The 1,133,732-nt window shown below is 39.9% G+C and overlaps 1 protein-coding gene and 5 long non-coding RNA genes across 17 annotated transcripts; 4 read left to right on the forward strand and 2 right to left on the reverse strand.

Moving 5' to 3' along the window:
- Window positions 1–16,266: 16,266 nt before the first annotated feature.
- LOC142870937 (uncharacterized) lies at window positions 16,267–43,294 on the reverse strand. The gene is made up of 2 exons (XR_012919279.1): window positions 42,858–43,294; window positions 16,267–16,638 (listed from the first exon to the last, which is right to left on the reverse strand). It is a non-coding gene; the product is annotated as an uncharacterized LOC142870937 (long non-coding RNA).
- A 27,520-nt stretch (window positions 43,295–70,814) lies between these two features.
- LOC105860436 (uncharacterized) lies at window positions 70,815–131,927 on the forward strand. Of its 4 annotated transcripts, none has more exons than XR_001149037.3 (5): window positions 70,815–71,015; window positions 112,725–112,882; window positions 114,006–114,170; window positions 120,062–131,080; window positions 131,650–131,927. It is a non-coding gene; the product is annotated as an uncharacterized LOC105860436 (long non-coding RNA). The 4 variants fall into 4 exon arrangements; XR_012919285.1 differs by having other exon boundaries at window positions 70,818–71,015; window positions 114,006–130,305; window positions 130,962–131,080; XR_012919284.1 differs by having other exon boundaries at window positions 70,818–71,015; window positions 114,006–120,239; window positions 122,790–131,080.
- Window positions 94,688–764,010, reverse strand: LPP (LIM domain containing preferred translocation partner in lipoma). 9 transcript variants are annotated; one of them, XM_076003032.1, is made up of 13 exons: window positions 763,875–764,010; window positions 717,665–717,785; window positions 700,961–701,083; window positions 601,747–601,810; window positions 543,423–543,618; window positions 475,649–475,761; window positions 437,085–437,207; window positions 346,879–347,562; window positions 261,142–261,268; window positions 211,415–211,584; window positions 117,768–117,946; window positions 111,648–111,768; window positions 94,688–108,745 (listed from the first exon to the last, which is right to left on the reverse strand). In XM_076003032.1, the coding sequence occupies exons 5-13, from the start codon at window positions 543,607–543,609 to the stop codon at window positions 108,617–108,619; spliced, it is 1,833 nt and encodes a 610-aa protein (XP_075859147.1). In that variant the 5' UTR covers window positions 543,610–543,618; window positions 601,747–601,810; window positions 700,961–701,083; window positions 717,665–717,785; window positions 763,875–764,010; the 3' UTR covers window positions 94,688–108,616. The 9 variants fall into 9 exon arrangements, with proteins under 9 accessions (XP_075859147.1, XP_020142277.1, XP_020142276.1 ...); XM_020286688.2 differs by having other exon boundaries at window positions 437,085–437,210; XM_020286687.2 differs by having other exon boundaries at window positions 543,417–543,618.
- On the forward strand, window positions 763,909–778,077 carry LOC105885042 (uncharacterized). The gene is made up of 3 exons (XR_012919290.1): window positions 763,909–763,995; window positions 769,851–770,099; window positions 775,772–778,077. It is a non-coding gene; the product is annotated as an uncharacterized LOC105885042 (long non-coding RNA).
- A 147,489-nt stretch (window positions 778,078–925,566) lies between these two features.
- LOC109730680 (uncharacterized) lies at window positions 925,567–943,280 on the forward strand. The gene is made up of 3 exons (XR_002223700.2): window positions 925,567–925,782; window positions 934,102–934,575; window positions 943,051–943,280. It is a non-coding gene; the product is annotated as an uncharacterized LOC109730680 (long non-coding RNA).
- An 83,029-nt stretch (window positions 943,281–1,026,309) lies between these two features.
- Window positions 1,026,310–1,035,110, forward strand: LOC142873747 (uncharacterized). Its single transcript, XR_012921716.1, has 3 exons — window positions 1,026,310–1,026,706; window positions 1,026,950–1,027,028; window positions 1,034,785–1,035,110. It is a non-coding gene; the product is annotated as an uncharacterized LOC142873747 (long non-coding RNA).
- Window positions 1,035,111–1,133,732: the final 98,622 nt, after the last annotated feature.

Raw genomic sequence — 1,133,732 nt, forward strand, 5'->3', positions numbered from 1 at the left:
GAATTTGTGTGTGTGTGTGTGTGTGTGTGTGTGTGTGTGTGTGTGTGTGTTGGTTTTCAACTTTCTCATCAATCGCATTGATATTACTTGCCATCCATATTGTGAATACCCTATCTGAAATTTTAACAATTTACTCTTGGTTGGAGTCCATTGTTGGAGAGTTAATGGGATCCTCTGGAGGTGTCAAAACAGCCTTTTTTTTTTTTTTTTTTTTTTTTTTTTATGTTGCCAGAGTCCTTATGCTGGTTCCTTCTCATGCGAAATCTCTTCTATTAGTTGAAAACATAGCTTTGCAGTGCAACTGTTATCTTATTAAAAGGGAGAAATCCCTGGATAGTGTGCTTAAGTCCTGCTCTGGCAGATTGATCAGGTAGGAGAGGGACAGATGTACTGTGAGCCGGTACACTGCTGCTCTCTTGTGTCTCCCCATTTCTCTGTGGTTCTCACAGTCCATGCACGTGTTGGGAGATATTCATGTTGGTGTTGGGTTTGTTCCCAAGCTGCTGCTAAAAGATTGGATGTGGACAGGACTGGTCCCTCTACACAGAGGCAGGTAACCATAGGGGTTTGCTCTACCTGGGTCTCCCAGTGGTGGTAGCAGTAGTGACTAGGCAAGGCTACCTAGGCAGCAACAGCAGGTTCCACGGCTGTGGACATTAACTCCACCCAGGTTTGCTGGCAGTGGTGGCAGTTGCATGGATATTCACCCTGCCCAGGTCCATCAGTTGCAATGCTATCCAGGTAGTAGCAGTACTGGCTCCACTACCCAGACATTGGCAGGGTTGCCAAGAGCTATGGGCGTGTGCTCCACCTAAGGTCCCACAGTAGCTGTGGCTAGGCAGGGCTACCTAGGTTGTATCAGGAGGCACCAGGTCCATGGGTGCTTGCTCTGCCCAGGTCCCTTGGTGGCAGCAGAGGCTTGTGTCACTTGATCACAAGGCTAGCCTCCCCATTCCCTCCCCAACCCAGTAGGGACAATAAAGAGGCAGTTGCAATGGAGCTAGCCCCCAGGTAAATGCAGTGCTTTGGGGCTGAGACCTTAGAATTATACCAGCTATGTCATCCATGGTTCAGGAGCCACTGAGATCCCACTGTGCCTTTTTTCCAGAGAAATGCAGCTGCACAGTCTGCAAGCGGCTCCCTGTATCTGTCTAGAGGCCTGTTGCACTGTAGAGGCCGTCTCATAGCTCAGATTGCAGTGACCATGGGGGAAGTGTGGAGCCCTGGGATTCTCTCCTCTGTCCCTTGCCCACATGTAGGCACCTTCCCTGAGTACCTCCAAGCCTGCCAAGTAGGTTGCCCCACTTTCCTCTCCATCACTTTGGGTGCCTACTGTTTCCTCTCTGTTGATTCCTTATGCTTTCTTGGACAATCAATCCAAAGGTGAATATCTACTTGCTACTTTCCATCCTCTTCATGAGAGTAGCCTATATAGGCTGCTTCTATTCTCCCATCTTGGCCCCAGACTGCTTTCACTCTTTTTAATGGCTGAATTGTACTGTAACCAGTGTATATAACACATTTTCTGTATCCATCCAACCACTGATGAAAAAAATATTTATATTTTTAATGTAACCCAGACCATATCCCTCTCTTCCTCAAAACCATCTAGTGTCTTCACCCAAATTTTTTGCTATGATCTACAAAATCCTAGCATGCTCTGGTTCATTTGAACTTTTCTAACATGATACAATACCACACTTGTTTTCTATGTTCCAACCATACTGGCCTTCTACATGTTCTTAAACAAGTCCAAATCCTTCCTGTTCAAGGACTTTTATGTACTCATTCTTCTGTCTCCTAAACCTTCTCAAGACTGGCTCCTCCTCATATTTCTAGCTACAACTCACATTACATTTCCTTACAAAGTCTTTCCTTAATACCCAATTTAAAATACACCCCATTATCCTCTATTCCATCACACCATTTGATTTTGTTCACATCTAAATTATATCACTTACATATTTATGTGTTTGTTTGTTAGTGGTCTATTCCCATAAGAACATAAGTTCCATGGCAGCCATAACATTGTCTACTTTACCACCAGATTCCCAGAACCTAGAATAGTTCTTGACCCTGAGTAAGAAATCCAAACATTTTTAATTGAAAAAAATGAGTGAATTAATGAATAAATATGAATGTTTTAATTCACTCCTTAGGGTAAAATTAAATTCTAGTATGTAGAAAAAAAGGTCTATCTCTAGAGTAAAGCCAACTGGGGAAGAATCACATGTCTCAAACTAGAATCAGAAATTATGGCCTGGGGCATGGGGATTAGTTTGAGGGACGAAGCGCACAGATGAGCTGCAGAGGAGAAAGTCTCCTTCTTCATCCTTAATGGTACAGCCATCGAGATACACAGACAGGAGTTAGCTCCTGGGTTTTAGTTGTTCAGATGTGCCTTCCTGGAGATGGTTACAGGAGCTGTAAAGATGACAAATCTTTTCAGGAACCTGATAGGCTGTGATAGTTCTTTGAGACTAAAGGGTAGGTATCTTAGGCAGTGAGCTAGTTGAGTCAGGTTGAGTGGGACCAACTCAGTTTACCCGATACTTACTGTCCTCATTTTAAAACTAAAATCTCTACATCCCAGTAACCCCTTGGAACAATTGGTCACTTCTGAAGATTAGAGATGTACAATGAACTTTAAGAAAAAATTTATTTTTCATATCTTTGACTTTATTTCCCCATGACTTTCCTCAGAGTATGATGTATTTCAAAATCCCAGGAATAATTTGCTGAACTGTACAGAAAGTAAGAGAGTATTTAAAGGGGACCACCTGATGGAGTCAGTGATTACAGTGAGAGAGCCCCAGGGGAGAAATGACACAGAAGGGAACAGAACTGATACTTCTCAACCTAGAAATCTCTTTCCTGTGCCAAATCGTGAAGATATTTGTCACAGGAGAAAATGAATAAACAGAGAGAAAGAGGGAGGAAAACATAAATTATTTGAATTAAAAAGCACTTCAGACTGGCATTAATGAACCTCAATGACTTTGAGCTGTTTTTCCAACAATGAAAATAGAATTTATGCCAATTTACCTGCCCTCTAGTACCAAGTCCCCCTTGTGGTCAAGTTGCTCATAGCCAAGAAGCAAAGACAAGGCTGCCTTCTCATAATTTAAGACTCAATTTCATCAGAAAAAGTGTCTGATAAAATTTCAACATCTTTTCTAGATTAAATAAAATAATATAATCATATATTAGATAAAATAATATGATATGATAATAAATAGTAATAGATGGACATGACATTTTGATTGCTGGTATTTTTTATATGGCATTTTCTCTCTTCTAGTTTCTTTTAGAACACTTCTATTTATCCATGGTATTCTGGGACTTTTTTTCCTCCCATTATGTTAGCCATAACATGTGTACTTTCAATCTGAAAAGTCAAGTCCTTTGAATCTGGGAAATTTTTAAAAAGTATCACTTGGATAATTTCTTCTTCACTGTTTACTCTGGTCTTCCTTAGAGTTCCTAGTAGTTGGATGTTGGAGCTCATCATTTGGTCTTAAGATTTTCTTCTTTTTTCTCTCTGACTATCTTTGTTTTATTCTAATTTCCTGGTTATTTTTGAATTTTGTATTCCAAATATTCTTCAGACTTTTTTATTACCATATTTTTAAATTCCCAAAAGCTCTTTTTTATTCTCTAGTTGCTCTTGCTTATTTTGAAATAAGCAAGAACACTATATTCTTATTTCCAGAATGTTCTATTTTCTCTTATCTCACTGAGGATGTTTTTTGTAAGTTTTAATTAACTTCTATTAAGTCTACTTTCCTCAAATTCCTTTTTGTTATGTTATTTTATTTATTTAATAAATAAATAACAAAAGCCTCTGTTTTATGAGAGGCTTTCTTCAAATGTCTTTCTTTATTCTTGAACTTGTCTGTTTGCTTTGCCAATTTTTCTTTTAGTCTGAGAAAGACTTCTTGTTGCTATTAAACAGCTCTTTATATATTAAGGTGATTATGCCTCCGTTTGAGTGTGGCCTCCATTTTCCTACCAATGAATCACTTCCCTTATTTGGATATCTGTATAGAAAATTTTAATTGCAATATGGTTAAATTTAGTGATCATTTTATTTTGGAAGTTTCAGTATTCTTGAGCAAACCTTCCATAATGCAAGATGGTATTTTATAAAATGTTGTATGTTTTTCTAAAATTGCAATGGTTTCTCTTCCTTCTTTTTTTACTTTTATATTATTAGTCCATCTAGAATTAATTTTGGTGTGAAAAGTGAGGTAGAGAGTCCACTTTATTTTTTCCCAAATAGCTAAGCACATGTCCTAACATGTTGTGTTGAGAAATTCACTGATTTGAAATGTGATTGATATCAGCTAGGGTTCTATTTGGCTGAATATCTTAGAAACCTGACAAAAGTTACTCAATCAAATAGATATATTCCCACATTTAAATAGAGATCTGAAGATAAGTACTGGAATGGGTTTCACAATGTCATTAACATGCCAATATCTCTCTTACCTTCTGTTCCTTAAATCTTTATTATTATGGTTGCCTCATGTTGTATAAAGGTTGCTCAGTGCCTCACCTAAAATTTGCACAGTCAGGCCAGAAGGAAGAAGACAGAAAGGAGAAAGAGTAAGAAGAGAAAGGGCAGAAGGAGAAAGAAGAGGAGGTGGAGGAAGTGTTAAGGAGGAGGAATAGGCAGTGCCTTTAACAGGAAAGAAGCTTTCCCCCAAATACCCAATAGACATCTACTAACATCTTCTTGGCCAGACTGTATCTTATGGACAATAATTGCTGCAAGAAATGCTGGAAAATGAATTTTCAAAGTTAGATATATTGCTACCCTGAACAAATATCAGGCTTCCATTAGTAAAAGAGAAAGGGAGAATGGATGTTGGATACACAACTAACAGTTGGGTACAAAGTTGTTACATGTGCACTTGATGGAATACCTAGTGCATTTGGCCATATATAAAATAATAATGCAGAATACTTTATAAAACTGATAGAGCATCAGGGGATTGATTAGTTATATGTACATCAAAATGAAGAAAATTAATAAACAAGGCAACTATTAACTACAGGGTAAAACAAAGAACCATATAACAACTCAAGCAATCACAATTTACTATTTTTCCCAACAATACACCTTGATTTTAAGTCCTAACAATATAAGCGCTAAAGTCTTTCTGTCTTCATAAGGTAAGAAAAAACATTTCAAACACAGACTGTAAGAATCCTATTTTACCATCTTTATTCATCTCTGGGGTCTAGGTTATAATGCAACAAGAACCTCCCTGGTGACCTGAGTAATATCACAGACACTGCAGGTTCAAGTGGATATCACATCAGTTAAGCCAACTTTCCCTCTTAATTTTTGTCTATAATATCCCTGACAAGTGGTTACTTGGCTTCTGCTTCAACACATTCACTGACAGGGAGCTCACTACTCCTCTAGGCAGTCCATTCAATTTTTTGACAGTTCTAATCACTGCTGAATCATTCCCTATAATCAGGTTAAGGGACCTACTTTCACTCTAATTTATTCATTATTTTTCACTCCCTAAAGTCCTGTAGAACATATCCAATTCCTTTTCACAGGAGGAAGTTTGAATACTATTGTCAAGCTACCCACTCACTGTCCTCATGTTGAATTCTTCTCTGTGCCTTCCAACCATTTTTAAATGATATGTTTTTATATTCCAGTGACATTTCACAGATCTTATTTTGAATGCACTTCGTCTCATTAATGTCCCTTTTAAAATGTGGCACCATAACTAGACACAATTGCCAGGGGGGGAAAAATTGAAAAACAAGATTTCCAAATTTCCCATTATATTAGAAGATGCCTTGTGATACAATTATGTTCCCTTTTGCGTCCTTTGAGGGACCTTTTTGTCAAAAGATAAGATTTTGGGGCTTTATAAAAACTTATAGGAAACTATGAATACCATCCCCTAGACCTTTACCAAACACGTGTTCACACTGACTACCCATAATACTAAAAATGTGCTAAAGTCTAGGCACAAAATCAGAGAGAATGGAATCTAGGTGAGCCACACTCTTTCATAAGCCAAAGAAGAATTGTACACTTAGATACTTCGCAACAATCCCAAATATCAAATGACTCCAGGATAAAATCATTTTCTAATACCCTTTCCTAGTCACAAGGAGAAGATGTCCCAATTTGCTGGATTCAAACGGCCAGAAGCTGTTTCTGATCTACAGTCTTTGTCAGTGTTCTTTTTTTCGTATCTACTCATTCCTCTTCTTTATACTCATTTAGAACACACTAATGGAAGTATCTAGCCACGTGGCTTTCCTTTTTGCCACTCTTTCTCGGGAAATGTGATTAAAGAACTTGGAGTGGGCTGTTTTATGCACAAATATTCAGACAGTCTCTTAGCAATAAATGGCTGTCGCTTCTATTATCTGTCTGGCTCTGAGCTCTATTATCTGTTGTGAATTGGTGCAGGGCTCTGTAAAACAGTTTTTAGGCAGCCTCATTACTCCCTTCCACACCTTCTGCTCCATCTGAGAGTGCTGCTGCTGTGATTGCTGGGTAATGTTTGCCATTAGACAAGGCACATAAAAGAATCAAGCTATGACTAATTCACTTGATGGCTGTGTGCCCTGTGTCATGCTCATTAACACCTCTCTACTCCATTATTAAAGAAAATCACAGAGCAGACCTCAGCAGGCTCACATTTACACTATATGCTGCCTTATTTTTCCATCTGAGACACATTCTTATCACCAACTTGTCCTGAGCACCCTTACCTTCTACCCCAGGCCTATTCCATGCTGCCACACTTAGCTAGGTCTTTCGTTGGATAAATGCTTATGAGAGGGGCTTTTAGGTTGTCTGGAAATGGGGGTTTTGCCCTCTGAAAAATCACTCAATCAGATTTCAGCTGAAAAGTCATCCAGAGATGCTCCTAGTGGAAGTTCAAAGAGAAAAACAATAATAATAACACCTTAAAATATTTGCTAAATATATTAAAGTATACCTAGTTCTTTTGTAACCACTATTTCACTTGGGGTTCACAGCAACCCTGTGCAGTAGACTGTTGCATAAACAGCACTGTACTGTTAGCTTCAACACCAGACTTCTAACTCAGAAGAGGTATTATATAAAGGACAAATAGCTTACTTAAAATGCTGGGCATAATATAAATCAATAGTATTATTTATGATTGGCTTTCTTAAATTTCATAGTCAAAATAATAGCAGAGAGATAGGGAGAAAGTAAGAGAGAGAGAGAGAGGATATTTTCCTTAGCACTGACTCACAAGTTCTGATCTAAGCCTGTGTGGGCATCATACTTACCTGCCTTAATCATTAACTTCAACTGAATAGTCATATGTCCGTAGGATTATGGGGTCCTTATGGTAACCATTATTGTTGCTCATCAATGTCTAGGTATTTTCTACCTTTGAGTACATGGAAGTTTGCACTAATCAGCCTCTTGAAGTTGTGAATGACCACGTGACTTCATTAGATCATGAAATATGAGTAGAAGCATTTAATTGCAGATGCATGAATCGCTAGTTTGGCTCTTCCCCTGCCACAGGAATTGTAGAAGTATGATTCTGTAATATCTAAGCAACCTAAGCTACTGAATCAGTACATGGGGTACAGTTGCTCTCGAATAACATCTAGACTTTCAATAGAATCTGAATGAGCACTAAATAAAATGTTGTTACGAAAAATTACTAAGATGTTGGTGTTATTTGTTATCAAAGCATAACCTTATCGATACAGGCTGATATAGTCTTTGTTTATTCTAGATATATTATAAAATTGAGCTATTTTTAGAAATAAAAAATAGAACCTGTCTGAATGAAAAAAAAAATCAGTGAATTTAATATCAAAATTTAAAATTAACTCAAAGACTTGAATTCTGCCAGGTGCCATGTAATGGTTGCCAAGGTTTTTCACTACACAAAAACAACCATCTGGTGAAGACAAGTAAATTCTGAAATCTAGTCTGTGCTTTGTTCGCCAAGCTGTGCTTCCTGGTTCAGGGCTATGCCCAGTGCCCAACAGCAGGATACATTTTCCTAATTCATACAAAAGTGCTTAATGAGACATCTAAATGTCTGAACTCAAATCTCACTTTTTGGATGACCTGGGAGATATAACTTAAGTTCTCTGAAGTGTCCTTTTTTTTCTTCCATCTTTAAATTGTGTACAAAAGTCTTTACCACATTGATTAATAGGAGACATTGAAGAAAACATACAAAAGTACATATAAGGTATTTACAATATAGACCACTAGCACTCAAACATAAAGCATCAACCTTGATTGTTGAAAGACCCCACCAGGAAATATGCAGGTAATTTTTGTGAGTAGGACAAATGACCACTTTCCAAAATAAGTGGTTTGCAAAGTGCCACAAATGTGAGTGATATTGTGCTTGTTCCAGTGTAATAAACTAGATATATGCAAATAATATAAGCTTTCAAGTGACAGAAATCTGATTTGAACTAGTCTAGTAAGGGGTGGGGGAGAGAGAAAGATGGGGGAGAGAGATTGAGAGAGAATGATAATTGATTCACATAAACAAAACAAGAGTTGTGTAAGTAAACCTTGAGAAGAGGAGGAATGATGATGGACTTTTAAACAAGTAAAATCAGGGCCTTGAACATGACCATACCCCTCCCTCTTTCTAGGTAATAGGAAACATGGCTGTCAAAAGTTCTTACATTTTACACCAGAAGAGAAAGGCTAGTTATCTTTCTCAATTAAATTTCAAGAAATCCTATAAATAATTCCAATTGCCTAGTGTGATCAGGCATCTACTTTTAGACCAATAAATGGTTGGTCTGATTTGTCCAATTGAATAATATCATCCATGGAACAATAAACTGTGGCCAAGGATGGAATCAATGTCATAGAAAATCATGGTAAACCCATATATAACTAACTAATTGAGATAGAAAAATAAAGAGTTTCCAATAGCAATGAAGAGTATAGATAGATGTCCTCTTTGGGTAGTGCTTCAGGGTAAATCCATTGGGAAAAGTAATAACAAAAACAAATTCAACAATCTGGTGAGAAAGGGAGAATCAATTATCTTTATCATGGAGCCAGTGACAGAATTTAGCAATTATGTCAGCAATAGTATTTCTAACTATTTGAGTAATTTTCTGGAAAGAGAGGTTTCCTGGACCAACTGGATGTTTTTCTGTCTATTCTCTCTCCTATTATAGGATTCCACTCAATCATCAGAAAAACTTGGAACAACTAGAAGCCTTCTAACTAAACTTTTTAGAATTCCTTCTACTATCTAATTCCAGATTAGAGTTTTTCAATACAAAGAATTCACATGAGATTTTGGAAGGTAAAAGTGACTTGGGAGATCAAGGCAGCCACATACGTGACCAGAGACAAGTTACTTAGACAACCAAGATAGTTCACTGGGGGCTTTCCCTGAGACTCAAATATTGCAACAGTTTCCTGATGAATTTTGTAACTACTCATTACAGGATTTCTGATGGGTTGGATATACCCTTCTTGATCTCTCTCCCAGATAATCCCTAACTTCTATGTTAAACTTTAATATTCCCGTAATACTTAACATGACTCTGTTTTCCTTTTCTAACAAAGGCTGGTACAGGTAAAGATCAAATTAGATCCAGGTAGAGAGATTCTAGGCTGGATGATTATAAAGTACTTTCAAAGGTCAAGGATCAGGGTTGTGTTGGTAGAGAGAGAATAAGAGAGTGAGAGAAAGTGAGAGACAATGAGAATGAACCAGGGCATTGATTGAATCCCCCATGAAATAATACAGCAAATCCCAAGTTCCTACATTGGAGGACATATTTCCCTGCAAAGTATTTGAGTTAATTTTTTTCTTTTTCTATAAAAGATATGTGAGACAGATGGTGAAATTTGAACAATATCTATAAGATTAAATAATATTGAATCAACATTAATGCCCTGATTTTGATAATTGTACCATGGTTGTGGTACAATATGCTTATAAGAATATCTTTATTTTTTGAACATACACACTGAAGTTAGTAGAGTTTGCAATTTAACTTGCAGATGGTTCAATGAAATAGAAAAGGAAGGAAGGAAGGAAGGAAGGAAGGAAGGAAGGAAGGAAGGAAGGAAGGAAGGAAGGAAGGAAGGAAGGAAGGAAAGGAGGGAAGGAGGGAGGGAGGGAGGGAGGGAGGGAGGGAGGGAGGGAGGGAGGGAAATAGAGAGAGAGAGGGAGGGAGGGAGGGAGGGAGGGAGAAAGGAAGGGAGGAAGGAAGGAATATCAAGCAAGAACAATAAAATGTTAACTATTTGGGAAGATTATAGATAAAAATATATTCATAAATTCCTTGTACTATTTTTACAACTTTTACTATCTCTAATATTATTTAAAAATCAAAGTTAGAAATGTTTACTTATGGAATATGGAGTCATTATTCATTTCCCTATTCTTCCTGCTAAGTACACCTAAAATACTTGGAGAGTATACATAAAACAAACACCTTTTCTGAAAGGTAGAGAGAAGAAAGTAGACAGTCTAGGTAGCTTAGGATCCAAGTGACAACACAGTGATGCACTTTCTAGGTTTTCTTTTCATTTCACATAACTCAACCTTTGCAATGTAGAAGATGAAAACCCACAAATGCCAATGGGTCCAGACAAAAAGTAAAGCCCCAATGAAGCCTGCTCTCTCTAGCCAAAGGGACAGGAAAGGGGCAGCCTAGCAAGACAAAATACTTTTGACAATAACCCCTCTCCTCCACCTAAATGTCACAGAAAAACACTTGTGCCTCATTTCACTTACACTAGCAAAAAGCAAGTGGGGAGCCTCACTCATTCTACCCTCATCTAGCCCCCTGCAAAAGGAGTGTCTGAGAAGACCAAGGCAGGAGCTTGGACTTTTATTCCCACAAGGCAGTGACAATGTCTCCCACGCCCTGAGGAGCCTAGACTGCCACACACACTAAGCAGAAATTCAACGCTCCTCTTGGGTCATATCAGAAGAGGCCCAGAGAAGAGTTAGGACTTTTTACCATGGCCAGTGGTACCTAGACCACCACTGTGGAACCTAGACCACCAGCATCCAGTGGGGTAAATGGAGGCCACGGGGACAGCAGTAACCTAGCACTCTTTGCCTCTCCCAGCCAAGCAGGTATCAGCAGAGGCTGACAGTAGTAAGCTGAAACTTTCGACTCTACTGGGCAGTAAGGAGGAGCTCACTCTGTTTTGTATTGATGAAGGCCAAAACGGTAACGAGACAGTGCCTTTCTCTTTCCCAATTGAAATGGTGTTAGAAAAAGCAAGCTAAAACAGAAGATTTGAATAATATTCAGTTTTCTATAACATAATGCACTAAATGACCAGATTTCAATAAAAAAAAAACTCATGCCAAGTACCAGGAAGATCTTGAACTGAATAAAAAAAGATAAACAATAGATGCCAACACTGAGATGGCAGTGATGCTAGAATTATCTGACAAATTGTGAAAAGCAGCCATCATAAAAATTCTTCAATGAACAATTATGAACACAGTTGAAGAATATGAAAAACCAGAATGTCCCAGCAAGAAATAGAATGTCTCACCAAGAGATAGAAAATATAAGAACCGAATGGAAATATGGTATGGTGGTGAGCATAGCTGCCTTCCAAGAACCAAATGGAAATATTAGAAATTAAAAACACAATAACTGAAACAAAAAACTCAGTAAAATGAAGGGGACATAATAATTAGTGAACTTTAAGAACAGTAGAAATCACCCATGGCTGGGCGCAGTGGCTCACACCTGTAATCCTAGCACTCTGGGAGGCCGAGGTGGGCGGATCATTCAAGGTCAGGAGTTCGAGCCTGAGCAAGAGTGAGACCCCGTCTCTAATAAAAATAGAAAGAAATTAATTGGCCAACTAAAAATATATACAAAAATTTAGCCGGGCCTGGCATGCCTGTAGTCCCAGCTACTCGGGAGGCTGAGGCAGAAGGATCGCTTAAGTCCAGGTGTTTGAGGTTGCTGTGAGCTGATGCCACGGCACTCTAGCCCCGGCAACAGAGTGAGACTGTGTCTCAAAAAAAAAAAAAAAAAGAAAAAAGAAAAAGAAAAGAAATCACCCAATCTAAACAGTAGTGAAAAAATAGACTGCTAAAAAATAAACAAAGTCTCAGGGACTATGGAAATATAAGAAAAGATCTAACATTTGTGTCATTGGAGTGCCAGAAGAAGAGGAGGAAAATAGTGGGTTAATGAGGTGATGGCATGGGAAGGAAGAGGGCACAGCTGAAAGGACAACACATGGATCTGTGTTGTGGTGATATGTTCTGTATCCTGATGGTATCAAAGTTAATACCCTGGATGTGATATCGTACTATAATTTTGCAAGATGTTACTCTAGGTAGAATTTGCATAATGGGTATATCAGATCTCTCAATATTATTTCTTACAACTGCACATCAACTTAAAATTATCTTGAAATAAATATGATACTGAAATAAAAATTTTAACTAAAATGCTATTTTTTAAAGTGTGCACTATTTTCCACGGATTACAATAGTCATATATAATAAAAGCTGAAGACTTGGAAAATACAGAAAAAGAGATGGAGAAACATTAAAATAGCATTCAAAATCTAATGTGAAGATGAACTGTTTCTAAAATGTATGGATGTTACACTATATACGTAACCTAGATAACATCTGAGATCACCCTGTCTCTTAAAGCATAGATACAACTAAGTCAAACACATCCTCACTCCCAAATCCCTTTCAGTGTCACATGATAATTAACACAGTCTCCTTCAGTTTTCCATTTGTACCTGGAGGTAAGAGTAGGGAGTGCTTATACCTCACAGATAAATGTGTTTCTGAAATCCAGTTTGGTTGAACTGGTTCTACTTTTGGATCATCTGCTCTGTTCATGGCATATCCAGTGCTTTTGCAGCCCATCCTCTCCCCCCAAACTCTACTCTCTTGACATAGGTGCAGAGTATGTTTTACTGACATCAAAGGGAGGCTGCTGGGGAGAGCACTGCATCACATCAACAAAATTATATTCAAATTGAACACCACACTTCATTCTAGGAAGCCCTTTGATTCTCACAGCCAGGTATTGTCACTGTCCCCTTTTCTCCCAAGATTCTTCAGCCTTGTACCGTCCTCTAATAGCTCATATTTTCACATTACCCCTCACTTTTCTCTCCACAGTACCAAATTTCTGCACATGGTTCATTCACAGGTGTTTTGCCTTTTCTCTCTCTCTCTCTCTCTCTCTCTCTCTCTCTCTCTCTCTCTCTCTCTCTCTCTCTCTCTCTCGGTCTCCTGGTAGCCCACAACCTCAGTATTACTTCCCCACTAAGCAAGTGTCAAGAATTTCTTAAATCAAGACATTTGCTACCTTAGGAGAAATTCTCATGCCATTTGTTAAGAACATCCATTTATTTTCCTTATCATACACTTGCTACAGAACAATATGCTTTCCCTGGATATGGCTGCCACCATGTCAAGGGACATATCTGGAAACCAGAGGTTATCATTATCCTAATCTTTGGCTTCTCTAAATCATTTAGCATATTGTCCTCTTCAAAAGGGATCACATTTGATGAATTGAAGGCATCTCAATAATCATTACATTAAAAATAATAATATTAATAAGTAAGGATATATGTAACATTCACTCCTTTCTCTCTCTTACTAACTAGGAGAGAACAGTGTTACCTGAGCAGCAGTATGCCAAACCTCAAAGGATCAATTATGACGGGTGTTTGAGGCTGACTGCTCATCTTGCCACCTCCAGAATTCATGTGTTGAAATTCTAAACCCTATTACCTCAGAACATGACCATATTTGGAGATAAAGTATTTAAAAAGGTAATCAAGTTAAAATGAAGTCATTAGGATGGGTCCTAGTTCAATATGACTGGTGTCCTTATAAGAAGAGATTAGGACACAGACATACATAGAGAAAAGACTATATGAGGAGAGACAGAGGGAAGACCACCATCTACAAGCCAAGAAGAGAGGTCTCAGAAGAAGCCAACCTTACTGACAACTTGATCTTGTACTTCTAGCATCCTGAATCATGACAAAATAAATTTCTGCTGTTTAAGTCACCTAGTTTGGGGTACTTTGTTATGACATTTCTAGCAACCTAATACAATGGGTCTAGTCAATCATGGCAATTTGTTTTTACTTTGCATATGACCCAGCTATGGGAAATGAGATATAAGCGCAAGTCTTTTAGGTTTTTAAAAAAACTCTCTTCAATTGTGCTTTAGATATTATTCCACGAAGACATGATGCTCTGGAACTGCAGCAGCCATCTTGAAAACATGAAGGAAAGAAAAAGAAATCCCAGGGACATTGATCTTAACTGTTGACATTCATGAGTTACTGGTCCACCCTCAAAACTGCTAGTCTCCAGACATCTTTTTTTGTAAGTTTTATTAATAAGTCTCACTTGTTTGAGTTAGTTTTGACAGGTATTCTCTCATTTGTTAAAAACATGAAAACTGTTACTCCTCCAAACATTACCATAACTGTTTACATATGAAGACAGTCTACTCTTTGTCTGAAATCTGGAAGACTCATTGTCAGAGGTATGAATTTCATCACATCAGAAAAAAATGGAGGGAAATAGACAGAGGTACACTAGGAAAATACTATTAACTTGTATTAAAAGTCATTTGGCAGAAAGTGCTCCCTCCCTAAGTCTTGGCATATTAATTTCTTCAATCAAGATATGTTTACTGAGCATCATTTACGTACATGTGCTTAGGGCCATTTCCATTGAAGGGGAAATTGAGTCTTGAATCTGAATCCAGTTCAAAACTGTTTATTGTGTAGATGGAGACTAAATATTTTAGCAAGACTCATTTGGCTGACAAGCAGAACCAAATGAGTGAGGTAAATCCTGGCCTGTTGCCCCTGGCTCCAGAAGCAGCCAGACACTGTCTTTTCTTTTCCACTTTCTGCCCCACGCCATGATAGAGAGTCCTCCTATAATTGGAAAACCACTGGTCATGTCAGACAATACCTGAAGAAACAACGCGGTCGGTTGGTAGCCATAGGGGGCAACGCAGCTGTGAGCCTCTGCTCCAGAGAGCAGCCCACTGGCATGGGCTGCTTTCCAGAGGTAATCACAGCCTGTAAAAGAATGCTGGCGCCACCTAACCCAGCCCACTGCCCCTCTCCCTTGAGCCTTGTTGTCCCTGAGGTGGGAGAACACGGAGAGCAGCTGACACCATTGGTGGCAGGTTAAATCCTCTGTCTGAACCAAGCAATTCAGAACTAGAATGAGGGAGGGACAAGTAAAATAAGGCTTGAGGGTTTTTTTTTTGTTTTGTTTTTGTTTTGTTTTGTTTGTTTTTGAATTTTTGTTTCTGTGAGGAAAGCCAAAAAACCATCATTTTCCTTCCAGGTGCCCAATAACTGAAAAGCCGCTTCTGAGAGCGCCAACGCTGCCATCTCGGTATTGTTGTTGCCCCACTGACGGGTGGGGAGGGACTGGCAGTTAGACCGACTGTGTTTTAATTGGCCTCCTCCTGGAACAGAGAGAGCCAAACGTTTGTGGGATGCTTACTGGAGCCAGTTTCAGAGTAATAAAAGTGCATCTTTGATACGCAGAGAGTTTATGTTCTTCATAAAAATGCTAATTTTCATCTTTGCTGAAAGGAGTGGCAAGAATGCTTTCCCTCCAGGCTTTTTAGTATGAACACAGTCGTACTATGCAGATGACCCTGTATTCAGGAAAGAGGTTAAAGCTTAAGTCCTCTCTACGCCTTTCAAATCCCACTCTGAGGACTCTACCACTGTGAAAATGAGAGCATTCAAACTCTTTCCATGGAAAACTGGAAAGCAATGTATTTGTTTCTTTTTTTAAAAAATCTCTTAATACAAATACACAGTGAGAGCTTACCATATTTTTTCCTTCATTGAGTATGTTTTTCCAAGGTCAATTTGGAGGTTCTTCCTATTTGGCTGAGAAAAACTGGAGCCCCAGTCACTGCGTTCACAGCCCTCACTGTGGCTTGGAAACCTTCCCCACCTACAGATGCTACAAGAAGTTGCTGATGTTTTTCCAGGGCCCCACTGTTTGCTTCTCTCACTGCAGAGAAGGAAGACAGGGTGATGAGTGAGGTTCTATTTGTCCTGTGGGATGACTCATTCAGCAAGAGTTTCTGACCCAGAATTCTAGTCTTTCTCAGCTCTATTCATCTCGCCCCCCACCCTCTTCCATTTTCAGTCCTCGTGCAGGTTTCCATTCATTCTCTCCCTCAAATCTCAAAATATAACAAGACTTTAAAAAAAAAAAAAAGTTAAACTTCCCACAATTGCACTCAATTTACTCTGGGAACTTGTTTAAAGGGCAGGGGTTTTGAAACACGATCAACAACGTAATCAGTTCTGGATTGCGTTAAATAGCATCCTTCCAGACCGAGCCAAGCCTTAAGAAGGAAAACAGCTCCCTTCAATCTTTCCCACCATGAATGGGACTCTGTGTCTCCAGAACTTTTTCTTGAATGTTTCCCAGATGATGTCTGTCCTTCCAGGAGGAAGAGGGTGCAGTGTCTCAGAACCTCGGCCTGTCTTCAGTCCAGCTGCATCAGGTGCTCCCAGCGTCTCTGGGCAGCTCTCGCGCTGCACAGTGTCTCCCACAGCTGCTCTTCGGCATTCGCAGGAATGTTGGTCTATTTTTTTTTTTAAAAAGGGTGGGTGAGAGGGCACTAAACATGAAGGAATCAAAAAATAGCAAACTAACTGGACAAAACATCACACCCCTAATCGATTTTCATTGCAACCATGCAAATCCAAGTGATCAATATCAAAGTTTTCACTCATAAAACCTGATTTCTAACATTCCTATTATCTGATCTAATTCATTATAATATGTACAAATTACAGTTCTTTATACCTTGTCTTTCCCATCTGTAATTGGACAAAGGGAAAGATGGAACATAGAATAGTGATACTTCTTATGAAGATGCTGCTTTATAATGCACTGTCCTTTTTACTCTAGATCACATAACACTAATAAATGGTCATATGGAAACTGTCTCTTCTGCATGTTTTAAATCTAGCACAACCCAGTAATGACCAAAGAACCCAGGTCAATAGAAGTTTCTGAGGCCTCAATATTAAAGGAGACAGACAGTCTCTACTTCCAGGCAAGAGTGGCAAAGAGCAGAGGGAGTAGTCAACCCAAAGACTGTGTTAGGGAAAGCAGGGGCTTTCATTCAAGGGAGACCTGCTTCAAACACCAAGTTTAGGTCAGCGCTAGTGTCAAAGAGCCAAAAGTTCACAGGCAGATCAATCAGTATCAAATGCTATGATGTTCTCCTAGAGGTATGAAAAGTGAACAGAACCTAAGGGGATGGAGAAGCTGGTAAGCATGTTACGAAAGCCATCTGTGAAGAGTGGAGAAGTCTTCCTTGAAGTGTTGACATTTGTATTAATCAATGTGTCTCCTCAATTAACCAAGTGAAGAATGGCTGGGTGTAGTGAAGTGAAAAGAGAGCGCTTCAGGAAGAAGGAACCCCACTAGCAAGAGCATGGAGGAGACAATAAACAGCATGGTGTGAAGGAGAAACACAAGAATACATGAACGATGATATGAGTAATAGTGAGGGGCCCTGATGGCATTTGAGTAGAAAAGCAGCAGCATCAGATAAATGAACATGACAGTATCATGCTGCAGGTCTTGGGAGCATCAAAAGATAAAGCCTGTGACTTCGCCTGTTTTTCCTCTATGGTCACATGTACTATGTTGTTTTTGATGTGCATCTTCTTCCATCACAGCAGGTGCAAATTCTTTTTTTTTTTTTTTTGTCTTGTCGACTTCTGTACCCCCAGCACAACTGGAGCTCAGAAGAGAGGGCAAAGCTAAAGACAGAGGTTTGACTGTTACCTGTAGAGAGGCATCAGTTAAAACTGTGGGCAAGTATGAACTTGACCAGGAGGGAGGGCACAGAAGAGAAAGCAAACAAAGATAGTGCCTCAGGGAGAGAGGCAAGTTGAGCTGGCGTCTGAGGTTTGGGAACCAAGTCTTGATCTCCTGGTCCAGTTATCTGATCTCTTATACATCCAGCTGACCCAGAAAACAACACAGATTCTTGTTCTGTCTAGTGAGATGAGGTCTTTAAATGCATGCTGCATTCCAGCCATTAACTACAATCACCAGTTCTTGCATCAACCATTAACAACGGTTCAGAGATTGCTACTTGAGGCTGTACATTGCAAACTTATTTTTCCCTCTGATGCTATTTAGTTTCTGATGATGTTATTAAAATGAAAGGATTATTTTAATGAGCTGGGAGGGAATCCACTTAACCAAATTGTTCGTAAAAGGAATAAAACACATCAAGACTCTGCTTTGCGCCAATCCACCAATATAGGATCCTGCCGTTGCAAGAACCTTCTTATGTAAATATTTACAAGGAGAGTAAAAAAGGAAAGTGGTTTAGGGAGCCACCAGATGGAATAATACAAGAACAAACTTGAACGCAGTCAAAATGGGCTTCACCAACAACAGGGAGTTCTCTCAGGAATCTACCATTGCCTGGGGGTGGAGGGTGGTGAGAAAGGAAGAATATAGAGTTAAAGGGAAAAGCAGCTTCTGGCAAAGCTTCTCTTGGGACTCATTTCAGCTAATCTCTGAAAACCAGGTTTTTGTTTTTATTAAAAATATTCAAAAATAAATTTATAATCAACCCCTTAATAATATTTATAAATTAATTCATTATCTGTCACTTCTTTCTCTCTAGCCAACCTGTACTCTCTCCCAAAGTCTATCAGAAGATGTCGCGTCGGTTGGTTAAGGGGCTGGTTAAGCAGGAGTGAAGTTTTCTCCTGGGTCCTCCTCCCCAAGTCCCCAGGCCGGCCCCTTTTGCATTTCACTCCTAAGGCAGCAGAATCTGTTCAGGCTGCTACACGTGAGCCTATTATGCTTTCTCAGTTTCCATTTCTCCATCTGCCTTGGGTAGCCTAATTACAAAGAAAGGAGCAATAACAGATATATCAATTATATAATGTTTCTGCAACTACTCTCCTGCCTTCCCCTTCCCTCTCACTGGGTCCTCTACACAACCCTTTTTCCAACTCAGAGCCCATTTGAAGCAAACTTGGCTCACAATACATTTTGCAAGTAAACCACAAAATAACATGAGTGTAAAAATGCGAGCTGCAAAAGTAATAAATAAGAAAATAAATAAGTGTGTAACCGCAGAGCCTTGTCTGGCTCCTCAGCTTGCTGACCACAGTGGCCCTCTGCTGTCTGTCCTCGCTGAGGGACTGAGTGAGGAGGCCAGAAAAATGGGAAGACATCTCATTCTCGCCCAGGTGTCTCGTAAGTGGCAGTTACATAGAGATAGATTTTTCTCTCATTGTGAGGCAGAAAGTTCTATATCAGAGCTACCCAACAATAGAAAGCATTGCTGGAGAGTGGAACAGGTCGGCTCCTTGTCCCCATGGTTTTAGATTCGCCCATCGTTTTGTGAGCACGTGGGCTCCTCTGTGCCTGGATACATACGTGGGGCCTCGCATTTCATTCCTTAGCAACCCTGGGAAGTGGGTATGATTAGTCTCAATCTGCAGATGAAGAAACTGAAGCTCATCAGGAAACAAATAGCAGCTGGACTACAACATTTCACAGATGCTATGAAATCTTCACAGTGAGTAGAGTGGAATAAGAAGAGGGCAGGAGAAATACGCTGTGACTTTCCCCTTTCTCATCATCATGTTCAAGCCTGACTTTTGAGATGTCCCAATTTTCAAAGATTTGGGGATTAAAACGCCAAACCCTGAACACCATGCTTGCCAATTATTTTACTTACATTTACTTTGAAATCCTGATAGCCCAAAGCCCCTCTTCACCAGAAGACCTCGGTGGCTGGGAGGATTCTCCCAAAGCTATGACCAGTGCAGTCCAGTCAAAGAGAAAATGAGAAATTGCAAACTGGGCCTGGAGCTGAATTATAGAGCAGAAAAGTTTCCATCCAGGGCCAGGATACAAAAATATTTTGTGCCCCATGACAAGGGTTAAATATTAGGGCTGGAAGAGAAATCACTAATGTTTAATATATACAGAGACAGCAGCGTGCTAGGCACTTTGGTCAGAGCTTCTGCATCACACAAACTTAGAGGATCCTTTGCACATCGTAGTCTGTATGAAGTGTCCCTCCCCCAGGGTTGTATAGTGCACATGACCTGCAGAGCCCTTTAGGACAGTCTTTCTGCAGGGAGACACCAAAGGAAAAAAGAAAAATAAAAAACAGGGAAAACACAGCTTCAAATAAATTAACAAGCAAGTAAGGGAGGCAGATGCATATGTAAATGACAGCCAGGGGAGGGGTATTTGTAAGTGGCCTGTGTGGGCTGAGAATGGAGCCACTGCCCCGTTTACCAAGCATGCTCACATTCATTAATGTCTTTGGTTTTCAAAACAACTCCATGAATAAGGGTTATTATTCTTATTTTCCAAATGGGAAAAACAGAGGCTCAGAGAAGGAAATGACTTTTCTAAAATTTCTAGCTCTTAGGTAGGACGTCAAGACCAATGTCCAAGCTCTCAGCCTCTGCCCCAGAGCGTCTCCCACTGTCCCTCACTGCCATGTTGGAAATGCTGGAGAAGAGGTGGCAGCTCCTAGGGGCTCAGTGTGCAGACTGTGGGTGAGGGGCTGCTGAAAGCCACAGTCAGGAAAGATCAAAATAAACCCTGGGAATGAGGAAGCACAGACATGATAAGGAGTTTGGAGAGGGTGTATCACATGAAATGATCCACAGAACTTTTAGATTTATTTAAAGTCAAACCAAATTATTCCTTCTCTGGTGTGAAGCATTCCAAATGCCGAAGGTTTATGCTTTTAATATAAACTTTATTATAACTCAATTCTGATGGAACTCTTTCTAAAATCGATTATGCATTTGTCTATCTTCTAAAGCAAAGCATAGAAAATATAATTTAGCCTTTTGGTGGGGGGAACTATAGGCTGTCACTTTCTTCACTGAACTATAATATATGATGACATTCTAAAGGACTATAAATTTAAAGGGCCATTTGACTCCACACTCAATCAGGGTTGCTGTAATATTTCTGTTATTAAGGATTTGTGGTAGCATTATTTTTCATTTTGTTTCTTATCTCTTATCTTCTTATCAAACCTTCAACCTTGTACTTTGCTCCATTTTCAGTGGGCTTGCCTATGCCAGCCCCTCATTCCACTTATGCTGGTTTGCTCTCATATATGCTGGTTTTGGTCTCACATGCATCTGTAAGTAGCCAAGTTTATTAGCAGTTTGTGCAATCTAAAATTAATCGAGTTCTGAGTGAAGAGCTATAGTCCATCAACAAACAATGTAGACTTTGGTATACAAACCTTGAGCCTTTCAGCCTTTCTTTGGCTGTGCGTGCCTGTGTCCTTTGCTCATTTCCCAGGATAATTTGGGTTTTTCTAATAAATGGCCTTCAAGATCCATCTCAAATGAAACCTCCATCAGGAAGCATCCCCAGAACCCCCACCAAAAATTACTTCTCCTGCGTCTGAGTACATCAAAACTACCAGAGGTACCAGGTGGGCATGGGGGTGGGGATGATCACTACTATGTTCCTTGGGCTTATGACCAGAGATGACGCTCCTTGTAAAATAGAAGTTTAAAGGCAGCATATGTACTTTTTTATTTCCTGGATACCTACCCCCTAACTGGGGCTGCCCATAATAAAGATATGAACACTGTCCTCAGCGGGATTTCATCTTTGGAGAAGGGGCAAAGGGAGAAAGAAAAAGGAGGAAAAGCTGGTGGGAAAGGAAGTTAGGGAGGAAGGTGGGGTTGGGGAGGAGGAGGAAGGAGAGCTATAAGACCCAATTTAGTCTCTTAGCCTAGTCCATTTTCCCAAAGTAGCAGCAGCAGAAAATCAGGGCCATTTCTGACATTTCCTGAGTCTCTTCACTAAGTTCTGCCTGGGGATAGCCACTAATGTAGCCAGCTGCCACCAAAGCTTGGACCAGACATGGACACCCAGATAAGCCCCCAACCATGCCCACCAGAAAAGACACCCCAGGCTAAGGCCCCCGCTGCCTGGATGCTGGGGTGGGAGGAAGCAGTCCCAGCTGGCAGGAGACAATGCACTCCTGTGGCTGCGGCTCTGCCCCTTCCTGCCTCCCGGCAGCCTGGCTCCATTGCACTGAGCTTGTCCTGGGGCGAACCCGTCAGACGCCCTCCCGACTTTAGACAGGTATTCAAATGAATGAATGTTTTATTCTAAAAGACTTTGTTTAAAAATACGGTCTCAGAACTTTCTCTGTTCCTCTTGCTCGCATGCTCACCAATGCCAGTAGAAGAAAACTTTAGGCCAATTTGAAATCAACATCGAAGCAATTAAACGTTGGTTGGACTCCCAATATGTGCCCTATGAATATCCCTGTTTTGGAACTTTCACAATTTGTCTGCTTTCGGATTTGCTGTTGAGTGCATTGATTTTCCTCACAAGACGCAGGTTGTGATTCATCACAGCATTGTCCCCACGCATGTGTCACGGCACAGCCATGTAGGGTATCTGCCCTTTTCAGTTCCTAAGGCTTTGATTGATAGGGCTGTGGTGAGTGCTATAGTTTGGGCCTTTCTGGCACCTAATTTCTCATATTGTGACAACATCACCTCACTCTTCCTTTAGGGAACCACCCCTCCCACTCTCAACCCACCGGTTTATGAGGAACTGCCCTTACTCTTCCACGCGATGGAATAGACCCAGGCTTGGCCCATCAGCATGTGTAACTTCAATCGCCACCATCACCAAATTCTAGATAGGCACATGTCCATTTCAGTACGTTGAGAGTTGGTTTGGGGACTTTTGCTAAAATTAGTTTGGGGGAAAAAACAACTTTAGATTAAGCCTCTTAAACTGGCATGATATAAACCTCCCGCTACTGAGAGATACCAGGAAAAGAGATGCCCAATAGAGTGGTCAACACAAAGGAAAGCAAGATGATAGAAGAGAAGCACTGTTCTGATTTTTTTTTCCAAAACAGGGTCTTGTTCTGTCACCCAGGCTGGAGTACTGTGATACAATCATAGCTCACTACAACCTTGAACTCCTGATCTCAAGTGATCTTCTTGCCTCAGCCTCCCAAAATGCTGGAATGACAGGTATGAGCCACTGTGTCTAGCCAGTTCTGATTTTCTTACTTGTTATCTGTGGCAACCATTCAGTTATGTGCCCCAAATGTGTTTTTTCACTTAGCTTACTTTCAGTTGGGTTCCTGTTAGCTGCAAACAAGAGTTCTGATTAATACAGATACAGAAATCAATGCAATATAAAATTCTTGTCTTTATTAAACATATTAAAACTATGTTTTATAATTTACAAAGTATCATCATATGCACATCTCATTTAAACATCGTAACAATTTTAAAAAGTAGCCATTATCATGCTCTCTATTTAATACATGAGAAAATGGTGATTAACAGATTTACCCAAGCTCTGGTAGACAGCAGGTACCTGCGATAGAACTTGAATCTCGTTTTTCTGTTCTGAATTCAGTAGCAGTGGCACCCTTCCTTGTTTCAGGGATTTTACAATCAAGTACAAGAGACCAGCTGAGCCCATGTACAAAGTTAGACAGCACAAAACCAGACAGTTCATACAATGATGAGATATACATAATGAGGCAACATTTGTTTGTCAGTAAAATTGATGGTCCCTTAAAGTGATTTGTGTATTCAAAGGGGAGAGAGTGCTGAGGCTTGAAGAAGGCATTGCACTATTGTTAAACTTCCCCAGAGGATTTTAAGGCATCTTGGGATGCAAGATCTGGAAAGGCTTTTTAAAATTTCCTACTTCAGTCCCATCTTTTTACAAAGAAAGAAAACAAGGTTGGTAGTTAAAAGGGGATTGTTATTTTTATTTGCCATTTCATTCTACCAAATGCCAGGCTCTGTTTACATACATCATTGCCAGTGCTCACAACATTGCAAGATAAATAAAACTCAAAGTTTCTTCCCTCGGTTCCTTTGTACAAGTTGTACTCTTATTTCAAATGTCCCTCCTTTCCTTGTCCCAATGAGGAGTGCCTATTCATCTGCTAAGGCATCCCTGAAAAAAAGTCATAGAGACTTTTCTGTCCTTTATCCTTCATAGTACTTCTCCCTCCACTCAAGTCCCAACTATTCCTATCAAAGCACCACAGTCCATTGGATGTAGAGGTCTTTTTCATCCATCCATCTCCCCGCTACCAGACTGTGGGATCCTTGAGGTTAGACACTATGTTTTATTTGCCTTTGCATACCCAGTACCTGGCACAGAAGCTCTGGTACTGGTTATGCATATGAGAAGTGAGAGAGAGAGAGAGAAGAAAAAACAGAGGACCACTGGCTTAGACTTGGAGAAATGTCCAAAATTCTAAGGCAGACAAGAAAGAGGCTATGACGCTACTACAGAAGGCCAGGATGGAGATGTAAAAGGACCAGAGTAATGTCTGACTTCAAGAGGCATTGGAAGTATTATTGTCAAAAGTAGGCAGAGAGGTACAAGATAATGGGACTGGAGAAAAGTTCAGGTAATGGATAACTATGCTGGTTTTGCAATCCACTGGTAATTTCTCAGAGAAAATTATCAGTGGTTTCAGAATTATTGAGAGAAATGCTTTTGTCTTCAGGCAATCTGAAGGATCTATGAAGTTGAGCAATGGTGCGATTACACTGCTGTGTCTAGTTTGCCTAAAGAACCTAGGTTGAAAGAGCTCCAAGGCTTCCAGTTTGCATCTTCAGAGCAGGGATTAGTTGTATCAGCGTGGCTCGCATCGGGGAAAACCCAGAACAACGAACAACGAAGGTGATGCACACTTCATACACCAAGGAAAATAGGATTCCAAACCAAAGTACAGGCTGAGCTAATAATAAGCTAAACTCATAGGCGAGAGATTCTTAATGAATTGCTGTAAGAAACCTAGGGGCTATACCCCTTATTTTGGTTGTTGTCATCAAGAAGACAAACCAAGCTCTTCTACAGAATGCCCTCCACTGCCACTATAAGAGACTCCATCCTGGGGAGAATTTGCCCTGCGTCTGTCCCCAGGGAGAGGAAAGAGCAATGAGCCAAGAAACCAAAGTTCTAATTTCAGAACCTCTGTTTACCAGGTGTGTGCCAGTTGGGCAAGATATTTCCCCTCTCTAAACCTCAATTTCCTCATCTGTGAAGTGGGTAATATAATAATACCTTCTCCACAAGGTTGGGAACATAGTGAGATACTGGCCTTAAAAAAATCCTTGTCATTCTTTGCTATGCCAATATTGTGAATTGTCAATATAGTAGAGGTGTTCTTGTTATTGGTAAAGACAAAAAGTGAAAATAGGCCCAAGGTTTGCAACCCCAGCCCACATAATTCTATTCTTTTCCATTTGCTCCTAATCCTTAGGATTCATTAATCTCAGGATAAGTATCTGCTGGGATAGAGACTTTCTTTTGCATTCTTTCATTATCTTTTCATTGAATAACTATTATGTGCTTAACATTGTTCTAGGCACTAGAGATATAAAGGGAACAACAGCAGAAATAATAATAAATAACCAGCATTCCCTGAGCACTTTCTACCTTCCAGATTTGACATGTACTAACTCACTTCATCTTTTAAACAACATAGCCAGGCACAGTGTCTCACACCTGTAATCCTAACACTCTGGGAGGCTCAGGTAGGAGGATTGCTTGAGGTCAGGAGTTCAAGACTAGCCTGAGCAAAAGCAAGACCCTGTCTCTACTAAAAATAGAAAAAATTAGCCAGGCATGGCGAATTGTAGTCCCAGCTACTCGGGAGGCTGAGGCAGGAGGATCACTTGAGCCCAGGAGTTTGAGGTTGTTGTGAGGTAGGCTGATGCCACTGCACTCTAGCCTGGGCAACAGAGTGAGACCCTATCTCCAAAAAAAAAAATCACTATGAAGTAGGCATATTTATTATCTTCATATCACAGATGAGAAAACTAAGAGTTGAAGAGGTTCCATAGTTTGCCCAAAGCCACACAGTGGATAAGTGACAAAGCCAGGGGTTACGATGGGCCCAGGTTACCTGTCCCTAAATCCTGCACATTTAACCACCGTTCTATCCTGCCACAGTAGACATGGCCCTTAATCTCACAGAGCTTACAGACTAACCAAGGGTGCAGACAGGTCAACAGCCAACCGCAATAACTGCTCCACGGGGGAGCCCCTAGGAGGAACAACCCCCCTCAGAGAATAGACATCTGCTCATTTATTGATCAGTACTTGGGAGCTGGGATCTGATGGATAAGACAGCACCTAACTCTAATTATATGCCTTGAATTCTTGACTATTTTCCTCTGAAATACTTACAGCCTTTTAAATCTTATCATAATACTACCTCTTACATCTATGTAAGACTTTATGACCTTTTTACAGGTGTTTTACATTCATGGTCTCCTTTGAGCCTCCCAGCAATGATGTGAGGTAGTTGAGCCTGGGACTATTGTCCCCACTTTATACATGGAGAAACTGAGGCCCTGAGAAAGAAGGCTACTGGTCCCGAGTCACTTACTTAGTAAGTGGCAGGTCTTCAGACTCATGTCCAGCATCAAGAGCATGTCACCTCGCACTTTGCTCCAAATCTCTGACAAACTGAATTACCTTTCTGGTCAAACCTGCAAATGTTTCATGTGAGATCTCAGAGAGCAGGTGTTGAAGTTCTGCTTTCCACAAACATATACTTTGTTTTTTAACATAAAGCTACCTTGTATTTATAGTGTCTTTTGTTACTTACATCTAAGCACTTCCAGGCTCAGAGTTTAAAGAATTTTGTACCCTCAGGATTACTTAGCCATTGACTCTGATTGCCCCTGACCTTGTCTAATGTGATCATTTTGGTCATTTTACAACATTGTTGGTCACAGTTCACATCAAGTAAGAAGGCCTGGCATGGGCAGAGCCCACTAGTATCAGAAACACATTGTAGAGGGGCAAGGAGAGCCCTCCAAGCAGATTCTTCCAGGGGCCTACCTTACACATTAGGACATGAAATTGACTTCCAAGATTCATGAAAAAGTCTTCAGAGACTCTGAATGCTTTTATACTTGCACAGTATAAATATAATTTTAAATACCAGAAGTTTTATCTCCACCTTCTTTCCCTCTTTTTCATCCTCACCAAAGGCACCCAACCATCTAGCCAGGAGTAATTCCAGGCAGGCAGTGACTTTTGTGGTGATTGACACTTGGAAAGGGACAAAAAGTATTACAACTGACCCTTGTGTGTCTCAGTAGTCATGAAGGACAAGAAGGTTATAAATGTCTGGATTCTAGATAAAGGCTTGAATACTCACAAAGGCATTAACTTAAGGCCCATTCCCTTCTATTAATAAATTTAATCCAGGATTGTTCAGATAACCAAACATCCTTAAATTTTATTTCTGTGGCCCGTAAGTATATCAGAAATTTTCTGGGAATAACTAAACTGAACTATATATTCCTCTTTTTAGGAGGCCCAGGTTGAAATATGTTGTGATCTTATTTATCAAACTCAAAATTTGAATATGTCACCTGAAAAGTATAAATTCTTTACAGTGACAACATAGCAGAAATCTGTGCAAGCTGTAAAACCCTGAGCTTGTGATGATCACCAGGAGAAGGAGGTGGGGAAGGGTAGGGCCAGGCAGACTCTAGTTTGAATAGTCATCTTGAGAGCTGAAGGATATCAGAGTATACCATTAGACATCATAACTATATAAGTGAATACTACTGAAATCCCTACTTTGTCATCCACGGTTATCCTTTGAAAACCATCCCTCTCATCATAACACTCAGTAGTTTAAAATTCATCCATTTCCATCTCACTCCTGAATGGTTCATGTTCTTCTGTGTTTCCGGGCTGCTGCACACCTTATTCCCTCCACCAGGAATGTCCCTCTCAAACTTTTCCTCTTTGGCAAACTCCTACTGCCTATCCTCTGGTGAGTGCAAATGTTACCTCCTCTGAGAAATCTTTCCTGACTACCAGTACGGAGAGTTGTTTCTTCCTCTGTCTTCCTTTAACACTTCATACATACCTCTAGGGGCACATTAAGGATGTTGCACTGTGATTTCTTACAGGTCTTTCTCCTTTATGACGTGAGACCCAAACCATGACTTATATGTCCTCACTGTCTTACACAATGACTGGTACATAATAAGCTCTTAAAATGTTTGATGAAAGAAAGAGAGAAAAGCCCTGAAAACCTCTTTCTTTTCTTTCATCATAAAAGGAAGGGAAGAAGGGAGGGAGAAAAAGAAATAGAATGTAGAAAAGGAAAGAAGAAAGAAAGAAAGAAAGAAAGAAAGAAAGAAAGAAAGAAAGAAAGAAAGAAAGAAAGAAAGAAAGAAAGAAGGAAGGAAGGAAGGAAGGAAGGAAGGAAGGAAGGAAGGAAGGAAGGAAGGAAGGAAGGAAGGAAGGAAAGGAAGGAAGGAAGGAAGGAAGGAAGGAAGGAAGGAAGAAAAGAAAGAGAGAGAAGGAAGGAAGGAAGGAAGGAAGGAAGGAAGGAAGGAAGGAAGGAAGGAAGGAAGGAAGGAAGGAAGGGAGAAAAAGAGGATACAGGAGAAAATGGAAGAAGGAAGGGCAGGAGCTTTCCTTGCCCAGAAATAATCCTGAATGAAATATAACTTATCTCTCCTCCTTCTCTCCATACATAGAGATTCCATATTTATTTCAGTCACTCAATTAAGTGGTCTATTTGGATCTAATAAGACATTTATTGACTCTTGGTTTTCTGTTGATTCTGAAGAGGCCCCTAGGAAGATTTAATAAGTATAGAAAAATAAATAAATAAGCGTACAGGTAATAAACTCTAGATTACATAAGTAAACATTACTTAATTACATTCCTATTAATGTACTGACTCTGCAATGAAATTTTTGAGCCATTTAATTATCAATTTGACAAGATAATCTAGGAGTAGTTAATGATTATACCAGTAAATTGTTTTAAAAAATCACTGACAATTATTAAGTCTCATAACAGACATCAAATTAACTTGCTAGAGTTGTCTGGTTAAATAGACAGCAGTTAATTATGAGGTACTTACACATGCCTCAAATTTTAATATGCAAGCCTTTTTAATAGCGTAACGTCAAAGGTGTTGCGTAAGGGAACAGTTTACCCATGGGGAATACTCAAATTCCATGCAGTGTGACCACTGACAAGCAGGAGCATGATCGTGGATGTTTAGCCTGTTTGTCTCAATTTTCATCTTGAAACAGGGAGATAGAGCTCCCTAAAAGAAACAAATGGCTGTCATCCGCAGTCAGGCTAGTTGGCTGTTTGATTACCTCTCTCTGTCAGAGGGAACCATGGGAACTTGCTGAGATTACAAAGGTTTAGGGTAGTATTTGCTACCTTATGCACACTAACTATGGGCCAGATGCTGTTCAAGGTGATTTCTACAAACTATCTCTTTTAATGGTCAGATGATAGAAAATGTCACACCAATACAAAGGTTTTTATTGCAATGCTTAATGCAGAGGGGGGACAGAGAATCACACATACCAGGCCACTCAGGTGACTTCGCCTTAGCTTCCAATGGCAGCTCAAGGCTGCTGGCCACACCAACTGGAATTGGAGAGAGGACAGTGTTCTCACTACTAGAGACACTAGCCCAGTCTAAGACTCTTTTCAGGGGTCCAGAGTCCTGTGTTTTAACTCTTCCCCTACCCAGACTCTGGTTCCAGGAGATGCCTGCCTGCCCTTCTGAATGGGCCAGTTTTCATTCGATGAACAGTACTGAGGAAAGACTTTACAAAGCCTCTTCTGAAGCTCACAGTTCCAGATCTGACATTCTTCCTTGGGATTGCCTTATCCACTCCATATGCTACCATCATTGTTACAGGCAAGTTACCCTTCCCATCAAAACACAGGTTTCTTGGGTCCTACTTCTCTCTGTTAGCTCTCACAGCGCTGAGTACAGTGGCTGCTGACACAAACCTAACATTTTGAAAAGTATTTCTCAAGCTGAGATGAATTAAACTGAATTGGATTAGATTGGACTGAAGTAAACTGAATTGAACCTTGTAAGGAAGAGAACAGACCCTAGAATCTATGTTTGTTTACTTTTAGGCCAAAGCAGTTTCAGTGACGATAAAGCAGCACAGGGCTGTGCGTGGACTCTGTAGCCTGACTGCCTAGGTTCAAAGCTCAGCTCCACCACTTGCCAGCTGTGTGATGTTGGCTAAGTTACTCGACTTTCCTGTGCCTCCCTGAGTAAGCAAGGAGGGTGATAGTACCTGCCTTGCAGGAGTGCTATGAAGAGTATATTCAATGAATTAATTTTTGTAAATCCCTTGGAATAATGCCTGACACATAGAATATACTATGCAAGTTTTTAAAAATTTACTTTTTAAATTGAAAAATCATAATTTTACATATTCATGGAGTACATAGTGATGTTTCGATACATGTAATATATAGCGAGGTGATCAGGGTAATTAGCATACCCATCATCTTAAATATTGATCATTTCTTTGTGTTGGGAACATTCAATATCTTCCTTCTAGCTATTTGAAACTATGTAATATATTAGTGTTAACTATAGCCATCCTACAGTGGTACAGAATGCTATACTTATTCTTCCTATCTAGCTATAATTTTATATCCCTTAACAAATCTCTTTCTATCCCTTCCTTCCCCCATCCTTCCCAGCCTCTAGTATTTTCTGCTCTACTTTTTTTTTTAACTTTATGAGATCAACTTTTTTTAGCTTGCACATATGAGTGAGAACATGCAATGTTTAACTTTCTGTTCTTGGCTTATTTTACTTAACATAATGCCTTCCGTTCCATTCAGGTTGCCACAAATGACAGGATTTCGTTCTTTTTTATGGCCAAATAGTATTCCATGGTGTTTATATACCACATTTTCTTTATCCATTCATCTGTTGTTGGAAACATAGATTGATTCCATATTTTGGCTATTGGGAATAATGTTGCAATAAACATGGGGTGCAGATGTCTCTTTGATATAATGATTTCCTTTCCTTTGGATAAATTCCCGGTAGTGGGATTGCTGGATCATACGGTAGTTCTATTTGTAGTTTTTGGAAAAATCCCTGCACTGTTTTCCACAGTGGCTGTATTAATTTACTCTTGGGCTTAACTGATCTTCCCATTACTGCCTCCCAAGTAGCTGGGACTACAGGCTCATGCTGCCAGCCAAGCTTTAAAGGCTTTTGTTGTTGTTGTTAATAAAATAATTTTTAAAAATAAAATCACTTACTTTGAATTGTATTTCAGTTTGCATGCAACAACTCACATTACATCTCACAAGAAGGACTATGCTCATTTATCCAATAAGAAAACTGAGGTTCATAAAAGCAAGTGCAGAGCAAAAACTCAAGCAGGACGTACACAGTTGCGTCCTTGAGCCCAGTTCTGCCTTATTCTTAAGGCATGTTTTCAGTCCAGTAAGTACCATTTCCTTATAGTATCCCTGACTGTTTTAATATGTAATCCTGACTTACAGCGTATGCTGCTGGTCACTTTATGTAGAGTCACAGTATTCCCTGTATAATTGGAATAGCCTTTTTTTTTTTCTTTTTTGAGACAGAGTCTCACTCTGTTGCCCTGGGTAGAGTGCAGTGGCATCATCACAGCTCACAGCAACCTCAAACTCCTGGGCTCAAGAAAGCCTCTTGCCTTAGCCTCTTGCATAGCTGGGACTACAGGCACACACCACCACACTCAGCTAATTTTTTCTATATTTGGTAGAGGCTAATTTTTTCTATTTTTGTTAAAGACAGGATCTTGCTCTTATTTAGGCAGATCTCGAACTCCTCACCTCAAGTGATTCTCCAGCCTCAACCTCCCAGAGTGCTAGGATTACAGGCGTGAGCCACCACACCCTGCCCAGAATAGCCTTTTTCCTACCCAGCACTTTTCAAACTAAAGGATTCTAGCTTGGATCAAGATGAAAGATATGCATTGTAATGTGATAGAAATAGCTCCAGAGTAAGGAAGTTAGAAAACCAGAATTCTAGCCCTGGCTCAGCCACTAATTTTCATCCCATTAATAACTAACATTTATGAACAGCTTACTCTGTGCCTTGGACTGTATTTCTATCACTTAAATCTCACAACAAACCTCAGGCATAGATACTTTTATTATACCATTTTCAGGGTGAGTAAACTGAGGCATAATGTGGATAAGTAACTTATTCAGTCTGATTGCTGGCAAGTGGTATAATTCATCAGAGGGACCTCCAAGGCACTTTCCCGTCCAGCCCATCTATAATTAAGTCAACTCTTACCTAATCTTACCTCTTCTGGAGGGTGATTCTGTAGCTTAGGCAGCTCTATGTCAAGCCCCAGACATTTAAAGGCCTCCCAAGATACCAATGTTGAAAAGCTAGTGAATCATTGCTTAATGTGGGATTTTATAATCACTGAAAGAATGAAACATAAATGAAAAATGGGTGAAAGATAAAAGCCCCAAATTTTCCCCAGTTGATCAAATTCATACATTCATTTACTATGTTTGCAATCACAAGGGTTATTCTATTTTTTATTTTTCTTTCTTCCCTTAATTACTATCATGAACGATTTTTCTTATTGCTAAAATTCATAATTATCATTTTATGACTACATAAACAACCAGCAATAACTACCAAATGATATTGAGCCAAAATATCAAAATAAAACAATTACCTTGTTGCTAAATATTTAGGTAGCTTTTAGTATATTTGGTATTATATGTAATGCTGCAATGAACATCTTTGTGTGTGTGTGTGCACATGCTTTTATTTCTCTTGAGAAAATACTGCAGGGTGGAATTCTTGGGTCACAGGATAGATATATGTTTAACTTTATGAGAAATTGACAGTTTGCCAAAGTGTCTATGCCATTTTATACTTCCACCAGCAGTGTATTGTCCATATTAATAGCTGTCACACATTTCCATCCTCACCAACATTGGGTGTTGTCAGTCTTTTCAGTTTTAGCCATTTGATTGGGTGTATAGAAGCACATGTTTTTAAAATATCAAGTTTATTGAAGTATGATTTATGTACAATAAAATGCACACATTATCAGTCCATAGTTCAATGAAGTCTGACAAGTATGTACACCCATATAACTACCACCACAGTCAAACTATAAAACATGCCTGTTACCCATAATATAAAAATGCCCATTACCTCTCATGCCCCTCACCCCTACACCAGGCAACAATTGATCTGTTTTCTTTTATTAATTTCAGAATATTATTAGAGTAAAAATGTTTTGGTTACATGGATTGCTTTTGTACTGCTTGAGTCAAAATTCTAAGGGTGCCCATCACCCAGATAGTGTACATTATACCCATTAGGTATGCTTATACTCATCCCCTCCTCTCTGCTCTCACCTGCATGATTTCCATGGAGTTTTACTTCCATCTGTGCACCTGAGTGCTGATCAGTTAGTTCCAATTTAATAGCGAGTACATGTGGTGTTTGTTTTTCCATTCTTGCAATACTTCACTTAGAAGGATGGTCTCTATTTCCACCCAGATTGTGGCAAAGTATGAATTCATCTTTTATGGCTGAGTAGTACTCCATGGTGTACACATACCATATTTTATTAATCCTCTCATGAATTGGTGGGCATTTAGGTTGATTGCACATTTTTGCAATTGTGAATTGTACTGCATGCAATGAGCATCTTTACACAGTCATGTTGTTTCTATAACATGCGTCCCCCAGAATATGAGCCCAGGACACACAATGTGTGTGTCCATATTTGCAGCTCTTACACACTGAAAATGGAAGGTGTAATATTGCTGAAATGTTACACCTGAGTGTAATATGCACTGCTGAAATCTTAAAACATAGAGCACTGAATCTGGTTCTAGATTTTAAGTGAATATGACTATTTTGCTAAGACGAACAAACATTAACAGAGTATTTAAAAGCTGAATTCTTGGTGTGTGGCTCTGAGGCAAAGCTTACTTACTGTCAAGGGGGAAAGGATCTGGGAGAAGTGCCTGCAGAAGGCAGACTTACAGGAATAAAGAGAAAGCCTACGGGAACTTTTAAAAGACCAAATCCTCAAGAGATTAGCACTCAGGAGGTGTTAAGTAAACCAGTCTCCTGGACCTCACTTTGATATCTGAATCTTAACACTAAAGAAACACTCTCACCTATTATAGTTCAGTGTCAGCTAATCAGAACATTTTGTTAAATCTGGGAACACACAAACATGTATTTTAACCTAAGAGATTCATTTGCCAATAGGTAGGGCTAAAGCTTTTTTTTGAAGCATGTATTTTCCATTTCCAGAGTTCCATCTTGTTTTATTGGAATAAACCACATACATAATGTATCCTCTATTATTTCCAATTTTAGACATTTTGTTTTTGTTTTATTTTGTTTTGTTTTTAGTGGAAGAAAACGTCAGAGACTTGCAGAATTCTTCCAGCTTTTAACCCTAGTTTTCTCAACCACAAACTAAGTTTAGAGCAATTTTTTCAGCAACTCATCCCCCTTGAGCTTTTCCAAAGCAATCAATTTTGTTTTTAGTGAAACGACTCTCTTTATTTTCACACTCATATTTCATCTGTTTGAGTAACAGTTAATTTATATAATTGCATTAACTAGTACGGGTGTCATAATCAGGTTTGTGGTAAGAAGATCACCTGGTTGTTGGTAATCATACAACTCCACTCATGGAAGAAGAAGAGCATTGGGACATGGGAGAGCATCCAGCATGCTGTGGGCATCAGCCAAAATGTTATACAAAGGGACAGAGGACTTAACTTGGTTAAGTGTAGGTTACATCTACCAAACAATCATGTGCTCCTCAACACAAAAGAGGAGAGAATAAGGACTGAATCCCTGTACCTCGAAAGCAGAATCCGTGTATATCTGCTCTATGTCCAGAGGGGGCTGATTCCAGATACGAGACTCTGGAAGATGAAGGGATCGAATCTTGGACCAGAGCACCAGCAAAAGGCCCTGAGTTCCACACCAGGTGTTACTATAAAGTCGCTGATGTTGGGGAAACATTTATATTCATTTAGTCTAAGTTCCATTGCCTTGTTCATAACATTGTAAAATTTGACTAGGAAATTTCCAAGATTCATTTCTAATTCCAAAAACAAAGTCTGGGTTATCTTCATTTTCTTGGCCTTCTCCCCTTCCGTCCAACACAGAGACAATGCCCACTAGGGGTCAGACTTTTTACATTACTCCTCTTGCAAGAAGGAACCCAAGTCTTGGATTTTTTTTTTTTTTTTAACTGGGAGGAAATCAGAGAGGTCGTCTATCCTGGCAAGTAGTGCCATTCAAACTCTTTCAACATGTGAGACTATTATATTACTAAAGTTTTCTAAGAAATAGAGGTTTCAAAACCCTCCCTTCCAAGGAAATTCTTTATATCTAACCTAGATCCCTTGAATGTAATTCCAACCTCTCTCTTATTTGTGGTATCTTAGTAGAAACTGTTAATCATTGACCCTGTTAATCATTACCCTCTGGGCAAGATATCTGCTCTTCTGAGCAAGCATCAGCTCATGTCTCAATGTCTACATCTGTAAAATCTAGACTAGATTCCCTCTTTTCAATAAATAGTTCAACAAATAAGCAAGGATAATAAGGCTCTGACTTAAGTAACTCACTCTCAATCACACACCCAGTGAATGGCTGGGCCAGGATTAAATTGGGTTATACATAACCCAAAGCCCATGTTCTTCTCCCTAAGATACACTATCTCTCACCTAATGCCCATCCTGGCCTCTGCCTGCTAGACAGAACTCCTGTCCTTTCATCAAGGAGTAGGAGCAGAGGATGAGGAAAAGAAGGCATCCAAAGTCATAATGGAGCAGTAGCTGCCTTGGTCACCTGGGCTACTGTGATGACGGGCTGAAGTTAGCTCAAGAAGTCCTTGGTATCTCTCAGTGGAGGCTTTGATATGAAATGGAGAAGTTCGGGCTTTGTAGAGGGAGCTGACAGCAATAAACTCCAAGCCAGCAGTAAAAATCAAATGTGTTCTGATGTGTTGGATCAAGACTTGGGAACCTCATGAGCTCCACCTTACCCCTGATAACAGCTGCAAATGTTTGTGTTTTCCTGGAACATCTGGCCGGCCCACGTGTAAACAGAATGACGGGTCAGCGTGGGGAAAGCATCTGAATGGCCCATTTGTCAGTCTCTTAAGGTTACAGTGAAATGGGACAGAGCCTGAGTTAGAAAAACTCTTTTTAATTTCACAGGGATTTAGGCAGCAGTTTCCAGTGGCACGCTGGGGACTCTCACCTATGTGTCCCTTTTCATGCCATTGTGGGGAAGGCAGTTAACCAAAGGTAGTATTTTCTAGTAGTAGTAAGAGCTCTAGATTAAGAATTGGATGACTCAGATTCCAATTCAGGCTCCATTAATAACTGACCATGAACCTTTGGGAAAATTATTCTTCCTAGGTCTCTTTTCACCATCTCAGTTATAAGCTGTTGGAATCTTCTCTAAGTTTTCATCCAGCTTTACTCTTCAATTTTTCAACATAATTCTAATGGTTACCATATTACTATGTTTATTCAGTAAGTATATTCCTCACCACTGCCTCTCCCTTTGTTTACATGACACTTCAAAGGTTATCAACCCCTCCCAATTTTTTATGTCAGGTAAGTTTCACCTTGTCTTAATCCTAAACACCATGTTAAGACTAGCATCAGCACTAAAGATATAATTCAGTCTATCAATTATTGTTTCTGTTCAAAAAGCTAATTGCTTAAGCAGAGTCTTACCCTTGTTCAAAATTATAAGAAGATTGTTTTCTGAGCCTGATTTTTACTGTGAAATATATGACTTTGATATTCAAATATGCTTTTAAAAATTTCAATACATTTTCTTTTCCTAAAAATTGGATCAGGATAAAGTTCTTATTTAAAATGAGCATATGATTAGCTTTGATAAATGAAATGCAAACTAAATAATGTATCATGAATTTACAAATATACCTTGAATACTAAGTAGAGAATGTTGACTTAATTTAGTAGGCAATGAATGGCAGGTGAAGGTTTTTAACACAAAGGAGTAATACAAATCTGAACTTAAAATTTGAGTTATTCAAAGAAATTACTATTTGTAAACCAGCAATTCGAAGGTAGAATTTCTAATTTTATGCCCATTTCACTGGACTACATCCCATCTTTAAATTCTATTTTTTCATCATATGATGACCTTTTAGGCTGAAGCTACCAAAGAAATTGAAATGGAGGGAATGAGAAATGGAAGGCAAGAGGTCATCATGGACTGGATCCATCTTTTGGGGGCTAGTATTTAAAAATTGGTAGTTCAGAACTTCCCAGGGTGGGCACCCATCTTTCAGAAAGACCTCAATTTTCCTTTTCATCCTTTCAGAGTTCCAGTTGGCCCCACTTCCAAGATGGCTGAGGATGTTGGGTCCCGCTCTCATCCAGCAGAGGGCGCTCTTGGAGCAGGATTGAGGACGGCTGTGGGAAACTCTGGGAGGACAAGCTCAGCCTCCCCCAGCAGGCTGACTTGGTGAATCCTTCTGTGCTGACCTAAAAAACAGCTCATTGTTCTGTGCATTGTCTTACAGAATTCTGGTCCTTAAACTCTGCTGAAGATCACGTTTTCCAGGTGTACCTCTGCCCATTACTGAGAAAAAAATGACTGATTCTCAAGAAATAGAAAATAAGTTAAGAAATATGACATTTGGGCAATTGCATAGAAGAGCTACTGAGGACTAAGAACTTAGAAAAAGGTTAGTCAAGGTAGTTTTATGTCAGAGATAGCTAAATCTGCTAGGCAAGATCACCTATCTACTTCTCCCTACTTCATCATCCAGAAGGGAATTCACAGTTTTTTTTAAAAAAGTGGTGGCACGTATCTGCTCTTTGTATCTGTGGGTTCTGCATCTGTGGTTTCAACCAACTGCAGATAAAAAATATTTGGAAAAAAAATGGGTGGCTGCATCTGTACTGAACATGTGCAGACTTTTTTTCTTGTCATTATTCCTTAAGTAATATAGTATAACAATTATTTACATAGCATTTCCATTGTATTGGGTATTACGAATAATCTGAGGATGATTTACAGTATATAGGAGGATGTACGTAGGTTATATGCAAATACTACACATCTATGTGACAGACTTGAGTTTCATGGGTTTTGGTATCCTCTGGGCATTCTGGAATGAATCCCCCTGGATACTGAGTGATGACTATATGAGGAGTGGATAGCAGAAATCCCCAAAGGCCTTTGAGCCCAACAGTGATGTCAGCAAAGCTTAGCAACTGGTTCACCTAGCAAAAGATTTATCCATTGCAACCTAGGGACCAAGCTCCAACTTGCAGCATAAAAGAAAAAAAAGGAGCACCAAGGAGCAGTGGAGATCCGGACTATGTCCCTGGCTTCAAGACTTCTTGGCTCTGTCTGTGTCTTTGGCCAGGTTTCTTGGGTAAATATCTTTAAACCTGAGTTTTCTTGTCTATCAACTATGGGAACTGACCCACATAATCTGTCAGATTCATTTCACATTTTATAGTCTGAGTCTATGAGTGTTTAGCATTTTAGAATTATAATTTAATTTTTTCCTTAGGGAATCTAAGAAAGACAAGTTAAGGGTAGCTGACCATTCATCCAGTCATTCTTTAGTGAATAGACATGCCCCTCAAGGGCTAGAAGAGCTTGTCCTCATACACTTCCAGCCACATCCCACCTCCAATCTCTACATGCCCTTCATCCAGCAGCAGCTGGGGTGTGGTATGGGGGCCAAGGGTAAGAAAGAAGGCATCAGTTTCTTAGCTGGTTTATGGACTCCAAGGTGGAATGACTGAGTTTGATCAGCCAATCAAGGTAGACTCTGACTTCTCAGCAAATAGGACATGAGCACTTGGAGAAACTTCAGAGCTCTACTGCTCTTCCCTAACGTTTAGTGAATGCTGGGATGTAGCTCTTGAGGCCACACAGTAATCGGCAGAATAAACCTGGATTATGCTGTCCTTACAGGCTAAATGCAACTTCTACTATCAACCCCCCTCCCTGCTAATCCTCGTCACTCTACCAGAACTATTTAGATTTTTTTCTCCCACTTATCGCTGGGTTCCTGTAATGCTTAGGGATAGTTACAATCCCTTCAGCCCTTCTCACTCAAAGCTGCACCTCAAATGTAGGAGCACTAAATCAATAGTCTCAGTGGAAGCTGCTTTTATCTGTGAAGCTCTGAAATTTAGATCTTTTGCTTCAACTAAGGTCTTAGGAGGGTTTCAGTCAGTTCACTATACATAAGTGGACTTATGATTTATTTCTTCATTTCATACACTGACTTTAATCTAATTGAACCTTTATTTGTTTACTTACTTATTTACATAAACCTACTTGAAAAAGTATTTGAGGAAGCTTACAATAAAATGTACAAGTATTTTTAAACCCAACTATGAAAAAAGAGCCTAAATGCAATTATCCCCAAACCTAAGGAAATTATTGCAAACCCACAAATGACATCCCCAATTTTTTAATGATATTTTCCTTTTTACTATGGGAGTTCACTGAAGAAATTTCTGAGTTTTTACATAAAGGTAATTAAATAACTCAGACATTATCCTGTTTGCACCATTATAATAAAGAACATTCTACATGCCACTCTTATAGTAAACCTTGGTAAATGTCAAAGGTATACTATCAAATTGTACTTCTAAAGCAGAGTACTGAGGCCACCACGCCATGTGGTCCTCATTGGGATAAGGCTTCCTGGAAATCTAATACAGAATAGAGAGAGATCTGAAACATGTTGAGGAACAGTTGATTAGCATGAACCCCAATGCAGTCTTTTCAAATATCAGCGGTCTCAGCTGGACCAGGAAGTAGATAGCAGACAAGTCTAGACAGAGGTCACTGGCCAGGCCCTACAGTGCTCATGTGCTGTGCTGTGGCCTAAACAAAAACACCCAGGGAGTCCTGCAAGACCTGCCTGAGATCTGGAGACTGGTCAGGCTTCCTCCCTGAAGAACAAGGTTGTTGAGCTTGGCTTTGTGTCTAACTTCATTCCCACCCCTTCCTCCCACCCAAACACACACAAGCTCTTTCCTCGTGGTCTTCACTGTAGAATCACAGCACGTTAGTACAATTCAGGGCTTCACTCATTTACTTGACAGAGATGGAAACTGAAGCTCAGAGGGAGGGGAGTCACTGTGTGCTTAGGGGGTGACAGACCCCAGCTGCAGCTCCTGCCCCTCCGTCACACAGACGTGTCTCACTGAGACACAGTGCTCATCGCGCCAGGCTCCTGCTGAGTCTCCTCCATTCATCTCCCACGGCCCTCGGGGGGAGTCCAAACACCCCAGCCTAGCGTCTAAGCCCTCCATAGATCAGCCCTGTTTGCTTTTCATTGCTGTCTCCATGTTCCGCTTCTTGACTGCTGGCTGGCGATCTCTTCCTATGACTCCCACTCCCACTGGGACAGAGCAGACTCCCTCCCACCTCCGTCTGGAGTTGGATTCTCCCAGCCATTTCCAGTTTCTTGGGGGTCTGTTCACAGTGAACCGGGGTGTCTGACACCAATGCAGCAGCACAAAATGCCCTCACACTCCCCCCTGTGTGCCTCTCCAGAGAGCCAAAAACACAGCTTATTTTTACTTTTAACAATTTTTATGTGTGTACTTAGCAAGGATTCTTAAAGCCTCAGCCCCCTCCTGTGTGGTAGAGAAGGCAAATACGTCCATTTTATAGGGGAGATGGAGGAAGTGAGACCCGATGCCCAGAAAGGACAAATGATTCATCCTCCAGCAAGCAGTGAGTCAGAGAGGAGAAGACGACCCAGGCTTCCTGACGCTGGAGCTGGGCTCTATTCACAAGGCCAGGCATCTTGCCTGCTGTTATTTCCAAATGCTTGATATCTTCTGTAAAAAGTCAACAAACACCCCAACAGGCTGACTTTTGAGTAAGTTTTTTATTATGTAAAAGGGCAAGGGACCTTATCTTTCATAACCTCCTAACAGAACCTAGAATGTTAACTACATATTTTATAATAAAAGATCTTTGAGCTTTCCAAGGCGTTACCTTCTCCTAAGGCGACTACATAAATAAAGGCAATTCTGAAGAGTTGGACTGTCAAGGAAATTGGGCAAAGCCAAAAATCCAGTTGAGGTTGGAAATGACACATCCCACAGGCAAGGGTCTGACCTTCCCTAGCATTTGATATTTATGTCCAACATCCAGTGGTTGTCCTACCGTTTGGGGGCTGAGAAGAAGGGGAAAGGTTGTGGTGAGTGACTTCTGGTTGGGTCAGAGTGTTTTGAAATCCTGGCAAGGCTTGTCAAAAAGAAAGTGATAATAGGTCCCTCTGCAGTCCTTCCCCAGGGAAGAGAAGAGGAACAAATGGTAGCGTGCAGCCAGAGGGGGAGTGAAAAGGGTTGGGCTGAGATCCCCAGGAAACTGGGTAAGAAACAGCTCTTAGAGGCTCTTCAAGGCAGTTCACCACATTTACCAAGCTCTGCTAATGTGCCAGTTACTTGGATAGAGACTCTCAGTAAGACAACCACATACCTTGTTATCCAAACCAGAACACTTTAGGGTGAATAATTAATTGCACCAGGACAAAACACATAAACTGAGAAGGCAAATCAGGATGTATGGTCACCTCAGCCATCAAAGTTGAGATCAACAACAAAGAATCTGCATCCATAGAGTAACCTCCATTGTGTCAGAGGGATCTGTCAAGCATAAGGATGGTATAACCCAAGGCTGGCTGGCTATATTGAGTTATTATGAAAAAGTCCCAAGAAAGAGTTGAAAGAGATCACATTGAGATAGATGATTTGACATTTAAGCTGAGTTTTGAGGGATGTAAAGAACTTGAATGTGTGGCAAAGAAAGGCCAAATAGAGGCCATCAAATTCAGATGATTTAAAAACACTTTTTGGCGGGGAGTTATGGCTCACACCTGTAATCCCAGTACTTTGGGAGGCTGAAGTGGGAGGATCACTTGAGGGCAGGAGTTCAAGATCAGCCTGAGCAACATAGCAAGACCGCATCTCTACTACAAATAGAAAAAAACTTAGCTGGGCGTGGTGACTCACACCTGTAGGCCCAACTACTCCGGAGGCTGAGACAGGAGGATCGCTTGAGCCTAGGAGTTTGAGGTTGCAGTGAGCTATGACAATGCCACTGCACTCTAGCCCAGGTGACAAGTGAGACCCCCCCTCTCAAATAATAATAATAATAAATAAATAAATGAGATTTTTTTCAAGAAGCCCTGGCTATAGCCCAGTGGCAGAGGAGCATGGGGCCTCCACGTAGGGTGAAGAGGCAGAGTGAGCTGATATGGCTACAGTAGAAGGAAGGCATAGGAAGACCAAGGGGAGATGAGGCAGGAAAGGTGCTGATGCCAAGTTGGGCTTGGTTTTAATTTTTAGACACCACCAGAGACAAGCTGCCCTCCTTTCACAAGTGTGGTTCCACAATTCAGGTTTCTCGTCCTGCATTTTTCTTTAGGCTGCTCAGACCCGCATCTCACAGGGTGCTGCCAGTTTCCCAGCCTGACCGTCTCACCTCCAACAGGGAAGGAAGGGAGTTTGGTTTGAGGAACTACACCACCTCTTCTGGTTTCGGTACCCAGCACTTTCTCTCTCTAGCCACTAGAGAAGTGCGCTTGGACGTGAGGGGAAGTGTCCGTTTTTTTGGCAATCCAACAACAGAAGGGGGTGGATTTTAGGGGTTATCCCTTGGCACATTCAAACCTCTGAAGCTCCCTGGTGAGACCACTTAAAATTCCTGTTTTCTAGGAGTACACACAAACCCAGAGGAACTTTGAATCTCGGTGCTTTCGGAGGGGTGAAATTCTAGGTGTCAGGGACAGACTTTCTCATTCGGGCCTCGCTATTTTGTCATTTACATTGTAAGGTCTTATTAAGGTGAACAATTAAGTAGGAAATTAAAGAGCAGCGAGATGAGTGACTCACCCAAGGTCATGTCGCAAGTGACAGGGCTGCAACTTGAACTCAAGTCTCCTCGGAGGGAAGCCATGGCCACGTGTTCCCGCACCTATCTCACAGCAGGGGCTCAGAAAGCAGGAGAGGGAAAGGAGGAAGAGTGGAGAAAAAGGGGGGGGGAAGAAGAGAGACAGGAGCAGAGGAGAGGGATGGCAAGACCCTTCGCCCTACCCCCGCCCCAAAGGCCTCCAAGGCCTCCTCTACCCGAGGAGATGGGTCGAGCTCTGCGGTGGGGAGGGGCTGCAGGGAACGCCCGCCCGCACGGAGGCACGAGCGCGGCCCTGCGCGGCTGCTGGGCCTTTCAAAGGCCACTTGTCAACTCCGAGGCCGGGGCTCGGCGGAGGGGTTAGGGCCGGGGCCAGGGGGAGGAGACGGGCCTGCCTTTGGTGCCTAGAAATCAAAGCAGCCAACCTTGGGCTTTTTCTTCCCCTCACACTGAGGCACTTTCATTGGCGAGATGAAGGGAGTCGGAGCGGGCCTCACAGTCCTCGCTTTGCTTTTGGAGGTTAATGACCCAGTTAGCAGCTCTTGGCTGCGTTTCCGACATTTTGCAGACATCAAGCCCCGCGTCTCTGCCAAGTACATTCTGTTCCCTGGAGCTCATCCAGTGCATCTCAGATTACTATGTAATGCGACAAAGAGGGAGAGGTGGCTGGGAGGGGCGGCGGGGAGCGGGCCGGGGAGGAGCGAGGGCGGGACGCCGGAGCCTGCGGGGCGGAGGAGAGGATGCCACCCTAAATATAGCTGCCCTCCTGGAAATCCACCCTTCTAGGTGCTTATTTGCTGCACAAGAGTGATCCCAGAGTGAGGGTGCGCTGAGTGCTGTCGTCCAGGAATCCTGGGACGCGGAGGGCCAAGCCCGGGAGGGGGAGGGGAGGCCGAGCGAGGGTGGCGAGGGGACCGCGGGAGACTGGGCGGGAAAGGGGAGGGTGGCGGTCGAAGGGGGCGGAGCCGGGTGTGGCCCCGCCCCCGAGGCCGCCCCGCCCCCACCTCCGCAGCTTGAGCGGGTGCTGCAGCCTGCGCGCTAATTATAGACGTGAATGGAAAGCGGCCGCTTCTGAATGATCGTGTTGCTCGCGCTGCCGCTGCAGGCTGAGGAGCAGGTGCTGCCCTGCTAGATACAAAGTGGTCCGTTTAAAAGCCCTCTGTCACGCACGCACACTTGCCGACGTGCACGAATCCTCGCGCTCTCTCCAGTGGCCGATTCCAGATTTGGCTTACGAGGACTTGAGCCCTGAGACCTGGGCTAGGCCGGCCAGCACACAGACAAGGGGGCTTTTCTCGCCTCTTTCACTTCCGTCCTTAGGAATATCCCCGCGGATGAGAGGGGCCCCAGGACTTTACAAGCTGTTGGAAAGTAGTGTCTTGTTTTACAAATGGAGAGACTGAGGCCAGGAGAGGGGCTGGGATATGCCCCACAGCGCACGGTGCGAAAGTGGTACCTGAAGTAAAGCCCCGGGCTCCTGACAGCCTCTCCGTTTACCTTACCAGGCCTCACTTCGACGCCATCAATTTCCAGGCATGGATCTTTCACATATGAGCATTCTCCTCATTTCCTGGCTCAGCATCTACCCGCCCCAATCCCCACCCGCACCCCACTCCCACACAGAAAACTTGCTAAAACGGGCTGCTTCTCATTGTTAAGTGTAATAGTTCAAGCCTGCAAACTGGGTAACCTCAACAACTATGTTCATTTCTGTTACGTGTGAGTCAATCTAATGCACCCTCTGTCAGCATAATCCTCTTATGAGGAACTAACTACAGAGGGGGTAAAACCTAGACTTTTCTTCCCGTCAGCATTTCACATGCACCTAATGCTCACAGCCAAGTATTTTCACGAACATGAGGACCTATTCCAGTCCACACAAGCACAGTGAAGAGTCCGTTCCATTTAATGGAATCCCTATGGAAGTAGAGGCTTATAGGGAGGAAGTCATTGCTCACAGTCATCTGCTGATGAGTAGCCAACTTGGAAGCCAAAACCAAGGCTGCCACCCCCATTGTGGGTTACGTTCAGTACTCCTGCAATGGGGAGCAGAAATCCACTCAGTAATAGAAAGGGGTTGCTGCAAGTGACCCCAGCTTCTCCACTCCGGCCACTGGCCTCCTCTCCCTATAGGTCTGAGGCCACCACTCCCATGCTGGTCCACAGTATTCAACTGGACCTGGAGAGCTGCTGTCTTCTCTGAAAACAGAAGTCTCCAAGCCCAGTCACTGCATCCAACTTCCAACAACAAGGCCGATCCCACTTGCCACCTGGACTTACCCACATCCCCTCCTCTTTGCTCACCACTCTGGACTTAACTTTTTGCTTGTGTCCCTCCTGGCTATTCCTGTCACCTCAAGATAGGGCCAGTGGATAAAAGGGCAGCATCAAGTAACATGCTGAAAAAAGACGGGAGAGAGGATAGGTGTGAAGGATAGTTTTTTATTTGCCTCTTGGAAGCAAAGACTATTTCTTTGCCTATGTAAATCCCTACCCTGCCTAACATAACAAGGTCCAATCCCAATGCACTGAGCATAGCAGACACCCAGAAATGTTAAAGAATCATAAAACTTTCACACAGCTGTGGAAAATTGAATATACCTAGGCTGGTCATAGTCATGTTTCTCTGATAAAACAGATAAGTGGCTTAGAACATGGGCTTTGTACCTACAAGCCTCGGCTTTGCACTGATTAGTACAATATTGACAAGTTAGTTTGTCTCTGTAGGTCTCTGTTTTCTCATCTGTAAAATGGGCATGATTATACCTCATTGAGGCAGTATTGAGTGGAACTGGCAGTGCTGAGTCAGGAAATAAGGGGAGTATTCATATGAATGGTTGTTTCTACAATCAAGCTACCTAATTTGGAATCTGAATGCAGCTATGAGACTTGGATAAGATTTTTACCTCCATATGCCTCAATTTCTTCATGTATAAAATAAGGATAATAATAGTACATTAATAGTACTATAATAATAGTATATTATAGTATTAATGTATGAATTAAAGTAGTTAATAGATGCAAACAACTAGAAATAGTGCCTAGCACAGAGCAAATGATTAGTACAGATGGCTAATTCTATTTATTAGAATTGGATGAAGATTAAATAATGTAATACGTAGAAACTTCCTAGCATGATGCCTAGCACTATGACTAGAGACTCAGCATGCAGTAAATAACTATTATTTTTTCCTCATCTGTAAAATGGATTATAATAGTTCCTCTCACACAGGGTTGTTCTAAGAATTAATTTAAATTGGTATGTGTATATGTATGTGTGTGTGTATACATATATATATATAAACACTCTGTGTAGAGCTATATAAGATTGTTCACATGTATTATTATTAACTTTATTATTGAGGTACTGATTCAACAAATATTGTTATGTGTTAGCTGTGCCTGCTTATATTTGAGATACAGAAATGAATAATATCCATGGCTTCAAGATGGGGATAAGTAGGTAAGGGCCTAGGACAGACACACAAATAACTATATAACACTAGGCAGAGTGTGAGGAACTCTTTGATTGGCACAATTAAGCAAATGCCACGAGGCATCAGGGAAGGGCAAGCAGATCCCCCGAGGGGGGGCAGGTGCTCAGGAATGGCTGCAGTGAGGGTAAAGGAGCATGAACAGGGCCTGGGGGAATTTGGACAGGTGGAGATAGAGGTGAGAGAAATTCCTGACAGAGAGATGGACAAGAGCAAAAACCCAAAAGCAGGAGTGGAAAGGGAGTGTTTAGAGAGCTGAAAGCTTGCCAGCATTCAGAAGCACATGCCCCTGGCAGAGAATGGACAAGAGAAGAGTGAGAAAGCAGACCCCGGGGAACAAGGAGGCCAGATGTCCCGGAAAGCCAGCGCAAGCCCAGGAGGGCCATGTGATTCTCACTAATGAAATGGAGGGCAGATGTGGTAAGGACAGTCTCACTGAAGAATCGCACGTATTGGAAGTGGAGACAGACTGGAGAAATGTTTCTCTGGGTCCACAGCTGAAGTGGCAGAGATGAGGGTAGTTTCATAGCTCCTTTGCAGCACCTCTCAGATTTCATAATTGTACATTTACTTTTGTGTTTCATCCTTTATATTGGCCTATAAGCTCCATGAGAGTTGGGTATGGGAGTCTTTCCTTCCTTACATAGCCCCAGGGCTTACCACAGTGACCAGCACATAGTAGGAGCTCCACAAAGACTCAATGAGCAAATGAATGTTTCTGTGATCCCAAGGCCTTCAAAAGGACTCCAAAAATGGTCCAAAAGTGGTCAAAGGTTCTCCAAGGAAGTTGTGCCTACCTTTAACTTCAGCAAACAGGTGGCCCCAGGGTAATGTAGGAGAGTTTAAAAATCACTAAACAGGAGTGCGGGACTTTTGTCATGATCCTTCAAATAAATACGTGTACTGTCTTATAGAAAATAAAATCAGAAAGAACTGGGAGAAAGGGAAAAATGAAACCTGGATCAGAAAAATAAATCCCTCCTATAACTCTCTGTCTCTTAGTTATTTTAATTAGCCATCTTCTGGTTTCAGTCCTCCCTTTTTATAAAAGGAAAAAGAAAAAAAGAAGGAGGGAAGGAAAGAAAGAGAAAGAGAGAGAAGAAAAGAAACTTGCCCAAGAAAGCTATGAGTTTGGGCAACTGGTTTTATTGTCTTCCAAAGCCTTCTATGGCCTGTATCCCTTCTCGGCTTGAGTTGGGAAGAAGAATAGAAACCCAACTGGTTTCAGTTGTTAAGGATTTGGGACAAGCAGCTGATAGAAGCTTTGCCCACTGTCCTATCCTGACCTTCTTTAAAATATCAATGTCATAGTCTTTCTTCATTCCACTTCATTCCATTTGGGAAAGCAATTTGGTGCTATGTTTCATGAACAGAGGCACAGAGTACTGAGTGGAATAAACAGAACAAACAGTTTATTTAATTCAACCCCATTCATATTATAAATGAGAAAACTGAGGGAATGACTTGTCCAAGGTCATCCAGATCATTACCGAGGGAGAACAGGAGAACAGGATGAATACTTCTCATTTGAAGGCCAGCGCTCTTTCTATACATCATGGCACCTCCTTTAATGAAGAACTCACATTTCCCTGAAAAGGGGATAGCTTTGAAAGGAGCAGACCTGGATTTAAATCCCAGTTCTACTGTACATTAGCTATGTAACTTTGGGAAAGAGCCCAGATCTTCTATAATAACAATAGCCATCATTGCCGAGCACCTATTTTGTGCCAGGCTCAGAAGAGTTAAGAAACTGGTCTCAAGCAGTATAAGTTGCAAGTAGTAGGGCTAGACTTTGAAACCAAATCTGTCTTATTTTCTAAATCCCATAATTTTTCCAGAATAGCACACTGCTTCTGTATGCCTCAGCTTTTTTATCTATAAACTATAGAATTTTTAAAAGAATAAATAAGATATAAAGTTCCCAGCACAGCACTTTACATACAGTAGTGCTCCATAAACAGCATCTACTATTATTTTGAAGAACACATTTTGAATGTATTAATAAGTATATACCTTAGATCTGTACCATTTTGATATTGCTCGAGAATATTAACTATTATGAATCATCATCACCATACTCATCAGCCTCTACCATTCCGGTTTCAGCTTTCCTCTGATGTGTCCTCTTAAGGGTTTGGGTTCAAAACATGGAAGATCCAAGCAGAACAGGTAAGGCAGGACGGTCACTGAACTGTTTACCGGTGCTGGAATGCTGAGCCAAACTGGGGAGGTGTGACAAGAGCAGCTACATGTATTCACAGATCCAGGTACAGGAGCCTGGTAGGTTGAACTCACTAGGGGGCAGAAGACACGGATTTGGGGTGAGCAATGCCTAAGGTAGGCAGACCACAGCTTCTGAAAGGCCAAAGTATGGGAGCAGGGTCCAAGCTACCATTTCTGGCAAAATAGAGACAAGACTTTAGGTAGGAAGAAATAAACCTGGTTAAGTAGATCACCAGAAGAAGAACGTAAAAACCAGGATTAAAGCAAAATCCAGTTGGAACCAATTGAAATTATAAAGGATACAGGACTTCTGAACATGACAGATGAGTCTTTTTTCTCCTCTGATTATAAAAATTAATAAATAGCATGAAATAGTCTTGGCCATAAATTGCTATGGATACATTTGCTTGGAGTGAAAGTACAAAAAACATTCAGGGAAATAATATCCTCCACCAAATTCAGGATAGTGGTTTCCTCTGAGGAGGGTGGGAGGGAAAAAAGGAAGGAGCAAGGGGAAATGAAAGATGGGGGCTTTAACTCTCTGTGCTATGTTTAATATCGTTTAAGAAAAAAGAGATCTGAAGCCAAATATGGCAAAATGTTAGCATCTGTTAATTCTGATGATGAGTACATGACATCTGTTATATCTTTTCTGTATGGTTACATATTTAATAATTTAAAATAAAAATATAAAGTAGTAAATAGATTTAAAATCTAATCAATTTTATTAATACTAATATGTAGTTATTGTAGAAAATCTGGGGACTTTATGGATAATCACATAGGAAGATAATGAGTTTTAAATGCTATGATGCTGCCTGGCTGATCTGCTATTTCCCAGGTATAAAAACAGGTTTTACTCCAATGAGAATTCATATAAGACCTTTGTAGTAGGTTACACACTGACAGCCCACAGATGTGTGTTGGAAAGAGAATTTCTGGATTCTTCAAATCACACCCTCTGGCCAACCATTCTAGAAATGCCCAATCGCTGACCCCTAACCTGGCTGGTCAAAAAGTCCCATTTTAAGATAATAATCATAATCTTGTTCTCTCATATGGAAAGAAAACCTAAAAATGCTTCTAAACAATCAAAGCTAATATTATAGATTCTGCAAACTAAAATTCATGAGTGGAAAACCAGCAAGAATACAGAACTGAAAAACACCATCAACCACTGAACCTAATGAGCATTTATAGAACACTCTGCCCAACAGCAGAATCCTTATTCTTTTCAAGTGCACATGAACATGCACCAAGATAAACCATATTCTGGGTCATAAAACTTATGGATGTCTTCCATGAAGCAGAGTTCTTCTGACCCTCATTCGGAAACATGCCTCGTTTTACATTAAATTGGAGGACCATCTGGAATCTCTAACCACAGCATGACAGACAAGCGGCCGAGGCAGGTGGATTGCTCGAGGTCAGGAGTTCGAAACCAGCCTGAGCAAGACCTAGACCCTGTCTCTACTATAAATAGAAAGAAATTAATTGGCCAACTAATACATACAGAAAAATTTAGCCTGGCATGGTGGTGCATGCCTGTAGTCCCAGCTACTCAGAAGGCTGAGGCAGCAGGATTGCTTGAGCCCACGAATTTGAGGTTGCTGTGAGCTAAACTGATGCCACGGCACTCACTCTAGCCTGGAAAACAAAGTGAGACTATGTCTCAAAAAAAAAAAAAAAAAAAATTAGGCACAAGGCCCAGACCATAGCAGTCTAGGAACATTGTAGTTCAGGGGCAAATAGTAACAAGCCCAGAAATACCTAGGGGCAGTCCTATGCTGGTGCACTCAGTGGTTTAGTAGAAACAGCATTGAGTCAGCTGAGGAAGGTTTGTGCCTGGCTCTGCTACTAACCCACAAGAGGCTGTGGACCAGTCCCTTTCGTTTCCCTTTTCTGGGGACTAGCTTCCTCTTAGGCAATGTGAAGACACTAGAACCTAGTGACTAGATTTCTGAGATGATTTCCACTTCTACCTTTCTATGACTATTTTTATGTTCATTCTAATTCCCCTAGGTCTTCAAGGAAAGGATGAATAATTCTTGGTAATCTGTGTTTTAGCAGGCAGGTGATGGTCTGAGACCTTCAGAGGGCATATTTGCTTACATGGACTGGCTTAGTCTCCCCACAATGCAGGCTATGCTCAGACATATCCCAAAAGGTTCCACAAGGACATATTTACAAACAGCTTCCAAACAGCAGTAAAATGGCAAAACAAGCCTTGCAAGAGAAATTCTGTATACCAGACAATTTAATTCTGAACAATGGACCACATGAGAATGTATAAATAACTAATTATGCTGGACAACATGAACAGCTTTTTTGGATGATTGCAAAATTGGGGAGGAAGGAAATGTGATGGGTATTTATATATTTGGGCTTCAGTCAAAGATTTCATATTCATTCTTAAGCAATTTGACTTACAAAATTAGCTCAGACTAGAACATGGTCAAACGACTTGAAACTGGAAGAAAGTCTGCTGTCCTAGGGGGATGGTTTGTGCCCAATCATCCAGGGGAGTGGAATGGAGAATTGGGTGTGCGCTCCTGCAGTCTCCACAATGACCTGCAGAAAAAGAGTGGAGACTGTTTTAGGGCATTTGTAGTGAGTGTTCCAAGGGGAAGTCCAGTTCATTTTGTTGCCACACAAGCATGCACTCCTGAATGCTCAATTGCACATTTTTCCTGGGTTTCTACTGTGTCATCAGCACTATGCCAAGCCTTGAAGATACAGAGACTGGATCTCTGTAAGGTGCAGAGGACACCTCACTTTTAATATTTATTTGTGTGTTTATTGTTTTTAAAGGTTACTCCTGTGTCTCTCTTGTTCATGGATATCTCGTCAGTATCCACTATGGTGTCTGATACATCAGGGTGCATAGGAGATATTTTTAAGTTGTTTTTTGAATAAATGGATATATCTTTACAAAGTAAGCTGGATTTGAGCAGGACCTTGAAAAATATTTTGACAAAGAGAGATATACGAGAAGAGACTTTCAGGAGGATAGATGAACATAACCAGAAGCAAAGAAGAAGAAAGTGCAGATAAAAGTGACTTAAATGGTCACCGAGATCACACCAGTGCTTACCATAGAAGATGTACCAAGAAATAGCAGTGGAAACCACCCACGACTTTTGAGGAAGAGAGATAAGATTACCAGAGCTCAGCGTTAGAAAAGTGGCTCAAGAAGCTCCAGGAAGGATTGATGAGTGGAAAGAGACTGGAGAGAGATTATTAGAAAGCTGCAAAGGTGGTCCATGCAAAAAGCAATGGTGAGGGTCAGGCAGGGCAGCTGTGTTCTGAATGAAAAATTGCAGACTACAGAATGATTGGATAGAATTGTGTGCAAGGAGAAAGGAGAAGGAGAATTCAGCAATAATCCTCAAGTTTCTATCTGGGAGGATGGAAGGGGGTGGAGCCGTGAGCAGAGATTGCAAACACAGCAAAAGAAGGAAGACTTTGGGATGGATGTAGGACAGTTGGGTGTGGACATCTGGTATTTTAGGTACTGAAGAGCCATCAGTGGGAACCCTGTAGCAGGAAGAAAGAGATCAGGACTAAGGTGTGGATTTAGGTGGCACCCGCCCAGAATGGGCTGCTGGAGCTGGTGGGCCAACCCGGGAGTCCCAAGAATGCCCTGAGGCAAACCCCTTGCATTTTTCCTGCTGAGTAACTCAGCTTGTCAGTTTGTGCCTCAGACAATGGTTCCAGAAGAAGGGCTTCAGAACCTTCCAGGCTGCTAGGGCCTTATACCTGCCTCCTTTGCTGGGCACCCAGTAACAGAGGCATCTTCTGCATGTCATTGGATTGTTGTCACAATGTAGGCATCATTCTTGGATCCTAGAAAAATCACCTCTCTAACTTGAAGACCTTCTCCACTACTTCTCCTTCTGCTGTGCCCTTCTAACCAGTGCATGAAACCTGAGCTCCCCATCTTTTTACTCTCTCCCACCCCAACCTCCAAGTAGCAGAAGCTAAGTTGTTCCTGGCCATGTTGAACCTTATGTACCCATTAAGGAAATTATGGACTTGTGGGGACAGGGGGAGGAAGGGGAGAATCTTACACAGAGCTAGAAAAAAATGTCCTAAAAGTAGAAACTTTAGCTTTGACTGCTAGAAAAATTATACCCATAATTGTTTCTGAACTTAAATAATAAGCAGATCCAGCCAAGTGCCAGAATGGTGTGGAAGAATTTCCCAAGGTGTAGAGTGCCACAGTGTTAGTTGATCGTGACAGTTGGTGGAGAGAACATTGTTTCTCACCAGTCATCCAGGGTCAGGAGTGGTAGATGTACTCAGCTCTCCAAGAGTTTTTTCTTGAAGTGAAAACAAAGGCAGGATGAGAACAAAAGCAGCTGCTTCCTTCAACAGACCTGCTTTGGCAGGACTGGCCCCTTATACATACGCTAAGAATGAAGCTTTTACTACCAACAAGCACTCAGGGTTGGAAGTTCCTAGAATTACTTCCTACTCTAATCAAAGAATCACAGGAGCACAACAGTGTCGGATGTGAGATGCAAAGTGATTTTTAACCCTGACCCACACTCTGATCCGGTAGAGAACTTCACTACCTCCGAGGTGAAGGTGATCCTGCCCTAATAGCTTTCAATCAAGATAAGTCTTTTGTTCTTTTTAGCACTCCAAAGTGTTTAGTTTGAGCCTTTTTATAGGAGCAAAAATATTTCTGTAAGACCATAGCACCCTCCCTAACCTCTAAAGGATGCCCATGATTTTCAACTCCATTTCAAAGGAATTTACTTCATCTTTGATGTGAATAATCTATAATATTATTTTTCTTACCATGGGAGACAGAAATGGTAGATGAGAAAAGGCCCAAGTTCAAAACCTGCTCTGCCACTTACAGGCCTCTTGGTTTCCCTGAGCCTCAGTTTCAATTGTCAAAACCACAGGTGACCCTTATCTGAGTGATCTCAGGTTGTTATGAGGAGTAGATAATATGTGTATGTGGGGAAGAGCTTTGTGACCATTAAGCTCTCCACACATAAGAGACTGTAATCATTCACTGACTTAAACCTGTCACGTGGATTTTCTTCAACCTCACTTGCTGCTCTGCTTTCCTTTAGGGTCACGAAGTATTGGTAAGAGGCTGTCACTAGCTTTCTTGGGCTGCTTTCTGTCTGTCTCTGTCTCAGTCTCCAGAGGAACCAACAATGAATCATATCTGTGGAACACAACTCAGCATCTCTAGTCTGTTAAAGCTGCTTGCACTGCTTATATTATAGCAAATAAAATAGAAGACAGTAGCTTTATCCCCAATGCTCATAATCTATAAGGCATAACCAAACTGATCAGAGAAAAGTGGATCAACCAACCTTGCCTAGAATAATCTCAATATAAGGGAGTTCATTATGCTAGCTGGGAGCTTGGGGGCCAGATCACCTTGGGCGCAGTGGGCCTCTCCTGACTGGCAACCCCAACAAGGTTACCTAACTCCTCATAATTTCCTTATCAATATAATTTGACCAACAATAACAACCTATCAAAAGTTACAAACAATATGAAATTAAATTAGGTCTTAACTGTAAAAGTGTTACATAGTTAAGTCCCCATGCATATTTGGGTTCCTTCCTGCCTCACATAGCAGAGAAAAGAAGTGATAATTTAAAAAATAATAATAGTAATAGCTAACCCCTTATAGCATTTATAATATATAAGGCACTGTTCGAAGAGCTTTACTTATATTGACTCACTTAGTCCTCCCAACAACTCTGGGATAGGACCCTGTTTGCATCTGCACATTATAGGTGAGTGAGCTAAAGCTCAGTGAGGTAAGGTACTTACCTGAAGTCACATACCTCACAGGGGTGGAACCAGGATTTAACCTGGGCAGTGTGACACTAAACCATTGTGTTACCTACCACGCCACAGTGCTGCCTGTGGTTATGCATATAAACCCACAGGGTCCTCTCAGCTTTAGATTCTGAGAGTTGATACGTAGGCTTTCCCCTCTATGAATCTAGAATGGCTTCCTAGAAAACATATATTCTAATTAGTTTCTTTAATCTCTCAAAAGTGCTTTTCTGTCATTTGTAATGATTCAGCTCTGACAAGCTTGCTAACTGAATGTGATTATTTTTTCCCCACCTAAACTACCTTTGGAAAGTTCACACACATCATGCTGTTATTTATGATTTGAGGAAGAACAACATACATCTGAACTGAAAAATGTCTATTAAAGTTAGAACTGTTACATAACAGTGATTGATTTGATTTTATGTGTTAGGTAACTGGGGAAAGGGGCAGGTAATTGGGTATTTACAGAAGAAGGTCAGGAGCAGTTTTCTGGGAGGAGTCACTCAGATCCATTCCAGAAGCCTTTGCTCAGTCTTTCCTCCCCTGAAACCATACCCCTGCAAAGCAGGAAAGGAAAGCGCTGTGTCTACATTTGCTTACGACTGATTCACTTTTCTCACAAAAACTGCACTCTGATCTAATTTGCTGTGACATCTCCAAAGGCACTTTTGTCAACAGAATAAAACCAAACCTCAGTTGGGCCTCAAGGGTCCTCCACTATTGTCTGGCTCCAGATCACTTCTCCATTACTCTCCACCACCAAACTTCAGACCTTTGCTCTTCCCCAAAACTGCTCTGAGCTCGCCATAGCTCAGGCAGGCCCCTCCTCCTCTAACTCTGCCAAAGGTCTAGGAACTTTTCAATACTCTATTTAAACTGTACCTTTTTCACATATATGTCCCAGATACCCTCAATTCAGAAATAATCTTTTCTTCCTTACATTTTCCATTGTACAAAATAATTATTCTATTTTAGAATTGATCTTTTATCATCTTGCATTAAATTTTATATATGTGTCTTCCTGTTTCACCAGAGTGAGCCCTGAACTGGCAGGGTGAAGGTCATAGTCATCTTCTAATGGTCCTTCATTAACACAGTTCCTGGCAACAGGAAGCTTGTAATCCATTTCAGTTTGTCTAAATTGAGCTTCTTACACAGTACAGGGAAATTATTTTGTGACTATACAAAATAATTTTAGCTTTTAGAGAGCCCACTTCTAAAGGCTAAACCAGTCAACAAACTTTTCTCACAGTAACTATAAGGTAGTGCAACCCATCAAAGCCATCAATTTCTGAGAGCCAGAGGGAAAACTCAGCTTAAGCACTTGGTGCTTTATTTAACTAAAGGAATCATTCTGCCAGAAAGCAGGATTGTGATTTCTTTTATTATCCAGAATATGAATAAGAGTTATTATAGTGATAAATTAGAGAAGGAATCATTGATTTTTAGAAAGAAACATTAATAAGGCACAATGAATAGAATCTCATTCAGGCATTCTTTACATATTCTCCCTAATAATAATAATTCACTTTATAGTACTTTACAGTTGGTAAATCAATATATGATTTCATTTTCATATTGACATAGCTAGATTCATTGCAAATTTACAGATAAGAAAACTGAGGTCTAGGTAGGCAAAGAAACAAAGAACTATTAAGTGACAGACGTGGATTTCAAGTCCAGGACCTCTCAAGCCCTGGGTTCTCTTCTCCCAGTCATTGCCAAAGGTCTCAGGAACCTCTTTGAGGGTAAGTCTTGCAGGCCCCTGGGTTTCCTTGTCAGAGACCTATGTATATTTCTGTGCCACCCAGCCATCTTTGGTTGGGCACACTTTAGGTGCCTCAGTGCTGTGGAATTGCTCACTTGAGAGTGTTTTGGTGTCCATGGTCCTCTAGGCCTCCAAAGACATTTTAGAAACTTACTTTCAAGTCTTTTATCCAAGTTCCCTGCTTTCAAGAAATAACCTGTGTCCTAACTCTCTAAATCTCTCCTTCTTCCTATTACCTTCACTCTGCCCAATAAACTGCTTCATTCTTTCCATTATCTTCTTTCAAAATGAAATTAGGGATATAACTGTACTCAGAGTACTCAGAGGAGGAATTGTTCTAACTGAGTTAAAGCCTCATCTATTTTAGTCACGCATTAATTGGCAATATAAACTTCCCAGTGCCTGGAACAGAGCTTGGCACATAGAAGGTACTTAGTGCTTATGTACTGCTGAGTAAGGTAAATAAAATAAGAAATAATAATATTAATCATCATACTATTAAGAGATATGAAGATAATCACAATAAAACTAGAGCAAGAATGAAAGTCATTGCCTGTGAGGTAGTGAGAAGGGCATGAATTGGAAAACTATTGCCTTTGTTATGTGCCTTGTGGAGTATTTGACTTAGGGGTAGAGTCAGCCTAATCCAAACTGTAGCCTTTCTTTGCTGAATCCTACCTGAAAATGGCACCTTTCCCACCTGAAAACTACCCACCAGGGGGAACAAAGGCATTGTGTCTGCCCCTGTTTTAACCACATGTACGTATTACTTTAATAAAAATCTAAATATTAAATATGTTTTACAAATCAGTAAGTTTATATGTTCTTTGCCACTTGTGGTATCTGTGTTGTATAAACAAAGTACCAAAAGCTTCTAGCAAGAGCCCATCTTTCCATTCTCCTTGTAGCTTGGAACAACAAAAGGTAAAAATGGAAGAAATAAATAAACACTAATAGGAAGCCCAATCCCCTTCCATATGCTCAATGTTCTTTCTTTCTAGGTGACTTTCTAGACCCTCTTTCTATCAATTCTCTCATGAACCTGCTCCCAGAGTATATTCCATGGCCCCAGACCACTCCCCAGATCCTCCTGTCCAAGCTGAATCTCAGGCTTCCTGGTCCTTGAGCAGCACGGTCCATGCAGAGAGAAGGGGGGAAGGTCCCTCCAGGCTAGTCTACCGGGACATGCACGCATAACTTCTGACCAGCCTGATCACTGATGCTGAATGTGGATGGCCTACCATACTGAAATGACACAAATGCAGCAAAAGTTCAAGATCAACATCTAACTTTGAAATCAAAGAAGAGAGACAAAGAACATTGCACGCAAGCAGGAGATTAGTACCCTGGGCCTGCTTCGGCTGCCGGGGGGCTGTGGGTACCCGAATGAGCCAACTGCCACTCCCCTATGAGAGGAGGACAGGATCCTGCCTTGCCAACCTCGTAGGGTTGCTGTGAGAATTGAAGGAGAACCTAGGCATGAAGAAGGTTTAGAAACTACAAGTCTCTGTACATTTTGAAAGATTTTTGTTATCATAAATTGAGTTGGAAAGAGAAGAAGAAATTGGTTTTTCTCCCTGGTCTGGAACTTTGAGTCACAAAGCAGCTAACTCAGCAGCTTTGGGGCAGACCTAGGGGAGGAATTCTGGCCTCCTGCCTTCTGTCCAGGTTGTTAAACTCCAGCACATTGCTCTGGAATAGAATGTATCACATAGATGTAATCTTTAAAAGCAACCCAGAGGGACTTTCCAGGCCCTCCCCCCACCCAGGACCTGGAAGACAGTTGTGCTGACTCTATGAAACCTGTGATCTCTCCCTAGGGCTAACCTTCAGTGTCGGATGCAGAAAATAGGCACTGAGAGCCTACGGCTTCTGAGGAAACTGCCTCCCGACAACCTCGAGAGGAAGTGATGTTATGGTCCCATTCCCAAGATGAGGCTTGGAGCTGAGAGAGACGATCTCCTGTGTCCAGGTCTCCTCTGTTGAGCTCCTGGCCCTGGATGGCCACTCCATGTGGGTCTAGAGGTTTCCAGAGGGTGGTCTCCAACCATGTAACAGTAGTGCCTGGAGGGAGAGGTTGACAGGCTCTGCCTTCTCAAGTCTGTCTCTGGCTTCTCCACTCTTAAAGCAGGCGCTTCCTGGAAACTATCATACCCAGGACACACCTCCAGGATCTTCCTAAGGAAAAGGACCATTTGTGAGTGGCACACTGACCTCAACCTCACACAGGCTCGGTGTGCACAGCCTGACCAGGTTCCCAGCCAGGCATGGTCTCATCTGAGGGCATCCTGGTTTCCTGTAGACATCAGGGCACACCTGCAATAGGTTCCAGAAGGAATCAGCTCTTGGTCTCTGGTCAGGGCAGACATGAGACAAAGGGCTGTCATTGTGGAGGTGAAGCAGCTGTTATATACTCTCTGGCTCCAAGGCTCTCTGTGAGCTTTGTCTCAGATTTTGTTCTATCTGCCTCAGCCCTTAATAATATAGGTTCCGGTTCAAGATTAGGGGATATTGGCTCTAGGGTACCCTTAAGGCGGGAATTTTACTGTATCTCTGGATCTGGAATCAAGACTAGGGTCCCAGGTGGAACACACTCCTCTCCGGTGGTGGGGGTGGATGGTCCCACAGGCTTGACCAACTGCTCTGCCCTACCCCCCCCCCCCAGGAAGTACCACCTCTTACTTCTGTGTTTCAGGGAAGCCCCTGGGCCCTCAAGCTCCCACTTGGGCTTCAGGGGTTCTTGTTGCTCACAGCCTCCTCTGGCCCCTCTGACCATGGCCTGGGGCTTCCTGGTCTGGGCTCCGGAGAGTCACACTTTGTGGCTATAGCAACTTGGGCCCACAGACTGATTCTGGCCCTGAGCTGCAGAAGACTTCCTGGGTCTAGGCCCATCTCGCGGTGCCGGGCACTGTTGGGGAGAGGCTAATAGAGGGCTGGGAGTATGAGGGGACCTGCTCAGAGGAAGACAAGCAGCAGCTACTGCTTAGGCTCCTTTTGTTCCAGCATCTTCCAAGGAGGTAGGTTGGCTTCCCCTGGCCTGTGGCAGTGGGCTGGGGGATCTAATTCTGGCTTCTGTATTCTGCAGGGGCAGCTGGATACAGCTGGGGCAATCAGGGGTCCTTGCTGGGTCAGCATGTGCAGATTATGGCTAGAAATGGGATGGATCTGCCCTCTCAGCAGGGTGAAGGCCACAGAGATGTCAGTATTTCAGGCCCCAGAACAGTCAGTATTTCAGGCCCCAGAGTTCAAGGTTCCTTGGAAGGTTCTGGACATAAACCTGGACTGGAGTTGCTTCAGAGAGAATTTATAGATCTAGTAGTACCCAGGGAGAGAGAAAAGATTTGATTTTGAAAGGAAACATGGCTGGGCATACATGATGGCTGGAGTGTCTAGAAATAAGCCCATAGATCTCTCATTCTGAGCTCTCCTCCGTCTGGCAGAAGAGCCCATTGCAAAACGGGGTCCTGTCAAATTCTTCTGACATGAAATCCAGTATCTCACAGGTGGAAGGACTAGGTTTTGGGATTTGGGTTTAGAATGGCTAGACTGGCCAGATTACAGTTCAGTCAACCCCTTCCACCTCCACACTGCCTTCCCAAAGGCTGCAGGAAGCCTAGGCTTGTGCACTCAAGCACCTTGTCAGGAGAACACACGTCTGGCAAAGAGAGAAGGCAGCCATGCCAGGCACTATGTCAGGAAGTCCTAGCAGGGGCCTGAGTAGCGAGCAAGCAGAGCATGGAAGCAAGTGAGTAGAGATTCAGGCAGTGATCCAGGTCAGGGGGCCTATGAGCAGGTACATATCCCCATACCTGGGCCAGGTTCAGGGACAGACCAGGCAAAGGAAGGATGAAGAACAGGAGAAGAAAGTCAAGTATATCAGCAAGAAGATAGGACCCCAATCCAAGAGAGTTTATAAAGGCTGGGCCTGGGGCAAAGGAGGAGCAGGATTGGGCCCAGTTCTAACTTTAGAGAGAGGAACCACAACACCTGGTTCAGAGGTGGTGAGCAGCCAGGCTGACCTGGCGCTGATTTCCTAAAGGCACTGACTCGAGGCTTCTTAAATTTTAGCTGACTTCTTCTGTAATAAAAACAGAATTTACCAGCTGTGGAACCTAGCGCAAGGCCGAGCCTTTGTAAGTCCTACACGGAGTCTAATACAGGTTAACAGAGGGAAGCTTAGAAAACCAAGAGGATCCCTGTAAGACCCAAGTCGTTCCTTATTTTCCTGTTTGACTTCTTTTTTTTTTGAGACAGAGTCTCACTCTGTTGCTCAGGCTAGAGTGCAGTGATATCATCATAGCTCACTGCAACCTCAAACTCCTGGGCTCAAGAGATCCTCCTGCCTCAGCCTCCTGAGTAGCTGGGACTACAGGTGCACACCACCACATCCAGCTAATTTTTCTATTTTTTGTAGAGACAGGGTCACACTCTTGCTGAGGCTGGTCTCCAACTACTAGCTTAGAGGGATCCGACCGCCCTGGCCTCCCACAGTGCTGGGATTGCACGCTTGAGCCACCACACACAGCCCAATTTGACTTTTTATAAACCCCATCACCTCCCCAGGCCTCATTACTCCACCTGCAAAATAAGGCTGCTGGATCAAGGCAGAGCATCCGAACTGCTGTCTGGGAAGTCGGGATCCTAGGAGGGGCTCACAGGCCCTTGCAGGGATCCTATAAGAAGGAAACTCAGAACTCACCCACCCACAATCACCTGGAGCAGCTCTCTTTTTAAGTTTAATACATTGGGTTTTTATATAAGATTTTATTTGGAAACCACAACAAGAAAAAGAATGAAAAGGAAGGGGGGAGAAAAGAATAAAAAATAAAGAGAAAGAAAGAAGAAAACACAAATAAGAGTGTCCTCTAGACAATCTCCAAGCAGCCTTGTACTTACCACAATGCTCTCTTGCCCACATTTTCAAGAACCATTTCTGTTTCTTCCTTCCATCCTCTCTGGGAAAAATCCATACATAAGCCCAGAAAAAGCCACTGCTTAGATCTCATTTCCCAGCTCTGAGGAGTGCTGGCTCACAGAGAAGGAAATTGGGGGGTTCTTGTGGGCTGAGAGGGAGGAGACCTGAGGCCCCAAGCTGTAAACCAGGCTCGGAGGTTTGGATTCCCTGTAGCTTGACCTTCAGATGCCCCCCTCGACTCCAGAAACCTTCACACTCACACCCAGGCTTAGGGAAGCATGCCCAGCTCCCAGGCCCACTCTGAAGAGGAGTTGTTTTGATTTTTCAGGAAAAACTGCTCATAGCCAAACCTTCCCTCCCAAGAACAACACAGGCAGGGATTTTCTACGTGCTTGGGAGTGAAAGTTTTGGGAGGCTCTTTGCCATTGCTTGGCCAGTGAGATGCACAGATAACGCCCCTACCTGAAACAGAACATATGGCTCAGAATTACTATTTGTTTTTATGCTACACACCTCCCACCTTTGCCAAGCCTTGGGCTTAGTACTACCATTGCTCCCTGGCTGTGCTGCACATATCAATACCCTGCCCACAAGGCCAGGAACTCACAAGAGCTTGGAGATGTGGCAAGCCCAGATTGAACTAAGGATTCCCTTTGTACACACACACACACACACACACACACACACACACCATCCAGTGAGAGCACTCTGCACACAAGAGAAGGACTTGTTGAAACCCCCTGAGAAGATAGGGTAGTGGAATGAGCACTGGACTAGGAGTCAGGAGAGGATTCCCTCTCCATGTGGGCTCAGATGAGTCAGGCCTGTTTCTTCTTGTGTAAACTCAGGGGGTTCCTTCACACAACCAGCATTTCCCGCAGGCCTGCTCTGGAGGGCCTGGCTCCCCTTGGCTGTGGGAGTGTGTGAAAGTCACTGGGCAAGCGAACTCTAGACGTCAAGGTCAGTTTTGCCTCTAGTGTAAATACCTAAAGACATAAATGAGACACTTCCTTGTCCCTCTGAAAGTTCACCTTGTGGTGTGGCAAATGCTCCGATAACAATCACCTGGCTATTAAGGGGATGCAGAGAGGGTGGTCCTGGAGTGTGTCCCAGAAGAGATGACATCTAAGTTGAGTTTTAAAGGCTGAGCACCTCTTTGCCAGACAAAGAGGGGAAGGAAGGCAGAAGGAAGAATACGGATGGAGTTTGGTGGGTTGGAGGAATTTCAATTCTCCAACGACTAGACATCCTGGGACAGGAACGGAAGGGGAAGTAAGAGATTAGGCAAATCAGATCTCCAGGGGCTTGTGTATGTCATGCTATGGGGTTTGGATTTTTTTTCCCCCCTGAAGGCAATGGGAAAACACTGAAATGCAAGGAAATCATATACTCACATATGCATTTTAGAACTCTCATTCTGGCTGTCTTGCAGGGCATGATTTGGAGAGAAAAAAATAGAAGGCAGGGCAATCACTCAGGCGGTAGGAAGCAAGGGGCGATGGTGTCCCTGCCCACGTCAGGCCCAACGAGAGCGAAGATGAGGGGAGTGAAATCTAAGTACATAGTAAGGGCCGCTCCTGAATGAGCATTTTCCATTTCCAGCTTTCTAGGACTCCAGAGCTAAAGAAATCTCTCTGCACACATCTCACCTCCCATTCTGCCCCCTCCTCCCGCTTCCCACACGCTGCCGAGCCGGCCGGCCCCGCCCACCCCTCCGCCGCCGGGCGAGGCTTAGATAATAGGCGTGGCAGCGGGCCCAGGCTTCCCCGCCATCTTCCCCACCAGCATGCTCCGCTGCCTGAGCAGTTGGCTGCCGCCGGGAGTGTTAATTGGAGAGACATCTGAAGTGACCAGACTGGTTACGCCGCCGCCATGATAGACACACTCCATCTGCTCGAACCAGGCGCGTCTCCGCACACACAGGAGGCCGGCCTGGTTCCCTGTGCCCGGGACTCATTAGAAGTTATTGAAAGAAGTTAGATTCACGGTCTTTTGAACAGGAAGCTGCCTCAGAGAACGTTGAGTCCACGCCCGCTGGTTCCCTGAGGAGGAGAGTGAGGCCCAGTCTTGCCCAGGGTTAAACTCAGAGCTCATGGCCGGGCCTCCGGGTCCGGTCTTCTGCCCCTTGTAGGTGGGTAGGACGTGAAGCTGAGGACTTCTAATGTTCCGTTTCCTGCACAGATTTGCGTAAGCTGCCTGCTAACTGACTATGACTTGACTGTAGACTGGCATCTTGTATGGAGCCCATCAGTTTCTTAGACGCTTTTAATTTATTCCCTATCAGCAGATTCTTTAGAAATAGTCTAATCCAGTGGTTTTATTACTGGCATTTGTTTATTTGTTTTATAGTAGCAGAACTTTTCCTCAGATAGTAAAGCTGAGGCTCAGAAAAGGAAGCGCTTGGGCATTCGTGACCTAAGGCGTAAGTGGCAGGGCATGATTAGAACCAAGCTCTCATAATCCCAAAGGCACATGACACATTATCTTCTTTGATCTTCACAGCAGCCCCCACTGCTACTGTCCAGTCTACTGTCCAGCTCTGACATTGCCAGGGACAGAGAGGAGGAGGGGCTAGCTCAGAGTTCCATGATAAAAAAGTAGTGGGTATATACCTTTCTTATTGCAAGCCCTAAAATCTTCCAACATCTCTTTTAATATTACCCGATCTTGGTATGGCACTTTCTAATTATTAATGCATATTCACATATATAATTCCATGTTCACTGTGAAAAAGGTCTTGTATGACCATTTTACAAAAGAGGTAGAGAAAAGACAGATGCCACACAGTCAATAAGAGTCAGCGTGAAGATCCAGCTTTCTCAGCGTTCAGTTTCGGGATCCTAAACTCTGTAGTAATTGCTCACCCTATGCGTACCCAGGCTACTCATTTTTTATTGAAGATGAGAAACCTGGAAGAGCCCAAGATATAAATGCAATAACTTGAATTGATAGTTTTGTATCAGTTGCTAGTTAGATAAACAATTAGCCAAAAATATATATGGGAAAAGGAGCCGGTTTGGAGAAAAAAGGAGGTGAGTTCAGTTTGGACATCTTTTGATGCCAAGGTGACTATCGGGCATATAGGTGGAGATGCCAGCAGGTAGACAGAGTTTCAGGACCGCAGAGGACGAACCTGGTGATGGAGCTTAACTGAGAGACCAGGAGCCCTTTCATTTGGCTGCCACTCCTTTTTATAGGTTAATGGTCGCAGCTCACATAACTTTCTTAAATGAGTTGCTCAGAACTGTCAACATGTGGCAGAAATTCTAGTTCTCAAGACTGAAAGAGGCATTACAGTAGGACCCACAACTACCACCAGATGAGTGATTCAGTGACACGATATTTCTATATATAGAATGAGGGCATTATTGCGGGTGCTGTCTTCAAAGAAGCAACGGCCTCTGTGTACCTGTGATCAAAGATACCCTGTATGGGGCTCAGGCCTATGAGCAGAGGCAGAGAAGACAGGGTAAGGAAACACAGCTCTAGAGGGGCTTGGCTTACTCCTCTTCCTATGCATATGTTCAACAAAATCTTCCTTCTACTTTCCTGCCACCATCGTTTGCCTTTCCTTTTTTTTTTTTTTTATTTTGGCATATTATGGGGGTACAGATTTTAAGGTTTCAATAAATGCCCATTTCCCCCCCTCCCCCCAAAAGTCTGAGTCTCCATCATGACCATCCTCCAGATGGTGCACATCTCACTCATTATGTATGTATATACCCGCCCCCCTCCCACATCCCCAATACCCTATTACTGTAGCACCTATGTGTCCACTTAGGTGCTACTCAGTTAATACCAGTTTGCTGGAGAATATATCTGGTGCTTGTTTTTCCATTCTTGGGATACTTCACTTAGTAGTATGGGTTCCAGCTCTAACCAGGAAAATATAAGATGTGCTATATCACCATTGTTTCTTAGAGCTGAATAGTACTCCATGGTATACATATACCACATTTTATTAATCCATTCTTGGATTGATGGGCACTTGGGCTGTTTCCACAGCCTTGCAATTATGAATTGTGCTGCTATAAACATTCGAGTGCAGGTGTCTTTTTTGTAGAGTGTCACTGGATCATTTGGGTAGATGCCCAGCAATGGGATTGCTGGATCAAATGGTAGATTCACTTGTATCGCTTTAAGGTATCTCCATATTGCTTTCCACAGAGGTTGAACTAGTTTGCAGTCCCACCAGCAGTGTAGGAGTGTTCCTCTCTCTCCGCAACCACGCCAGCATTTATTGTTTGGAGATTTTTTGATAAAGGCCATTCTCACTGGGGTTAAGTGATATCTCATTGTGGTTTTGATTTGCATTTCCCTGATGTATAGAGATGTTGAGCATTTCTTCATATGTTTGTTGGCCATTCTTCTGTCTTCTTTAGAAAAATTTCTGTTCAAGTCCTTTGCCCACTTTTTAATGGGGTTATTTGATTTTTTCTTCCTAATTTTCGTGAGTTCTAAGTATATTCTAGTTATCAGTCCCTTATTAGAAGGCTAAAACAGGACCCACACCTTTCACCTCTCACAAAAACCAACTCACGCTGGATAACAGACTTAAACCTAAGATATGAAACTATTAGAACTCTAGAGGAAAAAGTTGGAAACACTCTCCTAGACATCGGCCTGGGCAAAGAGTTTATGAAGAAGTCCCCAAAGGCAATCACAGCAGCAACAAAAATAAATAAATGGGACATGATCAAACTACAAAGCTTCTGCACAGCCAAAGAAATAGTCATGAAAGTAAACAGACAACCTACAGAATGGGAGAAAATTTTTGCATCCTATGCCTTTCCTTCTTAAATTAACTCTTTCCTCCTTCTCACCAAGGCTCAACCCAAATGCCACTTCCTCTGGGAAGGCTTCCATGGTTCACCTCCATGGAAATAATACTCTTTCCCTACTATATTGTTTGTATATCTTTTATGATTCTCTGCCTGTAATATCTGTTACTTTTTATTATAATCCTCTATATTTTTAAGGCTCTCTTTCTCACCAAACTAGGAATTTCTTGAGAGCACAGATTCTGCTTGATTTATTTCTGAGTCCAGTAGTACCATACATAATGCTGTGTATACCATCAGTGTTCCATAAAATCAGAATGAATGAATAAAAATATGTTTGTGCACTTATGCTATCCCCTTCTCTCTCTCCTGCCCTTTAATAGACTTTGTGGGACCTTCTCATGGGAAGGATTACCTCTTACTAAACTTCCAAAATATCTTCCTTAAATACCTTTCACATGATTAAAACTCAACTCAGTTGTGTAGATAACAGGTGACTTACAGCAGAAAGACTTGTAATTATGAGGCTTGGAATAGGATTATGTTGAACAAATATGTAATGAGAGCTCAAGCACAGCTCAGCCTTGGCACTGGGGTGGGAGAGGAGAAGACACATTAAACCCTAGAAAGAAGAGGATCTGAGCCAAAAGCAGGGAAATCTTCGTTAACTGAACAGATACGTAGACTCAGAATTCAGGGGGAAAAACAACATTGGTCAGTAGAAAAGCACAGGGAGTCTTGAGTCCTGGATGCTAGGCCTGGCTCGATTTCTGATTAGCGGGCCACCATTTTCCATGACAATGTCACCTGCTCAGAGAGGCCTTTACTGACCACCTAAGGTATAAAAGCACCCCCCCATCACCCTATTTTTTATTTGTTATAACAACAACAGAGTACATGAAGTTATCTGTGTGTCTGTTTATGTGCTTACTTCCTGCTGCCTCTTCTAGAATATAAATAGACTATGAGCAGGGACTCTGGCTGTCTGGTTCATATCAGTAGCCCTATAATTTGTGTTTGACATATTCTAGGTACTAAACATTTGTTGAGATTGGGAAGTAAGAAAGATAATATCTAAGAAAATTCTGTCTCTACTAATTGTACAACATTTCATTCTGTATGCCTCTGTTGCCCTTGGGAAGCCTGAGATGAAATATAAATGTAAGACCCCATCATTACTGTAATTGTTCTTTAGTATGTGGTTAGTTGGTGGCCTAATGGGTTCTCGAGCCTTTTAAAAATTGGTATCAATAACACTTCTTGTTTTTGGTGAGGACTATAATTTACAATTCCTTTTCTAACTTGATTCTACAACCATTTATGGGACGATATTATTATCCTTATTTTATAGGTAAGGAAACTTGAAACTTAGAGGGGTCAGGTGTATTGCCTACATCCACATAGCTAGGACTTGGTCAATGGAGTGTTCCACTCCAGGTCTTGCGATCCCCAGTCCTATTCCCACTAAACTTTACTGTGTCTTAGCCATGAGTAAGGTAAATTTCTCTCCTGTATGAGAAACAGTATTTGTAAGGAAAATTCTCCAGTCTGCAGTTGCTAAGGTTTCCATGCTGGCATAAGCAGGTATATTCACTGGGTCATTTAATTCGTCTCTCTGCCAATGCAAAATCAGCCCAACTGTGTCAATAACACCAGGCTATCAGGCCCAGGGACTGTGGTCCCAGAAGGAGGGAATGTTATGGTCGAAGGTAGAAGAGTACCTAGTATCACCTACTTTTTTGCAAAGAGGTAGAAAAACTGAGGCCTAGAAGAGAAAGCAACTTACCAGCTCTCCTGAATCTAGGTCATGGAGTCATACCCAGTGTCTCGTGAAGAAACAGGGGAAATCAAAACTCCACTTTTTGCCCTAGAAAGGGTTATGCCAGGTTTGCGTCCCCCTCAACCTGATAGGAAAAGCCTGAACTGGTGGGGTGAAAGGAATAAGAAGAGTCCCTTCTCTCAGACAGTGGAGAAGGGGACAATCCTGGACCCCTCAGAGGAAGGTCCACAGCAAGTCATGCTCAGGAGCCTGGGGAAGTGACACCAGTGATGCTTGAGGAATGGGTGTGACAGTCTGAGGGTGTCTGCCCCTATCCATGAGATCCCTCTACCTGCACAGGTGGGCTGGGAGACAGACTACGTCCTTGTCACCCCGCTCACTCAGGGAGAGTCTGAAGGGCACCCAAAGGTAAACCTGGAAGGTGCTCCCATGGCTGGACCTACCTTAAGAGCTCCAGATCTGATGGCTTCCAGGGGACAAGGTTCAGGACTTGATTTTTCCTAAACTTTCTCAAAAAGATGAGCTCATGTCCATACCATTTTCTCATCTGTAGAATGTATTAGGACAGCCAGGGAATTAGAAGTGACTTCATCTGTAACAGTCACTGGCACTTCGAAATGTTATTGTTTTGTCTTTACTTCTAAAGATGACAACCAAGGCAAGAAAAAGATGTTTTCTGTTTTTTGTTTTTGTTTTTTAGGTATTAAACAGCATTTTCTCCATTAGTGCACAAGGTACTCTATGCATACTCAACATTTTATAGTGTATTAAATATTTTTATAGTCATCCTGTAACTCCACGCTGTTAACAACTCAATGAGGGAGGCAAACCAGTGAATAAACCAAACTGTTTATTCACTAGTTAATTATTAAGACTCTCATGTGAGCCAGGAGCTGTGCTAGGTGCTGGGAGCACATGTGAAAAATTTGATGGAAGGGAAAAGTGAGGCTCAGGAAGACATTATCTGCCTGTAAGTACAATTACTCAAGTGGGGGACTGGAACTCACACCCAGCTCTGCCATGTAATCCAGTCCTCTTTCCTTGTCTACACATGCCTCACTGCCCATCCCTTCACGTAGAAATTCAAAGAGATGATCACCCCTCTCTTGCCGTTCTCTCCCTCTTCCTTTCTTCTCCTGATTTACATATTGCCAAATGATGAAATTATACAGTACATAATTCCACAGCAACTCTGCTGCTTAAAAAAAATGGGAATGGGGTAATTAGGCAGAAAGGATTCTCAATTAGGCAGTGGATTCTGTTTCTAAAGCAGTAAATGGAGAAGAGATATTTTTTTAACTGTCTCTTGAATATATTGCCAGGAAGTGATTGCTGCCTGGGAGAGCAGCAGCACAGCTCGGAACTGGAACCCTCTCAGCAGGCCTGGAAGTAGCATTTTGCATCTGAGTTTTCTGCCTAGTGCTCAACGTTGGAGCTTAGAAACACAATCCCCCAAAGTGTGGCACCTTGGTGTGCTGAGTATTTTGGACTGAAGGAGATTGGAAGAGTGGAAGAAGCAAGGTCTGTATGACCTACTCCCATTCCCCCTGTCTCCTGCCTTCTTTCTCCCCACAAAGCAATTCATAGAAACCAAAATTCCTGTCCTCCAAGGTGGGTCATAGAAACTAGAACTCCTCCTCCCCAAAGAAAGCCATACATCCTAGAAAGGTTACTCTCTGAGCTTCTTTCTTCCCCTTTGAAGACTCTAATGTGAATGGTGTTTTGTGCAATATGTGGACAAAAGGAATGCCACACAGAGAGACCAAGAAGAATCGGAACAGACAGGCCTCGCTGGGTTTCCCCCTCAGTCTATTACTATTAGATCACACCATTTTGTCCAGTGACATTTCTACAAGGCTATCCATTCTTCATTGAGCCCAAGCATAAAAAGAGAGAGTTTTCCCTTGGTCTTTGAGTCTTTGTTTCTGAAGGCTTCCATGTCACGAAAAACTTTGATTACATAAATGTTATATTTTTCTCTTATTAACCTGTCTTTTGCTGTTGGAGTGTCAGCTGTGACCCTTGTGCTAGGAGAAAAAAGGTAACACTTTTTGCTGCTACATAGACCTTCAGATTGTGGAGGTAATCTTATATTTTAGGATCTCTGGCAAGGTTAGCTCTCAAGATCACCATTTTAATACTAGATATCTTCTCTAGTTTTCTTTGTTTTAAGGTAGAAATATGACAAAGAGAGTATAGGTTGAGCAGTCCTAATCTGAAAGTTTGAAATCCAAAATTCTCCAAAATTCAAAAGTTTTTGAACACTGACATGATGCCACATCAGACTTCTTATGGCCATTTGTAGTCAAAACACAGTCAAAACTTTATTTCCTGCACATTATTAAAAATATTATATGGAGTTACCTTCAGGCTATGTGTATAAAGTATATATAAAACATTAATGACTTTTGTGTTTAGCCTTGTGTCCTATCCCCAAGATATCACATTATGTATATGCAAATATTTCAAAATCATTATAAGTCTGAAGTCTGAAACAATTCTGGTCCCAAACATTTGGATAAGGGATCCTCAACCTGTATTGATTTTCAACCAACCTGAGAGTCCTGTGTAACTTTGAAATCAAATGAACTCTGCTTTTGGCCTGTTTCAGAAAGCACTTTTGATTGCAATATTAGAATTTGGTGTTCTAAAAGTGGATAGTCTTACAATCTCCTGAATAACAATGAGTTACCTTTCATTTTTTTTTTTTTTCATGGTGGCTGCAAATATTTTCTCTGCCAAGGAGAAAGGTAGAATTCTTTGAGAGAAAGCTGCTCTTTTGTTTGGGAAACACTTTAGTCAGCATTTTGGTTATTATGCAAGGCAGAGTCCAGGATCATTCTGGGAAGGTGTGTTAAACTAATGATGGGATAAATTATATGTATAATGATGTCCAGTGGTCTCTTCCTTAGATAGAGATTTCTAGAATAAATGCATATGAAGAGGTTGTTTCTGGTTTCCCTTGAATGTTGAAAGGGTAAGAGTTTTGGTGATGAGATTAGAGAAGGCACTCTGTTTAGAGATTGTAGAGTGTGAGGAAAGAAGCCACCAGCAAGGGACTCTCTTGGATGGTGAATGCCCACAAACCACAACATTGGGGATGTCTGATGTGCACTTTTAAGGTGTTTCCTATTCTGTGTCCCTTCCATCCTCCAGTTCTTACATAAAGACTATTACACAACAGCTTTGTGTCAGTGGGAGTGAACAGGTCAGAGGTGAAGTGCTGATTCCATGATCCAGATGAAAAGGTGTGGGAAGTTGACAACATTCATCGGAACTGGTGACTAGGAAGCCAACGGAGACTAGAGAGAAGCTGAAGCAGGAGTTTGGAGAGTGAAATGTCAGTTGGCAAGCAGAAGAGGTAACCTTTCCCTAAAATCTTGCAAAGTACTGGGTTTCTTGCAGTATGAAGGGATGGGGCCTTGATATTTTATTTGTATATAAAGGTGAAAGTGACAGCTGAGAAGACTAACAACATAAGTGGCCACATAAAGATCCTCTGGCTCAGTTTCAGTCTTGGTTAAAGTTCACAACACCTGAAAGGTGTTACTTATAGAAGGCTTGCCATTGTGGGAGGTAGTAGAGAAGGATGGAAAGTATCATACCTGAGCTTTCCTGGGCTGTTCCTGACTTCCCGACCTGCCACCTCCAAATTGTGTGGTCCTACAGAATTCCACTTCTCTGAGCCTTAGCGGGCTAACAAATGTTGCAAAATTCAAGCCCCAAAGTATATAGTAGGATGATGGGGGGTAATGATTTAAACTGTTTAGTATACTGTAGGGGGTGAATGAAAGATTCAGTTCCTTCCCTAAGAGGGAATGTACACAGTATTCAGATTGAGGAAGAGTTGCCATGGGGAGAAGAAGAGAAGATTTGTTGAACTGACTTCTTCTGTGTGGCTAGAATGTAACCAGAATCAGTAGGCAGAAATTATAAGCCAATTATAGCCCAGCAAAAAAATAAAAAAGATTTTGTAATAGACTTATTCAACTGTACAGCTCAACAGGAGATAAGTTTCCTGTTACTGGAGATAATCAAGCAATGGCTCAGTGACTTTTAGAGGAGATGCTTTGGAGGGAATTCTAATTGCTGGTAAAAGTTGGACAATTTGATCTCTTAGGTCATTTCCAACAGGAAAATTCCACAATTCTGATTGTGGTCATTTTCCTTTGGTAGCATGAGAGAAAGACTAACAGCTTCTAGTCCATTTGCAAACGCTTGCCTCTGCCCCAAGGAGACGGAGCCCAGATGGACTAACATTGAAGATACTGTTCTTCCTCCTTCAGCATGACTGCTATACACTGCATTAACACAAACAGCATTGCATTTTGCCCCTAAGCCATGAGTTCTAGGAGATTGTTAGAGAAAATCATAGTCAAGTTTAGATTGAAGGCAAAGGATTGGACCTCATAACTCCCTGGGTTTTTTCATGCAAAGTAAAATCTGAAAGGGCCCTAAAACTATTCAAAGTAGGATATTGCCTTTACCAATATTTTATTTGCTTTGTCTTCCCCTGGAAGATAAGAGGCGTGGGCACTAATAATAAGGAGGTCACTTTTTTATTATCTCAAATTCTGCATGTTCTGGGATGGACTATGCCTTTGCCACGTGGCTAGAAATATCTGCCAAATGTCTTTAGAAGATAAGCACCACAAGGCTAAATGGATTTGATGCCAGACTTTGAGTAAAATAGAAAACTTAAGCAACCCTTTGAGGTTGACACATCTTAATATTTGCAGGGAAAGCAGAGCTTTTCCTATGAGTTTGTCTTGGCAAGGTTCAGTCACACTGAAATCATTCTAAGCACATGATGTGAGAACCATTGACAGGCATTCACATGGGTACTTATACAGCCATTATTTCATAATTCTGTTACTTAAAAATGTATAATGGCCACTATGTTATAGTGGACTAGATGACTTTCCCAGGAAGAGATCATAGAATCTACATATAAGAACCAATAGTATCAGAGATCATCTGTGGTTTATAAAAAAAGGATCTAGCCCAGATAGTTTAGAGGAATTGGCAATGTAACTTCTTTCGTGAAGTCTTATGTAAGGCCAACTACATATGACACGGGGAGATGTAGAGTGGTTCTGGTGACTGTGAGTGGAATGTCAGGAATTTGCAGTAGAGGAACCTGAGACAACCAAGTTAGGAAGTGACTCATTTGGGGTCACACGGTGGCAAGACTGAAACTGAAGCCTTTTACTTAGCCAGAAGAACATGCTAAAACTGACAAAAATTAAAAATAGGAGGAAAAGCCTAATTCTCAGACTCTCTGGAAACGCTGTGCTCTCCCACTCTGAGAATGTATCACACACTTCGCAATTCTGGGCCCCAGCTCAAGGACATCTGCTTTAGGAGAACGTGCAAGGAATGGAGCTTTGGTTGTCAGATTTTAAATGGTGACCTAGTCAGACTAATGAGAAGAACAAGACAACAAGAGAAGAATACCCCCCAGAGGAAAGGAAGCAGCAAATTCCCATAATACTAAGTTACAATAAAAAAAAATATTCTTTAAGCACTTTCTCTAACAGTGGTGATGATACTTTGCATTTGTATTAATCTATAGTTTTCAAAGAACTTTTCACATTCACTAGTTTAATCTTTATAATAATCCTGTAAAGTAGTGGGGGCTGATAGCATTAGCTTTATTTTACAGGAGAAGAAACCGCAGCCACAGTTAGTAAATGGTAGTTTTCATATGATGACTGTTTTGGATGACGTTGGAAAGAGAAGGGAAGATGTTAGAAATCTTTCTGAATCTGTCCAGCGATAGCTCTGAATACATTGGAGGAATGGAGTATAAGTCTTCCCAGTATATTAACGATATTTTCTGCACATGTTTAGAAAGATTTTTATCTTCCCTTCTGCTTTACACATATTACCCAAAATAGTTATCATACAAGAACTACCATAAATATATATTATATATAATTAATAAGTAATTATATCATGGAATATAAATAATATACTATCACATATATTATACATGTTTTAAAATATGAAAAATTTAAAATTCAGACATGATAATAAATAGTTCCTAAATAAAGATAGTGTGTTCCAGTTATAGACAAAGTAATCAACATATTTACAGTGTTTATGTATCAGTATGAAACATTTTAATAATATTACATAACACTTAGTGACTAATTATTATATGCTAAGTACTATACTAAAGATTTTACATGTATTAATAATAATCATAACAAACAAATTCCCTGTTTTTCATATACCATACTAGCCTGAAAGTAATTATGGGGCCATTATTTTAGTCCCTAAATAGTCCTTTCTCTATCTTTATCCACACTTGTACATCTATGATCCCCCCAAATTTCTCTCCAACTATTTTTGAGAGGCCTGTCAAGGTGACTTACATATGCTCTTGTGTATAGCAACCTGTTATTCATCATTTGAGATATTTTATATAAGTCTTTCCAGTTCTTTTAGTTGATTCTGTCATTAAATTGAAGCAAAACTTCCCATGCTTCCATCCTATATTCAAATACATATAAGCTGTCAAAGGCGAAGACACTGCTCATATTTGTACCCACAAAGCATCATGGCTACTTTGTGCTATCCCCCTCTACATTTGGATAGTATGATATTCCATAGCCCCAACTCAGAGCTGCCTGGTTCTCCTAAACCTTTAATGAACCACAGTTACAGATTTATTATAAGCATCCATTTTCCTGAGTGTTGGCATGAGTTAAGGCAGAAAGCAGTTCAAAGGCAAATAAGTACAGCACTCCAAGAATGAATAATCCCTCTCCTTTGAACATGATCCATTTTCTGTGGGCTTTTGTTAGGTGTCTCTACTCTCTCTCTTCCTTGAGAAAGCTTCCTTTCCAGCAGGTTTCTTGGCCACCACTGCAAGTAGTCACCTGCTGACCTACTATCTTAGATGTTCCAGTCCTCTTCAGACATCCCCATCCTAGGATGAACTCAGCCAAGCTTCAAATCAACACTCTCACATCACAGATGTCCACATTTCTGAGAGAGAGAGAGAGCAAAATTCACAGATAATAATATGCTAAGTTGTGCCACAAAGGCAAGTGAGGAATACTGTTGAGGTATGAACTAACTATGGGGCTGATTTTTAGGCTGTTGGGTCAAGGGTGCTTTCTCTATGGTCTTGAAAAGTACAAGAAGCACGGGCTGTTCCAGGAACATGAAATGGGCATCAGGCTGTATTGAATTCTTCTTCCAAGTATGAATGCTACCGATGTAGAATCCATTTCTTGAATTCAAGTGCTCAGGCCAAAGTCTAATGAAGCATCCTGAGTCTTAGCTGCACTCAAGCCTCTCAGAGGAGAGTCCTCTACGCTCTTCTTGCTCTCATCTGCAGAATCACTCAGCTCCTTCACCAGACCAACTGCCATCAGCCCAGCAGTGCCTGACAAATGTCTGCAGCATCTTGCTTTGAGTTTTTGCTCTTAGAAAGTAATGCAGAAACCTTAAATAAAGAAAACCAAGGAACAATAGATCACTTTATATGTTCATTTCACAGAGGAAGACAATATTTCAAGGAAGATATGTTCTGTGTCTACACAGTTTCCACTTAGCCTCTGACCTACTGCTGTTGTAAATCTGATGCCTGCCCAGCTGTCAGCCTTCCAGACCTCATTTCTCCAACGCCCCTTTAGGAGGAGAAAGGTCCTTGTTCTTCTCTGTCTCTGTGAACAGGGCAATGGTGGTAACATGAATTGATTAGCTGAAGAGGCCTGACAAAAACAGGGTGTGTATGTATGCGTGCACAGGTGTGATGTGCATACCTCTTGGAGCGTGGTCTTTGTAGTGTTCCTTTCTTCTTGGTGCCTCTGTGGGAGTAGAAATTGTTGCTTAGGAATAAGTTCTGCAGTTGCAGTCCTCAAGTCAACTTTGTTTTAAAATGCTGTTTGATTTAAAAAGTTGGATTTCAATCTTGTCTCCGGCTACCAGCAGGCTGTGACCTTGTACAATCCATGTAGCCCTTCTAAGTTTCCTTTTTTTTTCTTTGTGCAGTTAAGAAAAATGTATTTATTCCACAAATATACATGGAGGACGTGCTCTGTACCAGGCTCTCTGCTGGTTGCCTTCAATGTGGGGAAATGGATAAACAAAGTCACTTCTTTCCATCCAGTTTTTACTGGACTACTTAATTCTTAAAACTCCCATCTCTCTTGGCTTATGTGACATCATTTTCTTTCCTTATGATCAGGCCCTGTGTTTTCCTCACCCCAGTTTCACCTTTTACTGCATGTGTAAGTGGATACTTACACTCATACACTTTTTCTCCCTCTTGTGCCACCTTCTGTATTGAACTACAAAATACATGTGCTATTCAGAGTTCCTGAAATCTTTCTATTTATATTCCCAAAGAGCCATTTTTCTCACTTTCATGTCATTAGCACAATTATAATTTTATCTTTGCTTTTATTCTGTAATTCATGGCCGTCTTACCTGCTTGACTGAAACTTCTACATGGGGAGGTGTCCTGGCTTCTCTTCCTCACCATTCTACCTGCAGAGCCCAGCACATTGCGTGATATGGAGCAGCTGCTTAATAGTTGCTAAATGAATGATTAATGGAAATTTGGTTTCTACTCTGTTCTTCTCCAATATATTCTTCTTAGGGCTTATATAACCCAATTGCTTCATTTTGCAGATGGGAAAACTGAGTTCCCAAGGGAAAAAATTTACTCAGTTTCATGTTCTATGTTAGAAACTGAGCCAGAACTAAACACCAGGTTTCCTGACTCCAGGGAAAGAACCCAGGACTCTTACCACAATGTTCTTCTTTTCCTTTTGAAATTTGGTCATAATTGAAATATAACCAAAATACCTCAGGCATTACCAGTGTGTGACTACCCAAAACAAAAACAAAACAAAAACCAAAAAACAAACCCAAAACACCCAAGGCTTCTTTTTTTCTAACTGAAATTTTAATAAGGCAACCCCCTACTAGCTCAGTTTCCAGAAACTAGCTCTCCCTAAGAGTCTCTAAAGAGGAGATTCACCCGCAAAGCAGAATGTCAGCAAAAACACAACTCATCTGTCCTGTTCTTTTGCTTCTACCTTTCTTCCTCTTGTCCAGACCTGATTCCTGCAGAATCAATGCAGAAATCTCACTGCTTTCACCCACCATTGTGAGGACATCAGTTTGGGGTCAAGGCCTCTGCTTTCAATGTTTCTAGTCTGCAGGGTGCAAGACTATCACTAATTTCCTGAAAAAGAAAGAGAAGCATTTCCTTCCTCCCTCATGCCTTACATCCTCTGTTCTCTGCGTCATCCTCCCAAAGGCTTGTGCAAATACAACAGATCCTTCCATCTCAAACCCTTCTCTTCATAGGAGTCCAAACCAGCAAGGACCAGTTAGAGGCAGCTGCCCCCATTGGTACGCTGAATCATCTTTCCCACCACAAGCTACCAGTCAAAGACCAGGAAGGGGCACTGATGGGGACTGGGCTAGGAGAGTGAGAAGTGGTGACTCTACCATTTTAGTCTGGGCCTGGCCATCAAAAATGTTCTTTTTTTATCGGGTGTCAGGCAGGTGGGGGGGAGGGGATGGGTATATATATACATAATGAGTGCAATGTGCACCAACTGGGGGATGGACACGCTTGAAGCTCTGACTCAAGGGAGGATGGGGGGGCAAGGGCAATATACGTAACCTTAACATTTGTACCCCTGTAATATGCTGAAAAATAAATAAATAAATATTCTTTTCATCAGTCACTGGACTGAGGCAGCCCAGAAACTTAGGTGCTCAGATAGTAAAGCTGATGACAATGTTCTGCCTTGAAACAAAAGGCATTTTTGCTGGATCCAAAGTGTCCCAGGAAAAGCTACCTCTTATCACTCAAGGGCTTCCTTTATATCATTTTGCATCTCCCACTGAATGCAGCCCATTATGCTTTTTGTGGAAGGCCCTCAAAAAACATGTTTAATGTTTATTGCACGTCTTCCCACAGGCTAACCCAATGGTTTTGATACTGTGAACTTTACCAAAATGAACACTTGGTATGATGGTTAATTTTGTGTATCAACTTGAGTGAGCTAATGAATGCCCAGGTAGCTGGAAAACATTATTTTGGGTGAGTCTATGAGGATGTGCTATAGTTTGAATGTGTTCCCTTCACAGTTCATGTGGTGCTAATGTGATAGTACTAAGATATGGGACCTTTAAGAGGTGATTATGCCATGAGGGCTCTGCCCCCATGAATGGGATTAAGTGCCCTTACAAGAGGGCTTGATAGAAGGAGTTCATCCCTCTTTTTCCCTTATGACTTCTGTCATGTGAGGACGCAGCATTCCTTGTGTTCAAGGTGCCATCTTGGAAGTGCAGAGCAGCCCTCACAGAAGCTGGCCCCTTGATCTTAGACTTCCCAGACTCCAGAACTACGAGAAATAAATTTCTGTTCTTTATAAATTACCCAGTCTCTGGTATTCTGAAAGACAGGAATAGTTGATTCAATAGACTCAATAAGGAAGATCTGCCCTTGCAGGTATCGTCCAATCTGTCTAGGGCCCATGCAGAACAAAAAAGTGGAACAAGGGTCACTTCTCTCTTCTTGGGTTAGGACATCAATCCTCTCTTGCCCTTGGACATCAGAGCTAATTCTTGGGCCCTTGAACTCACACTGAGTTACACTACTGGCTCTTCTGGTTCTCTAGCTTACAGACAGCAGATATATATTTTTTCTACCTACTTGGCCTTTTGTAGCAATATCCTGGGGAGAAATAGAATTTCTCAATCTTTTTGCCACTACTTCATTTATTCATTCATTAGGATTTGGGCCTAAAGATAAGACCCAGCCTCAACCTCAAGATGCACACATAGTCAAGTTGTATCAGACATACAAAAAACAAACAATGTAGCATCTATACTGGCCATTGGAGTGTCTGGGAGAGAGATGGCCAGAATCCAGATATCAGAGGAGCACGAGTCAACTCCAGGAAAACCTGAAATAAAGAGGGAAATGCCAAAACAAGAACTTGGACAAAATATGACTAATGGGGCAGGGAAACTGAGTGGGGAAACAGATAGCTAAGCAGGACCAGACATTAGGCAATATCACCAAATGACGTCTATATCAGTGAAAACAGAACTGAGCCAGGAGAAAATAAAGAGTATGCACAAGGATCAGAGCGTGTATGGTATAGGTAGGCTCCTGGGGAAAGTTGGACTGACAACAGCCGGCAAACTAGAGGACATGGCTCAGACCCTCTGCTGGGCCTGAGGAGCCTTAAAGATCCCTCGGTTGACTGAGATGTGATGTGGTACTGCTACTAATTTTATGACACTCCAATTTTTTTTCTTCTCTAAATAACTTGTTGAAGGTCATATTGAAGCAGATTTGGGGCTATAAATAGGACCCTGGACTCCACAAATTCTCTCTGTTTTCTGAGGACTCCCAACCCTGCAGATCTAAGAAGACAAGGCAAAGAGAGCTACACTGCGAACTACGGATGTGGTGGGGAAGTGGAAACCAAGCCGACATTTGGTGTGTTGTAGCATTCCCAGCTCTGGTTTAACACAAGCGAAGTGTTTCGCTCACAAACTGGCACTGAGAGCTCATTTACATTTAAATAAGAGGCTTGTTAATGCCAGCAGGAGGACGCTGTCAATGCCAAGCCTGGCTCAGGATTCCTGCCAAGGAGTTTCTAAGAGCATCGCTCTAGGAAACTCCCCCAGAAGAGAAGCAAGCATGCCTTCTCATTAAGACAACTCCACAGTGACATTTGCCTCAGAGTGGCAAGCCTTTGGCTGGGATGGAAGCAAGTTGTTGAGTCTTGGAAAGTTGTCTATTGCCAAGACAGTCGTTTAGTTCAATTTGGCAGTGCACACACTCAGAGACCACCTGGCACATGTGAGGTGCCCTGGTTGGGAGTACAGCTCATTCCTACCCTCTGGCACCTCCCAGTCACATTGGGAGGACCGAGTGTTACTAAGAAGCATGTGCAAAAGATCATGTTACAACATAAAGAAAGAGAAGGGCTCCTCCATTGTTGGGCAACTCAATATTGGAAGGTTCTTCCTGAGATTAACGGGGAATGTGTTTGTAGCAGAGATCGTGTACACAGATGATTACAGATGCCAAGCAGGGAACATGGATGAGTGAAGTGGGCTGGTTATAAAACCCTCAGAAGTGGCTTGGATTCCAATTACCTGGAATGCACCTGTCTAGTCTAAAGGGGCAAGCACTACTCAGCAAGATCTGATCTCGGATTTTATAAACATGGATCTTGTCCTATGTTGCTTAAAGACTAATGGGGAAGTCAGATCATTAGACAAAAATTACAACACAGTTCATAAGTACTATCATGGGGAAGTAAAAAGTGCTGTAGAAGCACATGGGGGTGATAGGAGCACATCACCCTGAATGTAAAGGTCACAAAGAAATTGATGTTTAAGTTCAGTCTGAAGGATAAGCAGAAGTTACCCAGGCAAAGATGGGTGGGGAGAGAGAAAAAAGCAAGTGCTCTGAGGCAAGAGTGAGCAAAGTACATGCAAGAATTTAAAGAAATGATAAGAGCTTAAAATCAAGGTAGGGAAAGGATGGAGAGGCAAGCAGGAACTAGACCATGAAGGGCTTTCCACTCCTCTAAAAGAGTTTGGACTTTAACCTAACATCATCGGGGTTAACAGAGGAGTAAAAAGATCAGGAGTGATGCTGGCTGAGTCTTCTAAAACTGCAATCCCTAACCCCCACCTCCTGTGCCCACCCCCGTGCTCCCCCTCCCATGAAAAAATTGTCTTCCATGAAACTTGTTGGGGGTTCACAGCAGGAGGTGAGCTGTGGGCAAGCAAGTATGTACAGCCTGAGATCTGCTTCTCCACCCCCTGCACCTCCACCAGTGAAAAAATTGTCTTCCAGAGACTGGTTTCATGGAAGACAATTTTTCCACTGGTGCCAAAAAGGTTGGGGAGCACTGTTCTAAAGGTTACATACCCCAGTTCTGATAAAAGAAGCATCATGGTATTGCTAGATAAAGAAGAGCTGAGGACGCGGAGCTCTCGCTCTAGTTCTGCTACTCTGTGAACGTGGGCAAGTCTCATTTACTGCTTCTGAAAATAGAAAGAATATATGCCAGTGTTGCTGAAACGATAGGGGGAAAAGGAACTTTCATACCCTGTTGACTGTATCATAAAGTAGTAAATTATTATTAAAATTTTCTTGTCAAGTTTTTCATAGTATGTGTCAGAAGCCTTAAGAATGTGCATTGTCTTGGACCCAGCAATTTCATTCCTAAAATGTAGGCTAAAAACAAATTAAGGATGTGTGTAAATATTTAACTATAATGATATTCAACATACTGTTGTTTATAAGATCCACAAAAAAAGTGTAATTTAAGTCTCTGCTGACTAGGTATTCCTAAAGTCCTTTATTCTGCTGAAGTCATTTTGGCCTTTTAGTATTTAAACAAGATTGGCTCAGCCAATCGTCTCAAATACTGTGAAAACCCTGAGAACCAAATCCCAATATCTCCAGTGATTCTTGTTCTCCTAGTTGCCTCTGCCTCCAACTTCTGTTTCTCTAATCTCAGTCTGTATTTTGCACCTGCCCCTGCTGTCCCTTTTCTGCAATATATCACCTTGCAGCCCACCCCAAATACCCTTTACTCCTCCAGGTACCCTGGCCACAGTAAGGTGCATGGCTACCTTTTACTGAGAGTTTGGAAAATGGAGAGCAGACATCTACCCTGCAGACAACTGCAGACAACTACCCTGTTTGGTACCTCCTCCCTCCCTTCTAAGTCTCTTTCCATCAACTCCTCTTTTTGTTTTCCAGGATTCTTCATTCTTAGCATCCTTTTTGGCTATTCATCCCTAAACTATTTGTCTTCGCTTATGTTTTTCCAATTCATCTGGCTCTTTACTCCTCAACTCTATCCCACCCTAAGACTCATGAACAAGTTCTATTTAGGATCTTACCCATTAAACAGCACAGAAAGGTCAACATGTCTCAACTTAAGATTGTGCCCTTTCTGGCTCCCTCCATGATCTCTATAAATAGAAGGATGCAGTCTAAGGACTTATTTCCCTGATCGTATGCAGTATGCCAACCTCCTCCCATTTGGGAAGGCAAAAGAGGAACAATAGTTTTGTTGTTGTTTTAATGCTCTTACTACCCTTGGAAATAATCTCAATGTCCAAAAATTGAGGGTTAAATAAACTATAGTACAATTGTGCATGGGAGCACAATGGAGCCATTAAGGTATCAACATGTTCAGGATATGGTTAAGGAAAATCATTTAGGATACATGGTTAAGTAAAAAATAAAAATACAAAACAATATATATACTACAACTCCATTTTTAAATGTATATTTACTTTTATGTCTGGAGAACAAAAGCCAGGAAAATGTATCACAGTTTATCTCTAGAGCAATGGTTCTCAGTGAGAGTGATTTTGCTCCTAGGTGGCATTTGACAATATCTACGGAAATTATTTGTTGTCCAAAATAGGGGGAGGGTGGGCTAATGGCATCTAGTGGGTAGAGGCAGGGACACTAGTAAACATTCTACAATGCACAGGATTCTGTTTGTTTGTATTTTCTGTTTTTTTCAGTGACCATATAGATATTGTATAAGTTTTAAATTTTTATTTTTAATCGATAAATGATAATTATATATATTTATGGGGTACAATGTGATGCATTGTAGAAAGAGTCAAACAGGCTAATAAAGGCCCATTAAGTAAGCACTTCTGGAAAAAAAATCTGGAGTAAATGCCAATATTATTGCTATGAGATAACTCACATAAAAGTGCCTCAGGTTTCCTTGCCACCACAGTCCCTTTCTCTAATCCCACTTCTTTAAACTGGGGCCAAGGGATGGGGGACCCAACATCTGGGAAGTAGCAGATGATTCTCTTGCTGGACGGCCTGAGCATTCAGGCAGTGCTATTCCTCAATATACCCAGTGAAATTGCTATTATCTGAAACTTTTTGACTTTTTCACTTATGTGGCCCCCTTAGGTGTCTTGCCATAATCAAAGAGGCAGAGCAGGGGGTGGCCAGAACAGACAGGGTATCTGTGCACACCCAGAGTTCCAGGCTACACATCCTACATTCATGGGGAGTACTGTTCATTGTCTCAGAACGCCTTTGCAAGGGAATGGTTCTTGTGGTAATCAAAGTGTGTTTGCTTGAAAGTTTAATCATTTGAAGAAGTGGTTTATTGCCCCCACAGACTCCTCTGCTGTGAACATTAGACCTAATTAGTAGCTGAAATAATGATGATTTAGCAAAGCCTCTGCATTTGATGGCTGTGGTTTCTGGGCCACCAATTGCAGTTGAAAAGAAGCAGCCAATCATCTCTGCCATGTAATGAACCCTTTTTCCTAATTCTCAGGGAGCTTAAAGGGCTTGTGGGGGCTGGCTTTTTTCTTTGACCCTAAAACTGGTGAAAGCTCAGAGGTTATAGAAATGACTCATACCTTGAGAAAAGTGAATCCCACAGTTGAAAGGGGCTATGGTTGGTTTTCAGAGGGGCACTCTGCTTCCTTGTGAATGCTCTATCTCCTAATGAAAGGAGAAAAATCTTATGGAGAGGGAAGATTTTCCTCTTTGCCCAGAGATAACAGTCTTTCTCTGCGTGTAGTTTGGAATAGTTGATCCCTGCTGCCAACAGATTTATTGGGGGAGAAGAGAAGATGGGACTGCTTACTCTTCAGAATAAAGCCTAATGGTGGAAGCTAGTAGAGACTGAAGCTAGAAGGGGCTGGCTGAGACAGGGGCTGCTATCTCCCAACGTTTTAGAAGGACAGAAGATGTGGAAAAAGTACTGGGACTTTCAGTACATTCATTCAGCCTGAATGGCTCGGATCAGACCATTTTGGTTATCTATCATTTGCTGCTGACATGGGAAAAGGGACTCATCTGATCTTCCAAAGGGACCTTTGAATAGTGTCCTTCCTTTGCACTCTCTGAAGACATCCCCAAAGCTTTGGTCCTGGTCACTTCTCTATTTTCTCTCTGAGAGCAGTCCTGTCTCTAGTGATTTAGTCCACATGGAATAAGGCTCTGAATCTCTTTAATTTCTGCAAACACCACTTGTTTCCCAGAAAATAGAACTAAAAAGAATAGTTTATAACGAGGCAGAAGAAACTGCTGACATCCCAAAGGTGTGAGGACTTGTATTTGAAGGAAAGAGAGTGTTTGCATCCAGCCTGAGCCACTTGGCAGCTGTCGTGGCGACACTACGAGTCTCAGGATAGGCAGGGAAGTCAGTGTTGGCTCCTCTCTGGGTGACTGGGGCAAGGTTTCTTCCAGCTTGGGTTTCAGTATTCTTTATTGCTTATGTGAATAACCTAGAACAACAAAAACAACAAAATCCAAAACCAAAAAGCCATTGCTAAACTTAAGTGTACTCTTGGGAGCTTTGGGTTCTTTCTTGTTTCCATTTTTTCCTCTGTCTCAAGTGGTTATGATGTGCAGGAAGTCATTCTGTCCAGACAGCAAAGTATAACAACAGCTTGGAACTCATCCATTGTACTGAGTCAAAAAAAAAAAAAAGTGCTAGAGGAAGTAATATTAGTCAGTATTTAGTCACACTTGAAAACAATGGGATAATTTAGGTTGGCTTGACATCACACATTTTCATATGGTTATGGCCAGGATGAAGCCCTTTCAGTTAGCAAATTTTATGTGGCATTCGAAGGGATTTGAGTCCTTCTTTTGCCCCCATTATAATAAAGAATATAAAAGTTCTTCATTGCCCCCAAAGGAAAAATATTTTATATACAAACTAAGAAAGATCTGGGGAGGGAAAAGTGGAGTGGAAAATATCTCAGAGGCAATAGAGGACAAGTCTACACTGGTCTATCTTCCTCTCCTCTGGGAGAAGTATAATTGCCTTCCTCCTGCTCCGTCCCCATTGCTTTTAGGGATAACTTGAGAGAAAAAGCACATCTTAACCCTTACCATCCTGCACAGAGGCACTTAGTCACTCATCATTCAGTTCTCAATTTGATACGCATTTATTCAAGTTCGCTTATACGGGGCACTGCGCATACAGGGATGAGTAAAACACAATTTAGGGCTTCAGGGTTTTAGTCTACATGGAAGTTTGACTAGAATAAAAGTACATTTTCGTTGCACATCACCATCCTAGGATATGTGTGTTCGAAGTTGCAAGGGCATATGTATGAGTGACAAACACCATTGTGGGGGCCGAAGAGAGGAGATTTCTTTGAGGAGGTCACATGGGGGCTGGGTGTTGGAGTGTGAGTAGTGTCCAAGATAAACAGAGCCACATATTAAAGTGGTAAAAAGAGATTTTACTTACTGGGTGGGGAAGAATGAGGGTGTGGGGAATGGAGCGGTTGAGCGGGGACTCAAGCAGAGTCAGGGGAATGAAACTTACACAAATCAGGTTAGAGAGCTGGTCGGTGTGATTATTCCAGCTGTTTGCTGCTCAGGATTGTCTCTTCCTACAAGGACCGGAGACCAAGGCTCTATCCTTCCTGATGATTACATTTCAAAGGAGTGGCTTTCAAGTCCTTGAGCAAGACACCCCTGGGTTGCAGGAGATGCATACATGTACATTTCAAAGGGGCAGAGGAGGGATTTACAGTTGTAAGCTTTTTTTCTTTTTGTAAGCTCTAAGAAAGATGGGGACAAGGGCCTACTGTCAGGTCTTGGCTAGAACAAACGATAAATTCCTTTTACAGCTATTAATTTTTTGAGACAGGAACTCAAAGGTGAACTAAATCTTCCCAGGGATGCAGTCTTCCGCTGCCAGAAGCCACGCTGGGGTTGGTGGAGTCTTTCAGAGCAGGGGTCCAGACAGAGTCTTTATGTGCCAAGAGCCCTTTCAGCCTCAGGAGGTGCCAGACAGGAAGGGGAAGGAACAGTCTAAACACAGAGGAATACTAGGAAGGCCTGGTCTGTTTGAGAATGGTATGTGATCTATGGCAGATGTGTTGGGGAGAAGTAAAAATAAAGCTGGAAAGATAACCAGAAGACTTCAAGGTCAGGCTGAGGAATTTCGATTGTGTCCTGGTGGTGATGGAGAGACAGTAAAGGGTTGGATCAGGGTGACAGTGGGGTCCAATTTGTGGTTTGGAAATACCAGGCTGGCCACAGTGGAGGACGGGTTAGAGGTGGCAGTGAGGGGATCAGAAAGATTGAGCCACGGAGATAAGTGAGGTATCTGGAATGATTTCCTAGAGGAATAAAAGCTGGACTAGGGCAGTGTGGACCAAGTGAGGGAGATGCATATTAAGGGGAAAGAAAGGATGGGATGTGGGGATGAGAGAGAGGAACTTCTCTCTGGGATAAAATTGAGGTTTGCTCCCTGGGGGGCCCAATGGACATGCACAGTTTGTTGACATGATCATCCCAAGTTTGTTTCTTCCTTCTTCTTATTTAGGAGGGAGGGAAGCTCTCTGACCTGGATTCAGGAATCTTGTTTGTGGCAATTGTTGTGATCCTAAGGAATCGAGACAGATGTTTTTGTATGAAGACATGTGCACAACTGAGGAATGGTGGTGTGATAGTTTTCCCTGTAATAGGAACTCAAAAGAAGGAGTAATCAGTTTCAATAAAGAAAGCAGTGAAGACTTCATCATCCAATTGGTTGCAGTAGACATCCGCTGTAAGGGATTGATCAGGTTTCATGAAGCTGTAGCAGATAATACCAGCGCTGCACCCGCAAACATCATTAGCTGTTTTTTATGAATATTCGATTTTGGAATGTGTTTCGGCACTTCACCTTTATCCAACCATTATGCCGAATGCTTGTGATTGTCAAAAAGAATTAATTTTTCAACACACATAACAATGCGGTGCACAAATATTTGCCTTTATGTTGTGACAGCAAAGAAAGGCAAGCTTCGAGATGATTTCTCTTCTGATGCTCATTTAATTCATACGGAGCCCATCTATCCATCTTCTTTACCTTGCCAATTTGTTTCAAATATCCAATATTGTTGGAACAGTAACAACCAACCTCACTGCTAATTTATGCATAGGTGGAGATGGATTCACTTCCACTAGAGCTTTCAGATCATCATTGGTGTCAGGTTGCCCACGTGGCTCATTTTCAAGAATGTTCTTTAACACAAAGTCCCCAAACAATAAATGCTGATGTGGATGTGGAGAGATAGGAACACTCCTACACTGCTGGTGGGACTGCAAACTAGTTCAACCTCTGTGAAAAGCAATATGGAGATGCCTCAAAGCGATAAAAGTAGATCTACCATTTGATCCAGCAATTCCACTACTGGGCATCTACCGAAAAGATCAAAAGTCACTTTATGAAAAAGATACCTGCACTCGAATGTTTGTAGCAGCACAATTCACAATTGCAAAGCTGTAGAAACAACCCAAGTGCCTGTCAATTCATGAGTGGATTAATAAAATGTGGTATATGTATACCATGGAATACTACTCAGCTTTAAGAAACAATGGTGATATAGCACCTCTTGTATATTCCTGGATAGAGCTGGAACCCATTCTACTAAGTGAAGTATCTCAAGAATGGAAAAACAAGCACCACATGTACTCACCAGCAAATTGGTATTAACAGATCAACACCTAAGTGGACATATAGGAATAACATTTATTGGGTGTAGGGCAGGTGGGAGGGGGTAGGAGAGGATGGGTATATACAACCACAACGAGTAAGAGGTACAACATTTGGGGGATGGACACACTTAAAGCACTGACTCGAGGGGGGGCATGGGCAATATACATAACCTTAACACTTGTACCCCCATAATACACTAAAATAAAAAAAAATAAAAAATAAAAAAAAGAAAAGAAAAAAGGAACTGACATAAAAAATAAATCACCAGAACAGAACATCTCAAACCATCACCATACTATGTGTTCATTAGCAACATCCTTCCCAAACACTTCATTGATATTTTGAGCTGTCTGCATTGCATTGGTTCCACAACACAGAATGCATATTTGAAAATAACATAATTTTTGACTTATCCATGGTTTCACAAAAATTTCTCTAAAAAAAATTTGAAGGATAATCACAAGCCAAAATATGTGTTTGCAAGATTGAGGATGTACCTTCACAATAAAAATAAAACAAGAAGTGTCAAAGTGAAATGTCAGAGATATCAACTGCCAAACTTAATATAATGCTTAAGGAAATCAGACATTTTGTACTTAATAACTTATATATACACACATTTATATATATTTATACAATTTTATCTTAACTGGTTCAACCACAAGTATTTATATAAATACCCATTGCTCCGTATCATCTCCAATATTTAGCATTATAAGACTCTAAATTTTTGCTGATCTGGTTTGTATAAATGATAACTTACATTGGTTTTAATTTGTGTTTCCCTAATGGATAAGTTAATTGTACTTTCATATGTTAATTGCCCATGTGTGTTTCCTCCTTCATGAAATGCCTGTTCTTGGCCTATTTTTCTATTGAATTTTCTTTTTCTTAGGAATTCTTTATGTATTTTGGTTAGTAATACTTTGTGTGTGGCAAATAGCTTTTCCCAGATTGAAGATATTATGAATCTTTTGATTAGCCAAATTTCTTAATTTTAACCAAGTATAAATTGTCCATTCTTTCAGCTATAGCATTCACAGTTTGTATTTTGTTCAAGAAATTCTTTATAGCCTAAAGGTCACAAAGATTTTTTTAATTGGTCTTAAAGTTTTGCTTACATGAGGTAGGCAATGGATGTTAATTTTTTCCACATTAAAAAAAACACTTATTTCAGTGATCTGCAATATCATCCATGCCATATGTTAAGTGACCATAAATGGATGATTTTTTTTCAGGATTCTCAACTGTGGTCCATTTCTATATTTGTCCTTTTTTATGCAAATAATACATTGTCTTAGTTACTATAGTTTTATAGACAGTCTTACGGAATTAAAAAAATTATTAATTTTTTCTTAAAAAAGTCTTCAGTATTTTTGCATTTGTATTTCCACATAAACTTTAGAATTAGCTTGTCAAAGTCCATGAAAAATTCTGGTGAAATTTAGATTAAAATTCCATTAAATCGATGGATCAACTTAGGAAAAATTTACATTTTTAAGATGATAGTTTTCTATCTCTGAACATGGTAATTTCTATTTATTTATGTCTACTTTAATATCTTTCAGTCAAATTTCATGAGTTTCTTCATTAAATGTCTTATCCTTTTATAAAAAGATATTCTGAGGCACTTTACATACATTTTTTTCTATTAATGGATTTTTGGGGTATATTAATGCTATATCTAGCAAACTTACTAAACTTTAATACCAATTCTTTACATATTGAGTTTCTATACAGTTTTCCCTATAGTAATAATCTATGATTAAATCATTTTGTTGCTTATATTACACTCTATATATTTTATTCATGTTGCTCTTATAGCTGCACTGATTAGAGTCTTCATTACAAAGTAAAAATCAAACAATCCTATCAATAAGTAGGCAAAGGACATGAACAGAAACTTTTCTAAAGAAGACAGAATAATGGCTAACAAACATATCAAAAAATGCTCAACATCTCTAATCATCAGGGAAATGTAAATCAAAACCACAATGAGATCTCACTTATCTCCAGTAAGAATGGCCTTTATCAAAAAGTCCCAAAACAATAGATTTTGGTGTGGATGCAGAGAGATAGGAACACTCCTACACTGCTGGTGGGACTACAAATTAGTTCAACCTCTGTGGAAAGCAATATGGTGATACCTTAAAGTGATACAAGTGGATCTACCATTTGATTCAGTAATCCCACTACTGGGCATCTACCCAAAAGAACAAAGGACAATCTACAAAAAAGACACCTGCACCCAAATGTTTATAGCAGCACAATTCATAATCGCAAAGCTGTGGAAACAACCCAAGTGACCATCAATACATGAGTGGATTAATAAAATGTGGTATATGTATACCATGGAGTACTATTCAGCTCTAAGAAACAATGGTGATATAGCACATCTTGTATTTTCCTGGACAGAGCTGGAACCCATACTACTAAGTGAAGTATCCCAAGAATGCAAAAACAAGCACCACATATACTCCCCAGCAAACTGGTATTAACTGAGGAGCACCTAAGGGGACACATAGGTACTACAGTAATAGGGTATTGGGCAGGTGGGAGGGGGTGGGGAGGCGGGTATATACTATTCATAATGAGTGAGATGTGCACCGTCTGGGGGATGGTCACACTTGAAGCTCCGACTTGTGGGGGGAGGCATTCGAAACCTTAAAATTTGTACCCCCATAATATGCTGAAATTAAAAAAAAGTAGAAGTGACAGTGGGCACCTTTCTCTTGTTTATGATTTTAAATAATTACTTCTCATGTTTCACCGGTTGGAGTGATTTTTGCATAGGATAGTCTTTATTCGGTTAAGGAAATTTCTTTGTACTCTTAGTATGCTAACGATTTTTTTTATTATAAATGTTTTATTTTATGACACTTTCTTGTATTCCTGGGATATACTAAAATTATTTGAGTTGTATTTTTTTTCTTTATTACTGAGTTTGGTTTTTTAGTAGTTTGTAAGTTTTCAATCTATATATTCACGAATAAGATTGGCCACTTGCCTTAAAGATTATGTTGGAAAGTGTTCACTTTTTTTCTACAGTAATTCTAACTTAAATAAACTTTAGAATTCACATTTAAAATCATGACCCTGGGTATTTTTATACATAAAAAAAATTACCCATTGAAGTGGAATACCTATAAAATATACAAATCATAAGTACATTGCTCAATATTTTTTCAAAAACTAAGCACAATCATGGAATTAGCACCCTAAATCAACAGAATATTCCCAACTGAAAATATACCCCAGAAGTCCCTCTGATGCTACCTCCCAGTCATTATTTTTTGGAAATATTTAAAAGTGCTAATACAATTTATTTACTTTTATTGGATTATTCAGGTTGTCTATTTTTGTGACTCACCTTTGTTAAGATCCAATTTCACAGGCATATTTCCATTTCACCTACATTTTAAAATTAATCACATGAAATTGCTCATGCTGTTCTATTTCAAATATCTGCTGTGTTCTATGTTATTGTTTGTGCTTTATTTTTTCCCTTAATAAACCTTCCCAGAAATTTGTAAATTCTGTCACTTTTTCAAAGTGCCAAATTTAGACTTTACTGTTTTGAAATTCTATTATATCCTTGTTTTATATGCTATTAATCTCAGTTCTTTCATATTTTCATCTCCCTCTTTATATTTTGCATCTTTATTCTATTCTTTTACTAACCTAAGTTGGATGAGCAGTTCATTGATTTTCATTTTATTTTTAACATAACCACTTAAAGATTTACATTTCCCTCTAGGAACCATTTAAACTGACTCCTATAAATTTTACTATGTAGGACTTTCATTATTGTTCAGTTCTTATGATTATGATTTCTTCTTTGAAGTAAGCCATTTGAAGGATGCTTTTAAAATTTTCAAATGTCAATTTTTTTTAAAAAAAATAACTTTAGTCTTTAATTTGCATTAAATCTTAATATGATCAAAACATTCGGCCTGTATGAAGGATGCTTTGAACTTTGTTGACAATTGGCCTAGGTCAGTTTTAGTAAACTGCTCATGTGTACTTAAACAAAAAGCAAACAAAATTTTATTTTTCATTGGTGAGCATGGAGATTCTTATGTATTCATTAAAATCAAGCCTTTTAATAATGTTTAAATCTTCCATATCTTTAGTGACTTTGTTTTTGTTTCATAACTTAAATATTTATTGAGGGAGTTGTATTAAATTATTCTTCTCTGAGGGTAGATTTATGGATTTTTTTTAGTTCTGTAAATGTTGCTTTTATGTTTTTTAATTTCAAAATATTAAGGGGGTATCAATGTTTTTGGTTATTTGGATGGCTTTTGTATTGCTTGAGTCAAGGCTATCAGTGTGTCCATCACCTAAATAGTGTTCATTGTACCCTGTAAGTAGGTTTTTGCTTCTCTCCTTCTCCCTCCTCCCTCCATCCCCCGCTTGATTTCCACTGGGTTTTACTTCCTTCTGTGCACATGTGTGCTCATTGGTTAATACCAATTTAATAGTGAGTACATGTGGTGTTTATTTTTCATTCTTTACATTCTTCACTTAGGATAATCGTCTCCCGTTCCATCCAAATTGTGGCAAAAGGCATTAATTCATCCTTTTTTTGTGCCCGAGTAGTACTCCATGGTATACAAATACCACATTTTGTTAATCTCTTCATGAATTGATGGGCACTTGGGTTGATTCAACATCTTTGCAATTGTGAATTGTGCTACATTAAACATTTGAGTGCAGTTGTCGTTTTGATAAAAAGACTTCTTTGCCTTTGGGCAGATACCCAGTAGTGAGATTGCTAAAGCAAATGGTAGGTATACTTTTAGTTCTTTGAGGAATTTCCATAGTGTTTTCCATAGAGGTTGTGCTAATATGCAGTCTTACCAACATTCCTTTCTCTGTGCATCCATGCCAACATTTATTGTTTTTGGACTTTTTAATAAAAGCCACTCTAACAGGGGTAAGGTGATATCTCACTGTGGTTTTAATTTGCATTTCCCTGATTAGTGACATTGAACATTTTTTTATGTTTATTGACCATTTGTCTATCTTCTTTTGAAAAACTTATATTCATGTCTTTTGCCCACTTTTTCATGGACTTTTTTTCTTGATTTGCTTGAGTTCTTTGTAGATTCTGGTTATTAGTCCTTTATCAGATGCATAGTTTGAGAATATTTTCTCTCATTCTGTTGGTTGTCTATTTACTCTGTTGATTATTTCCTTACCTGTGCAAAAGCTTTTTAGTTTATTTAATCAAATCCCTGTTTTAAAGTAATATCATTAGGTACATGAAAGTTTAGATTTGTCTTCCCTTAGAGGACTGAACCTTCTTATCAATAAACAATGTTCTTCTAATAATTCTTTTTGTCTTAAGGTTTGCTTTGATGCTAATTTAGCTATACAAATTTAGTTTTGTTTGGTTCATAGTTACAAATAAAATACCCATCCTTTTACTTTAACCTTTCTCTGACTTATATTTTAGATGTTTCCTATAAATATCATACAGCTAGATTATGTTTTACTCCAGTTTAAGAATTTGTATCTATTAATGGTAGAATTTTAATCCATTTATATATAATTACTAGTATTTATGAATCCATCTTATATGCTTTGTATCCATCCCTTTTCTTGTTTTCCTCTGCTTTAAAAAAAGTATTTTATTTATCCCTGCCTTCCCCCCATTCCATTTCTCCTCTCTATTGATTTTGCAGTTATATATTCACTTTCTTTTAGATGGTGGCCATTGAAATATTTACAAACATACATAACTTAAAAATGTAGTTAATCAATACCACTACTCTCCTCCCAAATCTACAAAAATCTTACAAAGATTTAACTCCAGTCATTGCACTCTGGGCCTACATTCCACTATTGTACAGTATTTTAGCTCCATGTTTTTACCTCCTCAACTTAGAAACTAATTGTTTTATACTACAGTCTGTTTATATTTAACTATATGGTTACCATTTTTTTCCCTTACCATTAGTGTTGCAGCATTGATATTCTTTCTTGGTTTCTTCCTTCCTGAAATACATCTTTTCTAGAATTTCTTGTAGTTAGGGTCTATGGATACTAAACATTTAATTTTTATTCATTTCTAAATGTCTTTTTCCTAGAAATGAAAATTATAAATAGGACTCTTCTTCCACTCTCTCCTACATTATTCAAATCATCTGTATGGGAGCAATGGACTGAGAGTCAGGAGGTCAGGACTCATGATCCAGTCCTGTAATTAAATTATTCTATGATCTCGGGTAGATCCCTTTGCATCTCTGGGACTTAGCAATCTTTCACAAAGTCAGAGTAAATGATCTCTCAGTGCCCTTCTAGCCCTCACATTCTGAGTAGAAACAAATGAATATGCAGTGTTGGAATACAGAGAGAAGGGATGTGCAAAGAACATAAAGTAATTTGAGAAAAGTAGAGGAAGACAAGATTACATCTTGTATGTTCTTCTTCATATAACAATAGAGGAAGAGAAGACAAGATAATATCTTATATGTCCTTTGTTTACAACTTTCTAGCAAGAATTTATGAGTACTGCCAGTCCCAGTGATTTACCTACCTTTTGTTTGTTAAAAGATGTATCTTGTGTCTGGCGGCTTTAAAATAGTGGTTTTTCGTACAAAGTTCTCCCGCCTGTAGTTCTCCCCAGCATTATTAGTAGGCTGAAATGTGGCATTGGAGAGATAAGTGGGAGAGAGAAGGGGTTCTCTTGATTCCGACTTTCATGGAAGGCGTCTCCTCTATACTCTAGTTCTAATCACTCTTAGGGGTAGAGGAAGGGGTGTCAGGAGATTTAGTTCATCTACAGACCTATTACTTAAAAAAAGAAATAAAGGATTTTTAGTGAATTAATGTTGATCTTGTGTTATTAACTTTCTTTCCTCCTCAGAATTTTCATCTATGAAATGAGGATAAAATATTAATAAACACAGGACTATTGAAACTGCTGTAACAGTGAAACATTTTGAAAATGCCAAGTTACTTTCCCATGTTTGATTCTTCCTTTCCTTTTCTCATAGTTATCTGTATCCATATCTATTAGCTCAGCTAGATAGACTACAGACTCCTTGAAAGGAACTATGTGTGTTTTTTATCTGTATCCCTCAAGGTGCCTAATACAGAGCAGATTCTCAGTGTTTAAAAAAACTATGCATAGCACAGATAGAATAAAAGTGTGAAAAAGCCAGTTACTTCTGATGAGCATGTAGAACACCCTACCCCTACCCCAAGGGACCCACTTACCTGGATTCAGCTTTAAAAAGGGAAAATTCTGTATTGCAAGATTAAGACAGAGTGGTCAAGTCATTTTAGAACACAGCTGACTATAAGTTCTTCGATACTCACAGTGGAGAAGGGTGGGTACTCTTATACTCTTGTGGCATCATGTTTGTTCTGAGCGACGTTCCCTTTCTCAGAAGACCATATGGAAAGCAAATGATGTAAAAAATGAATCACAGTAAAGGGGGTTAGAAGAAAAGGAAACAGAGATTATCCAACTTAAAAAGAATTCCAAACATAGGCAAGTAAATGTAATAAGAAGTTTATTTGATTTCTAAATATAATAAAGTAATTGCAGTTCTTTTACAGAAAAAAGAAATATAATTTTCATATTTATTCTTATAGAGCATTGGAAAAACATAATTGATAGAAAAAACTGATAGAGGGTAAATAGAAACATGTTTTAATATAGTTGGATCATGCATAAACACAAAAGAAAGTACCCAAATCACTTACTTATAACAGGTTTTATTCTCTTATTTTCATAATGAACCATGTGTGCTATTTTGGATATGTCAGTGATGGTTCATAATGTAGTGATAAATGCAATTTGCTAAGAATAAGACAACAAAGAAAAACCTATATTTTAGGAATACCATGGCTCTGTCAGTATCTTACTTATGAAAAAAGGCGTATTCCCTGTATGTTTCTGTGTGCCTTTCCCAAAGTCAGGGAATGTTATTCAGACTAGCAGCAGATCATGGTGGGGCTATGATTGTGCTTAGCTAGTAGACATTCTTAGTAGACACATTTAGCATGGAGAAAACCTATCTTCTTGCTCTCTCCCCCTTGTCCTTTGTCTATCCACTTGTAAATAACATTTAATCTTTACATAAAACTATCTCTCATGGTTGTGATCATCAGATTGAAACCCAGAGCAAAGCCATTTTGCATTTTCCCCAGTCCATTTGTTTCCAAGGAGAAAAACCTCTGCATCCCAGTGTCCTTACGACATCATACAGAAATGTTTGAACTCTTATCTAGCACTAAAGTCTGACTCTCTAAAAAGCTAAATAATAATAATAATAATGACTAGTGTTGAAATTGGATAAGGCAAAAACAGAAAAGGAACACAAACAGAAAGAACAGATTTTTAGTGAGAAGTATCATTCTTTCTCCAGAGTCAACTGGTCTCATACAATGACAACGACTAAAGCAGAGGGGTCACACTCTTGAAATTACAAAACAGCGATCTGCTTTATTCTCACCCTACTTTATGAAATGGGGCTACTTACAAGGAAAACAGAATGGTGGCTGACTGCAATGGCATAAAATCCATCTTCCATAGCTTGTCCCTGTTTACTTCCATTTGGTGAAGCTGGGTGGGGTAGAAGACAGTGTTGTGACCAAGAAGACCCCAAGTGCTTCCTCGGATAAGGGGTAAGTGGAGGCATCTCACTTTCCCCAAAGAGAGGCATATTCAAGCGAATATGGAGCCAACTGACTTAGAAGGAAAGGCAGCAGCTTGGCAAGTGTAATCTGCCAGCTGGTTGAGTCAGACGACACATTGAGAACGATCATTTTTGGAAGCACGTCCTCCCTTCAACTCTTCTCCCACAATCATGAACTGTCTACCTCGTCCTATTGACCTGGGCCCTCTCCTATCGCTACCACTCAGTCAGAAGCCAGTATTCGGTGCCATGCTGCTGCTCCATCAGCAGTATCTACAGTTCTTCTGTCAGTGACAGAACTATGGAAACAAAAGTCATCAAGGGACATGTACTACTATTTTTAGGAGTCAAAGTAAAAATGCTCTGAGGATCTGGCAAGGCCATTTGGCCTCCCAAGCCTCCATTCCCCACAGCCAAGACTTTAGGTTTTTTTTGTTTTTTTTTTTTTATCTGATGTTAGCCTGAGAGATAAAAGGAGAAAAAAATGTGTTGACACTCTAACACTGTAAACCCACCAAATGCTTAGTTTATAAAACAAACATATGACACACATCCTAATACAGACCATGGCTCTATTAATTCTCTTCAAAATTTTTTTCCTGACTAAATGCTCCAATTCCATAAAGAATATATTCCCTTGAAACAGAGTACAGGAAACCTCAGCAATATGCCACCATGCAGCAGGATATAAATATAAAGGAGCTGTATCAGCAAGGAATGCTCAGGGAATGTGTTCGCAGCCGGTTTCACGGTAGCCGCTCGAAAGGGGATATTGGAAGTGAGTGACTTTCTTCCGTTTGGCAAGGTTTCCTTATCGCAGCACCTACTCCTTCTGATGGTATGTTTTTGAAAGCTGCACAGTACGACTCTGGGTACCGTGTGTACATACATATGTAGGAATAACGTTTGTGTTTCTCAGAATAGGCACTTTTTGAAGGCAGTAAATCTAAAAGTAAAGTTAATAGAGCCTATATTTAGTGCTCATCTTCTCACTTTGCTGATGTGTATGCTGAACAGAAGATCACAGATTTGAGTCAGTCTCGCAAAGAGGCCAGAGTCGGCAAATGGCTATATTCAGAGCTGGGGAAGTCTTGCCAACTCAACTGTAGCTGTTAAAAAGGCAGACTTGGAGAAGGTGCAATCGTTTTTCTCAAAGGTGATGGCACAGAAGGAGAGAAGCCACGAAATAAAAGCTTGTGTGTGTGGCTCAGGGAAGATTACTATCCTCAGGCCCTGCATCTTCCTGTCAGGTCTCCCTTGTGACACAGATTGGCTACTTAGAAAATTCTTGCCCTTTCCTTGTTTTGTATGTCTCATAATTGCACATATTCCCTTACTTAGCAGTAGAAAAAGAGAAATCACAAATTTCTTAGAGTAATGATAAAGGTGTAGGTTAAAAGATAAAAGAGAACAAAAAAAAAAGTAGTTCATTGCATAGGTAACATATAAATGTTCAATGCTACATCCAGCTATAAAAGTTTTACGTCTAAGTTTAAATTCTTGCTTAAGGCATATTAAACCACAAGGTAATTTAATTCATGCCAAAGAATCAGACAATCAAGTGTCATCTTTAATTCTGTTTGCTCTTTAATATGTTTCCTGAAAAAGAATGAGGGCATAATTCAGATTTTTAGAGAGGAAATATTCTGACTTTGTTTAATAAAGAAAAAAGTCTTGGATAATTTGCTCATCAGGTTTCCCAAGAGGAAAAATGGGTAGTAGAAGGAACAAAATCATTTAAAAATGATTTTTGCTACTACCTCACTGTAAAATATTGATGATAAGATTTGGTTTCTAGGGTCATAAATCTCTTTCATAAAGGAGACACCTCAGTTCAGACTTCAGTTGAGCCAGAAGGATGGCACAGCAGCCCATGCTAGTTTCACTGTGCTACCTAGCTAGGGAGGTATAAGGCACTTGAACTATTTGTGGCAATGTAACCCTGATATACTGATGCATTTGACATTCTTCTAAGAAGTAAGCAGAAAGTATACAGGATTAGTGAAATGCAAACTTCCTAAATATGACTTCTTTTATTATGTGAAAGTTAAAATATGAGGCCATTCCTATTGTTGGCATTTAAATGACAAAAATCCCCATTCCTCTCAAGTCTGTAATTCAAGGAATGAGACACATGGGGCAGATACATCATAACCTGGCAAATTCTCCCACTTCTGGTTTACAATTACTATGTGAGCATCACTGTCACCCAAAAAGTAAGAGAGATGAGAAAGAAATGGATTGTTTTCTATTCTTAAGTCTCCTATGGAAAAAAAATTAGAAATTTATCTAGGAAAAGCTAGCTCTTCCCATTTTGCATTTCTCAAACTAGTTCAGAAATGGAGTTAAATAATTTGGTGAGGAAAGGTACTCAGACTTAATATTTACTCCCTCTTGATGGAAGAAATGGAGTCAAGAATGCAACTATAATCCTATGCCTCAGTATGGAGTAAAGTAGGCACCATACAAAGTGGCAACACAGTGAATCAATAATACAGTCCAGGAATAATTCTTCCCCCTTTCCTCAAAGGTAGAAATATAACCAGGGAATCAGACAAGGGAGATAAATGCTTAGTTTCCACCCCCACCTCAGTTGCTTTGGCATATTTTAAGACATAAAGGATCTATACAAAATTTAAATAGCTTTTTCTTTTCTTTGCAGCAGTTACAAAAATGGGTCAGGTCTAGGATTTATTAATTTCCTGGCCTAAAAAAAATCTCAAGTGTTTTAAAATAAGATTTATTTTTTGAAGTATCAGCTTTCTTGGAAGATGTGTCTATGTGTATATGTTTTAAAGACAACACAATTGTATTTTCCCTAAATATGGGGGACTATGTTGCACAGAGTGAAAGAATATTTTTATTAGCTTTTCCTATACATTATGTAAACATGAATTAGTGTTTGTGGCTGATTTATAAAGGTATTTGAACATTCAGGTTTTTTAATATTTTTTTAAGGGCTGCTTTTGCACACACACCATCTTATCGTCCTTTTCTTCCCTCTAACAAGACATCACAGGTTCCACCCAAGTGGGTCTCTACTAAGGTCTACTCACATAGGTAATTCTGAGAAGTGTTCAAAATGTTTCTTCTATTTTTCCATTCCTGGGGTGAGGGTACTCCATCTACTCTACAAGAATCGTTTTCCACTCCATGGGCCATAACATTCATCAAACCTCCCAGAAGGTAGGCAGGCACCTTTCTAGACTTTGAATGTGCCATCTCAACCACTCTAATAGCCCTGCTGGTGTCTCCTGTATGCCTCACGTGTAAGGACTCACCCCTCACACTAAGGGGTGAGGAGCCTTTCGTTACCTCACTTGGCTCTCTTTAATCCCCGGGAATAAGCAGATGAATGACCATACTAGCTTGATGGATGAGATGTTACCTTAGGGAGGGAAAATGCCTTAGACAACTTACTAGGTAAGATCATTTGAAAGGCTTCCTGGATGTAATGCAAGAGATTTAATGTGGAGAAAAGAATTTTTTCAATCACTTCATAGATTTCAACTCATAGCAAACTAGAAGAGAGAAATGAGAATAAATAAAAGGTGAAGAGCACACTCCCAAACTCACAGCTTCCTAAGGGACGCAGCTCAAGAGAAGGAACACCCAGTTGTTGAACTGCTACCTAGAGCAACTTCTAGAATATACATGGAGGCTTCCAAGTAGGTAGTATGAAATAACATGGTACACCAAACTCCTTGTAATGAGAATACACAAATCACAAAACTACAGCAGCCGGGGAAGCCCAGTCTATCAAATGGCAAAGACCAAATTTCAGAAATGCCATCAGTCCCATAGCATTTGCTCACAGACATTTCTAGGTCATGGGTTGGTTGGATTAGAAATGCCAGTTGCAGCAACTTATACTTGGTGTGCTTTTAGTAAATGTGAACTGAGAGAAAGACTAATATGCATTGTTTACCTTCAGCAATTTCTGCTTCTGCGGAACAAACATTGTGGCCCATAGGAGAGAGGTTTCTCTTAAGATCAAGTCACCTCTGCATGCCAGTGAATTCCAAATGATATGGTCTCAGTTGATATTCTGAACCTGACAGTTCTAGAGAGGTGTTCAGTTAATGTAATATAAACCAAGTCTCTCTGGGGAAATTTTCTGCAATGTGTTTCACAGTGCCAGTTTGTTTGTTCTCGTTGGTGGCCTTTCACCACCAACTTCATCACAGTACCTATCAGACAGGATACCTGGTGGTTTCCCACAAGGTGACAGCGATACGTGCAAGCTCTCAATGATCTCAAACACCACGGTACACAAGTGGATTTGCCACTCAGCCACATGGTCTACATGAATTTTCCTGGATGCCTTTCAACAGGGCTGGGGGCCCAGTAGCCTGTGAGAATCATATACTGTCCTCGGGGGTATTTCGGCCCTGACAGTGGCTACCTGGAGAGAGTACTGGACTTGCAAGAGAAATGGGTATGTCTCCAGATCTGCCACTTAACAGCTGTATTGCTTTGGGCAAATCACTTAACAATTCTGAGCCTCCTTTTCTCTTCTAGGATAGGGCTAATTAATAACCTTCCTCTCAGGTCTGCCTTCTGTGTGAAAGCAGTTTGTAAGCTCTCTTAGTAATTATTATTTTAGAGCTCAGAAAGCCACCCCCAGGTCCTTCCCAGGAGATGATGGCAGGTTCTGCATAGATGGCTCTTTAATTCAAAGCTGGGGTAGAAAAAGCCACAATCATTGTCCTCCCCGAAATTAAGGAATACTCAGTAGTAGTCCAGGGCAATAATGAAAGAATGTATACATTTCTACATAAAAACTATAGCATACCATAACTCTTTCCTTCAAGAATGATATCCTTTGCATTCCAAAACTGACCAGAATTAATGAGTTTTTAAAGTACGACTATCTTTTGCTTTTGACTTTTTCCTCGTTAGAACTGGAGATTATACTCTGTCATTTCCCAACATTTTTAAGGTCAGTCTCAGCACCTCAGATAAATGGAGAGTATAGTTCATGGGTTAGTTACTGGGGGAAGGCATGAAACTATATAACAACTGTCAGAACAATTTGTCTTCTGAATAAGAAAGTACAACCAACAACAAAAAACTCATAAACTCTAATGTCTGACACTCAGAAAATCTTTCAGACTACTTTTAGAGACATTTAAAGATTTTTATAATCTTGAGCTAGAAGTCAAAGCTGTTTTTTTTTTTTTAAGTAATGTATTTCCCCAAAACAAACTAAATATATATGGAAGGAAAATGGAGGGAGAAGGGAGAAAAGCAACATTTTATTATGTACTACAAGGTAGTTTTGCATGGCACCAAAGAGAAGATAAGCCCCAAAGTTTGGTTCTGTTTTAAAGATGGAGGAGCATTGAACAAAATGATTATAAAGAGATGGAAGAGCAAGTAACAATTTAGCCTTCATCTATGCCTTTTCCTTGCCATTGACCCTAAATATTAATATCTGAAAGCTGTTTCTCCTATTAAGGAGGAAATTCCAGAATCTGTGATATTTTAGCCAACACAGAATGTGTTCTTTGAAAATAGCCTGTGTTTTCCTCAACTTCTAAATCAAGTCAATGAATCAGCTCAAGATTTCTTATCAAATTTCATGCCCTCCATGAAGCCTTGTTGATGCCATTGGGAAAAACTACTCTTCCTGATGTCATATTCCTTCCTACAGAGTAAGTACAGACTGAACCTGTTTGATTTTATTATAGTTGTCCTGAATCAGTTACTTAGGGTTGATTCTCTTACAGTGATTAGTTGGTCATTATTAAACTGAGGAGATGAGTAAGGGATAAGGATCTTGGGAGGACAAAAAGAAAGAGAAAATATGGACTCCTAAGGATAGTACCTAATCGATCACACAGGGAAGATGCTTACTTGGTCTAAAGTGCAACACCCTTAGGCACAAATAGTTGAGCACAGAATGAATGGAAGTGAATCTTAAAATCAATCAACCTGTAATGTGTCCAGAATTCCTTTCCCAAACTCAGTATGGAAACATGGACAGGATGAATCCTATTTTTGAGAAAACAAGGATAAAGAGAAAAGGCTGAATAGACTACAAATTGACACAAGAAGTGGGAATCTCCTGGGTGGCATATGCATTGACTTACATACTGTTTTAAGAATGACATTGATTTTGGCAACATCAAAAACAGTACAGAACACAAAGGAAGAAGACTGTCTGCACACTTGGGAGATGTGTTCTTATCCAGCTTTCACCCTTCTGGGTATGAGTCCTTGGAGGAAATTTCCTTTAGGTGACTTCAATTCCATTTACTTTCAACCCTAAAGAAAGTGTTTTCACCTAGCCTGACTCAAAGTGATTGCTAAGTTTCATTGAGAGACTGAAAATTAGAAAATATTTTTGGGTCTACTGTTCAATGAAGAAGCAAAAAAATGATGGGACTTGACAGTGAGTCAATAAATGAAGGAAGGTTGAAAGAGCTGATGATACCAGACCTAAAGAGGCAAAGATTTAGACATTAGGCCGGGCGCAGGGGCTCATGTCTGTAATCCTAGCACTCTGGGAGGCCGAGGCGGGCGCATTGCTCGAGGTCAGGAGTGCGAAACCAGCCTGAGCAAGAGCGAGACCCCGTCTCTACTATAAATAGAAAGAAATTAATTGGCCAACTAATATATATTGAAAAAAATTAGCCAGGCATGGTGGCGCATGCCTGTAGTCCCAGCTACTCGGGAGGCTGAGGCAGAAGGATTGCTTGAGCCCAGGAGTTTGAGGTTGCTGTGAGCTAGGCTGATGCCACGGCACTCACTCTAGCCTGGGCAACAAAGTGAGACTCTGTCTCAAAAAAACAAACAAAAAAAAAGATTTAGACATTATACTTGTTTTATGTAGTTATAGAGCTAGAATTGAATGCTGTGAGCAGAACTACATACAGGAGAAGATTAAGAACATTTGGGATGATAATTTGTCAGGAAAATAACAACAGAGGAGATTTAGAGCTTTAAAAATGCCCATGATTCTATATTTATCTAGGAATATTACTAGTGTTTGGGGTCAACTATAACTCTCTACACTGGTATAGAACATAAGAGGACATGATGTCTCCTGTCTCATTCTTGGTAGAACATTCTACTCCTAGGGTTGAGAACTGAATTTAGATGGCACATTCAGTGTCAAGTTGAATACATTAGTGCCTGTTGAATAAGGTTTCTGTTTTGGTATGTGAGGTAAATGTCTACCCAAGTTAAATGAACAAAGCCTTCTTTTGGCCATAAGTGGATGAATATCTTAGAAAAATTTACAAAGCCATATATCAGGGAAGGCTTAACTCAGGCATCCTGAAGTATTGCAAAGGAACTAGCTGCAGAGTCCTCCCCTGCCCCCCCCTCCAGTATATATAAGTGTTTGTAGAATGTTAATTTTTATTTTTAACAAAGACTAAAAATAAAGATATTTATTAGTGTGGTTAGATACTGCTGTAAATAACAATCAGAAATAAATTGTAATGTCAAGGGGAAAAGGTCAATCAGTTGAATAAAAATTCATCTCTCTCCATAGAATAAGGCACAAGCATGTTGTAACTAAATTAGAGTATACAACTTTTTGCACATGAACCGGGGAAGTAAAGAAAGGAATTAGTGTCTTTCTTTTCTGTATTGAAGGGAAAATATTCCTGCAATCTGGGTTCTAAGAAAAACTCTGGTGCTGACCTATTGCTGACCTATTGATTCAACTATTAGGATTTCATATTATTACCATGGGCTAAGTGCTAATTTGTGTTAAAATTCTAGAAATATATTATAATAGTTTTTCCTTGTCATAAAGAAAACAGTCAAGTTCCAATGGAATAAAATAATATGCCACCGTGAAAAATATGGTTGTTTTGTGGTCAAAACGCTTTATTTTAAAAAATCTTAACCTGGCCTTAGAAAAATCACTTTGCATATAGCTGAGAAAACTATATCAGTCATAACTGAATTTGCCAAAAATCTATGATCTGAGTCCTAGTGAAAATTTATTAAAATAAAACGGAAAGACTATGATCTCACTTCATTTTCTGAATAAACACAACCTGAAAAATATGCCCTTTTAAAGGAAGATTTTAAGGATGCCACAAATATTTTTTGGTAACCCCCACTTTAGTATGACCATAATCCCATGAAGTTCACAATGCATCTATTTAATTTGTAAAAAGTCCAAGCACCACAGCATTAATAAGTAGGATGGAGAGAATAAATGAAGGAAGTAAGGAAAGTAGAGAAGAAGGTAAGAAAAGAAGGAAGAAGCAGGGAGAAAGGAAGGGAGAGAGAGAGAAAGAGAGGAAAAATCCTAAGTCCCAGTCTCAGATAACTTTCTACATGTTTGAAATAAAGCTATGCTAACTCAACAACAGCCTCATGAGAAAAGTTTCATCCTTGTTACCTATCAAGTAAATAACTTGGCCTGAAATGTTTATGGCTGCCCCATATTGATTCCTCACTCAGAACCAGAATGTCCAACTTATTCTATTGTTAAACAAACAAATAAAACTAAGGCAATTAAAAAATTGATATGCAGCATGGGTGTTAAAAGCTCAAGTTGAAGTCTCTGTCTTCATTATAAGACTACAACCAGAGGAAGATCAAATCATAAACACTAACAACATCCAATATATCACCTTCTGGCATAAGAATGCTTTACTAACTTTAGGGACCTATGAGATACTCCCAAGACAAGGAGAAAAGAAATACCGTTAGAATATATTAAGATGGAAAGTTCAGACTTCTCTGGGTTTTGTTTAACTTCTTGATGAGAATATCTTTGAGATTTGGGGGTTATTATTTATATTATTGACTCTTCAGTAAAATATTCATAGAAGTATAAATAGATTCTTTGAAAATAAGGCACAAATATATGCTGCTCTCTGGTTGTCTGCCATGAGCGTGCATCAAATGAGTGATCCCAAGAAATGGACTTGAGGCACATTTTGTAGAGGTATATCTTTTTCAGTTTGCTGGTTTCCTACAGATGGCTAAAGCAGGGGTATGGAACATGCTGTCATATTTCATTCATAACACACATGTACTATAGCTCTAGGCAACAGATGGACAATCGCTTGTTTAAACTACAAATGTGAAATACTAAGGTAGAATAGCAATATTTCTAGAAATGTATATGAAAAAATAAGGCCTTTTCAAGCCAAGAGGAATGGCGAGGGGCTGTGAGGTTATATCAGTGTTTCCCTGATCTCCCTAGCAGCTGCCATAATTTCCCCAACACCCTTCAAAACACGATAATGGAGGGATCAGGGGACAGCTGACAAAGATTTGACAAGAGAAGCCCAAACCATATCAAATAGAAATAACACTGTTATTCCCGGCTGGTTCACATTAATAGGATTTGTACTAACTAGGAAAATGTTTGGAAGTTGTGTTTTTAGAGTCCTGTTATATTCTGTGAACTCTACTAAAGCCCCATGGAATAAGCACTCTCTTTCTTCCTCTGGACCCAAATATAAAAGAGTTGTTTAACTGTAGTTAGAGTTTTATATCCTTTAAACCTCACCATAAACATCTTTGCAGAATCTTTCACAGAAAACAATGATGGTGTTGATAAGTCCACCTCATTAATCAGCATACATCCAATAAAGTAATTTTGATCAGAGAAGTTACGCCTACAGAAACAACAATGGCAAGAAAAAGAACCCACAACTATGAGCTGCAGATATGTCAGCATCTCACAACCTAATGTCTTGTGTTGGGACACATGACTTATTTTTGAGTTTTAAAGGCAATTTTGTTTGCCAATGAGACTCCACGTTCAATCGGCATGATCTGAGGACCCCAACAATTAATAAATCTTATTTTGAAATGGTCTGCAGAGCCCATGACCTAGTGGGTTTTCTTCCTTTTCCATGTCTTGTTACACAGAATACCAAATATTTATATTCTTGACAATTTTTTAAAACCAGTATGTTTTTTACAAACTTTGTTATAAACTTTATGAGGTTTTTCTATTACTTGTGTATTTAAATGATAGTACAATATATCAAAAGACAGTATGATTATAATCATGAAGGTAATATGATCTTTATATCTCTGTTACAGGCAAAATTTCATGTAACTAAAACAGTAAAGAGTGACTTGGCATTGTTTAGATCAAATGATTAATAGAAAAGACAAGAAAGCAATATAAATCATATATTCAAGAAATCTTGGAATAAAATATGGTAGGATCCTTTATTATATCTTATGAAAGGAAAAAATCTAAATCTAAATATTTCTGCATATGTATGTGTGCACATTCATTATTATAAATGTATAAGTCTATATTAAAAAGAGATTCACTTTAAAAATCTTTGGTAAAGATACTCTGAGGTTATGTGATAAGAATGCACTATAAAGACTGGAAGCAAGCAGTATTCTGCTGGCAATGCCACAGTGATGGGTTTGTGACAGCATTTTCTTATAATTTTTTCTTTTGGCATGTAAACATTCAGTTACATGAGGAATTAAATGTAACAAGCAAGTAGAATGCTATTGTATTTTTATAGTATAAATATTTCATAAATTCTTCTTTTGGCAAAATTTATAATAATATGATCACTTTATGAGATAAAAATCTATCCCTCAATAAATTGGACTCTTTGCTTTGGATTAAAGAGAATTTTCTCCAAGCATTTCATAGAAAACATGTTACTGAATCAATTCAGATTATATTATCACCTCTATTGTGTAATAGTCAGTGTTCTTTGAGGTCATCAGCATGATGTGGCCTTTAAGTTGGAAGACTGGAATTCAGAGACACAGTTGCTATTGTATCCTAAAACTCACATGCTGACCCTAAGTGAATGTAATTATGTTTCACATTATGAGAAATATAAGATCAAAGGTAAGAGAAGCAAGGTAAGAAAAAGACAGTGGTCAAAAGAGGCTCTTATAATCTATAAGGTTGGTGGTTCTAACATAAAACTAGTGACAAAAGCAAATGATCTACAGATTAATTTACATGAGCTGTAGTGACCATAGGCATAAGAATTTCTTCTTAAAAAAAAAAGAATCACTTTTATGATTATCCCTATTCAAGTAAAATAAATTTAATTGGAATTCCTGAGGTATAGGTTATGATTTAAAACATATACCAATAATTTTTCATTTTTTGTTTGGGATGTTAAAATTAAAAAAAATCAGACTAGGAAACTATTACTTCATAATCAAGAAAAAGATATTCATGGAATAAGGGAAAGGTACACAGGATGATGGAATTACATTTGTTATATCTGATTTCTTAAAATGACTGCTAGGTATACAGGGATTCATTATATTATTTATAATTTTTTGTATATTTAAAATACTCCATAATTTAAAAGTATATGTTTGTAGAAGATTTGAAGAAAGGTTTAAAAAAATCTCAATCCAAAATACTTAATTAGTTTATAAAATGGCAACTTGCCACTACTAAGCTAGGTGTCTCTCCTTAAATGCAACATGTTAGAACTTAATAAGTATGGTTCTACAGTTGGCAAGCAAGTGTTTCACTGGCTAATAAAGAATCTGAATAAAGATTCTAGGCAGAGACTCTGCATATTTTTAGCTCCAGAAAGACAATTTTTTTTCAGTGATTGTCTTTGAAAGTGTGGTATAAATGTCACATCGATGATATGAAAATGTCTCCTGCAATATGTAATTTGAGTTGCAGAAGGATTATGAGAATAATGAAACTGTGGTTTCACAATCTTTTTAAGCTTTCCTCTCTTTTATAAGTAAACTAAACAAAACTGCACAATTTATTTTATATGCCCTGATGTACAATTGTCAGGCAAAAAGGACTTGGGCCTGGGGAAAAGAAAATAAAAGAATAGATTTTGAACTCTTTTTTATAGCTATCTTCCTCTAGAGAAAAAGTTAATTTTGATACTTGTATTGACTATTAGGAAAAAAATGACAATATTTCTAAGATGAAAAGTGGGACTATATTGGAAATGTTATATTCTAGAGGAAATCAAATTTGTATTATGATGTCAAGTTAGTGTGGAAGATGAAAATCTTAAGGTAATGTTGTGACATAATAATGGACTTTTTAAACATACCCCAAAATGCTTTTTTCAGCATATCCCACTTATAATTTCTTCAAAAAAGATTAAATCTTGGTTCTCTTTCACCACTTATTAGCCATAGGCCAATAAATATTTTCAAATGAGCCTTGACCACTGGTCACTACAGACTGTGAATTTGGATGGTTACAAATTAAATTGGGGCTTATTTTATCTTATGCAATTTACAACTTTTAAATTCTTTATAGCCTAACACAAAATCATGTACTTTTCCCCCAAGGGGTATGAGTGGTATAGAGCAATAGAAAAATATAGTTTCAATACATAGCAAAAGAATGGCTACCCTTTATGATCACAGGCAATGTGGAAATGATAGGATGGAGACATCAAGCCTAAAAGCACCTGTGAGCTGGCAGACTCACCCAGGAAAAACTGTGTGACAGCAAATACCACACTAAAAAAAGCCATTCAACCAGATGAAAAGTGAGACAAACATAGGGATTAAAAGTTACAGGAATGCAGAAGTGAATGGGATGGAGCATAATCTGTGCAAAAATGTGGAAGTCCTTGGGAACAAAGGCCCATCAAGGTCCTACATGATTAAATGTGAAATGTGTATTTGGTAAGAACTTAAAAAAAAAACAACCTGATAATTTGTGTTTCTAATGAAAGATTAATAGCAGATGAAGAACCAAGACCATCCCACAATTTGATTGCCTTTCCTCTATTTTACTATTTCTTTTCTTAGCTTTTTCTTGTGTTTCATTCTTCTCAGCACCATCCACTAACTAGCTAAACAGGTGACTGAATCTAAAGGTCAGTGCTCGCCTTGGCGGTCAACACCCTGATGCGGGCAGAATTGCAGGTCTTGCAAAGGATGTGTCCATCCAGTGGGTAGCAGCCTTGGTTGTCTCCTTCAGACAGGAGGCCACCACAATCCTAGAGAAAAGAAGACAGATGGAAACAATGTAAGTGAATATGTAAAGTACATATATGAAGACCAAATTCTTTAGCTTTCTATTCTAGTGGTTGTATATGCCCACTATCTTTCCTGCTCATATTCTGCCAACCCCTGTATCCCTTCTCCTACTATATAACATATTCATAGTATATCTTGAATTAAACTGAATTAGAGATTGGGGACACAAATACAAATGGAGTAAAATGACCTCCCTAAGGTTACTTGTAATGAAATACAGGTACAGGAAGAGGAGAGTCCACAAGTCTAGGCTCCCACGTAGTGGTTTGCTTTCCCACCCAAACTACAACAAGGAGAGAAAATAAGAATAGGTTCCTAACTGCTAATTCATCTTTACCCTCTATCATTAGTTTATGGATCTCTCAGAAGGAATGTACAGGTGCAGGAATGGAATTTTTTGGCCATTTCTGGGTAGAGTGATTTCTGCCAAGCAGAAAACTCACCAAAGGGTGCTACATATTTACTCCAGTTGTAGTTAAGACATTAAAAATCCTAAAGTCTGTGGGGAACAATGGTTTGCTGTACTTTCTAAAGGAGATATCATGGAGTAATAAGTTCTAGACTGGGAGACAGGTCCCCTGAGCACCACCCTTAGTTTGATACTGCCTGTATCACTGCACACAGGCTGACTGCCACTCTGAAAATAATTCCTGCATTTTCTACTTTACCAAGCTGTTGGGAAGATCAAAGAGGATAATACGGATGTGAGTGTACTTTGAAAAAATGCAAAGAATTGCGTAACTGTAAAGGATTATACTACTGTTGACAGTGCTTCTGAGGGTCCATTTCAGAAAGTGTTATATAACAGTTAAATGCTGGCCATTGTCTTTGGAAGTTTCTTTGGAAAATAAATATACAGTACTTCATCTTGTGGTGTGTGTCCTTGCTAACTTTAGTACAAATTCTAAAAGGCCACACCTGCTGCTAACCCCACCTCTGCTGTCTTCCACAGTGGCAAGGAGGTCAGGGAAGCACGTGTCTGCATTGGACATATAATGAAATTGAAATTCGAACACGGCGTTGCCCAGAAGACAACAGCAGCAATGGTTATGCTCCACAGGAAGTTTGGCTTTACCAAAAAGAACCTGCAGCTATACTGCAGCTCTAGAACAATTTGGGTAACTAAGCAATGGAACTAAACAAAAGATCTTCATCACAATAAAAAAAAAGGAAGGATATTTCATAGTATAGTTTTAAGGCTTTAATGAGTGAATCTCTATAGTCATCTGGACCCCTGGAGCTCAGAGTTACCCACAGCACTGGAACCATCAAGGCCATGAATGTTAAGAGGGAAAAGGAACCTTGCCAGTAGGGTACAACTGCTGCCCCTCTCCTCAAGGGGGGCAGGGGAGGAACAGGGAGGGAAGTGATCTTTGCAGTGTCTACAGAGTGCATAGCAGCACTAGAACAGTGGTCTGTTCTCTTCTAATTCAGTGTTCTTCCCGTTTCATAGTTTTGTTTCTCAAAAAAATTCTCAGCATTTTAAAGCAAACCTAATTTGTGCAGCTCCCGTTTAATTCAGGAGGAGGGAAGGCACATTTGCTGCAACTCTTAGCACAGAAGCCAAAACCATTAAAAGTCCGAGCCTCCTGGTATTGGTATGTAATATCAAGCATGTGAGGAATGTTGGGAGCCTTTCTTCTTTAAGCCTTAGTTTCTCCATCAGTAAAATCTCTAAAATATCTATCAGCTCTTTACACACTTACTATTTGGGTCATTTTAAAGATGATGACTGGACATTGTTCTCTTTGCTTCCCTAGTCATAAAACCCTGGGTAAAAGCTGGTTAATTTTTATTATCTGTTCTTATGTTAAGAGAGAGGCCAGAGAGAGGCATGCAACTTGGGCTCTAGGGCAAAACAAAGCACACTACATAAAACAGATGGTCGATTATAGCTAAGGCAGTGAACGAAATGGATGTAGTCTCAGAGAGCCAGGGCGGCCCTCGCAGCCCTGCCAGCCTGTGTCCTGGGAAGGTCTCCTAGACCAGTCTCGTGAGGAGGTGGGCATAAGGAAGTCCATATTATCCCTTGTGGATAGACAAAGAGGTTGAAAAGTACTATACTCCTAAGAGCTGCAAGAAAACTACTTAAAAGGAGGGGGTTGGGCAATTTACAGAACCAAGATAAGAAAACATTTTAAAATCACTATCTGAATGTGGTACCCTTTTGATACCCAAATTGTAGGGGGAAAGACTTGCTTTCCTTTGTCTTAAGGGCAGCATGTCCCTTAAGTTTTAGCCGACTTCCTCTGAGAAGCGTTCCTTGTCACTTCCAGCCTGGATTGCAGGTCTGTTTGGCATATTCTGATAGCACCTTGTGCGTGCCTCTCCTGTAGTGCTTAGCAGCCATCGGACCCCTTGTTTTTGGCACTCAGTCAGTGCTTACTAGTCAATAAATTAATCTCCATGACTTTGAACAAGAAATTCTAACTGCTCTGAAATGAATGAATTCCTATCCTTCTCAGTGGTGACAATGGGGTCTCTGCCCCATGGGAGTAGTTAACCAAAGTACCAGAGTCAAACTTAAAGGTTCAGGATAATAATGATACCATTTCTCACTAACTTAGCAGTTTACAATTCACAATGTCCTTTAATATGCAATTTTGTATTTTAGTCCCATACCCATATTTGGGGGAGTTAAGAATTTGAATCTTTTTTTACAGGTGAGACTGAGACAGGTAAAGTGACTCATCCAATGTCACTTACATAAAACGCCAATGTCAAATCTAAAACTCAGGTCCTATGACCACAGGTACTCAGGTCCTTTTCATATTTAAAAATTGCTATGTTCATGAAAACCAAGCATTAATAGGCAGTTCAGTGCCTGCCATAGACTGGGCAGGGCAGGGGCCTCGACCAGACCTCACACCGGTAGCATTGAACATGGAAATCGCGATCCAGGGCCACGATACGGACAGTCTCCTCCTGGCCAGGGGCTGGCATGATAGGCTCCTTGCACACAGAACATCGGGGGGCAAATTTCCTGAAAATGGAGAGAGAGTGCTGGTTAGATACTGAGCATAAGCACCCATGAAGAGGGGAGACACAGAGGTAAAAAGGAAAGGTTGAAACCAGGAGTCAGGGGATCTGCTTCCTCATCTGTAAAATGAGGGAGTTAGACTGTGGGCTGTGAGGTTCTCTAGATCTGCAGTCCCCCTCCCCCCCTTCATCCCCTCCTCTTCCCCATCCATCATGGTCAGTTAGGGACCAGGACACAGAGCTCCCCCATCTCCCCTCCCTCCCATCTGTGGAAAAACTGTCTTCCATGAAACCGGTCCCTGGTGCCAAAAAGGGTGGGGACCACTGCTCTAGATGGTAAACGTGCTATTTGGCAAGGTGACGGTGAGTGTGTGAACTGCTTAGGAACAAAAAGCATCTAGGAGCTTTTTATCACACGGGCTGTGGTATACAGACTTCACCTTTGGATAGATTCTGAATACAAACCCCAGGGCTTCCGTGTAGCTGGCCAGAGGGGAGAACAAAGGTCTATCCCACTCCTACTAGTTTCTGACTTTTGCTGCTAGGCGTTTGTGTGCATTCTTCAGGTCCTAGGCAAAAATTCTGAGGTTGCCTTGCTTTCACTTTTTAGAGCCTCTTTCTTGGAAGTGTGTCTTGAATTCTAGGAACTGACAGGAAATACATAGCTTTTTAAAGGGGCAGAGGTTAGTGAGTTTAAATACACATTACACCAAAGTTATAGTGGCCAAGTCTGGATTTCCTATGCTTTTGTTGTGTTAAACAGAAACGAAAAGTAAAAGAGCTATCAAGTTCTTTATTCTTTAAAGAATTTTAGCACTGTTAGATGGTGTATATGAACACATACATACACATCTGCATATGTTTTTCAGGCTGCTGGTAAAGAATTATAATATTTCTTAATTTCTTAGCATTTCTCAATATGATCGATGGTCCCTAATCTTTTTTTTTTTCTCATGACAGATTAATGGGCCACATATATAGGTCCTGTCTCCATCTGTATCTTCTGGAAATTAGAGGTGGTACTGTGAAGGTGCCAAGTGAGACATGATTTGAAATGGACATGGATAAGAAATGAAGAGATTAAAAAGAACAGACTCTGCCACTTGGTTTTTTTCATGGTAATGGTTTTAAGATTAATGATGTTAAAATTTATCTATTTGTAGTGAGACTTAAAAAGAAATAATGATAGTAATCTAATACTTTGTAGAGTACTTTATGGTTGTCAAAGCATTTTTACATACATTATACTCTATATGTACATATTAATTTTCCTGGCAGCACCCAAAAGGCATCTGTATGGCTGCAATCTAAATAAATATGAATTAAGCAGCAGATAAATTGATTGCTATGAAAGAAAAATTAAAAGGATCATGGTACCACTGCAGCAGTAATCAGAGTTGCTATAATTGGTATTTTATGCAAGAAGTTTATATTCAGTGGCAAAAAATTGCTTTGGACCACCTGATTATTTTTAAATCTGGGTCATCAGTGGCAAAATAAGCAGGCTTCTGGGATCAATGGTTCTCACAGAGTTTCCCCATACTCTGTGTGTGCAGAAGTATGTTTTGCTTATCAATGTATCGGTAAGTATTCCCCAATTTGCCCAAGTAGAATGACTTACTCCTCTGGGATAAAATTTTTTTCATTGAATTTTCTTATTTTGGTAACAATCATTTGCATGTGTTTGGAGTTTCAGTGAACTGTTAAACCATAAGCTTCCAAAGGATAGGACTTTGCTCTATCTCTGAGACTCCAGAAACAACCACCATAACTGGTACAGAAGAAATTTGGGCTATTTTTAAGGAAGGGAAGCATCTGCTATATTTCTCTATTAAAAAAGATATTACTTGGACTTTATGTTCAATCTCAAGGTTCTTCCCTTTTGAAAAGACAAACTGTATTCTTGCTGAGTAATGATTTTTTCCTACCAATCAGCCTCATTTCCATGATGGGAAAAAGCAAAGTGAAGAGACAAGAGGTGCTTCCACAGTCTCCACGGTGTTCCTAGGACAGAAATTCAAGGAGGGTTCAAAGTCACAGGTGGTCTTTTTCAAGGCTTAATTTACTAAGCGGACAATAATAATGCTCATAAATTTGATAAAAACACTTTTGATGATTAAAACCACCATTTATTGAGTGCTTATTATGTGCCAAGCCCCGATAAGCGCTTTACACCCTTGACGTTATTTTCTACTGACAGCAACATTACGGGGACATACTTTTATCGTTTCTACTTTACAGCCAAGAGAGCCAACATTCAGAGAGGGATCACCTTAGTCAACTTGTATCCTGGCACGTTTCTGGCAATCAACAAATGAATGGTGATTAAACAAACGAATGAGGGTAACATCCCTGATAAGAAAGTACAGATAGTGGAATAAAGCCTCAACACACTGAAAGAGTTAGGTAAGTAAACCCGCTTTTCTGGGCTTTCTCACTGTGCTGGCACTGGGAATACAAGAATAAGCAGGGACTCCAGCACAGACTGAGAAGGAGTTCAGACGGCGGTGAGTGCTATCGACGGCAGATTTACAAGAGTGTATAAAACACAAACACAGAGAAAGAGATGCACATTCAAACATGGGAATAGGGAGGAATTGAGATCAGAGAAGTATTCTTCGAGGAAATGTAATTGAGTTGGGTCTTTAAAAACAGCCATCAAGGTGAAGTGGGAAAGTGTGCATGTGTGTGTTGGGGCGGGGGACAGTCAGGCTGCAGGGAACCGAGTTTGCAGCAGTCGTCTGAAATGGCATCTGTGAAGGAGTTCGCGTCCAATAGGCTGGAGGCTGTGCACCAACTTTGAAAAAGGGGGTTGTGCAGGGCAGGGATCCCCAACCTATGGTGAGTCATATACTTATTTCATTATATATTACAATGTAATAATAATAGAAATAAAGTGCACAATAAATGTAATGTGTTTGAGTCATCCTGAAACCATCTCCCACCTCCCCAGTCCACAGAAAAATTGTCTTCCATGAAAAGGGTCCCTGATGCCAAAAGGGTTGGGGACTGCTGATGTAGGGGATGGCCCATTAATGAGGCCTCAAACATATTATTTCAGAAGCTTGTTACTCCAAGTGCAGTCTAAGACCACCTGAGAGCTTGTCAGAAATACAGAATTCTCAGGCCCTACCCCAGACCTGAATTAGAATATGAAGTTTAACAAGATGCCTCAGTGAATTGTAGGCACGGTAAAGTTTGGGAAGTAGTGGTTTAAAAGACTGACTAAGCAGGTGAGATAAATCCCTTCTCATGGGTCTCCTGTAACTTCAGGTGACCTGCACTCCCAGGCTGCCCTAGTTACAGCAAAGCAAACCTTCCTGGAATAGAAGAACCCTGTCCTACTCTGAGCCCTTGCTCTTTGGCTAATTTGTTTCCTCTGCCAGGAATCTCCTTGTTTCACACTAAAAATACTCTCCAAATTCTCCTTCCACGAAGCCTACCCTGATCGCAGAGCCAAGTGACCAAGACCTTACCTGTGCCAACCTCATGGCCCTCAGCCCCTTTTGCCTTATGTCTGCACATTTTCTCTGCCCTCCGCCTGGCAAGCTACTTGCTGACAGAGACTTCTCTATATCTGTGCAATTTCTCTCCTTGTATCTCTCTTCTTCGATACATAGCACAGTAACTGGCACACAGAGGGTTTTTTTTTGTTTTTGTTTTTTTTTAGACAGAGTCTCACTCTGTTGCCCGGGCTAGAGTGCCATGGCATCATCACAGCTCACAGCCACCTCCAACTCCTGGGCTCAAGCGATCCTTCTGCCTCAGCCTCCTGAGTAGCTGGGACTACAGGCATGCACCACCATGCCTGGCTAATTTTTTCTCTCTCTATATTTTTATTTGGCCAATTAATTTCTTTCTATTTTTAGTAGAGACAGGCCTCGCTCTTGCTCAGGCTGGTCTCAAACTCCTGACCTTAAGCGATCTGCCCGCCTCGGCCTCCCAGAGTGTTAGGATTACAGGCGTGAGCCACTGCGCCTGGCGCAGAGGGTTCTTTATAAGTGCCAGTTGCATTGATGTGAAATAGATTTCCTAAAAGCCCACAAAGGGAGACCTATTCAGAATGACCAAAAACAAAACCCCAAAAATCCGAGTAGAGAAAAAGGCTGTATCCTTTTAGCTACCCACTCCTTGGCCTTGCAGAACCCATCCTGTGCTGGACCTTTTAGCTGCTTTGTGTTCTAGTAATTTTAAGGCTCAGAAATATGAGTTCTACAAAACATTCTCTTATTTTCTTTTGAGAAATGGGAAAAGATCAAGAAGCTTCTCCCCATATATAACTGCCAATCATGAAGACATCATTCTTAAAGAATAATTTTATGTTTTAACATGCATTGAACTAGGGATGGGGGTAGCAGGGGGGTTATTTTTTTTTTTCCTTTTAGTTGCTCAAGTATGCTTTTTTGGAGCTTTCAGACCCGCACACTTATGTCACAAGTCTCAAATCTCTAATTATGCTCCCCACTCCTAGAAATGAAAGATAAATGGCACAGATATAAACTTACATTTGTCAGAATTGATTTCCTGTTTTAATTGAGGGGTGTAATATATCAGTCTTTTCCAGCAAAAGAAACATGTGTGCTCTGATTATATCTATCTGTCTTTCTTGGATTAGGGTAAGGAGAGAAACAGTGACAGAACCTACTTCCCACTGGTATCTTTTCACTTCCCTTAAATAGAGACAGGGTTTTTTTCTTTTTCTTTTCTTCATGTGTAATTACAAGTTAAAATATCAATAATGTGAAGTACAATTTATGCTGTGACCGCTCTTTAAAAGTGAGCGCTTCCTTGTCTAATTCAGGTTGAAAATTTCTGCTTCTGGGTCTTTTAAAATTCATTCAATCTCATGTCTTTTAGAGAGGTTTTCACTTTCTTTGCTGGTTTGAAAGTGGCCAGGAATTTTATTTTTAAAATGTGAGTCCCATATCCCTAAACTGCTTGTGGCAAGTACTTCCTGGTTATTGACAATCAACAGAGAGGTGAAGATTAACCCGCAAGACCATACATCTGGAGGCCATAGAACAGGTACCCACAGGGGTGAGCAACAGGAGCTTCATCTCCTTGACAGCCTCAGAGGCTGTCCTCAAAGCCACCGCCCACAAACACAAGCCAGAAAACCTTTGAGCCTACCGGTCACAAATCACATCTATAGCTTTCATACAGTTCTTAGAAATACGTAACAAATGTTATCAACCAATTAACCAACTGGACCTATCAAAATGAGCAAAATACAAAACTGTATATTTTCTTGGAAGCTCCGCCTGTCACAGAGGAAAGGGGGACCAACCAATGAGAGAAACGAGAAAGTGGGGACATAACTGGCCTTGATCTTGAGGCTCTACTTTCTAATCCTCCTCAAAACATTGCACAATTTGCATTGATGAATGCTGTCATTAGAAAAACACCTGAGGAAGAGAAGACCTGGGTGGGAGAAAAGACTAGGGAAACACATGGATGTGTTGACAATGGCATGACTGCCTCGGCATATGTGTGAGGCTTGCCTTAGTAAGAGAGCCTGGACTGTTTTCTGCGTCTGTCTACCATGACCTCCTGTATGCAGAGCGGCAGGAATGCAGAGGTTAGCTTTGGAGAGAACCCTGAGTTGTCACAGCTGAGAGAACTTTAGGACAGGGTTTTTGAATGACTAAAGTGAAGAGCTCAGAAAAGTTGAGCCATTTGCCAAATGTCACATATCTTGTTCTGGGTTAGGCCAGGATCCTGGCTCTTTCTAATATAATACTCTACAGTTGAGTCAACTTTGTCATAACTGGAGCCACCCAAAGATGCAATGGACAAGCCCCAGGGAAGCAGAGATTGGGTGGGATGACCACCTGATGTTAATGTCTGTGTTTGGATGATGGGATAAAGTTGCTTTTTAAAGGTCCCACTAAATCCTGAGATTCTATAACCCTGAGAGAGAAGAATGTACGGCCCCAGTGCCAGGGGATGAGAACAACCTCCGAGAGGACTGGCAGGCTGGAGGAAGGAGAGGGGGCTGCCTACTTGTGGAAGTCCTCAATGCAGTGAATGAGGCCACCAGCATCCACAGTGAACGGGATCCCATCCAGGCTGCGGTGGCACATCACACAGGTGAAGCAGTGAGGGTGATAGGCCTTCCCAGTGGCTCGGAGAATCCGCTCCATGATGGGCTTGGAACACACATTGCATCGCTCCAGAGTATTCTGAGGAAGGAAAGAATAACAACGTCAGGCTGAGAGGCTCCATGCTGCGTGACAAGCATTTTTACAAAACACATTGGCTCGTGTGCTCATCATGGTACTCAGAGGAAGGCAGAGTGTACTCTGCATTATAGAGAGAAGGAAACACAAGTCGATGGGTCAAGTAGCTTTTCTAAGATCACCCAGGTAGTAGATGGACAATCCAGGATTTACAACGCATCTTTTCCAACAGCTCCCCTTGTTCCTTCCCTTGTTTCCTATAGCAGGGGTGATGGCAAACTTTTCTGCAAAGGCCCATATGGTAAATATTTCTGGCTTTGTTGTAACAACTCAATATTGTTGTTGGAACTCGAAGGCAGCCAGAGACAGCATGTAAACAAATGGGTATCCAGTAAAACTTTATTTACAAAAACAGGCAATGGGCAGGATTTGGCCCATGGTTTTAGTTTGTTGACTCCTGAACTATACTACCCAGGTTCTCTAATTGGAAGATACTTCACTATTATTTCTAAAACTTGATTCATCATCAAAGACCTAGTGGGGTCACCAAGGCCCCTAACTTTTAGAGAGTGGTCTGATGACCGAGGCAGCATGCTAGCTGCAGAACCCCAATCATAGCTCGGCATAATCAACGAGGCTTCTGACCCTTTAAAACCTTGATTCGAACACCATTTCCAAGTTGAGGGTTTGTAAACTCTTGATAGAAATGTTGAACCTAGAAGGGATCTGGTTTTGAAAAGTGAATTAAGAAAGCCAATTTATCTGGCTTTCAAAATATGCTGAGCTTTAAAAATACAGACCACCGCCTAAAAGAAAGACCATTTTTAGTGAGTCAGAAATTTGAAAGATTGGCTGTTAACCCTTCCATAGAATCCCACACTCTTACCAAACCACCATGTTTTACATGTGAAACGCTATATTGCAGTTGAGATATCTGAACTGACTCGCTGAGTTTACAATCAGGCATAAACCTGGAGTGTGGATCTCATTAGAAAGATGCAGAACTGAATGGAATGTGGAAATTAAGAAGTAACTGCCCTCTTGCCAGGAGTATCTCTGAAGGGCTATGAAGAAAGAAGTGCCTGCATGTAGGTAACTAGTGTCCTCATGTCTGACCTATAGCAATGGCCTCTGAATTGGCTTCCTTGTTTGCATCTCTTCTCTTTTAATACTCCCCTTGTCCCAAAATGACTTCTGATGTACTTTCCAAAACACAGATGTGACTGAGTACCTTTCCTGATATCAAAAACTTAATGGTTCCTCCATAATATAAAAAGAGCTAATTCCTTATATGGTATCCAACCCTCCTTTCTAGGCTTAGCTTCTAATATCCTAGATTTCTCACTCTTCTTCAGGCCTACAAAACACTTTCCTAATTCTTTGCCTTGGCTGATGCCTAAATGTATTGCAATTTGGTATTTTGACCGACCTTTCAAGGTACAGACCACAAGGCAATTCCCCAGTGAAGCCTTCCTTGATGGCCCCATGTGGAATTAACTGTTTCTTTGTCTCCCATTACTGAATGCTATATTTACTTTGCTTGCAATACTTACAGTGTGTATTTTATTAAAATTATTTGTGCATATGTCCGTTTCCTTTACTAGACTGTAATTTCATTAAGGGGAAGAACTGTGCCTTAAGAATTTATTTCCTCTGTCCCATACTGCACCCTGTATACTGTCTGGAATAAAAATAAGCCTGGGATGAATGTGTGCAAAAAGAATGAATGAAGGAATATTGTTTACATCCCACCCTGGCAGCACAGTGTTGGCCTGACTCCCTTAACTCTGGAATCCATCCCAAGATGTATTGGTAAATCCATCATCATCCTTTCCTCAAAGCTGTGGTTGCCTGAGCTTCTGAAATTGCTTAGTATGCCTCTGGTCACAGTCTAAACTCATGGAAACTATTAACCTATTTTTTTCCCCCATTTTGAAGTGGTGAAGTTAAAATAGCAGAAGAGCATAGGCTGAGAGTCTGGAGATGACGATGGTCTGGAGAATGAGGGCCTGCTTCTTTTCTACCCTGATGATCTGAGCTAATGTGGCTGGAAATTGTCTTCCCAAAGCTTGTGTTTTGCTCTTGTGTGGTTTTAACTCTTTTTTTTTTTTTTTAAAGCCAGCCCTGTAATGGAGTTGAACAACCAGAAAATGCCTGACCAGAAAATGTTTTTGTTTGCACTGAGGCTTGGCTACAAGATTCAGCTCATTTACTAAAAACTAGCAGCAACATATAAGGTTTAGTCAGTTGTTATGGAAAGACTTTATGGTCTATAGAAGTTCTATTCAAATGAGAGGTAATCAAAACATTTCGGCTACCGTGGAAAAAAGTGTAAAATATGTCTCAAATCAGCCTATTGCAAAATGCACCCATATCAGAAAATAAGGGTTCTGAGAATGCAGTTAACTGGCATCCTGGGCTAGCAAATGATGGAGGAGGACACATTAGCCCTCACTAGCCAACTCCCTTTCCTGTCCCCAGCTGGCCCACTTGTCCCCTTGGGCACACCTGCTCTTAGAGAAAGGAGAGAAACTCACAGTGTCAGGGAGGAGGGTGCTGGAAGTCCCTCTAATCCAGGCTCTCATTGCACAGGTGCACACATAGATCTGGAGAACTGAGTGGTTGGACCTGAGTCCTGAAGCTCATGAGGGGCAGAGGTGGAATTGATACCCCAATTTCCTGACTCCCAGTAATTCAGAGAGGGATCTGAGGGATTCATTATGTAGGCATGGAGAGGAAAAGTTGTTAGATGAAAAATATGAATTATCTTTCTGGTGTTATCAATATCTACTGTATGACCTTGGGTCAATAATTTCTTATTTCTAGGCCTCAGTTTTCACACCTGTAAAATGACAATTCAAACTATGTGATTTTATTACTCTGTGTTATATCAACAATAGGAAAGATTGTCTATTTCCATTATCAGAAAGATAATCCATTATCAGAGTTTTGAAAGAGGGGTTCATCAGTTAGAAATCTGGACTATATTACCTTTACTATGTCTTCCCACTTATAATTCCAGAAATTGCTAACGATAGAATTTCACGTATTGTAGAGGCAGATTTTTGTGGAATCTTATGATTATTTTAAAGCCATACAAAAATAAGCACTCTTCTTATAAATATTAGGCTTTCCTGAAGTAGATTAAAATGAAATGCCTGATAAAATAGTTTTGAAGAAAACAGAAAGTCTTCAAGCATATAAGTAAAAGAGGAATGTTCCCAAATACGTCTATGTGAATCACATTTTGTATGTTTAATAGGGTTTCCATGTTTGATGGATGGGGAGTGAGGAAGAAAGAGCACACTCCAGCTTGAAACCCTTCAAGACCAGGAGAGTGCTTTGTTTTGTGGCCTGACTCCTGACCCAACTCCACCACTGTCCTCACCCCCCACCGTGCACTCTGCCTTCTAGCTGCCACACTGAGATTTCTGTGACATCTTCAACAAGCAACATTCTTTTACAAGCCCAGAGTACATCACTCCCTACTCTGTGTATAGAATGTCTACTCATCCATTCATCAAAGCGAAGCTCAAATGGTCACCTCTTCTGAGAAAGCTTTCCTATTTCTCCCTCTGTTATACCCCGAGCAGAATAAGTTGTTTCTTCCAGTCCCATAGGATTGTGTGATGCTTCCCTTATGAAGCTGAATACAATGCACTAGAGTTAGTGGTTTATGCCAGCCCCTAGGACCAAGCTGTGCTCTCTCCTCCCTGTCCCCATGAAGCCATCATCTGAGGTTGCTTTTCCTAGGAAACAAATTCTGAAACAGAGATTTGCACACAGGAAGTTACTGAGAAGAATCCCTGCAATGTTCACCTGTGAGAAAGTGAATGAAGTAACTGGGCAGAGGGAGGGGTTGAGCCAGGATGCACCTACAACAAAGGCTCCGTGGAGAACACTGCAGCTGGGATGTCTCTGCAGGGTTGTCCTTCCTGGAAGCGTAAGGATAAGGCTTCGTATACCCGCATGTACCAGTCAGTAGATACTGGCTGCCACCAGGAAGGAGGTGTGACCTTGGGTGAGAGGTTCTTTTTAGTTGAGGGTAATTATCACTGAGAGACTCAGCCATGAACGGTCAGCACCTCAGTCCTGAACAGAGATCTGGGCAGCATATTACAGCACGCACAAGAGTAATCATTCTTGTCCAGGCCTACGTAGTCTGTGACACACAGGAGGTAATTGGTAGCCAGCTGGGGAAGGCCTTTTGGCCTAACCTGAGTGAAAAATCTAGATTTTATTCTTTTTGCAGCAGGCACTATTTGAGGATTTTTTTTTTCATAGAAATTGTGTTAGGTAGTTACTCTGATGAAAGTATGGTTAAAGTGAGAAGATGAAAAGAGTGGCAGATAAAAGCAAGAGATTAATCAGTTGCTAAAAGGCACAGCTTATATACTTTTCTGTAATGATGGCAATATAATTGTGGTTAAAAAGAAAAAGTTATGTGAAAATAAAAATTTAGTCACAAACTTTGTACATAAAACTCCCAAATGCAACTGTTTTTAAGTCAGAGATACAATGTGGTTGCAGTTTTTCTACCTGTGGATATTGTATAAATAACTTGTAACTCATAGGCAGAAGAGATGTAAGAATCATCTGAATATAAATGAAGCATACAGCTAACAAACATTAACTACTAGTGAGATATTAATAAAATAAGAGTATTACCATAAGGTACACATTGCATAGGTGTATATACATGCTCAATGCTGAATATTTAAAATCAAGAGACATAAGTATTTGAAGATTCATAAGACTATAAAGTGATTGTTGCCATTTAGAAATGTTAAAATTTTCATTTTATAAAATTAAAATGTGATCTTATATTCATCTTTATCTTTTTTAGGTACAGAAGCAATATTGTGAAGCAGGAAAGACTCTTGGAAAGATAACAGGTGACATCTCGTGTTCCAGATACAGTCTTGGTCTTGTTGAGATAAGATCAAAAGGAAAAAAAAGAGAGAGTTTGAAAATACTAGATCTTGCAAAGTCCTTAGAGATTACTCTAGTCCAGGAGTTTTCAATTCCCTTTACTTGTTTCCCTTTCACATAATCATTTTTTCAGAGAAACAATTTTTCAAGGAAGCACACCCAAGAGAGCCCCAAACCACTTCTGGATGAAGAGTGTGTAAGGAGGGAGCCCGTGGAGGATCCACACTGAACTGTTTGAAAACTGTGATTCACCTGCAACTACCAGGTTCAAGAAACTAAAGTACAGATAGTGAACACAGCTAGTGGCAGATTTGGAGTTAGAATACGGGTCTCCTAATTTCCTGGCCAATGGAGAATCCCTCTGCTACATCACACCATACCTATTCTATATTTCAGTAGACACACTCAATGTTGCAAATAGAAGGCAGTCAGTCTTATTACCTTCAAGTTATATGCAAATAAATAAAGAGAGGAAACATATTGAGATTGTGGACTAAAAATAAAATCCTAACCCCCTGCTACCGAATGGACCCCTCTCAGCAAAGGGGACCCCAGAGAACTTAAAACTGATTTCTCAGCCATGATGATGGGAGGTGGGGCACGCATCATTTTACCCCTCCCTTGCTAATGGCCATCAGGCTTTAGTTCCTCAGGGCCAGACCAGCATTCTTTCCTGATAAAAGATCACCAACCATGAAGCTGTTTTAACAGTCCACAGAATGTGTGCAAAGAGGGTTTTCATATCCTTCTTTCACCTTTTTGACATAAAAGGTGGCCATTTTTAAACATGGACCCCATGAAAGGGCAGAAAGCCCCATTGTGTAGGTGCATAGATCTCTTTTTATAAGTATTTGTGACTCCTGCTATAGCTTGTTTAATATGTATATTCAGCCACCCCACTTAGTGTGAAATCCTCTTCCTTTCGCCCTCCCTAGAAGCATATGTTCCTGGCTTGTGGCCCTGTGTCCCAGCTTGCCGGAATGGTCACTGCAGGGGGCTGCAAACAAGAAATAAATCTCTCCCAAATTATAAACCTCATTATTTTTTTCAGTTAACAAAATATTAAGACAGTTTTTCTCTCAAACTCCTACAGGATAAGAGAAAATTCATTGTTGGATCTCTGGCATCTACAACAGTGTGTTTGCATAAAAGTGATGCTTTACAAATACTGATTAGTAGATGAATTAATAAACTCCAGGTATATATTTTATATAAAATAAAAATATATTTTTTTAACCATGCAAAACAATTCTCTAGTCCAGACCTTCTCAACTGGCAGGCTAAGACATGGTGTGCCACAGGTGCATTCCAGGTGTACCATATGTGGGAAGGAAAAGAGGGGAAGGCCAGAGGTTTCCAGAGCCCCTGAGTGGTCACGTTGGGCCAGGAGAAGCCTCATCCACCTATTCCACCGTGCGGAATGAATGCCATCATTTTCCACATGAACTGTGACGTGAAAAATGCTGGAAGGTCGGGGAGCACAGCTCAAGTGCAGGGGTTCCCAGCAGGAGCAATGTGGGACAGTAAAAAGAGAGCAGAGCTATGACTCAGCAAATCTCTCTTGAAATGCCAGTGCCATTATTTGAACTCAAATAATTATATTACCTAATTTAATCATGGAATAAAAACTTATTCTATATCTTGATTATGCTAATCAAGAAGGCCTTCTACACGATGGTAGTACTTTTGGGTTTCCTTTGCAGCTAAAGATAGCATTTTACTTCAGCAGTTCTAAGGAACTCAAAGTGCAAAAGCTTCCAACAGCTCTGCCTACTTGTGAGGTGTGCATTTCTCAAGAAAAGTTTCCTTTACCTGTATCTCTATCTTAATCTAAATGTATATTTGCACCTGTATCTAATATGTGCTTCACAACAGACTGAAAATAATTGTAAGTCTACTGTCATACCATCCTTATGACTGTGATTTTTTAAATGAGAATCAAAATTTCTCTTTTACAGATGAAAGCTTTAATTTTTCCTGATAGAAAAAGTTTTGAAACAATTTATTAGATGACATCCTATCTCTAAAATGTATTTTCTTTTGATGTCATGCCTGCCCTCCACAAGGACAGCCACAAAACTCATAACTGAAAATGCAGTAAAAGAACTTTAATTTTTTTGTTGACTTCTGCCAATCTTTTTGAACACAACCTTTTGCAGTTAGTGCCTATATTACCACAGCTTTCTTACAAATTCCCTTTAAACAAACTTTTCATATGCTTCTCTGATGGGAAATAAGAGCTGCCTCCTCACTTACACTAGTATTGTAGAAAGCTGAGAGTGAATCAAAGTGTTTAACAGCTATGCAGGTACAGAGGAAGAGAGAAGACAAAGATGCCATCATTGTCCTCAAAGGTTCCCAATGTAGGGGGAGAGGTAGACACATCTATAAATAACTGATTCAAGTGAAAGGGTACAACAAATTGCTATTAATGAGACATGAGTAATGTATGATGGGAACAAAGAGAAGAGAGTAATTACTTATGAATGGTGAGAGAGTGGGCAGGGTAGTGCTGGTTAATGACTCTAGGAATCTATTCTAGGTGGGATTTGAGCTGGCGCTTAAAAAAACCTTATTTTAACATTTTTTTGGAATTAATGTTGCAATATAACAAGAGTTCTTCATTATCTAATCCTCTTTGAGAGGAGTCTCAGCTAAGCCGGCACTGAAACAAAATTCAGTTCACAGGAGGAATACTGTAACAGAGTCTGTGTCTCGGGCAGCACTAGTGAAGGGGAACTCAACACTGCCAGAGGAGCACATGTGTCAAAGCAGCACAAACAAGACGTGCGTATTACTATTAGTATAGAATTTGGAAAAAAAAAAAATTCGGTTTATATTTGGAATATAATAAACTGGCTTTAAAATTAAGAAATATGCCCTAAAACCAAAGAAATAAAAAGCCAACAGAAACGACAAAACAATTCAGGGCAATTAGGCCATTTTATTCAATTTTTTTCATGAGCCATGAATTACATTTTTTTTTTTCATTTTTGGAGGCAGGGTCTGCTCTGTCACCCTGGCTTGAGTGCTCACTGCAACTTTAAAGTCCTGGGCTCAAGCAATTCTCCTAGCTCAGCCTACGGAGTAGCTGAGACTATAGATGTGAGCCACCACGGCTGGCTAATTTTTTTTATTTTTGTAGAGACAGGAACTCTGTATGTTGCCTAGGATGGTCTCAAACTCCTGGCCTCAAGTGATCCTCCCACCTCAGCCTCCTAAAGTGCTAGGATTACAGGTATAAGCCAAAGCGCCTGGCCCATAAATTACATGCCTTACAAACTAAATTATGCCCTGTTATTTATTCTTAAGCACCATGGTTGGGATTGTGATCTAAGCTTTAGTAAATCAGAAAAGAAAATCTTGATTATAGGACATTTACTTTAACTAGATCTTAATGCCTAGAGAGGTGAAGTTTCACCTTAAAATGTGTAACCTGTGTGTCATGCTGAGTCTTCCAAAGCACTTCTCCTGAATGCTTTATGACCTTTAGGAAATGTGGGGTAAGGAAAAGAAAGGGGAGTAAGATTTGATGACTGTATGTCACACCTTCATGTCAGGGGCAAAATTAACGTATTAGAGAACTCCTTTGCACTATCCTGAGGAGGAAGAAAGAATAGAATTCCTTTCCTTCCAAGCCAAATCAAATCATAGGTTTGCCTTCACAACATTTTCAAGGTATAGTCATGTTAGGACTTATTAACTTAGGAATCAGAGCAGAAGGTCTGCCATATACAACAAGAGAATCAATGATAAACTATTTAAAAGTGACCTAGGTTCAAAAGTCTAGGCAATTGTCTTGACCTCTCTGCCTTTGGTTTCCTTATCTACTAAATGAGATGGAAATGTTGTGAGGATTAAATGAGTTCACATATATGAAACCAAGTATCCAGTGCCTGGCTACATAAGAACTGTGAGTTTTATATAATTCCGCTATACATATTGTAAGAAGCTAGGACATATATTCAATTAACTTGGCACCCCTTAATCATTTAATTAAATTACTATATTTAAGCACTACATTTCTATAGAATTTTTTCCTTTCTCCTATATTTTATATAGGAGAAATCAATTCTCCTATATTTTATATTTTTCCTTAAATGGATTATCTAAGGAATTCTGTACATAGTAGTCTGGGATAACTGGATAATGTCATAACATAAAATGCCTTCTGGATTCCTAAGTGACTTCCCCTGCTTTCCTGAGAGTTTTGTGAAAAAGCTGTTCTCGTCTGTGTAAACCTTATTATATCTCAAGTCCATAAACTTCTTAGTTCTTAATAAAAGTAATTTACGTTTCTTTGTGCACCAAAAACAAAACCTAACACCTTGACTTGGTAAAATACTAAAAGTTTACTAAGTGTACACAAACAGGACCTCATTTAAGGACCTCATTTAAGCTCTAACAATCCGGTAGTACGTAGAATGGTGGAATTCTTATCCCCACTATATGCCATGTGACTATAAAGTGGTCAGGATTTGAACCTGTGTTTTCTAAGTCCAGAGACAAAGAGGCTCTTTCTTCTATTTTACACTGTTTTGCAATTAAGTTTCTCAGATAATCTATCTCATTCCATATAATGGCAATTACGCTGAATGTAGTTATTAATCTTTAGCATGCTGCTGTCCCATAGCCTCTCATAAATACATAGTTTCATAGAGCTTGAAAAAATTTCTTAAACCATCTTGTCCAATCCTCACCTTATATACTAGGACACTGCATTCAGGGAAGTTGATTTGCCTGCTATTGCATACTATTTTGTGAAAGAACTGAGTTCAGGACCCAGATTACATGGTTTCCATGCAGTACTCTTTTCTCAGCCCCTCACTAGGTCCTTTGTAGAGTGCCAAAACTTCTCTTTGGTGTACTGACCTTTGTTAATAAGAATATGACACAATTAACACAATTATTTACATTGCCAATGAAAAATCATTAGGATGAGTGTATTACATTACTTGGGTTTTTGCCACATCAAAATAAGATTATTGCACACTGATAAATATAGCGTCCCCCTGGCAAAGAATTCAGAGGAGCTAATCTTAGCCAAAGCCTCACATTATGATATCTTAGGTCCAGCTTCTACGACTCCTGCTAACAGCAACCTGTAAACAGAGGTTATTAATAGACACTCAGACCAGTTTCACGAAGGCAGTCACTTTTCAGATTAGCTGGAATTTTACAGCACCTTGAACAAAATTTTGTAAACTATTTGACTGTCAATTTTCTCATCTACAGAATGAGATACTAAATATTCTGCCCTACCTACCTCTCAGAAATGTGAGAATTAAATGAGATAAGAAATGTGAGAAGCACTCTCTAAGAATGTAAAGAGATGTAAAGATATTGTTATAAAGCTCTTTTCTCTGGGAAGAATTACTCCAAGTAAGGACTGACCCTAAAGTCTTGGTTCATCAGTCTCTGACTAACCAACTGAACCTATTTTCCATTACTCTTACTATTGGAGAAAAGTTGACAGTCACACACACAGGTACCCACGATTGTTTGATATTGAATTTAAGAAAATACAGATTTTTTTCTTTCCTCCTTGTTGTTTTGTTTTCAAGAGTATTTTTCTTTTTTAATATATATATGTTTTAATTTACATACCTAGAAGACCTATTAAGTGATGGAGCAGTTACATATCATGCATTTAGGGCGCATACGGAGTAGTTTATGGTCTATGCTGTATAGTTTGCATTTACTTGGCAGGGTCCATTTTCTTGAATTAACTACAATGAAGGCCCAGCTAAGCCCCTGGTGCCTGTGCCTGTGAATCACCATCTTGACAACCCTCAATTATGTTACCTTTAGAGTACACAGAGTCCTTGATGGGAAAATAAAAAAGTTATCTTTGGGTCACAATGCTAACTAATCCCAGCACTACTTGAAACTAAAATTGTTGAAATAGATGTTTATGGAGACCCTGTATGATTTGGTGACAAAGAGAAATGAACCAGAAGCCCAGGGCTGTGTTCTAGCCTTGCTAAGGAGAGGCCAGCAGTGAGTCCTATGCAAAGCATTTTTTCACTGGGCCTACATTCCTTTACCAATAAAATTAGGGATTTAAGAGTGGACTTGGTGGCTTATGCCTGTAATCCTTGCATTTTGCAAGGCCACGGTGGGGGGACCGCATGAGGCCAGGAGTTCAAGACCAGCCTGAGCAAGAGTGAGGAGACCCTTTCTCTAAAAAAAAAAAAAAAACAGAAAAATTAACTAGGTGTGGTGGCTTGCTCCTTTAGTCCCAGCTATTCTGGAGGCTGAGGCACGAGGATCACTTGAGCCCAGGAGTTTGAGGTTGCAGTGAGCTATGATGATGCCACTGCACTCTAGGCTAGGTTGGGCAACAGAGTGAGAGTCTGTCTAAAAATAAAAAAAAATAAAGTTTCAGGTAGTATGGTAAATACAAAAAAACTTAAAGTAAAAAAAATAATAAAATGAAGGATTTAAGTTAATTGACTTCTTGGACCCTTGAAACTCTGACTGATTTGAGGACTGATAAAAATCTTCAGTAGGGCAGTGTTCTTTGTCTTGTTCACAGCTTCATCCCCAGTTTTGAGAACAATGCCTGGCATGCAGAGGAGCTCAATAAATATTTTATTAATTAAATGAATGAATGATCATTTGCAAATACTTTAAAGATTCATCCAACAGCATCTAGTCCCTAGATGTACCCACACTTTCAACCCCATGCTCAGATGGCCTTCTGTCACCACCCTGTAAGCAGTCCCCTCTCTTGAGCCAGACTCTATCTCATTACCCTGTTACTTTCTTGATAGTCTTTATCACTATCTGAAATCACCTCATTTATTTTGTTGCTGCCATACTTATTATCTCTGCACTAGTCTGTTCACATTCTCTGGATGGAGCAGTGTTCGAGACATAACAGGCAATCAATAAGTACTGTAGAATAAAAATATAAATGGCATGAAATAACCTACGGTCTCTTTCAACTCTTAGGTTCTTTTATTCTATCTCGGCAAGAGTGTATGTCTCAAAAAATAATTAGTGCTACAAATTTCCCTAGGAATATAAACAATCTGAAGTTAATCACACAACATAGTAAGTAGGACCATGCTCTTTTTACCTACAGTATTTGTCTACCATGGGTAACTGACCCATCCAGGGGAAATCTAAAACCTGTGCCCAAGCGATGATGTTTTCAGCGACGTGTATACATAATAATGACTGCCTGCCTGCACATTCCAAATCAGAATTATACCATTATGAATCATCTATTAGAAACAAGAACTGCAAGCAGAGACTAGAAATGTTCCCAATATCATTCTACTCATGCGTTGGTTCCCTTCAGACCGGCCTGAAACTCAGCCCTGCCAAGATGTTTATTTTCTACCTGGCTCTATGAATTACAATGACTTCCTAAATTATAGCAAACCACAGGTGGTCTGAGCCAGCAACCAGGGTCAGGGAAGGTCTCTCTCCTTGTATTCCTGGGGATGACAGAAAAGCTTAGTGGAACCAAACTTGATCCTCTTTCAAAAGAAGGGGGAAACTTTAAGTCTCCACCTCCTGGGAGTGGCAAAGAGAACAGCCTAAGGGCCGTTGGCTAACTCTGATTCTCCAGAGATCAGTTGAGCAGATTTGGCAATCATTTGGCTTCCGTTGAGAACAAGGCCTTCTGATTATATTTCTGCCAATGGAAGACAAAAGACAGCACCATAGCTTAGAGAGGCCATAAAGACATGCCAACATCATGGCTGCAACTGTGCTTTCTTTCTGAACAAAGCACTGCTGATGTGTATGTCAAATGCCCAGCTCCAGAACCCATTCACCAGAAGGGAACTTCATGGAGAAGCTGATGAAGTGATTTGTTTCTCTTAAATCGTATCTTGGCTATAATATTTCTCAACACTAGAAATAAAATAATTCCATGTTTTGGTTCCTCCCCCACCCTGCCAAAAGTGATTTAGATTAACTAGGTATGAAAAGCAGACAGGGAGTACAGGGTTTTCTATTCTATAACTGCTGAAAGACAAAGGAGATAGAATATACAGATGTTTTCTTCTTGCTGCTGCAAAAGGGTGGTGGACTAACTCAGTGTTTCTGGAATGCAAATTTGCTTTCACAGTTTAGCAGTCTTTTTTGGATTATAGCACAGTGAACTAACACGTTCCTGGATTCCAAGACCTCCAGAGAACCAGATGGATGAGAGAAATTGGAAAAAAGAACCCACACTGCTTGAAAAAGGTATGAATTTCTCACTCTGCATTAAGCCAAAAAGCTCTGAAAATTAGAAAAGTGAAATCACTTTTGGTTTGTTCAAATGCATGCCATCCTAGAGTTGTTTGTGGTGGGTAAAAAAAATGCAAGAGATTCAATGGTTTGGAGTCTGTGTTCAGTTTAAGCTAGGAAGTAAACTTTAACAGAGATGATATGTTTACTATCAAAGCAGAAACGAATGTAGATGAAAGAGATTACTGAAGAGGATCATTCTACATTCCTGTGCTCTAAAGACAGTCACTGCTTCCCAGGGCCAAATGTTTTAACTTGATGATCAAGGCCCTTGGAGACATTTTCCTACCTACTCTTTCCAGGTGCCTATCCCATTATCTATCCCCCAAACTCAGTCTTCATTCCAATCAACCCAAGCTTTTTAACACTTTATGCTCCTTGTTCTTGCATGTCCTTCCATCCACTTCCAACTCTGCCTTGAACATTTTTTCTGAACAAGTTAAAAGCCTCAACTTTTAGGGCCCAGGATGTGTGAATGTTACCTCCTTTATTAGTCATTTTCCTCCTCTTTTTTTCTTTCACAGCACTGTTCATACCTTCTTTATAGCAGCGACCTGCATGTAATAGTGTTATCTGATCATATTCTATGGCAAACTGTAATTTCCAAAGATGGCCACACCAAAATGTATCCCATCCCACAATGTGACACTAATAGTCCACCAGTGAGACGTGAAGTCCTGGGAGATTTCTGTGACTGCCTGGACAATGGAAGGCTGTAGCAGTGATGCTGCATGATGACTCCTGATGCTACCCATAAAATGTAATATTGCATTTCTCTTGAAATACAGATTTTTGGAGCCCTGAGATGCTGTCTTAAGTCTGTTTTGTGCTGCTATAAGAGAATACCACAGGACAAGTAATTTATAAACAATAGAACTTTATTTGGCTCTTGGTTCTGGAGGCTGGGCAGTTCAAGAGCATAATGTCAGCATCTGGTGAGGGCCTTCGGTGCTACATTATCTCATGGCTGAAGACAGAAGGGAAACAGAAGGTGAGAGTGAGAGAGCAAGAGGGATTTGAACTTTTTTTTTTTCTATAACAACTCACTCTTAAGATAACTAACCCACACACATGCTAATAACACTAATCCATTTATGAGGGTAGAACCCTCAGGACCTAATCACCTCTTATTAGGCCCACCTCCCAACACTGTTGCATTGGAAATTGAGTTTCCAACACATGAACTTTGAAATACACAATCAAACCACTGCAATTGCCATATAAGAAGTTGGGTTATCCCAGAGCTACCATGCTACAGACCTCATGTAGACAGAGGGAAAGGCTTGAAGAGCCCCAGTTGTTCCAGACCAGCTGTTTGAAAATTCTTGGGCTAGCTATAGGAGAAGAAACCTTTGCCTCAGCCCAGAAACCACTTAAAAAGATCTCAAGCTAGAACTGTCCATTTTAGATGCTATCAAATTTCTGACCCACTGTACTGTGAGAGATAATAAATGATGATTGCTCTTTTCAGCCACTAAGTTTTGGAGTGATTGGGTATGTAGCTATAGTAATTGAAACAAAAGCACAGTTTTCATATTTGATCCTGAGCTCTTCAAAGATGAGAATTAAAAAAAAACATTTTTTTTTTATATTTCTAGCAGTGAAGATGGTACATAAAATACAATAGAGGTTGTTTTTTGAATACTTGAATGAATGAATATTAAATTTTGGACATATCCACTTAAAATTAATGTACTGTAACTTCATGAAGCTAGTTAGGTACATTCAAATGCTAGCCATATTGGCCAAATCAGAGTATAAAATAGACCTTCCTTGTCTATACAAATGGCAATGAGATTTTCAAATTATATAAGCTATTGTTTATTCCTGTATTAGTATGAGAATACATTGGTACAGGAATATGTGTATAGAATTCATTTTCTTCAAGAGTATCCCATACTATTCTTTTGTGTGTGTATGTGTGTGTGTGGGGGGGGGGGGCTCTCAATTAATAAGGAGAAATTATTTCTCTAATGGTATAGTCAAAGAAATTGAGGATCTAGAATTTCACATAGAATCATGGAGTGATGTTAGCATGAGGAGAACCTTAGGAGTTATCTACCCTAGTCAATCAGATCCATAAATTCTCTCTATAACATCCCCAGTCAGTGAGTGCTTGCCCAGCCCTGAAACTGCTTGTAGCAGACTCTCTTGGAAGGTGTCCATTCTACTGGTAGGTCTAGGTATTAGGGCATTCTTATTTCAATGTAAATACTTTCTTGCCCCATTAGCCCTAACTTCTGCCCTCTATGCATAGATCTGTTGCCTTTTCTACATTACAGCCCTAAATAACATTGAAAATACTGCCTTTCCTTAGTCTCCTCTTTATTGGGATAAATGCCTGGATTCCTCATGAGATATTTTTGTCATCTCATTTTCCCGACCATCCTCCTCTGCACAAGTTCTAGTTTGTCTGGGTTGCCTGGACATGTGGGCTCCAAAACCAAACCCAGCACTCCAGGCACTACAGCTTCCCCTGTTCTGTACGTTGCTCTTTATTTGAGTGCAGTCCAAGATTGTATTTACTTTCCTCTGGTTCTATATTATTATTTTTGTGGTCAAATTGTCTCCCCATAAATCTTTTTTGGCTTTCTTGCTTTTTAAATAACATAAATAGGTATCAAGTTAAATGACACTCATATCATGTACTTATATGGTTAATTTTTAAAGCTAAGAATAGGACTTATTCCTCTTAAATTTTATCTTATTAGATTTGGCTCATTGTTCCAGACATTTGAGAATTTTTCAGATATTAACAATGATATTTTACATATTATAATTCCTTCCATCCTTCACCTCAAAGCAGTAAATTTAGGTCTGATAAACTTCAAAAGCTACAGTTTTGCTACTGTTGAAAGATTTATCAACTTTCCTTCTCCTACATCTCATCATGTACGAAGTCCTGTGAATTTTTCCCATTGATTACATTAAGTGCATCTATTACTCTACCATATTATTCTATCATCTCTCACTTAAATAATCGCAATAGCCTCCGATTAGCCTCTCAGCTTCTCCATTTTTCTCTACTCCATTCTATCCCAATATTGATCTGGCTACAACACAACAGCATATCAAAACTAAAGATTTCATTCAAAAACTAATGACCCTCTAGACCTATTTCACTAGTATTCCTGGATTTGAGGCTCAGGCATCTATAACCTTAAAAAAGTTTTCTGCTTATGTCAGAGCCTCCTGATCTTTCAAGATTAACAGACTATGTATCTTGACAGGTCTACTATGAATATGTGGAAAGTAATTTTGTCAAAGATTTAGATTCCTTTCAATTACCATATGAGAAACTTCAGTTGTCTTAGGGTTGGAGGATGTAAGGGCTGCCTAAGAAAGTGAGGGGAAAGGAGAAAGGAACTGATATTTGCAACACTTGCTACTTATCCAGTACTAAGCATTGAGCTAGGCTCATTCATGAACATTGTCCCATTTAATGCTTAAAATAACCCCAAGATGAAGATATTGTCACTATTTTATTTTTAAAAAAATATTATTTATTTATTACCCAAATCTATTACCTCTATACTGTTATCACTATTTTAGAGATGAAGAGACCGAAGCATAGATTTTTGATTCACATGGACTCAAAGTCATAAGTTGGTAGACAGGAATTAAACTTAGGTCTGCCTGACTCCTATCTACATGATCTAGGGATTAATAAAAACAAACATTTCTTCAGCAAAGGGGAAATATTCCATCTAGTTTGGACATATAAAATGATAAATCTATTCATATTCAAAGTATTCTTTTAGGCTTTTTAATTAAAGATCACATCTTTATGAGAACTGAAAATCTATGGTATAGTAGAAAGAACATTCTACGCAGGGGTCCTCAAACTTTTTAAACAGGGGGCCAGTTCACTGTCCCTCAGACTATTGGAGGGCTGGACTATAGTTTTAATAAAAAACTATGAACAAATTCCTATGCACACGGCACATATCTTATTTTGAAGTAAAAAAACAAACAGGCAAAAAACACCTGCATGTGGCCCGCGGGCCGTAGTTTGAGGACGCCTGTTACTAATCAGGAAATAGGAAAACTAGTCTTACAAATGTTGCCGATTTGCTGTGGTAGGCCTTGATAATTGTTCCCATTTGCTTTCTCTTTAGAACCTCCAAACTATAGCTAAGTAAATACATGGCTGCCTGGAATAAACACATTTCCCAGCCTTCCTTGCAGCTCTGAGACTCTGTTCTGGCAAAAGGGCCAAAGGCGGAATGAAGTGTCTTCAGAGAGAAAGGGTCCCTCTGTCCTTGGTCCACTGGAATACAGGTGCAGTCGCCCCCCACACTCATGGCAGCCACGTGCTGACCATGGCAGCGGAGAGAGCAGGAGATTGCTCCTGCGTCCCATTGTCCCGGACCGTCTATTTCCTCCGGTGAGAGGGAAATAAACATTGTCCTGCTTAATCACTGTCACTTTCTATTTTCTGTCACTTTCTATTTTCTGTCACTCCAGCTGAACCTAATCCCAACTAACACATTTACTTTGTGATGTGTCACTTTGCTCCCCTTTTTCTGTGCCTCAGTTTTTATATTTTTGTATCGAAGAGGTTGGATTACATGATGCCTACTACCTAAGATCCATTTCAGGTCTCATCTTCTCCATGACTGAATAGCTTCATAAAGAAAAGACTCTGAGGACCCCTGCATAGAATGTTCTTTCTACTATACCATAGATTTTCAATTCTCATAAAGATGTGATCTTTAATTAAAAAGCCTTTCTATGTTTGAGAAAAATATTTCAAACAACCTCCTTGCTCCAGCACCTGACTTACTTTACTGAAAGTCAGTAAGAGTGCTGCAGCAGGATCAGTGGGAGCCACTGTGGAGAGGAACCACATTCCAGGTGATGCACTGGTGTAAGCAGCTTGCAAGCAATTGCCTATCAATAGAGCCAGAGTTAGCTCAGCCCCACCTGGAGACACATGAAACAAGGTTTGAAGCCTTGACAGTTCCCACAAGTCTCAGCCCAGAGCTTGTTCTGCCTGTATTGCTCCATGGTTGGTACATATGTATGAATTAGATAAGATCATATATCTCAATTGTCTGTTGTAATTACATCCAGGGAATTTCATGGGATGGAGCATAACATTTTATCATTTATGATCATAAACATTTACAACTTTTTTTTTTTGCAAAAACTCAGGGCCAGGTCAAGGCCAAGGCAAGCAATGTGCATAGGGAGCAATATGTAAGGAGATTCACACTGTCAGGGTCTTGCAAGTGCCCAAGAGGGGATCTTTCCTTAATGTGGGTCCCCAGAAGCCTCACTTCCCTTATCCTAGTCTTGTCTATGCTTCATGTTTTATATTAACTGTTTTCCGTAAAGAAATTCTACACAGTATAGCTATTACTTATTTTAAATCTGCATTATAATATTACCCATTTATTTCACATCGACCCAACTAAGGAAGGCCTGTTTTTACTTTTCCAATTGTCTACTATCATTTAAGCCCACCCTAGGGATTTCAAACATCCCATTTCCTTACTTGTTTTCCTGGATTCAAGAACAGATATTTGCCTAACAACTTATTAGTTGTTGATAGTTCATGATAAAGTGTGAGAGATATTAAAAAACAATTTTATAAATGCTTGGTTCATAATGATAACCTTTCTTATTTTAGCATGATATTTTCTAACCAACTATGTTACTGACCTATAAATATACTTTCAACAATCTTATTCATATTTTTCAAAGTCTTGCATTACAAAGGTCCACACTGAATATTCTGCCATCTTTACAAAGCCCTCTCTCTTGCTGGGTTTCTGACTGTATGGGAATCCTACCCACTTATCCAAAATAACAACGCTGGAGTCCTCTTAGACTTCTCCAACTCACTCACCTCCAACACATATAAACAATCAGTAAATCCATCCTGGCCCTCCTCTCAATCCTCATGGCTTCCACTCTAGCTCAGGTTCTCATCATTCCTGAAGTACAACTACAACAGCATCATCAGTGATCTTTCTGACACCAGGTTTGCTTTGCCCTAGGAATCTCACACTCGAATACAAGAACCAGAAAGGCAAATGGCAGAATGCATGCTCCAACTCAAAGTGGGAGATGCTTCTCAGCAACAGCTAATTCTTGCCAGGCAAAAATTGTGAATTCTACTTTTTAACAGAAACTGGAAACCTACATTTTTATTTTAATTCTCTCAAATTTTAAATGTTTGCAACTAGTTTAAAAATTTCTCAAAAATCTTTTGACTATCCAACTAAATACACCTGCAGTCATCTGGCCTGAGAGCAGCCAATGTGTGACCTCTGTCCTATTCTAGTTGATCACCTTTGCTACTCTGCCAGAGCATATTTCTAAAACACAGATAGGATCATATCTCTTTCTTGCCTAGACACTATAAACAGATGCCCCATGCCTAGAGGAGAAATCGAATTTTTGGCATGGTAAGAACTTTTCATAACTTTGACCTACACTTAGCGTGCCCTACATTCCAGCCAAATCAGATTACTTGCCATTCTCAGACCATATCCTACACTTTGTCCTCCTTGGCACCTCTCCTCGTATTACTCTTCTTCTCACTTATATCTCTGACTGAACGACTCCAGACTCCAATCACATGTGCCCCCTTCTCTGAAGCTTTTCCTGAATTAGTCCCTTTCAGGTAGAACTGGTTAATCCTTCTTTCTCCACCCATAAAGCTTCTGCAGGTATACTCTGGTGGCATGCATTATACTGTTGTGTTCCAGCTTTGTGTTACATGTTTGTCTCCACCATATTCTGAGTTCTTTTGAGACTGGACCAAGACTTCCTCATCTTTTATATCCTCTACTTAGCACAGTGTCTGGCCAGAACAGTAGGTGCACACTACGTGTTCCTTAACTAATGAGTGACTAAATAAAGCATGAATGCAAAGAGTTAATGTTGTTGAGGTTAAGAGTGAATCCTCATCTGGTTTAGGAGACTTCACAGGGGAAAGTAGGCTTAGAAGACAAAGGGGAAGTCTAGAGGTCTGGGCAGCAATTATAAGTGTTGTCCTTATCTGAGCTAAGCGACAATGATAAACACTTTGTAGTCATGCAGCAGCTTTCTCAGGTGAGCTCTCAGTCCCTGGCAGATACGATCTCCTTCACCTTGTTTCCGAACCAACTTGCCCCAAGGTCACAGAGTCAGTCTTTGGAAGAAACAACAGACCTAAGTGCTCCCAATTCCCATGTCTGTGCTGGGAGTTACAGAACGTACAGTCTCCATTAACAGTGTTCTCCTTGTCAAGGGTACACAGCATATACACCGCAGGAGATTTATGAAAGAAGCTGCTGAGACCTGTTTAGTTATGCTTCTCACTCACTCACCTTCCATCAAGGAGAACAAATCGCAGATACTCTAAACAGTTACCTGAAGAGAGGCCCATTCTAAAACTCTAGATAAATAATGTGTCTTCTACAAATGAAAATTCACTTTGTTGTGTGGATTTTTTTGTAACTCAATAATCTTCCCTTAAGCCCACTGAATTTGTAATCGCTTACAAACCTTTTATCCAACCCTCAACCCCCAACTTCCAGTGACAGGGGCATGGAGCAGGTTCCCCCCATCTGGGGCTGTCTGACCCTGGGGCTATCTGAGCCTCCACTGCAGAATCTTGAGACTCAGCCCCCCTATGAAGGCCATCTCCTTGCAATGCAGTAATGTGGTCACTTAATAAGCATTCCAATTATGCCCCTTCACTGGAAAACAGGCACCAGGGCTTTAAAATATGTATTTCTGGATATAATCACAATTTGGTAAAATATAAGGCAATAGTGAAAGGTCTCAGGACCTGTGAGTGTGAAAATGAAGTTCGCACTTCATTTTGCGAGCTCCAAAGTTAGAGTTTAAAGCTCTGAGCTTCAGTAAATATCAGAGGAACTAATTTTGGTGTTATAATGAGAAGTAGCAGAAATGACAACTCCTAATTAGTACTTTTATTGGTTCATACCTTATGTGCCATGAATTTTATATGTATTATCTAAGATCCTCAATACAGCCTTGAAACATACATTATTATTCCCAATTTATCAATAAAATGACTACAGCTAAGAGAGGTTAAGCGATCTGATCTGCTCAATGATGTTCAACTGGAACACATCTAGGCCAACATTAAAATCTCAGCCTTTCTGAGTTCCTAAGTCCATGTTCTTTCCACTCCACTCTACTGCAAAGAATGTATCAAAAAAGATGAACAATAAGAATGGTGGCTACTTCTTAAACCCATTTTTACTTAGAGATGGAATTTTGAATTTTTTCACTAATATATGGGTAAATATGCTAACCTCCAAATTCCTTTGGTATGCAGAAAAACTATTATGTATTATTGACTTAAGCTAGAAAAATATTCTTTACTGTTCAAATCTCTTCAGTTTTTTTTTCATGCTAGCAACAGATATTTTGCTTCTTAAAGTGAAACAAAGTGTATCTTTAAAATAAAATTTAAAAATCTATAAAAAACATTTCCCATAGGGGGAGGAATTGTGTTTCAAAGACATTTTCTCCATGTATTGTGAAGAGAAGGAAAGGAAGTATTAAATAAGTTTAGTCCTAACGTAAAATAGACATTGCCAAATGAATAATATTAACCAAGAACCAGCTAAAATATAGGCATGCCAGTACTTTATCTAGTGCCTCAAGTCAGGTTATACAACTTCTATTACAAATCAGAAGGAAAGAAAATAAATCAATAGTTTAGATGGTACCATGTAAAACGATGGTTAAAGGAGTGACAAGAAAGAAAAAATCCATAATGTAGTTTTGAAGTATGAGAAAAGGTATGATAAAGTATCCTATCTATGGTTATCTTTGCAAATTAATAATATCCTAAGAACTTTAGAAACTATAAAATTTTAAGGAGTAATGCTTTTTAAGGAAATCATCTTAGAGCAAGCTCTTTAGACAGCATTTCTTGTCTAGGCTCCAAGTCTAGAAAAAGGAAGTGTAGGGTCTGAGAGAGGAAGAGGGACCAGACATATTGGAAATAATCTAATGCCTTGGATACTTCCTCACAGAAATGCAAAAGAGAGGCATTGTAGGAGCAACTGAGAAGAACAAGGTATCCAAAGCCCAGAGGAGGGATTCTGGAAGGACCACAGGAGGCCAGAGATGAAAAAGCTGAGTGTCCAGTCCAACCAGACCATTTTACAGATGAAGAAACTGAGGCCTAGTGACCAAGTGCCCAGTTACGCTGTCAAGCCAAGGTAGAGCTGTCACTGAACTTGGGTGTCTTGACTCTTGGGCCAGTGCTTTCCCCACCTGCACATGACACTTACAGAAACAATGGAAGAGTAAATGACTCCTAGGAGAAGCAAAAGTATACGCCTAATAGTCCAGGATGGTGTGAGGGTCCTCAAACACACTGAGCCCTTGGTACTGACAGAGATAGATTTGACCCAAAGATTCAGTACATATATTTCTATGTTTTTAGCTTATATAAATTCATGATAAAATAAAAATGAGAAGAATGGATAAACTAATTGTGGTATATTTGTAGAATATGGTATATTCATGGAATACAGTATTATTAAGGGAATACTAACTAACAGAAAAGAACAGACTGCTGATACAACAACAACAATCCATTTCTGATATTCAACAGAAATGAATGGATGAATCTCAAAAAACTTCACATTAAATAAAAGAATTCATATAAGAATAAATATGGCATGATTTCACTTATCTGAATTAAATGCATAGTAATAATTTATGGTGACAGAGGTCAGAAAATTGTTGCTTCATGACGGAACTTTCTGGGGTGATATTAGTATATACAATTGTCAAATCTCATCAGACTGAATACTCATGATCTGAGTATTTTATTACATGTAAATTATGCCTCAATTAAAAATGAGAAAAATGTAAGAAGAAAAAACTGATATTAAAAGTAATATTATAAATAGGCTTATTGTTATAATAGATGAATATATAAAATATAAATAAATATAAAATAAATAAATACAAATAGAAAAAAACATTAATTCTATAGCCCATTTAACAAAGATAAATGTCCTAGCTAGGAAACGTTTTAATTCTCTATGTGCAAACAAATGAAAATTTTGCTCCTTTTTTTAAAGATGGACATCATTATGAAGGTATGATTTATTTCTCTCCCACTTCAAATACCTCCTATTCATAACTTAACCTTTTTTTATAATGAAATCTGCAGCTCTTTTAATTAACTCCTTACATGGAAAAGTTTAAGGTACAATTTCAGAGGAGGAAAGGATATTTGAAGTCATCTGGTTCAAACACATAACTGAGTAGTTGAGAAAACATATTCAGAAAGGGCAGGTGACTTTACCAGAAGAGACAGGAATAGAATTTAGTTTTCTCAGTTTTCAGGATGAACTGTTTTCACTGTATCGCACTGTCCCCTGGCCTTAAGACATGCCTTAAATTTAATCCACCTTTAGACATCCAACTTCCTAAAGCACTATGAGCAAGAATACCAAGGGCAGAGAGGTACAAATTACAGCGATTGTTTTTCTAATGTTTTTCTAATGTCTTCCATGTGGCTGACATAAAGACTTCACAAAGATTGTGACTCACGAACACATCTTACTGATAGGCTGGTCTTAATGAAGGGCCTGCAGTGTAACTATAGCCCTGGTGCTCTTTCAGTTCTGCCACGGCCAGACACAGTCTGACAACACACAGCCCACAGCAAACTCTGCTTTGGGTCTTGAGAGAAACAAAAGCAAGTTCCAAGCAGAGCACCATTTTCCCAAGTGGTTTGGATGCCTGCCACATCAGATGGCTGCACCTTTTTTGCAAACCGAGCCTGAGCTTGCTCTGGAGGCCTGAGGGAGCCAGAAATAAGGCTGGAAGTGGAAAAGAATGTTGCTGGATTTCAGAATAGGCTGGGATAGTAGTACTGGCTCATGCAATTTCATATCATGGGCAAGTCACTTCACTGGTAATTTCTTCAGCTATAAAATGAGGATAATAAGTCCCTTTGTGGGGTTGAAAGAACTAAATAAGCTGGTGGAAGTCAAAGTCCAGCCCTCTACCCATGCACATGATGCACCATTATAAGGGATGGTGTAATACCTTCCCCTAGCCTTGGGAATCGCAATATGGCTTCCTTTCACATTTTCAACATCTGGTCCTTTAGGTCTGGGAGGAAGACGTGGTTGTATGTAGGTAAACATAGCTTCCAGCGAACCCAACTCCCTCTAGAGTTTCCACAATGGAAAAGGGATGCAACAAAGATCCGAACATATCACTCCCTGCCTCTACCAACAGGTAGAAAAAAGAAGAAGGAAATCTTGGATTCTTAGAATATGAGGGAACAGGAAAACAGGGTCTGGAAAAAATTGTCTCCTCAGTGATAAACCTTTGTGTCTGAGTATTCTAGAAAGTAGGACCGGAATAATACTATTTACCCTAAATAACTTGATTGGTGAATTTTTATATCTGACAATTTTTAGTTTACTATTTGGGGATAGTGAAACTAAAGTTTAGAAAAGTTAAGTAACTTACTCTGCATAGGCTATATGACATTTTTAAGTGGTGAAGCTGACTTTTGTACTCTGGTCTGTCTGACTCAATCCTATGGTCCACCCCTGCTCCCCACCGCCTTGCTGTTTATTCAAATAAACAACTCTTGTAGCAGATGTGTTAGCTCAGTCTTGCAGTGATCACCACATTTACTGCTAGTCCTAGAAGTGATGTGCAAAATGTTTGCTGAAGCCTTGGGGGCTCTAACTATAGAATAAACACCAGTTATCCTTGTTGACATCATAAGGGAGCTGTGGGCCTTGAAATCTAACCTAGGGTAACAACTGACGCTTCAATGAGCTTTTAGATATTTAGATAAGACTCTATTAAAGTGCCAATAAAAATGTTTCCCTATTTATACACCAGACTGTAGGCCAGTTTCAGAGTTTAAAGTGGCGTTGTGTAGCTTAAATGCCGTTCCCTACTTGTAGGTGCAGTCAAGGTTCTCTCTTTCCTGGAGAATTTTAGGTAAAAGACATCTTCTTTGTGATTCCCGTCAAGTTGTAAGAATACAGCAGTATGGAAGATACCACGGCAAATTGTGAGTCCTATCCTCTGGCTTCAACTTCCAAAGTCTTATAAGAAATTACACTTTGAATTGTCAAATAGGAAATGAAAACCACTAGTATGAAATAGAGCTGCTTCTATCCTAAGGCTATATATTTTCAGGAAGCAAAGTTTGTTCTAGAGTGTTCTGAAAGAAAGAGGAGACACCGAAGAGCCAGGAGCTGTATACACCAAGCCTTTTTAAATGACTCTGATTATGTCAAATGTTCAGGGCCACCATAGCCTTCATGAAAAGAACTTGGGTTTAGGAATTTCAAAATGTACTTATGAATCCTTCCATTCAGAAGCTAACTTACGTCACAGTTCTTTATCCTCCTAAAATGTCTTTTTTTACTTGTAAAACATAGATCACAATACATCTGAGAAACACTCATAGTGTAATAGAATGATAAAGTAAAAAATAAAACATTTACTGTAATAATAGAAAATATTATCAATAATAGAATAATAAAATAACAAAGTACTTCATAAGCCATAAAATGCTAAACAAATATTAGCCATCATTTGGAGATTGTTCTCGATCGGAAGCTACCTGACCAAAAAAGACTCGGAATAGGAATCACAAAACATAGCATTTTTATAACACAAATTTGCATATGTCAAGTTGGCATGTAGCAATCTATAGGCCAAAGCTGTTCCACACTTTCTCACAGTAGATAGAGACAGTTCAGGGCTCCTGAACTGCTTAAAACTAAATACACTGCCACGATTCTGATGCAGATCATATAAACAAAACAAAACAAAACAAAACAAACAAAAACAACCAAAAAACCAAAGCAAGGACTCTCTTCATTTCATTACCATTCTGCCTCCCTTTCTTGACTCTCAGGCAATGGCTCCTTATATTTTCTAACTCTTCCTTGTTAATTTTCTTTTTCTCAAAGTAATGATGATATTTAGAAGGATCTCAAAGATTGGAAAGGATTCTGGAAAGAAGGGCTTCAGGCTTAGAAAAAGCAAATGATGGCTTTAATACTTAGCCACTGGCCATCAAACTTGAAATAGGGATAATTTCAAGATTTATATGAAAAGATATAAACAAGTCAGCAGAACAGACTAAATTTCTCAGTTGGTGATAAGGGTGACTACCGTTCTTTCCGCCTAATCAAAGCAATCCCAATTTAGCTATGAACACAAAGGACAGAAGTCTGGCCTGTCAATAAGAATAGCAATACTGGAAATGAAGAAGAAAATCCAGATTTCTCCTTAGCTCTTCTCTATCCCTAGAACCAGCTGGTCTAGGAATAGTCAAAAAATAGAGCAATGTTACATTTTTATGAAAAAAAAATTGGGAATATACACACACCATCTTGATTGAGGTTAGTTCATACCCCTAATTCATTCACTAACAATAAATGAAGCAAATATGTCAGCTTCCTCATGTGTAAATGATAAGGATTTAGATATGGTGTCTACAAGCCCATGTAGCTCTGATAGTTTAGGATTTTATGCCACATGAACACAAAGTTAGGCAACCAAGCATGGCCATGAAACCCAGGACTTGAGTCTCATGGACCCAATGTTATTTGTGAGATGATGTTGAAAATATTAACTCTGTACTTCAAAATATTTTAATTTCTGTTTATTTGGGCTCTACTGACTGAAAGTAACATAAAACATTTACGGAGTATTAAAAAGTGATAATAAATATGTACCAATTAAACATCTTATGAAAACCTGGGTGGTACATCTAATAGAATAAAGCAGCCCATGGAATCAAACCGGAAAATCCATCCATGCATTCATTCATGCATTGAGCCTCTATTGTGTGCAAAGCATAATTAAAAGCCCTGCAGGGATAGAGTGAAGAATCAGACCATGGGTGCTACCCTTGGCAAGTTGTTCACACAGAAACAATACAAGGGAACTCCATTGGAAAGCTGACAAAACTGAAAAGTCACAGAGTACCAAATGCTTATTATATAAGGCTAGGGCAAATTGACAGCCTACAACGGGCATCAGTTATTGCTATATAAATATGAACACACAGGAATGCTTCATGTATGCCTACCTCCAAGCCTGTAGACTAAAGAGAATAATCTTTTATTTTGTGCTTAAACAGACAACATCAAAGAGTTTGCGGCTCAAGACGTGAGGAAGCCAAAGCTTGCACAAAGAGACATCAAAACAGTAGGCTGGCAGTAGATACATTTTTCTTTACTGTCTTCTTCTTTAAAGAAAATTAAAATAAACATTTTCTGGAGTTTTGAAAAAAAACCTAACATGACCCTGTAGTTCTGGACAGAAGTAATATATAAAATTTATCTGAAATAAAAGGCAAAATTGCCTGAAAGCATTTGTTCTAAATCCAGGCTGACAGGTGTTCATAAGCTATATAATAAAGCCCTGGCTTTCTCATCAGAAATACAAAGAACTACACGGGAACAAGATGCACATCTGAGACAATTATAATGGCTTCCCTTCAATATGAACTACTGTGTCTTTGCATAGGAAGGGTGTGCAGAAGGCTTGTCTTTGATTCAAGAACTGCTACCTTATTTATGAATACCTTTGCTGTTATGTAAGAATGGGCACAGCCACCCTGCCCACACAACCGTCCATGGATATCATGGTGGAGCCTTTTCTCACTGCAGGGGAGGTTCTTTCTTGTTCCACTACTAAAGGCCACTGGATGCCATCCTGTGGCAGTCCTAACATGTGTCTTGCCCTAGTTCTCACTTGCCTCATAGCATATTCTTTAATGGTGGCAGGACCATAGTTATGTGAATAATTATTTTATCCAACACTGGATTAAGTTTACCTCCTTGTGGGCTACTTTAAGGATGCAAATAATTGGTATATGCGTCTCTGATCAAATGAGAACAAGCAGTAAGGAAAATATGCTAACCTTGGAGTTAGTTCTATCACAAACTCTTTCTAGGACATTGGTGGGGCAGGTCCTCTTCTCAGGGCTCCATCACCTCATCTGTAAAATGGGAAGGCTGTACGGCTTCTGTCATGCTGTATGAACTGTAATACTCATTTGCTTCTGAACCACAGGGGCACAATCCATCTGTGCATTGGCACAGCTGACATGGATTTTCCCTGATTATCTAAATCCTCATACTTGGTATCTCAGATGCTGTGATAAGATCTAGGATTGCATTATCTGGTCCATGGGAAATGGAACCTAAGAACATTAATTAATTTAGAAAATAAACAGTTAAGGAACATCAGGTTTCTTCAAGGCCATGTGCTAGGTAGGCATTGGCGTTGTAATGATGAATGAGACAAACAGGTTCTCTGCATTGCAAGAGCTTACCACGTAGTGGGGGAAACTGAGGAATTGAATGGATAGTTTCCAGTGGTATATTGTGGTTGGGTGGAGAAAAAGATCAAAGACAAGGAAGTAGGTAACTTCCTTGGTGGGGAAGGCTGGTAGCACCATGTACGAACCACTGAGATAGTCAGCCAATGGAATTTCAAGGAACCAGGCTCAAAAACACTAGCATTCAAATTAGCACTGGACCTCAGGCCTGGATTAGAAAACTAAAACCAAAACCAAACAAAAAACAAAAAAACCCCAAACAAACCCCAAGCAAATCCTGAAACCATGGACAAAAACTAGGTTTGATGGAAAATGAAGATGTAAACTGCAACACTGACAGCACATTTCTATATGTTCCTGCCACTTGATATCAAAACAGCATGTATCATCATGGTGGCAAGAGAACAGGGTGTGCACAGAGAAAGGTAAAAATTCAGACCAAAGGTAAAAAAGAAAATTGTGGGACAATTTTCCCACAGAGATAGCTTATAGAGGTTATAGAGACAGCTGGCTGACTGTGAAAATATTCTACTCTAAATTTTTAAAAGGAGGGGTATATGGAGGGTTTTTGGTTTAATAATGGGATCTTGGTCTTGATCTTCCTGAACAATGAAAATAAACCTACAATAAAATATGGATAGTTTTAATAGTAAGTGGTATAATACAAACATATATATATAAAATATACCCTGAAAAATACATATATGAAAATATTATATATTGCTGTCTTCAAAATGAGGTGAATCAAAAACATATAGTCTATGCTAACAGAATTAACAGTGACTTGCTCGAACATTCTTGAATGGATAGATTAAACATCTTTATAATTTCCAGGGGTGTTGGGAATTAATTTAATCCTTGGTGGTTTATGATGGCAGGAAGAAATCTAAAGAAAATAAATGAATTTGGAGCTGACTGAGAGTGCAAAGTGGCTGCATTTGTAAGTGAAGACATTTTACTTAGTGAAATTTTAAACGGCCAAGGTTCCTATAGTCCTTCAAGAACAGAGAAACATGTCCAAACCAGTTTTGCCTGCAGACAGAGGACGCTAATTGCTTCACCCAGATTCTCTTAAACCTTCTTGCAGGGAGAAGCATAAAATAGCCAAGGATATACACTGCCTCTAGGATCCAACCTTCCACCTGCACAACAAAATTCAAGTTTCAACTCTGTCTCACTGCCACAGGTTTGCTTTGGTGCCTAATTAGCAACTAAGTTTGATGACAACATAACTGGCTCTAGGGGCTTCTTGTTCCTACCAAACAAAACAGAACACAAATTCCTGAAGCAAGACCTGAAATGCACTGCTGGGAATTCAGAATCAGAGATGCAATTCCAAACCGGGACTGGTCTCCTCCTTATCTTTGCATCGGCAGCTTCCCTGGAGAGCCTGTCTCCATCAGTGTGGACCCGCTTTGACAAATATTTACTGACGAATGACTATTATTTTAATAATAATAATCATTTGCAATCACTTGCTGATTTACAGCCAACACACACATTCATAGACACTATCTCACTTGATTGTCACACTCTGTGAGGAAAGTATGCAAAGCGGGGCTCATTAAGTTATTTAACTGGGTGAGAGTTTACATTGCTGCCAAGTGGTGAAACCAGGAGCAAAAGATCCAGTGTTATGGACCTGTCACATGCATTCCCCTCCAGTCTTCTTTTCATGGAGGAGGCAGACTCACAACTGTTAGAAAGCCACTTGCAATGGCTGAGAGCCAAGAGAACCAGGAACCCCTCACCAGCTACCTGGGAATCTGTGGTATGTCCTAGGCTGCTCTGAAGAGCAGAGTTGAACTTGACAACATGCAAGCCTGTATAACATGAAAATGGGCTGCCTTGTGAAATAGTAGCTCCCTGCCACCATTAGTACAGTCTTGATAACCATCTACTTGCAAAACTGTATAGGGGACTTCTTTATTAGGTGGAAGGCTTTTCTAAATAGTATCTGTTTAGAAAACAAGAAAGCTTTTGATTGCTGCCTAACAATCTTTGTAGCTTAAAACAACACACTTGTATTATCTCACAGTTTCTAAGAGTCCGGGAATGACTTAGCTGTATGCTCTACTCAGAGACTCTCAGGCTGAAATCAAGGTGTTGGTTGAGATGCATTCTCATCTGGAGGATTGAGTAGGGAAGAATCTATTTCCAAGTTCATTCGGACTGTTGGTAGAACTCACTTCCTTGTATATGACTCAGGGCCCTAACTTTTGTTGGCTGTCAGGTGGAGGTTGTCCTTAGGTCCTAGGGGTTGCTCACAGTTCCTTGTCTCATGGGCTTCTCCTGCATGGCCACTTACTTTCTCAAGCTTTCAAGGAGAGTCTCACTTTCTAGTTTGCTGAGATGGATCCTTATATAACATAATGTAATCATGGCAAGTCATACCCTAATACCTTTGCGGTCTTCTATTGATTAGAAGAAGTTGCACGGCCACTTGCACACAAGGAGAGGGGATCATACAAAGCTATGAACACCAGAGGTAGGACTCACTGGAGGTCACCCTAGAGCCTGTCCTCCACGAGTATCTATACGTAAAATTTAAAGTCCTTTCCAACTTGCCCTTGCAATCTCTCAGAATAAATACTACACCTTTTCATGTACTGGAGCCTCAAAATCTAGGAGACACATATTTAGCACCATCTTAATGAAATCCTCCTTTAATTGTTCAGAGGCAGTAATGCATATTCAGATAGTGGAGCATAACTGAATGATGACAGAGAAATCTCAGCATCTACCCACAATTGCTTTTCTAATTCAGGCCATAGATCTTTGCTGCAAATATTACTTAATTTCATTTTCCATAAGTCTATTGAGCACTTATTATAAAATATAAAACACTACAAGATTGAGATTTCATAAAAATCTTTGTACAATTTCAATATTTCTAAGTCCCAAAGGATAATTTGTAAAGCAATGGTCAGCTCCACAACAATCGAGGATAACCACAGAATGTGAATGGGTTTCTGCAGTTCACAGTAAACTCAACCTGTAATGCTGAGCTTCTTACCTTATATAATAATCAGACAAATCTGCATGCTAATTTTAGCATCACTAAGTTTTACAGGTAGCTGTAGAGACCTCTGGGGTTTGCGCAGTATACAAAAAGTTGCCCAGAAACATAACCTTCTTCACTGTTTGTTTGTTGGGGGTGTTCTATTTTCCAAAAAAAAAAAAAAAAAACAAACCCAAAAAACATTTAGATGCCAGGGGTTGTACATATTCTTTTTTCAGCCTGTAAGTTTCGATCATTAAAAATGAGTTCTTGAATTCCATATTCTTTACAATCAGTGTAAAACCTTATTCATGCTTGAACATTCTAAGGAGCTTTTGGTTTGTGGTGTGTGTGGGAATTACACACAATGTCCATTTCCATCCTTCACACCTTCACACAGGAAGACCATCAGCCATCACATTTTCACAGAGCTTATTTCATACACCATACATTTATGCATGATGGCTTATATTTTCTAAACTTTTTAATATATCTTTTAATCTTCAAACTGTTCCTGTGAGTCAGGGAGGGCAAGAGTTACTTTATTTCACGGAAGTGAAAACTGAGGCTTTATGGCACTTCTCAGGTTCACATGGTGAGTAAATAGCAAAGCTTGGGTGAGAGTTTGGGTCATCCAACTGCCAAACATGGATTTTTTTTCAAACCCAGTACATATATTTCTTTAGATAATAGGATTTCAGGTATCAACTCTGCATGTTTAGCCACATACACTTGGATTTTTCATTTTTACCTCTCTGAGCTTCTGTTTCCCTACTGGTAACATACAGCCGGTAATTTCTGAACTTTGTGTCTTACACGGTGGTTCTAAATATCAAATGAGAAAATGCATGAAGTGGGGTCTTCAACTGGAAAGTACTAAACAGTTGTATAAGAGTATTATTATTAGGGGTATGCAGCATGCATAGAGGTTTTGAAAGGGGAGTGGGTGAATCCCACTGAACAGAAATGGGTAAGATTGTGTGAAAGTAGAACAAGGCTCCAGGAACTGGCTGGATCTACAGTAAAATGATCTGTGAAAAGCTCCTATACAGGGACAGAGGGGTGGGCACGTCAGTGGGACAAGGACCATTAGTTAGGCATTCTGTAAGAGGCTGGAAGGCATGGTGATTGGAAGGTGGGGATAGGAGATGGAGAGAATGCAGCTCTTCTTTAGATGTGATACAGGAATGATGGGAATTAGAGAAAGCTTCTAAAATCTAATGTAAATGTAAGATTGCTGTGTCTAGAAAAAGGGTATCCCATTTGTTTCACATTCAGCAAGCAAACAAAATCTTCTATGTGCTGGGCACCATGGAGTATACAGAGATAAACAAGATGTGATCCTTGCTTTCTGAAGTTCACAATCTAGGAGGACAGAGAGACAGACAACAAGATAGACACTTTGAGAAGAATGGCATATTGGAGGCACAAAGTTAGATAATAATACTATTAGACACATAACATATAAATATATACACAGTTGTGAATTGTGCTGGTATGAACACTCGAGTGCAGATGTTTTCATAAAATGTGGTATATGTATACCATGGAGTTCTATTCAGACACAAAAAACAATGGTGATCTAGTACTTCTTGTATTATCCTGGATAGAGCTGGAGCCCATTCTACTAAGTGAGGTATCACAAGAATGGAAAAACAAGCACCACATGTACTCACCATCAAGTTGGTACTAACTGATCAACACTTATGGGCACATATAGTAGTAACCCCTTTGAGTGTCAGGCAGGTGAGAAGAGGCAGGAGGGGATGGGTACATATACACCTAATGGGTGTGGTGTGCACCATGTGGGGGATGGGCGTGTTTGAAGCTCTGCCTAGGGTAGGGCAAAGGCAATATATGTAACCTAAACATTTGTACCCCCGTAATATGCTGAAATAAAAAAATACACATTATATATTACAAATAATATTTCAAAACATATCATATTATTAAATAATAATAAAAACTAATACTCATTAATTGTTTATAGAGGACACACTCTATGTTTAGCATGTTACATGTATCATTTCATTGAATCCCTGCAACAACCCAAGGAGATAACCAGTTTCTCTTATGATTCTTGATGATCCTTGACATACAGATGAGAAAACTGAGGCTGAGTAGGTTCTATTAATCTGCTCAGGTCACATGACTGGGAATGATGGAGCAGGGGTTCTAATTCCAGCCCAGGCTGTCTGACTCGAGCTGAGACCCTTAGTCCCTTCTCCCCCAGCACTCCCTTTTCCCTTCTTACTTCTTTCCCAGTACTTATTACCTTCCAATATTTACATAACTTACTGCTTTTTTAATTTGTTGTCTCCCCACTAGGATGTAAACTCCATAAGGGCAAGAATTTTTGTTTGTTTTGTTCACTGCCGTATCCTCAACAACTAGAATTATGCCTAGGGCATAGTATGTGCTCAATAGTATCTGTTGAGCAGATAAATAAATGTTAAGAGATCACTTTATCCTATAGTGGGTGTCTCATCATTAGGCAGAAACGTGATCAGATGGAAATATTTAGAAGAGGGATAAGATGCACCATAAAAAGGTAGACAGAGAGGAAGGTATGAGAATGGAAAGTTATGTATATAAAGAAAGACCAAAAAGCAGGTGGTCGTGAAGCAGATGGGAGAAGCAGGGGTTGTCTGTGGGTCAGTGAAGAGGATGAGAAGAGATTTACAGTCCACATTCCAGCAGGCACTCAGCTCAGAATGCACAGAAAGCCTGAATTCACTCCTGTAATGCTCTGGTACATAGCTGGGGAAAGGAATCTTTCCCCCACCCTGCCATTTGGCTCCTGCCCTCATCTCCTTCTACTACTGGGGTACAGGACTCCAATGTTTTCCTCCTCTCTGCTCCTCTCCCTGTTGTGGGAATGCTGGCCAGCTTCAACTCCCAGTTATTTTCATGCTGTAATGACCTGCCAGTCTGAACTTCAGTCATGAAGTCTTTTACCGAGGATGAAGTGGAGTAATACTCATTGCCTCCCTCGGGTTTCTGATTCTGCTGTGTAGAATCACCACATGATGCAAATAGTCATGTTTCCCTCTAAAGTTGTTATTTTGTCTGTGCTATTTATATTAACAGGAAAGTAAATGTATGGAGTCATGTGCTATGGGGTGGAAAACTGTCTTCCACAAATCATGTGTCTGGGTAACAATATGTGTATCTCACTATTATTCTAACTTTATTTCACAAGAATATGCTGGGTTGCTTGCCAGATCTGGGATACAAGTCCTGGCTCTATTATTTATTCCTTATGTGATCTGGGACAGTCATATTTAAGTCTTGGTTTCATCATATGAAAATGAAGATGATCTGGGTAGGGAAGTAGCATCTAGATTGCTTTGAAGTTCTTGCCAATTCTAATATTCCATTCCATTAATGTTAAAATGGTTCAAATCTCCTATATAATCAGTCTCTTTTCTGTAGCCCCCAGTCAAGGGAACTGCTTTGACCAGCATTCTGCATGTGGCTTCTGCCATTTATTCATTCACCTTTTCAACAAGAATTCTTCAAACAGCTACAGTGTGTAAGAAACTGTCCTAAACCTAACCAAGGGGAGAGTGGGAAAGATAATAAGGGACCCTGCTATCATCATGGAATTTAACATCTAGTGGTATAGATGAGACATTCAACTAAATACAACACAAGTTAGAAAGTGATTAAAAATGAATGAAGAGAGGTACAAAGATGAGAATGGGAGTCCAGAGGAGAGGACTCTTACTTTCAGCCAAGATAATCAGGGCAAGGCCTTTCAGAGGAAGAGGTATCTGAGTTGGGTGTTAAAGAATAGGACACATACTATTCTGGTGGTAGTGGTGGGAAGGTAGGCAATTCCATGCAGAGACAAGGTGAGCAAAGACAGTAATGGGAAAACGTATGGCTAATGTGAGGAGAGTGTGGCGCAAGTTAGAGGAACAGAGTAAGAAGTCAGACTAGGGAGGGCCTAGAGTGTCAATCTGAGATATCAAGAGGTTACTTGCTAGATAATGCTACTCTGCATTGCACACTAAGCCACATTCCTCTTTGCATACAGTCTTCAGACAATTAAAATGTCTCTAAGATGTACTGACCATGTAGTACATCCTTACCGCTGAAAGCTAACGGGGCAAGAATCCACACTGAAGATGGCAATATGTCTTATAAGAAAACCTGCAGAAAGCAGAGCATATTTTGTTAGCCCCCCTACACAAACCAAACATAAATTGGATCCATTTGCAAATGGCAAAAAACTTTAGTATATAAGAAGGCATAAGCTGCTCTTTCTCAAGAAGTAACCTGTCCGCTGGAGAGTTTGCAAGTGTTTGTACATATTCTCTCCGATTCATCCTCTGGCAGCTGCTTCCGAATCAGAATAAGTGCCAGGCTATAGAGTACGAGCTGTACTCTAGAGAGAGCAGCACAAGGGGAGGGCAGGGTGAGGGGAGAGGCTGAGGGGGTGGAGAGAGGAAAGAAAGGCTAGGTACGATTATGTCACCAGGTATCCTTGGCAACCAGAAAACATCTTGTACGTTCTGCTTGAGAGTTTGGCAGCACATGGAAAGAAAACGTGTCCTACTTTTGTCAACATCAACAACATGGGAACAGGACATCTCTGCCTCAGTCAAGGTAAGAGCAGAGATTTCCAAAGCCCTTAAATCGTAAGCATCTGGCAAAAAAAGAAAACATATGTTGGAGCTTGTGTCTGCATGTCTTTCTCAGGGTACTTGTGGCAAAGGTTTGCAAAGGAAGCAGTTGGCTAAGATTGTGTGGACCCCAGGCTGGACAGATAAGCCTTCTAGGTGCCCCTTGCATCTTCCAGGGCAGACACATACGAATTTCATTACTCTTTCTCTCTCAGAGCCCTGTGGCCCTGGCAAACTGAGGATGATAGCAACGTGTCTTCATTAGATTCATACTTCAGATACAGGTGTTCTGTCTCTGGAGAGCAGGAGCCACTTGAGTTGAGCACTGTCCCTGTGGGACATTCACCCAACTGTTGAGTTGACTGTACGCTGCCTCCAGAACTAGTTAACCTCAGTGCTCTGGAACCTTCACAGTGCCTCCTTCTGAGCTTCTGCGCCGTGAGAACAACTTTCACCTCCACCCTCTGATACTGCCTGCTACACACATGCACTTACACGCACGCACACACACACACACATACACACACACACACACACTCAGAGAAAGGCCAGAACCACTGCATCTATATAGAGACAAAGGCAGCATAGATGGTCACCACCCTATGATTCTATCATAATGTAATTAAAAAACAATGATGACATTAATAATCAATGCTAACTTTGGTATACAGTTTTATAGTTCATAAAGAACTTTCAAAATCAGACAAGCACATGGGATGTGGTGGGGTAGCAAACCATAAGCAGAAGGGGAGAATGTTTTCTGCCCATTATGCAGCTGTTCCCGGTCACTTAAGATGAATTTCTGCTGATCTATAATAGCAGCATGACTCTCAGATGTGCCCTCATTCCTCATTCCCAGAAACACTCTCTCTCTCCACTTTAGGATTCTAAAGCTCAGTATGTCATCATCACCTTGGGCTTTGATGGCTAAATTTATGAAGGAGGCTGTGAGGTTTCACACTGGAACTTAGATGAAGCCAGATAAATGTCCCAGAGATGGCACTGGACATATGGTACTTAAAAACAATTCTGATGGAATTCAGAATAAGCGAGCCCACTGATTCCACATCTGTGGTGATGCAGCTGACATACCACTCAGCACAAAGTAACCACTCCCTCATGCATGCCAGGTTGACGATCTTGCATGTGGTCAAGGAGAGCCAGAGTTCTTTGAGGACTCTGCCCTATTCCCAGCAGCTCACAGACCAACTCAAATAGATACCATCCAAACTCAAAGAGCAATTCCTAGACCTCTGAAAGGAGCTGTCATTCTGGGTCAGTGCTGTCCAACAGAATTCTCTGCAATGATAGAATAGTTCTTCTGTACTGTGCAGTACAGTAGCCTATAGCCATATGTGATTCCTGCGCATTTGAAATGTGGCTAGTGTGACTAAGGAGCTGAATTTTTAATTTTATTTCATTTTGATTAGCTTAAATTTAAATAAGCCACATCCGGCTAGTGACTACCATCTAGGGCAGTCCACTGCTAGATCACGAACACCTGCATCTGCATTCTACTCCTACCAGGAGTCATCTCCTGAAAACCTTGTATCTCCTAAATGAGTGAACGGACTTTTCAGAGGACAACACTGGGGCTATAGAGGGTAAATTACTAGCTCAAAATCAAAAACAAGTCCAAGGTAGAGGCAGAATTACAATATAACTTGCCTTTTTGTTTTTCTGATTCCTCTTCTACTTAAATACACATTTTTAAAATGAAAGTGTGAGACAAATAGATTTCCATGAGTCAAATTACAGCTGCTCAAGGACAAAAAGACAAATCTCCCATGTTCTCATATGTAGGAGCTAAATATTAAAAAGAATTGATCTCATGGAGATAGTGAACAGAATGATGGTTACCCAAGACGGAGAAGGGTAGGGGGGATGGTGAGGGAGATTAAGTGGGGATGGTTAATGGGTGCAAAACTATAGTTAGATAGTTAGATAGAATGAACAATATTTGATAGCACAACAAAGTGACTACAATCAATAAGCTGGGGTATACTTTAAAATAACTAAAACAGTGGGATTGGAATGTTCCTAACAAAAAGAAATATTAAATGCCTAAGGCGATAGATTCCCCAATTACCCTGATTTGATTAATTCAAATTGTATGCCTGTATTGCAACATCACATGCACATATAAAGACATACAACTATAAAGACATGCAACTATTATGTACTCATAATAATTTAAAATACAAAATTTAAATATAACCCACAAAACTGAAATCACAGCTGCTAACCTCCTATTTTCTCCTTAAAATTAATGACTTAGGTAGTGGCATATATTTAAGATCTAATAGTTTGAGAATCAGCAACAGTAACAACAATAAAAGTGAGCCAGAGAGATTTGAAGGATAATAGGACAGAATATAAAAGTTTATGCCTAATACCAGATTTGGTAAGTTAAATACATACTTTGAGAATTCTGTGTGCATTAAACTTTATTATTAATTTCACAATCTTTTTGGACTAATAAAAATCATATTAAAAACCCTCCATTTGAATCTTGATCTACTGACCACTTATAATTCTATATCTTGGTTCTGCTATTCTCTGACTTTATTTAACTCCATTTGTTCTTTGTCTTTCTATACTCAAGCAGTTATAGATTGTCATAAAATCCAACACTATTCTGGCAACGTGGAGATGCAAAAAAGCCTCAATAAAACAAAACATTTTAATTTGTTTTACTGGTTCTTTTTTATTAACATTTACAACTTAGAAATTGTGTTTGTTTTTTTCCCACCTCCCTTCCCCAATGTGTACCCAATAAAAAATGTTTCCAAACTGGAATGCCAAGTTTCCATCCAAATCCCCTTTTATTTAATATCCCTGGGTGAACTCTCCTTAAAACAAGATTTACACTGAAGCTTGGATGGTGCTTTCTGTCGAAGCATCGAGATAAACCACAGTGCAGCCATCCAAACCCCCTAAGCCGAGATGGCATTAGGGAGGGATCCTTCAAAGGACAAAGGCCCAGCCTGGGCAAAGTCAGTGATGCGCTCTCTCTGGCTAACAGGAAAAAACTGCTTACTGATCTGAAGACATCTGTATTCACCCACCTCTTCTAGAAAGTCTCAGAAATTTCACACCTCTGTGACATATTACCTTCATTATTTTCTCCTCTTGCTCCTCTCTGGCTCACAGATCGGCTGGACTTTTCAATAGGACTCTTGGAAGGAAGTAATTGAATAATAAAATGTCCAATCTATCTCCGTAAAAAAAGAAATGTCTTCTAGCCCATGCCCAGGCTTTTGTTGCAGGACTGTTCTCCCTCCCCAAAAAGCTATCCTTATATAAGGTTTACACTTTTCTATATTAAAAGACAACAAATAAACAACAACAAAAAACACTATGAAGGGAGATTTACTTTGGAGGGATTTATACTAACATAAGAAAGAATTTCCTGTACATATGGTGCCCAATTTTAGACACAATGCATTCCTAGAAATTGTATCATAAAGCAAGATCACCAGAAGGGAAAGCTGTGATTGTGCCTGCTTCTTTCGTTCAACAAACATCTACTGAATGCCCACTATGTCCCAGGCACAACGACAAGCTCTGCCTTGTTCACATGGCCTAAAAAATAATCTGTGCATCAGAATGGGTATGGCAGTAAGAACAGAAAGCAATATTTATAAGGCTGTGTCAATTGAGCAGGGCATCACAGTGATGAAGAGTGGGGACCTACAGCACACTCTTCCCACCACTGAATGTGGAACTTAAAGTGTGAAAGAGAGGTCTTATTTCTGCCTGACTTTCGCAGTATCCTGTACAACAGATGCCACGGCACACTGAGGTGACCCAAATGTCAGCTCAACTTCGGTGCTCTCATCAACCTACTGTTCTTTCCATTTCTTGATCCATTTCTCCTAGAGTTTGTCTCAGACCTTCCTGACACCTTGATCCTCCAAATCCAGGGTCACTTCTCCTAGCCCAAGTAGAGCAACTTTTCAAATCCGAGAAGAGAGGGTTCATATGCCATATTCCCGAATATTGCCTCACTTCACCTAAAAGAGTCCTACTCATCATTTCATGACCCATCTGTCATTCCTCTCTCAGAAGAGAAAGTGGACCCAATCATTTCCAAGATAACTTAGTCAATCAGTAGACCCTTTCAATGCTGAGGTTTAATAATTCTATACCCCAGGCTGGTTGTGGTGGTACATGTCTATAGTCCCAGCTATTCAGGAGGCTGAGGCAGGAGAATTGCTTGATCCCAGGAGTTTGAGACCAGCATGGGCAACACAGCAAGACTCTTTATTTTAAAAAGCATGTAAAACCCCAATAGCACTCTATTATGTTCTGAGTCTTTAGGAAGAGCAGAAAACAACCATTCCTTCATATACTAGAGAAATGAGACATCAGGAACATACAGCATCTTAAGGGGCTACTACTTTCCTTCTCATAGACAAAATTCAGAAACAAATCAGCAGATCACAATTTATTCTCAAGGCAAAAATTGGATTAGTGCTCCAAAAGTTGTTTAAGAATGTTTCCTGAAACTCTAATGTGTAAGAATAGAAGAATGAGTAAATAATTGTGTAACCATGAGAATAAATGTCATACAAGTATTAAAAATCAGGTTCTTAGAAAATATTCCTGGAATATATGGGAAAATGTCTCTGAGAATAAAATAGAATTGGAATAAAAATACACACATATTATAATCAAATGACACATAAATATGTACATGTATGTAAAATATATAAGCATAAATATAAACATTTATATATTAATAATATATGAGTATATTTAATATACATGTAAATATATATTATTGCTATTTTATTTAAAAATAAAGAAAGCAGGAAAAAGCAAAGGAAAAAGATAAACAGGTTGGCTATTTTAAAATGTTTATAGTGATTTATAGTAAATTACAGGATTATAGGAAATTCAAAATTTTTTACCCTTTTAGAAGTATGTTTCTGTAAAAATGATGATCATAATGAAAAATATTTAAAATAATGGATCTCAACATTAGAATTACTTGGGGAGCTTTAAAAACTACTGATTTCTGGAGTCTACTCCTAGATATTCTTATTTAAGTGGCCTGAGGTAACACCTGGGTATCCGAGTTTTAAAATTACTCAGATCATTCTAAACGTTTAACTACAATTGAGAACCACTGTCTTAAAATGTTTCTTTTCAACCATATCATTTATTTTAAATACATACTTTCAAAAGATTTGATTTGCATTATAACTAAAAGTCAACATTCATCAGGATTGTTTCGAACCAAATAAATCTGGGAAAAAAATCAAAGACTACAGAGAGGAACTGAAAAGAGAGCAGTATCAGAAACCTAAACATGATAGTTAATTTAATACAAGCCATTGGCTTGTGCTTGTTGGTCATCAGGACAAAGAAGGAACATGTGAAGTAAAAAAATAATTTCTGTTAAAGAAGCCTAGAACTAAATTCTAAGGGGAAATTATCTTGTACATGCAAAAGATGACATTGACATGGTGGAAAGCATATTTCTTAACAGTTTCATAGAAAATGCAGAGCCACATTTTCTTACAGAAGTTTCTTATACTAAATTCTTATAAAAGCCAAAGGTAAAACATTAAATTTCAGTTTTGCAAAAACATTTCAGTGGTGAACTCAGCTAAATGGTCTGGACTTACTATAGGTAACACTGCATTTATTTACAATACAAAGGATTATTCAAGAACAAGAAAAATGAAAATGCATATCCTTTTCATTGAACTTCCATATATCTGTAACACAGAAGTTAATTTCTCAGTTAAGCACTTTCTAACGTGTAGATAGGACAGATTTAGGAAATTAATTTGGGGGAGCAAACCCAAACAATGATAATTCACATCTGCAGATAGGAAAGTAGGTATTTAGGGAAGAATATTGATATGAACTTTTGAGAACTGCTCTCTTCCTTTTACAGAAATGAGCACACACAGATTCACACGGACACAAACCAAAAGACACACCCACACTTTTTCTTTTTAGTGATAACTTCAAAAGTAAATTTATAAATATTTGACCCAAAATAGCTTGGAATTTTCAGCTGGTGGTTCCTCTGGTCTTTCCTCAATTAAAAACACACACTCACACACACACACACACACACACACACACACACACACACACACACACACAGAGACAGACACACACAAACACATATACAAGTTTGCAGTACAGCAAAACATGCCAGGAAGTACAGTAAATAAGTTCTAAGGGAGAAAATTTTTCTCAACCTTTAGTACATAAGCAATAATTTATTGTTAACAACACTTACTGCGATGGCTTTAGAAATGTGATTACCACACTTCCTTTGGGAGAATATGCTAAAAACAAAACTAACCCTATTATGCAATAGTGAAAATAATAAGAGTCTTGTGAATTATCCATGTGTAGTTGAAGTCACAGACACTCTGTGACCCTCTGAAACCTCTAGTTTGCTTCAAGTTAGGGCACAAAGCTTCTTTTTCAGATTAGATGGCCAAAGATATTTTTTTTTCCAATTTGATCTCTTCTGTTTTTTTAAAATTTATTTTATTTTTATTTCAGCATATTATGGGAGTAGGAACATTAAGGTTATATACATTGCCCCTGCCTCTCCTCCCGCCTCGAGTCAGAGCTTCAAGCGGGTCCATCCCCCAGGCGGTGTGCATCATCGCACTCACTATGTATGTAAATACCATCCCCCTTCCACTCCCCCCTGCCCAACACCTGAAAAATGTTTTTTTCCTTTTTTTTTTTTTTTAACATTTTGGTTACATTTTATATCTCTGCCTCTTCCTAGCAAGGGTTAGAGGTATGATCTCTTTCGTTTTTAAATTGATGGTTTACATAGTCAGTTGCTTGACATAAAGATTTGGGCATGCTGCTCCAGGATGCACAAACTTTCCCCTTGGCCAATAAAAGGCAAGTCTTTCATTCAAAGACCTTCCATGAACCAGTCCTTATTTCTTATTTCTGTCCTTTTCATTCCCGTCCCACTGGCTGAGTCATCACCACCCATGTGTTCATCTAACCCTTAGCTCAATCTCTTCATTCTTTTTCCACCTTCCCACCCAATACCATCTGTCAAAGATCCTACTAAGTCTTTAAGACCCATCTCCCACCTTATCCAAAAAATATTTCCTGATTACCTAGTGAGTATAAATTCCTTCCTTACCCAACTTAAATTTCTATTATAACACCCTTAAAGGTCAACTTTTATTATTATTATTGTTATTATTGTTATTTTTACAAACTACTGAAGTGTTTTTCTTCCTTTCATAAACACACAGAGGACGGGACCCTGTAGTGTGGATTCTGTAGCCTCTATATCAAGGCACACAATAGGTATTCAGGTATTTTTTAAGTACTTGGAATTTTAAGACCTGACTAATCAAATAGTCACACAGGAATAAAAGAGATGGCAAAAAGCTTCATAAATTACACCCTCACACCCCCCCACACTCCACATATGTTGCAACTCTTTAGAGATAAGGGAAAACAAATCATTAAATTATTATTTACTGAATTCTCATGACAATGATCAGATAATTATCTTCACGACAAATTATTATTTTTTTCCAATAGCCCAAGCTAAGGTGAAAACAGATCTGAAAGTAAAGGGCTGAAAAGGAAGCTGGCATGCATTGCAGGTTTGCAAGGAGTCAGGTACTTATATACATAATCCAGTAGTGACAACTCCGTAAGGGAAAGGCTTATCCTATTTTTTATTTGAAGAAACTGAGCCTAACCGATGTTAAGCAATTTGCCCAACCTCACGTTGCTAGAAAGCAATAAAGCCGGGATTTAAACCCTGGGCAGTAGAACTGCAGTCTAAACTCTGTCCATCCTACCAAGCTGTCTCTCACATATATATCACTAAGAATTTAGATGAAGATTAATAAGACAGTATTTCTCATACTACTTTATATTTTTGCAGGGTTTTGGATTAACACCTGTCCAACTGACAAAGAACTATGAAACCCTGGCAATTGCTGAGAAATTCAAGGTATGAAATATCTTGAGAGATAATACCAATAGAAACTATTATAGCACTCAGAAGAGCTTAAAAATCATTACAACGAGGACATGTGCTATTATCAACTATTAAAGTTGATAGTTCTGGTTACACACGTTGTACATTATTATTTATAAAACGCACTGGTAGCTGGTGCGTTGGTTCTGGTTACACACGTTGTACATTATTATTTATAAAACGCACTGGTAGCTGTACTATAAAAATGAAAAGAGCCTTAATTAGAAGCTATGACACTTGGAATAAGTCCAGAAAGCCATGAACTTGCTGTGGTGTCTTGAGCAAGTCATTTGTGTCTGGTTGTTCAATAAAGGGGTTGATTACATGATTTCTAGTGCACCCTTTAGTTCTAATGTTCTCTAAGCCTGAGGCTGCTAGCTGGTAGAACTATAGGAACTTACTAACAACAAAGATTCTACTCATGCCTGCACTCTGAACTTTATTTGATATGCATCAAATTATGATCTCTACCACATTTATAGCCCACTGAAGACACTAAGTTAAGAATCAGAAGGAAGAATAAAAATGTGCACTTTTAAATAAATAGGTGTCTGAAGGTGATTCTCTTGCTGTTTCCTTTGAAGTGAGCCAGACATTTTTTTGCACTGTAGTATCTGTTTCTCTGTTTCAGGTTAGGTTTTGAAATTTTAGTTTTGAGACAAACGCAGGATCTGGTTTTTCATTTTTGTTCTATATACAAAGTGAAGTAGAAACCATTTCAAATTCAAGCAGACTACCCTCCATCCCACAGCCCACAAGAATTCTAACAGGGCTGGATTTTGTTTTGGGGTGGGGAGTGGCTGTAGCAGCAAAAATACTTGTAAAACGGAAGAAGGTGTGATATGCTTCAGAAAAGAGATGAATTGCCAGGAGCAGGAAGGATCAGAAAACCTGGCATCCTAATTGAAACAGCTGCAGAAAAGGCATCCAGTTTGTCACACTCATTTGTGTATCTCTATAATAAAGAACTAAGTGCTTTAACAGCCCCTTTAAAATCTGAAAATGGGTTTTCCATTTATTCAGAACTACATCTTGGCTCAAACTAGCTCTTGTTCAGAGAGGTCATCTGGCAGGTCATTGTCCACTGTATACCAGAGTCTGCATCAAATTTTGATAAGGCTCTGTGAAAACAGGGCAAGTGCTGATCGGAGATCAGCAGAGGATGAACTGCACAAGATTCCACTGCAACACCACTGAGCTGGCCACCACTGCCCTTAACACAGGGCATTCTTACAAGCCATAATGAAGAGATGACATAATAAAATGGACCCATTTGCCCGATAACATTGTGTTGGGTTTTGCTCAAGTTCCTTTCAAACTTATTTGAAAATAATCCTGCCTTTTCAAGGAGCCAAAATTTTCTCTCTTAATTGTTTACAAATACTGTTTCCATGCAACAATCAAAGAGGCAAAGAAAGACCAGGGTATTGCTTGCTTTGCACTGCTTAGTCTTGAGGGAGAAGAAGGACGATCAAAAGTAGCTTTTCCTTTACCAATTAAAAGGATGCAATCAATGTTATCAGTAAGTAATCCAGATTATTGCAATACTTTTATATCCATAATCCAGATCATTGCAGTACTTTTATATACCTATTAGGTGTTTAGCACTATGCTGAGTATTGGGGGCTATGTAAGATTTTTATAGTATTTAGGAAGATTAGTTATTTCATATAACTTGGACTTGGATTCCCAAATCCTTTCAAGTTCTGTTTAGTCACAAGTAAATAAAAACATTAATTTGTTTGGCACTAAATCTAAATAGCAGAGGATTTCAGAAAAGGGGAGAGCCAATAAGAGAGATCTCAGTAAAGGTTTTATTAAGAGGATGGACCTGATTGTAATATATATGGAGACAGGTATAAGCTCTACCTAACTAAAGGAGTAGAATTCGGAGAGCAAGTCAGAAAAAATTCCCAGAAGATGAGAAAGAGGTATCTAAAATCAGGCTTAGATAATGATACTAAAAGCAATTACTGTGAGTTAGAAAAGCATCTACAAAGCATGTCATAGTTTATCAATTACAGTTTCTGATTTCATATCGATCATCTCATTTGAAGACAAGTAGTAAGAAAAGTGGCAAGAAACTTCAAAAAAAGAAAATTAAAAAATCACATGAGCATGAGGCATAATAATATTTTTTCTTATGAAATTTACTTTTGGATTCTCTCTGAACAGAATGATAACAAAACAGGCAATTTGCTGATGCAAAAAGACCCTCAGCAATGAAATCTGCTTCCCTGTGGCCTGTAGGAGCCTGCCTGCATCCACCATTGGCTTGAAGTAGAGAAAGCAGCTAGTCTACCCGGAACAGTTGCCAAGGAAACAGCCAGCGTTTTATAACATTATGGTCAGATTAAAGGGAAATAGACTGACCCTGTAACAACGCCAGTAGAAGACCAGCTGCTTGGAAAATCACAACGATTATCCAAAGTCTTCTTTCAAAACACACACAACAACAACAGAAAATCTAAACCGACACATACAACCATGAAAACCATTTTTTTTTCCAACAAATGCATTGTGGAGTTCTAGCCTGAGCATGAGAGTCAATTACTGCTTCTTCCCCCTTTTTCTTTTTTAAAGGCAGTTAGAATCCCATATTATTTTGTCTCATTCAGAGATATCATCTTAAGCCCAGACTTATATTATTTTAACCAACATCAGCCAGAAAGGTAATGAACCTAAGTTGAAATGCTTGAAAAACAAACCTATATCTGGCTCCATAGTCCTTGATCATCTTGATTCTCTTTACAAAATACTCTTAGAAATAGATATAAAATCTGGAACATCTAATGATGTCTATATTGTATCTGTGTGTTCACTGAAATGCCAGAAAAGTTATCCAGGTGGCCTAGGAACTGGCTCTAATATAAGGGGTAGGATTGGCTTTGGAACTACATCTAAATGGCATAACGCCGATATTCATATGGTAGATATTACAGTGAAGTGTTAGGGGCACTAAATTCTAGTCAATTCCATTGAACAAATACTTATTTAGTGCCTGGATCTTAATAGATGTTCAATGCATGTTGGCTAAAATAATAATAACTACTGTTTATTAAGCTCTTATATGAGAAGCACTGAGCTGACTGCATGACATGTGTTTTCTCATTTAATCAACAATTACCCCAAGGGAGGAGGACATCTTATCATTGTTCCCATTTTATAGATAAGAGCACTCACTGAGTCTTGGAGAAGGGTAAAGTAACTTGCCCAGTGCTCCACAGCACATGGGCAAAAATGTCTTCGGGGTCCTGTCTCTAATCACTTTGTAATATTGCCTCTCAAGATTGAAGCAATGAGAGGTCCATTTTCCCACGGTGGGTGACAGATGAATCACACATTGTTTGTGTCTTCTGAGAGTTTACAAAACAGTCACAGTTAGGCGCATGTATGTGTGTGTGTGTGAATGAGAGGGAATGGTGAATACATACATGTACAAAAACTCATCCAAGCCAGAATGAATCTGACTCTACAAAGGAAGAAAAAACAGTTTGAAGAACAACAAACAGAATTTTGATCCTACTTGAACTGGAGGAAGCCATTCAGTTTATTTGAAAGAAAATATATGGAATCCAAGTGAAGGGGCTCTTGGGTAAAATTTCAATTATTCAAGTGAATGGAAAAACTTAATGCTCTAATCCAGTGACATTTCCATATGACAGTGGATTGTAATATGGCAAGGAAAGGGAGAGGGAGATTTAAAATTTACTCCTGGTACATTAATTATCTTCACCTTGGCTTTTGAAATGAGCCAGTGTTATATAATGATACCAAAGAAAGGAGGTTGTAAAATTTCTCCCAAGCTGCCTTCTTACTGTAGCTTTTTTTTCTTAGATACTATCTTAGTGTATATTTTTGAGCCACCTTCTCATATGCTAAATGAGAGAGATAGACCACCTAAAGGCCATTTAGCTTCTATTAACATGATACTTAGATGCACTGCCAAGACAGATAGATACTAAATGAATGCCTTGTTAACCAATTTCCCCAGAAAAAACAATTTCTTTAAAATAAGCTAGATTTGCTCCAGTGGGTCCCTGAACTAAACAACAGCATTAATTTTATGAATCTTGGTAGTTCCAATGGGGCAGAGTGTAGCCTTGTGTAGTGTCTAGTGTTATCTAGCCAAAAATTTAATAATGCAACTAGAAGAGGACCTAAACTCTGCATAACATATAGTAGGCATTCAATGATATGTTGAATGAATAAACACGTGAGTACTAATTAAGAATTCATGTTCTGGAGACACTATCTGGAATAAAATTTTATCACTCCCTACTAAGCCTTATAATTTATAGTAACCTTCTTTTCTATTTCAGTATCAACTAAACAAGAATAATAATGGTGCTTATATAATAGATTACTGATGATTAAATAAGATCATTCATGCAAAATGCTCACTACAGTAACTGGCACAGAATAAAGCATGCATTAAGTGATATTACTGAAGAACCCAGAGGGACATGAGTGATTGAATAAAGGGTTATGACTACAATTAAATAGCTAAGGTATTTGTTAATCTCACTGGAGACTAATACGTTCATGCATATATGAGAATGTATATAAGGTATAATTTCTATTATTCAAAGACCATTTCCTTCCTAATTCAATTCACAAATTCTGTATATATCTGTGTTGCAGATATATACTCTAAACTCAGATGTAGACCTGTTGCTAGGACTGGCTCCAGATATTGGGGACAATAATAGAAAACTTCACCCTGAGTGAGTGGTAGATTCAGAAGTTATGTTTTATTCATAATCACCTATCAATTCTTTTATTAGTTTGAGTCCATACCCCTCCTCTTTCCTTGCTTTCATTTATACTTTTTAAAGAGAGAGACTATTGGATACTAGAAGTGGGCATTTTTTTTTACCAAATCAAACCTATGCCTGGAATGTCAGACGTCTGGAGTAAAAATTCTTAGGTATATATCAAAATATGTGTGTGTGTGTGTGTGGGAAAGAGAGAGAGAGAGAGAGAGAGAGAGAGAGAGAGAGAGAGAGAGAGAGAGAGAGAGAGAGAGAGAGAGAGAGAGAGAGAGAGAGAGAGAGAGAAAATAATTAGCTCCTGGGCATAGCGAAAATCTCAAAAATTACCAATGAATAAGGGAAAGAATATCACTCCAGGGTTAGTCCTTTGAATTATTTAATAATTATATCTACAAAGAGCACACTAATCTACCCCATCAGTGAACATTTTGGAAACTATTTATTTGGTTTTTAAAATATAATCTTTAAAAAATCCTCAATATGCACATGAGAAGGGGAAAAATAAACACAGATGCTAAAGAAACAAACTGAATTGTGCTCTTTTCAGTCCTCCTAGTCATTTTTGCAAATTCCTTCAAAATATGCATTTAGATCTTTTTATGTTCTGAATACATTCATCATTAAAACAGTGGGTAAAAATCCACCACTGCTACCATTGTGGAATTAGAGGTTTATGCTAGCTGCAAGAAATACGCTTTCAGAATTCTTTGGTTGCACAAAGAATTCCATTTGCCCACTGGCATTGCAAACACCAATAAAAGAAATTGGGAAGCATTGTGGAGAAGAATTTTGTATCTGAAATGCACAGAGTAAAAACAGACTTCCCAGAATTCTCCAGATTTTATTTTATTAACTGTTGCCAAGAGCATCATCTCTATAAACTACACTTGATTTTGAAAATAAAACATATTTACAGACTATCTACAAACTTGCTCAATCTTGACCTTGGAACAGGCCAGGAGGAATGTAAAAGGATAAGAATTCTTTCCATATTTCCATAGAGATCCACTTAGTACACTAGCACAATGTCTTGTGGGGAATAAAGAGATGGATAAGACAAATGTTCTAATACTCAGAGCTTTCAGTGTAGCTGAGAGTTCAATATGTACATACCGCAGCAGAGTTCAACCCTGGGCAAGTCTCTTCCCTTGCCTAGGCCTCAGTTTTCTCATCTGTAAGTGAGAGTTTTGGATCCAGTGATCTGTGAGAGTCCACCACTCTTTAGTGAATGGTTCTAATATTATTTCTTCCAGACCAAAGGACCCAGATATCCCCAGTAATTGCTACAAAACAATGCCATAGATATCTTTCCTAACATAATGCTAAGTTTTAGGAAATCACGAAAGATGATTCTGAGATAAAACTAACGTAAGATGATAATAGTAATGGTAATGAGCAGGGGTCCCCAAACTTTTTAAACAGGGGGCCAGTTCACTGTCCCTCAGACCGTTGGAGGGCTGGACTATAATTTAAAAAAAAAACTATGAACAAATTCCTATGCACATGGCACATATCTTATTTTGAAATAAATAACAGGCAAAAACACTCACATGTGGCCTGCGGGCAGTAGTTTGAGGACGCCTGGTATCGAGGATGATGATGATAATGATGCCAGCTAATATTTATTTAGCATGTAAAATGTGCATGATGTTGTATTATTTCAATTATGTTGGTATTCCCATTATTCACATTTTAGAGAAAAGATAACTGAGTTTTACCCATCCAAGAAGGGCAGAGCCAGGATTTAAGCCTAAATCTCCAGATCTCAGTTCTTAGCTACTATCTACACTGCTATACACTGCTATACTTAAAAGTCAGTTTCAAATGACAGTTTCTCCCGTATGCTTATATTGATTTTCCCAATTATGATGTGATTTCTCTCTCCCCACTCTTTTTTTCTTTTTGGCACAGCATTTGATCATATTCTTTCAAGTTCCTTAATGGCAGTAACTTTCCTTTCACCTTTCATTTCCTAAGTATCTATTATATAACAGGTTTTTAGTGAATGTTTGGGGATGTGAATATACATAGCTCTATTACATTATAGTCTAAATGATGTCCTATCATCACTAAAGATGAGTATAGTTTTCAGTAAGTTATACTTCACTGAAAATTTTCATGAAAATAATTTACTAAAATTATACATATATAACCTATGTCATATTTTACATATATGTTTATATATGTATATATATATATATATATATATATATATATATATATATATATTCTCCTACAACTCACCAATTCCACTCCTACATCTATGCCTTTGAGATATATTTTATATATGTATACCAAAAGACATGTGCTCTAGAAGCATTCTTTGTATTAATGGACCCAACTCTAAAGAATCCAAATGTCTCTCAACAACAGAATGGAAAAGTTATAGTATTTTTCATTCCATGGAAAATTATACAGAATTGAATATGGCTTCTGTATAAGAGAAAGCTGGAAGGAACACTGCTCCAACTCATGAAACAACAACAACAAAATGCCAGACATTAGGCAAATCCACAATTATTTTTGAATCTATCAGAAAACTAAGACTGCAGAACAAAAATCTAAAATAGTGCTCCTTTATGCATGAGGGATATGTTCCAGACCCCCAGTGGGTGCCTGCCACTGTAAATAGAACCTAACTGTCTGCATATTATGGTTTTCATATATATGTATATATATATATATATATATAGCTATATAGTTTTAATTTATAAATTAGGTACAAAATGGAGTTACAACAATAACTAATAATAAAATAGAACAATTATAACAATATACTATAATAATAGTTGTGTGAATGTGGTCTTTCTCTCTCTGTCTCTTTTATATCATATTGTAAAGTACTCATTTATTTTTGGACTCCTATTGACTGTGGGTAACTGGAACTGCAGAAAGCCAAACTGTGGATGGTGAGGGTAACCTGAAATCTGAGGAAAGACAAATGCTTCCAAGGAAGGATAAAATCAGAGCACTTACTTACTTGAGGTAAATGCCTTGGAAGGCCATAATATTGGTAAGAAAAAAAGCACCTAAAATTATTAACAAAATGCAAAAGACTAGTTATAGGTTAGTATAAAAACATAGAACCCTTGGTTACTGTACATAAAAGGGGAATTCAATTTATGCTTTTCTCCATAGATCTCACCAGATGCTCACAAGAAAGATTTGGGATAGAGTAAGAGGCCTGATGAAGTGTCTACTGTGGCATAGGCTTGGGGAGGGGAACAGTAGCCACAGCAGCTGTGGGGAAGGCTTAATGTTCTTCCATATCTTTGCTTTGGAACAAAGGTCTTAAACCCTGGTGCAGATACTGAGAAAATCATTTGGCAAACCACTCTCACCACAAAGAAAAAGCAACATTAGGGCATTGGCCAGGGGCATAATGGATAACTATGAACCAGAGAAAGTAACAATAGAGAAATCTGACACCTGTGGTGTACTAAAGGGAACCATAACAATAACAACAAAAAATTTAAATCAAGGTCAACTCCTGACTAAACTGACACAAACACCTCCTAACACTAAAGGCCTAACAGAAGAAAAGGCATGTTCATTACTACATATAAAATATTTGCTTAAGTTTCTACTATCCTATACAAAACATGTGGCTTTCAACACAAACTTAGAAGGCACGCAAAGAAGTAAAAATAACAACACATTGTCAAGAGACACAGCACCAACAGAAAGAGTCTCAGAAAAAAGACAGATGCTGGACCTATCAAACAGGAAATTTTAAATAACCATGATTTATGTTAAAGGCTCTAGAGAAAAAGGAAGAAAATATACACAGTGACATAAAGACTCTATCATAGGAGACTATGTCCTATTCTGTCCTTCAGAATAAAATGGAAATGCAGAAATGAAAAACATGGTAACAGAGAAGAAAAATGCTTTCAATAGGCTCATGAATATCCTTAACCACTTCGGTACAAGCATAGACTATAGTCGATAGCCACAGATGAAGGGGCACAGCCCAGCATCAACTTTAGCCAACAGCCGTGATATGACTTTTCTAATTTTTCATTTATCAAAATAAAATTATGGACATTTAAAAATCACATAATGAAAACATGTATATGTTACCTATTCTGATTTACATTACAAGTAAAGATGCCTATAAAGTAAAACAAGCTTTCAGTGCTTTAAAGCTTTCCTCATTACACAAGAGCAAAACAGATTTGACGTCAATGCACAGCACAAACTATTGTACAGACTATGAGTGCCAGCTGTGGGCAAGGTTTTGAGGCCAGAGAGTGCCATACTGAAGTGGTTAATAGTAGGGAAATAATGACTTAGTTTAAAGACAGGTCAATAGAAATTATGCAAACAGAAAAAAAAAACAAACAAAAAACAGAATAGAGCATCTAGGAACTATATATAATTATTAAGCATTCATATAGTTAGAACCCCAAAAGGAAAAGAGCAAAAAATGAGGCAACAAACTATCAAAAATTTGAAGGTAAAATGGCTATTTTCCAAAGTTAAGGACAAACAAACAAAAAGATGCAAGATCTAAGAAATAGTAATTGCCAAGCAGGATACATGCAAAAACTAAAACTGAAACTGGAAAACCAAAATTAAAAATCCCAATAACATATTTTCAAACTGTTTAAAAACAGACAAAAAAATATCTTGTAATCAGTCAGAAAACAAAAATTCACACTGCATAGAAAGCAAGAAGAAATTGACAGCAGACTTCTTGTCAGAAACTATGCAAGTGAGAAAAAATGGAGTGACATCTTAAAAGTGATGAAAGGAGAAAACTGTCAACACAATTCTCTACTTAGTACAAATATTTTTCAAAATGAAGGAGAATTAAAAACTGTTTCAGACAAACAGAATTGAGAGAGAATCCATTTCCAGCAGACATACACTACAAGAAATGTTATAGAAAGTTCTTTAGGCAGAAGAAATATGATACCAGACAGAAAGATGGATTTATACAAAATAATGAGGATTTCCTAAAAAGCCTAAATAAATTATTTTGCCATTATTTTTAATTGCTCTAAAAGATAAAAGTCTAAAGCAAAATTAGCAGTAATGTGTAATGTGCTGTGTGTTTACAGCCTATCTACAAGTTAAAAGAATGACAAGATCACAAAAGATGGCATGGAAATTTAAAGTAACCATTGTAAAGTCCTGAGACTACTCAGAAGGATGCATCATATTATTTGAGAGCAGACTCTGATTAATTAAAGATGCATATTGCAAATCAAAGGGTAATGCTGTCATTACAATGAAGAGTGTAAATAATAAACAAATAGTGTAAGTAAAATGGAATTGTGAAAAATACTCATTCCAAAGAACAGCAGAAAAACAGGACAGATGGAAAAGTAAAAAAAGCTAGCAAGATGATAAATTTTAAACCAACCATATCAATAATCACATCAAATGTAAATAGTCTAAACACACAAATTAAAATACACATTGACAGATTGGATAAAAAAGCAAGACCTGTTTTCTGTCTAAAAGTAAGCCACTTCAAATATATAGACATTGAGAGAAAAAAACCAAAAATCTGGAAAAAGGAATATCATGTAAACTAATCAAAGAAAGCTTATTAATATCAGATAAAATAGAGTTCAGAGCAAGAATATTTTTAGAGTTAAAGAAAATATTATGTAATAATTATTATTATGTAATAATTATTATAATTACTATGCAATAATTATTATGTAATAATAAAGGGATCATTTCTGGGATCAAGAAAATATAACAATCCTAATGTATATATCTTAACAACATGGCTTCAAAATACATTAAAACAAACAAAAACCATACAACTGAAAGAAGAAATAGACAAATTTACGCCTATACTCAGGGGTGTCAGTATCCTTCTGTCAGGAATTGACAGAAAAAGTAGATAGAAAATCAGTGAGAATAGAGAAAACTTGCCCAATACTATCAGGCAACTTAACCTAATTGACATTTATAGGACACTTTACCAAACAACAGTAAGATATACATGCTTTTGAAGTACAAAGAGCATTCACCAAGATAGACCACATTGTGGCACATAAAAAAAAAAAAATCTAACATGGAAATGCTTCCCGGATGTTAAAAATATATATATATATCTAACAAACAAAACAAATTTAAATGAACTGAAGTTACACAAAGTATGTTCATAAACTGTAAAAAAATAATAAACTAGGAGTGAATAACAGAAAACCACAGAAAAAATAACCAAATGTTTAGAAATTAAATAACATACCTCTAAATAAACCATGGGTGAAAAGGAAATCACAAAGGAAATTCGCAAATATCTAATAGAATAAAAATGATAACAGCATATCAAAATTGGTAGGATGTAGTATAAGCAGTGCTTATTAATTAAATGTTTATATTAGAAAAGAAAAAAGATCAACATCAACAACAGAATCCTTAACTTTAGGGAAATAGAAAGAGAAGAGCAAACTAAAGCCAAGGCAAGCAAAAGGAGCAAAATAATAAAGGGCAGAAATCAATAAAATAGAGCAGAAAAACAGGAAAAAATATCAAAGGAACAAAAAGCTAATTCTTCTACAAAAAATTAACAATAAAATTGACAAATTCTGTCCAGACTGACCAAGGAGGAAAAAGGAAATGAAAGACTAACTATTAATATCATGAATGAGAAGGGAAACACTACCACAATACTTACCGACATTAAAATGATATTAAGAAATACCATAAACAACCAGTATGCCTATAAATTCAGCCACTTAGCAGCGATTACATGGATCAAGTATTTAAGAGATGCAAATTATCAAAGTTCACTTAAGAATAAACTAAATTTGTAGATGAAAGTATTCTGGAAACAAAATTCCAGGTCTAGATAGCTTCAATGGCAAATTCCACCAAATATTTTAAGAATAACACCAATTTAATACAAATTCTCCCAGAGTAGAAGAGAGGAGGGAACACATATAAACTTTTTATGAGGCCAGCAGTATCTTGACACCAAATCTAGTTAAACACATTACAAAAAAGAAAAACTACAGTTCAATATCCCTCATGACATAGATATATAAATCTTCAATAAACTACTAAACCCAGCAATACATAAAACAATTGGTACAACATAAACAGGTGGGGTTTATCTTGGGAATGCAAGGCTGATAAAACATTTAAAAATTATTATCATCCACCATATTAACAGGCTATAGAATAAAAATCTTGTCATATCAACTGATGTTCATGAGCCTTTGACAAAATTCAACACCATTTCATGATTAAAACTCAGAGAACTAGGAAAACTAGGAATTTCCTCAACTTGATAAAGAGCATCTGTAATAGCCCTGCATCTAACATTATACTCAATGACAAAAGACTTAATGCTTTCCCCTAAGATTGGGAGCAAGGTAAAAATGTTCACTGTCCCCACTTCTACTCAACATCTACCTGGAGATCCTAGCCAGTGCCATGGGATAAGAAACAAAGGAGGTGTGGATTCAAAAGAATGAAATGAAGCTGTAATGACATACAGACAATTTTTCATTTTTAATGAGAAAAACACGATTTTTCATTAAATCTCAAAAACTAAAAAAAAAAAAATCAATGAGTTTAACAAGGTTACAGCATACAGAGTCAATATATAAAGATTAATCTTATCTCTATATAGTAGCAATAAATAGTTGAAAATTAAATTTTTTTAAAAGTACCATTCACTAAAGCATCTTAAACCATGAAATGTTTCATTATAAATCTCACAAAATATGTATAAGATTTCTATGCTAAAAACTACAAAACAGTGATTAAAGAAATTAACTAAATAAATGAAGAGATATGTTGCTATATTCAGGAACTCGAAGACTCATTGTTAAGATGTCATTTCTCCCTAGAGTGATCCATCGATTCAGCACAATTCCAATCAAACTCCCAGCAGGATTTTGTTGTAAAAATTGACAAACTGATTCTAAAATGTACACGAAAAAGCCAAGTAACTAGATAGTCAAAACAACTTTGAAAAAGCAGAACAAATCATACTGCCTGATTTAAGATTGACTGCAAAATGATAGTTGTCTAGAAAATGTGGGGTCTGGAGAATGGACAGATATAGATTGATGGAACAGAACAGAGAATCCAGAAACAGACCCACACATGGTTTATATAGTCTAGATTGTTCATATGGTTCACAACCCACATAAGGTTAAATAATAAATGGTACTGGAACAATTGGTCCTGAAATCTCAGAATAATCTTACAAACAACATGGAACAAAAGAAAACTGCATACAAGTATGCATAACTAAAGTGGTTAAAACTAGTATGTGGTATTATAAGGCAGGATAGTGGTCACCTTTGAGAAGTAAGAAAGGCATAAAGTTGGGTTGACGTGAAGGGAGCGCCTAAGCAATGCACAGCTAATGTTTCTTTTCTTCTTAGGGTGGTGGCTGTAACAGTGTGTTCACTTTGTGATAATTTAGACAAGTATACATTTATGATTTATAAACTTGTCTGTATGTATTATACATACAAAAATTACATATTTTCTTAAAACATACCTATTGGGTGTCATGTTATAGTCTTTTCCCTTTTCTGAAACTTAGTTCTTTATATATAAAATAAAGTGGTTCAACTAGACCATCTTAGTTTCTTGCTTTGAGCAAAATGGTAGTTTACTGAATGCTTCTTAAGTTGAATTTAGCTGGTTTAATATTATATACTTGGCATCAATAGAACAAATAACTTGTATTTCTATCACTGACTCTGAACTTTAGAACGAAGAGTTAAACATTTAAACGAGTTAAACATTAAAGAGTTAAGCATTCACAACTTATAAGTAATTGATCCTAAGTTACACAGAAAGGAGCATTCAAAAGAAGGCCCTGAGGCTACTCCCTTGACCATTTAGAGTCCTGACTTCACTCTATTTCAGAGAGAATGAAAGAAAGAGAGCCATGGGTATATATTTTTTTCTTTCAAATCTAAAATATGAAACTGGGAAAAAGCAAGCTTATTTCAGAAGAGACTAGAGATAAAATATCAACACTGGTTTACATGATATGGGAATATGGTAAAATCAAACATTTAATTAGTACAGTTACTGTCCAAACTAGCACTCCTACTTTTAACACCCTGATGAGGAGCAATAGATACCTGGATAATTCCTCCCAATTTTGTAAGATATTATGCTATTACAAAATTAAGAGCAGTCATTATCTATCCAACTGTAACCTCCTCAGAACATCAATGCACGTATTATTACTCTCATTGAATGCAAAAAGAATGAAATGAAGCTCAGAACAGTTAAGATGATCTGCCTAAGGTTACCATCAAAGAATGCTGAAGGGGGGGAAGTACACTGCACTAGATCTGGGTACCACTCTGGTATTAACTAGCTTCATACCCACAAAGATTCACTCTTCACTTATGGAATAGAAATCTTGGCCCAATTCAGCTACTCACAACTGTGGGCAGTAGATACTTGCTAGGCCTTGAGTTAGCAGAGTTCTTACATAAACACATCATCTACAGACTAAATAAAGCAATAGATAATAAATAAACACCAAAATAATAATAATAATGATAAATAAACTGAGCATTGTTTAAATATGTGTACCACTAGTTTTCAAATATATGCAGAAGCTATTGTAAAGAATAAAATACATATTAGTATTAAGGCATTATAAAACCAATTATAGCTTTCTATCTGTATTTTATGTATATCAACATATATTAACTATATGGTTTATATTATATGGGGTTTGTAACAAAATAGGAACTTAACATTTAATCTCTAAGGTCTCTTCTTATTTGAAAATGCTCAATAGCAGAGCCTGGGACAGATTACTTTAGGACAAATATAGGGTTCTTCATCCCATAGCAATGTTTTTTAGATATCTTGTTAGATCCAGGAGCCTTTGTTTAATCTCAAGCTCAAAGCTCAATATGAAATGCAGGTAAAAATTAGGCCACTCTGTTTGATCAGTGTTTGTGTGGGGTTGGAGAAGAGGAAGGGGAGATAGGTCACAGAGAGCAGTGACAGCCAGGCTACTTCTCCAAGAAACCCCAAGGGATCTGTGGATCACTTTCAAAATAACCACTGATGAAGGCTAAAACTTATATCTTGTGATATACCAATAAGAAAAATATGAATAACCCAACCAAAATATGCACAAAGGACATGAATAGGAAAGTGGTTACTAAGCATGGGAAATGATGCTAAATCCACAAAAAAAATCATAAAAATGCAAATTAAAACAATGAGATCCCATTTTTAGCCAGTCTTTTTGGCAAAAAATTTAAAGGAGGGAACATGACCAGGGTTAGTGAGAATACGGGGTATCAAATACTTTTACACATCATTGAGAAGAATGAACTAAGGCCCACTCTTTGAAGGGCTGTTTCAGCAGGTATAAAAATGGAAATGGACATATACTTTTGACTCAGCAAACCCATTTTAGAAATCTATCCTGCAGAAAGTCTCAAAATTTCATGAACAGAATTACACAAAGATATTTGAATTTAATGGCAAAAAAATGGAAACAACATAAATATTCATCAGTAGGAAAATGACTGAGGGAGGTTATGGTTCATGCATCCTATAGAATTCTATGACATCATTAAAAAGACTAAGACCCACATGCACTATCATTTTCAGAAAGATACCAAGCATACATTGTTAGGGAAAAAATAACAGAAGCAAGATGCAGAACAATATGTGTACTAGTGTGTATATACATACGCACATATATATGTTTATAATGCATAAAAAATTCTGGAAGTAGATACACAGACTTCTAACAATGGCTTCCTCTAGAGAGAAGAGCTGAGAAGAATTTCACTCTTTTAGATATTTCTGCATAATTTGATTTTTAACTAGAAGATGAAATACTTTTATAATAAAGAAATTAAAAAACCAACAAGAGCACTGTACTATATAATGTGCTGCCTCTCTACAAATAAGTTGCTTGAATGAGGAAACTTAAATCTATTGCCAACCCACTTACGTACCTCTTTGCTGATAAAGACTATAAAATTTAAGGTAGCAGACACACTTCACAGAAAGTTAAGCACTGATACATTCTGAAGACAGAAAACATGAAATACTTCTATGGTGGTAAAAAAAAAGAAATTCAACAATTAAAAAGGAACTTCCTTAAAACAGCAAGATACTGTTAAAATAATTAATAGGGCAAAGAGGGAAATGAGAAGCAGTGAACGATGAAGCCTGAAGTTTGCAGCACTCCCATCGCAAGCTTCAACAACTCTCGCAAAAAATATCTCTGAGAAAAAGTGGATCAGCATACAAGTCTATAAAAAGACAGCTTTAAATTTTAAGTGGTTTTGCATTCATCGTGAATATAAAGGTTAAATGGGTATTAAAAGAGCAATAATTCTTTCTGATTAAATTGTTATCCAAAGATAGAGTAAAATGTTCAAAATGAAGTAAAGATTTTATTATCAGTTACAGGAAATGCTGGGAGAGTTATCTAACTGGCTGAGTGAGAGCTTTTATTTATTTATTTTTTTAAGCTAAAGTGATACTGCAAAATTGGAACCTTCCTGCTGTGGTAGACTGAACGAAAACCTGTGAAAAGGCAGTTGACTAAGTCTAGATTATTTTTATTATTGAGAAGACTTGGCTTACACTAAAGAGGAAAGAAACAAAACAACTACATACATGTAAGCTGAACTGGCAATTAAATAATTATTCCTCACAAATAGTTAATCACCCTTTCAAGTAAAGAGGGTGGAACCTAAACTGCAGCTGTATTTTAAGAAACCAAGCAAGAAGATTTACCAGCAAGTGATAGAGTTTTCATAAGATCCAAACATAAAATCTAAACAGAGGCTTCATAGAGAGCAAAACTTTTCTTAGGCATCATTCCCTTATTTCTATTCAGCATCTTCCAGCTTGAGCTTCCCAACTTGCTGTGCGTGTTTGACCAAGTCAACATGTGTCTGCATTAAGGTCTCACTAAAGTATTCCTAGACACCAGGAACTATATCATCCTTCTTTCTCCTCCCTCACTCAGTAAGATCTAAAGCAACCATACCCTATACTTTAAGATGTACACAGAAGAATTGGAACCTGCTCAGGGCACAGCAACCAAGACAAACAGGGAGAAAGCTGAGAATCTGACCTGTGAGGAAGGATAAAATGAACTTGGGATGTTTAGCCTGGAGAGCAAGCAGCATAGGGGAGAACTGAGATTTATTTTTGAATGTCTGGGTGAGTGGACAGACTTTGCTATATTCCTGGAGAGGGCTAGATTTATGAGTTGCATTGTCTATTCAGTGACACATTTATATTGAGAAAGTATCAAAAAAACAGTATCAAGAGTATAGGTCCTTGAGTTCTCCCTAATATCTGTGCCAACTTGGACAAATTACTAAACCTCTCTAAGTTTCAGGTTTTTTTCTCTACTAAATAAAATGGATGAGAATACCTATCTCATAGGATGAAATGTACCACATAATTATTCACTATTAAAATTATCATTAGTACTTATATTTTATATGCCATACAAACATTAAATACCAATGAGAGACATATAAACAGATGAAGGATATAAAATGTTCTTCCTGAGTATCTAACTATGAGGTCCTACACCAGGAGTTCTCTTATGCGTTTTCTCATTTATTCCTTACCAACAAGATATTCCCACTCTCCTGATGAAAAATGTGGGAGGTTCTGAGTGGTAAAGAAACTTGCTCAAATTCATAAATAAATGTTTTCATCATAGAGTTCAATTTGAACTTGGTTCGTACTGACCTCAAAGCCCTTTTTCCCACTAGAAGGAGCTCTAGGAAACACAAATACAAAGAAAAGCTATAGGCAATTCTCTCAAAAGCTGCTTTTATAGGGCATATAAGACCATACACATATAAATGTATAAGTATATAAATTAAGATAATTTATGCCAGAAAGTGAACAGAGGGGATAGTGATTATTATAACTCTGGAGACAAAGAGCATCTTCAGGGATGAGGTGGCATTGGAACTGGCCATGTAAGATTTAGACATAAAGATGTAGGAAAGGCGTTTAAATGCAGGGCACTGAATGAGGGAAAGCAGAGGGTCAGAAAAAGGTTGGGACTTTTTGGAGAATACAAAGCAGGTCAGTATGGCTGGAGTGCAGGATGTGTGAAATGAGATGAGATCAGACGCAAGATAAGGGTTAGATGCAAGGCTTTGATTTCTCCAACTCTTTTCTACCTAGAAGTCTAGAAGGTGCAGCAATTTTAGTCTGTAACAATAAACATTCATTAGGCAGCACAGACAGGATGGACCAGATAATTGCAAGTTGCCTTACCACTACTTCAATCCTCACCTGAACCCTCTTGCATAGGATGCATTACTACCTCGACCTATGAATTAAGAAACTTAGCACAGGACACTTTAATTGCTTGACTGTAGCTTTCTAGCAAATCCAAGACGAAGTCAGACTTCATGCCCTGGTGATTTCTGTCCTTCCCTGCTTTGTCACCAAAGCCCACAATCATCAGCCTAGAGTCCAGTGTTATGTTTGTGTTTCAAACAGCAACAACAACAAAAAGTAGCTGAAGACAATTCTCTCAATCGGCTATTCTATTCATTGGGAGGAAAATAAAATCAACACATTTGTTGTTAGGGCAGATTTTGTGGAGAGGGAAATCAGAGGCTGGAACAGAAAGTTGTTGATAAGTTGGAATTGGCTAGCATGAGGAAAGGCCTGGAAATGAGGCCCCAAATCCAATGTGTCTTTCTACTAGATCATGTACTAGAAAATGCAGATGGGGCTCACACTGGGGAAAGGAAATACTTTACACTCTTCAGGGTGTTCTTAACTAAGCCATGCTTCTCTCAAGCTCATCTTACTTTTAGCTTTAGGAAATCATGAGGAGAGCTGAGAGATGTGGAATTCATGGTGTGTGGCTGAAAACCACAACACTTAGGGAAAAGGTTCTGCCATTCACTTACTCACGATGTTGCTTCCCTATCTCCCTATTGCCAAAGACCTTTCAGGAAAATCCTGTAATGGATGAGTGGTGTAAAAAGTAATGAAATGGCTGAGCTTTCTTTTCCTGTTGGGAGGAAGGCCAAAACTCTTACCAAGGCCCAAGTCTCATGGTCTATCTCTCAAAGCTTGTCTTGCATCATGCTTCTCCCTCAGACTCTAAGCTTTTACCACACTGGCCGCCTTTCAGTTCCTCAAATCATCCTGCTCCATTGTCTGAGATGTCTAAACTCCTACTCACTCCTCACAGCTCAGTGAAGTCTCACTTCCTCAGGAATGCCTGTCTCGATCTCTCTGTCTAGGTCAGGTTCCTTGGTTTAATTCCCTTAGGTCAATATTCTTTTCTTTGAAAACACTCTGTCCATCTCCCTCAAGAAAACAAAAACTTCCTGAGGGCAGGCCACTTGTCTGTGTTTGCTCACCACTGAATCTCCAATACCCGGTGTGTTGTAGGCTCTCAACTGGGATTTGCTGAATAACTGAATAAACATTTTCTTTCTCAAAAAGAAGGTAAACCTCCCCAAATGTCAACATGGAGGAGTTAGAGGATAAATGATCTAGTTGGGGCAAATCGAATTTATTTTTTTAGCCAGTAATTTAAAATCAGAACAATATATTATAGAAAACATATATAGGAATAAAAATGTTATGTAATGTAAGGAAGTATCTTTTACATACTTTGTTACTGTTTAACCACAAAATTTGACTTGGAAAATTCCATGAAAATGTGCTGATTCAAACTGAGTTATGCTGCTGATGATGTTAAGAGCTTGGCAGAGACTAGCTAGATGTGCATCAAACAATGTCCTCTTCTTTGGGGACACATAGTGTGGCCAGATTTCGGAGCATTTCTTGTTATTGTGTCTAAGTGACTGAGTCTCATCCAATGGAATATGGCAGAAAACACACTGTGTTTTACATTTATGAGTCTAGAAACCCATAACCATCCCCAGCACCATATCAAGAGCTCTCTCTTCTCCTCCAGAGGCACAGAATCCAGCACAGGACTCTGAGGCACTAGAGAATGGTGGGGTCAGTGGATGGAATGAGCCTGAGTCCCTGACTCCCCAAGGGTAAAGCACCTGCTAAACCCCCAGTGGGATTTTATCAGAAATAAACTTCTATTGTGTCAAATCACTGAGATTTGGGGTTTGCTTACTGCAACAGTTAACATATTTGTCCAAACTAATATGTAGGTAAGAGATCAAGAGGACAGTACATAGTTTTAAAATTACCTTTCCTGATAATACTTCAGGTGAAAGCACAAGAGTAGATTTGATGAATCGAATCTACTTCTAACATGTCTTTCTACTTTCTACTTCTTTCATGTCCAGTCCTACTGCTCCACTGCTTCTGTGGCTGTAGATTCCCCGGGCTGGACATGGTCTTGGGGACATTTTGTCCAGCTCCCACTGAATGCAGAAACCAGTCCTTGTCATGGTAAGTCATTGGCAGCCCCAGCTTTACACACTTGTTAGTGAGAGTGCTCAGAGACCCCCCTGAGTAGCCCTTCTCAGCCTGTATTAATTGTTATAAAATCTTCCTTGTGTTGAAACCCAAATCTCCTATGTGGCTTCTTCTGATGAATTATTTTTCTTTTTAAACATTAATTTTTTTTTCTGTAATATTCCCAGGCTTCAAGAGCAATGAATTATTTTTTCTACCACAAAGAATGAGTTTGAAAAGGTCACTTTCTTTTATTTGCCCCTCCTTGCCTTCTAACATGAATTCAGCTAAATATAAATTAGGAGCAGGACAGGGGCTAGAAAACAAACTCAGAGTCGCTTAAACTGCAGCTGCAGAATATGTCAGAAAATCTCAGAAAAAAATTAAAATTCACCTTTTATGCTGATTATACGTGGGGACTGGAGAGTTATCTTCCCTACAAATAAGCCATTAAAACTCAGACTTTTATGTAATATGTATTACTAAACCATTTAAACTAATAATAAATTGCCAATGCCCAGGTTTCACTTTTAGAGATTCTGATTTTATTGTTCTGGGGTGAGTATCTGAGCATCAGAATTAAAACAACAACAACAACAACAACAACAACAAAAACATTCTCCTGGTGATTTTAACATGTAGCCAGAGTTGAGAAACAGTAAGATATACCTCTGCATAACTGTCAACTATCAATATAAATTATCCATGGATGAGTACTCTACTGAGGGAATAAAATATATAACATTGCTTACAAAGATATCTGTTCAAAACACCTCTTAAAACAAGACTGAATTCATTACCTGAAGAAAAGCATATTTTCTTGTTATGACTTCTGCCCATTATCCAAGCACCTTAAGTTGGAGGCTAATGAAGAGTCTTGGTGAGCAAAGCCTGGCTGGAGGTAAACTAAGGCAAGGACTCACATCCTGCCAAAAAACAAACAAACAAACAAACAAACAAACAAACAAACAAACAAACAATCTCCTACACACAGCCACTTTATTTAGCATATGTAAGAAGCCCAACCCCCCTTACAAACATGGGAAAGTGAGCTCTATGAGGGCAGGGACAAATGTACCTTGCTCCTAGCTCTGTCCCAACATCTGCAATACTGGCCCCAGCACCTAAGAGTGCAGCTTCTTAAAGGTTCTTTCACTGATGTGGAACCAATTGGATGGGGGTGGGTGGAAAAGCTGCCCACTTATCCATATGGGGAGGGGATAGCTTCCAAAGGCTCTGGACACCTTTGCTAATCAATTAAACACATATGCCCCCATATGAGCAGGCTTCCCTTAAAAGGCAGGCTGATGGTGCTCTTGCTTCAGGACATCACTGAAATGACTGGTTAGATCCCTGTTGTGGGCCTCAATTTCGTCCTCAGTACAATGGCAAAGGGAGGCTTAACCAGTCATCTTTATAATCTTTTCCTTCTAGATTTATATATACAAAGTAACTTCTCTGTGCCTGGAACTGCTGTCTGCCAGCCCCTCTGAAGCCAGCAGCCAGCACGGCTGAGCTCCTGTGATGTGGACCAGTGCCCACCAGAGGGACTAGAGGCACGCTCACTTGCAGTCCACAGCCCTGACTTTTTCCCCTCTGTGGAAGATGTAAGATTCTGTCGCTTCTACTCTTCTTTAAAAAAAATCTTTTCTTATGCCAAGAATGAGGAGGTTTTAAAGTAAACCCACTAAAGGAAAGTGTCATCTTTACTTGATACTGTCCATACAGCTGATCCTCAGACGCAGTGCCTCACAGTGTCCCAAAAGTCTTGTTATCAGGGTGGGGGCACTGAGCAGAGGACCTCTGATTTTATTTTCTTTCCATTTGATTTCAATCCACATGATGAGTGAGTGGGGAAAGAGAAGGAACTAATTAATGTATCCTCACTTGCTTTTTGCTATTTCTCCTTTGTCTAACAATCAGCCAGGTTTGTTTACTCCCAGAAGAAATTCGTGGGCTTTTAGATGGTTCCTGTCGTACCAGAGAGGCTGCTTCTGCCAGCTGAACAGCAGCCCTTTAAAAGAAGAGGGAAGGGGCAATTCTAAAATGCTGCCACGACAGATTTTACTGGAACCCTAAATAGAAAGGAAGGATTTTGGTCCCCGCTTCTCATCAGCAGCAAAACTGGCAACGTCCAGCACAAACTGAGGGGGAGGCAGTGAGCTGACATTAGGTGGGAGGAAGGGGAGGTTGTGGTGCTGCTCCCAGAAGGTATAAACGTTGACTGGCACATGCTGAAGCCATCTGATTGCAGCTTAAACTGGAAAAGATGGAAAACATTTCTCAAGCCAGGAACTATTCCAGGTGCTCTGTCCTGTCCCTGTCACACAAAATTTTAAAGGGCATCAGATTAACTCTTGTCCTACAGACTCTGAGAATAGGATATACCCATTAGGCTACACACAGTGCTTGGGCTGCCAGAACAGAAGCAGGGGAAGGTAGTGGTAAGAAAGCCTAGTATGGGAGCAAAAGCAGGGCACTTGGGTGGGTTCGGAATACCCTAAGGTCTGTCTTGTTTTCGTCACTTAGTTGCTAAAGGTCATTCATTCAGTACACACTAATAGAGCATCTACTATGTGCCAGGCACCAGGTGATGGTAGGGGATGTAATAGTGTCCTCAATACAACAGGTGGACAGAAACTTTCCCTGTCCTCAAGGAATAGGATTCTGGCAAGCAAAAACAAAATCCATGCTAAAGAATAACAAGTGCTATGAAGGGAGACATGCAGAGTGCAATGAGCAGTACATGTGAGCTGGACAAGACAGTCTTGGGAAGTCAGAGAGAATTCCACGGACGAAGTGAAAAACCAGCTGAGTCTCAAAGATGGCAATGTGCTGGCCAGGCAACAGCCCAAGGAGTGCTCTAGGTAGAGAAAGATTATGCACAAAGGTATATAGGTAGATCAATCATCATGTGATTGGAGAACTGAAAGTAGTTCCATGTGGTTGGAGTATAGAGCGAAGAGATGGGGCTGGAGAGATACAGAAGTGTTTTATCTCAACCACCTGTACTGCTGGTGTTTATTCATTCAGAACATGCAACACTCAAGGCCAGTAACAAACAATCACATAAACAGGGGCATATTAATACATTTTAAGAAGCTTAGCTTTTACATACGAACAATTAAGGAGAGGGAATACTGGGGAGAGGAATGCACTGAAGGTTTTAAATAGGGAAGTAACATGAAGAAGTTTAAATTTCAGAAAGATCATTCACTTTTCCTTTATGAAGCTGTTTTGGAGTGGGAGGCAAGTGCAGGAATCCAGGTGGCAGAAGAGGTGGACAGAGCACAGCGTGGGCATGCACTCATTTCTCCTAGATGCGGGACCTCGACTACGGAATAAGGGCATTGCCAAGAGGTGCTGGGCGGCCTCTAGGAGCCCTCCACTCTGAGGCCTACATTCCGTGATTGCTGACAGATCACAAGGTACAAGAAAGGTCAAAGAAAGTCACCTGCTTGTCCATTATGTTTTGGGACAGACGGCAAGGATTCTGCCTTTCTGAGTCGGATTACTAATTTTTTTTAACTTTAAAAGTTACATACACCTAAAGCTTCTGAAGTGTTTTCTTTTCCTTAAGATTTTTCTACTTGGCACAATTAAGTTTGGCAAAGCCATGAAAAACACTGTAGCTGACTGCAATAAGAAAAGCTGAATTCTAAGCTGTATGGTACCTTTTAAAAACACAAAACATATTTATTCTTAACACACACATATTTATTTATTTAAAATTCAACTGGTTGCAGAAGAGTATAAAATGAAAAGTAAAACTTCTTCCCAGAGCTAACCACCACAAATTTGAGTATTTCTAAAGTTTTTATATGCCAATATAAACATGCATGTGTGCAGACAAACACACATATATAGACCTTCACACATAAACACCGATCTTCAAAGTTTTTCTTTAAATACAAATGAGATCCTTTATGTACTGCACCTTGTTTTTTCTGAAAATACTTTTTCTTGGGTATCTTTCTTGGGTATGTATAAATTTACCTCATTTTTCTGATAGTCTCCATGTTACTATTGTATGCATTTGTCTTATTTTATTTTACTAGTCTCTTTACAAATAATGTTGCAATGTATATTCTGCAACAGATATTTCTGTGCCCTTGGCAAATATATCTATAGTACATTCCTGTTTGAAATTGAATTGCAGAGCCAAAAATATGTACACGTTTAAAATTTTGAAAGATAACACTAACTTTTATTTCTAAAAGGTTGTATCAATTTGCACACCAATCAAAAGCATGCAAGCACATGTCTTTGCCAATGCTAAGTATCAAACTTGTAGATCCTGTCCAGTCTGAGAAGGAAAAAAAAAGGTACCTTAAACTGTATATATATCTTTAAATAAAATAAGGTTGAACATCTTTTAATGGGTTCATTAGCTATTTGTGTTTCCTCTTCTATGTTTGCTTATTGATATCTTCACACTTTTTATCAAATTGATGATTCTTTTAAAATAAACTTATATGAGACCTTTATATATAATCTAAATTACTGCCTTCACTGTTTATTATTCACGTACACATGAATAAGCCACAGAGCCTCATTTTCCAAATTATGAGGATTAAATAGATAATGTATGTGAAAGCACATTAAAAGCTGTAAAACACTATAGACACATAATTCTTTATTTTATAAAGATTTTTTTTTTACCTGAGTATTTTGAATAAATGCACATGCGTAATCTGGCCACACAGCGGAACAGAATGAGGTAAATAGTTGCTATCATTTAATAAAAGACCCTTTAAAGGTAGCATGGGTAGCTCCTTGCCAACTGGACAGGCATGGCCAATTGCTCAAGGTGGCCCCTAGCCAGTGACTGAGCCATGTGGGCCCAGCTATCCTGATTTTTAGCTCACCGTGCTTTCCACTAAATCAGACATGTTACAGTAACTGTTAACAATGACACAAAAAAACTCACTATGGATGGGGCAACATACCAGGTCAAATAACAACTGAGGTTAGAGTGGCCACAGACTTGGGGGATCAGCAAGGTCTACACGGATGGAGTCAGCAAGCATAGTAGCAGCCACAAAAACTGAGAAGGGGCTCCAAAGACTGATGACGCAACACTTGCAGTCAGCATCGGCTAGACCCTGATTCATTCTGGTCTATACAATGTGGGAGAGATGGAGAGAAGTTAAAATAAAAAAAAAAAATTGAAAAGAGTGCTGGGCAAGATTCAGAGGAAATGACTAAAAGGTTTAGAAATCGTGCTGTGCAGCAGGGTTGTAGGAACAAGAACCATTTAGCCAGGACATGATCATTGACATCACGACCACCCTTTTGGTGCTTATGCACAGGGTTTTGTAGTCAGCGATGTCATCTTTGTTCAATTCAGTACAACGCTGCAGTTGACAAACATTTATTGAGTGCTTTCTAGAGGATGCAATGAGGAACAAGGTATCATTCCTGCCCTTAGGGAAAATTTATAGCTAATAAGTACATGGGAAATAAATAGGTATTTAAACGCAATCTTCTAAATGCTAAGATGGGGTAAAACAGAAGATGCTATCACAGGATGCTGGGGAGGATAAGGCACAAGAACGTCATGTGCTGTTGAGGGAAAAGTGATGTCTAATTTGAGGCCTGAAGGAGGGTAACTCTTGGCTAGGTGATAGGGATGGAACTAGGAAGTTAGGCATTTCATGAAAGAAAAGTATTTGACCAGCCCCAGATGTAAGAGACACTCTCCCTGCTTCCAGGTTACATGCACATGTGTGTGTGGCTATAGGTTTTTATCTGCTAGTCTGAGGAGTATGAACTTTTTCTCCAAGGTAAGGAAAAGTCACTGAAGGAATTTGCTACATAAATGAAGAAAGTTATAAAGGAAGCAACACCATTATATCATAAATGGGTTAACCAGTGGGTAAGAGGAGAGACTGAAACCAGGACAGCTCTACGTCTTTGGTTAGAGCAACTAGGCGGTGCCACTCACTCAATAGGAACACAGAGAGGAGCCCGATTTAAAAGGGGAAACCCTGGGTTCTGTTTGAAAGTGTTGCATTTGTGGCCCCATGAGCCTATTTACAAGACTGTCTGCTAAGCTGACAGATATGTGGTCTGGAGCCCACAGAGAGATCTGGGCTGCAGATCTTGGCTAGAGAGTTTTCAGCACACAGATGATATTTGTTGTCATGGGAGCAGATGAAATCACCCAGGGGTGTAGATGGAGACCAGAAGAGGGATTAGGGCAGAACCTAGGAAAAATATTGAATTTAAGCAATGAAGAAATGAAGGGAAATCTATTAAAAAGAGTGGAAAGTTGTGTATAGTGGTAGGAAGAAAACCCAGAGTGTATGGTGTTACAGAAGTAAAATGAAAAAAATATTTCAAGAAAAGATAGTGTCAACATCTTTAAATGCAGCAAGGGCTCAAGAAAGATAAGGACTGAAAAGCCTTTAGTGTACTTAGCTCCAAAGAGGTCACTGGTGATGTTGAGGAGTGTGGTGTAAGTGGGGAGATAGGGATAGAAACCAGATTGCAGGGAGCTGAACTGTGAGTAGAGCAGAGAAAATGAAGCTTAGATGTGTGTGTGTGGGGGGGAGGGAAAGAGATGCAAAGTTTTGGAAAGTTTATAATTGTCATTTTTAATGACATTTTATATTTAAAAATATTTATTTTTATATTAATTTATATAATATATAATATTTATTTTTATATATAAAATAAATATTTTTATATATAATATTTATTTTTATATTAATTTAATTTTATATTTAAAAATTTTATATTTATTGATTTATTTTTGCAGTTAATATAGGAATTTTTAAGTATAAAAATACCTCTTTACAAATTAAATTTTAAATTTTTCTGATAATTGTAGATTTACATGAAGTTGAAATAAATAATAGAGACCTATGTACCCTAAATCCAGTTTCCTTCAATAACACTGTAAAAGTATAGTATAATATTACAGCCAGATATTCATTAATACAATCCACCAATCTTGTTTAGATTTCTTGAGTCTCACTTGTACTCATTTGTCTGTGTGCCTGTGCACACATGCATGTATTTGATTTATGCAATTTCACCGCATGTATAGATCCACATATCTGTCATCTTGGCCAAGATCCAGAGTAGTTCCATCCCCACAGTGATCCTCCCTGTTGCCATTTTATAATCACCACTGCTCCCCACACTCAACCCCAACCCCTGATAACTACTAGTCTGTTCTCTATTTCTACAATGTCATTTCGAGATTGTTATATATGGATTCATACAGTATGTAACTTTTGGGGATGGCCTTTCCCACTCAGCATAATTCTCTTGAGATTATGCAAATTGTTGTATGTACTAATAATTTCTTCCTTTTTATTGCTGAATAGTATTCCAGGGTAAGCATGTACCAGTTTAGCCATTCACCTATGGAAGGACATCTGAGTTATTTCCAGGCTAGGGCTATTACAAATATAGCTGCTAGAAACTGATTTTTGAGTAAACACAAGTCTTCATTTCTCTGAGATAAATGCCCCAGAGTGCAATTGCTGGGTCACATGTAGTTGCATGAATGGTTTTAAAAGAAATTCCCAAACTATTCTCCAGAGTGGTACCATTTTATAATACATTCCCACCAGCAAAGTATGAGCGGTCCAGTTTCTCCACATCCTTTCCCACACTGATGTTGACATCATTAGCCATTAGGGAAATGCAAATTAAAACTATAGTGAGATACCCCTACAAACCTATCTGAATGGCTAAGATAAAAATAGTAACAATACCATCAAGGTACCTATATCAGATATGTCAGCATATTGATGGTACTTAAAAGCTTTGGAAGGTATGGCAGTGACTAGAGAGATGACTGAGGAAGAAAAGGAGCCCAGGAAAACTATATAATGTAGGGGCCATCAAAGGGCACTAGACAGTAGAGGAAACTGAGAAGTAGATAACTACAAAACCAGGAGGGTGGAGCACCAAGGAAGTTGTGAGACGAGTTTTTTTTAAGGATGAAGACCCTCCACCTCCCCCAGGTATCATGTTAAGTGAACATTGATACAGACCTATGGTTTTTGACAACGTGGAAGTCACTGATGTCTCAGCCAGGGCAGCCAACACAGGAGTGGTGAGAATAGGGGCTGGGCAGGGGGGAAGACAGGATGCTAGGGCAGGGAATGGGGGCAGCACTTCTCAGAGGGAGCTATGGAGTTGATAGAGGGAAAATATGGGCCATGCTAAGGCACAAATGCACACTGATAAGAAGAATCCAGTTGAGAGGGAAAGGTAGAAGATGTAGGATAAGAATGGATGATCTATGGAGGAAGGACCCTGAAGGGGAGGAAGAGATCAGAGATATGTGTAGACCAATTGGCATTTCATAATCTGATGGGCACTAAGGGACAGGGAGGATGGGCACAAATCTGATAGGAGAAGCTGAGGGAGTTTCTTATGGCAGCTCCCATTTTTACTATAAAGAATGAGGCAGGGTCATCCCTTGAGAAGGAGGGACCAGGGATAAGAGATAGACATCAGAGTAGAGTGGAGAATACATGAACCAGTTGAGAACAAGTGTAAGAATATTAGCTGTGGGTAGGGTTGATACCCAGATGAAGGTTGGTCACAACTTATAATGATATCAATGTACCTGGTTGTGTGTTTTATTCCAGCAACATTTAGCTGTTTTGGCAAGCAAAAGACAAGAGATTGCATTAATCCAGATTAGAATACTGCTAGGAGGGTGTATCAGGAGAGAGGGGTAAAGAATTGCATTTATTATCTATTTGCCAGAGAAGGTATGTATGATATGATAGGTGTCTTCAGGATGAATCTCAGTAAACATAGCTAGCACTTATTACACATATATTAGGAGACAGGCATGGTGTTAGGCACTTAACCCACACGAATTTGTTTGATCTTTTCAGTAGTTCAACATGATAAGCACCTTCTTTTATCTACCTCCTTTTATAGAAAAGAAACCCTTGCTTTAGAGAACCAAAGAATCTTGATCCAGGTCACAAATAGAAAGTGGCAGAATCTGTATTCAAATTTAGTCTCTTCAATTTAAAAACTGAGTTCAGTACACTGCCTTGTAGCTTTCAGGTATGTGGAGACTGAGCCAAGTGACAAGGATGGTCCTGAATGTCATGAGATACTGAGTTTGGATTTTTGGATGTTGATATTTTCTGAAATGAATTTGCAATTGCAGATGAAGCCAAGTTTCTTTTAACTGTAAAAAGCAGTGACTAGTATTATCATATTATTTCCATCCAGGGCAAATGAATAACTATGATGCTCTTACAAGAAAACAGGATATATCATGTGGGGCTTTGGTGCAAGCATGTGAGGAGATCCATGTACAAAGAGGTCCTTTATCTGTGTTTCACTTTCATGTTGGAAAGACCATTAGGCCACTTTCTCCACCCCCTGTCCTTGACAAAAGTACTGTCCACAGCATCCCTAAGAAGTGGTCATCCAGTGTCTCCCCTTTACTTCAGTGGTAGAATGCTGGATATCTCTCACGTATCTACCTTTCTTTTAATGTAGTACATACTGCTGAGGGCTGTGTCCCACATATGACTCTAGCCACTATCCCAAACATAATTTTTTATTTGATATTCACAAAACCTCTGTAAGTACTGTTATAGCCATTTTACATAATAAAAAACCTGAAAACCCTGTTTATTTCTTCCAATGGGTTCTGCCCAAAGAATACACACAAGAGCAATCTAACTGCTCTTTTACCCCAAAGCTTTCCAGTGCTGATATCTGAGTCCAGAAGGGCCTTTTGGCATCCAGATTCACGCTCTAAATACAACTTGACGCAGAGATTGCTCAATCTCCTTTGAAAGTGCGATCCATTGCCTAACAGCTGAAAGTATCTCTTCCATTACTGGAATCAGCTGCCCAGTACTGGGATTACTGGAAAGAGCTGTTGTAATGGAAACACTTGATCAAATATGTAAATTTTCTGGAGCCCTCTGAAAGGGACAGTAGGCTCTGTCTGATAAAGATTATGGATCCAGAAGCAGAATGGTATGATGGGAATGTAAGGGGGGCACTCCTGAGGTGGGATGAGTGCGGAGCGATGGGTGCACACTCAGGAAGGCAGAAAGGAGGGCTTTGGTCCAGAAGGGAGAAACAAGGAGAAGCAGTGGACTTTCACTAAAAGTCTAGACTGAGCATAAACCTGGGCTTCTACAGGAGCGTGTCCTGCTGGCTGGAGAACCTGGCTAGAGACTGGGAGCCCTGAGCTTGAGCTCCATCCCTGACTCCACACCTGATTCTTTTGGGAATGCCACCCTTTTTCCTGAAGCCTCAATTCTCCCACTTGTGCTTCTGGATTTGGATACAATGTAAGCCTCCTGTTGGGAACCCTTAAAGGGGTTTCATTTGCTGCCTCAACTTCTGACCCCCACAGACTTCTCATTCTCACAGGTTATTACAGAATCATTTTGGATACCCAGATACTGCAATGCTCCAAAGAAATCCTGCTCTCAAGAGCTCCTAGACCCAAAGGTTTGGTTTCAAATTTACTGAGTCCTTGAATCTGATTAATATCTCTGACAGAGGTATAGAAATCAGAACTCCCCGTCCCCTGAAGCTATTTACAATTATGTCCTCTCCAGGCAGAATCCAAGAAATGACAGGAAGATGACTTACAGATGCTAAAGTCTAAATGATAAGATTCAGAGCCACAAGCTTTACTTTCAAATGCTCTGTGTTCTGGGGCAAGTCCTTCAATCTCCCTGAGCCTTCATTTCCTCATATATTATTTTCAAATAAAAAAGATGATATCTATTCACCAGGCTCCAATTTAGTTTGAAAATATTTGATAAACGGGAGAGCATTAAGTAATTATTATTGTTTCTTAATTCAAGAATTAATCAACACTACCTATACCAAGATGGTTCTGAGTACTAAATATGTAAAGAAATGAGTAAGTTACTCCTGGATGGAGATGAAATATATAATTTAATATAACTTAGAAAATGATATATATCTCATTTCACTTCTGCCTAAAATAGACTAAGGAGAACAAGGCCTGATATGCAACCTCATTTTATTCCTCTAGAATTAGGAAATGGGTTATAAAATTTTTCTTAAACTTTAAAATGTAACCCAGGAATTTCTTATTTTGTTGTTGTTCTTATTTGCTTATTTTTTTAAAATAAAGTTCTACATGGCCCGTTGCGTAAATTTCTTTATTTAAGCCAACAGAAATTCTCCACACTACACTAGAAGAATGATACTGACCTGCTGGACCAATGTAGAACAAAGTGGTCAGGCTGTCAGAGACCTCGATACCAGGACAGACAGGAAATAGATGTAAGAACTAGAATCTAGCCAGAAAAGAAAATTGAGATGGACCTGAAAACTTTCTTCAGATACTTAAAAGGCTGTCAAGTACATGATGTATTAGCTGACTTCTCTGTGAGCCAATGAGTAGATGTTGAAAGGAAATAGATTTTTTTTTTTCCAAAATAAGAAGTAATTTTATAACTTTCAGAGAATTCAATAAAAGTTATCTTGAGAGCTGGTAAATTTCCCATCACTGGAACTATGCTTATTTAAAAAAAAATACAATGGTAAATTCATTGCAAAATCACTTTGCAAAATCCATTACCAAAAAACTCCTTTTGAAAAACGAGTAAGCACCCTTCTGTATGTTTCCTTTGTAAACTGTTCACTTGGTTAACTGGCAAAAAACGAAAGAAGACCTCCATATTCCAAGACCCACCCACAGAAAGGGAACCAAATGGTACATGTGATGAGCTTGAAGAGGCTTTTAATGTACTGCTCGGTGAGCCTCTGCCATCATCAGATCTGTGCTTCAGTTCCACATTGATACACATCCCTTCACGATCTTCTATTGTCAATTGTACCAAATGAAATAATCCACATCCATAAAGTCTGCTTTACAATTCAGTTTTACTCATCAAGGAAATGTATCTGCAACACGCAGTTTCTTGAACATCCCTATCGCTCAAGCACACTATCATTGGGTACTTTTTCAGAAGGGGAGGTAGCAAATTACTTCAAACTGCATGAATTTCTATAAGTGCAATAACATTCTTCAGTTTCTAAAGGGCATCTTTTTTTTTTTTCTGAAGTTGTCATTTGAATTCAAACTCTTTGGAAAACATGCATAATAATCTTAATGATCCCATTGAGTAGTTTAAATTCAAATTGTGTAGCATTTGAAATACCAGGCTGGCAGCACTTTCCATAAATTACTCTCAAATTCAATACATCCCTGCCCGCATACACACAAACACACACACTGTTACAAGCACCACACTCAAAAATCTTTAAATTACAGTTTCTTTTACTTGTCCCATTTAAATTATTTGGTTGATAAATTAGAGCAATAGTGTCTGCTTATAAATTTTTGTAATAATACTCAAAAAATAATTTTATGGCTGGCATACATTTTTATAACTGAGTACATGGAGCTTTGTTTTATAGTAGAGTTCATGGCTTTGGCATGAGTGTGTGCTTGTGTTTGTATGTCCACATGGGTGTGTGTCTTGGTGTTCAGTAAATCAAGCCTGATTTACTCATTTACCTTACAATTCACTGTGTACTCTAAAATTCTTAGGAAATGCTGGGAGCCTGAACCAAAAAGATCACTTCTGTCATAGATACTGCTCACTGAGAATCTTTATAATGAACTCTTATCTATGGCAGAATTGGATAAATTACATCTCATAAATTTAACGATTAAAAGAAAGAAAGCTCTCTTTAGAAATATGAGAGAAAAGACCCCATTTTCACTTTATTTATTATATATTTGAGAATTAATACTTGTTCACAAAGCTTGCCAGTAAGAAAGATTTCAGAAATGATAAAATATATATAAATAAGCTGGGAAATATTCCGTTTGTAATATATTACCAAAATAAAGCAATACAGAATGCAGGCATCCAGCAGCAGAATTCCAAGCTTGTGCAATTCAGAAATTTAATCACAACTTCACTATGAGGAAAAATTTCCCCATAATTTTGAAAGCATGGCTGTTCTTTGCCACTGAATTGCACTGAAATCCATCCCCTCCTGGCGGAAAACAGCTGGAATATTTGATACCACTTAAAACATCAATGAAACAGTAATGATAAGATACTTGGAAATAATGAGGATATTTTATCCTGATTAAACACTATTTTGATGTGTTAAACAGCGCCTATTGAAAGTAACAATTCACCGACTTCAGAAGAGGACAGTACATACAAGTACAACTCTCTAAACTGCAATCATGGGTGAGCAGTAGCTGCTTAAAACAGAATTTCATTACTGCTTTGACTAACTACTTAATTTCATTTGAAAGTTATTTATTTTCCTTACAATGAAATTTCAAAGGCTAACAAAAATTAATAAATTAAAATCTATTATACCTGGCTGGGCATGGTGGCTCACACCTGTAATCCTAGCACTCTGGGAGGCCAAGGCAGGAGGATAGCTTGAGGTCAGGAGTTTGAGACTGGCCTGAGCAAGAGGGAGACTCGTTTCTACTAAGAAAAGAAAAAATTAGCCGGGGCTTGGTGATGTGTGCCTGCAGTCCCAGATACTTTGGAGACTGAGGCAGGAGGATTGCTTGAGTCCAGGAGTTTGAGGTTGCTAACACCACACTCTAGCCTGGGTGCCAGAGCAAGACTCTGTCTCAAAAAACAAAAATAAAAACAAAAACAAAAAAACAAAACCTTTTGTACCCAAGCGTGAACAGAAAATCTTTCCAGAGGGAAAAATCATCAGTATCATCATCAAGTATTGACAGAATGCAGGTGGAGTGTAAGGCCTCTTTGAGGAGCCTCAGGAGATGCAAAGAGACAAAAGGCATTATAAGACATTTATAATTTAGTTTGGAAGACAGAAGCCTGACATAATTAGATAAACAGCAGCAAAATTGCCCCTCAATCTTTTGCCACCCCTCCCCACAAAACTCCAAAGATAGCTCAAAGACCCATTATGACACTTATTCCAAATTCTCATCTATCTGTTTGCTTGTCTATATCATTCAAACAGTAAGTGTCCCAAAGACTGGTGACTGTCTTTTTCAATTCTGTACTCTCAGTGGTCACTAAACTATTTGAAATATAGACAATGCTCAGTTAATATTTATTGGATGGACTTCGATGGACTGAAGACCATTTAGGCAGGCAACCACGAAGCAGAGGTAAGAAAATTAGACTCACAGTTAGAAAATGGACATCAGAGCCCTGTTTCAGTTTCTTAGCTATATGGGCTACCTTCTCTGAGCCTCAGTTCTCTCCTATCTAGAAATAACTCCTGCTTTGTGGGATTGTTGTGAACATTAAATGAAAAACAACTCTAAAAGTGCTTTGCACATATGCATTTAAGTATAAGGTATTATTATGCCAAGCGATTGGTACAGGTGGTAAATGCTAAAGGATATATAATTAACATAGCTGGAAAACAGGTAGATTATTAAGTGAAGTTGCCTAATACCACCCAAAAGTAACTCGGGGAATTAACAGTCAAGTTATTCTTTCCTGAAAAGGCCTAATCATTCTCTTCCATGTAAACGTAATATGAATATCAAATAATAAACTGATTGTTATGTGACTTAGGAAATTCACGTGGCTCTCTTTTACCTAGAAATACTACACTTTTACTGGGCTTCAGTTTACTAATCTGCAAAAGGGGGAGCTTAGGTTAGAGAAATTTCAAAGTTCTTTCCAGCTTTAATTGCATGTAGATTGACTTCTACTCAATTCTACCAGCAGAATGAACTTAAACTGCCGAGCAGTACTTACTGCTTCGTTCGTAGCGTTTAAGCATCCACCTTATCAGAAAAAGAAAGGCAGCACCAACATGGCTTTATTGTTGTATCGGGGATAAAAGAATTTGGCCTTTGTAAACATGTCATCAGAGAAGGGTCTCAGACTATCTGTTACGTATGCAAAAAAGCCTGGGAATCGGAAGATTTTTTTTTAAACTTTTCCACCCCAAATTTTTTTTGCAAAATAATATACATATAATCAATTCTCAATAAATCCTTACTGACTTTACTGATTTCTTTTCCTTTATTCCTAGAAATTGTAATTGAGTTCAACATGGAAAATAATTGTTTAGAGATTGAAATCCTCATTAATTCTTTTCCCCATATCAAATCCTACTCTACTCCCAAGGCCCTGCTCAAATGTTGCATCCTTTGGGATGCCATTTTTGCAGGGGGTCCCCATCGCCCCTCACTCTCAGGCAGACATGCCCTTTCCTCTGAGCTCTCACAACTGCCTGAATCCCTCTCACAAATAAATTGGATTACTTTGCCTTATATTATAGCTGTTTGCACGTCTGACACACTCAGTCATCCAAGGGCTCTAGGAGAGCACGTGTAAGTCTCATGCTGCTCTGTTTCACCCCGTAACATTGAGCATAGTCTTCTGCACTCAGAAGGAGTTCATTCAGTGTCTCTTAAAATTGGCACATAGTTCACGCGTCAGTTAAAAATATGCAAGATGCATTATGTTTAAACACTCACTTTCCCCAAGGATTCTCCTCTGTAAGAACTCAGAAACATCCTTGAGAAAAATCTGATAGCATTATACAATTACACAAAAAACAACCTTCTTCATTTTGTTTTACTTTGAACTTAACAGCAATGCTTAACCTGCCACTTCTTAATTACATTGGCAAGTTGGTGAAGTTTATTGATCTGTGCATGAGGAGTTAATTCCAAAAGAGACTTTGACAAAAAGCACTTTATGGGAGAACACATCGTTATTCTGGCAGCTTTGCTGGAATGACCCGCAGACACTGCCCAGCCAGACTCAGGCCTGTTTGGTTTCCTGCCACTTGTGCCAATGTCCTAATGATGTAATAGGAATGTACAATAATCTTCTAAAAAAACCAAGTCTGTTTTCTTTTTTTCTGTGGTCTTAAAAATGAGATGACATCTAGCAGGTTAAATGCATCCTTAAAGGAAAATGCACCTGGGCTGTACCATGTTTTAAAGGCCCTACTGAGTATCTAGCAAAATCCTTTAAAGGCAACAAAATCTCAATGTACCCCTGTTAAATAACTGGGTATGTAGCTTCTATACTTAGAAACACAGGATATTCTAATCTCTACTTATCACTTAGTGCTTATGATGCACTTACAGACCTATGGCCAAAGAACATCTAATTCATTGCTATGGACTAAATCATGCCCCCTTCTAAATTCATGTGGTAAAGCCCTAACCCAAAAAGTGAGAGATGGGTCCTTTAGGAGGTAATTAGGTCTAGATGAGGTCATAAAAGTGGGACCCTCATGACAGGATTGCCCTTATAAGAAAAGACCCTAGAGGGCTTGCTCTCCGCCTCCCAACACACGCACACTGTGTGAGGACACAGTGAGAAGGTGAAAGCCAGGGAGAAGCCCTCACCAGAACCCCAGCATACCGGCACCCTCATCTTGGACTTCCAGCCTCCAGAACTGTGAGCAAATAAAGTTCTGTTGTTTAAGCCTATGATTTTTTTTTGTTATGGCAGTCCAAGCTGACTAATATGTTCATTTTTAAAAAATGTATTAAATATTCCCCAGGATGAGAGGTAGTGTTTTAGGCACTATTTTGAGAAACATGGAGGAAAGGATGGAAGTGGGTAGGGAAAAAAGACACAAAGAACACAACAGAAAAAATGAGCTTGCTCGCAAAAGAGCTCATGGTCTATGTTATCTGAGTGTGAGATTATCTACCAATATAAAGTAGAAATGGTAAAGGGTTAAAACAAAGGTGAAAGATTAAAACAAAGGCAAAGATAAAAGCTTTGAAAATATATAGAGAGAAGTGCTTACTTTTCTTCAGCTAGAAGGGCAAAGGAAAGGATTCTAAAAACAGAGGTAACCAAACTGGGTGGGGCTTAAGAGCTGTAAAAATGAGCCTTGCTGATTAAAAAAAAAAAAAAAAAAAAAAAAAAAACCTATCTGATGACAGGCCATCTGTTGGCACACATTTATTTAAGGTTAAGGTAGATGCTAACATTTAGAGTCCAGGAGCTCAAACTTCTACTTTAATCCTACACTAATACCTCATTTTCCAAAGCCCTTGGTTCTCTAAGCTTTGATTTGGTTAATTTGTAAAAAGGAATAATAACAGTTCCTACTTGTTTGTTGGGGTAGAAAAAGAATGACTATGTGGCATTAAAAGAAAGTATGATTTACCGTATGACACAGGGGTACAGGCCTCTTCCTCTGTGAAGACTTTCTTGTTGAATACCTCCTTTCCCAAATACTCCTAAACTCCCCTCCCCTTAGTTCTTTCCTCTGAGGCCCCAACATATTTTGTACTTTCCATTTTGTGGGAAAATCATTTGTATTTGTGGCATGCTAAACAAATAGAATTTATTTAGATTCTTTACCTAACTTAGAGTAAAATTATAAATATTCATTTTTTAGAAATATATTTTAGAAGGTTCAATTTTAACTAACATATTCCATGAACTTTATTAATATAAGTTGCTTCAAGTATCTTTTAGCATTAGTGAAGAGTCCATAAAATAAAAATAACTTCTGTCGAAGATGCTTAATATCTTTTAAAAAATAGGAGATATATATTTTTTTTCTTTTTTTAATTTCAGCATATTATAAGGGTAAAAATGGTAAGGTTACATATATTGCCCTTGCTCCTCCCTCCCCCCTCAAGTCAGAGCTTCAAGCCTGTCCATCCCCCAGATGGTGCGCACTGCACTCATTATATATGTATATACCCATTCCCTATTCCCCCCTCCCTCCTGCCAGACACCTGATAAATGTTATACCTATACGTCCAATGGTGGAAATATTTTAAAAAGCCATCACATATGTGTGTTTATGATTTTCAGGAAGCTTAAAGAATGACCAGTACATCTCTGCACTTGGCATCTTACTTTCCCATACTATAAATGTGGGAGACTAAATTCTTAAATGATCTTGAAGTTAAAAAATATATTCTTTGAAGACCTACAATATACCAGGCCCTTGTCACTGCAAAGTGTTCAAAAGAACACCTGCCCTGCTGCAATGATGATGTCAGCCTCAGCTGGTACCCCCTTCCTCTACAGAGAAGTTAGCAAAAGAAGAGATCTAGGAAGTAAACTTTATTTACTTATTAATTTATTTTAAGTAGGTCCTGGCTGTGGGAAGCAATTATCATGTCCCATTCAAAGTCATAAGAACATCAGAGAACTTCCACTCAAACTCCCTGGCCACTTTCACAGGCGAGTCTGTGTGTTTGACCTTGAGCACAGCAGCTCTTCATGATAATTCTACGGCTGGAAGCCAGACAGCTGGCTTCACTCTCACATCTTTCCCTTCAGTCTTTTCTATTTACATTTCAGCAATGCCTCTGCTCATAGGTTTCTAGAGCCAAGTTCTCATCTTTCCTTCTAAAACACACCCAGGGTCTCAAGTCCAAGTTGCACCAAAGGGCAGGCAAAGAACATGTGAGCCAAAGACTGTGAGGAGACACTGGCATCTAGAGCGACACCAGGTCCCCCTTCAAGGCCCCATGACTATCAAAGCAGCAATAGTACTGTTGTGCTACTATGATAAGCACTATGGAAAGACAAAGATGAATCACATGTGGCCTTTACCCCTCTCAAACACACACTCTTTAGGGGGTCTATGTCAGTAAAGGAGTATGTCAAGGACCCCAGTGATTTTATATGACCAGCATAGTAAGGTTAGATCCTATGAGAGAAATAAAAACAAAACCCTGCATGTTCAGGAAAGGCTACATGCAAGTGAGGAAGTTTCAGGAAAGCTTTTTAAGGCTGGTTGATACAGATCTTTAAAGGATGGAGATAGGAAAAGGCACCAGGTAGACAACAGCATGGGCATAGAGAAACCACAGATACCAATGTCCAGGGGAAGAGTCCACTGTAGTCAAGCATTGTAAGAAGAACGTGTAGGTGACAGGATGGAAGATAAGATTGTATTTGAGGCCACTTCTTGTATGGGCTGGGCTGGAAGTACAGTCACATGGACCTCAAACTTGAATATGAGTAAGAAGAACCCACCTTCTCATTGCCTACCACCCCTAAGGTCTTATGAAAGATGCAAAGTTCCTATGTTCTTGTGCAGAAATTCTGGGAAGGGTCCAGAACTTTCCTTCTTCCATGAAGACTTGAGGGTGATTTCAAAGCAGATGACCTCTGACACATTTTGGGAAGACCAATCTTCTGGGGTGTCATGACTTGGCATCCACCAGACTCCATGAGCTCTAATCAGCACGTGAAGGTAACCTTCCAGAGACTGAAATGCTGACTTACAACTGTCCTTCGGTGACTCATGTTAGGCAAAATTCTCCCTTGCAGATTTGGTATGTGTGTATGTCCCTTGAGCTAGGCCTTGGTGTAGTTTTTACTATTCACAGTCCCCACATTGATTTTTGCTCAGTTCTGTCTTCTCTGGATACGCACTTAGCCATATAACCATGTGAAGTAGGAAATAGTACTTTCATTCTAAATGTGTGGAAATTGAAGCTAATAGAAATGGGGTGAACGCAGAATAGCAGCTAGTCAAGCTGGGTGTGAACAAGGTCTGACTTTAAATTTTATATTGTTTCTTTAAAATTATTTGCTGCCTTGTACTAGGGCCACCTAAGTGAAAGACTGAATATCTTACGTAGAATCCTGAAACTTATTTTCAGGTATATTTTAAGATTGATTTTATAGCATTCTTTCTCTGACTCTCTCTGTCTCTCTCTCTCCTCTCTCTGCCTTAAACTTTTTTCTTCTAATAGAAAATATAAGGTTATAAATATTTCTTTCCATTTCTTCCTTCTGAGGATACAGAGAAATTTAGGAGACCCTATTAACATAGATCCCATGCTACAGCTGGGTAATTATCATTCCTTTATCCATTATAAGATAAATAGGAAAGAAAATAAGGAATAGACTCCTTCTCTGTTTTCTTTCCATCCTTTTATCTCTAAAGAAGGAAGTTTACTGAACCACTGCCAACAATTCACTCAGCCTAATGAAGTGTATAAGTAATGGGATTAAATAATCTTAAACCATTATTACAGTGGCCTGATGCTGACATTCATCCAAACTCTGGCATACATCTAGTGGTGAGTTCATGCTTGATTTAAAAATAAACAAACTAGGGCAGTGGGAAGGTTCTAGCATAATGTTTCAGAGGTATTTAACCTGGAAATCTGAGACCCTTCATTCTGGTTAAGGCTGAAGCAGACACTGTCCTATTTCTATACTCTCCAACCAAAATCTACTGATTCCAACATTTTCTAGGGATGTTTCTCTGAACCTGTAGCCACATTTGGTTTAAACCCTTCAAGCCAATCCTAAAGAAAGCAGTTATCTGAAGGCATCATCAAAACTCATGTTTTCTAGTCCTGCCTCTGCCATTAATAAACCATATAACCTGTGGCAAATCAGCCAACTTTTTTGGGCTTAGTTTTCTCAGCTACAAAATGACGTTATTAAATTTCTAAGATTCTTTCTGGCCCTTAAAAAACATTCCAATTTTATGACAACACAAGTTAATATGATTTGAGATCAAACTGGGAAGAAAAGGTTATGCTCACCTAGGCCTCTTTGCTGTTCTGAGCATCCACTTAGAGGTCTATGCCTCCCTTTCCTTACTAGTAAGTTCTCCTAGGAGCCTCAGGGATGCGGTGAGGAGAAATCAAGGTTAGCAAAAGTCTAGGGACTATTTTTGGGGAAAAAAAGCTACATAAATACCATTAGCAAAGAACAGCATAGTAACTATTCATTCCCCATGAAAATGTTGCTTTCCAAAGCATTTCCAAAAATCATTTTGTTCAGTAGTTAATTACTCAGGCAAAGTTTTATAGCATTCTTCACTTAGATCATTTATACTTTTTAAAGTTTTACCTAGATAATTTTTATTTTGTTAGCTTACTGAAATTTGATCATTCTAATATTTTAGAATTTTTTAGGTTTTCTAAAAGAATAATCGTTTGTAAGTATCTGTATATCCTAGTCTTAAAATTTTGAGTGGAAAAGTCTCAGAAAAATATAAATGACACAATGCCATTTATTTAAAATTAAGAAACACTATATGCAAACAGCACTATATATTGTTTAGAGACATATATTCAAAATATAAAGAAATGCATGGATATGATAAAAAACAAATTTAGAATAGCAGCTATCTCTGTCTGGAGTTTTGTGAATGTGATCAGGGAGGAGAACCTAAGGGATTTCAAATACATTTTTTAATGTTTTATTTCTTGAATTGGATAATGAGTACATGGACCATTATCATTATGCTTAACATCTTTACAATGTTAGAAATAGTACATAAATGAAATGCATATATTAATTACAGCTTAAAGCTTATGTTTTGTGTTATAGCCACTGTTTTTGTTTTTCAACAAGAATGTGTGATAAATTTTATTAAATTCACTTTTAAAGAAAAATATCTATGGAGATAACTAGTTTTTTAAACAATTGGATACACCAATATAATGAATTGTGTTAAAAGATTTCCAATATTGTCCTAACATTATAAATGGAATAACTGGAATGTTTTATTATGTGGTATTCAATTGCTAATATTTCATTTAGGATTTCTGCATTTGTGAAAGAGTTTTTTTCTTGGGGTAACTTAGGTATCATATTATTATTGGGATCACGCTGACTTTATAAAATGATTTGGGAAACTTCTCTTCTTTTGCTAGGCTCTGAGAGTTGAAGTAGCACAGGAATCACTTGCTCTTTGAAGATCTGAAAAATCCTATTAGTGAAATTTTTTGGGTGTTTGTCAAGTAGCAGTTCTGCATTTCCTCCATGTTTATGAGGATATTCATATTTCTCTCACTTGTATTTTAGATTTACATAGAAAATAGTCTCTCATATAAAATGTTAAGTGTAATAATTTTAAAATGTCTAGAAAATTAGTAGCTTCTTTTCCACTCCTAATTTTCTATAATTTCTTTAATTATCTTCATCACATGTTTATTTTATTGTTCTTTTCAAAATTTCATTTCTTGGACCTAGAAATTCTAGTATTTTTCAATTTATCAATAACATTTTATTTTAATGAATTTCTTCTTCCTTTAGGTTGTTTATCTTGTCTTTTTCTAGCTTTATAAGTTAATATATTTGCACTCTTTCCTGTTGCACTTAATGATACCAGTATTACTTGGAATTCAACTTTGGTTACATCTCATTCTCATTTCAATGAAGTGTTATCATCATCACTACTTTCTAAGCATTCATTACCCTAAGAATGTGTTTATTTACCTATTTATATATTTCTTGTTTTACTGCACAGCTATGTGTAACTCTGCCAGCCAAAATAGGAACTGTCCACAATTTCCTATTAGACTTCATATGGTATGTGTTTTTCTAAATCTTCCATTGGAGATTTAGGAAGAAGATAGAAACTCTTTGGTTGTATAGATCAGTGTCCATTTTTTTTAATAAAGTCAATATTATTAGACATATTATTTAATTCCTTTAGTGATTTGTCAAAGACCAAAAGAAATATGTTAAAGGTTTATAAAGAATATGGTTTTACCATTTTTATCTCATATTTCATCAGTATTTTTGTATTACACAGTTCCATGTAATTATATTTAATGAAGATAGGCTCAGGGCTGTTCCTCATTGAGAACTGTGATGTTTATCAATACAGTAATGTTCTTTGCCCTATTTGATATTTTTGTTTTGAACTGTACTCTGTCTTCTACTATTATTATAGTTAGCAGGTTATTAATATTATTTTCTTTTGGTCTAAATTTACTATTACATCTTTACCTACTTCATTAATCATTAGTTTTATTACTTCATTGCTTGCCACCATTTTATTTTCTCTGGCTTTCTGGTACACTTTATGTTGATTAGTTTATCTATCTTTGGGGATATTTATTTGAGGTACTTTTTGGAAATATGCATAAGTGATATATATTATTTTTCTATGCTCACAGAATATTTAAAAGAGAATATTTTTATAGAATGCACAGTTTTATATACTGTTGTGTAACAAAAGCAAGTTACTAATTAATATTAATGATATGATCCCATTGTGTGTGTGTGTAAACACACATACATCTATATGTATATAGATGCATCTGTATGCTTACATTTATATACATATATCCATACCCATAGGTATATGGAAGTAGAAAAGAAGTGTGCAGTAAAAAGTGAACTGTTATTATATTTAGATGAAAGAATTACATACCTTTTTTTTCTACCTTCTAATTTTTCTCTAATGAGCATATACCACTAAAAAACTTAGGTTTTATAAAAGAATTACTACCATAAGAAAGACTATATTGAGATCAATATTTCTCTAACATATCTAAAAATAAGGTGAAAGACACAACCATAAAATTCAGAGTTTGGGTTAACCTTCTTTTTGAAAACTTGACATTATGAAGAAATGATAATAGAGGAAAAATTAATTAGAAAAAAGGAAACCTAGCAACAACAAATGAGATTCCTAGTGATTTCTGTTGGATGTGTAGAAAGAGCTAGACTTAAAAAACAAAGGCCAGGGTCAAGTCCTAAATCCTAGCTCTGACATTCATGCTCCATGGCACTGAGCAAGCTGTCAGCTTCTAAGACTAACTTTGTAAAAGTTAAAGCGCCAAATGTTAGTTGTTATTGTGAATATTTTAACTATAATTTTTTTTTTTTTTGCCTTATAATGCCTTTCCTTGAGGCATTTCAGGGAGAGGAACATGAAAAGGCTCAAGAAAAGACAGGGCTTATGGTTTTTAATCTGTTAATTTCAGCATTTTAGGTTCTGTAATACTGGAAGGCATGATTCAGGTGGTTATCAATTAAAATCTTGGAACAAGAAAGCCATAATTACAGATGATTTCACATGTGGGTAGTTGGGATCTGTCAGGATCTTTATGTCTTTAAAAAGTTGAACATCGACTGCAGATTGGTAGCATGGACCTAGCAGTAAAATGCAAGTTAGAAAAACCGTAGTCTTTTGTTTTGTTATTTTCTTTGAAAACATCAAAATGGGACTAATAATCTCCCCCACTGACTATTTCAGGGAGCTCTAATAGGTATGAGAACTGTAATAACAGATTCTCAGTAGCATTGTAAAATGTAAGGGACTATACGAATAGAAGAGATAACTATTCCTAGTGGGTAGCATGGCTAACCTCTCAAGAGAGTGCTTTACAAATTTTTCTTTTTCTTGAAACATTTTTTTTCTCCCTCCTGGGAAGGTTCTGTGGAAATGATGATAAAACATCAAGAAGAAGTGTGTAAGTGTGTGTGTGTGTGTGTGTGTGTGTATGTGTGTGTTGTGACAGAGAAAGAGAGCCAAGAGGAAAGGACAAACACTCCTTGGAGATGAAAGAAGCAATTAAGAAAAGAGACTTGGTTCCTTTTCCAACACCTACATAAAGCACTGGCCATAAGTGCTTTTTAAAACATTTTATTAAGAGGAATTGAGTATATAAAAAGACAGCTTTCCTGCAGAGGTATAAAAACCTACCTTTTGATGTAGGCTGAAAAGTTAGAATGTCTTAACTGTAGCTATTTAGTGACATAAAGGAGCAAAAGGCTGCTAGTGTGTTGGTCACTAATGCGCCAAGTTCAGGTACCTTAAAATGTTTAGTCTCCCATGGAGTTGGCCTCCTATTTCCAGAGCCCTTTAATCACTTGGATTTCAACACTAATAAAAATGTCTGTACCAACTTCTACTGTTGGAGAGTTAGGTGTTGGATTCCATCCACTCTGAGTAAGAGCCCTGGTCTAGGGGAGGATACTTGGCTGCCATTTCATAAACAGACTTTTGCTGAGAATTTCTGATGTGCTGTGTCCCTAGACCCAGAATCCTTGGCAATGCTAGGAAGAAAACAGCAATTCTTTTGTTAAATTTATGAGTAAGCCTGTCTCATTAAGGGCAGAAGGACACATAAGCAGGACACATTTTTCTGTCCTTCATACTCATACTGACATAAAAATCTTCTTAAGCAAAGCACCAACCTCTTCTTCTCATATTATGTGCTCACACTCCTTCTATGACATCTATTTATTTTGGTATTTCCATAGCAACTACAGTCAGAAAATTGCCCCAAATTTAGAGGGTTTCTATATTATATCGTATTGTGCTAAGGGAGAAAGGCAATGATAAAAATGTTATTAATTAGATTAAGCTCTTCATATTAGTAAATAATTTCATGACATACAAAACCTCACACTTGTTCATTCTTTATCTTTGAAGACAGGGAAGAAATTAATCTTACTTTTTAATAAATTAGAACACCAGTACTCAGCAGCTAAATGACGTACCAAGGTGATACCAGGAGATTCAGGATTAGTAAAAATATCACTTTACTTTCCAAGGATGTTTTAGTGACCTTATTTTTAATCTGTTCATTTATTCAACTCTATAAGAATAATCAAAACTAAGCTTTCAAAAGATATGTCAGCAAAGTAGAAAACCATTTTGTTGATTTTGCTAATAATTTTACAAACTTAAAATAACTATTACATAATGCACTTCTTAAATTGGTCCAAAATAAATACAAATAAACTTCTCCCATAGGGGATAGGTTACAGTTTAACATATGGTTTCATTATTGCTGATGTTTCTATAAATGAGAAAAATCTTTCTAAAGTAATCTAACAAAGTAAAGCAAAAGTTCTCCAAATTACCTTAAACTTGACTTGGTAACATAAATCCATGAATTTATGCTAAAGATATAATTCAAAATAAAAAAAATACTCAGCTATCTAAAGGCAGGTTATTTACAATACTAAAATATTAGCATATATCCAGTACCTTTTGAGTGGGCAAATGGTTTTAAAATGAAGTGTGCAAACTCAACTTAAAACTAAACACCTAAAACTCTTAAACATGAAGATTATTAATAATGGAAAACTATATACATATTTATATTAGGTTAAAAAATAGAAAACAAAACATATGTAAAATGATTAAAGAGAATTATAATGCTATACTGAATCAAACGTGTTCAATCACAGCTACTAACATACAAGGATTAAGAATTTAATAGACCATAGGAAAATTTTAATAATCATTGAACCAAAGCTGAAGACATTATGAGTACATTTACCCTCAAAATTATGTAAATATTTAACTTAAATAGGATCTTAAGGTTATTAACAACTAATTTAGGCAGAATTAAATTTAATTTATATTAGACTGATCTCATTCTTGGACTCAGTATCAAACATGGGTGGTCCTTACATAGAAATAATTAACTTTCTTCAATATTCAGATTACATCAATGGAAAAAAAAAAATGGTACACTAACTGATGGTCCAGAGCTAGGTTTTCTCTGCTCTCTATAGAATGCTTTTTAGATATCCATTTCCAAAACTGTAACATAAAGCAATTTTGCTGGATTCACATAGAAACTGCCTTTGTTTCCAAGAAAGACACACTCAGTTCTAGAGTTATCCTTCATACATCTTCAAAACAAAATAATTTTATTTTATTCTCCCAGTTTCCCCACCCTTTATGTATTTCTAGTGTGGAGCTTATTGGACTTATGAAAGTTCAGAAGAAATTAAAGTGTGAATATATCCATCTGAGACCTTGAGGGCTGTGCTGAACTCTGGAATCAGTACTGAACACGGGTCTTTGAGTAAAGCTTAATTAAATCTTGATAAGAATTAAATTATAGAGTCACCATGGATGTATCTCATTAAAGAAAAGTCTTGACTAAAGGTTCTTATGAGGGAAAGAAGTCAAAAAGGACAGTAAGAATTTCCATTATTATTTAAATTCCTCCAGCTCTTCCAAGTATGCGATTAAACATCTCCAGCTAGCTTTCCTCATCTCATGAGCACAGTATAGTAACAGGAAACCAAAGCAGAATGGGCTGGCATTCTAAAGAATCACAAAGATCCTACCCTTGGAATGGGGATTGCAACTTGAGCCCACACATTGTAGAAACCCATTATTTAGTCAGATTAGACTTTCTTCAGTCTTATTATACACTAGGGAAAGCAAGCAAACATTTAAAAATAGAAGAGGGGTACATCTGAAAGGTTACCATAATTTCCTAAAGCCAAGTGAATTTCACTGCACATGTGTAACGTTCTCACATTCAAAAATATTAAATAGGCCCAGAAATCTTATTAAAGTTAATCTCAGAATAACATTTACTACACTACTGTTTCTTGAACAAGGCCAAATGTACTTTACAAAGATTGCCTCATTTCCTTTTCATGGGCTTTTGGGGGAAATACTACAATCACCCCCATTATATAGATGAGGAAACTGAAGCTTAGAAAGATCAAGTAACTTTTCCAAGGAGACAAAACATTAAGTGATGGAACCAAATTCAAACTCATGTTCTTCCCACCCTATTATATTGTTTCCCAATATTGTCTATATGGTTTCTAGCTTGTAGGGGATAAAAAGTGTAACTGAAGAAGGCCGCCATGGGAGTATCACTAAAGTAGCAAGAATCGACAATGTAGTCAAAGAAGCAATGAAAAATAAAAGCAAGAACTACAAAAAGCACAGCAGTCTATGTTACTTAGTGTTAATGTAAGGACAAACAGCCTTAGGTGCCTCAAAAGACTCTGTCAACATCGCCGTCTTAGAGCTAATAGCAATAAATAATTTGAGAGTGGTGGTCCTAAGCCATTATGAATGTCTTTATAGTCTGTTTAAAATAGCAAGGGGTTATGTAATGCTTTTCTCTTTTCAATAAAGATTTCAAAGAGTGATATTTGAAATATTCTTTTTTGCTCTGTTGCCCAGGCTGGAGTGCAGTGGCATGATCATAGCTCACTGCAACCTCAAATTCCTGGGCTCAAGTGATCCTCCTGCCTGCCAAGTAGCTGAAATATAGGCACGTGTCACCAAGCCTAGCTTATTTTTTTTATTTTTCGTAGAGACAGGGTCTTGCTATATTGCCCAGACTGGTTGAAATATTCTTATGTCCTAAAGAGGTAAGCTTTTGTTTACTAGACTTTCCCTTATACATAAATGCTCATTCCAGAGCAAAAGGACATTAATGTGTTTGTCTTTATGTTTTGGAAAAACTAAAACCACGTGGCATTTGTAAGGAATATGGGATTAAGGGGATGAATAACTGGCTGATGATAGAGCACACAAAGTTACTTTCCTCCTCTCTACATCTCAGTATTCTCACTATGAAAGACAGAAGTTAGGCAAATAATCTTAAGATTTTTTTCCAACTCTAAAATTGTACGGCTTTATAATGATGGCACATGTATTTAAGTTGCCTTTGGGAAGAAAATGAAATAAAATTGAACCTAGGAGATGCAAAACTATATTTAAATCTACACACTCTTAATCTTGAAGAACTTTCAGATTTGTGCCACAGAACTCAGGGATAAAATGAGTTAGAGCTGTCATGTTATGGCAAAATATCAACCAGGCCAGAAACTTCTTCAATAAACTTGAACCTTGGGAATCTGTAAAGCTATGTATGACTCTTAATATCTTGTATCCAAGGCTTCATTTATGTTGAAATCCCTGGGCACTGAAAGTCAGACTCTTCTGTGGGTTTGCAAGAAAAGGACTGCTTTTGCCACTAACGTGTTAAACAAAGATTAAAATCATGCAGAAGGATACCAAAAAAAATTACATTAGATTAAAAATAAAAGTTTGTGTTAATTTGTCAAATTGCACTATTAGAGAGCTTAATATGTAGATTAAGTAGCCTTACAAAGAGCTAAGATAATGTGATTTATATTTTAGTCACTCAGCTATGTCATTAAAATATAGTCGTTGTGTTCTTAGAATTATTAGCTCAGTCAGCATTACTATCCATTTCTCTGTAAGATGCTCTATGATAAAGGGTTTCTCTGCACCATTGAAAACCTGCAGGATAAGAGAGGTAAGCAACATTCTGGGTAGATAAAAGGTGATTCAAATGATCCAGTAGTTTGGAAGAACACTGACATGCCCAGAGGTCCTGCAAAGTTTCCCTGAAAATACAGGAACTTGAAATGCAGGGTGTGATCAAATAACGAGAGGTGCGACTCAGCTACTTGGGAAGTCTGAGCTCCAGGAAAGAACACACTAGGTAGTACATACATGCTTGAAAGCCACAGGCTGATGATCTTCCCAGCTAACTGAATGTCAGTCCTAGCCCTAGTCTGGCTTCTTATGAGTGAGGATATATGGGAAAAAAATTATAATATGCTAATTTACACACACACACATTTTGAAGTCTGGGGAGAAAAAAGATTTGATGGTTGCACTCTATCTGGAGTGACTAGCATTCAGCCAAGGAAGACATCTTTGCAAAACATCTCAGGAACAAATCTGGAACTTACAATGTAGCAGGGCTCACAGTAGGCTTTCTTTTCCACAGCATAGAAGGGCTGCCCTCGGAGCTTGTTGTTGCAGATGATGCAGGTAAAACAATCCACGTGGAAGACCTGATCCATGGCAGTACAGCCTGTACCCTCCCCAACTACGTTTTCTCCACAGCGAGCACAGCGGCCTGAAAGAACAAATGGATTGACTGTTAAGAACAAACCCAGGAGGACTTCAGCTCTTCTAAGGAGGGCAATGTAGAGGAGACAGCAGAGTCATAATGTTAGCAGCAGCAACACAACCGCCACCACTGCCCTCCCTACCACTAGCAAGATCACCAGTACAGATACCACTATGCTCTGCATGACCAGCATGGTGGGGATTTTGCATGAATAATTTGAGGACATTGGCTCTCTTAGCCTGAGGTCTTATAGAAAGTAACAAACATTAGAACCCTAGATGTGAGGGACCCTTGAATCTCACATGCAAGTATAAAAAGAACGTGATTTAAGATGTGTGGAGTGGAAGGCACAATCTATAAAACAGTCCATAATCTTCTTCGAGATTCTATGCATCCAGTTATGATGTGAAGGAACTGGATGCAAACTCAAACTTCAGTAGGTTATAAGGTCTCTGTAGCCAGCCCTCAGTGACAAGCAGATCCCAACGTAATGCCTTTTGTGACTGCTTGGACTGCTGAAAAGTTCTCTCTTATATTCAGCCATGATGCTTCCTCACTTGACCCAGTAGTTCTTTTCTGTTATCTGGGGCCTCAAGAAACAAATCTCATTTCTTGGACTTGACACATTTTAAGATAATAAAATACAGTTAGCATTGCCTCCAAGTCTGTTCCTAGTTTGAACATCCCAAATCCTGCAATGGTTCCATACACTGTAGGGTTATGAGTCTTTCACCGCTCTAGTTGTCATTGTTCACACGGTGTTTTGCAAAGTTCCAGTGTTCTTAAATTGAGTAATGGAGCATTTGGCCCACTTATCGACATCTGGTAGAAATTTTTAAAAGCTTAATTTTTAAATTAAAATAATAAAATACAATTTAAGACAAATACGTCAGTGAGAGGTGTTACACTGGTCGCAATCTGTACCTCTATCTGGCTCCACCATGGGAAACTTGAGCCAGAGGTCAGGTCTACATCTAGTTTCCTTTCTTATTCTTTGTTTCTACTGAATTAAAAAAATCCTAACAAATAATCTTAGGACACTAAGGATGTCAGCAAGAATCTGCAGGCTTTGACAGGTAAGTTATAGCAAGCCTATGTATCACATATGTCAGGCATATTTTCTGGAGCTTTATATATATTGATTCATTTCATATTCACAACAACACATGTATAGGTATTGTTATTATTCCTATTTTACAAATGAGGAAATTGAGTCACAAAATGGTTAACTAATTTAAAAATGGCTAAGCGTATGGATGACCAAGCAGTGTAGCTTTAGCATCTATGCTCTTAACCACTGTGCTATATTGGCTATTTCTGGTTGTGTGCATCAGGATTAACACAGATCTGACATTCGGGAGCATTGTGGGGAGATTTCTCACTGAAGACTGCTTTCAGCACTCCATCACATTGGATCATTGACAGGCATTTCACGCTCAAAAATGGAGGGCTAAATATTTCAACTTGAGAGAAAAAATACAAATACATTTCTAATTCTCTTTGGTTACATGTGTCCCTGGAAAGTATTTAAGATTTGAATATATCTTTTAAGTATGACCCAAAGTATACATCATAAAAAATATAAAGTGTTGGAAATAAACTCTTAGGAACTAGGCTGTCTCCATTATAGTTGATATTATTATGAAGTCTTGATACCATACTGTTAACATCTGATAAAAAATTTTATATAATATTTAGAGTAAACTTTGTGACTGGTCTTACAAACTTTTATCCAGGAGTTAGTTTGTACCTCTTTTTATTATAAGATAAAAGCTGTCTTTAAAATTTTGGACTTTCCATGCCTATAGTAACACAATTATTTCATATGGCACTATTTTTGTGATTATTCTGAAAAAAAAAAAAACCAAAATAACAAAAACAGACTGTGCTGTTTGAAAAAAATGTTACAATTCTGAGATCTTCATGCCACCTTTTGACAACATTTCATTACAGAAAACTTTAGGGATTAGAGGCAAGTGGATCACCAATCCATGCGATTATCAAGAACATGTTGGATTCCTGTGAACCCTGGAATTTCACATTTCAAATTTGTTAAATTCAGGTCAACAAAATTATTTTTTTGTATTATTCTTTCCTTTTCTAGATGTCATGCAAACTCATGAAATAGGGTACCTGGGACTACAGGGAAACAGACCACACTTTGCAAAAAAATAGTCCTAGCCAAATGCTACCAACTATTGGTCATGGTGGTCTATTAGGCAGCTAAAGGTAGCAATTTTGATCCATACCACAGTTGCCTAAAATGTAATATGTGGAATCCAAGAGCCTAAACCTACATGGTTTATGGAGAGTTTGATAGTTACCCATGAGGATCTGGGAGCAAATTTCCATCACTGATTTAGAGGGAAAGGTCAGAGAAGAGCCATAAAGGGCATGATGAAAAGATAAGCTTTGACATTTTCAATCTATTCAACAGACATTCTGAGTATCTACTCTTTACCCAGGACTATATTTTGCTTCTGTGTGATATACAGAAATGGATTTGACGTCAGTGTCTTTTACAGTCATTCCAAGACTATATACATTCAAAAGTCACGTGACAAATCGTGCAACATGTCTTTGAAGAAAGTGCTATGGAAATGTGGAAGGAAAGCATATCTGAAGAGGCTCAGGAAAGGTTTTGTGGAGAAAGAGGCATTCGAGACTGACCTTAAACCATGGAATTCTGACAGGTGAAGATGGAAGTAAGAAAAAAACACTCTAGTTTTTCCAAAGAGTGGCTGTGGCTTATTGCATCCAAAAGCACTACAGTGGTTTGGTGATGCCACAACAAGGTTTTGTCTTCTCAGCTATGAAAACAGATGGACTGTATTCGTAAGGAACAATTTTCTCCTTTTGGAGAATATTCTTCCAGATTGGGTCAGCCTAATATGCTGGACCCAGACATGACCAGCTCTGCTGCATCCCATATTTTTCCTATTCTTGGGATAAATTGGGACACCAGCCTCGAGGGCAGCCAGTCTGGCACCTTTAAAATCACAAGCGCAGAAAAAGAGCGAAGAACAAAAAATAAAAATAGCCCTATACATCAGCAGGACAGAAAAGGTGCCCGAATGTTCCCTTTACACATTAACAAAAAAATTTTACAAACTATGCCTTTTAGGGAGGCGTTTAGAATGGAAAGAAAGTTACTTAAGCATAGTGTTATCTTTGCCTCCAGAGAAATTTACACTACACATTGTTACAAGCATACCACAATCTCAATGCCCATGTTTTAGACAGTATATCAGTTGTTCTTTTGAACAAGAAAAAGCAGGGGGATGGTCCCAAACTTCGAGGCATCAGAACAGGAAGGAAACAGTTGATCGGGGGCTAGCAAGAAGCTGGAGCTCAGAGCAGGGCTGGCGTGAGGAACTTGTAGACAACACTTATGACAGTCAATCAGAAGAGCCAATGACAGTGGACTGGACAGCCTACAGGGAATTTAGTCAGTGACTTAGGACTACTAAAACCATTCACATAAAAAAAACTTGTTTATGTATTATTACTTATTTTATATATATATGGATATGGCTTTACGTTGATGGTGGGCCAGCTATTGAGTCTTCTTAGGCTTTAACACTTCTCTGCCATCTACAGCAACCTCTGCAGTGCCTCTGAAACACCTGGTTTCCACCACACGCCTACTGCCTAAATGAGGTTTTGTTATCTTTCACAGGCCATTGCAATGGCTTCCTGATTGTTCTGATATCTCTAATTTACTTCCTCTCACAAACAGAAAAGCTTTACAGAAGTTTTGGTAATTGAGCTAAGTCTGAAAGGTTAGAATGTGAACAAGTCATTTTTAGGAAATGGCATGGGTGGAGTGCGTCAGTCCAGGCAAATCAACAGGTTGAACGAGGGAGGTAGAATAGTGGAATACAGGTTTTTATATTTATTTTCTCTTTGGGGCATGAAAATTTATTTCCCTTGTAATGTAAAAATATACTTTTTATTTTAAAATGTTTTTTTTTTCCATGATCACTACATGATTAATTATAATAGGCCACAGACCCTCTTTTGCAAATGCTGCTTGTTTTTGAGGTGGGACCAAAAATGTCCATAGCCATTTTGAGAGCTGATGCCATGGTGACCAGAGAAGACATATTTCTAAACTTGCACATTTCTCAACATCAAAAGTAAAGTAGCAAATTTATGCAGATATCAAGTCTTCATATCTTCCTGGCTACTTGGCTTATAACAGAAATTTTAGGCATAAGCAAAATAATGTATTTTTAAATACTATAAGGAATTAAAACTCTATATGCCTATTATATGATATATCAGTTTTCTCAATAAGCACCTTCTTTAATATATTCTGGAAAAAGTCCTGTTTCTAAAAGTTGAATCAATAACATTATATATGGGTAGCGAAATGATGGTAAAGTATTCCTAGAAACAAAGCCTGCTCTAATTTATGCTACATATGGCCACTAGAGTTATTTTCTTGAAGCAAGGCTCCATTAAGATGATTCAAAAATTATCTTCCACTGAAGGCACAAAGAGATAATAGAATAAGTTTGCATCTTGTATGTATCCTGTGTGACAGGCCCATGTGACATTCACTGAAGGTTCTAGGATGATGGCATTTTCTAATCACCAAAACTTTTACTTCATGGGACCCTGTAGTCCCATGTAGTAAACCCATGCAGTAAACCCATGTAGTAAACCCATGTAGTAACCCATGTAGTAACCCATGTAGTAAGTCCCTGTAGTAAACCCATGTTTACTTCATTAACCCTGTATTAATGCCTGTAATAATAGACAACCTCTTTCTTCAATTGCTTATGTTCTAGGTCAGTGATTTTCAACATTTCCTGTATATTGTAGTCATTTGGGGAACTTAAAAAACAAATACTGATCCCTGAATCCCAGCTCCAAAGATTCTTATCTCATTGGTCTGAGGTGGGATGTCACAGGAACAAAATTTTAAAAGCCCTCCAGGTGATTCTATTGTTAAAGTTGAGCCACTGTACCAGGGGGTACCTATTTCTGTACTGCCTGTCAGGATAAAAGCTCACAAGTATTACCTAAACAGGCTTCATTTGCAAGCAAAACAGTTTGGGGACAGACTGCTCAAACATGAGTTGCCTGAAAAAAAGAAATTTCTATGGCTTCATAATATATGCTGCTTTTCACCAATCTCCCTAATGCTATCTTTATGTTTTAGTTTTAAAAGTTTTCAATGACTTTCTACCCATTGAAAACATGCATGAACAGAATCAGCTAAATCTTCTCATAAAATATTTTGGTAGCATTGAGCCAGAGAAAGTAGTTCACTTACATTGATTGGAAGCACCCCAATAGAACAGGCTTATTTTTTGTTGTCAATGAATTTATCATATGGCACTGCTGCATGGCCTTAGACAATACAGATTCCACAGTGCATGTCAACTGATAGCCATTTAAGGTGGGCTATCACATATCACAATCACACATCAAACTGAGTTTTCACCATTTTCTTGGACTCTGTCTTTAAATAATGTAGCAATAACCAGTCTCTTATGGTTAGTGCCATTTAGCTCTGTGGATACAGGCATCCTTATTTGTATCTTAAAAGCTAGATTGCAGGACACATACAATCCTGCCACTCTGCTTGTATATATGTGATTCTGTTCTACAGTTTCACTGTGTTATTGCTTAGACACTCCTCATAGAGATGCTTGTAGATTCAGTGGGCACATGGGTGATTGGTGGGAGAGGAAAGGCAGCTGCAGATGGCTGTTTCCCTCTCTTTTTCCTTTCCCTCTACACATGCTCACACGCATACTCACACATACAACAGGAAGGGGAGCAACGACTGCCACAGCACTAGGACCCGTGGGAGACATAAAACACTTTCAGAGACAGTCCGATTCAGAAACATATGAGCCCCCAAACAGAAGTTAAGCTAAGGTAAAAGACACAAAACGTGCACACATACGCACAAAGCAAAACCCCAAAGTTGTCAGGAAGAGATGATCAGGAATAGGTGGACAAAGGCATAGGCAACAAACCAGATGAGATGAAGAGAAGGCTGATGATCTCCTGATAAAGGGAAGTTAGTATGAAGTCTAACCACGGCATGATTCATTTATAGACAGACATTTGCTTAGGTTAGACCTTCAGGTGAGGAGGTAAGATGCGCGGGGGAGTCCCACATAAGTTTGCAACAGCAAGCATGTTTCACTAATTAACTATATGCATTGTGAAGGAGCTTAATGAAAAATAGGAAATTATTGTGTATTTTTCTCTGTGCCACGCACTACACTAAGCACTTCACATTCTCTTACTTGGACCTATCAACCCCTGTCTATTATTCTTATTTTGTAGCTATGAAAGCCAAGGTTAAGCCATCCAGACAAGGTTTCAAAGGTAGAATACAGTGGGGCTAAGACTGGAACCAAGTCTGCCTTCTAAACCCCATATTCTTAATCAGCACATGTTATTCTATGAATATACTCATAACTCTGATGTTATCAGCATTGCTTAAGAGTAGGGCCCACTCCCACTCTCAGGGAAAGAAGACCTCCCCAAGTGTCAGGAGATCTTAGTGAAAATCATGCTACAGGTAGGGAGATCAGAGCAGGTGAGGGCCTTCACAGCAGACCCTGAATTTTAAGCCTTAAACTCTGGCTTCCCAACTTGATTTGTTTTCAACACTGATACCCAAGCCCCAATCTCCAGACATTGATTTCTTTGGTCAGGGCCTTGAAATAATGATTTTAGAGGTTCTCCAGGTGATTTTAACACAGATTTTAGAACCTCTGCTACACAAAGGATTGTGCACTTACCTGTTCTACAAAGAGTAGTTTGTCTTGGAGTATTAGGAGTTAGTGATGGCAAGTGCCTAATCTCCCAGGAGCTACATCCTAGGAAATTATAACTTTAATATTGGGCGACAGAGGCATTGAGTGGAGCACCATTTACCCTGCTCCCAACCTTCACTTAAACTAATAATACATACATACACAGTAGTCATGACAAAAACTTTCTGAAAACTTCCATCCTAAGGAAAAGCAGCAAAAACAAATAAAAAAAATCAAAAACAAAACAAAAATACCACCACCACCACTACCGTCGCCAAACAAAACAAAAAACATTACTTTGTAGTTCTGGATATAATACATAGTAACCTTTAAACAAAATCATATATAACACCGTGTAAAGTAAATATGTGATACCTGTGAGTATGTGATGTGATACCTGCCTTTGTGATAGCTACGGGCAGCACAGACAAATATTCTAAATTTTCTGAGCTTTTTCTCACAAAACAAGCAGCTGAGTAGATAAAAGGTCTTACCATGTTTCCCTGAAAATAAGACCTACCCAAAAATAAGCCCTAGCAGAATTTCTAGGCATTTGCGCAATATAAGCCCTACCCCAAAAATAAGACCTAGTGATAGGCGTGGCTATGCAGCACATCTGCACAACCCATGCATTTCCTTATGGAGTGGTGAAGATGATGAGCAACTCTTCTTTATCTGCCCCATTGTGACAGCTACTACCCCAGAGGTGACCGGAAAGGTTCGGACAGCCCCACTAACAAGGTCAGCTTCCCCTGTCAGGTCCCGGCCATCCTGTGTATGTTACAAGCTGAGGCTTTGAGGCGAAAATAACACATCCCCTGAAAATAAGCCCTAGGGTATCTTCTTGAGGAAAAATAAATATAAGACCCTGTCTTATTTTCGGGGAAATATGGTAGTTATCTATCCAGCCATAAAAGATGCACTTACTTTCCATTCTGTGCCAGGTACTGTGGTCGCCTTTCCTAAGCCTCCATAAGGAGATAATAATAACTGCCTTAACTACATGGACATGAAGTTCAGTGGAAAGCAACATCTAGAAAGTGCCCAGCATGAGCCCTACTCCTTTCTCCCTCCACTTACAGGCGGTATAGGACAAATTCAAAAGGAAAAGCTCATAACAACTAGAACCAGAAATAAGTGGGCTTTGGACCACATTCTCAAGATGATAGCCATCATGTGGACAATAGAGGTAGCTGCATCTCTGAGGCAGTTATATAAGATTTATGTTTATTGATATTTTATTAATATAATTTAGTGCTAAATATTTTAATCCTAACCCTACAAAAATTTGGAGACCCCAGAGTGATGATGCTAGTCAATATTTATTCAGCACTTATTATGTGCCAGGTATTACTTTAAGTATTTAAATGTATTATTGCATGTAATCCTGCCAATAACCCTGTGATGTAGGGTCTGTCATTATCTCCATCATAGTTGACAAAAAGGTGGCATAGAGAGAGTAAGTACCTTGCCTACAGCCACAGAGTTAAACATTAACACAGTAACTGAGGCTTAGGCAGTTTGGCTTTAGAACCTACCCACCTAGCCAGACCTCTAAACTGGCTTATTACTTTAAGAATCCAAAATTCCTACAAACACGTGGCCTGGCAGGAAGCTTGTATAAATCTTAGAACATCCACGACGAGAATATCAGTATCTCTTTTGGCCAAAGCAAAATTTCTCTTCAAGTTAATTTCTACACGTGGACATTTTCATATTCCCACTCTTAATTTTTAATCTATTTATACTATATTTAAAATTCATTTCATGATTGATCCGTTAAAAGAAAAATCAATATTTACTAGTACTGTTACAACTGCTATTGCAATGATTATTTTTGGCTTATGGTTTGAATCCGCTCCACGACATCTCTCGTGGGAATTTGTACTTCCCTCAGCTCCACTCAGAGGTTAAATTTGCCCAGTTACTTTTAGCTTTAGTGGCAGGAAATCTCCAAATTTATTCTGGTTATTGGAGAACAAACCTAACAGTGAGGTAACCCAAAAGGGTGTTTCTAAAGCTATTGTATTTCAGCACCCAGCATTAGCATAATCCTCTCCCTATGATGTCAATAAGCATCCCTTATATTTATATGGTGTTTTATCTTATTTATCAATACATTTGATCCCTCAATAATCTTTGAAGGCAGTAAAGCAAGGGTTATAATCATCTTCATTTTAACAATGAAAAAACTGAAACTTGGAAAGGTTTAATGGCCTATAGAACCAGTTAAGAGTTCAATGTGTGATATAAGGTCATCTAAACTTATATCAACCCAACAAACAGAGCTCGAGCAAAAGAATACATTCCGTATGAGGTGGAATCCACGTACAGAATATCTAATAATCATATTGACACAAGACATAAATGGGGGCCACAGTTTGCAGATGGAGAACTATGACTTATTTTGTACAGGGCATTAGGTTTTCTAAAATGTCCCTCTTACCTTCCTGTTTCACAAGAGAATAAAACATGAAATCAGAGTGTTAACTAAACAGATCATCTGAATAACAGTTTATATATATTAACTATAAATATATATATTTAAACTTTTATGCAAAGGAACCAGTAATTCTCTTGCAATTTTCTCCAATGATCATATTACCCTTTCTATCTTAGACAAGATGTTTGCTATGCTTTGAATGTGTCCCTTCCAAAATTCAGGGGTAGCCAATATGATACTAAAAGGGGTGAGGCCTTCAAGAGGTGATTAGGCCATGAGGGTTTATCCCTCACAAATGGAATTAAGGTTTATAAAAGGGGCTTCATGCAGCATTCTGATAGCTTGCCCTTCCACCTTCTGCCATGTGAAGATGCAGCACAAGGCGCCACCCTGGAGGCAGACAGCAGCCCTCACCAGACAACGAAACTTGCTGATGGCTTGATCTTGTACTGCCCAGCATCCAGAAATGCGAGGAAATAATTTTTTTCTTTATAAATAACTCAGTCTCAGGTATTCTGTTATAACAGTGCAGAACAGACGAGACAATATGTGGTTACCAAAAGATTTCTGCCTTACAGTACCTGCCTCTGTGGAGGATAGAAATTTAGAATTGAAACCAAAAAGAGAAAAATGAAAATTATAATATAAATAACATAGCTTTTTTCCAAATTTCTGATATATGAAGATTGAAAATAATCCTGCAAATTCACATAGAACTTCATAATTTCTATACCTTCATTTGAATCTCATAACTAAAAGCTCAGTAAGACTATTATCTTCTTTTAATATATCAGTTAACATATGGATAATAACCTTTGCATGGCTTGAGAACTAGGCAGCAGAGCTGTAATTCAAGCCCAGTCTAGTGACCTTTAGGCTAAACCACATTATTAATACCTGCACACATGGCACTGAACCTAGACATGGGTGATAGTCTCACCTGCCACTATTTCCTTGGGAAGCCAATTAGTCTTACTTGGGCTTTTGTTTCTATATTTAGTGCCAAAATGCCCATTATATATTGTTATGATGATTTAAAGAGTCCTAAGACGTACAAAAAATATAAAAAGCATCCAGTCCAGACTCCTTATTTCCAGATGTAAAGACAAAGATGAAGGGAGAGACAGTGACCTGATAACATTTTGCAGTAAGACATCATCAGAGATGAGACTTGAATCCAGGCTTTTGGGCTCTCAGTATAATACTCTTTCGGGCTGCACAAAACTATCTCCCAGGTGTCCTACCTTAAATATTAGTTTCTTCCCACTAGTAGGCGCTGTTGCCTGAGCATGAGGAATGTCTCCCTCCACATGATGGTAAAATTTCATTGTAAATGGGAGTACTGTGTTGGACCTGCAAGGTCTACAAGATGATACCTGCATGATTCCAGAACAAGGTGAACTCCATTATCATTGGAACAATTTTCTCTCTGAAACACTGGTTGAACATGTGTGCTCTGAAAATCAAAGGAATGGCAGCAGGATGTGAGGCAGTGGGTCTTGCAAAGGTGCATGGGGGCCAAATAAGACAAAGCTGCGGTCCCTGTTTGATCACAGCTGGTATAAACTGATTGTTTTATACACTCATGTTATTTATAACAGTCGTTTGAGGGAAAGTTTCCAGTTTCTTTCTTTTTTAAGAATATAAGCTACTCAAGTGGGATATATGGTAAATCTATGGATAGGAAAATTGGATTTTTTTAATTTTTGTTTTTATAGAGACAGTCTCACTCTGTTGCTCCAGGTAGAGTACAGTGACATCATCATAGCTCATTGCAACCTACAACTCCTGGGCTAAAGCAATCCTCTTATCTACGCTTCCTATGTAGCTGGGGCTACAGGCATGTACGACCATGCCTGGCTAATTTTTTCTATCTATGTATCTAGCTATCTATTTGGTAGAGATGGGGTATCACTCTTGCTCATGCTGATCTCGAACTCCTGAGCTCAAGCCATCCTCCCTACTCGGCCTCCCAGAGTGCTAAGATTACAGCGCGAGCCATCACATCCGGCCAAGAGTTGGGTTTTGATTCTAACTGTATCATATATATGATCTGTGACTTGAGTAAGTTACTTTATCTGTTTGAGCCATAGGTAGTATGCTTCATACTACCTATGAGATTACTGAATAGTAGTCTCAGCCCTAGGTACCTTAAAATATTACTGGGAGGAGGAATACATATACATACACATATAAATATATATGTATCAACAAAGTATAGGTAATTCCTCTAAGATGTATTGCTGTAAAACAAACTTTCTTATGAATGTTGATATAAATCATATGCACAATAGAGGAGAATATATTTATATGTCTGAGGCTTCTATCCACAGATAATATTCTAAGGAATTTCTATGCAAAATCTACATGGTGGAATGTAAGATTGATGTGAATAGATTGGTTTTTAATATATTAGTGATTTACAAATACTGGCAATGCTGTATATATTCTCAGTAGAGTAGGCAGATGGATGCCATGAATACTTGATGCATAATGTGACATCAGAGCTCAGACCCATGGGCATTAAGTCTCACAACTTCAGGCCATTTCCATTCTTGCATCTCTGTAAAATCCTCATTGCTGAACTGCAGTCTGTATCTGATTCCATTTCCAGCCCTTGCATAGCAACACTGAGCTCTCCGAGTACTGAAGTGACGTCTAGGGAACAGTTATTAATACACATATGTATGTACACAGTATGTGAAAATATGCAAGATTGAAAGCAATTAGTGCATTACTTTTAGGTAATACTTCTCACCGGGACTGTGCTCCTGGAAAAACTCCTCTTTCTCTACAGAAGCTTGCACAGTCATCTGCTATCACTTACCAGAATGTTTGGGATAAAAATGGTGTCAATTTTAAGGAAACACACTTCTCAATTTTCTTTGTTAACATCTGAATAAAACATGAGAATGTTCCTACTTTTCTCCTATCTTCTTTCATTCAGAGAATAAGTCCCTTCACAATCCTGCTTTGTGTGTGAGAGAAAATAGTCACCTTTCTTTGTGACCTTCAGATTAGCAAAATCACTGGGTTTTAAAGTAGAAAAGTTTAAATGCCATCCCACTAAAATCCACTAGCCCTCATAACTTCTGAGTTGCAAAGCAATGCTTTATAATAAGAACACAGCAAGAAATCACATTTCTATCCTCTAAGAGGTAGAAATGTGAGATGATAGACTTGTGAGATCATCAGAGCAGCAGCAGAAAAGCACAGAGAATTCTACAGGAAGGGTGGTTGGGACTGAAGATGCACTTTCTGGACGACATGAATTTGCAAAAATGAAACACTGCCTAGGAAGCCATGTACCTGGGCTAACCATATTTTCTCTCTGTATCTCCCTTCTATAACATGAAAACACTGAGTTCAGTGTTTTTCTAAGCACCTTCTCAGTCTTCAGTTTTGCATTCCAACATAAAATTTTTAAGATGAACACACAAACTACATTTAGATTAAGGCTGAGTTAAGGTAAAGAAAATCTACTCAATGGTGATTTGGGGGCAGATTTTCAAGACCCCAAATTTGTTGAAACACAATAAAGTTATGAAATAAAACAAATGAGAAAACTGGGCAAGTAGAAATGTTCTATTTACACCAGTGGAGTATTTCTGGGTGATTCCTCTTGTACTAACATAGTTTCCATATTTAGATGATTATATTCAGTAAACACATTTAATTTTTACAAGATGACTAATACTCAAATTCCTAATAACTAGTGAGATAAGTCAAGAGCTCTCCCTTACTAAAACATACAGGGATCTCTCAGAAACCATATAAATCCACAGAAACTGTGTTAAAATAGATAAGTTCAGTAATGGGCTTTTGCGTCAGCTACTGCTATGTGCTTTTATTTGAAGTTCTGTCTTGGGCAAAAGATACCAAACAGGGTGAGTGCAAAGTTGAAGGTCTTTAGCAAAAATTTGGACTGTAAACACAGCTTGGCATTATCAGCATTCTGTTAAGTTCAAAGAAGAGATAGTTACAACAAATACAGCTTGCTTTATTTCTGAAACAAAACTTTGCACATATTTGTGGCCATACTACTAATTAACCTGTAGATTGTTCCTTTCATCTACACAGTTTGTTTTCCTCCCCCCTGTTACAACATGTTGGGGTTATTTTTTTCCATCTGGAATATACTCAAACTCCTCTCTTATAGGCAATACAGAGAGAATGGTGCACATTATTAAGGGCCTGGAGAGACTGACTTGTACAGAAAAATTAAACGAACTATATATGTACACATAACGAGGCTGCGGTATGACTACAGAGTGCCATGATGATGATCTGCGAACACTGAGGAATAATTTAGCTTGGCATATGTGATACCACTGGGGATGATGGTGTACTTTAAAGAAAAGGGAAGATCTTTATTAAGGAAAAAAATTTAAATGTTTAAGATGCTATCCATTTCATATAACCAAAACATTGGTACCCTGTAGTATTCTGACATAAAAAAAAAAGATGCTGTCCATGCAATATAGCAAAATGGGGACACAAATGGTAGTTGGAAGAGCAGTGGAATTAAGAGTCAGAAGACATGGGTTGGCCATACCATATATAGCTATGTAACCTTGGAAAGGTCATTTAACCACCATGGGCCTCAGTTTCCTCTCTTGTAAATTTGAGTATGAACCAGAATTAGAGACTTTCAAAGTGCGCTCCAAAGGACCCTAAAAATTTTGAGGATCCTGCTCTATTGGTGGGGAATAGGAAGAAGAATGAAGGGGAGGAGTAATTGCCTAGAACTCCTCTATCTTGTTTTATCTCTATATCATCAGCTTTATTCTCAGGAATTCAACAACTTATTTAATAAAAAAGTTTATATATGACTTAAGAAGTTTATAAAAGGTATTAGACATCAATTTTATATCCATTCCTGTTCTACAGACTCCTTACAAGGCAGAAGATTCATTAAAGTTATGCTTTTATAAAATGTTTACTGAGTACCTACTCATGTGCCAACATAGCAGACAGAGCACTAAGACAGATGTGCTCGTTACCCTCGTGGAACTCAACTCTAAATGTGACTTTCAATATAGGAGTGTCAAAAATTCACAAATGAAGAGGAATAACTCAAGTAATTTCCTTTAAGACTAAAAATAATTCAATTTGACATTTATTGATCAGCTAACTACTACTAATCTTCAAGACTCACGATGGAAAACATTTAAAATAAACAGATATTGTGACACTTCATAGCTACCTTCCCTAAAACACATGGACATGTGTTACAACATAACATGATGAAGGCTATTAAAGAGCTATACGGAAATACCATAAGTGTCATATAAGAAAGCAATTCATTTTTTCTAGAGATAGACTCAGATTGTGAGAGGGAGGCTGATCAAATAAAACTTTAGAAGAGAGACAGTAGAATAAGACTATGAGAGATAAGTAGAACATTTTACATAAGTACAGAAAAGTGGGTGTGTGTCTGTGTGCATTTATGAGCAGCTTTGGTAGCTGCAAGTAAAATATTAAACTTGCCAAGATTTTTGAACACGTTTGGCATTGTCCAATTTCTATTAGTATGTGGATACCCCTTCACAGCCTAAGATGTCATCAAACTGTAAGGAGAGAGAAGACACACAGCAAAACCAAAGACTGACCAGACCAGATTTCAAAGAGAAATCTAGGCTTCAATGATCTATGAACCAAAACGGGGGTAAACGAGAATAAAGCTTCTGCACAGCTAAGGAAACAGTCATTAGAGCAAACAGACAATCTACAGAACAGGAGAAAATATTTGCATGCTATACCTCTGATAAAGGGCTGATAACTAGAATCTATAAAGAACTCAAACAAATCAGCAAGGAAAAAATCAAACAACCCATCGAAAAGTAGGCAAAAGACATGAACGGAAGCTTTTCAAAAGAAGATAGACTACTGGCCAACAAACATATGAAAAAATGCTCAACACCTCTAATCATCAGGGAAAATGCAAATCAAAACCACAATGAGATAACACCTAACTCCAGTGAGAACGGCTTTTATCAAGTCCCCAAACAACAAATGATGGTGGGGAAACTGGCTTCTTATCATTTGCCTGTCTGTTGCTTATTTTGAGATTAGTTTTCTTTCTGTTATCCTAATGAATGTTTTCCTCTTCACCACTGCCATGGGTTTCCTAATATTTGAAGATGTTCAAGCAGAGTGGTTGGGAATTCTACAACTGGGATGCCAGCTTCAGGGGAAGGTGAAGTGCAATGAAAGAACTTTTTAAAGTTCTTTCTAGCTCTGAAATTCCATGATAAGTCACTCCTACATGTATACTTCATTGGTTGGTTGATTGATTATAGAGATATAGTCGAGACTTAATGCGCCCTTCATATAATAACAGACTCCTTGGATTAACCTCTCAATTTCATGTGTAACACACACAGAAAGGAGATTGTGGCTTGGCTGGTGCTCTGGGCTACTCTGCTACTCTCGAGTACGTCTGCATACTTTTGCTTTGCAGGCCTAAGGAACCACTTTCTCTGGACAGACGCACCTAACCTCAGCACAATGTGAAGTGGAACATGGCCTCAATTCCATTTCAAATGTTCTCTCATTTGTGTGCCTCCTGCTACAGCTGCTACCAGAGCCAGCTGTATTTGGTCCCAAACCTGCTCATGTCATTTTAACTTGTTATTGTAATCGTACTATTTAATCAATTATTATGTAAATTAATAAAAAAGAATAAAAATGTTTCAATGTCTTCAAATAAAATCTAAGTAGAATGTTTTGAGAAAGTTCATAAAGATATTTCACTTAGAAAAAGAGGATAAATTTCAATTAGGTATGGATAAGCAAACTTTAAAATACTAGTGAGGCCGGGCGCGGTGGCTCACGCCTGTAATCCTAGCTCTTGGGAGGCCGAGGCGGGCGGATTGCTCAAGGTCAGGAGTTCAAAACCAGCCTGAGCAAGAGCGAGACCCCGTCTCTACTATAAATAGAAAGAAATTAATTGGCCAACTGATATATATATAAAAAATTAGCCGGGCATGGTGGCTTATGCCTGTAGTCCCAGCTACTCGGGAGGCTGAGGCAGAAGGATTGCTCGAGCCTAGGAGTTTGAGGTTGCTGTGAGCTAGGCAGACGCCACGGCACTCACTCTAGCCTGGACAAAAAAGTGAGACTCTGTCTCAAAAAAAAAAAAAAAAAATGTTTAAAATAAAATAAAATACTAGTGAGAAAGAAAAAACATAAAAATCTCAAAGCATTTGCACCCACATTGTTTCACAGATGTCTTTCCTTCTTGCTCTCCTTTATAACTACTTTGGTATGGCGCTCACCGGCCGCGACGCCTTGCCCACAGCTCATAGTATGCACGATAGTCTGTGCTGTGCATTGACTACGAATCCGTTTTGCTCTTGTGTGATGAGGAAAGCTTTAAAGCACTGAAAGCTTGTTTTACTTTACAGGCAGCTTTACTTGTAATGTAAATCAGAATAGGTAACATATACATATATGTTTTCATTACGTTATTTTTAAATGTTCACAGTTTTATTTTGATAAATGAAAACTTAGAAAAGTCATATCACGGCTGTTGGCTAAAGTCGATGTGCACGTTCATCTGTGGCTATCAACTACAGTCGACGCTGGTACCAAAGTGGTTAAATAAATCCAAACTAGAACTTGTAGAGGATCCACTACAATATTATTCACTATAACTTGCACCAAACACAAGGCTAACAGCCATCACTCAAACATGCCTTGGCCATATTTCCCCCCAAATTGGTGAAATATACATTTCCATATTTATTTTATTGAGGTATAATCTACATACAATAAATAAACCCATTTTAAGTGTACATTTGGATAAATTTTAATAAGTGCATGGGACCCTATAACTACTACCACAATCAAGTTCTAGAACATTTCCATCACCTCCCCAAATTCCCTTGTGCCCTGTTATAGTCAATCCTTTCCCTGCCCTCAGCCTTAGAAAACTATTGATTGTTTTTTGCAGATTAGCTTTATCTTTTCTAGGATTTTTTAAAAAAGAGTAGATACTCTTTGGGGGAAGGCTCTGGCTCCTTTTGCTCAGCATCATGTTTGTAAGATTTCTTCCACATTCTTGGAAGTAGTTCATTAGTACTTCATTTTCTTATAACTGATGAGTTGTATTCCAGTGTATAAATCTAGCATAATTTTTTCATATCTTTGCAATTATGAACCGTGCTGCTATAAACATTTGAGTACAAGTGTCTTTTTTATGAAATGTCTTTCCCCCCCCCCTTGAGTAAATACCTAGTAGTGGGATTGCTGGATCAATGGTGGGATTACTACTCAGCCATAAAAAAAAATGGTGAACCAATATCTTTTGTAACAACCTGGATAGAACTGGAGACCATTCTTCTAAGTGAAGAATCACAAGAATGGAAAAACAAATACCACATGTATTCAATACTAAATTGAAACTAATCGATCATCACTTATGTGCACATATGGAAGTAAAACTCAAGGGAAATCAGGCAGGTGGGACAGGGGCAGAGGGGATAGGTAAATTCATACCTAACAGTTACAATGCACACTGGGTGATGGGCACACTTATAACTGACTCAAACTGTACAAAAGCAAATTATGTAACTAAAACATCTGTACCCCTATAATATTCTGAAATTTAAAAAAAACAATAAAATAAATAAAAGTAAATGTTAAAAAATTGCATAATGTATTCTTTCACCTATTGATGGACATTCAGATTGTTTCCAGTTTGGTTATTATAAATGAAGCTGTTATCAACTTTGTGTGTAAGTCTTTGTATGGAAAAAGCAGTTTTCATTTTCCCTGGATTAATATCTAGGAGGAGAATTTCTGGGTCACATGTTGAATGAATGTTTAATTTTTTAAGACACTACCAAACTGTTTTCCAAAGTGGCCGTACTTTACATCCTCCCAGTAGTATATGATATTAGCAGTACATGAGAATTTTAGTTGCTCTACCTTCTATAATAGTTAACACTGGGTATTGTCAATCTTTTAAATCTTCTAATTTATCTATCTATTCTAATCCATATATAGAGGTACCTCACAGAGTTTTATTTTGTTTTTCTAATGGCCAAAGATTTTGAGCATTTTTTTTATTGCTTAATGGTTATTTGCATATTTTCTTTAGAGAAGTATCTGTTCAAATCTTTTGCCTATTTTAAAATCACATTCTTTTCTTTTTATTGAGTTGTAAGAATTCCTTGTATATTTTGGACACCAGACCTTTGTCAGATACATATATATTGTATATATTTTCTCCCTCTATGGGGCTTGCTATTTCATGGTGTCTTTTAATAAACAAGTTTTAGAGTTTTTTATGAAACCCAATTTATCATGTAATATTTCTCTCTCTTTCTCTCTCACAACTGGGATTCCCCAATCATTGTACATTTTGATTAGCTCAGTAGACCCAAATGTACTACACAAAGTTCCACTGTATTTTTTTCCATAAATTTCTTGATTTTAGTTTACATAACATATTTGGGAAAACACCATGCTTCTTTTACTCATTTGCTTTCTGAAGATATTAAAAACTAGTGTTTTAATTTGTTTTTGAGGAGAGGAGATGGTGATAGCAGGGAAACCAATTGATGTCTTTTAATTTTCTCCTTCACAAGGGCATTTGTATATATCATATCAAATTAATGTTTTGCCTCAAATTTGTTTATCTGCTAAAAATAATAATTGTGTATGTTCACGAAGAACTGAGAACAGGCAGAGGATCAGCAGAGAGATTTTACATTTTACCAGAATTAGTGCCTGTTTTTTGATATTAGACAAACAAACAAACAAACAAAATCCTCTGTTTTTCCTGGTGGAGGAAAGATGACAATCATTTCCCAACTCACAAGAATCAAATTTAAGTGTTTCATTATGATGAAGTCATCGCTCATGGATCACTCCAGAAAGATATGAATTTTATAACCTGCTGAGTGCATCAAATAAGTTTAAGTATATGATCCTGACCTGAAGACAAAAGACCTCTAAATGGTCCTTACTCTATGGGTTCAGGCTTATTTTTCATTTCTTACCATTTATTGAGCCTGAAATATTTAAAGTAAGTTATGAGGTCCTAAAGTATAAAGACTCCTTATAAAAGACTGTTCTTCGCTAATAAGTGAATGTAATTTTTCTAATGCTATGGAATAAAATATTCATAATGGATTAATGTGAAACCATAGAGACACAATTAAATGTAATTTTTCTTTATTAAAATTGATGTAGGATATTGGGCTTGGATAGGTATGCTCTATTAGAAAATATGAATATAACAGAGCATAAAACATATTGCTTCTTACAGTCCTAAAATGTTAGAGAGATTATGCACTAAAGTCCACAGGTAGATACATTTATTCATGGCATTATTATGAGAAAATTAAAGCTCAGAGCCCATTAGGCAACATGGTCCCTGTTACAAAAGCACCATTTAGTAAACTAAAGCACCAGAGTAATTGACTTGATGATGCCTGTGTTAATATCCACATTTTCTCTCATATAGACAATCTGGATTCCTTTTTGCCTTATAGAGTCTGTTACTATATAAACAGATACATTTTGGCCTTGGATATACACAGATGACACTACTGCTGATTTCTGTGGACATTCAATTTGAGAAGGAAATGGTAAATTTTTTATAACACCTTAGTATTAACAAACTCAAGATTTTTTATAACTCCTTAGTACTCATAAAATCAAGACAATGAGAACCAATGAACAGTAGTTAGTGATCATTTACCTTCACAAAATATGAGGGTCAGAAGGCTTAAGAAGTAACTTTCAGAGATTATTATAAAATGGCACTGTTGTTAGTCAGACTGTGTTATTATCAAGCACACATAAAGGCTCATTTCACATTCTGGCCTTTAGCAAGAAATAAAGATAGAATGACTGCTGCTTAAAGAGCCATTGTAAATTCTGGTCTTTAGCAGGCTCACGGATAACACTATGATATCAATGCAAAGTTGGTTTATCGAGGATATTTGTAATAACTAAATCTCATCTTCAGTTACAAGCCTGTTATCCCAGAAGGAAACCATTTTTAAGAACTTTTAAATTTATCTTATAACCTCTTCTCAGTTTCCTTAGAATTTCACCTAAAGTATAAAGCACTCCTTATAAAAGGGAATGTAATTTTTCTAACACTGTGGAATAAAATATTCAGAATTATTAATATTAATAAACATTAATAAAATATTTAGAATTATGCATTGACTCATCATTTGACATTAAATGCCCTCCATTACAGAACAATAAAATGTGAACCTTATACATCTTCTGAGAACCAGAAAAGATCTTGGACTTCTGTTTCTTAACTGCTCCATGTTGTTCGGTCTATATCTTTGTGTTTGCGTTATTTCTACATTCTGGATGCCTTGCAACTCATTTTCGCCAATCACAATCATACCTTATGTCCAAGGACCATCTCAAATACTGCCTTCTCCAAGAAGCCAAACAAGAAATCAGTCCTTTCCTCTCTACTTTCCTCCCTGGGTTCCTCCCTTCCTTTCTTTTCTCTTTCTAATGAATATTGCAATGTTTTCCCCTCTGTGAATTGCCTGTTTAAAACTTTGGCTCATTTTTCTATTGGGTTGTTTATGAAGCCTTTCTTTATACACCCAAAGCATATATAACTTCTTCCTGCTTCAAAGTATTGTAGAGATCTTAACTCTTTTCAGGCAATCATGATAATTCATTTTGTGCTAAAGGCATTTATATAATTGTCTAAACTACCTACAAGAGCTTGAGGAACATTTACAGCAGAAACTATGTTCATTTGTCTATGTACTCCATGAGGATTCCAAGCCATGCCTGATATTGAAAGACTTTACATCAGTATATGCACTGGCAAGCCATCATTTTTCGATGATATTTAAAAAAAAAAAATAGGACAGTGAGTCTTTACAAGAAAGGAGTCTGGTATTTATGCCAGTTAATGTTCTCATAGTCATAGTTGAAAGGTACATCATTAATTGGCTTATAGGAATTATGTCTTGCTGATGTCAAATAAAGGAATAAAGTGAATGTAACTTCCATAACCAAAATCAAATATACATATAGCACCAGGGATCCAATTAAACCTTCAAGTTAAGAGTAAGGGGACACCACAAAGGTTGGCTGTAGCAACTAAGTTTATATCTATGAATAAAAGCAGCCTACACTTTTATCATGTGAATATGTTTGGAAATGGGAATCCATTGGAACTATGTAAGTATCATCAGAGTAAATTAAAAAGCTTTAAATTTACTACTAGCATAGAATAAAATTCTCCATCTGGCCTCCTAAGCCATATCACTCTATTTTAAGAAGAACAATTAGGAGCAAGGTTTCTGAAGTCACATTCTCTGCCTTTATAACCTGGCTCTGTCATTTACAGCGGTGTGACCTTTGGCAAGTCGCCTGACCTATCTGGGCATAAGTTGCCTCATCTGTAGATATAATAGTATCTACTATGTTAGGGTTGCTAAAGGAATTATACAAGTCAGTACCTTTAAAGAGCTTTGGATAGCACCTAGCACATCCATAAATACTATCTTTATTGTTACTGTTATTGTCAAGGGGTCTACAGATTGACTACAGGACCATTTCCTGTCATCTGAAAATAACACTTCTGGAGACTCATTTGCTATAAAATTTTATTTTCTGCTAATGAAATAGTAGACTTCTGGTTCAAGATGATGGACTAAGAACACAATTGTACTCCAAGACTCTACTGAAATAAAAGTACACCAGTACCAAAAATAATAAGTAATAGCAAAAAGTGTATGGGGGGAAGTATGTCAGACATGAAGGTTATAACTACCAAGATATTTCAATATATGTCTGGAAAATAGAAAGCAGATGAGAACAGGTTAAGTGGAATATGCCACGTTCTAGAACAAGGTAGAATGGAGCTGAGAAAGAGGTGAAAAGAACAGTTATACCGTAGACCATTTAAGTAGCACAGATTGTTCCCATCTAAGGGTGCCCTATGATAATTACCATTACAATTTGAATCACAGGGCTTGAAAAGCTGGACTAAAGCTTCCTCCTTTACCTACAGGACACTGCCACTTTCCCTAAGGCCACTAGACATTCCAAAAATTCATAACTGATAAATTCATCTACAAGCCATAGCCAAAATCGGCCAAAACTCAGTCTGGCGTTGAAGTGGTATTTGAGTCTAGAACTGCTTAAGACCAGAAAGAGCACTGCTGGAATAGTTGTTCCCTTTACCTCACAGCTGAGGACAAATGGGAAGCAGAGACGGCTTCAGTAGTTTTCTTAACTCCTCCAGAAGAGTGAAAAAACTAGGGTGATCAATAAGGAGAGGGCTCTGAAATTCACCCACAGGAGATTTACTCTGGGCTGCTAAGCTGTCTGCCGGGGTTGACAGGCCCATGGGTACACCAGGAAGGGCTCTTTGGTAAAATGTTGGCTCACAGAATCTTTGAGCAAGAAGAGAAAACCTCCACGAATCTCCTGTTTCTTAGTGACAGAGCCAGAACTAGAATCCAGGTTTCCCAACTTTCGATCCAGGGAATCTTCATTACCCCAGTCACATTTCTTCCTTGTTATTTGAAACATTCATATTTCACTAGTTAGTTCTCTATGTATATATTTTTCAAAAAGTCTTTTATAATTATAAAAATAACACACGTTCATTGTAGAGAACTTAAAAATTAAGAAAAATTATAGAAAAATATTAAAATCATATATCATCTGCTGTTTACATTTTAATGTGCTTTTAAGACTATCCTTATTTTTATATAAATTTGATAATACTGAATATGCAAATTTAACCTGTGTTTTCCCCACAGATATTTTCCCAAATCATTTAAATTCTTTAGATATAGTTTTTTGATAATATCTCATCATTTGGGATCTACAACATTTTATTCAATAGATGCCCTTTCTATTTGTCATTATTTTTACATCAGTGAACATTTTCATAAGTAGACATTGTTCCAATGTATATTTCTTTAGGATGCAAATAGATATATACACATATTTTTACATATATAGATATATATCTCTATCCATTTATCTATAAATCTATCTATTTATTGATCGACTGATCCACCCATCCATCTGTCTGGATTGAGATGTATGAGACATTTAAAGTTCATCAGGAACGCTGCAAAATAATGTTCTAGAAGTGTTGGGCCAATTTACACTCTTGCCAGTTGCAAATGAGAATAGTTCTTTCCTAAATCTTTGTTAATTTCATATGTGAAAAACTAGATTTCCGTTAATTTTAATTTTCATTTCGTACTAGTGTGAAGAAAATTATTTTAATTATCCATTTGTATTTATCTCTTTAAGAATGATATACATCCCTCATTTAACATTGGGATATTTGCATGAAAATTTTCATACAAACAGCTTTGCTTATTATTATATTCATTACAAATATAATTCCCATTTGTTTCTTTATTTCATCTCTGACATTTACATATGCTTTAACATTTTTATTGTCAAATCTATTGATTATTTCTTTTGTGACTGTTCTTTATTGTTTTATAGTTATAAAGTATAAAGAAATCACTTCCTCAATATCAGATCAGATCAATATTTATATTTCACCCTAGGTATTTTTTAAATTGTTAGTTTTTAAACATTGATTTTTTAAAACCTGTCTGGATTATGTACATCATTTGAGGTAAAGGCCTATCTTTTTCTGAAAGCACTACTTTTTGGATAAGCCACAACCCTTATTTTTAAAATAGCTGAACTTTTTAGGAGAGGTTTGTGATTGGTCCTGTCTACCTTTTCTAATTAATCCACTCTCCACATTCTGCTCATCCACACTATTTTGTCCATGAAGCCTTCCCTAAATCATAATCCCTCTAACTATGGATTGGCGTCTCCCATGTCTACCTTTTCTGCCTGCCACTTTGTCACTTGTTTAGACACACAACAATTTTCAGTGTTAGTCACTGTACTATTTATGTCTGACATATCATTGTGAAAATATTTGGGGGACATTGCCCTTTCTCTATAACTTTAAAAAATATTATTACATTACATACAATGGGAATTAGATCACAATAAATGACTTAACTAATTCATTTAAGTAGCTATAATAAAGCTATTGTTGATATAATTAGGACAGCTCTTCTGAAAGATTAATCAAGCTATTTAATTGCTTGAAACAAACACAAAACAACCTGTGAAGAACAAGGTTAAAAAATTTAACCTTGGTGTCAGTGCATTTTGTATTAAACAGGCAGACCTGGCTTAACCAAAAGAATTATGTTCAACAATTAGTTTCAATGTCTACGTATAGATCAGTTGAGCTATCTGTTAAAAATAAATCTGTTTATGATCAACAAAGATTTGAACTATTCCAATTTGAACCACATCTGCATATAATTTCCAAGGGTGTAATAAGTGACTGGTGGGTTCACATGTAGAGTATGGCATTCTGGAATTCAGGGCATGGGTGACAATGAGTGGCTCCAATTTCAAGCAGGGCTCAACACCCTCAGGCTCTTGACCATATGCTCCCCAAACCTATCAGTGTTCCTCCTGGACTCTTTTCAAATTCATCAAATGCATCCTTTCCATTGAAGTCACTAGGAGGGACGACAATCTTCACAGGTCATCTAATCCATGCACCTGCCTTCGGGCAGGGCTGCTCTTAAAGCCACCCTAGACAGATGGTTCTTTGCTGTTCTCAAAATTCCCCAGGGAAGGAGGTTCTACAGGCTGCCACAATAATCCATTCCCATGTCTCCCAGTCACCCCTAAGTCACTGAATCCTAAGCATTTAGTTAATAGCAGGTGGCAATGAGACAACTCTTTGTCTCTCCCCGAGGAATTGGAAGTTGGCCAAATTAGCCATGGGGCAATTGCCAAAGTGTACAGGAACCCCAATGCTGCTCTGAGCTTTACAAATATCAAGTTAAGTTGGGGCATTTAGTGTTCCCAGCTGACAAAATACTAAATTCAGCAATTTAAACAAGTTTCATAATGCTCAGTCAGGAATTTATATGTCAGTAATAAATTTCAAGGCTTAAATTCTTTCAACTTTAAAAAATTGGAATAAATAACAAGGATAAAAATAATTTAGAAATAAATTTCTAAATATTTCTTAAATGGAAGAACTGAATTATAAAATATTTTAATAAATTAAAAAATATATCAAAATCCATGGAATGCAGATAAAGTCAAAGGGGGGTATTTATAAATTTAAATGCTTTCATTATTAAACAAAGAAGACATTCAGAATAAAGTACTACAAAAATGAATAACTAAATAAACTAAATCAAATTAGAATATAGACATTTATAAGGCTAAGTCTTAAAGGTAATGAGTTAGAAAGCAAGCAAACTCCACACACACACATGCACACACACATACACACACACAGACATACCTTTTTAAAGCTTAACTAAGGCAGGTGGGGGAAAGAAAAAATAGTCAAAGTAAAAGGGAGATATAAGGCTGAGGCAGGAGGATGGCTTGAGCTCAGAAGCTTGAGGTTGCAGCGAGCTATAATGATGCCACTGCACTCTAGTCTGGGCAACAGAGTTGGACCGTCTAAAAAATAATAAAAATGAAAATAAATATAAATATATATGTATATATAAATACAGATAACAAAGATATTTTAAAAATTATTTAAGTAATATGCCTACACAGTTGAAATGCTAACACAGTTGAAAATCTTGATGAATTGCATGCTTTTTAAAATAAATATTAATATAAATAATCAGATGAATTCCAATAGAAGTAAAACAAAACAAAACAGCAATAACAACAACAAAAAAACTTCAGCAGCCTAATAATCACTGAAGAAATTGAAAAAGTTTGTTAATATAAGTTTGTTAAAGACTTAAATGTAAGACTGAATATAATAAAAATCCTATAAGAAAACCTACAAAATACTCTTCTGGACATTGGCCTACAAGCAAAGAATTATTTTTGAATAAGATCACAAAAGCAAATGCACTGAAAAGAAAAATAGACAAATGGAAATTAATTAAAGTGAAAAGCTTCTACACAGCAAATGAAATAATAAAAAGAGTAAACAAAAACCTGCAGAATGGGAGAAAGTATTTGCAAACTATGTGTCTGACAAAGGACTTATATCCAGAATCTATAAGGAGCTCAAACAACTCAGCAAAAAAAAAAAAAAAAAAAAAAAAAAATCACTACACTAAAAAGTGGGCAAATGACATGAATAGACATTTCTGAAAAGAAGAGATATACAAACGGCCATAAGAAAAAATGCTCAACATCACTAATCATCAGGGAGATGTAAATTAAAACCACAATAAGATACCATCATACTCCAATTAGAATAGCCATTATTAAAAAGTCAAAAACAATAGATGTTGGCAAGCCTATGGTAAAAAATGAACACTTACACAGTTTTGAGTAATATAAATTAACACAGCTCTATAGAGATGAATATGGAGATTTCTCAAAGAACTAAAAATAGATCTAGCATGCAATCCTGCAATCTATTGGGTAGCTATGCAGAGGAAGAGAAATTATTATATCAAAAAAGATACCTATATTCAAATGTTTATCACAACACAATTCACAATTGCCAAGATATGGATTCAACCTAAGTATCCATCAACTGATGAGTAGATAAATGTGGTACATCTATATACCATGGAGTATTACTCAATGATAAGAAAGAATGAAATAATGTCTTCTGCAGCAACTTAAATGGAACTGGAGGCCATTATTATCCTAAGTGAAACTCAGGAACAGAAAAATAAATGCCACATGTTCTCCCTTGTAAGTAGGAGCTAAACTATGGCTACACAAGAACATACAGAGTGGTATAATGGACATTGGAGAATCACGAGGAGGGAGGGTGGCAGGAGGCGAAGTGTGAAAAATTACCTATGGGGTACAATGAATACTATTCAGGTGATAGGTACGCCAAAAGCCCAGACTCTGCCACTATACAAGACATACCTATAACAGAATTCATTTTGTACCTCCTAAATCTCTTCAAATAAAAAAAAAACAATTCAGTAAATTGTTCGGATACAAGTAAGCAAAAGTGAAGAGTTTTCTTTCCTACTAGCAATAACCACATAAATAGAAACAGAAAAACTCTCTAATAGTAAACAAACAAACAAACAAAAACAACAACAAAAATCCTGAATTATCTTGAAATAATGTTATCAAAAAAGGAAGGAGACTACAAATAATTGTTGAAGTACATGAAACAATTCTAATAAAGGGAAAGAATTTTTTGTTGGGGGCTAATATCAAAAATTGATCTCAGTACAGATATTAAATTACTTTTCATAAGTACTAAAGAATTCTTTGGCTTTTCTATGAGGGTTTTTATTTTAACTGAAGGATACTACCATGTATATGTACGGTATATACTTATACACACACATTTTTGGTGAAGGAAAACAAAATTCCTAAGGCAGATTGAGAACTATGGATGCAGTCATTTTGTAGCACAGAATAAAGGAATGTTCCCTTCATACTTTACCCACACATAGTCTCATGAGAACTAGATTAAAACTTAGACTACTGTCAAGGTAGTTATCCCTGGGGTAACAAAGTTCACATGTGGGCATGAATGTGGCAGGAAGTGGTCACGAACAGTCAGTTCCAGCACTTTTTCACTGTTTGACTTCCACATGGGATTCTCCCACTTTGATACCCATTGTCAAAGTATTAATAGTACTAGTCCAACTTTTCTCTGTGGCCCACGTAAGAGAAAATAAATTACACCTAAAATAAGATTACAGAATGAAGAAGATCAGAAAAAAGAACTTTTGCAACTTTAATAGTTTATAGTTAGCACAATACAGGAGGAGATGTATTTTTGTTTTCATTTTATGAAGAACAAAAATGAATCAGCTACCTTAGAAATTTTTTTCAAGTCTTACTTCATTAAGACATTCTTTTATGACTATTATCTAATTTTCATACTTAACATTAATGTGGCAATGTACAATTACACAGTGGTTCATGGAAAAGGGAATTCTGGAATGTAAATGCAAGTGTATCCTTAGGACTATAAGAACATATTCCCTCATTTATCCTATCTAGATTTTAGAATAGCTTTGTCTCTGAGTTGTGTCTGACCTGGTTCTCATTGTTAGAACATTTTCATTTGGGAATCAATGTTCCCCCCCCCCCCCAATTCAGAAAGAATCTGTATTTTGGTGAACATGTCATTTTCCATAGCATTGATCACAAAATTCCTTAATTCCCTTTGGTGTCTTCCACGAAGCTTTCTACTAGTCGGTTCTGGAACTCCTGATTTACCTATTCTCAAAAAACAAGACTGTTTCATTAATTACCTAAGATTAGGATGGGGTGAGCATGAACAACCTTTCTTCCTGACATCTTTTCGTTACCCATATACTCTTTAACATATTTATTTTCCCCTCATCTTTCTTCTCTCACCCCCTTCATTTCTTCCTACACTTCTCTGTAGATGAAAAGAAGAAAACAAAGGGAGATAGGGATGGAGGGAAAAAGGAAATAATGAAGGAAGGAAGAAGAGAATGAAGGGGGGAGCCTACATGCACGAAGTAAAGCTTTAGACGAAAATGACCAACGTCAACAAAATTTACAGATGAGATTATAATAATTTATGAGCTTAGATTCTTCATCAAAAAGATTGAGCCTACTTGGGAATCATCAAACTTATTCTAGATACTCCAGGACCTTGTGGTTGTTAACACAGAATGACCTTTCCTATAATGGAAGTATCACCATGATAAGAAAGCATAGTGAAATCTCAAGATTTCCTTTACTCCAAGATTAGAATCTATAAGAAAAGTTGGGCCTCTTAAGAAACAGACTTACTGGGGTCCCTCTATGCATGTCCCAAGGACCAGCCTGGCATTGTTACCCCTAGAAGACCACTGGAAATTTATCTGAAGGGCACTATGGTAGATAGCATAATTGTCTCCCTAGGACAACCAGGAACATGCTTGAAATCTGTAACTATGTTACTGTATATGACAAAAAAAGCAGATATGATTATGTTAAGAGTTTTAAGATAGATGATTGACATTATCCAGGTGAGCCTTAAAAATTGGAGAACCCTTCCCAATTGTGGTCAGAGAGAGACATGACTGTGGAAATATGGTCAGAGATGCTGCCATGTTGCAGGCTTTGAAGATGGAAGAAGGAGATCACAAGTCAAGGAACGCAGGCAGCCTATAGAAGATGGAAAAGGCAAGGAGGATTCACCCTAGAACCTACAGCAAGGAATGCAGCCTTGCCAACACCTTGATTGTAGCCCCGTGGGATCTATGTTGAACTTCTGACCTACAGAACTATAAGATAATAAATGAGGGTTACTGTAAGCCTTAAATTTATGGTAACTTGTTGTCGCAGCAATAGAAACCAATACAGGTATCATAAACTAATACTGACACAATCCTTTATAGTTGATAAAATTCCATCTCATATCATATCAAACCAATTTGAGAATGAAGATGGGAGGAGAAGGCCGATGGTATTTTTCTGTCTTGCCCACACATCCCCTTTCTTACCCCTTGTGAAAGAAGATTTGAATTAAGGTTATGTATGATAAATGATAAATTCATTCATGCTTCTTTACAAATTCCCCAAGTATTCTTCTCTTAGTTCTACTCCAGTTATAAGTGAGTGCCAAGATATCTCTTAACTTGGCATAATTCACTCAATTCATAGTTACCACTTTGTAAATAAGTGATACAAAAAGAAAATGAGGTTTCTAGGGCTAAAGAAAACAACAAGGTTGGCACTGCCATTTGGTGGCTGTAGCGTAAACTCCTGCTCTATCTGGGCATCACTTTTTTCTTAAAAAAAAATTTCAGAATTAGATGATTTCCAAGGTACTTTCCACTCTAAACACGTAAAAACTTTAAAGTAGGCATCAGGACTTTGAAATGTTTTCTCCCTGAAGGTGGATCCAGCACAAACAAAACACACATGTACACACACACAATGATTTTCTGAAGATCTGCTTATTTTTGGAAAGTTGAAAGTAGTAATCTTTAAATCTATATGTAGTTTTAAAACCGGATAGTCCTCTTTCAGTTGAATCTGGTGGATTGTTCACATAATAATATTCTTATCGTATTGCTGATACATGAAAATCTGAATACACACAAAACACACCAAAAATATAGTTGATCTAATTTGCATTTCTGCATACCTAGGCACTTCCTGTTTTGAACTGAATGAGAAAAAAGAGAGCAATATCATTTTTCTCATCCCACAAGTCCCTTAAATCTATTCTCATAAATTTCCCAGCCCTACCATCCCCTGTGAAGTGGCTTTGTAAAGCTATTCAGGTGTTATATATAATAGAAAAAGTTACCTCTTCATTTTTTGTTTAATAAATAACTAATCTGATGTTATCCACAATTTGACAAGAGTAGTAACTTCCCATTTCGCACAGAAAAACATCCCAAAGGGTCTTTCCTATGACACATCACACAAGATCTTTCGTCATTGGACCCTAGAGTCTTTATCCTTCTATGTCCCCCCAATTCTCCCTCAACTCAACATTGCTTCAATTCCAGAGAAGTTCTGTTATGAAGTCTGCAGAAATGTCTCTCTGTTGCAGACATGCCATGCTTTCCTACCTCCACACTTTTGGACATGCTGTTTCTTCTATATGTAACACCTATCTTCTCTTTCTCTATTTGGAGAAATTCTATTCCTTCTTGAAGACTTGATTCAGATATCACCTCTTAATCTCCCTGTTTTTCCCAGCTTCCCCCAGACATTCTCTCTTATAGCCACATGTGCAAAGCTCCTTTATCACATTTGTCACATGAAAAAAGGATTATCATATATTTTTGATTCCTTAACTTCTAGCAGTCTGTGAATTTCTTTGGGGGCAAAGACCTCCAAATTTATTCATAGTACACTTTTGCCCAGAAAAGATTTATAGCAACTCAGATTCACCCCACCTAGGTCTGTGTTGGACATACAGTAGCTCTCCATAAATATTTACTTAACAAACCAACCAAATAACCTTACAATAATCTACTGTGTCATTACTAGACATACCAATTCAAAGATCACAGAAAATCTAGGAGATAATTCTCTTGTTGGGTTTCATCATCTCTGTTATTTGTTCAGTTATCAAAGGAACAGAAATTGAAAATAGACACAAAAAAGCTATGCAACCCACACGTCTACTATTATGAAAATGTGCATTCCATATTGATGAGCTGTGACTTAACCAGAACCAAAAGAATAGGCATAGACCGGTTTAATATAATGAAATTATTTCTTATTTTCTCCTGACCAACTGATTAGCCATAGGATCCTAGGCATATAAACCACTTCCCCTTCCTTTTGCCTTGTATTCCTATTGAACCATCGAAAAGAACAACGTGCATTCTAAGAAGGCAGTTTTGAGGAATAAACAACAACAACAAAAAAATCACTTAACATTGAAAGTTCAAAGACCCAGATTCTTATGTATATATGTATTGATGACATAAAAAAAAATCTTTGGAATGCTATTGCCACTTTCTGGTTCTGTTTTCTTGTCTGTGAGTTGAGAAGATTGGACTAGGTCCAGTAATTCTCAACCTTTTTTTTGTCCTCCCATTACACCTGGGGAATATGACACTCCATCTGCTAAATTTTCTCAAAGTGAGTATATTTTCTCAGTGGGTCTAGGGTTATGTCAGTAGTATGTACAAGATAGGTGTGTGGGTGTGTAGGTTTGTGTAGTGATAAAGTTCCCCTGGGTGATTCTTAGTGTTCACGCTGAGAACCAGGAAACACAGGTTTCCTTCAGCCTCAACCATCTATGATTATATAATTCTATGAATGAGTTGTAGGAATGGCACAGAAAGGACAGTAGTGTAACTGAGACTAATTGCCAAATACAGTAACTAGCTGAGAAAAATGTTCTCTTTAAAAACATATGTTTGCTGACCGAACAGGGAAGAACTAGTTTATGAAGATTGAGTTGTGTCTCTTGATACCTATGTAACCTTGGGCAAGGAACTGAACTACCCTAAAACTTTAATCTCTCATTTGTAAAATCCAGATATGAATGCCTACCTGTGAGGATTAAGTGAGATCAGCTATATAAAGGGTTCGGCATGGTGGTTGGCACATAGATAGCACTCAACAAGTGGCTATTAACAACTACCAGGCTAATTTGTGCTAGATGTACATATTTGAATAAGTGTCCTTGTTTTTAAAGGTTAGGGTTCCACTTTTGGTGTAGAATTTCAGATAATTGTGCTTGAGACTAGATTGTTTAAAACTTCTGTGAATGAAATAAATACCAAATTTATTTTAGTATTTTTTATAGTTATTCAACAACCTAAAAAGAACAAGTTAATACTTTAACATCTTTACTAGAAATTTCAGAAGATCCTGTATGTGGTTATCATCAGAGATTGGTTTTGGGCTTATGCTCAAACACTCAAAGCTTAGGTAACCTACACCATGATGTTCTAATCTCCTTGGTATTGAAACAATGCAGTGAACATTTACTGAACACTATGTGTATCAGGCACATCTGAAGGTAATTTACATGTATTATTCACTAATTTAATCCTCCAAAACCACCATCACAAATATTATAACCATCCTTACTTTGCAAATGAGTAAACTGGTGCAAACAGAGGTGAAACTTGCTCAAGGTCACTGTGGCAAAGTGGAAATTTAGACCCAAGCTGCCACAATCCAAATCCCAAACTTTGTATCTCACTGGGATTGTGATAAGGGTAGGATTCCTAGACAGGCTGTCAGGAAACCTGAATTTTAGACTTAGCTAGGTGGCCTTGAATAATCAATAAGCTTCCTTGCTGGGTCTAAAGTTTCTCTGTCTAAATGAAGAGATTTGAATTAAATCTAAGGTCCCTTTTTTTGTTACTTTCTAATTCAAACTATCCAGCTTTTTGAGAATGACAAGGATTCATGTCTGAGAAAGGTTCCGTTTGTCATTGATATGTATTACCTTTTTAGCTTCTGTTTTCTTTTGTGCTTCCTGACATGTGTTACATTGGCAACACAAACTATTGTGTATACATATATGTGCTTATAAATGTTTATGTTGGTATTTATGTCCTTTGTCTAGGAGAAATAATAATTTATAAAACAAAAAATAGAAAAGAAACAACAAAATTAGGGCAGACTAGATTTCACCAACAATAAGGACCTCGTAATCACATTCATTATGTTATTCACTGTGTTATTCCGCCCCCCGCCCCACTGTATCACTCACTATCCCTCTTCTCCTGCATAATTTTCTCCATAGGATATACCACTACCTGACATGCTATATATTTTACTTACTTATGTGTTGTCTTTCTCTATTCACTAGAATGCAAGCCCCATAGCATATGCTTTTTGTCTGCTTTATTCACTGCTGTTGTGTCAATGTCTAGAACAATGCATGCACATAGCAGGTGCTCAATTAGTATTGATGAATGGGACTAAACTGCTTCCCAATAGGGAGGATCTCTGTGGCTCAATGGCACCATAATTACAGAACTTTTTCCGTTTTTCTCACCTTACTTAATGATATCATTATCCACTCAAAATAGAAATCCAGGAATAAGCCTTAACCCATCCCTCTTGCTCTCCTCTGAACACCTCTCCTCGCCAACCCTTCTAACTTATCAAAACATGACTGCCTTTCCTCAGGCCCTTATTTCCCTTAGACTGTTACAAATGGCATGAGGCTGATCTCTACCTACCAAATTCTCTCCTGTTCAACAACACTCCCCCCAATAGTATCCAGAATGATCTTGAACTGATATATTGTACCTTTGTTCAAACTGTTCATGGATGCTTAGCATCTTCTGGTCAGACTCTAGACTCTTTGGTAGGACATAAAAAGCCCTTTTGATCCTACTACTGATCATCCTTTTAGTCTCCTTTCTCCCTCTCATATCCTATTCTCTAGTCATACTGCACTTTTTTCTGTTGATGTCTATACCTTTCTTCCTACTAATTTTTTTGTCTGAAATACCCATGAATTCAAAGTTTTCCTGAAAAAGTCCCTTAACATTCAGCCCCAACATCATCTATATAGAAATCCTTATCCTTCTTATTTAAAGCATGTTTATAAATAAAATCAGATCCCATACCCTTCCCAACAACACACAGTTTAGAATTTTCCTAGTCTTACCTACATAAATTGTGTGGCCTGTCTAGGGCATCTCTTGACTTCAAAAGTGACTGCAATGCTGAGGCCATTCCTTTCATAGATATCTTCTTACGTGATCTCCAAATGAAAGTCCATCTTGAGCCTAATGTGTCAGAGAGAATGCTGCTACTACAGATAAATTCTGGATGGCAACTGGATGCACGCACTTGATTTGTATTTCCTTGATCTGCCAGAGGAGAACCAGGAGCAATAGTATCCCCATGCCACCTGTGACCAGAGATGTAGAGCACGGGAGGTTCCAGGATAGTAGGATATGGAGTAGACTGTTCCCAGGATTGCTTTAGAGGCACAAGAAAAGTTTTCTTTAGAAGCAAGGTGTCACAACAGCTGCCTAAAGATACCACACATCCAAAATTAGGAGTGGGAACTAAGTCGTAGAATCAGTTAATCAGTGTCTGGCTTCCTGAACCAACTTAATGAAATAAAATGCCAAAATTCACAGATACTTTGACACTCCCGCTGATGGCCTAAAATAGCATCAACTTCCGACTGAGTGAGCCAATTGCTAGCTATTGCATTGAACTCTTTTGCCTGATGAAATGTCAATAGAGTGTGACCTTATTTTCAAGATGAGTTCCCTTTCCTTATTCTTTTTCATTTCTACCTTGGCAGTGAGACTGGACCTGGCTTTTCTAAGGCTCACTAGGCTAGAAGATGTCACTATGATGGATCGTTAAAAATTAAAACTATTGCCATATATGAAAGAAGGCAGCACTGGACTGAGATACATTTTAGGGACAAGGGAGTTTCTGGACACAGATATTGTGAAAATCACAATAACCAGGTTTCAAGTCCAAGAGGGAACAAAGGATTGGAGATGTATTTTCCATCTCAAGTGCTATTAACAAAGGATATTACATCCAGCAATTGTCTTGTATCATTTGGACTGAGCAGTCTGGCTGGGCAGTATTACCCTTGTTGGGAAGCCAATACACTGTTCCTGCAGACATCTGGTATACTGCAAACAAAGAGATGGCGCATCTAGATTTCTTACTGCTGCCCGGTTAGTTGTGGGACCCTTCAAGGAAATTAAGTCATACTAAAATCATCCTCTGGGAGAAGCAGAGGGAGAAACAGAATAGGATTTGGCAGAAAAACTCTGTGATGAGTACAGATCCTGTGGGTCTCATCTTTCACCAGGTCTTGGTTAGCTAACCGTCTGCAAGCTACATTCAGTCATAGGCACAATACATGCAGGGGTTAAGAGACTGGTTCTGGGTTCAAATTGCAACTCCAATTGCTAGACCCTGGGGAAATTATTTAAGTTCTCTTCCTTCAGTTTCCTCATCTGTAAAAGAACTGTCCCTACCTAATAGGGTTATAGTCAAGATATGATTCCTATATGTAAAACTCATAGTAGATAGTAAGTGCTCAATAATTCTAATCTTATTTTAAACAGATTTAGGATCAAATCAGACTAGAACACCCACTGTAAGCAAAACTCTTGTTGGAGTGGTACAGGGAGACTAGAAAAATCATCTAGCTCTATGTCCTCATTTTGCTCATTGGGGAAAAGGGAAAGAGTTAGATAAGGAAGATGTGGTCTCTTCTCTTAGTAACCTTACGGTGGAGTAGGAGCTACATAAACACACATATGTACACAGGGGAGAAATAAAGGTCATAAAAGGTATGAATAAAATACATCAGTGATAAGAATTAGAAAGAAATTAATCCTGAACTTTAGAACTTGGAGACTATGTCCTAGAGTAGGTGACAATGGCTTTTTATTTGTATAGAATCTTTTTATAAGCTACATTCACAAATAGGTAGATTACACACCAAAAGTCTAGAATCAAGCAGGACAAAGTATTTTTCATTAATCATTCACATTAATAAATCCCAGTAAGTTCTGTTCAAGGAAGGAGGATTCCACCCTGGCCCTGTCCCCTGCTCTCTACCACCTGACAAAATGACACTGGGACCAGATGTTCAATGGAGGGTCCCATCTCTAATTGGACTAGAATTGCTCAATAGAGATCACAGATACATTTCTGAATGGTTTGGGCAACGACTGCTGGTGGGTCCAAAACTCTCTTGATTAGAATGCTTTAACCAAGGCATAAAATGACAGGTTCAGTAGACTATTACTAAATGGTAAGGAAAAACTAACGAGGTTTCCCACTATCTCCAATTCTCAGCCTAGTATAAATGTACTCTTTGTTCTGTTGAAAAACACTCTATATTGATTATGCTGATGCTGACAGTAAATCCGTGTGGTGGTTGGTTTCCTTTAAATTTTTTTTTTTCACATCTCATATGAGAAAGTGGGTTATGATTCATCCTGTACAATCTGAGTCAAAATTCATTCTGTCTCTTTTCAATTAGTTTTTCCGCATTCCACATTAAAAAAACAAGAGTAGTTTGCTCAGCAAACGAGAATAATGTGGTATATCTTGGTGTGTTGCTTTCTCACACACAATGAGTAAAAAACACTTCTTGTATTCTCTAATGATATTCCAATTACAAGAAAACATAAGAAAATACAAAGTGTTAATTGAAATGGAGACAAACATTAAAAATTCAGAGGAATGATTATTACACACTAATCATAAATGGCACAGACCAAGGAAGATGCTGTGCCAGGAGGCAATAGTAACATCTTAATTTTTGGTATGTTGTTATGGCTTAGAAAACATTTTAACATCTATTTATTTAACTTAATCTCTATAATAAGCATATAAAATAGATAGCAATAATCTTTTTAAATAAGCAAGATAACTGAAACTCAGGAAAGTTAAAAGGTTCTATAAAAAAGCTAATTTAAACCAGAAACCTTAAATTAAGAATTAGGTTCTATCTCTTAACCGTTCTCAGATACGTTCATTTTTCTGGCAAAATAACTCTAATCTCAAAAACTGCTAAGAGAATGGTTCTCAATAATGAACAACAAAATATCCTAAGCATAGCACAAACGTCAAATGTCACCAATGTCACACATAGAAGATACACGACTTACACTTGGATTTCCTGACTCTAAGTCTAGTCCTCATTTCTCTATGCCATCTAAAAAGGATGCATTATTCATTTTTATGACAGTGGTGTATCATCTACATTAAAGCCCATTGTTACATTAACAGTCACCAATATTAGTACCACTAATGTATGCCAAATACCAGTAGTGAATGCTATTACTGACTCAGGAAAATCCTTAAACAGAGTGATGCTACTAGTGCACCCAACACTAGCACATGTCATTCTTTACCATATCCTGCATTATTTATGGGCACTTACAATGCAGTGAACCTTCTCATAAACCTCAGGAAATGGGGAACATACCAAGCAGAGAATACAATGATCTAGGATAAATAACTCTTGGGTTTCTTTTCCAATTCTCTGGAACTCTGAAGAAAGCAGTATTATAATCTTACACAGAACAGCTGTTTTTCCTACCCACTTAATGTTTTAATAGTATATAGAAGAAAATATATGAAAAGCATTTGAAGGAAAGAAATTAAGAAGCCAAAAGGATCACTACAGATCATGTCATCTAATCTCCTAATGTGAGAAATGAGACCCATAGAAAAGAGACGGGCTTAAGATGTCACAGAGTCAATGGGACAGTATCAATCCCAGAATGCCTCTGAATGCTGGGCACCTGGATCTTTACTATACTATTAATATCTCTCAAACCAACATGATGACTCTGCATGGCAAAAAAAAAAAATGTATATTTTATAAAACTTAATTCAATGGGTAGCCTTGAGGATATGCTTTCACCATGATATTCTATCAATTCATCTTCTTGTTGAATAACAGCCACATTTCTCAATATTTAAAACATTAGCTGATTCACAGATTAACATTTTTAAATTTAAATATGGTATTTAGTTCAATGTTGTTTAGGGGAAAAAGGCAACTAGAACTTCAACCCACAAAATCAAATGGATGTTTTTGGCATGGATGAAGACAATGTAGGTTAACAAGTTAATTGATTTAAATAAAAATATCAGGTAAATAATAGTATGGATAGTTTATGTATATGACAAAAATTATGAAAATGTCCTCTAGCAACTTCAGAATAGAAAGCTTTCAAACTAGATGATTTCTAAGTGACCTGCTAACTTCTGTAACCCTAAGGCTAAACCGGAAAGAGAGAGTCAGTGGAGGTTAAACACTCTCTTTTCCATTACTCCTTCCAACTGTATCTTCTTAGGCTCTTTCAGCAAGTCACTGCTGTTCAGGGTCTGTGTTTGCTCCTGCTGAATCTTAACAAATGATGTCCACTGCCAGGTAGGAGTAGAACCATGTCCAGGACTCAAACAAATTGAAGGTTTAATTGTCAGAGAACCAAATGAGGATTGAGATCAGAGCTGTGCAGTACTGTAGCAAATCTGGAAGAAGTGGATACAATGTGACTGACATCAAAGTCAAAGTTAGGAAGAAAATTGGGATAAGGTTATTAACTTGGACCTGTTTCTGGAACTTCCTGTTTTTCTTTTCTTTCTTTCTTTTTTTTTGGCATGGATATTTTTGGCTTATTTTTCTTTAAAAGCATTTAGCTCTTTTTGCTGGGAACTCTAACCACGTACAGTGCATTGCCACCCAGTCTTTACAATCCAGGAACAGGTATTTCTTCACATGGACTTTTTTACCATTTTGTATGGTATAGGTCAGCTGGTACAGTGGCAACATTTCCTGAACCTGGATGGAAAAGAATGGATTTTCCACTGCCAGTTGTGAAATCTGTTCTCCATCAAAGTCCTTGGCACTAGAGGATTTAACACATGCCTTCTCTCCTTGATCAGTATCTGACTTAATTTCCATTATTGCCCATAGCACATACTACAATAATTGGTGTGTAGTAGGCCCTCAATAAATATTTGTAGAAGAATGAATCCGTTCAATTAAAAGTACAACAGATGCCTACCAAGCAGAACTCCACAGATGTTCAAACAATGGTTTTGCTGACAGTCAATTAATTATGCCTTCTGACAATCCTAACATCACTTCAAAGTCTGGAAGCAGATAATTATCTGTGTGTTTTAGAGAAAGTTGTGGGGAAAGTGCAGGTGGGGGGAGAGAGGGTGGTTTGGAGGGGAAAGGGAGTTCATAGTTAAGGGTGCTTGTGTGTTAATATCAGAAGATGCATAATTAGCACTTGTAGGCTCAGGTCTCAGCTCTAGCCACATCTCAGTCCACACCCAGAGACAAACGACCGAGACTTTCTCTCCCCGCCCCCCCAGACAACGTGCACCCCACCAGCACTTCCTCTCCCAGAATTTCAAGTTTGCTTCTACAGTTAATAGGCAAAGGACGCTCATTTATGAAGTAGGAATCTCTTTTCTACTTTTCATTCTTCTGATAGAGATGACAGCGATCTCTATGTCACTGCAACTGAATGAGTGGGCACCTGCTGTTTGTATCAAGATGGTATGAAACAGGGATCCTGGGTGGTGGGTCATGGCCTTGAAGAGGCCTAGTGTAAGTGGACTACTGTTCAGTACTGGTTGCCATGGAGAACCCAAGTAAACACACAAAAAGGATGCTTCTTTCAATGTGATGCTCTGTCCATCTGACCCAGTTAGAATAGAAGAAAATTGTAGAGGTAAGAGACTGTCCTGGGAACCAAGGACTAAAGAGAGGAAAGCTGGCGTGGTCGAAAGTGTGACCTAATACTTTAAAAAATTAAACCTCAATCATGTAACCTTTCCATCGATAATTCAATTTTTTTTTTTTTTTTTTTTTGAGGCAGAGTCTCACTTTGTTGCCCAGGCTAGAGTGAGTGCCGTGGCGTCAGCCTAGCTCACAGCAACCTCAAACTCCTGGGCTCGAGCGATCCTTCTGCCTCAGCCTCCCGAGTAGCTGGGACTACAGGCATGCGCCACCATGCCCGGCTAATTTTTTTTATATATATATCAGTTGGCCAATTAATTTCTTTCTATTTATAGTAGAGACGGGGTCTCGCTCTTGCTCAGGCTGGTTTTGAACTCCTGACCTTGAGCAATCCGCCCGCCTCGGCCTCCCAGAGAGCTAGGATTACAGGCGTGAGCCACCGCGCCCGGCCGATAATTCAATTTTTAAATTTCACAAAAGACACATGCAAAAGAGATCAAGTCCAAGGGCATCAATCCAATTTAATTTTAAGTTCAATGAATGTAGCAACCATGTCTTACTCTACTTTATATATTCTCCAGTGCCCTTAGGTGACTAACAAAGGGAATGAGAAAGTCCACATTATAATCCATGGCTCTGTCACTAACTAGTTTATGATCCTAGCAAACACACTATTTTTTCATCTCTAAATATGAAGAAGTTTTCCTAGATATTCTCTTAAGATCTCCTCCAGCTGTAACGTTTTATAATTCTGTAAGATGCTAAATAAATATCTTTTAAATGAATGAACCATTTTCTCTCTGTTGCTTACTATATACTGTGTCTTGTCATAAGGAACATGAATGTCTGCTCACAATTTTCATTTATTAGTTCAGTAATTCATTAAACAAATATTAAATATCTCCCATATGCCAGGCATTGTTCTAAGAACAATGCTAGGTATTTAACAGTGAACTAAACAAAAATTGTTGTCCTTGCACAGACTAACATTCTGGTGGAGGAGATAGATGATAATTATTACAAGTAAGCAAATAAATTTGATGAAGACACTGAGAAAAAAAGTGGGAATTTCGCTGGTTCTTTTGTTTCAGAAAATTAAGGAGAAAATTAAAATTTCTGGATCAAATGGTAGATTTACTTTCAGTTCTTTGCGAAATCTCCATATTGCTTTCCATAGAGGTTGTACCAACTTACATTCCCACCAACAGTATACAAGTGTTTTCTTTTTACTGTGTCCTCCCTAACGTATATTGTTTTTTGACTTTTTAATAATGGTCATTCTGATTGGGATAAGGTGGTATCTCATTGTGGTTTTTTTTAAATTTGCATTTCCCGATGATTAGTGATGTTGAACATTTTTTCATATATATATATATACATATATATATATATATATACACACACACATATATTTTGGCCAATTGTATATCTTCTTCTGAGAAATGTCTGGTCATGTTATGTTGTTTGCCCAATTTTTAATGTTTTTTTTTTTTTTTTTTTTTTTTTTCTTGCTGAGAAAGAGTTTGAGTTCCTTATAGATTCTGGATATTATTCCTTTGTTAGATATATAGTTTGTGAATTTTTTTTCCTATTCTCAAGGTTGTCTTTACTCTGTTGATTATTTCTTTTGCTATGCAGAAGCTTTTTAGGTTAATTAATTCCCATTTATTTATTTTTTGCATTTGTATTTGGGGTCTTAGTCATGAATTCTTTGCGTAGGCCAATGTCCAGTAGAGTTTTTCCTAAGTTTTCTTCTAGGATTTTTATTATTTTAGGTCTTACATTTAATTCTTTGATATATCTTGGGTTAATTTTTGTGCATATTGAGACACAGGGATCTGGTTTCATTCTTTGCAAAGGCAATGTGTTCTTACCCAAGTTTGAATAAAGTGTATCTAAGGTTTGAGTTCACAAATATAGTAGGCCCAATCTAATTATTCACCTTTGTGAATAGCTCTGCCATTCCTTCTTCCTGCCATTTAAGACTAATTTCTATTCTTTAACTTAGAAAGAATATTTTGGTCATAGAATTTGAAACACTCAGTTGTATAGCTTTGGATGAATCATTTGGAATTCAGTTTTCTAGAAAATGAAGGCTTGTTCTAGATACTTTCTAAGACCACATTCCTACCTCTAAGTCTAGGATTCCAAATCAGTGATTAAAAACACACTAGCTAAATTAATTAAACATTAACATGTGCTAAGATGAAACACATACAATGCTTAGGACTATTATTTATTTAGTGCTATAAACATAAAGTACTCTGAACAAACTTATTGCCAGAAGTCATGTAATAATGATGATAATCTAGAGATAGAACTAAAAATTGGCTCCCAAACAAGTGTAGATGCTTAAGTCACAGAATATCAGAATGGGAAAGTACTTGTGAAATCTCATCCAATCATCTATCAGTTGCTGGAGTACCTATCATCAATTTCCCCAACAAGAAGTTATTAGGTTTTATCTTAGAATTTTCCATAGATTCTTCTATTAAAAAGTTATTCCATTATAATGAATGGGAATTTGCCAGATTCCCCTCACTTGCCTTTGTTGCTAACTTTAGAATTAAAAATATTAAGTTGGCAGTCTTCCCACAGCAATCAGGGATCCAGATTTTCTTTTCTCCATACCTTCAACTGTACCTCAAATCATGGTCTCTAGTTTCCTAAGAATATTAGTCCAAGTTCTCTGGACATACTCCTTATTAATTGGTTCTACCAGCATAGAAAGGAAATGGAACATCATTCCTGTTGTTCTGTGTTCTGTTTCTCTTCATGAACCTTCATTGGCCTTCCATTTTCATCTCAGTTGAGAAGATGGCAAGACATCAAATATGATGATCTGGTGTTATTAATAGAGTGATGATAGCACATGCCCATTCATGCCTTTCTTCTCTCAAGACTTACCATGTGTCAGGTCCCTGCTGCCTCATGCCTTCTACTTCTGTCCAACTATCCTCTGAAAGACTAGAGCCTAGTTCCATTAGAATAAACTCGTGGTTTTATGCAATAATTCTCAACAGCCCCCACTGACAATTCTTGGAGATCAAACAAAAAATTCTCTTAGATAAATGCCAAGTTCTGTGAAGAGAATTTACCTAGTACTGTTCTGAAGGCATAGTGATTCTGCAAATAGCTCACTAAACAATTTTAAGACTCACACACTTCAATTTTTTTAAAAGAGGGAATAAGACAACACCATATAAACAATGTCAAGATAATTACAGCTTCATGCTTAAAAATATACTGTCAGATATTTTTAGTCCATCCTCAGATATATTACAACATCCATTTCCAGAGATATAGTATTCCAATAGTTTTAACTTTAGTCTTAGGGTCTGCTTAGCCAGAACATTATTATTTAGAGAAGATCATGTCATGGTCACAAATACAAACACATGGAATGCTTCACATACAGACACGCTTTCTCTTTCAAAATGAATGAAAGCAAAACTTAGAGCCTCTGGGTATAGTAACCACCAACATGGGAAACTCGTGGATAATTTCAAAGTCTCAAGGTTATCGAGATACAGATTCAACTTTCCTTTATATTTGCCCTTCAAAATTGACTGAAAAAGACAAGAGTCAGAGCTGCTACCTAGCCCTGGAGGCTTCTCAATTTGCTGGCAATGATACCTTTCTTCCCCATTCATCTTAATAGTAAGTTTAAAAATTCTCTCTCTCCTATTTAAAGTTCTGAATTTACCCTAAATTATAATAACTTATAGTTCATCACCCCCTGGTTCTTTCTAAGCATTTATCACTGGAACTGAGAACCTCTTGCAGTTTAGACATTTTTCTAGTTGTCCAGGAAAACAAGTTGCTCTAAGATGCAAGCACTTGAACCAAGGCTTACTCCAGATGAACTGGGCTAAAGACCCACTGCCTGGTTAATTGACCTAGGTAAGAATTCTTTCCTGTCTCCAATCATCTACTATGTTTCCTCCCTTTCCCCTATAGGGTAGTGTTAGAGTCCCACTCAATGGCACCATTGTCCATGGAAAGACACATGGGCATGCTAAGGAAATCTTCTACAGCCCAAGTAAGTCCAGGTAGATGGCAAATGCTCACAACATAGACAGTCTTCCTCCCTTCAAGGACATGGAATCATCCAACTGCTGTATCATGGTTCATCCTCTGTGGCATTTACCTAACATAGTAATGTCACAATTTTTGATGAAGATGGACAGGAGAAGAAACACTAAAACTAGTACTTTTTCAGAAGAAATCATTACAAAAATACCCAGCAGAGATGCAGTTGAGGGTTTCTGCTTGTAGTATCTTATCAAGAACTGATTAGGGACTATGGCTATTAGTGATTTGCCTCTCCCCAAGGTCAGCAGTAGAACTCCAGTCAACTAACATGAACTCTAAACAGGGAGGTATAAGATATGCTGCCTCCCTAACATGTCTGAGCCATGCAAAAAGCCTATGTTTAGTGTCACATCTATTAATTCAGGATGTTAAAGATAGTTGAAATGTATCGTCAGCAATACTGAAGTCCAGATGACAAAGCATAAGGCTTTGGGCAGAAGTGGCCCACCTTTCACTTGAAGATCATGACTTAAGAAGGGAAAAGATGACATAAGACAGAAACAGCATATACTTTTCAGTAGTGAGTAATGAATCTGAATGGACATGAGATCAGAAGAATGAGTCCAAATCCTGAAATTATTAATATTAGCTATGTGACCATGAATAATTCATTGAGCCTCTCTGAATCTCTGTTTCTCCATCTGAAAAATAAAAACATCCTTGCCAGATCTGTCAGTCATACTGTGGCTGTGACTGGGCTTTTTAAACTTGCAGAGCTTTAGGTAAATGCCAGCTTTTGTCATCACTACCACAATGGTCCTCATCTCACCAGCAACAGAAAGAGCAGGTGCCTGGTAAAAAAATAAGGAAACAGATATACAATAATGAGAAATTTCAAAGACCCACTATCGTCACTGAAACAGTCAAGTTTAGTAGGGCAGGAATGTAACTCCCTCTCCTTTTCCACCTTAGGAAGAATTCATAAGATAATTGATTTGTGGAAGGCTTCAGTACTTTCTCAGGGAGAGTGGGTGTCCTTGTAGCTGGTGCAGTTATACCAGCTCTGGCTGTTTTAACATGAGGCAATTCTGCCCTCTCTACAACATTATCTCTTTCTCTCTTCATCTATATCTACTTATCAGTCATCTATCTATTATCCATGTATCTATCAATCATCTATCTAAAATCCATCTGTCAATCATCTATCACTGTTTTAAAGTTGTAGACATCACACTTCACCATACTGTTCAAAATGTTGCTTCTAAAACAATATTTTCCTACATACCCATGATACCACTAATATACTGAAGACATTAACAGTGATGTATATTATCTAATATACAGTTCATAGTAAGATTTATCTAACTTTCCCCAAATCCTTTATAGCTATTTTTTTGATGCAGAATTCAATAAAGACTCATGACTTGAATTGGAACGGCATGTCTCTTTAATCCCCTTTACTGTAGAATAGTATTTTATAACACTGACAATTTTAAAGATTTCAGGATGGTTATCTTGAAGAATGTCCCATCATCTGGACTTCTTATTGCCTTATGGTCAGATTGAGGTTAAATATTTTAGCAAGATTATTACCTAGGTGATGCTGTGTACACCCTACAAGTTGGCACATGTCAAGTTTTTCCCATTATTGGGATGCTAAATTTTATCACTTGGATTCAGAAGGCTTCCAGCAGACCTCTCTCCATTGTAAAGGTATCTTTTTCTCCTTTGTACTTAACTCATCTGTGAGGTGATCTTTTGGTACCCCCTTCTCCATACTTATAAGCCTACCATAACTATAATGAAATATAAATAAAACTGTTAAGAACGATGAGGAGCTTCATAAAGAAAGAACAACAGTAGCAATACATTTAAGAATCTTTCTACTTAAGGTGAAAAAAGGTGGGGGGGTTGGAATGGAAGGAAAGCATCAGGACCACAGGGAGCTTACTCTATTGACATCATCTATTTATATTTGCTTCCTCTCACTTCCTGGTACAGCATTTAGTCTAGTAGGAGATCTTTGACATGGAAGCACTTAATTACCTTCAGCAAATCAATTATAGTTTCAATGAAAATTCCAGCATTGAATAGGCAACATGATGGAAAAAAAGAGGGTAGGTGACGGGGTTTAGGCAGGGCTGGGGATGGTACTGTAAGAGAAAGAAGTTCTTTTAGGGTGGTGCTTGGCAATGCTATTTTCAGCCCAGAATAAGCCTAAGGTAAAATTCTGATGGATTTCATCCATCTCTCTTGGGTCAAGCCCTGCTGATGCAAACACACTGCTTGCTATGTAATCTTTCTTCTCATTTTCAGGCAGATTTAATGGACCCTGTCTTCTATGCTCACACAGTGCTTCAATCAGACTCAGCACAGTGTTGAGGTCTGCGCTGAAATCCTTTACACATGTGCCTCTCCTGTCTTTCCTAGGAACCTGTGAGCCCTGTGAGGGCAGAGCCTCTGCATCTGGTGTCCCTCACACCCAGCACAGTGGCTGTCACAGAGAAGGTGCTCGGGAAATGTTTAAAGCATGGAAGAGTAAATGACAGTCATGTTCTTTTGTCTCCTGACTTTACTTTCCCAGTAAGAGGTAGAGCTGGCATTCAAACAAAGATATTCTGGCTTTGGAGCCCATATTTTTAACCACTATCCACGGAGCAGTTCCCATGCCATTTGATCTCAACATGCATAGACTCATTTTAAAAGATAAAGTCCTTAGCCTTCAGCCGCGCATTAAAAGTCTTCTCCAGATTGGTCCTAATCTACTTCTCCAACTTATTTCCCAATATTTCCTACCTCCCACATGGTATTTCACTTCAATGGTTTATTTCCTGTCATGTTGCAATTTTTCTCATAGGAAATGGCCTCACTTTTCTACTATTTTCCGGCTTCCAAATCTCAATTAGCATAATTTAAAACACTTACTGAAAGGCTAACTAATCCCTGTACAGTTTTTCCATTCTTGCCTCTGGATGTTCTCTCTCCTTTTTCTGAATTCTCAAAGAATACTGGCTGAACTTTAAATTTGTCAGGTTCTGTTTGTGTTGTGATAGATAAAACATCGCAACTCTGTACACGTCCCCTATTAGACTATCAGAATGTTCAAGGTAAGACTCATGTCCGCCCCCAACGCCACCCTAGCAGACTAGGCTGCACATAACAGGCACTTGGAAGTTTTTCACATAAAGTAAATTTTTCTTGAATAATCCTGGCCTCAATTTATATTTTGTTTATTCTACCTATGTAGAAGAAATATTCATTCTTGATGGATCTGTCCAAAGCTAATCTCCTTCATAAACCCTTGCCTAAGTATGTAGCCTAACTAGCTCTCCTCATCGTTTACAGTGTGGTGTTTAAATGTATAAACCTTGATTCTATTTCAGTCCTGAAAATTATTAGCTGTTGATATTGGGCAAATTAACCATTTCTGTGCCTTAATTTTCTAAGCTGGTAATGATAACAGCATTGACTCCACAGGGTTATGTTTTTCTATAAGATAGAAATGAGTTAATTCCTGTAAAGTACATAAAATAGTATTACCATATCATAAGCACTCAATAAAAGCCATTTTCCAAAATTTTCTCAAATGGTTAGTATAATCCTCATTTGGCAATGATTATTTACCCATTGGTGACATATGTTGTATTGTTGCTAGAAACTTAAATTTAAATCAAGCATTATTAATGGATTTTTAATGGGCATATCTTATTTTCTTAAATAAACCATAAGCCTCAAGAGCAAGGGAGAACTTTGAATACTGAGTATATTCTACATGCCAAGAACCTAGCTAAGTGCTTCCTATAAATATTTCATTTATTTCTCACAATAATAGTATTAGCTAGTTATTATTTTCATAATATAGATAAGACAAAACAAAAATGAAGGTTTAAGAGAGTAAGTAATTTGTTCAAGTTTTCTAAGCTAGCAAGTAGTAGAGCTAGGACAGTTCTTGAAGGCAAAGATAATAATTCATGTTTCCCAGAGCACCCAATATATATTTATTAAAACAATTACCATCTATGTTTAATTATCTTTATTGCTATATATTTGTTGCTATAATATTTGCAGAATGTATACATTAGTTAGCTTTTCATTTTTAACCTATCCTAATACAGAGACCTTATTTTTGACTCTTAACATGCTTTTTTTAAAAAAAGTTTATCTTACATCCCATTTTAAAACCTTTTCCAGTTGTAACGATAAGAGCACGATATACTTTTAGTATATTTTAATATAACTAGAGACCTTTGTGAATTTTTGTTTTTGTTTTGTTTTACTATTCTCCATGCATTTGTGTTAATATGCATCAATTTATGTTTAGCTTTATCGTTATAATTGTATTGTACAGTATTGCCAGTATTGTACAGACAGTGAGGGGCACAGAAGAGACCAGAACCGGACTTCTTGATTCCCATCCTTGTGCTGTCTTAGTTAAGCTGCACTTTCATGTGGATATAAATAAACCCTGTGTTTTCTTTACATATACTACTTCCCACTTCATTTACTGTGTGGTGTAGGACCAGCACCTTTAGTGTAGCTATCATTACATATTCCCTATTAGAAAACAAAAGAGAAGGCATTAAAATAGGAAATATTTGAAGAGGCAAAAGCCCGGTGCAACCTTTCCACCTCTGCGCCTTCACTCATATTGATCCCCAAATGTCCTTTCTCTACATGTCCTTAAAGCAGTGCTACTCAAAAAGCGGTCAGATCATGGATGTCTAAGAATCGTCTACCACCGTGTGATGTGACAAGTACAGAAATAGAGAATGAGTATTTAGAAACAAGTATTAATGTATCAATTTAAAAGAGTAATTTGTTATATGTTAAATCTAATAATGACAAAACTTGGTCTTCCATTTTTTTGTCTTTTATTTTCCTAGTAATTAATTTTAATGGTACTGTGCAAAAATATTGGTTTCCAAAAGATTGGGAAGAAAATTGTCTTTCACTACAGAAAATTTGAAAGGCTCTGGTTTAAAGGGTTTAAGTTCGAGTGCCACCAATACTTTTATAAAGTATTCCTGATGTTCCTGATAAATAGAGCTTTTACTATTTACAACATTTGACCTAAGCCTTGTTAGGCCTCTTATCACTTCTACCTAGGCTAGTAATTATTAATATTTGTGTATCTGTCTTATATCTTTTGAATAATTACAACCTTACTGAGAGCAGGGTATGTACCCACAGCATATAATTCATAACTTTGCCTTATACTAATGGACTAGAAGGAATATCAGTTCCTGAACTCAGAAAAAAGATTCAGAGTAAATAATTTAAACAATGCCCAATTCTATATTTTTTACATGAATCTTTAGACCAGTGAGAAACCTGAACATATACAATAACCCTATTTCTGGCTAATGGGAAGATAATAAATTATCTTAAATATCTTATCTTAAAATCAAATTTGTATCTCAAGAAAGTCTAAGGACTACTGAGATCTTTGTATAAGCTCAGTTGATATCACATTTATGGCAATCTCCCAATGCAATCCCCACACTGAGTTGTGTACAATTGCATACCAATTCTCAAGCATGCAGACTCAAATACTTTACCAGTAGAGCTGATAATACTCCTAATTGTTAAGTGAGGAAATCAGTATAGGACATTTACTCTAGAAGTCAGCTCTAGACTCTACTCACCAAAGTATTCATCAGCAGGTGGATTTTCCATGTCATACAGCATCTTTTTGGTCAGGTGCTCAAGCTCATCTTCTGGACGGAATGAAGGGGGAACAGATGAAGGCCCCATTGACCCTGGGTGTCCACCCTGAAATGCAGAAAACACACTGTCCTTTAATTGCAACCTAAATCATCAACCAAGCAATCAATCTGAACAAGTAGTGTTTTGTATTGGAGAGGAAAAAACACTGGACGTGGCTATAAGGAGACTTGGGTTTTAGAATTAAGTTTTATCACTTATACAGTGGCTAACTTGGACATATCCCTTTATTTGCTTGCCTTATCTAGATGAGTCATCTATCCATCTTTAGAAATCCCTATTTACAACAGTTGGAATCTATTTTGTCCAACAATTGCTAAGCAATCACTATATACCGTTGTATATTTATAAAAAAGATTTTTTAAAAAATGAATGTTTCTTCTTTATAGACCTTACAGTCAAGTGGGAGATATGGGCATATTAATAACTAAAGGGAAAAAAGGGTGTAGAAAGTGCATAGTCAGGGTATACAGAAGGACCTCCAGAGAGGCAGCAGAGCAGACTAGTACTTATTCAGCTACAGAAGTGGAAACATGCAGGTCAAAGTTTCTCACATTCAGGTGAAAAACGTCAGGTAGCATAAGGAGATCCTGGCAGTTGTGGATTTCTGGGACTACATCCAAAGTTTGAGATAGGAAATGAGATGAGTCTTATCAGATACTAGGGTCCAGAAAGTGAACCTTTTGGTTCCAGTTCTTTCGTTCCAGTTAAGGAAGTTGAGTAATTTTTTTCCCCCCAGCACAGCATAAAGCAAGATTTCAAATGAGGATAAGTAGCATTGACATTGGGTGGATGTTTAATAGGTGAGTACGCCAGAAGTAAATCAATGTGAGAGAATCAAGTATCGGTTGAGATAGTACTTAAGATAATGAAGAACCCATGGTGTGTAGAGAAAGAAGAAAGCTCAGATACCAGATGTAAAGTAGCTTTGTGCTATGGAGGGAATTTATCATATTTCCTTTTGCCTATAACTTTGAAAATGTCCAATATCACACCCCGATATCCTTCATCAGTGTTATAAACTAAAAATACTAACATTAAAAGTTTAGAAATGATGATGATATCCAGTATGGCTAATGGGTGGTCAATTGAAAATGTCCTTGCTTTGATGTTTAAGTATCCTTAAAATAGTTGGGCAAGAGTTTATCTTTTCAGAAATTGTATGTGAATCAGTTCGACAAAATTAAAAGCTGCATATTCATTTTCCCATTATCTTTAGTTCACCAAATGAGTTCCTGGATGCGAAAATACTGTAAAGTATAAATGTTATAATTCTTACTATTAACAGGTATTTCAACAACTGCAAGATGGGTATTAATGATTTGTGTGATGTCTAAGGCATGGCATACCTTCTAAATATGGCTTAGAATGCTGACTGGTACCTATTTGGCCTTTTCTGTATAATACTTTTCCATTTTTGGGTTTGGAGTACAATACACAGTAGGCTGAAAAGGCCAGGAATCTTTTATGTTGGTCAGTAACCTTACTCTGAGATGTTACTTTGTTATTGAACAATTTGGTTTAGAGATTGGAAAGCAGTGAATAAACTATGGCATATGGTCAAGATACAAAACAAGAATTTAAGCTATATGTGCAGATCTGAAGAATCCTTATATTAATTTCCTCCTTGTAAAATAGGGAAGTTGAGACCCAGAAAGATCAGAGAGGGGTAGTAATGGTAAAGTTCAGGACAAAACCCCATCTTAGACTTACTCATTCGTCCAATAAACATTAAAGGTTAAACTTAGGGCCTCCTCTAAACTGTAAACATCACCTGCAGTATAGGGTTGGGATGGAGATTAAGGGTGCTATTGAATTATTCATTTATTCTTCTGCTTATTAATTTAGTCACTTGTTCTTACAGTGTCTATTTTGTATAGCCTCTGCAAGCAAAGCACTAGAGAAGGACACAAAAATGTACTGGACACAGTCTTTGCCTCTGAGAGGATGGAGTCTAGTGGGGATAGGAAATATGAAAAAAATGATTAAGTATAAAAAGCACAGTATATTATTGGTGGGCATTTACATAGACATGAACATTGGATGAGTGATTTTGCCAGTACTATTAAACTTTAAATTATATACATGGTATCCACTTCTAGGAAATACTCATATAAGTACATAAAGTTATATGACCAGGACTAGTCACAGGAACTGTATTGGAGAGGAGGAACAAAATGTAACAATGCAACTATCAAAGGAATCACCTACATAGACAATGATATGTATATACATTGTAAATCTCTAAGTACAGTGTACAAAGATGACCAAGATGTGATGACACATTAACAAATCCAGTTGCAGAACAGGATATCTAAGTGATGGTCTCATTTGGTAAAAATAAGTACAGTTTAATTATTTATAGATTTGTATAGACATAGGAAAAAAGTTTGAAAAGACATATACTAAAATGTTAAAGGAGATTATCTCAGGGGCATGGGATCCTAGGGAGCCTTCACTTTCTAAATTTGTTTTTTATTGTACAGTATGTAGTTCTACTTTTGTAATTCATGAAATATAACTTATTTTTTACATGATGATTTCATATGATAAAGATATGCTGGATACTGCCGAACTCCTGGAGCAGGCTTCTACCCAGGTAAGTGGAAGACTCTGAGAGCAGCAAAAGGTCAGAGTTGAGAAGCAGTTTGGTGTGAGTAGAGAAAATTACAAGTGGTTCAGTGTTCAAGTCTGGAGGAATAGAAAGACAGGCAAAGCCAGCTAATCACTGCCATGCTGTGTGGAGATGGTTAGGGCTTCTACGAACCAGGGCTCTAGGCTTTGGGGGACACCTTGGACAACTCTCACAATCTGATGAACTAAACTCCCTTTGACAAAATAAAAACGGCATCCATAAAAATGCACACAAAATTTACTTATAATTTCAAGAACTTCATAGACCACAGGGGACATATCTGCATGTTCTCACTTAGGAACAACCAGGCAATAGAAACCATAGTAGGGATTTTTAGCAGGGGAGTGATCTAATTAGCTTTAGAAAGTTCTCCCTGGAATGGAGGAAGGTGGATGGGAGAGCTATGAGACTGGAATGAAAGGTGGGAGTTTATCTTAATATATTTGTGTATATTAAAGGAATATATTCGTGGCAGTATCATTATGGCTGGAGAGACAGAGATTTGGCTATAACATTCACTTGGCATCCTTAGGCGAGTCTGCTAACCTTTCATAACTTTGCATTTCCTTCCGTACAATGAATGGGCTTGAATTTAAAGGGAGATAACCTGCATTTTATGCTAAATAGAACTTAACTGCTTTTAGACCATTGGAACAAAGAGGTTCTCTTTGAATCTCCCAACCTGCCTCTGAGGAAGGGGATTATCTTAGTTCAGGTAACAAAATTGAAAATGAGATGGGAACGTGACCTATACCTCTTTTCCAGCCAAGCTTGCAATAGAAGGAGAGCTTGAGCCCAAAATACGGTGCCACCTGACTCTAAATTTCATGCATTTTTTTCCCCAACCAAACATTACTTCCCATATAGAAAGTGCTAGAAAAGTATAAAATATTACCTCTAGTATTGGTGCTACCTGTTTTAATTAAGCCAAACAATTATTGAAGAAAACTAGATTAATTCCTGTTTTTAGACTTCTGGTGGACCCTTAGAGAATGGACATAATTTATCATTGTCTGAGCCTAATGTCTGCCTCCCTTTCAACACAAAGGTAGCAAGAAAGCAAGTCTCTCCTTTAAAAATGTAAGCCAGAAATTTAGATTCTATCCATAGCACTTACATTTCAAGAAGTAGTCTAATTTCAAAGTGCTTACCTTGTCCGTATTTTACAGATTGAGAAAAATGTATCATTCTTTTATTCTCCAAATACTCCTTCCTATTTGCTTGCCATACTGTTTCTGAAATAACAAAATTGGAAAGGCTCTTTTCTTTTAGATTCTAATTCTTGCATATAATGCCAATTGTGGATTCCCGGCATTTCTTATGAGGAAAGGCCCCAACAGATAATTTCTCAGAGTGTTTCTGAACTTTATTTTGGCTACAAAACTGCCTCCCCCAGTGCATAATACTTAACGCCTGTGTTATACACAAGGCTCCTCAGTTAAGAGTTCTCTCTCACAGCAAAGGAGAGTTAAGAGTTCTCTCTCACAGCCTAGGGTGTTGAGTGTTCAAGTCCTGTAAGCAGGATTTTAGTACTATTCTCACTCTGATAAACAGAGATTACCCCCTAATTTCTCTGTCCCAGTAGTCCTAAGAAAAATTAACAACTGTGTCCAACTTGGTTTTTAATACACAACTTTTAGCACAGTATATGGATAATAAAACACGATAGAAAATGTGTGGTGCTGGGTGTTGGAAGGGGATGATTTGCATTAGTTTGTTTTTTATTTCTTCGAAAGCAGAAATGTGAACAGCATCAGTGGCATAATTTACTGGGGCATAATGATTCCTTATATTTGCATGACCCTTTTCAAGGTGCTTGGTTTCACATGTATACAATCTCAAGTGTCTATACAATGGCTGTGTATAATATGTAATCCTATCTCATGGGTGAGAAAGCTGAGGCTCAAGAAGATAGGTGGGCTACCTTGTGTGAAGTACCACTGCTTAAAAATGGCATGAACACTGAAACTCAGATGGACTGGGCCAGGCACGTTTCTGCTCAACGTCAATGTGTCTCAGAAATGATATTGTTTCTTTGAGTCTGTCTAGGGCTATGATTCTCTAGTAATTTGGATTTTAATCTTCTGAGTCTATTATCTAAGCAAAGATTTTTTTCAGAGTAAAGGTTTGCTGCTAAACAGCAAAACAAAGGCACTGTGAAACAAATATAAGCAAAGCTTCTGGGCTTTCCTTAAAAAAAGGCTTTTGTACAAGTATCCACATTAATCACTGATATGTATGTTTGGTGAAATGCCTGAAGCTCTTAGTAAAGAGAAAATAACATGATATAATCCACAGGTGAATTATCAAGTAATAGATTTTAGAGGACTCCTTCAAGATTTTCTTAACATACCCTTCCTAAGGGATTGCCAGGTGCCAAGAACTATAATTATAAAGTCAAATTATTCAGAGTTCCTGCCTCTGACAACTCACAGTTTAGGAAGAAAGAGACATGAAAATAGGCCATTACGACAAAATGTAAGCACTAAAACACAGGTCTAAATTCAGCGCTCTGAGATGGAAGAAGGCTGCCAGAAAGAGATGACCTTTTAGTTTGATACTGAAGGATAAATTGGATTTCACCAGACTTAGAAAGCAAGAATAAAAGGACAGAAAATAGGAAAGAAATAAAGAAAAAAAAATGAAGACATTGTAAGTACAATATATAAAAAATAACATGTACATCTGAAAGAATGTTAAGAAATAGAGGAGAGACAGAGTGAGGATGAGGCAAGAGTAATGGGATGTGGACAATGGCTAGACTTTGTTTTAGGTAATAGAAAATCATTAGGAGATTTTAAAATGAGAGCTGAGATTATTAAAACCGTGCTTCTGAAACAAGCATATTGGCAAACATCTTCAAACACCATAGTCAAAGACACCTTAAAAGATGCAACCAGACATCATGACATTTCTGAGCAATTTGAGAGCTAATAGTAATATATTAGCTTAAAAATAACTGTAAATTTTACTAAGCATAGCTGAGACTGCTAACTGCTCATCAAAATCTGTTTCCTCCTCTTTCTGGGGACATGGCTAGACTATTATTTCCCATGCTCCTTTGTAGTTAGATATGGCCATGTGAGGCACAAGGAGAGGAAGATTACCATGTGGAGGAAAGCCAGCCACTAACCAAGGCTGGCTTGCCCTACAATGTTACAGTTAAGGAGACTGGAAACAAATATGCTCAAAGGTTAATGGTTGAAAGTTGTGGGAAAGCGAGTGGTTTATATTCTATTTCTGTGTTTCAGTATTTTTGTTTTTCTACAATAAAGATTTTTTTTTTCTCAGATGAAAAACATCCAGGTATCTGCAATGGATTCTTTTTTTTTTTTTTTTTTTTTTTTGAGACAGAGTCTCACTTTGTTGCCCAGGCTAGAGTGAGTGCCCTGGCGTGAGCCTGGCTCACAGCAACCTCAATCTCCGGGGCTCAGCGATCCTACTGCCTCAGCCTCCCGAGTAGCTGGGACTACAGGCATGCGCCACCATGCCCGGCTAATTTTTTGTATATATATTTTTAGTTGGTCAATTAATTTATTTCTATTTTTGGTAGAGACGGGGTCTCGCTCAGGCTGGTTTCAAACTCCTGACCTTGAGCAATCTGCCTGCCTGGGCCTCCCAAAGTGCTAGGATTACAGGCGTGAGCCACCACGCCCGGCCTTGCAATGGATTCTTTGTCATTGCTGTTCTCGTGTTAGGGGCCCAGGTGATTGTCATTCAAGGGAAGATTTAATATGAAGCCACATCTGCATCTAGGCCCCTGGCAAACCTTATGGGTGGGACTGTGAAATAATAAGGACTTGTTTCTGAAACAAACTACACATGGATAGAATCCTTGATGAAAAAGGAAATTCTGCCAGATGAACACAAATAACAATAGCCACCATATTTACGTAACACTTCATGGTGTTTGAAGTGTTTTATACATTCTTACATGGAAACCTGTAAGTATAGAAGACCTGACTATTTAGAATCTCTTTAATCTTAGTGCTGCCTTTAACTTGTCCAGTGGTTTGCTCAAATCATTTCCATTTCCTAGGCCTCAGTTTCTTTATGTGTAAAATGTTATTTTGAAAGATTCCTTTGATTCTATTCATTTTTTTGTGTGCCCATAATATGTAGCAGGGCATATATCATTACCAATCTTTAGAGTGAAATCACAGATATTCATATTTACAGATCCTTTGTAGTCTATAAAAACAGACACACACTGAGTAAGTGGAAACCTCATTATTACAGAGATTTCCATTTGTAAGAGGACTTAAGCCACTTGTCAGCATCCGCTGAAACATCCAGAACTTCATTCAGCATTCTGAATCTGAGTAAGCAGTTGGCAGGTCGCGGCGTTTCTGCAGCCTACTGAACTTTCACTACACCGGGGCATGAAATCAAGAACACGTAAAGGTTAACCTCCTTATCCCACCCCTGCCCGTTGCTTGGGTGGAGAAGGAAAAATTCCATCTTCCCTTCTAAAGAAAAAGGGAAGCATGGTAAACAGCATGCAATGATGTGTAAATGGCTCTCAGGAGAACCCCCCTACACCTTGAATCTTTGTTACCACAATTTAGCCCTTTAAATATGTGTGCTAATGACCCATTTTACAAAATGGCCACCCACCCTCTATCACCATGTCAGTGTCCCAAATTACTCAGATACTGACTTGGTGTGGTCATTTTTTCTCCCTTGAGTCCTTACGTGCTGTTGATTTGCTACTTACATAGTGCTAGATAACTTGAACTGAGTGCAAATCTGAACCTCACCAGAAAAGCACTGCTTAGGCAGATAAAACACCGGGAAAAAGCAGCCAAGATATTCAAGAAGACTACATGATAATGAATACTCTATCACTCTGGGTACCAGAGCTGCTCATTTTTCTTGTCCATTTGTAATGATGTACAAGAGGTTCCTTCTCTAGGAGGAAAATAACTTCAATTATGTGTTCTTGAAAAAAAGAAACATTGAAATTATCTTCTTTTCAAAAGGTAGAATTAGCCTTGCTTTAGAGCTGAAAGCCTGCCAGAAAAAATATATTTCTGATATTTTCGTTCTTTTTTTTTTTTTCCCTATTTAGCTGTGTTAAGTTTGTAGTTTGCAATTTCCTGTGGCTGCTCCTACTTTTTGACTCTCCCTGAATTATCACACTTTACTCTCAACATCTCGCTGTTTAAATGGAAGGAGCACCCTTCTGGCCAGGGACAGGTAATTTGCTGGACTCCTACTCTATTTCAGGTTAAAAGCAATGGCCAAAGAGAAGTAAGGAAGAGGGAAGAGGGAGGAGGAAAGGTGCCTATCTGGTAACAATTAAAAACCTATACAGGAACATTCCTCACAGTTCCCTGGGAGTAGAAAAGCATGCTTTTGGTTCTACTGTTATGTTCTATTTTCTTGCAGAATAAACAGTAAGGACAAAAAGACGACCCAGACATTTTGACTTTAAAAGTTTTAGTCTAGTTTTGAAATCCATTCCAGTCAGTCTTCAACTTTCAACAGCTTGAAAGTTTTCTGACAACCTCTACTTTCTCTTACTTCCTTTCTCACACCGTGCATTAATGCCTCTAAATCATTTTTCTTAAGCCAAACTGGGAATCGTAGCCAAGGGCTGATGATTCTCAACTGCAGAGTGGTTGATGGAAAAGCTGCTGTAGCAAAGGAAAGGCCTGGCCATCCACCATGGGGGTGCTGCTGTTTGCACACCAGGCTTTTATGACAATCTAGACTGAGCAGAGGTAATGGCCTCGCTCCAAACACTCCTCTCTCAGTCCCCATGTGTCCAGGTAGCCTCAACAGCACCTGGGCTTGGAGCATCCTAGTCTTAGGCCTGATGTCTAGCATATCACTTAAGTTCCCTGAGAATTTCTTTTTTTATTATTGATTTTCTCATATATATAAACTGGAGGATTATAATAACCAGTTCATATAAAGAAGCTTGTAAAATATTCAAAATCAAATAAATGGCAGTTATAATTATCAGGAGGGACAACTTAGAAACCACTCAAAAAGATGACATTCTTCTTGGTAGTGGAATGTTTGCAGAGTAAGATCTCTCCAGTCACTCTCCACTTTCCTATCTGCTGAAAAAGTACTTCAGCATAGTATACCTGGATTTCACATTAATTGTTTTAGCAAGCGATGTAATTACTCAGAGTACTTTTTAACTATAAATCTTGAAGTACACGACATTTGGTGAACGTATGCCTTGCTGGCTCTCCAAATTGTGAACGCTTCTATATCCTAGCCTTTGGCACCAAAAAAACAAAGTAAAGCTCATGTTTGGCTTTTCAGAGCAGAGCGGCCATCCTTATGCTTTCCTACCTGGCTGAGCTCCAGGTAGACAAGATAGAACCACTGATGCTATTATTCTGTCTGGCAGGCAAGAAGTAAGCAAGACGAGTAGCATGAGCCCCAGATCCTCAGGGTCAGGGAGAAGCTAGGTCACAGATCATTTGCCAATCTAACTCACTGCTCTCATTTCACTGCCCCTTCCCTTCCCTCTAGACCTCCAAGGGGGCCCTGCTTAAAGGGGAAAGCCAGATGTCTCTGTGGGGTGAAAAGATCTCTCTCAATTTGCTCTACAGGAGGCTAAAAGAAGTTATTTCCACAATACTATGACTAAAACCTATATGTAGTTTTTTCCATTAATTAGGCTTTAGATAAGTTATGCATATGGGATTGGATATAGCAAAGGCAAGAGAATTAAAAGACATTATTTCCATTAGTTGGCTTCACCTCCACAAGACTCACGACATAAAAGTTTGATGAATGGAATGAGCTGTTGTTCAAGGTTGTGTTTTCAAACTAAATCTTGTCTTGGCCTTAGCCGTGCCCCACTAGTACCTGGCAGTGACTTCCCCTGAGAAGACATTTCATCTTTATTTTGTTGCCTAGAACAATGCAACAGACTAGGCACTAGTTGCTCAATGTTGGGGAAAAAAGGTTTTACCACAATATACACCTGTCTATGCACTGTCCCATAGAAAAGCTGTCTTCAATCAGAAGCTGCACTTTTAACAAAGCTCTAACAAAAAGATGCCATAATTTTTGCCTTCCTAGGGGCCCAGCCCTCACTGTGGCTCTAATTCACTGTCTGTTCAAAATGGGGTCTTGCCAATCCCTTATCATTAGATATTTGGATTGTGCTGTAATTCTTGCCATTATAATGTTAAAAAATGGTAAGATAGTAAAATGGTACATCTGACCACTACAAATATATAAAAATACATATGCAAGAATGCCAGTGTATGTGTCTATATAAGTATTTAAAAACAGATACTAGAAGTAAATATACCAAAAGGCTAACAAAGTTTATGTCAGGATGGTGGGATTATGAGAAATTTAAGGTTTTTAAAAATAATTTTAAAATTATCTAAATAAATGTAATAAAAATGAATGACTCTTCAGAAATAACAAGAAATATACTTTATAAAACATGGGGTTCTGGTCTTGTTAGTATTTTCAGGTATGAAGCCAGGAAAGAATGGAAAGCCCCAAGTGTGGACAAGTTGTTGATAAAAAGTAGGCACCTAGATTTTCAGTCTGATATGCACAGAAACACTTTCCTACTGTACAAGCTGTTTCTATCTAGTGGGCTTGACAGATGCCTGAACGTGACACAAGACACTGAAATAACATGCAAATCAGTTTTCGGTTTTAATATGCAAATACGACACTTGGCACATCACTTTCCATGGCTGAGGTAAATTTCTGTTTTTGAGTTTTTCGTGGGAAATGCAAACCAGCAAACAAATGGTTACCTCCCCATATTTCATCTAACACAAGGTGGTTTTTATTTGAGTCAGAGGGGTTCTTGCTCTGCAATCCAAAGTACTAGGGATGTAAAGAAAGGGTATGTGTTTCATTCAATAACAATGCCACGCTAGGCGAACAAGGCAAACAAGCCTACCTTCTGACAGACACACTGATCTCACTGGATTTCTGGGCCTCAGCAGGGAGGCAGGCAAAGTGCCTAAGTGAAAATAATAGAGAAAAGGTTTTTTGCTTGACCTGTGAAAATGAAATCAAGGTAGGTCAACGTGGTGGGAAGATTAGCTTCTAGTCAGAGACAAAGAAGAGGAAGAAGTCAAAAGTCCTTGTTTCTAGGGTATTCAATCAGTGCAGAAAAACAGTAGCTTATGATTACATCTATATTAAATTATCCACAAATACTAGTAATTAATTAGGCACTAAGGCAGTCATCAAATGAGTGAGATGAACCTTGTTCAAGAAATTTATAATCCAGTCAGGAAATCGAGGCATATGAGGAAGAAATAAAAGAACAAAGCAAAAAATTGAATGTTGATGGTAATCGGTGTGGCTTAGATGCTTAAGAGTAAAGGCTCTGGGGTCTGCTTGAGTTCAAATCCCACATCCACTACTTACCAATTGTATGACCCAGGGTAAGATGTGTAATTTTACTAAATGTTAGTTGCTTCAAACATAAAATAGGGTCAATAGAATTTATTTCTCAAGTTAAATAAGATTGCTCAGGCAAACCATTTACTGCCTGCAAAGATTAAGAAATTGATATTATCCTTAATGATAGGCCATGCTGTATAAATAGTATATAAGTGTATCAATGGATCATATGAATTCAGAGAGATAGATTACAGTGCGTTGATTACATGCAGAGAGAATAAGGGGCTTGAATTAGGACTTGAGACAGAATTCAGAGGAGCTGAGACAGAATTGTCATCATGGGATTAAAAACCTTTTGCATTTCTATGCTCTCTTATAGTCAACAAGACATCCAGGTACAATACTCATATATACTAGATTATTTAATACTTTCCAAAACATGACATTGTCTTTTTTGGATAAAGAAACAAACTAAGTTAGTGGTTTGTTAAGAGACTATGCTGCATGACTTCGCTAAAATCATGCCCATAGTAAGTGGCAGAGCCAGGAGTTACAACGTGAGTGTTCTGATCCCAGCTCAGTGTTTTTCTACTAATTTAAAGCTGCTTCTATATATTCATTTAGAAATATGAAACTTACATGATCTATCATAAAGGTTAATCAAGACAGTCAACCTCACTGATTAAAGCATTGATGCTAATTATACTAGAGCTTGGAGACCAATGTGGCCCCTTTCTACTTTCAGAAACATTGATTGTGGTGTAATGGAGAAAGTGTGGGCTTGGAGGCAGAACAAGCTGGTTCAAATACCAAGGTATACCTCTCAATTTGTATAACATTTCACAAGTTTTTTGTTTTTTTTTTCTTTTTTAACTTAGCATTGGATTCCTCATCTGTAATGCGGTTTTGGAAGTAGGCAGGGGAGAGGGGATGGATGCCTGCATTTGAGAGCCATTGTGAGTAATACCTAAGATGATACATGGCATGTGCTAATATTTGACAGGGGCTCATGATTATTTGTATTAAATGCTCACACATAGTCTGTCAAATATGAGCTATGGATGTCTTTCAAATGTGGCAGGAAGGTGGATGAGAGAATATGAATGACTCAGTGTCATTCATCAACACTGCAGCAGAAGGGGAAGAAAGATCATGCTCTGATACTGAATCTAAAGATCAGCAGCATTTAATATTTCTAATCAATCATCAACCATAATTCATTTTAATAGTAATTCTACTGAAGGAATTTCTTACCTCTTTCCAAACTGTGTAAGGTAGAAATACATTAGTATTTAATTTATATATTTATTGATTTGTAATTAATGAGAGTGAAAATAATGAAGGTATACTGAATGTTTAGCAGGTGCCAGACAGTGTTCAAAATATTTTACATTAAATAACTTATTTAATCAACAGAGAAACCTATCAGGAGGTAGCTGTTCTGATTTTACAAACGAGAAAACCAAAGCACAAAGATTATCTTGATGGTAAGTGGATAACCTGGGATTTGAATCCAGTTGTCAACTCCAAAAAGTGATGCTTAACCACAACAAAAGTGCCTCAGCCTCTCCACTCATCTGCATTTTTCAGTGGGATTGTATAACTCAGCTACTTATTTGTTGAGGAATTTAATAATATATTACAAAGACTTGAACTGTCAAAGAGACCTTTGTTAGGGACAAACACTACTTTTTTATGATATATTCCCTTTGTGCACAAAGAGGGCAACTAAGAACATAACAGGCACCCCAGATAATTCTGATGCAGTTGGTCTGAGTACAAGACTTTGGAAGACATGCCCATTTTTGATGTCTTCACTCACTCACTTGATTTAGCAAAAGTAGTGGAACTGCTCTTCAAAATATTATTTCCTTTGTCAATCTAAGAAGCTGAAGAGTTAATGCTAAATCTTAAATAGTCAAAGAAAATAGTAAATAGCAATGTACTTAGAGGTAGGCAAAGGGAAAAAAACGTAAAATACACTAGTATTCTTTCATATGAAAAGCTAAAGAGTAGTGTGATTTTCCAATGACCAAAGTAAAAATTCTTTTTCTGCTGGGTTCGAATATTCCATTCTAAAAGACTCAGGAATATTTAGACTTTAGAATATTCTATTCTAAAAGACTCTAGATCCCCTGTACTCTGAATTTCAGACACTGAAAAGACACTGGAGATCATTCAGGGGTATATGAATTCCTTCATTTATAATGAGAAAACTGAGAAGTAAGGAGGGAAACTGAGTTGTTCAAGCCCATCTAGAAGATGAGGGACAAAATCAAGAAGAAAGCTCAGATCAGGAAAGCAGGTCTAATTCAAAACTAGTTTAGTCGTCTTTCCACCATGAAAGATTCACTCAGAACAGTGATGTATTCTCGATGCCCTGTAAAGTATGCTCATTCTTGGCAAAAAAATTTTTCGGAGCCCTAATCTACATTTATGCAGCATTCTGAGATCCTGAGATGGAAGTTGCTATAAAGTGAAAATCATTACTGTTATTCTCGGCGAGCCTACACAGACTGACAACAGCTGGCACAAACAGATGTAGTCCACAGAGAGTTCTGTCAGGCTGTGCTGGTGCCATCCCTGTGCAAGTTTCCTTTTCCTCGACTCACAAAGGGTGTTTCTACCCAATCTCTGAAGCCCTCATGGGCTTCTTGCTGATGCAGGTAAGGTCAAAGCCCTAGTTAAGCTGGACTCAATCTCTCCTCTCTCCTTTCATCTCAACCACTCTTTCCTGATAACATGCCTTTCAGAGAGAAATATCTGTTAAACTTAGAAAATTTTCTTGATCTGGGGCCTTATTCAGTGTCTGGGGGTTAAAAGAATAATACTTCTAGAGTCACTACTCTTACACGCATTCTCCTGTTAACTTTTCAAATACTCCAATGAGATAAGTATTTCTGCTGCCTCATTTTACAGATGAGGAAATTGAGACACAGCAAAGCTAAATAACTTGCTCAAGGTCATAGAGCTTGTATGAGAAGGAGCTAAGATTTGTATTCAACCACATTGGTTCTAGAAATTGCTTCCCAAGTTCTAGTAACTAAAAATCAAAACCAGGAAGAAGAGGATTCAAAGTGTCAACCTAATCTGAATAAAAGGGTTTTGATGTAATTGTCATCAATATAGAAGGTATTATTATCATAACACCACCATAACTATCATCAAAAACTTGACATGCTTCACCACCTTTATCATTCTAAATATCCTGAGTAATAGGTAGAAAACAAGTTATTACTGGATTTATTATTTATTTTTTCTTAATCAAATGTAACTCAGTGACTGACCTAGGTCATTTAGCACTCAACCCTCCTGACAATGTTTAATGTATTCACTCAGCCTCCAGGGCTTCTTGAATATAGAGTCTTTGGGGAATAAATATCGAGATGTTACATACAGTACATCAAGCATGTGAAGAATAACATTGTGTCACTGGTAAGATGCAACCTAACAAGTTTCTAATCAATACCAAAACTAAACATAACAGAGGAGACAACTGTAAATAATACATTTATTCAAAGTGCATTTACAGAGTGCCTAGTAAGTATTATGCTAAAGAAATTGATGAGAAGTGGGTCCTTCCCTCTAGGAGATATGATAGAAAATATAAGACATACAGAAATGTCTACCAATCCAGAGTAAAATGTTTTAATCATGTGCTATTAGAACGCACCGAAAAAGAAGATGGTTGTAGTGGGGAGATGAAGGGACACTCACAAGAGAAGGTAGCATTTGAAGTAGGTCTTGGACAAAGGTGGAATTTGCACATCCAGATATGTAGCAAGAACAAGATTCCAGGTGAAGTCCTGAAGAGGAATATACAGGTGAGTCAGGTGAACAAGTAAGCATCTCTCCTTTTAGGTAACTACAAATGTAAGTGGTCTCCAGCTCTTACGCCCTTTCCTTCTATGTTCTTTTCTGTTTGTTTCATTGTCTGTCCTGTACATGAAGATGTCAGTGATATTTTAGTGAAGGTGAGGAAACTGTCTGCTGGTGCATCACACATATATGAGGCTGCATGTGGGGAGCAATCTGCAGATCACGCCGGGCCCTGGCACAGGTCAGCTGTTCCGGACTCAGGCAAACACTACTCACTAAAATGTTTGCTTTCTTGCTGGTGATCTTAAAAAGCGATTGCTTTAATGAGAGGCTGAAGACAATGAAGATCAAAGTGGCTGTGGTGATTTCTGATGCTAACAACTCAATGCTCAGAGGAATGCAGGGTGGAGAAATATGGGTACCCCAGAGTTTTGCTGCAAAGGCTATGCTGACACATGAGAGGTGAGCATCCTGAGAGAAACTGAATTTTGTGCAGGTTTTATTGAGTTATGAAAAGTATTTTTTATGTGCTGTCTTTACATAAGAGCTTAGCTGTGAGTTTCCAGGACTACTTTCCATCCACTGTTAAGCACCTACATTTCAGTGGATATAAGGCACCATCACACAAAGCCAGCGTTATCATAAAAGCCAGAGTGAAAGAACTCAGTGTGCTTTATTGTCTCTGTAACTTAATCCACGATCTCACATGGTAGCTAGGAGTCAAGAATGTCCTTTTCCAACTATAAAAGTATACAGAAAATAAGAACAGAGCAGCCTGATTGTTAACGAGTTCTAGGTTCCTGTTTGCCAGAAACTTGCTGGGTGCTATTTAGATAATCGTTTCACCTCTCTGGGCCCAGTTTCTACAAATGGGCATAATCACCTTCAATCTTCTAGTGCACATGTTTCTTGCAACAAACAGAAGGAGCAGAAGTAGTAACACTACTCAAGCAATTTGTGTGAATGGCAATATACATAAAGGGGACACATAGATCATCATCATCCTTATTTTCATCATCCTCCTTGTCATCATTACAGCTAAGATTTACTGAGCTAGCCATACTTAGACTGCTTCAAATGTACCTCATCGTCTCTGCATCCTGATTAAGCAGTTACCTTTATTGTCCTCATTCAGAGATAAGGACAGAGAAGCTCAGAGGCACTCAAGGTATTGCAGCTAGGATTCAAGCTTCACTCTCTAGTCCATGACCTTAGCCACTGTGCCACCTGGAGTAGCACAAGTGTGGCATTATCAGTATCTATTTGTTTTCCTTTCTTTACTTTCCAAACTTTTGGCTATGTTGTTATATTGCAATAATAACTAAAAATTAAACGATTTTTAATCCAAATTGTATTTACTGAACAGACACAAGGTGGCAGATACTACAAGTCAGCACTTTGATTATAAAAGTAAGGATAAACCTAGAAATGCAAAATACTCCATGACACAGTAGCATAAGCTGACACTAAGATGCAGCTGATACTCTTTCTCTCTAGAGAAATATATGGATAGCAGCATCTTAAAGGGAGAAAGAAAAGTCTCAGATATATATAAAAGTCTCAGAAGATATAAACAGTGACAAGACGTTACTATATTTACCTACCTAAAATCTATAAGCATTGTAGTAAATGAATGTTCTAAAAACTATATATAATATTGCTAGCCTCCTTCTACAAAATCAAGAAACAAGGGTCGATGAAAGTTGAGAAGTTTGCTAAAGTCTAACAGGCACTACAGGTAGAGCAAGACTCAACTCCAAGTCTGTATGGCTTGAGCATTTGTGTTTTGAACTATCAAATTACCTCGAGAAGAGGGAGAATGATGTGGAAGGAGAGAACACCTTGATTATTCTCTCATTCCACTGGTTTGGACTAGAGGGATTTTGGTAAGTATTTATAGAACCCATCTACATTTTACACAGCTATTTATCATCCTTTAAAATGTGTTATTGCTTGTGCTTGAAGGGAACATAGAAATTAGGCCAACCTTTCCACTCCAACTTCTAGATTAAAGGAACACTGAGTGTTTTTTTAGAACATTAGGAAAATGAGATAAAACTGGAAAACAAATAAAAACTTCTCTTTAAATAAGTGGGGCAGACACTTTGAAACAACATATTATTTTTCATTTCAACAGATACTTCATGCTAGTATCACTATGGTATACTTAGAAGTTTATAGATTTAGGTTTACTGTGCTCTGACTTCCAAAGGGAAAGACTAACCTAGAGCAAATAGCAAGTTGAGCAGATCATGAGACTGGAGCGTCATGTAGTGTAACAAACACTGGGCTTAGAAGCCATAGGCCTAGGATGTAAGCCCCAAGTCTGCCACACACTAGTCCTATGACCTAGTCCTATGTCACAGAATCTCTCTACATCTCACCTGACTATTCTGCACTAGGTAGGTTCTGTCTAACTTTACAAGGTAGGTTAGAAGATGGCCTCCCTTGAGAGCATCATGGAAATCCTTAAGAGTTTGTCCTATGTAAATATTGGCAATATCTGGAAAAAGAGACAGTGCTTATGATGGAATAAGTTTACATTGTAATCAAAGTCAGGGGAACAGACACAGTGATTTCACAATTAGAGAAGCATATCAGTCTTAAAAATCCCATTCTGAATTTCCTAAGGTCACTCAGTGAGCCAAAAAATGAGCTCAGAACTCCTGATATATCATCACGTGTTGGCCAAACAAAAAGCATGAATATTTTTCACATAGTATCTCTGATAATAATAGCAAACCTCTTACATGCAGGTAGATACAGTGAATTACATGACTTTGGGCAAGTCACTTCACTTCCGTGGGTCTCAATCCCCCACCCTCACATCCTGATTCAGCGAACATAGTGAAGGGCACTAATTCCTACCACATGGACCTCAGAGAGACTTCATTAGGATTGAGAGAGAAGCGAGAGAATGAACTGTGAAAATTCTCTGAAAACAATGAAATGTCAAACAAACCTGGAGGACATTATATTAAGTGAAACAAGTCAGGCACAGAAAGACAAATATTGCATGATCTCACTCATGTGAGGAATCTAAAAAAGTTGATCTCATAAAAGTAGAGAATAGAATAGTGGTTAACACCTTCTCTTTAAGCAACTGAGGGAAGGACTCCATCACTTGCAAATACGATTGATTACACAAGCACAAGCAAATCAACTTCTCCTGCCAAGATTTGTTGCCCTTGGTGAAATAATAGCATTTTGGCCAGAGAAGAAATTTCGTCATTTTCTTTTGACTTTGGTTCTGACTTTTGCAAGATGCATGCCTGGGATTTAGAGTCCAGATCCCAACTCTGCCCCTACAATTCACAGCCTGGAGTAAGTGACTATAACGCTGACTATGCTGAGAGGGTTCTGCTAGCTATGGTGCCAGGTGACCCCAGGCTGCAATCTCCCTAACCCTGAGGGACCACAGACAGGGTCTCCCCAGGTGGCAGAGGTGTACTGATTGCCAGCGACATGCCAGGCACTGTGGTATAGAGAGAAACAGCATACACAGACTCCAGCTGAGTCAACTGCGTCTCATCCTTCTCTCATTTAATCTGTCCCTGGTGAGGGAGGTGCTATTAGCCCCAATTTACAGATCAGTTAAATATGGTGGATATAGCAGAAATAATAGAGCTGGGATTGATATCCAGGTTCAACTCTGAAACTTACGCTCTGTCTCAGATGAACAAAAGTGCCTGCCCTCCAGGAGCTCACAATCTAGTGGGAAAGTCAGAAAGGCAACTCAATAGACTGTGAGCTCCTTGAGGGCAAGGACCATTTTTAATTTTTTCTTATATCTTCAGCACTAAGCATGGTGTCTGCCATGCAAAAGGCCCTCAGTAAGGTGTTTGCTGAATAGATAAGCCGTATTCACATGTTTTTCCTTTATAAAATACAAATCTAATTATATTATTCCCTTGTTCTCAAGAACCTCTGCTGGCTCCTGTTTGCCAATCCCGAGTATCATCACAGAGTTCTTTATGGCCCTGCCTTCATAGTCTCATCTTCTACCATCCCCTTCCACATCCTCTGTGCACCATCCATCCTCCAGCTACCTCTGCACACAAGTGGTGTTTGACAAATGTTCACTGAATGAACAACAACAAAAATCCAAGAAGGGATATATCTGGCATCTGAGAGGCATGAGTGTAATGCTTTGTGAACTCCAAGGGCAGATTTATCCAACTGAAGGCATCAGGGAGGCGTCACAGAAGACAATTAATTCAGGCCATTTCGCTCTAAAATCTAAAAGGCTAGATGACATTGCATAGGGAAAATTCAATCCTCTTTTACTATTAATTAGACAAATGACATCATAACAAAACACTTTTCTTTAAATCAGAATATGAGCAATGCCAAATTCCATATTCTCCTAAAGGATATGGGTTTAGGCCAAAAGCCCATCATATAGATTATTGTTTTTCTCTTCCCAAGTACTTAGGAAAAATTAAGTCTTGTTTGGCATGCAGGGGCTCTCAGCAAGGTCATGGTTTTTCTGCCAGGGTGACTGGGGCAGTTAAGGTAAGAACTATGTTTTCAAAACCAAAAAAACTGTCCTATCCTTGAAAATAGGACACTTGGTAAACCAGGATGGCATTGAAATATCCAGAGCTTTGGTCAAGAAATCAGAAGGGGTCAGTATGAAGGAGGGGACACTCCAAAGTGTTCCCTTCCATCATTGAACCCAGCATTGGAACAGACTATGATGTCTTGACAGGGAGATAGGGAATCTGCCTCTATCATACTGTGAGTCCTCAGGCATCTCTTGGTTTGTTTATCTGTAAAACGAGGCAGCTGAAAATGAACAAGATGATCTCTCATAACTTGGAAATTGGAAATGAGACAGCAGGGAGAAACAAGATAAGCTGTAACTAGGTGTATGAATTTAAAGACTTATGAAAGCCACAGAACTTCTTTATAATTTCGACAGCAAGTAAAGCTAAGACATTCTCCGTCCTTTCAGAAAGAGCTGACATTGAGGCTCTCAATCAGTACATATGTTTTACCGGAGCGTGTGTATACCAAGCAAAGTCTTAAAGTTCCTGCCTAATATCTTTTTGAAGATTAGAAGCAGCTTTCACATCCTTGATGTTGAGATCCTCTTTTTTTTATTGTGCTGTCTGCAAATGCCACAGTAAGATAAGAAACACAGCAGAAGAAAAGATTCATCTAGATGCATACTTACTGAGCCCTTGTTTTATGTAGATTCTTCCTACGGTAGCTGTCAGAGCTTTCCTGTATTTTCTCTCGGTTTGCCCATCCTCTACCTAAGCCATAGGTTCTTAATCCTGGCTGCCCATCAGAATCACCTGGGGAGCTTAAACCCTACAGTGACTCCCCCCACAAGACCAATTAATTTAGTACCTCTTGGGGTGAGGCCCAGAAGTGATATGGTTGGAATGTTCTACAGATAATTCTAATGTACAGCTCGGGACAAGAACAACTGCTAGTCAAACATGGGGACTTATACAAAGTGTTAACATCTCTTTATTTTTTACTATCTTGGATTTCCTTGAGGTATGGTCCATTTACCCAGCATACACAATATTCATTAGATTTCTTCCCAGAAACAGCTATTATGGTAAGAGTAGCAAGTTGAAGCCACTCACCTCAGTTCCAAGGAGGCTAGAACTTTCTGTGCCTTCTCTTTATCACCATTGCCTTTGGTATAGGCCAGTGGCTACATAAAATAAAATCAGCCACAGGAAGAGCCATGAACGTTGACTAGCAAAATTCATCCTCAATATTTCATGGTATTATTGATAATATTAATGGCTTCATTTATGGGGTTCTTATTTTGTGCAGGACCCTCGGCTATGTATTTTATATGGATCATTAGTATTTAATAATCTGAAAATCCCTGTGAGGCAAGTACATTTAATATCCCCATTATATAGATGAGGAAATCTAGGATTAGTGGGGTGAACAATGCATGACACCACTCTGGCCTAAGGCTGCCTGACTTCAAAGCCTATCTTCAGACATATTAGGTCAGGACTATCTTCACCATGAAGGAGGAAGAATGTGGCTCTCAATGTATGGACACTCCTTAATTGGCAGGGATAAACCAGACATTATTTTCTTTAAAAAAATTAGAGAAAGTTGTTCAAGGGAGCTAGGAAAGACTGTATACAACTTGGGATTAATCATCTCCAATGCAACACAATGTAGTGCAAAAGCAAAGGGTTGAATTTGGGAAGCTTCCTTCATCAATTCTCAGGGAAATGATCCTGCTTGCTTACCTGGTTTTATGTATTTGAGGGTATTCTCTCAAGACAGCAAACTTAGCAGTTAGTGTCCTGGCTTCAAATCAAGTGCTGCTGTGGACACAATGTATGCTCTTCTTGCTATGGTGGTCTCAGACCTATCATTGCCTAGTGGCCCCACTTCGACAAACGAGATGAGGTCAATAGACTCTTTGACATTACTCTCAAAGTCCCTCATATTTTGGCACCAAACTTTGTTTTCAATCTTATCTTTCATTTACCTATACTCCCAATATCAGACCTGGCCACTTATTGCTCTCTAATCACATAACCACAGAGAACATTATCACCCTGAGGCCATGACTCATGCTATGCTCAATAGTATGAATGCTCACAGCCAGCCAGTCCTAAACACCCTCTGTTGGATCAATCCTACGAGTCTTTGAATTCTAGTTTAGATGTCTTGTTCATTAATCCACTGGGGCCAAAGCCATTTCCTCCTTCTCTTGCTCCCTGAGAGCACAGCATAGTGGTTAAGAGCATACACAGCAGCGCCCACTGCCTGGCCCCACTGCTACAGACTATGGGACCCTGGGCAGATTACTTGCTCTCTTGTGCCTCAGCTTCCTCACTGCAAAATGGAGATAATCACAGTACCTGCACTTCAAAGGGCCATTTTAAGGATGACATGGATTAATAAAGGCCATGTAAGTACTTCATAAATAAATAGCAATCTCTTCAGACATATCAGTTATTGACTAGCCAGGAGTGTAGTTATATGCTTTTAGCACAATATGGCAGCTCTTAAAAAATGTTTATTTCATTAACTCTGCAAACTGAATACCAAAGAAAGAGCCTTTGGCTAAGTTTGAGCACCGTTGCCATCCTATACCATGTTCCTAATAATACACAGAGAGAACTAGTAAAAAGAAAATTTTGTTTTCCTTTCAGTGTTGTATAATTTTGGTCTCATATTAACAAGCCTCGGGGAATAAAATATGTATTTACATAAAAAATTTCTGGTAATGGCATCTTGAAAAGCAATTAAATGAAACAACAGATTCTATTTGCTGAGGGCTCTGTTTCCAACACAAGGTACGTGACAGTGTTCTGATGTGAGACCTGGACAGCCTCTCTCCCCAACCTGCCTTTATCCACGAGCCACAGTGGAGGGCCTGGCTCATCTATGACTTCTGATTCTGAAACACAGAGCAGTCTTTGGAACATGGAAGAACCTATAGCATTACATCCACTGACATAACTCCACGGGCAAGGTAAACAGATGTGTTTCATAGTGTAATAAAACATACTTTCTTCTTTGTCTCTGCCAGCTTTTTATCCCCAAAAGTGTTCAAGAGAGAATGTAGCAACTAAGACTCTGAAAACTTTTTTTAGAAATTGTCCAGGTTAATAGTTCTTAACCTGAATGAAGCCTGGTGTGTCCATGATAACTGTGCAATGGAAGGAATTTCAGGGGTTGGTTTCACATTTTTAAAAGCCTAAACATATATAAGCATTTACCTGGGATTAGACTGGTTTTTTTTTTTTTTTGACAGATTATCAACACAGTACAATGAGATTGGTTATGTCACTTATGATTGGCCAATGCATATGTGCCTTGGAGTATAAAAACTTGAAAAAAGGAATGCATATTTACTTTAAAAATGTAGTTTGCCTATAATTCCAGCAACTTAGGAGGCTGAGGTAGGAGGATTGGTTAAGGCCAGGAATTTGAGACCAGCCTGGGCAACATAGGAAGACACCCTCCTCATTTCTATGGGAAAAAAAAAAGCCCTGTGTGGTGGCACATGCCTACAGTTCTAGCTACTTGGGAGGCTAAGGTAGGAGGATCACTTGAGCTCAGCAGTTTGAGGCTGCAGTGAGCTATGATTGTGCCACTATATTCCAGCCTGGGTGACAAAGTGAGTGAGTCTCTGTCTCTGAATGAATGAATAAAATAAAAAATAAAAGGCAATTTGACTGCAGAATCTTCAGTACAAGGGGTTCAAATTCAAAAATAATATGAGGTTCTCTTGTTGATAAGAAGATCCAACCTGGGATTAAAATGATACAACTCAGGTTTCCTGACTTCATGTCTAATGTTCCTTCAACCATGTCAGTGCAGACTGGAAGGTCTTTGCAAGGATGCTTTTGTGTCTGTGTTTACACTGTATGTATACTGTCTTTGCATCTGTAGAATAAGATTTCTTGACTCTTCCACTGTGCACTCACACTGGCTTTCTTATTGCAGTAGGGTGTAAATGTGTAGACAGCTGGAAATGTACAATAACATACCACCTGCCCCACTGCCCCCCGCAGCTCTGATTTCCTAATTGACCAGTCACTTTCATAAACTTGTTAACAAGTTTCAAGGGGTTTTTCCCTCCTTTGGGGTCCTGTGCCTTCCTGCCAGATTAGGAAATGAGAAGGGTACACAGTAAAAAACCCATGCAAACAAGGCAAGTGGACGCAGCAGCTCTCACAAAATGCTTCCCTAGGAAACTAGGCAGAAAGCAGGATTTTAACCAAATACAGAACTGACAGTCAAAATAGAAACTTAAAGTTGTGGACTGGTGGGAAACCCCAATAATCTGCCTCAGCAAACCAAGTACGGGAGGTGAAATCAGTACTTCCTCAAAAGAAAATTCCAGTAAAAGAGGCAACATGGTTCTCCAGTGAGTCTTCTGAGTCACTTAGGAGGAAGGAAAGGGGGAAAAGCGAGTTCTCCTACCACCGAGAAGTCCAAGTTCATGTCCCGAAGCCTGAGTCACAGTCAAATGGAGGCTGAGACGTGTGGATTTGTATAGACATCCCTTTACCTCATTATGCTTCGTCTAAACGAATTTAAAAATAAGGCCTGGATGGTTCCTAGGTCATTGCCACAGAATTTGTAACATAATGTGACTTAAGATCCCCCTGTACAGTTTTTCACTGACTCATTTCTACCCACATGGGCTTTAGATGAAAAACTAATGCTCATTTTCCCTTGTACTTTAATTTAGGATTCTTGATCACTGCATACCTTATTCTCCTTTGTAGTCATCTTGTTTTAAGATAAAAAAAAAAAGAGAGAGAGAGATGCCTGAGAATAGAAAGTGACTGTTGCTACACCTCTATTTTGCTGCCAAGTATGATGCACACGTCCCCAGCTTCCCCTGTGCATGGGGGCCTTGCGGGTTGCCCTGTCCTGGCTGATAGGTATGTGCCAAATCTGTCCCCAATGATGGGGAGAGACTGCATGTGGTTGCCTGGCTTCTGTTTTAGCAAAAGGTGATATTTCATTTGGATTTCAAGGTGATTATTGACATCCTTAGATATTCAGTACAACTTAGTTTAACTCTGCTTGCCAACGTGAGCTACAATTAGGGTAAATACAAACTTTTTACAACAACAACCCAGACTAGTCTACTCCTGAAATGCCTGCTCTCCCGCTTCTCTCAGGCCCTATGCACTGGCCAAAGTAACCATAACAAATGCCACTGCATGTCATTTGGCCTCAGCCTGGCCAAGCAATAGCCTGACAGGCACCCGGGATGGTCAGAGCAGGGAGAGCCTAGGAAAGGAATTAACAAGAGACTGGAAAAGTACAAGGTGAGAGCTGCATGGTGTGTGTGTGTGTGTGTGTGTGTGTGTGTGTGTGTGCACTGACACATATGCTAATAAAGGCAAGAGGATATAAAAGAAAGACTTTTCCTCCTAAAAATCACACAATCTGTGTTACCATTGGATTGAAAAGTCAGTAATTTCTTGCATATGCATCATGAATTTAAATTTGGAAACAATTTTTCTTTGTGTGACATTTCTTGCTTTGCTATTAATATAGCAAATTCCCAGAAGACAGAAAGGAAAGAATATGGAAATAGAAAACTTGAATTCAAATTTTGGCTTGGCTAATAACAAGATATGCAAGGTTGAATAGGTCTCAACGCCTCAGTTTTGCTATCTGCAAAAAAGGAGGATATAGTATGGATACTGTATTCATTTCACAAGATTCGGGTGTAGACCAAATGAGGGAATTTCTTCATTCATCTAACAAATATTTATTGAGCTCTACCTCCTTGCCAGGCATTGTTGAAGGAGATTGGGGCACAGTAGTGAACACAACAAAGTCCCTGTTCTCATAGAATTTTGATTTGCACGTGTGTGTATGCGTGAGACAAGCAATATCCACATACATCAAATAGATACATACATAAATACATATGATTCAAGCACACAATATTAGGATAATGATGCACAAGAAAACACATGTGAAATAAGTTTGTATACAGTAAAATATCATAAAAGTCAAAAGTATTATTTAACATTATTACATTAGAGCCCTAGACATAGACATTCTATAGTTGTAATACTTCCTCCCTCCCTCGGTCTCCTTTTTCTCCTCTTCCTTTAATCCCTACATCCCTTTTTTCTTTCCATAAATACTAGTTAAGAGCATACTTTGAGAACCGTGTTGGGATGCAGCTCCATAAGGGAAGTAGATACATTAGAAGCAGATCCTGTTCTCAGGGAGCTTACAAATAAATGGCCTACAGATAAGGCGTTGAACATCTTCACCCTTGGGACAATGTGACAAAAGCCATCTCAGAGAACAGTAGGTTAAATGCTATGGAAATTTTAAACAGAGATGCCATATCCCATTTGGGGGCTGGGAAAGGCTCAGGGAGAACATTCTGGAGGTGACCCGGAGGGGAGTGGGAATGCAGAGCCTGGCACAAGCAGAAAGGAAGGAGCATGAAGACAGTGTATCCTACTAACAAGGACTTGTGACACTGGGTGGCGCCCAGTGTACACAAGGGAAGCACACCTGGGAAGCTACCGCAGATTTGTTAGCTCCCCATAGAGGGGCTGCGATCCACTGATGCAGCTCCACTTACTCTGCAACAGAAAGTCCTCTCCCATGCAGGGAAACTCAGTGCCCCAGTCCCTAAGTCTGTCTTAACTAAATTGAAATGAGACTTTCCAAAATTTCAAAGTTTTTGGTGACTATTATAGAGGCTCCTTTTTGCTAACAGCAGCACAATGATCCTTTCAAAGGATCATTGTAAAATAGTAAGTCATCTTCCTCTATTGGATATGCAGAACTAGTTACTTTCTAAAGATAGACTTTTAGGAAAACTGACGCCTTTCCCATAACTTTAAGCAAATTATTATTATTTTCTCATTTTGCTGTCGAGTCTGAATGCATCACTGTCATTTTCTGAGACTGATTTGAGAGTAAGGTGGGACAGTAAGGAAATGTTCTCCCACTACTGCAGGCATATAAAATATGAAGTTAGAGAAGTAAGTTATGCTTTTTGGCTTCATTTCAAATACCCTTCTTATTATGAAGAGTGTGAACTGGAAATAAAGATGTCTTCTTTCATTTGAAAGATTGTGAGCATTCTTGCTTGATAGTCCAAATAAATGGATGAGAGCTGCCAACAGTATGTGGCTTCAAATCAGCTTATTCTTAAAGTCACAGAGAACTGAGACAATCTGAAGCAATCCAATTTAGGAACACTCTAATTGTTACAATTTAAGAACAAAATCCCAGCAGAGGGTAAGAAAGAGCATATGAAGTCATAGCCCACATTTCCAGATTTCCCTGAGAGTTGGAAAGAAAAGGAAAAGAAGATGATTAAAGGAGAAGGAGAAGAGAAAGGAGGAGGAGCAGCAGGTCTGTGTTTGTAAAATAGCAATTTAAAAGAAATCCAGGATAAAATATTTTGTTCCTCTTATGGGCACTCCTTTGGGTCACTATTTAATGCTGTTGCCTCTTATTCACCAACCATTCTAATGACCATTTGCTGTTTCTTCCTCATACCAGAGGAGATTAGAACCAGTGGACATTAGAGGGTGATGGGGAAGACTGTGAAAGGCATTACAGTGAGAGCAGAGGGGACAGTTGACAGCCTGAGGGGCAGGAGAGAAAAATTACTGAGTTTCAGCAGAGCATAATAATAGTCATGGAGACCTTGAGTCATCGAGAGGTGTCAAATGCTCAGAATGGCCCCCATACTAAAGAACAGAAATATGCAGTGCATTTTAATAATGTTCTCATCCAAAATCTTTAAACTTGTTTATTATTGCCATCATTAATTTTGTCTCTGATGGAGGAGACAGCTTGAGCTTTGTGGAAAAGTCAGATGTCGGGTACAAAGTGACCACATACAACATCCATATAACATGTTCATGAGTACAAGCAAATCCAGCAGTTCCTCATAGCAGCCAAATATTTTCAATGCCAATTATACAACACATGCTTAGAGTATATTCTAAGTTTTGGCAAAATATGGCAGGATCATGACAAAGACTAAAGTGTTCATTTGGTTGGCTATTTTGGCCATTGTAACGGTAAAAGGAATACAGTAATTTTAATAACAGGTGAAAGGATATGGTCATAAAGAAAGTGGCTCCTATTATATTCTTGATAACAAAAAATAAATGAGTGAAATTTCCCATGGATTTTTCACATTCACAGCCACACCTGTGCTTGTAATAATGCAGACTGCATTTTCTTCTAAGCTCCCTGTGAGGTGGGCCTTCCAGCGATCTCCATTTCACAACTGAGGAGTCCAAGGTGGCCCTGCATTTAGTTGTCGGCCCAGTAATAAGGCTTGTGTGACTAGAGGCCAGGTGCCCAGAGTCCCGAGTCCACATACTCCCACGCCCAGCACTACTGCTTCCTTAGTCAGACAGTTCTCCACCAGTGCCTCTGAAGATGCCAAAAGCTCATGTTGACATTCTATCATGGACTGCCTATCACATGCCAGTAACTTCACGTGTGTTCTCATCTAATCTTCTCAGCCAAAGGATAAAGCAGAGATTATGAACCAGGAAACAGTTCTTAGAAAGGTCAGGTTACCTACCTACACCTAAGATTTATACTCTAATTTTACTCATTTGGGTATGGCCTTCTTTTTGTGTATCTTTTCTTTCTTCCCACAAAACTCAGAATTTAACCTATTTAAGTTTCTTTTTCCCTATAAGAACAAATTCTAGGTCTTATTCACGTGTATGTCCCTCATCATATCTAACATAGTGCATGGCACATAGTGGGTACACAAAAAATGTTCACAGCTGAATGTATGTATGAATGTGTGTATATATATATGCATGTATATATGTATGCATGTGTGAATTTAATGTAAAGAGTATAAAGTTTGGAATCAGAAAGACTAGAATTTCCATCTTTTCCATGTCATTTCTAAGCTATATGTCCTTGGGCAATTCCTCATAACCTTCACAAGTTCTCTGCTCATTAGTAAGGCAGAAGTACATGACATATTCTGATACCAGGAAACAATCAATACTTTCCTGGTTAAGTTATAGTCCAATAGATTTCTCAACATTCTTACTGGTGACCCATTCAGAAATGTTTTATGAATAGTTTAACCAAATTTCTAACATATAAAAATAAATCTGAGCTATACAAAGCTACACCAAATGTAATGTCCCCCAAGGGAAGAAGAGATTGGTTCGTTACTCTAATATTTAAAGCATACTCATCCACTCATTTATTCATTCTTCCACTCGTTCTTTCAAAACCGAGGAAAGCCTGTTGTTAAGACAGCAACATGAGGGAAACCGAGTCTTCAAAGAGGTGCTTTGCTGATCTGGAATGGAAACTAACTGCAGAGCAATGTGTTAGGACTTATAAAGAAAGAAGAATGAAGTGCTGTTTCTAGAAAATTTCCAAGATTGCTATTCATCCTCCAGCTGGTTAGGTGACTGAAGAAATGTTAGAGAACAGAGTTGAGGATTTGAGAATATCTCACTTAAGTCAAAAGTAGCAAGACTACTCTAGAGTCATGTTTGGGCTACTCCAGGGCTACAGCTTGTTTCATAGTATCAGAGTCCTCTGTCACTTCCAAATTATCAAGACCCTGGTTTTGAGCAAACTACACGAGGGGTCACCTATACCTGGGGAAGGTAAAAGAGGCAGTGTTAATATAAGCATCTTATACACATTCAAACTGTGGTGGCCAGTTTGGGCTGTTGCTGTATTTCTATAACATTCTTTAGGTTGAAGAGTAGCTTTGTAAGATAGCTGCTTCATTTTATAAGTCCTCTTAATGATGATGTGGTTTTAAACTTAATTTCACTAGCATGCAAATGACAGAACAGCTCATAGAATGATCCCCTCCTGCTCTTCCATTTCCTAGCAGAAGTTCTGATATACCAACTATGACATAGCCACAGGAAGATTTAAAAATAGCTTTTAAAGAAACTCATCTTCGTGTAATTTTGTATGCAACAAGTATTTATCAATGATTTTCAACTGTACTCAACTTCCTTATAAGTAGAATATGACAGCACCTCTCTTGAAGAGATGCTAGAAACAGGGGAGCAAATTTATGACCTACACAAAGCCACAGATAAACCAAGTCTTAAATAAAATACCCTTGGTGATTTTGAGGATGGGAGCAACAAGCCACATTCATTTAGTAACTTTTACATAGACAACAAAAGATGAAGAAAAGAGTAGATTCTAAAAATAACATAATTGTGATTAGCAACCGATTGCTGCATAACAATAAAAATGTAGTGAGTAAAACGAAATGCATTTAGTATCCCACAACTTCTGTAGGTCATGGGCACATACATGGCTTAGCTGGTTTCTCTGCCTCAGGGTCTCATAGGCTATAAGCAAAGTGTTGGCCGGGGCTGCAGTCTCACCTGGGGTTTGACTGGGGAAGCCTCTGCTTTCAAGTTTATGCGGTTGCTGGCAACATTCAGTTCCTTGCAGACTGCTACACTGAAGGCCTCCGCTTCTTACCAGCTACAGGCTGCCCTCAACCCCTTCCCACACAGCCCCCTCCATGTGGCAGCTCACACTCGGCAGCCCGTGTCTTCAAAGCCAGGGAGGGAAAGAGCCACTCAGGATAAATGGTACAAGTCTTATGTAACATAATCATATACTAGTAATCATGTACAACTTCTCATCTTTGCTGTTTCTATTGGTTAGAAGTCAGCCATAGGTTATTCCCACACTCAGAGGGAGAATAACACAAAGAATTCCACAAGGCAGGGATCATTGGAAGCTGCCTTAGAGTCTGCCTGCTTTACTGTCATTTTCTACCTTCAGTATAAGCAACTATTGGGCCACATTGCTCTTAAAACGCAAGAGAGGGGCTTTCATTTTCTGAATAAGAAGGAACTTAAGGGGAGCACGAAGGAGGGGAAAGGTTAAAACCCACCTAACAGGTGCAATGAACACTATTTGGGTGATGGGCACACTTACAGTCCTCACATAAGCATTATAAAAGTTATCCTAGCAGCAAAAATATATGTATCCTCTAATGTTTTCTTCTTAAAAATATTATCTTAAATAAATTTTGATTTAGAGACTAGTAACCCTTCAATCCCAGCATTCTTTCTCATTAATCAAAAAGGGGACTCTAGCCATCAAAACTTAGAACTGGCTCCCAATGTGGAAAAGAAGATCACAGCAGTAGAGACATTAAAGTACAAGAAAAACCTGAAAATTAAGAAGTCTAAATACATGATTCTGGGTTTTTTCTATAACAAGGTCAGGCCTCAACATTTTTGAAGGAAAAAAAAGCATACCTCTTCAGACGCGTATTATATTGGTTACTGTATTGCCTGTGTGATGCAAATGTTCAATAATCCAAGCTCGCTAAGAACTTTAGAATTATTAATGTTAGAGTTGATATAGAACTCTATGATCATCCAGTCCAATCCCTACAATTCCAGGAGGACACTTGGGGCCTAAAAGGCTACATGACTTGTCTAAGTCTATCCAATAACTCAATGATTGAAGTAGAATAAGAATTTTACTAACACCACCACTTGATGTGTTGTCCTTCCTATACAAACATAAACCATCCATAGAGTGTAGACTTGAAGCTATTTCTCTATTATGCTAAGAGCTATTCAGAGCATCTCTCTCTCTCCTTTCTTTTCCTTCCTTCGTGTGTGTGTGTGTGTGTGTGTGTGTGTGTGTGTGTGTTTGGTATACTTTTTGAACAGGCATGGAAGCCAGATGATGAAAATGAAGATCCAGGCTACCTGTCCAGATTTTACAGTACCTCAGGACTGCTTATGACTCACCCCATTCCCTCTTGGAAAGCCCTCTCAATAAACCACAGCCCACACTGGCTTAACATACTGTCTCATCACTACAAATGAATCTAATCAGTACCACACTTCCGAACATTTGTTATTTAATTGTTCAATTCTACCATCTTTTCATTTACCACCAGCAGCAGGGCTGGTTCCTCTCCTTTTGTATTATACAAACAACTGAGCCTAATGCCGGCTGGCATATAGAAATATTTCTGGATTACTCCTATGGCCTCGTAATCATAATTATTCTAAACAGACCAGTATCCGAATAGCACCTAAAAGTAATTTTGTCAAAAACTAATACAACACAATAGTAACATTTCATTTACAGTCTACTAGTTGCTAAGACAGCATGTATGTTTTGGGTTTATAAACTTTGAAGTTACTAATACGTCAACAACCTTTGAAGGTTCCATCACTTGATCTTCTGTATAGATTTTTCATGAGGTGGAAAGAGTATAGACTTTGAAGTCAGAGATGCCTGGGTTCAAAGCTCAGTTTTGCCATTTATCCATAGGCAAGATATTTAATATCTCTGGGCTTTTGATTTCACATTGCAAAAGGAGATGGTAATCTTCGCCTTGCAAGGTTATCATGAAGATAAATGGCATAAGAAGAAGCCTAGCCCAACGATTGCTGTAAAGTAGGTACTCATTATATGTTACTCTTCTATTCTTCACTAGTAGCATGAGATTAAGTTAATTCAGCTAGAGTTTGGGCAAACAGCGTTAACAAAACCAACAGAGGTTTACAAATGAAAAGTTTCCTGATCTAAATTATACTGTGGTGTGCTACAAGATTTAAATGCATAACTGTGTACCCAAGGCAGACTGGAAAAGGGAGGAAAGCCAAGCCATTCCTGCTATGAATGGAAAGTGAGAAGACAGAAGGGAAAAGAATTAAGCACAAAATAGTGAAAATTTACTCTAAGTGTTTAACAGAAATGAAGATGGGAATCACTGATTTGAAGAGTAGTAGGAGGAAATATTATTAGAAACTTGAAAGGTAGAAGCTCCATTGGCCAAAATTGAGTTATAAACTTTCCAACTATATTTTTTTTTGTAAAACTATTGCATCCCTAGTAGCCTGGAGTGTACTATAGGAACACTTAACCAAGTCTATCTTTTCAGAAGGGAGCAACTCAATAGGTAGGAGGATTTTAGGCAAATTTAGCAAACTAAGAGCTCAGTAATATATTCCAGAAAGCAGCTGTGTTTGTTAGGACATGCCCAGTGAGTACTACGTGCCTATAATGGGTTGGGAATGTTCTTCCCTACATTGTACAGGAATGAGATGCCAATGACCCAAGGCACATATTTTATTAGTCATCTCCTGGAAAGACTAAGTCTTATTTAATCTTCTTTGAAGGTAAGAGTAAGACAAAAAAGCAAAAAAAAAAAAAAAAAAAAAAAAAAAGATTATGAGAGAGAGAGAGAAGAAAGAAAGAAAGAAAGAAAGAAAGAAAGAAAGAAAGAAAGAAAGAAAGAAAGAAAGAAAGAAGTGCTTCAATTTTCCTTAAGAGATCGGGGTATTTGTCCTAGCCATATTCCAACTTGCCTCTTTTCAGTTACTCTACCAATAAATCTTTTCACCCCCTCATTCCAGTTTCACAAGGCATGTGAAGTTTTCACATCATGTCCTCAAAGTGGGGAAGGAGCAACTTGGTCCACTGCCTCTATGGGACAGGAAGGTCCACAGAATCTGGAACATTTATGGGAAGTATAAAGTATTACGTCCATTAATTATAGAGACTGTATACTCTCAAAACAGTTTTATAAATATTTAATAATATATCCTGATGTTGATATGGATGAATACCATCCTCATCTTTTTTGGTATTATTCTACAGTTGTTTATTTCTGTTTGTTTGTTTGGTTGCTTTCTTCCACATGTAGTGCCCTCACATGAATGACCCTTGAATGTAGGGTCATTCAAGAGATGATGTAAATTGACCAGACTCACAGAGGACCTCAGAGTTAAGAAAAGAGGATAATTTTTTATTATAAATTTGCCCAACTCACACTGAACTTCTACCTGGCTAGAAATACCCTTTCTTTTACTTGAACTTCCAAAAGTTGTTTTCTTTGTACTTTCCTGAAGCATACATATTGCCGATAAGAAAGTTTTTAATGTTTTTCCCCCCTGTAGTTGAGCAGACGGACCATGTTGCATCCTTATAAGTGACCCAGATGGAACTTAAGACGGCTTGGGGATTCTCAGTAAATGAGTGCTAAATGGAAGCAGAACAAAACAAAACCAACAAACAGAATCTTAGTTTTATCCTTGGACATAAAAGTTAAATTTTACGTAATGAACTAAAAAGTGATTCATATATTGTATTGACTCAATTCTTCTAGTTCTTCTCCTCCCAAGGTCCAGACCTTTAGATGAAAAAACATGCTATTGTTTTAGCAAAAGCTTTTGACGCAACTCTAAAAGGTACTGTCAAAGCAGTGGAGACAAGAACAAGTCTGTGGAAAGAGAGGTGATTCAAGAGCAGTGAAAGCATCAACCTTCAAAGGAATGGAGACAGGTAGCGCACAGACAGCTATCCCACTCCTGCCTGCAGGGGCAGCCTCCACCCAGGGTTAGGGAGCAAGCTGGTAGCAGCAAATAGAAACAAAATATGCACATAAAGTCACACTCTCCCCACCCCACAGACATACATGCACCAAAACTGAGGAAGGGGTACAGATAAATAGCACTTTTAATCATATCTTTTAGTTCTCCCTAACTCCATCCAATTAACAACAGCAACAACAAACTAATCAAAAAAGTTGCATTAAAAAAACAAAACAAAATGAGAAAACAATGTACCAGACTTATCAGTGGTAGCCCTGGGGAATGAATGGGGGCATAGGTGCATTTCCACTTTTTTCATGTACTTCTGCATTGGGTGATTTTTTTTTTATTAATTTTTCGTTGTTATAAAAGTTGTTAAGACTAAGAGTTCATTATGAGAAGCATTTGGAAAGCGGACTGCCTCAATATCAAGAAAGATTATAAATGTGAGTTCTGCCTTCCAGGAATGCAAATAGCTTCCTCATTTCTGCTCCTCCCGGTTCTTACTTAAATTCTTGTACAGTCAGTTCAAACTGGTTCAGTCCCTTGATACCTAAAGTGTGAGCAGGAAAGCATTCAAAATGCAAAAATGAAGATTAATGGAGGATTCTTAAGCAGTTCTACGGAAACGATGATTGATACAGAATGTCTTCTTGCTCTTCTGTGGCAACGTTACTAGACACCACTAAAGAAGACTTATTTCTCCATAATTAGATGTCCTACAAATGTAGCAAATGATGCAAAAAGAGCACAATGTTCAGAGTTGTCATTTATCCTTAAACAATTAGCACTCAAATGCTACCTCTGATATTACAGCTATTCTGGGCTCAGAGGCTTCTATACCTCCATTCAACGTGGGGGCCCATCACAGTAACTTGTCTAAAACAGACTTACCACTTGTAGAAGGGAATGGGTCACTCCATGTGGGTTATATTTTAAAATAACAGTAAGAAACAGCAGAGAAATAAGCAGCAGCTTTTTTCACATGCACGAAATAACACATGTATCTGCCTCTTGATTGTCAGAATTCATGACTTTGGGAGCAAAGGGGGCAATGGGACCGACACTTAACGTTAACAAAAATTTGTCTCCTTTTATCCTGTCTAGATGTAACCTTCCAATTGATGTATAGTGAGGGGAAGGGGGAGGGGAAGGCATCCGTCAACTGGATTTGTACTTTTCATTATAAACATGGCTGATTTTTTCCAATTTCAATAAATATTGAAATTCAATAAACCAAAGGAAATGCTGACAACTCTGCCAACATATCTAGATGTTAATTTTTTATAGACTTTAATTTTGTTGCAAAGGGACTGGTGAAACTTTTAAAAGACAAGAGATAATATGACAAAATAATTTATTCCTCATATATTAAGTGAAAGAGGCAATGCTGGGTCCTTTGGGGATAGCACATATGAATACAAACTGTTTCTCTTTCAAGTTTTTAATACCTAGTGGCAGTATAATAACTATAATCCCAGGTAGACTTTAACAAATGCCATAAAAGAGGCAGAGCCATTTTAGGCTGGGTGGTACTGGATCTGAGACTCGAAAATTGGAAGGATTTTAGGATGCAGAGAAAACAATCCAGCCAGAGCTAAACTGCATAAACAAATATGTGGAGAAAAGACAACTTATGTGGAATTTGTGGGGGAAACTGAAATTGGTCTATTAGGTTAGAAACCTGCAACTGCCAAGAAGGAGCAGTGGGAATCAAAGCCAGAAAGACAATGGAAGAAAATTATGGGAGACTTAGGATGGCAATGGGGACAGCAGTAATCATGGTATTGACCAAAAAAAAATCCTGTGGCCATGAGATGTGACAGTTTAGAATCCCTTGACTTCATTTTTTCCCTCCACCCCTCCAACTATTCAGTTTGGAGGCAAAGGAGGCTATATCCGAAAATAAGCATAATCTTTAAATGTGCCTGTGGTCAAAGCTTTAGCACCAACCACATGTGTTAAATCCAATAGCAAAATTATACAGGGGAAGAGGAAGTAATGCGTGTGCCACCATGGAGGTGAGTTTAGTTCAACATGAGATCCCAGTCTCAAAAATGCCCTCATCTGAAATTGATTCAAACCTCAACTGGTGGCCTGAAGTAGCCTTGAGTAACAGTGGACACTAATACAAAATAAAAAAGTGAAAAAACTATTGGCTTGAGTGATAAAAAACCTGTTTTTTCTTATTAAATAACGTTTAACATCTATGTGACCATTGGTAAAACATTTGCTCTCACCCAGACTCTTGCTTTTCCCATCTGGAAATAAGGAATTTTGGGATTTAGGAAATGTTTTTTAACTTTAATAATCTGACTTTAAATGCCCCAGTCTCAAAAGCCTCCTGACTTCCTTTTTCAATTTTCCTAAAATTATATTTTCACATGCTCCTTCTCTACTAGTCTGCATATGATTTTAAGATTCTGACAGACTCATGTTTGTATTTGACAAAGCTTCAAGCCTAAGATCTTACAAATAATGATCATTCAATAAATATTTGTGGAATGAACCAAATGTCAGTTTTTGACTTATGTACTAGGTTATATGCACCAAAAAGAATTCCCAGAAATATCTTAGAGATAGTATTAACAATAAATATCAAGGAAGATCACATACCACTGTTCCTGTTATTTTTTACTTTTCAATATTTCCTAGGAAATTTGCAGAAAAAGAAGTAATTGTCCCATGGAAAAACAGCAAATCACTCAGTGATCTTGCACTTCTGTGCCAGATTGTAATTCCTAGCTATAGGCTTTATCCACAGATTCATGCAGCAGAGAGAGAAGTATTAAGCCTGAGGATCTGACTCCCAATCTTGCCTCTTATGCTTAAATACCTATTAAGGATGTAGATTACATCTTGGCTGTTTCAGTGCCACTGGAAATTATGGCATTAGAGTCCTTTAGCATGAAAAGTTACTTGTTTGGAAGCAATTACACATACTGCACTTACATATCTTGCAATCTTTAATATTTGAAAAGTTACATAGTTTCCAGAGAGCAGCTTAGAACTTAGTTAGAGTGTTTGCTATAAACACCTCCCAACACCCACTCTGCATATCATATGGCGGGTGTAAACTAAATGATTTCCTATTGTACATTGTTCATGTCCAGGCATAAAATTATAAGAGCTTCAATCTTCAGAGTAAAAAAAAAAAAAAAAAAAAAAACGAATTTAACACATCATCTTTAAGAATAAATGAGGTTACAAATCTACATTTGGAAGAACAGAATCTAGTCCATATGTACCAGATACCATTTTTTTTTTTTTTCAAACTCAAACTCCGGATTCCAAAATGTATACTCTCTCTATATACTGAGGTAACAGCTTGTCAGAGAAATGTGGCAAGCAACAGCAGGACTAGCACAGCAGATGGGTAGTATTTTTATACTGGCTTTTAAGTGATAATGTGAGTTTACATAGGGTCATCCTAAATATTGTTTAAGTGCATGAAATGACTCGAGTCACCGTCTAACCTTGAGTAGGCTGTTTTGCTTTCAGTTCTTGTCTAAATTTGCCACTGTCAAGGCTTCATCAAGAGAAGTCTATCTTTTCTTTGAAAAAGGAGCTGCACAAATTTCTCAGAACCTTTCTTTTCAGATTCGTGTACATGTTTTACATTGCCATTAAAAAATAAGAATGAAAAAAGCTATAAAGACCTCCCCCATTAACACAGTGGACCAACTCAGTCTTGTTCAACACGTCACAAAGTATATGTGTCCTAGGAGGAAAAAAAACAGCAACAAACACTAGATGGTGAGGTCGGAAGCCCTAAATTCTAATTTTAGCTCTTCTAATAATTAGCCCCATAGCATTTCTGAGCATCAGTTGCTACATCTGGAAGATGTGCTTACCTATAACTACCATACAGAGTTGTGAGGGTGGGAGGTGTCAAAAAGGAACCTATGTAAGACATCTACCAAGGCGTTTAGGGCTCACTTCCTTCCCTCTTGTGCCTGAGCCTATTTCCTTTGCTGAAAAAATGGACAGGTCTTGATGACCTCTAACTCTCATTTCAAAAGACTGCATGGGTTTTAATGGAATCCTATATAATCAGAGCAAAATCTATTTTTGTTCACTCACAAATGAGAATGTACATCAATCTTAAAATCTTAAGAAAGCCTTAAGAGATGAAAACTTTTATCAGTGCTTTTTCTCTGTTTGTATACTGCACAGATATAACACATAACCACTAGAAAGAGTTCCTGCCTCTAAGGCAAGGTTTTCCCAACAAGGATGAGTGGGTGGAAGAGAGCAGGATGGAGGTTTTAGGATTTCAGCATGGTATTAGATTCTATTACCTTTGAAAATCACCTCCTCTCTCTCCTGGATAACACAAGCAGAATGCAAGCACCCAGATGGCAGGAATCACCATTACTGTGTTCATTACTGAATTCCAGCGCCTACAAGAGTGACTGGCATATAGTAGACATTCAAAAATATTTATTGAATGACAGGTGAATAAATGAAGGACCCTTGTTTCCCTCTTCCCTGCTGAAAAATCAATGTTCTAAAGAGACCTATAAGGTATGTTCTATTTTACAAAGAAGGATATAATGTGTTCAGAATTAAGCATCTTACCTATGTTTACATAGCCAGAGAATATGTACTGAGGCAGAATCTCACCCTAGACTTATAGTTCCCTATTTTTCCTAATAAGCCATATGGCCTTGAAGAGACTATATGTCAATTCATTTGACCAAGGATGTCTGTGTGAATCTTTCTGGCCCTTCAAGTTCCACACCAGTAAGGACGAAATGATAATAAAATACTTCAGAGAGTCATTGGATAGAAGGAGATCAAGTTGTAACTCAGGAAACAGTGAAGTGAGAACATATTCTTAGGTGTCCTGATTACAAATAGAACTCTGCAATTTTGCTTGTTAAGTTATAAAACGCCACAGAAATAATAATATTCACTAATATTATTATTCTCAGTCACTAATATTATTATTCTCAGTTCACAAACTTCTTGAGTATAGGCACTTATTCATTTGCTTATCAATGGATTGGCCAGTACTTGATAACAGTGTCTGGCAAAATTGGCATTCTGAGACTAAGTGACTAGATAAGTTAATAAGAATGATGAAATCTTAGAGGAACAAATACAAATGACTGCATTTCTGCTAAGCCATCAATTGTAGAATTATAGAATGAATCAGACCCTGACCAGTAAGACAAAGGCTAAGATAAAATTATGAACAAAATACAAAATTTCCCTAAAATATAAAATTTATAGTTTGCCACTTACTTCTTCAACAAAACCAATCAATATTACAAAGGAAAAGACAAGCTGGCCTTAAGACACGTATTTTTTCAAACTGTATTCAGGAACAAAAGAATATGTTAGCTATGTTCAGAGAGGAAATTATCATTTTCTGATAAAACAATAACTACTTGTAAGAATTAGAACTGTAGAAACTACGATAAAATGATTTACTAGAACCCTTCTTTCCTATATCCTAAAATGCTATCCTTTAGATTGTCTGGAAATTTTACATTTTCTGAAAATTAACAATATTTAGGGTGCTGTGTCACGCTGAACATCTGTAGCCCATCCTACACAGAAAAGTAGCCGCACATACTTTACCTACAACAGTATTCACCTACATTCAATTCCATTAAAAAGATAGGTCAAACAGGGCACATGGCAGAAAAGCCAAATGTGAGAGGGGATAGAGGAAAAACAGCATGCGGCTATGAGGCAACTTGTAATCATGTTCCATGTTAGTGCACTACAAATCTAGATAGTGGTTCTCAAAAGGTGCGGGCACTAACGGGATGCCTTCCTCTACCGCGGCGGTCTCAACCTTTCTGGCACCAGGAACTGGTTTCATGGAAGACAATTTTTCCACAGATGGGGGGCTGGAGGCAGAGCTCAGGCGGTGATGTAGGGATGGGGAGAGGCTGTAAGTATGCTGTCTCGCCCGCCGCTCACCTTCGGCTGTGCCCACCCCATTGCTAAGTTTCACGGATAACGTTTTCCCATTGCTGTGGCCCCCACCCCCATTCCTAAGTTTAATGAAAGGCAATTTTTCCATGGACCAGGGGTTGGGGGGGGACAGGGCGGCAGAGCTCTGTGGTCCAGGGGTTGGGGACCACAGCTCTAGGGGACTTAATTCACTGTGTGTGTGGGGGTATGTGTGTGCGTGTACAGGGGGGTGCTACTGGCATTGAAAGGGTGGAGACTGGGCATGCTCGTGTTCTGCCATGCCAGGGCATTCCCTCGCAATGAGGTACTCTCTTGTCCTAAATGTCAGTAGCACTAGTTGGAAAACAATAGGCTATGCCCTATCTTACTCCCGAGTTCTCCCCAATTTTGACATCTAGCAATATTTCTATACTTATCACATGAAAAATCAATATTTGATTTTAAAAAATCACTAATTCAGAACACAAACAGAAGATACTGACAGTCTCAAAATTATTTAAATGTTCTTATTGTTTCACATAACTAGAGAATTGAGCAAATGGGTCAATGTATCTTCTATCTTGCTCTTTCTTGCGTTCTCTCTCTCTCTTTCTCTCTCTCTCTCACACACACACACACACACAGATACACAAATCCACACCTCCTCAAACTAAATATCACACTCAGGAGATTGCTAAGAGTAAGTACAATTTTTAAAGATTGTTTTTTCAGGCCACTGACTATATGCAAGTGTTAGAATGTACAAGACTTAAACTTCACAGTTGTTTTAATAAGAACAGATGTCTTTTGATAGAGAAATAGGTCAACTTGAAATACCATGTGTGACTTTGTTCATTTAGTCAAACAAGGTTATGGGACACTTTCTAGGTTTTATGCACTGAGCAGCATCCCAAAATAAGTCAGCAAGAAACATATCTTCACAGAATTTTATCTCTAAGAGGGGTGCTAAGATATATAGACAAATACCTTTAATATGATGGAGAAGATTAAAACTTTCACTAAAGGTATATGATAAAGGGCAGTAGGAATTTAGAAAGAAGACTATCACTTTTAGCTCAAGGACCTAAAAATACTAAGAGGCTAATTGACACCTGAAACCAAAATGTTCCTGCTCTACCCTAACTGTGGCTCTGTCCAATTATGACATGTGGCAACCTGCAATACATGACTTGTAATAGATTTAGTGCGTTTATCGGGTTACATTAAATAGTGTAAATTCTACATCCAATTTCATTACCATACCTTACAAGACCATTCACCCCAATTACATCCTCAAAATATAGTCCTGAAGACACAAACAGCAACATTTTTTATATTTCCACTTACTGTAGCCTTTCTTATTGTCAGAAAATGGTACCACATCATTGTGCTCTGAAAATATGCACAGTATACATCATGTGTATACATGCCATATATAATAGCCACCCCACCTGCTGCAGTTTTAAGGAGCAATGTGCTTGAAACTTAATAGGATAAAATGGGGTGGTGAAGAGAATAGCAAAAACGTGTTTGAAAGAGTTGATCTTTAATTTATTGGTCCCAGGAGATTCTGAAGGCAAAAAATAAACCCTCCTGTGGAAACATTTGATTTACCTAACAGCTTGAAATCTTCACTGTGGATTATCTTTGATGTGACACTCCCCACCCCCTTTTTTGAGTTAGTATACTGCAATTAAAGGAAAAAATAAATTCTAAAAGCCAGAGACACCAGGGCCCTTTATCAGATCCGAGGCATCTCACATGAAGCGGTAGGAGGGCATCCTCACACGGGCGGATTACTGCACAGGCGCAAGTTTGCAGAGAGATGCCGTCCAGTGAGCTTCGCCCCACACCTTGTCCTGGGTTTTCTTTTCCCCTCTTGTTTCTTCTCTCCCTTTGGTTTTTCAGGGGACTTGTACTCTCTTCTGTTCTGTTTGATGACACTTTGTCAATTAGATGCACTCCGTTCAGTTCAGAAGTTCATTAAATTCAGATAACACACCATTCTCGCCAGCTGACTGATGTTTATGAATGTAACATGCGACACAGGTAATGCGGCAGGGGATTTGAGCTTTTCTTTGTATCACTCTGACACGGAGAATAATGCAGTGCATTTGCAATTCATCAGGGGCTTTATAATGTTATTTACATTTTTAAAGATTTCTGGAAAGTCACAGGCCTTTGAGAAATTCAGGAATGTGTGCACTGCACAAAGATACATTAGATATAGGCAATATGCTGATTCACACATCCCTAAATAGTTTTTTTGTGCCTGTTCCATGAGGGGATGGAGAGGAAAAGGGGCCAAGGAGAGGCAATAAGAAGCCCTTTATGTAATTAAGCTTTGAGCATTTAATAAGATGTTGATTATTACCAGCTACAATAATATTAATCTTTAAATATAAATAGTGCAATTTCCAAAGTATTTTCCTCTATTTGTTATCTCATTAAGCTGGTTTTTCTACTGTGCTTTTCGTAAGAATAAAAACCAACACAAATGAAACGAATGCTAATTGATCTATCAGGCCTCAGTCACTCACACAGCCTCAACAGCAGGAAGGGTTTCCAAATGCATGTAAGGAAAAAACTGAAATGCAGATAAATGCATAGTACCTATGACTTCTCTGACTCCCCCAAACTAGTTGTGCCAATTGAGCCCATCAAGATAAAGATAGTTTTGAAGCCCAGTGATGCCATACCACTTAGGGATACATAAGGCTAGCAAGTTTAATTCAAGAAACACTGTCTAAATGCCTACATCCTGCAGAGCACTTTTAGGTTCTATTGAATGGATCCTTTCCTCTTAGGGAGTTTACAGTTTAGGAAGAAATAAATAAGCACCATGTCTACATAATTGAGAGAAATTATTTAAATTTTTTTCATTGTTTCACATAAGGACAGCATTTAGCTAATAATTCTCCCGTCTTTTCCTTTCTCTCTCTTATCTCTTTTTCTGGCTACACTAATAGCAGATGTTCAAATGTTAGCATGTGTTTGCATGTGCATTGTAATGATAGTCAAAAGTTTTACTTTAGAGTTATTAAGCACTCATTGAACATCAGGATAACCTTTTTATCTTTCCAAGGCTGCTGCCTCCTATGTGGAAAAAAGAAAAAGGAATAAATACTTCTTTAAGAAAAATCAGTTTTCCTTAAGTTAGTCTTCTTTTAACCCTATTTTAAAATATGCTATAAGTCAGGGAGGGTACACTGGAGCAAATATAGTTGGTCAAAAACACATCTTTTTCAAGAGTATGAGAAGACAACAACAGACGGGGATAAAATATTTGCAAAAGACACGTCCCATAAAGAACTGTTATCCAAAAAATAAAAATAGGCAAAATTGCCCCTTAAAAATAGGCAAAAGTCATCTCACCAAAGAGGATACACGCATGGCAAATAAGCATATGAAAAGGTGCTCAATAGCATTCATCATCAGGGAATTATAAATTGAAGCAACAATGATATACCACCACAAGTCTATTAGAGTAGCCGAAATCCTAAACTCTGACCACACTGATACTGACAGTGAAATGTTGGCTAGGGTGCTGGAGCAACAGGAACTCTCATTGCTTGCAGGTGGGAACGCAAAATGGTACAGCTACTTTGGAAGACATTTTGGCAGATTTTTGCAAAACTAAACATACTCTAACCATATGATCCAGCAATTGCATTCTTTGGTATTTACCCAAATGAGCTGAATATTTATGTCCACACAAAACCTGCACATGGATGTTTATCACAGCTTGATTCATAATTGCCAAAACTTGGAAACCACCACGATGTCCTTCAGTAGGTGAATGGATAAACTGTGGTACATCCATAAAATGAAATATTATCCAATATTAAAAAGAAATGAGCTATCAAGTCATGAAAAGACATGGAGGAACCTTAAAAGTATATTATTTGGTGAAAGAAGCCAATCTGAAAATCTAGCTATGTGATTCTGATACAGCAAAACTACTGAGACAGTAAAAAGTTCAGTGGTTACCAGAATTTAGAGGGAGGGAGACAGAGCACGAAGCATTTTTAGGGCAGTGAAAGGATTCTGTATGATACCATAATGGTGGATAAATATTATTATACACTTGTCAGAATCCATAAAATTTCCAATGTCAAGAGTGAACCCAAATGTAAACTATAGATTTTGGGTAATAATGATGGGTCAATGTAGGTGCATTAATTGTAACAAATGTGTCACTCTGGTAGGGGATATTGACAATGGGGAGGCTGTGCATTTCTGGGGCCATGGAATATATGGGAACTCTAGTACTGTCTGCTCAGTTTTACTGTGAACCTAAACCTGCTCTTCAAAAGAAAGTTTAAACACACACACACACACACACACACACACACACACCCCTCTTTCGAAAACCAGTTCATGTTGGAAATGACAAGAAGTCTTATGATGCTTAGTATTGAAGCCAAAAATAGTTGAAAGAAAGAGGATTTTAAGACAGAAATGATGAATTTGATTTTTAGTTCCAATTTCAACTAGCTATTCAACAACCCCTCTAACAATTAATTTACAGACCTACAAAATGGGAACAAATACCTAAGTGAAAGGAGATTTTGTGAGCACGAGAATGAAATAATGGACACACAAGCATTCCACATACTTTAAAGTGTGTACACATTGAATGGTTTGGCTTTTTGGCAGGTTTAAGCAGCTTCCTTAAAGAATTGGCTTCAAGATCTTGGGCTTTTTTGTTTGCATGTGCAAAAATAGAACAGATATCATGCTGCTGCATTCATTGTAGGGAAACAAAACTAGAGGAAGGGTGACAATACTGTGATTGGTGGTCTTAGAAGCATCTTCACACATCATGAGGACAGATGCAGAAGGATGCTGAGAATTTAAAAAAAAAAATCATGCAGACAAATGCACAAATTTGTGAGTTGTGCTATGTGCCATTCCACTTCACTTATTCTCACATCTTTCTACTTTTTTTTTTTTTTTTGAGACAGAGTCTCGCTTTGTTGTCCAGGCTAGAGTGAGTGCCGTGGCGTCAGCCTAGCTCACAGCAACCTCAAACTCCTGGGCTCCAGTGATCCTTCTGCCTCAGCCTCCCGAGTAGCTGGGACTACAGGCATGCGCCACTATGCCCGGCTAATTTTTTATATATATATCAGTTGGCCAATTAATTTCTTTCTATTTATAGTAGAGACGGGGTCTCGCTCTTGCTCAGGCTGGTTTCGAACTCCTGACCTTGAGCAATCCGCCCGCCTCGGCCTCCCAAGAGCTAGGATTACAGACGTGAGCTCATCTTTCTACTTTAAGTGATCCAACCAATGTAGCGCAGAGTAAGTTCATTCCTGCTACATGTAAAATGAAACCCATTAGAGTAAGAGATGAAAAATGCAGGGGAAATGAATTGAGAACAATAAGGATTAAAGGCAGAGGCCAAATGTATTGCAAAATCATACATGTGGTGTGTGTGAGATCCAATCCATAAGCAGAACCCTTAATCTAAAATGAAAACTGAATAAATTAATCAAATATTTATCTGTGCAATAGATAAAAAAGGGTTCCATGGGAAAAGCTGATGGTGCAAACTCTTGCCAGACTATGAGACAGAGCAGGAATTTGGAGCAATCCATGGGAAACAAGGAGCAAGACCCTGGCTGCACTTTTGTGCTCCAGTGGAACCTAACCCCAAGCTACCAACTCATCTGCTTGCCTTCCAGACTCAAATTTTGTATAAAACTAACTTTGGAAAGCAATCAAAGAAACATTTGTTGGACAAATAAATGGCAAAAGAATATATTTAAGGCCACCTAAGAATCCTTTTTTTTTAGCATCTTGTGAATGACACAGATAACTATATATACTCACTTACTTGATAGTTACACAAAAAAGATTCCAAGGCAAAGATTAGTAATCCTATTGTATAGGTCCAAAACTGAGGTTCTGAAAAAGATGTAATATATAAAGATTGCCTTGCTAGTAAGCAACTGAGTCTAGGTCTTCTGACTTCAATTATAATATTCCAATCATCTGTATTCAATGATCAGTAAGTCTTGGGGAGACAGAAAAATATACCATACAGAAATAACCTGATGCTGAAGAAAAAAATATTCCTGATACCTTATAGGTTATTTTATACCATAAAGAATCCATCAAGTTACACTACCATTTGTTAACACTTATTAAGCATCTAGACTATATTTGGAAATATAAAGTTGAGATGCAGGGTAGACTGCCAGCTCTGTGGTCACTAACAGCACCTTGTATTTCCTGAAAGGACATTAAAAATCTCCAAGTCACTCTATCATCATTTCACTAAATCCACTCTTGCAACTTTCAGACCTAAGTGCTGTGTGGAAATGGGGCTTGGAGCATCATCAATTAAACTCTTTTGGCTCAAAGGCAAAAATAATCAACCTAAAACACAGGGTCAGCAGGCCAGCAAAAATGACCTGTCACAACACCTCCTGGAATACTGAAAAGACTTGAAGATAATATCTAGTGAAAGTTCAGTTTCCTAATTTGAGAGAGATGGGCAAATGCTCCCCAAAGTAGAAGGCTCTAAAAAGTCAAAAATACATATGGATGACATACTCATATTTTTTATATTATTAACCCATAGTTAATATCTAAGATTCATGAACCCAAAGATAGAAAACATGCAGTTTTTTGAAACATGGAGCTGTGCAAATGCCAAGGAGAAGTAGCTAAGAGTGTCTTTTGTGAAGTAGGATTCAGTGAATGAAAAGGGGAAGGTCAGGAAAAGGATGCTGTTTGTTTTACACTGATTACACCTATCAATTTGTTAAGCTAGTAGCATGTATAAGTTTATTTAAAAATAACCTCATAAGTATGGAACGTTTATTCATATGTTTCAGTGACAGAAACACTGGTTACTCATTCATCATCATTGTTACTATGTTGATTAATAAACAAAAATAATGAGCTAACCCCAAGGCGGTCGAGGAATACAAAGGTTAATAGGGATATTAAGACAGCACACATCTAAGCTGCACTGTTACATTTATATGCCACTTTTCAGTTGAGAGTACCTACTTCTCCCAGTGCTACAAGAGAGGGTCAATAAAGTACTGTGCACAAGCAGATTATTATTCCCATCTGGAGGAATGTATGAAGGTATCATAAAAATGATGTTTTTGAGCTTAGCCACTTTACATTTTTTTTCAAAAAGGCATTCTCTAGAAAGGGACAAATTTATTAAAAGCAGAGGGATGAATGGAATGGGTTAGTACAGTTGGGGACCAGCTCTTTATTTGGATTGGATACACTATGGAGATCATGAAGAAAAATTAGGTAAAGAGATTTGAAAGATAAAAAAAAAAAAAAAAAAAAAAAAAAAAAGGTCAATGAAAGTTGGGCTGTGGAGTACAGACCTAACCTCATAGTCATGGGAAGCTGTTCAAAGATAAATTTGTGAGTAACAAACTGACAAAACCAAAATGAAAAGAGCATATAAAATACAGAAAACTAGTGATAAAGCTAAATTTATACCAGCCTGTGATCAATGATTTATAATATTGAGGAAAGACAAGTACAGCAAATAACATAAGGGCAAATATTTTGAAATTAAAGGTATAATGATAGTCACACAATTCTTTGCCTTTTTATATCGTTTCTCATTCAGATCAAAGGAAAATAACTGTAATAAATGTCTTGTACTCTCTGTTTTTGGATATACATACCTTGACAGCTTTGGGGAACTTAAATATCACTGCAGTATTGAGGAGAATGTGCACATTGGAGGGGAAAGAGGATAAAGTAATTGAATTCAGATGTGATATCAACAGATACCTTAACCCCCCCCCAAAAAAAAAACAATTCAGCAATTAATAAAATACCTAAAGACTTGCAAAATATTTCATGGAAATGGGCCAATGTAAACTCTATTTGGAAAGCCCTGTGAGAAAGTAGGGATCAAGTATTATCTTCAAAGGAGGTAACAGAATCTCCTCTCCCAGAGCTATTGAATGAGTAGTTAGCTAGTAGGAGGACCATGTGGTAAAGTGATATTGGAAAGTTTAGGCTTGAATTCTCACATCATAATTTACTAGTCCTATGATCTTGAGCAGGTTCATTCTCTAATCCTGTTTCCTCATCTATTTCACAGAGCTATTGTGAGACCCCTCCCACCCCACCCTGTGGCATGCTCCAGGTGAATGCACAATGTCAATGTTCATTGTTATTTACTATCATTTCCTCAAGTGAGCAGGTTCTTAGACACTTTGTTCCAAATGGAGAAAAGGAGTGTGATTTTCTCACAATCAGAAATCTAGCCAGTGGAAAAGTCATGCTAAGAGCAAGGGCTCTAAAACTCCTCCAGATTTAACCACCAGAAATGGTTCACCTGTCAGTAGTACAAGAAGGACACTGTCTGATGTGATTGCTATAATTTGGCAAAAACAGAAGCTTAGCCACAAGGCCTTGGCAGGTGAGCAAAAAGGTTGTTGCTGGTTTTTCCCAACACTTTGTTTTTAAATGTAATTGTTTGTTTGCTTTTTTTGAGTCTACACAATCTGTTCTTTGATTTGGGATCTCAAACAGTTTGCGATTGCTTCACGGCTTTGAAGATCAACTTTAAGAAATGAAACCAACTTGCTGTCACAGACTGTGAGCTCTCTAAGGCAGCCAATATTTGCAGGCATAGCAAGTGGAAGGAGGCACTCACATTTGTCTTCAGGACCCTCACTTTGAGGCCTGGCAGCACCTGGGTACTCCTGGGCACGGGCTTTCTTCTTAAAAATCAAACTGTTTTCTAAATATAAGGTTTTCACTGCATGCTATTTGTATAAGGAAGCATTGAAGTCATTATTAAAAGTCGCATATGCATATGGTAGGTTTTGACTAAAAAGTTCAAAACAATGATAGGATTATCTAATTTAAATAAACTTGCACATGGACCAATTCTCTCTAATTTCTGGTAGATGTCTTCCTTTATCCTTTGAAAAGAAACTCATTTGAACTACTAGACTTTTAGAATTTTGAGGTTGGAAACACCCTCCATGGTAACCTACTCAACCCACAAGTTCGGCTTTATTTGATGAGTGAATCCACACTGCAACATTCTAGCCTCTCCAGGGATGGTAGTCCCACTATTTTCAAAAGCAATGGAGTCTTCTTTCAGAGAGCTATATTTTAGCTTTCCTGTCATTGAGCTAAGCATGATCTATGCTTCATCCATGCACCTTACACTCATTGTTATATTGTGATATTTATCAACCATCCTCTCTAATTCTGTCTGCAGATCTTATCTTACTCATTTTCTAAAACTTACCTTATGTTTCATTTTTTCTTTGATGGCTACCAGGATCATTTTATCCCTTTCTCAGGTCCCTTTCCTCATCTTGAACCTAACGGCACTTACTGATCAAACTCTGGTTTCTTTTCTAGGTGCTGCCAGGATCATAATCTGGGAAATTTCTTGTTTTGTAGTTAATAAAAGAACAGGGGTCTATTTTAGAGCTACATCAATATTCAGGTGACTAGAACATGCAAATAGATCAATTTAGGCTAAAGGAATAGAACATCATACCCTTCACTGCAAAATAAAACATGAGCCTAAAAAAAGTTCATTTTGTATCTTCTATTCATAGTTGACTTCCAAATTACATATATGCACCATTCTATCTTAACACACACACACACGCTTTACTTTTTTCCATAGAAATGATCTAATTTATGCAATTTCCCTTTCTACAGGATGCTGGTCCAATCCCATGAAACTCCATTATTCTACTGGTCAATTCCCTGAGTATGATTAGGATTGTTTTCTCCCTGCTGGGTGTAACCAAGTTGAAGCTGTCTTCCTAATTTCTGACTCACTAAAGGCTCTGCTGGGTAGAGTTGTCTTAAATTTACTTGTGAAGGGATCTTTGTACTTGCAGATGCAGAATTTGCAATCTTCAACTACTTATCCAGGAAGAGACTGGCTTAGCTATTGGGAACCACACAGAAACTCAGCAGGACTGAGAAATATTGATGGACTTGATCATTTTGCTGAGTGCAGTGCTTAGGCATGCAGTTATTTGGAGAAAATTGTGGAAAATTGCTCCAATTGTATTGTCATTGATTTGTGGAGATATGTGGGGTATATGTGTATACACACATACACACACACACACACACACACCAGACAAAGAAGAGTTTAATCATCTGCATTTTAAGAGTTTTGTTGATTTTCACCCTAAAGTATGTGGGAACATTGAAGTAAAATGTGGCTAAATTAGTAAGATGTACCATTTTTCAGCCATTCTAACAGATTTAATCTCTATAATTCTCTACCTCACTGTTTATTCATGTTCTTTCCTCTATCAGACATGTTCCTTTCCTAATATTCCTTATCCTGAGGTCACTGATTACCCAAGTTCAGTTGACAAGATCCAATCAACATCACTTCCCTTCTGAATTTATTCCTAAATAACATTTTTCCTCTTTATGGCACTTGGTATACTTTGTTTTCTATACTCATTTGTGTATTCGTGCAAATCAATTGGATTTATCTTTGCATACACTGCAGTACTTTTCCTAGTTCCTGGTAATAATGAGATCTGTAGAAAATCTTTCATGATGTTTATTTCCAAAGTATAAAATAGGGGTCGCGGATGTTTGATAAAGCAAATGAAATACCTTCATTGAAACTGAGCTCATAAAGGACAGAGTATGCTGGCACAGTGATCCCTCACCCCACTCTACAAAGCAATGGCAATGGTGGCAAATCACTAACTGCGCTCCAGTTAGCAAACCTGAGGACAGGTTTAATAGCACAACCAATTAAAGATCTGTCATTTGTATATCTAAGACTCATGAACAGATGCTATCCAATCTCCTGTTCAGAGACTCATTTCTTATTTAATAAACGAGAAACTAGAAAAGGTCAAAATGAAAAGAAACAAAAACCAACAAGGAAAATAAAATGTACCTTATAAACTTAATACTGAGAGCTACATACATGACCTTAACTGGTTACACTGGGGCAGGTACATGAGAAATGCCTATGAATGCAAACTCAAAAGGACAGAGCATTTAGTAAAAATATTTGCAGATTTTCAATTATCCTTCACCATCAGTCTCCTGCTCCAAATTGGACCATCTCTTACAGATGAATGACTTCAGTCCAAGAGTTTCTTTGTAACTCATCTGTTTGGAACTCAGGAATTCATTCACTCATAAAAACAGTGCTATAATTGCATGTTAGGTTCACAGGCTAATCCAAAAATTCTACCAAAACCCATAATTATGTCAACCATATTTTTGAACCCAAAATAGAGAGAAATGGTATGACAAGTTCAAGTACAAAAGAAAAGTAATAATAATAACAACTAAAACTTACATAGCCAGAAACTGTTTTAAGAGCTTTACCTGTGCCCATTTAATCCTTGTGACAGATAAATGAGGGAAGTCCTATTCTAATCCCTTTTACAGATGATGCCCAGAGAGGTTAAGAGAGGTGTTCAATGTTCAAAGCTAATAAGCGAAGCAATAAGATCGGAATCCTGATAGTCTAATTCCAGGGCCCATCTCTTAACCTCTATGCTCTTGTACTTCTTGCTAAAAGAAAATGTAGTGAAAGCTTCAACTTATTTTCTCAGGACCACGCTTGTTGAGGCAATGATTAGCAGTAGAAGCAAAACTTCCTCCACTGATGGAAGGGCAACAGAAAAAGAAACACACTTTCAAACCAGTTAGAGATTTCCATGGCCCAAGACAGAGAACCAAGGTGAAAATGGAAATTTCTGGGGGTGAAGAGCTTGAACATTTGAAGCTAGGGATCTAGAAAGAAAATTGAACACATAAATGTAGAAGAGGCATCTGGATAAGATTTGGTAAGGGTGAGCATAAGCGATGGAGGTCCATAGCCATTAGCATTGTAAAAATGGGGCTTGGTGAATGGTGCGACTTGGGGCCCTTTTCCTTTCTCTCAAATACCAGAGGATGTTGCATTTAAACATATTCGCCTCCCTCTGACCAAAATTCCACTAGTAAAGGATGGAACCACATGATGAGGGAACACTACTGGTGGTAGAGAGTCTATAGTCTGGTATCAGTAACAAGGAAGGGGGAAAAGAAGACAGAAATGCCTAAGGAAAATTGAGAGTAAGAGAGTTCTATAATAGTCTAATGAGGGCAGCTGTATGCACAATAATAGCACTTGCAAAAAAACATTTCTTGGCAACGCCTGAAATATGGCAGGTTACTCTAGTGCAGGAAAAGTCAAAGGGCCTTTTCTCCTGTATTTCAGACCAATTATAAGTCCAGGAAATGTGTGTAGACTTAGGCCAGGAAGTCTGACTTAAGGGGACAGTCCTGTGGCTTTAGAGTCAGAAGTAGGGTCAGGACAGTTTGACTGTTCATAAGCAGTAGAACCTTGAACAACATAATTAACTGCCCTTATCAAGCTTTTTTTCTTAACAAAATGGAGATAAATGATTATAACAAACTATCATAGTAGATATGAAAGAGATAATGGAAGAGACAGTACTTTATAAACTGCGAGACCACTATTAACACACCAAATTATTTCAAGATAGAGTTGAAGTTTCTAGACATAAAATATTTGTTTCTACCCTTGTCTATCTATCAGGGCTCAATCCTTTCAGACACAGATCAAATTTCAACTCCACTGTATTATCTTTCCCAGATTTCCAAAAAGCTAAGTCACTCCACTCCTACTCTCTACCGCTTCTCTGCCTCTTTATTCTATTTCATACATAGCATCTATTGCTGAGAAAAAACATTTGCTAATTTGTATATCCACTTCCACCAACAGATCAGGAGCTCATGGAAGGCAGATTGTGTTATATTTGTCTGAATATGTCAGCATCTGGCAGAAATTCCTGAAGCATCCAATATCCTCAGAACAAGTAGGTTGAAGACGAGGAGGGACTATATTCTATGAATTTGTCTATTATCTTAGCCCAGGTTTTCTTCTTCTTTTTTTCTTTTTAATGGTTCTGAATTTTACTGAGAGTTTCAGAACTAAAAGGTTATAAATAGAAAAATATGAGTAGGGCCACTAATTATTTTCTTTGTTTTCCTTCAGGGATTAATTCCTTTTTATAGACTGGCAAACTTTTTCCATAAAAAGACAAAGAGTAAACACTGTAGAGTTTGTGGGCTATTTGGTCTCTTGAAACTAGAGAGAAAAAAGCTATAGACTGTTACATACAAACAAATGGGCATAATTGAGTTCCAATAAAACTTTATTTATTAGCATAGTGGTGGAATGGATTTGGCCTGAGGGTTTGCTGACCCTAACACAAATCCCCTTTTCTCCTATTCTGTGTTTTGTTTTGTTTTTTAAAGAAATGGTGTCTTGTGCTATGGCCCAGGCTGAAGTGCAGTGGCATGATCATAGCTCACTGAAGCCTGGAACTCCTGGGCTCAAACTATCCTCCCACCTCAGCCTCCCAAGTTGCTGGGACTATGGGTGTGAGCCACCACACTCAGCTCTTTTCTTCTATTTCTAATAGTTCCAAGTCACTCAGATAATGTGAAATGCTAAGCATCAAATGTTCTATTCCTCTGACAATCAATTTTAAGTTGCAACCAGAAGCTTAATGCTTATGACAATACCGTGTATCCTGATTTTTAATCTTTCACCTTATGACAGCACTTGGTATATGTCAATTGAAACCCAAATGCAAGCACAGAAGATAACAGAAAAGACAAGCAGTGGAGCCAGTGTGTATATCCTTGGCTGTGGTGGGTACAGGCATGGCTCCAATCACTATGAGAAGCACTGAGGGTTAGAAACAATGTCTCAGGATATCAGAGATGATATGTCGTCCCCCCCCTTTATGTTAGCACAATGTCTGACACAGAATGAAATAGAATAGATGATGAGTAGACATGATAATGATTAGACATGATTCTGGCTCACCGGCACCATTCTCAGCATGGACAGCCTGAGTGTATGATAATAATGGCATCACCTTCAAAAAACTCTGCATAACTTTTTCTTTAACCCCTCTGTGGATCCATAACATTTCCTCAGCTGTTTCTGTCTCCATTATTAACTTACATGCTACTGCCTAACTGAATTCTATATCGAGGATACAAACAGCAAAATGTCTGTCATATAAGGGACACAAACATTTGTAGAACAGATGGATGGATGGACACAAAGTACCAGACTGACGACTGTCTTATCAAGTGAAAAACCTATCCTCATCTGAAACATACCATTAGGCGGGAACTCCAGAAAGATAGATAGATGTAGCTATAAATTCTAAATAATGATAGAGATATAGAAACAGGACAAGGTGGAAGCCTAATTAATAATTAGGTGGTTGAGGCAAATTACCTCAGGAAGAATTCATCAAAGCCTTCTATGTGCTTCCTTGATACCTTGTTTACGAACAAGTTTAGGAAGTCAGAATTTGTTACTTACACATTTGTCTCCCTTTCTTAATCATGAGCCTTTTGAAGATAGGAATCATAACTGACTCAGGAATTATAATTGTTTCATCTCTATCTCTCTGTCTCAGACCCCACTTCATTTCTTCCATGGCTCACTGCAAGGCCTGACATAATGAGAACCTTCATAATTATTTGGGGACTAAAGGATTTTGGATGCCTGGCAAAAGAATGTAGGTATTTTACTACCACTGTGGGACTACAAAGATAGTCTTTATCTAGCTCACAATTTCACCTGTGGTTATCACTTTCCACAGTGAAGAGGGCTGGTTTCACAGCAGGAGCTCTGAGTTCTACTATGGTCAAGTCCAATCTCCTTTGGGGAAACTGAAATTAGGACTGGTCTGGTTGCAACTGCTTAAACTAAAGAACCATTAAATCTCAGTGCCACAGCTGTCACCCCAAACCTGGAGGCCACACTGGCAAATGTCCTATGCTTTTCCTCTAAGATACTTTTTTTTTTTGCTTAGGTAGTTACAATGTAACAATAATCTGGGTTAAGCATCATCCTTTACCTGTAAATGGTATTGTTAGAGAATGACGTATTGGAAACTTAAAGCTATTTTAACTTTAGGGTTTTGAGAAATGAAAAACTAATTAGCGCCTCACTATCTATATATTTTTTTGCATATGAAACTTCCTATGTTGAATTTACTTAAAATATGGAATACCCTTTGTACAAATAGAACATTCCTGCTATTAAACTGAAAATGACAATGACGATAGCACTCTGACAAGATAACACTGTGATAAAAACATTTTGTAGCAAACACTTCATATGCCAGAATTAGAATCAAGCAAACACTCTTTTCCTCTCCTAAAACATTACAGAAAAGAGGGAAAACCTTTTTAGAGAGGAAGAAAAAATATTTTTTGACATGTGCATCTTAGCTTGGTTACAAGAGCTAAGAAACCAATACAACCTAGCAACATGCTGTCCCAAACTGGCCAACAATAAAATAGAAACGGGAAAAAATAAACCTCCCGTGCCAGATCCACATCAAGTGGAAATTTTCTTGGTGCCTGAGCATCAGAGTCATCACTAAACTCTGGAGAAATTAACCAGCCCCAGGGATACCGGAAACAAATACCCAAATGAGGGTACTATTTATTCAAAATAAAGGTACTGTGCAAAAAGTGATTCAAGAAGTCTGAAGGCTGGAGAGAGCACCAGGAGGAATGGAGGAAGAAGTGACGGGGGACAGAGGGCAGGGCTGTTACTGCAACGGCCCAAAGGTGCTGTCTTTGTAGGAGCTGAGCGCAGGCTACAAATGAACAGCTCACGGTTCCCCACCAGTCTCCCTTAGTAAGTATTCTCCATCTGAAAAGGAAAACCTCCTAGGCCAGTCATGAGCACTAGCCAGGATCTAACTTCCCATCCTGATTCAGCATTATGTAAACCTCCCTGAGCTCAATGGATTCTCAAGGGTCTAAGCTCATCATCTATAGGAGTGGGCACAAAGCTTCGTCCTTTGGAAGCCTACGCTTGTGGCGGTAAAGAACTCACCATTTTTTTGTGTAGTGTGCAAAGACTGCAGAATCACAAGACAGCTCGTTTTTTTCCAAGTAATGCTTAGGTAAAGTTTAACCTAAAGTTGACTACATCACGTGCTCAGATCAACTACAGTACTACCGTAATACAAAGTACTAATTTATTAATGAAACATGAGGAAGGTTTAATAAAAATTTTCCTATTTATATAGTGCTCTATTGTCCAGAAAGTACTTTCTCGTTGAGTCTAATTTTTGAACCTCACAAAAAGCAGAGTAAAAAAGGTCTAATGTAATTGCTCCAGATTTACAAATCAAAACACGGAGGCTCAGTAAGACTGAAGGCTTAACTGAAGTCCTATCTGTGACCACAGGCCCTACATGCAATGCTGACCACATTCTACCGCTTCCTTCACCCAGTGCAGCCTCTTCAATTATGAAAGAGTAACACTTTTTGAGAGGAGAAAAATATGTTAGGGTAGCCAGGATAAAGCAGAGAAGGATCAGGTCAGGACAGCAGTGATATATTAGGGAAATGACCAGTAGTGACCCTTGTCTTGAAAGAATGTGTTTGAGCTAAGCTTAGGTGCTCGGATGGTCTCTAGTAAACCCACACAGACAGGGTGTAGGTGATGTTCACTCTGTGGCCCCCACAACAGCCATGACTAATGTGAATGGATTCCTTGTCTCACATCCACACCCCCTTTATCATCTCTTTAAGGTGTCTAAGAGGGACCACGGGGGATGGCAGGGAAAGGCTTCTCTTAACCTTGGAAGGGCATCAGTACCAGCTGTGTCCTGAGGCGTAAACACACTAAATCACACAAAACCCAAGAGAGGGTGAGAGAAAAGGAGCAAGTGAATCAAGTCTTCTCTTCTGTTTATAGTCCCTCCTGGTAAATATTTTGTTACTAATGAAAGACCCATTCATGAAGCCCTATCTCCCAATTAAGCAGGCGCTTTCCACCTCCCACAGCAGGTGCTTCTCAGGAGAGCAAGCCAGGTCCCTTGATACAGTAAACACTGTGTGGGGACTGCTGCTGGCATCCCAGGGTAGGCAGCATCCTGCAGAGGATGGTCCCAGAGTCACGGTTGTGGGGGACGGAGGGTGGAGGATACTGTGCTCCACTGCACTCTCTTCTGCAAGTGACGTTATGCATGAAAATCCAGAGTAGTTGCGAACATTTCAAAACAGGAGTCCTAATTGTGTAAGAGGAAGGTGAGTGGGCGAAAGGAAGTAAATATTAGTTGAACGTCCATTAGGGGACAACTGTTAGGCTAGGCATTGGCACATTATCTAGCTTAATAAACAGCAACACCCTGCTTGGCATAAAGTCACAGTAAGGGTCAGGGAGGGGAGGCAACCTAGCTAGACACAAAAGCCCAGGAAGTGGCAATGACATTTGCACTGCGATTGCAATGATTCCAAAGACTGTGTCTGTTTCTTTTATAGCTTCCTGACGATTTGTTGGGTTTATGCATCTAAGCCTCAGCACGATATGATATAAAGAGATCTGGCATTTTGTTCCTAGCTCAGAAACTTTTGGACCTTCTCCTGCCAAATGGGAGCATTAGGAGGAGGTGATTTCTAAGGAACATTTCAGATCTGGTAATGCTCCAATTCTGTGGCATGTAGGTGCTCTCTGCACCTAAATGTAGCAAGGTGACCGTGGTTTTGGGGTCGTGTCCCATAGCATACCAGTTTACCAAGGGTGACCCTATCTGGACATCTTTAGCTCTGTGGGTGACCTTACTTCTATGGGTCTCAGTTGCCTCATTTGTAAAATGGAGACAATAAAAATGGTACCCTACACCTCATTCAAAAATTTGCAGGGAGAGCCAAAGGAATTTATAGTACTTTGTATACAAAGAATTATTTGACAAATGATATTATCATCATTCCTGTTTCTCCAAGGGCTATCTAGTTAGAGTTCCTCAGAATTCACTGGCAGCCAGGATTGCTTCAATCTACAGAACTTTGGGTGTAGCTCTGTTTATGATATTACTGCTTTACGTGACCAACTGAGGTTCTGACTGACCGTCCTTGGCCACTCCCTTTGGCAAAGCCCAAAGGAAAATGGAGGAAAGACTGATACTAGGACACTGGGGTGAATGACTGAAGCTATGAAAGTATATTTTCCCAGCATATACCATATCATATCTACAATATCATTTCTTCCTGATATCAACCTTCCGATCGAGGGTAAAAATGTCTTCTTCATTTTACAGGTGAGAACACATATACAATATCAAAATCGGAAGAAATCTTAGGCATGGTTTAGTTTTATTTCTAACTGAAACACAAGTCTCGGAGAACATGAGCAAAGGTTTAAGATGTAAAGATAATCTCAGTACTAAACTTTTAACTAATGATTAGAAACATTTTTTTTCTATATATTTTACATAAATTCACATTCATTTGTCTGACATAAATTATTTTAAAAATCTTTTAGGAATTTCTTTTCTTTTTTTTTTTTTTCCAAGTACTGATATTTGGCAATCAGGTCAAGGCAAACTTTACAACTCTCTCAGGGTAAAGTAAGCACACAAAAAATCCTTTTTATGAGTTCTCCCTCTATAAACATTTTCCTATGAACAGAAAAGAAGGGCTCAGGGGGGTTCTCTGAAGTTAATCCCAATTACAAAGAACCACATTACCAAAACTGATGTTAGAAGGGATCCCAGTTTCTAAGCTACAGCTATTATTGAGCATTTGTCTCCTAATGAAAAGTGATCCTGCAATCCATTGTTGAGACCACACCTCGAAGACATCTGATTTTCAGCCTCACGTGTCTTTTTTTTTTTTTGCTAGAAGTTGACATATAGCTGATAATTGTACCCATGTGAAAATTAATGAAGTTATTGAACCCCAATTCCAATTAGCCAAGTATGAGACAATCAAAGGTGAAGAACTAGTGAAATATTAGAAAATAATTTTTTGATGTACAATTAAATTATCATTTTGCTTCAATGGACAGGAACAGGAAATAGGGCTGCCATTGGGGTTCACCCTTAAGTGGACCATAAAGTCTAAAATCATTGGTAGGATTTATGGAGAATAGATTCCAACATTAGGATGTAACACAGATTTAATTGGGTAGTACAGATAGAATTGTCTCACTTCATGGCTAAATATCTCCATGGAATTGTTATATAAAAAAAAAAAAAACAGTATTAAAAAAAAAAATAGAATCCAGCCACCAAAAGCAAGTAAGAAGTCTGAAGAAGTCTTATGGACCATGTTAAAGTGCATACAATTGAAGACCCATCACAATTCTTCAAATCCTTTTAATCCTTTGGCTTTCACCAGTTCAACTGCAAAGCCCTGCAGTTGCTCCCTTTCAAGTCTTAACCTGACCTCTTACTAGTTCTAGAGATTTGTAGTGTCTAATGTTGTAATTGCGTGGCCACCCTGAGAAGTGAAGCCTTATCAAGCAAACTTTGATAAGCATTTTTCTCTGAAAACGGCCTCTCAGGATTGTGAATTTTAAATACAAGAAAAGATTCTCAGCAGTGTCTCTGGCAAGTTCATTACACATTCCAGAATTGCTCAGGTTCCCTGTCATCATTTGAAGAATATGACCAAAAAATTGGTAGCTCTGCCATTTTCTTTGGACATGCAATTAGGTAACTACCAATAACTGTGTCTTAGCTCACGCTGCTATAAAAATATCATAAACTGGATGGCATAAACAGACATTTATCTCTCACAGTTCTGAAGGCTGAGGAGTCCACAGTGGAGATGCTAGTCCCTCACTGGACCTGTTTCTTGCCTTCTCATCAGTGGCCTTCTCCCTGGGCACTCACATGGCCTTCCCTTGGTGTGTGCACATGGAGATCAGAACGCTACCTCCTTGAACCTTACATTTATTAATAGGGATGAGAACAGTACCCTGGATATAGGTGGTTAAGATGGTTCTCAAAACCATGTTAATAAAGAATTAAGGACTGAGGATGGCCACCCAAATGAAGAGAAGGCATCTGTGAGCATTTTCTTAAATATACCTAAAGCCATAAAGACAAAGGTACTCTTCCTCTCTCCTTCCATCCCTTCCTTGTTGCCTTTCTTCCATTTTAGAAAGAAAAAAGTTCTAGAACTTAGAAGTAGGACAAGGGTTTAGAAACGAGAACGAGTTTTCAGGCATTTTAAGGTGGGACGACTTGCTTGGGAAGGTAGTAAGCATCACATCACTGGAAATATCAATTATAATAATAGAAGTAACCATTTACTAAGTATACACTATTTTACAGATCTGGGTTATGTGTTTACATATGTTTTGTCATTTACTCTTTACCTTAATTCTATAGCTAGATGCCACCAGACAATTTTGCAACAAGAAAGCTGAAGTTTAGAGAGATTTGGTAACTTACTTAAGGTCACACAGTTAATAGCAGGCAGGGCCAAGTTTTTAGCCCAATTGTGCCTGATTTCAAAGTTTATACTAACCCCTCTCTTCCTGTCCCTTCCTTCTCTGGATCCTGCACTAGGCCACAGCTACTTTGTAATGGCTACTTGCAACAAACAGCAGGTTTGGAAGAACTGATTGTCCTTTTGTTGCGTTAATAAATCTATGTGATTGTTGGTCATTTCCTCTCAGCATACAGATTCTTTCTTCTCTCCTTCCTTTCTGATAACAAAAAACGTTTTTGCCTTCCACATTACAAAAATACACTCTTTTGCAAGGCTCAATCATACAATTCTATTTTAGAACTTAAAAAGAAACCTAAGAATAAATAATAAGATAATTGCAGGGAGAGGAAGAGAGAGAACCGTCTTTAGAGTGCATATCAGCTATGTTGAGAATACTCTTCTTTGATATACTGAGGAGCCTCCAAAGTTGGAATGAATTCAAGGATTCTTCTAATCTAAGGAGAGCATCACTTCCCAAATCAATTTATTACTATTTGATGATCAGAGGTACAATGTTTTCCTGAGGTCCACTAGGGTATTAAAATTCTTACATTAATATTTAAGAGTTTCCATAAGATGGAACCAATTCACCCTACCAATGTTTGTTTAGTTCTTTCACTAGAACCCTTTGTTCTAGCTAACTGGATATTCCTTAATCTGGAATTTGTAAAGTACATTCCCAGTGCTCCTGCCTTAGCTCCTTTTGTTCCTGTAAACCAGGGTGTTCTAATTCCTCTTTTATCTGAATCCTCTCTATTTATTAAAGTCTAGCTTGAACATATTTTTTCCTCCAGAAATTGCTTTGGAACAGAGGATAAGTTATTTTTTTTATCCTTTTATAAAGTATGAAAATGATGAGATACTTAATAGTAGATATGGTCTACATTTTATTCCCCAGTTCTAACACCGCTGTATAATTAAGTACTTCAGGGATATTGAATAATGTTGCTGACCTTTGCTCATGAAAATGTCTCTAAAATTTCCAGTCAGGTGTAATTCTGCCTTCCTTTAAATATCAAGGATTTTATCTATTTTGAAAAATAAAGTTTTAAGCTCTCCAATTCACTGAACGGAACCCCTCTTGGCCAACTGGACCCCAGAGAAACCTTAAACACTAAAATCCCAGCCATGATGGGATGGGAGGTCAACACACCTCCTTATACCTGCTCCTTCCCTAACCACCATTAGCTTTTCTTCCCTACAGCCTAAACTGAACCCAGCCCTTCTGAAAGACTTGCTCCACCACTGAGCTGATTTCAATCAACTGCCTAATGCTGCTTCTCCCCTTGTTGTGGTTTCAACATAACAACTGACCAGCATTTCTTCCTGATAAGAGACCACTGACCATGGAGTGGAGGCTGCACACAGAGGGTGTATGTGTCCTGTGTTTCACCTTTTCACATCAGAGGGCAGAAAACTCCACCCCTAGAACATGCTCACTCTGCCATTTTTTGAACACAGGATCCATGAAGTGGCATGTATGTTCAAGGGTGCATGTATGTTTCTCCTTTCATAAATATTCATGACTCCTCCCATTATTAAATACATATATTCAGCCATTCCACTCAGAGTAAATTCCTGTTCCCTTTACCCCTCTGTAAAAAGTGCTTGTTTCTGGCTTCTGGCTAGGGCTACACTTCCAGAATGGCCACCTACAGCTTATAACCCTTTATGAAAAATAAAGCTCTCCTTTCCAAATTTATAAACTTCATCATTCTTCAGTTGAAAGTACCTACCTTGGTACCATTTTCTACCTGGTGTTATAGTTACTTGGGTTACTGTTGGGTTCTTCCCAATAGGCTGCAAGTTAGTCCAGAAAAAAATCTGATTGCTTTTTACATCCCCAAACACAAGGCCTGGCATATAGAATACACGTAGAAAATAAGTACTAAATTCATTCACTGTGAAAACATTGAGTGTTTTAAAGTGATGGCTTAGGTTTCCCATGATCTGCCAGAATTCCAAGCTGCATGGCTATAGGACAGGAGGCATCATTTTATTCTTCTAGGTTGCTTATACTCTATTCTAAAATGTATTCAAGGAAATTTAGTTCCTTTTGGAGGAATCTACAACTATTTACATTTTATTTCTGGTAAGAATATCAGAATGCTTCATAGAGGTATCTTCTCAAATTTTTATAATATGTCTTCAGTAATATGATATTGTCTCTCTTAAGTCACCTAGTGGTGAGACAGTATTCCCAACTGATGCATCTTTAGGTTCATTACTTGACTCCAGTCACATAAGAAAGGTGAAGAAGTGACAGTCTTGGAGCCTAAACTATCCTGGTCTCAGGATAAACAGAAGAGTAAAAGCATACTAAAGTAAGTGAAGTAAGTTCTCTAATATTTGCCACAACCTAGCTGTGTGGCCCTTGGAACACTTTTAATCTCTGAAACTTAGATTTCCTCCTCTAAAATGTCTGGGCTAGACTAATGGATATTTGACTTATGGCTCTTAACATTTATAATTCTAAAAGGAATATATAGTGATCAAAATTTCCCTCTCATCCATTCCTAAGTCTCAAACCCTTCTTCTTATATCCAAGTTGGAAAAATATTTTCAGTGGTCAGGGACTATAATGGCTTGTGACATTTTGGCACTTTTTAAGCTGACACTGAATCCTCAGGTCACTTTTATGTCATCTATTACCCACAAGTATGACATTTCCTGCCAATGGTTGATCCCTTGAATTAAAGATGCCACCACGCCACATAACAAGTCTCGGAGATAAGGCCAACATACTCTGAATTCTAAATATTAAAAGGTTAATCTCCTAAAGGGTAACTTTACCAAGCACTGCATGAAGATATTTATTCCATTTCTTAGTCTGACGCTGTGTGTGGCTGCAGGAAAGTTGTTGACTACTAAACGTTGACCAAACAGCCTATTTTTAGAATAATATTTAGCTCCATCTTTATAGTGTCTGGACTTGTAACTACCCATTTCTCTAACATTAAGCTGAGCCACACAAGAAAATTGACACAGTGATAATATTTCCAGGGCACACTGAGTCACTGTCCAATGTCTAAAATGGGAAATAAATAATTTGTGAGGATTTCTTGGCTCAGTGAGAAGGAGGCTGCTCTACTAGTGGAGTTTTGCAGTGAGCCTTAGGGTTTAACATTGGGGAACATTCGCTATTCCCTTAAAAAGTAGGGATGAGAGCTTTTTTGAAAATACCACTTTTCAAGCTTATGAATATGAAAGTAAGAGTGGGCAGATGCCAGTATCACCAATAATTATCAACCTTAACTGCTGTAAAAGCAAGGTTGCGGTTTGCTTCTGATGGTAACAGGCCTTCTTTGGAGAATCAATGATCAGGGCCACTCTATCCAGCAACCAGCCAGGCGAGAGGCTGAGGATCAAAGGCATCCAGATTCAAATCCCAGGCCACACAGAAAGAAGGGGGTTTCTATCAGAACAGGCCGAATGTCACAGCTATTGTGGGAAGTTGCCTGGTCCCCTCATGAATTAACAGAAGTACTGTGTCTGTATTTAACTCATCTGAAACCTTCCTTTGCTGACAACTTTACCTCAAAAAAAGAAAAGAAAAAAAAAGGAAAAAGAAGAAAATAATAGTTCCACTCCTGGATTCTGAGCCCTCACAGTGCTGCTGAAAAAAATAATTTTAATAGCAAGCCAAGAAGTCTTGAAAAACATATAACGAAGCCATAATAAAATAGGATACTTATCCTGCTGCTCCAATTAGACCACTTCCATTCAACAGTTATAACTAATGACTTGTTTTTCCTTTGGTATTAAGAGCCCTATTACTGTGCTGAACATAACATACCTCATTTTGTTTTCCTTGCTGTGCTTGGAAAATTGATAACTGCAATTCGATATTTATGAAATCACATGAAAAAAACTGTATAATCCTTCCCATTACTCCCTCTTGAATTATATAAAATTATTGAGAGGACAATAGAATGATGTACACGACAATGCATGTGTCCTTTTTTTCAAACCACTTCTAATTGACAGTCTCTCACTCTCTCTTTCTGGCTGGAGAACACACTGTACTTTGGAGATAATTGACTGTGGGATATGATGATGTTTATTCAAAAACAGGTCACACAGACTGCAATTTGAGCGTCTTCCTTTATCCTCTTTACTTATTCTCATCCAAGGGAAACGCATAATACTGTTTCCTGCACATCAGAAATGTGGAGTCTTAATTACTTCTTTAGATTTAATCTACTGAGAAAAATCCTCTGCAAATATACCCTCCTGCCTTGAGATTGGTGAGATTTGGAACACTCATTTCAGATTCTCATTTAGAACAAATGGGGATGAGAATGAGTGTGCACTCACATTATTTTAACAGCATGTTCTACTGTTTCTAAAACAGCACATTTATGGAATTAGACTTTATTTTCATGGCAATAATACAAAAGAATAGCAATTTCTGTGTGGGAAGTTGTGATTAGAAAAAAAAAAAACTGTGTTATCAATAATCTCTGCCACGGTGTAGACATGCAAACTTATCTTGGACTTGCGATAATAGCTTTTTCTTCTGCCTGCTGACAGTTACTGTCATTCTGACCTATTCAAGCAAAAAAAACATGGAATTGTTCAAAAGAGATACATGGTAAAGCAATGAGAATCTTGCTACTGGAAAGTGTACACCACAGAAATAATCTCTGCTATAAAAGAGATACTCATATTGCATGGGATGGATTTTCTCATTCTTTACGTTGACTTTCATGGGAATGTCATTAGGGGTCTATTTCTCAAATCTGTTCCATTCAACTTTCATTTCAAAGATCTAGACCAGACACTGAGTGGAGCAGGTGGCTATAGAGACATATTGTATCCAAAAAACAAAACAAAACAAAATAAACTAAGAAACAAAAAAACAACCCTCCCTACCCCAAAGAGTTCATTACTTGCAAGCAGCTTCTCCACATAGTCAGGACTCCTGGCCCAGCCTAGTTCTCTTCTTTGAATTCTACAACACTTCATGTGTTAATCAGGCTGGTCACTAAAGTTCCTCCAACACTGAACTCCAATTCGAGAATTAGAGTTCACTTCAATAAACACTTCCTGAGTGCCTATTGTGTCATGTGGGAGATGCAAAGTAAGGGAATTAATCTTAATTACCTCAACCGAGGAACACATCATTCTCCCACACCCTAGGACACCCTTTGGTGTCTCACTGAATCAAATTCCAAAGATCAAAACTTCCAGATTTTGATATATCAAGAAATGCATGTGGGATGCTGATTTATTGAGTCAATTCCCACCCCTCACACATGCAAAGTAGAGCCTCTTAAGAAATTCAAGTAACACTGTCTATATTTCCCGCGTGCCCATAAGTCTAGCTCTTACAATGTTCAGAACGCTGTGTCAAAATAATCTGACAAAGCCTGTTCTCATAACATTTGTGGGGAGACTAGAACCAAACCTACTGGTAACCTCTTGAGAACAAGCTGCCTTGTGAGATTTATGCTCCACAATTCAAATGAAAGGGATTTAGAGACACATCCAGACTCTCAGTGTTTGCCTAGATGCAACCACAAGTTTTCTAAACTGTTTCTAGGAAGTACTATGGTAAAGTAGGGCCTTTCTAACAACCCAGATGTGGAATCTGTAGCTGAAAAGATAGAAATGTCAGAAATCTCATCTCTCTTTTTCCAGATGTTTAGGAAATATTGAACACAAAATACATATTTTAAATATAAAGTTTAAACATGGTGTCCATGAGTTTGTAACTTGGAGCAAGAATTATTTAAATCAAGCTGTAACTCTGCTATGTGCTAGGTTAGGACACTGGAGTTGTTGGGGAGAACCGGAACTGGAGGGTAGGCTAGGAGCTCTCTTTCCAGTCCCTGTTCTATCCTCTACACTTGTAGGGTCTCGAGCAAATGACTCCGGGACATAGTCTCCTCACCTATTTATTGTCAGACTCAAACTTTTGAGGTCAGGGACTGTGTCTTCTCCATCTCTGTATCTGCAACACCTAGGACAGGGCCTGGTACGTAGTAAGCGCTTAATAAATGTCTGTGGAACAAATGAGAAAAATAAACTCCCTTCCAATGCTAAAGTTGAAATTGGCTAAGAAAATATCAGAGTGGTCACTTGAATAGCTGAGACAAGAAATGAAAATGAAGAAAGCTTTGATTTCAGAATTTTTGAGACACTAAATGCTTCCTGGTACTTTCTTTTCATTAAGGTTTATGTAACTACACTTTTATGGAACATTTTCATTCAGCCTTTTGTACAGATACACTTAAAAATATATCTGTGTTGAACTGCTAGACTGACTCCCTGAAGTAGGTAGTGCAGTTCTGGTCTAGTCAAACTATGCAGTTTATCTGATAGTTCAGAGTAAGCCAAGTCTGGGAAAAAGCAAAAAAAAAAAAAAAAAAAAAGAATGAGATTGGAAAGTTAAAGCTTTCAAATTAATTCCTATGACCAAAAACAAAAGAGTGAAAAGAAAAAAGCACTATATTATATTATGTAACATATTGAAGAGGCATCACTCAAAGACCAATCTGGGATAAATAGTTTGAAGAATGACTATATGAATGATACACAGATGTACTTTTCAATTGTATCCCTGACATTTTACTTGTAAATATTGTGACTGCATTTGTCAAAAGAGTGATGCATTCTCTTGTTGGGTTGCTCCTCCTCATCCTATCTGACTTTATTTTATTATACCCATGCCATTAGAATATGTTACCTGGAAAAAAAATCACCCCGGGAAACAAAAGTATGTGTGATCTAAATGTGTTTAAGATGAGAGTGTTCATTCACTGTAAATAGAGAACCAGTCTTTGTGTAGTCTTTTTATTATAATATTACTCCAAAGAACTCAGTATACAGATAGCCATTCTCATCATAGAGTTATATTCTTACTGCTCACAGGGAGGCTATCTGCCACCATTATTCTTTACAATACCAGTAATGTCAGCGACTGGTTATCATTGCCTTTGCTCCTCAAATGATAGCAAGAACAGTGATGGAAGCCATGACAAAACAAATACAATGGCATTTACATGGCTGGAGTAGAGAACTGTGTTTTAGCAATGAAGTGGGAGGTGACCTGTCCAGGTTCTGTTGAGATTGCCTGTGCCTGTACATACTACCAGCATATCTAGTATATTTTACTATGCAGTTCTCTGTCTTTAAGTGGCTCAAAATCCAGTATGTTGGAAACAACATACCTTGTTCACAAAGATTAAGATAAGCAACAGATCTATACGACTTGAAAGAATCATGCAAAGACTGAACATTCAAACATCACTACTGGTTCTGTCACTAGGTCACACTGGGTGAGGCTGGGCCAACCACTTGCCTCAGATTGCATGTAAGTGAGATACTCTGTTAGACTCTTCTCCCTCTGGCCAAGGAGAGTTGAGAAAGAAGGCCATGCCTAGAGTGTCCTCTATGGAAGAGAGAAGAGTCACCAGAATAAACAAATAACAAGGGAGCAAGTGGGGGATGGGAAAGAAGACAATGAAAACAAATTTGGGGAAGAGCTGAGAGCCCCCAAGAAAGAAAAAGGAGCAAGTCAAAAGTAGAGCTTCAAGAAAGCTACTAAATATCACTGAGAAGTAAATTCCATTTGTCCATAGGTGTTAGTATTGAAACATGGGGTCTTAGTGAATGAGTTGACTTAAGCTCAATCTCTGGTGAACTGGATAAAGCTTAATTCCTTCAGATGTTGTCACAGAAAACTACTTATGGGGTGTCAGAACATAAATGGGATTGGATGTTCTGAGCCCTGAGCCCTAAAAAAGGAAAGAATAAATCTCTGAAAGAAATTCAAAGAACTGAGGTGGCCACCAAACCAAGGTTTCTTTTAGTTCATTTGTTTTGCTATTGCATTGGCCAAGTAGCAAAACAACCTATAAGTGCCACAGACACAGAACATGTCTGATGCAAGTACCACTGTACACAGCACCCACCTTCTGGAATGCCTTTTCCTCTCCTCATCTCCCCAACCCCAATCCTAGCCAGCCTTTACGTCAGATCAAATGCCACTTCCTTATAAAGGTTTCCCTGGACACTCAGCTGAATGTGACCCATAAATTACTGCATATCCAGATTTTATCTTTAATTGCTTTGGTTACCCATCTTATCTTTTTTTCTTTTCTTTTTCCTTCATCCCTCCCTCCCTCCCACCCTCCCTCCCTCCCTCTCCTTCCCTCCCTCTCTCCCTCTCTTTCTCTCTCATTCTTTTTGTTGAGGTAGGTTCTCACTATGTCACCTGGGCTGAAGTACAGTGGCTTTGTCATAGCTCACCATAAGCTTAAAGTCCTGGGCTCAAGCGATCCTCCCACCTGGCCTCCCAGAGTACTAGGATTAAAGGCATGAGCTACCACGCGAAGCCTACCCATCACTTTGTATCTTGGGCTGTAGACATCATCATAGGTGTTTTATCCTTCAACATGGGGTCTGGAATATGGTATGTATTACTAAATAAATATTTGAGGAAGAGATGGAGGAATGAAGGGAATGAATAACTATTTCTAAATAAGTACCCAGAGTAGAAGAAATACTTTTAAACAAACGTGCACTGACAAGGAAGGAAATGAAGCTTCAAGGGACCTCACTTGTACTAGCCCCTTCCAAGGTCCTGGAAGGGGCCCAAGAAGTGTGTTCCTGCTGCCTTTCCACTCTGACTGCCCTCTGCCATACATTCCTGTGGGGCTATGTTAGAATAGTCATGGCGATTTGGGGATTTGGTTAGGGAAGGTTGAGTAGAGAATCCATTTAGCTGAGTGTAGTGGGATACATTTATGTGGGCTGCAGTCATTGTGGTGTGTGCTAAAGTCATCACCAGTCGTCACTGTGTATCAACGAGTTCCTGCAATACTTCTAATGGCCCCACCCCACTTCTCTCCCAGCTCTGACTCACATGTTCAAGGCCAGAAGTCAATGTGACATGAACGTGTCCTATAACACCCAACGTGGACACTGGGCTGTAAGAGGAAAAAAGCAGGGGTAAAACGTATAGAGACAAAAGTTAATTCTGATGAAAATTCTACCAATAGTCAGATGTGTAAAATAATACACATGGAGGACTACTCAGTTCTCAATAATGTAAAAGGAGATATGTTGTCTTACAGAAATGTGCTTAATAATGTATTGGAAGCAACCAAAAATGCACTGCTGACTTGATTTTCTGTTTTGATGCGAATTGCACAAAGTAGAATCTATCAGCTTATGAGCCTGCATTAACTGTACAAGTTTTTTAACAGCTCACAAATAAGACACTTGATAGCAGTTTCCCCGAATTTGACAATCATCTCAAATTTTACATGCCATTATCAATAAAAAGTTGTGCAGATTGAAGGCAGTTCTATAAACTTTTAATAGTAATAATACTAATAATGAATAATAACAGTAATGAATTTCTGTCACCTATGCTAGAAGACTAAAATTATCTTTCTATTCCCTCTGTAGAAAATATTACAAAATTAGGCTGCATGGAGAGGCAATCAGTGAACATGCTGCCATGAAATGTAAAAAGAAAAAAAGTAATCAGGCATCTAATTAATAATAATTTTCTTTTATATTTTGTGATTTTTGAGGTATTTCACAGCTTTTATTAATTTAAGAGGTGTTGAATTTGCTTTTCTCATTTGAAAGAAATATTCATTCTCTTATATAATTCTTATGGGTTGAGTTATATCCTCCTCCACATTAATATGTTGAAGTCCTAACCCCAAGTAACTCAGAATATGACTGTACTTGGAGAAAGGACCTCTAAAGAAGTAATTAAATTAAAATGAGATCACTACAGTGGACCTTAATCCAATGTGACTGGTACTGTCCTTATAAGAAGAGGAGACCAGGACACAGACGAGCAGGGGAGAGAACATGTGAGGACACAGCGAGAAGGAGGCTGTCTACAAGCCAAGGAGAGAGGTCTTAGAAGAAACCAGCCCTGTCAATACCTTGATATCAGACTTTTGCATCTGGAATTATAGGAAAAACATTTCTGTTGTTGAACTCACCCACTCTGTGGCAGAGGATTTTTGTATTTCCAAAGGATTGGTTCCAGGAGCTCCCTCGGATACCAAAAACCACAGATGCACAAGTCCCTTATATAAAATGGTGGGGTGTTTGCATATAACCTATGCCTATCTTCTCATAGGTATTATAAGTAATCATTTCTAGATTACTTACAATATCTAATACAATGTAAATGCTATATAAGTAGTTGTTATACTGTACTTTTATTTGTATTATTTTCTATTATTGTGTTATTAATTTTTTTTTCCTAAATATTTTCCAGTGGTTGATTGAACTGGACAGGGTAGAACCCTCAGATACAGAGGGCTGACTGCTTTGTTATAGTAGCCATGCCAAACTAACACAATAGCTTTCTGTTCATAATTTTGTATTTCTAAAAGAGGTTCTTAATAAGCTTCAAAGCTTCAGGTCCCACAAAATCTGGCCATATCTCAACACATACACACATAAATTAATCTTACTATCCAGTATTGAGTATATTAGCTATAATAGCTAAGGCCAATGCCATTTTGTCAGAAATCCTTACTTTTTGTACATACTTCTTTACAAATGCTTTCCACTTAAACAGCCATTTAATACTTCAGTAACTACCAAATGGTTAACCGAATTGAATCATTTAATCAAGATCTTTACTTGGCTCCTGAAATATGTGCAACCTTATTATACGTAGACAGAGTCACGATATATATATATATATTTTTTTTTTATTTATTTATTTTTCCTCAGATGGAATACTAAAGAATACCTAAGTATCAGCCTAAGGCTTTTACTCAGTTTTCTGTTTAATGAATTGCCTATCTTTCAACTAAAATGTTAAACAACTGCAAGGGGGCATTCTGTAAGCAGAAAAGTTGGAAATGGTGATTTCAAGATTCACATATTTCATATTATTGATTTTATAGACAAGGGACAAAGATTCTATGATCTCTATGGTTTGCAAAATTGGGGGAGTGACTTGACTTCCCTGAAATGCATCATCTGTAAAAGGGGACAGTTATTCACACTCTGATCATGTCAATGAGGTTTTTTTGAAGATCAAATGAGACAAATGGGCATGAAAATGTATTGCATTAAAATATTTACTTTAAAAAAAAAACAAATGATAAAGTACCCATTAATGAAGACATAAAATTGTTTTTAATCTCCCTAAACTAGAGGTTTAAGAATTGTAAAGTTCTACCTATACCATGAGGCTCTGGACAGTCATTCTCTGGGTTTTAGATTTCTTGTGAATGGGCAAGATGGTATCTTTGAAAAGTAGAGGTAATAAATTTATTTAATCTCTGAAAGTCTAAAAAAATCTGGAAATTCTCCATCATTGTGCAAATATTTTGGGATAATTATGTTCCAGAACATTATTGAGAAAGTTATGTTTTAATTTTAGGATTTCTGTATGATTTTGTAATTTCAAATAGAAAATGAGACTTCTGTTTTTTCATTAGGAAACGCTAACCCTAAGAATAAGGGGACATGAAAACAAAAGACTCTCATGTTAACATGATGTTAAAGGAAAGGGTCCTTTGTAAAGATTAATAGAAATCATGTAGTTAAAAAAGAAAGGGGGGGAGAGAGAGAAAGAGAAAGGAAGGAAGGAAGGAAGAGAAAGGATGGAAGGATGAAAGCAGACAGCATACTTGTGCTTGACTCTATTAATAGTCTGAACTTCTAGAACTCATAGAACTGCCACAGAAGGCTGAACAGCTCTGAGCTTTTCACGTGATCAGGTTCATCCTTCCATGGTTCTCCCAAATAAGGCTTTCTAAACAAAGTTGGCCTAGGCTCATTCATTTGGCATTTCTCCTGCAGGAATGCAACTCAATGTTCTACCCAAAGGCTTCAGGAATGACAGTTTTTGGATATTTATTTAATCCTCTCTCAAGCCAGGTTTGTTTTGAATCAATGGCAAATGTGATTAGTAAATGGAACATTCATTTTGTTAGACTGACTCTAAACTTCACATATAAATGGGTTGGATTTTATAGCTTATTTTAACATTTTCTTTTTCCTTTATCCTTTCCTGATTAGCTCTTCAATGACATAAATTTTTTTTGCAGGCCAGGCAGGGTTGCTCATGCCTGTAATCCCAGCATTTTGTGAGGCCAAGGTGGGAGGATCACTAGAGGTCAGCCTGGGCTACATAGTGAGACCCCATTTCTACAAAAAAAAAAAAAAAATGAAAAAGAAAAAAAAGAAAAGAAAGAAAAATTAGCAGGATCTATTAGTACATGCCTATAGTCCCAGCTACTGGGGAGACTGAAGCAGGAGAATTGCTTGAGCTCAGGAGTTTTTGAGTCTGCACTGAGCTATGATAATGCCAATGAACTCTAGACTAGGCAATAGAGTGAGATCCTTTCTCAAAAAACTTTTTTTTTTCTTGCAAAGGTACAAAACTATGTCACTTCTGGCATTTGGCAAGCAGTTCACATTTAGGTGAAATGATAGTGCTTTTGAAAAACCAGTCATTGTTGGTTTTGCAACATGTCTTTTCTTCTCCCTGGGATATACTGTGCTCGTGCAGTACACTGGGGTGAGGAGGTCTTCAGCTTGCCTTGCATCTCTCAGATGCAGTACTTTCCTCTCTGAGGTTCAAGTTATTGGCTAGATTCTCCTCTATGACATTCTGCTTAATTCTACTCTATAGCCCACACATCACACCCCTCACCCTGCCAGTTGATTCATGAGTGCCTGGCTAGGGTAGGTGGGCAGATGAAAAATGAAGAGATGATCTTAAGTCTTCTATTAGAAAAATAACTAGGAAGGTTTTCCGGCAGACAACTACCCAGTGGACTCATGTCAAGAAGGAAGATCCTCAGTAGTTTAACATATAACCTGTTCAAGATGAAGAGAATTTGATTTAAGGTTTATAGCTGGGTTGTTGCATGTTAGTGAGAATTTTTTTTCATATAGTTTTACAAAGAGGCAGTGTAGCATAATAGGTAAGAGCTTGGGCATATGGTCTTGGGTAAGAAAGCTTCTCTTGGGTTTATCCTTCTCTTTTTCATTTTCCCACTCAGTAAAAATCAAGATATTAATAGTATCTTTATAGACTTTCTGAGAGGACTAAATGAGCCAATGCAAATGAAGTCATCACTTAGAGAAATAATAACTTATCTTGGGTGCTTTCTAGCATTTACATTTCAGAAGGCCTTTCTTTTTGCACTTTTGCAATTTTTGTTTTATTTATTTGTCTATACATATTTGATTATGGGTGGAAATGCTCTATTCTCTTAAAAACTGGGATGCTATCTCTTTACAAAAATAATGCTTCATACTACTGAAAACGAATCTGAGTACTAACATCACGCATAATACATAACCAATTTCCCTTATTAGATTTAAACTTCCTGAAGATGAGCCAAGTTTTTTTTCATCATTGTATTTCTGTTGACATCCAGAAAAGTGGCATCTAGATGATAGGTGTTAGGCATTTATTGAAATTAATCCTAAACATAAAAGTCCTACACAGCAATATAGTAACATTGGTAAGTATTAATATAACTAAAACCACATATCTATTCAATATTTTTATTAAAAATTACTAAAAAACTCATACATGCTTGACTGTGCTAATGGCATAAATATCGCGGTTAAACTACATATGTCATGACTAGACAGACTTAGTTTGTAAAGAGATCATGAGCTAGCTATGCAGAAAGCCCTTGAGATGTCCCGATATTAGTGCTAGTACAAAAGCTCCCTATTGACATATATTTTGGGCTATTTACATAAAGAGAACGCAAAGTATTGCAGAAGTTATTTTGAGGCAAAGGGATAACTTGGAAAGGGTAGACAGGAGAGACTGAAAAAAAAATCAAACTGAAGAGAAGAATACAGGTCAAGGTAAGTGACACTTGCTGTGAACAGGAAGAACAAATGCCATTATCTGCCTTTTAGTGGCTATGTTGCCATCAGGGTGGTGACTGCTGGGCTGAGAAGCCCAGCAGGATTCTTGGCTACTTCCAGGGATGCTCCTGTTAACCTACTGACCCCATCACAGGATGAAAACATCACCCCTGACTTTATTTTGTCTTCTGTTTTTGTGAAGAGATGAAGTCTTGCTATGTTGCCCAGGCTGAAATGCAGAGACTATTCGTAGGCAAGATCACAACCATATATGGCCTTAAACCTCCAGGCTCAAGCAATCCTCCTGCCTCAGCCTCCTGAGTAGCTGGAGCTACAGCCATGAGCCACTGCGCCCAGCCATCCCTGACTTTAGAGTATTCGGTTTTAACTGCTCAAGTGCCATAAGCACTTGTTCATTCATTTATTAACACATTTTTTGCTGAGGACTTACTACCTGCCAAGCAGTGTTTATTATATAGCTATTAACAAACCAGGCAAAAATTCCTGCTCTTGTGATACTTACATTCTTGAGAAGAAGAACAAACAGCAAATGATTAAAGTAAATAATATGTTACATGGTGGTAAATATTACAGGGAAAAATGAGTCAGCAAAGGTGGATAAGGACTTTGGGCTGGGGAAGTATTTTAGATGGAGTGATCAGGGGAGACATGTCCAACTAAGTAACATTGCAGTGAAGCCCTGTAGGAGATAAAAGAATGAGCCATGTGGATATCTGGGAAAACCATTCCAGGTAGAGAGTACAGCAAAGCCAAGGCCCTGAAACAGGAGTGTGCCTGAATGTGGTGTGGCTGAGAGAGAGTGAGAGGGCAGGGGTAGAGGAGGTCACAGGGTTAATGCATGGCAAACAGGCTTGGTAAGCATAATCCTGACTTTTCTTAATCTGAGACTGAAAGGGTTTTGAGCAGGAAATTAAAATAATATGGCTTTTATAGGATTGCTCTGTGTTGAGGACAGACTAAAGAGGGACAAGGGAGTAGCACCAAAGCAGCAGAAGGAAGGGTGACAACCCAGCAGGAAGGGGCTTGGGCAGGCAAGGGCAGTGGAGGTGGTGAGAAGTAATCAGAGTTTAGATACTCTTAGCGGTATAGATTAAAACATTTACTGTATGAGGGAAAGGGCAGAGTCAAGAATGACTTCATGTTGTAGTCCTAGCTCCTAAAAGAGCAGAATCACCACTATTAGAAGGACAAGGGTGTGTGGGAGGAGCAGGCATGGGTGGGAGTGAGATCAGGAAGTGGCATGTCCATCGGGAAGTGGTATTTCCATCAATGACCCTCGATGATGAAACCAGCTTCAGAAGCTTGCACGTAGCATCATGCCCTACTGGACAGAGACGAAAGCATCTCAAACTGACCACAGCAAAGGAAAAGAAAACTATGATGATGTAGGCTGAAAAATGAGCCTCAGTGATTAAAACAGATTGCATTGAAATGAAGATTAATCGATTGGTAATACAAACTAGGATCTGACAGGTAAAGAGGATCAAGAACATAGCTGGAATAAAAAACAGAACATCTCTAAAAACATACCTATTAAAAACTCACATAAACTACTCTTGGTCATAGGAACTGTATGTGGATCAAGGTCAATTCAATAAATGTCATTTCACTTATTGATTGATTGATTGATTGATTTATTCAAGAGTGCCCGAGATGCGCAAGGTACTGTGTTAGGCATGCAAGAAATAAAACTGAAATACATGTTCCTCAAATGTCTATTTCTACATAAATTTCTACTTGGGAGATAGATACACAACATGATTAAAATCAAATGGGATGGGAAGATATAGAGAAAGTGGGACCTTCAAAGACTGGAATGTGAAATGGTGTAGTGCCTTTGGAAAGCAGTCCAGCAGCTCCTGTAAATTATTGTATGACTTAGCAATTTCACTGCTAGGTATATACCCAAGAGAATAAAAAACATATGTCCACACAACAACTTGTATTCAAATATTGACAAAAGCATTATTTATAATAGTGAAAAGGTAAGAACACTTCAACTGTCCATCAGCTGGTGAAAGGATAAATATGATGTGATATAGCTGGATAAAATGGGATATTATCCAGCAATAAAACAGAATGAAGTACTGATATATGCTACAACATGGATGGAACTTGAACATATGCTAAGAATATGGTCACAGATGTCCAGAATTAGTAATATGGAGATACAGAAATTAGATTAGTGGTTATCCAGGGTTGAAGGGTTTGAGGAAAATGAAAAGTGACTGCTAATGGGTATGGAGGTTCATTCCTGGAAAAGGAAATTGATTGTGATGATGGTTGTGCATATACTATATTACAAATATATATTTAAAAATACTGTGGATAGACTACAATTAATTTAGTTGTAAATTCAAGACAGATGAATTCTATTATATGCAAATTTTCTCAATAAAGTTATTATATATTTAAAAATATCCAAAGATTTGCATGTTATAGCAAAGGAATGAAAAAATGTCATGAGAAAATTCAGAGGAAAGGCAAACTAATAGCAAGTGTGGATTATGTGACTGCTCAAGCCTCTCCAAGGAGTTAATATTAGAGGTGGCTCTTGAAGTTAGTTAAATAGAAGTCTGGCAGGCTAGGAGAAGCAGGTGGGATACAGAGCCCATTCTGCAAATAGTAGGTTAAATTTTGATTTTGATATTTAGCTCTTCTTTCCCCTGAAAATTTCCACTGAATGTTGCAACAACCTCCAGCTCAAGATTCTTCGTATATTTTAGATAAGGGGCCAATGCCTTTTTTCTGTAAAGGGACATACAGAAAATGTTTTGAACTCTGTAGGCCACACGTTCTCTGTTGCACCTTCTCAGCTCTACTGTTGTAGTTTGAAAACAGCCATAGATAACAAACAAGTGAGTTTAGCTATATTTCAACCAAACATAATTTACAAAACCAGGTAGCAAGTGTCATTTGGCCCATGGCCCATAGTGTGCTGGGTCCTGGTCCATATTTCCCAGGCTTCCTTCCTCAACTCCTCTCCAGTTTCATTTTTCTATCCCTGCAGAGACTGCCTGCATCAGTTGTTTCCTAGGTAACCTACTTTAACATTCTGCATCCTTTGGATGGGATGGGTGCAGGATTAAAAATGGGGTTTCCTCCGGTAAAAATTATGAATGCCATCTATAGGACTTTATTCAGATTTATGTTAAAGACTGCATGTATGAACCATGAAAGGTAAGTGATAACCAACTGATAGATCCATAAAGAGTACAACTAGCACACCTATACCTCTTTCCTTTTTCTCAATAATCTCTAGATGTGAATGAAAACAAAGAAGAAGTCCATATTTGAGGAAATATAAGTATGCCAAATACTTATAAAGACTGAATAAAAATTATCTGAAATTTAGATTCAGGGTATACATAATTTTAACAGCTTAACTGTTTATAACAATGCGTATTGAGTCTTGGGTTTTAAATAATGTTAAATATATCTTGTGTCCTCCAAATATAGTTTATTCTCTAATCTGCTGGGCCCAAGGAATATTTTATGTTTGGATGACTGTACGATGAGCTAACACATATAAACACAGACAGCTATGAAAGGAGGCAAGTGTCATGGAGTGAAAAGAACACGGGGCTGGCGGTCAGAAGACCAAAATTCTCATCCTCTCTTGAGCATTTGGTATTGGTAGGGTACTATACAAGTTGCCTCCAAACATCTTACAGAGTTTTCCCCATAATAAAGTGTTTTGTAAATTTTATAAGAGATTGTAAAAATGTTAAATGTTACTATCACATATTTTAAAAATGTAATTTTAAGTTAGCAACCTTGTGAAAATAATCAAGTTGTACTTTTTGAAGAACATTCCCTGAATTCCAAGGATGAAATAAAGCAATCACTATACTATTTGCTAAGAGTATTCTGAAAATTGAGTTTTCTATATTCCAGAAAATAAAAGAACTAAAACAGCAAGTAAAGCATTGTTTCTTCGATGATGGCACTTGGGGTACTGTACTACTTAAAAGTATTTTACTTTCACTATAAGATACTTCCTAATCCTCCCTGTGTAAAATATTCCAAAGTTTTGATATTTAGCAATAATTATACATCAGTGATGGTCAACTTTCTTTGTTTGCTGGGGAAGAGAACAACTACAGTCTCTCCTCTGAAACGGGACCATATGATTGTGTGCAGCTGGCCCAGACGGAAACGAGATTCCCAGAGGAATCAAGAAGTCAGGTAGTCGTTTTGTCATAGAGCTTAAATAAAACAAAACAAAGACAAAACACCAGTAAACTGAAGTTCTCTCACTCTAAACACAAAGCATTGCATATTTCCTGAATCATCTGTTAAAATGATTTACACTTAACTTTACAAAAAGATTAGAGACCTGGGATATTTTTAAACAACTAAATCTATGAAAAAGATTAGATAAATAAAATGAATAAATACTATTCACAGACATTTCTTAGTACACTAGTATAATACATCCATCCTGATAGCTTTTAAATCAGGAGAGAGAGATTATGGACCGAATCAAAATAACACAGAGCCTACGAAATCTGGAGAAGCTGTGAGATACAACGAGGAGCACTAGAATAGGAGACATCCACTGTTGTTTAGCAGCCTTACAAAACTGGTGACAGAGTCCTAAAGACAGGAGATAAGAACATGTTGACAAAAGTTATTATTACACCATTTCAAGCTTATTTACTTCTGACATCACCTATCTTGAACTATTCTTAACCAATGTAGAGAAGAATTGCAGTAAATAAAGAAGAGTTCGTTTTCTACTCGAATGTGCCACTTGCTGATTGCATAACTCTTCAAGTGATTGTAACTCTTCAGACCTCAGTTTTCCCATCTGTAAATTTAAGCAGTTATGATCTAATAACTCTGAAGTTTGCTTCTATGTTTGACAGTTTTAATAGGGTAGTCTAGGAGAGTGGAATTTCCATTTTATATCCTTCAAATTTATAGCATACTGTTTCTTCTTCAATGAGGAAGTAAATCTTTTAAATACAGGAAGGTAGTGGAAAGACTCTTATCCTTAAAAGAAATAAACAACTGAATCAATAATTTGTTTGCAGATGAAATGATCAGGTAGAAGAGCCTAAGGAGTCTTATTAAAGAAGTTCATAGAAAACTTAAATTTAACAAGGTCACGGGATACAAGGCCATTATGTAAAAATCAATTGTATTTCTATATACTAATAACAAATGATTCCAAATTGAAATTTAAAAATAACATTTACAATAGCATGCAAAAATAGGAAGTACTTATGGATAAATATAACAAGGTATGTTCAAAACTATGATACACGGTTGAGAGAAATTAGTTGAAGACATAAAGAGAAACACCATGTTCACGTATTGGAAAACTCAATATTGTTAACATATCAGCTCTTTTCAAAATGATCTATAGATTTAACACAATCTCAATCACAATCTCAATCAAAATCATGGCTATTTTGTGGAAATCAACAAGCTAAATTTTCGTGCTACAATGTATATGGAAATGAAAAGGCCTTAGAATAGTCAAAACTCTTTTGAAAGAGAATAAAGATGGAAAACTCACACTGCCTGATTTCAAAACCTACTATAAAAGTCAGTGATGAAGATAGTGTGGTATTGAACTAACAAGAGATTTATAAATTAATGGAATAGAATAGAGTCCAGATAGACCCAAATGTATATGGCCAGTTGCTTTTTGTCAGAGGCATTCAGGTAGTTCAATGGGAGAAAACATCTTCAACAAACTGTACAGGAAAAACTGAAATATTCCAATGGGGAAAATAAAATAAACGTTGACACATCTCACACCATACAAAAAAATGAACTTGAAGTGAATCATAAACCTAAATTTACAATGTAAAACATATTTTAAAAAGGCACAAAATGGGGCCCAGTGTGGTGGCTCAAGCCTGTAGTCCAAGCTACTTGGAAGGTTGAGGCAGGAGAATTGTTTGAAACCAAGAGTTTGAGAGGCTGCAGTGAGCTACAACGATGCCACTACATTCTAGCCTGGGTAACAAACCTTGTCTTTAAAATAAAAAAAAAAACGAAAAAGAAAAGAAACAAAACAAAAGGAAAAGCAAAGCAAAGCAAGCATAAAATGAAAGCTTTGTGACCACAGGGGGCAGGAATATCTAAAACAACAAAAAGTATAAACTATTAAAGATGAAATTAATAAATTGAACTTCACCAAAATTAAAAACACCTGCTCTTTTAAAAAAAATACTAAGACATTTAGAATATTAGAACAACAGTGAACCTGAAAAATTATCGAGCTACTTTGAATAGTGAGTTTACTGATGTGATAATGGCTGTGTTACTTAGACAACTAAGTTAATTTGGTAGAATAGATTTCGGTCTTGGTGTTTTGCTGAACAACCTGCTAAGTTCTAAAATAAGACTTACTTTTTAATTTTAGGTGGACCAAGAAAGTCCCTTCAAGCATATTCATTAAACAGGACTGTATTACATACCATGCTATCTACTCTAGGGGCCACAGGGTTGTTCAGACACTGTCTCAATCCCCTAAAAGTTACAGTATAATATATGCTAGGGCATAGATCACTGGGACACAGGTACACAAATGATTCTAGTACAGTAAGAGTGTAAAAGTATTCAAAAAGAGATTGAAATAACATATAACTAAATTTTAGGTAGAGGAGAAAGTTTCATGAGAGAAATGAACACTTTAACTGAATCTTAATGGGCCACCTTTAATAAACATTTTTAATTATTTTGCATGTGCAAATATTTATTTGGGGAGGACTGGGGAGGCATTCCAAGGAGGAGGAGCTTGGTGAACAAAACCATAGAGATGAGAATTAGCTAAAAATATAATTTTGAGGCTGGAGACAGAATGCTCAAAGGGGGAATAAAACTGGAACACCAGTCTGAGGTTTCAATGTACTCCATAACTGGCTAGGAACTTAAGTTTTTTGAAAAAGGCAATTGATGACAAGGCTGGAGCTGGACTATAGAAGGCTAATCTGGTATTATGGGTAGGATATATGGGTGTGGAAATGGCTAAAGGAAGAGATACCAACTAAGAGGCCATTTCAATGATTCAGGTAAGAAATGAGGACATATGAATTCGGTAGTAAGTGGGATTTCGATAAGGAAATAGATTTGAGACTTTGTGACAGTAGAAAGAACCTTGGGACAAAGTGTGCATGGGTGGTGGGGAAGAGGAAGTGTAGCTGCAAGGCACCAAGCCTGGGTGCCAGGCAGGGATGTAATGGGTGCTTCCCCTCCAACAGTTGATCTTATCCACGCTGCAGGACAACTGCCTGAGCCCACTTATGTACTTATCCACGTGTACCATGGGTCATAGCAGAGGCACATGTGCTGGTGCTGCTACGGAGCTCTTCCTCTCCAAACACCAAAGCGTGCCAAGATTTGCCACAGGTAAAGCATAAAGATAATCCTCAGAAGACCTGAATTGGAGTTGTGGCTCTCCCATGACCTTAATGAGTGGCTCTCATCACTGAGCTTTTGAACCCTCATCTGTAAAAGAGAGATAGAAACCTCTACCTGGGGCTTAGCACTCAAACATTTTGTGAGATTCACAAAGTGCTTTGAAAACTGAAAAGTCTTGTACAAAGAGGAATTACTGTCACTGGCCTCCTACACAATCTCTGACATTCTCATCTTCACACATATTGAGGTATTAACAACTGACCTGAGGCATGCATCTGCATCCATCCCTCTGCCTACCCTAACCATCTCTTCATTTTTGTTTCTCTGATCTTAGACATGAGAGGTATGTAGCACAGGGATTACCATAAAGATATTAATAATTCTCTCCAAAATGCTAGCGATTCTTTGCAGTGCATCTACTATATATGTCCTTCTCTTTCCCAAAATTAAAAGACACTTAAACATTCTGATATTGCTGGAATGTTCAAAATGCTACTATATCAACATTCTCAAATATTTTCTTAATCTTAACAGAAATTACAGGTCTGGGAGTCTCTTCGACACTGACCCCAGCAGTTCCTTACCTCCACTCTGTTCTCTGAACCATAACATATCCCCCAAACTCAAAATTCAAATGAAGATCAGTGATCTTTTCTAATTCTGGAGCCAGAAAAACTTTTGTGCTAGATTTACTGAGAGATGGTTAACTGATCTTCAAATTCTTACCCTCCTGAAGGATTTTTCAAAGAAATTTTAATATCAGATGATTTCAGAATTTAATCTAACCTCCAAACTAGTGGGACAGGACTCTCCAACTTTTCTGGGATGGAGAACACCAGTACTTTCACACAGTAGGTGGCAAATATCTGTCCCTTTAATAGAGGCTGACACAGACTAGGTTTTATGATAAGAAGTGGGTGCTAAAGTTGCCTTGCCATTAATTTTTACACCTGGGACTCATGTTCTGCCTCCAGGTCCTTGTTCTGGTGCTGTCAAGCTGAGGCACCTTATCTGAATATTAGAGAAAATACACAACCCATCTCACAGGGATGAAAAGATAATGCACAGGACAAGAATTCTGGGAACTACACAGCAACCTTCAGCTAATATTGGCTTTTATAAATCAGCAAAGAGAAAAGATTCCACTGCATCTGTAAGAGGATTACCTGTGAGAACAGTTCTTCCTTATGCAGACTTAGTATAACAATATTTTTCAGGAAACTCAGCTCAGATGATACAGGACACAGATTATGGCCCACTGTAGCATGCAAATTCACTGCTCAGCACGTTATAGAACACAACGATAATCATAAACTCCTTTAACCTTGAAGGTTCTAATTTTTTCTTTTTTACTTTCTTCATTTCTTCCTTTTCTTTTCTTTCTTTCCTTTCTCCTCCTCCTTCTCTCTTCTTTTATGCTGTTCTATGATATAGGAAAATTTCAAAATCTCATCTCAAATATAAGAGGGATTTACTTCTTTCATCACTTTAGACCTTATTCTTAACGGCTTAAATGCCACACACCCTTAAAAATGCTCAATGTAATAAAGTATAATTGTTTTAAGACATGAAGGCCAGTTTTCCATCAGTGACTAAAAAAACTAGAAAGAAATGAAAGCCAGTGGAAAAGCTGAATAATCCTCATTTGGCAATTATTCAGCCCTTGGAAATTTCCAAGCCCTTTGCAATCATTAATTAGTGAAGATGACATTCCACTTTACTGAGGTTGGAAAAGTGACATAAAAAGGTCTAGAGGTTTTCCTGAAACTGAAGGAGGAATGTCAAGAGAAAAACTAGGATAAGAATTTGGAGTTCATTTCTCAAGCCAGTAGTCATAATACTAAGCCAAACAGTCAATATGGGGACAAAAAGATCCCCTGTGCACAGGTGCAGCTGAATACCATGGTGTTCTGCTCAAAGGCCAACTGTGAAGGAGCCCACTCTTCATCAGCCAGTGTCCCACAACACACACAGAATTTATCTGTAGCGTCATCAGCCTCTTTCTCCTTTCCCAAAGCACAGATGGCTAAATATCAACCTCTAACCACTCTTCCTAATAATCACAGCAAAAAGTACATGATTTGATTTTCATTTTTAAAATGCACAATCAAATATGATGTGAAAACACATGACACTGTTGAAAAACAAATATATCAAATTTTTTTTAAAAAGATGACATGAAATCTACTGATATCCAAAATATGTAATAATGTAATAAATGATCTCGAACAGCTACCTTATTCAAACAAGAAAAAAAAAATAAAGTTTCATGTTTTCTGGTGAGTGGTTAATAAAAATTCGTTCTACTCCCCAGGTAGGTTGGTGGGGACAGACCAAATGCTAGTATTGTGGCTGGACCCAACATCTTAGATCCAGGTCTGACAGTAGGTGCTGATTCTTTTTCCTCCACTAATGGATTGGTTCCAAATGCTGAAGAGGGACTGTCCAGAGTGCCAAGTGACATAATGGGAAAACAGAACACTTGAAGACTGGCTCAGTACCTCTCACCAGAGTATTCCCTCCAGCTAGACACACTTGTTTTCTCTCATGTCTGGTACCCGAAGAGGGGTGACAGGCTCCACTAACAACTCCGAGACCATCTCCTTTCCTTAGGAACATCTCTCAGCCATTCCTTCGGTCAGGTTGCTTGGGGCAGAGCAAAATTGTATACATATTTGAGCTTAAATGCTGATAGCAATTGTGCTAGTCTAACCTCTTATTTTTTATTGTAATCTTCCACAGGGAATTTGTTGTAGTTGTAAAAAAAAAAGAAAAGTATGGTATGGTTGAATAATCTCAATTTCTCTGAACTGGTTGCTTCGGGGGCTAGGGAATGATGCAAATGGAATGTGATGTTCACAAAAGGAACAGGTGGTCCAGCCTGACTATTTGGGACAAACCTTATTTAAGTAACAAACAAAAAACCTTAATAACATTTCTTTTTATAAAGAGACTTTAGAAACAAAAAGTAATGTTTAAAAGCATTTAAAATTTTAACTTGGAATCTTCACATTGGAAAATGGTCATGGCTGGCCCACATGCATGTAATGGTCATACATAAGCCTAACGGGTTCCTTCGGCTCCTCACAGGTGCCACCTGTTGGAAAGGGCTCTGTTCCTCTAAGGCAGGTGTCCTCAAACTACAGCCCGCGGGCCACATGCAGGTGTTTTTGCCCGTTTGTTTTTTTACTTCAAAATAAGATATATGCAGTGTGCATAGGAATTTGTTCATAGTTTTTTTAAAACTATAGTCCATCCCTCCAATGGTCTGAGGGACAGTGCACTGGCCCCCTGTTTAAAAAGTTTGAGGATCCCTGCTCTAAGGAATCTGTCATCCACTTGGGATAACCATTAATAGAGCAGATACTCTCATGTGAGAATAATGGTTTAGTAAATACCTTATCAGGATATTTTTTTCTTTTTACAATGGTGAATATGAATAGATCTTTCTGAAAATTGACAATCTTGTCAAAAATATAGAAAATATTAAAAATATAGTCTAAAGCTTTTACCTAATCCATCTCCCCAAATTACCATTCATCTTCTAGCTAATCAAAGGCTCTCAATTTTATGATTTCTCATAGCTCTAATAAAAAGGAAAAGAAGGCTCTGTCCCAACAAAAATGGCTGGAAACTGGCTCAGTTTTGCCATCTCATCCCTTCCAAGCAGTTCTCATTGATTCCTCTCACGATGGTGGGGGGAAAGAACATTGTGTTGGTTTCAGGGCTAATAGTGAGTAGATATGTATTGTATTATATTTTACCTATTCAAAGGAAGTAACTGAATATGTTTACTTAAAAGGCACACATACTGACAATTAAGTCAAACAAAAAAACAAAAAACTGTCACTCGTAAAGAATTTTTAAACCTCACTTCATAGAGTTAAACCTGGAAGATCGGTAACATGAACAAACAAGCCCCATTATGCTGTAGTCTCGTCCCAAAGGAAGCTAGCCAGTTGTTTGTATTACCTTAACTCTGCTTAGCCTCACCTGTCTCCTGGGTCCTTGGCCACTTGTTCCACCCCAGCAACCACTGTGCTACTAGTATTGCTTAAGTTCTGACCACCTTTACACGGGCACAGCCTGACAGTAATGCACCTCAAGTTTGCCCTGTACCCCTTTTACCTACAGATTCCTGTCCCTGCTGAGGTATGAGATGCTACAGATCTACTTAGTGTCCAAGCAAATGCAAAGTGTGGAGGAAGTTTCTACACCAAAGACCGAAGCTTTGACCAATAGGAGGCAAGAGTTGGAAGGTCAATTATTTTCCCTGTCTCCCTCAGAATGAATTCTCCTGAAATTCTATGGTTCATATGGCCTTTTGGAAGATCCTTCAAGATTGAGCAATCCTTTGAAATTGAGCACCTGGTACTAAACAGTAGTCATACTGGCAACATATTTGCAAACAGAATCTTTCTCCTTTCATGCTTCACTCATGTTTCCCTGGGATTGTATTTGCTAGTGAAAAAAGTAGCATATACACTTTTGCCTTAGGCTTTGCTTTCTGGGAAGGCAGACTAAGATAGGCACCCTCTTTATTCCCATCACTATGTTAATGAGTCTCTTACCTTTGGCTGCCGTGGTGGGGAACAGGGGGCTGGAAGAGGATCCGTGATATAGGTCTTCTTGGGACCAGTGGCTGGATACATTGCAGCAGGGGTCTGGTTCCCTACTCCAGGAGGAGTATACCCTGGTTCCTGCTTCCAGGTATTCGGGCGACCTTGTTGACCATAGGTAGGATCAGAGTCATTCCTGCCCCCATAGCCAGGCCCCGCTGCATAATAGGCTTCATAATGGCGTCCTTGGTTGGGAGCATACCCATACCCAGGATCAGACTGAAGTCCCGGAGGTGGAATATATGCATAATCTGTGCCTCCCCGGGTTGAAAGAGAGGGATACTGCCCAGAGACGGGAACTGGTTGAGTGTTATAGCCCTGGGGCCCCGGGCCATACATTTGTCCTGATGAAGGGGGTGCAATGTAATGAGGGCTAGGCTGGGCTGACTTCACTTGCACGTTGAAGGTGGGTCTTGAAGAGGTGGATGCTGTGGTGTAGGAGGCTGGGACTGGCTGAGGCTGGGGTTTGAGCGTTCCAATTGGAGCCACGGGTATGGGTCCAGCCTGGGGTGCAGGTTGCGGTTTCAATGTAGACTTTTTGGTTGCTGTTAGAGGAGGTTGGTTTGGGATGACCATTCTCTTGTGTCCTGTAACTGGAGTAGAAACTGGAGGAGAGGCTGTTGAAGTAGTAGAGCCCTAAAGTAAAGTAGAGAATAAAAGAACACAAAGATTATTGGCAATGAAAAAAAAAAAAACCATACATGAATGATCAAATAAGTGCTAATTATTATGTATGTATTAATATGTAAAATACAAATGAGGCAAGGTCTTGTCTTCAAAGAGTTCACAGACTATCAAAAAGTCAGTTGTTTCTGTGGGCTACCAATGAACACTAAAAAAGGAAATTAAGGAAACAATTCCCTTTACAATAGCATTAAAAAGAATAAAACACTAAGCTTATCTAAGGAAGAGAAACACGTGTGCTATAAACTATAAAACATTAATGAAAGAAATTAAGACACAAAAAAATGGAAAGACATTTGTGTTCATGGATTAGAAGATTTAATATTGTTAAAATGTCCATACTACACAAAGTGATCTATAGATTCAGTGTAATCCCTATCAAAATTCCCAAATGTCATATTTTACAGAAATAGAAAATAATTCTAAAATTCATATGGAACCACTAAAGACCATGAATAGCTAAATCAATCTTGAGAAGGAAGTATAAAGCTGGAGTCATTATAACTCTTTTTATCAAAATATATTATAAAGCTACAGTAATCAAAACAATGTGGTACTGACATAAAGACAAACATACAGAGCAATAGAAGCAATAGAGAGCCCAGAAATAAATCCATGTGTATACAGTTGATTGATTTTTGACAAGGTTGCCAAGAAAACACAATGGGAAAGGACAGTCTCTTCAACAAATGGTGTTGGAAAAACTAGATATCCACATGTAGAACAGTGAAACTGGACCCTTATCTTACACCATGAACTAAACACGGATTAAAGACTTAAAGATATAAAAATCACAAGACCTGAAACTGAAAATTCTAAAAGAAGACAAAGAGAAAAAGTTTTATGACGTTGGTCTTGGCAATGATCTCATGGATGATGATATCAAAAACACAGACAATAAAAACAACAATAAACAAGTGAGACTGTATCAAACTAAAAAGTTCCATACAACAATAGAAACAATCAATAGAGTGAAAAGACAATCTGTAGAATGGAAGAAAATTTTTGCAAATGACATATCTGATAAGGGGTTAATAACAAAAATATTATAATCTCAATAGTAATAAAAAGACTAATAACCTGGCTTAAAAATGGGCTAAGGAATTGAATAGACATTTCCCTAAAGAAGACATGCACATTGCCAACAAGTAGATGAAAAAATGTTCAACTTTAATAATCATAAGGAAATGCAAATCAAAACTACAATGAGCTATAACCTCACAGGTATCAGGATGACTATGTAAAAAAAATAAAAATTAAACATAACAAGTTTTGGCTTGGATGTTGGAATCCTAGCACACTGTTGGTGGGAATGCAAAATAGTGCAACTGCTATGGAAAACAGTATGAAAGCTCCTCAAAAAATCAAAAAAATAGAACTACCATAGAATCTAGTAATCTTATTATTTACTGGGTATTTACCTCCCCAAAATTGAAATCCAAATCTCAAAGAGATATTAGCACTCCTATGTTCACTGAAGCACTATCCACAATAGCCAAGATATAAAAACAACTTACATGTCTATTGATAGAAAAATGAATAAAGTACATGAGCTTGCTATATGCATTAAAGAGATACTGAAATACCATTCAAGCTTTCAAAAAGAAGAAAATTCTGCGATATGCAACAACATGGATGAACCCTGAGGATGTTGTGCTAAGTGAAGTAAGACAGTCGCGGAAGGGCAAATGCTGCATAATTTTACTATTTGAGGTATAGTCAAATTCATAGAATCAAATGGTGGAAGGGTAGTTGCCATTGGCTGGGAGGAGGATGAAATGGGGAGTTACTGATCAGTGGGCATATAGTTTTACTCAAGCAAGATGAATAAGCTCTACAAGTCTGCTATTCAGCATTGTACCTATAGTCAACAGCAATGTACTGTATACTTAAAAATTTGTTACAGAGTAGCAAGTCAGAGAAATGTAATGTGCTATTTTGAACAAAAGGGAAATTGAGAGCCTGCTGGAACAGAGAGCAGACACACAAGAGGTACACCTTGTCTTTTCTTGTCTCATGGCCACAGCCAATTCTGATTAGTAATGTAGCCATCCACTCAACAGCTATTATGCATTAGCTCCTCTACAGACTATAAACTCCTGGGGGACAAGGAGACATACACTCTCCATGCTAGGATCCTACCCTCCCTCCATTAAGCTAATAGAGCTGTACTTGTTGACGATGCTTAGAAAATGACTAATGGAAAAATACCATACAACAAGGACTGCTACAGATATTAAAGTCTTAGAAAATTATATATCTATCTAGATATATCTGTATTTATGGATGATTATATCAGTAGATTTATATATATATAAATAATAGATAAATAATTTGTATCTATAGATTTTATATATTTGTATTTTTACTTTCAAAATATGTGAATTTTGAAGTATCTGTTTTGGGGGCAAATTTTACAGCTGCAGTAGAGTAATTTTTAAATGTGCTTGATTTTCAAAATAAAAATGTTAAATCATGATAAAACTTCAAAAATTTCTGTAAAAACAAAGATGAAATGAAATGCCAAAAATAAATGCTTGGAAGCACCAAATAATTCAGTAAGTAGAAAAGATTCACTATGTATTTAATTGAATATGTGGGCCAGGAGAATGTTGGCACAGTGTTCTTTAACCATGAAGAACATAAATAAATATGCTTTAAAATAACTCCTGTTCGTTACCCCTTCCACTTCCAATGTGGTAAAGCATATAAAATTGCAAAGGAAAAAATATATATAGCTAAATATGCTATTTTCAAACACATAGTTATGATACGTAAAATATTCAGAAACATGCCAGCATGTACACAAAAGAATTCATAATAAAGTTGAGGGAAATCTTCTCTTCCCACAAAGAGAGCTAGTATTAGTGAGATATTTCCTAGAAAAAAGCAATGGCTCCTGAAATTATGCACCAGTGCTTTAATTCAAAGGCTTTAGGAATGCTTAAATTGTACGTGTGTGTGTACGTGTGTGTGTGTGTGTGTTTGCCAAGAAAGCAAGAAAGAGGGAAAGAGAAATTTGTGGAAAAAGTTGCTTCTAAGGAGTTAGGTCTACATTAATTCTTTTGTGTTTATGTTACCGGTTTTTAATTTCAAAGCATGTGAATTTTTAAGCATCTGCTTTTGAGGGCAGACTTTACAGCTGCAGCAGAGAGCATGCCTGCCATTAGCCCAGTTGCTCAGTCACTGTCTCCATTTATAGTTGGGTTTGTAAAGTGTTCAAAATAGGAACTCTGGGTTTCTGCTGATCTTGAGTCATCAAAGAAAAGCAAAGTTTTATTCCCTCTCTCATTCAATTCCATCTACGCTGATTTTATGACTGACATGGTTGACTGGAAAAATATGACCTTAAGTTTTTTCTAGGTTCAAACTGACTTTTCCATGCTCTGTTAAAGAAAGCTGGAGTCATAACTGGGTTATTTCTTTAGTAAGATCTTGAGCACATATATTTTTAAATAAATTGCTTAATGAGGAAATTGTGTCTGTTTCTATTTGGTCCTACTGGGACCACCTTCAAGCAGAAGGAAAAGCCAACTCCACTGAAACATCCAGGCTGCTTAAATTACAAAAATAAATGACAAGTTTGCCCCTAAAAGACTTGGATCAACAAAAAAAGGGAATAAAAAGATAACTCTTTATCCAACAACTTCCTGTAACTTAACAGGGAATGCAGAATTACAAAATCCATAGGAAACTATATTTGTGACAAATATGTGCAAAAGATAGCTATGAAAGTCAGGATCCCAACAAAAATGGCAGCACACTCAAAAGTTGATTTATACAGGCATGATGTACATAGCCCTGTATAGCTGTAGAAGAGCCACGAGGTACAGAACAATAATTCAAGCTAGCAGAGGCAGAGATGTCATCTCCCGTAGGCCCCAGGTGACAGACCACTTATTTAAACCAGGAAAAAAAAAGTACTACAGAGGACAGAAACTAGAGAGGACCAGGAACCCTCCTTGGCAGGCAGCTGGGACTTTATAATCTGCAAGCCACAGTCTATCGGTGTCTCTCAGTCGGGAGTACTATCATCATCTTGGGTTTGACCATAATGTGCTTTGCCCCCAACCCATTATATGATAATAGTGTCTCATACTCATTGTGACAATAAAAAAAGGGTCCCATTTATTTCTAATCTCCCCCTCGTCAGAAGGTGGTTTATTCTCCAATTGAGAACCACTGAAAGTAAAATGTTAACCAAATGTCCCAGGAAATTTTTTGACCTTTATCTCTGAATCAACCTACATTACCAGAAAGATACATATTTTCATCAGATAGAATTTTATATTAAGACAAATTAAGTACTTTTTAAAAATTTTTCTGTGAAATTGCTACTGATGACAACAGCCAACATACTGCTCACTTGCCCATGAAAAATGATCCCCTTTATCTGACACTGGACCTCATTCCTTCTTTTTCTCCATTCACTGTCTCCAGGACCACAACCACAACCTGATATACCTTCTATGTTGTGAAGACTCTCTGAATTTCTGTTTACAGTATTCATCTATATTTGGAATAATATGCCCGAATACTCAATTATTTCACGTGTCTACTTGGATATCTCACATGCTCTTTAGACTCAGCATATTAAAAACTGTTTTTATCATCTTCCCTAAACTTGCCTTTCATCTGGTTTTCTCATCACCTAGTTGGTGCTCAAATGAGAACACCAACAGTCATTCCTGAGCTTCTCTCATTTCCCAGCAAGTACTAAATCCTGCTGATCCTACTCCCTAAACAGGGAATTCCAAAGTGCTCAAATATGTCCACGTTTCACCATTTCTACTGCTGTAATCCTATTTTAAGATGCCACTTTTATTTATTTATTTTTTTTTTACCAATAATTCTCCAGTAGCCTCCAAACCGGTCTCCCAGTGTCTACTATTGCTCCCCTTCAATGAATCCTTCATTCCACAGCCTGACTGATTTCTTTCAAATGCAAATTAACTCACTTTTCTGCTTAAAAGTCTTTTAACAATGATGAACTCAAATCTTCCTCTTCTAGTTCCCCTTGAGTGACATGTCATGCCACTCTCTTACACTGACCTTCCTTCATGTCCAATGTGCCACGCTCTCTTACATTTCAGAGATTATACCCACATACTTTCCAAGTATCTCTAAATTCTGTGTCTGGTTAATTTCTAGGAATCCTGTTAAGTCTTGACTTGAGCGTCAAGTTCTTCAGAGAACCTTTGCCTGAATCCTCCAGCACAGTGAGAGCTCTTTACTTCTCCCTGTGTGCACATATCACACTTATATGTCTGCTTCTGCAGGGCTAGGGAATATCCTTTTCATTCACTGCTGCTTCCCCAATGGCTTAATCACATCCTAACATATAGCTGGCATTGAACAAATATTTGATGAATAAATAAATGAATGTTAGTATCCCAAGATAAATGCATTTATTTTGTCAGAATAACTAACCATGCAAAATAACTATCTCATTTCCCATATAGACTTGATAATCAAGAAACTGTGATAAATTTAATGTATGCTTAATTATAATAATCTCATTAGTCTCCCCCTTCCTCTAAATAGTTTAATGAATTTATTTTTGGAATGTACCTATACTATTATTTTCCCAAAATGCATTAGAGGTGCTAATTTTCATTTTAATGGTCAAACTGTATATGTAAGTTCTACTTCATGCTGACTCAAATCCCTTCTGGAAATAGTTAATGGACAAGTTTTAAATAAATTTACTAAGAAAGGAAAGAGACTAATGCATTTTAAAATAGTTTTTCACAACATGTACTGAAACAAAATATATTTTGAATTTACTGCCAAGTAATCGCAATACCACAAATCCCAGAAATTCAATCCAAATTATTTATTCAATAAAAATTTATTGAAAGTCTGCCATGTGTCAGGCACTGAGCTTAGCTACTAAAGCCATAATAAGACAAAAGAAATCATAGTCACTGTGCTTAGAAAATTTTGTTATTCAATATTTTGAGCAAAATATGGTGTCAAGCAAAAATGATTTCTTCTTAGGTAGAAATTTCCTAAGGTAACAAAGGGAAAATAGACAAAAGTTATAAGTCTACATTTAAACAGCAACACAAATCTCAAAACTCATTCATCAAATTTTAATTCTAGCTATACAATGGCTGCTTAAAATGTTAAGTGAAATGTTACATGAAAAACACAATGTCAAATCAATCATTTGTATAATACAATTGAAACTACATAAAGTATTATTTCCACATGGACAAGGAATAAGAAAAATATGGAAAAGGGAAGGATGACTTATTATAAGATTAGGATTATGAATATTTTAATTTCAATTATGCTTTCATGACAACTATTTACAGCTATTTGAAGAGACCTGATGAAATGATTTTTATCAGTTATCCATTTCTTTGGTATCCTAACTATGGCAGGAAACATTAACTAAAATACCTATTGGTAACAAACTTGCATGATAACAGGAAACATTTATATAGCATTTACTTTGTGTAAACATTTTGTGTTGAACATAATTTATACATAATCTTCACAACTATTCTTGAGGCAGAAACTTATTGTCCCTATTTTCCAGAAGAAGATACGTAAGCACAGAGAGATTAAGGAACTGCCCAAGGACACACAACTAATAGGAGGCAGATCCAGGATTCGAACCCAGGTAGTCTAGCTCCATATTCTGGGGTTTTAAAAACCATCTATCTCTCTCAGGTAATGAAACAGTGAAATGGGTCACATGTTATAAAAACAAACAAACAAACAAACAAACAAACAAACACAAGAGGCCTCCCTAGTCTATCTACAGTTGTCCTATTTTGTAGAGACACACGATCAAGATGTAGATAAAGAAAAGTATTTCTCTCCAAGAAGAAAAACAAGTAAGTGGCAGGACAGACAGTAAATGATGCTCAGTGCTGGTATCTGGGAAAAAATAGAGTGACGTGGACTGGGTAAGACTGATGCATATCCTGTCAAAAGGCAGCAGCTGTACCATGCTGCTGATTGCTGCCACGTGGAATATGGATCCAGTATTCCTCTTCTGACTTTAAAGCTTTGTGTGTGTGTGTTTTTATAAATACTAGAAATAAAACAAAGAATTTCTGCAGACCAAATGTAGCGCAGGAGGTGCACTCTGCAATTTGTGTTCTAAGTTATGGACCCTGGCAGATGGAAATATCACCACAGAGGGTGTTATGTGCAATTGAAGGTTGTACACTAAAATTCTGGAGACCTAGAAAAAAAAAATCCAGCTTTGACATTGTTCAAAGTTGAGTGACATTGGAAAAGCCACATTACTTGTCTAGACTGGCTCTTCATGTGAACAATGAAGGAGTGAAGACTACTCAGTTATTTTTCTCTTTCTGCTTTTAAAATAAGTAGTCTATTTCTTCAAATAAAATATTTCTATCTAACCCAGGTAAAAGGTTAGCTGCACTGGTCGATGCACAAGGCTGAGTGGCACCCATGTGTTGCTTGCTCTTCTAATACTCTTCCTCTACCAAAGAAGATATACTGCCATTTAAAAAACCCAGTGAGTCCCAGAGCCAATTCTGAACACTTAAAATATTGAGAATTTTAATGCCCAGTAAGAGCTTGATCTCGTTATCAAGCATCCGTACCAGGTAGGTACTTAATAAATAATGGCTGTATAAATAAATAGAAGTGGTTTCTGAGTTTGTACAATGAGGAAACATGCAAACACAGCTAATCTATTTTTAGTTATAATAAAATACCTCATTTACTACTTGTTTTTGACTTAACACAAAAATTGCTTCATCATTTTTTCCTAGTCCTGAACAGAGGAATAACTTAATTTTGGTTCCTTGAGTCTTCTTGCTAATTATCGGTAATGATTCCGGGTTCAGTACCCACAGCTCCATCCCTCATCTAACTAGGCCACCCACACTGTCCATTTGATCAATGACCCCACGAGCTGGAAAACCACCTCACAGATCTAGAGTGCAATATAGGAACGTACTTCTATACATGTAGAGAAGTACTTCTCAAATCTGCCTACACAACAAGACCCATTTAGAGCTTTTTACAAACAAACAATTACAGACAAACCCACTCAAAAAAGCGAAATCTGGAAATTCAAAAGGAGAGTAGTAGATGATTCCCAGTTAAAACCAGAGTTGAGAAGTACATTTTGGTACTGTTGGTAAAGCTCAATAGGGCATCTGACCTGGAGCTGGGGGCTATGACAGAGGGGATGGGCTGGGGTTACTCCAGCTGTCTTCAAAGGACAATATTATAATTAGATTTAGGAACTACATTAATGTTTGTTTCTATAAAATCCTTATGGATAATCTATTTGTGGGGTATTCTGGTGAATTGTAACATTTAAAGGGGTGGGGAACATGTGGCCACATGTGCCCCTCCAGATCCCCAAGTGTGGCCCCGAGATGGAATCCAAACTGCACAAAACAAATCTCTTTATTAAAAGGATTTGTTTGGTAAAATTTGGATTCAGTCAAAAGGCTATACTCAAGGATCTTGAACCCCACATGTGACCCCAAGACCACAGGTTCCCAACCCATAGAAGGGTCAGAGATGGCATAAATGTTTAATTCAGAAAATATTCATGGTGATGATGCACTTTTATAAAGTGAAAGGTTATGAGAAATTTAAACAGTCAATACATGGGAATTATTTAAATAAATTATGCTATATTCATACAATGGAACATTATACGACCATTAAAAACTATGCAATGAAAATATTTTAAAACACATCAATCATCTAGCAATTCTACTTCTGAGTATCTACCTAAAAGAACTAAAAGCAGGGATGTAGATATTTGAATACTCATGTTCTTATGTTTATACGAGCATTATTCACAACAGCCAAAAGGAGGAAGCCAACCAAGTGTCCACTGATCAATGAATGGATAAAGAAAATGTAGTATTTACATACAGTTGAACATTACTCAGCTTTAAAAAAGGAAATTCTGACACGTTACAACATGGATGAACCTTGAGGACATCATGCTAAGTGAAATAGGACAGTTACAAAACAACAAATACCATATGATTTCAATTATGTGAGATATCAAGAATACTTAAGTTAATAAAGATAGAAAGTGGAATGGTGATTGTCAGGGGCTGGGAGTAGGGAGAATAGAGAGTTACTGTTTAATGGGTATGGCATTTCAGTTTGGGAGGGTAAAGTTCTGGAGATGGATGGTGGAGATGGCTGCCCAACAATGTAAATGTACTTAATGCCACTGAACTCTACATTAAAAAATGGTTGAAATAATAAATTTTATGTTGTTTATATTTTACCACAGTAAAATAAAAGTAAATAATTAAAAAGTATCAATAATTGTATATGTTTTAAAGTCAATTTGGGAATCCTAGCACTCCAGGAGGCCAAGGCAAGATTGCTTGAGGTTAGAAGTTCAAGATCAGCCTGAGCAAGAGTGAAAGCCCATCTTTACTAAAAACAGAAAGAAAATTTATCCAGGCTACTAAAAATAGAAAAAATTAGCCAGACATGGTAGCTCACACCTACAGTCCTAGCTACTCAGGAGGCTGAGGCAGGAGGTTCATTTGAGCCTAGGAGTTTGAGGATGCTGTGAGCTAGGTTGACACCACGGCACTCTAGCCCGGGCGACAAAGGGAGACTCTGTCTCAAAAAAAAAAAAAAAAGTCAGGTTAGAAAATATTGTTTTATATCTGCCAATCAATATATGCATCTATACCTCACATCTACATACATGATGGCTAGAAGGATTTATTCCTGGTGATAACAGTAGTCATTTTAAGGGAGTAATTTTTCAGTATTTTGAATACATTTCCTATTTTCCTAAGTTTCTACCACAACCACACATTACTTTTTTAATCAAAGGAAGAAATGCATATTATATAGAGATAACATATATCTTTATATATTTCTTATATAAGAAATATGTTACTTCTATATTTATATGTGACTATATATTTAAAATAATAAACATATAAGAAATATATACATTATTTTAAAAACCAAACACCCCCAACAATATTGTGGTATTCCAATGTACATGTGTACACAATAGAAATAAAGAAAAGAATATAGCAGAAAATTAAAGAAGGCTTAAAATTATAAATAGTAAAAAATTTGCATTATATGATGCAATTAAGAAAAAAAATTTATTTTCATCTTTGTGTTTTTCTATACTTTCAACATTAAAGAAGAGTGTAAACTTATAAACAGTAGCTGACACATGGTGATGAATTAAAATGATCACAAACATTATGCTTAAAATCAAAATCACATAATTTTAATTGGTACCACTGAGTTAAAAACATTGCTGCCAACAGAGATACTTCTAATACTTTCAGTCCTTGATGAATACATCAACCACACTCACACCCGTATATCCTGAGTCCCCAAAAGAGTTCTTGTCGGAGAGATGCAGATGTAAATATCTTACTTCTGTGTAGCTTATCAGTACTTATTCATTTCACAGCACTGTGCTCTGCAAACACATACTACAGCTAGAGATAGGTTATTCTTAATAGCTTCAGAGGGAGAAATAGCACAAACAATATGGTCTGGTGTGGTACTCTGGAATAGTTTTTGTCCTAGAAGACACCAATGCCAGTATGTAAAGCTGTTATCTCAAATATAAAATCAAGTCAATTGGGAGAACCTATATGCTCCCTTGAAAATCTTCATTTTCTATTCCCTAACTATTAAGCAGAGAAGCAATGATGTGGGTGAGGACCTGCACTCACATGTTCATGAAATTAGGATTGTCATCATGTGAAAAGCAAGTATTTGGCCCCTCTTTCCCCAAATAACTTTTAAATGAGATAGAATGCCATCAGTTTTGAACTTGAGAGGTCTCCAAGGCCCATGGAGTACACTTAGTCCTTAGCATGTATATTGGTATATAAATACTCATACAGTACACTTAGTCCCTAGAATGCCTGTGGTCTGGCACCGGATTAAATGCCATTGTGATGAGGGTTGATTCAATCTGAGTGTGTTCCATAATCTAGTGAGAGAAAAGCCTATTTCTACAGCAAGCGACTTCATTCGCTGAATCATCCCCTCAAGGGCCCGGTATTTTTCTCCAATCAGGCCATGGATTTAGTGAAAAATACTGAAAGTTGAGCCAATGAGTCAAAAAATAATAAAACCTAATCCCAGAGAGAATACTACAGGTGCATTTTTATATGACTGGTAGCACTGGAAGTTGGAATAATTCTATTGGTGAACAAACTTGCAATGAAGAGCTATAAAAATGCTCATAACTTATGTTAACTATTTATATAAAATAAAAAAAATTAGAGAATGGTTGAGGAAATCATAGTACATTGATCTAACAGAATGTTATGCAACTGGAAAGCAAGGAAACATGAATTCAAAATAACAATCTATAAAGTAAACTAAGAGTACATATGTATTTTGACAGAAACTATGTAAATCAGATATTTTTTAAGTTTGGTAGGTGCCTCAAAGACTTTAGCAATGTGATTGAATGTTATAAATATGGTCATGCTATTTTTTTTCTTCCCTTGATATTGGAAAGGTTGTTGATTCTATCTACTAATTACTTTAGATGTTTCCAGTTCTCACTATTAACTTATTGGTACCTTAGTTCAGTCCACTATCATTAGGGACCTAGTTGACTGCAATAAATAAATGAATATACACAAATACAATTTTATGTGTTTTTTTTTAAAAGAAACTGACCACTTATTGTCCCCTAGTACATACTCAATCCTGAAAACAGATATTTAAAACCAAAATCTGATCACTGTGTTCTTTAAAATCTCCTAGACGTTCCCTCATTGCTCGTAGAATGAAGTACAAATTCTTTCCTGATAGAACTACTGTTTGGCTATTTAGCATCCTCTTTGACTTCCCTCTATATGGAATTCAATGCTCCAGCTATTCTGTGGTTACCCTGACTTAAAACAGTTTCCAACATGCTTCCACCTCCCAACTTCTAACTATACATCCTCTAGATTTCAAATGAAATGACACTTCTGGGAAGCCAGCCCAGATCCTCCAAGACTAGTTAAGGTGCCCACCACTAGTTTCTCTTTAATAGACTGTATTCCCCTTATAATATCCCTTGTCTATTCTTTTGGAATTACTTCTTTAATGTTCTCTTCCCCTATAAGCTCCATGTCAGCTGGGACTTTGTCTTTCTAGTTCAACATTCTATTTTGAGAGTCTAGCAAGCAAATTCTCCATAAATTTTTGTTCAATGAAAGTTTTTTCAATAATGTATTATTGGAATATATATTCGGCGATATATATATATATATATATATATAAAGAGAGAGAGAGAGAGAGAGAGAGAGAGAGAGAGAGAGAGAGAGAGAGAGTATTAATAAAACGATAATGACAACAGTTGGCTAAATTACAACTTCCCCACCACACTCTTCCTATTCCCCATGATCTTTGTGAAGCCAAACTCTTAACCATTCATGTAAGGAGTATTTAAATATGATAAAAAGTTCTGTAATTTAATGTAACTTAAAAAATTCAGTTAGTTTATGCATTTTGGGTTTCTTAGCTGTAGGTTAACAGGAAATGTGAGTGTAGTTCAATAGTTTTGGTTATAATCAACTACTATATTAGACCAACGATTCCAGTCAATTACTTCTACTCAGAAGCCATAAAAAGACAAAAGATGAATACAAATTGGTGAGATTTTTTTGCTCAGGAAACCCCCAAAGTTCTGTAGAGGTTTCTTATTGGTAGAATTAGCATGTTAGTGGTAGAAATTAAAATATGGCCACCTTTGATACCAGCTTCTGAAAAGAGTTATTTGGGACAGAAATTATCACAAAGAAATTTTTGAAAAGCAAGAAATAAGTTGTTTATGCATAATTGAAACAAATAATATCCTTAACAGAATCATGGGTTATGAGAGCAGAATGAAATTTGAAAGTCATAAATTTCAACCTTCTCCTCAAGGAAACAGGTGTCAGGAAAAATCTGTTCAAAACAACAAAATCTTGAAAGGGTCAGGATTAGAACTCAATATTTCAGACTCCTAAGACCAGTCTTCCTACCATTATGCCAGAATGACCAGATTTACTACTAAGCCTACAACAATGTAACAAACCCGGTTTTGTTTTTCAAAAACAAAAGTGGACCTCAGTATATGGACACTAGACAGCAGTGCATGGAAATCACCAACAAGGCTCAAATGGGGACAAGTTGGGTTGCTCTGTTTTCACACAGGAGTTTCCAAAATAGTAGTGGAATTCAGTAAGGGAAGCCACCAGTATGAGCAAGTGGCTATATTTGCTTCAGTGGAAACAAACAGACCCTCATTCCTACATTTCAGAAGGAATTTGGGTGACTGAAAGAAAGTAATAAAGGAATAGGTAGTGTGTTACAGTCCTCAGAGAATTCCATGAGCACATTTTGCTAAGACCTATGAAACATTGCAAATAAAATACTGAAAGGACACCACATTTAGAGCACATTAAGCTTATAGCAAAGTCACTAGCTATTTGCTGAGTTTTTTTCTTTTTGCAGAAAACATGTTCATTTTGAAACGAGTACTGTTATTATTACGATTTCAATGTGCATCAACTACATTATATAGTATATAGTGGAAAAAGTTTTTTTTCTTAACGTAATTGTTCTCAGAAATGGACGCTGTCTGTCCATTTATTGTAGATGGATAAAAGGACTGAATCACAGAAGGGTATAATTTCTATGGAGAGAACACTTTTGCCACAGAGTAGGAGGAAGGGTAGGAAATGTTTTCATAAAGAGAGACTATTAGGGACAAATAGGAGCTCTATTCACCAAACCTGTACACATCCCTTTATCCTTGTAAAACAAGCTATGAAAGCACATAATGAGTAACTGCAGCAAAATTACTCACATTCTAAGTTTGCATAATCGCTAAAATGCCTCTGGTTTTTAAACCCTCCCCCCTCAACAATTCTACAGTCTTAAAACATTTTTTTTTTAAACCACAGCACAAATGGTTACAGCAAACGAGTGTACCAGGCACATCTGCTGTTCCAGAAAGAATTCACTCTCCTGTGCCAAATCCACGTCTATCGGAAGAAATAAAAATAAATTGCGAGCAGGTTCAGCAAATGCCCAGATAAATCCTGCAATGACCACATGGGGTAGATTCATTTCTGGTAGCTGATGTGTCCTGAAAAGGGTAAGGCGAAGGAGGGGTGATCTGGAAGCAAAGGTCTCTCTCAAGCCTGTCTTTGTCACTCAATCACTGAGTACAGAGTTAAGATAGCTCCCTTCTTGATTTCCTGGGGAACCATTTAGAAAATAAATTGAGCATAACCTCAGAGGTGAGGGGCAATTGGCAAAATGTTTTGCAATATGATGGGAGCAACAACAGTCCTTGTCTGAATGGTCCTACGAAACTCTACTTGCTATTTTGTGTATTTATATTTCTGAAAGCTTTCCTGATAAAGCCTGCTTGATATTTTAGATCATGCAGTACAGTAAATGTCCTAGAATCTGGGATAGTAAAGAATTTGTGCTTTCTCTTTTCTAGACAGACACTGTTAGCTGCAAATCTGAGGATGGCTTATGGGGAAGAGCACCATTTTTTTGACCGTGGTGCAAGATGACCAAGCTCTGTGGGAGAGTGAGGAAATGCTGGCTAGGCCAAGGTCAGGGTTTTAGCACAACCACTGAAATCCTCATCAGCTGGGGATACAAATGGCTGACAGATTTCAATCATTTGGGACTCATTACTCAAGCGGAACTTCCTTCTACAGGTAAAAAGAATTAGTTTATCCCTCTCTTTCTTTTTAGAATAGCAAACGTTAACAAATTCAAAAGTAAATATTCTTTGGGACACAATTTAAAATTGGGAAAATGAGGCCTGAAAAGCCTGGGTCCAAACAAGTTCACTTATATTGTTCTTTGGGTCTCAATTTCCTCTTTATAAAATGAGGGGATTTGATTGAAAGAATTCAAAGATTCCAGGTAGCTTAAGGTATCTAAGAGATGCCTTTGTGCTCAGATAAATTCTGATACTTGAGGTCCTTTGGAATGGCATATAAACCGAGACTTGTATTACTCTGACACTGTTTTCATTATTTTTATAAACCTCTTGATCTGTATATGTTATAGGAAACTTAATCCCCTTATGCTATATAGTGTTACAAGAAAAACAACAGGATATAAACTTGTACATATAGCATGATTAAAGTCCAATATATGAATAAGAAAAACAAAACAAAACAAAAACTATGAGTGGTAAGTATGGGTAGTAGGAATGCAGATATTTTGCTCTTTTTTTCTCTTCCTTCATTTTCTTTTATAAAATGAGCATGTTACTTATATTTAAAACAATGTAGCTTTATTTACAGAGAAAAACAATCATATCTCCAAATATCTTTTCCTTTCAGAGAACACATTGCATTTTCCTAAACCGTCCCAAGACAAAGAAATGAGATGTTTAGCTGACTCTAAATTTATGACTTTTGAATTTCTTTTTGAAAAGTGGTGTTTTTCATATAGTCATTGACCATATACTGACCACCTTCAATTACCAGGAATTTTGTCAGCTACTGGGTAAAAAGTGATTGTTACTGGCGTCAGTTGAATTCAAGTATAGTTAGGGAAACAGGCAGAAAATTAGTGGAGATTTCTCAGATTTCCAGAAGTCTGACAAAGTCTGTTTTAAACACAGTGCTTCACTACAACCTATTCATTTTTTAAACATAGAGTTGAGTTCCAGCCAGCCAAAGAGCACTGGCTTAAGAGATGGAGAACAGGGTCCTTCATTCTACTCTGAACTACTGGATGGCTTGAGGCATATTCCTGTCTTTGTGACTCAACTCCTTCCCCTTTGAGGTACTGGCTAAAAATGCTTCATACTGCACAAGGTCAGCTGAATTCAAACATTTTCAACTAGCCTGCTTTTTCTTTTATACACACACACACACATATCAAACAAATGTTATGACCTATGTAATCCTTATGCATTATCAAGTTTGAGAAACACTGTTCTAAACTATAATACTCAGGAGTAAGGACTATGTTTTATTCTAATATTCCTCTCCAGCCCTTCATAACACTGAGAACATTAGAACAAGGTAGCACAAAGAATAAGCCATCAAAACATCATTGAGCAATGAATGAATGAATATAATTAAGTATGAAGTATTCCCCATTTTCATATGTTTTCTATTTAATCTGTGTGTGTGTGTGTCAAAGAGAGAGAGAGAAAGAAAGAGAGAACCCTGTGGATACTAGGATAATTGACTTTATAGAAATATAAGGACATAATAAACAGTATCAACTACATCATTAGGTGAGAAAAGGGAAATATATAATGGAAAAAAAAAGAAAAAAGAAACACCACAAATGAGCCCAGGCATGAGACGTGTAATCTATAGAGGTTTTCATTCTATTGCTAGATTTCTTCACTCAATACCCCAGAAGTAAAAAATTTTAAAATTAAAAAAAAATAAGCAAACTGTACAATTTCCCATGGATACTGTTCATGGAATGGTAGAAAACAGAATTATTCAAGAAGATATTTTAGTATCATAAAAAGATAAAAAGATGGTTTAACTTATATTTATTCCTGTGTCTTAATGATTTTTAATGATGTTTAAACAAAATGACATATCATTCACTGTTTGTCAGTGAGCTAGGCAAGCCCTCATGCAAGATATAGTTTATCCATTACAACGACACTCATTGTAGAAAATATGGGAAGTATTAATAAAATTAATAAAGAAAATAAAAAACACTCATAATTCAAACCTTTAGTGATAAGTGTTAAATGTTGTTAACCTTATTCCCAAGCTCTTTATGTCTATGCATTTATGTATATGTATGTTTGTGTCTGCATGTGTGCATGTGTGTGGTTGGCATGGATGTTAGTGTTTAAATGTGAACCCTGTTTATATGCAGTTTTGTATCTTATTTTTTTCATTGAACATTATATCATAGACCTGTTATAAACTTAAAAATTCTTTTAAAAAGCTGTTTAGAGTGTGGTAACCAAGTAGTCAATCTGCTTTAACAGAAACATACAATCCAAAGCAATAATCTCCTATTTACATAGGAGATTGCATATTTAATTGCAAAACCAAAACCAGGATGCAAAGCATTAAGAACTTTCTCACTGTCCTGAATCATGCTATGCTCTCTTCACAATGTGGTTTGTTACTGATAACAAAGATTTGAGGAGGTGCAATGGCATATCAAAATGCCAGGCATGCACTTCTAACAAAATGTCAACTCCCCACCTACTCATTTCTCATGTATATCAGATAATCTTCTTTCAATCAGCCACACAATATACATGCAATCCAGACCCATGCCAAATACCACACAGTTAAACCCTCTGATATTGAATTCCAAAAGTTTTGTTGTCTCAAGACAATTGATATTTGAGATGGGACATCTAAGAGCAGTCATTTATTATTGTTGTGATTACCATTATTATTATCATCACATTCCTTCTGTCTGAGTAACAGGTAGATTGTCAGGAAGTCACTGTTAGAATGACAGGATCAGGGCTGTGTTGAGGAAATATTAATCTGGCAGCCATATGGTTATGAAGGGCATGAAGGGAACGAGCCAAGAAGCTACTGCAATGATTAGGCAAGGTATGAGGAGGAGGCCCTAACTAGGAATAGAGTTTGAAGGGATAAGGCTATTAGAGCATTAACTACAGAGCTTATACTTGAAGAAATTCTGTCCCAGCATATCTTTTTCTAGCATCTTTTACTTTGTACTATTTCCTAACATGAAGATGTATGGAGCAAATGAGATCCACTAGTATGGCTAATCTGATGGAAACCCAGAAAATACACTTGAAGTGGTCTTTGTTAAGAAAGGTACTAAACGCATGTGTCAGAAAAAAAGTAGAGAAACAAAATAACAGAATAAGGCTATGTTAAAACTAAAGGCCTAAATTCTGCCAAATTATTAATAGTTGACCTTATTCACATTTAGTAGTCTGGATTCTTCGGGAGAGGGTAATTTGTTTCTTTCATTTGGGCAGTGGTCATGCACATGTCTTAACAGAGGACCTACACAATTTTGTGCAAAAAGGACAACATCGGGTGTCCATGTGACCTAATGTGCAATGTGGTTTGTCCTATAATAAACAGTAAAGTGAAATACATTTTTACAATGATATGTCTATTTCAAAAAAATATTAAAGAATATTTGCCTTAACAGATATTAAAGAAAATGTAGATTATCCCTAGATGTTCTATATGTAAACAAGAAAAACTATAAAAGGAAACACAACCTACAATACTATTATGAAACAAATCATACTTTTTATCTGCTTCATTTTTTTACATTGCTTACCTGGGTGTGTGATAGTGCAATTACCACCCTAGAATAAATGAACTGTCATTCAGCACTGAAGAACAAGGAAGGTTATTTAAGTCTATGTAAAAGAGTGCTGTGCTATGCAACAGAAACAAAAATCACAGGACAACAATGCCTCAAAACAAAACAACTGCAATAACAAAAAGCTAAACAGAAACAAAATCAAGCAAGAATGCTAGGAACAATAGTAAACGCCTCATCTTTTCAAATGGAGCTATGCATTTCATGTCTTTACTTCAAAATTTGCTTTTTAAATTAATCTACAGTTTAAAAATCCAATAATAAAATATTCCCAAATAAAATTTGTGAAACCATCATGTTTCATGACTTGTTTTTAAAGTATGGCAAGTAAGTAGACTTGACACATAAAAATTAAATTACTTTGAGCCTCACAAGTTTTCAGTGGCAAAGAAATAATGCAACACAACTTTTATTATGGGATATAGGGTATTAAAATTTTATTTCAGGGTATAATCTTTTTAAAGACACTCTAGCATTGGAGTTTTCAGAATGTAACCACTGGTCTTTAACCCACATAAACATGACAAAAAAAAAAAAAAAATCACCCAGGCACTGAGAGTTTCTTCCATGGATTTCAAAAAGATAGTATCCATGTGCATAAACCATATGCTTGTAAATATTCTATTTATCTAATTATCCATAATGAAGAATGCCATTCATATGATAGAAGTACCAGATCTGCCTTCATGTTCTTTTAAATAAGGAATTTGTCATTCTTTTGCAAAACTTGAGAGCTAAATAAGGGAGGAAACTAAACAAGAGGAACTTATATATTGCATAAATGGACTAAATGTATTTCTTATTTTGGTTCCTTTTAATTTTCAGATCTCTGCCCGTGTCCAGAAGTGGTAGGCTTAATGCAGAAATAAGGACCATCATGTACACTCAAAAGTGTATCAAATGATAACTAATAAATACAGATATTAAAAATCATCCCTCCCTGGCATTTTATCTTTAATTATTATGGGTACATAATAGTTGCATATGTTTATAGAGTACATGTGATGTTTAGATACAGGCATACAATGTGAATTAATCAAATCAGTGTAATTGGGATATCCATCACTTCAGGCATTTAACATTTCTTTGTGTTAGCAACATTCCAATTCTACTCTTTTAGTTATCTTAAAGTACATCCTAACTTATTACTGGTTATAGTCACTTTGTTGTGCTATCAAATATTGTTCATTCTATCTAATGATATTTTTGCATCCATTAAATATCCCCACTTTATTCCCCACTCCCTGCTACCTTTCCCAGATTCCAGTAATCATCATTCTCTCTATCACCATGAGAGCAACCGTTTTTAATATTTATCTACCACATATGAGTGAGAACATGTGAGATTTATCTTTCTGTGCTTGGCTTAGTTTGCTTAACATAATGTTTTCCGGTTCCATCCATGTTGTTTCAAATGGCAGGATTTCGTCCTTTTTCTTGGCTTTATTACATTCCATCATGTATATCTACCACAATTTCTTTATCCATTCATCCATTGGTGGACACTCAGGTGATTCCATATCTTGGCTATTATGAATAGTGTTGCATTAAACATGGGAATGCAGACAGCTGAATTCAACACTGAATTTCCATACTTTGGATATATACCCAGAAGTGGGATTGCAGGCTCATACGATAGTTCTATTTTTAGTTTTTTGAGGAACCTCCACACTGTTCTCCACAGTGTTTGCACTAATTTACATTCCCACTGAGACTGTATGAGAGTTCCCCTTTCTCCAATACTCACCAGCATTCGTTATTGGCTGTCTTTTAGATAAAAGGCATTTTAACTGGGGTGAGATGATATTTCATTATAGTTTTGATTTGTATTTCTCTGATGACTAATGATGTTGAGCATTTTTTCATATACCATGTACCGGCCATCTGTAGGTCTTCTTTTGAGAAGTGTCTATTCAGATCCTTTGCCTATTTGCTAATCAAATTATTGGATTTTTTTCCTATCAAGTTGTTGGAGCTCCTTATATATTCTAGTGATTAATCCCTTACCAGATGTTTGCAAATATTTTCTCCTATTCTGTGTGTTGTCTCTTCAATTTGTTTGTCTTTAACTTTTCCTACTCATGATATAAGTGGTTTATAGCAATAAAGTATTCTGTATTTCTATCCTTACTATTACCAGTAAGTTTTATACCTTCAGAAGATTTCTTATTATTCATTAATGTCATTTTCTTTCAGATTGAGGAACTCCTTTTAGCAATTTTTGTAGGACAGGTCAGGTATTGATGAAATCCCTTAGCTTTTGTTTGTCTGAGAAAGTCTTGATTTCTCCCTCATATTTGAAGGATATTTTTGCAAGATATAGTATTCTAGGGTTAAAGGTTTTTTGTTTTTTTTTTTTCCTTCAGCCTTTTGAATATGTCGTTCTACTCTCCCCTGGCCTGTAAGGTTTCTATTGAGATGTCTGCTGCCAGATGTATTGGAGCTCCCTTATATGTCATTTTTTTCTTTTATCTTGTTGGGGTCCTTTCTTTATCAGTGACCTTTGGGAGCTTGATTATTAAATGCCTTAAGGTGGCCTTGTTGGGGTTAAATCTGCTTGGTGTTCTGTGATCTTCTAGCACCTGAATACTGAATATTGATATCTTTCTATCTTTCTACAGGTTTGGTAATTTCTCTTTTATTATTTCTTTGAATAAACTTTGTACCCAAATCTCTCTCTCTCTCTGCCTCCTCTTGAAGGCCAATAACTCTTAGATTTGCTCTTGTAAGGCTATTTTCTAGATCTTGTAGGTATGCTTCATTCTTATTTATTCTTTATTCTCTTCTGTGTATTTTCACATAGCCTGTCTTCAAGTTCATTAACTTTTTCTGTTTGGTCACAGAATTGATCATGATGCATTTTTCAGTTTGTCAATTGAATTCTTAAGCTCTAGAATTTCTGCTTGACTTTTTTTATTATTTCAATCTTTGTTAAATTTCTCTGATAGGCTTCTGAATTCCTTCTCAGCGTTGTTTTGAAGTTCACTGAGCTTCTTCAGGACAGCTACTTGAATTCTTTGTCCAAAAGGTCACCTACCCCTGTCATTCCAGGATTGGTCACTAGTACCTTAGTTCATTTGGTGAGGTCCTGTCTTTGTGGATGTTCTTGATGGTTGTGGATGTTCCTCAATGCCTAGGCATTGAAGAGTTAGAGATTTATTAATCTTCATAGTCTGGGCTTGTTTGAACCCATCCTTCTTTTTTTCGTGTTTTTTTTTTTTTTTTTCATTTATTTCCGAGACAGAGTCTCACTTTTTGCCCAGGATAGAGTGCCATGGCATCAGCCTACCTCACAGCAACCTCAAACTCCTGGGCTCAAACAATCCTTCTTCCTCGGTCTCCCGAGTAGCTGAGACTACAGGCATGCAACACCATGCCCAGCTAATTTTTTCTATATATTTTTAGTTGGCCAATTAATTTCCTTCCATTTTTAGTAGAGATGGGGTCTCGCTCTTGCTCAGGCTGGTTTTGAACTCCTGACCTTGAGTGATCCTCCCGCCTCAGCCTCCCAGAGTGTTAGGATTACAGGCGTGAGCCACCGCACCTAGCCTGATCCCATCCTTCTTGAGGAGGCTTTCCAGGTATTCAAAAGGAATTGAGTGTTGTAGTGTAATTCTTTGGTCACTGCAACCATATCAGCACTGAGGGTGCCAGCAATGCTGTGATCTTCCTGGTGGTACCGCCTTGGTGAGCTTGGGTAAGATGCAAAAGAATTCCCTGGATTACCAGGCAAAGTCTCTCACTCTCTTTTCTCACTCTCTGTGCTGGGCTCCTGGGGTTGGGAGGAGGAGTGATGTGGACACTCCCTCGTGGCCAGATCTAAGTTAAGCCAGACCAGTCTCACCCAAAGCCAGTGTTCACTGTTGCCAGGCTACCTTTGATGTTTATTCAAAGCCCAAGGGCTCTTTAGTCAGCAGGTGATGAATCCTGCCAGGACTCGGTCCTTCCTTTCAGGGAAACAGGTTTCCTTCTGGCCCAGGGTAGGTTCAGAAATGCCATCCAGGAACTAAGGTTTGTATTCAGGGGCCTCAGGAGTCTGCTTGGTTCTTTGTTTTACTATGGTTGAGTTGGTACCCAAGATACAAAACAAAGTCCTCTGAGCTCTCTCCGTGGCCTGTTAAGGAGCACAAGCAGCATCACTGGCCACTGTGTACTTTGGGGTAGGGAGAAATTTATCACAGGAAATCACTGAACTCTCACACATCAGGAAATCGGGAAAATATACTTGTAAATAGCTATAATGTACAAGTGAGAACACCAAATAACACAGAGAGGTGTATTAGGGTTTCAGATGGATTATTCCCAATCTGGCAGTCAGACAGTGGCTCTCTGAGTCATATCTTACGGGATAGGTAGAATCAGAATACAAAGACGGCTGAGTGTTTGTGGGGACACAAGAGCCTGCCTTAGAGGAGGAGGACAGTAGATCCTGTTTCTGGTAAATAATGTGAACAGAGACACAGACAAAAGGCTAGGGTGTACATGGAGAACTACCAATGTGGCAAGGATTTAATAATAACTAATGTATATTATGTGCCAGTCTTTATCTAAATGCCTTACATACAACTGAGAAAGAGCTTACTATTATCCTCATTTTATAGATGAGGGAACTGAGGTCTGTGAGCTTAGGTAACTTGTCGAAGATTGCAGAATTCAGGTTGGTATCTGAAACTCGACTTTGCGGCTCCAAAGTTGTCCTGTTAACTACCACTACCTTATATAAAAGCAAGTACCTGAAACAAGACTGCAAAATTAGACCAGGACAGATTGTAAAGGGTAATATCTGCCCTTAATTTTAGTTGCCAGCTAATATAATAGAATTAAGGGACAAATATCAGGGCAAAAGAAGGGCGGGAAGGAGACTTAGTGTTAAAAAAAATACATTGTAAGGAGAGCAATTACCTTCTGATGAGAGGAACCGCTGTTTCATTAAGAGTAAGGACACACACATCACTGATGCAAATTACTTCTGTGTAGCTGAGGGTGACATTTCAAACAGTCTTGAAAAAGGCAGCTTGCAAAATGTTATTTTACTAAAGCCCTATCGTCAAGAGTTGTATATGCTATTCCATATCCACATATGATCTCACATGAAAAGATAATATTGTTTTTCAATATAAAGTTTTTTTTCCATGTATAGTTCAATTTATAATTCTGTCCTCAGAGGGATGGCTAGGGGGATTTAATTATCATGTTAACACATTGTGAAAATTAAAACAACATCAACGGTGACCACAGAACAGAAGCATGACCTTCCTTTCATTAGAAACCATCATAGCCCAATGTACCGTATACTTGGAATTACCATTTTTCGTATGACTTGGGGTTTTTAAAAAGAGGTAGAGGACAGGGTAGCAGAATGCAAAGCGAATTATTCCCAAAACCTCTTAAAAGAGTGAGCTCACTGAAAAACAAAAATCTTATTTTATTTTAAATGAAGCAAAATAATACCAGATCCTATAAGATTCCTTACTAGTTTAAAGTTCTAAGTACATTGCATCAGATAATTCTGGCCCATAACCACTTTAGGAAAGGCTGTTTCAAAACACACTGCCTTTTTATTAGGCTATTATACAAAAATTATGGTAATTTCTTAACAAAGTTATAGAAGCAGACCACAATATTAATTGTATTGCAAATACAATATTTAATTAAAGATGTATTCTGTTAATAAAATTTAGCATCTGGCACTCTGGTTTTGTAGACCATGTAGTGTAACAACATGAAAATAAACAATCACTACAAATGCCCTCTTTTGCTCTTGTCTTCAATAGAAAGGCATGCTTTTTTTTTTTTTTTTAACAACATTTAAGGCCCATTATATTTTGTTGACAATATCTAGAATAAGAGGAAAAACTCATAGTTAATTGTCATATGTTAAATTTATCAGCATTCTGCAGGTTCATTTTCTTACAATTAGCTTTTCTATAAGCATGTATTAGTTAAATGGGTGCTGTTTTGTGGACCTTCATTCATAACTATTTCTAACTATTAACACAAATATTCTAATGACTTTTATTAGTTTAATATCAAATTGTCTTATATATACTTCCTAAAGTTTTCCAGATTCCTTTCTAAGGTCAATTAAAAACAGTCCATGGTAGACTAATGAGACCTATTTAGTAACATTTCATAATTTACTGCACTGGAACTGTTCCCTGTAGGGCTTTTTTCTCCCACTAAACCATAATCATATCTCATTACCATTGTTTCATGACTACTTTTTGGTTTAAATTTTCTTGCTGGCATTTAGTTACAAAAAAGACTCTCCCATAATATGTATAGAACCTTTTCCTCTTAAAAATGTAAAATCAAAATGTTCCCAACTTAAAAACATCACAGTCAACTGAAATTAAGACAACTAATCTCAATAACAATAAAAACAATAACAAAGGAGGGTTTTTTTTCTTCTTTAAGTTATTTTATCTTTCTATGAAAAAGGAAACAAACCTGATTCAACAGCCAGTTCATTAGATAGACAGTAATTATCTTGTCCTACTTAAAAGTATGCAAAAGATCTTAACACCTCATCCAGCTCCAAGGAGACTCTCTCCCCCCCAAAAAAAATTGTAATATTTTATTACAAGATGAAGACTCTATGCTATCTGATAGCATAGAAGATGGATGCATCCACCTGGAAGATGGATGAAGAGATTATACAACAATGTTACCTAAAAATGCTGCTCTCTACATAAATTTATATGTATACATAAATATAGAGATATACGTTTGCATGTCTGTTTACATATATTTCATACACATTCAATAAAGAAACAAATCATCTTGGCAATTCTGATATAAAATAAATATGTTTACATTCTTTCTATTTTTTCCCCATGACATATCCATATAAATATACACTGATAATTAGCAGGTTTTCAATTGCAAATGGTTTTGACATTCTCAACTTCAGAATTTTAAAACTTGAATTTGTAGTTTAGGGGCAAAAGATGTATGTATATCTGAACTTTAGGACTGAAAGAAGAATGCCAAGTCCTCTTTGCTGGCCCCTGCAGGTAGAGGAGGGGCCATTACTCCTTGTGTCTTCCCTCGCATTACTGAGGGGCAGTGCTGTCAGAGCTGTGAATAAAATCCCTTCCTCCCTACTCCCCATGAATCCATTCAGTTGCCAAGGGAATGGCTCAAGCTTAGAAGTCTTCCAAACAAGGAGAGGGAAGAAGAAAAAAAAGTAAATTAACCTAACATACCCCAACATAAAAGGGTGAGACTTAGAAGCAGAAAAATATAAAAGGAAGAGGGTTAATACAGTACATTTTAACAACCCATGCAAACTTGTTATACAAATGAGGCACTAAAATGCTAAAAGCAACAAGCTCAATAAGCTCTAACATGTTATTCTACATTTTTGAGGACTCTGAATTCTCTAAATGAGTCACCGGTTCTCTGTAGAATTATAAAAAAGTTAGGTTATGCCATGTGATTTATTTACTTGTCCCTTTTAGTTGCCAACTGAAATATGAGTTAGGAGAGAAGATCAAATTCCATGCGTGCTTGCTAGTCCTCAGTGGAAAAGCTTTACATCTCAAAGTAGTTTTTTAAACAAAAAATAAAGTAAAAAATTACTAGACCCTACAGGCAGTGATGTTTCATTCCAATTATACTAAACAATTTTTGTCCAAGTTTCTAAAATTCTATCAAAATGTTACATGAATGAAATTTTTCAGGGAGGAAGGAATTTCTATCATAGAGGGAACTTAGAACATCTTTACCAGTTTTAATGCTTAAAAAAAAGGGGAGTTGAAGAGATCTGGGGATGAGAAGTAAAATGATGTTCAAAGTACAGAAAAGTAAGGCCAAAATAGAGAAAAATGAAAGGAAAAAAAAAAAAAAAACGAGTCAGGGAACAGGATGTAGAAATGAATAATTTAGATATAAGACATGAAGAATGTGCCATGCCAATAAATAAAAAGACATAATTTAAATAGAAAATGTCCTGTGGCTGTTTTAAGTCATGGCTAAATTCACACACATATACACACACACAGGCCAAATTTAAAAAACAACGTTTAAACTTATTTTTTTTCAAATCTAAAACAGGAAAGAAGAGCTTATTTTTTAAAGAAAAAATCCCTCATTTAATTCTTTCTCTTATCAGAGAACCTTCTTTGTCAGCTTTAACAGCAGATTAATCACTTTCGCAACCTACGGAAAAAGTTTTCTGGAAAGCATAACAGCCTGCAAGTGTAAATGACAGTATTACTTTTCCTGCAGCTCACCCGCCTACAAATTCTCTCTCATCCATGACTCAGCATGAGGTAAAAGGAGCTAATAAAAAGGGCCACGTTTCCTTTCAAAAATTGTGAACTTTCTTTCAACGTGCAGAACTGTTAAAAAAAAAACAAAACCCAAAACCTTGACAGAAAAGTGAAGCAGCTCTCCATGAATGTTTGTCAGTTATATACCTAGACATTTTCTAACAAGTAATGCTAAAAATAGGCTTGTTGTTTGCCTCCCAACCAGGACTAAAGTTGTACTGGATTGGGGGTTTAATATGTAGCCATTACTATACTACATCTGTAAAATTATGGGGAGAAGGGGGGAAGGGATAGAAATGTTGTTTTGCTGAAACCAAAATTACAAGAGGAAAGACAGAAAACATAAGAACTTTGTGGTCAAGAGAAGGGACTTGTCCTGGGGCTTTCCCTCCTTGTAAATTACCACTTGATTTGATTGTGTAAACAGCTCACTCTCTCTCTCTAGAAGCAGTCAGGTTCCTAGGGAAGAATTACAGAAGGAGGAAAACTACATTTTATGATATGTTTTCTCCTACAGAAGAAAAGATATGATCACTTTGTTGGAAAAGTATGTACACTAGTGAGATTCCGGTCATGTCATAAACACTATTCAGGTATCTACTGAGCTTTAATTCAATCTTTGCCAGACACTGTGCTAAGCTCTGGACAGCAGAAACCGGAAGCTTAACAAGATGATCAAGGTAGATGGTCAATGCCTAGTGGAACTTGGAGAGAGGTGATCACTTGAAAGAAGGAAGCAGTAAGTAAATGATCATTTAAATGGTAGAAGATGAGGGGATTAGAAAGTTCAAAGAGAAAGACATAGAAGAACATAGCAAGAGCATATAAACTACACCAGAGGTGGTTGCTGAACATCTCTCAAGGGAAATGACATCTATGTTGAGACATGCCAATAAAGGGCTGGGGGTATGAACAATGTTCCAGGCAGAGAGAAGAGTATGTGAGCTGTCCAATGGCAGCTCAATGCCTTTGGTGGCCTGAGAAAAGGCAGTGAGTGGCTACAGCAAGGAGCATAAGAGGAGCAGGAAAATGAGAAGCCACCACGGAGGCATACCACATCTAAAAACAAAACTGCTGTTAGCATTCCCATTTTACATATGAGGAATGAACCAAAAAGAGTTTTTTGTCAAAGATCACATAGCATAAGAGTAAGATACAAACTCATTTCTATTTAATTTCAGAGCCTGTTTTCTTGATCATTGTGTTATACTACTGAGCTAAGGAGGTAAGATATTAGACAGGGGAGTAACACAATCAGATTTGCATTTTAGGAATAAAAGTAGAAAGATCTGTGAGATATTGAGAAGATAAAACTGATACTAACACAAAGAAAAGAGTCTAGAAATAATAAACCCAGACTTCTGGCTTGGGAAACTGGTTAGAGGATGACACCATATATTAAAACAACAAAAGAGTAGGTGGAATTCCAGGGAGAAGTGGATGAATTTATTTTGAACATGTTGTAGTTGAAATTTCTGTGGTATATACAAATGCAACCGGCTGATAAAACGATAGTAACATCTGCATCTAAAGTGCAAGAAAGCTTACTGGAACAGATTTATATAAAAACATTACAGAACTGGTAGTTGAGGCAACAGGAGTGAAAGAGTCTCTAAATTACATATGGGAAATGAAACAAGAACAAAACAGGTCCTAGCAAAGACACCTCACGACCACCACCTCCACCAAAGAAAAGCAACATTTAAGGAGAGGCACAAGAAGAGGAGCTAAGGAGATTCCTAAAGTGGAATTGTTCAGAAAACCATGAGTGTCGTGTACAACATTAAAAGGTGGCAAGATGGCCAGAGTGTGCCACAGGTATAAACAGGGGCAGGTACATAAAGTGAAACTCTGAGAAAAAGCCTACTAGAAGAAGGTCAAGAGTGGAAGAGTGGGCTGGAGTATTGAACCACAGCGTAAGAAAAGAAATACAGACAAGAACTGATGAGGAAACAGAAAGGGAGATAACAGAAGGTAAATATGCTGAGAAGGGTAGAGTAGGAGTTTCCTGAGTGAGAGAGAGCTGGAAGAACATGGGGTTGTGTTCAGAAGGAGGTTTTGGTTTTAATTTTATGATTAAGGAGGTAAAACATAGCCAAGCAATATTGGTGGGGTTTAATCAGGGGCTGTGGAGGCTGCAGATGGATGAAAATAAGAGTCCCGAGAGACAAGAGGTAAAGGGGTTGAGGTGGCCAGTGAGTTGGGCCCTGAACGCTTTCAACAGGACCAAAAGCCTGGATAGTGCTGAGACATTGAGCCCTTTGTCCTGTGATCAGCAAGTGAATGCCACAACCAGGACATTAACACATGATAGCAATGTGGAGGAAAGAGTATTTTAGTCAAGTGCCCTTAACCTCAAGGCAGAATATAAACAAAGTACTAAATTACAAGTAAAGAATGCAAGAGAGAGACCGTCATCAATTCTGCTGTTTGTAACTTAGAACTTTGTGTTAACAAAGGATTATTTGACGTGCAATAGTTCTGTTCCCAGACCAGGGCGGTGAGGGCAGTCAGAGTCCCAGTGTGCCCGCGGCAGAATGCTAGTTGGTCCACATTTACCGTTCCCTACAGCTATCATCACTTCAAGCCACCATTCCCAATGACAATGCTGGCATTCTCGTGTTCCTTTGCATCTTTTCTGGCTCTCCCATTTCTTGCCTTTATGGGCCCGTTGCTTTTCATCAATAGATTTATCTTTGGTGAAAATCTGCTACCCTTCTGCAATTTTTGTCACTTTTGTGTGTCAGTTTTGCTAGGCTGCAGTCCCCAAGTATTCAATCAAACACTAATCTAGATGTGACTGTGAAGCCATGCTATAGATGTGATTAAAGTCCATAATCAGTTGACTTTAAGTACAGGACAGTATCCTGGATGATGTGGGTGGTCCTGATTCAACCAGTTGAAAGGCCTTGGGAACACAGCAGAGGATTCCTTAAAGAAGAAATTCTGCTCATGGAAAGCAGCTTCAGCCCATGCCACAGAGTTGCAGCTTGCCTTTCCTATCTGGGTGTTACATTGCCTAATCAGCCTACACCACCACAATCACATAAGCTCCTTCCTCACAATTACACTCTTAATATATGTCTGGCAACACTTTCTCTAGGCATCGTCAGTCAAACAGGCTGATCTTTCACTTATGGTAGAGAAAAAAACCTTTTACAAGACATGCAGATGTTGCTGCAAGACTAACACGTAGACCACTCTTGCTGCATAATGATTTTAACCCCCCCCCCCAAAAAAAAAAAAAAAACTGTAAGGTTGCTTCTGAAGCAGCATGCCTCCCTACTATAAGCTGAGAACACTAGGGATACAACTTCCTAAGGGTTTTCAATAAGACGTGGACTTTCTGAATTCCTTAGAATGTATCAGCTGTCCCACGAGAGGGAAAAGCAATAAGACAACACAGAAAGCTACCAAAAATGTTTTAATACTCCACACAGACAATTAGGTAATTAAAATCAGAAAGAAGCCAACAACAAGTAGAAAAAACAAATGACTGAAGAAGTAGAGGTCTCAGATTTTATAGAAGTCTATATAATCTAGAAATCCCTTATAAATTATATCTGCCTAAAATTATAATTAAATACTAAATGTTTGGGGTCATGTATTTTTCATGATGAACATACATGATCTTGATGTTTTGGAACAATTTGAATCCCAGAATGTGAATGATTTATGATTTTAGAGCGATACTTTATGTTACACATGATAACTGAAGTTCCAAAGAGGATAGGTAATGTTTCCAGTGTCATGGAGATAGAGTGGAATCAGATCTAGAATGAAGGTTTCTTAGCTTTTTTCCAGTATTTTTTCCAGTGTTCTTCCTGGTAACACTGTTGGGTAAGAAAGTTTTAATACACATTCACATGCATACCTTCATATTCATTGCTTTCCCCACCCTTAGCAAAATCCCATGGGATACTTTTGGCAGGATTCAGAGATGGTTTGGCAACTCTAGCCACATTCCTGGAATCCATTTGCAAATGCCGGTCAGCAAAGCCTGCTTCATTCCCTTTTTGGTATTACTCACTCAGTAAAGGCTAGGTGTATGTGAATTATCATAAGTTTATTTTTATTCTCCCATCACCCCCCTTTTCTTTTGGTAAGTGATCACTGACTACCAGGCACAGGAAATATATTTCACTGAATGATTTTCTAAAATCAAAACTCCATCTGGGCTTAACTGAGACAGGGTTAGGAATGATCATTTATAACATTAATACCAGCTACACCAAACCATTGAAAGATGCTCAGAGTGGGGAAATGGTCTTTACCTTTTCCTAAGAATGCTTCTAAGGCTGACCCTTGGCTACCAGTGTGTTGTGTGCGGTGGCAGCACCTGCAGCTGGTAATCACACTGTGACTCAGTACACCACAGGGTGAGAGGGCAGATGAGGAACTCACTCAGAATCATAGAACAGAAGTCTCAACTAGCAAGTACTAAATGTGGTCTCCTTGCTGGGACAGATCAAATTGAAAAAGAGAAAAAAGTGAGAGGATGAGCTGCGAAAGTTAATTTCCTTAAAGTGAGAAATATTTCCCCTTTAAAAATTCAGAGCCACACAAAAAACCTGCCCCCTTCAGTCTCAATTAGCTTAAAATTATAATAGCTAGACTTGATAGCATACCATGGATTGATGAGGAAAATATGATACAAAGGAAAGAAGTATAAATATGGCAGGGGTAGTCCCAGGAAGGGAGAATAAAATGCATACCCACAGACATTTAGAAAGAAAAGCAAATAAAGTATATAAGATTTAGCTATTAGGAACCCAAACCCCTGGCTGCTTGGAAGACAATCAATGAAGATCCTATAAACAACGTGAAAAGAAGAAGAGACAAGGGGCAAGGAAGGGCAGGGCAGGGCAGGAGAGGGACATAATGATCATAAAACTTGGAAGGGGCCACTACAACCACCAGACTTGTGTTCAAGCATTCTATTCTCTCTTGCCAGGGCAGTACAGAAGGAAGGTCACTCTATTTATTAAACATTGAAAGTAATATTAAACATTATTATTAACAGTAATATTAAACATTGAAAGTGATATTAAAAATCATAATGATATCTTTGTTTTGAGATAGGTTCAAATACTGGGTCAATGATATATACATGCAAGCCATCTCCTTTCAAAATCTCATCTTTTTTCTACCATACCATATTTAAGATCTAGGTTTCACAGTTTTTGCTATAAAAGATGCTGGGTAGTAAATTGCTGGAAAGAAGGAAGGAAGGAAAGGAGGGAGGAAAAGAAGGAGAAAGAAAAAGAAAGAGAAGGACAGGAGGAAAAGAGGAAAGGAGGAGGAAGGGAGGAGGAGAACAGGATGGAGGCAAGGAGGAAAAAATATTAACAATTTTTAATCTTCCTTTGAGATATTTACTGCTAAAGTTTTTTTTTACTTTGTAAAATATACTATTTGTGTATGTATATGCACTTATACACTTATATAAATTTATTAAAATGTACATATATATTATAAAATATTTATATTAATTATAATATATATGTAAAAGCAAAGTAGGCTCATTATAGAAACTTTAAAGATATGTAGAGAACTATAGAAAGAAGCCTATCTCCCCATATCCTAGAAATAACTGTTAGTGTATATTTCCCTTGAGATTCTTAAAAATATGCATATGTACTCATAATGCATATGAAAATATATGCACAATTCAGATAATATATAGATTTATATTTAAGAGGAAAATATTAATATATTAGATATAAAAGTAACTAGGGTGTTATTTCTCATTTCACATAAGAGAAAATTAGATGAGAAGAATTTGCTACTCTCAGGGATATAAAAAAAGAATGAAGATTTTTATTAAATAAGTCCAAGACCCTACAGTTAAACATAAGGAATATCAAAGATGTTTCCAGATTAAGTCTTACAAAGCTAAAAAGTATAGGGGCAGCGAAAGAAGAGAATGAGAGAGCTACGTCATCACAAGAATAACGATTACCACTTCACTGCTTATAAAATGCTTCTCAGTCATCTCATCACAACAACTCGGCATTATTACTAATAGTACTGCTGTTCCGTGTTTCCCCGGGGGGGAAATGAGGCTCTAAGATAACTATACTGGTTAAGGTCACCGACCCAGTAAATGGTGGAGCCAGGACTTGCATGTCTTATAATAATTAAGGTAGATGAGCTAACACAGAATGTACAATGTTTTCTGAAGATATGTGCTTCTCTTTACTATTCTGAACTTCAGCTTCTGGAAATCTGCTCACTGGTGTCAGAGAAAGTCATGGAAATATCACCCATCAGGACACAGTAAGATTCAGCTCCTTCTCTTCCCTGATTATTGTCATTCTGGATACAATATGGGTATAATATTTTGCAAGACAAAAATAGTTCTAATGTTAGAACTTCAAGAATTCAGTTTCAGTGATTTTAATCTTTGTTTTGTTTTCTGTGATACAGAAGACAGACTTTGAGATAGCATGGTGTTAAAAAAACAAACAAATAAAAAATAAACACTGGACTGCAAGTTAGGAATCCTGTACTCAAAAACCATCAGTGAATAACTCTGCAAATGAACATAGCATTTCTGCTAACTTTACACTTATCCCCTCTATAAAATGGATAATAATAGAGCTAATGAAATTGACAGAGGTAATGAGTAATGTGCCTGGCATGGTGAGTGTGTGTTGTAGGGAAGGAACTAACTCCACACTAACCAGCCTACCATTTACCACCTAGGGGAGTAAGCCCACAACCCACTAGCATGAAGACTGTCCTTTCCTCCAAGCTGGTGCCACTGGGCTGAGCACTGGCTATCTTAATTCAATCTGTTTAAATTCTGTGTAAAGGAAACTCACCAATTGGTTTGAAGCAAAGCACATTCTTGGCCCACCAGAAGTCTGTGAAGGACCAAGGAACACCAAAAAGCTGCAACCTTTCCCGAACCAAGTCTGAGTTTAAACCAACAGACTGACGTGAAATAAAACCCACTGAACAGAGAACATCAGTCTCAGTAGTTCAGAGACGGGGCTCTAAATCAGCAGACCCTGGGAGCCTGGGACTGTAAGGTACTCAGGGGACAGATAGAATCTAGTCAGGCTTCTTTCCTTGCACTTCCAAGCAACTCCAGCCACTGCTGAAAACTCATGGCCCAAAAAGATAGCCCCATTTTATTCCCCCAAACCAGTCAATTGCATAGAGGCATTGTTTTTTTTTTTTGGTTGGTTAGTTTAGTAGAATAACAAGAATGATCCCAGATAGCCGAGGCAAGAACAACTGGTGAGAACCCATTTCTCAGCATCCTTGAATCAAGAAACCAACGTCATCAGCAACGCTAATTTAATAAAAACAGAGCGGTGGTGCTATAATTGGATTGCCATTCTAGCTAGTGAGTTTCCAGGGTAACCGTGTTCTTGCCACAGATAAAAGCCACCTAAGAGCACAAAGACTAAGAGTTAGGGAAGAGCAGCGTCAAACAAGAGGTCAAGAATTCCTGCTGAAGAGAACTATATCAAAAGCGTATTAGTTAAGTAAGGGTGAATGGACTCAAAATTTCAGCCCTGCCACATACTAGACTTCTGGTTTCAGAAACAATATTGAACTCTAGGCCTTGCCTCCTCCTCTGTAAAATGAACGTAATAATGGTACCTGTCTCATAGGATTGTTACAAGAATAAAACAGATAAACATTAATTGATACATTTTTAAACCCCAAGGATATGTAAAATAAATAAGACTTTGACGAATGTCCCTAAACCTAAATATTCAGAGGCCTGGAAAACTAGAATAACAAGTATTGTTCTTTTTAATTTACAAATTTGGAGGGAAAACATTCTGAGAGCTTCTGAACAGAGCCTCAATTGGCTTCTACACCCTTGCTGTTTCACAGCGGTGCTCACATCATTACCGCCTCCGTGGTACTGGCTTCCGGGAAAATGCTGTCATGTCAGAGGCAATTTGGCAAATCTTAATTGAGGAGGGCCACGGCTTTTCAGGCCACAGATTAAGGGTGGGGAACTGTCCTTGCTGAGGGTGTAACAGCCAACTGGAATATTTCAGAGCCACAGACACAGCAGGCCCATTTATCACGGTTCCCCCCAGGGAAAAGACTTATCTGCTGCAAAAGTATCAGTGATAAAGAAAAAGGGAAATTTCCCCTCTTTGAATGACAAAAAGGGGAAAAACAGGAGCACTTTAAAAGAGTCTTTCATGTATACATTTCAGGAGTGGAGAATTGCTTTTGTAGTGTCTGTTACTGTTAGAAAAGGTATCTACAGTCCAATAAGTATTACTCTCAGCTGTAAAATCCATCATGCCGGGTTCCCTCCAACCCCCACCAGGAAATTAAACTGGCAAAGGAAAAATAGAATTACTAATAGACACCTATGCTCCGGCTCATACAACAACTTTCAGGCAACAAACAGCAAAGCAGTGAGCAAGATAAAGTTTGAGAGCAAGAACATGCACACACGAAAAAAGTTTCTGTTGTCCTAAGATTAAATGCTGAGGCAGGAAGAGATACTATTCTTGAATCAAGTGAGAAAAGATGGTAAAGTGCGATATTAAAATGCAGCACACTGGAATAAGTTTGCCTCTATAAAAACTGTTATGTTCTGTATGTGATTTAAATTAATGCCTATATTTGTGGGAGATAAAATTAAAATGAAGATAAATGGTGCCAGCATATAGCGTGTTCACTGGAGCAATAAATAAGACAGTGAAAGGTATTTCACATTTCAGTCACATCCATCCAAACGGGGAGCTCAAAGCACTTGAGGAACATTTGTTAATTAAATGCTATAATAGATTTGTGAGGCGCCCAGACGGTTATTATACGCATCTTTCAAAAGGAGACAGGGAGGTTAAGTGACCCAGGGTGCTGCTGGCGTGCTCTCTACCTAGTTCAGCTTCTTGGCCTGGTGGGAGGGCCTGGAAGGAAGGCCCTGGGGCTGCTGTCCCATAACAGACCTCAGATGTCTCACTCAGTTTATTATGTACCTCCATAGCAGGCAAGATGACAGTCTTGGCTACGGAGAAGGGTAATAATTTTAACACACATTAACAACATATTTCTCCTTTCCCCCCTCGCATTGCAAGAACGTCCCAGGAATGATTGAATACTGTCACATCATTTATCTTCCGCTTGAAAACCTGTCTACAATATCGATTAGTGATGTCCTCTTTTCCAGTTGAAGCTCTTCCATCCTGTCCTCCACATGTCCTCTCTGACCCTCCCCCGGTCACTGGCTCTCTGTTTTGGTAGCCCGGTGTGTCCCGCAAACCCAAGGAATGCAGCCCGTGTTCACAGCTCTGACAAGCAGCCACATTACCCCGCAAAGTGAAATGAAACAATACTGGGCGTGCATTGATAATTGTGCACTGATCATTGATAACTGAGTATACTGTGATCATTTTACTCTTCTTTTACACATGTTGGAAAATCTCCAAAATAGGAAGTTTAAATAAGTCAAAGGTGGGGAGTATCCACTGAAACCCTGGCAGCCCTATGTATGGGGACAGTATCTCTCTGCTGAGCTACCAGGTAAGTCAGTGTGCTGGCCAGGAGAGGGCCTCTGGCTTCTGAAGATGAAGCAGCAGGAGAAACACAGCAGTCACCTATTTTGAAGGTCATTTTAGGCTGATCCAGGTGAAATTTTAGGGAGTCTTAAGATTCACCTAACCCTCTCTCTGGTTTTTCAGAACAGAATAATTCTCAACCCTATTTGTGTTTTCCTTTTACAGTTTGAAAAAATGCATTTGAATATATTATAGTTTGAGACACACATCAATGCAAAATTTTTAATCTGCCTCTTCAGTGTAGGTTATTCTACCTCTTTGTGCCTTGGTTTCTTATCTGTACCATGGGGGTCATGGCATACCTCCCTTCAAGAGGACTAAAGAACTCCACCCATGGAAAGCACTTAAAACAGTGTCTGGTACACAGGAAGCACTCAGTGATTGCTAACTATTGTTATTATTACAACTTTGTTGTAGTCATTGATCCTGCTTTCCATATATTTCCAGCTCTCTGCTTTTCGGCACCCTTATGGTTAGGTGGAGCCATGTGAATAGTTTTGGTTAATTAAGAGTAGTGAACAGAAGTGACACATGTGATACCCAGGCCAGAGCATGTAATTGCCAGTTGAAGACCCTCAGAACTCTTCTACTCTGGGATGGAGGTCGGCAATGTCTGAGACAGTGCGATCTGCCTGCAAAGATCCCCTTCTGACCTATGATGAGCAAGAAGCATGAGTAAGAAATAAACCCTTGCTTTAAGCACTGGGGTATGGAGAGTATTTGTCACTGCAGCATTACCTGGACTATCCTGACTGATACTTCTTTCTTTGGTTTACAAAGTGCTTTCACTTCTCTCATTCAATTTAATCCTCACAATCAAATGAAAATGGAAGGACACAGGTATTTAGCAGACATGAATTTCAGCCCAACATAGTGCATTATTTACTAAATGAACTTAGACAAGCCCAATTCTCTAGGTGTTTGGTAAATCCAAAATATCATGTCAGTGCACTCAGATTCAAAAGCTTTAGGAGATACAGCGGACAAGGGCCGGAAGGAGGGGTACCTGAGACCCCGGGAGACTCCACGGGAGGAGGCTGCGGAGGAGAACTGGAGGCTGAGACCACCGGAGCAGCCCGGAGACCAGCGGCAAGGGTAGGTGGATCTGCTGTTTCCCCTACCCTGCATTCGGGACTGCTGGTGGGCTCCCAAGCGGGTGGAGAGACCTGCGGACATCAGCCCAGAGACTGCCGCCGCCTGCCAAAGGTGAGCCTGTAGCAGACGTGGCACCAGGTTCCCAACTTCCTCCGGGCACCTCCGTGTGCACGGAGAGCCGCGCGGCAGGCGCCATATTGCCTCCTCCTCCCCTCCGCCGACCCTACCCGCGGCTGCCCAGAGAGACAATACAGCCACCAGCCGGAGGCACCTCCAGGGAACGGGACCTTCCCGTTTGGGACCCCGCCCGCCCTCCCAGGTGCTGCTGGCACCGTGTTCCCAGGAAAACGGTGCCGACTCAGAGGCTGAGAGACATAGTCCCAGCTTGGGCTCCCTGTGGGTGAATTAGGACCGGAAATCCTCTCCCTGGTGGGAATACAGTTTGAACTCTGGGACCCAGAGGTCGGACCTGCAGACCAGATCCCCTGCACCGAGGGCTAGCATTGCCCGGGGCACAGAAGGATTATACGTGAACAGCCTACTGAGGTCTGTGTGCCTCCAGGGGCAGATCGGCGTCCTAGAGGGCAACCCTCCTCCCAGGAGGAGGCCGTGCGCCCAACCCAGGTGGCGTTCCTGTGCAGGGAACCTCCCCGCCAGCATCACAGTCCGGGGAGGCCTGGTGGCTTGTGGTCTGGCCTGCTGGCAGAGGCCCAGGAGTAGCTGCGGAGTTGGGGAGGGTGGAAAGAAGCGAGGCCTGCTGCAGACTGCGGGTCTCAGACAGCCCCACCCCCACACCCAGACTTTCTGGCTGAGCGGGACCATTCCAGCCCCGCCCTGACAGCAGAGAACAGAACTTTGACCCCTGCTAACGGCCTGAGGGCAGGCTTACCCAACCCAGCTCTGCCCAGAACGAGAGCTGATAACAGGACTCAAAATCAACACCATAGCCTGTTCCTCCAAGCAAACGCCACCTACTGACAGGGACGGCATCTTGCACAGCCTTTCCACGGCACCCACTGACTCAATATACAGGGAGTGGTCCAATTTCACCCACAGGCACCACCTAACGCCTCAGAAACTAAACAAGGTGTGTGAATACCCAAACAATAACCTAAGGAAAGAAACAACAACTGATCGACATGGGAAGAAATCAGCCAAAGAACTCAGGAAATATGAAGAACCAAACGGAAAACACACCCCCAAGGAGGAGCACCAGCCCCCTAGAAACGGACACCGACCAAAATCAGGCAACCAATATGACAGAAAAGGAATTTCGTATGTGGATCATAAGAACACTCACCCAGCTGCAACAACAACTCAATAACCAACACCAAGAAAACACAAAAAACCTCCAAGAAATGGAACAAAGGTTCAACAAAGAGATTGACACAGTGAAGAAAACTTTAACCGAAGTCCTGGAGATGAAGAATCAACTCAGAGAACTACAAAATACTGTGGAAAGTCTCAAGAACAGGGTAGATCAAGCAGAAGAAAGAATCTCAGAGCTTGAAGATAACACCTTCCAATTAAATAAATCAGTCACAGAAATACAGCAGAGAAACAAGAGAAAAGACCAAAGTCTACAAGAGCTGTGGGATTATGTGAAAAAACCTAACGTGAGGGTCATAGGTTTAGCCGAAGGGGAGGAAGACAACACTCAAGGGCTGGACAAGCTTTTTGAAGATATAATAGAGGAAAATTTCCCAGGCCTTGCTCAAAATCTCGATATACAAGTTCAAGAAGCCCAGAGGACCCCTGGGAGATTCAATGCAAACAGGAAGATGTCACGTCATGCAGTCATCAGACTGACCAAAGTATCAACTAAAGAGGCCCTTCTAAGAGCTGTAAGACAAAAGAAGCAAGTGACATACAAGGGAAAGCCAATTCGAATAACATCAGACTTCTCTAATGAGACTTTACAAGCAAGGAGAGACTGGGGCCCCATTCTCACTCTTTTGAAACAAAACAATGCCCAGCCTAGAATCTTATTCCCTGCAAAACTAAGCTTCATATATGAAGGAGAAATAAAAACATTCGCAGACAAGCAAAGGCTCAGAGAATTCACCAAGACAAGACCAGCCCTACAAGAAGTACTTAAAACAGCGTTATGCACGGAACATCATAATAATAATCCACGGATATAAAAACAACCAAAACCCAAAGATATTAAAGGCCAGATATTACAATGGCTCAAGACAGAAATCATAGCAACAACATCCAACCCAACAGAATGATCAGTAATCTACCTTACCTATCAGTTCTCTCAATAAATGTGAATGGCTTAAACTCTCCACTCAAGAGACATAGGCTGGCTGAATGGATAAGAAAATACAGGCCAAGTATATGCTGTCTTCAGGAAACACATTTAACCTGCAAGGATGCACATAGACTAAAAATAAAAGGGTGGAGATCAATATTCCAAGCAAATAGAAGCCAAAAGAAGGCTGGTGTGGCAGTTCTAATTTCAGATGATTTAGTTTTTAAACCAACAAAAGTAGTAAAAGACAAAGAGGGTCATTATATAATGGTGAAGGGCACAGTCCAACAAGAAGAGATAACAATTTTAAATATATATGCACCCAACTTAGGGGCACCCAGATTCATAAAGCAAACCTTACTGGAGCTAAGCAAATGGATTAATAGCAACTCCATAATCGCCGGGGATTTCAACACCCCACTGACGGCACGAGACAGATCCTCCAAACAGAAAATTAATAAAGAAATAATGGACTTAAACAAAACTCTAGAACAATTGGGTCTGACAGACATCTACAGAACATTCTACCCAAAATCCACTGAATATACGTTCTTCTCATCAGCTCACGGGACATTCTCTAAGATTGACCATATCCTAGGACACAATGAAAATCTCAAGAAATTTAAAAAAATAGAAATCATACCATGTACCTTCTCAGATCACAGTGGAATAAAACTAGAAATCAACCCTAACAGAAACTCACATTTCTACACAAAAACGTGGAAATTAAACAACCTCCTACTAAATGATTACTTCGTAAATGAAGAAATCAAGACGGAAATAAAAAACTTCTATGAAGAAAACGACAATGGAGAGACAAGTTATCAACTCCTCTGGGACACAGCTAAAGCAGTTCTGAGAGGAAAGTTTATCTCCATAAATGCCTATAACCAAAAGGCAAGAAGATCACAAATAGACAATCTAATGAAACGACTCAAAGAGCTGGAAAAAGAAGAACAGACCAACCCCAAACCCAGCAGAAGAAGTGAAATCAACAAGATCAAATCAGAACTAAACGAAATTGAAAACAGGAAAGCTATTCAGGAGATTAATAAAACAAAAAGTTGGTTCTTTGAAAAAATAAACAAGATTGACACGCCATTGGCTAAGCTAACGAAAAGCAGAAAAGAGAAATCTCTAATAAGCTCCATCAGGAATAAAAAAGGAGATATCACAACTGATCCCAAAGAGATACAAGATACAATTTATGAATACTACAAAAATCTTTATGCACACAAACTGGAAAATGTGGAGGAAATGGACAAATTTCTAGAAACACACAGCCTCCCTAGGCTCAACCAGGAAGAAATAGATTCCCTGAACAGACCAATCTCAACAGCTGAAATAGAAACAGCAATTAAAAATCTCCCTAAAAAGAAAAGTCCCGGTCCAGATGGCTTCACACCTGAATTTTACCATACTTACAAAGAAGAACTAGTACCTATCTTGCAGAAACTATTCCACAACATCGAGAAGAATGGAAACCTCCCCGACACCTTTTATGAAGCGAATATTACTCTGATACCAAAACCAGGAAAGGATGCAACAAAAAAAGAAAACTACAGACCAATATCCCTAATGAATATAGATGCAAAAATTTTCAACAAAATCTTAGCTAACCGAATACAGACACTTATCAAAAAAATAATCCACCACGACCAAGTGGGCTTCATCCCAGGGATGCAGGGATGGTTCAACATACGTAAATCTATAAATGCAATTCACCACATAAACAGAAGCAAAAACAAAGACCACATGATCCTTTCAATAGATGCAGAAAAAGCTTTTGACAAAATTCAACACCCTTTCATGATACGAACACTTAAGAAAATAGGCATAGAAGGGACATACCTAAAAATGATACAAGCCATATATGACAGACCCATAGCCAACATCATACTGAATGGGGAAAGATTGAAATCATTCCCACTTAGAACTGGAACCAGACAAGGCTGCCCACTATCTCCACTTCTGTTCAACATAGTGCTGGAAGTCTTGGCTACAGCAATCAGACAAGAAAATGGAATCAAAGGTATCCAAATAGGGGCAGAAGAGATCAAACTTTCACTGTTTGCTGATGATATGATATTGTATCTAGAAAACCCCAAGGATTCAACCAAGAAACTCCTGGAACTGATCAATGAATTTAGTCAAGTCTCAGGATACAAAATTAATACACAGAAATCAGAGGCATTCATATACGCCAACAACAATCTAATTGAGAACCAAATCAAAGACTCAATTCCCTTCACAATAGCAACAAAGAAATTAAAGTACCTAGGAATATATTTAACCAAAGAGGTAAAAGACCTCTACAGGGAGAACTATGAAACACTGAGGAAGGAAATAGCAGAGGATGTAAACAGATGGAAATCCATACCATGCTCGTGGATCGGCAGACTCAATATCATCAAAATGTCTATACTACCCAAACTGATCTACAGATTCAATGCAATACCTATTAAAATCCCATCAGCATTCTTCACAGATATAGAAAAAGTAATTTTACGCTTCGTATGGAACCAAAGAAGACCCCGAATATCCAGAGCAATTCTAGGCAACAAAAACAAAATGGGAGGCATTAATATGCCAGATATCAAACTATACTACAAAGCTGTAGTAATTAAAACAATATGGTATTGGCACAAAAACAGGAATATTGACCAGTGGAACAGATGTGAGAATCCTGATATAAAACCATCCTCATATAGCCATCTCATCTTTGACAAAGCAGACAAAAACATACGCTGGGGAAAAGAATCCCTCTTCAATAAATGGTGCTGGGAAAACTGGATAGCCACCTGTAGAAGGCTAAAACAGGACCCACACCTTTCACCTCTCACAAAAACCAACTCACGCTGGATAACAGACTTAAACCTAAGATATGAAACTATTAGAACTCTAGAGGAAAAAGTTGGAAACACTCTCCTAGACATCGGCCTGGGCAAAGAGTTTATGAAGAAGTCCCCAAAGGCAATCACAGCAGCAACAAAAATAAATAAATGGGACATGATCAAACTACAAAGCTTCTGCACTGCCAAAGAAATAGTCATGAAAGTAAACAGACAGCCTACAGAATGGGAGAAAATTTTTGCATCCTATGCATCCGATAAGGGACTGATAACTAGAATATACTTAGAACTCACGAAAATTAGGAAGAAAAAATCAAATAACCCCATTAAAAAGTGGGCAAAGGACTTGAACAGAAATTTTTCTAAAGAAGACAGAAGAATGGCCAACAAACATATGAAGAAATGCTCAACATCTCTAATCATCAGGGAAATGCAAATCAAAACCACAATGAGATATCACTTAACCCCAGTGAGAATGGCCTTTATCAAAAAATCTCCAAACAATAAATGCTGGCGTGGTTGCGGAGAGAGAGGAACACTGCTACACTGCTGGTGGGACTGCAAACTAGTTCAACCTCTGTGGAAAGCAATATGGAGATATCTTAAAGCGATACAAGTGAATCTACCATTTGATCCAGCAATCCCATTGCTGGGCATCTACCCAAATGATCCAGTGACACTCTACAAAAAAGACACCTGCACTCGAATGTTTATAGCAGCACAATTCATAATTGCAAGGCTGTGGAAACAGCCCAAGTGCCCATCAATCAAAGAATGGATTAATAAAATGTGGTATATGTACACCATGGAGTACTATTCAGCTCTAAGAAACAATGGTGATATAGCACACCTTATATTTTCCTGGTTAGAGCTGGAACCCATACTACTAAGTGAAGTATCCCAAGAATGGAAAAACAAGCACCAGATATATTCTCCAGCAAACTGGTATTAACTGAGTAGCACCTAAGTAGACACATAGGTGCTACAGTAATAGGGTATTGGGCAGGTGGGAGGGGGGAGGGGGGCGGGTATATACATACATAGTGAGTGAGATGTGCACCATCTGGGGGATGGTCATGATGGAGACTCAGACTTTTGGGCGGAGGGGGGGAATGGGCATTTATTGAAACCTTAAAATCTGTACCCCCATAATATGCCAAAATAAAAAAAAAAAAAGATAAAAAAAAAACAAAAACAAAAACAAAACAAAAAAAAAAAACAAAAACAAAAAAAAAAAAGCTTTAGGAGCCTTAACGTTGATAATGTACCTACCAACATTAACCCAAATACTAATGAAAAATTTAACATATACTAAGTGCTTACTACAATATCCCATCAAATAAAAGATGCCACTTATTATAAAATGCACCATTAGCTATTACACCACTGGAAGCAAAATTATTGGCATTTAAATTATGACATAGCACTTTGTTACTAGAATATTTATATTTGCCAAAAGAAATGACTTAAAATTAATTACAGATAAGTTTTTCGTCATGTTTCACCCCTCTGCACATATATAAAGAAAAATTTAAGTTAAACAAATGACAGCATTCCTAAAATTCTTTTACATTTATAGTTCAAACCTTTGAATCAGTTTTCAACTGAGAATCATGAGAGTTCTACATTTTTCCCCATAAAACTGTCCTCTGGGACCTCAAAAGTATGATAAAGAGAGGTGTCCATTATTGTCTCCAGGATTTTCTCCTAAGCCGTTCACCTCAACAGTCAGCAAGTTTTGATTTCCATGTGCTGACAATGACAACCACATCATGATTGCGACCTAACAATAATTAGAAATGTTAAGTATGTGAATAAATATGGTTCTTGGAAATGTAAGTATGAGAGAGAGAGAGAGAGAGAGAGAGAGAGAGAGAGAGAGAGAGAGAGAGAGACAGAGAGAGAGAGAGAGAGAGCGTGAGCTTTACTGATATATGTATATTACTGATTCACACCTCACAGCTATATGAGGTAGGTCCTGCAATATGACAGCCATTGTGAAATCAGGAACTGAGGCATGGAGAGACTTAGCAGCTTGATGAATGCTACACAGCTAGCAAGTGGAGGATACAGGGTCCTCCATCTGAGGTAGCCTGGCATCTTTAGGGTAAACACTCTTAGCAACTATGGTATATGGCTTCTCCTAACAGTAATTAGTTTAGCTTGTATTTTTTTATTTGTTTTTTGAGATGGAGTCTCACTGTGTTGCCCGCGCTAGAGTGCTGTGGTGTCAGCCTAGCTCACAGCAACCTCAAACTCCTGAGCTCAAGCGATCCTCCTGCCTCAGCCTCTCTGGTAGCCGGGACTACAGGCATGTGCCACCATGCCCGGCTAATTTTTTTCTATTTTTAGTTGTTTGGCTAATTTCTTTCTATTTATAGTAGAGACAGGATCTCGCTCTTGCTCAGGATAGTCTTGAACTACTGAGCTCAACCAATCCTCCCACCTTGGCCTCCCAGAGTGCTAAGACTACAGGTGTGAGCCACCACGCCTGGCCTAGTTTAGCTTTTAATTTTGTATTTATTTATTTTTGATGGTGGGGACACAAGAATCACAAATTCTAGAAAAAGTGCTCAAACACTTAAGTCTCATACAGTTTACACACTGGGTTGTTTATTTTTTTAAAGTAAACCAAAGGGAAATTGGCCCTAATATTCCTGCCAGCTCATTTCTGAAATATGTAGACAATTTATATTTCAGGGACTCTTTTTTGGTGATTTTAGAAAAAGGTATTAGAAAGATTTGCATATAGTTCTAGCTTTTGAAAATACTGGGATATATGTGCAGTGAACACAGATGTATAACATCTTTACCTACCAGCCCATATATGTGGCAGATCATAAAATACACTTTTATTGCATTTAGTCTCATATTGGTATCTATACATGAATATCAATGTTGGAAAGGCAAAAAAATCACCATTATTAAACATTTGGAGGCCAAATGTGTGCTTGATCCTCATGGAGCATAAAATTAGACTTAATCTTTGCCCAGAGGGAAAACCTGACTGAACAAGTATAACAATTGATTTTTTTTTTAGCAGTTCTTTATCTCTTCTCCTTTTTAAGGACAGTTAGCAAAACTGAACAATTACTTAGAAGGTACTATACAAAGCTTTAAGCATAGCTCTTTATACACTTATCAAATGAGTATAATAATTTGCTATAATTCTCCCTCTTGATTATATACAGTAACTATTTCATTCTCTAAATAATATCGTATACTTTTTTTTAGAAGTTGGTTAAATTGCTTAGGAGGAGAATATTAGGCTCAGTTTCTTTGAAAAGTAATATAGTGGGAGTGACTGTATAATTATCTCTACCGGGCTTTCAAACACCACACAGTGTCGTCTACTGTATCTACTGCTTTCCTGTTGAGAACGCCAGTTAATCCTACTAGCTAGCACATAGGAAAATGAAGCAGGCAGACTTTATTTTTAACTAGGGACTGAGGGAAGAAGAGAAAGAAATACTTAGATTTATTAAATCTGGTGCATTTGCAATTTTTACATGAAGCCATTTCAGATATATGTGCTACCAAATAGGTACACTAATTTAGGCATTACAGTTATTTACGTAGCAGTGTCCTATTTGGTCCTATCTGCCTGAGAGCAATTGTCCTTTAAGCCACTCCACAGCTGGGCTATTTTATGTTTGGCAATTACTACTCTATTCTGGATGGAAAGTTTTATTTTATTTTAAATTGATGTGGATTTTATTCTCAAAATGCCAAGCATTCCAAATGCTGCATACATACTAAATTTTTAAAAACAATTCAATGGCTTCCAGCAGAAAGAAGTTTAATACAAGTCCTTCACCAAATATATCAGGATTTCTAGAAGAATTTCATTCTCCAATGCTGTTCTACAGTATATCTGTGTATCTGCCTCCCTCTACAAGACAGGAAAAGAACTCCAGGGTGGGGCCTTGGGGCAGTCTTACTCATGTGTGTGTGACCAGTGACTAACACAGGGCCTGGCACTTTTATCCTCTCTGCCCCAAATTATGAATAGAGTACACTAATTGCATGCAGAAGCTAGAAATTAAAAGTTCAAACAAACTATGTTATACTCCTGAATTAGAGTAAGGCTATCAGATTGCTACTACTCAAAAACAAACTGCCATTAAACTGAAGTCACCATTCATTTACAAACTGATTACCACTAATGGTAGATTTAAGGTTATCTGGGGTTGGGGTGAGTATGGGAAGCCAATGAGCATGAGATTTCTAAATGTTCTAAAATTAAATTGAGGTAATGATTGCACAGCACTATAAATAAATCATAAATCACTGAATTGTAAAATAAAACAAACAAGAACTCTTGGCCCAATATCCCTCTTCACTAACACGGGGACCATTAGTATTTTTAATTGTGCCTTCAACCATCAATTCACATATTTATGCTTCAGAGCCACACTGCCTTTAGCTCAAACACCAGCTCTGCCACATAGTCTATCGGCGAGTTACACACACCTTTCTGGGTCACAATTTCCTCATTTGTAAAATAGAGGGAAATAGTAGCCTACCACAATGGGTGACTGAGAGAATCAAGTGAATTAATAAATGAAAGTGATATAGTAATTTCTCAATAAACATTGGTTATCGGTCCATATATTTTATTTAATTATAACTCCTTAATATCAGAAAAATTGGCTATTGCTGCAAAGGGTCAAATATATAAATAGAATTCTATATAAAATTCTGGCTAGATAAGCACTATCCTACACAATATATACTCCTAGCTTTCCAGAGTTATCTTTCTAAACTAGACTTCTCATTTCTTCTTAAAACCTTCAATGGTCCATTCTCCCAAACTGCTGCCCCCTACTGCTCCCAGCTGCTGACAGGATAATGTGCACAGTATACAAAGTCACTGAATTGCATCAAATCCAATTATAAGCTGCCCTCCCAACCCTCACCAATGTACTCTTTTGGCTATATTCTTTCTCTACGCTACTTACTCCATTTTTCAGATACTTCAAATTCCTCACCCAGCTGAAAACACTATTCCTTTACACATGTCCTTCTTGTACAATTTCAATTCCTTCTGCCTAGATTGTGGCCTGCCTCAAAAAACTATGCATCCTTTGTGACCCAACTCAAATGTCACATCATCTAGTTGACCTCATCCTTCTCTGTGACCTCATAATGAGACATACCCATGTCTACTGAAGTGCATCTTCATAGACTCTTCACCCTTCAAGCCCAGCAGCAAATGTCCCTCTCACAAAGTCTTGAACATCCTAACAATACTGAGTTGCTGCACATTACCTATGGCTCATCTGTGAGCCTTGGCATATTTTCTTTCCTCTTTCAGAAAAACTCTCCCCTTTCTATTTTGCCCAGGCTGGCAACCTAGCAAACTCCTACAGGATTGTTAGATCTCTGTTTAGACAAGATCAGGTACATTCACAGTGATATGGCTGCACACAGATCTCTGCTTAAAATGACTACCTCTCAGAAACCTGTTCAAGTATTCCAAGACTAGGTTTGCTTTGTCCTTCCAATGTGTTTCCAGAGTACCCTTTGCTGACCCTGAATATTGATTTATAGCACCATGTAGAAAATTATCTGTTGATGTACATTTTGTGATGGGTTAGGTTTTATAGAACTGTTGTTGCCAATCTCTATATCGCTAGCACCAAAAACTCTGGCACATGTCAGGTGCTCAATAAATATTTATTGAAAGAATGTATTGATCATCTCCTTTAAAAATAATTTGAGTTGGCTAATTGAAAGGTAAGTATAATAAATTGCATCTCAAAAACTTGCTATTGTTTTTGTTTTGTGTTTTTTAATCTGAGATACCAGTCCATCATTTTCACTGTAGTTTAACTTCTCAGTGACTGAACAGAAGCCTTACATGCTTGTGTCCCCATTGGGGAGTCTGGTACTTATAAGATACTCAATTATGCTTGCTAAAACTTAATAAAAATAAAATTTTATGCCAGGTTCTGAGCCACTGAACCACTTTCTACGAATGATCAATTTATATAAACCTCATTGGCAGGTAAATTTATAATGACATAGCAAATCATAGAGCTAAAAGATTCATGTGTTTGAACATCCACACTTTATAAATGAGGAATTGGGTACAGTAAAACAAGGGAATTACCCCAAATCATCCAGGTAAGATCCCCAAAGAATGCCTTTTCTCTAATCAATATCATTAATGATATCTAACTTAGAAAGATTCTTGTCATCACTGAAGTCAGATTTAGTTATGAGTACTAACTATGGACTATGCAAGCACCAACTACTGGTGATGAAAGCTATACTTGGAAAAAAATAGATCACCAGTTTTTTTATACACTTGGATTAAACAGGTGTTGATATGCATGAGAAGAGGAATAAATAAACTCTTAGCTTGATATGAGTCATTATTTGATGGGCTATTTCAAGACAGAATTGATATTTCTAAACAGCTGATGTCAAAAGAGGCAATATCAAAGAACCACAGACGTAGAAAAAAAATCACTAATGATTTCTTTTATGGAACAATTCCACAGAGTGTGAAGAGTTACCACTTAAGAATTACTAGTATTGGAAATTTCCATTTGGAAGATTTTAAGCTTTAAAAAAGTCTGCAAAATTGACACCCAGGAGTAAGTATGTAACTCAACTAGATATCACTAGCACCATATGTCATTAGAAAACTAACTAGAGAATATTATTTCATATCTTTGCCCTTCATTGTATTCATCTAAAAAAGAGGATAAAACCATCCACATGCTCACATCTCTCTCCAAAATGCAAGGATTTCACTAAAGCACCTAAAACACACTAGTTTGTAAGTTATGTTAGAGAATACCCAAATCTTTTGCTCCCCAGACAAAACTCAGCATCTGCTATTTGAAGCCTAAAATCACAGCTATTTGTCTTCCTCTCTTAAGACTGCATGCATCTATACCCCTCGCTTCCCCTGGCTCATTCCAGTTCCTTAAAAGGTCCAAGTTTATTCCTGCCTCAGGCACAGGCACTGTTCTGCAAGTGTAAGTTCTCAATATAAAGATACTGCACATTGACCTTGAAGTTTCACTTCAGAAGTCAACTCCTCAGGGAAGACTTGCATGACCTTCCTAGCAATCATCATGCCAGATACCTCCATCTACACCTTGTGTCTTGTTTCACTCCATGAATTTGTTTGCTGCCTTATTGTTGATGTCTTAATATTCCCTTAACCTCTGTTCCAATTACGGTCAGTCAGAGGAAAACCTCATCTTCCTGAGTTATTACTGCCTCATCGCTAGCACCCAGAGTTCACACAACACAGTAGGGCTCAATAAAGGTGCAATAAATGCAGAATAAATAAAAACATTAGCTCATGACCTAGGTCTTTCACTTAGCAGTTATTTGATCTCTGACAAGTTTTCCAGGCTCTATTTACTCAAATAAAGAGTAGGAATCATAAGCCATATCAGCCTCATAATGTAGAAGCAATGAGATCAGGGAAAAGATTTATAAACCAAAAATATGGTACTCAGGCAATAATGATAACAGTGTAATTCTGTAAGATCAATTGTGTGACAGAATCTGTTCTAAGCACTTTACACTTCTTTGATTATGAGACACATAATTATTTTTCTGATCACTAAGAAAGAAATAACTGGTGAAAGTCAATCCATATCACAATGGTTTCTTATCATATCGACTATAGGATGCATTTCAATCTTTAAGAAATTAAACTGTGGGAAAGAGATGCTTCATAAAATATAAATAATACAGTATTATACATTTAATATTCTTAACTATACTATTAGGGTCCTATTATCATTCCCATTTTAAAGATATGGAAATTGAGGCACAGAGAGGTTAAGTAACTTGTTCAAGGTTATATAACAAGCTTTAATGATGATGAGAAAAGATTAACAGAGACTCATAAAACTTTATAGCTTAAACTCTCAGAAGCCCATAAAATACCAAGAGTTAGATTTCCTTCTCTAAATGATACAATTGAACTCATAAAGTTTCCTCACTGAAGTGTATGATGTTCTGAGCTCTAAGAATTCTCATGGCAAAGTCTTATGAAAATAAAAGTAGAAAGACAGCAGTTTTAAACACTTCAAGTTTTTATAATTTGCATCTTCTTTGCATTTATATAACTTGGTTTATACAAGACCAATTTGTACTCATTTTGATTTTGCTTTTAAGTCTTCTTCTTTCATTTCTCTGTTTTCTGTATTCATAAATATACCTTAAGCTATTATGGAAGTGATAGTGTATTTGTTTGTAGATAACCTTTCTCCAACTTCTCCACCCTCCACGCCTTGCTCTGAGCTTAGTGGGTGTAAGTGTTGCTGACTAATTAAAAACCAAATGGAGATCTACCTTGGCATCATATCCCACAGCATGATATTAGACATAACATGACTCAAGCATATATTATTGTCAGCTTCCTGAATATGATTATTGGTAATCTTGGTAAAATTTACACAGTGAGAGCACATGGCTTTTTGAACCAAGCAGAAACATCTAGGGGTATGGGATGAATGTTGGAAAGAAAAAGAGGGAAGAGGACCAAAAGCAACACATACGACAACCTTAGGGATGCGACTGTGATTTGACTGAGAGTTGATAATTGAATAGAATGGTTTGGTTAATCATAGTTGAGGTTTGTTTTTTTTTTTAAAAAAAAAAAGAAAAACTGAGTTTTTTTGGAAAGGTGATGAGAAATAGATAATATTAATACAACTAACATATGAAATATGACACAGATAAAAAAGATAACACAGTTGCTATCGATGATCATTTTCATTAAAAAAAAGAGAAGACTGAAAAACATCATTGTATAATTTTCTAAATTTTCCCTTATCAAAGACATTGGATAGCTGAAAAGTTACTGAGAATATAGAGTTAAATTTTGTTAGTCCATTTTCCTATCATACGAAAGTTCCTATTAACTATGAAAGCTTCTTTTCACTCTCACACAAGTTAAGAACTAAAAGCTGTTCCAAAATTCTAAGCCCTAAGTGACACTGTACAATCCTTCATCTCTTTGTGGCAGGCAGAGAGGACTTGCATAGCCTGGCAAACCTCCCAGTCCACACTGACAATAGTTTGAACATTTGTGAGTAAAGGAACTTCTATACATTTTCCAATAGTAGATGTGCATAAAAATAATCTTGAAGTACAGTAAAGGTAAAGGTCCCTTTTGAGTCATCAAATATTGCAGGTTTTTACTATTTTACTATCAAATGTTTTATTCTATTTTGTTCTTTAAATTTCCTTGCTACAGTAAGATACAACATGTACTTGACAACGTATTCATGAACAAGCAAAAATCCTATTCAGTATTTTAAAAAACTCCTAGAAATGTTAGCTTGTAATGGTCAGAAACAGAATAAGGCCTCTTAAAAGTTATCAAAGCCTAACAATATCTTACAAGTGCTTTCTAATGGGCCTACTGCTGTGTTAATTCTGCTTATAAGAAATCTATAGCTTTATATATAAACAGTTTTAAAACTATAGTGAAAACTAAGCACTAGTGGAACATGGATCAGGGTGAGAGGCAGTCAGAAAGCGAGAGAAGCAGATCTCCAAGTTACAGAATTTGATAACTTGGAAATATCTGGGTTCAGTTAAGCTCCAGCCTCAGATATATGGTTTACCCTGAATTCATAATTTCTCACTATGATATAGAAATACATAGAATGCTCTTTCTATCACACTCAAATTTGTCAAAAGAAGACTAATGGTCAACAAGCATATGCCCAACATCAAAAATCATCAGAGAAATGCAAATTAAAACTACAATGAGACATCATTTTAAAACAATCACAATGGCTTTTATTAAAAAGACAAAAAATAACAAATGATGGTGAGGATGCAGAGAAGAAGGACATCTTTTCTCTGGTAGGAATAGAGATTATAGTTTTACAGATAAACAGTTTTAAAACCAGAATGAAAACTAAGTACTAGTGGAACATGGTACTTAGTGCAACCTCAAGAGAAAACGGTATGAAGATTTCTCAAGAAACTAAAAATAGAACTATCATACGATCCAGCAATCCCATCACTGTGTATCTAATCAAAGGAAAAGAGATCGACATAGAAAAAAGATACCTCCAGTTATATGTTTATTGAACTATTCACAATAGCAAAGATATGAATCAACCTAAGTGTCTATCAACAGAGGTTTGGACAAAGAAAATGTGGTTTATATACACAATGGAATACTATTCAGCTATAAAAAAGAATGAAATCATGTCTTTTGCAGCAACATGGATGGAACTGGAGGCCATTATCTTAAGTGAACCAACTCAGACACAGAGAGACAAATACTGCATGTTATCACTTATAAGTGGGAGTTAAATAATGCGTACACATGCAAACAGAGTGTGAACTGATGGAAAAGGGAGATTCAGAGGGGTGGAAGGTGGGAGGGGGTGGATAATGGGAGCTTGTTTGGTGGGTACAGTGCATGTTGCTTCAGTGACAGGTGCACTGAAGACCCTGACTTCACTACAGTACAATCTATCAATGTACTAAAATTGTAAGTGTACTCCATGAAAACATGCAAATAAAAAATAAAAAAGATACATTGCCACAGCTTTGCAATGGGTAATTCTGAACTCTGGCCACAACTAATTGGATCAGAAATTGAAACAAAACCAGACCAGAGGACCACAGGAAGAATTCCTTCCCAACTTGAACTGGATGGAGAAGAACTAGCTCCAATAATGGTCCCATTGCTTCGGGCATTTGAGTACAAGCACATGCCCAAATGTAAAGAGCTGGCAGCAGGGCTAAAATGGAGTGAAACCAAGAGACACACAGAGTGGTATGAAGGAGCCCGAAGGCAGCAAAGGACATAACATAAGGAACATCCTGGTGGCCAAAAGAAGACTAAACAGAGTCGCCAACCGGAACAGCAATAGGAAACAGAAGGAAAATCTAAGGGAAGCTAAGTCTTTGTCCAGCTGCAATCCACTGGACAGGAAACACTGGATGTTTATTTCTGAGGGACAACAAAATCAGCCGCTGTTGTGTCCGCAATGATATTCCACGTCTCCATGAGGCGTGGTTGTCTAGCTGCTAACATGGGTTTGGGACAACTTTCCTTCTCTTTGTGTACTTACCATAAATTCTCCTCATCTAAAGTCATCTGAGGTAACTTTAAGCATGTCTTGGATTCCTGCAACCTGAAAGGACTTAACTAAAACATACCCAAGAAACAATTTCTTTATTCTAAGAGAACTTAGACAAACAGGACTCTGGCCCAGACTAGTATATTATGGTTGAAAAAATGACTAAGCCTATTAACAGAATGAAAAAATTAAATAACATAAAATGGAAGGATGGGAGAGTTTATTTTGTGTCTCTCTGCTTACAAAGCACAAGAACACATTATCTGTGACTTAGGAATGATCCGTGTGGATGCTCTTCTGCAGTGTACAATTTCATATAAGCTATTCAGATGGGCTCTATTCTCTTACAAACCTACATCTTCAGATTTTATCCCCTATCCATTTCCTTCAATATGACCAGCTAGGAATGGTGGAAAGAGGCAGGATGGCTTGGAAGGTGGACTTGACTCTCTGAACCTTCATATCATATAATCAGTACAGAAAATTCAATTATATATTTTTAAAGCCTGATTATGCATAACACTTGTTTCTTAACAAAAAATAAGCTAAAGGTATTTTTTAGTGCATTGCTACATTTGCATTTTTAAATTATGGTAGATATTTTTATTGCGTTAAATACCTTATTCTATCTCAGCAAAGAGTGGTGGCTGTTTTAAGTAAACAAAACTGTCACAAGAATACCCTACTCTTCTTCCACACTGAATGCCTGTATCCAAACCACAGTGCCATGGAAAATAACCTCCCTAACATTTACTCTCCTGGCCACAAGTGTCTGTTTGGAGAAGTGTCTGGATTGGTCTGAATAACACAGCCCCAAGAAACTAAGCAGAGGAAGCTCAGGCTGGTAACATGAGCTAAAATGAGAATTCTAACATTTGTGATGGTGGTCCACACTGACTTCTGATAAACCTCAAACACACACACACACACACACACACACACACAATTCCAATTCTAGATTGACATGTAGAATCCAAATACATATCCATACAAAGATAGATATGCAAGGAAGCTCGTCTTAACATTGTTTATAATAAAGAACAGCTAAAACCCACCAATGTATATGAGGTTAAACGGTACAGTAATGAGTGTGAATAATAATATCCCCTTTACAGATATGTAAAGATCTAGAAGAAAGGAATGAACTGGAGAAAATAGATAATGTTATAATACCACATTTATCTATATACATATATGTAAACATATACATAAATGTGTTGGAAAGATGCACAACAAAAAGACAATGGTGATTACTCTTTGGAAAAAGAGTGGTGGTTGGGAGGGAGGAGCATTAAAGTGGGTAGTGAGGGAGGGTTTTTATGTTCTATACTTCTGATTGGTGGAATCCGCTGTGATGACTTGTTTGCATGCTCCAAGGATATCTATGTTTCAATAAAGTTAAAGCACAGGATGCTTGCTGTGTTCTCCAATATACTGCATACATGGCTGACTGGGGAGCCAGCACAGAGAAGTGGAAGAGTCATGGATTTGAAATCAACAGGACCAGGCGTGTAGCCCAGTTCTATCACATAAGTAGTATTGGGTGCAACTATTAAACCTTGTGTGTGATACAAAGATAATAGTTTCTGGCTAGGCAAATTCACAGTCTTGATACGATAGTGACCATAAAGCCATTCTTCAAATGGCTGGGCACTCTTTAAATCTCAACTATTACTTTTATTATTATTGTTATTATATGACCTTCCAAATTTCCCTGGAGAAAAATTGCCAAGTTTGTGATAATAGATCATTTGTTTTCAACTCCTCTGTTTGAACCACACTGTTTTATCCTCTCTGTCTCCTTGCTAAGGTCTGAAATTAAAACAAACATCGAATGAGGCCGTAGGATTTTATTTTATCTGTCACATACTGCTGTCATTAAACACACTTGAAATGAGTGGGTTTAGTTCAAATAAAACTGCTTCTTTCTCAAACTCAACAAACATGAAGGGGAGAGAAAAGGAAGCTTGCACTTGAATCACATTCAGAAGCGCTGCACGTTACATTTCAAGGAGAAGATCCATCTGGCAGGCTGACACAGTAATACGTTCTTTTAATTGTCAGGTCAGGCAGATTACAGATCCAGGCTGTCAATTCTTTTGATGCAGTTTTATTTTGTTATTGGTTAGCTCATAAAAAAATAAAATAAAATAAATAAAACACCTCTCTTAGTTATTTTATATATATATATATATACACATATATATATATGTGTGTATATATATATATCTCTTCCTTGCTCCCTAGGGCTGATTAAAATAAGCAGCAATTTAGTCCAACAAGCAAGCATCTGCTACCAAGCACCAACTATGGTGAAACCATGCTTGATGGAAATACAAGAATGAATATGTCAAAAGTCTTGTCCTGCAGGAAGTCAAAGCCAACAGGGAAGATAAACTGTTACAACTGAAAACAATACTCATATAAATCAAACGTGCTGATACACTTGATTTTCCCCATTTTTTTTGTGGAGTTCCTACTCATATGTGCAAATCTACTTAATCTTGGTAGTTTATCTCTCTGCTGGCTGAAGTAAAAAGAGCAACCAGTGGTCAGGAGATCATGGAAAGAACTGTGTGTGTGTGTGTGTGTGCCCGTGTGTGCATGAACACGGACAGTACATACTGTAGAGACCCTGCAAATTTGGCCCAAGCCGCCCTCTTCTCAACTTCTAAACTTCTATTATACTATTATACTTTAATTGTGTTTCACAGTCAGTGCTAACAAATATCTGTGGAATAAGTAAAGCCTCTTAACCTTGTATGCAGTAAGTATTTCCTTGAAAAAAAATTTTTTAAAAGTTGAAGAACAGTAATCTAATAAATTAGGAAGTAAAATATGCTGGAGAATTTATCAGACTTGAAAAGAACCTTAGAAATGGTCTAGTTCAATGTTTTATAAAAGGTGAACTGTTAAACCTAAGGCATGAAACCCTAAGAAAAAAAGAAAAAGTGAACTGGATGCTCAGAGAAGAGAAGTGATTTGCCAAAGTCAAATGCTTGGTGGAAGAGAAGGATTAGGAATCTGCTCTTGTGACTTTCAGTCCAGTGCACCTTCTACCCCTGCCATTTCTGCACATTTTTGAGAAATGACAGGGATGTGTACTGACAAGCTCAGTGGATTAGTAAGTACAAGATGGAATTCCATTAAAGACAGGAGAGAATAAAATCAAGGCTGCTTATTAAAACTAATGTATTTTCCTTTACAGCAACTGCCTACCGAGACAGTATGTGAGATAATGTATTATACATTCAGGTATTGTGTGGACTTCTTCTCTCAACAATCACAATGAAAAAAATGTTCCCTACCAAGCTCTACAGAAGAAGCCAATGGTAATGGTGAATTTTTACTCTGGAGTAAAATGTCTTCTGAGATTACCAAGAAATTTAAAGTTTAAAAAATATACTAGAAAATGAGGGGAATACAGATCCCATAGGTTTAAAAAATATTTAAAAATCCCATTTTATTCTTATGCAAGAAAAGCTAGATTTGCTTAGGGAATAATGAGTGCACAGACATTCTAACTTGGATTGGGAGTCACATTCACATTCAGGCCAGGACCTTGGTCTGGGAGAAAGATGCTGCTTGAAATCTAGGCTATGCAGCACCTACCATAGAACTTTTGGGCAAATCATATTCTCAGCCCATTTCGTCATCTCTAAAATGTGGATAAGAATCCTCATCTTCAGTTGAGACTTCAATTCCAATGAATAAATGAAGATACTCTGCATACTCTGAGATATTAGGTGAATGAACTGAATTATCATTTTCAAGAAGGAAGACCAGCCTTCAAAGGGCCTGTAGATCAGCCAGGCTTGGAAATGTTATCTGGTTACTATTTAATGGGTGATGGTGAGAACATATAAACTCTGAATTCCAGAAAAGGAAACACAAAAAAAATGATGGGCTTCATCACTTGAATGTCCGGTAAACTAAAGCATAAGTGAATGGACCTGAATAATCTATGTAGCTCTGGCAAGACACAAGGGATGGGGCTATCATTTAAATACGTAGAAGAACATACCATGGGTCAAAGAACAGGTTAATCTGAGAGTTAGGATAGGAATCCAGGGCTGCTGGGTCCCACTTCAGGACTCTTTCTACACTATGTTTTGTAGGAGACAATGAAACAACAATAGCATGAAAAAGAGAAGAAATCTGACATCACAGTGCCGTAGAGACTGTTGAGTAGCGATCTGAGGCCTTGCTGAATTGAATGGGATCCTGAATGATGACTACAGACCATTTTCCTCTCCTTACTAGTGCAGTAGAAGACCCTTTGGTGGAAGCATAGCAAAGAGATAAACCAGTGAAGAAACTGAGATGCTTCAGAGACCTTGGACCATCTACAGAAGGGGAAGTAAACCTGCACCTACTAAGTGTCACCCTCTCTGTGTTAGAGTTTCTCTGTGCATACTATCTCATTATTCTAGCCATATCAAGAAGTGGATATAATCATCTCTCTCTTACCATTGAGGAGCTTAGGATCTGGAGAAGTGAAATATCCTCCCAGCACCCACATAGCTGCTGAGTGGTAGAACAGGAATCAAGGTCCCAGATAGCAGAGTGAGAACGGAAGCTCTTTTTACTTTGCCAGGTAGATGGCCCCATTCCGCGTACTAGCCCAGCAGCAGAAGGGTCTGAAGGCCCTGGAGGTAGGAGGCCAAGAAAGCTGTCGTGTGGACAACTGACATTCAAAGAAGAAAGTAGTTTTGGGAACAGTGTTATATTCACATTTTCTGAACTGAGTTTATGTGCGATAAATGTTTTTATTTTCTCTGACGAGAAATAAGAGGATTCTGGGGAACATTTTTAAAGTAATACAATTTCCCTTTGTGGCACTGGTGTGGTAAAAGAATAATAAAATATGCATAAATATAAATATAACTGGAGTGGTGAGGAGTCAAAATGACTTGAGCAGAGGGACTAATATCAAGCCATGTGTTCCCATTCTGAGTGAAACAGTTGATTCTGTGAACATAGAAATACAACAGTGAAAGCAAAACATTCTTTATGGTTTTCCTTTCTGGACACAGGACAACATACTCCAGCGCCAGGCTTCATATAACTGGAGCTCTTACTGTACCATCATCTTTAGCTCATAAAAATCACATTGTATTACTCCCTACCATAATGTTCTAAGTCTTTCTCACTGCATGCATATTTCACATATCATTTTACACTCTAATGAGATCCTGAACAGGTTACATTACATATACATCTGATAGAATATTTAGGACCCAATTTTCACCATCACTGAACAGCCTTATGCAATTCATATATTCAAAAATGTGTGAATAATCAGGTGCTTGTGATCATGATGATAGGCCAATTAAGAGCTGAAGGTTGAGCCATATGTCATCAAAAGGAATTATTCCTCAATGCCAACCTGGAATTCCATTCTACTGTGCTTGACTACAAGAGGCACTGACAATTAACTACTTCAGCTCCCTCACGTTATATCTGGGGAGACTAAGGCCCAGACAGAGGAAAGGACATGTTCAAGGTCATAAAACTAGACAGGGATAGAACCAGAGTAGGCACTGGAATCCAGACATTGTGTTTCCTAATCTCTATAATACCTTCCTATCCCCCATTTGAGACAAAAAGCCAAGATCTTTGTTTTATCAAAAACTCATCTTTTCCCCCATGGATTCAGAATAGAACAAAAGCACTGCTGCTTGGACAAAAGCTGAGTCATATACACATGTCTCTCAGTAGACAGAAATGTAATCAAATATAATCAGGGCAACCTCACTGTTCTTTAGATTCATCTTTTGACATTTTGGAAATCTGCGGTTTCATTTGTCTTTTATTTAGGATAGCATGTGGGGGGGTAAAAAATGGCAACATAACTATGGCCTGGCAGTCCTGGTAACTCTATTCACTGAACTTTTTTTAAAGAATGTTGAGGGTTTGATTTTTTTGCCATTTGTCTTTGTTTGTTCAGTAAATATCTGTTGAGTGTCTAACCCATGCCAAGGACCACAGTGTTTGATGCAATGGAAAACCCAGAAACGGAAGCACACACAACACACCCCCTACAATTAACAAGTTTCCAGTCTAGTCAAGGAAGTGAAGTACTCACAGTTGACCATAAAAGTAATAGGGTATAAATGTGACAAGTGCCAGAAGTAATGTGTACGTACATCAACTTAGATGGGGAGACAGGCAGGTTTCAACCTAAGGGCGAAAGGTGAGCATGCCAGGTAGATAGATGGTGAGGAATGGCATTACAGGTAGATGATACTAACAGAGAAAAGACCAAGAGCTGAAAAAGTATCTAGCCCATTGAAGAGAGGGTATAAGCTCAGTGAAATATAGCACAGTGAGATGGAAGATGTGGTATGAAGACATAGGTTTGCATCCTAGTTATATACCAATTTACCCAAGGTTAAGGAGTGAGTTTAAGGGAAAGAATCCTGTTTCTGTAGAAGGAACAGAGAACTCAGAGACAGACAACGAGCTTACTGGTTGGACTGGAGATATGTGGGAGTGTCTATGTGGGAGTAAACAAGCAGATGTACAGACACACCTGCATGCTTTCTACTCAAAAATATCGATTAGCCGGGCGCGGTGGCTCACGCCTGTAATCCTAGCTCTCTGGGAGGCCGAGGCGGGCGGATTGCTCGAGGTCAGGAGTTCGAAACCAGCCTGAGCAAGAGCGAGACCCCGTCTCTACTATAAATAGAAAGAAATTAATTGGCCAACTAATATATATATACAAAAAATTAGCCGGGCATGGTGGCGAATGCCTGTAGTCCCAGCTACTTGGGAGGCTGAGGCAGGAGGATTGCTTGAGCCAGGAGTTTGAGGTTGCTGTGAGCTAGGCTGACGCCACAGGACTCATTCTAGCCTGGGCAACAAAGCGAGACTCTGTCTCAAAAAAAAAAAAAATATATACATAAAAATATCGATTATATCCATTCTCTGTTGGGTGGGATCTTGGACAACCCAGTTCATTCCTCTATACCAATTTGATATTTATACTGAAACTCAGCCCTCTCAATGCTCATGTCTTCTGATGTCTTGTTCATTATACTCACAGAAAAGAGAGCACTAGAACATTCATATGCACTATGTACATTCTGGGGGCTTGATAATATCTTGAATAAATTATGACATTAGCAACAATAGAATTTGACTTATATAACCTGTTTCCCTGACATTCTTCTTGTCTCTCACCTTTACTCAGAAAAACTTGTTAGCCAATGTCCTGTGGTTAGGACACAGGCTATGTAGAATATTGTAAGGAGATAGGACAGGTGGGAAGTATGCATATATCTTCTTCACTAGAAACTTATTACTCCTCACAAAGCAAACTGAGGAGTTGAAAGTATTATTTTACCACCTAGACTATAACTATGTGAGAAAGGAAAGAATCAGCTGCTGCCATTTATGAGTTGGCACAGGAACTGGAACAGATATTTGCTCGTGATGTCTCATTCTGTCCATGGACACAGCTCTTAAAATACACCACTCATTACTGGAGTTGTTGCTTAATGTACTCCTCCTTGCCCAGTGCTGGATTTAGATTTGCAAAACTGCTTTTCAAGAATCTAATAAACACAGTTTTGCTATATTTCAGGTTTGTAAATAGTTACCTTTATTCATATACTTCAATGAAGATAAAGGAAACAAATATCAAACCATTATATATTTTTTCTAGCTCACGAAGGCACGTCTGAAGCTGTTTAAGGTACCATTATTTGAACCTCTAGAAACATGAATAAGAAAAATTCAAAATGAGAGCCCATTTTAAGTTCTAGGTCCAAGAAATAGAAAGGGATGGAAGTCTCCACAGAAGTATCCACCATGTGGCTAGACCACTAATTCCAAAGGTCAACAATAAAGCTCAGGCCAGCATAGTGGCTTCATGCCTGTAATCCTAGTACTCTGGGAGGCTGAGGTGGGAGGATCGCTTGAGCTCAGGAGTTTGAGACCAGCCTAAGAAAGAGCAAGACCCCTGTCTCTACTATAAATACAAACAAATTCGCCAAACAACTAAAAATAGAAAAAAATTACCCAGGCATGGTGGTACGTGCCTGTAGTCCCAGCTACTTGGGAGGCTGAGGCAAAGGAATAGCTTGAGCCCAACAGGTCGAGGTTGCTGTGAGCTGGACTGACACCACAGCACTCTAGCCCAGGTGACAGAGTGTGAGAGAAAGAAAAAATAATAAAATAAATAAAGCTTAAGATTACTTAACAGGTGAGAAATAATCTCTAGAGGAAAGGAATACAGATTTAAAAGACACGAAACTTTATTTTAAGAAATTAAAATCCATTTATAGGAAATTCCAGTAATTAAGAGTCCATCCCATCATTACTACATCAAGTACCAGAATGTCTCTGCAGGTGATACACCAATAAATCACCAGGGTATTTCAAAAACAATTTAATTGCCAAAAACCTTAGGTGCCAAAAGTGCATTAGGTTCTAAGATATGAGCAAGGTATGGTTTCTCAGGGAGCTTACAATCTAGAGAACTATGGGGAAGCAATTAGATCACAATGTGGTCAATTCATATAATGATGTACAAATGGATCAAAAAACCAAAACGAAGGAAAAAAAAAAAAAACCCAAAACAGGACATAAAATAGTATAACCCACTTAAGTACAACTCCAGAGAGAGTATGCATGATTTTGAGGATAAGAAGAAAATATAAGTCAGGTGTATTTTTGTTAATTGCAGTGATTATTTCATCCTTAATCATTAGAGCTAAGAATGATCAGTCCTTTACCATGCGATGGATACTATGCCAAGTGTTTAACTCATGAAATCATCCCAATAACTCTATGAGATAGAAGAAAAGATCATTTCCTTAATTTCAAAAAAAGAAACTGAAACATGGAGATAGGTTAATTAAATTGTTCAAACTAAAAAAGCCAGTAAATACGAAACTAGGGTTTGACCCCAGGCAGTGTAACTCCAGAGCTGTTCCATTTAGCCATTACTTCATGTGGCCTCCCTCTTCATAAATTAAAAGAAAAGCAAGTATGAGCAAACAGATCAGAAGAGCGACGAGAACTATTCTTGTCAAAACAACCCCATCAAAGATCTAAATCCAGCAGTTCAATTTGAATCCTCATGACATTAGACTCAACTGTGCAGACACCTTGATCACTCACTCGCTCTGGATGCTTATCTCCATTGTTCGTTAGACATCACTGCCCCTTGGTTCTCCTACCTCAATGCCCCTTGTTCCAAACAACCTGTAATGGTTCTTCTTTTTTTCCATAACATCAAAATATTGGCCCCAGAGCTTCATCCATCACCTCAGGTGATGTGACCCAGGCTCAAGGTTTTACACTTGTATCTGCTGATTCCTAAGTCTGTATCAAGCCCAGACCTTTCCCTTGAACCTTAAACTCAAGTATTCAACTGTCTACTCGACCACTACCCGGAACTCTAAAAGACAGCTCAAATATAACATATCCAAAGCCAAATTCCCAATCTTTTCTCCTTTCCCCTCAAAACAACAAAAACAGAAACAAAATAACTTATTATGCTGTCTCCTAAGATCTCACTAAATAGCAGGTCCACTCTTCTCATTGCTCAGGTTGAAAACCTATGAGATAATCTTGACTTTTCCTTTCCTCTCATATTCCACATCCAATCTGTTCACAAAACTTGCTGATTTTACCACTGAAATATATCCAGAATCCCATTACTTCTTACCATCTTCCACAACACCTACCGTACCCACTGAGTCCAACCGTCTTTCTGAGTTTGAATGATCGTTTCTAGTTTGGATGATCATTTCTAGTTTGGATTACCAGCATAGCCTACAGTTTATTCTCCACAAAGCTGCCAAGTGATCCTTAACATGAGTCTGATCACATGACTCCAAATGCTCCCCATCTCATTCAAAGAAAGAATTTGAGTCCTTGGCCCGGGCGCGGTGGCTCACGCCAGTAATCCTAGCACTCTGGGAGGCCAAGGTGGGCAGATTGCTCGAGGTCAGGAGTTTGAAACCAGCCTGAGCAAGAGCAAGACCCCGTCTCTACTATAAATAGAAAGAAATTAATTGGCCAACTAATATATATAGAAGAAATTAGCCAGGCATGGTGGTGCATGCCAGTAGTCCCAGCTACTCGGGAGGCTGAGGCAGGAGGATTGCTTGAACCCAGGAATTTGAGGTTGCTGTGAACTAAGCTGACGCCACAGCACTCACTCTAGCCTGGGCAACTGGGCAACAGAGTGAGACTCTGCCGCAAAGAAAAAAAAAAAAAAAAGAATTAGAGTCCTTAAAATGACCTGGCAGCAGGCCCTATGTAATCATCAGGGCCCCTAATACTTCTCTTACCTTATCTTTTCTCACTCCCATTAGGATCACTTGGCTGCAGGCACCCTTGGCTACTTTACTCTTTCTTAAAAGATCCAGTTGCCAGTCACAATCTTCTCCCAGAGCGTTCATGATTGTGCTTCCCTCCGTCTGATTACCCCCAATATCTGCACGGCTCACTGCCACATCTCCTGAGGTTTCTGCTCAAATATCTTGTCTTCCTAAGGCTTTCTCTCACCACTTTTATGCAGAATTGCAACTACCATTCCACCCAGACCAAAGGACTTTCCCCCTTATCCAGCTTTATTTTTCTCTATAGCACTTAACCAGACTTAAATGTTTACCGGTTTATCTGTTTATTATGCCTTGCCAAAAGGAATATGAACTCTTTCAGGAAAAACATTTCATTTTAATCATAGCTGTGTCCTCACCCTCTAGAAGAGAGAGTGCCACCCATCAAGAGTTCAATAAATATGTCATAATAACAAATAAATGACTCCTCTGGTTACTCTTACTGGAGTTCTAGAAATAAGACTTAACTTGAAGAGTCCAATAGCATAAAAAGTAATGCAGCAGTGTAAGCACTTCTAAAAGTGGCTTGTTGATTTGGAATCAAAGTAAAATATTATATGTCACCATAGATTTGGACTGTGAGTCATAGACTATTAAACTTGGGAGGCAGCTGTGCTGGACTAGAAAGAGAGCAACTAAGAGTCAGGTGACTATGGTCCCAGCCTTGGCAGTGCCACTGATCTGCTGCATGACTTCAGACGGGCAGCCTCACCTTTGTGGATTCTCTTACTTCACCTACATAACTGAACAAATCACCTCAAATCACTAGCAATCCAGGGTTTGGTATGAATTTAATTATAACTCATTCAAAAGATAATCCTTCTGGGTTTGTTTACAGGACATATTTCATTGTTGTCAACTCTATTTGCAAGTTAGCAAAGAAGTCACATTTGAAACTGTGTGGCTTTTCTGAAAAATTATGTCACATCATTAACACATAAAGTAGAGGATAGAAAATTCTTCTTCTCCATGTACCATAATGAATGTTAGATATTATCAACTACAACACAGAAGGAACAAGTTTTCAGGATGCTAAATTCTTCCAGAAAAAAATTTGTTTTTTTTAAAAAGCATCAAATTCACACATGAAAAACAACTTGCAGTTTTCCTTCAAATGTACTTATTTCCTATTCTTGATATGCAGACTCACAGTGCATGGGATGTGATACTCCGTTTTCTCATACGTAGTGGAGATGACCTTTAAAAATCCACCCCCCTATTTATTCCCCAGCCTGCAATCCCATGAAGATCAAAGTCAGCTTGCTATTCTGCATTAACATTTCTGTGATCAGATATATTGTGGGCATCTCGATTCTACCTGCGTCAAGACATTTTCACACAAGTGACTCACTCGGTAGAAGCTCAGGCATTGAACACCACTCTGACACCATCTCCTTTGAGGTTGATTCCACCTTGGTGGTGTTACAAGCCAACATCCTGTTTAGTTGCTGTTCTCTGCCACACGACAGTGTAATTGGAACTGACTGAACAATAAATCTCAATTTCCTTGTTCCATCAGGAGAATCTTTCAATTCACTAGGCTTTTTCTCTTCACCAGTTCCTTTTCTACATTACAAATCATTCTTGAACAAGCACACAAGTTAACTGCCCACTCTTATGTTAAAGCACCGGGAAACAGGGCCAATTCTTTCATTAGACTTCCTAGGCCTATTTTTTTTTTTTTTTTTGGAGATTCCAGATAAAATTGAGTGTTGCTCCTGGGCTGCTGAATATATGAAGAAGCCATCCACCTCCGCATTCAGGTTATGTTAGCTCCAGGAAGCACGACTTCACTGTGCTGTCGTTCCAGGGAAACGGGTTCTTTGTCCTCCTACCTATACCCTACCTGCTACCAAATTCCAGTTTTCAAAATCAAAGACACCTTTGCCCAGTGAAGGCCTACCTGAACTTTTTACCCAACAAGTAGTAAGCCACGAATGGCATTCCCTCAGGCTCAAGAAAAAAACAAGTAGGAGAAGAAGGTAGAAAATAACATGATAAAAGAGATATGAAAATTAATAGCACTAAAATGTATCTCAAGTATACTGAGTCAAAAAATAGTCTTCATTTTGCCATAAACAAGAAGGATTGTTGGGTCCCATGGGGCTACTCACTTCGATAATTTGACTTTATTATATAATATATTAAATATCTTTGTACTAAAAAGAATTGAATAGTTCCCCATTGTCATCAGGTAACTTCAGAATGCTTTACATAAAGCACAAAACGTACTTAACCACAAACTACTTCATCTTTTCCCACAACCTCACTAACTATGCATCAACATTATGAAATTATTTACATTCTTACGAACAGAGTTTGATAGGAAGAATAATACACCCCTCCCCCCCAAAATGTCCACACTGTAATTCCTGGAACCTGTGAATATGTCACTTAACTTGACAAAGAGACTTTGTACATGTGATTAAGGTTAAAGATTTTGATATAGGAAGAGTATCTTGAATTGTCCAGGGGGTGGTAATCTAATCACACAAGTCTTTAACGGCAGAGGACTTGTTCCGGCTATGTTCAGAGGGATACCCGGCTATGGAAGAATGGTCAGAGAGATGCAAAGTCCTTGGCTTTGAAGACAAAGAGTCCATGAGCCAAGGAATATGGGCAGCCTCTAGAAGCTGGAAAAGATAAGGGCACTGATTCTTTACAAGAGCCCGTTTATGTGTCCTATCACTTCTACCAACAGCCTATCTAGTCAACTAACCAGTGACCTGAAGCCAGTAAGTGAAACAAAGCAGCCAATTCTTGCTTTACTAAGATTTACCCCAAATAAGTAATTGCTTAGAGTATGGTCACTGTGGTTAATATCCAAAGACTTCCTTGGTATTTCAAAAAGTGTTGCATTGCTGGCTGTTGCATTATTTCCTTTCTTATTGCACTCTGGTTTGAACTATGTTTTTAAAATTTTGCAATAATTGTTATTTATTACAAAGGGGGTTTGCTCAATTAAAAACTTGTGGAGCATGTTAAATAGGGCGTTCTGTGACAATGCTGTTAAAGTAAGATTGTCTTTGAAGTATCTTGGTCACATTAATGCCAAAACAGCATCATTTTTCTCTTAACATAAAAATACCTTGCCAAAATACTGCATCATCTGAGACCTATGCAAAGGGAAAGCCTCAGCACCAGTGTGTACATTGATGGTATAAATATGGCAACAGAGATCACCAACTCTACTTTCTACAAAAGTAGAAATTAACGTTTAATACTAATATTTGAATATATACCAACTAAAGCCTTTTATTGTCAGAAATTGTAGAACAGGGAATGCAAATAGATGTATTAGCCTGCACATATTTATTGTTTCTTACCCATTTTAAATAAGAGTGTGAGGATAGCATTAGAGTACATACTTTATTTTTAATGAAAAACTCAATTCCCTTGTAAAGAGAAAGAAACAAGTGGTTGTGGAGGCCTCTGTGCTACTCAGACTCAGGTGGAGTGAATTTGCACTTACTGGGTTTATCACTCTTTTCTGCATCTTAGATCCTGTACTACGGGGACAGTAAGGTAATGGAAACTGATGGAGCCTTCACAATAAAGCCAGAGCATGCCTCTAAAGCAGAATTAACTGGTAGTCAGGCTCTGAGCTACCAAAAATTGTTTTAAAAAGCTCACCATGTGCAGGTCTCTCAGCTATTAGTCAAGCTAACATCCTTTTATCCACTTAGACATTGGCTCAATGGCACCAGAAAAAAGGATTTGGACAAGTAGAAGCACCAGTGAGGATTCATCATTTATGTTTCTGGGGCCATTTTTAAAAATAATATGGAGCTTTAATACACAGGGGCAGATGATGTATTCCAGTGAGGCATTCATATGTTCCAGGACAAAAATAAATAAAATGATTGAGAAGTAGTAAACCAAAACAAATAAATACAGACTTCTCTTAAACTGTCCACCAACATCTGGCTTACATGGGAAACTACGTTTTTATTGGAACATCTCAAAACTACTTTCATAAATGTGATGCCTCTATAATTGAATATATTTCAAGAATAACAGTGGCACCTATTGTTATTGAAACATGAGGCCCATGAGTTTCTTTTCCTCTCTCCTGTGGGAGTCTTGGTTTCTTCTCAATTGGGTTTGAGACCTGATGCCAAGCAACTGTTGGTGATTATTCAAATGGACCGAAGAAGGAGGCCAAACCAAAACTAGAGCCATGTCGGGCCTGCTGGTGCCTACACCCCCTGCTTCCCTTTGAGTCTGTTCTCTATGAGCTACCCTATGAGAGGGGTGTGCAGAAACAATGTGAGTGGTCTGGTCAATCACTCATTCAGGCCTTGCTGCCCTTTGTCAGATCAAGGGGCTGGATCCAGAAGACCTCCAAGGACCCTCCCCACCTTGTAGTGTTGGACAAAGGAAAGTGGAAACACACAGCCTTTTACCAAGGATTTTGCTGTCACTACCATCTACGCCCTCTCCCAGTTTCTGCCTCTTCCCCACGCCTTCCTTTGGTTTAAAATGAAACCAAATCTATCCTGATTCTTCTGAAACAAGAAACACAGGCACTGACAATTTTAACACTCATGGCATTCCTCCTTTACTGTCTTTCCTCTTCTTCTTCTTCTTCTTCATCCCATGGAGTTCTAAATTTATTATCTCCATATTCAAAATATCCCTGCAAAATAAGGCAAGAAATCTAATGAAATGTTTGAATCCAATGAACCAATTTATGGATAAAAAGAAAGTAAACACTTGAATGCCTGCATGGTGATAACTTGCACAACTCAACAGGCCAAGCTCTCTCAATCCATGGAATATGATACCTTTAAAACAGCAAGCATAAAAGCTCATGAAAGGGAATCTGAAACAAGGGTTGATCCTCCTGCTGGGGTCTGAAGTGGGACAAGCTATATGTCTTCCTAAAAAATAATGCAACTTTCATAAAATGTTTTCTATTGGTACCTGAGGGACTTGGAGTCCAAATCCTTAGTTTATAAATGGAAACACTGGCACACGAGGAGTGAAGTAGGTTGCCTGCTAAAAATCAAACAGCGAGTTAGGGGCAGAACTAGAATAAGAATTCACATAGTTTGTCTACTGCAACATATTGCCTTCATCACCTACTGGTTCTTTTATTCTCTCTTTTATTTTCTCATGGGCTGAGCTTTGATTCACAGGAACTCGTACGGGAATCAGTGGGAGAATGCTGTGCTTGACCCCACATCGACAGTGGGTCTTTTCCCCACGCCAGACAGCAAAATGATCATTAGGCCTTTCCTAATGATCAGACATAGAGGAAAGCACAGTGCGACATCTCCACAGTAAGACATGGAGAGTAGCTCCGTGCAGTGGGGTGGTTTTCACAACCGTAGAGATGCAGAGGAATGAAAGTAGCGTAGAGCAAGCAAGAGCTCAGCCACGCTCCACAGCCTCAGATTCACGTTTCAGCTGGAACTGTTCCACGTTAGCCATTTCATATACGGAGCTTCCTGCTAAGTTAGTGTGAACAGAGTTGCCAGTTAGGAAAGATGACTGCTGTACTAGAAACAGGTTGGGGTTTGCAAAAAGAAGATAGGAGTTTCAGGATGGGATTCTCTAGTTTTGTTGTTGTGGGATTAAGGCAAGACATTTCACATTTCTGAACTACAATCTCATCATATTATCAGATGGGTAAACAACTAATTCGCAAATGCTAAGTAACAAAAGAGACAGTGTAAATGTGTTTTGTATGCAGTAAAGCACTTACAAATCATGAATGTTGCCACATGATAAAGACAGGACCAGTGGCTTTACACAAAAGAGACATTAGATGCAAGAAGGCTGATCCTGGAAGGCCTAAGTGACTTATGGTGGGTACGATTTTACCCTAAGGGGAGACAGGACTTTCTAGCCCCCATCTTGACAGTTTTCAAATGAGTTACTAGCGTTGAGGTTTTGCACTGAGGACAAATACAGAGATGGATTATAGAGGAATTTATATTATGCATATTTGTTGCTTGTTGCCTGAGATTCCTGGCACTGAGTCGTCAATGCATATAAGGCAGACAGGAAGGAAAGAGGGAATGCACTTGCAGAAACACATCTACATGGCTTCCTTTCCAGGCTTATCTCATGTCACTTGCGCTACATTTCCTGAACTCCGACTAGACAGAACATTTCCAGGTCATATACAATATATGCTTAAATGTCTGAAAAGTCTCCTCTGACCTCCCTAGGAGGGTACTAGAGTACCTTCTTCTATGAGTTCATAGAACCTTGTTCATATATTCATTATCATATTTACCATATATTCCTGTCACTATGGGTTTACCCATCTGTTTCCTACATTAAACGTCCCTTGTGCGGTGAGAAAAGGTTGAAAGCGTGTTTCCCTAGATTCTAATCTCAATGCCATGCATATAGTAAGAACTTGACAATTGTTGGTTCATTAAATGAATAAGTGCATTTTAATAATCCATACAAACTAACGCATAAGTGACTGTGGTTTTTCTCAATTTGTAGTCTTGACTCTGGTAAAAAAAAAAATCTCTATATGGAAGGGTTAATCGATTGAGTAAATCAGATGAAACACCACATTAGCTGAACTTTTCTGGAACAAGAATAGATGCCCCTCATTTTATTAGTCTTCAAATATTGGCCCCTATTCCCATTTTCTTTTTTGTTTTAAATATCTCTACTTGCTCAGCTGCCTTCTCTGGATTGCCCCAGACTCCCACATGTCTTACTAAATTAAAGGCAAAATCATCCTGGCCACTATAAACTCTGTATGGAACCAGTGAAATGTTGTTTCTTTTATTGTGGCCTCTGGAATTGGCCACAGAGCACCCAGGACAGGTTCAGACCCAACACTCTCAAAGGTGATGTTAATACTTCTCCCACAAGCGATTCCTCCCCATCCAGTCTGCTTTCCAAGTCCCTATCATCCCTTCTCGAGGTACAAAAATGGGGATGGGAGTGGTGATGGGTACGAGAATGGTAAAGATATAATTGGAGATATAGACATAAATAAAAACATAGAAACAATCTGATAAAGGGGGATAAAGTATGGGCTCCAAAACTAAATTGTCTGGGTTTGAATTTGAACTCTGCCACTTAATAAAATGGTTTGACCTTAGGCTAGTTACTTAAGATCTTCATGCCTTAGTTTACTCAACCCTAACAGGGTTATTGTGAGAATTAAATAAACTTTAACGCAGAATTTATATGTCTGGCAGATAGTAAGTACTCAGCAAATGGAAACAAATACAACATAAACCATTATATACTATTTAATAAAGTGATTCAATGCAATACAGTATAATATAATGGCAGGCTATGCTTTCCAAAGATGGCCACAAGAGTATTTCTTGCACACATGCTTTTCTACGACCCCATCAAAAGGTAAAGTCTAGTGCTCTGTCCTTGAAGCCAGGTGGACCTCAACCAAAAGTGTACAGTGGAAGGGACACTATATGTGAGTTCTCAAACTAGGTCACAAAAATGCATGCATTTTCACTTTTCTCTCCTGTGATGCTTGGTATTATAACTCAGCCACCATGCTGTAAGAAGGTCCTAGAAGCATGTAGTAAGATTAACATGGAGCAAAACCAAGGTGCATGACTGCACAACAACAGTCTTGCTCCTAGCACCAACCTGTCAGCCGTGAGTCATGTGTCTTGAAAGTGAATTCTCGGTACTCAAGTCAAGCCACCTGAGCTGATTTCACAGACCAGAGATTAGCTATTCTCATGTAATACAAACAAAATTGCAGGTTTGTGAGTAAACATTACTAAGTTGGAGAAGTACATCAAGCAGCAATAGACGAATGATACAGATAAAGATAAATTTATATTCATATAAACTGATATTCGTCCTTTTTGTCAAATAAGAGTGCTTGCTTTACCTTAAAGTATACATTATTAACTAAAATAAATAAAAACATACTTTTTCCCCCAAAGGCCTTTCTACTCTACAAAGAACTTTCACAAATAAGAACTAATCTGTTCATGATACACACACACACACACACACACACACACACACACACACACGCGACAATGATAGCTTAATGCTATAGACTGAGTAAGCATATCTCTAGCTTCCTTTACTTCTACCTTGATCAAGATTACACAGGTATTTAGAGGCAAATCAAAAATTGCAAATCCAAATCTTTTTACTCCAAATCCAGAGCTATGTCCATTGTATCAAGCTGACAATCTGTACTAAGCAAGGAGTTTGAGGACTTTGTTCTAACTCTTGGTTTGGCCACAATCTCTGGCCTGAGCAAGGCTCTCTACAAGCCTTGGAATCTTTGAGAACATTAGGTGGTTACATCAAAAGATCTCTAAAATCACATTCAGACCTAACATTCTCAGAATCAAGAGTTCTTCTTACATCTGTTAGCACCTTTCATTAATTCTTATTCCATGTAGCTTCTATTCTTCTCATGATATCCCACTTGCCTCCTCTGCTTCCTGATTACCAGATGCTACAAATAAACTAGTATTTGCACTAAATCCCTGTGAACGGGAAGACTCCCTCACTCTCTTCTGTGGTAGTCAGGTTTATAAGATCTCCCAATATTCCCAAATCCTGGTATTCACACTCTTGCACAATGCCCTCTCCCTGAGTGTGGGCTAATCGTAGTCACTTACTTCTAACCAACAGAATATGGTACCTATCATGAGATGCCACTTCCATGATTAAGTTACACATGATTATACCTTCCATCTTGTGATCAGACTCTGCCTATTGTCTGCTCAGCTCCCATGCTTTGATGGAATGGGCTGCCATGTGGAGAGCCTGCTTGATAAGAAACTAAGGGTCGCCCCTGGCCAACAGCCAGCTGGAAACTAAGGCCTTTAGGCCAACAGTCTGGAAAAAATCAAACCATGCCCCAAACTATCTGAACATGGCAGCAGATTCTTCTCCTGTTGAGCTTCTAGATGCAGACTGTGGGCCAATACCTTGGTTGCAGCCCTATGAGAGACCATATGTTGATAATCCAGCTAAACTGTCCCTAGACTCCTGACTTACAAAGGACTATGAGAAAATATGTATTTTAAGCCAGGTTGTTTTTAAACAATTGATTGCAAAAGAGAATTAATACTTCTTATGCATTAATAGGGAGATCCTCTGAAGATCAATGAAGGGAGAAACTCACAAAAAACATGAACACCTCTCCACCCCAGGACTTCCCGACCCCTCAACATCTCTATTCCATGGGATCAATGACAGGTCACAGTCTTCTTCCATTTCCAATCATACTAACAGAAACACAAGCTCTAAGGAATCCAGAGGGTCCCAGTGAAGATCAGTCACAGCCTGAAAGAAAGACATGGAGGAGCTTTACTGCATCAGGCTCCGATGCAAACAGTGGTTAGACCGGAGGCATGAATGGGAATACATCTTACCAGAATAGAGCCAGGTCAATGGAGATACTCTGTCCAGACTTCCTCAGGAATGCAAGGGATATCATCTAAAAATTGTCTTATCACTCTAAGAACTTATAATTTGAGAATGGAAGGAATGAAAAAGAACCAATCCCATTTATAAATGGGTACCTGGGGCTTAGATAGAGGAACTGACTGACCTAACACAACCTATTGGTTGTACAACTGGGAAAGAATTTGTTGTTCTTGGTTCAACCCAATTCTCTTCCCAATGCCAAATGTCAAAAACATGCATTTCTGGCAAAACAGCATCTCACTTATTTCATTCTTAATAAATGTGACTTGTAGGGTATCTTAGATAAAAGGATATTAGGAGAAAATCCATAGTATATGAATATGTGTTTGATCACATCTCACATAATATGAAAGTGTTTAGAAGCATAAATGGCTAAATAAGAAGCTTCTAATTGTTTACTTCAAAAACCAGAGATTAGGAGAGAAAGCAACATAGGAAGGAAATAAAAGGATTCTGTACAAAAGGCAAGTAGTTTATAATACACTATTTTCTCCCTGAAAACAGTTAGAAAAGTCAATATTTACTCTATCTGAGCGGGGGAAGCATGTGCCTATCATAAAATAGATTATGTTTAACAAGATACTACATCTGATAATGGGGATTAGTATGAAAAATAATATTTGTATAGTACTTCAGTTTACAAAGCACTTTAATGCACAGCATGCCATTTACTTCTCACAAAACCATGTATGATAAGTAGAGGACGTATTAATACCATGGACAAAGAAAATGTGGTTCAGAGAGATAAAACAATTGACACTGATGCTTCTAAACATGGCAGAGCTAGAATCAGAATTCAGTTTTCTAAATCTAAATGCTTAGTCAAGAATTGCTGATGCAAGCATACTATACAATTGTTAAGAGAGATTTGAAATGTTCTCACCATAGGTAATGGATAGTTTAATTAGCTTGACTTAGCCATTCCACAATGTATACATAATCAGACATCATGCTCTACACTATAAATCTATGCAGTTTGTCAATTAATAATGATAAAAATTTTAAAAATAAAAAAAAGAATTGCAGGTATAAAAGATTCCCATTTTTTTAAAGACATTTTTTAGATTATGTCAATGCACTATGTAACCAGGGAAAGACACTTCTGTAAGCTACAGTTTCTTCCTCTAGAAAATGAAGACATAAAACTAGTGTCCGTGGTTAACACTAGAGCAAGCCTTAGGGGTATGCAGCTGTAGGGATGAGAGAAAGGAGGAAGTGGGTGCAGCTTACAAAAATTTGATAAGAAGCTTTCAAGGATTCACAAAGTATGGTCCACCGAATAGCAACATTTGGGAACTTCTTAGAAATACAAATTACAGAGCCCTACTCTGGACATACTGAATCAGAAACAAGGGGTGGAGCCCAGCAATGCAGTTTAATAAGCCCTCCAGGCTGATGAGCAATAGCTTTAACCATTGCTTTACAAGCTTTAGTCTCTGGACAGGTGATGTATAACAAGAAAAATTTACACTCAGAGGTCAATGATAGGTTTAGTAAATTGTGACAAGTTCATAATCTATGAGACATGATTTTTATTTTTCAGTGAACCTTGTTCAATTGCCAAAGGCATTACTTTATAATCCACAGAAACAGATGCTGACAATTTCTGCATGTGTCGACAGGACAAGACTGGTTATGGCTCTAGCTCTGGCTATTGAGTCCATGCATTAGAAACCACTGACACAACCAAAGGGGCTGGGCAAAGCACAAGAACAGCTCGATGTCCTTGGATATCATATGAATGATGCCCAGTTTAAATGAGGGAGATAATCTGTTTCAGAGAGTTGGATAGGATATCACAGACCAAATTTATAAATCGATCTTTTTACATAGAAGCAATAACTCAGACAATTTAAGAATAAGCATCCAGCTCCCAATAAGATCTGCTAATGCATATAGTGCTAACTATATGCCAAACACTGTTTTAAGTGCTTTATACATGGTAACTCATTTAGTCTTTCTTACAATCCTGAGAGATAGATACTATAATTATCTTTATTATAGAGATGAAAAAACTGAGGCACAAAAAGTTTCAGTGACTTATCCCAGGCCATACAGTTAGAAAGTGATAGAATTGGGATATGAATTCAGGGTAGTCTGGTCCTAAAATCCATGATTTTAATTACTACAATATACTGCCTACTATTTGAATAACTCTAAATGCTACAAGTTTAGTTCCAATTATCCTGAACACAATGAATTCGGGTTCAAATTATCTTGAAGAACATGAAGTTGGTCCGTTAATTTGTAGATACTTTCCTCTCGTTGCATATAACAACTCCTATATAAACTCCAACCCCAATCTTAAAACAAAATCTTCTATAGAGACATAACAAAAGCATAGAAAGGTGTATCAATGTAGTTTTTTTTCTTTAATACAGGACAAAAGTCAGTGACACCAACTCAAGCTAGAATGGATATGAGAGATCATCTATTTCCATAAGTCCATATTACAAACTAATTGAAACAAACACAGATTGAAACAAACTCAGAAAGAGGTAGTGACTCTACTAGATATCTTAGCCAATCATGAATGTCTTGGACCTCTTAAGTCATCTTAAATAATTATGTCTAGAGGTCTAAACAAGCTGTTTGTTTTTAAGGGATGGCTTGTTCCATGAAAAGCGAGGAAGTAAAGTCTCCTGCATGACCCTGACAGTGTTTCACCTATAACCTTTCTCAGTGTTCACCAGAGTTCTATTGATATTGACAGGGGCTGTCTTCCAAAGTCATCAGAGGGTCTTGTCAGTGACTATTTCAGTAAACGAAACATTTATACCAGATAAGGCAAACTGTGCAAAGCTATGATTAAGGTTGAATAATTTGCCTTAGGCACAGAAATAGTCAATGTGGGGGCTTGGAACAGAATGAAGGTCTTCTGTCCTTTTTTTTTTTTTTTTCTTCCAAGTTTTATATCAGGGAACAGAAAACTCCAAGAATGAGAGTTCTTGGAGTTCTGTAACCAAGAACGAGAGTACCACGAAATCCTAGCATCATTCAAATCAATTCTCCCATCTGTTGCCTGAATTCCTTTCCCAGCATTTCTGCCAAAATTCATTTGATAATGATGATGGTGGTGAGAGCATCAGTAATAACAGTGTTTATTATGTACAAGACAGTGTATTCTCATATAAAACACATTTATTATTCCATGTGGTCCTCATGTCAACTCTGAGATGTGTTATCAACTCAAAACACTGAGTTTTAAAGAGTTTAAATAATTAACCTGGTGAGTGCCAGTGTGTCATTTCACATGACTCCAATGAAGGTAAACTCGCCATCTTCTGAGGCAGCCTACACTGAATGCTAACCATCATTTCTGTTAGAAAAACATTGACCTTATATTGCTGACTGCCTTCCTCAGCTTCTAAATACCAGTCTTTGTTCTGCTTTCTTGAGCTGCACAGAAATCTGATCCTTCCTGTAGATGATTCCTATCTAAGTAAGGATAAGAGGCACCAACAATTTCCATGATCAACCAGGCAGATTTCTGTCTCTTCCTGTTAAGGCAGCAACCTAAATGTTCATCTTCCTTAGGATGTATACTCATTACTGTAATTGTTAGTTTGCAGTTTCCCCCAATAGCCGGTTAGCTTCCTTAGAGAGGGGGCCATTCCCAAGGCCATCTATGTATTACAGGCAAATTGCTCAACAAAGTGTCTTTTTTTAAAAGTTTTTAGTTGAGATATAATTCAGACACCATAAAAATCTACCCTTTAAAATGCAAAATTTATTTGTTCTTAGCATACTGAAGGAATTGTGAAGCAGTATCACTATCTAAATCCAGAATATTTTATGCATCCCAAAAGAAATCTTATACCCATTAGTAGTCACTCCATATTTTCCCCTCCCCCCCCCCAGCCACTGGCAATGACTAATCTTTCTGAGTCTATGGATTTGCCTATTCATGTAAATGGAAGCATAAAACATGTGGTCTTTTATGTCTGGCTTCTTATGTATAACAATGTTTTCAAGGTCATCTACATGGTAGCATGTATCAGAGCTTAGTTTCTTTTTATGGATGAATAATATTCAATTTTATGGATATATCATATGTGTTTGTCCATTCATTAATTGATAGATATTTAGGTTGTTTCCACTTTGGAACTATTATGAATAATTTTGCTGTGAACATTCCTGTACAGGTTTTTGTGTTGCAATATGTTTTAATTCTCTTGGATATATACATAGGAATAGAATTTCTAGGTCATGGGATAACTATGTTTCATCTTTTGAAGAATTGCCAGATTGTTCCTAAAATTGCTACACCATTTTACAATCCACCAGCAATGTAGATGGTTCTAATTTCTCTGCCTCATTATCCACATCTGTTATTGTCTGTCTTTTTTATTACACCCATCTTAGATGTGTGAAGTGGTATCTCATTGTGGTTTTGATTTGCATTTCCATGGTGACTAAATATGTCCATCTTCTTTCTCTACGCTTATCACCCACTTGTATATCTTCGGAGAAATATCTGTTCAGATCCTTTGTCCATTATCTAATGGGACTTTTGTTCTTATTGAGTTCTAAGAATCTAAATAGATTCTAGATATAAGTCCTTTAACAGATATACGATTTGCAAATTTCATGGGTTGGCCATTTACTTTCTTGATGGTGTCCTTTGAAGCATAAAAAGTATTTAATTTTGATGAAGTACAAGTTATCCATTTTTATTTAGTTTTCTGTGATTTTGGCATCATGTCTAAGAAACTACCAGCTAATCCAAGGTCATGAACATCACCCCTATGTTTTCTTCTAAAAGTTAGCTTTTATATTTATGTCGTTGATCTATTTTGAGTTAATGAATACATTTTTTACATATGATATGGAGTAGGGGTCCAACTCGTCTTTTCGAATGTAGCTATCCAATTGTCCCATCATTATTTGTTGAAAAACCAATTCTTTCCTCATTTAAATGTATTGGCACCTTGTTGAATATCAATAGACCATAAACATAATGGTTTATTTCTAGACTTTCAATTCTATTCTATTGTTTTATATGTCTATCTTATGCCAGTACCACACTGCTTGATTCCTGTGGCTTTGTAGTAAGTTTTGAAATTGGAAAGTATGAGTCGTCCAGCTTTATCCTCATCTTTTTAGATTGTTTTGAAAATTTTGGGTCTCCTTAATGTCATATAAATTTCAGGATAAGCTGGTCAATTCCTACAAAGCAGCCAGCTGGGATTCTGATAGGGATTGCTTTGGTTCTATAGATCAAACTGGGAAGCTGACCACTTAACAACATTATGTCTTCTAAGCAATGAACACAAGATCCGTTTCCATGTATTTAGGTCTTCTTTAATATCTTTCAACAATCCAACAGAGACTTATGTTCAATGAATAGCTAGTGAATAAAGGAATACATGAGCAAATGAGCCAAATGATGAATAAAGAGAAAGAATCCAAATAGCTCTGTGAAATACAAACACATGGCCACCTTCTTGAATCCCAATCTCTCTTCCCAACAAGTCACCCTTAACGAGTCACAGTTTTCAAGATACAGATCAGCCTTTTTTCCCATCTCTTCAGCCACAAATTCTACTGTTTCTTTATCTTCCACTCATGTATTATGATCAATAGTAGTAGAAAGCTGATGACCCTGAATGGTATATCTCTATCCACACCCTTCCCTCAGAAGTTACTCCAGGAAACTTGTGCTAGCACAGCTGCAAACAGACCACCCTGATTTCCCCTTCTCCTTCCCCCACCCCTGCCTCCTGGCTGGTTGTGAGGTCTGATCCACAAGTGACTATAAAAGTAAGCTTTCCCGTAAACAAAGTTAAACATCATAACTCTAGCTATGCTAGACTGGCTGATGAGAATAGGAGCTCTAAAATTAATATTACATAGAATATTAAGTCAATCAGGATGCTGTTTATAAAAATTGTTTCCTGGCTTTTACTGCCTTGGTAAGCATCAAGTTAAGAAGAGCTGGCCATTAGGGAAATAAAACATAACTGTGTCAGCTGGATTGTGGAGACAGCCAAGGAGATTCCTTAAGGCTAAGAAACTTAGCACCTCTAGCAGTATCTAAGAAGTAACATTTTCCAGTATTTTCATATAGGCAGTACAATATCAAGATGGAATTAGAAAGAGTTCAAGATACTTCACAAATGATTCAGGTTATGGGCTTACACATCTGACTATAAGTGCTTCAAGCTTTCTAAAACACCACATTTCTTAAAAGGAACAAATAAATATTCTAGCTCTCTAACCCACTTTAAATCTTATATTTTATTTACACAAGCAGAATATGTTACTTTAATGGATCCATTATTTACCATCAATATAAGCAAAGAATCCATTTAGAATTTCAATAATCTCTTTAAAAAAAAGTCTGAAGTTTATATATTTTTAAAGATGTATACATATATGTGTACATGTATATGTGTATACACACAAAGTTTATCTCCATTTGAAAAGCATGACTTAGATTTAGACAATTAATTCATTTTGAAATGATTTATAATTGGCATATACTGATCATATTTCAAATACCGAGTCAAGAGGTATCAGAAATAACTTGGTAAACGAAGGAGGAGATGAATCTTAGAGGTTTCCTCTAATGAATGAGAGCTTCCTAGCAGTCTAAGCAAAAGAATCATATAATAATTCTTCAGGCATTTTTTTTTATTTCCTAAAAATAGGAAGCATATATTCCATCAGTCAGTAACCTTATATCTCCTGTTACTGTATCAAAGAATTTATCATATCGATCTTCGTTCAAGAAAGTAACATAATAGTCCTCTGTTTTCATCAGGTCTGTAGTGGATACAGAAAAAGACTTGATGTTTATTTCTTATATTACCTCAATAATAAGAAAATGGGTTTGGTACTGAATTGTAACTCATGATAATATCATCTTCTAAACAAAGTACATTGCCTTCAAGTGATATAAAGCAACATAGGGGTAAAACTGAAAATTTAGATGAATAAGTAGCTATCATTATGTTGCTTTTTGCAAAAAATCATTTACCTCAGCTGTACTTATTTTTTATTAATGCAAATACATATTCATTATAGAAAAATCAGAAATCAGCTATAACTCTGTCATGTACTAACTCCATGTCAATTCCAGGTTGGACTATTTAGCATATTCTAGAGTGGATATGTCTAGATGATGATGTTAATTTATTTATTCAGCCAACATAAATTTGTGTGCCTCGTATGTGCTGGAAAACAAATGATAATCTTACCTCAGGGACTTCACAGTCTGGTATTTATCACAATTATTTCTTTGCTATTCAAGCTTACAGCATTTTAGTTTTATATTATCTCTGTAAAGTATACTCTATGAGGTAAAATTTCCAGAATTTTAAGTTTACATTTCAGTAATTTGAGATTCAGTGCAGTGAAACACAATCTAATCTTCTATGGTCTTTAACCTCAATATGACAATATAGCTTAGGAGCATATTTGGGTGTGGGACCAGGGTCCAAAGCAGAGAAACAAATTCAAAAATTTACAAATGACTTTATCTGCATTTATAAATGAAAATTGTAAATGCTGGCTCAACAGCAGTATCTGACCAATTTGTATCTTTTATTTCAACACAATTCCACTTTACAGTTTTATAAGAAAATACGCATGCTCAAATTATGACACATACATTAAAGTTTTATATTTGTAATTAATATATGCACTGAGAGGCAGTGTTTAACTTTCCTGGCAATTTTTCCACAGTGTGAAAAGAGTCTTAGCAGTTAAATTCCAATGTGATATTTTGTGTGGAGGGCAGACCAGTTACTCACCGTGACAAATAGTGATATGTAGGACTGGTTATTAACCACCTCTAACCTTCTGGCTAGAGACTATCCTTATCATCATTATACTTTAGTTTGGCTATAAAGCATATAAAGAAATGGGTATCAAAATGGATAAAACAACAACTATAGATTATCTGAGATATGATTTCTTTTCTCTTGAAACACAACCACCCTATGTATTTGCCATGGTTAAATCAAATCTTGAGTAAAAAACATAGCTAGATTTGTATTTTGTTGTTTGTTTTTAAAGTTAACAAAGAAAAAGGACCATGGGGTTTCAGACCAAGGCTACTACCAAAATAGATATTTAAACAGTGGGAGAGGAAGAAAGAAATAGAGAAACCAGTCCTGACGAGAACACTCTTTAATTTCACAAATGTGATGTGTGCGTCTGCATAGACATAGGGCTGATTATTTCCACTATGAAGCTGCTGTAAAATAGAGATACTCAACAGGCAGCTTTGTTTGTTTCTTTTGAAACCAATGCCTGGATTGAATGGTTCCATGTATTGTAACACAATCATCTCTGAGCCAAGGACACCTCAAGGTCTGCCACACAAATCCCAGTTCAGAGCTACCACAGGCCCATGGCTGGAGTGGCACAGAAGACACCCCTTGCAGACTTCAGCAGGAGGAGCACCCCAGGGCTCTCCGCCCCAGCACTGCTAGGAGCTAGCATACAGTCAAAGCAGACTCCTACACTGGGCCATGAGAAATGGACATTTTTGTATAAAAGTTTTGTAGAGATGTAATGTAAGGTAGATAGTCAGGCTAAATTTTCACTCTAAAAATGTTTCTTTTCGTGGCACTCAAAACAAAGTTTATTTAAAGCTAACTTTGATTATGCTTGTCACAGATGACATAAACACATCTTCTAAAACAGAAAGAGGAGGTATAAATGTTATTGAAATGCAATTATACACAATCTAAAAATTAATTGCCCATCATAAAAGCCGTGGCATGCAACTCTGAGTCAGCTAACCACTCTTCCACCCCCACCTCATTGTTATTTAACTGTTGAAGCTTTCTGGCAGGTACAGACTAATTCAGAATGACCCAGATCCTATAAACAAAACATGGGCATTGCAAAGAGTTAGATCACTTTTTCATTTAAAATGATATTTTGCACATTTTATTTTACTGTATTCCATTTAATATCTTATACATGAGATTTCTATAATGTTTCAACCTGTACCATAGCTCTCAAATAAAGTTATTACTAAGCAGACAATGCAAATATATAGACAAGTCCATTTCTTGGCAAATCATGGAAGGCTCCTAAATTTTTCCCAGGAGAATATGGGAAGAGGAAGATGACAATATCCATACCTATTCTCTTTTTCAGCAAAGTAATAGCCACTTCCTATCTTAATTCCAAGAAGCCTAACCAAAAAACAGTAAAGTCCTTAGTATGTAGGGACACTCTATGTCTCATCAGACACTATCAGCATGTTATAGCTTTCATCTCCCAGTAGCCTACATGTTTGGGTTGCACTGAATAATATGAAATATTAACAATTTAATTACTAATTAATCTCCCCTGCAGCTGCTCATCGCTTTTGCAAGCTAGAACACAGAGCACAGAGAATAGAAGATCCAGGGCACCACATGACTCCACCCTGATTACACTACATCCAAGCCCTAAGGCCACATGAATTCCCAATGAAAAGCCTTCAATACAACACACATACCTGAAATAATTTCTCAGGTTGCCTCATAGATTATTGCTGTATCAAAGGAATCCAGTGTGGGAGCGTTGGGATTGCAATTAAAAACTCGTCTGAATGGCCATCCAGCATTTAAGTACTCAGTTTCCAAACAGACTAGGAAATTACAATAATTTTTAAATGTTTTAAGTGAAGAAGTTAAACATGTCAGTTATAGGATAAACAGCATTCAGAAAGGATCAGCCCCAAACCCTCAAAGTCTTGAAACTTTAAAGCAAACTCCAGACACAGCTAACAATCCCAAAATGAAATGGGAAGGATTATGTGAACTGTTGCTGTGAGCCAACATCTTATTTCTTATAGCTCCAGAACAATATTGTATCTCTGCAAAAGGGGGATGGCTTGTAGTTACCTTGCTCATTTGGAAATAATGAAAGAGAAGCTCAGACTAGCAACATGGACAGGTTCATACAAAGGGAGCTCTTTCTAGAGAGGTGGTCACATGCAGTTGAGGAGACAGTGTTCCTTCCGATGGCAAATTTGGAAACTAGGCTATCAAACTACACTCCACTCTGTTCCTAGCCTCAAAATCTCTCCAATTTTTTTCATATAAGTTGAAGAGGAAAAACTCACTTGTCTTCTGTATACAACTCACAGAATACTTCACTTCTGACACCAAATGTGTGGGATTTCGTCACGGATCAACCAATTCTCTGCCTCCACATAGTTGTCCTACAACTCAATTCCATTCTGATACTACCGACCTGGAGTTACTACAGACTCCACAGGTTAAGGGCTCAGTCTTAACTGCCCACTGAAGACACCAATCACAAGTAAGGGGTCACCCTTTATCTAATCACCAGTAGGGGGTCATCCAGTTACCCACAATTCTGTCCAACTTGGCTACAAATTGGGGGTTCCTGTGATTGCTTCCATGGGTTTGATGATTTGCTAGAATGGCTCCCAGAACTCATGGAAACACATTTACCAGTCTATTATAAAGGATGTGATAAAGGATACAGATGAACAGCCAGATAAAGAGATCCATAGGGCTACGTCTGGCAGGGTCCTGAGCACAGAAGCTTCAGTCACCATGGAGTTGGGGTACACCAGCTTCCTGGCATATGGATGTGTTCACCAACCTAGAAACTCTCTGAACTCCATCTTTTAGAGATTTTCATAGAGACTTCAAAACATAGGTATGATCTATCATTAATTTAATCTCCAGCCCCTCACCTGTCCCCAGAGGATGGGGGTGGAGATAAAAGTTCCAAGCTTCTAATCATAGCTTGGTCTTTCTGGTGAATAGCCTGAATCTAGGAGCCCATCAGGGGCTGCCTCATTAGAACCAAAGATGCTTCTATCACTCAGGAAATTCCAAGGGATGTAGGGGCTCTGTGTCAGGAACAGGAGTCAATGACAAAATAATATTAGCACAAAAGATGTTCCCAGCACCCCTACCACTTAGGAAATTGCAAACGTTTTAAGAACACTGTGTCATCAGGAACCAGGGCAGATATATATATACACACACAAACACATACACACACACAATTTCTCATTTCGCAGTATCACACTAGCCTACATAAGGGTAGTGAAATCGCATTTCATCAATTTAAAAGCAACTTGATTAAAAAATTATTATGCCCCTAGTTATCATCAAATATTAATACAAGGTAATTGAAAATTCTTCCAAGTCACCCAGGTACCAGTTCCAACCCTTCCAAATTCAATGTGGAGAAGGAAAGATAGCCTTGTACTAGGAATTAAAAGACCAGCACCCTACCTCTGGCTCTGTCAAGAGAAGGGAAAAAAAAATCTCAGCGCGTGCCTCAGCTGTGAGTCTACTCACAACTGAGGGATGTGGTGAATATTGTGGAGGTGAAGGGCATACCTCGAACCCTTTCTAGGGAGAGGCAAAGATATAAAATGTAACCACAATGTTTGTACTCTCATATTTTCCTGAAATAAAATTAAAAAAAAAATCTCAAGTCCATGGTTGTTCCCTTATCTTCATAGAAATAGACAGAATTTCAGTCCAACCCCCTGTGTAGCTTCTCCAAAGAGTCTACACTGTACTTATTAACAAATATTAACAAATGACACCCAATGGGTGGGGTTTATATATACATTAACTTAAGGATGCCATATTGTCATAAATTTTCTGTTCACCTTAGTGATATGTTTTTGATATATTTAATCCTTTTTAATGTGTCCAAGGCACATTTTAAAGAAAGTTCCATAAAAGAGAGACATTTTGGAATAAACTAATTGTGATACTAAAAGGATCCAAACTGTCCCTTGGTTGCTGTTATCATCACAGAGAAATATTAGGTCACGGTTCAGGGAAAAGAAAAACTATCACTAAGACTGCCCCTGAGCCTCAGTGAGCAATGGTCTTTTCTCTCTGGTCAAATATGTTTTTTCAGTAAAGTAAGACTTTGGCTACATGAACTGGAAGGCTCACTCAAGCTCTGATGCTCCGTGATTACGGTATTATCTGCAATTCACCCCAAGATCAGCTCCAAACTTCTCACATGTGTTCTTTTAAAACTATTCCCTACTACATACATTTTTAAATGTTTTAGTTTCAAACACTAAGGTAGTTTAATTGCATAAATCTATGCAGTGTCATGGATGTATATTTACATACTTTTCATATGCTAAAGGTGTTACCCCCAAATCCACTGCAGCCAGAAACTCTGTGGCTATCCCCCTAAGTTTCTTTTTACTCTGAAAGCCCTTGGGCATAATGAGGGCTACTTAGGTACTAAGTACATTTGATTTTTTTCATCTGTCATTCCCCTTTACACTCCTCATACTCTATTAAACTAGCTTTTTCTTCAAACAAAGTATTTGCTTTCAACATTCCTTGACTTTCTCATTCCTGTTATTCTTGCACCTTAAATCCCATACCCTTCCCATGACACATGAAGCCAAGTGACCTCGAATGCTACCTGTTCTATGCAGCCCTCCCTGGCACTGAAAGGTGTAAATATAATGTTGATATTCTTTTTTATCTTCCAGCAATGTCAACACATGGTGAGCCACTTTATAACTAGCACATGGAAGCCCTTGCTTTGTTTCCCTTAGGATTGTATATATGCTTATCTCTTCTGTAGGATTAAGAATTACTCCAAAGCAAGGACATGTTGATACTAACCTCTATACCTCCAATAATTAACCCTTTGCACTTGCTTGCTTTTTTCTCGATTCCTTTATTCTACTCGGGATTTAATTTTTTAAATACCCCAGATTCTACAAAGTGCGGCAGCAAAATAAAAAACTGGAGTTTCTTTTCATACAAACTTATTTATTTGGATTTTTTTATATTTCAAATTATTGATACATTCAAAGAGTAATTTTAATCTCTATAATTTTTGCTAGCCGTGTCGAGTCACACTCTACATTCGAGTGCAAAGGGTTTGAAAATTTGTTGGGTTTGTTGAAATCCATAGTAGGATTTCAACAAACGTTAAGTCAATGAATGGATGAATGTGTGGAATTAAGCCACATAATCCCAAATCAATAATACGGATAAATAAGTGAACAGAACTAAAGTCAGGAAATATGGGAGTGAAAAATGCTCCTTTGAATATGAGGTAGAAAATGCTTTAGTAAAACCCATTTTCAAGAGCTCAGACATGTTTCACAATTGTATGCAGATGGAGCTCCCCAGAACCGCTTACTGTACTAACATTCCACATACATGTCCTTTTCCCTAAACCCATGAGTCAAAGCAGCTTTACAAAAGTGATTAAGGGGTAGATTCAGGAAAGCACACAATGCATGCTTGACTAATGGCAATTAACAGACCTACTAGCCTACTTTAAGTATTCAGGTGACTCAATAGGTTTTGAAATTTGCTTTGGATAAAAAATGGAAACATCAAAGTTGGGCATTAACAGTCTACATTTCCATGACTTTTCAAGTACCTTTTAATTACAACACAACACAGTCTACTGCAGACATCTTCTCTTGGCACGTATTTTTGATATTTTAAGTGTGTGATTATTGTTCTCACAGCATATAATTATGTTAACCAATAAATACTACCATATCCAACTCAGTTCCACCAAATTCAGAAGGATGGGCTATATCTCCCAATTACCTCTTGCTTTCCTAAATTAGAATAATGAAGAAGAATTAGAATGATCATCCTTTAATTTCTGAATGGAGCAGGCACATCGAAAATAGATTTTACCCTAATTATGAACTTATTCTACTTAAGGGCTAACATAATTCTTTTTTAAATGTGTGAATGTTTTTCTTTCTACAGGAAAGCCATACTCAAGGGACATGGTCACTCCTGTGACTAATTTTATAGTTTCTGTCAATAGTAAAATCAACGAAACAAAACTTGACACACCTCAAGTGTCAACTTAAAATCAAGCCCAGGCCTAAACCCAAAGTCCACTTGTACTCACACAGCAGTCACATGGCCAGAGACAAATCACTTCTCTTCTTGGTGAGTCTTAGCTTCCTCATCCATGAAATAAACACACCATGTGTATATCTCAGAGTTGAGATATCTTTATCTCAATCAAGTAAGAATAGATGTGAAAGTGCTTCATAATCAGTACTGTCCAAACACTGGTGATTATGAATCTGTGTGCTCAGAATGATTGCTCAAACAAAATGTAGCTACTGTATAAACCTATTAAAATGCAGTGGTTTATGGGAGGCATGTGTAGACACATAGCCTTAAAGAATGAAGACTACATTAAGCAAAAACCTCAAAGCATGATCTCCCCAGTATATATTAGGTTATAAGAATTGAGGGGAGAAAACAATAAGCTAAATAGATGGATGGATAGATAGATACATATATACATACATACATACATAGGAGGAAGAATGCATGGAAGTATTTGGGCATAATACACTAAGTTCAGTGGCAAAGTCAGTGCCTTGCTGTCTTCAGGAAGTATGCTTGATGAATTTGAGTGGAATTGGAAAACTGCTGAACCTCAAACAATGGTCAGAAACTATGAAGTAAGCAAGGCTTGCTGGGGAATATTTCTCTTACCTGGGCCCATTCTCCTGCATGTTTCTAGAGTTGATCTCATTTCCTATGTTCTGTTTTCATAATGAATTTTAGCTTTCCCTTGCTTGAGAACCTTGAAATAATCCTATAATCTACAAAAAACAGGCTAAAGTCTTAATCTAACATTCAAACTTGCCCACACACTGTCAGTAGAAAACCTTCCAGACCTATAGTCCACTTCAAGCATTCAGTGACTTTGTCTGCCACCACCAAGTTGCTTACTGTTCTCTAAATGCAGCCTGGAGCTTGATACCCTGTGGCTCAAGCTATTTTCACCTCTTGTCTCCAACAACATTACCCTATCCATCCCTCCAGCTGAACATAAAAGTCTTCTGAGAAGAATTCTCAGATTTTGCGACCTGCAAAGAATGTGGCACTCTCTTCCTTGTATTTCTGCAATACAAGGCCATAGTTTAATTTCTATAATATTATGGACTATTGGAAGATGACAACTGAGTACTATTCCTCTTCCTTTTAACCATCCACTTTCCTGCTCCTATCTTTTCCCTGAAAAGACCACAGAGCCTGCTATATATCAGCAGCTCAGTACATATTTATAGAAATGAAGTACATTTTTACTGCTGACAGGACTGGTGGAGCCAAGAGCATAGATAGCTAAGGAACAGCTAAGCTCTAGTATGTTTTGCCTTGTACCCCCACATAGCTAACAATCCCATTATATGTTTAGAAAAGGTAATGGGGATGTATCTAAAAACAAAAGCACTGCAACCTTATGTACAGCTAACTGTTGAAATGACTGACACCAGAGAAGCAGGACTGGTTTTTAGTTTGTGCAAGAAAAACCATTGTTAATATAGCAGCTGCTGTTCAAGAATTGGAAAGGGACTCAGAATGTTGTGCGCACTGTCATTTAGTCAAGAAAACGTCATGCAAGAATCAAACACAATGACAATAGTGCTTGTCCAATGTTTGCATCTAGAGTTCTGATGGCTGTCTTTTGGGGACTTGGAAGCTCTGAACAAATTTACCATCTCAAGACTTCAGAGAGGCAGGGAATGATCACTGGCAGTGGAAGATCAGCTTCAGAAACTCAGATAATAAACAAAGATGGAGAAAACTAGCCAAGCTCCAAAGTGAATAAAAAATGCAAAGAATAACTGCTAACAATGCACCATTTGCACCTAAAAAAACACAGATTAATTGCTATCATAAAATTCTGGTCAATTTGAAGAGAAACTGATATATTCAAATTGCTGGTGCCAGTATAAGCTATCCATAACCTTTGGAAAGAAAAGTAAATAAAGTGCACTTACTCCTTATTGTAGGAAACCTACTCTTAGGAGTCTGAGGCTGGGAAACAGCTCTGAAGAAAATATACACCAATATGACCCTTGTAGCATTATTTACAACAATGACCAAAAAAAAAAAAAAACCCAAAATTACCCCAATATCCAACATGGGGAATTTCATTACAAAAGATATAGCCTCAGCTTAACCTCCCATAGCCAAGCTAAATCATATTTGTGAAGATTGTCCACAAAATGTAATAAAATATCCATATAGGCAAAGCTAGAAAAAGAGAAGGGCAATGGAATAAGAAGAGATTTACATTTTTATAACATTTTATATAACACTGTGTGATTTTCAATGAAGTACTCATAAAGCCAATTTAAGAAATTTCTGCCAGTGAACTAACACACGTTGACGTTAAATAAAAAGACATTTTAGACCATTGGCTCTGACAATATCAGAAAGAATGAAAAGGCAGTAAGATGGAGCTTGTTCTTTCAGATAGGAGTGGAATATTTGTGGTGTTCCCTGTGGAGAGACATTCATGGGCAATGCTCACCTGTGGAGGCCGAGGCTTGTAGGGGGAGCTGCATTCAAGGTCAGCCAAAATGCTGGTCAGGGAGTCGATCTCAGCGTCCAGGCTGGAGCGTCTCTCCTCCAGGGTCTTGCCTCCGGGAGTTCCCTGCTTGGAGCAACACACACATGTTAAGGAAGGAAATGTCCACTGATACTGTTATAAGTTCAAATTTCTCAGGTTTTCTTATGGCTTTGTCTAAGTTTTTCTGCACCTCATTTATTTTTTAGCTTTTACAAAATCTCAGTGAGATAGACTGGGGGTAAAGTTATCTCTTTTTGACAGATAAGGGAACTGAAAAATGTAAGGTGATTTTCCTTTAGACACATTTATTTAGAAGCATTTTTCTTTTGGGGGGAATGAGAACGCAAGAAAATAAATGCCTCCCTCCCCGCACTTAAGAGGCAAAAACCTTGAAGAGATCTCACAAGCTGTTTGTGTTCAGAAACCACTGCCAAGAATGATGACATTTTATTGGAGCAGCAAGGGGCAAGGAAAGGAGACTGACAGTCCAGAAAAATGAGTCAGCACTTGAAAACACGAGAGTGCATGGGAGTCTGGGGGTGGGTGGGTATTATTAGGTGTGCATGTGAGAGAGAGAGAGATGGCAGGACCCAAGCAATGCTCGCTCCTAAAACATGAACTAGAAAGAGACCTCTCAAGATTCTGGCCAAAGGGCTGCAGAGGAAGCAAGTGGCAGTGAGCACTGATGATGAAGTCGGGACCTATGGACTTCGTAAATCAATGCCTGTTTACCTGTACACAGAATCAATGAGAGGAGAGTATAGGGCAGTAACATTGCCACAGGGCTTTTTCAGGAATTATGAGCAGGTTTGGGAAAAAAACAGCAAACTGCCTAGAGTTCGGAGCAAGGAAATAAAAAGTGAGGTTGCCCTAGGACTTGGAGGCAGGGTGAAGTGAAAATAAGATTTTAAAGTGACAATATAAGAATGATCTTGTAGGTATGATGTGAGTGTCTCTTAAGACTCCATCAAGAGCTCTAACTATCTTCAGTAAGACTCAATAGGAATGAAATAATATAAAGTTACAAAAAACTAATCAACTTGATTGGACTTGTCTAAGAAGATTAAATGCCAAGATAGTATCTAGCTCATGTCTGCCTGAGTTTAGATAAAGCATTAGCCAGGAAACTAGAATATCTGCAGCAATAACAACAATAAACAACAACAACAACTAGAGTGTCCTGACAGGCTAGCATTAAATCTTACAACCCTTGAAGTAAATCCATCTTTTTAGTGACGATGCCATGTCAGGCATAATGTGTAATGGCACTGCCTATTAAGATCACTAGCTCCTTTTGCCCTAGTAGCTTGTTCACCAAGCCACCTTCCCTGAGTCCTGGAACTTATTTAAAATGTCTCTGCACAAAAGCAACTTGATGGGATGCGGTGGATTGTGTTGGTCAGTCTCTTCTGAATTTAGCCAGCATGACTTAACTCCTCCTGGACCTGATATATCCCAGGCACACTGTTAACATAACTGCTTATGAAGCTGTGGCCCAGGCCCTTGGAGCCAAACCTAGATAGCCACCTACCTCATGAGACAGTCAGCTTCCTTGTTGGAGAGCTCGCTTTAAAGACGGATTTCACATTTCACATCATCTAGAGCAGCCTCAAGATAATCTCATTCTGGACGTACTGTTATGACTCTTCTTTGTTACCCTGTCCTCTCACCCGGCTTTGCATATTTTTCTAAGAATATCTCCCACCATCTAACAATACCTTCTATATGTATTTGTCTGTTCATTGTCAGTCTCTCCCCTAGAACATGTAGGCTTCGTGAGAGTGAGAATTTTATTTGTTTTGTTCCTGTTTTCCTAGAATCTTGTTTAGAGCCTGACCCATGTAAGTGTTCAATGGATATTTTTTGAATGAATAAATGAATGAATAATGACAGATTCTGGCACAGGTCGAGCCAATAATCTTTTTCAAACCAAGGTCTTTGGGTAAAAGCAGCTAGATGTACAACAGGAAGCAGTGAATGCTCTAGGATACAGTATTTAAAAAGAGCCAAGTGTGCACAGGCTCAGTGTGCACACGTGTGTTTATGTGTATATCAGGCTATATGGCCTAGATTTAAAGGATGGCCCTGTGAAATTGAGAGATTTGCCTTGCCATAGCCAAAAATAGAAAAACAGGGATATGACAGCCTGATTATCTTTTCTCAGAGTCTGAATTTCCAGTCTGATTAAATTATCTAAAGCCAGTGGGTCTAATCCTTTTATCAGAGGTGATCTCATCTTGATCTCAAAGGGCATTAATAACTATGAAATATTCTGGTACTATTAAGAAAAAGATCTAACATTTAAAATTCATGTGAACATTCTGGGTAATGGGTCATAACAAGGAAAGGTAGAACTCAATTGTTATGGAAGGCAACTAAGAGCCAAGTGGACTTGATTCTTTTGTGTGTGGACATAAAATATTATAATAAATGTGAATTTCATAAGTATATTTCCACATACTCATAGACAGCATAATATATTGCCAAGTGTGGTGGATTGGAGTCTGATTAAATTTTTCCCTGGGCCATAGTTTCTTCATCTATAAAATACCACCTGCCCCACCTAAGCCAGAGGGATATTACAAGATTCAGATAAGAAAATGGATGGGAAAATACTTTGTAAATTGTAAAATGCTATAATTATGATGATTTTCATAAATAGCATTAATTATAGCAACCAGTAACTATAAATTAATATGAATAATACAGCTATTGTTAATTATTCTTCTTCTTAAGGGAAGCATCATTCATTAAGTGTTCCCTTGGGGTATCAGTAAAGAGACAGGATTTAATCGGCTCTTCAACATCTGTACTTTACTGTAGCAGAAAGTGTATCAACTGCCTATGCCCTAAGTCACTGTAGTATCTAACCACTAAGACTCAGAAGTCACAGAATTACCTCAAGCTGTGCAGTGAAACAAGTAATTATGATGAACAACCAGCCCGTACTTGTAAAACTTCAGTTGGTTTCCAGCCTCCCTACTCTCCCTTCCCTCTAAGTTGGGACTGCTCCCCATTTTCAGTTTCTCCTATTAGGTTGATGCAATTTATTAACAAGTTCCATCCTAAGGCTGTGGAATTGCACACAAAAACAGACAACAGGGCAACATTAGGTGGCGGGGCATGTAAATATGATAATAGCTTTGCTCCTACATTTCAATCCCCATTAGGAATTAGAATGGGCCTCTGTGTCACTCTCATGTCTCCCTTTTATGTCTCAGTTCAAATATCAAATGCCCCACCCCAAGTCCTACCACCAGTCCTCCTCTTGGTATTCTCATTTTCTCTCTTTGTACCTTTAGATTTAAGGGCTATCTTGCTATTCCTGGCACCTTCTACTAGATACCAGGAACAACAGTCCCATAACCAGCTAGCAGAATGCTATAGACTTACCAACATGTTTTCTTTTTAACTATCACTGTAGCTTTGCCAGTTACCAGATGGTTAAATGACCTGCCCAAGGCCAAACAAGAAAGGTTCTCCTGACTCTTTGGCTAAAGCCTTTTCCAGATCCTGCCCGAACTTTTATAAAGTGGTCATTAATAACAACTCCTACACTCTTAAACCATAACTAGAAAGATTCCAAAGATTTCATTGCCTTAGCCTAGGTCCTGCCAAAAACAGCAATGCCCATGACAAAGGTTTGTATATAGGTCATTTATTTTGGGAACTGATCCCAAGAAACAGTACTGAGGGACTACGAAGAGTTATGAAGAGAAGAAAAGAAAGCCAGCTCAAAGGTGTTATATTGAGCTGTTCAGCAATGTGGGCAACTAGGACTCCATCCTCCTGGGAGTCCTCTGAGGAGTCCTGTAAAACGCGTCTCAGATTGTCCACCTGAGGGATGGGAGAGTAGATATTTATACTCAGCCTCCAGCTTTCCGGAAGTTTTTGGGTTGCCGATGGGGTTTTATACTCTCTCATATCTGTGCCAAGAAGTAGGATGGTGGCAGAGAATGCCCAGGAAAGAAGATGAGTGAAAGGTACTGCAGCTGAGGCCAGGTGCTAGCAGGTCATGCCTGTACACAGCTGGTCACTGTAGGAAGGGCTGGTACATGAAGGTGAGATAAGAAGGTGAGAGGTAGAACATAAAAAGTGTCCCATGACTGCATCCTTTTACTAACAACCACTACATCTCCATGAATAAAATCAGTCACACAATGATATATGTATTTCTATTTATTCTACAAATATGTATGTGATAAAAGCTCACCAAACCACAGTTTGGGCTTATTATGAGTTGGAAAATCATAATTCTCAATGCCACTAGGAGGATTACAGGCCGATGACTACCTCACTGTAAGTTCATGGGACAAGAGCCCTGAACTAAAATGCACAGCATGTGAGTGAAATAAAGTCAGGCCACTGTTAAGAGTCTGACTTCACATGGATAATATTTTAGCTCAATTATCACTAAGCCACTAACTACAGGTGGCAAAGAATGACTACCAGTGACGAGTTATGGAACAGCATTCATTTCTATTTATCTTTTTCCTCCTTTATATCCAAACATTTTGAAAAATTTTAACTCACAGAAAAGTTGTACAAGTAGTAAAAGGAACTCCATTCACACATTCTTTATCCAGGTTCACTAATGGCCAACATTTCACCACACTGCCTCTCTGCATACATAAATTCCATTTGCTGTTCCAATTAAACCATTTGTAAGTTGATACAGAATACCAACGTGCATCTCGGCTTGCATCTGCTAAGAACTCCTAATTATTTAATAATATCATTACTACATCCAAGAAATTTAACATGGGTGCAATATTGTCTTGCGTGCATACATGCTGAAATTTCACCAATGGTCCCAGTAATGTCTTTTTATCTACTGTTGTTAATTTCTATCTAAACTCAAATCAAAGATAACACATTGAAATGACATGCTTTTTTAGTCTATTTTAATTTAGAATAGGCTCCCAGCCTATTTTTTGTTTTTTATGAAGCTAACTTTTGAAAGAATTCAGACCAGGTGTCTTACAAAAGTTCAGCAATCTGGTTTTATTTAATGATTAGATTCAGATTAAACAAGTTTGGAAGGAATATTACATGCATGAGGCCATGTCCTTCCCGTTGCATCATGTCATGAAGCTTATGATGTCAGTCTGGCCTATATTTGATGATGCCAAGTTCGACGTCTTGATTAAGGTAGTGTCTACCAAATTTCACCATTGTAAAAGTGTCCTCTTTCTTTATAAATTAATAAATCAACTATGAAGTGATACTTTTGAGATGCTGTTAGTATGCTGCATGTCAAAAGCCTTTCACTAGATGGTTTTAGTATCCATAGATGATCCTTGCCTGAACTGATTATGGCCTCAGTGGTTGTGAAATGGTGAGAGCATTCATTATTGATGAATGAAAATAAACAGATCTTGCCTAGCATAATAGCAACTTACTTGTTAAGTACTCATTTCAGTTTTGAGGTAGGGGAGCAGAACTAACTGAAAAGTGCTATGAAAAAAAAAAAACATCAGGAACCTAATGATCAAATCAAAATTCCTAAAAAGGTAGGTTTTGTTCCGGCTGTTAACGGAAACAAAAGATTGAGGGGAACAGTTGAGTTTATTAAGAACCAGTCTCTGCCCTACGGAGCTTATATTCTAGAACTAGAGACCCTGACCTAATCATCAACAACTTCCATCATCTCGCAGGTGGCCAATCATACTGACACATCACAGAAGTATAATTTGAAAAGCCAACATTTGTATGTATCTGCTCAATAACAGCCTGAGAAGGGAACCAAATAATCCTTAGAGAAAACTGTCTTAAATGTGCTAAATCAATGATTTTTTAGTTGTGCTTCACAAAGCTCAGGAAATTCCTTAGGGCTGACCCCAAATGGAACACAGGGGCTCCCAGCCCTCACACAAGCTCTGGCTTCCCTTTGTGATTCATTAGAAAAAGAAAAGCTTTCCCTGATGGCTTAGGAATATAAAACTATCTTAACTTAGGGAAACTTGGGAGGCTAGTAACACAAAACAGTACATTGTCTTCGTATTCAATTTTTATTTTCTTTTCAATAACTGCCATGTGAGTTATATTTAACGCAGGCTAGTTTTGAGCCTGGGACCTCCTGAAGCATATGTAATCCACACGTCTGTTCACCTTGGGAGCCATGTGAACTATTTTTCAAGTTGCATATAACTCATGCACAGGAAACAATGAAAAATAAAATTTTCATTAAATTAGAAAGGATAATTTTGTTTTCAAAGTTTTTATTCTATTTCCATAATAAAACACTGTGGCCCCAGGGAAAATTTCTGTTCTTCTAGTGTGGCAGCCAATGTGTTAATAATACAACATGAATTCCACTGTTTGTTCTATTATGGCCAATAAAGTTCATTACTCCCTTATTTCTAATATAAGTGGGGAAAAAAAGATGGTGATAACAAAAGGTATTTAAAAAGTGTAATCTTTATAAACAACAAACCTAAGTATCTAATCTATCAATCAATCACTTATCTGTCATTGATGAAATTGAGGATATGATCGATGTTTATTTAATTTGTGATCACTTTTATTAAATTATTCTCTCAAAGCACCCTAACACAAAAAGAATAGTGAGAGGTAAAGGCTTTGGAGTCAGTCTATAGGGATTTGATACCTGGGTCTGCCACTTGCTGGCTTTGTGGCCTTAAACAATTTACCAGAGCTCTCTGAGTTCCTTACAAAGTTGTTGTAAAAATTAAATGAGTTCATACATGTCAAGTGTTCACATAATTAGTATTCAATAAATGTTAGCTACTTAATTATTACTTTGACCACAGTCTCAAAAAAAATGCTTTGGTTGACAGTCAATTGAGTATGTTACTTTGAAAAGTATTTTGATCAAACGTAAAAATAAAAGCTATGGCGTGGGTGGGGAGGGTGCTTCAGTAGACGGGGCTTCTATGCATCTTAACATCTGTAATAGTGTCAGGAATTAACAATGAAGAACACAGTCCTCGATCAGTGGTTTTCAAATATTAGACTATATAGAGCCATCTGGAGGGCTTGTTAGAACATAGATTATCAGGCTCTACCTGCCAGAATTTCTAATTCTCTAGGTCTGAGGTGAGACTAAAGAACTTGCATTTCTATTAATAACAAGTTTTCAGGTGACACTGATGGTGCTGGTCTGAGAAAAATGGTTCTAAATGGATTTCTAACACAATAAATATTTTAGAATGTGTGTGTAGGGGTGTAGGAGTGGGTGTGCATGTGTGTGTACAGAGTGAATTTATAATTTTTATATAAAAACAACCTATGTTATATCATATGGTTAATGATGCCATGAAAATACCAACAGACAATCCAAAGAGTGGTTTGAGAGGTCTAGATAAAAACAAAAATGGAGACAGTACCATTGCCACTTAATAGAAGCTCCCATGCTATATGAATAGGCTCATTACACGATTCTGGTAATGCCAAGTCAGGCATATTCAGTGGTGAGAATTACAGCAAATATAATCCATTTTATCTAATAGAAATGGCACTTTATAAAATAAGACCAAAAATGTTGGAAGTTAGGTCAAAAAATGCCTTAATTCACGCTGGGATGTGCATCTTCTTCCCCGCACATTTAGTTGAAGCGCTTACCTTTCCAAAAACCTACTTATATGTAGCTCCTCACATGTACCCTTTCCATGAAGACATTACTGATAACCCTACTGACTCTTCTTTGTCTAAATCTCCATGATACCAACACTCATAGGGGAACTCTCACTGTTGATTTGTGTGGATGGCTTTTCTCCCGTGTTGTCCTATAAAATAGTTTGTGCTAAGTAGTATGAAGTCTAAGGAAGGCATGATCCCACCCTAAGATGCTTATAGTCTACTGGATATTATTACTTATTCCTTTGCCAAAAGATATCCAACACACTGTGTTCTTTGAGATTCTGTAAAACCATGTGGAGGAGACAGATTTAAAAACAAAGGCAGTCCCCGTCCCTAAGAAGCTTATTATCCAATGGCTGACAGAAATACAATTCAACTTTTCTAACATGCAAAACCAGGCCCAAACTTGAATGTCATTATTATCTAAGAACAACATATACTCCATAGGTTAAGGGCAGTGGGGAAAAGAGCCCCAAAAGCCATCTTTAGAGTGAATACAACAACATTTATAAAAGAGAAAACATATCCAAGTGCCCATCAATACATGAGTGGATTAATAAAATGTGGTATATGTATACCATGGAGTACTATTCAGTTATAAGAAACAATGATGATATAGCACCTCTGTATTTTCCTGGATAGAGCTGGAACCTATTCTACTAAGTGAAGTATCCTAAGAATGGAAAAATAAGTACCACATGTACTCACCAGCAAATTAGTATTAATAGATCAACACCTAAGTGGACATATAGGAATAACATTTATCGGGTGTCAGGCAGATGGGGGGGATAGGTATATACATATATAATGGTACGATGCACACTATCTAGGGGATGGACACACTTGAAGCTCTGATTTGGGGGGTCGCAGGGGGAAAGGCAACACACTTAACCTAAACATTTGTATCCCCGTAATATGCTGAAATAAATAAATAAAAGAGAAAACATTTCACAATTCGAAGTACAGTAGAATACTAGCTTGACAACAGGAAACATGGCATTGAATAAATAAAAATATCATAGCAACAGAAGACAAAGTTCCTCATGGTTCTAGTATACTTGAAGCAAAACATGTCAAGGTAAAACCTAAATACTAGGCTTGATAAATTCTTCAATTTGTTTTCTTTCATATTCCCTATCATTTTATCCCTTTTAGCCCTAACACACTCACCCAAACTTGATAATGTTTGGCCAACCCACATCTCCTACCCCCTGCCTTCTTGCCAAAAGAACCATGTTTTGGACCACGTAATCCGTTTCAGAACACAAGGTTAGGCACTTTACCAAAGGTCCATAAACAGGCTGGTGAACCTAAACTTTGGTCTGTGACAAAAAGATGAGATAGGAAAATAAATCCGTTTGCCTTACAAATCTGAACTGAAAAACATGTAACAAAACTGCCATAAGGATGAGCTATGGCCATGATCAACCAAAAGGATAATATTCATGGATAATTATCAATAATCAGAACACATGAAGAGATAGGAAGCCCATCATTGGAGAAAGAACAATAAACATGCAAATAATTAAGAACCAAAGGAAGAGGGAAAAGAGGAAGGAAGGGAGAAAAAAAGAATGAAAATAAAAGAAAGATGGCAAGAGTTTAGTCACAGATCTGTCCTGACCCTGTTCTAGAGCCAGATCTCGTCCATAAGGGCCCTCAAGACAAACGCCATGATTTGAAGATACTCCAAGGGAGTCTCTGCTCCACACAATCAGACTTACTGAAACAGCCAGCACAAGACCCACTCATTCACGGGGATGACAGCAGGAAAGCCAAGTCTAGCTGTGACACCATCAAGCAGTCATTTTGCCTTTTGAACTTGACTTTTACCTCTATAAAATGAGGATATGAACCTTCCAGGATCTCTTTTTATTTTTTAACCTCTTATATTATATGAATCTATAATGACATTTCACAACTTGCCTGCCATTATCTTTGCTGTCCATCAGCAATCAGACCAAACCCACCAGTTAAGTCAACTCAGAGTTTAAGTCAACTCAGAGTAAGCCAACTCAGTTATAGGTAAGGGCAGGGCATGGTAAAAGTAGTCTGTACTTGATAATACACAGCAGGCTCATTATTTACTGCTCTATTCAGATAAGAAAGCAAAAAACAAAAACAAAAGCAACAAAAATCCTTCATCTATCCCTACATTTACCTACTCATTGAATTATTTTTACCAAATTCTCTTATAAAATACAAATATTGATAATATATTCTTAAAGTATTCTCTTATAATTAAAATAAAGATTGATTTGCTTGAGAATAGTTATATAATAATATGGAAAAATATACATATTATCCATCAAAAAAGAAAAAAGAATCATAAGAATACCTATGATGACACTTATTATTTGACAGTAAAATCGACATTTGGCACATTCTTTTTAAGCAGCAGAACCCCCTGGTGAAAATTACATCATGCATAGAACTTCATTATATGAAACATATAAAAACAGAGCTGCTTTAATTTGTGTACAAGTAGGGGAGGCCTAGGGTTCCACCCACTGGATCATCCCCATCTACCCCAGTAATGTTCCCTGAAGCACTTTTATAAAAGATAGCTTGAAAACCACTGCTGCAGATTATCTAGGCAGGCTATAGATGAAGAAACAGGATCCTTGAAAGCCACCTTGCCAGGCAGTACACATAGTTTAGTAAACACTATACCAAGCTGCCTTTTCTACACTCATGTGTGCGTGTGTGTGTGTGTGTGTGTGTGCATAAAAAGGGAAATACACCCATTTAAAGTATCCAAGAAGATATTCATAAAATCATCTAGATCATAGGCTTCTCCCATGAATCTCTGCATAACACAATTAACATTAAATATACGAGTAGTAGGCAAAAATTTTAAAAGTTAGAGGAAAAAATAGTTTAGTTTTTCATTTTAAAAACTTTCATATTTTAGCAAGGGGAATGGGATATACAAAAATTGTTTGAACCTATGAATTAAACAGACTGACTAAAATATTTCAGTCCCCACTGCAGTGCATGGTAGAAAATAGAACGCGCCAGGCAATTTAGCTATTCATATTGTTTTAATACCTCACAGAAAGTAGTTTTCTTACTTTGCATTTTGATAACACAGGTCCAATGAGTTGGGGCACGATAAATTTCAAGAGCCACTGCCTCACATTCCTCAATGTACAAACACTTAGAAATCTGATGTTAGCTTTATACATTGGCTTATCATTCTGACATTTTATTTTTCTTGAAACCTTTTATGACCTCTCAAAATATTACCAAAATTGGAATCCAAGAAAAAGCGTTCAGTTCTCGTGTCCCGTATTCCATGTCATGCTGCCAGGGCTATGAAGCAAAGGGGCTTACAGTGCAAACGGATAAAGGATGAGAAATCCTTCAGACATCTGTGGTTCTGATTCTACCTGCCAAACACTATTGATCAGGATGTTTGGGAAAGTGTAAGATAATCAACTATAAGTTATTACCATAAAAAGGGAACTCAGGCTCATCAAATATTAGAACTAGAGGAGGAATTTAAGTAGCTATTCCAATATTTTCATTTAAAGATAATAAAATTCCACTGCAGAGGTGATTTCGTTTCTCTGGGATCATAGTTCGGTGTAGGCATTAAAATAGGACTAAGACCATAATATCTTACACTGTAAAATATCTTCTGCAAAGTGATGTCTCATACATTATTTCAACTGATCTTAAAAACCTAGGAAATAAACAGGGAAGTTATTCTCACTCCATCCTCCAGATGAGTAAACTTTGTAGAAAAGAGGAGCACAGGCACTGTGCAAGGATGTCCAGTTTCATAGGTGGGACAAGATCAACAAAATAGAAAGGGGAAAAGTACACCCTCCAGCCCATTCCAAATGCTACACTGGCACGGAGGTGCAAACAGCAAGTACAGCAGAAGTTCCAGGAAGGGGGATGACAAAACGGATGAAGACACTTAAATTCATAAACACAGGAGACAGTTAGAAACTCTGCTAGCGTGTATTAAGATCCCATGATCCTGCCAAAAAGGGAAGTAAGAACCAGAAAGCTTAAGTGATTTACCACTGGTCAATCAGCCAAGTGACAACAGCGGGGCATGGAGACCTGAATCAAAGCTTCCTGGTCCTGGTCCTCCCACTCAAAATGTGCTGTCAAGTAAAAGATGATAGTATAGTAGTTTTCTCCTAAGAAACTTACAAGTACACTCATGTCAGAACGTGACTGAATGTTTAGGAATGTTGACCTAGAAAAGTCAACAAGACTTTGAAAACAAATAGAAAAGCCAGACAAGATACTCATTACCTACCCAGTGCAACCTCAGAATTCTCTGTAGTGAGCCTGGAACTGGACACGTAAGCACAGGGAGCAGAGAAGCACCAGCCTGGGCATTTTGTCCCGGTTCTGCCACGACTCAGTAGTGTGACCCTAGGCAAACCACTGCCCCTTTCTAAGCCTCTGTATTCTCAACAGCAAAATGAGGGCTTGAGGTTTATTTCTTATGTTTTCTTCTAGTTTAAAAATGTCGTCCTCTGAATACATTTACATAAATGGAACCTATCTGACATTATAAGGAGCTTAAAGTTTTCTTTGTTTTTGTTGTGTGTTTTTTTCCATTCACAGTCATTTACTGGAACTCAAATTGTCTGTTTCTATTTAGTGTGTAATTTTGATAGTTGAAAATACCGAGGCTATACAGCAGATACCAAAAAAAAAAAAAAATACAATCTGAAATATCCATCTCAAAAATCAGGTCACTGATAACAACTTTACAGAGGAAGCACATTCAGTTACATTGTTGTGAGAGCCACTAGCTGATTAACGGGAAGGGACAAAGATAGGTAGAAGTGGCAGCATCTGAGCAGGCAGGAAGGAGAAGGCAAAATACAAAATTATGTCTTATCTCAAGGCTAAGATACAAGGGAAATTATCTAAAATGGCAAGAATCATATTTTCTAGCAATAAAAGATGCATCAGCTCCCTAATAATCATCCTAAATCTGATCATCATTTTATCTTGATTGAAATTCCTGTTCCAAGGCAGTTCTGGGCAATATCCTATAGCTAGCAGCACTGCTAGCCATCTTCCCAGGCCACTGCACACAGCCTGGGACATAGTTACCACTGGGAACATGGGAAGAAAATAGCTCCCTCTAAATTGTCATTATCAACAGAGAAGTGCCCAAGTGTCCAATGGCACATTCATACACATTACTTCATTGGGTGCTCTCAGAAATCCTACAGATTAATGCATATTATTATTCCTACTTTATAAAAGAAGATCCCAAGGGTCAGAAAGAAAATGAGACCTTTCTAGGATAACTCAGGTAGTAAATGGAAGAATTGGAATTTGGGACTCAAACATTTTGATCCAAAGCTCTTACACTTTGCATGACATCAGGCAGAAAATACAAAAGGGAAAAGGTCTTGCCTTCCAGCCTCAAACTGAGATTAATTATATGGACCTATTAGGTTACCAAAAATTAGATGGTAACCACAGTTAGAAAGCCAAGCTCTAATACTTATTTTTGCCTCCTACTTCCCCATTTAAGGTAGTTTTCATTTACTTTTCCATAAATATTTAATAAATATTGAAGACAAATAAACATGAAGGACAGGGAAGAAAAGAAGGAAGGGAGGAAGGGAAAGGAGGGAGGAAAAATCAGTGGGTTTTTTTTGCCCTCCAGATGCTTACAATTGCATTAGAAAGGCTAGTTTACAACGAGTAAGGTGTGCAATGTTTGGGGCGGATGTACATGCTTGAAGCTCTTACTCGAGGGGGGCATGGGCAATATAAGTAACATTAACACTTGTACCCCCATAATACGCAAAAAAAAAAAAAGAAAAGAAAAGAAAGGCTAGTTTATCCACAAATAACCATATTAGAGGGCAGAATACAAGCAGGTAAGTATATGAAATGTAAGATGTTGGGGGGGGGGGGACAAGAGAGAGGAAGGAGAAAGAACAGCCGAATAGAGAAATCAGAGAGCTGGAGGGATGCTGGGAGAACTGAGAAGACCTTGTATGGAGAGGAAATAGTCAAGACATTTACCATGTGAGCATAACGACATAGGGGGGACACTGCAGTGTGCAAGAGCACTTGGCAAACGCAAGTGTCCTTTAAGATAAAAGCAGAGTAAGATCAGGCTTGCAGTGTCAGGTGTGGTCAGATCACGCAAGTGTGCAAACCTAGCAGATACAGAGCTTGGCTGTCATCCGAGGTGCAGATATCTAGAGGATAAACACAGTCCCCATGACGAAGGAGAGAGTGGGCAGGGGGAATTGTATCTTGGGACTTAGTGTTGATGTGGGAACAAACACATGGTATGAATCACATATATTTTAGGCAGTGCACAGACAATTTTCATTAACAACACTCCCAACAGGAATTCCTATTTTTATGAAAAAGGTTGCCATTGATAAAAAGAGAGTAGAAGACCAAATCGGAAAGCTTTATCAGGAACCGATATGAATCCACAAAACAACAAACAAATGTAATTCAAGCACAGCACATACACACCTTTGACTGAGACCTCTGAAATACAATTTAACAGGCTGCTATGACAAGACTGTTACTTTGTTAGGTGGAGTCTGAAAAAAGTCTAAAGGAAGCAAGAAATAATGTCTCAAGCCTCACTATTCTCGTCTCAACTTAAAAACCCTTTCTCTACTCCAGAATCCTGCTCATGCCTCATTTCAGGCTTTCCTAAGAAATGTTTCCTTTTGCATAGAAAACTCAGAGTCAAGTGATAATCAAATGTCTAGTATTTACTCAGTAACAGTTCAGTACCTAGTCTGTAATAAAGAAATAAGACAAATAGTGAGGAAATAATGAAAAGCTGAATTGGTCACTTCCAACTTTCCTCCCTATCTCTCCCCTATTCCGATGTGAACTTTTTCCTTTATGGCATATTCCACTTAGACCAGGTCTAGAAGCTCTACTGCTGACTGCAAACTCTATCAGTGCTGCAAGGCCTTCCATCTGATGTTCAAACTTAAAGTGAAATCTAGGCCTTACCAGATTTAAATCAAAAGGATTAAAACTGGTGTGATGTCTGACTAAGACACATACTTTCATAATAGTTTCCTCTTCTGAATAGGGGAATAATAATACAAACCACACAGGGACATTTTGAAGTCCAGGTGAAATAAAGTACTAGGAAACACATGTCATTAGAATGCTAAGCATACAGTAGGCCTTCTGTAAATGTTTGTTGGTGTTGTTTTCTACCAAAGAGAGGATTATAGGATTATACTAGGTGAGTTCTAGGAGACCCTGTAGCTATTAAACAAAAAGTCTTGGTCTCAGAGTAAAGCTAGATTTTGGTGGCCAAAGACAGATCCTAAAATAAGGAAAGACTGTAGTACAAAAGGGAAGCTGAGGCCATGTGCGGTGGCTCACGCCTATAACTCTGGGAGGCTGAGGCGAGAGGATCGCTCAAGGTGAGGAGTTCAAAACCAGCCTGAGCAAGAGCGAGACCCCATCTCTACCAAAAATAGAAAGAAATTAATTGGCCAACTAAAAATATATACAAAAAATTAGCCGGGCATGCCTGTAGTCCCAGCTACTCGGGAGACTGAGGGAGACGGATTGTTTGAGCCCAGGAGTTTGAGGTTGCTGTGAGCTAGGCACTCTAACCCAGGCAACAGAGTGAGACTCTGTCTCAAAAAAAGAAAAAGAAAAAGGGAAGCTGAGCCTTTTCTGAAACAGACGCACCTTGCAGATTTATCAAATCTAAATAAAAGCCTTCGGCCCTCCCCAGTCCTTTTCTACATTGAATTTGAAATCTGCTGGCCTAGAATTTGGTTGCCAGTTGCTAATCCAAGTGTTAACAATAACTGGAACAATTTAATTAAAATCCCACAACTCTGAACACATTTAAGGATAATTCTTTACTGATGTATTCTAACCCAATTCCCAGGGACAAGGAAAATACTTTTCTCTCATCCGACAGTTCTGTTTTCTCACCCACAGTGCCAACAGAGCAAACACAATCTACTTCACTGCTACTCATTTGTAGAAATGGCAAAGACATTTACCACCTTGAAGGGGTGCTGTGAGTTTCTATTTACTGGTGTTTATAAAATCTTCTGAGTGTTCTGATAAATCAACTATAAGTTGGCATTATTCATAGCTCCCTGTTGGAGCTTAATACATATTCAATTAAAAAACAATGACAACAATACAGTAATATCTACAAATTAGCATTAATTACAGCAATGCATTATTCTCACCCTACTGCTACAATTTTATCTAGGCAGAGCTGTGTATGTCTGGAGACTGTAGAGTCCCTCTCATTAAGAAGAGCAATATTTGCTCATTGGTACCGACATTTCCTCTAGTATGTTCACATCACACTTGCCTAAGACTTCTGATTTTTCAGAGAACCTTCCTATTTGGCAAAGGCTGGGACAAGAAGCAAGTACATTTCCCCTGAAGAAACTCAGAATCCTGCAAAGCATCCCGGACTCCTCTCATCCCCATGGAGCCCATTTTCCAAATTGCTTTTGACTCTAGCTCCCTTCTCCATGGTGATGGCCAACACCTAAGTTCAAGCTCTTGTCTGCCTTAATGGACCCCTGAAGTTGACTCCAAGCCATTCTACCACTGCCATTTCTTACCAATCAAGTACCACTGCATTACAGTAATCTACCTCAGATTATTTTATTTACCATCATAAGGCTCTTTATTGCTCCCTAATGATTACTGATATAGCCTTACATTAGGAACCCCCCCCAAAAAAAATGCCATTATAACTACTAAAGAGAAGTGAATCACTTATTTGAACTGAAGGAGTATCTTTAAGACAGCCAGGGAAACTTTTCTCAAGGAGAGAAACTCAAGCAGAAGGAATTGCTTTAGTAAAGGGCTACTTGTCTCTCTGCCAAATTCAGGGTTCAGCTTTTTCCAGGGGGCAACAAGCTGGTAGGTGGCCAAGATGTCCACTGAATATGAAGGAACATCTCCATTTCCTTCCCGTGCCTTCCTTGGTCTCTGTTTCTCTGGGACATCAGAGCATATCTTGCTATACTAGGTTTTGCTGACTCTGGTCTACTATTCTGCATGAGCCTTTGACATGCATAGTTGAGGTTGAGGAATCTGTGCCTAGTGGGTTTGAGGTTTCATCAAGAGAAAAAGGGGAAACTTATGTGATTTCATTTAGTAACTATTTTCACTACAAAAAAAAAATTCCCATATTTATTTTTTTCCCTTTTTAAATGGCACTAAAGAAACACATGCCAGACTGCCATGAAGAGGGGCAGTACTTTCCAAACAGTAGCAATGACTAAAAATAGAAAAGCTTGATTTGCTCAAGATGTATATAACTTCCTCTCCCATTTCCTTTCTTCACCACCCTGAGTCAGGGCACAGAAGCAGTACATGTTGAACTCTCTGCCCGCTTACAACAGCGGCAAAAGCATCAAAAGGGTGACAAGTATAGTACATACTCCATAGTCCTTCCCTAAAAAATTCCTATTGCCAAGTCAAAAAAGGAATGAATCAATCAACCCACAAATATCAACCAAGTATTACTCTGTGTTCTCACAATGTAATAATAACTACGACCTGTGATGCCACCTTTACGTAAATGAACAAGAAAGGAATGGAAACACCATAGGCCCAGGAGTCAAGAAATCGCCAATTGTAGCTGGTGCCAGCTTTCCTAATAACTGTGTCACCTTGAACAGTTCACTTAAGAAATTTGGCCTCCAGTTTCCTCATCACAAGAAGTCGGATGGACTGAGACCATTTCAAATCTGGTGTGCCATGATTTATAATTTTAAATTATTTCTACAGGTGCCCCATGTTATTTTATGATTCTGGCTTTATGAAATATAGTTTGGTGGCAAGATTAATGTACATGAAATGATTACTTCATTCCACAAACAGAACTATATTAAGTGGCAGAAAAATCAAACAGTCTTAACTAATTTATCCATTAACTGACTCATAGCAGCCTTTACTATGAACAAGAAATTTCCGGATACCTGATACTCGTTATCTTAACTAATCCTCAAAATAACTTTCTAAGAAACTGTTATTAATATTCCATTTTGCATGCAAAGATGAGAAATGCAGAGGCAAGAAAAAGAGCAGGGCCTCTGAGCACTAAACCCTGAACACATGTCAATACACCATGCTACTCAGTCAAAAGAGTGAGGATACAGAGAACTGAGAGAATAGGATGATTCAGAGGTTTCAGACACACACGAGAAGAAAAGTAGAAATTCAGCTAGGCTTTTAAAAATGGGAAGGATTACCGACCCATTGGAAGATGAAGATGTTGCAGGTAGCAAAAAAGACACAGGAACAATTAAACTGACATATGAAGCTGACAATGAGGATATCAGCCTCAAAAGAGCAAAGACTGTACAGGAAGCACAATGGGAAACAGAGTGTGCCGTATAGGGTGAGGTAGGTCACAGAGTACTCGGAAAAATCAACCAAGAGAAGAAATTCGATGTGGCAGGCAATAAAAAGCCATAGGAAGAACATAACATTTTTTGAACACTAATTGGTTATGGATACACAGCTGGAATATGAAAAAGACAGAATCAAGGCAATGAGTCAATTATAATATAGATAAGTAATGAATTAGGATAATAGGCAGAAAAATAAAGAGATTAGAGCAAACCTGAGAGTCATTTTTGAGTCAAAAAGTGTCAGACTTTGGTGACGGATATATGAAAAAAGCAAGATATATCATCAGTGACCACAAAGTTTAGAGTTTGAGAGACTAGAAAGTATGGTGGCATCTCTGTCAGAATTAAGTCTTGGAGTAAGATGATAAAGAGAATTTGGGACATATTGAATGTTAAGAAACAGAGGGTTTTCCCTATAGAAAGATGCTACAGGCAAATAAAACAATAGTTGTCAAAGAAAAAGACAGTGCCAAGAGTCATAAGCAGTTCAAGTTATTAGAGAAACAAACATCAAAGTTGACTCCATTATATTTGTGCCTTATACTGAGAGAAGGCAGAACAAGGGAAGAACTGTGAGTGGGCACCTAAATTTAAAAACAGGAATAAAGAAGTTGGAAGATCTGGTAACGAAGAGAAAAAATGAATAGCTGCATGTATAGCAGATGAATCAAGAAAGTTCTGTTCAGTGAAAATCAAGGGAGGAGAAAAGGATTCTGGGAAGGAGGCAGAGTAGAAATGCACCAGAAATCTGTCTATGCACCTAGACAACCATTGCACTGGCAGAATCTCTATGAGTTAACTATTTTGGAAATTTGGGTTCTATCAGTTTCCAACTTCTGGAGGGAAGCCTTGGATGGTAAATTGTGGTTAATTTAGGTCAATTTCAACTCTTAACATAATAATAGTTATCCATCCCCTGCCTCTCAGTACCTTGGCAGGCAGCTGTCACATGTTCCTGGAACAGCTTGCCTGTTGCTTGCACAACCCATGGTGAGCAAAAAGGACACAGTCTTCCAAATATCAAGGATCTGTGCACTGAACATTGATCGTAGATTCTAATCACAGACTTGAAGAGGCTGACGACATTGATGTTACACTTTCCGCTGCAGGTGAAGTGACTTCCAGGGGAGTTAAAGGGCCAATATTTTTTGTTCTCCCTTTATTTTTCTCTTTTTCTCATTTTGAGCAACAAATATTGATGACTAGGACATTCAAAAGCAATCACATATATGGAGGAAATTAGAAAGTCGCAACACATACCCAGGTGAATGTGTAGGCTCAGAAAATACCTCACATCTTAAGTTTGTACCTAAGGCTGATACTCAGCATAAAGACAGGAAACAATAATCTAAAAAACAAAAAAAGTAATTAATAAAAGCCCCATAAAACAGCAAACCCTGGAGAAGGGAGATGATCTGATTTCCAGAGTTGCCACATTAATAGATCCAAATGTATATTTTTCAACAATTTAAAAAAAATCAGAATACAAATAAAGAAACAGGATAGTATAGCCTATTCTAACAAAAACAAAAACAAAAATCCCAACAGAAATTGTCCCTAAAAAATAACCAATGGTGGATCTTCTTGACAAAGACCTAAAATTATTGTCTTGAAGATCTCTAAGAACTATAGAAAGGCAAGGAAAAACTCAAGAAAATTATTTATGAACAAAATAAAAATATCAATAAAGAGAGAAAAAAAACTGAAAAAGAAACCAAAAAGCAATTCTGGAAATGAAATGTACAAGAACCAACATGAAAATTTCACTAGAGAAACTAATGGCCATATGAGCAGGGAAAAGAAAGAATTACTAAACTTGAAGATGATGGGTCAATGTAAATTAATGAGTCTAAGGAAGAAAAAGGAAAACAAATTCAAATCAGGTGAACAAAGCCAAGGGACCTGTGGGACACCATCAAGTATACCAAAGTATGTATTGTGGACTTTCTAAAAGAATAAGAGAGAGAAGGGAAAGAGAATATTTGAAGAAATAATGGTCCAAAACTCCCCAAATTTGATGCAAGATATAAATATGAACATCGAAGAAGCTCATAAAAGTCCAAGAAAAATGAACTCCAAGAGATAAACACTTAGATACCTTATATTCCAACTTTCAAAAGACAAGGACAAAGAGAAAACTTTGAAAGCAGCAAAATATGTGAGTCATGAAACACAAGGAATCCTCGATAAGATTATCCTCAGATTTTCATCAGAAATTCTGGATGCCAAAAGACATGGAGCTGATATATTCAAAGTGCTAAAAAAAAAAAACAAAACTGTTTACCAAGAATATTATGTCTGAAAAAACATGTCTTTAAAAATGAAGGACAGGCCGGGCGCAGTGGCTCACGCCTGTAATCCTAGCACTCTGGGAGGCCGAGGCGGGCGGATTGCACAAGGTCAGGAGTTCAAAACCAGCCTTAGCGAGACCCCATCTCTACCATAAAAATAGAAAGAAATTAATTGGCCAACTAATATATATATATATAAAAATCAGCCGGGCATGGTGGCTTGTGCCTGTAGTCCCAGCTACTCGGGAGGCTGAGGCAGGAGGATCGCTTGAGCCCAGGAGTTTGAGGTTGCTGTGAGCTAGGCTGACGCCACGGCACTCACTCTAGCCTAGGCAAGAAAGCGAGACTCTGTCTCAAAAAAAAAAAAAAAAAAAAAGAAGGACAAATGAAGACATTCTCAGAAAAACATAAGCTGAGAAAATTCATATTTTTAGACCTGTCCTGTAAGAAATTGCTCTGCAGGTTAAAATGAAAGTCCACTAGAGTCAAAGCTGTATGAAGAAATAGAGATCTCACTAAAGTAAATATGTGGGCAATTATTAAAGCTAGCATCATTGCAACAATAATGTGTAACTTCACTTTTTGTTTTCTACATGATTTAAGAGATTGTTATTTTTTTTAAAAAATTATAAGTCTAAAATCTAGTATTATTATAATTTGGTTGATAAGTAGACATTTTATTTTTTACATAATTTAACAAAGGCATGCACTGAATAATTGTTTATGTTTTTGGATACATAATATATACACATATATTTTGACAGAGCAGCAACTGAAAGGGGTAAGGATGAAACTGTTAAGAAGTAGAGTTTTGTATGTTACTGAAATTATGTTGGTAAGAATTCAAATTAGCATGTTATAACTTAAAGATGTTAAATGTAACCCCATTGTTTCCACAAAAAAATAGATACAGAATATACACCAAAGGAAATGAGAAGGAATTTAATCGTTTTACTACAAAAAAATCAACTAACCACACAGAAAACAATAATGTAGGAAATGAAAGACAAAAAGAGTTATGAAGTATATATTAACAGAAAATAAATACAGATGTTCCCTATCTTCTGATGGTTTGACTTAAAATTTTTTTGACTTTCTGGTATGAAAGTGATACACATTCAATAGAAATGATACTTCAAGTACCCATGTAATTCTATTTTTCACTTTGGGTACAGTATCAATAAATTGCATGAGATATTTAATACTTTATTAATAAACTAATAAGCTTTGAGTTAGATGATTGCCCAACTATAGGCTAATGTATTTGTTCTGACCATGTTTAAGGTAGGCTAATCTAAGCTATGATGTTTTGTAGTTTTGGTGTATTCAATACATTTTAAACTTATAATATTTTCAACTTACAAGAGATTTATCTGGATGTAACCTCATCACAAATTGAGGAGTATCAGTACTAAAATGGAAAAAGTAAGTCCTTGCTCAACAGTAATTGTGTTAAATGTAAATGGATTAAATTCTCCAATCAAAAATGGATGGGCAGATTGAATGAAACCACATGATCCAACTATATGCTGCCTACAGGAGACTCATTTTATATCCAAAGAGATACATAGGTTAAAGTGAAAGGATAGAAAAGATATTCATGTAAACAGTAATCAAAAAAGAGCAGAGTAGCAAAATATCAGACAAAATATATTTTAAATCAAAAAGGCTAAGAGACAAAAGACACAAAGTGAGACATTATATATTAATAAAAGATTCAATAAACCAGTAATATATAGCAACTGTAACTATTTACATACCTAATAAAATGTCATCAAAACATATGAAGCAAAAATTGACAAAACTGAAAGAAGCAGAAGATTCTATAATAATAGTTGGAAATTTCAATATCCCACTCTCGATAATGGATAAAACAACCAGATGATACAATAAACCAAATAGATCTAATAAACATTTACAGAACACTCTACCTAACAACAATTGAATAAACTTTCTTCTTATGTGCACATGGCAGATTTTCCAGGATAGATCATAATTAAGACCACAAACCAACTCTCAATAGATTTTAAAAAATAGATATCATACAAAGTATCTTCACTGAGTACCATGAGATAAAGTTAGAAATCAGTAACAGAAGTAAAACTGAAAAATTCATAAAATTGTGCCAATTAAACAACATAATCTCAAACAAAAAAAATGAATCAAAGAATAAATCATAAGATAAATTAGAAAAGACTTGGAGGCAAATGAAAATCAAACAAAACTTAAAGGAAACAGTGAAAACAGTGCTAATGAGGCACTTATAGCTATACATTCTTACATTTAAAAAATAACAAAAGATCTCAAATCAACAATGTAAATTAATAACCTGAAGAACTTGAATAAAACAAAACTATACCCAAAGCTATCAGAAGGGAGAAAATAATAAAGATAAGAAATGGAGACTAGAAAAATAATAGAGAAAAACTGAAGAAGAAACTAGAAGTTGGTTCTTTGAAAAGGTAACCAAAATTCACAAATCTTTAGCTAGACACACTAAAGAATAAAGAATAAAGAATAAAGAATAAAGAAGGAAGGAAGGAAGGAAGGAAGGAAGGAAGGAAGGAAGGAAGGAAGGAAGGAAGGGAGGAAGGGAGGGAAGGAGGGAGGGAAGGAGGGAGGGAAGGAGGGAGGGAAGGAGGGAGGGAAGGAGGGAGGGAAGGAGGGAGGAAAGGAGGGAGGAAAGGAGGGAGGAAAGGAGGGAGGAAAGGAAGGAGGAAAGGAGGGAGGGAGGAAAGGAGGGAGGAAGGGAGGAAAGGAGGAGAGGAGGAGAGGAGGAGAGGAGGAGAGGAGGAGAGGAGGAGAGGAGGAGAGGAGGAGAGGAGGAGAGGAGGAGAGGAGGAGAGGAGGAGAGGAGGAGAGGAGGAGAGGAGGAGAGGAGGAGAGGAGGAGAGGAGGAGAGGAGGAGAGGAGGAGAGGAGGAGAGGAGGAGAGGAGGAGAGGAGGAGAGGAGGAGAGGAGGAGAGGAGGAGAGGAGGAGAGGAGGAGAGGAGGAAAGGAGGAAAGGAGGAAAGAAAGAAAGAAAGAAAGAAAGAAAGAAAGAAAGAAAGAAAGAAAGAAAGAAAGAAAGAAAGAAAGAAAGAAAATTGTTAAACCCACAAATGAAAGTGGTGACATTACTACCAATTCTCCAGAAATAAAAAGGACTTTAGCCCTGGCATGGTGGCTTGTACCTATAATCCCAGCTACTTTAGAGGCTAAAGCAGGAGGATCACTTGAAGCCAGGAATTTGAGACCAGCCTGGGTAACATACTGAGAATTGCTCTCCCTAAAACAAAAAAATAAAAAGGATTTTAAAAGGATATTATAAACAATTGTATGGCAACAAATTGGATAACCTGCATGATACAGAAAATTTTCTATAAACATAAAATGTACTGAGATTAAATCACAAATAGAAAGTCTGAATAGAAGTATAATTAGTAAAAAGACTGAATCAGTATCCAAAATCTCCTGATAAAGAAAAACGATGGATCTGACACCCTTACTAGTGAACATTTGTAGAACATCTAACATCACCCTTCTTAATCCTTTTCAAAATTTTAAAGTGAAGGAAACACTCCCTGTCTCATTCTATGAGGCCAGTATTACTCTGACACCAAAGTCAGAAAAAGACACTATATGAAAAACACAGAATGATATCCCTTATAAACACGGATGCAAAAATCCTCAACCAAATATTCCAAACCAAATTTAGTAGTATATTGAAATGATTATACACTATGGTCAACTGAGATTTAGTACTGGAATGCAGAATGTTCAATATAAAAAAATCAACCATGGTATTATACATTAACAGAATGAAGAATAAAAAAAATGCGATCATCTCAATTGATATAGAAAAGCATTTGACAAAATTCAATATCCTTTTTAGAGGAAAACACTCAACAAACTAGAAATCTCAATATATTATAAAAGCCATATATGAAAACCCACAGGGAATATCATACTCAATCGTGAAAGACCAAAAGCTTTTCCTCAAAAACAAAACAAGGATACTTGCTTTTGCCATATCTATTCATTATAGTACTGAAAATCTTAATCTGAGTAATCAGGCGAGAAAAAAATAAAAAAGGAGGCCTCAAAATTGGAAAGGGAAACATAAAATTATCTATATTTGTAGAAGACAAAATATGTGGGTTTACTCTGTCACCCAGGTTGGAATACAGTAGCATAATCGTAGCTCACCACAGCCTTAAACTCCTGGCCTCAAGTAATCCTCCCACCCCAGCCTCCTGAGTAAATACAAAGACAAATGTGCAACACTACACCTGGCTATTTTTTTTAAAAATATCTGTAAAGATGGAGTCTTGCTATGTTGCCCAGCTGGTCTCAAACTCCTGGCCTCCAGGGATCCTCCTGCCTTGGCCTTTCATCTTGGCCTAGATGATATAATCTTACATGTAAAAAGATTCCACACACAAAAAAAGTCAGAATTAGTGAATTTAGCAAAGTAGCAACATATAAAGTCTACACAAAAAAATTGGTTATATTTCTATCACCCAAAAATAAACAATTTAGAAAGGAAATTAAAAAAAAATCCATTTACAATAGCACCAAAAAATAAATACTTAGAAATTAACTTAACCAAGGAGGTAAAAGACTTATATAATGAAAACATTCCTGATAGAAATTAAAGAAGACATAAATAAAAGAAGGGCATACCATGTTCATGGATTAAAGACTTAATATTGTTAAGAAGTCAATATTACACAATGTGATGTACAGATTCAGTGCACTCCCTATCTAAATCCCAATGATATTTTTTGCAGAAATAGAAAAAAAACATCCTAAAATTCATATAGAATATAAAATGACTTCAAATCCTGAAAAAAGAAAACAAAATTGAAGGACTTATATTTCCTGATTTCAAAAATGACTATGAAGCTACAAAACAGCATTGTGCTGACATAATGATAGACTTATATGGTAGAGTGTCTAGAAAGAAACCCTCACATATGTGTTCAAATGACTGTCCACAAAGGTACCACAACCATTCAGTAGGGAAAGAACAGTCTTTTCAACAAATGCTGCTGGGAAAACTGAATATACACATGTGAAAAAAAAAGAAAGAAAAAGGAAAAAAAAAAAAAAAAAGAATGTGGACCCTTACCTAACACAATTATAAAAGTTAACTCAAAATGGATTCATGACCTAAAGGTAAGACCTAAAACTATAAAACTCTTAGAATAAAGCATAGGGCAAAACCTTCATGACCTTGGATTTGGCAATGATTTTTTTTTTTTTTTTGAGACAGAGTCTCGCTTTGTTGTCCAGGCTAGAGTGAGTGCCGTGGCATCAGCCTAGCTCACAGCAACCTCAAACTCCTGGGCTTGAGTGATCCTTCTGCCTCAGCCTCCCGAGTAGCTGGGACTACAGGCATGCGCCACCATGCCCGGCTAATTTTTTCTATATATATCAGTTGGCCAATTAATTTATTTGTATTTATAGTAGAGACGGGGTCTCGCTCTTGCTCAGGCTGGTTTTGAACTCCTGACCTTGAGCAATCCGCCCGCCTCGGCCTCCCAAGAGCTAGGATTACAGGCGTGAGCCACCGCGCCCGGCCTGATTTTTTTAATATGATACCAAGAGTGCAGACAACACAAGAAAAAATAGACAAGCTGTATTTCATAAAAATGTGAAATCAAAAAAACACTACCAACAGTGTAAAAAGGCTATATACAAAATGGGAAAAATAATTTGTGAATAATATCTGATAAGGGATTCATATTTATAATATATAGAGAACTCATAAAACTCAAAAACAAAAAATAAAAGTTTAATTCAAAAATGGATAAAGAACTTGTATCTCAAGAATGGAAAAAGAAGCACCACATGTACTCACCAGCAAATTGGTATTAACAGATCAACACCTAAGTGGACATATAGGAATAACATTTATCAGGTGTTGGGCAGGTGGGAGGGAGGAGGAGGTGGCGATGGGTATATACAAACACAACGAGTGAGATGTGCAACGTTTGGGGGATGGTCACGCTTGAAGCTCTGACTCAAGGCAGGAGGGGGGCATGGGCAATATATATAACCTTAACACTTGTACCCCCATAATATGCTAAAATAAAATTAAAAAAAGAAAGAAAGAACTTGAATAGACATTTTCCTCATGTAAGATATCCAAATGGCCAATAATTACATGAAAACATGCTTAACATCACTAATCATTAGGGAAATGCAAACCAAAACTACAATGAGATACCATCTCACATTCATTAAAATAGTTACTGTATTAAAATAAAATTAAATTTAAAAAAAAAGAAAAGAAGTGTTGGCAAGGATAGGGAGAAATCTGAACCCTTGTGCACTGTTGGTGGGAATGTAAATGGTCAATCTGCTGTAGAAAACAGCATGGTGGTTCCTCAAAAAATTAAAAATAGAATTACCTTGTGATCCAGCAATTCACTTCTGGGTATATATTCAAAACAACTGCAAGCATGGCCTGAAGAAGTTATTTATATATCCATGTTCACAGCAGCATTATTTGAAGTAGCTAAAATGGGGAAGCAACCCATGTGTTCATCAACAGATAAATGGATAAGCAAAATGTGATATATACATCCAAAGGAATATTATTCAGCCTTAGAAAATTTGGAAGTTCTGACATGTTACAACATGAATGAACCTCGAGGACATCATGCTAAGTGAAATAAGCCAGTCGCAAAAAGACAAGTGCTGTATGATTACAATTATAAAGTGTACTTGTAGAGTTAAAATCATAGAGACAGAAAGTAGAATGATGGTTGGCAGGGTTTGGTGAGAGACGAATAAGGAGTTACTGTTTAATGGACACTGAGTTTTAATTTTGCAAGATGAAATGAGTTCTGAAAATGGATGTTGGTGATGGTTACACAACAATATGAATGTACTTAATGTCAATGAACTGTAGACTTAAAAATGGTTAAGACAGTAAACTTCATGTTATGTGTGTTTACCACAGTTTTAAAAATTGGAAGAAAAAAAAAAAGAAAAAGAAAAAAACGAGGTTCAAATCACCAAGAGTTTCACCTTCTTGAAAGAGGTACAAGATGTCAGAAAAAGAACAGTTGTTGGAGGACCAGAGGAGGTGGTAAACCCATACAAGAGCCATTTCTGTAGAACTGAAATAAATTAGTCCATGTTGGGACTGTTGCTTAAATCCTCATTACAGAGAGAAATACAGTAGAGTGGGAACAGGTGGAGAGAGGGTCTCATTTAATGAATCTGTAACTCTACGAAAACACTTCCATGTAGTTGGCATGGTCCAAAACTGGTTTCTATACCCACTAGGTCAGAAGAGAATTACTAAAGTGACACTGTATGACTTTCAATAAGCTAAAAGGAAATGAAAACAATACTCTAGGCACATCTCTGCTTATAAAATAGTTTGATTTAAAATGATAATAACAATGATGAAGTCTTCTGACTGTGCACAGTGAAATACTCTTCTGGTTGCTGTATTTTCAATTCAATTGTTTGATCATCTCTTCATGAAATACCTAACTCTGAGCCAGCCAGGTACTCTTTGAAGTTCTGACACAGGGCTTTGACTCTGAAGTGCACATAGTGTAGTTAAGTTATGGTTTGAATAAATCTCTGTTCAGGAGTAGTCTGTCATTTTCTTTTCAATATACACCGTACCATCAAATACTTCATTTAAAAGCCATGCAATTATTCCTTACTCTAAATATGAGGATGATATAATTGCTAATGAAAAGAATTAAAGCTCAAGGATGCTAAAATAGTGTCACAAAATTATATTTTTTAAGATAAATCCTTTAACTACTAAATTAGGTTTGCTATCATTGGTTTATTTTCATCTGCCTGTTAACACAAACCAGAAGACAGGAGGTATAGGATTATCATGCTATCATACTATTTCTATGGCTATAGCAACCCAGATTTGGCTCTAAGGCTTAATCTGCCCCAAATCACATATCTTTATGTGTCATCTACAGTTCAGAAGAGGAGGTGGTTGCAGGACAGATGCACGCTTCTTTAAGCACTACCGGGAATGAGAGAAACTATCATGGAGGGAAGGTATTTCTTGCTTAGTTTCTTCCCTCTCATAAATCAAATCCTTTATTTAAAAAAATTATAGAAAAAGCATATTTCTTATAATCTGGAACCTCTATTTCCTGTATAATCCCTATCCTCATTTAAAAAAAAAACAAAAAAACTGCCACAGAAACATTTTTCCACTAAGTAGCAACAATTTCACAGTAATAAAGATTGATATATTTATTAAATTGTACTAGTAAGATACATGTAAAAATAAATTAAAAATTCAGAAATAATTCCATTTAAAGGTTTATAAATAGTTTGTCTATGTTTTAATACCAAAGTGCCTTCTTCCAATCTGCAAAAATCTAAATGATCAAAAAAAAAAAAAAGAGGCTGAAGATAATATTGCAATAGAGAATTCTACAATAGAACTCATAAGAGCAAATAATGAAAGCACTTGGAAAGTGAGAACTGGTGTTTTCTTTCCTTAACTGAAAAGGAATATAAAAAAGAGTAACAAAGCAATGACTACAAAAGAGAGAGGGAGAAATATTAATAGATTGGCATGTCTCCAAAAGTTACAAGGCTTGATCCTTACCTGGGCCACTTAGTACCATGGAAACCTGGAACGCTCCTAAACCCTGGAACAGTGCTTAACCTCTCTGCGCCTCAGTCTTCTCACTAGCACAAGACGGAGAAATATTCCTCACCTCCCACTTTTCAGAAGTTTTTTTAAAGGTTCAAGTGAGATAAACTATTTGAAAGCCTTTTATTTAAAAAAACAAAACAAAACAAAAAAACAAAATCAATTTTAGAATTTGCAGGATAGGAGGCGTTGGGCAGATCAAACTAACAAAAGCTAATGATAAAATAATGATGATAACATAACTTAACCCCTCAAGGGCTGTTATAAGTACTATACACAATAATACATTTTAAGTTATGTAGTAAGAGTGCAAAAATACTTGACTTTTCAAGGGATCAAGTAAAATCAGCTATGCAAAAAAAAAAAAAATCCTTCCTAAAACATTAGAATTTCAAAGTACTATATTTGGAAATGAAGTATGAGTTAATGCCCTAGGTTTCTGGTCCTGGCATCCACTACTCCCTCTTTTGCTTCTTCTTTCAGAACAAGTTGTTTTGCGCCCATGTTGAGTGGATTATGTAAATTACAAAAGAACTAAAGGATTTGTGAGCCCAACAGGGCTAACTTACCAAATCCGTGGATAAGAAGTACATGGTACAATCTGTGAGGGTTTGTTAGATAACATGCTGGAGGCTGGGATGGAAGATGTGCTTATTTCCACTAAAGAATTACAAACAAAGATACCTTGGTGGTCCTTGGCCACTAGCCATCAACACATATTGTTGATGACTTGAGTTGCTTTTTGAAGATTTAAGAGGATCTGCCTTCTCTCATTTGTAAAAAGTCCCCCAAATGCCTTTTTGTTTTTGTCTATTTAAAAATAAATCACTGTTCCATGGTACTTGTGAAATCCTGAATAAACTGCCTCAACTTTGAGCCTCAATTTTTCTTTTCACATGTATTTTTGCTGTTATAATATAGTCTGCAAATTGTAAACACCATGAAATTATAAAGAAGCGATATTTTAGTACCAAGGCATTGAATTTTACAGCTGTAGGAGACTTACCTGATAATTTAATTCTATCACTCATTTTACAGAGGAAATTTGTGGGAGTATTTTTTTTTCCCAAAAATACATAAAGTCCTCAAGTATATGAGAGTAAGGGATGGGATCACAGGTGAACTTTGGAGGTATGGTACAAATCACATGGCAGTGACAACTGCAGCAGATCCCAGCACAGAGGCCAGCTAGCCCAGAGTATCACAAAAGTAACGGCACTTACTGAGTCTTAGGATGAGTCAGTCACACACAATATTCCCTATGTGTATTATCTCTTTGAAATGTCACAACAATCCAAAGGGGTAGGCACGAGCACAGTAATTAGGCCCATTTTACAGAGCATTAAAGTGAGGCTAAGAAAAGTTAAACACCACACGGTAGTCATGCAGCTACTGAGCAGGGAGCCAGGTATGAACCCAGGAGTCCTGGAACCAGCGCTTGCATTGTGAACCATCACGCTATGCTGTCCCTACAACTATCCTTGGCTTAGATGATGTAATCAGGGAATACTGATTTTCTGTATTCTGTAATACTGAAGTTCCTCACTTTTCCGTGAGGAACTCATCACAGGCAGAAGAGTGGGGCTGAGATAAATGGCCAAAGGGACCAGAACCTGAGCTGACTTCAAGGTGCCACAACAAAAAGGATGAGGGGTGGGAGAAGGGTCTTTGGAAGGGATGTCTGGGGTATATAATGAAAGCCATACAAAAGAGTGGTGAAATGACATAATAAGTTTATCCTTTTTTAATAAAAAGTACTCTACCACAATCATTAACACTCCAGTGCCAGTCATTGAGAAGCAGAATCATGAATGGGAAAATAGTGAGGGAGCAAACTCTCGAGGGCTTGAGAACTCAACCGGAGACCACCACGCAGAAGGGCTGGCTGCAGCTCCTGCTGCCCTCACTTGGCATATATGCATGGCAAGGGAAGCAGGGGCTTCCCCGCCTGCCTGTGGATCCCCAAAGCAATATCCTCGAGGGCTGGTGTGAAGCTTGCTGATCGGCTCTTGGCCTATGCATCTACTTAGGGCAACTCTTCTACTGGCCTGCTCTCCTAATTACACAGACTGGGTAAAGACTGGATGCATATACCCTATGGTCACTCTGCATTGTAAAGAACTATATATTCATGATTTAGACAAAAGATAAAGTTTGAAGTGCAAGCTATCTAAGTCACCCTGAATAACAGACCCAGAGCCATCCCCCTACTGAATATTCTCCCCAAATTCAGGTAGATGTCACATTTATCAGTCAAAAGCAGACTATCACTACAACAATTAAAAATAAAGCAAGCAAGCAAGTAATAGGAATGATTTCATTTTTGGTTGAACTATTGCAAAAAGAAAAGCAATATGAATGATAGAGAAAAAATCCAATACCATGGAGTAGGAGTCCATAAAGAAGAAAAAAGGCAAATGAAATATTAAAATGCTTTTTCCAAATTGATATTCCAAAAAAAATCTCCCTTAGCAAAAAAATACCCCCCTTCTTCAAATCAAACAGCATCACTGAATGCTGGGTAGGAATAGTGGGGTGAGTGTGAAGGGAGCCATACCTAGACACAGTGCAGTAAGATTGCAGAATCTTACAAATAAAGCTTATAGGCCAAACAAAGAGAAGTGACTATATTGGAAAAAGAATCAGACTGGCATCTGATTTTTCATCTCCAGCACTAAATACTAAATGATACTAAATGACAGTGTGTAAATCTTTTTGCAATATTGAGGTAACGGAAATTTGACTCAGCTTGCAGCCAAATTTTTAATCAAATCTGAAGGCAAAAACAAGCCATTTTCAGATATACAAAGATTCAAGAAATATATCACCCACACAGCCTTCTTATAAACTACACAGTGATGAAGTACTGGGGCAGAAAAAAATATATATATCAGGATGATGAATACAAGGAAAAAAAACAAACAAAAAACAATAAGTAAAAATTATAATTTAACTATTAATAATAATGTGGTTATACAATTTAATGAAAGAAACAATTCCTAAAACAGATTTGCTATAAAGTTAAAACTATTACAACACATTCTCCAAATGGTTTTAATAATGCTTGGGATGAAGAAGAGAGGAGAAGAAAGCTCAAGCTTCATCTGGTATATTTGTTAGGGATGGAGGTAAATATGCAGATGATAGTTGCCTTCACACAGAAACATATTTGAAAATACTTTATATGATTTGCTTTGTTTACATTACATTCATATAAGTAGAAAAATGCACATTACTTTTCTGTAAGTTAAAAAAAAAAACAATAGATGTCAGCTTTGAAAAAACCACTAAGATTCTTGATGAGAGAGACAAAAATGGGATAAAAACTTCCAATGACTCAGAAACAATCAATTGCAGTTTCATTTAACTTTGAGTGAAGGAAATTTTCCGTGATATGCAAGCATAGTAAATTGCTCCCTACACAGAAACTCAGGAGCTAAAGCAAAGCTAACCTCATCAGTTATCCCTACATATAGCAGAAGTGACCACAACCCGTTTCCCCATAAAACTTTTTTTTTTTTGTCCAGCAATTAGCAAATATTTTACTACAGAAAGCATGAAGAAGTTGTCCTAGATTATTTCAAAGTCGTGATGGTAGGGTAGTGATGGAGGGTTGATAAGGTGAGTAGGCGGACGTATGCATGTGTGCACATACTCCACTATCAATCTCAAGGGAAAGGAAAGGTTTACCTCTGTACATAAATGCTTAAAAAATAAGAAGGAGAAACTATGACATTCCATGGAAAAAGGTACCAGATGCTAAATGAAAGAATGGAATACTCCCTGCCGACTCTAGTCTGCTACTGTCAAAGACATTTTTACAAGTCCAGACACCAAAAATTCCCCTCTCTTCTCATCTGAATAACCAGAGGATGACTCAGAACGAAAACAGGAAAACTTTGACATTCGCTTCTAGAAAGTCGCATTAACCAGACCCAACAACATGCCTAAGAACCTACCCAGCCTTGCTAAACACACACTGACCTACATATATGGATCATAAAAATAGGCGATAATTGAAAAGCAAGCTGCTACTGCTGCTACTGTTGCTGGTCACAAACAACCTACAAATCAACTAGTGCTGACCCAAAAGGAATGAGGCAAAGGGCCAGTAAGAAATGAGCATGTCACTCATCCCTTTGGTGTCTTTTCATGGATCAAGATACCCTTGTATTCTCACCGTACGGAAAGGATAAGCACTTCAGAGTGCACTAAAGTTTTCCTATTTTGGTTGTGCTCTGACAATACTGTCCACGACTTCCACTCTTAACCTCAGTAGCCTGTATCTTCTTTTATACTCAGCCTCCTTCCTCCTCATCACACTAACAGGCAGCAGAAGGAATGAAATCTAAGGTAAGGTATGTGTATACCATATACAGCCAGTCCAGCTTCCAATTTCTGAGTTCATGAATGAACGTGGCCATGGCCGTGGGCCTGAGTTCTTTATGTCTGGAGGTAAAATCCTGTCGTTCCATACCTGTGACCATGCTAATACTAGACAGAATCACAAGACACAAATTCCATGGCCAGTCCTGTTAAACCTTCACCAGATTTTCAAATTATCACTGTTAAATAAAATATATAAAATGGGTAAGCAGAAAAATGATCATAAGCCACCACTGACCATGCACATTTATGAGCTTTGAATTGAATTATTTTCACAAGAATAGGACTGAGTTTGCTTAAGAGCTTTTGGAAGCTGACTTTAAAGCAAATGATTTCAGAAGTTTCTCTTCCTCTTCTTTCCACTAACTCTGGGCATAACTTATGTTACTCTGTCCTTACTTTCTCATTAGAAGAGTCAGCTCTTTCAGTAGCTTTATTGATTAACTCCTTGAAGCAGAGGGTATCTATCTCTCTCCTGAACTGACCATTCCTCAATCTATTGTCTGACTTTCTTTTTCCTAAATTTTTGGGTTGGAGGAGATAAAGGAAGAAATGATTCATTGATTCAACAAATGCTCTATGTCTGTGTGGGCATTATTCAAACACCGGGAATTTTATAGCAAAAAGACAGACCCGGTTCTGCTCCCACGGAATGTACACGTTTATGGAACTAGTGGAAGTAAACAAAATATTAATATATACATTACCAAGGACATTAGAATGGATGAGTGCTATGGCTGAGTAAACACGGAAGGGGATATGGCTTATTGTAGGGTAGGCAGAGTCACTATTGCCTCACTGGGAAGGTGACACTTAACAGACTTGAAGAAGAAAAGGAGGTAACCATTACGGGTAAATTCCATGGCTGGAAATTCAAGGTCTATCACACTTAGTTTGTGCTTTCCATCCTGTGTGGTTTTATTCTTCTTACTTTATTGCTGAAAAATCCATTCCCCTATCTGAAAATTAAGGACCTACCCAGCCATCTAAGTTCAGTTCAGTTGAAATTATTTCCAAGAATCCTTCGTGCATCCCCTAATCACAGTTCATTTATCGCCCTCACCCTCCACCAACACAGGACTTTGTGCTTCTGATCAAAGCATGGTGACTACAGCATAATTAATCATAGAATACCTTAATTTAAAGACTGTGTTTACATAAGCATCTCCCAAACTTGATTCTAAGTACTGTGTCTGATCCATTTTTTTAACCTTCAATATTGTCTCATGTATAATAGTTACCTATAATCATTTTGTTAAATTGAAAAAAAATGACAAGATTCAAACAACAGAAAGGGACTTGAATATACAATCTCTAATTCACTTGTAAACCTGAAATTCTATGAGACATTTTCCTTCCTTGTAACTACAGTAAACAATATTACATACCTGCCCATGAGCTGGCTGAAAATAGAAAGAAAGTGCCAACTGTGGCATCAGATCAGAATAAAGCTGACAGTCCCAAGGTTGAATAAAGTTGACAGTCCCAAACTTAGACCAATGATGCCAAGTTCTAAGGCTATAATCCCTAACATAGGTGTCCACTAATAGAAGGTATTCAACTTACATGAAGTGAATGAAGAAAAATTAATAAAGTAGTTGCTACAAGGTCACTCCAAACATCACAGGCACTGAAGTCAAATTGATCTTGATAGAAAAGCAAACCAAATCTTTCCTTTGTTTTACAAGATTCACCTTTTCCCATAAGAATAAAAATTGTCAAAACAAGAATCCTTGACATCAAATATTTATTTGCCTTTGTAAAGAAAAAAATAGTTTATAGTATCTATCAAAAATTCAGAGAGCCAAGCAAAACTCCAGCAGCACCTGGTCCCTATGCATAAAAGCATGTAACCCCCTACTCTGAGTCTCAGAGGCTTACAGCCTAATAGAGGACTAAAGCAAAATCAAGTGCACAGGCCATCTGGGACAGTGGGAAGAAGGTCAAGTCCAGGAGTTAAGATTTCTCAAATGCACTAAGAGTTCTCTCAAAACTACAGGATCTACAACTCCTTGGGTTTCAGTTTCCTCATTTCCAATAAAAGAGAATTAAATCATTCAGCACATACTCAAAAGGGCTGCAACTAGATGCCTCGCTCCGGGGTAGGACTTAACGATCCCCTAGGTCCCTCTCAGCTCTGAAAATCTTACAATTCTTATAGTCACATTTAGTAGACATTCTTTTGGCTCTGACCTGAAAATTTGGCTGGAAACAAACAGACTTTTACATAAAAACACACATTTACCAGCTATAATTTGGACTTGGCAACATAAGGTTTCACCATGGCTGAGGGGAAAAAGAGCAAAATTTTCTGCAGGCCACATTAAGCTCATAGCTAAAGGAGGTGCAAATATGGCCAGAGCAGGGCAAGCCACTAACACATGCAAGTCACCACCACACATGACAAGGGTATGTCCATTTTCTTTTGAACTCATCAACAATCTTCCACACGAAGAGTCTTAAAAATAACATGCCACTCCCTACCAGATTTGTGCCTTTCTATTTGGCTAACTTTATTTTTTATCCTCCTTCCTTCTGTTTTACAGGGAACATTAGCCAACATGGCAACAGGCTTTTTGTTTATTTCCTTCCTCTTCAAAAACAAAGCAATGGCTTTAGTACATTTACTGGAATAAGGTCCATACAGAAAAAGACTTTTTATAATTTTATGAAAGCCCCGTATTTGATTTTTTTAATGGAACTCACTGGCAAAGCCTTATTATTGCTCTTACATAGCAATACTACAACATCAAAGTATCTGTACAGCCATTTCAGTCTACACTTTCAAAGCCATCTGTGTTTCATTTAATTATAAGAGGTAGGTATGTTCACCTGGTTTTTAATTATGAGGAAACTGGGGCTAGACAGTGTGGTTCACTCAAGATCACATAACTAGAAAAAGCTGCATAACTACTTTTCAAACACAAGTCTTCTGTCACTAGTTCAAACAACTTTTTGAGAATTAAAAATTTTAAATGCAACAAAATAGTTCCCACAACAATCCAAGAGAAAAAATAGAGTGATTTTTTAGTTGTGCATATTAAACGATATATATATAAAAAATCCAACTTCAACAAAATAAGAGCAAAGATATATAAAAAGAAAACTCTAAGGGTTTTCTTAAATAATGTTTATTAAAAATGACTAAAAATAAAGAAAATCGATCACATTATTTTTATCTGCTAAGAATTCTGTTGCATAAAATAAATGTAAACATTGTAGCATTCTTGTTCATTGTTGGCAGCTGATCTTTTATTAGCTTACAGCAAAATAAAATGCAGGAAGTTTGTGACACATATGAAAGATAAAAAAAAATTAATAGCCCTTAAAAAATCTAGACTCTAAACTGAATTGAAACTTAGAGTTAAAACTTGAACTTACTATTATAATTTCAGCTGAGCAATAATATGAAAAGCTTCTTCTCTTTCTTAGCATCTACTATATGGAAATACATTCCCCAAGAAGATCATATGGTGGTTACCTCCTTTCCTTCTTCAAGTCTGTGTCACCTTCCCAGTGAGGCAACAGTGACTCTGCCCACCCTACGTAAGCCATATCCCCTTCCATATTTACTCAGCCATAGCACTCATCCATTCTCATGTCCTTGGTAATGTATATATTAATATTTTGTTTACTTCCACTAGTTCCATAGACTTGTACATTCCGTGAGAGCAGAACCGGGTCTGTCTTTTTGCTATAAAATTCCCAGTGCTTGAATATTGCCCACACAGATATAGAATATTTGTTGAATCAATGAATCATTTCTTCCTTTATCTCCTCCAACCCAAATTTAGGAAAAAGAAAGTCAGACAATAGATTGAATTATTTATGCAGATATCCCGTATGTCTTTTCCTCTTTTACATTACTTTTATGAGAAATTGAGAAACATCCATATTACATACTCTATAAACATATACAAAGGTAGACAGAATATTAGAATAAAGCTCCATGTACCCAACAGTTAGCAACTCATAACTAACCTTTTTTAACCTACATTCTCACTAAGTAGTTTTTTAGTCTCTTCATTCTGAAATAAATAGCAGACATCATTCCATTTTACCCACAACTTTGTTTCTCTAACAGAAAAAAAGACTCTTCTTTTATATGTCTAGACTAACATAATCACACCTAAAAATATAATAATAATTCCATGACTTTATTAGTTTTTCTTCCTGACATGAATGAGTTCTTCAGCCTTAAAGGTGGCGGCTATTGGTCACCAGTCACGTAATGATTACACAGTCTGAGAATGACTTCTAATGTCACTTCTGACTCCAGCCCTGAGTTACTTTACAATCACCAATCTCTGGAAAATGAAAGTTATATTTAATTGGTACATATCTATAATGTACATCCTTGAAATTACTCAGAATAGAAAACCCTAAGAATTTTCAATGTTGCTTCTGCCAGGAAAATGTTCCTAACAAATAGGACCTACAGTGACCAACTGGAGCCTTAAAATATCAGCCTTACTCATTTCAAATGCAATGTTTGTAAAGAAGGAACAAAGGCAATAAGAAAGCATGGTTGTGTTTTCCAAGATAACAAAAAAATGTTGTCTTCTCAAACGGCATTCCTAATAATATGTGGTATATGTATACTATAGAGTTCTATTCAGCCACAAAAAACAATGGTGATCTAGCACCTCTTGTATTATCCTGGATAGTGCTGAAGCCCATTCTACTAAGTGAAGTATCACAAGAATGGAAAAACAAGCACCACATGTACTCACCATCAACTTGGTATTAGCTGATCAACAGTTATGAGCACATATAGTAACATTCATTGGGTGTCAGGCAGGTGAGAGGGGGGAGGAGGGGATAGATATATACATACCTAACAGGTGCAGTGCGTACCGCACCATCTGGGGGATGGACATGCTTGAAGCTCTGACTCAGGTGGGGCAAAGACAATATGTGTAACCTAAACATTTGTACCCCCATAACATGCTGAAATTAAAAAAAAAAAAAGAACTTGGGGTTTTGACACAAAATTAGTAGGTAAAAGGATTTTGAGGGCTTCAGAGGGTTAAGCCAGCAGAACTCTGAGAAGCTTGAGTTGGGCATTTTGCATTAAAGTACCTTAGCTCTTTGTAAGTTGTAAAGCTCTCTACAGGCTCTGGATAAATGTTTATCCACCACAGAAACAATCACTAAATACATGAACTTCCTAGCATGGCTTATAAACATGACTTCAATTGCAGCTCTTACCTGCACTTTGAAAGCACCTTCATCAAGGGGTGGTGGAGGAGGGAAGTTTCCAGAGCCAGATGGGAGGGCACTGGTATCATCTAGAGGTGGAGGTGGGGGTGGAAGAAAATCACCTGCAGAAAGGAAATGCACACATTAAGTTAATAGGGATGCAATTTTACAGAACTCTTAAAAAAGATGTATTTGCTGGCATTTTAGTCCTTTGTAATTGGCTTTGACATGTAATTTTTTTGCCTTGTACAGCAATTATTTCCTATCTTAGTTCTCTTCAGTTTAATTAGTAGCCTTAACTTTCAGAAGAAAGAGCATCGGATTTGATATTTAAAAGTGGCATAAAAGCTAGTCGAGAGGGGTCGAATACATTAAGGAAGAGCAGGGAATGAACTTGGGTTGGGGGATGGGGTTGCTGAATTATATTAATATAAGACTTGGCACTTACCCTCAATACATTTTCAATCAAATAGAGGAGGAAAAATGTATACACAAGTAAGAAAAATACAAGGTGCAATTTATGAAGATGTACAGATTTCTAGAAATTAAGACAAAGTAATGCTCATGTCCGGGTGGAGGTACAGGGAAAGCTTACTGGACCGTGTAATTGCCTTGAAGTATTATTACGTAGAGAGCAAGTCCACTCTAGGTAGAAAGACAGGGGAACACAGACATAGAAGTCAAAAGGCACAGGCCATAAAGAATAAGAAGTCATAACACAGCAAAAACATAAGAATATAAAATAATACTAGTGAGTTATAAAAATTAGAGAGATGATGAAAATAAGTTTAAGTGTGTTGCACATCTGGCAAAGCGTTTGAATTTTTACCATGCATGAAGTAGGGAATCCAACAAGGATTTCAGAGAAAAGAACACTTGGTTACAATATGATTTACCAAAGACTAATCTAAAAAGTATCTGTGTGAGGGGGGGAAGGGTAAGAAATTTTAAATAAATATATAAAAGTATGTGCAGGACAGATTAGGAGAAACAGCAATAAGAAACATCCAATTTAGAAATCTATAGGCAATCACAGCAGGAAGTGAGAAGACTTTGGGATACCAAGAAACTCCAACATCTCTGACCAACAAGAGCAGTACATTGTAGTTAGATTGTTCAAAGAGTGTACCTAATCTCTAAGATCAGAGGTATAGACACATATATCCAAGAGCTGTACGGTTCCCGGTATGGAACTTTTTAAATAGTCTTTGCAAGAAATTCTATTAGGAAAACAGAAATTTCCATCTTTAAACCTTTTCTCTATTTGTCTTTTTCCTTTTAAAAAATAATGTTTTTGATGTATTGGGGAAGTAGTCTCTATTTATGAATAAGAAGTAGCTTTTCCTTGTACTTGAGTCATTTAAACACTTAATGGTAGTGCAGCAATCTCCATCATTTATCTCCATCATTAAATGAGTTGCTTTTGGATAATATTAAAACAACACAACTTCAGTCTTCAGAAAAAGAAGAGCCTAAGATTTGAAGGATGGGCACAGTGGAAGGATGGCGAATTGGTTTGGAGGTTCTGATATACCTTTGAAATGATTCAGTTCGTCTCCATCTGCCTTGTAAATAAATCTTAGAATTGGAAAAGTAGCTAACTGCTGTCAAGTCTAGCTCCCAGACAAATTCAGACTACTAAGCAGACAAGCACACTATCTCTAGAGTATGCCCACAATGCCAGGCAGCGTGTTAAGATTTCCATACACTACCTCGCATTCATACAACAACCCTCTATGCTTATGGTTCTCAAACTTCAGAGTTCATCAGAATCTCTGGAAGGTCTTGTTAAAACACAGATTATTGGGTCCCAACCCCAGAGAGTCTGACTCAGTCGGTCTAAGGTGAGCCCCAATAATTTGCATTTCTAATGAGTTTCCAGTTGATTCTGATGTTATTATATCTGGAATCTCACATTGACAATCACCACACTAAGCAAAGTACCATATTATTTCTACTTTAGGTCTAAAGGATTAAGTAAGTTCAATAACTTATGCCACATAGAAAAGTTTCTACTTCTTTTCCTGGGTACACAAATCTGGAGACATACTTTGTCCATTTTCTTACCAGGGTTGTAAGTCTCATAAATCTTTATTAACTCCATTTGGTACTTTCAAATATTAGCTATACACTAGAATCACCAAGGAAGCTTACCTAAAAATGCTGAGGCCCAAATTCCACCTCACACCAACTCTATCAGAATCTCCTGGATAGGAGAAAGGAGCGAGGGGGAGGGGTCAGGTGCCAGTACTCCTTTTAAATCCAGGTGATGGGGGGAGGTGGAATGAAAGAATGAATCAATGAATCAATCAATAAATCAACCAATCCCAGGTGATTCTAACGTACAGCCAGGATTGAGAAAATCTCATTTGGCCACAGACTGCAAGAAAAAAAAAGATTTAAAACCTGTTAAGTAAAGAGAACTGTCACCAGGTTTTTTTCTGGCTTTCAAAGTTACAGTGTATCAGAAGCATGATCACACTGAGATCCTAAGTAGTAAAGCAAAGGGGAGTTAGGTTGCTGAAGACATGACTACCAAATTCTAGTCCACAGCTGATTTCCGGGTTTAAAATTCTGTCTATATCTATGTCTCTTTCACACCCACTTAAAAGGGGACTTCTGAATACCCTCTTACACTTCCTCAGATTCTGTTGTGTCATAAAGAATTGTCAGAACATCACACAGAATCAGAACTGAACAAAACCTTGGAGATCATGTTATCAAACCGGCCCATGAAAGCCACATGAACAGTTCAAAATGCTCCAGCTAATTAATCTTATAATAAAAGGTACAACATTCTGTCCTTCCAACTGCATCCTTCTTTACTCTATTTCTCTAATAGAACTTCAACATGGAAAGACACAGGCTGACGACAATCCTGGGAACATGAAAAGGAACAGAAAAAAATGAGATGTATTTCTTTAAAGCAATAACTTGAAAACAACGTAGACTCTATATTCTAGACAAAATTGGGCAGATTTTTAAAAGCCCTTATGATTAATAATAATTATCTGCTTTATTTAGATCAATTACTAACAGACCAAAGTTTTTAGTTTTTCAAGCACAACCATCAAAGGCTTCTTACTGCATTCTTTAGAAAGAAGCTCACATTTTCAAAAGACATAGAGGGATGGATAATTGTCTAGAAAACAGATACAAATGTGATAAAAGGAGAGAAAATGGGCCCCTTGGAGTTAAGCATACACTCATCAGGAGAGCTGGAAGCAAAAACTCTTAATAACTATCCTAAATCAGACAAAAAGTTATAAGAATTCTCACTTGTACCTCACTATTTTAATATATAAGTAAACAAGAGAAAATGCTTCTAAGTTCAGCTTTAGATATGAGGCAGAATTTACATGTTTAAGGAAGATGGGAAAATCACAAAATGTGTATATATGTGAGTGGGGGAAGGGATGGAGATCCTTTTCATTCCAGTAGATTTTTGAAAATAAGGAAACAGCATGGAGTTTAGATGCTAATGTGGTGACCCTCCTGGAGAAATGTACCTGGAGAAATTAGCTGAGACACCTTCCCACTAGAGATGCTAGGCTGCAGACTTCCACATCAGCGCATGCCCTGTCCACTCTGCCTTGCAAGGGAAATCCCAATTCAACTCCCAGATCCTGTTACCTGCAGGGGTTTTGAATCAGTCAAACAGATAAGTCCCCCCCAAAAAATATAAACCCACCATCAGGTAATCAGCAGTAATATATTGAATCTAGGATAAATCTAAGTTTTAGAAGAGAAGAAGCGTGGCCACAGATACTTGTCTACAAGCCTGGTTCATTCCATATCCCCCTTACCTCATCGGCCAAAGCCTACCTACACACAAAATACATGTGTGTCTCAATTTCCATGTAAAATGGTTTACTTGAAGTTACACAGTTACACAGCTAATGAAATACAGAGCTAGAAAGGAATTCTCACTTTACTTTGGAGAGAAGCTAAGAAGGACCTCACTTGATTTGGTCCCTATCAACCTAAATGATTCAGTTAATATACGCAAAAGGTCTTTGCTTTGTGCAACAGGTAGTACCATGAGGCACTAACGGGTGACTTGGGCAAATAAAGTATTATATCCCTGATTCCCAAACACACGTCTCTGCCGATGTACTTCAGAAAGTAGTCTATGATGCACATTATTAACTCGAAAAGGGAGTGAGGAAAATCTCCAGATTTTCTTCTCCAAATTTTCCTCTCCCGGCTACACATATTTTCTCAAGCTAACCTTTCTCACCTAGGGGTACAAAGGCAGGGACACTGAGAAGCAGGTGTGACTACTTGATACCAGCTGAGCTATTAGCCACCGTAGTTACACTAGCACCTGCAGATAGGAAAGGTACCCATCTGAGCACAGAGCTTGCTTACCATGTCATGAAATAAATGGCCCAACCAGAGGGAAAAAATAACGAGAATTTACCTGCCAAGTAGGTAAATTATTGGCTATGGGTGATAGGAGTGAAAAAAACATGGGAAGAATTAAACTCAGACCATTGATGAAATTTGAATTCATTTACAAGGAAGAGAGGAAGGGAGAGAGGGAGGAAAAGAAAGCATCACTTTCTTTATTCTCCATACAAACACCATATAAAACTTACCTACACACATACCCAGAGATTTAGATAGCAGCCCGTTTTTGTGCCTCCTATCCAGTTCTATCCTAGCACCTGTACTATATTATTGCGTTCACGTGTGGCAGTCACTGTCTCCTAGTTAGTACTGAAGCTTCTTACAAATAGAGCCCACTCATGGTTTATCTTTATATCCCCACCACCTGGCACAAGGCTTAGGCCACAGTACTTTCTCAGTAAATGCAGTTCAATGACTGAAAAATAAAAAGCCATTCAACTGCTCAATGAATGTTACAAAGAAAACGCCCTCATGTCTCTGACGATTACTTCTCAAATGGCAGTGTTAAAATCAACAGGAGATCTGGATAAAATGCAGACTCTGATCCAGTAGGTCTGGGTTGGGGCCTGGGATTCTGCATTTCTAACACGCTCCCAGGGGATGCTGGCATAGATCCATGTGCTCCAGCTGGAATAGAGAGGCTCCAGAGCGCCTTCTAGATGGAAGCTCTTGGTTGTATGGAGAATTTATAGTTCTTTGAGGAAAATATAAACCTTAAGGTTAAGTACAAAATCACTAAATGCTTTCTGAAATTAATAACCATATAAATTATGAGGCCAAAAGAGATTGGGTTGAACCACACACACACAAGATGAAAAAATTTTAGTCATGGTTACCAAGTCATAGCTTTAAGAATTAATTTCCATTAATAGTAACTAATAGAGAAAGGAAATACATCTGAAAGAAAATAGTACAAAACTTTAAGCCCCAAAACATAAAATACAAACCCCAGCTCTACCTTGTATTTCAGGTGAAACAATGCTAACTCAGATTCAGCTGTCCTCATCTATTAAAAGAGGCTAACAGTATCTACTTCACAGTGTCATTCTGAGGATCAAAGCAGATAAAACAGTAACTTTGAAACGTTTTTGACCACAACCCAGAGTAGAGAAGTATCTTTCATATTATGATACAATACCTCTACTTGGGCACATAGAACTACATGCATACCAGAGAGAGGAGTTTCATAAACTATGCTTACCATATGTAAAACACCTGGAAATTTTTAAAAAATATTAATATTTGTTATGACCCACTAAATTGATTGTAACCCACAAGTAGGTCTCAACCTACAGTTTGAACATCAATGAGCTAAATTACATGTAAGTGATTTGTACAATATTATACAATTATGACAATTCTTTCTTTTCACTTAAGCACAAAAAGGGCAACAAAGTCTAAACTTGAACACTCAGTGGAAGACAGCAATTAACCTACAATTAACTAATCTTTGACCAAACAGACAACACATACTAGGGAAAGGAAGCCCTGTTTAATAAATGTTGCTGGGATAATTGGACAGCCACATGCAAAAGTATCAGACAGGACCCCTATATCTCACCATATACAAAAATTAATTCAAGATGGATAAAAGACTTAAATGTAAGGCATAAAACCATAAAAATTCTAGAAGAAAACATAGGAAAAACTCTTCTAGACATCAGCCTAGGGAAAGAATTTATGACTAAGACCCCAAAGGTAAATACAGCAATAGCAAAAATTTAAAAAAATGATACTTGATTAAATTAAAAAGCTTTTGCACAGCAAAGGAAATAATCAACAGAATACATAGACAACCTACAGAATGGGAGAAAATATTCTTAAACTATATATCCAATAAAGGGCTATTATCCAGAATCTACAAAAAAACTCAAACAAATCAACATGAAAAAAACAAACCCCATGAAAAAGTGGGTAAAAGACATGAACAAAATTTTTCCAGAAAGAAGATAAACAAATGGCCATGAAACAGGTGAAAAAATTTTCAGTACCACTAATCACCAGGGAAATGCAAATTAAATACACAATGAGATATCACCTTACCCATGTCAGAATGGCCATCATTAAAATGTCTAAAAACAATAGATGCTAATGTGGATGCAGAAAGAGAGAAACACTTATGCACTATTGGTGGGAATGCAAATTAGTACAACCTCTACAGAAGACAGAATGGAGATTTCTTAAAGAAATAAATGTACACTTACCATGTTTAATTTTAATGCATCACTATATTTACCCAAACCAAAATTTAATGTCCCTGTCATCTGTTTAAATGACTTGAAATGCCTTTTGAGATTCTCAAATTAAAAGAGTTATTATCTTTAAAGTAGATTACCTCTTCGAGATTTTTTACTGGACAGTTTTAACCCATAGTTAGCTAAGACAGAATTATCTCTGGGACTTTAGTGAGTTCAAGAGTCCAGTCATTCAATTGCAATGCTCTGTACCAAAATAAAACAACTTAGTGGACTGCATTTAAGCATATTACATGTATATGCTTCTATCTCAATCACATAGTGTTTTTCATTTGTTGGATAATAAGTTCAATTTCTCAGTTGAAAACACTGAATGAATTTTAAATAATAATAAGTTAGGACAGTTTGGCTCTGCAAATGGACTAGAACCAAATAGCACTTTTGAATCCACCAAGTGTCATTTGTCTTTAAAAGTCATAGTAATTGCTATTCAAAAAATAAACTGCATCATATAGTTTGACTTTCAAAGATGTTCAAAATAAATAGGGCATAAGTTGAGTTCAATGCATCAATCTACCAACTACTGAGATATCTTCAGTCCCAATACTAAATGGTAAATTATCTCAGATTAAAAATGAAATTAAAAATTCATGTTGTGGACAGAGAATGAGGCAATATCCCAGGGAAACAAAAAAGTCTTAACTTATCACTAAAAAAAAAAGAAAAAAAAAAAGCTAGTGAACAAATATCAGTGTGCTGACAGAATATTCCAAAAATATCCCTTCTCCATAGGGATGGGATATCACCTCGTAACCATTGAGGCCAGACGCTTACCTTATCTGCAAAGATGGTCATCGTTCCTGAGTGTGGTTTCACAAAAAAAAAAATACTTCAAATAGGTCATTTTACCTTATTTTACCACTGCTAATCTCCAATGACAGTATACTGTTCCTTCCTGATTCAGCTCTATTAGAGCAAATTTTCTGCTCTTTGTTAGTTTAATTGCATATCTATTGGTTTCCCCTACTAGACTAAGAGATCCTTGAGAGCAGGGTCTCTGTTTCACTAATTTCTACACAGAGCATATAAAACACATAGGAGTTGCTCAGTAAATGGTAATAAATGTTACTACTATAAATTATAAATATAAATATATATTAAATTGGATTGAACTTTGATAGAATGAACACATATACTTTCACCATGGTCAACTTTGCCCCTTTCCAATTACTGATATAAGGTTAATATAGTATAGTACTTCAACCCTATAGTACTTTTATAATGGTGAGTCATAGGGTCTCCATGATGCTAATAACTGCACAGTTACTAACATAAGCTTTAAAGTAGCTACCTAGTTGGAGGTTTTTTGTTTGTTTGTTTTCCAAAAAATCGTACTGAGAGTATATCTTCAAAATACAAGAATGGGTCCTCATCCCTAAGTCACCACATGGTTATGGGGACACCCTAACCTACAAAAACATTGCAGTCATCCATGCTATACTCAACCTTTCTTCTGCAATGAAAGATATGTTGACAGGTCTTAACAGTATATATATATATATATCCCACAGGGTATTTAGAAACTCCTATCCTCCAGGAATATTGGAGAGTTAGATCTAAAACCAAAAAGGCGAGATGAAAATTGAAAAAGAGCAGAGAAATGAGGGAAAGGGATGAACAGCTATTATATAGAAAGAATCTCAAAATGTTTGTGCTTGAGGTGTTGCAACATGTCTGACTTTTACCAAGGGTGTGCACCAGACTCTCCTGGGGCACTTTTGTCTACAATATATATCCAGACCCCAGTCTAGAATTCTTAATTCTGAATCTCTAGATTTGAGACCCAGACAAAAGTAGCTTGTAAAGGTCCCTGCATAATTCTGATGTATAGCCCTAGTTAAGAGTCATGACCTCCATGCAAAAATAAAGTAAGACTGAGCAAGTATCAAAAATTAAAGATACTAAGGTGTCAAGGCAACTAAATGCAACATGCGATTCTGGATAGATAAGATTCTACACCAAAAAAGAGGCATTAGCAGGACAACTGATGAAATCTAAATAAGGCCTATATATTAGCAACTAGTATTGTGTCAGTTTAGTCAATAAATCTCCTGGATTTATAATGCTACTGTGGTTATGTAAGATGTCCATGTTTGGGGAAACTGGATAAAGATTAAATGAGAATCTTTTCTATTATTTTTCAACCATTGTAGAAAGTCTGAAATTATTTCAGAATGAAAAGTCAAAATTTATTTTTTTAATTTTAAGGGGAAAAAGTCATTGAACTAGTCCAGTAACTTTATTTCATAAATGGAGAAATTCTTCATCAGTGTGGTAAAGAGAAACAGCCAACAGCGTAAAACCCACACCAAGAAACGCACCGTGACCCCAAAGTTCTAGCAGATGACACATCTACCACAGGACCTGGAAGATTTCATGTGAGAAACTGAGACTGTCTTGGGAATGAAGAGGAAATCTGCTCTATCCCTACAACTTCAGAAGATATGAACAAAAGAGGTTCTTACTATTTAGGAGACTTGGAATAGATGAACAAGAACACGTGAAATATCTTCAACAAAATCCAGGCTGAAAGCATGGATAGACCTGTAATCCTAGATTGATGGCTGGCAGCAATGAAATCTGGAAAAACTTCCTTTTCCCCAATATTGGGGTCCATTCCCTTGCTTCAAGAGAATCCCCAGAGACAATAATGGTTACATGAGGCTAGGGGCCTTCTGTGATTTCTTCAGTCTTCATCTTTTATGCACAAATGACTTCAAATTCTTCTCACTGAAAAATTCTTGTTACTATTTATATAAAATGATGCCAACCATTACTCACTCTCCTTCAACCCTGCCATTTATTTCATCAAGTCAGAAGCTCTGCAAATGCATACATGCTTTAAAAATAATCAAATGGAGACATTTCATTTCAAGGTGGTTGTTTTTTTGGCATGTATTTTTTTTTTTCCAAAGGAATACTGTAGCTGACAGGTACTTGCTCTAAAAATTTACTTCACCACCTGCTAGCTGAAATATTGCTTTCATGGATTTATATTGTATTAAAAGGTCACTGGCTGTTTAAGTCTTAAACAGTTTTAATCATTCTAAAAGTCTCTTAACAGTAAGAAAAGGAAGCTCAGAACAAACAGCAGCAGGGACTCTAATTAAAAGGGCCAATTCATCTAATTTTATTTGGGGTTAATTATTCAGGATTCACTCTTTGATGTGTAAGGAATAGCAATTAGTAATTTTAGTGATTTGAGAATCATTGGAGGTGTAATCAGTTAAAATGAGTGAGTGTTTACAACACAAGATGGTGAATTAGTCTCTCTCAGCTGGAGAACAGGAACATTAGCCTCCAAGAGATCAAGGCTAAGGATTTCAGACCCTGGTAATAATAGTCACTTCAAAATAAAACACGTGTCAACAGCCATGTAGCATTCTGTTTACTCTTAGCTAAGGCAAGGCACAGCAGCTCAAGAAGCTGCCTTCAAACAGATCCCGATTTTTGCTGCAGTCCCTGACCACTTTCCCATATCGGGCTCCTGCCACCATGGTAACCATAGATGCGTTACATTAAAAAAGCAATTCTAAATGAATATACCATTTATAAGCAACATAAGACTCAGAATAATTGTGGCACTCATTGATTTCAAGCATCACCAAGTGAACCTATAGCTCAGTGTTCAAATCTGAATTCAGATATGCCAACCCACAGACCTGCTGAACTCACGTCTATTTTTTTCTATTTACATTATCACAGTTCTTCCAATCACAAAGGCTGCAAACTCCTTTCCTTTTTGTCTTAACCACTCACTCTGAATACAAGCAAGCGATATCAAATTATACCAAATTTGCCTAATTCATTTATTGTTCTCCACCCCCATTGCCACCAAAATACCTGATGCATAGTTAGTTCATATCTAGACGAAAGAAATAGCCTACATGATCTCCATTCTTCCTAGCCTAGTTTTTTCCAACACATCTTATACAACTGATGCCAGATTAAAAACTTCCAAACCTGCCTCCCTTTCAAATAGCCAAAGCAATCTTGAAAAAGGATAAAGTTGGAGGGCTCTGACTTCCTGATTTCATAACTTACCACAAAGCTACAGTAATCAAAAGAGTGTGCTATGGCATACAGACAGACATGTAGACCAATGAAACAGAATAAAGAGCCTAGAAATAAACCCTAATAAACCCTCACATATGTAGCCAATTGATTCCATGCCAATTATGCTGGAGTATGGGGAAATTATGGTTTGGGAGTATTGCAGGCTTGGTAAAGGACTGCTCTGGGCTTCCCAAGATTTCGTAGGACCTTGTGCTGGACAGGAGAAATCCTGTAAGTTTGGACTCCAGTTAGGGAATGCAGAGAAACTTGACAAGCTGTGTTCACCATACACCATCTATCTGGAATGTTCTGCTGGGTATGTATCCTTTGAAATTGCTACTGCAAACAGCAGCTCTGGAATTTTTACTTTTCAGAATGCTCACTTTTGCTAAGGCACACATCCAGGTATCTGCTGGAATGCTTCACCTTGCTTCCTGGACCACAAGAATTTGCTAACTCCTTTCTCTCTACTAGGACATTTCCTTCAACCCATTTCTTCATATCTGAACTGAAGCTATTCTTGGAGGTCCAGGTCACCTGCTAAACCTACACAGCTGTCCCTGGCTTGCCCCAGACAAGGTATCTTTCCACCTGTAGCTCTATGTAGCACTTCTAGAGCACTTATCAAGATGCATCCTGTGGCAAACATATGACCCATTTACCTCACTGTACTGTGGGCTCCTTGAGGGAAGACATCAGGTATAACTCATCATTCTATCCCAACAGCACCTCCTGTTAGTGCCTCATAGAGTTGAGACGGAGAAGAATTGGAAAAATATTTGCTGAGTGGGTATATGCATTAATTCTTGACAACTACACCAATGAATCCTAGCCAAATATATTATTCTTTAAAGGAAGAACCTGAGAAATGGAGTGGCTACCAATCTCAAAATTGTGTGTATATACAGTATGTGTGTGAGGTGTGTGTGTGTGTGTGTGTGTGTGTGTGAGAGAGAGAGAGAGAGAGAGAGAGAGAGAGAGAGAGAGAGAGAGAGAAAGAGAGAGAGAGAGAGAGACGGAGAGAGAGAGACGGAGAGAGAGAGATGGGGAGAGAGAGAGAGAGAGAGAGAGAGAGAGAGAGAGAGAGAGAGAGAGAGAGAGAGAGAGAGAGAGATTCAACTGAACATCCCACACTGAATATCTCTACCAAAGGAATACCCTCTTAACTTGATCAGTGCTGCAGTTAGGTGACTTAGATACATAAAATAAATATCCCCGAGGTATTAAAATATTTCACTTCTCATCACACCTGAACCATTTACTAGATGTGTGAACTTGGGAAAAGCATGAAACTTCTGAGTCACAATGTTTTTGTCTTTAAAATGATAGGCATAGCACTTGTCTTTTACATTGCCCAGGGTTATGTAGACTAAGGTAGATAAATTTAAAAATAAATGTAAAGTCATAATGTCCTAAATAAATATAAATTATCTTACTGTGAGATGATTCTTTATGTAAGTTAACCATAAACCCTATTTTCACAAACTTTTAGAAATTCAAAGACAAAATAGAATTAAGTATTTACTGAGTACATGCTATATGCTTAATGTGGTTTTTAGCACATTATGGTTCCAAAGAGTTAGGAATAAAGGCAGAGAGAGAGCAAGTGACACAGTGAGCATATGACCATAACTAAAACAATAGCAAAATGAAGTCCTAGTGGCCAAATAAACAAATACTGTGTTCTCCCCGGAATGTTTAGAAATCTTGGAAAGGAACCACATAAGAAGCCCTGAGGCAGTACTGAGCTGGCACATCAAGCCCTTGTGCAACTGATTAACCCGACACTTCCCTGGGTATGGAAGTATTACTAGGTCACTTTTTTTTTTCTTAATGGACAAACTGTTCTTGACCAATTTGCAAGACATAAACAAGCTATTGTAACATACCAACCAAAGAGAGCAGTTTTGTCCTCAGTAGATTTATCACTAAATCCAGTGACACAGCCAAGTCAAAACAACAACTGCCACCACTACGCAATCAGACCAACGAATATATCCAGTGTCCCTTGCTTAGTTCTGCAAAGGGTCTTCTTTGCCCACTTTTATCTGTAAACCCACACCCCTACACCTACAATGGTAAAGTCCCAGGACAATGGCAATACTCAAAAGATCCCCAAAATCTACTGACTGATCATCATCCAAGAACTTATGGTTTTTGAATTAGAATAAACAGTTCAAAAAGTAAGCATCTCACTTGAAAAATCAAGTATTATCCCTAAGAAGGGGCTCAAAAAAATGTCATTGCTTGTATTTCATTCACTCTGCTTTCTTCACTCCCTCAGGTCATGTGATGGAAGACAGTCCCAAGTTGCAAAATTTGGTGACGTGTTCTGGGCAGAAGTTCAGGCACCTTGTTATTTTAGCAGGCCTGCTCTGCCTGCCCAAAGACATAATTTAGCTGAGTGAGGAAGTCGTTCCCTCCTCCCGCTTCATTTGGCCAGCTGCCTCGGAAGGTCTCTCATTCCGGAGTGCAATGGATTTATTGCTCCTTTTTATTTCTCCAACAGTAGTTCCAGTTCTCTGAGTTTCAAGTTCAGTGAGCTCAGCCTTGGCATTCAGGGATATCCTTATGTCTCATCCTAAAGAGCATTTGTCGCAGGTCCATTTGCCAAGGACATGGTGGCAATTGCCTTCCTGGCACTTGAGTCCACAATATTATGCTTCTTATAAACAGACCCAACCCATCACTTTAGTCACCTCTTCTAGTCCTATAGCACTTCCTTGGCTTAATTGAAATTAATGGTACAACTTTATAAACTCACAAAAAAATTAGATTACAAGGGAATCAGAACAGATTAAGGAGGTCTGCTAGGTCGGGGGTCAGCAAACAAACCCCAAATGGCCCAATCTAGCCCATGTCCTATTTTTATAAATAAAGTTTTACTGGAACACAGGTCCAGTCATTCACTTACTTATTGCCTATGGCTGCTTTTGCATTCCAATGGAATAACTGAGTAGTGTGACAAATACCACATGGCCTACAAAGCCTAAAATATGTAATACCTGGAATTATAGAAAAGTTTTCCAAACCTAATATAATCCAAGACCTCATATTACAGATGAGAAAATTAAGATTCAGTAAGGTTAAACAGTGTTCTTAGGAAGGAAATAAATTTTCAAAGCAAAATACCTAGGACAGTGTCATGCATGGTGACACCTAGAAAATACAGGACATTTTATGTTCCTTTAATGTGGAACTGTGCTAAGATGACTTTTTTGGACAGCATTGTTACCCTTGGGGAATTCATTATCTAGAAGGGAGAACAGACATATACATGGATAATTTCAATACAATATTGCATATATTAGTTTTCTATTGGAAACAAATTTCCACAGACTTCGTTGTTGAAAACAACAGAAATTTATTATCTTACAAGTTCTATATAGAAATCTGACATGGGTATCCATGGACTAAAATCAACGCACTGGCAGAGATGCATCCTTTTTTTTTTTTTTTTTTAGCATATTATGGGGTACAAGTGTTAAGGTCACATATATTGCCCATTCCCCCCTCCCTCCTCGAGTAAGAGCTTCAAGCATGTCCATCCCCCAAGCATTGCACATCTTATTCGCTGTGGTTGTATATACCCATCCCTTCCTCCACCCTCCCACCCTCCCGACACCCGATAAATGTTACTCCTATATGTCCACTTAGGTGTTGATCCATTAATACCAATTTGCTGGTGAGTACATGTGGTGCTTGTTTTTCTATTCTTGAGATACTTCACTTAGTAGAATGGGTTCCAGCTCTATCCAGGAATATACAAGATGTGCTGTATCACCATTGTTTCTTAAAGCTGAGTAGTATTCCATGGTATGCATATACCACATTTTATTAATCCACTCATGAATTGATGGGCACTTGAGTTGTTTCCACAGCTTTGCAATTGTGAATTGTGCTGCTATAAACATTCTCTACCCAAAAGAGATGCATTCTTTTCTGGAATTTCTACAGAGAATCCATCTCCTTATCTTTTCCAGCTCCTAGGGGCTGCCTCATTCCTTGGCTTGTGTCCCCTTCCTTAATCTTCAAAGCCAGCAGAGGCACATTGAGTTTTTTCTCACATCTCACCACCCCAACAACCACCACTCTCTTCCTCTTCCACTTGTAATGACCCTTGGGATAAGACCCCGGGTCCATCCTGTATAGGGATCATCCAGGATCATCTCACTATCTTAGGTTAGCTAATTAGCAACCTTAAATCCTTCTGCATCATTGATTTCCCTTTCCCATGTAACCTAACATGTGCTCATGTTCCAGAGATTAGGATGTGGACATCTTTGGAGACCAGTATTCTGCCTCCCAAAACATGCCATGAAGTAGGGAAGTCCACACACAGTGCTATAAACCTCAGAAAAAGACTTGTAGTACAGGGACAAGTCCAGGCAAGAGTGAAAGCTCTCAAACTCATGGTACATGTTTTCTGGACTCACATAATTTTATGAGAATTTCTTCATATTTCTGCATTTTTAAAAAAATTTAAACATATTATTTTAAATTGTTCTTTATTGTTCCACACATATTATTCTTTTCTTTTTTTAACTATAATCCTGCTACTCGTGTTTAAGAAAAAAATCCTTATATTAGGTTGAGGAATTTCAGGAAATAAGTTTGAGTTAGAATTTTAGCTAAACTAGTTATATATTCTCTCTGTAGGATATTTTTCTTAGCTCTACTTTATGGATAAGGAAACTATGTCTCAGAAAGATCAAGAGTCTGCCCAATTTCACAGGCACCAGACCTAAGGCCTAAAGGAAGTTACTTCATCTATTTAACCTTACAAACAGAGGGAAAAGGTTACTTAAAAGTTTTTGCAATGATCTTCAAGGAAATGCCTTAGAAAAGGGGGTGATAAAAATCTATCACACTGAGAAAAGTGAATGTTTGATTTAACAAAAAGTTGGAGCTTTACGCAGAATATATACATACATACATATATATATGTATTCTGAGATGATAGTAACCATTTTATTTAAGTATATTTAGTTTTTCAGACAAAAATATAAATGAGACTAAAAGACATAAAAAACATGAGCCTCCACTGTTATTATGAGATAGAAATAAAAATTATAACTTTGTTTAGAAAATATATGAAAATATGAATTCATATAATATGCAAATATATGAAGAGTTTCACATACTAACAAAGATATACGAATAGAGTATAACTGTATTTATACATCCTGAGACTTAAAAGTAAAAGCTAAATGGTAAATCCTTGGTCTGAGAATTGAGAGTGCCAAATACTAATAACTGGAAGTGTTCAAGTAGAGGCAAGAAGACCATTCACATGAATACCATATAAAGAAGATTCGAGCGTTATTAATCAGAGAAACCCACTTCATGGTCTTTAAAGGCCTTTCCAACAGTGACAGTGTATGATTCCATGACTCCGAGCACTAGGATTATTAATGGCAATAAAAGACTCAGGCTTCTTTTTAATGGGTACACTCAGAAAATGCCCCAGGATGCCACGACAGGGCAGTTATCCTAACCATAAGTAGGCATGTACCAAGCATATTACATAAATATAATTCTCCAGGCAAGATCAGGCAAACAGCAACTTATAATGTGGACAGCACTAATGACTGGCCCTGACCCCTGCATCTTGTCGCCACACTGAAAATGAAGGTTCTAACATTCAGAAATTTCCCAAAAGTGAGATTCTACCCACTATTGGGCCATGATTCTCAGCAGGACAAATGAGTATTTACCCAGCAGTCATTGGATCCTCACAAATCCTCAGCCTCTCCCCACCCCCACCCCCCACCAGGAATCCCTCAACTTGCTTCATGAAAACGGACTATTCCTTTTGACTTAATGTGTAGGTCAAAGTCTGGAAAGAAGGCTAGAAAACAAGTGGGAACTTTCTGGCCTGGCCCTTGTTAACTGAGATGGAGGTGATGCAACAATATTTCTTAAATTAAGGTGTACACATTTCTATGCTTTACAATAAAAACCAAGTAAAATACCAAATTACCAAGACGGAAAATTCCCACCACAAACAACTAGAGCTACCCAGAAGAGAAAAACAAGACATCCAGTCACAGGAGCTACATGGCCTCCTATTAAGAGAAAATACACATACGTTCCCACGCAGAACCCTTTCCTTCTGAATAGAGCTAAAGGTGCAGGAAATAGTTTGATAGAGACATTATATTACTTATACAAAACTGAACTGGATTATCTGTTTGTTTATTAGATTGTGGCTTTGGGCACATTGTTCTACACTAAAAGCTCTTGACATGAGCCGACACACACATTCTTTGGAATGAAGGCTTTTGTGGGAGTATTTTATGGTACTTAGGCTCTTGAAAAGACTTATGAAAGCAGTCACACCAGAGGATTAAACTCAATCTTTGGGGCCACCACATTAGGAGTGTCCAGTTCACTCCACACAGCCTTAACTAGGACATGTGAGCTTTCTTGGACATAACACCAAATGGTTCCAACTTATTCATTGTGGAATTTCTCATATTAATCCACACTCACTCATCATAGTCAAAACCCAAACACCAGCCCCTGCATACCAATAGATGAAAATGAAAGCAAAGTACTCCTGAAATGGAATTCAATTAGGTTTCATTTCTATCTGCGGCTAAAGCGGGAGATTTATTCCTGGCTTTATTTTTACTTCAATTTCATTCAGGGACAATCTTGAAATAATAAATAAATTCCAAGAGCATATCATATCATATCATATCATATCATATCATATCATATCTTCTGATTCTTTATTATCCTAACTTGGTAAAAGACCATAGTTTGTTGTGTGTTTTTTTATTGTTTGTTTGTTTTCATAGTAATGCTTTTCAGCTTCAAATTGGATCTGAAATTAGACCAGTGCATGGCATTCAAAAAGTCTCACCTTAAGTGTCCCTTACATATAAAGGACTCAGAATAGCAGTTCAACCCAAACCAACAGGGGTATAAACGTGAGAAGGCCATGTTTCTAAAAACAGAAGAACTTCCAAAAATTCATTCAAACACCTGCAGCCTTTGTTTCTCTGATATTTAAGGTGTTGGGTTGCAGAGTGTCTCTTATCCCTCACAGTCATGAAACAGGCACAATATGTATTGATCTATTCTTATAGTCAGTGATATACCCATCTTGCTGCACTGTTGATTAATGTCTACAAATTAAACCATATCTCAATATTTCATCAATATTTTAAAAGGATTCTTTGTACTAAAATTTACAGAAGCCAATAAGGTATACCTGGATATTTAATCTTCCTTTTCCCTAAATCTTCCATTTTTAGAATCATTTAGACCAACACTGTATAATAGAAATTTCTACAATTTGGGAAATAGTCCATATTATTCCAATATTTGCCATGTATGGCTAGAGCACTTGAAATGTGACAAGTGCATGAGAGACTAATTTTTTATATTTTATTTAATTAATTTAGATTTAGACTTACATTCAAATTCAAATGGTCACATGGGGCTATAGCTACCATATCAGGTCTCACAAATTTAGTTATATTATACTTAAGATGATTTATTCCAGTACCCATACTCCCCTAAATATTCTGCTTTAAAAGCAAGGAATCCAACTTTTGAGGATTGTTTTCAAGATTTCAATAACAAATAACTTACACCTTACTAAAGACCATAGATTAAAAACTAAAAACATGAATATATACCAGCATTTCCATTTATTTAAATAGAGTCATAACATCTTTGGGGTAAATAATTATGTTTTACTATTTTTTAAAATTTCAAATCTGATACTGTTTTGAGCCCACTTAAAAATGAGGGACTGTGATGGGACACAGTTTTCTTAGTATGTATCAGTATAATGACAAGTAAAGAGCAATACAGAAGTCCCAGGTGCCAGTGCTGGCTCTGAGATGGATGCTTCATGAGGATGTTATGATGACCAAAGTGCATAAAGGATGCAAGGATTTCTCAGGACAGCCTTGTACAGAACAGGCAATGCACAACAACTAGTTAAAAATTGCCTATTCTCCATCTCACCAAAAGGTAGATGCACAAAAAGAGCTGCATAGCTGGTAAAGTTTCTACTAAGGTCCTATCCTAGTCATGACTAGATAGCACACTGCTCACATTTTCTGACACGGTGGAGAACATTTTTAAAAAATTAAGTAAGGCAGAATTGGACTCTTACAAGTCTTCTTTCTTTTTAAAGATATTTCAAAGATGGCTAAGAAGATCTAAAATGAACTGAGAGGTTATTTACACAGGAGTAGTTAGACATTAATGAAACAAAACATATAAGCATATATACTAAATGTATCATAAAAGAGATACCACAGCCGGACGCGGTGGCGCGCGCCTGTAGTCCCAGCTACTCGGGAGGCTGAGACGGGAGGATCGCTTGAGCCCAGGAGTTCTGGGCTGTAGTGCGCTATGCCGATCGGGTGTCCGCACTAAGTTCGGCATCAATATGGTGACCTCCCGGGAGCGGGGGACCACCAGGTTGCCTAAGGAGGGGTGAACCGGCCCAGGTCGGAAACGGAGCAGGTCAAAACTCCCGTGCTGATCAGTAGTGGGATCGCGCCTGTGAATAGCCACTGCACTCCAGCCTGGGCAACATAGCGAGACCCTGTCTCTTAAAAAAAAAAAAAAAAAAAAAAAAAAGAGATACCACAAATGAATGAGTAAAGGTAAGATTATTCATTAAATGGAATTGGCAAAACAAGTAAGTCATTTTAAAAATCAATTTAGATCCTCAACTTTGACCAAAATTAGTTCCAGTTTGATTAAAAGTTGAATAACTTAGAACAAATTAAAACTAATCAGTATATGCTTCCAAACTGGGACAAAATTAAGAATAAACACCCAAAAAGATAAAACACACATATACATACATATGAAGTTCATGTAAATTGGTTAAACATGCTAATATAGCAATATACAAATTATTTTTTAAAAATTCAAAAAGAAGGATCTGCATAGGAAAGGCAGTAGAGGATCAGGCTGAAGAATATAGTATTTGGAATAAACCCCAAATATGGTACTAATTAGCTTCACTTCATTGAGCTTAGTGTCTTTGTTTCTCAATTTCCCCATTTCAAAACGGAGAATACAATAGTAACATATATTTTAAAAGTTTGTTTTTAAAAAAAGAGGTAATGTTTCAAGAGAATTTAGCACAGTGGATGATTATACGTGTCAAATATATAACTGGTTTACAAATATGTAAAAACGTAGCCTCATTAATAATCCAATAAAAACATTCCCATAAATTAGCATATGATTAAAAATTATGAGGCTATGATAAAATAGGCACTATTGTGCATTACTGATGCAAGCATAATTTAGTTAACTTTTGGACAAAATTTGGTAAAATGAATACAAAGCTTTAAAAATTCATTGTACCATGTGACCTAATAATTCCACCTATGAAAATCAATCTGAAATACTGAGAAGAGTAGGAGTAGAGAAATGCGGTAGAGGGAATGGGGAAGCTACCGGCCCAAAGACTTTAATAGTGATAAACTGAAAACAACCTAAACTTTCAATGTTAGAATATTGATTACATGCTTATTAAAATTCTGCTTATAATAACTAGACATTATAAGACTATGCATATATAAAAATCTATATATAATAAGAATAGAGCTATTTAAGCCTAACTCAAAAAAAACCACCAAAAACCACAGATTAAAAATACTTGAAAATATTGTACAATTATTTTATATAAAGTACAAAAATAGGCAAAACTAATCTATGCTGTTAGAAATCATGATGGTGGTTTTCTTGGGGAGATGGGGTAGTATAGGTGACTGGTCAGGTTCCGTTTCTTGATCTGGGTATTTTTTTATACAAAAGTGCAAAAACTGGAAAAATTATTGAACTGTACATTCATGATTTGTACATTTTTCTCCATGTATATTTTATAAAAGGCTAAAAATACTTGAAGGGGCCATAATAATATGTTCATTACTGAGTGATGAGGGTATGGCTTATATTTTCTTTCATCAGATGTCATTGTATATTACCTTTACAACTTTAACAGGACTATGAGAAGGAAGTAATGTTTAGCAAGACATCAAAAAAATCTTTTAGATGGAAGCAAAGTAAATTAGTTAAACCACACATTGACTCTTGTACATTTGGCTGTCCTCAGGGGTCACTAGACTAAGGCTCAAAAATCTTCCAGTGGGAAGGAGCTCATCCCTCCTTAGGGCAAGCCCACTCTATCTTCAGATCACTCTGTCAGAAACTTTCTTCCTATACTGAATGGAAATCTGCCTCTCTGTAAGTTCTAGTGTCCTGGCTTATTTCTATCCTCTGGATTCCTCTATTCTCACTCTGGGACCGCTGATTACTGACTGTCTTCTTGAAGTCACACTACAATTTCCTTCAACAGTTCCTCAAGAGACATGGTGTCAAGCTCTCTCTCTCTCTCTCTCTCTCTCTCTCTCTCTCTCTCTCTCTCTCTCTCTCTCTCTCTCTCTCTCTCACATCTGGTTTCCTCTTGATGACAATATCTCTTTGACAGTGGAGTAACCAGGACTGAATACCAAGCCTCCTAGCTGAGGTCTGGCTGAGGGATGGTGAATTTAAACATGAGGCTAACTCCGTTCCATTAATGAACACTCCCTGCTTTACGCTGCTGATGCATATCAACTTTATCCAAGAAAAATAATACTAATTACACAATTTCAGGGATCACCAACTAGCTCTTTATCACTTCAGTCCTGTTCCTGGTTTTCAACACTTTACCAATGTTCTTTCAAAATAAAAGTTCAGATGAGATGAATTAAACCTACACATATGCCCTCAGGAACTAAGAACACTATTTTTTAAAATCATGCCATGCTTTGTAAGTCATAAATGAAGAAGGTGGAATTCCATTCCCCTGCCGTAGGAACAAAATCAGTGCAGATAATGCGGCAGCAAAGGATGAAGGAGAATGTTGTTCCAACAGTAACTGGCCCTGGAACAAGTCGGGTTTTCTTCTAGGAACAAAGCCTCATGTTCAAGTCCCAACCTCTCCATGATGAAATGTTTAATCCCAAAATCAGTCATTTAAGTTTTCCAAGGCCAAAGCAGAGAAAATATTTAAGGACTTTCTTGTTCAGTCTCTTTGTACAGGATGGATGAAATGGAACCTAAAGTAGAGGTGGTATTCTCAAGGTCACGCAGAGAATTTGCAAGAAGACCTCTGAATAGTCTTGATGTCTTATACTCTAACCACAGCAAGTATTAAGACCTCTGCATCTTTTGTTTATGGATCTAATTCAGATCCCAAACCAGGAAAGGCTGACATATCCAAGAAATTTGGTATTATTATTGATGAATAGGAAGATGTTTATAAATTGAGGCAATTGTTTATTTTCCAAAAAAAAATTTATCATAATGTACACAAAGCTACAGCTAGAATTTTTACATAATTGACTAATTCGCTCAATGTACAGAAAATAATTTCATCAACCTGTTGCTGTGAAATTGTCAATCATCTCTTCAAAAATATTTCCTTGAATGTGGACATTCCAATTTCAAGCAAAAGATGTGTGAACATAAGAGACATGAGAAACTGCTAAGACAAAACGTGGGCATATATCCAGAACATTCTTTTCATCTCAAAATAAAGGTTCCTAAATGAATAATCAACATATACTATTAAGAGCAAAATAAGTATGCCCATGATCTCATTCTATTGGTAATAATTACATAATAAAGTTCAGAACTAGGCTTGGTATAGAATATTTAAAAAGCCTATCTCTTTTTTGGAGTCCTATTAGAGTACATAAGTACCCATGACAATGAATTCTGAGAATTTTCTTTTCCATAGTTTTCATTTTAAAAAGTAAAACCATACTTAAGAGAATTATTTTGGAGAATGAAAGTACTAATAAAACAGGTTTCCTGGAAAAGCCATTACTGAATAGAAAACATGTCCTTTGAGCAACTGGAATCAGAAACCAGCATATAAATTTTCCCCCTCCCTCCTATTAATGGACTGTTCTGAGATACACTAGTTCATGAGGCCTTTGTGAAGATGTGCTGTGAAACCGAGCACTCAGCTGCACTTGTCAGGAAGTTGTGGACAGCTTGGTAATGTACTCCTCTGTATGGGCTCTCCCTCCTGCCTTGTCTTCTTTTTTTTCCTCTCTCCTGCTTCCCTGGGTCTGTTCATGCAATAAACACATAAGCTTTGGCCCCAGGTTCCATTTTCTAGATAATCTGGTTAAAAACAAACATATACTATGCTTGGTACACAGAGACCCTCTCCCTAGATTTGGGGAGTGGAAGAGATCATTACAATCAAGTATTGGCCATAATAAATGTGGGCTTATTTCAGTAGATTTACTTACAGTACCTTTAAAATTAAGACCACAACTCTGCTAAAATAAAATACTAAGTAATATTCTAGATAATTTAAGAATGCCAGGTGTTTAGGCTTCAGTATAAAAGGATCACTAATGTTAATTAACTTAGTTTATCTGACTAGATAACTATAATAAACTCAGACCAACTTAGGGCCTCTCCCAACCAAAGAAATCAAATAGAATTTAAACCTTTAGCTGATAACACTACCACGTCATACCCCAAAACCAAGCCTACTTCCAGAAAATAGGAAAATAGGCAAAAGTAAGACTGCATTCTCTAGTGTCCTTTTCCATTAAACAGTAGCCACTCCTATACTCATGTAAAAGCCATAAAATCCAATAAATACCTTGCAAAAGAGCTCTCCTAACATATTCTTCATGGTTGAAATAAATTTTTACAATACACCTAAGAAAGAGTAAAATTTACAATAGTGATTAAATTACCTAATATCTGAGATTACCTTCAAAATAATGCAGGGTGAGGAAAAAGAATAGGTGTATAGGTGAAACAAGACAGGCCATCAGCCAGTCATTGCTGAAGCTGGATAATATATTCATGGAGGTACATTATAGTACTCTTGTTACTTTTGTATTTGTTTGATTTTTTTAAATTTTTTTTTTTTATTTTTAAATTTCAGAATAATACAGGAGTACATTTCAGAATGTTTTGGTTACATGGATTGCTTTTGTACAGCTTTAGTCAAAGTTATAAGGGTGCCCATAAGCCAGATAGTGTTCATTGTACCTGTTAGGTATGATTTCACCCATCTCTTCCTCCCCCCTCCCGCCTGCATGATTCCCATTGAATTTTACTTCCATCTGTTCACATGAGTGCTGATTGGTTAGTTCCAATTTAATAGTGAGTACATGTGCTGTTTGTTTTTCCATTCTTGTGAGACTTCACATAGAAGGATGGTCTCTAGCTCCATCCAGATTGTTGCAAAAGGTACTAATTCATTTTTTATGGCTGAGTTGTACTTCATGGTGTATGTATATCGCATTTTATCAATTCATTCATGAATTGATGGGCACTTGAGTTGATTCCACATCTTTGCAACTATGAATTGTGCTGCAATAAACATTCTAGTACAAGTGTCTTTTTGATAAAATGACTTTTTTCCCCCTTTGGATAAATACCCAGTAGTGGGATTCCTGAATCAAATGGTAGGTCTACTTTTAATTCTTTGAGAAATCTCCATACAATTTTCCATTAAGGCTGTACTAGTTTGCAGTCCCACCAACAGTATATAAGTGTTCCTTTCTCTCCATATCCACACCAGCAAATATTGTTTCAAAATACCAATTTTTTTACAGATCTAGAAAAAATAATTCTACACATCATTTGGAACCAGAAAAGAGCCTGAATAGCCAAAGCAACCTTAAGCAAAAGGAACAAATCTGGAGGAAATCACTTTACTGGGCTTTAAGCCATACTATATAACACAAGGCTATTGTAACCAAAACATCTCGGTAATGGTACAATAATAGAGACATAGGCCAATGGAACAGAACAGAGAACCCAGATGTAAAACCATCCACATATTGCCATCTGATCTTTCACAATGTAGACAGCAATATACACTGGGAGAAAAAATCCCTATTCAATAAATGATCTTGGGAATATTGGATAGCCACATGTAGAAGATTGAAACAGAATCCACATCTCTTACCACTCACAAAACTTAAATCAAGAGGGATAACAGACTTAAATCTAAGACATGAAATCATAAGAATTCTAGAAGAAATATTAGAAAAACTCTTCTCAATATCAGCCTATACAAAGAATTTATGAATACCCCAAGGGCAATCATAGCAATAATAAAAATAAACAAATGGGACATGATTAAATTAAAAATCATTTGCATAGCCAAGGAAACTATTATCAGAACAAACAGACAACCTACAGTATGAAAGAAAATATTTGCATGCTATACATCTGATAAAAGGCTTATAACCAGAATCTACAAGGAACTCAAACAAATCAGCAAGAAAAAAAACCAAACCACTCCATTAAAAAGTGGGCAAAAGACATGAACAGAAACTTTTCAAAAGAAGATAGACTAATGGTCAATAATCATATGAAAAAATATTCAATGTCACTAATCATCACAGAAATGCAAATCAAAACCACAATGACATATCACCTAACCCCAATGAGAAAGGCTTTTATCAGTAAGTCCCAAAACTATATCAAGGGTCCTCAAACTTTTTGAACAGGGGGCCAGGCCAGTTCACTGTCCCTCAGACCGTTGGAGAGGGTGCACTGTGGGTCCAGGACAAGTCGGCTACTAAGGAGGACAGGCAGCAGAGGCAAAAAACGTTGGTGGGCCGCATGTGGCCCACAGGCTGTAGTTTGAGGATGCCTGCATAGATGCTGGAGTGGATACAGAGAATAAGGAACACTTATGTTTGAAATTTTCCATAAAAAACTGTTTAAAAATTTAAAAGTATATACCTTTAAAAGTTATAGTAGCAACCACCACTATTCTAAGGCTAAGAAAGATAATGCAATTGAACTGTGTTTACCTGCTTTATTAGTTAAAATGCACTGCCCTCATCTTGTTTCATAAAACATAAAGGTAGAGAACTCTTCAGAATCAAGAAAAAGTCCATCTTCAAGAGAATCTCAGATAATATGTTTAATGTTTCATGTGGGATTGAAGTTCCTTAAATCCCTACTGAATCTTTTATACACATACACAATTTACCCCACATCTAAGTTCTCCTTCAGTCTCTTCAGAAGCTTAAAAAGGTGCCTATGGGATGCAAAACTAACAGTGCCACTATGGTTCATATTTGTGGGAAACTGCAATAGAAATATAACTTGTGAATGCCTGAGGTAACTGTGTAAGTACATTTGAATTTGCCTAAGGAAATGAACTAAAAATACAATATCTGCTGCTCCATATATCAGCTCATAGTTTAATACCAATATGCTATACATTACTATAATTAATAAAACCACTATTATTTGTACAGTATCAATCCAGTGACCTCAAAGGATAAAGAGAACACCACCGAATTTTATTCTCGAATCATACCCCTGAGGAATGCAAGTGCTGGGAGAACTGATACTTAAGGCATGTGATTCTAAATATGGCAGCATTTCATGGGCTTAGACCCAGCACTGTGAAAAGCTACTAAACCACTCTCAATAGGGAAACTCTTCCTAGAAAAATTCTAGCATTTTCTTTATTATTTTTTCTAGCATTTTAATGAATTTTCCTCTCTTTAAGAAACAAGATGTAATTGGAATTGATTGAAACCCAAAAGTCCCAGTATCTCACTAAGTTTTTGTTGTTTTTTTTTCCTGTGTACTGCAAATAACTGTATATCAAGATGGCAAGTTTAAAAAGGGGAAGCTGTAGAATAGGAAAAGATCTTATTGTCATGGTACCTAACTCCTTTGGCCACTCTCCCAGGGACAGTATTATCTAGGCTCAACGTGAAGACTTCAGCACATGCTGAAAAACCCTGCTCCATTTTTCAGCAGGACTGAATTCTGGGGATGTTTCTACTACTCCAAGTCTACCACCCATGGGCATTCTGAATATTCCCAGAGAAAAGAGAATTGTTTCTAATGGTTTTCAAAAGATTCTCTTTCAGATGTAAAATTCTATGACTCTTTAAATTTTACTTTGGTTGCCAAACAATAGACACAGAGTTTCTGAAGAGTTAATGCCCCTTATTCTTTCCTGAAAAGACTCAGGTACTAAGTGATTGCAGCATCCTCTATATAGCAATCTCAAAGTAATTATAGACTATTATCATGTCACTCCACATATTTTTCTTAGAGTTTAGCTCCTTTTCCCATAAATCAACAGGCATATTTCCTAATGCCCAGCTCCATTTGTTTCACTTCCTTATTTGCTCAAGGTGCTCACATTTTTTTAAACTTAGAAGCCAAGGTTGGCTAGGCAATCAGTAGTCAAAAAAATGCAATGCTTCTTTGAAATATCATGGAATGTTTCCATGCCTTTACACATATCTATATACACTAATCCTCATCCTGACTCCTCTACCCTAAATCCCATATAGAAGTAAGCAACTGTTCAAAGCCCAACACAAAAGTCATCTCCTCCACTGAGCCTTTGCTGATATCTTTATTAATTTTTTTGCATCGCAGTCATATTGTAAGATATCTGTGTCTCTCTTACAGGATTACCACCTTTAATCTTATGTTATAATTATATCTGCTTAACTGTAAGCTCCATGCCAGTACAAACTGCTATGTCCCTTTAGCAGTTTTTCAGGTATTTTTGACCATGACTAGAAAAAGAAATGTATTTTACAATGAGATTCAATAAGCATATATGAATGCACATACATGCACAACTGAAAAGTTTCCCCAAATAATACTTATACATAGTACAGGGTTTCTTACATAGTGTCAGTAAATGCCGAATGATGGAATGAGCCTTTTAACAAAAACAGATTCACTTTTTCACAAACATATTTACCAACCATAGTTCTCGTTGTTCCCTAAGTACAAAATATTCCTGCAAAATTCTGTACAAAACTAATATGTCCTTCACAGGTTAAGCACTGAGAGCTAGTTTTTACAATAGCAAGAGTAGATCACATTCACTTTTTGCTCTCAAAAAAATTCACCAACATTGCCCTTCTCATTCTCTGGGCAGTATATCGTGATAAAGAGCTCATTTTTAATTCAAGCACCCAGACTTTCTGTTTTTAACCATGATCGTCTTGCATATAGCAGGGGATTGATAAAATTCTGCTGATGAAAATCTCATATATGATTATCAATTACTTCACCAATCAAGAAAATAAAGAATATCACTACCCTTCTTCTGAGTGTGTTTTATTCACCTCAAATATTAATTAAATTATATCATCAAGGATGTGTAAAACCTAGTCTTAAGCCTCAAGAAAATCACATTCACCTGGATATACATTGATTTCATTTTACATAAATCTTTTAAGAATCTTTTTAGGAATAGAAGGCAATGTATCTGGTCAGTCCTTTCTTTTCCCCCCTTGTTGGTGTTTTTCATGTTAGCACTTTGCTAGTCCCTAAACATTATGAATAATGGTCTTGAAATTTCATTAGCCTCTCAACTAAAAATTTTGTCTCTGTAAACTGCCCTGAAACCATCCAACTTGACAAAGTAACACCTGTGTTATCTACCAAACTATTTCCCACTCTAACTGGCCATACAACTATGACTCTGTTCTATCTCAGACCTTAAAAAGACAAACATGAAAACAGGTATTAACAATTTCTGTCATCGTACTTATATAAAGAATACCTCTCCAAATGCTCACTACCAAAGTATGGCGGTTTTCCAATAACATCACGAATACCTTCTAGAACATAAGATAAGCAATTATAGCCAATCCTTATGTATAATGAATGCATACAACTAGAATTGTTTTCAAATAATACAAATTATCATTTTACACCTGAATTCTTTCCAAGCAGGGAAGTTTATCTCAAATTATAAATTTCAAAAGTCCACAACATAGAAATCCTTAAAAATATTCAAATCCTGAAACCTGTATCAGTGAGACGTATTGGTTGGTTTTCCATTGACAAAGGTTACTGAGGAATATCAGAGCCCATAATTCTAAAATTATGTCATTGGCTTGGGCTTACACTGTTAGCTCCTGAAGATCCACAGCATTGTATGGCAAGAGTAGGCTGTGAGGCCATACTGCCTGGGGTAGTGTCCTGGCTGTCACCTGCCAGCTGCAAAACCTTGGACAAGTTGCACAGCCTTTCCGTGCCTCATTCCCTCGTGTGTAATGTGAAAATAATATGATGGCTTGCCTTACAGAAATTTTATGACAATCAAATTAAATAAACTCAAAATATATGAAACAGTGACTAGAATATATTATACTAAGCATACAAAAAAGTTAGACATTTTTCTAGTACCCTGCCTTTAACCACACCATGTAAGGTAGAAATATACACAATAGGAAAAATGTAGTATGGTGGAAAGAATATGGCATTTTAGGTTAAAATGTGAGTTAGTATCTCCACGGTCCAACTTGCTGTTTTTGTGACCCAGGTATTAACATTTAAACAGAGTCCTGTCTTTTCATCTGTAGAATGCTAAGAAACATAACAGAAATGCCCATAAAGGGTAATAGAAACTCAGAGGAAACCAAAATAACTTTCAGCTAAAGTATCAGGTGGGACTTAACAGAGAGAGTACTATTTTGATAAATACTGTAAAATAGATTTGTGGAAGTAGAAAGGTTGAAAATGTACACTAGACAGAGAAAACCATTTAAGTGAAGGCACGGATGAAGGAAAGCACAGCGTGTCTTCAGAGAATTAGCACGTAGTCTAACCTGGCCAGCATAAAGGGTGTAAAAGTGAAGCAACTGGAGTTGAGTTGAAACAAGGAGATCTAATTAGCAAAGGATCACAGTTTCCTGGCTGGATTGGGACTTATTCCCACACGCATTGTAGACTCATCCAAAATTTTAATAGACCATTAATAGGATTAGGTCAATATTACAGAAGGAACTAAGTGCAAAGTGCAGAATAATTAGTCACCCAGGGCCTGGAAATAGGGAGTTCCGGAGTCCATTAAGGGTCTAACCTAGGAAAAAGCCAAAATATCAAGGGGGTTCAATGCCACATGTGGCAAAATAATGGGGAAATAGAATGGGCTGGATCTCTTCACCTGAGGAGGGAAGAAAGAAAAGTCAAGGAGAACTGATGTGACTGGGCAGTATCAGAAATAGATGCTAGAGGAGGGGCAGCCGATGAAACCAAAGAACCCAGGAGAGGTTGGCCCACTTAAGAAGGAATCTACTTTCTGCAGGCTACTTCACACAAATGAGAACCAGGTGCTCGTGTGTGGCTATGGCAGCTGACCTAACTTCAGAAGTGAGTCTGGAATATAGGATCAAGAAAGGAACAGAATCAGGGGTGGGAGAGTTAAGAAGGAAGATGTAAGATATTTAAAGAGTGACTTAGATATGACAAAACAGAGGTTCTTCATAGGACCCAGCCAAGGAAAACCCAGGTTGTGGTCTTAGTCCCATGATATAAACTATCTGCATTATATGATATGACCACTTTATTCTTCAGAAAATGAAACAGAGGCCAATAACCAAATCTCCCCTCAACACCAGCCACTCTCCTCTCAAGACTTCAAAAGTAGGGGGCAAAAGCAGTAGATGTAAAACATTAAGTTATAAGGCCTGGAAATTAGTAGTGAGTGGAAATTGCCCAAGGTCCTTTTTGTATTTGTTGTTTTTCCCTTCCAATATATGTCACTCCATGGAAAAGGAGAGGACTCTAACACTCCTCAACAACAAAAAAAAGTAATTTTTTTTTTTTTTTGAGACAGTCTCACTCTGTCACCCAGACTACAGTACAGGGTGTCATCATAGCCCGCTACAACCTCCAACTCCCAGGCTCAATCGATTCTCCTGCCTCAGCCTCCTGAGTAGCTGGGACTACAAATGTGCACCACAATGCCCAGCTAATTTTTTCATCTTTGTACAGACAGGGTCTCAACCTTATTTAGGCTGGTCTCAAACTCCTGACCTCAAGCAATCCTCCCAACTCAGCCTCCCATAGTGCTAGGATTACAGGCATGAGCCACCACACTAGTCCCAAAAGTAATAAATTCTTAAAGAACTGTTAAGCATTTTATCTGACAATATTGAGTGATCAGCCGACAGCCTGATTTGCCATGTAGCAATTGAGGCCTTTCTGGGGACAAAAGAAACAAGAGTTTGTGGGTATCAGTCAGCCAAACAACATGCTTAGAGCCCAAATGCTCTCTGCTTTTAAAGCAGTTCTGCACAAACTATCTGCCCTTGCAGATATATTGCTCAGCTTACAGCAAAAGAGAAGAATATTCACTGATAACACTATGTCAAGAATACATCTCTCCTTGATGGTAAAACTTAAAAACTTTTACTTAGTTACTAGCCTCTCAGACAAACTGGGTGTCAGGCAAACTGCAGCACCATCAGAGAAGGGTAAACGGAAGGTTAAAAGAGATCTGAAACCAGATCACTAGAAGAATGATTCTTGGAACAAACATAGGCTGTTTGTCTTAGAGAAAACCCAAAGGGGATGAGTGCATGATAGAGTCCCTTACCTATTTTTCCAGCCTCATCTCAGTCGCCCACTAACTGCCATCTCTTGCTCACGGCCATATTCTGGATTATAGGGAACACTGAATAAAAATATGTCAAATACATGAATAAAAGTCCTCAAAACAACTTTGGTCTTTTCATCCCTTGAAGATGCCAGATTTCCTCTTGCCTCTGGGTCTCTGCACAGATCATTCTCTCCAACTATTCCTTCTATCACTTTACCCTGTCTTACAACTTTTCTGACCATCAGCATCCTCAAAATACACTTGCATCAAATAAATGTAAGTAGACCCTATTATATGACATACTCCTGCTATATACCATAGCTCTTCTGCTTTCCTGTCACAGCACTCATTATGGTTTATGATTCCATGTTTGCCTGAGTATTTTATTAACATCTATCCCCTTGACTAGACTAGAGGTTCCAAGAGACCAAATGACATGTCTATTTCGTTCAAAATTTTGTTCACAAGTATCTGGAAAAGCTTCTAGAATACAGTTGTCACACAATAAATGAAAAAAGGACACTTCAGTAACATCAGTAAAATGGCCTTCCCTGGCAGCACCACATTCTGAACAGATTTTGTTCCCACTTACAAACCACACTGAGCAGGCGGTATGCCTCTCCATGACCAAAATTCCAGAGGTCTATTTGACCAAAAATGGACATTTCATCCTTATGAGACAAATGACTTTTCTCCCCAGTAATTTTGAGAGACTGAGTCTGCTTATCGTGCACAGCAGCAGTCCCCAACATTTTTGACACCAGGGACCAGATTCATGGAAGACAATTTTTCCACAGACCAAGGGGGTGGGAAGGATGGTTTCAGGATCATTCAAGTGCATCACATTTATTGTGCAGTCAAACCTCTCTATTAACCGATAATCTGTATTTGCAATTGCTCCCACTGCTAGCATCACCTCCTCTGCTCCATCTCAGATCATCAGGCATTAGATTCTCATAAGGAGCGTGCAACCTAGATCCTTTGCAATGTGCAGTTTACAGTAGGGATTGCACTCCTATGAGAATCTAATGTCACCACTGATCTGACAGGAGGAGGAGCTTATGCGGTGATGCAAGCAATGGGGAGTGGCTGTAAATACAGATGAAGCTTCCCTCCCTCGCTCAGTCACTGCTCACCTCCTGCAGTACAGCCAGGTTCCTAACAGACCACAGACCAGTACCAGTCCTGGCACAAGGGTTGGGGACTGCAGGTGTACAGAACAGGAGCAGAAACCACTCTATAACCATCTATATTAGCAAAAAGGATAAAGTCATATAATACCATGTGCTGGGTATGGCATGGAGAAAACAAGAATCCTAATGGTTCATCAGAGGGAATGGACCCTAGTATAGTCTTTACGTAAAAAAAAGTTTGGAAGAACCTAGTGAAATTGAGTATCAAAATAAGCAATGACCAAGTATCCCACTGTTAGCCACAACCTGAAGCTAACTTCTGTCTATCAGTAAGAGCACTTGCAGAAATCTTCATGACAGTGTGCTTGTGGAAGCAGGGAGTTGGAGGTGCATGACTGCCTCACTTTGAGGTATATGGGTAGAGAAATGTATCAACAAAATAGAGTGGATACACACTCTGGAATACTCTGAAGTATCTAACTAGTAAATTTCTTAGAGGAGCTGCAATGTAAATAGATTTCAAAAAGACTACAATGATCATATGGAAAAATTTAAATTAATATAAATGTTTAAACTCATTAGTCATAGTAGAGCAGTAGTTCCCATTTGGTAGAGGGTATATATGGAAGATACTGTAGAGGTCCTGACCGTTATACGCTCATTGAGCAATATTTGTGTATACTATTAAATGTATTTCACACATCTGACCTGTTTACAAGAATATGTGATTGTGTTTTCATCTGTAAAAAAAAATTAATACCAATGACTTAGAACTATTCAAATTAAACAATTTAACTCACACAAATAATGCCTGATATAATATAAATCTTCTAGAAATGTTATTTATGTATTATAATTAATAATATAAACATTGCTTAATTTTCAAACTCCTCCCCAAAAAAGTGGAGGAGTGTGCTGAGCCACAACCACAGCAAGAAAAGGTAAGAAATAGGACCCGATCTACAGCACAGAAACATGATCTATAGGTACAAGAGCAAAGTAGCCCAGAGTGAGAGATACAGAGTCAGATTGCCTGATTTTAATCCTGTTTCAGCTACAAACACACCAGCTATGTGACCTTGAGAAAGTGTCTTTCTTTATGCCTCTGTTTTCTAATTTATAAAACACATAAAATAATAGCTCCTGCCTCATGGAGTTTTTTTGTCAGGATTATTGTAGTTAAGACATTTAAAGGACTTGGAACAGAGCTTAGCATGTGGGAAGTGGCTGATAAATGTTAGGCATGATTATTATGGAAATTAAAACAATACTATATATTTCTAAAAATTCATGCATATATAAGGACTATTCCAAGCACATCAGAGCAGGAATCTATGAAGTGGAAGGGAAACTAGAAGGAGTTTGAGTAAGGATGAGGCAAAGAAAATAAATGAAAGAAAATTAAAAACAAAAACAAGAGAGAGGGTTTTCAATTAATTTCTATAATTTCTAATTATTTCTATAATTTCTATAATTTTAAATTATAGAAATCTACCATGCTTGAGGGCATACAGCTAACTCAGCCCAGTAGACCTGGTGTACATGAGAGGAAAGAGCAGAGACGTTCATGGAGTCTTGTGGATGGAAGGACAATAAAGTAAAAGCCTCAAAACTTCTGGATCCTAGGACCCCAGAGTTACTGTGATAGTTTTCACCCTTTTAAAGATTTTTTAACATACAATAAACCAAACTGCACTTGACTGGTGTGAGTTAGTTTCTATTTTTTGCTACCTTATTGTAATCTTTGACTAAGAAAGGCTCTCAAGTGGAAAAAAATACCAGAATTGCTCAGTGTTGCCACAGGAGGCGAAAGATTTAAGCAGGCAGAACTCAGTGTAAAACACATGTCTCCAACACTTGGTTCTACCCAACAAATAAACAGGCTTCAGGGAGTAACAAGTCACTTACCACTTTGTACGTGCAAGCTAAATTTACATAGCCACATATTCTGGCTGCAAGTTCTAGATAGAAGACTGAACCAGTTAAATTACCAGGCTTTTCAGAAATGCATGTTTCTAGAACACAGATCAGATTTTTAGGAACATAAAAAGCCACAGGTATACTATGAAAGAGTGGAAAACATGTTTTTAATACAAATGTTGTAGGAAAGGACTAGCATTTGCCATACAGGCTCACTTGTTTCCTCCCATTTGTAGCACATGCCACAGGAATTTCAAGAAGCAAGATTTGTCCACAGTCTACCATCTAAGTCTTACTGAATGTCCTAGAAAAAAATTGACAGAAATCACTCTTCTGATTGGGCCATATATTAATATTTAGTCCTATCTTGGTTGTTGTAGGAAATGTTAAAAAGACCTGCCATACTTCAAATTCAATTAATATTTATTAAGTATCATGTGTTAGCTTTCACGTAAGTCATCTCACGTAATTCTCCTAACAACCCAGGGAAATGAGAATATCATCTCCATTATAAAGACAGGGGGAAACAAAACTCAAAAGAAAAAGAGTTTGACCCAGTTCCCGAGCCTCATAAAGACAGAATCCTAACTTGAACCCAAGACATCTGCCAACAAGGACAATCTTTTTCAACATACCACAAATACCCTTGATGAGCACATTCTACATTTTGAAGTACAAAACCTAAAAAGCCAAATCCTATGAATCTCTCCTTGGAACTCTATGCAGACCCAGTTATACAGATTCCCCTTAGATCTTGAGCCAACAGCTTGCAAATTAAAGAGCTTGAGCACTGAACAATCACTAGTCTACTTTCCTGTGTGGTTCCGGTCCAGGAATTGTCTCTGCTATCCAGAAACTTGACACAATCAAATGAGAGTAAATGGTAGTAAATGCAGTAGACATAGCATGATTGTAAACCAGGAGACACGTGTTTTTGTCCCTTCCCTATAGTCATCCTGCTACAGAAGCCTGGAAAAATCACTTTTGCTTTGAACCTAATTTTTTCCCTGTAAAATTTAGTATTTCTCAACCTGGTTTTATAAAATCACATGGGAAACTTTTATAAAGTACTGATGTGCAGACCCACTGCAGAACAATGAGATCAGAGTTTCTGGAGGGTGAAGCCCTGCCATTTGTCTTTTTTTTTTTTTTTTTTTAAATCTCCCCCAAGGTATAGCCAAGGTTGATAGCATAGATGATCTCTGAGGTTTTTCTCAAGACTTTCCAAGCTTCTCTACCCAAAAGAATCAAAGAGTTAGACCACTCAGGCCACACCTCCCACGTCAGACTTTTTGAAGCCCCAACACTTCAGAAAAACTCTTTAATTAAGCCAACCGCCAAGGGAGAGACACCGTCTCCTCTCTCACTAGTCCTGTGGTTACCAGCACCAGCTCTTGAGAAAATAACTATAAAAATGAGAAAAATAGTAGTTCTATAGTAAGAGCAACATTTCTAGAAAGCTTAGAAATGAGACTTAGGGCTAAAAAGGACATGGAGAAAAGGTAAAAGGAGCCATGAAAACAATCACTGTCCACTCGTACTCCAGACAACTGTACTCCATTGCCATGTCAGCAATCAAAGTGTTTCTGAAGAAGTCAGAAGCTGATCCTGGACTTGGAGAACATCAAGGAGGGCAATGCACCAAAGAGAAGATGGCAAGTTTGGAATAAGCGCGGCATTTTAATCAGTAAGTGAAAAATTAAGGAAATTCTGAGAAATGAGGATAGAAAAAATAGAATGGGAGTAGACTATTTAAAAACAAATGAAAATAAATAAAACCAAAACAACAACAAAAATAAAACTCATGGAAATTTTTTGATGGCATTGTAAAGCCACTTGGTTCAGAAGTTAAAGACAGAGAAGTTAAATGTTAGCCACAGTCGCCAACAGGTTAGAATGACGCTTTTATAAAGAAAAGGCTGACGTGATCCATGGTTAATTTTGTGATATTTTGACCCTGGCCATCCAACTGGCACAGAGTCTGGAGATAGGCAGAAAGAAACATATTTAAGAAAAACTGAAAGCCAAACGCCACCTGCTACTTTCACTGGTTCTTACAGGCCACGTGAGATTAGAGTGGCAAAATAAAGCTGGGCCTGCGTGCTCTCTTCAAATGATGGACAATGCCAGTGTGTTGTAAAGACGGCTATTTCTAGTCATCTCAGTGCTGTGCCCCCCAAGCCCTATTAAGCTAATCATTGGGGACAAGACTTTCCTGAAATTATTAAGCATGAAACACATGTGTAAGGCCACAGACTTCAAAAAGACTAGGAAAAAGCTCTTCTTACTAAAAAACAGGTGCGAAAGCATTAGGTGCAAAAATGGCAGAAAGCTTCCTTTCTTTGCTAAATGGGATATGGTAAAAGCAAATAAAATAACTCATTCTAAGAAGAGAGGCCTTTAAAATGATGAAACTGATGGGAAATAATCATCTCTGTTCCATATTACAAATGACCAGGGGTTCCTCATCGCCTTATCCTGCTGTATATGTTGGGGATGTCTGTGTACACACGCATATGTGTGTTCATGTAATTTTTACAACTTGAATCATTATACATTTGTTTGTTTATAGTCTCCCTCTACTTTTGTAATGTAAAATTCAGGAAGGCAAAGCCTTTGATCATTGCTTATTCTTGGTCCTAAAACAGTAGCTGGTATATGATGAGTTCTCAAACACTGCTTGAATGAATGAAAAAATAAATGAATGAATGAACACTTTTTTTCTTTTCTATAATAAATTTATGCATATATCTTTTCTTTCACAAAATCCTGAGAATAATCTAGTTCAGTTCTAACAGACATGTTTTCCTATTTAATACGTAAACAAAGAGGCAGGCATACTTTTTGCTTTCAAGTTTAAGATTTAAATGTATATATAGCTAAAGTTATAAGACTTCTGGGTTCATACTTATGTTTTAATTTGATCAAACTTTACCTCTATATCTCTTATCCTTTCAACATATGCATGCACAGATACAAATCTATACACACAAATATTATTTGTATTAGCAGGAAAAGAATACAGCTCAACCATATCAATGCCATACAGAACAAAAATATGTCATCATTATAAAGTATTGAAATTATTTAGTTGTTCTATTCACAAGAAGTGAAATACGTATGAATTCTAAAGATGAAATTTCCAGGTTAGAACATTTTAATGAAGGGAAGAAAAACACAGCTTCTGAGCAGGTTTGAGGCAGATTCAAAGGCGTATTTGAAAATTATGCACTGTACTTTCAGAGTGAAGCATCTCTACTTAAAGTACATTTTTTATACACATGCTGACAAATTAAGGGCACACCATTCTTTGCTGAATGAGAACTTATTAGAAGTGCTAGTGCGAGCCACTTCCTTTTGTTCTCTGCAGAAAAGCAAAGGGATAAAACATACTTTGTTAATGAATCATATTAAGCTTACGAATTTAAAAATTTAAGTCAGTAAGATTGATAAATTAAGGTTCTGATGGCAACATGATGCTTTCCTGTCATGCACATAGTAGAGTTGTAATTGGAGCATTTGTTTCCATCTTAAGGACAGGGGAGGACTGATACAAAACTGAGATTTGGCATCACTAGTCAGGAACATCAGCAAAAGAAGTTTGGAAGCTACAAGGGCCAAAACAGCAAAGAAAGGTACTTGAGATTCATCCTACCATTTTCCCTTAGTCAAACAGTGAGATGAAAACAGCCCTTCATATTCGTTCAGCACTAACAATTTACAATATACTTCTATACAATAAAGCACTTGAAGGAGAAGTAAATACATGCCAATACTTTCCACCCACATCTGATAAATGGAGAACCAGGGTTCAACAGGATAAATGACCTCTCCCACACCACAGGGCCTTCAAGGGATGAAGCCAGGCCTCAAAGCCAGGCCAGTACTTTCCCACTACACAAGATGGCATTAAATTGCAGCTACACAGGCAAGAACCTGCCTCTGTTCTTTCCATTTGCTTGCATTAATTTCAATAACAAACAGGAATTGTCATTTTTATTGTTGTAGATAGTGGTAAATGAATGAACTGTTAAATAGAGTCCTAGCATGAAAATTCTTTTTTGCAAGTATTATGTGCACCTTTGTGTATGGGCCTTGGTAATAACAGCACGGAAAACAAATTTCAAGTCATGAAAATAAAGTTCTGAGAGAAAAGATCACAAATATGTCTTCATCAACTTGTTCATCTGCCTCTCTCCTACCTTTTGAAACAGAAGAAAAAATGTATGTTTCTTACAGTGCTTTTTATCATCTCTAAAGTGGTTTTACAAATAGACACATAAACTCTTTCCATGCGTCCTTAAGCGAGGAGGCGCCTGGACAGTCAGAGTCCTCTGGGTTACCCCGACTGCTCTGCTCCTTTACAAGACAGGTTGACATTCTCAGGACCTCTTCACCATGAAGGTATGAAGTGAACCCACTGCCACATAACAATCTCAACAAGAAAAGCAAAAGAAACCTGAGGAAGAAACTTGAGGAAGTACCAAGGTCACACCTCACTTGGCTTTATGCTGCAGATTATAGAAAGCATGTTGTTGCTCAGGCCACCAAACTGTCACGTTAATACACAAACAATGTCAGCCTTTGCAACAAGCCATCCACTATCTAAGTATCATATATTGGCAAGAAAGACAGAGGCAGAGAAGGGGGGGGGCATGGATAGTCATGAGAAAGGGTTAAAGACTGTAGTAATTGACAGAAAAGGTAAAAGTATAATAAACACAGCTCACTTAGCGCTAAATTGGCATAGTCTCTCTGAGCCCTGACATCAGGACTCACAACTCCCACTGTCCCTCAGTTATGACCTGGTTATTCATCCCCATTGATCCATTCACTGAATACACTGTCCTCTCCTCACGTTGTTCTCATCCATGGAGGATCCACGTTACTGAAGATCCAGATGAAATCCATCACCAGGAAGCTTTACCTGGTGATTACAAGTAGTATCTATCTCTGCTGTTCCTCACAGGGATTGCCTAGAACTCTGTTATCATTCATTCTTCATATTTTAAATGCCCCCTTTCCCCTTTTCCATTAAATTAGTAGTATTTTTGAGGATGGAAATCATGGCTCTTTTTTATCTCTATAAACTCCAAAGCATCAATATCAGTGATTAGAACACAGGAGATTTTTAGTAGCACTTCAATAAGTTGAATTTAAATACTTAAAAGGCTTCTTCTAGCCCTGACATTCTGGATTCTAAAAATCTGTGTTCAATTCACTTAATCATTTATTCATTCATTCATTAATCAGTTATTATTAAGTACCCACTGCCTTCCAGGCATTGTGCTAGACCCCTAAGATGCAATGGTACCCCCATGGGATTTACAGTTGAGTCTGGCAGGAAGGCAGTGATCAAATAATTACACTCATATGCAATTAGAAACTGCAATGAGTACTATAATGGATAACTTTTGGGAGATTTGAGAACTCTAACATCCCATGCAACTCTAACATTGCACCTTCCAGGGGCCAGTTACCAGAACACAGACAGAGGCAACTGTGATAAAAATTAAGAAGTATGAAGACCCCTAAATGATGACAAATTACAGATCCACTACAGTTTTATTTTTACTTGAAACTTAAGCAACATAAGAAAAAGTGAATGTTCAACTTCAACCTGTATCTATGCTTCCAAATTATCTTCTGCTATATTCTGATACACACACACACACACACACACACACACATATTCTGGTGAAAGATTATGATTGTCTAGGACTTTGAAAATCTGGACTCAATCCCTGATATACAGCACAGTAGTTGGTGACCCCCAACTTCCCCACTGGTAAAATGGAGACCATCATCTCTGATAAAACTGGTAAAAAAAAAAAAAACCATCATCTGTTAAAACTGGTATCAGCAATAAGTATCTGGAGAGATTCTGTAACTTTAATACTACCAGGAATTGACATTTAAGGGAAAATAGTAGCATAATTTTTACTTAATGTTTTGTCAGCAACCATATACGTATATGAGATGTATTCAACTGAAACAGCATATTTACATCTGGTTTCCTATATAAAGAAAGTTGATGTGAAATCCTACACTATATGTCTCTTCTCTATCAATCATAAAGGACTATAAGAAAATCCTAGAAGGAAATGCTACTGCTTTATAAATAGCATTAAGATAATTTATTAATGATAACATTTAGTAAGTGCTTACCAAGTGCCAGTCACTACTAAAAATCTTTAAATATAATACTTAAGCTTCACAACAACCTAGGAAGTAGGAACAGTTATTATCCTCTTTTTTACAGAAGTGGATACTGAGGCTCAGCAAAGTTCACTCACTTGTCTAAGATCATACAGGTAGTATTAACTGAGCATATCAAACAGCTATCATTTACCTGACACTATACTAGGAGACAAGGAGGGTTGGGGAAGGGAAAGGTAGAAAGGAAGATGTCTCTGATCCAGAGATGTGTCCCACACTGGTTCTACTCAAAGAATTTGCAAAGAAGCTAAGATATGAATATAAATTACTATAATCCAAAGTAGAATATTTTAAATACCACAAGAAATGCACAGTTAAATTCCATCTCTGAGTTTATACATGGGGGGGAGGGGGACAGATGAGATGAACTCCAGGCAAAAGAAATTACAGAATTAAGGTGAAAAAACCTTATTCTGCACACTTTTACACTTTTCTGTTGGGGCTTGATTCCTTTAGGACAAGCCCACAGCCTATGTATTCTCTGAATTTGTTTTCCCTGTGGTTAGCTCAGTAATATAGTTCACATTAACTAGACTGGACACTTCCCAAGGTCAAGTGCTATCTCTGTACTGTGCCTAGGATGTCTCTAGTGCACAGCAGTGCCAAGGCATATGAAGTTACGTTCTGAATAAATTATGTGTTCCTTAACTAATAAAAAATGAGCAAAGAACACATAAAAATACTTAAAGCCAGGTGTGTACCATTAAGAAGTATTGACTATGCTGGAGTTCATGAACTCCAGCTCCAGGCTACTAAAGCACCTGTCCCAGGTATAACTTTGCAAAGGTGAGTGCCAAGGGACTTTTGTTAGACAGCAGGTAAAAGTTCTTTTAATGAAACCACACTAGCTACCTAACTGGCCAATGATTTCAAGACTACCAAGAAACAAAACATGAACTTTTGTTTTATTTCCCACCCTGGCAGGAAGTACAGAGTGAACCACAAACACTGTATTTTCTAGAATGTTCTTAACAGTTATAAAGTAACTCATTTGCAGAAGTCGTTGATTTTGTACATGGGGACTGTTTGGTGAGATTGAGGAAGCAAATGATGGTGGACTTCCTGGAGTGAGTCATGGCTGTAACCCCCTTTGACAGTATTAATAGAACAGGGGGAAAATTTCCAGGAAACATCAATTACCACAACTACCAAAATAGAAAAGGTGGCCAGTGACTTAATCACCAAACTTTAAGGGAGACCACTCCCCTTTCATGATCAGAAAAGACAACAATACATCAAACTAACACATTTTGAAACTCGTTAAACAGCAGCATCCTCTTACAGTTCCAGATTTATCTTTTAATCCCACAATAAGATTTTTGCTTTAGCAGAATGATCATACATAATCTGGACTAGTTACAGGTGTTACAGGTGAACCACAGTTCTAAAGACACAATTAGACTTCCAACAAACAGACATGTACACTAAATGATCCATTTATCCATTCATTCCTTGCTTTAAATCTTAAATTAACAGGTATTTAATGGGTACCTACTATATGGCAGCTTCATATTCCCTAAAAAACTAAATAAAAGAGGTAAGAACTATAATAAATGTCCTAACCTCTGCTCACCATTGTAACTAATTCTCTTCACCTTGTTTATAATTTATACTGAAATTAGGGCTAAGAGATTGGCTCTGTTCTGTAGCCTCAGGTAGTGTAAAGAACCTAAGGGCCATCTAATATGTCTAAAACCTGAGAGACTTTACTCCTACTCTAAAGATATCACTCTAAAGATGTCACATCTGCCTCTATAGTTTCATCTGCTCATAAACTGGAAGTACAGTATAATTGCTACACATATAAGTTCTGGAGCCAGGTTGCCTGGGTTCCACTACTTAACAGCTATGTGACTCAGACCAAGTTATTTCACTCCTTGGGGCCTCAGTTTGTCATTCATCAAATGGAAATTAATGATAGCATGATTTTATAAGATTATTGTGAGGACTGAATGAGATTATATATATTTTTGTGTATATTATATTGTTTGTATGTGTTTATAACAGAAAAACACTAAAAGCAACACATATGACTAGTAATATGGCAATAGTTAAATAAATTCTGGTGTGTTCACCCTAAGGACTATAATGCCTTTGTTAAATATGATGAGAGGAATTCTTACTCTATAACATTAAATGAAAATAATGCAAACGTGACTATCCTTGCTTATGTATTATAAAAACTATAGATATATATCAGTAAAGACTAAAAGGGTACAGAGAAAATGGAGTTGATGAGCCAGAGTGGTGTCTCATGCCAGTAATCCCAGCCCTTTGGGAGGCCAAAGTGGGCAGAACGCTTGAGCCCAGGAATTTGAGCCAGCCTGGGCAACACAGTGAGACCCCATCTCTGCAAGAAATTTTTAAATACTAGCCACATATGGTGGTGCACAGCTGTAGTCCCAGTTACTTGGGAGCCTGAGGTGGGAGGATCACTTGAGCCCAGGAGTTTGAAGTTGCAGTGAGCTATGACCAGGCCACTGCACTCCAGCCTGGGTGACAAAGCAAAACTTGTCTCTAAAAAACAAACAAAAAAATAGAGTTGATATATTAGAGAGACAGGATTGAGAATTGTGGGTTTATAATTTAAATGAGTTCTTATAAAGTTATTTGTAAATGTATGGAAAAATTATTATATTTACCTAAAGTCCACAAAGGAAAAAAAAATCCAAGAAGGATTTATTTGATTGAAACATATTAGAAATCTTCAAGTACATATCAAATTATCCTAATAGCAGGAACTTTTCCTTTTGAAGGATACACAAGGCATTACTTAGCATATCATGCAAATGCAGGTACTTTGGAACGGAAGCTCTAGTATCCTCCTAGATCCATTTAAGCCTGAATCTCAAAGAAAAAGCACTGTGCCTAAGTTTCATTTATCAGCAGTATCAAGTGTTATTTAGGAAAGTTTTTCACATCAAAGATTATCATCTTAATTTCTAATTATTGCCATGCAAGAATCTGTACAAATGGCTAAATGAGGTGTGGTCCTTAATGCCAAGGAGTTTACATCTTTAACTCACACTGGTCGTAGGCTCCAGGCTCAAAAACTGGTGGAGTCTTTACTCCTTGCCTCTCTGCTCCCTCTGATCACCCCTACTGCACCTATGAAACAGCTACAAAGTGCACAACCTGTCCTGCCTCCATGAGAGTCACAGGTCTCTATTCAAGCCAAGCATCCTATCCCCATCCTCCTCCCCCAGCCAATCTATACCTACTCAACTTTCAAAACCCACCTACTTTTGCCTATATAATCCTAAAAATATGTATTCTTTCTCCAAATTCCTACTGAACTTAAAGTCTGGGCCTAGCATTAAGTACTTGATTTATTTTCCAATTGGCTCTTTATTTTCTAAATCTCACCAAAAGCATTTTTGAACCTTTCAAATAGAAATCCCAGATCTTAAGTTTTTGTTGTTATTTTTTTCCCAAGGCAATTAACAGTGCTAGACAAACATTGGGTCCTAAGTAAACATATATTTAAAAGAATACTACTTTTACATAGAATATATAAAAAAATAAGCAGGAGTTATTTATGAAATACATACATGTTTCTCAAGTAATGCCTACACTGTCCATTGTTATGATCAGAACAGAGAAGGTGGGAAGTATAAAATCTGGGAATCAAAGATCTGGTTCTGTGTATTGACCTCCTAAACATTAGTCATTCCATTTGTCTTAGCCTCAGTTTTTACATCTAAAATGAAATGTATAAAAACAAATACTGTGAATTGTATACCAGCCATGACCTCCAATGACCCATCTTACCTCCCTTAGGCCAGTAGTCAGGAGCCCTGTTATTCTGGTCTTGATATCACAAGTTTATAGCCAGTCATTCTGGGTGACATCCTATCCCAATCCTCCGCCCCCAGCTGGATACCTTAGCTTAGTCATCTATAAAATGGAAAGAGTAACTCCCTCCATTTACATATCAAAGAAGAGTTCTGAGGATCAAATAAAGTAATGGCTGTGAATGTGTGCTATGAATGTAAAACACCATATAATATTAAGGGATTTTATTGGCTCCTGTCACTGTTAATATTAGGGTTAGTACAGAGGAAGAAGGGGAGTTCGGGCTGTGGGAAAGTTGCTCTAGAAGAGATCCAAGGCAAGAAACCAGGTCAGGGAATGGACTTCAAGAGAGCAATATACTCTTTTGTCTCATTTGGACAACAGGAAAGCTTTTAAAGAATTGGAAGTTTGAGTGAGATACTAAGAGCCTGAAGGCTCCTTGAGGAAAGGCACAAAATGGCAGCAAAATCACACACAACGTTCTCAGATTAACTCTAGTTTTTGCACTTATCTCTCTTAACTGATTGAATGAACAAACCTCAATCTGGTAAAAAAAGTGACATCATGGAGAATATTAATTCTAATATTTCCAATAAAAGGAGGTATTTCCATGGTTTATAAGCTACTGAAAGGTGAAATCAAACTAAAGTTCTACATTAAGAAAAATCAAAGAAAAAGAAATAGATTCAAGAATTATTTGTTCTGGAAAGACAACAGGTATTGATTTGTATTTCCTTATTTGTTTCATCCCTGCCCCTGGAAAAAAATTAAATAACACCTTGTGTTTATATAAGCCTGTGTCTCCAAGCAGCAGGTAGTACCGTACAGCCACTTAATCAAACTGCACCTCACCATGGGCAACGGGCAATGGGTCAGTATTAAGGAATCATGTTAGCTGGGAAGAAAAAAAGCTATAAAACATAGGAATTTTTAAGGATAAAAAGGCAACCTTGGTGAGTTCAATGAAGTCAAAAAACATAATTCAAAGGAGGTAATTAACACTGCATGCTTCCACTACTGACAACATTCAGTCTACATGGAATGTTCTAGCATCATCAATCTCTCCAGTTTTGAATCTTTTCCTTCCCTCAAAGTCCAGCACAAATGCTTCCTCCTTTTATACTAGTGTAGCCTTCAGCCATTATCTTCCCAGTCAGATAAAATTATCCTTTTTCTGAGTTTTTATATTTTACTTCTACCCTAACTGTAGTGCTGAACAAATTGTGTCTTTTTTGAAATTATTTTTATATATGTGCATGGTATACTCCTATGCTGAACTGAGCTATTTGAATCTGGGAACGAATATTCACAATCTTTTCTGTACATTCGTCCCTAACATAGATCCTTAAGGGAAGTAGGGTATCTGTCAATGTTCTTTCTCTAGTACTCAATCTTGGAAATAAAGAAATTAGACTAGGTGATTTCTGGGGCCCCATCAAACTATAAATTCCAAGATATTACAGCCAGAAGGAATTTATGACATTATCTAATTCAATCTATCATTAACTAGGGTTGAAAGTGAGAAAAGGAGGTGATCAAGTGTAGCCACATCTCCCAAGTCCAGCCCAGGGCTTCTTGGCCACCCTGTGGCACCTTCCTAAACTACTGACCATCCAGGGGGAATTATCTCAGGTTTATTTACCTAAATTTCAAGCCAGGATGGGATCTGAGGATATACCCCCTTGACAGATGATAAGAAAATATTTAGCTTAAATAGCTGTTACTCTGAACATCACAGTGTTGGACAAGGACTCTTCACCATGACTGAACTTGTTATTTGGCACCACTTTAATAAAATTAAAATGGAAAGCAAGTGCTGATCCAAGACTAATGTTTTTCAAATGGTAGAAAGCAATTCATTAATGGGTCATAAAATCAATGTAGTTTCCAAAATAATTTTTAAAATGAAACAGAATAGAAAACATGAGTGTGCATCACATAAAGTAAGAACATATATTAAGTGAAATATTCTTTCATACTTATATATACATATATATGTAATTGTCAATGTATTAATTGTAATTGTCAATAAAATTTACTTCTTACTGCCATTTGTGTCAAAAAAAGCTTGAAAGTCACTATCATAGACCAAAATTTGTAGTGGTAAATATTATAATAATAGCTATAGAACTGATAGTGAAGACAAAAACAGATCTCAAGACACTAACCATATCACTTCTAGACTTCACATTCTCATGCCTCTAAAGAGCTCCAGATCGCAACTGGAAATACTGGCCACAGTGAATTTACACCACCACACCCCTTCTCCCTGATGCTTTGGACGGCCAAGTTCCAGGTTTAGGAGACAAGTTTTTCTTTTGTTCCCATCCACCCTTTGCCTTGTTCTCTCTCTTTCTGAGATACGTTAAAAGATGAAAATGAAAACAAAATAAAACAAAAAACACCAAAAGAGAGAAAGAAAGGCAAAGAAATAAAAAGTTTCAGGGTTTTTTTGAAGGTTTTTTTTTTTTTAATTTACTCATTTTTGCCTTTCTCCTTTCTTTCTCTCTCTTTCTCTGCCTCCTTCCCTCCTCCTCCCATCTTCTCTCTTTCTCTTGATAAAGGTAGAGGCCCAAACCAGCCTACAGAAGCTGGTACATGTAAGAGTCATATCTCTGAGCTCTTTCGGTAGACTTTCAAAATATTTTTTTTTTTCTGTCTACTTCCCTGGCTGGATGGCCTGGCTGGGTTTGAGTAATTTTCTCTTTCTCCTGGGGTTGGTTGCTAAGAGACACTCTATTACTTCTCTTTCTCTTATGACCCGATTACTGTGATCAGCAAAGACAGCGTGCCGACAACATCCTGACATGGCTCACACAAGATCACTGTGCCTGGTTACAAAACGATGGACTTCTTTAACCCTCTCATAACTGTCAGACCAAGATTTTCTAAGTTCTTTTTCACACAGAGTCAAAGGATTTCCTCATCTTTCTTGGAAATGGTGGTTGTAATAAACCAACTGTATCCATCATTATAGCAGCCAATACTCAAATAAAAATACATTTCAATAAAGGCTCTATACTACCTCTTTATTCTTAGTATTATTTTCTTTTATTTTATAGATAAATAAGCAGACCAAAACGTGTTCTGAGTTAATCTCAGATAAGGATAAGGCTGTAAGGGAACCTTTAAATAGCTTCTTAGAGTTTCACAGTCCCTGCCCTTTTCTGATATACACAGCTACAGCAAAGACCATACCTTGTTTATTTCTAATCCTACACAGCTCTTGGCAGAATACCTGGAATGTGCTAGGTGTTCAATAGATGTTTACTGAACGAATAAATGAATGAGTGTTCAGATAAAGTTTTCCTTCCTATCCCTTGAGGCTCCTGTCCAGTCTTCCCACCTACACATTCCAGGAAAAGGAAAAATAAAAAATTACAGGTTTAATTTTAAAGATTCTAATGCCCTAAAAACAGAATAGAAATTTAAGCAACAACAAAAGTAAATGCAAGAAAGTAACAAAGATTCTGGATCTCTATTCAGTATATCATCCCTTGTTACTATTATTATTATTAATATTTCCCTGGTACTACTTGAAAGATCCAGCCAGGCATTCATTCATTTTTTCTGTCCTCTTCCCTACTACATAGGTAACCTGGTAGAGCTTTTACTTAAACATTCTTCTTACAACAAAGCCAAATTCATATATAATTACCTATATAGCATATATACCCCGAATCTCCCCGATTGATATCTAAACTTTTATTGTTAAAGCTTTATGCATTCTGCTCAAGGCTCTGAATTCTATTAAAAAGAAAATACTTCTTGCAAGGCTCCACTTTGACATACTTTTATCAAAGATTCAGACCTCTCTCCTTTTGATAGCTAGCTAGCTAGCTATGTATATACAGATATACATATAGGTAGATATTTGTGTCTCAGTATGTGCACATTTAACAAATATGTCTTGTATAGCCTTTGGAAGTCAGCATACAAAATACAGTAGAAAGATCATGGAATTCAAATTTAGAGATGGCTGCATTCAAATTAAAGATCTACTATTTATAAGCCATGTACCTTAGGCAACTTATTCTTTCTCTGAGCCTCAATTTCATTATTTGAAAAATGGAAATATTAGTATTGAATTTCAAATAATGCATAAAGATGATATCTAAAATACCTAGCATATAGTAGGAACAAATTAAATCTTAGCTCTATCACACACTGTATGCACTCAAGAACATGAACATATATTTTGCTCAGGTGTATGGAAAAGAATGTTTGAGGCTATTAGCCTAGAATGGGAGAGAGCATGGGGCTGTTAGAGGAAAATACTGAGGGTGTACACAATAGGGAGCCTATGACCCGTTTCACAACTCAACTAAATTTACAACATACCATGGGAACAATTTTACTTCACGCCTTTCAGGAGTAACCAATTTTATGCAATTTTTGTGGCTGAATCATACTTTCATACGATTTTAGAGTAGGAAGGAAGTGAAGGGACAATTGTTCAATCACATTATTTTACAATTAGGGAAACTAACCAGGGTGGCTTGTTGATTTACGTGGGCCTTAAGTGGGCAGTGTCCTTTCCATTCCACCACATGTCCCTCCAGTTAGCTCTTGTCATGTTCAATGGCTGCCTTTTTGATTGGCTGCCACCTACTTTTCAGTGTACCTAGGGTAAAATTAGCTTTATTCTGGCAAGACTTTTTGTTCTCCCCTTTCAATTGAATATCTGTGCATAATTCTGTAATTATATTTAGAACAAAGTCAAACTTTAGGATGGATACTAGCTATTAGCTAGAAGTCATGACTCTTTATAAGAAAGAGTCTTTATAAGAAAGAAATAACAGGTGCTCCTAGGGTTAGATTTATTCTTGAAGGCAGAATGGCTGAAGGATGCTTCTATCTTACATGGTGCCCAGCTTCTAACTACAAGTTTTGGTCCTTCCATTTCCTCTCTAACTCTAGGTTCTACCTTCTTCCTCCACTTCCAGCAACACATCCAGCTAATGTGCTGGTCTATTACCAACATGTCTCCTGGCAGCTGCTCCAGAGAATGAAAATTTCTTGGTAGTCCTCAAAATGGGCACAAGTTCTAAGGTGTATCCTCAATCTTGGACTGACCGTCTTCCAGGGTAAGAGGTAGTAACTCCAGATGACAGTTTCAGTCTAGAACTAACAACATTGTCACACAGATTAATTTTTATCTAGCCTATATTCAATATAGACCAAACTGCATGGGATGAGCTGCATAGGAATACTGTAAAATCACCATTAGCAAAATATGATGCCTCAAAAAGCCCTATATTTAAGGAAAGTAGCTCTCTGAAAGAATAAAATTATTTGGAAGCCTAGAAACCTAAGAGAAAAAAACTTAATTATGTAATGGTTCCATGAATTAGAACAAATAAAATTTACATACCAAAAAATATCTAAATCTGGGGTAGGTTGCAGGGGGTGGGGAAGACTCACATTAGTGATGGTGTAAACATGCTTTCAGTTTTATTGAACTTGGCCTTATCTGCTGGGCTTTGAGTTATGCCTATGCCCTCTCAGGTTGCCATAGAAAGATTTTCCATAAGCTTTGGGAGATGATCTTACCAGTGAATCCTCTCCAGATGTCTACAGATGCTGAATCATCTGCATCTATTACACTAACTGCATGTTATTTACATTCTAAACAAACACATGGTATAATAAATCACAAAGGTAAGTATAAGAGTGCAATGACTGCTGCTACTTCATCACCTTGATTGTATAGGTTGAGTTGAAAGAGTTTTGTTCACTTCCAATCAGCCAATACTTCAGTCACACTACAACCAGACAGTGGTGGTGTACCCAAATAACAAATCATTGGTATAAACAGCGGGAAAAGAGCATTTTATTCCACTTTCTTTAAAAAATAAATAAATAAAAGAATAAATTTAAAGAGCTTAAACCCATGAATAATATAAGCCTGGGAAAGTTGTCTAAAAAATTCAATCACATAGGTAATTCTGATAATTTGGTTAATCTTAGTTTTGTCTTTACTATTACTTATCCTGAACTCTTAAGTTTTCCAATTTGTTTCCTCAAAATTTATACTTATTTGGGTTCCAAGAACTCTAGCTTATTTATTCAACTATAAATAAGCCCTGTTTGTCCTAATCAAGCTACTTAATCTCATCGCAGAAAGATTTAAATTCATTTTTTTACTCTCCTACCCTCAGAGACTCAGTATTCTTTTCCATTTATGATAAAGGAGACGGTACTTTCAAATATGCACACACAATTTTAAAAAACTCATCCATAATGATGCCACATAGAAAAGTCCTATAAGTGAGCCTGATGAACTGTGTTGAAAATGTAAAGGTGCTTCTTGGCAATTGCACATTTGTTTAGGAAAAGGAATTCTCTGGGAGAACGTTGCCATTCTCCGCATTTAATAACATCATGTTCAGTTCTGAGTCCTCACAAATGAGGACTTCCAGAATAGACTAAATAATTAAAGTTTTAGAGACCCTGCAGTGGAACTGTTCAGCTTAAAGGAAAGAAGGCAAGTCCGAGGGACATATCTCTATTTTGAAAGGCCTGACGGGCTCATATAAGGAAGAGGAATTAACCTTGTTCTTCGCAATCTGTAAGGCTGAGCAAGCAGGTAGATTTGGGAAGCGGCAGGCCTCACCTAAATATGAGGAAATAACTTTAACCAAAAAGTAACATGAGTGACAATATGAATCAAACATGCTTCCACTTCCACCATACAGTAAAGCCAACGCAAATTTAAGATGACCTAACAATACATATCTCACCTAGAGGACTGTTACTGTTAAGCCTTATGTCCTTCCAGAGAAGTTTGAGTCATTATTTTGGTTTTGTCATTGTTGTTAGGATATATAACACACATATCATGTACTGAATTTGTGTTTAGGTATTTTAAAGTTTATTCTATCTACCAAAGGGACTTACGTTCACTGTATTTTCTTAAGTATTGCTACATTGAAGAATATCAAGTTTCCATATTTAGTTTGAATTGAACCTAATTCTAATTAATAAACCTAATTATTATTTATTCAATAAATAATCATTAAATGCTTCTTCTGTGCCTTGGCCATATGTTAGGCACTGTCAATTTAAAGGTTCAAAGCATAGAGTTGTACCTCTTAAAGTCAAACAGTCTAGTTGATAAGTCAATTGTAGTGTTGCCTTACTATAGTAAGTGCCTGTTTTATTTCTTTGTCTGTTTGTTCTCCACTGTTCCTTTCCCAGAGATTTACAACTCAAAAATGGAGAAGGGAGAGGTCCTATCTGACAAGGAGATGTGATCAGATTGTTAGAATTTTTGTTTTGAGTTTGTTTCTTTTTGGAGGGTAGGTGCTTACAATTTTAAGTAATAACTCCATGGGTGCAAATTATAAATTTATAAGACTAAGAAATAAGCCCACATATTATGAAGGCAGAATTCAAATAAAAATGAAGACAAACAAAAAAAATCAAAACTGTCCAAAGCCAGAAAGGACTGTTTCAGTTTCCTGCACTAAAAATATTCAAAATAATCCTGAAAAACACCTTGTCAGAAACTTGAGTTGAAATTCAAGTATCAGGTGAGAGAGACTGACCTACCTTAGTACTTCTGAAAATTGATTGTTGGGAAAAATAGTGCCTATCCCAGACCAATTATATATTAGAATATCTGAGGGTGAAACACACGTCTTGATATTTTTGAAAGCTTTCCAGGTGATTCTTTTTAGTGTTAAGAGAGTAGAGAACCACTATAGACATTCGAAGACACCTGCAATACAACACTGGCTGTATTCTAGAAAGTTTGTAGATTGCAAGCCCCAAAGTAAAAGGAAAATATGGCAAGGTACACTGGCATAACCTTTTCTGCATTAGCAGGATCACCAAAAGCCTATGGGTTAGAACACTGGCTGTACCAAAGCAGTGAACTTTCAAAGATGTGCATGTGTGGGAGAAAGAGCAGAACCATCCAACTGGATAGAGACAGACAAAAGAGAACACATTCATTTTGAGACTCCAGAGATCATACTCCACCCAGCTCTGCATGGAATAGCTATATTGAATAAAGCACACATTTTAGATTGTTAGTTCTTATTATTTTTCTTTATCTTATTTCTTTCTCTTTTTTTTTTAACCAGGAAACTCCCTAGTCACAATCTCAATTCTCCCAAAACTGCATGTAGTTTAATGAGAAGTTTGCAAAATTCACTGGGATTTTGGTAAAACTGACAGGAAAGACAGCCTAGCAAAAATTTTCTATAAAGGCAAAAGCTATAGCTTTGGGTACTGAACATAGTCCTACCAAAGGCATAAAAGCAAAAGGCGGGCATATAAAATAAGCCTAAAGGCCCCCACTGAATATCTATGATTTCCAAGTATCATAATCTGCTAACACTAGAAAACAACCTATTTTTAGTACCGATATTGTTTTTGAAAACCATGCCGTTGAACCTTGATTTTTTTCCCCTACTACTTATTTTCTGTTCCTTATCAATTACTGGTGACTACTGACCAAGATACCTTACAACAAAAGGGAACAGTGGTGATAATGTTGGCACAACCTGGGAAGGTAAAGGCCCACCTCTACCCTGCAGAGGCCTAGAGGAAGAGAAAGGTAAATGGGGAATAGAAAGGTAAATGCATCGGTCAAGGTCAGAGTAAAAGCTGGTATTATCCCCAAGAGAAAAATGCAGAAGTTCTGACTCTCAGCATTTATTGTAAACCACCAGTCTTTCTCACTTCCCCTGCAAACAGAATTGACTTTGGCCATGGAGGGAAGAACTAGTTTCACAAACAATTATCACCATAAGAAATAAGGGTGGGGCACCAAGGAGCCAAAACCATCATGGACTGCTTTTTTAGTAAAAGGCCACTGTTAGGCTTTAAAAAGAAATTGATTTGTTCCTTCACCATTTTACTAGACCAGTTTATAATAAAATCAAGTTGGTAATTACTGGTTACGTTGATATTTGAATCTGTTGTTCATACATAGAAAAAGCTTAAGAGTATGGGGAGAGGCAATTTTGACCCAAACAACTAACTTTCAAGATGTAAAAAGCTGCCATAAAAGCTACCACAAATTAGCCAGGCAGAAAAGAAAATGGAGGTTTTCTATAGTTATTAACTGCCATATTACCATTATTATCATTATAAAACACAGTAGCATTTGGGGAGCATTAAATAGTGTATTTGCTGAAGAGGCTGGCCAACTGGATTAGGCAATGGACTCCTCAAATCAAAACCTATTGCTCCTTAAGGCTTGCATACTGCCTTGATTAAACACAGCAGCAGGCTCCAGTTGAAGGGATGATTCTTCTTTTTTGAAGGGAGGTAGAATAGAGTAATTGCCAGATGTTTGCAATTTTAGCTATAAAAAGATGGCTGCTTTCCATTCCTGAGTATGTTAGATCTTTTTTCTTTCTACCCAAGCTATTGTGGTTCACTAAAATAGGCCACTGCACTGATGAATCATCATTCAACACTGCAATAATGGAAGCAGAACAAATATGACATTTTAAATTCACAAAAAAAGAAAAATAAATAAAAATGTATGGGTAATAGTTACATGCTAAGCAACAGAAAGCATGTTGCAATTTAAAGAACTCAATTTTGGTTCAGGAAAGTTATGTTTGAATCTCCTCTGGACTACTTTCTACCTATAGGACCCAGTCGAAGCAATCTCATCACTGAGCCTCAATTTTCTCAACTATAAAATGGGGATCACATCCCTCTCAGCAAAAAGATTCCAAGCCCTATTCGCCTCCATGCTCTGTCTTACATATGCATAGCCCAGAGGCTGTGCAAATATTTGTTGTGTAGATAATCAGGGAAAAATATATATTAATGTTAGAAACCATATATCATGAAATAATTGTGTATAAATATACATTAAATTGTATATACACTGTATTCTCTAAGGTAGTTATTAGAACATTCCCCAGGAGCACAATCACATACTCAGATATCTCTTCACACAGTGCCCACTAAATTGGGTGAAAGAAAATATGAAAACCTGTTGTTTTTTTTAAACCTGTTTTTTATTTAAGTAGCACCAATACAATCAGCTTGCGAGACGGGTGGCCCCTTAGATAGGGGGTGTTATCTTCCTTAATGAGTGAGTTAAGAATCTCTCTGAGGGTCTGATAATGTTAGGAACACTTTCCCTGAAAAAGACATACACTGGACTAAATTTAAATACAACTTCAGGAGACTGGTTGAATCCTAAATATGAATCCCAGAAATGAATGGCTAAAATCCCTAACTAAATTAATTTTTTTGAGATTATATAGCTAATAATCCCCCAAATTTCACTGTATAATTTGATATTCTATAAAAGTACAAATTTTAAAAAATGAAAATTACAAGTTTACTTTATAACATATTCACCTACATTGTTAACTGTAGTGATAGTTCAGTAACAAAAATACTACTTCTGAAAGAGATACTATACTATAAATATAGATCTACATTGATAGAGTTCAAGTAAAATAGAGCTCTTCCTGAGAAAGGTATTATGCAAATTCAAAAAAGGATGTATCAGCACATCACAATTCTACCAAGGACAAACATAAGACAAGCCAATTCTAAAATGTCAATCATTAAATACATAATAATAGTACAAAAAATAAGGATAAACTAAGATTATTTTTTAAATGGCCAGCATGAGCTATATTGGATAGTTATGATTAAAAATCTACAAATTAAAAAAAAAACAATATGAATATGACCCCAAGAGCTAATGCTCATGTTGTAATTTTGATAATAATAACAGTGGTAAAACAATGGTAACTTCCATTAAATTAGTCTTTATTCTGTACCAGATGCTATACTAATTTAATACTTCATTTAAGATACATATAACTCTATTTTAAAGTTAAAAACAAATTGAGAGAGCTTAGGTAGTTACTCATCCTACTGAGCCCAAATTCCCAGTAAATTAAAGGGTAAAATCAAGACCTAAACCCAAATCTGTCTAATGCCAGAGTCTATGTGCTTAACCTCTGCCTCCCCTAAGTCTTCCCTCTTTGTAGCCTTCCAACACTGTCTTGGCCCCCAAGTAAACTCTTCTGAGTCCTCTCAGAGTTAATTAGAGTTAACCACAGAGTCACTTCACAAATAGAAGCCTTATATTACAGCTTTATATTGTTAGATAATTGGTCATTTTCATATGTCAAATTTCTAATGAATATATAAACTGCTTAAGGGTTAAGATGTGTTTTTACTCTTCCCTATCTACTATAGAGCCCTGATCAATAAAACTGGCATGGGATGAATCTAAATTGACCCCAATAGAAGAACTGAAGTAAATGCAGAAATCAAGACATGAAAAAGTAAAAACTACCAGGACCACACTGGGTGTGCATGTATGACATTTCACTGTTACCTCAAATGGTTTTTCTAGGTATACTTCATAGCACCTGGAGATTTCCTTCCTAGCAAGTAATTTTATAGAGGAAGCACTTTATAAAACTAAAGTCATTAACAGATATGAGCAGATCAATAACAAAAATAATGGCAAATTAAAATGTCATTTTGATTTCACTTTAATGTCAATAAAATTACCAGTGATAACTAACACGTTTAAGCAAGATGACATAATTCACTGGAATTAATGAAGATTTCAAATAGTTATTCAAAAGGCTTTCTGAAATAATGTCTCCTTGGTAATGATTCTTGAGATTACTTTGGCTGTTTTATATTTTCATACATCACACACAACTATGCACAGGTGATTCTAAGCAATTTTCACACATTATTTGGATGGTGTCAATTTTCGAACAGCTTTCAATAGTAATGACTTGGAAAATAATGATGAGAAATTTTTTCTTTTAATAAAAATATAATAATAGCATTAACATGAGATGCAGTGTTGTGCCAAGCAAAAGCTATAGATTTGGAGTTAGAAGACAAGGGTTCAAATCCCAGCTTTGCACTGTGCTAATTATTTCACTTTGCATATATTATACTCTCTGCAGATTGAGGGTGATGACAACTATCTTTTACAGTGTAGCTGAAAAGACTGGGTAGCAATAAAGCAAAGTGGACCTCAAATGCACTAGAGACTAATAAATTTACTGAAAAGTTTTTCACATCCCTAAGACACTATTCTATCAGATAAACTATTTTAGTAATAACTATAATATAATCAATGATTATTGTACAATAGTTATTTTACATTACCAATACTTAAAGGAAAATACTAAAGTTTGGTCAAATGTGGATTCTCTATTTATTAGCCTCATCGTGGGTCCTCTGAATCTTGGATTTTTTCATTTGTCTTTAGGAACCACAATAATGTAGGAATGGTAATAATGTTACAGGACATTGTGGTGATTAAACTAGATAGTATATAATTAAGCGTTTTAAAGTGTTCACATGCAGGCAAACTCACACACATATTTAAAATTGCAAATTGTAATGAATATTTCATAATAAAATCTTTCTTTCGTTGCTTCCTGTTTTCTCGGGATCTCCCTGAAGTGTGGACAAGTAAAAAGCAAAACAGAACAACAAAAAAAACGTTTTGGTTGGCTCACATCTCACATTCTTATGGATGTGTGTTTGACTAGGTAAAAAGGCTGTCTTGAAATAATTTCAGGAGAATTGCTTTTTGTCTCTTCTTTTTTTCCTTAGCATTTTTATACACAGAAACATTTCATTCTAAAGCATAACAGATCACTGAGGAGAAATAGTAATGATAATTCTAGCCAAGACCTCCAGGAAGGTGCTTCTTGTCCATGATATAAGATCAGTATGTCCTTATTTCTTGGTCCTTCTTCTCTGTAGTTACCCAACTTCCTGGAGATATTCCTGGAGGTAAGTTTCAGAGCATAGTAGATGGTTGGGTCTACCATAGTGAAGTCACTCTGTCCATACTGCAAAGCTACTTCTGGGAGCCCACATGCACTGCCTGAGGACATAAGCAAAGAGCTGCCAAAATTACAAGGGTCATGATGGGCATCATTCTCTTTGCACATGCTGCTCCCTTTGCTTGGCATGTCATGCTGTTCACCACCCTTTCCTGCCTGGTAAACAACTCACTCATTCTCCAAGACTCAGATCAGATATTCCCCTCCTCTATGAAGCTTTCTCCAATTCCTCCTACAAGATGTTCTTTTATGATACCAAATTTACATAATGTAACTTTATGGGTGTGGGGTGCCTTGTTATATGCCTATCTTGACTAACATACCACCTATTCTGTTTGAAGACATAGTACAGAACAATGTAAAGAACAGATAATAAGGGAAAATGCTGGAAGGGCAAAGTGCTAGGAGGCTCAGGTGCCACATCCCAGCTATGTGTACTCCTCTGCCCCAGGTGTTATCCTCAGCCATCCTGTCTCTGACTGCAAAAATTTTAAGGAAGGAAGATAAGTACCACACTATGTTTTTTGTTGTTGTTGTTGTTTTTTATAGCTCCTTAGGTCAATCGCTGTTCTAGGGTATGGTTTCTTTATATGGCATATTTGCCCAAAGGCTCAGGTATCAGTTTTATTTTTATAATATCCATAATGAATCCATTTATAGATAATTTACATAGGCCTGTCATGACCCAAAATTAGCTGACATTTCTGGTATTGCTATGTGAAATAACCTAATAGCAAGTACTCTATAATGCAGAAACTTGGATATTGCTGGGACATTCCAGAAGAATCAATTTTTGTTTGTTGTTCTTTTTAATTTTCTTTCTTCTGTTTTTGGATCCCAAATAAAGTTCCTTGAAACGACATATGCAAAAAAACTGGTTTCTATGATGAAACCTCAGATGGAAAAGAATAGCAACATGAAGGAAGCTTGGGATCTCTGAATCTCCACATTGCTCACATAACAAAAGATGCTTAGGACTTGAAAAGCTACTGTCATTAACCAAGGGAAGAAGAGTACACCCACAGGACCTGGAAGATTCAAAGGACATGATTAAATCACTGGTCCCTGAAATAAAGTAGTAGTTCCTAAATTTTGGTTGAGCATCATTCACAATTACCCGCAGAATTGTATTAACATTTTATTTTGTTTTGTTTTAATGCAGATTGCTGGGGCCCATGCCCTGAGACTCTATTTGTATAGTACTGAGATAGGACATAAGACTTTTTTTAAATAATATTTTCCAAGTCTTTCTGATGACTTTGGAAAGCTTTCAAAACTACTGCTTTAAACTATACATTATAAAAGTGATCTTAAAAGCTATGGTGCAGACAATTCAGATTACGTGTAAGATGGCACTTTGGGTAGGAGAAGAAAACATTAAGAAATTTAATGTATTTCTTTATCTTACTATTATTAAACTTTTAATTTTGAAATATATACTCAGAAAGATACAAAAATAATAGAGTCATTTTACCCAGCTTTCCCCAGTGGTAAGATCTATAATGCATTACCAAAAACCTGAAATTATTATGTTACTGTTAACTAGACCTTATTCAGTTTTCACCATTTTTTAACCTGAATTCATTTCTATGTGTGTATAGTTCTATTTAATTTTATCCCATCTAAAGATTCATGTCACCACCACTCCAGTCAAGATACAAAACTGTTTTACTACCACAAAAGGACTCCTGTTGTTTTCTCTTGGCATGAACACCCACTCTCTGCCCCACTCCTACCCTTATCCCTCTCCCCTAGCAACCACTACTTTGTTCTCTCTCTCTCTAGAGTTTTCTCATCTCAAGAATGTCTTATAAATGGAATCATATAATATATGTAACCTCTTGAGACTGACTTATTTGTTCATTAAGTATAATGCTTTTAAAGTCAACTCAGGTTGTTGCATGTATCAATAGTTCATTGTTCTCTATTGCTGAGTCATATTAATCCATTGTATAGATGTACCAGACTCTGCCTACATATTTACTCATTGAAAGAAATTTGGGGTGTTTCCAGTGTATTGTCATTATGGAAAAAGTTGCTATGAACATTTGTGTACAGGTTTTTATGTGAACATAACTTTTCATTTCTCTGGATTAAATGCCAAAGGGTGCAACTGCTGAGTCATATGGTTAATACATGTTTACTTTTGTAAAACACTGCCCAAGAATTTTCCAGAGTGGCTATACCATTTTACACATTCCTACAGTAATGTGAGAGATCATTTCTCTATATCTTTGCCAGCATATGGTACAAATTTTCAGTTTAGATTTTCTAATAGGTATGTGGTAATACCTCTTTGTGGCTCCTTCTATATTATTATTATTAAAAAATTAAGCTCTGTTCACATCTACACTATAGTGACAATAGCATTATATATTTATAGAATTTTAAAATAAAGGCAATTAAAGTACACTTCACCACAAAAGTCAACATTAATCATTGTTTTTGAACCATACAAGATAAGGAACCCATCACCTTAGTAAGGAATTCATTTCAGCAATTACCTAAACTGACATGTTAGAAAATAAAAGAGATTTCTGTCAACAAGACATGAACATCTTCTTGTTCTAAAACATCTAATCCAGTTTGTGCAGGTACATTCGTTCTATCACTGGGGCGTCTAAACAAGTCACCCAAAACACATCCATGAGACAAAACTGTGGCGATCATGGAAGGAATCCACATGATCAAGGCTTAGTTTTACCCCTTACTATTCTGCAATATTGAACAAGCTACGTGACCTCCCTGAGTCTCTGAAACTGGAACAATAACCCCTGCCTGCACCAACAATTTTCATTTGTTATTTACAGCATTCCTGGACAAAGACCCTATACCTCCCTAAAACGTATTTATGAATCAACTACTCTTATCTAGGAAATGAAGGGATTGAAATGAAGGGATTTTCTTCCCATAGCTTCAGACATGGTTTTATGAGGCTGTTCAAATAATATCTTCAATATTTGATTGCTCTTCAACTCTCAGATATTTTTTGTTGTGTTGACTTTATTCTCAGCCTCCATGAAAATCTAGAAGTTCTTCTCAGCTTTAAAACCAATGGGGGGAAAAATGAGAAAGAGTATTTTTTCCTGTTAGCTCTTGTTCCTGCAAAGTCCTGGGACTCTTATCGGACCACCCTGGGTCACCTACCAACATCTGAACTCGTAACTGTGGCTTGAGGTAAGGATCTGAGGCTGAGCCAGGCCTGAGTCACACACTCCACTCCTGAATGGAAGATGAAATCTAAAACTGAGTGCACTATTACCAATAAAAAGGACTAAAAAATTCTGGGAGGCCAAAACAACAAATGTCCAGCATAAGCTTCTCCTTAGAGTGGACACACTCAAGATGACCTAGCTGGGAGGAAGTCCGAAAGGCTTTGGCATACTTGCTACACTCACAGGGTTTCTCTCCAGCATGGATTCTTTTTGATGCTGAAGAAGATTTCTTTTGCTAATGAAGACTTTTCCACACTTACCACATACACAGAAAGACTCTTGAATATGAATTCTTTTGATGCCTTTTTAATTGTTTCTGAGTAGTGATCAACCTTGGTTCTAGAATTTTATGGTCTATATAGTATTGAGACACTGTGACTCCTATCACTGTTATTAGAAGCTAATGATATTTATCAGTATTTATGGATAGCATTATTAGTAATAATATTTATATTGGTATACATTTATTAGAATGAGTATCCTTATTCAAAATGTTTGGAACTAGAAGTGCTTTGAATTTCAGATTTTTTCAGATTTTGGAGTATTTGCATATACTACCAGTTGAGCATCTTAATCCACAAATCTGAAATCCAAAATGCTCCAATGGACATTTCCTTTGAGTATTATGCCAGTGCTCAAAAAGCCATGGATTTTGGAGCACTTCAGATTTCAGATTAGTAATGCTTGACCTATACTATAGCATTTGTTTTATAATTTGAAATACTTATTAGTAATAATGTGTATAAAGTCATAAGATGCATTTATTCATTAAATGCTATTTTATAATTTTATCAATATTAACTTATTATTAGTAATAACAATAAGCTATTTTTATTATAGCAAGAAAATATATTCCAAGAGGGCAGGGATTAGTTTGTGTTTTGCTCATTGCCATTACGTCAGCCCCTAGAAGAGTGGCACAAAATCTGTTTTAAATAAATGACTGCTGAATAAATATACACTGGTAACTCTTAAAACTGTAAGGTATTTTTACAGCTTAAAAACATTTTTACACTTATCATTATATTTGGTCCTCAAAACAATCCTGTAAGAAAATAAATATTACCAGCTAATTTAATAAATTAAGGACACTTTAATAGAAAAGTATCAAACCCAAGATCAAGTGGTAAAACTAAGACTGGAATATAAATGCCCTGATCTTCAAACCAGTGCCGCATCTTGGCAGTCTCAAGCATTGATAAGGTCTACATATATTTGATAAAATCTGATGCTGCCCCAGGAATTCCAAATTATTTTCTCTGCTGAAAAATGCAATGTAATGATGAAATTAATACAATTAATATCTGATCCTTTAATGAAGGAACAGCTTGTCCCTTCTTCCCTGAGGACCTAAAAATTAAAACTTGTGTACTGCACTCCACAGTGATGGATGAGGCTCAAGATGCTTACCTGATCCAGAAAAGGAGGATCCCAGGCTTCATTGGACTCCCAGATATTTCAGTGAACTTGTGACTATCCTCATGGCACACCATGTGTAATTATAACAAATGTCCAAGATGTTGCAACTGTTCATCTGTGATTGCTGGTAACTTAACAGGACTGCCAGGGCTACCAAAAGAAGATGTTTCCCATTTGTACCTCCAGAATAACAGGCAAGATTGTCCTTGCGTGAGGAACAAAGACTATAGGACTCTAGAGGCAGAAGAGCACACTGTGAATCTAAATATTTAAATATCACTGTTATCTACCACTGATTACTCCAGATTTAAAAAAGAAAAAGTTTTTCCTAACAGTAAAAAGAGAAGTAGCACCAAATTGGTCTATATGTTTAAAATAAAAATGGTGGGGAAAATCCAGTCTAAATTATTCCTTTAATTATATTGCCATAGATGGCCATTCATTTCCCTCACATGTTAGTAGTTATTTTTTAAGAAAATAAATATGTCCTAACCAGAAGACATGGCTCACATCTCTAATGGTTAATTCTCCACCAAGTATCAATAAGCCAAGACTAGTCCATTTCTAGGAACCAAACCCCAAACTTGCCTGTTCCTGTAAACAGTGGTGGTACAGTGGAATGAGTCCATTTAGGAAACCTGGGCTCTGGACCAGCTCAACTCCAAACTCTTAGGTATATTAGCAATCATTTATAACTATTTGTTCTCCATGCAATGAATAAATAACCTCAGGGTACCATAGAGCACAAAAAGATGGAGTAAAAGAAATAATCCAGGCTTAGGAACCCCTTTTTAATAAAATTCATCTTACCTATCCTGATCTACCCTGACAAGTCCAGGTAAAACAGTATAGGGAAAGGTGGAAAACACAGGCCTTTTTTTATGTTATATAGATGTGTACTAGGTAATACATGTAGGAATAGTTTGTGGGAAAGGTCACCACTTTGAAATTAATTTCAAAGAAGAATCATGAAATAATAAAATAATGGAGTTAGAAAAGATATAAGATAGTCTAGCCCTACCTCCAATAAATAGAATTCTAAAATCATTAAGAGCCCTATATATAAGGGTTCCCTTCTACTTTTACTAGCTATGTGATTATTTAATAAGCTATTTAACTTCTGGTAGTTTACCAGACATTAAAATAGCAGTAAGATAGGTTCTACATGCCTCAAAGAGCTACAATAAGAATTATTTTCTGAAAATTAAATAATAATGAATATGAAAGTGCTAAATAAACTATATGGGATTATACCAATATAAAAGGATTATACCAAAAGGATCACCTTGAATTGATACCAAGTGGATTTACTTTTCAAAGATCTAACATAAAAATGTTTTTAAAAGGAATTCCAGAGGTTGGAGAAAGTGAATTCTAGGCCACAACTCCAAATTCACGAAATGAAAACTTCTCAAGTCATTCTAAATGATTATCTATTATAATGATAGATAAAAAGCATTACCAAATGTCATTCAGCCAAACAATTGGAAGAGAGAAAGGAAGAGAGACTGAGATTCTAATTCCTAGAGTGTAATAGCAGAATAATTTCAAAAAACATCTTAGTAAAATAGTATATTAGTAAAGCTGGAAAATTTACTTACTTTGTTATCTACCAAAACCAGAAAAAGAACTACACTCTGTTCTGTCATCAAAGTCTAAGGCTTGGTTTTCTTGTTTTTGTTGTTTTGAGGGTTTTTGTTTGTTTTTGTTGGGTTTATTTTTTGTTTCTTAATTTGAAGCAGACAGGGCACCCAGATTACAGGACAAACAATGCTAAAGGCTAGGACTTTAAAGACCCAGAGAAAAATTGCACTATCTTACTGTTCTCATCAGTTGAATAGAAGTTTATGGGACAAAATTGTAAATACATATCAAAATCATTTCACAAAAATGAAACAGACAGTTAACACTGTAAAATCTCTAGGAAAACAAAACTTAATAAAAAATAGATATGGGCTCATAAGCCTACAGTACTGGATACAAGAAAAGCATTTGGAAACACAGGGGTATTCTAAGTTAGCTATGGAAACACAAGTTGTTATAAAATCACTGAAAAGTATGAGAACAATGGAAGTCAAATAAAAGGACTCTGAAGCCCAAAGAGCTACTAAATGGGAAAAAAAACAGGCCCCACTTTTAAGTGTGCCAAAGCCCTTTAGAAAAAGGTTATTAGCAAAATGTGTCATAGAAGAAAATTATAAATATGGGTATCACAAAATTACAAGTTGATACGTACAACATCTGGGTACTTTTCTACTTTCACAGTCAGAATTTAAAAATGAGAAAGCAAACCCCAGAGATCATATACATAGTACCAAGGTGAGAAATGTAATTGGTAACTTCAAGATAGCAGTGGTCAAACAAATCCCACACTAAAAAGCTCAAAATACGGGTATAGGAGGGTGACATTAATTCAAATATGTAGGTTGAAGCAGCAGCCACAGAGTCTAAGCAGTAGCTGAAAACCTAGAGAACATGTGCCCGGATAAGCAGGTGTGCATTGCTGTGTTTACCTATTCAGTTCTACAAACACCACCGAGTTCCCATGTGTCGGAGATCCTGCTGGGTGCTTCTGTGGATAAAGAAATGAGTCAGGCAGCCTCTGCAGCCAAAAGTTCAGGGTCTACTGGAGCAGACAGGTGCATATACAAACAAATCTATTAAAAGGCACACTATGATAAGAATTGTATGCGATGCATAAGGAGGTTATGAGGTCGTATAGAACAGTTGTCATTTGTCACTAGAATATAGTGCAAGGTTCTGGATAACTCTAGAGTTAGAAGGGACTTGAGGTTTGGTGCTAATTCTGCTCTGAGCAGAATATGCATCTCTGAGTAAAGAACTAAAACACTCATGAGGCTAAAGCTTTTACATTTACACCAGAAACAGCAGCACTGTGTGATTTCTATTAGTTCTAACTTTCTGTCTTCATGATTGAGCTTCTTGGTGGTCAACTTTTAAGCAATAGATTAAAAGATTTTAAGAGCTGGAAATTGGAGGACAAGCATTTACTCAAAGCAAAGAAAGCATGAGCTGAGGCATAAGAAACAGGAGCTGGTATCACCAATCCACCCGGCAAGCAAAACCTAAGCTACCTATGATCTTGGGATTTCAGGAACATTCTAGATTAAAAAAAAAAAAATGTAAAGATATAAACTTTTAAAATGTATACAAATGTAAACAAAAAATAACATTAATTATAAAAATGTTTAGAGTAACAGAGAATGCACCTATAACATTTAAATTAAACATAAAGTAAAAGCAAATCCTACACTTCCAACAAATATCCAGGGTCATAATATACAGTAGAGGAAGACACGTAGCTTCTATTTTAAAAAGAAGTCTAAATATACATGGTTCCCCATATTTGTCTTGCATGTATATATTAAAGGGAAATATCTTTTTTTCAGATTCAGGAAAGGTTATACTGGAGAGAAAGAGAGAGAGAGAGAGACAGACAGACAGACAGACAGACAGACACTGGAGAATTGCAAGAAAAAACCAAAACTTCAGAAAACAAAAGGCTGAGACGCTTGACATGAAGATGCCACATTCCAAACTCCTTATTGCAAGGGAGTATTACCGAGCAGTACACTCACCCATCCAGCATCCGCCATCCATCCAAATACATATACATACATAAGAACACACAGACATACATTTGACCATATGCAACCATTCCTACTGAAAACATAGTAGCATAACAAGAGCTCCAAGGAACATAAGGACAAGTGAGAAACCATGTCTTGTTGCTTCAATGGGAAGCAAAGCTTATATTCGTACAAGGGAAGTAGGGAAGAATCACTATAATATAGGGCTTGGTGCCACAAGTGCTGTGAATAGAAGGGTAAGCAGCATCACATGCTGGATATGGACAACAGCCTCCGTTTACAAATTTACTAGCCACAAAATCACAGAGAACGTCACCTCTTCTAAGTTTCCCTTTACTTATGGAAGGGAAAAAAACACTTCATAGGGTTATATGGGAAGACAATAAATAATAATAAAAAAGCACAGGGCTTGGCATACACTCATGTACAATATGTAAAAGAACACAAGCAGGAGCAATTTTAAAAAGTAGTAGAAATTTGGTAGACACAGAATAAGATGTATGTGGACACCCAGGGAAGGGAGTGATTACTGCTGATCTAGACATTTTGGAGAAAGTGATACAAATAGAATTTTGACAGAAAACAGAAGTATGTGGGGTGGCATGTTGAGAAGAGGCCAAGAATTGAGAGCTGCAGGGCATACAAACGAGTCAGAGTTTACTCCAGTGTTCCTGGAGAGTAAGACAGCCATACACAGACAGGCAGGACCTGTCACAGCAGGGGAGCCACCCCCAGGCTCATTCACGGTGATTCACAGCACTGAGAGTGACAGGGGCTGAAGGGAGGACATCATAAATTTTTCTTATCCCTACCTCATGTGTGCCATTTATTAGCTCACTTAATATAGGTCCTGCCATCACCCTAACCCTCAGCATATATCGATTGTCACGCCTACAAAGTTGACTTCCTCAGACCTCTGCCTCTTGCTCTATAATTGACCATGTCTTTATTCCCTTCACATTAAATGGAAGTCCATTTTAGCTCTCCCCAAAAGTTAGAAGACAAAATAACAATGCCCCTAGTAACCTGACATGGGGACACCTTGAAAACATAAATGAGAAAGCCAACACATGGCTCCTCCTGTCCCTGTTCAGAGGGATTGATTCTCTTCCAGATCCCATTCCCAGGCCCTGCAATCACTAAAGAATGATAAGCCAAAGAAAGCCAGTTCACTAAGTCCTTGATTAATTGCAAAGATGCAGTCTCCTTCAAGGGCAATAAAACTTCAAGCACTGCTGTGGATATTAGTATAGCACTGAGGGCTCCATTTATTGTTTGTCCAGAGAAGTTTTCTAATGGTCTTGTTTTTGCCCTTTCTAGGGAAAGGGTATCCAAAGATCCATGGCCACAGTTCAGCCGTGTGTGCTGATGATGCCTGACCTTCCCCACCACTGGCCTAAGTGTCCAGTCACCTTACACACGCTAGACATCTGGACTAGGCTTCTGACTTAGGTCCTGAGATACCAACAATTAAGGGTTTACTGGGAGCAGGAGATTACTCGGAAGAAAAAATAAGGACTGAACCATATCACAGAGCATGAAGTAGTCTCTGGTAGTATTAACAACACAAACACACTAGTGTCATCTAAGAAGCAACTGGAAACATCCTGGAGAAGCTATGGTAATTTTTTAAAGGTCGGATAGGAACAGAAAACAGAAAAAGAAGGACTGGATCTCCTTTCCCTGCCTCTTCTCTCTCAGCTCCCAGAAGTCTAATGTTCTGTTTGTTATAAGTTATTGTTTCATGGGTTTGAATGAGCTGCTGACAGTGGTAATAGAGGAAAACTCTTCAACCCAAGAGCATGGCATCATTTACACCACCTGTGAGGTGTAATGTGTGAGTGTGCACACACGTGAAATGCCAAGCTCATGCAGAACTTCAAACTCCACTGGATGTACACTGAATATATTGTTACTAACACCCCTGAAACTAGGCTTCACTCAGACTTTTCTATAAGCTTCAACAAATGCAGATCTCCAGAGCCCTCCAGACAACTTTATCCTACAGCAGCATTAAGGGAAGGAAAATGGCCAGAGAAGGCAAAAAAAAAAAAAATTCTAGGCACTTTATTATGTTCACTTTGAATGGGTTTCTGATTGGACTGTTGCTTGGCAGCATTTTGGGACACTGGTCTATTGGCAAGAGGAAGGAACCACAGGGTGGGAGACACATCTTTACAAGAGAATGGGCTGGAGGTAAAGGAAAATGCAGTACCAGGGCTCTGCGCTAAGACTGAAGAGGCCAGATTACTAGTTTGGGTTCTAACCCTACTTCGATATGTAACAACAGCCACATGTCCCATATGAGGTCTTAATCTCTGTGTTCCTAAATGACAGGGTGGCCTAGATGATTTCTGGGAGCTCCTTAACCTTTCACAGTCCATACACTATGATAACCACATTGTGAATCTATAAGCTACTTTTTTCCAGCACAACTCTATACTGTAAACCACCTCTATATTACATTCAACTTTCCCACTCTGGACACCAAACTCTGAAATCCCAGCACTTACCCTCACCTCCAGGTTGCTTGTATGGGTTGTATTTGGGTTTTGGAGCAACCACTGGTGCAAACTTCTTGGGTGGCTGCTGTGTGGACACTGAAATGCTGGGGGTCCCAAAGGAATGGGTTGTCTCCATCCGCGCAGGCACATGGCCGAGGGGCTCGCCAGTGCTTTTGGGTGGCAGCCAAGATGGGTGAGACATTGTTGGAATCTGCAATTCAAAAGAAACAAACAATATTTTTGTAGAAGTACAAATATAAAAAAAAATTTTTTAAATGAGGGCAATACTTAATGAATCTTGATAAAGCTCTCTGGAAAGAAGAAGGATGAAGGGAGACAAGAAGGATAAAATAAAATGGAAGAAGGAAAAAAGAAGAGGAAGAAGATTCATCAGGAGGAGGGAGGGAGGAGGAGGAGCGGGTGGAGGAAGAGGACTCTTAGAGAAATAGATACGAATAAGCAATGGTTCCTAACTTGAAAAAGTTTCCATGGTAGAAGGTTGGATAAAAGCTTCAATTTTATTAATATTCTATTAAAACCAGTTAAATGATTAAACCTACATGAGGTGTTAAGTTACTAAATGAGGTTCAAAAAACAAAAATGTTGCTGGAATGCAGAATACAAGCCCACTTCTTGGTGGGAACAGAACTAACAAGACTTCATTGAGGAGCCTTGAGTTCTCAGTAGAGGTTGGGCCTAAACAAGGTTAGCAAAGTTACGTAGGCAAAGTTAGTGTGGCTGGAGTGGGAATAAGAGAAAGTATCTAGCAAAAGAACTAGAATGTGGGATGGAACCAGAGCCCAGATAGCTCAGCATGCACACTTGAGGAATTTAAATTTAGTCTGCAGGCATTAAGGAACTATCAAAAATTTATTTTGGAAACAGGGGCATAACAGGTAGATGGCAGGACACTTTAAAATGACCCATCCATAGAAGCAGCTCTGCTCCCCACCAAAGGGCACTTGGAAATACGGAAGAGGGGGATATTGGTTGCCACAATGCTTGGGACAATTACTGGCATTTAGGGCCAGATGATAGAATATTCAACACCTGCAAGGCACAGGTCATCTTTGCACAACAAAGAAACGCCCATCAAGAGCTATGCTGAGCTGACACCACCTTGGACCTTTATGAAAAACTTACTTTAACTAGGAGGGGGACAGCTGGGACAGCCCAGATGCTGTTCTGATCAAATTGCATACACTATTTGAAGAAAGAAAAATGCTGTCTCCTCTGCTGGGGTAAGCCCATCACCCCTCCAGGCAGCCAGCCTGCTGGGATGAGCCTCATAGACTGCCGCTGAGGAGGGCTCTCCAAGCCTGATTGCAAGAGCTCTCCAGCACGGGGAGGCCCGGAAGGCACCCTGCACTTGCTCCCAGCCCCAAATCCACCTAGTAATTTATTAATTGAACTGAATTAATTAAGAGGGCTACCTGATTACCTCCAGATGTATATAAAGACAAAGAGCACCGAAAATGCAGGAAAAAAGTAAAGGTCTCAGCACTGTGCATAGCAAGAGAGAGGCAAGGTGGAAGGGGAGAGTTGGGAAACTGTTGCACAGGTATTAACATCAGTCCATGCTGGGAATGAGTGGCATGACCCTAAATGGCACCTCCTCTAGTGCTCAGATATTTCCACTTTAAAATTAAGATTAAAAAACCTAGTCCTCCTTAAGTCTCAGAGTTTTTATGACAACCAATGAGGCAATATTAAAGTGTTTTATATACCATAAAGTGCTGTACAAAGTGAGAAGAAAGAAATGCCTCTATTCTCAGAGAAAGTCATTGGGAATTATATTACCATCTTGCATGGAGGAAAACAGTTGGAGGTGTAGTTTTTCTCAACAGAAGAGGATAATATGAATCAATGATAAAGACTCTCAGCTGGGAATCAAGACACACATTTTTGAAGCCCAGGACACATGTTTTTGAAGCCAGTGATATGGTATATGCTTTTCACTGGGGTTACAGGGACCTTCTTGTCCTTGTTTTCCCCTACACCTTTTACATACATGTATGTACCTTTTACTTATACACATATAGACACACACACACACATACACATACACATTTACTAAGCTATGAGTTCCTTAAAAGGGGAAGGACCATATTTAACATATCTCTAAACCATCATCAAGACCTAGCACAAAACCAATATAAAAAAAACAACCAATGAATGTCTCTTTTACTCAAGGTTTATAAATCTGGTTGCAAATGTGGAATCACTTGAGAACATTTTTTCCTCAATAACAAAATCAAGCCCATCTTTCAGGATGGAAAAACACCAATTTTGGCTTTTTTTTTTTAATTTCAGCATATTATGGGGGTACAAAAGACAAATGTTTAGGTTACATATCTTGCCTTTGCCCCACCCCAGTCAGAGCTTCAAGCGTGTCCCATCACACGGACGGTGCACACCACACCCAATAGGTGTGAAAATACTCATTCCCTCCTCTCCTTTCCCTCCTGCCCAACACCCAGTGAAAGTTACTGCTGTATGTGCACATAAGTATTGATCAGTTAATATCAATTTGATGGTGAGTAAGTGTAGTGCTTGTTTTTCCACTCTTGTGATACTTCACTTAGTAGAATGGGCTCCAGCTTTTTCCAGTATAATACAAGAGGTACTATATCACCATTGTTTCTTAAAGCTGAGTAGAACTCCATGGTATACATATACCACATTTTATTAATCCACTCATGTATTGATGGGCACTTGGGTTATTTCCATATTTTTGCAGTTGTGAATTGTGCTGTTATAAACATTCAGTGCAGATGTCTTTTTTATACAATGTCTTTTTGTCCTTTGGGTAGATGTCCAGTAATGGGATTGCTGGATGAAATGGTAGTTCTACTTTTAGCTCTTTGAGGTATCTCCATATTACTTTCCACAGAGGTTTCACTAGTTTGCAGTCCTACCAGCAGTGTATGAGTATTCTTATCTTTCCACATCCACGCCAACATTTATTGTTTTGGGACTTTTTGATAAAAGCAATTCTCGCTGGAGTTAAGTGATATCTCATTGTGGTTTTGATTTGCATTTCCTTGATTATTAGAGATGTTGAGTATTTTTTCATCTTCTCAGATCACAGTGGAATAAAATTAGAAATCAACTCCAACACAAACTCTCAGGTCTACACAAAGTCATGGAAACTAAACAACTTTCTACTGAACAATTATTGGGTTAAGGAGGAAATTAAGATGGAAATCAAAGGATTCTGTGAACTAAATGACAAAGGAGATACAAGTTATTAAAATCTGTGGGATACATCTACAGTAGTCCAGAGAAGAAAATTTATAACCACAAATGCCTACATCCAAAGGACAGAAAGATCACAAATCAACAATCTAACAAATCATCTCAAAAAACTGGAAAAGCATGAGCAAACCAACCCCAAACCCAGCAGAAGAACAGAAATAACAAAGATCAGACCAAAACTAAATGGAATTGATAACAACAAAAAAACCCCTATACATTAGATTAATAAAACAAGTTGGTTCTTTGAAAAAATAAACAAAATTGACGTGCCTTTTGCTAGATCAATGAGAAGCAGAAAAGAATAATAATCTAATAAGCTTAATATAAGCTAATAAACTCAATCAGGAATGAAAAAGGAGAAATTGCAACTGATACCATGGAAATACAAAATATTATCTATGAATACTATAAAAAATGTCTATGCACATAAACTTAAAAACATGGAGTAAATGGACAAATTCTTAGAAACACAGAGCCTCCCTAAGCTCAATAAGAAAGAAATAGAACTCCTAAACAGACCAATATCAAGTACTGAAACTGAAGCAGCAATAAAAAACCTTCCTAAAAAATAAATCCCAGACCATCAGATGGTTTCACACCCAAATTTTACCAGACCTACAAAGAAGACCTGGTGCCTATCCTGTAGAAATTATTCCACAACATCAAGAAGGAAGGAATCCTCCTCAATACATTTTATGAATCCAACATCACCCTGATACCAAAACCAGGAAAGGATGCAACAACAACAACAAAAGAAAACTGCAGACCAATATCCCTTATGAATACAGATGCAAAAATTCTCAACAAAATCCTAGCAAACTGAATCCAGGTGCTTGGCTTTTTGTTTTTAATTGAGGCTTGGTCCACGACTAAATGGGGATAATAGTGACTCTTTTGCTTTCAACATGACTAAAGTGAATATACGTGTGGACTAAGTGGGATCAAATTAAGGTTTGAAAGTTTCAATGCACTATGCACATTTGCAGCAGAAATCCTAACTGTACAATTTCAAAATGGTTAATACTGTCCTTGTAAATTTTCTGTAAATCTAAAATTATTCAAAATTAGAAACTTTAAAAAATGGGTTGATATAGTATGCAGTGATTTCTAAAGGAAAGATGCACATGCACAAAACAATTCCAAGTTACTGACTGTGACACCTTGGCCTTTTCAGATATGCCATAGATACATAGGAACAGGCAACCACTGGAATCGTATAAAAATGAAAACCTAAGCATAAATATGCAAAGCACTGATTCCACCATCATTTCAGTTATGCCTAGCATCATAAATTAGGCTGACTCTCCCTTCCCCAGGAATGCACCTCCAGCTCCACATCCTGCAAAGGCCATCTTCTACCCAATTATCTGTTTTCAGAGGAGCTTTTTAAGCATCTTTTCTTGCCATTCTTCTGTTTGTCAACAGTGACCCACGAAACCAGTCCCAGGACTTATAATAAACTTTCATGATTCTAAACCCTTGCTCATGCTGTGCTCAACATTAACAATGTCATTTCTCTCCCTGCATTTTCTATCAACCCTATATTTTTCTTAATATATTGCCCCAGTTCAAATGCCTCTGAATCTGTGAACATTTTCTTAACCTTCTCCAAGAAGAATAGCTTAATTCCTTTTCTGGGCTCTTCTAGTACTTTTCTCATAACAGTCCACATGAAAGCTATTTAATCACCTGCCTATATGCCCCAGTAAACTGAAAGCTCATGGGTAATCTCCCAATACCAGCACAATGCCTAGCCAAGAAACCCTTACAAATATTATCTTATGGAGGAATGGGTGAATGAATGAATGCTGCTCTCCTTTAGTTATTCATGCCTTTCTACAATGTCCATAGCATTCACTGATAGCATTATCTTCTTTTCCCTTCCTTAATTTGGTGATATAATGAATCATGTTGATAGATTTCTAGATATTGAACCATCTTTGCCTTCCTAAAATAAATCCTACCCAATCATAGTCATAGTGTTTTGGTAGACTGATGAATTAACTATGCTATTTTATTTAGAATTTTTGTATATATAAACATAAGATCATCCTTATAGTTTCTTTTCCACTGCTTATTTTTATTATCATCATTAGGTTTTGATATGAGGGTTCTGCATCATTTTCTACTGTCTAGGTTAGTCTAATAATGACATTGGAATTATCTGATCTTTAAAGATACATTAAAATTCAGTATAAAGTCATCTAGATATGATATCTTCTTTTAACAAACATTAATCATATTTCCAATAACTTATATTATAATTGTAATTTTCTACTTCTTCTGAGGTCATTTTGCAGCATTTATATTTTGCTGGAAATTCATCCATTTCCTCTAGGTTTGATCTTTGCTCCTTTTCAAGCAAGCTACTTTTTGGTTAAAAATGGTTTTTTTAATGCATCATTTAGATTCTGAGAATTACTTCCTACTGGTTCATAAAGGCATAAGTCACATGCTCTATCCTCCCATTCAAGCTATGTACCCTTTTACTACACTTCCACAGCACCTAACATGCTACTGTCACACACTCATCATGTGTTACTCTGCCTGTCTTCTTGCCTGAATCCCAAACTAAACTTTTGAATCCTTGAGAACAAAAATACTTATCATTGAATAATCCTAGAGCCTGGTACATTATAGCCCCTCAATAACAGTGTCCTTTAATTTAATGAATGAAAGAATGAATTTATTTGTCTGGTACTAGAGCTCCAGATAGATCAGGTTCTCATCCCTTACTCAAGGAGCACAGAGCCTATCTGAGGAAGAAATATTTATATATTTGAGAAGAGAAAGAGAACACAGAAAGCATATGAATCATATTGGGGTATGTCACAGGAGCTAGCACAGGCTTCGCAGAAGTAGCTCTTACCCAGGACGACTTTGAGAGGTGAGTGACTCTGAAAGAAAACTGAAGCAACAAGGACAATGACTAGAAATAATACTGTAAGCTCACGGGTGAAGCAAGGCATTTCTCTGGGGCAGGGAGCAGACTGGTTGTACTGAAATGAGGGACTCAGGAGACCAGCTGAGGAAAAAGCTTAAAAGATACAATCACTTCTGCTTTTTACAGATACTATGTAGAGAGATAAGAAGCTAGAAACTTTATCTTTGAACAGAAATCTAACAAGAGTGAAAACTTAACATGAGAAAAACTAAATCATGTAAGATGGATCTAAGGCAGGTGATAAATGCAACAGTGTAAACAGATTCCCTGTGGCCTCAGTTGCAGTCTCAGCTATTCCAGTGCGACCTTTAACAACAGAGGATACTCATTTGCCAAATGAATACCTATAAAGTCCCAATCAGTGCTAATACTCTAGAGAGCTTTCTTTCTCCAAAATCTTAATTATAGCCCTTCTTTTTGAGAAATGGGTTTGATGAAACCTCACAAGTTAGCAAATGGATGAACTGGCATGTCAGTTGGGTTTCTCAGCTTCTCACAGCGACACAATGTAAACATAAAGATGAGGAGAGGTGAGAACTGGTGTTGCTGGACCAAGACTTACCCTGCTCTTACTTCCTCTGGTTCTAGACAGGTTTCACTCTAAGCTTATAATCATCATGAAAGCAAGAAGTGAAAGGGAGGATCAGATCTGCACAGAGACTCCGTAAATACACAAACACCATCAGAAGAGAGGGAAGCAAGAGGAACAGCCTTCCTCTAAGCAAGGTGCCCACTGCAGAAGGGAGTCAGCGAGCTGCTGCTCCCTCAGCACTGCTCTTGCAGGAACTGTGTCAAATGCAAAGCAATCAAGAAGACCCTAAGAGGTTTCACTTATCACCTTCTCTCTGCTCTTCTGTCTTCTCCCACTAACTGTCTAGTGGGTGCAACTAAGCCACAGACGGACAGTAAACAGCAAGTGTTTACTGAGGGCTTACTATATAGGTCAAGCAATTTTCTAAGGGCCACAGAGTCATCCTAACTGGCATGTGAGGGAGCACTATCATTATCCACATTTAGTAAATCAGGAAAGTAAAGCTGCAGAAGGTTGAATACCTTGCTCAAGGATCGTTTTTTGCCAACAAATAGCAAAGTTGAATCTCAGACACAGAACTGTGGCCCCAAATCCATGGTCTTCAATGTTGTACTACCTCCCTATTGGGAGGAAAAAAGAAAATACCACAATCTAAAGGAGATTACCACTTCACAAAAGTAGTTTTTGCTCTTATTATCTCCACTCCTAGCTCTTGGATCTTATTTGCCATAATGTCTTCTCTATTCTGTTCCCTCAAACCTAACCATAATGAGCCACAAGATCAAATTGCGAGTATGCCAACAGTCAAAAGACCAAACTAATGGAGGCACAAGAAGATGCAAACGATTACAAAAGATGACATGATGAGCAAGATCCTCCCTCTATAGGTGGGAAAACTCAGGGCCACAGGTAAGGTAACAGTTAACAATAACAAAGTCACTCAGCCTCTATAAATATACCACGCAAATGCCAAGTTACTGTTATCCACAAAATAGAACTAAGTAGTGTTTGGCCATATTTTTCTTTTTTCTATTTTTCCCCAAAATCTATGTTCTATTGTTCTACAAACATTTATATAAAAACACCAAAATTTAAAAAAAAAAAAAACAGTCATTACATGGTATTATCTAATATCCAATGCCATAAGCTTAAAGTAGTGGTTTCCAAAACTATCTGCATATAAAATGCATATGGAGGTCTTCATGTACATACTCTAATTCAACAGTTTAGAATAATTGACTTAGGGTAGTTATGCTATTCTTTAAATCACATTGCATTAGTCCCTAAATCTCCCTTGGCAACTAAATCGAGGGCTGGCTTTTGGTCAGTGTTCACTGAATAAATGAATGATACTGAAGAAAGGGACAGATATTAACACCAATATTTTAGTGGTAGAAGAATTGAGAGATTGAGATGCTCTGTAACTTAAGCATCTGAAGTGGCTGATGACAGACTAAAGTTTAGGATCCATGTCTTTTAGCAACATTTTCTTCATTTAAACAAGTAGTAACAATTTTAATAATACTTTCCCATAACTTTGAAGGTTTTCTTTAACTTTCCTCTTAAATAAAAGTCAGTACTCTCCTGGAGTTTCAAAACTGCTTTCTTAATCATTTATTAAAACAGTACAACATGCTTCCCTCTCTGGGCTACAGCTATCCAACCTTTTCTATTAATACATCATATTGTGCTGTTTTAACCTGATCTTCCGAATTCAGGCCCAGCTTCCAATCTTAGCTCTCCCATGAGCTTATAGTGTGACTTCTGTACTCTCTTGGAGCCAGTGTTTCTTTTCTAAAAATGCAGTGATTGAATTAGATGAGTGCTAATGACAACTCTGCTCACATACTTGTATGAGTCTGTGAAAGCCCCTGACTATTGAACTAGCCCACACCAAGCAAAAGTTGGGCATAGAGATTCCAAATTACCCACGATCTCTTAGCTTATCAGTGAGGAAGCATGATCCCCTCTTTTTGTTCTCTCTTTTTTTGTCACCCGTTTCCCTGAGTCTTCAATCCTCCCTATTGTGGGAGGGACTCTTGGGCTGATCTCAGAGATTACCAAGGTATCAATCAAGATTTATCATGCACAAGTAAATAAGTACTTTAAGCCAACCTTTTCCAAATGGTGTAGGTAAGTCCCTACTGGCATAATTGCGAAGCAGATATGCCATGGCATGTGATGGAAGCGTGGGAAGACAGCGCTGAGGAATAAGGCAGGCTGAAAATTACACACAATTGTTAGTTGAACAGCAAATGTAATCGCTCTTCCTCTAAAGCTTCAGGTCAGATTGAGCAGGAAGGGCAAAGCAGGATCTACTAAGGGCTGAAAATGTCAATGCATTCACTCAACTTCTCCTAACAGACAGCTCTGGCCCAGCACTGGCTAAGTGCCGCGCTCTCTGTGTGGACAGCTGGCATTGCTCAGAAGGGGTAATGAGAGAACAACACTACAGAAATGCCAAGCCTTTATATAGGCTATCTGAGAGACACTTGGAAATACCGGAAAAGGCACTAGACTTAGATGCAGAGCACTCGGGCATAATTTCTAGCTGTGTCACTAATTGGTTCTATGACTTCAGCCCCTTGACCTCTGAACCTCAGTACCTCTCCCTATCTGGAAACTAAAGATTAGACACTCACTACTATTTCTTGTAACTCTCCCGTTCCATGAGGCTCCCGTAAGTCTAAGAGTTGAGGTTTTTTACAAAACTATGTTTTAACTCCTTTGAACCCCGTGGACCAGAGAACATAGAGCGAAGGGAAGTACGATGGGGATAGACACGTTAAATGCCAACCTGCCTTACACAGAGTCAGGATCAACAAAACACTAATCCTAGTGGTGCACTACTTGTTTCTGGCAATACTGTGAGTGACAAGAAATACCCAGCTGCATTTCAGGATCCCAAATGAACCAAGCAGCAGCAAGAGAGAGAAACAGCAGGTCCAGACAAGTAAACATTGTCTCTGATAAAGAAGTGAGACAGAAGAGTGACCTGCCTCCACATTGCACTTTCACTTCAGACTCACAATGCCACTACAAAAGGAAACAATCAACCCTGACAGGGAAACAATAGCACTGGAAGACCAGCACTCCCAGGAGAAGGCTAAGGAGAGTACAAAACAAATACTAACTAACTGGGCTTTTGTTTGCCAAAACTTCTATCCATCCTGGAAAAAAACAGAATGTTGACAATAGCCAGGACAGGCCACTCCAGAGCCAAGAGGTCATCAAGAGTCCCAGCTAGAAGAAATCTTAGGGACTAACTTGTTTCTTCTGAGTATTCAAAAATCAAGATTTAGACTGGGTGCAGTGGCTCACGTCTGTAATCCTAGCACTCTGGGAGGCCAAGGCAGGCAGACTGCTTGAGCTCAGGAGTTCGAAACCAGCCTGAGCAAAAGCGAGACCCCATCTCTACTATAAATAGAAAGAAATTAATTGGCCAACTAATATATATAGAAAAAATTAGCTGGGCATGGTGGCGCATGCCTGTAGTCCCAGCTACTTGGGAGGCTGAAGCAGTAGGATTGCTTGAGCCCAGGAGTTTGAGGTTGCTGTGAGCTAGGCTGATGCCATGGCACTCATTTTAGCCTGGGCAACAAAGTGAGACTCTGTCTCAAAAAAAAAAAAAAAACAAGATGTATAACAGCTGAAATGGCTTAACCAATGTAACAAAGCAGATAGAACATATCAGAGTTGGATTCAAACCTAGTTGTTCCACCTCCAAAGAGCATTTGCAGTGGGAAGGTTTCACTACACAAGATACTAACTCTATTAATTGTTAGATTATAACTAGATAGAGTGGGTAAAAGCATTTAAGTAGACATAAGAGTAAATCATTTTTCTTCCAAGAGAATTAGCAACAATGCCATTGAAAATTAGCACAGAAAACATGTGACCCCAATCTTGCACTCTAGGTCACATGTAATAGCAATGGTCCCACTTGGCTGATCAAGAATATGCTTCTTTTTTCTTTTTTTTTTTTTTTTTAAATCTCTGGACCTCAGTTTCTCTAGCTCTAAAATAATAAGCAATTAACAAGATGATCTCCAAAATCACACCCCAGAATACTTTATGTTCTATAACAGTACGGTTAGTCTATAGTGTGCACTGTACTTGCAAAAAATATGTTCTTATGGAGGTTTCTTCTAAGCCTTTCCTTCTAACAGACTGCTTTTCTGCACAAGGCCAGGAGAAAAAGGCAACAATAGCCTGAGCCCTTCTGAGCTCTATAAATCAACTTTTGGAAATGCAAATCTGGATTATAAAGATGAGATGCTAAGTGCCTAATCCCTAAATGTCATGCCCTTCCATCAGGATGAAAAAGTGATAGTGGGAAAAATCACCAATATAATCTGTAATGAGGCCTGGCAATCTCTTTGGTGATTATCTGGAATCTTCTATTTCTAAACCTACCAATAAGTGGGTAGGTCTGCAAGGTAATTGCTCCCCACTTATGTGTGTCCTCCTAACGGCTTGTGCAAACTTGTATTAAAACACTTAAACACTCTGACTTAGTTATCTGTTTACAAGTCAGTCATGCCCATTAGACAGGCCATGGAATTTTACTACCACTTGAGGGATGTTTTAATTACTTTTAATTTTTTAATAATTTTGTTTGTATTTTTCTGGTATTGAAAATTCATTTTGACATCTCAATAAAAATAAAGAGGATAACAGAAAAAAATGCAATTTTATTTATAATCTAAAAGGTAAACTACTTAATTCTTTTCTTCTATGAATATGAGTCCACTATTGATGAATCTCAGGCCATATTTACATCTGATAATACTGCATGTAATTCTGTGAAGCAATGGTTATTCAAGCCACATAACCTGCTTAGAGTAATCATAGCAACAATATGTGGAGTTAACTATTATACTTCACCCTTTTGAACACCAAACTGCTCAAAAAACCATCACCTATCAACTGTGCTGTTTGTATAATATGCCACAACCACTGTTTGTAAACTAGCTTAGAGCTTCTGCATTGAGTTTGGACAATTTAAATTAATATTATTGAATTTAGATATTATTACTATAAAATAAAGTTTCCAGGTAATTTTTGTTTCTCTAATTACATGTCATCTTAAATTTATATTAAAAACCCCAAATCTACATTATTCTAATGCAAAAACATAAGCATATTGCTAAGTTAAAATATTTAAATACCTAGGTAATGGAAAAATAAAGTGGGGAATGGGGTGCAAATTTTCAATCTCAAGGATTATGACATACAGTTTTAGAAAATAAGAGATTTCAACTTTGTGCATTATATGCTCTAGAATAATAATTTTCATCTGACACCAATCCAAGAGCTTAGAGAAATTATTTCTCAGTATTTGAAATGGTATGAAAAACAGACAAGCTTCTCATTAGAATGTGTTACAAATTCAAATTATGTAAGAGAGGCTAGTTTTGCAATTTCACATTTAATAGCAAAACAATTGAAACCATTTTCATCTGGTGACCTTTTTCTTAAGTCATTTTGGAAGTTGTTCCACTTTTATTTCAAGATTTTGAAACAGAGACAAAATCTGGTGAAGCACTGACCAACAGTAGCTGAGTAAAACAAACCAGGCTGTTTCGGATCAGTTTCAGAATCACATCAGTCGATGTTATTCCCTTTTAAATTTCTCTCGATGAGAGTACTGCTATAGTACCTTCCACATTTCTATCAATTATTGACCACTACAAACAAAATGAAATACTTGAAGAATTTACTCCACTGGTTAATATTCTGGGGAAATACACGTACGTACACATACCAGATATTTTTAAGGTAGTAGCCAATGATCTAAAATTCACCAATACAGAATTTTAATGGCCTTAAAGCATAAAACTGTTAATGAAGATATTTCGTCTACTGTGTAGCTTATGTTGAAGTTCACCCACCCTCTGTGAGTTCATGTCTGATGACAAGGAAATCATTACCTCACAAGGCAGCCCCTTCCAGGGCAGAAAAGTTATGACTGCTAGAACATTCTCTGTAGTCAAAATCTGTATTCCCATAAGGACCCTCATTGGTCCTGCCTTAGCCCTCTGAAATCACAAAACCTCTAAAACATGGCAGCCCTGCAGATATTTAAGGTCATTTATTTTCTGCTCAGTTTATATCTTTATGTGTTCCATGTTAAATAAATCTATCTCTTCACTTTTTTCAACTAGCCTGACAATTTTAGAACAAAATTTTAAATCCCAAACCAGTAGTTTTCAAACTTTTCTTCAGCAAAAAATGGTTCATCCATGCCAAATTTTAAACATGATCCCAAGTACAAAATTAACAAATTGGTAAAACAGTTACCCAGGCATTTAAATCTTCATACTTTGGCAGAATATACTTTAAGTTGGGCAGAAACATAAAATGCATTATTACTCTAGGCTGCCTCGTATGCTATGAGCCAGACTGAAAACCTGCTGTACTAAAATAATAGCATGAATCTGTGAGCGAATAAAGAACAAGGATGCTATCTTCCTTACCTTTATTTGCCTAGTGCCTGATACAGTCTACCCCATCATCAGTGCTCAGCAAGTGATTATTATATAAAAGGCAAAGTAAACTTAAAAATTTGAGAATACAAAGAGTTAAACTCTGGTTTTAAATCATTTTAGTTCACATTTCAAACGCCGTTCTCCATGGTTCTTTATAACTAGGATGACCATACATCTAATTTTTGCCTGCTGTTTTAGTATAATTATTAACAGTGCCCCTTTTCAAAAAGTGTCCTAGTTTAGGTGATAACTCATACAGCCACCTACTTATAACGATGTAATAATGAGGTTTGGGTCACGTAGTCCAAGTGAATCCTGAGTACAGTCGAGTCCTCTTCCAAAAGTTCCATGTGCCTAAAGGCCTCTCATAATCTGAGTTCATTACTACAGATGGATGCTAAGAGGGCAGAACAATTAGCAGTAGGAAATAGAGGAGGCACTGGGGGCTTCCCTGCTCTAGAAGCATGTGCTCCTTCATAAGAAGGAAAGAAGGTACTAAAATGACTCTGCAGGAATTGAGGAAAGCAGGATATTACAGAAATCTAGCAGAAGCTATTATCAAATAACATTCACTCAGCCTTTTTATCCTCAAGCAAAAAACATCATCTTTTCTGAGAAAATCAGACTATTACTTCAATTATATTGTTACCACCTGACCTCCCTTGTCCTCTACTCCCATCAACATAATCAGTGAACTTATAATATACACTTGGTTACAAGTACTAGCTGCCTTATTCTTAATTTGGAACAGGAAAACAAATATTTCTAAAATGTATTCCATAGGGTACCAGCGTAAAGGAGGGATTACTAACAATGATTTCACCTTTCTAAATCGGTGACACAAGAGTTAAGGAAGAAGTCAGAAGAATCCAATACAGGCCCATTGTTCATAAGTCTCCTTAATTTATTTTAAATAAACTATTTCACATTGATTTAAATTGCAAATTTTAAATATCTATTTAGGGCAGGGGGGAGACAGTGCAGCCACAGGATGGAAAGTTGACAACATTTGCTTAAGACGGAACTCCCCCCAGACATGGTAAGCACTGCTATAATATTGCACATCTCACTGTTGTACTTCCCACAGTGTTTGAAACCAAAACAGTTTAGAATATTCTCTCAGCTCAGGGTCTTCCCTCCTTATGGCATTTTTCTGATAAGTAGGAATTTCCCTTAGGGATCCCCTAAAGTAAAACTGTTGCCGTGCCATTCTGTTACATAATTAGCTACACTGACAAGTTGCGATCTAATAGAATATAATTGTTATTCTAGCCTCAATTTAATATCTACTACACACACTGCCTTATGGAAGATGTGTCCAAAATGTGAAAACCATAACCCCTACTGTGTTGGATGTGGTGGATCAACATTCAAACTTGCCATGCCACAGAGGCTGTCTTGTAGCTAAGGTTTGACGGCAAAAGAAATTCTGCAAAAATACATGTAACTGGCTCTAGATTTGGAAGGCAAAGGTAAGATGAAAGCCATGTGCATACTGTTTGGCCTGTTTTCTGTTGGAAGCATAGGCATAGAGGCATGAGATTTTTCTGCGTCCACATTCTCATATTCAGTCTTCAGCTTGGTGGTTGTCAAGCAGCAGCTGAGACAGAGGGAGTACCTACATAGACTCCATGTCTCACTGTCCAGTTACTACCTTCCTAATCACAGCTTCCTGATCTCTGGTTCACAAGTGCAGAGATGTATTCTTGAACTCAAAAGTCTCGTGACAGTTTCATTATGTTCCTCTTTCCTGGCTGTAGAAAATGGAGTAGCTTTGTGTGGTTCTGGGATTCATTACTGGAGGCTCAGCCTAGAGCCTGCTCCATACAGCCCTTCCAATAATTTCAAAGCAAATAACACCCTGGATTAAATCCCTTCCCCTTAAAATATCTAGAGTGGTTTTTTTCCCCCCATAATAAACCCTTACTAAACCCCACTCAAGAATCTTATAACTTAGTTTTCCAAAAGATAATAATGATATTTTATCAACAAGAGACCAGTTCAAATCACTCACTATGCAATGCATCCTGAGTGCCCAAGCAAAGCACTCTGACTGCCACTAGGGAGAAGAGCCAGGCCCGGAGCACACAATGCCAGCCCTCTCAGAGCTGCCCATCTAGTGGGAAAAGGCATGCTACAGCTCCAGAAGAACTGAGGGACATGGAGGAAGCCAGCAGAGAGCCTAATCTTATCTAATCTTAACATTCTCCCCTCAGCTCCATCACTTGCTGCTGTGTTTTCTAAACAGGGGAGTAGATGAATGAAAGTCCCTTAATCTCTAACATTCCACAAATGAGTCTTTGTACTCATGAGGGAATTTACTTGGATTTAAGTCCTAACAAAACTTCCTAAATTTTCAGTTCCCTAAATGTGAAGGTCAGAACACAAAGGTCACCCAACACACAGGCTTAATACAGTTAAAACAAAACAAAACAGGGATCAGTGACCCCCTAAATGCTTTGTGGCAACCTATAGCTAGAAAGCCTCGGGGAGAAAAATCCAAAAATGTGGCTGCAGTGATTGTTAAGAATAGCAGAGAACAAGTAACTTCCTCAGAGTCTTTATCTTCCTTGAGGATTTCTCCCTCAGTATCTGAAGAGAAGAAAGAGTGTTTGTATGTACTGGCTTCACTTAAAGTACTCAGACCAACAGATGGAGTAAAAGAATTATTAGGCAAATGTAGTAATGCTTCAATCTCAAGAAAAGTCGCTCATTTCTTTATGTCTCAGACAAGAAAATCCCTGAAACTCATAAAACAGACGGAGTTTTGTGGACAGGAAGAAAAACAGCAAGAGGGACCCAGTATTACCTCTAATCCCAACTTTGGCACCAACTCCAACAGTGGCTGCAGGCCAAGACCTTCCAGACCTCTCAGGGCCTAAATTTCTGTCTGCAAAATGGAAACAGCAATCCCTGTTCTGCTTGCCTCACAGCAGAGCAAAACACAAGTGAAGGGAGATTATCAATAAAGGAATTTCCAAGGAAAGCTAGAAATGGTACTTCTGAAGCCCAGACATATAGCAGTGATTTTACAATTTTATAATCTGGAGAAAGAAATGGTGATGAGAATGCTGACAAACAATGATGTCCAAAAGAGAAGAGAAACCAGCTCAGCTGTGTCATAACTGTCTCAGTTCCACAGCATTCACAGCCTTGGAGACGCGGGGTGGGGCGCCGGCTCAGCTACCGCAGCTCACCAAGGCCATGGAGACACGACTCCAAGAAAATGACATTTCTACCTCAGTAATAACAGGAATCTCATATCGTGTGTCCTCTAAGACATTTTTGCGCAAGTGACTTCACCACTTTCTCAGTTCTATCTTTTGGAAAAGAGACATAACTATCATAACTCAAGAGCAAATGAAACCTAATACTGATGGTTCTTCGAAAGCAGCACAGTTGGAGAAAGTGAGGCCGAGCTCTAGGTTTGCTCACCTGGATGGACAGAAATGCAATGGCAGATCTCATCCACAGGTGGGTTCCAGGATCCAAAGGGCATAGGCAGGTTGAGATAAGATTCAGGCGACAGCTAACTCTAGGATTCGCAAGAGAAAGTGCAGGAAGACTAAGCAGTAGGTAAACCACTACTCAAGACAGAGAGAAGCAAAGTATCTCCCCCATCCTCAGTCTACTGGCAGGTAGCCAGGCAGGCAAACAGGTAAGAACTGGGCTGAAAATCAAGTCCCATCCCCTATGGTAGGCACAAAGGCACTGAAAGTGTTATAATTCATGAAGCAAAATGGTGACCTGTTAGTCTGTATTGGGCTGGAGATACCACAGAGGTCTCAGAGCTCTGGGACATTAGGTGACAGGGAGGTGAAATAAGTGAGATAAATTAATCCTACCTATGCTAAGAGGAGACCTCATAGACAGACAAATATGCAAAACGCACACACACACACACACACACACATATACGCACACATACGTTCAATAATAGTCAGGGAAATATAAATTAAAATAGCCAAAGAGATACTACTTTTTTGTACAATTTGCCAAAAAATTAAAGAATCCATAAAATTCACTGTGGGTTCAGATGTGTGAGAAAATTAACACTCACAATATTATGGTTCTTCATATAAACAGACATATTCTCTATTTATTTATTTATGAGTTGTATGAAGTATTGTCTATTGATACTTTTGCACAAAAACAGTGAGTCGAGGACCTACGACAGAGACCATCTGGCCCACAGAGTCTAGAATATTTACTACTTGGCCCTTTACAGAAAAAGTATGAGGACCTCAGCTCTAAACTTAAAAAGTTACTGTTTCCAGTTTACCATAGATATGATAAATCTCTTCTTTTTTTCCTTAGGCCTTTTGCTAGTATTTTTTTTTTAATATGACCTTTAATTTATATGAGAGTTTATGATACATATTCATGATATAACTTTTTCATTAACACCTACCAATTATCCCAATGCCATTAGAATAATCCTTCCTTTTCAGAATGTTTCAAGGTGGATCTCGTATTGCATATTAAGTTGCACATGCAGTTGCTTTGTTTCTGGGTAGGTTTTATCACTGCAGAGGTCTCCCATCTACTCTAGCATTAACACTTCACCACTTCAATAATGCTCACCTTATAATTCACTTTAGTGTCTAGCTGGGGTGGACCTGTTCCTCATTACTCTTATTTTTCAACTTTTTCTTAGCTATTTTGGCTGTTTATTATCAGGACAATTTTAGAATTTTTTCTTAAAACTCAAGAATAACTGACCTATGAGTTGTGCTGAGATTATATAAAATGTAGAGGAAAATAACTACTTAACAGTATTTCTAGACCCATTTAGGAGTAAGGTATGTCTCATTCTTTGAAGGCCCCTTCATATGACTCAAAAAAGTTTTAGTATCTCTTTTAAAAGGCACGTACGATCCTCTTTAAAATGTTTAGTCTTTGTCTGTCTGTGAATGGGATCCTGAAGATTGCAAAGCATTCATTTTCAAATGCTATATAAAAGACATAACTGGAAATTAGGCATGTGGAGGCACATTTAACCTTACAATAACCAGATAAATGGTAATACCAAAAAAGAACATATTTAATGCTAGCATGAATGAGAAGGATACTGACTCACTCACAGATTCCTGCTAAAGTTACAAAAATATCCCTTTTAGAAAACAAGTCATCAGTAGATATGAATCACCATAAAAATGTTAACCTCTGACCCTGACATCTCAACCCAAAGATTTCATGTCTCTAGCAAAAGGCCTAAGGAAAAAAAGAAGACATTTATCATATCTATAGTAAACTGGAAACAGTAACTTTTTAAGTTTAGACCTGAGTTCCTCATACTTTTTCTATAAAGGGCCAAGTAGTAAATATTCTAGACCAGGAGGACCAGATGGTCTCTGTCACAGGTCCTCAACTCATTGTTTTTGTGCAAAAGTATCAATAGACAATAGACAAGATTGTTGAGGAACTAAGCAATATGTGTGCAAAAATGTTAATCATAATAAAGTTTTTAAACAATGGAATAATTTAGATATGGCATAACCACTCAATGAAATTAAACAGATATTAAAATTATAATCATTTAAGAATATGCAGCAATGTAAAAAATGCTTAATGTATGAATTCAAGAGATACAGCACTATGGGTAATTTATAGTAATGGCTAAAGACTGGAAAGGCATATACAAAAATGATAGATTGTACCTGTAACCAGGTGGTAGATTTATGGGTAACATTTTTTTCCGACTAAATGTTCTGAACTTAATAACATATTGCAACTTTACTGATACAAAGAGAGGACCAATTCTTAGGTTCCTTCCAGATCTGAGGTTTATAATTCCTTCATTATTAAAAGTGGGCAAATTAGACTGAGCAATATGAAAGGACTTTTCAAAGTTCTACAGAAAAAGTAATAGGCCTATGACTAGAACCCGGGTCTATAGACATAAAATTTAGTATTCTTTCCTATGTAGCATTTTACAGCCTCATTTTTTGAAAGGTAAAGCTACTGGGGTCCTTATAATGTTTTCATATATTATAAATAAGTAATTGAAAATAGCGATATTCAATTACCCTCTAAGACAGTAACTGCTTTTAAAATCCTATAAAATGCATTGATGTGCTAGAATTTGAATTAAACTTCTCTTCTAAATATGACTATTTAACAGAGTAGTAGACATCAACATATGTCTTTTTGAAACAGTTCTTTCCTCATAATTAAATGGCTAAGTTAAACATTAACTTAATATAAAGGTAAACTGGCTTTGGACATTTACTTTAGAACTTAAAAAGTCTCAATATGCATTATTATCGCTCTTAGGGAGAAAATCTGTTCAATATTTAAAAGCTAATGGGAAATATTTCTAGACTTTTCTCACTGCAGTCTGACAACAAATTTGGCAGTCAGTATAGGTTTGTATACCTGTTTACACAATGGATAACTATAATTAGTTTGTAATATTTTGTAATGCCTAAAGATAATATTGGAAGATCACATCTATTCTGATGAAATATGAATTGGAGGGGTTGTAATTAGGTCCTGGTGGAGGTAATATTTAAAAAGGAACAAAGTAAAAGAAACCAACCAATAAAAGGTAGTCAAGAATAAACAGTTAATAAGACAGAGAGAGATTGTATGTGTATGTGTTTGTATGTGTGTTTGAGTACATGCACTATGATTTGAATATTATCTACTAACGGCACACTTTCCAAGAATCTGAGCAACCACTTCCAGCAATCAGTGAGAGAGTTTCCTATTTCCTGATATGCTACAGAACTTTCTTCCTAATTCGTAGGATTTTCTCAATGTTGAACTACACATCAATCATTCCTCACACCTTTTTTTTCTTTACCTTTTTGAAAAAAGAATAAATCTTTCACTTCCCTGTGGCATTATTCAAATAGTGATAAATTAAAATTGGAGGACTACAAGTTGGGGTGAAGCAGAAAGCAGGTAAATTGTGAAATACAAAAAAAGAATCACCTTAGGAGAGAGAAAGAATTTGGGGGGTTAAATACATAACAAGAGATGAGTATACTGGCAACTTCATGAGAGTCCCCACTCAGATTAATCTTGTCTTTTCACATGTTCCTAAAGGTTGTGTCTAAAGGTTGGAAAGGTTCCAGCCTAGCTAGTATTAGAACCTTCCTGTTGAAATGTCTGTCTCCTTCATCAGATGTACAAACAGCTCCTTGAAGGCAGAAACTACACCTTAATCACCTTTTTTTAGTAATGAAGCATCTTACATGGTGCCTGGTAAAGAAAGGGGTCTGGACATTTGCTGAAATAAATTAAACACTTGCTTCTTTGTAGAGAGAGACAGAGAAGTCTGTAGGGAATGGCAGCTACTTTTATCTCAGATAGCATTCTATACCACATTCTTTTCATTTAATTGTTTGCGAAATTTAAGTGTGTGTATCTTATGTAAGTTCAGAAAGCACAGCAAACCCTTCCACTGTGGGGCCACACTGAGCCCATCAGCCCTGGGGTCCTGGGGTGCAACCCCCACAGCGCTGCTAACGCTTCTCAGCTCTGTCTCAGGGAGGGTGCGACTGAGCCCCGACTTCCTCCCACACTCTATCCCATGCTGACTCAATCACCCAGCAAGTCCTGTATCAATAAAAAGAGAATTAAAGTATCTGTCTTAACAGAGATTTTTTAAATTCATAAATAACTCTGGTACATGATAAAAAGTTAATGTTTCAATAAAGAGGCTATAACTAATATACTATAGAAAGGTGAGGAGTTCATAGAAAGAAATTAGTTCTCATTCGGGGTGCATAGATAAGGAAGCAGTTACAGTTAAGCTAAGCCATAAAACGATGTATTATCTGAAATAAGTGAGCAACTAGATCCTTAAAGAAAATAGGGTTAGGTGTGTGTAGCCATGCCAAGGAGAGGCAAAGTCTCAGCAAGAAAGACTGGGTACTGGTCTGAGGCTGTCCTCCACTTACTCGAAGAACATCTTGACCTTTAGGGTAAACACAGAGAAAACAGCAGCAAGATACATCTCTCTGGTCCTTCAATTGCATCATGGAAACAATCCTTGGACTTCTGAAATTTCTTCCTAATATCTTAATGACTTAAGATAGTTTGGGTCCCTTAGTAAGCATCTGGGTCATCCAAGCAGCCTCATCTGCCAAGTGATACTATCCCCATAACTATATAAACCATGTTGAATGTGTATGTGTGTGTACACATATTAATACATATATACGTGTGCATGTACACACAAACACACACATACACACACACACAATACCATAACTAAAAAAGCAAACAGACTTGGAAAAAATGATGGCAACAAATACATCAGACATGGCTAATAAATATTTTGGATCCCAAATAAAGAAAAAAGTCATAAACCAAAGAGATCAAATGGGCAAGGACATGAATTTATAATTCATAAAGTGATACATAAAGTTAGGAAAAGACACACGGAAAAATAATCTTCCTAATGGTCAGAGATGATAAGAATTAACACAATGAAATACCATTTTAAATATGTTGAATATTATATTAGCAGAACTAAAGCATACAATAATATACAGTTATCTATTCAGATGTACAAATAAACATGTTCTGATAAATGAAAATACTTTGCTGGAGGTGGTATAAATGATTAATGTCTCTTTGGAAATGAAATGCTGGTAATTATTTTAAGAGCCAAAATGTAAATGCCATTTGACCCACACATCTCATTTCTGACACTCCGTCTTAAATATAAATCTAGTGGAAATAAAATAACAAAAACAATAATATATAATGAAATTTTGAAATAAATTAGAATATGTAGCAACACCAAAGTTTAGAAATGATGTTAAGTAGAAAGAGTAAAGTAAAATATTCTGCACACATTACAATTGAAGCAATGTCAAAATATATCCATATTTGGGCAAGAACTGGCTAAAAGGGAAGAAGAAAAAATGAGAAGAGGTGAGCTATCCAGAAAGTGAGATTGTGGGCAGTGGCCTTCTTCATTCTTTTTGAAAATTTACATTATTTTGGTTTTAATATTATGTAATTAAAAGTCTCAAGGAAACTATAAATACACAAACATATTTTATACATTTAATTAAATAAAATGTGTACTCATTTAGGACACACTATGCTAAATTTAGGAGACAGGAAACAAGCAAAGAAAATTGAGAATGATATTAAGAAAATGTCAATTGAAATTAACTATACACATCCATAGTGTCTACAGTCAACAAAATAAAATCAACATACTAAATCTTCCACCGATACACATCAAAATATGTTCTGTATCTGGTGTCATCCCTAATTATGTCTAGGAACAAATATACCACAAGAGGGTAAAAAAGAGAGGGCAAGTTGCTAGAAAAAAAATTGGATTGGATTCAAAAATAGAATACTTATAAAATTTTAACTTGTGAGAAAATTCAGTAATTTCACCCTGAAAGCTAAAAAAAAAAAAAAAAGAAAAGAAAAAAAGAAATTAAAGGCAAAACTTAGAAGCTAAACACCAGTAAGCCTCAGTGAAAAGCACTGAATGGGCATTGCTCATAAACCAGCACCCATGTTGACTTGAACCAAATATAGAGTAAACCTCTCTGGGCCTTAGTTTCTGGGACGCAACTGGACCGCCTATCCCTAACAGGGTTTTAAGTGTCAGCAGAAAGACTAAAGTCTTCATTGCAGGGACAGAGTAATGATATTAGGAGACAGAGGCCTTACATAGTGGGAGGAGGAGGATAAGATGCAAGAGAGTAGACCAGGAAAGTCAAAGAATAAGCTCTTTAAAGCAGATGTTAGCACCTAACTAATTTCTGGGGAAAACTCTTCAAAAAAAATGTTTTCACTAGAAGAAAGAAAAAGAAGATAAAAGAAATGAAACTATAATTAGAATCATGCATATAAATGTCTAATATGCACAGCACTGCTGTAGCCACTGCAGTGGCTAAAAAAGAAAAAGTGCATATAAATCCAAAGATGCTCACAATTTAGCCAGAGTGGAAACAAACATCATAATAACTGCTATGTATAAATGTGGAAAAGTTTACTCTAAAAACTCCTTTTATTTCTATTCACTTATTATTATTTACTGATACAAAATATTTGTCATATGCATCAAATGTGTAATGATCATGTCAGGGTATTTGGGTATTCATCACCTTGAGTATTTAACATTTCTATGTGTCCGTAACATTTCAAGTCCTTTTTTCTAGCTACTTTGAAATATGCAATACATTGTTGCTAACTATAGACATCCTATTCTGCCATTGAATATTCGGGCTTTGTTCTATTTAACTGTATGTTTGTACCCACTAACCAACCTCTCTTTATCCCCAACTCCACCCACACTTCCCAGGCTCTGGGATCTATCATTTTATTCTCTACCTCCATGGGATCAGTTTTTTAGCTCCCACATATGAGTGAGAAAATGAGACAGCTATCTTTCTGTGCCTGGCCGATGCTACTTAATACAAGGACCTCCAGTTCCCTCCACGTCTGCAAATGACACAACTTCATTCTTTTTTTAATAACTGAATAGTATTCCATTGTGTATATATACCACATTTTCTTTATCCATTCCCCCACTGATAATCATTTAAGCTGATTCCATGTATTTGCTTATTGTGAATAGTGCTGTGATAAACATGTGAATGTATGTATCCCTTTGATATACAGATTTCTTTTCTTTTGAATAAATATCCAGGAGTGGGATTACTGGATCATATAGTTTTATTTTTAGTTTTCTGAGGAATCTCTATACTGTTTTCAATGGTGATGGTATAGATTTACCTTCCCACCAACAGTGCCTAAGAGTTTCCTTTTCTCCATATCTTCACTAATATCCATTATTTTTTGTCTTTTTAATAACAGCCATTCTAACTGGGGTAATATGATATCTCATTGTGGTTTTGAATTCCATTTCCCTGATGCTTAGTGATGCTGAGCATTTTCTCATATACCTTTTGCGCATTTGAATCTCTTCTTTTGAGAAATGTCTATTCACGTCTTTAGACCCCTTTTTAATGCAATTATATGTTTTCTTAACTGTTAAGTTCCTTGTAGTTTCTGGATATTAGCCCCTTGTCAAATAAGTCATTTGCAAATATATTCTCCCATTCAACAGGTTATCTCTTCATTCTGTTGACTGTTTCCTTTGATGTGCAAAAGTTTTTTAATATAGTTCCATTTATCTATTTTTGTTAAAGTTGTCTGCACTTTTGAGGCCTTAGTCATGAAGTCTTTGCCTAGACCAATATCTTCAAGTGTTTTCCCTATTTTTTTCCTAGTAGTTTTATAATTTGGAGTGTTATGTTTAAGTCTTTAATCCAATTTGAGTTGGTTTTATATATGGGGAGAGAGAGGGGGTCCAGTTACATTTTTCTGCATATGGATATCAATTTTCCCAGCACCACTTATTGAAAAGGGTATCCTTTCTCCAGTGTATGTTCTTAGTGTATTTATCAAAAATCATTTGGCTGTAAAACATGGATTTATTTCTGGACTTTCAATTCTGTTCCACATATCTATGTATCTGTTTTTATACCAATATCATGCTGTTTTAGTTACTATATCCTTGTAATATATTTTGAAGTCAAGTAGTATGATACCTCCAGCTTTGTTTGTTTTGCTTAGGATTGCTTTGACTCTTCAGGCTCTTTTGTAATTCCATACAAATCTTAGAATTATGTTTTTCTAATTCTGTGAAAAATGACATTGGTATTTTGATAGAGATTGCATTGAATCTGCAGATTGTGTTGGGCAGTATGTCATTTAAATGATATTAACTCTTCCGATCCATGAGCATGAGATGTCTTTCCATCTGTTTGTGTCCTTTTCAATTTCTTTTATCAGTGTTTTATAGTTTTCCTTGTAAAGATCTTTTGACTCCTTGGTTAAATTTATTCATAGATATTTTTTGTAACTACTGTAAATGGGGTTGCCTTATTGATTTCTTGCTCAGCTAGCTCATTATTAGTGTACAGAAATGCTACTGATTTTTGTATATTGATTTTGTATGCTGCAATTTTACTGAATTTATCAAACCTATGAGTTTTTCAGAGGAGACTTTAGGCTTTTCTAGATAACATATAATATCAGCAAAGAGGGACAACTTGATTTCTTTTCTAATTTGGATGCTTTTTATTTCTTTCTCTTGCCAAAATGCTCGGCTAGGACTTCCAGTACTATATTGAATAGAAGTGGTGAAAGCAGGCATCCTTGTCTTGTTCCAGATCTTAGAAAAAAAATTTCAGCTTTCCCCATTCAGTATGATGTTAGCTATGAGTTTGTCATATATGGCCATTATTATTTTAAAGTAAGTTCCTTCTATTCCTCTTTCATTCAGAATTTTTAACATAAAGGAATATTGAATTTTATCTAATGCTTCTACATATGTTGATATGATCACATGGTTTTTTTCCTTCAATCTATTGATACGATATACCAAAAGTTTTCTTCTTTTGTTCTGTCCTTGTCTGATTTTGGTATCAAGGTGATACTGGCCTTACTGAATGAGTTGGGGAGAGATCCTTTAATTGTTTGCAGTAGTTTCAGGAGGAAGACTGGTATCAGTTCTTTTTATATTTGGTAGAATTTAGCTAAGAATCTTGAGGCTCTCTTTGTTGGAAGAGTTTCTGTTACTGTTTCAATCTCACTACTTGTCACTGGTCACTGCAGGTTTTCTATTTCTTCCTGACTGAATCTTGGCAGGTTGTATGTTTCCAGGAACTTATCCATTTCCTCTAGGTTTTCCAGGTTGTGAGCACATACTTATTCATAATAGTCTCTGCTAATCTTTTGTATTTCTGTAGTATCAATTGTGCTATTTCACTTTTTATTTCTGATTGTATTTGGGTCTTTTCTCTTCTTTTCTTGGTTAGTCTACATAGAAGTTTATCAATTTTGTTTATCTTCTCAAAGAAACAACTTTTTGTTTCATTGATCCTTTGTATTATTTTTTATTCTCCATTTTGTTAAGTTCTGCTCTTATTTTTATTACTTCTTTCCTTCTGCTAATTTTGAGTTTGATTTGAACTAGCTTTTCTATTTCTTTGAGGCATATCATTATGTTGTTTATTTGACATCTTTCTACTTTTTTGATGTAGGTATTGATTACTATAAACTTCCCTCTTATCACTGCTTTTGCTGTATTGTATCACACAGGTTTTGGTATGTTGTCTTTCATTTTCATTCATTTCAAAAAATATTTTTACCTCCATCTTAATTTTTTCATTGACCCATTGGTCATTCACGACCATGTTGTTTCATTTCCATGTATGTATATAATTTACAAAGTTCCTCTTATTGATTTCTAGTTTTATTGCATTGTGGTCTGAGAACATATTTGATGTAATTATGATTTTTTACAATTTGTTGAGGCTGTTTTGTGGCATAACATATGGTATTATCCTTAAGAATATTCCATGTGCTGATGAGAAGAATATATGTTCTGTAGTTATCAGATAAAATGTTCTACAAATGTGTGTTAGGTCTATTTGGTCTAGAGTCCAGATTAAATCCAATGTTCCTTTGTGGATTTTCTGTCTAGATGATCTGTCTAACATTGAATTTCCCCCAATGTTATTGTATTAGAGGCCATCTGTCTCTTTACAGATAGTAATATTTGCTTAATAAATCTGGATGTTCTAGTGTTGGTTGCATATATATTTAGAATTGTTACATCTTATTGTTGGACTGATCTCTTTACCACTATATAGTAACCTTCTTTGTCTATTTTTACTGTTTTGACTTAAAGTTTGTTTTATCTGATGTAAATATAGCTACTCCTACTTGCTTTTGGTTTCTATATGCATGAAACATCTTTTTCCAGCCCTTTACTTTGAGTCTATATGTGAATTGTCTTTTAAAGAGCTTTCACATCCATTATTCATAGTTTAAAAGTAAACGCCAATTCTGTGAGATAGGGCAGACGTTATTATTAATTCCATTTTATAAACTTAGCATTTGATGCTGAAAGAAAATCAATCAATCAGCCACACAAATAGCAAATAACAAAGCCTAGATTTAAAGCACAGGTCTACTGCTTTCTAAACAAATATGATGTCCACTGTATTGTTACCCCTCCTTCTTCTAGTAAATGCAGCTAACCTAAGCAAGCACATGAATAAGTGACAAAAGTAGACTTATAGAACTTCAAAGACCAGTGGACATTGCTTAGGTTAGGAATGATTAAAAAGGGCTATCTGGGCAAATGGAACTTGAGATAGGTGACAAACCCTAGAAGGAATGGAAGGAACAGAGAAAGAAGGGCTTGTTTCCTCCCTCTCTCTCTTTCTCTTTTCAAAAAAGGCACCTCATCTATTGCTCCCAACTATAGTCTGGACTTTTCTTCTAAACTCCAGCCTTAAACACATAAGAATTCATTTGCAAAACTTTCAAAACTGAAAAGCTCTAAGAACTTTCCTCCTACCTTCTACCCACATAAAAGTGAAGCTTCCTTTGTTACCACCTATTTCAATGAATAATACCAACCATTCCCCAAGACCAGAAATGAGGGTCCCTTTTCCTATGTACCAGGATAAACCATCAGCGTCGGGCACTTCGCTTTCCCTCAGTGTTGATTCAAGTGTGACATCTCCATTGAAAACCTTCCAGGGCACAGAGGCACTGGCCACAGAGAAGCAGGACAGTCCCCAGGCCCCCTCCCCATAAAATGATTTTAGCAACATTAAAACACTCAATTACCAATAACGCCATCTTCTCTCTAGATGAGGGGAAGGCTTAATAATTCTTATTGAGAAAAGAAAGGAGGGGGAAAAGAACAGAAAAAGGAAAAGGAAAAGGAAAAGGAGATAAGAAGAAGAAGAAAAGCAAGAAGACAAGAATCAGTAGCATAAGCAAAGGTGAAAAAGGAGTTTTAAATTTTAATTTGGAAATTACATGTTAATACCTCATATCTGACTTTCAGTATGTTTGCATCACTGTCACATGGTGACAGCTATGTGTCTTTAATCATAGCAACATCATGGACATGTTTCGCTTCTTTCTGGGCCTCTTCTACCCATTTGTTAAAGGAGAGTCAATCAATTCTAGCAGCTAGTACCAAGAGTATGGAGGTTAAGAACACAGAAGAATGATGTTAAGAATGGCATTGGAAAGCAGAGTCTGAATCTAGGTTCTGTAACCTACTAGCTCTGTGACCTTGGGCAAGTCAATTTAACTGCTGTATGACACAGTTTCCTAATCCATGAGGGTGATATATAAAGACTAAATGAGATAACATAAAGTGTTTACAAGGATTACTATGCATGGCATAGTGTAAATACTCAATATACATTCAATATTATTAGTAAATTATTCTTCCCCTTTTGAGGGACACAACCCATTTGAGAATCTTACTGGGGAAAATACACCTCCACACAAACATACAGAATTATGTAAACAATTTCAGAAGGGACCACTAACCCTTAACTCAATGACCCTTGAACCACATAATCTCTAATATCCTTCTGCTTGCAAAACCCTGTGATGTGAAAAGCTCAGAAACAAGCAATGAGAGATTTCTCTTGACTACAAGAGATGTAAACACAGACCAACTATCCCAAGAATAGCTAATACCTTTGGCTTCCATTTGATTGGCAGGGATCTGTCAAATGAATATAAAGAACATACTCAAGGCCATGAGTCCAAAGGAAACCAAAACAAGGAAAGATTCTGTATCCAAAACAGTAGGTTAGAGGGTAGTATAAAGGCGAACAGATGGGCTAGAAGAGGGCCCATTTCCTCAAAACATAATAAAACATACAGCGTGGGCTTTACCATGAAAATGCTGCATCATGTCAAGCATCTAAGAAACCACATTTATAACCTATAGAGTTTTGTTCTGTTTCTAATAATTTAAAAAATAATTATAAAATAAAAATAATCTTTTTTTTACTTACTCCAGATAATAAACATAAAAAGTAAGAGGCAGTGATGTATGAGGAAAGTCCTTGGCAGTTAGGTGGTCTTGGTTTCACACTTGGCTCTCCACTACCAACCTGGTGACCTTACAGGTTTAGTTATCAATTTTTCTTCAAATTATAGCCATCATGTCATATCATTCCTCTCTCAAAAACATCTGCATCCCAGAAGAAGTCCAAACATTCATAATCTCCATGATCAGCTCCCAAATTAAATTTCCAACTTCATTTCCCCATCGCCCTATTCTGAAGACCTAATATTCTACTTTCAACCTTTCAAACATAGCCCATATTTTCTTACAATGGTCATTCTCTTACCTCACCCTAATGTATCATTTCAGGGTAAACCTCCTCCCATTCTCCACCATTCAAAAACCTATTCATCGTGCTACAAATGGATGAATCTTGAAAACATTGTGCTAAGTAGAAGAAACAAGCCACAAAAGGCCACATACTATATGATTCCACTTATATAATATGTCCACAATGGGCAACTTCACAGAAAAAAAGTAGATTAGTGGTTCTTAGTACTAAGTGAGAAGAGATTTGGGAAAAATCAGGGGTGAACTCTTATGAGGTTTCTTTTCAGGTGATAGAGATATTCTAAAATTGATTTGGGTGATGGTTGTACAACTCTGTGACTACACTAAAATCCATTAACTTGTACACTTTAATTAAATTAATTAATTGAATTATATCCAGAAAAACTATCATTAAAGAAGAAAACTTGTACATCCTGCTAGGCTCATCAAATATTGCATAAATTGATTCTCTCCATCCTGCTGTAGTTAAAATACTTCAATCAAACTCCCTCAGAATGTTATTTGTACCTCTGGCTAACACATTTCATGGTTATTCCCATGTCTGCCTCATCAGGTAAACCAGGAGTGCTTTCAGAGAAAAACAAGCCTGTGCCATGCATTCCCATACTCAGGCCTCTGCTAACCATTAGGTTCTTTTGTGCAAGTTAGAAAAACAAAGGACCTCACCTTGGCCTGGCAAGTAAAAGGTGGGATTTTAGCCCCACTTGCCCTCCTGCCCTCAAGCAAGACACAACTGGAACAGCAGTGAGCAGTGGCCTTGCCTGCACCCTCCCCCTCTCACCTCCAACAGTCTAATGCAGTAATTAACCCAGGAAAGGCACTCAATAAATAAATAAATACATGTGGAATGAAAATGATAGGTCTGAAACCATTTCTTACAACAAGACACTCCCAGATTCCAGCAGGAAGCTCAAGGCTTCACATTTGGGACATTTATTTTTTATTTTCATATTACCTAATAATAACGTGAAAAGTAGTTTTTTTTAATAATTGGATATAATGAGATTGTATATACATATGAAATATAGTAAATTATTTTAAAAGATTTAGGTAAGGGAAAACAGAGACAGTTTTCTTATATCAATTTACAATTATAAATCACGATACTACTTAAACCCTCCATTTGAAGAGGGGAACAACAAGAGAATATACTGAAAGGAGTTTCTCAGCAAACCAATTTTTAAAACATTCTTTTTCTTTTCAATTTCCACAACCCTTGAGCACCGACCACTTTCTATCTTATATGAAAGGTAGCTGCATCTAAACCCACTATCTTGTTCCTACCTTCATCTGGCTAACTCTACTTCCTTGGAAAAACATACTTCCCCCCAACTAGGCCAAAAAAAACAGTTGAAAATTCTCACAACAATCAGTACCTTTCCACTGTAGCACCTAAAATTATTAATGTGATGTTTTTCTTCCCTAAGCCCAAAGCCCTGTGATGAGAGGGCTGTATCTGCCAAGTACCGACAGTTCCAACGAAGTACCTGATGATACCTGGTCATGGTGGGAAATCATGAACTACTTGTTGAATAAATTGATAAATCTCCCCTCTTCAAAAGTATTAGATCCTAAAAGCAGGGATTGTGTATAATTCACTTTGGTAGCCCCTATTTTGCATAGTTCAGTGCCTAACATGTAGATAATATCAAATAATTGACATATAAATGTATGAATCAATGAACTCCCTAGTGAGTCATTCAATGAGGATTGGAAAGGCTATTCCTGGTGTGTCAATGGTAAAATAAGCACACTGAGTGGGTTAACAGAGGTAACCCTCCAAGAAAGCTGATCCCAATAATACATCCTGGAACAGCACCCTGCAGAGAAGGAAGGCAGAGTCAGAGGTCGAAAATGTACATGGGCTAAGATTTATGTCAGTTTCCTTGGACTCCAAGAGTTAACTGTCTCCAATTTCAATGGTGTCTCTCTTTCTCAGATGTAACTGGTCCACAAATCCTGTGTTGTATACAAGCAGAGCCTCATAAAAGCAGGTCTTTAGAAAGATAAAATAATGTCAAAGCAAAAAACAAAGCTGAAGCAGCCAGAAGACACTGGTAAAGTGATGCAGCCCTGAGAAACGTCAGACTCCACATGTTATATAGAAAACAAACGGGCCACAACTTGAAACATATTTTCCCTGTGGAGAAACGTGTCCATATCCATGCCACAGCAGCCTCCTCAAATGGCTTTCCCAGCCCCGTGGGAGGCAATGTGAAAAAGCCATCCTGCCAAACACAGTTTTGGCCAACGCCAACAGCAGACCTCCCTGAGGGGTTCAAAGAATCGAAAGAATGGGCAGAAAACAAAGTGTACATACAGTAGGACACTATCCCTGTGACAAACCCTGTGCAAGACACTGGAAACACACATTCCAGCACAAAAAAACCCTGCAATCAAGAAGCTGGAAATCTAATCGTGGAGTTAATGATAGCAACAACTGAAAACCTAAAGACCTAAATGATAATCATGATGCTGATTAGATGAGGATTCTGTCAACACACCTGGGATCGCTGGAGAGTTACCCAGACCTATCTAGCTGCCGTCATTCTGGAACACTATAGTGAGGCATCAATCCCAGCTCCCCCACTTAAAGGCTGTGCAGCCTTGGGAAATTCACATGAGCTCTCTCTGTGTGTGCCCTTATTTATAAAATGAAGATGATAATACTCAGTGAAATGTGAGCTCTGGTTAATAATCAGTGGCTGGGCCCATGGGAGCCAAAAGACTGTCTAACAGAATCACAAATACCAGAACAGAAGGACCCTAACATCCAATCTGAGTCTAAGTGATTTTTCTACAAAGAGTAAAACTGAGGCCTAGGGAAGGGAAAGGAAGGGAAGGGAAGGGATGTGCCCAGGATCAAAGAGTGTATCTCCAGCTGATCCAGGTGAGAGGCCAGACCTGCTGATTCAGGATGCCCAGCTATTCATTGACTAAGTAGAGCTGTTGTCAGAATTAAGTGAGCTAACAGATAGAAAGTGCTTAAAATAGCACCTGGCTCAAAGGCAGCAGTGTGTGTTTGCCATTATTATTGATAATCACAATGCCTTACACATATTTATAGTGTGCGCTGCAATTTACAAAGCCTAATTTTCATATCCATTATTTCATTTAATCCTCACAACAACCCCAGGAGGTTGACAAGAGAGGAATCATGACTCGTCAAGCCCAAATGAAGACACTGGGCCAAATGAGGCTCTGGAATATTCCTTTAATTCCCCACGATCCCCCTGCTAGTTCGCAGAGGAGTGCAGCCCAGAACCCAGATCTTCCATTATGGAGTTCTATGTACTTCTCTTCGCATAACGCTATACCACAGATATAGCTAATACCAGACTACAAATTCCACGGTAATTTTTTTGTTGGGGAATTTAAATAATAGGCCTTTTCTATGATCACTAACCTATTAAATCCTTCTACCTAAAGCAAGAAAGTCAGAGGCATGAGATTTCTATTTTGGTTTTGCTACAACTGGGTTAAACCTAGCAGAAGAAATACCTTCCTTGGATCTTACCTTCCTTTTCTGTCTATGGAGTCAGACAGTCCCCCAGCTTTAGACATGGGCAACGAAGAAAGAAGAGAGGCTAAAACTGGGTGCAGGAGGATAACCACATGATGATTTATAACTAAGGAATATCTCTCAAGTGCTTAGTGATGAGCCAGTTCTTAAATACCACCTTGATACAGTGAATCTGTCTGCCTGAAATAAGACAGACAGATAAAATGAGGGGCATGACCTTCTTTCACACATACTTCTTTCTTTAAGGTGAATCAACTTTTCAAGTGAACAGTATCAAAGGACTGGCCTAAGGTAGGTGAAGTTCTTCTGAAAAGAAAACAGCCAAGCTCCTATGGAGGGTCTTCTTATCTTGAGCATAAAAGAGCTTGTAATCATGGGCTCTTATCTGTTATCTACCTACCTATCTAGTCAAGATAAACAGTTAATGCCTTTCTAACAGAGTGTACATGTAAGAAAAAAAGAGGCATTGAACAGGTAAATGATATATAAGTGAGAGACCTTGATTTTAGTTCTGGTTTCGTCACTAACAAAGAGACTTAGAACGGTTACTACAGCTTTTAGGGGCTCTGTTTACACATCTGTCAAGTGTGGGCTTGGACAAGATATTCAAGGACCATTCCAGTTTAATAAAAGGTTAATATCCCAAACAAGCAAGGAAAAAAATGCCATGATGGTCAAGCCAACTGTTTCTGAAAAGTTAAAGAAAGTGTTGTTTCTTCCACAAGCCCTGGTTTTGAATGCAAGAAATATGTCACAGTTTAAAATCACCCATTTTCATGCCTTTGATGGTAAAAAGTGTACCACCAAAAGCCAATGAAGTTTTGCTTAAAAACAAGCTATTTTCAGGAATAACTCTCCGATTTAAAGCTCTAATTCACAAAATTGGTTTGGCTGGTATAACACTATCTTCTTTCTGCAATTATTAGTCTCTAAAAGATTTTTTTTCCCCTCCTAACAACATTTCAGTTGAAAACTGTTTGATCCTCAAATAAACCTGTAATTTCTCCTGTGGAGAAGGGAGGGCAGATGGAGGTCTACAGTTTAGCCCAAATGACTTTATATTTCACACAAGATTATTACAAGATGACAGATGTGAACCTTAAGAATTTTAACAATAAAGTCATGCTATCCAAAGAATGTTCTGCAGAACACAAGTTTGGGAAATCATCCACAAAACAGTTCTATTATAAAATAAATTAGACAAAACCTGAATTTAATAGAAAAGAAAATTGTGGTTATTATTTTTGCCTATAAGACTTCTCAGAGTTAAACTTGCTAAAGATGCATGGAGAAGCTCCAAAATTGTTAGACATAATAGCAAAAGATTCCCAAACTGGTTTGAGCATGTATGGACCTATGGAGCACATTTTAGGAAAGGCTGCCATGAATATAACAACTGATGATGACAAGGACATAGCTTAATACTTGACAGCACCCTTACCCTTGAAAGTTAAGTTCCAGTTAGGAACTTGTATGTTTAACTCTATTTTTATCTATACTAGATTTATATATTAACTAGTATATTTAACTCTATTTTTATCTACACCAGATCTGTGTCATAGTAGATGCAATAATTACCAACTAAACTTTGACAGTCAAAGTGACTTCTATTTCTTAAGACTTTCTTGGAATGTAGAAGGAATTCTACTCCAGAAGGGCAGGGTTCCCTCTCTGCTACAGATACATTCTGTGATAATAGGTAGTACTAAAGGGAACTTTCTTCCCTCTTTCTAATTATTCACAGGCTTACCTAAGAATCAATAATCCTTAAAGCAGAGGGACAATGAGAAGGTATCAGAGAGCCAACAAGGAAATGAGAGCTGATACTGCCCCTATCTAACTGAAAAACCCTACAGTACATGTCAATACTTGTTGCAGAGCCTCAGTTTTCTCATATACTTGTGAGGTAAATATTTCCTGCTCTCACCTCTCATGCTTCTATGATTTTGGGGGCTGTGTCATCAGTACCTCTGAAGACAATTCCAAGGCAGAGTTACATTAGCAAGATGACACACAGGGGTTTATACTTGTTCCCTCACAGAGGCATCAACTGAACAGCTATCCATACCAAAAAAAAAAAAAAAAAAAGCCTTCAAAAGAGTTAAGGAATCCAGGTGAGAGAGATTATAGCACCCAGGTGAAACACAGAAATAAGTAAAGACATTGACGAGGGTAGGAAAAGCGGTTCTATATTACCCACGTCACCCCTCAGCACATCTCTCAGCACAACACTGGGAAAGATGCTTCCAGATGAGGGAAGGAGAGTGAAGTGAGCACTCACTTCCCCACAGACCCCAGCACCAGACTCACCACTGAAATGAAATCAGTATCTCAAAGAGATATCTGCACTCCACGTTCATTACAGCATTATTCACAATAGCCAAGATATGGAATCAACCTAAATGGCCATTGACAGATGAATGGATAAAGAAAATGTGATGTATATATACAAAAGAATACTATTCACTCATAAAAAAGAAATTCTGTCATTTATGACAAGATGGATGAACCTGGAGGAAATCATGCTAAGAACAACAAGCCAGACACAGAAAGATAAATAGTACATGGCCCCCGTTAAATGTAGAGTCTTAAAAAGGCAAAATCACAGAAGCTGAGAATGGTTATCAGGGCCTAAGGGTGGGGAGGGATGTGACAATATTGGTCAAAAGGTACACAGATTCAGTGATGCAAGATGAATAATTCTGGAAATCTAATATACAGTAGTATGGTGACCATAGTTAATACTGTATTGCATACTTTAAATTTGTTGAGAGATCTTATATGTTCTCACCACACCCACAAAAAGATAACTTTGTGAGGTGATGAAAAAGTTAATTAGCTTGATTGTGGTAATCATTTCACAATGTATATGCATATCAAAATATGCTGTATACCTTCACTATAATACAACTTTTGTCAATTATTTCTCAATGCAACTGGAAAACATTTTTAAAAAATAAAAAAATAAAATAAAAAATAGCTTCACAGACCAAAAAATAAAGGACATTTTCAAGATGTTTTCAGCAAAATGGCAGCAATTTAGGAACAAATGCTCCGATGTGTTTGAATCTCACCCCCACAAAGACTGCTGCTTGAATTACTCTACCACTTGAAGACACATAGAGGTTCTAGGGTGTGGGCCAAATGCCACCATGGCAGGTAATGTTTGGCCATGAACATGCTGCAGATTATAGTGCTTCATCAGGTCACTTGCTAAAAGTGACAGTAAATTTAAAACCAATTTGACATGGCAGAAAGCTGAGGCAGGGAAGATACAATGTTGAAGCATACTCACCATCTACTGCAAGGGTGGTTGGTGGCATCCCAAGTTGTCATAATGACCTTCTACAGGAAAAGTATTAAAACACCCTGGTCTACTGCTCAGCATATACTATATTCCAGGAAATATCCCCTTGCCTAAACTCACCCAGATTTATTTTTTAATAGCAGAGGACAAGAGGGGTTTTAATATTGGCTCCTATGAAAAGGAAAAGACAAGGAGAGAAAAGTGAGATTTAGATATAAAGAAAAAATCAAAAGCACTTCTATTACCCTTAAAACTCATCTGAGAGAAAGGGGGAAAAAATAAAGGGGACTCAATAGCCCTTCATTAGACCTCTACTGAGTGCTCAAAGAGAACTCTTTATAATCTCTCCATAAACATCCAGCATTTGCTGCCTTCATCACTCCTATTCTCCCCCCCCCTCAGTCAGATAAAAAAGCAAGCCCCCTTTAAAAGGCATTCATTAGAATAAACCAGGGGATTGCTCCTCTGTCCATCTCATATACAAGGCATGGAGACAATAAAGCCTCACTCACACACTTAATGGTACTAGATCCTGGGTCCCACCTACAATAAAAGCTCTCCTAAGGGCCTGGATGACGGCCAGTGGGTAGCAGTACGGAAACAAAAACAAGTTCATTCATACCCTTCACTCAGGTGGGAAGTGTTTTCCCTTTTTCTCCCAGGTCAAATTCTATCCAGCTGTGTAGCTGTAAGATCAAATCCCTCCCCTTCCAGAAAGGCTTCCTTAATTTTCTCCAATGCTCATCTCCAATCCAAACAAAAACCCCTGTCTCTTTCCTCTAATGACCATACATGCCTTAACTGTGTTTCTAAGTGTTCTGCATGTCTATCTCCAATGAAAGTTTTTTGGCATTAATTGTCACCAACCTCATTCTTCCCAAAAACAAACCCCTTAAGGGCAGAGGTTGTGTATCTGATTAAATCCAACAAATATAAAGGTGAAATTTCTCTAAAGAATGAATTAAGGCAAGTATGTAGGAAGGCTGAGGCAGGAGGATCACTTGAGCCCAGGAGTGTAAGGTTGCTGTGAGCTGATGCCATGGCACTCTAGGCCAGGCAACAGAGCGAGACTCTGTCTCAAAAAGAAAAAAAAGAATGAATTAAGGGAAGTATGTAAATAAGTGCCTTATAAGAAAGACTATTAAAGACAATATGACAGGGACAGATAAAGGAATCCAGGATAGAAGTTAAGCAAGTCAATGAAAGCAAGACATGAAATGAAGACCTTCAAACACAGAGTCATATATTGACTTCAAAGAATGGAGATAGCTAACATTAACTGAGCATAAACTATGAGTCAGACAGAGCTTTAAACATCTTCTGATATTAACTCTTAATCCCCAAAGTCATCCTTGAGGTAAGTACTGTCATTAGCCCCACTAGATAAGGGAAAGATGAGGCTAGTGCATTGCAGAGAGTTCGTGTAACTGGCCCAAGAAACAGAATTGGCTTTAAACCCCAGCAAAGACACTCCAGCTAATGAGCTCGGCCATCATGCTCTACTGCTTCTGCAGAAAACTGTCAATAAGCTGCCCAATGGAAGAAGGACATTGCACTCTCTAGAACACAATGGAAGGAGAGCATTTGCAAAAGAACCCAAGAAGTAAAAGGCCCACATACATAAAGGAAAATGTAAGGAAATGTAAAGGAAAATGCTCTAGGGATCTGAGCCTGCCTTCATGGAAACAGGAAACTCCTGGAGTTTGAGAAGGAAAGACTGAAGCCACTAACCAGGCTGCAGCCTTTTCTAATTCACCTGTCTTCCTCAAATTGGAATGTATTCTTCCCTGAGAGCAATGAGGCTGAACTTCAAGTTGTATTGTTATTTTGTGAGTGATGGAAGTGTGGTTGTTACCTTGACTGTTAACATTAGAAATGCTGGTGCTACCTTTGTGATGAGTCCATGGGCATTTTCCTTACAGAAAAGGTTAAAGGTCTTTTAGCAAAGAACTGGGTGTAAAAACCTAACTTGAATGATGAAAGAGATCACCTTGTGGCCAATCTTAATGATACTTAATTCTGAGATGAGAACTTCTGTAGTAAACAACCTCTTGAGTCTGTGCAAAACATTTTTAATTTCATGCCCTGCTAATCACACAGCTGTTAAATTTCCCTTCCCATCAGTTGTAAAAAAATAAATAGATAATAATTGTAATAATAATTTAAAAAACAGTTGGGCCTCAAACAAAATTTGAGCCCTAATGAATTTTCCCATCTGGAATTAATAATGTAGTGGATGGTGAAATTGCCTGGATTTGGTAGATATAAACTTATATTACATTATTATAAGTATAAAAATGTAAGGCTCTGAACATCAAAAGCTTCTGACATGCTGGCCACAAGAATGTAGTCTACATTACGTTCTCAGACAAGCCTGGCACCTGATGGTTCGTTCCAACAGATTTTAACAACCCATTTTCTTCGACTGTGACCTTATCTCCTCTCAGCCATAATAGGCACTATACAAATAGAAGTACTGACTAGACTTGGCATTACAGGCTTGATGATTCAGGGCCCAGGGAAGAGAAAACCAGTATGTACATATCGTAAACACGTCCATCTAATCAATACATGGAAATAAAAGAGAGGCTATCTTTAAAGCTGCAAATCAAAACAAGAGCTGAGGAGTAAAGGATGGAGGGGGATTTAAAAATATTTGGGGACAAGACAGAGAGGACGTCCAAAGGAGGATGGCAGTGAGGCTGAGCCAGCTGTGCAGGAGACAGACGGTAACGGCTAGGGGAGAAAACCTCAGGAGGAAAGTGGCAAAAGAAATATCCAGTAACAAAGGGGACAAATGTACAAAAGGAAGCAAAATAAGCATAGTCAGATGGACCAGAATATCAACAAAGGATCTTCAACATTCTCATGTTTCTATGCATTACTTTCTCCATAACCTCAGCCATAAAACGCTTTAAGACGTGCCTGAGTATCAGCATACTGTCCCTTCATCCAGCATGTTCCTACCCTAACATTCACTTGCTGAAACCCTTTCAGTCGCAGGTGTGTTCACACGCCGCCTCCTTCGGGAAGCCCCTCCCTCCTACTCACACCCAACAGGAAACCCTCCTCCAGGTTCCCACAGCCCGCTAGCCTCACCTCTCCTTCATCACCTAGTAGGTTTTGCTTTGTACCACAGCTAATTACTTATGTGTTAAAGTCCCCCCATTGAATTGTAACCTCCAGAAGAGAAGGAAGTACATGTGGCCATATTTTTATTTTTTGGTGGCAGGCCAGGGCTTTGCAGAGTAAATACTTGAGGAATGGATACACTTTCTTAAGAAAACATAGAAGACACTTCCTGTTATAGGTATTCTTGTTATGGAAAACATAATTTTAAGCATTTATAAATTTACCCATAACAATCACCCTACAAACACAGGTGAAATGGCAACCACTACTGCTATTTCATTGCTTTTCTCAAGTTTACATGAGATGTTCAAAATATGAAACAATATTCAAAATCTTTATCATGGTCTACCAGGAGACAAATTATAGTACAAATGTGACACTGTTCTTCTGAAATACACACAATTACTGGTGTGAGAATCTTTTCCAGGAGCCTAAAAGAGCTTTCCTGAAATCTCAGCATCCCTTCAGCTCCACTCTACATCTCACTGAAAACAAACAGCATTTCTTTTGTGTTTCATCATTAGTGATAAAACAAATGAGTCAACTGAACAGAAACAAAACACTGACAGTTGAGTATCAACATCATTGCATTTGCATAGCACTTTATATATCCACTATCTCAGCTGATCTTTTCCATGAGCCTCTGCAGTAGAAGGCAATGGAATAATCATTTTAGAGATAAGGAGACTCAAGTCCCTGAGATGTGATTTCCCAAGGACACACAGCTAGTAAGAGGCTACAGCAAGATGTGATTCAGGATTTGGGATTTTTCATCCAGACTTTTGTTCATTTATGCAAAGCTGTCTCTCTTATCTAAGGTGTTTACATGGCACAGGAAGTTGAAGATGGAGCCCCTAAGACTCATAAGAATGAAATTGAGACAGGCCATCCGGTGGAGTCCATGAGATGAAAGAGACAGGGAGCAGGGAGGGAGAGAAGGAGGAAAGAAGGAGAAGAGGGATGGAAGGAGAGAGGAGAAAGCAAAGGAAGGGGAAGGAAGAAACAAAATAAAGAAGGAGGGAAGGAAAGGAGAGAGGGAATCACTTTGGAATAAGATAACTAGTAGAATTTCCAGGAAAACATGAATCTTCAATTGTAATTTAAAGCAGTATTAATCAAAGTAAGGTCACAAAATGACAGTTTCAGCATCATCTGGAGAAGTAACAGAAATACAAATTTTCCTGCACCACCTCGGGCTTACTGAACCATAACCTGTGAGCCTGGGATTCCCAATTTTGACACATACCACGTTTGAAAAGCGTTACCTGAAAGTTAAGGTAGGAACTCAGCAAATAGCAACATGGAAATAGACATGTAACCAGGAAGGGGAAAAGTGAGGAGGTCCAGAGTTCAGAAAACCGAAAATATGTCAGTGAAGCCGGTCTAGAACAATGGCGTGAAGAGGGACTGGGTCTAAAAAGTTATGATTCTACCCAAAAGATCCAATGACACTCTACAAAAAAGATGCCTGCACTCGAATATTTATAGCAGCACAATTCATAATTGCAAGGCTGTGGAAACAGCCCAAGTGCCCATCAATCCAAGAATGGATTAATAAAATGTGGTATATGTATACCATGGAGTACTATTCAGCTCTAAGAAACAACGGTGATATAGCACATCTTATATTTTCCTGGTTAGAGCTGGAACCCATACTATTAAGTGAATTTTCCCAATATGGAAAAACAAACACCACATATACTCACCAGCAAATTGGTATTAACTGAACAGCACCTAAGAGGTCACATAGGTACTACAGTAATAGGGTATTGGGCAGGTGGGAGGTGGGAGGGGGGTGGGTATATAGATATATAATAAGTGAGATGTGCACCATCTGGGGGATGGTCATGCTGGAGACTCAGACTTGTAGGGGGAGGGGGAGAAATGGGCATTTATTGAAACCTTAAAATCTGTACCCCCATAATATTCTGAAATAAAAAAAATAATTAAATAGCAAAAAAAAAAGTTATGAAGAAGTCACACTGTGAAGAGGTCACACTGTGGGGGTCACAGTGTGAAGAGGTCACACAGGAGAAGGCTGGATGCAGCAGCACAACACAAAGCACATGGAATCTAGAACCACCCAGATCCAAGTTTTGGATCTGAAGGAGAGAAAGACATGTAAACATAGGGAATACGAGTATCATCATGAAATTCTGGACCAGAGTCACAGGGGTTTAAAGGCTCTTCAGAGGAGAACCTTATTTAAAATGTGGAGGAATACAAGTTCACCAGACAGACAAGTAGGGAAGGAACAAGGGAAAGTTCCAAGATGTTAAACAACATGACATATTCAGCACCAGTGAGGCACCTTATTCAACATGCTCATATGTAAAAGAAAAGATTAATGATCCCTGCCCAGTCAGATATTTAAGGGGATTAGGTGAGGTAATTTGACATGACCGCTCCCTAACAACCTGCCCAGTGTAGAACAGGCACTCACTAAGTACAGTCCACTGCCTCTCTTTCCCTTTCAGGAAAATGCAGGGTGAAAGAAAGAAAAAGACATCCAGCCCTTTCTGCAGCTGGTGGGTCAGCTGCCAACTTTAACCAAGATTCCTCCTAGTATGGTCTCAGGGCAGTCGCTAGGGGAGCACTTGTGGTTGGTAACTACTGTTCTTAGACACATCCGATTTCAAGACCTGAGACTCCTTCACTTCCAACTTCGCACTCCTACTTTGTCAGAGGGTCTGTGTCTCCTCAAGTTTGTCATCTTGGACATAGCTTGCTTTCTAAATGGCACACAATTTCTGTAGGCAACCACACTCTTATGTCTTTCAAAATAAAACTTTTGGCTGTCCTGAGATGGATCGAGTTCTACTCTGAAATGATCTGTGTTCAACGGAAGCACAACTTGTTGGAAAATGGACACACATCAGTCCAGCTGGTTGGCTGGAAGTGGTCTCCTGAGTATGTCTTGTAAAGGATGTTAACTGGTATTTCCCAAAGAAAAACAAACAAGTTCAAGAGTCAAAGAATGCTGTCCCATACATAGGGCTTCCTAAAAGACCGGGCATGCCTACGTACATGGTCAGCACCTAAGAGGGCGCCAGAGGATGCAGCATTTTCCAGGCTTATGTGGCAACTCTTTGTGGAGTGGTACCTCCTTGGACTAGTGTTTATGGAAGATGCATCAAAAAACTGATAGATTAAAGCATAATAAAGGTAAGGCAGGGATGTGCCCAGAGTTGACATCCAGAAGGACTGTGAAGATGCTTTTGTTATGCTTTCATTTTCCTATTCAGAACCCTTTCCATAGTTTCTTCTCCTCCCATAAGCCCCTTCTCCTCCCCATCCCTCAATGCATGTTGATTTGGAAAGGATCTGCTCAACTGATCAGCATTAGACTGGTATGTCTTCCATTGTTCGTTCATTCCATGTGTTTAGAAAACAACCCCCTTTATCAAAATTCTACTCATTCAGGGCCAGCCCAAACGTCACTTTCCCCACGAAACTTTTCTTGGTCCCTGTCCTCCATCCATCCCAGGTAGAAAGGATTGCTCTTTTCTCTTCTGTGAACTCCCTCTGCAAGTTTCTACTTTCTACTTTAAATTATAGTTATCTGTGTGTTGTCTCATCTTTACCAGCTGGTTGACCCCTTCCCCAATACTCTCACACCTATCCTCTTGTTTTGGCCTCACAACCTGCTGGGAGGTAGAACAGGCAGGTGTAATAAAAATCATTGTGTGGAGACAACAGAGCTTAGTAGTTAACAGAGCAGCTGCAGGAACCAGATTACCTGAGTTCAAGTCCTAGCTTTACCTATTACGAACTATGTGACCTTGGGCAAGTTATGGAATGTCTCTGGTTCTCGATTTTTCATCTATGAATTGTTAAAAGCACCTTTCTCATAGGTTGGTTGAAAGAAATAAGGGAGTTAATGATGCAAATACTCAGAATAGTGCCTAACTCAATAAACATTTAGTAAAAGCCCCCAGGGAGTTTACAAGAGGCCAGGTCAGAATTTTTCATATTTATGTCATATTTTCCCCTCAGTATGCTATCTTTCAAAATTGCTCATCCATTCAGTAAATATTTATTGAGCTCACAGATGAGCCAGGTGTGACTCCAGGAACCTAGAAACAGAAGGCAACAAGACAAATAAGGCCCTGAATTCAAGATCCTTACACTTGTAGCAAGGAGAAAAGGAAGGCAGAAGGGAGTTGATACAAAAGTAAAATAAACAAACAAGATAGCTAACATGCTGTTTTTTAGTTTATTTTCATATGTCATACCCTCCAGCCAAATAATCCATTATACTGTTCTACTTTGAACAAAACTATATGCAGAATGCTTTCTGTTTTATTTACAACTATATTTTTAGAGTTGCATATTTGTTTAGAATGTTTTGCCTCATCTCACCAATTTCTTCAGGGAATGAACAAGGAATCACTTCTGAGTTTTGTATAATTATCCTCTGCATGGATTTTGGATGATCCAACCCCATAGATCAATGTGCATCCTCAGTAGCTGATATGTGACTTTGAAAAAATATTCCTAACTTGGCACCCAGCTGCTGTTTCTGAGTTCACCAAGTTTTTATTAGATCTGTTACTAGAAGAGCATTTCACTCCAAGAAAAAGTTCGGTGTCATTCACAAAAGTATAGACTTGACCAATTTCTCCTTTCTGGATTTCAGGCTATTAAAAGAGTTAAGTCAAACTAATTCCATAATTTGAGTCCAGAAGAACTCTGGAAATGATGCTTCAGCATCCAGCAAAATAGCCACTCTTCCTCTTTCCCATTTTTAGGACATATTTTTTATCCATTGAGAATATTTTCTCCAATTTGATTTTGTTATGTTGACACATAAAGGCTTTTTGTTAACAAGTGTCACTAATTCATGCCCTTTGATCATTTGCCATTCTTATAGTCTCTGCTGTGATTTGTAATTCACAACTTTTTCCTGCTCCATGATATCTGGGGACATACACAGGGATATGCCATGCAAAGTGGATCATGGTGTTGGTGGCTGCACCTGTACAGGGAAGAGGTGACAGAATTGAGGATGGAAAACAATGAATGAATTAAAATTTCAAGTTGTGGGTGTCCACTCTCCTCCCCAAACTCATTAGCTTTAAAAGAATAAAATTCATATCCTTGACCAGAAGCAGATGAAATATCAACCAAAGCATCTAGCACATCTGCTGCTGAAGTAAGCATCAGCCAAAAAGCATCTATACATTCCTCTGTCTGTATTTGGTCTAAACAATGGTCTTTGCTGACCAGAAAATTTGCTAAGTTGGAAAGTAAGTTTACTAAAACTAAAACGATGCAAAGACTAAAATTAGATACAGATGGGGTCTCAGTTAGTGGACCTTATCTCAAATCTCAGTATGGACAACCCTTTGCCACCAAAAGAACTTCCATGGAGGACAGATTGGCCAAGATCTGTTGTTGGCATGGTTGCCCATTGAAAACCCGTGGGAAATAAGCCACAGAGTGAGAGAAGGCTGACTCTAGATCAACTATGGCAGTGGTTACCAACAGGCATGCAGGTTAAGCAACGAGACCTTTTATTTAAGTGAAATAGTTTATAAAACTGTAAATTTTAACAAATTAGTAGCAAAGCCGCTTGGTTTGAAGGACGCAGAGTCCTCACCGCCCACCCTGCACTCCAACTTCACACCTACCCTAGGGCTCCTTAAAGCATAAGTTTAAAAATTCACTGACCTAATTTCGCCCCCAGAAAATTCTTCAGAGGAAACTGAGGCACAGAGATTAAGTGTGATCCACAAACATAAAACTCGGAGGTAGCACAGTCATAAATTCTCCTAAAAGAAACCAGGTTGCCTTTTCCCAAATATATAATATTTATGTTCTAAGATTCTGCCCTTTTTGTACGATGAAGAAGTTAACATAATCAATATGCCAAGCAAAATTTTAAAATGTGTGCAAGGACAAAGAGTGGACACTAGCTGTCTAAATGATACCTGGGGAAACTCAGCTTGGAGAAACACAAGCATCCATTCTATAAGTTAAAGTTTCATGTAAGAGTTCTGCAATGAAAACAGCAAAATTACAGGAATTTTTTTTTTTTTAGCTACTATACATAAATGTGTCAGGCACAAAATCAAACCACTCTAAAATAATGTGAAATCCATTCAGTTTTAAGTACAGAAAAACACAGCAGCTTTTGTGTGAGGTGTGGGAGACACGTAACCTAATGTACTCTTGGGTTAGTAAATTAAACTAGAAATTCACTAAAAAAGTGTGAGGAGCCTACAGGAGAGAGAACTTAGCAAAAAACATTGTGAGACACATTTGATATAATAGTCATATGATTAACAAACTGTCACATCAAACTTTTCCGCAACGTGGGAACACTTTGACACTTCATATTTTTAAGACTGACATTTTGATTCATTACTGTAAATAGCACTTTGGGTTAAATATTGTGACAAGGAACAGATCATTCATATATATATATATATATGTATATATATATATACACACACACACACTCTATATATTACATGTGTATATTTTTTCTAGCTCTGTAACATTTTATAATATACGAAACCTTTTCCTACAGTGACAGTTTGGAACAGTATGTAAACAGGCTATTTCACTCCTAAACTACCCATTTCTATGACAAGTAGGCAGATGGACTTTCTTCATTTCACAGAAAGTCTATGAAGCAGAGGGATCTCAAGAGTAATGGGATGATTTCTAAAGAAATTCTGAATAAACCTGTGAACTCCCAGCAGAACATTTTTAAAGAGTTGTATTAAGTTACTACATCTGAGTTCACAAAATCTTTGTCACGAACACACATAAAATACCTCTAATGTCTTCAGGGTGCCCCCAGTCTACCTGGGGAAAGAGATACATACATACAAAATTCTGAAGCAAAGAAGAAACATTTGAAGCAATAAAGATGCAAAGCAATGCTTTCTTTTTCTTCCTTTTTTTGGTGCATCGATCATAGTAAGTAACATCCCCAGGGTCAATGTGCACAATAAATTGATTCAATTGAATTAAGCAAAATATGGATATCAATGGGAGCTGAAGAAATTTAGAAAGTTTTCAAGAATGTTTATACTCCTAAAGCAAACTTTCTTCTGAAAGAAAGTACAAAGATAGTGTTTGGTTTCCATTTAACACCACATAATTCAATTTTCTAACTTTTAACTTTATCTGCAACTATAAGGGGAAAAAAACCCAAAAGATAAAATATCATCCCTCCTTCCAAGCACCCAAGTTTTGATTTCAGGTTTTCTTTGTTAACTCCAAAGTTAGTGTGTGCTTTCAAAATATAGAAAACATTATTAAAAACTATAAGCTCATCAGACACACACATACAAAATATAGAAATAGACCCACAGGCATAGTTGTTTCATGTATTCAACTTTCTAAACATTATACCATTATCATTCAACTCATCCTCCTCTTTAAACACCTGGAAAGGAAACAAAAAGGAAACATAAAAGCTATATATAACAAGATAATATACTCACTACAAGTCAGCTTTGTCTCTGTAGCTAAGTTAGGCAATGATATTCTTTCTAAGCACATACATTAAAAAAGAAGAGTGCTCCATATTTGTGGTTTTTCAGAAAGGAGGCAGAATGTTATCAATCAAACTCATCTAAATCCTACAAAAGTAAAGAAAGCATAATGGATATCACCTAATGAATATAACAAATATTGAGGAAACAAAACATAGTATCAAACAAAATCTGGGTTTTAGTGATAGCATTCAAAAATTCCTGTGTTCTTTTGTAACCAAAAAAAAAAAAAAAAAGTGGTCTAGTTTTGTTCTTAGCTAAATTAGTCAATTCATTTAGAGAAAAATTTCTCCCAATATTCTGCATGTGCTCGAATTTGTTAAAAGTCAAAGGAGTCTTGCAAACTATTACAAAGCTTATTTTGAACTTGGAAAATTAGAGAAGATACAGATGCAGTATTTTCTCATTGGCTTACTGAAAAAAATTCAGTAAAAGGGTTGCCCAAAGCATACTATTACTTGAACCTGAGGCCTAATAATTTCTTTTCCCAAACTATTAAGGGAGTAGGTTACATCACGAAAAGGTTGGAAACTCCCCAATAGAATGCTAAACCACTGTCAATGGAGCAAGACCACTCTGATAAATACTGGGCAAGAGAAGAAGTAACATTAAAATACTTGGAGACAGAAGATTTAGATGCATATCAAATCTCCATCACTTTTTCCTTGAGGTAAATTTGCAAAGTTACTTGACTTCTGTTTCTTCATTGTAAATGAAGATAATAATAGACAGCACATTGAGGGTTTATTTATTTATTTATTTTTTATTTCAGCATATTATGGGGGTGCAAATGTTAAGGTTACGTATATTGCCCTTGCCCCCCCTTCCCCCTCAAGTCTAAATTGGTAAGAACACTATTCCACAAAATCACCATTTGCCAACTTTCACCAGTAATTAATTTAAAAAAATGTAAGAGGTCATCAGAATTCAACTAAGTTCAACTCAACAAAAATTTACTAGATGTTCATCCCATGCATTTAGGTCTCTGCCAGGTGCCTAATCAAAAGGCAGGGACGGAAACGGAGAGGAAAGAAGGAAGGTCCATTTAAGACACAATTTCTGTCCCCAAGGACCCTGTAATCTTGTAACAGAGACAGCATTTCACATATAAATTACTGGAAAAATACTTGACAGTATATAATAAAATACAAAAATAGTATGGTGCTAACAAAGAATTGCTCTTATGGCAGTTTCAGGTGAGATCTTGTGTGAGGTCAGGAAAGGGTTCGGAGAACGTGGCATTATTTTTTCCCTGTTCCTTTAAGCACTCACTTCTCAATGAACCAACAATGAACCAATCTGTGGAATCTGATGGGACAGTTCCACCCAGAAGAGTCCCTGAGGATGGCCACTGCTGAGTGGCACCTCGGCCACTCACTCTGAGCATCTTCCTCATGCTCATTTTCTCATTCTTTCCTCCACAGTGAACAACTCTCCCTTTGCTCCCCTTCTCTGCCCACTCCCAAGGACCACACTGTCCCAGGTCTGGTCCACCCACAGCCTCCCACAGGCTGCAGAGGGCACCCAGGCAGCAGTCAGCGTGGCACAGCTGGAACGACACGAAGCTGGGAAACAGAAGTCCTGAGTTGCTGCCCCAGCCTCGTCTGTGATTCACTCTGTGACCTTGAACAAGTCACTGCCAGGCAGTGGGCCTCAGTGTCCTCACACATCAAATGAGAGTAGAGGGGCAGATATTTAAAAGCCCCTTTTGCTCTTAAACGTTTGGGGTCTGTGTCTGACCTACAGTTTCCAAGTGACAACTGGGGGCTCACCAGTCACACAGCTCCTGAAGAGGCACTGACATGACCACATCAACGGTTTCTATTGTGGGGAAGGTCAGGGACTCCTTCAGAAAATAGCTGATCTAAACAGAGCCCAAGGAGTGTCATGGCAACACCGCTCGCAAGCTGCCAGAGGTAGGGAGGAAAGCAGCCAATATGCGTGTGCAGCTGCCACATTTCAGAACAGCACTCAAACCTCGTTAATATCATCTTGCTTAATACCGAGCCCCATAGATCATAAGCTATTTTTACTGTATATTTAACAGATTTGTGTATCGTCTTCCCTGCCAGCGTTTTCACAGTCCGGTACAGAGAACCCTGCCATCGGAGAGCTTTCAAGACCTTAGGCCACCCAGCGTGAACTCAGGAGAAAGAGGAAAGGGGAGAAGGAAAAGAAATAGAAGAAAAATGAACTAGAAGGAGGAAAATATACTCATCAGGGTCAAGGCTAGCCAGGAGAGAGGAGGGAATAAGATATAATAAGAGCTAATAAAAGCTAATACTACAAACACCCAAGAATAAGGCACCCAAGTCCCAGCTCTCCAAAGAGTCAAAGGTGGCCACAGGCCTTCAACCCCAATTTTGATCACAACCTCTGTTTATTCCCACCCATCTACATAATCTGTGCCCCTTAGAATAGTCATGCATGCCACTCTGCAGAGCCCTATACCCAAGTCCCAGGAGGGAAGCATCTATCCACTGTAGATTGCCTTTCAAAGCTTAGAGAAAAGGGCTTTTGCTAAATGTTCTGTTACAAACAACACATCTCCCTCATGTAGGGATGGGAATTCTAGGCTTTGATGACTGACCAAGTTATACTATGTGAAAACACCTGTCAAAGGGCTTGTCGCACGTTAGACACCAAGGAATGTCTGCTTCTTTCCATCCGTTTAATACAGCAACAGTGCCACCTGTACCACCTTTATTCCTAATTGTCTTCATAGAAAGAAGGACTCCAGCTAAGGCTACTGAAAGCTAAGCAGGGACTCAGCTGCCAACCATCGCTCTAGTGCTGGATCAGATGTGAGCGGCGTTCTCAGACCTGCCACAAACTAGGCAGGTAAATTAGAGTTAAGTCGTTTCTTCTCCAGGATGCAGGCTGGACTCGACAGATTGTTTTTAAGTTCCTTTCCAGTTCTGAAATTCCATAAGCCTATGAGTCTCATATCCATCTCAGAAACAAGTACTAAGCAGGGGCAAAAACTGTCAAAGACCACAGCCATGTGCTTCGTTACCGAGCACTATGTCTAGGGCACTGTGCCAGGAGCTACAGAGAATTGAGAGAGGCAGAAAGTAACCCTTCTTTCTATTCAGAGCCCTTATAATATGTGTGACAGAGGAAGGGAAAAGGGGAGAGGAGAGGAAACATGAAAAGTTATGTTAAATAAAGTTTAACAATAAAAAAAGTCCAACGCTGAGACTGGATTCCACAGCCAAGGGGTGGACAGGGAAGGCTTCGCTAGGAGGAGCAATACCTGCTGTCCTTTCAGGCAGGAAAGCAAGGTCCACACATGCAAAATGAAAGGGGGTGCCTTTCGTAAAGGTTGGCACTCTCCGGGAGAAGGGTCATCGCGGTATCTGGGACAGTTAAATCTCTTATTTGTTTTATGCCTTAGATCACTTTAACATTCCACATTTCATACATTAAAGGCCAGAATAATAAGGACACCCCCCCACACCTATGTGCCATTGTAATGACATGAGGGCAATAGGAAGACCACTGCAGCAAGGTCAGGCCACCTGGGCAAGGCCTTGCTCTGTGGCCACTATTGAACTACCAGAGTTTGACTGAGTGGCTCACCTGGCTGTGGGATAAGAGACTTTGTAGAATTCCAGCTTCTTAAGGTTTATTAAGAACCATCTTGCCCAAAGCTCACATTTTGCAGATGAAGAGTCTGAGGTTCATCAGAAATCACTATCTCTCTCAACTACACATTCCTGTGCCCTATGCTCAGTTCTTCGGCCATGCCTGATAATTCATCTGCTTTGGGGTCTGGCCTAAAGCTGGCTCTTGCCTACGAGATTTACTCTTCAAATCCCTATAATATCAAAGTCCAATCAATCAGCTTTCAAAACCAACTCCAGGAGCTGGCTCTGTAAGAAAACTCCAGGAAGAAAGAGTTCTCCAAATTCTGCCTCTCCCAGAATACAATTACTAAGCTCATACATTACAGTGAGTCTTCACTGGCCCTGGCTCAAATTCATCTCCACAGACCAGCTCCTTCTTTCAATTTCTTAGCATGCTACCTTGCTGGTAGGTGCTAAGCAAATGCTTATGAAGTCAGGTTGCTCTGGACCTTCAGTTTTCTGACACTCAGCCAATTATCTTCTAAAACATACCATGTTGCCTCTGATCATCATAAGCCTAGAAATGTGCAGTCCCCAGGGCAGCCAAAATAATTTCAACCACCTCCAAAGCCATAAAGCTTTTTACCAGACTGAATGAACATATAGCAAAGGGGAAGAAGATAAAAGAAAGGAAAGGAGGAGCAAAGGCCATGGACTACAAATTGGATAAACAGTCATGCCCGTGAGCTAAGGAACACTGGTATTATTATTCCAGTTTCACAAGGAAGAAATGTGCAGTGCAGAGATCCAAATACTGGTGAAGGGCCTCACACAGAGTCCCTGATGGAGCAAGCAGGTCCCCGTTCTGCTGCCATTTTGGGTACTGCTGTTGCCCGTGCAGCAAACTGTTAGCCAGAGTCTAATGCCTGCTATCAGCGGGGCAGGCCCGGTCTGCTGCAGAGGCTGAGATACCTGGAAAGGAAGAGGCACATGGCTACTTACAGCAGAGGTTTTAGACCAAGGAGACACTCAACCAGCACTGCCCGAGTGACACCACGGCAGAAAGAATCCTGAGACTGCAGAGGCACCCACCACACATACCACATGGGAATTTTAAAAAACCCTCTTTTCCCACGAGGACTCAGATGCCAGCACACATAGAGCGATGGCCCCAGCCAGACAGCAAAGGCATATTGGCACCACCATAATTTGTCCATTCACCAGTATGCTTCCCGAAAAACACCCATATGCTTTCTTTTAGCTTCCATATGCTTTTTTAGCAAGGAAACTAAAATATTTCATTAGTTTTGAGTAATTAATAATTACTTATTTCACAATAGTCACCCTCATTAAAAAACGAAAATAACTGATTAAGCTGCGGGATCCTGGCTTTCAACTCATGCTTTTTTAATTTTTTTTTTTTAATTCTCCCCCTCTAGGAATTGAGTAATAGAGTAAAACAGCCAGTGTGGAAATATTCATACTACGGGGAATGAAGAGTTATCACACACACAACCCAGCATTCCTCTTGACTGAGACATCGTGGTTTAATGAAAAGAACATGGACTTTGGGATCACAAAGACTTAGCATCCAATCCCAGTTTGACCCCGTGTCAATAGTACTTCTGAGGAAATGGAGGGTGTTGAAAAGATAAAGCCTGCTGGTTCCCTTCAACCCAACCTTCCAATTTTCCCAGGGAGTGACTTCACAGGGCTCCCTCCTGCTATCTTAAGGCATGGTATAGCAAGCCTCAAGGATGCTGGCAGTGCGCCACTCACTGCAGGCCATGGCCAATAGCCTTGAAATTGGTCTAGAGCCTAAAAGAATGTTTTTCAAACGCTAATGAACTACCTGGGGATCTTGTTAAAATAAAGATTCAGATTCAGAAGGTTTAGAGTCTGGCCTGAAATTTGCATTTCTAACAAGCTCCCACATAAGGCTGATGTTGCCGGTCCTCAGACCAGACTTTGAGCAACAAGGACCTAGAAAGCGTCAAGATGAAGTTAGGAAATAGAATCTATGAAAACAAGACAATTGTGTCTGTCTCATGGGGTTGTGATGAGGATGATTAATCATATGGACACAATGGTATTTCATTTATCTTCACAATAGTCCTGTGAGGAGGACTATGATTTCCATTTCACAGACAAGAAACCTGAGGCTCAAATATCCAAGGCCACGTGGCAATTAATGCCAAGCTTCAAATCCAGGTATATCTGTCAAGCCTATCAGTGTGAGTATAGCCAATAAAAAGTGTAAGTGGCTATTACTGTAGAGTGCTGGTATAAAGCCTAGTTCTTATTTTGCCACTATTCCCAGGGAGCCATTAACCTGCTGCCTGAATTTTATTAAGCCATGTCCCTTCTATGAGCCTCCATTTCCCCATCTGTAAGGTGAAGGTGTCGCTCCTGACACACTCTGAGGCCTCCTCCATCTCTGACACTGGCTTTCAGTCTTCTGGTTCCCACATACACTCAGTGGGTCACCGAGCACTAAGTTTTAGCTTCACACATGTGGCAGTCATTACAACTTGGCAGGATCCAAGTTCTAGCTGCTCACATCTGCAGTTGTGCTGATCTGTGCATGGTCAGAAGTTATCTCTGTCAAAAGTCCCACGCTCAATATAACAGGGGGAGAAAAAAAAACACCAAACAAACAGATTCCCCAAAGCATTGAAATTCCAATCCAGTTGGTATGATCAGGGCCCTATGACCCGGGGTCTCCTTCTCATCTCACTCACAAAATGAAGATGTTGAGCCCACTAACCTGATAAAAGTTTTTAAAAAATGAGAAAAAACTTGAGTTGTTTATGATGTATTTTATACAACTGTCCAACATTTTTTTTATTCTGCTTTAAGGAGCTAGATAAGCATGTAATTAATCAATTATTATATAAGTGATTCAGGATGTGTGATCTTGTCCCTCTCTGAACTCCCATAGCACACATTTCTCTACACTCCTCTGGGGCCCATTTGCTATTTTCTATCAGGGATTTCTATGGTTTATGAACTTCTTTCATTGTCCTTATTCATTTTCAATGGTTATCTCTGAAGGTATTCAGACATTTTAGAGCAGATCTGGATTTAAATTCAGATTTATATTTATTAGCTGTACAACTTTGTACAAATTACTCAACCTCTCTGAGCTGTTTCTTCATACGAAGTATGGGAAAAATAATTTTCTATTTTATAAGATTAAATAAAACAATGTATTAAAGTGCCTAGCATTTAGCAGCTTCTGGGTTAAAAGTGCATTTAAGTAAATGAATAAACAAATGAATAAAGCAAGCAGAATAAGAGTTTCAATGATAAAATAACACTCAATGGTTTGAGACATCTAAATATCCAGGGTCATGCTGATAAATGAGACACTCAGAGAGGAACAGTGGGAACTATGGGAAAATTCAACATCAAAAGGAAAAATATGTCACCCAAATATCAACTCATACTTCCCACACAGGACACCATCTTTTGCTTAACTCATGTATGGCCTTCAGTGTATCTACAAACCTCCTGAAATTTTAGACAGCATTCTTTATAGATGTATATTTCCAGCTATTTCATTGACTCATCTGAGTTTCCAAACTTTCATAATCCTCACCCCTACCCCAAACACATGTTCACATGTGCACACTTGCACACACACATATACAGATAAACTGCCTTAGGCAAATCACCTGATAGAAAGAGACCTGTCTAATGAAAAAGAACAAGATTATTTCCTCAATCAAGGTTGACAAATGCAAACATACTATTTAGAAATCACAAGCAGTGGAAGTTACAATGATGACCACCCACACCAGATAAAGGGGCTCTGAATTCAAGACCTGGCTTGGCTGCAAGCTTGCTTTGGAACCTGGAGCAAATCTGAGACTCATAAAAATCAGAGTTGAGACAACCTTTGACATCATCTATTCCACAGTCCTCCTCCCACCTCAAAGATGGAGAAATTGTGGCTCAGAGGGAAATCCTCCATTCACTAAAGTCACAGCAAATTAATAAATCTGCAGGATTTGAACCTCAGACTCAGTAAAACAACTTCTATTCTTTGAAGCTCTGTACTGTAAGTTCAAGGTAAATGTTTAGATCCAATGGTCTCTAAGCTATCTTCTATTTGATAGATAATTACTACTCTCTTCTCTGGACATGGAAGTCCCACGTAAACATGAGTTTGGTTTTAGCAAAGGTTACACCAGCTGTTTCTCAGTCCCAGCCCAATCCCACAAGGCAGAGAGAAGGGTCTGAAAAAATGAAAGGCACTGCTATTAATCTTGAGTAGCCCAGCAATTGGGAACTGCAGGCCTTGAACTAGATTTCACTGTGTTGGCTATTACTCTACTGTCCCCTTGCGTATTAATCCCACATCTGTCTTCTCTTTATTAATGTTCCCAAACTATGTGCAGTAAACAGACAGCTAGGAACTCATTCTCAGCTTCCTATAATTCACTGGATCAGAAAAGGGCAGGAGGTGGGTGGAGGAAAGAGTGATGATGTCAGAGTCAAATAACCTCTTCCAGGAAGGACTGCAAGGGAATCCAGTGTCCTAACAAACATAACATGCAGAGGCCAGCCAGAACCCTCTGTGCCACTGCTTCATGCACCTCATGGAATTAAGACACCTGGAGTCTATATATGCATTAAAGACATCTCTCATCCCTGCACTGGCACTAAATTGTTCTGCCTGAAACAATGAATGGCCTTATAAAAAATATTGGGAAAAGACAGTTTATACAAAAAGATTTCTCTGCTTAAACAAAGATACAACTGTGGACTTAGAAGAAAGAATTCTAGTCTAGGATCAGTCACCAACACCCTAGACAAACCAGATTCCCTCTCTGACCCCAAAAGCTCCGTCTCCGAAATAAGAGAATTTGGTTACTTTGATTCTTAAAGTCCCCTCTGGTTTGACATTTTGACCTCTCCTCATAGGTCCAGTGATTCACTCTGGAAAAGTAAAATAACAGAAGGAGAATCTATCTCTTCCCAATAGTTTTAATAGGGAGTAAGTTTACCAAGTTCTCTAAAAATAAGGTCCAGATCATGGAACAGTGTCATAGCATAGAGTAACATGGGGGAAGATGGATTTATTCTTTCCTTTTCGGATCAGAAATTGCAAGTTGCTGGGGGGTAAGTGACGACCAATGTATAAATGCCGAGTTATACAGTACATATAATCCAAATTACTAACTTCTCTTCTGGTATCTAAAAGAAGCAAAGCAGAGCAGAAGAATAACTCTGTTCACACACTAGCTCTGTAGTAGAGCCACAGGACTTTCCTATGATTTTGGAAACACGGCAGCAGGAAGGAGAAGGGGCTGGCCAGGAAATAAAACCATAGATAATAGAACATTTAACTGAAAGTAATGCCACAATCAATCGGTGCAACTGTGTTTGTTGTTAGATGCTGAAACAGACCTCACAGAGGAAGGTGCCTTGCCCAAGGTGACACGGCCAGTTGGCATCAGCGCCGGGATTAGAATTAGATTCTCCTGGCTTTTGGCTCACGTAACATACAACACACTGCTTCCCTCACCAAAACAATGAGATTCTACCCAGGTAATGAAAGAAATAATTTCACTTATAACCACTGCCTCTAACTCCATTTCTAAAAAACAGTAACTGATTAATTTTATTTAAGGCAGACAAGGACTATTTCCACCAAATTATAATAAACAATTCACTCTGGCAATGCAGACAAGTCCATGAGAATTAATTGGGTATTATTCATCCTTGCTAATGAATCACCCTGTGGAAAACAGGGATAATCAACGGTCTACAGGAGGCCAGAAGCCTGTTCTTGTTCAAGTACAGATCTTGCCTATTAAAGAACATTAGGTATCAGCTCTAAATAGTAAACAGGGTATACTGTTTCAGATCCCATGAAGTGCAGCTTTAAATAGATTTGGTTTGGAAATGGGACAAGGAACACACCGCAGTCGGTGGATCAACATTGAAAGCAGAGAAAAACAATGATTACACTCATTAAGTGGGTACCTGTTGACACATCTACTGTCAAGTCTAATTATTTATTTAAACTGTTATTCTTTCTTCATTACTGCCACTGATACCAATTATTACCACAAGATTATTTTAAATTTCTACAGCATGCCCCCAGAATATTTGCTTCTCCACCTTCCAAAGGTTATTTGAGAAGTCTCTATCCTTCCCTCCCACTAGCCTCACCTCCAAAATACAGAGTAGGGGGGATGGGGAGAAAGAGAGAGAGAAGGAAGTGGGGAGTAGAAGGGGGGAGAGAGGGCAGAAGGGAGAGAGAGAATTCATTTTTCTCAAGAGTGATTTTTTTGTAAACTTTCAAGCTTTGCTCAGAAGTTGTAGTTTCGAGATGGGTTTCCCTGGGGAAGGGGGGCACAGTTAACTACTTTTCACAGCTTATTCTATTAATATTTAACAACTGACATCTGGGGGAAGGTTAGTACGATAACTGCAGTTTCTAAATTAACAAGTTAGATCTCTGCCTCACAGAGCTATCAAAAACTATGATGTAGATATCTACAGTACATTATTTTCTGATATATTTATCCATAAAAATAATACTTCTTTAGAAAGAAGTATAGAAAGAACTGCTTTAGAAAGAAGTTTTTGCAGGGGCTTTTTATGGACTAGAGAGAGACTAAAAGATGGGCAGACACCTTTTCTGTATTTTTTGCTAGCTTTTTCCTTTTTCTTTGAATCAATGCTTTCTTTTGTAGGAATGAAAAGAAAATCTAAATAACTCTATGCCTGATTTAATTACTGGAGTTTCATAGTCCATACAAAACTGACCTTGTATGCAAAATAGTAGATTCGAAAAATCATGTTAACCTAACACCATAATTTCCACTCAATTCCAAATCATCGAAGTCCCACAAATATGGGACAATATCAATCAACTTCATTTTTTTCAAAGGTCTGTGCAACTAAAGTCATGTTTGCAGTTCAAAATCATCAATATAATATACCAAAGGAATTAATAAAATATCAGCAGAACAAACGTTTACAGTACTATAAATAGTGTTATCAAATCTTCTACAAAGCTACTATTCTACGAGACCTACAGTCGGGAACACCATATTCCCTACTTCCTCTCTGTTTGGTTCAGATTTATAAAAGATTACACAGAACACAGTAGAGCTCCCTAGGAGGTACAGATATCAGCAAATTCGCTGCAGGTGAAAAAACCCACATTTTGCAAATTTTACAACTATCATGCTTCCTTTAAAGTTTTTTTTCCATTATCTTCTGTTTTCTAGACAAACTTAAGATGAATGTATTCTTCTCCCAGAGGCTGATCTTCACAATAGTCTGCCAGCAGAATGGCACACATATACTATGGGCCTAGGGATTCAATGATTCTAACTAATTTTCTATGTCCTTAGGATTTTTTTGTTGCAGCCTTGGTTTTATCTTTTTGAGATGATTTATTCCGCAGCTAAGAAACAGTGACTGACCCAACTAGTAATGTTTGGCCCCTTCAGAGCCAGGTAACACAGACAGCATAGTGTAGTGAAAAATGCACTCAATCGAGGGCCAGGAAACTAGGTAAAAAGCCCTCCTGCCTTGCACTAGCTAGGAATAGAATAAAATAATGGGTAAGAACATTCTAGCACATAGCATTTCATGGACACTGAGATATGTTAAATCTGAATCTTTGGTGTAGCCCACATTTTTGTGCTTTTGATATTGAACCTTAATGGCTAGGAATTGAAAGGGCAAATTAAATCAAGAAGACAAAATTTTAAAAAAGGAGGGAAGCTCACTGTCTTGGCCATTTTTCGGGATTTGTTGTTCATGAAGTACTCTTGTATTTCTTCTATTGGAAATAAAATCAGCTTTACACAGTATCAGCTCAGACGCCTATTAGAATTTCATAAATGAAGACGCTGATCCTCTCTTACCTCAGACAGCTGGCTCTTGGAATGGTCAGTGGACACACGGTTCAGCCAACTCAAACGCTAGTATCTGCAAATGTAATAGGTAAAAGTTACTCCCAGGCACGAAGCCTATGTTTATTCATTAATAATTATAACTTATTTTATCTATATAGTGGATTCTTGTTTTGCAAAACACTTGCATATTCATCTCACCACACAGCCCAGTGAAGAAGCAAGAAGGAATTATTCTAATTCACTTCCTAGGTGAAAAAACAGGAGCTCACAGAGGGACAGGTAAGATGAGATGAAAACTAACACATCTCTTATGACTAACTTCACAAATACCATGTAAAATGGCTATTATTGTCCTTATTTTAAAGGTGTAGAAACTGAAGTTCAGGAAAAGTAAGTAACTTGCCCAAAACTACACAGTACAGTATGTGGTGGAGCACAAGTTTGGAACCAGGGGCTCTGTCTGACCCAGTAATCTTTGCTTTCTACCTTAGTTTCTCCCACGTTATTAGATTGGGAAAAACAACAACTCATTGACTTGATTCACAAGAGTTGGTGGTGTGAGAATAACAAAGTAAAACCAGCTATTTGTTTGACATGAGGAAGTGGGAAAAGCACATGGGATTTAGAACCTGTCAGACTTGTCTTCCTCTTACCAATGGCCTTAGGCAATTATTTAAACTGAGTGTCAATTTCCTTATATGTAAATGAAGATTATAACATACACTTCATAGCCAAATCTGTCCTAAGTTCTACTTTTTTTAGAACATTTTCTTCCATTATCCCATATCTATAGATACGTACAACGGTATTTCTTCCCATGAGTCCATGTTTACCTGATTAAAGGATAATTTTATAAGCATGAAATACTAGAGAATATCTCTGAATGGGTTATTTCTTTGACTTATGCTTCATAGTTCTAAAACACCACAATATTTATCTATGTCAATCTCACATGATCTCACCTAACAATAAACAACACAAAGAATTTTTATTTCAAAAGACAAGTGTTCAAGATAAAAAATATCAAATGTCTCCAAAAAGCAAAAGACATACTGCTTTAGATGAAAGACCTAAAGCATCATTTTGAAGTTTGTGCCTTAGGTACAGAGACATGGAGCTTCCAATCTGACTGCCAGAACAAAGGGAATTTGTTTTAATATTATAGAATGGATAGATTTATTAAGAAGTATGACTTCTGGGAAGTTTTCTTAAAATGTCCTATTTTCATAAAGAACTCAAATCTGATTAAGAAAAGAGCATGGTTAATAAGATGCCCTGCAAGAACCTCGTTGTCTGCCACTAAACTCAAAACATTAATCACCTTTTAACATTATACTTTAAAGTTTGGAAAAATTACATGACCATAATGTCTTCAATCACCCTCATTAATACCTCCATTGAGAGCTTATTACCCCAATTTTAGAAATACAGAAACCAAACCTCAGGGATCACATGGCTAACAAAGAACAAATAAAAATTTAACATTGTATCTTGATACCAAAACTAGTAAACACCCTTCTACTACACGATGTAGCTTCCCACTTGAGAATATGCTATCTGTAGAGAGTAACTTTACAACTTCAGAAAAGGGAAAACCAATCCCTAACATAGAAAATTCAATTGTTAAAGCTCTATAAAGCACATGCATTACGGTTCTGAGCTCTGCTTCACTAGCAAGTGAAAGGAGGAAGAGGAGACTTCACATCTGTGGTCTAACCAGAAGGTAACATGTTACTAAGCTGAGGTAAAAGGAGTGTTCAGTGCAAGGTTACCATGAACACTTTCTCAGATCTCCTCAGTGAAGTTTCAGAGATGCAACATCCTTGGGCAAAGTGTTGAAACACAAGCCACATAAACAAGAGAAGTCTGCACCAGTGAGTTTTTGTGAAGAATCATTCATCAATAAGCCTCATGTTAAGTAACAGAAAAGCTGAAGCCTTCTAGCTAAATTCACCGTCCTCTTCACATTGTTTGAGTGCCATGTGTCCTCAGTAGCTCCTGGGCATTTCACAACACAGTGGAGTTCTCCATAAACCCAGAAAGACATCTGGGACAACCGACAGATCCCACTCTAGCCTCTTGGTAGTGAAGCCAGTTATCCTTGGCTGCCTCTGTATATTTTACAACTGGCATATCTACATCCTTTGTCAACCATCCATCCTCCTCCCCCAAAAAATGTCCTTACCCTCATAAGTAATTTTACCAAAAATAAAGAAATCTGTATAATCCACTTCAAACTTGCAAAACTTCAACCTATTAATTAGAATATATGCAAAGCAAGACTCATTAAACCCAATGGAGACTTCTAGAAGATATTAGTAATTTCTACTATATTTTGGGAAGAGAACAGGAACAGAATAAATGAAGCCAAGAAAAAAAGAGAAGTAATGACAGGGAGTAAGAAAAAAGCAGAAGGGAATGGAAGAACATTGGAAATTAAGAGAACACAAAAACCTATTTCAACAGATTTGTCACAAACCTTGGTATGCTTTGGATCTACCACTGTACCCCAAGACAAATTCAAAGAAACATAACCCTAGGATGATGATCCTAATATTAAGAACAAAAGTTCTGACTAAGTAGCATTGGACCAGTATAAAGATAACTCATAATACTTGATATTTTGTAAGTGTTATAGTACCAATGAGTAATATAACAGTATCTTACAAAAACTTCCACTAAGCCAGTAAATTGGTGACTCTTTAGCCCTACCATCCCAGATGTTCATTCTGAGTAGGGGGCACCATTTTGAAAAGAACTATGGAACAGTGATTGAGAACCTGAGTTCTGGTCTTAGTGCTATAATTTCCAAATCTTTTTATTAGAAGTTGTATAAAATATATATTATCAAGTTTTTATTTTCATAGGTCTTGACAATTATCATCTTAAAACCACTGTGCAAAGTCCAAGGATTATTTTGTCTAGATTTTATGCATTTTTGTAAGTTTCACATGGCAGTGGAGGTGGTAGAAAGAGGATTACTTATATTAAGTTTAAATTAAACAATGTTTTAAACATAGAAATCTGTTCCCAGAAGAAGCTGAAATGTTAGATTAGGCCAAAAGCATGAGATGACAAACATGGAATCTCCTGCACTCCAACCATCCTCTATTACACATACAATTTTAAATGTGCTCTCGCTCCCACCACCCTAAGATACTTATCAAGAATATAAGATATTCCATAGCTTATGAATGATTTGGTTGTCTCATTAAAGTAATGTTTGCCAGCATTTAATTGCTTCCCTCCCTGATTTTAATTTCCTCACCTGTCAGCATCTATCAGAAGCACTGAAATCTTCTGACATCCTGGCTGATTGTGTTGAAATTAATCAGATTTTTTAGAGTAAATTGCTTTGGCCTAAAGGTAATGCTTAACTTCTTAATGTGATATTTATAAGGGTTCTATCAATGAAACTTATAATCTAGAAATTAAATGAGAGACGTTAGTAATCCTGAGAAATGAAAGAAGCTTAAAAATCTCCAGCACTGGACTTTGAAAGATAAGTACTGTAAGAGTGGTGTTGGCAAAGTCGCCAACAAGCCCCAGTGCACATCGCCCTCACAAAGACAGCTAGAACAACAATAAACAACTACACTCTAATGAAAATAACTAACAGAGAGCACCAGAAGGTATAACAGGGGAGAAATAGAAACCTTGTGCTTGGTTAGCACAGAAACGCAGGATAACCAAAGAGAGAATGGACAGAAACACCAGACCTTACTCACCCCATCCCCCACGCGGGGATTAGCTGGCAACCAGGAGGAACTGCAGCAAGAAGGTGAGCAAGAGTATCCAAGGAAGCCCCATCAGCACCTTGGATACCTACAGATCTCAGCCCTGGGGTCAGCTACAGTCCTCACAGAAGTCCACACAGCTGTGCTCCCCCAAAGAAAAAGCCAATACTGTGCCCTGCCCCTGTGCCCTGCACAGCTACTGCATCATACCACCTCGGAAGTGGAAATATAGCTGGACTGTGTCTTGCTTCAGGGGTGAGTAGCTGAAGCACCCCAGCTCAGTGGCCCAACATCCCCAAACCAAGCTGTGAGCAGCTGTTACACTCTTCCCTGTGGGGCCAAGTGCAGGTAGAGTCGCTCTACCTTCCCCTCCCCATCCTTCAGACTGGAGCTGAAGCAGTACCCTGCCTCCTGGGAAAATTGTACCATGGCCACTCAGAGTAGTCACCCAGCCCAGAACTTAAGCTGAAGTGGCACCCTACATCCCAGGGAAATGGTGCCTGGGCCACCTAGAACAATCATACCTGCCTCCCAGGCCTAAGCTGAAGTGACATATTGTCCCCTGGGGAATTGGTGCCCTGGCTGAGCTGAACAGCTGTGCATCCCAGGGCTGAGCAGACATGATACCCTACATCCTAGGAAAACAGAGCAGTGACTGAGTTGAGCTACCCTGCCCTATAGGCTGCTTCCCTGGAGTTGGTCTAAGGCCCTAGTGTCAGAGCTGCTGAAACACTGCTCTCCCTGGGGAGGAGAGTCATCGCTGTGCTGTTCCCTTCCCCAGCAGTGCCCAAATGACAGCTGTGCTTTGCCATCCTGGGATATTGCTGCTGCTGCACCTGGCCTCACAGAGTGTAGGGTATTGCTGAGTCCTACCTTCCCAGGGTCCAGAATCACTGCTACACAGTGCCTCATCCCCCGGGAACCCAAGTTGTCATGGAGCCCAATTGGCTGTTTCCCAAATTGCAGCCATAGCCTGCTCACTAGGCAAAAACCTCCAGAGCACTCCTTTTACCCTGGATTTGGGCCAGTGCTGTGTCTATTCCCCAGGGGCAGAATCAGCTGAACATGAGCTGCTAGAGGGGTGCCTCTCAGTCACAGGTCCTGGCTCTGTGGACGACCTACATCCAAACCTAAAGAGAGTTAACATGCAGCCCAACACCCAGGTGCCACTATAGATCAGAAAGACTCTGGACCTAGGACACTGGCCTCACAGCTGCTCTGACGACCTGTACCTGAAACCCAGCACTGCTATAGATCTTTATAGCCCATGTCATAACTGACACCAAGAGGCATCCACCTAGCTAAGTCTCCCCATGAGAGGAAAATGAGAATAGGAGGAGGACCCCCAAAGCCATTGACACTGAGGACATTAACAACCTATGCCACCAGAAACACTGCCACAAACTTCTACAGCCTAGACCACTGAGGTGCCCACAATTATTCCTGATATTGAATGCAGCTGAAGAAGCTGAACAGAGTCTATACCACTATACCTATCCAGAAAGAGAGTCACCATACCCTTCCCAACCAAAACACTAAAACCCAACTCTAAGTGAAGGTTTCTTCATACCAAATCCACTCTAGAAAGATTGAAAGAGTTGATTGTTCCACTAGGTGCACAGACATCAACTCAGGGACATAAGAAAAATGAAAAAGCAAGAAAATATAACACTATCAAAGGAACATAACTCTATACCGACAGACCCTAATGAAAGAAAAATCAATGAATTGGCAGAAATAGAATTCAAAATAATGATCTTAAGGAAACTCAATGAGATACAAGAAAATGCAAAGAGATAATTCAACTAAATCAGAAAAACTATTCATGATATAAATAAGAAATTCGACAGAAATAAAAAAATCATAAAAAAATAACCAAATGAAAATCTTGCAGGTAGAGAATTCAATAAATTAAATAAAAAATATAACAGAGAACTTCAACAGCACACTTAATCAAGCAGAATAAAGAATCATTGTACTTGAAGGTAAGTCATTTAAAATTACAGTCAGAGAAAAAAAAAAAAAAAGAATGAAAAAGAGTGAAAAAAAAAAAACCTACAAGGCTTAAGCCTTTTTAAGGCTTAAAATAACTTACACTATTAACAAACAAATACTTGTATTAGGGAACTTCTGGAAGGGAAATGGCATTAAAAAAAAAAAAAAAAAAAAAACATTTAATGAAATAATAGCTGAAAAATTCTGAAGCCTGGGGAGAGATATGGACAACCAGATCCAGAAAGCTCAAAAATCTTCAAAAAGATTCAACATTAAAAAGTCCTCCCCAAGGCACATTACAATCAAATTGTCAAAGTAAAAAACAGAATTCTAAAACCAGAAAGAGAAAAGTGGCAAGTCACATACAAAGGAATCTTCATTAGACTAACAGGAAATTTTCCACAGAAATATTTTAGGCCAGAAAAGAATGAAATTATATATTCAAAGTGCTCAAAGGAAAAAGTGGCTATCCAAGAATACTATACCCAGCAAAGCCAGCCTTCAGAAATAAAAGAAAAATAAAGTATATTCCAGATAAGCAAAGACTGAGAGAATTCATCACCACTAGACTGGACTTACAAGAAATGCTCAAAGAAGATCTACTCCTGGTAGTAAAATGATAATAATCAATATCAAGAAAACACACAAAAATATAAAACTCACTGGTAGAGCAAATACACAAAGGAGAAAGAAAAAAAAATCAAATCTTACCACTACAAAAAAACTACCAAACCACAATGATAAACAATAAGAGAAGAAGAAACAAATGATATGCAAAACAACCAGAAAACAATTAGCGAAATTACAAAAGTAAATCTTCACCTATCAACAACAACTTTGAATGTAAACAGATGAAATTCCCCACTTGAAAGATACAGACTGGCTGGATAGATTAAAAAGGGATGGGGTGGGGACAGAATAGGAGGTGAGCTTCATCAGTATTTACAGCCATTCCCCATAGCTCTCATCACCTCCTGAGGTCTACCTCCCCCAAGCCCCATTATACACCAAGCATGAGACAGCCCCATTCTCAGGAAGTTTAGACAAGGAGAAACAAAACTCATATTTTGAAAACTTCAACTAGCTATTATAAAACAATTCGTGAGCCTAATAAGTGGCTAGAAAAGACCATAACTAGAAGTCTAAGGCAGAAAGAACAAGAAGACTAAATGATTTGCAGGGAACAGAAAAGGCAAGAAACATCAGTTTTGTGGAAAGAAAAGCAAGTCACCGAAGGCCTAGGATTGGGGAAGAGCTAATTCACAAGGATAACCTAAGGTCAAATCTAATAACACTTTGGGCCAAGAAAGATATGAAAGGAGAAATCAGAAAAAAATAATACACAAGATTTGACTCAAAAAGCTCATAGCTATAGGAAGGCAATCAAATGCTAGATGAAAAGTAAGAAAAAATGAGATCTTACAAAAGAATACCCAATTCATTTGAAAATGAGATAGCAATACATTGGAGAGTCTGCAAGCCTCCTTTCACAGTTTACCAGACATATATGTTCACACACAGTATTGCCTGTAATCCCTAGCTCCTAAAAAAAAGCTACTCTAAAACAGAGGAGATATATTAAAAAGGACATGTAATATCTGGGTCCAAGTCTATTGATTTTCTCACCATTCTTCAATACAGTCTCACAGTCTGTCTAGTTTGTACTGAAGAAAACAGATCACATAAAATATCACTATAATTAAAACCAAAGTTAAGAGCAACTTTTATGGGCAACCTCCTTCTTACAGGAAAGGAGAGGAAGGAGGGAGGGGAGAAAGAGAGAGAAAGCTTAATAGAGAATAATTGAAAGGCAGGGACTGGGGTTGTCCAGTGAGATGACTTATTGTGATATAAAAAATGATAGTTATATGTGTAATTTTCTTTCCTGTGACTTTTAAGCAGTTTAATTTAGGTGAAGAAAGAAGTGGGTCCTTCAACCCAAACTCACTGATTCTTCCTTCCCCTCAAAGCTGGAATTCTGTCTTATCTGGAAAATGAACAAGCAGTCAACTGTTCCTTTAACTTCCCTCTCAGTCTTGGCAAGGATAAAGCAAGTTCTGTTTATAGAGGCTCGAGTGAGTGGTTACTATTGAAAAGCAGAAGCAAAAGTAGTGGTGACTGAAGAGCAGGGAAAACATGTAAAAGGTTTAATACTAAAAAATGGAATTATTCCCAAAAGGTTCTATAATTATACAGATTGAGTAGCCCTAATCCAAAAATTTGAAATTCAAAATGCTCCAAAATCCAAAAATTTTCGAGCACAGACATGACACTCAAAGCTCACTGGAACATTTTGGATTTTGGACTTTTGGATTGGGGATGCACAACCAATAAGAATAATGTAAATATTCCAAAATCTGGAAAAATCTAAAATCTGAAATACTTTTGGTCCCAAGCATTTAGGATAAGAGATAATCAAGCTATGTATATTTATCATCACCATCTCTGAGAAAGAAGTTCAAAAAACCTTTGCATTGAAATTCCTGAAACTGAAATAAGAAATTAAAGAAAAATTCACTAACTGGGTTCTTGTTCCAGCTCTGCCATTAACTCATGCTGCCACCTTGGGCCGGTCTATTCCCACTCTCCACTCCAGTAAAATGAAAGGACTGAATTCAATCAGTGATTCTTAATGTGAAATCCACCAATGCACAGGGGTCACCTAGACCTTCCCAGGAGTCCAAAAGTTCACGAATATTTTCATAATAATACTATGTAATGAGCCTTTTGCACTGTGTTGGCATTTGCACCAATGGTGCAAAAACAATAGTGGGTTAAAAACTAGTGGAGTCTTAACATGAATCAAGGTAGTAGCACCAAACTGTAGTGATAGTCACTGTATTTTTCACCACAAGCCATATCCAGTAAAGCAGAATAGGGAACTAGTTTCAGTTAAAACTCTAGTTAATGCATTATTATTATTACTTTTAGTAAATCACAATCCTTAAGTACACATCTTTTTGATATTCTGTATGATGAAATGGGAAGTACCGATAAAGCACTTCTGCTTAATACCAAGCTACAATGATTGTATCCAAGAAATGCACTTGTGTGACTGTTTAAACTGTGAGCTGCTAACCATTCTTTATCAGGAAACATGTTTATTTAATATTCATATTTAATAATAAACTATGGTTCTTTAAATTTGGGTTTCATCAGATATTTTCTCAAAAATAAACCAAGGTAGTCTATTACTTCTAGGAAAACTAACAAAATTTGTTGCCAATAATTAAATTCAAATTTTAAAGTGAAAATTAGAATTTTGAAAACCTTACTTCTACTGTGCACTTGATGTCTTTCTAATACTTTTTGATTAATTAGTGGTGATATTAATGAATATGACTTTCATATTATAGAATAAAATGTGTCAATGTTTAGAAGATCTGCATAACTCAGTGAACCCATATTTTCTAAATAACCAATGCATGATGTTACAAAATCATAGAAGAAGATCCATTCAAAGTGAATACTAGACCCATTAATTTAAATACAACAGAGTATAAAAAGTTCATTAATATGATTTTAGATTCCACATTGGAACTAACCTGTAAGAAACTATCAAAACTGTCAAGTTAAGACTTAAGTGCACATATAGTAATAACATTCATCAAGTGTTGGGCAGATGGGAAGGGGAGGAGAGGATGGGCATATTCACACCTAATTGGTGTGGTGCACACTGTCTGGGGGATAGACATGCTTGAAGCTCTGACTTGGGTGGGGCAAAGGCAATACACGTAACCTAAACATTTGTACCCCAGTAATATGCTGAAATAAAAAAAATTAAAAATAATAACTATCAAGTTTTGGTATAATATCAAAGAAAAAAATCCACAACTACTTCCTTTTTTCCTTCCTTTTTCAAGTACACAGCTGTGCGAGGCTGAATTTTCTTCATTAACTTTATTCAAAATAATATATCACAATACATTAAGTATAGAATCCAGCTACTGTTATTACCTTCTCACTAAATTCTTTTATTTTCAAAATATTCTTATATTTCATATAAATATTTTTCATTAAAAATCTATTTCTCAGATTCAATTTCTAATACAGTAAATATCACTAGATAAAAATTCCATAAACAAAATCTCATTTTTAAGAGTATAAAAGAGTCCAGAGATGAAACCATTGAACTAGAAGGGACTTACACTCCCTCCTAGCCAGCAGTAATCTCCTTTGGTTCCAAATCTTCAAGAAAGACAAAGAGTGGCTCACCTCTACTTTCAGATTCGGTTACCCATTTGTCTTTATGTAACCGCCATTTCAGTGAACCTGTGGAACCATTGAAACCTCTGTGTGATCTCACCATGGAGAAGGCCACTGGGTAGTCAAAACAGATTCATTGTGTGCCTTCCACGTAGCAGGCACTGGTTCACACAGCACCTGGATCAGACTCCACTACTACTCAGGGTGTTCTCTTGGTCAAAATACAAAATCTCCAAAAACCTTTTTAATGTAAAGTAAGAATGACAACGGCACCTACTTCATGAAATTATTGTGTACACCCAATAAAATGATCCATTAAAGAGCTTGCTATACCCAGCACCTAGCATATAGTAAACACTCAGTAAATCCTACCCATTGTTATCCTACCTAAGATGGCTCTTACCAAGAAAGAGTGTTTGAAATGTTCATGAACGAGACAAAGACATTCTAACCATGTATTATCAGGGGCTCAAAATCTATCCCAGTTGCACACTCATTCAGTTAGATAAAAACAGAACAAAGGTATCCAGGAGTACTGGTTTCTCACCTCAAGAGCAGAAGAATCAGTCTTTGGTCAGGAACGTAATCGTGACCCAACCACCACACAAGTTCCTAAACTTTATGTGGTCAAATGAGCAAGCAGTTCATACCCTATATCGTTCCCAGCACTCTAACAGGCAGAGGATGACAAGGAAGTGAGCATTCAAACCAAGTTCCTGATTAGACAGGAGAGAAGATTTTTACTTTTCCTTTGTTTAGACAAAAAAAGTCATATTCATTGCATCCCTTTACTTCATTTAAAATCCAGAAAAATTGAGGTTGAAGAAAAATAAGAATGCTTGTTAGTCTAAGGTCAGACCAAAATAAAAACGGTTGCCCTCATATAGAAGAGATTAGATTACAGCAGGAAATAAAGACAGAAGGATCCCCTTGATAAATTCCTTTAAATTAGAAATATAATCCTGAGGAACGGACATGTGCACACTTACCTACAATTTCTTCATAAATATATAAAGGAATAAATCATTAAACTAGCTATATTAGTGAGGTCCAATTTCGCTTTTAATGGCAAAAAGAATGATGCCACCTTTATTTCACTTTATTTCACCAACTTTACATACAACCACTTTAAGTATCAATACCTGACTAGCCTAATAAGATTGTAACTGCTGCTTTAATAGAATGATGTAAGTTATACTTCCAGAATAATGTATAGAAACGATCATGCCCCCTTAACAGCACTTGGATCTTCAATCAGGAAATTCAATTTTAGCTGCAAAACTATGTTTTGGCAAAAGTGCAATTGAACTCAGTGTACTTGTCACATTTCTAAATATACTCCAGTCACCATGACAACAAGAGAGACTGATGGATTGCTTAAAAGAGTACGGTATATTTAATTGTCAGCATTTTAAACTGACTCAGAAAAATGCTGTGTGATAGGTCTACTCACCATGGTTACTGCTGGCTGAGTCCGTAATAATACAAGGTTCACATACGCACATCACCGACGTGCGCACAAAGAACGTAAAAGTCAGAAGGCTGGTATTTCCAACCACGTGAGATGATAAGCTTAAGGCTTTAGAGATAACTTGTTACCATTAAGGTGTCACTCAAGAACCTCTCTCCCAAAATGGTCAGAGGAATCCTGAGATCTTCCCCTGTACCCATGGCCACGAGAGAAAATCCTAAATCAGAATCTGACACCTGCTTCCTTCTCTTAGACCAAAGATAAGAAAAACTTGAGGATATTTTCTTCTAGGATATATATGTACATATATATATATGTACATATATATATATATATATGTACATATATATATATATATATATGAAAGAGAAGATGAGAGAGACTCTTTGTCCTTTCTTTTCATGTAGACCTGCTCCCAAATGATAATCTTCTATCATCCATTCCTTTCTTAAACAAACATTTCCTCAGCAAAGATTTCTATTCCAGGGAATCTTCTACAGGCTGGGGATATGGATGAAACAGACATGGCCCCCGCCCTCAAGAAACTGACATCCTAAGGTACAAATATAAATAAATGATCCGTCAAGGAGAAATATAAAACTATAAATGAAATAATCCAAATGAAATGGTTCATTAAATTATTTAATTTAACATATACAGTGCCTAGCTTACAGCAAGTACTCCGCAAATTTTCACCATTATTATGACTAAGATATCTCTCAGCAAAACAGTTTGCAATGTATATAAACAAAACAAATGCAATAATCATGCTTTTAGAGAACTACAAGTGATATGAAGAATATAAAGCAAGATAATGGAAGAAAACAATGGGGGAGAGGTGTGTCAATTTAGCTAAAGAATAGAGAAGATCTAGGTAATGAGATGACATTTGAGCTGGCCATGAAGGATGACTTCAAGCCAGCTTAGTATGTAGTCAGGGGAAGATCAGGTATGAACAAACTTGGCTTATACACAGGACTAAAGGAAGGCCAATGTGTCTATAGCTTACTATGATAAGTGATGATGGGTGTGAGATAAAGGAAAGGACAAAGAGCCATCTCACAGGGTTTTGGAGGCCATGAAAGGGTCTTTCAAATGTTTCTATACATTCTCCTTGAATTTTAATAGGGTTATGTCCACATAAACCTAATCTAAAATGGAAAAATCAGAAGTCAAACCATCATAGGTCCAGATGCTCCTTGTCTTATGATGGGGTTGAACCACTGTAAGTTGGGAGGACACTCTGTAGATAACACAAAAGCCACTGTATGGTTTGGGGAAGTGTGTGCATGATATGATCCAATCAACATTTCAGGATCTCTCTATGTGGTGTGGAGAAAGGCCACAAGGGGAAGACTATTTCAGAGACTGTATTGCCCTAATCAAGGCAATGGATGGTAGCTTGGATTTAGACAGATGAAAAAAGAGGGGATGAGAGCACAAGGAAATACTCTGGAGGCAGAACATACACACACTGGCCTAGCATCATTCTGAGCAAGAGTGGTGGTAAAATGAGTTGAACAGAGGCTACAACACAATGGTAACATGCCCAGTGATTCAGGAGGTCTGGGTAGGGCTTGAGGTGCTGCATTTCCAGCAAGCTCCCAGGTGCTGCTGCTCTGTGAATCACACTTTGAGAAGCAAGGCTCTAGGAGAGTCAGGAACACCAGCAGAGCAGGAGGTGGTAAAAGTTTGGCTTAGTATAATAATAGGTAAAAGACAGACAAGGGGAAAAATTCAAGAGATGTAGCAAAAAAGAAACTACTCAAGATTGAGGACAAATAATCTATGAGCAGAAATAAAAAAGAAGATGGTGGAATCAGTTCTAAGCTTTCTTTAAGGACATTGTTCACTATGTAGATGGAACTACATAGTTTCTATCTAAATAGTACAAATAACTTTTACAACTAATATTTCATGCAGTTGCAGTCTATCTCTATAAAATAGGGCTAGGGGAAATGATTGTGGTTTCAGGTAATAATAACAACAGCAACAACAATAATAACAAGCATTTATTGAGAGCTTATTCTGGGCTAAGTACTTTCCAATATGTATTATTTCCAAATCTGACAATAACTCTATTCCTATCCAACAAGTGGCAAACTGATATTCAGAAACACTATGTACCTTGCCCAGAATCACTCCTGCTTCAGCTGAATTTGAAGTGAGGAACAAACACTAAAATCCATGACCTTCACTTGCATTCTTCCTAAGAAGTTGAATCAATAGGATAATAAGATGCTTACTTGGGGCTTTCATCCTCAAAGTCAGGGTTCCCTTCCAATCTGTCTAAGCTGAAAGACTACAACAAGGTAAACTTAATCCATAGAATCCAGTAGCTTAAGAGTGAAGTACCCAAGATCAGGTGGCTAGTCTGTAGCAGAACCATCACTGATTTCATATCCACATCACAAAAGAGGTTTGAGAGTTTCACAGGCATTCAGTGTGCTCATGCTCAGACTCACATCTCTAAACTCTTATTCCAGTGCTTTTCCATGGCCCCACGTTGAGCCTCTCAACTCTGTTCTGCTTCTGCCTTACAAATTTTTCTGTGTTTAAAGTAACTGGCTCTCTGTACAGTGATGTGTTTGGAGTGAGGATGTGAGAAAGAGGCCTCATTTGTGAAGATGCATGGTGAACGGTAGTAGATATTGACAAGATATCAGTAGATAAGAAAGATGAGCTTAGCCATTTCCCCAGCCCAGGAAGTGGGTGAGAAATGAGCCACAACATCTTCCTTCTAGTCACCCACACTGTGCTTTCCCAAGATGATTCACAGGTATGGCTAACCAACCTGACAAAGGCGACCGTCTTCAGGAAGATGTTTTTGTGCCTGCTCTCTCTCTCTCTCTCTCTTTTTTTTTATTTGTTCCTTCTCGAGTAATAACTATTAATTGTGCTGTGCGGGCAGCACAGAGATGAGTCTACCGGGAAGCCAGCACAAATCCATCAAGTACTTCAGTCCAAGCTTTTTAGAAGCAATTGCTCGCCACATTTCACTGCTGTTTTTCTCACAGCTAGAATTAAAGTGGATTTTACCACACAATCACGCTAATGCCCTTCTCCCCCACCTCCAGAGTAAGAACAGAAGATGGCTATTGGCCAATCACGATCATATGACATGTGATAAAACCAATTCATTTAGTGTTTATAAAGATTAAGTATTGGGCCCTGAGACAGGTACCCTATATATGTGAACATATGAAAACCCTGTGAAGCAGATACTAAGTTGAACAGATGAAAATATTAATGCTCAGAGATGGTAAGTTACTTGTTTAGAGTCATACAAATGGAAAATAGCTTAGCCAGGACATAAACACAGGTTTTATGACTTCGAGGCCAATTCTTTTCCTATTACTACAGCTGTATACTTTCAAAAACACCCACAACCTTCCATTCTCTACTACAAGAGAATTAAGGCTTCAAATAATACTTGAAATCAGGCTGTATATAACCAAAAGGCAATAGTAAGCAACAAAGCTATCATAGATCCTACGAGAGTTGCCTCAGCATGTTCTTGACTATAGCTGGTTTCAGAAATCAGTTGGAGACTGTACCAAATCTAACTTGGAATCATGGAGACCCTTGGGTTTCCCAGCACAGAGCTCTGACAAAATAACAACATCACATAAAGCTGCTCCCTCACCTGCCCCAAGGGTGTGCCCTAAAGGAGGAAGAATCAGGAGAGTGGACATGATGTAAGACTGATGGCCTTAAAGCCATGTGTTCACAGAGGCTCCTGCTCATTTTGAAGTGTTATAAAATAAAATCACCAAAGGAAAAGTAATATAGTCCAAGCTTGCTTTTCATTATTATTCTCACAACCTCCATAGTAGAGATAGATGTTGGAAAGGATCAAACCACAGGAAAAATAAGAATAACCCAGTCTCCAGGCCCTCAGACAATATCTGAGCAAAGGCAGGGATTATTATCTGTAAGAAGCATCCTTTTCTGTCTCCCCTTGCCCAGAGGATGGTGAAGTTTAGCAATTTGAAAGATTCCTTATCATAAGCTGAGCTGACAGGGTTACCTGATGAGAATAGTAATTAAATCAATAAGTAAACAAACCCTTGGATCAATGTTCTTTACTTCTGCTGGCTGTCTTAAAATGAGTTGTCTCATAAAGGTGAATATTTCTCTCTTCCAACCATAAATATAGGGTAGTTTCACAAAGTTTTCTCTATTTTAAAGTTATTTTGTTTTTCAATAAATGCCAGTTAACCACCTTCTATGTGCTAGTTAGTATGTGGTTTTGTGGGGGAAAAGATGGTAGAAAGAGAAAAAGACACATCCCTTTGTGCAAAGAGCTCAAAGTCTGGTACCTAAGGCCAAGCACAAAATGTTGTGATTTTTTTTTTAAGTCAGCAAGTTATGTTCTCAATTATGAAAATACCAAATGTCAGGTTCTTCTCCAGTCCAAGCAATAATATAAAATAAGCCAACTCTTCTGAATTAGACTTTTTTTTAATGAAAATTATGACTGTTGAAGCTTTTCCTTTTAATGCCAATATTATTGGAACTCAGAGGAGAACACAAGGTCAATTTACTATGCTCCATATTCTTCCCAGACTCTAACCAAGTACCATCCAATGGAAATATAATATGAGCCACATACATAATTTTAAATTTTCAAGTAGCCACATTTAAAAAGAATAGTAAAAATAAATTTATTTTACAAATATATCTAAAGTACTATCCTTTCAACATGTGGCACTAGCCACATTTCAAATGCTGAATGGCTACATATGGCCAGTGGCTATCGTATTTGGACAGTACATCTCCAGCGTCTCCTCAACCTTTACCTCACAGCTGTAAACAGAGTAAAACATTTGTTTGAGACAAGAAGCCATGTTTTACAATATTTATTGAGATACAAGTATTCCCACAGGCAGACCCAGCTCTCCCAATATTTCTAAGAGTTTCCCTCAACCCTATACCTCAGGACTAAGAGACTGTAGGAGACTGTGATAGCAAATGCCAGAGAGAGGAAACAGCTTCATCTCAAATATGAGAATGAGAAAAACTAAACAAGACCATGGATTACTACCAATTAAATGACAACTGACATTCTACCCACTGGTATACCTATTCTACTGATATCACTACATAGAGGACTTGAGATTCTATCTTTGAACCTTTTGTGGCTTGAAACAAGCTTCCTTTTCTAGCTCTAGTCACCAATACTTCCTCTTCCCAACCCTGTGTGTATTTTCTGAGAAGAGTAGAGAATAAGAAATAATTCAGTAAGTGCAGCGCATCAATGCATGAAGTTCCTGAAAGAAAAAGGTGAGAAACCCCCTCCTCTTCTTAGCTTCTATTCTCTATCCATGGAAAGAAAAATTCTATGCCCTTGTCAAGGGAAAAACAGCTCTCTCTCCATCACTTCCTCCCATCTCATAGTTGGAGAGATGATCTTACCTGACTGGTGAGTGGCTAACCACCAGTGAGCCATAGTTATCAAGGGCAAAGATCATGGCCCGAAATCAGTGGGACGAATGGGTGAGGTCTACCTCTTACTCCTTCCTGCTTTCCCTGGTTTTCTCCTTTCTATTGGAGATTTGGTTTATGAGGCAGGTTCCCAATCCCTGTGTTGTTTACTGGGTAAGTATATACAAAACCAGCATTGTAACTCAACTCACCCCTCCAGTGAGCCCCAGGGTTGAGTCTGGAGGGCAGATTGTAGCAAATCCCAACATGGTCCTAAATCTAAACCACATCTTCTAATTGAGCTTTGGGATCCATGCACTTTGGGAGTTTTGGCTTTCCATTATAATGAAGATGGTAGTTTGAGGACTAGTCAGTGACTATTACCACTAATTTGCAATGATGTCAGATTGTTAATAGTTCTAGACAACTGGTCTTTCATTAAAACATAAAACAAAGCCAAACTGGCCACCATCAAGGTTAACATCACTAGTAATAACTCACCTTGATATCCTATATCAATGCTCACTCTATGAAATGAAGCAATGGGAAGGGCACTTCACCACCACTGACGTGGTTTTACCAGAAATCTAAAAGCCCAGTCTAAAGATGACAAAGCATCAGACAAATTCAAATTGAGAGATATTCTACAAAATACCTGACCATTACACTTAAGAAATATCAAAGTCATGTAAAACAGGAAAAGGCTGAAAAACGGTTATAGACAGGAGCAGACAAAGAAGGCATGATGACTAAATGCAGAGAAGTATTCTAAACTGGATCCTGGAATTAAAAAAAAAAAAAAAGCCATCAGTGGAAAAACTGGGGAAGTTTTAATACACTATATGGTTTCACTAATCATGTTACATGAATGATAATATCTTAGCTTAAACATATAATACTTTGGTTATACAAGATGTTAACATCAGGGGAGGCTGGGTGAAGGGTACACAGAAACTCTCCATACTGCTATTTTAACTCACCAGCATCAACAGGTAATAATTACTGAGGAATAAACACCCTCAAACAGCTTCCAGGCAAACCAAAGCTCCATCAGGAAAAGAACTGATAACACTGAACTACAATAAAAGATATCACACGAAATGATGTCTCAAATCTTGTTGTTGTTTTAATAAATTAAAAGCATTTCAAATGTATTTAATTAAAAGTTTCACTGGAAGCAAGAAATTAGGTGAATTGAATAACTTTTTAAAAATAAAGAATAAATGAATGAATGAATAAATTAATGAATAGACTAGGAAGGCCAACTTTGCTAAACAAGAAATTGATAAATCAAAAATCCGCATTTTTGCTAATTGTTGAAATTTTTGGTTTCCTATTCAGACTGGCACTGTATGGAGAACCATCTTCCCAAACCGCATTTGAAGGTTTCAAAGATTACACTGGCCCTGCCTTACTGAAAGAAAACCTGTCCCCATCTGTGCTCCTGAGAAGGAAAGAAGCTTAGCCAACACGTTCACAGGGGTTTTTGGAGATTCAGTGTGTCTGGACTTTTTAATCCTCATCTCAAGTGTCTGAGAAACTATATAACCTAGCTTGGGAAAAATCCATTTCAAAGAATCATTTTTTTTTTTCAAATTTTTCCCTCAGAAGTCAGATTTTCTTCAACACAGTTTACTTGGTTTATCAAAGTAAAGACCAAAGACCAAAAAAGACCAAAGACCAAAAAAGAATTATTAAATACCACCACCTTCCACGCATAAGTAGGTAGGTAGAAGGAAGGAAGGAAGAACTCCGCTCAAATTATCTGAGTTGAGTTTACAAACTGAAGTCTTCTGCTAAAAAAAAAAAAGCCTTTGGAAAGCATTTTACTTTATTCCCAAAACCTCATTACTATCACAAAAATATCCACATATTCACTGAGTCTCTTTTTTTAATCCTGGGTTTAGAAAAAACGTTTTCCCTGAAACAAAGGTACTGTCACAGAAACCACGTCACAGAGCCCAGCATTTCTCAGATGAGGAAATAGTGAACCAAAAAGAGAAATGGAATTGCCCAAGTTAGCTCTTTCTTATCAGAACACCTCCTAAACATTTCTTCAGGTATTCAGGCCTTAAATTTAAAAGAAAGGCCTAAAATAATTTTTTTAAAGAAGTATTGTGAGCAAAGTACTACATTAAAGAGCAGGATGCAAAAACAAGTAAGAGAAGCATCTTCCTGGCCCTAAAGAGCTTTGGAACCAGCTTCTACCATCCCTGGAGGGCATTTGGAGGGCTTTTTTTGGAGAAGGCTCTTCTCTGAGGATGCTGTTTTCCCTACAGCCTCTCTATTTGTGTCTGCCTCTCCTCCCACACTCCAGATACACAGGGTCCAAAGACAGTGCTGGCATTTTTCTAATTGCCTCTTATTGCCTCCACCAACACATGCCTTCACTCCAGCCTCTTATTCTTCTCCCACCCCTTTCACTTCTCCATTGAGACTTCCAGTTCCTGAGATCCTCTCTTTCTTCCCTGGGCGCCATCCCCTTGGAGCTTTCTTTTTTCCCCAGTTCAAAACAGCAGTTCAAGGTGGAGCCCCTTAAGACAGCACTTCAGGCATTATTTTGGTCCTTTCTCTGCCCTGACCCATCCCAACCAGATTACTCTACCTTCCCGGCTCTCACACCTACACTGCCTGATTATACCACACTAAATATAACCTTACTGGGCTAAGATAGCCATAATGTAAAAATAATTTTAATAACAATCCTCTTCATTTACAGTGTGGATACAGAAGCATTTCTTTACTCAGCACGTCCATTTGAGTCTCACAACTCTAATAAATTGCATATAAGAAATTCAGACGCCCATTTAACAGAAGGGGAAGCAAAGTCACAGAGATAGGAAGTAACATTTACCAAGGCCACACAGGAAATTTTTGGCACTGCAGAAGCTTGAATCCAAATCTCATACCTGGCCCAACGTGCTTTCCATTACACCATGCGCCCAAGGTCCTAGGACCCCCGTATGAAAAAAACGACATACCAGCAGTGGCAAGGACAAATCTTAATCTACATCTGAATTAGACCAGCATTTTTAGTTGACTTAGAAAGGGAGAAAAAAACTTTAAAAAAAAGTTCTCCAACTGATTCTGGTAGAAACGATTAGCAGAAATATCTTGCAAAGAACGTGGGTGTCCTGGAAGACTCATCGTCGTCGTCATCATTATAATTTCTAATCATGCTGTGTGGGCAGGTGTCCGTGTAGCAGAAACACCATTGGCACCCAGATTAGCAGTCTCTTTAGGAGACTAGAAACTAAGTCTGCAATTCTTAGACTTCAGAGCCTGAATCACAGCTTTCCCCTCAGGGATCAGCAAACACACAGTCTGTGCCTTAGCACAGGATTGTTGGGCCTGCCAAGGGAGGTAGTCGAATATCAGGTCCATCTAAAAATGCACAGTGGAGCAAGGGACAGGAGGCTCCCCGGGAACCTGGAAATACCACGAGCTGCAGAGACACAAAGGCGGAGTTGTAGTCCCACATTATACTTCTAATTCACTCAGTAACTTTGAATGAATCATTTGCCTCCTTTGCATTTTGTTTTCATCCTCATCTAAAAATTGAGAGTTTTTATGCTAAAACTACTAGTTTTCAAATGAGATATGGGAGGAGGTCAGGAGCCCCCAGCAGCAGGGGTTTGGGCTTCCCCTGCCTCTGTACCTTCCTCTCCACAAGAGCAGATTTGTCACTTTGCATATGGGCCTTGGGGCTCTGTGCAAGATTTACCTTAAATGAAGTGTCCAAAGTCACAAAAATCATGGGTACCATATGACCTCTGTGATCCCATTAGCTCCAACATTCTAATTCTGTACAAATATGTTTTCTCTTGGGCTAATCTTTAGAAAGTTTTGTTTTGTTTTGTTTTGTTTATTGAGGTTTACTTGATGTGACAAAAAATTATAATAACAGGCTTTAGAAATAAATCTGTTAATACCAGGCCCTAATTGTCTAAATGTAAAGTTGAAGGATGTCTAATATTTTCTTATCCCTCCACAGGAATGGATTCCTAGAGAGAACATCCAAAGAAAGCAGACATAAAGTAGCAAACAGGAATGAACCAGCCATAAATTCAAAAATTACTTCACTGGGATTCTTATATTTATACAAAATTATTTCTTAAGTACGTGCTAATATATTTAAGAAATAAGTGATAGGCAGGACAGCAGGCCTAAAATGAATAAACAGACAAGTTCTTGTTTCTATAAGGCTGACGTTCCAGTGAGATCTGGCATTTTAAGAGCTGTACATAGCCAAATAATTTAAAATCAGATCAAAAACACCCCTTAACAAAACATAAGGCATATATCTAAAGCAATGGTTAGAGAAAAATTTATACTTCATATGTATTAATAAAAAAGCCCAAATAAATATATGGGGATAATAAGTCAAGCTCAAACAAGGATAAAAAGAATAAAATAAACCTAGACAAAGCAGAAGATCTTACAGAAGATTTTAAAGAAAAAAAATCAAGAATTTCAAAATGGTAGAGACAATTAATGCAAAAGCTGTTTTTATATAAATGATGAATAACACTTTGATAAACTAATCAGAAAGAGGGATAGAGAGATATAGCACAAAACCACAGAACTTTAAATAACAATGTGAAAAATAACCATAAATACAAAGGAAATGAAAATAATCACAAGAAATTATCTGCAAATGAATTTTAAATCGATGACTTTCCTAAACAACTGTAATTTAACAATCACAACCTGAGAAGAGATATAAAAGCTAATTAGTCTAATTACAATAGAAGAAACATAAAAAGTTTATAAAAAGCAAACACCTCCACCCCTCTAGGAAAGGCATTAGATCAAGGTAGTTTCCTTATTATTTTTATAATGATTTAAGCATAACATTGACACTAAAACTTGACAATGCTAATACACTCACACAGATTTTTCAAATAATCTCACTCATGAAAATTGAATTGAAAATAATATATTTTGATCTCTAGGATCCAACCACACTAAAAATATATAATATATAAACTCTGATGAAGTAGATATTATTTCACCAGGAGTACTAACAGGATTTCATATTTGAAAATTTTATTCATATATTATACCACCTTTATAGGACAAAAGAGAAAACTCTAAGATATTTTCTTAGAATATATGAATAATTCCATAGTTTCTAAAAAAGGAATTAGATAAGCATTTAACAACCAGTTTCAATTTTAAAAATCTCTCAATAAGGACGCATACTTTTTAACACAATACATTTCTCAAATCAAAAGCCATCTCACTATTAGTAAGGAACATTATAAGCATTCCCATTGAAATCAGGAACAAGAGAAGGACATTCATTCAAACACTGCTATTCTGGAGGTGGTAGAAAATCATTAAAAGAAAGCTATGAGTTATAAAAATTAGAAAGAAAAAGACAAATTATAGTTATTGGCAGATGATATGATTACTTAACTAGACACTCAAAGACATTTATCTAAAATTATTCAAATAATGAGACAATTCAGTAAAGTGGGTGAGTAGAAAATCAGTATCCTGAAATCAAGATCTTACACCTACACATACATTAGATGGTATAAGAAATAATTTCATCCACTAGAAAACACAGAAAGTATCTAGAAAAATAAACTGGTACAAAACATGCATGGGCTACACAGAGAAAACTCGAAAAGCTCCAGGGGACATAAAAGAGGATTCCAACAAATGTCAAGGCATTAGTGTTTGAAAAAAAGAATTAACAACTTACCATGCATAGTGTTAGGGAATAACCTTAGAGCAATCCCCATAAATATATCAACAGAACATTATTTTTAGAAGTAGTCAAGTTCATTCTAAGGTTCATGGAAAAATAAACACTAAAAGGCAGAAATTTTCTGAAAAAGGGGAACTACTGAGAGTAACCCTACCGGATAATAAAATATATTATAAAGCTACAATAATTAAAAGCATAATAATAATACATGAAGTAACAGATGAATGGAGCAGAAAGTCCAAAAAATAGATTAAAATTCCTAAGTATTTAAGTATTGAATATTTAATTATTACGGAACCTAACAGATTGATTCCCACACTAGAAAAAAATAATTTTCCTTGGGGCCACAGTGTTTTATTACAAAAATAGAATAAAAACTTCGAAAACAAAATGATCCTTTCTAATTTAATAGAAAATTTGTTACTTTTTATTGTTTTCTGTGCATGAGTTATATGTAACTTGAAAAATAGTTCACATATCTCCCAAAGTAAAGGGATGTGTGAGTTACATGTGCTTCATGAGGCGCCAGGCTCAAAGCTAGCATGAGTTAAATACAATTCACATGGCAGTTAATGTGTTAATATACAATAAAGGTAGCTTTTCAGAACAGTGTGTAAAAAAGATGGACTCCCTAGTAAATAGTGTTTGGAAAGGTAGATCTGGAATAATATCAAAATAGATCCCTACCTCACATTGACATTTCACCAAAATAAAATGTCAATGGCTCAAATATTAGAGAGAGAAAGAAGAGGAGAGAGAGGGAAAGAGAAGAAGACAATAAAATAACTAAAAGAAAAATTGAAAAAAAATTTAAATAATCACAAAGTGAGGAAGGCATTTCTTAGTGTCATACTAAACCACAAAAACCATAAAATCAGAAAAACTGTACTAACTATATAAAACTTTATTTTAATCTGCAAGTAAAAGAAGACAAGTACAAAATGGTGGGGTATTATAACTTCTATCACAGAGTAAGGGTTAATTTTCTTAATTATAATAAATCTATAAGCAAAAGTTCAAACAATCCAATAGAAAAAGAAGCAAAACAGAGTTCACACGATGGAATTACAAATGGGTACAGCCCACTGAAAATGATGTTCAAAGTCACTAATAATAACAAAAATGCAAATTAAAATTTCAAGATACCAGACATAAGATACTGATATGGAAATGATCACCTAGCTAATCTTATGATTATATTGAAAAATCAAGATGCAAAATAATATGTATAATATGCTACCCTTTGTATAAATATTTATATACATTGGAAATATAAAGGAATACAAATATAGATATATACTTTTTTTACTGAGTTTATTTCTGAAAGGGTATATTAAGAACTGATAAAAGCATTTGCCTTTGGGTGGGAGAAGCAGAGAGATGAGATACTAGATTTATTTGTCTTTGCATGCTTTTGAATTTTATGCTATATTTTGTAGTATATTTTTGTATTGCTTATTCAAATTAGTTTTTAGTTTTGCTTAAAGGAAGACTGGCCAATAACACATCAACAAGAATGGCGAATGCAGGGCAGGGAAGCCACTTTCCAACTTTGCAATTTAATATGGCATATCAGAATGGGCACTGCAAATGTATCGGGGTATAAAGCCTAATGCAGCTATTTAATAGCTTTGACTTTTTGGAAGTTCTTTATTCTCTCACCACCTCAGTTTCCACAGCTATGAAACAAAAAGCTAAAACTTAAACTTCAACAGGTTGTTGTGAAAATTAAATAAAACGACATGTAATAAAGCATTTAGCCCCAGGTCTGGCAAGGAATATATGTTCAATAAATGTTAAAACTCACTTTACTATAAGGACTCCTCTTAAAATAATAATAGTTATAGTAACTATAATAATGTTCTGCTGAACCACACATTTCTACCCAAAATCTACCCCGCTACTGACTTCAGTTCCCTTCTCATTGCCACAGTGTCCCAATTTCCCAGGAAGCAAGAGTTGAATAAATAATCACAAATTCTAAATACCAGTCAGAACAATGACTAGAAAACATCTACTTCAACTCCCACATTTCACAGTGGAGGCCATCTATAGCTAAGTGGCTGGCTAAAGGGATGAAAATTCAAATCCACTGATGCCCCATCCAACAGACTTTTACACCGCAATTATTCCACATGTCAGCAGTAAATGGACATCTTTCCCTCAACAACACTGGCTACACATACTTAAAGTTTACCTTATTTTACCTCTGGAGAGCTACCTTCTCACTACAAAGGACCTACAGCACCCTCATCAATCTGGCATCCCTGGCCTGTCTCTCCTTGTGAACAAGTATGGTCACAGAATACACGAAATCATCAGTCTCCTACTATCACAGATATCAGGGGACAACATTACCCTTCTTTAGTATACCAGTAGACCAACTGGGTCGATCTTCCAGAATAGGAGAGAAAGAAAGGAAAAGAAGGGAAGGAAGGAAGGTCTAATAAAGACTCTATTTTGATAGAAAGAAATATGGACCCTGTTCCTCTAGAACCCAGTGACTTAACAATGGGTGGTTAAAGATGATGCATGCTCAGAGCACTGGGTTTTGCTGGCAGTGGTGGTGGTGGTGGTGGTGGTGGTGAGGTTTTGGGGTATTTGTTTTGTTTAATTTTTCTTTCTTTCTGTTTTTGGTCTTTGAGAAAGATTGTTATGGTTGCTATCGATTCTCATTTAAAGAAATAAGGATAATGGTATTAATAATGAAACAACAGTACTCCTTTTTACTCTCTGTGGTCTGCAAGAAGTTTCACATTTCACTCAGATCAGAACTCCATGTTTTACTGATGTGAAAGTATGTGGTTTTTGCGATAGCCAAATTCTTCTAATATTCAACTTTCTGTTGTTTCTTACTTGCAATTTACAGTAAATGAATCCCAACTTTTCCCCTTTGTCAAAATCAGCCCATTTTCAAAACAATCAGGCCACCTCACACATGGCACTTTTCATGAATATCATATGGGCACAAAGCCATTTAGCCCCAGTTTATTGGGTTACACAATGTCAACTATGAAAGAAACTGCTCACGTTTTATCTGTTGACTCCCCAGAACATAACTGTACTGGGGAAATGAACAAGAATGCCAAGTCCTCCCTCTTTACCCCAAAGACCTCTCAACCTTCATTTTTGGCTAAATTTAAATAGAGAAATCAGGGCTCACCAATTTGTACACACCAGGAGAAAAACCCTCACTGTCATCATGCCCTTTGCCATCACCTTTACCTTGGCTACGGTGCCTCCTGTTGAACGTTCCTTCCTAAGCACAAAAATTACTTTCCCTCCCATATATGAGAAGAAATTTAGTCTCAGAAAGGAAAACTGATTTGCCCTGGAGTCATAAGTTGCAACACCAAGTCCTCAACCCAAGTTTTGTCATCCTCGAGCAAGGGCTTTTTCCACTCTCCACTCTGCCTAAGAAGAGAACCTGGATTTTTTGTTTGTTTCCCTCAATAATTTGAATACCGCTGGCTCTTAGCTGTTTCATCATGACGCACCATGACTGCACCAGCAAGGCTGGCAGTCACGGCATACTTGATGACACCGCTGTTTTTATCAGGGTTGGTTCTGATTGTTCAATGCCCACACCATATCAACAGCTAAGTATTTCCACTATCATCAAGGTCCATCAGTTGCCAGATGTGTCACAAGAACTTGTTACCAGTAATTGTTAAAATTCTAAAGATCCAAATGATTTGTCTGACTTAGAAACTAACACTCTTTCAAGGTTATGCCTATGATATTGTCATTCACATTCACTTTCTTAAGTGGAGGAGCTAAAGGCAGAGTTATAGTTTTCAGTTATTCCACTTAACCACATCCTTCCTACCCTCCATCACAGCCCTAGTACACTGCTATATAATCATTATCCATCACAAAAATCTTGGCTGGATAAAGGCTGAGAACTACCACTGTACATCATAGGGGCAGAGTGACCAACAAGTTGGCTTTCCTAAAAAAAAAAGAGAAGAGAATATCTGAATTCCCTATAGACTGAGTAAACCTCTATCATCAGTTCTGAATTTGTTCCAGTGCCTGACACTTGGGTAACAAAACTTAGAATGTCCCCCTTGCAATCCCTAGATGTCTCACTGGAAAATTGTGTCCAAATAGAGGTAACACTAACGTGTCATCTATTAGATAAATTATACACACACACACACAACACAGAATGGATCTAGTCTAGCACTGTAGGAAAGCAAAAATGCTCCACAGTCCAGTCAATACATGCCGAGACAATTTACCCTACATCTAAGAGGTAAGCGGCAGTATTCCAAGTGTTCATGAAGTCATCTTGAACATCACTGTTATCAGCTTACCTCATAGGACCAAGTACATATTATCTGTCTCCCTCACTAGACTGTAAGCTCCTTGCAATGGGGGACCAATTAGTCATTCAAATAAATATTTACCAAGTACCTATTATGTGCTAGGCACTGACCTAGAAGGTAGAGATAGAATAAAAAACTTAAAAAGACTAAATCCTTGCAATCATAGTGCTTATATCCCACTGGTAAAAGTAGAAAATTTAAAAACAGGTAAATGAACACAGAATTTTCAGAAAGCAATAAATGTTTAAAAATAAAATGGCATATAGGAGAGACGGAGTGACTGATGTGGGGATAGAAGTATATTCTGTATCACTTCTAGTTATAACCATTGATTTGAAGTTTTCCAAAAAAAAAAAAAAACTATGTCTGGATCCCACTCTTAGATATTCAAATTTAATCAGTTTGGGGATGGGTTTAGGCAAGTGTTTTTAAGGGCACTCCAGTAATTCTAACATACCACCAGGATTGAGACCCACTAGTATGCAGGGTTTTAGAGTAGAAGAGCCCTTGCTTTGAAACCCACCTGTCACATATCATCCACGTGACCTCAGGAAACACACTTAATTTCTCTGAGCCTCAGTGCCTATATCAGTAAAATGGGATAATAACAGTAATACATACTTCTTTGGGTTATTGTGAGAATTAAAATATATATATATAAAACATAGCAGAGTGTCTAGCACATGAAAAGGACTCAGTAAGTGTTTCCCATCATCTTCTGTTATCTCTACCAGTTAAAAATATGCACAGAAGATGTAAACTGAAGGGCTGCAGGCCAAATCTGGTCTTTAGATGAGTTTCATTTACCATGTACAGTGTGGACTTATAACATGCTTTGTTGTTGTTTTGAGGCAAAGTTGATGCTACTGAGTGAGATCATAAGTTGCATTTTTCTCCTTCCATGAGAAATACTTGAATGAGCTGCCAACATTTTAAAACACCAAAGATTTTACATAAAAATCTGGCAATAATGCATCCCCACGTGACAATAACTGGCTAGTGTCAAGCAGCTGCCACCTCTTTCAGAGAGGATGCCCTCTTGAGCTCCTGCATCCCCCAGCACGCCCCACAGCTCTCTCCCCAAAACCACACCCAGACTGTGGCCCACAACCAGTTGCATTTCATCAGTACACTTATACCACTGCCTTCCCTACAGTAAAGAGGAGAGCAAAATATTTGCTGTAGCCAACACTCTAAAGTGGGAAAAGGTTAAACTAGATAAAGGGCTTCATGTTTTAAGAAAACTAGCCCGGCTCTGTAGGTGTATGGCCTACCATGTCCTGGACACTGGAATAGGAACTTTGCAAACATTAGCTCTTTGAATCCCACAATTCTACGAGGCACCTTCCATTATCAATCTTTGCAAGGGTGAGGAGACAACCCCGGAGAGGACAAGCAACAGTCTTCAGTCATATACACAACAAATGGCACAGTTAGCACAGAAACAGAACCGTCGGACCTCAAAGTCAAAACTTCTTCCACCATGCTATGCTCCCTCCACCCAGGGGAATATTTTATGTAATTAAACTATTGAGAAAAACAACAAGTAGATGGAAAAATCCTTGGAATAGAACACCACTAGTTTAGAACAGTAAATGTCTCCCTCTGTGCAAGGTGCTCTGTGTTTGTGCCACTATTGGCAATGTCCATCCCAATGATTTCAAGTAGCTGTGCCTTTCACACTGTGAGAAAACTCCAGATTATACAATGAAACCTGTTCCTCTCTTCCTTTTATCCCACATAAACACAGTTCTACTCTGAAATCTACAGTCAAACAGATTATGAAAAGAAAAAAATATATTACTTTGTGTGTGTGTGTGTGTGTGTGTGTGTGTGTGTGTATGCGTGCGTGCGTGAGATGTGTTGAGAAAGATCAAAAGCAATAACTGAAATGGATACAAAGACACAAGAAAGCTCATCTCAAATATTAATTCTTTGCTGAAGCCTCTCTGGTTTCACCTTGTTGGATTTAACCTGCCTCCAGTTTCTAATACAGGTATTTGTACCTGTTGCAGATTGCTACATCACATTATGTTTATGTGTTGTATATCAACCTTCCCACCAAACTATAGAGTTCCCTGAGACAAATAACGATGTTTTACTCACTCTTATATGCCTGCCCCAATCCATGCCCACTGCCAACATTGAGCTCAAAGAAGGGCGCAAAGTCAGACGTTTGGTGAACTAGCTGTTGAGGGCTCCAAAATAAGAATGAATTCAAGGTACGACTTACCATCTTCTAACAATGCTTCTTTAAGTAAATATATATTTAGTATTTAGCATCTACAATAGCTAGGTCTTGTGTGGATGCAGAGATTAATTTTTTTTAAGTGCTTCGACTCAAAAGAACTCACCATCTACTGGGAGAGACAAGGCACATATACAACCAAAATGCAAAAGAAATAAAAAATGAAGTTTTCTAAGAGATACAAACAAAAAAAGTCCCAGCAATTGAAAGAAATGTGCAAGCTATGAAATTTTTCAGTATTTTACTGTAATCTTTATTTAAGTGGTCAATTAAAATATTTCCACCTAAATAAATATGTAATTTCTTTCCCTGATAATTTACTGACATTTCTTTTTTGAAGTTGCTGACATTTAACTGTCAGAAGAGCTGTTAAGAAAGGTCTCAGCCATAATAGGGAATTCAACTTTTTTTTTCAAGGAAGCTTAAAAGAAAGTATCTTTTTATTTGAGCAATTCTGGAAGAGCTTGACTTCTCTGACAATGTAACTGCAAAGGAACTTGAGTCAAAACACATGAGAAAAGAAAAGATGCTCAAGATATTTCATGTCTACAATTATTTGCTGAACACATGCTAAGTGCCAGGAAATATGTTAAGCTCTCCAGGGAAACAGATTCAGCCTTTATTTGATATAACAGTGAGTTATTGGTCCAGGATAAGACATTAAGCTATAACTTTATGATAAGCAGCATAGAAGGGGTCTGGGGAAAAGGATATGAAATTCAAAAGAGAAATTATGCAAATAAGGAAATTTATTGATAAAAGTGGCATGGTACTATGCAAAGAAAACAAAATTATGTAACTTACCATTTGCAGAACTCCAATTGGTTCTGCCAATAATTTGGTGATAGAACTTGAGCAAGTCACTACCTACCTCTTAGGCTTCAGTTTGCCTCCCGTAATTAAAAAGGAGACTTAGACTACATAGCCCTTCCAGTAATCACAGTATATAAACAAATCTGGGCATTGAATTAAACTATCCTCTGAAGCGGAGGTACAGCAATAGAATGCAAATTTTCTATTGTGCCATTTGAATCCATTTGACCTCTTAGATGTTTCCCAACCACGAGATGCAAAAACAAAAAACCTAACAGCTACAGAGAATTTGATATTTGCATTATACTTTATATGACTATAACTTACTGGCTAAATTATATGCCATTTTATCATGAAGGCTGGAGTACCCCTTCAATATCCACAGGGGAGACATATGATGGCAAGCAGGTAAGTAGGGTAGATTTTCACCAGGGCTCCTCCTCCATTCTATGGCACAAAAAGTACAAGGTAATTATAGGTCCAGCAACCATTAGTTGATAGTGGTCCTGTTTGTAACAAAAGTGAGAACTTGATTTCCCATTAGAAATGGTCCCAGTATATCTTTCCAAAGTTATACTCTTTTTCAAATATTTATTTTGTAAATTATTACTGGCCAAACTTGCATTACTAAATCAAAATCTCCAGGAGGATACTGGGAATCTATTTTTAATAACAGGTCATTTTGAAGATCAGGCAAGTCAGGAAACTCTTGATATTAGAACATCCGATCTACTCATTTTTCACCACAAATGTCCTGCTTCTTTCCCTTCTGTGTGTTTCTTCTGCCTGCAGTGTGCTTCTCCTATCTCTGGCTGGTGACACATACTTACCTATCCTTCAGGATACAGTTCAATTGCTGCCTGATCCCATGACCCTCGCTCCCAAGAAAGTACCTTGTACCTCCCATAGTCCTTTGTTTAATTATATTAATTATATACATATATTTCCTATATACTCTATTAGACTATAAGCTCTTAGAGATCAGAGGAGTCTAATTCATTAATTCATTTATGAGTTCATTCATTCAACAGATATTTATTAGGAATCTATCATACACCAGGCACTGCTCTAGGCACTGGTAGCACAGCAATCAACAAGACAAAGTTCTCTATTTTTCTGGACAGTCTAGTACAGGTGCTGCCCAGCTCTGGCCCACAGACCAAATCCAGCTTGCTGTATTTTGTTTTTTTGGTAAGTAACTTTTAATTGAAACATATCCATGCTCAATTGTTTACATGTTGACTGTTGCCAGAGTCTTCAATATTTTACATATTGTCTGAGAGAAGAGTAAGTAGCTGCAACAGAGACCTTATGGACCACAAATGCTAAAATATTTACCATCTATCCCTTTACAGAAAAAGTTTGCTGACCCCTGTTCTAGTGTATCCTCCCCATATAGCACAATGCCAGTAGATAGTTAATAAGTGCTTAAAGGATAAAATGAAGATTAAAAGAATAAAATCATATAAGGCAAGTCCTATAGCAGAGCTTCTTTTACTTGTCTCCATCTTCATTCTTAATTATGCCAAAGCTAATTCCCACCCAGAATAGAATGCTGTTAGCAACCACAGTTTAGCATGATAAAAAGAGAAGGAGAAAGCTTTCAAACCTATGGAAAAGTTAAGAACTAAATGAATTTGTTGTGATTTCAGAAGTCATTGCTATTTCAGGCCCATTTGTGATCATTACAGCTAGCCTGGCAAAATATATTACTATAGCTGTCTTTTCTGGCTTTTTAGAGCTTACAAGTTTGGGGAGAGTTAGTGTATTTCATTGGTTTGTTTGCCTTCATAATATGCATCTCGTGGAAGAGACCTTTGTGTCTTTTGGATCAAGCTGACTAGTAGACTCGGATTAGATTAAACACAAACACACAGCAAACAGCATGTGAGGAAAACCCCATTCTGTCAAATACCAAAGTTAGGTTTATAAATTTGATCTTATATCCATATCCTCCTAAGAGATGTCTTCTTTATCTTGTCCATATAAAAACCCTCTCTTCTCCCAAGAAAAGAACTGGAAAGTGTGCTATTTGCAGGAGGCTGAGCTATCATAAAATTTAAAGGGGAGAGCTGATATACAGCTAAGGTTTTATAAGTAACTCTTCTGTATGGTTTCCATGTGGTTACTGCAGAGAGTAACAGTTTTAGAGTCAAACCTCTATTCCATAAAAGCTATGCCACTCATTAGCCAGGTAAACTTGGGCAAGTAAATCATTTAGCCTTCCTGAGTCTGTGCTTCTCATCTAATGAATGCAAATAATCAGAATTACATCACAGGGCTGATTTGAGAATTAGTAAGTACAGAGCAACTTTTCTGGAATAATGAGAAAATTTGCTTTCAATAATAATTGGTTCTTTTCCCTCCATTTTGTCCAATACCAAATGCTACCCCTACACCTAAAAAATATCTTTATTATGACGTATCTAAACTCCCTGAAAATGTTACAGCATGGTTTTTCAAAGTCAATACATTTGGAGAGAATGGCATTTGTATATCTTTGACTCTTCCTTAGTCTGACCTTATGAAAACTCTTCATTTCTTAACTTACTACTATACAACAGCTCTTCTTTACTCTATCTTCTGGAAACTGACTCCTAGCAAAATGCTAGTTGAAATAATAATATTCCCTAAAAGGCATTACATTAAGAACATCCTCATAAGCATTATAGAATGGGTAATCAGGTCAGTTCTGAATACTTTTCCTGATTTTGAAGTGAAACAAAAATGGCTGAGTTCCAGTTATTTTCACTTTCTGGTTGTTGTGACCTTTGGCCCCTGTGATCTTCAGTGTGAAATCCAACAAAGGAATTCATATGCTCCCATCAGAAGTCTCCCTTCACTTTACAGTTAGATGGTCAGCAGATAGACGCGGATGGGCAAGCAGGCAGATATGAATGGCGGATAGAGACGCAAGTGAGACAGGGGTAATAGCCGGAGATGGTTAGTTAGATAGATGACAAGATAAAGAGCCAGAAGGGAGGAGAGGTGAGTGTACAAAAAAACTCATATGGACAGACAGGAGGATGGGACTCAGTCAATGTGAGACACAAGATGCTGAGCAGATGCATAGGAATGCATAAAGAGAGACAAAGGGATAAATTCATGACAAAAATATCAATCTTAGGACTGAAATACTAGAAAATCCCTTTCTCATAGCCTACTGCTCCTTAAATCTCCGTTTTTGAAAATATTCAAATGTCTCTTTTTATCATTATGTCATCATATCCAAAAATGTGTTAACTCTTGTATTATGTGTATGTCCAGAAAGAAAAAATTAACACTTTGGGCAAAGCAAATCTATTGTATCCTTCTAAAAAGAGAAAATGAAAAGTCTTCCAGAAGATATAAGGCAACTTACCTAATGCAGCACATTCATAAGACTAACCAAACTATTTTTCAATGTTTCCTTAATTAATATTATATTAATTAAGAAAACTTGGGCTAATATATTTTGTTATGGTCAGAATTTTCTCTAAATTAATAACTCTATAGATCTAACTTTACCTTGATTGAGATCTTATCTAAAAGTACTGCTAAACTCCAGGCCCAACACATACTGTTTTAGGATGAAATAAAATACTTCAAGTTTTTTCTACCGAAAGAAAAACAAAAAATGTCTAAGTGTCCCTACTGTGTTTTAAAGCAGTTCCCTTCTTGGTAGGCAGCTAGCACTTAATTATGGAAACAATGGTCAAATATATCACAATGCATGCAAATATATCCCATAACATAGTATTATGCAGTGATTGAAGTTTATATTTTGAAGAATGTTAAATGACACGGAAAGATGTTTATAATATGATATTATGTAAAGAAAACTGAATAAAACTCTGTCTCTATATTTATACATATATCATATATATACATATATACACAGATGAAATGTAATCCTCCTTTTAAAAAAGAAGAGTTACATTAGTAAACTAGAACAGTGGTTTCTCTGGATAAGGACTTATACGTGATTGGATTTTTCCCATCCTTTTGTGCATTTTAACTTTTTAGAATGAATCTGTATAACTTTATAATTTAAAAAGAAGGTTTGTTTTATTTTAGGAATAATACAAGTCCCTGTGTTAAGATAACAAATAGATATTTTTTCTGTTTACAGAGTATTTCCATTGGCATGAACTCATCTGATCCATTCAAAACTCAGCAAAAGGGGTTTGGTGAAGACCCCTCGCACAGCAGAGCAGCCAAGCTCACAGAGCAGAATGTGAGGCAGGCAGACCCACACAAGGCTGCCTGGGGCACTACTGCATTCTTTGCAACGTCCATTTGTTTTTCTCAGGAAAGGAGTTTTGGTTTTCATTTTTTTTCTAAAAGGGATCCAAAACTGTTTTACTTCCCTCTCACCTCAAAGTTCAAACATGCTCATTATAAACAAAAAAACATATAGCCTGCCTTTAATACAATACCTCACAGTGGGAGAGAGAGATTCTGTTCAAGAATTTCAAAGTTTCCTACTGTCGCTGCTTTCATAAATTCGTACAGCTAATTACCCTAACAGGACTGGTCCAATCTGTGAAGGGGGTATCCAGGTAAAATTTTTTAAAAGACACAGTCGGACCTACAAAGGGAATCAGAGATGAAGATTCAAAAGCTGCTAAAGATGACAAAAATCTGAGGGAGAATTAGAGTCAGCATCGAAGAAGCCACACAGCTCAGATTCGGCTGGTCTTGGGATGACTCACCAGTATTGCTGTGACGCTTTCCTGTCCCATTCAGCAGACAGGTTTTTCCATTAGAATTTACTGATGATGTGTTCCCCAGTAAGTTGGTAAGATCAATTCTGTAGTTTTAAAATAAGGAAGATATGACTGAAATGTTATAAGATGGTCTCCACGCAGCACACACAAAAAAGCCCAGGGAGAGTCCAGTGCCGTGTGAAGGAAAGCTAGCCTCCCTTCCACATCAGGGGTTTTCTGCTAAAGAGTTAACTGATTCTGACAAAATCTGGTACACTACTAATGGTGTAAGATTAACCACATAGAGAATGTGTACAGGACCAGCTTAGGACCTGGGGACAAGAAGAGAAGTTGGGTCTTTATGGAAAGGTTGAAGCCTGTAGGTAAGACAGAACCTGAGCTGAGCTAAAAACTCCTCAAGTCAGTCCTCTCCCCCACCCATGGAAACTTCTAGAATAGAACCCACAGCACATGCATGTAGAAACAAGGAAATTGTTATTGAGCAGAATAAATATTCATTATGGGAATAAGCCTGGGTATAAAAGAAGCAGATGGTCAGGACCTTGAGCTTCTGTTCCCTTAAAGTGTCATCTAGCTTCCTCTTCAGCAGGGACCACACCTTTCTGTGACCGTCTTGCTCTTTTCACGCCCTGAATGTATCTTTCTCATCCTGATCAAATTTCTTTTTAACAGCTTTCACTTTAAGCACTACATACCATAAGTAACTGTTTTCATGGCTAGTGAATTTCTAAAACGAACCTCTTCAGCCAAAACGAGGTACAGAGCTTAACTAAGTATATCGACTATATTCTTCTGAATGTCAAAACCATGTCCAATTCAGTTGTCTTGTAAATCTCTATCTACAAATCCTATTGTTTCACTTATATATTAAATCCTAATATGAAACAAAGGATTTAACTGGCTACTGAAACCTAGCCCCAGTGTCCTTGGATAATGACCTTTGTATTTGTTTATTGTTATTTCATGTGTAAAATGAAAATAACAGATTTTAATTAATGACCTAGGCAGTAGTTGTTCAATAAGGTTCACTGTTAAATAACAAAATACCTAGCTCCAATCACTAAATAAACTATTGGCTCACATTTTTAAAACCTAACAGGCAATCCTTTGTTTTCGATAAGCAACATATAGTTCCTAGTTTCTTCCATGAATCTATTTAATTCCTGATTTGCAAGAATCCTTTCTGCTTTATTCAAAATTTCAAAAATAGAATTTATCTACTTGATTAGATCCTCCCACCCATGGTATTATTATGGAATTTACGCCTTTACACCTTGGGTTTTTTTATTCTATGACATTCTCTTCACGATGTCTGGGAGGAAGACAGAGTCTAAGATTTGCAAGTAATGTCCAACGTTTGGCACTGGGGGGTGGTTGTTATTTCTGAAGTAGGGGCTGATTGTTGCACCATGGACCTTGACAGTATTATGCAAGATCTGTTGACTCAAATCTGAGTTATCTAAGTGCGTCCTTCAATTGGTGTTGCGTAAGTAAATTAACCAGCCTGAATTACAGAATGAATTACATCATTCCCTGCTCAGAAAACTGTCCCTGGTTCCTCACTTCCACGATCTGGGTCTGTCCTACCATTCCAGCCTGCCCCTTTTTCCCCTAAAGGAACTATGTTGAGACTGGCACTGGCAGCACATCTCCTTTCTCCTTTGCTTTTTTTTCCCTTTCCTTGTTGGCCTCCCTCCACCCCTTCTGTCCTCAGGGGTGGGGCAGGTAAGTTACCCAATTACAGAGTTTGGAGAAGGAACTGGGCGTGTGAAACTCAGCTGCTTCCTCCCAGTCTTTGGGACTTACCTGACTGTTGCAAGCATATACTCTCTGCTCCTCGGGTTAAGAGTTTTATGGACACAGTCCCCTATGAGAAAGTTGTCATGTGCAGGAGTTATCTGAGAGGAAGAGGGTAAGTTTCATTCAGGGGTGCTGTGTTAGCAAGCCCACTAAACTAACAGGTCTAAAGTCCATTCCACAACCTAGACATTATTGCCTTCTGCCTGACTCCTGCATTCCTTTCACCTGGTTTCTAGAGGGTACAAATGGACAGGAGACAGAACAGCAAATAGAGCTGTGAATGAGGCTTGGTGACTAAAGCAGAGGGTAAATGCAGTGTCAGTTAGCCCCTTCAATCCCCAGTGTGTCCTCTGTTATAACCACACTAAACGGGCAGTACCCTGTGCCTGGGCACATCATGCCTCTGCTTTTGTGCACACTCTGTAATCAGCCTAGAACTACCTACCCTACCCCTAGCCTTCTCAGATGCAGCCGACCTCTGGGATCTCTCCAATCCTTAAATCTTCACTTATCTTCATCTCTTTTCAAGCTTTTGTTCATCATTACTCTGTAATTACACAGACAATTTTAAGTCAAATCTCTATAAGACTCTGAGTTTTTGAATCTTCAGGGACCAAGCCCCATTCATGTCCAAATCCTCCTTCCCATCCTTCCCTCACTGGATGAAATTAACAAACATTTACTGAGTGCTTATTATATGCCAGGCATGAAACTAAGAGCATCATATTTATTCTCTTGTTTAATCCTTCCTAGGAATTAGGTCCAGTCAACAATCACTAGATGGAACAGGGTCTGTACTCAGAAAGGCTCCTCATTCCAAGCACACCTTGCTGCCTCTGGTGTAGGGGAGCTTAGAGACTGAGGCCGACCAGCAGGTGTGGATGGAAGTGAAGCTCAGGGAGGTTATGCTCAATTCAAAACTGAGTGTTCTACCTTCACTGCCTTGACCTTCACCTACATTGCCCCTGGGTTTAAGGAAAAAAAGTATTTCTACTTAAAAACAAAACAAACATGAGTAGATTAATAAAATGTGTAGGTTAATAAAATGTGGTATATGTATACCATGGAGTACTACTCAGCCATAAAAAATGGTGACCTAATACCTCTTGTATTAACCTGGATGGAACTGGAGCCCATAAGTGAAGTATCACAAGAATGGAAAAACAAACACCACATGTACTCACCATTAAACTGGAACTAACTGATCAACACTTATGTGCACATATGGAAATAACACTCATCAGAAATCAAGCAGATCAGAGGGGAGAGGAGAGACAGGGAAATTCATACCTAACGGGTACAATGCACACTGTCTAAAGAATTGGCACACTTATAACTTTGACTCAAACAATACAAAAGCAATTTATGTAACCAAAACGTTTGTACGCACGTAATATTCTAAAATTAAAAAAAAAAAAAAAAAAAAAAACCTAGGGAGATGGAGAAAATAAAAGTCCAAATGGTCACTACTCCACAAAGGACCTAATTGTTCAATGTGAACAAGTCTCCCCATACCCAATACTCGCTCTGAAAACAGAGGTCTGGATGACTGTGGTTTTGTCACTAGATGAATAACAAGCCTCGAAGATTGCTCGAATTACAAGGCCCAGACCAGATCCACTCAAATATAGCTGGAAGCTTTCTAGTAACTCTAACTGTGCATGGGGAATGAGTGCTCAGAGAAGTGAGTCACTTACTGGAATCTGTGCTGCCTGCATTACTCAGCTGATATTAATACACCCACGTGTTCATTAAAGTTTAATTGGAGTTCATGTGAATTGGTTTCACCGGATATTTAATCAAAGAGAACTGTTTGTGTATGAACTGTTCAAATACAGAGCTAGAAAGCACAACTCTCCTCCAGCCTCTATGCACGTCCACTGGCTGCTCTCTTAACTCTGTTGACACAATAAGTGAATCAGAGAGGGTGAGACAATGACCTTGAAGGAGGAGGGGAGAAAAGCTGTCTAGACTTAAACCCAAAACAACAGTAAATGAAAAATCCTTTGGGAGATGCTAGCCGCTGCTCTCTAACCCATAGCTATAGCCAGAAACCAACCAGGACTCAAATGCGAACTCCTAAATAGGAACTTGTTCCATCTAGTTTCTTTCTGGGGTTCATTATCAAAGCTGCAGGTCTCCTCTTTTCCCTGGGCACCTGTCTTCCAGCCGTACATCTTTATTTTTAAAATGGGTGGGTAAGGAAATTAACCATCATTCAACATAATCACACATTTCTCTAGAGCTGACAAGCAAACCATGAACACAATCCCAAACGCCTATTTATACAATCAGGGCTGTCAGAACCCTGTTATTTCTTATTGGATATCTCACTAATCAACATTTCAGGAAGTATAAATTTTTAAAGCTCCTGAAAAAAACTGTGCATAAAGTTAGATGGAAATATATTTCAAGTTCAGTGGTTGTAGGGTTATCAGTTTTTTCTTAAGTGTGTTCATCATTGTTAGGTATACATGGCTTCTTTGCCCAAAACAAATCAAGATGAGTTACAAACTTGGTACTTTTTGAACCCCTGAAGCAACCATCAAGAACTGTAGATTGAAGGGCAATCTACTTTTTTTTACAGCTTTATTGAGATAAAATTCACATGCAATACAATTCACTCATTTAAAGTATACAGCTCTGTTTTTAGTACATTCACAAGGTTGTACAACAATCAGTACAATATAATTTAAGATTTTCAGCAACCCAAAAAGAAACTCATATCCATTAGCAATCACTCCCTATCCCCCATTCCAACCCTACCAGCAACCACTAATCTACTTTCTATTTCCATAGTCTCTATAAATTTGCCTGTTGTGACCTTTTCATATAAAAGGAATCATATAATATATGATCATCTATAACTAGCTTCTTTCACTTACCATAATGAATTCAGGGTTCACCCATGTTGTGGCATGTATCAGTACTTTATTCCTTATTGTTGCCTACCAATATTCTATTTTATGGTTATACCACATTTTGCTTATTCATTCAGCAATCTACTTTTTTAAAAAAAGAATCCTCCATCTACCAAATTATCTAGCTCTCAGTTTGGCAAATGTTTTGCTCATTCCTTCAATGACCCCTTCATGATTATCCCATCACATGTGTGAAGAAAGTGAGGGCTATGTCTGGGACTTCTGGAAGGTAAGAAGACATGCCAGAGCCTGGTAGGCTAAGTCATTCTACAGGCAGAACTCGTCAGGATGGTTCATAAGTGTATCGTCTGCGGTAACGTGGAGCTCTCACTGACATGATATAGCTAGACTATGGGCTCCCTAAGTTACAAGCCATGGCACAGTGCTCCAAGCAGGAAGGCTGGGCATGCACTGAAGGCACAACACTCAAAACTACTTCTCTCTCAAGGAAAACTACCTTTTCAGCTTCTTCAGATATGAAACCCAACTACTTACCAATAAGTACCTACAAGGCACCATGGACTACCATGGTAATTAATAAGATATGACACCGTCCTCCAGGAGTTCAAAATCTAGCAGAAGAGACACAGACAGAACAAGTCAATGCCAGATTAAACAGAATTAAGAATGTGACAGAGACTCAGAGAAGGGAATCTGCCATTTGTTATGACTCACTTGCCATGCTAGTGATTTCATTTTTAACCTTGATTGTAGAGTTGGGGCCAATTATTACACGGCAAACACAGATGGCACATGGACTTTTGTGGGGATAGAAAAACTATAGCTATGTGTGTCCTGAAAAAGTACAAGTTGATCTGCATTTGTGGCATAAATCACACTAATAATTACCAGATGAAGAAGACCTCAAAGGCAACCATCAGAGATGGAAAGTCAGGGGGTCAAGTGGCTCATCTGTTCTAAAAGAAAAACTTTCTGCCTCCTTCTAAAGCAGATATTTCAAAACACTGTCAGGAAGCTGACAATTCACCGAGAAGTTGCCAACTAAGAAACCATGTACTGTGAGGGAAAGAAATAGGTTTCCAAAACATATGTCCAACCCATACTCTGGTACATGACACTAATAATACAGCAATGGGTTTATTTTATGCCATGTGTCTAAGAGAGTCAAAGGCATTTGCCAAAGAGAACTGAATCCTTCCCACCTCCTAAGCAAGCACAGTGCAGACTTCTAAGTCATTAGGACACTTGAGTGCATCTTCCATCCCTCTGCTCCGATTCTGAGGACATGCTGGGCTTCCAGATAAAGGCACTCTGTAATCAAAACTAGATGTCTGAGTCATACTTCTGTTTTTTGGAGTGAAGAGGTAGAGGCCTTCTTAGATCTAACTCATGAAGCAGATTAGGTTTTCAAGCAAACCAAAAATAATTGATATGCTTAATGACAATTTATTTTACTTAAAATTTCTACCAGCATGAAACCCTCTGTAATGTGCCCATCCAGTTTGTACATCAGTACAAGTGTTCCTCTTTAAATTCATATAGCAACTTTGCACATCCTGTTTCCTAATTACCTCATGCAAAAAAGGAATTTTACCTTCACTTCTCTTGTTCATTAAAGCAAGGTTCAGGAAATACTTTGACATTTGATTTTTGAAAAACACATGCTGGTTTAACGGAAGGTCCTAGAGATTCATCGCTGTTTATACTTGGGGAGAAATAAGTTAATATCAAATCATAGCTAGCTTTTTAAAGAAGAAAAGTAAAAGAGAGTATTTTTAAGATATAAACTCTATATAACCTGGAGAGGATTTGGTAACAGTGATCTCATTACACTCAAATCAGGGTGGTGGAGCAGAAACCACCCAAGAGTCAAATCTTCTGGGTTTTCATCCATCACTGCTTTAAGAAAACTCACTTCACCTCTCAGAACTTCAGTTACAGTATATCTAAAAAGGAAATAATGATAAGCCATGCCTTGCCTGCCTCAAAGGGAGGCTGTAAGATACACATAAGAAAATGAATATTTAAGTGCTTTGAAATCTACAAAGGCCCCCACATAATGTAAGGTACCAACTTAATGCCTTTCCAATAAAGATATTTTTAATGACATGAAAGAACACTTTTGCTTTTCTGTTCCTATTTCAAACAGCCCAAAGAAATACCCCCAAATTAACCCTACCGATTCTAGGAAGCTTCACACACGTGTGCACACACATGCTTTTGTAAAAATAATTATTGTTTAGGACAATAAGCCCAAGAAAGCACAAGATCCTGAAGGATCTTTCATCTTAGAGTTCACAACAGCAACACATCTTTAAAATTAAGTGTCTTTCACTGTATTCTTACTCTTTGAAGGTAGGTAAAATACATATGTTAGGGTGTATTACCTTTCAAAAAATGATATGCCAAAACTCCCACCCACTTCCTTCTGGTGCTAGAGAAACGATCCAAGGAAGAGGTGGCCGCGTTATATCAGTGCTTCCTAGAGAGAAGGGGAATGGAAGACAGCTTTGAGGACAGAACCCAGGCATGCAGACTGAAGAAAGGCAGAACTTGCCAGGAAGACACAGAAAAAATACCACCCCACAGGTCACCTTTGATCAGCAGACAGACCCTAGGCAGCCACATGCCAAGTTTCCACCAGGGAAGCTTATCAAGGATGTGGATGCACTCCATTACCCGGGCCCTCCATCATCTGAAGTTTACTCTCTCAATCACCATCTACAGATGAGCAAAGGCCAAGGGCAGGGAAGCCAAGAAGTTTTCCACGGTCATTAGTGGCTGTGCAAATATAATACAACTCCTATGTTCTAAGCTAAACTTGTTCACTGTCCCTGAGCGAATGGGCCAACATGCTAACCAGTCCTAAACTGTTCACCATGTACCTGCCCTTCATCACTGGTACAACAGAATAGGAAGAGCAAACACGGGTACAGGCTTGAGGTGTACCAGGCATTGTTCTACATGCTTCACATATTCTAACACATTTAATCCTCACAACAATCCTGTGATGTAAGTCTATTTTACAGATGAGAAAACTGAGGCACAAGAAATAAAGTTGTTTGCCCAAGGTCATATGATATTATGTGACAGAATGGATTTAAACCCAGGTAATGTGGCTTTGGTTGCTGTCTCTAACCAGTGCACAAAACATTCTGTTGATAGACATTTCTAAGATGAGCTGAACACCCAAATAAACCAAGCACCTTTGGAGACTCTCACATGACATTTTCTAATTTATTCTCACAATGATATTGGAAGAGAGGATTTATTATCCTTAATTCAAAGGAAGACATTAAAATCCTAAGAGGTCATTTAACTAAGGTTTTTATAAACACTGAGAAACATAGTAGGATTTGAACACCTGTCCAGTTTCAAGTTCTACACTTTTTATAAACATTCAGGCTCTGCATGGATTCTGACACTCTCAAATCATCATTAGCACTGTCTACCTATCTATCCACCCATTCATTTTTTGCCAAGTAGTAGAGTGAAAAGAACATATGTTTGGAGTACAGGGAGACCAAGAAGTTCCACCCCTTACCAGCTGTGTGACTTAAGCTACTAAGCTTCTTTATGCCTCAGTTTCTCATCTAAATGAAGAGAACAATGATAACAATATCTGCCACTATCTCATAGGATTTTTATAAAAATTAAATGAGATGATACATATAAAATATAATCGGGACAGGTTACATAATAAGTGCTCAATAAATATTTATTCAATGAATAATTGAATGAAACATAAAATTTGAATGATGTAAGAAAAAAATCATACCAGAGTTTCCGGCCTATAATAGCTTGTCTAAAACAAAACATTATTAATTAATATCCTTTCTAATAGTCTAAACATGTCTCACAGCCCTGTCTGAACTAGTGTGTAACCTCACGGTAGCCAGCACAGAGTCTTGCACTTTAGAGATGTTCAGAGTCAATGCTTATATGATCTTTCTCTGAATTTACTGAGAAAAGAAAATCTAAAATGCTAAAATAACTTCTCTCAAAGTTTAAGAGCTTCTGTTGTCCATTTTCACTCAAAATTTTATCTTCAATTTGAAAATTATTACCCATAATTGAAGCCTAAAACCCACTAAAAAGCATCAATTTAATGTTCTTATTTATTTCTGATACATTTCTCAAGAAATAAAAAAGAAAAATGATTTCTCAATCACCACATTTTAAAATCTTATCTCTATCTTTTCGACAAAGACTGCCATATTACTTATAAAATCATTTATTTTGCTTTAGATCCTTCACGGACAGTATCACAAGTGCTTTCCTGAGTCAGTCCCTAGGTAGGAAGAGAGAGATTGATTTTAAAGGCAAGGAACGGAGGACATTTGGTGTCATGAGAAACTCATGTGGCAGAATTGCTTCAACTGGGACACCAAAAGAAAGACAAATGCAAGAGTTTCTGATGAAATTTTAGGAAAAAAATACACATGCACAGATATGTGTGTACAGGTGTACCCATATGTGTATAGACATGTGTGTGTCTCTGCAGATACGCGTATATCTGCACACACACATATGCAAAAAGGCAAGGATGGAAAACAGGCACAGGAGAAACAGCGCCCACACCAGGGGTTCTGGGCAACGGCATGAAGGGCAGCAATGCTGAGACAGGCCCAGAGGCCCAGAGACTAGTTCTTGCATCTTGGCTCTGCCACTCAACTGCCTCCTCTGGAGCAAGTCATTTCAGTTTTCCATTTCTAAGAATGGAGACCTCCCAGGACTGGTCTGAGATTTAAGCAACAAAAGAGATCTGAAAGTGTTGTGGAAATGTCTGTAAAAACATACAGAGACATACTACCTGTTTGTTCTTCCTGCTTGTTCTTCTGCAAAGCAAGAAGAGATGCAGACAATTTTCCAGAGAGGCAATGCTTTCTAATTTCTCTATTATTTCCAAAACAAAAAAGCAAAATCTTTCCCCTTCTTTTCTATTTCAAAATAAAAATAAATTATAACCCTAACTTGCTAATAAATACAGGCTGGAGCTGTCCTTAAGTAAAAGCTTTTGATAACAAATTGCCTGCACTAACTGCTATTTTACTGCTGATTTTTTTATTGTTGCTTAAGCACAGCAATTATGCTAATAAGCCTGGGAGGATGGTACATCCAGTATTGAATCTGACAGATAAAATACTCAATAAAATGCTAATCTCACCTGAAAATTGGAATCAGACAGCCTTATTAGTATTTATGGATATGGCATCTTAAACATGTTTTTTTAAGATGAATATATATGAAATCAATGTTGTCTCCTTATACAGCCTGCCATTTCTAGGTCTCTGTGTGCTTTAAATCCAAGGTGACGATTACTCATTGCCTTTGCCTTGCTTCTTGCCAGAGAAACAAGAACTTACTGGCCATCTCTACCACATAAAGAATCAAGCAATAAAATGATTCTTTTTTCCCTTCATACACCTCCCACCTTCTCTCCCCATCCCACCTCCCCTTCCCCCCACAAAAGGGAAGGTAAGAACTGTCTGAGCAGAAAGAGAAGGCAGATTTGACAGCAACAAGAACCATTTGTCAAACCATCTGGCTTCTCTCTTCACCTGACAGGAGGGAAGAGTGATGTGTCAGAAAGAGCAGGGGATTGAGAATCCAAAGAGCTGGCTCCTAGTCTTGATTCTGCCATTTCCTCAACCTGTGGCCTTGCCAGACCTCAGTTTCTTAAATAGAGACCTTCTGGAGCCCAGTGATTAAGTCTCTATAGCAATCAGGTCTCTATGGGTTGCATTTAAAGGAGGGTGGGGGGACAAGCCCCAGTGTCTATGAAGAACTGAATATTATGAGCCGAGGTAGATATGAAGTTGGTGGAAACCTAAGATTCTTGAACTTGTGCTTTGACCTATGTGGTCCCATCTAACCATGTATCCTCAATATGCATCCTCAATCTATATTTGAAATGGTCCAAGCTTAAATTCAGAGACCTCAGACAGCAAGTAAAGACAGAATGGCCCATTTACCAACTATCTTCAGAGAAGAGAGTTAGCTGGTCATCTTTTTTAGTATCAATATACTTATATAGGGAGGAAGCAAAGAAGTCAGCTGCCCATTTTATATGGCAGAAACTAATGGTATTTGAATACTGAAATAGTATTGACAGAGATAAAAGTTTTTCTCTCCTTTGATTTCCATACCAACCCCATTAGGCAGTAAGAGAGAAAAACACTTTTCTCCAGAAGTTGCTATAAACTGAGGATTAGAGACGACTTTCTCATCCACGTAGAGTAAGTGGGTTCTGGGTCAAGACAAGCAGGTTTGCCTTCTGACTAATGCCAGCGTGCTGCCAAGCATACCACGGGGTCCCCTGGGTCACACGTATGTTGACTCATTCAAAACCCAAATACCCAAGGAACAATTCACTGCTCAACGCAAGGAGAGGGGAACAGGAGTCTCCATACCCACAGCAGCACAGCCAAAGAGACTTCTCTCACTCCTCTTTAAGACTTCAGAAAGTTTCCAGAAGTTTCTGTCTCCACCCTCAGAAAGTCCTAGGTATGGGCAAATCAGACTCACGCTGAATAGTGGAATTTAACATATGTGACAAAGCTGGGCACAGATCTCAAGATTCTCATTCACTCCAGGGCCCTTGGGAAATCACTATCCTCTATAAGCTCCCCCTTCCTCTGTACAAGCGGGTCTTTTCAAGACAAAAGAGGTCCCTTGGCCACTAGGAGAAGGAGAAAAAAGAGAAAATGTGCTGTAAAAATATAGTCCAGTATAATTTCCAAAGAGTCTCTCATCACCACCTTCATCTAACCCTCACAACGTAGGCAAAATTGGGCTTATCATCATCCCCATTTTACAGAAAAAGAAATGAAGGCCTTATCCCAGGACAGCACAGCAAGCTAAGAAATTTTCAGACCAAAGTGTCACTTATCCAGTAGCTGTCAGGGGTGGGCGTTGGGGGAAGGGAGGTTGCTGGTACTGGTGCTTTGCACCGGGCAGAGCAGAAACAAAGGAGTTAATAGATTCTACATTCATTAACCACACTGTTCCGAGACACCCCGCCCCACAAAAAGAGAAGATGCTGGCATCACCATAACGTTAGAGATGTGCACAATCCAAGGGAGCTGACTGATTCACCACCTCCCTCTACAGCCTCACACATACAGAAACAGAATCCAAGTCCTTATACCCCTTTATCTTTATTATACTATGACCAACACTGCAATTTGCAAAGTGCTATCACAACAAATTTATCATTCCCCTCCAATTCAAAGGGGGGAAAGCTGGGGCACTGAGAAGTTGATTCACTTGCCCAGTTCACACAGGTCTCTAAAAGCCAGGCCAGGACTCACATTCAGGGCCCCTGATCCCACAGGCCCTGTTTGTTTGGGATTTCTTCACTTGATTATGCACCCTGTGAATTGCCAGTGCTGCCATTTTTTAGTAAACCACCAGAACAGAAAGCCACCTCTGAACTGAGACATCTCCCAACAGAGGAACAATTCAAGTCATACTTCGAGGAATAATTTCTGGGAAAGCAGAGGAGGTGATGCTATCAAACAGCGAAACTTAAAACTCCTACTCACTACCTGCCTGAGAGGGCAGGAAATGGGGCTGAGGCCCTTTCCCTACACGCTCCCCCTGCCCATTTCTGTCACTTGCAGTCATTACTAAACTCAGCATTGTAATCAAATGAAAGATGTTTGCTAGCTGTGTGGCCCTGGGTAAGTCCCTGATCTTTTTAGTCCTGTCACCAATACACACTCATGGGCACATGCACACATGTGGGTGCCCATGCACACATGCACACATACCTCAGACTGTCCCTTCGTTTAACCATCAGGATGGTGGCTACAGAGAGCCCCTGTCTTTCTTACCCTGCAAAACACCACAGCTACCTCCTAACAGTTCAAGCAGTGTCTGCTGGTTCTGCACCCAAAAGCTGTGACTTCAACTCTCTGTCTCTGCCTTGGACCTCCCGATCCCAGCCCATTTCTTCTGCCCACTTCCTGCCAGCCCCTGCTCTCCAGCATCCTATATTAAGCCTGGTCACTGCCACCTTGGGGAAGCACTAACTCATCTTCACGTCACCAATCTTAACCTTCTCTTCCTACCCCATCTTTCTCTGAGTAAAATACTGCCAGATACTCAGCAGCTCTTCATTTGAAAGATCTGAAAACACCCTCCACCAAACTGGCTGCTCTTTTCCATGCACTTTTGCATCTTACTAAAATCAGCATGCCTATAACCATTCTATGAGTTTGATTTCTAAAGAGAAACAATTAATAGGACACAGGAAGGCAATATGGCCATAAAGAAGAACTTCAGTCCACACCTCTGAGGCATGCCACCATAATAAACATATCCACCACTCCAGAGAAGCTGGCTCTTTGGCGGTGGTGGTAGGATCGATCCTCAGGCCAGAAGCAGAGAAACACTACTATGTTAGGCCTTTATAAATATTCTTTAATCTTTACAATTTAGCATGCAAGGTATATTTAACCCCAACTTAAAACCATTTAACCTGGGGCTTAGATAGGATTAGTAACAGCCTCACTGAAGTTATGTAAATCATCAACTTCAAGCAGCTCTTGGAGCCCGGGCTCACAAGCCAAGTCTATGTAACTTCATTTGGGAAACTCTACTGTTAAACAGTATCAGGTGCTGTGCTAGCTGCTTTACCTAAATAACTTCAGTTGACTTACATAACAACCCTTCCTTATATAATAATTATCCGTATCCCTATTTTACAGATCTAAAAACCAAGGCCCTGTGTCAAACAAGGCTGTAGCAGACTAAAGACTGGCCTTGCCCTTTTCCTCTTTCCTCTGCACCATTCATCCTCTTTCTACCTGCGTTTTCTATCTGCAGCAATTTAAACATAAAGGATTTTTATCTTTATGACTCACTGGAAGCAGCATTCAGTAGTACATGCAGAATCTGAACTGCAAGTCAGGAAAAGGTGTTTCACAAGCAGCAATCTAGTTGAGATCCCAGCAGCGCTGGTAGGAAGTGGATTTATCAGGCATGTCATGTGAGCAGTCTGACCCTGGACTGTTCCCAAAGGTCAGAGTCATAAAACGAAGCTGGAATTTCATTCAGTTTCACAAATGCAGCACGCTGGTGTGTGTGCCTTCCTTGTAACAGGGACAACTGCAAAGTCTTCTTCGAGAAGATTAATAATCAAAGTGGGAAATTCAGAGGTCATCATGTAAACCACTTTCTCCTCTCTAAAAGCTAAGCTTTTCCAACAGAAGGAGTGTTGATACTGTAAGTACTTGAGAGCTGGAGGAGAGATGGCACATTCTGACCTGACTTCACTGGGAATGCCACCAGCTTCTTAAGCAAACACCACCTCTCCCTCTGCCTCTAGAGAAACAGGATTAAGAAGGAGCCTGGGGAAAAGCTGATAGCTGCACATAAAAGCTATGTTCCTAAAGTCAGTTCCCAGGAGCCCTTCTAGTTCCCTGGGTTAACTGTATTTAACCTCCCCACCCCTCAGGCCTCCTCGGTAATTCAATTTAACAGTTACAGAGTGCCTACAAATGCCAGCCACTGAGCTATCCTCCAAAGGCTCAGAGACATCTGCCCTCTGGATCAGAGCTTGGAAACAGATACCGCCCATCAAAAACAAGGTGGGGGAAAGCGTTTCTGAAAGTATAAACTGTGTGCTGGGAATGGAGGAAGGGAGGGACTGACTCCAAATGGGAAAGCTGATGTTTCTGAGAAGGTGGAATTTGAGACAGGCATGAAGGGTGCTGACTAGCAGAGATGGCCATGCGGGACGGCCCTCCACGTGGGATAAGGAGTATGAGCACGGGGTGGATTGGGAGGAGTTGGGGGAAGGTGGAAAGCTTGCTAAAGTCAGAGAGACACAAGCAGGGACATTACTTATGTCAGAGATGCTGGGAGGCCAAGAAAACACACTGCAAGTCTCATGACAGGGGCTCTGGGCTCACTGCTCTTGGGGGCACCCCACCAATGTAAAGACCTGTCCCCAATAGCCAAAGCAGGTGAACATGTGTACACAAGTGAAGCTCCTATCACCCTGCATTCGGGTCAAGGAGCTCCACAACATACGCGTCACTCCTGCCCCACCATGGCCTCCCGACGCTGCACAATGTTATCGCAACGTCCAGTACTAAATGCACAGAAAGAGGCCCAGGAAAGGATAGTGGTGGAGATCTGATGTTCAAAGCTGGGACTGGGTGGCTAAAGCCTGCTTCTTCCAGGGCCCATAACATCATGTAAATGCCTGGTCACTCACACCCAAGTCGAGCTAAGGACAAGACTTTAAGGATATAATAGAAAAAGGAAGAAAGGTAGGAAGGTGTAGATAGTAAGGGAGGGAGGAACGGAAGGGAATGGATGGAAACAGAAGACAAAGGAAGGTAAGACAAGGGAGGGGAGGCGAGAGACAAGGAAGAAAGATACAAAGGAAGAAAGAAAGAAATGTCTCCCCAGGGCCATGGTGAGACAGAAAAGGGAAAACATGACAGATTCCACTCTGCCTGTGGATGTAAGGATGATTATATATAGGTCAAACATGTTACTGCAGCTCTAAGTGACTATTTCAGCATTGGTAGCTATGATATTTTACGAAAGAACAAAGGATTCGAATTTTATACAAATAAACTGTGAGGTTTTTAAAACAAAAATTAAGCATAGATTTATAGGTATATAAATGTTGGGGAGAAAACCTGACACAAACCAAACTGTTAATGATGATTACTTCTTGGGAGAAAAAAGGATGCGGCAGAGGGAGGGGGTTTTGTAAATTTCCAAACGGTCACCAGTTCTCCCCCTTCCTGCATCCTAATCCTTGAGATATGACTTTGGAGCTTCTCTCATCAACAAGTGCTTTCTCAACCCACATTACTAATAAATGTATATTTGTTCATGGACCTGTGAATTCATCCACTGACTGTTTCATAATCCAGTTTACGTGTCTCCATGTTGACCATAAATATGTAAAAGACGTTTAAATGCTTTACTAAATTCAAATGTCTTCCTACAAATAGTGATGAGAACACCATTTATTGAATGCTTAATATATGTGCACATTACTGTTCTAAGCCCTGCAAATGCATTATTTCATTTAGCTTTCGAAAAAGTCTTTTGTTAGTCCTTTTGTTAGCCCCATTTTACAGAGGAGGAAGCTGAGTCACAAAAAAATTAAACAACTTGCCTAAGGTCATGTGGCTACAAAGCAGAGGATCCTGGAGTTAAACCCAGACAATCCAAGTCCAAAGCCTGCATTCTCTACACTGTGCTGGTGTTATCATCCTAATCCACCAGCTGGTTACTCCAAATAAAAAGGGAAATGACTAAGTGACCCTGTTCCGGCTCTTGGTGAATGCTACTTCCTTTCAAAGACTCACAAATCACCTGTCTAATAAGCCAGTCTACCATTGTGCCAGGAATCACGATGCAGTCAGCGGATTGTAGACTCCGGATACCTGTTTTTTTGATAACTAATATCTATTTCCTAATCTCTTCACTTTCTGGCATTTCTGCTGATTTCCAGGTTTCCTCAAAATTATCGGCAGCAGTTCCCCATCAGACGTTCTCTTCTGTATCAAGCGATGCAGGATGTGTGGTCCACAAGCTTTGTGATCATCTATGCAAAGTGATTTGCTCTCTCACAACCTCCTCATCAATTTCTTCTTGATGATGTCGATTCCACCCTTGGTAGGTCACTCCTACCCTGGATAGAGACAACTGGCAGAGGGAGAAAGCAGCCAGGCAGCTCTGCTCTCTCTATCATCTGGGCCATTACATCACCCTCCCCAGGTTACAAAAATGCTAGGCATCCTCACAAAAGGACTTCCTCTTTGGAGCCCATTCTAATCCCCACCCATGTCCAGGAGGTAACTGAAAATGAAAAGCCATGATTGGCTGCCAATTACATCACTGTTCTACAGGCCTGATTAAACTCTTAATTAATTGAATGCCACTTTACATCTACACCTGACTCCACAGACAAATAAATAACCACAAAGAGAACAACACAGGGTGAAAGCAGTAATAAACTATAGCTTCTGGCTCACAGAGGAAAGAGGAACCGTTTGCTGGAGTTACCTGTCATTAAGAACGATTCGGTCACCAGGTGGGGACACATAGTTCTCTATATTAAATTAGAGGAATGATTCAAAGGGGACCAGTTCCAGCTGACAAGAGCAAAAAGAAAATCAATTTCAGGTTGCCAGGACAACTAGACTTTTCCTGCAAGAATAAATTTGATACAGCCCTAAAATCTGACAACTAAATGTTTCCTCGCATTACATCACATCCCTAAAACGTGTGTTGAACCAGTGAGATAATCAAGCCTGCTAATTACTTTCTACAACACCCATAAGATACAGAATTGATGGTCTTGGCTCCAGTCTGACATTCCTCTAACAGCTCCACTCACTCTCTCAGTTTTATAGTGAATGAGGATTGTGTGCTTCTTAAAACGAATCTGAAGGCGTATCATTGTCAGTTAGTCCTTGATCCTAGAAAAAGGAAGGCAAGCACCTTTTTAATGCAGGTTCCCTAATGGCTTAGATCTACAGCCATGCTCCCTGCCATATAATTCACTGGTGCCCAAAGGGTTCCAGAGAAGGAGTCCAAAGTCACAGAATTGCATTTAACACAATGTGGGATCTAAAGGGCCCTCCGCTTTCCCGGGGGTGAATCTGAGATCTAGGCAGGCACAGCGGCTGTTCAAGGTCAAAAAAGCTGGTCAGCAGCAGCATGAGGACTGGAATCCAGCTCTTTTGATAATGCCTTCCATGCCATTTCCTCAAATAGCTGCAGTCATCCTACCTCCGTCTTAGAGACTCTGGGAGCTGATGTTAAGTCCACTTGATCTCCTACTAATCCACGTTAGGCAGTGACCCCAAATGGCCCCATCCCGGGAGGTCACAGTTCTGATCCCAGATCCAAAAATATCTGATGACTTCTCTACGCATTTACATTCTCAGAAGGCTGACGATCAAATGTACCTCCAGGGGCTATTAAAAGCAAGAACAGCTAATAAATTACTGGAAATCACTTTGCAAATGTAAAGTAATACAAAAATGCTAAGCACCAATAATATAAGTGCCCCAAGGCTGAGGCAGTTCCCTGGGGAGCATGATGATTTCAAGTGGGCATGGGCTAGGCTGTGGCGTGATACTCTCACTGCCTCACCATTACCCCCACCAGGAGATTCAAAGGCCACGCCTCTCTCCACCTCACTTCCCTTTCTTAGACTACTCCTGCATTCTCAAGCATGGTCTCTAGATCTCATTATAACATACCATATTGTGATAGCTATGCAGAAACATGGTCATGGAGTCTCCGCTAAGTGTAGAGAAACGTTGAGAGGAGATCTGAATCAAGCAGCTCTGTGCACATTATGAGACCATCAACAGAAAAGCAAATGTCAACTTGTCCCTAGTTTGTGATAAAACAAGTAAACCATGAAAAACAATGACCCCATTAGAAAGGTGCTTATCAATGAATTCAGCCTTGAAAGCCAATTCACAATCTGAGAGGTTCGAAGAGTCTAGCACACAGGGGAGGCTCTGGCTACAGGTGCTATGGGAAGCAGAGGTGAGGACACAGTACTCCTTCCAGCCACCTATACTGTCCTTGTCTGCACACAGGAACCCACTCCAAGCCAAGTGAGGGGAGAAGGATAGGAGAAGAAACCAGGGGTGATTCAGGGTAAACATGAAATCAAAAGCTCATGTCAGAGTGATTTAGTTTCTAAACTTTACCCTGCCATTACAAGTTTTATAACCTTTGGTGAGTTACTTAAACCTCTCTAATCCATCAATACTTCATCCATCCAATACAGATAACTATACCTACTGCACAGGCTGACTTTGAGGATTAAACAAAATGAGGTATGGGAAGCAATTTACCCAGTGCCTGGCACATTGTACATATGTAATAAATGTAAATCATCATGCTAACCATGTATGATCTTAAGAAGCTGAGGACTAGAATCCAGCATAAAAACAAAGGCAAAAAGAAAAGCATGAAATTAGAAGTCTTAAGTCATGGAAATAGAGAATAGAAGACTTTTTTCCCCCCGCAAGCCTGCTTGTCTCTACTAAGGAGTCATCACTGGCCCCGTTTCCAAATATCTAGTTTAAGGTCAATGACAATAGCCCAGGGACAGTCAGACACCTGCGAACCTCAGGCTGTAGTGGAAACCCGCGGGCAGCATGATCCAACCGCTCAGTCAATACAGAGGCCAGCTCTCTGCACATGAGCCACTGAAACCTAATGAGTGTTAAATGCAGCTCCAAGATCCTTATCCCAAAGAAAGAAACAAGTTTTCATAGGAGGAAAATGTTTTTCCCATCCCCGGTTCATTTAACACACATGGACACCGTCCATACCTCCCAAGGAGATTAAGAAATTGGTACCATAACCATGGAATTAAAGAGAAAGTTCCATTATTAAGTCTTACTATTAAACAAGTTCTCATTATTTATTATTAATTATTATTACATAAGTTCTATTAACTCTAGTGGAGATAAAGAGACCTAAGATTTCAGAGTAGGGAAGGGAAGTAAATTTTACTGAGCACCTTGCTATAATTTGGATGTCTGACCATCCAAACCTCATGTTGAAATTTGATCTCCAATGTGGCAGTAGGGCCTGGTGGGAGCACTCAGGTCATGGGTGCAGATCCCCCACGAAGGGCCGGGTGCCATTCTCCTGGGATGAGTGAGTTCTCTTATGTCCCGCGAAAACTGGTTGTTGAAAAGAGCCTGTCACCTCCTCCGCCTTCCCTCCTGCGTCCGCTCTGGCATGTGATCTCTGCATGCCGGCTCCCCTTCACCTTCCGCCATGAGTGGAAGCGGCCTGAAGCCCTCCCCACGAGCAGATGCTGGCACTGTGCTTCCTGGACAGCCTGCAGAACCAGGAGCCAAATAAACCTCTTTTCTGTATAAACTGCCCAGCCTCAGGTTTTCCTTTATGGCAATAAGAATGGACTAAGACCAGCCTCTTCTGGGATAGCTGCATTATAAAAATAGACAGGAGAGAATCAAGGAGTATCTCCTGAGAGAAGCCCCTTTGAGCTGACAATATGCTGAGGCACCTAGGCAGCCAGGCTATGGCTTTTGGGGCCACATCCCTTTCTTCAGAGGAATCTTGACGATGCAGTGCTGCTAGCTGGACCCTCAAAGGCGCCAGGGCCACTGGCCACTCTTCCCTCAGGTTCCCTGATTTGCAGCATGGGCATCCATACCTACCACACCACGCCCGGAGATGAAGCAGGGGAAGAGAACAGCTAGGGATGAATATGAAGCTGGGGTCAAGCCAGCAGGAAGCTGTATCCCCATCACCACCACGTGAAAAGCACAAGCAGACTCGAGGAGACAGAAGAGAATGAGAAGAAAATATGGATGCCTTGATAAGGCAGGGTAAGAGAGTAAAGGGTGTTGAGTCAGGTTATGCAGAGGGAAAAAAATGGGAGACAAGAGAAAGTAGGAGGAAAGGCCAGAATGAAAGAGCTGCTGTGTGTTTTTCGTTGTCTATTTTTTTAAAGAACACTTTTTGTCAGTTCATTTTTGAATCATACTTTTGTTAAATGTTTCAAATCTTAGCTCCAGCAGACTTTGTTTTGTTCACTGACCAACATCTAGACAAGTTCCTGGAATAGAGTAGGTGCTTAGCAAACATTTGCAGGCTAAATGAATAATGCTCAGTTAGAGTGGAATCCCATTGCTGAGAAGAGGCTTTTAAAGTAACCCAGAAGATTAGCAAGATTCTATTTATGCTTCTCTCTGCTTGCTTTAATAAGGGGAGATAACACAAGTGACAAATGCAGTTCATGGCTCCTACTGGGCAGTCACCATTTACTTACCAGATTTGAATTGGACTGACCCACATCGCAGGACAAAGGAAAGGAAGGCCATTCATTCCCTCAATGAAATCCCAAGAGGAAAAACAGGGCCTCTCTCTGGAAACACGCAGGAAATCTGGAGAAATGCACTGTGTACAGCCAAATGATATTTTGCTCTGAAACTGATGGTCCAAAGCCAAGAGGGACCCTGGCCATTCCACTGTCTCCTTTGGGAAAGGTTGTCAATTTCCACCTCTTAAGACTACTACATGCTCTAGGACTAGAAGTGACTATTGGCTCCTTTATAGCAGTTGGGGAAGAAGATGGGATCTAGAAAGATTGAATTTAGGCACTAAATTAAAGTCTTGCCTAGAAGGCTTGCTGGCCATTTTTATGGTATTCCTTCAATGTCCTAATAATAATGAGAAGGATTAATTCATAGCTAGTTCAGAAAGTAAACTTTGCCCATAATGAGAAATATACAGAGACTTTTAAGTGAAACTACTAATTACCAAATGGTGACAGAAATCAGTCTCAACCAATGCACTCTTCAACCATAAGGTCTATCGTTAATTCTTTCTTTCAGTCGCTGTGCCTAATCTTGAAAGGCTATTATTATATATCAAACATGAAGCACTTTCTATCTGCAGAGTGCTTTGGAATTGCTTTGTATTAGTTACTCAGCATTCTTAAATCTAAATACAGCTAAAGCCCTCGTGGAGGATGGCAAATCCCAGGATCTGCTTATTCATCACACTTGACAGGTCCAAAGCCCTCTCCACCCCCCCCCCCCCCACTAAGTGGAAAAATGGGCAAAGAGAGCAGTAAGAATGAGAATCCAATTCAACCCAACATGCATTTACCGAGGGCACCTGGCACTAGGCTAGTTGTTTAGAGTTGTAGCAGGAGGAGGTACAGAAATAAATTTGACATAGCTCTTGCTCTCAAGGAATTTATAGTCTAGGATTATTTGAGAGGACCTTTATGGTCCCCTTTGTGGTTCTAAAAAAGCATAAATAGGTTTCAAATACCATATGCAGAAACATATAGCATGTTTCTACATGACTCGAAATTTTAGCAATTATGTAGATATAATTCCACTACCAAAAATAGAATCAAAAGGAAAGAATATAGAATGGGCTTACTTTCCCAATTTTCAATTTCCATAATTAAGTTAGGAAGCCTCAAATCACGTAAGAGGAAAATTTAGGACAAATAAGAGTTAATCTCCCTTTTAGAGAGAGAGAGAGAGAGAGAGACCGACCGACCGACCAGACAGCCAACCCAAAAAACTTACTCTAAGAAGAAAACATAAATTTAACAGAAAAACTTAGCTTCCATAAAGCTACTTAATAGCTTCATAAATTAGTATTGATGGAAGTCACAAATAGTTTTGTGTATGTCTAAACATTGAAGTTTACAGCCTTAGGAGCAATTACACTTTACTATAAGACATCTCATAAAATAGTCAAGTTGGACTTATCACCCGGCAAGAATATCAGAGGACAAAAGGGGAGGTGGGGATTCGCCATGAATCTTCAAGTCCTTTTCCACCCTCAGTTTATGGTTCACTTGTACGAGATCAGCACCTAGTACAAAGCCTAGCATATAGTAAATGTTCAATAATTAGTTCTTTGTTGCCTTAAATAAGTGAAAGCACACATGCATGAATGAAGAGTAAGAAACTAGAAATCCTCAATTCCACTTCCCAGAATGGTGCCCTAGTTGATAAATGAGCTACGAAAGTAAACTCACTGACATATCACCCCACGAATTACTAAGACTGAGTCACCAAATATTATGGCTCACATGATCCACGACTAATAAAATAGCATCCTCTACCATCCTCTGGTTGGAGGGGAAAGAGGGTGAGTGTGTGTTTTTATCCTGTTTTATTGACTAGGGTGAAACCTCAAAAGGCAGGAAACATGAAGCAGCCATAAAAGCACCGAGCAAGTCTCTGTTATGCCACCTGTTCACCAGGTGACACTGGACAGCCTCTTCACTTTATCTGAGCATCACTCAGCTCATTAGTAAAATGTGGGTCATGTTCCTTAGCCTGCCACCCTCAAGGACCTGCTAGAAAAATCTGATGGGTTAATGGGTGTGAAAAGGGTTAGTCCACTGAAAAGCCCTTATAAGCCTCACATATCATACTCCCCAAAGGATTAGTCATGGTCAATAAATTATTACTGTTTATATGATTGGTCTTTCCTGTGGTTTTCTTATAATAGCACCAGAAATCTGTAACCATTAAAATTTATGCTTTTTACTGAAGCAGAGGATGCATTGTGCTCACTGTCCCTAAATCTTCTCGTAAACTATTTGTAGAGCCTGTCACAGAACCCCAGAATCCTGATTCATTCTTCTCAGTTCCACTCCCGACCCCTGACTCTGCCCCACGTCATTATGTACAGCTTCCTCTTTTCACACACACACACCTACCTCTGCAGTAGCAGCGGGCTCACAGACAGCTCAGAGTAAAGATGAACACTACACATGGAAGCAAATGCTTCCCCAAAATGAGAACTGTCAGCTGGAACTAGACTGGGAAAGGAGTGGAATGCAACATCAAAGAATTTGGACCTAGCATTATGATCAGCAGGCACCCACAGAGGGGGGATTTTGTTTTTCTTCTGTTTGCCATCAAAGGGGGTGACAGCTCGGTCAGAAGTTTGTGCAAGTTGATAATCCCAGTAACACTGGGGATGCCAAGTAGCAGCAATATGCAACAGGAAGAGACAAATTGGAAATGTATTAAATGCATGCTTTAAGAGCTAGAAGAGGTATTCAAGGCCCACCAGCACTTCCACCTGCCAGATAGAGAAACGAAGGTCCCAAAATGCAAAACTTCTTGACCTAGTCACAGAGCAAGCTTGTGGCAAAGTTGTCATTAGAACACAGACCTTTTAGTTTCCACACTCTCTGGAGTGGTCCCTCTGTTTTATAAGTAGTCATCCCTCTCCGCCTCCTCCTCCCCCAACATGGTGGCTGTGCTGTAGCCAGCTTCCAGCAAAGGTGCCATCAGTTGCAAGGAAAAGCAGAGTCTGAGTTTCTGCATAGTCATCCCTGGTTCTTCATCCTCAGCACGGCAGAGGGGACTCTCAGGGGTGCCTGCTAAACCACTGTGGCTTCCTCAGAGCAGTACCTTTCCACAATCACTCAGTGTGCACAAGCTTGGGACATAAGCTGCCATCAAAACATTAAAGCCCAAGCACCAGAATATTTTGTCAAGGAACTAAGGAACCTTCCTTTATCTCCCTGAGAAACTCCTGTCATGCTTTTCAAAGAGAAAGGGCTCAAATCCCATCCGAAAGAAGGAGAAAGCTGCAAACTTTTGCAACAAGACTAATGTAGTCAATCGACAATAGACTACAGAACCCATGAAGATAAAGAGGAGCATTTAAAATCATGCCTTGTCTCAAAGTAGAAGTGACTGTAGTCCACGCTAGGGCCAGAGTTTCGCAATTCTATTTTTTCTTAACCTTCTTAACATCTGTGACAGCCAAGTGACTCATCCGACTACTGACTGGGAAACCAACACCTCAGCTTCACATCCCTAGTTCTATACCTTAAGGTGTGAGGAAGCTGTAGGATCTGCCTCCTGCTTCCCACTTCTCCCACAGAGAAGGCTGAATGCACAAGAGAAGCAGACAGCTAAGAAGGCAACGAAAAGCCTGCCTTTGCTAAGTAGACACCTTTTCCTGCAATAATTATGTGTTGGGCATACCCCCATTTCTTCTCCAACAACAAGAGGAACAAGTGGAAGAAGACCATGAAGATGCAGGAAATGCATTTATCTCTACAGTAAGCAATACATGATCTGCCAAGTGAAGGCTAATAATGTGTCCAAAACATATTTAAGGAAATCACAAAGAAAAATTCAAAATCGGCATTTATTTTGTATTTTTAAATTCAAACCACAGAAAGTATTTGGAAGAATTAGAAAATACTTTCTGTGGGGAATTCCACAGGAACTAGAAAATCTCAGGCAAAATTAGAACCAAAGAAAACAGAAATAGAAGAGATCTTAGAGATCATCAAATCCAACCCTGCCACTTTGCCATTGAACAAAAAACAGGCCACAGAGAGTTTCACAGCTGGATGGCAGTGGAATTGGGTGGAGAATCCACGTCTGCTGACTGCAAGAACGATTTCTGAGCCCTCATCCCATGCTATCACTGACTTGAACACTAACTCCAAATTAAACCAACATGTGACCGAAAAGGGAAAATAAACTGTCGTTGTGGCAGACACTTGGAACATTGGCTTCTTTCTTAAAACTTCACAGTTCATGTTCTGCATAAGATGGAAACTAACAAGGGTCCTGTTTTGCCACTTACAAATGCATTTCTTAGGAATGCATTGTATGTCTGGCATTCTCCCTCCATTCCATCTCCTGGTCCTCTTTTTGCCATATATGGTACTGAGCTCCAATGCCTGGGTCACAGAACTCAGGCCCTGGGTATGAATGTAATCTGGTGTCTGACCTGTTTGTCTTTACTGGAAACCCGATGAATCCATCTAGGAAACATTTACTGAAATGCAAAAGGCAGGGAGAATTGATTCACACCCTGAACTTGGAAAAAAGAGAAAGATTTTTCTTTTGCTCACCCAGAGGTATGTGAAGCAAATTCTGAGCAGAAAGTGGCAAGTTTAACAAATGTAAGAAGGTAAGAGGCTTTCTCTTACAAGAATCGTGTGTGTGTGTGTGTGTGTGTGTGTGTGTGTGTGTGTGTGTGTGTGTACAGGCATATCTGTGTGTTTGGGGGCAAGGGTTGTTCTAACATAAGCATTAGAAAAAAACTAATGCACACACACACAAAAAAACAGGGCACAACCACCTAGCCAATCAGAACCTGTATTAGGCATTTGTCTTTCTTGATACGACTCAGTTATTTCCTCGTGTGGAATCTGACTTTCAAAGTTTTACAAGTTGCATTTCAGAAAAAGAAAATCTTTTTGAAAGCAGGGATAACCTACAATTGTCATTTCAATTTTAAATAAGAAATTAAGTATTTATAATCCCATACAGTATTTTTGAAAGAAATCACACAAAGAGGATTCAATATACACATTCTCCAGACATATAAAACTTAGAAGGATAGAATGGTCCCAGCAGGAAAGGATAGCTATTTTGATAGAAGGAGAAACCATTGTCGCAGGAATAGAAATGACTTGCCCAATGGCACACAGTTCAGTAGGATGGAAGATTCATAATTTCAATGTGGAGCACATAAAATCTCACAAGGAAGCAGAAGGGACTGCAAAAAGCCATTATGGCCTCCAACAACAAAGAGAGAAAGCAGCCATCTGTAAACCCTTAATGGTCTATAGTATTCACTGTAGCATGTGGTCACCCACAAAGAGTGTACTCTTTGTCTCCTTAGTGAGGACTGACGATGGGCAAAGATCATATCCTACAGTAAAAGGCCGCTGGAGGCAGGCTATCCTAATTAGAATCCAAGGCTTATCAATTTTGTGATGTAGAACCTTGAGCAAGTTATTTTTCCTCTCTGTATCTCTAGTCATGCATCTGCAAACTGGACATAATTATTTCTACCTCATACGGTTGTTGAAAAGATTAAATAGGCTTTATACAAAGTATTTACAGTGTCTGACATATAAGTAAGCACTTAATGGGCACCATCTGTCGATAGCATAATTACTCATAATTCCTGCTACAAGGAGAATGAATGGTTTGGTGCAATGGCATAAGTCAACAAGCCTAAGGTTCAAATCCGCATCATTCTTCTCAACCTAACTGTGAACTTGGGCGTACATGTATAATCTCCTTGAGTCTCCTGTACCTCGGAGTGGTTGTGAGGCTCAAATGAGATCTTAGCTGAGAAAAGCTCTTTAGAAATTGCCTTGCAATGTGAAAATGTAAAGTATGATTATAAAGTTCAGAATCTTCTAGAAGAATAGTGGATTGTCACATGAATGTAGGTGCTGAATAAATATAAATGGCAGAATGAGAAATGGCCCATGCTCCACCTTCCTCTTAAAAAGTAAACACAGCCCTTCAAAAAAAAAAAAAATCCATAGAAATAGCTTGAATGCCAAGCCAGTCCTCTCATAAATGTTCCTAAGACAGAGGTGGTGGCAAGACTTCACTGAGACCACTGCACAGCTCAGCATGATGAATAATACTGCAGTGCTAACTCTGGGTTGCCCCGACATGCAAACCCCGGCGTAGGGATAGAGGTCAGGGGAGCACTGGGAGCCAGCTGTCCTCACTGAACAGAGTCACCTACAGCGAGCAGGCTAAAGGGCCTTCATCAAAGCCCGTGCCCAGAAACCAGCAGAGGCCAAGTCTCCTACTGGGCATGTTATCCTGATCCATATAGGTGACACTTTATCTACTTTGAAAGATGTACAAAGAGTACCCATAATAATTAAAAATAAAAAAATGTTTTTAAAAAGATGTACAAAGAGGCAGAAAGCTTAAAGAAGGCAGACCACAGGTCATCGGGGCTGCAAGGAACCTTGAAGTGTCTCCACCACAGTGGTTTTCAAAGTGACCCATGTAGGCACAGAGTTCTGCGGAGATAACTTGGACCTGGGTAGAAGCCTATTAGATCTTCCACCGTTTAACAACAGCACCACCATTTAACTACATTTTGGTTATATAACATATTGGGATTCCACATCACATTTTGTGGTGGGGTTAAAATGAGATTCCACAAAGGAGAAACATCTGAAAACACTGAGGCCCAAAGAATTTACTGCCGAAGGTCTCACAGCCAGTTAGTACCTAGACTGACAAAGGTTTCTCAGAGGAAGGCCTGGCAATAAGGGGCGAATAAGAGACAATCAGAAGAGAATAAGAAAGCTTCGGAGAGTGTGCACTGCAATTAGAGGTCAGCTCAGCCTCCCAAGAGGCTGGAAGTCCCTAGAAAGGCTGGAATCCTGCAAGAAGTAAAGGATTATTGGAGCCGAAAGGAACAGGTGCTCCAGGAACTAACTCCTTCACTTCTCTCCACAACACTCACCTCTGGTTCTCCACCCCTGGGTGACCTGTTGCTCAGGAAAGATCTTCCTGCTTAGAGGTAAGACCCTAAAGGAGAAAAGCAAAGTGGGAGAGAGAAGAGCACGCACTTTTATTCTTAACCTGACTCAACCGATGCTACTGCAGCACCTCAGGTCAAAATCCCTCATGGGCAACATTGAACTTCAGCTTTTCATTCCTCTATCTTTCTGTCTGCCAAATAGGGATAAGCGGATCCATATCAACTCTAGAATAGTCTGGCAAAAGGGCAGGCAGGATTCTTTAATCTGCTCAGTAACGACAATAGAAAGTGCTAAATAAGTGAGTCAAGAAATATTTCTGGAAGAGCTATTCAACTGAAATGCTTGGAGAGCCACCCGCATGGCAATAACTCGATCTGTCCTCATCTTTTAGAACATGCATAAGCCCGAGTTTAAAAAAGGACTTCCCGGCTCCAGAGCAGCCAAATAAATAAATAAACACAGAGAAAGTTTATGGGAACTATTAGTGAGAAAGTTATGTTCACAATAAGAACTTGATTTCACCTCTCTCTCTCTCTCTCTCTCTCTCTCTCTCTCTCTCTCTCTCTCTCTCTCTTTCTCCCTTTCTCTTTCCTTCTCGTTTCGCATCTTCTCCCAGCCACTTTTGGTAGTGAGCAGTTTGTTATGTATCCAAGGGAAGCGTCACAGTCTCCTGCGCTGTACAGCCAATCCATCTCAAAAACATATCATCTGTCTGTGCGGCAGAAAGCCCAGTTGGAATAAGCAAGTTCTGTGCGTTCAACTAGAAAACACTTCTTGTTCTCGCTGTCAAAATAATTCTGTATTAAACTTCTGGGATATGTGACTAATGTGCTTGGAACCTTTTGGAGCGACTGGTTTATTTATTTTAGGGAGGGGAGTGCTGCTGCTGCTGATGGGGGTGGTGATAGAGAAAGAAGAGGAGGAAGAGAAAGGAGGGGGAAGGACGGGAAGAACACACACGGGGGGCTCGGAGATGGCACATTAGCTCCTAAGAGCCTGCACGGCTGCTGCGCTTCATTATCAGAGGGATGAGAGGGAGCCAGGACAGGCGGGAACAGAGAAGAGAAGACGCACAAAGACAGGCAGTGCATACTTCTCGGAATTAAGGTTGCCTAACAGTTCCTAAAAAGACTCTAAAATTTAAAAAGTAAGAGCAAAACAACACACACACACGCACACGCACACGCACACGCACACACACCCCAAAGTAACCCCACCACAGCCCTTCTCCAAAGCCCACAATAGCTTTTTGCTGCTAACAGAAAAAAGCCCCAGATGCTGTAGGGGGGCACTGGAGACTTCTATGATTTGATGTAGATGTCTCACCTCCATACACCATCCAGACTCCGCCTCCCACCCCCAGTCTGTCTACATACTTTCACGTCTCTGCTATTCCCTTTGTCATATCTCTCCTCCTTGTTTCTTAAAGTCCCAGCCATCTCACAAGGTCTAAAGCAACACCCCCACCCCCAGCTAAGCCCTCCCCAGTGGCACAAACAGAACACTTTGTGCCTCCCCGCCCCAATAGTGCTCCTAATTCTGGCATTGATCACTTTACAGTCTGTCCCCAGGTATTGTCAGCTGTTGGCACACCTATTTACCCACTCCCTAGACAGCCGCCTCTCTCCCCTTCCCCAGACATCCATCTCCCAGTGGCACCCACAGCACGAGCACAGGCACAAACAGGAGCTCTGCAGACAGAAGTCCCCTTTACAACCTCAGCTTCCCCCAAAGTCTCCACACACAGGCACTCAGTAATTGCACGCCCATGGCTGAACCTTTGTGCCTTTCACAGCAACGAGTCTTTAGGGGTAAACCCAAGAAACATTAAAAAAAAAAAAAAGCTGAAAAATCTACAGAAGGAAAGGGCCAGGAATTTAATTCATGCTAAACCTCTAGATTCAGCTCTTGAAAGCCACCCTTTTCTCTTCTTCAGATCCGGTGGTGTTGAGTTCTCCTCTCTTGCTTTGAGGCAGAAAGTGGGTAGAAGGTTGGGGGACCAAATTAGGGAGGTGGCAGGAGTGAAAGGCTTCCAGTGGAAAACGGATGAGGTGAGCAGGTAAATAAATCTAAAACACATCATTTTTATGACCTGGAAAATAATTGTGGGTTGAACTCATCTGCTTACTTTGTGTGTTGTTTTGCTTTTATAATTCCCCCAGCTACTTGCTTTTAATACTCATATGTTATAAAGAAAGAAAGGAAGAAAGGAGGGAAGGAGGGAGGAAGAAGAAAGAAAAGAAAAGCAAGAAAAAAGAAAGAGAGAAAAGAAAAGGGAGAGGAGAGGAGGGGAGGGGAGAGGAGGGGAGAGGAGGGGAGAGGAGGGGAGAAGAGGGGAGAAGAGGGGAGAAGAGGGGAGAAGAGGGGAGAAGAGGGGAGAAGAGGAGAGAAGAGGGGAGAAGAGGGGAGAAGAGGGGAGAAGAGGGGAGAAGAGAGGAGAAGAGAGGAGAAGAGAGGAACGAAAAGAAACAGAAAGTAAGAGAAGGGAAAGGAAAAGAAAAGGGAAAGGGAAAAGAAAGGGGAAAGGAAAGGGTGTTTGGGGGTAGAGAACAGGGGTGGGGAAATGACTGGGACAATGACTAAAGAAAGATGAGCTGGCGTGTGTGTTGCAGGTCAGCTTTGGCAGGCCTTCCCCTCTGAACTTTCTCTACAGAGAGTTATTTGGAAAAAAAGAGTTTCAGAAAACAATTTTCACTTTCTTCCTGCAAATCCCACCTCCTTCCCACACCTCTTTTCAAAATCAGCTCCAGCCTCCTGAAGAGGAAAAAGAAAACTGAGATCCACATTTTACTTCACATTTTATACCACTTAAAGAAAAACACTTCTTGGAGTGAATGCTCTATGGTCCAGAAAATAACCTACTCTCGTCCCATTTCCCTCCACTTCCGCAGCTCTCCTCTCATCCCTGTGTCCTCCTGGCCTTGCTTCAACTTGGAATTTTATCATTGCCCCCAGACTTAGCCTTATCCTTCTTCCCATCCAAAATCTCTCTCTCTTTCACCGACACCCCCCCATGTTTCTTCCTATTGTTCTTGCCTTTAATAGAAAGGAATAAATACCTACAACAAAAGGTAGCTCATTAATTTATTCATGATTTATCTTAAATAAAGCTTAATAAGCACCCACTAATAAGTACCCTACTCTATACAAGCTTACAGTCTAGAAGGGGAGAGTAGATAAGCCTATCACAAGCTGCACAGCCATGTCAATAACAGGACACATGACACACCTCACCCAGCTCAGGCAATTGTGGAAGGCCTCCTAGGCAATGCACCTGGCACACAGGAGACCCTCCACAAAAGTCTGTTAAAGCAATGAATGAATACATGGATAAGTGAAGAATGAAATGGATGAAGACACATTTGAGCCTGGACTTAAAAGACGAGTAAGAGCTGGGCAGACAGAAATGAGAGAGCCAACGGTACAAGGGTGAGGGTGACAGCCGCATATGGGGGTAGGAAAACGGGAGGACTGTCTCAGGAATGACTACAAATCTAGTGCAAAGGAAAATGCTATCAGCGATGGGTTGGAAAGATACTTATTGAATAAACTAATACAGCATTTTCTATCTGATGGATTATGAGCTAGTTGCTCTTAAGCACTTTGAAAATATTAATTCATTTAGTCCTCATAATGACCCTCTCCCCATTTCACAGATGAGGAAAATGAAGAACAGGGAGGTGCAGTGACGTGCCCAGGTAAAGTGCTGGTTGGTGATGGAGCAGCCTGGCTCAAGGTCTAGCTCTCAACTTCTCCATAGTATATCAATATCTGGAAGGACAAATCACAGAAAGCCTTAAATGCCAGATGGAGGAGTCCCTGCTCTCTTCTATATGCAAAAGGAAGTAACAGAATGTTTTGAGAAGGAGAGTAACAGGGTCAGATTGAGGGAGAATGAGTAATTTAGCATTTGTGTTTAAGTCTGATTGGAGTTTGTGAATGGATTAGAGACTAAGTGACGAATCAAGCCTGGCATCAGCTCCTACCCTTTGCTCCATCACATGCTCATAAATCACAGTTCATTGTTATGTACATAGTCCAATAGGGTATGCAGTAATTTTTTTCTGTGTACACTCAGACTCTGAAATTTGATTTTTATATTGGAATAGTTTGTTCCCATCTGGTTTCCGGGCGCAGGATTCCACAGAGGGATGGCATGGCTGCAGTAGGCAGTGAATGGCCTCTTAGTCTAGCCAGAACGCTCCAAGAGGCAGCATTGTACATGTACTGAATAGTCACAAAAATAGCTCAGCTAAAGGACACAGAAAAAAAAAACTGCACTCTTTATAACTGACGTGTTTTTCCTTTTCTCCCTCTGCCACTGCTTCTATGACCTAGTAAGGAGGTATCTCTGTTGAATGGAAAAAGCACTATGCAAGCATTCAGGAGACCTGGGTTCGAGCACAGACTGCCACTTTTTTAAATGTAACTTTGGACAAGTTCTAGGCCTCAGTTTTCCTATGTGTCAAGTGAAAGATTGATTCACAACTAGAGTGATTTGTCCTGTGTGTGTGTGTGTGTGTGTGTGTGTGTGTGTGTGTGATGAGGGGGTGTCAAAAAATATACAAGTGTACTCTGAGTGAGATAGGATTTTTTTTAAATCTTGAATCCTTTAAAAATGTTATATAAAGTAGAGCTGAAAACTAGGTTACAGAAGGTAAGATTTTAAAACCTGGGGTCATATAGCAAAATAGATTTCCATAAATAAAATGGCACAGCAGTTACCTGTAAGGGGTGGGATTACAGGTAAACTTCATTTCCTTTTTATACTTCCCTGCACATTTGAAACTTATACAGAAGTACATAGTACTTTCGCCATTTAAAAAAAACACTATTTTCAATATCAATTTTGTTATTAATTTTAATAATACCCAGAATGATGCCTGACAGAAAATAGCAGGAGAATGAAGCAGCTCACCGGCAATGTGAGATGCAGTCTTCTCATTTTCATAAATGAAAAGCAGGATGGAGATGACCATCATCAAGTCGGTGCTGCCTGGAGCCCCTCCACAGCACAGCCCGGCTCCGCAGTGCGTCTGCGTCCCACCCGCCCGGGAGCCCCGGAGGGCAGAGCAGCAGCCGCGAACTGTCCGCCCAGCCCCTCGCACGTGCCTGCTGCGTTCTAAACACTCAGTCCATGCTTTCTAAGTTAAGACGCAACCCTTCCAAGAACCACAAACAGCCCTTCCAAGAACCACTACAGTAGTAAATGCAGATAATATTCAATTATGTCTCAAGAATGTGTTTTTTTAATCATGAAGATAAGATATATGTACACATAGTTCTAAATATTACTGCCAGTCTTTTAAAAAACTGGACCGTATGAGTCTCAGAGAAAATCTGCAGCTGTTAAAAAGATGACATAGATGTCTTAATATGTATTGACATAAAACTTCTTTCAAGCCAGGTTGCTGAATGGAAACGTAAATCACAGAAGCCTGCAGCAATTCATGTAAATTGTTAGCGTAGTCCTTCATATAAAGGTTGTGTGTTTCCATATATGTGTGTGTGTGTGTGTATGTGTGTGTACAGTGAGAGTGTGAGAGACTTTAAAAGGTACTTTCTAAAACTTCAACAAGAATTATTGCTACAGAACGGATTTGGGAAAATCATTATTTTATTCTTTGTTTCTGCTTTTTTCAAACTCACTTAAGTGCTTGGAAGACATTTTTAAAATAATAAAATTTTAAAATTAAAAGGAACAAGATAAAAACCTAAAAAACAAGAAACAAATTAAAAAGCACCCACCAGCCCCATGCACTTGGCCAAACATGTTTTAAAAACACAAATTTTACTGCACATCCTGGCCTGGCCGTGACTGATATAAACATGACACACTGGGGGGGGGGCGGGGGCAGAGACATTAAGGTCCAGAGGCTGCTGCAGGCTTCAGGGCACCTGGCTATAAGGGAGCAAGAGCCTCAGAGTTAACACAGGAGGCGTTTTCCACCAGAAAGGGGTGGAAGTCCCTACCCTCTCATGGTCCTTAATGAAACCTGTCACCTGGCCCTCTCCTGGCCCCCACACCAGAACACCACCACCACACTCCAGAAGCACTGTCTTTTTAAACTTAGATCCACTTATTACATCTGTGACGTCGCTTCCCTCAAACAGCTGTTGTTGAGGCACAGTTGCTAAAAAAAGACAACCAAGCTCTTTGTCAATATAAGGTAGTTAATCATAGTGCAGCCGTGGGGGTCCTTCTCGGGGCTATACCAATTGTGACAATATCTATTATGGTTTAGTTTCAGTGATAATAATAATGATAGCAATAATAATAACAACAACAGCAGCAGCAGCAGCAGCCCACCTACTGGGGACACTGGCCTTGCCACCAGTCATTAAAAATACAAAGAGGCAAATTCCTTTCCCTAAGTACAGGACACCCCACATTATCATGTGTTGTTAAAATAGGGCAGGTTTAATGAATAATATGTGGAGGTACCGGAGGTGATTTTTATTTTCTTCTTTAACCCTGATCTACATTTTTCTGAGTTTTCTACTAGAGTGCATTGCTTTTATTTTATTTTTTTTTAAGAGGATCATTTAAAGACACGTAAACAACCACCTCCATAAATAAGCCAGGCTCTCCTTTCACAGAGTTTGAACATGAGCCTTCCTTACCAGCGAGCCTGCAGGGGATATTCTATAACTAGGTCACCGGATTTCACTCCATCACAGTAGGCCTCTCCAAATGTTCACCAAACCTACCAATGGCTCAGGATGTTAACTTTGTGCAACTGCTGAACTGAACAAAAATTAACACATTTACTCAAAAAACATTTAGGGAATGCCTCCAATATTCTTGGCACAGCAGGAGATACCAAAATTAAGCAGAGGCTGCCCCACCCTCCAGAAGCGAAGCTTACAGTAGTAGAAGGAAAGAATTATACACATACATAAATAAGAATAGCTCGAGGTACAACATGATAAGTTCTAAAAGCATTCCTGCGCAAAGCAGTATGGAGGTTCTAGGAAAGGAAAGATTATTTCTGGCTGCTGGAATGACAGACAGCTTCAGGACAGAGTTAATGTTTCAGCAGGATAAGACACCAGCACAAAGGCAGGATGGGCAGATCCCAGGCCAGGGGATAGTTCAGCTGGCTGGAGCCCAGGGACAGTGAAGAGTGGCCTTAATTCCAGAGAGAAAGACTGGTGTCAGGTGCAGAGTGAACACCGACTGCCACACTGGGGAGTTGGGTGTATTTGCGCAAGAGTAAGGCAGAATGTCTCTGGACGTACACCGTGTGCCATAGCAATGATCTCAGTTGAAGCCATTCTTTTATATGTGATGGTGAATTAAATTAGGAAGCAAAAATTAAAGAGACTACAAACCAATATCCAAGCTAGCATAAACAAACCATAATATGTTCTGCAGTAAAATCATTAGAAGCAATTATGAATACCCCACAACAAGAAAATACACTCCTTTGATTCAGAAAATCTGGTGTGGGGAGCAGAGGGACAGACTAGGAGGGACGATGGCAAAAGCCACAGCTTTGTCTTTTGATTGGTTCCAATAATCCAGTCCAAAGCGGCTCATCCCTCTCCTTTGGGGCCACTAAATTCAGCATCTGTGCCCATTGCTGTAACATCCTCTCCACAGCCTAGACCACCTCAAAAACCTTGAATGCTCCTGGTCAGTAAGTCCTACCCTTCAATGGAATGGATGTATCATAACACCAAAGGTTCACTGAGGTCAGAAAAATGTATACCAGATATTGCACCAACAAAAGAGTGAACAGCAGACTTTCTGCCCTAAAGCAGTGGTTCTCCTTCCTGAAACATTTTTTTTTTTTTTAATGCTGATAGCCAGGGCCCCACACCAGCCCATTCCCATCAGAATCTCTGAGTGGTAGGAGGGATGGTGGCAGACAGGGTCATGAATAAAAAGCTCCCCAGGTGATTTTAATGTGCAGCTAGGGCTGAGAGTCACTGCAGGAAATTTGGATAAAATGCTCAGAGGGAAGTCAGAAGTCAAATAAATGAGAACTGATTGTTCAGTTCAAGCATCACAGACACCCCTAATTACAAACAGGTTCCTTTTCAAGGTCTCTTTTCCTGGTTGGGGAGTCTGGGATGAGCTTTTTGCAGTGGGGGTGTCTGGGCCCCCTGGGCATGTTAGCAGATGCCACACGGGAGTGTCATGAACCTCAGAACACATGTCAGGGACATTTTGGCAGTAGGGGCTAGCGCTGGCCCATGGTTTTACTCACCATTGTAAAAGGGGAACTCAATATCCAGCCTTCCATGCTGTGGCAGCATGGGGTGTAGGCAGGACACAGGCTTCACAGTCAGGCAAACCAGCACCTCAATCCTGGCTCTGCCACTTTCTAAGTAGATGGAAGCAAGTCCTTTAATCTCTACGAGCCCCAGTTTTCTTATGTGCAAAGTGGGAAACAGAATATATGACTTATATGTCATTTCTCTTCTAAGATTAGGAATGATGTATATATATACTCTAGGTGCTCAATAAACAATAGCAAATACTACTATGATTATTGACCAAATAAACCAATCTGAACTTGTTTTCAAAATTGCATTCCATGACTAAACTGTGAACTGAGAACAAAAATGAAAAATATATGAGGTAGACAGCCAATTTTATATCTCATAAACCAGGAAGAAGTACTATTCACACTTCCAATGTCAACTAAAAACCAGCTTGTTTAAACCCAGATGTCAATTTATTTCCCTCAGTTGTGTCCTTCAGCAAATACAAACTGGCTTGGACTTCAATAGTTGTCAAATCTTGCCTCTCTTCTAACCAGTCCTTATCAAACAACAGAATGGCAAAGCCGAAAGGTGGCCTCAGGAAGTGACATGAACATCACCCTCGCTTTGCAGGAAAGAGAGGACATCAAGGCTTGCCCAGGGCCACACGGTTCATCAGAACATGCCCGTCCTCAAGAAGCCATTAACAGTCAGCATAAAACTATTAATGTAACACAGCTCTCATAAATGAGTTTACCAACACTTCTTTTCATAAGACAGGCAGAATGAAAATTAAATATCTTACTATATGCGAGTCAGGGACAGTTCTAGAGCCAAGCCTAAGATCCAGGTCTAGGGATTCAGAGCACTGGGCATAGAATCTGGAGATGGAGTCAGAGGGTCAGCTTCTACCTTACCTCTACATAGGAACCTCAGGCAACTAATACCCATCACTCCTCTCAGCTGCAGGTTTCCTCTTTTTAATGGAATGCTGCTCCCCAACTTCCTCCAGGATTACTGGAGACATAGTAGATGGTGACCACGGAAATAATTTGTAAACAAATTAATAGAAGATAAATGTGTGGGGCTCATTCTAGTCTGACCTTGAAACATTCACATATATGCATTTGTACTTTCCTGTGCAAATGTACAAAGATCTAGTGATTAATGATTTACACCCATTTCCCATTTGGGCCAAGTGCCAAAAGACTGTTGAAATCAATATTAAGCCAAATTGATGCTAAAATCTATTATCACCACCATCTGAACTTATGGGATACAAGAATAGATACAAAATTTCTCTGTGTCAAAGATAATTTATCATTGATGTTGCTATACATGATTTGGAAAGTTTTCCTGACTATGAAATGTTGAGGGGACAAGGTAGACATACCAGTTTTAATTTATTTTCAGAAACTATGAAAAATTATTAAATAGGCCTTTTCTTGAAACATTCATGGCCTTAAATAAAATTAAATAACTAAATATTAAAAACAGTTCTTAATGGTCATTCTGTTTAGTATTATAAATGTACTCAACAAACATGCCTATAATAATTATAATTACTATACAATCTAATCCAGGGGTCCTCAAACTTTTTAAACTGCCCCTCAGACCATTGGAGAGTGCACACTGTGGGCTAAGCAGGACAGGCAGCGGTGGCAAAAACACCCGGAGGGCGGGATAAATGTGCTAGGCGGCCCGCATGTGGCCCTCGGGGCCGTAGTTTGAGGATGCCTGATCTAATCCAATGGTAATAATTCAATTAAAAGATATGTTGTTCCTCCCAAAGTTACTTAGCTAATAAACTCTATTAACTAAGATTTAACCAATTTCATATTTATATTATTAATTAATTTCCCTACTTATTTACTTCAAAGTTCTTAATAATTATTTAACCCATAACATTAACAGCTTTCACAATCCTCACTGAATATTGTAGCATTTTACTCTTATAATAATATATACCTTTATATTTCAACTCATTGGTAGGATCTCAGAGCATAAAGCACTTTAAGATTTTTCAATCCAAACTACATGTAAAATGTTACCTATATTTGAAAGTACATATCTGGATATTAAAAGATTTGAAATACATGTTTTTTCATCACTAACATTTTTACGCTCATATAATAGTAACCAATGTGATATTAACATCATTGAGCATGCACACAATTATTAATCCTTAATAAATTCAGAGATGCCCAAAATGTTAATGAGGTAGGCATTTGGCAATTTTACCCTTCCAAGGGATAAAGCAGAGATCTAAGCCAAAGAGCAGCTTTTGGCCAAATATTAAAATCAAAAACAAAAACCAAAGTCGGTATATGCTTAAAATTCTAAGAAGCATACCTAGATTTTTAGTGTCAGCATGGAAACATAACATGCAGCAAAAACTTGAATTTTCAACATATGTATCAAAAGCCTGTTATCAATTAGAGACTATACTAAGACATCTAGAAGAACACACAGACCAGCACTGGAGACAAACACGTACACAACCAACCATTACAGTACTCAGAGTATATGTGGGGGGCAGGGGAGCAGCCAGAGGTCAGAAAAGGCTTCACAGAACAATCAAGGCCCAAACCGAGGCTGCTTGCCCAGAATTCTATAGACAAGATTAGAGAAAGGGTGATGTTCTGACATGTGTCAGATGTCAGAGGATACAGGAAAAGCACAAATTTCATGGCTATGAGGGCCTGGTTTTGAGTCTCAGTTCTATGACTGCTAGCTCTGACCTGGAAGAGTAACATAAGGTCTCTGAGCCTCAGTTTCCTCAACTATAAAATGGGACGACATCAATATTTTGAGTGGCTGTTGAAAGGACTGTATGAGACATCTAGTGAAGGCATCCAGCATAGTCTTTGGCAGATACAGCATTCAGTGTCCTCTCTGCTCCTTTTCCAAGATGCATCCACAGAGCAGATGAGAGCAGCCAACTACAAAATGGTTCACAACTTTATGTTGAAGCAACCAAGACGCTTTCCAAATCTCCATCAAGGCACGTCAAGAAGCCATTACAGGAATAATACTTAAGCAAGTGACTCAAACTTTTATAACTTCCCTGGCATGCGGCAGGAATAAGTCAGGGTGTAGGATTTGTCTGGGTTTATCCACTACCATAGAGAGACAAAAGATACTTCAATACTTCTGTAACTGGTAAGTATGGCTGGGACACAGGAGGCCTCCAGGGATCTAAATATTTAGGTATCAGTTTCTGTCAGAAGTCCTGTTAGGAGGCTGCACTACAAGAGGGTGGCCACACTTTGGTAACAGTTGCCCTCGGGATGTTGATCATTCAGTTACACAGACTACATCTTCTACCTGAAGAGAGGCGTTGAAGGAATTCTACCCACTATGTCTGGCAAGCAGGCAGTTGTTGGTACTCCAAAGAGGAAGATGCCTATAGGATTGGAAATGTTATCTTTTAGATCTTTCAACCCGTTTGTTCTGATTCTTCCTTCACGATACAATGACTCTCACAACCAATTCCATTTTCACAGCATCCCAAGCAGGGCAAAGACATCGGCAAGCCAATTAAGGAAAAGGTCTCTCTCCCAGACGTGTATGAAAATGGGATTGAGTTTATCATGGCCTGCCTTACACATCTGTTGCAAGCCAGTGTCTTCCCCATCCCACCACTAAAATGCTGATTTGCTACTTTTAAAGGGGGTGGGGAGTTCCAGGCATAAAATGATAAGGACCAGTTGCAAAATGTGCAGACCACATGATAAAGTGAGGCTCTGTCTCAGAAGTGGCAGACGGTTCCAAATCACTACAGGCAACACCTGTTGAGCTAGTAAAAATCTTACTGAATTCTTCCTACCCATATAAGGACAGCTTCATCTATTTTGGCTTTCACCTCCTTTTACAGTTTTGGAATACATCATTTGTAGAGTTTAACTTCTTAAGAACAAGTGGGCAGACCCTGTTCTAGTTTAATATCTAGTCACTTAAATTCATCAGACATTTATCGGGCAAAAACCATGTGCACAGACAGCCCTGAGTAAGATTCTGGAAGTACCAAGGTAAAGACTCATGCAACACAACTTTATTTAGTGCAAAACTTCACAAGTTCGCTTCTCACCCAATATAGCTATGGCCTACAAGCAGAGGCATCACTGAAACATGGGAAGTTTTCAGAAGAGGGTACAGTGAGTGATCAGCATGTGACCAAGAACTAGAGACAACAGACACAGAGCCACAGGTGCTCATGAAATTGTATGCAGGCAAGTTCTCATAAACTATTTGGGGAAGGAGTGGTGGTTATAGGTTTTACTAAGAAGAGGGAAAGCACAGACAAACCCTAACCCCTCTTTTCTGTTAAATATATTAAACAATTTATTGACAGAGAGGCTGACTTGTCAAAGGTATAGAGTTCTCAGTTGAAATCAAAAGATACAGGTTTTAATCAAGTCTCAGTCATTATCTAGCCAGGACCTCATTTTCCTTTAATCATCCTGTCCACTGTATACCATCATTCATTCTCCTTCACACCTAGTCATGGTGTAGGTTAAAAAGTAACCACCAATCTCAAATCACAGGGCAGTATGAAAACATGTTTGTATCTAAATAGCCTTGGGATACTAGATAACCATCTGGGAAAAGGTCAAATTAGATCCATTCATCACATCATACACAAGAACAAACTGCAGATGAATCAGAGATCTAAATTTGAAAAGTGAAACTATACAGATATTGGAAGACAACATGAGTAAACATGGGTGTTAAATGCTTTCTAACTATGAACAAACTCCAGAAAGCAATAAAAGAAATGATTCTGAAAATTGGCTATATAAATATAAAAATTTTACATGACAAAAATGAAAAAACACTGTAGTCAATGTCAAAAGACAAATAATAAATTGGGAAAAATATGTTTAACACCCTTCATGGATTAAGGGCTAGTTTCCAAAGAGTTTTTTAATTAAGGGAAAAACAGAACAAAAATCTAATAGAAAAAAAAAATTGGGCAAAAGACATGAACAGACAATTCACAAAAAATGGAACTCATAAAATTAACAAATATGGACTTTAAATACATAAAAAGATATCTTACTTAATTCATAATAATATATGTGCAAATTAAAACTGTACTGAGATATCATTTCTTACCTATCATATCAGCAACAATTAATAAGCTTGACAGACACTCTGTGGTTGAGCACACTGGTAGGACATTTCCATGGAGAGGAATTTGGCAGGAAAAAACCCTAACTGAACATTTACTCTTGGCCCAATATTCTCATTTCTAGGAATATATCCTGAAGATATACCTCTAATGACATAAAACTACACATGCATAATGTTACTCATTACAGGAAACTACCCCACTGTCCAAGCATAGGAGATTGGTTAAGAGAAAGGAGGGGAAGGCAAGAAGGAAGGTATAGAATAAAAAAGAGAGGGAAAGAAAAAAAGAAAAGAAAAGAAAAGGAAAGAGGGTAGCAGGAAAAGAAAATGAAAGAAAAAAAGAATTTTAAAAAGTAAAGTGCAAAAGAGCACAATGGGGTTGGTTACCAACAAGGTTTAGGGAATAACAAGCTAGAAGACATTGACAAGAGTGACACTTCTTTGAGTATATCTTTTTGTATAGTTTTGGCTTTTAGAAGTATGTTAACATTTTACATATTCAAAAAATAAAATTAAACCAACTAAGATGGGAAGGAGGGAGACTAAAATTGAAAGCAAACTGATGTAACTGAACCCAACTGTATTTCAAATGAGCAACATAATGACATCAGGAGATCGAGGGAAGAGACATAAAGCAAAAAGAACTAATCTAGGTAATTCCTGGCAATATACCCTCAGTCTTGGAGGGGGTGGGGGGAGGTTAAAGTTGAGAGAAGGGCACCCACAAACAAATCCTGAACTCTTTTTCACAGGTTTGTTTTGTGTAGTAAATACTACAAACAGTTATTATTTGTGTATCCATATATGTATAAACATCCACATATTTACAGGTACGCATACATGTAGGTGTTTTTTATATATATAAATACTTTTATACATAAAATTTCCTGGCTCTGACCACTCAAAGGGCCTACAAATGAAGACACCACAGCAGCAATGAGCACACCCTGCACTCAGATATTGGTCTCTAACACCATTCTCCACTGAAAAGCAATGAGGACATAGAGAAGAGATCGTTGGCTTTAGAGCTGGGACAGAAAAGAAACAACATAAAATTATAACATCTTTTTATTCCAGCAGTTAAGTAAGTGTTAACAAAAACAAAAATGATGGTGGCATGTCCCAAGGACACAGGAGCCAGCTTAAAGGGGCTCCTACTGGCCAAATCTGGGGCAATTTGAGGACCAAAATAATTACATAGTAGGAATGAGTTATAAAAGATTGAAACAGAAATCTGATGTCTATAACCTAAATTAGAAAGAGAGGAAGGAAGAGAGAGAGGGAAGGGGAAGACGGGAGAAGAAAGGGACTTCTACGCAGAGGGGAATACAGAATGCTGATTGATAAATGTGAGGGGAGTGATAAAGAGGGAAAATCCTAATTTTGCAACTATCATAGTAGAGACTGGTTTAGGCAAGAATTTAGAGAATATTTTGATGAGGAGCAAGAGTAAAGTATCTCCCCATGGATTGCTTAATAATTGTAAAGGAAAAAATAACTCTATTGGCTAAATTGGACAATACCTTGACCAGGTAATCAAATTAACATCCCTGGTGAGGGGCAGTTGGACAGCACGAACCTCCAGAGGTGATGCCTGAAGAGGACACACACCATGTATGTAACATTCTTTCAGAGTGTACATAATTGAATCTAAATATGAGGAAACAATGGAGTAATACAAAATGAGGAATTTCTATTTTTAAAGGGGGAGCAGTACTGTATTCTACAAAAGTATCAATGTCATAAAAGATAAAGAAAGGCCACAGAAACTTTCTAGATTAAAGAAGACTAAAGAAACATGACAACTAAATGCCCAGCCTGATCTGTACACTGAAGGGGAAAAAAAAATGCTACTGAGAGCGTAACTGGGCCACTTGACAAAGGACACAGACAGTAGATTAAAGTATTGAATCAGTGTTAAAGTTGATAACCATATTGTGAAAATGATGAAACTAACTGTATTCTCCTTATTCTTAGGAAATATACACTGGATTTACGAGTAGAGGGCCATGATGTATGCAACTTCAGAAAAAAATTAAACATCTATATGTATATGTATAAACATATACATACGCACATTGAAAGGTGAGAGAAGAGGGGAAGATGATAAAGCTAATAATATACAATATTAACAGTAGATGAATCTGGGTGAAAGTATACAGGTATTACTTGGACTAGGCTTATTTTATAACTTTTTTATAAGTGGATATCATTTATAATAAAAAAGTAGAAAGAAAATAACCATCAAGAAAAAGTTAAAAAAATGTAGTAATTGATAATTAGCTCAATTTTCTGAAAGGATCTGAAAATAATTAATAAAGTCCAAGCTATTTCATTCCATATAATATTTATGTATACAAATACATGTAAAACATATATATTTCAAAGCTACAGAAAGAATTTTTTATATTTGTATTTCTTATTATGGAAAAGGAGTCTATAATTTCTTCTAAAACTCCTGGGAGTAGATAACACGTCACATATCCAAGACTACAGTGGATATATAACTAGAGCTACAATTACAAGATTTGTAGGTCAATTCAAGCCTCTGAAATTCCAGTTCACTATGGTTGCAACCTGAGTACTATTTCCCTTCTAGAAAAGAGCAAGTTTAGAGTTGGAAGATGAGCTATATCCAACAACATAATAGCTGGCATCAATTTTTTAAAAGATTACCAAATGGATTGAGGGTGGAGCGAAGGCACTTCCTTCCTTGTCAAAATATGGATTAGGTCACTTGTGCTGCTTCCCACTACACACCTGAACATCCTTGCGGAAGGAAAAATTAATGAGTCAGGGCTTGAAGTCTCCTTCTTGGATAAGTTTGGAGAAGGAATAAAAAAAGATACGAAGGTTAGACATTATGAGGTCAAGAAACATCAACTGAATAGAACTTGATGTTTAAACCGAAACAGGTAAAATATCTGGGAAGGCAGAATAACCCTCAGCCCTCTGATTCCAAAACAGTCTCTGCTGACTGAATATATATATATGTATATGTATATATATATATATATATATATATATATGTATATAATTAAAAGTTATAATGCAGCTGAATACTAGGTATTATTCCCTTCCAAAAAGCATTAAAATATAAAGGTCAGTTATCTTAAATGCTATTTTATTGCACATACTTTTAAAAGAACTTGAACAATTAAAGCAATGAAATATATTCCTTGCTGTCATTTTTAAACATTCTTAGAAGCATAAAAAGAAAACTTACGCCAATGTAAAAAATGTTAACCCTTTCTTTCTTTACCCAACATTTATTTCAAGGATCATAAGCCTTTTCATAGGTTTGCATTGTGTTCATCTTATCCAAGTGAATTTTTTGTCATCCAGCAGTTTTCATTTGGGCGTCAGGGAGGTGAGAGCCCAGAAGTGCAGCCCACCTAGCAAGATGTCAACCAAGATACTATCAAAGAAATGCATCAAAAATCAAGAATAGATCAATGGTGCTCAACGTTGGGGAGCTTTAAAATAAACTAGAACTCAGGTCCCACCCACAGACATTGTGATTCAGATGAGCATTTTATTTTAGGGACCAAGCAGTGTTTTAAAGTTCCTCTGAAGATTTTAATAGGTAGGAAAGTTTGCAAACCACTGGACTAGAAGACTTTAGACTTCTTTGCAGCCCCTAAGTTAGGAAAAACTTCAACTCCCTGCTGCTTGACAGTGTCCTTAGATTGACATTGATAGCATCATTTTATTTCTCAGCCTTGCTCAATTTCTATAAAAGTAAAATGGCAAAAATAACAAACCAATTTCACCAGTCTATAAAAAATTATTAAGTTTTACAGTCCTTTGCATATATGAAGATTAGTTTTATCAACTTATTTAGGCAGTGTATAAAACTATTCCTTAACTTTTCAAGAGTATTGCTCTCCTATCAACTAGTCTATAAAGAGATTTATTTTTTATTTATTTATTTATTTTTTTTTGAGACAGAGTCTCACTCTGTGGCCCGGACTAGAGTGCTGTGGCATCAGCCTAGCTCACAGCAACCTCAAACTCCTGGGCTCAAGCAATCCTACTACCTCAGCCTCCCAAGTGGCTGGGAATACAGGCATGTGCCACCATGCCCAGCTAATTTTTTCTATATGGTTTTTAGTTGTCCCGTGAATTTCTTTCTAATTTTTTTAGTAGAGATGGGGTCTCGCTCTTGCTCAGGCTGGTCTCGAACTCCTGACCTTGAGCAATCCTCCCGCCTTGGCCTTATAAAGAGATTAAATCTCTAAAAACAGTTTCAACCTTTTTTCCAAAGTACCTGACAACTAGTACCGTGGGTGTGGGTTGTACTGCTCACAGCACCATAGATCCAAGGGTAAGAAAGTTTCCCAGAGATTATCTAGACAACCCCCTGCCTTCATACAGAAAAGAGTTCATTTCCCCATTTCACAGATGGGTCAAGAGAGGATCAGAAGACTCAAGTGATCTGAGCTCAGTCCCATTCAGGTCTCCACACCCACATGTCAAGCTTTTACATGTAGGCTGAATAGAGTTCCTTTCTAGTTCATCAGGGTGACTGGAGACAGCCAGGGTCCCCTCTCCAGTCCTTGGTTCACCAAGCTCTAGCAAAGGAGGCTGAAACCCCATAACCTCTGGTCTGAGGCCACAGAATAAAAGAAAAGTCTAAGATGTCAATAAATTATTAAGTCACTTAATCGATTAGTAACTTTGAGCAAGCTATTGAGTGTGACTATGCCTCCATTTCCGCATCTACAAAGTATTGATAGGAAGGATAATTTCGTGAGAATTAAAGAATTCAATTGATTCCATTAAATAAGTATCTGAGTCCCTACTTTGTATCTCGTCTGTGTCATATGCTAGGAAACAGTGGGTATATTTGAGGACTCTGCTCTCTGGGGAGCTCTCAGGCTCTCATCCTTTTCCAGGGAAAACTTTGTTCCTCAGTAGCGAATGTAGGAACTGGAGAGAATATTTAAGATCTCATGCCCTATTTAGACTACTTACATTAAGATGTGGAAAGTCAGCAGAGATTTCAGATAAGAGAAATGAAATACAATTGGTATATCATTTGTGGAGAGGAAAGAATTCCCTATAATTAAATATCAAAACACGGAGCTTGGGATACGAGAAGGGGCAGAAGATGTTAATCACAAACAAATTAGTGAAATAAATTGCAGGGTGTCTGCTTCCTAAAGGGTTCTGAAAGTTATGGAGGCCAATAATTACAGGGGTTTATGGGCTATCATTCTACTTTAAGGGCAGAAAAATGAAACAGACACCTAGAAATATCTGTCTGTTCCCAAAGTCCTCAGGTACCATGAATTTAATGTTAATGAAAAAAAAAAGTTGTAGGGAACATCTTTTTCAATAACCTCATTTTATAGATAAAGGAAAAGACAGGGATATTTTTTTTAAAAAAATGCCTAAAATGACAAAACAATTAAGAAGCAGATAGATATCCAAGGGATATTCTAAGTTGTTTCTCCATTAGAAAATCACCACATAATTTCATACTATTTTATGGTATAAGCCAAGAAATAAAGCTAAAAAAAATTTGAAAATAAATTTCAACGATTACAGTAAAGAAACTAAAATCTTTTTATTTTCCTAACAAAACAAGAATTCATGGACAAAGGAAAACAGTAGCAGGATGTATTTGTCATTATTTGATTTTTTTTAAAGGCAGGGCACACCCAAATGCAAAGTTATTTTGATCTAAAAAGAAAAAATGTGGGAGTAGAAGGAGGAAGCATGCTTTGCTATTTTATTAAGTTTACTTTACGGTCTTTATTGCATGGGCAGCATTATTGTACAAGCTGGCTCCTAAAAGGAGATGGAAAGGCAGTAGGAGAGCAAAGGGGGTGGAATGAAATTTAGGTCAGCAAACATTTACTGAGCAGTGTTTTCTCTGTGAATGGCTCTGGCCCAGGACCCGTGGGGAACAGAAGTAGAAAACACCATCCCTGCCCACAAACTATTTAAAATCAAATGAGGCAGAATTATGCTACCAATTTACCCTAATTCAAGCCTCGAATGATGAGTGCAAAGAAGACGACAAAAATCACTAGCAATAGACCAAGGATGAGAGACCAAGTCGCCAGTGGTGCAGCCAGCCAAGGGAGCCCAGATGTGACCTTGGGGACATGAGGAAGAGCGGTTTCCTCCCACCCCATGGCACTCCATCAGAGACCCGCAATGCTCTCTGACCTTGGTCAGCCCAGATCCTCAAAGATTCTGAATGTGACCAAGCTGAGCAGCATTTACCTGAATGTGCTTTCCTTGCTCCAGATCCATCTCCACCTCTCTTCCCACAGTCCAACAGCAGTGGATCACAGACTGCACTGAAAGTCCTGGGTGGGAGGTGGGACATTGTGAGAAAGACAGAAACCCACTAGATATTGTCTGTGCCTTCAAGGAACTCATGTCACCGTTCACATTTGCTCAGCTGGCATTCACTGAAAACCTGCCCTGTGCCAGGTACTGATGCACAGGTCCCGGGCTTCAGAAACAAGCAGGACACAGCTGAGTTCACAGTCCAGGGCACATAAAAAACACACCATGCTGAGTAAACAACATACGGTGAAAGAGAGGTGCCTTAAAACAGTGGTTTCCTCAGAGGAGAAGAGGGCAGGTTATGAGAGATGACATGGACGGGGCACCTCCACAACACAGCATTACGCTTCTGACTCTAATATAAGGGAGAACGAATTAAGTGTCTGAGAGAGACACAGTGAAAGCATCCCCAGGGAGTCTTCTGAGCAAAGCCGTCGCCTTGAAGGAACAGCAGAGTGTGCTCTAATTGCTTTGATGAGCCACAGACCAACCAGCGAATCGACCTGAAAGAAACCATGGAGGTAGGTATTCCAAGGTCTCACGTGGTTATCAGCAGAGGTAGGACTAGAACCCAGAAGCTCTCTCCCCAAGTGACTCTCCCCAAGCCCGCCCTGCCTCTTCGCGGTCTGTGAGTGAGCTTACCATCCCCAGCTTTGCCACACTGCAGAGAACCCGTTCGGCAAGAGGCTCAGGTCATGTTAAAGAAGTTCCCATCTCAAGAATGTGAACTTCTCGTTCTTGCTGTCTCGAGGAGGCATGTTTGCTTTTAAATGCTCCCAAATTAAAAGCTGTTCTCAGCCTTCCTACCGTTGAACCTGATCCGAACTCAGATTAATGTCAGAATGAACATTCTGATTAATCTCCTCTTTCCACAGTGAAGAAACTGAGACCGAAGAAGACAAAGCCACCCTGTACCGTCACGCCACAGGTCACGCAGCACCTGAACTAAGGGTCTAGCACCTTTTGCTCAGTGCTGCCAGTTTGGTGGCCTATGGCCTCATTCTCACAGCCCATGTTTTTTGCAGACTCAAGAGTGATAGACCCAGGATGGCAAAGATCATACCAAAAAGATTAACATTAATCAACTCATGTATTGTAGAGACAGATTATAAGAAATTAAGGCATAAAGAGAGAGAAAGAGACCATTTCACAACTCTTCACGCAAGCTTCTCAAAGGCCCTTCCCAGATCCAGCCTTCTGCCACACCGCCCCAAGTCCCCTAGAGCTTTGCTCTCTAATTAAATTGCCCCAAATCACACCGTTTTCCTATTAGTAGCCAACAGCAAAGGTGGGAGAGAAGTGCAAATTTCTTGTGAATCCTGAAGATTTCCTTTATGAGTCATGGGAAACTAAAATAACTTCAGGGGTGGGGGGGACCTTAGAAAGAGACACAGTTTTAAATCAGTTCTCATTAATTTGTTCCATGGTGTGGCATAACTCCTGAAGACAAGAAAAATTAAGTTTCTAGAGCTCATGCAAAAATGAGAGTTTTTGTTAGGTTGTATCAACTGTCGCTGTGGCATTTTTTATTAGTATTTTTCTTACTGTCATTTTTTTTGTTACATTAATTATAGTTTGATCAGTGTAGGAGCTATTTTGAATCTATGGGACTTTCCTAACCAGATTGTTTTGGCATTTTAAAGTTACTCACATTGAGGGCCTAAACAATATGGGAAGTATCCTTTTTTTCCTCTCTCCTTTATACTCAAATTCTAAACAAAGGAACCATCTGTTCTCTCTCTAAAAACATCGGCCCTTGTTTTCATTTTTCATTAATAATAATGCCTCAGACTTATATAATATCTTTCTCCAAGATGCTTATTAAAGCATTTTTTTAGACATTGCCTCATTCGTCTTCAGTATCATCCCCTATAAACTAAAGAGAAAATATTTGCCAATTTTTAGTTAGATATATGATTATTGGATATTTAATAAATTTTTTTTTGTATGAATGATTGCATGTTAGCAGGAGAAGAGACCTTGGCGATGATCTAGCCCAGTTCTGGCTCTCACTAATGTAAAATAAAGACCCAGAAAGGAGAAGTGACTTCATGTTCTATTTGTGTACTAAGCTTTCTACCCCTAACTGGAAGCAGTGTGTCTTGGCCAGGCACCATAGCGCATACCTGTAATCTCAACACTTTCAAAGGCCAAGGCACAAAGATCACTTCAGGCCAGAGGTTCGAGACCAGCCTGGGAAACATAGCAAAACCCCATTCTTCAAAAGATTAAAAAAAAAAAAAAGTTAGCAGGGCTTGGTGGTGCATGCCTATTGTCCCAGCTTTTCAGGAGGCTGAGGTGGAAGGATGGCTTGAGCCAGAAGTTCAAGGTTACAGTGAGCTATGATTGTGCCACTGCACTCTAGCTCTTAAAAAAAAAAAAAATGTGTCTTAAACAGTTTTGTATCTCTAGTACTTGCTATGCAAGAGTCATTTGATGGATGAATGAAAATGTTTGCAAATATTAATGGTTCCACAGGTGGCTATGGCAGAGCTGGGTCAGAGCTCAGCTCTCCTGTTTAATATATGTTTTTCTGTTTTTTTGTTTTTTCAATAATACCATATAGAATGCAAAGAAAATCAAATCGAGACACCACCAACCAAAAGGTGTTGGGGGTGGAGAGAATAAGAAGCTGGCCTGTGCCTATAAGTAAGAAATTTGTTGAACAGTAGAAATCACCAAGTTTAGCCAACAGCTATGTTAAAACTTAACCCATGTTAAGGCTGACCCTCCAAAAGCTCTGCATTTCTTATGGTCTCTAGGTTAGAGATTTGATGGATTCCTTAAACATTATCCAACCGGAAAAAATGATCTGTCTTAATGCCAAAGGAGAGCATGTCTTTAACATCCATTAGCCCAAAACAAGTGCATCCTCCACCCTGCAACTGAACCTCACCACCCACCGTAACTCCAGAGGATGCACAGCGTCAGAATCATGAAATCTACCAGCCCAAAGTTTTCCAATGAGCAGAGAAGTCACTGGAATAAAGGCCTTTTATCCACATGCCTAGCTGGAAATCACAACTCATTTGGCATGTTTTTCTTATTTTCAGAATGTCCTATAACCCACCCTTGCTCCTTAAAGTTGTAGGGAAAATAAATTGTTTGTAGAAAAGCAAGTCAATAGGATTCCATCAGCTTGGAATTGCTTCTATAGTAGTAGTTCTAACAAAGTCAGTAACTCTCTAAAGATTCTGTTGTCCACGTAGATGAGAAAGCTGGAAATCTGAGGAAAGAACGATATTTTTTATCTCTGAGGAAAAGAAAAAAAAGAAATCAGAGGGGCAACTCAAATATGTCATCATGTGGTCCCACATAAAGTGGATCAGTTGCAAATACGAGCAGATAACAAATTAGTTTCAAAATATAAGCAAATCAACAAAAATGAATCTCGAAACAATTCTGATGACTTTTTCCCCCCAAAGGGAAAGGCGGGTGGGGACTGCAAGAAGGAGAAGAGAAAACCACAGGGCGAGTAGGCAGACACTTAGATCCCTATCACAGCGTGTCTGACATGGACACAGGAGGCTGCACCGGCGTCTGGGACTGGCCAGCACACTGCAGAGAGGCATGTGTATCAGGCCATGCAGTACCAGCTGGAGAAATGTGCAGCATGTACTGCAGGGCGAACAGCTGCAGACAGGCCGGCACAGATAACACACACAGCGGGCTGAACTCACGCTGGATCAGGAGCCCTTTCTACACCCACCACCCTCGACTCCTAGGGAATCGGGCTGTCTCCACGACTGTCTGTCACTCTCGCAGCCACTACACAGAACATTAACCCTCTCTCAATACTTTCCTGACAAAACTTTGCCCTTTTCACACATACGGACGTTCTCGCTGTCATGCCGCCTCCAAAAATATCACTTTGGACTTTGCATACATACCCCGTAACACCTGAATGTTTTATAGTTAAAAGTGGAAAGGATACTATATTTAAGACACATAAAAAATCTACAAAATGTTACTTAACTGGCCTTGATCTCCAAACCTAAATTTTTCAGAGGACTTTTTTTTTATAATATAGCCAATGGGAAGGTGCATTGGTTAAGTTTTTATCCGATCTCTACCTAAGTGTCTGTTCATGTCTGCAAGGACAGGGAGGGCCTGCACTTGGATGGAGCTCCATGGCCGTGGCCATGCTCCTTCCGCCAAAACCACGTCTGAGGGGAGAATCCCAGGGAAGGTAGATGCTTCACCTCACCCGAGTAGCCTTACTGGCTAACTAGTAAATACGATTCGATAGTTATGATTATACTTTTCCAAATACAAGTTTCTATCCAACGATGTTGTCAGTCTTAACTACTCGATTAAAGTCGAATGACCTTGAGCAAGGCTCTTGACTACAATGGGTGCATCAGTTTCCTCTCTACAAAATAAAGCAGTCAAATTCAGTAAGCTTTAGACCTTCCTCCTAACTCACAAATTCTGTACCTGTGAAGGTACAATTGTCAAATGGTCTGGTCTGATCTCTCCATCTTTTTTCGCGTCTCTCTCTCTCTCTCTCTCTCTCTCTCTCTCTCACACACACACACACACACACACACACTCTTTTACGCACGCGCACACGCACACAGGAACACACACACAGATGCACACACACACAAGCAGACTCACCCCAAACTCTGACTCTTATCTAGTCAATGAGTCAGGCAAGCTTCAAGGAATTCCTGCCCGCATTCTCCCTCACTACTTCTTTGCCTAAAATTTGATACCAAAAGGATTTTTGAAATTAGTTTATAAAAGAAAAACACGACACACAGACACCATTTACACACAAATCCCACCTTGAGATGAGATGCCCTGCAGGGTCCAGCGTCTCTCCATCACCCCCGGCCACGAGGTGGCCATCTGCCACTCGGTGGGCTGGGTGACAGCAACGCCAGAGTTCCAGCTGCTCGAGTCCAGGCTCTACTTCCTGCTCTCTGAGCCCTCGAACAAGTCATTTTACCTCTCTGGGCCTCCGTTTCCCTAACTATAAACTGAGGTGTTTGGGAGAAAATAAATTCCAAAGTATCTATCAATTTTGATATCCTACTCTAAAGCTCTAAAATTTTATTAGAGATAAAAGCAAACAGCCACCCTAGCACTCTTGCTGGTTGGTATTAGTGTTTACCGATGGCCTCCCAGATAAATGAAAGTGACTTTTTGCATGAGCTTGCGTAATCAATAATAATAGCACGTTAATAAGAGCAAATACTTCTAATTTGTGTCTGTTTATTTGTTTATTTCCAGGCAAAGGAAGCTGCAGACACCACCTGCCAATGGCTTTTGGAGACTCCATAACCCCCTTTTTTGGGCAATGGGCCCGCCCCAAGTTCAGAAACTAAAAAGGTAAAAGTGAAAACCATGCAATAAAAATATAGAGCCTGAAATACTGAGAAAATAATTTAGGGAAAGTAATATGATATCCCTCTTTGTAATCAATAATGACAGTAAGAAAGGGTGATATAAAGTAAAAATAAAACTGAGCACAGAAAAGACTGATTTGCCTGGGATCGCTTTCAGCCGTGTAATCAACACCAGCGGCAAAAACCATAATACTCACGTTTCTATTTGCTACCCTCAACTGACATGGTTAACCATTTGTTTAACCATTTGTTTTCTTTTAAATAAAATGAGGAAGCAACAACTATATTAAATCCATCTGCAAAAAACCCATATTTGCATGCGGAAAACAAATAAGTGGGTGCCTGAATGGGTGATTAGGCATGCAATTGCCCGTCTGCGCCCAGGGCCCCAGCACCCTGCAGGTGTGCCTGCTGTAAGAGCAGAGAACCTGCAGGGACAGCCCTCTCCCACAGAGGACTACAGGTGGGAGGGTACCAGGACCCTTCACAAATGGACTTTTTCTGAGCTGCCCACTGCTACCATCCCAGCTCCTGCTCTACTGCCCTGGGTCTTAAAGCTAAAAAACAGAAATATGTTTTGTCACTCTTTTGTTAGATTTCTGTGTATTCTTTAAATCACAAAAGCACATTTTTTTCCTGAGCATCTTCACTGAGGGATTAACAAATACAGGTATACCTCATTTTATCACGCTTCACTTTATTGTACTTTGCAGATACTGGTTTTTATAAATTGAGGCTTTATGGCAGCCCTGCATCAAGCAAGTCCATAGGCAGCATCTTCCCAACAGCATGTGTTCATTATGTGTCTTTGTGTCACATTTTGGCACTTCTTGCAATCTAACTTGTTCATTATTATTATAACATCTATTATGGTGATCTGTGATCAGTGATCTTTGATGTGACTACCATAATTGTTTTGGGGCACCACAAACCATACCCGTATAAGGTGGTAAACTTACTCCATAAATGTTATGTGTATTCTGATGGCTCCACTGGCCATTCCCAGGGTGTGTGTGTCTGTCTCTCACTTTCCCTCTCTCTTCCCACATCTCCCTATTCCCTAAGAAACTATAATATTGAAATTAGGCCAATGAATAATCCTGCAATGGCCTCTAAGTATTCAAGTGAAAGGAGTAGTAACAAGTCTCTCACATTATATCAAAAGCTAGAAATGATTAAGTTTAATAAGGAAGGCATGTCAAAAGCTGAGCTAGGCCAAAAGCTAGTCCTCTTGTGCCAAACAGTTAGCAATGTTGTGAATGCATAAGAAAAGTTCTTGAGGGAAATTGAAAATGGTACTCCAGTGAACACACAAATAATGAGAAAGTAAAACAACCTTATTGCTGATATGGGGAAAGTTTTTGTGATTTGGATGGATCGAACCAGCCACAACATTCACTTAAGCCAAAGCCTAATCCAGAGCAAGGCTCTAACTCTTTTCAATTCTTTGAAGGCTGAGATAGGTGAGGAAGCTGCAGAAGAACAGTTTGAAGCTAGCAGAGTTTGATTCATGAGGTTTAAGGAAAGAAGATGACTCTGTAACATAAAGTGCAAGATGAAGCATCAAGTGCTGGTGGAGAAGCTGCAGCAAGTTATCCAGAAAATATAGCTAAAGTAATTAATGAAGGCAAGCACTAAACAACAGATTTTCAATGTAGATAAAACAGCCTTATACTGAAAGAAGGACTTTCACAGCAAGAAAAAAGAGTCAATGTCTAGCTTCAAAGCTTGAAAAGACAGGCTAACTCTTAGTAGAAGTTTGTAGCTGGTAACTTTAAGTGGAACCCAATTTACCATTCTGCAAATCCTAAGGCCCTTAAAAATTATGCTCAACCTATTCTGCCTGTGCTCTATAAATGGAACAACAAAGGTTGGATGACAGCACATCTGTTTACAGCATGGTTTACTGAATATTTTAAGCCCGCTGTCACCTACTGCTCAGAAAAAGAGGTTTCTTTTAAAAGATTACTGCTTTTTGACAACGGACCTGGTCACTCAAGAGCTGTGAATGGAGAGGTACAAGGAGATTAATGTTTCCGTGCCTGCTAACACAACAGACATTCTGTAGCCCATGAATAGGGAGTAATTTCAACTTTCAAGTCTGATTATTTAAGAAATACCTTTTGTAAGGCTATAGCCACCAGAGATAGCAATTCTTCTGATAAATATGGACAAAATAAATTGAAAACCTTTTGGAAAGGAGTCACTATTCTAGATGCCATTAAGAACATGTTTGATTCACGGGAGGAGATAAAAATATCAACATTAACAAGAGTTTGGAAAAAGTTGATTCTAACACTCATGGATGACTATGAGGAGTTCAAGACTTCAGTGGAGGAAGTAGCTGCAGATGTAGAAATAGCAGGAGAACTAGAATTAGAAGTTAAGCCTGAAGATGTGCCTGGATTACTATAATCACATGTTCAAATTTGAATGGATGAGAAGTCACTTCTTATGGATGAGCAAAGAAAGTGGTTTCTTGAGATAGAATCTACTCCTGGTGAAGATGCTGTGAACTTTTGAAATGACAGCAAAAGATTTGGAATATTACTTACTGTTAGCAGATAAAGCAGGGGTTGAGAAGACTGACTCCAATTTTCAAAGAAGTTCTACTGTGGGTAAAATGCTATTAAATAGCATGGCATGTTATAGAGAAATCTTTCATAAAGGAAAAGTCAACTGATGCAGCAAACTTCATTACTGTCTTATCTTAAGAAATTGCCATAGCCACCTCAGTCTTCAGCACCTACCATACTGATCAAACCATACATTGGTTTTAGACATAATGCTATTGCACATTTAATAGACTATAGTATAGTATAAACATAACATTTATATGCACTGAGAACAAAAAAAATTGAGAATAACTTTATTGCAATATTTGTTTTATTGTAGTGGTCTGGAACCAAACCTGCAATACCTGAGGTATGTCTGTATTTGTTGTCACAACTATTTTTATTTAGCATGTGTGACCTCTCCTACACTCTTCACTCCAGCCACCCTGGACTCCTCACTTTCCTGGTGTATACCAAGCATGCTTCAAGCTCAGGGGCTTTGCAACTGCTTTATCTCAGTCTGAGACACTCTTTCTCCTGCCCCCAAGCCACATATTTCCAGCTTGCTGCCTCGTTTCATTCAGGTCTCCATTCAAGTACACTCTTATCAGCAAGACCTTCTCAAACCAATCAACTTAAATTTGTATCATGTCTACCCTTCTTCACACCATTAACTTGCTTTATTTTTCTTCTTAATATACATCACAGTCTAAATATTACACATTTACTCATTCATTCATCTGATTTTTTTTATAGTTTGTTCTATTCCTATCACCTCGAACAGTGTCTAGCACATAGTAGGTGCTCAATAAATAGGTGTTAAGTTAATAAGTCATCATTGTTATTATATGCGAACCACTATACTAGGTACCAAGAATCTCATATGGAATAAGACAGGATTCATAACCTCCAGGAACTTCTACAATCTAGTGGAAAAAGAAGACTGTGAAATTCTGCTTATAAGACAGAATGAAGTGGCACAAATGCTCTACTGAAGGTTTAAGCAAAGCACTCAAGTAGTAGAGAAAAGAAAATCATTGACAATGGGTGGGGGGGCAGCTGGAAGAGGCATAAAGAACAGAATTCTCTAAAACTATGTTGAAAGAAGCAAAGAAATTATCCTCAAAAACATATTCAGGCCGGGCGCTGTGGCTCACGCCTGTAATCCTAGCTCTTGGGAGGCCGAGGCGGGCGGATTGCTCAAGGTCAGGAGTTCAAAACCAGCCTGAGCGAGACCCCGTCTCTACTATAAATAGAAAAGGAATTAATTGGCCAACTGATATATATATAAAAAATTAGCCGGGCATGGTGGCGCATGCCTGTAGTCCCAGCTACCCGGGAGGCTGAGGCAGAAGGATCACTCGAGCCCAGGAGATTGAGGTTGCTGTGAGCTAGGCTGACGCCACGGCACTCACTCTAGCCCGGGCAACAAAGTGAGACTCTGTCTCAAAAAAAAAAAAAAAAAACATATTCAGTATACAAAACACTAACGCATCCTCAGTTAGCCTACTTCCCTTCATCAATGCTAAGTGGGAGAAGAGATTGCCCAAGATAAATCAGCATTTATGTGTGCCAAGACCATAGAGAAAGAAGAATTACTTTCCTTCATAAAGCCTTCATTTTAAAATGGAAATTATTTAAATGCACACAAAACACATCTTCAAAAAACTCCAGACAATCAAGACAGGAAAGACCTTATAGGTCATGGAGTATAAGTTCTTATTCCCTCCACAAAATACCTATAGGCGTCAGCCCCTCCCTAACCACCTGCAATGATGGAGAACTTTGATCCCTAGAAAAACACATTCCATTTGTGGTTTGCTCTTAGTATTAAAAAGTTGTTTCTCACACTATCTTTCTGTTGTTTCTATCCACTGCTCCCAAAACTCTTTCTGAAGTCACAAAGAGTGAGTTTGTGTCCCTTCCATGGCACAGTCCCAGAAGAGTAACACGTGCTCTGCTCTCTTCTCCATCCTGTGTCTCTCTTCTTCACATTAACCACTTCCAGATCCTTCTTTATCCCTCTCCAGGGCTCTGGTTTTCAGTGCCGTGAACCATCTTAAAATGCCCTCTCTTCCTTTACCTTCTCTATCCTCCCCCACTGTTCCACAAGCTGGTCGTCGAGCTGACCTACTGCTCAGGCAATTTGGCTCTTTGCTGAGAGCTAAGCACTTTGGGGTGGGAAGGAGGGGAACAGAACTAACAGATTCACCGGATAAGACTAATCCAGTTAAGACCCTGGAAGGGTCACCTCCCTTTCCGACCTTGAATTTGAATTGCCATCTTTGACATAAATTAGAATAGTGAGGGCATTATAATTCCTTGGAAGCAAAGAAGACAGAGGTGAAAGCTATCCCTTGACTCTACCCAACCTCAAATGCATATAGAATTTGAGGAGTCTTCTACCTCCAATAAGTCATGGACCTTCTAGTTTTTCTTATTCTAGCTTCTCAACTCCCACAGCCAGCCTACAGGGATAAATGTGAGGTTAGAATGTGTAGCTTTTAACCATTTCTGTTTTTGAGAATTGAGTTCTAGATCTTGATGTGCTTTGTGATCCTGGGCATGACACTTAGAGTCAATAAATCAAAGCATCTGAGAAGGTAGAACAAAAAGAGATCTTTAAATTACCTACCTTCAAAAGCAGCCAAGAGACCTCTTGTATGCCTTCACCCTTTTCTCCCTGCCCACAACCATAGCGATAATGCTAAATGATCATACTCAGGATGCAGCCTCAGAATCCTCCCCAGTACAGGACCTGAATGTGCTTCTGGGCCATGTGAAAAGAAATCCAAACCACTCATTCCTCAGATGAAGAAAATAGGACCCCAAAGATCAGCTATGATTTGCCCAGGTCTGTGTTAGGAACAGACCTGGAAATACAAAGGTCTCCTCTCCCATTCCCCTATGTCACTTTTCCCCTTCTAACTCTGATGGTCTGTGGGTATTCCTTGTAGTAGGGGACGCTATTGTAGAAAGTTCTTTGAGAAGTATAAATAAAGGGGTAGAAGCTCCACAGAAAGCTTGGAGGAAGAGATGCATATGAGCTGGCCTGCAAAAGGATGCTATCCATAGGAACCTGTGCAGTATATCTGTCTGGAGCAGAAGAAAATTCAGGATCAGGGTGGCATTCCCAGCAGAAGAAACAGCATAAGCAAAGAAATGGTGAGGCATGTTGAGTGCTGGGTAGGGGCTGAGCAGTAGCTATATACAACAGAGACCATAGGGGCTGGCGGTGGGGAAGGAGACAAAGAAGACAAGATTCAAAGAGTGAATCAGAGACTCTGTGGAGTTGTAAATGCTGATTTTTAAAAAAATTAGCTTAAAGGTCTTAAGTCTCATAAATGGGAAAAGAAGATAAGTGAAAGGAAGGAAAAGTAAAGGATACATCTCCATTCTCAATGGGGAAAAAACAGCCTTGCTATAAACTGCATTACAGGAACACTTTCATTATGTAAAAGCCTATTTTGTTTTCATGTCATTCTTAGATTACATCATAGAGTGACTGCAGCCGTCTCGTACCATATTATAAATAAATCACTAGCTTAATCATAGAATAAGCCAGGGCCCCAGATTTAAAAGGAAAATATTAGATCATTTTTAATAACTGATATAACTCAAGCCAGTTGCCATTGAAACACAGGGAGGTGATCTCATCCTAAAGAAGTCAAAGAGAACCCAAAGCGGGTCAGGGCTGGGCAGGTCCCACAGACACTTCCATCTGCAGGGGAAGAGGTCGCTGATGGCACCTGAGTGGAGCACACCCTCTGGACTCGACAGTCTGGCCATGAAAACCAACAATTTTAAGTAGTGATGCCCAAAAGGCCTTTCTTGTGAAACACAGTTTATAAATATTTTATTCCCAGAGCTACCATATTTCCAAATGTCAGAAAACATGAGCATATTATGATGTTTGTATTTATGTCTTGGGAGCCATTGAGCAAAATTATAAATGTTAAGGCTATTAGTCATTCAGGAAACATGAAATCTGGGGTGACAGATATGTACATGCTACAGATCTGGTCCAATCCGAGGGGACAGTGTACAGTGGAGATATGAGAATGATCTAACAAAGAAGAGAAGGAAGGGTGGAGGCTAGCAAAGAGTTACCGACTATCAAGGAGATCACAAACTAATATCTTAAGGCCCACACACATCTACATACTAAGCCCACACACATCTACATACTAAGCACACTCAATTGGCACTTTACGTATATTGTGCTCTTTGTGAACACAGACTCAGGTAGGCACTATTTGCCCCACCTGTTTCAGATGTGGAAACAGGTTTGAAAACTGATTAAGTGACTATGATTATGCAGCTAATATATGGTAGTCTTCCCGCTCCAAATTTCTGCTTTGACATGTTGCCTTCATCTGACTAAACCTCTATTTTCTTCTATGTATTTTCAATAAAAATGATATAATTGATGAGAATCACTGTAAAAGCAAAAAGCATTAAAAAAAAGTTGACAGTTGAGAGGGGCCATGGAGGGGGGAGAAGTGTTCACACCCTGGCCAGGGACATCCTCAGTGACCAAAGCTGTGCTTGCCTCACTTGGCTATGTGGCTACTAATAAGCTCGACCATAATTTCAAGTCTCCCATTTCCATTAATTTTTTACGAATGTTAAGGTGGACTCGAAGGGAACCTGTCATCTTCTATAAAATAAACTGCCACGCTTGATTTTTAAAAAGACTATTTTGGTGGCGTAAGAGACGGATGCTCTAGAAAAGAAACTTTCAGCCAGACAGAAGGTACTGGCTGAGGCTTTGTGTCTGTTCCTGTCCGTCTCACGGTAATGCCGTGTACCAGCTCTCGTTCCCTAATACAAATGTTATTCATAACTGCAGAGACACACTGTCTGCGCCAAGTAATACTGATTTATGCAACTTTTCAGGACACAGCATGACCCAACAGGAGATGCAGATGCCTGAAATTTAACTAAAAAGGCAAAATCAAGGTTCGAGACTCCAAATTTTGACCTATTTTCCATAATCTATTTCAGGGACAGGAGAGAGGTTGAGAAAAGAAGAGAAAACATGCCCAGAAGTTGCATGGACTCATTATGAAGCAGAGTCTGTGTGCGGAGATGGAAGGTTTGTCCCCTGGCCACCCACTGGCTGTGTGGCCCCAGAAGAGTGTGTCCCCTTTCTTGGTCTTGGGGTTTCACCTATACAGCAAAGGGCTCAAGTGAGAACTTTTAGACATTGCTACCAATTGCTACCAGCAGCTCTAACTGCTGAGGAGGGCAAAAATATAAGAGGTATGGGAGCACAGCATTAATTGAAAACTTGTATTTTTCCTCTAAAAAGCCATGCCAATTTTACATTCTGTGGTATTATACATTAATGCTTATATTAAGATCTTTAAATGGAGTTTTCTCCCAAAAGTCTTCAAGTAAAATTGATCCACAGAGGTATGCTGAGTTTATTCAGTAGGTGCAGGTAACCCTCACTCCCCGCTTAGCACCTCCCATGTCACCTGGGGTATCTATGATAGGCAATCCCCAAGTGGCCCCTATTACTCCACCCCCTGGTATTCATGCCCTTGTGCATTCCCTCCCTTTAGTGTGGGATGGATTTAGCGACTCGCTTCTGGTAAAGAGAATGAGACAGAGGAAATGGTGTGTCACTTCCAGGATCAGGTAATAAAAAGACAGTGACTTGCATGTTGGGGACCTTCTCTTGCACACTCGGTCAGAGGGAAGCCAGCTGTCATGTGAGCTGCCCTGTGGAGAAGGTGGTGTGGCAAGACATGGAAGCCCTAAGTACAAGCATCTGCAGGGAACTGAATCCATCAACAATCATGTGAGTGAGCTTGGCGGTGAGTGGATCTTGCCCAGGTGAGCTTTCCGATGAGACTGCAGGTCCAGCAACACCTGGACTGCAATATCATGAGACACCCTGAGGCACCCATCTAAGCTGTTCCTGAATTTCTGACCTATAGAAACTGTGAAATAGTAAATGCTTCTTGTTTAAGCTAAATTTGTTACATAGTAATAGACAACTAATACAATGCCCAGACCTGGATTATTTTAATCTAGTCTGAGAGAGAGAGAGAGAGAGAGAGAGAGAGAGAGAGTAAGAGATAGATATCGAGATCTATCTCTACCTTTTACTTTCGTGGATAGCAAACATATCTCCTACAAGAAGTCCCTGGGTTACATGAATAGCCACAGAGTCTCCAGATTGAATAAGTCACTGCTCAAACCCAACAAGTCCTCTCGTAATTTTTGAAGCAAATGACATAAAAGCTGGCTAAGCAAACGGTCATACATGCCCAGAAACCACCTGACTAATTGCAGACAGCCATGACATCCACCTCTAACGGAAATGACCACCAATGCTTTGCTTCCGGCAGAGACTAATACCTGATACTTCTGAGGACCAAAGAGGAAATATTAAAACTGAAAGCCCTTGGTTACAGTCAACAATTGTACACGGGTATCAACAGAGGGAAATAATTTCCTTCCTGACTCCCACTGGGTCAGTAATGCCTGGAGCAGAAGGTGTGATTATCTAACCAAACAAAGCAAGAAGCCAAATGGGCTAGACTCTAGTTTCTATGGAGTGTCTCAAGCTTTGAGCTTCCTTGGTCTCCAAATTTACCTCCCTCCACCTCCTGTTGCCTCAGGCAAAAATGAATGTGAATAATAATAATAATATACAATTCTATTTTCACCTTAGCCACCATTGTTAAGCAAAGTTCCAGATCTAGCTGCTGTCCAAGACTGAAGACAAGTCAGTACCCATCCGGTCCTGGGGAGGACTGAGGTGCAGGCCTGGAGGAAGGGCGTACACTGAACATGTGCTATGCACCAGGCGCAGCGTGGGGCACTTGGCTTACTCTGCCTTTTTCTTCATACTCAGGATGAGTCTTTAAAGAAGAAAACAACTGTAATAGCCTATCATGTATATATAGACCACACTGTATAGTTTACAAAACAGGTTATCATTTAACAACACAGTTGCTCTAAACAAACAAGAGAGGTAGGCAGGGCAATTACTCCTGTTTCTAATTCTCAGATTAGGAAAATAAGAGTAGAAGGATGTTTTTGGGGGGTCACATATCTAATACTCGGCAGGACTTCTGGTACCCCATCCCGTCATACTGACTGCCTTTTTATGGACTCACAAACTTCTTAAGCCATACTGATGCCAAAAGTTTCTTTCTGTCCAGTCATTTGTTTCATTCTCATCTAACCATGTAGTGCAGCCTCATCTGTGCCAGAATTCCTATAACCCCCCAGCAGAGAGTCAGCCAACACCTGACAGAACACCCCCAGGCAAAGCAACACTCACCACCTTCAGATTTACTCTTTCTATCCATGAAAATGCATAATGCACCTGTTACGTGCCAGAGACCCCACAAGACTATGGAAACACACACAGGAACAAGAGAGGCTGCCCCTCCTCTGCTGGGTTTTATATTCTAGAAGGCCATGATCATGTGTTCCCCAGCACTCTGCCCTCTCCACCATCTCATTCCTGTAACAGTTCTTGGTGGGACATCATTTCTGGTCCTCACAGCAGCCCTGTGCAGAGAGTCTGGCTGGCTAACGTCCCTTTCAGAAGGTGAAATAAGAACTAAAGTCTGACACTCTAGAGGGGCTCTGACAGGGGGTAAGGAGGTTTGCAGAAGGCCTGTGGTTACCCATATAGCTTCTATTTCTCTCTCCCCTTCCTAACAGCACCCAGATATTCTTTTGAGGGGCCAGGTCTTCTTCACCGTGTAGCTGTCATGAGGTGAGATTGTGTCCAATTCAGTTCTAGGAGAGCTCTCGTTCATACACATTAGTATAATGCTATTCTCTTAGCCTCGGTGACTGGTTTAGAAATGTACAGTAACCCAAGCCCATGAGAATATGGCAAACAAGGCTGTGTTACTCCCAAATGGGAAGAAGGATGCCTGTCGTCTGGGTTGCAGTGGGCAGCCATCTCATGACCATGAGGCAAAACATCCTGAGGATAAAGCCAACACACAAAAGAGGGCAGAAGAGGAGCACTGCAGAGAAACAGAGCTGGAGGCCTGCTCACACTGGGCCTGAAGACCACCCTACGTCTGGACTTGCCAGTGTCCTGGTGTTGCCGGATCACCCACCCTCTTTGTTCTAGATACCATACTCCATTAAATGCAGGCTAAGGCTGCATCAGCATTTTAGAAGACAAAAGCCACTGCTGGCTCATAACAAGCTCTGAACAACAAAACCGTATGAGTGTCTTCCAGCTTGCTCCTCTTAAGGCAATCTCTCCCATTCTGTCGTGGCACACTTGATTTTTTTTAAACCTAAGCACAAAGCTTCATATTTATCGCAATTTAATTTTAAATGCTGAGAAAATTAAAAAGGTGGAGCAAGTAAAGAAATATTCCCATTTAATACTTAAACTATATGTTAGGGGGAAAATATTCCAGACCACGTTTGACATTTTAACAGAGTATAACGTTTCAGCATCAAATCACTGGTTTTCAGCCTTTTATGTTACACAGATCAAAAGGTGTGCAGAAAGTCACTTGTACTTTTAAGACACATTGATTGAGAAAAGACAGAGTAACAAAACACAACTATAAATTCAGTTACAGTGTTGAATGAAGTCAGTTTTTTTAAATCACAATGGCAACTGCCCTGTTTTGGAAAACTGCACTGCAGACAGGGCAAGGTGTATTACTTAGTATAAAGCCAATGCCTGGGTCACATATGCACTGGCTTCAGCACAGAGACCACCGTGCTAGGACTCTAAGTGGAATCCTTACCCAGAACTCCCAGCAACTCTCCTCAGATCTCACCACAGCCCCGGGTATCATTACACGCCACTGATCTTTTCACTACCCCATCTTTGAGAACATGACATTCTACTCTACCCGCTAATACAGAGGAACCCCAAACACAAGGGACAGCTTTCCTTACCTGGTCACCATTCTCCTTTCTGAGCACACAAGATTCACACTCAGATCCTAATGGACTTTTGGCAGGCCCTTTAACACAAAGGCTCGTACCCTTTGCCTCAGCAAATGTAGCCTCCCCTACCTCAAAGGGCTGTTGGGAAAATAAATGAGACCACAAAAGAAGAAGCACCTTGTACAGAGATAAACAAGAGACACTCAATAATATTGCATTCTTTCCTCACAAATGCCCATAACACTGGCATTTCCATTTTGGTCTTTCAATATCAAGAACATTTCCCACCATACCAAAGGAGAAAGAAGGAAGCAATACAGTCATTGGCAACCTGAAATCATTACTCCAGCTTTTTTTCCAATGTTTCTGCCTGCCACCTTCTAAGAGCTATGCCTGCCTTTGCTTTGCCACATGTTTTATTAGTATTAGTATAACTTGTCCATCACTGATAAAATCAACTCAAGGAAAAAGGAAGAACATTCTTCTCCAGTTCTTAAGCCATACTAGTTACGGGTACCCAGGCTTTAAATGGAAACCACTAATTTTTTTAAACTTATTATAACATGTACATTGATTTTAAAAGAGAAAAGTCTTCTTTCCTGTGATAGGACTCACCAACTAAGGAAAAAATGTCTTCCCTCTGATGATGCCCGGTGGAATAATGAAACAGCAGTGCACTGGCAATCAAGGTGACCAGATTCTATCTTCTGCTCTGTCGCTGAGCCTCAAATTTCCCACCTGTGGAAAATGGGAGAAGGCAGTTGCTTATGAATCTCTAGAGTCCTGTCAGCTTCAGAACTTCCCAGATTATAAAGTCTCTGACTGGGCCATATGGAGAATGACACCAGGCTTGAAATCCACAACCCTAGTGGCTTAACTCTATACCCCCAAAACTCCCAGGCAGTTGGTTCCTGGCACTTTCATTCCACTAATTTGTCTCAGAATAATAAGAAAAGAGAATTCTGGTGCCTCAGTTCTCCTGGGAAAATAGCTTCATCTTAATAATGGAGGTGAAAGAGATCAATCAATTAGATACATTGTAAGCAAGAAAAAAACATTAACAGATAAATCTGAACACCAAATAAAAAGAGGAAAGGAATATGAGTTTTGAGACAAATTTCTAACTATGGGGTCTAATGTCCCTTTTGAACTTTAGTTTCCCTTCCTGAAAAATGAGAGCCAGTGGGCGGCAGAGAGGTGGACAATTTTGACACTCTCTGGAAAGTCCTCATGACAGGTTTTATTTCATTAAGAACTATTACTTTTCTGCTAAGGATTACACAATATATATTTTAACAGGCAAGTATTCCAGGGCAGTGGGCTGTTATAAAACTTGTCCTTTGTGTGTGCAGGAGAAATCCACTTACCAGAGAAACTACCACACCCATTTTCATTGTTGTCATTTTAAATATTTAACCAATCCTACAATTGTTTTGTGTGTAATATCTCACTCAGTCTTCAAATACCTGATAAGCTCAAAGTTGAAAGGGAGCTTTAAAATGACCTACTTCAACTCTTCCAACTGACAGGAGGAGAACCCAGGCGTGGGAGAGGATGGGGAGATGGCCAGCCCAGGAGCCCAATGGTAGTGGCAGGCAGTCCAAGGGCTGCTCCACTAGATGCAGTTACTACCCATCTTGACATAGGACACCAAGACCCCTGGGAAGAGGGACTTGCCATTGGTCACACAACCTGTTACACCCAGAGCAAAACCAGGACTGACACACCCAGGCCTCTGAACAACTGCCTCAAAGCTCACTCAGTACACCCCAACAGCAGAAAGAAATGAAGTAGGGAATATGGAGCAAAATCAAGATAAGCTCAGGAAAGCAATACAATTCCTCAGAGCTAGTGGTGTTCAAGGACCTCAGAATTCTCAAAAAACATTTCTACTGAAATGAGAGAGGCATAATTTCAAACTTGCTGAGAAATCGATTGTCATGAGGCCAATATCACATTGTGGACAGTTCAATTCCATGGAAATCAAAAAGAGAGCCCTCACCCCCAGCCCCATGAAAGCAAAGCTTCTTGCAGAGAAAGAGAGAGATAAATCAGAAGAGTTTCCACAACAGCAGCAAAGAGCATCTGACTTCCCAGATTTCTAAACTTCACTGGAAGGAAAAGCTCTCCACCCTTGGCCCTGGGGGGAACTATCACTCACAGACTCTCCAGCTTCTCTCCATGCACAAATCAAAGTGGTCTCCCTTTTTCATAGTCAACTTCTCTTTTAATAATTTTTTTCTTCTTTTCCATAAAGAGAACATGCAGCTTTGCTAAAGAACCGCTGAGAAATGATTGAAGTTCCCATGCAAACAAACCATTAGCAAAGTTCAAATGCAATTTAAATTACCAGTTGTTAAAGTGCTCCTCAATTTCGTGGTAAGTTTCCAAGGAGAATTACATGCTATATACTATTTAATTGGTTGTTTTCTATTTTTTAACATCCATTTATCCCCCCCACACCCTTATATTTCAGAAGTGTCTATAAAAGCTTCCCTTTAAAAAATTATACATTGTTGAATAGATTAAATCTAAAGATTGAAAAGTATCAGAGAAACAGCTGCAGGATTATGCAGCTCAGCAGAAATTGATGGTTTTGACACCACAAAACATGCAGAATTTTAAAATCTTAGGAATCACCTAGCAGTGCCTCATTCTTTAAAGATAAAGATACAAAGGCCCCCAAAGGGAAAAGTAAGGTTGGCCTGGTCAGTGAGAGATTCAAGATGAAAATCATAGCTCCAAACTCCCAGCTCCGTGACACCTCTTCCACATGGTCACCCACAAATGGCAGAGGAAGATGGTAGGAATAGTTGAAGAATTTAATTTTCCACCTGTATGTTTTAAAAGAGAATATAAAGCCCTCTTCAAGTGTACTCCTGACCTCAAACGCAGATATGGGCAATGGCAAATATCTCTCCAAAAGACAAAAAAAGAAGTCTGATGAATGAATAGTCACAGAAAGGAGCCCAATCTTTAGACATGTTATGAGCAGACTTTTGGTAGGAAATGTCAAGACACTCATCTAGATTCATTAAACAAGTTACAGGATATCAAGACTGCAGATTTCCACTGCTGTATCTAGCCCTGAATTAGTGGCTGCCCCTGGAGTTGGGGAATAGAAAAATCAACAATGTGAAAGCAGGTCTTGTCACATCTGTAAATGGAAGGGATTTCTAGGGGCCATCAGGAATGCAGTGTGAAGGTCAAGCCTTTGATATTGGACTTTCATTTTAACCTTTCTAAGCTCAAGATTGCCTGTCTGCAAAACAGGGCTAATACTCCCTACTTTATCAGGGTGTATGGGATCATTACCTGGGATTCCATATTCAGTGTGTACAGCACAAAGCCTGCATATAATATACATTAATTCATGTTCACCCTCTTCCAAGATTTCTAGTTCTCAAAGCCTGCGGTTCTGTGATTCTAATTCATTTGGACTAAAACTGAGTCTTTATAAGTCATGTATGTTTCCTAAATCTGTTAGGAACTGTACATCCCCTGCCTATAAATTCATTTATTTTATCTCTTAAAAAATAAAACAAAACACGTTCATGAAAACTTATACAACTAAGTATTTTCCTTCAAAAGCAAACTTCTTAGAACTGATATTTAAAAATAGCCTCCAAATCCAGTTTCTGAAACATACACACTAATAAAATTTCAATTTCATGTCCAAAACCTTATTTGAACTTTCCATCCACCCTATGAGAAAAATTTCCCAATTGTACACTGAAGAAACTGAGAAACAGGGAGGCTAGGAACCTGCCCAATGTTTTGTGGCTGGTAAATAGTAAAGCCAGGATTTGAATGCAGGTTTTCAAAATCAAGCTCTATAATATGAGCTTTAGTAATTTGTAGTTACAACTATAACATGGACAGCTATTCTGCTAGGGCCAGAAATATACCTTTAAAACTCCCCTATTTTCACATTTCAGGGAGCTCTGAGATAAACAATGCCTATATTTTCAAACTAAAGAAAAAAACAAAAACAAAACAACAATATTCATATTAGAAGCACATAAATCCTTCCTGAATTCATGCTTGCTGTTATGTTCTTAAGTGAAATATAAAGCTCAGAGTCCTGACACTAAGCAAACATCTACTGGTATGTGGAAAACAGCCCTGAGAAGGGTTAGCAATGAGCTGTTATCAGGCCAATTCAAAAACAGAATTCAAATGGCTGGGTTTATGATCTAAAAAATCATGGAAACCCTAGCATGGGCTTCTGAAGCTTCTCTGCACCAAATGATAGTTGACACAATGTCACATGTTCTGCATTCAGAAACGGAGGTTTACTAGCACCTCCTGTCCTTGCTAAGGCAGTGTGTGGACCTAGCAGGTGTAGGTGCTGAGTTGGACATGCCTAGAGCTCTCAAAGAGCCCACAGCCTCACTGGGTACATGCTGGAACACACACAATAGAATGAAAAGCGTGCAAAAGCACAAGTATATGCAATGTCCTTCTGAGAATATGGAAGTTCTCTACAGATGTGACTTCTAAACTAAGCCTGAACACCCAAGAGGATTTCCATGTATGAGGAGGAGGAAAATAGCCCCAGGGAACATGATGTGCAAAGGCCTTGAGGAGGATGAGTTCAGGGTGTTCTCAGGGAAAGTGACTAATCTGGTGAAGCCAGGGACAGAAGACGTGGAGGGATGCGGTGGGACATGAGGCTGGAAAAGAATGTTGCAACTAGAACATGGAGGACTTTATGTTCCAGGCTAAATCACTTCGATCCTGAAACTCATAAGTACTATATTTTGGGAAATAGCAAAAAAGAAAGTTCAGTGGCAGAGCCAGGCCATCCCCTTAAGATATAAAATCTCCTTGGGTGGTCAGCTTCCAAGCATAGCAAAGGTAGGAGGGTCTAAAGGAGAGCTCCTGGTGAAGGCCCCACCCACAGGGAAGTCAGAGGGGAAAGTAGCTCTCAGAGTTGCCCCCAACCCATACCCTCAGTGACCCTTTCCTCTAAGTCTGAAACCCTTACCCGCAGAACAGATCATGGAAGACCTAGGAAAGAAAGCAAGTCTCATGTTCCAAGCAGGATTACCACTCTGCCTTCAGGGAAATGCCAGCACCACCCAAATCCTTGACTCAGAAGACGATGGGATTGAGACACACTCTCTTCTGTCTCTTAAGAAGCAGGAGCCAGAGGTCTATCTAGCTCAGACTGCATGTGCCTAACGCTCGACTCTACAGAGATCACAGGGCTCAGGGCCAGGCCTGGCACCTTGTGGCTGGGGCATCTTATTAATAATGAGCCTGCACTGATGTCACCAGTCAAGTTGTATGGAATCCTCCTTTCCCGTAAAGGAGGCTTTTTAGCAGTTTCCATATGCCCAAGGCCTTAGGAAGGTGCGATGCACTCCTTGCCTTTAAAGAGCTCCCCAACTAGAAGGAGAAATAAGGTACAAGGTAGGAAAGGGCACCACAAAAGAAGCACAGCTAACAATGCAAATTTTTATAACATACTATGACATAGGATGATGTCATAAAAATTTATAATGACAATAGGAGAAAAGAAAATTGTTGACAATTCCAAATTTAGACTACTTCACCGGGAGGGTTGGACAGTTTTTGTACTATTCCTGTCAACATAATGGCTTTCAGGGGAAGCAGGTATTCTATCATTTATACCTATTTGACAGAAGAGGAAACTCAGGTTCAAGACGGTTAGCTGACAGCCAGGAAAGGTGACAGCCAGGACTCAAATTCAGATCCCACTCTCATAAGCATAGTACATTTGCACTCTATTGCTTCATAGCTAACTGTGGTGTGAGTTAGCAGAACAGAGAGATCACTTCTAGTATGGGAAAGTGGATAGTTGGGAGCAGATGTGATCAAGAATTACTTCCTTCAGAAGGTGGTGTCTGTGCAGAAGAGCAGGAGTTCTATGGGTGAAAATGGGAGAGGTCATCTCAGGCAAAAGGAACAGCATGAGCTAAGGCATGAAGGTGAGAAAATGCAGGGTATGTCTGGAGATTGACAGGGGATGTGGCTGATTTAAGGAGTGAGCCAGGACATCGAGGAAGTCCACGGTGGACCCAAATGGTATCTGGTTATGATAGGCCCTAGATACTAGGGGCAAGAGTTTTTGCTTAATGTCATTAAATGCTAGAAAAAATAATCAATGTTTCACAGCAGAGCTGGGGCATAGTTTTAGCTTTACGTGAGATTCTGAGCTCAGTGGGAGGGCTATGCCTTTCAGGACCTGGGCCAATTCAGGAATAATAGCCCCTTGGGTCCTTTCAGGTCAATGTACAGAGGGGACACTGTTCTCTGGCTATGGCTTTGGGGGTAAGAAAGTCTACACCTACTTTGTAGATCTTGACCTCCTTGGGAAAAGTTTCCATGGCTCATTAAATTCTAGGCCCCCGCTGGAGTATGAGTACTTTCTTTTTTTTTTTTTTTTATTTCGGCATATTATGGGGGTACAGATTTTAAGGTTTCAATAAATGCCCATTTCCCCTCCTCCCCCCAAAAGTCTGAGTCTCCATCATGACCATCCCCCAGATGGTGCACATCTCACTCATTATGTATGTATATACCCGTCCCCCTCCCCCCTCCCACCTGCCCAATACCCTATTACTGTAGTACCTATGTGTCCACTTAGGTGCTGCTCAGTTAATACCAGTTTGCTGGAGAACATATCTGGTGCTTGTTTTTCCATTCTTGGGATACTTCACTTAGTAGTATGGGTTCCAGCTCTAACCAGGGAAATATAAGATGTGCTATATCACCATTGTTTCTTAGAGCTGAATAGTTGGAGTATGAGTACTTTCAACTGGCAAACGCAGCATGGAGAAGGGGACAGGAGTCCTAAAATCAAAGGAACTGCACTTGACTCTTGGAGACTGTATTAACTATGAAATCTTGAGAAAGTCACTTCCTTTTAGCAAGGGTACAGTTTTCTCATTTGTAAAATGGAACCATATACTTACATACCTAAGTTCTTGTAAGAACAATTAATTTGTGAGATTAAACATGAGGACATGTGTTTGTACATGCAGGCTAACATGTCTAGAATAGGTGTGCCCCCTGAAAGCCACCATGTTGACAAAAAGTAGTATAAAAACTACCCAATCCTCCTGGTGAGGTGGTCTAAATCTGGAGTTGTCAACAATTTTCTTTTCCTCTGTTGAAAATTGAGCTGTATTCCCCAGGCAAGTCATTACATCTTTTTGTGCCAAATTGTTTTCATCTTTTAAATGACCCAGTAATCCCACTTTGGGCAATATACATAAGGGAATAATCCAAAAGAAAAAAAGAAGGCAATTTGTTCGGAGATGTTATTCATAGTGCTATTTCTAGCTCTTTATATATCCCCCTATTATAGCACTTATCTCACTGTGCTGTAATTATCCACTCCCCTTCCATACGCCTCCAAATTATCTTTGAATCAATCCCCAGCACCTAGCACAATGCCTGGCATACAGTAAGAACTCAATAAATGTTTGTTGACTAAATGAATGGGTAATATAAAAGAAATTTTAAAAGAAACTCGAATGAGCCATAACAAAACACTGTTTTTAAGAGATGACGTTAAATTGATTTTTTAAAAAAACTGATAACTATATACTGCAAACTCTTTGAGGAGGAGAATGTGAAGAAGCCTCAGGAATGAGTTTTAGATAATTTAGTTTATGATTTCTGAGCGTCTCTGGGCCTAGGCTGATTGGATCATAAGATTGCCAGGAAATACTCAGAAGGATGAGGTCACATGTGAGGCTGCTCTGGCCTGGTGGCTAGAGCACAGGGCTTGGGAAGGAATTCTGATTCTCAACCTCTTTCAGACACTACCTTGCTGCCGGACGTTGACTACATCACCTAACTTCTCTGAGCCCAGTTTCTCCACTGGAAAACAGGGAATTTGCAGGAAAGCCCAGCCTGTAAAGAGGAATTATAGAGAGCCAGCAAAGGCTAGCAAGCGTGAATTCAAATGTAAATGAGAAAGGAGAGGTAGGTACCCCTGGATCACAGTCCTCCAGCCACTGAGGGGCCCTCCCACTGGGCCTTCCAGAACCATCTTACAAGAGGGTTGAAGGCTCCTCACCAGGGAGTTCACAGGAGGCAGAAATCTCTGCAAGAACAGACAACACATCGAGAAAAAACAGTATGTTAAATACAGCCCATAAAGTCAACATCACTCTGAATGTTCCTTATTCTTGGTGGGAAAGAATGTTTTATAAAAATACCCAGGGAGAGCAAAGGAAGCTGCACATTCTGCGGGGCTTATTTCGGGGTGTTCCAACAGCTCTCAGCCAGGAAGTCAGAGACAGGAAGCTACAGTCCTCTGCTCATTGGCCAGAGGCTCAAGGTTAGAAGCCAAATGGGAGGTGGGGGGAGTATAGTCCCTGGTCCTGGAATTCCAGTTGCTTATCTGTGTGACCCTCCACTGCCCATATTTTCACCTTCCTCTATGTCTCCCAGATTCCTGCACATTTAGCTTGGCATTCCTCTAAAGGAAATCACACCTGATATCCTAGAGACAATCACTTCAATACGTGTCCTGAACCTGCCTGTTTCTCTGCTGCTCCACTTCCACCTCCCTAGTCAAAAGTTCCCACCACCTCTCACCTGGATTATGGCAAAAGTCACTTCCTAACCTTCCTGCTTCTACTCTCGCCTCTGCTTTACAATTCAGCTCCGCCCGCCACAGCCAGAATGCTGCTTCTGAAACACATCCCGGGACTCAGGTCTAAGCAGCTCAGGTCTCTCGCTCACTGACACCTCCTAGCCCCTGACCTGAGCAGAATCGGGTCAGAAAATCACATCTCCAGCTTCTCCCTACTATTCCACAGTCCTAATAATACCTAAAATACTAGCTATCATGCCATTTGTTTATACATTCCGCCTTGTTCCAGAAAGGATTTAAAGTATCTGACAAAAGACGCAAATAGTACACGATTTTTTTTAAATAAGAAAATGATGCGGGGGGGTGGGGGGATGAGAAAATAAGCTAAAGAAAATGGGAAAGCCAAAAGCCCCTGTTGGCCCTCTCTCCCGCCTCTCCCCGTGTAGCCCAGGACCTGCCAGCACAGCAGCCTCTTTCTGTTTCTCAAGCACAAACTCCTTCCCATGCCATAGCCTTTCTTTGCATGGACGTCTCCACTGCCTTCAACACTCTTCCCCTGACTTTCACACGACTGCCTCCCTGTCACTCAGTTCAGATCTCGACCTTACACATCACACCTCCCAGAGCTCTTCCTCCACTCACTCACAGTCAGAGTGCACTTTGCTTACCTTTAATTCCTATTTACCTGTTGATTTCTTACCTGCCTCCTCCACTCCCCCATACTAGAGTGAAGCTCCCACAGATCACTGTTCCCTGTGTCTTATTCTTTGCTCTAAATGGAGTGTACTGGGATAGCGCCCAGAACAGTGCATGGCACCTAAGTGGGAACTCAATAAAGATTTACTAAAATTAAATGAGTAAATGCCACAGATGGAAGAAACCTGACAGATTCTCTAAAGGGAAAGCAGCCCAGCACCGTGGCTAATATCCTGGGCTTCGGTGTCAAACAAATATGAATCGGTAAAGCGTGCACTCGAGAGTTGTGCAGGTTTGGGCAAGCTTCCTCACTTCTTTAGGTCTTACTTTTCTCAAAGATAAAATGGGGATAATAGCACCAGCCTTATGAGAGTGTTGGGAAAATTAGAGATAAACCATGTAGCGTGCTCAGTGTGTGGCTCAGAACAGACGAATGTCGGCTGTTGGCAACAGGACCCTCCTCCTCCAGTTAAGAAAGAGACAGGCAGAAAGGGGCAGGGCATTGCCCCAGTGAAACGCTAAGTCAGGAGCAGAGTCAGGTCAGAAAATCACATCTCCAGCTTCTGCCCACGATTCCACAGACCTAATAATACCTAAAATACTAGATATCATACCATTTATTTATACATTTCGCCTTGTTCCAGAAAGGATCTGAAGTATCTGACAAAAGACGCAAATAGTACACAATTTTTTTTTTAAATAAGAAAATGAACGGGGGGAGGAGATGAGAAAATAAGCTAAAGAAAATGGGAAAGGGATATAAAAAATAAGACCCACGAGTCTCAGACCATTTGCTAGAGGTGGCTTCAAATTTGGCTCTGAGCTTCCCGGTGGCCAATACAAAACAAAGGAACATATCTGTGTGCAGCCCTTTGGAATATTTGGTTTACTGAAATGTCACAGCTGTATGTGAGGAGGTGTCACTGGCAGTTGTGAATCACCCTGCTCTGTCACACTCTTGCCAACCAGAATCCAATATTTGCTTCCTTTTTATCACATGCACTCTGATATCGACCACTTGGGTTCAAACCAGTCTGCTACTGATAGCATGGCTCTGGGCACCTTATTTAACCCCTTGAAGCCTCACGTTATTCTTCTTCTATGAAATAAAGGTAAAAAATAGTACCTAAGTGGATAAACAAAATGTGATATATCCATTACAATGGAATATTATTCAGCCTTAAAAAGGAGAAATTCTAACATATGCTGTAACATGGATGAACCTCGAGGGCATTATGCTTAGTGAAATAAAAGCAAGTCACAAAAAGACATATATCGTATGGTTCCACTTAGATGAGGCATCTAGTGTGGTCATATTCATAGAGACAAAAAGTAGAATGGTGGTTGCCAGGGACTGGGGGAGGGAAGAATGAGGAGTTGTTGGTTCTGGGTATAGCGTTTCAGTTTTAGAAGATGAAAAGAGTTCTGGAGGCCAGGCGTAGTGGCTCATGCCTGTAATCCTAGCACTCTGGGAGGCCGAGGAGGGCAGATCGCTCAAGGTCAGGAGTTCGAAACCAGCTTGAGCAAGGGTGAGACGCAGTCTCTACTATAACTAGAAAGAGATTAATTGGCCAACTAATATATACAGAAAAAAAAAATTAGCCGGGCATGGTGGCGCATGCCTGTAGTCCCAGCTACTCGGGAGGCTGAGGCAGTAGTATTGCTTGAGCCCAGGAGTCTGAGGTTGCTGTGAGCTAGGCTGATATCACGGCACTCACTCTAGCCTGGGCAACAAAGTGAGACTCTGTCTCAAAAAAAAAAAAAGTTCTGGAGATTCATTATATAACAATGTGAATGTACTTAATACTACTGAACTATACACTTAAAAATGGTTAAGATGGTAAACTTTATGTTATATGTATTTCACCATAATTTAAAAGAATATAAAAAAAATAGTACCTACTCACAGGCAGCTGTAGCAGTGACTTAGCAATTTAGGTAAACTATTTATCCCAGAGTCTGGTACTCAGTAAGCTACCAAGTCAGGTTTGTTGTCCTTATTAACAGTATTAGTACAGTGGTGTTATCAATTGTAACCTCTTGGTACTCCCGTCCCTCATCACCACAGGAAAAACTCCCAGGCTTTCATTCTTCAAGGCACGCTCCTCCCATCCCACGAGCTGGGAGGGCCCAGTCGCTGCCCAGCCACAGGTGGTCAGAGAGGGAGACGTTTGTGTGCAGTTTCCTGGGAGTCCTGCGCAAGTGCCTTCTTCCTAGTTACTTCAGAGCTGCCTCCCTCTCCTTTCAACACCGGCCAGAATAAACGGAGGTCTCAGATCACTTCTTCTGCTCTGTGGCATCTGCCACCTAATGCCACTGGCATCAAAGTACTTCCCCAAAACATAGCTCTTCCCTATGCCAGAGAAGGGGGTCCTCAAGTTGATTGGAAACTGAGCAGAATACAAAAAGTTACTTATCACAGCTGTGTAACATCTGGGGTGACATAATAGGGTGGTGACCTCTGGGTCTCTATTCTGCCTTGATCACATCAGAACAAACTAAAAACGTGTGTGTGTGTGTGTGTGTGTGTGTGTGTGTGTGTGTGTGTGTGTGTGTGTGTTTAAAATCTGGTCAGAATCAGGGCTCACCGGTGAATGGGAATACTATTCCAGGCTTAGACAGATAGAAAGCCCTACTCAATTTCTCTCAAGGTCCATTCAATCATTTTCACTTCCACAGATGAAATGGAAATAAAGGTCTATACTATTCAGTTATACCTTTTGGACAAGCTATCCATCCCCTTTCAGGAAGGAAAAAGATATAGGCAGCAATGCAGCGCAGAAGGTTGCATTCAAATAGCACTTCCATGACCAAAAGAAGGAAAAGGTAAAAAGAAAAAAAATCCAGGCATCTGAGCCTATTTAACATGATGGAAAGAAGTCTGAACTGGGAGAAGTAGGTTCTAGTCCTCAATTTCCCACTGACTAGATCAGTAAATGTAGGCAGCTCTAGCATCTCCCAATTTCCTCATTTGCAACAGAGGAGGCAGCTTAAGTCTCGTGGGAGGAGAATGAACTGAGAGAGATCTGGGTTCCAATCCTACCTAATCAGCCATGTGTCTTCAGGGCAAATGAGCTACACTCCCTGGGTCTCCGCTGCCCATTATATGCTGTGCAATGAGACCAATACACAGAATAATCTCTGAGACTCTTTCCAACTCTGACAATCCATCAAATCTACACAACATCCTGCACATAAGGTAAGGTATTTATTCCAGACTGTGGATGCCACACAAATGTTATACACCAACATTTTGCATATCCTTAAGTCCAACCATAACCGTTTTTCAAGCTAAAACCACCCCTCCTCAAATGTCCACAAACATCCCTTTTGGCTTGCTGCTTCAGCCCTAGCAATCACATAGATGACAACACTCCCAAATTATCTTTCTACCCAACTCAAGCTTGGCCTCATGTGGGAGGAAATATCCGTCTGATTTTTTTTTTTTTTTTTTTTTTTTTTTACAAACAAATAGAATTTTTCCTTAGGCAGACCTTGTCTCTCAATCTCACTGTAAGTTCTCCCCTGGGGAAGCAGCTGTCCACACCCACAAATTAAAGCTACCAGCACCCCCCACAACATGTCCCACCGCCTGCAAGCAAGCCGACCCACAGGCCATAAGCCCCAGTCTCTCAGCAGAAATGCCACTTGCCTGGCAGTGACAACGTACTCACTCGACGTCCGGCCCCACAGGCAGCTGGCCTTCCGCTGGCCGTGGCTCCCTGCCGCAGGCCCACGGTCCACCACAGGACACAGCAAGGAGGTGGTCCCGAAGCTCGAGGGGAACAGAACTGAAACACACTCTCCTCAGCTTCCAGAACAAGGGGCAGAGGAATGGAGAAGGAAGGGTGGGGGCGGGGGAGGGGGACGACTTTGTTTCTGGAAACAAGAATTCAAATCCTGCTTCTCCTAAACCCTGAGTCACCTCCTTCTCTTCCAATAGATCAGTGTGGTGGGTAAACATTTCCAAATATGGAGAAGCAGACTGGAGGATGTCAGAAAAATCACCCTTCTCTTCTCTGGCACTTGAAGAACATGCCCCACTTAAGACAGAATTCCTTACTCAGAGTAAATTATTAACCCCCAAAGAAGTGGCGTCTCAACCCTTCCTTACGCTGACTTGTTACTGGAAAAAGCCTCCCCAAACCAAACAAGGAAGCGACTGGTTTGAAAGGCTTTAAGTCCACCTCAGGAATGAGACTATCCAGAATGCAACTACATTTATGAAATCTATTAATTTGGGGGAGGAGGAGGGATTTGGGGGGAGATGCACCTGAGAAGGTTGGCAAGAATATATAGGTCACAGTTCCTATGCTGGCAGGTGAGTCCTAAAGCAACTCCTCCCCTCAGTCCCCGATCCCTGACTCTCCTGGACTGGGAGTCCTCCCGGGAACTTAGTTTTGTGTGTGTTCTTCATGGGGCAGACACCAGGCTTGAAGACTCAGAGTAAAACCAGGCTATCAGAAGAACATTGCTTTTGGGGGAAATGCAGGGATGAACTGCCCAGTTTAATTTGTGAAATTAATTCCAACCCTAAGGTTCTGTGATGGCTCAGTCGAACCAGTAAAGCCAATCAGGAATGACTCTGATCTGAAATGACTCCAGACTGAGTTAGAGGAGTAGAAAGAGAGATGAGACACTGGGGAAAGTGGAGGTATGAGGAGGTAGGGGTCTGCTCAGAGAAGGGAAGCCAGGTACCACACCTGGCTTCCCAGTGGTCCTATTGCCTGTGTGATGGTGTTCTACTGTTGGCTGTAAAGGCTTTCTGGAGGTCAGATGAGCCTTTTTTTTCAGAATCATCACCCATTGCCTGGCTTTCCAGCATGCACTAGGCTGTTTGTTCTCACCCCTAGGGAGCCTTCAAGCTACAACCTATACTGCTCAGGGGAAGGAGGAGCCCCACACCCCAAGCCCATGTCAGTCACTCAGTAGGATTTTAGACAAGTCAGTTTCCCTCCTGTAGATTACATTTTCTCATTCACAAATTGGGTGGATATCCAGAAATTGTTCAACGACATGCTCTAAAAGCTGCTTCCACTTGGTCTATCCAAATAATCATTACACATTTATTTTGCTTACCGATTTTATGTTTTAACAAGCATGCCACAAGCAAACATTCCTTATTTATTGCATGTTTAATAAATGAACACAAATATCAGTAACTACTAAAATAGATAAGGAAACAAGATCAGAGAGCCTTCCACCACATGCCAGAACCAGAACTCAGCACAGAGCTGTTGCCACTGCAGCCCTCCTAGGGGCTCAAAGTTAAGCCTAAGAGGGGAAAAGAATGGTTCTGATCTGTCAGAACACCCCTTCCGGCATCCCATCAAGAGTATTTCTGCAGAGGAGACATCCCATGGAAAAGAACTGCCTAGGGATGGCCTGGAAACTCTTAAAACCAAGGTGAGCCACAGGGGTGGATATGAAAACCAGAGTGAAAGACTTTAAATTTACCCTCCATCTTGCAAAAGACACTTGGAGATCAGTTTCCACATATACAATGGAACCCTGCACTTCCTCAATGTATATGTGCCTCTCTTCTTCCTAGCCACGAAGAACCACTGGCTCTGGGATCTCAAGATGAGAAAAGGCCCTAAAGGCCACGGAGCCCATCACCTGCCCCATTCGTGAATCTCCCCATGGTATTCCTGAGGTCTGCAGTGAGGCAGAGATCATCGTCTCCTGCAGCTGTTAATTCCACTTCGCACCCGAAAGTTCTTCCTTATATGGAACCCAAATCTGGCTCCCTGATTCTTCAACTCCCTTGTCCTCATCCTGTTTCTTAGGACCACGTGTCAACCTATGTCTGACTCATAGGTTTGAAATTTTCGTAGGTAAATATGTACAGCCATCCTCAGTATCCGTAGGAGATGGGTTCCAGGAACCCTCAAAGAAACTGAAATCCACAGATGCTCAAGTCCTTTATATAAAATCATGTAGTATTTGCATATAACCTACTTACATTCTTCTACATACTTTAAATTATCTCTAGATTATTTATAATACCTAATACAATGTAGATGCTATATAAATAGTTATTATACTGTATTGGGTTTTCCTGTTTTGGGGTTTTGGGTTTTTTTAGAGATGGGGTCTCGCTCTGTCACCCAGACTGGAATGCAGTGGCATGATCATAGCTCACTGCAGCCCCAAATTCCTGGACGCAATGGATCCTCTCACCCCAGTCTCCTGAGCAACTGGGATTACAGGTACAAGCCACCACATCTGACCAGTGTACTGTTTTTTATTTGTATTATTTTTTAATTGTTATGTTCATTATTTTTTTTATATTTTTGAGCTGTTGTTGGTTGAATCCACAGATGCAGAACTCATGGACATGGAGGGCTGACTGTATATAGAAACAAAGCTCTCTAAGATCTCAGCCCTCAATCACTCTGGCTGTTCTCCTGACCACATCACACTGTTAACTCCTAATGCATCAGTTGCCAACATGAAATCCATTCTTTTTGGTTTTTCCCGATGTGTTACTGCTAAGCAATCCATTCACCATATGTACTGCTGGCCTTGTGGAATCACAAGATACACCCTATTAAATACCAGGCAGATGGACTTCTTTAGCTTATTGAAGAACTAAAGACAGGCCTTCAAGGCCAGCTCTCCACCCACCTCTGCCCCTCTGCCCAGACCACATTCCTCCCCTTTGGTGAGGAAGCTCAGGGATGCAGATCCCGTCCCCAGGTCCCCACTCCTGCTCTCCAGCCCTGTGAGACCTAAAACTGTCTCCAGAATGCAAGGCTGTTCCAAGGAACCCTGAGAGAGAGCTCTGTAGGAAAGGAGGGTCTTGTCAACACAATCCTCAGAATAACAAAGCAGCTGGCAAGCAGGGCAGCAGGGTCAATTTGCTAATCACAAGGCTGGGAGCTTGTGATCCCTGACAACTCCAGCACCATTCTGGACCACAGCTTCTTTTTAAAAAGAGAGAAAAAAATGTTATTTTCTTTCACAGTTCTGATGCACTGTTTGAATTCAAGGTCCATGTAGTAGGAACAATAATACCTGCCATTAGTAGTGTGCTTTACCCTTTACTAAACGCTTTCCCAGACAGTCTCCTTTAGTCCCTCTGACAGCTCCTTCTGGAGGCAGCATTATACCCAATTTAGTGATAGGAAAACTGAGGCTCAGAGAGCTTGAGTATATTTCAAGGTCACACCACCAGTAAGTAGTAAAAGGAACACTGGTTTAGGATTTAGACTACTTGAGATTCCAGTTCCAATTCTGTTCCATACTGTTTGACCTCTGGCTAACTGTTTAACTTTTCTAAACCTCCATTTCTACACCTGTAAATTAGAGATTAAAATAACCACTCTGCCTACCTCTCAGAGCAGTTATAAGGATCATATGAAATAATGAGAGTGAAAGCCCTCTGGAAAAGGGAAGGCATTATAAAAGTGTAAGGGATTACTGTGTGATTACTTGTAAATGACTATGCATTCCATTACAAATACAGAAAGCGGTGAGGTCATTCGCAAAACAAAGAAACATTAAGGCCCTGGGAATTAAAGGAAAATGATTCGATGTTCTACAGGGTTATGTCTATATGCCGCTCACCCTTGCAGTTCAAAGCCCAGCAGCAGCTGTCAGATTTTCAAACTCCAAGTCACATATGTCTACAGGATGGCTCAAGACAAAAATCTCCCTTTTCAGCTAAAAGCAAATGCTGGGCCAAAAGGAGGTAACAGAAATGGATGTTTGAGAGACCCCCTGAGATTCTCAGTTCCGGAAACATGGCCTGCGATGTTTTCCTTGGAGAAGTTGTTAGAAACACAGGCTCCAGTCTCTCTGAAATAAGCCCGTGGGGAAATAAACATACAGTAAGGAGCTATTTACCAAAGAGCACTGAGGAAGCTCCCAAGCATGAATTAATCAAGGGCATAAGATATTTCCAGTTGCAGATACCGAAAAGATAGTAATCTCCAACCCATTAAATGTCCCAGCCCAGCCCACAGAAGCTCCACCTGCCATTCTGGCAGCTCTGGCAGTGGCCAGCAGGCTGGGCCAGCAGATGAAGCTCACTCACTTACCACAGGTCTTGCTGGAGATCACCTGGGGGCCTCAGGGGACCCACAGGGCCCTGGGAGTAAGCTGGTCTGTCTTCCTTCAGGCCTCTCCCAACATGTAGATTGTCAGGATTCTCTTCAATTCCTGCAAAGAGACAAGACATTGCTGCCACTTATGGAGGTGCCAGATCTTTCCCAGAAATCCGTTGCCAAAGCTAATGAGCACGCAGCTCATGTTGATTATTTTCTGGTTGGCACTTCATCGTGTGCTTTGAGAAAGTCACTAGGTTAATGTATTGCATGGATGTGTGAACACCCACCATGTGTGTGTGCTTCAATCTCCAGGGATGCTGCAGCAAAGGGCTGTGAGATGCAGACAACTGCAAGGAGCCCACAAGCCTCATGCAAGAAAGAGGATGACCACAATGAAGGACAGGACATGGTAAACTCCATGAGTTCCATGGACCCCTCCCAGTGCATGGGTTGGACTTTGGGGCTAGGTATTAAAAGTGGGGCAGGTGGTGCAGGTGACGGAGCAAAGGGCATTTTAAGCAAAAAGAATGTGAACCCTGGCGAAGAGAAGATAAGTCCAGGAAGCAGCAAGTTCGAGTTAAGCTTAGTTAGAGAAGGTGTAGGCCACTAGTGCAAGAGGTAGGCAAATGGGTGGAAATAAACAGTGGTAACTCAGAAAGGCAGACTGAAGATAAACTGTTGGCAGATAAGGTGATTAGATTCTATTTCTAAAGGCAGGGTTTTTTTGTTTTGTTTTGTTGTTTTCTGAGAATCAAAGCTCCGATTACACCATTGATGAGGTTAAGAAAATAGGCTCTTTGGCTCCTCACTGCCAAATAACAACAATAACAACTATAATTTAATGAGTGTTTACTCTGTGCTAGGTATTATACTAAGCACATTACCTGCATTACCTCATTTAATCCCAGCAACAGCTCTATGAGCTAGGCAGTCTCACTCCCATATTACAAATGAGGAAATGAACACTTAAAGAAAAAGTAAGATGTGAGAGGCCTGGATTAACTAATTCACAGTGCAAACTCAACCCCTTGCAATTCTAGACTGTCCTCCCCAATTCTGGCTCTCTTTCCCCTTGCCCAGATTTTCTCAATCTCATTTCTATAAAATGAAATCCTCCTCACATAACTAGCAGACATGACAATCATATATAATAAACATAACTATCTGCAAAAATAGTCGACAAAAATTCCTTATTTGTTTCTGTCTCTCTTTCAGGCCATCGGGATCAAGAACCTTGCCTTTGTTCTCAGCCTGTGCACATGGTGGATACTCAATACTTACAGGTATTTAGCTAGACAGTGTCTTGGAAGGTTGGGGCTGGGAGGTAACACAATACTGGCTGTAATTTCAACTCTTTTCTGCAGAGAAATCAAACCCATAACAACAAGGTTCCCAGGGGCCAAAGGGGAAACAGACAGGTTGAAAAATGTAGGTCAAGGACCTTGTGTAGGGGGCATCCTAAAGGTCCTGTAGCTACTCAGAGGCCGCATGGCCCTGAACCTCCAACCAGTGCTCCGAAAACCTCAGAGGGAGCTGGACAGATTAAATATTTCCTTGAAAAAGGAAAAAAAGCCATGTCCCACCATGATGGGAATTTGGGTTAAAGAAGGTACTTCTAACAAAGTGCCCCAGAGTTAAGGGACCTCTGGGCTGGGAGGTTGGGAGGTCTGAGACCCCTCACACCTTGTAACTTATGGTAGGCTTGGTCTCTCAGTGAGAGTAAAAGGGATTACCACAGTGCTTTTAAAACTTTTTCTTTCTTAGCAGCAGAACTTTTCCTTCAAATGAATGTTTTGAAGATGTTTAGCTTGTTCCTTCCCCCACTTTTCACCTTCTTAGACACCCCAACCGCAAGGCCGCTCCTAGAGTCTCCCAGGCTTGGGAGAACACAGCTTAAAAACCACCAGTCTCCTGAGCTCTTCACAGTACCTTCTATCTCTGATTCCAGTAACATCCAAGGTCTGAGATGCACCTTCTTAGCAAGCAGCTTTGTATTCTTACCCATGAGAGAGGCAATATATGGTATAGGTGTAGAAGAAGAAAGCGGTCTCAAGTTAGAAAACTTGGATTACAATCTATTCAGGACCTATCTTCTCTCAAGGAAGTTATTTAATCTCTCTAAACCTCAGTTTTCTCATCTGTAAAATGGAAAATAATATTGTTTATCTACCTTCTAAGGCTTTTATGAAAATTAACTAATTTAATAAACTAGTAAGCAGAATGCCACAGTAAGTGCTGAATTCTGATCACCCCATCCATAAATTTACCCAAGTCCACAACTGGAAAAGCAGGTAGCACTGCAGGTGAAAAGTGGGGGAAGGAACAAACTAAACATCTTCAAAACATTCATTTAAAGGAAAAGTTCTGCTGTTAAGAAAGAAAAAGTTTTAAAAGTACTGTGATAATCCCTTTTACTCTCACTGAGAGACCAAACCTACCATTAAGTTACAAGCCTACCATTAAGTTCAGGGCAAAGAAGATGCCCAATAAGTAGCAAAAGGCTCATTTCTTTTCATCCTTGTTCTCATGGGCATAGTCAACCTGTACAAATAATATGATCACAATAAAGAGTTACTGGGAGAAACACATTTTCTGCCCCAGATTCTCTATAGTTCATCTTTGAAAAGCTTGCGGTTTGTCTCTGGAATCTTTGAAACTCATAGCCATCTTAGACTTCTGAGAATGATAAGCAAGACAATGAAAGGTGGAGAAAAGTGAGTTCCAGAGAACCACTGCTGTAGGTCATTGGCACAGGTGGAAGTGTTAGACTTGGCATCCCCACTCCCAGCTTCCACACCCACCCGCTGAGTGGCCTGAGAAATTCCATCTGCTCTTTGAGCCTCAATTTCTTTGCCTGCAAAACGGGGGTGAGAACAATCCCATCTTCCAAATTTGTCGTATGAAAAAAAGGAGTTAATAAGCGTAAAAACTCTTGAAAACTTCACAACTCTACATCTATACAAAATATTAGCACTTCCATTACAGCCTCAAGTAAAAAACTGAACCATTATCAAAAAAATAACTTAGAATTTACCCCAAACCTGGGAATCTCCCTGTCTTGAGGCCCAAGGCCCAATTTCAGGATTCCCTGCCGATCACCTAAGTTATTGCAACAGGTTCCCTGCACACCCTGAAGGTGCATTTCATCGGGACTTTCCCAGCTGACCCCTCCCCAGGGCTCTGAATCACACAAAAAATAATGTCCACCTGCCCTCAGGCCAGCCTCCAGGCCTCCAGGATGGGCACCAATCCATCCTTCTAGCCCCATCTCCCATTCTACTGCTGCATGAATCCCTGGCTCCAGGCAAGGGTGTACCCCCCATTCCACACAACTCTTGAGATTTGGCTCATACTTCCCCCCAACCCCCGTGCCATGCCCCCAAATCTGAGTGCAAATTCTCTTTACTACTCAGTGGGGAAGTGAAATTTGGGGGAGTGTTCTTGTTGGGGTGTAGTCAACCACGTCTTCACTGACCCACCCTCTCTCTACAGATGGTCCCACCGATTCCTGGTCCATAAACATAAATATGATAAGAAGAAATACTTCTGTAATTCTTTGTAGTCAACAAAGCTTTTTAAATGCTTGACATCAAATATGACCACGATGCCCATTTTACACATTTTATATAAGTGGCTGTGCCTATAGCCACGTGCAAGCCTTTGGCTCCAGAGCCCAGCACACTGTACTCTCCCCTGCGAGAAGTGCGATTTAAACCCTGCTACAAGAGGTGCAGGGCTGGTCGCACAGCTAGCTCACCACATGACTCTGGACAAGCCTCTTTCCTTCTCTGAACCACAGTTTCTTCATCCATAAAATGAGGATTCTCGAATCACCCCATAAACCTACACACCCTATTCCCTCCCCGCAAAAGACTTCAGAAATGAAACTTTAGAGAGGAACTAACAGGTTAACATCTCACGTATGTCTGGTCAGTTCCAACCCTGAGCTTCCCCCTCCCAACTCCAAAGCCCATCTAGAAAGAAGGAAAAGAGACTGACCCGAATGTCAAAAAGCCACCACGACCCTACAGGACAGCACAGGGAACGCGTGCAGCAGCCATCACCACGCAGACAAACAAGCCACTCCCCGAGAACAACTGCAGTTATGGTCACAGCGCATGAACCTTGTCAGCAAATTGCCGGTTTGATTGGCAATTTTTAATAAGCTCAAGATGCAAGAGCACTGATGCAGACAGCACAGTACGCTCCCTACATGCCTCACGGCCCATGAGCTCCACGAGGGAGGTCATTCAAGATTCTCAGGACATTCACATCTCTCTTCAGTGTCGCCAAGTACTGCTGCTACCTGACGACACCACGCGTTTGGATGTGAGACAGTATTGTGTGGCCAGCCGCTGAGCCCTCGCTGTCTATTCTGACTGCAAGGGTTCTCCCAAGACCACAGGATCCCAGATCTGGCAAAACGCAGGTACCAACTAGCCCAATTCCTGTAAACCACAATTTGTCTGGGGCATTCATTCATTCAAAAAGCATCACTAATACTAATCTCTGCTCTCCAAGACCCTGCTCCAGTTTCTTAAGTGCCTTCCAAGAGCAACAGTCCAATTGTTTTACCTAATATCTCAAGTGTCATTTCCAATTAAAATTCATTTCCAATTAAATTACACAGAATGTCTTTCTTAGACTTATGCCTGTTAGATGCAGGAGGGAAAAAATAGATCAATTAACTGATCATTCATTTCTCTATTTCTTTATCTGCCCCAGACCTATGTCTGTATCTACCTAGACCTCTCTTGCCTCTGTTAAGGAACAAAAATATCTCACTTTACTATACTGAGCCGAATAAACCTAGAACTCCAAGGTAACATAGCTAACAGGTATAACAAGCTAATCAGAATTACACAAACTAGTTTATGGTCAGTATAAACTCTAATTTATATAAAATGAAGCATGGTTATACTGTAACTACGGGCTCTTTCCTGAGATTTCCTGGACTGATCTCTTTGTTTACCAGATTTGCCACTGAATCCCTCAGCACCACAAGGTTACATACCTGGCCCATCTACTTCTGTACAGCCCAACCGCATAGGCTTCCAGAAATGTCTGTTCCTACCCTTCTCCTCTCTTTGGCCAAAAGGAGCCTGTGGCAGACTGTACTTTCCAACAATGGCCCCAGGAACATCCACATGCTCTTCCAGAATTTTACCAGTCATTAAGATGTGGAATCTCTTTCCCTTCCCCTTGAACCTGAGTGAGTTTGGGACTACTTCAACCAATGGAGCATAGTGGAGTGATACAGCTTCCACCTGCCACCTGCTAGTGCTCATTCTCACTCTCTCTCCCTCTCTTCTCTTTCTCTCAAGGCTTGTCCTTTATAACCAGCATGCTATGAGGAAGTCCAAGCACCTGGAAAGACTACATGTAGATATTCTGACCAACAGCCCCGGTTAAGGTCTCAGCTGATATGTGAGCAAATGAGCATCCGATGCCTCTATCCCCAGCCTGCAAGTCCCAGGTGTTGTGGAGCAAAGACGCCATCCCCTCTTTGTTCTGTCCAAATTCCTGACCCAGAAAACCCATGAGCATAATAAACAGTTGTTGTATGCCACTGAGTTTGGGGGTAATTTTTTACCCAGTAATAAGCAACTGGAACAAGGCCCAGCCCTTTCTTCTACCTTCATCTGGGACCTGCTCTGACCATGCAGACGTGCCCTCCTCAACTGATGGCCCTCGTTTCTCATGAACACTGGCTTCCCCAGGGCTATAAGTGGTGGGTAGGGGCTTGGAGGTTCTGTGACAAAATAGCTCTAGGAGGCAACATAGTTGATGGAGAAAACAAAGAAATAACATAAACAGGGTCCGATGGCCTCTGTCTGCTCAATGTCTACCAGGTAAACGTGAAGAGGCAATGCTACCTCTCTAGGCTTCCATTTCCTCATCATTGTATCATTCCAAACCATGAAGGTACAGTAGTTAAGAGTGTGGTTCCTGGAGCTACTGGGCTAGGTTGAAGTTCTAGTTCTGCCACCACTCGCTGGTGGCCAGAGGCAAGCTACCTAACCTCCTTGTGCACTTGTTTCCTTATTTGTAAAACAGGGATAGCAACAGCACCTTCCCCATAGGTTTGTTGAGAAGACTGGGTCAAACTCTGAATATAGCAACAAAAACCCTGAATGGCACATAGTAATTGCTTGCTAAGTGTCGCCAAGTGTGTAAACCTAGGAGCAATCTTGGACACAGGTACAAGTCCTATTTTACAAATGAGGAAACTGAGACTTAGAGATTATATAAGTTGCTCAAGGTCAGGCAGCTAATAAGCAAGGGGTAGAGGCAAGATCCAAATCCAAGTCTACAGCCTTCCACCTAAATCCAAAGCTCTTTGCACCTCGGCATCCCGTTTCCCAATATGCACGCCTAATGGAAAAATGTATTTAACTGGAAGGGGAAAAAACAGCCCAGACATAACAGGGTTGTACCTTGGGAGCTTTCTGGGCATCACAGGATGATAAGACCAATGTCATAAGCCCTGCCCTTCAGCACAGTCAGCTCCTGTGGGTAAAATTAGCTCAGCTCTGCTCCAGTGCTGCCTGGAGCCCCGAGGCAAAACTCACCCCAGGCACAGAGCAACCTCACCTGACCCTCCTTCTTAAGAAGGGTCCCTCATGCACCTCATTAGGGCCTGAAATGACTCATTTTGCTCTCTCCTGTCTCTGGCTGCTGAGGTCACCTGTCTGCTCTCCGAAGGAGAGGTAAAGATGAAAATACAAGCAACCATTCTGCAATCATTTCCTCCAAGGCAGCTCACAAGCAAGAACAGGGAGGCCTGCCTGCCATGTCAGCTGTGTGTTGGGGGACAGAAGCTCTGCTGAGTTACACAGCCCAGCCCAGAAGCAAATGACAGACACTAGCACAAGTGTCCTCCTGAGACTACCCTCCTTGTTTCACTCTAGTGACGATGGCATTGACCAGGGCATGGGCCTATTCGATTTCCTTAAATCCCATAGAACACAACACAATGATGACCACAAGGGTCTACTCTGCACACTTCTACCCCAGTATAGAATTGAAGGCCAAGTTCAAATGTCACCTTTCCTAGGACACACCCTGCTCCCACCCCTACCTGGCTAAAATTTATATCGCAGTTCCCACAATGCCTTATCTCTACCCTTTATTATTTGGCATTTATTTGTTCAACAAATATCTCTTGTGCACCTATTCTGGACTTGAGAACACAGAAATGAAAGGAGTAATCCTTGCCCCTAGGAAATGCAGCCAAGTTCAACAAATAGCCTAAAACGGAGGAGGTGGAGGTAACAGGGGTCAGAGGGGTATTCCAAGCAGAGGTGGTATCAGAGCAAAGTCTTAAAGGCATGTGGTAGCTACGCTGATAGGGTGGGCAGTGGTGTTCCAGACAAGGGGACAGTATGTGTTATGTCATGGAGGCTACAGAGAATCCCAAGTGTATTCCTGGAGCATAGGATTGCTGAGATTAGTGAGCTGAAGACAGAAAGAAGCAGGGGCCGAATCGCCCCCTGCCACTTTCTATCCCTGTTCTTTAGGTCATGTAAAGGATTTTTGGATTTTACACTGAAAGAAGAAATCATTGGAGGATTTTAAAAACAAGGACATAACATGAACAGATTTGCATTTTTGGAATATCTCTCTGGAAGAACAGAGAATTTGGAAAGGAGGAGGGGAAGAAGAGAAAAAGAAGGCCAGTGGAGAATTATTGAAATGCTCGGGGGGAGAGATGCTGAGGGCGTGACCTGCGGAGGGCCCGGTTGGAGTTGTCACCATGGCTGACCCAATAAATCTGAGGACAAGGAGATGCAAAGCAGGGGGAGGGGAGGAGGCATCCAGCATGAGTCTCTGGTGACTGAGCAGATAGCCCAGGTGACAGTGCTAAAAGACACACTGAGCCTCACATAACTTAAGCATGTGTCTGGGGCTCGGGAGTTTCAAACCAGAGATAACCACCTAGGAGTCAGGAGCCAAAGCTCTGCAATCCCTACGTTTATGGGATGTGAAGGAAAGAGCCAGCAAAGGAACCTAGGGGAGAGGCCAGAGCGGTAAGGGAAAAATGAAGGAAGCCAAGACAGTGAGAGTGGTCAACAGTGGCAGGACCTCAGAGGCCAGAAAGAGTAGTGATAAAAAGAAATGAATCTGGCCTCCACATACCTGGGCAAGAACAGCTTCCATCAGACTGAAATGGCTTAAGCCTAACGAAGGTGAGAAAGTACAGACAAGTGGAAAGGCAGAGAAGACAGAGGTGGGGTGGCACACTCTCAGACAAAAGCAGAGTCTGTATAGATCTTACTTCCCCTACTGGACAAGAAGCTTCTAGAACAGAGCTGTCCAAGAGAAACAGAATGCAAGTCATGTATGAAATTGTTAATTTCCTCGCAGCCACATTTTTGAAAAGAGGAAACAAGAAAGATTAATTTTAATAATATATTTTATTTAACCCAGTACATCCAAAATATTATTTTAGGAAGTAATGAACATAATAAAGTTTATTAATAAGGTTTTTTTTTTTTTTTTTTTAGTACTAAGACTTTGAAATCTGGTATTTTATTCTTACGGCCCATCTCAATTTGAACTAACCACATTTTAAATCCTCAACTGCCACATGTCACTCTAATTTAACTTTAATGAATCATGGCTCAGCATGGTAGCTGGCAAGCTGTGTATTTTTTTTTAATAATATGACAAAATGAATGGATAGATGGAGAACGGAAGGATGGGTGGATGCATTGCCATTTCATTGAGAAATTTGGTGACTTCTTTCCCTCTATTAACAGTACTTTAAGTTCCCAGACTTGTGTTATATTAAGTAGAGCCTTAGTATCACTTAGTATCAGTGGCATGACTTCCACTTCTAAAATTTCTCTCTCACTTCAAAAATCACAAATGTTGTCAGTCTCCAACTTTTTTAGGGAAAAACAACTCTGCCAAACACTAGTCAGAAGAACCTGCCATTCACACAGATCTCAAACAAGCCACTTTACTTTTCTGAGTGAGCCTCGATGTTTCCTACCAAAAAAATGAGCACAGAAATCCACTTCCACATATCTTGTAGGCTCATTGTAAAACTCAAATGGAATAGCAAAAACACTACGCAGAAGTAAGGTGGAACCCAGAAGTCCCTCTCTATTGTATATATACACCTTACGCACTTGCAATGTAAACTCAATGCATAAACAAATAAAACCCTGTGTGGCTATGTTAACATCAGTATTTTAACTCCCACGATCACTCTCTTTTCCTTCTCCCTTTAAAAACCACAAAAGTTGTGGTCACTCTGATTTTCCTAGGGACAAATAACTAGGTTTTTCTCTGAGTCATCATACTGAGGTTTGCAGAACTGGATAAACCTTGCCTAAGAAGGAGAGTTGTAGAAGGGCTGGACAGGACAGAGTGAGGCTGGGAGGCGGTATGGTTGAAGGCTCAGCTGCCTCTCTACAGAAGGGGCCCAGAAAGTGTCCTATATGGGACTGGCATCACTTACTGCCTAACAGTTAAAATGCTCCTCCACCCCAAACAACTTCTCAGAGCTGAATGATAATAATTATTTGGTTCCATTCCACTTTTTATTTTGTATGATGCACAGAAATATTTTGGAGATTAGAAATGATATGAAGCTAAAATGAGAACTTCCTAGGGGCACAATTACGAAGTGGAGAGGGAAAAAAATGAGATGACCAATTTGCTTCTTTTACTAAACAGAGTCACTATCAACAGACTTTATTAAAAGCAAACAAACAAACACAAATAAACTACCCTAGTAGTCTATGCCTAAGTGGTCAAGAATGAGGGCCACTCAGAGAAGAGGGAGCTCATCTGACCATCTAGCACCCTAATTTTATCAGGGAAGCAACAGTAAGAACAAAAAGAGTAACTAAAGGCCCAAAGATCCAGCGTGGGGACTCAACATTGAATGGCAGAGCTGAGCCTTAAACCCTTTTGATCAGAATCCAAATATGTTGCTGTCTCCCTTTATGTGACCCATGATTTTTTTTAAAGCCAAATAAAAAGCTACCCACTGACTGTCCCTGTCAGATAAAACTACTGATGCATAAGTTAAAGAGTAAAACTCCAGAAAAAAATTTTAAAAGATAAAATCAGCTGCACGTGCCATTTAACATAAACTCTTTTCTAGCAGCAAAAAAAAAAATATATTGTTCCATTGGTATTTCTTAGCCACATATTTTCAAGTTCTTATGGCGAAGCAGTCATCACAACCAGTTTCCACCAGACCACACATGTGAATGTGCCCCCCTTCAGTGCCTGACCACACACGAGAGAAGGCAGACTTGTGCCCTCACCTGCCAGGTCTTCAAGAAAACCCTGGATGCACCAACATAGTATGTCAGCTGAAGGGCAGTGGAAGGCAGGACCTGTTTATAAAATTTTGTTGTTGTTTGACAACACTTATATAGCACATGTTACATGCTAAGCAATTCCCTCACACGTTACAAATATTAGCTCATTTAATGTCCCCAACAACCTTAGGAAGTAGCTACCATTATCATCATTCCCATATTACGGATAAAGAAACTGAAACAGAGAGAGACAGATCTAGACAGTGGCGGAGCTGGGAACTGAGTCCAGCCAGTCTAGCACACGGTCTGTGTTCTTGACCACCACGCTACGTTGCTGCTCAGTTGGTTTTGTTTTTCTTGTTTTTCCTGTTGGGAGAAGGGGGATACCAGAACCCCAACTTATTAATGTACAGTAAGAAATATGAGGAGCATACAAACCAACCCACTATGCTCACCATGATCAGCACATTCTCTCCCTACTGTCCAGCTACAGGACGGGCCAAATCTTCACCAGGGATCATGCTATTGATTTACTGTGAGAGAGCCCTGTCACGGACCCAAAATATGCTGCGTCCACGTGACCAGCCTATTCTCTCTGTCACCATCAGAGAGAGGTTGTTTCACGAGAGTACACATCAAGTCCAAGGGTTAGGGGCAGCAAGGGTTAGAGGTCGACTGAAACATGATGTCCCCAAGATGGTCTTGCTTAAAGGGGCTGGAAAGCTCTGCACCCAAGGCCCCGTCTTCCCTGAGCACCGCCAATGCCTAGAGCAAGAACTCTCGTCCTCATGGTGCAGAAAAGAATACTGATACCTCCAGTTTTTGTTGCAAGTTACATTTCAATGCAAAAAAAGACCCTGCTCCTCTCGGATGTCACTGCAAATTCACAAGCTAGAAGGCAACACAGTGAAGGAGTGGAAAATTCCTGCTTTGTAGTCAAACCTGAGCTCAAATCCTATTCCTGCCATTGTGTAACTTTGTGCAAGTCACTTAAACATGCTGAGTTCTGATTTCTTAATCTGTAAAATAAGCGAGGGGTAAAAGCTCCTATCTCATGGGGTTACTGGCAGATCAGAGACATCGCTTGCCAACTGCCTGACACCTGGCACAGGGTGGCTATTATTTAAAATAAGAATAAAAGTGGCCTGACCCTTTTGCAGGGATCTTTTCTCTACCCTGTGGGAGGTATAAAATGGACATGCTGCTCTCCTTCCATTCTTCCCTGCTCTGTTAATCAATCACCTGAGCACAAAATCCCCTAAGCCCCAACCCCTCAACTGTCCAGTGAATTCCTGTGCCATTGCACACACTGGTGCTCTTGCCCATGATCTCCCTTCTTCCTAGAAAGTTCTTTACTGAACTCCTATTCATCTTCCAAAACCCAGTTCAAACATCACCAACTCCATGAAGCCTTTCCAATCATTTCCTTCCCTGTGGCTTGTATGCACATCAAGTATTAGACTGATGACACTATAAGACTTGTATAACCACATGCAAGACTGACATTCACCATTACACAGAGACACAGCAACACGAGCTGCTGGAATATTTAAATGTTTCCTTACCCATTGTTAAACAGCTTCAATTCTGAGGCTTCCCAGTGCCTCTCTTAGGCCCCTGGAACCTCTCCATCACCTAGCCACAAAAAGGCTCCCTCTGGCAGAGCAGGGGCTCCTTCAGTAAGGGTGTTATGTACATTTAAATATCATCTGTCTCTGTACATAACTCACCTACTAAACTAAATGTTGATTTATACACTACTGGGAAAAGGACAGACATTAACTGCCAGGAAGGATGCTCTCTGGGATCCGGAAGCACGTGGCTCCCCGGCATCCAGACCTCTCAGCACACGGCAAGCGCGGAGCAACTGCTGAGGTGACCGTGTCTCCTATGCCTCCCTCTCTCCCGCCTGGCACCTAGTAGGCCTGCAGCGAGTGTTTGCTCGCCAACTGACCTGACTGCCCCGTTGGGTAGAACTGTGGGGTCAGACCCAGTTCGACTTCCAGCTCCCCCGGCTACACAATCCCTCTCCCTGACCGCGTGCTGCTGCCGTCCAGTCCCTCCTCCCGCCTTCCGTGGCATGACCGAAAGGCCAGCTCCCCGCTCCACACCTCCAGTCATCCTCTGATGCCCACAGATCACACCCCAACTCTTCCGGGAATGGCAAAGGGGCCCCTCATTCTAGGAATCAGGAGAAAAAAAAACAAAGAAACAGTTGTTTCCTCAAACCACATAAAAGGTGATAAATAAAGGTAAGAAAGTATCCCTTTAAAAGTTAATCAAGGCCGGGCGCGGTGGCTCACACCTGTAATCCTAGCACTCTGGGAGGCCGAGGCGGGCGGATTGCTTGAGGTCAGGAGTTCAAAACCAGCCTGAGCAAGAGCGGGACCCCGTCTCTACTATAACTAGAAAGAAATTAATTGGCCAACTAATACATATAGAAAAAATTAGCCGGGCATGGTGGCGCATGCCTGTAGTCCCAGCTACTCGGGAGGCTGAGGCAGGAGGATCGCTTGAGCCCAGGAGTTTGAGGTTGCTGTGAGCTCGGCTGACGCCACGGCACTCACTCTAGCCTGGGCAACAAAGCAAGACTCTGTCTCAAAAAAAAAAAAAAAAAGTTAATCAAAGCTGTTAAAAACAACTTCTTGTATTTTTATAACCAATTGAGGTTTTACAAATGGTTGCACATTAAACTGATTCATCTTCCTTAATCATCTAGTGAAATAGGAAGGACAGGGATCACTTTCCTTCGTGTTAATAATGACGGGGAGGTGACTTGCCCCGAGTCACACAGCTGGCCCATATTACAGCCAGGGCTGAACTCTAACCTCAAGAATCTCAACCTAGAGCTGTTTGGTTTCCCCAGATCAGCACATCACAGTGCACAATCTTAGAGGCTGGGAGGTACAAACAGTGCACAACTGTGTCTCTCCCTATCTCCTAATGCTGCCGCGTTTTCCTGCTAGCAGCACCCCTCACTCTCTAAAATGTGTGTTTGTTTACTGGTTTCTTGCCTGCCTTGCCTCCTCGACTGCAGGCAGTATGGGGCCAAGGACTTTGCCTGTCTCCCTCAGCACCATATTCCAGCAGCTAGAACAGAGCATGGCACGGGGTGACTGTGAAAAGAAGAGGCACTTTGGAGTCAGCATTGACTCTCTCCTCCCGCAAGTACCAGCAGCCTAACCGCAGACAAGTAACTAACCCTCTCTAAGCCTCAATCTCAGCCTTAAAATCCAAAGAATGACACCTACCTCCCAGTGAGTTTGGGAGGAGTAAAAGAATATTAGCCAGCGCTCTGCACAAGCTAAGCACTCAATCCCTGCCTGCTTTTCCTTCTTCTACCAGTGCCCAGCTAGGCATCCTCATTCTCCACCCCCGACAGCTCCTTCTCCTATCAATCACCCCTGCTTGCCTGCAGCACCCAGGGCCACAAAGACACCCTTCTCCACCAGCATCAACCCCTCCCACAGACCCTTTCTAAGCCAGGTGTCTACAAAGGGACCCCTGGCAGGGCTCACAGCTGGAGCCAAACACATTTTCATGTCTGCCAAGCTCTGACCTATTTCCCAGCAAGACCAAAGCAGCTGGTGCCAGTACTGATTCAGTGAGGTCCTTTTTTTCCCCCCAAGTAATCGTGGACATGGGACATAACCCAGAATCGTGGGGCTACGGAACTCAGATAAGAAGGGTATCTATAAAGCCCAGCCTGTCAGAGACAACCTTCTTATTTTATAAATGTGGAATTTGTGTTCTTGAGAATGGAAGTGTCATAGGCAAAATATAAACCTCCAAATTCCTCAAAGATCAGAAACAACAGCATGGCCCCAATTATGTTCTAAGATAAGGCCCTGGCCCGTCTACCACTTTCCCTCATCTCAGAAATTGTTGCTTATGTCTCAGGATTTAAATTCTTCCTGTTACCATTCCAGGCAAATGTTTTCTCTCCATCACTAAATGTTCTCCCTCTATATATATATGAATAAAAATTACTCTAATTTCCATCCCAGTGAAGTACAGATCATGCACCAAAAAACAAAATTGCCAAAAATTTTAAATTATAAGCAATGGTATTAGAAGAGAGCAATAGACTAGAAGCAGTGAGGTATGGAATCTAGACTTGGTTCTGCCATTAACTACTCATATGACCTTGAGTGGGTCTCCTCCCATCCAGGCCTCCCTTTTCTCAAATTAAAATAGGACTACTGGACCACACCCTCTCTGAACTGTGATATTCTGGATCTATGTGTCTCATCATCACCTCCCAATAATACAATATTATCACCTGCTGTCCAAAATGACACTGTGCGTCATTAAGCTCAGGATTTCTCCTTAGTGCAACTGGATATACATCCTTTAGTGTGTGATCAGTATTCATCAATCAATTGTTAAGCTTTTCAAAGATAAGAGTCCCATTTTGTGTAATTATTTCATACAGATTTCACAAATAACTATAGAGCAAATGTTGCCAGATTGACATATAAAGTACATTTCCCTACTATAAAATAATGCAATATGATAGAGTGACAATAAAACAATAAGATAGCCTTTTCAATATATCAAAATTTATGCCTCCCATGACTACAGCTCTCTTCACAGTAGTCCATTGATTCTAATAACCCAACATTCCTCAAATGTCTTTCTTATATACCATGTGTGGAAGTAGTTGTAGATCTTGTAGAATATTCTCAATGGGAATACCTCTTTGATTTTTAAGAATGAATCTGATTTTTCTAAAAGTCACTGAGAAAAAATTCCAGTGAGTAAGGGTGGTGATCCAGTTTTTTGGAGGTGACCATGCTGAATAATACGTGGCCAACAAATCATGACATAAAGTTTTTAGGTGATAAGAGCATCATGGGCCTAAGTCATAGAGTGCTGGCTGACCCCAGGACACTCCTTTAAAGAGGGTGATACTCAGTGGATTACTGGGCAGTACCAGACTTGCAATGTCACAGTATAACATCATAGAGCTGCCAAGAAAACTAAATGTGCTGATCTAGAGGTGGTATTTCTCTCTCAAGTCCTACTGCTCCTTTCTAAAATATATATATATATATATATATTTAATAAGAAATGTCAAGTGATCTATACTAAAAGCCAACACATGTGTAGTCATTAAAATATGTCCTTGAAGATGATGACACAAGATTTCCAGTTTTTTTCCTCCTCTACTAAGAACTCAAATAAACTAATGAAAAAAAAGCTGTGTACAAAGAGTGTTATTTGTAAGAGGAGATAAATGAAAATAACTCCTATCCAACAATATGTAAATGGCTAAATTTAAAACATAGTACATCTACTCAAGGAAATAACAGAGTGGCCATTAAATTTATGGAAATTATAAAATAATCAGGAATGTTTATGAATATTCAGTAGAGAAAACACAAAGCACAAACAAAACTGCCTAGTATTTTTAAGTTGGTAAATAATATTCTAATAATATATCTGTTTTTGAATAATAGTAACAATGACTAACAGTTAATGACACGACTCAGGAGGTCCAGAAGACTGCTCCATAAAAGCCAGGAAATATTTAAAACTACAATAAAAACAGAGTTTTAAATAAAAAAGGCAATCAGAAACTCCAAGGGAAAAAAGGCTTCATAAGAAATGGCCCATATATGAAGAAACTAGTCCAAAATAAGAGAAAGAGTTGATGGAACTTGAAGAAGAAACAGAATAGACTCCAAGCAGCCAAGACAATAATTAGAAAGACAGAAGAGACAAAGGATATGGTAGAAAATGCTTAATTTTCTTCTTTCAACAAAAACAGTATAAACTCAAATTCCAAGTAAATAAAAAAAAATTAAAAACAAGCAAGAAACTTATTTATTATTTATTTATTGTAGAAATAAAACATAGAAAAACCTGGGATGATTTTGAACTGGAAAAAAATTAGAAAGATGTTTGATACTTAGGGAAAGTTCAATCTCTTGTGAGTGGCTTAAAGGTGGTAATCTCAGAACCCCAGAAAAGGAAATGAAACCACAGCACATGACTTAGCCCTGAATTGAGCAATATTTACCTGGAAATTGTAATGCAAATGTCATTATTTTTTCAACTTTTACAATCAAACCATAGAGTACAGAAGGCTTAGTTATAGTTATGATACAATAGTATATGCATTTACATGCGTACGCTTATCCATTAGAAATCCTGGAGACTCAAAAGGTAACCTAAAACATGACTGACAAGTTGAAGGGTAAATGTGGAGCAGAAAGGTGGAAGGAAACTCTAACATCATCATCTTACAAAATGATGGGTGAAGTGAAACAGTCAAAAGTTGATATTGCAAGAAATTGAGGTTTATGCATACTATACAAACTTATAAAGAAAATGAACAAAGAAAATAGAAGTAGTGACATAACTGCCAAAAACTGGGAAGGAGGCCAGGTGCCGTGGCTAATGTCTATAATGCCAGCACACAGGGAGGCCAAGATGGGAGGATTGCTTGAGACCAAGAGTTTGAGAACAGCCTCAACTCTATGTTATGAGGTAACATAGCAAGACACCATCTCTACAAAAAAGAAAAAAGAAAAACAAGTCAGGTATGGTGGCATGCACCTGCAGTCCTAGCTACTCGGGAGGCTGAAACAGGAGGATTGTTTGAGCCCAGGACTGTAAAGTTACAATGAGCTATGATGACAGGGCCACTGCACTCCAGCTTGAGCAATAGAGCAAGACCCTGTCTCTAAAAATTAATTAATTAATTAAAAATTTAAAAAGAAAACTGGGAAGGAGACTGGGAAGTACCAACGGGGAATAAATAAGCTAGTCATTGTCTCTGATAAAACAAAGTCAATAGGCATATCTAAAGCTAATAACAAAGAAGAAAGATAGCAGCCTATGATTTAGAGATATCATAGTAACCACTAGAATTAAAAATGAAAAAGGGTCACAAGTGGTTGATTATTAAGAATGGAATGGGGATGGGAAACAATGGAGTAAGGAATTCTTGTTTTATTATAAACATGTCTGTATTATTTTGTTACTATGAACATGTAGCATTTTTTAAAAGTAAAAAAAATAATGAGAAAACATTATTTCAAGCTAAAAAGGAATAACTGCAAATAGCATGACCCAGAGGGGTCACAAAAGTCAAATATGAAAGGGCTTTTGGGGGAAAACCATTACAAAATTTTACTCTTTCAGAGATCACCAAACACATAAGGAGGTCTCCTTTAAAGACACCCAACCCTCTTTTCAGAACTTCCCTTTTCCCCTTTTGTCCCCAAGCTCTTTAACTCTCTCCTAACACCCTCCTATAAAATTTTGAACACTCGATGCCCTTCAAGTCTCTTTGCTGGCTTTAAAATAAAAAGCAATCCCTTATGAAAACTTGAAAATGTAAAGAATCCCTGAGGAAACCCCAAAATCAACAGACAGCTGAGACTGTGCAGTGCTGTGGCCCAGAAGCACACCAAGGCCCAGGGGTGGGAGCTATATTTAGCAGCTTCTGGGCAGACAACAAGGACTCCTGTTCCCTGGAAAGGAGGTAATTAAAGGAGGCAGATTTAGGCCTGAGGTGGTAAGTCTCAAGGAACTGTGGCTCCGGGCAATCCCAACCTGCACCCTGAGAGCGGAAATAGGAACCCACAGGCCTCTCGCTCCATCTCTAAACCACCTTTTCTTCTCTCAGATTTCTAAAGCCAGGGGAATATCACTTTGTTTTCTCAGTCACTTAAGACCCATTTTCCCGGGTACCCACTATGTGCCAGGCATCGTGCTCGGTGCTGTGGAGATGAATCAGACCCGAACCCTGACCGCAGGGGGCTGACAGGCGAGATGGGTGTAAGCCAGAGAAAAAATGGGCCACGTCACAGGAGAAGGACGGAGGGGAGGCCACTGCCCAGCGATCCCAGAGGACAGCATCCCAGAAACCATGCAGAGGCTTCACCGGAATGAATGGAAATGATTTGAACCTGTGAAGAAAAGGTGGCTTTCTGGAAGTTGGAAATTACATGACCAAAGGCACAAAGTCAGCAAACTGTGGGGCATATAAGAAAAAAAGAGAGTTATCCACTGAGGATGGAAAAAGAAAATTAATTTTCCTGCCTCACATTTACTGGGTGCCTTCCACGTACCAGTACAGACTCCCGCAACCCGTGCCCTGCAGGGTAAGAATACTTTCCCCCGTTTCACAGATGAATAATCTGCAACTCAGGGAGGAAAAACAACTTTCTAAAAGTCACAGAGCTGTGAAGTCACCAAGCATGAATTCAAAACCAGGCCTCTTTGGCTCTGAGACCCAAGTCCTTTCTCCCTCTACCATCGAAAGGAGTAGGAAGGCAGGCATCTCTGCAAACAGAGCTAAGAAGATAGGCCAGTGACTATGCACAAACATTTCTCTGTGCAAAAACTTCACACTGCACCTGTGCTTGTTTAATAACTCTGTCTCATAGTGTTCAACAGCTTAGCTGTCACTATCTCAGCCCTTAGAGCCTTTCAAAACCTGGGCGGTGACGCTGCATTCACCTTTACCTACACACGTCCCCCTTCCTGACTAGCCCTGTCTGACCTCTCCTTCAGGCTAAACCCTAGTCACCCTCAGAGGCCGGCTCTGCTCACTCCAGCCACGGAGGCCTCATCACAAACGCCTATTGAATTAGAGAAGGTAGCACCCTGCAAACATGGTCTAACACAGCCCTACTGGCTCTAGGAGGAAGCCCGGGAGACTCGCTCTTCAACTCCTTATCATTCAAGGCTCCTCACTCTAGGCACAGAGCTGCTTTTCCCACCACACAGCTCAATGTAGCGACTCAAGGCCACCCTCCTACAACCTAAAGGAGAGCCATACAGCCTTTCAAAGACAGTGCAAGTCCAATTTAAAAAAAGTTCTCTGCTTGTTGAATTCATCCCTCTTGTAAGCTCCCAAGGTACACACATACCCACTTTTTCCCACACTTTCTGGCACCATATAGTTTATCTTTTTTTTTTTGACAGAGTCTCACTCTGCTGCCCAGTCTAGAGTGTAGTGGTGTCATCACAGCTCACAGCAACCTCAAACTCCTGAGCTGAAGTGATCTTCGTGTCGCAGCCTCCTGAGTAGCCGGGACTACAGACATGTGCCATGATGCCTGGCTAATTTCCTATTTTTAGCAGAGACAGGGTCTCACTCTTGCTCGGGCTGGTCTTGAACTCCTCATCTCAAGCAATCCTAGGCCATCCAGAGTGCTAGGATTGCAGGCATGAGCCACTGTGCCTGGCCTAGTTTATCTTTCAATGAGAACATGTTCTCCCTCCCTTTGGGAAAGTTCTTGCATCTGGGACACCCCCAGAGCCAAACAGTGCATGGCACGTGACAGGCACTCAGAAACCACAGCTGCAGGGCTCTCAAGGCTGAAAGTAGGCAGTGCAGAATCAAATACTTCAGCACCTCACCTATGCCCCATCTACACATTTTTACCCAACGTACATTTTATTGTTCTATGACTAGATCATCCAATTAGATTGACAACATCTTGGAATCCCTGATAAGTTGGAATCCTAGGGGAACTGTAATGGCCAGTCAAATCTCCCACCTGACAATCTCCCATGGAGAGGTTCCGCAGGCTCTACCTGAATACCCCCAAGGACCGGAAATCTTCCATCACTTGATGCTGTCCACTCCATTTTTTTTTTTTTTTAAACATCTCTTACCATGTGTCTACATTGAGTTCAAGCCATCTCCATGGGCTTTTTGGTTAAATCCCAAGGAGTAGCAGGTGAGAGGGGATGAGCACAGAACCAGCTGGAAAAGCAGTGTAGCGTGACAGCTAAGGTCATGGACTTGGAAATCAAGCAGAATGGGGTCCACATCTCAGCTTGCCACTTGGGGAAAATCAGCAAACCTCCCCAAACCCCTCCCTCATGACTGGTACAGGATTACAGGAAATGATGCAGGCAGAGTGCCCGGCACAGTGAGCACTCGATAAATGGCAGCTATCATGGTAATTAGTTCTATTCCTGTTTTCCATTCCGGTTTTCCACGTAATCAGAGTGCCAATCACACCCTTGGCTTCTATATGACGTCTGTAAGCCTCCCATAGGATGTCTTTGCAAAGCCTCAGCCTGTGTCCCACTCTGTTTGCTGCTGGCTGGGCACAAGCAGAAGCAAGAGGTTGATGGGGTTCCCATTAAAATTCCTGATACTGAGGTCTGGACAGTGAAAAAATAGCAAGAACATAGCTTCTTCTGCTCCTGCCTTCAAGGGTGCTGTCCACGACTCTGCAAAGGGGAAAGAGGACACCAGTCCACCTGGAGCTGCCAACATTGCTCATGACTCTCCAATCACAGCCCCCAAAACAGACACCAGGAAGGAGGGCAAAGGTAGAGAGGGAAAAGGAAGGATACACCGTGACTCATCGTCCACTTCCTGCATCCCCAGCTGCCAAGTCACTCCCAGCACTGTGATATGTCAGGCTCAGAGTTCTGAAGGGTTCCACCTCTTCACCCAGCCCTACTCCCAGCCCAACACCGCAGGCCGGCAAGCAGCTCAGGGGCTGCAAAGAGTGTCATCGGGCAGACAGCACAAGATCTAGTCCTGGGTGTGCTATTAAAATCTAAGTGGCCTGGGGAGGCTCACTGACCTCTTTGGGCCTCACTTTCCTCATCTGTACAACAGGATACTGGCCTAGACCAACCGGTTCTTTAACCAGCGATGCCCAACAGAAACATCGAAGGAAATTTTTCTAATTACTTATGACCCAGGCTTCCTTCTCAGAGATTCTTATTCAGGACCAGTTTGGGGGCTGGGCATGTAATATTTTTTAAATTCTTCAGCTGGTTCAGAATCACTGGAGTGGGCCAGGCATGGTGGCTCACGCCTATAATCCTAGCTCTCTGGGAGGCAGAGGTGGGAAGATAGCTCAAGGTCAGGAGTTCAAAACCAGCCTGAGCAAGAGCGAGACCCTGTCTCCACTAAAAATAGAAATAAATTAATTGGCCAATTAAAAAATATATAGAAAAAATTAGCCAGGCATGGTGGCACATGCCTGTAGTCCCAGCTACTCGGGAGACTGAGGCAGCAGGATTGCTTGAGCCCAGGAGTGTGAGGTTGCTGTGAGCTAGGCTGACGCCACGGCACTCTAGCCCAGGCAACAGAGTGAGACTCTGTCTCAAAAAAAAAAAAAAAAAAAAAAAGAATCACTGGAGTGAAAGCTCCCTACATCCTCTTCAGCTAAGATCATCGTGCCTCACCCTTGGAAGAACATATGTAAAGAGCTTGGCACAGGGCCTTGCACACAGCAGGTGCTAATCAAATGCTGCTCCTTCCACTATCCCAGCCACCCCCAGCCAAAAGCAACGGTGGCCACACAGGTTTCACTAGGCAAGATGGCAGCTGGTGGCACATGTGAAACAAACGGTTGGTCTACCAGGCTGACTCCTGAATTAGTGACTACCCACAGTCCATTCACAGGAGGTGCCTATCAATGGAAAGGATGAGGTCAGGATGCCTGTAAATAAGTATACGACAATTAAAGCAGAGGTGACCTCTACAGTGATGCTTCTCCAACTTTCACGTGCATATAAATCACTTTAGGAATGTGCTAAGATGCAGATTCTGGGGTGGGGCTGAGATTCTGCATTTTTAACAAGTCCTAAGTGATACTGATGCTGCTGGCGCAAGAAACACACCTGAGCAGCAGGGTTCGGAACACAGGCATATTCTGAACACAAGCATTAACCTGCAGCCTAAGGCAACCTTGCCACATGAATTTGCTGAGCACCTACTTAGTACCACTCGGGAAATGTGCTGAGGCCAGAAAGACAGAGATGAGTAAGATGAGAAAAAGAGACATCTCAGCAATTATTCACAATAAAACATGCTTTAAATTCTGTATCAGAGACGTGGCCAATGTGCCGTGGGCGTCCCAGGAGGAAGCCGTTAATTATATATTTGGGCAGCATAAAACAGAAAACCTTGAGGAAAAATGATGTAGTTAAGTTGCGGAAGAGAACAATTATGAAATACAAAATAGTATGTATAGAATCGCCCCACTTTTGAGGCAAGGATCAGGTTGGAAAATTGTATTTGTACAACCTACTAGCCAGGAATAATAATTATACTGTTAAAAGAATCTTGCCGAATAAAGAGGAGGAGGAGGAGGAGGAGAAAGGAGGATTAGGAAGAGGAAGGAGAAGAAGAAGAAAAAGAATAAGAAATAGTAGTAGTGGTGACAGAGACCATGTGTGGCCTGCAAAGCCTACAGCATTTATACCTGGTAGTAAATGTTTTGGAAAATGTTTATGGAAAATGTTTAACAACCGTTGGGGTAGAAAGAAAGAGAGGATAACACAGACACAATTATACATTAAATTTCATATTGGGCCTTGCAAGTGGATACAGGTGATTTCTATTTTCTTCTTTGTACTTTCTCATATGTCCTTAACTTTCTCCAGTGACCACATGTTATTTTTTAAATTAAGGGTGAGAAAAGTTCTTGTCCTTTATGCAAGCAATTCCACTCCCTAATAATCTATCTTAGAAAATAAACACAGGTACAGATAAACAATTTTGTAAAAAGGATGTTCATCACAGTGCTATTTACAATGATGAAAAATTAGAATTATGTTGTATTCCTATGATGAAATAATATGCAGGCATTAAAAATTATATGTATGAAGAATTCTTAATGCCATGATAAACTGCTTATGTTCTATTGCTTGATAAAATGGCAAGATATAAAATTGTATATACAGTAAGATTTCAAGTGAGCAAAATGCAAATGCACAAAAAAAACTGAAAGGAATTACTAAAGAAAAAATATTAAGAATAATGTTTATGTCTACATAGTGGACTTATGACTGATTCTCATTTTCTTCTTATTCTGTATTTTTGAAATTTTTTATTATAAGTATATACTACTTGTAACAGAAAAATCTCACAAATAATAAAATTTGGGTTTATTTTTGCTTTTAATTATTCCTGAGGGAATAAGAGAAGGTTCAGAAAGGAGGAGATGCTTGTGCTGTCCGTTGAGGAATAGGCAGGCGTTCACCAGACCTAAAGCAAGAGAGAGGGCCCTTGGCCAGCAGGGACGCCTGTGCTGAGACACACAGGCTGCGGGACAGCCACGCACGCAGGGTAGTGAGAGCACAGGGTACCACTGGCAGGAACAGCAGAGAAAATCCCGGAAACTAAGGCAAGGCCCAGGTGTGCACCGCAAAGGCTGTTACCCGCAGGCCGCAGGAGACGCTGGGTGGGAAGGCAGGAGGCCGTCTGGGAAGCCGAGGGAGAAGTGCTTTCCCAGCTGCCCTTAATGACAGCAGAGTCGGGAGCGCAGAAGCCTGCGGAGGGCAGAGCAGGAAGAGAGCGGACAGCTAAGTGTCTTCCGCTCATTTCCACTCACAGAATGGTTCTCCTTAATTTTCCCCTAACTAGGCTGTGCATATATCTGTGTCTGGAAATAAAAGTAATTGGTAAATCAAATCAACACATTCTCACTGTCCAAGCATCACCAACAGGCAATTCTGACTTCCTCCTAAAAGTAGATCTAGCCAACAACGCTCTCTGTTGCTTGCAAGCAAAGGACAGGAGGTGTCATTGTCAAATGGACCCAAGGCAGATGAGGCTGAGAAGAGGAGGAGGGAGACGAAGGAAAGCTGACTCGGGGCAGTGGGGAGATGCTGAAAACTAACTGGTGGTGTCCCTGACTCTGAGGCGAGACAGGGCCAGGAGGGTCACTTCTCGCGGCCAGACAGCACAATCCTGGCAAAGAAGAGAGGCTGCAGAGGCTGTGCCGAAGCCCACTCCGAGGCTGCATTCCTGGCAGGGTAAGACACAGGGTTCTAGTAAACTAGCAGGAATGCTGCTGGCAGGGCACAGACCTCTCCAGAGGGCTTTAAATGGAAATAGGAGAGCAAGAGAGGGAACACAAGTGCAGAGAATACACTGGGCAAACAAGCGTGCCCCAGATGTGGCACACTGGCATCACAGGGAACCAAGGGGACAGCGTCAGACAGCCCTCCCAGCTCTCGGTGGGGGGGGGGGGGCGATGGGGTCCCAGCAGGAAATCAACCGGAAAGCTGGACAGAGGAGCCTGGGAGGAGGCCGCAGAGTGGTGACAGAGGGCTGCCACTCAAAAGCATGCAGATGAGCCAGTCAGGGAAGCTCCACTATGAAGACAGGAGGCAACAGAGAAGGCCACCGTGGAAGATTCAATGCATGGTCTTCAGGGGTGACAAATCCTAAAGTGCTGGGCGGGCAGCACGCTTCTAAGGACTAATAAAGAATGAGGGGGATTGTGGCTATGTAAGCCGTGCATTAACCCTTCCAAATCTCTCTCTGGCCTAATGTGTCTGCATGTCCACAGAGCCACCAATTGCAATGCTGGTGGACTCTCTCAACCACCCTGCTGCTAGGAAACTTCCCCCACACTCTGAACATACACACCTGTATTAAGATAATACACCCGCGGCCCCATCTTGGTTTGCATGTCTGTTTCCTGTGTAGACCGCAACCTGCTAGAGACCTAGACAGTCCAAATGAGACTTTGTTCACTTCTATGTCCCCAGTCCCTGGAATGGCAGACAGTAAAAAAAGGAGCCAACAAGGGTCCTTTGCTGCTCCACAGTTGGTGTGACTTTCCTTTTGCAAAAAAAGCAGAACATCTGATAGGTTCTCATTTTGATTAACCAACAGTATGACAGAAAGATAAGGGAACCATAGAGACAAATGATTACCATGAGTTTAATTCCAAACAGGGAAGAGCAGTCTGATGCAGTGAGCAGAAAACAAACACTGGGAGAATGAGAGGGTATGGCACTGTGATCTGAAGAAAGGGAGATTCCCAGATCTTGAAAAAGCAAATGGTAGCCAGCAACCAGCATGGTGCTTAGAGCAGTCCCTGAGCAATAGAAAAAAAGAGATAAATGGAGAAACATGGGCCATCAGCCTAACAGGGGCTCAGCATGAGGAGGGAACTGGGACTGCCAGAGGGTAAGGAGGAGAAGCTTGAGGACAGGGGTAGGAGACACACCTCCCTGTGTCTGGTGCCCTCCACAGGGGACAGACTTCCAGCTGCCTCACTCTTCCCATATGCAAAATGAGCTGAATCCCTGAGGATTCACCCAGTACTGACTGGCTATAAAGTGACAGAGAGCGTGGAAACACCTAGAGCACCATCGGAGCCCTGATACCCTATCTGAGAGCCTCACTCTTCTCGCACTTGGAAACCGAGGGTACCACAGTGTCAGCTTCATTGGAGCGCCTAGGTCCACCCCTGCCAGAAGCTCTATGGACAGGAGAGTAAAAGAGCATGCGCTGCATGGGCCAGGGTTCTTAAACATGACACACTTGTGCACAGTCACATCCCCCCAGCATCCCTGTCCCACCTCACACAGCAGCAGGCAGAGTCCTCCCCTACGATGACCTCCCAGAGTCCTCTAGGCAGCTCCATCTCTCCATCCCTCATTCCTCCCCAGCTCTTTGGTGCTTCCCTGTAACATGAACACTGCATTTCTCTGGTATTTCATAACCATGACATGCCTTCCCAAAGACGAGTATTCTAATTCTTAATCCAGACAAAATGACATCAGGATACTCACCATCATCACTGAAGTTCATGAGACCTTATCTTCATTTTCCCTGGGACCTCAACTTCTAGCCAGGCCTCACCCAGCTCCTAAACCAATCATGAAAGACTACAGCAATCATATCCAGCACCTTTCTAATTCTGTCTCTTTGCTGCTAAATAAACCCAGAAGTCAAGGTGCCAAGGTCAATCCTGGATTCAAATCACAATACTGTCTGCCACCCTCCTGTGCTGGTCTAGAACCACAGATGTACCTCAGCCCCAGTCCAAAACAGATATCATCACCCTGGCCAGATTCCCCAGCCCTGCTCCAAGGCTGGTATCCACCTCACTTTAACACGCCTTCCCTCCCCATCTCTCTCTGGGCTGGCCCACCCACTCAGCCATCACTGGACCACTCCCAGGCCCGCTACCCCTTCAGATACCCAGCCTTGGGCAGCTCGGCTCACTTCTCCTCAGTCAGATTAATTACCCAGCAGCCCAAAAGTTGGCACCTGGTAAGCAGAATTCCACCTCTTCCCAATTTCCATCCTTCCTCTTACTCACTAATGCTCTCCTACTACCTGAGGTAAGTCTACCCATCTCAAATTACAGCTCGGAGAGGGCAGATGACTTGTCCAAGACCACACAACTAAGACGTGGCAAAACTAGGACTTGAACCCAGCTCTCCTAATTCCAAGCCTTGAATTTGTTCCACTAAATGCCAGCTGTCTCTCTCCATCACATTGCTCAAGGAGCCTTTAGTGCATGAGAGTGGGGACATAAGACATCTTATTGTCTTTAGTAATGATTATAGATGGCATGTGCACTGAGGTGCCTTCCTTCAGCCCTAGGAAGTGTGACTGTCTTTTGTGTTCAGATAAAAACAAAATGAAAGTAATTACTCAAGTTCTCACTAGTTGAAGCCCATGCTTTTAGACTGCCACAGTGCTAAGCCACCTCTAGTCTAAATGCAATTCTGAGCGCACAGCAGTGGTGAATAAATGTGCATTAACTAAACAAAAAAAAAATTAGTTGAAAAGAGCCAAATGGAAATCTCTGAAAAATAAGTTTGTAACCAGATGAAGCAAAGCTGGGGAAAACCCAGCTATTGCTCTGCAGTAGAACTAAAAATAATATTGTTCCAGGACAATCTCCAGTGGCAACGTGGAAAAGTCCAGGAGCCAGAGTGCCTGGTTTTGACTCTGGCTGACTTGACAGGCTATGTGACCCTAAGCAAGTCCTTTCCACCTATCTCCAGGTCTCATTTTCCTATCTTTAAAAAATAAAAAAAGTAAACAAAGAAAGAAATCCCAGCAGTTTAACTACTGGCAGCATCTGTGAGCTTGTTAGAAATGCAAATTCATGGGCCCCACCTGACCTACTGTCTCAGAATCTCCCGGATGGAGCCCAGCAAACCCTCCAGAATGATTCTAATGCTCCTTCGAGAACCATTAGACTCGATGATCTCTGTGATGCTCCCAGCTCCATCATTCTGAGAACCTTATGCTTCCTCAATTCAACATCATCAAACTCCTCCCAATTTTGCCACTCTGATTTTGATCTGGCATGAACTTAAGTCAGCTGGCTCTCTCATCTGGTCATGTCTGACACTTCCTCCTGTGATTAATACAAAAGGCCCCAAGAAACAGACAGTATACTCCACTGCACCTCTTTTTTCCATTTACCACTCAGTGGTATGCATTCTGTCACTGTGGTTTGGTTTTTTAAATTAGAAACATGAATGAGGAAGCCTAGCCATGAGCATTGTGGCATCCTGGTACTATCCTTTTAAAAAAACTGGGAAGGGGCTTTATCCCTGAGGCAAGTGAGTAAGGAACTACCTTATAATCTGACAAATTGGGGCCTTTTTAAGCCAGTGATCTCGTTAGTACAAAAGCTGCAAAGGAAATGAGACAGCATTTGCTTTGTACACTAGAAATACTTGTAAATGAAATAGACCATTTCTTGCTTGGCCCTTATGTATCAAAAGAAAAAAAAATTCCAGATCAACTTTACAAGTATAAAAACACATCCCAAAAAGTACAGCTTTCTCTGTGCAGACGATCAGCAAATGGACTATTCACTGCTGCAACCATGAAATAGTACCTGAAACGCTATCGTAAATGAATGAATGAATGAATGAATGAATGGGCACCTTCTCAGTGCAGGTACTGGGAGACAGAGATAAGCAAGTTAAAATTCTACTTTAAAGAAACCAAGTTTGAGTCTCATGTGGTCAATATCAACCTGCCCATCCACCCATCCACACATATATCCATTCAATGAATGCTTACTATGTATGCCAAATTCCAGGCAAGAGTGAATGTCCTAAAGAAGTTAAAAGGCCAAAATAAGATAGGCATATTGATGACTGCAACAGAAGGTAAAAGGTGTTCAGTGCCACGCAAGCAGTACAGATAAAAGACCAATGGAGAGCATAAGAGGAGTGATTATTTTCTGCTTAGGGTGGATGGGTAGAAATCCAGGCTTGCTTCAAGGAAGAGGTGGCATTAATATGCTGGACCTTGAAGATCAACTGGGATGCAAACAGGTGATGATGGCAGGGAAGAGCAATCTAGACTGAGAAAGTGCCGTGGCGAAGCAGGAGTGAAGAAAAGCAAGGGAGGTGAGGTTCCAAAAGTCAGTTGGCCGCGTGGGTGGCAGGATAGGGAAGATATTCAGAGGGCTTACTTCTCTGGGGCTCGGCTCCTTCTCCCGGCCTCCCCAAGACGTTCCTCCCCCACCTCCCAGGCACTGAGGACAGAACCGTGCACCTGCCGCCTCACCCCGCCTCCCTGCTCCTCCCTCCCAGCTGCCTCTTCGCGCATTCCGCGGTATCAGAGCCTGCGCGGGCTTCGCTGCACGCACCATGCTATGTCTTTACACTACTGTTTTCTGTAATTTATAAAACACATACTGCCCACGAGTTTATATTTTTAATTCCTGTAAGAAGTTTTGGGATCCAATTTGTGTGAAAGTCAGACTGTAACATAATGTAGTATTGTATGATAAAAGCCTCCAAGAATAAAAACAGACAGTATATCCTCTTTATCAGATACTCAAACACTGGTTCCCCTCCTGAGTGTCACAGATTTCCTTAGGAATGGCTGTTCTTTGTTTTGCATCAACTTATCCCCAGTCTTCTTGAAATAAATCCCAGGGACAAAGTTTCCTAATTTTCAAGGCTTCTGTTTTCAAACATTTATTGAAATCCTACTATGTTCCAGGCTGTGCTAAAAGTGAGCACCTTGGCTTACTTTACTTTCCCAAGGAATAACCATGGTACTTTGTGAGGGTTAAGTCCTGTGAGGCTCCACTGATCACTGAACCCACTTTACAGATAAGAAAAACTGAGAAGAAAAGTGGAAGAACCAAACCCAGATTTTGTGAAGTCCCTGACTGTTGCTCACTGATTCTTTCAACAACCAGGACAGGATAAAGGCATTTCTAAGATTCTTTTTTGAACTTCTCTGGGCTTCCAGCTTCTCCTGGTACTGTCACTTCACTTTTGGGGACCTCATTGCCCTCCCCTGAAAATAAAGAGACTGGACTGCAGTGATGTTTAAGCCGGGCCTTGCCAGAGCCCCTTCGGGGAGCAAAAGCAAGGAGGGCCAGAAATGTGGGACCCGTCCGCTCCACTTCACCCACAGAGGCCCCAATTCACTTGTTCAACATCATAGGTTGTAACAGACTTTTCTATAAAGAACCCTTCTCTGAATATTAAAAAATAAAAAACAAAAACGAAGTTTTAAAGCCACTCTAGGTGAGGGAGATATAGCAATTGAATGCAATGTAGTACCCTGGGCTAGATCCTATAACATAAAGAGGAAGTTCATGGGAAACTGGTGCAATTCAAATAGCTGGGAGTTTAGTTCATAGGAATGTACCAGTGTCAGTTTCTTATTTTGGCAAATGTCCTATAAAAATGGAAGATGTCAAAAATGAGGGCAACTGGGTGAGGGAAATGTGGAAATTCTCCGTACAATTTTACAACCTTTCTATAAACCTAGAATTATTCCAAAATTAAGGGTTTATTTAAAAAAAAAACTCATCTAGATGATCTCTATTATCTTTTCAAAATCACCATTTGTGCCTCAATAAGGATGACACATCATAACAGTGACTAGTATTTAATGGACACTCCTCATGTGCCAGGCTCTGTTCTAATGGCTTCATATATATTAACTCATTTAATCCTCTCAACAAGGAGACACATGATTGTCTTATTCTTAAGGGTGAGGCAACAGAGGCCTGGAAAGACTGAGTAACAAGTGGAGGTATTACCAGCAGCGCCTGGATATAAATCCTGGCAGTGGCGCTCCAGGGTTCATGCTCTTAAGTATTGCACATTTAGACCAGGACTTTCAAAATATTTCTGGGATTTTCAAGGAGGCCTGTCCAACTAGGAATATCCAAAGGGCTAACCACAAAGACTGAAAGGTGAGTACTATATTTAATACAAAGAAGAGGAAATAAAAGAACTCTCAAGGCAAGTTCCTAACTTCTGAAACTCTCTACTGGAGCAGAATCAAACTTCACTGACATTAGCAATGGCCTCTCGACTTCTGAACGACATCCTTAGGCTTGTCCTACCGGAGCTCTGCCCTCTCTGGCCATCTTTCTTGAAGAGTCACACCACCAGCCACATCATGTGGCTCTACTCGGCCACTTGTTGGCTGTCTGCTGACATTTTCATCCCTGAAGTGTCAGTTTGGGTAGAGAGTGAAATGAAACATGCACGCTGCCTCTTCAAGGTCTGCGAAACAAGGTTAAGCTTTCCACGTGACTGGTTTTCCTAGATACTGAAGAATCCATGCCGAGAACCTAACAGTGCATTGCTCAGTCCTAGAAAGTAAAAACCCTTCCTCTCCAATTTATAATGTACCTCATCGACTGGTTTCCACCAGGTGTCAAAAAGAAGGCTTCTCCATAAGCTTCTCACCTCCACTATGGACTACTCCTTGGTCTCATTCACTGAACAACAATATTTATTCAATAAAGAAATAGTTCTGAAGAACAGTCTCTTAGAAAGAATTGCAGCTGGCCAAAACCACCACCCCCTGATCTGCCCCTTCACTGCAGTATTTAGAAGGTTCTGGAGTGGACACCTTCCATGGGCAGAGCTAGAAAGGAGAAAGGGATGAGGAGAAAGGAAGCTATCCAGATGGGGAATGAGAAAAGAAAACTTACAGCAGTGAAAGCATAGACTAACATGAGATAAGCTTGGGTGGCAGAGAAGAAAATATGACTAAGAAGCAACAGTCAATAGAAAGAAAATGAACCCAGAAGCAGTCAGGGTGTAGGAGAAGCAATATTCACGGAATGCCTACTTATGTGTGGACATGAACTATGCCCATTGCAGATGTTTTCTCACAATATCAGGCCCAAAAATGCATGCCTGATCAAACAATGCAGGTTGACTTCCGCTTATATTGGCTTAGTATATGTTAAAACGCAATGTTTTCTAGTTGAAGAGGCCCTAAGAGTACACCTCACCTAACTTCAACATTCAGAGATGGATAAACTGAGGCTCAGACACAGGAAAACTGGGGCCCAAAATGGAATCAGAAATAGAACCCAGAGCTCCCCATTCCTTTGCCTGTGCTCCTTTCTATACAGATGTGGAACATGCAGGCATTGCCAAGAGGCTCCGAAAGAACACAGCCTGAGGTGGAACCTCCCATGACATGGTGAGACAGATTTGAAGACTAACCTTCCTCTCATCCAGCATGTTCCATCTGCTGGCTGCTACTGGAGAAGAGAAAATTGGTAGCATTATTTTAAATGAAGTAGACATCTTTTCAGGAAGAATTTAAAAGGGTAGCTTGCCTTAAATGAAAAGGATGATACAGATGAACAAGAATGAAAAATGAAGATGCAGGTGATTCACCAAAATAAGGGGAGCTAGGGGGCAAGGAAGGGTGGAGGAAGTGGTATGTGACAGGGAAAATGGCAACTACACTTGCTGGAAGAAGCTGTCCACGAAGGAGCGAGACTCGCTCTTAAAAGAGATTGTGATTCACGAGGCAGAGGCTCTGCCCCAGACAAAGCGTCAGAACGCCTTACAGAAGTGAATCAACCATCAGTTCTGCAGCCGCTCAGTTGGAACAAAGCCCAAAGCAGAGAGTTCTGCATCAAAAAGTCCGCTGCCTCTTACCTCTCCAGATTTCAGGCTATAGCGAAAATTGGTCTAAGTTCTGTCACTGCGTTAGAGTGTCTCCATCAAATCAGTCATGTCAGAATTTCACAGTTGTTCTGTTCCCAATGACTCTTTGGCAGCCCTCCAGACCTCTCTGCTTATACAAAGTCGATCTCCCACAAAGCCCCGCTCTCCTCTAGGAGAAAAGCCTGCCCTGATTTCATATCCTCCACCCCAGCCAAAAGTCCCTATGTCTGAAATCACCCGCTTTATCTGCACACCTTTCAAACAAAGTAGAATTCTGCCCTGTGTCACAGTTCCTACAGGGCGAATGTCTGGGTGCCTGGGCTGTGAGAGGCTGGTGGGCAGGGTCCATGCCCACAGCAGCTTTCCTCAAAGCGTATTCAATCACTAGGCCCAAGACATGCTCTGGGGAAAAAGGGAGAGAGGGGTACAGGGGTTCTATGATTAAATAACCCTGGGGAACAAACCTCCTGAGAGACCACATGTGCATTAGTTTACTAATGACCCAGAAAACCCCATGATAAAGATACTCATTTAATTTTGTTTAACTTGGACTTTCCAAACTTACTGGGTTACAGGAAGACCCTTTTCTCATAGAACAACCTTAGCACTTTGGGAAACTGTTTCACAGAATCACAGCAGTCAAGGGGACCTTCCTGCCCCTACAGCAGCACCTTGCAGCTCTCACACTGGACAGTGTGTCCCTCATAACAGCAGGGGCCGTGGATGAATCACCATGTACCTCTGCCACACAGCAAAGTGCCACACACACTGCAGGCCAGTAAGTATGTGTTCCGTGGATGAACACAATCATCTCATTTCTAAGATGAGAAAATAAAACCAAAAATGTCAAGATGACCTCTTCTCTATCTTCCTCAGTATTTACAAGAATGCCTCACACAGAGAATGTGCTCAATAATTCTTGAAAAATGGAATAGGATAGAATAGAATGGAAAGGCATGAGAAAGTTTCTCAGCTATACCCCAAGCCAAAAGCTTCCATAACATGATGGACTCGGGTCTCGTCTCTTCCTCCTTAGCCTGAGTTGGGTCTCAACCAGAAGAAAATGAAGATGACAAATCGGAAAAGGAAAACCATGGGAAACCAAAGGCCCCTTTGGGGTGAGGGGTGGGGGAAATGGTGTTTGCAAACTAATGGGTATAAACAAGACCTGTCTGTATCTAATTTAGACTTAATAAGATAGTTTGCTGAATGTTAATTAAATACTCAGTGGTTGTTACCAACTGTGGTGATTAACTTAATTTTGAATTAAATAAGCAATAAATGCTAAACTGAAGTTCTATTAAATTTTACCCAGCAAGTGAAGAATATGAGGCTCTTAATTGACTTTAAACAAGATAGTTATGGCAAGTTAGTTGAAATTTTATTACCTGAAGATAACTGCCTTATTAAATCTAAATTGTCTATTTTATTTGATAGGGAAATATGTCATCAGACTTTCTCGTTTACCAAAAACATGTTGAAAAAGGTTCACAGTTTGTCCAAACTGCTTGGATTGGGGTTCTTTTGTTTTCTGGTCGTGTTTTAAACTTCAGTTTATTCATTTAAGAATGCATGTAAATTTAAGCCCTAGAAAAGTCTAAGAAGGAATTATATTTTTAAAAAACTGAAGAACCAGGTGACCATATTTTCTAAACCAAAAAAGTCAGGACTTTGCTTTCTCAATGCAGATACAGTTTAGAGATGTTTAACATCACAACACTGAAATTTCCAGGATGTCTCCATGGTTAAAAGGCTACAGATACAAAACATTTGAAATGATTACTGTTCAAATACATGGTTGGCTCTGCTACTGAACAAGCCCTGTGACCCCCAGGTAATTAACTTCACTTTTCTGGACCTCAGCTACCACACATGTTAAGTAAGGGGGTTAAATTGGAGATCACTGCCTTTATTCATTTTTTTCTTTGTAGCATATGCAGACACCAGAACAGTGTCCCGTGTACATAGCAAGTGCTCAGTCAACATGACTGAATGAATGGATGAATGCATAAAGTTTAAACAACTCAAAACACTAAAGATTTTTAGTCTCTTTATATCAAGCGTCTCCATCCCAAACCATTTTTAAATATTGTTATTTGATAATTCATATAAGGAGAAACACAAACAGGAAATTGCTACTTGAAAATTTTTTCAGTACTTAAGGAAATGCAAATTAGAGCAATAATGAAATTATTTCTTGCTATTAATTTAGCAAAGATAAATGCAAGTTATAAAATTAAATTCTGGTGAAGATACAGAGAAACAAGTAGATTCATACACTGCTAATAACTCTCCAAATTAGCAGTCTTTCTGGAGGCTGAATGGCAATGGATATGAAAAGTAATAGAAATATTTGGGACTTTTGTGCCTATAATTCTCCTTTGAAAGAACTTAAAATGTATTTAGCCACTCTGTAAACATTTATGTTTACTATGGGTCATACTCTGTGGGGAAACAAAAGGGAAAAGACTTTGGTCGCCTTACCAGCTGATGGACTGACAGAGAACCCAACAACAAAAGCAGAGATATTAATAACATTTTTCAGTGGCACTACACAGCAGGCTTTAGGGCTTTACTACATCGACCATAGAATTCCTTCCACAATCATGTAATGTGAAAGACACCATCGTCCCCTTTTATGGATGAGGAATTGGAGGTTTAGAGAGGCTAAGTAGCCAGTACAAGGTTATGTGGCTAACAAGTAGTAGAACATGATTTGAATCCAAACCTTCTGGCTCTCTGAACCACCCAGGCAGTTTCTACTATATCCCTGAGAGAGAACCATGGAATACAAGGGACAAAATGGTAACCACTGTAAGGGAAAGTCCAAGGGCCAAGGAGATGCTCAGTTAGGTTTCATTCTTAAAACTCAAGTTGTCATTTTTATTATTCATTCATTCATTCATATATTCATTCAGCAAACATTTATTAAATTCTTATCACATATCAGGATTTCCAGTGGACACTGGGGATACGAGTATGAACAAAAGCCAGAGCCTGACTCAGAGAGGGGCACAGGAAGGGAACAGGAGGAATACAGTATTGCACCAATAGAAAAACTCAAGTCCTGGTTCAGCATCCAAATAGCTTCGGCCCTGGACAAGCCATTTAAACTTTCCCAGCCTCAAGTTCCTGATCAGTCAAACTTGGACAATAATAATAGCTACCCGCAGGACTATTGAGACAATTTACCTGTAATTTGTAGGAAAACACATGGCTAACTGTAAAGCCCTATAAAAATGGCAACAGGCAGAAAGATCCCATTTTTATTAGGATCATGCAAATGGGCCTAGGCCACAAACACCTGCCTGGTGAGTAGGTGATCACTTATTGGCACCAGAATGGTTATTCCACCACTACCTTACATGAACCACAGCTCACCGTGCTTAGAGGCCAAACTCTCTCTGCCTTTTGTCTAATTTGGCTAAAATGATCCTGAGGAGCCAAATGGATAACAGACTCCCAGATAAGACTGTTCTAAGTATCTATTCCCAAGAATTAAAAAGAAAAAAGAAAAAAGGTCAAGGTGATAGGCCCTTCTAGTTAAGCCTTCAACCAATGCCTAGACTGTCACTGTGCCGTTCCAGTCGGCCACTGTTTGAATACCACCTATGATGAGAGACTCAGTAACTCCAGAAAGCCAATCTCACCTCATTCAGAATTACGAGGTTTCATGGAATCCTTACAAGATAAAATGAGTGGAGATCCTCTTTGACAAACAGCTCTCTCAAAAAAAACCATGCATTCATTCTGTCACCCTTCTAAAACACTTGGCAGAGGACAGGATTACCTCAGAGTTATGCTGGGACAAAGGCTATGAACTTTGCATATGTCACCTTCTCAGGGCCTGGGCTTCCTCTTATGTAAAATGAGAAGATTAGGCAACTCTTCTGCCTGTGAATCATGTCTCATGTCCATGGCCTCAATCCTAATTCAGTTTTGTTTTACCCTTTGCCTGGGCTATTGTCGTGTCTCTTGCTATCTCTAGAACCCTCCCCTTCAACCTATCCAGCAACTCTTAACTAATTATTTTCCCAAAGTGCAGATCCAATCACCTCACCGCCCTGCTTGATGTTCCTCTCAGAGTGCAGTCTCAACTCACCAAGGTCTTTCTCAATCTAGGCCTCAAGCCACCTCTTGCCCCTATCTCCACAGCCTCGCTCCTACGCAGTCCACCGCCATAACTCCAATTTCCAAGGCACCACTCACTTCCTCACCTCCATGTTATTTCCCCCACTTAATAAACATCCTTTCCTCCCCTAGCCCACCAATTCCCTCTCATCCTTCCATGCCCAATCAAATGCCAATCTCCTCATCTGGGAAGTTTCTCCAGGTGCCTAGACTTTGCCACCATCCAATCAAAGCCATCAGATATTTTTTGCACATCCTCATACATACTGACTTGATTATTTATATGACTTCCTGGAGGCAGAGATCACACTGTATTCATGTTTCCATCCCCAAAACGTAGACACCACTTTCACTGATTCATTCACAGGTGCCCCATATGCAGAGTATCACATGAATAAATACTTAAATGTGTCATATTGATGGACAAAAGTATATTTAGGGTCTTGTCCAGCTGTCACTACTGAGACCCTTATATTCTCCAAGTGAGGCTGCCAGCATATGGCCAAGAAGAGAGACTTCAAGGGTGGAAATGACTGGCTACGGGAACACTGACCTGCCTTTCACCTCATTCTAAGAAAAGGTGTTACATACCTGCTTGATCACTATAGAGTCGCCTTCCCCATGAGTCAGGGCACGCCCCACCCTCTGGGTGGCAACTCCCTACTGCAGTTCCTGAAAATGGTTAGTTCTCATACCAAACAAGACAGAAGCTCCAGGTGGTGCAAACCAAGTGATTTTCTTCCTGGAAACTAAATAAAAAACATCTTCAGTGGAAATTCATTAGGAAGTACAAGTGCAGGTCACTCTGGTGACCTCTTGGCACAGAATTTAGTACAGCACTAGGCTTCCACAGTTACAATTAGAGATCATTATCAAGATGAGCCACTAGATGTAAAATAATAGATTCAGGAACCCAGCTAAAGCACACACACAGAGACTCAATCTTATTTCTTAACTATCACTAGCCAGAGCAATTGTGGCTGCCTGCCAGGGGCGGGGAACCTGTGGCCTACTGATTTCAAGATTGTTGGTTTTTAAGCACAAAAGGAAGCAAGAAAAGTTTCCTCTTTCTCTACTGCACCCTTATTAATAAAATGATTTGTTCTGTAAAATTTGGATTCAGTCAAAAGGCCACATATAAAGACCTAAAAGACCACATTTCACCTTAAGGCCACAAGTCCCCCACCCTGCGGGCAGTTGCAATGTTTAACCCAGCACCTAGTACTTCCAACAAGCTTCTGTCCAAGCTCCAGCAGACTCACACAGTCCATGAGTCTTTCATCTGTACCTCTCTCATGGCACTTCCATATATTGTAGATATATACTAACACATTTTTACCAACGTCAGTAAACACTAAGTGCCCACAATCTTGACATCCCCTTCAAACGTCCTTAAACTTTATTTTTATAAAGGTAGTTCATTCAACAGACAATTCTTGAGCACCTAGCACCTGCCCTAACAAGAACAATAGATGTTTGTTGAGTCTTCACCTTAGGGCCAGCCTTACACTGTCTCACTCGATACTCACCTATAAGGAGAGTGGCCGTGTAATTTATCTTCTGAATCAGAATACCTCTGAAGGTAAAAGGGGACACTATTCATACTACTGGGACATAGGCATAACATGGGGATGTCCTGGGTAAACCAGGAAGTATGGTCACTATACCTGGGAAGCAGGCACTGTTGCTACAGCCATTTCTACAGATGAGGATACTGAGGACACGGATCTCCTAACATGCAAAAATGTCCTCCTAAAAATGCCAAATATCTCGCAGTACATACATCCCCTGCAAGGTGGCAGCTGATGTGCTGGGTGATGGCCCAAGGAACTAAGGAACGCTGACAAAGGCTATACAGGAAAAGCGTGCACGCCGGGTAGAGAGAGGCCAAAGCACACTTCTTTAAGTCAGTGTCCCTGGCCTGTCCTGCCCCTCGTGCTTACCTGCCCGTGAAAGGTTCCTACAGGTTTACAAGGAAAACCTGGCTCCACCCTTGACACTAGCTTTCTGTAGGAACCACAGGGAGCCCTCCCGTCCTGATGTGAGGTCACAACATAAGCAATTCCTTCAGAGCAGCAAGCCCTACAGGGCTAAAAGATGCAAACATACTACAAACAAAATCCAAGGGAGATTGGGATGGTCGCAGTGGAAGAAGGGACACTGCACAGCCATTCACTGATGACAAACCTCCTCTCTGCATAGCCTGGAAATGGCTATGAACGTCTGCAGCACTCACCCCACTTTATGGAGCACACTATGCTCATCAGTGGTGGCCTCATTAGTAAGAGGTCTAAAAATGAGCAAGCCAGGAAACCAAATGGTGCCTGATACCACCCCAGGGGAGCACCTTCTATTACACGGCCCAGCTAGGACTTGCACTAGGAGTTATCTGGGTCTGAATCCCACCATCCCCACTAAGAGTAAGGCACCATCACAGTGAGCCAGACGCCCTGCCAGGTACCAGAATCAGCCACATGTACATACTACACAACCGTTCACATAGCACTATCACAGAAATTCCCCTGGTTCTCACAAATGCATTGTGATATATCATATGATCTCTATTTAAAGGTAATTGAGGTTCAGAGATGTTCCGGAACTTGCTTAAGATCACAGGGCTCGTGGGTGGCCCAAACACAGGTCTTTGTTTTCCCTACAGCAAAAGCCACTGGTACTGCCAAAGCGATATAGCATGGGGAAGCCCAGATCCTCAGGCTCCACAGTCCCAAATCTGATTTTCAATCTTGCCTTCCAAAGCCTCAGACACAGGCAGCTAATGCTACTCATTAGTACTAATGAAATAATAATAACAGTTTCTCACCTGTGTAAAGGTCTTGCTAAGGACATTCACACCCATTATGATCACTTGCAAAAGAAGCAGGACAGGAGTTTTGGAGATAAGAGTCAAATTCCCACTCTGCCCCTTAGGCCCTGTGCCCCAGTGGGAAGGTTTCTTCTTCACCCCCCACTGTTGCCCACTATCTGCCAGACAAGATTGATCTTGCCAACCCATCTCTTGGATTGCAATTGGGAACTAAGTAATAAAAAAGACTGTCAAATGGATTTGCCACATTAAGAGTGCTATGAAGGCCATGAAATACTAATGGGTTCTGTGAGATGGGTTGTGATGGGCAGGTTTAAGAGGAAAAGAATTAAGAAAGGAGGAGCTACCTTGTAATGGATCTAAGACTGTCAGCCTAAAACCTTTAGGCAAGCAAAGATAAGTAAATATAAAAGGAGAACCATGGGGAGCAGGGGCAGGGAGCTGTCACAATCAGGGAACCTTAGAGTTAGCATGGAGTCACAGCTTAGTTCTTGCAGACAAGCATCAGTGGCAGGCACTCATGGCAGTGGCATAAATAAATCCCCCAACCACACACACACTCAAACTGAACCACCTTAATCACAGTTTTCAAAGTGGGAAGCACAAGGTTCAAGTCTCAGATACAGTAATCTCAAGTTATATTCCTCCTACAAATTCTCCAAAGCAAAGCCTCTGGGGGTCGGGGGTGGGGCAGGGAAGGAACATGTCAGGTGCAGCAGAAACAGAGAATGAAAAACACCTGAGAACAAGACTGGCCTGGGAGTAAGGGATGTGACCCGAATCCAGCTCAGCTAACAAGGGTGTGATTGAGCAAGTCTGTCCTTTCCTCTGGGTCTCAGTTTCCTTGTCTGTCCAATGAGGGACCAGAGCACTATGACCAACAAGGCCCCAGCCCATGTGTATAAGGCAGGAACTGGCTGGCAGTTTGCTGCTTCTACTGACCACAAGCTTTGGTGTCCATATAACAATTTTTTTCCAGCCAAGACTGATAAGCTGACAAATAATTAGAAGGACAAGAGTAGGAACTAAACTATCTGATATTATGGTAGCAGTATATAGTTTCCAGAATCCATTTTTCCTTCTCTACTCTGCTAACCTGATACAGGCCCATATCTCCTGCCCTGGAACATTTTGGCAGCCTCCTAAACTGGGTCTCTGCCTCTGGTCTTGACCTGCTATATCATTCTGCCACCAGAGTACTCTGAAACACAGACCCAATACGAACAGACTCCTTCTCTCAAAAAGTAATGAAAGTCTTCCTGTCCTTCCTCACCTCCGCCACTGTTCTCAGCTCAGCCTGCCAGCCCTTTACCATGGAACCTTCCCTAGCCTGCCCCAGGTCACACAGTGAGCTCCAAACACACAATTATGTTTCCCTAAACACTCCCTGGCCTCAGGCCCATGCACTTATACCAAGTTCCCTCTGCCTGGAAAGCTCTTCCACCCCAGTCCACCATGTGAACTCCTACTCACTGCTCAAAACCCAATCCAAATGTCTTCTTTTCCATAAGCATTCACCAGTTCTTCCAGGTGGTTGTTCACTTCTTTCTTAGTGTTCCCATCAGCCCTTTGCTCATCATTTTATTAGGATGTTCTATTTCTATATTTATTATGTTGTAGTTTAGCCTCTTGCCTATGCTAGAATTGAAAATCCTTGAAGACAGATCCTATTATATCTTAATTTTCTTTGTAAACCAGTATCCAGCATTTCTACCTGGCATATAGCAACCACTTTGTACACAGGTACAGAACTTAATGCAAGAGATTTGGTTGTATGTGATCACACACATACGTATAATAGAAAGGTCAAGGCATCTGGAAATTGCTTCATGCCACAAGGCAGATTTTGATCTTGATCTTAAAGGATCATAAGTTTACAACAGCCATAAACAGACTATGAACTCCAGGTAGAGAAAACAGCATAAGCAAAGGCATAGATTAAGAAAACAGAGGAAATGTTCAAGAATAATACAACCACCTGGCTGTAATTCTCCTGAAAAGTGAAAGAGCAGTGGCAATTGCAATTACTCTTAGCATAGCTAATCCAGCAACCCTCAACACTACACTCCCAGTCCCCCAATCTTTCCCTGCAGGTGGGACTGCCCAATGCTACCTTTGGTAGCTACAGCACAGTGATTCTGAATCTAGTCCTGGGACTCCATAGGCCAGAGGTTCAGGGCAGTAAAAATAACCCCCTCCCCCATGACTGCTATCTTGCGGTGGCAGTCACTCCCTCTCTTCATCTAGCAAATATTTCTGAAGCACCTAAAACATGCCAAGCGCTCTTCTGGGCATTGGGACTACGGCCATTAACAATCCTCAAGAAGCTTATTTTAAAGTGGAGGGAAGCAACAAGCAAATATGTAAGATGAAGTGGTGATTGATTCCTGCTTACATTGTGTCAATAAGCATTGTTCATTCACTTAACAAACAGCTACTGAACATCTTCAGGGCACCAGAGATAAAAGGCATTCAAAGATCAGAAAGACAAGGTCTTACTCACTTGCTGGGTGGCATTCCTGGGGTCTATCTCCCCTCATCAGAGAATAAGCAGCTCATTCAAGCCTTAATCTCTGAGTCACCAAAATGCAAATGACCCACCTGAAGCAAGTAGATGATGGGAATGCCTGCAGTTGATCCCACTGAGTCCTGAGCCAGAAAGCTCTCTTGGCAGAAGGGATCAGTATGACCCAGAGAAGGGAAGGATCCAACAGAAGCTGTCTGGTTCAAGCCCAGAGAATATCTAGCACTGCAGGAACCACAAGATCAAGGGCAATGACTGAGAATCCAGACTCTTCCACCACTCCCCACTTTGTTACCTTATTGCTCCAGCTGCCTCTCTATAGGAATGCACCAGCTCCTGGCCACCACAGGGGACTGGGAATGGGACACTGTTGAGAGGGCCAGGTGATTCGCTGCTAGGAGGCTCCACCCTCTCTAGTTAGGACTGTGTGGAGAAGATGCCCAAGATAGAGGAGATGGTAGTATCTTCAGAGACAGGAAGGGGCTGGAACAGCACCAGGGTGGAACTGAGAAGCCTGCTTACCCAACTAAATCCTCAACTGAATGTGGGCTGAATTATATTCCAGAGAAGAACACCGAAAAACAATGTTGATTTGAACTGTTCATGTTTGTGGACACAGAAAGGAGTGGTGAAGAGGCCATAAATCCGGCAGAAATTCAAAGGTCACTTAGTAGTTATGTAATCTTATTTCACCAAACTCATTTTCTCATCTGCAAAATGAAACTGATGATCATAAAACCTTTAATGAATCGATACAATAATTAAGAAAACACATGGTAAGCACTCAAAAATGTTTCAAAATTATATTATTTCTAAGAAAAAATGATAAGATATTTTCTTGCCTCGATTGTGTAGTTTACCTGCTCCCAAGCATTAATCTCATTAACCCTCCAGCCGCCCCATCCACCTACCAATCTCATGTCTGAGACCCACATTTGGAATGCACCAGCCATTTCCTCCAAGTCTCTGGGAAGCCCATAGCAGATTCCCACAACACACTTAATTCCTTCCGCCCTTCCCCTAACCCTCACGTTCTCTGGCCTTATATGCACCTTCAAGCCAGCAGATTTTCGCTTCCTACATGCAACAGCACCAGTTTATCTCCCCCTTCCTCACCTCTAGCAAGTTTCTTCTAGAAAGACACAGCCTCCCAAAGCCATATTCCATGAAAAGCCCCACCCACCAACCACCAACGCACATACACAGGTCTGAGCTTCTTTGGAATTACTGCCCTGGGTCAAAGTCCCAGGTTCACTCAGATTAAAAGTTACTAAAAGTGCCACTATGCCTTCTGCATTACCACCCAAATATCTAATCCCTCAGAGATCATTCCAGAGCCTTGTTCTCCTATGAATCTCTAGAGAACCAATTAATGGCCCCTATGTCACCCATTAATTGAAACTTTACTTAAGAAAAAAATAAATGTCCTCCCCTTTCTCCATTTTCCACAGCCCCTTCACCCTTGCCATTCAAAACACAGCCTCGAGAATAAACCATCTGCTTCCCTACATCTGCATATGCCACTGCCTTTGCCTAATAGGGCCTCTCTCACCTGTCCTTCTTCCACCTGGGCAACTCCTACTCAGTCCTACAGGTTCAATTGAGACATCACCCTTCTGTGATGGTTTCCCTGAGGTTGGTCCTTCTCAGTGCAGAGCAACCCTGCACATACCCCTGTAAAACTCTTAATACACTGACATCCCCCCAACCTCAACTCCACCACACCCCGTGTGCTCCTCAAAGACAGGAACCATGTCCACCCCATCTGTGTACTCCCAGGGCCTAGCCAGTTTCTTCACAATAAGCAGGCTCCAACCTCTGGTTTCACCATATGACCTGCCATTTTCTACCTCCCTGTCGTATTTCTATTTAATGCAGCAAATCTCTGGGCTAAGGGGGCTTCCTAGTTCCCACTAGTGACACTCTGTCCTTGGCTAAAACCCCATCATCATTCAAGCATCTTAAGCCATAATTTTGAAATCAAATCCAATATGACTCTTGCCCCATTCCCAATTAGCCCCTGCTAGATCCACAGCAGGGCAAAGTTACATGTCATCACCAAGAATCAAAAGTTCTGGGTTGAAATTTTGAGCACTTCTCTAATTAGCCATGTGACCATGGGCAAGGGTTAAAATGGAGATGGCAGCATCACCAGGCCTAATTCTCAGGGGATCTTTGAGATTCAAATGGAATATCTAATGGGAAAGTGTTTTGTAAAGTGCAAAGCAATGTACACTGACAAAGGACAAGATCGACAAATTTATCGAATTTAAACCACTGACTGTAAGATGTGCCATTATCAACTTAGAATGAAAAATCTGCTCAACTATGATATAGCCATGATAACAAGACAAGCAGATTTCAGTGATATTAAAATTTTTTAAAGTATTTTCAAATTGATTAAAATTGATTTATTGAGACAAATGATTTGTCTCAATAAAATATAGGAAACCTATAAAATTTTGATATTTGCCAATGACACATGACAGGCACTCAGTAACATATGTCAAGTAAATGAACAAATGCTCACTGATAATAAACTTCTTAGGTCAAATTACCACCTTTCTCATTGGAATCAGGTGCCAGGAGCCTTCCCAATGCCAGTACCTGCCCTCTAAACCATGTTCCAGCCTGTTCAAAAACCTTCAAATGATAACTTTAAGTCATATCCAAACTCCCTAGCCTGGCATTTTTAAGGTCCTTCATAATCAAGTCTCCTCTTCTCCCACCCACCCACCCCTTTTGGGAACTATTTACCTCCCACAGCGGGATCACCTCTCCACCAGAATGTGTCACTCAAAGAAGGGTCCTGCTCAGTCCTAGCTATAGCAACTGGCTCAGCAGCTCAGCTTCCCCTCCCTCTGCCTCCACCCAAAACCAGCTCTGGGCCCATGCCTCTTACAGGGATCCTGACTCTGGGGGACTGCCCCACCCTAAGGCCCCAGGCTTGTACCCCTACCATTCAGACAGCTAATCCCATCTAGAATGCACATTCTAGACTGCAAAGGCTTGAGTGTTGGGATTGGGGGCTGCCTTACAAAAATTAAATACAAAATGCACACTTTAACTGTCCTCTGGTGCTGGGAGGAACTCTGCAAGGAGGAAAGCTGGTGATGAGGTAGAGGGAACCCTACTGGGTGTTCCAGTCCCTCACTCTCCACCATTATTCACTGTAGGCTCCAAGACTAGCTCCCACCTTCTGGGGCCTTTATCTTTTCTTCTATCTGTAAGAGTGAGAGAGGATGAAAAGGAGAAAGGAGTAGCTACTTTCTAAAGGTGCTCCTTCCTATCCACACTTTCCCTCCCTTCACTTAAAGGTTTTCTTAAAATGCACCTGTGCAGGGAGAGGGATGCCATTAAGTCACTAACACCTTAGTGAGAATGAGTTTTATTGGGGATGCAAGAAATGTAGAAAAGGAAGGGGGGGGAGGGAGACAAAGGAGACTGGAAACAAAGTTAAGTGCGTCCGGTATTAGGAAAGTAACTCAGAGAGGACCCTGAGTTTTTGCTGATTGGTGGGTGTTGGGGAGGGAAAGCAGCGGATCCCTCCTCAGGGAAGGGAAGCCAGAGAGATTATTCAGTCCTCCTAGGACCCCAAGGTTCCTAAGACACTGCCCAGGCCAAGTACTCAGCCACACTCCTCTGATTAGCTCATCTCATGTCACAATACCCCCACCCCCGAGCCCCATGCCTCCAACATGAGAACATTTACAGTTTCATCGCCACTCCCCACACTGTTCAGTGTTCTCTGGTCTGCAGTTCCCTCGCAGAGATGACCTTCCTCCACGCCGCTGCCTAGCTTCAGACAACTCTGCAGCCTTCAAAAGCCCTGACTGAGTGCAGCCCTCTCCAAAGGGACATCTCTGGTCCCTCCCTAGGGACCAGAAAATCAAACTCCCTCCCCTGCACCCCCTCATAACTTTATCCGTGCCTTTTCCCCAGCACTTAGCACTTGCTACCTGAGTCAAGTCTGACAAGGTTCAACTGAGCACTCCTTGAGGGCAAAGTCTAGGCTCAACACACCCAGCACAGTGCCTGCCACACAGTGGGTCCTAGAGAAATTCTTAGGGAAAGGAAACTAGAAGTCCCGAGCCATCTATTTAATTACAGCTTGGCCTCGAGTAAATTTGACTTCCGGGAAGACCCCGCCTCTCTGGGGACCTCAGTTGCCCCAACTGTAAAATGGAAGGACTTGAATGACTGGGTCCCTAGGCCCTCTCCACTGTGACAACTGTGATTCCGCGAAAGCTCTAAGCGGATGGGCGTGGCCCCGCCCCCTGGGCGCCCAGAAAAGTCTGGGCAGGGGGCGCGCAGGGAAAGGCTCCAGTCCCACCCAGCCTCTGGTCAACGCTTCCCGAAAAACTCTGGGTCCCCCTCCCCCATGGCGTGCACCCCGTGATTGGGCCGCGGCCGGCACTTCCGCACCGCGGGCCTGGCGGCCCGGGCCGGGCGCGCGCCCTGCGCTCTACACCCTGTGCTCCTGCCACCCCGGAGGTGCTCGCGCCCGGGGAGGGCTGGGGGTTCCCGAGGCGCCCGCGGGCGGAGGGTGGGGGGAAGGAAGGATTTGCAACAATACCTCGGGGAGGAGGCAGCCGGGGCAGCGGCGGCGGCGGCGGCTGGAGGCGGAGGCAGAGGCAGAGGAGGAGGTGCCGGGGCACTCCCCCTCCCATTGTCCCCAGCCCCGGACAGGCCCTGCCCAGCGCCCCGCACTGGCCCCATCGAGCGCGCTGCCCGCGCCCAGCGCCCCGCTCCGGGGGCCGTGCAGCCAACCCTTACCTTGCAGCGCCTGGCTCTCCCCTGCTCGCTAAAGCTACTTATCCCGGGAAAGCTCGCGCGGGACCCGGGAGCGAACCCACAGACAAAAAGTGAAACTTCGGCAGGGCTGGAGCGGCTGCTGGTTGGTGCCTTTCCCCCTCCTTCCTCCCCACCGTCCCCACCCCCTCCCCTCGGTCTCCCGTGCGGTGCCCTGAGCGCTGGAGGCTGACGTCAGGGGCCTGAATTCCTGACTTTGCCTGCACGCATTTGTCCATGTAAGGTATGGGAAGGCGTGTGCCCGCGGGGCCGCCGCGCTGTGCTCGCCTGGCGGGGGAGGGGGCACCCGCTGCCGGCGTGGCTGTGCCAAAAGGTGGGCGCATAGAGGGCATTGCATTTCCTGGGAGGAAGCGGGGGAGACGCGGGAATGCGGGGAGCTTGCGAAGGAGGAAGGGAGAGAGGGAGGTGGGGAGGCTTTGCCTCTGCTGGAGGAAGAGGAAGGAGACGTAGGAGGAAGTGGCCGAGTCGAGGGGCTGCTGGAGACATAAGGGAACCTCTGCTGTTACGGCGTCAAGTTAGGGCGCCGAGCCTGAGGGGAGGAGGTCCTGCCAGGGAATCCCCTTCCGAGATCTTCCTCGTGAGTCCCGCCCTGGATTCCCAGCAAGACTCCAAACTTGCAAGATGTCAGAGCTGGCAAAAACTAACTTCCAACCCGTCCACTTCGTGAGTGCAGCTCTCAGGAGGGAAATGACTTATACAGGGTAACGCACTCAGGAGATCCAGGAGTGGGACCTGGGACCGGGCGCTCTGCGTCCCAGCCTGGTTCCCGCCTCCAGGCCGGGCCCTCACTGCCGACTTCCGCCTGAGCCTTGAACCTGGTTAGGCGTCTGCGGGCAGCGCTGACCACCCAGTGATTACTGCTCTTGGCCAGGGAGCCAGTTCCTGGAAGGTTTTGGTTGACTGTGAGCCCTGATTGCTGTGACAATCAGTTGCTTCAGGGCAGCTTCCTCTGTCCTGTCCTCCAATAAACGAAGAACCCCTGGAGTTTAACGTTTGCTTCTCACCTCTGCCTGGAAACCCAGAAAGCTTGCTCTGTGCTTATAGCTTCAAAAAAACAAAGTCTGCGAACTGGGTGAACTGGTTTGAATAAAGACAAGCCTGTTCTTGGAAGTTTTGAGTCGGATTTTTTTCCTCTGACATTTGTAAATGTGAACAAGGATGAGAAGCACCATTACTGTGCCAAGGGCTTATAACGCAGAGCACCCATTGCCTGGAAGGCACTGCAAGACCTGAGCCATCATCTCATTGTATTTCTATCCTATTGATATCTAAAATAATAATCTCTCACCCCGGCACATCGTAAAAGCACTTTCTTAACCGCTTATTACATCTTCAAGTGAGTGAGATAGGACAAACTATAGTCCTCTTTTTTCATTTGAGGCAAAAAACCAGGAAAAGTAACTTGCCCAACACAAAATAACTGCCCCAGCACCCGACTCACCTCCAGATCACCTAACTAACCCCTTTATCTTTCCACCCAAATACCTGGCCCTGACCTCTAGCAGGACCCAATCCCATTGGTGAATGTTGAGAGCAGAGCATGAGTTACCTATTCATGCAAACTCCAAAACGTGGTTCTACCCAAGCTGGATTTGGGTGAGGGTTTTTTTTTTTTTTTTTTTTTTTGAGACAGGGTCTAAGTCTGTCTCCCCAGGTAGAATGCAGTGGCATCATCATTGTCTCACTGCAACCTCAAACTCCTAGGCTCAAGTAATCCTCCTGCCTCAGCCTCCAAGTAGCTGGGACTCCAGGTGTGTACCACCACGCCCAGCTTAATTTTCTGTATTTTTTTAGAGACGAAGTCTTGTTCTTGCTCAGGATGGTCTCAAACTCCTGACCTCAAGCAATCCTCCCACCTCAGCCTCCCAGAGCCCTAGGTGGGATTCTTTCAATAAAGAATTCAGGAAAGATGAAAAAACACATGATATTGGACTTATTTGTTGAGCACCTTCTTTGTGCAGAGTTTTTTAATTCAGACATTTCTGGGTGCAAATTACTTAACCTCTCTGTTCCTCTGAACTTTCTCATTTATACCTACAAAAATATGAATGTAGTAGCAGAAAGATAAGGTCACAATTATCTACCCATTCCACACAATAATGAAATATTTTTCTTTTGACAACTAACATAGTTTGAAATGGGAAATATGAGCCCTTAAAGATATTTTTTCTGGGGCTTTAAAAAGATCAGACCCTATTATAACACAATTCACTCAATCTTAAACATTATAACATACTCATGTTCTGAGTACTATTGCTGAGTATGAAAAAATCCTAGTATCACAGGAAATAAGAATGAATCTCACAATCCTCATCAGATATAACAGGACTTGACCAGCATTTTTTTCCCACTAACCCACTTATAAAGAATAACAGCGTTCTCATAAGGATTAATAAGATTTAATAGGGTATAATTAGAGTAATTCATTTCCTATATCATACACATAAAAGTGCCGCGTTAGATTGAGAAAATGCTACTAATTATGTTGAAACTGTTGTATGAGTGTGTTGAGGAAGATCACTGTTTCTCCTCCTGAAATATTTATGGATTGCTCAGGTGAGCATGGTGTTAGCATGAGCATTATATAAACCATCACAAAAGATACTTTTGACTTGTGAAACACTCACCAGGAGTATAAGTAACAAAATCATAAATTGATGCTTTTTGAACACACCAGTGTTGTCATAACTGCTAACCCAGACCAAAAGCCACATTCTCATTTGCTGTTCTGCTTCCTTCTGTACCCTCACTTTTCTCAATATCTTATTAAAACTCGCTATGTGCAGGGCCTTGGGCCAGATAGAAAGGTTATACAAATTTGCAGATTCAGTGCTAGAAAAATACTGGTTTACCAGTTCAGAGACTAAAAGAAGCACAGAATTTCTTGTGGGGTAGGAGTCATTAGGCCAAGAATGGCACACTGGTGGCCTGAAGGCCAATAGCAGCATTCTGGTCTGGACTCATTGGTCCAGTGATGACACAAGACTTTTAGGCCATCTGGGCTGTGGTCCTACCTTTCTTTTGCATCCATTAGAGTCCTGTACCCAGTGGCCTTTGTTGTAGCTTATGCTAGTTCTTTTTTTGAAATGCCTATGATATGCCAGGCAATATTTTCAGGATTTTTCATATGTAATTCACTTAACCCTCGCAAAACCCCTTTCAAGTTGAGGTTATTATTTCTCTACTTTATCCAGGAGGAAACTAAAGCCCAGCAGGTTAAGTATTTGCTCTGTGTTAAGAGCTGAGTGAGCTTTTACTCAGCTGAGGGTGGATAAGGTGAGATTCCACCCTGAGCCCTGGCAGCCTGGCACCTTGCTCAGCCACTGTTGAGTGACCATCTGGTCTCAGTTTGAACACTCTGGTGTGAAGAACTCATGATCTCCTGCAGCTGACCAAGAGGAAAATCTATGAGGAGGTGGTTAGAGAAATAATAAGGCAAGAGGGCCGTGGAAGATGGAAGGTAAATACCAATCTGATGTTAACTTTGCCAGTTCAAAACCTACCAGGCCAAACTCCTTAGTATGGTTTGCATACTCTTTCATAATTGGGCACCTACTTGCTTCTTTCAGCCTCATTTCTGCCAGGTTTAACATGGCCCCACACTCCAACCAGTGGAAGTTCTAGTGGTTTCCCAAGTACATCTTACCTCTCCATGCTTACCTGCATTTACACAGTTCCTCTTGCTGTTGGGAACCCTCTTCCTTCTCCATACACCAGACAACCTTTACTCAGCCTCTTCAGATTAATCTTAATATCATCTCTGAGAGGCCCTCCCATCCCTACTGCCACCTCCAACCTACTCATTGTCCCTGCAGAATGCTCCTCTCACTCTGTGCTTATCCTCTGTCCCTAGGTTCCTGGATCTTGCTGTTAGTTACAATGTCTTTCTCTCTACCTCAGAATCTGATTTGTCTCTGAGTCCTTAACACAAGGCCTGCCTTGATCATTGTGGGCATTCCACTGTTTTTTGTTTTGGGTTTTTTTAAATTCCTGTTTCTGGTCAAAGACAGAGAAAGATGGGGAAAGTATAGGGCCTGGGTGTTTAAATAAAATCAGCTAACATCATCAAGAGATGAGGCCTGGATGCAAGCAGACCAATGGGAGGGGGAGGAAGAGTCAGAGGAGCCCAGCCATTTGGAAGTACCATCAAGACTCACATGGGGAGGGACAAAGGAGAGAAAGGTTTATACTCCTTGCCTTACCCTAAAATTTCTGTGTAACCTCTTGGCAAGTCACTTCCTCTCTGGTTGCAGTTTTTCTATCCATATAATTAAGTTCTTGGATTTGATGATTTCTAACACTCTCCTAGCCTTTCAATTTGATGCTGCATGCTGCCCCCTGACCAAATGCATTTTCCCAAATCAGGGCATGCTGCATTAGTGAACTTGTAAAGGTTCACTAATATCAACCAGTTTCAAACTCTCAGCTGTCCCTTCCTCATTCCATGATCAAGTCTTAATGGACTTTTCTAACTACAACTCAACATCCAATACCTCCTCTTCCGCTCTCCCCTACACACACACACACACACATACACACTCCTTCATTCACTTCCTGCCTCTGGGCTTTTTTTCATTTAGTTTCCTCCTCCTAAACCCATGACTCTCAAGAGCCCATTTCCACAAATGCAGACTCTCCCTGTCCTGCCAGCCCTTCTCAAGGAATCGCTTCCCTGTGGCCCATTCCTTCCACACGCCTTCCAGTGACATGAAATTAATTTCTCTGTTTTCTAGGAAAGGTATCCATTTGATTATCCTGTTGCAAGTTAATTTTTCACAGATGTGTTTGATCGCTTCCTCTCATACATCCTTTACTGTAGTCTTCATGTCTTGTTCATTTCTCTTCCCCAGCAGCCAAGGCAGTGCCTGGCACATATAACCAAATGTTATCCAGTAATCGAGTGAGGAAGTGAATCCTTAGTATTGACTAGAAAAGCAACACAATGGATGCCCTCCCTCTGGAAGGTCTGCTAGTTCTTGGTGTTCTGGATATCTGGAATAGACTTTAGGAAACGCTTTGCCACATTCATGGCTCCCATTCCTTGGGCATCACAGCAGACGTTAGATCAGTTTTAGATAAATAGAAAGAAGTCCATGATACACACACACACACCGCTATATCTATATAAATCTCTCAATATATATGTATATATTCTATATATATACACATAAATATATATTCTATATATATCGTATATATACATATAAATATATATCTTCTATATATACATATATGTTCTCTATATACATATATGTTCTCTATATATATTGTCTCTCTGTATATGTTCATATATATCTTATACACACACACACACACACACACACGTATATAGTTTAAACATGACTCTGGGCAGATTCCAGGGGGGACAAGGGAAAGAGAGAGAACTAATATTTGTCATCTGCTACAATGTGGGCTGTGTGTGCTGCTTTAGGTCTTCTAACATTTAGCATACACACATTTTATAAATTATCTGAGGATATAGTTCTGCTATAAGAATAGACATGGAATTAAAGCAATGGTTATTTTGCAAAGATGAAACAAATTCTTAAAAAATAGCTAAGGTCACACTTTTTCCAGGAAGAATTAAGCACAAGTGACAGTTTTAATATTTGATGCATTCTATTTTATAATTGAACATATTTCTCTTCCCAAGATTATAATACTAGTGTATTATTCAAAGGCCCCTGGGTGACAGTGACTCTAACCTGGCTGGATAACGATCAGCCTTTTGGAGAGAGATGAAAACTTAACATGGTGGACAGTAGTGGTAGGCTTTTAGCAAATGCAGCATTAAAGATAACAAAGCAGTTTGCAAAAGGTTTCTTTACTGTCTGTTCTTCACACCTCATTGTACAATGGGGAAAAAATGATCTCAATGTAAAAGAAGAACATATCATCAGACTTCCTAAATGAATGTTTTCTCCTTTTATTGATTATTAGGTCTTTTCCTGAGGGAAAAATGGAGTCACAACCTACTTTCTTCATTGGCTTAGAGGAGTCAAGCCAATGTGGACAAATGAAGACTTGTATCTGCCCTATGGGTTTCTGCACACTTTTACCCAGTTTTTAGCAAGTGGCTATACTGTTATCACTGCATTTTGCAAAATCACAAGATCAGATCATCTGAGTGTATTTTGGTCTGTTCCAACTCAATGCCCAATACCAGTCTGCTGGCTGTTTTGACCTCAGGTAAGCATAGAATCCAGAAGAGTTGTGGCCATTCCCAGAGGCCTAGGAACCTTCAGAAGTCAGATAGTGCAGTTTGACAGTGGGGTCCAGTGTGTAGTAGTGGAGATGTTGGTAGAAAGAGCTTTAATCTCTCTTGGGTTCACTACCAATGAAAAGTTTCAAAGAGGCTCAAATACAAAGGCAGACAATTTTATGGCACTTTTTTTGCTCTAAAAGCAGGTTATTGTGCCTCTACTAGCATTATCAGACCCTGAAATACAGTATTGAGAAAAATAGACTCAATTCCTACCCTACATCTTAACACAAAGATAATACATAATACCAACTTCAGTGGGAGGGGTCTGTTGAGATAGCTTGGCTGAGACCTCCCAGCGGACCCCTGCATGAACTAGACCCACTGTTTCAGCTGCAAGTCTCCTTTGATGGAAATGGAATGGGCAATGATAAATCTGGAGACACACCTAGGGCCTGTTGTGAGAACACGAACATGGAACACACATTTTTGTCTTCACACAACAGCAGCCGAAGGTAAAGAGTGATGTCCAAGGGTTTGATGTCTGTGGCCAGGACCTCACCTGGTGTCCTCCCTGGCTCCTTTAGAAAGTTGCACAGAGTTGTGTTGCTGTTGAAGAAGGTCTGCTAGTTCTTGGTGATCTGGGTATTGGGCATAAGCTTTAGGATGCGCTTTGCCTCATTCATGGCTGCAATCCACTGTCTCACACACTTCTTGGGCATCACAGAAGACGTTAGGTCAGTTTTAGATAAATAGAATGAAATTCATAAGATATGTATATCTGTTTCTATATAGCTATATAATTCTTCTCTCTATATATGTATACATCCTATATATACACAGAAATATATATTCTCTCTATATGTCTCACATATATACAGTTTAATTGAGGTATAATTTACATACACCATAAAATTCATTCATTTTAAGCATACAAGTGGGTTTTAGTAAATTTAGTAAATTTATGGACTTGGATAACCATCACTGCATTCTAATACTAGAACAGTTCCATCAGCCCAGAAAGAAACCTTGCACCTATTCATAGTCACTGCTCATTCTTACCTGCAGACCCAAACAACTACTAATCTACTTTTTTTGTCTCTAAAAGATTTGCCTATTCAGGACATTTCAAATAAATGGAATCATATAATATGTGGATTTTTGTGCTGGGTTTCTTTCACTTAGCATGTTTTCAAGATTCAACTATGTTAAAGCATAATGTATTAATATATTTTCTTTTTTATGGCCAAATAACATTCCATTGCATGTATATACCATATCCTGTTTACCCATTCCTCAGTCGCTGAACATTTGGATTATTTCCACATTGGCGCTATTATGAATGATGTTGCTATGAACATGTACAAGTTTCTGTGAGGACATATATTTTCATTTTTCTTTGTTACATGATATTTTAAAGTGGAAGAAAAAGTATAGATGTATAAAAAAGGATCTGAAAAATTGTGCTTCAATGTTTTAAAAGTTGTTGTTTTAAGTGGTAGGATTATTTCTTCTATTTGCTTATCCAAATTTTCTAATTTTCTTACAAAAAATGTGTATCACTTTTAAGTTTTCCTTACATGTCTGTAATAAGACAAAGACAATAAAGTTTTTTTAAGACAAAAAAAAAACCTTAGATATATTTGGGAAGATGCAATCCCTTGTTTGACCATTGAATCTTCTTAGCAATCCAAGCTAAATCATTTTAGATGGAATATTACTTTCAAATATTTAATGAGATCTTTACCCGTATTTCTAAACATTGGCCCTTCACTCATCCAAACAACAAAGACATTTTATGTTAGTGCATTCCCAACGAAGGGATGGTATAGACTTCAAATTGAATGAGACTAGGTTTCTTCTACTTCGAAGAACAAACTTAATTTTAATTGTGTACTCCCAAATATAGATAATTTTCAAATTTGTATTTCTTGCTTTTGAGTTTGTGGACTAAAATTAGATTCCGTACAGGTAATCCAGTTTTTATTTGTGAATCATCAAAATCAGCATGGCTCAAAATTGAACTCACCTCAGTCCTGCCTTCTCCACACCTGTTGGCAGTCACAGTAGACCAACCTCACAGTCACCAACCACAGTCAACCTGTGGTCATTCTTGGCTTCCCTCTCTGTAACATTTCTCTCCAATCCGTTGTCAAGTCGTGTTGATTCTGCCCTAAAATTCAACATATGAACAGAGAGAGAAGGGAAGTAACAATTTAAATGCATGAGTGGTCCTTCCATTTGACCTTATAAAGTCTCAGTCAGGCACATGGTATTACTTCATTTTTTAGAAAACACTATACCTCCTTAATATCTTACTTTTCCATCCTGATCCCCTCTAGCTCCAGATCACCCAGGTGACTGCCACTTGTAAATTGAGGCACTGAGAGGGCTGTAGCTACAAGATCTAGAGTTGATTACAAGATTACTCTTTGCCTATTACACATGGCATAAAAGACTGGCAGGGAAAGAACTGGAACACTTCAGGATTTCCTGAGCAGATATGTGGCAGTTTGAATAGTTTTGGTGGCATTTGTAAATTCCAATCAGGACTGGTCACATTTCTTTAGATCTTTACCCGTATTTTACTCTTTACTCCATCTCTGATGGAGATGAGGTTGACATGAAGCACTCAACCATATAACTGAGTACAGGGAGGATGCTCAGGCTGGAATGCAAGAGACTCGGGTTCTAGTCCCAAACTCTGCTGATAAAGGTATGATGCTGAACAAGTCATTTTCTCTCCCTCAGCCTTATTCATTCATTCATCCATCTATAGGATGAAGATCCTAATCTGTCACACCTTTCTTTGTATTTTTATGTCATGGATCAGATAAAACAAGGAACGTGAAAGTACATTACAAACAGTAAACACTATGCAAGTGTATGGAACTATCAGCATGGGAGTTCATGATTCTTAACATTGGGTTTCCTATCTCTACTCAAATTTTCACCATTGCTCTCAAAGTTAACCCCCAGTTCTCTTGTGGTCTGTTTGATCCTTAATTTCTTAACTTATGGGTAAGAATGGATCTATAAACCACAAAGTAACCTAAATTCAATATGTATTGAGCCTTGATTTCCCCAAGTAGGGTGTAGATAACTTTCCAGTAATAAGCTCTTAAGTTGAGGATTACTGAGCTGATGCCTAAAAGTTCTTAGTGCTTTTCTTTAAGGAAGAAAAGTAGTTGCTGCATTCGAATGATGGCTGAATCTCCAGTGGAATTCTTTAAAGCACAAGGCTTTGACATTTTATTCTTACCTCTTATTATATTTAAAGGATTATGTTTGATCACTGTTACAGAGGTAAAAAGAAGAAACAGACTTGATTTTGTTTCCTCCCATTTTATAATGGCTAATTATTGCAGTTCAAAAAAATTATCTAAACTGCAATGTCTCCTATTGCATGCAGCCCACTTAATCAAAAGGTTAATAGCATTGATTGGGATGAAGAATAAGAAAATTAAGAATCCTGGGTGTTTTATCTATCCCTGTCACTATATCACTTGATATGTGACTATGAGATGATAATCTTTCATATCAGTTTGCCCTTCTAGAGTGTGAGTACAGTGCAAGAAACTCTCTCTGACCCAGCACTTTCAGTCTTTAAAAAACAACTTTCAATCTTTAAAAAACAAACTAATGATCTGGTAATAGTGTGTTAATAGCTAAATAGGGTGACCATATATCCAAATTGCCCTGGACAATCCCAAATTTTGTCTATTGTCTCAGGCCAATTCTTAATAGCATTGTCTTTCACTCTCAAAAGTGGACCAATTTGGATGACTGGATTTTTGGATACCCTATAGCAGTGGTCCCCAACCTTTTTGGCACCAGGGACCAGTTTCATGGAAGAAAATTTTCCATGGATGGGGGTTGAGGGGATGGTTTCTGGATGATTCAAGCACATCACATTTATTGTGCACTTGATTTCTATTATTATTACATTGTTAACCTCTCTGCTAATGATAGTCTGTATTTGCGGCTGCTCTCCAGTGCTAGCATCACCTCCTCAGCTCCAGCTCAGATCACCAGGCATTAGATTCTCCTAAGGAGCAAGCAACCTAGATCTCTCACATGCCCAGTTTACAGTAGGGTTCAGGCTAATGTGAGGATGTAACGCCTCCACTGATCTGAGAGGAGGCAGAGCTCAGGCAGCGATCTGAGCAATCAGGAGTGGCTGTAAATACAGAGTAAGGCTTCACTCACCTGCCACTTACGTCTTGCAGTGCGGCCAGGTTCCTAACAGGCCATGGACTGGAGTTGGGGTTGGGGATCGCAGCCCTCTATTGTAGGACTTCTTCGAGTAAATTTTCTTGAATACCTGTTAATGCAGAAGGTCCTAAACATGATACCGGCACCTACTCGAAGCAGTTACAGATCCTACTCTAATAGAACAAAGAGCCTAATAAGCTGTATATGACACTTTACACAAAGTACATGGTTATTTTATTTTAAAGAGCTATGGGTGTTCAGAGTGGGGAAGAATTACTTTTAATTATTCTTTTTGTTTTTGACAAAGTCTCACTGTGTTACCCAGGCTAGAGTGCCGTGGCGTCAGCCTAGCTCACAGCAACCTCAAGCTCCTGGGCTCAAGCAATCCTCTGTCTCAGCCTCCCAAGTAGCTGGGACTACAGCCATGCACCACCATGCCCAGCTAATTTTGTGTGTATATATATATTTTTTAGTTGGCCAATTAATTTCTTTCTATTTTTAGTAGAGATGGGGTCTTGCTCTTGCTCAGGCTGGTTTCGAACTCCTGACCTTGAACCATCTGCCCACCTTGGTCTTCCAGAGTGCTAGGATTACAGGCTTGAGCCACTGTGCCCAGCTCTATTCTTTTATTCTTTCACAAATATTTGCAAGTACATGCTATAAAGCAGGTACTTGACTAAATACTGGGAATGTAACAGGGAATAAGACATGGCCAAGGAATTACTATAGAGTGATATGTGTTAAGATAAGATGAGTCAGAGTATTATGGGAGCCCAGTGGAGGTGCCCCTGAGTCTTTGGGAGTGTGATGGAGAGATTTGCAGAAAGAAATAATAGGTAAAATGAGAGTTTAAAGAAGAGTAGGTGTTGTTAGGTGAAGAAATTTAGGGCAATGAGGAGTGCTCCAGGCAAAAAATATAGCACATGCGAAGACAAAACTGTAAGATTGTGGTGAAAGAAGGGAATTAAAAATAGTTCATTATGGCTTGAGCATATCATGGGGAGAATAAGAAAAGATGAGCTTGTAAGGAGGCAACAGAACTGACAAAATTTGAATCAAGGAGGAGAGGATTATTCAGAGAAAGGAACAGAGTGTGGCAGAGTGGCAGGCAATGTATCCTGGACATTAACTGTATCCAAATTCACAGAAAATTCTTAAGCAAGGCATGGACTTCCCAGAGCTGTGCCCAGGATGGTTGTTCTACGCAGTGGGACTGGCATCGTATGTGTTCGGTTTCCTGCCTTTTGTCCCTCCTCGCCTGCCCCATCACCTGTGGGTCAACCTTCATGCATATGTATGTAGGTATATACATGTAGTCCACTGAATCTAATCTTTTAATTTGCTAACTGAAGAAATTCTGAGCCTTGGGAAAAGTCTGTACCTGGCAGAGTATTAGGTAACTAACTATTCCTTTCCCCATTTGACCTTTATTTTTACTTTTCAGAGCCAGAAAAATTTTAGCCTCAACCAACAGATCTGCACAAGATGAAAGCCTGAAGACACCAAGAATTGGACCAAAAATGGAGTATGACATACAGCTGTCTTCTGAGAACAGGTTTGACAAGGACCCAAATGTACAGAGTGGAATCCAAGGTCCACTACAGAGTAGCAGATTATCACTCATTTGAGGAAAAGTAAGCAGAAAATAAGAGCATTATGGGGTTAAACAATATTGATTATATCAGGTAGGAATCTCAGTTTTAAGGAGTAAATTGTAGTCTGATAACATAAATAGAAAATAATGTATTAAAAAGATGTTGAGTAGCTTCTAGAGTCTACGCTGAGACTAAAGAACGTGTTCAGAGACTCTATCACAGGAATGAAGCTATTTAACTGGTCCAGTGGTGACTCTCTTAATGCAACTGCTGGTTATGGACGTCACTCGTACCACCAATATCCCCAACACTGGGTGCTGCCTCTAAAGCTGTCGTCATGCTGCCTCTGCAAGCTGCAGGTGTCCAGTTCTGCTCTGCTTCCTTGAACCACCTACATTGCAAGGAAAACGGGGAAATTGAGGTTTTGATGCTTTCAATTTCTATGTAGAAGATAAACTTTGCTTCATAAGATGGGAGATTATCCAAACATAGGAAGACATGAGGTGGGGGAATGAATTCAGATGCTGAGATTAAAACACAATGAGAACTGTCCATCACACTTACAGAACAAGGGAAAAGAAAACATTACCCTGTTGAAACAAAAGGAGACCTTCTAGAAAGGATTTGCTAGAGGAACCAGAAGAAAATGATAAATAAATTGATGGTATTATGTAAAAGCTGAAAGATATTGCTTTTGAAAATAAATAAATAAATAATAGGCAAAGTCCAACATAAAAAGACAACTGACAACATTTTAGATAACTAAAATGGGAAATGAATAAAATGGGAAAGTATTTTAGGAAATTAAGATTGCAATAGCAGAATTAACATCCACTTTGAGGGGGCAAGAACCAAAAGCAGGAATGACCTGGAAAAATCTAGCCTATAATATAGCAGATCAAATTGAGAATTTCTTCTAGATTATAGAGAAAAACCAAAAGAGATTAAATAAAAAGAGAAAATGATCTATGTAAGACAGGGATCAGAGATCCAGCCCAAGAATTTATGAAGGCCCGTACGAAGAAAGCAGGATAATTGGTCAAAAATAATGGTTGAAGGCCTAATTAGAGAAACTTTCCTGAGTTGCAGCTTTACCTGAGCATGCAAGACAAAAGGCCCACTGCATTCAAGACAAAATCAAAGACAAGATATTCACACTTGGACCCATCAGGGTGAAATGTTTGAAGCACAGGAGGAAAGCAAAACAACAACAGCAGCAGATCCTCTAAGCATCCAGATGGCAAAAACTGTTTACCTAAAAAGTAATAAAAATTACATTGGCCTCAGCTTTCTCAGCAATGATAAAGTACCATAAGTGAATAAAGAGATGTCTGTATGGGTTTGTGGGGAAAAGGCTATGAACAAATTAATTTGTTTTGCTCATGTGAAAGCAACAAAAAGACAGATCAGGTATGAAGAAGAAAGTACCCTAAGACCTTGCTTAACTTAGAGTGTGGTCCCTGGACTAGCAGCAGCAGCATCACCTAGGAACTTGTCAGAAGGGGAGAATCCCCAGCCCACCCTCGATCTATGAAATCAGAACCTGCATTTTAACCAGATCTCCAGGGAATTCCCATGCATGTTACAGTCTGAGATACACTGGTTTAAGACATACTCTATGGACCAAGAATGGAACCAAAATTAAGAGCTCGAAAATGGGGAAGTAAGTGATGATATGTGTGGTAGGAAAACTGCTCTGCGAACTGTCCACAGAGAGCCATCACTTTGTCAGGAGGTCCTTAAGGAACATACTCACCAATGCAGATCACCATTATTGAACAAATCTACGCCTCTGCAAGAACAGGAAGAGATTGCTGCTCTCTCACTCACAGCAACATCTGGAAAAATGTTTCCCTTTCATTCCTTTCATTGAACCTTTTTAATCTCTCATGAGTCTAATCCTATAATTAGACATAAATTTCTCTTGAAGGGCTTATCTCTCATGTAAGGTTTAACACAGGTTTGAGAAACTCAAGTATGATTGGAACAATGTTAAAAAAATCAAAATATCTAAAAGGATCCTTATTAAGTTTACCATTAATTGCTTTGTTCTACATACAGATTATGTCCAATGTATCATTTTTAAGTAAATAACCTTATTTTAGTAAAAAAAAAATCAAAATATCTATGTCTATGAAAAAACACTGGGAAAGAATAGAGCAAATTATTAAGTGATAAAAATTATTTCTTTTGAAATCTCTATATTTTTCAATTTTCTTGAATGAATTGATTATTATTATAGAGTATAAAGATAAACTTAAAATTTTTAAATATTTTCTACCAGGAAGAGAATACCTCAGCAAGAAAGCAAATTATAACCTGTATGTGATATTGTCCTTAAGCCTTTCTTTCTAGCATTCTCTCTAACCATTCCTTCCTGCACTCCGTGTTCTGATAAAGCTACCTCATGCTTTCCCACCTCCGTGTGCTTGCTTGCTAGAAAATCCACCTTTCCTGGCTATCCAAAATGTTTGTGGGTACAAATTCTACATTCTTTTAAAGACAGTCCAGGTAAGGCCTTCTCCATGAAGACTTCCCTGATAGCTAGAACCACTGCTATTCCAACCCTCCTCCAGTGTTCTGTATGTCTTTTCAGGTATTTAACACTTTATATCACATAGTAGCAGTAGTAGTGATCATAATGGTAGTAGTAGTAATACTCTTATGTCTTTGATGCACTGCGAACTCTTCATGGCCTTTTGGTGTTTTGGAAATATTTTGATTATATTAATCATCAATAGGTGATAGTTAAGAGAGTGACTAATAATTTGGCCTAGGGTTTAAGGCAGGCCCAAAAGAGAATGGAAACATCATGGCCATTTCTTTTCTCCTCTTTTACCAGCTCTGTGGCATTGCTTTTATATTTGGTTAATACAGCTAGCAAGCTTAAGTATCAATAACTTTGTACGCTTTGTCAATAGAAATATCAAGAAAATACTTAAGTGTTTCTTTTAAAAATCCAAAACACCAACAGAACACGCTGTGTCTCTATTTAAACCGACTTACTATCCTACCTCAGGCAGACTTACTATCCTTCCTCAGCTCCAGAAGAACTGTTTGCTCTAAAATTAAAAGAAATGAATTTGGATTAAGAGCTCTCTAAGGCCCCTTCCAAATCTAGACTTCTATAATTCTAAAAAAAAAAGATAAAACCAAGTTTGGCTTTGGCTTTTGGGGGCTTCAGTTGTTATGTTTTAGATACTATGCCAAAATACCGTAATGATTAATAATGCTTAGTTATTTACAGAGTGCTCAATCTGATTCTCTCTCGACTTGCATCATCCAGTCCCCTACAGTGTTATTTTTTCTTTCTAGAACAACTTAAAGCCAAAGGCTCCCTCTCTGAACTGTTTACCTTCTCAAGTGGAGGCACGCCTTTTGCAGCCACAGCTGTCCCCAATTAACCTTTCTCCCAGCCGTGCATGGTCCACATGACTCAGCAATCCCAGCTTCTAAGGAAGCCTGTCCCCGACAGTCAGCAATTACATTTCCCCACACACTAGCTCTAAGCAAAGAAAATGCCACCCTCGTCACAGTGTGTATCTCCAGCTCCAATTAAATGACCAACTTTTAATACATTCAGTGGAAATTTTATTGATAATCTATTAGGTACATAATTAATACCTTGTAAACTGTGAACGATAACCTAACATATACCACACAAACGACTAGCATTTATTTCCAATTTTACCATTTATCAATAATTTCCATGTACATGTGGAATTCATATCAATGACTGTCAAGCTGACTTTCAAATGTGTTGCAGTTAAGAAGTATCAAGGGAGGCTTGCTCCTCGTACTGTGTTGTGATCACAGCACGGAGTCCAATAACAAACAGTACCTTGCAGACACAGGCAGAGGCACTCTATGTTATTCATTCAGCCACAGGTGATCACTCTGCATATCCACACATTGTCTCAACTGCTAGAGTACAAATCACATTTTTCTTGCTCCATGAAGTCTTTCTAGATCCTCACCTCTCCTGCCAGAAATATCTTTACCCCTCTGAATGCTCACAGCACTTTTCCTGTACCTCATTAATTATTTTTTTCATTTTTATTATATTTTAATATGTTTATTACATGTTTCTTCTGTTCATGTTTTATATCCTTGACTATTCTCCCCTAGACCAATTGAATCAGAATCTAAGAGGCATTTGTGATTATAAAAAGCCTCGCAGTTCATATGTGGAGCCAGGGACATCTGTGCTAAGGACAAGAGCCACATGCATGAGTCACAGATCCCTTGAGAGACCATAGAACACAGTGGTTAAGAACCAAAGTAGTGGCATACCTGACTACCTGGGTTCACATCCCAGCTCTGCCACTTACAAGCTAGAGCTTTGACAGGTCACTTTACCCCTGTGAACTCAATGTGTAAATGGGATACAATAGTCCCTGACTCACAGGCTTATTGTAAGCTTAACTACATGAACATGTACAAGCACTAGGAGTGCCTGGCACTTAGTACGTGCTGTGTGTCAGCTGTTATTGTCCCCTGTGGAGACCTGCAGCCAGGAGCTGTTTGATTGAGTATATAAAACTATATATACATAATTCTGTTGATGTGAAGCATAACCACATGCATATACATGCATCACAAACTGCTCAGGGGATTTAGTTAACTGACAGGTTAATAAATCAGAGCTGTCTGTGGTCCTCACAAAGTACCCATACTAGTCCATGCATTGTTTTATTTTTATACTTTTTTTCTGTTTTGAGACAGAGTCTCACTCTGTTGCCTGGGCTAGAGTGCTATGGCGTCAGCCTAGCTCACAGCAACCTCGAACTCCTGGGCTCAAGTGATCCTTCTGCCTCAGCCTCCAGAGTAGCTGGGACTATAGGCATGCGCCACCATGCCTAATTTTTTTCTATATATTTTTAGTTGGCCGATTAATTTCTTTCTATTTTTAATAGAGATGGGGTCTCGCTCTTGCTCAGGCTGATTTCAAACTCCTGACCTTGAGCAATCTGCCTGCCTCAACCTCCCAGAGTGCTAGGATTACAGGTGTGAGCCAGCGGTGTGCCCAGCCTATTTTTATACTTTTATAAAAATATATACAAAATAATAAAATATAATATAAGTAATAGATATAAAATAATAGATATACCTTCTCCCCTCTGTGGCAAATGTCACAGGACTGTGGCAAATGTCGAGGACTGTGTAACTGTTAACAAGCAGCAAGGCGATTGTATCTCTAAAGAATTTATTGGCCTGACCAGGTCCCCAGAAGAAGAACTTTCCTGGGTCATTTCTCAGTGGCACATGAGTGCATAGGCTGGATACGAGGTGGCTGTGGGCAGGAGACTAGGCTTTATACTAGCAGAAATGAATGAAAGACTCAGATTTATTTTCACTTTCTTTACAACTTGTATATATTTTGGCTACCAAACTGCATCTTTCAAATGCTGTACAGGGTTTAAATATCAGGGAGTAAGAAAAATCAAATGTAATATCTTTAAGCAAAAACTGGCGCTGCTTAGCACAGTAGCATATTTGCAAAAATGGCCACAATAATCTCACTCATTTCTGTAAGCACACACCCTTGCCATGTGTCTTTACTACTCCTCACGTAAAGAGGTGGAATCTACTTATCTGCTTTTTGAATCTGGGCCAGGCTTGTGACCTGCTTTCACCAATAGAAGATAGCAGAAGTGACATTTTGCAGCTTCTAAGTGTAGGCCTCAAGAAGCCTTGCAGCTACTGCTCTTAACCTCTGTTGCTGTGCACACATCTCAACTTCCATGTGAAAAAGGCTGAGCTAGCCTGCTAAATGCTGGAGACATGTAGCAGCAATCAGCTCGCAAGCTGACCTGCCAAGTGAATGTAGATACATGACTGCCCCAGGGTGGGTTCATCAGAATGACCACCCAGCTGAACCCAGTCAAAATTATTGACCAAAAGAAGTGTGAGCTAATCAATAGCTATTTTAGTTCCCTGAGTTTTGTATTGGTTTGTTACATACCAAAGACTGACACACCTAGTACATGCCATTGAAAAAAAAAATCTGCCCTGTGGTTCAGTGAAGGTATTTGGACTGTTAAAGGCTCTTTGCCATTTAAAAGAAGTCTGAAATGAAAGTGGCCATTTTAAGAGTGTGGGAGCAAGCTCACCACAGAGAAAGAATATGCAACAGGCGGTTCCAAAGGACAGAGTTTTCACTGTGGACATGCTAGCTTTTTGTGGGAATGAGGAAACTACATACTCAGAATTGGTAATTGCTATGGTTTGGATATGGTTTGTTTGTTCCCATGAAAACTCATGTTGAAATTGGATCCCCAGTGTGGTGGTGCTGGGAGGTGGTGCCTGGTGGGAGATGTTCGGGTCATGGGGGAGTATCTCTCAAAAATGGCTTGGTTCCATTATCGTGGTACTGAGTTAGTGCTCACTCTGGCGACACTAAATTAGTTCTTGCAGCAATGGATTAGTTCCCACGAGAGTGGGTTGTTATAAAGCCAGGACATCCCTTGGGTTTTGCCTCTTTGCACATGTCAGCTTCCCCTTTGACCTTCCACCATGTTTTGGCCCAGCACAAAAGGCCTCACCAGAAGCCAGGCAGATGCCAGCACCATGCTTCTTGTACAACTGGCAGCACTGTGAGCTAAAAAAAAAACAAACCCTCTTTTCATTATAAATACCCATCCTTAGGTATTCTGTTTCAGCAGCACAAAACAGGCCGAAACAGTAGTGAGTTAACTTTTCAAAATGATTCAAAATAGTCTTTACATTTAGAGTCCAGTTTATAATTTACCAATTCAACTACAATTGACTCTTCAATAACATGGGTTTGAACTGTGTGTTCACTTACACAAGGATTTTTTTCAATAAAAATTACACCGAATGTGCCTGCCTCTCCTCCCACCTCCTCTACATTTTTTGCCTCTGTCACCCCTGAGATAGCAAGACCAACCCCTCCTCCTCAGCCTACTCAATGTGAGGACAGTGAGGATGAAGACCTCCATGATGATTCACTTTCACTTAATGAATTATAAATATATTTCCTCTTCCTTATGATTGTCTTAACATTTTCTTTTCTCTAGCTCACTTTATTTTCATAATACAGAATATAATATATATAACTTACAAAATATGTGTTAATCAACTGTCTGTGTTATCAGTAAGGTTTCCAGTCAACAGCAGGCTGTTTGTACTTAAGTTTTGGGGGGATCAAAAGTTAAGCATGGATTTTTGACTATGCAGGAGGTTGGCTCCTCTAACCTCCATGTTGTTCACAGGTCAAATGTACAATATCTCTTATTGTTTGAAACAATAAATTGACCAAGGCTGTAAATTCAGGAGTTTTCAAACTTGGCTTTACAGAATTGGAAATGATCTTGAGGCCATCACCCCGACCTTCCATGTTATCTATTTTTAAACATTGAAGATCCAGTTAAGATTTCAGTTAAAGAAAGCATTCACTGGCTATAAATGTGTGAAATGACACTTACATCGCTCCTACTATTCATTCACTGTAAAGTTAATGAACCCCTCCTACACACACACACACACACACAAACACATACACACACACGCAAATTCAAGTTCCTAGACCTCTTTATCACCATCTCTAGAACTGCATTAAATCTCCATTTTCTTTTTTTTTTTTTTTTTTTTTTTTTTTTTTGAGACAGAGTCTCACTTTGTTGTCCAGGCTAGAGTGAGTGCCGTGGCGTCAGCCTAGCTCACAGCAACCTCACACTCCTGGGCTCGAGCGATCCTTCTGCCTCAGCCTCCCGAGTAGCTGGGACTACAGGCATGTACCACCATGCCCGGCTAATTTTTTTATATACACATCAGTTGGCCAATTAATTTATTTCTATTTATAGTAGAGACAGGGTCTCGCTCTTGCTCAGGCTGGTTTTGAACTCCTGACCTTGAGCAATCTGCCCGCCTCGGCCTCCCAGAGAGCTAGGATTACAGGTGTGAGCCACCACGCCCGGCCTAAATCTCCATTTTCTACATATGAAAAACCTGGGCTCAGATACTCACTTGTTTGAGGTCACTCAGCCTGGGCAAAGCGCTAACACAGGCCTTCTGACTCTAAACCCAGATCTTTCACCCTTGCCAATGATGTTTGGAATTTGTAACTCTGTTGAGTCAAAGCTCAACCACAGGTAAATTATGTACTATTAAAAATATACATATGTATAATTGCCCACTTGTCATAATCACCATAAACCAAGATTCATGGCTCATTTTTAGAGAGTGAAATGGCCTATGTTTTGATATTCTTGTATAAATGCTTATGCCCTAATATTAGAAAAGCAATGGCTCTCTTCCATCAGTAACCCATAAAAAAGGAACAAATGCATCCTTGTGACTACAGAGGTATAGAAGTAGGACCAGAAATTGGAATTAACAAGAGCAGATTGTAACTCAAGTTAAAAAAAAAAAAAAAGCCTTTTTTAAAAAAACCTAATTGTTGTCATACAGTTGGCAGTTCCTGTCCCACAAGGTGTCCATAACGCTGCAGATGGGTCTCTTGGGCTAGTTAAGAGAGTGGATAATCTGACATGTAAGGTTCCTGTAAGGAAGTTTACAAAAGCTCAGATCCTTGATCTCAAGTGTTACTGTTTTTATTGACTCTCTGAAAAAATAAATAAATAAAAGGAGGCCTATTGCAACTGTTTCTCCTAACATTAAAGAACCCTTTATTCAGGACTCTTGTAGAACATAAAGAACATTTGATCTGCCCCATTAGGCTGGCACTTGAAACTCATCAGTCCTTTATATGTGCAAATATTTCACCAAAAGCATTTATGGTAGAGTCTTCAGAGGTCTTGAATATCCTTGGCCATGTGCCTTTCCTATCAGGAAGACAGGCTTTAATAAGACAAACTTCTCTTGGTTTTTCCTATCCCAGTGTTCTCACAAGGTAGGGAGAAGAGAGGTGAGAAAGGAGCAGAGAAAGAAATGAACTTCTACTGGCCCTTGAGGCTGTGCCAGGCAGTAGGCTAGGCACTTTGCACATTATTTCTTTTGTCCTCAAACAACTGAAAAGACAGCTAGTTTTATTTTCTCTCTTTTGCAGACAGGTAACCAAAGCTCTAAGAAGGTTACCTTACCCAAAGTCATGTTGCTAAAAGGGGTTAGCTGACCCTAAAGCCAACCCTTTTCACCCCAGCATCCCCAAAGGAAGGCTTTGGTGAAAGTAGCTCAATTTCTTTACTGCATTCAAAAGAATGATGAATTAGTATTCTTTAATCTGTGTCACCCATGCAAACCCTCACCACTTCAGAAAGCCCGTGTGAACGAAAAACAGTGTTCTAGTTCAACAGAAACCTCACCTGGTTGACCAACCTCACTTCTCTGCTCTGATCTCCAGTTTGCCCACTTATAAATAAAGGAATTTGGACCACTTGCTTTCTTAGGCCCTCTTTGTAGCTCTAAAAAAATACCAGGGAATCAGTAAAAAAAAGAAATTATTACCTGAGTAATGTGTGTTAAGGAATTTCTTTCAATAGCAGAGAATCCCTACCTCTGTGAGTTTTATTTTTAAACTCTTTCTTTTCTCTCTTTTTTTTTCAAGTGCATACTTGGTATGAGTAGAAGGTGTTAGAACGGGGAACTTTATTTATTCCCAGGGTGTTTTTGGCATAAGCAGGAACTGCTGTGAGAGCTGCCCCCACACAGGAGCCTCACAGACACCTCCCTGAGGGGTGCGAGCAGAGCCCTACTCAGCCTTTGCTGAAAAGATAGCAGCCTGCCAGGTGGGGCTGGAGGTGACAGGGACTGTGACGGGAGACAGCTGGGAAGAGCACAGAGTTAGGTGTCACGAGATGTCATTCTAGCTGATGACCCCAACTCAGGATGTGATGTCAGGCAAGACACAGTCTTTCCAGGCCTCTCGTTTTTCAGCTTTAAAAGGAAGCACTTAGCCTGACAGATGGTTAAAGAATCTAATAAAGGGGTCCACACCCGATCGTATAACTTCATCCAGCCTTTGGACCTGGATGTGAGAATGTGCCTCTTGGACCCTCTTTCTAAGTCTTACATCATCTTGGACTAGTGTAGTCTACCTTGGGAACTGTGTATCTATGTGTAATACTAGCTACCTTGTGGGTTAACTGAATTAAAGATTCCAACCCCAGGAACAGAAAAATTTTGCTCTTTATGTGAAAAGGTATTGCTTGACAATGTGCAATGAACCAATTTGGAAAGAAAGAACCTCAAATTAGGCCAAAATGGCTATGGAAAGATTACCCACTCATCTCTGGGAATGGGCTTGCTGCATCTCACAAACAATAATGTAATTGATCTAGTAATAGATATAAGAACTCAGTCTCAATACCAGAGGCAGAGGCTAGTCTCAGCCCTTCCCCTGGTGCTCAGCCCAAGTCTCTAGTCCTCCGGCCCACGAGTCTTCAGTGAGTCACAGCCATCTGAGAGGCATAGCTGGACAGAGAGCATTGATCTCTAGCACTTGGAAAACATTTTCATTAAATCTGTTGACTAGATTCTACTCCATTCTGCCAAGTCCAGGAATCCCCTCCGGCATGTTCCTGACAAATGGTTGTTTCTTCTTTGTTTCAACTTTTCCAGCAACTGGGAATTTATTGCTTTTATGCAGCAACCTGCCCCATTCTTGCACAGCAATTAGTTAGAAAGTCATATCATGATAGCCATCTCTCCATAACTGAGTAAAGAATGTCTTTCAATCATTTGTTTGTATTAATACCAAGCATACTAAGGGAGGAATCACCTTTTTGAGACCAATCAGGATTGTTGACTAGGAGCAAGCAACAGAAACAGACTCTGGTTATCTTGTGTGAGAGGGGACTACAAACAGTCCCTCACTTAGGATGGTTTGATTTATTATTTTTTGACTTTAGGGTGGTGTAAAAGTGATACACATTCAACAGAAAGCAGTAGGATACACTCATGATACTGGGCAATGGAAGTCAGCCACATGATCATGAGGGTAAACAACTCACACTCTCCAGGGTGCAGTGTTGCCAGATGATTTTGCCCAGCTGTAGCTCTGATGTAAGTGTCTGAGCATGTTTAAGATAGGCTAGGCTAAGCTATGATATTCGGCAGGTGAGGCGTTTTGACTTGTGTTTTGGGGATGTAGCCCCATTGCAAGTCGAAAAGCCTCTGTGTATCTAAGTAATATTAGAGCTCACATAGCAGACTGAAAGAATGATCTTGGACAAAAGACAGGATCTACAGTCAAGGTCACATATCAGGAACAGTCTGGCCCAGGTGTAAGTGCTCTAATCATCTTGAACCACAAATGTTTCCTCCATCTGCATTTCATTTTCCAAAGATTAAAGCAAGTATGGGATTGGACAATTTCAGGTCATTTGGTTTAGACTTGTCAAACTTACTAGTCAGCCCTTCTTCCTCTAAAGGGATGATCATGAAGTCTTTGTCGGTGAACCCTCTGAGTACATATATCTAGCTTATCACTTTGCACCCTAATAGTGCTTTGAGCAGACTGAGCGCCCGCTGCCTGCCTCCAGTGAAGACATGTAGTTAATTCTCCAGAAGACTATTTTGGAAAGGTGAAGAAATAAATTCTGCCATCAAATCCAGTTGTATCTTCCAGCTTGTTAATGCCATGTATAGCTTTATACTTATTACCTGCACTAAAACACACCAGCATCACTTAATGAAATTTTTAATTGGCCCTTTAAAATAGTAGTGCAATCAGGCTCCTCATGCACAAAAATCTGCAGACAGGCTGAAAGGGAAAATGTGAATCACAGTTTAAATAGATGCTTTTCAACTGCTCCATATGACAAACAGATGTATTAATTAGCACATACTTTAGGGCATGTTATATACTTAAATGGAGGAAAGAGAACAGAATATCATCTCACCAGAGGCAATAAAGATTTGAGCTCTGACCCCAGAAATAAAATGGCATCTTGTTTTCAGAAATGCCTAGTTCCGAGAACAATGAATCAGGGGCTTACAGCAGGGTTCTGAGGGGCTGAACTGGCCAGAGGAGTGATCTCCGGGTTCATATAACAAGGAGGTTCTTGTCTAAGCGGTATATAGGAATACAACCTTAGTAATGTGAAGGAAAGCCTTTTAACACAGATACATATGAAGAAATCTAGTAGTCACAGAGCTAAGACATTTTGAAAGGTCTTTTGTAACACAATTGTACTCTTATATGCCCAGAACATAAGAATACAAAGATTTAGGCTGAGGGTAGAGACGAGTTTCTCAGTGTGCATGGTATTATGCTAAGTGTTATTGAGATAATAAAAGACATCAGGATCCCTGCGCTGTAGGAGATGACATTTGAAGGAACACATGGACACAGGCATGGATTTAATGAAACATGTTTTCCTTTTGTTTTGTTATTATGGTAAATTAGGATTCTTTTTTACCTGAGAGATTAAAAGAACACTTTTCCTTAGAATGAGGAACATGTAATTCTTCCTTTCCTTGAACTTTCATGCATCCATCCTTGCCCATTTGGGGTCATTATTTGTGTGTAGATCTTATCTTTTTTTTCTTGAGATAGGGTCTTGATCTGTCACCTGTGCTAGAGTACATTGTAGCTCACTGCAACCTCCAACTCAGGTGCTCAAGCAATCCTCCTGCCTCAGCCTCTGGAGCAGATGAGACTACAGGCACATACCACCATGCCTGGCTAATTTTTCCGTTTTTGTAGAGATGGGGTCTCACTCTTGCTCAGGCTGGTCTTGAACCCCTGGCCTCAAGCAGTCCTCCCGCTGCGGCTCCCCCAAGTGCTAGGATTATAGGCGTGAGCTACTGCGCCTGGCCAGGACTTGCCTTACTGGACTTTGGGGATGATAGAAAGAACTATGTGTCATTTCTTTCTCCCTCCACCCCCACACAATGCTTGCCTAGCACATAGAACATTCACAGTATGTGTGCTGAATGAACAAATTCTGAAACAGAATAAGGAAGACATGGGGCTCCTTCTAGTCCAGAAAGAATCTTCCCAGATCATCTTAGAAAAAACTGAGTGAACTTGCAAGTAAATTCATCTCTCTGGGGCTTCCTTGTGAAAGGAAAGGATGAGTCGTTGGCTAATTAGGGTCTCCACTTACATGCCTACTTAGTTGACATCTTGGGCTCTGAGTCTGAATGTTCTTTTTCGGCCAGATTCCACACCTCTGCTAGGAGCAGGTAGGACCCTGCTGGAAGGAAAAGAAACAGGGCATTCGGAAGCACTGTGTCTCTAAGCCACATGGCAAGCCCACCTATACATTGCCATATTCACATTGTTTTAGAGAATAAAGAAGGAAGGAACTCGTGAAAGAACAACATTAACAGAATGCAAAAGGCGTGAGAGCCTTTGCCTGCCCTTTTGTGTAGATATCTTCTTATCTTCCAGGCAGTTCCCTAAAAAAAAAATCATGTTCGTCAAGTGTTCAGGTAAAACAGAGCAGAGGAGGCTGTGGGATAGCCTGGGTTTCCAAATGGAGTCTGACAGAGCTTGGTGTGCTGACTGGTAAGACTCACCTAAGATGCTTGTTTTAGGTACAGCTTCCCAAGTCCCACCCTAAAATAGACGAATCAAAATTTTGAGACTGGGGCTCAATAGGAATAGTTCAAAAAATTTATAAAATGATTCTGACATGAAGCCAGGATTGGAAAGCACTGGTTTTAATGGCTGAATCATAGTCCAAAAGTAACTGAACAGGGTAAAACAAACAAGATGGAATGTCAGAGACAAATGTAAATTTCTTAACTTTTACAATAACAAGAACTGGATAAAACCTAGGCTGACAGCAGCATGTGTGATAAAGCTGCAGTATTTAGTTGCCTGTAAGCTCAGGATGAATAACTCTGAGACACAGGCTACCAAAACAGCTGCAGTGGTGTTAGGCTGACTGCCTAGAAATCAATTTCCAGAACAAGAGAGATCTCCCTTTCCTATTCTGTACTCTTAGAAAACAACTGGATTATGTTCTTGATTTAATAGTAGTAATTGTTATTTTTAGTAGCAATATATAGTCTCAGTAGTAGTAGGAGTAATAATTTTTTATGCAGCACTTCATCATTTATAGGTTTTTTATGTTCAACATTTTACTTACCCTAAATAAAAACTTCAGTTCAGCTGTGTTGATAAAATACAGCTCATTGGTAGACACACCACTCAAACCTCAGTCTTTTCTCCTCCAATTCCCATGTTGTGTTTAACAATTTGGAGAATTTATAGGCCAGGAGAGTAAGATGGCTGAAAACAGTGTCATCAGAAGAACTAGAGCTCCTTATCCAGGAGAAGACTTAATAAAGCCTTGCTTGTTGTCTCCAAAGGCCTGGTGGTCACCTGTAGGGAAGAGAGGGCAGACTTGTCAGAGGGAAGAACTTGACCAATGGTAAAAGTTACAGGGAGACAGAGCTTGGCCCGTACCTCTACCCAAGACATTTCTTAATAGTAAAGTCCTCTAAAGGTGGAACAGGCTACCTTCAGGCAGAGTCTGGAAAACTATTTATCAGGAATGCATGAAGAAGTAGTTTGACCTCAGAGGTCCTGCAAGGGACCCTGAGTTCCTGTGAAGCCCTTGCAATGTTCTGATGATCAGGGCTGCTGGAGCAGCAGATCTGGAGGCAAGTGTTGTAGGGGACAATGGTGGCCTCAGGCATGGGAAGCTCCCATTATGTACCCACGTGGCCAAGAGCCTCACTCCTTTGCCCTCTGCCCTGGACTGGAGAATCTCATGCCTCAGCCTGGGCTAAGACATTGGGAGCAACTTGATATCCTTAATGCTTCTGGGAACCACAGCCTCTCTCCTCTCACAGAGTTTAGTGAGCCTTGATTTGGTCCTAGAACCACAGGTTTGTAGAGCTTAAAGGACACTTAGAGGTCATTTGGTCCAATCTGGCCACATCATAGATAGGGAAACAGACAGTGAATATGCAACTTTAACCACAAATACCATTAAATATTGGAATTGAGGAGAATCTCAGGCCTTGCCCCATCTGACCAAGCCCCTTCACTTTCCTGAGAAGAGGAGTGATCACCTAAGGTCACAAAATGAGAGACGGCACGGCTGAGACTGCAGTCCAGCAGTCTGCCAGCGTGGTGTTTCTGGTTACGCATTTCACCTCCTGTTTTCCACTGAGGATCTATTCTTTCTATCTCGTCCACTAGGAAAAGTGCTGGGAGGCTGGAGCTGAGCTCACAGAGGGCCAGCCCGGTGCCACAGTGCCACCTTCTCTGCTTGGCCTCAGGAGGGTGTGCAGTGCTGCCACACGGGGAATGAGGACGTCTCCAGGCACACAGCACCATGCAGGCGTCGTATAAGCTGCAACTCACATAACTAAATGAACACAGTAAACACTCTTTTGGGCAATTCTACTTGTTAATCCCTCTCTGAGTTATTTTCATGTGTTTATTTGTGTATCTGAGACCTGGGTTAGTATTACTGCAAATGCTAGGCCTTGCAGAAATAATAACTGCAAGGATGGAAATAGAATCTAGAAGAAAATATAATTGATCCTTATAGTAGTGGAGAATTTTTTAATGAGGTGAGGAGAGAAATAGTGTTTAACAATTTTCTTCTCCCTCCCTTTCTTCCTCCTTTTTTTCTTCCTCCTTCCCTTCTTCCCTCTCTTCTCTCCTCCCTTCCTTTCTTCTTGCCTTTCTTCTTTTCTTCCTGAATTTTCCAACTCAGGAATGCAAATGTTCATCAATGGGGGGATGAATGTTCAAACTCTAATAGCTAGGATATATGCTCTAATTCAACAATGCTGTATTCTACCTTTCAGCTTCTTTGCCCATTGCAGAATGCAACTGGGTCATTAAACACTGTTTGTTTGTGGAAGTCTATACCCAAAGCCAGTGCAAAATCCCTGTTAAGTATGACTAACATACTCATTTGTTATGAAGTTATTATTTCTGCAAGGCCTAGCCTTTGCAGTAACGAATACCATAGGTTACCAAATGCCTGTCACGTCTGTTTCAAAATTCTTCTTTGCAATTGCTCACTGTTCTTTGAGAAATTTTCCCTTTTCCACTGGAATTTTCCATCAAGTACTCTACCCCAAAGGTGAACTTTTCTAGTGAGGAAATGTGAATATTCCACTTACAGATTATTTTTTTTAAAAAATCATAATTCTGTTTGCCATTTTTAATAGGAAAAAAAATTTCCAAACCAGAAGACCCAACTCTCCAATATTTAATTGCCCTGGGAAGTAACTCTCTAGGGTAAAAACTAATTTCCCCAAATGTATTCAAGAAAAAAAAAAAGAATTTGGAAACTACAGATGTCACCTCCTAAGAGAATGGAATGAATGTAAAATTCAGGGGCCTCCTTGGGACAGAAGACCTGGTGTACTCTCCTATTTACATTCCTTGTGACATATTCTACTAGGTCTGCTATTTACAAGCCATGTTGTTTTGAGCAAATGACAGCCTCTCTGACCCTCAAAGAGGGACAATACTGACATAAAACTCATAAGTTTGTTACAATGAATAAATGATTTACTGCATCTAAAGCATGGTGAAAGTACTTCTCTGTTAACAGAAGAGCCAAAGCGCAGGTCTGGAGGCTGGCGGGGAGTGTGGGTGGTGGGACAATGGGAAGACAGGGTGTCTGATTGGGGCAGCAGGAGGCTGAGACCCAGGAGACCTGCTCCCTGAGGGCTAGGGAACATCAGGTAACTGAGTGTGCATCAGAAAGCTAGGATGCCCAAAGCTTAAATGAAGGAAAGAGATTCACAGCTGGAAGGAAGTAGGGGGTGGGGCCAAGCATTGTTTTAGAAATTAAACCCTATAACAAATTACCAGGACTGGAACAAGCACCAGCCAGAAAAGATCAGAGATCTCAACCTTGTCTCAGCACACTAGGAACTTGCTATTTGACTATGAGAAAGTAACTCTTTCTAAGGTTCAATTTCTCTATTGCTTAATAAAAGGAAGAGGGGCTAGATTACTAGATTCTCTCTTCTGGCTCTGATATTCAGTGATTTCTGATTTGTGAGCATTCTCCTTAGTGCTTAACAGGAGAGAAAAGATTATGCTGAATTGTAATTTAAGAAAAGAAAAACAAGAAAGGAAACCCTTGTGATTTAATAGAACTGGTGAACTGTGCACCATTTCTAGCAATCCCTGGCAAATGTTTCATAACAGTAGCAGCTTGCTTACCCTTTATGGAATATTTGTAGAAAAGGAGGTACAGATTGTAAGCAGGAAGACACTTGAGACTTTGAATATCTTTGAATGTCTGATAAGAAAAGGAAAAAGGGGAAAATGGCATTTGATGTTAATTTTATTCATTCAATAAACATATGCCAAGTGCATACTGTGAGCCTGTGCACCCAGCCCACGTGAATCCCACTTGATTTGGGCCCTTAAGAAGTCACAGTCTAGTGTAAGAGAAAGATAAGTAATGAAAAAAAAATCCACTTTATAAGACTTAATGAAACAAGAACTAGAGAAAGTAAGGATTCGTCCTGACTGGGGAAATTAGGAAAGGCTTCATAGAGAGTGACATGTGAACTGCCCCTTAGAAGATGAATAAATCTTGATATATGAAGGATGGGGAGAGGGGGCATTCCACACCGAGATAATGATGTGAATAAATGATTGTAAGTGGGAAAGTCAGGGTATTTTTAGGGCACAGAAGTAGGCCACATTGTTGAAACATAGAAGCCTGGGAGATCTTCAAGAAGGGATTAGAAGGGAAAATTTGTTTGTTTTCTTTTTGTTTTTGGTTACTTTAATGTAACTGACTTTCCTTATTATTCTTATTACAGAAGTTTACCCAATATTCACTTGACAGAGAAAAAACCATAAATGAGATGCTTAGGAAGATGAGGCCAATATTTAATAATCCAGAAAGGTGTGATGCGCAGGTAAGGAGCTCAGAAGTTCTTGAGAAATGGATCTTGGCTTTCATTCTTTGGCTTATTATTAACGGTAAAAAATCTATCATAGTGCTCAGAGTGACAGCTTTTGGTAACTCAGTGATTGTGGCGAGGAGCTTGGATAAGTCATTCTATGAAGTCTTCCAGGTCTTTCTAGATGCATGATTTGGGGTGCCTTAAAGGTGGCTTTCAAAAAGTAAAGATTCTGTGGCTACGTATTCAAAGCTAATCCGGCCCTGTTACAAACAGACTCTGTAACCTTGAGCCCAATCCATTGACCTTTCCATGTCTTAGCTTCTTCATCTAACAATTGTGATGATGCTACAGTGCCCCGAGTCACCATGGGAGGCTGACAGTGGGGCCTCAGACTCACTGTACCCTACAGTGAGCCTGGTCTCCTCATTCTAAGGTTAGTGATGGCAATGTCTACATCATTGCCTTGCACAAGGATTAAACAAGGTCACACATCTGTCATAAAAGCTATTAAAAAGGCTACAAAAGTTCAATGATTATATGTGGTTGTTTAAACACTTAACACACTTAGTACACATTTCTCTAGAGTATATCCAATCAAAATACAACAAATCAAATATGTTTAGCATAAAATTTACCTATAGAGCAACAATCAGAAAAATGTAGGAAAGTGAACACTAATAAAAGATTGGAAGGAGGATAAGACTTTTCCTAAAGAATTTTGGGGGGGGGATAAAAAAATATAAGCTACACAAAAGCCCTCCCTCAGTGTAGTTTAATACAAATCCCTGAAATCTCATGGTTGGAGGATGCTTTGAAAATTGTCCCTTCCATGCGGAGGCTGAGCGTTGTTGGCACAGGACCGGCCAGCTGTCCAAGGAGATCCAGTCTCTCTTGGGGTAAACTTTTGGAATCTTAGAAACTCAGAAATGGAAGAGTCCTTGGAATTAATCTCAGCCAGAACCCACAAAGTGCAGAAACATCTTCTGTAACCCATTTTGTGGGGTTGAGGGCTCTAGGCATCCTCCTGAATATTTTTCCTGATGAGTTTCTCAAAACTCCAAAGAAAAGCCTATGCCACCGGTGAACAGGTCTAATTGTTAGAAAAGCTGTGCCTCATCCTCTGCCGTGGTCCTGGCTCTCTGCCCACTGATGCACTCTGTGACTTTAAGCCCAATTATCTGACCTTTTGGAATCTTACTTTCACAAAACAGTTCTCATCTACCTTTAATTTTATCAGACACATGGAAATGCAGAATTATCTGTTTCCAGCTAATTATTCCCAATTCCTTCAGGTATTTCTCATTTCACCCCTTTCCCCAAATCCTCCCTCCGTCTGGGCCCCTGTTCTTAACCTCTGGCTCACCCACCTTTCTCCAAACATCTTCCCTTTTGAACCCTACCATTCATGGAAGCCTGGGTGCATGTCTCTTCTCCATGACATCTTTGCTGACCCCCCTTAGCGCTCCTTCTCCGTTCAGACTCTTCTGTCTGCCCTCTTCATTTCCTGCCTTGCTTGTACCTCTGTGGACACATATAGAAAGGAAAGGTCGTGCTTTCTTTTCATTGACCTACATTTTGGGGAGCAATGACGTTATCATTCACTTTCAAGTTGATGAGTATATGACAATCTCTATGCATCAGCTTTGGCTAATTATCCTACTTAATATTTATATCTATGCTGGGGGTATTGGAAAAGGAGCATGATTCCCTGACTTACTGCTGTAAGAAAATTAGATGGGGTAGCTGATACTTTTAGAGAAGTCATATGCTGTCATGAGCACAAATCAGACAACTTAGACTGCTGCCGATGGACTCTCTTGGGCCTGCTACTGAACTGCCCTGTGCCTCATTTTATTTCATCTCTAAAATGAGGATAATAATATCCTCAATACCGGGGTGTTTTGAGGATAAAATGAAGTACTTATGTGACAGTGTCTGGCTCATAGGAGCTGCTCCATAATTGTTAGAGGAAATAAGGTAGAATTAGAATTCAATATGACCCCTTAAATTAAAGAAGTTGGTATGAACGTGCAGGATTATGCTTAATTGAGGAAAAATGATATCTCTGACAGAAGAACAGTAAACAACTATTATACAAGAAGCAGGATGACTGCTTATGCTCAAAATAAATATCAGCATACCATACAAATACCAGGAGGTATTATGTGGAGAATGCAAAAATTAGAAATTAGCATAAGTTCAATATTATTTAGTAATACATTATTATCAAAATTCCTTAGGCCTTTTTTTACCGTTGTCTCAACACAATAATGTGCAACCTTGGCAGTACCACATTTAGTGAAGCCTTAGCCTTCTCATGTGCAAAATGTAGATGTTTGGAAGAAGTGATCTCAAAGATCCCATCAAGCTCTAAAATTAACAGTAGCATTTTAACTCACTATAAAAGTCTTGAATAAAAACAACAACAATAGCCACTACATTTATAAATAATTGGGGCAATAAGCATTGGGAGAAGCTATGGAAAAGCTATCTCAGCAGCAGCCATCAGGCATAAGAAAGGATATTGCTGTACGGGTGGGGATGAGGAGGTGTAGGGATATGGGGGGTGGTGTGAATAGCCCTTTTCCATTCCTACTGAAGACAGAAACAAAGCAAACTGACCTAAATTGCATAAGGGAGGTCTTTCCAACTATCTGAGATGTGTAACTTATAAACAGTTTCCAAAAAGAACTTGAAAAATCAGATATTTAAGAACAGACAGAGTGAGAGGTTTCTGCAGACAGCCCTGCCAAGGTCTTCCCAGCCCGTTAGCTCTCAGCACCCTTCTGTGCTCGGCTGGCTGCCCAATCAGGTGTCTTCCTCTGGCTTTATGTCCTGGGCTTGTTCTAGTTCTCCTCACTTTCACTCTGCTTTACTAGGGAGTGTGCCTCACAGCCAAATGGGACAAGCACAATTCCTATTGCTTAATGCTTTATTATTAGTAGTTAGATGACACTTTGCAGGGTGGCAATGTGCTTTAGAATGGGTTTTATTAGCTGTGCCTTGCAATTATTTAGAGGTACATTTGCTATTGCTCCATTTTAAAGATGGAAATGCTAACACTCAGAGAAATAACGGCAAAGTCAGTCATGGCGCTAGAATGCATAATCTCCCAGGCCTGTCTCTTTGACTGGGTCTCCTTATGTGCATGTTATCTTGGTAAGTGTTTTTGAGTCCTAAAAAGTCCTCATTTAACAAATAGGAGAAATAGAGCATGAGAGTGTGAGAGGCAGGGAAGCCAGTAGGATACACACCAGAGAACTTTAATATGCATGTTCTAGAGATAGAAAGAAAATCCAGAAAATCCAGCTGGTGTTTTAAACATTTAGTATCATTAGGATCATTGTAATAGAGGTGAACGTGGTTTTCAGCCTGTACCAAGGTTTGTGACTAGGGTGCCTGGGACCCTGTTGCTGTAAAAGTGTCTAATACATCCTTCTTTGAAAGGCCCAGAATGGCCCAAGGAAGAAGAATATGATGCAGGAGTGGTATTCAGAGACCTGCATTCTAGTCCTGGCAATGCCATGAACTTGCTACGGCACCTTGAGTAAGTACCTTCTCGAGTCTGGGCCTCAGTTTCCTTCTCTGTGCTGAGGCAAGTCTACAGGTGTCGGGGAGCAGGAGTTGTTTTCAGTGCACAGGTGGACAGTCTTCACTCCTGTGGCAGTGAGTGACGTCAGTGCACTGTAGACATGTGGACACGTGGGCAGGTGTCGTGCAAGGTGGGTCTCACAGCCTCTGGAGGGTTGTGCGTGTCAGAATAATCCACAGTTATCAGACCACAAGCAGCACCACCACCATAGGTATTCAGCAAAAATCTGTTAAAGGAATGCATTATTATAGCAGCTGGGATTGGGTTTAATTGTGAGCAACAAAGACCTGAAAAATAATGGCTCCAACAAGATACAGGTTTATTTCTCACCACGGTAGCCTCACCAAAGTGTCCTCGTTTTAATCCCTAGAACCTGTGAATATGTTGACTACACGGCAAAGGGGAATTAAGGAAGAAGGTGGAATTCGGTTTGTTCATAAACTGGCTTTAACATAGGGTGATTATCCTGGTTCCTCCGGATGGGACCAACGTAAACCAAAGGGTCCTTAAGAGTGAAAGAGAATCAGAAGAGAGAACCAGCGTGACGGCAGTATGAGAAAGATTGTCTCTGTTTCTGGCTTTGAAGATAGAAGAAGAGGGCTGTGATCCAAGGAATGTGGGCAGTTTTTAGAAGCTGGAGAAAACAAGGAAATGTATTTTCCTCTATAGCCTCCAGAAAGGAATGCAACCTGCTAACACCCTTAGCCCAGTGAGATGTCGGTCAGATTTCTGTCTTTAGAACTATAAGATTAAAAATAACCACAAAACTGTATTGTTGTAAGACTCTGCATTTGTGGTAATTTGTCAGAGCAGCAATAAGAAACTAAAAGCCATCTGAGATAAGCAGCCTGAGGTAAGTAGCTACAGCCCCATAGACCAGAGACTCGGGTTCCTTTTCTCTTGTTGCTCTACAGTGTGACTTCCATTCGCAAGGTCACCTCAAGGACAAAATGGCAGCTGGAGCTCCAACCATTATATCTGCAGTCTAAGTAGAAGAAAGGATGAAAAGAAGAAAGTATCTCTCTCTAAGAAAGGTTTCCTTTTTCTTGTACGAAGATTTAGAATTTGAACTAGACTTTAAAAACAAGTCAGATTTTTCATTTGTTCATCAAATGGGAGAATGATATCACCATACACAGGGAGATATATGATTTCAATATAGGAAGAGGCCAGCTTAGAGAATTAAGATAGGTGGTGAGGAAAATTTGAGCATGCACCAACAGAAATCTGGAATGTGACAGGAAATGTAGGTTCTTTGGATGGCTGTCCCTAAGTTGTTAAATAATACAGTTAAATGTCTATTTCTCTTATGTCACCTTAAGACAGTAAATTATGAACTACTCCTTATGAAAGAGCAGGAAAATGGAATTGAGTTGAATCAGGTTTTATTTTCCTCATGAATAAGGAAGATTTTTTAATCAATTATTATGTCATCATTGCCCTGGTCACCAGAAGTGCAAAACCAAATATGAGGCCCAATATTGTTTTTTTTTTAATTTCAATATATTAAGGGGGTACAAATGTTCTTGTTACATGGATGCCTTGTATAAAGCTTAGGTCAGGGCTTTTAGTGTGCTCATCACCAGAATAGTGTTCATTGTGCTCCATATGTAAGTTTTTACGCCTCACCCCCTCCTACCCTCTGACCTTCTTGGTTTTCAATGTCCTTTACATTTCTTTGTGCCTGTGTGTGCCCATCATTAAGCTCCAAATTATTAGAGTACATGTGGTATTTGGTTTTCCATTCCTGAGATACTTCACTTAGAATAACGGTCTCTAGTTCCATCCAAGTTGCTGCAAAAGACATTATTTCATTCATTTTCATGGCTGAGTAGTACTCCATAGTATATGATACATACCACATTTTCTTTATCCACTAATGAATTGATGGGCATTTAGGTTCATTCTGCATGTTTGCTATTGTCAATTGTGCTGTGCTAAACATTCGAGTGCAGGTGTCTTTTTGATAAAATGACTTCTTTTCCTTTGGGTAGATACCCAGCAGTGGGATTGCTGTGCTGAATGGTAAGTCTATATTTATTTTTTTGAGGAATCGCCGTACCGTTTTCCATGGAGGTTGTACCCATTTGCAGGCCCACCAACAGTGTATAAGCATTCCTATCTCTCTACATCCACACCAGTGTCTATTGCATTTTGACTCTTTTTTTTTGACTCAGGCAGTGGCATTATCATAGCTCACTGCAACCTCAAACTCCTGAGTTGAGCAATCCTCCTCTCTCAGCCTCCCAAATAGCTGGGACTACAGGTACAGGCCACCACACCTGGCTAATTTTTGTATTTTTTGTATAGATGGGATCTTGCTATTGCTTAAGCTGATCTCAAACTCCTGCCCTAAAGCAATCCTCCTGCCTCAGCCTCCCAAAGTGCTAGGATTACAGGCATGAGTTTTACTTTTTAACAATAGCCATTCAGACAGGGGTAAGGTGGTACATTTTTGTGGTTATAATTTGTATTTCCCTGATGATTAGTGATGTTGAGCATTTTTTCATATGCTTCTTAACCATTTGTCTATCTTCTTTTGAAAAACTTCTCTTCGTGTCTTTTGCCCACTTTTCCATGGGCTTGTTTGCTTCCATATTGTTGATTTGTTTGACTTCTTTGTAGATTCTGGATATTATACCTTTGTCAGATGTATAGTTTGCAAATATTTTCTTTCATTCTGTAGGTTGTCTATTGACTCTGACTTTCTTTGCTATACAGAAGCTTTTTAATTTAATTAAATCCCATTTATTTATTTTTATTATTGCTGTATTTGCTTTTGGGGTCTTAGTCATAAATGTCTTGCCTAGGTTGATGTCTAGAAGTTTTTCCTATATTTTCTTCTAGAATTTTTATGGTTTCATGCCTTACATTTGAGTCTTTTATCCATCTTAAATTAATTTTATATGTAGCAAGATATATTTATTTATTTATATGTAGAGGGAGAGAGAGAGAGAATTATAGTATAATTTGAAGTCAGGTAATGTGATGCCTCCAGATTTGTTCCTTTTGCTTCAGATTGCCTTGGCTACTTGCACTCTTTTTTAGTTCCAAATGAAGCTTAGACTTATTTTTTATAGAGCTGTGAAATATAACATTGGTATTTTGATGGGGATTGCATTAAATCCATAAATCACTTTGGTCAGTATGGTAAGAAGAGATTCTGAAAGTCACACACATATCTGCTGATTTCTCACCATGCTTCGGTCACATGAGCACATGAAGTTGCAGGAGAAGCTAGGAAACCCAGTCTTTTAGCTGACTCATTTTGTGCCCAGCCAAGAACCAAGGTAGTTACTGAAGACGAGAGACCAGATGTTGGGAGGCAAGCAGCAGATTCCAGCAAAATAATGACAGGGTTTTTCTGTTATTTTTTTGAACATAGAAGGGGGCTTTCTCTCTCACACACACACACAATGATTGTTAGGGATTTGAGTTCTGGCCTCAAAGTCTGCATTTAACACAAAGTGAAAAAGCATGTATTCTCATTCACTCCTTTGTGTGTCATTTACTCATCTTCCAACCCTTTCTCTCTGCATTCCTCTCCACTTAGCTGTCTTTTAAAGCTAATCACTCACTACCTTGATTACCACTGTCTTTGTTCAGGCAGAAGCTCCTCTCCTCTCTTCTGCATTCTTCCTGAAGCATTTGGCACTCTGTTGTGGTAGATAGCACAGATTTTGTTATCCCTAATTTCTTCCAGATGAGGGAACTGGAGCTTAGGGAGGTGGAGTGACTTGCCTACGGTCCCCACTGGTAAATGGCAGGGTAACCATGTTGGAAGATACTTGGCTGTTTGTTGGGTGTCTAATGTTGCCAGAGTCCTTTCCCATTACTAACCAGGCCCCTAATGGGAAATGAATTTGCTGATCATAGTCTGGGATGAATTTTCCAACTTATCAAAAATTGTGGGCCAGGCGCGGTGGGTCATGCCTGTAATCCTAGCACTCTGGGAGGCCGAGGCGGGCAGATTGCTCAAGGTCAGGAGTTTGAAAGCAGCCTGAGTGAGACCCCGTCTCTACTAAAAATAGAAAGAAACTAATTGACCAACTAAAAAAAATATATAGAAAAAATTAGCCAGGCATGGTGGCACATGCCTGTAGTCTCGGCTACTTGGGAGGCTGAGGCAGTAGGATTGCTTGAGCCCAGGAGACTGAGGTTGCTGTGAGCTAGGCTGACACCATGGCACTCACTCCAGCCTGAGCAACAAAGTGAGACTCTGTCTCAAAAAAAAAAAAATTGTGATAATTTATAATCTAATAGCCATAATATAGAGTGCTAAGCACTAAGGGTAGGGGTAGGAGAAGAAAGGATAGAAAACAAGGGTGAGGATTGGCTATAAGGAGGATTTCCTCATTCTTAGTATCTGGGTTAATAGGTTGGTATTTCCAAATGGAATTTCTCTGTAAATCCAGCCCCTCCCCACCCCGACCATTAACAAGGTCTCTATTTCTATGTTCTCAGGGTAAAAATGTTAGAATTATCTTTTATTCTTACCTCTCCCACCTACTCCTCTGCCCCATCCCCCACCATCTAGTTATTGTCCAATCCTAAGTATTATTATATGAAACAGCGATACCTCTTATATCCATTTCCTTTTTGCCATCCCCACTGTCACAGACTACTCTTCTTCTGTTTTATATTTTGGTAGCTGCCCAAGGGTTGACCTTCCTCCTGTCTGTCCCTCCCTCTTCTTCCCTGCAATGCTGCCAAACTAATCTTTCTGAAATGTAGCTGGTAATTCCACCACCCAACGAAGTTCAGTGGCTCTCCTATTACTTCAGGCCACATCCACCCCCTGCCCTTTCCTGCTGCATTGCCTTTGTTCACACTATTCCCTTTAAATGGAATTCCCTTCTCCTACTGTAACTAAACATCCAAATCATACACAACCTTCAAAATTGAGCACACATGGTACTTTATCTATCAAATCTTCTTTGATACCCTTTCCCATATACCTAAGCTGGGAACAGTTCCCCTTCCTTCCCTAAGACTCCCTTGAATTTTCTCTTCTACTTTTATTTGTATATTTATTTGCATATGTTTTTGGCTAAGGTCAACCTCTATCAATTCTTGCATAAGTTTCATAAAGACATTGACTATATCTTTTTTGGTCACAATTGTATGCTGGGACACAGTGCCTGACACATTATAGTCACTCTGTAAATATTTGTTGAATGAATGAATCAGTTGAGTTAGTTTCCATGGTTGCCTGATCATATCAGTATCACCGGAATATTTTTTTTTTCCACCGGAATATTTTAATAGATATATATTGTATAATATATACTGAAATATCTGCAGAGCTATATCCACCTCCATCTATCTATCCATATATAGCTATCTTCATGCATATTTTTATATTATATATATTTGTATATATAATATATGTACGAAAAGAGAGAGAATGAGACCTGAGGCTCCTCATACCTGCCCATCCACCAATTAACCAAACAACGAACAAAGAAATAAAATCATTCTGAATAAGTAGTTCATGAGAGGAGGAGTTCAGCATATCTTTAAAAGGCTGCTGAAGTGATTCCAATAGAAATGTTTTCTTACCTCCCACCTCTTCAGCCCAGACCCTGATGACGGCTACAACATATTCCCTTTCTATATTGTATTAAATTTATTTGTGTGTGGTGGTCTCTTTGCCATCTAGACTAAACTCTTAAAGGACTGGACTCTATCCAATTCATCTCTGTTTCTCTACCTCCCCCACCTCCACCCCGTGAACGTATCATGCATTCAGGGTGTGAATGATGAATGAACGAGATGCTATGGAGGATGACACAGCTGTAAATTTAGGAGACAGTGTTGCCTTCCTTTGCCTAGAGCAAGCTTGGCTTTGGAATATTCAGGCAGTTCAATCTCTTGCCTCAGCCAAAGAGAGCCCTTTTGATAAAGAGAATGGTTGGTTATATATATTTTTTAAAAAGTTTCAAAGCAAGGGCCAAACATTTCAAAAGGTGAGCAGATGGGCCCTGCAGGTAGCGTTCAGTGACTAACTAGGATGCTTTCAACTGCCCGTGCTAAAATTGGTGCTAGGAGCTAATGTCTTGCTTGTCTTCCCTCATTAGAAAGCCTTTCTCTTTCTGAGATGTGTTTCAGGGAGAGAAGAAAGAGAATTGAGGGGGAAAAAAAGATGGTGCTGAGTTGCCCCTGGAGGGAACTGAGTCTAGAGATGAAGAATGCAGTTGAAGACCCGACTGATCATCTCATCTTTCATCTCTTTATTATTAACTCCACACTCCCATGTCAAGCGTCAAGCTGCATTTCCTATGAGGATCCTTCCAAAGAAAGGAGTTTGCCTTTTTTATTTTTTTTTGGACTGCCCCTCAGCTTCCAAAGGCATTTCTGATCTCTTCAGCTAGAACTAGTTGAGGAGAACCACGACCTCTCCCTTTCCTGCTGCTCTGAGGAGGAGGGGAAAGCGGAGAGGGTGATGGGCAGGTGACCTGCCTTACAGCGGGAGTGGGGGAATGCTTTACCCAAATTAGCATCACGGAGAGAGTTCCAAGGCTTTCCTTCCCACCTGATTCTGGCATCAGAGTCTGGTTCACAGTGGCAGCCAAAAGCTGATGCTGTGGGAATGCAGGAAAGAGAGATAGAAGTATTATAGTATTGCAGTTAACTTACCATTCTACTCACAGAGAGAGGGGAGAGAGGGCGGCAAAACAATAACAAGTGACAACAAAGAGTGGATCTTCCCAAATCCACACTCGTAAACATCTACTAAAGCCATGTCCCAGAGCAGTCTGAACAAAACTGGCTTGGGAAGAAACATTTGTTACTGATTTTCCTCAAAGTGGATGAGTGTGAATTTATCCTATTCACTTGGACAAAGCATAATTGTAATTTTCTTTGTGCTTCCTATTGTTGAAAGAACACTAAATTCAGAGTTGCTTGGCTATTTGTGCATTATTCTCAACCTCATTTTTTTTTTCAGGGAATAACACTGAATTAAAAGGCAATTGAGCTTGTCTGAGAGGAATCATGACTATCTGATCTGGAAGCACTGGTCAAACTAATTATTGGCCACCCTGGAGATTTCTCTTTTGAGTCATTGAGAAGTAGAGGAAGCCTCTAGTTTAAAACTGAGGCTTAAACTCTGCCCAGTGAAAAAGTGTAGACCATGTCAGATTAACAACAAATATCTCCCTTTCCTCATGCACAGATGACCAGGGCTGCGGTCCCCAACCCCCACCAGCACTTCAGCTGGTCTGGGTTGCTTGTGTGGTGGAGTGACCAGTTACACATCTGATATTCACATCACAACGTGCCCTTCATCAGACTCCTTAGCCACAAGTATGCTACTGCTACCTTCATTCAGATCTGCTTCATCTCTTACGTAGGTTATTGCAAATCCTTTAAACTGATCTCTAGCTTTCAATCCTCATCTCTCCATTCTACATTCATGACTTTTACTAGAGGGAAATTTATAAAGTGTCAGCTTGGTTTATGTGATTCTCCACATAAAAATGGCTTCCCATTGCCCGTGCAATCAAGTCCAAACACTTTAACCCCAAGTTTAAGGCCCTTGTTAATTATTTCCCTGATTTCCCACCATTCTTTCTCCCTTCACACCCCCTCTAATCTCATGTATTCTAATCCCAGATAACAATTCTGATTCTAGGCCTTCCTATTGTCATGACTTTTCTCACGCCATTTGTATTGCATATGTGTATATCAAAATCCTATGTACTTTTCCATGGCTTGACATGATGAAGACACTAAACTGGGGGTTGGAGATGGAGTCAGTAGGAATTGGAGAGAGGAAGTCAGGGCCATGCCAAGACAAACAGAAAAGTCGATCAATAGCCAGTTTGGATACCCTTACTCTGTCACTGAGTACCCTACTTCCTCCAACACCCAACTCATAGTGTTTCTCTTATGACTTTTTAAGACATAATTCTCTGGTCTTGGTACTTTACTCCTCATTTACGTCAAAGACTTCAGAATCAGGAGCAGATTTAACATGCTGAAATTAATTTGTAATATTTTAGAGTTCACAAAATAAAAATGATTTGTATGTATTTTTTGCTTTAAATTAGAGAAATCACAATAATTGAATTGGTTATGTCACCTATATAACTTTGATTCTAGTTTTTTAGATAGACCAACTCAAAAGAGGAATTGAAAGGCTTTACATATGCGTGTACTGGGCAATAAGTCACTTACATTTTCTGGAGTTTTTCTTGAAAGCCCAGTCAACAAATATAGCGACAATTATTTATAGATTAACTAGTATATTCCAGGCACTGTGCTAGACACAGAGAATACAGTGATGAATAAGACACATACTCTGCCACCAAGGGGCCTAGTGAGAAGGACAGATAGGAGTAATGCTACTATGGGACTATACAGATGGGCTATCAAGGGGATGGGGGTGTATGACAGCTGGATAGAGGATTAGGGAAAACAATAACAGGCGAGCTGAGTCAAAGAGTAGATCTCTGTGTTGAACATTCCTTCATCGGTTTCTGTAGCCATCATCTAATCATTCACTTTTGTTCCTTCAATACAGTAGACCTTTATGGGGAGCTATAGTAGACACTCTCAGTTGATTCAATGTTCATTTCCAATCTTTTTATCCCTAATTGCTTTCAAAACAAGGGTAGCCATTTGACCCAATTCTAGCCAATACAGTAAATGGGTAAAATTGCTGCAGAGATCCTCAGAAATATTTTGATTCCCTGACATGGATTTTACTGTTTCCCTTTCTTCTTTCTTTTTACTGGATTATGTGTGTATGATGATTGGAGCTGCTGCAGCCAGAATGCAAACATGAGGGAAAAGTGCCGTGAATGCCAACTTGCTAGAGTTGTCGTGATTCTATCGAGCTTCTAGACTAGCACCAGCATTCACTTATCTCTGAATATTTTAAGTGAAAAAAATAAACTTCCATTTGTTTAAGCCACTGCAGTTCAGTTTGCTGTTACTTGCAACTAAAAACATTTCTAACAAATTTGGGAGTGTGCTTCTGGCCAGATCTTTTGTTTGATGATCTCTTAATAAAGTTGTCTGTTGCAAACAATTTAAAGTGGAGAGCCCGTGACAAAGGAGCAAGTGATATTATCTCTTCAGTTACTCCTCTTCACTCAGTGAATGAGGCACTAGGATTTATAACTGGGAGATTGGGACACGAGTTATAGGTGTCTGGCCCCCTGTCTCAGCACCATCGTATATTTCTTTAATGAAGTGTGAGACCAGAACTCCATAAATTCACATAGTAGCAGAAGCAGGCAGCAGCTCGTCAGCGGAGCTATTCAGGGAGCCCAGCATCACTCTTTGCGTATTAGAGAAGTTCACAGCCAGTTAAAAATAGGCTTGGAGAGAAGTCGTTTTTAGACCACAGCTCATTTTGGATTTCTCTGGAGCCCCATTCTGGGCCACAGTGTATTTCCTTTTTCCTTTCGTTCTAGTGAGAGTACCTGGGCCATTCAGAGACAATAGATGTATGGCTACCTTTAGTTCTGTTGTGCTCTGAAAGCAGAACTATGAAGAAACAGTAACCCTTTGGGCACATGGAGTGTTACAGCTTTTTAATAAATGCCAACACCAATTGAGCCTTGACTATGGGCCAGGCTCTGTGCTTTAAATTTTCAAAACAACCCTATGAGACAAACACCATTAATAGCCTCATGTCTCTGATGAGAAACCTAGGCTTTAGAGCAAATAAGCAACTTGTTTAAGGTCACACAGCTAGTAGGTAGCAGTACTGAGATTTGAACCCCAGTCTGTGTGATTCCATTCAGAGGCTGTGCTCTTAGCCTTCATTCATGCAAGGTCGTACAGGATTTTCTGTATTACTTGGTTTTTCTTTTTCTTTTTCTTTTTTCTTTTGGCAGAAACAGGGTCTCTCTATGTTGCTCAGGCTGGTCTCAAATGCCTGGCCTCAAGTGATCCTCCCACCCTGGCCTCCCAAAGTGCTGGGATTACAGGTGTGAGCGACTACACCCAGCCCATCACTTGAATTTGGTCCTTAGAGCAGCCCTGTGAAAAAGGCAGACCAGGGGGATGACAGAGAAGAAAATCTAGCACTGAAGAAGTGAAATGATTCCCCAAAGGCAACCAGGCCATGTACAATAGGACTAAGACTTGAACTACATCTTATAACTTCAAGTCCTGTGTTCTTCCAAGATAAACTGAGTGCTCAAGCTACTCGGTGATGAAAAACACACTGAATTTTTTTGATTGATTTCTGAGATTGCGCAACAGATCCTGTATCAAGGAACCAACTAGCTCAGGGCTACCTTGATTTATTCAGGGTGTTTTAGAAATAAGTTTTTACCTAGTACATCTGTTGAATGATATTTGGTACTTGCATTTAAAATTCTAAATACGATATTGGTTTTGCTGTTAATTTAACAGTCCTTCAAATAATGGGCAGAGAGAGTTAACTGCAGGGGGTAGATGTCTTTAACAGGGGCACTGCCAATTTAGCTGATAAAGCTAGTATAATATCTCTTTGAACATTTAAATTCTCCCAGAACAAGGAAGCTGAGAATGAGCTTATAAGGGTTGAACTAAGGTATTGCACATGTGACTATTTTTTAAACACCTAAATTTTGAAAATAAAAGTGGTCTGCCCACATTTTCAAGCACAGTGGTAATCAGAAGAGAGCTCTATGGAGGTAATAACACCTTGTATTTTAAATACTGCTTGTCTCTGAGGAGCTCAAAGCACTCTATAATCATTTCCTTATTATAATTTTCAAAACTTCCTAGGTCAGAAAGCTACAAAGTTTGTATCTTAACAGTCTAGCCTCAGTTTCCTCTTTGGGATTTTGAGTTGAAAGATGGGGCAGCTGTCTGAGAGCTGTCAGGCAGCTCCTTTTCCCACTTTTTCCCCACCCATCCCTTTCCCATCCCCACAAGCCCCTGCCATCCTGTTTCCCTACTCAGCCTCTTACTTTTTTTCTAGATCCAACTGGTTAATCTCATGATATAGAATCATAGAATATTTTAATTAGGAGAGTTTCACTCCAGTACGCTGGAGGCTGAGCAAGTAGTTCCAGGTGGGGAGGGGGAGGGAACCTTTAGTCAGAGCAGTTCCATTTTTGTCTGCTTTTATACATGGGGGATCAGCATGACATTTTATTTTTAAGAACGATTTTTGATGTTAAAAAAGATGGAAATTTGGTAGTCCAGCCCAACTCCTTCATTTTTCCGATGGAAGCACTGAGGCCCAGAGCAAGAGAGTAACTTATTCAAGGTCTCCTATCAGCTATGGAGTGGCCTGCCTGTTCTTGAACCTTGTCTCTAAGTAACAGTCTGGAGGACTTGGGGGCCACCACGTCCCTTTTCCCCCAGATGCCACTTTCACAACATAAGTCCCAAATGCAGACCCAGAGCCATAGGCTCATGCCGTGGGGGCTTTAATGCACTTGGCATCAGATCTTCTCCCCTTTTTAGAGTTAAAGGCACTCATTTTACCTGGAAATATTTGACTAGACCAAGCAGGAAGAAACAGGTGGAATTAGTATGTGCCGTTTTCACCTAGTCCCAAAATGGTTCTCCACCTCAACTAGGTCACGAAGAAAAAAAGTGTAAGTACAAACATACACATATATTTATATAGCTACTGCCTTCCCGTGAGCTCTAAGCAAATATGTGAATGTGTGTGTGTGTGTGTGTGTGTGTGTGTGTGTGTGTGTGTGTGTGTAATTTCATTAGCTCTCCTGGGGGAAAGGAAGAGCAGTTATTGTCCACTGCATTTTGTATGAGAAAAACCAAGGCATAGAATAAACTGATCTAGACTCAGATCATGGCCTAAATTGGTGATCTAAACATAAGTGTGTCTAAACATTTGTTTTGTCACATTGTGCTATGGAAGCAAAGTGTGGGCAGTTGAGGACCCAAGCTCTAGACCCATATTGGGTTGTGCACTTGGGTAAGTGTGTCACCCTCTGAGCTTTAGTTTTCCCACATGATAAATGGATAGAGGAGTGGCATTGATCATTTTCTCTCCATAGCTCCTTTCTCACTACTACAGGTGGTGTTCGGAGACATTGAAAAGAGCAGACTTGAGCCTGGAGTGCCCACCTGAATGGGGTGAGGTGTGGCTTTCTTCCTCAACCCTGGGTATTGCAGCGTTTGGAGAGCATGCAGTATACACTGCTGTGTAATAGTTTTCTTGGGGCCCTGGAGCAGACTACACACTGAGAGTTGGGCTGTTGCATTAGGGGAATCCAGGTCCCAATTGCTATGTAATCCTGGGGCTGAAAATGAGAATGGGGTGTGTTTATGTGGGTGTGGGTGTAGAGGGAGGGAGGAGTGTGCAGGGGGGTGTATGTGTTGAATAGTGCGTAGTGAGTTGTAAATCATGCAGACGTCTGGAGTGATTCTTCTAGTATGGTGCTTGCACCCGGCCTCAAGAAAGCAGGTTAAGGACAAGACGGGAGATGGGAGTGTAGCCTGGATATTAGAGGTAGTTTCAAGCTAGTGTTGGCATTACTTCCTTTTCATTTTCCCTGGAATGTCAGTGGACTCATTAAAGGTTATCCTTCACATTCCTCCAAGAGAGATATACACATGGCCAACAAACATGTGAAAAGATGTTCAACATCCTCAGTCACTAGAGAAATGCAAATCAAAACCACAATGTGGTACTACTTCTCACTCACTAGAACGGCTATAATAAACAAAACAAAACAAACAAGCAAAACAAGAAAATAACAGATATTGGTGAGGATGTGGAGAAAATGGAATCTCATATATTACTGGTGGGAATGTAAAATTGTTCAGCCATGCAGAAAACAGTTTTGTGGTTCCTCAAAAAGTTAAACCATAGAGTTATCATATAACCCAGTAATTCCTCTCCTGGATACGTACCTCAGAAATCTGAAAACGGGGACTCAAAGTGATAATTGTACCCCAGTGTTCATAGTGGCATTATTCACAGTCAAAAGATGGGGAAAAAACCAATGTCCATCAACAAATGAATGGATAAAAAAATTGTAATACATACCTACGGTGGAAAATTATTCAACCATAGAAAGGAAAGAAGTTCTGAAGCTTCAGAATCAGGTATTACATTAGATTAGGTTAGGATTAGAAATAAGGAAGAGCGGGAACAAGTTCTGCCCCTAATAATTGTGAAGGCCTGGGCTAGTGTACAAAATGAGGCCCTGGCTTGTAGCTCACCCCTACTTTCCCCGGTCGCAACTGCTTCTGCATCATAAGGGTGCATGTGGGCTCCAGCCTCAGGACTAAGACCCACCCGCAGCCCAGTCCCCACTCTAGCCCACCCCTACACCCACCCCTACACCCTGGACACAGCTGCCCTTAGCCTAGAGGTGCACACACTAGCTCCATGGTTTTTCCTCTCCAGGACAGACCTGAGGCAACAAGTGGATTCATGGTCATGTGGAAGGGAATTCTGGATCTTGGGTTCATGGAGAGTGGTCTAGACGTGGAACGTGACTCTGGGTGGGTATGTTCCCTGGGCCCATGACCTCCTCACCCAGTGGAGAGGAGAATACTTGGAGGAGAGGCCCTGTGTTCCGGGGCCTCCAATGTGCCAGGTCCCGGTCAAGGGCCTGGGTTGCTCCAGGCTAAAGGAAGGAAATAAATGGTAGGAGGAGCTTCGATTCATCGAGCCAGGTCATAGCAGGGCATTTTTGCTTACCACCTGATCCTTAGTACAGTCTGAGAAAGTATTATTTGCCTTATTTTATAGGTGAGACTCATGAAATTGAAGTGACTTGTCCAGGGTCACACGGTGAGTAACTGGCAATGATTCTAAAGTCTGTGTTCTTTTCAAGAGCTGTGTTTGTCCACAGGACAATTAAAGAAGGCACCAGAAAACTCTATGGATGCTTCTGGACAGAGGCTGCGTTATTTGCTGTCAGAAGTCAGTAAAGCTACGCAGCGTGCTCAGTAGGATTTTGCTCTCCTGCTTGCTCAGTAACAAGGGAGAGTCTTCTGCAGGTTTCCTCCACTGCTGTGTGCAGGGGCCACCCGGAGCACATTGTATGGTGTCCCCAGCAGTCCAGGTTGACAGTCTGACAGTGAGTCACAGCACCAACACATCTGCCGAGGGCCACACAGCCTCTGTCTAAACACTTCCACTCTAAACACTTTCCACAGCTGTGCGAAAGGCACCCTTGAGTTCCCTGGTAAACAAGGCAGGGTGGTTGCCTTGGTGTCTTTCCATCCCTCTCGGTCTCTTAAGTGATTATCCACACCACCGTGCAAAAGCTGAGAAGCTTCTGAGCAACACAGCCAGATAAATTAAACCAGAGCTTTTCTTTGCTAATTTTTTTGCTACTTAAGATAAAGTTTCTTATTCTATTTATGGTATCTTGGTTTCTTTGTTTGGGAAACAAGCATGTAGGTACTAGCTTCATATGATGACGGATTTAAAATGTGTTATCATTGCTTTTTAAATAATCAGAGCTGTTGGAGTTTGAAAGGGTAGACTGGGCTACCTGAGAAGTAGTGACTTTCCCCAAACTATGGATTGTTAAACAGATTACGGAAGACTTGGCAGTGGTCGACGGAAGACTTAAGAACTAAAGATGATCTCTTAAGTCCCTTTTATTTAGCCTTATGACTAAATTATACATCTTATTCATTTTAAAAGAAGACAAATTGTGCTAAGTGCTATGAAGAGCACAGATTGGGTCATTATAAAGTTATGGAGTAGAGAAGAGGTTGTTTCTGGCTGGGAGAATTACAGGTGGTTTCATGGACATGCTGGCATTTGAATTTTGACTTTATCTTGGAACACATGGGAAGTTACCAGTTTTGTTGTTTTGTTTTGTTTTGTTTTGTTTTGCTTGCTTGCTTTTTAAGCAATGGGGTAATATAATAGTCATTAATGCTGTTCACTGAATATTTCTGGGTCTACATCTTCTGGACACATGACAGGATTGTATTTCCTGGCCACCTGTGAGTGGAGCCATGAACCAGTTCTGACCAATGAACTGTGAGCAGAAGTGGCATCTGCCACTTCCAGGCAAACATTTGATTCTCAGTGTGAGACCCTCTAGAGTTCTCTTTTGTCCCTTCCAAATCCTCAGCAATGTTTCCAATAGGGGCTGGTCCATCAGCCTGTATCTCATAATGAGGACAGTAATGACAGGGAGCTGAATCCCCAGACGCCAGACAATGGCCATGCAGTGACAGTAAAACATAATGCTAGCTGTTTAAGGCTGCTGTAGCTTTGGGGTTGTCTGTTCCTGCAACGTAGCCTAACCTATCCTGACTGATACAAGAAACAGGGTCCGGGTTGTCCTTCAGGAGTGTCAAGCTTGCTGTGATGCACAAGACAGGTTGCTGTAGGGGAGGTTGGAGGAAGGAAGAGCAGTTAGGAGAGGGTGCAGCAGGCCAAGCAAGAGATAATGAGCACATGAGGGAGGGCAGTGGCCAGGAAGATGGAGTGGAAAGGACAGATGCAGTGGCTTTCAAAGGTGACTTTGAAAAAGGAGAAGTCACAGGACCTAGTAAACAATTAGTTTGATCTGCAGATACATTTTTGACTACTGTCAGTGTCCCACTCTGCTGCAATAAGCATGATTGCCTAAAAATGTCTCTGGGAACTCATTCTTGGTTTCCCAGACAATTGCCTATATGGGACCAAAGACGCCTGCCCTTCCCAGCAGGAGAAGTTGCACCAAATTCAGCTTCTAATGGGAACTGGCAGGAGGCTTCCTTTCCCAGAAAGGAGGGTCTCTTCCTGAACCCAACATCCTATAATTCACAAGGTTGGCAGGTGTCAGATACTTGGATTTGCCAACTAACTCCTGTAAACACCTAAATCCACTTGCTTATGAAAGCCAGACAGCTTGGCACCCATGCAATCAACTGTTCCCCCACATAAGTATGCTCTGATGGGTGACTCTTAAACAGGGAACATGTATTCATGGCAAATCTATAGGCTGGCCTGGCCCTTGTATGCCTCTTCATGGAAAAGAAAGAGATTGGTCCATAGGCCTTCTCCTGCAGACCTTCACCTTGTAAGTTTTCCTAAAAAATTTTGTTCTGTAGCCATACTGTGTCCTGAGCCCTGTTGTATGTTGCATGACAGGTGTAACAATAAAGGGACTCACCGTGCACAGTAAGCAAGGGTGCAGATGTGTTCTTCCACTTCTCAGACCACAGAGCTGGGAGAACAGGCGTGCAGAGGGCCTGGCAGATGTAACCTGGCTCTGGGGTCCAAGAGGAAGGCTGAGAATACCTAGGATCAGGGTAAAACTCTGTGCCCGAAGTAAAAAAACATAATCCTCCAGGATGAATACTCTGCCTTATAAAAATTGTTTGATTGAATTCAATAAATGACCATTTTTTGAGAAGAGGTACATTGTTCCAAATGATTGATCTGCATGTTTCCATTTTTCAACTCTAGCTACTGAGCATCTTGAGGGATTCTCTAAGGATCACAAAGAAACTTACCTGTGTGTTGGGTCCAGGGGTATTTGAATTGGTTCTTTGAGGTTCAGGGTGTGCTTGTTAGATAATGCTTTAAATAGCATCTGGAGCCCCAGCCCATCTGTCTGAAGTTTCCCGTCCCCATAATATAATTGAAGCATGGTATATTTGTGTTAAAAATAGTAAAACATACTCTAGTGATTTAAAATATAGGGTGGTATTTTTGTTTGAGTTTTTACCTGGCATATTGGTACAGGAAAAACAGAAGGTAAGGATATTGATTGAGGCTTTCACAGAATTTCTCAAAGTAACGTCTGGGCATTTTCAAGGACTTCAGGAGGCTGATGAACCTGGTTCTTTCTAATGTCTAATTTCACCACAAAGTGAAAATCTTCCTTCACCTTTCACGTGAGGTATCCTTCTCACTACTCCTAGGGTTGTCAGTCTGAGAAAGTGGTTTGGAGCTCATGACAGCAGATGAGAGAGAAGGGAGGAAGGGGAGAGGCTTCCCCCTGTGGTAAATGGAAACGATCTGGAAGGAGACCAGGAGGAAGAGGACCAGAGAGGATGTGTTTCTACAGGAGAACGAGAAATTGCTTGAGGGGCGTTACCTCAGTGGTGTGGTACCTGTCGAAAGAAAGGGGAAGGGGGAAGGTTGTGGTAAATGCAAGATCCTCCGATGGGGGAAGAAACCTCGTGTGAGAGACAGCGCCACTGCCAGGCTATTGGCTTCCGCTGGAGGGTGGGGCGGACCAGAAGCCGCCCGTGGGGAGTGTGCCAAGGGTCTGCACACGGCACGCAGCACACGCGGCTGCGCCTCTCGGTAGCCATGGCAGCAGTGTGGGCTAAGCAGCCGGAAACGGAGACACCTGAAGTTCTTGTCCTGACTTTTCCTTTAATTCACTAACGGTATATGGAGTGCCTGCCACACGTCAGGGCTGTGAATGTTAGGTGCCGGGGGTCCTTGGGCCTGATGAAGAAGCGGCTGCCCCGCCTTCTGTGTTCCATGCTTGTGTCACTTAACCTCCCTGGAGAGGCTGGTTTACGTCTCTGGGCAAGTGAGCTTCCTGATATTGAACCCAAGAGGATTCCCTTGACTTACCCAACCTGTCGCCAGCCGTGCTGCACCAAGAAAAGCCTCCCACATGTTCAAGGACCTGATTGCTTAGTTTACACTGGATCAAGGACAACTGAGAACGCATATTCTCTGGGGGAGGCTGGCTCAGGAGAGAAGAGGGGAGGAGACAGGAAGGCGCACAGGCCATGGGCCCACTTCCAAGTGGCCCAGATAGGGGTGCAGAGAAGCCAGGAGTATCCCACTTTTTAAGTTTCCTATACTGAGAGAACATTTGGAATAGAGACATGTTAGGTAGGGAGATTATTCCACATCTAACAGACATATGATAGGGAAATTTATTCTAGTCCACAATTGTCTAATCAATTCCTACTTTCCCACTTTTCCCCAGTTTACCCCTCTAAACTGGATAGGAAATGAGAGGGCAATGGGACCAAAACGCACATATAGTGGTGCAGGTACCTCGATCTCAACATATTCTAGTGGAAAAAAAAATAACTGCTAATTAAAAGGTTGCTCCAGTATATGTCTGATTTCAGGTTCTAAAAAGATGTAAATGTTATTTTCTAATTTTATTTAAAATGTATTAGCTTATCTCTATTTGCATGGCCAGTTTTTGTTTTTTGCATAGTGTAAAACTGACCAAAAAAGTTCCTCTAAACTGAAATAGATTGCAGCCGTGACATGATAAGTATGAGAAACTTAGCCACAAATTGTCCTCAAGCTGTTAAATCGTAAACCTGAACCAATATTGCATGTCAGTAGCAATTTGCTTTTATTTATCCATCAGCATTCTCTCTAATAGATGTGTGCAAAGAACAGTTACAGATATGGAAAGGCACTGGTTTCTCTAGAATTATTAAGGATCACTGAACTGTGAAATATCAGTGTTGAAAAGTTCTGATTTCTCATGTGAGGTACTTTTCATATTTTATTTTGATAACTGAATGCAAATGAGCCTCAGTAAACCCTTCTCACCTGTGTTCTTTGCATGGTGGTACAACTGAGTCTGTTTATTAAGGACTATTAACAAATATACAGCCCAGTTTAGATTTATACAAATCAACTACATTTGGAGAGTTACCGAAAATATATTTTTGAAGGTAAAAACAAGGCCATCTTTAATTGCAGTTCTGTCAGTTTTGGCTTTCTATAATTATTATGATTTATAACAGTGTGTTAGTATGTTCAATGCCAAGAACCCCAAACTAAGAATAGAGAGTTTGACACAGGCTCTATCACTTGTTAACTCTTGAATCTGGAGCAGTCACTTCCCCTGTTGGCCGTGGTAAATGGGATAAGCATCCTTTTTGTGCCTGTCTTACTGGCTTCCCAAGGGGCTTAAATAACAGAATAGATGTGTTAGCTCTTTGCAAGATTGTCCAAACATGAAGGGATGAACATGGCTCTGCTTAGAAGAGCCGAGGAGAACAAGGGTCACAACTATTTGCATTCTTACAGATGCACAGACATGGAGAGCTCTTGGGAAACATCACTTTTGCTATTATTGTTTCAGTAATTCTCATCATTGTAACAGCCATGACCATCGTTAGTAATTGTCATTCCTCCTCTCCTGCCTCATACATCGTGAATATATATTAAATTCAACAAACCCTGATTAAGGAATCTACTTTGCACCATGCACTGTTGCTGACAATACAAAATTGGGCAAGAAATGTTTTTATAGCACACAAGTAGCTCTAATGAAAGGCAGAAGTTTAAGTGGCAACGCAGGCTCTTTGTTGAAGGAGAGCTTAGTACCCATGGGGAGTGGGTTGGAGGGGTGCTCGTAGAAAAAGTGAAGTTAAGCAGGTCTTTAAAGGGCTCTACACAAATCCCTGCTAAATATTTCTTGAGCAAATGGACGAAAGAATCACTTTCAGCAGCACACGTAGCTGAATCAGGCCCTGATTGGTGAACTGGCTTTCTTCTTCCTCATGTCTGGATGGATGGCATTTAGCAGAGGACCAACACATCTTGGGCACTCAGCAAATGCTGTGGAGGGAATTAATGAACAAAGTAATACTGTGTTTCAGAATGTGGTTGGGTGGGTCAGATACTAGAGGAAAGAGAGGGTGTTCACCTGGCTCCAAGACCTCTGACAGGTAATTTGCCTTCTTTCCTCACCAGGACACTGGATAGGAAAACCTGATCTGCCTTAGAGGCTTCTTAGCAGCTTGCCACCTGGAAGTTCATTCTCTCAAATTTGACTGCCAAGTAGCAAGAAGAAAGCAACTTCCTGAAAGCATGCTGGGGACGATAATGACTGTCATATGAGATTTTCGGTTGGGAGAGTGTCACAGGGAGCAGCTATCGCTGTCCTGAAAGGAGGACTGACCTAAACATTAATACTAGAATTTAAAAAGGTGACTAAACAGAGATAATTGTCTATTGTGTTGAGGAAGGCTTCCTAGGGTTAAGAAGGTTAATTATCATCATGGATAACCAGAATATTAGTGTTATTAGAGGGGAAAAGACTGCTGATGTTTAATCTCTAATTAATGATGGTATTCTACTGACTTGAAAACTATGAAGCTGATTGGCTCAAAGGCTTAGCATGGAAAGCTCGTTGTGGAATAACAGAGACTGGGGTTGGTTGGGCAGAGAGTGGGGTTGAATTATTGCCATGCAATTATCAAGTAACCAATGCTTCCTGTTTTAGGAGAGGTGAAGTCTGAGAAGTAGGCAGAGGCTTGGGTGGGGGGGTGCAATGATGGTGCTTTTGGGGGTGTCGCTGCAAGGTGCAGACAGCACTGTGAAGAGTGTAGCCCATGCCCACATCCTCACCCACCTGCATGACTAATTTTGTCTTTGTTTTTGCTGCTAGTGGAGTCTTTTGGCTTAAAGTTTCTCTTGCATGAAGTGTGATGTTTTATAAGTATTTAGAAGCATCTTTATATATTTGGATTAGTTTTATCCAGTTTGCAAGAGTGAGAGAAATGCTGTTTCCACAGACTATGGGAGTTGAATGTTAATGGAGAAATGAAGAGTGAGGAAAGCCTCTGGCTGTGAAGCTGAGCCTCAGTTTGCTGGGAACATTTTGCTGCCATTTTGAAAACAGTTGCCCCATCCTGTTCCACATGAGGGTCTCTTCATGTGCAAGCCCACTGCTGCTCCTTAGGTGACTCTGGCAGCTTCAGCTTGTCTTCACCCCAGGACTTCTTTCTGCAGAGGCTGCTGAATTCCTTGCTCAGCTTTTCTCCTACCTCATCACTTCTCCTATCTGGTAGCTTCAGTTCACTGAGCTCTCTGAGTGTCTCAATTTCTGCCCACTTTATTGTGCCCACTTGGGTTTGTACTCTTCTCAAGAGTGAAACTATGCAACACAAAGAATGTCTAGGCAGGACTGGTGTCACAAGTGTGTGAACCATGCAGTAGAACAGGGCCCTGTGCTCAGAAGGGCCCTGCTCCTGTGGTGGTCTTGGGCTCTGGGAATACTTCTCAGACTAGATACCTACCCCACCGGCTCCCACTGCAATATTGCACCTCCATAGAATCATGCACTACATTGTCATGCTGTTATCTGCTTGCTTCTTTATCTTGTCTAATATACTATTAGCTCTTTGGGAGTAAGAAACAAGTGTTATTTATTTCTGTGTCCTTAGCACCTAGCACAGTATTGACCATGTAGTAGGTGCTCATTAAATACTGATAGAATGAAAGCAAAAGCCCATAATTGGTTGGTGGCATTGGGGCTGGAATCAAACTCTCCCATCTGTGAACCTTGAACTCGGACAACTGCACCAAGATATTCAAATAAATTTTCAAATGACAACTCTTATGGGGATCTTCTTTTTGGTCTTTCATAAAGTCAGTTTCTAAATGAGTAAAATCACACATGCTGCTCAACTTTTCCTTTAAAGACAAATAAGGTTCAGGTGAGCTCTGTGTTTCCAGCTGGACCTATACTGCCCACAGGGTGATGAGGGCTCAGTAGGACCAAAAGAGATTTAGTGTGGACCCTGCTGGGGACACTACTGATGCATAGATCACAAGCAACAAATCTGGGCAAAGAAGAAAGAAAGCACAAGAAAAATCCCAGTTTTGGAAGGCTAAAAAAAAAAAGGAGGTTGTAGAAAATAGCGATTGGTCATTCTTCTCTTCCACCGGGTTTCTTGGTTTCTGCCTCAGTTCTGTTATTTAGTAGTTGTGTGACCCAGGACAGGTCACTTAACCTTGATGAAACTCCTCAATCAATTAAGATAATGACATCTCTATTGTCTGCATAATGGTGGCTTTATAGGATCAAATTTGAAAGTGCTTATAAAAATGCTTTGTAAACTTGTAAAGTATGATACTCATATAAAGATCTATTATTACCACATATACTTATCACCCATGTAGCCTTCCATGAAAGTCCTTCACTAAATTCTGGCCAGGCTTGAACATCCCAACTGAACATCAGTATTTGGAGTAAAAATGGGGATTTTGGCAATTATGAAAACCCAGAAGTACCTTTACTGACCTGAAAATATAGATTGTGGGGCAGGCCTTATTGTTGTCTTGGGGAGGACAAAAACTTTATCAGCTTTGGTCTTTCCACCTTTTAGAATTTGTCTACTGCTCTTTTTCCCACCAACTTTACTTCAAATTCAAACCATATTTACTTATGAGCTCATACTATATACCAGCAGAATGGACAGTGTAAGTCTTGTCTGAAGCTTTGTGAGAAAAACGAGACACCAACATAAATAATTATAACCCAAGCTAGACTATAAAATAAATTATAACAATGGTGTTTGATAGCTTGGAAGAGGAGAGATGGCATCTTACTTAGGGGCTGAGGAATGATTCACAAAGTCTAATCACTGGATCTTATGGTTCTTGGGCCTGATCCCTTTGATGAGACAAAAGCCCTCCTGAGTTCTTCTAGACCTTGTGGACCAGTGCAAGTAATGTTCTTCAGCAGCCTTTCTTTCTCAGAGCCTGGGGATAGCACTTTCAGATTGTCTCAGTTTTTGCTCCTTGTGAGGCCCAGAGCTTTGCACAGTTCAGGTTTGAGATGACTGGCCTCTAAGAATCTTGTGGGGTAACCCCTAGGCAAGACTCTTAAGACTTTCAGTTTTCTCATCTGAAAAATGGATGTAATAATATTTACTTCAAAGGAATGTTGTAACATTTAATTAATGTTTGCAAAACCTCCTGAGATCTATAGATGAAAGACCTTGGAGAGGAATACAACATGATTATTACAGAAGAATTAATCCCTTCATCAGCCTTTAGGAGTTCTCTGTTTGCTCAATCTATACTCTGTATGGAGGTCACTGGACTGCATTTCTAGATGCAAAACATTGTCACAGAAAGAAACAAGTGGTTCTTGATTTTCTGGTCACCCTCTGGGACTTTCTCTCTCAGAGAAACATTATTCCTAGACTGCAATCTCCTCTTTCCTTATCTTTTTCCTCAAGGCACCCTCTGGGACTTTCTCAATTCAACATTATTCCTAGACTGCAACCTCCCCTTTCCTTATCTTTTCCCCTAAGGCAAAGGCCTTGTCTTCTTCACACCTGGTCACTGTTAAGCCTGGTCTTACCCTGAAGGCTGCTGTGAGCCCAAGAAGCTGACCCATTAGTAGCAAGTTTGTTGACTTCGAAGACTCCTTACTGCCTGTTCTCTGAGCTACAGAGAAAACATCCTTCCCATCTTGGATGTCAGTGACAGTTTCTTAGTCCCTTGAAAAAACATATCTCCCTTGTCTGGATTCTGATACTCTCTATCTCTTCATTCTGAAAGTAAGATTAATGTTCTTGGTCTCTGATTCCACAGTAGGAAGAGTGAGACCCCATCGAAGTCTGATTATTTTCTTGGCTTTATCACTGATTTGCTCTCTTTTCTTTCTTTAGATCCCTCAAGTATAAAATGGGGATATTAATCATTGAACTAATTTTCTCAAAAGGATGTCCTGAGAAGTTAATGGGGTCATGTAAATGAAAGCACTTTGCAAACTCTAAATGATGAGTAAACACAGCTATGAGGTGGAAAAAATCTGATCCATAATGCCAAAATCAATGGATACAGCCAATGCTCATAAACACAGATTTAGAGTGAGCAGTAAAATCATGAAGATCAGTTCCCCTGTTTCCAAGTTTGCTGAAATAATCTCATTTACAAACTCTTTGTCTGTTGATCACCCAACCTCTAAACACCTGCAGTAATGGGGAAGTCACTACACACCGATGCAGTCTATTTTATATCCATAAATGTCTCACTATTCAAAAAATCATTTCCCTGGCTGAGATGGTATTAATCTCTCTGTAGCTTCCAGAATTGGTTTATAATTCTTGTTCCTGATTCCATACTAAAAAATTATCAAACCCTCTTTCCCTGTAATAGTCCTTCAGATTTGTGAAATCAAAGATTATGTCTTTCCTGGGTTTTCTTATGACCAACTAAAACCCTTCTGTTCCTTGAATTTTTCTCATGGTACCCTGTTTCCAGGCCTTTCACCATTACAAAGGTAAGATCAGTGATTTCCCCAACAAATAGGGAAAGCAGAGGCTCCAGGACCAGCAGTAGAGCAAGTGGGAATGGTTGGATCCATGTGTACTCAAGGTTACAAGGATCAGCATGAAAAAGGACATTTTTATTATGCAGAGTCAGCCAGCTCAGCACCCAGCACTGTCTGTGCCTTGCACATGGTTGGAGCTAAATGGATAAACACTGTGAATGAATAAACGCAATAAAGGTTTTGCTGTACTTAATAGATATATATTTTCATTCTACAAGAACATTGTGATTTTGGAGTATCTTTCAATAAATTTTCAGCCGTTTATCACTACAGAGAGACAGAACAGCTTTTAGGTTCTTCTTCAACACTGAGATGTATTTCAAACTGAGATATATTTCTTTTTTCTTTCTTCTTCAACACTGAGATGTATTTCAAACTGACCAAAGTTTTGCCTGTGAGTCTCAATTTTCAGGTGTTCACGACAAAATGAGGTAGGAGGGCAAATGGGAAAGTGGGTGAGATAGGGTGTCACCAAGATTGTTCCCACTGCTACTGGCAGCTCTTTCCCATACCCAGTCATATGATGACAAAGATTTTGGCCCACAACAGAAATGAGGTTCCAAAGCGTTAGAAAGGGGCTGGGGCCTGAGGCCCAGTATCTCTTCCCATCCGAGTGGAAGAGATACTGAACGTCAGTCCCTGCAGTCCCGCACTGGATAACTGATTTCCTTTGCAACACCAGATTCAGATTTGCTTAATATTTGCTGAGCAGCTGTGACGTATGAGGTATTTAGTTAGGTGCGTTTACACACAGTCTATCACCTAATCTTCCCTTCTATCCAGTGAGAAAGATACTACAGACCCCAGAGTTTTGAAAGAGAGATTTGAACACTGACCTGCAGCTAGTGTTCTCATCTCCTAAGGAGATGTGTTTTATTCATTAAATCAACAAAAGTCTATGAAGCCCTCATCAGTGATTCCCAAACTCTGGATTCTTTTGAGTCTGTGGAGTTACTGTAAGAGATTAATGAATCCAAATGTGTGCTCAAGATGCTGAATTTCTCTAGTGTATGTAAATGCTACTGTGATGAGTCAAATATAATTTTTAAAACCATGCTACTAAAGCCATGTTACTTTTAGTCACCATGTATTTTATTAGTCATTACAATTTTAATTAAAAATGTTTTAATTAAGTAAAAATTAAATTAAATTAATTTTTGGGGCAATTTTAGGTTTACAGAAAAACAGAGCAGACAGTATAGAGTTCTCATACATCCCTCCCCTACCTCCTCCCTGGTTTCCCATATTATTAACTTCTTATATTGTGGTACATTTGTTACAGTTGATGAGTCAATTTTGATAACATTATTATTAATTAAAGTCTATAGTTTAATGATCTAACACTTCTTATATTTTCCTGGATAGAGCTTGAGCCCATCCTCTGATGTGAGGTATCACAAGAATGGAAGAACAGGCTCCACATGTACTCGCCATCAAACTGGCACTGACTGATCAACAGCAAGGTGCTCACCCAGTAGTATATTCTTTGGGGCAATGGGGGTTGGGCGTGGGTAAAGTCACAACTAACGGATGTGGTAAACATTGTTGGGGGGGCACATCTCAAATCATGGTTGGGATGTGGCAAAAGTCATAACATGTAACCAAAATGTTTATATCCCCATAATTTCCTGAAATAAGAAAAAAAGTCTGTAGTTTAAATTACGGTTTACTGTTTGTGTTGTATATTCTTTGGGTTTTGGCAAATGTGTAATGATATGCATCTGCTGTCCCAGCATCATACACAATAGTGTCACTGCCCTAAAATCTCTGTGCTCTACCAATTCATCCTTCCCTCTCTCCCTCAAACCACTGATCTCTTTACTGTCTCCATAGTTTTGTCTTTTCCAGAATGTCATGTAGTTAGAATCATGCAGTATGTAGTGTTTTCAGGTTGGCTTTTTTCACTTACCAATATGCATTTAAAGTTTCTTGCATGTTTTTTCATGGATTGATAACTTATTTCCTTTTGTTGCTGAGTAATGTTCCATTGCATGGCTGTACCACAGTGTGTTTATTCATTTTCCCATTGAAGGACATCTTTTCTTGGTCACTCTCAGGTTTTAGCAATTATGAATAAGCCTGCTATAAACATTCATACACAGGTTTCTGTGTGGACAAAAGTTTTCAATTTAGTTAGGTCAATGCCAAGGAATCTGATTGATCGATTGTGTGGTAACAGTGACAACAGAAAGTAGATCCCAAAACTGGACTCAGACCTGAAGGTCAAGAGGGTTCTTGGGTTTGTGCAGGGACAAGTTTGAGCACAAGTCTTAAGTTGGAAATGGAACCAATATCTATTAAATAGACAGCAAGCAGGCCACTTGATAGAGTCGCATCTGTACATTGCTAGAAAACTCTATTTATGATTATCTCTTGATTATATGCTAAATAAGGGTGGATTATTTATGGGTTTTCTGGGAAAAAAGCAGAGATTTCCAGGAATTTAGGGTTCCTCCTCTTTTTATACCATATAAGGTAATGTCCAGGGTTTGTCATGGTGATTGTAAATTGTCATGGCACTGGCAGGAGTTTCTTTACTATGCTAATACATTATAAGCAGGGTATAGTGAGCCACAAGGGTAAGCAGTGGTCATTTATGTCACTATCTTGGCTTTTACTTGTCTTAACCAAGTTTCTTTACTGCATCCTCTTTTCCTGTTTTTGTCAGAGGCTTTGGTTTGGGTCTTGCAAGTTTTTAAAGAATTGGGCCTGCCAGTTTTCTATCTCAATTGCATGTTTAATTTTGTAGGAAACTGCCAAATTATCTTTCAAAGTGTCTATTTCATTTTGCACTTTCAATAACAAAAAATGAGAGTTCCCATTGCTCCACATCCTCATTAGCATTTGGTGTTGTCAGTATTTTGGGTTTTTTGTATCGTAATAGATATGTGGTGATATGTCATTGTTGTTTTAATTTGCAGTTCCCTAATGACATGATGTATCGATCGCATCTTGTATAAACTTATTTGCCATCTGTGTATCTTCTGTGGTGAGGTGTCCGCATCTTCTGCCCATTTTTTAATTGGGTTGTTTGCTTTCTTATTGTTGAGTTTTAAAAGTTCTTTTTATATTTTGGATAATAGTCCTTCATCAGATATGTGTTTTGCAAACATTTTCTTCCAATACAACTTTTCATTTTTTCAACAGTGTTGCACAGAGAGTAGAAGTTTTTGGTTTTAATGAAGTCTAATTTTTAGTTCTTTCTTCCATGAATTGAACTTTTGGCATTATTTCTAAGATATAATCCTCAAAACCAAGGTCATTAGATTTTCTAATATGTTATCTTCTGAGAGTTTTATAGATTTCTGTTTTACATTTTGATCTATAACCCATTTTAAGGGTCTTTTTTTGTTGTTTTATTTTCTTTAAAAGGTGTCTAGATTCACTTTTTTATATGTGGATGTCCAGTTTTTCCAGTATCATTTGTTAAAAAGACTATCCTTTCTCCATCGTCTTTGCTCTGTTGTCAAAGATAAGTTGACTATATTTGTGTGGGTTTATTTTGGGGCTTTATATTCTGCTCCATTGATTTATTTTTGTCTATTTTTTGCCAGTCCCATATTGTCTTGATTACTATGCCTTTATAGTAAGTTTTAGTGTCAACCCTCTGATTATGTTCTTCTTTAATATTGCAGTCACTATTCTTGGTCTTTTGTCTTTCCATATAAACTTTAGAATCAGTTTATTTTATTTTATTTATTTGTTTTTGAGACAGAGTCTCACTTTGTTGCCCAGGCTATAGTGCTGTGGCATCAGCCCAGCTCACAGCAACCTCAAACTCCTGGGCTCAAACAATTCTCCTGTCTCAGCCTCCCTAGTAGCTGGGACTACAGACATGCACCACCATGCCCAGCTAATTTTTTTTATATGTATGTGTATATTTTTTAGTTGTCCAGCTAATTTCTTTCTATTTTTTTTTTTTTTTTTAGTAGAGACAGGGTCTCACTCTTGCTTAGGCTGATCTCAAACTCCTGAGCTCAAACAGACCTTCTGCTTCAGCCTCCCAGAGTGCTAGGATTACAGGTATGAGCCACCACGCCCAGCCAGAATGTTTATTGATATATGCAAGGTAACTTTCTGGGATTTTGATTGAGATTGTGTTAAATCTATAGATTAAGTTTTGAAGAACTGACATATTAACAATATTGAGTTTTCTTATCCATGTACATGGAATATTTCTCAATTTATTTAGCTCTTCTTTGATTTCTTTCATCAGAGTTTTGCAGTTTTCCTCACATAGATTGTGTACAGGTTTTGTTAGAATTATACCTAAATATTTCTCTCTCTCTCTCTTTTTTTTTTGGTGCTAATATAAACAGTATTGTATCTTTCTAAAGTATCAGTAGTATTAAGTGGCAGATCTATGAGATTTTTCAGGTTAAAATATGGTCTATGTAGTCCAAAAGACAAGAAACTGATGGTTTATGTATATTGGACATGAAGTAACTAAGGGTAGGGCCCTGAGCTTCTGCTGCCAGAGGGTTATCAAGCCGTGTTCCTGTGACAAGGTCATGGTTCCCTGGAAGGAGACATACCATTTGCAGCTCAGACTCTAAGAAGAAAATAACTTTTTCCATCTGAAGAGCTTAAAACACTTTCCCTTGCTCCGTCTCCCATAGAGAGAAGGTGGGCAACAGAGTAACTTCCTGAGCAGAGGTACGGATTAGAGCAAGGGAGAATTGCAGCATCGTCCTGCTATTCTTTTTCTCTAGCAGAGCAGATGACTCGCATTACTCTTAGGATAAAGATGAGAGTTTCTACCAAAGCTTACAAACCTGGACTGGTGTGACCTCTGTCAGTATCTTAACCTACAGACTTGCTCCCTCCTCTGCATGGTGACACTGGCCTCACACGTCCTCTTCTTTGCCACACTTCTTCCATGGGGGGCTTGTGTCTGTTGTTTTGTCCCTCTTTGGCCTACTCATGCATTGCCTCTCTGATCCTCCCAGGCCAGGCTTCTTAAAGCACTATATACTTCTGAGCACTTACTGTACTGTGGCTTTGCATTTATTTATGTGATTAGCTGATTACTAGATTATAAGTTTCATGACTGCTGGCACTACGTCTGTTTTGCCCACCATATGGTTTCAATGCCATAACTGTTGAATGAATGAATGATTAGTTGGATATTCTACAAAATGATGGAGTGTATATAGCTCTCATTGTAGAGCATGGGGGCCACTAAATTGTCCTAAAGAACTTTTCTAGGTATTATGATACATATATAGAGAGGTACGGGAGGTTCTCCACCCAAACAATAATATAATCAGTATTCTGGTTATCAGAGAATTGGGCACTGAGTCTGTAGCTTCTTTCACAGATATTGTCTTAGTGAGGCTTATAGCAGTTTGGAAAAACATTAGTTTAATTTTTAATGTTAATCTGGCAAACATTTATTAAATGTCTACCATGTGCTTCATGCTGTGTTAATGAGAACCACATATGGAGACTCTCAGCTATAGTTTCCATGTGTAAGACTGGAGCTGTAGTGCAGGAATAATGCTTATCAATTCCACACCAGACTGAATGGTCAGGGATAAAGACATAGTGGAGCTATACACTGTTGGCTCTGAAACCCAGTTCAGTCTGCTTGGGTTTATTTTGGCTGTGCATTCTTTCTGAAACTTTTTGACTTGAATGAATTAAGTGGGTCCTGTACATTTTTTTCCCTTAATTTCCTACCCCTACCCATTGTCTCCTACCTGGCTTGGAATTCCTAGTGCTTCCACAGCTTGCTTGCACCCTAAGTGCATTCAGTTTCTGACTTTTGGTTGGGTCCAGTCCTCTTCTAGGGTTATTGGCTGGCCAGAGAGAGGGACTGCTTTTCACATTCCTATTTTGTGCAAGGAACTATGGGACACACACTGTTGGATCACACAGGGCCCTGATGTCCAAGACCTCCAAGCTGGTCAAGAAAGTGACATGCACCTAAATGGCCAGAAAACTCTGTCTTAGAGTGTTTATGAAAGCAGCTGGGAGAAGTGACTGGAGCATGTGCTCATGATCCCTGTTGTTTGTGGCTCCTATTCATAGCATAAGGGGGAAGGGGAGGGGCCAAATTGCTTTGCAAGCCCTTAGGTTGTCCTCATTTAGTGAAATTAACTGTGGCTCTGTTGCTGTGTGACCCTGGGCAAGTTACTGCAATATCACCTCATTGAGCTGTAGTTTCTACAACTATAAACTGAAGGTGATATTAGGGGACAGTAAGGTTGTTGCAAGGTTTAGAATAACAATGTATTTGAAAATTCTTGGCATAATACTTCATACAGAAGAGGTGACTGATTAACGACGATTCAGAATCCTGCTTATAGAGACCTTTCTAGACGCTGTTGCAGAATACGTTTTGGCAACCCTGAGGCCCACCTTTCACAGGAGAAACCTCAGCAGGGGACGGGGCAGTCCTCATCCCTGCGCAGCCGTCAGCTGTACAGAACATTCTGTGCTGGCAGCAGGCCTGGCCATGTGACCTCTTCTCCTTCTTGGCTGCTCTCACTGGCGAGCCGTGAATAGAAAGGGACATCCTCCATAATGCTGAGACCTTTTCCCAAGGAGCCCAGCAGGAAAAATGTTCTGTGTCTTTGCAAAGCCTGACTCCCTTCTGAGGCCAATTCTGGTGGAGATACAGAAAACCTAATTGTTTTCTGTTCTTCAGGTCCCCCCGTTGGTGGCCACTTAAACCCTCCTATACCGTAATGAGTGAAATGCCTCAAAGAGGCAGCATGTGGCAATCTCAGTGGTCACAGGAGCATTAAGAGTGGCAGTTGACTGATTCAGAGAGTGTCAGAGCAGCAAGGTGTCTTGAGTTTACTTGTCCAACTCTCCCACATTACAGCTGCAGAGATCAAGTCACAAAAAGACAAAGCCAGTGACAGACCTACTTCTCTTGCCTGGGCTTCTGCCATAACACGATGCTGGCTTCTGTGTGTGGAAAGAATCATCGAGCATGGACGTGCTTATGTACATGTGGTTCCACTAGTGTCAGTTACTACAAGTGACAGAAGGTCAGACTCAGCCAGACACAGTGTGTGTGGTAGGGGAGCAGAGAGCCACTATATTAGCTTGTGTCACTGAAACAGCAGGGGGACATCTGGCTCTGCACTGTTCTGGGGATCTGGCTTTGCTCTCTCCATCTCTTAGCTCCTCATCCTTTCAAATTACCTCCATTCTGAGGCTCTCTTTTCCCCAAAGAAGGCCCCCAGAAGCTTCCAGGCTACATCCTTTCAGGATAATGTACAATAGCAAAGTAGGAAAGTTCTCTGTCCCAGGCTTTTCTGCAAAAATCTCAAGGTTCACTCTGATTGGCTACTCATGTCACATGCTCTCTTTGTGAGCTGCGAGCCAATCACTGGGGCTGGAGACTGCACTGTACTGACTGACGCAGGCCTGGGCCATGTCCTCCACCCCAGGGCTGGGGATGGGTCCCACTCAGGCCCTATGGACCGAGAGTGGGGTGCTACTAGAAAGGGGAAAAGGGGCTCTGTGGCCAAAAAATGAAAAATGTCCTCTGCACCTTTCCTGTGCTTCTATGTCTGATAGAAAATTTCATTGTGTATTGGGTGTATCAAATCTTCCATCTCCCAAAAGTAGGGAGTGCTTTGCTCTCTAGCAAATACTGTAGTGCAATTGTGACAGTAGAAATCAACTCAGAAGAGAATGGAACCTTTCTCTGGGTGAAGTGGTGGTACTGGGTTTAGGTAACATGGCATCCCACTGCTGATGAGCTAAACCATCACTTGTTCTGCAGGTGCTTCTGATAAGTAAAAATATGAGCTAAGTAAACAAAGACAAAAACAAGCAAACGAACAAAAACTTGAAGGCCTGATACCTCAGATTGCTAAGGAAGTATGACTAACATATTCCAACATAAGACATGGCCCATTATAGCTACATGAGGAAATTGCCTACTGCGTGGGAGTATGTAACATGTAACCTCCCTCACTGAACATCAGTTTATCATCTTCTAGAAGTCAGGTAAGAGCTAATACCTTCACAGAGACAACCGTTTATGAAGCACTACTTCACAGTTTGCATGAAGGCAGAGCACTGCCTGTCTTCATCCACAGACAGGCTGAGAGAGGTGAGCACCTTGCTGGAGGCCACTCAGCTCATAAGTGGGAACCCAGGCCCTTCACCTCAGAGACCTCTATCTTTCCAACGTGCCATGGCCTCTCTGGAGAAGTGTCCACACTTTTTTATCATTTCCCATTTTAAAGGGAAACATTGTATTCAAAATGCAGATTAACATGAACAATTCATATTCATCTTACAATCAGACCGGCAAAAAAATTTTTGAAAGGGTTGGTGATACCAAGTTTTAGCAAGAGTATAAGAAAACAGATCCTCTCATACTCTGTTAGTGGGTCTGCAAATCGGTACAAGGTCTTTAGAGTCAAATCTGGCAATTTGTCCAAATTTTGTATTTTATATTTTGTCTAAAAAATTGTATTTTTTTAATCTTTCAGATTAAAAAATAATGGCACTTTGGGAATTTGTTTCTAAGAAGGCACATGCAAGAATGGTCATTGCAGCATCGTTTGTAATGGAGAAAACAATAGAGGCCATCTGGAATTCTGTTCCTAGGGAATGTCTTACCTGTGGGCTAGTGACACTGTGGAATACCAGGCCCACTTAGGGGATGTGGTATGTCTAAGGCAGCTAGCATGGCTAGGTCTCTACCACATGTTATGTTAAAAAAAATTATAGAACAATATATATAGCATTAGGCCATTTACCTAAGAAACAAGCTGCAGTATTTCTATATACGCATACATTCATTGCCTAGAGTAAAAGTGTAAAATAATACCAAACTAATAACAGTGGAAGTGGGGTAGGGAGAAGGATGATAGGGCAGAGATTGCAGTTGGAGGTGGGGCAGTCAAGAGGATGCTTGCTTTTAGATATTTGACTCTTTCACAGTAAGAATGTATTCACATGGTATTTGTATAATTTAAAATATAGAATAATACAAGGTCTTATTAAAACATATTAAGTCATTAGAATTAAGAAATGTTTTATTTGTAGCTGAGTTTAAAGGGGAAAAAAATGCTGGTTCCTTTCAGAGTTTTCTAATTGTAACAAATACTTATCAAGAGCCTACTTAGTACCAGGTGGCTGTCAACCCTTTGATAAATTTATAGATCTGTGAAACCTGAATGCTAGGGGAACTTAGAGATCCCCGACGTTCAGCTACAGAGAGCAGGCTATTACGGACCAGAGTCCAGTCACTTCCCTAGCTTTTCTCCGGATGACCTGTCTGGGAGTCAGGTCAGGGCCATGTGCCTGGAACTCCATCTCTCAAATCCTTAGATTTTGCCTCTATAGTGTGGAGAGATAGTGATAATGTTTCCTTCCCTGCTTTCTTATAAGAATCAAATCAGCCAGTGATTATAAAATTAGAAGGGAGCTGTCAAACATGATAAAAATGATAGAGGTTGATGTCATTTCTTGTGTTTCCATTTTTCTGAGTCTCAAAGTGTCAAAGTGATTTACCAAGGACATAGAGCTACAGGCCAGCTTAAGCTCCACCTTTGTCACAGTCCTGATGGCACTTTGCAATAATGCCCTTATCACACTGTACACAGATTGTGAATGTGCCTGTTTCCCCTCTCAGGCGGGAGTTATGTAAAGTCAGAGGCTAGATCCTAGTCACCTTCTTATCCCAGCACCTATCTAATGCCTAGGAGGCCTTGGAGGAATGTGAGTTATTTATGAAACTTTCTGAGCTCAGCTTCCTCTTCTCTGTATAAAGAGCACAGGGAAGATTGCTGGTATCCCTTTCCGCTCCGAGGTTCTGTAATTTTAAGATCTAAGTCTTCAGTTCACAACACTCATCATCTTTAACCATATGATGAACTCCCACAAAATCCTCCAAAGCTTGGGAAACTCAACTGGATGAGAAGCTGAAGGATAGGCCAGTCCTCTTATATGGGGGCAGTGAGTAGGTTTCTATAGGAACCTTAACTGTCCTTGGCTGATGTGGGATTGGAAATAATAACACCTTGTTTTTAGGTAGCCTCTTGCTTCTGAGGAGCTCAAAGGGCTTCCCAGACATTATCTCACTGTTTCTCACCATCTTCTTTGGAGGGTGGATGGGGGCAACTCTCATTTTCATTCCCTGGCACACTCTGCACCAATGGGTTAGGTGCTTTTCCCACAACGATCCAGTGGCAGAGTCAGGACCAGGACCCAGGTCACCAGACTTCTAGCATTGCAGCCTGCTCATTGCCCCACACGGTTTTCAGGACCGATGATCTACCTCATGGAGAAGAGAAGATTTGCCATCACTGTTATAATGGCTTGAGACATTTGCTGGGCAGCCCTGGGAAAGGAGACACCTTTTTCTTGGCCCAGGCTCATATAGTTGATGATGTATACACTGATTATAAAGAAAACTTTGAGCATGGGTAACTTATCCTATGGAGGAATCTGGCAATAAATTAAGAGACATTTATGCATGTCAGGGTGGAATGTGCCAGGACATTGGAAGCCTGGCGCAGTGGGCTTAACTTATCTGGTCATCACAGGCTCTGTGGGTATCATCCCTCAGTAGTGCAACTCCAGCAATGGTAGTTGGATCATCCAACTCACTCCTTGATGGTTTTTTAAATGATAACATTAATATCATAAAACCCAGGAAAAAAGTCTGGCCTTGTAGTTAGTAGATCTGGGTTTCCTTCAAATATTGCCTATCGTGGTCCCATGTGCTACTAGAAAACTTACTCTCTTCCTATTCTTCCATTTCCCATTCTTGAAAATAGGCAATACCTGTTCCATCAGCTTGTTATAAGGAACAAATAAGAGACTATCTAAACTATATTTTTACAAATACTTGATAGTGCTAGGGCATACCCAAAGCCATAGTATTTCTTAGATATCAATTTTGAGAAGATTTAGGAGAAATAAATTTTATATTAAGATAACCATAAATTCATTATAAAGTAGCACACTAAAATTGAATGTCAATATAATAAATAGTTGAATGGAGAATGCTTCCGTGTTGTCTGAAAAAACAGTGCTGAAGATCTGGTCCTTTATTTACTCACTGCCCCTTATAAAAGGATGCAGGTGATAAAATTCTTCCTCAAATTTTTTACCCAGAGGTTATCTCTCTCCTCTGAAGAATGGATTGTGGTACTTTTGATCACATAATTAAAGACAGATAACCCATCCCTTTTCTGTTTTTCCATAGCAGTCAGGAGGCTCAGTGCTATTTTATTTTTATATTTACTAGCAAGTACATCTGAGGTTCCTGGCATGATCATTGCCTTTCCTTCATATAGTGGCAGGTCTGTGTATTTAACCATGTGGTGATTTTACTGTAAGTCTTCTCCAGGTTTTACTGTTTGTTTGTTTGTTTGCTTACTTGCTTTTTATTTGTTTGTTTTTTAAGAAATAAGTAGGATATCAATTATAAGGAAACCAATTCTGAGATAGCCATATTCTGAAGCAAGCATAGGAGGTGGTAAGACTCACATTTGAAACACAAATTAAATTCTTGCAGAAGTAAGGCCTAAGGCAAGCTTGTAAAAGAGCCTGGGTCTGCCTGTGGGATCTTTGAACTACCCAATTAGACAGCTTCTCTTAGGAAGAGCATCACCGTGGCATGGCCACTTACTGACTGCCTGTTCCTCCCACTACCTTCTCCAGTAAGAATCCCTTCCCGGCCTGTGGTTCTATGGCACTGTCCTCACCCCACCATTTGCAAACCAAGTACAAGTACAAATGTGAGCTACCAGTCAGTCATACCCTACTCACTTCCCTTCCCTGGCTCTGGACACACCATTGGTGGCCTTGCATTGATGGGTGTGGCCACCCCAAAGATGAATGCTTCTTATATTTTTCCAACCAAGTATTCCTGATGGCTGGAAAGAGTGGGATTTGGAGGTAGAGCATCAATCCCATTCCCTACCTCTGGACCACACCTGGTCTTGTGGGTGAACCCCACAGCTGTAATCTGCTCTGGGGATGAGAAACCTGGGGAGAAATGGTTCAGGGCCTGAAAGCAAGCTTTGAACCATTTACAAAGAGAATTTTAAGGTCTCAGGTACCCAGATCTTGGTCTGGAAAGAGGAGGTGGGTTCTAAGCACACCTGTTCACGTGGCCCCATGGACTTCTCACCCAATGGGGAAGGCCAGAGGTGGGTCGCCGAAGCATGAGGCCTAGAGCAGGAATGGTGGTTACATGCTTCTACTGTTATCTGGCAACTCTCATGCTTAGAAAGACTGCCTGTGTCATCAAAACTGAACCAATCTGTGTCCCTTTCAGTCTTGGGATCCTGGAGTATTAAAGCTGGAAGCAATCATGTACACAAGCTGTCCAATTCCTCCTTTTAAAGATAGCGATATTGAGGAATGGAAAGGCAATTAACTTTCTTGAGTCCCTTAACTTGTATTTTAAATATCTGTACCAGATCCTCCAAGGATGGGGTTAGAGTAAGGAGAGAAAGAATCATTTATAACATGATGCAATGGCGATAGCATAACCAGATCCACTGGGTTTAACATTTCTGTGACTAAAAATTACTAGAGTTTAGCGGTGAACAAGTCATAAGAATAAAAGTTAGGAGGGGAAAAAATTTATATCCAACTTCTATTGCCAGAGAAGTATTTTCTCTCTTGGATAAATTGTATTCACTCAAATGTGCTATTGCACAGCAGAGATAAAAATTAATAGCTTTGTTTCCTGTGATCTCTTTATCAGCTCAAGTATAGGACTCTGTCTCTCAGTTATTTTAATGGAAAAACTGAAGTTGTATTATCAGGCGATAAGGCCGTGTCAGGCGTTATTTTATTCTCTTATCTCCCTTGTTCAAGGTGAGGTGTTCAAGCCCTGATGGATGAGCAGGGTTACTGTGACTGTGATGTTCCCTGAGCTTTGATCTTACTCTGCCTTTTAAGATAACTGGCAGGTGAGAGAGGCCTCAGGACCCGCTGATTCTGAGCACAGATCCAAGGGAAGGCTTTGATGGCTGGGGTCCTTGTCCCAGGACAGAGAGGTTGGGGTCTTTGCAAACTCAGTCATGTAGCCCAGGTCACCTGCAGTGCACACCCTTTCATGACTCCTCCAGGAACATTTATTCAGCAAGCACTAACTGGTGATCTCAAAAGCTCCTAGTGTTACGTTTGATAGAGAGGGAAAGATGCGCTGCGCCAGCCCCCGCTACCCTTGAGAAGCTCATGGCTGGATCACATGGGAAGGAGGCTTAGTCACATCCTCCTCCCCTGGGCTTCCAGGACACATCGTACCTACCTGCACTCTGGCTCTTGTCAAGGTGTGTGGCCATTTATTTGTCTGCACCGCTCTCTGCCTTCTCCTATTGGAATATGCGCTCCTCTGAAGCAGAGACCACAATTTAGATGTGGTTTCACGTCCACCTTCGGCACCACAGCTGAGGGATGATCAAAGTTCATGTGCTGAATTAACGGGTGAGCAAATGCGTTCATTTGTTTGTCATCCAATGTCTATTGCTTATTTCCACTACATAACACTGCCTCTGATCGGACCTGCTACTCATATCCAAGGGTTATAAAAGGAGCAGCTTTGCTGTGAGTGTCAGGTACGGCTCAGGGAGTGTCAGGTACGGCTCAGGACAAAGGAGCTCTTGCCTCAGTGCACTTGTCACTCACACAAAGGCCCTGGCTTCTCATCCTTTGTCAGCAACAGTGGTGGTTCAGGACTGGTAGTGGGGCAAGACAGACCCCTTAGATGTTGTGAAGTGAGTTCTGTCCACCAGGGAGACAGGCTGGGCTCTGCCTGCCTGAGTTCTGCCCCTTCTTAGATGGTGGACAGGGGACAGGTTGCTTCCTGTCTGTGCACCTCAGTTACTTCCTCTGGGAGACAGGTGTTCATGAAACCCTGTCTTGCCTGCTCCACAAGGTTGTTGAGGAACTCACATGGCTGTGAATGGTAAAAACTGCACAAGGGACAGAGAAGATTATTAGCAAATAATAACAGTAGAGGGTGACTCCCACTTCACCCTACTCTAGGACCCTTCACCTACTTTGGGAAAAGGCTTCCAACCCAGGTGTGCCTTGCCATCCTCTGTGTATGTGGAATCATTATTTCTCCATTTATCATATCACAGAGACTCTGGAGGAGTGGCTTGGCAAGCAATGGGGCCAGGTCCCCACACTGCCATCACACCCCAGCACCCCCATGTCACCAGGGGCCCACAGGAAGCTCAGGGCAGCATCCCCAGTGAGGCCTTTCTTAGAGCATCTGCTGGTTGTTGCTAAAAAGCCAGTGAAAGTCCTCCAGGCCTGCATGGCTCAGCCCCAAGAGAGGCTCATTCCCAACTTAAAATAGAGGGAGATGCTGAAGCAAGACAAGCCACAGGAAGTTATCTATTAATAGATAAAAGACAGCATCTATTAAAATATAATTCCAGAATCTTCTCATTCCTGCTGGGATGAAATTGAACGAACTAATGATTGTATCTCATTTCAGTGCCAGGCTCAGGGGGGCCTGGAGCCAAGGACCCTGGGAATGACACTGCGGGAGTGACCTTGGATAAATCATTCTTCTACTCAGGCCTCTAGGCCCTTGTGTGTCAAATAGCCAGGCTGATTAATCCCCAAAGCCCCTGCGAGCTTTGATGTGCTGTGACTCTGTGACGGTCTATGAATATGTCATGACTCCCGGCTGCTCTAAGGTGAGTTCACAGGCAGGTAGCCCTGGTCTTATGATGCCCCAGTGCATCTTTGGGTGGCCTGATCCCAGTCTTCACATGAGACTCCACATATCCATTTGCAAGGCCTGGGAACAAACACAGCTGTCCTGCTCCTCCAGAGCCTGACCTGTCAGCGTTACCCCCTATTGTGCTTAAGCAGCTGAATACTGCACCAGGAGGCAGAGTGTTGTTGTACTCAGCTGTGACTCACTCAGGCCATCAAGGCCCAACTCTAGTGAACCGGCCTGTGTGAAGCCTTCTCAGCGTCTCATCCAGGAGAGTCTGTCTGGACTCTCATGGCACTCTCCCTGCAGCCCTCTGATGGCCCTTACCTCTTTCTGTGTGGACTTATAATTAACCGTGTCCTTGTCTCAGTTTCCTTCACAGTCTGGGCGGACAGTGGAGGCAGGCAGAGCATTCTGGCTCATAGGTCCTGGGCAGGGTTTTGTGTTTAGCAGGTGCTCAATAAATATGAATCAGTGACTTGGGGAATTTAGAATTGAGATTTTAACAAGATATGGATTTAGATTGTAGAGATCTAACAAATACATTTCTATGATCTCTTTGGTGCTGGGTTAATGATTCTTAGGCCAAATATCTGTTTAGGTAATAATGAGGTGAGGAGGGGATTAGATATTAATAAAATTACTTGTAAGTGGAAAAAGCCCAACTGAAATTGAATTCAGCAAAAAAGAAAAAAAGTGGGTGGGGAAAGGGAGTATTACTGGGGACAAAGTTGGCTTCTGGCTCGGCAGGCTAGGTGCTAGGGCTGTTGTCAGCATGCGTCTGCTCGCCATCCCTCGTCCTTGCTTCCTTCTGTGTCAGTTCTGTGCTCAGGCCTACGTCTCCTGGTGGCAATATGGCGGGCAACAACCCCAGGGAAAGTGAAAAATCATGTTTTCTCTAACTTTTAAAGAGTGCTAGGGTCATCTCTCAAAGGTCATTATTAATTGACAGTCCTTATAGCCAAAGGAGAAGAATACTCTGGTTGACTTTGGTCACATGCCTGACCCTGAAGCTGGTTGAGGTCCAGGGACTGGGGGTGGCAGAGCAGGGTGGTATTAACACCTAAAGAAAAAGAGGGCACTGTTTCCAGCAGAAGGAGACTAAATGCTCATAGCAGAACCATCAGGGCATATTTTCAAAATAGTTTTAGAGCTTCAAAAAGGTTAACAGAAGTAGTCCATTTGTTTACATTAAAGCTGTACAAACAAATGAACATGTCAAGCTTCTTTGCCTTTGTCTGAAATTATATCAGCTCAGGGAACACTGGATATCTCTTGCTGACTAGTAGCTCTTTGCATCTTAAAGAATGTAAAGGGAAGTTAGTCTCTAGCATACCCCACTTAACGGCACTGATTCATAATAATCTTAATTTCTATGACTTTTTTTCCTTGAAACATATCATATATCATGCTGTATGGTAACTAGCTCCATCTGGGATTGGAGGGCTAGCATATGTTCTCAGCCAGTGAGATCTGAACCGACTTGACAAGGTTCTCTAAGCCAGTGATCACCACCTCCCTACACTTGGAGAATTGAGAGTGCTTGGCAATTTGTGTTTTTTCCCCTGTAAATCCTCTCTTTCTGCTGCTGTCTGTTTTGTGCTCTGGTCAGTTTTACCCTCTATACTCAACAAAGGATATGGAAGTATAATTATTGGAAGAAGATGAAGAAACAAAGTTGAGTAACTTGCTAGGGCTTAAAATGCAGAGCACAAGGGGCTGTCAAAGGAAAGGTCCAGAGTCAAGACGCAGAAGCAGTTAGGCATTTATGAAAGCCTTTGACCTTAGGGACAGCCTGGTGAGCACACGTGAGCCCAACAGGGGAAGGTGGGTGATTACAAGGGGGACAAGCCTGGTCAGGGCAAGTCAAGGCTTTAGGGCATTGAAAGGAACCAGAAGAGCCATTACCTAGGGAGCCAGAGGCTGGAACCAGCTCCAGGCCCCTTCATGGGCCAGGCTAGAACAGTTGACTCTCCAATTTTAACACCTACAAATGTTAAGGAGGAATTGTATAATTGCTTTATGTAATCATTAGAATATCTTAAGAAAGGAAAATAAATCTCCTCTGTCTTGAGTCTCTAATCTTTAAGGAGCTCACTCTCTTTTCATGTTTTGTTTTTTTAATGTGCAATTCAACTTGATTAATTTGGAACATCATTCCAAATGGGCTCGAGGGAGTGGGTGTGATAGGCTGTAGATCTGAGGCAAGAACAAGGGTAGGGAGCCCGCAACCCCTAGACATCCCTGCTGCAGACAGATGGAGGTTGAAGGAGAACCACCCGAGTGCCTGCAGCTGTGAACACCGCGTGGTGCAGAGGGGGGCGAGTGGTAGACGGATGGTGTGCAGTGAGGAGCAACCAGCTGGGAAGCCCTGAGCCCCTCCACCGTGCACATCGAACTCCATGGGAGCAAGTGCCTGTATTTGAGTTACATGCTTCTGTAAGCACATGACCCGTTTGGGCTACTAAGGCAACCCAGAGGCAAGACGGGGACTGACTCTGTCAGTTCCCAAATCATAAAAATCTCCATTGCCTGAATGAGAAAGAAACCTCAGAGATGATCCGGGTCCTGTGTTTTCCTTTTACCAACAGGGAAATTGAGGCCCAGAGATGAAAAGGAAGATTTATTTAAGGCTGGCAGGGTTTGGGTACATTTGTTCCACCATCTAGTTGCATCAGGATGAGCTGGGAGTGCTTGTTACAGTGCTGCTTTTTAGAAGCTATGCCAGAATTATGAACTTAGATGCTCTGGGTGAGGGTTCAAGAATCTGGATTTTAGCAAGTACTCTCAGGTGACTCGTAGACACTGCAAGTTTGAGGACCCCTAGTCTAAGTTTCCAGAGCTGGATGGACTCTGCAGAAGGGCTCAGAGCTCTCTCTCTGACGCCAGGGACCTGTGAAGAACACAGATCCAGGAGGGGGAATGAGGGAGCTGTGAGGAGTGAGGTATTGTTTCTAATTCTTCTACAATTTGAGAGACCTTGTTGCATTTTTTCAGACTAGATGTAAAGGAATTGGGCAAATGATGCCTGTTTGCCTGTCATGCACCATGACGTTTAAATGTATTTGTGTCTTGAAACACTGTTACTCTCTAAGCTCCAGATGATCATTTGACAGAAGAAAAATCTCCTATACACTCCTTTCTTTCTTTTTTTAAGTTAATAGTTCCTCACCAGTCTCCAACACTTCATGTATAACAGTTTAATAGCTTCCTTCAGTGGCTTTCCCATCTCAAACAAACTTTAAGCTGGTGAAAATCACATGTGAACATCTCTAAATCTTAACTACAGATTTTAAAATGAGAAGAATCAGTTCTTTTGGTTGTTTTAAAAATGACTTTTAAAAGAGTAAATAGCTCTTTACTAGCAGTTAAATGAACATCTACCTCCGCTTGTTACAAGTTGGCATAGTGTCTTATATATTTCATTATGTAATGATTTCTTTTAGCATTTTAAGTCTATGCCTTTCAAGTATCCTAGGACCCTGAGATTACTAGAGATTACTTGCTAAAACTTTTTTTTTTCCAATCATAAAAAGTCAGTAAATAGGTCATCAGTTTATCTATAAAGATTACACGAAAGAATACACCAGATTTTATTTTTAAAAAATCAGCTTGCAGGTATTATATATGTTTCTACAGGACATTTGACTGGGATTCAGGACAAGGATCTCATACTGGCTCTGCTCCACATATGCTGGTGAGCTTGGACAAGGCACTAGTCTTCTCTGGGCCTCAGTTTCCCCTCCACGAGCAAGAGGGTCAGACAGGTGATTTTTGAAGACCTCTCCAGCTCTGAAAGTTTCAGGGCAAAATACCAAAGTTCTGAAATGTCCCATAGCATGGGAGGGAACAAACACGTCATGATTTCGTTACAGTTTGATCTGCTTCACATTTAGTACAGTCCAACCTGTGATAGGTCTTCTGCAGAACACGGATGACTCACTTCCTGTCCTAAGTGGGTCTTCTCTGAGGTGTGGAACAGATCCTTCCTTCAGATATGGAGCCGGCCTAGGGGTCAATGCCTCCGGGCAAATTCTTCACGTTCTTTACTTGAGCTAAATTAAATATGGAAATCAGCATACACCCATACCCAAGGGCATTCAAGGAACAGGCAGTCTGGAAGCTTATTGTTCCTGAAAAGTGTGCTCATCAAGTTTTTATCACCACAATCACATTTTAAATGTAGAAAAGTAGTTGGCAATTGAAATGAAGATTAGGGTGAAACTTTTTGTAAGATGGTAAATGCCTTTTGCTAAGTAAGTTGAAGGCTTCCTCCAGGGAAGTATTTACCACTTTCTCCAGGGAGGCCCTCCAGACTGCCACTGGATGCTGGCACCTTCATTCATTCCCTGCCCTCTCAGTACTCCTCTACTTTAAGAGCTGGACCCATATCTGTAAGTACAAAATTATACTTTTAAGTCACAGACTCCTAAAATGTTAAAGCCAGAAGGGAACTTTGAAACGTCAAATCCCTTTACCTCACCTTTAATTTTAGTGTTCATTCATTTGCTTGTTCATTCATTTAACAAATATTTAGCCAATGCCTACTATTTATTAAGTATTGTGCTAGTCATAAAACACAGAGCAAAATCAAGGCATAAAAGCTTTCTCCCCTCATGGAATTTACAATTTCTGTGTGGGCATAAGCCATAAAGAAGTCAGCAATGCATTTGATAGTTATTAGGCCAGTGGAATGGGGAATTACTGGTTAGGAATGGAGAGCTACTTTAGATAGGTAGACAGAGGAGGTTTCTGTGAGGAGGTGACATTTAAACAGGTATCGGAAGAATGAGAAGAAGCCAACTGTGGCAACTGCTTAGGGTAGAGAGAAGAAATAACTGGTGGAGACCCTATGAGGTCCCGAGCCAGGTGAGTCTAGAAAGCTTGAGAGAGGTAAAAGAGGGGCTGGGGAGGGCAGGTGCATGAGAAAGATAGGAGGGCAGGAATCCGTCACACCACCTTAGGCTATGGTGAGGAAGTAGAATTTTATGCTGAGTCCAGTCGGAAGCCATTGGATTGTTGAAAGTAGGAGAGTAAAGAATTTATATTTTTAAAAGATCCCTCTGGCTGCTTTTTTTGAAAAGTGTAAGGAAATGGACAAGGAAGTAGAAAAATGTTCTAGGTGAGAGTACATGGGACTATTTTAGACTAGGGTTTTTGCAGTGAGATGCAGGGAAGTGCATGATAAATTCTGGAGGTGGAGACAGGGGATTTGTTTTTGGATTGGACAAGGGAGTAGAGAAAAAGAGAGGAATCAAGGGCAATTCCTAACCATTCAGCTCAAGAACTGGGTAGAAGGTTCTGTATTAGGATGGTGAGATTTGGGGACTTTATAAATTAAGGCTTTTTTCTTTAGTGAGCCAGGTTGTCAGCATGTCACACTAAGGACCAGAGCCACCAACTCAAATGTCCTTAGGGGAAAGGAAGATAACATTTATTAAGGATTTAGCTAGGTCTGGAAACATTTCTCCCAATGAAATACCAAAGCCTGTTGGGCCCTAGCTAGGCTAAAATAAATACCTAAATACATATTTTGCATTAAGTTTAGAAAGATAAAGTTTCTGAATCTTGTGGTGCATACACATGCATATATGTGTTGTGTGTAGGTGTATATAAAATAACATACATATAACAAAACATTCAGTCCCCCCCACACCTCTCCAACAACAATTTTTAAATTTGTGTGATTTAAAAGCCACAATGGTCATTTCCTCTAAATTCAGGTAGTCTGCCTCAAGATAAATCCAAGTTTTCAGGTCTAAAAAAGGGTAAGTATATTCCTTCTAAAAGAATAAAGCTCTAAAATATTAGTTGCCATTGTCAATGTTCCAGCTTGGCGTTGCTAGATCTTATGCTTTTTAAAGAAAAGCTAGCAAGCTGGGTTTTAATGAGAAACTTCTCAGCTATTAAAGGTTAATTTAATTTTTTTTTTAAAAAGCACCCTCGGCCAAAGAAAACATTGTATGGATTTCACTGGGCCCAGGGGTCACCAGTTTGAAACTTTATTTGTGGTTCTTGTGCATGGTCACCCATCTGGGGGAGGGAAGAGGGCCCCCTCAAGAATATGCAGAGAATTGACTTTCCTGCCCTCGCTGGTATGTGGGAGACATCAAATTCATTTGATTAAAAAACATTTTTTTAGGTGACGTATGTTGTGCTCCAGCATGGTGGACCAAATACTGCAGGCTCCTCTAGGACAAGGGCCATGACTGTGCAACTTGTTGTTCTCTTAGCATGTAGTCCAGAAGGCAGCAAGTAGGAGCTTGGTGTGGAAGGAGCCATAGAGACATCTTGTGTGGTCTCTAGAAAAAAACTGATGCCCAGGCCGGGCGCGGTGGCTCACGCCTGTAATCCTAGCACTCTAGGAGGCCGAGGTGGGCGGATTGCTTGAGGTCAGGAGTTCGAAACCAGCCTGAGCAAGAGCAAGACCTCGTCTCTACTATAAATAGAAAGAAATTAATTGGCCAACTAATATATATAGAAAAAATTAGCCGGGCATGGTGGCGCATGCCTTTAGTCCCAGCTACTCAGGAGGCTGAGGCAGGAGAATTGCTTGAGCCCAGGAGTTTGAGGTTGCTGTGAGCTAGGCTGATGCCTCGGCACTCACTCTAGCCTGGGCAACAAAGTGAGACTCTGTCTCAAAAACAAAAACAAAAACAAAAAAAAAACACAACAACAAAAAAACTGATGCCCAGAGAGAAGTCACTTGCTCTTGGCCTCAATAGGGAATTAATGCAGATCCCTGATGGTAGGGTTGGAAGGGACCTATGGTTTTCAGGAAATATTTGCTGAATTAATAAGTGTATGAAAGAATGACGGAAGAAACAATGAATGTATGAACAAGTGAATACATCCTGAAATGACCACTTGGTTTATGGAATACATTTTAAAGAAAGAATTGTGTGAGTTGGGAGCCTGTTCTAGTTCTTCCACTAACTGCCGTGTTGCCTTAGGCATGTCCCTTATCTTCCCAGGTCCTTGCCTTTCTTATCTACAAACACCTTGTCTCCGGTGGTGTTTGAAAAGATCAACAAGCTAATAGCAATAGTCAAAATTATTGAGTGCTGAATGCCACGGGCTACATGCTTTACATGGGTTTTCTCAATAATGCATATAATAGTTCTATGAAGTGAGCACTGTTCTTGTCACTTCCATGTTGTAGATGAAGAAATTGATGCACAATAATGTAACTAACTTGTTCAAGTTCATACAACTTGTGAGTAAACAGTGGGTGAGATGTGAACATAGGCATTTTACTCTGGAATTATAACAGCAATGAAAGTGTTGTGGGAAAATGAAAGAATGACGTGGACGTATGGTCAGAGCACCTTTGGGAGACCCAGGTATATGGCATTCATAAGGCTCTTGGAAACCACGATGCTCTAAGTTAAGAGACTGTTTTATTTTTCTCTGTGTTTCACACCATAGAATCAAAAGTAGAATCAACTTGAGGATTGAAGTAAGTAAACTCTGAGGGACCTTTTAGACCAATTCAGAGATCTGGCTTCTAGTCCTGCAACTTCTTTGGATAACATTGAGCCGATCCTCTCAGTCTGTCCACTTACAATGGATTGAAACACATGAGATGTTCTTGACAGCTCAGATAGTCAAAGGTCCTCTGGAAGATTTAATTAGAAGCTAACATGTGTCAGGATCCCCTTTGGTTGCAAATGACGGGAACCCAAGGCAAGCTCACTTACACCTAAGATGTGATTTAGTAGCTCAGTGACAGAAATGTCTCAGAGTAGTCTTGCTTTAAGGCTTGGCTATATTCAGGGGCTCAAATAACATACTCAAGTTTTCCTTCTCTCCAGCTCTCTCCATGAACTAGCAGGATATTTGCGTACAAGATTCACTTTATATCAACTAAGTAAACCCAATGGGGAAAAATAATTATCTTCCCTGAAAGCAGAAAAGTCCTGATGAGGATTTGGATTGATCCAACTTGGTCATATATTCACCCCTGAATCCTTCATTCTGGCCAAGGATATGTGACACAGCGATGGGCCCAGATTGTCCGTTTGTCTGTGGCCATGTGTGACGGTTCTGTCTTACACAAAATACATGGGGTAGGTTTCCACAGATTAGCAGCTTTCTGTATGGGGAGTAATGGGGTAGAGTCCTGGGCAAGTAGAAACAACACAAGTAGATTCTAACCAGCTTCCCCTTCTACTTAAATAATGAATATCATGAGTCTAAACTTTCAGCTAAGAATCACAAGCCGGTTCTTGGTCCTCAGTATTCGAAACAGGACATTGCTTTATACCCGTATGTCTTTTGGAAAGTTTTCCCCTACCTTCAGAGACATTTTGACCCAAACAGTGACATCATTGAATGTCATGGGGTCATTATTTTGCCTTGTAGTTACAGTTTCTTAGAGAAATATATATAGTGGTAATCTCTGCATGGGTAATAAATTAGAAAATAAATGATCAGGCTTTGAGCAACAAATTGCCAGTGCTGTCTTAATTTATGAGGAGCCAGCCAATTAGGCAGCTTGGTTAATGCCTCTGATTTAACTCAACACCTCTAGTTTGTACTGGAGAGCGTGACCAGCCCCTCTTTTAGCTGGCACAGGTAGTTATTTGTGCTAATTAGCAGGAAAAAAAGCAGAGGGCAAAGGGGCATGGAATAACCACCAGCAAGACATAATGATGAAACCTCTCCTGGGCTGTGACTCCTATGAGATTAACGGACAGAAAAGAACTTGATCAGCCCCACACTCAAAAGCATCTGCCCTTATAGTTTGGATACTCATAGACTGTGAGAGCTGGAAGCATTTTTAGACATTACCTAATCAAACTCTTTTATATTACAGATGAAGAAACTAAGGCCAGACAGGGAAAATAACTTGCTCAAGTCTGTACTGCAAAAAAGTAGTTGAACCAGAACTCAAACCCAAGGCTTCTTACTTTCCAAGTGCTCATTCCTGCATGGAAAGCTCCCTTTGGTTTTGCCCTCAGGACTTCAGTAAACATTTTGAAGTATGGGAACTTTGCCCATTAGGAAACTTCATTAATTTAATCTTCTCTGGAAGTGCAGGGAAGAGAAATGAGAAGCGGCTGTTGCAATGCCTTAAGACTTAAATAGCTTCAACTCTCATTTCTCCAAGCTAAAGGAAGGAAGGAATAGCCCAGGGTTCCTCAACATTAGAAAATCAAATGATAATTTACGAATTTTTTAAAAGAGAGTGAGGGTATATAAATTATGTTTACTTTTCTAAGTATATTTATGTTCAATTAATATTAAAAGAGTGCTCAAGGAGGAGTTTGGGGATCTAAATTCTACTTATATCTGCGTCTTGCTGCACAATCTTGGGCAAGACATTCTTTCTGGGCTTTGGTTTTCTCACTTGTAAATTTAGTTGATTCTTAGGTCACCCTTAAGCTTAAGGTGTCAACCTGGATAACAAAGACAAGCTGTATAAAAGAAAATGATGTTTATTTGGGAATAGGGCACTGTGATGGGAGCATGCTTGCCATAGTAAGCTATGTATGTATTGAGAGCAGTAAAGGAAGACAAAAGATTTTAAAGAAAAGCAAGGAGGATTACATAATTGTTTTGAGATCATTATTATTGGCTATAAGGATTAATAACAAGGGTGATGCCAGCTGGAGGTTGGACAGGCCATTGCTCATCAGATGTCCTCTCACAAGTATTTTTTTTTTTTTCTGTAAGATTGCAATGGCCTTTGTGCAAGGTTGTGGTTATTGTAGAGTCTTTTGTGATAGTTTTTGCTATCAGGCATTCATGCATGAGAATCCTCCCTTGATGACCTTCCCTAGCTCTGTTCTTCAGGGTTTTTAACATCAGTAACTCCATTTTAATTCTGACAACTTTCACATGGCGATCTAAAAAAAAAAAAAATCTATACTTTGAGTATTATTGTCATGGAAGGAGAAGGAACTTTCCGGATTAAAGATGACCTGCATAAAGCCAGCCGGCCTTTGTGAATTAAGTGCCTCCCTTATTAACATGGAGCAGTGGAACAAACACAGTACTAAGTGTTAGGACTTGGCGATATTTCCCTTTGGTCCATGACCTTGGGCAAGTCCTTGACTTTATCTAGAACTTTTTTCCTAATCTTTAAAATGAGATTAATACCTGCCCATGTCTGTCTCACAGAGCTATTGCAGAAGACAAAAGTGTAGAAATGCTCTATAATATGCAGACTCTTTTATATATGTAATTTAATTGAGTGTGTCCTTAGTGACTAAGAACAATGTAAAAACAACCTGTAGAATCAGTCAAAAGTTCAGTGTGGCCAACAAGGAACTAAAATTTCTTTCCCTCAAGGTCATTTTGCTTTCCCAGTAATAATCTGGATTGAAACAGGGCTTCATAATATGTTTATATGTCCTGCTTTCCCTGGGACAGTCCTGTTTGCAATGGCCATCTTGGTGAATAATTAATAATATGTATTTTCACTCTTAAAAGTGCCTTTGGCTGGATGTGGTGGTACACGGTTGTAGTCCCATCTTCTCCAGAGGCTGAGGCAATAGGATCGCTTGAGCCCAAGAGTTCTGGGCTGCGGTGGGCTATTCGGCTCCGGTGCCTGCACTAAGTTTGGCATCAGTATGGTGACCTCCAACGAGCCAGGCAGCACCAGGTTCCCTAAGGAGGGTTGAACCGGCCCACGTTGGAAATGGAGCAGGTCAGAACTCAGTAGTGGGATCGCACCTGCGAATAGCCACTGCACTCCAGCCTGGGTGACACAGCAAGACCTTATCTCAAAAGAAAAAAAGTGTCTCTGTTTTGGCAGTAAATTACATTCCTACCCTTGAACTTAAATATCATCCAGTTCAACTTCTCCGTTTATTTCACATGTTGGGAAATGGAGGCTCAGTGAAGAGAAACGACTTCCCAAATTCACTCCGTCAGCCCAGAGCCTGGCACTGGCAAACTGGTCTCTGTACCCGGGAGGGAAGGGAGGAGAACACCGGAGAGAGAATGGCTCCCTTTGTCTGCTCTCCAGCTTCTTGCAGCAACCCCACCTTGATTTCCTGGAAAGTGATCAGCAATGGAGCTGCCAGTGGCCCTGGGGTAGCTGGGGATGGAGCAGACATCACCAGGGCCTGGAAAAGGAAGCTTTTTTTCTTCTGTACCCAGAAGAACAGGCCCAAAAGGAGAAAGGCTGCCTATGCATAACTAGCCCTTATTTAGGCACATAGTGTTTTTTCGGTTTTGCTCATAAAGCACCTTCACATTCATGATCTCAGTTGATCTAATTCTTACTGTCTTTGGAAATGACCATGAAGGCATCATCATTCCCGTTTACTAGTTAACCAAACTGAGGCCTATACAGCCAATTGACGTGCTGTAAGTTTTGCAGTAAGTATCAGAGTTGAGGCTAGAGCTTAGTCTCCTATCTCCTTCCCCAGTATGCCTTGTGCTTCTTGCTTCCTGCAATGTCTGCCCTTAGGCATGTAAGGCAGAAATCTCATTATAATAAGGTCTTTTTGGTATTCAAGTAACTAAAGCCTCTTGGATGGAGCCCAAGGCAGAACCACTTTATATCCTGAAATTTGGCTCTGTGGCAAATAGGATTCATGACCAACTGTGGGCTTCATTCTACAAATATCATCTCTGAAAAACTGAGTATGTGGATAAAGAACAAGTTATTTCATCCTGGGACAAGAGTTTTTTTCTTTAAAATTGTTGCTGGGACCCTGGAGAAGTGAGGGACAGTCTTACTACAGTACTTAACTGTGCTGTGCTTGCAAGTCATTGACCTGATAATTTGCAGAATCCCCATTTCAGAAAGATTTGTTTTGGCGGAGACTGCAATTCTTTATTTGGAACTTGAGGCATCCAGGCCCGTAAGAATTGGGCTTGACAAGATATGCAGTTACATCCATCACTGCTCTGCCCTAAGCAGGGCAGCATGCTGGGGCAAGGACTTTGGTGGGTGACAGTCAGGGACCCCAGGTATGATCCCCAGCTTGTGGTTGACTGATGTGATGTTAGGAAAGCCCCTTTTCTTTTATGGGTCTCAGTTTTTTTCAATTGTCAAATGTTGAGATTGGATTGATCAGTGTGCTTCAAACCTTTAAAAAGCCTGCAGATTTTTTTTTCCTGAGCATGCTGTAGGAATCTCGCACGTATGAATGGTAAAAGCAGAGGGGATGGGGACTCGAAGTCCCCCCATTTCACCACTGTGTGGCCATTTGGCGTCTGCAGACCCTTCAGCGTGGAAATGATTGAATAAATTCCTTTTAGCCCCCAACACTGGGATTCTAAGGATGAGCAATGGCTTTGTGATACATGCTAAACTCCTGAGGGGTTGCAGTGAGCCCAGGATTCAGGACATAGCACTGGACAGACAGGGAAAGGATTTGCGATGGTAACAAAGCGTACAGTTGGGGTGGAGGGCAGCGGGATGCAGTTGGACCCTTCACAGGTGCATAGCACTTTCTGAGTATTTGCACAACAGTCTCTTTTGAATTTAACACTGTATGTTCAGGCAGTTACATAGTGATCTTTCATGAAGCACTGATTATGTGCCTGGGACTTTGGTATAGCTCAGGGACATAAAGAAAAAGAGAAGACAGCGTGAGCCTCAAGGATCTCACCTGACGGAGGAAATAAGCAGCTAAACAAATCATTGCAATTGCAAAATAGAAAAGCTGTAAGAGAGGTACATAGAAATGATGAGGAGAGAAGAGAAAGAAAGGATTCATTTTTGCTGAGGAGGGAGGAAGGCATGCCTAGGCTGGGGCCTCCCAGGATAAGTTTCCTAGGTAGATAAACGGGTGGAGAAAACCACACACCTGAAGCAGCAGAGGCCCGGATGGACACAGAGCCTTTGGAGGAACTTGGGGGAATCCGTCCTCCGGATGCAGAACACAGGGTAAACTGGGAAGCCAGGCTACACCCTAACTGGGAAGGGCATTGAATGCAATGCAAAGAATTTGGACCCTATAGCAATTAGATTCCTGTTTTTCAGATGAAGAAAGGGCCTTCGGGGGAGGCACACTCACAAGTAAGGCAACCTCAGGGCTGGCCCAAAATCTGCCTCCAGTGCTCTTTTTGCTACCCTGTGCTGCCTCCAGCAGGCCTGAGCCATGGCCGGCCCTGCGTGGGAGAGGCCTCTGGGCTGTTTATCCTGCTGCAGTGGGGCCGGCTCTGGCAGGGAGTGGAAGTGGGTGGATGGGTGGGGGGGGCTGTGGAGGAGGGGAGGGGCCTGACAACAAGGGCTACATTCAAGGCCTGCACTGGAGCCGGCGAGGAGAATGGAAAGCTACAGTCTGTTGGAGCCATCCAGCCTTGGCAAGGCGGCCGGGGCCTTATAAGGAAATGTTGTTCTCTCCCAGCCAGTGGGGCTGGGACTGAGCCCTGTGCCCACAGCACAGAGCTGCCCTTGTGGCGGGAGGCTGGGGGTGCTCTGCCCCTCCGCTGTGTGCAGGAGCTCTCAATGGGCCACTTCTGCAGGCTCAGCATTCCCTCTCAGCCCCACTGTGCGCTCGGCCCCACGCCCTCCGGCCCTCCCACTCCCCGTCACCCTGGGCTGATTGGAGGAAAGGGGAAAAAACAAAACAAAACAAAGACTTGGCAAAGTCTTGGGCTTCGTTGCTGTTTGAGGCCGAATTATCCAGAAAACAGGTTCAGATCAAATTCTCTCTCTTTCCTGTAGAATGTAGGAGTAAAGGGATCACTCTTTGGCCTCTTTCTCTACCCTGTGCCCTCATCTCTTCTTTTATCCTTGTGCCCACAGAGCTGCCAGCCCTGGGCACTATCCAGTGCAGAAAGGCAGGGAGCTGGGATGAGTGGGAGGGAGAAGCTGGTGTGGGTGCCTTTTCCACCTCCCGTGGGGAGAGCAGGAGTCACTGGAACACTAGTAGGAGAAGGGTGACTCTCCTTAGACACCTTTGACGTGCCAGACAGGCCAGAGGGCCTGGGAGGCTGAGCTGGGTGCAGAGGAAAAACACAGTCTGCCCAGAAAGTGACAGAGAGTGCTCCTTGGGAAAGGACAATAAGCATTAGTCAGCTCCTGGAAGAAGGGCCTTTCTACAGCACATGATGAGGGATGATTTAAAACATTGATCCCTAAGGGATCTACCCGAACTTGAGATTGGAGATAGGAGCAAAAAAGATGCTTAGTGTGGCCTTTTGGCTTGACTATTCATAGATGCAAAGATGCATGAAACCCTGGAGCTACAAAGAAACAGGTCAGCCGACGCACCTCTCCTCCCAGAACCCAGATCGCCTTTCCGGCCAGCTTGGTGGACCTAAAGCCAGCTGGTGCTTCTCTGGTGACCATGAACTCAGTCCCTCAAGTTGGTCCACCCCGTAACTACAGGTCGCCCCAAAGTGTCAATCATTGTGGAGCACCCGAGGGTACAAAGAGAAGCAAGTCACTGAAACCAGGAGGAAACGCCTGTTTCCATGGAGTTTACCATCCAGAGTGGAGCACACAATGATCTAAATGCCCCAGAACAGCACAGAGAAAATGCTTTCAGAGGCGAGAGTAGGGAAACATTTCTCTTGACTGTGTGTCCAAACCAGTAAATGAGTAAAGATCTAGTAGAAGAAAAGCTGAGAGTTCAAAAAGTGACATTATGAGAGATTAGTGAGTAAGGACTGGCATGAGCAAGATGTGGTGGTAGGAGATCCCGGGGTTCCCTGGGCACCTGGAGGAAGATGGGCATGGCCAGGTGTGTGCGACTGGGAGTGGAGGAGGCTGTGGTTGGAAAACAAGGGAGCACCACATTTTGTAGGCACTGAATGCCAGAGGGAAGAGGAGAATGCAAATTATTGACAGACAGGAGCCACTGAAAGCTTTTGGGCATGAAAGAGGTATGACTAGTGTAGAGATTTAGGAATCGTGATCTGTAGCAGGTGTAGGAGGGAGAGGCATCCTTTTTCCTATCTCCATGAAGTCAGAAAAGTGCTACTTCCTGAAGCAGAGCTCTGGGTGGGTCGTAGCCCCCTTCCCAGGCATGCAGGCCTAGCTCTCCGGAAGGCCACCTAGATCCCAGCAGTCCAGCACTGCTGGGTCTTAGAGCACTGTTGCTCTTTGAACAACCATCGACCCCTCCCAGAAGAGGATTAGGACTGGCCACTTTAGTCCACTTCTCTTTTCACTTTCAGGCTTTTCTTACACTCAAGCCATACCATTTAGATGTGGTTAAGGAACCTAATCTTCAGTTGTTTTTGGTAGGAGGTTATCAAAAAGCACCTGGGGTTGAAAGGCAATGACACTTTGATGCTGCCTCATCTCAGAGAGCCTGTCCTTTGTAAGGCGTCCACCACTCGCACACCTGCATTCGTCTCTCTCACGCTGATGACACAGAAGTGGCCTCCCCTGCAGCCCCTCTATGGCTTCTGCCCCTTCCTTCTGGATTCCTGCCCCTGTCAAGGCACCGCCATGCCTAGGGGGCATGGGGCCTTTGGAGAAAGCTTTGGGCCCTCTTGGAAGGAGAGCAGGGATAACTTCTTGCCCTACAGGAAGACCCAAGGTACTCTGGAGTGTAACAACGAGGTCCCCTCAGTGCTCTGGACCTGGGTTCTGGCCATCATGCTGTCCCACTGCCAGCAAGGGCAGCTTGGCAGCAGGACTGTGAAGGACTTGAGCTTGTTCCTCACATCTGGCCTCTGCCTCATGGCCACAGAGCGCTCAACCTGAAGAGGTGATGTGGTGAATCTTGGTAGCAAATCTTGCTTTCCACCAAACTTTTCTTCCTTCACAATGCAAGCACTGACCCATGGGCCATAGATTCTGGCCACAGAGGAACTGGCCACTTCCTGCCCCTCCAAGAGGCTATGGTGAGGGTTCATTTTGAATTTGCATTAGATGACAGTAAGTTTATTTCTTCCCTTTTAAAGGAATACACAAGCATTTTATGATGAGATATTATGTTTAAAGAGTGAATTTCAAATAACCAACTTGCATGATGGCTTGCCGCCTGTTATGTGAAGGAAAAGTCTTCTTAGTACTCCATGTTTTTTACTGCCACCACCTAAACTATCTGGTGGTCAGCCTGGGTCTCCAACTCAGGGAAACAACATTGGGAAAGCTCTTTAATTTTTCATTTTATTTAATCTTACCAAATCATTCATTATTCACCCATTTATTTGATTTGGTAATGAATAGCTTAAAAAGTCAAAAGGTATAAAGGGAATACAATAAAAGTCTTCCTCTTGTTTTTTCTCCATCTGTCCTGATATTCTCCCCTAAAGCAGGCCATGTTGCTATTTTCTTTTCTATTCTTCTTCTCCATGATGTTTTTACTGAACTTATTATCAAGGGTTTCCTCATCCTGTAGATGTAGCTCATTCAAAAAGAAGCAAGCCTGTTCAAACAGAATTCTCTAAGGGCAGGTGCTGTCCCAAGTTTTCCTGCTCAGAGTGCTGAACCCTGATTCTAGATGCTGGATAGACCTCACCTGGTCCAGGTATCTACAGAGCGATCCCTGACATTCTTTAGCCTGACTGTTGATGAAGATTAGCTGAGGATGCCTGAGCTCACTCTCTGGCATGAGACCGAAATACCAGCCCCTGAATAATCTTATAGAAAATGAACCAAACAGAGACTATACCATGAGTTCTGGGGCCAATTAGGAAGGATGAGGGGGTGGGGTGGGGATCTGGCACCCAGGTGGCTAGAGGACGTTCTGGAGGTGTTAGCATCCTCCTCTCTGGGCCACATTCCTCTAGCTCCTCATGGCCTCATCTGGATTTGATACCCATCAGTTTTACTAGACCCTGATGCACTGATCACAGGGAGCTTTCAGTCTGTGCTTCTTTACTCTGGGGCAGGCAGTTCCACGGATGCTGTGGCTGCTCAGCGATCTTGCTGGAGCACTGTCTCCCTCACTGATGATGCTGGAATATTCCCTTGCCCAGTAATCATGTTGGAGGTGCATTTTCTCAGTAAGGATCAAGATTCACCAGTTCTGGAAGCTCTGGTCCCCACATGCTGTCTGTCTGGAAGGTCTTAAGACCTCTTACATGGGAAGAGCCTCTTACTGATTAGAGTCCAAACCGAAAACGGATCCTCCATTTACGAGCACCAGGACACTTCCAGCACAATATCATTAGATCTCGCCCAAGCAAAAGCAGCCTGGAACTTTATTGTTTAGCCACATCTTGCCCAATATCATGTGGGTTTCGCTCACAGAAGATCCTACATGGTAAGTGAGGTAGGAACAAGTCAGCACAAATAGAATTATAAATATCTTCATAGTGACAGATGAATGAAATCTAACTGGGTGTGGAAAACAGATGCATATAAACATCTAGAAGGATACAGGTTCAGACCTACTGAAATACTAAGAGGGTGATATAAAAGATAATACTAAAGCAAAAGCTACCTATGGGTATTTTATCTTTTGTAATATTTTGTACTTTCCTTCAGTCCCATCTATCTTCTTGCCCATATATAATGCACATTTTTACATAGCTGCAATCATGTTATGAATACTACTTAGGGTTCTATTTTTCACTTAGTATTATACACATTTGCCATATTGCTCCAATCTTTATTTTATAGCTGCAGAAATGCCATTGTGGTGATTCATAGCGAGTTTCTTGCCTTTACCTATTGTTGGACTTTATGTCTTCAGCTGTTTAACATTAGTAATAATTTTGTAAAGAACATCTTAGGATATTTAGCTTTGTGCTCTTGTTGATTTGTTTAGTATCAAATTCAAGGAGGGAACTGACTTGGCCAAAGTCTATGGACCTTTTTGTGAGCAGCAGCATTTTCTCTGGTACAAAGCTGTGTCGGGCAGAGCTCTGAGCCTCATACTGATCTCATTGGCTTGGGGCTCTAAGCCAATAGCTAGCATATCACCTGGCAACTGAGCAGGAGAGCAGAGGTTACTAGGTCCTGAGGGAGGCTGTTGCTGCACAAGTTCTTGGCTGATGACAGTAGAATGTATGCGTGGGCCATTCCAGGGGCCAGCCTCGTTTACAGAGGTTATTTATTTGTGGCTGCCATATAAGGGCTTCTGAACCAACAACTGTTTGGGAGAAAAAGCAAATCAGTGCCTAGATTCCAGTTCGTGTGCTTTGCCTGTAGGAGTGAGGGCCGCATGGGTCGAAAGGTGCAAGTCACTGTATTCTCAGTGCAGAGACACCATGGCCGTCATCGGTGGCAGATGTCTAAATATGTGCAACACTCATGTCAGCTGAGGCCTTTGGAGAGCCGATTGAACTTGACCCTAAGCCAAGCCTTGTGAAAGCCTTAAATCGCAGCACAATTGTCCTGAGTGTCCACAGTGTACGTCGTCGTCTTGCTCAGACTTCACAGCCTCTTGTCCAAGTGTGCTGTCTGCTTCTGCCCTACATCCATTCCAGGAACAAAGCCTAGTTCCTTACCCAGTCTTCACAAAAGTCCACTTGCACCCAGACCTTTGTGAGTCTCATAAATTTACTGAAGACTAGGGCTCATGAGGCAGCGTCTCCTCATAGATTGCACTGCCCTTTGCTACCTTTCTGTCCCCTGTCATCTCTCTTTCTCAGTCTCATTCCCCTGAGCAACAGTCAACTGGTGTCTGTTTGCCTTCTCAGAATGGTTTCCCCATATTCAGGCCCCTTCTGTGTCCATCCAGGCGTTTCACCCCAAGTAAATATGTATTGTTCCCTGAAAGAAATGCTGGTAGAAAATCTTTCTCCATCTTGACATCTGCTATCAATAACCATGTCCTTACAGGTAAGTGGCTAGTGGGGAGTTTTTGGTTTTAAATGAGACAAAACTCATATAATGAGGAGTTGTTTGCAGGGTTTTGCAGATAGTATCTCATTCAGACCTCTTAGCAGCCCTGACTGATGGTCAGGTGGACAGGTCCAACAGTTTGAATGTTTGCATCCCCAACAAAATTCATGTGAAGGTATAAAGAGGTGGGGCCTTTGGGAGGTTATGAGGATGGAGCCCTCATGGATACGATGATTAATGACTTCTTAAAGGAGGCCCCCCGAGAGCTCTCTTACCCTCTTTCCACTACATGAGGATACAAGGAGAAGTTGGCAGTCTGCAACTTGGAAGCTAGCCCTCACCAGAACCTGAGTGTACTGGCACCCTGGTCTTGGACTTCTAGCCTCTGTGGCTGAGAGAAATAAGTGTACGTTGTTTATAAGCCACTCGGACCGTGGTAGTTGGTTAGAGCAGCCTGAATGGATTAAGACGTCAGGCATTATTATCCTGGCTTAGAGGTGAGGAACTGTGGCCCAGAAAAGGGGAAGAACCTAGCTCAGGCCACTCACCTGAGTACCGATGAGCTAGAACCAGAACCCAGACTCTACCAGGTTCAGCGCATGATCCTTCTCCGCACTACGCTACCAGGTTCGCCCTGGGAGCCACAGCGAGCTTTAAAAAACATGGCAGGCATCAATCCATGCCCACGCAGTAGACATTGCTGAGCCTTAGTCTCTGCCTGCCTTCAAGAGTGCAGAGGGAGGAAAGCTTGAACAAACTGAGGGACTTCTTATGACCCCAGCACCCAACTCTTTGTTAAAACCAGGTGTGACAGACAAGATGTGGCACAGACACACAACGGAATATTAATCGGCCATCAAAAGGAATGAAATACGGATACATGACAGCATGACGGGCTTTGAAAACATGCGAAGTGAAAGCAGCCAGACACGAAAGGCCACAGATTCCATTTGTGATTCCGTTTGTGCGAAACGTTTAGAAAAGGCAAATCCGCACAGACAGAAAGCAGGCTGGTGGGGCCAGTCTCGGGAGGGGGGTGGAGGTGGGGAGTGACTGCTTAATGGTACAGGGCTTCCTTTTGGGGTGATGGAATGGAACTAGAGAGAGGGTGGCGGTTGTATGACATTGTGAATGGACTAAATGTCACTAGATTGTATACCATAAAAGGTTCATTTGATGTTATGTGGATTTTACTTCAGTTGAAAAGGAAAGGGAAAACAAACAAGCAGGTGTGGCTGCACTCCCCCTGCCTTCTGCTCTGTGCTTCCTCGTGTGGTTCCGGGCCACGGAGCTCCCTCACTGGACAGGGAGTGAACATAAGCAGACCCGGTTCCCAATTCTGTCACTTGCTAGCTGTGTGGCCTTGAGTTGTTCATGCCTCCCTCTGGACCTCCGCCTCCCAGCCTGCAAGATGAGGAGATGATGGCTCAGATTTTATTCATGTCCCTCCTAGGCAGGCCTTCGGGGATCCTGGGGGTAGAAAGGGGAATGAAATCGGATGAGGGGAGGAAGGCACTCTGTGTGTTTCTTTTGAACCTTTCTCTTCTTAGCAAGTAGACTGCCGGTGACTTTTAATTTCCTGTCCCCAGGCAGCAGGGAAACAGTCACACAGATAACAGCTTGGGCTCCCGGCCTGGCTGGCACCGCTGGGGCTCCCACCATGCATCACTGAGCAAGGTAAGCCCCTCGGTAATCCTGTTAAGCTGCTGGGGCAGTGAGTCATTTCAATACCACCCAAACACCTTCCTGTGGCGTCCCAGCGAGGAGAGGACCTCCAGCCAGATCATTATGACTTGATCCGCAGCAACATTTTAAACATAAATTGGAGCTTTTAATTGGGTTGTGACTTGGAAACTCATCAAGCCTAAATCAGTGTTCAGAAGAGGGCAAAGTGGGCTCATGCATTCACTTGTTACACATTTTCTGTGTCCCTATTACATCCCAGGCACTGTGCTAAGTTTCAGGAAGACATAGGTATAACATAGCCACTGTCTTCAAGGAATTCACTGTCTACTGGCAGGGACAGACTCGTAAACAGAAGTAAAATGTAGCATCACAAGAGTAGTGAAATAAAGGTGTAAAATGGGAAAATAGGCAATCCAGTGGAGAGAGAAGGGGTAGGCTTGAGGGTCAAGAAAGGTCTTTACCAGCATGCAGGGTTTTCAAGATTAAATGTGGGGACTTCTACATTCCAGCAGTGCTCTAAACAGGAGATGGTTTGAGTGGTCTGCTCCAGTGGGGAGCAGCATTTTATCACTTTCGATGTTTGCAATTGTAGTGCAAGGTGACAATTAAAAGAAGCTAAATTTTAGTCTGTTTTATTATTGATTTTAAATTCCTACAAACAGTGCATCTCCTTATTACCCATACTGGGCCAGATTACTCTTCTCACTGCTACCAAGTACAAAAGACATGGCAGGGCATTCAAAGCAGACAGAGCAGCATGTGTTAAAAACACCAAAGTATGAAATTTTGGAGTGTTTTAATGGAATGGCAAGGAGTTTGGTAAATGGGGCATGGAGTATTTGGAAGAGGGGAGCTGGAAAAGAACTGAAAATGAAGCTGGGCCAATTCCTTGAGGGCCCAAGATACTGTGTTGTATTTGGGTTTTATTCTAGAGGCACTGGGGAGCCACAGAGGGTTGTAAGCAGGAGCACCATGTCATCAACTCTGTTGTTGATGTTGCACTTTGACAGCTGAGGGTAGAGCATGAAGGAAGGAGGCTGCTCGGGAGGCCTTTGCAGCCATCTGGAGGGAGAGGATGAGGGTTCTGCCACAGTTGGGTTAGAGGATGGAAAGGAGAGGGTGAGCTCCAGGGATATGTGGAAGGTAAACTTCAAAGGCTTAGAGTTTGATTAGAGGTGGAGTGAGAGAAGGAAGGTCTAAATAGTGATACCTAATTCTCCCTGCAAGTATCCAACAAATGTCACACTTGGAAGGGATGTTTGGGGCCACCTGCTCTACTATCTCTGTGGCCCAGAGAAGTGCAAGGTACTTACTGCCCAAGCCCAGGAGTTGGTGGCAGAGTCAGGATGGGATCCCAGTTTCCCAAGTCCCCAGCCAGGGCTCTTTTTTCTGGGATGGCTGCTCTGCATTACTCATGACCCTTCCTTCTATCCTGCCCCCCTCCTGGCCAAGCACTGACTGGACAGAGAAGGCCTGAGTTCCAATCCTTCCACTGCCCCTAAACCAGAATGACTTTGAGGAAGATCTTCCTTTCTTTGATCCTCTGTCTTCTCATTCCCAGATAAAATTCTTGCAAAAGCAGGGCCTCTCCATTTTTTTTTTCTCTTGCCACTAGTTTTATTTCTTTACTTTGCCACAGTCCCCACCATGTCTTTCTTTATACTAGGCCCACCTCACTCTTTCCTGCCTGCACCTGAAGGCAAGTGCACCTCTGAGCCCTGGCCTAGATCTCCCTGGGGGCCTTGTTGCCACGAGCAAGCCTCTCCTGCCTGTCTCTCGATGGTCAGCCTGTCTGTGGCAGAGGATCATCTTTCAGAGCTGCACGTCCCTGGGCTGGACCGCCATCCTGTCTCTGACTCGGAAAGCCTGCCTCTTTCTCTGCAGGTCTCTGTCTGGATTCTCTGCATTGCTCAGAAAAGGAACTTAATGCTGGGCGTCAGGGTTTGGGCACTGTGTCTGCGGGGTGGAGGCGTGCTCTGGGTGAGCTCCTTCAGGAGGAAATGGCTTCAGGACCTGTGACCTGTGCAGCTGGGGTCCTTAGTGTGACTAGCCCACTTTGCCTGCACTCTTGGGGCATCCAGCCTATATGGGCAGGTGCCTTAGGGCAGATCTCAAAGGCAGAAAGAGTTAAGGTGGGTTTTATCATCAAACCTTCTCGGATCCCTTCCTGCCCCAACCCTCCCAAGTGGCAGGAGATGAAAGAGACTCAGAACTGGGGAGGGAGGTGTGGGGCTTCTCAGAGGCGGTGGTGCCACCCCTCTGGCCAATGCAGAGTCTCTTCTGTGGCTTTCCTCTGTGTAGTCTTGCAGCCTTCATTTGAGCACTTCATGTTTGACTGTGCAGGGGAGCTTTCTGTCCTGATTCCACACTGTCTTCCAGATAGCCATCAATATGGCCTTTTTGTAGTTCCCAGTGATGGGCTCTCTCAGAACATACCAAATGTCTTTTGAGTATATGAAAAGAGACCGTATATCTAACTCCCTCCCAACTACCTTTCTGCCAGTTAAACCCAACCAATTCATATGTGGTATAGTTGCCATAGTCTTAGGATATGTTGTCTCCAAAAGGACAACACATCCAGATGTGGGTGGACTAACTTCTGTAGCAAACAAACCACAAATGCCAGTGACCTAACACAAAGAGGTTTATTTCTCCCATATATGACAATCCTTAGTCAGTGGGTGGTGGTTTTCTTTTACACAGGGATTCAGGGTCCCGGGTTCCTGCTGTCCTGGATCTCTCAGGGCCAGAGAGCCCTCTTGATCCTGCTGCCCACTGGAGGGACAGAGGTGGAGAAGGCACAGAGAGCCCCATCTGGAAGTGACACTTACTCTTCCACTCTCTTTGGATAGGTGAGACCAGTCCTGTGGTCGCACTTCATAGGAACGTGGGCTGGGGAATACAGTCCCTGGCTGTTCTGCTGCCCCTCAGAGACAACTCTACACAGTGGGAGTGGGGGCATTTGGGGGAAAGCAGCCCATCTCTGCCACACCAGGGCAACTCTTCCACCTCTCACTCCTGAGCAGCCAGCATGGGGAGTATGTGAGACGCCGGCGGGGGCTGGAGGGCAGAGCAGCTTCACCCCCTCGTGTTTCGAATTGGCAAGCAGTGTCTTCCTAAACTTCAGCTCTGCAAGCACCACTTTTAATATGTTTGCTGTATCTGAATAACACCTGTACTGTAATTGACTTCATATTCTCTTTGAATTGATCCACTATTTAATTTAGTTTCACCTGAATAGTAATATCTAGGAAATGATGGTTTTGATGTGATAATTATATTTTTCCTGATATACTCTAAAATAAATATATGATTATTCAAATAAAAATATTTGCAGATATAGCACTCCAAATATTTGTACACCACCAGTAGTATACCTTGCATAGTTTGAAAAATACTGTGATCGAGTCTATATAAATCCCTCCTGATCTGACCCCTGCCTTTCTCTCTGATCTCATATTCCATCCCTTCTCTATTGCCCATGGTTCTCCAGGTTCGTTGATTTTTTTAATTCCTTAAACCTGCCAAGCTCATTCCCACCCCAGGGCCTTTGCACTGGCTGCTACCTCTGTAGAGAACACTTCCCCTACATCTTCACATGTCTGGCTCTTTCTGGACATTAAAGTGTTAGCTCAGATGTCTACTCCTCGGGTAACCACCCAATCTAAACCAGCTGTCTCACACCCCACTCCACCCCACCCTGCAGTGATTCCTTATATCAGCCCTTTTAAGTACTTACCAAGATCTAGCATGGTCTGTTTATTTGCTGATCCATTTATTATTTCTCCACCCCTCGTTAGATGTAACTTCTGTAAAAGCAGGGATCTTACCTTGTTTACCTTTGCACAAATACACACTTCTTAAGTGTTTGCTAAATGAATGCAAAAAATGAAAATAGACACATAGATCACTAGTCCAATGAGGACTGAAATAAAGTTTTATCAGCTGTTTGAGAATCCATAATATGCATTTGGTAAACTGCTAGAGAAGGGAGCTTATAGGTTAGGTCACGGTGGGGCCCCCAATTCCACCCCTGAACTACAAGCATTTGAGCCTGCAATGCACGGGCCACCTGACTTATCTGCCCAGCTAGAAAGAGAGAAGCTGGACAAGGTAGAGTGGCAGGCCAGCCCTGCCTCTGAAGATAGACCCTGGGCCCACTCACTGCAAAGAGCCAAGAGGTCAAAAGAGAGGGGCCAGGGACCCACTCGTCCATGTGAGGGACCACAGGCAGCCTCAGTGGCTCAGAGCCCACTCACTGGGACCGTGTGGCTCAGTGGCTGTCAGCTTCTACCAACCAGATTGGCTCCTGCTCCTCCTCCATGGGGGTGGATAAAATTAAGGGATGTTGAAAAACCTTGGATGTGTTCAATCTGTATCTTGAGAGATAAGAAAGGGATTGAAAGTTATCTTACTTATAAAACTATGAAGATGGTAAACATAGCTTTGCTTGCAAATGAATCACCCCAGAAGAGAAATCTAAGATGAAGGAAAGGGCCAATGATACTCATTTCTCTCTCTCTACAGAAACACATTTGTCATGAACGTTGTGATGCAGCTCTCTGAACCCCAACCCAGAACCAAGGACCTCATTCCTGCCGCTCAGGACCAGGATCAGGACCTGGATCAGGACCTGGATCATAGCTGAGTCTCTTCCCAGCCATTGCCCTAGGCTGGAGGGAGCTGCCTTACCCAAGGCAACATGTCCATTCTAGGGACAGTTCCCATTTGATGACAAGTTGATGTGTGGGCACAAAGGTCTTGCCTCAGTCCAGGACAATTGTGAACGGTCGTGCCAGCTCCAGACCAACAGCATTGTGTTCAACCTCTCCTGCTACCCAACCCTGCCTTCCTCACACTCTCGCATTCCCGGGATACTGTCTGCTCACAAAACTCCCTCTCACAGGACAACATGTATAAAACCATAGCTGGCTGTGGCTTCCCCAATCCGTTGCCATATTTCCTAAGTAAGAACCGATTTCTCACCAAAGCCTTTTATTAGATTTGCTTTTTGTACTTGAAGTAGAGAGACAAACCGTATCCCAATAAAGGACTCTTGGCGCACCTAAAAGAATGGTGGGTCATTCCCTTAAACAGCTCAAATAACAAAGGTTAAAGTTTGGTGACGCACACCGAAAACATGAAGAACTTCTAGAAATTAAAAATATAATTCTAGCATAAAAATAGCATTGTTTTTAAAATGATGGTAGGTTGCCTTTATAAATAAAAATTTTAAAAACAAACAAACAAAAAAGTTTAAAATGCATGGAAGGCAATAAAAATAGCCAAAGTGAAGCAATATTTGTAAGGCAGATGCTGACACTTGTCCAGTCTGTTTCACACGAAGCACTGGACCCTGCTTACTGGCTGGGCCTTCGGCGTGTCCGGGAGTGCCTGGGTGGATGCTGCCGTAGTGACATCTCCTGCCACCGCCTGCTGTCTCAGACACCCTCGCCCCCTCACAGAAGGCCTGCGGTGTGGCACTGCCCCACCGTGCCCGCTGCATGGGAGCTTCACGGCGCCAGCTCCAGCGCCCAGGCCTGACCAGACAGGACCACATCAGCTTTTTTTCTTTCACCAGGTATGAGTTTGATGTCGCTTCCCCAGGGGCTGCCCAGGGGAGCCAGGCGGTACCACAGAAATCTAGGAGAGCTCAAGTTTGACCAGTGAGAGGCAGGAGGCAGAAGGAAGGTGATGATTACACCCTCACCTTTCTTCTGGCCCCTCCCTGCTCCTACCGTGGCCCTTCTCTACATAGAGCAGAGGTTCCCTGGACAAGACGTCTCACAAGTCCCAGCTGCTGAGAGCACACCCTGGTGCTGCTGTGGCCAGTGTGGTCTTTGTCTCGCTGCATTTGTTTCCCCTCCTTCTGCCTCCCTTCCCTTTCGCCCTCACTCTTGCTGCCCTGGGATTACACACTCCCAGAAGGCATCGAAGTGTAGGCTTTGCTTCAAATTTTGCCCAGATGACCCAGATGAAAACACAGGCATTAATCTATTTGATTTTCATAAAAAGTCATTCTATGGGTGGGAGGGTGCAGGGGTTGGAATTATCGCCGCCATTTTTCAGTTGAGTAGACAAGGGGTACAATAAGCTATCCAAGGCCAAAGCTGCACAGCAAGTAGTAGATCAGGGCTCAGTCTATGCATTCTGGCTCCAAAGTGGCTGTATTTTTTTACATTTGCATATAATTTTCCATCAAGAGTAACAAGAACCGATTAACTATTTCTGTTCCTGTAAAGGTAATATTTAGGGGCAGGGTGGCAGTCTGGGGCTAGGGTGTGCAGTAATCACTAGAAAGGAAGGAGAACATCTCCTGACAAGAGGCAGATGACTTGAGATAAGAGTCCCATTGACTGGACTTGATAAGCCTTTCTACTCCAAGTTTTCACTTTCCACAGGTGAACTTTTAGGATTAGTGACAGTAAAGAGAATATTATTGCCATGCGTATTAGTTTCCTGGGGCTGCCATACAAATTACTACAAACTGGGTGGCTTAAAACAGCAGAAATTATTTATCTCAAAGTTCTGGAGGCCAGAAATTTTAAATCAGGGTATCGGCAGGGCCATGCTCCCTCTGGAGGCTCTAGGGGGGAATCTGTTCTTGGCCTCCTCCAGCTCAGGTGGTCGCCGGCAATCTTTGACCTGTTACCGCACCTCCCTCTGCTTGGTCTTCATTCACACCACCTTTCTCCTGCATGTGCCGGCATTATCTTCCTTTGCCTTTATCTTATGAGGACACTCGGAATGGCATTTAAGGCACTCCTGTTTAACCCTGTTTAACTCCTGTTTAACCTGTTTAATCTCCCCATCTCAAAATGCTTAACTTAATTGCATCTGTAACGACCCTTTTCCTAAAAATGTAGCATTTACAAATTCCAGGGATTAGGACTTGTTATATTTGGGTGGCTATTATGCAACCTACTACACTATATAATAGGCTTCTTTGCCTGGAGACACCAGTGTGTTCTTAAACATGCTTAAAGGAGTTCTGAGTGTTCCTTTACATTACACTATTTGTCTTACCAGCTGGCGTAGAGCAGGAGTGCTCTGGGTTGTGGAGGTGGCTGAAGCCAAGCTTTCTTCTTACCCAGCAATCAGCTAAGAAGTTACCCCGCCCTGCCCTCTGAGCCCGAGGTAGGAAGAAGGCCTTTCATGTCATCTTGATGGTGACATGATTTTCCTACTGCAGGGACCCCAGAGCACCCCTGGGCTGTATTGCCTCTGTTTGAATTTTCAGTTGCTGTCAATCACCCTGATCCAATATTTATATTTTGCAGAACTATCTCATGGCAAGTTTTAGAGGAAAGGATCTTTCTAATCTCAAATATTTGCAGTACATGACCTTGCTGCACTTTGGCCAGTGATGTTGAAAACAGAGTCACGTGCAGCCCTGAGGTCCCCTACAGACATGTCTGTTTGAACAGTTTACTGGCAATACTATCTTCTTAGGCCTCTTGTGGAGATTACTGAAGTGCTGAAGGAAAAGAGAACAAACTGTGCCCGAGGGCCAGATGCCATGCAAAGAAGGGCTTAGCAAATGCCAGCTTCCTTCTTTCATTTATTCTTAGGCCGCTTCCTCCCCATTTTCCTCAGGGGCTACATCTAATTCTATTAATTATCATCTGTTTCCTCAAGTTCCCTACCTAACTCACAACCCTTTGCTTCTAGCAGTTAATATCGCTTTTAATTTCTATAAAATTAAAATATTTCCCTCAATCTAGCCCTCCTCCACTCCCTCACCTGCAAACCTACCTTTAAGCCCATCCTTCCTCCCTTCTCCCAGTCTTAGAACCATTTGAAGCCAAGTCGTCTTTGACTGGGAGGTTTTCTCCTTCCTGTGTCCTCTGGTCCTCATTCCATCGATTAGTCCCTCATTCTCTCTTTGTCACCGTAGTTCTATTGAGATATAATTTGCCTACCATGAAACTCACTCCTTTACAGTATAAAATAATATTTTTAGTGTATTTGAGAAGCTTGCATTAATCACCACTACCTAATTCTAGAATATTTTCATCATCACAAAATGAAACCCCGCACCTACTAGAAAGTAATTCTGCATTCCCAGTCCCTTCCCATGCTCCACCCCCAGCTCTAGGCAATCACTTATTTACTTTCTGTTTTTTAGTTTTTCCTATTCTGAACAGTTTGTATCAAAGGACTCATACAATAAGTAGTCTTTTGTAAGTGGCTTCTTTCACTAGCACAATGTTTTCAAGGATTATCCATGTCATGGCATGTATCATTACATCATTCCTTTTTATGTATGAATACTATTCCACTATATCCTGTTTGCCTGTTATCAGTTCATGGGCATTTGAGTTGTTTCTACTTTGTAGTTATTATGAATAATGACACTATAAACATTCATGTACAAATTTTTGTGTGGGCATATGTTTTCTGTTCTCTTGAACATATACCTAGGAGTCAATTTGCTGGGTCATATGGTAACTCTATATTTGACATTTGAGGAACTGTCAAATGGTTTCCTAAAGTGTATACACCATTTTACATTTCCACCAGCAATGCATGGGGGTTCTATTTTCTCCATATATATACCACATTTGTTAATATCTGTCTTTTTGATTATACCCATCCTGGTGGTTGTAAAATGGTATCCTATGTGTTCCTCATTTATATTTCCCTAATAACTATTGATGTTGTCTTAGTCTATTTTGCATTGCTATACCAGAATACCAGAGACTGGGTAACTTATAAAGAAAATAAATTTATTTCTCACAGTTCTGGAGGCTGAGAACTCTAAGACTGATGGGCTGCCATATGGTGAGGGCCTTTGTGCTATGCGTTAACATGGAGACAGGCATCAGAGGGGTGAGAGAGAACACAGGAGGGGCCTGAACTCTTCCTTCGTGAAGACCCTACTCTTGCAATAATGAGCACACTCCAGTGATAACAGCATTAATCTATCCACGAAGGCAGGGCCTTCATGACCTAATTACCTTTTAAAGGTCCCACCTCTCACCATTATTGCACTGGGAATTAATTAAGTTTCCAACACATGAATTTTAGGGGGCACATTCAAGCCACAGCAGATGCTGAACATCCTTTTCTGTTTGTATGTCTTCTTTAGGAAAATGTCTATTCAGATGCTTTCCCACTTAAAAACTGGCTAATTTGTATTTTTATTATTGAGTTGTATATTTATATATTCTGGATACTAGTCCTTTACCATATATATGATTTGCAAATATTTTCTCCCATTCTGTGGGTTGTCTTTTTTACTTTCTTGTATTTTCATTTTCACTTTCTTTTTACTTTTACTTTTTTGTGCTTTTAAAAAGCACAGAAGTTTTTAATATTTATGAGGTCTAATTTATTCATTTTCTGTTATCATTACTTATGTTTTTGGTATTCTAAGAAATCATTGCCATGATCATAAAGATTTACTCTTACATTTTCTTCTAATAGTTTTATAGCTTTTGCTGTTACATTTAGGTCCCTGATCCATTTTGAGTTAATTTCTATATATGGCATAAACTATGGAATTGTTGACCACATCTGTCTAAATTCATTTTTTTTTTTGCATGTGCATATCCAATTGTCCCAGCACCAGTCATTGTAAAGATTATTCTTTCCTCCATTGTATTGCCCCGACACAGTAAAAAATCAATGGAGTATATACATCTTCTCACTCATCTGTGAGAGCTAAATATTAAAAACAACGGATCTCATGTAGAGAGACAGTACAATTATGATTACCAGAGGCTGGGAAGGGTAGTGGGGAGGGGAAATGGTTAACAGGTACAAAAATATAGTTAGATAGAATGAACAAGATCTAATATTTGATAGGAAAATAGAGTGACTATAGTCAATGATAAGTTATTGCATATCTTAGAATAACTAAAGAGTGGAACTAGAATATTCCTAATACAAAGAAATGATAAATGTTTGAGGTGATGGATATTCCAATTACCCTGATTTGATTCATTCATACTGTATGCCTGTGTGAAAACATCACATGTACTCTATAAAGATATACGACTATTGTATGCCCATAGTAATTTTTAAAAAGGCATGAAAAACAAACAAAAATTGACTGAATATAAAGGTAAGGGCATATTTCTAAATTTTCAATTTTATTACATTGATATATAAGTCTAAGTTATGCCAGTAACATACTGTCATGATTACTGTGGTTTTGTAATAAGTTTTAAAGTCAGGACATGTGAATCTCTAATTTTTTTTTAATATTGTTTTTCTTATTATAGGTCCCTTGAATTTCCATATGAATTTTAGGATCAATTGCCAATTTCTGCAAAAAAGCTAGCTGAGATTCTGAAAGAAATTGCATTGAATCTGTAACTCATTTTGAAAACATTGTCATTTTAATATTTAGTCTTTTGATCCATGAACATGGGATGTCTTTTCATTTCTTAGACCTTCTTTAATTTCTTTTAACAATTTTTTTGTAGTTTTCAGTGTATATATCTTATTCTATTTTTGTTCAATTTATTCATAGGTATTTTATTATTTTTGATGTTATTGTAAATGGAGTTGTTTCCTTAATTTCATTTTTGTGTTTTTCATTGCTACTGTATAAAAATATAATTGATTTTTGCATATTGAATTTTTATCCTGTTACTTTGTTGGACTTTGTATTGGTTCTAATAGTTTTTGGTGGACTACTTAGGATTTTCTATATATAAGATTATGTCATCTGTGAATAGACATAGTTTTTCTTCTTTTTTACCAATATGAATATGTTTTACTCATTTTTCCTATCTAATTGTTCTTGCTAAAACATCTAGTACAACACCAGACGTAGTGAATGGGTATTCTTGCCTTGTTTCTCATCTTAAAGAGGAAGCTTTTAGTCTTTGATCATTAAGTATGATGTTAGCTGTGGGTGTTCATAGATGCCCTGTATCAGATTGAGGAAGTTTTCTTCTATTCCTGGTGTGTTGAGTATTTTTATCATGAAATGGTGTTAGATTTTCTGTGTATATTGAAATTGTCATTTGTTTATTTATTCTAATAATATGTTAAACCATTTATTTTTATATGTTGAACCAATCTTTTATTCTTGGGATAAATATCACTTGGTCATGATATATAAACCATTTTATATTTCTGGAGTCTCTCTTTCTCTTATATCTTCAATATTTTTCTCAACTGATTCCTTTAGCTTGAAAATATGCTCACATTTTTTTCATAATAACAGAAAATCAAGCTCAACTCTTGGGCCCATGCAAATGCTTCCTCTTCTTTCATTTTATTCATGCTTCTGAAAGGGTTGCCCTCTTTTAGCTTAACATCAATTCATCCCTTAACCATAATGGAAGTTACTTCCATTGAAATATGAAGCATATTCTGACTGTCAAAGTCTAGAAACACTTTTCAGCCAGTACTTTATTGGACTTTTGTAGCATTCTACAGTTTACCACTTCCTTCCTCTTAGAAACTTTCCAATCCCTGGGTTTTTTTTTTTTTTTTTTGTATCTTTTTGATTATGGCTTCTTGGTCTCCTTTGTGGGCATTTATTCCCACGATTATCAAATACTGATGCCCCTTAAGGTTCTGTCTTTGGTGCACTTTTCTTCTCACTTTATATTCTGCCTGGGAGATCTTATAGACTCTCAGAGTTTTTACTATCATCTGTCTTCTGGTGAACACTAAATTGTTGCTTTTCTCATATCCAGCTGTGTCTATGCAACTACCTCCTGGACATCTCTACTTGAAAGTCCTACAAACTAGTCAAATCCAAGAAGTCAAAACAAAACTTTGAAGCCTCCTTATCTTGCCCAATCTGTTCTTCTTCTAGCTCGATGCAAACCTTTGAAACTTAGGATAATTTAAACACTTCATAGGCTGGGTGCGGTGGCTCACGCCTGTAATCCTAGCACTCTGGGAGGCTGACGCGGGTGGATTGCTTGAGGTCAGGAGTTAGAAACCAGCCTGAGTAAGAGTGAGACCCCGTCTCTACTATAAATAGTAAGAAATTAATTGGCCAACTAATATATATAGAAAAAATTAGCTGGGCATGGTGGCGCATGCCTGTAGTCCAAGCTACTCGGGGGGCTGAGGCAGCAGGATTGCTTGAGCCCAGGAGTTTGAGGTTGCTGTGAGCTAGGCTGATGGCAGGGTACTCACTCTAGCCTGGGCAACAAAGTGAGACTCTGTCTCAAAAATAAAATAAAATAAAGTAAAATAAATAAACACTTCATAGACGAGGTGAGAATTGCCTCAGCTTACTGAGACAGCTGGGCAATCCTTCCTTTTCATTGGTATGAGATGCTGTGATACAGAAAGAGATAATTCAACATTTTGCCCTATCCACAGAAAGCTTTAGTCTTAAGCAAGAGACAGGGATGGACACAACTGACTGTATTTCGAAGCAGGTTAAGAAAAGTAAAATAGTAGGAAAATTAATGATAACTGAAACTCAAAAGAGAATGAGCTTGATTCTGCCAGGGAGGGTGGCAGATGGGAGTGTGGAGTCTTCACAGAGATGGTGACTTTTGAACTGGGACAAGAAGGTGAGTGGGACTTAGATGGGGCAGGGCAATAGGGAATTGGCTGAGCTGTTATGGAAGATAAAGCCAGTGTGCAGGGAGAAGCATATGGTTTGGTATGTCTGTTGGGAGATAGAAAGAAAATAACAGGTGTCGAGGTGGAGGCCAGAATTGTAAGTGTCTTGAATACCACCATGGGCAATTTAAGGTTTATTCTGTAGACAGGAGCAACTCACTGAAGCTGTTAATCAGGATAGTGAGAGGATCAGAGCCATATTTTAGGAACCCTCAAGGAGTCTTATGCATCTAATGTTTGCATGCATTTTTAAAAAGTTATTCCTGGGCACCTCACAGTAAGAGAAAGAGAAAAGATCTTGGGAGATCACCTGTCCTCCTTCCTACTTTGGAAGGTGTGATGCTTATCCTTTAAAGTAAGAAGATAAGGAAGCAGCACTGGACGTTAACCTGTCACAGTTTAGCAATCTTTGCTGGAGGCATCTTCTTCCTCACACCCCTCTGGCATTCCTCTTGCTAAAAGTGAAATGTGAGGCTCATACCTATCATCCTACCACTCTGGGAGGCAGAGGCAGGATGGCTGGAGGCCAGGATTTTGAGATCAGTCTGAACAAGAGCGAAAACAGATGTCACCAAAAACATGGAAAAATTAGCCAGGTGTGGTGGTGCATGTTTGTAGTCCCAGCTACTTGGGAGGGTGAGGCAGGAAGATTGCTTGAGCCCAGGAGTTGAAGGTTGAAGTGAGCTATGATGATGCCACTGACCCGTAGCCAGGGCAAGAGAGTGTGAGACTTGTCTCAAAAAACAAAGAAAAAAAGAAAAAAAAAAGAAAAATGTGTGTCACTGTGTCTTGAAGTTAGAAGGAAAAAATACACATTAAACAAACAGGAAAAAAAAAAAAAAGCAAAACCCACCAACAGCCATACATGGCAGGTGTACAGTCTCTTCCTCACTCAACAGCCTCCCCACCCTGACATCCTGTAACGTTGCTGAGGTTGGAATAGAACATGGGTAAAGAGGGTTTTTCTCAGGGTACAGAACACAAAATTCTTTTTATGTTTTATGCTCCAGGGGCCCCTCTTCCCCGAAGACTCCTTGCTTCCCCAGTAGGAAGCAATCTCTCCATCCTTGCTTTCACATAACTCTGATATCTATGAAGTTCTCATGGCATTTGTTCCCAGGCGCCTATGAAATCCTGAGGGCAGAGACTGTGTTATCCACGGCTAAATTCTTCATGACCCCCAGCACAGAACTCTGGAGTCCAGTCTCCTTAGGGCAGTAATCTGCAAAACGTAACTCACCTAGGGGGATGTAAAGGACAATTTTCTGGAGAGTGGGAAGAAATTATTAGAGCTTCTATTTACGTTTATTTTTAACTCCTAATAAGAAAGAATTAAGGTTTATTATTCTTTAAAGTATAGATCAACACGAATGTATACATATGAAATCTAAAAATACAAATAAATGTATTGGAGTGAATGCTCAATTATTTTATTGATGGGATTTGACAAGAAAACATTTGGGGGCCACTGCTCTAGTGCTGAATTTATGACTGTTGCTTCAAAAGCAAAGTAACTTAAGAGAGTTTAGCTTTAAATAGGAAAATTCATTGGCAAAGAAAAATCTCAGTCATTCATTTTTTCTTACTAACAAACAAATGCAAATATTAAATAGTGCCTTCTATGTGCCAGGCAATGTGCTAGGCCCTGTGGGTTTTGTTTTCAAAGATGATATCACTTGTTTTGATATGTGGAAGGGCTTTGAAGAAATTTTCACCCCACATAATATAACAGCAGAATGTTAGTGAGGCGCACATGCTGAAATGGGCACTCTTACTGCCTCCTGTGGATGGGGCTGAGCTGGGCACAACTTTTCAGGAGGACATTTTGACAAACATGTCAAAGACCTCCAGAAAGTTCATACCTTTGACCCAGAAATTCTACTTTTAAACAATTTTCAGAAGTAAGATTAAAGATTTGTGCAGATGTTTAGTTGTAAGAATGATTACCACATCATTTCTAATATTAAAAAATTAGAAACAACCCAAATGCCCAACAGCGTGAGATTCTTTTTTTAAAATTTTCTGAATTTTATGGGGGTACAAAGGTTCTTTGTACATTGCTTTGTACCGTTTGAGTCAAAGTGATAAGATCCAGATAGCGTGTCTTGTACCCATTAGGTGTAAATTTACCCATCCCCTCCCCCACCCCACCCCGATCTGCTTCATTTCTGATGAATGTTATTTCCATATGGGCACATAAGTGTTGATCAATTAGTTCCAATTTAATGGTGAGTACATGCAGTGTTTGTTTTTCCATTCTTGTGATACTTCACTTAGCAGAATGGTCTCCAGTTCCAAACAGGTTAGTACAAGAGGCATTAATTCACCATTTTTTTTAAGGCTGAGTAGAACTCCATGGTATACATGTACCATATTTCATTAATCCACTCATGTATTGATGGGCACTTGGATGTTTTCCACATCTTTTCAATTGTGAATTGTGCTGCTATAAACATTTGAGCGTAGGTGTCTTTTTAATAGAATGTCTTTTTTTTTTTCCTTTGAGTAAATACCCAATAGTGGGATTGCTGGATCAAATGGTAGTTCTACTTTTAGTTCTTTGTGGTATCTCTATACTACTTTCCATATAGGTAGTACTAGTTGGCAGTCCTACCAACAGCATATGAGTGTTCCTCTCTCTCTGCATGCTTGCCAGCATTTGTCGTTTTGGGACTTTTTGGTAAAAGCCATTCTCACTGGAATTAAGTGATATCTCATTGTGGTTTTGATTTGCAATTCTCTAATGATTAGAGATGAGGAGCATTTGTTTTCATATATTTGTTGGGCATTAGTCTATCTTCTTTTGAAAAGTTTCTTTTTATGTCTTTTGCCCACTTTTTAATGGGATTGTTTGATTTTTTCTTGCTGATTTGCTTAAGTTCTTTATAGATTCTAGTTATCAGTCCAGATTCTTTATGTAGTATGTGTTATACACATTCAATGAAACCCAAACCAATCATTTAAATTTGATATGCAAATGCATATTTAATTACCTTGAAAACTATTTATAACATTTTAACAAAATGGGTTCAGTATTATATAATACAGAATGATTCTATTAATATTTATCCATATAGAAAAAGACTGAGGTGAAGTGTGCTAAAACTTTTTTTTAGTGTTAGTTTTAAAATTGACATAGTATAAAGTATAGTTTTATGGGTTTTAGCTATATACAGATTTGTGTAACCACCACAATAATCAGGGCAGACAATTTCATCACCTCAGAAAAACTTTGTGCTGCCTTTTTGAATCTCACTCTCCTTTTACTTCTAACCCCTAGTGACCACAAATATGTTCTCTATTGCAATAGTTTTGCCTTTTCCAGAATGTCATATAAATGAGACCGTATAGTACCTAACTTTTAAAAACCAACTTCTTTCCCTCAGCATAGTGCCTTTGAGATATGTACAGTAATAGTTCTTTTTATGTTGAGGAGTTATTCAATTATGTGGCTGCACCACAGCTGTTTATTCATTCACCTGTTGAAGAACATTTGAATTGTTTCCACTTTGGGAATACTATGAATAGAGGTGCTATAAACATTTGCATATAAGTTTTTGTGTAAACATATGTTTCACTGAGTCATATGGTAAGGGTATGTTTTATTTCATAAGAACCTACTAAACTGTTTTCAGAGTATTTTACCTTTTTCTTACTCATCAGGAATGCATAAGAGTACCGGTTGCTCTGCATTCTTGTCAGCACTTGCTATTGTCAATTTAAAAAATTTTTATTTTGGCCATTCCAATAAGTATGTAATGATATCTAATTGGGCTTTTCATTTTTCTTTAGTAATGGCTAATTATGTTGAGCATTTTTATGTGAGTATTTGCTATCTGTATATTCTCTATGATGAAATGTCTATTCATGTCTCTTGTACATCTTGAAAAATTGTATTTATGTTTTCTTAGTGTCCAGTTTTGAGAGTCCTTTGTATATTCTAGATACAAGTCCTTTGTTAGACATGTGATTTGCATTCATATTCTCCCAGTCTTTACCTTATATTTTCATTCTTTTAATAGTATCTTTCATAGAGAAAAGATTTTTAATTTTTATAAGGTTCAATCAATTTATTATTTTTTCTTTTATGTATTGTATTTTTAGTGTCATATCTAAGAAATCTTTGATTAATGCTAGGTCATAAAGAGTCCTCATATTTATTCTTCTAAAACTTTTACAACTGTACATTTTATATTTAAATCTGTGATCCATTTTGAGTTCATTTTTACATAAGGTGTGAGGTTTAGGTTGAATTCGTTCATATATTTGCATATGAATATCCTGTGGTTTCAATATTATTTTTTAAAATAAACTAATTTGCCTTTATGTCTGTAAAAATTAATTTGTCAATGTATATGAGGCTTTCTCTGAACTCTCTGTTCTGTTTCAATAATCTGTTTGTCTATTTGCTTGCCCATACCACACTGTCTAATTACTGTATAGTCTTGAAATCAGGTAGAGTGAATTCTCCAGCTTTATTTAATTTTTTTTTCAAATTTGTTTTGGTTTCTAGTTTCCTTTTCTTTCCATATAAACTTTAAAATCAGCTTTCATATCTAAAAAAATCTTCCTGGGGATTTTTGATTGAAACGTAATTAATTCTTTCTGTCAATTGGTAAAGAATCGACATCTTAACTCTATCCAGTCTTCCAATTCATGAACATGGTGTGTCTCTCCATTTGCTCTAAGACTTTAACAAAGTTTATGATTGTTTTCTTTTTATTTACTTACATTGAAAGTCTCCTACTTTTAAAATGTATTATTTATCTTTAATTTAAAAATTGAAGGGCCTTTTGGTAGGCAGTGGACAGGGAAGATCAGGAGAGGAGTGGAACTGGAAATTAGAGATGCCCCAGAACATGATGGCCTGAGGACAGACTTCAGTGCTAGTGGGGTGAGAAGTGCAAGTGGATACATGTGGTATGTGCACAGTATGGGGAGAAGTGGCTGTTGGTCAGAATCGGGGAGGATCAGGGAAGGATGGAAGTTTCAGTATAAAATCTTCCAGTGATAAGATGATGAATGCCACATGTTGATTTGTGCAGGATCTAAGCAACTCAAGAAGTCAGGAAGCAGAGTCCTAACCACTGGGACTTAGAAGGGGGATGTCCAGTCTCTACAAGAGTGGAGATAGTCAGCAAGGGCCCCAGGATGAGTAGCAAGAGCTCCTGATATTCCAACCAGAGTGCATAGGACTTTGGCAGAGGAATGAGGTGGTGATCCAAACTTCGATGAAACATCATCATGGGAAGATGGGCCAGGTACACTAAATTCTGAATCTTTTGAGAATCTAGACAGAAGCCTCTGAAATTCCACTTGACTAAGTGCTGAATTGGTCCTAAGAATGGCACAGTGTTGAGCCTGAAGGTGAAATTCAAATGGCTACAGCTGTGAAAAGAGGAGGAATGTTGGGGTAGAAAGCTGGTTGAAGCATTACTCATTTGTTCACTTATTTACCCAGCATTTACTATATGAAAGGCATTCTTACTGTTATTGCTACAGTTCATGGTAATGCTGTCTACGGGTGGAATGAGCAGACAGTATGCCTACACACGCTTGAACACACCCACCCATTCACACATGCATGTACTCATGTACAAATGCATGGGTGGTTGCACAGGAGGAACGGCAAGCATTGGCCAAATGCCAGCTGGGAAACCCACAGTGATACTGAGCCTCAGGCAATGGGAGCCCCATGGATCAGTTCACAAGGTAGCTACTAACATCAAAGAGCAGCAGGACTGTTCTAGAACTGGGACAAAGGGTAGCTGTAATCCTGAGACCTTGTGACACCAGAGAATAGGTTGATGCATTAGCCTGCAATTGAAAAAAATTCTAAGTGTTGCTTGAATAGGTGGACCTAAGGACAAAATGAACTGGCCAACGAGGGAAGGGGACCTATTAAAAAATATTAAGTGGTTCTTGGTTTAGCCAGCAACATGAGTGGGGCTCTGTTTTTACCAATGGGAAAGGAGATCAGCATTTCTTTGCAACATCTAAAAGCAAAAAGTCAGCTAGTTTCTTGAACTTGAACTTGCTTATTATAAGTTCTTATCAAAACTCATCATGCTGTGTGTATTGATTGCTAGCCAACGATTAACCAGATGTGACCTTAGAACCTTGATAATAGCTGGGGAACTCACTTAGCAGAGGGAAGCCTGTAGTTTATGAACAAAGCAGGTATTTACGGACCCCTCTCAGCCTCAGGTGAGTATTTTTCCATCCAGGTGGCAGAAGAAGTCACAAAAACAGAGCTCCAATGGATCCCTGAATGTGAATGTATGTTGACCACCCGGAGGGGTGACAAAGTCTAGACCTGACTGGAAATGACTTAACATTGAAATTGTGAGATCAGCCACATGCTTTGGAAGGTTGAAATTCAATGCCTACATACACACATAATAGGATTACTGATAATAAAGCCATTTACTCATACTCATACTCATACAGTTACAGTTTACAAAATATTTTTTACAACCATTTTTATGGCAACTTTTTCCTGTATAATTCCATTTATATAAAATTCAAAAATAAAAACAAGTAACCTATATTGTTCACAGATGCATACTTAGGTGGGAAAACTAGAAAGCGAATCAAGGAAATGATCACAATGATGTCAGGAGAGTGTTGACCCTAGGGGGAGAAAGGAGAAAGTGTTTGGGAAGGAGCATGTGCAGGCCTTCTGGGGGCCTGGCGAGGTTATATTTCTTCACTTGGTTGGGCCTTACACAGGGGTTCACTTTGTGATAGTTTGTTAAGCTGTACGTTTATGACTTATGCACTTTGTGCATGTGTGTATGTTTTATTTCACACACATCAAACAAAAATCCTGAAAGGCAAAGTAAGTTTCTTTGTGTCATTTCAACCAAAATTGATTATTAGTTTTTATAATTGTAGATTAGAGATGGCTCAAAATCATGCAATATATAACATGTGGTGGCTTTGATGATATTTTAGACAAATACACATTGGCCTTTCATATTCTTTATTTAAAAAAATATCTAGGTATCTATATTTGTAGTCTGGGAGCCCTGTGGAAGGACTAGGAGACTTGCTCAAGCTGCCTGCTAATTAATGTTAGAGTTAGAACTTGATTGTAGTTGTTGTGACTCCACATCTCATGCTCTTGGGTGGTAATACTAATATTCCCTTCTCAGCTTTAAAAATTCTACACATCTCTTTATTTCCAGTAAAACTGAGCTGAGTATCTTGGCTAATAGTAGAATTGTCCATTGGTCTTCAAACTTGCTTTCAAAGATGTGGTATGTTTGGCTCTGTACTTGTTAGAAATGCTAAAAAAAAAAAAAAAGGTTTATTTTAATAGGAGAATGTTCCTGATTTCCTAGTAACAACATCATCTTGAAAAATCAGAATCTATTACATATAAAATTACATCTCATAATAATACTTTTGTACACCAAATATATTAAGTGTTCATTGTAAAACATTTAAAAAAATTCAGAGGACATAAAGAAGGAAATAAAACCACCTGTAATCCCAGCCTTCATAAATAAGTACCGCTGAGTTTTGATATGTCTTTAATCTATGTTTATATGAGTGCTTACAAAATTGGTTTCCTGAAAATACTGTTTTGAAGCTTGCTTTTTAAACTTAACAGTATATTGTGAATATTTTTTCATGTTAATAATTCTTCTATAACACAATTTTAAGGCCTGTATAATATAACATTGTATAAATGAATGCATCATGTTTTCTAAAAAGTCAATTTTGTTTTGTTGACTATTTGGTTTTTTCCAATTGTTCCTGTTATAAATAATGTCCCAGTAAGCATCTCTGTAAATAAATCTTTGCACACACCCAGTATTATTTCCTTAGAATAAATTCCTAAAATTGAAATCACTGGGTCTGGGTCAAAGGGTATGCATGCTTTAAAGGCTTTTGATAATATTTGTCAAATTGCGTATTAGAAAGATTATCTCAATTTATATTCCCACAAGGAGTATATAAAAGTGTTTCCCCAGCCATGCCAAACCAGATATTCTAATTTAAATTTAAAAAATTGTTATAGTAAGGTTAAATTTTTTCATGCCTTTTTTTTTTAGCCTTCATGTTGATTTGATTCCTTTAGTCTTTCAAGTAAAATGGTATGTTATCTCTCCTGTAGGAGTCCTAATGATCAAATGTGAATTATAGGATTCTGAAGCCTCACCTGTATGCATACATTTAAAAATTTCCACTTAAAAGAGGGAGGGAATCCACTATTAAAAATGAAATTAGATTTCTTCTGTGTGAACATTACAGTTCTCAACTGAATCACTTATTTACCTTAACTAATGCCCCATTAGGAGTTCTAAGCACATTCTTGTATTGTTAAAATACCTAACAATCATTCACAGAAGTGGGAAGTCAAACAAGCCTAGTATATCAATTTGCCAAATTCAACAAACTCCTTGGCAATCTGCTTACAAGAGCCTATGGGAGACAGCAGTCATGAATAGGTTAGACAGCCCATTAACTTATGAAGAGGGTGGTCGATGCAATCATAATCTATTTGCTTGTGTTTAGCTGTCATTTTTTTCCTGAGCTTATGGTGATAGAAAGCTATTTCCCACATTCATAATCAGGCACTCAGCAGCACAATGGCAGGTTAAATTTCAATAAAACAAATATTGCTATGATGCAAATCTTTCTATAACTGAAAGAATGTTAGGCCCCAGGTGGAATTCCATTTATTTGAAATATTTTTTGATACCATAAAATCCTAACACAACAAAATAATTGGGACAATGCTTTGGCCTACATTCTATTGGGATTTGACTTATTAGTGATAACTTGATTAACAAGGCTTCTGGGAAAAAAATCTCCTTTGATTAAAACATCAGCCTAGGGGAAGAGAAGTTTGGGAGAAGTATGGACTTGTTCTTTGTTATTCCAGAGCTCCAGAGGGTAGAACTAGGAAGATCAATGTGTGAAAGTAACAGAGAGTCTGATTTTAGATAATCTTAAGGAATAAATTGCTAACAATCAGAGTTATGCCAAGAATGGCTGCCTTGTGAGGTAGGAAGCACCCTTTTCCTGTAAGGGTCCAAGCTACCACGGGAGGACTAATTAAGAATGCTAATGATCAAACTACAAAGCTTCTGCACAGCCAAAGAAATAGTCATGAAAGTAAACAGACAACCTACAGAATGGGAGAAAATTTTTGCATCCTATGCATCCGATAAGGAACTGATAACTAGAATATACTTAGAACTCATGAAAATCAGGAAGAAAAAATCAAATAACCCCATTAAAAAGTGGGCAAAGGACTTGAACAGAAACTTTTCTAAAGAAGACAGAAGAATGGCCAACAAACATTTGAAAAAATGCTCAACATCTCTAATCATCAGGGAAATGCAAATCAAAACCACAATGAGATATCACTTAACCCCAGTGAGAATGGCCTTTATCAAAAAATCTCCAAACAATAAATGCTGGCGTGGTTGCGGAGAGAGAGGAACACTCCTACACTGCTGGTGGGACTGCAAACTAGTTCAACCTCTGTGGAAAGCAATATGGAGATATCTTAAAGCGATACAAGTTATTCTACCATTTGATCCAGCAATCCCGTTGCTGGGCATCTACCCAAAAGATCCAATGACACTCTACAAAAAAGACACCTGCACTCGAATGTTTATAGCAGCACAATTCATAATTGCAAGGCTGTGGAAACAGCCCAAGTGTCCATCAATCCAAGAATGGATTAATAAAATGTGGTATATGTATACCATGGAGTACTATTCAGCTCTAAGAAACAATGGTGACATAGCACATCTTATATTTTCCTGGTTAGAGCTGGAACCCATACTACTAAGTGAAGTTTCCCAAGAATGGAAAAACAAGCACCACATATACTCACCAGCAAATTGGTATTAACTGCACAGCACCTAAGTGGTCACATAGGTACTACAGTAATAGGGTATTGGGCAGGTGGGAGGGGGGAGGGGGGTGGGTATGTACATACATAATGAGTGAGAAGTGCACCATCTGGGGGATGGTCATGATGGAGACTCAGACTTGTGGGGGGAGGGGGGAAATGGGCATTTATTGAAACCTTAAAATCTGTACCCCCATAATATGCCGAAATAAAAAAAAATAAAAAGAATGCTAAAGAGACATTTCCTTTGTCAAGGGGCCCACAGCCTGCTTTCAGGGGGATCACATGAACATAGCTGTGGTGGGTGGCTCCACCAATGGCTATGAACTAAGCAAACAAGAGCCATGAGACATTCCAGGTTAATATTTTTCAAATGGCTTATTTGATTTTTGACAGTGTACTAGTCAGTACATATCACAAGGGTGACAGGCCTTCATCCGCTGCATTAGGCCAAAATGTCAAAGTAGATTACTCCCCCTAAACCTTATAGAAATCTATTTCTTTCTCACAGAAACTTCATTGAGGGACAGTTAGTTCTCAACTGAAAGGGATCAAAGCAGATCCCTTTCAATCAGGATCTAAGGATCCTGACTTAAGGAGCTAATCTACTTTAATTAGATAGCATCGCCACTATCTCAACTTAGGACTTCTAGAGTCTCCATGACAGGGCAAGAGAGAACATGGAAGATTTACACCCACTCTTTTTTGTTTCTACTATGTCACTTCTACTTACAGCCTATTGGTCAGAACTAGTCACATGGTCCATTTTCATTGCAAAGGAGAGTGGGAAATATAGTCTTCCTGTGTACTCAGGAAGAGATAAGTAAAATAGGTCCTATGGCATTATTTTTGCCTAGGTGCTCAGGGGTTTTCTTTATTTTCATATTCTATCTAGGTGAAAAATATGTGAACTTTACCCCATCATAGAAAAAAATTGTACCATAACTTATACTTTACTACATAGACAACTGATTTTATGTAGTTTGGGCAGTATTTTACTTTCTCCAAACTGTAAAAAGTTTATTTTGTTTGGGAAGTTGGGGATATGTACTCTACATGTTCATCCACACCCCTCTCCTGATGGGATGGGCTTATCAAAGATGGTTTCTGAGCCTCCAGTCTAGTTATAACATTCTTATGACTTTAAGGTCTGGATTCCTTAGTGCTGGGCCCCCTGAACAATCAGTGTTGAGAAAGGGGTGTATTACTTTGCTAGGGCTGCTGTAACAGAGTCCCACACACTGGGTGGCCTACACAAAATAAATTTATTATCTCATAGTTCTGGAGGCCAGAAGTCTAAAATCAAGGTGCCAGTCAGCAGGGCTATGAGGGGTAAAGGGACAATTCAACCCATAACAAGGAGAAAACTGTTCTTGTGGGCACAGACTTCTGACCAGCAGCTTTGGCTGGGCCTGGCTCCCACATGCTCTCACACCCATTTGCCCGCCAGTGACATTCTGCTCCAGCTGTGGCTCAGGGCCATGTCTAGTCAGAGAAATGGGAGTGGTGGTGGTGGGAGAGGCAGTCAATAGACTTTAAGAGGCAAGGAAGGTCAGCGTCTGCTCTGTTCACAAAGGCCAGGGAGTGAATGACTAGCTGTTCAATGTCGTGTGTTGCAATGGGGAAGAGACATCATCGCTGTCTGCCACAGTGAAGTTCCTCATGACCAATGCTTATGAAGACCTATTCTCTCTAATGACAGGCATGTAATCAGGCACCCTGGTGAGTGTATTAAGGTAGCAGGGAAGAGTCTTGGACAGAGAAGCAAGAAACCTGAGTTTAGATCTATATTTCCTTTTTGAACCTGTAAGCTGGGGGGAGGTTGGGGTGGTAAACTTTGAAGTTCTGGCCTGATTTGAGCTTCTATTAGACCGTTGATGACAATAAAAGATATAAAAGCATCATAATAGAAGAACTCATGACTAAAAGGGGTCTATGTGGCTTTCTGGTCCCCTAATCTCCTATTGCAGCATGACTTCATTACAAAGAAAGGAGGGCACAAAGTGTGGCTTATGTGCTGAGGGTCTCACCCTGGCAGACATGCCTGAATTCAGTTTATGTCTGTATCTATATTTATCTCCATCTTCATCTCCATCTCCTTCTCTCACACACAGCTTTGTTTTTGGATGAGGGAGGGAGATGTTTTTAATAGCAAGTTTTTTTATCCCCTCTTTTTTTTTCCTGGAAAAAGATGAAATCATCCATTTATTCTGGACCAATTATAAGCACTAGAAAGCACAGGAGGAACAGAAAGCTTGATCACAAATAAATATACACCAAGGGAGGAGGGAAGGAGGAAACTGTTATTGATTGGCCTTGTAAAATCTGCTTCTGAATCGATAGCAATTTCTGGAAATGCCAGACATTTATTTTGTGTGGCTTGAACAGCGGAGATAATAATAAACATACTTATGAAGTGGGTCTCTTGGCACTATTTCCTTGAACCCCTTATGATAATACACATACATAATGGGTACTATAGCTGTACAAGCCCTAGTAAATCTACTTCAGATTTAAACCCCAAGCTGAGTTGCCCACTGCAAACCTCTCCTTGGTGCTGGACATAGCATTTGAATAAGTCCTCCTTATTAAAGAAACACAGACAATTCATCTGCATGAAGAGATGGGAGATGTGTTCTCCTCAGTTGTGGAGAGACAGGCCTGGGCATGTTCTGATGATAAGGGAAGAAAATCAGATCCTGAAACTGCCAGACCCTGCCTGGCCACGCTGAATTTCTGGACCTGCTCTCTCACCTGTCCCTCATACAATTTCTCTCAGAGTTCCATTCATCATTTCTTTCTACCAACAGGCAGCTTACCTCATATGGGTGCTCCCTCTCCTCCATCCTTCATCCTCAGCTAGTCTCTTTTCCTCTTGGTATAATATATTCCTTCTGCAAGGGCATTGGGAAACTTTGCCAGGGCCAATGGGCTTGAGAAGAGACTCAGGAGTGTTCTGGCAATAAATTGTTCAATGTGCGTTAGCATAATAAAAATAGCTACCATTTATTGAGCACCTATTATGTGCTATGCAATTTACTCACTGTCTCACTTATGCCTCACAACAACCCTTTGAGTTATTATTATTTTTAAAGGAAATTGAGGCTCATTGAAGTTAGATATGTTACCCAAGAGCATGATGCTATTATTAGGAGACTGAGCTAGAGTTGAGCTAAGGTCTGACTTAGATTCTATATTCTTCCCATTCTGCTTTTACTTGCTTGGATGTCTCTGGGGTGGTGGGAGACAGAATTATAACATGCAGAGGGCCTTGAATGCCTGTGAAGGCACCTGAATGTTATTGCTGTGCAATAGGGAAGGGATGAAGATGCCTTTGAAAATGTAGATGGTACAATCAGAGTTCAGTTTTTAGGGAGATCACTTTGGTGTTTGTGTTGAGGATAGATTGATATAGGGAAACATGCAGGCTGGAAGATCATATAAAAGGATACAGCAGCAGACATGGTGGGGAGCAAAGTGGCTGAAACAAAGAGGAGACAATGGAATCACCAAGTGGTAGCTAGGGACAGTCATAAGAATGAAGAACTTTTCCCCTTCCCTCCACTTTTCCTCCTTCCCACCTCGGCCTCCCTTCCTAGCCATTTTATCTTCTCCTGGTTTGTGATGGGGGATGAATTCACTGAAGAATATTCATTCCCAGCCTGGGCCTCTTGATGTAAAGCCAATCTCAATGATATTGTTGGAGATAGATGCCTGCTGAGCTGAGAATAGATGGAGATCACTTTTCCACCCTGCTTTTTAAATATATCCCCATTTAGGATGGTGCTGCTAAGAAGAATTTGAACTACTAATTTGGATGGTGGGAGGTGTTATTTTTGTAAATCAGTAGATTTCTGGTTCTCGGTCTGTGTACCATCTCTGCATAATCAACCTGTAGTTTTAAGAGACAGACTCTATGGCTCTGAAAGCCACAGGAAGTCTTTCCCTAGAGATCTGGCTTGGTGTTGAGAGTAATGCTTTCCCTCCAATTATTCAAGAAACCCACTCTCTTCAGATGCTAAGTCAGTCTTAAGAGCTAATCCCGGAAAATAGCTCCCTAAATACCTGAAGATGCAAAGTCAAGGAGATTTTTGGGATGGACCGTCATGTGGGGAACCAGGTGAGTTAATTCTTGCGATGCTTTTTGTGCATGTAATTTGTGTCATACCTTGTGCCAGGGCCTATGGAAAAGGCCAAAAAGAATCATAGAGTGCTTCGCCTTGTAGCACGCTCACAATTTAGCAGCAGCGATAGATTTATGTTTACATATAGCTTCTACACAAGCAGTAAGCAGTCCACCCCGCAGAAGGGCCTCAGATGATATAGGTCATGAGAGTTAAAAGGGAAGTAGGGAAGATAGGTTGCAGTTTTTGAGTGGCTCTTAAATGGAAAGAAAAAAAACTGAATTTTAGGGGGTATTCCAGATATACAGAGTAACAGTTGCAAGATGAGACAGCAAGAAAGCACAAAGAGTTTTCAGGAAATCCCAGAGAGGAATTCAATTCACTGAGATTCCAGGGCTTGGGGAATGGAGGAGTAAGAGATTGAAGAGATGGGTAAGAGTTAGACAATGAGGACTTTAAACATCTGGCAGATACATTTATATATTATTCCAGAAGCGACAAGGACTCATGAGAGTTCTACAAAAAAAGAAACTGACATGGTCTATTAGTATTTTAAAGAGAGCATAATATATGACCTGTAAGGACAAGACTCTGGGGCGAGAAATACACTCAGAAGACCATTTTGAAAGTCAATGGAGACTTTTGCTTCTGGAAAAATGGAGTAGACATAGTTTTTTCTATCCCTTCTGCAAGATACAACAAAAAACACTGGATATTACATATAAAACAAACATAAGAATATCCTGGTAGGTAGAGGGAAGGAGGCAGACCAGCAAGGGACCTCAAGACCCAAGGAGCAACATAATGGTGAGCTCCCCTAGTATTCTTGTGTCCCACATATCCAAGACCTGGAGCTGAAGAAGCTAGAAACTGGAAGTGCCTATGGGTGTAGACAAAAGGGCTCAACAAAAGACTTCCATCTTTAGCCAAAGGGCCAGGAAAGGGGCAGCATGGCATGATAGAAAACTTTTAGATGATAGACATTCTACTTCAGCAAATGTCATGAAATACCATGAGATGTTTCTTACCCATGTTAGCAAAAGCCAAGTGAAAACCTAGATTTCTGCCCTCACCAGGCTGTAATGACATGCCCCAAGCCCTTCTCCTGACTGAGATGGTATTACATGAGTAGGGGACCTAAGATTTTTATCCCTGCTAAGTGGTAATGAAACACCCTTCCTTACCACCATGGTGTAAGTGGAGACCACATGGATACCCTGGACCCCCACTCCCACCCAGCAGTAATGGGGTGCCTCTCTTTAGCCCCACTGGGACAGTGTGAAAGCAGGTCTGGTGGAGAGTCAGAACTTCATCAACCAGTGGCAGTGAGACCATTTTCCCTGTGGTGTCAGTGGAGACCATGTGGGGAACAGCAACAAGGCATTCCTGCCCCTGCTGGCCAGGCCTGCTTGGAAGCCAGAATTCCCACCCCTGGTGAGCAACAGTTAGAAGCCACCCTGTGCAAGTGCCAACAGAGGCTGAAGTGGAACTTGGATTTCTACTTCCACCTGGAAGTAATAAGGTGACACCCTATTTTCTGATAGAATAATGTCCCCAAAAAGCCAGCTGAAAACTTCTCAGATTTGGCAAAAGACAGATTCATAAACCTGAATAAAACTCAAACAGAAAAAAAAAAATTCAACCAAGACATATCATAGCCAAACTTATGAAAATTAAAGACAAAGAAAATCATTTGAAAACAGCCAGAGAAAAATGATACCTTACCTGCAGGGGAAAAGCAATTTAAACAATGCAGATTTTTCGTTGGAAACCATGTAGGCTGGAGGGAAGTGGCATAACATTTTTCAAGTTATGAAAGAAAAGAACTAACTGTCAATCCAGAATCCTATATCCAGCAATAATATCCTTTAGGAACAAAGGGGAAATCAAGACATTCTCAAATAAAGAAAAACTAAGAGGATTTTTCACCAGCAGAGTACCCCTGGAAGAATGGTTAATGGATGTTCTTTGAAGTGATAAAAAAAAAACAAAAACTTGCAATATCAACAGGGAAGAAAGAACACAGTAAGGAAAAATATAAGCAAATGCAAAAAACTTTCTATTTCCTTTTGAGTTTTCCAAAGTTTACTTAACTGTTGAAACAAACAGTATAACACTGTCTGATATGGTCCCAAATGTATGTAGAGAAAATATTTAAGACAATTATATTACAATATTTAAGGATAAAATGATGATACTAGTATATCATAACATGTATATGTAATATAATATACTACCTACAACAACCATTTAAAAAGCGTTACAAAGTGATGTATTCAAAAACACCATAAATAAATTAAAATGGAATTTAAAAAAATGTTCAAGCAAACTATGGTAGAGCCTGGGGAAAGCAGAGTAATAAAAATTAGAGAGGACAAACAGAAAACAAAAAATAAAATGGCAGACATAAATTCTGGCATATCAATAATTATATTAAATGTCAATAGCCTAAATATATCAATTAAAAGACAGATGGATAAAGTGGATTAAAAGACATGACCCAGTATATGCTATCTATAAGAAATTCACCTCAGTGTTGCAATGATTTGAAAGTAAAAAGATAGAAAAAGATTATTTCTTGCAAACACTGCTCAAAATAAGGAACAAATGGCTATATTAATATGAGATAAGGTAGAATTTAAAGCAAAGAAAATTACCAGAAACAGTGAGGGACTTTATATAATGGTGAAGGGATCAGTCCATCAAGAAGATATAGCAATCCTAAATGTGGATGCACCATACATCAACGTTGCAAAATATGTTAAATAAGAACTGATAAAACTTAAAGAAAAATAGATAAATCTATAATTATACTTAGAGATTTTTAACAACCTACTCTCAATAATTAATAAAACAATTAGACATAAAATCACCAAGAATGTAAAATTTAATACTACTATCAACCAACAGAATCTAATCCACATTTATATAACACTACATAGAACAACTGCTGTATACACATTTTTTTTCAAGCACCACAGAATATATACCAATATAGACCACATTCTGGGCCATAAGACAAACCTCAAAAAATTAAAATAATTGAAAACATACAGAATATGTTCTCTGGTCACAATGAAATCAAATTAGAAATTAATAACAGAAAAATAAGAAAATCTCCAAACACTAGGAAACTAAACAACACAAATTAAATAATCCATTTTCTTGTCAAAGAAGAAGTCTCAAGTGAAATCACACTGAACTTAATGAAAAAATACATTGAACTGAATGAAAAATGAGAATACATTTCAAATTTGTGGAACACAACTAAAGAAGTGGAAAGACAGAGAAAGAGAGCGAGAGAGTGAGAGATTCATGGTACTAAATGAGTCTCATGTTGATCATGTAAATCCCTACCTCAAGAAAACAAGAAAAAGTAAAGCAAAATAAGCCCAAAGTAATCAGGAGAAAAGAAATGATAAAGATAACAGAAACCAAGGACATAGAAAACTGAAAAACATGAGAAAAAAAATCAATGAAACAAAGAGCTGGTTCTTAAAAAAATCAATAAAATTGACAAACTTCTATCAAGATGAGATGAGTGAGAGAAAGGGAAAACAATTTATCAATATCCAGAATAAAACAGGTGACATCACTATAGAGCTTGCACCACCAAAAGGATAATAAGGGAATACTCAAACAACTTTACACACAAAATTTTGACAACTTGAATGAAATGGACCAATTCCTCAAAACACAAACTACCACAATTTGTTTATTATAAAATAGACAATTTGAAGAGATCTATAATTATTAAGGAAATTGAACTTATAATTTTAAAAACTCCCCCAAAAGAAATCTCCAGTCCCTGATGATTTCGCTAAAGTATTCTTCCAAACATTTATAGGAGAGTTAACACCACTTCTACACATCTCCTAGAAAATAGGAGGGAATAATCTTTAATTCACTTTATGAAAATAGTATTAGCTTGAATCTAAAACCAGACAAAGACAGTACGAATAAAAAAACCTACAGACTAACATCCCTCATGAATGTAGAACCAAATTTTTTTTAAAAATAGAATGGAACAAATTAGAAGAAAATATCAAATATAATTCAGCAATTATAAAAGGAATTATGTACCATGACCAAGTAAGGTTGGATGCAAGGCTAGTTCAATATTTAAAAAATTAATGTTAATCCAGTATAGTAACATATGATGAAAAAATCCCACATGATCATATCAGTCGATGCAGAAAAAGCATATGACAAAATTCAACACTCATTAGTGGGAAAAACTCTCAGAAATTGAGGAGTCAAGAGCTCTCAACTTGATTAAGAGTATCTATAAAAATCCTTTAGCTAATATTATACTAAATAGGTGAAAGACTGAATCTTTTCCCCCTAAGATAAGGAATGAGGCAAGGATGTTCACTCTCACCACTCTTATTCAACATAGTGTTGGAAGTTCTACCAGTGCACTTAGGCAAGAAAAAGAAATAAAAGGAATAAAGATCCAGAAAAAAAAATAAAACTGCCTCAGTTTGATGTGCTTATTTACATAGAAAACCCAAGGGATCTATCAAAAAGACCTCTTAGAACTAATAAGTAAGTTCAGCTAGGTTGCATGATGCAAAATAAACATATATGAATCAATTCTATTTCTATATATTAGCAACGAACACATGGACATTTGGACTTAAAAGTACAGAACCACTTATCACTCAAAAAATGAAATACTCAGGTATAAATATAACAAAATACAAGACTTATGTGCTGCAACTATAAAATGCTGAGGAATGAAATCAAAGAAGATCTAAATGAATGGAATAGCATACCTTTTAGTCATTGATGGGAAAAGTCAGCATGGTTGTATTAGTTTGCTATTGCTGCTATAACAAATTATCACAAACTTACTGGCTTAAAATAACACAAAGTTATTTGCTTAAAGTTTAAAATTTTTAAAGTCTTATACTGAATCTTACAGGGCTAACATCAAAATATTGGCATGATATGTTCCTTACCATGGAACATACATGGAACATAGGCTCTGAGGGGAGAGCAAGCACCACATCTGCAAAGTCTCTTTTGCTGTATACAGTAACCTATTCATAAACTCCAGGAATTAGTACGTGGAGATTTTTGAAGGGTCATTATTCAGCCTACCCCCATAGTAAAGATGTCAATTCTCCTTAAATTGGTATGCAGATTTATCACAATTTCTCTCCAAATCATAGCAAGATTTTCAGTAGGTGTCAATAAGAGTATTCTAAACCTTTATATGGAAAGGCAAAAGAACTTGAATACCTAAAACAATTTTGAAAAAGAAGAATTAAGTAGGAAGAATCTGTCTACTTGCTTTTAGACTTGTTATTTAGGTACAATAATCAACACTGTGTAGTATTCGTAGGGGAGACAGACATATAGATCAACGGGACAGAATAGGGAGCACAGAAATAGACACATGCAAATGCGCCCATAGATTTTGACAAAGATGCAGAAACAATTCAATGGAGTAAAGATAGCCTTTTCGACAAATGGTACCGGAGCAATTTGACATCCATAGGTAAACAGCAAACAAACAATAAGCAAACACAAAAACCTTAACCTAAGTCTCACATCTTATATAAAAATTAACTCAAAGAAGTAAAAGTAGACTATTTGATTCAGCAATCCCACTACTGGTTATTTACTCAAAGGAAAAAAAGACATATTATAAAAAAGACACTTGCACTCAAATGTTTATAGCAGCACAATTCATAATCACAAAGATATGGGAACAACCCAAGTGCCCATCCATGCAGGAGTGGATCAATAAAAGGTGGTATATGTATACCATGGAGTATCACTCAGCCAAAAAAGAAATGGTGAGCTAATATTTTTTGTAACAACCTGGATGGAAATGGAGACCATCATTTTAAGTGAATTATCACAAGAATAGAAGAACAAAAACCATATGTACTCACTACTAAATTGAAACTTATAGATCAACACTCATGTGCACATATGGTAGTAAAATTCAACAGAAATCAAGCAGGTGGGAAGGGGGAGGAGAGAATGGGTAAATTCACACCTAATGGGTACAATGCACACTATCTGGGTAATGGACATACTTACAGCTTTGGCTCAAACTGTACAAAAGCAATTTATGTAACCAAAACGTTTGTACGCCCGTGATATTCTGAAGTAAAAAAAAGAAACATAAAAAAATTAACTCAAAATAGGTCATGGACTGAAATATAAAACATGAAACAAAAAACTTTAAGGAAAACAATATAGGAAGGAAATCTCCAGGATGTAGGGCTAAGCAAAGAGTTCTTAGACTTGATACCAAAAGCATAATCCATTGAAGAAAATGATAAATATGATAAATGATACAAATGACAAAAATGATAAATTGCAATTCAAATTTTTTGTTTTGTGAAAGGCTCTATTAATAGGAAGAAAGGAAAAGTTACAGACTGGGAAGAAAATATTTGCAAATCATATATCTAACGAAGGACTAATATCTAGAATATATGGATACAGAACTCTCAAAACTTAACAATTAAACACCAAACAATCCAATTTAAAATCAATAAAAGATATGAAGAAGCATTCCACCAAAGAACATGTACAGATGGCAAATAAACACATGGGAAGATGTTTGACATTATCAGTGATCAGGGAAATGCAAATTAAGAACATACGAGATATCACTGTACACTTATCGGAATGGCTGAAATATAAAAAAATAGTGACAACACCATATGCTGGAAAGTATACGGAGAAACTGGATCACTTAACATTGCGGGTGGGAATGTAAAATGATACAGCCTCTCTGGAAAATAGTTTGACAGTGTCTTAAAAGGACACCTGTAATTACCATATATCTCAACAACTGTACTGCTGAGCATTTATCCCAGAAAAATGAAGATTTGTGCTCATACGAAATCCTATACATGAGGTTGGGCATGGTGGCTTGTTCCTGTAATCTTAGCAATTTGGGAGGCCAAGGTGAGAGGATTGCCTGAGGCTAGGAGTTTGAAACCAGCCTGAGGAAGAGTGAGACACCGTCTCTACAAAAAATAGAAAAATTAGCTGGGTGTTGTGGCGCACACCTGTAGTCCCAGCTAGCTTGAGGCCAGGAGTTTGAGGTTTCAGTTAGTTATGATGATACCACCGCACTCTAGTCAGGGCAACAGAGAGAGACCCTCTAAACAAACAAACAAACAAACAAACAACAACAACAAAGCAAACAAAACGAAATAAAACAAAAAAATCCCATACATAAATGTTTATAGCAGTTTCATTCATAATAGCTCCAGGCTGGAAACAACCCAGATGTCCTTCAATAGGTGAATAAACTGTTTCATTCATTCATGGAACACTACTTGGCAAAGGAACCAACTATTGATACATACACAACCTGGATGAATCTCCTGGTGGGAATTATCCTGATAGTACAGAGCCAATTTCGAAAGGTTACATATGGTCTGGATCCATTTATTAAAATATAGTACCTTCCTGAATAGACGAAATCACCGAAATAGAACAGAACAGTGGTTGCCAAGATGCAGGAGGGGTGTGGGCAGGAGAGAAGGGGATGTGGCTACAAAAGGGCAATGTGAGGGATCCCGTGGTGATGGAAATATTCTGTGCCTTGACTACATGAGCATCAACATGTCGCTATAGTCTTGTAAGATGTTAACATTGGGAGAAACTGAGTAAAAGGTAAAACTGAGCAAAAGGATCTCTCTATATGATTTCTTACAACTACATATGAATCTACAATTACCTCAAAATAAAAAGTTTAATTAACAAAAAAAAAAAGGTTCAGAACCAAACTAGGGTGGTGATGGTGGGGTGGCCGAGCTTCAGAAGCAGGTAGTGGGAGAGAAAGGCGTGAATGAAAGGAGTAAGTCAAAGAGCCATTTCAGCCGTCCTTTCTCCCCGACCCTGCTCATGGTATCTCCCGGGTGATTGGGGCTGTTCAGGTGCCTCTGGATGACAGCATGTCTTTTGCTTGCTCACTGACGTGATGAAAAGAATGGTGAGAGACTTCACCTAGCGTCCGCTGATGACCTGGAGCACCGCCCTGTTCTGATCTATTTTAGAGACTTCTGGAGGCAAATCAAAGAGACATTCACAAAAGGCTTTGAGGGGCTGAACTGCCCTCTCATTGATGATAGTGTCAAAGTTTGGAGAAGTCACACAAAGAAATTTTCTACGGCTCTCCAAGACAGTGGGGAAGTGGTGGTGGAGGCGGTAGGGGAATGAATCAAACAGGAGCTTGTCTGTTAAGCTCATAGAATGAATAAAGAGAAGGAACACAGAGTGAGGGAATATTGGCTTCTAGAGGGAGCTAACACAACCTTTATACCCTGTCCTTGTCCACACCCACGCTCTACCCCAAAGAGGAGTCAGGGCTGTCCAAAGCAAGACTATCATGGACCCTGTGTTAGGGAATGAGCTTTTGCAGGATGGACTGAACTAACAGCTTGGACGTTCACCCATCTCCCTCCTTCTCCTGGGGTTTCTTTCCCTGTTGTTTGGAGGTGGGCTGTGCTTGAGCGTGATTGTTGCAGGGCCCGCCTGGGGTGAGGGGCTCAGGAGGTTTTGGTCTGCTCGCAGCCTGTAGCCCAGGTTAGAGGAGGCTGGATGAGCTCATGGGGCCCAGCTGAACAGGAGCTTGACTGAGGCCTGGGGCTAGGGCCCAAGCTGGTGGCAATAAGTTGCTCCTCTTCCTGCCCTTGCCCCGTGTGACTTCCTCTAGAAGTGGCCATGGCGTTGGTTTGAGGGTTTGGATCCTGGATCCAAATCTGAGAGAGTGAGGAGAGCACAAGTGAACAGAACACGGACGCTCGTTTCTTTTTCCTTCCACATACCCTTGGCTTTCTCTTTCCGTGTCTTCCTCAACAGCCTTAACCTCTGCTTACAAGTTTTTGTTGTTTTCATTTTACTCTTGTTTTGTTTTATTTTAGCTTTGTCTTTGTAAATTTGTTTTGGCTTTTAGTAAATGATAGCAAATTCTGTAAGTCAATTCCAGGTCTTTATAATGGTCTACGTGATCTAACCCACCGCCTCTGCCTCCGACTTCATTAGCCTATCTCCTCTCTCCCTCAGCCCAGCCACACCTGAGCACTTACTCTTCCTTGGGCATGCCAGGAGGAACAACCTCAGGGCCTTTGCACTTGCTGTTTCTTTTGCTGAACCTTCTATCCATATAGCCACATGGCTTGCCTGCTTACCTCTCTAGGTCTTGCCTTAAATGTCACATATTCGGTGAGACTGTTCCTGAAGACCCTTTGAAAAATCACATCACTCCTCTCCCAACACTTTATATCCTGTTCTTGCTTTCCTTATTCTCTAAAGCATGTGTAACTCTCTAACATACTCTGAATTTTACTATTTTATCTTATTCATTGTCTGAGTTCCTCAACTAGAATGTAAGCTTTTGGAGGGCAGGACATTTTGTCTGTTTTGCTCCCTACTGAATGAGTCTAGAACAGAGCCTGGCATATAGTAGGCAGTCAGTAAATATGTGATAAATGAATGAATGGAATGATGGAGTGAATGAGAGTCTTTCTGGTCTTAGATAAGATATATACTTGTATAATATATATTTTAATAGTATATAAATTAAATAATTTATTAACTGATTTAACATTATTAAATATATTAAATATCAATATTTAAATACAAGGGCCAGACACTGTGGCTCACACCTTAATCCCTGCACTTTGAGAGGCTGAGGCGGGAAGATTGCTCGAGCCCAGGAGTTCAAGGCTACAGTGAGCTGTGATCGCACCACTGCACTCCAGCCTAGAGTGACAAAAGGAGACCCTGTCTCTAAAAAAAGAAATTAAAATTAAAATACATAGATATTTCTCTGAAGTATATGACTTTGAAAAGAATCTTGGACTAGAGTTTAAAGAGCTGGGGGCCAGTTGTGGTTTCTTCGAAACAGATGTGACAGAAAAGAAGCATTTCACCTCCCTGCCTCGGTATCTGCACTTGCAAAACGGGAATAATAATCCCTGTGTACCTCACAGGATTATCATAAGGACCAAACAAAACATTGAACGTAGAGGTGTAAAAACTCAAAGGCAAGTCACATATATACTCAAATCTCTGCAAGGGTAGAACACTGTTATTAATGTTTAGTTACCGTGAAATGAAAGAATTCAGAAAGTGATCTTACTTATCCTCCTGACAACAGAAACACATAATGCAACAGGAGAGCTGAGTATTCTGTAGGCCTTAATCTTCACGAGGTACTGTGAGGTTCTCTGGGTAACTAATCTTATGAAACCGGATCGTTGTTTGGGAGCTTATCAGGAGAGTTTCACTAGGGGAAAGGAGGGCAGAGCCCGGCTGTGTCATGGAATATTCCTTCCTTTCTTCCATTCCCCCCAGGCTGGTGCATTTCTTGCTGTGTATTATTGACAGAGGAAATGCTGATTCATGGGTCTGAGTTACAGGAAACCTTGTTTCCTGGTGAAGAAACAAGCCTGGTGGTGCTGCCAGCGTCCTCCTCTGCCAGTTTCTGCCACCTGCCCTGCTTCTGGGCCTGCACCCAGCCTGGCGGTGCAGCGGCAGGGCCAGCGCAAGGCTAACCGATGAAGTCACTTTCCCCAGTGATCTGAGCTAGGCGCAGGGTCCCCTCGGTGCCTCTCTAGGCCCTTCGGCTCTGACCCCCCAATACCGTTCCAGCCGGGCTCCCACTGCCCCCTCTTGCACCCAGCGCTGCAGCCGTCCGTGACTGCTCCCGTTCCTTGTGGACGCGTTGATATTTTCCAGTCTCTGGGCCTTGGCTCATGACGTCCCCTGCCTGGAATGGCCCCTGACCCAGTGTCAGCTCATTGAAATCCTACCCATGCTCTAATTCTGTTACACTGCTACTTGCTACGTGAAGCCTGCTGGATTTCCTTCTACTTATTTTTATTTTTTTTTTTTAGTAGGGGTATTTTCAAATATGCACAAATGCATATATGGACTTCCATATACTCTAACCCAGCTTCAGCACTTATCTGAATCCTCTTAAATAGCACCTGATCCCCCTTTCATCGACCTCCCTCAGTAGTAGCTCTTGTCGTCTGTGCTTAACCCATATTTGCTGAATTGAATGGGAAGACAGTGAATTGGTGGATTTAGAGCGCTCTTTACACCCTCCCCCAACAAAGAGGAAACCGAGGCCCAGAGAAGTGAAGTGAGTTGCCCAGTGTCTTTAGACAGCAATGGCCTGCTGAGACCAGATTCCTCTGAAGGGCCTCACCACCTAAGTGGAGGCGTGGATGGCATACTCGTGACAAGTACGTGCTACTGGATCTCAAGTGCTACAGGAGTTCAGGTTAAGTGATTATTAAGTGTGTGTTGAATGAATAAATTCATCTTTATCCAATTAATTAATAAGATGACCTCTTAAGCTGAGTAGCCCACTGGTCCTCTTGATTCTCTTATCTGACATCAACATACTGAAGGGGTAACCTGATGTATACGAAGAGAAGTGCCATCTATTTATAGAGGTCAGTATGAGTCAGTGAAAAGTTTGACTTGATAAACATTCCAGAATTAATTCTGTCTTATGACTACACGGAGTAGAGAGTGGGCATCTGTATCTGAAGAACCTAAATGCTCTGGTGTTAATTCTTACTAGAAAGGTAAGAGGAGAGATAAAGGGAGGCTGAAGTTCTGTGGTTTGAAGCACTTATGCCTTTGATGACTTGGAAGTAAGGCATGAAAAGAAAGTATGTAAAGATAAAGTAAGAAATAAAAGGCCAGTCCTGGAATAATGGCAGTTCTTCATCTTGATCCAGACCTGGCTCACACCTCAATTTTAGAAGTACAGCAAGAGGTCATCTGGTGTCCAGTCCAAGGTGCCCTGACCTTCCTATGTTACCCTGGGAGGAGAGATCTGGTCATCAGCCAGGAGTGAAGCTGCTGCCAGTGGGGAAAAGTACGTGTGGCTTTTCTTCATAAAATGGAGTTAAGACACAATTTGAGATCCTCTCCTTGAAAAAGATGTCTTGAATCAGATTATTTCTAAGGGCCACACATAACTAATGCATAACCTCTGCATGTCCTTGGTAAAACAGGGAGAAGAAAAATGTAGCGGGCTGTGCCCAGGCACCTAGCGGGCACTTTGCCAGCTCTGTCTCCTTAGCTCATTTGAAGGATGGCAGTCACAGTGACGCCTAGGTCACAGGGCAGTTCTGGGGTTCACCAAGGTAATGGATGAGAGATTGATTTGTAAGCTATGAGGTGCCCCATTAAGGCCCTGACTGCTTCACATCTGACGGTATTATTAGGAGCACATGAGTGGTACCTGATGACATCAGAAACACTGCCCTGAAGGCAAGAGAGGGGACAGAAAAGGGTTGTTAGAATGAGGGGCTTGCATTTCACATTTTAGCTGGGCCAGAGACGTAGGTAAGGAGAATATTGATCCAGGTCTGAAACTGGGTCAGTATTCTAGAACTTTTGTCCCCTTCCTACATTCCTTATTTTCTGTTGCTATCCCTGTGAAGATGATCATAAAACGTATCAAAGTAGAAACATGCCCTAGGTGCCTATTTTAAGGGACAAGTTGAGGGTGGGGTATGTGGGGCAGTGAGAAATGTTTGCATTCTGTAGGCAGTCTGCGATTACAAAGAGAGGAAAATGGGTAGAATCTGTAGATCCTTCGAAGGAAAAAGAGTATCTAAGGCCTAAAGGGCAGAAGGATAGGGTGTGACCCCAGAATGGACTGTGGGGAGTCCTTCAAAGTACAGTCAGAAATAAAACACTGCTAAAAGGAGATTCATGACATCTGCTGCAGACAGACAGATTCCATGGCAGCAGATGACGTCTTGCCGTCTACAATCCATGAGAACATGGTTCCTCACAAGGAAAGCTATCCCTCCTCCTGCTCCACCATGTGCACACGCGAACACCTGTTTATTTGCTTAATGAAATCTTTCTTCAAGGAGGTTAGAAACATAAGTGTGGCCAAGCATGAAGTTCTGTCACACACTCCAAATGTGGTCTTCAGCATAGCAAACCTTAATGAAACACCATGGAGGGGCAGGGCACTTGCTTAAGCCTCCAGGGGACACAAACTAGAACAAGAATGGAACCCTAAAAATGCTTACACCTTAGCAAACTCATGTGGTTCAGAGCCTTCACCACAAACAAGGAAAGGGAGGGCTTCCTTTTCCATCTATAAAGGATTCCTCTTCTCCTACCCTCTTTGCTACAGGACCACAATGTTTCCAAGCTAGAGGCATTTAAGGAGTGGCCCAGAGAACATGCTATTCAGGGTCTGGAAGATTTCCATCAGAGAGCTCAGGTGAAGGCCCTGGGCCCTCAGCCTGCATCACCAGGAGAGAGCCCAGCAGGAAGAAACCACTTTGGCTGTGCTGAGCTGATCTCATTAGTGGGAGGGTTAGTCTTGAGGTTAATGTATATTCGTTAGACTTTTTGTTTCCTGGTATAATGTTTCCATTCCTAAGCAGAGTGTTGCTCTGTAGACTTTGGCATGGATTTAGCTGCATGCTCACTGAAATGCAGAGCCAGTCTGTGTATATAAGAAAAGTTCTCAGGTATTTCCTTGAAAGGGCTGCACTTGAGTGTTGAGGTCAGATGATCAGGCCTAGAGAAGGTATAGAAAATAAAGAAGGTTGTGCACTGACGTGCTTGTAAAATTTTAACAAATGACTCGGAGGGAGGGAGGGTAGGGAAGCCCTGATTTGTGGTGTTTGCTGATTTCTGTATGATGCTCCCACCGTGGCTGATTTCAAGCTACCCATATGATGGTCACTGAACACGGAGTCAAAGAGGTGCCAAGGACCAGCTCTCTTGACTTGTACATGGCAGCTCCAGCACACCACCAGCCTGCAGTCAGGATGGACACGACAGATGCATTCGAAGGAGCAGGGGGAGCCGGAACTGGTGCAGAAAGCATCACCAGCTCATGGGGACAGGTGAGGGGTGGATACGCTGGGCAGCAGCCAGCATTAAGACAGCTATAATAAATGGCCATCCCAAGAAAAATAGCTATTGCTCACTCAGCAATACTGTGTGTCAAGCAGTCTGTCAGCATTGTCACTAATTGTCCCGGTATCTCTGCAAGGGTATTTTTATTCCTATTTTATGGATGAAGAAATTGAGGCCTGCAGAGATAAAGTGACTGGTCATGTACGAAGTGGTGGAGTAAGAATTCCAACCTGGAGTTGTTTCCATTCTACTATCAGGCCAGGGGGAGGCTGGGAGCAAGTCCTGTTCTGAGAATGGGCAGGCTATGCAGCTGCTGGTGGTGCACTTTAACTCCAGGAGTCTGACAATTTTGTAGGAATGAGGGCACTGCGTGGATTAGGAAATCAGAGAATCAGGACTGGGGACAAGATGAATCACTGGATCCAGGGTGCAAGGTCAGAAAGGGATGAACTTGATGTTGGGTCACCTGACTCCTTAAATGCCCTCCAAATGAAGATAGCAAAGGTCCTCTCTCCTGGAGAGAGCTAAGTGTTAATTAAGCTGAGAACTCTCTAGATGTCAAGCAGTCAGGGTATCAATGAGCAAGTCCTTGTGGGGGCAGTTGGGATGTTTGGGGAAGGACTCCATGTAGGATGATTATGGATATCTGTGTTTTGGTATCCATAGTACTTCAAAACTGTAATACAGTCTATGGAATCTAATTTGAAAGTGCACATGTGTTCTTAATTAATAAATTGCTTATGACCCGACATCATTCCAAGGCAGAGTGGAGGCTGCTGTGCAGCTGTGCACAGCGTAAGGCATGAGGGTTGGATGCGGGAGGAGCAGGGTGGCATGGTGCCAATGCAGATCCTGGTGAGCTGAGTACTGGGGGAGGGTGCAGCAGTGTGAGAACCAAAAGCCTAAGGATGAGATGACTAAGGAGAGAGAGAAGCCTGGGAATCATGTTAAAGAAAACTAGAGTAAAACCAATTTCCAGGTGGAGGACCAAGATGACCCAGGACTGAGAGGAGCCTGAAAGGCCCCCGGGAATGTGAAGCTGGCATGAAAGGGAAGCCAAGTGATAATGCATGGCTAAAAAAGTCAGATTTAACTTTCATGACATTTGCTATCTGTAGGAACTTTATGTTCCTGAAGTTCTTTTCCTGAATAGCAGAGTTTAATTGTATCTCTTAAGTCTCAGATGTGCCGAATTGCAGTGGTGTGGGGGGGATTATAATATTATTGGAAAAAAAAATGATGGGAGATTGAAGTGGGATGCGGTGACTGTAGATGCCCTATTAATGAAGGACAAACTTCCCTTTTCATTCTTGGGTGCTAGAGGCTGAAATCTGTGCCAGTTGCACTATGTAGGTGAATTCTTTCACTACACCAACCTTATGGGCTAGGATCTATTATTGTCCTCATTTTAAGTCATACAGAGGAAAGCTTACCCCACTCATAAATGGCAGACGTGGGTGTTGAACCTTGGATACTCTTCTGAACCTGAACCTATATTATTAGGACAAACCATGCAAAATTGTCGATTTTGTTTTTTATTTTAGTTATTTGAGACTTAATGTTGGTAATTCCATGTTATGTGATTTTTGACCCTCTGGATATTGGGCGTGTCCTAGAGTCAACAGACATTGCTGTTCCAGTGAGGAGAACCAATAATCAACCTCAGCTGCAATGTAGTCTCCTTCCTTTTTTGTCACATATGATGCCAGCAATGGGAAGAGAACTTTTTCAGAAGCAGAAGTGATAAGTTTGTGAGTTTTTCAAGCATGTAGAAATGAGTTGAATTGATTCACTTTAGGCCTGTGGTCCCAAACCCCCAAGCCACTTGACCATCACCAGTCCGTGGCCTGTTAGGAACTGGGGCCACACAGCAGGAGGTGAGCAGTGGGCGAGCCAGCGAAGCTTTCTTTTTTTCTTTTTCTTTCAGAGTATTATGGGCATACAAATGCTTTTGGCTACATAAATTGTCTTTGCACCACCGAGTCAGAGCTACATGTGTGCCCATCTCCCAGGCAGCACGCACCGCACCCATTAGGTGTGAATTTACCCATGCCCCCCTCCCCCCTCAATACATGAGTGGAATAATAAAATGTGGTATATGTATACCATGGAGTACTGCTCAGCGAGCAAAGCTTCATCTGTATTCACAGCCGCTCCCCATTGCTCACATCACTGCCTGAGCTCTGCCTCCTGTTGGATCGGCAGTGGCATTAGATTCTCATAGGAGCATGAAGCCTACTGTAAACCACGCATGCGAGGGATCTAGGTTGCCTGCTCCTTCTAAGAACCTAATGCTTGGTGATCTGAGGTGGAGTTGAGGCGGTGATGCTAGTGCTGGGGAGTGGCTGCAAATACAGATTATTGTTAGCAGAAAGATTTGATTGTGCAATAAATGTGATGCACTTGAATGGTCCCGAAACCATTCCCCCAACCTGGTCTGTGGAAAAATTGTCTTCCATGAAACCAGTGCCTGGTGCCAAAAAGGTTGGGGACCATTTCTTTAGGCAATGGATAGCTGAATAGACACCTAGAAAGGGACCATCCAGACCGTGAGCTACTTGAAGAGCCAGCATGGTTTCTGGCACACAGGGTTGAATAAATGGTGTACACCAAACATATACCTGTGTAAGGTTTCACACGGAGATGACAAAATGATATGGCTCTTCCCGGGTGTGTACATTCACCACTCACCAACTCAGCATCTTGGCACAAGGTTGCAATGTTGGACCAGAGTAAATTTTGTCAGAGCAAATGGTGCTGGGGTAGAAGAGTCAGCATTTGCTCAAATTGTTCTTCCATGAGCTGGGCTGGGTGACTTCAGGAATATTGCTTATACCTCCTAAGCCCTCTGTTAAGTGGGCAAGATTATTCCTTCCAACATTCTCTCCAGATAGTTGGGAGACTTTTAATGGCTTAAAGAAATTTAAGTATTTGTGAGCTTAGAAAGAAAAAAACAAAAACATTATTTGTGGTAGGAAATAAAATGTTTAATCTTGTAGGAAAAAGAGAGAGGCAACCTGGTAGCTAGTTTGCAATTCCTAAAAGGCTCCCTATTAGGGGGATACTAGATGAGTCAAGAGGGAGTGAGAAGTCCCTCCTGACACTGCCCAGATCTGGCCCACCGTCTGACTATCTACTGAAGCCACAGCCCTGGTGCCTCAGCACTTTGACTCAGGACCTTCACCTGCCGCAGAGGGTGATTAGTACCAGGCCCACCACCACAGCTGTGGGCCCCTGCCCCTGCCTGCCCTTGGGGTTCTATCGGCCTCATGCCTCCTGGCCTCCTCCCCTTTGCCCTTTATGGAACAACTGTGTGTAATCCCCTCTCCCTGCCTTCCCCCTCCCCCAACACTCCCACCTGCCCCTTCTGATTCTCTGCCAGCAGCTGGCCCGGGAGCCTGCCAAATCAAACAGATGTGTGCGGTATTGGCCGGCATGTGTTACCGGGCTCTGTCCAGCCCTGTGCCTGACCAGGGCTCTCTCTCAATTGGCTGGAGGGTGGGAACCCCCTCTCAGGGGCATAGAAAGGCCTGGAACAGAGAAATGATCAGATGACATTGCCTTCTGGGCATCCTTGTCCCCCTCCTCCTCACTTTGCAATTTTTTTTATTTCTTTCAGTTCAGCACCTCTTCCCCTACCTTGTTAGCTTGTCATTTATTTATTTATTTATAACTCTTCCTTATTGATCAAGCTCATGAGCATTTTAAGGATTACATTTTAGGCCAGACGTGGTGGCTGACGCCTGTAATCCTAGCACTCTGGGAGGCTGAGGCGAGTGGATTGCTCCAGGTCAGGAGTTCAAAACCAGCCTGAGCAAGAGGGAGACCCTATCTCCACTAAAACTAGAAAGAAATTAATTGGCCAACTAAAAATATATAGAAAAAATTAGCTTGGCATGATAGCACATGCCTGTAGTCCCAGCTACTCAGGAGGCTGCGGTAGAAGCATCGCTTGAGCCCAGGAGTTTGAGGTTGCCACAAGCTAGGCTGATGCCACGGCACTCTAGCCTGGGCAAAAAGTGAGACTGTCTCAAATTTAAATAAATAAATAAATAAATAAATAAATAAATAAATAAAAAGGATTACGTTTTAAAAAGGCAAAATATGGTCTTTAAAACAGGCTCTAAAATTGAAGTTCTCCTAGGTTTATAAAAAACATCATAATCACCAGAACCAGCAAAAAAACAATGGCAGCTGCTCTTCACCATAGCTTGCCCAAGCCCAGAATCTCAAAGATGTCACTCTTTTCCCTCCTTGCTGAATCGGCGGCATGGAAAATTCATGGCAATTTTGAAAAGTAGGTGCCCTTACAAGCTAGTGGCTTTGATTCTCTGTACAATTGGCTAATTCTACTCACTCCCACCTACCTGTCTAAATGGGGATGATTTGAGAACAGCAGCAATTAACCCAAAAGAGCCTTGTGACAGATCAAAGTCCTCTGGAGCACTGAAATCTTGTTGAAAATAAAATTAATGGGTCTAGCATAATGATACGAAGATTGTTCAGGACTTAGCTTATATATATTTTTTTCTTATAAAACATAAGGTGTGAAACGGCTGGTATTCTGCATAGCGGCTACTAGCAAAAATGAAAAACAGCAACAATAAATATATTTCAGTGATTTATACAGATAATTTTGCTAAAATAGTGGCCTTATATGTTGATAATCATCAGTGCCTACTGTAATGTCTTAAAATTCCACAGACATGCATGCCTTCTGCATTTTTTGATTGAATAGAAAATGCAAGATTACTGAATTGGGCTTTGTATATTGCTTAAGAGATCATGAACATGTAAGAAATATTAAATTATAATAATGTTTTTCCCATTTTGCCCTGACTTCCAGGAAACTCAGTTGAATTTGATGCTCAACGCAACAATTATATTAGCCTTTGCCATGTCTTTTTGCTTTAATCTAAATTTCTAGTTCTATTTTTTCAAACCTCAGTATGTAACTCTTTTTATGTTATATATTGTCTAAAATTCTTTTTGGAATAAGAGATGGTATAATAAAGAAAGGGAACCGAATAAAAATGACTTCTAATAATGATGATGATAATGATTCATGACACTTCGCTTTCTACCTTTAATTAGTTATTTATGTACTTGTTGTAAGATTCTCATTAGACTGCAAATTCCCTGAGGGCAGAGCCAGGCCTGCTGTGTCCCTGTAACTCTCATGGGGTGAGTGTTTAGTAACATTCTGTTGGATAAATACAGCCTTAAGATTAATTTTAGAGGAAATAGAATGAGGTCCTATTCTTTTCCATTTCTTTCCCTTCGTTTTTTTCTTTCTTCAGAGAAGCTATTGATACAACTTTTTTGCAGTCAGAACAGCTGAGTTATATGGGGCTGCTTTTACATTGCTGGGAGAGAGGTTATTTCCCCTTTGGAGCCCATCATAAATTTTTTTCTTCCTCTACATTGCTCTCTCGCTCTTCCTGCATAATGCTCAGTATTGCTCTCCTACATAAATAATAACTACTTACATTTACATAAACACTGGTAACATTGGCACATTCTTTCCAAAAAGGATTTGAGATGGACATCTTAGAGGATTTTTAAATTTTACAACGCACTCTCAGATGCTGTTGCTGCTGTTGGTAGCTAATGATTTATTGTGTACTCAGCATACTCCAGGCTGCTAGGCAAGGGCTTTTTATACACTATCTCGTTTAGTCTCGTTCACAGGAATCCCATGGAGGAGCTACTGATAGTATTCCCACTTTCAGTGCAAAGGAACAGAGAAGATCTGGAATTGGTCCATGGTCACACAGCCAGGAGGGAGCAGGACTGGGATTTGAACCCTGGCCTCTGAATACAAAATTCAAGCTCTGAACCTTTGAATCATATTATCTCTTTGGGTCATTACTTCAACCCTGTGAAACAGGCAAAGTTGGGGATGGGTGAGGATTGACTGCTTTTCAGATGAGAGGAAAGTGGAGGAATAATGTTTTTTGAGTACCTATTAAAGTCCAGGGCATCATGCTTAACTTACAATATCTCATTTGGTCCCTCCTGTCATCCGACAAGGTAGGGACCAGTATCTGTGTTACAAATGAGGGGACAGAAGCTGTGAGTGCTTAGTGAACTTTGCTGGGCACTCAGATGAGAAGGCAGGATATGATCCTGGGTCTGTTTGGTTCTAAAGTCCATATTGTTTTTCTGTTGTACACGTGGAGAAACTGGCCCAAGTTCACACAGTGGGTTATCAAAAACAACACCAAATTTGGCCTAAACTAGAGTTCTTCTGACTGTGCTTGTGTGCTCCTGGGGTCAAAAAGTGCAGTGTCTGGCAACTGAGTGTCTTTCTTCATGTGACTTTGGGGGGCCAGAGTAGCATCTTATTGTGACTTGACAAAGGGAAATGCCATTGAATTTCCATCTCATTCAGAGCATAGAGAGAATAGCTTTGGGAACCAATCTAGTTTGAAACAAGGGCTCCAGGAGCTAATTAAAAGCTAGGCTGGGGCTGCACTTTTCATTCCTTAAGAATGTTCGACCTCATTAAATTGGAAAAAGCCAGTAGAATTTTCTGATTTTCTTCTAGCTTCTGCAGGGGATGGGGACTCCGAGCAAGTGAGGCACATTTCTAGGCCTTCCAGCCTGTGCAGTGCCTGCAATGACATCACTGTTGCTGATGAAGACTTAGCCGTTCTCAAGTGCTTGTCGCCCTGGGAGGATGACAACTAGGGAAAGCAGACACTGAAGGACATGATGCTGCTGACTCAGGGCTTCAGACTCGCAGTCTCCTACATTCCCGTCTCCTGAAATTGCAGGAGTGGAGATAGCATTGGAAGGCTTGAGCACAATGGAGCAAATAGTTGTTCTTGGGAAAAGCCTTCCTTGGGGTCATTCGCAGACACCTGGAGGAGACTGGCACTTAGGGCCACAAGGTTCCAGCCAAAAGAAACAGAAAACTTCACAGGCTTTCTGTGTGGCCTCGGGATGAAACAGAAAAGCCTAAAAAATATTCTAATGATTGGACTTAGAGTTCATAGAGGCCAGCAGTAAGTCAGGGGCCATGTGCTCAAGCCACAAAGATGCCGGAAACTAGGAAGACGATCAGTTTGGCAGAGGCTTATACTGGAAATATTTTACTTTTGGTTTAAAAAACCATTTATGGGGCACCTCCTGAATACTAAGCAGCGTGATAAAAGCTTTGCATGTATTTTATCTGATCTTTCCAACAACTCTGCAAAGTAAGTGTTATCCTTGTTTTAGAGGTGAGGAAGAAGAGGCACCAACTATGATTTTCTTCATAGCTCTTGGACCTTGCTAAGTTAATAGAGCCAGTCTGGGGAATCCTACTTTTACAAAGTATCAGAACAGGAAGGGATATTAGGGGTCACATCTACTTGTTGAGGATAATGGTGAAAAGAGATCCAAAGCCAGAACTTTAAATTAATTTGCTCCAGGGCACAGAGCAGAGCTGACACACCCACCTGTGCCTCTGGGCTTGCATGTGGATCAGTCTTTTTTTTCTTCATGTAACAGGAGGAGAACAAAGAGATGAGACTGCCATCTGGGATGGATGGAACAAATGTCAAGGCCTGCTCTGGCTCTGTCGCTAAGCAATGATCACCACAGACCTGGCAGTTTTCACAGGGCTTCTCACTTGGTCTGCTCACTGTCCCTTAAAAAGGAGGGAAAGGGAAACTTTGAAGTTCTGGAAGAAAAAGAAACTTGCTGATGATAGAAAAAAAATAGACATCTATGCCTGTAAAATGTTTTAAGCCCCTCAGAAGAAAGGCGCAGGAGGAGAATGAACTGCCTTGGTATTTTCTTATTTTCATCATCTTGTGACCTTAGGAGTCAGATGATGCTAAATCTTTCCTTCAAAATGGTGATGCATTTCCTTCTTTCACTCCTTGATTTGCTCCAAACTGCTAAGTGTTCCAGAGAAAAGCAGTTGTAGAAATGTCCCTGTCTCATCTCACCACCCTCTAGGGAGTGTGTAGTCTACATTCACAGCCAGAACATAAACACCAGTCTCTCTGAGCCACATGCAGGATTGCCTGGACTCTGGCATATCAGAAATGGCTCTGCGTTCTGGGGTCTGACTGCAGCACCATGTGTGGGATGTTTGAAAAGCATTAGGGTCGAAGGGAATGCCGGAGACTACTACAAAGTCTTATTTCCTGAGCCACATTTTTTACCGCATTTTTCATCTGACCAGTGGTCTTGAGAAATTCTCAATAGTAAACCTTTTGGTATAATGATAGTCAAGGTCATTTCCAAGGGCACAGAATAAGTGGTTTTGATGATCAGGCCTATTTTTCACCTTGTATATTCTTTATGAACCAGTTTTATTTATGCATCTGGTGAATAGAATAATGGATTAAAACCACATTTCTAAATCCAATGAGATATAAAATCCATACATATTTAAGGGTCTCTCCAAGCTCATCTTAGTCATGCTCCCTTACGCTTCTGGCACTGGATGGCTTGCTGGTTCCTGAATATGTCATGTAAATTCCCACTTAATATAATACCAATAGCTTCTTCAATTCTATATTAGTGTCTTAAACTCTTACCAAAAAGGATTTTAAGCTAGACATTTCTTGAACTGGGTTAAACTTATCATGTACATTATCCCACTTGACCCTCCAAAGGACTTACAAAGTGAACGGGAAAGAGATCTTTATTTCCATTTTGCAGATGAGGTGCAGGCAGGTGAAATGACCAGCTCAAGGTCACACGGTGTGCTAGATACAGGAGCAATGGGTCTCCTGAATTCCAGTCCAGAATTCCAGTCCAGAATTCCTTCTTCTATATTGTTGGGACATGTGTGTAACTCTCCCAGATTTGAAGTATGCGTTTGGTCACTGATACTTTCTCTAAAGGTGAGGAAAAGCACCTGGCTGCTTCTTGCCACCCCAAAATAATGGCCACACCCTCTCTGCATAGCTGAACTTCCTTGCCTTGATTCATGCTGTTCCCTCTGCTGGAAGTAGTCTCCCCTTCCCTTCTTTGAATGGCCAACTCCTCCTAAATGAGTTTAAGGCCAACTCAAATCACACCTGTTCTCAGATTAATTTTCTCTTACATGTCTCTGTGACGCTCCCCTTGTCACAGCTACTGCACATCACCAGGCCCTGAGCTGTGGCCAGGTGCTTCCCACGGAGTCAAAGAAGGGAGACAACCCAGTGACCAGCTAGAGGGGAAGCTTATTGAGATCCAGAATCAAATCTTTGTTTTCATATTTTCATCATTTAACACAGTGCCTAGAATATAATAAATACTTTCTGACTAAAAGTTGGCCAGGGCCTAAGAATTAGGCTGATCCTAAAAAAAAATAAGGTAGTAGGCAAGCAGTTCTGTAATAGAAATGGAAACTATTATAGAATCTCAGCCTTCGAATTTCGGAGTGGATTTTTTGAAGCAGTGGGTAGCTTCCTGCAGTGCTGTGAGTCATGGGACGGTTATGAACACTTTGGAGGTGAAGGAACTCTTGGGTCCTTTTTGTAAGATGGGTCCACCAGCATTTCCTGTTCTGAGTGAGCATGAGCTCTTCAATGCCTTGAGAGCTGAATGCTGGTGTGCCACGTACTGTTTCCTAAGCCAACGTTTTTCCTTTAACTAAGTGTCAAAACCAATTTTAGATGAGAAAATGAATTGAGTGGGGGAAAAAAATCCATGAGTCTCAGAATAAGCTCCAGTTTAGTAATGATTTATCCTGTTCCATTGTTAATTTCGCAATTAAGCAAGAGTACTTTATATGCCTGAATGACCCATGGATTGTATCTTAATCAAATTAATGTGTCTGCAACATAAGACTGATTCAGTGTTCAACTATAGAATGACAAATGATACAAAGCCCAAGTTTTTTTCTCTTCTTCCTCTCTTTCCTCCCCACAAAACCCTCTATCATGAAAGGTCAACTGACTTAAAGCTTGTTGTTTTGATGACTGACATGAGATCCCATTGGTTAAAAAGGTGAGAAGGCTGGCTACCTCCCCTCACCCCACTTAAAACCAACTGTATGTCTATGTGACTATGTGTGTGAGTTTGGATTTAAAAAAAACTGTGGTTAATTCTTCTTGTTGTGTACTTCCTGCCACTGACATTTGTTGCTGCTGCTGTGTAATGAGGTTGAGGCTGGGTAGGAGAATTAGATGCAAATGACCTATATATTTATTCCCCAATTCTGACTACCCCTCCCAACCACCATTCTTGGAAAACCTTGAAAGTAGAAAAAGATGGCCAGGAATGTCTTCTAGAAATTGCATTGCCCCAAGGCAACCCCCAAAGACTTTGCGTCATCTTAGTTGACTCTGTTTCATAAAATGACAAACTTTTTTAGATTATAAATCATAAGTAATGATTTTTAAAGAACAGGCTTTTGGGGCCAGGCACGGTGGCTCACGCCTGTAATCCTAGCACTCTGGGAGGACGAAGTAGGAGGATCGCTCAAGGTCAGGAGTTTGAAACCAGCCTGAGCAAGAGCGAGGCCCTGTCTCTACTAAAAATAGAAACAAATTAATTGACCAACTAAAAACATATAGAAAAAAATTAGCTGGGCATGGTGGCACATACATGTAGTCCCAGCTACTTGGGAGGCTGAGGCAGGATGATTGCTTGAGCCCAGAGTTTGAGGTTGCTGTGAGCTAGGCTGACGCCATTGCACTGTAGCCGAGGCAACAGAGTGAGACTCTGTCTTAAAAAACAAACAAACCAACAAATAAACAAAAACCAGGCCTTTGGGGTGGGTCAAGGTAACTAGGATTCAAGCTTTCCTGGGCTCTCTTCATCATCTTTAACTGGGACTTCAGTAATAGTTTCCCATTCTCATCCAATCCATTTTCCACAATTAGTGGGGTAAATTTTTTTTAAAATGGTAATCAGAGTACATCTCTTTCTTATTTAAAACACACTGATGGCTTCCTATTGTTCAAATTCAAAGTTCTTCCCACAGTGTAGAAGGCCCTACATAGACTGCCCACCGCCATCCCCATTAATTCTTTTGTCCTGCTGCCTTACTACACTGGCCACCCGCTTTCTGGCCTCGGGGCCTCCACACGGGCCGCCCCTGCTGCCTACTGGCCTCTCTGCTCCCTTCCTGGCTCACACATAAGGCTCATTTCATCCCCAGGTCTTCACTGATCAACCAACGTAAGTTATGCATTCCTTCTGTTATGTTTCCTCACATTTCCCTATACAAGTTATGCATTCCTTTTGTTATGCTACCCTATACATCTTCCCTCATCAGCTACTACAATTTGTGATTTTGAATGTATTTCTGTGTGCTGGTCAATAAGCTTTATGTCTATATCTGCTTTGTTTACCATGGTATCCAGTTCTGGGTATATAGAAGGAGCTTAATTAATATTTATTGAAAGAAAGAATGGGCAACCTATTGACTTGCATAATACTTAAAATTCCTCAGCCATAAAATGGAAATAAGCTTGTCATCATTATTCTACTATTCTACAGCTAGCTATAGAATTCATTTTGGTATTTGTTTTACACTGAACTTTGAGATGTTGGGATATCAATTGGATATGGAAGGAATGTGAGACAGAGTTTTCTGTTTTTCCTTTTCCCCCTCTGTTCAAAGTTCACTAGCTCATGTAGTAAGGATTAGATACAGTCCCTGTTTGTCAACCCATGATGAACATGAAGAGCAGCCGCAACCTGGCTACATCTCTTCTTTAGCCCCGTTAGTCATTGTCTCTGCCTTTAACAAGCCAGGTAAATTGTAAAGAATGATTAGGTCAACAGTCGAAGACTCACTCTTCATCATCTACCTCTTCTTTAGGAGTCTTATACTGTCTAAATAACCTTGGAGAGGTTAAAAGAGATGTTCAAAAATGGTTGGAAAAGACACTATGTGCAAAGTTGCACTGTTCTCCAAATCCTTTCTCAAAGAGATCAAGGCCCAGGCCCTCTGCTTTCTGCTCAGCTTTTTCTTTACTTCATCCCTACAAGCCTTGAGTTGCTGGAGCCTAGAATTTCTCCAGGTGTTTTCTCAGAACCTGTAGCTCTGATTGTTTTCTAGACTAAGACTTTCTTCTAGAGTGGACACAGAAACCTAGAAGAAGGTGGGAATAAAAAGAGTAAAAGAAGAAAAAGAGTTACAGGTCTTCCGAAAAGCCAGTGAGTATCTCTGGTTAAAAATACTAACCTTGCAAGGGCTTTTAAAACTAAATTTAATCACATGTGTAATAGTATTTTTGCCATTTTGTCTGATACTCAATGCTCAGTAAACATCAACTGGTTATTAATCTACCACTTTCACTTCTCTTTGCACTTCTTTGGCCACTCTAGAAGCCATGTGAGTCAACCAGGATAGGAGAAGAGTATCGTTTACAGTTAAACCACATGGTTATCAGGAAAGTGGATTGAGTTTAGAAGATCAATCGGTTAGGAGCATTGTCCTTTCACCAGATTTTCTATCTCAGCTCTGTATGTGCGGTAGATTTTTAAATTCCAGTGTGTGGAGGGATTTTTTAAATTTCAGAATATTATGGGGGTACAAATGTTTTGTTAACGCGAATTGCTTTTGTACAGTTTGAGTCAAAGTTATAAGTCCAGATAGTGTGCGCTGTGCTCGTTGGTGTGAATTTACCCATCCCCTCTCCCCCCGCCACCTGCTTGATTTCCATTGAATTTTACTACTATATGTGCACATGAATGTTGATTGATTAGTTCCAATTTAATAGTGAGTACATGTGGTGTTATTATTCCATTCTTGCAATACCTCACTTAGAATAGGGGTCCCCAACCTATGGTGAGTTGTATAATTATTTCATTATATATTACAATGTAATAATAATAGAAATAAAGTGCACAATAAATGTAATGTACTTGCATTATCCCCAAACCATTCTCCCCTCCCTGGCCAATGGAAAAATTGTCTTCCATGAAAATGGTCCCTGATGCCAAAAAGGTTGGGGACTGCTGACTTAGAAGAATGATCTTCAGTTCCATCCAAATTGTTACAAAGCGAAGGGATTTTAATGATGAGCAAATTCAATTCCTCTCACTCATATATAAGTAGAAATTTAGTGGATAAGGAGTCTTTTGTTGGAATCATCTCACCTTTTTGTTTTTGCAAACATGTTCTATCTCCACCTCCCAAGGAAAGAAAACCATAGAAAGCATGTGAGATGAGCAGAAGAGAAACAAAGAAGATGCCATGCAACTACTGGCAAATCTATCATCAAAATAGAATTTTAAGGTTGTTATGTTAGCCCAGAGAGAAATGACTGGGTTCTCAATCAGGAAGCTTTTTTTTTTCTTCAAATCAGTTCCCTTTGCAGTAAGGTATATGACCCCCAAGAAGCTAAATGAATGGGGGAGTATGGAAAGATACTCATAGTTGATTAAGGCTCTGCCTTGGAGCATAGGATGCTTGCTTGGGAGACATGACTAAGCTGGTAACATTAGAAAAAGGTGAGACAACCTCCTGGTTTTCCAACTGTTTGTCTCCACTTCTGTGTGTCTTCCAATGGAACTAGTTTTTTGGTCCTGTTGCCTTTTTGTTTTCTTCCCATATATCTGCTATGAAGAATACTGCTAATGTTCCCAGGCTAGGAGAAGCTTCCAGGTCTATGCCAGACTTCTCATTTGGGATTTCTACTCCTTGAAAGGTGCAAGCCTAGAATCAAAGTGTTGACCAATATAAACTGGAGGATCTGAGTGCATGAGCCAGCTCTGCCATTTATAGCAATGTGACCATAGCCAGTCCCTTTACCTGACTGTGCCACAGTTTTCATATTGGCAAATGGAGGAAGATGGTGCCTCCCTTGCAGAATTGTTGGAAGAGATTATGTCAGACATCCCCAGAGTGCCTGGCACGTGATCAGCAGTCAGTGCTAGGAGGCTCCCTTGCTCTACCTCCCATTCTCTACCACATGCTGCTATAGAAGACCTCCAAACATCAGGGCCAGTGAGGAAGACAAAGGAGAAAAGTTTCAGGTGGGAATGGTCTCAGGGGCTTCAAGAGACAGGCAAGGAGCTCCCTTTATCAGGTTAATTTTGTACCTGAAGGAGCCTCATCTTTGGAATTTGCACCTGAGTTTGACAGAGCAGGGCCTGAGACCTGGAAATGACATTGAAACTTTAGTTGGATTTGTTAGTTGAGATTTATGGGCTATTTTGAAATACACCTAAAAACCCAGAGGAAGAATTCCATTTTAAAACTATATGCTCATTTTTGCTTTTTGCTAAAAGCTATCTTTTCATCAAAGAAGGAGGAACAAGGACGTTTATCAGTTGAGGAACTAGAATCATGTTAATATTAGAGAAAACAAGACAGATGCTCAGACAGCTGTTATTGACTCTTTAGCAGAGAGGACGGGATACTAAATAAGCAATAACAATAAGTTGAGCAGGTGCTCTGAGAGGGGTAGCACACAGTGCCCCGAGAGCACATAGCATAGACAGGCACCTAACCCAGGTGGGAGATATGAGAGATAGTTGTGGTCAGGGAAGGCTTCCTGGAGCAGTGCCATTTAAATTGAGATCTGAAGTGCAAGTAGAGGAAATCTAGACACAGAGTCAGAAGAGTGTTCCAGGTAAAGAAACCAGCATGGATAAAGGTCCCAGGCGAAAGAGCAGGAAGCCAAGTAGAAGACTGAAGGAAGTTTGGTTGGGCTGGAGTAGCAGGTAGAGGTGGGGATTAGTCAGAAAGGGTGGCAGGCCTGAGCCAGTTCCTGAACATCTGGGAAGCTAAGTTGAGGGATTAGGTTCTATCTGAAAACCAAAAAGTGTTTTGAGCAAAAACTGATCATAACCAGCAACGCTGGCTGCTGGGTGAGGCAGGTCCAGACACAGGCCCAGCAAGAGATGAAGGCGGCCTGGCCACGGGCAGTGGCCGTGAAGAAGGAGAGAAGAGGAGGGATCGAGAGATGTCTAGGTGAAACATTAACAGGGCTTGGCAATGGGTTGGATGCAGGATGCTTGAGGAGGAAGGAGCAGTCAAGGAAGATACCCAGGAATTTGGCTAGGTCACTGGGCGCCATTTAGCAAGGAGCAAACACAGGGCAAGAAGCAGGTGTTGGCAGACAGGTGGTGATTTCAGTGTGTGAGCCAGGTTGGGGGCTGTAGTTTGTAGATGAGAGATAAAATGGAGATAAAGATTTGGGGGTTATCAGCCTACACAGATCATTATTTCTCAAATTATTTTCCAGGTACCACCTGTGCCAGACCCACCTGTGGTGCTTGATAAACATGAAGATTAGTAGGGAAGGCTGGGAAGAGTTGTTAACTATTTTACCTATGAAATAGTCACAGAGAATATAAATGTAAACATTCTCTCCAAAATAAGTGGTCACTTAAGTAATGGTGTCTGAGTATTCCTAGTGTGAAATGATGGCAAAAAACTGCTGGAGCAGTGGGAAGTTTCTCTTTTATTTCTCCTTTTCTCTCCTCTTTTTCTTGCTGTACATTCTACACCCCTTTGCCTTCAGTGTATGTCAATTTTGTTTGTTTCATTTTTTTGGAGGAATGGTACAAATGAGGCCCAGCCCCATTCTTCTTCTTCTTTTTATTTTACTTTCTTTTCTTCCTTTTTAAAAAAATCTTTTTTTAGTCTAATTCAGGACAAAAAAAGCTTTCATCGAAAGAGCAGATGTCATATGCTTTAGTCTTTTGTGGTGGTTTTATTTTATTTTATTAAAAAAAAAATCCTCCTGCAGATGAGGCTCATTTAAACATAATGAGGAGGCAACAAAAGGCCTCGCACAGAGGAGCTTCAGATTCGGTTTGACTCAGGGGAGGGAGACCAAACAAGGAGACGTCCTGTCCATTTGGCTCCCCTCTAATAGGGCCAGAGCAGCTGCATTTCAGATGCAAATGGGAGAGGAGGGAGGGGCGAGGGGGAGGGTGTGGAAATGCCCAGGAAGCTGGCGTGCAGGTGTTGAGGATTCCAGACATCGCTGCAACAACAGGCTCTGAAAACACAGGGCTCACAGACAGAGCGGGCTTGAGAGTGCTCGCTTGGAGGGCTCAAGTGGACCCGCAGCTGCACTGGACATTCCTTTTTGTGGTCATCAATGGGCCCTGTATTGAAAATATGAGAGCGAGCAACTGGCACGTTCGGAGAAAGGAAACGCTTTGGAAGTGGAGCAAATGCCAGGCTGGAGGGGCCGGCCCTTGGCTGCACTCATGATTTAAACCCACGTACGTGCATAAAATAGATGTTCGATATATGATACTGTGGCATCCCGGGGCTGGAAGGAATCCATGGAATCATCAAATCCATCTCTCTCACTTTACGGATGAGAAAACAGGCTCCAAGGAGCTGAGCGACTTGCCCCAGGTCACGCAGTGGGTTGGTGAGAGGAGAACACAAAATAGGGGACAGTGGCACTTGTTGAGCCCTCTCTGTTCCACATTTCGTGTGCACGGTTTTGTGCCATTTGCACAGCAGACCTGTGAGCTAAGTTCCGTTACTTCCATTTTTAATTGAGAAATTGAAGCTTCAGTGAATTTAAAATTTGTCCCCCCAAAATAGTTAGAAGGAATAAGTTCTGGTATTTGATAGTACAGTAGGGAAATTACAGTTAGCAATAATTTATTGTATATTTCCCAATAGCTAGAAGAGAAGAATTGTAATGTTCCCAACACAAAGAAAAGATAAAGATTTGAGGTGATAAATATTCCAATTTCCCCAATTTGATCATTACACATTAAATACAGGGATCGAAATATCACATGCAGCCCCAAAATATGTACAACTATTACATATCAATAAAAATACCTCAAAATATTAAATTAAATTAAATGTGTCTCAAGTCAAAAAGCTAATAAGTAATAGTCAGGATTTGAATTTAGGTATGTAGGCTTCATTCCAAAACTTATGCTTTTTCTTCATTACACTTCATTACTGACTCCTAGGCTAACTTTTTTCCTGTCAAATGCAGACACACACACAAACACACACTCACACTCACACACGTGTACATATGACAATGTTGTTTCTATTCCCAAGTATGTGAAATGCACTAACATGCATGTATATTAAAACCTCAAAACATGACACATTTGACTTCAGACATATAAATATTATACTATAGCACTATCTAATATAGCTATGGAGTAGTTAGAGTTATGGTTCATGATAATCCCTTTCACGTAATGTACAATCAATAATTATTTGATTTTGATTTGTTCCTTTTTATTCGAAAAGGTGCTCTTCCTTGGAGACAGAACCTAGTGCCTACCAGTATTATTTCTGTGAGTCCCATGCATTTGCATTGTGCCTGTGTTGATGAAGCACATTCACACGAATCAGTTCAATGCATCTTGGCAATACCTATGTAAGGTAGGTAGCAGGCAGGGCCATCAGTCCCATCTTATAGATGAGAAAACTGAGGCTCAGAGAAGATAAGTGATTCCTACAGAGAAAGCTGGAAGATGAACTCAGGCCTTTTCATGCCAACATACTGGCAGAAGCTATTCAGTAAGGGGCCTGCTGATGACAGAGATCAGAGCAGAGCCATCGGAATCAGACACACTGGTCTACCTGCTAAAGGATGCTGTGGTCTCATATGCAGAGCTCCAGATCTGTGGACAGACAACCCGATACCCTGTGGGTGTGCAAATGTGTGGGTGGAGCTGGGTGGTGCAGGGATCATGGAGATGATGACCTAGGTGAGATGAGGTTGTGTGGGTGGCTTCCTTTGCACAGATGTGTCACTCTCTGTGCCTGCCCGAGGACTGTGGCAATGCTCATCTGAGCGTCTGCAAATGAGCACCCCTGTGGATGAATGGTACCCACGGTTGTGCTGGCGACATGGCCAAGAGCTCTGGCCTGAGGTAGCCTGCGTGCTGGGTTTTTGGGTCTTTATGTGGAGCTCTGGCTTTGAGCAGTTTGGGGGCTTCAACTGGAGCTTCTCAGATCAGCCATTGTGCAGTGTGGGTGGACCCACTCTCCTACTCTCTCCTTGGGAAAAGTAACTCAGTAGTATCTTCTACTAATTAGTGGGCCAAGAGTGTGACCTATATATTTGAAGGATGATACAGTATAAAATCTGAGGCTGCTAGATTTGTAAGGTACCTAGATGAGATACATATTTTATGGATGGAAATACTGGAGACCAGAGGGGAAAATTGGCTTTATTTGTTGCTTCACGCCTGTCTATGAGATTTCGTTTATTTAACAAACATTTGTGGAAAGACCTGCCTTCAAGGATCTTGCAATCTAGTGGAGAGAGACATGCAGGAACTAGAAGTTACAATGACAGTAGGTGGTCCAGTGGCATCTGAGAGGGCCACACAGCAGAGATAACATCTGAGCCAAATCTGGAAAGGTGGAGAAGTGCATACCTGTGAGAGGAAGTGGCGTGCTCAAAGATCCAGGGGTGGGAAGAGCACAGTGTGATGCAAGGAGGGCTGGCTGGAGGGCTAGGGCGGTTCTCTGACCTGTGAGTTTACGGGGTGGGTCAGCAGGAGAAGCCAGAAGGTGGGGAGGTACTGGAGCATGAAGGCTTTGTACATCAGACTAAGGAGGAGAGGACTGTCCCATAGAGGACAGGAGTAAGAACTGTCATGTAGAGGGCAAAGCCTTGAAGGATGTTAAGCAGAGTGAGGAGATTAGAGATGAGTTTTGAACATATTGTGCACAGTCTGGAAAATGGACTGGGGAGGCACTGGAAGCAGGGAGACCAGTTAGAAGGTGCTAGAAATAGTCACAGTGGATGGTGATGAAGGCCTCGCCAGAGCCAGCTGCAATGGGAAAGGAGAGGAGAGTGTGAGAAATTCAGGAACTGGGATTGAGGTGGATATTGGAGGGATGGGGAGTGTGGGTGGACGATGGGCCGGGGGCAGCCAGGAAAGGAGCCAAGTGGGGGTCATCACGTGTTCAGTTCTGAGCTCGCTGCATGGGCAGTGTTTGAGGATATCGAGGTGGTGTTGTGGGTGGAGAAGATAGTCTGGGATCCTGGAGAGAGGCCCAGGCTGGGAAACAGGTGGCTGTCAGTGTTAGAACCCATGTGCGCTGATCTCAGTGATATGGACACTTTGTAAAAACCAGTCCAAAGTGGCATTCAAATGTGTCCCAGTGTCTGGGCTGAAAGGCTCCAGAGGACAGAGAGCCCAGCATTTGCTGTGGAAGGCCTCCCTGGGCAGGCAGGGCACTCGCCATGAGGTGAGAGGAGATGGCAGTGGGGAGGCGCTCAGGCCTGCTCGTGTGCCCTGTGTCAGAGGCAGGAACCCACAGGGCCAAATCCCTTTATCTTGGAGCCATCGCCCATCAGATACAGTGTTCACTCATTTCCTCTGCAGCCCCCACCCCCTTCCTACCACCACCACCTCCTCGACTTAGTCACTGCAGCTGAGTCATCCTTGGAGCCTATTCCTGTCGCCTTCCCCTCCATCGGTTGGAAAGGGTTTGGGCAGGAGCCACTGGGCATAGGTATTGCCATCTGCTGGCCAGATGGGGAGAAGGGGGACAGCTCCTCAACTCTGGGTTCCAATCCCTTACCACCATTTGGTGCCCAGGAGGTAGAGGGAGGAGTGAGGCTGGTCAGTCTATGACTCCAGGAAAGAAGGGAGAAAGGAGCTAACATGGACTGAGCACTTCATGTGTGCCAGGAAAATGCCAGACTCATCAACACTTACTCCCTGTCACAATGGACTTGGGGCAGTGGCATCCTCTCTGGGGTGGGGGAACGTGAGACTCAGTGAGGTTAGGCCATTTTCCCAAGGTCACACAGCTGTTATAGCTGAAGGATTTCAAAACTCACACTATTTCCACTGCATTACTCTGCCTCATTTCATCATCTCTGGAGGAGGATGGCATCTGAGTCAACTCAGAGTTGAGGACCCACTATGAGCAGAGCACTGTGCCCGAGTGGAATAGAGAATTCCTGCTCTCGAGAAGCTCAGCATCTCATCACGGAAACTCTTGGTCCTTAGATTCACTCACTCAATGTTCTCCGAGCACCACCTGTGAGCGGGGACCTCGTTGGGGACATGGAGGCAATAACCCAGGGTCTCTGCCCCAGCACACTATGACACTGAGTGCAGGGTGGTGTGGAACAGAGGACAGGGCATTAAATATTCTATGGAGAGTTCAGGGAAGATATATTAGAATTACTTTTAGGCTGACATTGAAGATTGGGCTTTTGATAGACAAAGAACCTGGGTGGGAGAACCAGGGCTGCAGGAACAACAAGCTCGCTGTGCAGGGAAGTGCAGGAAACGTCAGGCATAACGGAGAGTAGGAAGGGCTGGCAGATGGTGGGTGGTTGCCATGTATTGGAAACAAGCTTTTAAAACAGGAGATGAATGCCTGAACTTTTGAATATTTGTTTGTTCCTCTGTTGACCCACCAGGTCTTTACTGCCTGCTTCCTCAGCACATGGTGCTGGGCTTGGTGTCGGGGTATGGGGGAGACTACACAGCAGGGACAGTCACTGGCATCAAGGAGGGCAGAGACTCATCAGATAGTCACAATTCCATGGGTGCTTGCAAACTTGGATGATGACAAGGGTGTGAGAGACCACAGGACAGAGGGAATTGTTTTAAGGACATAGTGTTGGGAAGGGCTTCTTTGAAGAAACAGCATTTTTAAGCTGAATCTGAAAATGAATAGGAGCTATTAGATCAAGAGTGAGAATGTGTGTGCATGAGTGTGTGTATGTGTGTGCATGAGTGTGTGTGTGTGTGTGTGTGTGTATGCGTGTGTGTGTGTGTGTATGCGTGTGTGTGTGTGTGTGTGTGTGTGTGTAGGGAGTGGTAGAGATGGAGGGTAGGTGCAGGGAATATTGCTCCAGAAGGATGTCATTAACAAAGCGGAGACAGATGATGTAACAAGCGTTCTAGAAAACACCAGGGCAGGATGGACTAGAAGGTGGCAGCTCCTCACCGGGGCCCCTGAATCCAGTTACTGAGCCCCTGCCCTTGTGCTCGTTTTGGGAAACAGCTGCTGAGCCCTGGTCTCGGGTCCTCAGTGACTTCCACTTCTGGGTTTTTCTCTGTGAGTAGGACCTCTGTGGCCAGTGTCCGAGTCTGTAGAGTGCAACAGCACACACCTGTGTGTCTTTCACAATGCTGATTCTGACAAGAAGTGACAAAACACAAGTTGTCTATAGACATTCACTCAACGACTAGCAATTTGGAATTGACATTTAAAGTCAGCAAGGAGCTTTGGAGCTTTAATGAAACATGCACACACAGCCCAGGGCTTAGTATTGCCAGCCTCTAGTAGACAGGTGTGGGTTTTCACCTCCATACCCACGTTTCTTTCAATGGAGAGTGGACTTGGAATAAATACAGGGCACTGACACCACCACTGTGCTCCTTGGGACGCTCCTGAAAAGAGAAAGCTGCCTTCCTTTTTCTTAATTTATAGCACCCTTTTTCTTCCTGGGGCTACAAAGGGGCTTCAGTTTGGAGCCAAAGCACATCAGACACTAGGATTAGTGTCTGAACTGGGACTAGAGTCCAGATTTCCACAGCACTGAACTGCCACTTTGCGAGAGCCAAAGCCCTGGCAGAGTCTTCCGGTCTGTTGTACAAGTGCCTAAGAATGCTTAGACTCTGCAACCTTCAGAGACAAATGAGAAAATGTTTCCATGTTATTCGATACGTTCCCAGCCCTGAACGCTTGATGGCCCGTGGCAGTTCTCAGAATGTCGTTATGAAGTAGGACAAGTGTCCTGAAGTTAGAGTGCAGCATTTTGGTTTCCAGCCTTGGTTCTGCCACACATCGGCCGTGTGACCTTGGACGTGGTCACTTCCCTAGTCTGAGGCCCTGTTTCCCACCTCTAAAGCAAGGTGGTCGGTCCACGATTTCTGAGTCTTTGTATCCCTGACATACTGTGTTTCTAAAACTTGAAGCCCTCACTGGAGGAGCCTGGGCAGCCTGGCTGGCTTTGGACCTCCATTTGCCTGTGCTTGTTGTCTGGAAGGGCTTTCTCTCTTTCTTGTTGAGGTCCAGTCACTTAAACCCAAACTGCAAATAAGTTTTCTCCACAACATTTTCAGTACCAGCATTTCATAGATGACTTCTACATAGTTTCAGGATTTTCTGTTGATGAGGGTGCAGTGGGTCTGAACTGATGGCAAATTAAATTTGACGTATAAAACAGGCAGTGCAGCGTTCAGCCAGCTTGGGCCGAGTGAAGGTGATGGACAGCGTGGTCTGAGCAGCTGGGCTAGGGATGGGCAGACTGGATTGGTCCAAACAACCAGTCATTAAATATCTCTCTTTCACCCCTACTCTTTACTTATAGGCTTCTAACTAAGAACAAATTTCCCTGACAGATAAGAGTTTGCTTGTGAAGCTTTTTGTTTTCTATGTATTCACAATGATGTGTGTGAGTGTGTGTATAGTACATATTCAAAGATTTGATTCCCATACATTATATCCCTGATTGCAACACATCTATGATTCCTGCAGTTGGGAAGGAGAGCAAGAAAGACCTTACTCTTCTAAGAAAGTGTAGAATTGAGGGGTTTTCTGATCTCTCCTATACTACAGAATTTCAGAAAATAAGAAAGTAGATTTTATCCTCCTGACTGTAATCAGGGCAGACTGCAATTCACATAATTTCCTCGGTTGCTCATGATAACCCTGGGAGGTAGGCAGGCCTGGATGAGGGTGCACGGGCTCAGAAAGCCACCCAGCTAGCAAGTCGTAGCACTGGAACTCACTGCTACCTTAAAAAAAAAAGTCATGTGTAATTGTGTGAGTCTCTCATCACGTACAGTAGTAATACAATTGTGTAGATGAGGAAACAGAGGCTCCAGAACTCATCTCCAAAGTGCCCTCTGGTCTGTGATTTGGGGTGCTTTGCAGGTAACCTGGACAGATTCCCATCATATGGTGCTGCTTCTTGTTGTTCCACTGTGAATGTTACCACTCTGGTGAGACAGTTTTCCTCACGGCTCACACGCCTGTCATTCTCTGTCCCTTTGAAAACCCATTTCATGGTCCAGTAGAGCAGAGTTTCATCCAATAGCACTTTTGACTTGGTGCCTTCAAAGTGCATTGCCCACCCCTGGCTGGGTTTGGGGCAGTAATGTTTAACAGTCTGGTAGTTAAATTAGAAACAATAATAACAGAACAGTCAGCTTTGGTTCTAACACCCTAACAAGGCCCAATTTTCAAGCTGTAAATGAACAAGGTAGAAGGGGAGGGATGGGTTTGTGATTCTTTTGCTTTGCTCTTGTACAGCCAGACAGAGCAAGAAAAGACCCATTTAGCCATGGACCAAAATACTACCCCTTGATTGGAAACACCTATGCTTCGTAGACCACCTCTCAAGCTTCAATGCTGACAGGCTGGAGATAAACTAGAATAATAAATTCTAAAATAGTCCCAGGCAGGGCGCTGTGGCTCACGCCTGTAATCCTAGCTCTTGGGAGGCCGAGGCGGGCGGATTGCTCAAGGTCCGGAGTTCAAAACCAGCCTGAGCAAGAGCGAGACCCCGTCTCTACTATAAATAGAAAGAAATTAATTGGCCAACTGATATATATATATAAAAAATTAGCCGGGCATGGTGGCGCATGCCTGTAGTCCCAGCTACCCGGGAGGCTGAGGCAGAAGGATCACTCGAGCCCAGGAGTTTGAGGTTGCTGTGAGCCAGGCTGACGCCACGGCACTCACTCTAGCCTGGGCAACAAAGCGAGACTCTGTCTCAAAAAAAAAAAAAAATAAAAATAAATAAATAAATAAATAAAATAGTCCCACAGACAGACCTTCCTTCCAAAGGTCTGGATTGGTTTAATGTCTGGAGTGTGTGCTATTTGAGTTTTTCTCCCAGGCATTAATTAAATAATCCATCTAGCAGAGCTCCAGGGTCCTCATAAATGAAATGTCCTAACTTGTATCTGTCCCCTTTCCAAGTCAGCCCTTGCGAGAGTGTCCCACAGTGATGAGGTAGTGGACGTCCAGAGTTCAGTACCCTCAGATGCTTCAGCCAGAGCAGCTTGGTGCGCGGTTCACCTCAGGACAATGCAAGCTGAGCTATGCATTTACTGTAATTCTAATCAGATGATTCTATAATTGGAAGAACACCAGTGGCATTCTGTCTTTGGAGTCTTTTCCATTAAGTGACTGAACAAGGGCCAGGGGACCTTTGCTTGTCCCAAATGTAGATCCTGATAGAGACTTAGAGATCTGGATACTATGTTCCATTCTTGATCGCAGGATCAAATACTTTATATTTTCTTGGTAGATTCTCAAATGTGCATAGCAATTATTCTCCCCTGCCCCATTCTCAATAAATTCTGACCAATTTATTTTCTAATCATAAAGAGCAAATGGAATAAAGAATATGTGTGTGTGTGAGTGTGTGTGTTTGGAGTGGGGAATGTTTTTGTGTGCGTGCTTGTGCCTATTCAGTGACTGAATATGTTAGGTAAATATTTCCAAGTCTAGATCATAATAATATATGGTAAAGGTTGTCTAAAACAACAATAATAATAATAATCAGAATTTCCTAATCTCTGTGTACCCCAATTAGAGACAGAAAGAAATATAGACAAATGTATTGTAGAACTAGTTTGTAGTAGGAATTTTGCAAACTATTTTGTGACTCTGGGAAATATAGAAATGAATCATATCTAGACCTTGATGTTGGAGAGCTCATAATTTAAAGAAGGAGATAAATCATGATCATAAAAATTATAATTCAAGATAGAAAATGCAGGGTCTGGGGCACTGGGATTTAGAGGAAGGAAAGATCACTCCCTGCTGGGAAGATTTGGCTTGGCTTCTTGGAGAAGGTGGATATTAAGCCAGACTAAAGAATGGGCAGGATTTGGTCCAGGGACAAGCAAGGGAAGAAATAATTGCAGGAGGAAAGGCAAGATATGAAGTGTGAGGATGTGGAATTGGTGAGTGTTGCCTTCAGTCAGGGTGAGTAAAGGATTCTGTCATTGGCCCCTGAGGATCTTATTAAAATACAGATTCTGATGCAGTAGATCTGGGGTGTAGCCTGAAATTCTGCATTTCTCGAAACTTCAAGGTGATGCTGATGCTGCTGGTCCATGGACCTATCTAAGCAATAGGGAATCAAACCCTAGGGTTTGAAACAGTAAAGAAAATGTTCCTGCTATAACCTTCTGCTTCACAAGTCCCTTTAAGGAGACGTTCTGAGGTTGGGGACATACACACAATGACTGGCACAGCAGCGGGGTTCCTGTAAGCATTTGCTTTACATGTTCCTTTCCCCAGTTATACTGATCCAAATACAAACCCAGTTAGAGGGTGAAAGTGGACAAGGGGTGATAAGATTCTGAAGACCTGGATTCTAGAAACCAGATACGACACAAACCACAATGTAAATGCTGTTTTGGTTTCAGAAATGGTTTCTCCTCCTAAATTGCTAATTGGAGGGCAGAAGTGAGCTGATGAGTACCTATATATTTGAGAGTGATTTAAATACTGGCCCTCTGGCTTGATCGTGAATATAATTTTATAGTAAGATGATAATACTTTAGTAGTACCACGGGGAAAGAACAGGAATTAGATTCAGAAGATCTGACCTTAAGTTCTTTAACCTTTCTGGGCCTCAGATGAACTTCCTCATCTATCACATGGGACAATAACCCTTTCCCCAGCCACCTCTCAGTTCTTCATAATGAGCTAATGGGTATGAAAGTGCTTTGTAGACAGACCAAGGAGGGCCTTGCAGGTGCGACGACCACCTCTTATTATTACAGATGGAGGCATTAGTCTTTTCTCTGCTCCTGGGATTTGCTGGTGGAATGAGTTCGAACAGATTTGGGGGAGGGACCTGTGGCAGCCTCAGGGGCAAAGGCCCAGGTACCATGGCATGAGAGATCCTCCTTTGGCATTTGTTTCCCTTGTCAGGGCAGGATGCACCTGCTGTCGGCAGGTCAGACATACCCTCGCATCTGGTTGTGCAGCTTCCTGTGATCTCTGGGGAAATGTTATCAGCAGCAATATTGCCTCGCAGGGCATCCCCTGGGAGTGACCTTGGGGGACAGACTCAGATGCCCATGGGCTGTTTTCTGAGTTATGTCCTGTGTTCTCTGCTGTCCACTGAAGGCCTTCTGGCCACACCCCCAGAGCAGGCAACACTGGCAGGTAGGAATATTCGTTAAGGATAGAGTCAAAAGTATTACAGTTCTACGGACTAATAGGAAACAAGCAAGACACCAAGAAACTGTCTTTTAGCAGGAAAATAGGTGGCACTCAGGGCATACATAGAGGGACAAGAAGATAATTCCCGAGAGCCAAACCTGTAAAGTCAATACCTGGACTAGGAAAGCTCACTTTTCAGGAGAATTCTACTGCATTTCATATTTAATAGAATTGAGTGTCCTCAAGATAACAGGCATTAGAAATAGCTATGGCAGTCAGGTTCAATCTCCTAATTACCCATGAGGATAGTAGGGGATTTGGCAGAAAGGGGGTTACCCTGTGATTTTGAGTTAATAGAAGACCCCAGGATAAATACCAGGCCTCTTGGTTCTCCATCTCTTGTGGTTTGAGAAGGGCCATCCCTTTTGCCTTGACTGGCCTCAGTATCTTCATTTGAGAAATAAAGGAAAGAGCTGCCCTCTTCCTTCTGTGCTCTTCCAGAACAAGTTTTCCATGGGGCCTGGGGACTCAGGCTTCAGTCTAGGCCTAGGATATCTCCCCAGCCAGGCCAGGCTCATGAGAACCCTACCCTCTCCCTTTATTCTCCCTGGGGAATCTGCAATAATGCTTAATCCCTGCTCCCAGACTCACTTTCATAAGGGGAAGTCAATAGATTCTTTAAGCGGTTGGACCACAGAATGATGCTTGGGCCTATTTTGTCAACCAGGTGGCTCTGGTGAGGGAAGTTGTATGAGTCATTGTCGGCCAGAAATGTAAATCTGGCTTGAGGCTTCCCTTGCAGTGAAATTTAGATCATTAATAATAGTGACCTTCTGTACAGCACGTTTTACCTACTTCATCTGTTTATCACAACTATTCGGAGATGTAGGTGTTATTGTTATACCCATTTTACAGATGAGGAAAATAGACCCTAGAGGTATAGCAAGCTGCTCAAGGTGGCAGCAAGTGTGAGTTGCAGGCTTAGGACTTAGTTAAGTCTTTGGACTTTATAATCCATGCTCTATGCATCACATCTCTTTGTATCAGGCCTCCTATTGCCTACTGAGACCCAGTGGATATAAACAAAAGCAAGGAAGGTCAGCCTGCCTGGGGTCGTTTACCTGGAGGTCCGTTTCTGCAGAAGGGGTAATTGCAGCATCAGTGTGGGTATGGCCGTCATGGTGATGGGCCTGGGAATGAGATTGACAGCCTCTGTCTACCCCTGTTTACCACTGCTGCCTCTTTCATCCTCCATTTCTCAGAATCAAGTTAAAGCCTTCTGATTCCAAAACTAGGACTTTTTCTTTTCCATTTTTTGAAATATGAAACATAATTCAAACATAGAAAAAAGAATGGCAAGTACTATAACAAACACCCATTATAGTAAAGTTTTGTGCTATTAAGTAAGTATTTCTAGTTCTTTCTACTTCTGGGCATTTGGTAGAATTTCTGGCCCCTTGAGCAGTGTAAAGCTATGTATTAGTCCTGGCCACTTAATTGTGGAAGGAGGTGACTGTGTCAATTCCACGCTGGAGCATATAATTACTGTCTCCCTCTGGCACAGCTAAAAGATGGTACTGCTCTGTCAGCCTTGGTCCCTGAGTGACAATGATAAGCAGTGCTCTCTGCCAACCCACAATGTGTGAGCAAAAAAGAAATTGTTGTTGTTTTAAGCCACTGAGATCCAGAGCTTTTGTTACTGTAGCAAAGCCTAACCTCTCCCGACCCTTGCATTCACATCCCCACTAGCTTGACTTTTAAGAATGTTAACCTGTCTTTATACTTGCTTCAGCTTTTTGACAAACAAACAAATCCAAAACCAACAGAGTACCTTGGTAGCTCAACTTTTCACAGCCCTTTTTCTTCCTACCATCCCAAAGATGGTATGTCTCTGTCCTGTCCATGTTTAATAAACTTACTCCATAAGTATTTGTCCAAGACACTATATAGTATTGCTTCATTAGTCTGAATGCATCACAATTTATTGAGCATTTCCCTACTAATGAATTTTTAAATTGCCTTTTCCTCTTAGAAGCAATGATGCAATATACCTCCCTGTACTATGTTCTTTGAATATTTATGGAAGAACTTCTCTTGGCTGTATATCTGAGAGTGGAATTACTAAGATATCATATATATTAAGCCTCAAATTTAGTAGATATTGTCAATTTCTCTCAAAAATGATTATATCCATTACAGTCCTATCATCAGTATGTATGTATTTTTGTTGTTGCTTTATATTGTCAAATACTATATTGCCACATTTAAAATTTGGCCAATTTGATGGGTGTAGAATGGCATCTCTTTATTTTTTAATCTGCATTTCTTTGATTATTAGTGAAGTTGAGCATCTTTCCATTTGTGTAAGAATTATTTCCTTTTCTGAGTTTTGCATGTTGATATAGTCTGACAATGTATTTCTATATTTTTCTTCTTATGGATGTGTAGAATTTTTGTCTCTTGTATTCTGGGTACTAATTCTTTGTCAGTTACATAAATTGTAAATGCATTCTCTGCATCTGTGACTTGCTTTTAATGTTGTTCATTGCCCAGTGCTTATTCTCTTGCAAGCTATCGGCTGCCTGATTTTGCATACACTTGATTTTTCAGATCATAGCACCTACATGGTGAAAATGGCTTGGAGATGTGTTTTGAAAAGGCTAGGTGAATAAACGTCCCCTGACCCTAAATATCTGTAGTAGGCTAAGGAACGTGTTCTCACAAGGGAATCTGTGAAGGATCTATTTTGCTTACTCAAGGAGCTCCTATGCTAACACAATTGTTTGGTGAAAGCAAAAGAACCAGGTGTAAGTGGAAAAAAACCTTAGTCACTAAGGGTTGTTTGGGCTGTTCAATGGTGAATATCAGGGGTGACTGTTCCCCACCCCCACCCCACGCCACGCTGGATCCTGTCATGATTTGCCTGACTGTTTTCGAATTTTGTAGACCTAGCATATGTAAGCAGGCACCTGAGAGAGGTCACTCCTCTCCCCATACACCCCTTAGAGAGTCTTCACAAGGGTGTGATGGTGGGAAGCCTGGACACACTCATCAGAAGGTAGGAAAAAGCAGCTTCTTGGAAATGCTTTTAGCTTTCCAATGGGGAGAGTCACTTTAAAGCTTTGTTTATTTTTCCATGCCTCAGCTAACCCCAAAGGAAAATCTTAGCTCAGGACAGGAAGCTCAGAGCACCCAAAAAGATGACTACAGCAGAACAGGACTATTAATGTCTGCCTGTTACACATCCCTCTGCGCTGTCCCCCAGGAGGCTTGGGCCGTGCTGGGGCTCCAAGGAGGCCTGAATATGCCATCACTCCCTAGGAAACCAAGGGCTATGGCAGAAACCGAGCTCTGGGATCAATTACGTTGGTAGAACTATAAAGGCAAGGAGTGAGCCAAAAGTACTGTGGCTTAGGAACGACTTGCTGAAAAAAGACTTGATATTCCCAGGTGGACCCCTATGCCCCCGGGGAAGGTGACCTTGCTGTCCAGTTGGCCAGCCCGAGTGCTGGGCCTCAGGAACCAGGACACACCTTCCGTTCCAGTTGACTCACTCGAGTGGCAAATTCTTTTCTCCCTCACAATCCTCTCATCTTCAAAGGGAATTCATTAAGCACTACCATGCCACCGGCACTTGGCCAGGTGTTGTACTGGCCCATTAGATGGACACAGGCCGTAGCCTCAGGGGGCGTGCCAAGTGAGGTGAGGATGGCGGCTGATACCTACTGACAGCCCCCGAGATGATTCTGCGCCACTCTCTATAAACCCTCCAGCTGTTTCACACTATCTGTGTGGGGCTCTCTGCACACACTGTGTTCTCTCCCATAACCTTGCTTTAGCTCACTCTGTTCCCTTCTGCTGGAACGCTCTTCCACTCTGTCAGTATAGCCAAGTGCCCACTCCTGGATGGAGCCTTTGCTGATAACCCCAGGCAAAATTAGCCACTCTGAATTCTGCATTGCTCTAGTACTTTGTATCATTAAGAGCACATACCAAACTGTGCTGGAATTATCTGTTTATCTGTCTGTCTCCCTAATGGACTCTGAATTCCTCGAGGATGGATTCTGTGGCTTATTCCTCTCTGTTTTCTCAACAAGAATTTGGCGGGTGCTCCATAAATCATGTGTCGAGTTAAATGCAGGGAGGGCACTGCTCAGGATTTTATCTGATTCTACCTTGTGGTATAACTGGAAGCAGGTCGCATGTGTGTTTTAGTTTCCTTTTCTGTAAAATGGGGGTGGAGGGAAGGACAAATTAGAAAACTGGCCTCTGAAAGGTTTTCTGGCTCTACTGTCTATGATTTTAAAATTCTAGTCTCCTAGTGGGAACCTGAGAGTTTATCATCTCTTCAAAGACCAAGATGATGTTTTCATTTACATGTATTAAAGATCCTAATGTTTCCTTCCCATTTCTAATCTGTCACCTCTAAAAAAAATGAGTATTAGCAGTTTGCAGATTCTCTAACTAAAGTTTCAATAGGTTTGTGAGATTGATTGATTACAGGAAGTGTGTAAATTTTATCTTCCCTGGGGAATAAAATTGTTAGACTAATTGATTCTTTGTAAGGAGTTTCTGATGGTGTTTTCTGGTGACTTTTGTCAGCCTAGCTGTGTGTGGAAGGGGGCCCTTGTGTGGCTGTGTATGATGCAGGCCTGTCTGCACGTGCCACAGCCAGTCCCATGAGACCCATGCTTTCCCTATGCTACCTCTTTGCCCCTTGAGTTACAGGTTTGGAATTTCCTGTATGGACAGCACTGAGTGCCCCTCACATTCCGAGAGCATATTCACAAGGTGTTAATAACACCCAGCTATGATATTAGAACTTCATAACCAGACAAAGTGAGTGAGGATAGGGATTATCATTGACCCATTTGCAGGTGGAAGTAAGACTCAGATAGGTAAAGTGACTTGCATGAAGTCACATGGCTAAGATCTTCTGAACCTGGCCTAACAAGATGCTTAATTTCATTGTGCTTAATTTCATTGCCTCCTTAAAAACTTGTTTAGACTGCTGCTTTATTGACTGGCTTCTCGTGAGCCTTTTGTCTGATGAAACCCCAGGCAAGTGAATTATATCTCAAAGAAAGAAGGGGTTCTAACCCACTATTGACTTTGTGGGACAAAGTGGCTGCATTCATTAGTGAAGGGGGAAGTCGGATTAGTTAAAACTGTCCATTTGGTGGTTTCTATCATTAGCATTTCAGTATGCCAGTAAATGAACTGGTGAAGCCTGAAGTAGGGCCCTTCTGAAAGCTTGAGAGGATCCCAAGCTGTCGGGCACCCTGAGGGCACATCCAGAAGCACAGGGTCCCAGCGTCCCCCCCCCTTTTATTCTACGAAGACAGCTAAGAGGGAGCATGACTTGTTAGCGCACCTCTCTGAGCCTCAGCTTTCATATCTATGAAGTGGGAATAGTAAATCCTCCCCAGCTTACCACAGAAGACGGTTGTGAGGGTCTCAAATGTCCATGGAGGTGGAAGTGTTCTAGAAGAGCTGGGAGAAAAATCAGGGAGCGTCGTTTTATCCTTGTTATTCTGCTTTCATAACTGCGAACTGTCTTAGTCAAGGGAGGTAAGCCCAGCCCAGTATTCTTTTTTCAAAAGTGGCTCCAAGTAACATCATTTAAGAATATGTATCCCTTTAAAGTGTGAATAATATAACAGCAGTTCCTACGTTAACCTGCCTGTCAGAACATGGAAGAGGATCAAGGTAGTTAACAGATGTAAGGGCATTTCTAAATTACAAAACTTACTATTACTATGACATATCCTTTTTCCTCCAAGGTTAAGGGGTATCCCTTAATAACTTGAAAGGAATTTACCCAAACTCTCTCTGATGCTATTTTTGTTAGAGCCCTGCCTCATTTTGAGAGTAAAGTGTTCCACTTGGCTGAGAAGTAGGAAAGGGGCTGGGCTGGAACTCATCTGCTCAGGTTTTGTTCGTAGTATCTTTTTGGCTATCTCTTTGAGTCAATGGCTCGAGCTTTCTATAGCGATCTATAAGCTTCTGGCTCCCTTGGCTCTAACTGGTCCCCGAGGATCAATTCTCTTTCCAAAGAGGGATTTTTTTGTTTTCTTTCTTCTCGCTGGGGAAAAAGAGTTACTCTCACATATTGTAAAGAAAAACTTCTTCTTAGAAGACTAAAAAATCTTTGAAATAGGCCGGGCCTGGTGGCTCACGCCTGTAATCCTAGCTCTCTGGGAGGCCGAGGAGGGCAGATTGCTCAAGGTCAGAAGTTTGAAACCAGCTTGAGCAAGAGCGAGACCCTATCACTACTATAAATAGAAACAAATTAATTGGCCAACTAATGTATATAGAAAAAATTAGTCAAGCATGGTGGCGCATGCCTGTAGTCCCAGCTACTTGGGAGGCTGAGGCAGGAGGATCACCTGAGCCCAGAGTTTGAGGTTGCTGTGAGCTAGGCTGATGTCACGGCACTCACTCTAGCCTTGGCAACAAAGCGAGACTCTGTCTCAAAAAAAAAAAAATCTTTGAAATAAATAGGGCCCAACCTTAACTTAATAATGCCAAGTGTGATCATACATATTTCTTATTTCCAGAGAGAAGTTGATGCAATTTTCAATGTAAGACAGTCACTAATGATGTTACATTATAAATCAAAAGTTAAAGCCACAAAAATGGTAAAAAAAAAAAAAAAAAAAAAGCAAATGTATGAAGGTGTAGGCTTAGTATAGTTATTGTATTGAGCGTGAGCTTCCTGGCAGGCAAGGCAAAAAAATAAACATGACGACTTACATAATTTGCTCTTTCTGATTGAAGGGAGTATCCTGATTGAGAGACCTTTTTTTCTGGTATTAACGTTGAAAAGGACTTTATCACTAAGTAACCTACACAAGTAATGAATATGTCTTTAGCAAGAGTTTTACAACTAATGCAGGCAGGAAAGTTCTTCCCATCTCATCCCCTGTCTTGAACTTCAGATGCATATTCACTACTAACTAAATGTCTTCACCTAGATATTCCAAAGTCATCTCAAACTGAACATATTCCAAAGTGCACTTGTTAACTTCTTTCTGAAATTGGTTCATGCCCCTCTCCTGATCTTTAGCACAGACCCAATTAATTCTGGAGAGTCTATCTCCTCAATTTCTTTGAAATCCTTCCTCACTTTTCCACCCTCACCACCCCGGCTTCAATCCTGGGCCCTATCGTCTCTCACAATCACAATGGATTCTTAACTTGTTTTCTTATTATTTCAGCCTGTTCTCCACACTGCCTCTCTAGAAACTCACCCATAAAAAATATGAACCTAATCTTTCTGGACACCTTCCAAAGGATGCCCATTGCCTTCAAGGTGAAATCTGAACTCATGGCCTAGTAGATGAGAACTTTAACCTGCTTAGTTTCCAGCCTGATCTGCTGCCACACTCCTTACGAATTCTCTGTCACAGGCTACCTGTTCCCTCAGTGGGCATCACTGGCCACCCCTCCATGCTTGGCGCAGGCTATTACTTCTGCCTAGAAGTCCCTCCTCCTTTGCAAGCCTGGTGTTCTTCTATTCTTGGAAGCTTTCCTGATCGCCTTCCAACAGTCACCATAGTTATGTTTTCCTTCCTCTGTATGCCCTAATACCCGATGTATCTCAGTTATACTTACCTTAGGATGCTGTTACTGTTTGTGTAGTTTCTGAATCCTCCAAGACTATTAATTTCTTAAAGACAGAAATGTAATCTCACTCATTCTAGATTTACAGCTCTATACATGTGCCTGACATAGTTGGAGGCTGATAAGCGTTTGTTGACTAAACGGGTGGATGAAAGAACACTGTTTCACATGGTGCAATAAGGTCGAGTTTAGGAAACGTTAACTAGTGGAACAGGGACAATAGGTGTTGTGTTGATCAACAGACCTTTTCCTTTAGGATATCTGAAGGAGTGGGTGGTTAGACAGGGCTTTAGATAAACGTCTCTGAAATCATCTCTCTGTGCTGGCCTTTGGTAGGAGCTGGGTGGCAGACAGTGAGTGGAGGTGCTGCTTGCAGAGGCTTCGGTGCTGGCATTGTGTGTGCCTGCCCGGCATAGCTGCACGTCTTGGCCACCCCATACACGGTTGGTTGGGTAGAAGCAGAGACATTATATTAAGGGCAGGAAGACCCCAAGCAGAAAGTAGATTATACGGGTGTCTCCGAGCACAGCCAGGGTTTTCCTCAAGAAGTATTGCTTTCCATCAAGTACCTGGCAGAGAATCAATAGAGAATTCCTTCCTTGTTCCACTCTATCAAGTTTCACATCTTACAGAGTTTTCAGTCAACTTCTGCTTGTAACTGGATTAACTGGTGTGCTTGTTTAAAATGCAGATTTTCCAGGTCCCTCCAACAGGATGCATCCTCAAAGGTGGTCTCAAAATCAGCTGGGGAAATTTTTGAGCAGACTCCATTGCCTAGCTTTTCCAGGGGGGTAACAGTACAGCTCTAGATTGGCAGAGCTTGACTGGATCTTGTTTTAAACATCCATAAGTCATTTGGCCTGAAGGTTTGGGGCCAAAAGCAGTTTCTGATGCACCTAGACGCAACGCAGTAGAGCTGCTCCATGGGCCTCGGGCCGTTCACTTCATGCCAGCGCTTGAAGTGCAGCGCTTTCCCAGTGCAGCATAGGTTGATAATGATTATGATCAATAATGTCTAGCAATCAATTTTTGAAGTAAATAGTATTAATAATTCAAATCCAAATAAGATTTTGCTGTCCTCAAAACTCTTGCACTTGAATTATTTCCTTTGCTCTCACAAAAGCCCCATAAGACAGGCAAAGCCAGGGCCATTCCCATTTTATAGACGGAGAAACTGAGACTCAGAGAAGGCAGTGACCTGTACAAGGCCACATAGATAGGCTTGCTAATACCTGCCCTGAGGTTTTCCGACTTCATTTTTATGCTGTGTTCCTTTCCACCTTGCCTGATGAATCCTTAAGCGGTCAGATTTGAAAGTTGAAGAATACTCCTTAGGATGTTAGAATTGTTTTTTAGGGCTCGATTGTCCAAGAAAATAAAAAATTCCCATTTCTGAACTGTTACAGTGGACTCTGTGGCTGTGTGTTAAAACTTTAGTCCCATGTGTCAAGAAGGCTTCCAAAGTTTGTTACATCAACCTAAGCCTTCGGGGAAGTTTCCAGTAGTGTGCTGGCTTGCACCTCCAGGTCAGAGGCAGTTGTGGGTATCTTTTCCTCACTCTGTGGTCATTGATGTCACATTGATAGCTTGGATGAGCAAGTATTCAGCCACGGTGCAAATATTTACACCACAGAAATCAGCAAATCCTGTAATTCAGGGCTTTTTCACCACCATAGAACCAGTTGTTAAACATTTTCCAGCATACCACTGCTTACAGCTAACAGTGACTGGTACAAACTAGAGTTTGAAAATTCTCATCTGTTGTCTGCATTTGTGACCATTTTGGGGGTTGATTTTGCCTCTAAACACAAGTCATACTCCAGTGCTATTCCTTAAATGGGACACTCCTTCCACCTGAGCTTGCAAAATCAGCTTGATGGGTTTCTACCAACAGTTCCTTGTATTTGTGTAGTTTGCAAAGTGTTTTCACATCCCTTCTCACTTCTGAGCTTTGATGCCATCTGCCCTTGGTAGAAAGGAAGGGCCTGGAGACCAGACAGGTGATGCGACCGCTCCCAGGGTCATAGGCCTAGCAAGTGGCAGACAGGGGCTTCAGCTGGGTCATCAGCCTCCTTGTTCTGTGTTCCTTCCCCTGGTACCTTCACCTAGGACACTGCAATGCCTGGAGAGCAGGCTCCTGTCTGGGGCACAGAGAAGAGGTGTCTAGCAGCAGTTTGGCATGTAACGTTGGTCTTAGTCTTTGACAGCAAAGAACAGACATGCTAGCTTGAGAGCATCTACACTGCTGGTCCCACTTTCCTAATCCAATGCAAGGGAAAAAATCTACTTTCACTCCCTCTTTGTCCTCTGTCCTCTCTTTGTTTCTTTAAAAACTTGTATGGGAACCTTGTGTCTCTGGGTCCTGCGGAGGGTCCTGCCCTCAGCAGAAATTTAGAGCCTCCTGAATGATACAACATTCATGTTCTGCTTCCCTCTTGCACAACCCCCAGCCTCACCACTGCCTGGTGATGGAAGTATTGATTGGTAAGCCTGTAAGCCTTTCCACAATACATTTTCAAAATATACCTAAGGTCAAGAATGAATGACTCATGGGCAGTCACATTTCTTCCTGCCTCAGTCCCTCTATCTTATATAAGTGAGGTCAGCTAATGGAAGTCATTGAAGAAACTGAGGTCAAAGTTAACTCTGCTCAACCTTGGCCAGCAGGATTATTAAATAACTGGAAAAAACAACTCCTGATCTTCTCTTTAGTGATTGACCTTCTGAATCACTTTGGTTTTTAAGATCAAGGCTCTTGAATAGTAGAAGTGTGAGTGAAGGGATTTTAGTGCTGCTTTTGCCACCAACTTGTCCCAGAGTACCAGAGATGTACTCTGCTGGGACAAAAAGCTTAGATGATATCTAGGGAGCTTGACTGCTCTGATAGTCTGTGAGTCTACATGAGTTCTCTAGAGAGCAAAGATGTAACCCCTGAACCAGGCTTGGAGCTACTCACTCCCTGTTTTCCTGACTCTGTGAAAAGCTCCCTGTGGGGCAGTGTGGAGGAATGCCTTAGAGCACAGCGGCAGACAGTGTCCCGGACCAGGAGGCAAGGGATCTGGGCTAACTCTCAATTTTGCCATCTCTGCTTTGAATACTCCGATAAGCTGGTAGACCTGTTAGCACCTCAGTTTCCTCACCTGTGAAAGGGAGACAATAACTATGTGTGTTGAGCTTTTTTTTAGTGCAAACTTGAATTCATGGAAAGACCTACAGTATGGTTCCTTCCACATGGGCTAGCCTGGGGGGAAGAGAATTTCAAGGTGGTAATTTTTAAAACTCCTTGGCATGCAAGTTTTTTTTCCTATTTCTTTTTCTGCAAAAAAAAAAACAAAAAAAAAACTAATTTGCAGGATTAAGGTTTCTGAATGCCTTATCTAGAATAATCATGGGACTGGAAGTTTCTTAGTAGTTTTCCTGTAGAGTTTTGTACTTTAAATACCTTGAAGGTCCCTTTCATTCTAACATAACATAATCACAGAAATAAGAAGTGTGATGCAGTCAAAGCAATCAGTAGTGTCTGCCCCTCCTTTACGCACCAGCGCAGCTTCCCCAGCGCGCCCCTCCCACACCCGCACCCATGCCCCGCTCCCCCTCTCCAAGCTGGTGCAGGCGGTGCCGCTCTCCTCGCTCCTGACTGGAGGGTGAGCCAGTGTGAAAGGAAGCAACTTCAGTTATGTAAAGCACATTCTGGGCGAGGAAAGGCAAGCATGTGTTTCCGCTTGACTGAAATTGCTTTTTCCCCCACCAGTTTGTCCTCCCATCAGGACATGTCAGAAATTAGAGAGACCTTGGCAATCACAGCTCCCACCTCTTCATTTTGCAAATGAGCAGCTCAGAGCAGAGAAGTGGCTTCCCCAGGGTCACACAGCCAGCTTGTGGCAGAGTCAGGATTCAAGCACCATCTCCCGACTTCTTCATTGCACCAGACGTCGAGAGAACACAGAGAACCTAAAAGAAGAAAGAAATAAAATAGATCTTTGGGGAGTATCTTGGGCTTCTGGTTTTCAAGGACAATTTTATGATAAGTAGCAATGATGCCTCAAAAGCTATGGTAGCTAGCTTGAATGAACTTATGTAATAAACATTTATCACAGAACATGTGTCATCAAACACCTGCCAGATCTGAGCATTGGCACCAAAGCTGCTTTCATTGTCAAAGAAAAGAGGGGAAAGGAACTTGGCTGAACAAAGCTGGCAGACGTTTATACTAGAAAATTCAGAGGTAATTTCTGGAGCAACAGAAACACATTTTTAAAGTCTTTTAAAATTTATTGAAATGTGATTGGGTGCATTTAATAGCTAAAGGAGTGAAGAACTCTGAGGACAATTGCTGGCCTAAGGCCTCTTCTGCACCTCTATCCTTTCTGTCTATCTTGGTCACAGGCTCTTGGAAGCCTCTGGATGGGCAGACCCAAGAGTTTCCCAGAACAAGGTCTGAGGTCGCTCATCTTTATCTACACTCCCATAGAAACACCCGAAGAACCTTTCATTCTCGCTGGACTCTCATTTCATTAGCAGAACGCAGCCAGAGTCAAAGAGACATGGACCATTGGTCAGTTAAACCGAGCCTGTCCATACAAAGAGGATTCTTTGGCCTGCATTGGAGGTCAACCTACATCAACACAGTGGGGCAGTTGCCAAATACCTGACCACTTCCCTTTGGCTACACACAAATTTTTGAACTTCAAGATCTTTTCTTTATTTACTCACTTAATAGTTATTACTGAGAGAGCATTGGACTAGAAAACCTGTTGCACTTGCAGGTATAAGAAGCTCTTTGAACCTCAGTTTCCTCATCCATGGACACTATTCATGATCTGCTGTGCAAACCTCACCTAGTTTGGGGGAGCATTCAATGAGTGGCATGTGGAAGTGCTTTGTGAACGCTAAAGCTTGCCTTGAGTGTGAATGATTGTTGCTACTCTTCTGTGCCCAATAGTGTGCTAAGTACCAAAAGGTTTCAAAAGAGATGTAAGAGGTGGTCCCTGTCCTCCAGGAACTTACAGTCCAGTGTCGTGAAACCAAGACACATCCCTAAAACACACACATATAAAAAACGCCTCAAGGCAGTGAAGTATCTACTACTTAAATGATGACTAAAGACTGTGAGTCCTCTGGGAGTGTAGAGAAGTGGGAGATCACTGACAGAGTGTAGAAGTTGGGACTGTCTCCTGCATGAGGTGAGGCTCCAGCCAGGAGGTGAAGATGAGGAAGGTCTTCATGGATGCAGCACCACTGAGTCAACTGGCGCAGGGTTCTTTCAGGAGACTTTGATAGACCAATCCACGTGGAGTTAGAACTCCCAGTAAGGCTGGAGGTATAGATTTAAAAATTGAGGAGAGTTATAGGTAAGGGAAAGGCAGAGCAGTTTTTAGACGAATGCTAGGTGATGATGAAATGATAATTTGGAGTGACTGTGTAAATAATGAACTTTCAGAGAAACCCAGCAGGGAAGAGGCTGCTGCAGGAGTTTGGCTGGGCGTGATGTGGTTCCGCACCAGACCAACGGCATGGAGAAGGAATTACATTTAAGTGAAAGATAGTTCTGTGTGCATGGAGAGGACAAGTTACATTACCCTTCCTTTTCTTTTGGTGACTAAACTTTGGACAAGAAGGGACAAGGAGGTGACTAATTTGGACAAGGAGGGACGAAAATGTAGGGAACCTCTTTGTATGTACATTGGAAGATTCTTGAAAAGCCTAAGTGGTCTCACAGTGTCGATCTGTCTATCAAAAGGGATGTGAATTCGCTAACTGATCCATGGGATTAGAGATTATCAGAGCTAGACAGGACCACAGAGGTCACTGGGTCGCATGTGTAGCCAATTTAAAAATACGTGCAGCAACATCCCCAGAAGTGCTCATCGTCCTCTTGCTGAACCCCTCTAACGGGGATGAGCTCCCCAATGTTGGGTGTGTCTGTAGATTCACAAATTTTTTATTTGAGCTTTTGTGAATTTTCCTAATGGGCTCTCTCATTGGCCCCCAAGTTCACACAGAACACAAACTATCTTACATGCTACTGATTCTGCCATTCAGCTGCAGGTGCTGACCCTGTCTTCCTCACTGCGCTGCTTTGAAAAGTACCTTTTTCATTGAATAAGTGTCATGAAACATCATCAGTTCTATTTTTATCTGTCACTTGATACAGAGACGAGAGAGTTGGATCCTGGACCTTATAGCGGGGGAAAAAAAGGAAAAGGATTGTGGGATCCTTATTTACTTCAGCTGGGGAATATTTTTGCTCTTGCACAAAAGTCAGGTCCCATGAAACCTGTGAAATAGGTGTTTTTGTCTCTTTCCTTTTCCGAGTGATCCGATGGCTATCTTTCCAGGGATTTCTGTCAGAAATCAAATCCAACGAGTGGGAAGTTTGACAAGATTCAGAATAGTTGTGCCAAATGTCACAGCCTAGGGGGTAAATTAAGGTCAATTAAAGGGGGTAGCAAAAATTAAACTTATGGTAGATGCACTATATATATTTGGAGCAGAAAAAAGCTTCAGTCAATGGCAATTGATATTAATAAAACATAAAAATAAAAGAAATAAAAATAATAGACAACCAGGAAAACCCTGACACAACTTCTTTTTTTTAGGGGTAGGTAGCATTAAAGCAAAAGATCCTGTTTTATTTTATGAAGTAAATGCTCCAATATTTGCAAAAAATACATTTTATCTAAAAATGCTGCCACTGAACAAACAAAACTACCACAAAACTAGAGGAAAAAAACATGAAAAATGGAATCATTCTAGAATTTTCTTAAATTCTAGACATTTCTTAATTGATACAGAGCAAATGCAGAAGATCTGTGTATATACACTGTTGTCCTAGTATGGCCTTGGGTCATTGCCTAAGCAAGTCCTGTTGGCCGTGGTCTGTTTCAGACTATGCTGTAGAAAATCTTTAGCACTCACCTTTAAGTTTAGAGTAGAAAGGGCAATCTTTAACAGGAACATAGAAAATGTTCCATCAGATAGATCAAAACAAACAAGCAAACAAACAGAAGCAGGTCATTTTTCTCTTTTTGGCACCGTGCGGGACCATATGCTTCCAGAGATGGGAATTTAAAAATAGCCTGTCACACAGCTCACATTGTAGCCCTTGGACATGATGGGGGTGGGAAGGATTGCCTCACACTTAATAATAGTGACACTTCAAATTTATACCAACCTCTTCAGAGTAAACCAAAAGCACTTTTCAGGGTTGTTGTTTTGTTTTGTTTTTTCTTTTTAAAAAACCCACTTTTCCTAATATCCCCATAAATTGAATAGGTACAATTTTTCCCACTTTAGAGAGAAGACAATTGAGGCATCCAAAAATAATGTCACTCAGGATGACACAGTGACTCAAGAATTAGTCCTGTGCTGTTCCAAATGCCCCGGACTGCCCATAGCAGCAGTATCCTATGCCTGCGAGAGCCACGGGTTGGTAGGATGTTGCACAGAAAGGAGAGAAAGTTGCCTCCCATTGCCTCTGCTCTGAAATGCACTGCCTTTCATTTTAAGCATTTCATCAGTTTCTAATTTTAAGGCAAATTGCTTATAAGCCATGGTGACCTATATCTGCTGACATTTGAAATCAATCTCAAACCAGTAAATGTCTTAGATTTGCATTTGGTGCCACCTTACAGAGTCATAACAACAAAGTAATTTTTCACATCTCCATAATTCCTTGCACTTGAAAATGGTTTTATAGTCACCATCTCATCAGATCTGTGTAAGAAGCTGTAATTTAGGCCAGGCAAGAGTTACGCGATGAGAGGGAGCAGAGGCTTGGGGCATCACAGAACTTTCTCATCTAGCGAGGGCCACAGAAACTGACTGAAACCCAGGTCTTCTCCCTGCACGTCTGGGGTATTTTTCAGACACTGCCTCCTGCCACACTGCCTCCTAGGTCTGTGTAGTGTGTTGAGACGTGACTGCAGAATGTACGTTCTCAGGAGTGACTCTACCCAGTTTGCTGCCCAACATTCAGTTCGTAATCGTTTGCATAAGCCTGAAGGGGGATTTGAGATGTGGCAGGAGCCAGGAGAAATCAGCAATGAGCTCCCTCTGTGGAGGGACAGAAAACTGTTGGCACACCGGTGGCTCCTGGCAGACAGTTAGGATCTCTGTGGAGCCCAGTGCTGTTGTGTTACTGCAGCCTCAACACCTATTCCAAACTTAACTCCCTCGACGCTGTGCCTTAGCCACTCTCCTTCCTGTATCCTACATCCCCCTGTTGCTTTCCCTTTACTGTGCTTGGCAAAACCCCAAACCTGGTGAAATACGATTGTCCTCTCACTTCTCCTTTGCCTCTTTTGCTTGCACCTAAACAGAAGAATGTCAGCAAGAACATTGCACACCATGCTGACCGGTTCACTTTAAATTTGTCATTGCAAATCTCAAGCGGACCCTGCCGCAGGGCTCTGCAACACTTGTAGAAAATTCACTTTTCAGTCTCTGGACCAACTCTGTCACACCTTTAGCTCCCTCCTTAAATGTCCGCTATGCTCTACCCTTTCCACTCCCCAGGATTATGCTCTTTCTTCCTTGCTATCAGAGGACAATTAGTTTATCTCTCCACCACCACCTCCTTTACCCACCTGTATCTGTACCCACATACACTGCCTCCCTGTTACTACAGTGGAAGAGGCGTCTAAGGCCAACCCTTCCATTTGTCCTTTGGATCCTATCTCCTTTCCTGTACTTCTCTCCTGCAATATCAACTTCTTTCTTTGTTTCTTTCTTTTGTGAGACAAAGTCTCACTCTGCCACCCAGGGTGGAGTGCAGTGATGCGATCAGAACTCGCTGTAACTTTGGTGGGGTGCAGTGATGCGATCACAGCTCACTGTAACCTTGAACTCCTAGGCTCAAGCAATACTACTGTTTCAGTCCTCCGAGTGGTTAACACTACAGGCATGTGCCACTATACCTGGCTAATTTTTATTTTTTTGTAGAGACAGTGTCTCACTATGTTGTCCCAGGCTACTCTCAAACTCCAGGCCTCAAGCGAGCCGCCTGCCTCGGCCTCCCAAAACTCTGGGATTATAGATGTGACCCACTGTACTTGGCTGCAACCTCATTTTCTGATGTTCTGTTACATCTATTCCATCAACATGCAAATATGCCTTTATAAAAGCCATTAATATAAAAACAACAATTCTTCCTTAGCCTTACATGTTCCTCTAGCTACCACCCTGTTTCTTTGATGCCTTCACACAAAAAACTTAAAAAGATCTGCATTTCTTGTCCCCACTTCTCCACCTCCCATTCTCTCCTCAACTCTGCTCCAATTTCTTCTGACCCCACCACTCCACTTAAACAGCCTTTATCAAGGTCACCAGTGACCTACATGTTTCCAAAGCCAAAAGGAACTCCACTAACTGGACTATTCAGCAGAATTTGATGTGGTGGAGACTTTATACTTCTTTAAACACATGCTTCCCCAGACCGCTGTGATTCCACACTCACCTGGTTTGCCCCTACCTTTCTGTCTCCTTGTCGGGCTCTTTCTCCTCTGGAGTTCTTGTCTCTATCCCGTCTATACTCTTCCCAGATGAACTCATTAGTCCCATGGCTTTAAAATACCATCTATATGCAGATAACTCCAAATCTCTATCTCTAGCTGGAGCTTCTCCCTTGAGCTCCAGACTTGAAAACTGTGCTTGCATATGTAATAGGCATTTCACACAAACTAGGACCCAAACTAAATTATTGATGTACTCCTTCCCCACCCCCCCATCTGTCCCCCCACTTCTCCCTGTCACAGTAAGTGGTACCTGGCCTCCTAGCTGTTTGTTCAAGGCAAATAACAAAGGGTCATTCTAATGTCCTTTATTTCCCTGAAACCTCATGTTTAAGCCATCAGCAAGTCCTATGGACTTTATATCTAAAATATATGTCAATTTAGACTACTTCTCACCATCTCCATTGCTGATGATCTTATTGCAGGCTACCATCATGTTCTTCCTGCCCACACTCTTGCCCTCTGTAGTCAGCTTGTCACACAGCAGCCAGACTGATGTTTCTTGAGTCGTAATTTATAATGTCACCTCTTTGCTAAACCCTCTCACCACGAGCTATAAATCCTTCATGATGTGGCCCTGCCCACCTGTCCAGCATCATCTCTTTCCACTGTCAGCCTCATCCTGATGCTCACTGGCCTTTCTTTCCTTGAAACTTGCCAAATACTTTCTGATCTGAAGACTTTTCATTTACTTTTTCTTCTGTTTGGATGCTCTTCTTCCATATCTACAATGTCTGCTTAATCTAGTCATTCAAGCCTCTGCACAAATGTCATCCCCTGGAGCAAATTTGCTTGACAGATGTTTCCAGGGTATCTCTCTCTAGGACCAGGCAAGTAAGCATCCTACCCGCTCACTGTAAAAGCCTTTTCATTGAGTTGAATTTTAGTGAATTATACCTTCAACTTTTATAGTGCCTCAAAATAAAAATTGAAATTGAAATTTGTTACTACATCATCTCTTGTGGTTTCTGAGAACATTATTTATTATGTTACTCAGTGACCTTTTCTACAAAACCCCATATGAGGAATTATTTTAGGTATAAGTGCTAGAAAAGCTTTGTTTCCCTTGAGAAATTGATAATGACACACTGATTTAGCTTGTTTTTTTTTGTTTGTTTTTTTTTGGCTTTGTCAACATAAAGCTCAGAGCCAAAATTTGGCTGACTTATTGCAAATGTATAAGACTATATGACTTGGTTGTCTGTCTAGATAGTATTGTCCAATAGAACTTTCTAGAATCATGGCAATATTCTGTATGTGTCATGTCCAGTAAGCAGCCACTGGCCACATGTGGCTATGGAGCACTTAACATGTGGCTAGTAAACCTGAGGGACTAAATTTAACTTTATTTAATTTTAATTAATTTAAATTTAAATAGATAATGTGCCTGGTGGCTACCACATTGTACAACACAAACCTGGATAACCTATGGTCTATTTCTAAGATATTGGAGTTTATTTTTCATATACTCTTCATTATTCATTATCATGTTTCCTTTAAGTTGCCTCAATCCTTTGCGGCTGCAGGTGTAAAAAAAAAAAGGAAGCAAGCACATTTACATGAGTAATTGACTTTGCAGGGTATGTATGTATGTCAGCACGTTTAGAGGCTTGGTGGGAGAAGTGGTCAGTATATGCAAACAACGAATCTTAAATCCTGCCTCTCTGTAAGCTCTGCAGAAAGAGCACCAGCACAAACTGAGATTCAAGTTCTAGTCTTTGTTTCACTGTTGACCACGTGTGGTTCTGAGTAAACCAGAGGTTCAGTATGTTCATACACAGTGGGACTTTTGGATTGGTGACCTGGTGCCTCTGGCATCTGAGTCGCCAGGTATACAACCCCGTACCCATGTCCATGTTTTCTGAAGCTAGAGAGACTGTCCTTGGCTAGCTGTCTGAAACACGAGGCAAATCTTCGAGAAGTCATCTTATTCATGCCAGTCTTCAAAGCATGGTTGCTGGTAAATAAATTTAAACAAATAGGGATGTCCTATCTGCAGACTGTCTTTCAGGAAGGAGAACCCAGGCTAAATACTTAGGAATTTGGATGCTTTTTAATACAGAACGAACTGTCACATCCTTTAGTACATAGAAGTACAGGACTGAAATCGGAAGACTTGGGTTCTGGTCCCAGTTCAGCTATTAACTAGCTATGTGACTTGATCAAGTTAAAGTTTCCTCTTTTCTCAAATGGTAGGATTGGACCAGGTAACATTTAATTTCCTGTCTAGCATTAGCACTAATCTTAGCGAATATTTATTAAGTACTCAGAATGTGTTGAGGTGCATTACCTTATTTAGTCTTATGGAGGTTAAGAATATGATTATTTCCATTTCAAAGGCAAAAGAAACTGAGCTTTAGTGTTTCCTGAAGACACATGATTGGTAAATGGTGGAATCTCTATCTGAATCTCACAGTCTGGATTCAGGACCGACTTTGTCACCTGTTCTGCCCTCTCTGGAATTTTTTTTTCATGGGCCAAAATACCATTCTTTTTTTTGGTTAGACAAGGAGTTATCTTAATCCTTTAAATGAAAGCTTCCCAACTCTGGACCTCATATGGGCCCAAATATTGTCTCCTCAGTCCTTGGAGTGGCCAGGAAGGGCTGAGTACCACCAAAATTAGTGAGCTGGTTGCCACCAGGGAAGAGTAGCCTTGTTTATTTGCCCAATATGCTATACAAAATAATCATCTTGTGAGTATGCTGTGACATGAAAAATGTTGGGAAGGAAGCAAGAGGGCTGAGACCTGTGTCAGGACAAGGATTTAGCTTAGACTTTTCACAAGTCACATCACACAATTTCACAAGGTCCCATCACAAAGGGTTGCTTTGTCCCACAAATCTTAGTCATCACTTCTTGAAAGTGGGATACCTCAATCATCGCCGTGTCTCCAACATGTTGATCCCAGAAGCTGGCCCTGAGCCGATCTTTTGCTGCATCAGTTATTTTGCTAATTGATAGAGCGTCTTAGAAACGTAAAGCCACAGGGGCTTTAGCAGTTCTAAGTCCAATCCAAAGAGGGTAGAGGATTTTTATCATGGTCAGTGTCAGAGTCAGGACTAAATCCCTGGTCTTCCTCATGCCTGGTCAAGGGCCCTTTTTCCCCTACCAGCCTAGTAGGCAGAAGCTACTTCCTTGGGAGATGGGCAAAGCAAACCTCACTGAAAGTGCGCTTTGCCTATGCAGATGTCAGGAGCAGTGGAGCACCTGTGGTGGAAGAACCTGCCTCCCCTGGCTCTGTCACAGGCCACAGACCCGTGCGAATCACCCAGCCTCTCTGAGCCGCACAGCCGAGGCCACAGCAGTGCACAGGAAAGTGAGAGGAAGTGGAAACGTGCGAGCAGAGGGCTCAAAGTGACAGGCTTACCACCGGAAAAAAAAATAAAAATAAACACGCTCAGAAATAGTGTAACTGATATGCAAAGAAGATCAAAAGAAGGGTTTTAAAATATCTTGGCTGCCTTGGAGGAGGTGGGGGTGGTAAATGAAGTGAGGTTGCAAATGTGCGTTAGTGGGGCGCAGTTAGGTGGGGGGTTCACTGTAGCCTGCTGGCCCCAGGGAGTCTTGGAGCCCCAGAGTATTTCAGATGGAAATGTGGCACTTACAAGCGCAATGTGAAAAAGCTGAACTCATAGAAGCAGAGCATAAGATGGTCACGACCAGAGGCTGAGGGGTGGAAGACTGGGGAGGTGATGTTCAAAGGATACACAATTTAGGTTAGACAGAAGGAATAAATTCAAGAGATCTATTGCACATCACCGTTAATATGGTTAGTAACATGTATTGTATACTTGAAAATTGCTAAGAGAGTAGATTTTAAGTGTTCCCATCACACACACAAAAGGATTAGGTGATGCATATGTTAATTAGCTTGGTGTAGTCACTCCATAATGTATACACACATCAAAACATCATCTAGTGTACCATAAATATATACAATTTTTGCGTGTAAACTTAAAAATAATAAAGAAAGAAAATGTGGGAGACACAAATTCCCATGGGTAGCTCAGAGACAAATATGAATTCAGGAGTAAGAACTCTGGAGACTCCCAGCCCCCACTCTCCTCCCTCTCCATCTCTTTTGCTGTTCCCTGAAATTCTGGTTCATTTGGAGTCATGGACACTTGTCCCAGGGCAGGGCTCAGACAGGCCAGCAGTGGAGGCACCAGGAAGTTCACCCAACTTGGCTTCACTTCAAGGCTCGAGTTCCAGTTTGGAACAAATGTTCCAGGATTAAGGGCTGGGGCTGAGCAAACTCAGGAAAGACAAACTTCCCCAATCTTGGAAGTGAAATTCTCTTTTCTTTCAGGGTGTTATGAAGAATTGCAGAAATGCCCTCTCTTTAAAAGAAAAAGGTTTTATTTTGAAACTGGCTTCTGAAATGGGAAACCAAAAGGTTAGGGCTGGCTGTTTTTAGCCTGCCTCCACCAATGTAACCATCCCTAATAATAGTCCAAGGATCATGGGACATTTCCAGCACCAGAAGGCTGTCAGTCAACAGCATAGGTACAAAGGGAGCGTTTGCTCCTCCACAGGTCCCAGTGGCCTCATGTGTTTTAGCAGAGGAAATATACTCTGTTATAGGGGAGTGGGGGGTGAAGGAGGGGGTGGCCTGGCCTTTGGAAATTAGTCATCACTCTTATAGGTCTAGCATTTACGCTTATAAAGCACTTTCACACCTACTATGTAGTGCGATGGGCTGTGCAGGGACAATCACACACACTTTCTCGTTGAGAAAACTGAGGCTCCAAGGTCACCACTAGTGATACACAGCACTGTGTATGTTCATGCTAGGGCCCTGAAGAACCAGAGATGGAATCAATCCCCTTGTCACTCTAATCCTGGGTCACCCCTCTCCACATCTTCCTCCTCCTCTCCACTCCTCCTCTGATGAAGTAGGGCATGTTTAGTACTTTAGTGATGGGATACAAGTTTTGTATTTTTTTTTTCTTTCTTTTTTTTTTTTTTTTTTGAGACAGAGTCTCACTTTGTTGCCCAGGCTAGAGTGAGTGCCATGGCGTCAGCCTAGCTCACAGCAACCTCAAACTCCTGGGCTCAAGCAATCCTACTGCCTCAGCCTCCCAAGTAGCTGGGACTACAGTCATGTGCCACCATGCCCGGCTAATTTTTTTGTATATATATTAGTTGGCCAATTAATTTCTTTCTATTTATAGTAGAGACGGGGTCTCGCTCTTGCTCAGGTTGGTTTCGAACTCCTGAACTCAAACGATCCGCCCACCTCAGCCTCCCAGAGAGCTAGGATTACAGGTGTGAGCCACCTCGCCCGGCCAAGTTTTGTATTTTTGATCCAACATGTTTTTCCTTTGGTCTTACTTGTCTAGTCATGAGCAGGTAAATCCTACCCCAAACTCTTCTTGAACCTGATGTTTAGTAGATAACCACCAACAGATGCATGTGACTGGCCCTGGGCTGAGGTGGGAGATGACAGGTAAAGGACAGCCTCAGCCCTGCCTGGTGCACGTTTGCCCTCTGTGCCCAGAGAGGAGTATGGTGGACTCAAGCTATGGGACCTCAGAAGGAGGGTTCACTGTGAGCTGGGGGTATCCAGAAGCATTCTAGCAGGAAGTGTCTTTAATGAACAGCACCTTAAAGAACAGATCTTTGAGGAGGTCTGGGGAAGCAACAGGATAAAGTCTAGAGGTTTAAAAAGTGCATAGGACACTGTGGAGAATTCAAATAGCTTCGCCAGGCTTAGGCAGTGGAAATAATGCTGGGGAGTCACTTTGGAGCCACACTGCAGAGGGCCTTAGAAGATGAGTGGAGTCACTGGAATCTTATCCCGTGGGCATTTAGGCGTTACTGAAGGTTTGTGAATGGGAGAGCAGTCTGTGAAGATGATGTTGTAGAAAGCTCCTTTTAGCGGGGTGTGCAAGATGGATAATAAGGGGAGTGGCTGGCAGAGGAAAGATTGTAAGGAGCACTGAACTTGGAGTCAAGAGACTGGCTACACTGCTTTCTGATGTGAAACATGGTCAGATCAGCACCAGCTATAAGCATAAATGTGCATGATTATCTCATCTCTAATACGCAAACCTGCCCTGCCTAGCCCCCAGGAGGTCCTGCACATCACATGCAATGAGGGAGGTTAAAATGCTTTGTAAACTATAAATCTGCAGAACAAACACGGGAGATAACGGCCAGGCTGGCTGATGCTGTGGGAGCACGAGCTGGCTGGTGGCCCTGGGCTGGGTGGGCGAACGGAAGGTTGATGAGTGGAGCATCTTCCATCTGGAGGGATACCCCTGTTCCTTCCTGGTAACTTCTTCTGTCACCTGGCAAAGACTGGGGGCTGGCAGAAGATGGAGCCCTGTCAAGAGTCAAAGATCAGAAATCACTGAGGTCTCTAGTAACTTCCTCAAGGGAATGAAAAAAAAAAAATACAAAGCTAGCTCTTCAACCTCAAGCTTGAAATCAAAATAAACAGTTGGGTTACTGTTTTGCAGAGTTGCCGAGTAATTGTAAAGGGCAAGGAGGAGTCAGTTTGCACAATAAGATTGCTCAATGGAAAGACCCTGCCAGTGGAGGTGTCCAGGAAGGTGCGAACAGAAGCCAACTCAGTTGTTCTGACGGGCTACCTGTTGGAAGATAGGCCTTGGCTTTATAAGAAGAAGGGTTAACATGAACCAGTGGTATGGAAACTGCTGAACTGAGACTAGGTTAGTTAGGAGAGAACCATCTGGGCTTTCAGCCATCCCGGGCTTCTTGTGGAAGCATTTCACAATCTCCTTTCTTCACGGGTTATGTCCTTGGATTGAGCAGCCAGCGGGGGCATCTCAGGGTAGTGGAAAGGGCACTGGGCTGAGAGCCAGAGCTCTGCGTTGCAGGCCGGGCTCCATCACTGCCCGGTGGCGTGACTCCTCCTTTCTGGGCCAGGGTTAGACTAGACTTGATGGTCCCTGGGGCTCCTTTCCGACCTAGACCCCTGGGAGGCCCGGGGCAGGCCCAGACTATCTTTCCAGATTGGAATTCAGAGAGGACAGCTACTGTGAGTGAACTGACCTACACCCCAGAGCGAGTGGGTTTGAGACCAGGCTTTAGCTCTGGCCGTGGCAGCAACACGGGGAGTTTCAAATGAGGTCAGCTTAAGGCAGAGGCCACTGCGTGTCTGCTGACCAACGCTTGTGGATCAGATGAGTCAGAAAGTTGGGACACTTCCGAGTTCATGCTCACCAAGTTGTGGAGCTCTGTGTAACTAGGAAGAGAATTTTTCCAGTCACTATCATACGCAGGAGCACCATCTTCCCTGGGAGCTTTGACGTAAACCACAGACCATTTCCTTCCCACTCCTGTTTTCCCTCCCCAAGCCTTAGAAAATAAGATCTCTTCCCCTTCCCTTCCCCTATTTCCCAAGCAGGTTTTCAGTGATATATGCACTGCTTTCTCTCTCGTACTCACTTGCCCTTGTTCTTTCTGGTAAGCAAGAAGGACACTGGCTCAGGCTTGGGGAAGTAGGATGTTGGCCCATGAGGGCAAAGTTCACAAAGTGGGTCCCTCTGGTGGCCCAGATCCGACTGTGTGTCCACGTGGGCAGAGAGGCACCTCAGGGAGCTGCTATGTCACATTTCTGAAGAGGAGCCTCACTCCCTGAGAGCAGTTCAGGACCACTGTTGACTCTTTCTGACCCTCTCTGCAGCATCCAGAAGAACATCCAAATGATCCAAAGCTTTACTGAGACTCTCTAAATGCCAGGATGAGACAAAGGATCCGGAGGTGGACCAGTCACAGGCTCTGCTTCCAAAGAGGGAGGCAGAATAAGTGGGAAAGTCACTGTAGTGCCTTGTAGAGTGTGGGGATGGCCACAAGAATGAGAGACTTCAAAAGTAGGAGGACTAGTGTTGGTTTGGACTATCAGAGAAGGCTTCATGGAAGAGGTGATGTGAGATAAAACAATCATCAAAATCATTATTATTTTGATGAATATGATTAAAGTTAACTTTTATTGAGCTCTTACTATGTTGGGGTACTGTGTTAAGCCCTTGCATATTACTTCAGTTCCTCTTCATGAAAATAACATCATTTTGTAGACAAAGAAAGTGAGGCTCAGAGAAGTTAAGTAACTTTCCCAAGGCCACCCAGAAAGTAAATGATTAGAGCCCATGATTATCATGGAGGTATAGAAGTGAGCTGCTTTTAGTGGCGGGTAAAGAATGACAGATTGAAGGGAGCACAGCATCATTCTGATTGGGTAGGGGAGCTGTGGAGATTAAGGCCACAGGGACTTGAGGGCCAGCAGGGAGTTGGACTTTGTCCTAGAGGCTGCAGAGAGCCTGGGAGCATTTGAGCAGGACAGTGACATAATCAGAAGCTGGCTCTTGGAACCGTAATTTAGCTGCAAGTGCAGGGTGGACTCCAGGGAGGACTAAAGGTGAGGGGGTGGGCTCTGAGACTGGATTATAGTCTGGTGAGAGGTGACAAGGGTTTGAGCTATAGGTGTCAGGGGTACGGGGAAACTCAGAGAAACAACCTAAATCTGAGTTCCTGTCTGTCCATCCTGCTTTTGGCTCCAAAGGCATAGCAAGCAGAGAAGAAAGTATGCAAAGGCAGCCTCCATGCCAGTGAGGCTCCACAGGTGTGTCAGGAGCTTGCCTGTCACTTGTCTCATATCATACACCTGTGAGGTGGCACCAGTCACAGTTGGTGAGCAGTGCACCCTCTGAATTAGAAGAACCCTTTGTACCTGTCCAGTTTGTACCTTTTCTCTGTCACTCTCGTTTCCCTACTCCCCAAACCCCAAAGAAGTAGAACCAAATGAATCATAGAATTATTTTAATGGAATCAGCGTCTGAAGGAGAATACTTGGGTGGAACCAAAGAGAGGATGCTCTGAGTCATCAGCCACCATCGGGGGATCAAACAAGAGGTGGATCAGAGAGACAGACGGGGAAGGTGAGAGGTAATGAGTGCCCACAATTGCTGGGTGCATGGGTGTCTGTGGTGAATTTCAGAGGCTCCACGGAGACTGCCAGTGGGCAGACTCTCTATTTCCAAGCTCCTGACAGCCTCCTGCGCTGATGGTGGCCAAGGCAACAATGAAAGCTGCAGAGGTTGTTGACTCAGCCAAGAGAGTTTAGCCAAGGTTGGTCATGTTCTTCCTTGGTGCTTCCAAAGCGCTGCTTTGACATCTCAGAGAGCAGTACACAGGCCTACCTCTACCAGCAGTGGATGCCGCCACCAGGACAATGAATGACAGGGGCCCTGGAAACGATGCGATCAATCTGAGAATGCCCAGAGCAGGCACACAACTGAGGCTCAGTCTCCTGTCTTCTCAGTTCATTAATGTTACAAACATATAGTGCTTGTCATGCGCCAGGCATGTTCTAAGCACTTTGTAAGTTATTAACTTACTCAATTCTCATAATAATCCTATGAGGTAAGTACCTTTACCCTGTTTTACAGATGAGGAAACTGAGGCACATAGACACGAAGTGACTGTGCCAAGGCCTTACGGTGATTGGTAGAGCCCAGACTGGAGCCCAGGCAGTTTGGTTATGGAGTCCAAACTCCGAACTGCTACGCTCTGTTAATCTTTGTTCTAACTTCTACTCTAAGACTCTGGCACTCCTACAAAAAAGGGAGATCAGATCAATTCATTTCTAAAGCTGTACCCACATTAGAATCTCTAACAGTTTGTGATTCCATGGAATCAGCAAGTGGTTAGGGTTTAGGCTGTGAGTTTTCAGTGAGCTGTGAAATATGCTTTGGTGAGACGCAAATACCTATGCCTATTAATTCCACTGAGTTCTGGCATTGGCTTGCCATCGCCAAGGGTGAATCAGGTGGGTCTTCTGGCCCATTGCACGGCCCTCACCTTCACACAGGGGACTCACGGATTCTACACCAGTTTGTGACCCTTTAGCCAAACTGGGTTGTAAAACCAGTGCTCAGTCTAAGCAAAGAAAAGTGAGATGGGGAAGTAACCATACAGACTTGACTTACAGCAGCACCATGATTCAGCAAGACAAAGATGAGAGGAAATACATGGTCCCAAGCACTGGCCATCTATTGGGGTGGGCCAGAAGCTTTATTTTCTTTAGGAAGGAGGGTGAGACAGACGATTAGCTGGTACCAATGGGGTTACTTGAGTGGAAGAGATATAACCTTTCTAGTGGCCCAAATGAGAAAGGTTCTGTATGGTAATTCAATCTCAGATTTCCTAGTTTGTTTTAAACTTTTAATGTGATACTGCTAAATTCACACTGTGGATTCCATGGTAGGAAAGTAGTAGTTATAGTGGAAAGAACACGGGGCTATTGTTAGGGCATTTAAGTTCTAACCTTGGACCTGCTTCTAACTAGATAAGTGGCATTAGATAAGTCAAGACTCTCCTTGGCCTCAGTTTATCTGTAATGACAGTGACCTTTTATTGAGTACTTGCCATGCCAGTCCTTGTTCCCAGAACTTGACCTGTATTGCCTTATCTAGTTCTTACAGCAGTTTGTAAGCACTATAATTACTGCTGTGACCCAGAGGAAGAAAATAGGGCTCAGAGAGGTTAAGTGACTTACCCAAGGTCACACAGTAAGCAATGAAGCTGGGAATTTTCCCCAAGGTGTCTAACTACCTCCCATGCTTAGCGATACAAAACCATACTGCCCTTTCTTTAGAGAGAGAGGTTTGAACTCTTTGGATTTCTATGTACAATGGAGTTTTAAGTCCCAACATTCTGTACTTCTTTCTGTTTAGGGTATTTGTGCCAAAGTTGGCCCTTCCAGGAGCAGCAGGTGGCTTTGCTAAGCACTGGGCTGTGGACCGAGCCAGTGCTTTGTTCATGCATTTGTTTCAGTGACGTTTGGCAGCTTCCATCAACCACCTGCCCTACCTTGACGGTCAGCTCCATGAGGGCAGGCCCCCACCATTGCATTCCTAGCCATAAGCACTGTAGGTCCTCAATGAATATAAGGATGAATGACAGAATACAGTGCAGCTGAAGTGTTGGAAATATAGAGAAGCAGAGCAGAATGAGCTCAGTAGATTGTGACCATGTCCTGATGGACAGTCCAAAAGCTGGGAGTCTTCTCCTAGAGTCAAGGCTTTGGCTTTTGGTTTAAAAGCTGCAATGTGGCATATGATCCTCTGGTAACAAATAAGACATGTCTAGTCTCTGCACTGAAAAGTGCACATATGGAAATGGCTGCTGAAGGCTGTCCCTCAGTATCTGGCTGTTAAGAAGGGCTTTGAGAGCTGAGCTCAAGATCACTAGCTCTCAGGGAGGCTTTGGCAAGCCCGTGAGCCTCTCTGGGCTGGGGTTTGGACTAGGCCCCCAACCTGCCATGTCCCCGCTGAACTTTCCTTCCCACCTTGGGAGCTTATCAAGTCCTGTCTTTCCTGCCACCTGTTACCAATTGAAGTTTACCTATCTCATGTCCTGTGCCCCTAGAATCCTGTTCTCCACTAAGTGATATTTATCATTGGCCACTCTGATGATCACATCCAACATGTGCTCTCAGATATTCATTCATGTGCTTTGCCCTGGTAAAACATCCACATTTTACCATACCCTTGAAGACATCATTAATGATGGTAATTTTAGGCCCTGGGATAGGTTTGTGGGGAAAAGATTGTTATTATTAATTGCAAGTATAATAACATCCATTGCAATTGACAAAACACTTCCTTATCCTTTACCCCATTTGATTCTCACATGGGCAGGTCCTGCCGTCTACAAGGGCAGGTGGGAGGGGACGGTTGGGGAGAGAGGAGAGGTGTGTGGTCTCTGCTCTATGGAACTTCTTCATTTTCTTCTTCGTATATGAGAGAAGGTTGGTCTGATGATCCTAGGGCTTCCTTGGCTTCGACTTTTCTCAAGTCTATCTATTGCGAGCTGTGTTTTAGGGAGAGCAAATGAGACTTAGGGGGTTCAGGCTGTTTGGATTCCATGCATTCTTAGGTGGCTTCCCTATGTGGCATTCTCCTATGGCACTGCCCGTGAGTGAAGTGCCAGCCCCTCTCGAGACGGGCAGCATGGCGGTTGTCGTCATAATTATTTCACAGACAGGGGCACAGAGATTCAGAGAGATCAAATGAATTATACAGGGTCACATCCTGGAACTGGGTAGAATGGTATAATTGGGATTTAAACCCAGGCCTCAGGATGGCCAGCCCTGCTTGTGGGGTTAGTAAGGTTTCTGGAGAGTTCTTCATCTGATTGTACTTGGGCTCCCCTGAGGCCCTTGGCAAGATTGGCTCCCAGAATGCTGCAGCTGGGCTCTGAAGTGGCTCCACTGAGGCAGGACAGGGCTACCCTCTCAACACAAATCCCAGCCCCTCCGATTCTGTGCCATCTCCCCCTTCCCCAATTCCTTGGCTATCTTAGCAGCTGTGTGCTGAGTGTTTGTTCTCTGACCCTCCAAATCGCTTCTCCATCCTTTCTCCCAGCCTCTCCGGGAAGCTGGCCTATATGGGTATCTTCAGGTTCCCTCGTCCTGACTGCTGGTTGGCGTCAGCCCAGCACTGATTAGGTGGTTGAAGGTGAGGGCGGGGGCGATGCTGTTTCTTCCCCTCACACCCTCTCTGATGGCTGCAGGGTGGCCGTGACTGCTCCTCTGCCAAAGCTGCACCGTGGTGGGCGGCCCTCTCCACACGGTCCCAGGGCTGTCCAGACCCTGGAAACTGCCTCAGGTTTTGCCATTTCAGGCCAAGGGCTGGTGACAGCTTCTGGTTGTTGTGAGTGTCTGGGTGTATTACCACCTCTTGGGTTTCCTTAATCCTGCCATTGTAAATTAACTCATTAATCTCTCCTCGCTCACTCTCCTTGGGTGTGTCCTCTGCTTGTGTCCTGGACCATGACTGACACAAGCTGCTTCATTCTTCCTTGTTCCTAGTCTCCCACTTTCTAAAAGCATTTATGACCCCTGGCTTTAAATGTGAAGGTCTGCAGATATTGCTCCTTGTGATGTTTGACTAACAAAACAAAACCCAGCTAGAGGGAGAAGCGAAAGGTTGGGGTGGCACAGGGGTACGGTGAAGAGTTTTGGGTTGGAACTGCAGGCTGAAGGCTCAGGTTTGCCCCTTACTGGCTGAGAAATCTTGCCGGGTCACCTGACCCTTCCATTACATAGCAATAAGAATAAGTTCTGCCTTCTCTTCCCCATGGCCCTCTTGGGAAGATCAAATGAGGCAAAGCCAGAGAAGATACTTGGTAAATGCTGAAGCATTTTCTGAGCATTAGGTGTTACTGTTGTTTTTATCATACATGGCACTCACACAAAATCCTCAAAAGGCCATGAGCTGAATTTTCCAGTGCACTCAGATTTCCCTGTCGCCTCTGTGCCTCCTGGATTAGGAGACCTGGCATTTGTGGAATCCAAGATTAATGTCCAAGGAGGGTTGGCCAAGCATGGGTCCACATGGCATAGCTAAAAATACTTTTGACCTCAGTGGGAGCATCTCAGTCCCCAGAGGGGGTGGACCTGTGGGATGGAAGGTGTATGAGGGGAATGACCTCCTTCAACTGAGGTTAAGAGAGGGCAGGGAGAAAGTGGCTGTCACGAGGCCCTTCTGTTTTAAGAGCAGGTGGGAATTCTAGCTTGATCTCTCTCCGTCTCTCTTTCTCTTTCTCTCTCTCCCCCTCTGACTCTGTCTCTTTCTCTTGTCTCTCTCTCTCTCTCTGCCTCTGTCTCTCTCTCCCCTGTGTGTTGCAGTGGTGGGTGGGATGGAGATGAGGATTGACCTGAACCTTTCTTACTTTTCTGTTAGAGCGAAGCCTACACTGTAAAGCTCTTCCTCATGGCTTCTCAGGGATTTCCCCAGACTGCCAGTGGAGATGACAGACACCTAGAGCCAGAAGGAGGTAATCCTAGGATCTTGATTTGGAGTCAATGGCAGAAGCTGACTTTAGTCTAGGGAAGCAGAATCTAATCCAGGAGCCTTGCCCTAACATCCCCAGGGCTGGGAAGTGGGGAGGCTCACTGCCTCTCTATCCTAAAGAGAGGATACTGTAATTCTTAGAGCTCTAAACCCTTGCTACTTCAAGTTTGGTCCATGGATCAGCAGCAACTGGGAACTTCAGAGAAATGCAGAATCTCAGGTCTGTTTCTGTCTGTGTCTCTCTTTGTGTCTCTGTCTGTCTCTCTTTCTGCCTCTCTCTCCTGTGTGTATTGACCTGTAAATCAGAACTTGCATTTTAACCAGATCTACTATGGATTCGTGTATGCGTTAAAGTTTGAGAAGCACTGTTTTAGAAGCCCTCTGAAGTACCTGAGGGGGTCACCAATGGGTGAGCTCCACTTGTACATATGGGGGTCCCACAAAAGATTACCTATTAAAGGGGGATGTCATTTGCATTTTTAAAAAGATTAAAAAGTCAAAATCAATGTGGTCTTTTCCTTCCTTTGGTAAAAGAGGAAATTCTGCTGAAGTAGGGACGCTGCTCCCTATCTCTGCTTCAGGGGCCAGGCCTACATCTGCACTGTCTGCTCAGATGTTCTAGACCTCCGTGCACAGGCCTGGCACAGGGGAGGGGCAGCTCCACAGGGAAGGGCTGCATAGGAGACTCGTGGATATCGGGTTCTTTCCCAGGCTGAGCCATTTCTAGCTCTGGGGGTCTAGCCTTGATAGCACTGGCTGTGAGGCACTGAGGACACAAATAGGAACCTGTGACAACCTGGACACAACCTGTCACGACCTGGGACTTTAGAACTCAGCTTGGTTTCCTGAAAGGGGAGGGCAGAAGGGTGCAGAGCTTCCTCCCCTGTAGGTGGAATTATGCAGAGAGCTTAGTGTTTGTTGTATGAGGAACATCCTGGCAGGATCGGAAGGAGAACCAGGAGCTGAGAAGAGATAAGCCTGCTTCCAGCTGGGATCTGGGCACAGCCCCTCGGCAGCAGGTTTTCAGGATTTCCAGAGGGAGTGCTTGGCGGGCCTGCAGAACCGTCTTTTCAGAGTCTCGGTTTGCTGCCATTATAAATAACTGTGATTTGCATTCCTTTTGCATCTTATCCTGAAGGAGCTCAGAGCATTCTGCTATGCTTCCTCAGGACGACCCTCACACAGGTCCCTAGCAGGCAACGTTCATGGCTTCCATTTTACAGAAGGGGAAACTGAGGGTCTAAGAAGCCATGTAAGCCTGCTACCCATGTCTGGGCTAAGACTGGCAAACTTTGGGAAGAAACAAGCACTTTAGCACAGCCTCAGAACCCTCCAAACACTAGCCCTACACTCCTTCTGGTCTGAGCTCCTGCCTCTTCTCCTGCTGCGTCTTACCCTCTGCCCAGACCACCCACCCCTACTTCCTTGCCTGAACACACTGGACCCTCTAGTTGTGCAGATGTGTTTCCTTCTCTACCTTTCTGCTTCTGAACCCCCAGATACACACCCTTACCTCTCTCTTGTGACTTAATTGTCCTCCCTGATTGGAGTTGCCTGACAATGTGCTCCCTGGCCAACTACCAGCCTTCAAAACCTTGAAGGCAGGAGTATGATTCCAGCCATCAGGTACCCGCACAGTACCTCTGACAATGCTTGTGTAGTGACGCATCAGCCAGGAGACGATGCATACAAGCCGGTGGATGAAGCACAGAGAGGTTCTGTTACAAAATCATGCCATCCAACAGTTCTAATACTACGGAGGGGCCCATTCTAAAAAGATTTAAAGTAGGAGCCGTAGTTCCCTATAAAAAATTTTGCTGTGGTTTAGAGAGGTCTTGAGAGGCACAACCTGGCACTGGCCTGTAACTCAAGACACTTGAGCTTTCGGAGTCTTCTTCACTGAGATTATCTGCCATCCAGGGCTGTCACAAGGATGAAATAAGGTGAGGTACCTGTAAAATGTTTATTAGGGGATTGGCACCTACTAAGCCTTTGATACTTATCTACTACTAGCTAGTAGGGAGAATTATTCTTTCTTCTCCTATCCTGGAGCCCAAATAATACCTGTGGACAGAGGAGAGAAGGGCTAGAGGAAATCTCAAATTTGGAACTGAGTTTTTCTCTTCAGGATGTGAATGCTCTGGATCTTAAGAAATGATTATCCAGGATTCTAAACACAGTGACTTAAAGAAATGGTATAGGATATCCAGGGGCCAAGCTAAGCTCTTCCACAGCTCCAATTACACAACTATTCACCAGTTACTTAGGGGCCAAGCAGGCCCAACCCCTGGGCAGGTGGTCTCCATTCTGGAGAATTTCAGGTTGCAAAGCCAGAGGTGTGGGGTGGAAAAAGGACTGGCCTGGGATCCTCAGGACCAGGATTTTTTCTCTGAGTCAACTTGTGGCCATGGAGCGTTCATTCCCCCTCTTTGGGCCTCAGCTTCCTTGTCTGTCAAAAGACGGACTAGACTAGATACTTGATAAGGCCTCACCCTGATTCTGCTGTGGAAGATGGGGACCTGTGCAGCCTCTGCTCCTCAGGCATCTGCATTTCCCTTCCTTCTCTCCACGTCTACCCATCCTAACGAGGATGGTTGTGACGGAATGAGAATAAGCCCATAATATAGTGCTTTATGTATTCAAGGTGCTTCTATACTCACCTTATTCTACCTTTACAAACAGTTCAGCCAAGCAGGTGAGGTGGATGTCATAATCTCCATTTATAGAAGATGAAACTGAGGCTAGGAGAGGGAGAGAGGACCAAGGTCTCATTGCTCAGCAGAGGCGGAGCAGTGCCTTTGCATTCCTTTCTGATTTTCTCTGCCAGCGACTCCCAGGACGGATGGTGCCGGGTTGGTTCCCTGCGACAAAAACGAAGCCCCTTCTGCTTCTTCCTGATCTCCCTCTCCCTGCCCAGCCCCAGTCATCCTAGTCTTTCTTGCTTGGCCTCCCAGTAAGAGAGGGATGTGGTAGACTTGAGTCCAGGGTGAGTCCCCTAGATGAGTGTGATGAAGGCCCAGTTTCACCCCCTCTGCCACTTCCCCCCGCATCCTCTGCTAAACCTCATTCAGGTTTCACCTCCTGACCAAACCTGCACGCTAGGGCCTGAGAGACTTAGAGCTATTGTTCTATGGGTGTGCACACACACAGTGCTGAGGATAGAGACAGTGCATGGGAGCATCGCAGGCCAAGTGTGACAGTGTGACTTCTGAGCTGCACAGTTGACCTGCTCTGATGGGTTGAAGACAAGTAATTGGGCAGAAAGTCATGCACCTGGAAGATAATGAGATAAGCTCCCAAAGAGGGAACAGGGAGAGGTAGTACAATGCCTGCAATGAAAGTAGGTGCGTGAGTTACTGAGGAGAATTAGTCAAGGAGATTTGGAAGAATTTAGGCATCTCCGTTGAAACATTTCTCACACCCATCCCTTTCCTCCATTTTTACTGCCGCCACCCTCTCACTTCTCACTCAGGAAGTTGCAAAAGCCTCCCAACTGGTCTCCCTGCTCCATGGATCCCAACCTACCTGTTCAGCCGTATTCCTCAGTGCTCCCGTCTGAGCATGCCGGGCTGTAGCCCATGAGCTACTCACTCTTCCTGGTCCTGTACTTTTCCATCTCCAGCCTTTGCTCTCGTGTTTTTCCCTCTGCTTAACCCTCCTAGCCCTGCAAGTGCAAATCCAACCTCATTCTTTCGGGCCCATTTCAAATGCCACCTCCTCTGTGAAGTCTTTTCTGATCCCATTTTCTCCCCTCCTTCCCGGGGGAGTGACCTCTCACCCCTCGGAAATGTATATGATAAGTGATTTTTTTGGTCTTCCCTTTTAAGGCTTTTATTGCCATCTACCTGGTATTATAACTATTTCTAGTTTGTCTTATCTCCCCCACCAGACAGAGATCGCCTTGCAGTCAAAAAAGAGATCACTTTCAAGTTTGTCTCCCTCAGCGCCTTGGCTGCTATTTAGTTATTTGATGAATTAATAAAGACATAAATGAACAAGTACTTGTCAGGACAGGAAATAGAAGAGCTCTGGCATCTGAGCTTCAAATAAGGTTAACCATAAAACCCAAATTAAACTGGTGATGTCATTTTGAGGCACGTGTTGCGGGAAATGCAAATAAATACATTCAAAGAAATGCGGATCAGAAAGAAAAGAGCCTGGCAAGGGAGTGCAACCCAGGGGACCAAGAAAATAGGTACAAGGGAGACGGTGGTGTTTGTTTTATGCTTAGTAACAGGAGAAGTCAACAGGAGCTGGAAGAAGCATCTCAGGGTGGGACCTGATGAATCACAAAGCTTCCATTTAACCCTTAAATAGCCCCATATGTCTTCCTCCAGGTAGGAGCCACAGGAAAGAGAAGTGTCTGCCCCATTAGTGGGTACCAGAGTCATTGAATTCGTCCACATTTAATGTTTACCTTCAGTCAGGCCAGTGAAGAATATCAACATGGGCAAGGGACAGTCCTTGCCCCCTAAAATTCACAGTCTACTTGGAAAAAGATAGCCTGGCTCCAGGAAATCGTGACAAAGCATGCCATCAGTGTGCCTTCAGAATGTGTAGAGCGTGTGCCACGGGGCGGTGGAAGAGCCCCAGGGAATTCCAATAGGAGAACGTGGGAGCAAGGGCCAAGGTGAGGGAGAATTTGTGGAGAACATGCTTAAGAAGCAGAGGCTTCAGCATGGGCCTGACTGACTGTCACCAGCCTGCAGAAGTGTCTGTGAACAGCACTCACCTATGAGCTACAGAGGGAAGCTTGCCTGAGGAAGGCGACCCTCACTGGGCCTGGGCACAGGGGACTGGAAGGCCCAGTGCTGGGGCATGTTTCCCAAGACAACAGGTATTGACTGACCAGCAGGAATGTGCTAGAATGGCTGAGAAAGCTCACCCTGTCTTGTGTGTGTGGGGGAAGTAGGAAGGCCAAACAAAACTAGAGATAGAAAACTCTGCTGAAAATGAAAGCAATTTTCCCTCATCCCAATTCAGTTCTACCTGTGCAGGTGGAATGCAGGGGTGAGTCCCTAGGGAGGTGGATATTGGAAATCAAGGCTTCTCTTGGTCATTGAATTATACCTTGGCTTAGGGAGAGCGAGGGTAAAAGTAACGAGAGGAATGAGGGCCCTCTCATTTTTAGCAGCCCGTGTTCATTCATCGCCTCATCTGCATAGGTAAATCAAAGCAGTCCGCAGGGCAGGGCCAGGCAGCTGCCGCTGTACAGCTGCACAGAGGGCTCCCGCAGTGGCTGTGGCGGGGAGTCCCCAGAGCTGCTGCGGGCCACCCGCGCCTGCACTGTCTAGACAAGGTGCAAGGGAGGAGGGAATGAGGAATGAAAGGGAATGAAAGGCTGTGTCAGAGCAGACAGCAGCGGCCTTGGGTGTCATAACCCCTCTGGTTTACACACGGGGAGACCGAAGTCAAGAAGGGCTTGATCCCGGTTAACAGACTCGGTGACCGCCAGGGCTTCGACCAGAAACCCCTTCTCCCAGCTCGAGGGCCAGTGGTGTGTCCAGTGCCCTTGCAGAACTGGGGTGGAGCAGGGCGTGGGAAAGGTACCCCGCGGGACATGCTGGTGCATCCTCCCAACCAGCTGCTCTCTGAGGGTCAGCCTCTGCCTTTTATTTCAAACTACCGTTCTCCAGGGCCACGGGAAGTTCCAGGGAAATGTGTTTTCCCTGAGAATGACACTCATAATTCCCATGAAATTAGCAAACATCTTGTTGCTGTTTCTTTGCTTTTGTTTTGGGTTTTTAGTTGGGTGGAATCCTCTTAAATCTCTTCATTGTTGCTTTTGTGGGCAAAGGATTTGTGGCCGCTTATTACTTCTGAATGGCAAAAAGTAGGAGCATTTAGAAATTTGTGCTTGTTCTACAAATCTTACTATACGTTTTTGAAAGGATTAAACACAACGCAATTTTATTTTAGGTGTTTAAGGTGTTTAAGCTGAAAGGCAGCTATGCTCTGTTGGGGAAAATACTAACCTTGACATCAGAAAACCTAGGCTCAAAGGCCGGCTCTGCCACTTCCTAGTGTGGGGCTTATTTATTTATTTACTTTGGTCAAGTCAGTTTATCTCTCTGAGCTTCAATTTCTTAATCTTTAAAATGGGGATGGATATTAATATCTACCTCAGTAATTTATTTATTTAAATTTATTTAACAGATATTTATGAGCTTCTATTAGGTGCCAGGTGATGTTTTTGAGACTGAGATAAAATCATGAACAAGACAGCTAAAATCCCTGCTCCCTTAGAGCTTATAGTGGAGATTAAAGGAGATAAGATGTACTGAAGAGTTTAGCACTGTGCCTGGCATGTAGTAGCTGCTTAATAAATTGTAAAGGTAGAACTCTCACAACACTGGGTCCTGAGACAGAGGTTTCAGTCTTACATTAAGCAACCGGAAGACCTTTGGAGCCTTAGACACCTAAGCACTTTCCAGTGCTGGCCTGGGTTAGTGTGACCTTCTTCCACACAAATGCTTGGTGTCCCTCCTATGTGTCACCATTCTTACAGGGTTTCCATAGACAGAAAACTACTCGGCTCATGTAAGCCCCATTCATGTGGGGACAAGACCAGGGTCACCAGCCCTATACATGTCTACTGAATAGTCCTTGTCTTATGGATCAGTTCTAAGACCTAAAATTAAACTTCTAACTATCTGTCTGTCTGTTCCTTGCTTTCTACTTATGAACCTTTCTCTGCCTATTAGTAAGCAGCTTAGCTGAAAACAAATGAAAATCTGATGAAATCTGCTCTATCCCTAGATGAACTTGGAGGACGTGGAGGTGGAGGAGTTAGTGACCAGTAATCATAGTCAGTGAAATTTCCACTGAGTTGTGTTGATCCGTCTTAAGGGATTGGTGCACTTCCTTTCCAGTGATGGTATATTGAAGGGAGTTTCAAAAGAAGTGAATTTGGGTCTCAGAACCAGCACTAGTTAACTAAGTCCAAGTCAGAGAATCATGGACAGGATGCAGAATAAACACTATTTTGTTCAACTCTTTTATTTTATAGTTACGAGAACCGTGGTCCAGAAATGTGAGGCCCCTTCCTGGTAAGATCCATCTGCTAATTAATGGCAGACAGAGTGATGTGAGTGTCATATAAGTAGTCACAGAACCCCACTAAAACCTAGGTGTCCTGACAGCCAGTCCAATGCTTGTTCCTTTAGCCCTTTCAAAGCCGGAAATACCACATAATACTCTTCTTTTAGAATTTTGAACACCCCTCTCCAAACAATTGCTGGGTAAATTTGATTTCTGTTCATGACAGTGACTTCAACAACTAGAATTAAGAGCTGAATTTAAATACCTGCAGGGATGTAAAAATGAAGAGTCTTCTGATTTATTGAGTGGAATCTTAAATACAGAAATAGAACAAAGTGAACATAATAAATGGAGGTTGGTTTTGTTTAAACCTAAGAAAGAAATTTTTGACATGCACAGCTGTTAAAGCTGGAATGTTCTGCCTTGGAAGAGTAAGGTCTTTGCTGCTGGAGGTGACCAAGCAGATGCCAGGTGCTCATGAGGTAGTGGGTGGGTCAGGTGACCTTTAGGTCTTCCACATCTTTAATAAACCCATGTGGAATTTATGAGATTTCCCACATTTAAGTAATTCCTTCTTGAACCCATTTGTGCATCTGCACTGCCAACTAGTCACTACCTCTCTTGCTCATTAAATTTACTATCTAGTATGCAAAGTAGTACTTCCTTTTATTTGCTCTAAAATTAACTCTTGCAAACTTTGGGATAAGGGAAGTTTGGGATAGTTCTGTTTTTCCGAGATTTGCTGATTAAGTACATAGTTCTATTCTATCAAATATTGTCATATCCCTTCTCAGCCTGCTCTTTTTTTGATTGAGAAAAATCTAATTTTGTTAAATCTATCTTTATACCAACAAGCCTCCGTCATATTGGTGATTTGAATAGTTCTCTGTCCTTCTCCCACCTCCCCAGCTCCACTAAATTTTTCTTGAAGGTCCGTGAATAGAACTGCCACGTTTTTCCTGAGCCCACACACTGCTTTCATGTGAACATGGGATAATGCCTTTTCTATCTGGCTTCCGTACTCTTTCTGATGAAGCACAACATTCCTGTAAGCATCTCAGCTTCAGCAGCCATTGGAGTCTAGTTTTTTCAGAGCTGATCTCAATTTCTGTCCTACCATTATTAGCTATGTGATACTGTGTAAGTCACTAATTTTCCCTTGTATAATGGGGATACTTAAAAATACAATACTTAAAAAAATTGCTAAGAAACCAAACAATAAAAAAAATCCCGGCAAGTGTCCTGCATGATGTCTGGTACAGAGGCTGTATTTAATATGTGTTAGTGAAAGTGAAATGAAATAGACTTAAATATGTTTCCTGAGCTGTGATATGTTAGTCCATCATCTTATAAGTAGAGATTGGGTATACTGTACCTAAGAGAACTGCTTTATATTTGCCCAAACTGAAGCTCAGTTATTACATGTTTTCCTCCTTCTTCTGAGATCTTTGTGTCCCTGAGATTTAAAGTCAGCGGACTCCAGTCTGAGTCTCTTCTCTGTGATTTATTAGCTCTATGATCTTGGCTCTTTAGCATCTCTAAGTCCATTTCCTCAACTGTAGCATTGAGATAATAGAAATACTTGACCTGGAAACACAGGCTTTGAACCTGAATCAACTCAGAATGCAAATCCTCACTCCATCAATTTCCAGCTTTGTGACCGTGGACAAGTTGCTTAACCTTTCTCAATTTCCTAATATACAGAAAGAAAAAAATAACACCCTCGTCACAGAGTTCTTGTCATAATTCAATGAGATAACTATGTACAGTACTCAATATAGCCCCTGGTCACACACAGCAGGTTCTCAACAACAATTAGCTGTGTTTCTCCCCGGGTCATGGGTTGTCCAGATACCTTGTAGCTTCCAAAGAGGTGTGCAGGTATGAGGAGCTATTGTTTGTCATGGTATTTCTTTACCCAGAAGCAACATTGCATAGTTGAGAGAGTGGATTTGGATTCCAACAGTGATTCTATTGCTGTAGGCTTTGGACAGACACTGCTCCATGAGACTGGGTTCTTTGTCTCAAATGGGGATGACAGATCTCTTCCTGCTTACCTTGCAGGGGTTCCTTAAGCATCAGATAAAATACTGATGGTGAAACCAATGTAATCTGAAAATGAGGTACTATGATAACTAGAAGTATTTGATGACATTTGTGAAAATGGAAGTTTTGTGACTTTGTACTTCTTTCATGTGCTTCATTAAAATGTGAAGTAAGACCCAAGTCAGTGTCTTACTGACTCTGGATTTCTGATTTCTAGTGATCTTTATGTTAATATCTTCTATTCAAAGAGATTGCAACAAATATCACTAAGTTGTTTCTACCATCTTTGTCAAGATGACATGTACCATACCAACCAATTTTGCAGTCAAGCTGCTCTATGATGTAAAAGTCCAATTACAGATATCTTTAATCTCTGAAAATTTAAATCTTTGGGTTTCATTAGTCCCCTGCTTGACCCCTGGTCCTAGCCTCTTAAAAACATTGCTTTGTTAAAATCCTTCTGTTGTTTTTCCCATAATAGGTTATGTTTGTTACATTTCCATAATCCTACTCTTTGTTATTAATTCCAGACACGGCAGTGAGATTTAGTGTCTTGTAATTTAGGGAGCTCATCATGTGGATGGAAATCCCATTGGCAGTGTGGTGTCCCCTCTGGTTCACTGACCTTTTGTAATGACAGGCTGTGCATTCTGGACAATGGCTCCACAATTTTACTCATGACTTACTACAGAATTCTAGAGTAAAGGCCATTGATCCAGGTGATTTATTTACTTAGTTTGTCTGTTCCTTTTGGGGGCAGGGCAGCAGTACACAGCACGGAGCCCTGAATTGTTAGGCAATCGATTGGAACTCTTTCCACAAGTCTGCTGCTAACTTGTTGGATGAACCTGAGCAAGTCATTTTCATCTGTGGCTCAGCATCTCCATCTGAGACTTGAAGGGGTTGGATGAAATGATCTCTAATATCCTTTCCAGTTTTGTCATTTTGTGATTCTGAACTATGCTGTCATTCATAGTTCTTCCTGGCAAGGTCCTAGATGGGCAAGGCTAGGGGTAGCTGGAACATCTGGTGACACATCTTCCTTTCCTTGCCGGCACTCAGAAGCTCTTCTTCAGATAAACTGTGGGGAAAGCATCCCTGGTCAAGCACACAAGACTATGAAACTCAGAAACCAGGATGACAACACCTAGACCAGACAAGCACTCAAAGGAGAGGATGTGAAATCATTGGTATTGATTTTCTATTAGTCAAATAAATTGCAAAAATAGCCATAAATGAAATTTAGAGTAAAAATAAAAAGGAGAAAGAGATTGCTTTGCTTGTTTCATCCTGCTGACATTCAACTCTGTCTTCATTAAGGCCACATGCAGAGGAAAGGGACTTGAGCTGGACAGACTGCTGAGCTCTACCCTGAAGGCATTCTCTTGTTGGTGACCTTGTCTGTTTCCCTGTTTGGACCTTTATTTCTTCTACATGTCAATGAGCACCCTGGGCTTTGGTGGTGCCTCTCAAAATGTAATTCCATGTGAATCATCTGGAGATCTTGTTAAAATGCGGATTTTGGTTCAGTAGGTCTGGAGTGGGCACTCAGAGTCTACAGTTCTAACACAGTCCTGGCTGTTGCTGCTGCTGGCCCTTCCTTCTAGATGATCTTTAAAGTCCTTGTCATCTGTGAATATCCATGCTTCAAATAACCCACCAATACTAATGTGAGAAGAAGAATAGGAGACATCTCTAGATGATACATTGTCTACATTAAAATACTTTTTTGTTTTAGAGAGGTAAAAATGGAATTGCCAAACCTGGGCTTAAGCAAGAGGGAGGATGGACACTCAAGGGGACATTTGCTGAGAAGTCTGAGATGGTTCGAAAATGTATTAATGCTTGAAAGGAAAGAAGGAAAGCGAGGCAGAAAGTTTGCTTGAGGCAGGTATGAAAGGAGCAACCATCCACAAAACCCACGAGTGATGGTGTTGGACATGGTCATAGAAAAGTAATAAAGAGCTTAACGCGAATGCTGCAGAGACACGTGATTGACCTTGTGTTTTATTGTCATTGTCCCATGTGTCCTCACGGCATGCCTACAAAGTTGTGGGGGAATAGTAGGGCTCTGCCCACCACAAGGAAGAGCTAGGTGGAGAGAAAGGAGGGCCAAGAACACTGAGAGAGAGGGAGACTCTGGGCCGGGTGCAACCTCTGACACCCCATGAGGGGCTGGCTTGTGTCTGCTGAGGCTCTCCCCGAGTCACCCTCTGGAGCCACCATGGGCCACGCTGTGGGGGAAGGAAAGTGTCTCAGCACAACCTCAGTTTCACTTCCTGCCTCAAACCCAGAGAGTCATTATATAAATATCGACCTCAGCAGCTGCTGCCCTCACCCTCTTCTCGCTATTACTCCCGAAGCTCAGCTCACAGCCAGTGCGCCTGCAGCCTCTCACTTTCCCCTGGTCCCACGGCACTTGCACTGGGCCCGCCAGGTGGGTGCCTGGGTCAGAAATGAATCACAACCACCCTCTGGTCCTCCAGCCAGCCATGCCTAGCAGCCCTCACCTCACTGAGTGGGGGAGGTCGTCCTGACCGGTGGCCCACGTTCACAGATGTGACAGGCAGTCAGGCCATCTGTGGAGGCACAGAATGCACCGTCAGCACTTGTGCTGATAGAGGTGAGGCAGAAAAGAACTTGGCATGTTCATATATATATATTATATACATATATATAATATATATATATTGATTTGAGCTCATTTCATAGTGTATACACTATGAAATGAGCTCAAATCAACAACACTTTCAAAGGTGTGTTTTAAGTCAGGAAGCACTGAGGCATGGTATAAAGACTGGTCTGGAATGGAAGACCAAGAATGTGCTCATCTCCACTCTATATGAATGAGAAAAATCTTCTAATCTTCAACCATAAGAACTTCCCTTTGAATGCTGGTTCATTTTTGTTTACTTGTTTTATTTCTGAAAATGTTATTTAAAAAGCAAAACAAACAAAACCCCATAAAACAGGCATGCCAGTTAATCTCCCTGATTCTCAATGTCTTCATCTTTACAATAATGACATGAGCCTTGCTTCTCTTCCAGTTTCCAGGGTTGTTGCTAGGAGCACATGAGATGTGTAATGCTTTCCCCTCTGCCTACTGAGCACAATGCTCGACATGTTATAGTATGTGCATGTGTGTGTGTGTGGGGGGGGGGGTGTTATAAGAAAGGCCAGCAAAATGGAAGCTGTTATTCCAAGATATTATGATTACTCACACTTAACATTATAGCCATGATCATCTTGGAAACAGAAAAGCCTGGGCAGAGACTGGCAAAATGGCTTCACTAGGCCCTTAAAAAAGTGAATGTAAAGCAGCATTTGGGAATCTCATCATCTATGTGTTACTCAAAGTATCGTATGTTGTCAAAATATTATGCTCTTTCTCCCACTTCATCTACTTGTAACCTGACTAGATATTTGTGATTTATTATTAAATGACACAAAAAAGATTACCAAACAGTTTGTTCAGTGTAAATCCATTAAGAATATCATATATAAGCTTTTGAAAAAGATTTAAAAAGGATGAACATTCACCAAAATGTTGATGCTAGTGATCTCTGGGTGATGGTATCTGGGTGGTATGAATTTCTTACTTTGTGCTTTATTTGAATCATCCAAATCAGATAGGAATACCATCAGAACTATTGGTACCCCAAGGAACACAGAGACTAGGTGTTGTTAGCTTTTCCTTTTCCCTAATCACATGCTGGTGTCAAGTGAAGAGAAACCAAAGGTGAGAAAGCTAAAGCAGGTCAGCATGGGTCCAAGTAAGGACTTTCCACTGAGTGAGGGTCTGGAGTTATTATTTTTAAGAATCGGTTTCCCAAGAGTGATTGATTGGTTACTATGTTTGTCAGTCTTTCATTCATGCATCCATCATCATTCATTTATTTGGTCATCAAAGTTATCAGATCAGTTATACAGGGTAGAGGAAGGGCACGGACTAGTTGTCCAAGGATCACGGTTCAAGTTCTGCCACCATTTTTCTGAGGCCATGAGCCCCTTGGCCACACGGGGCTTGCCGACATGTGAAATGGGGCTCAGGCGAACATGAAAGCTCTCTGAGACTTCCACAGTGCTGGGCAGAGAAGGGTTTCTGTGAAGTGCAAGACACTGAGCTAGCAGTGTGAGCGAGAAGGGTAAGTCGTTTACAGCCTGTGCCCTCAAGAAACTTTCACTTGACTGGTCTGCTGGCTTCATGCTGAGCCCAATAGTATGGGACACAGAAAGATCCCTTAGTCTGAGCCACTGATGTATTGCATGACCATGAGCCACTCGCTTTTCCCCTTGGACTTTTGGTTTACAATCTATCTGATAAAGGGATTATTAAGCCCAATTATCTCCAAGGCATCCTCCAGCTTGGACATTCTATGAAATCAGCTAAAATCAGGAAAAACTTGAAACATGTTTTCCTGTCAATACGTGTCATATGCTGGTTCCTGCTTGAACGGCAAGAACGTGGGAACATTTTGGACAACACTGGCACGAAGGAGGCAGCTCCTGGCTCTGTCCATGGAGGTCGTCTGCAGGAAGTACTGTTCTCCTGCCTAGCTTCTGTCACCTCAGAAGCCAGGCAGAGAGGGAGCTCTTCTACGAGAAGATTAGGAATTCAACTGTAAGTCACGAGTGAACATGATGGGCATTGAACATTTGCATTGCTTTTTGGTCATGTTTATTAGCTGTTTCTCAAACCTTACTACGAGTCTGAATAGGAGGCAGAAAGCATGAGCAGTGGGAGCCCCAGCATGGTAATCTCCAGTTCGGAGTCTGGTGCCAGCTCAGCCAGTGACTGGCTGGGTGACATTCATTCACGCATTCATTTATTTATTCAAGTATCCTTTATGGAGCACCCACTATGTGTGTTAGGTGCTGGTTTAGACATTTGAGATAATAAGATGTAGTTAACTAGACTATGTGCTTCTTGTAAGAAAATGTCTCATCCTCAGTTATTCAGTGCCTGAACATGGCCCTCCCCTGAGAAGCCCATAAACTGGAATTCAGTGTTCATTCCTCTGTAAAATGGCTTTGGGGCATTGGACTTAATGATCTTCAGGACTTCTTCTAACTTGGGTCTTCTGGTCTCTTTTAACTAGTATTTTGCAATGAGAAAGGTTTGCATACAGAGACTGAGCAAAGGGGTCACAGAACAATCTCCAGCAGAGGTGAAATGAAACCGCAAAGCCTCCAGGGAGTACATGAACCAGTAGATCCTCCTTACCTGAGATGGCCGTGAGACTAAGCCTAGCCCAGAGATGCAAATAGGGCACTCAGGCACAGCAGGAACAGCGGCACCTACTTTGGGTTTGGGGGATCATCAGGGACCCTTAGGGCAGAGATGAGGCTTATCTGGAGACATGATGGACAGGGCCACCCCATCCCCCTGGTTCAGACTTCAGGCAACATGTTGTAGCTGGTCCTACTCTGGATGAGAAACCAGAGTCCTGGGATCCTGCCACCATCCCCTCACCCTGCTCTACCTGTGTCAACAAAACTCTCCGGGGATAGCAACACCCACCTCGCATATCACTGCGATGATTAAATGTGAAAACACATTCGAAATGTCTTTGTAAAATCTAAAGTGCTTTATACATGGAAAATTGAATTAATATTTGTGGAGGAGGGAGAAATTGAGGGTACCTTGAAGAATGAATAGACACCACCTAAGTGGATAGCTGTGTGTCCGGCAAGAAATAAGCACCGTAGGAAATCCAACTTATGTAAGCCACATAACATGAGGTAGGGACTATTATTGTTCCCATTCTACAGATGAGGAAACTGAATTCCAGGGTGTTTAAGTAACAAGATCAAGACCACTCAATCAGTAAACCACGAAGCTGGAACTTATACCAAGGTAGTCTGGCTAAAGAATCTGTATTCTTAACCAATATGCTCTTCTGCCTCCCTGTGTGGGAAAAAAATGTTTTGTAATTCTATTTAATTCCAGACAATACTTGGCCTGAGTGCTGGACTGGATACTGGGTGCATAATGATAAAGACACAGTCCATGTTCTCAAGAAGCATAAGCAAATAAGGAAATACTCTAAAGAATAAGGAAATAGATACCACAAATATGATTGGTGCTGGAATAATATAAAGGAGAATGTGAAGATGGAAAAAACGAGAAATGTTTCAGTGGCTGTGCATTTAACAGAGCAGGGAACCAAGGGCCTGGGTAAAGAGTAGTTCAGGCCAGGAGCAGTGACTCATGTATGTAATCCCAGCACTTTGGGAGGCTGAGATTGGAGCATCACTTGAGGCCAGGAGTTTGGGACCAGCCTGGGCAACATAGTGAGACAATGTCTGCAAAACAAAAAAATTTTTTAAAGAGCAAAAGTAGCTCAAAGTGAGGCTGAACAGGTGATGTGTCTGTGCCTGGTAGTGAAAGGTCTGGAGTGCTGGGCTGAAGTGATGGGGGTTTAACCTGGGGTTGGTAGGAGACTATGAAAGGTTTTGGAGAAGGGGAGTAGTGTATCAGGAGTGGAATTTTAAGAGAGCTAAACTAATAAAATAGAAGAAAGAAATATACCTTGGACCAGTGTGATCACCATAATCTAAGGACTTATAAAGATAAACAGATAAAAGTTAATTAATTTTTTAAGTTCTACCCCTCATCTGGGAAAAAAGGAGAGGAAATTTCAGGTGCATCATTAATTCTCAAAATGATAAAGAATGAAGAGGTAGTCACAAAAGATTGGGGTGAAGGGAATCTCAGGAGTGACCCTCCTCTGTCCCATGCTAGCCTGCTTTGCTTCATTGCTGGGTGGTGTCCTAGTTTCTGGGGAACTTCACCAGCCACGGGGAATTCTCTACTGAGTGAGGCGGCCCACTATCCTTGGACAGCTCCTACTGCAACAACGAGTTTGGGGGTTTCTTTCCTTATCTTTCTTTCTTATGTAACTACAAGTGCTCAGTCCCTGTTTTACTCAAATCTATGAATGTCTTTGTCTCCATGCTGGCAACCTCCACAGGCCCCACATTTTTCTTAGTTGTCAGCAAGGGAACTTTGTGGGGACGAAAGGGGCCTGGATCAAGGAGATGAGACAGGCATCCTCAGGGGGGACAGACTTAGCTGGAGTAGGGGAAGGAAGTCCCCCAGGCAGGTGACACACGGTGTTCAGAGGTGAAAGATATGAAGGAGGTACTGTAATATGTGGTCTTGTCAGCTGAGCCCAAGAACGGGGCTTCAGAGACAACTATGTTAGTCAAGAAATAGGTGAAGTACCAAAATCAACTCTAGCTCTTACTAAGCATCCTTTATTTCTTTAAATAAAGACATGTGCAAACTAGTTCAACCTCTGTGGAAAGCAATATGGAGATACCTTAAAGTGATACAAGTTATTCTACCATTTGATCCAGCAATCCCATTGCTGGGCATCTACCCAAAAGATCCAATGACACTCTACAAAAAAGACACCTGCACTCAAATGTTTATAGCAGCACAATTCATAATTGCAGGGCTGTGGAAACAGCCCAAGTGCCTATCAATCCAAGAATGGATTAATAAAATGTGGTATAGGTATACCATGGAGTACTATTCAGCTCTAAGAAACAACGGTGATATAGCACATCTTATATTTTCCTGATTAGAGCTGGAACCCACACTACTAAGTGAAGTATCCCAAGAATGGACAATCAAGCACCACATATACTCTCCAGCAAACTGGTATTAACTGACCAGCACCTAAGTGGACACATAGGTACTACAGTAATGGGGTATTGGGCAGGTGGGAGGGGGGCGAGTATATACATACATAATGAGTGAGATGTGCACCATCTGGGGGATGGTCATGCTGCATGCTGGAAACTCAGACTTGTGGGGGAGGGGGGGAAAGGGCATTTATTGAAACCTTAAAATCTGTACCCCCATAATATGCCGAAATAAAAAAAAAGACATGTGAGGAAACCTTACAAATCACTCTTGGCACCAGGCAGTAAGATTCACAGATGGACTAAACACGGCTCTTGTCTGTGATGGGCTCACACTCTAAGGGCAGATAAAGTGGTCATTTATAATTTTATATGTAATCTCCAACGTACACATAGGAGGCCACTAAGCTTCCGGTTCGTGGTCAGAACTATATCTATTTTCGTTTACAATGCTTTATCCCTAATGCCTAGAATGAGGCCTGGCACAATCTCAGCACATATTTATTGAATGAATAAATGAGTGAGTAAATGAATAAGCAACTGATCTAAAACCAGAACCAGATTCTTCTGACCTTCAACCTAACACTTTACTCACTATAACCTGGAGAGGCGCATTTGGTAACACCCTCTGTGTGAGGCGTGTCTAATAGGTAGATATTAATTAATTGAGGATGTCCACAATGCCAGCTGTTGTTTTATATGCCAATGCTGCCCGGCCCAGTGCTGGCTCCTTGGCTACATGACGAGATTCCCTGGTCGAATCCATAGGAGACGGGCTTTGGAAGGACACAGGCTGGTCATGGAGCCTGCTCACCTCCTGTACTGTCACGTGAACTTGGGCAAGTTCAAGTTTCTTTGTTTTTTTTGTTTTTAAGAATATCACATCTATTTCACAGAGTTGTTAAACAAGTTTATTCTGAGAAAGAGTTTGGCCTTGTTGAGGAAGGATCAAAACGGAATCGGCAGGCCCCTTTCCGAAGCAGCCCAATCTTTTCAGAGCACGCAGACTCAAGGGTTAGCCTAGGGAGCAGCTGACAGCAGAGGGCTATTTGAACCTGTGAACTTTTGGCTTAAAAGTAAGAGTTCAGCTCTCCCCATGTTCTCTCTGGTGTTTCGATGTTGGCCAAGGGCGGCTGCTGCACCCTTGTACAACCGGAAACCCCAAATTGGGTTTGCATCTATCTGGCCAAGGTACCTTCCCCAGCTCCACCTCCAGATGTTCCACGGGGGCTTGAGGTGGGGAGGAGGAGTTAACAGACCTCAGCGTGTCTCTGATAGGAGCAAGCATCTGCACCCACATATGCGAGAGACCCGGGGGTGGGAGTATCCCAGCCTGCGTCTGTAATTGTGGGTTGACAGCGGCAGGGTGCTTCGGACAGAAGGAAAGTGCTTCTGCAATCATGAGATAGAGTTTTCCCCATTCTCTCTGAGAAACTGTGGAGACCATTTCTTTTTCAACAAACTGAGAAGCTTTCCCCAGTAATATTTCAATGACTTTTATGAACTCGCCTGCCTGCTTTTTAATAAGCAGGGCTTTGCATTGATGGTACATGTGCAAGGTCTGACCTTTTCATAGGAAAAAACATTCATAACCAAAGCCTATATATAGAAGCTTCAGGCTGGAGCAGATAAAGATGTAGGTCATATGACTTTTTTGTATGTGAAGCATAATGCAAAGAGGGATGTGGCAGACAATTCAAAACTCATGAAATACGGCCCCTGGCTTGAGCCTTGCTAATATTTATCAGACCCTTTAAACAACGACTTTGTTTTCAGCTGGGAATTATAATGCCACCTACTATCTCTGAACACTGGATTTTTTTTTCCATAGGGGAAATTTACTTAGTTTAAAAATATAGTTCACTATCTAGTTAACTCTTAACCATTCATTTTAAAGGAGAAAAGAACAATTACCATCAAAATTTATTGAATGAACAAGTACTTAAAACTATACGATAAGTAATCAAAAATTGTGATTTGTGTCAGTCATCAGAGGAAAACACTTCCCCAGGTTTATCGTTATGTAAGAGGACATGAACCAAATTCCTCAGCACTCATGGCTGACACGGTCTAGAAGTTGTCTGCCTTCCCAGAATTCTCCTCAACACCCCTTTTTGTATTCCGTTCCACCAAACCATGTACCGCTATGCCTCCGTGTTCCTTTGTCTTTGCCTTTGCTTCCCTTTCATTCCTGGGGACGGGATCTCCGTTCCTGGACTTCTCTGTATAGCCAAGTCCATTCTGGAATATATGACTCAAATGTGATCACTTCCATGAATCCTCCCTCCAATCCCTCTCCTTCTCTTCTCAAACTCTTCTTTTTTCTTTTCTTTTCTTTTTTTTTTTTTTGTGAGCTGACCATAGCTTAATCTGGAATGTACTTACTCAAGCCATGACTTTCGATAGAGTGTAAACTCTTTGAGGGCAGAGCAAGAGTCATGTTTGAGGCACTTTGTACCCCCATGGTGCCTAATACCGGAGATAATGTACAATAGAAAGCACCTATAAAATGTATCCCCGTGAAATGTTTATTGAGTAAATGAATTTGGCTTTGGAATGCACTAATACTGACAAGTGGAATATTTATGATTATAGCTACTATGCTAAGCACTACCTCATTTAGTGACCAACCAATCCATGAAGTTATTATAATTGCTGCTACCTTTAACAGCTGAAAGAACTAAAACTCAAAGAAGTTCAAAACCACACCAGTGTCACATAGCTAGGAGAACAATAGACCAGGATTCAAACCCAGGTCCATCTGGCCCAGTGCTGGGAGCTGGCTTGTCCCCGTTTACAAGAGCTAATTGTTAAATTATCAGGAATTTTATAAACTGCTTGAAAAGCACAGTCATCATTAAAAATTATATCATGTATACATACAATAAATTGTATGGGAAACAATGGTAATAAATACTTAAAACTCACCACTTCCTATTTTATGACATTTTATCAATAAATATGTTCTTGAGGTTATTTATGTTTCTTGTGTTTGTATGTTAGAAATATTCTATAATGGTGTGCTGCTGTGTATCTCTTCCAAATTCCTCATTCAGTGATGCTGCATTGGCGGCTTGAAATTGACCATGGTGGGAGTATTTACACCAAGGATATTAGCACACATGACAAACGATGGCTTTCTTTTTGAGAGCCAGTTGTTAAACATTTGTCTATCCCCAAAGCCACACTATACTTCAGTAAATAACAGGGTTTGGGCTCAAGACACACAGACTCTACCACTTCCAGGCTTAACCTGCATTCACGAGTGTCTAGCTTTGGACCATCACAGATAAGCTGCTTCCTCATAATATTAATACAAAATTGACTTTAATAAGACTCCTTGGGGCTTTAGGGTTGGAGTGAAAATAATTCTTGCTAGTTATTTTATGCCTATAAAATACATCCTAAACCTCTACCACAAATTTAGTTATGCTCTTCATCACACCCTGTACATAGGAATATATGATGTAGCTCTTGTAAAATGAAGTGGGAATTCCAAAATGTGGATATAAATTCACTTCTCCAAATTTACATTAATATAAAAACCTATTTTTTTATCTGCATAACCTCAGAACTTGGATTTCATGTACAGAGTTTCCACATGATATGGCTTCTATGTGGCTTCATGAAATTCAATCTGAACTTTGAATCAGAGGTTATAGATTTCAGGGCTATTCTTTAACTTAAGAGCAGGGCAGTTAACATGGGAAGTCCTCAGTTTCCTCATTTGTCCATTGAAAAGTTTGGCCTAGATGCCTTTAAAGTTCTTTCTGGCTCTATTTCTAAATGATACTGCATGTTGCCTCTCTGCCCTAGGGCACCCTTTCTGCATCTATAAACTACAGAGGGTTGAACCAGTTTGTTCTCAAAGTCCTTTTTGGCTCTGTAAACTGTGGATCCATGTAAAAAGCTGTGTGTTCTACCTAATGTGTCATTCCTATCCTAGCATCATGCTTTACCGTTGAAAAAATGCCAGGTAACCTGCTAAGTACGCAGAACTTTGTTGCCAAGAGAGGTCCTGGAGGTGGAGCAGTTTTTCTGGGCAGGAGCTCTAACTGCCACCAGGCCAGCCTGCTGCAGCCCTTGAAACAAAGGGAAGTGTGTGGGTGGAGGGAGCACCTCTGTTGTTTTAGATAGCACAGAAGACAAAAGAAGTGAGGGTGAAATATCTGTACAGGAGTTTTGATTTGACACCTCAGCTGGGGCTACAGTGATAGGCGTGGAGGGAAGGAGGGCACGAGACAAAAGACTGGCAATACTTCCTATTACATTGGGAGGACACAGGAGTGATGGTGGTAACTATGGAAAGAGTTCATGTGAGAGCCTATGGTATAGTTCTCATGGTGGGCAGAGCACTGGAGCTCAGTCAGAACATCTCCCTCCCTACCCTGGACTTCCCTTTTGACCCTGAACCTATAACATATTTGTATTTCATGAAAACCCAGGAAGTGTCCCTCACTCCTCATCTATATTGTCATCCTCAAACTCATCCATTCAACCCCTTGTGGTTTTCAGGTTACAAAGCACCTTGTAACCACAGTTTCATTTGACCCATAAGATGACTCTATGAAATAGACATTATTACCCACGTTTTTCAAAGGAAGAATTGGAGGTTCAAAAGGGACTTGGACTTGCTGTTTTGACTCTAAGACTAGTGCCCCCAAATGGCTTTTGCCTAATAATATCAAGACTGTTAGCTGAGAGGAGAAGTTTCTGAGCTGCTGCTTACCTGAGGACTCATAGAATCACACTAGAGAAAGAAAGACTTGACAAATCCCAGAAGTGGAAGGGACCCTACACATCCCCTGGCCCACTCACTTCAATTTCCAGAAGTGGGAAATGGAGCCCACAGAGACACATGACATGTCCAAAGTAATGCACAAAGTCAGGCTCAGATCTGGGACTCAAGCATGAACTCCTGCCTTCACCTGCTTGTCGTGGCCATCTGCTCAAGCATCGATCACTTTTGTCCTCTTCTCAGCCACCAGCAACATTAAGTGATCATAACTACTATAAAATCCTCCACCATCATGGTAAGGACAATGTAAAGTTTTCTACCAGTGTGCACATGGACTGAAGAACCCTGAACGGAGTGAGGCCAGCATGCCCCAATCTCAGCTGTCATTTTTAATTTAATCCATTTTATGCCAGCAATTGGATTTATTGTTAGTGAGAATGGTGTGACTCATGCTCTTCTGACGCCAACCAACTAATTTATCCTGCCATGGTTTTGTAGGCACAAACGTTTAGTGTATGATCAAAAATAGAGACCCTCTATTCGTCTTGTCCAACCCAAATCAAACCTTTACCCCAAACATAATCAAATAGACTTATTTTAGGAATCATTGACATATAACCCAGTCATGAAGTCTAGCAAAATGTAATAGGGAGAGGAGTCTAATTTGGACGTTATCTGCCTTATCTATTCCCACTTATTTAACTGAATTGATCTGTTACCTTCGGTAACTCATTTCCTCTCTCTGAGTCATATTATCCTTATCTGCCAAAAGAGAGGATTAAAGTAGGATTTGGGGACTGGAGAATTGTCTGTTTTGATGGGCTCTTTGCACCTTTATCAGAGGCATCTTGCTACATCTCAGTTTTTCTATATGGTCTTGCTATACTTTGGGGATGAGGTTGGACCTGTGTTCTCATAAGGTTCTTCTCTGTTTCTAAAAGGATGAGGAACTCCCTGAAAGCAAAGATGAACTAGATCAATTTAACCTATGTGAAGCTAACTTTAGGATCAGCAATGGGAAGTACCACAAACTTCAGAATTTGACATAACTTAAGCTTTCTCTCTCATTACAATATCTCTTGAAAACTATTTCCCAGGCCCGATAGATAGGCTGCTCAACATAATCACCCAAGAGGTGAAGAAGAATTCAGGGGAAAAGCCCACAGAGCTAAAAGCAAGTGGGGCATTTTCTTTTAAGAGTTACAAATAGCTGCCTCAAAATTCAGCTAAGAGAGAACTTGGGTTTGAAACTTGGGTCTCTTCATTCTTTACTCAACTAATATTTCCTAGGTGCCTATGCAGTGGCAGGTACTTTGCTATGCTGTGGGAAAACAGGAATAAATTTAATACCACCTTGATCATAAGGAGCTTAGAGTCTTGTAGAAATGATTTGTCGTGTGCACAGATTACTGTAGCTTAAGGCAGAGGCTCCAGTGCCATGAGAAAGCTCTGGGCTGTTCAGAGGAAAGCACAATTCTATCTTGTTAAAGGTGCTTCCTAGAGGAAATGGCATCTTGAGTCTTGGTAGTGGTCAGCAAGGATTTTAATTCAGTGTTAATGATCAAGAGACTGGGGAGCTAACTTCTTTGCAATTCAGCTTTTTGCATTTGTAAAATGGGATGATAACAGTATAAACCTCACAGACTTCTTGTGAGTAGCATGTGAGTTCATATGATTGAAGCTCTTAGAAAAGTTCCTGGGACATAATAAGTGTTCAAAAGTGTTAATCACCTTATTTTTATCAGAAGCATCTGGGTGAAATTACCCAAAAGTTTCTTGCAATCTCAAAAGAGAGATCCATGATCCATGTAAGAAGAATCATGCTCATAGAATTCTTTTGCATGTTACAGTAGAACCTACTCAGTCAGGTCTTTGCAGGTGCTCATGCTGTGTAGTTCACAAGTGAGCTCTCACTTTCTCTCCTTCTCCTTCACAACTTGTAGTACACACACACACACACACACACTCACACTCATTTCTCTCTGCAGAAGCTGGACTGTTTATCAAAAGCCCTGGCTGTAGGAGTGTTTCAGATGATTTTTGGAAACTGAAATCATTTCAGAGATAATAAGCATCAAGAATGTGGGTGTATAATACAAACAATAGGCGAGTTCATATCGAAATCTTTACATTTAAGAGAGATGGGTTTTCCTTTTTGTTGCCTTTATTTTTTCCAAAAGCATCATCATTTATGTGGTTTGAAAATGATCTTTCCTCTGGAAATTAGACATCACAGAACAGAACACAAAGATGTAGCTGATTAAGTGTATGAAGAGCTCAATCTCTTTTAAGAGAGACTTCGTCCTCTTTCAGGCATGGCAGCCTACAAGAATGAATTTGCTTTGAGTCATATATTTTACATAAACCAAAGAGGTTACCCCTAAGATGAACTGTCTGGCTTATTGTTCCCCACCCCCACAGTGGCCCACATGTCGTCACAGGAAGGCATTAGCAGTTTCAGGACTCGAACTTTCTCTCAAAAATTTCTTTACTTGAACCAAGCAGGGTTTCTGCATTAAAAAAACAATCATCACTGTGTCGATTGTAATTAATGGCTAGGGGCATGTTGTCTTTTTGGATGTAAAGATAATGAGGTAATATTTCTCACACAGCATGAGTGTGGCAAATAGTGGGGAGAGGTTTGTCTTCCTGGATCCATCTGTGTTTTTGTCTCTCTGTTCACTTTGTGAATAAGGACAAGTAGTTGCCAGAGGTTGGCCAGAATTAGAGTTCTTGGAGATTATTTAGGTCACTGCATACCTCTTGCATATTACAGATGTAGAAACTGAACGCTGAAGGAAAAATGGGATGTGCCTAAGGTCACACAGGGGTTAGAAGCCAGAATTTCTGAATCACAGCCCAGGATTCCAACAATAGGAGGAAAGATTAAAATCTTAACCCATAACAACAGCTTCAGAAGCACCAGTGTGTTCATAAAATAATCAAAGTGTAATGACATGATACGATAATATCTGACCCAAAAGGACTATTATAGGGACAAATAATAATGAACAAATAATAATGAATGTGAAAGGCTGGGCGTGGTGGTGGCTTACACCTGTAATCCTAGCACTCTGGGAGGCTGAGGCGGGAGAATCGCTTGAGCTCAGGAGTTCGAAACCAGCCTGAGCAAGAACGAGACCCCGTCTCTACTAAAAATAGAACGAAATTAATTGGCCAGCTAAAAATATATAGAAAAATTAACCGGGCATGGTGGCACATGCCTGTAGTCCCCACTACTCAAGAGGCTGAGGCAGAAGCATTGCTTGAGCCCAGGAGTTTGAGGTGGCTGTGAGCTAGGCTGACGCCATGACATTCTAGCCCCGGCAACAGAGTGAGACTCTGTCTCAAAAATAAATAAATAAATAAAATAATGAATGTGAAAAATTCATGTAAAACTTAAAGCACTAACTTTTAGATGGTTGATAAAGACTGCAGATCATCTGCTCCGAATCAAGGGAAAAATGAGAACTATTAATATTGTCTTCTTGCAAATAAAGTAGACTCCCCAAGGCCATTTTAATTGTCTGTTTGCCTATATGCCTTCGTTCAGTCTGAACTTTCCTTCGTGTAATTCAGTACTAGGAAGTTTCATGTCATTCTAGAATTAAAAGTAATTTGTCTCAGTCTATCATACAGCTAGTAATCTTCAACCAACTACAAGTTGTGGCTGAGGTCAAAAGTAGAAACACTAAATTTTTCTATGGCATTTGTTGACCTAAACTCAGGGCAGGAAGTCTAAACTCTGAGGGAGGATCCCCAGTTAAAGAGGTTAATATCTTTGACACCACAAACACTTTGCCCTCTAGAGCAACAGAGATTGGAAGAGATGGCTGAAGGTTCATCTGGCAAGAAGATATGTTGTTCTGGAGAATGGAAGTACACACTGCTCATCAGAATTTTAAGATACAGATTCAAGACAAGTGGGGTCACCTGTCTGATTAGGGAAGACACATTTCATGCTTGTGGAAGCAGGATCCAACTTGTTTGGAGCCAATCTTAGGAGGAAGTTCCCACGAGACAGAGTGTGGTTACGAACTTTTGGATAATCTAAACTGTTAAAACATGGAGCCAGGCTGCCTCTGGAGGTGGTGAACACCGTATCACAGAAGCTGTCCACAGAGGCTTAGAAGGGAGCCCAAAAGGAAAGAGTCAAACTAAGAGGGGGATGCAGGTCAGAGAAACGCCCCTTTGGTTTGTCATACTCCTGACAGTCTCACTGCGAGTCTAGAATTCCTTCCTCTAAAGAGAAAGGATGCTAGAAGCACCACGGGAGGAGACAGAATGACAATAGGCAGAATGTAAAATGCTTAGGCAGCCTCACCTCTCTTCTCCATAATAGGAGAATGATGGGATTCTGCACTCAGGGAAATGAAAGGGCAGTAAATTTCCAAGGCAATAAAAGGTGCTGTCTCTAGTCTCACATTCACCATGTGGAAGTCCTTGCCTTCAGACGGATTGTGGGGATTTTTTAAACACAAAGGCTTCTGTGACTGAAGTGATGCGATCCAGATTGTGCAGCTGGAATTGCTCAACTTTAGGTGGCCCCGGGCTTGGAGGACCACACTGTGCGGCCCAGGGTGTGAAGCACTGGCATGGTGTAAGAGGCGGGAGTTTGTGGAGCTGAGCCACTTGTAAAATTCCTCTTGTGCCGCTGCTTTGAGAAAGCACTGGGATAGTTAGAGAATGCCCCACTGTTTATTAAAATGGACACTATGAAATACTAATCCCATGAGATCCATGTTCCAGGGCCAAGTTAAAGGAATATTGCATATCCATACTGTGTCCCCGTAGATTTGCATTTAAAGGCCCTGAAAAGGGTTGAAGCAAAGCAGCCTGTTTCATTTTGAATAATCCTGCCTTCCTCTAACTTATTCGACCATAGTAACCATTTTTACCTGACACTACTACCATCCTGGGGAGTAATCCTCCATAATGAACACCTTGGGAACATTTTTGGGTAATTGTATGTATTTAGCAGTCACTGACACACAGACCCACGGAATGTTAGAATTGAAGGCCACCGGCCAGGCGCGGTGGCTTGCGCCTGTAATTCTAGCACTCTGGGAGGCCTAGGTGGGTGGGTCATTTGAGCTCAGGAGTTCGAGACCTGCCTGAGCAAGAGCGAGACCCTGTCTCTACTAAAAATAGAAAGAAATTAATTCTACAGCTAAAATTATACAGAAAAAACTAGCCGGGCACAGTGGTACATGTCTGTAGTCCCAGCCACTTGGGAGGCTGAGGCAGCAGGATCGCCTGAGCCCAGGAGTTTGAGGTTGCTGTGAGTTAGGCTGACGCCATGGCACTCTAGCCCGGGCAACAAAGTGAGACTCTGTCCGAAAAAAAAAAAAAAAAAGAATTGAAGGCCACACTAAATTTAACGCCATTCCTCCATATTTTGAATAAAGAAAGCAAAGGCCTAGAAGGGTTATACCAAAGTAATGACCAACAGCCATTAACCCTGACCTGCAAGAACTCGGAATTTTAAAATGTCAACAAATTACTGTGTAACATTAGCTCATGGATTATGATGTAATATTATATTATATATAAGATGGCAGTTACAAGAATACTGGACTTGGAATCAATAAAGCTGGGGTCTAATCTGTGATCTCTGGCTTTTTCACTGTCACCGCTTGGGCCCATCTTTCCGCTTTCATTGGCACTGGCTCCCTCCATCTCTAGGGACCCAACAGGGAGGACCATACTTGAGTGGCTGACCTCACAGTCCTGGTAAGAATCATGAGAGAGAACGAATATGAAAGTGGCTCATAAACTGTACTGTAATTGTGCCGTATAAATGGCAGGAATGCTCCTCCCTCCTCAAATGTTGATGTGATGAGCCAGCATCAGGAGGATACACACACTTTCTGCTGCTTCTCTCTTTGTGAGGGTACTTTGCATGACTCTCTCCACAGACCCCATCTTTTAACCACTTTCACGGGTTGGTGAGGCGACCCGTGACCTCAGTGTGGAAGCTCCCAGCAAGGCCATTGCCCCTGGAATGGGATGCTGAACCAATGACCTGATATTCACACACAGCCTGCTAGGAGGGGACAGCAGAAAGTATGGCAGGGTCAAATCCTCAGCAGAGTTTTAGGTAGTTGACTTCTAATACCCATAAAGACTTGTGACAAAAAGAAAGGCTTCCAAATTCTGTGTTGTCAGGACTAAAAAGAAGAAGAAGAAAAAGAAGAAGAAGAATCCAACAACAGCATCGCCCAAAGAAAGAGAGGGAAACAGAATGGCTAGGTTGGTGGAGGCTTGGTATCTTATCTCTGGAATGTTATTGATGATCTGAATGCAGTGCGAGATCTTAAGTGAAATGAATTGGTGGTTTCAGTTCCAGATATGGTATGCAAAGAAAAAAAAAATTGCCCTTTGAAATTCAACGTTTCCTCGTCTGTGCTTCAGGAAGCCACACGCCTGACTCTGAGCGTGGAAACTGACTCATTTCTAGCCCTTTGAGATTAGCCTCTTCAGCCCCCAGACTGTGGGCAGGTTCTGGGGCCTAGTGGAAAACCAGAATTGAGTCTGATCAACCTGGAGAAGGAGAATCAGACACAACCTCATCGGATGCATGTCTCTTTTAGGGTGCTTGGCCTCCCGGAAGGTTCTACAGGCAGTGGGCCTTCTCGACAAACTATCTCCAGAGCTTTTCCACTTGCAGTTGGCAGTAGGAAGCTTGTCTAAAATGGCAGAAAACAAAAATACAAATGCAATGCTTCCCGAAGCCTTTTTGTCAGAGTCATGTTAGAGCAATTTGGCTGACTGACCCACTTGGTGGAACAACATGACTTTCAATGCAAAGGATATTGTGTGTTTTCTCACCAACAAGCCCTAATGAGCAATGAACTGTTCTTCTCTTCAACTGTCCCAAAAATCTGTTGATTTGGTATTCTCTGTGCCACTCAGGTATTAGTGAAGCATAGGAGAGGTATTTTACATTTATTGAGAAAAGAAAAGTATGCTAGAGACTGAATTTTCCTCATTAAATGGAGGCATAGAACTCCAGAATGACAGAGTTATGATCTTCTAAAAGTAACCATTTCAAGCTTGATCATTTAGACCCTAAATCAGTAGTTTTCAGACTTTCTGCAGACCATCTCGGCAAGGGATACAAACACTAAAATGGCCTCTTTGCTTAATTCTGACTGACACATTAATATAAAAAACTTATATAGGGATAATGAGAAAAATACTGATTTCAATGAGAAGTCAATGAAAGACAAGGTGATGTGGGGGAAAAAAACAACTAGAGACTTGGCTTAGGGTCAGAAGTTCTGAGCTTACTAACTCTATGACCTCTGGCAAGCCACTTAATCTTTCTAAACCTCACTTTTCTCATCTGTAAAGTGTTAATGCTAATTACAAAATGAGATTATATATGTGAAATCATTTACTTTATAAATGGTAAGGAATATGCAAAAGTTCATAGTTATTACTACATATAAGCTTCTAAATATTAATGATTAATTTGTGTTAGAAATGAAGTTTCAGACTTCATCATAGAATAAGCATTAATATTTCCAATTTTCGTATCTGAAAAGCTTTTATGGAACATATTGGTCCACATTATTGATGTATTTCCATGCCACTTACTTCCAAAAAGGATTTGAAGTAACTTATAATATTAGACACAGAGATAACAGGATCATTAAAACACAGATAAAAGATTAATACCTGATCATGAAAGAAGAGAGCAGTTCGAGGAAGAAAACCCAGAATAAGAATAATTTTAATGACGCATACGGTATGATTATGATCTTCCCAGCAACTTAGACAAAAAAGTGAAATACATTGCATTACGCATCTTCTTCCTCTAGTAAAGGAAGAATAGCTACAAATCAGGTGGAAAAAATCCTCCCCAGCCCTAAACTCCACAATAAATGTATTGTGTGAATACTTGTTTAAGGAAAATCAGGCTGGGCATGGTGGCTCACACCTGTAATCCTAGCACTCTAGGAGGACGAGGTGGGAGGATGACTTGAGCTCAGGAGGTTGAGACCAGCCTGAGCAAGAGTGAGACCCTGTCTCTACTAAAAATTGAAAAATTAGCTCGGCATTGTGGCAGGCATCTATAGTCCCAGTTACTCGGGAGTTTGAGGCAAGAGGATCCCTGAGCCCAGGAGTTAGAAGTTACTGTGAGCTATGATGGCGTCAGGACAACAGAATGAGACTCTATCTCAATAACAACAACAACAACAACAACAATAAAAGGAAATTGAGCACCCCTCCTCATGACCCCCCTTCAAAAAAAAGAAAGGAAGGAAGGAAGAGAGGGAGGGAGGGAGGGAAGAGAGGGAGAGAGGGAGGGAAGAAGGAGGGAAGGAAGGAAGGAAGGAAGGAAAGAAGGAAGGAAGGAAGGAAGGAAGGAAGGAAGGAAGGAAGGAAGGAAGGAAGGAAGGAAGGAAGGAAGGAAGGAAGGAAGGAAGAGAAAGAAAGAAAGAAAGAAAGAAAGAAAGAAAGAAAGAAAGAAAGAAAGAAAGAAAGAGAGAGAGAAAGAGAGAAAGAGAGAAAGAGAGAAAGAGAGAAAGAGAGAAAGAGAGAAAGAGAAAAATAAATTGGGCAGGATCTTTATAAAAAGATGCAGCAAAGATACTATTCCAGTCTGACCACTAGGTGATATTTCCCTTTGTGAATCAGTGCTTGCCTTTCCAGAACTAAATAAACAGCAAGATAATAGAAGGAGCAGGCTGCCTTAAAAAAGCAGAGCAGTGAAAATCAGAAGCTTGCCACAGCTGGTTGAGGCATGTAGCTGGCCCAGGTAGTCACAGAGGTAGTCACCATACATTAGGGGGCGTCAGGCAGGCAAGGCAATATGCAAGGTGCCTTGCACAAGGTCACTTGGTGTCTCTGAAACTGTCTCTGCATTCTGAGTTCCTTAATATGATTTTTTAGGTCACAGTGTTCTAGGCAAAGCTCCCTGTTGATGTACATCTCTCATGCAAGATTTAGATCACCTCTTTTCGGGCAGAGCTCCATGGAAACACCGCCCATGATTTCTGAAACGGAATCTGATTGGGTCCTGGTAATGCCCAGCTGGAGTGGACAGCGATCTCTGCAGTTGACACATTGCTGGACAGTTGGCAAGCCTGAGACTACCAGAATTTAGTCCTTGTAGGCTATTATTATTCTAATGCCATAGTAAATTCCTGTTTACCCAAAATGGCTATGAAATGAGATATTCTGAGCAATGGAAAATTCTGGTTCATCTGGTTACCATCTATATCGCTTACTGATTCTTGGTTTCCAAATAAGTAAATTACAACATACTCTGCTAAACACTAAAATGACAGTGTTTATGATTTAAGCTTTTTTTCTAATGATTCATAAGCTACTTCAAGATCTATTAGCACCTAATACTGTCATTAAGATCATAACTTGTCATTTTCGAGGATATTGGGTGGAAATGCAGAAGGTATGGAAAGTTGAATCAGTAGTAACTCCCAATCAGGCCATTCGAATTGCTGTAGCTGTTGAATTAAATCATTTCATCCTTGATATCAGTATGTTGGCAAGTGAAATAATAAACATAAACATATTAGCATAATGTCTGGTATATAGTAAGTTATTGTTTTGTCATTTTTTCCCTCAATAACATCAGAGAAAAAAAGAAGAGAATCTGATTCATTTAACTAACCAGTTTGGTGTCTGAACAAATTGAATTTGTAGAGGATTAGTTCTGGCAGGAAGTATGGAGAAAATATGCCTAATTTAATTGTTTCCTATAAGGAAAATTAAGGCCCAGAGAGGAAACGTAACTTCTCTATAGCCTCATGACTGTTAAGGGTTAGAATTGATAGCAGAATCCAAATCTTCTGGGGCCAAGCCCAGGGCTCTTTTTAGCAGACCAACTGCTACCATAGGCAGAGAGTTTCTGTACCCCAGGAAACAGATAGATGGACAAGAAATGGCCTGTTTGCTCAGAGATCTAGGAACTTACCATATCAATACCATTTGAAGGTCATCAAAGTCCCCTTCTCTGTAAAAGCCCTGGCCCTGACTCTGAAACACCTCACAGGGTAAAGGACCAATAACGTGCCCATGATCCAGTCAAAATGAAAACTTTTCAAAAGTAGCAGAGTCACACAACTCCCCGCATCTGCAAGAATAACTTTTTAAAAAGTCACTCAGACGGGTTTATATTCCTAGCATTTTCCTTTTGCACTGCCTATGTTTTGAAGCTTGATTCATTCCTATCTCTGCCTCTTAGGTACTTTTACAAATGTTTGTACTCACTTAACTTCCAAATTAATTTACTGTAAACTCCTCCCTCTGAAGGAAGGGGAAGAAGGAAATTAATGATTTTAATGTTGATTGCATTTTGAAAGGCAAGACTCAGTCTCTTTAAAATGAGCTTTGCTGTTAGTTAAGAAGTATTTTCTCTTCTTTAGTTTCAGATTCTGACTGGTCTCTTTTTCTCTTACCATTCTCTGAGCTCTCACCTGCCTTTGATCATGGGCCTGGAAATCAGCTGTGTGCACTTGAGAAAACACAGGGCTGGGTTCTCCATTACTTTTCAGAGTGAAGGGGGAAGTCTTGCATCATATCCCTCTGAGGGACCCAATTCCCACTATAACTGCTGTCACAAGGGTACTTTTGCTATCTGGCCTTCTCTACCACATCGCTTTTAGCTCTAGAAGACTTCTTTTCAGGGAGATCTGTGCATGTGTGTGCACGCACACACGCATTTTTTAAATTATCTGCAAATTATGCCTTGTGTTGGTTATAACTAGATGGTTGATTGCGGATACTCTTAGGAAGGGATCATAGAGGTCACCTGTCTAATACTCCATGAGGTTTGAGGCCAAAACACTTCCACCAGTGGCTGTCCAGGTAAGAAAGGACAGCAGTCAGGGGACAAGGCTCTCCAAACACTCTATCTCATCCTGCTCTCAGGGGCCTCCCGTGGTTCCATTGCCCACAGGGTGCATGCTCAACCTTGGAGAGGGACACTCAGAGGTAGGAACAAGGCCTGGCAAAAACTGACACTGAATACACTTTTTTAAAATAAATAATGAGGCAGGTCTCGAAGACCTGGCTGACCCCTTCTGTCCTACAACTTTCAACACAGTGAAAATCGCCCTTCCTTCTCTTACCCTCCCGCTGCTGTGGCCAAACCCTCTGCTGACCTTCCTCTACTGTCCTGGACTTTGACTCCTCTGGATCCTTTCAAGCATTTTTCCTGACTGGCATTTTCCCTCCTTTATAAAGTATTCCTTCCCTCCTCCTCCGGCCCTCCAACCTTCATCCACGTGGACTTCCTCCCTGTGCCCCAAATGACCTACCTGAGGCACATTACTGCTCTCCCTTACTGCCGTGAGCACTCCTTGAGGACAGGGACTGTTTCATCCCTCCTTGTATTTTCCATAGCACCTAACAGAGGGTTTGGCATGGGGCTGGGTGCGACGGGCCTTCTGATTTGAATTGAATCTCAGGTCACCTTGTCCTTTATCTTGACAGAGAGAGAATGGTGTGTCCCTCCACTGAAAGCTGAGTTAGGAAATATTCCTGTCCTAACCTCTGACTTAAATCTGCACAAGTCTGACCTGCAAACCACAAGCACAAGGTGATGAAGTAAGCAGTAACAGCCACCAGAGACGGGTAACATAGCGGTACGTGCACGTCCGTCCAGGCCCTCGCACAGCCCTGGAAATTTACGGGAATGTATAGCTAGCTGTGCTGTTGCCGGGTTGGCACAAAACCTGTTTTTCTGGAGGCTTCGTCCATCAGCAAGTATGTTGGCCTGTTGCGAGTGTTGCCGATTGGGACAGGAGGACACCCAGCCTGGGCTCAGGTTTTATGTATCCCCACGCAGCAGGCCTGCAAGGCAGGGCTCCACACACTTTTTGATCCTAATCATGAACCTGGGAGCCTTTTGAATTATCTCAAGCAGCCAAGCCAAGAAGGCCGTCTGATTCCAACGGCAATAACCAGTCGTGATTTATTGACTCTCAGGCTCTGGAACATCAGAGCTGGAAGTAAACCTAAAAATCGTCTCATCTGACTCTTCTTTTCACAGATGAGAAATTATGATAGCCTTATTTTTTAAATGAAAGGAGACAGACTCTATTCATTAATTTAATAATTCGTTCATCCACTTACCTATCTATCTATCAACTCATTCATTAAATATCCACTAATGCTAGGTACCCAGCCTGTGCTTGGTTCTAGATATTAAAACATGAATAAGTCATGGCCCCTGTTCTTCAAGAGTTTATTATACATACATATGTAGACACACAAATAATTATGAATCAATGTAATGTGTCATGATACGAGCATTAACTAGGTATGTTATGAGCACATAGAAGGCAGTGACTAATCTGCTCGGCCTGGAAGAGTAGAGGAAGATTTTTAAGAAGAGGTGACATTCATCAAAAAACCTTTGAGAAAGGGAAAGAGTTCTATAAGCACAGAGGGACAAACAGGATCACAGATTACAAACAGCCTCTTCAAATGCCCGGCTAAGGGAGAGTGTGCAGCGTCCCAAGAGATTGGTGAGTAGCCAGGTGGGACTCTTGACAGGGCTGTGGTGTGGGGTGCAGGACATGCACTGTGGCCGGGTCACGTGGAAGCCTGTTGTGGAGATCTCCTTAGCTGTGCTGAGTGCCCAAGCTTTAGCATGAGGCTGACAAGGAGCCTTTGAAAGTTTTCAGATGGAGGAGTGTGACTTTAAATTTACATTTCATTAAGACCTCTCTGGCCACAGTAAGAAGAGACAGAAACTGTTGCAATTATGCTAGAAATAAAGGCAGCCAGAGTAAGCTTTCAAACATATAAGTCAGCTCATGTTACCCCCCTTGCTGTAATTCTTTGTACTCCATACTCCCTGCCTCCATTCAGTGACTCTGCATTACGAATCCCTGTTTTTGTTTGTTTGTTTGTTGGATAATATCTATGATCGTATGAAATTATCTTATTTGTTTGCAAGCTAATCGTCTGTCTTAATCATAAAGTGAGAGCACTGTTAGAGCAAGGGCTATGTGTGTCTTACTAATCAAAGTACCTCTAGGCTTAGCTCAGCGTCTGGACGTAACAGGTGCCAACAAAGGGTTTACAGAATGATTGATAAGACCTCGATGTCAGGAAATGGTAATGAGAATGGAGAGAAGATGACTCTTAAAGGCAGAAAACCAGATCCTCTCTTTCCAGATTGACTATGTACATAATGAGTAGATGGTAGCTAGTTTTCAGTAGAGAGGGGATGGGATTACATCCTTAACAGACTGAATTTGCTACTCACATGTGAGAATTTTTTTTTTTTTTTTTTGAGACAGAGTCTCACTTTGTTGCCCGGGCTAGAGTGAGTGCCGTGGCGTCAGCCTAGCTCACAGCAACCTCAAACTCCTGGGCTCGAGTGATCCTTCTGCCTCAGCCTCCCGGGTAGCTGGGACTACAGGCATGCGCCACCATGCCCGGCTAATTTTTTATATATATATCAGTTGGCCAATTAATTTCTTTCTATTTATAGTAGAGACGGGGTCTCGCTCAGGCTGGTTTTGAACTCCTGACCTTGAGCAATCCGCCCGCCTCGGCCTCCCAAGAGCTAGGATTACAGGCGTGAGCCACAGCGCCCGGCCACATGTGAGAATTTTTATGGTAGGTAAATCTATTTTTCCTTTTGCTCTCTTCACCCCGTATGTTTTCCACACATTATCAGTCTCTGGAACACAGTCTTCCAGGGACCCTCTATTTTTTGCTTCTGTGTTCTAGTCTCAACTCTGCCAGTAACTAGTTGTGGGACAGACAAGCTACTTTTCTTGGGCCTCTTGTTTCCTTGTCTGTAAAATGAGGGTATTAGCTAAGGACCTATAAGATGCTTTCTAACTTACATACTGTGAGTCTCAAATTTCCTTAGCTAGGGTAAGAGTTCTTCTTTCTCTTCGTTTTTTAAAAGTGTATAATGATTATATACAAAATCTCACAAAACAATATTTTTTGAAATATTTCTCTGTTGTCCCTCTCAATTTCTAGCCATAAGTATTTTTACAGAGTTATTTAATATAATCAAGCATGGGTACAACTGTGCATTCTACTCATATCCTTGAGCATTATTTGTTATATGCCTTTCATGTTGCCACAAAGTCTTCCCATTTATCATTTTAATGACTACGTAATTTTCCATGGAGTTAATATATCATAAATTATTTAACCATTCCCAAATTGTTGGATATTTGGATTCTTTCCAGGTTTTGCTATTTTAAAGAGCTTTGAACATTGAGGCTTTTCTGTTTTTTAGAGATGTTTTCCTTAGGGTAAATCCCTAGGATTGAAATTATTAGATGAGTTTTATGGCTCTTAAAAAGTATTGCCAAATGGCTCTCCAAAAGGATTGTTTCAATTTGTATTCAGTTTGTGTTCTGCGCACCGGCATGCCAGTGCCACAGAAAGCTTGCCAGCATGTTTTTAAAAATCAATTTCCTTTATTTTTTCAAGTTGAACTTGCATGACATGGGGCTTCCTGGTTGTTGCTGTATCGGGATTGTCATCCGTCAGGCTAAAGTTATAACACAGAGTTTGGCAAATGTAAGTGCCCAGTAATCAGCATTGCTATTATACAAAGAAGGATCTTAGGAGGGTGAAGCATGATTGTCCTACTCTCGAACCCAATTTTTTTCTGCCCACTACCTCCAGTTCCCTTTACTGCAGATATTTACTCCTCACCTTCAATGTTGCCTCCAGTTAAAGTGCCGCCAGCTCTCCTCTCTTCCAAGGTAGCCAAGGTTCCTCCCTTACACTTAGAAGTCTTGGGCCAAGCTCCTTCCCTTACTGATTCTCTCCCCAGTTCCATGTATCTATCAAGAGAGGGTCCTCACTAAAGATGGGGTGTTTGCTTTTTTCCCCAGAACTGCTTCTAATGTTCATCTGAAGTCTTCCTCTCCAGAATTACCTTCCCTACTTCCCATCTTCCCACAGACAGCCCTCTGATTATTTGAAGATGATGATCATTTTCTCAGAGAATATTTTTCCTTTTCAAGTCAGATCTCTCTCTCTCTCTCTCTCTCTTTTGAAACAGGGTCTTGCTCTGTCACCCAGGCTAGAGTGCAGTGGGGTCATCATAGCTCACTGCAACTTCAAACTCCCAGGCTCAAGCTACCCTCTTGCCTCAGTCTCCCAAGTAGCTGGGACTATAAGCATGTGCCATGACACCTGACTGATTTTTCTATTTTATGTAGAGACAGGGTCTCACTCACTTGAACTCCTGGGCTCAAAACAATCTTCCTACCGCAGCCTCCCAGAGTGCTAGAATTACAGGCATGAGGCACCATGCCCAGCCTGGGTATCTCTTTTCTTAACTCATTCCTTATCCTATTTACATTTTCATCTTCTCACAGTCCTGGTTGCTTCCCTCTGAGTGGGTTCCAGCTTATAAATTTCTCCTTTCAAGTGTTGGCCCATTCATTTATTGAAATTTACTGAACATCCAAGAGCCAAGCAGGATACAAAGATGAATAAGACCTACTTCCTGCCCTCTGTATGCTCAAGGTCCAGTGGGTAAGAGAGGAGCACAGCCCACTGAGGTTTTGATCTTAAAGACTTCTTAGGTGGCAGGGTGATGAGTAAGTCAGGGGATGACACCTTCAGGTAAATCTGATGACCTTCTTTGTTTAACCAATCCTACCTATTTCTTCATTGGTGAAATGATGACTGTCTTACCAAGTAGGAGCTACCATATACCATTTGGCAGAAATGTCCAAGAATCCTAGGGCCTGAATTTCTGAGTTTTAAACCAGGGAAAGAGTTCTGAGCAGGGTAGGAGATGGCCACCCAACAAACAGAGCTAATCCAGGGCCATGCCTAACATAGAAGTGAAAACATCTAGGCATCTCCCTAGGAACAGCTCCTGGCTATTCCGAGAGCTGGTGGGAGTCTAAGGAAAGCCAGTTTCTTAAGTAGGAAGACAAGAAGCCTACTATCAACCAGAGAGGAGATACATGGATAAAATTCTGGTCTTGCTCTGCCAGTGTTGGGTGACTTGGGTTATGTCACTTAACTGCTCTGGAACTCAGTTTATTCATCTGTAGAAACAGATAGGGTTGGACTATTTATTTGGTCTATAATATCCCATCCTCGTCTCATAATCTACAATCCATAGAACAGCAAATCCCGATTAGTTTCTCTCAACTTCTCACATCCTCCGTCACTCACCCCAGAAAAGCACAGAAAAGAAGGTCACTGGACAGATGTTGAAAAGGCCATTGGGAATCCATGATCTCTGTAAATACTATGGTGATCGTGCCCAGTTGCAGCTAAAATCTCGTACTGGTAGGACTTGTACTCAGCTTGTGGAGCCTGGTGCTGTGGCCGCTGCCTCTTCCTTCCTCTCATTAAGGAAAACCACCATCTTATTTTGTTTTGTTTACCGAGCATGTTTTCAGTTTGCTGCTTCTCGGCTCTTGTTATTAGAACAGACATAATTAATAACTCCTGGCACATGGAACAGCCAGATTGGACAATCTGCCTTTTGCTTTCTCGAACTGTTTTCTGCGCAATCTGAAAGCCTGAATTTATAGCCTGGACCCAATACAATGAATTGTTTTGTAATCCGCAGAAAGAATCAGAAACTCACCACATTGCCAGCTTGAAAACATAAAATCCTCTTTGTAGTTCCTAGGGGAAGTTTTCTCCCACTTCTTGAATTAAGAACTGAAAGCAACATGTGGTCTCATCCTTTCTTTACTTCTGTTGAGAAGACAATTCTTTGGCTTTGTTTAGTCATCATTCTAGAATTGTCAATTCTGGGTCATCAGGAATTGCTTCTTAAAGTCTAATCCATTCAAATTCTGTGGCAGCCTAGACCCATTTCCCTAGCAGAATTAAAAACAAGGACTCACCATTCTTGGTTTACTTTTCTTGTGATTGGAGAAAATTGTGGATTTTATTACCATGTGCTTTTTTTTTTTTTTTTTTTTTTTTTTTTTTTTAAGAGATGAAGTCTCACTCTGTCACCTAGACTGGGTACAGTGAGTGGTGTGCTCATAGCTTACTGCAACTCCCAACTCCTGGCCTCAGGTGATTCTCCTGACTCAGCCTCCCAAGTATTATAGCTAGGACTACCATATCAGGCTAACTTAAAAATTTTTTTTAGAGATGGAGTCTTACTATGTTGGCTTAGGCTAGTCTTGAACTCCTGGCCTGAAGTGATTCTCCTGTCTCAGTCTCCCAAAGCACTGGGATTACAAGAATGAACCATAGCACCCAGCCCTAGCATACTCTATTTTGACCTAAGCAATCGTACTTCATTGGCCTTTGCTACCTCAGGTCTCCCACACCGAAATATCAGGCATTTCCCATTCTGTCATTTGGACTCTTACTAATTTGTCCATGTTCATTTAATTGATTAAACCAATGTGATCATTTCATAATATTCACTGTGTTATTCCTTTTCACTTGGTGCTGTGGGGAACACAAATGTGAACAAAAGATTTCTGCTCAAGTAGCTTACAATTTATAAACAGAGGTAAATTAGTAACTATTAGTATAATACAGCATTGAGTTATGCTAACAGTTATAACAGTAATATAATCTAGTGGTTCCCGAATTTATATGCACATTGACTTTTCTAGGGAGCTTATGAAAATATTGATTGTTATATCCCATTACCAGAGAATCTGATTAATTGATTTGGGGTATGTCCTAGGCTTTGGAAGTTTTAAAAATAAAATCCCCAGGTGCTTCTAATCTGCAGACCACTTTGGGAACCACTGATATGATTGAAGGACTGGGAGACACAAAAAAGAAAAAATTATTTTAATAGAGAAATTGAAAAAGTTTTCATGGAAAAGTTTAGTATATAAATCTACTAGAGATTCAGTTTAATAGTGAGAATTAAGTTTCTGGCTTTGACGTTATACACACGGGAATTTGAAGCACTCAGCCCCGTGTGTTAGTGGCTGTGTGTTCTTGGGTGGGTTACCTCCCCTCTCTGAGGAGCAGCCATGAGCAAGGGCACACAGCATCCAGAAGTGCATAGGGCACCTGACGGAAGCATTGGGAGGGGAAGGGTGGAGAGAGAGCCACATAGATTCTCCTACTGAGTGAAAGTGGGGATTTGCAAGAGGGCAAGCTCAGAGGAGAGAAAGGAAGGGGTGGATGGAATAGATCTTGTAGAGGAAAGACTATTTCTCCTATCCAGAAAACTCTCTCCTCCCCATCTAACCTCTTTACCCAAATAAAAGCCAGTTCGACTGAGTTTCTGCTATGACCTAAAATACAAATCAAGAAGCCATGGTTAAAGAAGGAGACCAGAGTCATATTCCAGCCACCTGCTTTTCACAAGGCAAGTGTAGGAGCCTCTTCAGCTGCTTCCTGTGCCCTCCATTACTCAGGTCCTTAGTCCCAATAAGAACAAAGAAAATTATGAAAAAGTCGCCTATCAGATATATAATGAAAGGTCAACAGAATTAAAAATTGAATATGAAGAAAAGAAGGCTGAGAATAGAATACCATACTCTGAATAAATCCAGATCTGCCCAAGCTAGCCCTGATTGCTTTTAGTGGTTCCGCTGTAAGGTTTACTTAAGTAAGTGACAAGGGGTTATTACACTGACAATGTTGGTTCCTTAAGTTCTGCCAGGAGGTCCTTGACGGGATTGAAAGAAGTAAACATACATTTCCAAACAAAGAACTAGTTTTGTTAGAGTATAGTGAAGAATTTCAATGAGATTGTCACATGAAATGCAAATGCTTGGAGGAGGAAACTGTAGACATTTTGCTGAATAGAATCATGTTATAAAATCTAGGGGCCAGAAAAGGGCTTTTGAGTTCATCTCATCCAACCTGCAAAGTATATAGATGGGAACGCAGGGCCCCAGAGTGGTGACAGGATCTGTACAAGGTCACACAGTAAAATAAAGGCTGAAGAGGGAAGGGAAAGTAGATCTTTTGTCTCCTACTGTTCATTTTCCATAAGGAAAAAATTTTTTTTTTCTTTTTTCAGTCATGGAAAGATGAGCTTTTTGGGGGACAACAGGTTATTTTTAACTGCTGAACCTTGTCACTTACCTATGAAATGGCCATAGGACTCTGTGCATTTTGTAAACCAACCTTATTTTTGAAATTCATCTTACTGTATCACCTTTGCTTTTTCTTGCCTCCTTTTCTTTGATTTTTCCTTTCTTTTTTATTTTCTTGCATTAATCTGTCTTTGGTAATAGTAGAAGCACTAGTACAAATTGTCTTAAACACTTTGTGAAACAAAGTAGGATAAAAAGATGTAAGTAGCTGCATTCCACTTGTACCATGCTATCACCATAGATAGAACTTATATTTATTGAATGTTCATTCTGTGCTTATATACATTATTTCTTTTAATTTTCTCAGAGTCACCAAAAGGCATGCAATATTATTATCTTCATTTTATAAATGGGAAAATGAGTCTTGTAGATGTGAAAAATTTGCCTGGATCTCACAACCAGAAGAGATGGGGTTAAGCTCTGGTCTGACCAATCCAGCGTTTGTGTTCCTCCCCATACACTGGGTGGCTCGCTCTCAGTGTTTATTTGCCCTAGAACAGGACAGTCGTCCCTGTGCACTGCGTGGCCTGCGTGCACTGTTTTCCCATAATCCTCTGCTGCTTTATTCTTCAGAAATTGCTATTTATTTCACTCAGCAAGACTTCAAATATTACTCCAAACAACTGGCTTCCAAAGAATTGGCTATTTTCCCTGTTTTTAATGTTGGAGCAAGCAACCCAACCAGTTATTTTTCTTTTTTACTCTATTACTTTACAAGAACAAAAATAATCATATTAAGATGTCAAAAATAAATCTTAAATGTGCAAATGTGGGAGAAAGACACCTCCTTTCTGGGAGAATCCAAAAGAATTTAAATAGACTCATGTGTGTTCTTTGTGTGAAATGCCGTGGCTACAATCCAAATTAAGATGTTAACGGGACATTAATAAGAATGAGCTGGGGATAAACACGGAATTGCAAAATAAGTTCACGAAGTCATTTAAATTAGGAGCACACTATGTGACTGGGACTCTGCACTGCCCTGTCCCTGTTACTGTGCTGACTCTTGGAAACAGGCCTCTGTCCTCCACTGCTGCGTCTGCTGACGGGTAGCTTCTTCTCTCTGCCCAGCCCTGAACCAGACACGACAGAGCAACATAGCTCTTGCCCATTGAAAGCTCCAGTGTGGTTGACTGATGAATTTGACTTTCGTTACAAGTAGCAAAGCTTACGCCCAAGAAACTATTGGACTTCATCATACCGGGCAGGGTAAATTTCAAGGCTGACTGCATGACACTACAGATTTGGACTACAGTAAAGTACTATAGCGATGGACCTTGGGGTAACTCTGGGGATACTAGTGAAAACCCTCATTTTATAGATGGGGAGGGGAATCCAGGGAGGCCCAGAAAGAGGAAGGGATTAGCCCCAGGCAATATAACTAATTAAGTGTAATAATCATGGCTATTTGTTAGGTATCAGACTCTGTGCTATACATTTTATATATTCAACTTCTTACATAATCCATGGCAATGCTGCGAGGTCAGCATCATCCCATTTAGGAATGAGGAAACTCAGGCATAGAGTTGGGAGCTGCTTGCCTGTGATCACACAGCTAGTTAGTTGTAGTAGTGGGATTTAAAGCCCCACACATCAGATTGCAAAGCCCATCTTCCTTTTAACCATTAACAACAAATCTGGGACTGGCATCCTGAGTCATTTTCACTTTGGTGCAATGTTTCCTTTAGCATAGAGAACCTATGAGCATATTCGCTGGTTTATTTGATATGCATGTTCTAAGGGCCAACTATAAGCAGATCTTGGGCTGGACCCTGGGGATATAAAAATTTAATAAGTGCAGGTTCTTAACCTCCTGGATCTCAAAGTCTAATGGGGTGACTGACATATGAAAAGGAAAATTACAGTACAGTGTGGTAAGTGTTATTATGGAGATATAAACAAGTGCTGTGGGAGACCAGGGCAGAGCAAATATTTCTGCCTAGAGGGAATAAAGAGCAACCTCACAGAGGTGGTGAAATGTGAGTTGGATCTTGAAATATGAGTTTGCCAATCAGAGAAGGGCACAAGTACACCCAGGAAAAGGTAACAGCATGTGCAAAGGCCTCAGATTGTGAAAGCAATTGATATGTTGGGGTAATAAGTTCAGAGTGGCTGTGTAGGGTAGCAAGGCTGGAGATGAAGCTTGAGATCAGATTGTGAAGAGTTCCAGGTTCCCCAGCCGAGGAATTTTGTATCAAGCCTACAGGGAGTGGATCATCAGCAGAGATTCCTAACCAAGAGTATGTCTTGGTTAGATTTGTTTTTTAGGAAGATAAGCCAAGGAGACGTGGAGGACAGGGAGCAGATGTTGCAGTGGTCCTGCTGAAAACTAATGAGGACTTGGGCCAGGGCATTGTGGATGGAGAGGCAGGATAGATGAGACAGATTAATTTCTGAAGTTAAACTCCTAGGGTTTGATGACTGGCACGTGGAGAGTAAAGAAAAGGAAGTGCTTAAGAAAGATTCTGCAATTTCTAGCGTTAGAAGTGGAGTGAATGCAAATGCCATTAACCAGGGCTGCACGCAAAGGACATAGAGCAGATTTAGTAAAGCTCGAGTGAGAGCTCTTTCAAGCGTGCTGTTTTAAAGTGCCTGCAAATAAACACCCTACTAGAGATGTGAGCAGACATTTGGGAAGACAAATGTGGTATTTGGGAGAGAAGTAGGGGCTGGTGGCATAGATTCAGGAGACGGATGGTACTTAAAGCTCTAGAACCAAATGAGTGTTCCCAGGGAAATCTAGGGGTGGGGGAAAGAGAAATAGATAAAGACTCAAGGTGGAATCTTGAAGAATCCCAAGATTAAAGTGTGGACAGCAGAGAAGGGATTGTGGAGAATCGGGATAGAATTTCAAGGTGGATAAAACAGTTAGTTTTTAGTGCAAATATCTCTATGGGGACACGAAGGATGAAGACTACAAAGAGAAGATTTGATTTGGCAATGAGGAGGTCACCAGGACCTCAGAAAGAGGATGGGGAGTAGGCAAGAAGTGAGACCACAGAGATGGTAATGCATATTCAACAAATTTACTGTAAAGAAGAAAGAGCTTTATGGATTACTGGATGAAAAAAAATTGTTTAAGGGTTTAGAAAAAATCTATCCTTTATAAGGATGCTTATAGGTTGAAATAAAAAAGTCTGTGAAAAAGGAGAGACTGATGAGCTAAGAGGTAACGAGGATAACTAGTGAAACAGATTCTTGGTCTAGTTCGTAGGTGATTGGACCAATCATGGTGAGAAGAGAAGCCTCAACCTCTGATCCAGGAGGGAAGGGGAGAGGAGAGGCTTTTCTTGTGGTGTGTTTAGAAGACGAGGGAGAGATGAAAGGAACCTCAGTGACTGCTATGCGCTAAATGCTTATGTCCCCCCACATTCTTATGTTGAAGCCTGTTCCCCAATATGATGTTATTTGGAGGTGAAGTCTTTGGGAGGTAATTAGGTCATGAGGGTGGGTCCTCATGAGTAGCATCGGTGCCCTTAAGAAAGAGATCCCAGGCAACTCTCCAGCACTCTTTTTGCCATGTGAGTATACAATGAGAAGTTGGCAGTCTGCAATCCAGAAAGAAGATGGCCCAGCCCCGAACCCAACAATGCTGGCACCCTGATCTCGGACCTTTAGTCTCCAGAATTGTGAGAAATAGATTTCTCTTATTTGTAAGCCACCCAGTCTACGACACTTTGTTGTAGAAGCATGAACTAAGACACTGACATTGTAATTGCATCTCATCGTCATATGGATGGGGAAATGGAGACTCAGAGAGGAAAATTAACTTGTTCCAGTTTGTGATGCAAGTAAATGGTGGAGCCATGACTGACAGGTCTCCTGGCTTCCATTGTGTGCTTTTCTAGTCCCCCAGCTGCTTCTCAGATCCTCACGGCCTGGGGAAGGTCCTGTCTGAGACAAGGGAAGATGTGCATTGAGATCTAACAAATGCACTTCCTTGCAACCAGGCACGGGGTGAGTTCCCTGGAAAGAAGAGCCTGTGGAGCTTTTTCTGGGCCTGTTTGATGGGTTCAAATGTATTTTGTTCTCTGTGCATCGCCTTTAAAACACCTGGCCCTGCACTCTGCACAGAGAGCCACATAAATAAGAACTCTAGGACCCTCACATCGCTTCTGGTATCAGCTCTGAACTGCTTCTCTCAGCCAGTTCTTTCCATACCATCCTCACTTGGTTCTTATACCTAATTCCTCTGTCTTCCAGCAAATGCCTGGCGTTTTCTGCCCAGGTGAAGCTTCCTCTGGCTCATCTTCCTGTGGTCCCCCAGAATGAGGCTCTACGGGGCCTTCACAGACCCAGAGTCCATCACACAGATAGGGATCCCCTAAACCCCGGTTCTCACTGATGTCACCGTAGCTTCCTTAAATGGGATTTGGACAAATGGTCATTCCATGCTAACTTCAAAGGCTTTCCTAATTTATGATTTTTTTTCCAAATAGTTGTTTAAGATTATTAATCCAGTAACTATTTGTTGAGAGCATAGTGCCTGGCGGGTGATGGAGCGATGAGCCAGACACAGTCTCTGTCTTCAAGGAGTTTCTGTCTAATATTAGGGAGCTAAACAGCAAATTAAACAGCAAGTGTGAAAGTGCTTAGCAGGGTGCCCGAATTAATAGGTGAGAACTTTATTTTTATTTTAAAAACGATATACATAAATATCTGAGAGACGGGATAAAGATGGCTCTGAGAACAAGGAGATTCCCAGATTTAGCTAGAGGCACAAGGGAAGAGGCTGCATATAAACATGAAGCATGGGTATGATTGAGCAGGTGGTGGTGGGGTTGCTGGGGACGGAGCACATTTCAGGTGGAGAGAAATTGTCTGATAAGCAGCTGTGTTTACAGGGGAAACCAACAAGTGATAGACGCCCTAGGTAGTTTAGTGTCTCTTATCCCGTGGCAATGGGGTGCAGGAACTGAGACCCATGCCAAATGCTGGGATTCCCAGAGTTGACAGCCATAAGCAGTACTCATTCCCAAGAAGAAGGGCCAGAGGGCTTTGGGGTGCCCCTCTCTGCCCCTACTCTGACTCACTGTGGGACCAAACTGAGTTTTACTGCTTCATTTCCCTTGGTCAAACCAGGACAATTTGAATGCACCTGCCTCTCTTCCGTCCCCACCGCTGGCTGCAGAGGGTGGCCGTTGTGAAGGGCAGGGAGCACTTCCTAATCGTGTTCCTGTGGTCTGGGCCCCACGTGAAGGCTTTTGGCGGTCTCACTCAAATAAGGTGGGGGCCGGCTGACTGCTCAGCCACCCTTGGAGGATGACATGGCTATTCCTTCTCAGTGGTCCTCTGGTCTGCTTTTGAAGTTGCAAATTTTAGAAGCTGGCGCTACTCTTACAAATGCTGGGGGCCAGGGGAGGGGCTGTGAAATGGAGCTCCACTTTCAGAGAACTGTCACGTCTCAGCCACAGCGCTCTGCATCTCACTCTCCTGCGTCCTATTGCTCCCTACCCCGTCCTCCCCACAAAATTAGACACATCTGAAATGCAGAGCAAATAGTACCACTGGAAGAAAACAAGATGGGGAGGGAGGGACAGCAAAAACTACAGAATATCGCCTTGCACCTGGAAGGGTCAGTGTCCTTCCACACAAAGTGAATTTGCCCAGGAACGCCTGCTGCTCTGAGCAAGGGGCCACGTTGTTTATCTGCAAGGATGGAAGGGCTTGGCGAATCCACGCAGGGTCTTTCTCTCACCAGCCACGCCTGCGCAGTGGCCAAGAAACCACGAACCCTGAGATGTGTTGTTATCATACTGTCCTCAGGGCCTGTGGAGAGAGTGGGGTCAATGTTCTAAACAGCAATTAGAGGTGTTGACCTGTTTGAATTGTCTTGGTCTCCAGGGTGGATAACGATGATGATGACGATGATGATGATAATGCTATCAATAACTTTCTGTAGTAGTGAGTCATACTGCTACAAAGCACTTTCGCATTTATTGACTCATTTTCTCTCAAAAGCACACTGGAGGACATCCTAGTCACCTTCAGAGTGTCCCCCAAAAGATTAACTACCTTTTCTAGTAAGTGGACTTCAGCGTAGATTCGTGTTTTAGAGCTGAACATAGTGGAACTTTTGGGATTTGCATTGTGGTCTTGCCCTTACCAGCTGGGTGACCTTAGACAAACCACTTCACCCCTCTGAGCCTGAGTATCTTCATATGTAAAACTGTGTTAATAATAACTGTCTCGGAGGGCTATTGCAGGGATTTAAATGACTTCATGTAAATAAAAAGGCCATTATAAACTCCAAAGCATTATGCAAATATTAATTGCCATGTATACAAGAATGGGCTATTTGCAAAAATGAATATAAATATAGTTTTGAGATGGCAGGTGTGATGTGCCTAAAAGAGCACTTTACTTGGGATCAGGAGATATGGGCTCTATTTTGGCCCCTACATGTCAGGTGGCAGTGAGGAGCGTGGCTTTCAGACAGGCAAACACAGCCATGCAAGTGATGCATCATTACCATTAAAAAACGGTAACCACCACCCACCTGTCACCTAGTCATCTGTGATAGGCTCAATGATGGTCTCCAAAATGCCCATGTCCTAATCCCTAGAATTTAGGACTATGTTACCCTACATGATAAAGAGACTTTGTAAATATGATTAAGGATATTAAAGTGGAAGATTATCCTAGGTAATCCAGATGGACCCAATGTAATCACAAGGACCCTTACATGAGGGATGTGAGAGGAGCCAGGGTTAAATGACAATGGAAGTTGAGATTCAAGTGATATTCTTTGAATATGGAGGAAGGGACCACAAGCCAAAGAATGCTAGAGCCTCTGGAAGCTGAAAAAGACAAGGAAAAATGGACTTTCCTTGGAGCCTCCAAAAGGAGCCCTCTCTACTAACAGATTGATCTGAAAACCCAGAGAAACTAATTTTTGATTTTTGATTTCTAGAACTGTAAGAGAGTAAATTTGTGTCATTTTTCAGCCACCAAGTTTGTGATACTTTGCTACAACAAAAATAGGAAACTCATATACCACCTCACTCTGGCTCCTGTTTTCTTCCTCCCAACCTGTAACCAACGTCTGAAGAGGCTAGTGGGCTGGACCCAAGCTTTCCTCCACTTGTTCCCCTTGTTTGGTGGCTAGCATGGAGCTGGCCTTTCTAATTCTGCACAGCTCATGCATTACTGAGATTTATAACAGATAAACTGACTCACTGGTTCCACACTTTGGGTTGGCCGGAACTTTCCCTGGGGCGCTCAGGCTCGGGAAATGCAGCCTTTGTGGCCGGGCAGATCGCTTAAACTCCTGGGCACTTTATTCTCTCATCTGTCATTTGGGGCTAAAAATTTTTTTCTATGCCTACCGCACAGGGTGGAGAATTAAGAGAAATAATAGCAATGAAAGCTCTTTGCCTCTTATAAAGTGCTGTACAGGTGTGAACCCTGTTAGCATCATCATTATTATTCTTTTAAAAACATAAAATTTTTCAGCCTAGTCTCTTCTGAATTTAACATATATACTGTGGCAAGTGGCAGACACTCTGATTCTAGACAAAGGAGAAATATTTGTAAGTAGTATATCCACTTGGGCATTGGATTTTGGACATCTGGATTATCCATAAACTCGAACTTTCAATATGGACCCCCAAAATAAATAATTGTTTGGTACTATCACCCATTTGTAGGTAGTGAAGTGGAACAAATTTCACTTGCCTTTCTCTTTGTGGAACTAAAAATAGAAATGACACATTGCTAGTCAGAAACAGGGTCATCTGAAAACAGGGGCTTTTGAAATATCTTTTGGCCACAAAACTACCAAGAAGCAAACCCATGCTTGCTGCATCTTGCCACTGAAAAATGGAAACTCTCACTAGTGCTAGGCTCTTTCTCAAACATTAAAACCACATTTACCCAAAACTCAGTCTTGACCCCCAGAATGGTTTATGCACCACGACCTCACTAACCTTCTCTGACTTGATTAAGATCAGAAAAAAATCAAGCAATCATCTGATAAATTTGATCAGAGAAGCAGAGAATATTAGAATGCAAGAGGAAGGAGCCGGTGGAAGGGAATGGCATTTATCAACTATTTAGTTCATGTTGCAAGGCTGTATGTTTCCATATGTGCTATCTAATTGAATTCTCACTGCAACCCCATTATGTGGCTATTATCTCCATTTTACAGTTGAGGAAGCTGGTGCTGGAGAGATTAGGTATCATTCCAGAAGATTATAGTAGAATGTGGTGAACTGTTTTTCCAGACTACTTCTAGCTCATCCCTTTACAAAAGAAGGGAAGTGAGAGGAATTGATGGCCCCAAGGTCGTGCACTTACTTGCTACCTGCTTGAGTTCTGAAATTCAGGCTAATTGAATAATTGGTCTTGACTCTCCCCTTTGAAACTACCCCCAAAGCTCTCAAAGACCTTGTAAACCCCAAAGAACTGAATAAGAGTCCAGTGCCTTCTTCTTTGTGCCCCAGATTTAGTACTTCTCAGGTGTATTACCTGGGTTTCTGGGGGTGTTGCCACGGTTCTCACACGGGACACTGAAGTCCCTCCACTCTTCCCCAGGTTTCGCTTCCTGATGACCCACACCCGATGAAAGCAGTGAGCAGAGTTTCTGAAAAATGCTTCCCTGCACCCAGTGCAAAGGTCAAAACAAGTACTGGCTTTGAAGCCACAGAACTGGAGGTCAAGACCTGGCTTGGCTATTATCTCCCTATGAAATTGTGGGCCAGCCAGGAGTGGGACTAGATGAACTTCCAACTCTGGATTTCTTATCTCAGAAGATCAGTTTGATGGGGTTGGTTAAAATCTCAAATATATGTGGTCAGTGAAGGGAAGCCCTGAACAGATTTTGACTTTGGCTATCTGGAATCTAAACTCTTGTTCATTTGTGGAGAATTCGGAACAATCCAGTACCCCTTCCCAAGAGAGCACACCTCATGTTCTTTTGAGAAGAATGATCCAATGGGACACTGTAAGGCTGTGATAGACTGAGTTCCTTCCAAGTTGTGAGAGGTAAAGATGGCAAGTGGGTTGGTTGGGAGCAGAAGGCAATACTGGAGCAGACTGCCAGGGAAGAAAGAAAGGACAGAGGTGGAGAGGAAGCTGATGCAGGTTAAAACTCTGATGCTTCATGAGATTGCGGGGACCAGAGCCAGGCTTCAGACGGCAGAAGATCTGGGCTCTGTTTCCAGCTGGGTCAAGTGTTCCTTGGACTTAGCTAAGTCATTTAACCTCTCCGTTTTTCATTTTCATTTTTCTCAACTGCACAAGAAGAATAATAACACCTTCCCAGGTGTCTCACAAAATTGTTACAGAGATTACAAGACAACAGCGTATGTGAACATTCTCAGGAAAATGTGGAGTGTTATGTAATGTAATAATAATCATAATTTGTAGAACCCTTGCATATTTTTCTATTGGGTAGCTATTCTTATTCCCCCTTTGCAGATGAGGGGAAGTAGGTATGAGACGTTGTGCCCTTCTTAAGGACATTCATCCGGAGTGGGACTAGATAACCTCCCAGGCTGGGATTTCTCTTTTCCAGAGCTGGGGTGCATCACTGTTGCCAAATGACAGAAGGAAGCAGCATGGCTGAGTCCCCTGATACTGGAGATGCCCTGCGTGTGTCTGTGCTGTCGTAACCAGATTCAGCAGCAGAGTGGAGAAAGGGGCATGTTCCAGTTGCCATTGCTGCATAACAAAGCACTCCCCAAACTTAGCAGTTTCAACTGTGGGTTAGGAATTTAGGAGGGACTAGGCTGGGCATTTCTGGCTCAGGGGCTCTTCTGTGGCTGCTGACAGTGCCTGGAGCTGGAAGAGCTGGGGAAGGATGCTGCAGCAGCTGGGGGCTGGCCAGAGGTCTCTCAGGGTCCCTCCATGTGACTTTTGGACACCACTTTGTGTTTCCTCACAGCATGTTCCAGAGAACAAGAAGGAAACAGCATCATTGCTTTTATTACATACCTTCAGTAATCACATAGCATCACCTGTGCTACATTAGAACGATTACAAGCAAGTCACAACCCTAACCAGATTCAAAGGGAGGAGAGTTAGATCGCACCTTTTGCTGGGAGAAGTGGCAAGTTTTAGAAGAGCGTGTGGTACAGCAGTCTGCCACAGGGGGGAAAGGCTGTAACAGTCAGAGGAAGATTAAAGGGTCTCATACTCTGGGAAGAGGGGCCAGCTATCCTCAGCCAAGGATGTTAATTAATATAAAGCATAATCTCTTACACGGACAGACAAGTTCCTTTGTGAACAGAGGCTTAAAAAAACACCAGCAAGATCCTATCGTTGATAACAAAGGAGTGTCTTAGACTGGCAATGGAATGAGGGCATGTTAGCAAAGGTCCTGAAATTATACCTGGGCGGATCAATCAGTTTGGTGAAAAGTTCACAGAGCATGTGTTTATGGAAGCTATCAGAAAGAGCTCTGTACAAATGTCAGATTATATCTTACAGACTCAACTTTTTCTTTGAAAACAATTTAAAAACTGAGGTTTTCTGTATGGCTTAGTTATCTTGTAAATATCCCCATGCTCCTCTCAGCTGCACAGAAAGTTAATAGATTCTGGATATAAATTAATAAGTTATAAATTAATAAGTTATATATATTAATATATTATATATAATATATATAAGTTATATATAAATTAATAAGTTAATAGATTCTGGATATAAAGATCCTTGTTACTCAATTATCTTTTGATAAAGTTATTTTTAGAAAGAGAAAAAGAAATGTTAGTTTTTCTACCAGGTTACTTTTTACTTTATGAATTTATATTGTTAGTTTTTTAACTGAGCATTTTCCTTGTGGCAAGTTCTATGCCATCTCCTGGTGCAAACAAACGTGAGGGAAACACACTAGCCTCAACAGGCAAGAACCACCCACTCAACAGACGGGGTGAGGGATTTAGGATGGGGAGCCAAGTGTGTCCTGAGGATGAAATCCCAGACCCAAGTTTCTGGATTACAGGGTTGAAGGTCCATGGGAAAGATGGTGTTTAAATCCTGCTGTGTATATGACTGGGCTTGAACTCTGCTCCAAGTATATGGTTGTCAGTTAAGAGTCCTCCTTGGGTCATTGCATGAATTAAAAGACACAATGTGTGTGAAGCCCTTGGCATGTGGCAGGCGTTTGGAAAAGTGGACAATTATTGTTATCAGGTTGGGTTTTATTATAATTTAATGTTAATATTATGACATGAAGAGTGACTTCCTGTTTACAAGTCACTTTCATATTTTTCATCTCATTAAATTATTATAACAATCCTGGGATTTAGGCAATGTACCTATTGTCCCCCATTTTACGACTAGAACACTGATTTTCAGGGGGGTCAAGTGACTCACCTGGAGTCTCTTAGCTAACAAGTGGCAGAGCCAGGATGTGGAAGTTGGTGACCATACCAAAGCTACCTCTTTTTGGCCTACCATGCTATCTCCTAAATTGTCAAATGACCTTGTGCAAGCACGCCATGCCCTGTCCTTCAATCTGGACTCTGGTTTCTACATCTGCAAAATGAGAAGACCGAATTAGATTACATCTGAAGCCCCATCCAGGTCCCAGCATCTCTGATTAAAAGCGTATGTTCAGGCACAGACCTCAACCTTTTGCAGGTCGGAGCCTAGCCTCAGAGGGGCTGGAGCCTGGGGCTGTGCCCAAATCACAGGCCTGGCCTGGCGTTCAGCACTCTCCTGAATGCCAAAGGATAGAATTCTCTGGAGGACCTGAGTCCAGTCTGGCCAACTCCTGATGGCCTTAAATTATTCTCTGACCTCGAACTTCTGATTATCTGATTATTTAAAAAATGGCTTGGGAAAAACCATTATATCTCTCCAGAGACCCCTTCCTTTCTTACCCTCATTTTGTTCCTGCAACACCAGGAAAGAGAAACTGGGAGACAGGCAATCTGTATGTAATTTTTGTCTCTGCTGCTGCCTTTCTATGTGACCCTGGGCAAGTCACATCAAAAACGGAGGATTATCATTAAGGATTATCCCGGTTTAAGGGTGTATGGGGCCATGTGGCTTCCTCTTGAGTGAGAAATGGAAGACCTAGGTTATATGTGACTTTAAGATAAGAAAAACGACAGATTTTCTAGTAACAATTAGAAAATTGGTCAGGGCTGGTCCACTTCAATTGCCTTTTTTAACAGCCTTTTTACTGTATTGCAAAGGAAGATGGGGAGGTAAATGCTTTCCGTATCTGGCCCCAGGAGAGGTTGTAAGTCTTAAATGTAATATTAGGTTTAGAGCATAATTCTTTTCCTTTTGTCCACCTACTTTTCTCATTTCTAGATTGGATCAGAAGTGACTGGAAGTCAGGCAGAAAGTAAGTTTTGAAGTTTTTCTGCACCTTGATGTGGTCTTGCCTCTCCTGGGGCATGCCACCTTGCTCAGGATCTAACTGGTCATCTGGCTTCATTCTGCAGAGACACAAGCAGGAGACCCCCAGCCCTTGGAGAAGGGCAGGCAGCGCTGGAGCTCCACATAAGCAGGGGCCGAGGTCACCTCCCCTCTGGCTCCTCTGCTCCCCTAAATTAAGGAGTTTTGTTTGGGTTTAATTTCAACAGGGAGAGGAAAGAAAGAGCAATTTGACCCCTGTTCCACTTCCAAAGCAGAGAGGGCTCAGACCCCTCTCCCGCAGTCCTCTGAATGCTGCCAGCAGTCCCAAGGGGCAGAGAAGAGGTCAATTGCAACAGCCTTAGGAGAGCAATTGCACAATTCACCACAAGGCCACAGGGCAGCGGGGAAGGGATGATTCTAGCCACGTGGAGCAGTGGACAATATGCTGGCCTGGGCTCCTGTCACCACTGTGCCATCAACTCGTCATTTGACCTCAGCCAAGTTACCAAACCTCTTTAAACCTTCATTTCCTCACCTGTCAAACTAAGAAATGTGGTGCTTTTTAGAATTAAAAAAAAGTGAAAAGTACCTTGGTATTATCCAACCTAACCTGTTTATTTATATACTTGGAAACTCAGTACTACAGAGAGGGAGTATCTTGCCCAGTGTTACATGGCAATAAACAGCAGGGTCATTTCTAGAAAATAAGACCCCTCCCTCATGTCAAAGTGCTGCTTTTTTTCTTAGATGATCTCCAAGGCTCTCCCTAACTCTGTCATTCTAAAGACCTAGTCCCCTCTCACCTCTGGCTGCTGTCTTTGGGTAGAGTCTTGCTTCCTTTGGGACACTTGGTGACGCGTTATATGCAGCTACTTCCCTCATTACAGAGTTCTTCAATTTCAGGTAAGGCCAAGCAAATGATCTTCTCGGCAAAGCTTCTGTGGGTCATTGTCATACTTGTAATAATCATCGAGGCTCATTTCAGGACAATCTTCACACTGGGTGTTGGACAAGGGCAGAGTCAGTGTGACAACTTGGCCTTGTGTATAGATAGGGACACCATAGTAACAACAAAATAGCCTGTGTTCTAGGTCCAGCTTGGCCGCCAAATCACTTTGGGACCTTGGAACAAGCCTCAGCCCTCTTCCAAGCTTCAGTTTCCTCATGTTGTTAAAACAAGTTGGTTGAACTGGATGATTCCTAAGGTGTCTTCCAGCTCTGACATTTCATAGAAGAATATTGCCTGAACTTTCTATTTTGGGGGGTGTTTTGCTTAGAAACTAGGAGGATGATCTTCACTACAGGAAATCTGGGAATGCTTGCAGGTCTTAGGATCATAAAACAAATACTAAAAGAGAAACCTAAGATATTACATTGTCCTGTAGTTTTGGCTGATATTTTCCACACTCCATATCAAATGTTCATGACGTAATTATTTATACATTTTGATTTTCATATGAAGAAAGGTAGATGGGAAGATAGAAGTAATTCTTATTGTGGTAATTAATTATGCTATTTCGGAATATTATTGCAGTTGATTATATTATGAAGATAGGATTGAATCTTTAGCTTCATAGACATAGGTCCTATCTTCAAAGCTCATATCTTCTAGCAAGCTCAGATATGGTTATAAATAACTCAATTACAAGATAGGACATTTTGAAGCCAGTAGAAAGGATTGTATAGAGGAGAGAGATCATCTCCTGTTTGGAAGTATCAGGAAAATCTTCGTGGTGGAGTTTGAATTTGAGCTTGATTTTGGGAAAGAAATAGTCATCAGAGGTAGAAGGAGGCCAGTCAGAGGAAACACTATGAACAAAAGCAAAAGCAGGGAAATCATGTGAAGTGTAGTGGCTAGTGAATGGGTAGTTCACCTGGCTAGGGCACAGGGCTCTGAGGAGAACTAGTGGGAAAGAAGACTAATTATAGTCATATGTCATATCTCTTTGGCTAGTACCTAAGTATTTTTAGGTCAAAATCTTTGTTCCATTCATCTTGGGTTCCCTATTGAAAGTGACATATAGTCATATCTCAAAACTTGTTTAACAAATAAATAAGTTATATTAGGTGATACTTTTCCCTCAAAACCATCAATGTATTGTGTAGATACAACTATGTCTTAGACTCTCGGAACTCAGGTTGAACATGATACTTATCCTGTGGATGTGAAGTGCCATCATTCAGCCCTGTAACTAGAGATAGGTTATCTCTCACCTGGAGAACAGAGTATGTCATGTTCACCCGCTTATAACAGTGAAAATGTGACATATACATGACATGTACAAGAAGCTAAGTTCAGCATCTCTGATGCAGAAAAAGCCCATCAACTACAGTTTTTTGCAATGGCCTATTGGGCCAGTTCTAGGGACAACAGAACAAAGAGAATCCTAGAAACCACCTCTGAGTATCAATAAATAAAATCCCCAAAGACAATGTGTTGATAAATATTTACTGAGATTTTGTTACTTAGCAATGTAGTATCTGGACTGCTGAAGAAAGAAAAAAAGAATCTGTACTTTTTTGTATGTGGACTATAGTGGTGGATAACAAATGCACACTTGTGATAAAATTGTATAGAACTAAAGATACATGCACAGATGGGTACAAGTAAAACTAAGGAAGAAATCTGAATAAGATAGGTGGATTATCATTGTCAATATCTCAGTTGTGATATTGCACCACAGTATTGTAAGATGTTATTATTGGGTGAGACTAAGTAAATGGTACATGGGCTTGCTCTATATTATTTTTTTACCTGCAAGTGAATACACAATTATCTCAGTAAAATTTTTATTTAAAAAAAATGGGCTAAGATGAGTTCACTAGTAAATTTTTGAGAAAGAAATTTTACCAATTCTCTACAATCTCTTCCAGAAGATAGAAGCAGAGAGAATCCTTCTGAATTCACTGTACAAGATCAGCATTACTCTAATACCAAAACCAGACAAAGACATTAGTTAAGAAAACTACAGACGAACTCAATCTTTTTAAGACGTCAGCTCTTTCCAAGTTGGTCTATAGATTCGACAAAATCTCAGCAAGGATATTGGCACACTGATTCTAAAGTTCATATAAAGAGGTAAAAGACTCAGTTTAACCAACTCAGTATTGAAAAAGAACAAAGAAGACTGACACTACCAGACTTCAAGACTTACTACAAGTCTACAGTAATCAAGACAGTGTGGTATTGGCAAAAGAGAAGACAAATAGATCAATGGAATAGAATAAAGAACCCAGAAATAGACCCACACAAATATAGTCAACTGATCTTTGCCAAAGGAGCAAAGGCAATACAGTAGTGCAGAGACAGGCTTGTCAACAAATGGTGTTGGAACAAGTAGACAAGCACATGCAAAACAGCAACAACAACAAAACAAAACAAAAAAAGAAAAGAAAAAGAATCTAGACAATGACTTTACACTTTTCACAAAAATTAACTCAAAATGAATGATAGACCTAAATGTAAAATGCAAAACTATAAAACTGCTTGAAGATAATATAGAAGAAAACCTAGGTGACCTTTGATATGGTGATGACTTTGAAGATACAACACCAAAAGCATGATCCATGAAAGGAATAATTGATAAGCTGGACCTGGACCTCATTAAAATTAAAAACTTCTGCTCTGTGAAAGACAATGTCAAGAGAATGAGAAGATGAGCCCCAGACCAGAAGAAAATATTTGCATAAGACATATTTTATAAAGGGCTGTTATCCAAAACATAAAAAGTTTCTTCTTATTTGATTTGTGAAGGAAAAAAAAAGAAGAAAAATCCAAAACATAAAAAACTCTTAAAACTCAACAATAATATAACTATGAGTATAGTAGGAACCCTCCACATGCCTCCCACTTTTCTGATTTACTCCCCCTTTTGCCATAGTACTAGTATGGTCTCATCCACATGGGTAATGTGCCTATTGTCAGCCTACCAAAAGATAGTGCTGCTGCTTTTTGAGACAGGTGAGAAGACCCAGCTCTCATGCCTGGGGATCCTTTATGAGAGGAATAGCACACACTTTTAAAGCAACATACCACAGTCTAAAAAGCATCATTTTGAAATGTAACAAGCACTTTATTGCAATTATTCGTTTGGATAAAGTTTATTATCTTAGGCATTTATCATTTCTAAAGGATCCCCAAGTCACCACTTAGGTGAAATTATAAATGACATATTTCTGAGAAACGTTTAGATCCAGTGAACCATAGTAAGTTTATGGGAGTGATTTCAAGGTAGCCAAATGAACTTTGACTTTTGTTTTGAATGTGGTGGAGTCAAGAGATTGTAGATGTACTTGGTTTGTAGCTGTATAAAAAAAAAAAAAGAGATTGTAGATGCCTAGTTCCATTTAAACACTATTGTAAACTTATCTTGCCTATTGTGTGGACACCAAAAGAGACCAATAAGCCTGTTTATTTTCAGAGGTCTAGAAAAACTGCATCTGTGTGAGTAGATATACAGAACTAATCTAAAAGTGATTGGGAATATTATTTTAGAATACAATGATTTCAAGAATTATTCTGAGTGTTTTAAATGTGCCCTGAAATGTTGGCATGTCATTTCAGCATTTCCATTTGAATTGCTCTTGTAATATTTTTGCACAAAAAGGACTGAGAAAAAGACTACTTTGGTTAAAGGGAAAAAAGAATAATTTGATCTTATTTTAATGTCTCCTGTGGAAACACTGGGGATGAATTTTGTTGGTACAGTTATTAATTCAGGATATTTAAAAGTATTGAACTCACAAATTAAGCAAACTTGGATATTTAAAAATTAAAATACTTTCTTTCCAAAAAGAAAAAAAAAAAAAAGAAAGAAAGAAAATGAACAACCTGACTAAAAAATAGGCAAAAGACCTAACAGACATCTCATCAAGGAAGATAGACACATGGCAAGTAAGCCTATGAAAGGATGTTCAACATCATACGCCATTAGGGAATTGATAGTTAAAATAAGGAGATACCACTACATGCCTATTAGAATGGCCAAAATCCAAACTACTGACAACAACAAATGCTGGTGAGAATGTGGAGCCACAGGAACTTTTATTCATTGCTGGTGGGAATGCAAAATGGCACAGCCCCTTGGGAAGACAGTTTAGAGTTTCTTATAATAGTTTTATCATACAATCCAACAATTGTGCTCTTTGATATTTATCCAGAGGAATTAAAAACTTATGTCCACACAAATACCTGCACATGGATGTTTATAGCAGTTTTGTTCATAATTGCCAAAACTTGGAATAACCAAGATGTCCTTCAGTAGGTAAATTGACAAATAAATCATGGCACATACAGATAATGTAATATTCTTCAGTGTAATAAAAAGGAATGAGCTACCAAGTCATGGTGAAAACTTAAATGCATATTTCAAAGAGAAAGAAACCAATCTGAAAAGGCTACATCCTGCATGATTCTAATTATATGACATTCCGGAAAAGGCAAAACTATGGGGACAGTAAAAGGAATAGTGGTTTCCAGAGATGGGGGAGGAGAGAGGGATAGATAAGCAGGGCACAGGGGATTTTTAGGGCTGTGACACTAATCTGTATGACACTACAATGTGGGATGCACGTGATTATTTCTTTGTCAAAACCCACAGAACAGAACGTATGTACGACACCAAGAGTGAACCTTAATGCAAACCATGAACTTTGGATTATAACGATGTCACACCATCGGCTACAAGAAGAGTAGCACTCTGGTGTGGGATGTCGATACCTGGGGAGGTTGTGTGTGTGTGTGTGTGTGTGTGTGTGTATGTGTGTTGGTTGGTCTGGGGGAGGCAATCTATGGGAACTCTCTACTTTCTGCTCAGTTTTGCTCGGAGTGTAAAACTACTTTGAAAAATAAAGTTTATTAATTTAAAAAATGAGTAATATAAAAAGCAGGGATAGTCTTGAGCAGCATTCCCCTCGTGTCAATGTTGTCCTAAACCCCTGTGTCTCCGGAATCCCTGTGGGTCTCTGGAATCATATCAGAAGGTTAACTAATTTCATAATATTAATTTCATAATAATACAAACACATTATTTGCCTCTTTCACACTCATTGTATCATGAATATACAGAGTTTTCCAGAGGCTATATGACATGTGATATTGCAACAGATTGGATGAAACAGCAGCTAGGGGAATCCAGCTGTCCTCAATTAAGCCAGACATTGAAGAGATATTGCAAAAATACAAAACAATATCACTCTTCTCACTACGTACATCTGTTTTGATTTAGAAAATAGTTATTTTTCAAAAAACATGTTATTTATTTTAGCAGAGTTTATTGTTATTTTTAGTGAATTAATATTGTGGTTTTTTTAAAAAAAAATCTGACACACTTGCTACTTTGTGCAGGACATAAGAACACAAGCAGTTACAAGGAAGGGTACAAGTGGGGATTGTCACTGGTGAATGACAAGTGAGGGTCATGGAAGCTCAGGGAGCTTGAGCCTCTCCTAGCCAGAGTAAGCAGGGAAGGCTCCAGCTCAAGGAGAAGGTAACATTTGGGTTTACCTTAGAATATAGGTAAGATTTAGACACTTGGAGATTGCTGAGCAATGAGAAGAAGACATTAAGCAGAGTGCAAAGATACCAGGCAAGACCAGAGAGCCCCCAACAGAGAGACTGAAGCACAAAGCATAGAAAATGGTAGATAAAGCTGTGAAGTTAGATGGATCAAAAGTAAATGAGTGTGTGTGGTGTGAACAGGGATGGGGGAAGGACTGAAGCCCTGATTAAAGATAAGAGGTTGTTTGTTTTGTTTTTGTTTTTGCTGTTTTAAATCAGGTTTATTGAGGTATAATTTACATAAACTACACCCTTTTTTAATATTCAATTCTCTGAGTTTTGACAAATGCATATAGTCGTGTAACCAACACTGCAATCAAGGCCTAGAACAGTTCCATCACCCCAAAATACTGTTTCTTCCCCTCGGCGGTCAATACTTTTCTCCACCCCCAATTCCTGGCAACCAGTAATCTATGTTTAATCCCTGTATTTTGTTTTTCCTTTTCCAGAACATCATATAATGGAATCATAGAGTTGGTAACTTTTGGGGTATTGTCCCCTACACTTAATATAATGTGTTGGAAATTCATTTGGTTTTTTATGTGTTATCAGTAGGTCATTTCTTTTTATTGTTGAGTAGAAATTCATTTCATGGATTTTTCAGTTTGTTTAACCATTCACCAATCAACAGACATTTGGGTTGTTTCCAGTTTGGGGCAATTAAGAACAAAATTTTTCTCCAGAGAAACAGAAAGAAAAAAAAAAAAGGAACAAAATTTGTTACACAGATTCATTTACAAAAATTTATGTGAACATAGGTTGAGAAGTAATTTTTTAAAGTAAAGGTGGTGAAAATGTTTTTTTAAAAAAAGAGATGAATAGTATCGTAGCTCCAACAGTGTGCCTGCCCTTTTTATATTATGCATGTTGGTAATTTAATGCCTGTAGCAACAGGATTCCTAAAATTAATTATTTTAAACCCAATTTTACTAATGAACTGAAGCTAGCATCTCAAATCAACTTATCAGCTTAGGTATCCAAGAGATTTTTGCAAGAGGCAGGAAAACATCAAGAGAAATTAATAGGCAAAACCCAAAACAAATAAACAAAAACTCTATGGAAATTCAAGGAAAGTCTCCAACCTCTTCTTTCACCCAACCTCTTAGTGATCAGCCAAGAAGATTATGGTTGATGTCAAAAAAACAAGAGACGACGAAGAACTTCTTGCATTTCCGAAGAGGTCAAGTGCTACTCATCCATGAGAATCTGCTAAATGAGGCTCAAATGAACTATAGCCCAGTGATAAGTCCTGTGTGGAGGAAACTTATCCTCTTCTGTGGCCAAAGCTCTGTCTATGGAATAGAGAGCAAGAGATAATGCAATGAAACTTCACAAGCTTGAATCTCACTAATACTGAACATATAACCATCCAGGTTGGAATTTGCCCTGATACCATCTACCATGAATGGATTTGCTGGGCAAATGATGAATGTGAGAGAGTTGCTGAGAAACTGCTTACCCAACAAGTTCTTCTGGGGACCCTCATTACATTCAGAATTAAGCCATACCACCAACCTTTAAGCTGATGACAAATGCCATGATCCCAACTTTGAGTCGATGTCTCTAAGGGCATATACTAAGAAACCATTTTACCTCAATTTTTCTGTGTTCCTGAGGTGGGGGTGGAGAATAGCATTTTAATAATAAATATTCTCCAACCTAAAGACTGATAAAATTTGGGGGTGGAGAAAAGAGAAAATTTAGTTAGTCCAGTTCCCCAATACAATCCCTTCCAAAGTTCTTTCTTACCCAAAGCTTGAGTACTTTCAGTGTTCTCCAACATCCTAATAATTCTTTGAGGTTGAGCTCAAATACCTCCTTCTATCTGAAGCCTTTCCTGAAGCTTCAGTTAATTACTCCTCTCTCTGCATTCCCATTGTATATTACCTCCACCTGTCCTAGAACATTTGTCCCAATATATCATTTGATCGTCTGTCTTCCTCCATTGCTTTGTGAGTACCCCTAAGATCAGTAATTCTGCTATATTCATTCTCTGTATTTCCAGCGCTTTATACAGTGTCCGCCTTGAAGCAAGTGCCCAATAAATATTTTTAAATTGATTTTGATTGCAGTGGTCCCCTACTTGTCACCAACAGTGACTCACTGGCTTCCGAGGCAGCCTATTCCTTTTGTGAATCGTTTTGTCTGATAGAAAGTTTGTCCTCATAATGAGTCAAACCATGTCTTGATAATTTCCATTCACTTTTCTTTATTTTAGTCTTTGAGAGTCTCACACAACTGCTCAGGGACCCACATCCATACTAGACCTTCCAGGTATTTGAAGATAGCAATCATGACATCTTTGAGTTTTCTCATGTCCCTGCTAAATTCTATCTCTTCCTTTACTTCGTCTGAACTAAGATTTATTTTATCTGCAGCATTAAGGCAACACAAATCACTGCTAAAAATTACACTGGCTATATGGTGGGAGGAATCAGAATTGGGAGAGGTTGGTTGTGACTCATCTAAACTGATCTCATTGATTTTTCCTGATGATTTCTTAGCTTTCTTTTACCCAAGGAGGCAAAAGTTGTGATTTTGAGGAGGTTGGTGGATTAGTATTTAGTTTCACAGAATCTTTCTGCTAATGATCACAAAATGTGGTAATTAGAATCTGGAATTTAATTCCTGGCTTACAGAATAGCCAATGAAAATGATGGCTTCTCAAGTGCAGGGAGAAAAAAGCAAATACCTGGAAAGATGAACTCTGACTTCATACTGACAACACAACCAAGCAATTGGGACAACTGGCAAATGGCCAGTCAGTTCAACAACAACAATAACAAAATCAAATTACTATTTCATTCCATGGATCCTCTTCCCTAGCAAAAAGTCTTCTATATACACATTCCAAGATATTCTTAAACTAATACATTTTGCTTCAAAATGGTTCAGTCATTCATTCAAAACTTAGAGTGCCACTATAGGTTAGGTTCAATATTAGATGCTGGGGACACAAAGTTGAATATGACACAGTTTCTGTGCTCAAAAGGCTCATGTTTCCTCTGTGAGCCAACATAGCTATCTAAACAAATAAGTACAGGTACAATGTGTAATAGAGAAACATACAACATGCCAAGATGCTATGAGGTATTGGCCAGGTGCGGTGGCTCACGCCTGTAATCCTAGCACTCTGGAAGGCCACCCCGTCTCTACTAAAAATAGAAAAACTTAGCCAGGCATGGTGGCATGCATCTGTAGTGTCAGCTACTCAGGAGGCTGAGGCAAGAGAATAGCTTGAGCCCAGCAGTGCGAGGTTGCTGTGAGCTGGGCTGATGTCATGGCACTCTCGCCCGGGCAATGAAGCGAAACTCTGTCTCAAGAAAAGATGCTATGAGGTATTGGAGAAAGGGAACTTTTAATGCCATCTGGGGTGGTCATGCAAGATACCACATGAAATAATATTGGAGCCTACTTTAGTAGCATTGTGCAGATATTATATTAATACCATTGTGCAGTTGTGAAAAATTTTTGTAATGAAACAATCACACCAAGAAAAAAGCTGATCAGTCTCTTTTAATTTTATATTATGGGTATTTATTTGCTTATTTATTGAATAAACCTTTATTGAAAATATCCTAAAAGCCAGATATTTATTAAGTACTGAGGAAAAGACAAAGGTGAATTAAACATGACTCCTTCTCCCAGAAGTTAGAGTAAAACAGGGGACATAGACACATACTCAATAACACAAGGCCAATGACAGTGTGATCTCTTGGAAAGAGCACAGGACTGACGGTGGAGAGAAGAGAAACTTATTCTAGATCCAGCTTAGCTTCTATTTATTCATTCAATATTTATTGAGAAAGACAAACACAGTCCTTCAGGAGCTTACAGACCAAACACTATCACCACAGGGCTTTAAGCAGCTACTTCCCTTTTGTCAGAAGTGCTTCACCATAAACAAAATAATATCTTTGTTTTCACTGGTGTCTAGACTGTACTTCTCTTAACGCATTATTTCTCTACAGATGAACCAAGAAGGAAATAGAAAGGAAAGGGTTGAGGAGAACTGAGAATTTAATTTACCTGCCTCAAAATTCTGGATTGGGCAATTTGGATTATTATGTAGGAAGGGCTGATTGTTCATTCTATTCCGGTGATGTTGTTGACAACAAGTTGGATTAAAGGTGGGTGGAGTGGCCTTGATGTCAATAAAATTTGCCAGGTGTGAAGTACTAAGATGCTATGAAATGATTGTTTCTACCCCAAAATATATCTATATTTCAGTCAGATTGCTTAAAATTCAATCATTTGCTCTTCATTCTTTTGGTTCTATAAATCATCCATTCTAATGCAGAGAAATCTACAAACCACAAGTTTTCAATATGAATTTTGTCTCTTTTTTGTTGTAATCCATGTCCTGAATATACTGCTTGAAGATGAAAATTGGTAGGCATTTGCCAGTTGGAAAAAATAGCAGAAAGAGTAGGCCAGGCACAGGACATAGCACAGCAGTTACCTGGAGGTGGAAATGTATGTGGTACATTCAGGTATGCTAATCTGTAGATTAGGCTGTTGGGAATGCAGGTTCAATCAGTGAATGCCAAAAGACAAATAATTTGAAAAGAGAAGTGGTCCAGAGTGTGCAAGACCTCATATGTTTGGTTTAGGAGTCTTTTTTTTTTTTTTTTTTAGTTATGTAGGTACAGGCCAGAAAATGTTTTAGAGAGATTAATCTGGATGGCTTATGCAGCATAGGAGGGAGAAAAGAGGTATTGTCATAAGTAGCTTGCCAAGTCCGCATGCCAGAAGTGAATACATCCATCTATCCACTAACTTAGACCATATAGGGTTCCATTGTATATGCATTCTCCGTTTTATTGGCTGTCAAATAGCAGGTGGCCCTGTCTCAAGGAAATTTCTGCTCTGTGTTGGGAGATAGGATTTGGCCCTCTGTGTGAATGGGCTCTGAGCAGCAAGTCCCCAGCTACCCTGAGACAGTTATTAGGCTTGCCACTACCATCCCTATTCCAGGTTCTCAGGCAGGAAAGCAGAGGAGACACTAGCCACCAGCCCTTCTTTGCTTCACTTGATGTGCCAAGAATCCACACATCAAGTGACAGAGTCTCAGATGTTGCTTCCGTTTCTTTAACATACTGCTTTGAAAGTGGTTTTGTAAATTAAAAAAAAAAAAAAGAGCCAGAACTAGTTGGACAGGGTACACTATGTGGTGTTGCACAACAAATCATAGCGAGAAAAATACCACCACTACAGCATCCCACAGCACTTTTCAAATGCAGTACATTTCTGCATTTGAAATAAAAATTTAATAGATATATTTTTTACTTTGTATTCTGAAATAATTTCAAGTTTAAAGAAGAGTTGCAAAAATAGTACAACGAATTCCATGTACTATTTTTACCACATTCTCTTTCTACAAATATATAGAGGGTTTTTTGTCATTTGTTTTTCTGCATTGTTTGTGAGTATCCTATAGATATAATATCACTTTATACCTAAATATTTCAGAGTTTATTTCCTGCAAACAAGGGTTTTCTCTTATTATAACAGTAGTATAATTAGCAATGTCAGGAAGATAATATTGATATAATATTAATGCTAATCTATAGGCTTTATTCATATTTCACCATTTGTCTCACTAAAGGACTTCTTTTCTCCCATTTTCTAGGTTGGCATGAGTCACCAATAGTCCTTTCTCTCCTGGGACTGCCTTTATTCTGGTGGTATTCTCTTTATTTTTGGAGTTAAAAAATACTTTCTTTGATGAGACAATAGCATTTTTATTAGTATTTTATAATGTTTATTAGGCAAAATTATATATGCCACTCTTCTATCGTTACTCCAGTTTTATTAATTAATTCATTATCCATGTTTAAAAACCACTGACATAATTTAATCCTCTATGGTTGGACATTTAAATTGTTTCCAGATTTTCAAAATTCAAACACTGCTGCAGTAAACAAACTTATAATTTGTCTTTTCATTAACATGTGGTATTTATATAGGATAAACCCAAAGAAACAGAGGGATCAAAGGAAGATACATAGCTGAAAACATTCTAAGGCATGGGCTACCATGAGCGCCAGGACAAGAACTGTTTTCTTCCTGGTTCCCATATCCAAGGTAAATATGTATTCCCCACTGAGCAGTTACCAGGGTTAAAGGATTGTGTACAGATGTGAAAAAAATATACATAACCCCACCCCTCAGCTTCCTCCAGGCATGAGCTTTTAATTGCTATGCATTGGAAAAGAATCAACTTTCCCCCTTCAATGTCAAAGTGACATTTACAGATTCCTGCGGGCTCAGAGTCTTACTATAATACAAATCCCCTTATGTGTCTTCCAATTTGGCTGCTGAAAGGGTGTTTTCCTCCGCAGCTAGCATTGTGGGCCGCCTGAACAGGTCATGCAAGCAGGGAATAGCTACCATGTGCTCTAGATGGCCTCTGAACGGCCAGCATAGACACCCTTGTCTTCAGCAGGTGATGCTACCTTTTCCTTTTATTCAGTTTCTGCCTTATTCAAGGCATAGGATAAAAATATTTTCAAGTGTTCTGTGTTTTACTTAGTCAGAAGACGCTTTGAAAGAAACTGTGGGAAAAAGTGAAGGGCTCCAAGTCCACAAAACAGCTAAACACATTTCCTCTACCATCTAGAGCTGACTCGCGATCCCATAACCTGAGAGATTGACACCTCGTTACCCCAAATCATGCATGTACACTTTGGAGTGAGAAGGTGTAAATATAGAATATCCTAGAATTTTAGAGCCGAGTGCAGCTTCAGGCCAAACCAGCCACTTTGGCCTGAGGGGAGTGAGCCCAAAGAATGCAAACCGCTTCTCCCAGGTCTCACAGTGACCCAGGGGCATGGTCTCCATCATGGCGTTGTCTCCTGGAAGTGCATCTAACAGTCTACTGAGACACCAGGATATTGGAATTTCTATTTATCTAATTTCGAAATAATTATAGGTTCACAAGAAGTTGTAAAAACAAAATGAAGGGAGGTCCCAGTGTACCCTTCACCTACTTTTCCTTGGTGGTAGCATCTAGAATAACTGTAGTCCAATATCAAAATAAGGAAAGCAACATTGGTACAAGCTACAGAGCTTGTTCTTATTTTCCCAATTTTTACATGTGCTTATTTGCATGTGTGTCTGTGTGGTCCTATGCAATTTTTTTACATGTATAGATTCATGTAACCATCAAGAACTTCTATTTATATTTTAAATCTAAAAAAGAAAGAAAACATAAGCAATGCTTACTAAGTGGATAGGAGCTGCTGCCCATATTGGTGTCCATGCGTACATCAGACAATTGCATACTTTATAACATAACTGAGACATCGTGAAGGGAAATGGGAGTTGAACAGTGTGGCCATCCACATTCATTGTTTCTTAGCCTCTCGGTGTGTTGTGACATTCTTTAGTTTACATTTGTCCCGTCAAGTGGATCTATAGATTATATCATCCAGTTTCCACTAAACAAGAAGGTTTTCAAAATGGACTTCAGTGAGTTAATTTCTGCCTTAAAAGATTTCTACAAGCAGTGGATTGAAGATATGTTGCAAGTACAACCAGACAACAAGGAAATGGCACAACTGCTCATTCTCCTATTCCTGGTAAAATCCCTCTGCTTGGCACATGGCAAGGAAAAAGCAGTAACCATCTAACAGGAGCTGACAAGGAGGTAACCAAAAGACAATTATAATTATTACGCAGATATTTTGAAAATGGACTTCTATCCACAGTTGTTCACAATGTAAGGGTTTATTTTGTCATGAGATATAGCCAATGATGGAAAGAAGCTATCATGATTCATAATATATGCTGAAGAGGATGACATGCCTTTACAAAATTTTCACTGATGTTTAAAGTCATGTGATGCCCAGTATGAGACAAAATACATACCATTAAGCAAACAGTATTCCTTTTATAATGTGGCAGCAAACTACAGTGCAATCCTTTATCTATGAGACCTTAGGTACAACGTGATGACTTTCCCATAGAGCTGTTGGAAGACCAAGGAAGAAAAAGATATGAACATGTTTTGTAAATGCTAAAGTTCTGTGCAAATAGGATATCATTAGTAATTATTTTAATATGAAATTTCAGAAAAAAATTAATTGAATAGAAATTTTATTATCTAGCAGGCAAATATTTGAACACATCTATTTTTTTGGTAGTCTGGGTGGGGAAATAATTCTTTGAGGCAGAAAAATATATTCAGGGGAAGCAGCATGGTGGAGTGTCCCCAGACCTGGATTTTGATGCTAACTTACTAGTGCTGTGACCTTGAACAAGACACTTAACCTCTCCAGGTGTCTGTTTCCTCATTTGCAAAGGCAGTTAGTAGGTAAGTCCTCTCGTAGAGTCATTATGAGGACTGAACGAGACCATCATATGTGCAGAGCTTGGCACGGTACCTGGCACATTGCAGGTTCTCAAACCACATTCGTTCTCTTTCTCCTCCCTGTCTCCTGTCAGGCAGCTCCCAAAACATACTCCTACAGAAAGCCTCCATTCTATCAGCATTAAACCTATTACTTGTCCTCCCAACTATACCAGGATATTCTTGGAGGACCAGTCTGAGTACCCTGATTTTTTCAGAAAACACACAGCATTTAACAGTTGTCTGCTTGAAGTGAGTGCTTGATAAAAGTCTTATTAGATGAATGGTTGAAATTAATTATCTCTAACAGGGAACAAATGTGGAGCCTCAAGTCAAAATCCTTTGGTCTCAGGATTTCAGATACTAACTGCCACTAAAGGATTATTAGAGTACTCTCCTATCTGAGCCCGTATTGGACAGACATAAATATAATAACCCCTTTGATGTGTACAGAGTATTACAGTTTCCAAAGCACTTTCACATGTATCATCCTATTTGATCCTCACAACAAACCTTTGAGTTACTCAGGCTTCCTAAAAAGAAACCTTAGGCCCAGAAAAATAAAGCATCTGACCTAAGGCTGCCAGGCCAGGCATCAGACACAGCACTGGTACCAGCCACCATCTGCTAAGAGCAAGCTTTGTGTTAGGTACATAGAGTGCATTATTTTGTTTAGTTCTCAGAAAACCCTTGATTCAGTTTCCATTGCTGCTTTAAAAGCTACACCAAGGCTTAGTGGCATAAAACAACAATTTTATTATGAGCATGGATTCTGTGGGTCAGAAATTCAAAATTATCACCAAAAGAACAGTTTTTCTCAGCTTCATGATATGTAGGGCCTCAGCTGTAAGATGCAAAGGTTGGGGGCTCCACAAGTAAGAACTGGAATTGTCTGGAAACATCTTCAGTCACATGTTGAGCAATTCATGCTGTCTCCTTAGACGGGAGCATCTATGTGTGGCCTCTCCCTGTTGCTCAGGCTTCCTCATAGCATGGTAGTCTCAGGGTAATCACATTCCTGACAAAGAGGCTCAGTTCTCCAAAAGCAATTGTCCTTCCCCCTCCGGAAAAGGTGGAAGCTGCGTGGCCTTTTGCAACCTAGCTCTAAAGACACATCTATTCCTTTTGCCACAGTGTATTAATTATAAGCAAGTCACAAGCTCACCCACATTCTAGGGAAAGGAACGTAGATCTCACCTTTTGATGGGAAGACAGGTTGTAGAGAATAGGAGATGGTGTTGTGGCCACTTTTGGAAAATGCAATCTGCCATGCTCCAAAAAAGATTTAAGAATGAGGAAATCATGTCCATCCCCTAAGCGCTGCACATCTTACTCATTGTGGTTGTATACACCCATCCCCTCCTCCCCCTCCCACCCTCGCGACACCCGATAAATGTTACTTCTATATGTCCACTTAGGTGTTGATCCATTAATACCAGTTTGCTGGTGAGTACATGTGGTGCCTGTTTTTCCATTCTTGAGATACTTCACTTAGCTCTTACTCGAGGAGGGAGGGGGGCATGAGCAATATAAGTAACCTTAACACCTGTACCCCCATAATACACTAAAAGAAAAAAGAAAAAAAAAGAATGAGGAAATCAAAGCTCTGAGAGGTTGGGAGACTTCCTCAGCCATGCAGCTAACATAGTAGAGTAGCATTTCACCCAAGGGTTAGGATTTCAAAGTCAGTGAGTAAGACAAATACTGTTTGTAGTCAAAATTACCTTAGAAATCCTTTAATTTGTCAGTAGAGCACAGTACATGTGGTTTTGCGTAAGCAGCAGGCTCTGGTATGTCATCTCATGTTCCCTCGGGTGCATCTGCTAACACAATGACGGGCAGAATCCTATGCACTATTTAAATTGTGCTCTCATTTTTCAGACTGCTAATATTTAAATTCCCACAGATTTGATGTGTTTCAAAAGGTGGATTAGGCTTTTGACCCAGGTTGTTCTAACTCCAAAGCCCAAGCTCTCTCCACACACTGCTTGTGGCCTAGAAACCACCTCTGGGAGGCTGGGAAAGAGCTCAGAGTTTCAGGTCTACCTAGATTGTTCCCACTGGCACATGTGGGCAGAGGGTGGGGGTAAGCGGAGTCACCAGAGCGAGGCCTGAGCTTACAACCTGAATGTGATCTGCAGGCTTTGTCACTGGCTTGGCTCCACATGTCTAAACTTTGTCTGTTGAAGCTCCATCTGGGTAGTCAAACCCCCTTGCCCCATTCCCTTCTCCTCAGCCTTCATAGAAATGGGCATAGGTGCCCTGAGGATTGGAAATTAGTAAACTGTCAGTAAGGATAAGGGCGTTTCAGAGAGACTGAACAGCATGAGCAAAGGCATGGTGGCACGAAAGATGGGTGAGTTCGCGATGGGTGAGTAATGCAGAACTACTAATATTTGCTGGGGATAGATCACAGAGATCCCGCGATGCCCAGCACAAGATTCTAGAGTTAATGGTGTAGGGAAAGTAACCTGGTCAGTTTTGCATTTTAGCAGCAATGCTCTGAAAACAGGGTGGAGAACTGTAAGGGAGACTGGGACTTGAGATAAGAAGACTGGTATGTATACTGCTGCTGGAGTAGAAGCAAGTACCTGCCTTTGGTTAATGTCAGGGTGTCTGAGCATGAAAATTTAGGGTCTTTGCCCACAAAACAGGTTTCGTGCCAATACTTGAGGAACAAGGCAGGCCTCCAGAGCTAATGGAGTAAATGACCCAAAAATCTGCCTGAAACTTCCCTTTAAGCTGTTGGCTGACACTTAATATACATAGGCACAGAGAGAGTCTTCAAAGCTACAGAAAAACAGCCGAGAGACTTAAGAGCTGAGCTGAGATGTCAGCAGCATGAGCTGCAGGCACAGAAGTTGGAGTGGAGGGGCCTTGGTAAACAGTCCCCACACTCAGTTTAAACCTGAGAAGGACCACAGTGTAGAAGTGAAGACTCTTGAGGACTAAGATTGTATGTCCTAGAGTATTTTTATCAAGCCTTCATATTGGAATGGAGGCTTAGTTGGATATTTTGGATACCCCTGCAAAAGATGCCTTCTTTTAAAATAATGTTTCCTAGTTGTTTATTGTTAATATATGAAGATGCAGTTGATCTTTACAAGTTATTCATATATTCAGTCACCTTGCTTAAGTACTATTATTTTTAATATTATTTTGGGTTTTCTAAGAAAAAAATTATATCATCTGCAAATAATGGCAATTTTATTTCCTCTTCTCCAATCCTTAAGCCACTAATATCATTTTCTTTTCTCATTGTGTTAGCCATAGTTAGTGTGTATGATGAATTATGTTTATAGATTTTCTAATATTATCCTCATATACAACCAGGTAAGCCCAATGTGAGGATATGATCTTTTTAATTTGATTTACTGAAACTTTTTTTTACAATTTTTACAAGTGGCACAACTGTGTTAATTTTCCTGTCTTATAGCTCTTTGCTAGTTTTGGTAAAAAGTTTATTATCTTCATATTATCTGATAATATTTTTTCAACATCAGCTTTATTTTGTTCTATGTTCCTGATTAATCATTTCTTATCCTTCCACTTAATGTGTGTTATTTTAAAATGGGTATAGTGAATAGCAAATATCTGTATTTTATTTTTTATTTGGTGAGTTAGTGCATTTACATTTATAATAATTATCTATATATTAGGACTTCTACTTTGTTCATTTATTATTTCAATTTGTCACACTTCTTCTATGTTTTTTATTTCTTTATTTTTTAAAAAGCAAAGTTGTGTATATTTTCCCTCATATAAGTCAAGGATTTTAATAAGCTCTCTGATATCCCTTGGCTTCTCCCAACCCCATCATGTTGAGTTCATCTAGACTTTTAATTCTTGGTTTTACTACATGTGCTTTCTCTTTCTCTTTTCTTTCATCTCAGCTATTTTTTTTAAGACAACCTTACATTTTACAAAGATATTTGGTCACCTTTACTTCACATATCTCTTGCATCACTCCTTCCATTTGTTTTTACCTCATGCATTATAACATGTCGTTGAGAAATGGTTTGCATCTTGGTCTTTGCATGTCAAACGTGGAGACTGTGTGTCTTAGGATATTTTTATCATGCTTTCAGTTGAATGAGGTTTCGCTGGATATGGAATTCCATCTATCAAAAATGTGATACTACTTCTCCATTGTCTTCCGGATCCTTGCTTGTTGCCGAAAAATCTGATATTGTTCTTATTCCTTTGTGGGTGTTCTCTCCCTTTCTCCCTCTCCCTTTTTCTCTCTCCCTCTCTGGAAGCATTTACAATTTTCTCTTATCTTTGATATTCTTAAATTTCAGCATAATCTGTGTCTAGGAGTATGTTTTTCCTTATCTTTTCTCTCTCTTGCTCTCTGTGGGTCCTTTCAATCTAAGGCCTTTTTATCTTTTGTTAATTTGGGTGGAATTATCTCCATTATTCCTTCAACTATTTCTTCCTTTCCATTTATAACTATTTTTTTTCCTTTCCGAGACTGCTTTTACCTTTTATATCTTGACTTTTACATTTTCGATTTTTTTTTTTTTTTTTTTTTTTGAGACAGAGTCTCGCTTTCTTGCCTAGGCTAGAGTGAGTGCCGTGGCGTCAGCCTAGCTCACAGCAACCTCAGACTCCTGGGCTCAAGCAGTCCTGCTGCCTCAGCCTCCCGAGTAGCTGGGACTACAGGCACGAGCCACCATGCCCGGCTGATTTTTATATTATATATATTAGTTGGCCAATTAAATTCTTTCTATTTTTATGGTAGAGACGGGGTCTCGCTCAGGCTGGTTTTGAACTCCTGACCTTGAGCAATCCGCCCGCCTCGGCCTCCCAGAGTGCTAGGATTACAGGCGTGAGCCACCGCGCCCGGCCCATTTTCGATTTTTAAAATAATTTTCTGCTGAGGAAAATTCCTCAAGCTGATCTCCCAGTTCACTAAGTCATTCCTCAGCTGAATCTTTTCTACTAGTTACCATCATTGATTGTCTCAACTATTATATCTTTCACACCCACTGTTTCTACTTGATTCATGTTATGGTTTCTTGGTTTCATTTTATATTGCTAATATTATCCCCCCCTTTTTTAAAAAAAAAAAAAGTATATGTAAATTCTTGATCTGTCACTTCTTAACCTTGGGTTTTTATGGAATCTGTAATTCAGTGTACTATTTTTCTTCAGAAATATTAGTGCTTCTCTTTTGACCCATGAGCTTCCAATTCTCTAGGGTTGTAGGCTACTCTGTCCAGCAATGCTGATGGCTGAAGGGCTGAAGGCCAGACCTCCACCTGCACTTGCCCTGATGAGTTCAAGGTAGGACATGGGATAAAGGACACGAACCTACAGTTGGAGGGTTCCAGGCATCAGACACCAGAGCTTATCACTCCTCACCCCAGCAAACAGCTCCTCCATGTGTGGATGTGTTCTTTAAAAAGAATTTGCATCTAGAAGAGGAGATTGTAATTCACCAGCCCTGGGGGTTTAGAGGGAGAGAGTGGGGCAGAGACTGCTTGAGACTAATCAACCTCAGTTGTTTTCTTTCTCACTTCCCCTCAGGCAGAGCTTCCACACAGCCCTGTTTCACCTGAGGAGCCCTTATTCAGGAGGTCTAAGTTCCAGCCCTCTGGGTCCCAAGGTAACGGGGATGCGATGAAGGAGGAGAGATGAAAACTGAGAAGCAACAGCTCCTTTGGTTTTTTCCAGCCTCAGCAGCCTGGATACCTTCTCCTTTAGGCTATGACCATCCCAGATACACACACTTGGCAGTCAGAAACAGGCTCTATGTCCCCAGGGGTTTTTCAAAGCTCTTTCTGTGTCTTAAAATTTCTCTCTATGGTTCCTCAGAGCCACTAGGTCAGGCTAGTTCAGCATCTTCTTAAAAATCCTACTTGACTTTTCTTTCTTACAAGTTGCATGCTCTTTGACATCTGCCTTCCTTTCAAAGGTAGTACCCCTGGGACAGCACTGCACTGGGTGCTGGTGTTAGTGGGCGCACTGGGCCAGCTCTTCCCTGAGCAGGATGAGGTTTAAGTGCATAAGGCAAGTGAAAGGAGCACTGACCACAAGTCGGGGCTGGTCTTGTGTTCTCATTTGATCATTGAGTCGCTGGGTGGCCTTGCACAAGTCCATTCACTTCCCTGAGCTTCAGTGTCCTCTTCTGAAAAGTCAAATTAATAAAACACTGAACTCACTGAGCTGGTGCAAATTCAGATGAGAAATTAGATGGGACAGGACTTTGTAAATTGCAAGATGAGGTGATTTTATTGATCATCTGGTGGCAGGGGAAGGAGTCTTAGGCTAGGAGAAAATTCACTTTGCCAATCTTAAAATTTTACCAAGTGTTGGCCCTGCTCAAAAGCCTGATGCAACTGAACACTCTCTTAATATAGAGAATGACGAATGTGTATTTGTTGCCAGGGTTGTCACATTCTTCCAAGAGTGCAGACTTTTATGGGCCCCTGGAAGATCTGCCGGGGTCTATTTCTGAGGACGGGAACATTGTGCCTTGTTGGCAAGGCTTGTTAAACCAAGGTCACTTGTGGTCAGAAGAATCTGGGTCTGTCTTCGCAATGTCGGGGATGAGGCATCAAATCCAGTTTGCCAATTTGGATTCACGGCTTCTGCTAAACTTGGTGCCTTTTGCTTCTTTGTTTGACGGGGGTCTTTTTCCAGTTTAGTTAGAGAAGAGAGATGTGGGAGAAGAGAATGGAGCAGGTCCAAATCAAAGACAAGTAGCAGAGGTGGATATGAATAAGAATAATGTGTTCTTTGAGAATTTATACAAGGACAAGGCTAATGAGACTTTGTTTTCAATTACTTAAAATGTAGTTTGTCATTGAAAAGATGATGTAATGGCTTTAAAACAGAAAACAAGCCAGAATCCCAAACCATATCCAACTATTTGTATTTTTGCACATTCTTATCTATTTCTTGTCTTTTCATCATGCATGCATAATGCATACTTCATTTTATGGCCTGAATTTTTTTTCACTTAACATTATATAATAAGCATTTTCCTTTTAAAGTTTGCATTTTAATGACTAGATAATATAATTTTTGATACTCTTTTATAATTAATAAAGCCATTCCCCTATTTTGGGACCTATGAGTTGCCTTCATTTTTTTGTTGTTGTTGTTGTTTGCTTGCTTTTTTGCTATTGTAGTGTCAGGAACATCTTTGTGCATTTTCCTTTTTGCTGTTTTTGAATTATTACCTTTGTATGAATTCCAAAATTCCTAAGGATCAGATGGATAGGAAAATATACCCAGGCATCTTTATGACTCTTATATATTGTTTCTAAAAAAGAAAAGAAAAACTTTCATGCCTTTAATGCTTGCTCAAAGTTTTTTTCTACTTTCATATGTGTTTCAAATTTTTTTCATTTGTACTTCTCTGCTTAACAGCAAAGTTTAATGCTTTCATTCATTTACGGTTTTTTCCAAATCATATTATTAAAATTAAAAAATTATCTGCCATAAATTTTCAGAACTTTCTGAAAACCCCCAGAATTCCCCCCAAAAATATTTCCTAAGAAACTCACACTTTCAAATTAATTAGATATAAGTGTTTTATGGCCACAAAGCAGAGAGAAGTGTGAAGCTCATTTGTCTCTTATTTATCTTGTTAAGTGACTTTCATATGTAATTCAAGTCTTATTGGGAGTGTTTTAAGAATATTACACACAAGACATGGATACTACCCCCAAAAGGTTTCCATTCCTGTAGAGCTATTGTCATATCACTGACCAGGATTCAAAAAGTACACAATGTTGTAAGAAAGGACAGAACAAGAGCTATGGGATTCAGAGAATGGAGAGATTATTTCTAGCTTGAGTGATGGCATGTGAGGACTCAGAGAAGGCTTATTGGAAGAAATTGCATCTGAGCTGAATGAATAGGATCTGAGGTAGGGCCTATTTTAGGGCAGCAGGAGGAAGTGTGTTGGTGAGAACTTTTTACCCATTTTACAGGAGGGGGTTCTTGAGATGTTAACTAAGTCTTCTAAGTTACAGCTACTCTTCTTCAGAATGGAAAATGGAGTCAGGCAGCAATGGGCAACCCATGGACACCAGTTCACATGAAAGGGACAGGTTTCCATGTACGTGTTGACTTTAAAAGCAAACTTGAAGAAAGAATAAGTGGCTAGTTTCAATTGTCTCTACAATGTTACAATACTATTGTATATTTTGAAAGACCTAAAATTTCAAGAAAGCCGAGTGCTTCCCAACCCCTTCCCTGGCGTGGCACAAAAGAGACTCATGGTGTGTTTGTGTTATGCTGGGTTAAGCAGAGAGGCTACTGGATAGTGGAGCCCGGTGGTCCAGAACCCTGGCTGCTTCAGGCCCTACTGATGGTCCAGAGGCTAAGAAGATCAATCTCTGGGTACTCTCAGAATCCATTAGGCAAACACCACATGGGGAGTTCTGCAGGTAGATAAAGATGATTAATAAAAAGTGTCTACACCTAGTCAACATAATAAATAATCAATGAATTGGGCAGTGAAATGGGTAAAGAAAAAAAATTATTATGGCCCTTGATTGGTCCTACCTTCACCAGTCTGTCTGACATAGGATAGAGAAATGTCCAGTATTACACAGGAAATAGCAACAAAACCCTGGAATTTTGACCATCTATGTCAAGATAAGTTTCTTTTTGAGTTCTCTTCCAAAGAGCAACCCTTCAGTCGCACTTTGTTTTTTCTCTAACAGAAGCTGTCTCAACAATAGATTAGACACAGATTAGAATAATAGAACCTCGTGGATTGAAGGTATCTCTAGGGGCTTCTAATTCAGCCTTCTTTCTTGAAAGATCCCTTTGATAGTGTCTCTGATAACCCATTGCCACCCACTAACAGCCCAAGCTTGAAAAGCATCCAGAGACAGGAAATTTACCTATGGAACATCTTAAGGGACTAGCTGATGAGAATAATATTTTGAATTTAATTGATGGTCTCATTTCAGTGAGTTCAAAACAAGGGTTCATATAATGCTCACATCCTGCAAGAAGAAAGGTAGCAAATAGATTTCTTAGGATCCACATTCAATAAATACAGGAATTTAGTCCGTGTATTTGTTTTACTTAAATTTGATTTACTTAAATCCTCTCTTGTTTCAGAATTGTTTCAACTAGACATGGTACATTGGTCATCTAGGGATTCAATATAGTATAGCAGTTGAAAGGTTAGAGAATAAGTTAAAAGAAGCTCTTGGAATAATAAAAAAATAGATGTGCATGGATATGTTAAAAAAAAGTTGCACAATAGGATACAGTGCTTTTGTGGAAAAATTCCTGAAAACCTTTGGTGCACTACTATACTTATTTATTAAAAATTCTAGCAGCTGTGGTTTTTTTTCTAAATTAAGGAAATAAAGCAGTCTCATGAGCTAATGCCACATCAAAGTTATAGCATGTTTCAACACTTCAGTGTCATGTGTTGCCAGAGTTGAGTTTTCCAGGAGCCCTGGCTAGCCCCTCTGTTCTTGGAGGCAGACGCTGGAGTGGTCACCAAGGCAGTGGATGTCAGAAATTCTTGGTTCTCCTTCCAGATTGTGGTGAGGCCCTGAATACACTTTTTCCCACCTCAGTTTCTCTGGCAAGGCCCTTTGCCCCATAAAGGAGTTGTGGTCAAATGGAAATATTTGAAGGGTTGCCATGTGGAAGAGGGATTTAGGCCTGTTCTGCATGGTCCCATAGGATAGAACTTGGACCAAAGACTGTCACTGCTGCAGAGAGATGGATTTGGGCTCTATGGAAAGATGAAATGTAAGGAAAATAGGTCTCCTTATCTACTTAGCACTACTTCTTACAGGACAAACAACCTCATTCACACTATTTAATCCTTTCAACAACTCACGAGGTAAGTATTTTTACCAACTAGGAAACCGAGACCCAGAGAGGATAAGTAGCTAGATGAAGATTACACCACTATTGGGTGTGCCAGCACTCAGACTTGGCTCAAGCCAAGACTTACACTTCATCAGCTGTGTGGACTTATCTTATGGAATCAACCACTGAGTTATATTCCCTTGAAGAGAATGGAGTAGAAAAAAACCCTCAAAAATAAAACATTTAATGAGCAATAGGTTACTATGGGATTTATGAATGGTCAAAATGGGCCTAGCATCTATAAAAACAAAGATTTAGGATTGGAGATAGAAACATTTGCCCAGGAAATGCATAGGCAACTACAACCTGTGGGAGGGAGGGATCATTCTCCTGGGCAAACCCAGCCATTTTACAGAAGACGCTTGTTTTAATTAAGGAAACTGTCCACTTTCCCTTGAAAAACTTTCTAATAATCAGAACTGCACCAGAGAGAACTGGCTGCCTTGGGAGTCAGTGGGACCTTGTACCTGGGGACATTCAGGCAGAGCTTGGGTGTGCACATGTTGAGGTAGAATAAAATCAAGATATGAAGAGCCTAAGCCTTCTTCTACACCAGTGAGTCTATAATTTCCTCTGTGCAGGGTGTCTGACCTAAACTATTAACAAAAGACAATGAAAGGGAACAAGTTGGAGGAAATTAGGAAGAGGATATCACAGTCTATAACATATTCAGGTGTCTACAAATTTTTGCACATGCAGAGTAAAGACTAAGGATCCTGAGTAAAAATGAGCCAAAGGATTCTGGCCAAAGGATCCTGAGTAAAAATGAGCACTTATTAGCCTCCTGAAGAAAGAATCCCAGGCAGTAGGAGAGTTGGTCTTCCTATTCCAACTCTGTCCAAGAAGAGGAGAGAAGATCTTCCCTTTGTGACGTTGTAGAAGAATGGATATTATGATCTAAAACCATAATAATGTGAGGTCAGAGAAAGGAAGTAATTTCTCAGCAAAACAAGGACAGGCTGTGCACAGGACCCCAAGTTTCCAGACTCCCAGGCTTACTGAGGCTCTCTTTGCAGAGCAGCGTGGCCTGTTAGTCTCCATTCTGGTAAGGATGTCATTTTGTCCCAGGCCATGGCCCCCCTGGGGCTGGTTGGCTCATCTCTCACATATCTTACTCATTTGAACCCCCACATCCCCATTGGGGGGGGTCCGCAATCCATCTTTGGAACTCCAACCTACTTTCCTAAGTTGATTTCCGCTATTCCCATTTACCAAGTAAAGGTACTTAGCTTGCCTAAAACTGCCAGTTAGAAATAGCAAGTGTCAGCCGGGCGCGGTGGCTCACGCCTGTAATCCTAGCACTCTGGGAGGCCTAGGCGGGCGGATTGCTCAAGGTCAGGAGTTCGAAACCAGCCTGAGCAAGAGAGAGACCCCGTCTCTACTATAAATAGAAAGAAATTAATTGGCCAACTAATATATATAGAAAAAATTAGCCGGGCATGGTGGCACATGCCTGTAGTCCCAGCTACTCGGAAGGCTGAGGCAGAAGGATCGCTTGAGCCCAGGAGTTTGAGGTTGCTGTGAGCGAAGCTGACACCATGGCACTCACTCTAGCCTGGGAAACAAAGCAAGACTCTGTCTCAAAAAAAAAAAAAAAAAAAAAAATAGCAAGTGTCTCTGAGATCATCTATTTTAATCCTGGCATTTTACTAATGAGAAAATAAGAAGGTCAGAGAGCAGTAAGTTGGTTTCTCAGTCACTGATGAGCATTTTGCGAGGTGCCTGTTACATGCCATGTCTGATGCTAGGAGGTGCCGGGTGGCTATGACAGTCTTTGGAAACTGGGCCTCTCCTCCTGAGGAACCCACAAAACACTGAGTTGTGGGGGCATGTGGCTAAGCTTAAGAAGCAGGAGCTGGGACTCCTGGGTGCTGGTGTTTCATCATGCCGATTCACAGGCCGCCTTGATGCAGACCAATCTCTTTTCTAGGCTTCTGTTCCTCTAATTACACCATGAGGGGTGAATGTTTTCCACATTTCTCCTCTCCAGGCTGGTGAAGTCATGGCACGATTAGGGTTCGGGAACTTGGGAAGGGGAACGCAGAGATGCCAGAGGCATTGCGGTATGTTTGGCAGGGCCCTGACACGTGTTCTGCCCGTGTACTCCCCTAGTCAATTGGAAGGGAAGGCCTGGGGAGAGAACGTGGAGACTGGGGTGGGGGAACCAGATGTTCCACTGGGCTTGATGTTGTAGTACTGAAAACAGACTTGGCCCTGGCACATGCCATATCAAAGGGACCCTCCCTGAGTGATTCACCTCCTGTGGGAAACTCCCTTTGCCTGGACTTGCTCCTGGAGGGCAGGGCCCTTGACTTCCCTGCTCTCAGTACAGTGCCCAGCTCACTGCAGGCACTTGACAATGGGGCTCGTGTTGTGTGTTTGCCTCCTCAAAGGAGCATCGTGGGGCAACAATAGCCCACAGGCTACTCACTTCATTTTCTCTGTTTATAAAAGTGCATGTATTAGATAGACTTGCCTTTTTTTAAAAAAATGCATATTCATCCACTCCTTTGTGAAGTATTTTGAAGTACCTGCCTGACAGTGCAGGGGGCTGCAGCTGTTTTGCAACAAAATGGGGAGGGGTTCTCCAGTACTGTGGGGTAATGTGAAGAATATTAAACTGGAAGTCAGGAACCCTATATCTAAGTACTGGCTCTGTGCTGGGAGACCTGACATGAATCATAGACATCTGTATATAGCACTTTAGAGTGTAAAAAGTCCTTTCTATATATGTTTTATATATATATATATATGTATATATATATATATATATATATGTGTGTGTGTGTGTGTGTGTTTATATAGGCTTTACAACAGCCCTCTGCATGTGGCATTATTCCACGATGTCTTCCCATTTTCTAGAGAAGGAAAGTGAGTCTTGGGGAGTTTAGGATGCTTCAGGATTCCAGAGGTCCATGGCAGTGCTGGACCTTGATATAAAGTCTTGTCACCTCAGAGCTTCTTGCCACAAATGTTCATTTGACAGCCTAGATCCCAGGTTCGCTCTCTGCAAACAAAAGTACTGGACAATCTCAACAATCCTGTCCGACTTTGATATTCTGTGGTTCTGTGGTTCTGTGGATGGGGTCAGCTACATTTTCTCTCTAATGCTATGTGTCCTTATCACCTGAGTTTAGGATTATGTCGCCGTGCTGTGAGATAGAGAGAGATAGCAAGGGAAAAAGTGTCACCATCACCATTACCTTGTGAGGGTGGTGTCAGAGTGAGAAGGGGACTGGCTTTGGAGCCAGATCAAGGCTGCAAGAAATTTTGTCTCTTTTGTTTATTATTAAATAGTAGTGAGACTCTGGACAAATCACTATAACTTTTTGAAACTCAGCTTCCTTTCCTGAGTTTCCAAACGAGGGCAAAGATACTGGCTTTGCATGTTGATGGTTATGAAGATCACACGAAATTGCTTTTAAAAGGGTGATGCTCTTATTACCTGTAGGCAGGTAGTGATGCATATTAAAAGTTAGTTTCTTGTCCTTACTTTTGTCTGGTAGATATGAAAATTCAGCCTGCTGTCAACAACAAAGGTTTGCTTAATTTCATGCGGCCCTGACAGTATAAGGTATATCTTCTGGAAGGGGATTTAAGATCACTTGCACTCCTATGGAATTGGTGTGTGCCCGGGAGCAACGGAGAACAAACGTGTATAATTTGGTTGGAGAAAAGAGTCATGGTCACAGCCAGAAGTACCGCTGCATGTGAAAAACGACTTAGGAGACGCTCGTTTTCCTTAGATCATGTAAATTATTCATGTTATTCCATAATATATCTATGTTTACTTTTGTATTAAAACAGTTTCTGTCATAGAGCAAACACTCAGTAAATATTTGTTGAGCAAGTGAATTAATTTTTGAATGAAAAATAATGTTTTAAAGTGTTTACCACTAGGTAAAATTGATGTTCCAGGAAGATTCACCACACTTAACCGTGGACTCCAGTATCTCGCTACATAACCCCTCCCTTCTAACCTGAGGAACACGAACCCCACAGAGATTCACTCTTTATTCTACAGCTGAGACATCTAGGCTCACGTATGTAAAGTAGCAAATGCTGAGTTGGTCTAAAACCCAGGTTTCCTGGGTCCCATGCCAGGCCCACACCACCGGACCACATTGCTTTGCCCTCAGATTTCAAGACTTTCAGCTTCTCTTGAACATCTGCTTTGTTGGTTCCTCCACATGCAACAGTTGGAGGTTAGAATTAAGCTTTCAGTGCTTTGCTGGGGCTGTGTTTCACAATTTTGACAAACAATCCATTTGTCCATGTTTGTTTTCGGGATCCTCTATATTAACTGTTTGAAAAGTACAATTTGTGAAAGGCTTTATGACTGTTTTGATTATTTCTTCCATTTTTGTCTACAAAGTATTTAAGTAAGAACATTTTTGTGTTTGGGAGAAAAATTCCAAATCTGGCCTTGTTTCTGAGGAGACAGTGCTGAGTAGAAAACTTCTTAGCAAGATGTAGTCCCTAGAATGACAACCTGAACCCTTGCATTTTGTCCCTTTCAGGGACCTGTAGCATACCAGTTTTCCTATTTGGGCACAATCTTCCCTGAAGCCCAATCCAGGAAACTTTCCAGACAGAGACACCCAGTTTTGTTAACCTTGCTGCCACCTTTTCCAAGATATTCACTTCCCACCATACCAAACATTTCCTCCTTCTTCCTTTCACCACTCCTCCCCGCCCTCCCACAGATCTCTTCCTCTGCCCAGCATTTCCCTGGCTGTCAGAACTTGTTTCTTGTTGGTTGCTTGTCTCTAAGCCTGGATACACCTCCCCTCCCCCGCCCCCCCAGTGCAGTGTTCTTGACAAAACAATGTGTTGTGGTGACGCAATCGCTCTAGGTGTCAAAATAATTAGGTAATTAAAGCAAGGGAAGGTCAGGGTTTCTTCTGTCTAGAAAGACAAACACACACACACACACACAAAGAGAAAAGCAGAACACGGAAACTGATTTCACATCTCCTTTGTTTCTCCCTTGCTATTTGGCCTAATCCAAAAACTCAGTACCTAGGATTGATTCTCTCAAAGCACTGGACTAAGAATGCACCTGACCTAGAAGGAGTGGCAAGTTTGAACACCAAGGGATAGAACATTTTTAAGGTTTCAACACACCCTTCCCTGTTTGTTTTCACACCAGCCCCACCCTAAGCTCCTTCTGATGCAATGGCACCAGATAGTGGCTCAACGCCATGGATGGGATATTGCTCAAAGGGGTCTGTGGGTGCTAAGGGCAAAGTCTCCTCCCAGGAAACCAAGCCCTCAAGGTTCTGTTCCCTTGGCTCTTTTTTGTTTGGTCACTCAACACTTATTAAGAGCCTTCTTTATTTTAGGGATTTTGCCAGGAGCATGGGATGCGGCCGAAAACGGTATGAATGAAATGGCCCCTGTCCTGGAGTTCACTGTCTAGTGAGAAAGTGAATATACAGGCAAATATGATAGTCTGCGGGGATGGTAGGGCTCCACCTGAGGTCTGAAGAAAGTTCTGGAGGCCTTGGAGGAGGACGTGACCAAACCCCTCTGGGGGCTGGGGGGTTCTAAGAACAAGTAACAGAGGAGATGACATTTGAATTATAACCTCAAGGATGAGTAAGGTTTCTCCTTACTCAGGAGCAAAGAAGGTGTTCTAGGCAGAGGAAGAGCATATTCAAAGGCAGGAGGGATGAAAGGGCATATTGTTTTCTGAGAATGTGAAATTCATTAAGACTAAAATTAAAGCTCTGATGGGGGAATGGGGAGACATAGCTATAGGTTGGTTGGTGCAAAATCGGGGGTGTCGTTAACAAGATGGCTGTAGTGTGGCCTGCCTCGATGGCAAGAGGCTACCAATGGAGATTTGGGGGCAGGGGACACATGAACAGATCTGTGTCATGGCAGCAGCAGCTTTTCCTTCAGTGATCTTCCTGCTGGGGGGACCACACTCTCAGGTCTTTTCTCCTCAACCTTCAGTCCTACTTTCCTCACATAAAATGAGACAGAGTTCAGCACCAGCCTCTTCCCAGAAAGAGCACCCCCTCAGATGACTGACTCCAGGGAGCCACAGTCTCTCCCACCCACGGCACAGCCATCGAAGGAAGTGCCACAGTAGAGTGGTTGCACAAAGGGCTTTGGCTTCAGAGAGTCCCGGGTTTGAACCTTGCCTCTGCCTCTTATCAGCTGTTATCTTGAGTAAGTTACTAAACTCCTCCATGGTCTCAGATTGCCCTTTGTAAAATGGGATTGAAGGATAGTCGTGCCTTCCTCATTGGGTTTTCTTGGGAAGGTAAGTCAAGTGCAACACACAGGACCTGATTTGTAGCACATGGAAGTGATCCATCAATTGTGTGTGTTCTAGGCTTGTGCAACTGGTTTCTTAACCACCTTAACTGACAAACTTGTCATTCTTGAGAGTGTGGCCCTAAGACACAGTCAAGAGGGACCCTTGCCTTGGGCCACCTACTTTACTTCTGAAGATAGATACCAGTACATATCACAAACACAAAAACAAGTAAACCTGAAAAAGATGATGTGGGCACTTCTGTCATTCAGGATCCAGTACTCAGAGCTGGCACAGCCAGACCCATAACCCAAAACATCCATCTTGTGACAAACATGACTGAGGCCCCCCAGGTCTACAGATAGTTTGTCCTACATCCTTGAAACAAAAGGCGAATGTGTCTGGATGCTGTGAATGTTTGAGGGTGGTGCTATTACGGACCTTGGAGATGCATACTGCTTTGGAGAACAGGAAGGATTTGAATGACTAAAGCACTTCGATAAGAGAAATAAAACAATTAATTTGCTTGTCAAATCCCTCCTCTCAGATCCATAAAGGTAATAGAGTCTTGCTTCTCTTTGTGTTCTAATTCATGACTCTGGACTCTGGAGGTGACATGAATTAGCTTGAATTTCTAACTGTTGCTCAGGGCAGCTGAGGGATGTTTTGCAAAATTAAGTAATTCATACTACTCTCACATTAGGATATATGGAGGTTGAGGCATCATCTGTATGACAAATATGATACAGATTCATAACATTTTCAACTAAGTGGCCATTAAAAGCTGGCATTATAAGTAGTTTAATGTTTTTAAAGAAATAGTTAAATATGATTTAAATTTTAAAAATTAGCTTTATTTAATTTTGATTTAAACTGCTGAGATCTATTAATTGTAATCTATTTGTAGTTTTCTTTTGAGTCTTAACTAATAATTTTTAATATTTAAAATATTTTTGAAGAGATTTTTTAAAATATATACAGAAAGTAATTTTAATTTTTCATTGTTTTACATTTACTTTTACTTGCATTTTTAACGAATTCAAATTATGTACATTTTGAATACATTTGCAATTTGTCTTATTATCCTTTAGATCAGCATCATCCAATAGAACTTCCTGATATCATAGAAACGTTCTACATCCGTGCTGCCAAAAAGGCAACCGCTAGACATATGTGACTATTGACTATGTGAAATGTGGCTCTTGAAACTGAGGACTGTTTACTTTTATTTCATTTTAATTTTATTTAATTTTAATAAGTTTAAATTTAAATATCCACATGTGACTAGGGTCTATTGTACTGGATAGCACATTTTTAGATCATTGAAACCAGAACAAGTCTAGGTGGTAATAGAAATAAAAAAAATGCAGGAGGCCCTTAGAATAGAAGAAAGCTTGAAGAGGAAAAGAAATAAAGAAGTGATCTGCCTAATTCATTAAAATAGAAATAATGAAAGTAAGAAAATTGACTTGCACACAGAAAAACCCATGTGCGATTACACGAACTGGAAGAAAAGGCGGGAGTCAGCAACTGGTAATATACAACAAAGATGAAGCAGATGCTTGAATGTTAGTGTCAAGTTTTTAGAAGGATAATATTATTCAGCCAAGCATAATAATGCTTTTCATGGCTCTAATGAATTAATGTTTTCAGGGGGAAAAAAGGAAACTTCTGGATCTAGTAGGAATTATTATATTTGGAATGTGGTATTGAAATGTCCAAACATATAAGACAGATAAAAAGTAACAAAATGAATTTTCATTACCCAATTCAATAACACTGCTCCAGGGGCAAATGTCACATTGAAAAACTAACAATTATTATGCATATCATTGAACTATACCAAAGAGGAAAACAAAGATGTCAAAATAAATATCACTGGTTTCATACCTCTTGTAAAAAGTACAGATTTTGATTTAAGTGAAAAACTAAAAAAGCAATTTATTTAAAAGATTGCCAAAAGCAAGCCGATAATGACACTAACATGGATGATAAAGGGAAAGGTATATAAGCTGAAATTTAAGGCAAAAATTCAGAAGCGTTTTTTGTGCTATATATGATTCAGAATTTAAATTTATTACTGGAAGAGGAGCCTCAATTGTGCTAACTGAAATCACACTGTTTGGAATAATTCAAAGATTATATTCAGCATTTTGGGGATCTGCCCAAAGACAGAACATCTTGGAAAAAAGCATGCATCATATTTGACCTGACAAGCATTCTTGAACACATGATGGAGAATGCTATTAAAGCAATTAGAGTTAATAGAGACAAGGTACAAGATGCACTAGAAAAAATAAGCAAAACAGTAGAATATCCTCTAAGAAATATTGAATTATAGTCTTTGGTGGAAAATAAAATTAATTTTGAATTTACACTATTCTCTGTTACTTGGTATGAACTGTTGCTTGCTGTTAATATTATTAGCAAAAAATTACAAGCAGACAGATCAAATTTTGGCTTTTTCACTCTAAAAGGGTTTTCTTTTCATTCAAAGAAAATGTATTTTCTCAACTAGAAAACTACTACATCAAATACACAATATAAGTGGTTTCCCAATAAAATAAAAGAAAATTAGAAGAAAACAAAATATTTGAGTGATTATGAGAGAAGATTCACATATTATATAAATAGTCCCCAACCTAACTATAAAACTATTTTGCAGCTACTATAGATCAGCCTATAGTCTCTGCTAAATAGAAATTTGAACAAATTGAGCAACATATTGCCATTTTCAGTTTTTGTTATGATATGGCCACATTTCAAAAAATGAAAAAAGGTAAGACATACTCTGGGCACTAGAACTTTAAGAGCCTGTGAGATTATGGCAATGGAAGTAATAGAGATGCACTGTATGATTATTTTCTGTCATAGTGCTACTTCATCATATGTGACCCATAACAATGATTGAAAGTGAGATGCAAAATGTATGGCTCATTTTTAATCTGAGTATTGCTATAATAATTTTATTAACAGTTTTAGTTGCTATTCTCTCAGGCAAGTGGATGCAAGGGATAATCTGGTGTCAAACCCTCCAGGGTAGACTTGGAAATTCTTTCTGAGAGCTAGAGAAACAAGATTCTTGACAGATAGACATCCAGATCTTTAAAGATAGAGAAGGAGTGTTTTTAGTTTCTGTTGTGATGATTTCCTTCTCATTGTTGACTTCATATTTATCAAGAACACAGACCTCTAATCTTCTGTGAGCTCAAAGATGTCTGGGTTTTCCGATTGCTAAGATGTTTGATAGGACTAACTCAGAACTACGTGATATGGAGACCTGGGAGAGACAGGTGGTGTCTGGGTGTCTGGGTGTCTGGGAAACATTTGCAAACAAGACCAGAACTTTTTTCCACATGGATCTCTTAAACATGATCCCCCTTGATTTGTAAGCTCGCATGCATTTGGAAGGGCATTTAAATCCACACATTCACAACCTTCCCCACTCTTCATGCACAGGCATCATTTTGCATGAGGCATTTGTTATATGAAACTGAACCCATGTTTGAAAGTGAGGGTATACATAAAAGCATATATAATGTCAAGCTTCTCTGAAATGACTGCTGAGTGTAATACACCTTTTGTTACGGTGTTATTCTTTTAAATTTCTGATTAACATAAATTTTTTTATATTATACAAAAACATAATACCATGATTATGGAAATAAAAAGCCACCCACAAGCTTGCTATCTTTACAAATCATCTATTTTCATTCTTTCCTTGCCTTTTCCAAAAAAGCATATTTTTTTCATAGTGTTAGACGTGCAGAACAAATATAATTTTTTGTTCTGATCTTTTTCTTGAGCATCACACAATGAGTAATTCCAACGTGGTCTTTATAATGACCCATTTGAATAACTTCAAAATATTACTGTAGAGGATATATTATAATTTATATCAGCATTCAAAAATCACTGGGGTACATCTAAGTTTCCTCCAATTCACTTCTATTATTGATAACACCTCTTTGGTTACATTTCTGCTATCCTTTTTCTTGGTCTTCAATTATTTTCTTAGGGTAAATCTCTTAACAGTGGGATTCTTGGTTCAGAAGAGATGAAAACTTGATGAAATTGTTGGTTGTTGGCGCCTTTGATTAATTCATTTTTAATCACAGTCTTCCTCCCTCATTTAAGCAAACTAACTTAGCAGCTCACTAGCTCAGCAATTAACTACTTCAATGTTCCAGTTTCCTGGTTTGTTCCTGTTCAAATCTGACTGGTTTACAGAGTCCCTGTATTTGTTCCTTCCTGACAATGAACCTCTGGTTCACAGATCTTTACACAAATTAAGTTGCAATGATAACTTTTCACCCTGAAGCTTGATCACTTCCCAGATTTGTTGTCTGGCTTCAAAGAAATTCCCCATCTGCAAAAGCAATGAGACACAGTTTCAGTGATTGTGAAAGGGGCATGCTGATAGGCCAGGTAAGGGCTGGGCTCCTGGCCATCAGCTTTCTGTCTCTTACCAATTAGGTCTCTGCCAAGGCATTCTAGGCTCTGCCACCAACCTGTCCCACCGGCTCTTGCCAAAGGATAGGCAACCATGTGAGCATGGGCATAGGCACTACCTATACACTCACTCTGCCTAGAAGTGTCCCAGGTCCCATGAAGGACCCACGGGGCACTCAGATGCAGTATTTACTCTCAAGAACTCAGTAGGCTGAAGGGATAAGATATATATGCTCCAAGAACATGGCTGAGAATTTATGATTCTATAGAGGTTCAGAAGAGAAGGATATCATCATAGGCCCTGAGCTAGGACTAGAGGCAGAAAGGAGTGCAGAGGATACTTAGTTTGAAGAAATTCATTTATTCCTCATTCAGTCAATAAGCACCACATACAGGACATGTGCTGGGCTAGCTGCTGGGCACCTGAAGATGAGTTACATAGAAGCCCAGTTCTTCAGGAGAGCACAGTTCCATGGGAGAGACACAGAGAAAGAGGTCACCACGATATGGTGGAATGCACGCTATCACAGAGGAGTTGTTAACTAGGCGATGTTAGGGCCATGCGCAGATCTGCCTGGAGAAGACAAAAGGTTGGAGAGAAAATGAACCTTCCTTCTGGACCTTGAAGGACCTGGAATATTTTATGAAGATGACTGAAACAAAATGGAGAAGTAGCAGTAGGAGAGGGGGAAGGAGACCCTGCTTTCTGAAGACCCGGGGATCCTCTGACTCTTGGTTACTGATCACCTGCCCTCTCCTCAGGGTCTTGTTTACACCTGGAAACAAACGGTGTGACCATTGGTGAGCTGGGTTTCTCCTGCTACCCACCATGGCTTTCTTCTTTGGGCAAATCCCCCCCACCCCACCCCGTAAGGTTTTTGTGTTAATTCTGCCTTCCTAAATTCTGAATGTGATTATTAGCATTTTTTTTCAGTGTTAAATAAATAGTATAATGGGCCATTATTTTGGACTAGGCCCCAACAGACCAGACTAAAAGTCAAAATGGAGTCACCCATGCTAAAGTTCCAAGTCACCAAACGTAAACTAATAGTTATCTGAACTTCTGAGAAATCAGAAGAGAGATAACAGCCTATTTCCCAAATGGCCCGTTTAAATCTTCATTCGGCATAATAATGAAATTTCGTCTGATTTAATCCTTACACATAAAAGGTAGCCTGAACATAGGTAGAACTGGAAGTCATTGTGTTAAGTAAAATAAGCCAGGTACAGAAAGACAAATATTGAATATTCTTACTCACACATGGGAGCTAAAACGGTGGCTCTCACAAAGGCAGAGAGTAGAATGACAGATGCCAGAGGCTGGGAAAGGTGTGTGGAGGCAGGGGGTTATGCAAAGAGGTTGGTTAATGCGTACAAACATATAGTCAGGAGGAATAAGTTCTAATATTTGATGGCAGAGTAGGATGACTATAGTTAATAACCATGCATTGTATATTTGGAAATAGCTAGAAGAGAAAACTTGAAATTTTCTCAACACACATGGGTGATGCAGACCCTAAATACCCTGACTTGATGGTTACACATTCTATGCATGCAACAAAATATCACATGTGCCCCATAAATATGTACAAATGTCATATACCAATGCAATTTTTTTAAAAAAGATAGCCTTAAAAACAAAAGGTAGCTTGAAGTAACCTGAAATTAACTGGTCAGTTATTTCTCTATTGTTCTGTCTAAAAGTACACTCTACTCTTTGCTTCTGGTTTCTCCAGCCCTTCTCTGTCTATAAAGACAAGCTCTTCTGCTCAGCTCCTTGGAACACTTATTCCATTTTAAGGAATGGAGTGATGCCTGATTCTAGAATTGCAAATAAAGCCATTTGAGATCTTTAAACTAAATTTGTTGTAATTTTGTCTTTTGACAAATGAAATTAAATCATGTAGAGTCCACTAAACCTAAGGATGTTTAAAGTGCATGGAGAGTTGGCTACATGCCCCAGGTTCACCTACTTACCCAGGCATTACTTGGGCAGGCCATTTATTTCATAATTTTTCATGAGAAACTGTGGCAATAGCCGGAGATGACAGGGGTGACAGATGAGTCAAGGAAAGAGGGCAACGCCGAAGCAACCATCTCTGCCTCCTTAACTGGCATCCCTAAACACACTGGCTTCCATAGGGATTTATACTTCTGTTTGGATATTGTTTAAAGAGATTAAAGGATCTTCATTCCTGGAAACCTCCTTCCCTGTTTCTGCCCCCAGCCCTTCAGACCGTGCCTCAATTCATGCCCCTTTGTAATGAGATGAATTCACACTTCTTGGGAATTTATTCCATGCCAGGAATTATACTCTCTCTGTCTTTTGCACTCATTATTTTATTTACTCCTCACCGCTACCACACAGGTACAATGATTATCCCGACTTTACAGATAAGGCAACTATGGCATAAGAAAGTAAGTATAGCCCATGGTGAGAACAATGACTCCTGACAGAGCTGGGATTTGGACATAGATCGTCTGACTCTAGAGCCTCCGGCCATTCTGGAATTCTGCCTTCGTCAAGCAGGTGAGCCTGGAATTTCCACATACAAGACAAACCCAATCATCTCAAATTGCAAGTCTAAGTTGAGAATCCTTAAAACTGGCTTATAATACAGCAAGAAATCTGGAAGACAGGAAATTAGCTGAAGAATTTTTTAGGCAATCTTCTTCCTGTGCAGGCAGCCAGAGAAGGCCTGGTTCAGGGAACATGCCCCGTGTAGTTCTTGCTCGTCATTGGAAGAGTTTGGTGGTTTACCTCAGCAGTGAAGAGAGGAGGAGGAAGAGCCACGCTGTTTAATGACTCTCTTCCAGACTCTACCTTCCTGTGTTCCTTGTACAATGTTTACTTTGGGGGGAAGAGGAGGAGCTGCAGAAGATGTGATAAAGTTTATCATTCTCAAACACAACTCTGACCATGTTTTCTACTGCTTAAGAACCTCCAGCAATAGTTTCCTATGGCCTCAGTCTGCAGTCTCCAAACTTTTCTGAATATGCAACCCCAATGGTAAGAAAGATTTACCTGTGCACCTCAATAGAATTATAGTATGTGTGTATGCATGTGCATAAAACCATGCCAATATATTATGGACATTATAAAAAAATAAATCAAAACTAGAAATTATAAAAGAAGAGATAAATATGAAATAAAGAATGTTTTTAAATGTATACTAATCTCAATGACATTATACTATCTTTCCTACCATCTCGAGGCATAGTCAACACTTTAGTTCATCATTAATAATAGTAAATGTAAACACATATTTGAAGCATTCTTCCTGAGAATTTGAATTTTATTTACTTATTTATTTATTTTGGCTTACTGCTTACAATATCTGATTAGATCATCATTGGTTTTCACTCCAATGAGTTGTTTGCTTCTGTGTGTTATAAGCATTATTCTCAATCCACAAGTTCTATGCAGAAATCTTTTTAAACCACTGGTTCATTTTGTGGGCATTTATGTAATTAAATCGAGAAAAAGGATCCATAAATCCATGAAACTATTAATAGCTAAATGAGAATGTCAGTGTACCTCATGGAGCCTCCAAGGCATGGAATTCCCACCACTCCCTCAGAATAACCTTAGTTGGAGACACGGCAAGAAACCATTTGACATAGGGATCAAACAAAGTTCCCATAGTTAATCCATACATGAAATAATAGCAGTTTTTAACTTTTTCTTTTTTTCAATAAAAGTAAATGTAAATGAAAACTCAGTATGATTGACACAACACTCCTGGAAGCATGCCCTCCTCTTTGGAAACTTCTGATCTGCTAAGATCAGATTTGTTAGCTGTCCAATATCAGTGACCTACTTCTTTAGCCATACCTCAACTACCACCAACCCCGCCCCATGCCTGTGATCACCCACACACGCTACTGTGCATACACATGGGCCTCGTCATCTTTCTCTGAAAACTTTCTTCCCCTGGGACTTCACTCAGTTTGTTCCTTCTGCTTGGAACACCTTTGCTTTCCATTGCTGTCTTCTGAATTTTACTCATTCATTGCGGCTCACCTCTGCAGCCCCCTTCTATCTGAAATAAAAATGATACCAACTAACATTTTTGACTTCTCACTACATGCTGGACACTGTCAATAATCTTAGGAGATAGGTATTATTATGAGAAAGCTGAGGAATAGAGAACAGTCCAAAGCCACACAGCTAGGAAATGAAGAAGCCAGAACCCAAACCCACCAGGACTGCAAATTCCCACACTCCACCACCGTATGTGTGTTTTAATTTAATCTTACTTCTTTGAATAGATAAAGCCTTCAGTAAATCCTCCTCCTCTCCTGACTACTAGGGTGATGGAATTAGTTGCTTTCCTCTTGAGTTTCCACGTCAGCTTGTTTGTAAATATTATATAGCTCAATCTGCCATAGATTGCTGTTATTTGTGTACATGTCTCTTGTCCCCAGCTATGCTGTGAGCTCTTCAGACAAGAAACCACATGGGATCCTTCACAACATACAGCAGTGACTTAATAAATGTGCCTCGAAGGAATGAAAGAATAAATGGAAGAAAGAATGGATGTACTATGGAGAATAAACTTAGAATGTAACTTGAAATTTTCCTGGTGTTCTAGGATGTGCACTGCTTGGGTCTGTTAATAGATTAGACAGATTTCAGACTTAAATGGAAGACGAGAGTTTCATTTCCTAGCACTTACCAAAGCACTTAAGAATTATCTTATTCCATTCCAGACCCTGTGGCCATGAAAAAAAAGAAAAGAAAAAAAAAGAATTATCTTATTCTTTAATATATAATGACTACTTGATAAAGACTCACACTTGTATCTCTGTAATCTGACATTCCAAAAAACTGAGTGAAGTAAAAAGTGGTCATTCTGTTTGCTTGCAAACTAGCACTTGATACCTTAGATGATTGGAGAAGGACCTGGGGACAGACAATTTTAATGTGGATAATAATTAAAGCAGTTTATGGGAAGAAACTTTAGCTCGTGTGATACTGAAAATAACAGACACACATACTACAGTTGCTCCATTTTACTGATTTGGAAACTGAGACCTACCGTGGTGAAGTGACTTGGCCAATAATCACATAGCCAGAAAGTGACAGAGCCCATACCCAAACCCAGGCTTTTGGACTCAAATCCCTGCATTTTTCCCATTCTGTTCCTCAGACACAAAATGTACCCTAAAATGTCAGATATTTGCACTATCAGAAATTCCTTACTATGGGCATAGAGTGAAGAGCCCCCTTTGTGGTATTTTTAAAATACTGTCTGTATAAACCTGCAGCCTTGAGCATTCTTCATGGCAGGGGAGGGACTAGCAGACTTTTAATCCCTAGATGGCTAAACAGAAGCCCTGTCCATCTGTGATAAATATCCCTTCCAAGGGCCACAGGTGTGCACTACAGAGTGAGCATCCTCCTTTTCCGCCTCAGTGCTGAAGCTATCATAGAAACATTCCATCCTCTGTTCAGTCAGTTAAACCTTCAGTGTTTAAAAATATATATATCAACACTTGACTGTGTTTCTTATGCAGAGGTACAATAAATGGCACTCTGATGATAAGCTGCATGGTAAAACAGGCTAGCTGGCAGGTACCTGCTGGAGCCAGGGACGTGAGGCTGTACAGAGCACGACTCATTCCTAGTTCTCACGGCTGGAAGAGACAAAGGCAAAAACTAATGCCTCAGTGCCACCTCTTCTCATCGTCCCTGGACATGGCATCCTCTCCTGGTCAGAGGATAACCATAGGCTCCCTGGAAGGAAAGATCCTTAAAGCCACCTCCAAGTACCATCCTATAAAAATGGTGGACGTGTGGATGGAGGGGAGATTTACTGTGGGGAGTCCCTAGAGGACAGAACTAGAGGAGAGTGGAGAAAATTAAAAGCAAACAGTCTCCCGTTCATTATAGTGCAGAGCTTCCTGACAGAGATGTACAACAGAGAAAGGGACTGCCTTCTAGTCTCGGTGGTGAGTTTGCTGTCATTGGAAACATTTAAGCTTGACCATCCCTTCTTGAGAGTGGTGTATAGGGCATGCATTAAGACAGTAGATGGTTTGGCTTGAGAACTGCTAAAACAGTCCTTCCAGCAATGGCATTTTGTGTTTCTTCAAATATTCCATACTTGAATGCCTTGGGAGATGGGTTAGACAAAGCTCATTTGTTCCGTAATATTTGGCCACAGCACAATGCCTGCCGCCTGGTCACAAAGCATTTTATAGACAGCTGTTTCCACCCCTATTTCGGAAGTGTGGTGGAAAGGGAGTTCAGAGACAGGTGAGGGGCCTGCCCTTATGTGAGCAGGTGGGAAGAGGCCCCCAGCTCCAGAGCTGCCGAATGCCTGAGACCACACATTTCTCGCCTGCATCTTGACGCTGTAACTTCCAACCACGTGGAAGGATCCCGTTCTCCTGGGAGGCCCATCGCCCCTGGGAATGACTTAGAATTTTTTTTCTAGGTTATGAAGTCATACAATCTCAGTGTTTAAATAGTCTTAGAGGTCATGGAGTCGAGCTCTCTGGAATCCACAGGAAAGCACTGTTTCCCGCGGACTCCAACTGAGAACTAGCAAATGGAATGAGGCCCACGGAATCCTAAGGAATTCTGTCTGGGCTGAGGGAGGAATAGGGCAAAAGTCACAGCCAAGTCTTCCGCCAATTTGTCCCAAGGAAACACAGAGCCAGTTTCTAATGGAGAGAAAGGATTGAGTTCTAGGAGTGGGGAAAATGCAATAGAGTGTGTTGACATTGCAAATGTTTGGAACAAGAAAAAACAAAAATAGCACGACAAGAAGTAATCCTTCTCTTGAAATGTCTTTGCATTTCACAGATGAAAAGTTAGCAGAATCTTGGGGAAAGCAATGAACTGGGAATCCAGAGACCTAGACCACCACTGACTTGCTGTGTGACCTTGGGAGAACGTTTAACCTCTCTGAGTCTCAGTTTCCACACAAGGACAACAGGTTGAGGCCCAGTTTGATTGGGGGATCAGATAAGGTAACGAAGGTGACGCACTTGTAACTGGTACTGTCAGACAAATGGGAGGTGCCAATATGATCGCGCCTTCCTATCTGCTTTTTCAGTGTCTCTAGGCAAAAGAAGCGAGTCGGTATTATTCCCTATTTGCAGATGCAAAAACCAAGGCACACAGATGTGAAGGGACGTGGGTCCTGTTCCATAGAACCTGGACAAGAGAAGAGGTCTTGATGTTGAGAAAGCATCGGTGACTGCCTTCGGCTTGATAAATCCTCTCCTGAGAATGACACATGACAAAACTGCTCCGGGCGGTGTCCCAGGCCACGGAGATATTTCCTTCTGCCCAGTTGCATGGGGCAGACATACCGTGGGCTGGAATTAGGAAGATGGTGACTTTCACATCAATCAGAGTGCCCCGCCACCTGCCTCTTCTCCTCACCCTTCCAGCTTCATACTCCCTGCTGTTGGCATGATCTCTGCTGCCGGGCGAGGGGGCACACTCGGATGCCACCTCAGGCCAGGGAGGCGCTATGTGGCCTCTCTCTGGCTCCCTGCCCTTGAAGAATCCCCAGCCATTGTCATCGTGTACGACGGTTGCAAGTCGGCCTCCTTCTGCTTCCCCGAGCACGGCCTCTCCTGAGAGCCCTCTGCCCCACCCCTCAGCCCCTCCCCACCACCACCTTCACTTTGGAAAATGAAATGAAAAAGAAAATCAAGTGACTCATCGGTCCACACAGGCAGGAGTGGGAGAGGCAGAGAGAGCGCGTTTGTGGGTCCAGATGAACATTTCCGCAGGCCTCTTGACTGCTTCACACGATCTGCTGAGCTTCACGAGAAAGAGGATATAAAAATCTGAGCGGTGCCATATTGTCTCCAAAAGCAGCCAGAGTGAAAATGAAGTGTGACTGCCGCCTCCCCAAAACGCAGGGCGGCTCCCGCCTCACAGCCACAAACGTGGCTCAGCGTTGCCGAGTGCAGGCCGAGAGGCCTGGCCTATGGGCCCCACGGAGCCGCAGCTGCTGCCCGCCTCGCCCAGGCCTTCCCGGACTTCGGAGCCAGGCCCCTGGGTGCACAGCAGTGTCTGCTGGGGACCCTGAACAGGACGCCAACACTGGGTACCTTCTCAGAGGCTCAGCCTACCAGCAGCGCTGGGTTTGACAAGCCAGGATTCTAAACTCTTCGGCCACCTCGAGGCCTTTCCTCCCAAGGAGTCATACTGAGCAGAATGTGCGGGACAAGGAAGAGCCAGAGTGGGCCTTGCCCTTCCGTCAGCCAGAGGGGCTCTACTTTAACCTGCGTCACATACTGGGCATCTGCCTGAGATTTCACTGGGAAAAATCAGAACCTGCTGCAATTATAAACAAAAAAAGGAACAACCTTGATAGCCTTCATGGATCTAGCCCAGTGATGCTCAAACTTAGGCGAGCCCCAGACTCTTCTGGAAGGCTAGATAAAACACAAGAGGGCTGGCCCTCTCCCCAGAGTTGTGGATTCAGTATGTTGGGTGGGCTGGTACTCTATTTTTAACAAACTCTCAGGGGACTCCAATGCTGCTGTTTGGGGGGCTAACTTTAAAAATCTTTGATCTAGCCCAGATTTTCCCTTTCAGAGGCCGGGACAAGTGACCCCTCCAAAGTGTCTCAGCAAGTTAGAGGAACTGGAATAGAGCCTCACTTCTGACAGCCCCGCCCCCCACTTCCTGCCCCACCCCCACTTTGCCCAGAGTTTGTCCATCACACCCTGCACCTGCTCCAGCATGCAGAGAAAGCCATTCCAACCCAGGCTCTCTGGGGCTTCACTCCATGATAAAAAGGAGAGTTCCTAACCCAGAGCCCACGCTCAGCCAGCCTATGTCTCCCCCATTTTGGGAAGTGGTATCTTATCTGCAGATTTTCAGGATGTTTTCTCATACTTCTCCTATCCATGCCTTCGTTCCTCATTGAGACTTCTGCAATTATATTCCTTTACTCTTTCATCCAATATATCCTTACTCAGATCATTTAGATGCTGGGTGCTGTCCTAGATCCTCAGAAAGATACAGAGATCTGTGAGAGACAGGCTCCTCCCTGCCTTCAGGGTCTTCACAGTTGGGTAGGAAAATAAGCCTAATCAAGTTACTACATCGTGGAGGGGAAAGAAGGGAGTGGCTCATAGGTGTGTGAAGTAGGAGGAATGGGGAGGGCTGCATCAGGCTGTCAGGAGGTGTGAACAGAGGGTGGCATGGGCAAGGGGTGAGGGGGACGTAGTGCAGAAATGAATGGTTAGCTAATGAGAAGCATTTACCGAGTATTTACCATATGACAGTGTGTGTGCTTTACACACTTTTTAGAACCTCACATCCATCCTTTATAGGAGGTGCCACTATTAAATCCTTGTTTACATGCGAGGAAATTGAAGCTCAGAGAAGTCATTCCACTTGCCCATGGCCACACAGCTACTCAAACTCAGCTTTTCTGAGCCAAGAATCTGATCTCTTCACTGCTACGATATCATCTACTACTACTGGACCATTCCATTGCTCTCAGCTAGCACCTGTCTGGAGGGCAGTGAGTAATAGGCTTCCTAAAGCACTGGACAAGTGTTGGGGAACAGTTGGAATATAGTGAGAAAGACAGGTTGGGGCTTAATTTGCTGAGAGTCTTGATGGCTAGGGTGAGTCATCTGAACCTAACTCAGGAGGTTGTGAGTAGCCACTGAAGGATTTTGAGCAGGAAAAGGACACATGGCACAGCTGTGTTTTAGGAAAATTCCTCTGACAGCAGTGGGCAGATCGGGTTGGAGAGGGGATTGGAAATGAGGGGAAAACACTGGAGGTGACTGCAGAATTTCAAGAGGGAGAAAACAGGCCCTGGCTTAGAGCAGGGTAGTCTCTCAACGTGGAGAGACTCAAAGGACCATGCTCTTCTGACCATTGTTATTGCAAATATTTTTGCAATATTTGACCATTGACCACATGTTCTTGACCTATATTAATTCATTTAATCCTCACAGTAGCTTCCACATCACACTTCTTTCCCTTTGACATTTCTCACCCCTTCTTGGTCTCTACAGATGGTTCCCCATGCCAAGCAGTTTTCTTGTTCAGGGATCAGGGCCTGTGACTTCTTTAAATAAATAGGAATCATGACATGAGAGAATGCATGATCATGGAACCACAATCAATCTCAGAACGACTTATTCTCCCCATCTCACAGCTGAGGCCTGGAGAGGATCGGCAACTCCATCTATCCAGGAAGTGGTGGTGGCTGGACCAGAGGCGGGAAGTCTTCTCCCCCAACCACCATGCTCCCGTGGGCCCATTGTCCTGCCTCTGGGGTCAGGCTGGAGGCCCTGCAGCTGTGGTTGGTGCCAGATGGTGTCCCCGTCACCAGGCTGGAGGGCGCCTGAGGATCCTGTGGTCCCCCTGGCTGGCAGCACCACCTCCCAACTGGCACTGCGGGCACAGGGCACAGAGGGCTGAGTGAAGGGAGCACGTGCAGCAGGGAGAGCAAAAATGTGGGTGACTCACGCCCTTTGTAGGGTGGCTCGCAGCTGTCCAGGGGGCATCCCGGCCTTCACGAGGCAGCTGCCATCTTCGCTTTGTCAGAGAGCCACTCTTGACCCAGACACCGGCCCACGTCAAGAGCAGAGGGGATGGGGTTTGGCTGCGAAACGGGCAGCATTATGCAGGAGAAGCAGTGCCCAACCGTGAGTCAGGAAACCTCGGCTCCACTCCCAGCTCTGCACTCATTCTCTCCAGCTCTGTGACCTCTGGTGGGATGTCACCAACCTGGATGGGCCTCACTCTTCTCATCTGCTCATGGGTACAATTGTCTTTGCCCTCCCTATTTTGTAGATGTGGAGAGTGATCAGTAGGCTAATGCGCACACACACACACACACACACACACACACATACACACACATGCCTTTTGCAAACCTAGAGAGCTCTACACGTGGCATCGCTATTATCATTATTAATGCTAATATTAATATCATTAAACATTCCCAAAGGAAATGTGATGGTAACATGTCTCCACAAGGGGTATATTATAACTGTGCTATTTTTGCAACTGTTCTGTAAGTTTAAAACTACTTCAACACGAAACATTTTTTTTTTAAAGTAACATCCTCTTTAATTACATTCTCTTCCATTTGGTCAGGCTCACTAGGAGGCAGGCACACTTCGGTCAACAGGAGAGGATGATCTCTGCCCTTGCAGAGATTACATCCTTGCAGGAGGGACGAATATCAATGAACACAATAAATATGAAAAGTGTCTGCTGTGTTAGGAGGTGTTAAGTCCTATAGGGGGAAAAGTGGAGCAGCATGGCGGTGGGGGCAGCAGCCCTAGATTTGGGGTGGTGGGGGTGGGTCATGCAGGCTGATCCGTAAGCAGAGTGATCAAGGTGGGCCTCAGGGAGGAGGTCAGATCTGGGCAGGTTTGAAGGAGAGGAGGCGGCTAACCAAGCAGATGTCTGTGGGAAAAGCATGCTGGGGAGAGCAAAGGCCCCGAACAAGCCTATTCTAGGAACAACAAGGAGGCCAGCGTGGCTGGAGCAGTGTAATCAGGGGGCCAGGAAGAGAAGCGGGAGATGGGGTCCAAGAGGCAATTTGGACTATGTCCTGTAGGGCCTGGTAGGCTATTCGGAGGAGTTGGGCTTTCACTCTAAGAGAAATGGGGCTCCATGGTAGGGATTGGAGCAGAGGAGTGACACTATCCAATGCATATTTTAAGAGGATTGTTTCTAATGCTGTGCTGAGAGTATACTAAGGGCACAAGGGTAGAAGCAGGGAGACCAGGAAGGTGATTGCAATATTCCAGGGAGAGATGCTGGTAGCTTGGATCAGAGGGAAAGCTGCAGGCAGGTTTTTGATTGGATTTTGAATGTTTGAAAAGTAAAGCCAACACAATTTTCTTCACCTAAATTACATCTCCAAGGCCCTTTCTCGCCCCGAAATTCTTTGACTAGAATCTCTCATCATCTTCTCAAAGTCTTCTGCCCAAGTGTGGGAAGAGAGAGAGACAGAGAGAGAGAGAGAGAGAGACATTGTGCTACTTTTATACTTACAAATCCAAATTTTCCGAGGGCCTTAGTGCTCTATAGGAATATTATGTCCACTTGGAATTTGTGACACCCCTTCCATGCCCGAGGCTCCTGGGACAATGTTGCTCGATCCTACTTTGTGCCCAGGTATAACGACAGCATGCAGGAAAAGGCTGTCCTTTCCTCAATCAGAGGAACTGCCGAGCCCAGAGGCAACCCACAGGGACAACGGAGAGGCCAGAAATGTCAGTAAAAGATGGGTCTCAGCAAGACATCCTATTCCCCTGTGAACTGAACTGCCTGGCCCCTGAGAACAAGCTCCATCCTTGTCACTGTGCCTGACCGGTAGGCGTATGACCTGCTGCCTAGACAATCACCCATTACCTGCTACTTGGTCTTCCTAACTCAGTGGTTCCCTTTTAGCCCAGCCTCCATGTTGCCTCCGGATACATAGTTCCCAAGGGCAGCGGGGGTGGTCTCTGCACTGGCGTTCTCTAAAGCCCTGCCCTTGCCCACCAGTCCCTATGCTGGGCCACAGCTTTATGAGGACTCTCCTCTTTAGGAAATCGCTCCCTGATCGCCTAGGTCTACCCGTAGTGCTAGAGGACATCCACTTGGTGCAGGAAGCTGAATTCAATTTGGGGGAGATGCAATCTCTTGGCCTCAATTCCACCTCAGCAGTTTCAGGGCGATACAGCCTTCTTTGCTTCCTGCCCTAATTGCTGTGCAGTGTTACTGTGGGCTGTTAAACAGCTGCCACCTTCCACCCTAGACCTGGATGCTATCGAAGGGCAGGTAAAAATATTTCTCTCTTCACATAAATTGCTGGAGGAGTCTTCTGGAAGAGACATGCCCAGGAAATGTGCAACACCGCTGGGGCCCACCCCTGGTTTTGGCCTGTCCTCCTCCTGCGCCCTGTTCTTTGGGATTGGTCACCCTGCTGGCTCTTCTCCCCTGGACCGCCCCTTTCTGTGCTTCCTTTGTAAAGTCTATGGGTGGAGCTGAGGAAAACAAAACACTTCAGCTGAAGGGACATCAGAAGTGACTCCTATACATGTCAAGCTTGATATGATTGCAGGAAAAAAAAAGTGACTCCTTTCTTTAGTAAGCAGCTAAAGTAAGCAGCTTTCCTTCTCTCCCCTGTCAAATGAACCTGATCTAGATCCGCAATACAGAAAGCCTAGACGGGCAAAGTACTTCTGGCTGAGGAGGGGTTTAGAAGTCTTAGTTTACTTGCCCTCCCTGTTTGGTGTTGTGGAGGCCAAGCTATCTACCTCGTAAGCTCATAATCTGTTCAAACCTTTTTATTTTGCAAATGATGATCCTTGAGGCCTTGGGGTCTTAGTCCAACTTACTCAGTGAGTCAAAAGAAGGGGCAGGATTAGAATCCTGGTTTCCTGATGCTCAGCTCAGGTGGTTTAAAGAGCTCAGGCATGAAGCCATCGGCTGCAAAGGGCTTGAGGGTATGCATTGCAGTCCATAGGTCCTGAACTAAACCTTCTCTTGGAGAGTGACAGCTGCTTCTTAGTCTTTAAGGACTGACTGTCAGGGAAGAGTCTTGAGGAGCCATGCAAGGAGACCTTTGGGATGGTCTTATCCAGGGATGACAGACTTTAATGCCTAAAAAGCCAGCTGATAAGGTCAGTGGGCCAAGCAGGTGGGTGGAAGAAAATAAAGAATGGTGAGAAATGTGAAAAATTACTGTGTATTCATTTGCTAGGGCTGCCATAACAAAGTATCATAAACTGGGTGGCTTAAACAACAGAATTATTGTCCAGAAGTTCAAAATCAAGGTGTTGGCAGATTTGGTTCCTTCTGGGGGCCATGAAGGAAGGATCTGCTCCAGACCTCTCTCCTTGGCTTGTGTATGGTTGTCTTCACGCTCGCATGATATTCCGTCTCTATGCAGGATGTTCTGTGTCCAAATATCCCCTTTCTTGTAAAGACATCGATCATATTGGATTAGGCCCCATCCTAATGCCCTCTTTTTAACTTGTTTAGCTCTGGGTAGACTCTCTCCCCAAATAATGTCATATTCTGAGGCACAAGGGTCAGGACTCCAAGATGTGAATTTTGTGGGGACACAATTCAATCTATAACCTATGGGCAAGACAAAAACAAATCTGAGGATCAGATCTGGTGTGCTGACTGCCTTGGTCTAGTCCATTTGCTCAATTTCATAGGTATGGAAACTAAAACTCTCAGAGGGAAGTAAGTGGCTTTACAAAGGTCATGGGTGGAGAAAGGCGGAGGCGTCCTTCTGATTCCCAGGCCTAGGGCCTTTCTATTCTACTTGTCTGCCTCTCTGATCTGGGGGCTGTTTCACCAATGCACGGGTCATGTCAACACCCCTGAAGAGTCTGCAAGCAGACAGCGGGCCTGGATGTAGGCAGTGCTCGTCTCCACATTCGCCAGCATGGGAAAACACACAGAAGACATTCATTCAGAAAAGCCATGTTGAATTTCATCTAACTCAATGATTTGTCCTCAGCAGATGTTCTGGGTGCTCCTGGGCTCAAGGTTAATTTCTGGTCCCTGCACCATAGGTTGTGTTAAGGCCTTTGGTTTTTAGTAATCCTTTTTTTACTACAGATCCACACGGTGGAGAGAGAGGGAACCAGCACCAGGATTCTCCCACTGTTATTGACAGTAATTGAGAGAGAGAGTTGGATAAATTATTTCATCTCCTAGACCTACTAGACCTAACATCTACTAGCAGTGTGACCCCTTCCTGACCCCCTCTGAGCCTCATATCATTATCTGAAAATTGGGAACTAATAATACTTAGCTAATTCAATGAGTCGTTCATTTTTCATTCAATCAACATGTGGTGAGGCATTCTACACATGAGGAGCTGCCCTAGGCATTGGGCTCCTAACAGGGAAAAAAACAAATGCCCCCTCCCCTGTGCCCTTCAATGAAGAAAACAGATCACAGACTATTGTTGTGCTCTGTGATAATACATGATAGGGAGGCGCTGGCTGCTGGGGAAGCATGGAACAGGACAGCCTCGGGGGACTTGGGCCCAGGCTGACTCCTCAAGGGCAAGAGTTATCCCAGTGAAGAGTAGAGTGGGATGGAGCAAGGGAGCAGAAAGGATCCAGAAAAATGTGCTGAACATAGAGATTCACATGTCCGAAGGACTAAACAAGAAAGAGTATGGTGGAGAAGATTAATGAGGTAATGAGATACGTATCATATAGTGCCTGGCACATAGAAGGGACTCAGAAAATGCCATTTGCCCATTTCTTTTAACAACATAACTATAGATTTTATTTTCTCATCTCCAAGACCAAAGATGTCAGCACAGAATTGAAAAATATACTTTGGTAATATTACTCTAAAATTACTGAAATCCATGTTCTCATTTATGATATTCTCAGTAAGATAACTTATTCATGGAAAGGCATGCATTTCCTTTTTCAGATACATGGAAGAAAATTATCATAAATATATTTTCATGTGTGTATTTTTTTTTTCATTTTTTGCATGAAACAACTCTTCCTCCTTGTCCATACAAGGAGCTTACTACCCTTTAACTTCAGATTTTGAGTGAATACAAATGTTATTGTTCTGTAACCTCTAATTATCACCACACACCTTTCACTCTTTGATCATTCCAGGCTTTTCACATCAGAATTCTCCACTCAACTGGAGGCTGCATTGCAGAAGCTTCGTGAAGCACGTAGACTGCAGGAAACCCACTCAGGTAGTGTTTATAAGAAAGAATAAGAGCGATAACCTCCAATGCATATGTGTTTTTATTTTTTGTGTGTTGTTTTGTAATGTATGTGCCAGCAGAAAATATATTCCATCTTTATTTAAAGCAATGTTGGCCTATATTGCACAAATTAACATTACCGTCTTGACTGATTTACTTTCTGGTAATTTGATACCACCCTGAATAGAAACAAAAGCAGGTAGAAAAATTAGCAAAGAATTTTATTATAGACATTTACTATTTTTTCCAGATATACATATGAGCACAAAGTATATTTTTCCTTCCTTCCTTTTCTTTCCTTTTTTTTAACCCTTTGCACTAGGATATCAAATGTGACTCAACACAGTTAGCAAAAATTATAGAGATTAAAATTACCCTTTGAATGTATTAATAACTTGAAATATAAGAAAATCCAAATAAATAAGTTTGTATGAAAAGAAACTCCAGTTTTTTATTCTACTGCCATGCTTTGTAAGATCTAGGGTATTTAAAAAATTAAATCCTGAGTAGAATAAAGGAATCAAGAAAAAAGCAAGCGAGTGCAAAGAGTTAAAAAAATTTTTCACCAGACTTGCACTTGTCCAGTGCTTTGCCAATCATAATGCACATGCTCATTTTTTTCTTTACAGTATACTGTGAGGAGGGTGATTATTATTTTTTATCATCATTCCCATTTTGCAGTGACATAAACTTGTGCTTCTTCTCTTGTTATATGCACCTAAACAGTCTCTAAGATCTCTTCCAGCTCTGAAATTTGGTAGCATAAAAGCTCCATGAGAGCAGCAACCTTGCCTGTTTGGCTCAGCATCATATCCCCATTTTAGTAGAGTGTCTACCATCTAAGGAACTCAATAAACAGTTGTTTTTGATTGAATTGAAGTCCATGACCTATGCTCTTTTGTAAACTCAAGAGGTGACACCGAAGAGATTACTCGTTGAGGGATATTAAGCAGCCAGTGCCCAAGAAAGTGACAAACTAAACTGTAGATGAGGCCTGAGGATATATGGCATACGTGTGTGCCACAGCAGCAAAGGCAGCACCAACAGGAGTGCAGAGATTTATATCCCAGGCAAACATCACCACTGCTGGTGACTGGGGGTGGAGAGAGGAGGCTGAGAGGATATCCCCTGATTCCATTCTTGCTTCTTCCTTTCCCTAAAGACATCGCTGCAGGATGCTGGAGCTCTGAGGGTTTCCTACAATTGGGTCTGAAAAATTCACTGGGTTTTTCCAATCTGTGAGCACTTCCTCCTTAAAGCTTTAGCTTTTCAAAGTAGTAAATGTTTGACTTCAGTTACAAAATTAGTTGCTTACTAGTGTGACATATTAAACTGATAATTTACCCAGCCTGCTATGACTTACAGAGCATTATCCCAAGAAGACCATTTTACTGATAAGGAAGGAAGATTGGGAGAATTAAGTGTTTTTCCCCAGATCATACAGCTAATAATTTGTAACACCAAATTTAGGCCTTTTAACTCAAGGTCCCCAAGTCGTTCCATTATGACACTTCCAATGTGACATTGGAACTGTCTAAGAAACAATCCAGGAAAAAAGTGGGCTGTAAGGGAATCAAGGAAGCCTACTCACTCCTGTTCCAAATCCTTCTTTTATTCACAATGAGCTCCTAAGCGCAGCCCACTCGTTCTTATTCCCTGCTCCCAAATCCCACCTGATTTGGCCTTCAGTGGCCGATGGTGGTTGTGGCAGCATTGGTGAATTCTTAGGGTACTTGTTTCTGAGCACCTTCCCTCTTGACACCGCCATAAGAATGTTGTCCAGATGTGCTCTCTCAGCATATAAAAATTAAGGTCATTGTATTCTCCTCAATCCGTTTCTTCTTCTGTGGTCCTCAGATCTGTCCATGGCATGCTCGCCCTCCTAGATGCCACAGTTTGTCACCCAGGAGTCCCCCTAAGCTTCTCTCCTTCACTTTCCTTGTCTCCATCACCCAGTCCCCAAGACTGGTTGAGTCTTCCTTTGAACTTCTTTTTCAGTATGTGACTACTTCCTGACCCTAATGCTACTTATAAGTTCCTGTTGCATCTCATTTGGGTTTCTGCAACAGTTGCCTAATTGTCTCCCTGTCTTTCATTTCTCACTCTCTAAAAGGAGGAGTGTAATGTGAGACTCTACTCCATACATGGTGGAAAAAGCCAGGCTGGGGTTCACATAAAATGCTCTGTATCTTTCTTTGATAACAGGCAACAGACAACACCAGTACGTGTGTGTATTTCTGTCCCCCTTTGCCAACTTTCCCTCCACCTTGCTTTCATCACATTTTTCTTCAAAGAAACCACACTGTTGAACAACAACTGGGCATTCTAAAGGAGGACTCCACGCCTGGTCACCGGAAAGTGGCATCCCAGCCTAGACCAGAGAGAAGCTCACAGGCAGCAGCACCTAAGAGGAAGCTGCCGTGACCTCAAAACACACACTCCGCCCACACACTGGGCAGGGGCTGGGGGCTCCCCAGGGCGTTTCTCAGCAGAGGTACACAAAGACTTTGTCTGCAGCCCTCGTGGGCACCCACAATCCGCCTTTAGTCTTTGTTATTCTTGTTCTGTTCCAGTCCCCTGCTCTCTGAAAAGCTATTTCACAGCAGGGACCAAGTGAGGGGAAATGAGCACTAGGCTTTGGAGCCAGAGGCCCTTGGTGACCTTGGCTAACTGTCTTCACCTCCTGGAGCCTGTGTTCTCACCTGTGCGGTGGGGACAGTGAGCCTCCCGAGACTTGCCTCATGGGTCCCTTGGAGAATCATGAGTCCTGTAATACGTTGAGGTTGATATTTGGGAGACTGGGGACATTGGTTTTGGAGTCATAAGAACTAAAGTTCAGGTCCAAGCTGTGACATTCACTCTCTAATCTAGGCCCACTCAGTGAGCCTCTCTGAAGCTCAGCATCTTCATCTGTTAATGTGATTAAGAATAATATGCCCTCAAATAGGGCTGTTGTCAAGGTCAGGTGGGACAGTTCCTGTGAATCATAATGTGCAATACATATAATATGTGATAATAGTACTGTAATGTTTATGGAGTGCTTTCTAACAGGCAGATATTACATCATGTCAGTTTTCCTCACAGCCTAGCCCAACATCTTGCTCTTTTGAGGTGCTCACTGAGTGTCTGTTGTCTTGGATTCATCCCATCAAGCCTCTTGACCCTGCCAGCAGGGGGTGGGGGGGGTGGGGGGTGGAGAGCATGCCCCTGGGGCATATGTGATGCAGGGCTGGAAAATCCCAGTGGACGAGATCCTAGCTTGTCTGGAGATGGTCTCTTGCTGTGGGTGGTCTGGACACCAAACGATATTTAAATATGAATCAGGCTCCCACAATGGTGCAAGGACCACACGATGAGACAGATCCTTCCAGGGTGAGAGCACTTACAGAATGCCTGGGAGCATTTGGGTTGGGGCTGCCTGTTTTTATGTGAAGGTACTCACACGTGTATTTCAAGTGTGTGTGTGTGTGTCTGTGAGGAGCAGACTGGATCAGTCTCTTTGACCCTTGCAGCTTCTTTAGTTAAGGCAGCCATGCCTTCAGTGGAGCTAGGAAAGAGCAGGAGTGTTGTATGGGGATCAAAAGAGCTGGGCTTCATCCTGCCTCTGCTCTGCCTCTACTAGGTGAGGCCTCAGTCACATTGTTTTGTTTCTCTAAGTTTCGGCTTCCCTTTTTTGTAGAGCCCAACCCAGTTGCAGGAGTCTGCACGCGTCATGGCAGGTGCTGAGGAACAGAAAATTCTCTGTAAAATGGGAGAGGACCCCTCTTGCAGCAGAGACACTGAGTCACAAGGAAGCCCTCCATCTCCAGGAGCCCAGATCCATTTCCATTTGTAGCGCCCCTGGCAGCACTTGCTACTGGAAAGATTCGCTCCCACAACCTCTGGGAGCTGTGCTGCACTGTGCCACGCACGGGCTCACTGAATACTAAAAGCACGATGACTAAAGCTCGCGATCGTTTACAGATCAAAGGTACATGAGTAGGACACTGTGACCTAAAGACAAATTTAAGAAAACTGTCATTTAAAATTGCTAGGACTGTAAAAAAATAAAATGTTATGGAGTCAAGCTTTACCCAGTAGCGAGAATAAACAGGAGAAAGAGCACTGGGCCGGAGCTTAGGAAGCTTGTGTTCTTTTCTGCTCCCCGTAATTTGTCCGGTAAGCTCCCTGAGGACCAGGCCCTATTTTGCTCATAATTGCGTCTTCCTGTGCCTGGCACGTCATAGAAAGCTATTTAAAAGTATGATATTACATTCCCAATGTATCAGAGTGAGTTACAAAAGTATTAATAGCATGAACAATGTGTATGTATTTCCATAAGGAAAAGACTGGAAAGATATTGATACTGTTACATAAACAGCCTTATCTTTGCATGATGTGATTACAAGTTATTTTAATTTTCTTCTTTCTTATTTCTAATTGGTAACTTTCTACATGTAGTCATATAACAAAATAGTCATATAATAAAAAGTTTAAAATGTGTTTATAAATATGTAACTACACAGTTGACCCTTGAACAACACAGGGGTTAGGGATATTGACCCCTGTGCAGTCAAATATCCATGATAACTTTTGACTCCTCCAAAACTGAACTACTAATAACTTACTGTTGCCTTGCTGATAACAGTCAGGTTTTCTCAGGCTGGTCTCAGTCAATTAACACGTATTTTGTATTTATATGTATTATATACTATATTCTTACAATAAAGGAAGCTAGAGAAAAGAAATGTTATTAAGAAAATCATAAGGAAGAGAAATATGTACTTACTATTTGCTAAGTGGAAGTGGATCATCATGGAGGTCTTCATCCTCACTGTCTTCACATTGAGTAGGCAGAGGAGAGAGGGAAGAGGAGGGGATGGTCTTGCTGTCTCAGAGTGGCAGAGGCAGAAGAGGTAGAGGAGGTAGAAGGGGAGGTAGGAGAGGCAGAAACACTTGATGTAATTTTATTGAAAAATATCCACATATAAGTGGACTCATGCAGTTCAAACCTGTGTTGTTCAAGGGTCAACTGAATTTTCTTTTTTTGAGACAAAGTCTCACTTTGTCACCTGGGCTAGAGTGCTGTGGCATCAGCCTAGCTCACAGCAATCTCAAACTTCTGGGCTCAAGTGATCCTCCTGTCTCAGCCTCCTGAGTAGCTGGGACTACAGGCACATACCACCACACCTGGCTAATTTTTCTATTTTTAGTAGAGACAGAGTCTCACTCTTGCTCAGGCTGGTTTTGAACTCCTGACCTTGAGCGATCTTCCAGCCTCAGCCTCCCAGAGTGCTAGGATTACAGGCGTGGGCCACTACACCTAGCAGAATTTTCAATACTTCTTTTAGTTTTTCATTTCCTTTTGGATTTTCACAGTAAATTACAAAAATAGGGATTTGGGGGTTTAAGAAAGAACAAATGCTAATTCCTATAAAAATTAAAATACTTGCAAAAATTGTCATCAGAAGCAATAATAGAGGTTGTTTTTGTTCCCAGTGACATGTAAAACACAGTTAAATGTGAAATACTAATATGTAGTAGGAACTATGAAAATCTTCATACTCTCCAACCTATTAATTCCAATCAAATTGAAAACAAATCAAACACTCAAAAATAGAGACCTGGCTCACCAACCATAATATATCTATACCCTGGATTATTACACTGCTTTAAAGATAGTTTATAGTTTTAAAATATCAGGTCTTGCACACTATGTCATTTTATTAAAATGTTCATGTAAAATAATGCTAAGTGTTTTATATGTATATGCCTACTTATAATTCTATGAAAACTCAAGTTTATTAAGAAAGACCCGAATTCAAGCAATGTAAAATAGAACTAAGTCTGTTATTTTCTAGAGTGCCACTTAGTTCTATAATTTTTATAAAAATCAAGTAGAAAATAATGAGTGCTGGCACACCAATAATTAAAATAATTTCCAAAGAGTTCTTTAAAATTCCAGAAAGTTGTAGCAACAGATGATAAAGAAGCAAAAGTTCGTATACTTCCCTGTTGCTGAGAGTGTAAACAGATCCAAATTTTCTGAAGAATAACTTGGAATACATTTGTCAAATTTTAAAATTGTCATTCTCTTAGTTCCATCAGTCCTATTTTAAGAATCTCATTCAAGAGTAACCAGAGTCCCAAAGACATTTTTCTCACTATTATTTGTGATGGGAAATAAAATAAGTTACCAAAGTGTCCACCAGTAAGAAGGGGTTGAACGAGTGCAGCTGCAGGACGAAATAGCTGGGCACCCATCAGAAACGTTCCATGGTGGAAGAGTGTTTAGCATCATGGAAAAAAGTTTCTTTAGAACATATAAACATTAGATTATCACATAGAACATGCCATGTAATTACAGTCTTTTAAAGAATATGTTAAAGAGTGTAAACCAAAATCCTAACGAGGTTATTTCTAGGTGGTGAAATTATGGGTAATTTAAAGCTTCTTGTTCCAATTTCCAAATTTTCTATAACATACATGTATTACTTTTCAGCTAATGATGATTCAAAATAGGTAGCAGCCAAAGTTGTGAGGTAGGTTCTTTATTTCTTATTCAATTGAAGATAGAAATTTCATCCCCTGTATCCATGTCCCTTCAGCTCTACCTGCCAGACATTTCTTCTCCTCACTTGTACTTCCTGTCCCCCACGAGACATAGGAAAAGTCCTCAGTGTAATCCTAGTTTCTAGCACCACCACATGTGTACTCACACACACCTGCCTGCACAAGTACATGCACACACATACGCACTGACACACGCACAGGGCTGCCCACACCTGGCCAGGGCTGGGAGGAGCAGGGTGCAGGTGCCAAGAGGTGTCTTCCAGCCCCAGCCCACCCACTCTCTGGTGCCCTGGGTGGGGCACTCCCCTCCTCAGGGCCAGTTTCATCCAGTAAATGAGTAGCTGAACTAGAATGTCTCCGATGGCCCTCTGTGCTGGAGGTATTTCACTCTAGAAGAAACTCTCCTGAATGGGAAGACTGTAAGGGAATGGGAAAGAAATCTCCTTAGCCACTCTATTCTCAACCTCCGAGCCCCCTTTCCCTTTTTGATTTGAAATGAAAAAGGAGCTCTTGTGAGGTTCCTTTCTAGGGGACTTAAAGATGTGGTGGGGGCTGTTTTGGAAAGCTAGCTCTCAGAGGTGTGGAAAGAATAAAAAGAGTTTATGAGCTTGGCCTAAAGTCCCAGGAAGGCTGGAACACTCAGCAGGCCCAGTGCTGGGAGCTTACTGATGGTGGAGCCTCATGTCAGCAGACTCTGAATCCCTTGCCTTAACAGCCAGCAGAGGAAATACAGGGGAGCTGGGGGGCTCCGGGCAGCAGGTGAAACCTGGCATGAGAACACTGCATCGAGGACAGTGGAGGCTACCCTGAGGCATAAGCCCTTATCTCAGCCTAACCTGCTGCTTTCCTGCTAGAAGGCCCTTCCCCTGTGCCTCTTCTCTAGTCTGATAGTATCAGCCTGGAATGGGTGGGGGGGGGCAATCTTCACAGACCCTCAGTTTCCTCATCTGTGAAATGAAAAGTTGCACTAGATACATTCAGAGGTCCACTCCAAGTCTGGCCATGAATTAAAAGCCAGGAATTTGAATATTACAAACCCTCCTTATGGTTGGCTTATATGGAACATTTACATAATATTGATACTGGACATTAATGAAGCATTGAGTGTAATGTGTATTTTCTCCTCTTGTGTGAGCAATAGAACACTTTAAGCTGCATAAAGCTTCTAGACCTTTACCTGCCTCCCTTCTGTGTCCTAGAAGAGTAAGACGGACATTTGACCTTGCTTTATAGCATTGACTTTTATTTCCTACCACTTTTTTCCTTCTCTATATTTTTTGTCATATTTTGTCTTCTGTCTTTTATTTTTTTCTTTTGTGTGTGTGTGTTTATTTTTGGTGTATTACACGTAAGATGGAGGCCTTAAATTTTTCAGTATGCATAGGAGAATAAGGAAAGCTTAATTTCATATTGAACAAAGTATAATGCTTTATAGTCCAAGATACTCTGATTTGAAATCCAAACTTGAATTTTTATCTTAGTTTGATATCTAGACGTTGACAACCGCATTAAAAATTATCTGAGTCACAGTCCATGCTTACTACATACCAAACCATAGTTTTGAAGTCATATTTCATTGTTCATATAAAAAGTGAAGTGTTAAACACTAATTGCATGCCTGGCACCTGTGTGGGAACTCTTCCCTCGGGCCAGGCTCAGCCCTCCACTGCAGGAGACCCGGGGATAGAGAGGGCTCCACCCAGGGTGGGGCATCAGCTTGGGCTGGGAAGAAAAGCAGGCTCCTCCAGTGGGGTGTTGCAGTGTTGGTATTTATTGTTCCCAGTGAGCATGCTGATGGCTTTCAGGTGACGCATAATTAATGCGTAAGCACGTCTCTTGTCCACTATCAAGCCCTTGACTATGGAGCATTTGCCAGCCCAACTTCTAGTCTGGGGAGGATGGCATTCAAGGCAGAGGGGGATCCTAGGCCCCAAGGTTTCTATTGTGATCAACCCTCCCTCAACTTTGTAGAAAAGTCATTTCTCTCCCAAGTGAAGTAGATAGCTCATTCATTTCAGTCACAGATGAGACTTGCTCCTTGAAGAGCTGCCTTGGAGGAGCAGTGTGTAAGAGGGTGGGCTCCAGGGCCAGGGTGCCTGGTTTTGAATCCCAGATTCTCCCCTTCTTAGTTGTGAAATCATGGCCAAATCACTTAACTTTTCTGGTCCTCAGTTGCCTTATCTATAAAATGAGAATGGTAACAACAACTCTTACTTCATTAGGTTGCTATAAGAATTAAATAGTGCTTGGAAGAGTGGCTGGCACAAAGTTAGCCTGCCATACACATCAGCAATCCCCACCTGGGGGAGAGAGGCTTGTCAATCAATCATGAAGGTGCAGCACGGTGTGTCACGTGCTTTGATAGAGGTACACAGCAGGAAAGTGATTCATGCGGGGGGAGTCACAGGAGACCAGTGATCAGTTAGGGTTCTGTCAGAGAAGCAGAATCACTACTTGTGATGTAGAATCAGAGATTCATTACTGGGGCTTACTCAGTACAGTCATAGGATCTGGCTAATCAATCTAGGGGAGGCTGTTGCTTCTGAGTTTGGTGCCGGAATTGACATCAGCAAGGCAGGCAGCTGAGAAAGCGAAAGGGGCGTGGAGTGGGGGAAACAGTGGTGGCCTAGACCCTGCCAGGGAACACTGGAGCCCAGTTCTGTCCCTCACCGCCTCCAGCTGATGATGTTGGTGACCTGCAGAACAATCTGGTGCTTTCCCCAGAGTCAGTCAGGAGCTGTTCATGCTGGTCCAGGATTTAGAGGAGCTGCAAGATGAGAGCTGGGACCTGGAGGAGCTGAGGGGTCAGCTGCTGCCCCACCCAACCAGGGGAGCCAGCATATCAGGGACAATGTGTTTAAGACAACACAGCACGTGCAACCTTCTAAACATTAAAACATGGTAGCTTCACTTCTATATTCCACATATTGTGCAAAATGTCTCTCATGGTCAATACTGACATGTAACTATGCAGGGAAGGGGAGTCTGAGAAACAGTTCCAGCTTATCTAAGTCAACCCATTATAAATCTACCACAGCTCCACCAAGGAAGTAATAGAATTGGGCCTAAATTAGTAATAGTTTTCCATGAAGAGAAATGAGAGGAGATTCCAGACTCAGGGAAGCTAATGTGCAGAGCATGAAAAGGTCCCGTGCACTCAGGACATTCACGGTGGCTACAGCACAAGGGCTCTGTTCCTCCACCACAGAATCGGCCCAGCCATGAGCCACTGTAGTTTGAGGCAGTGCAGATCTATCTATTCACTGGATCATAATTTTTCATTAAACAAAGACTGACTTCTTTTCCTTCTTTGCTAAATGTCTTTCCCACTATCAAGGCAATTAAACAATGGCAGTAAAAGGCGTATTGAGCCTGGAGCCAGCAGACCTGGGTTTTAGTCCCTGCTTTGTCCCACACTCCGTTGGTCACCTTGGACAATCCTTCCCCTCTCTGCACTTCAGGTAACCTCTTCTCTAAATGCAGGAATATGAAGTGAAGTGATAGCTAAATCAATAGAATCATTTCAAACTTTATCATTCTCTGGTTTTTTGGCAATTATAAGATGACAAAAGGAGCACAATAACTTTCATTCTGGTGAAAGCCAAAACAGAAAATGCAGAGCTTTTTGCTACATCACTTCACTTTTATTTCTAGACCTTGGAAGCAGCCATGGTTTTTCCTCCTGTAGTTTTTCCTGAGGTCTAGGCCAGGCCTGAGTTAGATATCTAAGGTCTGTTCAAGGCTACATCTTATTTGTCTTGGTAGCACTGGCCTTGCATTGTGCTGGAAGCATCCAAGGCTATCAAGAAATGCTGGATGAACTTGTGGGATCTGGTCCTGGGCTGGTCCCTAGGCTTAGGGATTGGTTTGTATGGCCACTTTAAGGAGACCCTATACAGACTCCCCGGTTAGGGGGACTCTGAATAGAAACAGTTCTTCGAGTTTAATATTGCCCTGTATCCCTCAGACCATTACAGCATTAGATAACTAGGGAAGGGGTGAAGACTAAAGCCCCCACCCTAGGGGGCATACGTGACACAAATTCCAAATAAGGAACAGCCACCTTACCTTTGATTCCATGAACATATTTATTAAAATATTTTTGATTGGAATACTTCTTGATATAGCTATCTTATCCCTCCTAAATTATTGGGGAAACTCAGACTAATGCCTGAAATCTTTCGCCTATTTTCATTGTTTTTTCTTTTTTTGTGTGGAAGATGGAATCAAGGCCTATTTTCAAAGGTATTCAGTGTTGCAGCCCAGTGAAGACATGGTGTTGTTCTTTGTGGCATCCAATAAAATGTTGATATATTTAACTTCCCTTTCATATGGAAAAGCAATTTTGCTAACAAGCAAGATGGCTGTGTTTTATGTATGCAACTTGGAATTGTGGGAAACAGGAGCTTTGGAGTCAGGAAAACTGATTTTATATCTGGGCTTCACTGCTTAAGGGTTGTGTGTGTACTAGGTGAATTATTTCATCTCTGAGCCTCGGTTTCTTTTTCTGTAAAAGATATATGATAGCACTGATTGTTTATAGATCTTAAATGAGATGGTGTATATAAACTGCATGGGATGTGGTGAGTGTTCAATAAATATTATTTTTCTTATTATTCTTCAAAAACAAAAATGATAATGATAACATGTCTCTGAATTCTCTATTTGTCTATTATTAGTTTATTCTTTGTGTTATATGCTTGCCCTTGCAAGCGGATAAGTGATTACAGTCATCAATAACTTGAAAAAAATTTATTTATAAAAACCCAAACAATGCAAACTTTTTTTGTTTATTTCATACAAATTGCTAAGAGACACTTTCAGTTCTGGAGGCAAAACCTATTTATCCTTTACAATTTGAGACTCTTGGAGGTATATCATTGTGGCAGGCAATATCTGGCTTCACATAGTCATGTTTTAGACATGAAATGGTGCCTTGTATTCTAGACCCACAGGCCGTCAGACCTGAAATGTTCTCGGAGGTCATCCTGCAAAGCCCTTCCATGGATGGGGAAACTGAGACTCAGAGAGGGAAGTGGCTTGCCTCCCACATGGTTAGGGGTAGCATGAGGACTGGAATTTATGTCCTCTGATTCCTTGTCCAGGAACAGCTTGTTGCCTCAGAGCCTTTGTGGATTCATCGAGCAATCCTAGAAAATTCCCCTGCCTTTTATCTACGAGTCTTTCCATGAAACAAAAGATGGTGAGGATAACTCATAATCCATCACACAGATGCCTGTGGATTAGCTAGGGCTAGGCTGCAATAGCATTGGGCTCCCTAGAGCTGGACAAAATTCATTAATTATTCATAGAAGGCACCTGAGTATTACAAAGAGAGATGCTTTGTAATTGTCAGCTGGAAGCAACTTTCCTCCTTCACATGGATGGGCAAATTGATAGTCTGTAGTTCATTAATGTGCCGAGTAACCCTGCATAAAGTCACTTAATCTCTCTCAGACCCATTATACTTGTCTATAAACTGAGCAATATGGTCCAGAGTATCACTAAACTTCTTTCTGGCCCTAATGTCCTAACTTTCTATCAGTTATGTCAGTTTAGAACCCAATCACAGACCAACTGCACTTCCCAATGACAGGGACACACAGCAATGTAGAGTCACCAGCAAGAAAAGCAAAACAACTGATGAGAATGAAATTGAAAGTAAGAAAAAAATATAGATTTCTTGTTGATTTTTTATTGACACATGATATTTCACATATTTATGGGGCACATGTGAGTATTTTTTATATGCACAGAATGTGTAGTGACCAAGTCAGTGTATTGGGGGTATCCATCACCTTGTGTATTTATCATTTCTATGTGTTGGTAGCATCTTTTGAAGTATTCTTAACTGCTCTAGACTCATAATCATGTAAAGGTACACTAAGATCTCTCAATCTTGACCAAGATTTCCAGCCAGCATTTCAGAAGCATTCCAGGTTTCTCGTCTCTTGTCTTTCTCAGGGTAAACATCTTTCTATGGACTCAACCTATGGACGTGTATTGACAAGCAGTGATGAAAAGCCAGGATAAGTGGATCTAGGTCAGGATTTAGAGCCAGTTTTTTGTCTTTATTTAATTTGACTTTCTCCTTGTATGAAAGACAGCATGGGGTAGGGCTATGGGCCCTGGCCAGGGAGGTAGAGGCCTGATGTGGGCTGGCTATGTATGCCTCGGCTTTGCTCATTCCACTGACCCTTGATTTCCTCCTGTAAGAGAAAGAGGTTGGGTTAGGTCCTCTTTAAAGTTCTCTGAAGGGCTAACATTACACTATTGGGCTCTCCTGGGTGTTCACAGCAGAGACCCCAAAGCAAGCTTGACCAAGCTTTGCCTCACAGCCCAGACATCCCCATTCCTCTCCCTCAAGGGGTCTCACATAGGAATCATGTTTAATCCACTTGCAACTGAGCTCTCTGCCATTGCAATAAGTAATTGTGTTCCAATAATTTTTAAAAAGCTCGTAATGAATAAAGCCAAAGGCATTCCTCAAGGAACAACAACTAGAGATGCACAAATGGTAGGGGGTGGAGGTGGAAGAGGCACTGGAGGAGAGAGAGTGGGCTTTTTCTTGAAATCCTGCTAAACACAAGCAGCCGCAGTTCTGGGGCCCTGAAACTGCTGAGCTGACAATGCCTTAATGACATCACCTCTCTCTAGCCTCAGTTTAATATGTTCCCTCAAGGAATCCTTCATTTGTGTAGACAGGCACAGGCTGACAGATTCACAGAGATTTCTTTTAAAATTAAGCCTAATGAGTTTACTCTCCCTTCAGAAGGCTTGGGAATTAATATGTGGATGAAACAGTTAAAATTTCACCAGCTTGAGCTGTTCAATGGGCAAGCCCCAGCTGAACATTTGCGGAGCGAACACGCAGAGTTGGGCAAAGTTCTTCAGGTTCAAAGGCTTGTTTTGGAAAAGAATCCAAAAAGTTCAGATGCTTTTGCTGAAGCTTATCTGATTGAGTCAAGCTGGGGAAGGGAGAATGCAGAGGCATTTGTGGAGCTAACCAAACATGAGATGTGTTCTCGCTTCACCGTTGCTGCCTTTGCTTTTAAGCTTATGTGTGTTTTGAGGGGAAATCTAATCCATATGTCTCAGATCCTTTGTACTGGAAGGCATGGAGGTGTGGGGTGGTCAGAGGGGTAGCCCAGGTGGCCAGGTGGCTGCTAAAGAGTATGGAATTCCTCTGGGCAGAAAGCTACCGAAGAAGGGAGAAGATCAATCATCTCTCCCAGTGCAAGCAGAGAACTAGGCAGAAAAATTATGGGTGGGGGTTCGGGGAAGAGAAGCAAAGTCACAGGACAGCACATGATCTGGGTGACCCCATGTACAGGTTGGAGGACAGTACCAAAAAACCTGAATTTGGAATTAGAAAACTCAGACGAATCATTTCAGCAATCATAGCCTCAGTTTCTCTATCTGTGACATGGACGTTTTGATCAATAATCCCTACTTCATGTGATTGAGAAGACAAAACCACGAAATCATGTTTATAAAAGTTCATGATTCTACGCTTGGCACAGAATAGGCACTGAATACGTATTTATTTTTTTATGTTTAATTTAAGTAAGATTTAATACAAATCCTGGTTCCTTTGTGTGTTCCTCCAACTGGTTGACCCTGTCTCCCACTTACAAACCCTAATTGTCCCTCCGAGGGCAGCAAGAAGGACATTATCTCTGGAAAACAATAAAAATTGGCTCCCATATTTTTTACACTAAACAGCATGATTTCAAAATGCTGGAAAAAGCCAGAGCAAAAGTAAATTCCCCCCAACCTCCCCCTCCTCTCTTACACACACACACACATACACACACACACACACACATGAACTTTTAAACCTTGGAAATCAGGCTGGGGGGTGGGGGAAGAAATGAAAAAGCCCAGCCTTCCATTGCTTCACATCATATATATATCGAGTTCACTTCACAAACACAAGGTGCACTGTCAGAAGTGCCTTGGGCAAAGTTTGTACTTTGCTTGAATTCTAACTTTTGTTTACCAAGGCAATAAACCGGTCCTCTGCTGCTCCAGGTGTAAAGCTATTATGAAAAGGCATATTTGTATTTCACTCCACCTCAGATGTACGGTATGTGGGACATCCTGCACTGTAAGAGCAGCCGGGATTTATTTACAGAGAGAGGCACCCAAGCACGGAGAGGAGTGTCTCCAGGCTGGGAAAGGCTGAGCCGCTGCAGAGATCTGGTCATCTAATCCTCCCCTTTCTCTTCATCCAACTGCCCCTTCAGACAACAGCCCCTGTCCTCTTTGCATTGCCAAGTAACCCAGCCCGCCTGCGACCCTCTGGGGGCTTTGTAGTTTCTGTTTAGACAAGTTACTACGTCCTCCTCGGGCTTTTGTCCTAAAATTTTCCAACAACCTATTACTAACACTCTGTACAGCCAGATCAGCTGGGGCAACTTTTGCTTCCACCCCGTGGCTGAAAATCTCCAAGAGCTTTCCTTCCCCCTCCTTTGCACAGGCTGGGCGCACCCTGATGAGTTATCTGAGGCCTGGGATGGGTGGGAGGAAACTTTCACCCAAATCTCTGACTGAGCTAAATGGCCTGGAACTCACTCTAAATCGTCTACTGAAATTTTGGCTCAGGAAGGAGGAAAGAATGTATGGAAAAGGGCAGATTTAGAATGCCAGAGCTGTTAGCCTGGGCAAGTGGGAGAGCTGCCGAGGGGTCCCTGTACTGTTGTTGACTCCAGGCAAGTCTGGAAGACCACCCAGAACTTGCACTAAGGCTCACAGCAGCAACAGGGGCGGCCAGCGGGAGCCAGCGGGGGGCCAGCGCTGAGTCTCAGCTAAACACATCAGCTGCAGGACACAGGCAATTCTCTCAGTCCTCAGCTAATTTATCTTCTGGGAGAGAGATAACTATCTTTGGGTTCTTTCCTGAGCCCTACTAGGTGCAGAAGTTTCAGCCAGGGAGCTAGCCTATCCTAAGCACTCAATCAATAATTTGAAACATGAATTAATTCTAGCTTAATCACTTAAAAAAGTAAGGTCTTGAGCAAGATGTTTCTGTGAGCTCAAGTTCATTATGTGTAAAATCATAACAGTAATTACCTTTCAGAATTTTTATAAATAAAGATCAAGTGAAGAAGAGCCCTTTGTAAACTCTAAAGAGGCGCACCAATGTTGGTAGTTACAATAATGTGGAACAGCTCCTTAGACTCACACTTCTAGACCATGCTTTGTCACTCAGTGTCTCCTTCATACTGCCTAGAAACAGTATCTGTTGAACAACTACTGAGGGTTAGGTACAGCAGAGGGCATTGAGTGTGTGCAGATTACTATAACACCACTTCCCTGTCCTCAGGGAGCTTAGCCCATGAGGAGTGAGTGCTGGAAAATGACATTCCATCACTGAACATATCATTATTGAGTGTCTAATAGTCAATCATTCAATCACTATCCATCGAGGACCAATTATGGACCAGGTACTGTTCTTGGCACTGGGAATTGTTTTGGTTAGAGTAGCCTGATGCAATGAGTCAACACTGAACTTATTTCTTGCTCACATAACAGTTCTGGATGAGTATGTAGCTTGCTGGGGCAACTCTCCTTCATTTAGTCATTCAAAAACCCAGGCTTCTTTCCCCTCCTGCCTCTACCATTCCCTGGGGCCTTGTCATCCTCTGGCAGGAGGGGGAAGACATGCAGGAGCACATGGGCGGCTTTCACAGCCAGGCCTGGAAGTGGCACCGTATATTTCCACTCATGTTCCATTAGCCAGAACTCAGTCACATCTAACTACAAAGGAATCTGAAATGAGCCCTGCTCTGTTCCCAGGAAGAAACAGATTTTGGTGAGCATCTAGTTGACACTGGTACAAAGATATAGCAAGTAAGAAGACAGCATTCCTACCCTCAGGAGCATACAGGTTTGGGAAAGTTATGCTGAGCAAGGAAACACATATCCAGGATCACTCCAGGTAATATGCAGAAAATAAAATGGGAGAGGACAATAGCCACTTTGGATGAGGGGGGCCTATATTAGATGGAGAACAGGGTCAGCTGACTAAATAACAGTCAAGCTGAGACCCAAATAACGACCTGTTATCAGCTAAGGGACACCCAGGGGAGAGGAGCTCAGCACAGGCTATGACAGGTGCAGGGCCCTGATGTGGGACGTGCTTGGCACGTTGAGAATAAAAGGGAAGGACAGTGTGGTGGTGCTGTGGGTGGCGGGGTGCGGGAGGGAGGCGGGCATGCCGGATGAGGGCAGAGAAGTTAGGGAAAGGCAAATTATGAAGGGCCTCAGAAGCCACACATGGTAAAGCATTTGGGTTTTAAACAATAAATTGTGTTTCAAGATTCATGGTGATGAATGCAGAAAAGAGAGGCGTGCTGGGCTTGGGCCTATTCATCCTCAGAGCTCCACTCAGAGCTGCAGAGGGATGAGCCCTGTGTATCCCAGGTTCCCACGTCAGTTGGCTTCCAGCTGGGCACAGCCAGTGGGAGACATTGGCAGGGGACTGGAGGGCAGGAGAAAGGAAGAATGCAGGGTCTCTTGACTCTCTCTCCCCGTGGCTCCAGTTCCTACTGGACAGCCCGCCACAGTCCAGCTTCCTCAGGTGACCCTGGCCTCTGGCCTTCAGTAACATGACCTCCTCTCTTTGTCTCTCTAGCCTAGCCCAGCAGCACCAGAGCAGCGAACTCTGCTATTGCTGATGTCTGGGTTGGCTCCTCCACGTCTGCCACCTGTGTGGCCGATGGCCTACATTACCTTCCCTCTGCTTGGTTACTTAGAGTGACTTCAGTTTCCCTAGTTGGGCCCTGATGACTGATACCAAGTGCAAACCACCTTCTGTGGGAATGCCCCTCTGCACAGGCACCAGGCCTTAGCGCCTAGGAGGTCGATGGTGAATGTGTTGGTTTACTACTGCTGCCGTAACTACACAAATTTATTATCTGACAGTTCTGGAGGTCAGAAGTCTGAAAGAAGTCTTTCTGGGCTAAAATCAAGGAAGCTGTAGGGCAGAATTCGTTCTCAGCCTTTTCCAGATTATAAGGGCTGCCCACATCTTTTGGCTCACAGCCCCCTTCCTCCACCTTCAAAGTCAGCAATGGCAGGTGGAGTCTTTCTCAAGACACCACCAGTCTAGTCCTGACTCTTCTGCCTCTCTCTTCCCTGCATATAGACTGTTGTTATTTTGGGACCAAACAGATAATCATGGATGATTTTCTTATTTTAAGGTCAACAACAGCAAGTCTAATTCCATCTGCAACGTTAATTCTTCCTCCTTGCCATGTAAAATAACATGTCCACAGATTATGGGGGTTAGGACATGGACATCTCTGGGGTCCATTATTCTGCCTACAGAATAGTTTAACTAATGGAGCAAATAAGTCAGCATGGGGGAAGGGAGGTTATGAAATCTTGCTGAGGAAACAGCAGCCTAGTGCCTTATGCTCCACACAATAAGAACTCAATGCCTGTGAGTGCAAATGAACAGAGGGGTCCTGGGGTTCCGAGGTTCTCTCCAGAGATGCTCGAAGCATGGATGGCTGCTGCGAATCCCTCAGAGTGTGCTCTTGCCTGCCACGCCTGGAATGCGACGCTGGGACACAGCTCCTGTTCGTCTCTCACCCAGGATGGCACGTAGGTTTCTTGTTTTCCCAGAGAAAGGTTCCTTTCGGAGAGGGGAGTGGGTGAAGGCAAACTGTTGGCTGCAGCACGTGAGGCCCATCAGTTCCAATTCAGGGACAACTGGAGTTGATGCAGGCGCTCCATCCAAATGTAATCAAACGCCTCCTGTTGCCAGACGACGTGTTATTCAGTGGGGGGCTGGTGGGGGTTGTGAATCTGAGAGATGCCTTCTGTAACTTTATCAGATGGGTACTGGGAGGAGAGGAAGGAGAGCAGAGAGGGAAATTCACTTCACTGGTAAATAAACTTTCAAACTGTAGCAGATTCCTGAAAACTCTCGGAACTGCTTACTGGGGCGCAGATATGCAATGAGATGGTGGGTGGTGAATGTTCAGGTGGGAGGATCTGTGGCAATGCAAGCCCGCAGGGCAGCACCCACAGCACAGATCTGAAGGAAAATCCCAGGTCCCACCCCTCTGCTTCTTTATGGATGTAGGGGGGGGGGATTAGTTTGAAGAGGACAGAGTTTGGGTAAGTATAGAATGACTTTCTCTATTTTGAGCAAGATTTTATGAAAATGACTTTCTTTAAACTGCTTCATTTGAACTGGAATTCCCCCACCCACCCTTCCCACGCATCCTGCCCGCCCCCAGCACCTACAGCAGAACAAGATGAGGAAGTCCTTGCCAGGTCTGATCTTGGGAGAAGGAGAGGCCCACCTTTAGGGGCTTGGGCTGGGGGTTAATGTCTCAGTCACCACAACCCAGAGACCTGCAGACTCTGATCTCTTATGTTTCTGAGGTTTTCAAGCCACTGTTGAGTATTGAGAATATCTTGGGGAAATCTTTGGGATGGATGCCTGTCAAGGGAGTGTATCTTGGTTGAGTACCTTCAACTACTGTTGTCAGTTTGAGAACATTCCTTAGAAAGAGTTGCACTATATAATTTTGGTTATGTAACTGTCATAGAGGTAGTATAAGTGTGTCTTTTATCAGCACAGATATATTGCATTAGGGACTTGTTTCCTTTTCATCGACAAATTTTGGTTCCTGAGAACCTTGAAGGATTAAGGGCTGCTAACTCACTCCAAAAACAATGGTAGGCATAGGATTTCCCTTGAAGGATTTATGAGAGACTAGGAGAAAACTGGGTGGTGGGAAGCAGACAGAGAGAGGCAGGAGAGAGACTGCCTTTTCAATGCCAATCCTTTTGTGCCTTATGAATTTTGTACCTTAAGCATGCCCTGTCTATATAAAAAGACAAAATAAAATATATTTTGCAGCATACAGAACCATTATGATCTCAACTACATAAAATCAGACACATAGAACAAGGAAACTTCAATGAAATTTAAATAGTACTCAACTCCGGTGTAATGAGATTGTTTCTCTTATCTATACTTTTGGCTATTCTCTACATCTTCCTCAATGAATAACAATAATAATAAATGTAAAAGTTACATTTTTTTAAACAAAGGGGGGAAACAGTGTTTCCACTGCTACATTCATCCATAGCTCAGGCTCAAGCCTATCAGGCAGCCCTCCCCACGTGCCCTTTCCCTTTTCCGATTTCTTTTCAGTCTGCCAATACGTGGGCTCCGTTTCTAGGTCTGATTCATGGATCTCTTGCTGTTCACTCACTCATAGTGAAACGTCGTGAGTACAGCACCCTTCGTGACGACTGGGTTTCGGTTCATATAAGCTCCTTGTTATCATTTTCATCTCTGCTGTCTCCATCACCGTCACCTACTGTCAGCAAGCCTTTCTCAGTTCAGTGCCGTACGGATTTTTTAAGCAGTTGCAACCTTGGGCCCCTGTCATGGAGCCATGTGCTGCGGGGCACGCAGAGGTGACTCCAAACTGTTCTTCCCTGCTACGACATTCAGTTTGAGGAGCGAGACAGCATGTATAGCGTTGGCTTTGACTGGAGCCAGAAAGTGGTGAGGGTTTTCAAAGGCACCAAGGATGTATTACGACTGTCAGATGGGAGAAATAGGGAGGAAGCTTTCCTTCCTTTAAACTTTCTAAATTCTTCACCTTGCTTCTCTCTATGGCCTTTGTCACCCTCTGTGATATGTTATGTTCTTATTTGGGCCCTTTTCTTACCTGCTGTGGCCCAAGTGAGTGCCACGGTATAACAGAGATACCAACAAAATGCTATGGGGCTTTGAGGAAGCTGAGATTAATTCCACTCTGGAGGCAGAACTCATTGAGGAGGCAGCATGCACACAGACTTAGAGGGCCAGATGGCATTTAGATGGCAGAGAGTGAAGGCAGAGTGACCTAAGGGGAAGAGCCGGGCAACGGGATGTGGGTGGCCTGTGTAGGGATGCACTTGCCTGAATGTCAGACTCTACACCAACACTGTGAAGATCATAACACCACTGACTGCAGAGGCTGCTGTGAGCACCTAGTGGCACACCTGATTGACATTTACAGCCAGCATTTACATACCACTCACTGGGTGCCCTCAATCATATAGCTGCGAGGAGCAGAGCCAGGAGACATATAGAAAGCTCGGAAGGGAAGGCCCGTGACCACTATTCTGTCCTGCCCTCAAAGGATGGAAGAGTAATCCATGAACTACTTTTACAAGCGTGAGTTATAATATTCCTTCAAAGCTGAAACTGACGCTTGGGTCCTAGAGGTTTCTGACCTAAACTTCTAGTTTATCTCTGAGCTAATTGAGCTGCCTGGAGAGTCACTAGCCTGTTGGCGGGTACCTAGGCTGCTTGTTAGGATGTTACTCTAGTTGAGAACACCCTCACGACCCAAAAGTATGATTCAAGCAAGAGCCCCAGCCTGACTTGGCCTGGCTCGAGCACAGAGAGAGCCACCCGCCCTAGGCCTGACTGTGACCACAGCTCCCTGACGTCCACCCTGAGGAAGCCACCAGCATTCAGAAGCCTCTCTTAGTTCTGAAGTTGCCAGCTGCTGAGGGCATGAGCCATCCAGACAACTTCCAGGTGATGGCCACGCTGACAAGAGGCAGTCGAAGGCTAAGTTACTTCCAGACAGGTGGACAGCCACATGGAGCATTCTTGCCTTTGCCTAACACCATGCTGCTGTCTTCAAGGAGGGCTTTCATTTTCACTGGAGAAATGCAAACTAACTTACACCCCACTGGAATGAAGTCTTGCAGCTGGCATGGTGGCAGTATTCCCTGTTTGTTTTCATTACTGCTGTGAGGTCGTCATTACTTCTCTTGACAGAAAAATTGTCCAAAAATGAAAGTTCCTTTTCTTTGCTCTTTCAGGGGAAAAAATCTTTAGTGTGATAACACATATTTGTCTTGTGCTTTTTCGCTTACAATGTCTTTACCTTTAGTCCTCTCAACAATCTTGTGGTGGTGTGTGTGAGCATGGGGGAGGGTGAGAGGAAGAAGGTTCATGGAGAGCTATTGCATCCTCTGGATTCAATGGGGACCCTGAGGCTCAGAGAGGTTAAGCAATATGATGAAGGTCACACAGCCAGTCAATGATAATGAAGGAACTCAGATGCTGGTTTCCTTCCTTCGGAACTCGTGCACTCCTAACTTTCTTGAGCTCTCTGGGACACCCCCTCCTTACTTAGGTCAGTAGAAATGAAGGGAGCCCCTTTACCTGGTTACCATACCCTCCCAAATCCACCCTCAGCTGCATCATTCTAAGAAATCCATCAATTTTGATTGGGAATGCAACTGAGGTGCCATGTTTCTCAACTGGGGGCAATTTTGCCTGTGGGGGACATTTAGCAATATCTGGAGACATTTTGGGTTGTGACAGCTAGGGAGAGGAGAGTGGATGTCACTGATATCCAGTGGGTAGAGGTCAGAAATGTTGCAAAACATCCTACAATGCAAGGACAGTTCCCCATAAAAGAATTATTCAGCCCCAAATGTCAACAGTGCCAAGGCTGGGAAACTCTGAGTTGGAGTAAAGATAAAACCTCTAATTCCAGAGTTCTAAGCACTGTCTGCCTCTCACAAAAAAGAAATAAAAGGAAATAAAATTTTATAAAATATATTTTTATTATAAAATTTTTTAAAAATTAAAAAAGAAACCCTCCAATTCCCAGATTCCCATGCGCATGGAAAGCTGCTCATAAATGTCTCATTCTAAAATACAACCATAGATGTTTTGTAATCATTTTTTTCCTACTATCATATTGAGGATCTACCAAATATCTCAAAGCTGCAAGGAGAAACCGAGGCCCAGAGAAAAAAGGTGACTGCTCAGGGTCACCCAGCTATGTGTGGTGGAGAAGGAACAGGCCCATTCTCCTGACCAAGTGGAATGCACCTTTTACTATACTTCATCATGCTAAACTCCCTGCTCACGAGCTCTGCTTTGAGCCTTTTTCTGACTCATTGATTCGATAAATGTTGTGATCGAAATATGCTCACTGACACAGACTTGCTTATAGCTTATTCAGATACAAAATGAGGAGATGTGAAACAACCCAATATGATGTGAGAAGAACCTTGTTGATTCTGCCTCAGTTCCCTTATGTCTTCAGACCTACGCCCATGGTGTGGCTGCTGGGCAGAGGGGCTTTCAGTCTCTTTATAAAGGTAAAAGTTCTCTGCTGAAAATGAAACTGACATCATCAAACCCTCAAGTTTCCTTGCGGGAGGCACATTACTGAAAATACCTAAGTTTCTTGGAACTGAAGGATTTTTTTTTTTTTCTTATTTGATTTTTCATAGCTTGTTCTGTCGGTTTAATGTTTGCTTTTTACTCAGCCCGTCAGTGAAACTGGGTTGGTCAGTGAAACTTTCTAGGGACTAGAGGTTTCACTTTCAGGGTCTAAAACTTTTAGTTTGGGCTTATAAAGCCTTCATAAAGACAATTAGGGTGTTTAGCATATTAGGCCAAAAAGGAGTTTAAAATTACATGCACACAAAAAAACGCTTAGATAGTATTTATTAAATAGATTAATTTCTACAAAATATTTATCCAACATATGCTCTGCATTAGACTCTGCCATGGGCAATAGAGAAACAGCCCTGAGCAAGACCAAGATGTTTCCTTCCCTCAGTTGCTGACAGCCTGGCTGGGGAAATGAATCAGTGAATAGCTCTCATCTTCTCAAAAACACCCTTTATTGACTCTATGGGAGACTTAGCTCAAATTTGATTCTTTTGCTAGAATACCCGTACCTTTTTTTCTTTGTCAAATTCCTATTTAGTCTCCAGGGACAAGATCAGATGCCAATGCTTTTTAAAAACCTTTAGAGAACCCCGTAGGTGATCAGGAAATTCTTAAGTACATCTTCAACCTCATCTCCAAATGGCCACAAAACCATTCAGCGTGTGTTGTGGGGCCAATTGTAGGAAAGCAGTGTGGCCTGGTCGTTCAGAGGCACCCTTGTTCACACTTAAATTGTAGCACTTGCTGGTGCCTTGGGTAGTTTATTAGCCTCTCTTTGGGCCCAGTTTTATCACCTGTTGTGAGGATGAGGTGTCACAACGCTTGTACAGTACCTGACACATGGCGACTGCTCAGTGCAGAGTTAGCCTAAGTGTCAGACACTAAGCCCTTGGCACTGCAGAGGATCTGAAAATCCAACTTCTCCCAAGGAGCTCATGATATAGTGAGTAAACAGAAAGGGTCACAAAACCTCTGCAAAAGATAACCGCAACTTGTGTCGGAACATTTACTATAAGTATTGAGGAGCTGATGAAAATTAACTTGGAATGGGTGGAGCTGATAATCTGCAAAGGTTCTTTGAAGGGATAGATAGACTTTAAATCAGACTTTGGGCCGGGCACAGTGGCTCATGCTTATAATCCTAGCACTCTGGGAGGCTGAGGTGGGAGGATCACTTGAGCTCAGGAGTTCGAGACCAGCTTGAGCAAGAGCGAGACCTCATCTCTACTGAAAATGAAAAAAATTAGCCTGGTGTGGGGCAGGAGGATCACTTGAGCCCAGGAGTTTGAGGTTGCTGTGAGCCAGTCTGGTGCCATGGCACTTTAGCCCAGGGAACAGAGCAAGACTCTGTCCAAACAAACAAGCAAACAAACAAACCAAATAGACTTTAAAAAAGGATAGAATCCTCAAGGCAAATGCTGCAGGCAGGAGGTGAAGGGAAGAGAATGTTTTGGGTATTCCTGCAGAAGGAATGGTTTACCCCTAGAGGCAGTGAATAAGAGAGTACCGGGTGTGGCCAAGCTGTTGTTGTGAAGGCTGAGATTTTAGAGGCAAAATCATGGGAGAGAAAGAGTTTGGGGATGGAGTGGGATTGAATATGGGTTTATTAGCAGAGTCAATTGGAAAGATAGTACCAAGCTCTCAAGTGCTTTAAGTGCCAATAGGAAGATGTGGACTTCCTCCTGAAGGCAAAAGGGAGCATTCAGTGTTTGTGGGTGGAAGGATGGCTTGAATTGATCAGACCCCTGCTGAGTTGCTCAGTCTAGTCAAGAAGAAGGACAGGTGGAAAATAAACTGTAAAGGGATGTGATGATGAGTAAGATGCTAGAAACATGATAGAGGGAACAGTTAAGGAGGAAGATTTTATGAAAGGAAAAGAAGAAACCTAACATCCCAGCATTCCCTCACTTGTCTATCAATGTTTGTCTTCCTCTCCAGACTGTGAGCTCCTTAAGGGCCCAGGAAGAGTGTCTGGCATTCAGCAAACCTTCGGAAAATGTTGATTAAAGTGAAAAATTGTAGAAACTCTGGGCATAGTATGGATAGTGGATTGGGAAGAATGAGAGTTGAGTCTGGAAGACCTGCTAGGAATTTTTTGCAGCCAGCTTAAGAGAGAACTGGTGAGGCTGGAAGGAGAGTAGTGGAGTAGGCATGGAAAGGGTAGGTTGGACAGAGATAGGGAAAGAGTAGACTACATCAGGGATTGGTTGGAGGTGAGAAGAGTAAGAGAGGAGGCAGGGTCAGAATTCACCAAAGTTCTTAGTCTGGGTGCTTGGAAGTGTGATGAGGCCATCATCCTATTGACTCAGAGCACAAGGGCTCAAAATCACATGGACATTGCCCACTGCTCGAGTAGGAATTCAATACATATTTGTTGAGAGGATGGGTAGAGGAATGGATGGGGAATCATGAACTTATTCATTGTCAGGGCTGAAGGGGAGCTTACAGATCATCAACTCTATCATTCTATGTCTGAGTAAAATGAGGTGAGACAACTGCTTTTGATCACATAACTACCAGGTGATAAATTTAGGGCATGAAACTAAATCTCTAGACTCCTAGGCTAGTGTTCTTTCCAGTATGTTATATAGTTATTTTCTTCAATTCTTAAAAAGAATTTCAGAGGAAATGGTATGCATGAATATCATATACCACTTGTAATTTATTTTTTTTAACTAAAAGCTACATTGGGAATTTCATTTCCGTTTCTCTGATTAAAATAAGAATTTTAAAAGTCATGCATATTGATCGAGGCATCCTCGGCTTTGGGGCCAAATTCTTCCAGTGGCTGTTACCTTCTATGATCCCAGTTTCCCAGACATTCCTCTCTGGCCTACCCAGATCCACAACTTGCAGCTGAAGAATGTAGGGTATGCCCTGGTAAGCTTGCGCGGCAGAGAGGCTAGCATGGTTCCAGCTTAGAGGGAGTTCTTCTAAGGGTAGTTCATCTCTTTGCAAAAAGTGAAATTGACTTTTATTTAAATAGCCACATGGCAATTTAATCAATCAGCATTTATGAGGCATGGCTTTAAAGCAATGAGACTGGTTTTGTTAAATCACACCAAAAACAGTCCTGTGACTTTCCCCCCCCCTTTGTGTGTATTGAGTACCCACCGTGTGCTTCTCAACACACTAGTTATCATGGTGGAGGGAATGATGAAAAAAAGTTTAAGATACAGTTTATCCTTTAAGGAGTTTTCATCCCGATTGAGGAGAGGAGTCTCACATGAAAAAATAACCACATAACAATCTACAACACAATGGTTGCTTCCTTTCTTTGGTAACTTCCAGGCAGTAAACAACTGTATGAGTAAGTGAATCTCAACCTTGGAAGCTTATCATATCAAATTCCTTTTGGGTATTTGAGAGTGACTGCAGGATCTTAGCCTATAGGTCATCAGTCTCTGATGTTAAAGGACACACCTTCTCACTGTCTTGTCCTCTGGAAACAGTACTACAGTGAAGGATGAATCAACACATTACATTTAATGTTGTGAGGAGCTGGCACAGAGAGCACAGGGAACAGAGGGAAGGCGCATGACACCCAGCCTGGAAGGACCCACCTGTAGCCTCCTTGCCTCTGTTCTCTCTCCTCTCCAAACCATCTTTCACACTAAACCAGTTGTTAAAAGCTTCTGATGAGTCCCAGTTCGGGCAGTGTGCTTTAATAATAGCTATAACAAACATTTATTGGGCACTTCCTTTGTGCCAGGCACTGTCCTTAATATTTTACATGCATTATCTTACTGCATAGTGACGATAGACCTGGAATCTTGTTCCCAGCCTTGGCAATGCCTAGGTGAGTGTTGTTAGAAAACTAACTATTCTCTCTTTGCCATTGTCTCGTCTGCGGAATGATGTTCCAGAGCTGGAGGGTGAGTGCGGAAGAGGCACCTTCATTCAATTGTCAATTGGAGTATAAACTAGTACAACGTTTTTAAAAAGAATGATGCAAATTCCTATTAAGATTTAAAATTTGCATGTGCTATTGATTTAACAGCCTAACCTCTAGGAGTCCATTCTATAGGGATAACAGCCAGAGTATATAAGGATTCATGCACAACGATGTTCGTGGCAACACCATTTGTAAAAGCAAACAAGTTGAGTCGTCGGACAAGTCTTGGGGGTGGGCACACTTGTAGCTCTGACTTGGAAAGGGCAAAGGCAATACACGTAATCTTAACATTTTCACACCCATAATATTCTGAAATAAATTAAATAAATAAATAAATAAATAAGGGTCTATCAACAGAAACATAGTTGAAAACATATCTAGTCTATAGAATACTAGATTGCAAATGAGGTATGGAGTTGGAAAATTTTTCACAATATATTTTTAAATAAAAAGCAGATTAACATGTATGCCATAATTTATTTTCTATAAATATGTGTGCAAGTGTATATGCACATATACAGTTATAAGTTATATTTGATTTAATTTAGGAAAATATCCTGATTGATAAATGCTAACAGTCTGAAGAAGGAAACTTTTACTTCTCGCTCTAATTTTTTAAAAGAATTGGGTAATGGCAATTTTTATTTTTTGTGCTTTCGAACTTTTCAAATGCAAATAAACTAACACTTGCCTTTAAGGAAAACAGATTTGGATAAACAGGAGGCTCTTGTTCTCTGATGATCTCCCATTATCTGGATGTGTCTGAAGGCAGGGTGGGGAGACCCAACAGAGAGATTTTGCCATGCCTGGGGGCAGCCTGAAAGAAATGGGTGAGGACTTGAGATGGGAGGGAAGTGAGAGAAAACCACAGGAAGGCCCGGAGGCTGGCGGCCCCTACACAAGGTAAAGCAGTCAGTGAAAACACCTTAGTAGGATTCTTATGGGGAAGAGGAATAACGATTCAGTTTGCTGTTTGACTTGCTATGATGACCGCTTCCTCTGTCCCCAACCCCAGACACTCTTCAATGAAGTCCATTTTACACAAATACATGTACATACAAAACTTTTTTATAAAGCAATATAATGACAAAGGTGAAATTAAATTCTCTCTAAGCTCCCTCCTAACTCAAATTATGGGTGCCTCTGACCCTTTATAGAAGTGCCTGTTCTTATCTGGCCCCCATTTCCATCCCACCCCTTATGTCCTGCCAGGCCTGCCCCGCTACCATTCATTCTCCAGATGAGCCTAACTGTGCATTTTTACACCTTTTGGCTTTTACCTGTACCTCTCTTTCCCTAGGACCTTCCACTTTCTCTGTGTACTCAACCTTTAAGGCTGTGCTCAAACACCCCCTCCCTAGAAACCTCGCTTGTTCTTGAGGCCAGACGCACTTAGCACAACCTTCTGTTGAGCTGGATAGAGGAAGCAGTGTCACCATGGGTCTCCCCCGATAAGGTGCTGAATGTGTTTACTCACCTCTGTGTCCTCAGCCTCCAGTATGGAGTCCGTGCATTGTAGATGTTCAAAAATTATTGAAAATATAATGTTTGCATTAATAAACCTAGCATTGGCCTAGCCTTGATTTCAAAGGCTTTCCTGGTGCTGAAAACTTTCTCCCAATAACGTGCATTGTGAACATTCTGTTCCAAACGCCTTCTGTCCCACCCACAGCTATGCCCCAGGATCATCCCACCAATTGGTTGTACCGGGCTATGCTGGCCACAGAAGGTCCTCGAAGCCTGTTCGGATTCCAAAGCCAAAGGGTCGCTGTCTAACCAGGTCCCTAGCTGGATCGATCTGCCAGAGAGGTGGTGGCTGGGACAACAGAAGTGATATGGGCACCAGGAAGAGGGTTTTTGTTGGGGTAAAAGGCTGATTTCGCCCTGCAACTGATGGCCCTTTAGTAGGTTAATGATCATGAGAGAGCCCTTGGCTTGCCCTGAGCCCTGGCAGGAGAGCCCCACCCAGCTTAATTGATCTGTTTCTGAACTCCGACAGGCCCTGGGCAGGAATCCGGACATTTACCTCTGTGCACAGATCTTCCCCGTGCCAGGCTTACAAAAGTTTTCTGAGCTGAGCAAGTACGGCATGCTTTAAGCCATCTCTGGTCTTGTCCTCATCGCCTCTTCACTTCTCTTTTCTCTCCCCAGACTTCTCTTTCATCCCAACCCTAGCTGATATTCTCCCTGGATGTCAATGCCTTTCTCTTTTCTCATTTTAACCAACATTCTTTCCTTCCTTCTTTCCCAGGTTTATTTTGTTCTCAGCCTTTTTTTATCTCTGTCTCTCTCATTCCCATTTTCTCACTTAAGAACCTTCCCCTTTGCTTTCCTGCCTGCAATGCTGGACCACAGTCAGTGGATTTTTGTATAATCTCCCCCTTCTCTCCTCCTCCAAGTGTCTGAGCAAAGAGGCCACACTGTCTTCCTCTCTTTCCAAAACTGTTTCAGGTACCACCCCTGTTGCGTGACCCTTGCCTTGTTCCTCTCCCAGTGGTCAAGTTGACCAATGCCGGTGCACAGAGAACAGATCCAGGCCTCTAGCCAAAGCCAGAGGGGCCCTGGCTCTGGGAGGCCCTCATGCTGCGACTGGCAGCTCAAAGTTTACAAGTTGTCTTCCTGCACTGTCCCCCATCTCCTGGGCCTAGGCGGAGTCCTCTGAATACTCAGGCCACCCATGAGTGATCATGGATGAGTTTCATTAATTCATAGCCACAAAGACGTAAGATAAGAGACCCCATACAGCCAAGACAGATCTGCCCATTCTTTGACCTTTCTTGTTTCCTCATAAGGGAGAAAACCAAGGCCACTACTCAGCTTGCCGTCACTCTGAGGGTCTTTCAAAGCACAATCAGGTACAGATGGAGTTCTTTCTCTCATTCATTTATTCAATAAACATAACTAAGCATCATTTCTGGCCTTGAAAACAAGTACACAGATGTATTCCCAGTTCTCAAAGAGCTTACAACTTAACAGAGAAGATGGACCTGTACACAGGGAAATTAGAACAGCTCGAGGTAATTGTTAAGGAAAATATAGATGAAGTGTCATGGAATAGAGTCTGACTGTGGCGGATGGGAAAATACCAAGAAAAGGATATATTTGAGCCAAGTCTTAAGCGTTGCACAAACAGATAAAAAAAAAATCAACCATTAGTGTGTGTTTATGGCAGTCAGAGAGACTTGTATTAATTGCAAGGGAAAAAAATAACTTGGAAAAAAGTATGAAAAATAAATTAAGCCTTAACAAAAATGAATGGTCAAAGATTTAATCCACTTGGCACTGCCACAAAACACCACTGGTATTTTTATCTAAAGTGGATAAATGTTAATCAATCTCTAAGCCACAATTCAAAGCTATACACCTTAAAGCCAGAAGAAGAAAGATGTGGTAGAAAAAGAATTTAAAACCAAGATGTTTGAATCACGGTTCTGCCTTTAACATGCCACTTTGAGCAAATCCCTTCTCTTTTAGCCTCGATTACATTCCAAGTTCCCATCAGCTTTAAATATGAATTTTATTTTCTGGACTGATAGAGATCTGGTGGGTTCTGCCATTCTCCTGCCAACTGGAACTTCTGTGTCCTCCATGTCAATCCTGTGTTCTTAAAGCCACAATCTTTGGGAGAAGGAAGTATGGGATATATCTTCACACATTTTATAAGTGAGGAAAAGAGAAATGTTTGATTTCTAGACCCCTGCCCCAACACATTGTTCACTATATCTTTCCAAGACAGTGGATGGAAAGAGGCGGATAAAAGACTGAAGTCATGTCTTTAAAAGGGTCAAACACTATATAGAATCCTAGGATAAAAAGATGACCCTGTTCAGTCCCTAATTTTAAGGATAGGGAAACTGAGGCCCAGAAAGAGCAAGTGGCTTGGGCCAAATTAACATAGCAAAACAGTGACACAGCCAGGACTCAGAGTCCTGTTGGGCCATGGCCAGTGTTCTTTTCATTATCCCACACATGCCCAGGTCTCCACCTTGGTTCCCCAGGCCCTCACGGCCAGTTTACCTCCCCATTCTGACACGTAACACCAACAGTGGGGCTCTGTCCTTGATGAGATGTGACATGTTCTGGGAAAGATGTCAAGGGCCACTTGGAAGGGTGCACTGGTGAGTTCATGAGCGCTGCCACCCTTTTCCAGTGTGGGCTACCAAGCCCTTCTCCAACAGGCAAAGGCTAACAGAACTTCATGCAAGTGGGCTTCTCGGGGCAGACTCTGCTGACGGTCTTAAGTCACAGCCAATCCTCTCCTCCCCCTTGAAGAGGATGGGATAAGGCACAATGAGGATGGGTAGGGACGAGGAGATGGAGCAAAGACACTTGTTTGTTTGGTGGAGGACACACACCTTTCGATTTCAACCAAGACACTTGACATGCCCGAATCATAGTTCTCCCTCCTAACCCTCAGGAAGCAAAACTTATCCTTTGGCCACTGAAATAACCTGACTGAGACAAAAAAGGGTGAGTGGAGAGTCATGATTGTGGACCTTTATATAAATAATAATTTTCCAGTGGGAACTGTGATCTCTTCTTGTCTCTTCTATTTTTAAATGCTAATTACTTCAGATTTTGTTTACATAGGCGGAGCTAATAAGAACATTTGCTTCATAATCATTGAACCTAATGTATCTGTTTTTGGACACTGGTGATTTATTTTTGCACACATGCTCCAAATTGGTGCTAATTACTTTAAAGGATCAGAGTTTCTATTCAAAGAGGGAGGACGACAGAATGTCAATTTGCAGTCTCTGAGCATAATGTCCCAATTATCAATGCATTCCAGACCAGAATGGACTTGGCACCTTCTTGAAGGGATTTGGCTTCACTTTTATCAGCCAGTCCCTGGACATGCTTCATTAAAACTTGCTTTCTAGTAACTTGTGGGTGTGCCTCTACTTTTCTCTATCTCAAAGGTCCTTTAGTGTCATATCAGTCTCCCAAACACCTACCTTTCAATTTCCAGATCAAATATTTCTCCCTGAGAGCCTTTGGCTGAAGATAAATTTTACTTCTGATGAAAGTCCCAGAGTACTTTGGTGATTCCTTCCTAAAGGACTTAGCACTTTCTACATTGTAGTGTAATCATTTATTCACATTCTTATCTCCTTTCTACTATATAAGCCCTTTAGTCACAATGCCTTATCTGAGTTATCTGTGTGTCCACTGAACACTGAAACTTCTCCTTATGCCCTGTACTGTAATAAGTGCTTTATACAATGATTTGAGTTTTTTTCCTAATATCCTCCATGCTCCAGAAAGATTTTAAGGTTGATTTAAATAAATATTTATAGAACACAGGAATGAGTACATCTATATACACCCAAATAAAATTGCTAGTCTATAATAAATACATGAAGCATATCTGTTTTTGTTTTTTCTTTTTTTGAGACAGAGTCTCGCTTTGTTGCCCAGGCTAGAGTGAGTGCCATGGCGTCAGCCTAGCTCACAGCAACCTCAAACTCCTAGGCTCAAGCAATCCTTCTGCCTCAGCCTCTCAAGTAGCTGGGACTACAGGCATGTACCACCATGCCCGGTTAATTTTTTCTATATATATATTACTTGGCCAATTAATTTCTTTCTATTTAAAGTAGAGACAGGGTCTCACTCTTGCTCAGTCTGGTTTCGAACTCCTGACCTCGAGCAATCTGCCCGCCTCGGCCTCCCAGAGTGCTAGGATTACAGGCGTGAGCCACTGCGCCTGGCCCATCCAATACATCTTTATGGAGAATCCTCTGTGTCAAACGCCAAACATTGTACTTGCACTATGGATGCAAAGGTAATGCAAGCATCCTAGTTTAGCTATTTGGACTGGGAGTTAGCAAACTGTAAACAAAAGACCAAATGTGGCTCACCATCTGTTTTATAAATAAAGTTTTATTGAAACATAACCATGCCAATTCATTTACATATTATCTTTGGCTGTTTCCCCCTTACAATTGCAGAGACCTTAATGTCCTACAAAGCCAAAATATTTACTATCTGTCACCTGTCCTTTCATAGAAAAAAAATTTTGACCCCAATTTAGACCCTGGTTTAAAAGCCATTAAAATATACTGGAGACAGTGCCCCATGGAGTAAGGACAGGGATCCATGGAACAGCACAGTCTTGGGAAGTCAAAGAAGGCCTCTTAGACTAGGACCAGGGAAGCAGAGACCAGGTATGCCTTGCTCACTGTTGTATCACAAGTGAGTTCTATGTGCTTAGCACATAGTAGGTATTCAGTAAATATGTATTGAATGAATAAACAATTGAGGTTAGCTCTAATGTGATAGCAAAAGGGTGCATGGAGTAATGTAAGAGAAGTGTGGAGGGATGAGTAGGGCACATGCAATGACCCTGATGCAAGAGAGAGCCAGGTGCCAAGGACAGCAGATGCTTCCACTGGAGGGAATGTGGAGGCTAGCAGTGGGCTTTGGTATAAGAAGGAGATAAAGCTGGAAGGTAAGCAGGAGTCAGATAAGGTGGGCCACATAAGCCTCATTATGGAGTTAGGATTTTATCCTAAAGGCCTTGGAGAGGCATTGATATGTTTTAAGCAGGAAAAGTGTAAGTTCAGAGTTTTGCTTCAGAAAGATCACTTGGGATGCTTCGCGCAAAATCAATTAGAAGGAAGGCAAGCCTAGGGCTGGGAGACTGTTTAAGAGCTATAGCAGGAATCCAGGGGCCTGAACTTGTGTAGTGGGATTGGTAATGAGGATCAGGAGACTGATCTGAGAAGCATGTGGGAGCCAGGGTTGATGGGACTTGATGGTTGAGTACTGGGGAATGGGGAGTGAGGGCAAGGGAGGGTTAAAGATGATGACAAGGTTTCTGTCTTGAGAAACTGAGTAGAAGTGAGGGCCCTTCACTGAGATGGGGAGCATGTGAGGAATAAAAGATTAAGGAGAGGGGAAAATATTGGCTCATTTTGGGGCAAGCCACACTAAAGGTGCATATGGGCTATCCAGGAGGAAAAGTTAAATATATGGGTTTGAAACTCAGGTGGGTAACCCAGTCTAGAGATCTAAAATTGGGAGTCGTTAGAATCCAGAGAGGAATTAGACTTGTCAGAGTAGATAACATTTTCTGGAGAGAATATGTAGAGTGAGAAAAGAAAAGGGTCAAAGAAAAAAATTTTGAAACCTGAGGAACACCAATATTCAGTAGAAGAGCAGAGCTGAAGCAATCCTTAAAAGAGAGTGAGAAAGAGCATCCAGGAAGATATGGAGAAAACTAGTAGAATTCAGTGTGACAGAACCAAGGGACACGATCTAGTCAAGGTCAAGAGTTTCAAATAATTAAGAAATGTCTACTGCAATAAAGGGAGAAGCCAAGACAGAGCCAGGGCAAATTTACTATTGCCCTTGTGACAGCAGCTCTGATAGAAAGGTGAGAGCAGGAGCAAAACAAATGAGAATGGCTTGGGGAGAGAGTAAGTGCACACCAGCCATGAGGAAATTGGGGTAGTAGGACAATTGCTGGAGGTAGGTGGAGGGAGATTTCCTTTCCTTTCCTTTCCTTTCCTTTCCTTTCCTTTCCTTTCCTTTCCTTTCCTTTCCTTTCCTTTCCTTTCCTTTCCTTTCCTTTCCTTTCCTTTCCTTTCCTTTCCTTCCCTTTCCTTCCCTTTCCTTCCCTTTCCTTCCCTTTCCTTCCCTTTCCTTCCCTTTCCTTCCCCTTCCTTCCTTCCTTCCTTCCTTCCTTCCTTCCTTCCTTCCTTCCTTCCTTCCTTCCTTCCTTCCTTCCTTCCTTCCTTCCTTCTTCCTTCCTTTCTCTCAAGGTAGAAGAGATTTGATCATGATTAAACATTATCTGAGAGGAAACAATAGTCTAATTTTAATTTTAATAAATCACCAGGAAAACTTGGCTTGTGCAGATGACTTCACAAATTTTTCCCCTTTAGAAAGAGAAAATTTAGTAACCCAACATGTTCTCTTTTTTGTACTTAGTTTCCAAGAAGCCTAGAATCAAATTCAGTTCCCCCTAGATGACTGGTAGTATTTATTGCCACTTCCTTCACCTGCTTTCTCTTCTGTTTTATATCTAAATATCTTACTTTTAAATAATACGTATCATGAGCAGTTTACTAGGATGTTCACAGGATAGCTCACAGTGTCTGTCCCCCATCCAGTGCATATTTAATGAGTGCCCACTGTGGCTATGCACTTTGTTCTGTGTGGCAGACACAATGGTGAGTAAAACAATAACATTGCTGGTCTTATAGTCTAGTTAAGGAGATGACGTTATCTGCACTATTTATATTAGTTAGAATCTGAGGGGTCAGGAAAAAAGTCCTTGAGACCTGAAGGGTGAACAGAGACTTGGAGATGGCTGGGCAACCTCCAGTCAGCAGGAAATCTCTATGGAAACGCTGTAAGTGACCATTCAGGTCCTGTGTGGACACCTACAGTGATGGGAACCAATGCTGTATCTCTGGACAATGCTAATAGTCAAAAAGAAGCAGAACTCGGCTCATGTAACCTCCACCCAGAGGTCTATACCTTGAGCCCACACAGAATAAGCTTAACTTCTCTCAGCACAGACTTCACAACCGGAAGATGACAGTTGTTAGCCTCCACATATACATACATAGAGATATATCTGTTCTTTCGCAGTTGAAAACATGGGTTTTCCGATTTTCTCTTCTGTGTTTCCAGATAACTTCTTGTTTATAGAGGCTTCTAATCATTTGCAAATGTCCATTCTTAGCTTCTTCTATAAAAATACAACCTGTTGCTGCCAAACCCAAAATTGTTCCAGAGGGGGGAAAGACCACATATTTCTGCTTTATCTTGCATCTAGGTGCAGTGGATTGCTGGGAGATCTTTAATAACCAGCTCCCATGGAAGAAACAAAAGAGATGTAGTGTTTGCCAATTCTGTGGTATTGATTCTCTCATGGCTGATTTCAAAGAACCACAGAACTCACAATACACACCAACCTTGGAGTGGGCTCCAGCACACCCCTGGGTAGGGGAGACCCTAAGACGGACTTTTCAACGGGATGTGGGGGTAAGCAATGCATACAACTGCCCAGTTGTGCCTTAAGTAAAAGTAGCAGGCCTCTCCTTCTCCTTGTCCTCCTTCCAATGGCCTGGAACATAGACATGGTGGAGAGTCCATGTTCCATGTAGATGGTATAGATGGCTTCCCAACGCTTCAGAGCTACTTTATCAGCCCTAGACTCCTTATGGATTTTTTTTTTATGTAAGCAAGAAATCCCCAACTTGTTTCAGTCATTATTATTTTCGATCTCTGTTAGCACAGCTGAACCTGTATCCTAATTGACAGAGTCATCTACCACAGAATGGTGGCCAGACCACAACTCTAAAGTCATGCAAAAACCTGTTGCTTCCAAGGCATAATCTAGGTAGAGGAAATAGACATGCTGCATGCTCTCAGGGAGCCCATCTCAGGGCAAAAGATGCCAGGTATACCAATTGTTATGATGCAAGGAAAGAGGTGACAAGTGCTCTAAGGCAGGGCAGGTGGTCAATCCTAGGGACTTAAAGGAGGGACTCGTTATTATCCTTATTATGAGTGAGGTAATATTTGAACTCAACCTTGAAACATGGTTAGAATTTTGGCATGTAGAAGTGAGCAAAAAACCATTTTGAGCAGAAGGATTCTACATTTCATTCAGATTTTAGATTCCAGTCATTCTGAAAATGTGATCCTTCATAAAGTTTCTAGGCTTTTTGTTTTTTGTTTTTTTCTTCTATAATAGGACAAATTAATATTGTGAAACTATGACAAAAATGTTTCAAATATTTAAGAGCATCAATTGTTTTCCAAGTCTCTGATCCCCCTATTTACAAAGAAGCCCTTGATTTGTTCATTTCAAAGAATTTTAGTGGATTAATTAAAGCATTCCTCTAAGTGCTTTCCTAAGCAGTGCTTTGTGGGCTTGTTTTGACTTACTAAAAGTGAATAAAGACACTAAAACTGCATTCCTTTAAAGAAAAATCTATAATGCAAACTTCTCACTAATGCAAAGAGGGCTCTTTTCCAATTAGTTTTTCTTGAGGAAAGAAATGATGTTTTATGTTTCTTTTTTTATTGCTTCACAGTGTTCAGTGTAACAGCAAGCACAAGAGAAGCTCTCAGTAAATGTTTATTGGTCTGAATAGGAATTCTAGAATTTGAGACCGTGAAGGAGTATGTTGGGATTGTGGGGTGAGAAAGGGCCTGCAAAAGAGCCTGGGGCTGGGAAGGAAACTTCCGGCATGGGAATGGCAGCGTCAGGAATGTGCTGTCAGAGATTCCCAGCAGCTGCTGGCAGCAGGGCCTGTCTCCTCTCCCTTTCTTCTCACAGGTGAGAAAATGGAGGCTCAGAAGGAAAAAGGACAAGGCCACTGAGTTCTAGAGGGAGATCTAGCTCTTTAGTGCCTTTCCAAATTAGGCTATCCTGGTTTTCAATTGTTTTTTTTCAGAGTTGTGTTATACACATAACAGAAAGAATCATACTTTTTTTTTTTTTTTTGAGACTCTGTTGCCGGGGCTACAGTGCCGTGGTGTCAGCCTGGCTCACAGCAACCTCAAACTCCTGGTCTCAAGCAATCCTCTTGCCTCAGCTTCCCAAAGTAGCTTGGACTACAGGCATGCACCACCATGCCCAGCTATTTTTTTCTATATATTTTTAGTTGCTTGGCTAATTTCTTTCTATTTATAGTAGAGATGGAGTCTCGCTCTTGCTCAGATTGGTCTCGAACTCCTGAGCTCAAACGATCCGCCCACCTTGGCTTCCCAGAGTGCTAGGATTACAGGTGTGAGCCACCACGCCCAGCACCTACATATTTTTTGATATTCAAATTCATACTGGGTTCCCATCTAAGAACATAAATGCTTGGATAAATATAAAGTAATAAAAACAAAGTCACATTATGAAATTCCAAAGCTTGAAAATGCAAATCCTTTTGGTGAAGGAACAGAAACATTAAAGTTTGGGAGCTCTCCTGACCCATCAGAAAATCCAGGCATTACCTGCTTAGCTTCACCCTCTCTGCGGAGTAAGGGGATTAACCAGGCAGGCAGAGTCCCTAAGGAAGAGTAGTCAGAGCAGAAGAGTGATGATTCCCACAGGGTATGTGAGGCTGGAGTATGAGACACGGAGAGGAGAGCAAGGGACCAAGGTGGTGAGGCCCGTGCGGCTGCTGTGGATGGGGGCAGTAGGGTTCTTGTTAGATGATGAAGAAATGGAGAAGATTTAATGCTAGCATCTCTAAGTGATACACTTGAAATGCTCTAATACACTGGAAGTGAAGTACAGATTGAGTATCTCTTATCTGAAATGCTTGGGACCAGAGGTGTTTCAGATTTTGAATTTTTGAATTTTTGATTTCATATTTTTTCAAATATCTTGGGGATGGAACCCAAGACTCAACACAAAATTCATTTATGTTTATACATATACCCTGAAAGTATTTTTGTAAATATTTTTAAATAATTTTGTGCATTATTTTTTTGCCCAAAATTTGATTTGTGAAACAAAGTTTGTGTTACATACTTTTTTTTTTTTTTTTTTTTTAATTTTTTAAAAAGTAGAGACGGGGTCTCGCTCTTGCTCAGGCTGGTTTCGAACTCCTGACCTCGAGCAATCCGCCCGCCTCGGCCTCCCAGAGTGCTAGGATTACAGGCGTGAGCCACCGCGCCCGGCCTGTGTTACATACTTATACATGGAATTTTCCACTTGTAGTGAGCATTTCAGATTTCAGATTTTTAGATTAGGGATGTTCAGCCTTTATATTTATGGAGAAAACTTTCAATGGGGTGGGCAAATGCTGAACTGAGAATCAGGTTCTGGTCTAAACTTAGTAAATTTTGTATAACTTGGACAGTTTATCTCCCTTCTGTGTCTCAGTGTCGTCATCTAAAAATTGAACTCTCTTCCAAATCTAGCAACCTGTGCCTCTTTCATATGTTAAGATATGATATTAATATCATAATATTAATAATATTAATATTATTAAGATAATATTAAAAATATTTTTGTTACTGAGAGAATTTCAACTTTTTTGATTGCTTTATAATCTACCATTAACTTCTATAGAGTCCTGAAGATTTTTTTTTTTAACACTTAAGAATTGGCTAAATTATTCAGCTCACATCCCATTTAATAATTCAAGTCGTATAAGAACTAAGAGAAGTGATATGGAACGTTACTTTATTTTCCACAGTTGGAAGGAAAAAATTGCCCACATGATTATAAAAGATAATATTTATTTGTATTACTCTAGAGAGGTAGAAATAGTCATATAATTTAAATTGAGTTTAAATTTTCCTAAGCTCTTTCATAGTTCAAGCTTTTAATGATAAGTTATTCCAAAACTCGGCCCAGAGATTTCTCTTTATTTGGGCCCAACAGTATAGACTGTTAGGGTCCATGACACAATCATTTTAGGCTTACACTCTTGGAATAGCCTATCAGTCCATCTCCCTTCTCCTTGCTGCACCCGCTCCCCTCCTCTGTTCAATCCTCCAAGTTTATCATCCACAGAGCAGCCCGGTGATCAGATCAAAACCCTCCAAAGAGTCCACCTCACCCAGAGTCAGAGGCACATGGTCCCAGCCAGGCCCTGCCAGGCCCAACAGGCTTCCCTGCTGCCTCGTGGACCACCCCTCACACTCTGCTCCAGCCACCCTGGCTGTCTTGCTGTTCTAAGGATGCCCAAGCTTCCTCCCACCACGAGACCTTTTCAAATGATGTTCCCTCTGTCTGGACCACTTTTCCCTCAAATGGCCACAGGTATGCATGCCCCTTTCTTTAGCTCTCAGCTCACATGTCGTCTGTACTGACCAGCACCATCTCTGCCACGTAGCTCTTCATCTCCCTTCCCCTAGTATGTTCTTCTGGACAGCACTTAGAACCCCCTGTTATATTTTGTATTCTTGTATTTCTTTTGTTTCTTCCCACTGGAATATAAGCTCTATGAGTTCAGAAATTTTGTCACTCTCGTATCTCTAGTGCTTAGAAGTATGTATGGCATAGAGTAGGTATTCAATAAATATTTATTGAATGACTATTAAGGGTGAGTTACTTTTTTCATAGGATGATCTGTTATTTTTTTGGTATGTGTCTTTTGTCCATTTTTTAAATTTAGTTTTTGTTTGACAAAAATTGCATATATCTCATATATAATTATTTTGTTTTATTTTAATCAGGCAATGTGTATGCTCTCTGAAGGAATAATCCAAATTAGAAAAACTTTAATTTTTTTCTCACATGTCAAAACAATGACCATAAAAAAATCAACAGTCCTTCTGAGATCATCACCAAGCATGGCAAATTTCAGGCCACTGCTGGTGGGTCGACGGAGTGGCCAGTTGGATAAAGTCCAGCTGACTTGGGGGCCAAAGAGTCCTCTCCTGTCACTTTCTGATAGGGCCATTTCTGCAAAGTTGTAAAGAAAACAATGACCAATGTTTGTCTTTTCTCCGGAGAAACTTAAAACTATTTTACACACAGAGGTGCTATGTGACTATGTCATCCAAAACAATGACTATATTGATGTGAAGATTTTTCTTTAGATTTTAAGGCCTTCTGATTATCTTGACTCTCTGAGTGTTAGCAATACCAGATGGATGGGGCTCAGGCAGGCAGTATTCCTGTTTAGCTGGCTGAGACATCAGCTGGAGGTATCAGAGATGCACACAGAGTAAAAGCTCTGGGAACTGGGCCCAGAGCCTCAGCGGAAGATTTCAAATCCATGCAGGGTGAGCTCAAGCAAACCACTTCACTTCCTCAAACCACAGTCCTCTCTTCTACACAATATGAGTCACAATAATTCCTGCTTAACCACCTTATGGTGTAAAATAACCAGTGTGAGAGTTTTTCCAAGTCTATAAGACTCCACATAAATTGCTCAATATATGACTGAAAGCCATTATCTGGATTCTTAGACTGATTCCTGAAAAGATGAGTCGCCGTGTCTGGGTAGACAGTCTCAGCTGAGTCCTTTCACTAAAAGAGTGCAATCAGGAAAGGAAGAATTCCTGTTTTATGACATTTGATTTTAGGAGTTATTTTTGAAGATTTGTGCATTCATTCAACTATATATCTACTGAGCACCTACAATGTGCAAGACATTGAACTTCAGATACTGCAGGGAGAATAGGCCCGAATGTAACCCAGGTCTTGTCCTCAAAATGCTCACAGGATAGTGGAGGAAACCACATACACACAAACACACACACACACACACACACACACCTCTAATACAAGGCAGAAGCAGAAGCAGACATGTCAAAAGAAAGATCCCTGGAATGAGGTCAGTTAACATGGCCTTTGGCAATCACTTCAGTTCTCTTGGCTTTTGTTTCTTTTTCTGCAATAGTGTAATAATCACAAGGTGGTTATGAGGATCAAGATAGGATATTATTTTTCTTTTGCTCGTTTTAGACACAGATGGAATCCAGGTGAATAATAACCTTTCTTTTACTCGTTTTAGAGACAGAGCCTTGCTATGTTGCCTAGGCTGGAGTACTATGGCTATTCACAGGTGTGATCCTACCACTGATTTACTTGGGAGTTTTGACCTGCTCAGTTCCTGATCTGGGCCAGTTTACCCTTCCTGAGGTAACCTGGTGGTGCCCCGCCAGGACTCTCCCTCCCAGGAGGTCACTGTATTGATGCCTAATTTAGTGCAGGTACCCAATTGGCACAGTGAACTCCTAGGCTCAAGGGATCCTCTCACCTCAGCCTCCCCAGCCCCTGGGACTGCAGGCACCCACTGCCTCAGGCAAGATGGGATATTCTTTTGTTTAGGTGCTTTGTAAAGTGTGAATTGCCATCCAAAGTCAGTTTCTTCTTCCCTTTCTTCTCTCCACCTTTGCTTCCTCCACTTCCTTCTCTTTTTTCCCTCTTGCTCCTTCTCCTTTTCTCTACTTTCTCTTTGCTTTGATAGGAGCCCTGCTGTCTATCACAGAAACATTTTCACAATTAGCTGATCTAGTTTGATCATTAAAGTGACAGCACAGCTGGAAATCTTTTGATCCAACATGTTTCTTTATTGTAGCACATGATGGCTGAGAGTTGCTGGTAGATCCAACTCTTGTCTGATTTAAGTGACATTTTTTCCAGTTTGTTGCTATACATAGGATGTAGGATGGAATCAAGGTGAATAAAAACCTTTATTTCCTAAGAGTTTGAATATAAATAAGGAACAAAAAGTTGGCTAGACACAAAATAAAAAGTACTCTACATTTCAAATCAATTGGCATTTATGAACCAAAACAGACATACCCGCAACGTCTGGGTTCAACCCTTTCATATTCCCAGACAAACCTTGGTTCCTTAGAACTTGGGATAGAACGTCAAGGCTGAAAGGAATCTTAGAGATCATATTCTCTGATGTATATATATTTTTTCAGGTGATAAACTGAGGCCCAGAAAAGTGTGGGAGATGATGTCATACAACTGAATTAGCAACAACGTGTCCAGAACTAAGATCTTCTGATTCCCTTTCCATTCTCCACTACTCCACAGTCCAGCCTCCAGGTTCAAGGGCCTGGGCAGCCACATACTCATTCTTTTTATAAGCTCCTCCCCCTTTCTGTTTATGTTGACTTTTCTCCCTTGGGACATTCCCTCTCTCCTGACACACATACCTTCTTTCTGAGTCACACCTCTGACAGCCAAGGCCCTCCAGCCTCAGGGTCATCAAAGCCAAAGCCAGACTTTGTATAGCCCAGCATACATAAGTGTCTAGTGCTCTACATTTCTGTCCCCGCAGTAAGCACTATCTAGTTTAATCTACACAAAAAGCAATTAGGTGTCATTGTTCTATTTTACAGACTAGTCAACTAAAGTTCAAAGAACTGTGTTACTTGCCCCAGAGCACACAGCTAGAAAGCAGTAGGGCCGGGCTTTAAATCAGATCTGTCCAGTGCCCCTGCTGGTTATTGCCTTTTTGCATCTTCAGTATAGCCTTGACCTTGGGGAAGGGAACCCAGGGATTTAGGGTAATACCAAGGGGTAATTGACTCTTAGCTCTTTTGCTGGGTGAGATGACAATGTGATCCTGGACTCCTGAACATTTCTGCATCCCTTAACTACATACTAGCGGTGAGAACTAAGACAAGTCACTTTATTCCCTCTCGGGTAGGATAAATGATAATACCTCCCTAAGATAGTTTATGAAAATTAAGGATTAGAATAGATACTGTTTGAGAATGTACCAGGCCGTCTGTAAAGGACTATATAACTACTAGGTTTCATCTATAATTCATGTTTTTCTTAGCCAAATGTTAATTATTAATCTAATATTATTTGCACTATTTTATTGAAGCCTTTCACATACTTTGATTAAGTAGTCTATATATAATAAATGCATAAATAATTGAAATATTTTACTGGATTTTTATATCTGACTTCTTACCACAGGAGAGGAAGTTGATTTGTTGCTTATAATATCATCATATCACTCCTTTCATCTAGACAAAGAGCTAAATCACTGTTTCCATCTTAACAAACATTTCTTGAGTACATGCCAGAGACTGGGATAAGTATTCTACTCTCCATCATCTCATTTAATTCTTTAAGAAGTAAATACTGTTGGTATGTCTATTTTAGAGAGGAGGAAACTAAAGCTCAAAGCATCTGAGTAACTTGACTAAGGACACATAACTGTTAAGTGAAAAAGACAAGTTTTTAAAAGTATATATGGTGTATTTGGTATTATTTTATACCACCTCTGTTAAAAATAAAACTTTCAAAAGGTCTTCAGTGGCTTCTAATCCAGCATAATAGCAGGTATCCAGCATAATAGATATAGGCAAAATATTAAAAACTAACTAGTGAGTGTGTGTGAGTGTGTGTGTATGTGTGACGGGAAAGGTGGGGGGAACAGGCAGGAATACATAAGAAAAGTTAAGCTAAAAAAAAAAAATCACCATAATGGATCAAAGAATGCAGTCCTGTACTACATATAGAGAGACACTTGCACAATTGTTAACTGACTTGTTTTCCCAAAATGATTGATCGTTTACTATATGCAAAGACACACATTCCAGTTTTAGACAATAAAGAACCCATAGTCACAGAGCCTTCCTCTTAGACCTCAGAGACTCCTGGATAAATTATTAGATAAGAACCTGTATACTTAAATTATTTGTGTAAATAATTTACGCTTAAGTAAATTGCCTCTAGGGTGTGCTCAAAAATTGGTTCTTATCCAAACTGCCCTTTTATATAACTGCTTAAGGAAAGGAATAAGGGAGAATGTCCAACTTTGGGGAATATGACAATAGAATTTGAAGCAGAAGACGATGAGTTACTTATATTGGTCAAGACATTGGGCCACTTTCATCTTCAGTGGAACTTTGAGCTCTTCATAAAAAAAACATTCCAATGTCCTGAAAACTAAATAAAGCAAACTGGGCCTCTAATTCCCCAAGGTCCAGCTTAAGAACCCAGCTCTTCTGTGGAGGACAAGAGGAATGAGAGACTGGATTTCCATTACAGATAACCCCAGAATTTAGTCAATAACAATTTCTTCTGAAGCCCTTTAAGAAACCTGGGAAAAGCCAGATTAAAGGTACCCAGTAGGCCAAGCAGGAGAGAAGGGAAATGTCTATAGCTGATTTTGTTGTGCATAGCACTCACTGTGGGGCAGAGCAACGCCAAGCTGGAGGGCCTTGTCAAAATTTCTTCTCTCTGCCACTCTGGTAATATGGTCTTGGTTTCCTTCTCACAGCATGCATGCGTCTTCTGCCTCAGAAAGCAGAAAGAGTCTTGGAATCAGAAACCATGAAGTTTACATCCCAACCCATCCAAATAACAGTTGTTATCACAGACGGGTTACCTCACCTTCCCATGTGAGTTTCTTAATTGGCGAATGGGCCTCATGTAGCCTTCTTCCTAGCGCTACTAATCATTCACATGGCATGATGCATGTGAAAGCATGTTGGGAGATAATCAAGTTTCCCAAACATGAAGAAATATATTACTTAAAATCTAAAAGGTCACTATCCATCCATAAATGAAAACAAAAACTAAACTAGTAAATGATGTGCATAATTCCACCAATACATGCCTGGTCCATATAGTATAAAACCCAAACTCCCCGAGTAGCTTTCAAGCTATTGGTGTTCCTCAAGCTATTTCCAACATTTTTCTCCTGGATTGTCTCAGTCTATCCTCTTTATGCCTCCTACACTTCTGGCAAATTAATGGCCCAGCGACTCAGGAGTTCAGAGTCTTATCTTCTAAAGCCTTTATTTATTTGTTGGGCTATTTCTACCTCCTGGAATGCCTTTCCTCCGTATGTCTATTGTCCATACCTGCTCTAATGCAGCCTTCTTCAGAAATGAAGCCTTCCCTAATTTTCTCATCAGGGAAGTTGATGAGGAAATCAAGTTGTTGTAAGTCATTTCTCCCATAATATGAGCATTTTTATTTGTACTTCATATTCTAGTAGTTTATCTTCTCATGAGTTTGCTGGTTTCTTGAGAGCAAGGATTATGCCTAATAGCTACAGGGTAGCATTTTTTGACCAGTTAACATGCATGATCTCCTTTAATCCTCACAGGTAACTGAGGACGTTGATACTGGTATTTTCCTCATTTTACAAAACAGAGGCCCAGAGAGCTGCCTAACTTCACAGCTATTAAGTGGTGACAAAAAGTTGGAAACCTGTATTTCCAGTCCAAATCCTTAATTCTTAACATCCATGCCTCCACTTATTGTATGTGTTCAGCATAGGAAGTGCTTAATAAATACTTATGAATTGAATGAATGAATAAATAGATGAAGAACGGGTGAGTCTTTTGTATGAATGTTCCCACTCCATGCAGAGGACCTCACATCTCCTTTCAGACCATGACTGGTGAGCTACTGACTGAAAGAATCTGTACTAGAGCATGTGTCTGGGGAGTGCTGAGTTCAGAAACCCTCAGAGGAGAGTCATTCACTCATTTTTCAACAGACATGAGTCCTGCTCTTTGGGGGCTTTCATTTCGGTAGGACGAGAATTCACTGGTGTTTTTACAAGTCTAGGAGGGGGTAGATGTTGGCAGAACAAAGATTACTCAACTTCAGGGAATGACCAACAGAAGATTCAGAAGTGATCAGGAAGGTAAGTCTAATTCTGAGCGTAAATTAGTTTCCCCTTTAAGAGGAAACTAAGTTGAAGATCACGAAAAATAACTAGGTGACTCACACATCAAAATAGGAAGCTCTATCTGGTAAGGAAGACGGTGGCATTGAGGCGGCAGAAACCACAAAGATCTTCCTCAAACACTCACCACATGGTAGACTTTGCTCTTGCTTCTCGGGCTGCTGTCTGTGTGGTAAAGGACCTGTCCACTGGCCAGGACTCAGTAGAGGCAGGGCAGCATTGTGTTGGGAGACCCTAGACCCTGGAGTCATTGCCTAGCTCTGAACAAAGGCTCCTGCAGGCAGCAGCTGTGCATACTTGGGCATTTGTAAAAGTAGAGATAACTAACTGTTCCTCGTTCACTGAGTTAAGACCAAAGAGTTAATACCTGTAAAATGTATAGAACAGTGCCTGGCTTATAATAAGCACTTACTAAAAGTTAACTATTTTTATTGGGCTTCTGTCACTGAGGATAATTGTTTGTATATTTGAACTTAAGAATCCTCAGTGAGTTTTAAATGGAAGAGAAGATGTCCACATTTCACTTGGGTATGAAATAAGAGTATAAATCATACATATTATATCGTATAACAATTTTATTCACAAGATGACAGTTCTCCCATCACCCATAGACTGGCTTCTCTAAACTGCCATGTAATTGTCCTCTATAGCAGAACTCCATGTGGACCATTATGTTTTATGCTGATGGACTTTCACCTAAGTCTCTAACAGCAGCAATAGAATTATCCCACTAAAACCATACAGTTACATTTTCTTTCACTTTACCAGACCATTGTACTTATCAAAACCTATTACCTATCTTTAGAAAATAGATATTTCTCTATTAAGGCAAATGCTGATTTAATCCATGTTTTTATTAAAAACATCAAAATGTATATTTTAAAAACACATACATTAAAGAAAAATATTATGCAGAGAATTTATAACCAAATGCTGGACCTAGCCCTACTGCAAAAAAAAGTTATGACTTTAAATTTTGCAGGTAGTCTTTAATATAAACATGCTTTAGTACAATTTTAAAAATTATGACTGGTGAATAATATTTCAGAATGTTATTTTTAATTTATTTATGTTTACATACCAACTTATGTTTACATTGCAACTTACAACCTGATGCTACAGGCTTAGTTTGCCTTATTGTCTATAAGATGCATTAAATGTGAAGAACACACCAATAAATGGGGGAGATATATCATAAATTGACTGAGGAAATAAACTAAACTGATAGCCAAGGAATTCTGCCCACCCAAAATCTCAAGTTTACTCGACATCCGTGCCTGCCATATAATATGTTTAGGGTTTGTTGGTGGCTGTGGCATAGAGTGGGTTTGAAATAATCTAGAGAAGATGATGGCTATGGTGAAAATAGCATAGACTTCGGAGCCAGGAAGACTGAGTTCCAATCTTAGCTCTGCCACATTAGCTGTGTGTCTTCTGAAGCTCAATTTATACATGAAAAACAATCATAATACACCAACCTTACGGAGTCCTTGGGAAGATTCGAGCTAATAATATATGTAAAGTACCTGGAACATAGCAAATACTCAGTAACTAGTAGTTCTTATGATGGGGATCATTTTGATATATTTGCATGCAGATACATAAGACAGTGTTTGCTGTGTATTTATTTGTTATGTACTGATATTTTAAAAGGTTATAATAATAATCCTTACTCCACAAGGTTGCCAGCTGGCTCATTTCTCTGTTCCACAAAACTTTCTGTAGTTCCTGTCCTAATGCACATTAGAGAAACCATCATACCCAGTACACAGTCAGCATGTTATTGTTGATAATAATAAGTAGAGCACATCACCAGGAGTTGGGAAACTTGTTTTAGTTCTGGCTCCATCTCGAAAGAGCTCTGTGACCTTGAGTTAGTTGCCTACCCTCACTAGACCTCAGTTTCCTAGTTTTAAGATGACAGAATCAGACAATATTTCCACCAGGAAACTTCCAGTTCTAAAACTGTATTAGGAACCTAATTCTATGATTTTCTGACTTAGGCCTAGGTTCAAGACAAGAGAAAGGAACAAAACCTATAAAAATGACTAAGGTGCTGAAACCCAATCACTGTCCATCTTGTGCCCAAAAAAGTGTGATATTGACCTGATTTTCACATGATCTCTTAAAACCTAAAATCAAAGTAAATCAGATTTAGCTCCTTTCTCTGTAAACAAGAGGGGCTTCCAACACCAGCCTTCGTCATGAATGACTGTCATTTATAAATAGTTCTCCAGTCCTGGCAATAGCTACGCACTATGTGCAGCACACAATTTTGTCTGCTCATTCTGCTGACCAAGGACTTACATAGAGCACAGGCTGTGGTCATGAACCCCTATTTGCATCCATTGAGGTCGCTAACCACACATAGCCCCAAATATCATTGATAAATGCTATCTTGCGGTGATAAATTCCTTCCTTTAATTGAACCAATAAGTAAGTCCAAGTTTAAACTGTCCAACTGCTAAATACAACCAACCATGGAATAGGCCGCCTTGGAAGGTGGAGAGTTCCTTTCCCTGGAGATAGCTAAGAAGAAGCTGGATGGAAAGTTTGGTAGGTGTGTTGTGTTGGAGATTCAGATATGGAGTAATTTCTAAAGTCCTTCTGAACCCAACAATTTTATTATTCTCTGGTTCTATTGACTCTTACCAGGCCAACTCTGGGAATGTCAGTAATGTGTTTTATTGTAAGATGTATTTTCGAAAAATGAGTTGTACTGCCTATTAGGGAAGAGAGAGAAGTCAGCTCTGTACATGGGCTAATAGAGTTTTTTAACTCTAAAGACACCAATATTCTGACCCACGGGGTTCTGCATAATGCAATTTGATCAAATATAGATGGCAGCATTGTGAAAAAAAAGTTCAGTGGCAGTAACTGACGTGCCCAAACCTAGACCTGGCAACTGGCGAGGGGGGGGAGGGATGATCACCTTCCTGGTATTTGCTGTGGTATCTGACAATTACTTGCCTGCTCGCTTCTCCCTGGATCTTCTGAGAACTACTTGATCCCTGAACCGTGCTCAGTTTGTGCCCAGATCAGTGCCAGTGGCTAAATGAATTATTCTATAACTCAGTCCAGTTCTTTTCCTCTTGGCGTGCTGCCTGCTCCAACTCAGAAGTTAAAAGGTTGCACTTCCTTAAAATGCAGTATTTCCCAACAGAATCTGCATCAATCAACCGATTAGTGTAATTACGCATGCACTGCTCAAGGCTCAACACTGGCTAATGATCTCTGGCTCTGTCTTACGCAAGGCTTTCCTTGATCCAGCTGAGAATCAACCACTTGAAAGGAGGTGCACGGGCAGACCGAAATGCAACAGGAAAACCATCGTGCCAAACTGCCATAGTCGTACAGAAGGCAGCATTTGCAGCATCTGCCTGTATCTGGTAAGACAGTTGAGTCTTGGTTTGAACTGTGGGGTGTGGAGAATGACTCAGGACTTAAGGAATGGCATGGTGAAGGAGCTACTGAAGAGTTTTCCTCCCTAAATCTCTCATCTTGGGCTCTTTAGAAGGCTCTGTTCCTCCCCTCCCCCCAACACACATACACCTCATTTTCCTGATTGCCATGACTGGGTCTGTGTTGATTTGGCTGGATTAAGGAGTAGCATAGTTCATTGCTGGTAGGCATGGCAGCTGGGTCTGTGTGGATAAAGAAGGACTCAAAGTCTGTACAGGACTCTCCCTGGCTTTAGGCATAACTTGAGAGAGGCCCATCCCTAGAAGGATTGTACCTGAAAGGCCAGGTCCGAGCTTGTTAATGCAGGGCAGGGTGTGCAGGCCTGGCTTGCTCCAGTGTTCTCTCTGGGGAGTCACGATGGGCGGCAACACCATCACTTGGAGAGCAGGGCTCGTGTTTCTGCTCCTGCCTGTTCCTGCTCCAGTCTGGGGTTGCCGTGACCTTCTCTGTTTAAAGAAGAAGACTATTTGGCTCTGAAGTGAGTGGCATCAACAATCATCCTGTTAGAGCGGCACCAGGGACCAGTTTCTTGGAAGACAATTTTTCCACAGGTGGGGTCCAGGGGCGTGGAGCTCAGGTGGTAATGCAATGAGGAGGGGAGCAGCTGTAAACACAGATGAAGCTTGGCTCCCTGGCCCCTGCTGCCCTCCCACGCCCTGACTCCGCTGTTCCTAAGTTTCATAGAAGACAACTTTTCTGCCACCCAGGGGTGGAGGGGAATTGGAGGGTGTGGCACCCAGTCCCTAACAGGGGGCTGGGGACAGCAGTGTTAAAGAATACAATAGTATCCCTTTCCACCCTCATCTGCCTTCATCTCTGTCTTTCCTTCGGTTGTTTGGGCTGTGGTATATATTCAAGCAGGGGCTTTAAATGTCACCAGAGAAGTCCCAACATAAGATGTTTGCATCTGTTGGTGAAAAAAGGGAAGTGATACTATTTGGCTAGGGGTGACATCAAAGAGAAGCCTGTGTTCCGTTCCTTACAGTGTCGCTGGAATTTTTTTACTCCAAGACGAAAATTAAAAAACAGAGCTTTCCAGGAAAATAGTGACTTTTTTTTTTTTTTTTGGTCCTCTTACCTTTTTCCCTATCCATTCAGAAATATAAGCATTGGATACCTGGAGATTAATTTTGTTTTGAGAAGAAGCCTAATGCCATTGGAACTAATATTAGAATTACAATTTATGAAAATAATAATATTCAAATGTTTTCATACCCATTCTCTTAACCTTTGAACAACACAGTAGGGTTTGAAAGGACACATATAAACATTACCCAGTTTTTCGTGGAAAAACCCAGGGCCTTGTTCAAGTGAGATGCCCTGCCCAAGGCCATCTACCTGATATTTAGCATCAAAATATAGTCCTTCCACATGCAGAACTGTCCCAAAAGAAAAAACAAAAAAAAAAACAAAAAAAAAACAAAAACAAAACAAAAAAAAAAAAATATAGTCTTTACTTTTCTGACTTTAGGCTCGGTATGTTTCTATCTATAAATCTTCAGATTCTAGACTTGGGCTCATGGAGTTACTAAAAACCTAAGAAAAATGTAGATTTGCAAAGGTTGTATTCTCGTCCTTCTTTCTCAGCACTATGTCTGACTATCAAGAAAAAAGATTTTTTTTTTTTAAGGCTTCTTTGAAAATTCACTGGCCCATGACTACTTGACTAATGCCAGCAATAAAATCCTGTCTATCACAACCACACACTTTTTGATTTTTCTTGGCTCATTACTTGCCTTAGCTGAGTGGCCAGCTATGTGTAAGCCTCATTGGTAGGAAGGTTTTCTGGGAGCACTGACCGGTTATGAAGTTTCTATGGAGCTCCAGGAAGCAAATTTAGGCAAGCACATCTCTGTTATCCGTGAGAGGTGCAAGAGACAGAGCAAATATTTAGGCCATTGACACTGGCCAAGAACCTTGGCTAAGAGTCTACTGTTTGGTCACCACCTGAATCACCCCTGGAATCCTGGGAAGAGAAACGATGGTTGTTGATCAGGGTATGCTATGGGCACTCCAGGGTCTTGAAGAAAACCAATTTAGTGTGCCTGCCTGAGGGATAAACGTTTCGGCTCCTACCAAATAAGGGTGAGGCTAAAGGACCATCTCTCCCCTCTTTCTTCCTTTTATCAGCATCATAAAATCAACCATGGGTGTGACCTTAGAGAGATCAGGTGTGGTGGAGAGCACACTTTGAGAGGAGCACAAAGGCCCTGGTCTCTCCAGGCTCTGTGGCCTTAAACGAGGGATTTGAACTTATGCTTCAATGTCCCCATTGGTCAAATGGAGAGTTGGACTACAAGCGTTTGACACTTCCAGGCCTGATGTTCTCTGATTCCATCCACCTTATCTCTTCCCCATAATTAGCTCTATAATGAATTTAAGTGCCTCCAATACATCATCTTGAGTTTTTTAAGAGGAAAAGAAGTGCTAGGCAAAGTATAAAATAAATGAATAATAAATATTAACAAAGAATTTTTGGTTTGAATATCTGTTTAGTATACAAAATTAGTAAGCAAATAAATGAAAGTAAAAATAAAACCTCTCATTATCCCATCGTTCAGAAATTATGAACATTTTGGTGAGTTCCTTTCTGGTGTATCATATATATACATGCACATAAATTATATATGAAATAGTTTTTCATTGTAATTTCAAAGGATTTTTTTAGGGTTTATTGTCACTAGATATCTTTGACCTTATATCAGTTGCATAAGATCTAATTCCTATAATAAATCCATTATTCCATATGGATTTATGGTTCTATTTTCCTGATTGAACCCTGACTAGTACAGTGAATTGCTGAAACTCCTAAAAGTCGTCAAGTCTGGACTTTGGTATTGGCTTCTCCACCGAGACATATTCCAGGAAAGGATTTTGAAGCATTGGACAATGTTTTCCAAAATAGCTCTGGAGTTTTAAAAAAATTCAGCCATTTACTATTACATTTAACATTTCCTGAACATAGACTATACATGTCAGATCTGTGCTGAGTGATATACACATATTATATTATTTAATTCTAATTCCCTGGGATAGGTATATCATTGTCCCCATTTATAGATGAGGAAACTGAGATTCAGGGAAGTTACATGGGCCAAGGTTGCCTAGTTAATAGCTAGTATTTGGCAAAATCATGATTCAAACCCAGGTGGTTTGGTTACAGAGTCCCCACCCTGGATTCAAAGTTAAGTCACTCACTAACACACCCAGAGGGAGAGGCCTGAGCTGGTGGGAGGGCAGGGTCTAGGGTAGCCGCCGTATGTGGTGGGAGTACCTAAGCTCGTAGGAGAGTCCTGGTGAAGCAAGGTGTAGGTATGCTGGAAGGAGCACTAGACTTGGAGTCCAACAGGCATGTACTTCCCACATGCTAGCCATGTGACCCTGGACATGTCACTTTCCTGTCTGAGCATCAGTGCTCTCATATTACAGATGTCAGGGAATGTAAAGCAGAGATAACCGTAATTAGTCTTGCATATGAGGACTGTGGTGAGGATTGAGAAGAACGTGTGAAAGCACCTGCCATGTTTTTAGGCACATAGTAAATGCTAATAGAGTTTAACTGACTCTGAATCTGAGCAGAAAACCTTCAAGTGGGAACATGGTTTCTAATCTTGGATGGAGTGCACTTTGTATGTGATTTTGAACAAGATACTTGGGCCTTTCTAGGCCCAAGTTCCTCATCTTTCTAGGAGGTGGTTGAACTAGATGATCTCAACAATCTGTCTAGGATTCTAGGCCTTCAGTTTGTGTTAAGAGGAAGGGATGTGGCAGATGGTGTCTTCTCATATCAGTCTGGCATGTAGCCTAAGTCCTCAGAGTACAGTGTGTTTCTCTCTTGGTCCCTCTGCCCTGTAGATATTCTCCACTAGATCCAAGCCCTTGGAACTTTCTGCAATGTTTGAGGACTGATGAAAATCACAAATATTTCTTACAAGGAAGGGTGAGGCCCGTGTCTCTGACAGCCAGGATGCTGCTGCTTTTATTAGCCCTTCTAGGAAAGGAGGGGTCACAGCTTTATGGGTTTCCCAGTGATGAAGGAAAATAATGCCTTGACTTGCTCCAAAGAATACAGTTGGGAAATCACAAATCTAGATGATTTCTTGGGTCTCTTAGACTCTATTATTTTGTGATTCAGCTGTAAGATAACAAGTTAATTAGCTTAACTGAAGGTCTCCTAGACACTAAGCACTGTGCAGAGTAGGACAGGGGTATGGTTCACACTCCCAAGATGCCTCCCGCTAGTCTGCCTCCACCAGCGAAATATAAACCAATAGTTGAAGGGGAGGTGAGAGTTTGGGGAGGATTTCCCAGAGAGAATAATCAACATTTCTCCTATCTCCGTGGTCACTCCTCATTTTCCTTGGCTGGTGACGCCTCTCCTCCCAAACCTCTAAGCAAGGAGTCCCAGGGTCCAGTCATTGGACCTCTTCTTGTTCTGTGCTCACTTTCTTGGGGATATTATTCAGTGTCACAGTTTTAATGAAATCTTATACCCTGACAACTCCTGAATTTCTATCTCTAGCTTAGACTTCTCTCCAGAACTCTAGACTCAGAAATTCAGCTGCCTGCTCAGTCATCTGCTTTTGAACATCTATTAGGCTTCTCTTACTGAACACATCCAAATTGGAGTTCCTGGTATGTCCACCAATTCCTTCGGATATGCTCTACCTGCAGCATTTCTTATCTTAGTAAATAACAATTCTATTCGTCACGATCACTCAGACCCATGATCTTGGAACCATATTTGAATCCTATTTCTCCACAACCTATATCCAATCTACCAATAATACTATTGGCTCTGAATTCAAACATTCCTTACCATTTTGTAATCCAAGCCACCATCATTTCTCTCCAGAATTATTATAATAGCTTCCCAAATGGCCTCTGTGCTTCCAAGTTGCTAGTCTCAACAGAGTAGCCAGAGGGATTCTGTGAAAATAAAATTCTACCCTGTCTAAACCCTTAGTGGCTTTCCCTCTCATTCAGATTAATAGAAGGTTCTTCCAGTGCCCTGTGAAGTGTCTTGCTTTGCCCTCCATCCTCATCTCCTGCTGCTCTGCCCTCCTTCACTCTGCCCCAGCCATGCCAGTCTTCTCAAACACTCCAGGCATGCTCTGGCTCAGGCCCTGGGCATTTACACTTCCCTCTGCCTGATTTTCTTACCCCAGATATCCAAACATTTCTCTCCTTCACCTCTTCTCAGTCCTGAATCAAATGTCCCCTGCTTGGTGAAGCCTTTCCCAGCCATCCCATCTCAAATTATACCCTTGCCTTCACATATATCCCATCACTCTTCCCTGTTTTTTTTTTCCTTTTTCAGCATTTATTACCATCAAAAATAGCATACATATTTACTATTGAATGTATTGTTTATTTCTCCCTGCTAGAAGGAAATTCCACAAGGGCAGTGGAGCACAGTGTAGAGCATTCAGTAAATATTAGTTGAAGAAATGAGTGGGGTGATTGGCCAATGGCTTCATGGAGGAGCCTGGGTTGGAGCCATGCTCTGGGCCACAGAGAAGATCTGAGCAAACAGGGAGGCTGAGAAAAGAGTGCTCAGGGGAGAGGGACTGAGCAAAGGCCTAGGAAGGGCCCAGTGGGGATGAGAGCTGGACTAACTGACCCATTCTCCATCAGCCTTCACCTTCCTGGTTTTATTTCTTCCAGAATACTTATTGTCTGTCTCTTAGTATGTGGCAAAAATCCCATGGCTGCTTGATATAATAGAAAGCTCAGGCATGGAATTCAGAGTCATAGACCTGAAGCTAGAAGCATAATGCCAGACTGGTCACCTAACCTCCTTGACCCTCTGCCATCTGTCATAGAAGGGTAACAACACTGGCTTGTGTTTCTCGGGGGGGGGGCTGTTGTGAAGATGACATGAGGTAACAAATGGCAATGTGCTTCACACTGTGATAGTTCAACAATTGTAGTGGGAATTAGTACAATGTGTGAGTGTGTGGCTGAAATAATTACTCAGTCATATGCAGATTATCCACCCCAGTGGTAAGGAAACAGGGAGAGGGGGCTCCAAGTTGGTGACTAATTCAGAGATCCAACATATGTGTCCTCAAACTACGGCCCTCAGGCCACATGTGAGTGTTTTTGCCCGTTTGCTTTTTACTTCAAAATAAGATATGTGCAGTGTGCATAGGAATTTGTTCATAGTTTTTTTTAAACTATAGTCCGGCCCTCCAACGGTCTGAGGGACAGTGAATTGGCCCCCTGTTTAAACAGTTTGAGGACCCCTGTCTACATCATCCAGCCATCTTTCAAATATGAGAGGCACACGAGAGGCAGACTGGAAGATGTCCCTTCCTGAGGATGTGGCTAGCGTCCAAATGAGGTGCTGCTTATTCTCTGTGCACCTGGGGATTATTTCTTCTCCTTCCATCCTAAGTACATTTATGAGGTAGATATTAGCATCCCCTTCTTCAGAAATAAGAAAACCAAAACTCAGAGAGGTTAAAGTGACTGCTCATAGTCACACAGGTATGTGGTGTGGCAGTGACCATGTTACTTTAGTTGCCTGAATTTGTGCAAGTGAATAATACACAGGTCTAACATCAGGGGCTCAGGCAGATAACAGATTGAGCTAGCAAATAAACATAATTCCAAAACTGAAAAGGAAGGTCAGCATGTATCTAAATCTATGAATTCTATGGAAAGAACAGTCTTACCTAGATCCCAAAGGAAGAATTAAACTGGTGTCATTGTTTGAAATTCTTTAAAAAATAAAATAAAATAAAATAATAAACCTATGAATCCAAGCTATTGTCTGGGCTAATGCCTTGTGCTATGGATGCTTCCTGCCAGCAGTACATGGTAACAGGTTAGAAGAAATAAAGATTTGGAATGAATTTTTTTAGTAAGAGCATGAGAATAATATAGCTGAGAACAGTGTCCACTGGTTTTCTATAGCATCAGAATTTTTTTAAAAAAGCAGTGGTATAGGACAAGCACGATGGTTCCTGCCTACAATTCTAGGACTTTGAGAGTCCAAGTCAGAAGGATCGCTGGGGGCCAGGAGTTTTAGACCAGTGTGAACAAGAGCGAGATCCTCTCTCTACAGAAAATAGAAATATCAGCTGGGCTCACTGGTGAGCAGCTATAGTCCCAGCTACTCAGGAGACTGAGGCAGGAGGATTGCTTGAGCCCAGAGTTTGCGGTTGCAGTGAGCTATGATGACACCACTGCACTGTAGCCCAGGTGACAGAGCAGGACTCTGTCTCAAAAAAAATAAAAAAATAAAATAAAAGAGGGGTATAAGAAATGACATGATATTTTGAATGATTAGAAATCCCAGTCTAGATTTTAACTGATGACACTTTTGCAACAACTTACCTGCTGCTTGTCACATAATGAGGCTAACGAATGTTCACTGAATATGCGCATGTATGTGTATGTGTACATATAACATGTATGGTAATGGTACTGTTTTGGTAATTGTGTGTGTACATCCATTTGTATAGAGGGTGAAGGTATAAATGGATGGATACTAGGTCCAGATGCCAGAGAAATGCCTCCCAAAACAGCCTGTAATCATGTATAGGATGCTCACAAAATATTTACTTTAAAAATTTATGCACCAGAAAATTTATAGAGCACCTACGAGGTGCTGATAAAAGGAAACGGGAGGCATATCTCTTTGCATTGGCCTCATAACCATACAATTTAAGTGTCATTTTTGTAGTTAAGAAACACTTGGATTTGGAAGTAAAAAGAGACCATTTTCCCTTCAATGTGAATCTCCAATCACAGAGTGGAGGGGTAGAAGAGGCCTGTGTCAACCAGTGCATTAGCCATTTTCGATTTCAAAATTGAGCTACAGGTTGGGCATGGTGGCTCACGCCTGTAATCCTAGCACTCTGGGAGGCTGAAGTGGGAGGATCACTTGAGTTCAGGAATTCAAGACCAGCCTGAACAAGAGCTAGACCTCGTCTCTACTAAAAGTAGAAAAATTAGCTGGGCATTGGACACATGCCTGTAGTCCCAGCTACTCAGGAGGCTGAGGCAGGAGGATTGCTTGAGCCCAGGAGTTTGGGGTTACAGTGAGCTATGAGGATGCCACTGCACTCTACCCAGGGCAACAGAGTGAGACTCTTGTCTCAAAAAAAAAAAAAAAAAAAAAAAAAAAAAAGAATAAAGAAGAGTTACACAGTGATTCATAGGCAAACTTTAAAATAAATAAATAGAAACACTACTCCCTAGCCATCACTATTTTCTGTAGGTGCTATGGAAACCCTAAGAAATGAGTCTTTGCAAGGATGCAGGGAATTTGGTGAGATGGTATAAAGTCAAGAGAATGGGCTCTGGATTTAGCTTAACCTGTGTTTGAACCCCCTTCATCTGCTTATTAGCTCTTTGATCTCAGGGAGGCTATTTGCATTGGGAACCTTTGGCTCCTGACTTATGAAATGAAGACACCTGTGTCGTATGTCTCCTGTCGGAATGAAATGAAATTATGTTATAAGGTACTCAGCAGAGCGAGGACCAGCTCACAATGTTTCTCAAGATTTCATTCCTCTCTATACCCACAACTACTTTGGCCTCTAACTTCCTGGGCACCCTGGGGCAAAGCACATGCTGTCTCTTCGTTGTCCTCACCTGCCACATGCCAGTGTTGGACCAGATGATCTCTAACGTTCCATTAAATAAGTTTAACTATGTAGTTCGATGTTTTTTTTTTTTTTTTACGTGAAGGCTGGAAGAGCTGGCCAGTGTATAAAACAGTCTACTTTCTACACATTTATATTTACAAGCCATTTACTGTGCTTTGCCGCATTTATTCCTCAAAGAATACCTGTGAGGTAGCAGTTGCTTTCCACTTTTCAGAAATGAGCAAATCAAGGCAAGAGGCACAGCAAGAAATAATCCCATACCTCTGGTTGGCAATCAGCATGCAGGGAAGACTCTTTTGAAAGGCTTGACAATAGCATTAAAAAAAAAAACAAACCCAAAACCTAGGCCCTTTATTATACCCTTGGCCTTGAAAATCAAGTGTAAACGTCCCAATTTTCACTCTATCCATTCTCCCTCCTCTTGCACTAAAAGCTTCAGTTATCTTATCTCGCCTTTTTGTTGTCTCTTTTAAATGTTGTTGTTCTGGGCCGAGGTCATGACTCTCCTAAGAGCCCTAATCAAATCCGGAAGACAACAGGATTAAACATGGAGTCATCAGTACCTGGTTCCAGGATTGAACGTGCACAAACAAAGCTGATGTTTGGAGATCCAGCTCTTGCTGCCTGAGGCTGTGGGGCTGGCTGTGAATTTTTACCCAGCTCTTACTTGATCGTCTTTCCTTAGCATTTGACATACTTGCCGCTGGATCTGTGATAAAGCCAGTCTCTCTAACACTAATTTACAGTCTCACTAGAGGGCCTAGAACTGTGTCCTACACAGTGGGTATTCACTGAACTGGAGATGGCACTGCCTCCTGTGCGGTCCAGGATTGCATTAAGAGTTTTAGCAATTGCACTGAACTGTAGGCAGCCTTGAGTGCATGGTCAGCCTTATTCCTAGCCTTTCCCAGGGAGACTCACAAAGCCCGCTTTCACCGAATTCCCAATAATGCAATTAGCTTTTTGGAAACTGAAGCTGGCTTTCATATTTAAATGTTGGTTTTCACTACTCAGGGAAGGTTGGCCACACACAGGAGTGACTGGATGATTTTGGCAAAGATATTAATTGGTATTTTCCATTCTCAGAGAAGCTACACATGCCAATGCACAGGTAATACTTCAACCTTGGGGTTCCCAGGGACCAAAGAGTGGGCGAATGTGAAACTGAAAACTAACATGGCTGTCAAGTGGAGGCAAAATTGAACTGTTTCCCCTTTTGAAATGTGACAGCATCTACCTCTCAGGACTATTGAGATGGAATTAGAATATATATGAAAAGGCTAGCACTGGGCTTTGCTCGGAGTACTGAGTGAGTAATGAAAGTACTTAGGTGGTAGGACTCTTGTCTGAAGTTAAACAACCAGGTTTTGAACCTCACTCTATAGCTTCCTAGCCCAGTGCCTTCCCCATTCTGGGTCCCAATTTCATTATGTTTCTAAGAAATAATAATCACACATACTTCACAGAGTCACAATGGAAAATGAGGAATAGCTGAGAAAGTTCTTTGCAAACTGGAAAGCGTTCTAAACAAAATAAAGCATTAGTAGATGATTGCCCAGTCTCTGTGCCATGGTTTCAACTCTTCCTTTGTCTGAAAAGCCCTCCCTCCCCACAATCCCTCTCTTTAATCTTCCAGTTGAAGTTCTAACCTCCATGCATAAAGCAGTAGAGCATAACGGCTTAGAGCAAAGACTTCAGATTGCTTGGGTTCAAATCCTAGCTCTGCTCTCTTTAGCTGTATGACCTTGGGCAAGCTACTTAACCTTTCTGTGCTTCAGTTTCCAGTCTATAACAACAACACCCATCTTATAAGCTTGTTGTAAGGATTAAATAAATTAACAAGTGTAATGAACTTTGAACAATATAATACTAAGTATATATATCAATAAAATATTAACTATTATTATTTCAAGGCTATGCTTATTGTTTTGATATCTATTATTCCAAGGACATGTTCATTATTTGTATTATTTTATTATTATGTTCTACCCCTACCCCTCCAAGAAACTTTCCTAGATCTCTAAAGCAATTGTGTTCTTATGTTCGACTGAAATATATTGGTTGTAGCTCAGTGATAGACCTGGTCATTACTTGTGTGTTTGTTTCTAGCTACCCATGCATTAACCTTGGAACCCTGAGTGACAGAGGCTTCCTCTTTAACTTCTGTACATGTGGTCAGTGCACATCAAATAATTGTTGAATTGGATGGAAGGTATGCAAGTGTGTACACATGAATAAATCTAAATATATTGGACAATAGCTAATAATGCTCACTACACAATAGCTGTATTTTAAAGACTGAACAAAATTACAACATTTTGTACTCCACCTGACACATAAGATATGCTCAATAAGTGTGTTCACTTGGAAGTATGAAACGACTAACAAAAGTGCATAAAGTCCAATGAAGGTCTCAGTCTATTAAATCCCTCTCATTCAAAAATGTGTACTAGAAAAACTTGTTTATCTTAGGTGCCAGACCTGGACTGGGATTGCAAGGAGAAGAAAAACATAGTTCCTGACCTTCAGGCACTCACATTCAAGAGGAGAGACAGTGCAATTATTAAATAATGACAAGGGGACGTAGGTGCTAAGCTGGGTAGGATGGAGCTGCACAGGAATGTGCCTTCAGCTTCTCAGTCATCTCCCTAGGATGTAGGCCTCCTCCACATGTAATTGCCCAGGTGTGTTCATTTGGTGTGACCACATCTTCTCTTCCAAAAAGTAAGAAAGCAGGGGAAAATGTTCCAAGTTGACTAAAGGAGGAGGGAAACAAGTTAGTTATAAGTGTGTGGTGGTTCACATACAGCAGGCGAGAATATAAAATAAGGAGGTGACATCATAAACCATATCTATAGAACTATATATTATACAGAGGCTTACCAGTCTCAACCATTTTGATGTTAAATGTTGTGAAACAACAAAAAAGTACTGGTCTAGGAGAAGGGAGACTTTCCCACCAACCTCAGTTCCACCAAAGACTTTACTTCTTTAGGTCCCAATTGTGCTGTCAATTGAGAAACGAGTTTGAACTTGAGTAATATTTCTAAGGACTGTTCTACTTTTACTGGTTTTTGGTTCTACCTTTTAACACCTGGTCTGACATGAAAGCAAATTCTTTCTCCTACCTTCAAATACTACCTTTATGGCCGGGCGCGGTGGCTCAGGCCTGTAATCCTAGCACTCTGGGAGGCTGAGGCAGGCGGATTGCTCAAGGTCAGGAGTTTGAAACCAGCCTGAGCGAGACCCCGTCTCTACTAAAAATACCAAGAAACTAATTGACCAACTAAAAACATATATACAAAAAATTAGCCGGGCATGGTGGCGTGCATGCCTGTAGTCCCAGTTACTCGGGAGGCTGAGGCAGAAGGATTGCTTGAGCCCAGGAGATTGAGGTTGCTGTGAGCTGGGCTGACGCCACGGCACTCACTCTAGCCTGAGCAACAAAGTGAGACTCTGTCTCAAAAAAAAAAAAAAAGAAAAGAAAAAGAAAAGAAATACTACCTTTATTTTGATGAATCCCAAATTTATCTCTCCATGCCAGATGACGTCTCTTTTGAATTCAGGTCTTGAATACTCAATTGCCTACATTGACATCTACCTTAGTGATATCTCAGGCATGCCATGCTCAAAACAAAAGTTTTGAACAATTGCCTTCCCTTCCCCCCCACAAAGCTTTTCCTTTGCAGTGTTTCTTACTTGGTAAATGAAACACATTCACCAAGCTGACCAATCCAGAAACCTGGGTTTCATTCCTGATCCTTCTCTTTCCTCTACCACACATTCCTGCTCAATCCAATCTATTGTTAATTCCTGTCAGTTCAAAGTATGTCTCAAATCTTTCTACACCTTACCACCTACACTTCCACCTCGCTTGTTGAGGCCACCTTTGTCTCTCACCAGGACTCCTACAATAGCCTCTTAAAGGATCTACTCTTGCCCCTTTCTAATTCATTTTCCACAACTTAGCCAGAATGGTTTTCTTAAAACATAAATCAGATCATGTCGCCACCCTTAAATGACTTCTTGGTGCACTTAGAATAAACTACAAACTTCTGGCCATGGTCTATGGAGCCCTACATGATCTAGCTCCCGATTCCCTCTCCAGCTGCATCTTCCACCATGCTGGCCTCTTTCAGGTCTCTGAACATGTCATGGTTTTACCCACTTTAGTGTTGTTTGACCTATGTTCCCTCTGCCTGGCACACTTCCCAGTCACTGTTGTCTGGCTAACCCATCCTTCTTTTTCAAATTTCAGCTTAAAGTTTACTTTGCCAGAGAGCTCTGTATGTGAAGATAAATTACGTCCTTCCCTCATCTCATAGCTCCTTGCTTATACCCTGTATCTCAGTTATCATACTTTATAATAAAATAATCATCTGTGAATTTACCTGTGTAATACTTGTCTACCTAACTAGACTGTAAGTTCCCCTAGAAATGGGTCTGTACATTGTTCTTTTTTTTTTTTTTTTTTTGAGACAGAGTCTCGCTTTGTTGCCTAGGCTAGATTGAATGCCGTGGCGTCAGCCTAGCTCACAGCAACCTCAAACTCCTGGGCTCAAGCGATCCTTCTGTCTCAGCCTCCCAAGTAGCTGAGACTACAGGCATGAGCCACCATGCCCGGCTAATTTTTTCTATATATATTAGTTGGCCAATTAGTTTCTTTCTATTTATAGTAGAGACGGGGTCTCGCTCTTGCTCAGGCTGGTTTCGAACTCCCGACCTCGAGCGATCCGCCCGCCTCGACCTCCCAGAGAGCTAGGATTACAGGCGTGAGCCACCGCGCCCGGCCTGTACATTGTTCTTTGTATATGCAAAGTCTACCCCTGTGCTTAGTATACAGTAGGTGCTCGATCATAATTGGTAGTTAAGTTTATCACTTTTGCAACAGTGTATTATTAGTAAGACCTGATAATGTGAATACATGTTTATTCCATACTGAAAAAGTGCAACCAAATGGATGATTAAATAAGGAAATATATTTGAATATGTCCTGTTTCTCCGACTTTTTCAATTCTTAAGCCCCAGGAACTTGTAGCACTCCTCCATTCTCTTGCTGAACAATCCCAGTTTACAGGGTTGAGAAGGGAAGTTTGGTATGATGTTTCTTGTGCTTTGCTGCCCACTAGATATATTTAGCTTTGTACAGGAATGTGGCTTCCAAAGGCATGGTTGGGTGAGCCGCATTGGGAGCAGGATGGGTGGAAAGGGGAAAGAAAGGAACCATATGGGGGAGGTGGGCATGGACCTCAGCGTGGACATAGACTCAACAATGTCCAGTGCTCAGCATAGACCTCGCCCAGCATTCCTGACTCTGTTCTAGCTCACTCGTTTTGGAGTTTTTAATGTTTATTTTAAAAATTTATTTTACTTTATTTATTTTTATGTTTAAGATTGCAGTTTTTAAGCCATTTACATCAGCATTCTCTCCTCCTACTTCTACGAATCCAAAAATACACGAGCTGTTGATCATGGGCTTAGTGCTGGCAAAACTGGCAAGTCTGGGCAGGCAGCTCCCCAGGAGTTTTCTCTAGCAGTTTTCTCAAAGTGCCCCCAGCACCCACCATGGCTGGTCCCTCTGGAGGTTGTTGTGCTCTTATGCCTGTTGAGTCCACTGGATTTTTTTGGTTCCGTTTAGGTACCTATTGTTATGGACTACAGGAAGTAGGATATAGGTTTTTGAGTTGTTTTCTTTGTTTAAAACTCTAACAAAAGTCTGTTGCTTCATCTGCTTGATTGTTGCCTTGTTCAGTTACTAGAGTGAAACCCTTACTCCTCTCTGGCCCCCATGTTCATGTTTTCTTTGCTGTCTGTCAGCTTGCTCCCAATCCCATCTTATATTCACCTCGACGTTCGCAGGACCCAGTCTGCAGTTGTTGCACGTATAGGAGGGATAGACTTAAGGATTCTCTCAGCAGGATAGAGTTGGACCAGGGCTCTTCCTGTCATTTAGGCCTTTGGTAGAAAGTTATCCTAACTTCTTTTTTTTTTTTTTTTTTTTTTTTTAAAGCCAGTCAAATTTAGCAGTGGGGGGTTGAATACCAACTTTAGTGACACTAATGTGAATAAGTTCTGATAACCCACTACCATCGGACCAGCCATAACTTCTTGTTTTGATAATTCACCCATTAACTCAGTTGCTTAAACAGTTTATAAATAGCCACCCGGTTGATCCTAGAAAACAGCACTGATCAATTTGGATTTTGCTTATACCCTTTTCTTAGACTGAAGTTATCTCAAAACAATTGATTTTTTTTTCCCCATTTGGGTACAGGAGAAGGGCAGGGAGGAGCTAAGGTAGAAAGGAGAGAGAAAGAGGAAGAAGGTACTGAAAAGGAGGATCTAGTACTGGATTTCGGTTCCCACTACTGGGAAATGGTTCATTTCCAATTCTGCATTTCAAGAACAAAACGACTTTCTGATGGTGTTTTTAATTCTCTTTGGATCAGTATGAATCCTTAGCAGCAATTTATGTCTTCCTGTACTTAAAGGGTTAAAATATTTTGGGAAGTGAAATAATCATATTTGAGGATGGTTACAGGACAGGATACTTTAAATACTTTGTTCTCCAGATATAATCTGATTCTCAGAATCTGTTACTGAACAACCTGTTAGCTTTATTTAACTGTGATAGTTCACTCATTAGTTGGTCTGTTTGTTCATTCAACAATCACTTTGAAGTGTGCATTATAATTTTCCTTCGTACTTGATTCTCATGAAAACTCTATGATGTACTCACTTAAAAGAAATTACCATTTTAGAGAACAAGAAACTGAGACCCACAGAAGTTAGTCAGTTGTGGAGATTTAACTGGAACCCAGATCCTCAGATTTCACATTCTCTTTCGGTTCTACCTTCTTCAATTTAATCAACATTTCTGGGCCAACCATGGCGGGCTCTTGCCTGTAATCCTAGCACTTTGGGATGCTGAGGAGGAAGGATCACTTGTTGAACTTGATCACAAGTTCAAGACCAGCCTGAGCAACATAGTGAGACCCCATCTCTACAAAAAAATAGAACAATTAGTTGGGCACAGTGATGTGTGCCTGTAGTCCCAGCTACTCAGGAGGCTGAGGCAGGAGGATCGCTTGAGCCCAAGAGTTTGAGGTTGTTGTAAGCTATGATGACTCCACTGCACTCTACCTCAGGCAACACAGCTAGAACTTGTTTAAAAAAAACAAAGAAGAAAGAAAAGAAAAGAAAACCAACAAAGCCATTTTCTGAGTACCATGTGTTGGACACAATTCTAAAAAAACAAAAATAAAGTACCCCTGTGTTTGAGGAGCTTACAGCATATCAGAGAATGGCAGAGATCAAGGAATGGGTGTGGAGTGGAGGAAAGTGCATGGATCCTTGGAGAATGCTGAGGATGTGGTGTAGAAAACTGTGGCAGAAGAATGGAAAGAAGCAAAAGAGCCTCAATTGTTTGATTTATTGATTTACTACCACATCATCAAGTCTTCTTGATATGTCTTCCCAAATTATGGCCTTTATTAACATCATTAATCTTTTTCTGTCCCATTTTCCATAGAGCATTTTGCTGGCATTTTAGTGCCAGTGCCTCCAAAGGGCAAGGCTGGTCTTAACAACTTGATTTTTATTTTTTTCGAGACAGAGTCTCACTCTGTTGCCTGGGCTAGAGTGCTGAGGTGTCAGCCTAGCTCACAGCAACCTCAAACTCCTAGGTTCAAGGGATCCCCCTGCCTCAGCCTCCCAAGTAGCTGGGACTACAGGCATGCGCCACCATGCCCGGCTAATTTTTTCCATTTTTAGTTGTCTGCTTAATTTCTTTCTATTTTTAGTAGAGACAGGGTCTCACTATTGCTCAGGATGGTCTCAAACTCCTGACCTCAAGCGATCCTCCCACCTTGGCCTCTCAGAGTGCTGGGATACAGGCGTGAACCAGCATGCCCGGCCACAACTTGATGCTTAGACATGGAAAGCTGCTGGACTTCAACTATTTTAAAATTGCTAAAATTTTGTCTTGTGGAATTATGCATCTGCCATTATATCAACTTGTCCTTGCTTAGACACAGAAAAGAAATGGTTACAACTCCAGGCAGATAGACCCAACCCTAACCAGGCTGTGCCTTAGTTAACAAGGATACTATGGTAACTGGCCCATATGCAGAGCTGGCAGCTGGAGATATTGCCTGTTAGTTTATTACCCAAAGGTCTGGGATGCTCAGAGGGCTGAGCTGAACTTGGTTGAGTAGGCATCAGGAACTGCTAGGTGTCCAGTTCCTACTAGGGATGGTGTTGGGTTTTGAAGTCCAGACTGTGGACATTACTTAAGGTTGTATGCTTTGGAATAGCATGATGCTGGATGATCTGTTTATGGTAAAACCTGATAGGTACTAAGCACAAGAAGACATAGAAATCAGGGTTCAGGCTCTCCAAAGAGAGGGCTCATGAGAGTTAAGGAGGAGCCTAGGCCAGCAGTACCAGACAGGGTTCTAGTCTCACTGAGGAATTGGATATTCTCAGTGCAAAGCTCTGGTATGTGGGCAGAGACAACATGGCGATGGTAGTGGTAGAGAAAGCTGAAGTTCTCGGTGTGTCCCAGGTTCTTGCAGATTTTCCCATATTGGGTATTGAGTATTATGGGATGGCACATTGAGGTGGCTGGGCTATACTCTGTTCCAATCAATGCCAGATAAAACAAAAAGGCTGAGCCTGCCCAGAGAGGGAGTCAGTGCCTCAGAGTGATGTGTGAGTAGAGTCAAGGAACAGCCTCTGAGACGAAGCCATAAAGATTTACTGGGCTCAGAATCAGGACATTTGGGGTTCAATTCTAACTCAGGGACTGTCTCTCACATAACCTGAAACAAGTTCCTTTCTGGGACTTTGTTTCCTTGGTCGTCTGTGTGTCCTCCTGACCCCCCCCCCCGCCCGGGTCAGGTCCCATGTTTTATTCATATTTGTTTAGTAGCATCTAGCACAGTGTCTATTCCACAGAAGACGGTCAATAAAATGTGTGCTGTCTGAATAAGTGAAGATGTGACTGAACAGAATGAGATGAGCATGAGGAATCACATCAGTGGTTTAATTGAGAAGGGGCTTATGGGAACTATGGTCCATACTCTCAGCCTTTGTTATTTTATTTATTTGGTTTTTTTGAGACAGAGTCTTGCTTTGTTGCCCAGGCTAGAGTGAGTGCCGTGGTATCAGCCTAGCTCACAGCAACCTCAAACTCCTGGGCTCAAGCAATGCTACTGCCTCAGCCTCTCGAGTAGCTGGGACTACAGGCATGCGCCACCATGCCCGGCTAATTTTTTCTATATATATTAGTTGGCCAATTAATTTCTTTCTGTTTATAGTAGAGACGGGGTCTCGCTCTTGCTGGTTTTGAACTCCTGACCTCGAGCAATGCACCCGCCTTGGCCTCCCAGAGTGCTAGGATTACAGGCGTGAGCCACCACGCCGGCCATACTCTCAGCCTTTCGATTCTGACACCAACCGCCATGCCCTTTGAGATCAGTGGCCCACATAAGGGGTCTTCTTAACGGCTTTGTAATTCTCTGATTTAAAAAATTTGAGAAAGTTTATTAAGAATTTTTTCCTCAGCATTCACCAGCCAATTTATAAAAAACAAAAACAAATTACTTGTAGCCTCAAAACATCCTCAAAAAAGTCTATTTACCAGGAAAGCTCATGAGTAGCCTTACAGAGATAGCATAGAACCAGGAAACCCTTTGACATTTGCAAATGCCGTGAAACGCCAACAAACAAGATAATCACACTAAGATCAAGGGGGAAGGAAATAGATTAAAAACATACAGAATTTATTTCATCTCATTATGGTCAATGTGCTCAGAAGGGGTGATATTTTGTTGGGGTGAAGACAAATTTCTCTTAGAGTGAAAGCTCTTCTCCAAGAGTATGTGAGCACTTTGAATTTTTGCTAAACATGTGGGTGTCTCCAACTTTAAGACAAAGATTTAAAACTGTGAATTAGGGGACTAATTGTTTGCATTTACAAGACTTCATCTAGGGCTTTTTAATTTTTTTTTTTATTTTAGCGTATTATGGGGGTACAAGTGTTAAGGTTACATATATTGCCCATGCCCCCCTCCCCCCTCGAGCAAGAGCTTCAAGCGTGTCCATCCCCCAAATGTTGCACATCTTACTCACTGTGGTTGTATATACCTATCCCTTCCTCCCCCCTCCCACCCTACTGACACCCGATAAATGTTACTCCTATATGTCCACTTAGGTGTTGATCCGTTAATACCAATTTGCTGGTGAGTACATGTTTTTCCATTCTTGAGATACTTCACTTAGTAGAATGGGTTCCAGCTGTATCCAGGAATATACAAGAGGTGCTACATCACCGTTGTTTCTTAAAGCTGAGTAGTATTCCATGGTATACATATACCACATTTTATTAATCCACTCATGAATTGATGGGCACTTGGGTTGTTTCCACAGCTTTGCAATTGTGAATTGTGCTGCTATAAACATTCGAGTGCAGGTGTCTTTTTCATAAAGTGACTTTTGATCTTTTGGGTAGATGCCCAGTAGTGGAATTGCTGGATCAAATGGTAGATCTACTCGTATCGCTTTGAGGTATCTCCATATTGCTTTCCACAGAGGTTGAACTAGTTTGCAGTCCTACCAGCAGTGTAGGAGTGTTCCTCTCTCTCCACATCCACACCAGCATTTATTGTTTGGGGACTTTTTGATAAAGGCCATTCTCACTGGAGTTAAGTAATATCTCATTGTGGTTTTGATTTGCATTTCCCATCTAGGGCTTTTTATATCTTGGGTGTGTGCTTGTGAGACAGATAATAGATAGATGGATGGATAGATATTAAACATTTTGGAAGATAAAAAATAAGGGAGAAAAAAGCACTCATAAACTATTATAACTACTCTAAGACGGCCACTGTAAATATTTTCTTTATATACAATCTATTTTCTATGAAGAATATTTTTAAAAAATTATTGTGAATATAATGTATACATGCTATATACACATATAATGTGCATATATGTCTATGTACATATTCTATTTCTTTTTCTTTTACATGTTACCATAAGTACTTTTCAATCCTATTTTTTTAAAATTATGTGTCTTATAATTTACATAACAATTTTTCATTCAACACCCTTTTCCCTAATCCAGTCATGACACGACATGTAGGTAGTTCACATTTTTTGTTCTTAGATATAATGCTAGGATACATATATTTATTCAAAGATTTCTTTCCTGCATGTTGAATTATGCCTTGAGGATAGATTCCTAGAAGTGTAATTACTGGGTCAAAGGATATGACTATACTTATGATTCCAGATACATGTGACCAAATAGATCTCTGAGAGTCATGATAATAGACACAGTAGGACCCAATCTCACTGCATTTCACCAAATGTTATTTAAATGTCAGCTTCCATAGTGGATATAAGTGTTGGTTCAAAGATCTTATAACAACTTGGCAGAGAGGCTGACAGAGGTGGGAAAAGATAAAAAGAATAAGGGAAAAGATACAACTCAAGTGCAGCATTAGAACTGGAAGTCATTGACAACTGACAATTGGTTAGAAATTAATAAAGCATTTCCGAAACGCACATCAATGTAATAGCAGTCCTTGGTTTACTAAAGTGGATACTGCAAAGAAATAAATGATTCAGCGTAGACTGGGTGATAGGAATCAACTCCGCCACTCATTTGCCAGTTGGTCTTTGCAAATCATTTCCTTCTCTGGATCTTTCTGAACTGTAGAACTGGTTAAGTTGAAAGACGAGGATAGGGGCTTTCAGAATTTAGAGTATGTCTTCAGATAATGAAGACAAACTCCTAAAGTTATAGGGTCCGGTCCTTGGTTCTTCTTTAGACACCTTGAGTTACAACTCTGACGAAATCCACAGTTCTACTGGAGTTGTGCAGTGAAATAGCAGACACTCTAGGAATCTCTCGGGGCTCTCTCAGCTTCAGCAATGAATCTTCAAGTTCTGTATGTTTCATGTGAACTGATGGCAAGAGCTGTGAGGGCCTTGTTTACACGGAGGGTTTCCACAGGGAAGTGTTCAATATGCAGATTGATGAGATGGCTTGAGTCATCTATCCCCATGACGACATTTGCCCTTGGTGCCTCCCTAGTGTTTTTCTGAGAGTTTTTTATCTGGATGATGGCATACAGAAATGAACTAAATTGCTTCCAATTTAGTAAACTAAAAGAATAAATGAAGTGACCCCATTTCCTTGACTCTATTCTAGGAAATGATTAAGTGGGAAGCAGGACCTGTCAGATTTCAAGGGAGGCCCAGGTCACTTTTTGGAGGTTTCTAGTATTGGGAAAAAAAAATAACAATATACCCACCTTAACATATATATATATATATATATATATATATATATATATATATATATATATATATTTCAGCTAATAGACTTTATTTTTAAGAGGTTTAGATTAACAGAAAAATTATGAGGATAGACAGAGAATAATCTTGTATCTGGTTTCTCCTATTATTAACACCATACATTTGTAACAATGAAACAACTATTAGTACATTATTATAAACTAAAGTCCATCATTGATTAAGATTTACTTTATATTACCTTATATCTTTTTCTGTATTATGATTCCATCCAGGCATCTATATTACATTGTTGTGTTTCCTAAGGCAACCTTTGGCTGTGATGGTTTCTCAGACTTTCCTTGTTTTTGATGATCCTCATGGTTTTGAGGATTATTGAATTATTGGTTTTTTGGAGGATTCCCCTCTACCAGAATTTGTCTCATGTTTTTCTTATGATTGGACTAGAGTTGTGGGAGTGAGACTACAGAGATAAAGAACCATTTTCATCACATTCTATCAAAGGTACACACTATCGACATGATTTATCTTTGTTGATGTTGACCTTGATCACCTGGCTGAGAGAGTGTTTGTTGGGCTTTTCCATGTTAAGTTACCCTCCCCTACCCCATTTCCATACTGTGCTCTTTGGAAGGAAGTTACTCTGTGCAGCCCACACTGACAGAGTGGAGATTTATGCTCCCCTTCTTTGAGGGCCGCATATCTACATAAATTATTTTGAATTCTTCTGTATAGGCTATTTGTCCTCTTCTCCCCCATTTGTTAATTTGCTTAACTATTTATGTCAGTATGGACTCATTAATATTTATTTTATACTTTTGTTTATAATGCAAAATACTATTCTATTTGGTTGCTCAAACTGTTTCAGCTTTGGCCATAGCAGTTCTTCAGGTGGCCTCTGTGTCTTTTTGAAATATCCCCCATCAATGTAGTTTTGTTTTGTTTTCAAGTAATTACTTACTTTATGGAGCTGCAAGATGTTCCATTCTCATTTTGTGTATTTCCTGCCCCTGGTCCTAGACTCAACCATTTCTCCAAGGAGCCTTGGTTCCTGTTCCTGGGAAATGGTATTAGAAACCAACATCTGGGCACTAGATGTGCTGCTTGCTCCTTGTCATTGCTTCTTGGCTAAATATATTTTAAACCTTACATTGTAACACCGAAATACACACAATTAAAACACAATTGCATAATTTGTAAAACAATTATAGATTAAAAATATTAAAATCACAATACCATAGGAGCCTGCGGGCCTACACTGGGTCTTCTTTCAATCGTGCCAGGGTACTGCTAAGATTGAGGTATGACGCCAGTAGAGATAATGTCAAAAGTCTCAATTTGAGAACTTCTCTGAATGCTGAGGCCACAGCAAATGACTCTTTTGCAGGGCTGCTCACCCAGTACCCTCTTTCCATAATAAGCCATAAAAAGCATCGTGAATTTAGAACTAGGGCATAAGAATTCTGGACCTAGTTCTGTGAGCGATACGGTATATGTGGCAAATGGATTCTGTCTGGGCTTCAATTTTCAATGATATAAAATCAGGAGCTATGGATTGGATAATGGCTAAGGACTCTCCCAGTTCTGGCATATTGTAACTCTCAATAGTTTTACACTGAGAAAATGTAATTGGCTCCACCCATTTTGTACATAGGCTCAATATTCCAGAAAGTCTAAGCCAGTGAGTGAATGAGAAGGTCACTGTTAGTAAATAACAAGTCATTTTATTATTTTCTGAGCATGCAGACATCTGTTAAAGGCCTTAGATTGTCTAGACAACCAAGTTTTAGAAACTTTAGATCTTCTCTTTTAAAGATTGGAGATCAAGAAAACATAAGAAATATTGATGGAAAGTATCTCTTTCATTGCTTTCAAAGTTTGTTCTGATAGATAAAGACTTCTCTTTCTCTCTCTCTCTCTCTTTTTTTTTGGTAAAGGCAAACCCTCATTTGTTATTTTCTCTGACTTGAAATAATTACCTTTAATGGAATGATGGCTGCATTACCTCTAAACTTATTACCAGGAATCTCTCTCTAGATTTTTCTTATCTTTCTGTGTGTGTGTGTGTGTGTGTGTGCATGTGTGGATGTGAATGTTATGACACATTTTTCACACCCACATGCAGCCCAGTGGTTTAAAGACTACCCAGTGTACAAAGATCATCTCCTTCCTATCATTGACTGGGACCTCTTCCAAAACCAAACAGAAAAAAAACCCCAAAAAACTATAGGGCATAAAAGACACTCAGGAACTGTCAAGTCTTATGATCGATGCTGGAGATCAAAAGTACAAGGTCTTAGAACCTGCCTCCTCCAGCAACTCTTAACATTTAAAATCTTCAATTGGCTTTTGGACCCACTCAGCATAATCCCAGACTTTGGTCTATAATTGGTTAAAAATTGATAGAGGTGAGGATTCCCGACTGCCTTCTTTACCTATAAGTTTACATTTTAACCCCTTCCCTCAGCCCAGGCACACATACACACACACAGCTCCTTTCCATCTCCCCCACCTGCAAGTTAAGTAAATGTGTATATATATGTAAAGGTATAGAGCAGTCAGGCAGCCTGCCCATCCTCGGGGTTACTCCTTCACACCGATGAGGGAACGCAATCCTCACAAGTGGCTTTGCTCAATGTCCCATAAGGAGTTCCAGGCAGAGCTGTAATTAGAAACCAAGGTTTTTTTGGCAACAAATCCAGTTTTTTTCTTCTCCCTACGCCGTGCCCCTGCGGAGTTACATTTTTGTGCGTGTGTCTCTGTATGTACATAGGTTACACAGACACTGACATGTAGGAAACATGCACCAAGTGTCTGTCGCCTGACCTCAGGGAACAGTTTAATGACTCGGATTTCAGGCAGCTGAAGGGTTTCTGCGGGTGGAGGTTGAAATAAACAAGAAAAGCCACTGTGGAGATGTGAATGGAAAAGTACCAAGCCCTCCCTCCCTCCGCACATTCTTCCGCTCTCCAGCTCTCCCTGCCGTCAAGCCGGCTTCAGATAGGCTTCTGCATGGTCAGGTGTACAGAGGGCGGTGTGGAGAAGAAAGAAAAAAAAATGCAGGCACAACACGCAAATCAAGTTTTTCCACTTCTAGCCTTAGGTAGCAGACACAGCGAAGTACAGCAGCCAGCAGCCTGGCGGGAGGGTGGGCCAGCCACCCTGAGTTTACAAACACTCAAGTGCTTTCCTCCTCTTATCCCTCTCATAGCCCAGCTGCTGCTTTTCCTCATGCTAAGGTTTTATAGGAAGTGAAAACCCTGCTATTCAAAACAGTGATTGAATGCAATAAACAAACGATTGTGTACCCCACCCCCACCACGTCTCTATTTTAAGCACCTGATATTTATTGCCATTTGAAATAAGTGTGGAAAATCAGTGTTTTGGGGAAAACTCTAAATCAGGCTGAAAAGTTTTCTAAAGGAAAAAAAATATCAGAATAATAAAGGCTAAAAAGGCAGCATATGGATCAAAATTAAGTAATGATACTTCCTTTTTAGAAGGTGGTGGCTAGAAACCATCTTTTTAAAAATGTCTCAAAACTTTCTGCTCAGTTTTGTTAAAACATATGAAGAAACCCCTTCCTTTCTCCAAGGGTATTATAGAGAGCTTGTTTACAATAGTTCCAAATGAAGGATATGAAATAAAATGGATAGGCAAATTTTAACACGTCAGATAGATAACATCTCCCATACCCGTTAAAAGCAATGCCAAGTACTACAGCATAGGTGACAAGCATAAACAAACCCAAATGACCATCAACACTCATGTGCTCATCATGACTTGGAGTTCCGTCTGAGAACCAGTTTACAGCTTTCACAGAACCCAAAGCAGCCTTGCTTTCCTCAGTTCTGCAAGAAAACAAGATACCACCTCCAAACCCAAGTTGTCAGGTTGCCCTGATCCTCTAAAATGACACAAGACCATCAAACCATACAAATCCATTTTCGGTTGTGTTCCCGGGATCACACACGCCTCCCATGAGGGGCCAGCCTGTGCTCTTGAAAGAAGAAAGCCTGGAGGAGTTGACAGATTAATCTGCAAAATTCCTTCCAGTTCTGAAGTCTATAATCTATGATGTGATAGTTTAAAAAACCTATTAAACTATCAGAGGTTGCTGACAGGTGAAACTCACTTCCTGTTTTGAGCCCCCTTAGAAAGAGGACAGAACAGTGTTTATACCAAGGATAGGTTCCTTTTCAGCTATGGCTGAATCGTGGGCAGTTTTTTCGAGGGGAACTGGATGTGAAATCTGTTCCTTTCCTTAAATAGATGGTAATATTAGCAGCCGGCTATTTTATTTTGTAATAAAGCTTATATTTACTTAGCAGCTGTGATCAGAAACCTATGCCTACGCCCAGTCCATGGAGCAAAGAGGCTGACCTGGTCCTTTATTCTGAGTATTAACAACCAGTAACCATTAAATCATGGGACCACTTGATAACGTAGTACCTCCAGGTCTACAGCAATTGTTTGGAAGACCTCAGCTATGGAACCTCTCTTTAGAGCTTCTTAAGGATGATTAAAAAAAAATTGAATATATTCAAGCCAGCCCTTTCTCTAATCCTATAACATAGCACCACTGGAGTGAGGGAGGTCCACATACTGATGCCACCTGGATACTGAAGGGTAGAGATCAAGAATGAGACAAGGAAGGACATTCTGGAAGAAATGTAATTAGTATAAAATTTGATAAAGTTACTTTCCTAGGAACTGAAAAGAGATTGAGAGGTGAGTGTGCAATTTTCCTCACCATTCATTCAGTTGAAAGAAAGAGAAACTCACCTAAAATAAAGTGTCTATCTTTAGAATGTTTTCAATAATCCTTTTTTCCCCTCTCTTTCTTTCTAACGGGTCTCCTGTTCTGGTCAATTTCTTTCAATGTAAACACACTGATTTGGCAAAAAGCAGAAGTAGAAATGTGGGGCTCTGGCACTTGGTCCCACAAATAATGTGCTGAGAAGGTTTGAGGTCTCTGGTGATGGGGTTAATTATCTATAAAGCAGGCCTGGTGGGTTCCCCCTCCAGGGGCTTGGAGCAGTGAATTTAAGAGGGCTGGGGTATGAGAAGGGTGAATTTCTTCCCAGCCCCCACTCTGGCTGTTTCTACTGACTTAGGGAGATTTCCCTTTGCTCTGCAGCGCCCCCATGGGGCTAAGAGTGGAGTGGCAAAGGGAACTCAGGAGGGACAAGCTGTTGTGTTTAGGATGGGGGGGGGGGGCGTTGATAAGGCAGGTTGGAAGCTTTGACCAAAAAAAAATGACCAAAAACTATAAAAGTCAACCTATTGTAGGACCAATTATGGGGCAGAGCCATAACATTCACATTCTGAACCATATAGATATATCTGAGAAACCCTAAAGTGCTAATTGCCTATAAAAGAAAAAAATCACACATATAAATACAAAAAAATCACTTCAGTAAAAATCGGGGTGTCATTTTGAATCCAGTGGGATTCATTTAAAACTCCTTAAAAATGAGGGGGAAGAGGACTCAAATAAAAAAGCAAATTGTCTTGCTTTCTGGCAGAATAAATCCGAACTTGACAGTATCATGTGTCTTTGGGGGTAAGATGTTCATTTCAACCTCAGTGACAGGATTAGGCCTATGTATATTTTTCAAAATTTCTTCACAAGATAGGCTTTTCTGCAGAGGCTGCAGTAATCCATCTGTCAATATGTATTAAAATATTCAGATTTCACAGGGACAGACACTTAGGCAGATTTCCTAAGCTCCAGCCCGTGTGGAAAATAATCAACCCCTTTGCACCTTCACTGGTTCTAAAATCTATAAAACAGCCTTTAAAAAGGGGTGGGAGGTACATCAACCACAGCATCTTCAGC

Source organism: Microcebus murinus, chromosome 1, assembly GCF_040939455.1.
Source record: "Microcebus murinus isolate Inina chromosome 1, M.murinus_Inina_mat1.0, whole genome shotgun sequence".
NCBI classification, from domain to species: Eukaryota; Metazoa; Chordata; class Mammalia; order Primates; family Cheirogaleidae; genus Microcebus; species Microcebus murinus.

Coding starts and splice junctions, on each gene's coding strand:
- LPP (XM_076003023.1), bottom strand. CDS start 543,609: ATGTCTCACCCATCTTGGCTGCCACCCAAAAGCACTGGCGAGCCCCTC. Junction 261,269..346,878: donor CCCCACCACGGCAGCCAAAG/GTAAGAGACTCA, acceptor TCTGCATTTCAG/GGTGGACACCCAGGGTCAAT. Junction 108,746..111,647: donor TTCAATGCTACCGGTGTGAG/GTCTGGTCGAGG, acceptor TCTTTTCTCTAG/GATTGTGGTGGCCTCCTGTC.